Raw genomic sequence first — 1,132,996 nt, forward strand, 5'->3', positions numbered from 1 at the left:
CTCTAAGAACCTTGCTGTTAGAGGAAAATCAGTCACTTCCTCTACTTGTGGCATGAGGCGTTCATAAAATACATACAGCAGGAAGCGGTAACACACCTCTACAAGTGAGAAATTTCATCGTATTAAAAAAAAAAACCCAACTGTAAAAAGAGGGTCCTCAAAGATTTCTGACTCCTTATTTCCCTAGTCTCTATGAAATTCAAGAGGGTTTACTAATTACTTACCTATTCATTCCTCACATCTACTTTAACAGTAACATTATTAAACATACACAGTATTATTTAAGGTCACCTTCTAGAACTTCAGGGAATGATAGTGGCTTATAGAGGGAAAAAAAATTAAAAAAAAAAAAAATATTTAGCCAATATTGGACTAGCAATGCCAGCCAAATGGTCCCATTTATTATACCCACGGTGACTTTTGCATGACAAATCAATCTAGTTATTTAACAATCTAGTTCATCCTTTTGCCACAGTCCCAGATGGGAAAGTATGGAACCTACAGACAATGTTAATTTTTTACTTTATTTTTTTCAGGTGAAAGTAGCGCAGATGAAAACTGAAGACTGAGCTCTAGGGGAGCTTATGTTCCTCTTTAATCAACTCTCCTTCCATGGCAAGAATACAAGCACCTCATTACCCATCTTGTTGACCTAAAGTCTGTAGCTCTGCTGTGTGTAAATTGTGGTGGAGGAAAACATTTTTTCTGCTGTACATGTGTAAAGAGATAGGTCCCCTCGGAGGCTGTCCAAGTCTCCCTGTGAAAGTGGTATGCTGCCGAGGTACAGCAGTTTGGTCTCTTGTTGCTCCTGAGAACATTGGGTAGCTGTCTGCCTTGGATGCTGGCTTTGCTGTACTTGGTGTCATGGTGGCCAAACCATTCTGGGTGACCTCTGGAGCGAGGGTTTCGTATGTGCCTCTAGTATGCTTGATGACCTCCACAATCTCCTTCTCTTTTAGGAGGTTGCTCAGACACAAATTAGACAGCTGACAACTCTTGCTTTCATAGGCTGTTGCTTGGTTGCTTGATGAGTATCTAAAAGGGTCCTCGGTGGGAATATGTGCTGACTTTCTGTCCCTTGTGCTGAGATTTTGGCTCACCATTCTGTTTGGATATGTAGCCTGGGGAAAAAAAAACAAAAAAATAGCATTAGTAATAGAACATAGTAGGAAAATGGTGTAGAGTATATAAAACACTCCTCACTACAGATGTACAGCACATAGGGCTGGCAGATTAAAATGAAGGACAAATCTCGGATACTGGTAAAACTCCCAAAGCACTGCTAGCTTCAAATAGAAGTATTGTTCATTCATATTTAACAGAACTAATATTGAAAAATGCTTATTATAGGTAATGATTTGGGCATTTTCTTTAAAAAAATAGTTCAAACCAAAGGAGGACAATTTTTTTTAGAACATCATAAATGGATAAAAAGGTTCCATGAATTGTAAACAGATTTTCAAAAGCATTTCACATGATGAAACAACAAGAAATTTGATTGCATAGAGTTCAACTCATAATACTCTCAAATACTTGCAAAATGTAAAGAACATCTTTTGTGAGTATCTTCATGCCTCAGTTAAGCTCAGAACATGCTCAATTTTCATTGTCCCTTGAATCTAGGTGTTTTGTTGTGTACTTACAGTTAAATACATGCCAAAATGCTCTGCCAGAGCAGAGCAATAATTTCATTTCAGCTGCCTGGAAAAAATACAATGTAAGAAGGATTCCAGCATGTTAGCAACTTTTGATGCTGTATGAGCTGTTTAAATAAGGGGAATTTATCTGTACATGGCAAGCCAGATCACTGCAGACTTCCAGTGTGCACTTAGTGTGATGCTTCATTTTGTCCTCCACAGAACACCTGGCTGGGGAGGAGATGATGGGGCTGTGGGACCTTCTCTCATGCATTTAAAAAATATACTCTCAGTTTATAGAGTAAAATAAAGTGTTGAGGGGAAAATGCTAATAAAAAAAAGGGGGGTGCAAAAAGGGGGGTGGGTGGGGGGTGTTTCATTAACTTCTCCAGATACATATCCATATGATGTTTCAAGGAAATCTTTAACTTACACTGCAGTTAGTGCACCTCTGATTTTTTTTTTTTTTCTTTTTTTAACTAGTCAGGTTACAGTAACTAACCTCCTGCAGTTCTGTGAAGAAGGATTCTAATAATAGCATCAATGGTACTCTATTTTAAAAGTTATTTTGGAATACACATTTGCCCTGTCACACTTTCCCAGGTACTGGTTAAAGCACCTAGTTCTGACATTCATTTGCAACAAAAGTCCAATTTTACTCCATATAGGTTTTCTGTAACAGAACTCTGAAAAGACATAGTAGCAGCTTCTTGACATTTACATTGCTATATGGGCTCTGACATTGCAGAACAAAGCTGAGAAAATAAAAAATACTCCCAAGCCTTACAACAAGACTTTGTTAAAAATATTTCAGGATGTTTCCATAGGAAACTTGTATATATTGTTTCAGGACAATCTGTATCACTTCCCATGCATTTCTATTTTAAGCAACACAGAAAAATGATACAGTCAATATTCACAGCTTACATCCTTTTTTTAGTGCAGGCAGGCTAATGGTCATGCTTCTGAGCAGATTTATATGCAGGTTTGGATACAAGTATTGTGGTGCATTTTAGGCATCAGAGATGGTGTTTTCAAAAATTATTAGTACTGGCGTAACTTTTTTTCCACTTAATTGGTGCTGATTGCACCCAGACTCATAAATGAGAGAAGAACACTGCTGGAAAACTTCACTTAAGTTTTTATGCCTACAGCACATAGATGTTGAGATGAAATTCAATTTAGTTCCTAGGGAATAATTTTTGGGGAGACCTGTCTGTAAATTCAATCACTTTATAAAAATTTATTTATTTCTATGACAGTAAATAAAATCTTTCTACTGGGACAAGAGAGTCAAATTCAATGCCCTGCCCAAAACCCCTGCATTTGTTGTAAGGGAATGTTTCTGGAGTTACTGCATGTCACCCTATGCCCTTTGACAACCTAAAGATTGATATCACAGAACTGAGAGGAACTTCATGATGGGACATCTAGTCTATTCAACACTTCTGGTTAGCATCAGCTTATCCCTATGTTGCTCCTGACACTTTTTTTTTTAACCAGCTGTTAAGGACCTTCACCAATGTAATCTGTACAGCCTCCTCAGCTAACCTTTTCCACTACATTACCTTTACTTTTAGGAAAGGTCTTCCTAATGTCTAAACTGAATCCTTCTGGCTGCAAGTCTATTCCTTCTATGTCTCTCTACCATGGAAATGAAGAAAGAATTGCTGTTTGATCTTTGAATACCTGTTTATGTCTTTGAAGAATGCTGTCAAGCTACCCCTTAATCTTCTCTGCTCTAGAATAAAAAATATCACATTGATCTTTTCTCATAGGACTCATCTTCTAGACTCTGAGTCATTCACACTTGTCTTCTCTATAGATTCCCTTCAGTAATTCCACATTTTTTCTTGAAGTAGGTGGCCCAAGAGTACAGTACTTAAGGTAATCCCTACCACTATGAAGCAGAAGCAGCACTATTAATCCTATGAAGGACTTCTTAACCTGCTTCTTTTTAATTCACTCCAGTATGAGGTTAGTCATTTTATTTTGCAACAGCATGAAATTGTTCATTCATGTTCATCTGGTTGTCCACAATAGTTCCAAGAATTTTTTTCTACAAAATTATTACTAAGTTGTTCAGCTGATTATTGTCACATAGACATAATTCCTCATTTGCCTCTGTTGAATTTAATCATTTTTCCTCTGATCTTTTCTCTAATGTATCAAGATCATTCTGAATTCCAGTTTTATCCATTAACATGTTTTCCATCTTGCCCAACTGTAAGCTGTAAATTTAATAAGAATATACCCTAGTCCATTATCCAGGTAGCAAATTAATAGTATCAAAACCTATAAAACCATACTTACTATAGCCTTCTGTTTTAACATTGGGCCATTGGTAAATAATTTCCAAGGACAGTTTTCCAATTTACTCTGTATTTGTTTCATTTAGTCTGCATAGTATGTTTATAAAACAGTATCAAAAGCCTTACTAAAAGCAAGACATCTGACATCTACAGCTTTTCCTCTAGCCAGAAGGCCTGTTATTGTGCTGTTGAATGAAATTAGATTGGTTTGGGAATTGATTTGATTTGTAATCCATGTTGGCTCTCATTCATCTTGTTTTCTTCTATGTGCTTATAGTTTGTTTATTTGCCTCAACTTTTTGTCTGAGAATTGAAGTTAAACTAATGGAGAACATTATAACATATTTAAGATGAATCATAACCTGCCCCCAACACTCACAAAAATAGACACTGATACTGCACTCTGATCAGTATATACTTGTTTTGATAAAAATGCCTCAGAGCTTTTTGTGGTGGTATACACTGCTCAGTAAAAAGTCTAGGAATTAAGAACCGTTTCTCTTCCTACAGCTGCTATTGAAATGCCAGTGAAAGCATACAATTTATCTGTTTAATCAGCAACTATCCTTGTTCTTGTCTTAATTCAGTGAGATTACTCAGTCATAAACAGCATGATGTGAATAATCAGAGTTTAAACATGTTGGTGCAGACCTTCGCAGCCTTGGCTACAGAGGCCACTTCCAATGAGAAGCATGACCATTGCTGGAGGCCTTGGATACAAGTTGTCTTATAGTCTTAAAAATGGCTTAGCAGTTAGTTTTGTCTCTTGAAATATAATAAAAAATAAAAACTCGTAGGGAAAAAATTCTTATGAAACGAGTTATACCAACAGGGTAGATTTTGAAGTAAATTCAGAAGAATCAACTGGTTTTGAAAATGGGAAGTGCAGAAGCATGTTCGAAGCAAGGCATATTGTTGAAACTCAGTACCAGTAAAAGGTACAAGGCATGATTACATGATTTTTTATATTGCTTTTTTAACTGATCTTGATTAAATGCTCTGTTTTGAATATCTGGCACTGTGGTGTTTCCTTCCTCTTCCTTATAGAGGTTATATTTCACATGAAATATTTTCATTTTAGAAAATACATGCTGGGTTTGTAGGTCTCCAAAATAATTGCCTCTGGTTGTTAGGCAATAAATACTTAATAATATATATGTGGTGAGGGAAGGTCTTAGTGAAGCTGTAACTTGCTGGAATTCCCCTTCTATTGAATAATTAAACAAAAACCAGGTGGTGACAAATTAAGAGCTAATTTACCTAGATTTTAAAACATCAATAGAAATTTAGAACATGCCATCAGTATTCTAAGACATTGGTTTGATCCTGTCTCCAGCAATGAGACACAGGTGGTTAACAAGGAAAGACAGACTCATTCTATCAGATGCATAGTTAGACATGAAATGAACAGAGATTTTAATAGAAACACTGCTAAAAAGCAATACTATCATTGTTATCTATGACAAATTACTGAAGAATAGCTTCTAATCAGGCAAAGAGAGAACAGTGGTCAGATGGGAGTCAAAATCAACAAGAAATCCTCTTCCACCCCCCCCCCCCCCCAACTAACATTATTCTCCCCACAAAATATTGTCAATAAAAAGTCCAATGCTGCTTTGAGTTTCATGCAAGTTATTTTTTGCTGTCTTTCAAACATTTTTATAAAAATCACAACATACAAAATTGAAAATAATTGTATGTTGTTGTTCATTTGCTGAATTCAGATAGTTTAGCTTGAAAGAATGTAGTCAAACTGAGTTTTCCTGCTGGCCCATTTTGCAGTTATTTAGGATCCTCATGATCTGGTCAGAATAAGAAAAACATTCCAGAATGAAATGCACAGAAGTAAAAACCACACATGCAGCACCAACAAGAAAAATATTTTGGACAAACGTGAACTTTTATTTTTAACCCATTTCTCCTTATCTTCCTGTAAATGTTTCATGCAAAATTTTCTGTGGTGGACTTTTAGGTACCAACTGCATTCTATGCGCATTAGACATGAGCGAGCAAAGCCACAATCCCAATGCATCTGTTTGCCAATTTGAAGGCTGAGTCCTTGTCCAAAGCTGAAGGTGGCTTCATGCCAGTCGTGTTCAAGCCTAGCCTAGAGCAGCTGCAGGGCTGCTGTAAACTGCTGCTTGGCAGTGCTCCAAGGAGCCGATCTGCCAGCTGGTGACTGCTGAAGCAAAAAATCCATTCATCTCTTTCACTTTTATTTTTCAGTAGCTCAGCTAGAAGCAACAACTTCTCTGCCCCAGAAATCCCCAAATGCCACCTTACACTCTGCCTAACTGTGGACCCAGGAAATGGGCAATTGCAATTAGGATGCAAACATGGCTCTGAAATTTCTTTCAAAAGTAGCCCATTTTAAATATATGGAGAGGAAAAAAAAAGCTTCCTTTGTTGTTTCAAATAAGTCTTAAAGTTTAAGAAAACATCTGGATTTGAATTTCCTGATCAGATTAAACACAAAAACCCACACATGCTTTGTTGCTTGTGTCTATTTCTCAAAAAGAAAAAAAAAAAAAAAGGGATTTTATTAAAATCTGATTGGCTGTAAAATTTTGATAGGTTTGTATCATGATCCCTGCTGTTTCAAGGTACATGAATATGAGAAAGATCTAAATATTTTAAATTTGATTATTCCATGCTGGTGCTAAATACATTAAGATTGAACCAAAACCAGGAACTTGATATTCTTAAAGTATTTTTTCCATATATTTTTTTGAGGGTTCCTCTTTATGATTGTCGTTCTGGCAACTTTTTCGTATATTATGAAAAAAACCCAAACCCCCTCAGTGACCCACTTTAAAGTAATGAAAACTGACTACACTTACAGAAAGCTCCAGAATGGGACATGTTATTAAAAAACCACTGCAGCCGTTCATCACTTTCCATTTTCAAACCCAATGAGTGAAATATGACAAGAGTTAACAACAAGACATTACTGCTGCAGGTCATTTGAAAATGGATATTGTTGCTGACTGTCTTGTGATAAAGTACTGATATAAAATGACAGAAAAAGACATGAATTACAAAAACACCCCAAAAGGGTGCAGATTTTTAAGATGCCTGTGCCCAGAGGCATCTGAGAGTCTTAGATGCCTATAATGGAATTCTTCCAAGCAGAGCAGCTTTCTTAAATACATCATCCTGACTGCAGGCATAGAGAATAAAACCAAACGAAATACTCTCTCACCAGTGTACCCAGTGCATCCTGACAACCAACCAACAATGGTGTATTTGAAAAACAAGGTTGTACCACCCCAAAGGATTTTTGCTTTCAGAGGTGTTAACGCAAACGCGCTCTAGAGAGAGTAATTATTCTGACAAAAACCTGAAGACTTTCTGGATTCCCTCAAGTTTTCTATTACTTCATTATTTTGTGTTTGTGGGTACCCGAGGCATGTTAAATGTGTTCTCCAATGTAACATTAACTATATAGCCCAGCATAGCTCACTTGGCCCTTGTCAGGTCTCAGCTGGACTGTAGCACCTTCTGCACAACTGGCTCCATTTGCAGCCTAGCCCAGAATTCATAAAATATAAAGCAACATAAAGAAGTCCAGAAACAAAACAAGGTGCTATAGCTCTATATTTCTTTGAAGGATGGAAAGGATGAAGCCCAGCATCATGCTTTTGAATTTGTATCCCTTTCACAGTTCTGACAGCTTTTGTAAGTGCAGGTCTAATTTACCAAAACAGAGGTTAACTCAGTACTTTGGTATGCTACATCTGTCACTATGTCAGCTCCTTAATTTCTACACCTCCTCGCCTTTGTGCTTACTAGCTTCCAGCCTAGAGATGATCCAATACAAAATGTAATTTAGCTGCAGCAGGTAATTGTTCTTCATTCAAGTCTCTTAAAAAGCACTCACTCTTATTGATTTCAGCAGCACTTGGACCATCAGAGTAGCTTTTACAACCCAGATCTGCACCTATTGATCAAATGATGCTGCCTTCTGGCAACATGCAACACATGAAAGAAATAAAGCCCAGTGTGTCAAAATAAGGCATGGGCTAGTATCAACAGGTTATAGGTAAGAATCAGCTGCTGATCAATTTGCAAGCTCTGCTGTCATCTGTTACAAAATGAATGCAGTCAACATAAATCAGAAACATTCCTCTTTCTGCCTTTCAAACATCTTTACTTACTTACTGAAAGCAAAAATTATGACATGCTAAAATGCAAGCCTCTTCCCCATAATGCTCTTTTAACCAACAGGCCAGTTGAATACAAGTGAACTACAGCGGTGAGCTAATGTCCTAAAAGGATTTTATGGTAGTGTTGATACAGTGTGATAAGTAACCTACAGAGGGCTTAAATAAGATATTCTTCTTGTCACAGGATAGAATTATCCTTGAAAGATTTGATTCATGTAAGTAATATTGCACAGTTAAGGCAACAAGGTGTAAAAGGATGTAATGCTGTTTTATAAAGTAGGAAAAAAACATTGAAGAATTTCCCATTAATCTCTAGTAACTTACAGCAAATCACTACTCTGCATTCTCAATGCTGCATTTCAAGGGTTAACTGGAGGATTTTCCTTGTTAATAAAGCTAATAGAAAATTTTGCATTTTACAGCTGTTTAGCATGCCTTCCAAATTAAACATTCGGAACTCTGGAGCTGTTCACCAGTATTAGTCATATTCTTCAAAAATGCTACAAAATTCATTTAGATGATACTGAATATGCCTTGTTATACCCTACGGCTTAAAATTCTAAATAACTATAAAAATACTAATCAAAATTAAAAGCTACTAAATAGCGTGGATCTTTCAATGATATGACTACAGAACAGCAGGACATACTACGTGAGTGTCTACACTTAAGGTCCCCTTTTGCATAACTGATGCAAAAGGAACTGATAGAAAATGGAGAAGTGGATCCATGGGAACACGAAGGTCACTTCAAAAGACCACAGTTTGTGAAGTGCGAGCAGTGAAGTATGACACAAAGGTCCTGAGGAAACACTGAGGGAGCTTGCTCTGGCATTACAAGCAGGAAAACTGCACAAGTGCTAATTAGCCCTTCTGAAAGAGTGTGCTACTCAGCTGACATTTATTGCTATGCTAACACAGGTGTTCTGGCTTTGCAAGCTAAACTAGTATTTCTAGCATTTGATGTGCCATGTAGACATAATAAGTTGTTCAAAGATCTCCACCTTGTGCCTTATCTATTTTATTGATGACCAGCTGCCTGAAAGCTGTGAAGTCCATTTCTAGCCTCAGGCCTGACATGTGGTCACCAAAACCTGATCATCATATCTATAGTTCATCTGAATTAAAACTGACTTGTATGTGGCAATTACCTTTGATAACTAACTTCTATTATATACATGTTTACATTTTACCAAGTTTCTAACTATATAGCTATTTATTTTCCTACTCTAATGTCACCAAACATGATCTCCTATAGTACCAGAAATTCCATATATAAAATGAAATTCATATGACTATGTATTCAGTTAGATAAGATACCAGGATACAGTTGTCTTAGAAGTAGTAGTCTAAAAAAAATTTACATTTGCAATGTTCAGTTGTCTACATATTATATAGCTCTATATCTGAGACATAGTTTTAGGAAAGAAAAAATATAGTGTCCACATTAATTGCTTATAAATTCTCACTTAAAAAGTGGAGGAATGCATTAGAAATTATGCTTACAGATGTATTCCTGTTATGTTTAGGATGAGAATCTTAAATAATTTGGGATATGAGGCTTTTGTTTTATCAGCTGGACATACAGGAACTCCGATCTCTATTGTGTTTCTGTATATTTTTATTATCTTACCTTCTGTGAAGAAAATAATCATATATACTTTAAGTTCAGGGCTTTCTTGTCTCACTTTCAGCTAGTGAATGTCACAAATCAGATTTCTAATGAACGTGTGCCTTCTGAAAAAGGCACTGCTTGCTCTTTCACAAAAAACCACACAAAAACCCCAGATGAATTGTACTTAGCCAACACTCACCTTTTTACATTACATTCTTTAACAACAATAAAAATCCTTCCATTAAACGGAGTTTCATAAATTAGCATCCTTACTTTTGAAAGCAATAGGGAATGAACTTATAAGAACAGCAGGGGAAATTGCATACATTGGCAAATGATGTTCAGCTACTGTCATATTAATCAGTGACACTGTCTCTCAGCCTCATACACGGTCTGCAAAGGAGAAATCAAAGGACTAACAAAAAAGGCAAATTTTATCCTGATGAGAAGAAAAGAAATCCTAATTGCCCTTTAATTTACTTTTTATTTTTATGACAAGATTTCTGAGACCAACACATCTTTGAAGAGAAAGAGAAAATAGGCTTTGTATTTAATATATAGATACGAGGACACCTGTTTTAGGAATGAAATATCAGAGTAGCCAGATTTTTTTATCCCTAAAGTAAATTTCCATAATTAAGCCTTTTTTTGTGGTTAGACAAAAACATTATAACATAAATATACCTACAATCAATCCCTAGCCTTAAATGGTCAGGTTCAGTGTGTTCAACAACATGCAGAAATAGTTTAGACTCCTATGACAGGATGAAGCATTACTATTCCAGAAAGATACTGACTCCCTGCTGTAGGATTCAGTCAGAAAAAAAAAACCTGAATGAACTTTGCACTGTAGCACGATGCTCAGTGAATCAGATTTCATTCATAATAGAAAAACTTCCCTTAAAATATTTTCTTACTATCTATGATGGCTATAAATCTATACTGAATGAATCATTCCATGGCAATTTTTTTTTAGGTATTGACAATCTTAGAAATAAGGGAAGAACAAATAGTATTCTCCTGGAGTAGGGAATAACTCTTTTTTTCTTTTTTTTTTTCTTTTTTTTTTTTCTGTTAAACCAATGACCCAAGAATGTATTGGCTTTGTCGGTATGGAATGGGTGCATACAAATTCTGTTCTGATCTCCATCTGTCAATATCAAATACATTTACAGTAAGAAAATCTTGTCAGGGAGAGGAAGGGGACTCACAGCCAAGAGGCATAAGTAGTTATAGAGGGAATGTGACCCCCATAAGGAATCCATACAACTGATTTACATGAAAGAGATATTGCTCTAACATAACAATTAGTGTTTGTAGTTGAATGACATAATTTCCCTCATGTTCCAAAAAAATTCAGAAACATATCTCCTATCATTTCAAAATTGTGTGTAGTTGGCGGTGATAGAAAATTTCCCTTACTGTGTAATTTCAAACAAACCAAGTTTCACATAGGTAAGATAGGCCATCAGATAAGTACATAAAATAACCTCTTCCCACCTACGCCAGTGGCTTACACAAAAGAAGAAAAATATTTCATAGCACATTTACTGTACCTCCATAAGGGTCCATTCAGTTCAGCTCTTTTTAAAGCAGCTAGTGTAGCATGGTGTTCATTACAAGATATACTACTTAGTGTCTGGGAAAGTCAACTCTAACAAGGTAAAACTATTTCATATCTTTCATGTGTTTTAAAGGCCAGAAAAAAACATTATAATCAGCTTGTCTGACCTTCTCTGCAGTAGAAGCCAAGGATTTCTCTTGGTGAAATCATGTAATCCAAAAAAGGGGGTAGAATTAAAGCATAACTTAAAAGGCTTAAAGTAATAGAGGACGTATTTTGTTTCTTCATAATCCACTAAAATATTTTTATAACAATGCAATCCAGGTCCTTACTGGAATGTTATATTCTGGTAACAAATCCTAGATTAGTATGTGAAGAAAAGAAAATAAGCAACATCTGCTGACAAAACTGCTGCTAAAATACACTAGGAGATAAAGTGTCTCTAAATAGCAGAGGGGACTAGTGTCTAACACATTTAGGAATAGGCAATTCTTAGAGAATGTGCTGGTTGGGTTTGGAGTTATCCCTGTCTGGAGAAAGTTTTGGTCATATAAATAGTTATATATATGATTTGAAGGTCTTGTTCCCTTTTGTAAATGATTATACAGGATGCATGACTATGAAGAGCCCACTACAGCCTGCAAAATGACAAAGAACCCAATGTTTCACAAAAACCTTGTAGTACCAGGATAATTGTTAGTTGGAAAAGTAACCGTCCTTTCCATCTTACTTCCCTGGAAACATGCAAAAAATTAATGCAGCTACTTCAAAATATTCGGCATATCAGCTCCTTATTTCCTTCAGCAACACTATATTACACAAACTTAGCAAGGGAAAATGAACAAAAGGAAACAAACACATAAGTAAATACCCACTGAAATTTCTTATTTTGCCTTTCCTTCTAGGAGAACCAACATCAAAAATTCTGGCAAAAACGCTGAAATACCTTTGTTGTTTTCTGCTTCTCTATTCATTTGCCTAGCCTAAGGAAGGTTAGCGAGATTATATTTCATATTATACCCCCAACTTTCTGTAATAATGTAGATAGGGAGAGCGTACACTTTCTCTGTAAATGTAAAGTTTACATTTCTTTTCTTTACAGCCCATACTGTGGGTCTCTCACATGAAAAAAAGTAATAGAAGATGATTTGCTCACTTGGGTTTATAGGCTTTTCAGCTGTAAATTAATGTAGTATTGCTGACTTACCAGTTGCTGCATAATAGCTGCTAAAATGGTTGAGAGTTTTAGGCTTCTTGCGACATAAACATCAGCTCAACTCTTAACCTCTGCTGTTTGCCATCTTATTTCATTAAGCACCGTTTTAATGGAACTCCTAAATTCTGAAAGGTTTAAGTGAAATCATAGTCCCACTGAATCTACTAGCAAAACTTCCACTGGCTTTACTGTGCTGTCTTGAGCCGGAATGAACTTAAGAATGCCTGAAGGTTATTTAATACTATATAAATTAGGGGCCAGTGTGTTTTTGTCTTGTCTGAGCACCACATGCTGTTGTGGTGGCAGCCTTTTATCCCTCCCTCCTGCCAAATTAAGGGTATAAGTTACTTTAAATAACTCATAACCAGAGTAATTTGTTCAAATACACTGTTTTGCAAAAAGAAGGCTTTTTAATACATTTTAAGGAAAAAAAAAAGAAAAAAAATATTTTTTCTAATTGGCAGTCTTGAAAGATGAACATCTGGTTAGAGCTATATATCAAAGACACATTTTAGAAATATAAGGTATTCCCCAGGGATCAATACTGGGTCCAGTCCCGTTTAACATCTTCATTAATGATCTGGATGATGGGGTAGAGTCTACCATCAGCAAATGTGCAGATGACCGCAAAACTGGTAGGAGCGGCTGATATGCCAGAGGGTCGTGCTGCCATCCAGATGGACCTCGACACACTGGAGAAATGGGCTGACAGGAACCTCAGGAAGTTCAACAAAGGGAAGTGCAAAGCCCTGCACCTGAGGAATAGCAACCTTATGCACCAGTATGTGCTGTGGGCTGACTGGTTGGAAAGCAGCTTGGCAGAAAAGTACCTGGGGGTCCTGGTGGACACAAGGTTGAACATGAGCCAGCAGTGTGCCCTTGCTGCAAAGAAGGCAAATGGTATCCTTGGCCGCATTAGACAAAGTATTGCCAGTAGGATGAGGGAGGTGATCCTTCCCCTTTATTCAGTGCTGGTGAAGCCACACCTGGAGTGACTGTGTCCAGTTCTGGGCTCCTCAGTACAAGTGAGATATGGACATACTGGAGAGAGTTCAATAAAGAGCCCCAAGGATGATTAAGGGACTGGAGCATCTCTCCTGTAAGGACAGGCTGAAAGAGCTGGGACTGTTCAGCTTGGAAAAGAGAAGGCTTGGGGGATCTCATCGATGTGTATAAACACCAGAAGGGAGGGTGCAAAGAGGACGGAGCCAGGCTCTTTTCAGTGGTGCCCAATGACAGGACCAGAGGCAATGGGCACAAACTAAAACACAGGAGGTTCCCTCTGTACATCAGGAAACACTTTTTCACTGGAAGGGTGACCGAGCACTGGCACAGGTTGCCCAGGGAGGTTTTGGAGTCTCCAACCTTGGAAAAAGCTGTCAAAAACTGCCTGGACATGGTCGTGGGGGCACTGGCTCTACATGGCCCTGCTTGAGCAGGGGGGGTTGGAAAAGATGACCTGCCAACCCTAACCACTCTGTGATTACGCGAAGGTATTTGCTAGTCTGAGATCAGATTAAGAGCACAGGTGAGAAGCAAAAGTCTGAACAGGATGGGGTTTAGGAAGTTACATACACATAAAGCCTGCAACTCACTTTCTACTTTCTCTTTTTATTTACACCCTATCACCAGGGCTGAAGCTCTGAAGTCTGTTGACCCAGTGCATTGGTCCTAAATAAGTCCAGAAGAGCTTACAGCTAAATCTGGCAAGGAGCACAAATTTTTCCAGGAGGTGAGTCCTTTGACCAGCTTAAGCACTGGCTTGCAGCCATGCCACTCCAGCAACAAATAGCTCTCAAGCCACTCTCAAGTGGAGACATCTCCGACCTGACCATCAGACTTTCTGCTGTAAGCTCAAATCCTCATGAAGCTGAACTCCTCCATTTTGTAGTGTTATTAGTGTTGTAAATGTTCTTAGTGTTTTCCCTCATCAGCCAAAACAGCACTGTTTTAAAACTGTGATTTACTATAAAGGATCCATTTAATGTAATCCACAGGCAATGAACCTGCCTAGGTTGACCGACCCCAACACTTAAACTGGCTAAAAATCTAGCCAATGGAGCTAAAAAGGTACCACACTTAAAACTCACAAAAGCTCTAGAAGCAGGATAATAAAACTTTGCATAAAGACAACAAAGCTGTCTAAGGCAACATACCAGACACTCCAATTCACTGTACACTGAAAGATGAAAGACGGGCAATGTTTGAAATTCATGAAGAGGGACAATGTGAGCATGCACACTCACAAACACCCTGGGGATTGATAAAAGATAGCCTCACATTTGACTGACATCCACCAGCTCATAAAAGCCTATAAAGAACACACAAACAACTCCCTAGAATATCCCAACAGCACACTCAAAGTAGGCTATATAGGCTATGCTTACAATGCATGCTAGGTGATCATTATTTAGGAAGGGATGGGATATCTTACAAGCTGCTCATCTCACCTCTGGATTTCTGCCTCTCAGCCATTGGTAAATCTCTCCCCTCACTTTCATAAACCTTGCAGGAAACAGGGAATACTGTTATAATTCAGGGCACATATCCACTTTGCTGCCTCCAGGTGTCCAGCTAGTGCATGTCATCTACCTTTCAGTCTCTCAAACACAATCTCTATTGTTGTCTGGAAGATGCTTAAGCACTAGTTTGGCAGTTCTTTGCTCTGGTCCTAAAGTAAAAGTCTTCCTCAGCTGTGGAAACAGAAATTAAGCAGAGTGTCCTGGAGAAAAACAAGTATGCTGATGCCATTCATGTCTATACTGCTAGGTGTGCTGAAAAAGCACCCTTGTCTTATTAGGAATATCAAGCAGAAATTTTGAAAACCCCAATTCACAAACATTTCCATATCAACCTGGAGTAAAAATGATGAATCAAGTGTTTCTTGGGCACTGGAGCACAACTGAGCATATTCATCCTAACAGATATTTAATTTACCGCTGCCAGCATAGTCCCAAGATTACATTTCCTTGCAACTGGCTGAGCAATTGCATGCTGAGCCACTAGTAACCTCAGGAAGACTGGCTAACAGTAGGACACCCACCAACTGCTACCTGCCACATGCAACAAGCAGTACAAAGCCACCCTGTCAGAGCAGTCTCAACAGTTCACCTCCCCAGGCCAAACAGGTTAACAGCTGACTTGTGGCTTTTCATGTAGGAATAATTACACACTTCTCAGCAGACAAACTCTCGTGCTAATATGCTGCCTGCATAGCACTAGGGAAGGAAACCAAATGCAGCAGCTCTACACAAAACCTGATTACCCCAAACCTGCAACACAGCCCTTTTTTTTACCACAATCAGTTGTTTCTTAGTACACAGTATGTTGCTACGTTGACAAAATTCAGGCTCAAGGAGCATCTCTGTTTTATCTTTCCCTTCCTTGTCCTTCTCTTTTTCTGCTTGCTCATTTTCCTGGAGGTGCGGCTCCAAGGAAGAGGAACTTAACGGCAGTTGCTTCTATGCCAAAAATCAATTTGTCAAACAGTCACAGTACCAATATGTCTAATAATGCCAACAAATAGTGTTGAATATGCCCAAGTGCCAGGCTGCAGTGCAGAGAACTGCTCCTGCCCTGAGCTCCAAAGACTTTGAACGCTGGTGCTAGAAGAGGAGGAGACTATCAAAGCTGGCGTCATACCTTTCTGCAAGCTTGACCTGTGACGTGGCACTCTGTGATTCCCTTGCCATGAACTATCCTGCCTTGGAAAGTGGGAAACACATGGCTGCTTAAAATCCTTTCAAGAGATGCAGTGACATATGGAGTAAATCGTGTTGCCAAAAAAAGCTCCAACTGACTCCTTTGCAAAATGGTTTTGAATTGAAATGGGGATCTTAACTTTTCCAACCGTGTTGTGGTTTAACCCCAGTCAACAACTAAGCACCACACAGCTGCTTGCTCACCCTCCCCCCTGCCCCCAGTGGGATGGGGGAGAGAATCGGAAAAAAAAGGTAAAACCCGTGGGTTGAAATAAAGGCAGTTTTAATAGGACAGCAGAGAAAGTAATACCACTACTAATAATAATGATAAATGAATATACAAAACAAGTGATGCACAATGCCATTGCTCACCACCTGCTGATCAATGCCCAGCTGGTCCCCAAGCAGCGATCGCTGCTCCCTGGCCAATCCCCCCCCAGTTTCTACACTGAGCATGACGTCACATGGTATGGAATAGCCCTTTGGTCAGTTTGGGTCAGCTGTCCCGGCTGTGCCCCCTCCCAGTTTCTTGTGCACCTGGCAGAGCATAGGAAGCTGAAAAGTCCTTGACTGGCATAAGCAGTACTTAGCAACAACTAAAAACATCAGCGTGTTATCAACATTATTCTCATCCTAAATCCAAAACACAGCACTATGCCCACTACTAGGAAGAAAATTAACTCTATCCCAGCTGAAACCAGGACAGACTGCTTCCCCTTAAATGCAGAAATGTGTGTGTTAGAAAATAAATAGGAAGTAGGTGCTATATGGAAAGAAAAGCACTCTCCTTTTAGTACCTGAAGATGAATGCTGAAAGTGTACATGAATACCAAGCTTTATATGGGAACAAAAATGTCACATGCCCATGCAAAAATGAAACTGCTTTCAAGTAGCAGAAATGTAGGTTCTCCTTACTCTTCAAAAATTATTTAATTGAAATATAGTCCACATTTAACAACTTTCATTTCAAGATAAAGCACCATTGCTTTGAAATCTTAATAGTGGATTTAACAAAATTTATGCCATAAGTTCAACACACATCATTACCAGAATTTGTAACCAGAATGTCTTATTATGAGTTCTCATTAATATTAAACCATGTCCTCCTGAAAGCTCTGATCGGGGCATCTAGTATTTTCTTTTTTTTTTTTTTAATGTGATAACAGTCACTAAGCTTTATTTTAATAGATTTAAATCTCACAATATCACCTTAAAATAAGATCAAACAGACTTGTATGTCCATATAAAGGGAAACAAAATTTAAAATTATACCTACAGTACAAATGTAGAAACTTTTCTCTTTCTATGTTTAGTATATATTCACACAGAAAAAATATTAATGATTGTTATTTAAGATCCTATTTAATGAAAATATTTCTACTTCCTTCTGTGGAGCTTTTAATATTAAATCATTTTCAAACAATGTTGCCTATAATAAATCTCAGAAATGCAGAGAAAGAACAAACTTGCATAGATATCAAAGAGCAGAAAGGAAAAAAGAAAAATAAACAGTGAAAAAAAATGAATTCCTCACCCACAAGAAGTGTAAGAACAGGTCAGACTAAATCCACATGTATGTGTGCACATATTTAGGCTTATGTCTATGGCCTCATCAAAATATAGATGTCTCAATATGAAACCTATAGATTGCACAGGTAATATTCCCATAATGTTGCTAGAAATGCTGACATGATGTACTGGCTGAATTTGACCATTTTTGATTTATATAGCCACTGTAGACATGAAGTAAAAAGTACACTAAATCTAACTAGTCCACAATGCCATAAACAATATCTATTATACTTTATTTCATTCTCTTGGGGAAAAAATATATGGTAATTTGCTAAGCTATTTTCACTTCATTCTTAACATTTATGACTATTACTGGTAGAAAGCAACAACAGCTTGACTTTTTAGCATGCAAAATGCTAGATCAGAAAAAGACACATAAAAGAAAAATATGTGCTACTCTCCATTTGTACTGTGTCAGCAAAGCCTTTAACTAGGTATTCTTAGTAGAGTTTGCTAATTATAGGTGATTTCCAGTTCTTACAAATTACCAGGGGAAGACAATGAAATGAGGTATGAGAATAAGATCATTTATAGCATTAAAACACCTAATGTCCCTACCTTGCCAGTGTTTTGTATGTGAATTTGCACAGTATTCCAATGCCTATTTCAGAAATGCCCCATATTTAACAGCTGTGTCTCTATTCAGACTGTATATTGCTACGTTTAACTGTGGTTGCTATTTTTGCCTTCTCAAACATGAGGCAACAGGATGTCTACATTGTAGGGAATCACCTCAAGCTCATACTAATAAGCAGGGTGTAACATCCACAGGGGGTTATTTAAACTCCTACCCTGGGGGCTTGGGGTTCTCTGCAGAATATTTCTCTTGGGAACCACATTTTTGAAAATTATATCAAATAATATGGCCACTGCTACAGTAGCCAATACAGGGCATGACCCCATGCGTGCAAAACTTACCCCACTATGTTAACCTTTGTCCCTTTGTCATCTTTACTGTTTAACTTTGAGTAAATGTTTCCTGCTGCTTCGGGGGGGTGGCCTCACTCCCAGCCATCCCTGCCTGCTAATTCCCTTGTGCCAGTGTCAGGGCTTGAGTGGCTATGCAGTGAATTAGACAAGGAAGCTGGCGTGGCTGAAAACGAGGTCTTTCAAATCTCTCTATATGTGGAAAGTTATTTTTCAACCAGAACAGTTCACTGATCAGGCTCACCGTGTAGTTGTACACAGTACACTTTTTATTCACACAAGGAAAGCAGCCAGAACAATCAGCCAAAGAGGAAGAGGGAGACCAAGATCTCTCTTTTTTTTTTTTTTTTTTTTTTTAATGAGAGGGCATCAATGAGGCAGTTGAAAGTCGGTTTTGCAAAAAAGTTTGGTGGGGATCCATCTCCTCTTCTGCCTGAGCTCTGCTGCCAGATGCACAGTACTTCTGCGTCTATTACGCCGTGATGCTAGCAAATGCGCCATCGTTACTTGGCCCTCAAGGGAAGCAAGACTTCTGTAGACACAGGGGATTATAAAGCTCTAGTGGGAATGGATCCCACCAATCTCCAGTGCCAGACTTGTCCCTGTGCATAACTATAGCCTTCATACTCCTAGTGCAACACCACTGCCACCTCCACCCAGCTTGCCTTGCTACTGCATTTGCCACGTTCATCTCTCAGACATTTGTTCCTAGTTGTGGTTTGTCAAGGTGTGGAAGCAGCTGCAAGTACCAGCTAAACTTTCTCTTATATGTGACAACAGTGGGAGTTATCAACTTTGAATTTCACAAGGTCACCATCTAACTATTAATTTTGCTGTTAAAGAACTTATTCACTACTTCACTATGAAAAAGCCATAAATATCCAGCTACCTTAGGTCCTATTAGGCCATTAAATGAAAGCCATCACCATGGTAATTTTCTGTTTTCAAGTAAATAATGACAAAAAAACAATTAAAAGCTAAAAATATAAAGAGCCCTTCATTATTCTTTCTAGCATGCAAATTATTAATAAACATATTGCACTGGAATAAATACATTTGCATGGGGTTTGCCTGGGTTCTACATCATCTCAACACACCAACTGGTCAATTGACTTCCACTCAGATCAGATTTGTTCAAAGACACATGTAGAATATTGTTCTGTTGGGTGAATTTTTGGGGTTTTTTTAAATTACCTGCAAAAGTGTAAGGTTCTTATTTTTTTCAAGTTTTAAAAGGAAAACATAAAGATAAAACTCATTACTAAATTTGAGAGATAAAATGATTCAGTAAATGCTGCTGTGAAAACCTACTGGTCATAGGAAGATGTAAAACATTCTTATCCATATTATGGAAGTGTCAATTGCAAGGATGATATCAGGAATAAAGTACTGGAGTGTCTCAGCTTTCAGCAGTTCAGCTTTGATAATTTTCTCCATTTGAATTTTCCCTCATTTTAACTTCTCCACTGATAAAACCACTACCCTCCGTTACATGATCACGTCACAAATATTAATACAATTATTCTTATGACAATCAAGGGAGAAAAGGAGGAAACATCAGCTTATAGGCATATGACAGACAGAGGATCGATGATTTCCTAATTTTACACAAGGAACTTTTGACCCCAGGATTGACTCAGGTTTTTTGGATTCCACTCCAGAAGAACATGGTTCTCCCCTTTCGCTCCCTGTAAAAGATACCTGCTTTTATACAGAGCCAATAAAAGGTTCATAATTTGTTATTACAAAAAAGATAATGAAATTATTAATGCACTCTTGTACTGCAACACCTGAATTCCACCTGTTCTGTTTTGGCAGGCATTTGCTTATTTTTAAAATGTGACAGAGTCTTTATCAGATTATTATCACCTTTAACATTATTCTCAGACACACTATTCAATATAGGACAAATAAATCAGTTCATTTCTATGTCCTGTTACATATATAGAAAAACACTTTTCAAAAAATTTTAGAACTTTGAATTACTTCAATATTTCTATATTGAGAGTGAAGATACTAGGTTTTTTGCTTATCCACATTGCTTACAATCAACTGATGTAATGACCCAGACAAAGCCTTTTTCATAATTAAACCTTTCTTTGCTTTACAGATTTCTGGGAGGAGATCCTGAATTTAGACAAATGATTGCAGATGGTGATACAAGGCTGTACAGAAGATAAATGGTAGCTGTGGCTTTCAGGTGAAACTCTATTTTATACAGAACCCCTGTAAGGTCTCCAGACCATTTTATTCCTGAAAATAGAACTTAGCTAGGATTTAAGTCTTTTGTATACACTTGTGCTAGCTGCTTACAAAGAGCAGTTGCTCAGTGGATCCATTTCTGTAGTCAAGCATATACCTACATGACTTTTATTGAAGGTTTGGGGCTTTAAGGAACACACTTCAAAGGCTTTTTTGGTTGGGCTTTCTCCCCCTCCCCCACTTCTGATATCTTTTGAGTAATGGGAAGTATGAGAACTGCCAACTCCCAGAAGTATCAAGGGAGAATTTATTGTCCCTGGCTTTATAGATAGCATGTCAGATTAATTTAGAAGGAAAAAATTCTTTTTCTTCCTCATTATATATACTGAAGTGTATATGTTCAGATTTTAGAGACAGATATTTTTACCAGAGTATATTTTAAGGCAGATCGTTAAGTACACAATCACAGTTTTTGAGCTTTTAAGCAAGGATACAACATGGAAATCCTCGTTCACCTCCCACATTCTGTGTTATGATGGAAGCTCAGACACTGTAATGGAGATGTTGCCACACAAGAGTCCTTTGCTCCTCTTTTTTATTTCAAGTCTCTGAACTCTGCACAAAAGGCAGCAGAATGGTTTCCTGAGGCTGTTAAGAACAATTGTATAAGGTATATGTATTCCATACAAATGTCTTTACATTCATTGCACATATTGATTTCAAAACAATCCTATGGGCCTATTTTAATGCCACAGGTTTAAGCTGTGAGTTTTCCAATAACTTTGTTTGAGACCTAAATTAAACTCTCTGAAGTCAGTGTATACCTCCATCAGTGGTCTAAGCAGATTTGTTAAAAATATCTCTAATCCTACTTCAAATTTCTGGTCTTTTTTGTCTTCCCCCTTTTTTTTTTCCCCTTCTTTCTTTTTTTTTTTTTTCCCCCTCTCTTTCTTTTAATGATTCATATAAATTCATAGCTACATTTACTGTGTCCTCATTCATTCAGGATTGCTTCCTGTCTGAAATGGGTAACTTCTGCCCTCCCTCCTCAGCACTGCTAACTATCACATACATTAACTTTAAAAAATATGTAGAAAGAATCTAATTCATATTTCCAGGTGCAGTTATACAAAATTCTTAAGCTGCTTCTTAGGCTCCAGTTCAGCCTTTAAATGATATAACTCAGTAGTTTCTTACCAAGGAATTTCCAAATTGACCCACTAACTTTAGAGCACTCTGAATTAGGGCCTTACTAATTGGGATATATTTCTGAATTTTTTAGTGTGTAGGGAGTTCCAGAGCACATTAGGTCCATGCTGGAAAGAAGACTCCTTAATGCTATATTATTATATTAGACATTTTAAAAGAGAAGCTCATATTGCTACTCTGATCCTGAGTGACATATCCCAAGTAAGACTGAGTGCTTACCTGGAAATAACCAAAATATCATTCCTCCTTTCAAATTAAGCTCCAGTATTCTTGCCAAAATGTACCACTACCGTGCAGCAGGACAGCAGGCTGAATTTCAATGGAAATAGTAGCCTGACTAAAATTCATTGCACAAAAGTAGAAAAACCTCAAAAGATTTCTCTGATGATTGAGGTTTGAGCTTTGTTAAAGTTTTGTACTAATCCTTAAAAAATGTCTGGAGGAATTATAAAGGACCTTTTGCAATTTCAGTAAGTCTGTGTAACTCCTGTTGACCCTTTTTGAAAGGGAGACAAATGGTATTTAGCCTTTTGAAAAGTCCCAATAAAATGTAATGATGTAGTATTTAAATTCAGTTTGGAGACCAAGTCCTAGGGAGTCTTTAAGTAAACAGGGTTTTTCATGTTATTATTTCCTGTTGTTTTAATAGAAATAAAAAAGGAAGCTAATTAATTTGTAACAGAAAGTCACTTTATTTTTCTTAACTTTATTCATGAACCTGCTTGTTCCCATTCAAGCTAATTCAGTCCTCATTGAAACAAATGGGAAAAACTTAATTTGATTTCACTGGGCTTTGGGTCAGGACCCCAGTGGATTGCTGTAATTCTGTGGTCTTTATTTCTTCCTTCTCCTTCATCACAGACTGCAATGGAACAGAAAAAGATTGTGTATAACATAGAGCACAATCATCTATTGTACTCTCAACATAAATTTGGGATCGTTATTTCACTGAAAATTGTTGCAGTTCTCTAATTTTACAGCACATGGCAGTCAGTTTGCCATGTTTTATATGGAAAAAACAGTTTCATAAAAAAGACGTGAAATCTTTAGGATGCAATGCAGGGGGTTTTGGCATATCATTATGTCTTCAAAATTAGACATCTCTAGATATTTCAGATCTTAAAACTCTTGTTTGTGCTACCAAGGTAGGGATAACTACCCATCTCAAAAGGTTCTGTTAAAGCTAGAAAGAACACCCCATCCTAGGGCTGCGACTATTTAATGTCTGAATAATGTCAATCCTAGCCACTGAGATTCTTTGTCACCCACATTATAGGGGATGGGGAGTTGTTTAGATTGCTTTGGTTTATGACCAGCTCCCTGTAGTCAACACTCTTACAGCCAAGAATCAAAATCCACCCTTTTCCCTCTTGAAGATGTGAAATTTATTAGCATTAAAATCAACAACTGATTTAAAGCAAGAAATTTGGCTCTTTGAAACTGCTTATTCTACAAAATGCTGGAAATAGTAACAAAACATTGGAAAAAGGAAAAATGTAGACTAACAACTCAATTGTGGTAGCAGTCCCATGACAAACTGCGGAATCATATAAGTTATTTTTTGAAGTATATTAAAATGTCATCAAACTGTTTTATGAAATAATAATTTAGTTAGCATTATACTGTACTTTGCATTATAGATAATATTTTAAGCTTCATTTCTGAAAAAGCTATAGAATATTTTCAGCCCATTTCTTCCTCAGCAAGTGCACAAAGTGTCTCACTCTGTTGATAAGACTTGTACAGCAGCGTAGTCAACAGTCCTCAAAAGAAAACAACATGGAATTTAATAGCAGAGTTTGTATAAATTTTACTGCATTTTAAACAGTAATGCTGCAAACCTATCATCTTGTGGGAGGCAAAATTAAATCTGGATCCAAACTTGTTCAAAGCTGAGAGCTTTGAGCCCATATATCACTCCTAATATTCATTATGAAAAGCAACATTCAAATTTCCAGTTTAACATTACGGTTCAAATTTGCCAGAGGAAAAGACTGAAACGCAACCTCTGTATTTTCAAGGGAACACCAAGACAGATTATAACTTACAACAACTTATTTTGCTATTTTCTTAATTTTGTTCAGTCAAGCAGTAATAAGAAACATATTGTAATTCTTATGACTAATCTATATTCTGTAATGATCTCGTTCAGAAAACCTCGCAAGAAGAACCAGAAGTCCCAGTTAGCTTACGCTGTGTAATAAAACGGTCAATTTAAGCAATGCATACTATTTTCCATTTTCAGTCTTACAATAATACATTACTAGCAAAGCATTAGTAAAGATTACATTACATTGCATTCTGCAATTTAATTAGGGAACATTCATCTTTGAATCGGCAATCCCCAGGTTTTATGCTTTTCACCAGCCAACAAATTTTATTCTAGCTAAGAAGGCTACACCACTGTGAGGTCTAAAAGGGCCTTGTTGCATAGCTGCACGGAGGGCTTTACCTACCTGTTCTTTTTCATGGGAGGAAGCAAAGGAGCAGGCAATGAAGCTGAAATGGACCCTGTTTTGCATAATCTTTCTGTGTGCCTGTATTGAGCGCAGGTGTCCAGGTTTTGGTAGTGGCGGGGGCGACAGGGCGGCCTCTCCCGGGCCGGACACAGCCGGTTCCAGCCGGCTCCAACCGACCCAGCGCAGGGCACGGCTGAGCCCCGCAGCCAAAATGGCGGCGCCTCGGGGAAAGTGCTTGTAAGAAAGGGCAGAAAACCCTTGGCGGAGAGAGGATGAGGGGAAAAACCTATAGTATACAATACAAACTTTAATATACAGAAGGAAGGAAGGAAGGAAGGAAGGAAGGAAGGAAGGAAGGAAGGAAGGAAGGAAGGAAGGAAGGAAGGAAGGAAGGAAGGAAGGAAGGAAGGAAGGAAGGAAGGAAGGAAGGAAGGAAGGAAGGAAGGAAGGAAGGAAGGAAGGAAGGGGCATGCACATAAGAGGAAAATTTATTAAGTATTAATAATTCAACAGAACTTTTTCCATCTCTATGTTCATTAAAGCCATCAATGAATATGCTTTGCATAGCTTTGCTATTTACATGATGCACAAAAAAATATGCTGAAAGCTGATCTTCACTGGGCATGTTGATGACTTGCAATGAATAATGAGATGTATTTTTTGGTGTGCCTATAAATTCTATTTCTTTTACTTGAACACAGTAATAACATTCAGAGAAGGAACTGACTCGTAGTACAGTCTTCAAAATTAAAAAAGTCAGCAGAGTACTATCACGAAATAATTCCTTTAGAGGCATTTTCACACTGTATTTCACTGAAGTATATTACTTACAGATTTATTCACTACCGGAGCCATTCAGTGCAACTTGAAGTGTATTTTCAGTACTCCAACCAAAAAACTAATGCCTTTTAGGTTTGATAGTAGCATTTCATACCTCACAGTTTCCTTGCTTTATCAGTGTGAATAATAAAAGAATAAATAAGCTTCTCATAAGCCTTCCCTTCCTGGCTTGGTGGTTTTTTTCCTCATACTTAAAGAAGAAGAAAGTCTTGCAATCTAAGTACTGTGCATAGGCCTTTGTTTTCCAGATTTATTGCCTTAAAAATGTTTTTTTTTTTATTCTTAATCTGAAAAGCAGTTTCAGTGTTCACTGGACATGAAAATGATTCATAATGGAGAGGAAAACACTCTTGGGATATGAAGTGCTTCAGGGAAGAGATGTAATATACATACAAAAACTAAATAAATTCCCTCTCGCTGCCCTCTGATGTGAATTTCTGTAAATATCTACAACGTGTTCTGTCAATACTAATGTTCAGAACATGTATCAAGCATGTAACACAGAAAAGAATGAACCCAAGTAAAATTCATTAAAACGTCTCTTTTTTGGCCTGGACCAAGGAAAATCAAGCACTTGCTTTCTCATTAACAGAGAAAGTAATTCTCATGTTGCTTTGGTAGCTTCTCATTCCAGTGAGTGGTTTTCTGATCCTCTACAAAAAATAACCTTCCTAAACAGACTCTGGTTATAGATTCTTTTAAATTCTATTTCTAAGACAAAGAAATAACAGGAGAAGCACTGCAAATTATCTTTGCAGGTTCTAATATTCTCGTGATAAGTCCCATCACATCATCTAATACATTTCCCATCACAACATCTAATCATACAAAGGTCATGCAAAATAAAGCTAAAATTGATGCAAATATAGCACAATTAATTCACTTTAGTTTGCCACATTTGATTTGAATAAACAGTTTTTATATGGTTCTATGGGGCTTCATAATCACTTAAATAGCACATACTCAAGAAGTTTTATTGAATAATGACAGGACTAGACAGATTCTTAAGGCAAGCTTTTGCTAAATTAATTCAGTGTAGCAGGACCATATGCAAATACAGATTACTTCTGATGTTAGGAGGGTCTGATACACTAGGTAGTGATGTGACACCGTATCCTGGGCTGCATGAAAAGAAGCGTGGCCAGCAGGTCGAGGGAGGGGATTCTGCCTCTCTACTCTGCTCTGGTGAGACCTCACCCGGAGTACTGCGTCCAGCTCTGGGGCCCTCAGCACATGAAGGACATGGACCTGTTGGAGTAGGTCCAGAGGAGGGCCACCAAAATGATCCGAGGGCTGGAACACCTCTCCTATGAGGCCAGGCTGAGAGAGTTGGGATTGTTCAGCCTGGAGAAGAGAAGGCTGCGGGAAGACCTTATTGCGGCCTTCCAGTACTTAAAGGGGGCCTACAGGAAAGATGGGGACCATCTTTTTAGCAAGGCCTGTTGTGACAGGACAAGGAATAACGGATTTAAACTAAAGAAGAATAGATTTAGAATAGACATTAGAAAGAAATTTTTTATAATGAGGGTGGTGAAGCACTGCAACAGGTTGCCCAGAGAGGTGGTGGAGGCCCCATCCCTGGCAACATTCAAGGTCAGGTTGGAAGGGGCTCTGAGCAACCTGATCTGGCTAAAGCTGTCCCTGCTCGCTGCAGGGGGTTGGGCTAGATGACCTCTAAAGGTCCCTTCCAACCCAAAGCATTCTATGATTCTGTGATTCTATGACACGACTTGACACTGAGAATCACATGCATGAATCTTAGGGCTTTCTCAAAGCTTCTAACTCCATGGTTACTATTAGGAAAGCATCCAAGAATTCACAAAGATTAACATTATAACATTATACGTGTTCTATACATATATATACATATGTACTGCATACTGAAAATCAGTACGTAACCAAATTTGTTTGTTTCTTCAGCCCCGCCTCCAGTTTCTCCTTATTCTATAGAGCTCTTAATGTCTTCTAATGAAAAATACTAGAGGACATACAGTTGATAAGGTGATATAACATTCCTTATTTCTTTATTGCTTACATGAGTCCCACAATAGAATATATGTTCAAGTATGGTGGATCTGTCACTTTGGTGTTTCATGTCTTGCACATACACATCAGGCTACAAAACTCTGGGAGTACAGAAACATAATTTAAAATTCCACCAGTACTAATCTCAGTAATTCCCACAATATAAGAACTGAGCATAACAAATGCTTTACCTTATCCTTGTAATGTCATTTGCTGAAAACAGGGGTCCTACTTTTGCATGGTGTATGTCCACTATTTTAAATGATCTTATACCTAGGAATAAAGTTAGCCTGTCAAATTTTAATGAAGGCTATACCACAGAGCAACAAATAGAGGTATAAGGACTCCAAAGGATATATGTATGAATAGAGTATGCTGAACTGTTGTCATAAGCAGACGTTTTCTCTTCTTCTTACAATATTAATTTGTTGGCAGCATCACAGCCATTAGACTATTTTACTAGAGCTAAAACCACTGACAAAATTGATGTAGTCTACTTTTAGAGCCTTTTTGTATTTTAGTACAATTTGAAATTTCTCATATTCCTGTTGTAAGACTGATGTTAGCCTGTGCTGTACCAGCAAACTAAACCACGTGAAATTTCAGTCTGTTGATTTAATGGACTGTAGGTAACACATTTTCGTATTAGTGTTGTTGATATCATGGGGTTTTTTTACATATATTTTTTGTTCCAAGTCAATCATTCACCAGAAAAGTTATTTTAAATTTGATACCTACAAACCTATTTTGTACTCCTCCTCATTCCTTCATTTACTCTGATAATCATTTGAATGAAACCTATACTTCTGTAAAAATCCTTTAAAATCCCATATCCTAATGCTCACATTTTCTATATTCTTCCTGTTGGATATTACCTAATTTAAAATCAGGAAAGAAAAAATAACCCTTTTGGCCACCACATCTGCAGCTTTATACATCATAAGACCTCTGTGAATCTTCAAAATTGGGTTCTGTTTTATATTGCCACATGCACTAGTGTGCAACGAGTAGATAACTAATCACTGCATTAAAGGAAACAGATCTGGTTCCTGAAAGCTCACATTTAGGGACATGTGCATTGCAGTATCTGATTTGCATGTGCCTCTTAGCTATACAGTGATAGGTAAGATGGACAAGTTAATACAGGTAGACAGGTGACTCACTCTTATTTTGAAAACATGACTTAACACGCAAGAAATACTTTCATGTCCACTAAAGACATGTCACTCTGAGATTTTTTTTCCCCACTGTAGCTCTGTCAGAAGCCAAAACAAGAGTATAAAACATCACATCGAAGAGCTACAGTTTATTTGGAATGCAATGAAGGTTCCAATCTTTCAGCCCTGACTAAAGCTAAACTTGCATTTCTTTCAGTGAGTCATGATAACAGAACTGGATCAGATAAAAGTAAAATTGCTTCTGATTAGAGAGACAAAAAAAAGGTGTTCATGGCAACAAGTTCGATATACGGGTTGTCAATATTGAGACACCTTCTAAAAACACAAGCAACTTTTGAAGTGATAAGGAGAGTTGTTTCAGCATTTCATTTCTATAACAGATTAGACAGTTCATAAAGATCTTTGTCATAAATTAAGAAAAGCAACCTATGCAATTTTGTAGAGCTGAATAAAAGGAGACAGAGAATAATATCAAGGTAATGAAATAGTAACACACAACAGTTTCTAGGGGAAGAGTTTGTCTAGTTCCTGACTTTTTTAAAGATATATTTCTCCGAATTCTTTTGACTTTTTGAATACAGAGCTTTGACAATAGCAATCTCCTTACAGAAGTGAGATCCGTCATTTTTGCTGAAAGACTTCTGCCTAGCAAAACTGAATTTTCACCTTCAAGGGCACTGTGAAATATTGCCATAGAGACCACCTATTTTTAGAAAGAACTATCAAACGTGCATCTAGAGCTCTGCACTTGCTTTTTCTTGATCTGCATAATGTGGAGAATAACATTTTGGAAGCCAGAAGGGAAGTATTGTTGATATTGAATATTGAGAGAAAAACAACAGAAAAAATTCAAAGTGGGGAGTGGGCAGAGTATAAAAAGTGGGAGATAGTAGAATGGAAGAGAGATGCTCACTTCATTGGGTTTTAATTTTAGTGGCAAGCTTTTGTCGTCTCACCGTTTTGGAAAATGTTACTTTTCCTCATGTGCAGAATTCTGATATGCGTAATTAAAGTTCGGCTCATTCTAATTGCATAACTTGCAGTTGTTCCCTTGAAGGAGATGAAGACCAATACTACTTGTATGCTTGCATAGTAAACCAGTGGAATCTTTCCCATCATTTTCTGCTTTTATTTATTTCTTTCTATTGTAGCATGTAATTCCTTGACTATAGACCTTTTCATCAGCATTTCTGGCATCCATTCCACTGGAGCTTGGTGGAGGAAAGCCACAAAATACTTAGCAAGTATTAATAAGCAAACCTGTAGTGCTTGCAACCAACCCCTGCAGTTTGGAACTAGCACAGCACGATTAATTAGAAACAGTTGGGCATTGCAATAAGCCCCTATCTATATTGCCCTGGTTGGGTTAGCTCTCTGATATGAGGATTTTCTGTAGCTGAAAATCTCCTCTAAACTGATTTGTGTAACTACTCTAGGTTGCTTTTGGAAGAAAAGTGATTTTCCACCATCTATGCCATAAAAGCATAACTTCGTACACTTCCTCTTCTCCTGTAAACCAAGAACACCAACAAAGCCAAAAATAAATGGTGCACATGATAGAAAGATGAGGAAAAAACTGAGAAATTTCACATTTTGTTCACCTAATAGAACTATGACTTGTACTAGATGCCAGCTATACCTTATGACTGGTCTGAAGACTAAGAGCTTTTTAAAGATTCATGGAATAATGAATCAAATCCATCTGTTCTATCATAAATGTCCATTAAAGAAAAAGCCAAACCTTCCCCTTTCAAATTTTATATTTTTATCACCTACATATGTGGCATATTAACATCTATTTCTTGCTGGAGATAAATACATAAAAAGATAAGACTATTTTAGTAGCCCATAACAGCACAGACATGAATTACTACTAATGTGACTTATTGTTCATGGTCCAAAATAAATTCTAAATTATTATATTCAAAGCTGTCTTCACTTACTGTTGTTTTTAACCACCATTGTATAAATTGGCTTTTATTCTTTGAGATCATTCATAGCCCAATAACACTTTTATTATAGCTATCCTCCTGTATGTAAAAATCCTTTTTATAGTAATTTTGAACTTTAAATTTGAACTATTTATTGTCTCATTATGTGCCACTAAATTCAATGAGACCACATATGCAGTAAGGTGTTATTTGGTGTAAACAGAATATCAGGCTCCAGATTTTCCTTGTTTCTCTACATATACTGTGTTCATCAAGATCAGATTTTTACCTTTTTTTTGCTCCTCCCCTGCTCCCACACATACTTGTCCTCCTTGGACTCCAAGAGAAACAGTTGCAAAACCAGAAAAGTTATAGTGCATGTTTATAACAACGAGCAACGTCACTGGAAGAAACAATTTGTAAACTGATGGGTTAAGACCAGGGACTGACTTTTTTTCAGATGAAATTTCATTTGCCACGATTTGTATGCATTCCTCTTTTTTTTTTTCTTTGTTTTCCCCAATAGGATTTGATTTGCTGTGCCATGCTAGGGACCCGTGTGTCCATATCACACCTTGAACAGGCACACCAGGTGCTAGTTCTGGTTGGCGGTGCCCACACAGAGGGAACAAGTTGCCCAAAGCCCTCATCTCCACGTTGCAAACATGTCTTGTGCGCAAAATCAGCCACGGTTACACCAGTAGGAAAGTCAGCTCAAACACACCTCAAACACGCACATCAAGACTCAGAGGTAACACTCAGACACACAAGGCAAAACTGTCATTGCAGGATGAAACTCTTGGGAACATGAGGTTGCTTTGGGGTTACTTTAGCTTACTACCAGGGATATAACATAGTCTACAAACCTGTTAGAATTCTGCTTTTTAAATGACACAAATGGAGACTGGGCTTCTGGAACAGTTTTTCCACTGTTTCTCAGGATTTTCTTTCCAAGTTTCTAATGCTGAATTGATTAATCGAATTCAATTGTCAAAGTGTGTCAGCTACAAAATTTCCTTAACAAAAATTAAACAGCACGTAGCCTTTGTTCCACTATCTATTTCTAGAGAGAGAGAAAAAAAAAAGTCTCACATTCAATAATAAAGTCACAGGGAAGTTGGGAAGTAACTTTTTTTCTTTTCCATTCTTTCTTTTCCTTTTTTTAAAAAAAACTATCACAGGCTTATATAAGGTATTACCCTGGAAAATACATAGCACATCTAAAGTTGTGGCAACGTCATTTATAAACCAGAACTCTAGAAGAGAAAATAGTATTGCATTACCACTATTTATATATAAAAATGCTCATTAATAAGAAATCATGAAATATGTTCTTTGGAAATTCAGCTGACGACATTTGCATTACAGAATGTGCATTACAGGAATTCACACTACAAAAAGAGAACGCAGTGACTAAATAGGTTGGCAAATTATTTGCAATCTATGGATAAATCTGCTGATTGATATTTTTGGGAGGGCAAAAGACAACAGCATATATCATACATAAAATTCTTCAGCTTTTCATCTGAAATACCACATTATCCCCCCACAAAAGAAAACTGAAAAACAGTATTCTGCAAAGGCTGATAACAATAACTCACACAAATGTCAATGGTGTTTCTGCTCAATGCTGCTCTGACTTACAACCATGAGAAAAAGTTCCAATGGCATGGAGCTGTGAAACCTGAAACACTGGTTGTGAATGCAGAGATAAAAAAACTAGCAAAGTTTTCTGTGGGGTGGCAGAAAGGTACAAACTCAGAACCTGATGAAAGAGCTTCTCAAATGATAACACATCATGTTCATAACAATGCAATAATAATGCTACAGATAAGAAAGCCTGAAAGAAACAACTGTTTTCTATATAACACAAAGCTGCTGAACAAGAAACACTTGGGAAATTTATGCACTAAAAATAATAAGCTGTAAGGTCAATGTGACAGAGCAGTGAAATACTTTTTCAGTGGAATTAGAAATACCCATTTTGTATATTTTAGTGTGTGGTTTTTAATATCCTAAATTCAGCATTTAATGTGGTGACTACTGGTAGGTATACATGGTTTTTATTGGAGAGATTATTAAAAATGTGCATTTAAGTGTACCCTTTCCAGTAATGATATTGTGTGCAATGTAATGTTTATTTGGGGAGATTATGCCTTGAGTTTGTATGGGGCTAGGCTGAAATGTATGGGGCTGGGCTGGGCAGGATGAACACACTGCCAAATTCGTAACTCTTTATGTGGAAAATGAGACAAACCCAGCAGACTGGGGTATTGCCTCTGGCAAATAATCATTTATCAAGAAGGAGTTTTGTGAAAAATGATCCTTCAATTTGCATTAGTACACATGAATATGGAGTACTTCACGCTTTCCAAATGCACTCTGTTTAGCTCTAATGCTTACACCGAAATGATCACTTCTTTCTCTTTCAGTATAATTTCCACCTGCATTTGTTGTTCTGTGATTAGAGACAGGAATAAATACAATGTAAATCATACCAATCCCACTGCATTAAGCATACTGTACAATAATAATAATAATAAAAAGAGATAAAAGGAAACAGGAATGGCAGGACATTGAGAAATCATTTGATCTATGTACCTAGGAAGGATCATTGGTGCTTAAATCATACTCACTATTGCTAATTTTTTTAATGAAAGCTCTCAGTAGAGCTCCACGCTCTTTGAGTGACTCCTCCCACGTTGGTAGAAATTTGCCAGTGTTGTGAACAGGTTTTCTTGTTTGTTGGGACTATTCAGTATTTGCAACTACCATTTTGTACTGAAAGCTGCTCTGGATAAAGATTTTCTCTCTTACTTCCCAGAGTACCAACAAAGCTTTCACTTAAAACATTTTATCTCAACAAGAAGATGCTGCCACTGCAGCTCCCCACCACCAGCAGTTCTCTTTCTGCCTTTTGTAGCCCACAGGTAATAGTAACGACCAAATGTGATGGTCTTTGGAAGTAACATAAAAGGAAGCTGTTACCCTCATTCTGTATTATGAGCTCTTCTTCCCCAGCACCTGAAGCCTTTATACAGTTTGCTTAGGCATATCACACAGGGACTATCCACTTCTTTCTTTAAATAGAAAACCGAACAACTAATTTCTTTCATGACTGAGGGTAATTATGAAGGCACCAGAAAGCATATTAGATAGCACATGTTTAGGCCTCAGATATAAACCAGATCAAAGCAATTTAACCATTCCACATTTCAAAACAAATAGCATTCAACTATTTGATGCTGCCTTCATGACAAATCACTGGACTAGTGATATTTTCTGATCAAATCTTTATTTTCATTTCCCAGTCTATTTAAAAGCCTCACAAGGAATAATCTCATATACCTCCAGTGAATTCATGATGCTCCATCAAACTTACACAGAGGAGAATCTATCTGGGCCACAGTTTTGTGGTAACATTGCCTACGGTTTGAAAATCAAAGCTTATGAAAATTTTGAATAATTCCAAAATTTTATCAGGCTTCACAAAACATATTGAGTTAGGATAGTGTCTGGCTTTTGACAATATACACAATATAAGGAAGGAGCTTATTTATGTACCCTGCCTGTAACATCTGAGGGTCTTCAATCAAGGCCCTTCTTAGTAGCCAGTAACAAGCAGTGGTTATATGGCTAAATACATGTTTATAATTTTCAGAAAAAACTATGGTCAGTCTTGTCTTATATTAACCTATCTTAAGGTGATTGCTGACCACCATCTGCTCAAATACTAGGACTCACATCCACAGGATTTCTTTCATTTGCTTTGATGGAAGAAGGAATTGGCCTCCAAGAAGTAATAAAGATAAGCATGTTCAAGGCAAATTCTGAAGAAAAAGAATTCCATACAAGAAGGTAGATTTTTGTCTCAACTTGCTAATTAATCCTGTAATGCAGACCTTGAACATGAACCACCTGGAGCAAAGAGGTAGTTTTCTGCACTAAGATTTCTTTTCAGGTACATGGGACAAATGCAGGACAACATGTGATCCCACAAAAATTCATACTACCAGCAGAATAAGGTAAAAAAAAAAAAATGAAAGCAACAATTGTTTGACAATTGAAACATGATTCTCTAGAGATATTCATTTGTTTCACATCTATGGAAAATCCCTTGAATTTCACACTTCATACCCAGCCATCTGTGACTGCCCAGAGCTGCAACTAAATATGATACCTTAACAAATCAAACAAGAGATATGATGATAAAAGTGATTAATACTACCTATACAGACCACCATACTATATATGAATTAGTTTTCCTCACTGGCTCTATTACTCTAAATATTGCTGTAGTTCTCTTGATTTGTATAAATTGTTTCCTTTAATATCCTACCTAATATTATTGATAAAGAAGTCAGTCACTGGCATGGTGATTTGTACTGGATTATATATAAATGAAGGTTTTCTCCTTACCCCTCTTTTTTTTCTTTTGTTTTTGTTTTAATGTTCTGTGAGAGACGTGTGTTTATACAGAGGAATGTGTGTGCACTCCTCTAATACGCAGGGAGGGAGACAATCTTGCTAGCAGCTGACAAAGTTCCAAAGGAGAAGATTCATCATACACACAGGCTCCGTAGAGGGGATGTCACCTATGATCTGATACATTTTATGGGATGAACACTGACAATGATACAGTCAAGCTGCTAAGGTTAAGGCAGTCTTCAAATGTGATGAACGTTTTTGTATTCCTACTGGCAAGATGGCTAAGAATTCAAAGATAATTCTTTTTTTTTTTTCATTCTGATAACAACTGGCTTTTTCCCTCTCCTCAGTGTTGTACGTTCAGTTGTTTATTTATTGGTATTGCTAAACAAACTGAAAAAAGAGTGCCAACTGAAAAAAAGGATATAAAGTTTGATATTAAGTACTGCAAATAGGGAATTATCCCAGTAGGCTGGTGTTGAAACAGCACATTTCAGATGCAACCATAACAATAAGCTGGCAAACTGCAGGAGTCCTACACATGAGAACACAAATACACTGAAAAAATGTTATTTTTATATATGTATGCATGTGTACATGTGTATATACATGAGAGAGACCTTGGTCACAGTAATTATCACAGATCTGGAAATAATTATTTTATGAAGCTAAAGTACTTGCTGAAAGAAGTACTAGATTTCTTCCTGTGTATTCTTACAAAGAAAATTTTTATTTAGAAATCCTAGGGTTTTGCCAGGCAGACTGTACATTAGCCTCATATTTACATGTACATTGCAGCTTCCCATGCTAGAAAGCTTTGGTAAAAATACTTTTTTCTACAGGCATGCTGTGATTTTTGAATCCTCATACAATCTGTCAAAGCACAAACACTTTCCCTAAGAACACTCAGTGGCGACTGTCTTCTGGCAACTGAGATCTGTGACCTCTGACTACCAAGCAGCTTCAGTGACACACTGCCATGACTGGGGCTCTGTTTCACAGCAAGTTCCAGCATGCTACTTCCAGGCAGTTTGATGCTGAAGCTGTTTGCAGAAGTGATTTTTTTTTTTTTCTTTTCTTTGAAATGACAAAAAGGTTCTTCACTTTCACCTCTCCTGAAAGTGGATGACACACATTTGGCCAACCACCTTGTAAAAACTTGAAATAGTAGATTCACACACTACAGAAATAAGAAAAGCCAGAATGGAAGACAAGATAGTTTAATTTTGAATTAATTTTCAGAAGGGTGGCGTAAATGGGAAGACTCAGTTGAAGATATGATTTCATATATCGAGTGTGATGAGTGGAAATTAAAAGCAACAGGAACTAAGAAGATGAGACATGCAGAAAGTAAGGGATTCTCCAGGAGAGTGGAAAGCAAGTAGGTGTTTTAGATTGGCATTTGTATAGTGGATACATAATGTAGGGAAGTGCATAAGTACTGCTAAGGCAGCAGTCACAGAGGGTAAAACAAGGAGAACTCATGAAGAAACACTTGGGGACATCATAATGGGTTTAAGCTAGGAGGTGATCTCACATTGTCAATCACGGAAAAGTGAATGAATGGAAAACAGGAACAAAAGCATGACGAGACAGTAATCACAGCTTCAAGATAAAGAGCTGAGCTTTTATGATCATAAATGTTCATTTTGGGGGAAACTTTCAAACTATGTCAGTCCATAGACATCCCCTATCTAGAATCAAGTACTACGAATAATGCATTGGTGCAGAGAAGGTGTTCAGAGGCTATATGTGATTTTAGATTAAAAATCTTTTGTACTGTAAGAAAAGGATTGCATCTGCATTGTATACCAGAAGCTGCAATTATGCAGATAGCACAATTCAATCCATTATCCTTAGAGCTCTTCACAGAGAGTTTGGAATATAGAGTTTCTCTGTGAAGATCAATGTGACAGTGAGTTATCACCAGATACACTGCACAGAACATCAAATTAGACAGTACAGATACTGTGTTTTTCATATAGCAATAGCTGCACTTTGTTCTTAAAATATCCTGGAAAATGCACACTGCTGTTGCAAAGTGCTGCCCAGAAATTCAGAGATATGTTTTTTCTTGGACTGTCCTTTAAAATGTGCAAATTCAGGGCAAACATTAACGGATGGTGTGCATCCTGTAAGGCTAATCTGTAGGATTACCAGATGTCGCTTATTTCAAAGGGACTCTGTGATTCAGAAAAGACCCCAGCAGAATGTTATGTAAATGAGTTATTAAGAAAATGGACACTAAAATGAATGAAATGAATGCAGGAAAAAAATGCCAAACATTTAAAGAGTGATAATTCTAGGCTTGCATTGCATCTGGGATTAAAGATGAGACTGCTTTAATACCAGATTTTCAGTGAAAATCTCATTCTAGGTTAGGGGTTTCATATTTAAATCCTCATCTCAACTCAAAAACTGAGCTCAAAAGTTCAGCTCAAACGTAGTCTTGCTCTCCAAACAGTTTGTGTTAAAAGATAGCAACTGGATTCAGCAGTTCAAAGGCAGTTCAAAGTTGCAGAGCCATGGCTGTTGGGGAATGGGTTTTCAGAAGAAAAACAATGGACTGGAACGAAGGCCTAACACACTGCCTTGGCAGCTTGATTAGCCATGAGATCTTGAGCAGTAATCAATTGCAGCTTTGTAATGATTCTTATCAGCACCCTGTTCAGGTTCCAGCCTCGCTCAAAACTAAAAGGATGCAAATTTACCTGTTACTTTATATATGTAACTACAATTGTGCAAAACACTGTTTCCCTTTACCTTGTTTAATTATATTACAAGATTAAAGTTATATGCTATTTTCAATTCTGTGTAGCTTTGTGCATGAGCAGAAATGTATCAATCTGTGAATTAAGCAAATGCTTGAACATCTAATTGAATAATTTAGGGGAAAAAAGAGCCAGGACAGAGAAAGAGGGTTTTCTCTCATTAATAGTTTTTTCATAGTTAGAGAATTGATATCTTCTAACTGAATTAAGAGCTAAGTTCATCCAACCAGGCTGGTCTTGCTCCAAAGTAAAGGAGGCAAATGATTAGGAAAACAAGATCAGGAGTACTGTAGCTTCAGTTTGGCAACTGGAAGTAAATGTCACCTGAGCTGGTGGTCAAACAAAGAGCTTGATTTGCAAATTTGATTTAGTCTGCAATTCAGGAGGAAGATATTTCTGGGGCATTAGAAACAGCCACAAGTGGCTTGGGGAAAGTGAAGACTGGCTGTTCCCTAGAAAGATGGAAGTCTTTAGCACAGAGAAAAAATTTCCAGCAAATGTTTTTTCCTTTTTTATTTGTGCAAATGTTTGGCAGGTCTTACTGCTGTTGTCCTAAATTCTTCATCTTTTTCTGCTCTCTCCTTCTCTAGAAAACTACCATCTTTTGAACTTAATGATTCAGGTGTGTTTAGGGATACTCCAGATTTTTAGTACCTCTACACTAAAGAAAGCTACAATTGCTTACTTCCCAATTTCCCAAACTCAGTTCTCCTTTAACTCCTAAAGGATATAAAAGAATTTAAATGCTAAGTCAAACCACTGACTGCTTACCGCCATTGCTAATGTACCTTCCCTATTAGAAGTTACTAAAAATAGAGCCTATACAGAAAAAGGAAAACACACATTTATGTTTTCAAAACACCAGGTCTGTGCTGCTTCTGAATGTCATCTGGAAAATGTGAAGGGCATACGCTCAGCTAAGGGACATGTTGCTGGACAAAGATTATGGCAAACAGGTGAGAAAGTGAAAAGAGCAGATGACCGAGTCAGAGATAAAGTAGGTGTGCTAGCATCTGCTAACCTCATAACGCAAAAGCACCAACAGACTATTTCTAAAGAAAATTAACATGACATAATAAACCATCTGCTTAATGGGAAAACTAAATGCAGTCTTTTGCCATTTAAAACAAAAACATTATAAGCAAGGTGAAAGAGCAGGCAAGCTGCTGGCAGCAAATCTAAATCTGTAAGACGTGCAAATAAGCAATTTATTAAACACAATTTATAACTAGATAGAAAAAGCCAATGAATTCCACAGATTTTATGGAGATATCCATATACATAACTGTAATGTACATATTTACAATAATCTCAGGCAACTGCTAAAAAATTATCTTTTCAAAGGTAATGAACACTGAAAACATGAAAAAGAGGGAGCTGTTTTCTTGTAAGAAATAAACAGGCCATTAAGCAATTAAATACAGACACTGGTTTGACTGTGGGGTTTTATAAACTATTCTGTGATCATCCAATTCTGGTACTAAAAGCAGCATTTGGGAAGCAGAGAAGAAAACACATCTACAGACTACTTAATAGAGAAGACCACAATACTTATAAACAGAATCCAATTCCTTAGATTAAAAAAAAAAAAAAAAAAAGCCAAAATACTGACCATGTAGAAGGACAATGTATTCATTACGATGGGCATAGCAAGACCGGGGTTTCATAGGGGGACTGTGAGCATGCACACCACATGCACAGGTGAAGTACATAATGGTTTTGCAGTTCAACCTAGCGTTGCATTACACCTCTTTACAGAGAGAAGGGGACTGGGAGAGCATGATGGAGTTTAAGTTAAAAGCGTGATATAATTTTGGTCCAGGTTTCAATATCTGAGATTTAACATCTGTAAGACATTCTGCCTTAGAGAATACTTCTGAATCGGGGGGGGGGGGGGCGGGAGCGGGGCTTAAAAAGCTTTGTGTTTCGTTTTAATTTGTGATTTATCACTGTCTTTTATAACACATTCATGAGGTCTGTCCGAAGCCATTTATTTCTCCTGTGCAACAGGCAGTAAAAGACAGAAAAAATAACTCAAAGAATAAACAGCCTCACTGCTTGGGCACCATCACAAGATATACTGTACTGAAGTGCCACACTATGGATATTAAAAACAGGCTGATGCATAGAAATACAGAATTCAGTGTGAAAGACTGGATCTAGTGCACACACTATCACCAATAATCCACCACTTTGGCACAATCAGAGAACTTCCATGCATGTCCTCGACAGAATCGTGCAATATCTCCAAGGACAGAGAAGTCTGCTTTCTAGAAGCTAAGTTGAACACAGGGATTTTAAGCACAGGACAGGACATTACCCACTGCAATAATCTCAGCTGTGTGAGTAGTGAACTTCCTGGTCTAATTGCTAAATTTGCTTTTTGGGGTTTTGTTTTTTAAATTAAAAAAAAAGAAACAAAAAAAATATTGCTTTCCACTTATTTTTAAATCAAATATCAAGTGAAATATTTTTATTTGCATACAACGTTGGCTTCTCTTTTTGACCTGAATGTATTCACTGAATTAGATCTAACTTCATGAACTGAACATTTGCTCAACTTGTTCATTGAATCTTGTAGCATTTTCTGACCCTTCCTCCCCCAACTAAATCCCCACTTCCATCAAGATGCTGAATTGCACCACATTAGCTCTATTACATAAACTGGTTTTCTGGGTATTTTTTACAATGACTTTTATAAAGGCATCCCATTTTTCCTGAGCTGCTGTGCATTAGAGGTTACACATGCCTCGTTTACTTTCACTCTTCTGAAAACATATTTGTTTAACCAGCATTAGTTCTTTTGTGATGCATGATTAATTCTTAAAATTAAATACGTATAAAAATATTTATCCACACATTACTACTGCAAATGAGGAACTTTTTCAAGTAAAAGCAGTCAAAATAAAGATTATTTGCTACCACCACATCTCTATCTGCAGATAGCTGAATTATTTGAATGAAATTAAATAAAAGTTTATACAAAAATATTATAATTATCAGTTGCTTATTTATTTGTAATGGTCAACATGGGTCTTTTATTTCAGGTGTCCCTTGGCATAAAAATAATGAAGATTTACTGTTTGTTTGATGGATATGATGTGATGCAATTTAGTAATAACTTGTTCTCATCTAGAAAAGCACTTAAACTACAGTCTTAATTTGAAGCATTTTAGCAACTGTCATTGACTTCAGCAAGACTACTTATGTGCTGAAAGTTACAGTATTATTAGGAATGGAGGAACTGCAAACTTTTGCTGATTTTTTTCTTCACAGAGAACCAAACCAAAATGTATGTTCTTCCTAAAACTACATGAACTGATTTCAAAATGTGGAACTCCTGTTATTGCTTCTAATTGACGGAGAAAAAAAAAATCAGAAAAAGATATAGAAAACCTACAGCTTGCCTAAGAGTTATCACTGTGCTGAACCACTGTTATGCCATATGATAGAATTCAGCTCTTCCTAAATTAAACTTCTGTCAGTGACAGCTCAAAAGAAGGCAAAATCCTTTGACTCCTCTGCAATACAGGAAAAAAAACCCTGCAATTCCCTAGCCTTCATATCGATAATTCTTTAAGCTGTTTGTATAAATTGACATTTGACTGAATTCCACATTAGATAAGTTAGCTGAAAAACAGGGCGAATCAAAAGCACTAAAACTGTCTTTGTTAACAATTACTTGTATAATAAACCATTTACTTATCATGCCAGAACAGTTCACCTATGGCTTTTCCCATTCCCTGTATATTTATTGGTCTGCATGTAGATTATGTAGGAGCATTTTCATGTCCTATTCACAAGAGGAGAATATACTGTAGCAATTTCTGTATCTAATGATTGCAGTAGGTGTACCATTATTATGCCCTTAGTTCCCAAGCCTCCCTCTGGCATTTTTAAAAGTTGCTGTTGCTCCTACCCAAAACTCTCCCATGCATCACTGGAAAGGAACTAGGAGAAGTCAAGGTAGATTTTTTTAATGCTGCTACAAAGTGAAAGAAAGCTCAAAGAAAAGCAGCAAACAATAAGAATCCAAGCCCAAATAATAGCCAAATAATTTTCAGCATAGACAGTGGAAGTCTGCAAAAACAATGGGGTCTCTTGCTCACAGAGCTACTTTTGAGGGAGTTTAATTAAAAACTGTCTGACGTGCTCTACTTTGAGCGCAGCTTTGACTTGTTTCAACTTCAGAGGCACAGCATTCATTTATGGCAGAACTTTTTAGAGCAGATTAGCTACAAACGACATGGCAAAATCCATTATTCTAGCACTTGCAGAGACACAGAAAGCTCCTTCCATGGTGATCTTGTTACCCTTTCAAAGTCTAGGAGCACTAGCTCAAGCAGATAGCTAAGCTAAGCTACCTGCTTAAAACAGGTAGGGGAACCAAAAACTACTCTCCACAATTGAAACGCTCATTATTGCACACAGAAATGCCTTACCTAATGTTTTGTTCAGTATCCTGACTACCACCTGTTTAGACTACGGCTTTCTGATTTATATGTTAAAGAGCTCTTGCCAGTCTCCTTTGATTTCTTGCTAATCACAACCCTTGCCATTATTTAAAGAGGCACCAAATAAATAAATAAAAGAATAATAAAAGAACGTAAAACCTAACTTCTCAGTGAATGATATTTGGGGGAAGGCAGAACATGTATTTGCAGTGTCAGAAAATTATTTAATGTATTAAATGTGATACACGTTTGAGTGGAATGGTTCCACTGACCAGGACCATTATGACAAATAAAACTGCATCCAAAACACCAAAGGCAAACATATTGCTTGTTACTGCACTGCTAAAGTCACTGGAGCATATGAAACTGTAGAGTAACAGCTAAACAGTAGCACACTATCATGCTTGGTGCATCATATTTTCTCCTTCCTCATACATTAAAAATATATTTGTCAGAGTTGCCCATGACTTCGTGAAAATACAGTTTCACTTTTCCCTATCATTTTGTAACAAAGATGCAAGCAAAAAGCGGACAAATTTATTAGTTAATATACGGAAATATTTAAACCATAAATGTGTCATGATTCAGATATGTAAATTCACCCCTTCCCATATTCTGCCATTCCTTCCACAATCCATAGCTTTTCTGAGCCTGTCAAATCATCCTTTTGTCCTCTAAAGTATTCTGGAACAATATCTTCTGATGACAGTGACATTTAGTGATGACAGTAAAGCTGATAAACTGATTATTGGGTTGCTATCATTTCCTATTCTCCTCTACCACTTCTATAAAGCTGGAATAAAGGAAGTCTAGTACCTGCACTGCATTAAGTAGTCCTTTTAGCCTTCCCTGTAATATTAGTTTCAGTAAAACTGAGCCATCTGCAGACCGAAGAGAAATGATGCTACTGTGAACTGTTGTTTCTTGTCCATATAAAAGTACACTCATGTCTACATTATATCAAGGAAAACATTGTGCTGTTAATATTGTATTTCAAGAGCAAGAGATTCAAAGCTGATTCTGCTATTTACAATGTACACGTTGGCTATCTTGGTTGTCAAGGAAGAGACCCTTTTAATGCTGGAACTTGATGTGGAATGGAATAGAATGGAACAGAACGGAGCAGAACAGAATAGAATAGTTCGGTTGGAAGGGAGCTACAACAATCATCTAGTCTAACTGCCTGACCAATTGAGGGCTGACCAAAAGTTAAAGCATGTCATTAAGGGCATTCTCCAAATACCTCTGTGGTGGGTTGACCCTGGCTGGATGCCAAGTGCCCACCAAAGCTACTCTATCCCTCCCCTCCTCAGCTGGACAGGGGAGAGAAAATATAATGAAAAGCAAATGGGTTGAGATAAGGACAGGGAGAGATCACTCAGCAAATACCATCACAGTCAAAACAGACTTGACTTGGGGAAAACCAGTTTAATTTCTTACAGATCAAAACTGAGTAGGGTAATGAGAAATAAAACCAAATCTTAAAACACCTTCCCCCTATCCCTCCCTTCTTCCCAGTCTCAACTTCACTCCCAATTTTTCTCTACCTCCTCCCCCTGAGTGGTGCAGGGGGACAGGGAAGGGGGTTGTGATCAGTTCATCACGCGTTGTCTCTGCCGCTCCTTCCTCCTCAGGGCAGGACTCCTCACACTCTTCCCCTGCTCCAGTGTGGGGTCCCTCCCACAGGACACAGTCCTCCACAAATTTCTCCAACATGGGTCCTTCCCCCAGGCTAAAGTTCTTCATGAACTGCTCCAGCGTGGGTCCCTTCCACGGGGTGCAGTCCTTCAGGAGCAGACTGCTCCAGCGTGTGTCCCCCAGGGGGTCACAGGTCCTGCCAGCAAACCTGCTCCAGCGTGGGCTCCTCTCTCTCCGTGGGTCCACAGGTCCTGCCAGGAGCCTGCTCCAGTGCGGGTTTCCCATGGGGTCACAGCCTCCTTCAGGCACATCCACCTGCTCCGGAGTGGGGTTGTCCCTGGGATGCAGGTGGATATCTGCTCCACCATGGACCTCCATGGGCTGCAGGGGCACAGCTGCCTCACCATGGGCTTCACCATGGGCTGCAGGGGAATCTCTGCTCCAGCACCTGGAGCACCTCCTCCCCCTCCTTCTTCACTGACCTTGGTGTCTGCATAGATGTCCCTCGCACATAACCTCACTCCTTACTCCAGCTGCAGTTTGTGCCGGGTTTTTTTTTTTTCCCCTCTTCTTAAATATGTTATCCCAGAAGTGCTACCACCATTGCTGAGTGGCTTGGCCTTGGCCAGTGGCAGGTCCATCTGGGAGCTGGCTGGCATTGGCTCTATTGGACACAGGGGAAGCTTCTAGCAGTTTCTCACGGAAGCCGCCCCTGTACCCCCGCCACTCTCAAAACCTTGCCATGCAAACCCAGTACGGCCTCTTAAACACTGACAGGCTTGGGGCATCAACCACCTCACGAGGAAGCCTGTTCCAGTGTTTGACCACCCTCTCGGTAAAGAAATGCTTCCTAACGTCCAGTCTGGAACTCCCTTGGCACAGCTTTGAACCATTCCCATATGTCCTGTCACTGGATACCAGGGAGAAGAGATCAGCACCTCCCTCTCCATTTCCCCTCCTCAGGAAGCTGTAGGGGGCAATGAGGTTGCCCCTCAGCCTCCTTTTCTCCAAACTAGACAAGCCCAAAGTCCTCAGCTGTTCCTCATAGGACATTCCTTCCAGCCTTTTCACCAGCTTTTTTGCCCTCCTCTGGAAGCATTCAAGGACCTTCACATCCTTTTAAATTTTGGGGCCCAGAACCACACACAGTACTCAAGGTGAGGCCGCACCAAGGCTAAATACAGCGGGATAATCACTTCTCTTGACCGGCTGGTTATACCATGTTTGATGCACCCCAGAATGCGGTTTGCCCTCTTGGCTGCCAGGGCACACTGCTGACTCATATTGAGCCTGCTGCCAGCCACCACCTCCAGATCCCTTTCTGCAGGGCTGCTCTCCAGCCACCCCTCTCCCAATCTATACTTGTGTCTGGCATACTCTCCACTAGCTAGTAGTCTTTCCTCCAAAATCCTTCTGTGTACCAGTGAAGACTGAAATCTCTTGCACCTTTCTTGCAACTGCTTATTTTCATATCTTTGACAAGTATTCTTAAAACAGATAAAGCAATATGCAAGCCAACTACTTGACTTCTGCCTGAAGACTGTTAGTTTCATATTTGCAAATGTTCCCTTTTTTCTTCTACCAAGCTTAAGTTTCATTTTGTTCCTAGTGAAGTAAGTATAGTAGGGTGCAATCTAAGTTTTAAAGTCAAGTTAAAATGTGGCAAAAAGAACTGTTTGAGAAGGCATATCTTACCATGTTTCTAATAATTGGGTAAATATTACTTACTCTTCATTAAGAAATGTAGGCAGAAGGAGAATCTGACTCACCCAGAGGAGTCTGCAAGTCACTAGATCATCTAGGCACAGAACAAATTAACCCTAACTCCCCATTGTTTCCGGTCTACTATATAATGCACTGTACTTTAAAAGTGCTTGATTAATGAGTGCATAGGCAGGAAGACTTAATCAAATCTTCCCTTTGCTCCATCTGGGTGAAGCCACTTATGCTTTGGCTAAGTGAACTTTCTTCCTCTGTGGAGCACGGGGGAGGAGGGTGAGAAAAAAAGCTGCAGCACTATTTGACATCATCATCTCATGCATCAGAAAACACTGTTTCTCATAAGCAATTCTAGAAGCCTCACTCCATGGTCTTCTCGGTCGGTGCATATCTATGCTTTCTAATGAAAGCACATCAATTTCTATCAGCTACTAGTCCAGTTCATGAGTTAAATAGAAAAAAGTCTTCTACACCTGCTCATGGTAAGAATCGTAATTAGTGTAGGATCTCTATATAATGAGATGTCAATTACAGACTCATGAAAGTTAAGAGTACATTTGTTGTCTTCCGTGGAAGCAGATCAAGACCTTCATTAGAAATGAAGATCCTATTTTATGTTTTGACACCTTTAACTCTTGCTTCTGTAGCATTATCGACTTCAGTGGAATAAGATACAGCTAAGTATAAGTCAGGATATTAAATATGGTTCTTACTTAATGTGTCTCAGAGATGTTCTAGCTATACACTTTAGTAGTTCGTCTATTTCAAAAATGCTATAAAATTTTATTATGTCATTTTGATCAATTTTGCACTTAGGAAATGATAGTAGATGTTCTATTTCTTTCTCAGTAGAAAAAAAACCCAGAAAAGTAACATGTACTTCCCCTGGCAAAGGTGAATCATCAGCATGTGTCCATCTGAGTGAGCATCAAACAGTCAAAACTGCAAATGGCTTTTAACATACACTCCAGGCTTTGGAAAAGATGAAGACAGTATTCTATCCCTGTAGTCTTCTCTCCTGTGTGCACTGTCCCCCACCATCTCACTTCAGCTTTCTGGAATTTGTCTCACTTTACATTTCCAATTTGCAAGTTTCCCTTTTTCTAATAAAAGTATCAATGCTGGTAGCTTTTTTCGCCAAGACTCTTTGCTCTTGACAAATAGAAAAGGAACCTATTCCGTTTCTCAAAACTTGGATCTGTGTGTCGGAAAAAACCCCACATCTTTAAGCTCTATTTCCCTGTTTATACAAAACATGGCTGATCCTGTCATGAAAGACGATGTAAACACAAAAACATGAGTGAAACCCTAAATAACTTTTTACCACTGCTTTTACACATCCATGAAAAAGCAAAAAACTTCCTCCTTTTTTTATTTATTATACCTCACTTTGCCTCAAGTCCCTTCTTCCCTTCCCCTGCATATGCACATTTTTTCAGCAGTTTTTAGTATTCCATGTTTCATAACCAATATACAGAGAATTTTGCTTTCTGAGAATTGTGCTGTTCCTGGAGTGAATCAGACTACTTTTCTAATGACTGGAAGATCCTCCATTAATTCTTGTAAACATGATGTTTTCTAACTACTTTATATCCTCCAACCAAAGCAACTGACTCTGAATAAGAGTTGTCCTCTGTTTCCTTCCCTCGCTCCGTCTAATAGATTGAGACATATAAATGACAACTGGTGTGATGCCTATAAACTGTGCAAAATAACATTCTCAGATGCACTGCCAGACATATTACTTTACTGTAAAAAAAAAAAAACAAACAACAAAATGCTGCAATCTTGCAACTACTTCGTGAAAAGTCACTAAAAAAAACAAAACAAAGCTGTTCTGGTAGTATTTGCACCCTTTTTTCATTTAATTATTTAGAGCATTCATTCACAGCATCAGACACTAGATTAAGACCTCAAAATTTATCTCTAGACAATCCAATCCATTTTTAACAGCACTTCAATAAAATAAAAATAAAAATGGCGCATCACACAGACTAAGGCGGTCTAAGAACTCAACTAAATTATAATCCAATAACATTTATTTACCACAACGAATACCCAGCTCTTCAAAAATGTTTGAAGATGTGAAAGCATCTTGAAAAGGGTAGATCTATCATTCCTGTTACAGAACAGATAGAGAAGCTGAACATAAAAGAAAATCAGGTTCTCCATCCAGATGCCGTTTGTTATGTGACCCTGCCAATGGAATGTTGTACAAAGTGCGAAGTGACTGAATATCCAAGACTTTCTGAAGCTGAAGTACCAGAAATTGAGATGGGAATGGCTGTGAAATAAAAGGCAAATGACTTTCCTTTTCATACATGTGCATACACACCATGTACCTGCTCTCCAATGGATCACAGTATATGGATCACTATTCTTGTAGTCTGAAATGACTGAGTTCATAGCTAAGGAACCAAGTAGCCTTCTCCATGCCCACCTCAATCCAGTATTACTCAGTACTGCTCATTCTGAAGCTCTTCTACTAACTCTTGCAGAAAAGGCTTTATACTGGTAACCTAAGTGTTGAATAATTATGCTTCCACAGAGAAGGTGAATGCATTAATCTAAATGACTAAAAAAACCCAAACCAAACCAACCAAACCAAAAATACAAAGAATTGCAAGTAAAAGATTAGTATAGAGAGGGCCACGTACCAGGTGTCTTTTGTGAATATGCAACTAGCATAGTTCTCAAGCAAGCAGCACACTAGGGGAGTGGGTGCTTCAGAAGGCCTGGTGTAGGGTTTCTACACACAGGTAAATTTGCACATCACAAAGAACAGCAAGAAACATTAAAAATAAATGTTTTAATGAAGTAAACTATTTCCCTGAATGCAATGTTGCATTTTATTTCTGAGTTGCAAATTTACTCCTGTCTCAAAGTACAATATAAGAGCTTGACAGAGCTGCCACAAAGATGACCCAGTAAACATACTGACGAAGAAGGACATCTACTTAGCCAGAGCCCCGAGACATCCCTGATAAGCTCTGTTGAAACCTTCTTGATGGGGAGTAGCTGGCAGGACAAAGAAACCTTGATGGGTGCAGGACAAAGAAACAGCGATAAGGAACTGACCTTCCAGGAAAACAGGAGTCAGCCACAATTATTCTGGGAACTGATGTCCTACACCCAGTTACACCAACAGGGATAAAAAGTAAATTGCTACCTACCTGAAATGAGCTTCTCTGCACAAGATCTCCCAGACAGCCTGGACCCTGGCTGGAGACACCTGGCTGACTCTGGACTCCATGACACAGGTCATCTTTGAAATGAGACTTTTCTGTCATTGATTAGCCCCGCTGCTGGGAGTGGTTTGGCGAATGTCATACTAGTAACACCTCACGTAATATATTTACAGGCGCACACAGAGGTAAAGGTTCATAAGTATGTACTTGCTTCACTAGTTGGAATTCTGTAATAACTTTTAATATACATATATTTGCTTTCCTAGTGGTAATTTTGTAGTGACTTGTACTGCGTATATACATATATATATTTACTAAGAGTAGTTTTGTAGTAATTTGTAATAAGGAAATCCTCAGAAACCCAGACCCCCGTGTCCTTGTGTACTGCAGAATCCTGAGACCGCCACCGTCACGATCTTTACGTACCTGTGGGTCAGGTAACCCTCACAGGCTGTGTCCGTGGTCAGCAGACCACTACAGAGTTGACAAATCCATCAAAAAGTACCCATCAAAAATTCAGCATCCATTTATCTCTTGATACTCAGGGCCAACATTTGAAGCTTATACTGACTATCACCGTCCTCTCCTGGAAACATCAGCAGCAGGTCTGGACTAAGCATTTCACTTCCACCAGGGGGATCTTCTGTTAACTTCACTGCCAATCCTTTAGCAGACGTTTTACTACCTCTTTGATAATTTGTAGCATCATAGCCCGACAGAAAGTCCAATTACCATAATTTGCCTCAAGATAGACTGTGAGAAACCCTGAAGTTAAAAATACACAAGTTGGTAAAGTCAAAAATTGTCCAAATATTATGAAAAAGAAAATTAGATAAGTGAATAAATACATCTTCTAAAAAAGCAGAATATCTAAATACAGATAGTCATTACTGTAAATCCTGAAAAGGTATTTGTGTGAAGATGATTATAAAATATGCCACTCACTCCTTTATTACTCAATATTAAACCAGACATGGCATAATAATTACCATTACTGCTGACTGTTTGAACTGCTTTCACTCTGTGCTGACTGCATTTAAAATAATCCTGCCTCCAAGAATCTCTTCCCTCAGAAGCGAAAATAAATGTTACTTCTGTGTACAGTTACTTATCCTCTCAAATCTTTTCATTAGCTTACTGCCTTTTCTCCATCATGGTCCTGAGCAACTTTCCAGGAGCTTCTGTACTCCTGCTGTCTCCAACACAATGATGGCTCTCTTCCTCAGGCAAACTCCTTCTCTTGTATCCTTTCTTTTAAAATGCTCTTCATCCATATTACCTTTTAAGCCTGGAGCTTCCTGGTATATTTTACACTTCCTTAATTTTCTCCTTTTTGAGGCTTCCCTCGCAGTGTCCATATTCTAAGGGGCAGCACCAAATCCTTTACAGCTTCCTATTTCCCTCAGCACCCCAAGCTGCTGCTCTTTGCAAGTTTGTGTTCTACGCACTGGGAAGGCTCCTACCTGTCTAACAAAACTCTCCTTTGTGAAGACTTCTGCCATAAACACATACTGAGTGTTTTGGTAGTGTATTTGACACTGCAGTATCTCACCTATTAAACTCAGTCCGGAGTAAGGATTTGCAGGACCGAGCCCAGGGACTGCACGTTGGATTTACGGCAATTACTGGCATGTGTTTAACTTCTTCTGTGTGTTCATTATTGCCTTCTGATGAGTTTGCTACAGGGCACAAGTGAAAGCCACATTATGAAATTAGAGATAAGGGAGCATAGGTAACAGAAGACTTGCATTCCCTGAATCACACTGAATGCTTCACCTATTTTTGTAAAAAATGTTATTTTCTAACATGGAGATTCTCTCTCAGGCTTGATGCTGTTACCTGGGTAAGACAAGTAACTTGCCAGAAGATCTCTGATCATATTTATCATGTCAGCCTGCTTCATCCAAGATGTTAGCCTGCACTTTTCTCACCGGTACCCCCACATTTCTTCAGGGAGACATGTTTCTTAATTTCAGATGGATTCAGGACATTCCTCCCATCATTTTTGTCAGCTTTCACTCAGCCTCCCTCCACACTTTTCCAATCTTATAAGAATATTATTTCTTCTTGCCAAGCCAGAGCATGCCTTCTGTATTTCAGGGATAAAAATCTGATACAAAAGCCCAAAGTAATCATGCTGCATGTATTTAAACCCACAACTAACAGAAACGCAGTACTTCTGGTGCCAGTGAAGAAGAGGTGCTGCAAGAGATACATCAGGAAAAGAAACCGCCCTTGAAAAGAAAGACGCCTGCATTACTTTATGAAGGATAGAATGTAAATAACAAATGTCCTGCTATCTACCCCAGCCTTTCTATTCCTCAGTCAGCTTAAAATTCAGGAGCTTTCTTCTCCCTTGGAAGTAACATAAGATTCTCTGGTAAGTGATGACACATCCCAGCACTATGCATGCCAGCCCTATGGGAGATCACCACAAAGTAAATCCATTTAACTCTGCCTGTTCTTTTATTTCCCCAAACACTTAGAAAAAAAATTATCTACTTGCCAATGGAGGGACAGTATATTGATCATTTTGGGGGAAAGTGGTTACGGGAATAATGATGGTTACTGTAATTGACTACAGTTTTTTGTTCTCTGGAAAGGCAAGGGAGAATTTAGTTGGATGAACTGCCATAATGTTATGTTTCAGGTGCATTAGAAAAGTCTTCAAATGTATGCAAACGACCTTTTTTTCTCCAAAGCACATAAGATACTTCTGTACCCAAATTGCTGTGCAGAGTTGAGCAAAGGTGGGTGGGGGTGTGAGGAGAGGTAGAGGAGAAACAATTTATACAATGCTGATTACGAAAAAGAGGAATTTGCATCTTGTCCAAAGACTCTCTAGGTTGACAAGAAAAGACCTCAATCAACTTCAACAAGACCTTTTGGCTTCTACAGCTGTGCCTAAAACAAGGGAAAAAAGTTGCTGAGATAAGCAGTGGTGCAGAGTATAGAACGGAAAGTTCTACAACACATAGAAATACCTTCATTGTTGCGAAAACTATGTTTGCACTAACATCTGTCCAAGGCCACAGTATTTTTTTAGCTACATAGTTATTTCTATTATTATTTCTGTATTAATGCCAGTTACAGTCAAGTATTTACTGCTATTACTTTCAATGCTGATAACATACCAAAGACTAACTTTTAAAGTTAATGGAAGTCTTGCTGCTAAAAAATGTAATTTCTGTAATTACTTGCAACTGTTAGTAATAATTGCCTTTATGCTGATTTGAAGATGTATATCTGACATGTTTTCAAAGGCAAACTTGAATGAAAATTTGACAAAAAATACAGATACTACGGAAAAGAGGTTTTTTTCATCTAAGACTAAGAAATATTTTATTATGTTTTCAATAAGTTTCAAAAGAAAAAGATTTTTCAACAAAACATTATGTATCTAATTAACAATGATTTTTTTCTTTATTTGCAAAAGAACTGAACGCTTTGTACATTTTGATGTGTGAAGATCGTTCCCAAACGTGGTAATCATAAATTTTATTTTTAAATTCTTTTTCTGCATTCTTATTGGTCAGAAGTAAGCTTTGGACATAAATTATGGACAAAAGTGCTTAAGTTGTATGCATGAAGCATACAGCAATTTTTTAAACAATTATTCATAATGCATTTTTTTAATGTTGGGCTTCTTCAAATGAAAAAAAATCCTATTCATTATCTGCAATCCAATATTGCCACATGGACAATTTGAAAATGAAGCTGTTGATAAACAAGAATTGATGCTTGATTACCATCACTCTGTTTCTAGAGAAAAGACTTGCAAAAATAAAACAAATGCGTATTAAATCCAGCCTGAACAGTAAGTACACTCAAATGCAGAAAGCGAGTCTATTTTAATAATGCTGATGTGTGCGTAAAATTAACTCTGAACTTCCAGGTTCTCCTAAAAATTACCATTTTTGTGGACAGCTTTGTCTAAATGAATAATCTAATCTAAAAATCTAATCTGGTTCTTAGTTGCTGGCTGGAGCTAAACCATGACAAAAATGTTAAGTAATTTATTTGACAAAGCAAAACAGAAAAAAAAAATATTCTAGTATCTTCTAACTTCTGATGCTTTACCTGATCTTGTGCACTTCCTGAAACCAATGTTACAGCTACCACCTTTAATAACAGGCATCAGAATGTGATTCTTAACCATTTTTAGTCCAGATGTTATCTGACATACATACACTTGTGTTTATTCCTACCGATATTGGTCAAAATCCATTCAAAAAATGATTCACTTTCATGGTAAGAGCTTCCTTAGGGTGTTATTTTACCAAACCAGATGTGAGAGACAAACAAATGTTCAATTTTGCCTTCCAGCTGCAAGTAAATTCCTACTGAGTCAGTTTTTTGTTATATAAATGAGGCAGGTAGGTGTTAAATACAAAGAATAGCCCAGATGAACAATTTCCTTCTGTGGGAAGTTAAATTAATTGCAATTCAGCAAATTTATTATGCCTATAACAAAGGTAGGGCTATTTAAGCTGACGGGGAAATACTGTATATGAAACATAATTTCATTCCGCTATTGCTTTAAAGTTATATAAAATATACATGCCAAATTCATTTATTGTAAATGATGACTCACTGCAACCTGATAATTCTTCTGACCTGTCATTTAGGCGGTATCTTTCTTTACTCCCGGCAATCTCTCAAAGGCGTCCTGTGCAATGGCCTATACGCAATAACACTTCATCTTAAACATATGCTGAATTTCAATGTGTTTCACTTCTTTGGTAAAAACTAAGCTGAAAATTTTATTTACATATGCAGCGCTACTTTCACTGTACCTCTGGAGAGAAGATGACAACGTCTACTTCTCATACTACCACAACACAAAGCTTAGATTTGCCCCTCTCCCTCCCAAAAAAGTTTTTCTTTAATGCACTGTGTTAATGTGATCCATTAAAGCACAAGTGTTCTGGCTTTACCTATTTAGCTTAATATCATCTGAAAAAAAAGATATATCGAGGTTGGACAAATTGATTCAGTCTCAAATTAATCTATCCAATGGATAGATTTAATGCTGCTCAAGCAAAACCAGTAGTTGTGTACATCAGTGCTGATTTTATTTTAGTCCATGTTCCCTGCACCAATATGAAAAAACTCCTAGAAGCCTACGTACCACTTACATAGCACTGAAGGACATAGTAGGCAAACAAATAGACAGCTACATTTTTAAAGCCAGAGGGTAATTTTGATAGAAAATATGGAGAAGAATTTTTGAAACTTTTAAATACGCTTTCCTTTTTTTTTTCCCTAACAGCAATTTTTTTTTTTTTGCTTTTTAGTACAATGAACAAAAATTTAAGCATCATTTTGATAAAAGCATTCCCTGTTTTTTTCCTATCTGCAAGACTGTATATGTTTTACCAATAAGGTTTGGATGGAAACTGGAGCTATTTTCAATTTTCATTAAGAACTGAACAAAAAAGATCCATATTTGCTGAGCTTTATAAATCAGAACAACTACGCTCAAGTATTGCACTTAGCTTCCCAGAAAATTATAGAAATTGCAACTTGGAGAGGTGAAAAAAGAAAAGACTGGGTGATGCTGCACTGTAGCTACACCAAACTGGAAACAATACAATCAGGTTTTGACGCTAGAAAAAAGTTCAATCACTGTTTTTTAAAGGTTACATCCCTTATGCCCTTGCTGCCACCAACCTGAGTGTAGACTGCATTTAGCTGTTCTGTTAGTGCTAAACACACAGATCATCTTAAGCAATGACAGCAGGGAAATGAACACAGCTAAATGTGGTGCAAGTCAAGCATCGAGTATTGCCAGTGGTTGCAGAGGAATAGACAGGATGCAGCAAATGTGTAAACATAATTAATAAAATAAAACATGAAAAAATGCATGTACTTTTGGTATTTTAAACCTCCCATCTGAGTTATACATAAGAAAAGGACTATTTTAAAATATCACAAGGAAGCCTACTTAGACAGAGCTGTTCCTATTCTGTTTGTACACAAGCATATCCTTGGGTCAGCACAAAACATTTGTGAAATACAGCCTTACTAAACACTAAGCCCATTCTCAGTCTTGTCAAGCATGTATTCTCCTCATAGAACTTAATATTATGCCTGCTGGTGTACCCATACTTGAAAAAAGTACTACTACTCAGTAAATACCATGTGTCAATTCTACTTAGAAGTATGCTTTATAAGGAAATCAAACAAAAGTCGGTTCAAACTTTAAAGTATGTTACATTTATTTTATAACGGAAGCATCTGATGCTACATCTTTGCTACAGAAGATGCTCATCTTTGAGCTCCAGAAATCTATCTGTTCAACCAGGCTCTTCTACTTCCACTTAGTGCAAAGCCTTTTACAGACTACAGCATGCAACTTACTCTTCATTAGCCTGGAGAAGAGGAGGCTGAGGGGAGACCTTATTGCTCTCTACAACTACCTGAAAGGAGGTTGTACTGAGGTGGGTGTTGGTCTCTTCTCCCACGTAGTTAATGATAGGACGAGAGGAAATGGGCTTAAGCTGCGCCAGGGGAGGTTTAGGTTGGAAATTAGGAAAAATTTCTTTACGGAAAGGGTGGTCAAGAATTGGAACAGGCTGCCCAGAGAGGTGGTGGAGTCCCCATCCCTGGAAGTGTTTAAAAAACGGGTAGATGTGGCACTTCGGGACATGGTTTAGTCTAGTCTACCCTTGATTGGCTTAGAGTAGACTTGGTAGTGTGGGTTAATGGTTGGACTGGATGATCTTAAAGGTCTTTTCCAACCTAAATGATTCTATGATTCTATGATTCATGGGCCACAGCTCTGGAGCTAGGACCCTATTAAACCACCACCAAATATCTTCCCTGGCTGTGCTGGTTTTGGCTGGGATAGAGTTAATTTTATTCATAGTAGCTGGTATGGAGCTATGTTTTAGATTTGTGCTGAAAACAGTGTTGATAACACAGGGATGTTTTAGCTATCATTGAGCAGTGCTTACACATTTTCAAGGCCTCTTCTCCTTCTCACCCCACCCCACCAGCAAGTAGGCTGGGGGTGCGCAAGAAACTGGGAGGGGACACAGCCGGGACAGCTGACCCCAACTGACCAGAGGGATATCCCACACCATATGACATTGTATTCAGCAACAAAAGCTGTGGGGAAGGTGGAGGAAGGGGGGACATTCCAAATTGTGGCATTTGTCTTCCCAAGTAACCGTTACATGTGACGGAGCCCTGCTTTCCTGGAGGTGGCTGAACACCTGCCTGTCAATGGGTATTAGTGAATGAATTCCTTGTTTTGCTTTGCTTGCGCGCACAGCCTTTCCTTTACCTATTTAACTGTCTTTATCTCAACCTACGAATTTTCTCACTTTTACCCTTCCAGCTCTCTCCCCCATCCCACTGGGGGCGGGGTGAGTGAGCAGCTGCAAGGGGCTGAGCTGCCCACTGGGGTTACACCATGACACCGGTGCTACCAGGCTGCAGTCATTGAGCATGACAGCACTTCTTAACAGCAATTTTTAGTAGTTATGGTACTGGCTATAGGTGGTTCAGAGTTTTGTTACAGAGTTTGAGTTCATTTTAATTGCAGCAGATAGTTCAAATTAGTATCCTCAGGTAATTAATTTAAACTATTATAGTGACAGTGGAATGCCATAAAACAAAAGTTGAAGCTACAGCGTGATTTCATTAACAATACTAGATGTACAACCCTTTATTTAAGCCTTTCTGCTCCCACCCCTTTATAAAACTGCAAAAATTACCCTTGACCTTTAATATTTCTATGAGAACAAATCAGAGGAAATCATGACCTGATTCTACTCAGCACTCTACAAAAAAACATCCTGAAATGGTTTATGCCTTAAAGACCTCATAAATTTGGATGTTAAAAAAAGTGCAACAGGAGAGACCAGTAAATTGGAGGACAGCCGCATTAAGTACTGACACCCAAGCAACCCTGTGTCAGATAGCAATCTGTCAATAGAATAGGAACAGAACTGAAGTACAGTACTAAGGATTACTCTTTAGAGAATAAATGTGTAGCTTTGTGAGTTCTGATGTAGAGAGAAAGACAGGAGAAAGTGCTGCTTGTGAAGCTAAACAAATGGAGAAGTCAAGTCCTGTTTGGTCTTACAGCATTGCTGCAGCAACACAAGTAGCTGATGTAACTTTCAAAATTTTTTACTGCCAGTATTGCTGAGCTGTGGGTGCTTATAGTGTGTGGGCCCTGGTTCACTGAAGTCCAAGCACTGAGGTGCCTGGAAGATGTCCTAAATAGGTATCACAGAGGGAAACATTTGAATGGGTGGCTACGCTTAGCATTACATTTTCTATGTGAAAAGGAGTTGTTGGACATTGACTTGAGAGTTATTCTAGTATACCCTAGAATGCAAGATGATCTGGGTTTCCACTCATGTTATCACCTCTAGTCTAGGTCTTCTGAAGAACAGCTGGTATTTGAATTCCCACTCTGTTCAGGTATGTTGACCTCCCAGTTAAAAATTGCAAGGAGTTCTCTTCATAATATGATGACACAAACTGTCTGGAAGATATTCACTATATTGCAGAAAATCAGAATATGGATATATGCTACACAGCTAACAACAAAAAAAAAAGAGAGAGTCTGATTTATCAAGGAAGACTTAGAAGTCCTTGAGAAAGGAACAGCAGAGAAATGAGGACAGAAAAGAACTAGCACGGATGGTGGCTGAATATGCTTCAGATGGCGAGTTAGTTATAGGGATAGATTGTTGGCCTTATTCTCAGCAGAAAGAACAACTGGACTATGAAATGACTGTACTAATAAAATAGCATTTTAAAAGGCTGAAATGATAGCAGTGTAAAATTTAGATTATCCAGAGAAATAGAGCCTAGATTGCATCTATTTGAAGTAATAAGACCAGGGGGCACAATACGCTAGACTATCTGGAATGTGACTAAATTCAACATATACATCAAATTGCAAGGCAATAGAAAGAAAGTGACAAAATAGGTGTGATTTAAGGCAGAGAAGAATCTCAGCAACGCAAATCTGCTTAAAAAAGAAGTTAAGTTAGGAAGAAGACATATACTGTCAAGGCTGGGTACCATTAAAACCATATGGAAGTGAACAGAAGAGGCAGAAAAGTAAGAATAAGTGAAAAGGGAGGAACTGAGAATGATTAACTGAACATACAGATAGTATTGACACTGATTATAGGAGTTAGAAAGTAAATAATACACTGCTGCAATGCCACAGCTCTGTGACATTTGGCTGGAAAGGTAGATTGACACAAGGACTGAGAAAAAGTCTTACTGGAACTTATAAATATCAGTGAAGGAGGCTGAGTGAAAGATATACAAACAGAAATTAAATTAGAATCTCAGCATGGATGAGGAGGAATAAAAGCAGCCAGTGAAATAAAAATAGCACAGAAAATAAAGATGAATCGCAGGCAAGTCTTTAAAATACACAGGATATGAGCAGCTTGATGAAGAGACAGTAGGACAAGAGTGACATCGTGGTGACAGATGAAATCAAGTTGCTGAGAGGTTGCATGAAGTCTCTGCCTATTTTTTAAACAGTGAAAACTGAAGGCGATCCATGAGAGAGAGATCTTTCTGACAGAGAACTGCTTTATTTACTATTTTCATTACTACAGGGTAAAAGAACGCTTGATAATGGGGCATGACTTCAGGCATGGAGTAAATATTTAATACCCTGGAATCAATTAAATAGTTCAGTGTGCTGGTAACCAAGACCTGAAAGACGCACTGAAACAATTAGAAGGGCACAGGCCCAGAAACTAATGAGGGAAACAGGAAAACCTTTGGCAGATGATTTTGTCATTCACACAACGCTGAATGAATCCAGGAGATAGCAAATATGTGCAGATGTCCCCATAGGTAAGAAAAAAACCAACAAGATGAAGAAATGATTCTGTCTTCAGCTGTGAGGACACACTAATAAGAGAAAAGGATTATATACAACGTGCAGCGAAGTAAGGGCCAGCCAGCCCAGATCCATGAAAAGAGGATCGCACCTGTCAGACATGCTTGAGTTCCTCCAAGCGCATTATTGAACTGGAAAGCAAAAATATGAAGTAATTGATATGATTTGTCTGAAGTGAGAAACAGTCTCACAGTATAAAATTCATGTCTGCAGTGAGGTTTGATTGCTCGTGTCAGAGTGCCACAGCAGAAAAGAATTATTAAAATGAATTAAAGCCTACTTACAGACAAAAGGAAAGGTCTTAGCAAGAAGCAATTATTAGAAATGGAGGAAGATAAAAGGTGAACGTACCTGTGCCACAAAGCTTAGTCTTGGGTTTGGGTTTTTATTCCTTACATACGAGCAGCCAGGGCGATGACATAATTTCCAAGTACAATGGAACAAAGGAAATCCTTTCAAGAAGCGGATGCAATGTCTTCATCGGCTAGGCAGGGTTAAGAGGTGAACTGAAAGTCTCTCCTTAACTGTCATAATATGCAGATAATAGGTCTCACAAGAAAATGTGCAGTAAATTGAAAATTATAACTACTACAAGAAAAGAGAAAGTGACTTATGTAGGAACAATGAAAGCCTCCTTCAAAAGAAAACATAGATGCTAGTGCAAATGAGATCATCTTCTTTCTGCCAGTTATAAACCAGCAAACAATGATACATACATACCCCCCCCCCCCAACCCTCACACTCTGATAATTATTTCTGGCCCACGCAACTGTTAGAAGAGAGTGTGGGGAACACTTAACGGTATAGTCAACTGAAATATTGTGGAGTGTTGCTTGTTTTAATGTATTAATGTAAATTAATTAGAACAAGTATCAGTAGTTACATAGCCACTGTTTTCCTTAATCACAATTTGAACTTCTCCCACCCCACTGATCCATATTACAGTTATGAACATGGCAATTAAAGCTGTGTTCGTATCTTAGAGACATGCACAGCTGTTGTGGTTTAGCCCCAGCCAGCAACTAAGCACCACGCAGCCGCTCGCTCACTCCCCCTACCCCCATGGGATGGGGGAGAGAATTGGAGGAGTAAGAGTGAGAAACACTCCTGGGTTGAGATAAGAACAGTTTAATAATTGAAATAAAGTAAAATAGTAATGATAATAATAACAATATAATAATGATAATAATAATAACAACAATATACAAAGCAAGTGATGCACAATGCAATTGCTCACCACCCGCCGACCGATACCCAGACAGTTCCCGAGCAGTGGTCCCTGCTCCCCGGCCAACACCCCCCACCCCCACCCCCCCCAGTTTATATACTGAGCATGACGTCATGTGGTATGGAATAGCCCTTTGGTCAGTTTGGATCAACTATTCTGGCTGTGCCCCCTCCCAGTTTCTTGTGCACCTGGCAGAGCATGGGAAGCTGAAAAGTCCTTGACTAGCATAAGCAGTACTTAGCAACAACTAAACACATCAGTGTGTTATCAACATTCTGCTCCTACTAAATCCAAAACACAGCACTATGCCTGCTACTAGGAAGAAAATTAACTCTATCCCAGCCGAAACCAGGACAACAGCCAAGGGCTATTGTGACTATCCAATCTATTTTTCAATCTGGTCCACAAGTTTTAAATCACATTGTAATTCAACTTCATCCCAACCACAGCAAAATTTTCAGTGCTTTATAGACAGGAGAGAAAAAAAAACCCTAAAAAGTAACAAAAAAAAACCCCAAGAGAAAATGTCAGCTGCAGAAGGTTCTTGATTTCCACTTCTCATCCTTCAATGTTCTGTTAAAAGTTTAAGGAAAGACTGACTAAACTGTTTGCAACTAACTCTTGCTGATTGTTGTAAGAAAATAAGATCAATTTTAAGAACAGAGTAAAGCCTCAGATAATATAGTAAAAGAAGTGATCCTGTCCTGACAGCCGGGGGTCCCATAAGACCAGATAAGCTACATCTTTTATTTCTGTATTATTGCACTAAATTTATCCAAAGCATCTTTGAGAAAGGTGGATGTCTCAGACAAACTAGCAGGAATAGTAGGCATGGTTTTTCACTATCCTTTACAGCCAGTTACAATTTTTGTAACAGAGAAGTTAGTGGTAAGAAAGTCAAATACAGCTCCACCCAAAAAAGAAGTTTTTAGGACAATATATTGATTACATTAAATTTTCATCAGAAAACGTAAAAATAAATCAACTTCCTTTTTCTGATAATATAATTTTCTTCTGACTAATTCTGGTAATTTAAACCATCGTTTAGATATATTTTACAGCAATCAAAAAAGGATATTTAAGTGTAACATTATGATGATCTTAGCATAATATAAATGTGAAAAAACATAATAAAAATTAAACATTTTTGCTTTATGACTAAAAATATCCGGAAGATTTATCCTGTAGAAAATTTAATCTTATTCTTCCACTTTGGAATGGAAAGTAAAGTTTTCTGCATTTGATCCAAAAAGCACCACTTATTCCTTGTGAAGAATGCAACTGGTCACATAAATAGGTGCAGGCAAAAGTAAAAAGTATAGGCAAGAGGAGTGAGTAAAAATAAATAAAAAGGGAGCACAGAAAGAAGATGAACTGAAGCCAGGAATCAGTGAGAAAGAAATAAAGGAGAAAGGGAGAAAGAAAGGACAGGGTAAGATCAGTCAAACGTGAGGAGAGAGTAAAGCAAGTTTAAAAATGCATATACCCAGCACCGTCAAAAAATTCTTCCTATCTTCATCACTCACTAAAAATCTGAGGCCCAAATAATTTATCAGAAACTGTGTGTGCTACTGTTTTACGTGACAGAGAGGTGGAGTAACCACTTTTGTTTCTCTTCGTTTATGTTAGCATAAGTAAGAGAAGATTTTTAAATGATAGGCGATGGAATGAGATTGCCTTCCTGAATTCTCAGTGCAGAATTGTAAAGATATAATACATAACTCTGTTTATGACTAGAAATTTATATTTCTCTGGATTATCTCTCCACCGTTATTTTAAACCCTGTATGTGAAGTTTGACATATTTTTGGTGTCACAACCCCAGTGAACACAAACATGCTGATTTTAAATCGATAAATAGGTAAAAGTGGCCTAATTTGACATTTTTCTGCACATCCTTCAAGGCAAAAGACACTGCAGAACTTGGATGCAATGCTTTCAAAGTGCCTATTTTCTGAAAAGAGAAATTAAATCCTAGTAGCACTTTCACATTAGGTAGATAATTTTGGTATGAGCTAGATTTCCGTGTGAGTTGTATCCCTTTATAAGGTCCAAAGAAGTGACCCTCCCTTAAATGCAGAATACTTCACATTTAGCAAAGAATGAGCATTCTCCACCTGGGCTGTTCAGCTGGGCATTAGATAACAGCGATTTAACTTTGGCTTGTAAATTGCAGTATTCAAACTATTTGAGCCAGCATAGATTGTTTAGTATTGCTGCTGCTACACACTGGCCCCAAAATCTTGCTTTCCAAAAGCAGGTTAGACTGAGAAAGGATATAAAACCCAAATTCCTGGGAATACTCCTAAAGACCATCAATTTAGCAAAATCCGATCTTATACTCTTGTATAAAAAGGCCATTCATACCTGTGAACTTTGACTGACCTAATGTGCTCAAGCTGTCTAGAATTAATCTATAAATCTAGGCCCACTACACTGAGTAGCAAACCTCTCCCTACCTCGCTGGCTTTCCTGAATCCATGATGACACTGAAACAGCCGAGGGTGCCTTTTCATGTCATCACGCTGGAAAACATTTAATGTTCAGAGCAACGTGAATGCTAAAATACTACTACTGAAAATATGCCGTATGACAAACAAATCAGGAACACACTAGTGTTTTCTACTTTATGTGGTACAGTTACAATAATTAAATATAATATGCCTTTGTATATTACTTCCTATTCAATTCTGAACATGCTACTTGAAAAGAAATAGAAAAAGCTACATTAATGGCTGACATTCCTTTTAAAACAGCTTGTGTCTATACTGTTCATCACTCCTCGTCTGCACAAGCGTGGAGAGAAGTATCATTTTCCAGATTATCACCCTGTTAGCACAAGGAAGGAGAAAGTATAATATATCATAGATTATAAAATATAGTTAAAGCTTGCACAGAAGAAACATCATTAAAATTATGTCAGCCTGCTGTAAAAAAAAAAGCCCATTAATTATGATGGGGTGGAGGGATGAGATGAAAGTGGCAAGTAACAAACGTATCTTTAGATGCTCTGATTAATTTCACCCATAAAACTGTCAGTACACCATGGCACATCTAAATTCCATATATACTATTTGGATGACTTTGCAATGATGGCAGTCATGAATAATGTGAACACTAAGTGTCCTAGGACTGCATATGAAGATTAAAGCCTAAGGTCACAAGTTATGATCGCAGAGCAAGTACTGAATGTGGTATTTGCATAAATGCTAGGATCAATTTTGAGCCACTGGTGAAGAGACTGAAATGGGTATGGAGAAGAAGTTACAGAAGAATCCCTGGAATAGCTAAAAATCTCTTTTCTGGCATAAAGGGAGTTTATGCAGACCATCATATATGTTATATTACATTATAGTATGTATTATATTACATATAAGCTATTCCTGAATGCAGCTGGAATCTTTATGCATTTCAACTTGCAGTAGAGCACTATAAATGTACACGAGTATGTTATGTACAGATGAATGCACACAGCAAAGCTTCTGTTCTTCCAGCAAGGAGGAGATCTAACGTAACAGAATAATTTCTTTTGAACTAGCTATGAAAAATGCTGCATAGTTTTACAAATAACAAATAACTATAATAAGCAAAAGAAACACTAAAGTTGAAGAAAATGAAACATTCTCAAATAAGTTAAAATATTTCTGAGAGGAAATACTTCAAATATTTCTTTTAAATGCTGTACCACAAAATCTGTCAAAACCTTGTCACCCTTCACTTTGATTTCACTTTTTCTACCTAGTTCAACTTATGTTAGGAAGTCTTCTCCAGTTCTCCATTATAATTTTAAAACAGATCAAGAATTTAGCCATATCGTCTGGTAAAATGAGACATAAATACCACAGAAAATTTTGAACACTGTATGAAATATTTATCTTTATGGTAGCCTTATTTATCTGAGATACTGCAGCCATGAGGGTCCCTATCAGAGACAATACTCATCCTTCAACCTTGGATAAAGGGAAAAAAGTGGTTTAAATTTAAAACCAAACAAAACAACTCTACGTATCACTTAAGGGGAAGATAACTTTCAGACACTTCTTTTGTTCAGCACAAAGTATTTGTTCTGAGAATAGTGGAGAGTATCAAATAGCTCCAGCTCCAGACAAAACAGATTTGAATCTTTATATTAAAAAGAATGAATGCGAAGTCCCGTAACTGAGCAAGGGTCATAACCACAAGGCTACACGATATTCTGAGATAAGACCCATCATTTTTTCCTGTTGGTATTTCTTCATTAAAAAACTTGAAAATACGCTGAAATAGGGACTGAAGTACAGGCATTACTTTCCCAAGTGTTCACAGCCACCTATATACCCTCTTTTTCCTTCCTCAATGACACCCCCCCCCAATGTGTTTGAAACAAACCACAGAAAAAAATCAACAGGAAAGCCTGAAAGTAAGTCACCCCATAACACATGATGACTCTATGTCTACGATGGGAGATGGAAACTGTGAGTTCAAATTCTTTAGTCACGGAAAAAATTCAATCCAGGTGTGTGGTGGCACATCTCCCCCCGCTCTCTGTTTTTCTGTTCTGTTTTTCCCCTTCACTTCGGCCGCTTTACAATCTCAGGAATTCCAGGCCGCGGCTTTTGTGTAGCGAGTTGGTCAGTTAAGCGCCCCTTAATTGTACCAGACACTCCTACACGGCTGGAGCAGAGAGCGGCCCTGTCCTTATCAAGATCGCCCTCTTCAGGACCCTGGTTGGGAAAGTCCCTTGGGAGGCGGTCCTGAAGGGCAAAGGGGTCCAGGAAGGCTGGGCCCTCTTCAAGAAGGAAGTCTTAAGGGCGCAGGAGCGGGCTGTCCCCGTGTGTCGTAAGACCAACCGGCGGGGAAATCGACCGGCCTGGCTGAATAGGGAGCTTTTGCGGGGACTCAGGGAAAAAAGGAGAGTCTACCGCCTTTGGCAGAAGGGGCGGGCAGCTCAGGAGGAGTACAGGGATCTTGTTAGGTCCTGCAGGGAGGAAATTAGAAAGGCAAAAGCCCAGCTAGAACTCAATCTGGCCAGTGCGGTAAAAGACAATAAAAAATGCTTTTATAAGTACATCAGCAATAAAAGGAGAGCCAAGGAGGATCTCCATTCTTTGCTCGATGTGGGGGGGAACATTGTCACCGAGGACAAGGAAAAGGCTGAAGTACTTAACGCCTTCTTTGCCTCTGTGTTCAACAGCCAGACCGGTCATCCCCAGGGTACTCAGGCCCTTGAGCAAGAGGATAGGGATAGGGACCAGAATGGAGCCCTCATAGTCCAGGAGGAAGCAGTTAATGACCTGCTATGCCACCTGGACGCTCACAAGTCTATGGGGCCGGATGGGATCCACCCGAGAGTACTGAGGGAGCTGGCAGAGGAGCTTGCCAAGCCACTTTCCATCATCTATCAACAGTCCTGGTTAACAGGGGAGGTCCCTGATGACTGGAGGCTTGCCAATGTGACGCCCATCTACAAGAAGGGCCGGAAGGAGGACCCGGGGAACTACAGGCCTGTCAGCCTGACCTCGGTGCCGGGGAAGATTATGGAGAGGTTCATCTTGAGCGAACTCCACAGGCAAGTACAGGTCAACCAGGGGATCAGGCCCAGCCAGCATGGGTTCACAAAAGGCAGGTCCTGCTTGACCAACCTGATCTCCTTCTATGACCTGGTGACCCGCCTGGTAGATGATGGAAAGGCTGTGGATGTCATCTACCTCGACTTTAGCAAAGCTTTTGACACCGTCTCGCATAATATCCTCCTCGGGAAGCTGGCAGCTCACGGCTTAGACAGGCATACTCTTCGCTGGGTAAAGAACTGGTTGGGTGGCCGAGCCCAGAGAGTAGTGATAAATGGTGTTAAGTCCAGTTGGCGGCCGGTCACGAGCGGTGTTCCCCAGGGCTCTGTTTTAGGGCCAGTCTTGTTCAATATCTTTATCAATGATCTGGATGAGGGGATCGAGTGCACCCTCAGTAAGTTTGCAGACGACACCAAATTGGGTGGGAGTGTCGATCTGCTCGAGGGTAGGATGGCCCTGCAGAGGGACCTGGACAGACTGGATCGATGGGCCGTGGCCAACTGTATGAGGTTCAACAAGGCCAAGTGCCGGGTCCTGCACTTCGGTCACAACAACCCCATGCAACGCTACAGGCTTGGGGAGGAGTGGCTGGAAAGCTGCCTGGCCGAAAAGGACCTGGGGGTGTTAGTAGATAGCCGGCTGAACATGAGCCAGCAGTGTGCCCAGGTGGCCAAGAAGGCCAACAGCATCCTGGCTTGTATCAGGAATAGTGTGGCCAGCAGGAGCAGGGAGGTGATTGTCCCCCTGTACTCGGCGCTGGTGAGGCCGCACCTGGAATACTGTGTCCAGTTTTGGGCCCCTCACTACAAGAAAGACATTGAGGTGCTGGAGCGTGTTCAGAGGCGGGCAACGAAGCTGGTGAAGGGTCTGGAGCACAGGCCTTATGAGGAGCGGCTGAGGGAACTGGGGTTGTTTAGCCTGGAAAAGAGGAGGCTGAGGGGAGACCTTATCGCTCTCTACAACTACCTGAAAGGAGGTTGTAGTGAGGTGGGTGTTGGTCTCTTCTCCCAAGTAGCTAGCGATAGGACAAGAGGAAATGGGCTCAAGCTGCGCCAGGGGAGGTTTAGACTGGAAATTAGGAAAAATTTCTTTACGGAAAGGGTGGTCAGGCATTGGAACAGGCTGCCCAGAGAGGTGGTGGAGTCACCATCCCTGGAGGCGTTTAAAAAACGGGTAGATGTGGCACTTCGGGATATGGTTTAGTCTGGTCTACCCTTGATTAGTCTAGAGTGGGCTTGGTAGTGTAGGTTAATGGTTGGACTGGATGATCTTAAAGGTCTTTTCCAACCTAGATGATTCTATGATTCTATGATTCTAAGATTCATGTTATGGCTGACGAGGGGAACGAGAACAAACAGCTACCCTGGACAGCCTTGAAACAGGGTGGTATCATCGCTGCTGGAATTCCAGCAACAAGCTGACCCAAATTGTGGCTTGGATGGAAATTTACTGGTGATTAGAGTCAATCATCTCACAATCCTATAAACAGCAGTCCTAAGGGAGGCCCTTTGAGCTCTCCCGGACGGCCGCGGGCCGCACCAGCATCTCCCTCTGATCGAAATGTCTCTCAGAGTCAGCGAAAATTAGCAGATATCCGAAAGTCTGCTGCCACCAGAGATCCATTGCCGGAGATCGACAGCGGAGCCTGGGCTGCTGATATCCTTCACTCCTCAAAACTCTGCTCTCGCCCGTTGAGAAATGCCAAGGCATTAGACGTGAGTATTTCACTGAACTCGAGGGGAATTTTTAACAGGTATACTATTTTCATATATGCATTTATAGTTGTGGGTGTGCATGCATGAATCAATTTAAGTAGTTTGTAGATGTATGATTTAATTTTAAAAGGAGTTTTATATTGCTGTACTATTCTTATAGCATTACTCTCCTAAACCGTTGACCAAGTCTGAGACTAAGAGTGGGCCCAGCCGCACCTCGGCTCCTCTCTGAGAAGGAGTTTAGAAAGCAAGGGGGTCCATTCTGAACCTCGTCACTCAACGGGAGGGTTTCCATATCCCCTACATACAATTTCTCTCTCTCTCATATAATCCAATTTCCTTTATATATTTTTCCTATGTACTAGATATACATATATGCATATATATACATTATACTTATCCTTATAAACCGTTGACCAAGTCTGAGACTAAGACTAGACCTAGCTGCACCTAGGCTCCTCTCTGAGAAGGCGTTTAGAAAGCAAGGGGGTCTAAGTCTAAACCTCGTGACTCAACGGAAGGGTCCCCTTTTGCCCCCCCCCTTGCTTTTATTCCATGTATACGCAATGCTTTTATGAATCATTTTAACTTGTTGTGATTTAATTCTCTTTTATGTGCTTCTATGTAGTAATAGAGTGAACCTTGCCATCTTTGAATCTGTAACTAAGTCACTGTTTTGATCAATTTTGTCTGATCACTTTATTAATCATTGATGATTGAGTGCTATTAAAAATACTATAAACAAATTCTGCAATTTGCTACAAGTAAATTCTAACCTTTACTAAATCAAACTGTGTAAAGTCACTCATTCATAGTGAATCGACATAATCAGCAGGATTCACAAACCTGCATTCGTGACAAGGTGCCCATTGCCTAGGCTACACATCACCTAAACTGAGAGCAAGATGTCCTCTTGCTTTCTGGCACTGTGACTGGCTTTAAAGGTTAGCCCTACATTTCTGTTGCTTTATTTTTACTTAAATGCTGACATGAAAAAAACCCCCACAATTCTATTTTAAATAAAATTAACATTGGTTTTGAATTAAAAAGAACATAATTTCAAGTTTCTTACTTCAAGAAAAAATTGGGAAAATACTCATTTTCATTGAACTGAAGAAAAGTTAGGTTTTCTGCCAGGGGAGGAAAAAAGAATACATTTTAGGCTACAAAGGCACCTGAGAAGGCAATGAAACAATTTCTGGAGTAACCATAAGGACATGTTTTTACAGCATAAAAAGGCCTACCAGTACAGAGGTGTATTGGACAAAACAAGAAGTGTGCACACGCAAAACATATACAGAAATACGAGATTTTAAATACACTTTCAGAGTAAGGAAAAATACAGCAAAGTTTCAAAATTGAATCCTTATTTTGTAAAGGAGTGAACAATTTAGTATTTCACTTTTCTGTGATTATCCAAGTCCTAAAATGCCAATCTCTCCCATACAAACTTTTATCTCAAATCAAAATGCTATTTATCAAACTTGTTTCTACAAACAGCTTAAATGGAACTCAAATTGTGATACACAGTGGAGTCTTCCCAATTTCCTACTCCCAAAAACTCAAAATGATTTTCAGAAAATCTGCTATTCATTTATTTTTGAGGAGTATGAAAGTGCTAAGATATGGTCCTTTAAGAGAGTTCAGTAACTTAGGGATCTGCAGGAAGGGAATTAAAATTCTCTGCTCTGAGGTAATACTCAAGATAATATAATCACTGATAACATAATATAATATTTGATATAATATAATCACTAGATAATAATCACTGCTAGAACAGCCTGCCACGTAATTTTATGCTGAGAAAGACCTGTCCACAGGGGGCCACCTGCAGCATATTGGTACCCTACAGATCATAATCTTCCCCAGGGAAACATGGGGCAACACATCAGACCAGCACTACATACCTTCAGTCTTCTGCATACCTCCATAACCTGGAGGAACCCAGTGTTAAGAATTGAGGAAGACACCAATGTGGAAAAATAGAACATTAGGCACTTCCAAATACAGTACATACTGAGTATTGCTCTGACATCACATTTCCCACCTCAGAATTTGTCTAAGTAAGCTCTATATAAAATGCTTGAATCTGTCCATATTGGCATCTCTCTCTCTCCTCTGACCTGAGGTTACACTATGCACAAAATCTTCAAATGCTTAGAGAATGTAATGCACCAAAACTATGAAAGTTTGGAGTTAATATTTCAATTCCAACATGAAAAGGAGCAATCCAGATAATTAAGGAAAGGATTTTAGCTCTTCAATTGTGTCTTGCACACAAAATGCCCATAATTTTTAGAGTGCATTGACTTTACAAGATTCGTTTCCTGTAAGCAGGAGTGTTGGAGCGAGGCAGCCACTTCCATTCTGGTCACTGTGGCTTTTTTTGAGTTTCTGCGATGGTACTACACACTCACTGACCTTCATACAACCTCAGGAATGATGCTCATACAATAAATCACTTGCCCAGCAAACACAACTTATTGTTGTATCAAAACACATGGCAGCCAAAACCTTTGCTCTTCTTTTGCACTGCACCCAAGGTTAGCATAGTGTGCAGGTGAGTTTAGCTGCAGAAACTAGGGCTAGGTACACTACATAACCCTTCTGAGAGAATACCTGAGTTCATCTGGGACAACTTCCTAAATGTAGGTAATTTCAAATCCCTGAAGAACATTTGAATGAACAGCAGACAGCATTTTTCCCTCCCCCTTCTCTTCCTTGACATGTCTCCATACAATCTCCTTTCTCTTTGTTTTCAGTCTATCAATAGCTTGGCATCAAGTGTTCTTTCTACTAACAAAGGTCAGAAGTAAACAAAAGGAATTATAAAAGGGATGCAGCTGTATCTGAGGACAACAGGTATAACAAAGAGTACCAGCGCAATTATAACTGGCATCTTCATTTAAAAAGGGACCTCTCTGAGTCAGGAACCAGTCACAAGTAATGAAACATGAAAATTAAAAAGTGTCCTCAATTGCTGTTGACTCATAATTTATATTTTAACACTGCGTACAAAATATAGAGGTTTATTAGTAAAAAAAAGTACTTGAAAGCTTAATTCTCTCCTTTTTGCCAGACCATACACAACATATTTCAGTTTTCCCTGCAGGAGTAGCCCTTCATTGTGTTACATGTACTTCTATAATGCTCTCATCACAGCAGTATCCATCCATATTTACATTCTATTTCCGCAACACCTGCTCTCCTGGAAAAAATAAAAGCCATCCCTCTATTCTCTGTAGTGCTTCGTAAGAGTTAGGTTTCAAGTACTTTAGCCAGGGACAGAAGAGAAGCTCTTATTACTTGAAGATTTCTGCAAGAGCTAATAAAAACTGGAAACACCATAGCAAACAAAATCTGAAGTTCAATACCAGCATATCAGTGTAGGGATGCAGCCGTGTGAAGCTCCTTTGCTTCAACAGAAGGGAACTGCAATACTTCATCATCTGACAGCGCCTTTTTTTTTTTTTTTAAGCTCTTATGTGGTCTTCATGGCACTGAGATTTGAGTGGCTAACATATGTTGCACAATTGTGTCTGTCAAAGGATAAATTTTGGCTCAAGTATTAATGTATTTATTCTCATATTTTTTAAAAATAGTTGAGCTGGAGAAACAGCATCCTCTTAAGGAGCTGTGAACTGAGAATGAATGGCTGTCCCCTTCCATGTCTACAGAAAAAGGAACTTAATCAAGCAGAAGAGTGAACTTCTCTAATGTGTACCTGTATTTCTGACATTAGATCAGGGCATGTTAGCAACACCATGCACAGATGCCCCTCCAAAGGACAATGCATCCACCAAGGACTTCTCAGTACCCGTCTGTTTATGATTTGATAATAAAAGATGTCCATGTCAGATGGACTGCATGATGCCCAATTTCATACAAAGAACTTGAAGACTTCTTCAAGACATAATTAAAAAAGTTCAAAGCAAATGTGTGCTGTGTTTATATGCACCCTTCTACTCACACCGTAAAACTAAAATTTTAGAGAAGACCATCTCCATTAAGGATGCAAATAACAGTTTTGCATCTAGTGATCCCATCTTTGAGTTGAGAACATCTTATAGTCAAACATCTAATAAATCATAAGGTTTTGCCACTATCGTCTCTAACTCCTCAAATAATTCTCAAAAATTGAAGGGATTTTCTAGCAGACTTCTGCTTAACTAAAAAACTTTTCCTTAAAGTACAAATTTCCACGATGCACTCTGGAAGTATTTTTTCCTGAATAATGCTATAAACTAAACCTTAACTGTATTGCTGTGCTTGTACAGCTTTGTAGCTAGGCTATAGCTAAAAAATTGAGAACACAGGTTAAGATCTTTTTACCTGTCTCCAGGCTAGAAGGCATCTTTACTGGAAGCACTAGTTATGACAAAGTTTTTACTAGTTTTTTTTCTTTAACAACTGAGATGAACACTGCATACAAAAATGCTTAAATTCACTGTCAAACAGTATGATGAACACAATTTTGACTGTTTTCAGCATACCCTTATTAGCATTTGGCAATCAACAATACTACATTTAGTGGAAGACTGTTAAAAGAATAGCTGAACCATACATCAAGGACGTTCTGAAACACCCCAACATTAAATGCCAATTTTACAGCTGCTTATCAAGGAGATTTTTTTGTTTAGTTAGAAAAATATTCACATCAATTCTTGTCAAAGTTTTCCACCTTCCATTAGATGCAAAGTACCTATTAAAAATGTGGTTTGGCAAATTGGTGTTTTGCTTAATTTCTTTTTGTATTTTTCTACATTTTGTTCAACCACACAAACTTCCATTTGTCTGCCCCTGTTATTGGTTATGCTGGTAACACAGTCCTCCTCTTCTAATATGGTGAGTCTGACTCTTCTTCACTAACGCTAATTGACCTAAAAAAAGAAAAAGCACTAGCTTATTGTACCTATTATAAATCATTGGTAAGGTGCATGATATTCTCATAACCTCATATATTTCTTTCTTTAAGGACAAAGAGTAAAAAATAATGCTTACCTCAAATACTTGATTTACACCTATTGGCTTTACATTATGTAGTATCAAGAACAACAGGAAGCACTAAATGAAAGAAAATATGTTAAAGTTTAAATGAGTTTGTCACTTTTTCTGGTGTTTTTTGGAAGACAACAAGAAGATCACCTAAGGGGCTGGTCAGGCTGGGTTTTTGCTGGATTTATTACCCAGCAGATGGAATGGCAAATGTGTGACATACGGAGAAAGCTATCTTATATGCCAGTTTGTTAAACAGATTGTCTTCATCATCTGACCACTGTTAGAAAGGCAATTGAAAACCACAGGCTTCTAGCTTCTCCATAATGAATGTTAAAAACGCAAATATGGAGCCATTTCTCACCCTTCAAAACGACTGTCAAAACCACATACACAGGGAAAAACTCTACACAAGCCAAGGTGAGCCAGTATCAGCAACAATCCCCATCGTGAAATCCCTCCATGGGACCTGGTGAGAATTTACATCTTAAGAACTGGTCCTTGGTTCTCTTCTCATGGGTATTCAATAGGAATTTCAAAAGTCTGTCAGTGCAAACCACCAATAAACACTGCCTTCAACTTAAAAAAAAAGAAAACAAGAAAAAGAAGGGCTCTTGGTCTGCATAGAAGATCTCAGTGTTGGAAAACCACAGAGATAATTTCTGTTGCATTTTGTGTGCTGATAATATAGTAGTGTACCACACTGACAGGTTCAGTGCATTAAACAGGTTGCACTACTATTAGCATTCTTATTATTATTTATAATATAGCTATATATTATCATATACATATATATTACCTTTTAGCATGTGCGGGTTGGTATGATCAGGTGATAACTGCAAGTAATACTTTGATGCACTACATCTATACACAGTCCGATTTTCAATGTATTGAAACCAGTTAGTCTTGCAATATATTTAGATTAGAAAACAGGAGAAAGGCCTTTTGGAGCTGTCCTCCAAACAGTGCAGCAGGGCAGGAAGATAAATGTTTTAAGATGGAACTTGAGAAACTTATGGGAAGGACAGTGAAAGTCTGTACCACATTTCTGTTGTGCGATTCACACACATCTTTATTTCTGCTGGTTTTGCACAGGGAAACTGCTCGGCACTAGGAACGAATACCTTTTCCCTTTTTGATGCGTAATTTACCTTCAATTGCTACAGCTGCTACAATTGCAAATAGGATGTAAAGGTAAATTGGCATGAGTTAGTGGTACTAACATTTCTGAGGTACTTGACGCATATCTGCTCTCATGCTTAAGAGTCAAACCAATTGCTACTTTTGGGGACAGCAAGGACTCTGCTCCCATCAGGTCACCAACATCACTGGGGCTTTGGTACATGCCATGGGGTTATAGAAGGCCATTTTACTTATTGCAGACACCGACACTGCAGGGACATGGCACTTCAGTGACATTCCTGTCCTCTCACCTAGGCCCATGTTAAAGGTTCCACTTTGAGTCTTCTACCACAGATTTTGAGACTGCCAGAGACAGTTGCACCTGTCCTGCTTGTGGGGTTGGGAGTTTGTGGGTGTCACCAGCCTTTTCCAGGGCACTGTGTTCAATAATGGATATACTAATTTTCCATCCTGTGTTCCTATATAATGCAATTATGTTTGTGCTGTTGTTGAAATTAATTTTTATATTCTTTTTTTAAAAAAGACGTGAAATAGAACTCCTTATCCTCATTAGCAAATTTAATCTTTAAACTTCCTTCTTCCCATTAAGCCAAGCCCAAGGAGCTGACAACAGCAAGTCTTGTGAGAAGGACAGAATGCACAGATATGCTCAGAAAGGTACTTGGAAATATTAATGTGTAAGAGACGCAACTTTCCTGCGAGCCTACAGCAATCTCTCTAGTGCATATGTTGCTGAGCATGTGAACAGTTGTATTACATTTTAAATCAAGAGAATAACACTTCCTTTCCCTCAGGGAATCTCAAAGGTTAGCATTGCTACAAACACTTGCAAAGCAAGCTACATACAGCTCACAGCCACTTGGTTCAGAGCTGAACATAATGCTGGCTTAAGCGTCAGTTAGATGTATTTTACTGAGAAATGCACCATTTCCTTCTAGCATCATTAAGCCACAAATGCAAACAATTAGCAGAACTACAACTGCTAGAATCATGCTGTCTTACCATTTACATTAATACAGCCCAACACCATGACACAGTTACAGCCTGTGCCACTGGAAGGCGTTCATTAATTTCCACTTCTGTCCGTTCACTCCACTCATGCTCCTAGATAATACAATGATTTTTTTTTTTTTTTTAATTTCAGTACCATTCCCACACTGCTTTCTTTGGTACATGCTTTAACTGAGCCTATGCATTCAGAAAAAAATAAACTAAACAATTTAATTTGTCAGTTTGAAACTTAGCTTTTTTACTTTTTGAAGGCATTATAAAACAAGTTATACTATTCAGTGCTTTTAAGGATCCTTCCTTTCAGTTGTTTTCTGATTCTTCACAATACTTTGATACAATGAAATCTTACTACTCTGCCTTTAAAGAAGGCAAAAAACCCCAAAAAGATTAAGTGATTCTCTCAAGGTGCTGTCAATGGGAATGAAGGAATAAGGATAAAGGCTAATGAATATCTCAGAAGCTTTTTTAAAAGGAAAACTTGGTTTTGATTTTCTTTTTTTTTTAACAAAGGTATTTGCTGCCTTTGAGTTTTTCTTAGAAGACTGAAAACAAGAGGTTTCTTCTGGAAACATTATGTGCTGTCGGTTTTCAGCTGAAATATTTCTTTTTTTAATGAGGTGGCATAATTTGCTGCTGTGTAATGAAGATATGTTCTGCCCAGCTATGTTTAGTCTTGCAGTTCAATCCTCCAGCTTCAGCTTCACATTCGCAAGATCTGAATTAGAGATGCTCCAGTAAAATGCACAAACACACCCAACACTCAAACACCTTCTCTTTCAAATACTGCCTGGTGCTGTATTTTCACCTATTTCCATGCATGAATGGAAACACTCTGTTTTAAAAACAACCCATGAGCTTGAGAGCTCAGCAAATGTGACAGGTGAACGAAAAAACCTGCTGAAACCACCAGTAGACTGCCAAGCTTTATGTGCACACTATGCGAATCTCTTGTATGCTCTTGGAAATCACAGCGTAGAAACTGAACCTATCTGAAATCAAAGAAAGGCAGACATCCTTCTCTTAATATAAAACAGAAAGTACAATAAATATTGTGTGTGTAAGTTTGGATGCTAACAGTCCAATCTGGAGAACTATGAAGAACTAGGCAATCAAATGCCATTTCTTATTCCGATTCCTTAGGTTGAACAGCTTTTCAATGCTTCTACGGTGTGTAAAACTGTTATAGTACCATATCAGACTCAAATCAGAAATCCTGAGTGCAGTTACAGCAGAGATTATTTCTCAGGTTTATTTCCACTGAATTTATTAGGGTTATTTTGAAGCAAGATATTATGCACCATAAATAAAGATATCAGAATCTAAAATATTGTAACATTCATGAAGAATTACTCATTCCATTCTCTCTTAAGTAGGGTATGTTTATAAGCAACAAGAACCAGTAGAGATCCCCAGGAGTTGCATGAACAGTTTAAAGCATCTCAAAGACAGGAGAAGAAACCCAGAAGTAGAACTCTCTTATCACTCTAATGCTTTATCCTAAATAAAGGGGAATTTTCAAAGTCACTTATGTGCCTCAAAGCTTATCTTTTTCTTTCTTTTTCCCCCCCTTCATATGTATTCAGTTGTCCATAAATTATAACAGAAGTACTGGCTTCCAGGTCACTTAATTGATTTTGTAAACCCTTTCTAAAGGCCAGATTTTCAAAGAAGCCTGGCGATCAATGCCTCCAAATCTCACTGAAATAAATAAAAACTACACCAAACTTCTATGGCTTCCTTCAAAACTTCTGTCAGAAAACTGAAACAGTAAGTGTCAGGTGACACAACTTATAAAACTTCATTTTTTCTAATGCATTTCAGTGACCCTCTATAACGAATTCCCCTCAAGAGTAGAGGAGTAGTAGAGTTCACTATCACTTGGAAAACTAGAAGCCAAGTCAATTGCCATTTGCAGTAAGAGACCAGGTTACTCATGAGGGTGAAAATAAATAAATAACTGTCTGTTTCTTCCAGTACACTAACTTAGTAGAGGCTCCAGCAAGGAATATTCATTATTCCAAATGCATAGAACTTTTCAAGAAGGAAATAAGGACACACTGTGTAACTTAGATGGCAGACAGAGAGATACATCAATATTTGCCTCTCAGGTAAGTGGGCTTTAATATCTCCAACACTTACTTTAACAGCATTACCTTTAGTTTTAATTGTAAGTGAAATGTTTCCATCATAAATGATGACCACTGACAATTGATGCTGTTGCAAGTAAACATCTCTTCTTGCTTTGAAGCTGTTAACATGTGCTATGACAGAAGGATTTATGCTAAGATGTTGCTAAGAATGCACTCTCTTTTCTAACTGGAATTTTAATTGTCTTTTGCCTCTTTAAAATGACATTCTACATGTTTTCCAATGGTTTAAATTAACATGAGGAACTAAAAAAATAATGACGATCACTCATTCATAGACACACACCCCACCTCCTCCCGAAACTATACATATAAGACTGAGCAGAGTCACCTTTGTCTTGAAACATGGTTAGAATTTACAGTGATTTTAGTAGGAGCCGATTTAGGTCAATGCTGAAGAAATCTCAAATCTGACCTCAATTGTTCATCATCAGACTCAGTACAAATTGTAACAGAGAAGAAAAAGCAAGAAAAACAAATTCTCCCTAATTTTTCTTTAAATCCCATTGCACCTGTCAATGAATCTTCCTAATTAATAAATACTCACTTCTCTGAATACTGTATCTTGGTCAAAGCTGTCATCAAAACTGCATGCAAAAGTTAAAGTCTGCCCTTCAGTGCATCTTTAATTACTTTGTTCATTGTTAACCCAAGGTGCTAAATATCACAAGCGCCTAAATCACTTAAATTAAAATTGACAACTATCAGAAGACAAAAAAGTCTTTTCTGATTTTAGATGCTTAGGTGGTTCTCTTACATATATTGTTTATGGACAGATCGACATATCACATGAGAGTCTTTTCTTCATTATACCTTCTATTGCTGCAGTAGTCAGCCACAGTAAGTAACAGATCTGACTGAGGTAGTTAGGAAAAGGTACTTACTAATGTCCTATGCTACATTGGGTCCAGTGAGAAAACCAGCATTTCTGAAGCTAATGATACAAAACAGCACGTTTCAAAATTACTATCATTACTGTAACACTGTTCCTATGGACAGCATGGATTACCAAGTCATGGTAACAGCTGCATTCCAAACTAAACCGACTACAGTGGCAGGTCGATATAGTCTCACGTATTTGGAAGTGTGTTGTAGCTAACAAACTGCTACTTCTGTGCCCATCGCAATACTTTCTTTTTAGTCCTCATACCATTCTTCCGGGGGAATTTATTGTTCTTAAGTAAGTATAGGCATCAACTGAGTCAGTAAAGCACCTCTTACTGAATCTGCAGCAAATTTTCAAGCACTCATCAGAATTCTATTAAACCAGGAGATTGTCTTTAAAATTTGTACAGTTCCCCACAGGAAAACTGATACAATAAGTTTTAGGCTTATTCAATGACTTACTGTAACAAGTGAGCAGCTTGTGAGTGGGATGAAGGGTATGAATCTGATAAGTTAATGAGAAATCTCTTTCTCACAGAGCACAGGAGCCAAGTAGGACTCTGCCATTAGATCATTTATTTGTGCATTGCTTTATACTAAACAGCTCCTTCTAGAAGGAAAGATACCAAAGAGTATGTACTGGTGTGCAAACACTAGTGGTAGGCAGCTTGTTAGGGGCAGATGCTGTCAGGGAACCAATACCTGCACCAAGGGTCTGCATACCTGACTGGTGTGGACTGAAATCCTTCACATCATCTGATGAAAGATACAAGGACTTGGTCCAACAGGAGCAGATCCCAAACCTGAATAAGAGCTCTGCATCCCAGAGTAGGAACTGGGGACCGAATATTAGACTCTTTTATTGAGTCTGAACACAATCCTTGCAACTATCTTTGACTGCACAAAAGCTACCAAAGGAAATCAGGATGCAGCCACCTGAATGGTTGTTGGTGCCAGAGACTTCCCCTCCTGTAATTAAGAGAATCAACAAATTTTCATAGAATCATAGAATCGTTTAGGTTGGAAAAGACCTTTAAGATCATCCAGTCCAACCATTAACCTAACATTACCAAGTCCACCACTAAACCAATTAAGGGTAGAGTAGCAACCCCACGCCTCCTGGCTTGGTGGCTGGATCATTTATAATGAAAGTAAAACCTAGGAATCATTAAGATTGGAAAGGATGTCTAAGATTATCATTCCAATCATCAACCCAACACCACCATGCCCACTAAACCATGTCTACCCAGTTTTTTGAAGATCTGTGAAAAGATAATATAATTTAAATAGTTCTCTTTCTATATAGAAATGGTGTTAAAAAAATAGTATGTCCTGGCTACTGCCTTCTTCATATATCTGAAAAACTCTTTGAGATTCTTAAATTAGGAAGAAAATAATATGTTCAAGTTCATTTGCATATGGAAAATTGCTTCTTGCTGTCAACAGTGAACATACCACAGGTCTCGGCTACCAGCAAACACTACACCTGTGTGTGCTCCTGTGAGCAGTGTAGAAGCTGCGACACTGCTCTTGGTGCTCTGTGGAAGTGTGATCACCGTTACAGGGATGCCACATTGCTATGTTACTAAAAATGCATCTCCTACAGTAGCAGTGTTTTGCAATAAGCACAATATGGCTATCCACAACAGCAGCGATGGCTAATGGAGCAGAGAGGTAACGCAGATGAGAAAAGCCACACTAGTTAAAGCATGTAAGCGTAACTGTGTTACTGAAAGCTACGCTTATAAATGTACACGAAGTTTTATAAAGAAAAAAATCAGATGAGACTAAAAACATGAACACAAATGGAATTCATGCACTTGTTGAAGAGAATCACTTCTGACTGTTGCCACATCCATATGTTTGCCTTTTTTATTGCATGCACGTGTTTCCTACTGACCCATAGACAGGATGGGCATTGAGGTCAATAACATGACACAAATCATGAGAAGTGAGGAGATCATTATGACAATGTCATTCTCCAAAAAGCTAGTATTATTTGGAGGGTAAGAATTTTAAACAACTCTTTGAACAGAGACAGCACTATGCTTCCACTGATGCCATTAAACAAAAAATGGCTAAAAAGATCAATCACACAAAAACAGTAGTAACAGCCAGTGCAAAAACCTTGCAAATTTCTTTTTATTACCATATCAATTTACTTTCTTTTATTTCCTCCACCTCTGGAGGAATACAGAATGACAGTAAATTAACTATTTATAGTTATAAAAATAGTAACTTCCATCTGCTATAACTTGGAACTGCTGTCCCAACAACTTGCATGCTTGATGAGATATGAACAGCAGAATATAATTAGGTAACGTGACTGATGTATGAAGTCATTTTTCACTAAAATATTCTTTAAAAAAAAGCATACTAATATGCCAGCCTGACAGTACGTGCTAGGTATACCCAGATAACCAGAAGATTTGAAAATTTTTGAAACATTATCTGGAATAATTTTTCCACTTTGCAGAGCTCTGGAGGACTAATACCTCAGCATTACCATCCACAAATGAGTACATTACTAAGACAAGCAGCAAGCAAGCTTTAATAATATATAATATTTAGACAATGATACTAAGAGTCTGGGAAAAAAGACCCAAAACACAAAATGAGAGTACAGCTGTTCCGATTTTTAGCCTAAAGTATCCAAGCAAAAATAAAAATTTTTAGAAGTGCTTATGTGATACCTCATAGCACCATGTACCTATTTTTATGCAACCCTGTTTTTTTTAATCTAAGTATCAATTCAATTATCCACTGCAATATACAGTAGAGACACTGTTGTCAAATGAAGGCCTCAGTGAAAATAACTGGCAAACTGAACCATTCAATCATTTTCAGGAATATTAAATACACTTTATTCCTAAATGAGCACATATAAACTTTGTGAACTAATACACTAAATAAATAAGCTTCACACTTCATCTTACCTTGCCTGAGTCTCTCCATTTAGGAAAATCCCCCAAAAATATCTCTCTTGGGGCATACTGGGAAAAGTTGCACTGCTAGTATTTAAATTATAACTGTGCTCTAGAAACTAGCAACTTTTTTCAACAATATTTTTTTCACGTGGAAGAGGAGGAACAAAATCTTGTATTTAAATATACCTTGAAGTCTAGCAAGTAATTTAGCAGCTGAGGTCTTGTAGCGGTACTCAGAAAAAAAACAGAACTTCTCACAAATCTGGAGACATTATGGACAGCTTGTCTGTAGCCAGAGGGTTTGTTTATTTGGGAGAATCAAATCCCTTTGGTTTCACCACAGAGGGAAAAATACGATTTTAAGCAATACTTTGTGTACTTTATTATATTTTCTCTTCAATCACTGTTAAAATTTATTTTTCACAGACAAACAGCACTTTTCAAAGGGACATTTTCTTTTTCCCCTGAACAACTCCAACTGTAAAATGTTTGTCTGACAAGTTGGTGACTGAGCAAAAGCAGAAATTTTAGTTTAAATGCCAACAGATTTTCAGCTTCAGAAGAGTCCAAATGATTGCTCTACTGCTATAAAATTAATAGCAAGGAAGCCCACACAAAAAAAGTTTTCAAATAATCTCTTCCAGTATAGGAGTATATTTCTTTCTTATTTAATCATTGCAGGCAATCACTCCTAATAAACACTTGTAATTAAGCCAAGGTTAAGTAGCACAATGATAATCAGCTTTTATTATTCACTGAGGACAACAAACTCTTCCATTTGCAATAGTTTCAAATGGTTGTGGTTAATCCTACCATCCACCTTTCTACAAGAACTAAACCTGGGCTCATAACGGAATCTAGATCCCTAAATCCCACTGACTGCAAGGGTACTCACGTTCCCAAATGCTTCTGGCATCCAAGGAGAAATCTCTGCCTTCTGGTGTAAGACCAGGTATGAGTATCTTGACTGCACTGAGGAATGAACCGCTTTTCACATTATGCTTACTGAAACAGGCCTCACTATTCCAGTGTGGACAACTCCCCTGCACGGAAGGTTAAACACCACTGTTTCCCCTGCTGACCCTTCAGCACATAATTAGCTTTTAGCAAACTGAAGAGTATGTGAATTCATAAGTTGCAAGAGCTGTTGACAATTCAAGGTAAGGTAAGTTTGTCCATATTTTGTTACAATCGAAAAGTTAGAGGCACATGCAGATGATCTAGCTGCCTGATTGCTTTACTGTAACTGCAATCATCATAAGTACACACACAGAAATTAAGCCTCCTAAATGAGGGACTGAATGGTTCCATTTCTCAGCACAAGATATGCTTTATTTAGGTACATACAGTGAAGTGCTCATGACCCTTAAAGATAGCACCACAGTGCTCTGCAACTTCCTTATATTTTTGAACTCTCACCCACACACTGGTGGACACAGTTGGAACACAACAAACTTGCCTCACCAAAGAAATGCAGGCTCCTTTTAACAATCCATTTTAATTTAGAAGGGATGGGAAGGGCTTATTACACACACAAGGTTTGCTAAAACAATTGTACAGATATTTTCTTCCTTTCAGTTATTTATTTTTGCTTGTATGTATCTTAGGAAAGGCCAAGCATGAAATTGGAGCTGTAAAGCAAGTCAGAATTTATTGATACGACTCTGCTCTGAGAGCTCAATAGGTGTGCAGCAAAGCAAGAAGGGTAAAGGGGCTGAATTATTCATTGAACCTCTAAGCACCAACAAATAACACTTACAGTGAAGAATGCCTGTTTTGCAACAGTAGGTGCGAGGTGTACGCATAAAAGAAAACAGATGTTCCAAACCCTGTCTTATAAGACCGTCATAGAATCTTTTTCTTATTACTATTTCTGAGGGAAAAGAACACTAGCAAGTTATTTACGGGAGGTGCATAGCACAAATGGGTTTTTTATTTTACTTAGCATAACATCTTGAACACTGCACCTACTGTATCAGCCTAAAGGGAAAAGAAAAACTGATGAAAAATTGATAAAAGGAAAAGCCTTTCTTATCAAGCAGTTACAGTGCTGGAATAAAACAGCTGTTATTAGCATAAACTTTGTATAAGAAATGAAAATATGTGAACTACACCTAACAAACTATATATAAAAAGTGTATATAATAGGTGTTACAACACAAGCAAGTTGTTACTTTTAAGTTCCAGCTTCCATTCCTAATTCCACTTCTGTGATAACTTTCCCAGACAAATCCTTTTGGTCAGAAATTATCTTTTGAGCTAAAAATTATTTCTTTCCTTATCTTTCAGCTATTCAAATTCTAAAAGCATACATTTTTTTCTGTGATCCCACATCTGTAACCAGATCCATTTTATGGTGACAGTCACTCAATTAATTGAGAAATCTGAGACACGCTGTTGGTAAAATCAAATGGCTGCAAAACTTTCTAACAGTGCAAATGGAAAGCTGGTATTACACAAGAAGATGCAACATTGTTTTCCGATTGAATTAACCTTTGACCAAAGGTATGTATGTTGCAGTTTGGAAATACGCATTTTTACTATTTGCTATCTTTTGACAGATCCAGAAACAGTACTATTTCTCATCCTCAACTAGCTTTCAGTGTCCATAGTTCTGGTACTTTGATTTGTTTTGATTTCATCTGCTGCAGGCCTAACCTTAACATTTTACCAGCAGCCTACTGCTACGTCTTCTGAAGGACCACTTGCAGCACCATTTGGGAAAAAGAAAAAAAGAAATAAAACAGTAAAACCACTTCTGCTTTCATTTTGTCCCTCAGCAAATTCAAATCTTTTGCTTTTCCTTTTAATTTCCATTGTAGTTTGCTTCTATCATACAGACTTTCCAAGTTTCCTGCCTGCTGCTTATGAACAAGAGAACACAGAAGGAAATAGGTGAAACTGTGGCAACCCAGCATCCTACCTCTGACTGTGGCCAAGACCTAATGCCTAAGGCAGGTTATAAGACCCTGGGCAATCACACAGGCAGTTCCCAAATGTGCTCCACCAGCCTCCAGACTTTTTAAAAGAGACCATGTAGATTTCTACCTTGGCTTTTCTTTGTGATTCCTCAGGAACATCATATACGAATGAGTTAGTAACTGCTGCTTGTAACAAGGGCAAGAAAGCAAGGCATGGGAATTTCGTCCCCTACAGACCACATTAAAATGCCACAAAAACACCTCCCCTGAGTACACTGGCCCTGCCTGTTGTTGCTGCCAAAAAAGACTGCACTTCAGCAGAGGCAGCACGAAGAAACGCGTGCCTTGGGCTCAGTGGCTGTAGCTCACCCTTGGAGCACAAAAATGACTGTTGGAGGGGGCATGGCAGTCTAGACATGCATTTCTATCCATTTCCTCTGCTGTGGCATTACTAACCCTTCCACGGAGGGTGGGTAACAAGTACTGGCAATCTCTTAAAACCACAGCAACCACAGCCAAAGGAATAACGGTGAAATGTGATATCGCAGTAAGACTATTGCACCACTGAAGGTGGCTTTGGGCAGAAGCAGCTTTGATCCCTATTCTGGCACAGGCAGATTGATCCAGACAGACCGAAATTCAGGGGCAATACTCATGGAGTGGCATTTCTCGTATCTCACATGTTAGAAAGACATTTAAGATACACACTGCTTTCTGTTGTCAACAAAAGCTTCATAAAAAACATTTCCAAAGCCATCACCTGTATTTCAGCATGGCACAGCTTCCTTCATGTGAACAAAAGTAATTTCCTTAGTAAGTAAATATCCACTTGTTCTTCTCCTATGCCATGCCCACATACCACCAAAAAGTACAAGAATTTATAGTTTAAAACTCTCAAAGAGGAAAACAAGGTTGTGATGAATTCTCCTCTCATTTCCTAATAACTTATTCTTTATATAAAAGAAATTATCTCTCTCGTTTTGAAGTTTGTACAAAATAAATAGCGTTTCCAGAGAATGGAATAATTCAATTGTACTTCTGCTTTTAATTAACTGCTGCAATAATTTATTGTTTTGCTGTATCACAAAGGATGAGAGCTATGTATGAAATGAAAGCCACATAAAATAAAGCTTTAAATTTAATTCAGTGTTACTCCTTCAGCAAAAATTTTGTAAACTCCTTGATACCGCTGTGAAAACAAACAGCTGGCTTTTACAGAAAGATTCTGTAAATGAAAGTAGTACGTACACATCTCAAGCAAGACCAGAGTCCTATTGTTGTAGGACTTGTGTAAGTCATGGCAAGGAGCCATCTTTATCTGAATAACTTTCAGTTTGGTAGCCAAGATGGTACAGAGATACAAAAGTGTAAAGCAAAGTCATAAAGCAAATCAGGGGCAAAATAGTCATGGACAGCTGATTCACCACTGCATCCACCGAAATGCTCTGCCCTCCTGCTTCTAGCCCTCACTCATAAGCCCAGGATTGCTTTTAAAAGGACCAGTTCTTCCTAGACATTTGCCTGATGCTCAAGAGGATGTTTCAGGACTGTACTGCCTTACGAAAGTTTATTACAACAACTAAGAGAACTGGAGCAGAAACTCCCAGGGAGCCAATTCTGCTTTTTTGGAAAGGTGTGAATGACCTACCACCTAGCCACACAGTGAGGTGGCCACCATCTGGACCCTGGTATGTCCCAGGAACCCTTTCAGAATAAACTGAACTAGAACTAAACTGTAGGAAAAGGTCATGTGAAATTACTTCATGAAGAAATATCATGCTTTCCCTCTTACTTTTCTATAATATCTTTGCACTCTGTGTAACACTTCAGATGTAGGTCTTCCCTGCTAGGAAGAAGTCGATCCACAATTTGTATTAGATCTTAATTTGAGCCAGCAGTTAGACCCACAAGGAGAATGCAGCCTCGTTACTCTGCTCTCTAGCACAGGGGTTTTACAATTGCATCTACTCCTATCTCGAGATTGACATGCTGCTCAATATTTAATAACTTCTGGCTAGTGAGTGCATGTTCCCCTTTTATGTCCTTTATCCCACGTTATTGTTATTCTGTATTTCTCTAGGTGGAACTGGAAATCCATCTATCCAACTTGAAGCCAAGCCTGTCTAAATCACTCCCAAGTTCATTGCTTTCTTTGGCAGTTCCAGCTCAACAGAGGATTTCATCATGTTTCAAGTTCTTTCTCTTAAGTCTTTAAACACACAAAACAAAACCCTTCTTAATAGCTTCCTATCCAAAACACAATCAGTTCACCTCCCTTGTATCAAACTGTGTCTGCTCACTTACTTTCTGGCTGCTCTGACATGGCCCTCAGTCATCCGCCGCAATTTCTAACTTTGAACTTTAATTATTTGGGATTCAGCCTTAAATACCTAATCAGGTAACTTCCCCCACTGTCAACCCAGAGAGAAGAGGAATTTTTCAACATCACAAAGTTTACTGTACAAAATCCTCCAAAACTTTGGGGGGGGGGGGGGGGGGCGGGGGGGAAGGAAAAGAGGAAAAATTACATGCGGCAAATCGTTCACTGCCAGAGATGTCTATCAAAGGGATCACTCTCTAAACTCCAGATGGCAGGTCTCCTACAGGAAGCAGCTGGTCCTTTGGCAGCGTGTCCTCAAAAAGTGCCAATGGCTAAGTCCGTCTGTGGTAATTCAGGGCCACCACAGGAATTTTATGCTGAAATTATTTCAGCTGTACAAGCTCAGCCTTCACTCTTCATCGGAGCAGAGACGGTAGCCATACCCACTGCTTTATCACATACCACCCGCCACGCCAGAGATGCTCTCTTCTCTGTGAGGGGGCACGTGGGTGTACCATGTGCTTTGAACTGCTTTTAACATAACTACAAAGGCTGGTAAACTTCATTTGTTAGTTGGGCTACTGTCTGCAATTTCTTCAAGTAGTGACATATATTACCGAGTGTGTAAAATAGCTAGCAAACCTATGGCACTAAGGTGTGTAAGAAAAAGAACAGTGTGTCGTCTTTTACACACAGTGCACAATAACCTGGATTCCTTACTCAATTTTATTCAGGCCTTAAGCAGAAGAATTCTTATATTTTAAGTTCAATACTACTTGATTTATTACAATTTCTAAACTTCATACATTCCATACCTAGTAAGCTAACCCTAAACTGATTTTGGTTTCAAATTTCTCTTATTCTGATCAGCATATTTGTTGCATAGCTCAGCCTATTTCTTCCTTTCTTCACTCGTCCAGTCCTCTAGAATCTCCTTAGGACAGGAGACAGGTAACTTGCTTTCAATCACCCTTTTAAAGCCAGAGAACATGGCACTTGTCTCCCTTCTATATAAAACTCTCCTCAACATTTTTAAGAAGGCTGCTCAGCAATTCCTCATTACAGTGTTTGTGAAATGACCACCTAACTTCTCCAAACAGCAATTAAACTCAGTGGGTGCTCAGCAGACTTGTTCTGTGCGAGTGTGCAATACGCTCACCATTCATAGCCTTGATCTTCCTACGCCAGCTATATCGGTCGACAGAGAATGCTATCCCCTAAAAATTAGAACACCTTCTAACTTCTGTAAGTACATGAATAGCTTAGGAAACAGCCAATAACACACAATGTCAAGATTTCCAGTCAGACTGCAAAGCCCTGCTCGCTCCACACATCAGTGGCATCAGCTGTAGCCCAATTAAACTCCATAGTGCACAGGTGTTCCCAGAAATGAGTAACAAAAGCAAACTTCCCTTTAGGGGTCTGAAAAAATCAGAGTTCTTTAACTTCTTCACATCTCCAAACATCAAACAGATTGAGAAAATGGGAAAGAGAGAGAAAATTACTTACAGAGGAATAACAATAATCTGAATTATAACTTAATTAAATTTAACATATATTTGTACTAGAAAACGCATATCCTCATGGTTCACCTGTACAGACCAAGACTCAAGAAACATTTGAGGACTTTGACATGAAAGTCCACTTTTGTTCTAGCTCTGTGTTAAAGGAGTTCTTCTAACCTGGGAAAATAGCATGTATCATCCAAAAGATAAAATTTAATATTTCTAAACAATATTCTAAAGCTTCATCTTTTATTGGCATTTAAAATCTATCTGCAGCAAGACAATTTGGGGTAAAAGTAACTCAACTAACTGTCTACAGTTTTTGGCAACATTTCAGTGCGTCCGTGAACAGAGTAGAATCAATTCACATAAAATATCAAATAGCAAATGTGACCACCTCATTTTAAAAACTTGAAAAAGCTCGTAACTGCAATATTCCAAAGAGCTAATTGAAAGATGAAAACAAGGAAAATAATTCTATGGAAATGTATTAATTTCATTAAATTCACCTTAGAATAACCTGTTTGATAAAAGAAATCCACTTCATTTTCATGCTAAGAAATTAATCAAGCTGAATATTTGGAGAGTTTCACTCACCAGTAAAACATTATTTCATTATACCAATAAACTTGCTCTGACAAAATGAGCAAATGTATGTTTATTAATTAAACTACTGGAGAGCCAAGATACTACAGTACAGTTTTCAGCATGTAAGATTCATAGATTAACATTCTCTTATTAAAAATAAGCACACTTATACTGAGTAATTGATCTTATTTTCTTAACAGAAGCTCTAAGAGAAGCTGTGGGGCTGTACAGAGAGCACAAACGATAAAAATTTAATTACACTATGAATGACAGCCCTTTCAATTGGAGGCAATATTTACCTTTATTGATATGACCAACCAATATCATCGAATATCACCAGCAGATGGTCAATTGCTTTATAAATTATTCTAATATACTAACTGGCAACAGAGCAAGATTTTCAGCTCATAAAAAGATATTCATTAGTAATACTGTTAATACATACTTACCGAACAGAGAATTTGTTTGTAATTTTATAAGGTAACAACACTCCTACAAGATGGATAGGTCAATAAAGGAGAAGAATTCCTTTAATGGAATAAAGGAAAACTGGAAAAAATTCAAGACAGTCAAAATAATCGAAGTCCACAATGCAGCTGCATTTGGTAGGCCATGGGACAACATTAGCTCCTAAAATAGTCATTACAATTGCAGCATGATAATGTGGAATATTTTTGGTCCTGCAGCTTCTAGATGGGTAGATATAACCAACTCATTCACAGATGCCATTTTTAATAGTTTTTCTTACCAGACATGTTATCAGTTGAGGAAGATAAAGAATGCACAAGCACGTTGCTCTTTAATTAATTAACACAGGAGTGAGAGAAGGGAGATGGCCCAAAAAGAGATTTTACAAGCCCTCAGAAGTAATTTGGGAAAGTTGTGATTCTGGCTAATACATCTGATGTATTCAGCCAAACTCTGTGACGTTTTACAGGTTTGTTTTAAGTTGAAATTTAAGAATGAATAAGGCAGGAGAAACAATACCTTGTGAACTGAAGCTGGAAAATGGATCACTGAGTCTCTGGGACCAGAAACCTGAATCCTATACTGTGTTTTTGTTTTGCCAGCATGTATGACTGGTTACTGCCCCATGCCTACTGCATCAAATCAAAGCACTTCCAAAGAGACAAAAAGAGACATAAAGTTCCACACACGCCCTGAAAAATCTATTCTTATAAATACTTTTTATTTACTCTGGAGAGAAAGATTCAGAGACAGGACTGAAGCTTTCTGTGCTGAGCTCAGATCACATCCCTCCGTTGTAAACAGATGATTCGAATCACAATATTTATCTAGAAAAAGTTTTTCAAAGCAATAACCATTCATATTTTTTTTCAAACTGCATGCAAAAATAACGATCCCTATCTCTCATTCTTAATAGGGTTGCAGATGCTGCTTGATGACAATTGCACTTGTAAACAACTTTTCTTTTTAATTTTGGGTTGCATGGAAATAGAAACCTGAATGTGAAAATTTGCAAAATTTGTGTGCAGGTTTTGCAAGACTTCGTCCATCGTATTGCTGATACAGTCTGAAGGTCAGTAACGGAGCTGGCTTTTCAGGAAGCATTTCATAAGCATGGCCCTGTCCCCAGCCAAGTGCTAAACTGCAGTCTTACAAACTATGGAAAACCAGTGCTGTAGACACCTCAGAATTTCCGCTTAGGTCCAGTTTGAAAAAGATACTTTTTTTTTGAGAGTAAAATTTCTGCCTTTCCAGGACTACTGTGCTTTCACTAAGACTCAAATGGTCAAAGGCACTGTAAATCAATCACAAAGGTGAAAGCCAAGAGATAGCCACAAGATGCCACAACAGTTATCATAAGTAGTGACAGTTTCGCTATTCATAGTTTGGAAAGGCTGGTACACCACTAAAGAGATACAGTGTTTTAAGTCTGCTTTCTGAAGCCACTCTGAATTAACAGTTGTGGGACTGCTCTTTTCTAAAAACTTGCTTAATATTTCAGAATAACTGCATGAAAAGTGACCAAGAAAGGAATTAATTTTTTCAACCTTTGACCTCATTACTTTTTTTCTTGCCACCCTGTAAACTTAATTAATGCACTCTAGAGAGTGCATGGAGGTGACGTTTTCAAAGAAGAAATTGCAAAGACTTTGTTTTCGCTCTTTGTTAGTTCATCAGATTTTGGTAAGATGGCTGTAATCAAGCTAGGCTTGGTAGACCTCAGATTACAAAACTGTGTGTACAGAGGTACCCTTTGGCATTTTCACTAAAAATACTTTTCAATAACAGTAGTGAAAATTCTGGAGAGATTACATTAGGGTGAAAAAGTATTTTCTAAAACATTACAAGGTCTAGAAAAACACACAATAAAGAAAAGCTACAGGTAGCCTTAAGTATGTCACACTTGTCTGACAAGTATTATACTCGTCATGATATAAGTATACAACTTACATAAAAGTTGTATTATTCTTTCACAATATAACTTACGGCAGCAACTGTCACGTAAACACAAATTGTTTTGCAGTTGCTGGGTTTTTTTGTCACAAACCCTGAGCAAGGGGCTGAGGGGAGATCGGAAAATATGGCTCAAAATAGTTTAGTCATGACCCGCCCAGGCACAAGAGATGAAGTGATTAGTATTAGCCTTACTGTGCTACAAAAACTTCTCAATAAGGGAGAAAACAGAAGCAAGTTCCACCATTAAATGTAAATCTCAGGGAACAAGGGAGCCTTAACAGTCTCTTAGTTCCTTCTAGAGACATACAGTAGCATGACAATTTGGTCCTTAATCTCAGGAATAACCTACTAGTTTCTCGTAGTTTCATTCCACTGGTCTAGAGGGCTTTTCTGCAAAGGTTGGAGATGAAACAGAAATAAAATAAAAATATAAAAATCCTTCTGATTGCAAGTATAACCAAGGGAGAACTCAATTTCAGAAAGCCTTGAAAGGCATTAAAATGTTATAATGAGATTTTTTTTTTCCCCTCCTTATACAACAGTGGATAATCCTCTGAATTACAAGTCTCTTTTTACATGTAGTCATAAATTACATTGTTAAAATATTGATATAGTCAGACCTGGTTAATTCAAGCCAGTTTTGCTTCTCATTAAGATTTAACAGAGGCTGAAGCATTTATGGTATAATGTCATGCAGACTTTGGGACACGGGGAATACAGCAAGCATGAATTAGGCGGGAATACCACAGCAACTGAAATGCATTAGAAATAAAGACAGTATTCGATGGGGAGAAAACTATTTTCTCTCGGGCTGATGGTAAGGGATAGACACATGGCCAGCCAACCTCCCCAGAGAGTTTACATGCGAGTAAGACTCTGGTGGCCCCTTCTCATCTGCCACCTTCTTTTCCCAGTGGGTGCCACCAGTGTTTAGCAGAACACCTCACTGCACACCACATACGCCTCGTGGGGTGAATATGACCGCTCAGGCGGCCCGTTTTCAACTGCAGCCATCCATCATGGCTGTGTGATGGGGCTTGGGCTCTAGGCCACACAAACAGACAACATGGTAAATCTGAATGTACTTTTAAATCTATTGTGAAATAAAGGAGCAGTTCAAAGTAGCTGCATTAAAAAACCACTTTACAAAGTCATCACTTTGCAGAGCGGCAGTACATGTAGCTTCAGATCAATGTAAGATCCAACTTTATTTAATCCAGAAGAAACACCAGCATGTAGTAATTGTGACAACGATAACAAATGTGTTCTCGAGAAGTGTTGAAAAGAAGTTGATGTTTCCAGGCAATTGTAAGTCGTCTGTACTATCAGAGACTGCAGACCCGCCAACAGCAGCGAAGTATCTTCTGAGTAAGAAGTTCAGTGAGGAAAAATAAGAAAAAAACATTCAAGAGCTCAGATCTAGTCCCAAGATATTCAGCTGAACCATTACTATGATGACGGCTGTTATATACTATCAGAAAATTGCCTAACCTGAGACTAAGTGACAAAACACAAACTTAAGCAAAAAATATCAAGCTTTTATTTCCTATAGATTCCAAGTTCCCAATGATGAATAAAGATGTTCACAAGAAAATTCTTTGTTACAAAATATCTAAGTTGGAAAATCCAAACAATTGCAGAGAAAAAAACACCCTCCAACCACATTCCTACAATATTACATCTCTCGGGAAAAAAAAAAAAATCTATAAATATAAATCAAATATTAAACACAGAAGATAAGAGAACCTGCTGGTCTGTCTACATTGTGACCATGCATTATTACCCCAAAGTAGTTGCAAAAGCATGAGAGTGTCAAGAAGGGGAAAAGAAACGTTCTTACTAATGTTATGAGTATAGTAAGATGATGATTTAATTCCAGAGGGAAACAGCAAATATTATCTTTACCAACAGGCAAGTGGAAACTACAGAAATGTTACTGCATTTATCTGAAAACAAAATTAGGTAGAATAACTTTTCTTAGTATTTCTGAGTTCTTGGAAAAGATGCCTCCTTCTGGGTTCCAGCATGTCCTGGTTTCGGCTGGGATAGAGTTAATTTTCCTCCTAGTAGCAGGCATAGTGCTGTGTTTTGGATTTAGTAGGAGAAGAATGCTGATAACACGCTGATGTTTTTAGTTGTTGCTGAGTACTGCTTATGCTAGTCAAGGACTTTTCATATTCCATACCATATGATGTCATGCTCAGTATATAAACTGGGGGGGTTGGCTGGGGGGGCAGCGATCGCTGCTTGGGGACTCGCTGGGCATCAGTCAGTGGGTGGTGAGCAACTGCATTGGGCATCACTTGCTTTGTATATTCTTTTATCATCATTATCATTATTATTACTACTACTTTCTCTTCCTCTGCTGTCCTATTAAATTACCTTTATCTCAACCCATGGGTTTTACTTTTTTTTTTTCTGATTCTTTCCCCCATCCCAGCAGGGGTGGGGAGGGTGAGCAAGTGGCTGTGTGGTGCTTAGTTGCCGACTGGGGGACACAGCAACAGGAGTCAAACACGCAGTAAATCTTACACACAGTGTTTTAAAATTAGAAAATCTGTTATGGCCAGTTACATATCTGTGGTATAGAGCATATATGCACATTGGGAGTTTCAGGCGATTGCTTAAATGAAATGACATAGCTCCAGGAAAACAGTGGCTTTCTCTCCAGCAGAAAAGAAGTCTGCTCCCTGTCTGAAATGATGAAACCAGAATTCCCTGATCATTTATCCTTCAACTATCCCATTGCCTTTTTACCAGCAGAGAAGATGAACACATCCTCCCATAACATCAGACTACACCATCCACCTGACTAATAATTAAAGTGCAGATTAGTGGTTCCCTTTTTACTGTACATCAGAACCAGAGTTCTTAAAAATGTAAAAATCAAAGAACGTAACTCATATTGGGCACACTAAGTCAAATTACATCTGAAGGTGTTTCTAGGCCTTACAGCAGAATTAAAACATAACTCGCCAATCTGTTTCACAAAAGGAGCTTGATAACATTATCTCCATCATTTCGGAGTGTGGCAGCACTGCACAGCTCTCCAGAGGTTAAGAGAACTAGAGACTAAAATTTTGCAAACCGTCCCTTAAGCAAAAAGCTACGCTGCTGCTAAGATTTAATTGTGATGAGGTAAGGAAAATTTTATGGTGACACAGGACTTTTCACTTGCGCTCTTACTTCTGACAAACGCAGAGTGTACAAATAGTAAATAAATCACAAATCTCCATTATTTATCATGCAGCAACCTGGAACTTCCTTCTCTGATCTCAATAGAAAAGTAACTGAAATATTCACAAGTGTCCTAGTTTACAATATTCACTACAGCTGTAGTGTATAACTATAACTGCAATGGAGCTCTACTGGTCTCGCACAGAAGGTGTGAGTCTTGGCTTGAGGAATGCTGACGGATGGTTCCCTCAGAGAGGAGCAAGGCACCATCAGAGGAAGGGTGTTCTCCATGAAGGCACTACTGCCCAGCTGTTTTGCAGTTCCTCTGGTTTCACTGGGTAGTACCACACTGCCATGGGGCTAAGCTTTCTGCAAACCCTCCACCTGGTATTTTGGACATGGAAATAAAACAGAGCAGTTTCACTACCACTACAATTTGCATTTCTATCAAAATGTAAATGGTAACATGTTTGGAAGCAGAGGTCTAGCCTCATCAAGAAACGCACAAACATATTTCCCATTGTATGCTAAGCAGTATGTATGTATGTACGCACACAGTAAGGGAAGAGCTGTCTAAACCTTAGTTACAATACATTCCTTATTTGTGTCTAAAACTGTGGCTGTGTAATGGGATAGAAAGTCCAGTGGAGATTCCAAAGTACATACAGGTCTATACTTGAATAAAATATTCTTCAAAGTTAAGGCATTATTCAAAATCAGGTTTTCTGATTGAGTGAATGTCTTGTATCGCTTCTTTGAGAAGGCGGCACAAAATCAGGAGGCAGTATCAACTGTTTCTTACTTTTTCACAGACCAGAAAACTAACCACCTTCCCAACTGTGTGAGTGAGAGGGGAGAAAGAGGGAATTCTGCTAAATGGCAAAGGGACTCTGATACAGAAATACAAAATAAATACAGAAGCTCAAGGATAATAGTAAAGCATCCCTTTGGGAAATTCTACATTAAGGCTACAAATGTGTCCACAAGGACAATAGTGAAAGGCCCAGTAAATGCCTACAAGATACACTAGTGAAATTAATGAGAAAAATGATGTTATCACTGTCAAAATAGATTGCTACTACTTAGATGTAATTAAGTGAAAAAATCAGAGAACATATTCTTCAGATTTATCGGACAGACTCATTAAAAAGTTGTGAAAAACATGCCAAATTAGATGACAGAAATTACATTAAAATACTGAAAATACAATGTTTGTGGGTTTTGAGAAAAGAAACTATCACTGGGCAGTACTGAGAACTGCATGTTCCTTTTACAGCTTCTTTGCCTAGTGGTTCAGGCTACTACTTGTTAGGTGGGAGGACAGATCCTCCATCCAGTTATTATTATTATTACTATTATTACTACTACTACTATTATTATTAAATCAAACCTTGCTTTTATAGATTACCCAACATTAGCAAAAGAGGGAACCTCTCAGATCTGAATAAAAGAAACATAGGTTTGTAGCTGATGAGCAATGAAGTAGATCTGAAAAAAGATTAGCAAGCACTAAAATCCCACAGTCACCTGTAGGAGGTTGTTGGTATGAGAAATCTCCCAAAGCAAAGCAGGTGATGTTATGGGACTTCTGCTGAATCAGATGGGGAAACCAGGCCTCTTCCACATTGAATCTGGTTAGACCAGAGATGGTTAAAAAGGAAAGGACTAAATGAAATTTGAAGTTTTTGCATATTCAACTAAATGAAAATGACGAAATACTAGTGACAAAGTGTCTTCCAGAAAGAGCGTAATTTATTTTTAAAAAAGCGAAGATTTTAAAAATGTATAATGAGATGTCACTTAGTCTGCTTCAGCCTTTTTAGAAGAGGCTTATTCTTTTACCTTGGCTATCCACATCTAACAATATGACTGGTGTAAGCTTGGTGCTACTTCCAAGTCCCATTCGTAAGCCTCCCCTTTTGGTCCCTGGACAGGTTGCCTGTAGGCCTGTCACTGTTTTTAACAACCATGATGACTCACAGATCACCTAGTAATGCCAATTTGGTAAACACCCGATACGAGTCCAAGATTAGCATTAGGTGGAATGCACAACAGAAGAAAAGGTAGTTTTAATGTCTTTACCATGGCTTTATACCAGCTAAGGTCAGGCCATGCCTGAACCCACATAAGCCTTCCCAGGCAAAATTAACCTGTCAAGATTATTTGAGTCAAACAGTGAGTTTATACTGGATTAGCACTTTACTTGCTATAACTGTGACATTTCCGATTTGTATACTAAGAGGTCCACACACACTGCTACAGCTCTTCTATCTAGAATTCTTCTATCTAGAAGTTCGGGATCTGCTTGGGCAGGGATGTTTAGCTCCAGGCGTCAGCCACTTTACAAAAGGAATTTTCCTTCACTGGTCACTGCTGCCCCCAAAACACTCAATTTTCTGTCTTCCAGAGACAAGGAACTGCAAATGAAGAATGATTCACCATTTAGTTCCCCCCAAAGGATTCAGTGTGATGAGACATGTAGAAGCACTAATAGACTGTGAAAGAGGTGTGGGCTAAACTAATTGAGTAGTATTGATCCACTAGTGCCAGGGAGATTATCAGGCAAGTTTATTTGCCTAGCTGCAAAGTCCTCACAATATGGAAGATTTCAGATGAAGTGAGTGAATCGGGAAAAAAATTCAACCCTCCATCTGACTCTCTACTGTGCATTTAGCAACCCTGTTGCAGTAATACTTAACACACACACCGCATAGCCCGATTTATCTTCAGAGCTTCACAAATATTAGCTAATTAATCTTTCACCATTGCAGCTTCACTCCACAGCACATCTTAATTTTTCTTTATAATTGAAACTAAAGATTTTAACTGGCACAGAACTACGTACTATTTCTAAGGAGAAAGCTCCATGACCTCATCCTACTTAATTTGCATCACAGCACAGCTAAAAACTTAAAAAAATGGATAGAGGAAATATGCATATTTATAGAATGAACTACAATCACTTTTCTGATTACTATTTAAAACAAAATGCGTGTTGACAGTCATAACAGTCAGTAATCCTGTTTTACTGGAAGTCTAATGAGGGATTTGTGGTTGAAGTTGGTACTTCTGCACTGCAGCCTGTTGAAGTGCTAAAATGTCAAGCACTGACTGATTGCTGTCTAATTACAGACCCATAAACAACTTTATATGGCTACAGAATTACTCCCCTAGGTCTTCACAGTGTTGCCATCGAGACTAGTTTCAAGAAAGGTGCTTAACTTGTGCACTGTATTTGACATAAAATTTTCTCTTATGGACATTTTGGCATTAGTGCTGGTTAAAATCTGGATGAAGTTTTCCCAGCTATCTTTGCAACAAATAGCTTTGTTTATTGCCTCTAAAAACTGTTTACTCATTTATTTTTACTTCTAGTCCTTACTTGCTATTAAAGCTGAAAATTGCATCAAGACACATGGTGTTCTTGTGAACATGTAAATGTTAGCTCAAGACAAGAAAGAAATCATCAATTCACTGCAACTCAGTTGTGAAGGGGTAAAAAGTTTAGTGTGTATGCTCAGTGTGTCACCTCTTACTCAAAGCGTTAAAAAAAGTAGCATATAGTGTATAATTTTTAACTTATTTATCCCTGTAAGGGTGTGAAACCCTTCTGAGCTCTTTTGAAGTCATACACAACCTCTCTCTCTTTTACAACACAGCAAATGGGCAAGGCGAAGTTTGAACTGTATAAAACTATGACTCTTCCCTTCAGGTGATGTAAGAGGAAAGAAATACGCAGAAAGAGCCAAGAGTGAGAGAAAGGCATGAGGAGCTTGTCTTTTACTGAGGAGAGGGAAAAAAGGTAGATGTTTGTTTCCAATGGCTTGATTTTGGAACTATCTTATGAAATCTCTTCCTATGGCATTAGATCATCTGACTTCCTGAAATATCTAAATGACAGTACAGACAAGCACAAGTTCATTTGGACCAGAATTAATAGAGAATTAGTGTGCCATCAAGCTCTGCAAATCTAAACTGCTCCCAAGAACACAAAAAGCAGATTTCAGTAATAAAATATTTTCTTATTACTCACACGTATTTTAATAAAATTGTAATTTATTAATACAATTGGTATGATGCTTGCTAATGTTTTTACTGTTGTTCTTAAATTGGAACATTAATTTAAGTGAAAAATGACTCATTGTAGTGCACCGGTCTTTAAGGACACTTCTTCACCTGTTTTACACTTATAGACTGATTCACTGTTTATTAACACATGTGTTATTTATTTCTTAATGCCTTATTAAACAGCCCATCTCATTACCTCACTACATCACACATATTTTCACACCACTACACTGTAAGGTCAATTAAAGATTCTGTTAAAACAATACAAGAGTAAAGTATATGTTTTCCTTGGTGTATACTTTAAAAGCCAGTCTCAGGTTTGTTTGTTCATTTTGTGCTTTGTGCAAATAAGCCATTAAGCTCCCAAGGAAAATTTCACATTTCCCAACACGCTTTCAACTCATTTTTCTAATCTGAAAGTGTAAACCTAATTTGAGAAGCGTATGGTTTCAGTACCACTGCTGTGTATAATGCATTTCCTTCATATTGAAAGTCATTCTTTCTCATTTTTCTAATAAATAGCCTATTGTATTTATTGCATATTACAGTTTTGTTTGTATCTCAGCATATTTTGCTTCACATAAAAATAACAACATTTTCACTGCCCTTTTAAGAGCTCAGTACATTTTCTTTAGAACCTGGTTGACTGAACAGCTTAAAAAAATGCTGACTGAAACAACTAGCCATTGCCATTGCATTCTGTACTGCTGAGTGTCCTGTAAATCTACAGCTTTCACTGTAAATTTGCACAGTTCAGTAAATCTTTAAAATTATACCATTATGTTTGCCTCTTTTTTCTGCTCCCCCCCCCCCCCCCCCCCCCCCCCCCCCCCCCCCCCGCCAAAGACTGCATTACAACTCTGATTAAAAAATACAAATGGTCTTGACTACTAAGCCCACTAAGAGAGATTTGCATGGAGTAGTAGCACTGGTACCTGCAGTGCTATCACAACACTCCTATTTTGGTTTTATTCAGTGTGTTTTAATCCTGGCAGCTTGGCTGAACTCTCATTTAGACCTAAATCATGTACCTCCCTGGTCCTTTGCACAATCTTATTCTAAGTTTGTATATACATATTAAAGGAATATTCTGCCCCTCCCCACCCCAAAGAGATAAAATCACATTGGTTTTGTGACTGACAAGTTTTCTCTCTGTCCCTTGAGTGCTTATTTCTGTCTTCAGGAGTGTCAAAATCTCTCTCTACCTGAGTTGTACTGTTATAATTTATGGCACAGCTGCTCTGTAAACCAAATCCCTGATTTGGTATTGATTAAAAATAAACTTCAAACTTATTTAAAAATTAACCCATTCAATCTGCGCTGTTTCTGTGTGTATGAAAAATGATCTCATAAAGCATTGTATAGGCATGTTTGACAGTATGACAGCACTTTTTTATATTGAAATGCACAAGGTTCTGACTACCATTTTCTACTATGGCCAATGATAAATGCATGATTCTATCATTTACCCCTACTTACATCTTCTTTTGAAAGGTTACATACAGATAACTCTTCATATTTAAAATTTCCTCCATTGGTCAGAGAATGCAGAGAAACATTACTGTCAATAGTAAGATATTCAACTGAAGGGCTTTTTAAGCTAATTTGTAGAATTATTTAAATGCCATAGTTCTCCTGTTCCTAAGGGCAGAAATGTGAAGTTACTGGTTTTGTTCATCCTACACTAGAAATATAAAAAAAAAACAACTTGAAAGCATACCATTATCATAGATGATACTATTATCACAGGTTCAGGTTACGTTCTGAGTTTTACTCTTTTATTTGAATGTTTTAATTCACCCTGACTATGATTTCTGGGCCTCCAACACTTGGAATCAAATATGCACTTGTGAGCTTGAGTTCTTTCTTTCTCACCTCTATTGCCTCATCTTCATCACAACTTTTGCAATTTTTCCTTCCTGCTTACAGAGATTTCCTTGACAGTAGCTAATAAATCACTGCCCCTTAAACATGCTGCTGAAGTTTCCATAAAGCTGGAGCTTCCTAAATTAGTATATAAATACACATATCATCTTTATGCTCTGCATATCTGCTTTTGAAATTGAAAGAAATGGCATGGTAAAATCCTGTTTACTGTTTCCTAATTACTGACAAATACATTTGACTACATTTAACTGTTACATCTCTCGTTGATTTCTCATCAACTTTTTATTTATTTGACACAAGTACTACACCTCTAAGCAGACATATGTCTCCCTTATATTATTTCTATACAGGTGTTTTTTCTACTTTATAGTTGGACTCAGTGATCTTAAGGGTTTTTTCCCTGTGATAAAAATACATTAAAATACTTCAGGAAAATAAGAAGGCTTGGTTAGACAAGCTAGTAGAAGCACATGTTTTCCTGGATGAAATATCTGAAACAAAAAATAAATAAATTATGTTTAAGAAATGAAACAAAAGAAACCAATATAAGACAGAATTGCTACTTTGGAAAGCCCTAAATACAGACAATTTCAAAGACCCATCAGCACTCTGTGAATAATCTGAGTGGTGAGCATGGGAGAAGGCAGTACACTTTCCTGGAATAAAGTTTTATTCATATTGATCCTGCCTAAACTCACTCACACCCTCCTTCAGGAAATGACCTGAAATTACAAGCCGCAAACACCCGTGGCACTATTCTTATCTTAAAATGTAAATTATTACTGAAAGCCAGAATGCTTTACTGAGAAGCAGGAGAGCTGGGGCCTTGGACATAGACGTCCTTGCCCATACTTTAAGACCTCCTGTGGTGTCATGCACATGGATCTGTTCTCCTCTAGTGGAAAAAAAAATCTCAATGGTTAATTAGCAGTATGCATAAATAACTTCTGTGGGAGAGAAACATTTTGGAAGCAGTAATTGGCACGCTGTCTAGCTTTGATTTGCAGTTATACTGCATGACAGACATACGGCTGGAAAGGAGAAAACATTCACTGCCTCAGCCTACTGTAGAATCTTCTTAAGTAGCTTAGATGAGTGGAAATGGAAATAAAGTGATTATTCCAATTATCAAAGGCTCACAGGAATACATTAAGACATGAGAAATTTACCCTCATTTAATAAACCACTTGGAATCAGAACTGTAAAAAACAGCAAGAGCGTCAAATGCTGTATGAAGTTCGGCTGACCTAACTGCGGCAGCGCAGGGCAGCAGCATGTGCCGAGCAAACAGGGACACGCTCCTCTTCCCAGTCTGTGCTGACAAACACCAATTAAGATCTCTAATGGACTCCAACTAGACTTGAAAACAACAAAAATGACATTTAAATTGACTTTGAATATCATTTATCTATTGTTTAGATTTACTGAAACACGCTGCCCTTTGCTTCTATCCTCTAGCATTTGTCGATTACAGCGGTGTGTGAAAAGTTTCATTAAAAGCTGAAACAAAAGAGACTGATGTTCCGAGTTACACAAATTAGTCTTTTTAAAAGATACTACTTGTGAACAGAGAACATCTGATCACCATGATTCAGTGTCTGCACTTAATTCCATCTGATTTCATTCCATTTCCAGTGCATTTTAAATTCACCCACAAGCACATCTTCACAGAAACTTGAGTATTATTTTCTTTATAAAATAAAATTACAGATAGATTTGATTTCTTGGTTTTCTACAAAATTATAACCGTGTAGAATTTCAGCTGCTTCGTGAGTGGAACTACAGAGATATCCTTTAACTTAAGTCTTTGGGGGGTTGGGGTTTTTTTAGAGTTTAATATGTTCTGCATAAATCCAAAACAGACTCGTAAGAAAATCCTCTGGCAGATTTTTAATGATCCGCGTGAAAAAATACTTTGAAATCTCACAATTTCATCACAGAATAACATCTGTATATAACCTGAAATATCAACGATATACTGTTTTTTTAATAAAAAAGTACAGTATTAATTATATGGCATTCTATTCTCATGAATAAATATATTTATTACATGTCTTAGAAACTAAATAAAAGCAGCACTGATAAAAATATAATGTATTTAAATGCCAATAGCCATATCCATAAAATCTCCATGAGGCAGCTCAAATTGCCAAGATGTGACCAAAGAAAAAAGCTTTACAAGTGAAAATATAGAGAGCAAAAAGTTCAGTAGCATAGGCCAGATACAAATAGTATCCCTTGCATAGCCTCATTTAGTACCGATTACATCTAAAAACTGCTAGCCTATTCTATACAATCATTTAAGGGATATTTGTGATAAATAACATAATACTAACTAATATAATCAGAGAAGGCTTAGATTACCAGGATTGGTGTTTAAATAACAGGAGCTAAACACAACTTTACTTCTTCTCAACTCAATGCAAATTCATGATCAATACAGTGTAATAACACTTTTGTGTGAATTGCCCTACTCTATTACTAGCAACATATAATGCAGAAAATAGGGAGGATTATTTTGTAGATTTTATTAGCACTGTTGGAAGCAGTGCTACAAGATGAGGCTTTGCTGTTTGTTCTCAGACTGTTCCCCGAAGCAAAACACAGACCTGCGTATTTCATTCAGATCCTGTTCTCCTCCATTATCATATATCTTCACTTTCCAAATGATTTTCAATGCCTACAATTCACTGAACTTTGACCAACAGACTAAAGGTTATGCTAAAAAAAAAAAAAAAAAAATCAAATAGCTGCTGGAATTACATGGTCCTCATAAATCAAAAAAGGAGCTGCTTGAACTTCAGGAGAGATCTTGAGATTGCAAAAACCCTAGTAAAAGTGGAATGCGTAAATTCACAAACAGATTTAAATCTTCTTTTAAGTACATGATAGGTAAACTGTGTGCTTTTGTGACCCAAATACTGTTTATAATGTGGAATTGTCTCTAGCAACTTGAATTCAAGAATGCTGCAAAATCACCAGTGGGATTAGACTCACAGTCATACAACTATCCATTCAGCCATTACATATATCTCTAGTTATTTCAATGTTTCCAGTTCTTCCTTCTCTAGGAAGCTCACTGTTCAAAATAAATACATTTTTAATTATTTCAAATCAAATTACATTTGTGCTTTTGCAAAATGTGATTCTACAGCAGGTAGCATAACAAAGCTATTACCCCACGTGATTACCATAACTGAACCATGATCCTTATCCATTGGCTTAATTGAGGCAATTAATAGCTAATTTTATATCCCACATCTTTTACCTTACTAATAGGTAGGGAAAATCCATTAAGGTAATGTAATTATACAGGCTGGAACATAACAAGGAAGCAATGATAGTTCATTTAGGTTTGGCCTCGCAATAATGTACCTTGCAGTTCGCATGATACAAAGCTGCAGCTTGCAGCTATTTAGGACCATGTCTTATTTATGGCAATATACATCCTGAATACCTCTACATAAGCTTGTGAATGAGGTACTGAGATGAACCTTACTTAGCAGGTCTAAATGTTGTTATTACTCAATACAAGGAAAAGTTGTACACATAAAATCCAGCTATTTCAGAGTATTAAAAAGTACTTGCCACTTCCCTTTTTTGACTTCCTAATATTTATTACCATTTTACAGTCTGAAGTTGAGGGGACAGACAAAACAGCTCCTACTGTCCTAGCGAAAGAGGAACTTACACAGCAAGTTAATTATGTTTACCTGGGAAAACGATTATGCTGTGAAAGTTGTTGCAGAGACACTGGAGATAAGAATGGAAAAGCTGAGAGATGACTAAAGAGCCTAGAAATGGTCACACTTTAGTTTTCAAGATTTTTTTTCTCATTCAGAAAGTTATACCTCTAGGTACACTGCAGCTTAGAGAGTCATGAGGACTGTAAGTTGTTCCAAAACAAACATTAAATAGAAAGGACTGGCATTTCAAATGGTGTATGAGATGTGTCACCATCAGAAGCAGCTGGGTTATATTCATTTTCACCAGCTCTGGATTTGGTAACTTCCATTTAGAAAGAACTCTTGTTCTTTCTTATTTCTTGTCAGAAGAATGCTTAGAAACACATCATTCACGTTTAACATATCTGTGTATAATAATTGTGCTCATGAACTCACATTCATTAATTACATTTTTATTCCTGAAAACCAGGTTGCAAGACATGGTTTTCTGCTATCATCAACAACAGTTTACTTGCAACTGCTTTCTAATGACATTTTCTTCTGCCAAAGTGCAAAAGTAATCAAGCTACAAGCCAGTGATGTTCAGAAACATCATTAGAAAGTTATAAAAATTTGCATGTAAATGAGCATCTTCAGGATCTTGCTACTTTCTCAAACAAAATAATAATCAGCTAGCCATATAGCAATCTGCACTTAACATGTTTCTGAAAGCCACATAAACACCGATGAATGACAGTTTGGATACACAGAACTAGAACAATAAGGAACAACAGAAGTACTAATTCATTCATCAGTGTTTACCATTACAGAGGTGAAAACTACAGCTGAGTAGCAAGCATTTAATATAAACCACTCACAATCACAATAAAAACTAACTGAACAATGCAGCTCAGGGATTTTTAAAAAATGAAACTTCATAGCAGATGTTAATCCACTAAAAAGATTACATGGTCCAGGCCATGACCTATGGACAATCAAAAACCTGTACAGTACTGCTTTCTAGCCTACAAAAAAGACAGTACCTCTTTGTTCCAGAGCATTAGATTAAATTTTTTTAAATAAAGAAATTAATTTTAAAAATCACTTTCCTGCAGAAATGTTAGTTCATATCCAGTGGGAAAGGAAGAGAGGAAGACAAGAGGTTAATGTAAAAGAAATTTGCTATGACGATGAACAACACTGAGAAGGTTTGAAAATGCACATACTTGTTTCCAGAAACGTGTGATACCGTACCTGGTGATGTGGGGAATTGCCTTCACACGGTGGTAACGATTACACAGACTGTAATCAAGAATGCAATACGTGACAACGGATGAATGGAAGGAAAAAGAAAGAAAAAAAAAGAAGAGAGAAGGAATGAGAATGATATTAAAACACAAATAACAAAGATGAACAACTAGAAAACTTCATGAACATACTGAATAATTAAATGCCCCCTACAACTCACTTCTGAGACCTCTAAACTAAACTGATCATCTTTACAGACCTCACCCTGACATTTAGTTACTTTCTGCTTGTAACTGCAGTAAAAACAGACTGGTCTTCTGTGGACGTAACATTTCAGTTGATATTACCCTCCATTATTAGAGTATTACAGACTGTGGAAACAAGTCCCACCACTGTCACCAGAATGCAATTGGGTTTTTGTTGTTGAGTATCTCCACCTTACACGTTATATTAGGTTATGAACACATGGAGTGAGATGTTTCACACTTTTGCAATCACCGGAGAAAAATCTTGGTTAAATCGACACAAGAAGTGCCCTTTAAAATTTATCTTAAAATTCCAAAGAAGGACAGACAATAGATGGTAAATATACAAAAATACACATATAAAAAAAAATATATATATTTCAGAAACACCTCCACCAAAACTTCACTGACTATGTCTTTTTTACAGTATCAATCCCACTGTTTGGCGAGGAAGAAACAAATGGAGAGGTAAGAGAAGCACGGATAACACCAAGCTCTGGCTTTATTTCAGTGTGGCACCCAAGGGGAGCTAAACAAGAGCGGTGAGATCCATCTGCTTTCAGAAAGCCTAATCCAGGCGTTACTTGGCCTTATGCAAATTTGGTTCCCCATAATGTATTCTTCAGCCAAGGAGGATTCATAGAATCATAGAATGCTTTGGGTTGGAAGGGACCTTGAGAGATCATCGAGCCCAACCCCCCTGTGATGAGCAGGGATTGAACCTGTGAACTTGGCATTATTAGCACCATGCTCTAACCAACTGAGCTAACCCAGCTGGTCGATCCTGTTGTTTCTTTCTTGTTCTTCCTTCTCTGGTGTGCTTAGGCTCCCTTCGCCCGAAAAAGGCCATGGTGTGACCGAAGGGAAGGGATCTGCTGCGGTTCGAGGCAGTGGGGATGGGAGGCAGCAAAGGGAGGGGACCCCTTTAACCACTGTTGGCAACAAAGCAAGGGCGACATTAAGCAGCAGCCAGACTGCTCACAACTCCCATATTCAGCCTTTCAAGTGATGCACAGCCAGAAAAATAAAACTGCAGATAACCTCAGACTACAGCAAAAGACCACCAATTTTAATCTGGCATTTATATATAGTGTTTTAATTACCTCTGTTACACTAAAATTGGATTTGCAAATTTTCTGAATACTTTGGTCCACCTAAGGAGTAGACTTAACTGCCAAGATGTAACTACTGAAAGCCATTCATAGAAAGAGATATAAAAGCAATTGCACTAGAAGGATCTGCTGTTATTTATTGTATCTTCTTTCTTTCCTTAAGGGTAAATAGCCAGATTACTGACCGTGGGGGAAGGAAAGGGTTGCATATTTAACTGTAGTGCCCTCTTATGCCTAGACAGTGCTCAATATGAAAGCAGCTGAGGGACTGCGGTTTTGGATTCACAATTAGAAACACAGCTATAAGGACTGGGCTCCTATTATGTTGGGGGTTTTTTTTAAGTTAGAATACAGGTTCATGAGCAATTAAAGATGTTAATATTACTTGGATTGCTGAATCTTTGAATCTTTTGAATAATCTTCTCTCATTCTGACCATATCAATTTCTTAGAGAGGAAGATACTAGCCTAAATAGAATAAAAAATTGCCAGCACATGTGAAAAATATGAAAATTTGTTGAATTGGTACTCCTTTGTTTACCAATACGATCTATATGTCCTCTGTTAATATTGCAAGTTACTGTATGTGTACACTATATACACTGTATATATTGTATATTTTGTGTACACACAGATCGTGTTCATTTTCTGAACACTACCTAACCACGACAACTTGGAAATAAATGTAAAACCCAGGACATGGGTCCTTTAAGCTGACAAGCAAATGAATAATAAGTTCATTATAAACAATTACATAAGTCTATTTACTAAGAACTGAGTTTGTATCCACCTTATGCATGTTTAATTTTTTTTTTTTTAAAGGAAACTAATTTAAGTGCTATGTAGGGGTTTTGGTTCATATATTTTACTAGTGTAATTTGAAAAGCATAACAAATGAAAAAAACTGAGAAACCAAATACAACTAAAGCAACCGTATAATGATGAAAAATAGCATCCATTTTTCCTGTTATTCAGCTGATTTATCTGAAAAATCATTAATACTATTTTCAAATTAATTTAAATTGCTTTCTAAATCAGCAATAATTAGATTATAGACTGAAATCCCATGTATCAAAGCAAAATTGCTATATATCATGCAGCCAACTGATAGCTCAAAGAAGTGAAATGTTGGAATCACTGAAAGTTGATTCTTTTATGCTACTTGTCTCCTTAGTGCACCATCATAGCTTTCAATTACTGAGAAAATTTGTCTAAAAATGAAACACAGAACTAAAACCTAGATTCATGCAAAGAGCTATGTTCTAAAGTCACATATAAATCAAAGAAGTGAAAGCCATTGTAATAACATACAAAGTTCAAGGCACCAGGATGAAACAGCAGCTGAATCTACTGATGCAGGCAGCGAAGTCACTGTGTTATCCCACCTCTTCCTGATATTTCCATTAAAATTGGGAAACTTGGCAGTAGTTTCAAATAGAGATTCTGCTAAAATTTTGATGGTAGGTCAGTAAAGCCATGGTTAACTGACAGAAGTTAAATGCCTTCTACTACTAATTGGATACTGCTAAGGACTGAAGGAAATCCCTAAACAAATGCCGTTTAACCAAGTTGCTTATAACTGAAATTAAAAATTATTTTCAAAAAGTCTGCTGAGGACTGATAACAGGGGTGATCCCATATCGTGAATAAAAATAATCCTAAATGCAAACCAACACCAGAATCAAGATTCAAATTCAGCAAACTGCTGAGTGCATGTGGTCCCGCTGAAGCCGTCCAAAGCTCTGTCACAGCTCACTGGGCTGCCTCTACAGTTGGACTTAATCCTGGACTGACAATGCAACCACAGGAAAACACACCATCATTTAAATACACGTCACATTCCTAGGCTTTGGTTTCCACCTTACATTTTATTACGATTTCAATAGAATCATAGAATGCTTTGGGTTGGAAGGGACCTTGAGAGATCATCGAGTCCAACCCCCCTGCAGTAAGCAGGGATTAGAACCTGTGAACTTGGCATTATTAGCACCATGTTCTAACCAACTGAGCTAACCCGGCTGGTCATATAAAAAGGTGAGACTGAGGAATAATTTAGAGAAGTGTCCATTAATCCCCCTACACCTCCACCCTTTGCACGGGGACCTACCTCATATTCCTAAATGGATATATCAATACTCTAGAGGGGCTGGCACATCTTTTTGCTTGCTGTTGAAATTCACTCATAGAGAAGTTGTGCCATTTAATCGCTGGTTTTGGTAGTCTGGAGGAAGACCTGGAAGGCATTTTTTTTCCTCTTTTCCCGCAGTCCTACACAGTCCTGGGACAAAGTGTTCTCACTGCTGATGTGGGCATAGTTAGCAGGTGTAAGATTTAAAAGGCAAACGCTGACCTGAAAAGGTACAAAACCCTAAGGCAGGGGGAAGCAGAGGATCCGAGGAGAGCCACCCAGCAGCAGGATCAGCAGCTCCAGGGAGCAACTGAGGGGGAACCTTTCCCCACCTCACTGGCCAAAAGGGACTGAAAACAGTATGAGACCGATTTCTCTGAGGGTTTTTGTTGTGTGACACCCTTTCAGCTCTGCCAGTCAGCAACGCTCTGTGTTCAGTGCGTTATGTGGTAATTTCCTTCACTAATTTCTGCTGGGTAAATTCTGTTCTTCCACATGTCACTTCCCATTCCCTTGCACTGATTCCCACCCATTTGCCTATGAATTAATTCAGAATCCTTGTTACTATTGCCCTACACTATAAACTACTTTTCCCAGATGAAACCGTAAGAAGTCGTTGTCTCAAAAAGGTATGTCGTTTCCTCTTTTAGAAAGACAATCTGTTCTTTTCCTTATTTTTTCATGCAATTTCCTTCATGAATGTCATCAGTACTACATTTCTTGGTATGTCTTTATTTGAACGGTTCACAATTGTCTTGCCTATGTTTCTACTGGGGAAGAAAAATGTTTTTTGTCTGGGAACATCCAATAATCAATTGGAAACCTTCCATAATAATTGTCGCAGCATGAATGTTTATAAATACTTCCTTGATATAAATAGATTTCCTGACACTTTATAACAAACCTCCAAATTAAAGATATAGCCCTAAATAAACATCTAACATTTGGTAAAACAATTAATATTATCTCTCCAATGGAGCATGTATAATAAGTCTTTTGGCATGGAAGGGAATAGTTACAATTAATTACTCCTATGATGGTTAACCAGCATACAAGTGCTGCACATTTAATCTTTCATCAACAAATTTTATATGGCACTGTAAGAGAGAGATATTTATAGGAAGCCTGGGAAAAGACTCACATTAGTAAATTTTCATGGGGGTTAACTCCACATGTAGTGACAGCACAGAAACAGGAGGTTAAGGGAAGGGATTTGTGAGTTTGGCCTCACTGAAAGTTTTGAATGCTTGGGGAAAGTGACAGGACACAATTTAACAGGGGCAGGCTCATGAGGATTTGTATTCAACCTTGAGTCTGAGAATGAGGCTTTTACATTTAACTCACAAAGCAAGGGATTGAAGAGTTCGGTGCAATAACTCCATATATATATCATGCGCAAGAACTTTATTCCATGAGTAGACATACTGATTTTAATTAATCAATCCATTTATTTCAGTCATTTTGCTGACTGGAAAAATCTCCCTTTCCAAACTCACTAAGTTCCTCCTTTAATTTGCCTTTTTATGTAAAAGTAGGAGTGCTTTGGGCATCAGAGATTCGTGCACAAGATACCCTTTAGCTATGCACAGCATGTCCTCAGCAAAGCACAACAGCAATCCAACTGTCCTACAAAACAAGAGCTGGGTGCCAGGTACCTTCAACAAATGGCAAGAGAAGCAGACAAACATTGTCCCTTACACACTATTTCGGCAAGCAGCTGCATCTAGCATCTTCTACAAGGCCCTGTTGGAAGCCACAGAATCTGCTGACATCGGTCTATTAAAACTGTATCTGAAACTAAAGTTTGCTTAGATGCTTTATCAGGATAGCGATTAACATTACTCTAGAGTTGTTCTGGGCAAAGAACAAACTTCCCTTCATTTCCTCTTGAAACCTCAAGGTTGCTACCTAAATTCATTGGTACGCTGCAACAGCTCTTCAAGAGGATGAATTAGATTTACACAGACATTTATAGGGATTTGATTTTATCAGAATTATGCCCTCCACCCACTTAACACATACCTTCCTATTGAAATATTGTATTGCTTCTTACCATATAAAACCTAAACTCGACAGCAGCATAATTGCAAAATGATATCTAATATTTCATCTTCCACCAACCCAGAGGATAAATATGTAGAATCATATCTATCACTGGTTCATCTCAAACTGTTACTGTTATAATTTAAAAGAAACAAAGAAGTTATTCCATCAAAAATATGGACCCAAGTATACACCAAGTCCTCCTTGCATTGCAATGGATGCTGAATACCATTTTTTTGCAGAAGCTCAGGATTTTTCAGTGTGGCTAGACCGTCATCTGTGTTAAATACAGCAAATTCTTTGAAACCACTTCAAAATTTTTGGCAATAAAAGCCTGTGAAAACCATGAAAGACACAGTTAGGTACTCTGATTACCGTAAGCTAGAGTAGCAGTTAGGAGCTATTGCAGACTGCTACAGTTTATAACATGCTTGTGGCTTATACGAAGCTACTCAGGGGAGAAAGAGAAATCTGCAGGAGAATAGCCCTCCTCCAGTTTCCACACTGGTGCGGACCTACCACAGACCTACTGAGGAGAAATGTGAGCTTTTTAAATAGACTCCAAAACCCCATTAGAGCTTGTTGACCATTATGAATTATGTGTAGATGTATAAAAAGAAACCAACTCTGTGACACAGAAAAATAATCTCATGTAATACAAACAAATTAAAAAAAATTAAAACAAATTGTGATGGTGAGAAGAACAATAATGGAAAAATATCAAAACGCCTCAATGATTATTGTGGGTATAGGAGACTCCAGCACATCAGCCTGAACAAATGCATGAACTTCTGAGAGATGACTTCAGTTGAAGCAAGGGATCTTCACTATCTCAATACACTCAACACCTCGAAGAATTGGTCCTTGAGGGATTTTTATTTGTTTGTTCTACAGAAAATTCCTAATTGGGAGTGAATGACAAATTGGGGGCACAAGGGATCCTAATGGGTGGATTTTGTACATTTAACTTGTACAACGTGTCTAAACATTCAGCTTGCAGCAATTATTTCATCAGCTCTAGTACAAGATCTTGGTTTTTTTACTGTGTTAATGAGTTGAGTGGATGTAAATAAAAAGATATTGCTCAGAAATAAAATGTGTCTCACGTTTGTCTCCGAGGATACCAGACAAAAAAAAATTTAAAAAATATCAATCTTACTTTGAACATTTCACTTAATTTATGTAATTCCTTCTGGAAAGCTTTCCCCTTCCCAGATTTATTCATCCTTGCTATAGCATAAAATCCTAGTTATGATTTTTAAGTTATGAAAATGTATCAGGACTTTTTTATATTGTATTGGTCACCAATCTTGCATTAATCATATGAATAAGGACAGTTATATACCAGTTATAGTTCTATGTTCTTTAACCATAAAAAAGAGAACAATAATATCAGAAAGAAAACAAAGAGAGCCTTATTGGCTAAACTGAAAAGATTACTTTTTGCAGATACCTTCCAAAGGATCATACAACAGCATAACATTGAAAACTATTATTCAATAGCAACGGATGTGTCATGCATATATATTTTAAATACTTCCGCAATTCTTATGACATTTGAATTTAAATGTGTACACCCCATGTCCTCCATGAAGGAGGTCAGAACATGACAATTAGTTAAATCTGCCACACTGCATGGTTTTATGTAAAACAGCATGCCCTATTACTAGCTTAGTTATTTTACTGACCATATTGGGCACATTTGCTTTTTTACTGGGATTCTCTCTCTCCACGCCTCCCCCCCCTGAATTTACCTTCCAAGTCTGGGCTTGAGAAAAAGCAATCTGGGTTTGCAAAATCTTTTGAAGGTTAAGTAAGATTTCCTTACGGGAAAAAATGTCACTTAGTGAATAATAGGTGGCACGGATTTGCAAAAAATATATGTGCAATCACTTTGAAAGTTATTCAAGTTTTTACTTCTAGATTTCCTAATGAAAATCATCCAAGAATTACGGCAATATGTATACTGTGATTTGTACCATCTTGCTAATTCTTCTGTTCAGCCTCACGGCTAAGCAGAAGAATTTTCAACACAAAAGTTTCAGAAATTGGCAATGTCCACGAGTTTGAACTAAATGTCATTTCCATCCTTGATGATGCTGTCAGTTTTATGAGCTGTGGCACACACAGAATATATTGCACACTTAGAGCATGCTCAGCAGTGTTATTTTAAAACCATGACAGATGTACAGCCCCAGCAGGATCTCACATTACAGAAGCCACAGCAACCCTGCCATACAGCTGATCCCTTTGTTCAAGAAGGCAGAGTATCACCCAGGAAAGCCAACTGCCCAAATCCATACAATTCCTCCACATATTAAGTTCCTACTGAATTCCAACTCAGTTTCTACATTTCATTCTGCAACTTAGGAGGTCTTCATGAGACTGACATAATTACTGGAGAGGTTTTTCATTTACCAAGTGCTCATCTGTAACAAGAGGAACGAAATCATACAGAGTAACACTGTTCCTAACACAGAAGACTGGTCACTTGACTTGGTACAGTCTGACTAACTTGCTGAATAGGTCTGAAAAGCTCTGAAGTTCACCACCTTCAGAGCAACTTGCAAACACACTTCTTTCTTCAAGCCCATCCATGATAAAGTCAACAAAAAAAGACAGTGAGTGGGAATCCACTCTGTATATTTCCAATGAAAATTTGACATAATCAAGTGCCAAGGGTGATGCATGCATAAAGATGAACTACTATAACTGAGACAACATTAAGGTAGTATCTTTAGTTAGCGTCTCTCCCATGCATTTTCTTTTTTACTCTTATGCCACCTTTAAAACAAGTTTTTAATCTATCCAATTATACACCAAACAATAATCTCGCTATCTCCTGGTGAGAAAAATGAAATTATGCATCTATATCAAGCAAAAACTCATATGAGAGGCAATCTAACCTTCTGAAATGACAGTTCTGTCATGACAAAGTATTTATTTGATGAGAAGGAGTAATTCTTTTCAAGCATTTTTCTAGTTTTTCTAACCCAAGCAGACTTTCTCTCCAGAGCTGGCTTTTCACTTGTAAGGGAAAATATCAACTCTTTGCAATGTTATGAGGTGATTTTTTCATTATCTTTGTTTTTTCCTGTTTTCTTTTCCTTTTTTCTTCCCCCCCACCCCCCACCATTGCTTGTTATATCATATACCAGACAGCCCCAGGGATGTCTGTTCACAATATGGAACTCCACTTGTGAGAGCAAGTAGTTTTGAATTTTCTATGGAGACAGCAGGACTGAATAGGTATAGTTGTTCTAGGTGGAAGGATAAAATATGTTTCTCCTCATGTCCCTCTTTCATGAAGGGGACACAAATAACCCTTTATCCCACCTGAGAGCCAATGTAGCTATGAGCACCATTGACCTGTGAAGAGTATCAATGTTTAAGGAGAAAATCCAAAGAAAATAGCTGAAGTTGTAGCTTCTTTTCTTAGAAAGGGTATGGATTCTAGGATATTTGGCTCAGTAGCCCACAGCCATAAACACCATTTTAAGCCCGCTGCAAAGCTCTTACTCTAAGTTAGCAAATTAGACCAAGAATAACTTTGGTGAGAAAGCTGGTTTAGAGCTACATTAGCATGTAATACAGACAATCCTGAGGACAGACACCTGAAGAAGGAAACTGCCACCAGTAGCAACACAGATGAATGTGTGTTATAACTGTCAGAGACAAAACAATCGTGCTAATCGACCTTGTATCATTCTCACACCTAGAGTCACAAAAAGGCCAAATACTACAAGCCTAAGAGCTTAGTCACATTTCAAGGCTTTTGTTAGGGTTTTCAGTGGTGAACTCTTATGAAGTGAAGCCACAGCAGCTGTCATGGACTCAAAGTTTTACTTCTTATTTGCCTAAAAAACCAAAATGATAGAAAATTTAGATTTACTCAAAACTGGAGAGGGGTTCAAAACACAGAGTTCAAAGTCTAGTAGGAATGCCTTCAAATGACAAAGGATAGAGGGACAGGACTAGAGTAATTTTTGACTCAGATGTATGTACAGAGATATGACAAGGTTGGAAAACTCATATGTTAACTTTCCCTGAATTTGAGAAGCCTTAAAATATTTTATAAAGTTTTGTCTTTTAGCCAGAATCACCTGCTACATCCAGAAAGCTTCAGTCAAAGTCCTGGCACCATCTGCCATGACCTGAAATATAGCCAAGGTATGGCATTGTATAATTTCAGGTGGACGTCGCCTGTCTTCATTGGAAACTGGGTCATTAGTGTGCTTTCCAATGTTGCTGAACTACATTTCAAGCGAGCTTTGTGTACTTCTGCATTTATTGGGGAATGATTTGTTCAGCTCTGTTCAGAAACTTCACTGGTTAATTGGATGCTCTCCCTCCTTCAACAGCAAACCTCAGCCAGCCAGATCTGCCATTTTGTATTAGTCTTCCACTGAGTAACAACACAAAGAGATTTAATGGACCCAAGAATTTGCTTGATCGATTTTCAAACAGGGCTAGGACAGTAAGATGGCAGTAAAATGGCAAGGCCATGCTCAGGCTCTTCAAAGAGGAGATGGTTAAGCAGCAGCATTTATTGATTCAAGGACTTTCAACAGCATAGACATTCACATTTCAAAAGGAGAAAATATTTTCAAACTAAATTACAGGGCAAACAGAAAGAAGGAGTTTGCTCTACTTTAAGACAGAATCGGAAATGTACATCATAGGAAGGAACTGCAGAAGAAATTATTTTCAGAATGATTTTTTTCCCAATACTATGTTAAAACAAAAGTTAGAGAAACAGTAAGTAGTGCAACCCTTGCTAATAACTTCTCTAACAAATATCCAGGGAATACTCACCAGCTTATAATGCCTCTCTAGCTTATAGGTTAGTTTGAAAAGAGTAATTTCCTGATGTTCTATCATTTGTAACTACAGTAACCAACTTATCTTTTCATTTAGATGCTGCTTTGGTAAACAAGTACGTGGCTGACATGCCGTGACAGCTGATTAAGATTGTATATTATACAGTATTCAAAATTCTCTTCCCAGGCTATCAACCCAAGCATAATGGTATGTTTTAAAAACATGCACACTTGGACAATTCCTCTGATACCAATAGTATCCCAAATGTTTATGCAGCTGTTTAGCAAAGATGCTCTTTCTGACAAGAATGTCTGGTTAGACACAAGCATAGAGAGACAATTTCTCTGTGATACAACTATCCTTGAAGATTTATTGAGTCAAAAATAGCTTAAATGTAGGTTTGAAAGTTTAGAAAACTTTTAGTTCAGCAAAAAAGGCTACATATTATCAGGCCATAATTCATTCTGCAAAATGTTTCATTTTGCTAAAAGATAAATTTCAAAAGGTTTTATAAAAACAAATGGTAAATCTTACTTTAATAATTATGATAACATATTAAAAGAAAAAAAATTATATCTTTAGACTATCGGACCACTTGTTTTCTCTTTTATCTGTTTTGCTAGCTTGCTGCTGAGAATTTTTTGTACAGCAATAATAAGAGAATCAAGGTTACAGGAAATGCTTTATATTACTTGCTTTTAAATTACACTGTATACATTGATTTTATTCCTACTAGAATTTCATAGTCCTTTTTGAGGTAGGACTGAAAACTAACATCAAGTTTCTTGAATTCTAAAACAAGTTGAGAAGAATCTTTTTTTTTTTTTTTTGCTAAGTAAAAAGCAATTCATATACGTATTTAGAATCGTAGAATCATAGAATGCTTTGAGTTAGAAGGGACCTTTAGAGGTCATCAAAGCTGGTGAAGGGTCTGGAGCACAGGTCTTATGAGGACCAGCTGAGGGAACTGGGATTGATTAACCTGGAGAAGAGGAGGCTGAGGGGTGACGTTATGGCTCTCTACAACTACCTGAAAGGAGGTTGTAGAAAGGTGGGTGTTGGTCTCTTCTTCCAAGTAACAAGTGATAGGACAAGAGGAAATGGCCTCAAGCTGCACCAGGGGAGTTTAGATTGGATATTAGGAAAAATTTCTTCACGGAAAGAGTGGTCAAGCATTGGAACAGGCTGCCCAGAGAGGTGGTAGAGTCACCATCCCTGGAGGTGTTAAAAAAATGGGTAGACGTAGCACTCTGGGATGTGGTTTAGTAGGCATGGTGGTGTTGGGTTGATGGTTGGACTGATAATCTTAGAGGTACTTTCCAACATTAGTGATTCCTAGTTTTTACTTTCATTAAAGAATAATCCAGCCACCAAGCCAGGACACATGAAATTAATTATTACTCTACCTTTAACTGTTTTAGTGGTGGACATGGTGTAGTGTTAGGTTAATGGTTGGACTGGATGATCTTAACTCGATCCCACTGTCTATGCCATTGATGAAGATATTAAACAGCACTGGGCCCATTATGGTCCCCTGAGGGACACCACTTGTCACCGGTCTCCATTTGGACATCGAGCTGTTGAGCACTACCCTCTGGATGTGACCATCCAACAAATTCCTTATCCACTGAACAGTCCACCCATCACATCCATATCTGATGATCTGATTTAGAATAAGTAGACATTTTTTACAATATATTACATATTACAGAAAATATTCTGATGTTTGGGTAATTCACACCTCCATATTGGTAAACTTACTTCAGCAATGTAACTAAAATGCTAAATTAGAAGTCTTAAATATCATCAAAAATATAGTCTACTTAGTCCTACCCATAAATGTATCCTTTTTGTTTTGACGTTATTATTTTTAAATATAAAGCTAAAACGTAAGTATTTATGGATACAGTCTTTAAAGTAGCTCCTGGTTATCCTTGTTGGTACCATTACCTGTTTCAGTCTGCGAACCTTCCAAACCTTGTAATGAGAATTTGAATCTAAATCCTTTGAGATAAACTGATAAACTCCCATGGAAGTAAATAAGTTTTGAATTCAGCAGAAATTTTCAGTTTTTCAAAAACTGTCAGAAACACTTAAAATGTTTAAAGCCACTTCTTCTCTTCCTGTTTGGTCTCAAAATAGGAAAACACTTTTCCCTCTGACTTAAAGGAAAAATAAACACCATCAAAAAGAAACACATCCAAGATCAAGTATTTTCATGTTTGTGATTTCTTTCTAGCCTCAACAAAGCTATCCAAATAAAGCTAAAGGCTTGACACTGCATTTTTGTTGTGAAAACATTGTTCAGGTTGTTTCATTTAACATCAGCAAAGACAAAATTTGAATACACCATTTTCTCTATTAGGTAAAAAGTTTCAACACCTACCAAAACCTAATATACAAGGAATGCAGAACTGCAGCATCTAGTCTATAATCTCTGATACTAATACATCACGTACAGTTTTAAAGGCCTCTAGAAGACACAAAACTCCATATAAAAGCATGTTCAGTGAAATTTTCGTATCATATATCAGTTTTTACTTCTGAAGTATTTTAGACAACTAATACAGTACTGCTTCTCCCACATGAGCACTACCCACTTCTCCAGCATATGGTAACCATGAAACTCCTTTCAATAGGAACAACCCATCTCACTGGAGTAAGGGGAGGAGGAAACAGGCAACACTACAACTATTCAGTAAAGAGATGTGACTCACCAGAAATAGGCTTTGTCTGGGAAAACCACAAACACACACACAACCCCCAAAAGAACAGCAAAAAAAACCCCAAACAGATAAGTAGTCCAATAAGTTGGAGTATAAAATTTAAAAAAAGATGGACATGGAAGAACATATTATGCAGAAGAAAATGAGGGGAAAATAAGAGAGGTAGGACCAGACGGTGTCTGCCTAAGGATCCTAAATAACCGCAGGGATGAAATAGCTAAATTACTACTTGCAGGATATAATGTCATGCTTAAAACCACCCTGGCATCTAAGGACTGAAGAATGATAAATGTGATTTCAAAGGGGAAAAAAATGTGACAGATCTGGGGATCCACAAATGTTGATGTCTGTACTAGGGAAATGACTAGAAATAGCAGAAAGTCTAGAATTGGTGTACATCAGAATAAATGTTTTCTTCTTGAGAGGAGTTGGATGGCTGACAGTTTGCCAGTGGTACCGTGTTATTCAGGATACAGAGGGCAAAGGCTGACTGTTAAGAATTGCAGGGCATTACAAGGCTGACTGGATGGGCACGAAGTGGCCAGCGTTAGATCAGTTCTGGATTATGATCCGTGGCTCTGTGGAACATCAGTTCAACATGCAGCAGTGCTCAAGGAAACAAAAAATACACTGGAAATTTTAAGAAATGGAGAAAATCCAATGAACGGTAACAAGGACTATCAAAACATGGGAAAGTTTCCTATGCAAGGAACAACCAAATAAACAAGGGCACTTCATCCTGGAAAAGAAATTATGATAGGACATGGAAAAAGTTGCTAGGAATGAACTATCCACTTAGGATAATCAAGTGAACATAAAAAAGGAGATGGTTCTTCATGCAGCACATCACAAGTCACAAATATGCCCTGCACAATCAGTGGGAGGCCTCGAAGCCACCCAGACGAATAGCTGGTAGGCAAGGGACTGAGGAAAGCTGATCTTGTAACGTGTTTAACCCAACTCAGTGATAACATAAGCCAGATCAAAGCAGTCCGATGGCTACAGCAACTACGAGAAAATGTGATGTGAGGGTTGACTGTGGATGATGTGATGAAACCTCTGACTGGAGGGCTATTTTCGCACAGACCTTAGGTGCCTGTAAAGTGATAGATACGTGTATGGAAGCAAAGAACAAAAAAAAGAAAGAAAAAGAAAAAAACAAAGGTCCTGACTTCACAATATGAAGGAACAGCACCAGGATCAAAGAAAACACGAGGTCAAAAATTCCTTCATGAAGATACCTAAAATCTGATCAAATCTCAACTATAGCTATGCTTACTGGTAATAGACGCAAAGTTAATTTAATACAATCTGTAGTTGTTAATTAAGTCATACCAGCAACTGGTAACATACAGAGTCCCTCTGTGCTGTGAAGCGTCGTGATAAACCATAATACTTATCTGCCCTCACGGTAGGCATTACTTTGCATACTGCCTTTGAAAACAAACAGAACTAATATGGAAAAAATATTCCATTGAGGGTTATGACATAGTTGGAAGCATATATGAATTGGAGCTGAGAATACCTGGGCTGTGCGAAAGTGTAAGGGAAGGCACTATCATAGGGACTTAACCACTACTGGAGATAACACAGGGCAAGCTGACGTTCATATGCTCTTATTTAGAAAACTCATTGCAGAAAGCAGCCCAGAATTGGAGAAATGAGGTCCTCAGATCCGTTTTAACAATCAGGTTGAGTTGTATTTGGGGGGCTAAGCTGGGGAATACTCACTGCTAAGTCAATCCATGACTTCAAAAAACATCAGGCCCTCACACCAACACTGTAAGCAAGATTCTTGATACAACTAATTTTCTGTGTGTGTATTTTAGCTAAAGAATTGAAAGCTCTTTTTGGTAGCCTGAGTGAACTCTTCATTCAGTTCTATTCTTCAATATAATTAGCTTCTACTGTTGGGTGCATGTGTGAAAATACTCTGCCTTTTCCCTATACACAACTAAGCATACACATACAAAAGATGTAGTTGCTTTTAGTGCAACTAGTTGCTCTTGTGAAAGAATTCAAGTTACTCTTCTACTTTCTCTCATACTTAGAGCTGGATTTTAATCAAGAGAAAAGAATGTTGAACAATTACTCTTCCAAATAAAAAAATTAGATTAATTTCCCATTAAACAATTGATTTGTAAAGTTGTGACTAATGAATAAACATCTTTATTTTACAAGATAAAACTAATGAATCATTTTACCATCCCCAGTATTCTGGGCTATTAATATTTAATTGTGATTTCAGCTTGTTTTTCTTGTCTAGGATTGAAAGAGAAACAGAATAGTGCCAAGTACAAAAGATGTGCAGACACATTATTCCTAGCATAGAAAAATTAAAGTAATAGAGGAAGAAAGATCTGTGAATTGGCTCATATATTAACCATATGGAATGCTGCCAATGCAAGTAAGCAATGTTCAGTACAAAAAAATGGGTGAGATCGTGAGTCTGATTCGAGACATCACACTACAAGGCTGTGCCACATACTTTAATCTCTGCTTTTCTGTGGAATGCTAACAACTCTGAACGCAGCCTTGACCAACAAAATATTTCCGTCTTGGTCTTTTATCTGTCTCATAAAGTTGATGATAAAAACCACTCCTCTGTTTTCATTGGCCTCATAATTAAAAAGGTGGCAGAAAAAGCAGAACAGAGGATTAGCTGAAGAAAAGGACAGACAATCTATCTAAACCATCATTAACTTCTGTGGGCTGTTTTTGGTGCTCTGTTGCTGTAACACATCTTTGCATTTTAGCAGGAGGTCAAGCAGCATAATCCAACCCAACAAATGTCAGAGTTAATGCGGTAGTGCATGTCAGTGAGCTCAAATATATTTTGGGTACAGTATTTCCTCATAAAATGAACACTATCTTCCAAATGTATAGTAGACCAAAAGCAGTAGTGGTTCATGCACACATCCCTATAGCCTCACTTTACTTTTTTCAAATGCTATATTGTCTAGACACCCTCCGTTTAAATACAAACCACTAGGAAATGCAGAAATAATTACTCCTAGGACCTGAGAAAATATCTGGACAGGACCACCATGGGCCAGTCAATAGCTTGGTGGATAAGCTTTCCCTTTCCTCTCCAAGACACAGAAAATTAGCATATACATACCATTTGTGAGTAAGGGCATTGCTTCACTATACCATGACCTACAGAACATTTGAAAAGTCTTCTGCTCTGAAATGGTTATGCCTCATAATACTGTAAAGGAGCTGGCAGGAATGAAAGAAGCAATCAGATGGATCATGGGGACTTAAGGAGTACTAGATCATTCATGCAACTGGTGCCTCAGTGAAATAAAATCAGATTTCAGCACATCAAGCTGCTGTGAATATCTTCACAGTAAGAGCAATAACCCACAAACCACCAAGACAACTGGTAGGTAACCTCTTGGTGTGTCTCTGAAAGCTGCCCTAAACACTCTGCAGCGGTGGTTTCCATTTTAAACAATGCAATGATCTTTCTGTTGGTTTTGCTCTTTTCACCAAAACTCACTGATATATTGCTGCCTCTCCTAGCTAAAAGGTTGCAAAACCAAATTGTACAAACAAAGTATTATTTATGTATAAGGAGCTTCTTATTAGCTGTCAAATGCTTATAGAGGACAAATTCCATTAGCAAAACAGAGGGGAACTCCTGGAACCAAAACTAAATGCTAACCATGCTTGAACAGTGTTTCTTTTAAGTGTCTTTAAGTATTAAGTCTTTACTGTATTTTTTTTAAGCATTTTCCATTGCTAGTAAAACCAAGGATGGAAATATTGAAACCTGAAATAATTGTCAGATTTTTACAAGTTGTATGAAGAGAAGCCTCAAAACAGTAAGCTTCAGAAATTATTGTCTCTACCTGTTTCTCTACTTCACTTTTATGATAGGGGCTCAGAACTGTAATTAATGATATTTTCCTACCCTCAGATGTATTCAAAATACCAAATTGCTCTGTGGCACCAGAGAGAAGAAAGAATAAAAATGCCCACTTCTACATTTAAGGGAACTACACCAGATATAAGTTAGCTTTTTTGCTGACCTGTAATGAAGAAGCCATACATTGATAATATGTGCGGGGACAGCACAAGTATGACTATGACCAGCTCCCCTTCTCTGTCCTGTGGTTACCCTAGCTTGTTTTTAAAAGTAACAGGGGAAAATTAAGACCTCTGTTGAACAGATATACTTACAAAACACATGCTATTGTGTGTCTGGGGTAATACAACTGTATCAGACTTTCAGCGGTGGGTTTGTTCAAACTCAGTCAATGTAGCATACAGTCTAGCAGTGTCTATGTTCTCCCACTGCATTGTTCAAGACAGGTATATACTCTGAAAAAACAGTACATAGAAGGAATTGCAGTATGATGACATTAAGAAAGAAAAATTATAAGTTCAATTATCTGCAATTTATAGTGCAAACATTTGCTGACTACAGCAAGGAACTAACTGGTGTGATCTACCTCCGAGAGGTGCAATGTGCTGGTAGTTAATGCGCACGCCTGCTTTTGCCTGAGCACATGCCTGCGTGGCACTCCATCTGTGCAAGCAGGGAAAGAAAATGTTATTCTGGAAATCCGATATGGTGGGAGCAACTCAGATATTTTCAGCTGATGATTATTAGGGAGCCTACAATTATTTGCACAAAAACCGGGGGGGGGGGGGCGGGGAAGAGTGTCATAAAACTACAGTGATCCACATAACAAAAGATCATTAAATCCCTCACAGAAAGTAGTCAAGCCATGAAGAAATATGAAATATCTATACAGAATGCTTTCACACTCCTGACTTTTGCGTACCAGAATATATTATATCTCCATAATACTCTTTTAAGGTATATAATCAAAAAGGTTATCTTTGTGAGCTTTTTTCATGCTGATATGGAAGAATTATTTATATTTCAAGCTGCAAAACTCATTACAGTAACTACTTCTATGTAATCAGATAAGTTTTATAGTAATTGATTACCATAATTATTTAGCATTTTCAATATTTTATAAGAAATTTATTACACCTATCCTGAAAATAATGGATTTTCTTAACAGATCAAAGAACACTGTCATTGAAAATTATTGGTTTGCAAATATAATCATTACTTTATTACATTACTTTCTGCATTTGTGATGAACCCAGTACCTGGTCTTGAAATCAAATCCTTACATAAAAAGTTCTCAACTTCCAGGCAAAAAGCCACAGAAGCACCTGAGAATTGTCAAGTAGGAAGCAGGGCTTCTTCCCCCAAAAAGGTGGCAGGATCAATAACCCAGCTCAAGTGCATCTACACCAATGCATGCAGCATGGGCAACAAAGAGGAGGATCTGGAAGCCATTGTGCAGCAGGATGGCTATGACTTACGCCATCACAGAAACATGGGGGGATGACTCACACAACTGGAGTGCTGCAATGGGTGGCTATAAACTCTTCAGAAGGGATAGGCAAGGAAGGAGAGGCAGTGGGGTAGCCCTGTATGTTAGGGAGTGTTTTGATTGTCTAGAGCTTAACGATGGTGACTATAGGGTTGAGTGTTTATGGGTAAGAATCACAGGGAAGGCCAACAAGGCAAACATCATGGTAGGAGTCTGTTATAGACCACCCAACCAGGATGAAGAGGCAGACAAAATATTCTGTCAGCAGCTGGGAGAAGTCTCACAATTGCTAGTCTTTGTGCTTGAGGGACTTCAACTTACCAGATGCCTGCTGGAAATAGCGGCCAGTCACAAGTGGTGTTCCCCAGGGCCCAGTAGTGGGGCCAGTTCTGTTTAGTATCTTTATCAACGACCTGGATGAGGGGATCAAGTGCACCCTCACTAAGTTTGCAGATGACACCAAGTTGGGTGGGAGGGTTGATCTGCTTGAAGGAAGGAAGGCTCTACAGAGGGACCTGGACAGGCTGGACCTATGTGCTGAGGCCAATTGTATGAGGTTCAACAAGGCCAAGTGCCCTTACTGTTTGATAACTATGAAGTAAAAGAAACAGCAGTGTTCCTAATCTCCCCAATGGAAGCAGTGAGGGCAGCAGCACCACCCTGAAACCTCCTCGTGTCAGGAGACACAAGCACGGGCTCTGTTTCCATCTCCAAGAGCACGGTTTGTTGAGGGGACCAGAAACCAGCTCACACTCCTCTCCTGGCATCAGGTAGTCAGTCAGCTTAACCTCCTGGCCTTTCCTCTGTCTTCACTGTGTCTCAGGACTGACTTCAGCAAAAGAAAACTTCTGTGTTTTCTTGTGCTGGCTCTGGTTCCAGCTCTCTCCAATTAATGTGAAAATTCAAGAGGCTTCTAATTATTATAAAAAATAATTCAGCATTATCTTTCTTTTGTTTGATAAGGTACAACACTTTAATTTAAAAGACAGGTGAGAAGTTTTTTGTTTGTTTCTCATTGTTCATTATAATACAGTATCTCATCCCCAAATTTTTTGTTTCATTTTGTAGTGAAACGTTTTTAATCCCTTAACACTACCACCACCTATAGTAAATTTGTTAAAATATAATGAAAAGCTTCATCCAAAAGGCCACAACATTCCGAAAGTTAGATAATACAAAATTATCATCGCTTTATAGTTGTAGAGGGCTGAACTCTCACTCCTTCGTTAGTCAGGGTCCTCCACGTGTGTGAAGGTAGTAGCAGCCTCAAAGTGAAACAGCTCACCCCTGGGCTCTGACCATGCCATTTAGCCCTACTTTCTTCTGCTTTCATGCTCTTGGTGTTCCACAGGCAATGCCTGGCACTGTGCGTATTATTAAGATGCCTATTACCATGACTTTAACAGACAACTGAACAAGTTGCTGAGCTATATTATTTCTGGATGTGGGAAACTGCTCAGAGCTGACTCAGCCACTGGTTCCCACAGCACCTCATCCCCCGCCCCTCCATGTGTGGCTTCCTTTATTCACGAGATGCAATCATATTATGAGGTTATAGCCTATCTGGGAATAACTTTCTCCTAGAATTCTAGTCTGTAAGATAACAAATTTTCATCATGTGGTTAGGAAAACCATGGAACAAAGGAAACAAATATTAGGCATGCTTTATACACACACGCTGTGTCTACACATGAAGATGCAGAACTGCTTCCTACAGCACAGCAGGAGCAGGACATATGGGATATAGCTATTCATTTATTTACCTACGCTACGGATAGACTAATTGGATTAATACTGAGGGATAAGGAATATCCTAAACTCCGGAGGCTTAACAACTTGCTGGAGATGCTTAAACCTTCACAGGAATTGAAAGGAGAGAAGTATAAATTATGTTACCATGATCAGTCTAGAATATAACACCCTTTACCAATTAAGAAACACTTTGCTGCATTCACTGTCCGAGAAATCAGCACTGATAAAAGCTACTACAAAACGGGAATAAAAGTATCCATATTTAACCCCTGGCTTTATAAACTAACATTTGGTGGTGGTGAAAAATATATTAAACTTCCAATGCCGTTTATGATTTTGCTACCCTACATCATAATTTAAAAAGTGCAAATTATGTATCTCTATGTAAATAAACACACAATTAATATTGAGTACTTCTGGTCCTGGAAGTGCTACCTTCACCTGTCTAAAGTACACCTATAGGGAAACAGGTAACATTTTTCTAAGAACCACCTGAATAACACACAGGAATTTACTGTAATACACTGTTAGTGACTGTACACCCCAGTTGCCACATACTATCCTACCCTAGCACCTATATCAAAACTCATTAAACAGTTACCCCTATCACCAGAAGATGATCAGTCTTCAAAGACATGTTTTCTATAATTCAAGCACTTCACTCTCCTGACTAAGCTCACCATCAAAAGCATCTTCTGTGAGAACCAACATGCCTCAAGAATAGCTAGATCATGAGTGTTGCCTCTGTGTAAAGCAGTATGTACGTAATTTGTTGACCCTTTTCATCAATTACTGGAGTAAATACTTCCCAGACACTCCTCTTCCCCTTTCTCCTAGGAGGACCTTAACTATACATAATAACACACAATTATAACATAACTATCTCCTTCCTGCCTCCATAGTGAATGAAGCATATATTATTTTGTCACTTTTTGACACTGAACATCTTATTGCACCTTTTTGCTACTAAGATCTCCCCTGCCTCAGAAGTACCAGTTACCGTTCCACCCACATAAATGGATGCATGTCTAAATAAACTCATAGCAGTTGGTTTTGATTTGAAATTTGCTGTGTCTGTGGAACCCTTCATAGACTTAGAATACTGTTGTTGAATATGGTACCACCTATGACACGGTACCTTGATTCAAACAGGGAACAAATGCCACTCTCCGTTTCCCTTCAAAAACTAATATTAAATAAAGGTGTAATTTTAATGCTCAGGTTAATTTTCAAAAGGGCAAGCTCCCCCGAGAGATTATCTTTCTGTTTTTCAGCATTAAAATCAATAGTGCCAGCAATCTGTATTGCTTTCCACAGATGAAGAACACAGCAGTTTATCAACCAAGTACACTCCAGGATCAAATGATTGGCATTGACTTTGAAGCCTTTGAGCACTTAAGCAATGCTATCTGAATATCACCTAATGACTGCATTATATCAGAACCCACAATTTTCTTGTATTAAAGTTCATATATCACATGTAATGATGCTCCTCAGACACTGAGGTTTTCTAAATATAAACCAGTTATTTCTTAGAAGGCAGCATTAAAAAGAAAATGAAGTACGCTACTTCAAACATCTTTTTTTTCTTATATCTCATATTATTCTTGTATTTGTAGCTCTTATGAGAAAGACTGCAAACAACTTCCTTTTAAATAAGCAGATTATTCCAGGATCAGTTCCTGAGAGACACTACCTCACTTGTGCTTCACTCAAAGGGAATACTACAAGAGGTTTGTTTAGTTATTAAAATTAAATGGAGTTTAAACCATTATGGATTCAGCATAGCAGAACAGCCTAGGTATCTTATAGTCTGTCACAGGACTTGAACTCACGAGTTGAGGAGTTTCTGGTTTAAACCACAAATAAATACAATAAAAATAAAATGAAACACCCGAAGCAAATGGAAGACAATAGGTGAATGGCCAAAGCAATACTGCATTTGTGAGGTCTGTTATGTTTGAATAAATGCGTATCTACTCAGTTTCTTGGGTTTTGCAGGAAGTAGGGGAAAAATAGCGCACACCTAAATCTGACAATACTGGTGTTCAAAGAACCTGAAAAAGGAAGATACATGGAAGTTAGGAGGTGATGCAGCAGATGAACTATTTGTGATTTTGTTCTATTTGCCTTACACTCAGACGTACCAATATGACTTACGGTAGGAAGCAAAGTGTTTTGTAGTAGCTCTTTGTCTGGTACAAAAATAGTAAAACTAAGATAATTTCCAGCCTGCAACTGTTAGAATTAACCAGATGACTTGCAGTCAGTCAGCAAATAGTTACTGCTGGCCTCAATGAGCCAGAATAGATCCACACACAGGAGATAACACCCACATGGACAAGTCCAAATAGTAGTAGTTGAGCATAAATAATTACTTAAGGTTTTGTTATTTGCCTGGTGTCTCAGTCCCAGAATACAGCCCTCACAGCAATGCCCAGTTCCCTAATAATAACAGCAGCAACAAAAGTGCTGAAAGAGTTAAACACGTTCAATTTATAGGTGAATGTATATTTCTAAAATATGTTAAAGTTTCAAATCCAATCCAATCCAGTTAGTGCAAAGATGATATACTCCATTTATAGTGTAATAAAGGAATCCATCGATTTTTCTCTATATTACTATTCTGCATTCTTTAATACTGTGTACAATGGAAAGCTTGTCTTGGACCAAGTCACAGCAAAAAGGAAAACTTTCATGAGAATACAAAGTACTCTGGCCTGAAAGTTACTATGTCTTACCAAGAAAACTAAAAACACTGAGACCTCAGGTGGATTATTTAAACTTCACTGACAACCACAAATATTTCTTACACCAAAGGCTTAAGTCCACTTTACAATATTAGTTTATTTGTAATGCTCAATGTAAGATTTCCTCTCATACAATGTGGCATGACTACTGCTTACACTTGTGGGCTAGGTGTTATCGCAGACAGATATGCACCAAGGATATGAAAGATGGTTTTTCATCTTTTTTCTCCCTTTTCATCCTGTTAAAAGACCACAGGTTAATGTACGCTTAATGACATCCAATTATATCAAATGATTTATAAGGGAGTGGGAAAGTACCAGAATTATTTCTCATGTCTACAGACTTTCAAGAAAAGTCATACAAACACAGTCTCACTTTTTGGTCAGACCTAGGGCTGGCCACAACCTAGTAACATACTCTGAAGGTGTTAAGCCTCATCTGTAGTTGTAGTTAAATTATTTTATTTCAAATCTGTTACCATTCTTACGTCAAAGAAAGTATTTAGAACCCTACTTCGTGTAAGATTTGGTGCAGCTCTCCAGCTAAATCAGGACAAGAATACTTGTACCTCTCCTTCAACTTAGTCATTCAGTGATCATGGGTCCTTGCCCCATGGTGTCATTACATAAACTGTGTATTAATAGCAATCCTATAAATCATAATTTAATTAAAATCATAAGCTTATTCCAATTTACAAAAAGGTAACAATGTCTAATCACACTATCTATTATGAAACGCAGTTGGTCTTAAGCATGTAGGTGACTTCAAACCTATGAAATGTATATTTATAAATGCCAAGCATCTCAAAATTACTCCCACAGTTGCAAACAATCAAGAAAAATTATAACTGACAAAAAAAATTAAAACCCTGGTAAAGCTAAAATCATTAATGCCAGTGGACCAAATGCTAAAATCATTGATATCGCTGCACCAGAATTTCAGTGTCCAGGAAAAGCAACGAAGCTAAGCACTTAAATTTTCTCATTGAGATAATTACAGTTTATAATTCTATTCTCTTAAATTTACAGTGAACTTACAGAATTCAAAGTAAAATTAAAATCTCTGAGGCTACTTGATTTAAAAAAAAAAAAAAAAAAAAAGATAAGGAGAATTTCAGCTAAGTCTGAAAAAAGCTGTTAATGTTCACCTGAAGCACAAAGAAAGCATTTAATACTTTTGAGGTCAGGATCTCAAGGTGAAATCGGCATGCAAAATTTTGTCACATGAATCACCCTGAACCCTTTGCAAAATACATGTTGGAAATAGGATTGTAACAAATCTGTCTGGTTTTACAGATCTGCATTCATACCACTGATTTCAGTTTGGAATGTAAAACAACATGATGTGTTTCATGTTTTCCTTCAGATGTCTGATTGTGCACTATTCTGTTTACCTACGAGGACTTGCATTGTTTTCTGAGTGATGGCTGGTGATCAAGAAGGAGAAAAGTCTGTGATAAGGTGAAATAATCCAATATTTGTCCAAGCTTGAGGAGGATGCCTTTCTTAAACTTGGCCCCAAAAATATCTTAAGTGGAAGATTGCACTATAAAATTGCAGATACATTTCCTGGTATGATGATAAATGGGGTTGCCACCATTCACATGGAAAAAGTAGTTCTCTCAGTAATTTTTCTTAGGAGAATAAGAGGTGATCCCAAAGCCTGTCTTTATGCTTACAAGATCTCCATCTCCATGTGCAGCTTTAAAGTTGACTGTATAAGCTTTAGATAAACATCTTAAGCTACTTTAGCAGGACTCAAATTTACATAACTCTGGGTAAATGTAGTGAGGCACTTAGCTGACTGCAGCATGAAGTTAAACAAGGAAATCTTTCTCTCTCTCTCTCTCTTTTTTTTTTTTTTTTTTTTTTTTTTTTTTTGAGGAAAACGATCAGATGCCCTGCTTTATAACCTCACCAGCTGCTTCCACAGGGCAGAGGATTTGACCTTGCAAGACAAGCCAGATGTGGAGCCAAAAGCATGGCCATGCAGATCTGGACTAATGGGAATGAAAACTGGCATTTTGCCTCTTATCTTCCCTTTCACCTTAACCCAAAGGGCATAACTTAAACTATGTTCAGTTTAGATCAAGATGAAGTATAATGTAATGGTAAAAGAGCCTGAATCTGTTGTTTTGTCCAGAGTCCTGCAAGAAGGATAACACCATGGCAACATGGTTTCACCTCTCATTTTAGTCGTTGAAATGTAAAATGGTAATTCATTTCTAGTAAAGGATAAGCTGGTCAAGACTTACTGGCTTGTTTTTGGCAACAAGTGATGCAGCATTGGTACTGACTGCTCTTTTCTGATATAACTCACTCTTCTGAAAAAATTACTATTCAAGCCAAAGAAGTTGTCATAGCAATGACAACAAGAGTAAACAGATACTAACTTCTCTTGTGGCTTTTCTCATTGTTTTAATTAATCGCATATCTTCCCAATGCCTACTGAAATCATTCGGCCTGCTTACTAAAATCATTTGACCTATGAGAAAATACAAATAATAATGAGAATGTGGCAAGTTACTTCTTCCACAAAACGTATTTACACATCTACACTTCTTCAAACTGTAGAAACCAATGTTAAATTCTGTCAATCTGATTTTTTATTTTTATTGTCACTACTGATTCTGAATGGTCAGCACATGTGCTATATCTTCAAATACATTAACGTCAAGCTGTACCAGAAAGGGAGTAAAACCAGCAATTATGTGTCATTTTGAAAGCACTTGGTAAGGCTAGGAGGGAGACAGAGGGAAAGTAAGCGGTCAAACTACCCAGAGAATATTTTGCATTCTAATTTTTTCCTTCCTTCCTTTTCATCTTATGAGGTCATTGGCCCATTATTTCTCCATTTTCTGCTCAGACTGAACTACTTAAAAAAAAAAAATCAGCTTCAACTAAGTTTCAAGGTGTACTTTTTTCCAGACTTCTCTAATTCTATTTCAAGTGAATATATTATCATAAAATAGATGTTTTACTCCAAACAAAACTATTTTGAGGGCTTGCATAAACATGTATTATGAATCTAAATGAAAAGACCTGGTAGCACATTAAGAAATACCATAAGCAATAGTCAGCTTATTAGCAGTCAAGTTATTTTAACTGCTATGATAATAGTGCTTCCATACATTCAGAAAGCCTTATTAGAGTAAAACTACTTATTGCACTATGTTTCAAAATGCAGTATATATTTTCATTGATATTTATTTTGTAATAAGCTACACATTTATGTTATAATTAAAAAATGAATGCTATTGCAATATGTGTTCTGATACAGGAGATACACTTTTTAGAGATGCTGAACATGCCTGGGGATTTCACAGGGCTGCAGAAGAAACACGAAGGCCCACCACAGCTCACGCAGGCACTGTATAGCACAGCTGCTTGAAGGGTAGCTGGACAATAGTCAGTAGGTGACCAATAGATATTAATTCTAGCATGGAGTGTTGACTATCACAGTAACACAAGCACAACCCCGTTGCTACATAAACCTAATTTAAACCACTTCAAATTACTGGCAGTGGGCAAGTCAACCCAAAACCAACTATTGGATCATTCTAAAACCCGATTTCTACTTGTACTTTATTTTGTGGACATATTCTGCACAGTCAGACCTCACAATCCATACACTGATTCCCAACCATTGAATCTATTTTGTATTTCAATACCACAATAGAGAGAAAATGTTTTTAAAAAATCTTCTTTATTATTTGTTACACAACCTCGATGAGTTAACCTAAGGAGCCAAGAAAAGACTGCAATCACATGATAGAATGGCAGTAAGTTACTTTTAATTGCAATTATTAAGCATACTTTGGCTTATGGATATCAAAGTAAACATATTTTCTTCAATAATAGCTTTAAAATGGCTCCAGATAGCTATCAGTGCCCTTTCAGAAAGGCTTAGTTGTTCACTTAAAGTCTAGCCAGAGAAATAAAAGTGTGAACGAAAAGAAAGCAGTACCTAAACTAAAATTTACTACTTCATCTTTAGATATCCAAAAAGTGTCACTCAGTTTTAAGTATTTGTTTTGTTTATAATTTTCCTAATTTTACTCAGAGATGCTGTATTTTTCTCAAGCAAGATTAACTTGAATGGCTGAAATAGAAGAGCTTAATTTCAGAATTAAGCTGAACACTACAAGGCAGCACAATTACATGTAAACTCAGTATCACAAGTGCAGAATTTTAGGGAAGCCAACATCTGGCATATGTTGTTATTAAGATAATACAAACAAAAGTAATCTTGTAACTTCAAAGATTTATTAGAAAGTCAGTATTAGAAAGATGATCCCACTTCTGAGAAAAGAACCCTTTGTAACTTCAATATTCATTCTGTCGGTAGCTTCCTACATCAAAACAATTCAGTTATTTGCTAGGTAATGCTCTCTAACAAGAAATAGAGTTCAGCATGTTCCCTTAATTGGCAATAAAGGTGCAGGAGTGTTTTATAATATGAAGAGTCTTTTTTCCCCCATATGTATAATTGGGAAAAGTCTGAAATCCATTAATGACACCAGAAAGTAAACATAGGCATTTGGGAATTAACATGTCTAAAATATCAAGGAATTAGCCTTTAAAGCTCATTATTATCTAAACCAGTCCTTTTAGAAAAAAAAATTGGGCAAAAGTGCATGGACTATGAGTTGTTTTTCCCCAAATTGGCTATCTAACTTTTATAATTTTATACCTTTACAAGTGTATACTGTCAAACTACTACTTATTTACCGGGTCATAACTGAGGTTCAGCTACTGCCTAAAATCCAAGCCAACAACTTCACACAGATCTTGTATAACCAGTCCTGGACTTTCATTTTTGAAGAAAACAGCTTTGTATCCTACTGTCACCAGCACACTTCACCCACAGCTTATCTCTTGCTAGATGTCTGTGAAGAAGCAATGCAGGACCATGTTGTTCAGTAAGGTTTTATAAAACATACACACATAAAATATGATCATATGGCTGCAGGATCCCATGGAAGAAAAGAACACAAACCCACCTTTTGCATTTCTTGACATTTTGATCCAGATTCCAGGGGAGCCGAATGGCCATTTCACACCACATAACTTGGCAAAATCTACTTGTACTACAGCTGTACTGCCAATGAGGAAATCACTTAAGCGCAGCAGAGTCCCTCTGGTGTCATTGATTCTTCTCCAACAAGCATTAATAAAAACAGACTAGGCAAAACAGACTGTGCCTCGGGTGGGACTCCACATCACCAGCAATCATAAGGATTTATATAGATCATGTAATGTTTGGTTCATATTATTTAGGCTAAGGATAAGGCTTGACATGTCACTGGGTCACGACTCCTTTTGTGCCTTCCCAAAGGGAAGTTTGCAGATTTTCTTTCTAGCAAAAGATTAGGCCATCAAAATCTGGATGTGCTACAAACAGTTTTGTATAATCTCTTGGCATTTCATATCAAATCAACACAGGAAAGTGTAACATATTTCCTTTGCAGCTGAAACTAGACCTAGACCTCATACCTGCTAAGAGCCGCATTTGGATGGTGAGGGTCAGCAAATGCAAATCCCTTAGTGGGATCAGAATGTTAATTGCTACATGCTCAAATTATTTGCTTTCAGCTGCTTTAAATACATCATCCATCAAAGATAAATTACAGTATTTAAATTGTCTTTTGCCTGTTGTTTTTCAAAGGAAAAACACCAAATCAGTCTTCAAATAGTTAGTCACAAAATAAGCAATATGAAGAATTACTTCATATTTGTTTTTCTTGATTTTCCACCCAATTCAGAAGCAGAGCAACCGCTTAAACAGTATACTTGAAAAACTACAACAATATAACACCTCATCCTGTAATTATTTAGTTAAGTATTTTTAGAGAATCTTTGTTCCGTGACATTATAAGTCCATTAGGAAACATTATTAGCCTGCTTCCTGCAGTGGTTCCTTTTGTACTTTATAGCTTGATGTAAACATGAATGCAGAATCTGTAGTGAGGCATCCTATGCTTACGGCAATGAAGCATACGTTTGGCACACAGAAGTACTCAGACTCAGTAGTTTTCCTTCTCAGATGAATTAATACTGCAGGGTATTTTTCACGCCACTGTTTTATTCCATATGACTTATTGCACAAATTTCATTTAAATTTATTTCAGCAGTGAAGTCAAAATGAACTGTAAAATATCCCGATGTGATTCTTATTTTAGTCTGTGGCTATATTTGACAGTTTCTTTAAAAATATTTGAGATACTTACACTACCATAAACATAATATTTAATATCATACTCAATAAATAACAAAAGAGATTGTGTTTGCATCCAAAGACAGATTACAGACTTCACAAAGATGAGCAGAGAAATAATTTTACAAATCTTGGACTCATGCTCATATTTGACCTGGACATCTAACTCAAATCACTGTATTGTTAAAGCCTTCAGTAAAGGAGCAGCTCCATTGCTCCTAACAGACCATTTGGATGTGCAACCCGCTGGTAAGTTTGACAGTTGGATGTGAGATCTTTCAAGTTTTTATAAGCATTTTAGTAATTAATAAAACCCCTTCACTGTCATGGGAAGTCCTCCTAAATGCCCCGATCCTCCTGCTCTGTGGTTAGTGCTGAGGCAACAAAACACAAAATCCGTCATGGGGTGGGAACACCCCCACCCCTGCTCCAGGAACACAGACACATTCATACACATACACGGAACAGTCTCATTTTGTTCTAGTCACACTCATGAAATTAAGCATGTAGAACTGCCTGCCTGGCTGAAACGCATGTTAGCAAAAAAAAAAAAAAAAAAAAATTAAAATCTGTAGAAGGTGAGAGGGGAGAAGCGCAGCCCTCCAGGTGAGCATCCCACCTGCCAGGTCTCTGTGTTCTCCTCCCATAGGATGCTTGAGAGGTTGAGCTGAGGGGCGCCAGTAGAAAAAAATAAACACATGGCTGCTATTGCTAGCATCCAGTTGTTACACCTATATCACTAATTCATGCCACATGTGGATGCTGACAATTTAAAATGAAAATCTGCAACTCTTTCCTACTGTCTCAGTGTGGGTAATTTAAGAAGACAAAAAGATGAAAGGAGCTACTGTTCTTTTTTATACAGTCTTTCATGTTATGCTAAAGTATAGTCATATTGTTCCCAACCTAGAGTAGCAGTTGCTTTATTTTAATTAGCTCAGCTTATTTTGCTAATTAAGTGACTATTAGATTGTTTCATAAGGTCAAGAATGCATCACAAAAATGCTTTGTGTACTTAAAAATGGAAAAATATCAGAATGCATTTTCTGTTGTAACCCACAGAATAAATGACCGAAGACTTTTTTTAGGCACGTGTTAGATAAAACATTTTAAATATAACTTCTAACTTGTGAACAATCACTGACGCTGAAAGACAAACTACGGGTGCTTACAGTTAGGTGACGGTAGCCTAGCTTTACCATCTTTTGTATGGTACAATTAAATTGCATTCTTTGAAATTTCAGAGCCAAGGAATGTGAACAGGCCAACAGAAATCTTTAGCTGAGCTTTCTCCTACTGAACCCAGTATATGCTCACATGTCATTACCCAAGAAAGGGCTGACATAGTCAATGAGGCTAAAATAACAACGAGACTGTAGTTTTACTTACAGCCACAAACTGGTAAGCAAGAATACTATCCAGCGTGCAGGCACCACCATACATGCCATAGTTGAGGGCTACCAAACAGCGTGAGGAGACAGGAGATTTGGTTCATGCAGAGTCACCCCAAGCTCAGAGTTCATCACCTGGCAACTCTTCTCCTTCTCCAGGTTGGCCCTGGCTGCTAGCAGAAAAGCAAAAAAGTCCCATTTGGCCTCAACCTGTATGTTCTTCACAGGAAGACTCTTTACCCTTTCTAATGAAGACTGAGTATATATTATGCTGTTTATAATTCATCCAAGTAGGACTGAGTAGGCGAAGCTGATGCTAGCAGATACGCTCCACATGGCCAAGATAGCCAACACTCAAATGAATTCAAACTTTAAAAGCTTTCTGCAAGCCCCAGTGAGAAAAATCATAACATGCTGAAGATCTCTGTCAAGGTTTTATCTATAAAACGAGTAGCTCACAGAGTGGAAATTCAGACACAAACTGTAAGCTAGTGAGCCTTACAAAACACTAGCTAGTGACAAGTACAGACCAAGCTGATCCCTAGTAGTATTGTCTCTTTTCTCAGCCTCCACAGATTTTGGTTTCTTTTTTGAAAAGACACTATGAATAAATCAAATAGAATAATAAGGCTTTTCACATCAGGAACTACTGTTGATGTTATAGGAGATACAACACAGTCATATAGAACACGCTGCATTGAAAGGACAACCCAGAAGCAGGCAGGGACACATGGCGACTGTTCTGTATGTAAAGCCACAACTAGTGCAAGCTGACCTAGCCTCAACCCTCCTGGAATGAATACCAAAAGGCATGAATTCACATTTCTGGACTGTTTCTGTATCTAGCTAGTGAACCACATGTCTTTGTACTCCTGCCTATGCATGTCTTCTGAACACTTCTGTTTGCGTGGATGATGGCATTTTTCTTGTTTGGAGTCATGCTTCAGTTATCTTAAGTGCCCAATCCCTTAATTTCAATGTCTAAACCTACACATAAAAACTAAATATAAGCAGCCCAAGGAAAATGATCATAATCTGATGACTAAAATATTAAATGCTAACATAAAGTCAACTTTATGCATATACTCACTATCCTAACGATTAATGGTCTCTGTTACCCCTTCTTACAGTTCTTACCTGTAAAAACATGGAATACTGCATCCTTTTGTTAGGGAAGGAGAGGGAGACTCAGTTACCTATACAATACAAGTCATAGAGCATTTGTACTTTCTGGTTCTCCAGTCCAAGTCTAGAGTCATTCCCAAAGTCAAGAGAGCTGGCAGGAGACTGTGGTAGAAGAACGACAGCAACCACAGGACCCCACAAGGGAAACGGAACAATTCTTTCCACCAGGGAATTACCATTCAGTTTCTTCAGCTATCCTCTTAGTACAGAGGACAAGATTTTTCACTGCCAAAACCTGTAATTTAAAATAAGTAATAAAATCCTAGTATATATTTATTATATATGGTAGAGTTTATTTTTACTATGTTAATTTTTACATCTATTTTCTTTCAAATTATGGTCTTTGAAAACCCCAAAGATCAGCTATGCAGGCAAATGTCAACAAATATAAATTATTTTTTAAATAAAATTCTGGAAGCAGCAAACTTTATATAATATGGTATTTTAACAACAAAACTAAGGCAATTATTAGCCTTTTGAAGAGAAGGCATGTAAAAATTATTGTTGCTTTATGGAAAAGCTTAGCAAGGTTTTGTAGTGAGTACTGCTTTTATTGTATTTTCTTGTAACACATGCTTGAAATAGCTTCCAGAAAACATTCAGCAGATATTTATTTCCCAACAACAGATGACTAACAAAGCACATAAAACCCTCTTATTCTCTTCCTGTGTGTTTGAGCTTCAGCAGTATGACCAAATGACAATAACAAATTGACTTTTCTATAAAAGTAAAGCAGTAGATACTTTCCAGATGTTAGAAATAAGTGGATGAAAAGGACGGAAAGCTTATTACAGAAATAACTGAAAGAGGAATGAACTTGAATAAATTGAGTTGATATATAAAGTATTATATACATTACTACTTAAAATTGCATGATACCAAATGTTCATTTTTTAACAAACCATACCACATTATTTGTATTTATAGTTCCCATGGGTGAACTTGATAAATACCCATGAATAATTCAAGCATTAGCAATGTCTTGCTTCGTTCACATTAAAAACAAGTAATTCTAATTAGTGGTCTATGAAACATATAAAGTCCATGGATTTTTAAGGGAAAACAACAAAATGAACAACAAAGGGAAAAGGAGAGGGAACAACAGAGTGGATCATTTGTCTAGCTTCTCACTAGAAAGGTACAGACTGTGTTACGTTTGCAAGGGAGAGAACAGCAAAGGGTGCATTCGCAAGCATGCTTGTGTGGCATAGAGAAATGGTGAATATTTTTAATCCAACTTTTAACTCTTTTCAACCATCCGAAGTAAAACGTCTATCAGTCTGCTTTTTCCACTGTTGACAAAATGCAAAAGTGATTGCAATAATTGCACATGCCTAATCTTAGAAGGGAAATCTGGGAAAAAAACCCATGCCTTCTGTACTAGTTGATTAAAAGCAGCATTTTTTTAATCTATCCAATGGATTTAAATACAATACAGAAAACTCTTAATGGTTTAATAGCTATATCACAAAAGTGACAAATGGCATCATTCATTATTCAGCCTATACACATCTGTAGTTATGCCAAATCAAAACATGTTCATGGTATCTCTAGTCACATACACAACAAACAGCAGTATGCCAATAAATGCAGTTTCATAGTATTTCTCCACTGTGTTTAACATAGTCTAATGGGAATGGCTTGAAAACTTTTTAATATTGACTTGCCTATTAAGCCATTCAGTAATTTAAATAACCATCTTCAGCAGTCACAAATTTTATTAGTCCTCTGAAGACAGAACTACTGACCAAAAAAAATGAATACGATAGTTTGTAATTTAACTACATATGAGAAAAGCACTATCCATTACAATGATGAATCAAAAAGCAAATACAGTCTCCATAATTGTAAATGCTGAATGTCACCCAAGGTAGCAAACATACAAGTGTGTAGGCTGTAAATCCTCATCATAAAATGGTGTAATTACTCATATCATAAAATAACATTTTTTTCATGACTGCACATACTCTAAATCACAAAAACATGGATAAATATTTTCTGTAGTTTAAATTCTGCCTGAGACTGCTTCGCTTAAGTCTGTTCCAACATCAGTGAGAAGACCAGTACCTGAAGCTGTGAAGTCTCTGACACTCAATATATATAACTCGAATTGCTATATCCTCTACTACCCTACGATACTCATTAATGAGCTAAAGCATCAATTTTCTGCAAATATTTTTTCTTCCTTTTCCTGACACTTTCTGTATAAAAACATGTGATAACTATGCAATCAACAGAATATTTACAATAATTGAACAATTAAGCTGCTAGCAGGAAATGTTTTTCACAGGAATATTTAACAATATACTGAAGTACAGAATGAGGGAGATTACTCCACTGACAAAGCATAAGCTAACATATGCATATACTGACAATTCATTACAATTCCAAAATAGTTATTAAAAAAAAAAAAATCACTGCCAGATTTCAGATAATTCACTAATAGGAAATAGGATTACTTTGACAAGTAGTTTACTCAGAATAAATGAATCACTGAGTTTACACTTGATGGAGATCTATCAGAGATTCAATTTCACTACTCAGAGTTAGGTAAATAAGAGACTCTTCAGTTTGATGCCTGAATGAAAAAGATCAGATCAATCAGAAATATTTTGTTAGGCCTAAAATGAAATATTACTTTAATTTAAAAATTATTTACCTCTTTAACCTTATTTTTAGGTTAAAAAAAAAAATCTCCACTTCAAAAAGTCAATTTCATTTGAAGAACTTGAAACCAATCATTAACTTCTTTAAAAAAAAAAATACTGCTTTTAGCACTGAAGTTTCTTAGATTAACTGCACATGAATTTGCAAACAGAAAATAAACTCTAAAGAAAGATGCAGCTTCAGAAGACTGCATTTTTTCCCTTCTTTCCATCTCCACCAGTGCTCTCCAAATTACAGACTCAGAGAAGCACTGGCTGGAAGAGCCTCTGGAGGTCATCTTGCTCTGCCTCCTGCTTGGGACTACCACCAACTCCAGGTGAGCTCAGTCACGCCTCTGCCTCGTCAAGTCTTGAAAATCTTTGAGGACAGAGATTGTACAACCCGGGTGACCTGTTCCAGAGCTGCACTACCCTCCCTGAGAAAAGTTGTTCCTAATGCTCATTTTGTACCTGTCAAGCTGTAATTTATGGCCTGTGCCCCTTGCCGTATCATCTGGCACTATCAAGATTAACTCTCAACCAGCTAGTAAGCTGTCACAAACTCTTAAGGAACTATAGTTAAAAGCCACCTTTTTGTAGACACGAGCTCTAGCATTAGAGATATGGAACTGACAATTCCCTGAGTTCATTCAGAAGTGTAATGAATTTCTGTAGAAAATACAGAAATTTGGACTGAGGTCTTTAGGAAAATAGGTATTCATAATTTCAATTGTGTATATATTTCTGAGATGTCAGAGCAAGAGAGGTGTTACAGACCTTCTTCCCTCTTGTAGTGACCACAGACATAGTCACCACACAAATTACTAACAGCAATACAAAAAAAATATAGGGTATAAACAACAATGTCTGTTGGAGGCTGCCATTTCTGCTCATTTTCATGGGGAAAAAAAAGAAGCTTACAAAAACCCCAGAAGACTGAAGGGTTTCATATAGAAATTATTTTAAAACACTTTTATAATAATTAATTGTATTTTACAGATGTTTTGAAATACTTGACATAACTTCCAAAAACATACAATTACAGCTACTTGAGGTAGTTCAAGAAGCCCAGAGCAGAACACTTTCTTTTTAAAATTGTCTAGTGCTTTAAAATTAATTTAGCAGGAGCCTACCTAATTTCAGTTAATTCCCTTAGTTTTCATCTTTTAACTTGCAAAAGAAGTATAGAAGAATGTATCTCATTTTTACACACTATAATAGCAGCGAAAGCAGAAACAACAAACAGAACAAGCGATTCCTCAGCTCATGGCTTCTGTACTCTACTTTCCCTTGATTAAGGTGTAATCAAGTCCATGAATGCAAAGCAGAACAGGAAAAACCTATTATATCTGAATTTGGTGAACCTCACCTTGGTAGACTATTGATTTGAATGATGAAAGACTAAGTTTTTGAAGGGCTATTTTATTTAAATAGGAAACAGTATCTGATTTTTAATAAAATTATGACCATGGTGTTTCTTCTGTGCTCAAGGATAAGATAACCAAGATAGCAATAACGTATCTGTTTTGTTTATTCTTCCATATTCAGGTGTAGTATGCAAACCACACTTCAAGTTTTTTAATCTATCACTGTACATACCAGTCTAATAAATACTATTCTCCCTCACCAAGCACAAACTGATGAAAACAGAAATTCATTTTTCTAAATTCCTCAATGCTCCTAGGTACAGAAACGCATTCCTCAATGTAATACCCCTCTTGGGGAGTTCTGTACTAGCACAATCTAAATGCAATAAAAATTCTTTTTTTTCAAGAAAAAATCCTTCTTTTCAATCATGGAATTAAGAAACAAAGACAAATAAAACCGACATGCTAAGCTATAACATAAAAACTTTTTATTTCTGTTCTATATCTAAACTCCATGGTTTTTTGAGTGGGTTCCAAATTTGCTTAAATGAATTCTCCAGTCCCCAATGTTTTAAAATAATCACTTTTTAAAAACTTTCACTGTGCTAATGTTTGTTTCCATAGAAACAGGACTGAAAGCAGGAGCTGCTGTTAAAAGAATTAGAATTCTCTCCCACAACTGAAAGACTTAAAAATAATAATATATTAATAAAACTATTGTCTGAATATATATTTTCTCATTTTGCAAAAACAGAGCATGATCTTACATCCACTGGAGTTAATAGGACTATAACTTGTGATTACAATAGAATAAGCCTAAATGGCTAAGGACACATTACTGAGTTAAAAAACCTGATCAAAAGACTATTCAGTTAAATGGATAATTTTCTAACGAATTTTTAAATTAAACTCAGCAGTTGACTGTCAGATGAGGCCATTTTTAGAAATATTACAATGAAGAGCTATGAGCCAAAAATGTAAAACAATAGATACTAAGGATTATTACTATTTACATAATTTATTTCTATTACTGTTGCTTAATTTTTTGAGAGTGAATTACTTCATTAAAACCAGATCGGAAATCTTTCACTGTTAGTCAGATATGTTTCTAAACTCCAGCCAGACAGTAATCGAATCTATGGACATCACGCTGGCATAAACCTAAACTTCTATAGGATTAAGAACCTACTTTTTTACAGTAATTAAGAGTTTTGCATTTTTCCTCACAAAAGCTGTTCTAAGCGCACCTCTCTGCATACCTTGTAAACATTTAAACACCTCATGTAAGAAAACTAGTAACTTAAGAAATTTACCTCCCCCAAAACCATAACTGCAGTCAAATTCTTGAAGAGAGAATCTATCCAGGATTTGCTTGCAGTCAGCAAGGTTGTGAACTCACAAAAATCTGACCTGTGCAAAGAATCCTACTGAGTTAAGACACTGCATTATTCAGATTCATTCCTGCACAACTATAATTTTTAAGTCTGAAATGATACACAAAGCCAACTTTTCCTCCTTTTCATCAGCCCCAACCACTTCACTCTCTGGATCACCTTCTGTTATGTTACATATATATAACATATATATACACACACTACTATACAGAAAGGCAACGAGAACAGGCGAAGGGTCTGGAGCACAAGTCTTATGAGGAGCGGCTGAGGGAACTGGGGTTGTTTAGCCTGGAGAAAAGGAGGCTCAGGGGAGACTTTATTGCTCTCTACAACTACCTGAAAGGAGGCTGTAGAGAGGTGGGCATCGGTCTCTTCTGCCAAGTAACTAGCGATAGGACAAGAGGAAATGACCTCAAGTTGTGCCGGGGGAGGTTTAGATTGGATATTAGAAAAAATTTCTTCATGGAAAAAGTAGCCAAGCATTGGACCAGGCCGCCCAGGGAAGTGGTTGAGTCACCATCCCTGGACACATTTAAAAGATGCGTAGATGTGGCACTTAGGGATATGGTTTAGTGGTGGACTTGGTAGTGTTAGGTTTACTGTTGGACTCCATGATCGTAGAGGTCTTTTCCAACTTAAATGATTCTGTTTAAGGCAGACACAGCCTTTTATAAGCTCAGGTTTGCATGAAGCTTGGGGATTTCCCATCTGCACAGCTTAGAGAGGCCCAATGAATCAGTATTGGTCACAGTGACAGCAGCACCCAGGGTTTGGCAAGATAGTTGCCATCAAGTTTGGAAGGAATCATGGCAAAGAGAACATCTGAACAGCTTCAGACTTTGAGCTTTCTTCCAGACTTTCCACCACTGAGGAACGAAGCAAAGCTATTGTTGCAACTCTCCCATACAAGGCATTACTGTGTGCATACCTTTTTCCAGAGCTGACTAAAATTGCATATTCTGTGACACACAGAAAATATTTTCATCTTCAAAGGTTACTTCTTTACCTTTTCATCACCTAACTATTTACACTGCTGTTCTCAATAAGTTGCCATCCTGCTACACACGGCTAGTCAAATACCTCCAGTTCTCCTGAAGCCCCCAGCCTAGCTAGGCTGAGTAACCTGAATAATATTGTCATTGTAACTTTTACTATGCGAATACCTTTGTTGTCATTCTGAAAGATGACATAGGTTTTTGTATCATTTCAAGCTGAAACCCAAAAAACTGATACCATTCTTACTACAGACTTTGAGACCCACCACTGAAATTGGTGACTCTGTGTGAGATGAAGACATTTAGCATTTTCTTAGTCAGATATTCAGTCTGGAGAATTCATAGTATCTGACCTATGGTTGAGGGAAGAGTTTTGCACCCTTTTGTGAGGGTAAAACTTCCTTATAAAGCTCAAAATACATCAATTTATTTTCCTATGCTCACAATTTTTATCACACATAGAAAAGAATTCTGATAGATAAACCTTTGCAGAAAATATGGTTGAACTTTACAAACATGCAGGTATTTTTTAAGAAATTTTGTTTAGGCATTATTTCAACTAAACCACTACTTACATTTCTTGACTCCATATATTTTGATCAACTCTACAAGAAAATGACTGCCAGTACTTTTTCTAAGAGAATCTATTTTTACTAGTAGGTTAGCCTGTTCATTTCTAAATTCCTTTAAAATTCTGACATGGTAAATATTTTAATTTGCAACTTACACATTTTCTATTACCACCTTAGGTTTTCCTCTATATTAGAAAACCGCTCCCATGATAAGGTTTCTTCCTCCACAATGCACCATGATTCAAGAAAACCGTCAGCTTCTCAGCATTGTATCTACCTTCCTTATTTTTTCCCTCTGGTTGACCAAAGAAGCCATCAACTCCTTTGAAATATCTTGACAGTGGGCAAGTACTTCTTTAAGATTGTTTTATCACTTGAACTATCTACACGAGGAATTTAACTCTTGTAATTTCCATTCTAATTATTTTCTGCTGTAATTTATGCTTTAAAAAAATCGCTACAGCTGAATTTAAAACTCTGAAGTATTTATGTTTGCCCCAAGTAATTAAACTTTGCTTGTGAGACTATAACATTAAAGTGCCACTTATCAACAAACTAAGGATTTTGCTCCCTTTAATTTTGATGTTAGGTAGGTTTATTTTTAACAGTGAATTGTTCATTGTATGAAATCCCCTGCCTAAAGGTTAGTTGAACTGCGTTAGATTTTGGCACTTTTCTTATCATTAGATGGTACAAAATTCTTTGGATATAATATGGCTGTTTCAAGCATCTGATCCAATTTGTTCTGTCTGTAAAGTTGATTGTCAGGTACCACATAACTGTATTGATTTTTGTTGAGATTCTACTGTGTTTCAGGAACATCTATTATAGAAAGGCTCTTTCTGTGATATTTGTTCTCATTGATTTCTTCTAAGTAGCGCTAATCAAAACTGGTAAGCATTTTTCCCAAAATTACATGTAAATGATAATATGTTTCTTAAAAAGTACTGCCCAATGTCACCCTCAACTGGTACTTACTTTCAGTTTGAGGACATTTCAGGTTAAACAAGGAAAAAGTTTGGAACAAATTCGTGATAAAAACTACCAAAAAAAAAAAAGTTAAAGCTTTGTCATCTGGTGCAAGGCCTACTAGCTTAATCCAATGATTTAATAGAGGATATGAAGTTAAAACCCTGACTCTAATATGTAGTTTTGCAGGAGAAAAGTCAGTTTAAAGGAAATCTTACAATGAACATGCGTATTTTCAGAACGGTGGGGTTTACTCTTCTTCATGTAATATGCAAACAAAATATTCTGGCAGTTTAAATTGCACAGTATACCAGTTTCACCGGTGTATTTGAGCTTCTGCTCCATGTAACGGACCATTGACAGGAGAAAACATGATAGCTCTTCTCTCCCTAGGGCAATTATACTGCAATTCTGCCTGAAAACCTGGAGCTGCATTTTGTTTTGATACAACATTTTATTTAGTCATAACTGTATTTTGTAAATCCGTATTTTGCTTTTAGGTCAGCAGTACTCAAATGAACAAAGCTGGGTCATATAGCTATCATAATGGACTTCTGATGACATCTGTATTGACTTTGGACTCCCCATTCAGTTTGTCCTCTCTCTTTGCATCTTATTTTGTTGCTAATTACAGATGATCTCATTTTTACAGTCAGTTTAGATTGTATGTTCCTTTATTTCCACTTCTACTCCTGTATTCATTGTAAACCAGAAATGGAGTCACAACCTATTCCATTTCAAAAGGCAAGTTCCTGTCTTGTGGAAAGGCGTCTTAACTCCCATATTGGAATTTTTTAGTTATCCTTGTGCTCAGTGTCTCATAGTTTATAGTCAGAGTGTTAAAATGCCCCATCAGTAGAAACCTGTTATTTTAAAATGTTATATAAGCAGCATCTCAGTTTCAACCACTCATTACTTCACCACATTTCATCAGCAGCTTCTCCGGACCCTGGGCTACAAAAGAAAATGTCATAACACAGTGTTGGCACAGATGCTGCTCAATGTCTACAACATCTTCGGATGCCCAGAGGTGCATGACTTCCTGGTGACTTGCAACACTACCACCAAGCCTACCCTGCTCACTCTGGAGGTAAAGCAACCACAAGTCCCCAGTAGTCTAAAACATCTCACATGAACTCAGATCAAATTAATCTTGCCTCTTCTACTGCAGTGGAGTTATGGTACGATCACTGGTAACATCAATTAGAAGAAAATATAGCCTACCCTTTGAGTTTCTATGTGGTAGGACACAGCATTTGTCCAGTAGCATTCCTGCTCTGGATTCCCAGACATCCTCATTTTCTATTTTTGTATGTGAACAACAGTAACGTTCAATACTTTGCAAGGAACAGAAAAGTTACCACCAATGACTAGAAGACAAGCTTAGGAAGTTCAAGCTCTAATTTTAGCTACCTGTTAGAAGAACTTTGCCACAACATATTCATAGTTCCATATAATCTTTCCTCCCAGTGCACATAAAAGCAGAAAATTGCTGGCTGAAATATTTTTTCCCCCTTTTTTTCCCCCCTGATGTAACAAATTCCCTTATTTATGTGTTTCTTTTGCTTCTATTTGCTTCACAGTTAAGCCATTGACACATTCTATATATATGCAGTCTCCCATCTCACCATTTCAGTGTTGTTAGTTTTACAGTTATTTCACCAGCTAATCACAGAGATTCTGACCACTTCTTCCAACCTATTCATCCACGTCCTCTGTTTACTTCACAGTTCTGCATCTTCGTTTAGGTACGCAAACTTTATTCTGCCCTTCCCACACCTTCCCTTGTGTTCAAATCCCAAACACTTCATTATGTGACATGTCATCATTCATCTCAAACAGAAACTCCATACAAGGAAGGAAATATCAACAGCGGTACCATGCACACTTCTGATTATTTATAACTAAGCACGTTAAAGCAAGTTATTATGTCAGTGTGCTTCCAAAGTCTCCACTGATTTTGTTAATCATGTAGACCAGTGGCAGGATTAACTTAAATGAAAGTAAGCTAGAGAGCAATTTGAATTTTCTTTTTAGCAGGCTAAGTGTCATACATATGGATAAAAATAATAATTTCAGCATTGTTTTTCTGAAGGATTCAATAAGAATATTAATTCATTCAACCATACCTTAAATAATGATAATAGGAGCACAATTACATTTCATGAACAGTTTTTCATCTTGATTTTTTTTTCTCCCCTTAGATATACCCAGTAGAATAGGAACATCTTAGATAATTGCACAAAAGAAAGGACAGTCATATACAGATCATATTTTTCATCACTTTTGCAAGACCCACACTCAGACAAATGCTGTATGTTTCCCTATGAATACACAAGAGCAGCACTGGTGAATTTATGCAAGCAACACGTTTCAAGACTGCCAACAATGAAGCATCGTTCATACTGCACTGTATTTTATGCATAAGCCTGTAATGTTATATTATGATGAATCTATTTGACATTCAGCAGTGTGATGCAGTGCGTAGTAATTATAATAATGCAGTGCATGGCTGTAGCTTATTATATGCATATGGAAGACACCAATGTCTTTAGGATGGACATTTAACTCAAGGTAGGAGGAAAGAGACAGAAATTGACTCAAGGAACGTAAGAAAGTCCTCATCTCAAAGTCTGATGGTATTCTGACAATCTATGTATTCAATATACACACTCACACGCGCACACTGTTAAAGCAGCAGAGAGATCATCTTGAATTAGAATGTAAGCCTTTCTCTTCTTTAAAAAAAATATAGAGCACATTATGTTTGCGATTTCTTCAGTTTTGGGCGAACAATGGGGAATTTTTTGAAAATTTAAAAGAAATATTATCTATTGTCAATATTTCCAATGGATTTAAGGAAAGAAATGAATGAGAACCCTCGATAAAAGTTCCCTTTCCTCTGCAACTCAGGGGATGGACTTGTTCTTCAAATTAATTAGAAGGAAAGTCTTATAAGAAATGCAGCTGGTCTCAGTAACATCTGCCTTACACCATATTGTTTGATTTTCCATTTCTTAATTTTTTGAGATCCAGATTCTTTTTTGTTTGCACAATGGAGAGATTAATTTGAAAAATAGGAAAGAGAGATTCTTTAGTTTTAACAATGCTACTCATTAATATGTTGAGCACATGATCGGAGGATTTTATTCTTATTCCCCTCCAGACTTTGAGTCATTATGGTATTTTCTTCCCTTCTTGCAACTCTATAGTGCACAGCGCAGCCCCAATTTACGATGTGTTGAACAAAACACAACAAAGAAATAAAGAAGGGGTCAATAGAAGCTGTTAGCTACAAACACGATACAGGCAATATACAACACCAGCGGTTGAATATTGACCTCGGCATTAACTCTATATTGGCATGCCATGCTACAGCACATGAACACATAGTCATCTTTACAACACAGAGCGGAATTTAAGAGACTCACATAATTGCCTGCGAGAAGGTACAGGAGCACTTCCAAATGCTGTGCCCTGTAAATAAAACACATTTTTTTTTGGAGCAAAGGATGTCAGATTAACAGCACCAGCAAATGAAAAAAATGACAAGACATGAAGAAAATGAAGGCAGTGAAACAAAATAGAGACTGTTTAGATAGAGGAGCTTGTTATTACTGAAGAACTGCAGTTCCTATTTTCAGATAAACATAAATTATAGTGGGGAACGTTCTATGAGTAATCCACCCATCAGAGGACACAATGAACCAAAAAGAGAGAAAAGAGAGAGAGAAAGAAGACAGGGGGGAAAAAAAAAAAGTATCAGCATAAGACAGGCATGCTCACACTTGTCAGAAATTAAATTTGATGGAAAGGACAACATACAGAGTATATATTAAAATGCATTCCTTTACAAAAATAAGAAGGCTCAATTACAGCAATGTCTTAGCTGATACTGTCACTGTTTGAAGGTAAAGTACCTTTCAAACAAGTAGGAAGGAGAGCGAGCACAGTACAGTTTGGTTCCTGCCACTTCCTCCTCATCTTCTCTCCAAAATTCTTTAATAAGTCCTCACTGGGTCAGTTTGATGACAGCTAATAGGAAGCAGCTTTATTAAATCCCCGATCAATATATGCAGTATGCTCTTTCAGTAGATAGTGCGCTTCATCTTTTGTGTATTATGCCAGCAATCACCACACATCTCTGAAATACCAACTGTGCATGTAAAGAAAATATGAATCAAATGCCAAACAAGTCACATGGGTTGGGAACTGCAGGCAAGCCTCTTCCTGATGCCATCCCCTATCCCCAGTCGGTCCCTGCCCGCCACCCCCCAAACCCAGAAAAAACAGAAAGACATTAAGAGGATGACTAGGTAAAGAGAAATTTTAGTGTACAAAATTCGAAGAGCAGTGTTAAAACAAACTACGTTGTCTCATTCTGAATCTAGATCACGAATTAGAGCTTTGCTTCGAGTTTGCGTCCAAGACTGCATCCTTCTTCCCAATGTAAAAGGGCACAATGATCATTTGGACTCGGTATTCAAGGATGACTAATTACAGTAATATTTAGATTGCACTTACTGCCTTAAAAAAAAACCCTGAAACTTTTGAGACTTATGTGGCGCTTCATTTCCTTTGAAGTCCTTTCATTTTGACTTCCACCATCTTTTTGAATTCAAGGCTGGGAACTGATTTACCACGCATTTAGATAGTGCTAGGCATTTGTTCTTTGAGATCACTTTCTCTTTCAGGTCTTGTAAAATTCTGTTTTCCTTTACCTAGGAAGAGTGAAGCATATATATGCATACGAGAAAGCCCCACAGAGAAACCATCTTTACACCACTGCTCCCATACCACTTTATTTAAGGAAAAGCAGAAGAATTAGGATTATTCATCACTTCAGATGCTGTGGCTGTGCTGCTGAGACCACAGCTTGCTATGCTGTGGCCACATGCAGTGCCGGGTAGCTCTGCAGAAGCTATTTGTCTCACTACACCCCAAGCTTGTCACTCTGAGACTAACTCCTTCCTGCAACCGTAGTAAGAGGTCACAGCCACCACAACAAATAGCCAAGGGGGCAAGCTGGGGTTAGCTTGTGTTGGGGCAGCAAACACACAGTAGCTGCCTCCCTTGCTTCCAAGGTTGCGTACGCTGCCAGGAAAAGGCAGTAAACTCTCCTATTTACAGCAAAACAGTGCAAGCAGGCAGCGTGCTCAGAGCCCTTTCCTCTAGGGCAGGCAGCGCCCTGCAAGTGCACTATCCCCTAACCCCACAGTTATTCGTGGAGTTACTTCAGCACTGCCAAAGTCCACTTTTATCTCCAGCTAACTTCTCAAAGTAACCAAAGGACAAGTTGGTCTGGGTATGAAATTTAACCATATATTTGGCACTTAAACCAATTCTTCAGTAACTACTAAGGCTTTACCAATTATTTCTAGTGCTTCCTTAAGTCTTTTGCAAACAAAATAGTTATTTGAAATACTAAGAATACATATATTAATTTAAGGCAAAGCTAGAAATATTGAAGAATAAACATTGCACGAGGGCAGAGAACCTTCCCATTCTGCCGACTAGATGCTATTCTGCTTTGCTTAGAGGCAGCTTTCTAGTAAAGCTGAGGTATGCAGTGGTACCTTATAGTAAGGTACCTCCTAAAAGTACGTTTTCAATTCATCATTTAAAGACATTGAAATGATTTGTGAAACTGTATATAAAAACAAAAAGCTCAAAGTAAATTGGTCTGACAACGGTTAGCTGACTGCTTGCCTATTTAGCCAAAAGTACTTTTTTTCTATGCTTTGAATGTGCAGCATCTACATTTTCCCCTCATCAATCAAAAAGAAAACATTTAAACAGCCTCAACTTACACAAATCCATCAACCAAAGGACTGGGAATTTAATTATTCATTGTTAGTTACTATTATCACTACTGACACTGATTAAGTAATGTATTTCTAATGACATAATACTCCTTTGAAAGGCAAGATGCCAATGAATGTGACTGCATTACTTTTTCATGGTTCTGATGTCCAGAGTGAATGGCCTTCCTGGGGGGAAAAGGATATATGTCTTTTATCTTTTAACCAGGCCTTCCCTTTCTTCCCCCCCACCTCATACTCCAGAAATTAATGTTATCCTTCAGTATCATCTGGCACAATGGTAAGGAGCATTTTTCAAAACTAAGCCAAGTTTCAGACATTGTCTGTGGAAAATACAGGCTCTGCTGGAACTCTTAGTAGTTCCACAGTTTTAATCACATATAGCTTTTTCTTCTGTCCTCTATGTGTGGTATAACACTTTATCCTAAAGGTGTCTAGGCTTCCATGATAGCTTCAGTGGTAAATGCTGTAAATAAGTTTTCCAAGTGCCCTGTGATTGCTAGAAATGTAGAGCCTTCCATAGGGATAAGATAACGCTATTAATAATGCACAGGCATTGTAGATGACCAGTTACCTCGTAGTTACTAAGTTAATGATTTATAAAAGGTGGCACACTCACCTGAAGCTTCTAAGTGGCTAACCCTTCCATACCTTTTTGCTGCATAATTTTGACTAAGAGGTCACTTACAGAATAGTATCTCTCAAAATACCGCTCTTAGTATACAGCAAAGTTTGAATTCGGATTCACCTTTAAATACCGTCGCACGCATTAGGCTCACCATAGGACACTGATGTATGTTAAGCATTTCCATACATTTTAAATGTATGTAACTCATTTTCATTTAAAACGGTTTTAAGTTCTTTTAGAGGGTACATGAAACATGCTAATGATGGCATCTTCTAAACCTTTATTATGTAAATGCACATTCAACATCTTGGGATCACTGTGCAAATTTTTTTTTTTTTTTTTGGTTGATCACTCTGCCTATATCAGCTCAAAGTCACTTTATTTTTTAATGCTAAAATCCCAGCAAGTCCATGCTGTCACTGATGAGAAAAGAGTTTTCATGATGATTGTATTTTTTGCCTTTTCCTTTTCCACTTCAATTACTTCCAAAGATCTTTTTCGCTTAACATACATAAATAAATCTCTTTCTACTAATTCATTTAACATGGAATAAATTTTTAAAATTATATTCTTGATACTACTACAGACATTATGCTTCCACCAAATACCTAAATAATCTAATGATCGCAGTAAGTTACACTTCCTCATCAGCCAATTAATGTGCCGGTGTAAGGAAACTGAAAAAAAAGTTGCTGTTTGTGATCAGAGACCTTTCTGGAAGGATAGTCTAAAAACGGGCAGCCCCTACATTTCACCTTTGAATATAGAGGTGAGGAGAAAACAGTCGTCAGTACCTGAAAAGTCAGAGCTCAGCAGCTGAGAAAGAATCCGTCAAGATCCAGAAGCCTCTAAAAGTGAGGCTGTCAGGATGCCTCATTTATAACACCTGGCCTATTCAGTGGACCGATGAGGGAAATACAGTTTTTAGGACTGCTTTGCACATGAACACAGTATGATGAAAAAATGCACCTGCTCGGGTCTTGATTCCTGCCTACTTCTTACATCCTGTGGCACAAAACCCCAAGTATTGACATTTCAGTCTGAAGTGCTTGCTGGCCTGCTTGCCCAGGGAGGGCCAGAGCTCATCCTCTAGGGCTGAACTGCTAAACCAGTCAGCATCTTCTGTCTGTAAACCAGTCAGCATCTTCTATCTGTAAATGCGAGGCATATTCACACACTTTTTGGAATTTAAAAAAAAAAAAAAAAAGCTTAAGAGCTCTGTGCAGCCATATTCATTTTTTAATATTACTATAGCATCAGCTGCTGAACTAAGCACTAATCGGCTAGTTAACTCATGCTTAAGATACGTGCCCTAGGAAGTATATTCCCTTTGAAAGCAGGGCAAAGGCTGATTTTTCCATACGTTCCTGTGCCATGCAGTTCAGCGCTACAGTCTCTGTTCCTCACGAGGAAAAAATAGGAGAGGCTTTTATTTTATCTTTTCTGCCTTCATACAACATATCCTCAGCATCCCCTCATTGTTAATGCTGGAATGTTTGATTACCCAAGACATCCCTAAAGTGAATGTGGATTTTATGCAACAGACAAGCAGAACTGTTGTTCTGTTTACATTCCTTCAGCCAGTCATTTATAATTTCTTTTCACTTAGCTTTCAGGAATGCAATCAGAACATTACAAAACTTGGTTCTTTCTGAAAACACGATAAATTTTTAATCTTATCAAGGTGAGAGTATGACATAGTTTCTGTCAGAAGTCACAGTTAAGTATTCACTGGAAGCTCCAATGAACTCAGCAAGGGAATCTGGCATTTAGTTCCCACAGCTATTTTATTTCTCATATGCTCACACTGAACAAAATCAATTACTGTCAGTTTTTTTAAAGTAATGACCACAAATGCCAGCAAGCCTAAATATTTGTGACTGTAGCTATTCTGGAACAAGAGCAGCAAGGAAGTCTGAATGAAAAGGGTTCATAATGCAACCTGTTCAATGAAGCAAAACATCCAAGTATGTATTAGTTTGCTGTTCAAACAAAGCCTTTCAGTAAAAATACTTCAGCAATTGCATACATTTCCTACATCTCTCAACTCTAAAGTTACGAGTTCACCTGTCATTAACTGTATACAGTGACTGAAGCCCTCTGGGTTCACCTTGAGCAACTTGGAATTCTGAATACCGCAATATATGAAATGATGAAATCAATTCATCTGAACTGAATACCCCCTCTGCAGCATAACTACACAAATATTGCTGTTCTTTTTGTGTCACTTTCTATGAGGAATCTCCAACGATGTGTATTGACAACAGACCAATCAATGCCAGAAGAAAATAAAAGAGAGCTCACTACCCATCAAATGAATGTTTTTCCAATAAATGCTCTTTGCTCTTAGAGCACAAAACCTACCTATTACATGGTTAAAAAGGAACTAACTAAAAAAAACCAAACAAAACTCCAAAACCAACCCCACCCAGCCCCAGATTATGATTTCTAAAGAGGTTACTCATAGTAGGCAACATTTTCCCTAGACAAAGTGCTAATTCTTTGACATGAACTTTGAAAATGAACATATCCCTTTTCCTCATCATAGAAATGAGACCGATAGCTCGGAGTATTTCAGAGCACTACTAAGAATAAAAAGCACAGTCTTAAATGACAGGCTATACTGAAATCTTAGTTATTACCACATAAGAAATGTTCAACTGATCTCACAAGAGTTCTAAAAGATAATTCCTTGTCAATACACGACGGCATAATACCACTGATGCATAAGATTGCCCAGAGACAGAAAAACTTCCTGGATCACTATCACATTCTCCTGTAAGGGCATGAGTTACCTTGATGAACAAAGCAAACATTAAAACAGGAAATGGTGCTCTGATACAATAACTTTCACTTGTATCACATAGCATTTCACTGGTTGAGTATATCAATGAAATGATGCAGAGAGTAGTGTGCTGCTACTCTGAGTTTGGTAAAGGTTGACTTGGATCTACTACTTTTCCAATGCAATGTCACTCTTAAATGGTTCCAAAAAAAAATTAATTCAATATAATGAATTATTATATGAGCACATCTCCAGATATCATGGTTCCACCACGTTCTAAAACATGCAGACTTCTACCAAACTTCATGTCCTTTCTCTAAAGTTGCAGTTTTTGTGCAAGGAACTTACTCATTCATACCTTCTTGACCACTGGATTTTACTGTGCACACTCAACCATTCTGAGCACAAACATCTCAAAAGCCCTTGCACAACTGAAGACCTGTATCTAGCTCTCCAGTATCTCCTCATTACCATAATATGATCCATTGCCCTCTTGACAAGTATTGCTTCTTCCAAGTGCATTTAGAAAGCAGCTTGTAACAGCTGATTTTACCACGTGAGTCCCTACTCAACTCTTCATCTTAGACTAATGTCCCACAATTTATTCTTCCATAAATGTCCGAGATGGCTGCTGTAGGTTTCTTCATTTCAGGCCATGGAAATTCACTCATTTTGTTTTTAAGATTTTTACCATTTTGATAAAAAAAGCCCTGCTCTTTGTCACACCACCTATTTTTGTGTCAGCTGATTCAACGGGACTATGTTAGGATAGCTCTGTCCTGTCTTCTACCTGAAATTCATATACTGCCTTTTGGCCTTCACTCCATTGCTCATTTTAAAACATTTCCATTTAAAATTTGAAGTGCTGAGACCATTTCTAGTTATGCAGAATTCATCCATCCTTCAGGCTCATTTTCAGAAGTTGAAGAAATGATCATTTGAATACAGAGAGGTGGGGAGTTCGATACTTTGGAAGAATAATCATCTGCATAAATATAAATGAAAAATTGTAGTCAAAGTAGTAGTAGTAAAGAGGAAGACCAAGGCTTTAAAGCAAAACTCAAGCACAACAGAAATTCTTATTCCTTTTAGAAAGACAGGATTACAAAATGCTGAAAAAAACCAAGCAAACAAAAACCCCACTACTTTTCACAAGCAATTGTTTACAATTTAATCTCTTTTATAGCATTATCTAACTTTAATAACAGCCTACATTCTGTCTTTCAATCCCTCTGATGAAAAACTGCTTATCATTTGTGTCTTTTTCCTTTATTAGATTTCAGATTGCAATGTGTTTTACCTTAAACAAACAATAAAAAATATTTTGTTCCTATGGTGGCCTGAAATACCACAAGGCCTTCATAAACTCCAAAATATTTAAAGCTATGTGTAATTGAAGATGATAGCATAGCAATCACACATTTATTTTCATTTTTTTTGAAAGCTATGCCAGGCAGGAACAAAATTACTAAAAGAAAATAGCCTCAAGAGCAAATGCAGTTCCATAGTCTATAGATATATTAATATAAATATGTTCCTCCTCCAAATATCTTCCAATCTGAAGTTATAGCTCAATAAGGAAGACATATTTCCATCTTAAAATTATCAGTAAATATTTTACTAGCAATCTCTTGGCACATTTTCAACGCTGAATCAACATTTACATGCACTTTTCAGCAATCTGCTTCCACATATAAGTGAAAGATCTTAAAATATACTTTCACACCAGTTTGGATTGCAATCTCATAAGGCCAAACTATATGTACTACGTTAGGATCTAGATACAATCAGATAAGGCAGTAACAGTCTTTCTGGGTGCCTACAGTCCCTTATGTGATAGCAATAGGATAATTGTTTCAAATGGAGAACCCAGCTAATGTTTCTGTATAGCTATCTTGCATTTGTTAATTGGATGCTTCCTCGTAACTATCTTACTAGCAACAACAATCTTCTCAAATTACTTAGGTAGAAATTTCTTATAAATTGTGCATTCCTGCATGCCTCAACATCTGCCGAAATACTGTTCTTCCATTGTAAAAAAATTCTTTGCAATCATAATAAAAAACCCCATGAAATAGGAAAATATTAACTCATTTGTAGACATCTCATTCACACTAGATATGTTATGTTATCTTAATTTCTTAATCACTTTATGACCTGTCTGATTCTTTATCCTCTCGGGGGACTTGACTTAAGAGAACTTGAATTTAGCTATCCCTGCCTTCAAGCTTACACGAGTTGTTTTAAAGCCACCCTGCTTTGCTCATTTAGGTCTTTCATTAACTTGGTCTTACAGGCCTCTAGGTGCTCTTGCCTATGACATCTTTCATTTAGAGCACATTAACTATTCAGTAAAAGTGTTTGTATTTTAGGGCTGTGCATTCGAAATTCAGACTGAAACTGCCGGGCAGCCTCAGTACTTGGTCAACTTCTACTGCTTCTCTTGTTCTCATCAGCCCGCCCCGTTCCTGCCAAAAGCCACCCTCCTGCTGACAGTCTGATCCACGCTGATACCATGTATTGAGGCCCTCTCACTTGCACGAATTTTTCTATGAGTGGCCACTTTTTGCCTGCTTGTAGCTGGTTCATAACTATGATATCCAGTTCTGCAAAGTGATGTTCAGCCATTGTTTGATACACATAAAAGATCCCATTAAAAACAACAACCAAAAAAGGAATTAATTGCATTATATAGCAAGTCAATTTGGCACATGTTTTAAGGACAATTAGAGGACTTCTATGCAGTAAATTGTCACAGACATTAGTGTGTCCCAGACAGATAAAAGAAGCACCATTTAAGTTTGTTTAATGTCAGAAAAAGACTTTTTGCTGGTATTACATTTAGTACAGGACTGTAGATGCCTTAAAGAGCAATGGGTACCTCGCCACCTCTCAGAGTGCATTACCTTTCAAAGTGGGGTGGGTGTCATTTCTGATGTGAACCATTTGGCTGCAAGCAACCCCTGTGGGTGAATCTGGTATTGTTCAGGAATACACATCGTGATTCTGAGACGTGACTACACGGGTGTTTTGAAGACTGGTTTTATTTACTCTCTGCTTCAACCATAGGAAAATTTCTTCAGTAGATTCAAAGGGAGACAAAAAGGTAAATGATTCTGTTTGTGAAGTTACTTCTTTTTGCTTCCCATTTTTAGCTGCTGTTGCTTCTTCTACGGAAGTCTCTGTCTTCATATATATAAATATGCAAAGTGTGTTTGGAACATACAAGTAACACTTCAAAACAATACATATGGTGTAGATGTATGCACATCCTGTTGACTGATTATCACAGAATCAGCACCTTTCTGTTTGGAAGAGACCTGAGCTGGTCACCTACTTGCCCCTCCTGCTCAAAGCCAGGTATCAACAATGACTTCTGACTTAATCACCCCTAAATTAAAAATTCAATATAGAGAAGGGCAGAGACCATCAGATGATTATATCTAGATCAGAATATAAACTGCAGTAAATGTTTGCATAAAGTTAAACTGAAAGCCTAGGGATTCACATTCCAATTTTAATTTAGAGTCAGAACCTAATGCTGGAGCACACATTTACTGCTACCTTTTCAGCTCATATTTCCACTAGAGCTCATTTATTTCTAAAAAACCCTCCTGTGCTTTCAAAAAAAAAAAAAAAACAAACCAGTATTAATGCTAAAAAGAAATACATGCCAATGAACAATGAATGTGTGAAATTTGGACTTTTCTCCCTATTGCAAACTGCAAATCTATTCACATGCTTAGAAAGTGGACAGCTGCAACATTTGCTTTGCCACATTAAATAAATACTTCCACAGTTCTGTATACTATTTCCTGCAATGGTCTCTGTTTGAAATATCCTAGCAAGACAAACTCATTTTCTTATTTAAGGGATGTATATGAAGTTTGTACAAATCACCACGAATGCGATGACCACTGCAGGTTTTGATGTGATTGCATTACAGGCCTGACTAAAAGTCACTGGAAATCTTTCACATCCCAAAGTATTTTCTTCTTGTGTAAGATCAAATACAGTATGGAGCTCTACATGTACATATTAGTTGTCCACACAAACTCAGGCACTCGGAGTCCTCGAGCTGTATGAGAAGATTTTAAGAAGTTCTTATTTAATTGAGTTAATTTTCATTTTTTCTGCCACAAGTAACGTGAATAGGTAACACAAATAATGTGATAACACAAATAACACTAATAGAATTTTTTAGGTGACTTTTTGCTTAGTTAAACTAACTTGATGGCTCAATCAGGAAAATGAGGATTATAGTTGAAAACATGTATCTATAAAAAAAGAAATTATTATACACAAGAAAAAGGTGACTGTCAAGGAAAAAAGGTATAGTTATTAAAAGATGCAGTTTTCATCAAGAAAAATCTCAGTATGAAAGCACTTGCCATCGGATCAATGCTTGATGGCCCTCGTAAAATCGTGTTAGTACTCCTGGACCTAACTGGTAAATGCTCACATTACAACAAAACGCTACTGCGGGGGCAGGGGGGATGGTGGACAAGAGGGAGGGAGAAAACATTATTGTCCTTGCTCAACAGAAAAATCAAAAATTGGTTGGACACAAGCTCTCCTCTGATGCCCCAGAGCTGAAACCAACTGTTATTTGAGAAAGATTTTGCTGCTGAGATCTATGTTAATTTGTATCACCTTCAAACAGAAGACATCTTTTTTTTTCAGACTGTTGATTCAGCTTGGCTTCAAAACCAAATTAAAATATAAATAAAACACATACCATACAAGAAAAGGGACACGATTCTGCATAAATCTCATTTTGATTTTTATTTTACAGGCAGTGTGACAAGCTCTCAGAATTTAGTTTCAAACCACCTGGTAGCAAATGTCTTAATTTCTCAGCTCCTGAAGACAGTTACCTTTCCTGTCTATTCTTTTCCCTTCAAAAGAAAATCTTTCTCTTTTATTTTCAAAATAAGTAGATAAGAGCATCTTGGAAGTTGAACCTTACAAATAATAATAAAAAAACCCCCACAACAGGCAAATTAAAACCACAAAAATGGTTTTAATGATTCCCACATCTAAGCCATAGTCTGATTGATGTGTTCATGGTTTGATCCACTTTCAGTATCTGTGCTTCTGAATTGATACAATAAAGTATGATTCTTTATTGAACCGATGGTCAGTCGTGGAAGTTTGCTATTAGATCTAGCTTTGCTACCTGTTTCTTGTCTTTGTTTTCATGTAGTGTTTTATACATACATCTATGAGTTAATTTGACCTATGCCCACCTGAGCAATATAGTATTTCACCTTTTTTGGCATGTAACACAGGCTACCTGTCATCTTTTTACAGAAGCCTTTCAGCATAGTGTTTCAGTAGCATCTTAGCTGTTTAAGGAGTTTATTGAAAAAAACCACCACAACCTTATACACGGCTGCAGGGAATTACTCTGTTACTAATCTGTGTGCTGCTATTACTACCTGAATATTTCTGTTGCTACTTGATTTTATACTTTCTTCAGTGGTGAGGGCTGGCACACCTTCCAGAAACACACACTCTATTCCATTTAGTATGTCTCAATATGGGAAAGTCTTTTTACCACTTGATGTATTAAAATTCATTACTATAATTAGATTTACTAGTAGTGCATATGCCATAATAAATTCCAACTTTTTATTGGATGGACAATAGGCGATGAGGAAAAAAAATAGGTATCTATTTCACTAAGTAGCTTCATCAATGAGGCATAAAACAAGAGAAAACTCAAGGCAGAGGGGTGGGGATGAAAATGAGGAAACAGAAGAAATGGGAGAAACATGGGTAGAAAATTGATGGACTACATGTTTACTTCTCTCATTAGAATCAATAACAATGCCAAAGTCAAGATGATCTCAGCTACAGCATAGGGATGATACTAGTAGCTGTGTGGAAATTACATCTAATAAACACAGCTCCAAACATGGCTAAAAATAAGGTAGGTGACATTTCTACTTTGAACTCCAAACTGCTGAAGACATTTTGTGTTTAGGTTTAGGGATCTTTGAAATTCTCATTTGACTAGAGCTGATTCACAGCAACATCTAATGCAGCTTTGTGCAGCTGCAGATACATTCAAGCTGTGCTAGTCTTCTAATTGAAACTTCGTAACTTCGCAAATCACAGATATAGCTCTACTACAAACCAGGTAAGATTAGATATGAAAAAAGAGTAATTATTGGAAAGGAGGTTATTAAACACAGCAGAATTAAAACCTGTATGACAAGGCAAGATATTACAAGGAGTCTTTTGGTGAGGGAAATATTAGACACATACATACACATGGGATTTGATACCATACCAAAGTTTTCAGAAGTACCACAAAAATTATAGTAACATCTGTTTGTTTTCTGCATCACTGATGAGAGTCACCTTGACTTTTCATTATTATTCTCGGGTGATTTTTTTTTCTTTTTTACATAGCCTTGAGGCTATGTTCCTGTCAAAGAAAGGAAACCAGCTATTAAGAACTACTGATGACAGACAAAACTGTCCTAGAGTGATAGTTGTAAAGATAATGACAAACACACATTTTCAAAATGTTTTCCCTCTCCCTTTAAAGAATGTCTACTATAGTAAGAAGGAGGTATTACCAAGAGCATGAAGAATACATGCAGCAGCTTGTCTGGGGGTTGAGGGCACAGTTTTTCTGTCTCCCAATTTAATAAACATTTAAATGGGTATTTAAAGGGAAATCAAAGGAAAAAACCCCTCCTTTAACTTTGAATTGCTCTATGCATTAGAACTCAAAAGTTTCTCATAACAGTACCAAGAGGGTATTTGTCTTCCCATTAAAGAATTTGTACCTCTGAGCACTTGTCAGAGTATGCACCTCATTAAAACAAGACTTTAACTATTATAAACAAAGAAACAAAAAATTATAACTGCAAAAGCTATTTTAAAAGCTGCCAAGGTGTGACTAATGATAACTAATGTCACATTTAGAAATCAAAGCCTCATTTACAGGTCATCCACTGCCCAAATGATACACCTGCAAATAGAGATCCCAGCTTTATAGAATTGCTTTTTCTGAAATGAAAACCATATGATTAAAATGGTTTATTTTGCTACCCACTAAGAATCATACTTGAGAATGAAAAATTATTAGCAATTTTATGGCACACAGCACTTCAGTATTTTGACACACAACCACATAATTAACTTGCAGTGAAAAGAGGCACAGCTCTAAGTGTACTTTGAGTAACTTAAAATCTTTGTGAACACACGAGCGAAACTTCTCAGCATGGCTCATGTACCCAAGCCTACAAAACTGGAATATTCTATTCCAGCAGAATACATAGTACACACTCACACTGCCACTGTGCCTTCCTCAGTCAGACAATATAGCAGAGAAATATTTCACACTATCCTTGCTTTGATAAGCTCTTCAACTTCTTTTTCAGAAACTCAAAAAGACTCTAACAGAGAAAAGAGAGGATAGATGGTGAAGAGATAACACCAGTCAAGGAACCATAGTTAATCTTAAGCAACCCTTCTCTCCCCTTCACATGGTACCTGCAGTCACAGAACGAAGGGTAGATGGGAAGGCCATCTAAAATGTAGAGGGTGGGGGTGGGGGGCACAGGAAGCAAGGAGATTTGAAACTGCCGTTAATTTTCAAAGTCTACTAACCTCCAGGACTTCAAAATCTTCACAAAATCCAGGTCAGGTAGAGAAGAAGAAGGGAAAAAAAAAAAAAAAAGAAGAAGAAGAATTTTGCATGGCAAGCTCTAACTTTCAAAGCTCAAGAAGGTTCTTGAAGTATAAAAAGCCTCCAGTTTGCAGCATGTCAGTGGAGCTCCATCCTACTGTGAAGCAGATGCAAAAAGGCACTCAAAAGAAAACCTAAATCGCCCAGAAAATAAATGTTACATTGTACAGGGAGGTACTTCAATGACCCAAGCCCCAACAAATATTCACTGAGGGAACCAAAGGAAAAAGCATAAGACATGACAAGGAAAGACAAGTTCAAAGGTTTTGGATATCAGCAAAGAAACACATCACCCGCCCGAATATAAGCAACAGCGTACTTGCAATTACAAAGATGATCAAGCCAGTTGCAAAGCAGTCTGAAAAGGAAAAGCCCTTGAGTTTATTGACCCTGCAGCAACTGATACAGTCAAAATAGAAATGAAGAATGAGAATTGAAGGACTGTAGCTCAGAATTTCACCAATTTCCTGTTCTCTTGTGCTTTCCTAACATGGATGAGGCCACCAAGGTCTTGCTTGTTCTCCCAGAGAGAACTTGGTTTGTGCCCAGGGCCACAGAGGTGGAAGGTTAATGCACTGACTCGCAGCACTGGCTCACCATTTCCACACAAACCTTCACATGTCTCATTTGAATAGCTTTGTGTCTAGCTGAGCTAGTGCTAGTTAAAATGTGCCAAAACCAATTAGTGAATAAAGATGCTGCTATAGCAACGGCATCTAATTTTCCAATTAGTAATAATTGCTGAAACACCTGCCATAAAACATAAATACATTTGGATTGGGGGGCTCTGAAACAAACTTTGCTTTAAAGTTGGGTTTTTTTTTAATTGACCTTTATCATGATAATGAAAGTGAAGAAAAGTGCCAGTTCTCCTTTTCCTGCTATCAAATGTAATACAAATAGACAAAGTATTATTTATTTTTAAGGGAGCCCAAAGAATGTGTCCTAAAGTCTTAAGCTAATTAACTACGCTGTGCTTAGAGATTCCCAGGCTAGAAAAATTCCAGATGGCAGTCAGTTACAATGAAGAGCAGTGCAATGAATGCAACATTGAAATACCACCTGTAAGATGCAAATGTTCTGATTCACAGAAGAAAACACAAAGCATATAGTAGTGCTACAGTAAACAATCATGGGATCAGGGAAGATAAATGACCGTATTCACCCTAGACGTGTTCTGAACCTATATTTTTTATACGTAGTCTTAAGCATATCTGTACTGTCCAGTTCCAGTCACAAATGGAAACGGGACTCACATTTGCTCTGTGTTGCACCTAGAATGTTTTTAGCACCCTCTGATAGGAGCCACTATCCAGTCACCCATTGGAAGTATCTGAAGTCAGTAAGCTGATGCTTATTTCCACTCTTAGACAGCAGCAGCGGATGAGAGAGTAAATTCCCATGGTCTGCACATACTTCAATTTTCTGTATTTCAAACATTTACCCTTGCTCCTCTCCCATGCAGCAGGGATTATATAGCTTTCCAGCACTTCTCAAAGATTATTTTGAAAATCATACCTCGTTCTCCCCACTTTTCATACAATTCATCTGATTACATAGACTCATCTGTGATTGCCCCCCTAAATACATTCTCATATACACTGAATTTAGAATAATGTGAGTAATGTGATGGAAACACATGGTCATAACACACTGATGTCTGTAAATAATTTTCTAAACACACATTAAGTATGGGCAACATGCGACCCTTGAGGAAAGAGGAGAAAAGTGTGTGTGTGGGGGGTATTATTTCCTATACAACAGCTGTACGCCAACTTTTTTTTTTATTTTGAAGAACACTAAAACCCAGAGCAACTCTATGATCAAGCTCTTACAGGTTTCCAAGAGGGAGAAGAAAGTGTGCTATTTTCTCCTCTGTAGTGAAATGATTGATCATGCAACTGCAGAGCATTTCATATTGGTCAGCAATTCAGATTGTAAAAGACCAGCCACACATTAGTTCCCCTGCTTGTAAGAGCCTAAAATCACACATAAGGATTCCCATTTAAGCCTCTTCAAAGATCCTAATTGGAGTGAACATAAGCAGTTAATCAGAAAGGCAGGTTTCACAACAAATGTAATAAATTCCCAAATGGTCAAGCCCAGCAGTGCTTCTTGAAACAGCAGCAGCAGTAACTGCAGCAAACAGATGTTGTTGTTTCACAAAGATAAGTTTTAACACACACTTTGAAACATGGCTCAAAAATAATGTTTCTATATCATAACAGAGTTTTGACTTGTTTTTTGATTTGAACACAAATGGAGCAGCACAGTGGTAAAGAGAAATGTACACTATTAGTGATGTACACTGCTCACTGCATTTACATTTGTAAACTAGTTATGCCATCTGTTGGGACCAACAGAAACAATTTGTGGTTGTTTTTTTTTTTTTCCTGGGGGTTTTTAGCTTATCAGAAATAAGCTGCTTTTTTGTTGTTTCAAAAAAAAAAAAAAGAACATAAAAGAATAATTCAGCACGTTAAATTCAGATATTTGACATGGAAAAACCAGTTGTTACTACAGCAGACAGTCAAGTGTGGGAAAAACTAATGGTTTTTTAATATTCTATTTTTGCAAATGACCTAATTAACTTTTTACAAAAGTGTCCTCTAAGTTACAGATGACTGTATTGTGCTTCAGAGTTTCAATAACATGTTAACTTCAATAATTTATATAAAATCACAGTCCTTGCCCAGTTATTATTCCTGAACTCCAAAGGGACATCTTTGGATAGAGGGACTTATCTAAAAATTACTATTTCATTAAGCAATTCACTTTCACTTCACCTTTGAAAGGTGATGTCTCAGTGACAAATACATTTTGAGAGAACAAAGTTTGTGATAAAGCCTGTTGCAGCATTATTAATTACACCCACACTCTGAATGCTTAAAAATAAGATATGCTTCCTTTATATGCTTAAACCATATTAAGGCACATAGATGCCATGGAAGCTATCGGAAATCTTACCATTGAAAGGAATGCAAAATTGTGTCAAGACTGAAGAAAAGCCTTAATGGTTCCATTAAACAGCATGAGTTTATATTTTTTTTTCCCCCCTTTTTCCTAATTTATTTCAGCCTCTTCAGAACTGGATTTTCATCCTGATACCTCTTTCTAGGACTTCCATGAGCCAAAAGAACATGTAGATTAAAAACCAACCAAACAAAACTGCCAACAAACCAAACCCATCCTATTTTTTATTATACAGCCAACAGAATCCTCTACAGTGTAATTCTAGTTTATGACCAGTTTTTCATAGAAGGCCTTCCTCCTGTACTTCTGTATCAGGTAGGAAACCAAGTATGCTTGAAATGCCAGAAGAACTCCATCAACTCAAGTTTTGCGGTAGTTTTTAAAATTTAATATTTATGAGATTATTCTTGGTCATAAAAGAACAGAAAAGCTTTCAGAACCTTCACACTGGCGCAGAACATAAGCCCACTTGCTTTTAAGCACTGGTAATCTCATTGACACTGATAAAATTATTCATGCTTTGAAAATTAAATTAAGCATAGTCTTACATGTTTTCCTGGGCTGGACCTCTAGGTAATAGGCATAACACACTGCAGAGGCTGCACATGGCTTTTACATGATGAAGTATGTTTTAAAACAAACCAAAAAGTCAAGTATATTGTTTCTCTCTGGTCCTTTTGAGCATGTTAGTTTTTCAGGGAGATATTCATGAATTGTGCTCTCTGGAAATGCCCAGGCTAGCATGAGAATTAAAGGAGGTAGAAGATATGCAATTACTTCACAAAAGGACAGATTTACAAAGAATCGACAACGGGCTATACTTCAGGGAATGAGCAGAGTTATATTTGTATTGTGAATTAAGATTTAATGAATCCCTGGGCAAGTTTTATCAAAGAAACTAAAGGAAAGGGAAAAGAAAAAGAAGACTGCTTGATCAAGGATTAGCTAAATGTAAATGCTATGTATGTTAAAAATAAAATCCATCCAAGACAGAGTGACCTTGAACATTTAGCTATAGCACTAATCATCAGGAGGTAAAATGCTCTGTTATTTCAACATAATGATGAAATGACTGCCATGAAAAGAAAACGGCATTGTAAGAGTATTTAAAAATCAGTGACATATTTGTAATATGCATTTTCTGATATTAAGAGATTGAAAAATACTTTTTTTTTTTTATGAAAAGGTTAAAAAAGGGAACAGCCTTCCAAAACAACTAAAATAATCAATTAAGTGTAAAAAATTTTCAGTAGAAGAACATCTATCTCTCTCTCTTCCTTATACCCCTCCCAGAGACAGTAATCTAAAATTAGATGGGCACCATATCACATCCGATACACAAACAAAACTATCAAACACAATTATCTAAATGATGGTAAGAGTTCACTGCACAAAGTGATTTTTTCCTTTGATAACTACACTAAGGAACTGTTTTTCAGGACAGAGCAAATAGAGTTTATGGACTGATGCAGATGTATTATAGGCATAAGGTGATTATTTGGATAAACATTTCAATCAGTCTGTCACAGAAGTAGTTCCATTTCCTATTTCCAACCAATGATAATTTTAAATGTAATTGATGGTAAATTATTTGTGGAGCTGGGAACTAGAGCTTTCAAAATCATAAGTTTGAGGACATTTTTTAACAGTTTTTATTCTATATTAGACAGAAACTGCCACAAAGAACAGTCGGGAATGTTCTGTTCCCAACAAATTGAACTCATCCATGCGAGATATAATCATAGCCCCAATCTCAAGTACCAAAATTGCTGATTAAGAATGCAGCTACTAAGGAGAAAAAGCGTGATCCAATGTCTTCTGAAAGACCTCATCGAATGTTGCACATTCCACACAATAAGAGCAAGAATAGCAATTTTACTCTGTTTAAGAGACTCGATGTTCTTCTGTGCAATTGCAGGACAGAAAGTTCTCTAAGGGTAGGCAAAGAATTTCAAAAGACTCAATTCCTGTAACTAGGGTCATAGTCAAAGGTGAGGCCAGAGGCAGAAACCAGAAGAGAAGCATTACAGTTCATCCCTGTGACTTGATGGAAGCCGTAAGAGTGTATCTAACTGTGCTCAATCCCAGACTAGCCAGAGGAGGCTAGGTCCCCTGTTCTGTTGCCCAGCAAGAATCATTAAGCTGCAACCTCTACGATATCCTTGGCACCAGCAAGAATTTAAGGCTGCAGAAACATTTTCAGAAACAAAGTATTTTGTAGTTTTAAGGGCAGATCTCTCAGGATCGCTCACAAATTATTAAGGAAAAGCAGATTTTTAAGATGTATGATTTAAGTAACAGAATAGTCAGAATCTTCACTTTTTTCCCCCTCAGAGTTTAGTTTTTCTTTAGAAATGATACCCTAAGGGATTAACTCCCTTCTGCATTAAACAAATATAAAATCTTAACATTATTGAAGCTGCTTTTCTATTGTAGAAACTCTTTATTACTAGACAGTCATATAATAACTAAAATTACAGTAACCAGAGAACAGTGAAGCACTGAAAACGCCTATCTACAAATAGGATAAAAAAGTAGTAAAGAAAATGGCCATCTTCATAATTTCAAGTAAAATACTACTGTCAGACCACATCTTTTAAATTCTGTATTTAGTCTTCCTTCATCTGCACTTACTTGAAATAGTTGAAAAAAATGCTCGTTTTTATTTGCTATGAGAACCATGGGCCACTAAGTTAAGATTCCAAAATTCCCACTGAGATATGGCCTACTACAAAGAGTAAAGAGTGAGCCTAATCCCTTCCCTAAAATGACACTTTCTCAGTAACAAGAATACAGTTATGTTTCTCCTCTATTCAGGACACATATTTACTACCAAATAAAAAAAAAATAATACTACACATTCAATGCTAGAAAAATACTTTTTGAGGCAGTCTTCAAAAATCAAGGAATATTTATGCATGAATAAAGGCAGTAAATCACGGCCCTGATCTAAGTCATTTGGCTTTCAGCTTCGCCTTCCACTTTCTCCTTCTCTTCATAATCTAGCTGCTAGCAGCTGCCCTTTATTTCAATAAACTTTTGGGTACACATATATCCTTCCTGCCAGTCAACTTAAAAACTCTTTAGAGACAAACAAGATGGAAGAACATCCAAGCAGCATGAGAGAAATTCTGACCTGCTGATGTCAACAGCAAAACTTCTGTTTCTGCGTGACCAGCGCATCATCTCCATATACTTCCCCAGAGAGAGGTAAAGTGGTTGGTCTAATGGTTTCATTGCAAGTCAGAAAACATGCAAAACTGACAGATTTCAGGTACGACCCTGGGCAACCCACACAGCTGCTCTCAATTTCCTCATTTGCAACATGCAGATAATAAATTTGGCAAATGTAGGCTGCCATAAAATAACTAAGCGTGATTATTGATTTTTGCCTTATAAAAGGCAAGAGTACAGACCCCAAATTAAGAACATTGTAGCCCAGTGCTAGTAGGCAAGAGAACCTGGGAGGAAGATGATTGTCTACTTTGACAATTATTGATTTTTATAGGGTACGTATCACTTTATTACCTTGATGCTCTTTAAATATGGAGCTTCATAAGCAATTAACAAACCAAATACAAGAACAAATGAACTTTATATAAATGCCAAGAACAGACCTGCTTTAAAGGACAAAAATGAAAGAAATACTATTAAGCAGGCTAAATGTCAAAGATTCCTAGCTCTTACACTTAATTAGAGAAAGACTTTGTTTTAGTAATATATTCTTAATCTAAGAGAGTTCATAGTTAATTTTATACCTGTAAGGAACAATCTCCACGTATTTCTAAATTCTGTAAGCATGAAAAACCGAAGGAGGCTTTTTTCATGTACATCCTATTGGGGAGATCTGTGAAGAACAGCTAAGCACCCTCCTGTATATATCAAACATAGAAACTACTTTTGGAGCTTCTCCTAAAAGCAAATACAGTTGGGTAGTTAGTGGTTTGCCACCAGGACTTTAATCCTGCAAGCTCCACACAGAAGTTCCAGCTGCTCCGTCCCTGCAGTGCAGAGGTCTGCCTGTGCAGACAAGTCCTGTATTTGCAGCCACAAATACTAGAAAATACAGCTTATAACCACTGGTTGTGGTTTTGATTTGTAACCCCCTCCCATGGTTCTTTTCTTTCATTTGTTTGTTAGCAATAATAAAGATACTTAGCTCTTACATGGTGAAAGGTTGTACAGAAGTCTTAAAATATCTAGCAAATCTCTCGTAGGATCTCTCCACCCCGCCCCACTGACAAGAAGCTGCTGATCAAAGGGCTTGTCTTTGTACCATTGATTTGGGTGATCTGGTCCACCAGTTCGTGTTGCCTGTATGACTTCTGGCAACATCACCAGGCAAAGGGATATTCTTCACAGAGCACTGTTGTTTATAGCACATCACCTGCTTATCCTTCACCTACATAAAGTTCATTATTTACGTGAGTAGAAGACTGGTGACAGTGAATTGTGCTTTCCCAGAGACTCCTCCAACCAGCTAACAAGAAAAAAACCTAGGAGCTGTGTAAACTGAATGCCTGGTTTTCTCTCTCACGGGACTGCCATTATTAAGGACAGTAAAGAATGGGGGAAAGCACTGAAGATTGCCAAAGCAACTGTTAAAGGGGAAAAAGAGAAAAACCGAACCGATCAACAGATATATATTTTCCATGGAAACTAAGGTATAAATCCACACAGTAATTTATTTTACAACAGATTATTTTTTAAAAGTCTGTTGATATTTGCCCCTAGCTCCACCCTGTTCCAGCCTCTCACCACACCCTGCACTGCATCATTTAAATCATGGGTGGTAATTGCCACTGTAGCCGAGACAGGACCTGGTAACGAGCAGAGGAAAAAAGCAAGGGACCATAACCTTTTATACCAGCTTTTTCAGAAGAGAAATCACGATGCTGCTAAGTACTGGCAAATATAAAACACCTTTATTGCAAAACATCAGAAAGGTTGCTGCAACTACCATACTGATCATAAAAAATATCAGTAACACTGACACTTTATATCTCTCTGTGGCAAGCCAAGGATCAACAGTGTTTGCCACCTCATGGACAAACTGTAAAATACAGACAGTGTGTATTCATGACTGGCAGCATCTGAAAGCAGGATTAGAGGCTTTCAGATGAAAATTTGTCCAGTCGAACAGGATTTGCAGTCTTCCACAAAAACAGTGCATACTTACTACAACTACCTGTACTCAGATCTAGCATTTTGAAATCCCTTGTAAATAGAGAAAAATTGTATCTTCCTAAAAACATTTGTTTGTTTCAAAGGACAAGGTAGAGTTAATGAGAAATCAGAAAAGAAAGGAGAGAGACCATTATCTAGCCTTATGGATCAAAGATATTTCTAATGTGCAATTTATAGAGCAAGTTTTACTTGCATACAGTTCAACAAAAGCAAAAATCTTCCATACTAATGCAGAAAGTAATTTTCACATACACAACACCACAGTTCATCACAAACCACATTTATCAGAGAAACTAACATGCATTATTATTGAATATCGTGATAGAGAGAGCATGTGACGGGAGTTCCCCTCCCTCCTCCCCACCAATGTTTAGTAGCATTTTATCCTTTCAGTCTAACATAATTATGATTTGTCAATCAGCCAGCTCCAAATTCCCCACCCTGTCCTAGAAAGTTCCTGAATCTGACCTGCTGCTTCTCATTCCAGTCACTGTGACTGCACAGAAAAGGTACATTCAACCTCTTGCTTTTCTTCTCAGCCAGTAACTAGTTTGTTTGAAAAAACCATTGCTGAGAATTTCTGCCATTTGTCTTAAAAGGGGTGTTAACTTCAAAGGTCAAGCTCAGCCATTTGAATGCTAGCACTGTTGATCTACTAGATGAAATACAGAGACTCAGTCTGAGTCACTAATGTTTCATTATTCAGAAAAGGATTAGACTAATTTGGTTTTAAATCCCAGGACCAATGCAGAATAAGAATCAACAATACATTCAACAATATACCCCCTCATATTTTTCAGGGAGACAAATTAGATGGCTTCACTAATCTCTGCCTTATCTAGAGTTCTCCTCTCAAAAACTAAGCAAATGTCTCATTTTGCACAGTATTTAAGTAGTATTTTGATTTGTACAAAAACTGAAGTGAATTGAGGGTAAGTGAATGTAAACTGACTACTGTAGTCTATAACTTAAATTAGTTGGAGTTACTAATTTATTCTCACTTCTAAAACTTTTTACTAAGTATTGTATTTCTATTTCCCATGATCAATGGTTGGAGAAGGGAGTCAGACACTGAAGTCCACTCTGGTTAGGTACTGCCCCAGGCAGAGTAACTACACTTACCAAAGCATATTGGGTTTGTGCGGCCAGGTTTTGGTAGCAGGGGGGCCACAGGGGTGGCTTCTGAGAGAAGCTGCTAGGAGCTTCCCACATGCCTGACAGAGCCAATGCCAGCTGGCTCCAAGATGGACCCACCGCTGGCCAAGGCCGAGCCCATCAGTGATGTGGTAGCGCCTCTGGGATAATGTATTTAAGAAGAGGGGGGAAAAAAAACCCCAAACCTGCACAACATCAATTACAGCCAGAGAGAGGAGTGAGAATATGTGAGAGGAACAGCCCTGCAGACACCAAGGTCAGTGAAGAAGGAGGGGGAGGAGGTGCTCCGGGAGCTTGAGCAGATATTCCCCAGCAGCCCGTGGTGAAGCCCATGGTGAGGCAGCTGTGCCCCTGCAGCCCACGGAGGTCCATGGTGGAGCAGATATCCACCTGCAGCCCAGGGAGGACCCCGCACCGGAGCAGGTGGATGTGCCCAAAGGATGCTGTGACCCCGTAGGCAGCCCGTGCTGGAGCAGGTTTGTTGGCAGGACCTGTGGACCCACAGAGAGAGAGGAGCCCACACTGGAGCAGGTTTGCTGGCAGGACCTGTGACCCTGTGGGGGACCCACGCTGGAGCAGTCTGCTCCTGAAGGGCTGCACCCTGTGGAAGGGACCCACACTGGAGCAGTTCATGAAGAACTGTAGTCCGTGAGAAGGACCCACGTTGGAGAAGTTTGTGGAGGACTGTGTCCTGTGAGAGGGACCCCACGCTGGAGCAGGGGAAGAGTGTGAGGAGTCTTCCCCTGAGGAGGAAGTAGCAGCAGAGATGATGTGTGATGAACTGACCACAACCCCCATTCCCCGTCTCCCCGTGCTGCTCAGGGGGAGGAGGTAGAGAAAATTGGGAGTGAAGTTCAGCCCAGGAAGAAGGGAGGGGTGGGGGGAAGGTGTTTTAAGATTTGCTTTTATTTTTATATAATTTATTTATGATAATTTATAACATTGTATTATTAGATATTTATATCATTACCCTGCTCTGATTTGATTGGTTATAAATTAAACTAATTTCCCCAAGTCTAGTCTGTTTTGCCCGTGACACTAATTGGTGAATGCTCTCTCCCTGCCCTTGACCTGCGAGCCTTTCATTATATTTTCTCTCCCCTGTCCAGCTGAGGAGGGGAGTGACAGAGCGGTTTTGGTGGGCACCTGGAATGCAGTCGGGGTTAACCCACCGTTCAAAGATGGAATAAAAATATCCATTTTAGAGTGCAAACTCTCTGTCTATAATGCACGTTAAAAACTTAAACAACTCTCAAAACAGTAAAACTTAAACCAAATCTTAAATCAAAACTCTGCCGATCTTTTCACCTTTTATATTTTGGCAGTTCACTGCACTTGGTTATACAATTCTCTTTAGCTGGTTTCAGCAGTTTGAAGATAGCGTGCTAAATAGCTGACTCTCCAAGAGATTGTGGTTTCAGCTCTTGCTCAGATTCAGATACGTAGAAGTTGGATTTCTTTTTTTTTTTTTTAAACTAGTAACCAATAAATACCAAAGCATGTCCCTTCCTGCTGAACTCATAACACTAGATATTACATTTAGACCTTTCCTGCAGTATTTCTTCATAGAGTGCAATGCATTGCAACTCAGTGATCTTTCCTCCAGTTTAAAAGGATAAACAAGGACAAAATCATGGCAAGAGTGGCATCTTGGTTTTTTAAGCAGTGTTTAATCAAAGCAAAAAAACTCCAAAAAAAGAAGGGAAGACTGAATAATAGTAGAACAAAAGCATTTATGAGGAGCATTTATGAGGATACAGAACATCAGTCTGCTTCAGTGCTACCCAGAATAGACTAAGCACAGAATTTAATTTGTAGCAAGATGGCAGAATTTATATACCGCCGATAAATCAATTCTTTCATCCTTCTATATAAAAGAGAAAATCAAGAGAGTAAACTTCATGTATTTTATACTCATTACCTTAAAAGCCAGTCTTACAAAACCCATCAAGAAGGAAGGTGAATCAAATTCAAGACTCTCACCAAATGCATCTTGCCAAATTGAACAAAACACCTGCAAGCAAACAAGTCTGCAGACTTGTTCTAATGGGATCAGTATGTAGGCAATTGCTCTTTTCCTTCTTATTTTACTCATTTAAGACCAGCTCATTGATGTTGATACAGAAACTCCCATAGAAACTCCAGTTCTGAGCAAAGCCAAACTACTGGTTATTAATCTTACTTTCCTCTGTATTTTCCACACTTCCTTTAGATATCCTGTGAACCATGTCATTAAAAGACAAATTGAAACCAGACTAGATTTATGTAAATTAGTGCAGTTTCTGAGTATTTTTTTCTTCTGAGAAAGAATCCAAGAGGCTGGCTGGCTTTTGTGCCATGCATAATGGTGCTTTGCTTCCTGCAACCGGCTAGCTTGGGACAATGAAACTTGAGACACACTGTATAGCAAAAATAGGAAGGATCTTTCTTCCTGCAGCACTAATGATCACAGTTTTTTTTCCCCAGTCTATTAGAACAACTGATTATATTTAAATTTTTTTTTTTTTTGATTGAAAGTGACAGGCGGGAAAAAGTGTCTTGATAAAAATCAGCATAATCAAAACGAATTAATCTGGACAGCACTTTTTCCAAGTGAGTTGCCAGCACATTAGCAAAAATAGAAAAAAGAAGGTCCCAGTCACAAGCCATCAGCCTGTACTGGAAACAGTTAGAAATTACTCCAGTCCCATTTTGCAAAGAAAGCCACATCAAATGCTTGCTCATGCACTGAAAAAACAGTAATACCAGGACTGAAGTATTTGCTTCCTTTCTGTTTCTAAAACTCTCTGACACACTCTGCAGGTCACAAGGCGTCATGTCATCGTGTTACATTCTCAGTGGAACAAGGGAAAGCGTATCAGGACCTAAAGGAAGGGAAAGTAGAGTGAAAAAAGTCTCCTCAGGAGAGGAACAGAAAATAATGGGGGAGAGAAAAAGAAAAAAAAAGTAAAATGCAAAAAAACTTCAGCAGGTAGAATTCAAGAGTTTGTTCTTCAAAGATTAAATGTCCCGCTTGCACAGGGATTTAAATAGTTTTAAAAGTTTACTCAGATATGTTATTTTACTGCTAGATTAGAATCACGTCTGTCTTTTCCATGGCTGTGTCTCTCTCCTTGCCTTAGAAAAGCACCAGGATGGCAAGCGAGCCAGAATTGAGGCGGCGGGATCACTGCAGTGCAGGCACAAAGGCACTCAGTAGAGCACAAGAAGGTTTGCGAGAAGAAAGAGGGGCAGGAAAGAGATTCTCCAACTGCAAAGCGCACGGACCACATCCCGGTGGCCTGGGGAACTGCTCCTGCGAAAACACTAACAGCCAGCCACTGCAACCCACGACCCCTGCAATTACACTTGCACTGGTCTGCATAAAGAGCAATTCCTTTTATCCCACCAGAGCTTCCTGGTGCTCCTCCACCTCTTTAGCCGGCTGTACAGTATCAGAAATTGGATAAAGAGTCTCTTGTTTTTGGCCAAGTATGCCACTGGTGTCCGCTCCCCCCAGTCAAACTGGCTGGAAAAGGAGGAAAGACAATGATGCGCAGCACAATACTACACGTGATTTAAAGGTTGGAGTAACGGGTAGAGGGAGCAGAGACAATGAATCAAACTCCAAGACATCTTGAAGCTTACATTTGAGAAGAGAAAATAGACAACAAATTTAACCACGGGGGGAGGAGAGTGGAAGTGAACCTCACGAAGCAGCCACAACATTCAAATTAATTTTAAACATTTCTGCGATATCCACAAAGCCTAGAGTAACTTCTCCATGCAATTGCCAATGCTAGTTAGCACAGCGTAGGTGCTGCTAGAGTAAGCATATAGGTATCAATTTCAAGACTACAGGCTACTCCTTTGAACCTGCCACTGTGTCTTTCTTGAGATGAGCTCTCTCAGCCATGACAACTGGCTCCTTGTACTATCTAGAAATGTTCTCTTCATGTAAGTGATGTCTGTTCTACATCTCAACAGGAGCAACTCCCCAGGAATAGGGAACAAAGAAGTTAAAGTATTTTCAACAACTGTAGTAATAATGGAAAAAAATTTCCAAGGGTTTATTTTACATTTCTAGCTTACCCAGCCCCTGGAAAAATAAGCTCTGCTACAAGCAGCAATGGCTGCTTAAAACTTAAGAGCCCGTAAACTGAATAATTAAGTTTTACAGGCATGGGTGGTACCTAGTGATTCACTATAACTAATTTGCATTTCAGAAGTACAAATTTCAAAATGTTCACAACCAATTATAAATACAATTTATAAACATTTATTTTGGCATGACGTTTTCTAGCTATGAGTATTGCTCTTCCCATTAAAAATACCTTGATGACACCTGCTAAACAGTGTCTTCCCCCAGTTATTTCAGTCAAGATACCAGATAGAAAATTGGTATAAAAAAAGGCAGGCAAAAGGTACCCTTATGCTACAGGATTCCTTGTTAAAAACACTTTCCATACCTATACTTCTCCCAGAAATGAAACCTTGGGCATGACGTATCATTTACAATTTCAGAGATTAGTTTATTGTGGGAGAATCTTGGACACTTGTTAAAAAAATAAGACTGATATAATGGAAAGTTTGATTCAAACTTAAATACTGGGATATCTACTGCTGCATTATACAATTAAAATGGATGACTGGATAAAGAAGTACTGGGAAAAAAAATGCAAAAGGGCTTTATAAGAAGCCAGCCAAACATTAATTTTTAAATAAAGAAATCTAAAGCCTGCTGAATTACTTGAAAGAATAGAAAACTTATCGTTATGGAAACAAGATAAATCTAAATAATAAAGATATATTAAAATGCAGTAAAGCTGTCTTGTTTTAATTCTTTTTCCAACACTGACAGTTTTATGATGTATATGTAATCAAAATACGTTTTTTTGGTTTTTTTTTAAATATTGGGTTATTTGATTTGAAACAACAGATCGCATTCAAATCCTGTCATAATATTTCTTCTTCCCTCCAAGTCCATCATGTCTACGTTTTGTGAATATATAGGCAACAAAAATGTTACTTTTTCAAAATGAAAGAAATAAGCTTTTAGCAATCAAATTGTATAACAACCGAATTAAATACTTTCACAGAAGCTTTTTAGGATATCATATTTCTTATATATTATGCAGCTAGCCTAATTACACTAATTAGTTAAGCTGACAATCATTTAAGTAGGGATGAGCTAAACAACTCAGTGATTACATTCTCTAATAAACATGCCTTTTTGGTTGGGTTTGGGCTTTTTGAATTTGGTTTTTGGTTTTGTTTCAGCCAGCTTTCAGTTTTAACTTCTGAACTCTAAACTCCTCCAGAGAAACCTTTACAAAAGTAAGCAAGCAGCTGGTATAGCTAGAAGCTACCTTCTCCTTAGCAATTGTTTGCACCAAACAGCTAGGAAGTATAACATCAACAGTATTTCAATAATCTAAGTTCCTCCATAGAATTACACACAACACCCTGATTAATTTTTACAAGAAAAACCATTAGTGTGCATCCACAGAGTTCTTCAAGCATTATCTTGTGCAGCAATAATGTTGACAAGGCAGAGTACAACCCCTCTTTGGAAGCACTTTCCCGGTCTTTAGTCACGCTGTCCAACGTCAAATCTCACGGATGCTGAGGAAATTTCATGCTTACCTGGCTATGCTGCATTCACAAACACCATAGTTCCACCCTTTGCTATCCATAAAGCACTTTGCAAACTTGATTGTGTCTTTAAACACAGTGACCTCTGAGGCATGGAAAAATCACAGTAATAATATTTCTTGAATATAGTTTATTTGTACTAAATTTTCAAGTTTGGTGGGGGAAATAAAAACAAAATTAAGGAGCAATGTCTTCTTTTGACTATTTAATAGTCAAGCAAAGAAATGGGTGTGAGATTTAGCAGTGCCATAGTTACATAAGCACACATTTGAACACACATCCAATTCAAAACCCCCACCCTCTGGGAATCTGTGCCCTAGTTTTCCTGGTAGCCTACAGCACATGCCAAATTTGAAATGGAAATATTTCCCTAATCAGCTAAATCTGGGTCAAAATGTCAACTCAGCTTAGGTCCAAGTCATTGCCACTCATGATCTCTAGAATAGCCATAGTGAATACTTGTGTGGCATGAGGGACTCCAGACTTCATCAGTGGGGCACAGTCTCCTAACAATGACCACAAAGCAAAAAAATACAAACACACTTATGCCCTCCTTTGGTATGCGTGGATCTGACTGCTCATGTTCGGAAAGTAAGCAGCAGGACAGAAACGCTGCACTTGTCTCCACTGCCTTGGTGCCCTCTCAAAGGCTGCACGCTAGTTCCTGTTCCACAAAAAAGCCACTTCACAATCATGATTCTTGTTGGGATGCAGCTAGTTTTCACAGTAGCAGCTTTTGCATTGTAGCTATAGCAAATTAAAGGCACTTATTTTTAGCCAGTCAACCTAGCTACCTTGACTGAAATACATAATATACATAACATTTCCAGAAAAAAACCCACTTGCAAGGAAGGGGCAGACACACAATACTTAACAGGAATTGTTCAACTGTGATGAAGAGGAGGCCAGTGACAACAGCTAAACTCGGGGGTAAGCAGGTGGGTCTCTCACTGACATCTACAGAGACCCTCACCATCTCTAGTCAGCAGCTACTGAGATTCTGCAAACTAAGATAGCACAGACATTATTAGCTGTTCCTGTTCACTTACATTGTATTAAAAAAAAAAAAAAGGTATTGATATAAAAATAGAGCATTGCACAAGAAAGCAAGGTCTTCACTCTGCAAACTGCTTGCTAAAACAAGGTGGTGATTTATTAATTACTGAAAAAAACCTGTGCTATTATTATCTTCGGTGAGTTATACAGACCAAGAGGACAAAACTAAAGCCAAGTCTTCAAGCTAGCTGACCCTCTGACTTTACTAGGCTTATACCAATTTACACCAGCAGGATGCCTAGTTCTTTGTTATAACATTTCCATTCTTTTAAGCCACTCATGCACAACCTCAGCATTAATCTCAGCTGATTTTTCTAGTCTGTGGAAAAAAGCTAGGTACATTTCATGTGTATGAAATGTTTGGGGGGGGGATATCTTTTATACCTGAGGCAATCCCCGAGAAGTTCCTGTACACTGCCTAACCTGGTGCTGAGAGCAGGCAAGCACCTCTCCTTACCTACGGAGAGTACTGTTTCAGGGGTTAATCATCGGGGATTGTTTAAACGGAGGGACATCTGGCACACCTCCCCACAGAGACCAAACAAATAATTTCTAATCTCCCTCTACTGTATCAGGGTCTGGGTTTCATCCAGTGCTAATTTGCAATTTTACTGCGCATTCCATCATTTCCACAATACTGTGTAGTAGCAGCTTTATATTTATTCCAGCGGAGAGAAAAACACAGAACGGTAACCAGAAGACCTTTAAACCGCCAAAAGACAAAAGTTTATTTTTCTAAAGAACACTCACCTAGTACTGTTGGTATTGTTTTTAAGAATACATTTGTGGTATTTGGCAGAGCTACTGAAATGCGCAAAACCAAGAGTTTGAAGAATAAACAGAGCAAAATGTGGCAATACAAAATGTATGTAATTTGAGATAATAGAAAGGGTGAAATGAAGAATGATACTCTTAGAAGTACCAGTTCTACAAAAATTCCAAACCATCAATTTTATGTAGCAAAATGAACAAAGCAACTCTACAAGCAAGGCAATTACTTATTTCTCTTTGTACTAAGCGCAGAAGAAATGGAATTAAGCAGAAACATTGTTTTTGCACTGCAAACATAAAAGCTTAAAGTTTTGTACGTGAAAAGACTTTAAGCCTCTTTCCTCCCTTACTTATTTTTTAATTGTTCTACCCTCACTTTTCATCTGAATATTTTAATGTAAATGAGAAAGAGGATCGTAGGTCTTCCACCAAGGGGCCTCAGTAGTGGAGATACACAGGTAGAAGTTTGACTACTGTAAAATTCATTGCATTTTATTTGAAAGATGAAGAGGTATAAAGAAAAAAACGATCCTCTGAGAAATATATCGCATGGCATCTGTGTCAAGCAGGGTAAGAAATATGACTATATTACCCAGATGTACTAGGCAGAGTATCATAAACCAATTTGAGATTCTATCTCTTAGTTTCATCTGTTAGCATATGTCCTGTTTTTCAGGGAATAACCTAATACAATACAAGTAATTTAGAGGTAATTAACTGTAAAAGCCTTTGAATGGATTATCACTTCAACAAAGAAACAAAGTCATTATCTGTATTCAGATATATTCAGGGACTCCATCATAGAGCAACATTACTGCTATGTATCTTGGGAGGTACACTGGCTTTTAAAAATCTCTCTGTATATTTCAGCCTTAGGACAGTAATCTGAGCTTTATAATTATATCCAAATTATCATTTCAAACTGTTTTTACAGACTGACAATGTTTTGGAAAAAAAAAAAAATATCGAGGATGTGTGTCTATCTAGGATTTGGAAATGTTGCTGTTCTTTAAGTGGACTTGCGCAGTGGTGGAGAAGGAGGCTAAGGGCCTCCATTGAATTGCTAAGCCATGGCAATGCCATCAGTCAGTAAATAAAACTCCCCAGCCTTTCTGAAATTTCCATATTTTTGCTCCCAAACCAAACAGGAATCAGCCTGGACAGTTTAAATATGGCAGATTGCATCAGTGCAACCTCTAAATTCATTTTGTGTGCACATCTCCTCATGCCCATTTTGTTAGTATTAAGAAGAAGAAATGTCAATCATGATAAATATCATGATATCTGAACAGTTCATGTCTGGCAAAAAGTTCTGTTGTAGCCCACAGTATTCAGTAAATCCTAATTCCTTTTCATGAGAAAGTGTAACTGGCCTTTTTATCTCCACCCTAACAACTGCAACCACATAAAAGTAAACTGATCCAGGCACAGCCCTACCTTCACCTTGAAGAGGCCTAAACATTAAGAGTTAGTTATGCAAATATTACTGAACACAATTCAAGTCATTACTCATACTTTAGACTGAGGAGACTGAACAAAAGCTATAATAATGTGATACTAAGATTCCAAAGTGGAAAAGATAAATGACATTTACTCAGCAACACCACAGCTTCTGTATATTTAATGATACACATTAGAGAACCCGCCAACATCTGCCAAGGAAGTGATATATTAAGCAGAAAATTGGTCAAGTTAATAATATTAAGGGTTTGTAATTTAACCTCTGAAACTTCACTATTACTGGAAGGCATTTATATATGAATAAATACATACACACGTATATCCAAATGGGCCCATACATAATGCTAGGCCGTACTAGCGCTTGTCAGTGCAGCTAAAATATATAGTATCATTTCTGTGTAATCGTCTACAAGAAGAAACAATTTACACCAGAACATTTACATCTCTATGGATTTGCATATCCAGCTTATTCACACATTATAAACATAGGGACTGTTTGCAGATAATCATTTTTTCTGTCTATGCAATTATACCTCACATTATTTTAACATTTGTCTGTCTCTACAGACATACTCTAGACTACAAATATATATATACATGTAGGTATTATAAATAAAGATATGTACATACAAAGACGTGGTATATTTATGTTTTATTGCTAATTTGATGTGGGCCAGATTTCAAATAGAGTAAACCATTTACTTCACACAAAAAAATTCCATCCTGAAATCTTGGCATACTTAAACGAGTGACAGTTTATCTTCAAATCTTTAACTGTTATTAATATGATATCTATATATGTATAAGCTAATTATCCATCATTATGACCTAAAAGCATTTGAGCAGAACCATTTCAGTTCAGTTTCTATAACTAGTAATATCTTGGTTAATAAGTTTCAGTAACGTGGGGTCACTTTATTCTGAATTGAAGCAGTCTGTGGAAGGAAAAGTCAGTCTGTGGCACAGACATTTCATTCATCCTGCCTTGCGGATGTAAAGCCTCAGCCATTTCAGCCACACTTCGAATTGTCTTATGTATCAGATACATATATATTTAAATACTTTACACTATCAAAAGACATATTAACATCTATGTTGACCTTTAAAAATACCTGTATAGACTTGGGAGCAATAATATTAATTAACTGCATTTCTAAGACTATACAACCTCATCATGAAAAACAAAGTTCTATTTCCTGGGGTTTCCTAAGCACTATAAAAAAAAATATGAAATCATATGTCTGTATTTCATCTGATATAACCAGTCTACCATTGAAGTCACAGCAGGCATGAATTTGATCCATTTAACGGGTGGTCTTTACACTTTCCAATAGACATGCAAGAGCCCTGGAAAAGGCAGAGTGACATGGCATAATAATTACAGGCAGGATTTTATCTTCTAGGAAGATGCAGATTTTTATCATCTGGAGAAGATCCATACACACAATAGACAGCGACCTCAGACTGGGCACCACACGCTGGCCATCAAGCTTGGCATTTCATTTGCAATAAATGTTAACATACACCAGAAAAAGACCAGCTCACGGTCTCTAAATGTGGTTCATGATGTTACCATGCAGACTGAGATATAAATACAAGTGAACCACTGCAAATTTTTTTAAATAGAAACCTATTTATGTTTAGACAATTTGGATCTTGAGTGAATTACATTTGGAAGCATAGTAAATTTATTCTGAAATCTTTGTATGCGTGATGACCTTTCAGACGCTAAAGAGCTAGTAGAAATGCAGCATTATAGATGTAATAATCAAAACAAACGGGCACTTGCTCTGAAACTGTAAATAATTCTTTTATTCATAGTTTCCAAGGATTCACAGAAACTTAAACTTGCTGAAAACAATTCACGGTTCTGAATGGTAACTGAACAAATACCTTGCTAATTTGTTCATTCAAGATGGGTTCAATGTCCTCTAGAGGATTTTTGAAAACTGTAGAGTAAGAGCTTAGATTTTCTTTTTTTTTAATCCTGCCTTTTGAAGAGCAGTAGTTTTGAGTTAAACGAAGATGAAAATTTTGGCAGGTATTTCCACAAAAGAGATACACCTCACCGCCGCTGCCTTCCATTGCTGTCTCCAGGTCTGCACTCAACAGTTGTTACCATGGACTTTGAGCACGCTGCATACTCTGCGAGTGCCCAGTTAGGAAACCAGATAACCAAACCAGAGCCCAAAGTGCAAGTACAGGGTATGTCTTGCTGATCTTCTTGCATCTCAAAGGCCAACAGATTTTACTTCCAAAAAGCAGGGAGCATTAAAGCCTAACACTACCAACTTGAGAAGGATGAAAACAAGGGAATTTCGCTCAGTTTCAAGCCTCTATGCAACAAAACTAGCACAGGAGCTTAATTAAAATCAGATTTTGGACTACAGAATACTGTTCTTATCTAATCACAGTTTTTCATTAACACCATACTTACAGGTCTCATTTTTATCATAAAATAATCCCTGATCAGCACTCCTTAGGTCTTAACAATACCAAACAAAAGAACTTGAAAATAGAAACAATTGTTGCCACTGGCTGGTACATGTAAACTTGTATTTAATTATACTGGAATAAGTAAAAATTAGTTTTATGTCAATAAAAGCTTCTTTTTTCTACCATCTACAAATAAAGAGGAATACCCAAAATTCCACAACGCTTACAAAGTTTTCAGAAGAGACTCTTCTTTTCAGGCAAGTGCTTCATCCTTTAAAGACTGTCCATGGTTTCTAACCTAACCTAACAGCAACATTTTTCATACTCTGTGAGATCTTAGCACTACAGTGTAGAATGTAACAGAAGGGGAAAAAAAGGGAAGATGCATGTTCATGTAGGGGCAGATTTTTGGGGGTGGCAGCTATGTAAAATAAATAACAGGAATGGAAGCAAAAGTGAAGCTAATACACACAGATGAACAGCTCAGGTGAAATCCAAGCAGTCACAAAAATGCTTAAGAATAAAAATTTGTTTTGTTTACGATACAGAAAACATTTTGTTAGAGTGCTGTACTTTAGTCCTGTGCGGCCAAACCTTCAACTCATAGATTGGTGTGAGCTTTACTGAATGAAATGGGGTAATGTCACGTTACTTTGCAGAAATATCTACCTGGTATATTTTTAGATACCTATAAAGTTCATTGTTGCTGAAGAGACAGAATAATGATGGTATATAAAAGTAAAACTGGTTTACAGAGCAACATTAAGATGAACTTTATACAATCATTGAGCCTTATGGTATCATATACACCATGTAAATATAATATATAGCTGGAGAGATTAATATTTTTAAAGAAATTATCACTGAAAGTGTTTTAAAGTTTTGGAACTGAAGCATTTCCTTTTTTATTTCCCAAAGATAGCGTGTTTCAAATATGCCACTTTTAACATAAAATTTTAAATTTTGTCAAGAAACAGAACATTGATTTCATATTAAAAAAAAAAGAGATACTTGCAATGCTTTTTTTCAAACTTTAACTCCAGTACCTGCTATAAAAATAGTTTTATACCATAGTTATTTTCAGTGTTAAAAAGCAAAGTCTTTACTTTGTGAATTTCTCATCTTTCGTTAGAACTGAATGATAACCATTATCTCTGTGACCTCTTTCCTTCAGTCATCTTTTTGATGCTTACATCAGTAAGCATCAGTATTACAGTATTCCACATAAGGCCATAATACTGATTCACAGATTTAATAATATTTTCTGTATTTATCCTTACCCTGTTCTTTTCTGGAAGAGGGTGGGGGGGATTCATACTCTATTTCAGACCTTTCTCCTCAGTGTGTGTGTTCTGAGTCCTTGTACAGTTAGCAGAAAGAGCCAAGCTCCAAATTTATGTGATGGAGACAGAAGGCACAGGGATCTTAATGACATCCAGAATTATCATAGGAAAAGCAAGCAAACAAATGTATTTTTCCTAACACTCTGAATGACAAGTGTAAAGTTAATGGCAATACAAAACCTGAAATCTGATAGAAAAAAAACAATTAGCTCAAGAAATATTACTTGCTTTCTGGCCTTCAAAAATTATTCTGCAAATCATCAGAAGGTGTTTGTACTATAAATATTCTAAAATACAGTTTAATTTTAAGCTAAAGACTTGGAAGTCCACGAAAGTGCCAGAAAGGCACTTTTATGACCCGCTGTTATTTCCTTTATTGCCCTTTCCAGATTTGCACATGCAAACCGTAACATCTTCATCGTAACTATCTTCTGCTGGTTGTTTTCTGCACAGGATGCTCATTTTTGTGTGAGCAGTTAGGTCTTATTGTTTCCTGCTTCTTGAAAGCAAGAGGAAGAAGTGAGATTGTAGAAGATTCATGAAGGTAAGTGCGACATATTCTTCTACCTCCCAGCTTTGCCACTGCCTTTGGCCCTGTGTTAGTTACCTATTTACCTCCACGGAGTAACAGGGCATCCACGGAGCATCCAACACACCAAGATAAGATAATGGCATGAGTCGTATGCATCCTAACAGCAGTAGTAGGTTGCGAGAAGAACAAAAAGTGCTTTTATTAATAAACTATTGAAGCTGTTTCTGTGAGAGGCAGAAAGCCGCTCGTCAAATCTACTAATGCTAGACAGGAACAATCTTCTCATTTCTAGGTTCTGAAAAATGCCTTCTGAAATCACACAGAAGGTACATCACAGACAGCAGATACTTCAACTACATTTGCCCACCCCTGGGAGATTCCTAGTGTGCAGATAATATGCAAATAAGTAGCAAAGACTAACCACTAAAAAGGCATCAAACCACCCTGAATAAGCCTAAAGAAGTTGAATGCTCATTCCAGCCCCATACTTTGAAGGGGTAAAATTACTGGGAAGACCAAATGGTCTTAGGAAAAGCACTTTAAAGTATTTTCCTAAGGGAAACTTAGCATTCTGGATTCTGATAAAAACCATGTCACAAAACCAATTATAAACAGGCTAACAACTAGCTATTTTTTCCAGGAAGCTTATTCTGCCTGAACCCTACTCTGATATGAAACTTTCTCTGATATAATCCCACCTGCAACCATGAATTATACTCCTTATTCTAAGCTAAGGCAGCAGATCAATTACGCACTTTTTCCTTCAAGCTTGATAAAGCTGTAAAGATTTTAAATGTCTCTTCATCTAAAATTCTAGCTCTGTAAATGGCTGAACTGCATCTATTTTAACAGACAATGTGTTTTCCAGACTGAATGTGTTTAACTATTGCTTGACATGTTTTTTTGATTTTTCTGTGGCACATCCGTGTGGATTTGAAATGGGATTTAAATTGCTTAATCAATAACAAGTTATAAAAGCACATCATTAGGAACGGAGTATACTTGAAGGGAGGAGGCCATCAAAAGCTACTAGTGCAATAGCATGGTCAGCAGCTCACCGTCTTGGTGCCAAGACTGTTGTCAATAAGTTACTTCAAGGGAGAGACACAGATAGCAAGCACAGTAACTGGCTCTATCATCAAAATGCTGAATTACTATATATGTGCATTTCATGAATTCCAGGCTTTTTATTATTATTAGAAAAAAAAAAAAACAAACCAAGAGAAGGGAGACCTGCTGGGAAATATGAAGCTGTATTTCACAAGTTGTAGGGCGAAGAGAAAACAGCAAAGACCTTCATTTTCAAAACAGAACTCAAACCTGAAGAGGGGAATTATTAATCTATGCAGCACACATCTTTTGCCTATTTGTGAGACATCTTGTTAGCAGATTTCATGAAGAGTGAGGAATGACTATTAAAGCTGGGGAAACGCCTTCATTTTCCAGTGGAAATTTGGAGGACATTGAGCAATATCAGAGACCAGCTACTCTGGTATAGCCTATAAAAATACTTCCATATAAATAAATACCACATTTTATAGGACAAAGCTTGAACTAGCTCTTTAGGACACTGCAGCATTAGCAAAAGCATAATGGCAGCCACAGAAAGTAGATTAACTCTCCTACGGTTTCCCATAGTGAGATTTTACAATACTGTGATACTGCAAGTCTTCCAGGGAAGGAAAGTGGGTGCATGTGTGTTTGTATGGCACTGAAAACATTTTGGGTGCTGCCATGATAACAATACCAGCAGCAAAGACTTTTGGACTCAGTCCAAGCGACAGGTTGAACTATCTTCTGGGAGAGAGGAAATCTAAGCTTTAAAAGCTCAACGTTTGCTTGGATAGTGACAACATTAATAGGATGTGAACTTTCCTTCTGAAAACAATTTGTAACTGCTTCAAAAATAAGCATCTCTGTGTCATCTCCGCATTCCTCTGTCAGAGCTGGATAACATTAAGAGAAATGCACACTTGTATTATCTTTTAATTACATTCACAAGTTTTACTGTCGGAAGGCACCATATACATGAGGCTTTTAGTCTCTCCTAGAGCAGGACAGCTTGCTATGCATTTGACAGCTGCAACAGGATGATGCTGCTCCACCTTTTCTCCCTTTCCTTTCCCTTTCATAGGTAAACAAAGAATAAAGGGGGCAGGAGGAGAAGTAATTTTAGACATTGTACCTCAATTGACCACTTGCAGAACACAGGACTAAACAATTGCATGTAGAAAAGGATGGAAGAATTTGCATCCTGACAGGGCTTCCATTAGTGTTACAATTTGCTTCTACGCCTTTCACAAGCCTGTTTACACCTGGTGAATTTCCAGCCGATTTTGTATTTTTAAAGCAATTCCCCAGTTTGATTTGTTCCACTGCTCTTTGTTTACAATGTCTGTCTTATTTACTTATGTGGTCTTCCATGTAAATATTTTACTAATGCACAACAATACTAAGCTGTAATGGGACTGCCTAAACTAATGAGTCTTCAGGATAAACTGCATCAGCACAAGGCAGTTTTACAGGTAAAAGAAAATATTATGGCATGCCTTCATGACATGCCGCAAACTGCTTTGATCTTTTAAAAAGGCATTTCAGTATAATGACTCCTATAACATAAAACATGTTTGCTAAAAGTAGTACCAAAAATTTGAAAGGATCAGTTAGTAAGTGATCTTAATTGTTTAAAGTGACTGTTTCTACCTACTTTTGGGTAGAAATATAAATATACATAAAAGCTTTTCTGTCCTATTCTGGACAGAATCTGAGAATTTCTTTGAAGATGCATTTGCCTCTTTAACTAACGCATCCATTAAGGTAATGAGAATGCATATTTTGGGCCTGGGAAAACCACAAGTTTTATATATGAAACGAAGATTGAAAAACCTACATAAGAAGTCCTAAAAAGAACTGAAATGTTCCTAAATCATAATTCTACTACTGTTCCTAATTCCTAGCTCCCAGAGGAAGTCACTTGGACTTAAAATTATCTGTAATATAAACTGGTAATTTAAATTGCCTCAGCACTGGCTTATTCTCTTAAGTAATTACAGCAAACTGAAGCACCCTTTAGTGTTTCTCAAGTAAGAAAATAGTTTGTAGACTTAGCAATTCTGTTCATCTTTAGTATAAAGTAGAACAGACTTGAATTAGAAGCAAGTCCTGAATATATGATTAATTTTATCTACATTTTATGTATAAATGTGTTCTATCCTCCTTCCTCAAAAAACATATGGCTAAAAATACATTAGAAGGGTATTAGGAGGTAAGGCTACCCCTGGCCAGCCTGCATTTTGATACCAATAGAAATAAATTTATGAGCACTGTAGAATATGCAGAACACTTACTACCTTTTTGGTGTACATACACACACACTTCAGAACCAATCCTTTGGGCTGGAAAACTGTATATAGGATTCTACAACCACAACATAAAGAGAATAATGAGGGCTTCAAAACGCTCTTTCTCAACAGAGCTTTATGTATTCACTTCATATAACTGAGAAAAAGAAAACTGTCTTAGCAGAACACAGTGTTTAGATTCAAGTCTTTTATTTCATCTAAATCATTTATTAATCTGTTACTCTTCCTTTTCCTCTGCCTCATGAATTGCTCAATATTTGTTTGGGAATGGCACTGGATTTTCAAGTCATCTAACTTTTGAAAATTCACAGTAATTTCCTTTTAAAATAAGTAGTAGAAAAATAGGCTGATCATTCTCAGGAGAAAGGCAGGAGAGGGGAGGGAGAAGAAAGGATGTAATTGAGGTTATAAGCAAAGCTGGCTGCTACCCAAGAATTCTACCAGCTGAACCACTGAATTAATTGTTGGCCTGAATTCTCATTATATATTACTGCAAAATCATACTGCCCAATTAGGTTGGTAATCTAATATTCTAACTACACCTTAGATTTTTTGTACAGTACCCAGCAGTGAATTCCAAGAACTAATTAGATAGTCAATTCGAATCCTTGTTCATAGTTTTAATAACTTTTAATGCAAGTTTTTGATATTTTGCTGCTGTCTTAGCTCAAAATCTCTTTTAATTCCTCCCTCCCCTCCAATTTGGAGAAACATGGTGAGAGGATGGCATACGAGCGATATAAAAATATTTTGACACAGGCTATGAATGATTCATTACTTCTTGGTCAATAATTCAAATGAGATTTCCAAGCTAATAGTCACAAGTGTTCAGATTTTATTGGAAAAACACTCAAATTAGAGATGTGCCCAATTATGTGATGCAGCCCTGGTAATTCTTAGCTGTACAACAAGCAATCTAATACACTTTTGTGAACAATCATTGGAACTTTCTCAGATTGCATTTGCTTTAGTAACAGCCCATCAGCAGACCTTTCCACCCCTCAAATAGCTGCCTGTTAAATAATGGTTTAGTTCAGCATCTGGGCAGAAGTTAGACACAATGCATTAGTCTGCTAGGGCCAACATGGTTACAAATGCATTTCCAAATGCTTGCTGACAACATGGCAAATGTCTCAAGTCTGTTAGCTACCTTTATCACAGAACACGAAGGTTCTTAACAGCAGTGGGAATATAAGGTAAATGAAAACTGTCAATTCAAAATGACTTTTCCTTTTATAAATTAAACTCTGTATGAATGAATGGATTGGCACTTGGTTTCTTCCACACTTGGTCAACAACTATACTTCTCAGTTCTGGGCTGGGGTCAGGCTGAAAGGAGTAGCAGTAGGGAAGAAAGAAAAAAAGGAAGCGTAGGAAAAAAGGAAGAAATACCTCAGGTATTTTCTCCTTTTGCCTTGCTGCAACAGACCAGTCCTCTAAACACACTGCAAGTAACCCTTTGCCTGCTAAGGTGCCTGCTGTGTATTGTTCCTATTAGAGGACAACATGTGCCAGAATAAAACCTGTGTTGAATGCACATTTTAACCTAAAAATCTAAATGGTGCTAGAAAATCCTGAGGATAAAGAAAAAACACATACTGTAGATATGAGAGTCCTGGCCAAGTCAAAATCTTTATTTTGGGGGGTATGAGATCTGATCCTGATCATTAGATCTGATCAGGCTCCAATCACAACCTCTAGATACTGTGTGACAGACTGGCTCAAAAATCCCAAGGTGCATCAGCAGGTTTCATGTAGTAGTAGCTTACACTCAAACAGTAAAGCAGGGAGCACTAAGGTCCCAAAAGAGTTTGCTTGGTAAATTTTTACTGGAGTTACAACATCCACAAAGCAGCCCTCAAAAACCTGATCCTTAAAAGTAAATTTTAACCTTTACAAGAACAGGTCTTTTAGTGAGCTACTTTAGTAGTCAAATGAAAACTGAAGTTGCTGTCTTTTTTCCAAGACTGACTGATATTTTGCTCATCCCAATGTTGTAGTCTTTAGAATTAAAATAAAGTATCTTTCGTTAGGATATCTAAATAGCAACAGGGAAGGAAAACAATTTGTTCTAAAATGAAACAGGTCAGGCAGATATGTACAGAGATGACACTGCAAGCAGATAGTGATGACTGAATGCAACTAGCTGCTCATACAGAGGGAAGGTTGGAAATTTAAGTAACAACATAAAGCCAAGGACTTATGCTTCACCCATTTGACAGGTCCAAACTGACAAGCCCAGAAATGAAGCAGGTTTGTTTTCTGATGCACGTTCTGCACAGAAACGCAGAATTCTGCCGCAGTCTCTTGCACTGTTGTGGCTTGTCTCTTGGCTAGTTTAAACTGCACTCTTATCACTAAAAGGAAAGAAGAAACTGAAAGCTTGATGTAAACACCAAAGGCTAACTGAAGTAATCAGCATTTATAGTGGTCTACATTAGTGATGCCCTACCTAGACATTAGCAAGGGGAAATATTTCCTTTTGGTGGATTTGAAATTGTCGAGACTGAGACTGTGATTCCAAATCCCCCTCCGCAGTTTTCCTGCCACTGATGGCTTTCCAGTCATTCTGTGAAGACAGTAAATTTTCACAGACCTACTAATAATTGAAGAACACACTAAACGGAAATAAAATAACTTCATAGAACTTGCTCTCTACTTTGGTTAAGTAACACAAAAAGTATACTCCACTCCCTAATATAAGCACACAAGTGGTAGCATGTATGAGACCGTTGACACAAATGTATTTTTATCACCCTACTGATCAATGTATACTGAGCAAACATAATGAAATCTGAAAGAATTTAACTGGGAAGAGATACTAAACAGCATGTGTAAGGGTAACAGGATCTGGTTTACAGCATTTTCTACACAGTTAAATAGATTCCGGTCCTGCTGTTTCCCAAGTAGGAAAAGGACAGTGCCCAAGATTACACATAACAACTACTCCTTGTTAAATAATCTCTGTGTTTTTGTACACGCTGTTCTCTTAGAGGTCCGCATATTGTGGTTACAAAAGCAGCTTTCCCTAGAAGCTTTGATCAGCAACCCTGTTGTCTGTTGCTGGTTGGATTTTTTTTTTTTTTTTTTTTTTAAGGGAGGAAAGGAAGAAAGCAGTTTCATTTCCAAGCCAACAATATAAACCACTCAGCACTCAGTGTTTTAATTGAAGCTCATTCCCACTCAAGCTAGTTTGAAATGAACTAGCATGGGTACCTGAGCAGTGTCATCAGCCCCACACAGGCTACTCAAGCCCATTCAAGTGCCTGTATACTCAGACAGTGCTGTGTAGAGATGCCCTAAAATGTGAAATGATACCTTGCAGTCCCCAAGCAACACCTAGAAATAATTGACCATGCAGATTTACTGTACCAGATCCTGTATACTTATTTTTAATAGAAATCCAAAGATGCATAGATAATAAAAAGCAGTTCCCTGCCTTGCTTCATGTGCTCTCTGATACCACTAAATGTAGATCCTAGATACGACTTTCCCTGGAGCCACCTGCAGCTCTGTCTTCAGCCCTGTTGCTGAAAGGGAGGCATGATTTAATGACCCAGCTCACCTCTGCTTCCCTTACTGCAGCTTCACACAGCCCCCAGCAACTGAGGTCAAGTCAGAGGCCGTGTTTGGTTAAATGCTGCACCCCCTGGGGCCACCCTTCAGGGCTGGTAAAGGCTCTGCAGCTGGAAAATATGGCAGGATATGTATCTATATGGGTACATGCGTGTGTGTATATACTCCTGCACAAGCGACATGCAGCAACACTAGCATGCCATTAGCTGGTCATGCACCAGCATCATGAGACAGTCAGTGTAACTATCACTTGTTAAATTTGTGCTTTCCAAGGAATCTCTAGTAAGTATTATTATCTTTCTTTTAATCCATGGCTTAGACAAAGCAGGTGACAGGGGAATTGCCTACCCTCTTCTTTTCGGAGGAGAGAAACACAGCCCAGACTCCATAGTCCCTCTACTACTATGAATGTAACTGAGCACATGTGAGACTGGCATGGTCCTGCTGTTTGGGACAAAGGAGGGAGAAAGAGCACAGTGAATTTTAATTTTCGTGCAGGGGCCAAAGCCATGCTTGAAAAAAAATAATCTAGTCTCCCAGTAAGATTTTTTTTTTCCTTGATACTTTGAGTATTTGCTCCTTGATATCCTACTGAATTTATTTAGTGCACGCATTTGGTGAATTTAAACTAATTTTATACTCTTCTACGTGTAGTCTGAAAGCAGGAGAATATTCTTCTATGTGGATCATCTTTTTTTCTGAGAATACAGAAAATAAGTATCGAAGTTTATTTGGAATAAACAAACAAGGTGAAAATAGGTTTTCTTAATTTCCTTTAAAAAGACATATTACCCTAAAATATTCGCAGTTCATTATGAATGGAGCTGACAAAGACATAACTCTGAAGTTTCACCACAATCATGATTTTTCTGCAGTTTTGCTTTTGAAAATGTACAACTATATGCAAGTATATAACATATATAAGAAATCAATAACAGCTACACAAAATAAATGCTGACTGTATCCTTTTATGGAAATGCCTGTGGAAAACGTAATTAATAACAGACCATTTCTTCTTCAGTACATTTCTTTTACTATTTCTGAAGATTTTACCCAAGTGTGATTTCTTCCCACCCCCCGCCCCGCCCTGTGCCTTGTATCAGGCAATTTTGACTCCTCTCTGGGTTCCAAATTAATTTATTTCAAGGTACTTACTAATTTCCTTCTGAAAAATTATGAACAGCAACAGAAAATGGTTGCTGGGGAAAGCATATTTCCCCTCTACAACAGAAGCTGAATTGAAGTACATTGACTTTTCCCAATACCAGTACAATTTTGAAAGTGTTTTTCTACTGCTACACACAAATTACCTTACACAGAAGCCAGCTATTGTATTTCACGCTCTCCAAAAACCCCCACAATCAATAAAAATGTTATAACTACATTCTTCCATTTAAATAAAGAAAAAAATAAAAGGACCTTGTGACGCAGGTATGGCTACCTTGCATTCCACTGCAGAGTGTATGTGCCAAAAATTCAAGCCTAGCTGCTCAGTATGCTTTCCCTGGAAAATTACTTTCAACAGTATCTAGGCCTGGACCTTCCACATGCTGAAAAACTCCTCTCAGGTTTGAACTTGCTCAGTTCTAGTGAAGGACAGCAAGTCCTGCAAAAGCTCAGGCTTGGGGTTAAGTTCCCACTGCAATACAGCGACAAATCTGCCACAGTGCAAAACTCACCAGGTCTTCCAAGTGGATAAGGTTACCTGATGGCATGAAGTAATTTCTCTGAACCAATTAAAGCACTTGGAAGCCAAGTGGATTCTGGGGGAAGAGGAAGAAAAGGTATGGCGGTATAAATTCTTACATGACTATAATGAAAATACTCGCTATTCTCCTGACTGGCTCAAAAAATACCATTGGGAGCAGCAAGAAGAAGACAAGGTAATTATCACAGAGGATGCCAACTGTGTTTTAAGAAATAATGTGAAAATATCTTTAAGACAAATATTTGCAAGTGTAGCTCCTTCCAGGCTGGTAGTTTGTGTTTCTCCAGGAATAAAGGGGATACAAGTTATGGCATAGATGAAGGAGTAAATGAGTGGATTGGGCAGACACTGAAATGTGAAACAATCTCAAAAAAACCTAGAAAACCATGTTGTCTTGGATGTTGATCTAGAAGCATAGCTATCTGTTACAAACTCGTTGATGTAGAAGCAAGGCTAATCTGGCCAAAAATGGGCTCATAATTTTTATGCTGTGCTGTTCACTATGCGTTTTGAGCTGAATGAATTGCTTTCAAGGGCACTGGAAGGAAGCATCAATCACAACTGGTACATGCTTGGAAAACTCAAGGGATCACACCTCAGAAATCATCTCCACAAGAGCCGAACAGCTGGTTTCCATCTTCAAAGAGCTGCAGAAAGCCAGTCCTGCGGTACATGTAAAACAGACACTCAAAGGGAGCTAAGGTGGAAACTCATTTGAGGACTCCCAGCACATGGCACATAATGACCGAAGATAATTAGTTCAGTAATCTCAGTCCAAAATGTCAAAATCATGTTTACTATGCGATTTAGAAAACGCATGTTAAAAACCTCACATAAGTAAACCTGTTTTTTGACCCTGTAGATCCTACTGCACTCTCTTTTGTTCAAAGCCAAACAATTTACCATATTAATGGCTTATGAAAGTTATTACCTAAGGTCAGGGCTAGCTTCTGAGATAGGCATAGCAGGTAGCAATCCGATAGGAAATGAAACCAGCAAAAGATGGGCTAGCCTAAGCACCTTAACCTCAGCCATGGCCCAGGGTACAAAACACCCGAACCATCCCCCAGGCCAAGTAACAGGCAGCCAGAGCTCTGCTAGGAGTGGGTCACAGCAACTTTCACTTCAGTTACATCTTCAACAACCCCCCAAAAAGCCTTGTTAAGACAGTCAAGCAGAGTAAGAAAAGAGTTTCCTACCACATAGGGCTGTAATAAACAAAACAAAAAAAAGAAAAAAACAGTTTCAGAGTACAAACAGATGTGTTGATCAGCAGAATGCTAAAGATCTAAGAGCTCGTTTTGGTCTTCCCCTTTTGTGTGTTACCACTTTCTTTAAACAGCTTATAAAAGTAAATGAGGTGACAGTGATGGAAAAGATGAAAAAATTGCCTCAGTTCAAAATTCCAAGATAGAATTGATTTGAAAGTATTCTGTATGCAATCCTTCTCCTAACACGGAGAAGGCCACCGAGAGGTTGAGCTCCATTTTTTTTTTTCCTCTCCTTTTCTGATCTGCAGTTTTGCTGGCGTCACCACAAGGTCAACTCCTGCTTCATCATCGTATAACATTTTCTGCCTATCACTCTGCCCACTCCCCTACCCCCCCCCGCAAAAGTATTATCATAGTAGGAAAACAGGGGAAAGGGGGATAGGGAGCCTGAAGACGTGACTGGTCTATGTCAGTAGTGAAGATACAGACAAGCAGCCATCACAGGAACTGTTGGTAGAAAAAGCGTCCACGCAGGCTAACATCTGTCCACTGGTTATCTCACTTAGCCTGTGCCAGATGAAAAATTCTACTTTTTGCAAACATCTGGCTCTAGAACATAATGTTATGGGACACTTCTGCTACAAAACACACGCAGACAGTAAACAAATTAATGAAACCAGTGCAAAGCCACAGGGACCATGTTTTCTCTGCATTGTAAGTCGTGCTTCCATTAAAAGGAACAACAATACAATTATAATACTTGCTTCCTGTATATCACCTCTCATCAGATATCATTTTCAGCACATGCATTATTCAAGCTCCACAACATTCTCAGATTCCAGAGTATTTGCATTTGAGCTTGCTTTGCCACCATAAGCTGATTTGACTATTTCCACAACTAGTTTCTCAAGAGAACCTCACTGCAAATTTGGTCCCAAATTTGATTTTTTTTTTAAATTGCTCAAGATCAGCGTAAATGAATGAAGAGTGCTCTCTCATATGTATTTGTGAGAGATGTTAATAAAATTCAAAAGGAAACAATTCCTTTAAATAAATATATCTTCAGCAATAGACAACTCCAAAATTTCAGCACTGTACAGGAAGAACCTGAAACCAACAAACCTATTTCAGTATTCCTGTAGATGAAGACAAAGGAAAGAAACTAACTACATATAAATGAGAGAAATAGTAGATTATAATATAGTTAAAAGAAAACTGTAATGATAAATTATCCATATCTAACATGAATATGGTAACTTTTTTGCTGATCGTAAATGTAAAGATGTTTTTTCTTCAAAAGAAGCAAAATATTTCTCTGGATTAACCTTTGAAAATTATTCATAATAGGACTACACAGTAGGAACAGCTATCACCTGATTTGCCCATTTCTTTTAGATGAGGGAATGACTATCCAAATGCAAGCGAGAAATTCTCCATGATGGAAAATATTGGAAGTTTTTTTATGACTCAGACCAGTTTAGTCTTGCCTGAAGAGAGTCACAGTATCAGATGATTACATTCTGTTAACTCAGCAAAAGAGAAAAATAACTATATTTTAAATTTCTATGCTACATTTTTACCTCATATTCTTAACATGATGTATGTAATCACTGAATTGAGCAGTACAACAGTCTATTTTTTGAAGAAAAAAACCCCAAACCTCATGAACCATAAAAAGTAATTATTTTATGTCATATAGAGTGTAACAAATACTAAAAATTAATCATTTTTTATTGAGAGAGAATATTCTGGATTGAGATGTGTCTCTACCTGTAAACAGATAAAGTAAAAATGTCCTGATGTGGGCACTTAATTCCTCTATATTCAACTACAGAGATTAATACATGAATGTCAACTCAAATATATTTGCTTTAATTTAGACTTAGTAATTTCAGTCTTTGCCAGCTACTGACACACACAGATATAAAACATACTAGATCGAGAAAGCATTTAAGTAGGAGATCTTGTTGATATTTTTTCCCACTAAATTATAGTATTTACATGAAGAATACGTCATTAAAAGGATGCCAATTTGAGTGCTAGCTCCACTTAAGAAACTTCAAAGTATTGACTGTTTTACAGGGCTTCAAAGAAAAAAATTATTTAAATTAACTTCTCATGCTTTAATCTGGTGGTTTCCACAGTTAACTAGAGGTATTCCCTACTGTGAGACCACTATCATGTGCAGAATTAGGTTCGTATGAATTGGATGGCAATGTTTTTAAAAATTACACCAACCACAGAACAGAGAAAAGCTATTATGTTTCATGAGAAACTCTATTCCTTCCAAAGAAACTCTATTGGTTTCCATAACATTAAATAGGCATTTACTTTGGTAGTAGCAGGAAGGAGTAACCCATCTGTGAGTACAAAACAGCGTATTAGTTAAAGTGAATTTCATTAAGTCTAAAACTTGAACATGTTTTTCTTCTTGTTGTTGTTGGGATAGGTATATCTAACAGGGGCAGGGGGAACATTTTAACAGCTAAGCAGCACTTATCTGAGTCATTTTGACAGCATAATGTAGATGTGGGCAGAATGAGTTAAACTGCTTCTCATGGATGCCATTCTCTCCTGCTTTTCAGTAGGAATTTTAACCTCCAAAGAAGCCAACCAGATGTAAGTGTTAAGAGCCTAACCTATATCCAAAAATGTGGAATATTATCCTTTATGTTGATGCTTCAGAGTACAACCAGTGCAGCTTAGAATGGACCTTACAAACGTACATGTTGGTTTGGTTATGGAGGAGGACAGCTGGAGTAACACTACAGAAGTTCAAGAATGATTATAACAATATCATGATGCTATGACCAACATGAAGACTGTGGTTGCTTTTATCATAGTGCTACTGGGATCTGATGCTACAAAGAACAAAAGATTTCAAGATGGAATTTAAGATACTAGCATGGTAACCCAAGAGGGAACAATTCGCTACCCATGGAAACACAACACAGAAGCTTGCTAAAAAAATAGTGGAAGATATAAAAGAAAAAAAAACACATTAAGACTTCAGATTTTGTGAAGGTTTTTTTACTACATTTATAGACCTCTTCAGGGAGAAGGGGTGGTTTACTCTACAAAATAGGCAGAAAGCCAATGGCGGTTTGTAGTTATCTGTCTGCAGGATACAACAGTACAACTGTGGAAAAGAAATTCCTCTCTTAACCCCAATTTCTTGCTTGTCTGAAGAATACAAATAAAAAAATTCAGGATCCATAGCAAGGTGGGAGGGAAAGAAGAGACACTGTTTTGGGGTCTTAGGTTGAAAGCCTTTACATTTCTAGGAAGAACACTTCATTCAACCAGCACACCCAGATGATATGAAGACAGAGAGAAATTGTTCTTACTTAGAAAGCACATGTATATATATATTTTTTTTTTTTTCTTAAAAAGCTGAAGATCATATTGCTTAGGGATGAATTCCAGCATAGTTCTTAAAGTGACATTACATGCAGGTATATGGAGACATACGTATATATATAATTTTTCTAGACCAGGACAATATACTTGAATGAAAAAATGAGTCAGTGAAGAGGCCAAGATTATAATTATATAGTTCATTTTTGATAGTAAGTTTTGCATTTTTTGTATCATAACAAATGCTATAAAAACATTTTTGTTTCCTGAGAAACAAAACAAACAAAAAGCAACAAGCATATAACAATACAGCCTACTAATTCATTGCTCAGGGAAAAGTCTTAGCCAAGGGGGAGAAAAATTGGCTGAAGAACCCAACAAGAGACATGAGACTGTAAATCATCCATTTAGAAACAGCTCTGAGTGACACTGTTGGCTAGATTTTCCTGTTTGCCACACAACGCCTTCTCCTATAACGCTATTTACACAATGATCGCTGGGAAACTGTCTGGGAAAGTCAGCTAATGACTAATTAAAGAGATCGCTCGTCAAAGATGGCACAATGACAGTTTGACCTGCCTCCCCCATTTTTATACTTCCCCCAAACAAGTTGCTGCTTTTCTGATTTGTGTCATAACCATTATATCATTTAAATATAATTATATACATGCGAGAAAGTAATCTTTCCACAGCATGCATAAAAAAAGCGTAAATATTAAAAAAAAGCAGATGATTGCAAATTACTTGAAAGAGCAAGTGATTAAGCTTAATGCTTGTAATTTAAAAGGCACAGGCAAGGCACATTCACCTACACGCTTGCAGAGCTCTTTTGAGCAAATACGAGCCAACACAGCTCAATAGATAATTTTAGTATTATTTATCCTATAAAGAGCACTACAGAAGAGAAAAAAACCACCAAAAAACCCAACAAAATAATCCCTGCCTCCTACGGTGGCCAAATTTTGATAGCATATGTTCACAAGAACTACATGACTACTACGAGGATCAACAAAAAGAAACTTTGAACTGAGTACATAATACCCATCCCTTTCAGGCTAGGCTGCTATTTGAGTATGTTTAAGCAGTACCTGCACTGAATTCCGTATGCTGTTGTTATGCAGTAAAATATATTTAAAGCCACACATACCCCTGGAATAAGAACAATAGCCTTCCCTTTCTTTTTAGCATAGAATATAATTTCACACATCACTATGCATATTCAGTGTTGGCTATGGCTTTCTGTCAGCATTTTTGTTTTTATTTATGCTTCTTTTTTTTTTACTTGCGATATCCAGGTGTATTATGTGAATCTGGTTTGCATACAGTATGGCAAACATATATACTGCTTGCTAACTTGCTTTGCCCTAATTATTGGCTGCAGCTGGTCATATCCCTCACTTGGTCCCAGCAGAATACTGTGGCAAAAGTGCTGGAAGTCATAGTAATTAGTCACAGTCTGACAAGAGCAAAAGATGCATTTGTTGGGGGGGAAAAAAAAAAAAGGTTTGGTTTTTTTTTTTCCTAAGGGAAAACAAACTCTCAAACACAAACTGCAACAAAATTCTCTGCATCTGGGAGTTAGCTGATTACCTCTGTGGAGACACTGAATATAATATTCATATAGCATGCTTTTGGAAAGAAGTTCAGAGTTGGCTGCAAAAAAGGAACAGGAAAATTTCAGTGCCACACAGGGGCATGGATCTGAAAATGAAATTTACTACTTCACCACAGCTTGTCAATTCTCTCTGAAATAAGAAATGATAATTCAGACCATACCCCAATTATAGTGAATATTCAATAAACAGAGAAGTCTGCTTAAGTAAGTGTGTGTGTTTAATTGACAATTTAGGACTCTCAAAATGCGTTTCTCAGCTGCGCTTCCTCTGAATGAGGTCTATGAGCTCAGATACACTTATCTGTAAGTGTAAAGGGTTTGAATCAGAGTAAGTTTCTCTTTAATGATTAGATTGCAGGTTTAGACATATGTGAAAGTAAACAGGTTTGATTCAAAGTGCTTTGACTTAGTTTTGCCATCCTCATCACTAGATTAATAACGAGCTGTTTTCTTTACTACTGATCTAACTGTAGGTGTCTATGTAGAGGAACTGAAACGTCCTAATTAGCAGGACAAAGAAGCCAATATACTTTGGCAGTAAAGCCAGAAAGTATTCCTCTGAATTACAAATTACATATACACGGTTGAAATTAGCAGGGGTAATTGTGCCTTTTTTTTTTTTTTTTTTCCTTTGAATACACTCACCTCTTGACTGACAACTCTGAGTGAGGATGTGCTCTATTATGGACCTTCCTGACATGCACTGGAGAGGTTCTTGACCTTATTTGGCCAAAAGGATCTACTGCTCTACCAGAGAATGATTCACCTTCTTTTGGGGTGATAGTCTTTAAGACTCTTGGTGCATACGTGAAATAGAAAATCATGCCTCCCTACTCAACCTTCACTGGCTGGATTTTATATGGAAACCTCTCTCTCTCTCATGCTTGACATTTTCCTTTTACTGAGTACTCGAGAGCATTGCTGACATCCAATTTTAGGAAGGGTCAAAGAAAGAGGTTAAACTGCCAAAACCACTGTCACTGATATCTATGTACCCATAGAGATGTTCAATGTTATGTACCAAAACTGAATAGCCTTCAGGCTTAAAGAATTGATTTTTCTTTCATTAAATAATCCCTGCTTTTCCTAGTTATTGTTATCTTTCTTAAACATCTGTCAGACTGATTATATCCATGCACAGTAACATCATTATGGAAGCGTGAAGCATTGAACTATCCTTCCGTCCAGACCAACATCAATTATGGTCTGATCTGGGGGCATCGTGAGCACACCTAACTCCCACTGAGGTCACTAGAGTTTTGTAAAGCAGGATTTGAGTCAGAACAAGGCAGTAGATTCAGATGTCAACAGGTTTCACGTGAATGCCTGTGGTCTCAAACCATTCTCGACCTGTCACTGAAATATAGGAAGAACCACGCCTCTAAGATCATGTATGTTCCTTTAGAAGAGTTAGGGGAAGAGCAGAGCCCGGCTCCAATCACAAGCAAAATATCAGTCAGCGAAAAAGACTAAGTTACTTTAAGCCACTTCTCTTGCATAGGAATATCCTAAAGACCTTGATAATGTTAGGAAAGAAACCAAGAAGCATTTTTTATCGTTCTCCTCTGGAATTACTGCAACTAAACAGTTATTGTGTGTTTAATACAGGCTTTTTATTTTTATTTTCTCATCTTTGGGAAAATCTTCTTTAGTAATGTATACTAATGCACAGGATAAAGCAGATTACAGGCTAGGCTGATAGTTCAGTTCTATGTATTGTTGTGGTTGCTGAACACTTCCCTAGATAACAGTTTTTTCAAGCGCCTATCGCTTGCTAAATTGTAAACTGTTTGGGCTGATATTTCCCATCCCTCAAGCTGACTTTTTAAAAATTTGAAGTTGAAATAAGTTGGCTAAGTTTGAGAATGGCATCAAAACAAAACACTCTAAGATATAGTTCCCAGGTCAACATCATTCACTTCAAAGTTTTAGTGCCTCAGAGTTAGGAGGTTAGAGAATCCTTCTCTCAGTTTATTAGATATGTCCTTTGTCTTTCTTATGGAAAGGAATCCAAACTTTGGCAAATTACAAGCCACTGAAAAGCCACCTTCACACAGCTTTATGGTAGACACGTTGGTATTTGGCCTCTACATTTTCTTAGATTTTTTTTCTATGTGCAAAACAAACCCTACCTTCTCACATCCCAAATGTGCCTACAATGCCACAGGCGGCTGAACGGGACTTCACTGGCACTTACTTCTCCCACCAGATGTCCAGGGTTTTTTCTGCAGTTCTTAACGTGCTGCCAACCCCCTCCCTATCCCTCAACTATCCTCTCATTCTGCAGATGCTCACACAGTGTGGAAAATGTAAAAGCACTTGGTCTAAAGATAAGGAATTGAGGGGAAAGCCAGAAGACAGGCCACAGGATCAGAGTGCCAGGAAAGAAAGAGAGACAGAGAGAGAAGTCAAGAATCAAAGCGGAGGAATACACGTGCAGGCACAGTAGGTAAGGATGTAAGAGATCAGATGCAGGCTTAACCCACAAAGTTGAAGAGAAGATGAAAAGAAGAGCCGACAACTACCAGACTCCCTATTCTGGAGAAAACCAACTTTTCTTAGTGTCAGCAATCACCTGTGAAATTTCTTTATCCCAAACAAACCTCTATCTTGTTGCTTGGCAAAATAAAAAGTTTCATCAGAAATCACTGAAGTTAAAGTCAAATACCATCAAAAGAAGAGACGTTGAATTTTAGGTATTCGGTGTAGCATGAATGTACAGCACATTGGGGTGAATCATGATGCAGAACCTGATAACCACGCACCTTTCACATATAGCTCCTCTTTCATTCAATGCTCAGGGTGGGTACTGCCCAGTGAATGATCACATCTACATAATAAATGAACCTGCTGTGTATACATATCTTTGATGAGTAGAATCTGGAAGATGTGAAATGACCGAGACAATGAAGTTACTGAAGAGTACCTATAGAATCAAATCCTTGCTTCCACCATCAAGTTTCTAAATGCAGAGAAGCCAACACACCCCAAGTTTTCACAGCTATCCACTAGCCTGTACATTCTACATTTGCAGGGTTATGTGAGGCAATTAGGGTTTGATTTGATCAAGTACAGAATGCTCAGGATTGCAAATTCACTCAGCTGGATCCATGCTTTGAAAATTACAAAACTAAAAACAAAGAACGGAAAAAAAAAAAATATCACTTACAAACCCTATGCATTTTTGACAATTTGAAGTGTTAGCATCCCTTTGCCTCAGTTTGCTGTATGTGAAACAGACATACAACACTGTTGTGATAAAGCTGTTATTTGTGATAAAGCCAGAATAGCATTATGGGACACAGTTAAGGTTGCAAGAACTCCAATTCCACCAGTTCTAACCAAAGTTGAAGTTGTAATAATCTTTTAATATAGCTGTTGAAATGCAATTTCTGAACACATTAACAGACTAAACATAATAATGTGCCATTAACCTTTGCAATCCAGGCATATTAGATATACATGTCTATTCTAATAATGTGCCCTAATGTGATCGTCGCTCTGGCGAGACCCCACCCGCAGCACTGCATCCAGCTCTGGAGCCCTGAGCACAGGAAAGACGCGGACCTGTTGGAGCAGTTCCAGAGGAGGGACACAAAAACGATCAGAGGGATGGAACACCTCTCCCATGAAGAAAAGCTGAGCCAGTTGGGGTTGTTCATCCTGGAGGAGAGAGAGCTCTGAGGAGACCTTATTGCAGCCTTTCAGTACTTAAAGGGGGCCTATAAGAAAGATGGGGACAGACTGTTTAGCAGGGCCTTTTGCGATAGGACAAGGGCAATGATTTTAAACTAAAAGAGGGTAGATGTAGACTAGATACAAGGAAGAATTTTTTACAGCGAGGGTGGTGAAACACTGCAACAGGTTGCCCAGAGAGGCAGTAGAGGCCCCATCCCTGGCAAAATTCAAATTCAGGCTGGATGGGGCTCTGAGCAACCTGATCTGGTTGAAGCTGTCCCTGCTCACTGCAGGGGGGGTGGGCTAGATGACCTCTAAAGGTCCCTTCCAACCCAAAGCATTCTATGATACATCACTGGAATCTGCAGACAAGAATTTAAGCTAGTACCTAACAACAACAACAACCCAACATACCAGCATAAACCAACAAAAATTCCTTCCATTTGCAACGGGTTTCTAAATGCGTATGGCATATTTCTACGTAACATTTTCAAAGCAGTGCATGGATTGCTTCTGAGGCCTCAGAATGGAAACAAAGTGGCTGTTTATCTTTTGGCAAACTGAGTTTCATACAAACCAGCATGCTTTCAGGACTGCTTAGGAGAGGAAAAACCTGATGTAATCTGATTAGAAATTTAATGAGATTATGTGTGCCCAAATACATAGGATTTCTGTTTAAACTGGGAAAAAAAAGACAATATCCATCTTGCCATTAATACCTATCAATGAAAAATAATAAAATTTCTTTTCTCTATGCCTTTCCAAAAACTGATCAAGAAAGAGATCATATATCTAGCTGCAACTTCTGCTAAAATACAAAAAGACAACACAATTAACAGCTGCTCTAGTTGTCAAACTGATTATACAGATTGTCTTTATGGTAGTAGCATCAAACATTGTCTGTATTTCCCAAGAGCTATCGGGAAGGACAAATAACTCAAGAACTTCAAACTTATCACTGGATTAATGATAAAATGCCAAGAGGTTCGGAGCAAAAATTTCTTACATTGCCTTTACAGAGTGTCACCTGTCTATGAACAGGAACTGGAAATTAATGAAATTTTCTCACTGTCCTAATGAAGGAAGATAAAGATGGAATATATGTTCTCTTGGCTAATCTTTTAGCCAGGGGGCACTGTTTCTAATGACAAAGGTAAATGAGATAGAGCCCCAGAAAAATCCAGTTTTCTCTTTAAGCAATAATCAGCGAACATTATGCTAAATGAAATCCTAGGGCTGGGGGAAAAAAAGCAATTACCACACATTTTTAAGTTTCCTCATGGTTTTAGTTAATGATAAAATATAAAGATAAGAAGTTGAGCTTGATAGGCTTTTCATTTCCATTCAAAAGCACTACAAATAAATGGGGATCTAACCAATCCAAATTCAAGACTTGAAATAAGCCCCAAAATAAAAATTTAACTTCCACAAAATGCTATTTTTCCAACTCATTTTGCATTAATACCATGCCAAAACCATTTCATTTTTCATAGACAGTCGTGGCAACACATTTTGGCTCTAGATTTATTTTTCCTCAAACATTTCTTTTGCTTTTTAGATTAAATTTTACTTCAACACTATATAGAAATAAGGGTTAGTCATTCATCTGAGGTGGCACAAAGACTAATTAATGAGTTTTGGGTTTTTTAAATGTGTTAGTACTACTACAAAACTAGATAACGGCCCCTTTAAAGGACATGGTTGGAAGTCCAAAACATGCTTTGAATCCCCAAAATCTCACCTTTGTAAAATTACACTTTACTGTTTTTATTGCAGATAGGCAAGAGAAGGAAACAACTAACGAAGCAACATAAAAACCATTCCAGCCCTAATAGCTTATTCCATGTAAATGACTGTTTGTTCCATGGTTTCCCTTTGAATCCTATCAGAAAACAGTCAATTTGGAACATAATGTTCAATGAAAATAAAATTCTGGGTTTTTTTTTCTTCTTACAGGTGTATCAAATTGCAAATTACAGTCAGAGAAATCCAATCCCTTTAAAATGGAATTTTTAAATACTATTTTTAAAATAAATTTGCAAATTCAACTAGAGCATCAAGTACATTCTACTGAAGGTGCTGGGAAAGAAAAGCATAATCACGCATAGAACATTAATATTCAAACCAGTACAGCGACAACAAAATGACATAACAGTTATAAAATGAATTATTATCTAGTTATAACATTAACGTTACAACCTCAGGCCACTAGAAGATCAGAGTGCTTTCAAGTTTGAACTGAGGCAATAATCCACATCTCTAAAACCACTTGCCTTGAAGACCAAGCCTTGCATGATTCAGCAGCCTCTTTCAAGGCTGTGGATAGCAATCTGCTTTAGATGATCATAGTTCATCAAAGTTTGTGTTTCCTGTAACAGCAAGTATTTTCTGAGTGGAAGAGACAGGCGAAATCTTTGAAGTCTTCCCTACACAATTCCCCGAGGATCGGCAGCTAAGGAGCTTCCTCAGCCATGGAAGAACAACCGTTTCCACAGCACTGCTAGAGAGAGCTACTCAGCGCAGCCTAAGCCTTGGAACATATCTGGCCTGTAGATGAAGATATTTTCTACCTCTCACTAGAGATCCAGGAAAGATTTCCTTCATGCTTTGTTAACTGAAAAACTTACTGCATATTAATTAAAATACATAGGGACTGTTTGAAGGGACTAATATTTGTCATTACCCACAGAAAATTAAAATATCTAAAAAGGCAACGTGACCACCTATATAACCACAATCTCAGTGTTTATGTAAACTACTATATATCATGCAAGTCAGTAGCTGTTACATATAAAGATTGTTTGCACAATCCCCCTTCCTAAATATCCACTTAACTGTCTCATAAAGCCACTATCAAAAAGCTGCTGGCACTTCTGCTGACTGTGGATATAACTTTATTACCTTTCCTACTATCTCTGAGATGGGTTATCACCTAAAATGTCAATACAGTATAACTATGTACTGAAATCCTAAACTGGATAAACACAGGATTACTAAAGATGGGCAAAGACAGATGGCCATGAAAAGTACCAGTTGTGCCACAAAACTTTATTACCTATTCATATTTTAATCTCCAAGGAACCTGCTCAGTTCCTGAAATCACCACAGTGCTTTAAATGTAGCAGACATTACATTAGGTAAAGAAGGATGCATGCAAATATCTTTAGCTTGCACTTTTACTACTATTGTCGTCTTTTTTTTTTTGCATAAAAAATAAACATGCTACCTTTCCTTCAGTTTGAAATATTATATGGTTTAAAGCTGTTCTAGTTCAATTTTTATTTCTAAATTACATCACTGTGCTTTTATAGCATAGAGGATCAGCTATTTAGAACCTAAGGCAGTTATTTTATATCAGCTTTATTTCTAAAATTGTATTTAGCTTGCGTTGATAGAGAAAAAAGTGATTGTTAAAAAAAAATGGTTAATTCCAATGCAAAATATATTTTAAATGTGGCTTTTCTCACTGGAAGGACACAAAATGTTCTACAAATAGTCCAAGTCTTTTATACAGAGAAACATCTCTTTAAAGCACAAGTACCAGTCAACATTTCTTCTGATTTTTCACCAGTGGGAAGGAATACAAAAAATTTCTTCTACATCAGCTCCCAGGACCACACCCAGAAAGAGACTCATACACATCTACTTCCTTTGCTGAATGGGGATGGATATTGGCCTTAGCTTTGAAATCTGGATCTAAAGACTATAGGCACTCCTCTGGCTGGGCTGAATTACCATGCCCTTACACTACAAATTACAGGTGATACTCAAAGAGCTCATTAGGCCAGAATCTACAGGCTTCCAAGGAAACTATCAGCTTAATCCACCTAAATGAGTGCCATTAGCAAAAGAGAAATTATGTTAACCCTGAAATCAGAAGAGAGTAACAGGTTGTAGATATGTCCAAACTACCGTTTGCTTACCTGGTGTGTGTATGCATAGCAATGAAAGAATGGCTACACTGACTTTAGCTTTCATTAATTAATTATCTATCTAGGGTGTAGGATATGCACTGCATCATACATTCACTGCTGCTCCATCTCTGACAGCAGGAAACACACAGTGACTCAAGGTAGAAATCCAACTTTGGCATGGTGCACAGTCACTACTAAGAATTAGCCACGTGTCCCTGGCTGAAAAAGAGAGTTGTAGAGTATTAAAAATAATGGACCTGAATAGAAATTTATGAGCAAAAACTTCGGGCTTCCACTAACATCTGTCTTGGTAAACAACAGGCAGGAACAGGAATTTCTGATAATCTACATGAAAGAAGTTTTGACTGACCTGTGAAATACTCTTTGAAAAATTCTTAAGAATAAAAAAAAGTATAAATTTTTAAGCAAAAGAGACACACAGATATTAAAAAGTCACACACTATGTGATCTTAGAGAAATTTTAGAATTTTTATTTTGCACTGGTGTTGAACAAAAAAGAAAAAATCTGCTAATTTACAATGTGACAATACAACTTTCAGGGATCAAAATTCTAAGTCCTGCTAAATCACTGCAGATCATCTGTCTGCGGCCCCTAGAAACAGCACAACAGGCAAACACTTTCTCTTATAACCTAGCAGTCATCAGTACATGGTAGGAGTTAAAAGACAGCATGTCCACTTAAATGTTGCTTTTATTGTTTTGAGCAGAAGAATATTAAGTCTGCCTGCATTTATCACTTTTCCTGGAAACCCCAAATACCACCCCCCAAATGCTACCACAAGAGAGTAAAACCAGAAAATCATACAAATTCAATTTTCTGAAGGTTTTTAAAAGTTTCACCTAAAGTTCCAATTTTACTTGACTGCAATTCATAGAATAACAAGTGCTACAGAAACTGTATTTTAGATTCAATATCTTCCTCTCTTAAAAATCAGTTTTTTTCAGTTTTATAAGTGTTACTTGCTGAGGTTCCATCTTAAGACTTGTTACTACTGGTCAGCAAATAGTGTAAGAAAGTATTTCACTCAAGACTTACTAGTAGTACTGAATATTAAGAATACGGACCTTCAGAAAAAAAAAATCCAGTTAAAACCTAAGTAAGCTTTCTAATGTCCTACTTACTCAGCTGATAAAGTTCATCCTCCTAATGACAACACTTAAGTATGAGTGTCAGTGCTATGAAAACAATTAATTGGTTTTCCCTGTAGCTTGTTCTCCCCACTCCTGACTCTCTGCTTCTGTCCTCTCCTCTCATTTCTGTGGTACTAGTCAAAATATATGTGCTTTACTAAATGACTTGAGCTCTGAATATCTTCTGAGATTTATCACGAGCTGATACTTGAACTTAAAACTTTAATGGCACACTTAGAGTCTTATAATTCAGAGATAATTTCATTGAAGGTAATTTGCTAAGATCAGTCAGATCTAAAAAAAGATAGGGTGGGGAAAGAAAAAGTGAAACCAGCAAGTAATGTACCAAGGAGACACTCTTTAACAGAACACCTTTCATGAATTCAAATTTCTAATTAACCACTGAACACTTGAAAATCACAGACAATGAACATCTACAAACAAACAAAAAGAAAAAAGCCACTGAGCTTGCCATGGAGATCACCTATTAGGTTGTGTAATCTGACCTAATATACTATATGCAGATGTCTCTATGTATGTAGGAACCGAAACTTGAATACCAAGCATGACCAAAGCTTTGGATTCTCATTTATCATTTTTCATGTCTGCATTAATTTTCCTCTCTAAATTATCCCTCTGTGTTTACTGTAAATTATGCAGAATAACTTCCAAGTGGAAACAGCTTAGCAGCATCCCCGCTGATATCGCCAGAGGCAGGCTTTGTTCCGGCTCACCTGGCAGAGCTGTACTGATGCGGGCGCCTCAGGACAACCACAGGTCTCAGTCTCTGCTGCGGCAATGTGCAAATTGTACACTCGGTGGAGTTTGTGAAGGATACTGTAACCTAAATTATTACACGGTCAATCATTCCCCCGTAATCATCAAAAAATGCTTAGTGTATCACTTTTCTATTATTACTTTACTTTGTTTTGACAAATGTAGCTTAGATTTTACCCTGCTTTTCCCCTTTTCCACTGCCTAAAAGCAAAACCACTAATATCTAGTCTTGACTTACTTGAAATTCAAAATATGAAAGGAAAATTACTCAGAAACCTGAAGTAGGCTACAGAGAGAGTAAAGGCACATTGCCTGAATGTGAGAACACATCCAAAGCCACTACAAAAGCAACACATCTCATTGCACGCAACAAACACGTACAGCACAGGCTCCTCCTGCTACATCCACCTCAGAAGAAGAGAGTGGAGAATAACATTCCTGCTCACCTCTAGAGAATCCTCTGCATGGATGCATTTTTTTTCCTTCTCTTCTCTGCAGGGACTTTAGCAGAAGACACAGTAGCTGACCTTAGGAACTAAAACTGGAAGCATCTACGGAGTTTCACAGCCTACCCATTGATTTCTGACCCCCACAGAGCAGAAACAGAACCACAGAGTCATCCTTTATCCCTGATACGTTCCAGCTGGGAAGGCTTTTTCACATGCTTGCATAATGGGATAAGGATACTTGTAAACAGTGATTTTTTCATATAATAACTGATGTTTTATTTAGAGAACTGGGAATTATATACTCTTAGGAACTACAGACTCTGCATGATAAGAAGTAAACTGTTGTATTTTTCCCAAGGGAAGAGAAAGTTGATGTGTCCTATAATGAATAAAACACCCAGCTGTTAAGACTAGGGATGATTTAGTCCCGTCTTGATTATTTTTTTTTTTAAACCTTAGGAGAAAATGGGTGGCAGATTGATTTGCAACGATGTTAACTTCACAAACCTGTGTGATCCCCTCTCTGTGTAACCCTGCTGGAAGCTGCTTGCCCACAGCCACCCAGCCCAGGGGCCTCACTGCCTGTGTAACAAGAGCCCGGGCTCTGATACAGCCCAGCTGTGTCACCTTGACTCAGGTGGCTAAAACAGGCCTGCGAGAATATCTGCAGATAGATAGGAAGGGTGAAATTACACCCAGAGGGCAGGCTTATTGAGATGGGATTGCTGTCAGCTTTGTGATTCAAGAGGGAAAACACCACCATGGAAAGAACTGCTGGGTCTGGCTGGGATGGAGTCAGCGCTCGGTCACACCAGCTCGTATGGTGCTGTGCTTTGCATTTGTGGCTAACACAGTGTAGATAACACATCAGTGTTTTGGCTGTTACTGAACAGTGTCAAGGTCTTCCTTCTCCTCCTAGCAAGTAGGCTGGGGGTGCACAAGAAGCTGGGAGGGGACGCAGCCAGGACAGCTGACCCAAACTGACCAAAGGGATATCCCATACCATATGGCGTGCTCAGCAATAAAAGCTCAGGGAAGGAAGGTATAAGGGGGAGGATGTTTGTGGTTGTGGTGCTGGTCTTCCCAAGCAAGACTTATGAGTGCTGAGATCCTGCTTCCCAGAAGTGACTTGATATCTGCCTGCTGAGGGAAAGTAGTGAATGAATTCTTCTTTCTGCTTTGCTTGCATACGCTGCTTTTGCTTTCCCTATTAAACTGTCATTGTCTCGATCCCTGAGTCTTCTCACCTTCCTTCTATTTACATTTTCAAGCAAGAAGGGAGTGGGTGTTGACTGGGGCCAACCTGCCACAGAAGGTATAAAATCCTAAAGAGAGAGAAAAAAAACAACCCTATTTGTCTCTGCCAATGGAGCCGGTGAGATATGGCAATGCAGCAACCTGCGGATGTAATCCAAAGAGCTGTGGAACACAACCCTTCCCTGCCTGACTGATGCCTTCCTGGCCAGTGAAGACTCTTTAGGTGCCTTAGTAGCGGTGGTGAACTTAAGAGTTCAGTAAATCCTTCCCACCTTATTTGTGTGTCAGCCAATAAATAATTGCTTCAGGTTTTAAGTTGTGTATATCCTGGTTGCAGAAGACTCTCTGCATCAGGCCAAAGATGCCTGAACAAACTGACACGTGCTGCTAGATAAATCTCAGATATTTTGACAAACTGCACGCAAAAGATTTACACTTACGTGTACAGATGCTACGTAGAATAGTTTGTTCTGTTCTGTGCACACAGTAGCTATTGAGGGCTCTAGCATCTCGGAAAACTGTGACCAATGCGGCCAAATTATGCTCTTGCAAACCACTCGGTTTATTAACAATTATGACATGGTGTGCTGCAGGTCTGCTATGAACGTAGCAACATACAAGCTACACAAGAAGATACCTAGCCAAAGTTTGCTGTCGATATTCCACGACTCACTCAGGCTAATCAGGCTGCTTTGCTTACTATCGCAGTAGCAAAGCACTGACACTTTTCACCAAGGGGCTAAGTGTGAGATATTATGTGTTTCTATTATGTCAATGTCTGTTTTATGCCAGCTAAGAACTCTCAATGAAAAAAAAGCCAAAATAGTTTTATCTGCCTAGGTAACTGCTGAGGGCTCAACACTTCCCCAGCAAATAAGAGCACAGTTCCAGATCTGCTGCCTTGAGAAACACACCCCAGCTTTTCTGCCACCCACATTGCACAGCAGTCTCCTGGGACGCAGCTACAGGATACTCCAAGGCAAGTCCTAGCTTCTCCTGAGAGCTCATTGAATATGTAAATGAATATTCATTAGAACAGATAACTGAATCTTGATCTCCCGCTTTGTGGGTGACTACCATAAAAAGCAGGAGAGAATCATGTCTCTCTCCACTGCTCTAGCTGTTCCTTTACATATAAATAATTAGAAAGTAATTTAAAAAAGCTTTATCAGAATATTCCTACCAGTTCCAAGTCATTAGCCTCTCCCCTCCCAAGACTGGAGTTTGTAACTATTCCTGTCTCTCTGGTTTACTCACTTGTAACAGATCCATTTAATCTCCTGAGCCCACAGAAAGTTCTTGGGGGAAGGGAGGGTGGAGAAAAGGTTTGACGAAGACAGTGGTAGAAAAAAACCACCTTGAAGCTGAGACTTTAAAAGCTTTCTATGGATTTGGCCACTCAAATCTCTGTTAATTTTTACAGCATCCTAAGGAAAATATTAATTCAAACTCTGGAAAAGCGTTGTGTAATTCTCTAGATATGCAGCTCATGCCATTTAATGAAACTCATAAGTGAAACAGTGCTGAGATGAACAAGGAAATGAACTAGAATTTACTTCCTGATTTATCCATATGTTTTCTGTGCAAGCTACTTGCATGTAAGTCTGAACGTAAATTTACATTTTCCCTTTTATAGATTGCAAATTTAAGCACAGGATATATTAAGCCATTTTTTGTAGACTATATAGTAGACCTGTAAAAGGCCAAAACCAGTATTTCACAGGGACGAGGAAAATGATGGCATTCAGCTTTACAGTGATGAAACAAGTGAGTTATACCACAATATAAATGAGGCGATTTTAACAAATTACATTTGAAGGTACAATAATGGACTAAAACCAGCGTTCCTCTCAGATACTTAAGATGTTATTGGTAATACTTACTGGTAAAAGGCATTGGTAATGTATAGACACATCTTGATACTTAAAAGTGACATGGAAAGCATCATTTAACATTATTAAAATTGATACGCTAATGAATTAATGTACTATTCTCCACTTCTAAAACGAATTACATTACATTTTAATCTTTTCTTCTTAATTTACATTCGTACTCAGCATGCTGTGTTCAAAGTTCGCTATGCTGTCTAGCAATTGGTTCTCTAGGAGTATTTACCGGTTAGCTAATAGTATACTACTGCCTGCTTTTATTTTCCAAGTACACCTCAACTGTTGTCATTTCTTCCAATAAGCAGATAGAACTTCTTTTTGCATTGACACAGCCAGCAGTCACCTTAAAACAATACGGTAATAGATGCTTTGTAATATACCCATGGCTACCCAATGGGAAATAGCTGCAATTGGAACTAGAATAAAACAGTGCACCATAACAGGCAATTATTGTGACGAAGCTCTGAATTTAAAACATACAATTCTATAGTGTGAGAAGTTGGCCCAAGTGTCAGGCCAGACTCAGACGCCATTCAGCTCAAGACCTCTCTAGCAGGCTTGCACCTGGGGCACATCTAGATGGCAAGTTACAAACCAATTTACTGTACGAGTCAGTCAGTGTCCTGAAAGGAAATCTGCGGACAAACCTTGCTTACAGTAGGCCATGAAGAACCAAGACTTCTCATGGAAAGACTTGAGGTAATCAATCTTTTGGAAGTCACACCTCTGATGCCACTCTGTGGATGTGCATTATGAGCCACGCTGTCAGCTAGCACAGTTACAAATCATGGCTGGTTTATGCAATCAGAAAGGTACCTCTGCCTAGTGGACATTCCTTGATAAGGTTCAAACTTGATAGGACTTCTTAGGATCCTACCAGCTGGGCAACAGAGTAATTTGCTTTTCTGACTCCTTTCAGCAAATCTACCCAGTCATCATACAATTTCTTGATGTTACATATCAGAGTAGTCATTACTAATTTCCCATAATGGAGTCCCATATCTTCTTCAGAGTTGGTGTTCTATTAATGTCTTTTCCCAGTCAAATTTAAAAATCAATCTATGAAATAATTAACACTCATGGGGATGTTACGGATAATATCAAAGGAAATTTTAACCAAAATGGAAACACTGACTTGTGGTATCTTTTGCAAGCCAGTTTTATGCTGAAAAATCATATCCATACTATAAGAAGACTTTTATGTGCTATAAAAAACCATTTATGTTCTAGTCTTGCATGTGTTTTGTTCCCGTGTTCACTAGAAGTCACCTCTATGACAGTACAAAACATCCCTTGTACATAAAATAGTGAAGATTGTTCCTTTGCTGTATCTGAAAGTTGGACTGAATTAAAATGTCAGAGAAGCTTACGCATGTAGTTTTGGTTTACATTTCCTTTTTCTTCTTTTCCTTTGTCCTGACCTATTTACAGCCTTTCTTGCAATAAAGTTTGATTTACCTGTACACCTACACTTATCTAGTTGCCAAGATACATACCACAGATATTTGTACCCTTTACCAATAGCACAAAAGGGACAGTTAGACCTGGGAGAAGAAGCATCTGCAGCAGCCTGCTGTGTCTACACTGGTTTTGATCTAACGTGACCTGCATTACTGAAACACTTTGAACAAAAGTATAAGTTGTAAGTATCTATCTTCTGTAAGTAACTATCTTCCAGCAAAACAATGACAGTCCATATTTTAATAACATTTCAGCTGTAAAAAAATGTCAAAAGCCCTATTTAAGAAAAGCTCTGAATACATTTGAATCTATCTCTTTTTAACTGCATCAACACCATCATACATTAGTTCTACTATACATGGATCGTATGTGTCATTTGAACCATCTTCTATGAAGGCCATATCAGAAACTAGGCCTTACTTAAATATTGAAGTTATTTCACCAGAAACATCCCCATCTCACCTCAAGGCACTTGGGTAAACTTATCAGAAAAAAAGTCAAGACAAGAAGTACACACATAGCTTAACGATAGCACTTCCATTATAGTGAAGAATGCTGTAATGTCAGTTCCTGCATTCTCCCTGCTCCAAATCTATCAATCAGAGATGTCTGGTCCGTCACATAAACTGGGACAGAATTCAATCGGACTGTGTTTATGAAACACTGACTATGATATTATCCAGATCTTCCGCTGTTGTATTTTAAAGCAAATGGACTATAAAGGAAAAAAAATATTTGAAAGCCTGAAGACAGTGGGTTTTTTTAAAACTTCCATTACAACACCTAGAAAAAAAAGATAGAGGGAACATAGAAGTTTTCACAGCATATTTTAAGATGAACTAGAACAAATTTAAACAGTCGAAGCTCAGGAAGCACCAGTGTTTTAAAAATATTATTGGTGTGACTTTTTGAGGCAGTGAGATTCTACTAAGGGTAATCTAAGAAAGGTTCACGTTACACTGCATATGAAGATACAGTGGCTAGATACTACATATGATAGTACACAAGTCATTTGAAAACCAGAGTACTTTGTTAATAAAACAAAAAACCTTAATGTCCAACAACTGAATAATACAGACTGTTCCACTTCCTTGCAATTTTACAGACTGCAGTGCCATTTATCATTACTCTATCACACTCAGCCCACAGAAAAAATACCACATCTCATCAAAGTAGATTACTGAGAATAAACGAGACATCCAAAGAATGTAAGAAAAAATCAGTAACATATAATTTTCAGAAATAGACATAGTTAGATAATGAGGCCCAGAAATACTAAATCACATGACCAGTGTAACACAGGAAGCTTATGGTAAATCTGAGATGTTAACACAGATATGCCAAACCCCAGTTTGGTACCCTACCATGTAAAAATTTCCTATCTCTAAGTTTATATCTGTGCAGATCTTGAGAGAAGTAGTTTAACATTAGGAGGAAATGCAAAAAATATACATTAAGTTGTTCAACCTGGAAAATATTTTAGATATGGCTTACCCTGCTTTGCTTGAATACTTGATTTCTTTTGTTTTAAAACACCTGTTTCAAGACGACACTATTTTCACTATAACTAATCACAATTGGAATCTCTTCAGGAAAGGGTTTTATTAAATAACTCTAAGTGTGGTGGAGGGAAAAAGAATCATATGTTACTCAGCCTGTCTGGACTGATACTGCTAGCTCCCTGTTTGAACAGGCAGGCAGAAAGAACGGCTCGTACTTATTATTCAGTGGGAAAAAGAGAAGAATGCTAACTTCTGCCAAATATTTTTAAGTGCTATGAATTTACATCAGCTCAGAAGTATATGCTTTTGAACATTGAATTTTAAAGTGGGTTAGATTTTTTTCTTCTGTTCCTTAAAATGCTTTTTCCCATTAAGAAGAAAAATAAAAATAAAAATATAATGTCACAGCGTGAAAATGAAAACACAACAGACTGACTTTTATAATCCAGCATGCATGACACATCTTCATGATGAAAGCTGCAAACTACTGTTTGCTTACGCTTAAATTTTTCATTAACAGACAATGACTTATAGGTCTGGTCTGTGAGCAACACCAGCTCTGATAATTCTGAGACAGAAACATTACCTAGATGAAATGACAGATACCAAGATGTTCCTTGTTTCTCCTCCCATTTTATCTCAGAACTGAAGTCCTTTTTATCTTGCTCCACCACAACAAAAAAATAAAAGAGTTTGTCTGTTGCTTACTCTACAATTCCTTCTGCAATCGACACCGAAGATCCAGTATGTCAGTCATATGAAGAGATCCAGCCATTCTGAAAATAACAGTATTTAAAAAAAAAAAACAAAAAAACCAAACATATATACACGCACAAAACAAACCTGGCTTTTAGCTGGCATCTTTGCTGTAAACATTAACAAGGCAAACACCAGTGTGGATAATGGATGAACTAAAAAAAGCACATACTGGGTGCCCAAAACACGTGGGAAGCAAAAGGGAAAACTGGGGACTCAAACCAAAGAAATAATTACGACATGCACTCCAAAAAGCCAATTGGACAATGAATGCAATTTATGACTGGGTTAAAACAAGTTCTGATTCCAGAGAAACATATTAGCAGAACAGCATTTTTTTTTTTTGCCTACTACATGAAGTCTTTCTATGTGGAAAAAACTAATTTTCTAGCTAAGTATGGAGAATACAATTCCCAAAGAAAAGCACTACGGCTAAGATTTTTTGTATTCTTTTAGTATTTTTGTTTCACTTATTATGAACGCAGCTTTTAAAGAAAAAAAAAATGCCGTCATACATAACAGAAACCTTCTATGTTTTTAATAGCGTGAATAATCCCAAGCTTCAGCTCGCTTTCTTAGGAAAAATGGGATGGCAGGCAGCAATCCTTTCTGCGCATTGCTCACGTTACCGAACATGGGAACTGCAATACGCCAGCTGTTTTGCTCAGGAATTAATCAATATTGGCAGAAGGGTCAGACCAATATATTGAGATGATGTTTATTCTCCTAACTGTATTATCCTACCTGCTCTCTACCCTCATGCAGGCAAACCATAGAAATAGTGGCGAATCGGAGTGAATGTATCTGTGAGGCTGATGTTGTCACTAGACGACTACTCAAAGCCAAGGCAGGTGCTAAAGTAGCATTGCTCACCCTGGAAGATGCCTTTGGCTGTGCCCCTCTCTCCCCCATACCCACACCTACCCAGTCTAAAGGCGCTTCCATCTGTTTTCATTTTCAGACAATCTAGTTTCTGTGATCCTAAGTTAGAGCAAATGAGGCTGGTACTTAGGTTAAATAAGAGTATAGAATTTTATTTTTTTCTTAAATTGCTTATTTGTTTTTTAATTAATATGGCAGGGGTATTACACATTTTGTTGATCTGTTACATTTCTATTTGTAATATTGTATTGTAATTATTTAATGGCCTGAGGCCAACAACAGATAAGGTTGTGTGCAAACACAGCAACACCCACAAACAAAAGTACACAATCTGGGTTGTGATTTTATATGCTTAAAACCCAACAAAACCTGAGTAATCATTTCAATAGCATTTTGATGTCAGGGGAATATAGATTTTACTCCCATTTTATAAAATATGATGACACCCTGATCCTACAGGGTGACAGAGACAGCAACCTCAGATGCTTGCTTATTTGCAGTATTAAAAGTTTATTAACTTCTGTTTCCACAGCTCCACAGTAAACAGGCATGGTACTGTCTGCCAGATAATCTTCTCCCCGCAGAAGCCTGTTGCTGTAGCAACCTGTTGGAACAGCCGGGATGCCAAAGTGACCATGCCGTACGTGCATGCAACGCAAAGTAGTTCCAGGAGAACCAAGTTGAAACGACAGAACAAATCCAGCTGCAGCACTGCTGAATGGAGTATTTACTGTTTAGGTAGTTAAATCCACTGAGAATGAGTCTCTTTGTACAGGCGAGAACATCAGAAGACCTTATGTAGATCGACGTAAGCGCAAGTCTATTCATTTCTGGTGAGTTCCACGCCCGCCCCCCCCCCCCCCCCCTACAAAACGTAGTCCTGAATCCATCAGAGACTTACCTAAACATGGGCTTATCACCCTGACAACTCGTTTTCAAGCCAGCTGGCACATATATGCTCTTTGCAGCCAAGTCTTAAAGTGACCTCAACTATGTCATACTTATGGCATACTTCCAATGCTAAGTTTGAACGTTTGGGTATTTACTAGAACTATTTTCTGTTAATAATGAAGTACCAGGTTAATTTGTACATTAATAAAATAAACACAGCAAAAGGATAGCTAAGTGCTGATAACTGGGATCAGTATAATTAATGTGCCAAATAAAAAACATACTCTTCATGTATTAGCCCATACAGTTACAAATTCATATTTAAGCATTTCTCAAAGCTGGTAAACTTAGATACAAAAGGCTGTGTAAAACAGTGTCTCCTTACAACTTTTGGCAGCAGTCTTGGCTTTGAAAACTGCACAACCTCACTTCCCTGTCTCTCTTCTTCAATTTGCACATGCAGGGGTTTTGTGGGTATTTTTATTATTTGGATTATCTCAGTCTCTCCCACTGATCATGACATTCAAGAGATGTGCTTACATATTCACGCATATGCATGCATGCATACATACTTCTGAAATCATATTCGTGTGTATACATAACACGCATGGAATATTATTCATATGTATAAAAGGGATGGAAACATACATACACAGTACTGTGAGCGTATAGCACAGTAATAGGATTAAGACTGTAGTCAACTCTAGTAGGCTTCTAAGAAACATGCAAAATACATTAAAATAAATAGAATTAGAGTATAATGACTGCATATGTAAGAATGGGGATATGATCAAGTGCATTTATTTGAAGTAGAATAGAACTATAGATATACTTCCCTATGAAACAGAGAGGAAATATATTTCCATGTGCAAGCGAGCAGACATACCAGGATGCATCCAACATGCATGTTTTCTATGTATGTATTAATTACACATTAATTACAGAATCACAGAGTGGCTGAGGTTGGAAGGGACCTCTGGAGGTCGTCTTGTCCAACCCCCTGATCAAGCAGGGCCACCTAGAGCCGGCTGCCCAGAACAATGTCCAGGCGGTTTTTGAGTATCTCCATGGATGGAGACTCCACAGCCTCCCTGGGCAGCCTGTGCCAGTGCTCAGTCACCCTCACAGTGAAAAAGTGTTTCTCGGCGTTCAGAGGGAACCTCCTGTGTTTCAGTTTGTGCCCATCGCCTCTTGTCCTGTCACTGGGCATCAGTGAAAAGAGCCTGGCTCCATCCTCTTTGCACTCTCCCTTTGGGTATTTGTACAGTTTGATAAGATCCCTCCGGAGCCTTCTCTTCTCCAGGCTGAACAGTCCCAGCTCTCTCATCCTTTCCTCAGAGGAGAGACGCTCCAGTCCCTTCTTCATCTTCACGGCTCTTTGTGGGACTCTCTGCAGTATGTCCATGTCTCTCTTGTACAACACTGGTGAGCCCTGAACTGGTCCCAGCACTCCAGGTGTGGCCTCACTGGTGCTGAGTAGACGGCAAGGATCCCCTCCCTTGACCTGCTGCCAATACTTTGCCTAAGGTGGCATTACCATTAGCCTTCATGGCAGCTAGAGCACGTTGCCGGCTTATGGTCAACTCGGTGTACACCAGGACCCCCAGGTCCCTTTTCTGCAAAGCTGCTTTCCCAACAGTACCTCTCCCAATTGCCACGATCATTCAAAGATTACCAGGAATGGCCTCACAGTGACAACAGCCATCTCCCAAGCACTTGTGGGTGCATCCCATCAGGGCCTGTGGGTTTATGTATGCCCAGTGTGCTTAAGTATTCTCTAACCTGATCCTCTTCTACCAAGGGTAGTAGTTGTAGTAAATTAGTTACATAGAGATAATCAGTGAATGTATACATAATTTGCACCTTTGTACAGATCAGAAACCAAATCACAGGTTACAGTAGTTATCTATATTTAAACCAAAACAAAACCAAACCAAAAACAGAAGTGGGGTTTTAATGCAAAAACTGAGTCCCAACCTACTGCTGCTATTCTGTTCTTTAAGGCACTTCCTTCCAGGCAGCAGAGCAGACTTTAATCTTTCCTGTCTGGAGTTCAGCAGCAACGGTCCTTTCTTGCTCAGAACATTTTTCTGTACAACAGATTCATTTCATGTAACAAAACACAATCTGGACTTTTAATCAAGCTGATTTAAGTCCCTGCTTGTAATTATAACCAGATAAACAATCATAACCAGTGGAAGTTAGAGGAGGTATAAAAGATAGCCAAATTTGACTCATTTTCTTCCTAAAATGAAAATGCTATCTTTTCTAGCTAATCTTGCATTGTACCAGCACCAACATCTGTACATCCAGTAAATATTTTCATGTCAATATTTTAATAACATTAAAAGCCTGCTTAATTATAACAGCACAGATCAGTTTTTCCCTGAATTATATTACCAAAAATGCTTCTCAAACATCATTGCCAAATGACTTGTTCAAATCTCTACAGAAAGGGCACTGCTCATTGAGAAACAGTGTCAGATCTTTGCTGTCAAAATGATCCACAGGGGACATGTTTTACCATCTCATAATGTTTCTAAACCTTTTGAAACACTTCTGTGGTCTCGTAAAGATTTCCCTTGATACCCTGTAAACAAAAGGTCAGATCTGCATTTACCCAGGTTCCACAGTTATGGTAGATTTATCACTGCAATATCTGAAGATATGGCATGGGCAAGCAAGCTGGAGCACTGTATTTCATTTCAAGCAGCCGAGGCCTCCAGCTCTTACTTGCCTTTTTGGTGTTGTTTTTTTTTCCCTCTTAGCAGAACTGAAAACAAGGCTCAATAGAACATTTAGGTTTGTTTTCTAGATCACCTAAACCATTCAATTAAAAAATTAGAGACAAACCAAGCTATTCACATAATTCTTGCACCAGCAAGAAATTTTGATTCTTTTGCCAGGTTTAGCTGCTGAGCAGTCTTGAAATAAACTAATTATCCAGAGATACATTTTTGGCACAGAAATTAGTCCTGATCATCAAGCACCGAAGGAGCAGTAACAATTTAAATACATAAGCAAGCCTGGAGAAGCTTTACATAGTAGAGTACAGTTATTCTAAATCAAATAACAAAGAAACAATATTTGGCCTTTCCCATTTGTTTACTTTGGGTATTTGACAGAACTTTCTGTGCAGTTTGTTTTCTGTGCAGTATCAGGTCTCGCCACTGTCTCTACTGGCAGCAGCACCAGGCACAAGTGAAGGACCAGAAGCTCTTCTTAAGTTTTTCTTCCATCCCTCTCCCTGCTTCCCTTAATTGGCTAGGTTCAGGTCCACGTTTTTCCTTTAAGCTAGAAATTGCTTGAGCTCTTAGTGTTAGGTTTTAGCAACAGATGGTACACTTCCCTCTGAGTTAATTCTGAACCAGTATCTCAGGGTTGAGATTGCTAGAGGTGTTATCTTTCAGCAGAGATCCTGATTTTATAATCATTACCAATCAAAAGCCTACTTTAAAGAAAAAGTTGTTAAGCTCTGCTGTGGCATTATTCTGTCAAACAACTGCTTCAATCCAGAAAGATGCTACTGGAATGCTGAAGATGCAACAGTGAAACAGGGTATTAAATGAAGAGTTATTCACTATTTGCTATTGAGTAAAATATCCTCTCACAAACAACACCCAAGTTTCTGCAAGTTCTTGCCAATACTACTGAAACAGCTTTCTTTAATCTGGGGTGCAGGCAAAAGTTAATAAAATCAAATCTTAATTAAAAAAAAATAAAAAGAGGTAGAACGTACTGGAATGGGAAAAAGCAGGACAGAGAACTGGGTAAAAAAAAAAAAAAGCATTGATCAGCTGTGAGGGCAAAGCTGGGGAGAACGTTAAGACAATTTAATAAAGTTAAAAGGGGAACAGGAGACAGTTCTTGGCCAATAAAAATGGGGAGAGCAGCGTTAAGGCGTTCACGGAAGCCTGACAGGATGGGTAAAACAGTGAAAGAAAGAGGGTGGCAATAGGAAGGGCAAGGGCAGAGAAAACAAAATCTCCTAGTCAGGAAAATGCCACTAGACCGAACTGTGAAACCAAGATCTGATATTAGGAAATTCAATAAACTCTAGAAAGATGTTGGGAATTTAGCAGATGGGCACAATAAATACATAGTTTTAATTTTACATGTTCTTACAGTAACTCCAGTATTAGCACCATGGGTTATGAATCTATTAAAAATATGGAAATAAAGGGAAAAATGAAAGGAAATGAGCTTGGCTCTCAGTACTCCTGATTCTTTGCATGAAGAACAAAATTCAATTGAAATGTTTCCTGGGGCAGAGAAAGATTAAAAGAAAATTAATGGTACTCTACGGGCACAAATAACATTTCATAGGGTTTGTCTGTCGTTATCGTAGCTAAAGGCTAAATAAAATATTAAGTTTGAGTGAAAGTTTGAATCGTATGATATGCAGCTGTGCTTACTTTTTGCTGCTTAAATAAATTCCATTGCACCAATGAGTAAAGAGCTGAAACTGTGATGAGTCTCACTGTTTTGACCTCTGACCAAAATCTTTATATTTTGGTATCAAAAGGTTAGATAACCTGTTTGAGGTTTGTTGGTTTTTTTTTTTTTTCTTCCCCAAGAGATGCTGTAGATGCTTAATTTGCAGATCTTTTACACAACAACTTCTGAGTTCTCCCAAAGGCAATCTCATTTGCCCTTGAGTTACTGTCTTCTAAGCATATTGAGCTTTATCCTTATTTATGCCCAATACCTTCAAACTAGCATAATCTTATGCAGAATTTATTTTGTAAGGAACCCTTAAATTTGTCTGCAAGTAGGACGTTTCTCTACAGTAATTTAAAATGAAAATTCAACCACTTAGTCCCATTAATTAGATTTGTGGAGCAACTGGGAACTATTAAAACAGGTATGGCATGACGAATAAGCGTTGTGCTAAACATTATTCCCTGGTCTCCTTTACTCCTTTCAACCAAAAATTCACCATGTCATCACTACTAACTTCAGCAAGAGTTCTCCTCCTCTTTGTCTCTCTCCCTCCCACCCCTGTTCATATATCCTGTAACTCATCTGCTAGCTAAAATTCTGCCTTCCTTCTACATGACACATAGTTAAGGAGAAATTCCCAATAAAATACACAGTAGAAGAAAATAAGTATATTGTTGCTTCTAGTTAGTGTGGATGTGATGGTCAGTTTGTTTCCTCTCTGGCAGGGCCCAATGCCTTCTAAGAGGAATAATGCCTTTGTATTCATTGCCATTTTGCGATGTAAAGTGTTAAAATATTCTTGGTATAAAAACGTACAAAAGTGAACAATCCAACTACTCTTAAAAATACAGACTATAAAAAAACCAATACAGCTACTGTACAAAACCAGGAGGGATTCAAATATGCTTCTTTTGCTCATCTAGATAAGCTCTTGTGCCCTTTCTCACTAGACAGTATGAAAAGGGAGGGATTTTTTGGGGGAGTGGCATGTTTTTACTGATGTAACATACAGTTGCAACACCCTGAAGCACATACAAACTCCTGGCCTTGGAGCACAGGATTAGGAACACACCTTCTGGCTGACAGCTGGCTCCCATGGGAGGAGGGCAGGGCACACAGCCTGGCAGAGAGCTACGCCTCACTGCAAGAGGTTCTCCGCTCAGGCAAACCGGGACTATGGTGGCACGGTGTGGAGTAATTGCTGGAGGTGACTTAGACATTAGACTTCGATTTACGATTTCAAGAAAAACATAGCATTGAAGAAACTGTCCAGATGCAATGCAGCTGGATGCCAGGGATCTATCCCACAGGGAGTTCGCTAAGCCTGCAACCTTGGATGTGGGCAGCATCAGGGGAGCCTGGTGCGCTGGCTCTAAGGGGGGCAGCCCAGAGGGAGGGGTGGTGTGGAGACACCACGGCCAAGCTCTGCGATAAGGGACTCAGAAGAGCACCACGGCACCGATAAGCTGCATAATTGATACCCTGAGCCAACAAGCTGTCATGATTTTGACAAAATGCTGTCCTTTTGGTAAACTTTGCTCATTATAATATCATTATAATACCAAAACACGCCTCCATCCCAAAACCTACCCGCCTCTAAGGCGAGACCACTCCTCACTGAGCCTGCGCTCTGAATTTTTCCGAGCCTGTACCTTTGAAACGAAGCGAGAAAGTTTTACACCAATCGTAACAAAAGCTATGTATGACTGGAGTCCCTCAAGCTCCATCTGATGTGTAAAAATGCTATCAATTAGCCTAAGAGAGAGGGGATGTTAGGGAAGATACCATCGTTTACTATTCTGACCTCTGATCAGTCGACGGGCTGAGCCTCTCTTCCCCCGCATCGGGACGCCTTTGGGTAAGAATCTAACACTTGGTTATACCAAGTGCCTCCCCGGGAAACTTAGAAACCTCTATAGAGTAGCTTTCATGTCTTTTGATGCATCTGTATTATCCAAAGCTTTGGTATTTGCATGTGCCTTGCAGTCAGTGAATTTATCGCCGGTATTCCAAAGAACCTGTGTGTCTGTTGCTTTAATAAATTGCTTTGATTTATTGGTCTAGCCGTGATAGTGGTCATTGAATGCGACCAGACGCTTTAAGTGTGGCCGTGATAGTTCACGCAGCACGACTAGATGAAAGGTGCCTACGTTATTTGTGAATCAGTAATCGTGATATTTCAGTGCACTGAACGCGACCGGACTTATAATGATAAATTGGGTACCTTCCAAAGCCTCTCTTGACGCAACACATGGCAGCGTGAATCTGTCCTGCAAACTAGACACAACCTCAGAGCGCCAAATTATCTGCTGATGTTTAACAGTGATGTTCCGTCAGTAAATCATTTTGCCCAGAATTAGTTCATCAGTTTTCTCCAAAGATGTTTACAAGACAAATAGGCTAATGGTTTATTAAATCAGCACTTACAGTTAATGCTTGCTTTTAAAATCACTGCTATAGCCTGTACTCCAGTCTCACCATTTTGCATTTAAAATGCAAAACCTTTGGGGAATAAATAAATAAAATTTAAAAACCAAACAAAACAACAAAACAGAAAACATGCAGCACAAATTACTTAAAAATGTTTTCCCCAAATCCAGTTCAGCTTTGATCTCCCTGTTTATCTCTCTATTTTATTTCCTAGTTATGTACAAATTGCATGATGATATACTTCAAACACAGAACTGCATTTGTGGAGCACCAGACACAACACCCCAGTCCCATTCCCTAGAAGTACTTAAGGGCCATCACAGTATGAAATCTTAAAATTAAAGGGTTTTCATTGCTTTCCTGTATGCCCTATCATAGCATTGCTGAATAAGGCTGTGATCCTCTTTAGAAGATCTCCCTAGAAACCAGATGTTTGTTGAGGTTTTAAATTGTTACTTATTGTATCATACTAAAAACTTCATGCTGTGAAAAATGTATTATGCACTTGATGTGTGTGCTCATGCCCTAGTATTTGCTTACTGAACCAGGACCTCTAGATACATTCTTATTAGCATCTACTTTGGAAACAGCAGCAAGGAAAAAAAAAACCACACACCTTAATTCACCAATTTGGATTAAATAGATTAAGGAATATTTGTGTTTATCTCTGGTTTCCTTTAAAGATTCCTGGGCCAATGCCTGTTGCCCTGCCCAGAGCTAGCAGATAATCAGGAGAATTAGAATTTTTCACTGAATAAGATACCTATCCTGGGCAGGAATTTCCTTTGCCAAAAATACACGTTTTCCTTCAAGCAACCTTTCAACTAGCAAGTTCTGACCTCTCTTCTACACTCAGGGTTTGGGTTAAGGTTAAGTAGGGTTGACAGTGTCTGGCCTACTGTAATTAATACAATGCAATACACTTGACAGAAGTGAGAAGCTTTCTGGAATCGTAAGCAATTTATACTGTCCACTGAACTATATGCGATGCAGTAAATGATAACATTAGAATTCAAATCTCTTTGAAAAAAGCAGCAGGGTGTGCATCAATAGTGCCTATCATGGATCATAACAGCCTGTTTTAAAATAACTTCATTTATTTTTTGAAGTGGAGATACAGAAATAGAGCAACACAGACAAACATCAGCTAAGATGACTTCAGTCTGGTGGAAAATATCTCACAAAGTTATAATGTTAAGAACTATTATTTGTGGAAGTGGATAATACTTGTTCTCTTTAAAATAAGGTCTTTTTATTTTAATAGCAGATAATCACAGGACTCTGAAAACATATTATTGTAGAATACCTTGTATAATTTTCCCTTGCATATGGAGAAGATTTAAGAATTAACACAGCTCCACCCCCTCTCCACCAAAATCTTAAAGTAGATTTCTCATTTTGGACACTGGACTGCTTGCCAGCCAGTTTATGTCAGATAAACGTCACAAAGCTCAAAAGGAAAACCTTTTCAGCTGCCCGTGGCAGCTCTCTTAAGGCTGGCTCGCCCTCCTCCCTGTGTGTTAAACTTTTATGTCTAAATGCATTAGAAAGAATTCTGAATATTTAAAGCAGAGCAGAAGACCAACGTGGACAACATGCAGTGCTTAAAGACAATTTTGGCCTCAGTAGTATGTGCAACAACCTTATTCACCCTACATGTAGCAATTGCCCAATCCTAAATGGAGTTCACTCCAGGACTGGAGCCATCTCATTCAATTGGTGTTTCCAGAACTTAAATAGAAATATCCTTACAGTGCAGAACATACAAGAAAGAAGTTAAATTAAACTATAAAACTTGTTTCTCAAAGCTCATACACTTTGACTTAAATTTAATTATACTCACAACAAATTATTCCACTCTTTCATTGTTTGACAAAGAAGGTGAGATCTACAGTGTTAATAACTAGAGCAAAGCAAGGATAAAGAAAAGAGGAATGCAATATCCTAGATCAAGCAGAACATCTTGGAGAATGTCTCCAGGCTGTTTTGATAGTCTTTGCAAGCTGCAGTCAGACTGCACAGGACGGACAAGCTCAGCTGTTTGAAATCAATCTCCCTTTTTTTGTAACAAGGCTAAACTTCTGAAGACATTTAGGTACCTCACTCCCAGTAAAATCACAGATCACAAAAGTGCTCAAAAGGCCTTTGAGGATGTATGTGGTTGCCAGCAACCTAATGGGGTAAGCACATAGGCTTTTTGTTGAGGGTGTGAAACAGGAGCAACATCAGGATAGAATCCACAAAAGGCAGGGTGCTGAACCAAGCGTTCCCCCAATGAGATAGCAGAAACAGGGAGGCTGTAGCCTGAGCTCTAAGAACTCATAACCAAAAGTTAAGTTCTTAGAACACGCACCCAGAATGTGAGAAAGGAGTTTGATTTCCGTGTTCAGCCTCAGGAGATTCAAATCTCCCAGCAGGATGCTCTCATTAGCAAGCTGTCCCCTATTGTTGAGAGGGAAGCTTTGATTTCTCTCACTGAAGCTGTATGACTTTTCAGAGAACAGGAACGCTGTAGCTGTACTGTGCAGAGAGACAAGAGTTCCTCCCCCTGTTCCAATGGCTTCTCAATGCACTTGAAATGCATTAAAGCAGAGACCAGATCTCTCGCTTCCTCTCCCAGGCATGTGTCTCAATGGCTATATTCATAGAATCATAGAATAGTTTGGGTTGGAAGGGACCTTTAGAGGTCATCTAGTCCAACCCCCTGCAATAAGCAGGGATACCTTCGACTAGATCAGGTTGCTCAGAGCTCCGTCTAACCTGACCTTGCGTGTTTCCAGGTATGGGGCATCTATCGCCTCTCTGGGCAACCTGTTCCAGTGTTTTACCATCCTCATTGTAAAAAATTTCTTCCTTACATCTAGTCTGAAATTCCAGAAATTCCCCTTGCTGGTCAAGCAAGTCCTTAAAATGCTATAAAAAAATACAACTTCAACAGTGGGACTGGCTGGGAGCATCACCGACATCCAACAGGCTGGTGGGTAGGTCACCTTCTGGGAGGTATGTGATGGACAGTCTCACCTCCTCAAGCAGAAAGGTGCACAGATACTTGGTTTCCTGAATCCTGGGGGACAGCTCTATTTCCTGGAACAGGTAGCAGCAGGCTGTGAAAAAGGGGGTCACGATCCAATTCCGTGCTGCAAGAATGACCACTGCGGTGGTTATTGGAAGAGAGATGGAAAAAACACCGCCTAATGTGTGGAGCATGAAGAGCAGCAAGATGGAGATAAGCACCAGCCACCTCAGGACGGCATCCCACAATATCTAATTTCAGAAATGTATGGATCCCCCCAGGAAACAAAACCAGCTAAACAGCTTTTTGAGGGTAAACTTGCACTCAGATGTCCAAAGAAGCTTTTAAAGATCTTGTGCCTTTTGTGGATCTCCCTTCCAGGCTCCTAGGTCATCTCACATGAGATTTTACATTAAGTTTCTGTCTATCAACTGCTGTTGGCACAGGAGCAGACAGTCTAAGCTACTAAATACTTGGTATCTAAGGATATGAAACTCTCAATTTCTCAGTTATGGGTTGATTGGCCGAGGATATAAGAATGTTTGAGATCTTTTGATGGAGGATAAAAGGAGACACTTGCATTCATTGCACTGATGCATAAATGTAAAGGACCCTTTGCATTTAATGAGACGACATATATATCACACATTTACAAAAGTGAAAAGAAGGTTCTCGTCTTGGAGCCCCTCTGACAGGTATAAAGTTAAGCATGCACACACGTGACATGATCATAGCCCTAGGGAAACTATAACAAACAAGTATTAACAACTAACATATCTTCTAAGTAATAAGCAAGCACCTTGTATATGATGGTGAAAATTTTTAAACATCATCCCATGTACTAATACTTTAGCTCTGCTTTTCCTTTTTCGCACTATGGTCTTTCTTTTTCTATGCTAAGATGTGGCACTATGATATTGAAACTTGTTTTGTAGTTTGACCTCTGAAGAGCCACCTTCAAACTTGAATTCCTTTAATTGTTATTCAACACTGTGGGAACCGACCTGGCTTGCAAAGGAGGCCAGGTGAATCCCCAAGGTTTAGTGTTCTGTTTCATTTCTATACCCAGTCACTAACTGTGAGGCCATTTGGCAGCAGCAGTCTTTAAGCCTTCAAATAATTAGTTCTTGCTAAGACAGGCGGAGATTGTAGGAAGAACAAAATATGGAAGACTTTAATAAAAAAAATCCCAATCCCAATAACCCACACTCTGCAATATGCCCTACTTGGAAACAGTTGTCGAAAACTTTGTCAGCTAAGTGTGTACCTCTGTATACCCATATATTCCAATTAAAAGTGGTGCAAGAGAAAGAAAAACCTTTCAGAACTGGGATGTGTACAAAGGAAAAAGACAATTAATCTCAGCAATTAAAATTGGCAGTAAACAAAAGAGAATTGGAGGGAGGGAAGTAATTTTCTCTTTAAATATTCTATATAGCTCCACAGTAGTATTTTCACAGATCACTTTGAAGAAATGTTAATATAGAGAAACATATTTTAAAAAAATCTTTAAAAAATTCTTACTTGCTTAAAAAAAGATAAGACCTGTAAAATTTTCCCATAATCAGATCTGTGGGGTTTTTGTTTGTTTGTTTGGGGGTTTTTGATCAATATTCTCTGTACTCATTTATGTCCAAGAAGAAACACAGCTTTTCTGAGATCAACAGGAATTTCCCTGATGGCGCTGCTGGAGGCAAAATCTCGTACCTGCATCTTAAGTCTTCTAGTTCTGAAGAAAGTGGCCTTTAATGACACTAGCCACTGAACTGAGTATATCTCAATGTCAAACACAAAAAAAAGAGAGGATTGGGGATGACAAGAACAGACAATCCACTAGATGACCTTTACATCTTAGAAATTACCTGTGGGACTGGGGAGTGGTGGCTAGACTCTGTCAGCCACTAAGAGATTGCAGATGGAAAAAAGGGTCTTAAAGCTACAGATCTGCCTACAAATGATGCCAGGAGTCAGGGGATGTTCTTCAGAACTGACTCTTCCCTTGTTTGCCGGCTAAGATTTATTTCAACTGTAGAGGTGGACCCAACATCATGCTGAGTATAAAAGTCTCTTGGAAGATATTCCTCTCCTATACAGTTGACACTCAGCATGTTGACAGCTTCCTTCCACCCCTGGATGTCCCCAGTCAAAACCCAATTTTTTTTATTAAGTAATTCATTCAAATCTAATTCCTTCCCCTGCTCTCACCACTGTTTTTACTGCCCTTTTCATCTCCAGAAAGTGTAAATATCAGAATATCTAAAGTTAGATACTAGTTACTCCTTTTTTCACCCCCCCCCTTTTTGTGTGTGTGTGTGTGTGTGTGTGTGTGTGTGTTACTATTTGCCTTTTAAAACTATTCTTAAAATATTTGCTTGTGAAAAATCAAAGATAGTGAGATGGAATTGCTTTGATGTATCACCAACCTGGAAACTGGTAACTGGGGATTCTCACAGCAACCAGCTGTCCTAATTTTTCTGTTTTATGTGGAAGATAATGGAAAAGGTGAAAGGACAAATGGTCAAAAGTGACTCTTTCCCGCTGTTTCTCAAGTGTAAATCAGTGCTTTCATGCCTCAGCTTCTGAGTTGTCCCCCCCCCCCGGTATATCAAAATGCAGTAAAAGCCCACAGTTGAAAGGGGACTGACTGGTTCCTGCTGGTGCTGTTTACAGTTCAGATAAACTGTTTCTATGGGCAAGAGCATTGCCCAGCATCTTTCAGCTTTCCTGCCTGTGTTTGTACAACATCAAAATTCATCAAATACAAAATCTCAGACGAATTCTACGATATATTCAACTTAGCACACCAGAACTAAAAGCCCAAGTTTTCCACTGATCTCTTCTAGAATAAGGAGAGCATTTTTTTTTTCTTTTTAAACTAAACAGCTGTTACATATTCCACTAATTTCTTATTCCAGTTGGGGTACAAGACATGAGGGTTTTGCCAATGCTAACAACACTCCCAAACACCTATAATTTCACTATAGTGATCTAACATTATTGAAAATTTTGGGATATTAAAAAATCAACCACACCCACAAAAAAACCTCCCCAAACCTCCATGGCTGTTGTGACCATCAAGGTACAGGAACAAACTCTGGAAATAAGCATACGATCCTGACGCTACTATGATATTGATATGGTTACTTTATAATCCTTCCTAATACAACAAATTTCAAGTCTCTGGAGAAAAACAATGCACCTTTAAAAGAAAATCCCAGCACCCCTTCCCTTCATGTGATCCTTCTGGACCTAAAATTTCTATGAAATTTGATAAATTGAATTTCTTTTAAATTACACATGTAATAAAAACCAAAGTATCCTATGTCGGGGGTCGGGTGGTGAGAGAAAAAGAAATGCACAAAAAAATAATGATGCTGTGATAGAAGAGTTCTTCAGTATAAATTGTTGGCTGCTGCTTTATCAACAGATGGCAATCTACCCATGACAAACTCGTCCTCCCTAAGTCCATTACTTCTATTTCCTGATGCTCCCAACTATTTGTGATTCCACAGATACTTTACAGAACCATAAATGTGGTTTTTTTAAAGTACAGAAAAGGTATTTTAGGTATTAAAAATTTGAATTTTAATTTATGTTTAGGTAAGTTTAGGAAATGAAAATATTCCACTTTGACGTTTGGGGCTGGGCAGTAGTGAAAGGCTCACTGTTTCTTATGATGTAAGAAGTCAGAGAGTAGCTTCAAACTACTGATTTGGGGATGCTCAACTCGGGGCACGATTTTATTTTCAATATTTTGTAAAATCAGCTAGAAATAAAGAATTTTAAACAGTATCCAGGAAATCACCAGCAACCCTGTAAGAAATTTCCAATTCTGTTTACATATCTACAGAACTACAAAATGACAGTTTAGAATTTTGTTATATTTGTATAAAAAATGGAGGATGTCAGTGGTTCAAGAATGCACCTGGCCAAAGGAGGGAAAAAAAATTAAAAAAAAAAATTGCTCTGGAAATTGTTCTTTTTAAACCAGGTGAATATGTTTTTGCTTTAATAACCACAACGAACTCAGAAGAGTGGTCAGAAATACTTCAGATCACATTGCATGCTTTCCGCAATGTGCATCTCAGTTCAATGTGTGCAACATGCTTACTCACAAAAACCCCCATATACCTGAGCACATGTCAAACCATCCAGGAAGTACTTTTTGTAGCTTTAGTGAATTTTAGACACAGGTTTTAAAAGTGAGACTCAATTTAACAACAAAATATTTACATACAGCTGAAGTGATTATCATCTACAAAATAATTAGCTTTCTAACTTAATTTTAGGAGAGCCTGTCCTAGAATACTTTTAATATAGGCCAAGTATACTGGAGGAGGATTTTGTCTGTTTGAAACAGTTGGTCAAAGTCTTTCTTATAAAATACCTGAACTATGATAATTAATCTAACTTAACCCTTCCCATATATTTCATAGCAGCTAATAGCCAACTATACTACTAAATGTCCTGTGGGTGATATAATAAAAATTAATGCACGTTATTCAATTACTAACTAATTAGAAGTATTTACTGTGTTTAACTACCATACTGTGTGATAGCAGAGTGGTGATTTCAATGAATGCACTAACGTATTTTATTAATCGCATGGTAATTATTGTAATAAATTTAAATAAAAATGGTATTAGGGGATCATAATTCTAATCAGCATCCTTTATTAAAAGTCTTCTTAGAGTCACACAGTTATCAACAATCAAGAGGAGATACTCTCTGCCAATTGCTTGTGGTGGAAACATAGTATGAGTCCACGAAAATCAGAATACAGAGACAACATGGGAGCATCGCCTGCCTCTCTTCAGATGTTTCCGAGGAGGAGACAGCTGCAGGTGGTGACAGCAGCCGCAAACGAGCCGGCTCCTGCTCCTCAGCCCTGGCAAAGCCAGCAAGCTTGTCAGAGCAGGGACGAGTCACCTGATAATTACACACTGCCATCGCTACCCTGCCAGGCCTGCAAGGCTCTGACCCCCAGCACAACCCTCTACAACAGCTTTATTTGCTTTATGCCTGTTTATATCATCAGTTACAAAGCACAACAGAAGAAGGTCACAGAATTGGCTAGGTAAGTCACTCTTCAGGCACATGTGAGCAACAAAAAGTAATAACCAAAGATTATGACTTTAAGCAACTCTAATTTTAATAGCAAACTGCTCATCTCCATGTGTTATCTATTGCTTTCAGGTGAACGAAACAACGGATCTGGCCATAGAGATTTTATCTTGCTTTAGAGATGGCAGGCTACAACAGAAAAACTATAGCATTTTTAAACAAGATGAGGGTTACCCAGGTTGCTGCTACAGCTCCACGCAAAGCTTTCATACAAACAAATGCAAACAATCTGACTTATGCAGCCCTTCCCACAGTCTTAAAATGAAGCTGTTTGCAAAGACAAATACTTCTCTGCTAAAGTATCTGATGGGCCATGGTCAAGTTTTGTCAGCTGGATGGTGCTTGCTTAGTGACAAGTACTGGGAGAGTTGGGTTTGGGTAGATTCTGCGTCACACAGGAGGGAGCAGAAAAAGAGTTATTCGAAGGCACAACACGAGCGGAGTCTGGCAGGTGTATACCATGTTCTTCCAGAGATCACAAATAAATACACACGGGTGCAATGTGCACATGCAATTTATTATCAGCATGCTTTCTTTCCCAGGCATCCCAGTGTCATAAACTGGCAATTAACTGGAAATTCCAAGGTTTCTGCATCATAAACTATTATAATAACATATTATGTAAAAAAACCCTCAAAAAAAACACAGAGGTGTGATACCTCACAATGTAACAACTACGGGCTGGTAGGTCTTCACCAAAGTTAATGAAGTCACAGCAGCATGGAACTGGTGTAAACTAAAGGGGAATGATGCTCTACTGTTTCCCTGTTAAAATACAGTAATCCAAGAACTTGAAGCAGTTGGGAGAATCATTATGGAAGCTGGAACCAGACAGAAATTTCATCGCAGGCACTGGCCTACAGGAGGAGGACGGGGGGAGGCTGCAGCAGCCTGCATTAGCATTTTCGAATTCCTCCAGTAGAAACAAACAGCCTAGTTTGCATGCTAAAATCAAAGTCCAGGACAGCAAACAACCCACAATTTATGCAGCTGAAAGTCAAAAGGCAAAAAGCCTCGAGGAAGTTTTATAATCACAACCTTATCAGCTAACAAACACAATTTTATGAGAAGTATCTGTGCAGGTGTGCATGGTTTCCAGAAGAGGAAATAATGCAAGCCATTAAATAGATTCTAGAAGAACTATACTATGCAGTTTGCATAAAGCAGGTAATTTTAAAACAAGACACTAATATGGTGAGATTAGTTTCAAATAAGGTAATCCAATTTCTCCTCTCCTACATCCATGAAAAATAAAATACAGTACAGCTAGGAATAGGCGGGCAAGACTGACATTGCACTATAATGAGACATTCAATAACAGTTATATTTTAGTATTCATTTTCTGGTAAGCATTTAAAAAATAAATACCAATATATGACATGGCTTCTCTATGTATGAAGCTTATTAAAAGCCAGCAAAAACTCTGCCTGTACGTTTGCAGCAAAATTAGGGAAGAAAAGAAATGTTAAATTACTTACTTGTTCCAGGAAATGCACAAAGGTTGATTCATAAAAAAAAATCCACATCTTGCATGCTTAAAATATTGTATTAGACATCTATTTCATCAACACATGGTATTTTTATCTAAAGTACATTCTAAGCTTCTTAGTTTTAAATTAACTAAACCTCTTAACTTTCAGGAACTTAGTTGAATTTCTCCATTGTTGGTGAGCAAACGCAATGTACATTTATTAAAAAAAAACCCAAACCCAAACCATTTTCAACCTATGTTATACTTCCTCTGTACTGAAGCAAATTATCTAACCTTTAGCTACACAGCAGCTGGGATTTACTTTTCTAAACAGAAATTTTATGCTGACAGCATCAGTTCTGCTTCATTTGCGATAGACCCACAGATTTTTTTTTTTTCCTATGAAAACAAATGGAAATGGAACACCTGGTAGCTGTCACGTCAAAATAATGTATTTCAGCCCATAGCATCATCCATACCTAGGGACTTCTTGCATAACGACATGAGAACTCTTCAGTTCTAGCCGCCTTCTCCTCCTGCAAGAGCTCTGCTGCTCATAATTTTATATAAATAGGCCATTATTGCCCCAGTATTAAACCATTCTGGATTTTCGTCCAATAACAAATACAACAGAGAAATTATTCTATTGAGTCAGATGCCTGCAACTCTTGAAAAAATTTGTCTCCTACACCTCTCAATTTTTGTGTTTACAAAGTTCACAAAAACTACTTAAGAACATATTCCTACCTACAACTTCTTGCCTCAAAAAAATTCCTTTTTTTCACAGAATACAGGAGGAACTCTCCAGAATTTAGGCTACCACAAATAAGTGACACTCAAGTGTTTGACAGTATGCTTTATGTTATTTTTTTAATTTCTTGGAGTCTTAACCTCAGAATTTTACTCTTTATTTCTCTTTCTATTCCCCCCACCCCCATTTCTGCAAGAGATGATCCCTGAAATCAATAGCAGCAACTCGCAGTTTTCTGACATTTGCACTAGATCAGCTCTCTTATTGGCCAGTAACAGAAAGCTGCCATCCTTTAAGTGCTCTGGTTCTGAGAAAAATAGCAGATAACATCCTCATACAGGTTTACTAGTTATTAGAAAAAAAAAATCTTTCATTCAAGAGAAAGTATCACTAAATCACTTAATTTGTCTACGTAAGAAAAAACAAGTACTGTGGATTCTGACTCCAGCTGTAAAAAGAAAGAAAAAATCAACCATAAATGGTCAGTGTTTTATGTCTGAGATTACTATCTGCACTTTAAATACTCTCATGCTACATTTCCTAGGAATTTATAACACCAAAGTACTTTTAGTGTCCCCTCTCCAAGCTTTGCACAAAATAAAAACAGTCTTGTATATATGGAAAAAAATATCTATTTTCCTTTGATAGCAGCCTTTATAAAATAACATGAAGAAAATAAAGAGATGGCAGCATTTCTAAAAGTATCAATGTAACAGCCAGCAAAAAGAAATGCTGATAGTCAGATCTATAATTGCTATATCCATTTGTTCTCCTACTTCTTTCTTACAGCTGAACTTTGGACCAGTTAAACACTGAAAACAGCAGTGGTTTGATCATTTACTATGAGAATTACAGAGACATACATCTTCAAAGCCATTGTAGAAACACAGCTAGCTGGCTTGGTAAAAATATAGATGGAAATAGAAGCGTTAGAGAGCTCTCCTGTATGATCCCATTATTCTTTGACTATGTCCCTTTCTGCTCAAGCAGACCAACAAGCACACACAACCCATGCAAGTACACATACAGGTTACAAAATCATAGTCAAAGTTGCTGAAGTCACTCAGTGTAAAAGCAGGACCCAAAAGTCGGGAAAGGACATACTGCTTTGAGTAAGATATTTCTGAGAAATTAAAACACAGGTTTCTTCCTTTTTTCCCTAGTTGTCTAACTTGATACAAAGCAAAAACATGCAATAGCTTTAAAGTCCTCTTTAATAGGACTATTCAGATTATTGAAGCAGAACATTTATCTGGTTTTTAGTCAGTTATAAGTAAATGAATTAAAAATACATTGAACAACATAAGGATTCAGCCTAACATGAGAGAATAGTACAGTTCACCTGTGCAGGAAACCCTCACATAAGAAATCAGAAAGCTAAATTTACAGCAAGCAAAAAGCAACCTGCTTGTACAGAGCAGTAGCAATCAGATTTCCAGTTCTGCTCGGATCTGTAAGTTACCAACAACTAAGCGACCTTCACAGGTTCCTTCCCAAGTTAATTTTTCAGTGATTCTAGGGAGCTCTGGACCCAGAAGCCACAAGAACATCAAGTAAAAATGGATAAATAGTACGTGGAACTCAACAAGTGAAAACTGCTGAGATGAACTGTAGAGTGCTGAAAGACAAATTCCTTCACCAGGCTTTTAGAGGTAACTGCAAGCACATCTGAAAGGTATTCTCCCATGATCTTTCCAAACAATTCAGCAGCTCTAATTGTTAAATGCAATTTAAAAGTAACCAATTTATATTCCTTTGTTCCGTACTAGAACAATACAATCTGTCTTTAATTAAGTCCACAATGAAATCCTGAGTCACGTTAATGATCCCGCAGCCTTAAATTTGAATTCCTGGTCCTCATCCTTTTATACATTCTCTCACCGATATTTCCCCCACATGCAAGAGATAACATCTTAAAATGTCTTTGCATAGTACAAAGAACAAGTCACAGTACAGAAAAGAATCAGACCTCAAAAATCAGAACCACCATCTAAATTCATTCTTACATTGAGAGCCATCAGCACCCCAAATCATCTTCACTCCAGCGTGCCACCACTCTTGCGCCTCACCTTTGATGTTGCTTCTGATGCTCGCTCTTGCTCTGATGTTAATGCAATTAGAGTATCTGACAGAATAAATGCTTCACCCATCGCTGGATCTCAAACTTCCCCCCCACCTTTGGTATCTATGATTTTCTTAACCCAAAATACAATAGACAAAACAGGGGAAATACTGCTTCTCCTAACTCATTGCTGAGTTCCTTGATGAAGGACCTGTAACAACACTCTCTTCAACGTCTGTCAGGTACAGAAGCAGCATTCGTTCACCTGACACTCTGGCAAAAAGTCAGACAAGTTAACTTTCCTTATTATCCTAGGATTATTTTGCCAGAACTGATTAAAAAAACCCCTCTTCCAATCCATAAGAGAACTACTCTTAATTTTGCTACATAAATGAAACACCTTCCGCTCAGAAGATGAAGACTTTCAGGAATACTTGTATATTCCTGACTCTCTGTGTGCATTTGTAATATAGGTGTGCTTTAGCCTCATGACCTTACTGGGGTCAATCACCCTCACATAAAGCCACTGTAAAATTCAATACCATCAGCAACTTCATAAGAGCACATGTAGCAGCTATAAACGGAAAGAAGAGCTTGAATGGTATGAGATCCCACAAATGGTGGCTCAGCTATGCAGCTCCAGCAATCCTTTTCTAAAGTAGACATCAATCGATGCACAAAGTATTTAAAGAACTAATATGAGGTCCATTCATTACAATTTTTTCCAGGAACTGAAGACAAGGTCAAAATTGTCTATGTAACATACTATAGATCCCCAACACTGCATGAGACCTCATTTAGTTGAGAGGAAAAAGGAGATTTTTTAAAATTGACAGCTGCATATGCATATCGAAAAGAAAGTCTAATAAACTTCTTTCTCTAATGTACATATCAGTCTTTAGCAGCCTGCTTTCACTAATATTTAAACATTTATCAGCGTTCTTCTGAATTGCTTCACACCAATACTATTTTTAAGTGGCAAAATTTCCTATGGGACAGTGGTACAAAAGATGGCATTTCGTTATATTATGGCAGCATTTTAATTTAAAACAAAAAAAGAGATAGGGTAAAAGAAATATACAGAGGGCAGCATTCTACACTAAAAATAGCCATGGCTCATGAATAGATTCATGATCTGACAAGAGATTTATCTGCACTTACAAAGATAGAGTAACACAGATGGGATTACCCTCTTCTGCACAGTTAGACTCTGAAAAAAGGGAAAAAAAATTCTTTTATTTCAAATTATTTCTGACATGTGCCACAATCATTATTTAGCTTGGCACAATACAACTTGTATCTTTAACAAGGAAAAAAAACAACCAAAAAACCAAAACATCAATTAGAAAAGATTTAATCATGCTATATACAATCCTTCATGAGAAGTTTAAGTGCATGTTATCGAAGAAAATCAAAGCAAATGTTGAAGTTACTTGAATTATAGTAACACAGCCTTTGTTTCACAGATAGCTAAATATCTCTTTTTCACACTTTTCTTTTTTAAAGCTCTCAGTATGGATTGTGTTCTCCAAGTAGTAAGCTGACTCACTGCCAACCTCATTAGTAATTTATAATAAATGTTCCTTTTCTAAAGAATCCCAATTTCTCCATCACATTAAATGAAATGTATATAACTTTCATTAAGCTTTCATTACATACTTAGGAAAGACTATTTCAACTGTAGGATGAGAAGTAGAGAACATGACATGATGTGTAGGCTAGAGATAAGAACTTATTAGAAATAAAGATCCCTCTTCATCTGTCATTGATGTAGGATGAGCAATGTATTTTATCTCTACCACTATTTACCCATCTGAAATAATGTTTTTCTGTTTTATATCCACAAATTTCCTTTCATCTAACCCTTAGTTTTAGAAGTCCCTTCTGTGTTTTGCTTCACATTATTTGGAGACACCTCGTACAAGTGATTTCCTCCCCCAGGCCTACAAAATATTAGAATTGACAAAATATCTTAAAAATACTGGAAAAAAAAAGAATTTTTTGTCTTCTACTTGAATGGAAAATGTAAAATGCCATGGAATCTAGAATGTTAATACAGCATTATTTAATAAACATATTCAGTTAATGAGATCACACCTATCACATATGGACTTGAGGCTTCAGTCCTCAAATGGGGATAAATAAGACACCAAAGTGTGATGGTTTAGTGGTGGACTTGGCGCGTTAGGTTTACAGATGGACTCTATCTTAAAGGTGTTTTCCAACCTAAATGATTCTATTCTATGATTCTATGATGTGGTTTGCAGTCAATTACATTTACACAGCAGTTTACACTGCCATCTTCAAGCAGAACAACGTTGACAAGTACTAGCCCGTGACGTGCTCCCTCTTCGACACGTTTATTTTTATTTCCAATTTCCATGTTGTAATACATCTTGAAGAATAAAGATAATGTTTGCTAGCTCACAACTACTGCATGTCGATTTATTTTGAAACAGGTCTGCAACGAAACAATTACCTAATTTACTACCTAAGCTTTCAACTTTGGGTGATACAGTCCCTTACAAACACACAGTATTTGTGAAAGAGGGAATATTCACGTGCTTATGGGCAAAATTTCTTGCAGCTATACCTCCCCCCTCTCCCAACAGGATGTACGCACGCATGGGCACATGCGTGCATATACCCCCCCCAATAGAAACAAGCTGACACTAGGGGACAGACAGACCAAATTTGAGCAAAAATGACAGGATAAAAATTGGAAAGTCTCGTGTAATTAAAAAAAAAAAAAAAAAAAGAGGAACTTCCTTCATATTCCTTCAAGTGAAGGACAGTTTTACGGTTCCTCAATACTCTTCCGTCCTTGTCCGTCCCTTGCAGTCAGCAATGGAGCGTTACCTGGCAGAGGCTGGCACCGCATTGCTGTCCCTAACAGAGCAACACAGATTTATGTCTGACTTCTGCTCTTCAGTTCTTCTTTCTGTTCCGAGTTTTAATTATCTCTCTCATGCTCATGATTTGGAAAATTCAGCCCTTCTCCATCTCCACTGCTTGTACATTATCTCTCCATGTTTACAGCTCAAGCATAAATTTTATAAACATCTTGCTACCCCACAACCACATTAAATTATAACAACATTGCAGTATGTATAGTAGGGTGAAAAGGAGCACTGGATAGGATTTTCATCTGCTATCACTATGTGATCTGGGGAAAAAAAAAAAAAAGAATCTGGAGAAACTGAACAGAAAGAATAAATAGTTCTTTTAATCCCATTCATCAATAAAGTTCAAATTAGAACAAGTTACGCAAGAAAATGCCCAGCCTTCCTGCAAAACATACTAATCACCTGATCATTCCTTTAGTTGCATGGCACACAATTCAAGTAATTAAGTCTCTCTGCTTTTAAAAATAACTGCATTTCAATTTTTTTCTGTTCTAAAATAACTGTAAAGCCTTGCCCTGAGTTGGTATTGTGTCTGGATCTTTATCATCTTCCTATTGCTTAAGCTAATAATTGTTTCTAAGACATTAATAATATGTATTAAAGACTTAGATGCTTAAATGATTTGCTGTGATACTTATAAAAGTATACCTCCTAGACCAAACTCTGTATTTCCAGAGCTAATAACATCACTTTCAGATCTTTTGGGAGACAACGCACATTACGTTCACCAGGATTGGAACTTTCTGCCTTTGTTTTCTGTGCATGTATAAATAATCAGAGAACTATTTACATGCCTGGAGAATACAAACAAACAAACAAAGATTTCATAGCATTATACTACCAAATGTGGTTTCTGTAGTGAAAAGCAAATAAATAAATAAATGATATCTATAAGCAGTGCTTGTACGTGGTAATTTTTTTGTAAGCTATTTTGTAGTTGCTACAGAATTTCTAGCTCAAATACAAGTATTAAAGAAGCACCACTCTTTTTCCCCCAAACAAATAAAAAAAACAACTTTTCAGTTCATTTCAAACCCTTCTCTAGTGGTTACCTTGTGTTTTATTCTGCTTTTTTCTTTGAAGTCTATTCATGAAATAGGACAAAACATAATGAAATAAAGACCCCTTTCCAATAACATGCTGAAGGAATGCCACTTTCATGAATTCTTATGCTTGACACACCACTGCCAGCATATTTCACAGTACATTAAAGGGACACATGTAGGCATGCAATTATAGTTTTTTGTTATAAAACAGCATGCTGTTTGGATGCAAGATGCACCGTACTAAAAGACTCCACTGTAACTCCGTATTGCAGGATAGCTACTTGTCCATTAGACAATGATGTCAAGAATTGCAACAAGTCCTTCATCTACGTGGGGTTTTGTGGGATATACCATGGTGACAAACCTAGGCCACCCCTCCCCGAGGAAAAGACATGACAAGGAAATTGTAGAAACATAAACAGCACTGGGAAGGGACCCTGATCGGAGATCAGGTTCATATGAGCTGGGCTCCGGGTACAAGCCAAACACAGGCTTGAACACTTTTTCCAGGAAACTAAAGTAAGTGTCTTCTACTTTCACCATTATTGCCCAATAAACTATACTTTTTATTACACATACCTTCCAGCTAATGGTGTGCAAAAACATGGCTTCTCACTTCAAATAGGAGAGTTTAAATCTGTCTAATAGCCTTTAGAACTTAATGATAGGTATTAACTCAGAAAGTACTTACAAAGTTTTAAATTCTTACAAAGTCAGGTACAACTGAGGCAAAATTAAAAAAAAATTGACCAGTCACCGTATTTGTTGCTGGTTGGTTTTTTAAGTGACTTGAATTTTTTAAAAGTCACATACAGAATTTGCAGCACTGTAACTCCAGGCTATCACGCTAGCAATGCTTTACACTTATGGACTGTAAGGCCAACAGGACACAGGGGTTTTACAGTGAGTGTTTAAACAGCTACTACCATTTCAATATATTGAAGACAATACATGCAGTAAGAAAAGTATATGTAATTCATGATATGTCTTCACTGGCAAATCCCAAATAATCTAGTATTGGTGCAGATCTATAAGCATGGTATGGTCAAGGCTAAGTATTTCATATCCCACTATGTTTTGGGGACAGAAGTTCACAGTATACAAATGGAAGGTAAAAAGATGTAGTGCCTGAAAGAAAATAAAAAACCCAGATCTTTTCTCTTCTTTGGATAGTGCATCTTGGTTAATAGTCAAATAAAGTAAATGGGATGGATGATGGTTTTCTCTTAAGAGCCAGGATAACATTTTAAAATATTATGGCTACATTTCTAGCTCAGCTGTAAATTTCCCTTCTTGCCTTAGGATGAACAGCTTAGCATCTCCAATCCAACTCAACAAAACTCCAAAGAGTGTGTGCACTTCTGTCTAGCTTATGTTTCTACCAAATGAACACAGCTTACAAATATATGAAATATGTTATTGAATTACAGACTCTGTTTCTCAGAGACCTCTCCTACCTCTCTGGGCTTCTTAGGGGCTTACTTTAATGAGCAAGGATATGTGTACACCCTCAACTCATGTAAGTTTTCTTACATACGTAACTGAATAATCAAATTTCTTAGAGAAAGACAAACATTTAACACATATCTACAAGGTGGAGAAATACTGCTGTTTCAAATTGAGAAAGCTGCAGCTGTTAAAAAAAGATGAGAAAATATTTTAATAACAACTAAATAGAGGATCTATACATAGATGCAGGATCAATGGGACCTATTTGTTTTAATCACTCAGATTTCTTTTATTCAGAGGAGAAAAAAAGCCCTACAAATTTTGGGAACATGGTTAGGATGCACCAAGACAGAATACTTAAAAAGACGATAAGCATTTGAGTGAGGTTATTCACCTTCCTGTATTTTCTTAGGTAAATACTTGGGTTATTAGTGTGACAGCAAAAACAGACAGGAAAACTTTACAGATGGCCAAACAAGAGTCCACTTGTCTATTACATTAATTAATTTAATCTCTTTATTCATCAAATTAAAAATAAACCAATTCTTCTCATTACTTGAAACTTTTGAGTTAATGACAACCGCAAAGAGCTTAAAAAGTATATAAATATAATTTATTAATATAAAAAGCCTTCACAGACACAGTCAAGGAGCTTACGTGCTCTTCTTTCTCCAGTACTACTTTTGCCATTTAATACAGAAGACAACACTACTTTATTCATGGCACATTTAAACTGGATAAATTGGGATATACATTTTGAATACTCCTAAGGCACTGTTCAGGGTCACTGGACCTTAGACTTTGTTTGTTTGAAGACTTCTGTCTTCAAAAATAGATTTTTCTAATTGCTTTCTAACTGGGTGCTTGCAAAATGTTTAACTTTCACAAGTCACTTAAAAAAATGTAAAAATTTCTGGAACTACTCGTGTTCTTGATCTGAGACATTTTATTACATTTAATAAGCATACAATGTGACTAGTAAATCATGTCAGGAAGTTTAACACTACAAAATTAAACTAACTTGTCTTCAAAGTATCACTAGATGAATCACAACCAGTAACAAACCATAAATAAAATTGTTCATAACAGAATTCCATCTAGTGTAGATGAAAAGCCTACTCCAGTAGTGCCTGGATGAGTGGAAAAATTTCATCAGACTTCTACAAGTAATCATGAAATGAAGAAGCCATTAATTAAATCTGCAAATGATGCAATACGTGGGAAGATAGTTAAGTGCTAGACAGGTGAAAAGAAAAGAAAAAGTGGGCCTATGTTGATAAGAATTACCAAAATGAGAATAAACTGCTACTTAGCACTTTGTGGTGGGCTGACCTTGGCTGGACACCAGGCGCCCACCAAAGCCGCTCTATCACGCCCCTCCACAGCTGGACAGGAGAGAGAAAATATAATGAAGTTTTGTGGGTCGAGATAAGGACAGGGAGAGGCCATTCACTAATCCCCATCGGGGCAAAACAGACTCAATTTGGGGAAATCAGTTTAATTTATTATGAATAAAATCAGAGTAGGGTAGTAAGAAACAAAAACCAAATCTTAAAATGCTTTCCCCCCACCCCTCCCTTCCCAGGCTCAACTTCACTCCTGAATTCTCTACCTCCTCCCCCTGAGCAACGCAGGGGGATGGGGAATGGGGGTTGTGGTCAGTTCATCACGTGTTGTCTCTGCCGCTCCTTCCTCCTCAGGGGAGGTCTCCTCACACTCTTCCCCTGCTCCAGCGTGGGGTCCCACCCATGGGAGACAGTCCTCTACGAACTGCTCCAGCGTGGGTCCCTTCCACAGGGTGCAGTCCTTCAGGAGCAGACTGCTCCAGCGTGTGTCCCCCAGGGGGTCACAAGTCCTGCCAGCAAACCTGCTCCAGCGTGGGCTCCTCTCTCTCCGTGGGTCCACAGGTCCTGCCAACAAACCTGCTCCAGTGCAGGCTGCCTACGGGGTCACAGCATCCTTCAGGCACATCCACCTGCTCCGGAGTGGGGTCCTGCACGGGCTGCAGGTGGATATCTGCTCCACCATGGACCTCCATGGCTGCAGGGGCACAGCTGCCTCACCATGGGCTTCACCACGGGCTGCTGGGGAATCTCTGCTCCAGCACCTGGAGCACCTCCTCCCCCTCCTTCTTCACTGACCTTGGTGTCTGCAGGGCTGTTCCTCTCACATATTCTCACTCCTCACTCCAGCTGCAGTTTGTGTCAGCTTGCGTTTTGTTTGCCCTTCTTAAATATGTGTGGTGGTACATCTCCCCCCGCTCTCTGTTTTTCTGTTCTGTTTTTCCCCTTCACTTCGGCCGCTTTACAATCTCAGGAATTCCAGGCCGCGGCTTTTGTGTAGCGAGTTGCTCAGTTAAGCGCCCCTTAATTGTACCAGACACTCCTACACGGCTGGAGCAGAGAGCGGCCCTGTCCTTATCAAGATTCATGTTATGGCTGACGAGGGGAACGAGAACAAACAGCTACCCCGGACAGCCTTGAAACAGGGTGGTATCATCGCTGCTGGAATTCCAGCAACAAGCCGAACCAAATTGTGGCTTGGATGGAAATTTACTGGTGATTAGAGTCAATCATCTCACAATCCTATAAACGGCAGTCCTAAGGGAGGCCCTTTGAGCTCTCCTGGACCGCCGCGGGCCGCACCAGCATCTCCCTCTGATCGAAATGTCTCTCAGAGTCAGTGAAAATTAGCAGATATCCGAAAGTCTGCTGCCACCAGAGATCCATTGCCAGAGATCGACAGCGGAGCCTGGGCTGCTGATATCCTTCACTCCTCGAGACTCTGCTCTCGCCCGTTGAGAAATGCCAAGGCATTAGACGTGAGTATTTCACTGAACTCGAGGGGAATTTTTAACAGGTATACTATTTTCATATATGCATTTATAGTTGTGAGTGTGCATGCATGAATCAATTTAAGTAGTTTGTAGATGCATGATTTAATTTTAAAGGGAGTTTTATACTGCTGTATTATAGCATTATTGTCATTTTTTGACCAAGTCTAAACCTCGTGACTCAACAGGAGGGTCCCCCTTATTCCATACATACGCAAACCCTTCATCAATCATTCTAACTCAGTGTGATTTAAGTCTCTTTTATGCGCTTCTATGTAGTAATAGAGTGAGCCTTGCCATCTTCAAATCTGTAACTAAGTCACTGTTTTGATCAATTTTGTCTAATCACTTTATTAATCATTGATGATTGAGTGCTATTAAAAATATTATAATCAAATTCTGCGATTTGCTACAAGTAAATTCTAACTGTTATTAAATCAAACTGTGTAAAGTCACTCATTCATAGTGAATTGACATAGAATCACAGAATGCTTTGGGTTGGAAGGGACCTTCAGAGGTCATCTAGCCCAACCCCCCTGCAGTGAGCAGGGACAGCTTTAACCAGATCAGGTTCCTCAGAGCCCCAGCCAACCTGACCTTGAATATTGCCAGGGATGGGGCCTCCACCACCTCTCTGGGCAACCTGTTCCAGTGCTTCACCACCCTCATTGTAAAAAATTTCTTTCTAATGTCTATTCTAAATCTATTCTTCTTTAGTTTAAATCCATTATTCCTTGTCCTGTCACAACAGGCCTTGCTAAAAAGATTCTCCCCATCCTTCCTGTAGGCCCCCTTTAAGTACTGGAAGGCTGCAATAAGGTCTCTCCGCAGCCTTCTCTTCTCCAGGCTGAACAATCCCAACTCTCTCAGCCTGGCCTCGCAGGAGAGGTGCTCCAGCCCTCAGATCATTTTTGTGGCCCTCCTCTGGACCTGCTCCAGCAGGTCCATGTCCTTCTTGTGCTGAGGGCCCCAGAGCTGCATCAGCAGGATTCACAAACCTGCATTAGTGACAATATGTTATCCCAGAGGTGCTACCACCGTCACCGATGGGCTCGGCCTTGGCCAGTGGCGGGTCCATCTTGGAGCCGGCTGGCATTGGCTCTGTCAGACATGGGGGAAGCTCCTAGCAGCTTCTCTCAGAAGCCACCCCTGTGGCCCCCCTGCTCTCAAAACCTGGTCATGCAATCCCAATACACACCTCTAATGGAGATAAGCTAAACTTTACATGCAGAAAAGGTATTAGATTTATGTTTCTATATAAATGCAAAGTAGCATTAACAATGCACTGAAAGATCTAGGACTGAAAATGGAACAAAAGCTAACACACCGCCCCCCCCCCCCCCCCCCGCCCCCCGCAATATTAAAAACTGCAAAATCCACAAAAGCAATTCCTAAAACTGAAAAGTAGGGTGATGCTCTATAGCAGAGACTGCTCCTTGGTTTATAGCATGGAATGTATTGAAAAGTCTCCCTACAAAATTTGGTAGTATTTCACAAGCTGCCTAAACAAAAAAAATTTAGAAAAACATTGGCTGCTCTAGTGCACCTCTAACTTATTCGGACAGGCTGAGTTGTGATTATCAATCTCCGGGGTTTCTCAAGACTTGCAGGGTACAGTCAGACAAAAATAGCCAGCGTAGACCAGTACTTTAGCCCTCAAATTCCTATCATCGCCAGAAATTTGTACTGGTATCATCAGCTAATGAAGCTTCAATAAAAACCCTGCTGCTGCTTATGCTGCCCTATTGAGTAGGATTCCAGCGGTATTTTTTTCTGGGAATGAAGTGAACTATTCTGATACATGGACAGGCTGTCTATATATCTCCATACAATCTACAGCCCTAACACCAACAAGCAGGAATCAAAATTGCTGTCTTTTCACATGGTTAATCAGTTAAATGTTTGGTTTTGTTCTTTACAGAATACAGGTTACTGGATCCAAGTAAACAAGTTTACTGTAGCATAGAAAATAATTCTGTTTATAGTGGGGTTTCATTGTAGCTTTTTCCTTTTTAAACCTGAAGGAAAAATTGCTTTCCTTTTATTTTATGTTACTATTGCTGTGTCTTATGGTGTAACTCTGCTTTTATAGGCCATTTACTATCCTGTGTTTCAGGAATAGCATCCAGATCTTCACCAATCCCCCACAGTGCCTTACATAAAGCTGCATATTTTATCCCATCTTACTTGCCATTCATGCCCACCCACATGAGACACATTACTCAGATCCAAAGATTAGAGCATTGTTATGCTGATGATACCTAGATTTATTTCTCTATTAAACATTAATGATGCAGTATCCTGGCATAAATTTAGAGTGCATTTTTAGATATACAAACTTGAAAATATCCATGAAATATATCAATTATTCTACAAAACAAATTTTATCCTGTCAATATATAGTTAACTGCTACTATTTTACCTTGTCTCTTCCAAATAATTAACCACAAAACCACATTTCTATCTGTATTTTCAACCACTCCTGGTAACACTGAAAAACAGCAGAGAAAATAACCAAAACCACTTTATAAGAATATTTCTGTAGAGATGATGTAGAAATTAGTTACGTATCATGTATTGTTGAAGCTTGCACTTATGTTGGCACATGAATTTTCTCACATCCTTTAATAACAGAATTAGACTTCTGATAGACACTGACATAAGATGGCAATGCTTTTTCAAAACAACTCATTTTTTTGCGTAAGACAACTTTCACATTTAAGTCAAAATTGAAATCCCAGACTTGATCAGACACCCAAAGGACTAACCAGTAGGGTACTTATCAATCCTCCACTAGTGAGTACAGCAGGAGAGTCACAAGAAATGTAAAACAGCCCGAGCTGGTTTTGGATATCACCATTTCTAGCACTGTCAGTAGGAGACAGTAAGATAATTCCTGTTATCTATCACTCAGCCCATCTCTCACAATTTAAACAATCTGCTGCCTCAGCACAATGGCTTACTTGCAGCTTGCAGGCTCGCTTTCACAACATAGCTCATGATCTCCACCATGGGATTTGTATCACACTGAAAAAGTAGAGGTCCTTGCAAAGGCAACAGCAAACTATGAATGCAGGTGAAGAAAGAGAAATAGGAGGTTGCTGCCTTCCACAGCATTCTGCATTTTCTTTATCCCCAACAATGCTGTTGCAGAGGTCAGTTTTGGAGTCATCACTTGTTCTAAGGAAACAGGACACTTTTTTTGGGATAGTATTTCAAGCAAATGCTAGACTTCTTATTAAACTGGCTATTAAGATATGTACTACAACAAAATATTTTTTTAAATACACAGATATAAATAATTTTCTTTTAATAATAAACCACACTTTCCTTGGGACCAGATCCTCTACTGTTCTCTATATAATGTCTCCTTGAAAGGAACCAGGCAATAAAATGTAAGTGCAGGCTTTAGGTTTTACAGTGCTCGCATTTTACCTGAGAAACAGTAGCACGGACCAGTCAAGGAAAGTGCGATGCCAGTTGGGCGTGTTTGGAGACAATGGGTCCCTTCTACACTTCAAGAGGAAAAAGAAACCCAAAATACCACCACAAAATGGCTTGCAAAATTAAACTTAGTGTCCCAAAATCTTTACACAGTAACCCAAAAACATGTCTGTCTGCAATTAGAAAGCATTTAATGAACATGCTGAGTTATTTTGCTGATATGTTACAGAAAGAAAATGGCACACCCTTAAAACAAATCCAACAGAAGAGCAGAATGCAAAAGTGCAAGCCAATTAACTGATCATCCATAACAGAAGACAGTAGGACTCACTGGTTACAAGCAAATTCTGTGTTTTTGAGTTATATTTCACTTTTTCATTGAAGTCTGATACTTTAGAAGCTCAACCTTGCTATAGAATAGTGGGTTATGGCAGCCCATAGGGAAAATGAGACACATTACATATCAAGAATGATGAATTTGGAAACATCATAAGGCTCATGGATGGGGTCAGTTGCTGTCCAGCTGGCCCATATTTTGTGATGCATTAATCAAAACAGCACTGACTGCAGAAGTAGTTCTTAGCATAGCATGCTAAAGCAGAACACGTTGTATTACAGTTCCATGTCATGCTCCCATATACCATCACTAAAATAACACCACAGGCAAAAATGTAATTCTTCTAAACAACACTATATAATTATCCACACGTGCTTGTAACTGTGATTCATGCTAAATCAAGGGACAGGTGTCACAGATGTCAATGGAGCTTTTTGGGAAAGAATGCAAAAGTTATTTCTGCACATGCACTGCTCCTACTGGAGAAAGATTTGCAGGTTTTTTTGCTTTGCTATGAAACAGCTTATTCAATAATGAAAAGGTTTAGAAATTAAGCATCCAAAACCACATAGGCAGTAACCTTAGTCAGAATAAGTTCTATTTTTAGAAACCTACTCTCATTTTTCTGTAAGAATAGATTAATTGTCTCAGAAATCAGTATTAACTTGATCTAATCTCAGCACCATAGAAGGTACTTTCAGATGAAAATCCTCCAGGTTTATCAGAAAATAAATATTTTACTTATGAGGCAGAAAACACCAAACCATATTGCAAAGTATTCAAAATGTAGTGCCATGACTGCCCATCCCCCCCAAAAAAACAACCCCCAAAACCACCACCACCACAAAAACCACCTGCCAGAAACTGCTTAGGTTATAGCATGTGAATCTCTGATAAACATTCCAGTTCAAACAGAAGGAACAAAAAGAATTATCTTGACCCTTCCAGTTCTGGATTGTTGAAAATACTGTCCTTTTCAGAACGGAGGATTTTCTTGGTTTTGTTTTGAGAAAAGTTCCTATTTGTTCAAATAACCTGGCACAGGAACAGCTATATTAATTCATTTTTATAATACATTACTCACAAAATTCAGTAATTCTCTTTTCTCACAGTATGGCCATGTTACAGACATTCTTAACAGACAACGGTGGTAGTGTCAGATACAGTCCAGTGTCACACACTAAACAGCAGACCAATTTCTGAGCACATACATTTCATGGTTTAATAGTAGCAGCACATGAAATTAAGAGCAATGAAATTTAAACTATGCCAATTTATGATCTACTAAGAATCTTACTGTATTACTTTTCAAGCTAGGTAAAGACAGATAAGGGCTTTAAAATTACCTATTTAATCTGTTAATAACAATCTGATTAGCTACTGGCTTTTGTATTAAGAACACTCATTTTTACTTTGAAATGTTGACACTAAGCCATCATACTTGTTACCTCTACTAAACCGGTATAAACCAATAATGAAGTATGGCAAATTTAAATATTTTATGCAAATATTAACAAAGAAAGCTGGTACAGCTTCCTAATAAAGAATAATTCTTGACATTCAGAGAATTCAAAGCACTTCAATAAATGGCAAATAAGGAAACCAAAGTACAGAAAGGAAGAATGACCTAGGTGAGATCATATAGAACATCAGTGAAAGCATGAGGTCAGAAAATAGGTTTTCTGATAATGAATTCAGAAGCCTCACTACTAAATCATGCTGTGGTGAAAAATAAAAAAAGCAGGTACAGAAAGGTAAAGCAGAAATTCCAGAACAATCCTCAATACACTGAGTTGACATTACAGCTACACAGCATAACATGGCAATGACACTAAAAAAGCAAAAACACCAATATTAAGATATCATCAATTCATTGCTCCCTTCAGGGCTGTAAAATATATGACAGCATTTTATCTTCAACAAGTACCTAATTAACATGTAAGAACTACTACTGCATTTTTCCAAAAGCTATGAATTGATTTGAGTAGTAATTCTGCGCAAATGGTAAAATGAAAATTGTCATATACATCATGCTTTGGTAATAGCACCTACAACCCAGGCATGGACTATTTCTGTTTGTATATGCTAATTTAGACTTCTGTATCATTTTGAGATGAAGAGAAATGCTCTTGATAAGACTGAATTTCAATTGCAGTATCCCTATGGAGGTTTCTCCTCCTCCTGATACTTTACCTTTTTTATTTATTCTTCCTTACCACAAATAATACTGTGCATGCTCTTTTTTTTTTCTTTTTTTTTGCCTGGTGGTGCATAAGGATTGTTTTTTAAGCACCACGCTTTTCAGAGAAGAACTTTTAATGTTTGCATTTCTCAGAAAGAATTATCACGTCAACATCACTTACCTTCAACAGCTGCCCATAACAGAAAGGGAATCATTCTTATGTTATTTACATCATTGATTCCATCATCAAGAATGAGGGCTGTCAACTGCTAGTGCATCACTAGTTGCATCCCTCAGCAGCGCTCAACATTTGCAGCGTGCCTCTCTAGGACCACGCTTGCAGCATTCCCTTCTCAAGGAGGGTCTGTACTAGCACGAGACACGTTCTCCAGGCACTCTGGGTATACCAGCATGTTTCTCCAAGACTTGCCACACATGAAAGCATTCTGCTTATGACCACTCACCAGCAAAAACTTCAGATTCCAGTGAAAAGTTTCTTTCCCGTCATGCCACTTGGCAACACTGGCTCTTGACCCTGTGTGTGTTACCACTGACAGTCACGCTCCGCAGACTGTGCTGGGAAGCTGCGTGTCAGCTTGCTTCAGTCCTTGTTTTCCCTCTCGCAACTCAAGGTACTGTTTTTAATTTTGCTACAACTAACCTGCTGCAGGGGCAAGCTGCACTGAAAGAGAAGCCAGTGGGTTCTTGCATCCCCCCACCCCTTTATGGCAGCTCTAGGGATCAGGATGCTGCAGGATAAGTTGGTGCAGGTGAACCACCCTCACCATGTCAACTGACTCACACTGTGGCTCCATGATCGCTACATTCAATGCTACATGGGAAGCAAAAACCATTTCAGTTAGCATCTTGCTGTTGGAGGGCTGTAAACAAAGTAAAATATTCAATTCATCCCCTAAGATCTAGTAACAGTCGACTGAATAGCTGTCAAGAAAAAAAAAGAAATCAACATTTGGAGCTAATATACTACGTAAACATCTTCTTACTCCTGTACTTGGGGGTTTGCAGGATGCTAGATTAAAGACAGAGCACAAAGACACTTCAGTTGAGTTTGGGGAATATATTTAAGGATGGGTGCTTCTGAAAACATCAAGATAAATTTGTCTAAATGAAATATTGATGAATAGATATTTATCTTTTGCCAGCCTTACATTAATAGCATTGAGTTTTCCTAGCAAACATAAAACTACATCTTTAAGGCTTCCTTTTCAATAGCTTCAGGGTTTCGGCACTATGCTACATATGGTAACTGAACTATTTTTAATGACCCAGTTGAAAACTCAGTTAACAAAATCAGTACTTTCGCTTCCATTTATTTAAAAAAGCAAGTCTATCAACTAAGTACAGTATGTGAAACTTTGAGATTGATTACTCAAGGATTTAAAACATTAGAAAGGTTGGCAAGAATATATACCCAACCATGCACAAACCTGGGTATGCACATACTCTTGCCATGGCCTGAACTCAGGCTGTTTGCACCACATTTAAAATTTAAACTGGTTTCCACTTATCCCTGTGAATTCTCAAGCCAAGGTCATGACTCTTCTGACCCCACATTTAAAAACCTGCTGGATCAACAGAGTATCACGTTAGGCTTGAGTTCAATTCTTTACACCAGCAAGATATTAATCCTCCACAGCACATGAAGTCGGTCAAAGTTTGGGCTCAAGTCTCATCCTGCAGCCCAGTCTTACACAAGCAGTGGCAATTATGTCATAAGTTACTGACGTGGTGAGCTCTCCAAGACAACGGACTACCCAGACACCTGAAAATCACTGTCCACTGGGGGGAAAATAGAAAAGCCACACAGTGAGGACTATGTTGTCCCTGGGGCCCTCTGCTTTCAGGGAGACCTGAAGTGACACACCAGCCAGCCGCAGCCTACAGCAATGGTCTTGCTGGGCCTCCTGCTGCTCCTTTCTTACCAGCACTGGCACCTCTCTGACACCCCAGGGAGCTGGGTCAGGAACTCAGCCAGTGACAACCAACCCAACAGAGAAGTGAATATCTTCCTGAACTGGCTCACCAGGTTATCTGGTGAGAGCTGGTGCAAATTCTGTGGCAAACCACCACTGACAGGCTTAGCTGGAGTGAATCACATCTTCAGGAACAAGTTAGGCTTCCGTGTAATCACCTCCTGTTCCCAATTTCATGATATGACCTCTATACTGCCAGCCCTGGCACTAAACAGCTCTTGAACAGAGACATCCAGCAGAACATTGTTCACTTTTTGCAGAGTTAAGGTGTAGGTCCTTAATACGAGTGAGCCGTTCAGCACCACTGAAACGGGCAGCAGGAGGACAAAAGTCCGCTTCCACTCTGTGATGGAACTGAATCCCAGGGGTGATGCTTCTTGGTTAACCTCAGCTCTGAACCACTGAAGGCTGCTTTTGCTAATAAATCTTCTTGTTTCCCAGATTCCTATTAATAAAGAATTAGTGACATTTTTCTCCTTCCCACTTAGCTTTAATTAACTATCTCAACTTCACCATTACTTATATGCAGTACCCAAGCTGCAAAACGACTGATAACGCAGTTTTTGTAGAAACTCTTAGCTTAGAGATCCATGTTGAACAGTTTCTAACACAGGTTCTCTTCCTTAGGCTATCCAGGTTCCAGCAAATTCTCTGAAGAGATGGTTTCTAGACTTTTGGTCATCCCTTCCTGCTTCTGTTGGACTTTCACAAATTGATTCATTTCTGGTCTTAAAATGCAATCCCCAACACACAGCAGCAATCTCAGGAGGCCTTACCAGCACCAAATGGACAAGAAAGGTTTTTTTGGGTGTCTTACTGATAAATTTCTGATTCACTTGTGTGTATGTGTATATATACATACAAACTAAAGTGACTTCTTACTGAAATTTGCCCGGCACATGCAACCATGCTGATTTATCTGAACTTTCAGCAAGAGTGAGGAATAGCTAGGGTGGAAAATGCTGTAGCAATCCAGGTTCTGGTGGTAATTCAGAATCGGTCCCTGCACATAACTGGTGTTGCCACTGCAATCACTCTGCTTTCTTAAGGCCTTGAAAAAGATGAAACATTTAAATGTGACATTCAAGTAATTATGACAACGCAAGTGAATACCTCAAATGAGGACGCACAGGGAGACTCAAACCACCTTAGCAGTGACTGTTTCCAGCTCTCGTAAGTCCCTAGCAAACATTATTACATAAATTACCATTGGATCACATCTTGTGGACAGTCCTTAAAATAATGTCGCTATTGAACTTCAAGAACAACAATGCATAAATTACATATTTGAAGCTTTAAAAATAACAAAAAACCAGGGACCTACTGAATAACTGTAATTTATCTAAATTGAATCCCAGTGAAGGGAATGTTGTTCTATTTATCATACAATGGGTTTTGATTTTGAAGACTTTATTTTGAGAAAATAAACAGAAAAAAATACACAAATTTTAGAGTAACAATTGTCAGTACTTAAAAATCAAATTTGCACTTGTGAATAAGATCCATCTCTTAGTTTTTAAGCTAGGACTTTGAGGGAATGATACACATTATGTGAAGTAGGCAACTGCACAGAAAACTGCAGAAATTTCAGTGACACAGTAATATCACAATGTGAATTTGGATTAACATGATTTTTGTGGACCTGGAAAATTCATATGTAGTTAAGAGCAAAAGGGCTTCATTTCAGAACTTAAAATAAGGGAAGAAACAGCCTACAGAAGTTTAAAAAGATGCAACTAATAATGAAAACTTGCAAGCAGAGGGTTGGGTTAAAGTTTTCTAAAATAAATGCAAACAAAACCCAATCATTTGATTAAATCACGAGAGAAACTTGTCTTGCTACGTCAAACCCAATAATGCTTTGTTGTTGCATACAGAATCTTTGTCAACTTCTGCCCCCAAAAATGCATTAGATCACAAATTTAAAAAAAATAAAGTGCATACAAAAATGCAACAGTGTCTCAATGTTCACAGATGGATCAAGCACTATTAAGAAATCAGACCTGGAAATACCAGGTCAGTCTCAGTAAGCAAAACAGGTTTTGCTTTTGCCGTTCTCCATTAAATTCTTTTTTTTCCCCCAATAATGATTATATTTGTTTAATCTCTAAAGACTCACCCTCCAATGAAAGCTTCTCAAAAGCTTTCCCTGGAGACTTTTTTCAAGCAATTAATAAATAAATAAAAAGCACATACATGTAAATAATTATCACATTCATGAAAACCCTACAGAAACAAATCTGTTCATTAAAACTGATGTTTGTTTTTGATTCAGGAGAATGTGTAAAACACATTATAACCTGAAAAATTATAAGAAAGTTGGAAATTTATAAAACATTACAAAGTGTAACTACAAGCTCTTCAGCATCATCCCTAAAGTTGAATTTCATAGACCAAGTGACAGATAGGAAAATGGTCCAAGGAAAAACAACACTGGATAGTCATCACATCTCTACAACTAAGGTTATCACTTGCTCATTTGATTAACCTCTAGATTAGGCTTATTGAGCAATTTCAGTGAATTTTAATAAATTTAACTCTTCATCAGTCTGTGCAGCAGCTTTCCACATATTCAATACAGACAATTTACCCATCACCACATCATGGAATTATGCGACCAGAAAAAAAAAAAAAGGGTTACATCAATGACCTGCATTACATCCCGCTATGAAGCCCAGTGTTAACACTGGCAGCAATGTCAAGATCTTGTCTGCTCTGGAATCCTCTTTATTTAAATTAGAAACTCACACTACTATTGTAGAAAATCTAACAACCATAACAATAGTTTTTAAAATGTCCGAGATCAAATGTATTCACAAGTCTTCCCCAATCATAATGAGGGGTTTTTTTTTTTTATTATGATAGCAGTGTATCCAATAAACAAAACAACAAATATTACATTAAGCAGCATCTAATCACTAGTTACTGTTAAGTGGCTATTATTTTATGAGATGGTTGAAATGTATTGTTAGTAAATGTTTATAAATAAAATTTTTTGACTCATGGTAGGAAACCAAAAAAGTGAAAGTTATTCAAAAGCAGTGAATGGATTTAAATACAAGATAATATTTGGGTTTCAGCTGTGGGTTTTACTTTAATTTAGAAAGAGGTAGTTTGTAATAGACCAACTATGTAAATAAGACCTGCTAAATTTTATTTATAGCTTATCATGGTTGAAAATTAATACTTTGCTTAAACTACCACATTATACAAATTACGTATTTCATCATAATGTGAATATGTACTTTTTAAACTGCCTCTGAAAACAGAACCAAAATTAAAGCATCCAAGAGATTTTCTTCTTTCAGAAATTTAGATTGCCAGATTTGAAATTCTGCTCGTATATAAGAACAGACAAAAAATGTATGTCAATAAAAATCTTAAGATATTTATTAATACTATTAGCACAAGAAATTTCTTATATTGCATACTGATCCATGCATTATTTGTACACCATGATCAAGTTTATTACCACATAAGGGTTTAGCTTCCCAAGAATAAAAAGGAGGTATTCATCAAAATGGTAAAAGGAAAAAATTCCACAATTTCCTTCACTTTTATGTGCAGGTAAATTTAATTAAGTTAATAGCGATTACTAAATAAAAAGCCACTAACTAGTTCAATTCATCAAAAGATGAGTCTAGATCCAAAATCAGGTTTAAGATGTGTATTTTGGGCCTGTGCCAAAAATGGTGTGTTATTGTCTTCTGCTCATGGAGCACTAAGTTGAGTTGAATAATGAGAACAAAACCTGTTTGCAAATGTAAACACAATGAAGCAGTCCTTAATTAGCACATGCAAATGTAAGTTCAGAAAATTGCTTATTATCTACAGTGTACAAAATTATAACTTCTATTTATACAAATTTAGAGATTATATTGTGTAATTAAGTGTAAATTTTAAGGATATGCATTGATCGTAATTTGTCTTTGCAAATAGGATTAATTAGTGTTTGTAATAACATATGCAAGGGGAGATTAACTATGAATCACACTTGCTCAAGCAATAGATCAAATGAAGTCAGAATCGCTTTTTTGAATTTTTTTTTTTTTTTTTAAAACAAAGGGAAATACGTACTTCAGTATCATTTCAGAAACTTTCATAGTAAAAGAAAATACACAAAAGCACAGATCATGCCCATGCAAAAGAGACTGCAGTGCACGTTGCTTATGATGGACCAGAACACCCTGGTTGAGTGCTACTGATTTGCACAGATCAGGATCCCAGAGTTCAGTGTGCTAAAACAGGAGACAATTGAGAAAATGCGAGAGAATTTTTACTTCTCTCTGCCTCAGAAGTGATAAACACCTGAATACCCACCCTGTGGCCTTCTACATAATGTACAGTTTCATTACAAAACCGGACGTGATCAGAACCTAATTAAATATACTACAAAGGTCATACAAAGCCAAACAGTGGCCGAAAACTGCTTTCTGATAAAACAGCATGACATTGTACTTTATGTATATATACACACATACTATAATTAAAATTCTAATATTTTCATCAAACACTTTGCAGGTAGGAAATTTCAGATTCATTTTGCAAAGATAAGATTTTTTCCAAATTCTTAATGAGCAGTCCCCTGCTCTCTCCAGTCACAGTATAAGGAATAATAAAACTAAATACCACCTGTCTATCTTATCCCAAATTCCTTGGCTAGACACTGATAGAGAATGTGGCCTTTAAACTCCATGGAAGAGGAGCAAGGCATAACTTTTAAATAATTTTTGAATTTGGAGGGCTAGACCAAGGAAACAACAAGCAATTGCTGTCCCCTGTAGTTCTCACAATTTGTAAAAAGCTTTTACTTCAATCTTGATATATATGTTCATATGAACCGTGCAAAAAATGTCATACTATTCTATTTACGCTACACAAATAAATGAACAATATATTCAATTTCAGATCCCATTATAAAAAATAAAAAAAAAAAAAAAAAAAAAAAGGGATAGATCCCATCTCTGACACCCTTCACGGCAGCCTATCCGCACCTTTTAAAGGCAAAGAAGATTTCTATTCTAGCAATGGGTGAAACCTCTTCCAGGCAAATACAGGAGAAAGTCCTTAGTTCTAGGACATAACAATTTCATGCATTCATACAAAGTGATGCAGCAATTAATACTCATTAGTACAAGATAAAGTTTCCAGCACATTTCACATACAAAAAGTTCACACTGGAAACTGGAAACTAGGTGTCTTCTAGTAAGTTCCATGTGTCTGCAAAACTTTCAGTGAAGATAAGGATCTGTGTACTGGTCTGACCGCGTTCACCAAAAAAACATCAGTGCTGATTGGTTTTAGAAACCAGTTTAATTATTATTGAAGATACTGTTCAAGATGCTGTTTTATGTTTTGTTAAAAGAAGGCACTGGATCTTAAATATTAATTTAGCACAACCTTAGAGCCCACTGGTGGAAGTGTATTATGCTGCTCAAACTAATTGTTTTCCTGAAACAAGAAAACTACAGTAACATGTTGAGTTACTGAAGTTAATGTTTGGTGCACCAAGTAACTTAACGCTTTTGAAAGGTTATGTTATTAAAACATATGGAAAAAAGCACTTTGGATATTTTACATTAATATTATATTAGCTTTACAGATCCTCTGACATTGTATGCTGTGATTTGGATTTTGTGTCCATTTACAGCTAGTGATGAAACTGTTATCCTCATGTAGGTAGTATAATTGTGTACAGTCATAAATTGGTTTGCCACCTTTGTTTAACTAAAAGCATCACAAATAATTTAGACTACAAAAAGAACAGGTTTCAAGCATGGCTAACAGTCAACCTGCAAAAGCTAGAGTTGCTACTGGCCAATTCCTACCTCAGCAAATGTAGCTTCCTTTGAAACTCAGAGGGTGTCAGCATAACTATCCAACAGCACATTGCTTCTTATGATCACATTATCATTTGATCAATTACTTTGGAAAGGTTGCATTGAATGCAAAGCAGGTACAATGGGTAGGTAGCTTTTGTATATTATAATATTTATAGTGCCTATGTACCACCTACCTCTTACATGGAAAAATAACGATTGACTAATTGATGATTAAATAAAGTACACTTGAGACAGATTCTGGCTCCCTTGTGGTTTTCCTAAGAAATCTAGGAAATAGTTGCACCTAAGGATGAGAATCTGAACTGCCCCTGTGGATTAAATATCTTCTCTCCCAAAAATTGTCACATCCCTAGAGAGCTCTGCAGAGTCATTTTAAAGGACCCTTTTAAAAGGAACCTTACATGTGGGTTTTCTTGGTTATTTTAATTGGGATTAAAGTTATACAAAGTAATAGAAATTAGTGGAAAAGAAGGTATTAGAAGTAAGCAGAGAACTGCTGCAATTCTAGGGTCACTGCAATTCTATGACAGCTGTACAGTTATCAAAAACTGGGCTAACTGGCAGGGCTTTTGCCCATAGTGCAAGGACCAAAGCAAGACCAATTTAAAACATTGCCTCCAGAAACCTCTACTGTAAAGGTTACAATGTAAGCCCAGAGTCCATCATGTGGATCCTCTAGTTGCCAAATATAGCCAAAACTGTTGCCACAGATGTTGACTATGTAGTCAGATGTTGTCTTCTAAAGACGAAGCAGGTGAAAATGATAGCAAATAGTAGGAGAAAGTGCCAAGGTATTTAAATAGCATCACTATTATTTCTGAGGTGCCTATGCACAAATGGAAGCTTACTTGCATCAGTAACACTGATGTGCTAATTCAATACGCTTTCAGGAAAACTGCAGGTGATGCAATAACTCAACAATAACAAGAGCCCAGAGAATACACCATCAAGACAAAAAATGATAAAATATCTAAGGATTTTGTGACAATCCTTGATTTAATTTATTTCCTTAACATGGGCATACAACCTATTTTGCGGTAACTGATACAGAAGTTGAATAAGATAAAACATGTTCACAAAAATTAAGCAATAACTTTTTTCCGATTGGAAATTCTATTCTACATCCACAAGTTTTCCCTCTTGACTTCACTGGTACCTCCATATAAACTTGCACTTGAAGTTATTGGTTCTGCACTATTAATATGACTACAAATAAAACCAAAAAGATACATTCCAAGGAAAGATTTAAAGCAAGAATGGAAACTGTAGATGGGGAAGATGACTATTAACAAAAGAGCATGGAAGCAGCATGGAAACCAAAGTACTGACAAAGAAAAAGTCTGCAAACTAAAGAAAAAGAAAAAAAAAAAACACCAAGAAATACAGGAAGGAACAGAGACTAGGGAATTGGAGAATTGTAATGGGCCAATGAGGCATTTTCACAAGAATAGGAAGTAAAACTACTGAAAGTTTTCAGAGAACCTTTCAAGGAAAGATAGAATAAAATATATATTGTACAGTCTTCATCCCTGCTCCCCCTCCCTAATGCCTCTACCCTTGCCCATTCTAAAAGGGAACAAAAAAAGTTTCCTGTAGGCAGCAGACCTTTTTCAGAAATAATGTGTTTGTTAACCTGTAAGAAGTGACCTAGACTTCAGTCTTGGAAGAGGTGTAAGACTGAATAATTGTCATGTACCATGGAGGTTTCCCCACTAGTTATTTGAAACATCACCTTTTACACACACACACAGTGGAGCAAATTTATGCAACTATGGGTTACAGAATAACATCACATTACTGCTGTGGTTATATTTAATGAGTTTTGGCAATGTGTTTAGCAAAAAGGGAAAAACCCTGAAATTTACTATGTACAAAAGAAAACCCAAATACTAAGAAAATGTGCAGAAGAGATTTTGAGTGACTCACCCTAATGCCTCAGGATAGTGCAATATAATGTTCCGGCATCCCAAATTGAACATGGAAGTTGACTCAGGCTATCCACACTTCTTTGTTCTTCAATCAAAACAGACTTTCCCCCGGTTATAGATATTGAGCTGTACACTGTAAATGCTTCTGTAGAAGTTTCCTCTTAGTCCAATGGCTAAAAAAATCTGAAGCAGCAGCATGCTTCCCCTGAGCAAAAATTCTTTAGACAACAGGATAGCTCAGTGCTTTCTTTAACCTGGCTTTTAAAAAGCCTCCTGTGAAAAGGAGGTGAAATCTTGCCATGCAAAATCTCCAATGGATATACTGTCCCAGGTGTATTTAATAAGGTTTTCATTTGGTCCTGCAATAATCTATTCAAATTAATTCAAGAACAAACTGAGTATTTTATGAGCACATGGCCTCAAGTCTTTGAACATGTTTTTATGCTTATGCAGAAATGCTGGTACTAATCATAGATTAATTAAATTTATCAGAAGTAAAGCAGCACATTACATTCATTACTTACGACCAACGGACAAGGGCAAGCAACATCTGGAACAATGCAGGATAGAAACAAAGCTGAAATGAGTGTCTCCAAGCAGAAGGAAAGCTGCCCAACATTGTCAAAATACTAAATTCTCCTATCTTTACTATAACAGTAACTCACCTAGAGTTTTAAAAGTCAACTTTAAGAATTTTATGGATATTTGTGTGCAACAAGGACTACGAGATCTGTATACGAAGTGTACAGACTAGCAATATGAAAGAGGAATATATCATGTCACTGCTCCCTCCACACCCTCCAATTTACTGTGCTAGGACCTTCTACCAGCATGTCACATGATAAACATATGAAAAGCATTCTGTGTTTAGCCAGAACAGTGGCATAATGTACTGAAAATTCATTACATTATGAAATATAAGGTACTGCAAAGCATTAATGCAAAGTAAGCCTTCTGGCAGTCTAAAAAGTTTTCTGCAGATGCTCAAAAGAATTTAAAGTATTTTAATTAAATCGTACATCTGCATGGTCAGCTGAAAATAGCTGTTCTCTATGCAGTCCAAGTTGACAGCATACAGTAAAGTTCTTGATATTTGCCAACCAGAATCTGTTAGAAACAGTTCAAGAAAATCAAAGGGTGGGTAAACAAGTTTTATGGGAATTTCTTACTTGATACAAGATGGAATAAACCAATATAATTTTCTAGACATTTAAAAAGATATCTAAAATATCCTTAATATCCACAGAATTGAAAATGGCATTATTTTATTTTCATAGATTTTGAACATAGCAGCTAGTATTCTGAACTACAGGAAAAATATCACTGCCTAGTCCTTAAGAATTATTCTGTATGGACAATTTGCCTTAGATGTCTTTTTTCCTCTTCCCTCTGCCTAAAAATAAGACGACGACTGAGGAAAAACAGAAGTTAAAAGAAAAAGTGTGACTTTCTGGTTTCTGTTATTGTTGAAGTTTTAGAAGCATGCTTTATGGGTGATAAAAATGATGTTTTGTAGAAAAGACAGACAGGAGAGGATAAGCCAAATGGGACTGTAATGTGGAAAGAGAATAAAAACAATACAGCAAGATAAAAGGAAATGAGCAAAGGAGCAACAGCAGGGGAAAATAATGAGCCAGAACAAAAGCCCCACCACTAACAGAGTTTGCAAATACTCGCAACAGCAAGGGAAATTTGCAGACATGGCAACAAGAGATTTGACAAAGGAAGACAGAAAAATCTGGGGTTTAGGAATGGAGTCAGCCAACTAACTTCTTCCCTTCCTTCTTAAGAGAGAGTATAAAAAGCTTTTAGATTCAAGCATTTGGCACCTTCTTTTGGCAACATATGCCCCATATATTATATATCTGCTTAATCTGTTTCTCAGCATACACATTCAACAAATAACTATAGTGATACTGAACTACTGAAAAAGACTTATAAAAAAAATCATGAACATTGGATACTAGTGTTATCAGTGCTGTAGACGATGAGAAGCACGTTAATTAAGCTAATATCATAAAGAAGAATAATCAAACTAAGCTTCAAACAGAACACGTTCATTTAAGGATGTTATCAGGATAGAGAATCACAACGGAAATAAACTCATAAAAAAATTAGTTTGTCAGCAATTATCAGTCTTCAGGTTAAGAAAATACCTAACCTCCTTCAGGAAACTGGGCAGTTTACCAGTAACATCACTCTACGCTTGTTTTTCCTTTTACTTTTTCACTACTACTAATCAGTATCAGGAAAGAGCACTGAGCTATGAAGACCTTCAGAAGACAGATCTATTGTTCTCCCTGGGTATCTGTTACAAAGGGAAATATTAAAAAGTAAATAAAATACTGGATGGATGTAGGTGCACTCTGATGGGTTCATAAAGGTTTTGTTTTCCTCCTTATTCTCACTAGTTTTGTTCTTGTTTTGTCTTTCACACTACTTGTCCATATTATTTTATCAGTCAGATCACTCAAATCACATCTAGGAGCAGCATAACAAGGAAATTTTTAAAGGTTTTGCTATTTAAGTCACCATTGAGCTCACACCTGTACTGTTTTAAAAAGACTGGAAAATTTACTTCTCTAGCAATACAAGAGCAGGTACAAGCAATGTATACACCAATTTTATCCAAATTTCTGTAAGAAACTATTATTATTATTTTGCCAAGTAGTTTAAGCCCACAGATTAAATTGCTAATGTTTGACAGATGCTTGCAAAATGGCTACCACAGAATTTGCTGCCCAAATTTGAAAGGTAAATTCTACCTGCTGTTCACCTCCTATTTGGTTGACATCAAGCTTGCACACTCTCAAGCGTTGTATGGATTTAACAGAAAACATGATGAACAATCACCTCATACGCAGGACAGCTAATAAAGATGTGGTACATCACTTGCTCAAAGATTTTCCAGAATAGTAATATTAAATGAAACACTAATCCACTGCCAATACAAGAACAGAACTGCCTTCTTAAAAATATCCTATCTTTAATTTGGCCTCATTTATACAAAATTTGATTGCTAGATTATTTTGAATGAGAATAGGGAAGATGGTATCCCAACAGAACATGGACTAAATACTGGTTTCCATATTTTTTTTAAATTAGGCCTTTTCCCTGACATTGAAGATCACCTTCTCCCAAATAAATTGAACACAGTCCCAGCTACACCCAATGACCTCTAATCAAAGCACTTGTTCTTAACTCCATACTACCAAAAAAGAATTCCAGTATTAATGCAATTTAATACAGTATCCCAACCAATGTATTGATTTTTCAGGCCAGCTTGCGAGTAAAACTCTGGTTTTTTGTGTAATTCATGAAGGCTAATTGTTCTGAGAATGTAATTAAATAGAAGCAATGTTATTTGTAAAACTTTTCTTTCTGAGGCTTGGACCATCTATCTGACACACTCAATGTAATGCCCAGGTCCTGTGGCAAAAGAGTATCTCCTGGCCGGAGGCACCAATGCAAGTTCTGCCACCAATGTGTCTCTCACTCCAAGGATGAATTCACAGTAGTCATCACCAACACCACCAGTCTCAGTGTATCCAGGTATTTTGGAACAGAAGCTATGATAAGTTTCATTAGTTTCTGAATTTGCTACATATCTAAATTCACGCATCTAATCAACCATTTTATAATACTCATTCCTCACATATTAACAGATCTGTAAGTCCAGGGAAGCATTTTTCTAACATGAAAAACAATTATAAGATTAACAACATTCATCCTGTTTAGGTCAACTGTGGGGCTATGCTTTTCTTTTGTTTGCCTTTACGATGGGTTGGCAACAGGAGTGCTGCAGGGTGGCCTCTGTGAGAAGAGATCAGGGGCTGCCCCGTGCTGGACAGATGCTTCCAGCCAGCTCCACAATGGACGCACCATTGCAGTGGGTCCACAAATGGCACTGAGCATCAACAACGCTGGTGGCACCTCTGTGAAAACATATTTAAGAAAGGGCAAAACACCAGAGAGCAGCGGAGTGAAGGGGGAAAAAAAAAAAAAAAAAAAAAAAAAGAGGTGAGGCAAAAGCCCTGTGAACAAGCAAGGTCACTGAAGCAGAAGGAAGAGGAGGTTCTCCAGGCACTGGAGCAGATATCCATACTGTGGCCGGTGGACAGCACTGCATCAGAGCAGGTGGATATGCCCTGAAGGAACCGTGGCCCATGGAGACCCCAAACTGTAGCACAGTCAGCTCCTCAGTTCTAGATCCCAATTAAAAAACAGGAAGGAACAAATGACACAACCTCATAGCCCTGCCTCAAGTTCACTAGGATGCTCTCATTATTTCCAAAGAGTCCCATAAATAACATTATCTGTGACTTCAATTCATATTTAGTTTTGCAATTCAGAGAGCTTCTCACATAGAAACAACGTGCTCACTTCTGTCCAGTTACCACAATGATTAAAAATTCCTAGATTTATTTTGCTATACACATATATGAAACAGTCTTTGGTACACAACTAACATGTTAGCTACTGTTTCTCTAATAAACACCTTCTAGCATCAGGGAACAGTTCCACAACGCCTTCAAAAACCTAGTATGAGTAGATACATGACAACGTCCAAGGAGCCAACTGTTCATTGTTAGTCTCAGGACTTTTAGTCATGTTCTGCAACTACTTTAATTTTTTTAGGCTACCTGGATGCTTGCAAAACATACAGAGTCTTAAAAGCTGACTCCACTAGAGCCAGATAGTACCACTGAACTGGTCCTTTTGCAAACTTCCAGTCTAACCAACAAAACTTGTTGGTCTTCATGTTGTCTTTATTTCTGTAATACCTGAAATGTGGCAATTTCTTAGGGGTTCTCTTTGAAGAATTTATTCATAATGTGACAGTACTCCTGTAGTAGATTTGTCTCTGATTTAATCTTTTCTCCTCAATCACGTAACAGACTGGAAGATGAAATACAGATGTACACAGGTGCACAAATATATATTCACATGGACACTTCATAATATTTGCACATTGGGAAGCTCACATCTTTGATGTGTGCACTTAAAATTGTTTCATACATTTAAGGTATGAAGATCCTACTGCCTCTATCACCTATTCATCTCATGCAGTTATGCCTTCCTCACTCATCATAGAATCATAGAATGCTTTGGGTTGGAAGGGACCTTCAGAGGTCATCTAGCCCAGCCCCCCTGCAGTGAGCAGGGACAGCTTTAACCAGATCAGGTTCCTCAGAGCCCTGTCCAACCTGACCTTGAATGTTGCCAGGGATGGGGCCTCCACCACCTCTCTGGGCAACCTGTTCCAGTGCTTCACCACCCTCATTGTAAAAAATTTCTTCCTTATGTCTAGTCTAAATCTGTTCTTCTTTAGTTTAAATCCATTATTCCTTGTCCTGTCACAACAGGCCTTGCTAAAAAGATTCTCCCCATCCTTCCTGTAGGCCCCCTTTAAGTACTGGAAGGCCGCAATAAGGTCTCCTCACAGCCTTCTCTTCTCCAGGCTGAACAACCCCAACTCTCTCAGCCTGGCCTCGCAGGAGAGGTGCTCCAGCCCTCGGATCATTTTGGTGGCCTTCCTCTGTACCCGCTCCAGCAGGTCCATGTCCTTCTTGTGCTGAGGGCTCCAGAGCTGGACGCAGTACTCCAGGTGGGGTCTCACCAGAGCAGAGCAGAGGGGCAGAATCCCCTCCCTCGACCTGCTGGCCACGCTGCTTTTGATGCAGCCCAGGATTTGGTTGGCTTTCTGGGCTGCAAGTGCACACTGCTGGCTCATGTCCAGCTTTTCATCCACCAGCACCCCCAAGTCCTTCTCCGCAGGGCTGCTCTCAATCCCTTCATCCCCCAACCTGTATTGATATCAGGGGTTGCCCCGTCCCAGGTGCAGGACCTTGCACTTGGCCTTGTTGAACCTCATGAGGTTCACACAGGCCCATCTCTCCAGCTTGTCCAGGTCCCTTTGGATGACATCTCGTCCTCCTGGCATGTCAACTTAAGACATGATATTACGTCAGTGAAGGTGTTGGCATTTCTCTCTAAATATTTGATAGTATGTATGCACCATTACACAATTACATTATTACTATTCCCCAAAGCTCATTTATAATCCTTTCCCTTCGTGCTCCTTCTTGCTGTTTTATCATTAACATTAATATTCTGTTGACTCTTAAGAAGTAGAAACTTCCATTACCAAAAATGAATAAAGGAATACTAAAAGAGCACTGTATTGAAATGAAGGTAGAGTACACAGCCTGGATATAGTTCTCACCGCACTTTCGATGAGAAAGTACTAGTAATAGGTCAGGGGTAGAAATGGCATTTTCTGTTTCTATTATTGGTATAACATCTGTTATACCATAATATAGTATAAGTATGCTAACTTTTTCCTCCTAAGCTCTTTCAGTTTTAGTGCTTATAGAGAAGTCTAAAACATACTGAAAAGTTTAAACCGTAATCTAAATGACCAAATAGTGTACATATACCTAAAAACCACTGGTTAACACTGGATAAACTCAGCTCCAGAAGATAAGCCACAGACCTCCTAACTATTTAAGAATAACAAAATTTCCAGCCCTTTCACCATGCACACAGTACCTATGCCCACAAACAGCCTCAATGATTATGTTTCAAATTATTTTAGAGACCTGTTGTAAACAGTGTAAGCTACAGGAATTCTTTGTTGGCCCAAATGCACATTGAGGTACAGCAGAATAATTTATATGCCAGTATTCACAGTCCTGCATTTTTTCATACTGAAATTGCTTCAGAAGATTAATTTTTAAAAGAAAGCACTGACAAATGAAAGAAAATCCCCCTTCAATTCAAGCATGATGTAACCTTTCTGTCTCTCTATCCCACCCCAGGCCTTTTGAGGCTTGTCTCCCTCTCCGACTGCTTATAACTGTTAAAATCACTCTTGCTCCTTCTCAAGCTCTCAACATTTACCAGAGAATATTTGCTTTAGCTGTAACATTTTTGCACCTGTGTTAATTTTAAATCCAGTGACTCAATTTCTACTTCTTCCTCTCTTATGCTGTATCAAACAGCACTGCACTCGGACATTCAGAAATCCCTGGAGGAAAGCGCAGAAAGCAAACTCAGGTTATCTGGTAGCACTTGCAAAGCATCAAATGGAGAAAGAACAATGTGTGGTAGTTAAAATAACAAACCTCTGCACTTGTTAAATGTCAATGCTTAGAATGAGAACAAAGTATTTTGCCAATACTGTTTTACCATTGTATCCCAGTTAACACAGTGCTGCTATTGCTTATAACAAGACACGGGCCTTGGATTAAGCTAACAACATGGGCATCAAGATGTGTTTTTGTCTGGCCTGCCTGGATATTTGCTTTAGCTCTTAAAAGCAGTTATCTAACAACTATCTGTTTTTGCACTAGCTGTTCAGCTTTTTACAGTTGTGTGGCGTAACACCTTGTATTGGGCTTACATGGCAAAGTTTTGGTAGTAGGGGCATGCAGGGATGGCTTTGTCAGCTATATGTTTGTACCTTACAGATATCAGTAACAAACACTTACTCTGTGGAGAATGATCTTCCACTAATGAGCAATCCAAATAATTACAGGCACTGGATGACACCAGAGACCCCAGGACTATGAGCAATTCAGCAATAGCCAGTTACTCACCATCAAAGGAAAGAAACCTTCGGAGCGTGGTACAAACAGTTGTAGGGATAACACAGACGTCATGTAAACTTGAAATCAATGATAAAGAACAAGGTGTACAACACGTTCACAAACATATCAGAGAGATCCCAACTGGATTCCAGAATGAGGAGAGAGAAATCATCAATGTTAACATCAGACTTCTGCCAAGGAGTTGTGATACCAGACTTACTGCTGTGCTACCACTCCCACGACTTAAGTGATTGACCTTCACAAGACAGGCTGTGCAAGAGTGAGCAATACATCAAAGAAAGGACTAGGTACTATGAACTTTACGTACATTTAACTTTTGACTGTTTGAACTAGATGTGCTAGTTCAGTGTAACTGGAATAATAATAAACTTTGATTGGAGAAAATCTTTGATCAGACTGTTAAGACTTTAATTAGACTAACACTAAGGTCTTGTCTATGCATATAAAGTGTTGGCTTTGCCGACACTGATCGTGTGTCCTTGAATTCTGAATATTACTTGTCAATCATGATTTTTTTCCAGACCATTCAAGTGCTATGTGAGCAAAAAAGCAAAGCTGAGTCATTTCTTATTGGTTCATGCTGTTTCGTAAAGTTACAGAAAAATGAAAGTAAAACAAAGAAATTGCAAAAAAGGTTTTGGAAATGATGGGCAATTTCCTGGGAAAGTCAAAATCCTAACTCTTATGCTCTTTATCCCCAAAGTCAAAGGGCTGTGTTCAGTTTTGCACTGACATGACAGGTGCTAGCAACACCTCTGTCAGGTAACAGGTTTAGAAATATACCATCTGTTTGAGTATTTTAAGTATTCTTTCATAGACTTAGAAGGAACAGGTAAAAAGCTTGTTCATTTAGGAAGTGAAACTAGTTTTCTTCTCATCGGAATCCTGAAATGATTTTTTTTCCTTCCACTCTTCTTTCACTGACTTACACAGTTTTTTCACAACTCTCTCCATTCCCAATATACATTTCTGTAAGCAAAGCATCACAGTGTAAAATGTTCTCTCTATCCTCTTCCAGATAACAGTATCCTACGTGGACTGAAAATATTACCATAATAAAGACGGTGATGAAAAAAGAAAGCATGACAGACAGCAAGAGGTAGACATTTCTACGCAGAAAGGATTGTCTAGTACCAAGGAAGAGAAGGAAGAATGACAACAGGTGAAGTTCAAGAAGGAAGGTGAAGTTCAAGAAGGATAATATGCACACACTCATTTCTTTTGTTTCTTTAAATTATCTATTTGCTACTTAATTGGTTTTTCAAGATACTTCCAACAAATACAATAAGCACTATGCAATTATACACGCAAAGAAGTTTCAGGAAGCCTGACCAAAAGGGCAAGAGAGGATGCTGAAGATGGCTGTTACGAACAAAAGAAGAAAAGATGATGTAGGATTGATAAACAGTAACAGCATGTTAAGTGGTACAGAATCAGCCAACATAATGCAACATTACCTGTGAGGAAGGCTTATTCACTTTAAAGACTTGCATGAATATTTAGTTGATTGTTTTTATTTTCAGTTCAGATCCATTTAAGAATAAGCGGTGAAATGTTATTTTTAAATGAGAATAGTATGTCCTCTGTTTGAAAGTAAAGCCACAGGCACTAAACAGTTGCTCCAGTTGAATAACTGTTACTATTATATACTATGAGGCCTGATCAAATTGGCATAGTAACAAGATTCAAGTATCATCTCTTGTTAGTGAGAAAAGGTATTAACAGGAAAGCTTTAAGAAAACTGATGGCACAAGCAACTTCTTATCTTACCTGGTAAGGGTGGGTGTAGAGTACATCCTTGGGGGAATGAAGTGAATCCTGGGTAAGGAACACTGAAGCAGCTAATAGTGGTGATGGGGTTTGTGGTGAACTCTCCAGTTTGTTTCTGATTTCTTGCTTAATAAAGCCATAAACCAGGAATTACACCACCCCCACCACCGCCCTTGGTCAACAACAGCTATCCACTCAAGCAGCACAGTCATGTCCAGCAAACACAATAATCACTTCACTCACATGTATTGGCGCTGTCTTAGCAATGTCTCTTAGAAGCTGAAGCGCTCAGAAAATAAGATAAAAAGTAGAGTAAAGCTACGATTCTAATCAATTCAAAAATCAAGAGTGTACGTTTTTAGGATCAGCTCTCCTATTTCCTGGGATAAAGCTGGGTAAATTCTGACCTTGTAAAAAGCTTACCAAATCCCCTGCAGAAATGTCTCTTGAATCACACATGAAAATTACATACATAATTATGAACATTCATCAAATAGAGCACATATTGAAAGGTGCTGACCCTGTATGCACAAGTGCTGCAGAAGTATTATTACTGGAAAACAAAAAAATACAGGTTTTAAAAACCCTAATCATTTCCGTAAGTTTCTAGATCTTGAAGACATATTTTTTCAATCTCAGAGACAAGCATTACTGAAGTATCTTCTTACTTGTAGTGAATCACCAATGTATGATTAATTGCACAAAATGGTAAGAATAATCGAGTTTTATTTCAGACAGTAACTTTGTGATAGCTTACTAATAATTTATTCATAGATATATTTAATAATGAAGGTATTACTTCCAAAAAAAGTCACGTCTGTCTGTTGATAATACAAATATTATATTAAGTAGTAACATTTTGCCAGTAAGGGTAACTTGCAGCTCATTTCATATACAGCAGTATTTAATCAAATCCATAGTGCAGAGTGTCCAGATGCTGTTTTTTAATTTAATAATGATGGTACCAATGAGATGCTGATAGGTTTGTAAACTAAGCCTTCAGAACATGGAGAATTCCACAGGGCCTTTAAAAAAAAAAAAAAAAGACAAAAAAAAGAAAATAAAAAAATGAAATCTTAAAGATGCATGGTTTGATGGCAACACAAAGTTAAATGAAAAATGATCATTTCTGCTGTATGCAGTCATGCAAGCAGCATGTAATAATAAAGCTTCTTTCACACCAACAATCAACATAACAAGGAATTAAGTGACAATGCATACAAAACCAGAAATATGACTCGTCAGCTTGTGCATGACGCAGTTCTAGTTAGAAAACAGTTATGTACAACAGATGCCACATTTGTACAGGAAGAAGGTCACCACAATGAGCTAGTTTATGCTAATAGAGGGAATCAACATGCAGCATGCACACAACATGAAAACATTTCCACATTATGATAAAACTGTGTACATAGATCATTCTGCATTCAAAAGCACCCATTCTAAACATACTAATATGACAACAACCATACACGTTGCTTTATAATACAGTGGTTATCCATGCCTCATTTCTGAATTTTGCCTGTTGATTGTTTCTTCAAGGTGAATCCAAGTCTTTATAATTTTTAAGAAAATATAGTCAAAGCCTATTGTGAAATGTTGCTGTGTTTGAGAATTTCTGACTGTTATCAAATGCACTTTACTAAATTTTCGGTTTATTCTTTTGAACAAAATTCAAAAGATTTCAGTGCTGTTATGATATTCCCAAACTATTCTCTGGCCGTACAAATAGGACACTGCTAATATTCAGCATAATGCATGAACAGAGTCAGCAGGGTATAATCTAGTGGGACAAGGATGGCTTTTTAATTTCAATCAAATAAGAACTATTGAACTATTGTTTGTCAGTGTCCTACTTCTTTCTGTCCTTAGCGTAACAGGTCACAGTGGATGTAGTAAAACCATGTTATTAATTCTAGGAATAACTGCTCATTTATTTAATATTTAGAGATGTCATGAACTGCCTGGTAGCATCTTTATGATAGAAACAATGTAACTATAACATTCAGAAAAAAAATACTACTGCAATAACATTTTGGTAAGTCATACTCACAAGTACTATACAGAAATTAAAGTAACAATAAGAAATGAGACAAAATGTCCAGATGGATATGCTTAAGTGAAAAAGTAAACTTCTGGAGAACTCTAAGGAGAAGACAGTGATGGAACTAAAACAGAAAAAGTAGGAAAAGAGCTATCTTCAAAAAAAAGAATTTCTAGGATGAGTAAGTAGTAATAAACACCCTCCTTTCCTTCTTCCCCTTCTCTCCCCCACCCCAAGACATCTAAGCAAAAGTTAGTGACAGTAAATCTGGTCAATATTTTAAGTACCTCATATTTAATTGCACTTTAAAAGCAAGATAGCAACAGCATAACTGCAGATAGAAAAAGAGAAGAAGTTTAAGACAGAGAAACATAGAACAAGTAGATGGAAAACTTAACAGGCAAGAAAAACATTGCACTGTTATTGCAGAGTATATTACAGGAAAACAATATTTTTAAAGATACAGAGACTACAGCATTATATTAAGTTCTGGTCTATGAGGAAACTCAGCCATTACATCATCAAGCCACATATTACTACAAATATTTAAACAGCACACAGCTTATTTATACAAGCAGCCAGAAGCCGACTTGCATTTAACAAATCAAAACTGAAGATCATTCATACTAATTGAGTACCACTACAGAATGTAAATTTTACTGTTCTTTATTTCTAGAGATGACAAAACTAAATGCATAATACCTGTTAATAATCAACCACAGAATTAAAGTGACTAGTGGAAGCCTGTCTTTTCCATCGGGCAAGTCGCAGTTTCTGTCCCAGAACCCCATTCCTTACGAAGTTTGTTTATATGAAAACCTGTATCATTTTTTGTATAGCGCCACAGACACCAAACCCTCAGTATAAGCACGCATCCTCTGGCAAGTTCAGCACTGATAACTTGAACTGTTTATCCCTGTAGTGAGCAGTACTAGGTGTAACAATACTTCAATGTTGATGACTTCGTGGCTAAATGGAATTCAAACAGCAAGTACCTAGGGGTTTGTTGGAGAGGCAGTATGTTTGGTCAGGGTTGGTGGGAGTCAATCACTAAAACCAAAAGTTTCAGCATAAATTTCACTATTAATGGATGAGAAGTTTGACAGAATTTGCACAAGTAGGACATCCTAAAACACAGGCATATTTTGAAATGGTATTTTTAAATTGTATACTATAAAAAGGAAATTGAACGTGAGAAGAGCAAATGATTGCTAGAAGAAATTGTGGGAAAGGAATTAGCATGCCAAGAACAATTTGGATATCCAGATATGAATAGGTCCACAGAAGTACAAGCAAAGGAAAGACTGAGATGTTTAATGGTTTATTTGGGTACTTATTTTTTAAAATAATTTTGCATTAGAGAAAGGTACGTTATGCACAAGTTTGCATTATTTCACTGTATACGTTAGAAAACGAACTCAGAGAGAAAATAAGAAAAAAATGGAGAAAAATAACCTAGTAGTAACATACAATAATAGCAGGTGCACATCAGTCTCCAAGGCTGGGGGTAGAGGGGGGAGGCAGAAGCATGATGTATTTTCTGTTCTAGGTGGCAAAAATGCAACTCATTTCACACTGTAACAAACTATGAAAAACTGTGGGCAGGAATATATTTAGACTAAACTGGAAAGTTCAAGTAGTTTAGTATTCTGTTCCCCTGCCTTCCTAACGTAGAGGACACAATGCAACACAGCCCTTCACAGCATCCATAAACCATTTAGCTAGCAGCCATTACTAGAGTTGTATCGCTTAACATGATCTTGTCATCAGCTGCAATGCTAGCTGACTGTCATCTTCCAGTATGTTTTATTAACCTGATCGACACGGAAGAAATTATTCCTTGATCTCTCAATAAAATAAGGCTTTGCAAACAAAGGAAGGTGGAGGAGCTTAAATTGGCATTGATTATTTAAGACACTTTAATAATTTATTATTTAGCAGTCTCCCACATCAATCTGTTGTGCACATGGCTCTTTCTGCAAGACTCCCAAGATATTTTAAATGATTCTCAGTACACATATTGGAAAACAGAATAAATTTAGGACTATCATAAGGTGGAGATCCCTTGATATTCTGCAGTAGAAAACAATTAGCTTTCTAAGAAACCTGGATTACATTCTAATGTCTTCCCTTGAATATACACAGCAGCTGGCTTGATATTCTACTTTCAATTTAGTCAAGTAGCAAAGTGGCCATGTTAATCACTTAAGGAAACTGTAGCATTTCTCATCAAGGAAGACCTTTTTCCTCCTTATCAAAACTTATTTTAAACTTTATGTTTTAATTCCATAATTAAGTTCCATATTAAAACTTTTTCATACAGAAAAGAGATTAAGCAGTGTGCTTTCCAGTTCAAACAGTTCTTTACGAGAAACATTATCCTTACTGCTACAGACTTAGGTTCCACTTGCTTGCTAATACAGTACTCTAAAGCAATTTCAGTTGAAAAAATCTCAGTGTGCTGCATGGGAGAAAACAGAGAAATCTATCAGAAGCATTATCCAACAATTTACAGGTATTACAGGAGACGGCATGATCTAAACTTTGCTGATCACCTTGATAGCCAGAATCTGACTGTAATTATGTTATGTCTGCTAACATAAAATACACTATATTAACTTCCATTCTGGTAACCTCTCAAATACTTACCCAAAACACTCAGACAACACTGTTTAAACTTTTTCAGAGCAGCTCCACAGAGACAAGAACATTTCTTCCCTTTGAAACATTGCATTTCTTCCTTCTTCACCCATTACCTCCTAAATATAGACTAGCCTCTAGCCTTTTTTCATTACTGTACACCCTATAGATGAAAGGATTCATTCCTTGTTTAAGTCCAATTCAGAACCTCCGTTTACTTTTAACACCACATCTAAATGAACTCCAAGGCTAAAGAATAGTGTCTCAACTACTGGAGACATTGTCCAGAAGTCAAACAAAACAAAGCATTGCTTTCTTTGGGGGGCTAACCTGTCTCAGGTTTGCTTGCACTGCAAAATAGGCAACTATGAAGTTTATACAGTGAAACAAAAGAATATGAAAGAATATAAAACAAACTATTCACAGAAGTACTAACTTAAGCATTTATGAAATACTACATTCTGAGGTGTATACCAATATTTGTACAACACTGATGAAACAATACTATGCAAATTCCTGATAACATTTTTATCTGACTGTTGTTAGCTTCTAAAGTTGCATTAAGGACAAATAAAACCGGTGACTTTTTTGTGTGTGTTTTTTTGGAACTACAGCAGCAAATCTGTAGTGATGATGGAATGAACTTAAATTTTCTGCTTACCTGTTAAACCAGATATCTTAAGTATTCAATGTATGCTATTCACAGAATGTGTGACTAATGGAGTGAAAATTGTATCTTGCAGTCTCTGATCTGTTTTGTGTTTTTCTATTTAATCGAATTTCACATTAGCACAATATTCTTGTAGTTATACACATTTATGCACATCCTGAATAAAATGATGTACAGATACTACTTGCCAGGGTTACAACTTGCTGTTTAAAATGTCACATAAAAGCAAAGAATACAAATGCAATTGCCACTTGGTTTCAGCAGAAACACAATTGAACCTATCATTACCTGTAATAGCTATCCTTTGAAGAAAAGCTGCACAATCTAATAAATAGGTGACCAAAAGTTTTTAACAATATTATGAAAAGTATTAATGCTATTTATTTGCACACTCTTCTTCATTGAATTCCCTTCATGATGATCATAGTAAGCATGTCTTATTCCTGTGGATTAGTTCAACTTTCTCTGTAATCAGTTCCTTGTAATGCAATTTTCACAAGGACTCTGTACAAGATAAATACAGGTGGATGTGTTGTTCCATACAAAAACATTCCACATTTCCTTCTGTCTTGCATTGTATCACCCTATGTAAGAAAAGATACGATTGCAACCATGACATGGTAGAGGCATTTTACCAGGGAAGGTTGAAAAATGTGTTCTGCTAACATTGAAGAGAATGCTGCTAAAGAAAAGGATTTTTTAAAAATTATTGTTATTATCTTTAATACTCAGAACTCAGCCAGAAAACTGTATCCGTTTGGGGGAGGGGGTTCTAATTTTATTGCAGAGTCAGCAATCATCTACTTTACTGACAGAAGACCTCCCCCTGCACACTGCAAGGGAACAGAGACTGGAAAAAGGTTAAAAAAAAAAAAAAAAAAAACAAACAAAAAACAACCCATTAACAGCATGGGTCTCTGCAGCATGAGATACCACGTATTTGATTTGGGAGAGAACAACTAAATGCATAAATCACATCTGTTTTAAAAAGAAAAAAAGGCAACGAAACCCCCCCCCAAACCAACCCTACAAATTGCTTATTCTCATTTTTAGTGGAAGACTTTTATTTAACATCTAAGATGTAATAAAACAGCTGTTAAGGATAATTAGTCCCAGAAGAAGGTGATATAGCATTGCAACATACAAAAATGTTTTCAAGTATTTTTGAATATTATGGCATTTTCACCATTAATATATACACCTCACAGTTTCAGTAAATTCCAACAGACATTATTTCACAGACACAGTAGAACATAAGGGTTCATATTTGGCAACCCACAAACAAGAAATTAGTGCAGATAGGTACAGTGAGTAAACTACTGACTTCTTTGCCTTAAATAAAAAAATACTCAAAAGAAAAAAAAAAAAACACACAACCCACAAGTGTTGAGTAATACATATAAAAATAATATTTTTGTCCAAAGTATTTTCTTTTTTTAAAAAAAACTTAGTACTCCTTGCTTGAATCAACTTAAAAGACAGTCTGAAAAAACACCAAAGTGTACTTTGCTTCAAGAACTTCTCAGATTAAAATGTGAAATTTTTGTGTTTCTATCTTCAGAAGACTATCCGAAGACTCAGTAGACAAAAATTTAATGCTCCACTGATACAAAACATACTGAAAGGAAGGTTTCAAAATATGCTTTAATTCCAGTGTTGTTTTTGTAAATTTGAAGCAGCATGTTGCTATACACCAATGCAGAACCACAGCCTTATTTTGCAGAACAGTCTTTGGTAAGAAGTATTGTTAGATTTTGTGCAAATCACAAAATGGAACAGCGCTAAACATTCCACACTGTGGCATTCTTAATCAAAGATTTTTCAAGAAGGCTCATATAAAACAAGTGAATCTCTTACACCTATTCAACCAATGTCCCACAGACAGAATACTTTCATTTAAAAAAAACTTGGGGGGAGGGAAACATTTCTACAGTTAAAGCATCTTCCTTGACTATGTTCTTGCATGGGGATACATAGTATCAATTCACCTTCTAGCAGACATTCTGACAGATGCTCTTCAGGAAACAGCATTTTAACATCGCTTGGCAAAATTCTATTTATTCCATTATCTTCCAAAATTCAAATATTGTTTGGACAGCATATGGCAATTGTAAACATAATAACATCATTAAATTGTCAATAAGTATGTAAATGAATACTGAAAAAAAAATTGCAATCCACTAATACATATCCCTCCACATTCACTTATGTTAATTCTCAGCTCTTTGTAAAGCATAAAATTAATAGGGCATTGGTATGCCGGCAGGTAGTTGTAATTATCTTCTCATGTTTCAGAAGGTATTTTAGAATCATTTAAGAGCAAAGGATGAATGGTGTTCCAGTAAATCCCACTAAACCAATGCACGGACACAAGAGCAGCAGAAGTAAACAGGCTGACAAAAGTCTGAACACCCACAAAGACAAAAAAATACTGTTCAATACAGCTACTTACATCATGGCCTACGAGTTCTGTCTGCGTGGATTTATCTGCTTGGGAAGCAAGAGCCTTCTGAAAGCACTGAGCCTTCTCCTGTAAAACAAAATAACATATCATGTGAGTCATGTTTTTCCTCACTGGGCTTTGTAGGTACCAATACCCAGGTAAGTTCAAAACTCATGCACGGACAGCTGTTCGGAAATATATTTAATATGTTACTATTCTCATTGGGAGGTTGATTTCCTTACTGTTATTTCCTTTTATCAACTTATCTTTCTCTTAAACAGACAGTGACCTTGAAAAGCCTGGCTATGTGGTAGAGCTGGGCCCACAAGAAGGATGTCACTGAAGTGCGATGCAAAGCAATCTTCTTCCAGAGCAGATACAGGTACAAAGCACCGAGCAGCAGCAGTGACTCTTGCAAACACCAGCACCATTCCAACAGCAAAGAAAACACTGGGTTTTGGTTTGGTGGGGGTTTTTGGGGTTTGGTTTTTTTTTTTTAAGAAACAGTAAGAAACATGCAAACTCCACCGCAGACCACAACGCTGAGATGACTTCCCCCTTGCCTGATGCAAAACATGTCAGCAAAGCCTAAATACTTCTTGGGTACTGTACTGATTTCTGCTTTTCCCACCCTTGTCCCTCTGTACCTCAATCATTTTTGGAAGTGTGGCATGGAATGTCGGGGACAGACTTGAGCAAAGAAATCTGTCCGCTTTGACACAATTATGCTTCACAAAAAAAAGGGCATTTTGATATCTCATTTGAAACTGATCACTAAGTAGAAATGTTGATCCTCATCAAGCCCTTAGATACACTACATTATTTTCCAGGAGAAAGTATATGATGAAACAACTGTAAATACATGGGATAAGGTAGGAAAAGGCACACAGGAAGGGAAGGTCCCATTAACAGAGAACACAAAGTCCTTTACCGCACTGATTTATGTTTTCTTATCTACCAATTCAATTTTATTTTTCAGCTATATCCATACAAAATACTTATCTTTGACTCAAATTCCTCAAGACCTACAAAAGTACATTTTAATGGTACTGACAGGTATGTATTACAGTAAAACAGAATTTGTGTAAATTGAATTTCAAGTTAATTGAATCTCAAGTTGAATGAATCTCAGTTTTTACCAAAATAAAGATAGACGTGTTGTTATTTTCAGCTATTGTCCAAGTTGTGTTTTCCTTTATCTCTTCTACATATTTTAAAAATCAAATGTTATTCATTTCAAGGAATCACTACGCTAACTGAATTTTGGGCAAAAGCATGTAAACAGAAGGATGAAGACAACACCTAAATGACAGTACTTCCAGTATTTCAACTCTTCAAGTACTGGGGGGGGGGGGGGGGGGGGGGGGGGGGCGGGAGGGCAGAGAGAACTCAGACTGATCACTTCACTGGTATGAGACAACTTGCACCCAAAGTTGCCGATACAACTACTGAGTTAAAACTGAATTCATGGCGAAGGCCATCTCATTTCCGACAGAAAAGCTTCATCTTCTTGAGGTTTGAATTTACTAGTCCTCTGCCCACACCATTTTTACTTGTTTAGAAAACAGACATTGTTATATATTTACCTTCTAATTTAGACAATAACATTTTACTGCTCAGAAGCTCCATGAATTTTCTAGTTACAAACCCAGACATCCACAGAGACTGAATGTTCAGGTAACATTATGCTTGGACCAAAAGCAGTATATTAAACTGTGTTTCTGATCAAGTTTAACATTTGCATACTTCCTTTGTGGATTCACAAATACAAATTTTGAAGTGACTGGGGGTGGGGGTGGAATGGAAGAAATCAAAAAAACCTTCATTAAGGCAACCAATTAATTAGGAAAGCTAGGAAGGTTGGAATAACCAAATTAATTTCTTTCTGTGAGCTGCTCATTTAACTGCGTATATGCAGTGAGATCCATTTTTAACACATCCAAGTTCTGACTCCACATTATCATCTTTACCAGAAGCAGAAGTCAGACATCCATGTTGACAAGTAGTATCTTCTGTTTACAAAAAGAGTGCTTCCAATTGTGTTGATGCGAAACAACCTTCATAATATTAATTACTTATTTTCAAAATTGTTAAACATAGCAAGAATAGACTATATTTTATGTTATTTTCAGTGAAGTAGCAAAAGTCTGCAAAAAGTTTAAAATCACGGACATAAATATTTTCCATGCAGTAATGTAGACAACTTACAGTTTGTTACAAAACAGCATCCTAGTGGAAGAAGCTACTTACACTTAATAGTCATTCAACTTAATCTCAGTTATGTTTCCCTAACTTGCGCTACTTTATCTCTAGAATTCTTGTTGCCAGAGTAAAGTAGCTGTTCCAGAAGACATACCTTTGGTTATGAAATAATTTTAGTAATATTAAAGGTACTGGATATCAAAAAACACTATAAAATGTTCTTTCCAATATAAACCCACTTCTTAAAATGGTAAGTTGATACTTTCAATATAATTTCATGCTGCATTGACTATATCAATAGACAGACTTTATAATGAACTGATGTGACAAAACGCTGGAAAAAAATGGTTACACTGTAATGTGAATTTAGATCTATAAAGTATAGTGTACTATAGAAAGCAAGCTAAATGCAAAACTTCAGTGTAACTGTTTCTGTAAAAGTGTAGCAGATTTTCACACAAAAATACATATTAATCCTACTCTACACCCAAAAAAGCATAAACTGACACTTTATTTTACTACATAATAAACTATTGTAAATATTTGGCAACATTTGCTAGATATTTACAATGCTGTATGCTCTTGCCCATAGATTTACTGTTCCTATCCATGTACAGCACAGCATTTCAGACGCAGATCCCAGCTCCGAGGTGCAACCAAAAAACCTCTGCAGGGAGGTCATGTTCTCCAATGAACAAAGAATGCTTGCAGGAGATTTGCACCTTTGTCCAAACACTTTCTTTTCAAAACTTTACTAAGAATAGTCACTTTAAAAAGAATTGATGCCCAGGTATCAATTAATTTTGCCTTGCAAATGTGTTACCTAGTATGTTGCTTGGTATGTCTGGGTCTGCACAGTTACTTTGGCCTTTGGCACTGGAACAGACAACAACCCAGCAGCGCTGCCACAATTGCAACAGCCTCTGGCACTAAGTGAGAGGCAGTCTGAAAAGGAAGGCAATACTTTTTATTTACTTTTTATTAAGCTAATACAAAGGGAAAAGACTGACAAAATTCCAGGTGCCCAGGTACTAGAAAAGGACTTTTAGAAATCAATATCTGTCCCTTTTTCTCAATTATAGCAAATCAGCCAAATAAAAGATCTTTACAAGCCAAGTAGCACATTTTAACATTTATTCATAACAAAGAAATAAGTTACCTGGACATATATTCCCATAGCAGCCTTCAATTGCCACCACATCATTACTCCGAGAGACAGTTACTATTCTAAAGTAACATTTTAAAGTAATTTTTCAAGTTCTGAAACTTCCTTGAGACCTTCCTGCCATTTTAAAACACCAAAGTTATCTTCTTTCAGAGGCTCCCTAGTGAAATTGAATTAGTGACTTTTTCCGTACATGACCCAGTTTTCATACCACTAACTGCATATGCTGCACCCTATCACCTTCTCCCGAGCTACCAAAAAGCTTCCAAAAGCTTTTTCATAAGTCTATGTTGAAATGTAAGGATTTTGAGAAAGCCAAAACACAGTATAAGGTGCTTCCTTGATACCACCATTTTTCTTTTGAGATATTTCATAGAACACAGAAGGTTAAGTTGTCCCATCCTGCTGCTTTCTGCCCTTGCACTGCATGTATGTGAGAGGAATCACCCCCACCTTCTCTATAAGATATTAGGTAGTAAAAAGACTACAAATAGATCCTTCCTTATCCTCCTTCTTTTCAGGGTAAACAAAACAAGTGCTTTTGCCTCTGTAAAGACCAAGAAGGGACCAAATAATTTTGGTTTTAAATATTTTTAGATTTTTAGGATCAGACAAAGTACTTGGGTGACTTGTTAAGATAGAGCACAAATGAACATCTTTTCTTACAGTTCTCTGTGTTGTTATTCCCTCTTATTAAAATAAATAGCATTGGACACACTTGCAAGGTGACAGGGAGAAGAGCATGAAAAACTCTAATTCCCTGGGTTCATCCTAATTAGCAAAAAGGCAAGAGTTGTTGGCAATTTTTAGGTCAGATAACTCATAGCAACATTGCCAGCAACATTCATCACAACCCCTCCCTCTCGTGTGTGTGTGTGAGAGAGAGAGAGAGAGAGGGAGAACTATGTGGAAGGACATTTTCTCCATCATTTGCAGTTGCTTAAATTACTGAGATTACTAACTGAAGTATTTCAACAGCCTTAGTGAAAAGCATTAGACCATGATCAATAAAGGAATCTTCACATGGGAATAAGTTCACTAATATCTCAAACTACCTCTAGTACAAGAGTGTCATTGTTTAGATACTTATTATTTTATTACTACGTTTGTAGTAAGTCACCAAGAGGTGCTGAAGTAGGAAGATAACAGGAATCAGCTGATCACATGCATGTAAAAACATTACAGATAAAACAGATGAGTGAAATATAAAATAAAATAGTAAGTGAAAAATGGGCTTAGTCTTTACCACTGAACAACAGCTACTAGACAAAAACCAAAGTAATTACTACCAGACTACTTATATTTAGGGAGTCAGCATAGGTGAATACATCTTGAAACATATGACTGGCTTTTTACAACATTCCTTCTCTGAAGAGAACAACATTGAAACCATTTTCATAGCTTTCATTGTGAACAGGTCAAAGTAATTTTTTGTGACCCTTCTCTTACCCAGTTCCCTATCAGTGACAGCACGGTGACCACTTGTGGTGCTTTTGTTTAATTGCAAATTCCAAAAAGAAAATGCTTGAAGATTACCTTAAATGGTCATACTAAATCAAACAGCAAACCTTTCTGTTCCAGCTGTATTGGAGGAATCAGAAGTCAGTCTGTTAGCCAGTACAGCTGCGGCTTTTGTCACTAAGGAATCTACTTTGTCTAGTTGATAACATACTAAAGATTTTTCCCCCCCCCCCCAACAGCTGGTTCGCTTTTATGCTTACTTAGATTAAAAAACCACACAACTTAACTTTTAGTCTTCAAGTCTTTTTATACTCAACCTCTCTCTCCTATAGTCTGTACAGATTATTGTATGACTTTATGAAGACAAATCTGTTTTATTCGGGTTTTCTCTCAGCATATAATCAAAACAGCCTACGATTGCCAGCATCAGCACTGCAGTCAGGTTTACAACTTACATGCAATTGTTTCCCTTGCTTCAGGCATTTACCCCACTGCGAATAACAACTAACATTTGCCACAGAGCTGGGAAGAAAGGCTTTTCTTCAGAAGACTTATAAAAATGCAAAGTCTTTTAATTCTGATGTGCTTTGGGATTAAACTTAATCATCAGCAGCAGTTAGGCAGTGACAAGGGATAACAAGTAGCACAAAAAACTGCTCTCCAACATCTATTCTATCTAATTTGCAGGCTACAATAAGCTACAGAATTAACTATATGACAGCTATTTCCACAGAAATTGAATCCCTGTTGGTTTGAGTCTCAGTTTGGGAAGAAAACACAACATATACAGCATAGCTCTAGTGATCAACTGTGGTACAGCTGAGTCGCATCACACTTGAAAACACTTTGTGAAGCCCAGCAAAAAGCCCAGCTGTCTCGAGCACAGACTAAGAAAGCAGCTACAGCATGGTTCAACATTTGAAGTACTAAGAACTAAGGTGCTAAAAAGCCACAACAAATTTAGAGGCATTACTCTGGAGTCACAGCAGCGAATGGGTGCGATCATCTACAAGGGCACTAGCCCATCCTTCAGGAGAAAAACAATGGAGAACTTGGTGGGAATGCACCCAAGTATGCACAAATAGAGGTTTCATTGAGGGTTTTAGTTCTGTCAAATCACTGTAAACGACAAAGACCAAAACAACATGGAATTTCAGTGAACATTTCATAGTTTTTACATAGGACTCTTACACAAATGAAAATAGTATTCAGTTATTACATTATAATTTTTTTGTAAAACATAAAGGCAAAATCCTATGTGTATGGTAAGTACGGTACCTGGAATGAAACACGACATCCCTTCTGCCTGGATTTCTATCAGAACACAGTATCCATGTGTGACTCAAGAAAGACTAAGACAAGCCTGTCTCCAAGCAGTTTGCAATACCTTAATAATTAGTTACTGTCAAGTCTGAATACATTTAATGGAGAAAAATCCCACTTCTGAAAGTATAATCACTTCATAATAGCTCTTTGAAGATAAACAATATTTAGAAAGATTTCAAATCTTAATAGACTCACAAGCCCCACTATAGTCATGCCAGCTAGCCTTACTCACAGTAATACAAAGGTTTACTAGATCCTAGCCAGAGAGGATTATTACTATTATTTTAAAAGAAGTTTTGAAATCCTTATAATCCCAAGTATTTTCTTAAACTTTCCATCCCCAAGCTCTGCAAGAGAAAAAACTCTTGTTTTGTTGAGTGCTGTATGACCTTACCAATAAAAAGATGACTCCAAGCTTTGAGAGCACAGGATAACTAATCAGAAACAGGAAATACACAAAAAAGTGAATCTCCTAGTCCACTGAGCTGATGAATGCCAGATACAGGAAAAGAGCCTTAAAAATTGTATCTTCTGACTTCTATTTATTTGACTGGACCACGCTGTATCCTAAACAGTACCATTACCACTTGTGTCTGTATTGCAAAATTAAAACTAAATGTTTACAGGGACATGAGACCACCACAGGATTTCAGGATAAGCATTTTGCAAACATACCTGAGCTTTTAACTTTATTTTTCAAAAGCATCTGTGGAAAACACTTTAAGACATAGCATCAAACAGTGGCAGATATCTGTTTATGCTATATTAAAAAAATAACATTGCATTTCTTGATCAGGGGAAATTTTTTGAAAAAACAAATGTATTTTGTTTAATTATTTCCTGTTTTATCTGTTGCATCAACAGAAAGTAAAAGGCTCCATTTTCAGGTGGCATTACAATTTATAATTTATATTTTAAAGCAATACCTGGTTATTGTTTATTACTATCATTCACTCATTCAGTAAAGCTGTATAGCAAGTAGTCATTTCCTTACTGATTATGTTTCCCATAATAAATCAATGCTACTTTAAGACATAAGTTTATGCACACACATCACTGAAAGTATAAAGGAACTTTTTCTAGTTATCACATCTGTAAAATAAAAAAATTACAAATCACACATTCATACATGGCCCAGATGTGGCCATGCATGCTTTGAATAATGCAATACAATAAAAAATTTATATGGTCAGGCTCTATGAATAACATGGCTGTAACAAGTGATGCCAATCTTAATACCCCCCTGCCCCCCTCAACAACAAGAGCACAAAAAACCCCAAACCCAAGAAAGTTACTGAAAGGGAAGAAAAAACAAGCAGTAGTGCATTCATAAAAAACTTCAAAAGGTTGACACATCAAGCATAGTCATTCATGCAAAAATTATCTCTACAAGTACAGTTTTGAACTTTCAATAAGCGTTGTCTTAATTTGTGTTCCAGTTGCATCCAGATGTCCAAGAAGATATCCTAAGTCTTATACTAGCTCATCTAATAAAGAATCAGCTCTCTCTCAACCCACATGTCCTTAGATTATCACTGCTACACCACCGCTAGGACCACACAGACAAATGCAATCCTGTCCCAAAATACAAGACACCCAACAGACAAGCCTAGGAGACAGTATTACCCCAGTTTGATAATTCAGAAATTGTGATACAGGGACACTAAGTCTTACAGCAGCAACTCACAAAAAACCCCATTAGCGCTATTGACTTGATCTTCCTACAAACAGTTGAAGAAAAATAGTCAATAAGTGATTGATTTGTCAAGGTCATGCATGAAGCCACCTGCAGAGTTACGGAGTGCTGCATAGATCCACAGTCCAAGTCTTACGTCCTATGCACAAAAGCAGTCTTCCTCACACCATTAAGCTTCAAGACATTTGCTTTAGACATGACACTGAGAAGATAACTGAGCCCAGAAATTCTATAGCAGTGAACAGTATTCAGTACAATTATCTGCAAGATTACTGCAAAGCAGGTCTACACATTCGTGTTCAAAGATTCAACTTGCACACCTTTGATTCACAATATTTCAGAACTTTTTTCTAAATGGACATCACCGATATGGCAGTGAAATTTGTTTCAATTACAGCTCTCATTTACTTAACTGTACAGTATTAAATAGCCCCACTGAAGATGTGGTTACTGTTCTTTTACACAGCAATTGTTAACCCACCAGCTGTAAAATACTTGATCATCAAGAATAATGAGGTTTTATCTCATTTAAGTTGTGCTTTTCCTAAGTTTACTAGCTGAAAATGGAGATTTGACATGTAAAGTCTGAAATTAAATTGCTTATAAGCCAAGCAAACCATTGTTCAGGTTTTTTTTAGAAACAAGTGCAAGTTAGAAAATTACTATGCTAAACCTTAAACAAGAATATAAACATATTTATTTCAAGTATTTGTCTTGTGGGAGTAGCACACTACTCTTCTCATAGCGTAGTGAGAATGAACTCTTCCAAGAGCCTAGATTAGGACAAAATGGATTAGATAGATTATTCCTGCACTTCTACTTTCATTAAAATATACTTCCACAACATCGCCTCTAGTTGGTATGCTCATGATTCAGCTGGCAGTGTTAGGCTGACACACAACCCAAAACTAACGTGAACATTAATGCAAACCTATCAAGTCTGGTAAACAAAGAAAGCACACAGTTTATAACCCTGGGTTTTTTCTTCCTTTATCCCTTTTTAGAGCAACCACATTTATCACTTTCATGGCGCACATGATTTTAAATGCTGCCAGATTCTGCATGGGTACGTGAACAGAATGTCACAGTCTGTTCCAAAACATCTGTTTTGGAAGGGATTTTTTCTTTCCATAACTTCTTCCATGGTTTTTGGTGACTATCAGTATTCATTGAAGGAAAATACAACACAAAACAATAGCATTATGAAAATCCTGTAGCAATAACTAGCAGATGGTTCTGTAACCCATTTAATATAAAGTTTTACTTAGGGAAGTTATTTTATTAACTTCTGAAAGTATCAAAGGCACTCATTATCTTTTTGTTATGCTTTTCTTCCCTACCATGTGAAATGCTAATGTTACACACTTTGTCCTTTAGGTGTCTAAGTGAAGATGTTTAAGTGCATTGCCTGTCAAATGTTTCTGTTGGGTTGCCGTTTCCCTTCCCTCTGTGCACACAGGGACATTCGTGGGATGTGATTAATGTCAGTGCCAGCCACCCTGCACATAGATTTAACGGCACGTGCATTAGGCAGAGCGCAGGAATCATTAACTCGGCACATGCCAAATTGCAACCGGTGTTTATTGAAGGCTTCTGGCAGTAATTAAACCTCACACAGCTAAGCGTTTACAATAATTTTACAGATTGCTGTCCTGAGGAACGAGATTCACCATTGCAGCATTAGAAGTGTATATGATAAACACAAACAAAAGGTCATTTTCAAGTCGTCCCAGTGACAACTGCATGGGGCACAGGTTTTGATTATTTGTTGGTCAAATGAATAGAAAAAATTAATCATATAAACCAAATAATTGCTGCCACCATGGAAATCAACAAAAACATGTAGCAATTTTTGTGATAAATAAGGCTATAGCTTTATTCACTGATATCAAAAACATATGATCCTTGTAGCACTGTAAATATACCTAGCAATACTGAAAACCCACAGTTGCCATTCTTTGAGTTGTTCCACCTGTGGCATTATGATAATTACTCAATAAATTATTTGTACATTTTGGCAAGTGTTTTGGATAGAATCATCAGTTTGGCTTTTGCATTGCCAGAACAGGACAACTATGTGACTTGCTTCCGTCCTGCACTCATATGCAGCCCATTAAATGTGCATATTCATACACACACACTGGAAGTGATCACACTGCCTGTCCATCTATTCCTCAATAATAGTTTTTTATTACAGTGGTCAATACTAACTAGTCCAAGCAACAGAGTTAGAAAATTAAAGTTTCTGTAAGTTTCATGAAAATCACTGCCTGGACAGATGAGAAGGACCTAAGCTGGCAATGGGCTTCAGCATGAACTTCAAGCTCAAAGTCAGCCAGATAGGCAGCTGGCAGGCAGCTGCACGGTGCCTTCAGCCCAGGTAACACTTAGGAGTCCAGAACGATGTTTAGGGACTGTATGGGAAAGCGTGGCATAGAGAATTACAGGGAAACAGAGAACTTCAATAAAAGCCTGACATACACAGAATAGGATTTAGCGGTATTGCTTGTGAAGAAGCTTCGGTCACTACACCGGGCTCTCGGATGCACTGCAAAGACATTTTCCTAGGCAATTATTTGCTTAAGCAAGGACCAAAAGGTACCTACCATTTGTAAACCCGCTCTCAGGGGAAGCCACAGCTTGGGTTTTGCCAGTAAATTGACACTGGAAAGTTATTAAAGTAGATACCTTTTTACTGTGAGTTTAGGTTCATCACTCATGCCCTCCACTCTTACCCACTCACCTCAATGGGGATATTGAAGATTAAATATGAAGTACATCATATTTAATTCAGTAAGACAACCAACATGCTGTAATATGCATTATCATGATATCCCAAATAGTTTTGCACATCTAACGAAGGCTCACAAGTAATGGTGAGCAGCTTTATACTGCTTTGTCAAAGCAGAATAGTTTTGATCAGACAACAAAACTTGCTTTCACTTTTACCAAAGCAATCCACACCAGCCCTCGTATTTTTGATAATACTTGACAGACGACGACACTATAACATTCATAGAATGCTTTGGGTTGGAAGGGACCTTGAGAGATCATCGAGCCCAACCCCCCTGCAGTAAGCAGGGACTGAACCTGTGAACTTGGCATTATTAGCACCACGCTCTAACCAACTGAGCTAACCCGGCTGGTCCCAGCACAAGATGGTAGAAAAGCGTATCAATCTCCTCTTCTTTCAAACATTTCTTTAATTAATTCAGAAACTTTCCCAATGATGGGAGTTTGACTTCATGAAAGCTGTGTGACTGCTATGAATTCTATAGCAAGTAACTGGGATGTTGGAACTTAGTTGAGCATTTATAGCATTGACATTTTGATTTCAGTTGATGAAAGTAATGAACTACGTAGCAAAATATTTTCATCACCGTATAAAAATTGTACATTTCCAAGCACATGCAAAAGAGAACAATTCTTATATTGTACAAGGAAAGTAACCATTAAATTCTAGTTTTTGGTATGATGCATGCGCACAAAGAAGCTATAGTACAAAGACTCTGAAATAAGTTTTTTCTTACTATTTCTAGAAGCATTACAGGATCTTCAGGAAAGAGTATTGAAAAAAGATCTCTCCTTTTTTCACCCTTTAAAAAATATGATTTCCTACCACTTAAGGAAATGGTGACTAGACCTCTATTTCCCACTGACACATATCATAAGCAAAGCACATTGCTATGGTCCTCAGATTACTGCTATAATGGAACCAAAAACATGACTTAGAATCATGACCATAAGCATCTGTCACATAAAACTGTTCGAAGAGCGGAAATAACAACCCAAACTACGATATAGTCAGAAAAGCATAAGAATTACATTACACAAGTCTAAAGAGACACCCTGACACTATCTTATAGTTTTTTTCAGACAAAAGAGGAATAAATTCTCATTTTGCCTCGGAAAACAAGAAGCAAAAGAGAGATGAAGGTGAACCTATGGCACTTGAGGAACATTAATAGTCAGTTTATACCATAACATAAATTCAATCTACCAAATAAACCATCTTTATTGGCTCATAATCAGCCCTGTTGGTACACTATTGTTGATAAAATTGTTTTCCTAAAAATTTTACAAGTGTACTTTACTGCTGCCCCAGTGCTGTCTCAGCTCATAATGTGTGTCTACTATCAAAAAAGGATTTGTCTGTAAACACTGCTCTTAGATAAGCCAATGTTGCCTAGGAAGATGCCTCATTTCTCAACACATGCTACTCGCTATAGTAACTTGTAAAGATGCACAAGAAGAGAGCTGAATACTATCTGTTGGTCGAAGACCAGGGGCTCCCTCTGATCTGTAAGTGTAAACCAATAAAGACAGCTTTGAAACAAAAGCACTTTCAAACTAGGCATGATAAAAGGTGCAATGAATGGCTGAAGTAGAAGATGGAGATATAAAACCCCAAATGCTGTAAAATTGGATTGGACAAGTGAGCAGCAGAGATCCTTTGGGGGTTTACAAATAAACAGGTAACAAGCGGTTCAGGAGCTCCCTTGAGTTGCAAAGTGATGGACTGGGAGAGCATTGAGGAAAGTATCACATGCTTTCATGCACCAGCTTTTCTGTAAGCGGCTGCTTGTAGCTACCACTGGAGACAGACAGCTGAAGGGCTGGATAAACCTTTGCACTGATCCACTACAGTTTTTCTTGTTTCATATTCTAAAGCCTAAACCAAATCCACTCCGTTTTGAAATACTGCAGTATCAACCTCCCAAGCACCCAGCTCATACTGTTTCAGCAGACAAGAAAAGTGGTTGCCTCTACTTTTCATCCAGTTATTCCTTGTTTCTCAATAAAGAAAAGATGCTCTGTGTAGATTTTTCCTCCTTCTTCAGTTAAGCTCATAGCACTAGGAGATAAGAAAAAAATAACAATAGGCAAAAGCTACCAAATGGCACATCCTGGGGAGAACTTTCTAGCCAGCTAATATAAGCTCAAAGAAAATAGTAATCTCTGTGATTACATTTCAGTAATGTTTGCCATGTGATCTAACAAAAGCATGTATTCTCAAACTGGGCATTATAAAAATAGTCTACATAGTGTTACCAAATTTGAAAAATAAGCCTTGTCTACCTATTTTTATATGCAAATCCAAACCTGACTATACTTTGAAGATCCAGAATCCAGAGTTTGAATCAGGAACACCTAAAGACATATGAAAAAAAACCCCTAGAAATATTACCATAAACAAAGACTGATGTGGCAGATAAGGGTATAGTTTATATGATTAGGTGGTGGGGCGTGGATGGGAGGGTGGAAGGCTATACTTCAGTAACCAAAATTAACGGGCGACATACAGTGAAAGGTACTAAGTCAATGTCACATTCCATGGGTGATTTTTCCAACGCGCAATGAAGTCACGTTAAAAAAAAGTCTCTGCCAAAACTACTACTAATATCATCAGCAAATAGCTCACTGGATGTTTTGATCTTGAGTTATAAATATTTAGCAATTGCACAACATTATCCAGGGACTAAGTACACATTAGCACTTTTAGAATACAACAACAAACATCTGTTTAATCCAAAAAAAAACCCCAACCCAACAAAAAACAACCACCCACACCAAATCACAAAACCCCAAACAACTTATTTTAACCTACAACTCTGCACTCAGTTGGGAGCCATTATGGCAGCTCTCCATCAATTTTCAATATTTCAAATGGAACCAAAGTTATAAAACATGCTAAAGAAACAGGTGTTTTATTAACACAGAAGTGAAAAGAGACTCTACAAGACCCTCCAAAGGTGAATCCAAAAGCTAGCAGCAAAAGCAACTTCGAATTTACTTGTGAGACCTTGCGGTAGGGTAACAACCTGTGCCTCTATACCATACTACTGCTACTTGGTTCAGATTTCCGTTTCTCCAGAAACTTCCTGCAGCGTTCACTGTAACAAGATATCCATGGATTTAGGAATCATCATAACACAAATAGAACCTATGATCATTAAGTATAAGCTGTGCAAAAAGCTCAGCCCATTTTTGTTTATTGATGATTTAACAAAATCAAATAAGGTAAAAATCTGATTTTGCTCTGTTCATGAAATGGGTTTTGCAGAACTTAAATCTGACTAAAGCTCTTCCCCCCCCACTCCACCCTCAGGACATCAATCCATTTGTTTCCCGGTTTCCTATATATTTTCTTGAAACTCAAACTGAATCAACAGATCAACAATTCACAACATCACTGAACTCTCAAAGTCAGGTGTATATGGACAAACCAGTTTAGATTGTCACATACTTGATAACCACAAAAGGTTTGCCAGTTTTCACGTCCTGAGCATTTACAGCATGTTATTCCATTCATGGCAACAAAAAGCCTCATTTCTCTGAATTCCAACGATACATTTACAGTAGGCTGTCACACGACTATTTCCAAATGGCATAAAACATGAAATACAAAAGCAGAAAATAAAACAGAATTCATAGAATCGTAGAATGCTTTGGGTTGGAAGGGAGATCATCTAGCACAAATGTAATTTCAATGTATAGATATTATCAGAAATGGTAGATGTATCTTGTCTTTTATGGAAAAATAGCTGAGTTTTTCATGAGTTCCACAGAATTTCTCAAGTAGGTCATCTTAAACTTTCAGGTTATCCTAGCTATATGTTCAAGAAATACTGCAGACAAAATTGACTTGTTATTCACAAGCACCACTCCGTCAAAAGAGTGGCAAGCTTCTTGAAAAGTGATGCAGTATTCAACAGTTTTAGGAAGAGATGCTCAGTTTATTCTGTATACACTAACTTTTCTAGCATCACTTACAGAAACAGCATTTGCTTTCCTATCAGAATTTGCACACAAGTGAAAGCAAAGACAGACAGCGACTATTTTTTGAAGTGCCAAAACTGCACCCAACCTGTGAAAGACTTAATTGTTTTTGGCAGCCTAAGTCTCCAATTCTACCACAGGGGCTACAGGAGACATTACAAATGGATGAATTTTCCTCATTTGTGTTCTTCTGAGTGCTTTTTGTTTCCATCCTACTCTTAGCTTGTTCTTCTGAGGCTCTACAGAGATCTTCCATGGCATCTGATCGTATATATTCAGCTCAGCTCCATTCATCTGCAGAGTTTTACCTGCTGCTTAGACTAGCAGTGTTCCATTAGCTGTCTGTTTCATTTATTTACCGGTCCTGATAGCGGTCACTACATAGTCTCTTAACTAGAAGGAAGCTGCACCATGCAGAGACCTAGTCAAAGAACTTGCACACAACACACACAGCAAAGGGAAAAGGCAACGTGAAGAGATCGTTAGTTTGTCAGTCGATATCAAAACTGGAGTTATATGAAGACTATGTCAAGACCACCACTTTTAGCCCAACAGCTGGTCTCCCAGAGGCTCAGGTGGTACCACTGAAGCTTTGCTTGCTTAGGCTGGTGTAGTATGTGTAATCCTTACCTGCTTAAAGATAGTAGAATAGACTGCACTATTGGGTCACTGATATGAAATAGAAACTTTCACAGGGAAAAGAAAAAAACCAAAACACCAACACAAAAACCCAAAATTGCCCATGCAACTTCTTTACGATCAGGATACTTAAAAATAGGATACAAACACTGCAAAGCTAAACTTCTGACACAAAAGTCTCAGTTCTATTCAGCTGAGTTAATCTCCTCTTGTCTCTCTTTTCATCTGCACTAGATTTGAGGTGACCATCTCTTGCATTCCTTTCTTTCCACTCATGTTTTCTCCTAGTAGACCTATTCCTTCCTTACTTGTACCTTTTTCTGGTCCTTTCTTTCCCTGCTACAGAATGACTAATAACCTTTGTTCTTTCTCTGCCATTGAGAGATTTTGCTCTTCCCTTTAGACTTCAGTTTCCGATACGTGCGACCCTTAAATCCAAGGTCTCTCCTCATTACAACAACTTCAGTTTCAGGGGCAGTCACAACAATTGGCTACTGAAGTGCCAGGGCTGACACCCTTTTCAGAATTCTTACTGAAGAAGTAAAGGTGTCATGGGGAAGACAAAAATGGAACTCAATTCATTGCAAAAGTTGCCTTTGAACTGATACTTTTATGGCCTTAGAACATCCTGATGCATGAAAATACACATAGCATCTTTGTTATCCTCTTCACCTCCCCCCCCCCCCCACCAGTAGGGGGAGCACCCATTTTCCCCATCACAGAATAACTTTGAAACTGCATACATTTACTTTATATTATATCCTAAATGTGCATCTAGACTTTTAAGTCAAGGTCATCAATCCTCCAGAGGGAATCCTCCAGAGGGCAGGGTGATGCCCCTCACTTTCTGCTTCACCTTGCAACCACTGCCTCACACAGGACATTTCTGTTTCTCTGGCTGGCCGAACTCCAGGCAGCTGCACTGCAACCAAAAGTGAAGTTGCAGCTAGGTCTGTTTCTGTAACTGGGACTCCATGAAATCATCTGCAATACAGAACTTCCCAGTCACACTAACAGCAGAGCAGTATAGCCTCCACCACATGGCATGGCACCAGTCTTTACCCTACTTTCTTACACCTTCCCTGCCTCCAGAACTCCTCTGCATTCAGCAGCAAAGCAGCCCACATAACTCAGACTTTATAGGAAAGCTGAGCGGACTGGGATGTTAGATAGGTAAACGTGGCGGACATAGTCAACACCAGTTGTCAATACACACTCCTACATTACCAAATTCTCAGACGAGAAAATAAGATGACCCTTTTCATTAACTTGCCATCCCCACAGCTGGCACATTTAACATAGTCGGCTGTCATCAGAGACAGGTAAGAATGCTTTTTGTAAAGTGGAGTCCTCTACAGGTCATGTCGTAGGAGTCAGTTGGTATTGATTCCTAGAAACTTAGTTTATCATGGCAAGAAAAAAAAAATACAGCTCTGTACTGCATGCTGACCCTACATGGTGCAGAGCGGACAGGATAGAAAAAGACTAAATTTGTTATAAACTTTTGTTAATAAAGTTTTGCTACATGCATATATATACACACACACATTCACGCAGGTGAAAAAGATCATCCCTCTGACGGTGGGGGACAGGTGGTGCCTTCCATTGATGGAAGCCATACACCATTATACCTTCCTGTTCTTGACATAATCCAATTTAAAGAGAAGAAACACTCCTGAAATTCCATTCCAAATCACTTTTAGCTGTGAAGACACCATTAGACAATCCAGTTGCATATGTATTGTGAGATGACGTTAGCTTTGAACAGTTTTGCAACCTTCCCACACGATGCAAAATTTTTTGTCACTAATTACTCGGTTACTGTGAGCCTGCAGGAGATGCATTCTGCAGTTTAAGTGCCCCAGACAAGTGGAGTGAAATTTTGAGCTTACGAGCAGAACAAAAGTCTATTGCTGCACTGTGCTTTTACTGCTAGAGGTCAGAATTCTGGAAAATTTAGTTGCAGTGATCCAAAGAAATGTTGAAGAATCGTATATGAATGTAACATCAGTACTACAACAGTCTCAACTACTTAAGTTATAGCCGGTAGAGTGTAAGTATGTCTTTTGCACTCTAGGAAAGGCCCAAAGATTGTATATTTAATTTAACACACATTTTTAGTAATACGTTCTCAGAAAAAAAAAAAAAATGCTCCAAATTGCATTGGCTTTGATGCTACCTTTCCAGGGAAATCTTTAAAATGGACATAAATGAGAGATCCAAGGTCAAAAGGGAGAGAGGGAGTTGTGCTGTACTGTAATTCTCTCATGCACCCTTTCCTCTTACATTTTCATTAATTTTGCAGTTCAAAAAGGTAGTAACCAGAAATTCAATGTTCTATACCAATGATTCTTACCAAATTGCCTTGCAGTACAGGTCACGTAATACATATACTCCCCTCCGTTATGTCTGCTCTTGTGTTTCGACTGACTGCTTTATACAGATGGTTTCTTTATCCATCTCTGAATTTCTGTTCCCTGCAGTTACTACTGAGTGGTAGTATCAGGATGCTACTCTGCAAAAAGCAATAATTCTGATTTCCCCAAGTGTACTGTGTTGTTACAATCTGCCAGGTTAGCATATCCAGCTTATCACTTCACTCCCCGTCCAACAAGGAAGATTCAAAATCATGTATACCCTTTAGACTTCTATTGCAAATGTGAACAACCATGAGCACAACATCATGTTTTAGTCACAAGCACAAATGACAGAATACTTCACCTTGCAACACCATATTAAAAACATTTGTGGAAAATCAGGAGAAAAACATTAACATCTTCCTGCATGCTTCAACAAATATTATTATTTATGCAGTCCTGGATGTCACAAAATTAGTTGCCCAGACCTTGTAATCTACTGTGAAACTCTCATACCAGGCTTTGGCACCTGTGGGAAATCAAGTACGGTCAGACATTAGTTCACACAAAATATCCCGGTGAATCAGGTTCCAAAGACGACATGCAATTAAAAAGAATAATTTTAAAAAAGTTCATTTATATTGAAGTAAGTTTTCAGAAGATTTGTTTTGTATGTGATAGAATTAATTCCTGGTATTATCAAGGCTTGGTTTGTGGTTTTTTAGTTGAACAACACCATATAAACATATTTCCCTCTTATCTGCTCCTTAATAGTAATGACCTTACAAAACGCTGGACAACCTTTGCTGTATCTCAAAAGAGATAGTTTTCCCTCGGTAATAGCTTTGCTGATCTTGGTGTTTTTCTTACCAGATATTTTGTGTTGGGACTTTTTAAAAAAAAGTGTTTAATGTGTTATCAAAAATTAATCCGTGTAAAATACAACTTTTTGATTGATTTCTAAAGCCTCCATCTTTCAGCAGCAACTTCTGGCAGGAAGATGAAAATTTCCAAGGCTTAGACATGCTATTCCAAGTATTTAGCTCACAAGGAAATAAATTTTGTGTTTGGCTGAAAAGAGGAGATAAAATCTGAACTGCATAACAAACAATGACTACATTAAAAGCAATAAACTCTCATCAGAAGATTAATTTCTTCCTCTTTTGGGGGCTGGGGTGGGGAGGGGGGAGGCAGGAAGGTGGCTCATGTAACTGGAACTTTTATCAGTGCCAGCAGGAGCACAAGCAGAAGTGAACTCAGTCTTCACTACAGTACTTCCCATGGGAGTGCTTTATTTTGCAGCCTTCATTTTCCTTCAAGGTTTTGTAATTATATTTCCATAATTTAGTCATATAAACAATATTATGATTTAGGTACTTCTCCTTAATTCTATCCCATAAAAAGAGCAGATTTGAATTTTTCACTTACTGGTGTAATAGCTGGCTTATTAAAAACACGTGGCAGAACTAAGTGGTAATAGGATATCCTTATTTTCTGATATTTCTTTTAGAAACAGATTTTATGTATCTCCTTGGGACAGAGCTTCTTGAACGATATGGCTCTCTTCATTGTAAAGTGATTATATAAAATTGAAATTCTTATATCTGGTTGACGGACTTGCTTGTAGTTCAAAGACTACATAATGTTAGTGTTGATCTTTCAAATAAAAACAATTTTTTGGTGATCACCTTGCCCTATTACTGAAAAAAAAGACTGTTCTCAATGGTATTTCCCTATGATCAGCACAGAAAATACTGATGCGCAGCCTCGGAGACAGGTTTTTAAAGAACTAAAATTCATTTCTTATGAATTACTGTCAAGTAAAATATTCTTCTTGATTAGGATGTCTAGCACTATTTTTCCAAAGCATCCACACCTGCACCCAGACTTCCAAAGCACTTTATTTAACAGATGACGTATTCATACAATTGTTTGGCCTTTTTTGGTTTTTTGTTCACTTGGGTTTTTGTGGGGTTTTTTTCTGTTTGTTTGTTTTTTTAATAGAAAGCAGCTCTGGATTAAGTTATTAAGCCCATAAAGAACCCATTTTTCAAATGCTGGAAGCACACAGTGATTTATATTAACTTCTGTGAGACTCCCAAATACCAATTGTATTTGAAGACTTATGCAATTTTCAAGGTAAGGACCCAAAAGCCTAACTTACTTAAATGAGAGAAGAAGGGGGTGGGGAGCAGAGGACAAGGACAAAAAAACCACTTAGTCTCCAAAACTTGGCTGTATGATAAATTCATGCCCTTAAACCAAAAGAGAGGAGAAAGGGGAGTTAAGTACTTTACTTTCTATAGCATCAGATTAAAATAACATTTACATATTCACAGCCCAACATACTGTCACCAACTGAATTAAGTTTTCAAAAGCCAATGAGCAACAATTGCTGCTGTCAGCTTGTCAGGTAAACTAAATTAAATGAAAACCTGAAGCATTAGCACAGAAGTAGAGGCATTTAAAAAATAAACAGGAATACAAGAAATTAAGTTGCAGGAAATTAAGGATATTTTTTAAAATATTATGAAAACCATCTCCTGGAGAATGGAGAACAGGTGCTTTGTGAAAAAACTAATTCCAGTGAACATAACAGTGTGTTTATTTTTATTTACGTAAATATTTAGCAGACATTGTTACAGATATGTAACTTTTCTTTTATAGACTGAAGTCAATCAAATCATTACTTAAGTTAATGAATGTACCTTTTACTTCTTATTAACACAGTAGCTTTCAATTAAACTCTCTGTGATTAAAATGGTGGAAAGAAACAGAATGAAAATATTTTAATGCAGCATTGCCTTAGGTCATTAATTCATGTTATGGCAACAAGTCTTGAATCTACAAAGGCTGAAGCCAATTACAGTTAATGTATTATAAATACTGAATTTGCACCACATTTGATCTTGGGCACCACAGCGTGAATCCAAATGTTATTAACCAAAATCACACATCATCACCAGAGTTTCAGGTGTAAGCCAGGAAAAAACTATACTTAATTTCACACAGGTGACAAAATGATTTAAGGACCATATTCCTAATACCACATCAGTATTAAAGTGGAAGGATAAACTTGCAAGCATTTGCAATTTAAGAGAGAGGTTGTACTCTACAGTCAGAGGGATTTAGTCTCCCAATAATTGTTCTTGCTATACATTATTACACAGTGTTAATAATCTAATCACACGATTTTAATGTATTCTTAAATTCCATATAAGATGGTGTACCTGGGGAAAAAGAAAAAACATACTTACTTTTGCAAGAGCAAAGAAATGGGCAAGCACAAATAAAGTATAGAAGTAGCTAAGAAAAAAAGCCCTTTTAATGTCACAGGACATTGCTTATTAACTGAATACATAAAGGTATTCTACCAAGAACACTAGCTGCTAACTGCAGAAAACCTATCAGCAACAGTACTTGTATGGGCTTTGCTTTGTAATAAAGAGTTGCTGTATGAACTGGGATATTTCAGTAGATCAATACAGGTACTACAGATGCAAGAACACTGACCATTTACATCAGAAGACCATATGATGAGAAAGGCACGATTAAAACCTTTACGTTTGGTGAAGGAAGAACATAGAGTAACTTAACCGGATTTTCAAAAAATCTGAATTCATACAGATGTATAATAATAAATTTCTGATAAGAAATAACACTAGTGCAAGCCCCACTTTCTGTCTCAGACAACCAAGCTAGTAGCCAAACGAAAAACAGTACAGACAAACAAACTAAACCAACAGATTTCTGCCAGTATTTCTTCAATCTAAAGGCTCCACAGGGCTTCCTCCTCAAAGGACAAGTCATTATCGTTGGTAGGAACCAGATCAAACTCCTAAAGCACATACAAGTTAGAATTACCTACTGCTTAGGTGAGTGAAAACTGCTGGATCGTGTTTTTCAACTTTGTACAGAGGTAGGTACACCAAGTACCGTTACAGAAAAATTACCAGCTATATGGATTTTGCGTGCATATTAAAAGAAAAGTCTACAGAGAATTCCAGTACTCAGTATTAAACACTGTATATTTTGAAGTGTGCTCAGACTACTTTCATTTTCTTTGTGGTAGCTCAATCCAATGTTTTCTATTACATAGATATGAATTCTTAACACTAGACTCACATTGAATAGATAGGGAGCAATGGCAGCTGCTTTGCTTTGACACATTTTCTCAAATAGAAACACAGCTACGGATTAGATATCTCTAGATGCCTAGATTTCTCCTGTTCAACTAAGAAATCCCCTAAATGTGGATGAGAGAGCAGCCATACCAACTATGTTCTTAAAAAGCAATACGGTTTAATGGGATAAATGGATTAGAAATTAAGATTATTATATGGAATACGTATTTCTATATAAACATGTACGAAAGAATCCAGAAGATCTGGCTATCCAAAAGATATTCTGGTTTTAATTTCCTTCTGAAAATTTGAGACACCTATACAATTTTGGAGTTCCTTATTATACCATATTATTTTTAAGCGAAACTAATTGAACATTCTTTGCTAATCTGTTCTACCCTGTCAAATTCCATTCCTCTAAGATAAGTTCCACAGAATGCATTTAATATAACCAAATAAAGGAAATTTGCAAATCACTAGGCACCATGTGCATTGACCTTCGCTCTTCTTTTGAATTTGCAGTATGGTTCATTTTAGTCAAGCTGTTGAAACATTTGTGCTATAATGCATCAAATTAACGCAACCAGCTGTGATGTTTAATTTAAGCTAAAAGTTTATGATCTACAACTACACAATACCTTAGGGAATAACTGATATTTCATGTTACCAAACTAAATGCAGTTACAAAATGGTTATAATCTTCCCCACATTTTACTCGGAGCACATTGTCATTTAAGCTTTGGGTCTGCATTCAGTCAAACCTGTGTATTATAGAGAATAAACAAACAACCAGTTCTAGCCTTTGACTGAATACATAGATTTGAAGCCTTCTGGTCTAATGTGTTGTTAAATTACTCCTATATTTTATCATTCATTATGTGCAATGAAGGTTCTCCATTGGTGAGAAGGCAAGAATTAGGAAAAGTCATTAACTATTTTGTCATAATGCATAATTTTTAGCAAATATTTTGTCCAAACAGATACGGTACATAGAGCTGAATAACTGGAACAAAACCAACAAAACCCTCCCGCAAGCATTTTCTAGCTATGAAGCACTCTTGAAAGAAAATCCCCTCCAACAATGATTAAACCACTGTATTGTTCTTGACAATGGAAATGCATAAAAGGAGACAGAAATGACACTTTATGAATGATTAAGTAACAATATCTTTTGGAATGTCTTGAGATATTAATAAAGGAGAGAAAAACTAAGGTATGGCTATATATCAGATGCAAAAAGGGTAAAAACTCATGTAATGGAAGTTGAAACTGCAGGTTACCCATCTAGAAAGGAACAAAGTGAGCTAGAATATTGATATATGGCAAAAACATCGTGCATAATAGCTAGCTCACTACTTTGTTCATCAGTGGTCAGCTGTTCTTTTAAAAAGTGTAAGCTATAGATGTGATGGTTTATCAACAAAAGATATGTTAAGGCACATGCTCCAACTAGAAAGATACATTGACAACTCTTACAATGACAATGTTCCTCCACTGAATTAGAAAGCCAATATGCATTGATTCTGAGGTGTTCTGGGTAGCTCTTTAAATATTTTCTTATAACTGAGTTTAGCAATCTTCTGCAAGAGCCAAAACACCCAGACAACATCAACAAAACAAAAGATAAGATCTTCGTGCTTACTGCAGCATTCTGGTAACAAGCAATGTCATGGGCAAAGGGATTCTACTATGGTAGTCCATAATGGACGCAGCATTTTGTAGATTCATTCTGTTTGGTTCAGTGCAGTTTCCCTTACTGGAAACTGGGAAATTAATACTACATCAACAAAATCTGTCTACTACAACTTGCTTCAACTAAAAAGAGGGAGGAAAAAAAAAAGTCTATTTTTCTTATTACTGCAAGAACAATGAGAAAGTCTCCACCTTTAACATCCAGACACTCCCATAAATTTTAAATACATGTTAATAATAGATTCCCATTTTTATTTCTCTAAATTCATTTTAATCACCACCCTGCTTCCCTGCCATATTTCAATCTTGCATGATTGCAGTTGGCAATTTCATCAAAGGGTCATGCAATTGAGAAAGCCCTGCTGCTTGAAAGCTGATTACTACTCCAACATCCTTGTGATAAAAACTATTAAGATCTAGTGAAAGATGAAAGCAAGCACAGAATCTGGTACTTTCAACTACACACTGTTTGATACCACTCTGGAATCAGAAGAGTCTGCTGTATTAACATTTGAAAACTGGAGATTACCTGGTACAACGTAAATGTCTTTTCCACAGCAATATTTCAAAATCTTTCCTTCAGACTCAGGAAAAAAACCCAAAAACTCAAAATGAACAAAGCCAATGTCAGCCTAAGATGGTTTATAATGTTGTAAACAATTGCTTAAAGGATTTTTAAAGTGAAAACCTGGTGCTGAATACTTGGTTTGATCTTTAATAACACAATTATGAAGTGACAATCATTAAAACACTTATATAAAAGTTTATGCAAACCATATGCCATCCATACAATTTCAAACAAGCACTATAATTTCACAGCGAGAACTAGAAACTGCGAAAAAGCAAAGTACTTTGTGGATACAAGATGTTAGAAGGCATAGCTCTAATATCTACAACATTTTCAACTGATTATAGTCTTTCATTCAAGCAGACACTAGTTACAACCCAGAGAGGAACAAAACCAACCCAACAAACTACAAAATAAAGATCCACAATAATTATACTTAAACACAAAATACTTGACAGTCAATTCCACCTTTGTTTGCTTGCCAAATACTGAAGTCAGAATTTTATGTTACTCTGGCAACAGTGAATTAGATCAAGTGCCTCTAAAAGGAGGCTTATAAATTCTGTTACAAGAATACACTACATCAATAGTTGAAAAAAAAGAAAAAAAAGACCCCAGAAAATGAATCCATCATTTACAGTTTTCAAGGTAAAAAAAAAAAAAAAAAAAACCAACAAAAAAAAACCCCACAAGCAAACCTGAGTTGAAAAACAATTTATTATGCTTAACAAACACCTAGAAAATGTTAATCATGAGTGATTTTGTTCTGCTTTTAACAATTAATGAAGAGTATTTCAACCTCAGTAGCAGTTTCCTTAGTTGTTATGTAAATACCAGCAAAAAGTACTGAAAGAACAATGCTGATTTCTTTCCCTAAGAATCAGCTGTGTCAGAGGCTTCCTGGAGACACTGGTATTTTTAAAATTCAACCAAAGCCTTGTCCATAGATGACCATGAATGATTTGAGACTGCCATTGCTTTGAAAATTTTTCTACTGTGTTCTCCCAAAGGTACCAGAAAAAACTTTATTTTGTAAAAAAGGTGAAAGTAAGTATAGTTACCTGCATGCTGAGAAAACAATGTATTTTATTCCATACTGGGACTTAAGATGCACAAGACTGTTGCACACAGAGCTGAACTCCTGTTACCACAGCTAGAATGTGTCCTTTGGTTTAATGACTTCCCATCCATCAGTACAACTGCTGTTTGCTCTTTTTTTTTTTTTTTTTGATCAATACAATTGAGTTCCTACAAATATTACTGTTTTCTTATTCCAGGTTAACAAAGTAATAAAACATGTGTTTAACAATGAGAATATGTCAGAATCCCACTTGAATTTCATTTTAGAGTTGACTTTATCTTTTCCTAACCTACGCTGATGACCAAAGTTGGTGGAACTTGCAGGGATAAGCATTTGAACATGTAAAAACTATCTCACTTTTGTGTATCAAAAAATTAAACATGCAGGATGTAACTTCGAAGTGTTGGTTACAAATGGTGGACTTCATGGAGTATCACTCAAATTTGCATTTTGCAGCACTATAGTGCGTAAAATGGTATTTTTGTCAGAAGCAACTGAGAACCTGCCAACATTGATAGATGTACACGTGAAAGACTGGACAACACTATGGAAGAAATACACCTTCAAGGATCTTGATATATCTGCAAAAGTAGTGTATAAATTTATTTTCTATTTTGTCTTGCAGAACAGAAAAAAACACAAAAGAAAGTTTTCTGGAAAAAGGTCATGTTTTGCAACTTCTACTATAATATTTTACTAAAGTATTACCTATCAAAGAATAGTAATGTTCTGTATTCTGCTCTATAGCAGCTTTGCTGACTACAGGTTTCCTACACACTATTCTCCGATACATAAATTCAGTGTTTTCCCCCCTTCTATTTCTCTTTCACATTCTAGAAGGACAATGGTTTTTATAATTTTAAGACTTACCTTAAAGTTTATTTTTACTAAGGATATGTGTATAACTTTCTTAATAGTTTTCATTTTGACAAACCAATTAGGAAAAAAAAAATCCTTGTATTTGTAAGGATAACTATTAAATATCAACAGCTAAGATTTGAGCCCTCTTTGGAGGGGAAGGCAGCAGGGGAAAGAGGGTGGTAATACTTACATTTTTCCACTAATCAGAATATCTTTGCTTTACTTGAAAAAACAAGGATGGTTCATGAAAATATAAGTTCTGGTAATACCAAGAAATTATATAGCCAAAGATTTTAGGGTACACCAATATGAGAAATATTTCATTTTCTCATCATGGACTATACTACAATCAGGACTGAAATTACTTGTATCATAATCCATACAATCTCTTTCTAAAACACGTTAGTGCTGCGTTCAACAAAATCTTATGTTCTACATATTTAATGTTTTCCCAGAAAATCTCAAGAAACTAGTAATTCCTAATAACTCTCATGTAAAACTGGCCAACAGCCTTTTTAGACAGACAGACAGATTTACAGCTTTAGAACTGTATCCCGCAGAATAAATTCCTGTGAGGAAAATCCCCTTTTATCCTAAAATTTCAGGACGCTACCAAATGCCAAAGTACTTAAGCAGTTTGCACATTCAGTAGTAACAAGTCCTACAGAATAATGGAAATATTGCACTTTCTCCCTTTCAAAATAAAAGCTTTGCTTGTCATTGGACATTTATTTCTGTTCAAGAGATTAATAAATTACTTTTTAGTTAAAAGGAAGGCTGCTGTTTGGTGGGTATGGAATATGTTTTTTGAAGAAAAACATTGTCTTCGTGGTAAGTTTCATTTTCATGGTTGAAAAGCCCTTCTAGACGTCAAGTCATTCATTGCAAGCCACTGCAGAAGTGGCTCACCAAACACAGAAATGTATGGCCAAACACAGAAAGCACCTAATCTTCATGAGAAAAAGGATTTGAAGGCTTCAGTACCCCTTACTGGCCAGCTTGTCACACATGCTCTTTCTATAGTTCAGGGAGAGCATGAAAGCTCTAGAAAGGAGCGGGAACCAGCTCCCTGCTTTCCTATGGAATGCCCGGGAGACCCCCAGCAAGCTTCTGGGGAAGTGGGCAAAAGAAGTCACAAACCCCAATACAAGCAGTATTGGGTTGACATACCTAATATAGCCATTCCAAAGTATAACAGACATTTCCAAGCCTAATTTAAATGCATATCTGTTATGGTTTAACCCCAGCCAGCAGCTAAGCACCACACAGCCACTCGCTCACTTGCACCCCAGTGAGATGGGTGAGAGAATCAAAAGAGTAAAAGTGAGAAAACACATGGGCTGAGATGAAGACAGTTTAATAGGCAAAGCAAAAGCTGCACGCACAAGCGAAACAAAACGAGGAATTCATTCACTAATTCCCATTGGCAGGCAGGTGTTCAGGCATCTCCAGGAAAGCAGGGTTCCATCACATGTAACAGGTACTTGGGAAGACAAATGCCATCACTCTGAACGTCCCCCCAGCTTCATATGCTGAGCATGACATCATATGGCATGGAATATCCCTTGGCTCAGTTGGGATCAGCTGTCCCAGCTATGTCCCCTCCCAGCTTCTTGTGCACCCCCAGCCCACTCGCTGGTGGGGTGGGGTGAGGAGCAGAAAAGGCCTTGACTCTGTGCAAGCACTGCTCAGCAGTAACGAAAACATCCCTGTGTTATCAACACTGTTTTCAGCACAAATCCAAAACATCGCTCCATACTAGCTACTGTGAAGAAAATTAACTCTACCCCAGCCAAAACCAGCACAACAGCCTAATCAAATCAGCCTGAGAGACATATCACAGTGAATTGCTAATACTGATGTGCATATTTTATTCTCATTTACAGATCTGAAGGAAGATTAAAAATGTATTGGGAGAACATATGAATACTTATGAGACACGTTAGTACATATCATTACCCATGGAGTCAGTGTTAATTTCTTAATTCCACATTAATGGAAGCAAGGAAATGGAAAGCGACACAGATTAGTTATGTTGAATATTAATGAAATTTAGGCAGAGTATAAAGTAATATTGAAACCGTTTGCATATGTATGTAAATAAATAAATATCCACACCTAGGTTAACAATATATTAGATAGAAGGATCCAAAACAAAGGAAGTAATTAGACGGGGGGGCGGTAATTAGAGGTTTTTGGGGTTTTTTTTGTTGGGTGTTTTTTTAGTTTTTTGGTTTTTTGTTTAGTTTTGGTTTTTTTCACAGCTTATAAAATCTTAATACCTCAGCCATATTTTAGTAAACTACTTTTGTTCATATTTAATTTTATTATGCTCAAAATACAGAAATACATTATCCAGTCAGTATAAGTCTAATTTTTTTTCTTCTCTTTTTGTCTTAGGCACAAATAAACAGTGAAATTACCACAGGAATGTTGGTGGGTTTTGTAATTTATTTTGGTAGACACTTCCCAAGAATATATTTGGAAACAAATTTGGGGTGGGAGGGAGGGCGGGAAGAAAATGGCACATTCACCTGAGACAATACTGGAGACCTTGAAAGGTGACCTCAACAAAAAGACAATTTCTTCAGTACCCAGAGCGTTAAAGAAACACCATTATTTGAAGACTTCTCCTAGGCATAGCAGCATCTTGACATAAGACAATTTGGCTGAATCTGAATTTCAGGTGAAAGACTGGCAATCTATAAATATCAGCATCATACTGATATAAAATCGTAATACTGGCTGCTTATATGTGCATATGGGAAGAGAGAATTTATTACTCTCCAGAAATCTGAGGTTTGTATTACTCTCACTGATAGTCGAACTTCACATTACACCCAACCTCCAAGAGGCATCCTTATCTATTATCCTTGCTCTCCTCCCTCAAACCCCCACTGTCCGGCTGTTCATTTCCACTGCATCTCTTGCATCCTGTCTAGCACTTATGTGACCACATGATGAGCTGGATCAGCTCTTTGACGTGAGAACAAACTTGTAATTTATTTCTGTTGGATCAGTTTTCCATTATATTCAGATTGACACTGTTCAGTTACTAGCCCTTAAATTGGAAAGGAAGAAGGAAAACAAGCAAAAACATCCCTTGAAGATTCTGTGGTCAGATTCAGTAAAATTGACCAACAGAAGTAAGATACCTACAGAAACCAAGCATACATTTGGAAGAATGGGCATATTATTCCTTCACCCTCTGGTGTCTCCTACCATTGGGAGGAATGCTCAGGTGGGAAGCGGAATGCAAAGGAGGGAATTTCTGCACACAAACATTGCTAAATAACGCCACTTGTGTATAGACCGTATTGTGGATGTAGAAAGCGTAGACTGATTCAAAAAATTTATTTGGCATATTTGGAGAAGGGGGAAAAAATAATCCATCAGTGTTTATGAAACAAAGATAAAACTCCAACTCAGAATGCTCAAAGCCAGAAAATTACCGTAAAATCCAAAACTATGCTAGGAAAAGCAGTAGTGTCTTTCCCAAGGCAGCTGCTACTGACCACTATTAGAGATAGGACTCTGTACAAGACGAACAGTTCAGCTGAACCAACTGATGATGGCTCTCATATTTTTAGAAATCAGTGACTGTTCTTATACCCTTGTATTTTTATGACTTTATGAAGAAAGCTGAAAGCATTACAATGGAGCAGACAATATGCTCTCAATGAAACTTCAGGAAAATTAAAGCCTAACTTCTGGCCAAGCACTTAAATACATGCCTAATTTTAAGGTCATGCATAATTCAAGTCACTTAAAAAAACCCTACATATTTAAATCACACATAATGCTCAAGTGCTTTGCTGCAGCAGGAAATGACCCAGGGGATCAGTATGGAACTGCTCATACTCTTGCTTACTTTTCAGTTTTAGATTAACCTCTGGCTTATTGTAAAGAAGTTTTTGAATACAATTGTCTCTGTCACTGTTTTGGAGATTGGATGCAAATTTAACATACTGACAACACCACTAATGCTTTCTGAAAACTAAACCAAATAATTCCTGTCACTTTCTGATAAAGGGGGATCACTGAAGTCATTAAATGAGAATATGAAATGCAGTTTTGTTTTAATTTGGTTAGAATAGTCATTTTACAGATGTCAGTGTTTAAAGGGGTTAGTGTTAGGCTATTCATCTGGAAGACAGTATTTCATATGTAGCCTGTAATATGAAAATGAAGTCTTACTTTCATTCTACAATTAATGTGTTTGGAAGTAGGTACTTCCACTTCAGAAAAGAAATAAGCCAGCACAGCAAAATATTCACTTTTGTATGTTATAAAGCAGGCTATTTTGCTTACTCCATAATAATGACGTCTTGAACATCAAAATGTTATTTCCCTTCACTTTACAAAAAGGTATGAGAGTTACGGAGATGTAAGAAACTTAAGTACCCAGAAACATACACATTAGATAACTTCCTTGTGTTTCTGTACTCACCTCTCAGTGGCAAAGTATATTTACTCTCTCATTCATGATCTTATAAACTGTCCTTCCCCACATGGCAGTAGCTTTGTTATCCCCGTAAGACAAGGAGATGTTCAAATACCTCCCTAGCAAAATCAGTCTGATCACACTTAACTGTCCACTAATGATACAACTTGGTAATTTATTAAACTTCAATAATCAGGTAAGCCTTTAATATGGTAATTGAAAGAGATATACTACACCTTGACAAAAACAATTTAAGTTCAGTTTCAGGACTTTCAGCTCCTCAGAGACTGTTGATCGCTGCACATCTGCACTCTACCTAACACAGTTAGTGTCTACTCTTAGATTGCCCCTGCAATCAAACACAATAGATACTAATAAAGTTTTCTGTGGATAAACTGGCAAAAGCAAGATCAGGTGCTTGTAGAACCACTGTAAAACACACTCATTTCTGAAAAAAATATTTTAATAGTTTTGGTGTGAGTTTTTTAATTAAAAGTTATTCATATTGTTCAGTAAATGAGAAAATTTATAGCTTCAAAATACAAGATTTCATTTCAGAGGTTGTTTCCCAACAGCTGAAACAAGAAAAATAAAACCCCAAAAAACCAAGAATTACATGCATTCACCTCTACAAACTACAATCAAGAAGGAGATCTTGATTTCTAATACAGATCAACTGTATCTTGATTTCCAGTGTATTCTTTCCCTTATATCACAGAATCATAAAGGCACTTAGACTGGAAAAGACCATTCAGATTATCAAGATTACCAACCATTAACCTAGCAATGCCAAGTCCACCACTAAACCGTGTCCCTAAGCACCACATCTACACGTCTTTTAAATACCTCCAGGGACAGGGACTCAACCACTTCCCTGGGAAGCCTGGTCCAATGCTTGACAACCCTTTCTGTGAAGAAATTTTCTTAACATCCCATCTAAACCTCCCCTGGCACAACGTGAGGCTGTTTCCTCTCGTCCTATTGCTTCCTACCTGGGAGAAGAGACCAACACCCACCTCACTACAACCTCCTTGCAGGTAGTTGTAGAGAGCGATAAGGTCTCCCCTCAGCCTCCTCTTCTCCAGGCTAAACAACCCCAGTTCCCTCAGACACTCCCCATAAGGCTTGTGCTCTAGACCCTTCACCAGCCTTGCTGCCCTTCTTTGGACATGCTCCAGCACCTCAATGTCTTTTTTTGTAGTGAGGGATCCAAAACTGAACACAGTATTCAAGTATTATATGACTGTATGCTAACATTTATCAATGAACTACATTAATTTCCATGCACAGGCAATTTCCACACTAATTCTTTGTGTAGAGTATACTGACAGGTCTTAATTGCTAAGGTACTTTTACCATAAAAAGTGTCCTTTATTTCCCCCCCCCCCCCCAGTGCTACAAAATGCTCCTCTTTGAACTAGCAGAAAACAGCTACTGAAAGCATTTAAGTCCTATAAATGACCTGTCTTCTGTGCTATGATTAGACACATTTCTTGTAATAAGGAAATTTCTCTTAATGCACAGAAAACCAGAAACATTATTGGGCAAACAGAAACAATTTAAAAATCATTCTACTTCCTTTACTTGTTATGTTAGTTACCAGCTCCCTCTGAAACCCCATTTGAAATCTCAGTCACTGGGAACATCAGAAGAGATACAAGACCTTCAAGGTTAAAAATTCAGCAGCTTTCCAGCAGCAACCAACTAAACTGTTCCTCACCTACACAGAGTGGTAGATAGGAAAGCAACTTCTTACTGAAGCAGACAAACCTGCATATTGCATATCGTGCCTTTCTTAGAACTGCATTTACACTGATAGAAAAGCCAACTGCTTTGTTTGGGTGCTTATCATTTATACAGCTCATCCCATCATGAGATAAGCAGGCAGCCCCTGCTGACAGAACGTGCACCTGTGCAACTTATGTGTACGTGGAATATAAAGGAACAACAGTTGTTTTTATATCACATATTAGTTTGCTGCTGTAGGTAGAAGCCAGTGGCATTCAGCAGCTCCATCTTTCAGACCTACTCTTTAGAGACTTCTGCACGCTCACGTTGCAACAAATAACCTCTGCTACTAACGCAGCTCCGCTCAAAGAGCGAGCTCTGCTGGCATAAGAGCTTTTGAACAGCAGTAAATGGATCCAAACTAGGATTTGTATTATATAAAATTAAGTTTAATGATTTTGTAGAGAAGAAACTGTAGGAGTGCAACAAAGTTTCAAAGCAACAATAGCCTCTATATTGTAGAACACATCTCAAAGGGTCTAAGGGTACACCGATTTGGACTTAAATTGACTGAACTACACGAGTAGATCCACTCAATGCATGAAGACTAAGGTTATACTCTAATGCTTTTGCTGTTCTTTAACTCCATAATCATAGCCTGTCAACTTACGGAGTTTGGTCAAAGCACATATCCAGTACCTCTCCAGGTATGGGTACATCCTGGTAGTGTTCGCTCATAATGAAACTGTCCATTCAAAGCTTTCAAAAAGCTGCTTTCCACTCTAATAAAGAAACACATTTGTAACCTCAAAGCGAACATCCTACATTTTACACATTAAATTAAATGTTGGAACAGTGAGGATAGTCAGCTCTGTTTTGTAACAGGTAGCTTAATGGAAAATCTCACCTAATGGGAAGACAATTTTCTATCCCACTAACTCATTTTTGCAGTAATTCAGGACCACTGCACATATTAAATATCAATTGTCATTAATAATTTCCCATTTAATGTCAGTTGAAAAATCACAGATTTCCTACTTGCGATAGCAGTTAGTATCAGGTACTACATGTCACACAGATATCTTTTTCAACTTTTCAGTAAAATATATGGAGTCCATTACGGCTTCATTCAAGTTGTTTCAGTGAAGGACTATTTGAAATAATAGCTTCAAAGAACAGGACTGAGAAAATCACTATATGGTGATAATGCCTCTATAACCAAATGTATAGCCTGAGAACAAACAGGCCATTAATAATCCTGGTTAGCACAAAAAAACCCCAATCCTACAACAATCTGGAATTCATTTCAGATTAAGGGGAAAACTTTCAATTTCTCTCAACATTTTATAAAAAGAAATAACCTGTAACTACACAAGAATTCTGACAACAACTGCAAAATCACAGGAAATGTGATAAGATCTCTTAAAAAGTGTCCTTTGGATAACTTTGTTGAATTGCAAAGGCTAATATGAGTTCTCATAATGGCACTTCAAAAATAGTACATCAGAAGTGTGCCAGTGTTTTTAATGCATGTGAGAAATTAAAATGACTGTATTTTGAAGCACTTCCCAAAACACACAGTCTTCCTCTGATTATCAATAAGGACTAAAGTAGGTTTTATAAGTGATATGCACAGCATTTAGGACACGATTGTCCTGTTCATTACTAACACACAAGTAATTTCACTTTCTTAATAATTGAGGGTTTCTAATGTTTGAGAAAGTGGTCAAGGATCTAGCATAACCTTTCTAGAGTGTGACCTCCCACTCCAGAGCTGTGAATAATGAAGTAAGAGCCAGACTTTCAACAAAGCTCTTCAGGTACCTGGAGATTCAGTCCAAGTTACCCAAGTGGACTAAACCTAACTGCCAGATGCCTCATTTCCCCTAACTTCTAGCAAATATAATGCGAAAGGCTCAATGACTTCCCTAAAATTATTGTGCTTTACCTTAAAGAGATTGTTCACTTTGTGACTTAAAGATTGAAAACAGCCACTTACACTTGGATGTCTCATTCTTAAGTATCCCCTATCAGAACTAAAGCAATGTTCAGCTATTCAAGGCTTTGGTTTGCTTTCATTGTTGTTGCTTATGATTTGAACACATTCTGTACAGCAACATATTCTATGCATAGTATTAATTTTGAAAGTAAGCATCACAGCATAAATACAGAAATCAGATTTTGGCTTTGAACTTTTGAGAGATGTAAACAGAATAGAGATACAAAAGATCTATTTAATCAATATATTTAGAGGAAATGTACAACGAGAAACCACATTCAGTGAGACAGAAGACAGAGCTATCTGCAGGAAATGGAGTTTAAACGGGAGCAAAACCCAACAATCATCACAAAATAGCAGCATAAACCTCTTCCACAGCAAATTTGTTTTCTTTGTATCCATAATCACATAGAACAAATCTGAACTAATCAAAACATAAGAGAAATTGTGTCATCAACTTCTAGAAGCGACTGGTATCTGCTTGCTTAAAATTGTAGAACTGCAGAGGTTTTTAATATGATGAATCATTCAGAGATAATCAGAGAGAATTAAATGAATTCTGTGCTAGTTCATTCATTAACAGCAAAATTTTATGCTATCACCCTGCGTTCAAGATCCCATATTCTCTTTAGATCTACACTGATGATATCACAAAGGCATAAAGGCTACAATAATGGGACTAGCAGGATTTTAATAAACTGATTAGGCACTGTAAGGGAAGAATAATGATTTTCGCACTTGCAACCTGCGCATCTTTCAGTGATTTGCAGTCACCAAAAAGCAGCAAAACATGCTGAAGGGCATGCAGGAAGGGTTCTGAAGCTCTGCCAGCTCAACCAGGGAGCAACAGTGTCCACCCAGCAGAAAGCATTGCACCAGGCTTCCCAGAGAAGCGGTTGGGTCCCCATCCCTGGAGGTATTTAAAAGACATGTAGATGTGGTGCTTCGGGACATTGTTTATTGGTGGACTTGGCAGTGCTACGTTAATGGTTGGACTTGATGATCTTAAAGGTCTTCTCCAACCTAAACAATTCTATGATTCTATGGAATTCAAGTGAACATTTCAGTCACTTCTTAGAGAAAGGAGGAGACTTGAAAACACTAACAGAGCATTTCATGATGCTTTCTTCAAATATCAAAGAAATAACATTTTTAGTGCTTACTGAAGTCACATATCACATGTTAAAGTTGTGCGAACAATCCATTTCAGATAACCTTAAAAAGGTAACCGCATATGAGACTATATAGCTGCTTATCTAAGGTGGCCCTTGAATATATCCAATTCATATCATAGCTCCAAGATGAGAGGAAAAGATTGTAGTCTTTAAATCTTTTGACAGGAACCATAGCATCTTCACAGTTAAGAATAAGGAGAAGTCCACTTCTACTTTATTCCATGACATACCCTAGGTCACACTTCCAACTATAACACCACATGCATTTAGCTTAGTCCTGCAAAACAAGCCACCAAAACCTGAACCCATCTAGGGGTGCATCCATATAGGCATCTGAGTTCAGACAGGGTTTCAAAATGTAAACTCCCCTATGAACTTTTGGTTCGTAGCAGATAACAGTCTCTGAGTGCACAAACTCAGCTCCCTTCAGATCAAATTGAACAAAAATGAGTATTTAAGGAATACACTGGTTATACTTCAACTCCTAATGAGGCTCCAATCCAGAGGACCAGATTGAAAAGTAAAACCCCAGAAATTGCATAGAGTGTTCACTGGATCATCAGAACCAACTGCTATAATCTTCAGATCCATTCCTACTCATGCTGATAAGTACTACTCGATAGTACAGAAACAACTGACAATTACAGACTCATGACATAAGCAACGCAGAACCTTCCCTGGCTACAAATAGCTCTTCTAATAAAGAGTGATTTGAACCCTGCCTATGTTAAAAATTCTTTGTATTTTAACTTTTTTTTTTGTTAGGTTTTTAAAAAATGTTAACATGAGGGAAAAAAAAAAAAAAGATACAGTCATGCTGAATTCTGAAAGATTCAAACAACTTCAAACAGAAATCACAAATGCATTTCCTTGGCTTTGATTTGGAATTTAACCCAATTTCTAACAAACAAATTATTTCTGTCTTGAAATAAAACAAGTTTGAATCTTTAGGTTTTTCCTCTGAGACCTTCAAGACAATTTTAAACTGAAATTAACTGAGTGTCAGTTTGGTCACAGAAGTGAAACCAAAGATGCTTCAAGCCACTAGACCTGTCTTGCTGACCTGGAGGTACTCTTCTGGATTTTCATTTGAGCAGATTCAAAACCTAGCCATACTCCCAGAAATGTTATAAAAATAACAACAACAAAAATTTTGTTTTTAATAAAAATTATCTACTACATAAAAGGCTGCACTACAATTTTTAGAATCTAAGTATCCTTACACCAGTGAGAGAAAATCTTTTTGCTTTCATCTGCAGAAAAGTATTAAACTCTTGTGCATCTGCACACAAAAAGCCCGAAACCGCTGAACTTTCATTCCTGCTGAAGAAGAGAGGTCCCCACAGTGGTTTAAATGGAGTTTACCATTATTTTTAACAGTATTTTAAAAGAATGGCCTGAATGGCAGTGTATGTTCAGCCATAGTTTTTTAAGAATGAATAAGAAAACCTTGTGTTAAATAGACTGTAGGGGCTTCTCAGATGATCATTTGGAACTCCATCTTCTAAAGCTTCAAGGGTAATGTACTGTTTTAAACCCCTGTGACACCCCATGTTGCAGATCTCTCCTTACAAACCTAGCTTTCTATCTCACTAGGTACTCATTACAGTATATTCTTTATACATATATATACAAAAAATGCCCTGTCTATTATACTATAAAACTGTACTCTGCTCTTAGTGCTTTAACTGTCTCTGCCCCAAGAGGAGCAATAAAATTGTTGTCTACCAAACTCATGAAGACAATAACAAAGTTTTGGTAGGGTTAGCCTCCTTTCAATGACCACTGAAAGTGAGATACACAAAAGAGCACAAACTTTCATTCTTGTTAATCTCCCCCAAGCCTGGGTGGATATAAATATGTAATTCTACTATCTCATTACCAAGAACGTCTGCAATAAAAGTAGCGTCCAATTTCTTTTCACAAAAACAAATCTCGTACCATATGTAGCTTTTTGGTAACTCCTCTGTCAAAGCTAACATATTCTGACTTGGTAAAACCTTTTTTTCAGTGCAGCTGAAACATCCCTTTAAGCTGATGTTAGTGCCTAAAAAACACTCAAAGTCATTTCCTACCTAAGTTTCATTAAAGCTTAGATGTGTTTTAATGCATTTCTGATTCCTCTTGGTGACAAAAATATTACAGGATTCACAGCAGTTGCAGGGTAAAGGACAGTAATAATCACCTCCAACAGACAACCTTGTGAATAGGAGAGAAATTTTCTCTAGCATTCAAGCACAATTTTTTCAAATCTTCCCTAAAGGCCATCTGCCATTCTGGTTGATTTTGAGATTGCACTCCTATAGCTGCTATTGTGTACTTCAGCTACCATAAACCAAAAAAGTCTCAGAAAACAAAAAGAATCACTAAACCTTCAAAATTATTCTCATTTTCTTCATTTTTACCACATGAAGTCTGAGACACACTGTTGCTATTTTACTTCAGGAAGATTAGCGTTCAATTTTCTATACAGATAAGGCAGGGGTTGTGCATGTCAGATAGCATATGGCATCGTCAACCTTTTCCTTTCTTCATTTCCAGCCTGATGTTGAAAATAACACCTTGTTCTTTTGGTTATTTGGTTAAGGAGGTCACCCCATTAATCACAAAGGGAGACATGCAACTTAATTAACACTGGCCTTTTTTGCACTCTTCTATTTCCAATGCAGTACACAAATCATCTTTAAATCAAAAGACACAAACTGATCTAATGAATGACAAAGTAAGTTGCCAACAATCTTTACATGTGAGGTATTACATTAATATACCTGTCCATCAAAAGCATGTTATTAAGTAAATGAAGCATTCTATTATTCTCCTACAAAATGGATACTTACACTTTTCCCCTCTAGGCATACAATGACAGGACTTGCTGTAAATCAGCACAGCTCATCAGCACATCAAGTAGCTATGTTTATGCATGCCTGCTAAAGACCTAGCCCTTATTGACAGATAAATCATCATGAGCGAAATTAGAGCTTTCTTTCCTCTTATCATTTCACACTGAAGGTTTACAGACAAAAAGTGGTAAGTCACAAAAAATTACTTCTTTTTTTTACATTATAAAATGGCTTAATTATTATTGTGGTAGAAAAGCTCTCACATAGAAATCTTTTTTGTTTTGTTTATTTGCCTTTTTTTTTTTAAAGACTTCTTGCCTCTGCTAAACAATACATGTGGGCATTAATGCAACCAACGACGGTTGCCAGGAATGAAGCCTACACATGAGAGCTTTCATGGCACGATTTAAGGTGCTTCCCAACCTTGTGCGAGAAACAGAAAACAGCTACTCTGGGACTAGCATAAAGAAATGAGAATAAGACTGCATTATTACTTCAAGTCGTACAATGGAATAAGAGATTACATGGCTCTGACCCCAAGACATGAATGGGATGCTATCAACTTGTTTTCCATACTGCATTTAAGTTCAAAGCAGACACAATAGGGAATCAAGTCCAATGGTACAGCTGACAACTGGATTTGTTAAACGTTATTTTTTTTTTTGAACAGCAAAGAACCATGCATAAGCCTGTCCATACAATTCTCTCATGATAATTACATATGAAAAACCAAAGCAGCCAACATTTCACAGAAAAAGGAAGGATAGTCATTTTCACTTATTTTCGCATAAAAACAGATGAGCTGTGAAAGATGTCTCCTTGTACATGATCACTGTCAATTGCATTAATTAGTCATAAATACAAAATTCTACTCCCATGCCTTCTGAGAAGTATAGCATTATTTACAGTACAATTCAGGAACTACTTCACTTCACCAAGTGCCTAGTGGGAGACTAACAACATTATGGGGCTCCGGAATATTATTCTGTTTTATTTACTCACATCAGTGTATACAAGTACAAGGATTCTAGCGCCATGAAACACAAAGAGGGATGCTAATGATAAATAGAGCTCTATGAAAAAAGTGAAAATCATAATGAAATGTTAAGTAACTGGGTTTGACACTTCTTTAACATTCTTCACCAATGAGCATTTCTAATTCTACAGCCTGAAGTAATTACCAAGCAAGGTGATCGAGAAACGCTAAGGCATTCACAGAGCTAAACTCGTGAAATGTGTAAACGTGAGGCCCTTAAGACCCCTTTAAAGATGCTGTTCCATAAGTTAGACATATGGTATAATGCTGTTATGAAGAGATGTTCAGCAAACTAAATGAGCAAACTCTTATTAACATTTTATGTTGACACTTTTAGTGCACACTAGTGTAAGAATACATAAAAGCCCAAAAAGCATTCCAAAAGTTACCTCACATAAAAGCCTCTTCCTGTGTCCTAGTAGCTACCTGGCCAGCAACTCTCCAGGGAGGTGAATAAATTCCTTACCTTTCTAAACAAAATTCTTTGTGTTGATCGACTCTATTAGCATGAGATGTCCTTTCTGTTAATAATACTGTGCCAAGTCAAAAAATGATTAAACTACAAAGCATTCTGTGCAAATGGATGATAGCGATCACAAAAATTATAACAGCAAGACATAACCATTAAAAAAATTTTTTTTTGAGCAGTGCATGCATGCCTATCTATGCATACTGAATAAAATGGTAAAAATAAAAGCAATGTCAACAACAGCCTACAAATTTTACAAATTGTATTGGTCAAAGCTGTGGAAAAAGAAAGTGAGAATAAGTCTGTTCTGAAAAGGAATCCCATAAGCCTTCGGTGTCTTATTTGAAGAAGGAGTAATTAGGAAGTAATTGTATCCTCGTTTCACTGTGACAAAGCACAGAAACGTCTAGTTGGTGCACCACGGGGCAAGTTGAGCCTGCTGCTCATGAGTTACATGGTCCCATGTAGTGCTGAAATTCTGAGCTGTAATCAGTTACACAGTCCTCCCCTTCTTCCTGATTACTTTTTTAATTATTTCTTCTACTTTAGTTTTATACTGTTACATGTCCTTGACATGAAAAACATTTTTCCACACATTAATTTTCTTCAAAGTCTTATTCTTAAAAATGTGTCCTATTTCCTTGAAGATATATCCCATTTCAACATTGCATACCATAGTTACTCAGGCATACCTGAAGATTCAATTAAACAGAGGCAATGCTGGGTTCTCACTTCTGTAAGACACCTTCTACTACATCTTTGTGTGATGATCCCAAAGGCCAGTGTCCGTGTAGAGATTAAAGTGTCTTGTTGCGATACTCAGTTACAATGCTTACCCTCAAACTGGAGTTCACTTGAATTACTCAAACTTGCTGTTCAAGCTCTTGCTTAAGAGAACTCAAATTGATGCTCACCAGCCTTTTAACACTTAAGAAACAGAAAGAAGGTGGCGGGGACAGGGAACAGACCCAACCAAAAAAGCCCCACACCACAACCCAAAAGCTTCTCCATGGATAAGTTTCTCACATTTTAAAAGGAAGAATACTAGACAGCAGAAACACCAAAGTATTTCACCTGTAAGTCATCAAATCAAGTCTAGCTCAAACCCACAGTGAGTCAGAGCCCTTACTATCTATTACATGATTACTAACTTATGTAAAACGAGACAAATCCTGCTCCTACTGTGCATGCATCTGTACCACCAAATCACCATTTGTCATTAATATCCACCCTTTGTACAGCCTAAGCAACCTGATGAAAGATTAAATGAACAAACAGGCTGGACTTGACTCTTTCACATCGGGTAATAATTCCCAGTCCAGGGCTCAGTCAATATTAATAAAGCAGTATAGGAAAAGATGTAAGAAAACAAAATTAAGACACGCTATTTGGTGCTTGTGATAAACAGGTTGATTTTTTAATCTATACTTATCCCTTCCCAAAGGCCTCTGGATAGCTAAAAATACAATTGTAATTAAAATTTACACAAATACCAAATCAATACAACTCATGTATGCTTGCTTGAAGCAGAACTCCTTTCTCATTATTTAATCTCTCTTTACTTAAATTTTCTCTGCCTTGCCATTGATCATTTCATAAGGTGTTTTTTTAAAGCTGATATTAATATTGAGCTTATTTGCATGAAAGAATAAGCCCTGTACTGTTAGGGCTTATTTATATTTCCAAACAGACTCTGACAGCAGACAGAGTTTTATTCTGTTTTACTTAACAGTATATCTAACAGTTATAATACATTGTACTTTTAACCCTTTCCACAGGCAAAGTAATATGTATAAGAGAATACAGGCCTGTCTTGAGTCTTCCTTTTTCTGTGTTTGTTTCATTTATATTTAAGTACATGAATCTATTTAGAGAAGGAAACACTATGGCATCTGGCAGAAAAGGTGTTGTTTATGATGATCATTTCTGAGAGATGTTAATGCCTCAGTCTCACAGTTAAACATTAACCTGGATTTCAGGCATCTTTTCCAAGTAAAAAACCAATGCAGATGCACCTTATCCACTAATAGGAAAACATTATTCAGCAATACATCACACATGGTCTCAATTCGCTATCCTGGCCTGATTCCGTATTTTACAGTTTCTTACATAGTAAGTAAATAGTAGTTTGACATCTGATATCACTAGAAGACATGCGAGGAGTCTGATAACTAGCTACATTTTTGGATAACACCCACACAAGAGAAGGATCATGGTTTCAATTAGCCAACACTCCTTGAAATACAATAATGTAACTAATAATTTGATTATGATGGAATTTGGTTATGATATTGAATAATAATACGATTTATGCTCAGACTCTAAGACCAGAAGCTTAACAGCACCTTGGGCAACAATGCCAAGGACACATCCAGCAAATGGATCAAACTGTTTTTTCTCCTCGAATCAGTGCTGTGGAGGCTGCATCCAAAAATAACACGCATGGTTTTGTGGGCCCCAGTATGAGAGGTGGATGCAAACCGGAGAGAGTGCAGGCCACTAAGATGGTGGATGAAATGACACACAAGGAGAAGCTAAGGGATCTGGGTGTGCTTAGTCTGGAGAAGGGAAGGCTAAAGGGGGATCTGTTTGCTCTCTTCCACTATCGAACAGGGTATGGAGAAGCAGCAGCCAGATCCTTCCCAGATGGGCACAGAGAAAAACAAAGAGCAGCAGCACATGTTGCAATGAGAGAAACTCCTACTGGACACAAGGGAAAAAAAAAATTCTTCACAGGACTGGTTAGACAAGGGGGCTGCAGAGTTTCTGTCATGGGAGAATTTCAACACATGGCTAGAAAAGGCCCTGAACAACCTGGTCTAACTTTGAAGTGAACCCTGCTTAGAGCCAGGAAGTAGGACTAGAGCACCAGAGGTCCTTCGCACCTAAATTACCCATCATTTTAAGTTACCTGCTTTTGTTCTAGTAGTTGTTACTAAAGCTTGCCTGGTAGGCTACACACAGTTTTTATTTGCATATGGTTTTTTGGTACATTTTTGAAACACTATTTCCAGCCTTTATGCTAACACATACAGAACATTAGTAACTATATGGTACAGTGTTCCAATAAATAGTGGTATGACAGAGAGGTAAAAAAAAAAAATTAACATCAGATGACTTGGACTTCAGAATTTGCTATATAAGCCTGCTGGAAGATGCAAGAGCTAGTAAGTTACCTTATGTTTCTACTTATTACGTTCTACAACTGGTCTTACAGCGCAATGGTTGGTTTTTATTTTATGTTATTTTTTTATCTCAGTAGGCTTTGGATAGGGATTCAGGTTTAACTGAACACAGTAATTGAGCACATAGTGCATGGGAAAACATGGAATAGCCCAAATTTAAAGTGTTTGGAGTTCAGCACTATTCATAGGCAGAACTGCAATTGAATTGACTGCCTGTATCAACAGCTCTCTGGCAACTTGGTCACTGCTAGGCCTTTGCTGTATCTACTACTTTTCGTGCTGAATTTTATGTATTCCTTATCAGACCAGTCTCCCTGTTTCATTAAACTCCCTATTAGGGACTTCATGTATATGGCAGGTTTTAATAACTCATAAATAATGAAAATAAATTAACAAAATTAATAAAAAAAGGAAAAACAAAGCTGAAATGGAATTAAGAAAAAAATTATACAACCCCCTGTTCTGCAGACATGTTTCACTACTGATTCTAGGAAATATTAAAGACGTAGCCTTGGCTTTGCCACTCTTTTAGGGTTCTTCCTTTCTACACAGACAGACAACTGGATGTGCATGCAACATGCAGCTTCCTGATTCCCTACAGGATACGTGTATTTTGCACTTCCCAGTTAATTGTTGCCTTATTGGTTAAGAACTAGCACTCTTTCTCCACCCTCTCCAATGTGCTTACATGATTCTGCAGAAAAACAGATTTTGGTAATAACAACGTATGTGAAAAAAGCTCTCTGCCTGGATACTTCTTAAATTTTGCTGGCTAAGCAGAATGGTCCATGAATTTTAGGTTTAAAAATTAAGGGAAACAGACATAGGTTACTAACACTGATTTGACAAATAAAGATCAAATAGTACTAGAGATGTCTTAAACTTCTCTAGTAGGAAGAAGGGATAGAGAGGGTAGAGAGAAAAGAGCTGATGAACCACATCATCCCAGTGGTTCTGCACTGGAGGGAGGAAAAAAAACCCAAACCATCTTTGTCCCTTAAGAACCAAATTCCATTTCCATAAATTAAACAAGATGCAACAAAATAAATTCCACAAGATTCCAGAAACTGATCTAAGCTTCCTTATTCACACTAGCCAAGTGAGGAATGATCATTTGCACAGCAAGTTCTACAGGCTGAGCACACCTATGTTTGCAGCAGTATTAAAAGGTAGGTCTAGTGACAATTTCAAAATTCTCAGTCCTCTCTATACCATCCTTCCCTTCAGAATCTATCACCCTGCTCTTGAAAGTAATATGATAAATAGGCAGTTCAGCTGAAAAATAAAATGAGCTCTCCTGCTGCTTTAGATCATCTTTTAATTGCACCACTTTTTATTTTTCCAGCCTATTAACCTGAACTCCTCCACAAGCACACACACTGAAGCAAGTTTACATAAAGATAGTTTTTCTTCCTTCTCATCACCATACTACAATAGCTCCACTTGTTCTTTCCAAAACCATAATAATATGGCATCTTATTGCCCAACTAGCGTTGTTTGGCGAAACCCTCATTTGTAAGCTGGAACACAAATATCACATTGTGAGAAAGTCTGGTTTTATAGAGTCTCATGTTGATAATCGGTGAATTCTGATAAATACTACAGCCTGCAAACTCTATTACTCTTCTGGTAAATCATGAGAGCTCCCTTTGAGAAAAACAGTATCATCTGGAAGTCAAATTGGGAAATGTAAGATAAATGTCTTGCATTATTACTAGAAAACTCCAAAATATGTTAAGTACATTTCAAACATACTGAATAATGCATAAACAGTAGCTCTGAAAAAAACCAACCAAACCCGAAAAGATATATTTTCACTCTATATTCTGAACTCAACAAAGAATAGTAAGAAACAGTTTATTGCTTTAATTTTGCTAGCTATACAGAGCAGCCTAATGAAAAAATATTCAGCATCGAATACCCCAGACAAACCAAATCTATAATGTGTGAGATTAAGTTAATTTACTATTAACTGATAGCTATTGTCTTCTCCTTGTAATTTAAATGTAATATATGGCTAAAAGTCAGTAAGATCATTGGTTTTTTATTTGATTTGCTGACAATGACCATATATTACCTTTTTATCTTCTTCTAAATCATGATACAAAAGAGTATATAAAAAGCTCATCCAGTTAAACTATCAAAGGAGCCAAAATACAAAAGGAGATTACTCGAACAACTTTTTTTGAAAGAATTTACCAATGAAAGTAGAAATTTGCATGCTAGCTTTCTGCTAGGACACTCGTCAGGCTTTTGCATATTGTCTTGGAACACACTTTATCAATGATATCCCACATCACACTTTTGACTACCACTCAGCATGAATGCATTACAGCGCTTTAGTCATCTCCCTCCTTCCTGAAGGGCGATGAAGCATTTGTATAGACCACTGCCTATCTCACCAAACCCTCAGTTTAAATGCCAGGTAATAAGCAGGTCATTTATGAAAGCTCTGCCACAGAATCCATCCCCTTCTTGTTATATTGGGATACTGGTGAAATCTCATCAAGAGTCAAAGGTATTACAGCTGAACATCAATCTGAATGACTGAGCTTGAAAATAATAGCAGCCTCCACCCAAAAATCAGAATCAGGCATCAAGTCAAACTTCTCAAACAACAGATAAAACATGCACAGGACATTAAAAGGAATGAACACTGTGCGTGGTTTCTATAGAAAGTAAGCGGGAATAATATTTCAAAAGACAAAGAAAAATGCAGGAACTCAAAACAGCACAAGAAAGACCCGAAGTGGAACATTAAAGAGCTGGATGGAAAAAGGAGGCTTGGCACTGTGACCAGAACCTACTTCTTGCTGTCAGATTTCTACTATGCTTAAAAAAATAGGATTTTATAGAAATTCTCTGAAATAAATGGCACCACTTCCAGTAGCTATCTATCTAGAATCAGCATCCTTCTCTCCCATCATAGCAAAAATAATACAGGACATCCAAGATGTTGATTAGCTACTCAAATCCAGAAGATCAATAACACTTTATTCCATTAAATTCACTTCTCAAGCATGGGAAAATTTCTCGTCTTGATCTCTCCACTCCATCCACTTCCTGGCCTCTAGACTAAATCAACCTAAAATCACTGCCGAAAAAGGACATAACAGAAATACATTCCCAAACTCAGAACTAAGACTTCACACAGACAAACTGATTATACAGCAGTACCTTCCATGAAAGTTACAATAGAACTCCACATACACGTCCTAGCTCTAACACAACTTAAAATCACTGAAGACTGTCTCAGAGAAAGCAGAGCATGTGAGGAACTGTCTGAGCAGCCTTTGAACCATGTAATATTCATGATGCCATAGCATAAAAAAGTATCTTCAGTGAGAAAGTGCTCAGTCTTTGAAACAGAGGTTAAATGAAAACTCTTAAATCTCTTGTACCTCAAATAAGGTTTTTTCCTTACACACAAACTGAAATTAAGTAACAAGAAAATGACAAGAAACCCCATACAAAACTTGGAGAGAATCTATGGAGTCAGCTTCTGTGAAGCAATATTAGTAAGATCTAACAAATACTTTAATACAGCTAATTTATTGTTAGATTATTTATTTATGAAAGGACAGAGATTGGAGTTCAGCCTTTCAGTATCTTAAGAAGAGTTTTCCAGTCCTTACATCAAAGTATTTACATATAAATGTTTACTATTTTTCTTTCTAAAATGTCTCATTTATGGACAAAAATATTTAATGTCTTTAAATGCTGGAATATACTGTGAGTGAAGGAAAAAATATTCAGCAAAATTATAAAAAAAATGAGGATGAAAACCACATAACACTGTAGTGAAGTTCTGTAAGGAAACAACAATGTAAACAAAGATGATATTTTGCTATTAAAATACAGATGATTTTTCATTTGTGATGTTTACTATACCAGCATGTATGCACAGACTTTTCTGTGAATCATGCCCAGGTATGGCAAAGAAAACTGGACAAGACCCTAAATTGTAACTGGGGGGGAAGACACAACAACAAAACATTATTCTTATATTAGAACCCTAGTGAATTGCACAGACATACATCCCCACATCTTCAAAAGCAAAAATATTTCCCCAACCCGGAAATTAATTATTGGAAGAAACAACAGTACCAGCTGATTCATTAAATGTTGCTGTGCAGAGCTGAGGATAAAGAATTTATTAATCTGAAACTCATCCGCATCAGATGACTGCAGCAAAAATGTCACACAGATGCCTTTAGCAACATACTGAAGCTGTGAAGTCATACAAATTAAACTGTTGATCTTAAGAAGCAAAACAAGCTTTCCAGCATATGTGTATTTGTTTTTAAGCAACATTACTTTTCTTTTTCCTCTTATCAACACACATAACACAGTAGCATGTGGCTAGATGATACTGACAGCAGTCATTTTCATGCAAGCCAAATCCTTAAGTACTTCTTTGAAAATTTATCCAATATCAAGAGTGTCAAGCAACAGTAAATTTCCATATTTTTAGCCAGATCTCCTTTTATAACCTTCTTTATCATAAAGAAGTTAGCAATTCTTGAGTGGAAAGTAACTCCCAAGAAGCATACTGAATAAGAGAAACAGTGTGCATGTGTGTGAATGCGTGTTTCTTTCTGTGTATCTACATATAAACATATTTCTGTGGATATATATCTCTATGTGTGTGTGTGTGCATGTGTGTATGTATATACGAAAAACACAAACTGAATTTAAAAAAAATACAGGATTTTGAGCAATCAAAACTATACAAAAAACACACTGGGTCTTTGCTGCTTTCTTCATATCCTTTATTCCTAGCACTTACAGCACAACATAGGTTTTCCTTTACCTCAATTACCCAGCAAGCCTCAGCACAAATCCTGTTTTGCACCATGAAAACTCCCTTTGCAAGTCTTAGGTGAGGAGTGCTTCAGTCAGGCCCTCCGGCAAGGCATAGCAGCTTAGCTCCACAGAGCTCCAAGGACATGGGTTAACCCTCAAGTTTGACCTTGGCACAGACATGGTATAAAACAAATGCTACACTATATGCTGCTATATAGGAAATATACCATAATCTACCATCATTCATTTAAGGACAAATTTGAATCTCTAAAAATACGTGTCAGTCAAAAGTATATAACGTCTACAAAGCCGATGAACCGCAACATACAAAGTCTTCCTTCCCACCCCACCTCCAAGACACTGCCGTTTCCATTTGTCCTACAACTGATCTGTAGTTGGGTATCTTTATATCTTCATTAGAGTTAAAATTGTTTAATTCAAATTGGTTAAAAAAAATAAAGTAAAAAAAGGAATGGTGACACTGAGACCTACTTTCTGTCTTTCACATAAACCAAAAACTGAAGTTCTCTGAGATTTTGGAGTAAGGCAAGATCATATTTGCCTGCTTGTACTGAAAGAGCTGTCGGTAAAATGCTACACATCTCACAAAGCCAGCAGTCTACAAGTGACACTGCTGCCAAAGACAAGCATATGCAGTGCGTTGTTGTTAAAGGAATGTAAGCCTCAGCACTGTATCTCAAGGGAGACTTTGGACAAATTTTGTATTTCAGACTTGTTCATTTCTGCAATGTTATTTTCACAAAATACTCAAGAGCAGAATCTCAGCAAGACCAGGAAGACACTACTCTACGCCAATGACATAATCGTTTATCTGTGCCAAACACTACAATACGACAATAGTTTGTGATAGGGACTTAAACTCATATGCAGAATCACCTCCACAAGTGCCAAGGAATATTAAAGATCCTATCTGACTGGCAGCTTCTCATCAAGGGACTGGCATAGACAAGGAACCAGAGCCTAATCCCCATTGTGTGTCATAGGATATTGACACTTTCACACTCCATGTCTGTCGCATGGAACTGATTCAGAGAGTAATTACAACTCAGATAAGCCTTTTCTGGAACACATGCAATTAATTCTCCTGTAAAAAGCCTGACACTTTAATAATGTTTAAGTACACCTAATCTATTTCTTTTCTGCTCCTAATGTTTCCTAAATATGAGGAAGAAAGAGGATTTGAAAGTACTTACAACTGCCTGTTCTTATGTAAACCATCCATGGGTCTGCAATATCCTCTCATAAAAGAGCCAACAAAATAATACTACAAACCAGCAGAACGTAGAGCAAGTGGGTAATCAGTGTAGAAATTAATCTAGACTTTTTTTTTTTAATAAGGACTATTATTCTTTTCAAATAGGAATTACCTCGTTTCTTTAAAGTTTCAAGGGTGACTTTAAAATTTTTAAAAGAGTGGACTAATCAAAATTTCTTTCTCCTAACAATTAAAAAAAGATGGTATTCACCGTGAGTTCATGAATTTATTTTTCCAAATCTTACTCTTAGCCTGTCAAAGCACGTTGTGATGCTAGGACTGTACAATTCAAGGCAACTATATTGGCTTAACTACATTTTGAGTTTTTTTTATACTTAACCTGAGTGTCTTTCATAAACAGTTCATCAGCAGTATTCAAGTGCATCTCAGGCTTTCTGTTACACTTCAAAAGCTGGATAACAAGTACTCATCTTCACAATACTTCAAAACTGCAGCAATTGGCTAATTGCCCATTACTGAAATCAACCTACAGGAAAGAGCTAAGCTTGCTATCATTCTGCCCTCAAGGAATACACAATGTTGGGGGGGGGGGGGGGGGACGCAGTGGAACCACCCAACAAAAAACCCCAACCAAAACCCAAAACCAAGAACCACCCCCCCACACCAAACACCACAAACCCGTCTTCCCACCCCCTCCAATAATTTAACATAGGTTTTGGACAAGGCAGGAGAACTTGCTTACAATTCGCAAAGATAAAACAAAAAAAAGAGCAAATAAGTTTTGTTGAGCTGATTCTAGAATATCTAGTCTTAAAGCATTAATTTCTACAGCTTGAGGTAAAGCTCACTTAGCTAGCACTGTACCTAGCTATTCCATAAATGTAAAAAGTCTAACATTTGATAAAGAGCCACGTCCACAGCAGAAAAATGCCTCCAACAGCTGGACTGTAAGGGGGATTCATTTCCTGACCTAATTTTGCCTCCAGTTCCACTCAGAATCCACCCAAACCGCCTCACTACATTTTTCATTTTGATGGGACAACACACATGACTCAAGTTACACAGGGACATCAAGGTTGAAAGGATGATGTTGTTAATGCTCATTTTTCAGTGTTAATGCTGCTGTATCAATGACAGCAGTAGAATAAATGTTACTGCAAGCAGCACTCTGTTATTTTTGCCACTATACCATGAAAATATTTCCAGCTTAAAGTCATCCTAAGTGCTCACACTGTAGTGGAAAAAAGATTGATTTGTAAAAGGTACACATAGATGCAGTTTCAGGGTAGAGCTTGGTAGGAGACAGCTGAGGTTTCAAACATTTTTCTGTGGCCAATGAAAACTGAGATTTTCATTTATTTTCTTTTTATTTTCTTTTATTTTAGGGGGGAAAAAAGAGAACAAGAGCAAGTGAATGACTGCTTTTACCAAACCCTGCAGAATGGACTCACTTAATTTCTTTGGTTTTCTGTGTAAGAGGGTATTTTCATGAACGAGTACAGCACTGAGAGAAAGCAATGCTTTGAACCCAAATTTTAAGTTTCTGCTCAGGTTCACCATTGCCAAAGAACTTTAGAGCAGTTTCGGATGCCTGACATCTTGGAAGCCAAACTCTCATCCAATTCCTGAAACAGGTATTTTTCAGGAGATAATGAGAGAATAGAGGAATTGATTCCACTGCTTTGTCTACCTACATTTATTCCTCCAAAGATGACAGATACACTTCTGGTGACCAAGGGAGTCAATCCAAAGTTATCATTAAAAAGAGAACAAACCAAAAAAATTGGCAAGGAACTACTTTTCCAAGTTCTTCTGTGTTTGCTCAGAGATAGGTGAGGGCTCCTTGCATTTTATCTTTTGTACCTGGTCTTGTAGCTGAATATCTCTAACCGCTATACTCATTCCTCAAAGATTTACCCTTTTCTCCCTTCAAGAGCTAGATAGCAATTAGGAGAGAGAACTGTTGCAGGTGCTCTGCAGCTTCATCAGCTTACAGCAAGTCAGCTCACACTCCATCAATGTTTTCCACCCTCAGCTCTGTTAAAAGGTCTCCTTCATAAAGCGCTCAAATGCAGGAGAAATACTTTTTTTAAAGTATTTGAAAATTAAAAAGATCAAAGGGTGGAAAGGAAAACTACTAGAAAACTCTAGAAAAACTAGAGAAAAGAAAGAAACAAAAGGCCCTGAAGAGCCAAAATTTACCTGAAGTTCACTAATTAACCAAGTGTTTTAAATCTACATGCAAGCATCCAGCTTAACAGAAAACCACAACGGAAGTACACTTTCATATACACCTCAAGAAGTACAAAACTGACTCCCACTCAAACTGATTTTTATGTTAAAGTGCTATCTCTGAATTAACATCATGATGCCAAGATTTTAAGACAGGCAGGTTGTATTTAGAACTGCTGAATTTCCATATTCAGAATGACAGTGTTCTGAACATGGGTTGCCCTAAGATTCAAGAATAAAAATGGTAGTTATCCATTAAGTGCTATGTCTGCAATATATTGTAGTTAAGTGAAAAGACGTACACTTTCATTAGCCAAAAATTACCGTTCTACTTATCTTTTGTAAACATTCACTTTCCTAATATTTAGTCTTACAAACATGTAAATGACCATAGGATTTGCAGAATATCAAGAGTGTGTTTTGCATCAATTTTTGACTGACTTTATGTAAGTGAAGAAAACATTATCAGCATTTTCTAGTGATGATTTCAAATTTACTTCATTTTTAACAGCTCTAAAAAATACCAAGAGAGCTTGCTTTCCCTGAACAGTCCACTGCATGCAGCTCCTTAAAGCACCTCAGCAATAAGGAGCAATCCACATGAAGCTCCTGTTGGGAAGGCAGAGAAACACAAAAAAAGGGATTGCAACAACCACCTGGCACCTGGAGTGGCTTCCTTAGCTGGCAGGATAGCAAGTGAAGCTGTGGCAGGGCCTTCCCCCGAGGGCCTGGGACCCTGCAAAAAGCCCCAGAGCAAACCAGAGAGTGGGAACCCTGGGTGTATCTTTTGATGTGCCTCAACATTTAGCAGCACTGTAGTGTCAGGGCCCAGGGCACCTCCATGAAGAGGACACTGGATGTGCAGTGCAAGAGGTGGTGGCCAGAGGGATTGGAGCCCTGCTGCTCTTCAGACAACTTCAAGTTGCATCCTCAGCCTCATACAGGCTCGTTACAGGCATGACGGAAACAACAGGGGCTCACTCTAAGTATATTGGGGCTTTTTAGATGCTTAAGATCAAAACTGTGGTTGAAAAGAGCTGCTCCATAGCTGCCTAACTTCAGAGAAGCCTAAGCTGAGTGGGTGCTTCCTTTGTTCCATTGCTGAGGTCCTTCGATAAACAGACTTTAGTTTAGCGATCCCATGGATGCCGGCAAAGCAATACAGTCACTTTGTTTCCAGAAGACTGTCAAAAATTCTGGCACAAGTTCTAAGTGCGCTTTCTACTGAGCTCTTTTACTAGCCTATTGCTTTAATTCTAGGTGCTCTAGAAATCCTGGCAGCTCTTACACCACCACACCCTTAAACAAACACAAAACCCCCAACTTTTTACCGATAAATATTACTGCAGGACAATATACAATAGAGATTAAAAGATACACTGATGGCCATTACACACCTCAAGCACAGCAATCCTTTTTTCCAATCCTGTGGGCACCCACTACTTCTTTTTTTTTAGTAGGGTTCATAACCTTAAGTCCAGCTTCTGTGATATTCATCTCCTAATCTGGCTTTATTTAGTTCAATAGAAGTAAATGAGATATACTGAGTCCTTTCAAAGCTTAATTTCAGATGACTAAATGTGGTCTCCAGACTCCCACCTGTACTCTCTTTTACAACTCCTAGAGTATCAAAACTGAAGTTAGTTAATCATGGATTAAATCCATGGTACTTACTTTCACTCATATGGAAATCCTTTTTTCATGACCCTAGGAAGATGTAATTTCTGTCTATTATGAGATACAAGAACTAAATTCCCTGTGGGACTTTTTTCTGCAACTGACATATATGCAGATGAACTTGACAACAGTTAACAGCAAATGAGCTACAGCTCACTGTATCAATACAGGAGAATTTTACAATGACAAAATTGCCGACCAGTTAAATAGCATATGTTCTGAACTAGACTGATATAAAATTAATGCTCCAGGACTGTGCAGAAGCTTGATGTTCCCTGTGTCCCATTTTGTCATTTAATTTTAGATAATAATTACATACTACATCATTTCTTAATGTAGCCAAATACAAAACAAAGAATATTGATGACTTGTATTTATTTGGCAGATGTTAATAGAGCAAAGGAATCTTTCATCCTTGAGCAGAATTACTTCTTTCCCATGCAACTTAGCTATTTGTGCTGGTGTAAAAATATACTAGTGGTTTTGGTTAGCATATAGAAGATACAGTAATGGATGGACCTGAATTGATTCTGTCTAAGTTCTGAGCTAGCCACCAGGTATGAGACAGAAAGGCACAAAAAGGCCCTGAGCTAGATCAGATAATTGAGATCTAATTAAGGAAACAACCTCACCTCCCCAAGGGTGCTTTTACAAAATCTTAGGTGCCTGCACACCTGAAACTTCCTTGGAAGCAATATATGTGCTTGAACGTCTTCCTGAATGTGGTGACCCTACATGCCTTCTCTGCAGAGTCTTTAAATTCTCTGTTCGTGAGAGAGGAGGCAAAAAAATCCCTCTCCTTTAATTAAGGATACTGAAGACATACATGTTTTAATTGTGTTCCATCAAAAATGGAATTTTAAAATTATGTTAGTACAGTCTTAATAGGACAATAAAATGCATTTGCATGTGTTTAGGTTTTTTAATTGCTGTATCACATATCTTACCTCAGGAAAAATATGGAAGGAAAGGAAAGGTTCAGCAAGCATAAGAATATTTATTACTTCCTTTAAATTAAAGACATGTATTACAGAGAAAAAAGTATTTCATTTTCTACTGAACAATCTTGTAGATATGAAAAGCAGCTCATGGGAGAAGTATTCACAATTTGTCAGGACACGTGCATGGCCCTTCAAGATTTCTGGCATATGCATACAGTGCTGTGCTACTTCTCTGCCTCTTTGATACTGCAAGACAACTGTCAACACCATCTTTTAAGAGCAACTTCTACTAGCAGTGCATCTAGATAGTAGCCACTTCAGAGGCTGACAAGTCCCTAGAAATCTACAGTCAGTGTTATCAGTGTTTATCTGAATGATTAACATAGCCTTAGGCTAGCTATTTTGTAGCAGATGTGAAATTGTATTTCTTTAGTTTCTGGTCTCGATGAGTGACATTATCGGGTAAATGAACTTAAAAAAAACAATTGCTTCTCCTGCTTACCAGCTCCTCACGAAGTTGGGCTATAAGTTCATCTCTCTCCTTCAGCTGCAGCTTCAGCACTGAACATTCATCTTTTATTCCATCCTACAAAAGCATCAAAAGAGATGTTATAATAGGCTTAACGCTTTTACTTTGCTCTTGACAAGAAAAGGCTGTTTCACATAGTGTGAGATAATTACATTCAAGTAATGAAACTCAATTCTCCTTTGTCATGTGTGGTATTTTCAATAACATATTCTAAGTTCCTGCATAAACAAATTAATGCATTCGAAGACATTACAGAGAAATGTGAATAGCTTCCTGCACAGAAGTCCATTTCATTCTTTTCTGAATCTTTTAAGCTTTTTTACTGAAGATCCTATCAGGTCATTCCTTTTCAGTTAAGGAACGGCTATAAAAATGTTGTAATTTTACTCATACAAAACAACATTAGAGAAATATCAATTTAGAAGCATTACTGTGGAGCTCTTGATCTTGGAGAGGATGAAAAAGCAAGCACAACATTCACAGGGCAAGTAAAGCATCCTTCCCACGCATACGTCTTTTGTCCCACATCAGCCAAAACAGAAACAATTCTGGTATTAATAGGGTGGAGGAAAGAAAATAGTTACCGCTTATATATATAACCATTGACCATAACTCAATTTGACTTGCATGAAGATGAACTTAATAGCTAAAACTGCAGCCAAAGCCAGGTCCGTGAGACAGTCTGCAAGCTGTCCCCAGGCAATTTTGTGAGTTCATGTAAGTCTAAACACGTTATTTGGCGATGAAATGTCAATCACATATTTTTGTGCTGTTCTGAAAAACATCCAAGAGGAGAAACTCAAATGAAGTGACTGAACTGTTGAAGAAAAAAACCCAACAAACTAACCAGTCAACTGGCTGGTTGTACAACTAGTACTGTATCTTCACACCCTTCTAGTACAGAGACGCATTTACAAAGTTTGGGAAATTTACTGGTTTGGAGTATCATTATTTTCCCCCCAAAACCAAGTCATACATCAAGAAAACTTTTGGGAATATAGCGATATTTGCACAACACTTTGTCCTTAATTTAAAAACAAGAAAATTGGGCCTCTAGCTCACAGATGATAACAAGTATGGAAGTGCAGACTTTATTTAGACCATGAAGAGCTCAGGGGTTCAAAAGGGTATAACCAGTGTGCTCAACTTGAACTCTGTCAGTACTAATGTGTTTGCAACTCCAAATGAACTCACAAATATGAGACAAAAATGTAAAGAGTGGGAAGTCCATTTTCCTCAGTTAAATGTTCGGTTATAATAATCACCTTTCAAAGTAATTATATTGCTCATCATCTGCTCTAACAGAATGTGAAGAAATAAGACATTCCTCACATATAAAACCACAAATATTTACAACTACAATAAAAAGAAATATCCCATTTCCGGCAGACAGATAATGAACCTGCTTACACACTACTTCAGTACTCTGTACAGATCTCATGAAAGAGTCAAATTTAGAAAAAAGCTGGGATTTGCACCACCTCCTTTAGGGAAAAACTCACAGAAATTTTTCTTTGCTATATGTATGGTATAGCAGCATTTCACTCTTACTATCTACTAACAGATCGCTGTTTAGGAATGTTAGCTGAAAATAAAATACTAATACATCCCAAAACACAGCCCTCAGCACACAATATGTTATTAGTACATATTTAACATTTTAATTAGCAAAAATATCTGCTTATAAAAACATATACTTTAAAGTATAAAGAACTTCACTATTATTTTATCAGTGAGGTCTTTATTTAAGAAAATGATTTTAAATATGATGTGGCATTAGCTATTCTATATCAACTTCTAGGTACATTATTCTGAGTTCTTTTTGTCAGCATGGTTTCACATTGTTGCTATCTGCTGATTCTCCCCTTTTTAACTTAAAAAAAAAAAAAGAGAGGTTAGCTCAATACACAGTGGAAAAAGGAAAACAATGTCCCATAACCAAGACTATTACAAAAATAGCTTTTAAAAAGCATGCAAGGCAAATGCAGCAACGAAGCCTTTAATAGTGTATGGTAACTAGAGCAGTAAAGATTTTTTAGATGAGCTTTGGCACTAGGTATTGTCTAAGAGGCAATGCAGACCTCCCTTGGACTAGTGAGAGCCTGAAGAAAGGTTTTGCATCCCAGAACTTCCAAAGACTTAAAAAAAATCATGGTGCACGTCTCCTGGCAAAAAGCAGTCATGCACCCAGCTGGATTTTCCTCATCCACACAAGGGACAGACCTCTCTTGTGCAGTGTAGTTCTTCAGGCACCTAACTTCTATATTCCGTGCAACAATTTTTTCATAGGATATAGGCTATAACTGTCATCACAGTTTGGAGAAAAATATCTAGGGCTAAGGTAATTTTCCCCTTGTCTTGCCACATATCAGTGAAACTCCGATTAACATGCACCAGTAGGGCACGATTCTTGTAAATCAATACTCTGCATCATCAGCTCCTATGCAGACCATTGCAGCTTAGTAAAAGCACATCCTGCAATTTCTGGTGGACTCACTGCGCTGGGATACTCGAGACTGTGATATGAACGTTGAACCCATACTATTCATGCATTTGTCAGCTTTAGTGAAAGGAATACCTATTGTTTCCACTCCTCACTTAAATAATTTTCAGTATTAACCCAAGCTAGCAGCAGTTAGGTAAACTTAACTGCAGAGCGCAAGCGATACAGTCATTGCCACCAAACAGACGACTTCATCTGCACCCAAACATCTCAGCAAGGACTGTCCTTAGGCAGCATCTTCCCTGCAACTTGCTGTGCAGGAACATCAACGTGTATGCAAGAGTTACCCAAAAATGTCTAGTAAAAGAGAAATGCTAGCAACTCCCACATTTTCATGTTATTGTTTAGTAAAAGAAGTAATAATAAACATAGTCTATATTCCATTCACACCGGGTTTGCAAGCAGCAGAGGGTTCTTTTTCTTGTTGAACACAGTGTAGAATTAGGATTTTATAATCCCATTTTGCTGCATGGTATCTGCACAGGCATCATTTGTTCTGCAAATGCAAGACAAAAGGGAAAAGACAAATGATGCTTAGTGCTTCTTCTGTTTCTATTATGTTTTGAGGACATTTCTTCTATAATACCAACTGAGAGCATGAATAGAAGAAAGAAAATGCCACACAGGAATAAAAGAGAAAGAAGTAGTTGACTGCAGAAAAGCTTGGGTAACTTCAATATCCCATACATCTGTCTGAACGTAGTACTAACAGAATAATTAAAAAAAAAAAGTCACAGAACCAACTATCTGTTGCCAAAACAGTGAATACAGTTCTTCCAGAAAGTAACTATTGAAAGCTAGGGAAGAAGAGAAGGAGAAAAAAAATAAAATAATAATAAAAAAACCCCAACCAAAACAATCACATTCTTGTGCAAGAGCCAAAATATTTCAGTGAAGGCTTGTGCGAAGGATACCAAAGAAGTAGCAGGGCACTGAAAGCTACAGGAAAAGCTGGTGGAATGCTGGGTTATTTATTAGTCCAGGGGCAAACAGCAATGCATATCAGATAGCGTGAATTCAGAAACAGATCACCTTTACTCCTTAGGACGCCTGAAATATTTCATTATCTACTGTGAAACTGTGGTACAGTGAGAGGCTGCTACGGCAAGACTAAGAAGTTTGTTGAGAAAAGCTTCAAAGGTGAGTGAGGAAGAGGAGACACAGTCTAATAAGGATTTATAGAAAAAAAAACCAAAAACCTACTTGAAAACCAGAATTCTCTTCTAAGGAATTGTCACAACAACAGACATCAAAGAGGAAGGGACTTGAAAAGGATGGACTGCTTTTAGCAGAGCGTACAACCAGTGTATTCTGAGTCTACGCTGCAATTACAAAGCTGGAAGAAACTTTTCCCCATATAAAGTAGGGCTTTTTGATATTCTTCAAATACTCTGGGGCTGCACAATTCAGGCTCTTCACTATCCCCACGTTCCAGTAGGTACTTAACCTGTGTATTCCTAGGCTTAGAAAATAAGCTTATTCATAATGCTAGTTATGATCATGTATGCAAAATTTTTCTCATGGTTTTGCAGCCCTTACAATATTTATAGAGTGTAAGAGAATTAACAGATTGGCATAGAAGTATAGCTGAGTTCAAGTGCCAACCAGAATTAATTAATGACCATAGATTTAAAATTCTGCTAGGTAATATTTACCATTTCTAGTTACTAAATCAATGTCCTTGGACACTCTGGTTCCTTATCATTCTGCAAAATTCATTTATACCTGTATATTTTATCAAGGCTATGAGTCCAATAAGAACATGGATTCTATGAAAATTTTAGTCAACACTCCAAATAACTGAATCATATGCTCTATGCATGTGTTCATAAGCTTCACTATACACTATAGTTTTCAGGCCATTTTTTTGAGTTTAATAAATTGTATGTAATATGTAGTACATACAGCATTATATATTATAATGATATTCTCATTTTTTATGAATGTTGTTCATGATCATCTTATGAAAAAAAAGGATAAGAATTCTGCTCTCCACTACAGTGAGCATGTTTGTAACAGCCTTGTCCAAGACTCTGCAAATACTTGATAAAAAGTGAAGTCAACTAACAGCTTATTGTTAAAAAGAACTGTTAGACACAGCATACTCTGTCAATAAAATGCTGCATCTTCAAACTACTTACTTTTATTAAATGCAGGTAAGCAAAAAGGCTTGTAGTCTAAATTCCAGGTGTACTTCATAAAAATGCAAAAGCAGCTGTCTGCAAAGTGTCCATCACATTTTCCTCACTTATATTCTCTGATATTGTAAAAAAGTCCAGGACTTAGCTGTATATTCACTATGGATCTGCTGTTATTATTGTACATGTTTATGGTCAGAATGTTCTTCAAATTATCATCTTTGTGCTTCTTCAAATTATCATCCTTTTACTTATTTTCAGTTGTAGTCTACGACAGTGATTGCTATGTCTCAGTGCAAGTATTTTCCTATTTTAGTTTAATTATGGCCATCTGGGAAAATGCTAAACATAATAGCAAATCTGTATCACATCAGATCAGGTCACAAGATGACAAATTGTACTGCGTGTGTGAAGATAGCCGCAGCAGGTTATGCATAAGGGCCAAAAAGCATAATCATTTCCATTTTGAAAACTTACTCAATACCTCTTCATACTTCAGAACAAATAGGCATATTGTGCTTACTGTAATCAAAGTGCTATAAACAGAACTAACCAAGTATTATGGAAGATAAATTTATTGCAATTTTACTTTGATACTAAACAGAATATGCTGCCAAAACAGTACCATAAAATTAGAATATTATGAAACTCCTTTGATAAACGTGCTGAATTTCCAATGCTAAGCAGATTGTTTACCAACTTAGGGTAACGCAAAAATCAGCAATTACTTAGGATACAGTTTCTTTAAAAATATCATGCTGGAACAAACCAAACTAAGAAATTTAAAACTGAATATAAGGTTCAGAAAGCTACATAAATGCCATATTGGTTGAAGCTTCCTTTCAGTTATGCAGTAGATTCATACAGCAAAATTAATAAATTTCTGGATAACTATCTAAAACATTCAGAGAAAACACAGGTTATTTTAACATGTACTGGATTTTCATGCCAGCAGTGTAGGAGTCTAGACTATGTACAGGGTTATGAATGTCTTTACAGTTCACTCTATACCACCTGGTATCTGAAAAGCACCAAGTACTTTTGTGGATCTTACCGGGAATTTGCAGAGAAGCACCATTATCTACAAACTGAGACCCCACTTGTGTTAAGGCGTATCATGTTGACACACACACTTCTATTAAAAGGAAAAGCATCTACGTATTTGAGATTCTTCATGTGAGTAGACTTCTGGATATTACAGACTGTGTTTTCAGAAATGGGCTTTTCGTCAAGTCATGACTAGTTTTATTGGTTAGTAATATTATTGTTTTAATGACAGTCTCAATGATCTTAACACGTGGCAGAGAACCTGAGACTGCATTATTTGTTTCAGGTGTCAAAACGAAGTCACTGGTCTATCTTTGAGAGATGGGCCCCTGATGTATTTACACCATGAAACCATATGACACGGTATGACTTCCAAGTGTTTTATTTTCCCTTTCTGTGTTCACTCTAGCTCTACATATAGTATCAGTTTATATGTCATATCAATTCCTTTCAATCACACCAAGAGAGAAATTAATAGGCTGGCTGCAATTCTTCACATGTGCAAAGCACATTGATTTTGCTTCTTTGGCTCATCTGTTGCTTTGGTGCTGTGCCAGTCCAGTTAGTCTTGGCTAGAGTCCTGACAATGTTCCCAAAGAGCGGCCGCCGATGGCAGGCAATGGTCATACTTAACTTGCCTGCTTCTCATGTCACACTGCTGTGCTGGCTGTTGCTCAAGCCCAGCAGAAGGGCAAGGGCAATTCCACGCTTCAGAAATTCCCATTAAAGCATAATACGGCAACTCAGAGAGATCTCCCGTAGCCACCTTGACTCAACACAAGCCGAGTCTCACTACAGGGTATCTTTCCAGTAGGAACAAAACAAATCAATAAAACCCTGAATCAGCTTTGGAGCCTATGGTCACATCAGAAACAGACAGCATTATATACATCATCTTTCAATGCAACTACAGCATTCCAATGACATATCTAAAGGAACAGCTCTATATTTCATTTCTTGATCATGAAATCAAATGGAGTTTGGGGAGCACAGGATCTCCTCTTATAATGATAAACAAGGGTGATTAAGCCTCATAAAACCTTTTGCAATTCTATATCATGTTCTAAGTTCAATTACACAGAATATTTCAATAAATATTTTACTGGAACAATTTAGGACAGCTACATCCAGTTGAACACTAGAATTAAATTGATATTTTACTATGAAGGTAACACTCAAAAAGACTGTGTAGCCTATGCTACTTTAACCTCAGACATTTATGAATACAGAGCTAAATAAACAATGTTTTCTTCATAGCGATCCAATTGTCAGTTAACTGTGAAATACAGATTGAGCAAATTAATGGATTTTTTTTTTTCTTCAGCTGAATTTTGCTCTCTTCAGTAGCAATAATAAAAAGCGGGGAGTTTAAAGGAGTGCAGCTTGATCAATAAACTGCAAAACATAAAACTGAATGATCATACCAGGTGAAGCCCAAGATGTATCTAATCTGCAGAAATAGTGAACAGCAGCCAGGAATGGAAATGTGTAGCAAACACATAAATGTATTTTTCCTGGTATAACCACTCCATTTACTCTCTCCTTATAGCTTTTCCAGAGCCAGATTCACACACAGTACCACGCCTCCTTTGGTGATATCTCTAAATAAATTACACATTCATGAAAAGAAAACAAACCAACCAAGCAAAACAAAACACCCAACCCCCCAAACCTTAATTTTGTTTCAAACACGCTGTCCAACAACATCACTGTCCCTATCCTAAGACAAGACAGGATTTCCTATTCATCTTCCCCACATCTCCCATAGTTCTACATGTCTGCACGGTTACTGCGCAACTCCTGTCATCTCTGTTTGAAGCTTGGGAACCGTTGTCTATATAACCTCCTTTCTTACATAAACCACCCCGTATCGCTGAGCAAAACCTGCGACCCACCTTTTCTAGTTGTACTGTATCATTCATTCGAACTGGGTAATGAGGAATCCACACAGCACTCAAGCAGCAGCTTAGCCATCCATTCACACAACTACACTATGATATTTTGGTTTGCTTTCTTTTTTAAGTACTTATTCAAAAGAATTCTTAAGGGCACAGACTTATAGAAAAAAACCACGTCTTCTATGTTTTCTGTAGAAGGGGAAAAAAATTCCATCACAAACCCTTCTGTAAAACTAAAAGCATAGTCACAAACTTCAGAATAAACAGACTTTGGGAACAACGTCCCTGTATCTAATTCATCAAGAGCCCTGCAAGAACTATTAACTACTCAACTGTATGCACTTTTTTTGATTTTCATAGTACTAAGCTGGTGTTTTCAGAGAACTATACACAATGTCTGAAAGATCTCCTTCCTCATATAGAAAAATAGGTTTGCTCTTCCCTGCGTGTACTTCCTTTGTGTCTGCTGACATTGAATCTCAACTGCCTTTCATCTTTAAATCATTTGGTATGATGAGATCTTTCTGCAACATTTCATACTCTGTTTTAATTCTGCTTTTTCTGGACCTTTCTGGAAGTATAATTCTTCCTTTTATAAATGACTACTTACTCACATCTTTTGTACTCTACACTTAATCTGCCATTAATCCAAGAGGAGACTTCCCCACTCATCATCTTATTTTTTTAAAAGCCTTTGATGAAGGGCCTTGTTGAACGCTTTTTGGAAATTGAGTTAACTACACAAAACAGATCATCCTTATTCACATGCTGATGACTCTTCCAGCAGACTTCTGAGGTATGATTAAAATCTCAGAAAGTCAAGTCTGCTCTTCCCCATTTATTATATTCATTCATTGGCCATCTAAATCTATTTTCCAGTACAGTTTCTACTAATTTACCTGGTAACAAAGTCAGATCAAAAGAACTTAAAAAAAAAAAAAAAAAAAAAAAAAAAAAAGTGGCAAACCAACAAACCATACAAAAAACCCCCCAACCCCACACCCTGGCCTCTTTTTTCTATCTGTCATTTCCCTAAGAAGAAAATTTAAGCAACAGAAAATGGGCAAGAGTTAGTAGTTCAACAATTTCTTATATCAATTTCTTTAGCACATTTGAATGAGTAGCTGGTGTGAGAGATTTCTTATTCTAAGTCATTGCATTTTGTTCTCCGTTATCTTCAACTGACATTTCAAGACTCATTCCTCAGACTAGTTGCCCCATTGCTGCTGGCATATCTACTTGTGTGGAAACAAGCACACATCATTTCTTTACTTTTTTTACAATAACCTTATTTGCCAGGAGTGGTTCCCCACACATCAATTAGCTTTCAGCATTGCAAATTCTCTGGAAAGCCTCATTAATTACTAATTTGAAGTAAACCTTTTATAATCAGGGTGGGGGTTTTGTTTGTTTTAGTATTTTGGCCTTGCTTATTTTCTTTTTACATTAAATTGTAAACACGAAGTTCAGCAATTTAATATTCTCCTATTAACTCTCATTATCATCAGGGAAAAGTATCTTATTTATAGCTAAAGTTTTTGCCCTGGTACCAAATCAGCAAAACCAAAACCCCTTCACACTCTTACATGCAAACAACCTTAATCACGTAGTACATATAGACTGATTCACATTGAGGAATAACTGTAAAAATCTATAACCTTGTACAGACATAATTTCACTCACAAGTGAAATGCAGCCACTTTTTCATTGGTATGTCGCAGTTTCTTTCTGCCAAAAAGCATGACAAAACCATTTAGGCCAAGAAGTAAAGTAAAAATATATGCCAACTGCCGCATTTTTGTAAAAGTTTCATTACCGCTAAGCCAGTAAATGCATTTCTTCATATTCAGAGAATAATGCCCTACACAAAAATCTCATTTCTCTAAATGGAAGGAGACAGCCCAAATCAGATCCTGGCTCCCCTGGGAGGAGATCAATAGCAAAGTTCCTTCTGGCTCCAACACAGTACAGGCCACTGAATTGAAGTCTCCCCTGAGTCCACTGTAGTCGTCTTCCATCAGCTTGAAAATGTGACAGCATCTCCATTATTTTATGTTGAATTCAACATTTATGCGTTAAAATATTCTTTCTCCTGCTTCTTGGAATGACAAGAAAATTTTAGACAGAAGGCAAGGAGAGGCTTAAAAAATAGTCACTTCAGCTTTTCCATTTGTGAGGAAAAATGTGACAAAATGCTCTTCTGCACAACAACCAAATGACAAAATGTATCTTTACATTTTCCGGTTACTATTTTTAAAGCCAAGTCAAGATTTTCTTTTGGATCCAGATAAAAGTAATTTTAGATTGACCAGGATGATTCAGGGAGGAAACCAATGAATAAATTTTTAGATCTTCCAAACACATAGGAGTTGACAGAAGTAATCTTATTAAATGCCCTCAAGAGAATAAGAAAGGGGAAGCAATCCAGCCAGCTCTGGTTGAGGTTATAATAATGAAAATAACGTGTAATTCCAGGAAAGTTTTTAGGATCAAAAATACAATTGTTTGTATGCATGGATAATGCACGCAAATAACAAATACTCACAGAATTAACAGCGATATACAAGTTACCATTATATACCATTTAGTGCAGGTCTGGAGTAGAAGTGAGAAGAACGTGAAAGCTCTTGGTGGCAGGGTACCTGGTTCTCCACCAGGTATTTAAGAAAATTATTAAATAGGGACAAATACTACAAATTCTTCCATTTATATAAGCAAGGTGTCGCCATGAGAAAGAGTTTAGCAATTTTTCATCCATCACATGCTTTAGCTTTGTATAAAATGGGTAATACGTTATACAGAAAGAGCTGTTAAAAGAGCATATACACTAGTAGAAGAGCAGAGGACACACAAATATACTTTGGAAATAAAAAATTGACTCCAGATTAACCTAAATGTTTCCTTCACTATTTTGGACCCTAAAGTTTCATTTGACCACTAATACTTTATGACATTAAGAGACCAAAATTATTTATTCTAAAGACCACCTCTATTCTCATAGGTAGACTGGGGAAAAAAGCCGATTTAGAAAATACCTAGTACCTAATAAATGTTAAGCATAGCATCATATACAAAGAATAGTATTATTTTGAAGGTAGGCACACGTGCATTTGTAATTTTGAATAAAACTTTGATTTTGATTGTACTTAGACCACTTTAAGTCCAAGTGGCTTTTAAGGTGCCTATCAAAAAAGACAAGCATCAAAATAAGCCTAGCATTAAGTAGGCTACAAAGAGTCTGTACCTTTGATAGGAACCAATGTTTATAGGAACCAATATTTATTTCATTACTTAGAGACCCCTAAAAATTTCCCATTACCTTATTCTGCTAATCATCCTGTGTAAATTGCTGCATTCTGGTTTAAATATCATTGTGATTTCAGTGATCAACATAAGCATTCTGGATTTTTCATGTTATGATCAAACTAGTGCCAAGATTGACAATTTCAAAAAGGCATCAAATCCAGTAAAATTTTATTTCTGTGTGCCCAATCTGCAGCAATTTCTTTCCAGAGACAGTAAGTTCTGGAGCACCAACCCAAATCAAATTTTAAGAAATTAGTACCTCTGAAAAGGTCACAGATTTTTTTTCCCCCATAATTGGGGACCTACTAAAGGATGAATAGATTGAAAATTACTTTTTAACAATTAACATAAACTACATTTTTAAAACCATATTTATTTCACTTTGTGCAATGTTTTTGTTCCTATATTATTAAAAGAATACTACAAGTATTGAGGCAACCATGCATTTTTAAGTATAGTGAATTTGGTAATTTTGTTACACTTTAGTGGATTACAAATTGCTTCCTTATTTCCCCTTCCACCTCCAAATTCCCATATATACAATATTTTGAACTACGGGTACTTTTCAGCTGTAGCTTCCAAATACTTCCATATAAAGAGATCCATGCCACCCCCTCCCCCCCTTTTTTTTTTCTTCTTCCAGAGTAGGAAATTCAGACATACAAAAGGGAGGTGAGCAATCGCCTGGGGTACCCAGAAGGACTTACAGTAAGTGACAGGTTTCCTGAGCTTTGTGCCTATCACAAATGACTCCTTTGTTCACATCACATAAGACACCATGTAAACACAAACACTGTGTTAATGCCTAATGACATCTCTACCCAGGGCCATATTCATTCAAATTTTTAAGGGGGAAAAAAAAAAAAAAAAAGAAATCTCAAAACGTAATAGCTTTTCTTTGGCAATTCTTACAGTATAGAATCATAGAATCATTTAGGTTGGAAAAGACCTTTAAGATCATCCAGTCCAACCATGGTACTTTCATACCAGTCTAAGTCCATCTATTCCAAAAGGCTCCCTAGATCCACAGTGTAAACACAGAGAAGCAAGACCCTCTTATCTAGATAAAATGAGATTACAGAAGTACCATATACTGTATTTATTTTTCTATCATTAAGGGGTATTGTGGAGAACATGATGTCCTCTTTTAAACTCTATATATAATACTTGTAATTCACTATCATTTATAGACTATCAAATGTACTATTATATCAATAAACATACTATATAATACTACTGACCAATTAAATAAAATAGGAGTGAAGAGCAAAATGATGCACAGCAGGTGGGCAAATCAGTAATTCATTTTGATATTTCAGAACATCTTGCTACACTTTATGTAAAACTTGCAGATATAAAACACGAAGATTGTTCCCTGCCTTTATCACACTTGCTAAACACAGTTGGATTTGTTTCTCTAGATGAGGAATTTTGCAAACTATTGACATACCCTCCTTCAGCTACTGCCATTTAGTACACTGAGGTCTTGGACACCACTGAGGTTTTATCCCTTTACCAGGTAGGCAAGAGTAGATTCTGAGTTACAGTGAACATACTTCACACCAAGTACAGATGTATAAGGTCAATCACTAGGCTTCTCACATATATATAAATGTGAGAAAATTTCATGGTAATGAAAGGACATAATTTTCAATATATAACTTACCAAAAGGATAATTGGCTGTATTTAATTTTTACTGAAACTATTCATGCTATTCATTATTTTGTTGCTTTTAGTGAAATAGTTTGCTTTTATGTTCCTCTTCAAGAGGTTACATCTCCATCAGCTTATATTCTCTAAAAGAGAATCCTGAATTTTGCATGCCAGTGTTCAAGCTAGGTGATCAAGGAAAAATAATTAAGAAGAAAAAAAATATAAAAAGACTTAACTAGACTATCCATTCAGTGCGACTCCCTCAAACTGCATACCCTATTACTTACTGACCTTAAATGAAAATGCATTTTTTATTTGAGAGTAAACTTTTGTTCAACCTATGTGACATTTTGCTGGTAGTTTTTATGCAGATATATCAATCTTTAAATACCACCACTTTGCATACATACAGAAAATCTAATTTCTGGACTGACATTATGATTATTGCAAAAGAAGTGACATCTTTATCTTAATGAGTTTTTAAGCAAGAATAAAATTAAGAAGGCTTTGTCAGATAACTGAGACAAACAAAATTCAGCTATCAGAAGATAGCTATGCTGCCATAGGACAATTACAAAGATACTACAAAATTTAAGTCTCTTAAGACAACACAGTACCAATTATAAACATCTACCTAGTTTAGCCAGTACAGAAAACAGTACAGTCTAATTAGTCCAACACTCACTGGCGTAATCAACATGCTAATACAGAACTGTTCTTGCTGTTCCTGAGCTGCCGTGTATAGAGATACACCACTGCACTAAGCCAAGTAGAAATCAAGTTCTACGCATAAAATAAAATATAGAAAGGACTGGGTTTTGTTTGGGTTTTTTTATAGTTAGATCCCCCTACACTGCACATTTTAAACCAGTATATTTCAAGTATACAAGTCTTGCAGAAGAAACCTGTTGTTCCTTTTCCTAAAGATGAACTAAGAATGTATTTAGGAGCACTATAAATTTGGCAGACACCTCTGTAAAATTTTCCTCTGTAAAAAGAGACAAAGACGCTAATAACGCCAAGATACCATGGGAAACAACAATGGCCATGAAGCAAAGACATCTTTTGTTTGTTTCTTCACAACCGCGTAGCAGATTACCACTTTTTCTTTAAGACTGAAGCCAATTGGGGATTTTGTAACAACTTATCTTCTCACTTTAAAGTGTTTATTTAATTAGAAAAAGCCCTTGACCTTTTTGAATAAAAATTAATCAGTTTTGAAGAACCTTACAGGGGCAAAATGTTTTCATCCTGTTGAGCCAGAAGAACAGCTGTTACCCCGCACCACTGCCTAGCCATCAGCTCAGCGGCCGAGGTTACCCCTGGGGAGGTGGGTACAGACGTCTGTGCTTCCCCACACTCGCAACAGGGACTTCAACCCCAGTCACTTGCATTTACCGCAGCTGCCCTGACCACCACCTTATTGAGATTTTAAAGCAGCCTGCACTTTTTCTCTCTACAGAAAAATGTAACAAAGCCTCAGTAGTTTGCATAAAAATGAATTCTTGTTTCAAGTTTCATCATTCAAGTTTTTTGTTACAAATGAGAAGAGAGTGCCGAGCCTGCAGTGGCAAAGACACTGATGGAAATTTACTGTTGAGTATGGCTGCTGCTTCTGCTTTGGAACAGTGTATTTACTTTAACGTCTTTGCATACACTTGGAACATATGTTTTGCAGAACTTTTTATTAATACTAAAATACTTGAAATGAATGGAGGTAAACTAAAGATTAATTTGCCTGGTAATAGCGTTGTAATTACGCCTGTGGGATCCAAATTAAAAGCATCCAAATGCTAATAAGAACTAGTTAACTCCAGTGGGTAGCTGTGATTAGCTATTACTAGACTTGATCTTTTACAGATGAGGAAAGCTGCAGGGTTACAATCTAAAAAAAATAGGTGGTTCTTCTGTATGGATATTCATATGAATCATCTCTTTCCTCTCATAAATCCTACCATTTATTTTCTTAATATTTGTCATTACAGAATTAGGAAGCCTAACCTTGCAACCTCTCCTCTGCTCATTTTGAGCAAACGAAGAAAAATGCCAAGAAACTCAGCCAAAACTGAGCTTGATGTTATTTTCTTTAGGCAGTTTCCCAGAGATCCAGTTACTAAAACATTGTTTGTAAATCATATTTTAAGTGAACTGTGTGTGTCACAGAGGCATTAATTATGCTGTCACTTGCAGCGCAATATTACACCTAGTTAAGTTCCTGCATGATTCCTCCTTTGCCACTGTTACAGGGTCTTAGCTATATACGCCTTCCCGTTCTGATTATTAAAAAGCTTATTCCACTTGCAGCAGACCTCTACTGTCTCCTGGTTTTTGTGGAAAAAATGAGAACAGATGCATTTCAGTGTCCATTTTTTCCTGGGCAAGAGTTCTATCCTGACATACCCCCAGAGAACCTTAGCCAGTAGATGTGGTGAGTGAGACTGGATAGATTAATGAGCTCATTATAATTCATTAAAGAGTGATGTGGGGATGACTGCCCACTTTAATTAGTTTTATTACTGCAGGAAATTGTTTCATATGCCAAGCTTATCACCATGCATGCCTGGAAAACATTAGAGTTGTAATCAGACTTGATACAAGAACCTTTCATTAGCCTGTAAGGCTAAAGGCACTTATAATGACAAGGAAAGTATTAAAAAAAAAAGATGGACATGAGAGTGGCTAGCATAAAATAATTTACCATGTCTAATAATTCAGTGATAAACAGCACAATGGTGATTTCAAGTTAGAAATTTGGTGGAACAACCATGTTGCTATGGTACACCGTGTACTCTTCCTGTAATCATGACATTAGCTGACAGTAATAGATTTAGAAGGTTTAATAGGTCAGGTTTGCTCAGATAATAAATCCTAATGCAAATTAACTATGACTCAAATATTCTAATGAAATGTTAATCGGTAACTGGAATTTTTTCATAACTATGTGGGCCTCTTTTCCCAGTCATACCCCAGATTAGCAAACACATTTCCACTCATTTCTTGACAATTGCAAGTTGCAGGTAAACAACACGTAAAAAAGTTTTGTAGATAACAACAGGTAAAAAAAAAAAAAAAAAAAACAAAACAGGTAAAATAGTAGATTTGGATGGAAACTTAAGAGTTTTGTTCAGTCTGCAGAAGTCCCACTGAAGAAAGGATTACGTCCTAGGACCCACTTTTGTAACATTTAAAGGCCTGGAACATATTCACCTTCAAGGTCTCTTCATCATTACACAAATGGTTTAAGGTCTAATCTCTGTAACCTCAATAATTTATTACAATCATGACTACCTTATCATCATATTAATTACTCTCTCTTTCACTCTAAGCAACAGTAAATCTTCCTAAGCCTTACATTCCTAATTAATACTAAACAATATATCCAAAATACAATTATCAGGTTCTATAAATTACCGAGAGTTAGGTATTTGTTTTAATAAGAATGTTAAGGAAATATCTGTAAATGCCCCTGTACTATTCATGAACAGAAGAAAGTGATGGAACTAGTCTAAATTGGTCGTTGATAAGATCAGGGATGATCACATTTCTCAATAGTATGTCATAATAGAGGCCCCATCCCTAGAAACATTGAAGGTCAGGTTGGACGGGGCTCTGAGCAACCTGATCTGGTTGAAGCTGTCCCTGCTCACTGCAGGGGGTTGGGCTAGATGACCTCTAAAGGTCCCTTCCAACCCAAAGCATTCTAGGATTCTATGATAATGAAGTATGGCAAATTATGGCTAAGCATATCTTTAGTGATAGGAATTCTTTCCACTTTAAGGTAATTTTCAGGTGGTTTTAGAATAGCATAATGCAAGATTCCCCCCCCTTATATGAAGTAATTAAACAATGTAAAATAAAACTGCTTCTAAAGTCATCTCAGTTCTCAAACATACCATATTTTCATGCCTTATGTTGTTCAGCCATGCTGAACACCCACTAGCTCAAAGCCATTCTTTCTCCTCAAGTTTTTGCAAACAAATCGCTGTTTACTCTTGGATTTCCTAGTGCAAAAGACAAGGTTTCTTTCTGATTACACAACATAGCAACTGCCTATTGTTATTTTGCTTCTTGTAAGAAAATAGGTGTCACTAGCACCTTGCTCCTTTGCATGAGCTTTGCAACACTTCCCTCAGCAAGCAGCCCCACTGGTTCTTAGTTGAATAATTGATATTGTTGAGACTGACAGGGCAGCAGCATCTGGCTGACAGATATCTTCACATTCTTATTGTAAACATGGTACATAAGTATCATAAATGGAGAATTAACAAAAAGAAATAAAGACAGCCAACACACAGATTTCTGGGATGTCTTCTGTACAGTTCTGTGTGCTGTTATCTTAAAGGCAGTCCTTGCTATTGCACTGTGGCTCACAGTACTAATAAAAATAAGTCTTACAAAAGTCTTCTGACATAGGTTGTTGTTATGATCTTACAGGAGATGAAGCTGAACAAAAAGGACAGTGAAAAAAATCTCTGAATAAAATGCTGAGTTTTTTATTTTACATTTGTTGCCATGATCATAACTCAATTCTCTCTTTTGCTTGTTATTGCTCTCACACCCCTTAATCCTCTTTATCCTTGTATTACACCTGGGTCAGGCATAATCAAGGGCTGTATACTTTTCCCAAGCCACACTGGTTCTGAGGCCAGGACTTTATATTCCCAAAAGATTTCCAGTTACTCAAGAGTGGGTAGGGTGAACCAATACTACCAAAACTGAAAATATTTACTGGTAAGAATCCTGGGTCTACTTTCAATCATTGAAACAGATGGAGGTATTTCTGTGGGTGTTATTTTAGGAGTGATTAACACTGATTTCCCAATCAGTTAGTATTTGCATGTTTTGCCCTCTTGTACATAATCTTTTTAGGCTCAACAGTATCCTTAGCAACTGAATTTGAATTTCTAGTCCAACATGTGAATTGGGAATCATTTTGTATTTTAGTAGTCCAATATAAGGAGAAACATTTTCTGCAGTTTAAGCTGTGAAACAGTGAAAAGAGAAACAAAACGAACCCACCACACCATCCCACAGCCCTTTCACATCTAGGTGGGAGGATCTGAGCAGATTTCAGCACAGTCATCTGACAATTGTACACAGTGGATTTATGGGAGCTACAGAAAACAGAAAGAGTAATTCAGCAATGCAAGATAAAACAAATTCAGCTGTTCTAGTAAAATTCGTTCAACATCGCCACTGTTTATGTATATAGGATAAAGCTAGCTGTAGCTTAGCTAATCCACACAGACTGATCATTATGCACATTCTGAAGACTGCCAAATTGCTGTCATCTCACCTTGTTCTCACTTGTATCACATACTTATTTGCAGTTTTCTGGGAGCTGTGGAGTGGAACTGGGGTTAAGAATCAAATCTCAGGCAAGACAATAACATGAAAGAGACATTGCACAGCAGTTCTGCCTTGCTGCTCTGAGTTGATTCTCTCTGAACTTGAAGTATAATTGCCCTTGATGGGACAGAATTCATGTAAAGGCTGTTTTTTGTCTGTTTGACAAGCCACTCAACATACTAAAAAGTTCTGTTTGCCCTGGAGTAAGACCTATTTGGTTTGATTTCATAGTTTTGTTTAGCAAGGGGATTATTTTGCCTTTTAACTCAAAAGGCTTATCACTTATCAGAATAAATCTCTGTTGGGGGCCGGGGGCAGGGGGAATGGGAGAAGATTCCAGAATTTGGGATTTATTTATTTATTTATTTATTAAAAGAGAGAAAAGAAGCAGAGGACTACTGCATGCAAGTGAGGACACTTTTCTTTCACTTCTGCATTATAGTTCAAATACTCTGAGAAGTTTCATTCTCTTTAAGTATGATTTATTTATTGTTATACCATAATACCAGCTTAACACCATTTTAAAACAGTTCCCTGAGATATTACAAGACTGATTTGCATACTTTCCATTTTCTTTTTATAAGGCTACACAACAGAACCCATTTGTACAGCTAATGCTTAAAATTCTTACAACAAACCTGTTGTTTAGATGTTTTGTAAATTAGTATGTTGTGCACAACAAAGACATAGTAGGAAAATAATTTGTTTACTTGTGAAGAGAATACTTTGAAAATACGCGTTGAACTGGTCACTGAATCTGTAAATGATGCTAATGTTGTTCCCTGTCATCACTGAATATTCTATCAGTCTGGTTGTGGAAAGAATACAGTCACACTTCTACCATACACAGTCAGCTGCTGGTAGTAACAATGAAAGCTACTGCTGAAGTATGTGGCTACATACAAAAGAACCTTAGTTTTGTTTTGTTGTAAAAATTAATTGTAATAGGATGCTTCAGATACTCAGAATGATATACAGAAACATACGAGCTACACTTTCAAAATAAATTTACAATTTCAATTCCTTCTATTTTTGGGTACCTGACATGGAAAATCCAAACAGGCCTTAAATTCTGAGAAAACACTCAAAAACCTTCAGTACAAGGTGAATAAGAAAAAGTCACTGAAAATTACAGTGACTTTTGCCGTGTTTGGACCAATTGCATTGATTAAAACTTATTTTGGTAAAAATAAATATTTGTTTGAAGAAACACAGTCCAACTTATTTAAAACAAATCATAAGTGAATGCACAAATTAAATTTCCCTGTTTCTCAAGTTCTATTTAGCTTTAATAGCCAACTGCTGTTTTTTAAAGATGGTAACGCAGTCCTTCAGTACATTATTAGCATTTTATTCACTGTATTGTATTTCATTATATTCTTTCAAGTAAGTTTTTTTTGAAATCCATATTGAAAGCTATGGTATCAATCATATTATTCTCATCTCATGAAAAATAAACCTACATTTTTCATCAGCATAACCTTTTCATGACAAATGACTTATCCAAATAACATCACTGATCTGTATCAATCTGTATGTCAAATTCAGTCTTTGGGACTCCCAAATCAAAGATGTGCAAGATCTCAGTCATTCACCTTTGTTTATTTTAAAGAAAAAGTACTTACTGTCCTGTACTTCATACTCTTTCTATGTACATTTTGAAAAAACGTCAAACCCAAGCATCAGCCCCATCCATGGAAAGCAATAACAAGGCAGAGACTAAACTAAGGGAACTAATGAAAAACAAATCAGCAAAATAAGCCTGAAATACTAAAGACCACATATTTATGTACCTAAAGTAAAAAGCAGATTATGCCTATTAGCCTAGACCCTGATTTTGCTAGCACATATATGTTTAACAACTGTTAGCATTGACTACACTCTCTCTTGTACAGCTAATTATGTGTTTTCAGGCTTAAAAGTTCTCCGTCTTCTTGCTCAATCCAAATTACACAGAACAATTACCTTATGTCAGCAAGTTGGAAATGGAAGAAAGGGTTATTTCCTTCTCAGTTAAGTTTCTCAGTTGGAGATTAAATGAAAATCTAAATGAAAGAAGATGATGGCTCTCAGGGTAACTCTGGCTGATGGGCACTGAATACCTGAGAGCATATCTGCTGCTGTCAATGCTTCAAACATTTGTCATTCGAAGATCTTTGGTCTGACAGAAAAGCAAGCAGAATTTAGACAACTATTTTCTCCTCAGCTGTTGCTATATTTATGCTCCATTGGCATTAACTTTGTCCTATAGAAGTCAGATGCTATCTCCTGAAAATACAAAATGGCTGATTTTGCAGTAAAAGCGCAGAAGTTTTAACTAGAATTAGTAGAGAAAAATCTTCTGAGTGTGAATCTGCTGTGGAAATACACATGGTTTCATCTGATTATTCCTTGCCCCCCACCCCCCCAAGGAATTTAGATGTGTGAAAATCCTATGACTATAATTACAGAATGACAGAAAATTATGTAGTCCTGGAGATCCTGTCCTTCAGCACCTTTCAGCTTGTGGATGAGTTTAATTAAGGCTATAAACTAGGGACAGAGATGATTTCCATATCTGTATATATGATTAAATACCGGTCCTAATGAGGTCCTGATCTTTAAAGATGGTATTAAGCACTCTATCTCATGGGTTAAATCTTTGAAGCAAACATTGGAATTTACTGTCATTGTTGATCGTATGACTCATTTTCACAGGAAGTGTTCCTCACATTAAAAGGTGCCTCCAAGGAATATGTCCTCTACTCTGTATGGAGAGACACTGCTTTGCTTCTTTTGCCTGCCATATATACAACAAGAACTCACGCAAAAGGCTATAAAAACATTAATACCACATCCGTAGTCTATAACAAAGAAGCTAATTACATCTGATACGGGGCATGCTCACACTTTGAGCCAAACTGCAAAACAGAAAATTTACTGCCATTTTAATAAGCTTAAGTAATACAGAACTAAGCAAATGTCACAAAGTCCATCTTTTTTTTTTTTTTTTTTTCAAACTTGAGAATTTTTGAGGTTAAACAAGGTTGCCTGTACATTTAGTAGACACAGATGTAGTTTCATGCAATACTCTTAATGCTGCGGTACAGACTTACTTCCATGTACATAGAAGCAGATCCCGCCCAGGCAAACACTCCTGCATGCGTTATCACTAACAAAACAAAATAATTACTTTTGCGCAAAATTCACCCTCCGCCCCTCCACCAAAAGACCGTTGCCACAATATTCATGGAACTAGACTCCCATCCCCTACAAATCTCCACATTGTTGTATGGAGATGGAAGATTCGCCCCACGTATTTTCCCAAGAGCTGTTTGCAATTTCAGTCACTGACTGAACCAGTAAAAATAGGCTTTGGGACCTACTACGAGATGTTATGAACATTAATGGGACTATGCAAAGTAGTAATCCTGTGCTATACATCTACAGGAGTGAGCAGTAATTTTTTATATCCTGCAGAGAGATGAGACTAGGCTTCAGAGAACAGAAAGAGCCAGACTGATTTTGCAGAGATATCAAACAGAATAAAAACCCCAGAGCAGAACTTCTCCATTAAAACAGAGGCATAGGTTTTCTTGATTCTGTGGAAAGCAGCAACTTATGGAAGAAACACAATGGTTTATGGTATTATAAAGATCAATCTGGTAAACCCCTGTTTTACTTTCCGCAAGAGTTATGTGTGTTCTGCTAGGCATCTTGTTGCCTGGATGGTTTATAATTTTTTACTCTCACTCCCACAATTTGTAAAGTTGTTGGCATGTAGCCAAACCTGTTGACAAAAGGACGGAATTATTTCACTCTTCATAAAACATCAGATAAATTATTTACTGTTTAACCCTATTGGCAGTTTTCTACTAAACCTCACAACAAGGAGGTTGTGTGCAACATCCTTTGGCACTGATGCAAATCAGCTATTGTAAAATGCTTTAGGAATGCTATTAGCCTTTGTAATCCAGTCCATTAATAGCAAAGTAGTATATAAGTATTAAGTATGAACAAGATCAAAAGGCATTAAACTTCTAGTCACTGAAAGTAAATCATATTCTAAGTGATTACGAAAAGAACCATTTGCTGCACAGGAAGTTTGTCGACTCAATCGCCTTTCTCAATGATAAAGAAGGTGCCAATACATATTCAAAATACACACACACACAAATATATGACACAACTGAACAAGAAAACATGCATAAACCAGCTTATTTCTAGAAAGCATAACCCGTTATAGACAATAGACAACCTGTTATAGACAAATTTATGCATTTGAATGCAGACATGAAGTATACAATCCTCTCCAGTGGCTGGAACCAAAACCCTACAATTCTTAAAAAAAAAAAAAATTATATCCATACACATTAAGTATGTATATGTATACACATTAAGCTCAGTCCCAGTTCAGGCACAGTTTCTTATCCAGGGCATCCCAGAGCCTGCTAATACCTGCTGGTTGAAATTGGTTTGAGAGGCTGTGAAAGAAGGGTAAATAAGCAATGTAAAAGAAGAATGGATTAAATAAGACACAGAGGAAAGAAGATGACGAGATTGAAGAAATACAAGAATATCATGAAAGAAAAATTAAGCTAGAGGAAGTTATCAAAAATAGCAGAAGAAAAGTTTACAGGTTTTGATAGAAAATACAGCTAAAAGGGAGAAAGAGAAACAAAGAAAAAATGACAGAAAATCTGAATTTTTTTTCTGGTACAATTTATAATGATCAACAGCAAAACAGATACAGTAATGTAAATAGTGCCATATTATGTGTAAGCAGAATATAATTTTCTTGTACAAGAACCTAAAATGAATGCTTTATCAAGTGTCTGAACTTTTGATGTATAAGAAGGTAATTTGCTGAAAGACTGAGTGCAGTATTCATCTTTCATTCTTGCCTTGGAAAGAAAGGCAATCCTGCAGAAATCATCTGGAAGAAATAATGGCCTAAGGAATGAAGTCAGGGTTACATCAAGAAATGCCCATGGTTGGAAAATTCTGAGTATTCAATAATTTTTAAAGAGGCAGACCCATTGGAAAATTGCTGTTCCAGCAGGAAAAAGAGACTCAAATCAATGAAAAGACAGCAAAGGAAAGAGAGAAGAGTTTAATGTTACAGACCATAACAGACAAGACTTTAATGACTTAGGGAAAAAACCCAAAGATCAACGAGACCTTGAGTAGACAGTGCATCTGGACAGGAACATAAGCTAAGGATCATTTCCCCACTGGGGGAAGCTGAGAATTACAGCTAGAAAATAAAGGGCCAGAGCAAATGAAGCAGCACAAGGGGGTGAGAAGGCCATACCTCTGAATGCTTGGTGAAAGTTGTGGGGTTTGATGGAAGGGCAAATATACCTAATGCTTTTTAGTCTTTTTTCTGTTTCCCAGACAATGTTGAGATCACAATGCGTTATTTCTGCATCGTTTTCAGTCTCTGCATTCAGACAAAAGACAGCCCACGCGTGGCTGGCAAAGAACTTCTTCACCTATGCCTCTTCAATTCAACCCATGCCTTAAAATAGCCATGCATTGTGCTCATTCTCCTAAGACAGAAAGGATGGATCACCACCTCATACAAGCTTCACTAGTTAAGATTTCATAAATGTTTCATAACTTTATATGCTACCTATTTCAGTATCAACAGAATAGTAATCATAATGAATGTGATTTAATGGAGGAATGTGTATATCCCGAGACAGATTTGACAGAAAATAATTAAAATTTACTCTAAGCTTCATATAATAATCAAAATTAAATACCAGATGGTATTATTTCTTGCGCTGAAAAAAAACATTCTGTCTATGCTTTATGCCACTATAATAACCTTCATGATAGAAAATAAATTAAAATATTGATTACTTTTTTTTTTCCCCTCCTTCTGATGCAGGCAAAATTATTGTAAGAAGGTATTTTTAAACACAGAATGGCCAAAGAGCCATCTACCTAATCAAATGATAGTGCTGAGATGCCCAGTCTAGGAACCCAGAAAGGGATTACACCTCATTTTTATTCCCTTCTCAAGCTTTCCACTGTTGAAAGCCAGGATGGTGTTCTCACCAGTGTACTTGGCTATCTCATCATATCAGTAGGCAGAAGTCATAGCTTATCTGCTCCCATCACACAAAAAAATTCAATCCATTAAACTGCAAGGCTTTCCATCCTCAGTCTTCTCAGTGTTCAGCAACAACACTTCTGACATTTTTAAAAGCACAGTACAAAAAGATTGACAGATTACATTTTTAAGTGTAAAAATTTGTTCATTAAAGATATCTCCTAACTAGGTCAATCAATAACTGAAGTCTGTAAATTGCTGAAGGAAAAGTGTAAGAGGACAAGAACAGCACTTTGCAAAACTGCTTAATTTGCACAAGGAGAATAAAACATTCTTAAGTGTAACAAAATGCAAAATGTTTGTTCTTTTGTAGTTTGCAGGGGAGTGAATTTTATTCAGGCTGCTGGGGAGGATGGTAGCATTATTCTCATAGCATTTACTGTCTAAGAGGTATCACAGAATCATAGAATCATTTAGGTTGGAAAACACCTTTAAGATCATCAAGTCCAACCATTAACCTAACACAACCAAGTCCACCACTAAACCAATTAAGAGTAGAGTAATAATTAATTTCATATTTCCTGGCTTGGTGGCTGGATTATTTTTTAAGGAAAGTAAAACTAGAACAGAATCATTAAGGTTGGAAAGGACCTCTAAGATCATCAGTCCAACCATCAACCCAACACCACCATGCCTACCTACTAAACCATGTCCCAGAGTGCCATGTCTACATGTTTTTTTGTGTTCAAAAAACCAAAAAAAACTTAAAAAAACTTTTAAAAAAACACAAAAACCTCCAGGGATGGTGACTCCACCACCTCTCTGGGCAGCCTGTTCCAATGCTTGACTACCCTGTCCGTGAAAAAATTTTTCCTCATATCCAATCTAAACCTCCCCTGACACAACTTGAAGCCATTTCCTCTCATCCTATCGCTAGCTACTTGGGAGAAGAGACCAACACCCACCTCACTACAACCTCCTTTCAGGTAGTTGTAGAGAGCAATAATGTCTCCCCTCAGCCTCCTCTTCTCCAGGCTAAACAACCCCAGTTCCCTCAGCCGCTCCTCATAAGGCCTGTGCTCCAGACCCTTCACCAGCTTCGTTGCCCTTCTCTGGACACGCACCAGCACCTCAAGGTCCTTCTTGTACTGAGGGGCCCAAAACCGGACACAGTATTCCAGGTGTGGCCTCACCAGCGCCGAGTACAGGGAGATGATCACTTCCCTGCTCCTGCTGGCCACACTATTCCTGATACGAGCCAGGATGCTGTTGGCCTTCTTGGCCACCTGGGCACACTGCTGGCTCATGTTCAGCTGGCTGTCTACCAGCTGTCTTCAGCTGGCTGTCCACCTTTTTGGCCAGGCAGCTTTCCAGCCACTCTTCCCCAAGCCTGTAGCCTTGCATGGGGTTGTGACCCAAGTGCAGGACCCAGCATTTGGCCTTGTTAAACCTCATACAGTTGGCCTCAGCCCATTGATCCAGCCTGTCCAGATCCCTCTGCAGGGCCATCCTACCCTTGAGCAGATCGACACTCCCACCCAATCTGGTGTCATCTGCGAACTTACTGAGGGCACACTCAACCCCTTCATCCAGATTGTTGATAAAGGTATTAAACAAGACTTGCGCCACTACTGAGCCCTGGGGAACACCACTTGTGACCAGTCACCAACTGGATTTAACTCCATTCACCACAACTCTCTGGGGTCAGCCATCCAGACAGTTTTTTACCCAACAAACAGTGCACCTGCCTAGGCCATGAACCACCAGCTTCCCGAGGAGAATGCTGTGGGAGATGGTGTCAAAGGCTTTACCAAAGTCCAGGTAGATGACATCCACAGCCTTTCCCTCATCCACTAGGCAGGTCACCAGGTCATAGCAGGAGATCAGGTTGGTCAACCAGGACCTGCCTTTCATGAACCCATGCTGGGTGGGCCTGATCCCCTGGTTGACCTGCACATGCCTATTGAGCATACTCAAGATGAACCGCTCCATAATGTTCCCTGGCAGTGAGGTCAGGCTGATAGTTCCCTGGATCTTCCTTCTGGCCCTTCTTGTAGATGGGTAGTTACATTAGCAAGCCTCCAGTCATCTGGGACCTCCCCTGTTAACCAGGATTGCTGACAGATGAAGAGTGGCTTGGCAAGCTCCTCTGACAGCTCCCTCAGTACTCTTGGGTGGAACCCATCGGGCCCCATAGGCTTGTGAATGTCCAGGTGATGTAGCAGGTCATTAACTGCTTCCTCCTGGGTTATGGGGGCTCCATTCTGCTCCCCATCCCTGTCTTCCAGCTCAAGGGGCTGAATACCCTGGGGATAACTGGTCTGGCTATTAAAGACTGAAGCAAAGAAGGCATTAAGTACCTCAGCCTCTTCCTCATCCTTGGTTGCAATGTTCCCCCCGCATCCAATAAATGATGGACATACTCCTTGGCTTGCTTTCTGTAGTTAATAAAAAATGTTTCTACAAATACATTACCCCTTACAACAGTGGTCAGATTGAGCTCTAGCTGCGCTTTTGCCTTTCTAATTTTCTCTCTGCATGACCTAATGAGATTACTGTACTCTTCCTGAGTTGCCCATCTCTTCTTCCAGAAGTGGTAAACTCTCCTTTTTTTCCCCTGAGTCCCAGCAAAAGCTCCCCATTCAGCCAGGCCGGTCATCTTCCCCACCAGTTCATCTTACAGCACACAGGGACAGCCTGCTCCTGCACCTTTAAGACTTCCTTCTTGAAGAATGTCCAGCCTTCCGGGACCCCTTTGCCCTTCAGGACTGCCTCCCAAGGGACTCTGCCAACCAGTGTCCTGAACAGATGTCCTGGTTTTGGCTGGGATAGAGTTAATTTTCTTCCTAGTAGCAGGCATAGGGCTGTGTTTTGGATTTAGTAGGAGAAGAATGCTGATAACACGCTGATGTTTTTAGTTGTTGCCGAGTACTGCTTATGCTAGTCAAGGACTTTTCAGCTTCCCATGCTCTGCCAGGTGCACAAGAAACTGGGAGGGGGCACAGCCAGAAGAGTTGATCCAAACTGACCAAAGGGCTATTCCATACCATATGATGTCATGCTCAGTATATAAACTGGGGGGGGATGGGGGGTGAGGTGGGGGGTGGCCAGGGAGCAGCAATTGCTGCTCGGGAACTGTCTGAGTATCGATCGGCAGGTAGTGAGCAATTGCATTGTGCATCACTTGCTTTGTATATTATTATTATTATCATTACTATTTTCCTTTATTTCAATTATTAAACTGTTCTTATCTCAACCCAGGAGTGTTTCTCACTCTTACTCCTCCAATTCTCTCCCCCATCCCATTGGGGTAGGGGGAGTGAGCAAGCGGCTGCATGGTGCTTAGTTGCTGGCTGGGGCTAAACCACGGCAACAGACCAAAGTCTGCCCTCCAGAAGTCCATGGTAGTGGTTTTGCTGGCCCCCCTCCTTACTTCGCCAAGAACTGAGAACTGTATCATATCATGGTCGCTAAGCCTAAGGAGGTCCCACTTAAGCTGCTGAATGCAAATTACATCTCCCAAAGCTGAGAATCCTAATGAGTAGAAAGCCCAGCAGGAGCTTGCTGCAGTGACAGGAGAGCCAGGTAAGGGAATGCTGCAGTCCAGAGTACGGCCTCTGGGGAGGGTGATCGAAGGGAGCACAGCCATGAAAAACACAGACACAACTAGGAACAGGGGGTGGGGGAAGACATTAATCCCAGGGCTGGCCTCCTCTTTCACGGGAGGACTAGCTAGGTAGCTCACTACTAAAGAAAAGGACTATTATTACTACTCTGTCGAGAAGGAAAACCAATGTGAATCCAGGTTTCAAAACCAGAAATTACCCTGCAAATGCTAAGTGTGGGATATTACATGCTTTGGTATTTAGGGTTTCCAGAGCTCAAAGCCCACAGCGGAGGCTAGTACAATTGCTTGTTTACCCTCACACAAGAAATGTGGTGACTTTAATTGTAATAAAAAGGATAAGAGCTTTACAAATATATAGAATTTGGGTCCAGAAGGACACACCAAAAAAGTTTCTGATGTTTCAGCATGGATCTAGGAGCCAAGATGGAGCTTTTATGCCATAAAGCTCACTGTCTCAGGAAGGTACCCCTTGTCAGAAGGCGAGGAGGATTCAGGGACTGACTCATGCTGGAGGTGGAGTGGGTTTCTGTAAACCTCAGAGAGAATATTAAGCAGATCAGATTGAGCGCCATGCCATCTCACAGTGAGGGATGCTCTGGATTATATTCTGCTACAGTCAGACATAAAATATGACAACTAATTTCTAAAAATTACAAGTTTATGATCAGGCATAAAACTTGAATCTTTCATTATTTGAGCTACAGCTAAACTGTTTCTAAAAGTACATGTAAAAACCACTTTATAATTCAGCTGCACAATAAACACTTATATATTGAAATTACATTTGAATTTAAATTTCAACTTTCAAAAAAGTATTAATGCTACGTAACCTTGGCTAATAGAGTCATAATAAACACAGGATCAAAATAGGAAGATGCCAGTATGCCATATGTGAACAAATGCAACAGGAATTACTCTCTAATGATATCATTTTGAAAAAGTTTGGTAAAAATCAGGAGATTTTCTTAGTCAAAATTACCTGACTCTAATCCGGATGAAATGAAAACCATTTACACTCATTCAGACTGTTAAGTCAAGCACTTCCTGAATCTAATTTTTGGTTTTGGAAATCTTTAGAAATTCACGATGATTCGACAGATCTTTTATCTGTATAACTAGTTTCCAGAGTGTAAAATACATGCTACGCATTACTCAAATTAAATGATATCATATCCCAAAGACCTATTAATCATGTAACTTTTCACCAATTAAAAAGGAACATGTTATCTTATTTGAAATATAAGGTTGCAGCTGTATCCCTATCAGAAAGGTTAAACAGATTTATCTTTAAAGTACAAATAGGATGATCTTGATATTCACCAAACATTCCTTTTGGGATCACAGGCCTGTGCTTTCTTTTAGCAGAAATTCATTACTGTACACTCGTTTGGCAGATGCACAATATCCTAACTGTCTAGTTGCCATGTGATAGCTATTAATTCTGAAACACCAAGTTTGTTAAAATTATTTCCCTACATATGAGGGCATGACACCATTTTAGCTCTTCTTTTTTTTAAGCTCTCTTTGCACAATAGCACTCCTAGATAAATATATTGGCAGTAAAGATGGCAGATTATCACAATTTCTTCTGAATTTGGCATGACCATATAATAAAGGAATACTAGATAATCCCTTTTTTTTTTTTTAAAGGAAATAATTGCTATTACTAGAACACTTACAATCAGAATATTGTTATATTATAAATATGCAAAAGATTTTTAGTTGCTGAATTGTTTTGAGTGCTGGTGAACTGCTTTTACGTATCATGTTCCAATAATTAGGACCCTTCCTCAAGAAAGCATTCCTGTTCAGTATGGCTGCTTTAATTTTCAAGAGCACACTGGATTTTACTTCTCCAGCACTGAAAATGCCAGAGGTAAGCACTAATGAACCCAAGCATACATGCAAAGGTAAGTATATGTGCTTATATGTAGACCATAAAAGTTGTTAAGTTACATTTTTCAAAATATTTACTAATTCAAGAAGTGTCGTATATCTAAGTGTCTTCAAAGACCATGTGCAGAAAACTTCTTATCTTTTAAGCAAGACAGAGGTATAGAACTACCTTTTGATGCAAATTGATGGATACTCAGTTAATACGTTTGGGAGAACTACTGTAAATCCAATATATTGGCAAAGACACCAAGATTATATGGGCATTTCTAGCAGCCTCTTATAATTCAGTTGATAAATTTATTCAGTAAAAAGTTGAGAGCAATTTACATATTGTGGTGGCTTTACAAAACAGGAAAAATATATGAACTACAGTCAATACAGACTTGAGCAAGTTTTCCAAACAGAAGGGAGAGTTTTATGACATTACTTCTTTAGAAACTTATTTAATATACTAAAATAAGTAGGTACCTTCTATACCTCTTTGAATATATGTCTGGTTGTACATTTTACAAACCACGTACAATTTGCAAATTCTTTTTTCAGACAAGCCTGTTTCTCCACATGCTGTGTAAATTGTGCAGCTACTTTTTATAATAAAGACTTAACTTATATAAGTACCAACCATAACTACAGTAAAATTTCCTCCGTTTTAATTATCATCAATGACATAGCGCAGTGTGTGCTTTTAACTGATATTAAGAACTTTTGCACATTCAAATGAATCAGTAATGGATTTCATAGTAAGTATTGGAAATACTTTGGAAGCCTTTGACAATATGTTTGCAGACCAGCCCACAAAGAAAAACGCATAAGCTAAAATGTAACAAACTCTTGATATTTTAATCTTAAGCACCCTAGCTGGTTGCTCTACTCATAATTTTCAAGTATTAAACTTCCGTACAAAGCTTTTTTGTGTACCAGAGCAGGCACTAACTGCTTTGAAGAGCAACATTTCTCTTTTTCTGTACAGGAAATGCTTACCAGTGGCTTTTAAGGAATCTTTACTTTTAGGTACCAGCAATTCTTGTAAGACATGACTTGAAGAAAGTACTGATATTTTGCACTCAAAATATTGTTCTTTTTCATGTCTTATGCTAAGTAGCAAAAACTAAGGCGCTTACATCAGTGGGCACTTCTGACAACTTTAGCTAAAACCAGCCAGTTTTGAATAACAACCTAACTACATCTGGAACAGCTATATTTAAGAAATAATCTCCTTCCTGAAATCTGCACTTCTGTCTAGGCTTTTTCACTTTACAAACACTTAGAAAGTGGGGGACGACATGGGACAATAAAAAAACCAACTATTTCTTCTACTTCTGGCAACCTTGAAACTTCAGCCACAGCTATATTCTCCTGATTTATCTTAGTATTGAACTGCACACTTGACTCTAAACACCCAGTTAATCTTCTGCCTCTCTGCCCCTTCCTCCCCTATGGAAAACCCAGTGATGGAGAAGTACATTTTCAGGTTAGAAAAGAATTTAGTGATTTTCATTTGATCAGGCAGAACTTTTTTCTTTTTTTTTTTCTTTCCAAAGAGCAAGAGAAAACAAATGCTTCTGCAGAAGCTTACTGTAAAAGCTCCTGGAAAGGGATACTGAATTAATTTGGTTTTCTGAAGAATTAAATAAAAGAGTTTAAGAAAGATCTTTACTTTCTCAGAAGGGAAAAAGTCTCCCAAATAATTTGACTGGGAATGGACAAAGAGCTGAGGAGATATTATTTGGCATCACTCTGCGTTAGAAAGATTTAATAGATGCAAGCTGATGTGATTATAGTGGAAAGACAGAATTTTTCCTCCCTTAGCATCACCACAAAGTATAGAATTGAAAAAGACAGCTGCAAGTATGCAGTTGATCTGTCCAGGAAAAACATAGCAGTTGGCCTTGCAGCTAGCTAAAACCCTCACTTCAAGTAATCTTTGCCCTTTAACCTTGTTTCCTTAGACCAGGGTTGGCCATGTTCTGGAGCCATCTTGTTTGTTCAGGTGAATTTTGCACAATCTATTATTTCCCAAAATACTAAGTAGGTGGCATACTCCAAATAATATAGCAAATACTAGCAACTACTGGAGTCATCAGTGAGAGAACCTGCAGCTCAGGGAGGTCCCAGGGACCCTGCTCAACCCTCTGCCCATGAGTACTTTTCTCATGCTGGCACAGACCCCAGCTGGAACGATCCTGCTGCTAGTGCAGGAGCATCTTCTACACAGCCAAGGCCTTTTCCACAGAAATGTCCAGAGTAAAACTGCCTCCACATCACCGTTGTGAGGGACACTGTCCTCCAACCCATCCAGCAGTCTCTTACTAGCTCCCTTCTCCAAATCTAGTCCTTGCTGCCTGCAGGAGTCCCCTAGCCCAGCCCAGCCTCTTCCAGTCTCTATACAACAGAGCCTGGATTGAGGGGAATTTGGCAGTACAGAGCCATCCACTTTCCAGTACAGACCAACTTTTGCATCAGAAAACTAACCTTGCTCCTGTGAGTACCTCACATATAAGTCAGTCAAACTAGCATTACTGAACTGCTAAGCCATGCCATTTCCGTACAGATTGGCCAACTAGCTAGACAAGCAGCAAACCCTTGACGACTCCTCTCCCTGTTCAGACTTTCTGGCAGGTGGGGTATGGCCCATCAGCCATTCAGTGACTATTGCTAATTTAAGTATCTTCCACTATTCTTTGCCACGTGGGTTTCCTGCTACTTACTATCTTTCTGTTGTTCTCAAAAAAAAAAGTTCATGCCTTATGAAGTGTATCATCACATCATACCTGTAATCTTTCTATTATGACACATTGAAAGTTTTCTTTTTTTCCTCCAACTTGTTAACTGCTTTACTAAAATTTTAATTTTGACTGATTAACTGAAACATTATTATCATGCTCCAATAGCTACAGAAATCTGACAGATATATTTAGGAGCAAGAAATTAGTGTTGCTGTAACAGAATTTGAACGTGGATCTAGCTGTCTTCACAGGCAGTTTCATCTGTCTAGTGATGTACTTTTGCTTTTCATACAGGAATTATATCTTCCTTTCACTTCTGAACAAAGCATCAACTCTAAGCTTATTTTCTACTGAAAACAAATAGAACCAAGTCTTATTATAGGTTTGAGGTTTTGTTTGTTTGTTTTTTAAAGTGAAGTTGCTGGAAAGATGAAACCATATGTCATCCTTACCATTACATTACATCTTTACCCCACTGCCCCAGTCTGCCAGAAGTTCCCAGCCTTTCATCTACCTGGCTGACAGGAAAATGGAGGGATGAAAACAGTAATTTCCTTAATGGAATTTTCATTATCATTTGAATTTCAATTTCATCATCTGTTAAACAGGAAAGACGTGTTTGTTTCTTCTTGTGATATGAGGGGAGGGGGAAGAGACTTGAAAAAGAGAGAAAAATTGGTAATGAAATGTTGCTTAGAATTCAATGTATTGAATGATAAAGACTCCTAAACTTTCAGACTTTATGTACATAATGTAATAGATAATTACGGAGAATTTAATAAACAAAATTTTAAGATTAGCAGCCTTTTTCAAAATTTATTCATCTTACATTATTTACAGCAACTCTCTTGATCCAAACTTAATCATTAGGAGACAATGCTACTTAGAGGGGAACCTAATTTTCATCGGAACTGTCAAATAGACAGGTTTTTTAATCTCATCACATGCATGAGAATGAAAAGAACTAGAGCAAGGTGATTCCAACATGTTTCCTGTAATTTAAGGTGTCAATCCTTCTGAAGCTCTGTTATGTTCATGATAAGGAAAAACTAATTAAGACATAGCTGTATTAAGCAAGACATTGCCCATCCCTTTCACGCACACCAGATCTAATCTTACCAGTTTGATAGAACATCCTCAGACCTGCCAAGAAGTAGTCATTAAATCATAACATTCATAACAGTCAGTCAGATGCCAGTGTGGACTATATGATGTGAATTAATATTGTTATTACCAATTAGCACTCCCATGGTTTTCAGTATGCAGCCTGCAGTATCATGTTCACTGCCCTATTCTTATGTATTCTGGCATCTAGAACATTTGCAAGTCCTAATATTTTGCACATCTACCACAGCTGCCTTCTGAGAACCTGAAAAGCACTTCAAAGGATTAACAAAATTAGTCTCACTGTGCCACTAAAAAAAAAAAAAAAAAAAGTAGTACTCTGGCAGTTCTGCAGATAGAATTTAAATCACCTACATTACAAGGACAGATCTGCAGCTTCTGGGACAGAAGTTCTGTATCTTCTGATTTTCACTTTTGTACCTTAAACCCAAGGCCATTTTTTCCTATAAATAAACTATTAAAATAGTACAAGGCTTGCACTATTTGCAATTTAACCACATTTTTGTAAACAAAAATGGTAATTTCCACCCCGGCAAATCATCTCCCTTTGTCCGCCCAGAAAGAAAAATCCAGTGCTACTTTTGAAAAAAATCACAGGTAAATGCAGTCCTTTCTTCTTCTGAGGCACTTGATAAGAACCTTTGATTGACATTTGATTTACTTTTTTTCCCCCTTTTCCTTTATTGCCCTCTTCTCTCATGAAACAAAGGAGAAAGAGAGAATGTGTAGCTCTGGATGACAGCAGTCTACTCATATGCAGCTCCGAACAAGAACAGGTGTAATTTAAAAAAAAAAAAAAAAGCGCCTAGGAATTGACAGTATGTTTACAGTAAGTATTTCTGTAAGAAATATATACCTGTATCTGTGGGTGGGTATATATCAGGGCAAAATCAGTTCCCAAGTGAGCCTGCTAGTAAACTTTATAGTAAAATAAACTTTATATTAAACTTTGTAAAAACTCCATAAAGAAGTCTGAAGGGCCTTTAACTCACACAACCCAGAAGGCTCTGCTAGGATTAAAACAAGAACACATAACTTTTCAAGCAGAGAAAAATTTTGAGTTTTCTAGGGAGAACTGAACAAAAACCGCAGTTGCCTCTCAGCTGCCCCCACGCCATGGGAGATATCTTCACTGCTTTGCCGGTCTGGCTTGAGCAGCCCTGCTCACCGTCCCCAGTCAGTCCTGCCCTGGGGTCAGGGGCCCAAGACTGCCTGCATGGGCCAGCTGGCCACCCTCGCTACAGTAATCTGGGCTCCCCGCACAGCCCCCAGATCCCCACAGCCTCCCTCATCAGCCCCTGGAGGGAGGAGGTGGTGGCTCCTCGCACTGGTATGGGCTGGCTAGCTCTCCCAAAGGCACCAGTGACCTCTCTCTGCCTCCAGGACGGGCCTTTCTCCAAAACAGAATAATGCTTTCTAGTTTATATGGACTTCATAAGGACTTTGCTAAAAATTGTTCTGTTTTCCTGAGCAGAAAAGCATCGGTCATCTCGCACAACACTCCACTACCTCCTACACTTGATTATTAAATTGTATTTGCTTGGCGAGAGTGGTGCAAAGCTGAACTCTTGCTGCCTAGTCCAAACCTGCCACCCATAACGCTTCTCAGGTGGGTCTTCTGGGGCTTCTCTTTATGTACTGAAGTCCCATTGTCTGAGAAACTATGTCCTCATACCTGGCACTTTTGCTCTACATTGGTTATCCTTCCAGTGGGAGCATAATTCTAGCTGAAGCTGGATGCTTAGTTTTTCTTGATCAGACCAGATCGTTGTCACCTACAAAGTTACTGAAAGTTGTTTCATTCAGATAATTTTGCTCTAGCTTATCACACAAGGAAAAAATATTTGTTTGACTAATAAGATAAAATACTGTCACTTACTGTAAGTCACTTGTCTTGGGCTTACAGTTCAATTAATAGTTTATTAGGATGAGCAGGTCCTGTGCCAAGAGACAAGGTCCTGCCCTTTCCCCAACCCCAGCACTTGTTTCCCACCTGGTTTTTTTGCACCTGCAAGCAAGCAGAGGCAAATTAACACGGGGATCTCGTGTACAAATAGGTATGATGGCAGAAGCGAAATGAGGCTGGAAATGTGACTGCTGCTTCTGGCAGCTTGAGATGGTATAATCTCAAGTCTGAGGAGAGATTAAGCCAGAGAAGCACCAAGAAGCAAAGTGGAAGATCATGAGATTCAGATTTTCTGTTACTGACAAGCTGTTTAAGTCACTTCTTCACAGCCCCATGGTGTAGTTTTCCCTTTTGTTTTGTTACTTTAAATTAGAAAATTTTCAAACTTCCCCTTAAACTGAGTAATAATAATGATCTACTTGTTAAAGAAAAGAACTAGGCAAGTTCGCACCTCCTGGGTGGTTTATGACCTTGAAAAAGCCACTCAACAATTCCACGCCTGCACAACAGAGAATGGCAGACCTGCCAATCTGTACTATATATACATTGTTGCGGTGCCTTTTTTTTTTTTTAAATACTTTAAGAATTTCACGCATGTAATAAAGATTGACAAGCATATGATTCATTCTGTAGGTCATCTGCTACACAGATGTATTTTACATAGCTTCTCTGAACAAATTTTTTGTTAAAACAAGGTCATTTTGGATTATCAAATTCTATCCTGGATTATCAAGTCTTCTCACTTCAAATTATAATGGATGATATCGACTCCTGATCTTCACATTTCTTTATGCTTTCACAGTGTTTTTCACACAACTCTAGAATACAACAAAGAAAGCAGTCACATTCCACCTCTGAGAAAACAGCATAGGTCTTCTACAAAACTGTGGATCCTTGCTCACATACCAAGCATCCACTGTTGATTAGAGCTCAGCAGAGGGTCACACAGCTCAGAACATCACAAAACATGCCTAAATCTGTTACATGTATGAAGTTTAAAAAAGTTACTTCAACTCTAATAATCATAGCCTAATAATTACTTAAGTAAGCTCTAGCCTATAATATGTTGATTTGATTCATGGATGCAAGAGATCTGTTGCCCTGAAATGATGTATTTTTTTACTTTTCCTGGATAATTCTTGTTTGTCTGCAACTCACTGGATACAGACTTCTTCCAGTCCCCTGACAAGAAAAGTACAGTAGCAAGTTAAACCAAACAGGACTACAGGTCATACAAAAGACATATCAAAGTGAACTTTCATCTAACACCTGCTGAGTATCATGTTAGCTAATAGGACTTGACAATACATCCTTTCTCCTAGTGACCATACACTCTGCCCATCTTAATGTGTCTATTAGCTTTTCTCAGCTTATAGACTTGTTCTTATAATACTCCCATCTGGCATATAAATAACAGTTGATACTCCTAAAAAAAACCACACAGGAAGTTATGCAGATCTAGTAATGCTTGCTGTATCCTTCTTCAGATGAAGAACAAAAGAGTTAACAATATGGACTTTTAAATCAAATTTTAAAATGTCAGTGGGCATCCTCAGTTGACTCTTCATAGCGAGAGAATAGCCGTCATACAAACAACATTATCCCTACAAGTGTATCATTTGGCTAAGGATGTAGCATTGTCATATTCCTAAGTAACTGACTAGGGGTTTATACCTTTTTGAAGCTCTTTTGTAGTCATTTTATCTATCTAGTGCTTTTTAAATAATTTTACAGCTAGATCTGCAGCTTAAATGTCAGTAATTTCTGTAAGGTGTTTCTTTCAAAGTCTGTTGCATTACTACTGTTTTGTTTATACCACCTTGATACTTGTAAATACTAATTTTCATGCCAAATGGTTTTAATATCAGAAATGGCTATCACAATTTGTCAAGAGCACTAAGCGTGTTCCTTTTTGCTGAACAACAGCATAGCAAGTGGAGTTCAACCTTCTCTGCAGGAGACTCCTAACACCACCACTGGGGACACGGCTACACTGTGGCTAAGAGAATCACAGTATGAAATACAATTGACTCTCTATAAAGACCCCAACAAGCCCCCAAATCCTCACTTTTAAAAATGTAATTGCCCAAAGGACTGAAAAGGAACAAGAGCCATTGCACAAGAAGCTGGTACGACACAGTAAAATCTTGTAAGATGCTCAGATTTTTCATTACAACCTTTTTCCAATGGCACAAAAGGAATCCTCCCCTCTATGCATACTAGCAGTGTTTCATCATATACTGCATAAGCATTTTTATGTAAAAACAGGACTAGCATCAACTGTCACATTACAGACTGTATTTGAACCCTTTTTTAGGTAAAATATTTATAGAGGAGAAATTTTTGTGGTGTTAGTCATGTGGTATTTTGTGCAATAATTTTGTTCTGTTACAGTTGATATCACAGAGACAAAACCAAGTCAAGAGGGTGAAATGATGAACATGCTGTTATTTAAGATGAGACAGGAAAAAAAAAAAAAAACAGATGGAAAGAGCCACCTGATAAACTGAACTCATGCAGGGCAAAGAAAGATGGCTTCTGTTGATTTAACCTAACAATTGGCGAATTCCACTAAACATCTTGGTTGTAAACATTTTGGTTATGCTGCCAAATGCTCCATTTTGCTCAACAGTCTAATGCTCCATTAGGCACAGCATGTCAGGTTTGTTTTTTTTTTTTTTTTAACCCCGTAACACCCACATAACAAGGAATGAAGATGATACTTGATTCATTTAAAGAAAACATACTTCCTTAACCCAAAGGACTTGTAGGTAACTTCCTTTAATTATTCTTAAGCCCAAGCTGATCCTATGAAAACTACATCTCAGCCAGGGAAAAAAAATGCTGATAACAGGCCGGTATGGCTGAAAAGTAGCACAACACAGCTTATGTATATTGTATAACTGCAGGGATATCTTTCCAGCTGAACGCTTTGATGAATTTTCCTGGCAGCACTCTAAGTTTTGAAATGTAGAAAACTCAGATTAAAAGTATCTCTTCTACATTAATCTGCCTTCAGACTAATTTAATGCAGGTACAAAGTACAATATTAGTCACATTGATTAGGATAGTAATGCTAATTACTACTTCAGTCACTGGTCCAAACTATAGGTCAGTGGTGTCCCATAGTGCACATATTACAATTTGGAAGGGACCTGGGGAGGTGTCATTCCTTCATTACACAGGAGAGAAGTGGCATGGCCCATCTGACATTATCTGACATCCATCCATCTGTCCATCCATGCACCCATCTTGAATTGGATACCTTTGGCACAACCGACTGCCCAGAAACACTGCAACTGCAGGGCTTGGACTCCCTTTGGCTCTTGCTGTGCCAAACAACAAGCCCCAAACCTCTGGCCTGCAAGAGCCTACAGGATCACCATACCAAGCTCTTCAAACACATAGAGCAGTCACTTCTGATCTTTTTTGTTTGACTGAAGTCACATCACTGTTTCTTGACTACTCATTTCTCTGCCATTAGGCTCACACTGACATTAAATGCTACCTTTATTTGCAGTCATACCCTTCTTACCATTCTCCTGACAAATCACCTACAGTCAGAGGGATACAAGCACCTGAAAGTGATCAGCTGCACTCCAGTTCACACCACCATGTTTAGTTATTTTTTTCAACCTGCCGCTACAGCCGGAAGGGATGAAGCTGCTGCGATTGGACAGTCAAATAGCCACCTCTTAGATACAGCACAAAAGAACATTTGAGGCACTTTAAATCATAATCATAAACCGATTTAACTTAATCTGTTCCCTGGAGAGTCATGCACTTGCTTAGATTCAGGTTTGCCTTTTCAGATCCTTCTGGGAATACTCTTTTAAGCTAACTGCATCACAAAGCTTGCCTGCAGTATTGCTTTGAATAATTCAATGAGGTGTGCAAGAAATTCCTACAAACAGGTAAGCAATTATGATTTCCACAAACCACAAAAAAAGTTTACGAAAATATTAGAGAAGGGACAGAATACAAATGGACACTTATACCTCATCTCTTTGTGGCAGAAGAGTGACTAAATTTTTTTTAGCAAATGCCTGCCATTTGTATTTCCACATTTAAGGTCCTTGGTGTACAGACTCCCAGAGGGGAAGCAATATACTACAGAAGAAAAAAAAAAAAAAAAAAAGAAACTCACATATGACACGGGAAGGACTCTGTAGATAGAAAATAGTAAAGAACTGTACAAAGGAATATTTAATACTCTACACTTCCCATCAAATAATATGTTGCAAACTTGAAAAATATTTTTTTCACGCTACTTTTCCATTCCTATAAGCAATGAATTTTTAGTATTATACACCGAACTGATGCATTACATAGTACCAATTACTTCTCTGTTTAATGCTATACTGACTGAAAGTTATATAGTAAATTTATTTAAAGAGAAATTATCATTTCCTACACATGATTGTGAATGGCGAGATCTGCTTGCAGAGTGTGCTTGGCTCCCCAGTTTGGGTTGCAAAGGAGTTGCAGAATTCTTGTTTTGAGTGGGAAGATTAGCCCTTTGAGTAAGACATAGGTTGGTGAGGAATAACTAACGGCTAGAAATTGAAACCAGGAAAAGCAGAATCAGTTCCCCAGTCTGAGACCAGGACAGCATGCAGTATCACCAATACAATGGAAATACCTCAAGCCTGCCTCTTTCATAGAATCATCTAGGTTGGAAAAGACCTTTAAGATCATCCAGTCCAACCATTAACCTACACTACCAAGCCCACTCTAGACTAATCAAGGGTAGACCAGACTAAACCATATCCCGAAGTGCCACATCTACCCGTTTTTTAAACGCCTCCAGGGATGGTGACTCCACCACCTCTCTGGGCAGCCTGTTCCAATGCCTGACCACCCTTTCCGTAAAGAAATTTTTCCTAATTTCCAGTCTAAACCTCCCCTGGCGCAGCTTAAGCCCATTTCCTCTTGTCCTATCGCTAGCTACTGGGGAGAAGAGACCAACACCCACCTCACTACAACCTCCTTTCAGGTAGTTGTAGAGAGCGATAAGGTCTCCCCTCAGCCTCCTCTTCTCCAGGCTAAACAACCCCAGTTCCCTCAGCCGCTCCTCATAAGACTTGTTCTCCAGACCCTTCACCAGCTTCGTTGCCCTTCTCTGGACACGCTCCAGCACCTCAATGTCTTTCTTGTAGTGAGGGGCCCAAAACTGGACACAGTATTCCAGGTGCGGCCTCACCAGCGCCGAGTACAGGGGGACAATCACCTCCCTGCTCCTGCTGGCCACAGCATTCCTGATACAAGCCAGGATGCTGTTGGCCTTCTTGGCCACCTGGGCACACTGCTGGCTCATGTTCAGCCGGCTATCTACTAACACCCCCAGGTCCTTTTCGGCCAGGCAGCTTTCCAGCCACTCCTCCCCAAGCCTGTAGCGTTGCATGGGGTTGTTGTGACCGAAGTGCAGGACCCGGCACTTGGCCTTGTTGAACCTCATACAATTGGCCACGGCCCATCGATCCAGTCTGTCCAGGTCCCTCTGCAGGGCCATCCTACCCTCGAGCAGATCGACACTCCCACCCAATTTGGTGTCGTCTGCAAACTTACTGAGGGTGCACTCGATCCCCTCATCCAGATCATTGATAAAGATATTGAACAAGACTGGCCCTAAAACAGAGCCCTGGGGAACACCGCTCGTGACCGGCCGCCAACTGGACTTAACACCATTTATCACTACTCTCTGGGCTCGGCCACCCAACCAGTTCTTTACCCAGCGAAGAGTATGCCTGTCTAAGCCGTGAGCTGCCAGCTTCCCAAGGAGGATATTATGCGAGACGGTGTCAAAAGCTTTGCTAAAGTCGAGGTAGATGACATCCACAGCCTTTCCCTCATCTACCAGGCGGGTCACCAGGTCATAGAAGGAGATCAGGTTGGTCAAGCAGGACCTGCCTTTTGTGAACCCATGCTGGCTGGGCCTGATCCCCTGGTTGACCTGTACTTGCCTGTGGAGTTCGCTCAAGATGAACCTCTCCATAATCTTCCCCGGCACCGAGGTCAGGCTGACAGGCCTGTAGTTCCCCGGGTCCTCCTTCCGGCCCTTCTTGTAGATGGGCGTCACATTGGCAAGCCTCCAGTCATCAGGGACCTCCCCTGTTAACCAGGACTGTTGATAGATGATGGAAAGTGGCTTGGCAAGCTCCTCTGCCAGCTCCCTCAGTACTCTTGGGTGGATCCCATCCGGCCCCATAGACTTGTGAGCGTCCAGGTGGCATAGCAGGTCATTAACTGCTTCCTCCTGGACTATGAGGGCTCCATTCTGGTCCCTATCCCTATCCTCTTGCTCAAGGGCCTGAGTACCCTGGGGATGACCGGTCTGGCTGTTGAACACAGAGGCAAAGAAGGCGTTAAGTACTTCAGCCTTTTCCTTGTCCTCGGTGACAATGTTCCCCCCCACATCCAGCAAAGAATGGAGATCCTCCTTGGCTCTCCTTTTATTGCTGATGTACTTATAAAAGCATTTTTTATTGTCTTTTACAGCACTGGCCAGACTGAGTTCTGGCTGGGCTTTTGCCTTTCTAATTTCCTCCCTGCAGGACCTAACAAGGTCCCTGTACTCCTCCTGAGCTGCCCGCCCCTTCTGCCAAAGGCGGTAGACTCTCCTTTTTTCCCTGAGTCCCCGCAAAAGCTCCCTATTCAGCCAGGCCGGTCGATTTCCCCGCCGGTTGGTCTTACGACACACGGGGACAGCCCGCTCCTGCGCCCTTAAGACTTCCTTCTTGAAGAGGGCCCAGCCTTCCTGGACCCCTTTGCCCTTCAGGACCGCCTCCCAAGGGACTTTCCCAACCAGGGTCCTGAAGAGGGCAAAGTCTGCCCTCCGGAAGTCCATGGTAATAGTTTTGGTGCCCCTCCGCTTAGCATCACCCAAAATTGAGAACTTTATCATGTCGTGGTCGCTAAGCCCGAGACGGCCTCCGACCTCCACATTTCCCACAAGCCCTTCTCTGTTGGTAAACAGCAGGTCAAGCGGGGCACCTCCCCTGGTAGGCTCGCTTACCAGCTGCATTAGAAAGTTATCCCCCACATGCTCTAGGAACTTCCAAGACTGCTGCCTCTCTGCTGTGTGGTATTTCCAGCAGATGTCTGGCAAGTTGAAGTCCCCCATGAGAACAAGGGCTAGCGATTGCGACACTTCTGCCAGCCGCTTATAGAATGCCTCATCTACCTCTACCTCCTGGTTGGGTGGTCTATAGCAGACTCCCAACAGGACATCCGCCTTTCCAGCCTTCCCCCTCATCCTTACCCATAAGCATTCCACCTTGTCATCACCACTGTCAAGCTCTATGCAGTCGAAACACTCCCTAACATACAGAGCCACCCCACCGCCTTTCCTACCTTGCCTATCCCTTCTGAAGAGCTTATAGCCCTCCAGTGCAGCACTCCAGTCATGAGAGTCGTCCCACCACGTTTCCGTGATGGCGACTATGTCATAGCCATCCTGCTGCACAAGGGCCTCCAGCTCCTCCTGTTTGTTGCCCATGCTACGTGCATTGCTGTACATGCACTTAAGCTGGGCTGTCGATTTTGCCCCCAATGTTGCCATGCCGCCCCTGGGCTCCTTACTAGCGGGCCTGTTTATATCCCCTTCCCCCTTCAAACCTAGTTTAAAGCCCTCTCAATGAGTCCCGCCAACTCTTGGGCGAGAATCCTTTTCCCCCTTGGAGACAGCCGATCTCCATCAGCCGCCAGCAGGCCCGGTGCCGTGTAGACCTCCCTGTGATCGAAGAACCCAAAATTCCACCGATGGCACCAGCCTCTGAGCCACCTGTTAATCAGGTGAGTTTTCCCATTCCTTTCAGTGTTCCTTGCTGCCACTGACGGGATAGAGGAAAACACAACCTGTGCTCCCGATCCTGCGAGCAATCGCCCCAGTGCCCTGAAGTCCTTCTTCATTGGCCTAGGACTTCTCTCTGCAATCTCGTCACTGCCCACCTGTATAACCAGCAGTGGGTAATAATCGGAGGGCCTCACGAGGTCAGGCAGTTTCCTCGTAATGTCCCTAACCCGGGCCCCAGGGAGGCAGCAGACTTCCCTGTGGGATGGGTCCGGGCGGCAGATCGGGCCCTCAGTTCCCCGCAGGAGGGAATCCCCCACCACAATCACCCTCCTTTTTTTCTTAACAGGGGCAGTCGTAATCCGTGGGGGTGACTGACTGACCCTCGGCAACCCCCTGGCTGGACCTTCCCCTTCACCTCCCTCCCCGCTTGCCTGGCCCTCAACCTCCAGAGCCCCGTATCTGTTGTGTAGGGGCAGCTGGGGAGGTGAGGGAGGCCGGGAGGGGATTCGCCTGCCTCCCCGGGCAGGGACCTGTTTCCATTCCCCCCTGTCTCTTGGATCCCCTCCTTCTGCTTGCCGGCAAGAGGGCAGGGGATCCTCCGCTCCTTGTGGGGCCTCCGCCTGCTGCCCTGGCCCCAGGGACGGCAGGGTGCGGCTCCACCAGTCTATCTCCCGCTCGCACTCCCTGATGCTCCTCAGCCTTTCCACCTCCTCCTTCAGCTCTGCCACCAGGCTGAGCAGATCATCCACCTGCTCACACCGAAGACATTTGCCGTCCCCGCTGCCGTCTGGCACAAGCGACAGGCCCAGGCACTCCCTGCAGCCAGTGACCTGGACGGCCACGTGTCTGTGCGGGAGCTCCGTCTGGGTCGCCGCATTCCTTTTGGCGGCGGCTTTCGGGCGGGTGGTGACCATGGCTGCCAGGTGTTCTCCTGGGAGGACGGTGACCACTGCCTGGGTTCCCCTTTGGAACTTGGAGGGGGGGACACTCAGCCTTCCCCGCGCGCCCTGACCGCGCGAACTGACGCGCCACGCCCTCCTGACGCGCCACGCCCTGTTTGCCCGCCCTGTTCGCCGCGCTCCCTGGGGGCTGCTTTTATAGGTGGGGGGGGTTTGCCCGCCGTCACTCCTGGCCCCGCCCACGCCGCGTCAGAGCTGCCGCACGTCAGCAGCTCGCCCTTTCCCGCTCTTTCCCGCTCTGGGAGGGGGGCTGGGCTGCCCGCTCCTGCCCTTCGCGCTTTGTTTTTGCCGCCTCAGCAAGGGTGCCCCGGCACGAGCGTCCGCTCCGGAGCCCTTGGCCTCGGTGACTGCGCCCCAAGTGGCAGTTACACCGGGTTTTAAACTGCCGCCGTCACTCCTGGCCCCGCCCACGCCCTTCCTTCTGTGAAAGGAAGATAACAATGCCTCTTCATCCTATAGGAGTGTTATGAGGATTTGCCGAGGGAAGAGCCTCGGCACCTCAGAATTAATTAACATTGATGATGATCAGACCCCTCAAATTTGCATGCTGAATATACCTAGATGATATGTAAGTTGCATTTCTATGATTGCAGTACTGATATATAAAAATGACAGCTTCAGCTTCATAATATTTGTTAATTTTTTCCCCAATTGATTTCATTTACTCTAAGGACCTCTTTCTGTCTAAGAGGTGCATATTGCTTTATAAAATAGACTAAACCCAATAATAATGTTGTTTTAATTTATGGACAGATAATTCTGCATTTTTTTTTCTTGTCATAAGAAGGAATTATCATTTTGCTAACAAATTTGCATTCATCCTCACGCATCACTGAGAATAATTATGGAAATCAGATGAAGAGTACTGGAATCAACCATTCTGTGGTTGTAGAGGGAGAGCAGATAAAGATAGTCAAAAGAGGAGACAGAAGCAAAAGTTTTAAAGGATTAATATAACTTAAAGGCCTGTATATGTTATTCATTCAAAATGTTTATAAGCATGGCAATAAACATCAAATATACAAACCTGCAATTGAAGGAGTGTCCTCAAGAATATAGCAGAGCATAAAGCAAAATAATGAAGATGCCAAGAAGCCACAAGTACTATTCTGGTCCCTTCTAATTATGACAAATACCTTAGTATCACAGCTAAAGGCTTTTCTGCTTATAACTAGGGGTGGGTGAATGAGATGGCTTATAATCTGCTTGTTTCGTGCCTGTGAAGAACAGGAGAATGCCTGAAATGTTTGACATTTCCGTGGGACAGGAAAACCATTTCTCATCCAAATTTAATTCTGTAGCAATATAACAGCTAGAATTCAAGTGGTCAGGTTTGACAAACCCCTTACCACAAAATCCGTCCTCTTAGTGCTGCTCAGTGAGCAGAGCACACTATGGACAGAGCAGAAAATGCACATCCAGAACTGCTTGCAGAAAGACACTGGCCTATTGAGCTTGCAAATACGGGAACACTTATTTTATATCCAAAGAGATTGAAAAAAAGAAAACTGACCTATAGCAATCCAAACAATCATGCAGAAACAATAACAAGTCAACATTATATTCCTAGTTCCCCTCTCGAACAGTATTCTAACCTCATACTGCTTCACAGGTGCAATACCAGCATGAAAACAATATTGAATATCTTTAATTTTTTTCTCACGTAGTACCAAAAAACCCAGTAACTTTTGTGTGTAAAACTCCTAAATTCTTTAACATTGGCATGCCAAATTAACTACTTTATTTTTACTGTCACCAGTTTTCTTCCTATTTATCTTTTTCATGGTTTTATTGCATCTATTCTTATACGATACATAATTATACCCTGCAGATTTTCAGTCAGTGCATGTTTCCTAGGCATTTTAAATTTGATGCAGACATAGCAGCCCACAAGAGAGGTGAGGCTCCAGGTATTTTAGTGAAAGGTAAACAAAAAACTTCAGCAATACTATTGGTTTGACATATCAAAATAAAAACTTAATATTTAATTGGCATTGAAAACAACTCTCTATTCCTCAGAGCCAATCTTCCCTTTGTTCAGTTTTAGATACACCGATTTTTTTCCTGAACCTCACTTCCATTTACTGATTTACTGAAATAAACTGGCTATTTAAACAGCTCATTAGAAGCACCAGAAACAAAGATTTGCTCTGTACAGTCACGTGGAGCATTATGTGCTTCTCCCTTTCATTCTGTTTTAGAACTATCCTGCTGGGGGTGGGGCGGGGGGCGGGAATCAATTACGCTTGTTCATTCCTTTCTTGGTTACTGAAGACATCCAGAAATGTAACAATTTCAGCAAATGGTAGTGTTGATTTCAAGCAACAGAGATAGTCAGACACCAGAGGAACCAAACCATGAGGGGATGAAAAGCCTGTTCTAAGGTGACAATAATCAAATTATGATTGGGACTATACAATATTACTGAGAGTAAATACTACAAGAGTAAAGAACTGGCAGAGACGGACCGGGGGTCCCAGTCATTACCGGTTCCTAACGAAGAGCAACCAACAGCTGCTGACTGTGATGAACTTTATTATCTGCTGTCTAGGAACTGAACTACTCAGCATCAATGGAACAGGATTTCTCCTATCCCTTTTCAAACCCTCAGTTCTGTACTTAAGGATACCTATCCATTCATTGTTTGTATATCCTGATCCGTGATGCCCTTGCTAATCTTAATCCTATCAAAACCTACAATCATTTGGACATAAGTGTTCTCTGTTCTCCACTCATACCAAGATCAAAAACTATCAGGAATTAACTACAAAGCCAGATCCTGTAAAGTGAAATGAAATGATAATTTTATCAGAAAGGAAAGCTGCCTTTTATGAGAATAAACAAACATCAAGTTTTACAGATACGGATCTGGGTATCAGGCGTGGCCACAATCTGTCACATGCCCAAAGAGAACTTTTTCCCACTGTGTCCTCATTAGCCTCAATTTAATCTTTTAGAACTCCTGGTTAAAATGCTAAAATCTATCACAAGACTACCCAGAACAGCATACAGCTCATCCCCTCATAGCTGTGTAAGTTTAAAACACTTAGAAAACATTAACCAAATTAAAACTGTGTTATTCCTTCTCATCTGTAGCATTCATCCTTGCTTGAAGATATCAAACTTCCGAGAAAAAAAGAAATTTCTTCCTCGGTTCATGTATTATTCCCTGTGAGCTTCTGTCAGGCAATCTGCTGAATATTTTGTTCATTATTCACCTGGTCAGAATCAAATGACTCAGTCTTTTTAAGGGCCTTATTTTCGCCCTCCCATTATCAACACCTTCAACCATGAAGGCAGTGCTCTTTTTTTCTTTTGCCCCCATTTTTTTTAAAAAAACAATTTGTAAGTGCATCATATCTACCTCTGTTTATTTTAAAAAAAAGTGTTTAAAAGTGGATTACAGTATCTAAAACTTACAATATTTTTGAAAAACTGTCACAGTTATCTGTAAACTACCTGAAGTAGGAATGGCATTTTCCCATACACGTTCCCCATGACAACAATGCAACTTACCTACAGCCTAGAGACAGCTTTTTGACATTTTAAAAAGGAGTAAGTGACCAACACTTTCCATTGCCTCACTCCCCAATGTCTTTCAGGGCTCTAATTAATCTTTGATAAATGAAGCCTGAATAAAGATTTATCCTACACATGCAATGACACATAAAACTTTCCTGGACAACTGTTAAGAACCAGTTCATTCAGCCACATTTAAGAACCCTTCAATAAACAAATAAAAATGTTCTTTTACTTGTCCCATTTTTAAAAAGTTTGTGGAAAACAGGCAAAAGACAACTTCATGACTCTTGAACAAATGATGAGGCTTGAAAAGGTCACTTTAAACACACAAATATATTTCATTACCAATTATGAATGTACTGAACTGCTCTGGAAGCAAGGAAAAGGGTAGAGAGTAAATGGAATGCAAATGCTATGGCTTAAAATCAGGGTACATCACACCTTTCAGAAATGAGAAACTTACCCCAGCAATATTTTAACCATGTTACACTTCTAATATTCAAATACACAAAAATAGCTTTCAAGTTGCACAACTATGCACAAGGTTGGTGGGAAGAGAAACAGCGTTTGGAAAAGTCCCAACCAAGCATTGCAAGTCATCTAGTTCAGTTTTATCACATACTTAAAGCCTCCCCATAAGCCAGTTTCCTCAGCAAAATTAAACAGGCCAGCTTGCAAAATTAAACATGTGGCTTGCAAGGGAGATTAAAACTTACCAATAGACACAGCACAAACAAGTGACAAACCCAGGAGAGGGAGGGGGGACCAAAAAAAAATACCCCAAACAACAAAACAAAAAAAACAAACTAGAGCAGAGCATTATTTATCACCTCTCAGTACTTTATCTGCTCTCCCAAAGAAGCAGATGAAGGAAAGGCAGAATATAGTTGGGTTTCTTAAGTGGCACAAGGTGTCTGTGTTTTAGCAATTAAATCCTGCTTTTAATTTCAGGTGATTATGATTAACAGAATATATCCCACTCTTCTTAATGGCTGTCTAAATTGCTCACCAAAATATATGTCTCTTTAAACTCCAGGAGAATGTTATCAAAATCACTCACTTATTTTTAGTATCATACTTTTGAGACATCCAACTTGATAAGAATTTCAAAATGCCAACCCTGTATTTCCTACAGTGAACGATTATGTTTGAAAACATGTGGCTGGGTCATTAACATTTCTTATTTAGACACTGCAAAAGTTGTTTGTACATGTTTTAATAGAAGAGTCAAGGAACTTTTTAATGGATGTTTTCTATTTGAAAATTTTTATTTGACAAAGCCAAAACTTTTTTTCTAAAACATGTTAAGTTTCCGTGCAAGTGTCTTTCAGAGGTTTTCTGGATGGAAAAATGCAATTGCTGGCCAGAAAGAGAGAGAGAGACACACCACCTACCACTGTGAGAATACTGTCTGAGATGTAGGAGACCCATTTTCGAGTCCCCAGTTTGTTTATTATAGGAAGAAAACAGCTATTGTTCTAACACATACTGTAAACCGAATCATTATTATTAAATAAATTCTTGCATTCCAAACAGTCCTACATTTTAATTATATTGAATGAAATTAATGAAAACACTCCAATTTTATCTCATTTACAACAATACAACCACAAAAACCACTCTTGGGTTGGAACGGTCAATACGGATTTACATCTTCACCTCTAAAGTAATTGATGGGGTTAAAATGGTCAGTACAGATTTACATTTTCACTTCTAAAGTAATCAATGTCTCTGACTTAATCCGTGCCATCCATGAACTGAAGGCACATGTCACTGTAGTCAATAGGTGCTGCGCCATTGATTTAAACAGAATTTAACTCTGAACCCCTTGGAATAATTCTACTTACCAAAAGAACATTCATCATATTTTCCAAATGCCAATGTCCTCCCCCAGATTTACTTATGCCTATCGGTCCCTAGCCAAGGGAAATTAGGAGGATATACTACCTGTATTGAGATGATTAGGATGAAGAACTTTAAGTGCTCTTATTGGGGATATCAGCTCCCATGGAGCTTCAAAAAAAATCTTTTTTCATAGTCTGTGATAACATGTTTTCAGCAACCTGTAATGCTACAAGTTTTATGACTTTTTAATCTTAGAGTACTCAGCAGGAAAAACTCACCCTGTAGGTACATATCAGAATTCATTGTATGATCGTGTGTCTGCCTGAGAGAAGGAACCTGAATGAACCTACTATTTACCCTTGTAGTACTGATTATATTAATTTTTAAGTTACTCTGGAAACCCTGTTAACTGAAAAAAAAGTAATGATGATCCTTCTGCATGCCTTTGGTTGAAGCATTATCTGTGTTTCTGGTTGCTTTTAGAGATTTTAGTAAGACAGACATTACTCCTTTTTCTGTATGTGGCTTGCTGAGAAAATAACTGAATTTATAGCATTAAAAACATCAATTTTGCCTAGGCCAATGGCTTGCAGCTTTGAAATATTGAACTAACCCTCACTCTGTGAAGAAAGTTTCAATAAATTAAAGAAAACATACTAAAAGAAAAGAGAATGCACGTTCACAAAATTTGGGAAGGAAAGGCCCCTATGATCAAGGCATAGAGGCAGAAAGAAATCAGGCAATACAGATGTAGTTCCCAGTCTCATTCCTGATTCTTTCAGTAATTATATCAGCAACACTGGGAAATTACATATGTTGTACCTACACTCCATGCAACAAAAATTAAAATTAAAAAAAAGGGGGGGAAAAAAAGCTAAATCTTGTAAGATGTCTTTCTACCAGGGCAGCTGTACTTCCAAGTTTACACAAGTTTTCTTGAACAATCCCACATTTCTGGTGTCAGGGCCTTCAGCTATTACCTCTCTTGAAGTATTTTGTTCTCAGACCAAAAGTTTGAGCTGCAAGCCTTGAAGGAAACGTTAATCTCAGGAAATACCAACTTGTGTTCAGAATATGTAAATATTTGTCTGTCTTCTCCATACGTGAAGCCCGTCGGGTATACATTACCCACAGGCACTCAAGACCACTTTTAGCTGGGTGATAAATTCTTCCTTAACTATAAATCAGTCATTCAGAAAAGAATATCCATTGAGGGGTTCTTGATGTTCGCTCTCTTCTACAGTCTGGATTTTAACACTTCATTACACTTAGATTGGTTAATTAGTGCCACTAACCAAACAAGGATGGAGACCCAGCCCTATAGGCAGTCGTTTGTCCTGGTCTTTACTCTGCCTTGGGCAACAGCTTATTTAGTTTATTTGTTTCTTCTTGCTCACCCAATTTCCCCTAAGAGAGCTAAATCAAATACTTTCATGTAGGGAAGTCTAATAACCTGAAGTATCTAAGGAGTAACATTACCTGAATTATTAACTTACTTACAGTATTCCTAACATTGTATGGCAGTATTTTTAGATTATACAGTAGCTCCATTGCCTTCTGTATCTCCTTCTTTCAAAACCTGCAGGAAGAGGTAAATATTTCTGGTTCCATGGCATACCGGACAGCTTGTTCAATGGACACATACAGAGTACATAAAGATGTGTTCAAATTTGGTAATGCATTTTCAAGAAGAGCAAGAAGTCAGAATCATTGGCAGACACAGAGAGAATGCTGGGAGAGAGAAAACTTGTTTCCCAGAATCAGTTTACACTTTCCCAGGCCAGGATAAACTAAGACCTGAAAGAAATTATTACGTCAGGGGAAAACTGGGCAAGTATATGTTTTTATTATTATTTTTTTCTCTTCCATTAAGCTCTGTTTCGCTTATGTTACTCTTTGTCACTCCATTTCATATTAGTCAAAGCTTAGGAGGAGAAATTCACAGCCACATCCACACCCTGCTGGATGAGCTGATGCTACTGACGAAACAGGTGATGCGGTTCTACTCATACAGACCTGCTGGCAGAGGCCTGTTCCTTAGGAAAGGTGTGCAGAGAGCTACTGAGAAAAAGGAAGAGTGAGTGAATAGATGCACAGATGCTTCTTGCAACAGGACCCATAATACCTGCTCCTCATTCCTACTTTCAGAATAAATTCAGTGCTTTTGCAGGTCTCATATACTATGATGATAAAGCCTGTGAAACAAATCAGATGTATAGATCTTTTCTCAGAAATTACAAAATTGAAGGCTTTCATCAAAAGCAGAAAGCCACTGTATGACATGACTTTTGAAAGTCTGTGCTGCACCAGTAAGACATAAGGAGTCATAGAGAAAGCGAATATTAATACAGGAAATAAAAGTAAAGAGTGGGAGGAATTGCTTAAACCACTGAAGAATGATGAGAGACTGGTTTAAAATAAGGTGGAGACTGGGGAGGCAGATTAGGAGCGGTGGGGTTGAGTGAGTCATACTTCTAGAACTCTATTCATTTTAGTAGAAATACTGAAAATATTTCTGTTACAAATGAAAAACAAAAACCACAGAGGCTTCAGAGCTTACATGCTGCTCGGTGGAAGCAGAAATTCAGGTGGAGCATGGAATGAGAGGGACAAGAGCTAATGAGGCCTCCAACCCATGAAAGTGGATGACTGAACCCTAACCTGTATCTGCCCTTGGGTCATAATGTTTATGACTGATTATTTTAGAGTCCATTTTGAAAGCAAGAAGAAACAATACCTTAAAATGATCGTATTCAAAGAGGTGCCAGCAAATACTTAAAATATTGGAAACAGTGCATTTAAGGAAGAAAGGATAAATAGGCTGGCTGTGTGTCAACTAGCATAAGAAGGTTTTTGAAGCACAGGCCCAATTTGTTGTCATCATTGCTGACTAAGTTAGGACAAGATGTCATTCTTCAGCTAGATATGTAAAGTCATACTCTCAAAGATAAGTCACCTTGGCTAACCAGCTTTCATTATTGTGACTGTCATATTGATTATTCTAAACATCTGCTGTAAAAATATCAATCTGATTATTGGCCAGATGGAAAATCTATCTCTTGTTAAAGTTGTATGCACAAATGTCCTGAGCTGCCAGAGAGTCATGTCCATTAGTGACTGCAAAGATCTGTCTTTACAGAGCCTGTAGAGCTGTAGGATGAATGGAAGAACTATTAGAATAGACCTAATTTAGTACAGATCTATACCTTAGTAGACCTACAGCAGTGGTAACACTGCTAAGGATTGTTAGCTTTTGCTACTTGTGCTGGCATTTCCATTTCTTACTCAGGGAATTAGCATCGAGAGTATTAATTACAGAAGTCAGAACACAGTAAGATAATAAATGCCAAAGGAAATTCTCAGCTCCCTCAAAGCAGAAAGGAAAGAACGTAAGGATTTTTTTTCTTATGTTTAATGCCAATTAGTAAAGCATGGTTGAGATTAATCATGGAATTGAAATGCAATTAAACATTGCTATAATAAATTACTACTATGGTTACTATTTACAACTTGATTGTGGCTAATAACCAGTGAGACTGGTGCTCATTATAACAGATAATGTATAATTAGGTAACATTAGGTATCTTATGTACTAAATGGCTGTCATAGATCCCTTCTTAAAAGTGTCTGTCACTATATTTTAGAATAATGTAAAAAATAAAATACTATTATAATGAAGCACAGTATAATGAGTAGGAGAAAGGAACAGGTTCTAAAAAATGGATGAGACATTGCTTGGTAAGTTGACCTTTCAGAAATACCCCCTCCTTCACTGATCTTCTAAATGAAAAGCAAGATTATTTTTAATTACAGTTTAGGAGCATAGATTTAAGTAGTCATAATTAAAAGTGACTCGCATTTGAGCCAGCTACAGTTTTGCTATTACAACGTAGAATAACACTTGAGTTAAGGTTGCATGACAAATACCAGGCTGCTCTGTTTTATTTCAAATTCTTAATTCTGAAATTTTTCAACTGTGACATAACTTTTTTCCCCAAGATAAGGCTCTAATTCTTCAAGAAATATTATACAGGGACAGAAGGATAAACTTCTGTTCAAAGGAAGAGTCTCCCTACGGAAAGGTTTAAGTGCAAAACCACCAAGAAAGAAGATGTTCTTTTGTGAGAGAAGAAATAAACTTTTCTCATAATACGGGAAAAGATCTTGCTTTTCAAAATAGCTTTAACCACAGAAAACAGTGGAGGATTGAAAGCTGGAATTTGACATAAAAATAACCATCACTAAAAAGAAAAGCCTATGAGTATTTTATCAAAAATTGGTTTTGAAAAGCTTTTCAAAAGCACACTGGCTGCATACACATCTGAACAGGATTTTTTTCTAAGCTTTTAAAGAGCATGGCTAGGGAAGACTGCTCCGAATGCGCGTGTGTCGCTAACTGCACAGGGAGAAGAAAACCCGACACCACATGAAAAATTGGTTGTGCTTCTGGCTACTGTGCAAAGTTGCTCCTTCCTCAAGCAAACCCAAATTTCACTGCTATTTCACTATCTACAACAGTAATGGAGCAAAGGTTGCTGAATGGCATTAATGATACATGTATGTTTCCATGTTCTCACTGTTCCTTTTAGGATTAAATAGCACTGGAGTTGGCTACCCTTATTTCTTACTCAATTGTTTTCTATTCCTTTTGCTAGGTATCCCTGACACTCCTTTAAAGGTACTGTTTTAACATAAATAAAACATAATATTTCCACTAAAATAATGGTATACAATGGACGCAGGTGGCGTATCTCCTGCTGTACTGGAAAAGACTGTCATCCAAATATTCCTAAGTATGGTCTCACATGATCTTTGGATCTTTCTGGCAGTGCTGCATGTCACAGCATGCGCAATATATTGTGAAAACGGTAGCTGAGTTCAGTGTCACCAGAGCTGAGATGCAACATGCAAGCACTACCATAGGAATTTTGCTTACAACTTTCCTTAGATTAAATTCAAAATCTTAAAATATTTTTGAACAAGCTTAGGTTCTCCTTCATATTTATAGAGCACATATGCTGTGGGATTAAAAATGACAGGCATATGCTTTAGTGAAGTTGGATATAAGAGTATGATGACAGGATTTGCATTCTTTCTTTATGCAGAAATGCAGACTTTCTTTTGAAGATGAATTGACAATATCCAAGAAAGGACAGTTCTCCTTCTTGGTATAAAAACAGGTATGATTGAGAACAGGGGCTTGGTTTCATTTCACAGTCTAATATAAAAGCTCATTAGCTCAGAGATCTTCAACTATCCCAAAGAGACACAGCGTTTATACCGCCCTGCTTTGTTACACCTGTGTTTTCAGAACGACAAAACGGAATTTCTTTTTCAATCTTCATTTCTACAGCAAGGGGGTGGGAAATGTTATTATCATGTTGCTAAGGGAAATGCATCATCCCATCATCAAAAGCCAATATTATAGACTGACAGTATTTGGAGAGGGTTGTGGCTTGTAAAACCAGCCATTCACATTACTACTGGAACAATATTGCTCTCTCTTGGAGTGAGTCAGGGCGAAAAAACAGAAACTGTTACATTTTATATTACTTTTATTTCTACTTAAGGGCATTGGCTGTAAGATGTATTTTACTTTTTCCTGGTCTGGCCTCCATTTTACTTGAATTCCAAAGAAAAATGTTTACCGTTTTGAAAATTGACTGAAAATGAAAGATTAACTAATACTTCCTGCCCTTTTTTTTCAGTTTCTCATACTATTTTCTACTATAAAATAAAGGAAGGAGACTTTTAACATGAAGAAATACCTTCATTTTTTTATTAGAGCAACTATTCCACTTCAAAGAGGTCATTTGCAACCTATTTTGAGCTATACAAGCACAAATGCCTTTAAAAATAAAGGCACTACAGTGTATTTGTCAGAGTGCTCCTGATGCAAACAGAGCAGTGTTTGCTTACTTCAGCTGAGAATTTGAAAGCATGAGAGTTTATTGTAATTACTTCAAGTTAGATTTTCTTACCTCTTAAACCTTTATCTGAGCCGAGCAACCCACTTCTTTGTATGTGATGTATCTTAATGGTTTCCCAGGCACAGGGAGAAACAGTAACTACCAAATCTGCCTTATAATGTGCATTTAATGTGGTTTCCCAAGGAAAAAAGATGTGTGTGCTCTAGTATCTTGGCACAACATTGCTCAATTTCAGCCAAATCTGATCGAAAGCTAGGGGTCTTGAAAACATTGAACCCCAAAAGAGGAATGAGAATCAATGAACAGCTGACCACGGATATCCCATCTATACCTCCCCTGATGAAACCACCAAGCAAGCACAGTCTTTAACCATTCTAGTAACAGGAATCAGCTGGCTAGCTAACTGGTTATGAACTGTAGGGTACAGTTCTTGCACAGACATACAAAATAAGGGAAAAAGAAAAAAAAAAAAGAACAAACGAAACAAAAAACCCAAGGTTTTTTTATGGGGTTGGCCAGGTCTGAAGGAGGCTGGTATTTCCTGTGCTGGAGGCATGTGCAGGAGAGATGCAAACTTTACATCATCAAACTTCATTAATTGTAATTCCTCAGCCTTAATTCAACATCATCACAAAGCGACTGAAAACACAAGCCAAGCTACTGATTGTTTGCATACAGTAGGTGGAAACTTTCTGGGAAAAGGGGAAACTTTAACAAGGATGTTCCGGTGAGTGTAACTTTGTCCCCAGTGTGACACACATTTGAGACAATGGTGCTGAAAACCCGAATTCCCTCTTCCTTATCTCAGCAAACAACTGGCAATGCGACTGCTTCGCCTGTAGCCGCAGCACTGCTCTGAATACCTGGGTGGCCTCAGGAGACCTCTTCCAAGAGTCGGGCTCTGTTTAAGACCATTCTGTGTCCCAGGGCTGGATACCATGAAGTCAGGTGAAAAAGTGACATAGGGCCATTTGTTCCTCACAGCTTAAACCTTATGAAGTTGTGGACATTTATTATTAAAATCCTTTGACAGGCCTGTGGCCTACACTCGGTTTATGCCAAAACTGTTCTTTGGCATATCTTTAATGTCTCCTGTATCTTTGCAGTAACTAATCATTGTTTCATTAAAACATGTACTTGCAATGTAATATAAAGAGAAATCCGTTGATGAAAAATGACATACACACATATACAGCAATGCACATATCAAAATGTATCACTGGCAGATGAGAGAGATAAAAGCACAGTCTTATAAATAATGGTTTATAGCTCTAGTCTGCTGGAAGAATAATCTTCTCAAAACCAATAACGTTATATTCTAGGTACTTCTTGAAAACTGCATGGTATTGTGATACATAAGAACATCTGCTGATATCACAGTAATTTAAAGAAATGGAAGCAGTAGTAATAGCACTTCATAGTACATTAAATTTATATATAATATTTATTATGAAATGAATTAACTGTACCTTGAAAAATAACGGCTCCTCAGGAAGAGGGCTAACAGGGAGTGAGGTGGTGCTACTAGCTGGACTCATGTCTGTACTCTGAAAGAAAAGCACACAGGAGTTCGTATTTCCAATCAATCTCTACAGACACCTTTTTTACATTTTGGAAAAAAAAAAAAAGAGCTGAAAAACAACACTGAAAATCCAACAGAATTAGATTGACAAAGCAACTGCAATCTGTACTGTATTTACCTTTAATTAGTAAAAGTCAGTACTTCACTAACGGGTAAGTACTTTGCTTTTTCTTTATTTTAAATGAACTCCCCATTCAAAGATTGAGACGTATGCACAAATACGCAAACATACCGCGCCTACCAAAGACTAACACAAAAGAACACAAAAAGTTGTTCATATAGAACAAGCTATGATATAATTTTTTTTTTTTACAATTTTTATTATTTTTTGGATGGCCCAATAGTAAAATTAGAAGGCAAAATCAGCAGGAAAGCAATATATTGCAGGAAAGTATTTGGATCGAAGTTTAAAAAAGGATCACTTTCACATGAGTCAATATATCTTACAAACGACCACTAATATATGAAAAGAAACAGCGAACAGCAAAGTTAATAAGGAAAATAAGTTAGTATACTTTAATGGACCTATCCAGTCAAAATGCTTGAAAGATTGATCTAAAAACTCACTATTTTTAGGTGATATTTCAGTAACCTGTTGGTTAGCTTGGTCATTATTTTCACAGATGTGACAGATATGAAAAGAAGTGTGGAAAGTCTTAATAATTTGGAATGGTAATAATAATAGAAGAACAAAGTCTGGATTTAAAAAAATACACAAACAATACCAAGATTGTTCTGGAGAAAACTAGGATATATAATACTTCTTGGGAATAAGTCCTTAAGTGCTCCAATGAAAAAGTCCACCACCACCACCAACAATAAAACAGAAAAGATGTAATGGAGAATATAAAAAACCAAGTTTGCATGGGCCAGAAGTTCATTTCCTTTTCCTGCTGGGGCATTGCAACGCAGAATGATTTAATGAATGCAGCTTATGCAATTAACTAATCAGACATCTGGTTTCACAATGCTATGAATCGCTTATGACCCCTTCAATAAGCCCAAATTCTGCAAGCGAAGAATTACAATAATCACTCCAGCCATGCAGTTCTAACAGTCCATTCATCAGAAGATTTTTATGCAGAGATACCGTATTTTACTCAACCAACTGGTACAGCATGAAAACTGAGACAAAATTTTGGGTACGAAATGCCTATGTCAGATCTGAAATAGAGGGCACAGACTTCAAAGTTAACACCTACAGAGAAAATCACTGAGCTTAATTAGATACATATCAGTTACACCATACCTGAAAAGAAAAGACAACAGTAACTTGCTAAATAAAAGGGACGCAAATAAAGGAGAAAGGAGCGGCCCATGGTAATAATTTCCTAAGAGAAAGAGAGAGACAGGTAGTTTATAACCCACGGAACACAGAGAAGTTGTTGAGGAAGAAGGGAGATTGCAACATGTCAGAAAGACAGTATCTTTGTTGAACCTGTCGCTCTGGTATTCAGAAACACTACAAATTTTAACACAGACTCCGGCACTTGATGATCAAGGAAACTGGATGGCAATATTTACTAAAAGGAAGTAAAACATAGCTCTTTTAGATTAAACTCAAGGCACAGACAAAACTGGGGACCTCCTCTGTGAGAACGTTCTGTCTGAAAAGCCAACAGTTCAGCCGAGGACAATTTGTCTTTTAATTTTCACAGAATAGGAAAAAACCTAAGAGGGGAAAAAAAAAAAATCCAGTTGGTGCTTTCCAGACCAAACCAAGTGCCCTAATTCGCAATTAGACGTGTGCAGGAAGGCAGTCCAATCTTTTAAGCATTGAAACAGCCCCAGTATGAAAATCTGCAAAGCAGATTGGTACCTGTACGCTACATGAGCTGCAAGTTCAGTGGTAGCTGGAATCGAAGAAGGGTCAAACAGCCCGCAGGATGCCAAAGCTGCTTAGACAGAACTTCTCAGGGCACATTCACACAATGGCCTCAGACAAACACCTGCTCTTCCGTGACGACTGGACACAAGGCAGCCCAGGTCTGGATGGCACGCGGATGTGGCACCGTGCCTGAACTAGAAAGGCTGCTGAGTGGTGGGGCGTATCAGTAGAGGCACCGTGACTGTGTGGCTTCCGGACCGCAAATGGTTTGCGTCCGGCCAGATAGAAGGATTGGCAGAAGAGCCTGTGTCTGGCTACAGCTGTCCACGTATACATACCCTCAGTGGCCTCTCCCAACAACTTCAGTGATTTTCTTCTCTAAGGAATGCAGAGCAGCTTCTCTGCCAGTGTAAATTAATTAAATCCAGTGGCGCTAACACAGTTTGTTATAGCAGGGAATTGAGTGAGACGGTACCAAAAGGGTTGTTTCTCGAGCTATTAAAAAAAACCCTTCCAAACTAATCACTGCTTTGAGAGATGTTGTCAGCTTGCCCTCCTGAAGGGACATATTAACAATTTCAAACATCATCACACCTCCCACCTAAATTTACTGTCCACGGGGTATTTGTCATAATCACACTTCGCAGTCTAAAGCTCCCCATACACAAAAAAATCCTACCTCTGTGAGGAATTCACCCAATGAGGACTTTTTATTTGATGTTCCCTAAATCAATTCTGTTCTCATGAAAGCAGCACTCACTTTAAGTTTGCCTTAAAGTTGATAGATTTTAGTTATAAATTAACTAGAAGATGCTACACCATTAGGGTATAATCATATCTTATAAGCTGTAGTTTTTAAACATAATTATACATATTAGGCAAAATTAGGTAAATTAGGACATCTTGTAATTTTGCAGTACTTTGCTGTGCAACTGTAACATTTTAAAATACATATTTGTGATACCACAGCTGGGTTTTGTAGACTGAGCATCTTCCCTCTGTCGCTGGAAACCTCTGAGTGTTCTGAAGGGCACGGAATGTTGCAAAGCTTTAATCACCTAAACTCTGTTTTTTAAATGTCTGAATACCAAGCAAGTCAAGTACTTCTCAGAACAACAGTTTAGAAAATACTATCTTGCCCATGTCAAAAACAACCCTGTGAGCTTTTCTTTCAGTGCTTTTAGGCCATTTCTTAATTCGGAGCAGGTTGTTAAAATGCAGCAAACGGACATTATTAGCATTTTGCTGATAACTGTTGCATGATTACAATGATCAATGCTCAAGTTTTCTTCTAATTTCTAGAGCTGATCAGCCTAAATATACATCACCCTCATTGTGCAACTGAACGGGTACCATGGAGTCACTGCCAGGCCGTGCTAATCATTTATCCTCAGAGAGTAATGTTAAAAATGTGATTAAATATCAGGAAATTTCTTGATAACAAGGGAAAGGAAGAAAAGAAGTCTAAAAGAACAAACTTTTCCCACTTCTGCATCCTGTTTGGAGATCCAGGATTGGGATCCTGCTTGAGGACAGATTCCCACCATTTTAGCCAGATAAAAGAGAAAGCAGCTCTTTCTGGAGCTGTTTTAAAGCAGTTACAGGCTTGGGGTTTGTTTTGGTTTTTTCCACTTGTGTATACCTGCCTCAAAACAGAATGTTTCATAAACCTGCATACTGACAGAAGTTGCCTAATGGCAAATTAGAGAATGTAGTCAGTGTATTTCCTGCAACACAGAAGATCAAGTATATATAAATGCACATTGTTAAAACCATGCTCCTTTGAAAACAACAGTCATCTTCTAGTCTTCAGCAACTGTTCTTTAAATGAAAACAGATCCACCTCACCTCGTAAATTGGGATTTTTCTTGCTACAAACCTTTGTCCTTAATCTGATCTTCTCTAGGAAGAGGCCTATGTATCAACCTTTGTTAATTATACCATAAAATATGGACCATGCACTGTATATCATCCACTGACAGAAGCCAATTTAATTTGCTACAACTGCTTTTCAACAAGGGTAAACACTGCAGTGATAGTTGGCAGACATTGACTTCTCTGGAGATCAGTATCGCAATTTATTGATCTAAGAAGTTAATACTGACAGAGAAAACCTTCAGTGGATATTAGAGCTAGAGATCAAATAAATCTTTATAATAACTGAGAAAAGACAATCTGTGTACTTTATAGCTTTTTCTAAGGAGTAGTGGATGAGTGTTGAACTGACTTTCAGGGTGATAGTTTTAGTTGTGTCATAAGTTATGCCATTAAGTATCATTTTATAATCTAGAAGTTGAGTAGAACTAGGAGATTAAGTAAGTGCGGTCAGCAAGCTCAGTATTGACATTTTGATATACTGAAGATAATCAAAGACCTGCAAATGAATTTATTAATGGGTCTGCACAACATCTTTATGAAATACTGTGCTTAAATATTATTATCCTGTTTTATCAACGACAGAGAAAAAGAAGGGGAAGCGATTTGCTCAAAGCTATGAAGGGCTGTTAAAAACAAAGACAGAAATCAGGAACTCACAAGTCCAAGCACTCTGGTTGTTCATCCAGAGTGTGCAGTGCTCCCCTATGTACTTTTGGAGGGCTGTGATTTCTGTAGTTTCTGTATTATTTAACGTCATGAAGAGTTTTTGCTGATACATACACTTCCTGCAAATAAAATTACTGTAAACAATTGATGCCAGCAAAATCAAAATTAGTTTTGGTAAGAAAAAATAGCAGACACATGCAATGAGCTTTCACCTCCCACCCCCCACCACGTTTGATTAATTTTCCCCAACATCTCCAGTCTCACTCATTAAGAATGGAAGTGCCTCCTTAAAATGTGTTTAGGCTATTTTCTAACACCTCTGAATACAATGCAGGTGGTTATTGAGAACCTATTTCATGTTTTTTATTAATAGTTACAGTTTATTATTCTTACTAATTACTAATATGTGCAATTATCAGCTGAGGCATTTGATTATTGTTTTCAGGTATTTGCCTGGTACATTGCCTAGAGCTTGCTGCTCACATAGCTTAGAAAGCTGCATGGGTTTTGCATCTGACCTGAATTATCGTTGCTTCCATCACAGGGGATAACCATAAATTACAGCTACTATGGCTTCTTGCTACCTCTTTTTATGCTAGGACATAAGGGGTGGATAGCCAAATAAGTTTTTAATGGTTCAATTATCTACTGATTTTCAACCAGCACTTAGTATACAGGCGGACAGATTAGCCTCCATTCCTCTTACAATCTAAGCAAAGCTAATCACCTGAGCTGTGAAATGCCAGTGGGAAATTTCACCTCATTTAAGATAAGATGCTGATCTGTCACTTAACAGTATGTCTAGGAGTGTTTATTTTAGAAGACTCTGAGTTCTCAGGAACTCTGAGCAAACACATTAAATGTAGTATTTTGCACAATAACTTTTTTCAGCGAGGAGGGATCAGGATGAAAGATATTTGGTTGACCGCTATTTGTTTCTGCTTTGAAAAATAGCTGGAAAGATGGTCTTTTAGCCTTTTAATTAGGCTAATTAATTATAAAGTCCATGACCAGCAAGCAACTTAAAGACTACATAACCAGTCCATGGTTTGTTGCAGAGCTACAGTGTTGGAAATAGTTTTGACTCAGATTATATTTTCACATTGTTTAATTTATATTTAGTATATATTTAATTTACCCAAATATTTAAATTTACTAAGCTAGCTATCTCCCTTCTCCTTATATTAAATGCAGATGTACCAAAGTACCAGGCACAAGTTACTATTATTACCTGCTTTTCAGTTTCTAAAAATGGCACTATGAAAATACCTAACATACAAAACATCTGGTAGCTGGCACAAGGAGAACACCTTAATAAACATGTTTTTAAATCTGTAAACAAAGTAGAAAGCTGAACTAAGCCTCTAAATAGAGGCCCAAGAATTGGAGATTGCTGTACGTACAGAGGGAAAAAAAACCAGTCTGTTTTTGTAAGCATACAAATGTCATGTTTCTCATAATAGAAAATGGCATATATATCGCTACATAACTAATAGATTTATTTAATAGCAAATATCGCTTCCTTTCTGCTCTTTATTTTCACCTTGATTTTTCATTGCTCATCCTTCCAGTTTGTCTTTATCCCCCACCTTCCTTCACAAGACTTACAATAAACAGAGACACAAGTTTCCTTGGTCAGATAACTCCCTGGCACACAGAGGTTAGATGAAGGGTCCATTAATATGTAGGAGAAAACCACTTTTACCTTCCCAAACAGCAAATTCAACTCGAGTTAATCTCTAAAACCCCCCTTCACTTCCATCTGCAAGCAGAATGTAATTTCAAAAGTAATTTGGACAATGACTTTGGGGTTAACATCTCTTTGTGAAGAGTACCGGAGGATCATCAGTGACTGTCACTGTGTGAGTTGGGACTGCTACTATGACACGTTATATTAAATGCAACTCCAGTCATTTTTTTATCCTAATGAAAACCAGGGGGTTGCTTTCACAGACGCAAACGCTTTGTTGACAACACAGCGGAGAACTGATTTCCTTGAGCAAAACTCTACTCCCTTTTCAGTTTCTATTGTTTCTTTCATACTTCATTGACTATACTATCCAGCCTTGACATTTTGTTATTGTATATTCTTCCCTAATAATATCATATAACATCAGCTTTTTCTGCTCTTTCAGCAGTCAATTGAGAGAACCAAGTACTCTCCTGGGATTTTAATCTGCAGGCTGCCTATTTCAATTGCTTTTCTTTCCTTGCGGGAGATCTTTCAGGTTCAAATACACACATTTTTTTGCTCAAACTGCATTTAGTTTTGTAGCAAATATGACGGTTGTCTCATACAGTAGGTTCAGTGATGTTTTGTTTTACTCCAGTCACAAAGACATTTTCTTTCTCCAAGGTCTGCATCACAGCACTAAGAGTAACTACACTGATACTCCATACTACAGCCACAGCCTGAATCTGGAAGAAAATGTCTGCACCAACTCAAAGAAGAGTCTATCAGCAAAGTATCTCTGGACTCCCTCAAACTCCTACATCTTCCCTGCATACAGATCCATCATTTTTCTGCCCTTCCAAATAAAACACTTCGAAAAGAAGTAATCAATTAACTAAACGAAGAAGGATCAAATCTGTAACAAAATTGCCTCCTCTCCCTCCCTCCCTTACACATTCATGCACGTTCTGCATCATTACCTATCGTAACATATTGGGACCAAGATATAAGCTGGAGCCAAAAAGGATCAGATATTAATACAAACAACAGATGCACCTACAGTTACATTAAAGAGGATAAAAACATACACAGGATATACATTTATATGCTTCTGGATATGTGGAAATAACTGTCTTGATGGGTTAGGAAAAAAATGCTCTTGAAAACAGGTTGTTCTTTAAGTTCCTCTGAAGTATCCACAGATGGTCACTGTTGAAGCCAGACATGGATTTAGGTGCCAATTTCAGCAAAACAGTTCCTATGCTCACATACTCATACAATTAACTGTTCTCCATGAAGCTCTGAAAGATGTTCATGATCTCCTTACAGCCTATGTAACATCTTTTTTAGTCTACAAGAGAAAGACACGATTCTTTCAAGACAAAAATCTATTTGCACTTGCTATTAATGAATATTTTTCATTAAGGTACACATTTTCTCACACACTAAACTCATGTCCAAGAAACTACACATGCTTTACTGTTCAGTACCTCCCTTTGCCCGTAAGTGCACAGGGATATAAGTGATATCTCCTGCACCATTGTGGTCAGTTTTCTGCCTACAGTTTCCCTGCCACATATTGTTTTCATCTGAATGAAGACAATGTTTCATAACGTTAATAGAACTAATTTTTTAAATCTGAACATAATGAAGCCAGCCTGATTTTCATTAATAATTTGCTGCTCCATTGTCTGGTGGTTTTCTACCTGTATTTTACTTTGTAAGCATCAATAACAACATTGCCAGATTTTCACACTGGTGTTTTACTGTGAAGCTATGTTTTATTTTTCTGTGTTTCTCAAAAAGATTCAGATGCCTTCAATTGCTATGCATTTCACTGAGGTTTTAACAAGCCACTTTGCACTTTCTAAATGTTGTGACTGCAATTATTCTCACTTCTTCATCAGTTCTCAGAAGGGTTTTTACAATTTCAGTGCAGAACCACTTCTGACAGGGTATTTTAACTTATTTAGATGCAGAGGCTTCATTCTCAAAACTGTCTTGAAATCCCCAATAACAGCTTAAAGGAAACAATTTAAACATCTGTATGTGTCTGCTGCTAAATCAAGGAAGACAGATTTTTTTTCCCACTGCAAGAAAAGAAGCAAGTGACATTTAACAATTTGAAATATGCTTTCGCTGGCTGGAGCTCTTCTGTATGATGCTGTTAGAAATAAACAGTAAACATTTAGTAAGTTTTGCCATGTTATTTGCTTCACAGTGTTTTTAATAGTAGCATTCTTTAATGCTTTTAGCAAGTTGAATCTCTTTGTTTCAGCTCCTGAAATGTAGAAATTCTGATTACCATAGACAGAGTTTCAAAGCATGCTAAGCTTGCTTTTTGGTTTAGCAAGCAGGTTCCAAAGTGGAGTTGGTCAAGGTAGAACAAATATTCCTTGATTTTGTAAATATGTGGTATGCTGAGTTTCTACCTTCAGACAGCAGCTTTCATTCTTAAGGGAAGGAGTAAGAAGGGTAAGGCACAACAGGAACTTCAACTCCCACCCTGGAAGAGGGTTCAATATTAGCTACCCCAACTGCAGTAAGCTCTCAACAGTCTTTCTAGCTCTGCTTGTTCTTCTGCCCTTCTCTAGTCTAATACTTCTCTTCCCACCAGCTCAAATAAAGATCTGTCAAGACTGTCCACTCTTTCTTACCTCTTAGGGTACTTGCACAGCATCTTCCATTCACCGTTATTTCCCACTCCCACACCCATCCCAACACTATTCCTGTTGTGCCATCCATCTGAACCTGAAAGTCTTCCCACCTCCTCTACCTTTCTCCCTTCCTTTGGTCAACGCCCATCCCCTTGATGCTGACATATACATTAAATAAATATTAAATTAAATTAATTATTAAATTATATTAAATTACATTATATTGAATTAATATATACTATATTAATATATATATACTATATATACACTGTATAATATATACTATATTAATATATATACTATATATAAAGTGTATATAGCATTTATATATAGTGTGTATACATATATATTCATATATATAGTATTTATATATATTTAGATATAATAAATTGACTGAAAGAATCTCTTTGTGTATTTGCTGTGATGTAACAGCCATATGACTGGTTTGCTACTGAAAAGATACACAGTGAAGCTGCTCAAATACTGCATGTCTGAAAAATATGTCAGGTTTCACTACAGTGAACCTCCATTTTGGCACAGCTTCTCAGCTCCAAGCTCTGTACAGTCTGAGGAGGCCAAACTGCATTGCTTAAGAAACTGATGCAACTTGTAAAGGAATGGAGGAGTTAAAAGTTGCCTGTACTAGTACTTAGGCATTGCATTATCGTTATTTTTAGAGCCCTCAGCTGAGCATTTTGTTTTCACTTTTGTGTTTTGCAATGGAATTATATATTAAACTTGCTGAGATATCTGAATAGCATTTTATAAAGCCATTAGCAATAAAATATTCATTTTTCATTTATATTATGTCCAGGAATACAAATGAGTATAATTTCTTCCTACCCTTCAACATTAATAGGGAAACCAGGGAGAAAAATTGAACACACCTTTCACATTCATTTAACTACAATAAAATATAAAGAGCTTTTCAAATGAAAAATACTTCTAAAAAAAATAAATACTGTCTGTTTTCTTTGGAAGTATTACTACATGCATCTCCAGTACTGTATTTATATATTTATTTATCTTCTAGTTTGGTAATTCTACAAAGCAAGGTTAAGGTACTGGCTCAATCACCACGTGGTAAACCAGTATTCCTTGAAATAGCTTTGGTAGAACTATTACAAAAATAAATCAGCAAGAGTCAAAGCAAGTGAGGACGCATGTCGGCAAACTCCTAGGCTCATGCTACAGGCTAGGCGTTTATTCATATTCATGTTGTGCCATGAAGCAGCTGGCACCCGGCTTATCCGATGGCAATCCCTCTACATGGCTCCATTGAGGTTCTTTTATCTGCTTCTTTTCCCTTCCCCTTGCATCCGCCACTACAGTTTTAGCTCTCAGCAGCTGCCACTGCTTCCAAGAATTTCTGTAGGCTCAGTTATGGTAAAAACAGAAGTTTTTCTTGGCATCGTTGTTGCATCTTTCACTCCTCAGCACCCCAGAGGTGATGGCAGGTGCTAACACCACTTGGCTGCCGCAGGGAGGCCGTGTGGTTGTCACTGCATCAGCTGCTTCCAGGGGCAAGCTCATCAAGAGCGAACTGCAGGTGACTACCTCAGCCCAGGCATGAGCTGTCATCTGAGTTACAAGCAAAGGCTAGTTCCCCAACTTCTTCCTAAACCCCCCAAGAACTCCTAGGGACATTGATATCCGAAAGGATATAGAACAACACCCAGAGACAGCATCCGCAAGTAGCAGCCACGCTCTGGGTTTAAGTGACATCCATCTGCAGAGCTGGGCTGAAAAGCCTGGCTCACATTATTCCTTTTGTACTCTGGCTCTTATCCTACTGTTGCTCCCAACCTTTCAGGGGTGCTACGTTCAATACAAAAATTTCATCAGTTTACTTTTTCATGCCTCTTAAAGTTGGGACAATTTTCTATTTGTCTGCATCAGATAGTGCATACAAAGGACAATCTTGGAAAGGATGTCGCTCCTAGAATAGAGATGAATGTTTTTTGGCAAAGAGTTTGCACTGGAATACAGGAAATAAACAGATCAAATACGAGAAACCTTTAGCACATACACTGCAGAAGCAAAAACATACTTGTGGAACATTGCATTTTCAACAGAAGAAATCAATATTGAGGGAATGCTAAAATCAATATCGCCCATGCCTATCTATTTTATTATACCCTTCAATTAAAGGCCACACACTTTTTTTTGCCAGAAGTTCTGCTTCAATCAGAGCACATGATGATTGCTTTTAAAAACCTCTCAATTTTTTTTTTTTAACATACAACACTCATATTGCAACACTGGAATGTTGCAAAGGGCTTGGAAGCTGCCCACATATGATCAGAAGAAAATTCTGCTGTCAGGTTTCAATCCTTTCTAGTCTAATGGCTCCATTTCTTTCACTCATTTATGCCTGTCCTTCAGTAGTATAAAGTCTAATTGGTTTCTGTATTAGAAGGGCCATGGACAGGTGCCCAGAAGCAGTTTTAAGCCTTGTCATAGCCAGAGACACAGAGTTCAGTACCAGGAGTTCTGGGAAATCTTACGTTAAACAAAACCACATTAATACACTTTTTCAAAATAAGGAGAATTTGCAACTTTTACTGGTGGCTCTTAAAGACAATATATTAACAGTGAATACAAATGGCTTGTACATCACTCCTGATTTGTTTGTTTTCTGCAAAGAAGTTAGAGAATATCGTATCTAGCAAGCAGGAAAAAAATACCATTCTGTAGCTTTTTAATAGATGCATGCAAAAAATCCAATAGAAAGTCTTCATCATTTCATTCATGAAGGACAACAATGATTTTCATAGGACACTTGCTGAATGCTTTCTGCAGGTTATTGTAGGCAGGTACCTAAACTTAAATTTAGGTGAGAATACTCTGGTTAGGAAAGCTACTTGCAGGTATATATTCTTCAGAGGATGTCTACAACACCACAAAAACTAGAAGACAACAAATACTATTATTTCCATCTGTTTATCACAAGTTTCCTAAAACAAAAGAACTTTGCTTTTAAAACATCACTAGTAAATGCCTATATTGGGAGCATACGAAAAATGAACCTAATTGCCTGCAAGTCAGACCATGTTACTTTAGAAAATAAGATGTCTAGCATCCCAAAACCAGGAACTAAAACTACCCAGGCTTACAATCTTATGGATTTTGTAGGAAAATGAATGTCTGTGCCATTCTTCATGAATCATGATCCGGCTATGCCAGAAAGGAACCATCCCACCAAATGCAAACTGAATCTAAGTCAGATACATGTATTGAGCATATGTAGTAAAAGCAAGAAAAATCATACACCTGAATTTAACTATTGATATTGTTAAAACTCTTTTCAGGGGAATCTGGCGCAGCTTGAAGCATAAAGGAAACTGTCCTTTAACGACTGCCAGAGCCCCAGAAGATACCTCCCTGCCTATACATAAAGACACTGGATCCCAAATACCTACAAATGCATTCCTGATGTCCTGTTTCCACATAAATTCCTAACCTATCATAAACATCAGAAAAGAAGAAAATGCACAATATTTCCAAGTATTATATGAACAAGTAAATAATCTCAATTTATTTTGAAAACACACTCATTCCACTGAGAGGCAAAAGTAATGAACGTTTTGAAACAATTTTCGCGAGAAAAGGGAGTTTTTCCTTGAACATAGCATGTCATATAATTCCAGATCCTCAAAAAGACATGCATGGGTCTTCAACAGATTTACACAGCAGTGACTTATACCCAGCAGTCACAGATTTAAGTGATTGATGTTCCTGTTTTGCAAGCCATTTCAAGCAGATGAAGGGTACTGCCCGCGTGGAGTGTCATATATAATTCGGGCCTAAAGTAGTGAATCACAATTAATGAAGTTCAATTTATGAAATCAACACCAATGGAAAAAGACAAGGAAAAATTAAATTCGGAAAAGAAGTAAAAATTCATGAACATCAAAATAGCATTAATAACTTTATTTTCTACTTTGAGCAGTATGATCACTTCTGCAGTCTCATTTGAATACATTTATAATTAAAGCTGATTAATGGTTTATAGGAGAATATGAATATAAATTTCAATTCTCATGACCATTTAAATACTTTTCAAGAGAAACAGCGCTTTCTTCTCCTTCTTCTTCTTCTTCTCATTTAATTCTGAGCCTCGGGTGGACAAATTTAACGTTCACCTTACAACATTTGTATAGGTAAGGCTAAATTAACCTATGAGCCAAAGTCAGCCAGTTCCTCCAGGACTAAAATTTATCTTCTCCCCTGTGGATTGTCCAGGCAGGGGGCTACTGCACAGTTAGTTGTGACATGAACATACACAGTGAATAATCTCTTCCGGACCAACTTCCCACATGAAAACTTTTCACACAATTGCCAGTGTGAAGTATAACTAAATTCTATTTTAAAACTGGAAGAAACCCATTGCTCTGTAAATGCAAATTGTCACTGTGCAGTAAGCGCCTCTTCTGGATAAATCCCTTTTATTTTTTCTCACACTTTACATTTATAAAGCAAAATAGAGAAACTGGAGATTTGAAAAGGTCAAAGCTTTCTGTACATCATCATGCAATTCTCCAGCTAAGAGTACTGTCCTCTTAACAACTCAGCTTAAAGTCTGCTGAGTGATTATTATCAGAATAATTTCTAAAAATAGCATCAATTGCTAGATGCTGGGAAGAAAGAGAACAGGGATTGCTAAAAAAACAAGCCTGAGAAAAAGAATCTATGTCTTTTGTGCTTATTTTGACACGAGCCTTTAAGCATTTGACTTACTGAATTTCAGCTACCTACACAAAGATACAAGACTCATTTGATATATTATGTTTAAAGGCAATGTTCCTTATTATTACATGTTTTGTCAAATATGGAGTCTGTTTTCTTTATCCTAAGCCAACTAAAGAATAAAATTTAACAGTATGTCAAGCAATAAAATAAGATACTGTGTTGCTATAGGAATGTGAGAAATTCTGAGGACAAAAGTCACACCTCTCAGATTTCAGTCGTATATTAAATTTTAAGAGTGATTTGCATGAAATAAAGTATTATTTTTCATGTGTTAAGAAGTCACAGATGGAATCTGAAATAACTCACATCATTCCAAAAAACCTGTCCTTCAACTCGATCAGGAGCTACAATAAGTTGTTAATAACACTAACTCTAGATGTCTACTTTTTGTTCATTCTTTATGAAGAATTCTTTAGAAGAATGGGTGGGAGTGGGCTTCTAATGTCGCATGATTGCCTTGTGAAAACAAATGACTCTTCAGATGTGTTCTTGAAGGCCACCAGACAAGAACAGATACATTCTGTTTCCGGTTGCCAGGGGATACAGAAGACCGTTTTCACATAGTGAATCATCACTGCATTTAAAAAATGGTGTTAGCAGGAATTTCTATCACCGATGTGTGGATGCGCCTTGCTGCCACCTTCAGTGACCCTGCAGTGATCTACAGTGCTGATGTAGGATGAGATACTGGGGTTTTTTTAATTTTCAATAATTATCTATCCCCGTGGCCTTTACAAAGTACATACTGCCATTAATACATAGCAAAACTCATAAGCATGATTACACAGGGGCTGAAACACTTCTTTGGAACAACATGCTGTGTAATTCACTACCTATTCAATTCTATAATAATGTATACCTTCAGAGTAAGATTTGGTATGACTAAAGCCCCGTATGACATGATTTTCACCCAGTTAAATGACAGCTGAAGACTTTACAGGCAATGGGAAAAAAACAATCGCATCTGATAATTTACTGTAGTGGTTTCAGTCAGCATTCTGACACGTGGGTTTTGTGCAAATCCACTTGTATGCCACACATGGCAACTTCCATAAGAATAAACATCAGTCACAGTCAATTTCCATTGAGCAACACAAACTTGGAGGACGGAAGGGAAGCCTTCAAAAGATAATTTCTCTGACATGAAAAGAACTATGTTACACAGAAATAAAATGTTGAAGCTTAATAAAGGATTGTCTCAATAAAAGTTCCTGAAAAATGTCTCAGTGGTATACCATCAACAACAGTTTTGGTATCTGATTTCCATTAATAATTCTGTAAATTTTGTATGTTTTATTTTAAGAAAGACAAATTAATACGTTTCTATATGTAAACATTAACAAGACAGTCTTTATTATGGCCTCAGTTCAGCTGATGCCTGAACTGCTTGCTGTGATGAGATGTGCTCCTGAAATGAAGTATCACTCAGAAGAACTGAGAACTAAGGCATTTTACTGGAGCATTTTCCTGAGAGGGTGAAAAATCAGGAAGCCAAATACAGGAGCATCCTAATGGTGTAATTGATCCCAGAAGAAACTACGACAGTGCACATAATTAATTTCAGAGGTACACTGCAAGGTATAGTTAGGCTGGATTGATATCAGGCCAATAAACAACATTACATGTGACTATACAGGCAGTTTATCTCTGGACCCACTTGGATTTAATTTGAACAAAATGAAACATGTCTGGAGAAGATTATGAAAGCTCTTAGTTAACCTTTTATCTGACAGATGAATGTAGTCAGATAAGATAATTCAATGAGGTGTGAATAAAGAAGAAAAGGACACAGAAGTGATTGATGGCATCTGACAGTGTGCTGGTGAGAGAGCCAGGGCATTCTGTAATGAAAAAACCATGAAAGAGGCAGAAACAAAAGAGCCAAATACCCACTGATGCCAAAAAGGACAAGAGCTGAAGAAGAATGTCTTGACATACATGGTTGGCAGGTCTAAAATAAGGGGAATGGAGTGTTGATTATAAGTTTTGCCTAGGAAGTAGTCATTAGAAACTGAAGGGTTTTGAGCAAAGAAGGTGAAGGATGGACTTGAGGAAGAGTAGGACGATTGGAGAAGCAGAAGTCTAAGCACAGTCTAAGATGACTCTCAGTAAATCTGAAAGAAGCCATTAAAGTGGTACGGAGGTTGTCTTCAGTTAAGACAGAAGACATTAAAGAAGGCTCATCTTGTGACAAGTAAGACATGGAAGAGGTTGAGCAGGACAAGTAGGAGTAAGTATTTATATTAGGTTTTCTATCAAAAGCTAATTGAGATATGGTGGGCTGACTGGCATAAGTGGGGAGACTGGAGAGTAAGAACAAGTGAGGATCTTGATATGGGCTGAACAAAGAGCGGGATGGAAGTGTCAAAAGAAAGGAATTCTTTAGAAGGGGGAGGTAGAAGAAGGTAATGCACAATTTCTTCTCTCTGAAGGGGAAAAAAAAAAAGTAAGAAATAAAGCAACACCCCACCCTCACTATTATTTGGTTTGTTCCAGGGATGGACTTCTCCAGTTTCACAGTTTGTTACACAAACTACAATCTGAGGCCAAAAAAGAAGAAACCCATACAAGAAAAGAGAAAGGTCTTGCTGTTCCTGGTTAGATAACAGCAGATTTTTTGTACAGTTCCATATGTGTGTGCTAATAGGGCTTTTGCATGTAACTGTACTCCTTCTATACCTGCCAATAAAGAAAAAAAAAGGCAAAATAAAGTAATTAAAGATGAAGCATTGAAATCAGCCCAAGACACTAACCAATATGAAGGATAAAATCATTTCATGTGCTTACAAATTAATACAAAGAAAGCCAAACCAAACCAAATTAAAACAGACTACATTAATGCACGTAACTACTGTTTTTCACCTTGACCAACAATTTTTTTGAGTACAGAAAAAACCTATGGCCATCTGTCTGTCTGTTTATCTATCTATCCTCAATACACATACTCAAGTATGTATGCTTCACTATCCACTGACATCCAAACAAAGCAAAAGAAGTGTTTTCACTTTCCTGCAGGAGCATTCTATGAGTTAGATGATAAAACAGATAAAATATGATGTCTTGTGAGACAGTTTACAGTGCCCAGTGCAATATATAGACAAACACAATTCACCAGGTAATTATAGATCAATCCCATTTCCCAGCAGAGCCCACTGTTTTTTTTCCTCTCAGTTAATACATTGGTATTATATGCAAACCGCCTAGTTTATAATACATATGAACATGGAAGACAATATTTTCTCCAAACCTAAGAAGCAAATGAAGTGTTAATTTAAGACTGAAAAGGGTATCACAGAAAGGAATGGAAAACAGAAATCATTATAATTATTTGTCCAGGTATTGATGTGCTTAGCAAAACAACCTGATTTAGAGCACAAAGCAAAAAAGCACAAGCATTATGTAAAAGAGCTCTTCGATGTCTTGCAATATAATACCAAACTTATATTAGACAAGTTCCCCACATTTCATTTACATGGTTTTGTTCTAGCAGCTGAAGGAAAACCTGTAAACTAAAGATCTTACAAATGCTGAATGATTTCAATTTGTCTTATTGATTTGGCAGGTACACAATTAAAGTTACTCACATGCCTGCACTTAATTGTTTCCAAGATTAGGCCTCCGGGTACACACAAGACAGCTTGTAATGACACCTACAGGCAGCCTGCCTAATGTTTTTCATTATAAAGAATTCCTGTGACCTTTTCTTCAAAGCTTTCATGCACACCCTCTGCTCTGCAGGTCTTTTATATTTAGTGCAGAAAACAGCCTTGAATTGAAGAAGTGACTTTTCTTTGTCTCAAGAAATCTTGCTGAGGAGTAAACCACTTTAAAGTACAATTTCTCTACACTTTTTCACATTCCTTGGGAAAATGTTGGCAGTCTACCTAAAACAGTAACCCATCAAAGCAAAAACCATACAACTTAGCCCATTGCACAACTAAAGTACTATTGGGTACTACTAAATCCACAAGGGAATAGCTGTGAGCTGCCAGTGAGAGGAAACTGTCCATTTGCTGTATGATATAAACCAGTTTCTACCAGGAAATAAAGAACTTTTCACCTGACTTGAACCATAAGGAGAAATTCATGGAAGCAGAAAAAAAGTCCTTAAAATTAAATTGCACCAAAGACACCATGCCTAGTATATATGGACTGACATGTGACCTTTATTACCTAGAACTGTAGCAGCACATACCAGATGCGACACCCACCTACAAAGAAAATATTCAGGACAGTCATTCTGCATTAAAAAAATAATGATTCAGGTTTCAGTTGTGCTTGCTGGCTGCTGATGTAGCTGACAATTACAAACATGGGCACCTCCTGTGAGAGGGCAGGCAGGAGATGCAGGAAATTTCTGAGAATCGCACACAACATGTACAAGAAGGTTAAAAGCAAAATGTGCCCGCTATATCTGCCAGCAGAGTTATCTGTCCTTATCGGATGGGATATATAATGTGCTTTCTGATGCACATCTGGGAACTTAGGAGGAAATTCTCTGAAGATGAAATGTTATAGAAGTTCATTGTAGGTTGGTAGGGAAAGACACCAATGCTGTCTTCAGTTAGAGAGTAGTTTGAAGGGCAGTCCTGCAAAAGGCAGCAGTGTACTGAAGTTCCCCTGTGCCTTAATACTGGTGACCCTCAGATTGATAGCAGCAAATGGAGCAGTTTTGTGCTACTACCCCCTGCTCTTTTCCTACAAAGCCACTATTTCACAAAAAAAGTGTTTGAAAGTTACGTAGACACTTCAATTATCTATAAGCAATGTTCTTCAGTCTCAGAATGTGGGCAAAACAAATAAGAATAGGCTGGAGAGATCTCACAAAAGATAGATAAATATTGTGAAAGCATAAAACACAACCATAAAGCTGTTATTACAGTTTAACATTACTCAGCAGTCACTAACAGGCTCGTTTACTCAGCACCATAAGTGTTCTTCCCTTGCTCTTCTAATACACAAAACAGATTGACTATGACTCCTTTTCAAGATGAAAGCAGTCACTGTTAAGCCTTGTCTGTTGATCTGAAGCCAGAGGGTGATATTGCAGACTCAGGATCTTAGGTCTGTGCTGGCTGGAAAGCAAAGCTTCACCTGATCCCATCATTTTTCATTCCCAAGTGACAAGCTTTCTGGAAGCGTCATTGAGGAGCGGGTGAGATACAGGAGGACAGAAAGGAAGCCTGCACCAGGGAAGTGATGGAGATTGATGGAGGTTGCTGCAGACAGACCACAGCTCAAGGCGGCTTACATGCTTGTTTGCATGGGCAGACGTAACAACTTGGCAACACACAGTCTGCTTGGTAGGGGTATGCTAAAGCTTTGGGTTCCATTTCGAGCAGAAGAGGCTAGAAATAGTTATTGGTACCAATACAGTCACGGCAATAGCGTTTCATGTGATTAATACTGCATGTTGCCTACTCTGACCACCATCCTCAACATCAACCTTCTTCCTGTTTACACTACAAACAGCAGTGTGGCACAGCTCACAAAAAACCCAGAAAAACCTAACTGCATGCAGCATGGTAGAAACATTGTGTTTGTGCCTCTTTAAAGCATCAACAAAAGTTGCCTTCACTTCACAATTTATGCAAATGGCAAATACTGTAATAGTGATTCTAACTCTCTTGTCCAAAAAACAGCACCTCTTCGTAGACTGGCATCCTAAGAAAAACCTTCCTCAAAATCAGATACACACCAGCAAATATGTGAATGATTTTCAGCAAAACATTTCCTCAGTTTTGCAAGTAGCAATATAAAGTAAAACAGAAAACAATGTAACACTGCTTTATAGCTTGCCTACAAACCTTCTATTTCCTTCTAAAAATAGTCCTCTGTCTCTCTTCCTTCTTTGCCCTGAGACACTGGTCACAGTATCTTTAGCATTTTTCTCCATGAAGAATGGACAAGAACATATACCATTTATGCATAGCGTTGCATACGTATTTTTAAGTGCAGATGTCTCTGTGAACTGGTCTATATAACAGATGTGCAGGATATTAATACACTGGCTTCATTTAAGATGAAAGTTATATTTCACTGCCTTGAAATGACTATCCTACTCCAGCAATAACCATTCAAAAGGAACTGCCCCCTTAGTGGTAGCAATAGGGAATGAAAGAACCTGGGAAAGCATTAGTAGCAGTCTGCAATCAAAATGAAAATATACATAGAATTTTTCCTATATTTTTTGCAGACTACGCTGAAGTTACAGGGTTTTTTTCAGAACCAAAAATAGTCAAGGGAGAAAAAAATCCAAGTTAATTCAGTAAGTCTTCATACCAAGCAGTCTCAAGTAAACCAGCAGAAACCATAGGTTTTGTGGGAGGGTTGGGTGCCCTATTGGTTTTGTCCCATAGAAATTGAGGGGAACAAAAAATTGAGAGGAAGGTAAGTTTAGAAGCAAACAGAAACCAAAGACCTGCAAGTCTTTCTGCTTTGACTGATTCCTACAGTATGTCTGAGCAGCCCTTCAGATCTGCTAAATGACGATTTAGACTCAAGTATCAATTATGTGGTGTAGATTCAAGCACTCTTGGCTAGTGCCAGGGAAACGAAGAGATTGTGCCAGACTCACTAACTATCCTAATCAATGCAGATCAACTCAAATATTTGCTTATGCCAAAACTGAATTGAGCAAACACCTTCAGATTGCTTCTTAGCTAACCAGCACTTATTAGTTCTTGTTTGTAAGCATTTCAGAGACTCAAAACCAATAACCCTTATCTTACTTGTTATCCTGTTGATTAAGACAGGGCTAACTGCAGTATAACAAAAAAAGACATAATTAAGCCTAGGAACAATTAATTGATTTTCACAACAGTCTATGACAGTAAGTTTCAAAGAGTAAATAGACAGCCCAAGAGTTGAAGACTCCACGGCTGATGCAGGCACTAATCTCGTATTTGCCAATGTCTCAAATCCGAGCTCCACCCACACAATCTTTTTTCACCCTTATCTGCTTTAATCACTTGCTCACAGACCATAAACAAAGAGCTTACCAAGAAAAATACAGTAAGAGCAATGCAAACACATTGCTGTAATATAAACAATTTCTCCCTGACAACAACTTATTTCACAGAGATTACAGGCTAAATTAGGAAACAATAAAAGAGAATTAAAGCAAACTCTAAGAGGCTGGGTGGAGAAAATGAGAAATACAGCAGCAGTACATGTTAACTACACAGCTATCATGATAATATACTTTCATATCCTCCTATCTCAGTAGGGCATTAGAAGTTTTAAGGACTGACAAATTTTGAGATCCCAAACTCCAAGACATAACATACAAGCAATAAAGGAGGAGCATGCTGATTCTCATCTCAGCAAATCTAGATACTTGTAAAGTTAAGATGAAGTGTGCAGCCTTAACCTGTAAAGGATGATTAGTTAGCTTAAGCTCTTTCCAAATTAATATTGCATAGTATCACAATCACACTAATTTTCTCAGGCTTTGGCACGACATTCTGCATGGTTCCTCCCAGAGCTTGGCAGTCGTTCCTCCAGCACCTGCTTCTTGCAAACTGTAAAACTGCTCTTCTCCTCTCTCCAAGGACAGTCAGAGCCATGTTCCAACCATTCTGGGTCATGGATGTAGCAGAGCCTTTTCTCATACTTTGTCCTCATTCCCATACAGTTTTGTTTTTTTAAAAATCCCTCTTCATTTAGACACTAACAGTACTTAACCATTAGAGCGGAACCTATTCAAACAGCCCAAATAAAAACTCACTATACAAATACACTACAACATTCAAAAGCTATGAATTCTTTTGACTTCTTGACATGATGCAAGTAGGTCTGAAAAATGGAAAACAAAGGGGAAAAAATGTAAATAGCTTTCACTATGGGAAGTTTTGATGCCCTAGAGGCTCTCTCTCCACTGCTTTCAATTGCTGATGCTTGAAGCATGTATTAAAATTGTTGTAAATTGACTGAGAGGAACATGTATTCAGGTTTTAGGTGTCTTTGACACAAATCAAAAGCACAAATATTTTCGTTAGGACAGATGCTTTCAGTCAGAGCTTTTTTAACAAATATATCTCAAAAATACTTCCTTTCTCAGTGATGCCAAAGCCATTTAGAAACTTCTCTTTCATCAAAATTCCCCACTCAACAGGAAACACTAGTTCTGTATCAGAAATAAGTGCAGCACAATTCAGCATACATGCATGCACCAGACTGCCACATCATATTAAATAGAAACCCACAGCTGTGAGTACTTAGTCTGAGGCTCTACACAAGCCATTCCATCACTGTCTCACATTTAGGGATACTCCTGGTACAAGGTCAAGAGTAGCAGTCTGACTGAAGTCCCTAAATACAAAACTTGACAATAAATTCCTAGGGAAGAGGGGAAACAGCCAGAGAGAAAGGCAGAATAGAAATAGGAAAGAAAATCAAGTTCCAGACATTTCATACCTTGAAGCAAAATTTCTTATGAAAATAAAAGGCTTACAGAAGGGAGTAGAGCATTGAGTCTTTTAATTAAACAGCTTTGTCCTCGACTACTTGTAGTTGCTAATATTGTTAGTAATATGGTATTTCCCTCCACCGTACACCCCAATTTTTAGTATTTGTATTGGCTTTATGCGCCAAGGTTTTGGTAGCAGGGGAGGGGGGCTGCAGAAGCTGCTCCCATGTCAAACACAGCCAGTTCCAGATAGCTCCAAGATGGACCTGCTGCTGGCCAAGGCTGGGCACATCAGTGACATTGTAGTGCCTCTGCGATAATGTATTTAAGAAAGGGTAAAAAAGGCTGCACAGCAGCTGTGAGAGATGAGTGAGAATACGTGAGAGAAACAACTCTGCAGACACCGAGATTGGTGAAGGAGCGGGAGGAGGTGCTCCAAGTGCCAGAGCAAAGATTCCCCTCCAGCCTGTGGTGAAGATCATGGTGATGCTGGTTGTGCCCCTGCAGCCCATGGGGGACCACATCGGAGCACATACCCACCCTACAGCCCATGCAAGGTCCCCACCCTGGGACAGGTTCCTGGCAGGACCTGTGACCCTGTGGGGGACCCACACTGGAGTAGTCTGTTCCTGAAGGACTGCATTCTGGGGAACAGACCCATGCTGGGACAATTGTTGAAGAACTGCCGCTTGTGGGAAGGACCCATGCTGGAGAAGATTGTGAAGGACTGTATCCCATGGGAGGGACCCCACACTGGAGCAGGGGAAGGGTGTGAGGAGGAAGGAGCAGCAGAGACGAAGCTTTGTGATCTGACCACAACCCCCATTCCCCATTGCCCTGTGCCGCTCGGGGGGAGAAGGTAGAAGAGTTGGAAGGAAGCTGAGCCCGGGAAGAAGGGAGGGGTAGGAGGAAGGTGGTTTCAGTTTTGCTTTATGTCTCACTATTCTATTATAGTACAATTAATTGGCAATTAAATTAAATAAATTAAATTAATTTCCTTAAGTCTGTTTTGCCCATGACAATAACTGGTAAGAGATCTCCCTGCCCTTATTTTGACCCACGAGCTTATCATTGCATTTTTCTCCTCCTGTCCTGTTGATCAAGGGGGAGTAATAGAGCAGCTTGGTGGGCACCTGGCAGTCAGACAAAGTCAGCCTACAACAATATTGCACCATGCCAAAAATATCAGTATTAAGAACCTACAGAGCTGAAGAAATTCTGATTTGCTGTGGCAAGATTGGAATAGGCCCTCTTTATTTGGAAAGATCTTTGACAAAGCTCCAATTGACAGGTGTCTGCTTTCACCAACAGATACACAGTAGATAACAACAAAATAATATTTGAAAGGAATTATGCCCAAAGTGGATGCAATGTTGAGCATCATTCCAAGGGACAGTATCTAGACAGATGGCCATTTATACTCGAATGAAATGGACTGACAACATGAAATTGTGAAGAGGAACATAAAAATAATATAGATAAAATTCCAAAGATTTAAAATATTGTTCCTCATGAAACATTAAAATTAAAGGCACTATTTAAGAGGTATAATGTATGAAAACTAAGTGTTAAAATGATGAAGTTTAAAGAAATCAAAGTGCAAAAGTGTACCTTCAGTAACTCATCAACTGAATCAGAACTCATTTTCACCAGCATACTTCAAGACACCAGTCTTGAAAACTAATTTTAGAACTACGGGCCTCAAATACAAGTTGACAAGGTTCTCTTGTTATATGCACTGGAGGAGCAGCAAGGACTGGCTGTATAGTGGACCACAACATTATTATATGAGGTGTATAAAAACAAAACAAAAAGATCAGGCCCTACAGTAGTTAGCCATAAACTTGTGCACACAAAAATGCAAAAGGAACGAGGCTTTTAAATTGTCTTCTTTTGAAAATTCTTTTTTTTAATAAAGAGTGAAATAATCCTAGCCTATCCACCCCAACTTTATTGGCAACTACTAATGTTTAAATTTTAGTTTATCTCACTGGTTGAAGCCCAGGATCAGTAAGTGTTCTCAGACAACTGCAGCCTACGCACAATTTATAGAATATATACAATATATGCAACCATTAAAAAAATACATCATCAAAATGCATGACAATGTGCAGTTATATGTTATATAATTTCCATAATTCATATACCCAATGCATAATGGGACCAAACTAATGCATACTATGACATTGCCCTGACTCTGCCTTAAAAGAATAATGAACATTCCAGTTTATTTGTCCTGTTACATAAGCCATTCACATCGCATTTATAACCTGGCTTCTACATATAAATCTGTTATTGCCATACTTCCGCTACACATCATACATCCTAGGGTATATAGCTTATGGTTATTAGTAGGGCATACAGCTTATGGTTTTTATTTGTAATTGTTCTGTTCAAGTACAATACACTCGTAAGACTTTCCAGTTTTTACTAGTTATAGAAATAGACCCCACTTCCTAGGCAGGTCAGCTTTCATTTCCTCTCACTCGAACTGTCAAGGCTAAAGCCTTATAATGTTCTGGGAAGAGGAGTGTGGAGTGAATGATGTAATTGTAGTTAGGCTACTTTTTTTCTTTAAGGCATCCAAATACGCTACAGCTGGGTATCAATATAACTTCAACTGTGCAAATGCCCCAAACATTCCATAGCTCACTTAAAAAAAAAAAGCCTTATTTTCACCAGAAACTTGATTTGGAGATAAGACAGAGTTTTCCAACAGAGCAAAAGGAAATTTTCTTCCTTTCAGCAACACAAGTCTTTTTCAGTGGACATCTAACAATGCTTATTCATGTCAATCTTTGGTGAAGGAGGGTGACCTTAATAACCATGATCAATAACATAATACAAAGATTGATAGAAGACAGGAAAACTATACATCAGATGAGTAAATGCTTCCAGGTTATGGGAACAAAATAGGGAGGGAGGGATGGATGGACAGACTGACAGAAGAAGGAGAGAGTGAAGCTGCTGCCAGCAGCTTTGAGGGACATAAAAAAGACAAGAAACTTGATCTTAAAACTGATCTGCTTTAGAATAAGAGGGGGAAATAAGTAAAAATAAGAGCAAATGCTTATAGAAAGTGCTCCTAGGAACTGTGGACTATACAGGTTCCCTTGGCAGGACGCATCAGACTGGTAAGAGGAACCATGAGTTTCAAATCACAGGGTTTAGCACGGAGCCATTCAGGAGGCAGACTATAAAGGGAGGCTTTCTGCTTCTTTTCAGTTCTGCTTGATGCCAAGTACTTCCAGAAATTCCACTGACAGCCTCTACATTTGTGGTCAATGCACTGCAGGACAAGTTTCCAGACAGTCCTGGCGGGTTTCATATAACTTGCCCACAAAACTAGTGTGTTTTGGGGGAACAGAGAGAATGCGCTGTGGAGATTCACATTTGCTCATGGAGAAGGTTATGGGGATTATAAAAAAGAAGGGAAGAACTGATGTTGAAAATGCAAAGTTGTGCATAGTTAAAACAGATTGTCACTCTTTCTGGTGAGGGTAAGTGAGGAGTCTCTTCAATAAATTAGTATGCATATATTACTTTATCTTCCTACATCAAGTCAATTAAATTGACTTGAAACCTTAAGTCCCATGGGTTGTCCATTTCCTAAAACGTGTATATTACTATTACATCAAAATAAAGGCTATGACAAAATCTCTGCTGGTTAGTATAGAAACTGTACATTATGGAATATTTTTCACTCCTTTAGGAACTCAAGAGTCAATTTCAGTGACCAATTTAATGCTTCAGACCAGAAGAAAAAGCAGTAATTCTCCCAGAATTGATGAAACTGCCAAATGAATGAGCGTAACAGCTAGAGGCATCTCTCCTTAGGTGGAAGTTAATGAAGTCAAGATCCTGACGTAGGTATTAGACTATGTTTGTAATACATGACCTGCAGGGAAAACTGGAAGTTGGGATAGACCAAAATAACATTTTCTAAGATTCCTGCTTAGGAAAAAGGGAGCTTACAATTGTTCCTCCAAGAATTGGATTTCTGAGGTATTTTTTGCTTTTTTGTTACTCATCTCACTGAAAAAGGCTTATTAACTTCCAATGCCAACATATTAATGTTTTACTTAAAGCCAGCTGTCTGCTTTCCACATTAGTCTAGCACAGTGATCCAAAATCATTTCTGCAATGCATTAAATTACTTCATTATTTTTATGGTAACTCTTCTTGATATGTTAGTCATTCCCAAGAATGTAATTTACATAAAAAGTACTGCATTAAATACAAAGATAGTCCCTGGATCCAGAACCAAAACCAAAGTCATTTCCTTCTTAGACAAGTGCTGAACAAACACCAATGCAAAATCACACTCACTGATACTCACACGACGCTTGCCTTTTTTTCTCTCTCCCTGAACCAATGAATCTTGGACACTCTTCTGCACAGAGGAGCCATGTTGAAGGGAGGAATGGAGAGCATTCATATCCTGCCTTCACAAACTGCTTGCTCAATTGCCAGAAGTGGGTCTGAATTTCCTTGGGTACAAGAAGGATGTAATCACAGGCTTCCAGCACCCCTCCCACCCTGCTGTTGTGAAAAGAGAGGTGCCACTGTCACCACTTTCTCTGGTTGCTTACTAAAAAGATTGTCAGTGGGGTTGTTGAGGAGGCCCAGTTTATTGGTGTTTGGCAAACACGACTGTGGAAAACATGTATAAGAGAGACCCTTGAGTACAGTTAGATGAAGACGTGCTTCGTTTCCCAGGCTTGAGCTAGACCTTGTATGAGCAAGGGCAGCATTCTGGCAACCTCATTTGCTAGACTCCAGTTTAGCATTTGAGCAACAAAATTCCCAAGTCACTCTTAAAAGATTTAAGTTTCTTTGAATCTGGACCATTAACAGTTCTGCATGATCAGTAAGAGCTAGCTTTAGAAAAATAGCAGTGCTTATAACTATATGAACATATTTGGAAATGGTGATGAAATATATATATGTAAATATCAGTCAGCGCCTAATCAAATAGAGATTTTTGCTTTTCCACATGACTGGCAAACTGTACTAGCCATTTGGCAGGGCACACGCTTGATTCGAAATACGCCTACATAATACAAACTCAAGTATGCAATAAAAATAAGTTTAGTAATATTCCCAGTTACAAAGTTTCCCACTTAAAATGGATAATAAATTTAGAGCCAAAATGAGATTTTCTAATGCACCCACTATGCAGGCAACAGTATACACCTTGCCCTGCACCGTATTTTGTAAGAACATGAGCAATTTTGCATGCACACACAGACACACATGTATATATAATGCACATTAATATATACATACACACACACTGATGCACATACATAAGTTTTAAACATGTTTTTCACACTTTGAGATATATGACGTGTAAGTCAAGTATTACTGTTCTTTTATTTTAACTCCTTTCAGAAACTTGAAGTGCTTCTTGGTTTTGAAGTTAAATCTGATAACCCTGAATGCAGCTGGTTATTCTTATTGTCAACAACAGTTATGTAATTAAGCTGCTTTGAATGCCATCCAATTATATCTCAAAACAGACGAAGATTTTGTGCTTTGGATTTTAGATTTGACCTAATAAAGTTTAGATTACAATAATTTATTGAAGGGCCAGTAGGCGTTCCTATAAATAAGTACCTACCTACTTACACGTCTGCGTCAAATTTCTGTTTTACTTTATGTGGACACATTTTGATTTTACTCTTTCGTTGAACAGTCAGCAATAGCCAGGATAGATCTGAACCCTATATTCCTTAGAACAAATCCAGAAATGAAGATAAATCTTCTTTCTAATAATGGCTGATCACTACACCACATTCACATCATTCATACGTGCCACAGCTGAAAACAACTTCAGCACAAAATTTCACAGTCCTGGAGGAGCATGCCAAGATAACTTCATCTCCATGCCATCACATGGCACCACAGTAATATGGAGACCCAGTTGTGCACTGTTGCAAGCCTAGCTTGGCTTGTTTGAAAACCCAGATTTTTAGAACTGTCACTATTTTGGCAGGGCGGTTCAGCAGGAAGCAAGCACTCCTTGGGCACCATGGAAGCCTATGACAAGCCCAAGGCATTCTCCAGGCTTGATTAACAGACTGATGCATGAAGCTCTGCAGAGAACAAGACTGCAAAGATCACTTTTATACACCACTGGCAAAAGAGAAAGGCCTCCAAATCTGCCTCCTTTTTTGCAGAGGAGTCACATAACAGTTTTTACTTCCTGACATAAGTAATAGTTATTTGAGAAACAGAAATGAGAAGCATGTCAAGGCTAAAAAAGGAAGGGTCACTGTTACCCAAAATATTAGCATCACATTAAAGAATACTTTTCATTGCCTTCAAACATTAACCTCAGGATAGACAAGACAGGATTTGGTTTCTTTCTTGTATATACTATTGTAAACAGGGGCAGTTTAGGACAAATTTTTCCTGGTTCTCTGAGGGGTTTGACAACCCACATGTAACTCCCTCCAGCTCCAGGTAAACAACTATCAATTTTGCATCAGTACTTTACAGGTAACTCTTCACATGCAATACTAACAAATACTTAATACTAAAGTGCAGTCACTGGTGTGACTGCAACGTTGTCATATTTTGACATCTTCAAATAGGACTCTTAATTTTAAAGCAATGGGCAGATTTGCCTGTATTAATATATTTGTCTTCATTTCAGACAATCTTTTCCCCAAAAAGATGCTTCACTACTGACTTTCTGAACATTAAAGAAGGAAAAAGAAAATACAAGACTCTATATAGATAATTAGACCCATACGCATTCCTTCCTTTCTTCCTTGTGTTACATTAATTCCTGCAGGTTGAAGTTAAACCAAGATGCTTACAGCATTGATGTTCGTATAAACAGATTCCTGGTTAGTGGGTAGGCCTTTCCTGTACGAAATCATAAACTGAGGTCCCTGTTTCAGAATAAGAGTAAAATAACCACTAACATTACTCCATCTTTAGACAAACAAATTAAATCTAAGCAAGTGTTTGCAACCCACTGACTCCAAAAGACTGCAAAATGTGCTTACATACTGCTTTAAACAAAAGCATTTTTGAGAATTGCGTGGAATATACATGTGGCCATACAGCTGACAAAGGACACTTAGTTGACCTCCTGTCATGGTTTAACTCCAGCCAGCAACTAAGCACCACGCAGCTGCTCGCTCACTCCCCCTACCCCCATGGGATGGGGGAGAGAATTGGAGGAGTAAGAGTGAGAAAAACTCCTGGGTTGAGATAAGAACAGTTTAATAATTGAAATAAAGTAAAATAGTAATGATAATAACAACAATATAATGATAATAACAATAATAATGATATACAAAGCAAGTGATGCACAATGCAATTGCTCACCACCCGACGACTGATACCCAGGCAGTTCCCGAGCAGCGATCGCTGCTCCCCGGCCAACCCCCCCAGTTTCTATACTGAGCATGACATCATATGGTATGGAATAGCCCTTTGGCCAGTTTGGGTCAGCTGTCTTGGCTGTGCCCCCTCCCAGTTTCTTGTGCACCTGGCAAAGCATGGGAAGCTGAAAAGTCCTTGACTAGCATAAGCAGTACTGAGCAACAACTAAACCATCAGCGTGTTATCAGCATTCTTCTCTTCCTAAATCCAAAACACAGCACTATGCCCACTACTAGGAAGAAAATGAACTCTATCCCAGCCGAAACCAGGACACCTCCGTAGTGGTTTTAGATCATGCTCTATGTAACTCCATGAATTCCAAAGAAATCTGAAAATACGCCAGGGTCTGAGTAGTTATTCCAAGTCTAGCTCACTCAATAGAGAGTTTTGACTTTCCATCCTCTTGTCTCAAAAAGACAGTGGAATAGATTGTTTTAAGCTAAATTCAGCATGACATTAAGCTCTGGCTATCAGTAACTTAGAAAACAAACTAAAAAGGGACATTGGGACAAATCTCTATTATATAGGCTTTATTTTCAACAGACAAGCAGAAGTCAAAAAGCATTTTCCTACTTTACCATGACATTTATTATGCAGGAAGGTGAGCAATTAGATCCCAAATTAAAAAGTTAAGAGAAATAGATAAAATTAGTGACTACTACACGTTTGTACTATTCAGAAAAGCTACTGAAAATTTTACTTCTGATCAATTTGATGGACTGGCTTGGACCAACTGCTGTCATTAGCCAGAATACCACTCAACGCTAATAGTATACACTTACTCTCATCAACCAATGCCATCTGGCTGCTGGAATGATTCAGGTTAGAGGAGAGTGTTCGTTACAAGCAGAAACAAGGAGGAGGAGAGGTGAGCTGGCATCACAAGGCTCAGAGCCTCGTCCAACCCTACGCCCACTCCCTCCCCCAGCAAAGAGCCTGGCTTTGACTTCAGCACTTGAACATATCCTCAGAGAGCCTGAGCCAGTTACAGTTTTGAGATCAACATCCCAGCTACTGCATAATTTCAAGATTGGATTTAGGAGACTGGTTTGGGTCCAATTCTCAGAATAAATTTAAATAAACTATGTGCACAAGTGCAACTTTCTTGCTTTATATTACTCATAGATAAATAATCATGAGAGTGCCTCAGAATAATTCAATACTGATTTCTTTCCATAAAACCATTTTAATCAAATGACAATTGTGTGCAGTATTTAGAAAGACTAAGTAAGCAGAGAGATTTAAAAGACAAAGCAAGAGGAGAGGTACTTAGGGAACTGTGAGGCAGACAATGTGAGTTTATGGGCAGCTGCCGAGAATCTAGACCTACATGTCCCATAAAACTAGCAAAAAGTTAGCAGTTCCTCTTGGGTAGTAAATATAAACCACCACTGAACTATGTTTGCTCTTTCAGAATCCAAATTTTAGACTCCTAAATTGCTGGGGACTCCTAAATTGTAATTAAGACGACAACTCACACCGAAATTTCTTTAGCATGAAAATCCTATACATTATTTTAGACTTTTTCTATTTAAAAAGCTCTGCTGGTATTTTTCTAAATGCTATTTTATGTCACACTTTCACTCAAAATGTAAAACATTTTTGCTCTTTTAGTAAACTGAAGTGAATACACAAGGACTTCGTTTGCAAGATGAAAAGTGAAGATATAAAATAAGAGGCAGTTTCAGAACTTCTTGACAAGCAACACTAAAACCATGATTTCTTAATTTTCCTGTACTGCAAATGGTGTAGACAAAGCAAAAGACATCCAAGCAATTATTATTGTCACACTGAATGATAGCAAAGGTCACTCTGGCAAGCTGAATGTAAAATGCATCCTTCATTTCAGCAGACAAGCCCTGTTTAGTAAAGAAGATGTGATATCCTAGCATAACACTAAAAATGAATTAAAATTATACTTATTTTTCAGGATCAAGAATAAAAGATGCCATCACAGAAACACAGCATCTTCTAATTTAGAGTAATTTATACCCATAGCATCCAGATGGAGGATAAAAAAGCTTTTCTATACACATACAAAGGGAAATATCATTGCCAAATGCTTCCAATTTGACTTGATTTATGGGAAAACACTCTATTATCTTCCAGGAGGCGCTATACTGAAATATTAAAAAATAAACTGCTCAGGATATCCATCTTGCCTACATAGACAGTATGAGCTGTGAGATAGATCTAGTTTATAAGAAGGAAAAAAAAAAAAGGGCAATAAACCCACTTTAGAGATTGACCTGAATTAAGGGAAAACCCATCATCTGCATCACTCCAGGAAGTGTTACTCCTCAGACTGTTAATTCTTCCCAGGTAGACACCAGGCAATGGGAAAGAAAAGGGAAAGGAGAAGGAAGTGAGAAAGGAAGATTGTTGGCGATCCACAGTTGTTTCTTTATTAATAAAATACAATGAAAACCAGGACACTTAATTTCTTTCAATGCTTTTAAACACCGTGAAAAATCATTGCCAAAGAAAGTGATGTTCCCCGTGCTGACTAAGGAATAAGAGTGAGTGACAGAGCACGTGTGGGTATGCGCATGTGCATGTATGCACACACAGAAGATATGATGTGGATTCACACTGTCTAATAGCTTATTTGTACGGCATGAATCCAGTTTTCCTCACTGTTGGGGGAAGCAGAGCATTCTGAAACAGAGAACGTTGTCAGGTGATGTACCAGTCTTCAGACTCTTAGGAGTAACACATTAGTATGTTGTACGTCATGGTCTGATGCTTACTTGCTAAGCTGCAGTACGTGGAGGAGGGAAGGTTGCCCCTGGCTCCCTCTGGATGGTACCGGCACTCAGAAACACAAACCCATCCCAGCTCACAGACGGCACTGGGAAACCACGTGCCTTTGCAAAATGCCAGCTGGTTGGTTTAAAACCACTGAGTCATCTTAAGAAAAGAAAGGAAGAAAGACAGGAGCTTCAGATATGACAGGCAGAGGATCATAGAAGCCAATTTACTTCTTCACTAGCTCGGATTTTGTTCCGATTTATCAGTTATAACTTTTGGCCTGGTTTCTGGCCTTCACCCAAGCTAGAGGCATATAAGTTATTTTAGACATAAAATTAGTTTGCACTATAGGCAATTAGCGAGGCCAAGAGGCCACCAGAGAGCTGCGTATGATGAATGTAATTGCTAGTGGGAAATCCTGGAGCGTTTTTGACCTTGTTGCTAATTTTTTTTTTTTTTTTTTTCTTTCATTGGGAATATCCTGAAAAGATCACACAGCTGGGACAATACTGTCTCCTCAGGAAGAAATGATGAGGCAATTTACTTATTACGGAATCAATAGCTTCAGAGGCTAAAAAGCTTATGAAGAACATTAAAAAGATCTTAGTACCACTACACAGGAAATTGGTAACAGCAGTCTGCCCAACTTAAAATCTAGTAGGCTTAATGTTCTTTGCAAACCAACCCCAACATTTAAAAGTCTCAGAGAGGAGGAATCAGCAACATACATTGCCAGAGTGCTGCAGAAACACAGACCAATGTGAGGTGGGGAGCACCTGCTGCATTGCAAGTAATACCATTCAACACAGATAAAAATAACAGAACCAAAACAACTCCAATAAGTTTCTACAATTCACTTTCATATTTCTTCCCCCAAAATGAAAAGGGAAGTTCCTTAAGCCAATGCAGCATTGAAGCCATAAGGAAGGCTGCACTGAAATCACTGTTGCTCAGCAGGACACCTCTGCCCCCAGCATCCAACGAGCTAATCTGGGCACTGCCAGCAAGGAGGCTGGAGCAGCCTGAACTTCACATCAGCGTTAAAGCTGCCTCAGAACCCATTCAAAGTCTCCGGCAGCTTTTGAAGCTCATGTTGTGCTTAATGGTGTGGCCGCTACGTTATAAGCTACTTCAAGTTTAAAACAAGCTCTGTTGCATCTACACAAGCTGCAGCCCCTGCACTGCAGATATATCCTATATCTGCTCCTTTCCAGTTCAGTGTTGATAGTTCTTTTAGACAGGTTTGTACAGGTTTGTACTTTTCAGTGTGTAGAGAGCTGCTCTGAGGAGGTTACATCTCCTACATAGAAAGGAGGATTAAATGGCTAAGAGTAGTGCTCCTTCCCTTGGCATACAGGGAAACCGATAAAAACAAGTGTTAGACAAAAAAAAGCATCAAAGTCTAACAGGAAATGTAATAACGACACACCTTGGGTAACCACAAGGAATGCTCTGAGCTTCACTGGAGCTTGTCACCAGATACAGTGATAAATAGGTATTCACATAAATCATTACACCCGCACTGATGGATAATACTTTACTCCAGCTGCGTATTACACGGAAGGTATTTCAACACCCTCTTGCAGAGCCTCAATAAAAGGAGCATCAAACGGAAGGTTTAATTTTTCATCATCGTACAAACACTCTGATTCCCGCAGGAGTGCTCTCTGCAAAGGCAGGTGGATTGTGCAGTCAGAGAAACGCAGCAGACCTGTGCCTTGTAATGAAATCAAACAGCTCACTAAATCTAATACACACCCTAGCTGAAATCTGAGCTTCAAAAGCAACAGCCCACAACTTCAGAGATTAAACCTCGCAGAAAAGCACTGATGGTGCTGTTAGATGTACTATTTTAGTGTCATTCTTGCCTCACATGAAAAGTTTCTTCTGAAAGATAGAGCCAAGCTGTGTGGGCTTGATACTGCCATTAAGTCTTGTAACTGCATTATTTTACTGCATGTTTAACAATGCTGAAAAATGGAGATCTAGGCTTTCTTGTCTAAAAGGTAAGGAGACTTCTGCATAAACTGGATTAGATTTTTTTTTGCTTGTGTTGCTGTTGTTTGGGATTTTTTTAATGTCTGTTCAAGATATTTTCCTTGAAAAGAAAGGCTACAACAATGCAAGTAGCATGAGGGAAAATAATTATCTCTTTCTTTTTTTGTACATGGAAAATAGAATACATACCTCCCCGTGAGTAGTCCTACTGCAGCAAACACATTGAGAGCAAACATTACTCCAGCTTTATATTCTGTTGCTCTCTATAGTACTACAAAAATTCAAACATACCAGGTTGCAGTTGTCTTGACCTGTCTAGTTTCTGATTTGAGATTCTGGGAGCAGTTCAGCTGCCTAAGTATAAGGATCTCTGAGATACCCTAAGGTATTTAAGTCATATGCATAGGCTGGCAGATATGACATAAGACCTATAGGAGACCCATGCTCTTCAAAAGCTAGAGCTAGAAGCTAGATGAGATTACCGTAAGGCATATTAAATGGCAGTCAACATCTACAGTAAAGGAACTGAATCAAGCCCTTTCAATATTTAAAAATATTTACCTTATGCCTTGCTAGTGTACATAACTTCAAAGACTGCAGTTTATGATAAGGTAGAAGTCTGCAAGAACCTTTGGAGGAAGACAAGGTTCTTCCCCTAAAACACCCTGAATTTGGAGTGAGGTTTTGCCACCTCAGGAGATGCACCTAGGAAGCTCTCATCAAAACTGAAACTACATGGGAAACTACGACACTTCCAACCTTCAAGAGAAATCTTAAGAATAGCTAATCAAAAAGAATAATTCTTACTGAGGCTTATATTACATTATTCTTCATGCCTTTGTCTTCCATCTGCTCATTTTTTACTTCTTGCTGTGTATGGAATTATGAAAATAGAGCACAAAATCTCGTCTGACTCGCACTCCCCCTTCAATCTTTACACAAATACGTGCAGGGCCCACATTACACTCCAGAAGCCAGTGGAAGCTCTGGATTTCCAGAAGAAATTGAAGGTGGGTGAACCATCATTGTGTTTGTTCAAGTTTACGTATTCTTGGTTACAGCAAACCAGGGTAATTCCACACTAACCTGTCAGAGTTCCAGTAGGACACAGACTGAAAGTGGCACTGGCACAGCATTTCTCACAGATGGATGAACTCAAAATGTCACTGTTGCTCAATCCTATAATATGCTATTTTTTACTTACAGAAATCACAAGAAAGCTTGAGGACACACACTACTACCCCTAACATTGTGTTTCTCAGAATTCAGCGTATTACATCTGAATATAAATAAATGGTTCCACTGTTTCTATTTCACCTTAACACTGCTTCAAAAAAATCTCTTTCAGTTCTTGTATTCTCATTTCCTTGCCATGTACATATTAGCAAACTGCTCCAGGAAAGATGGTTCTTATTCGTTATAGTCTGATACTGATGGATATATTCAATTTTCCATTTCCCACACTTTACCACTCCTGTCCAGTGCCTGTAACATTCTCCCTCCCCTCACATGCACTTAGGTATTTTCCTCCCCATTCTCTCTGATAAATGAAAGTACCATCTATCATATTCGAAACCAAACCCAAATGTCCCTACATCTTTGGGAGACTCTTCTCAGTGAGGGAAGCAGCTATAAGAAGAGCCTTTACTATTCTTGAACCTGTCATTAAAAACAGCCAAAGAAGATCTAATTTTATCCTTTTTTAAGGAAGAAAAAAAAGTTTGTCTTCCATTTCCTACCACAATTTTGATTTAGTATCAAAATTAAATATCCTTTCAATAGTCTTTCATATTGTCTGCCAGACAGCAGTACACATTAGCTATTCTCTATCCTCCCTCACTGTACTACTTTATTAATGTGAACTCAAGGTCTCCTGCCCTCTTTCATAATTTCTAATTACCTATAGGCAATATTATAAGGAACGTCCATTAGCATAAAGATTATTTTTGGCATGATAAGACACATTTTAAGGTTATCAATCTTTTTCTAGACTGAAAATTATATATTTTGCCACCTCTGGGTTTTTCCTTATAACTTTTAAAAAGTAGTATTCCGTGCAAAGAGGTTAGATTCACTATATTCTGTTTCAATTTCATTCCCAGCTATTTTTATTCCATAAAGTTCCAATTTAAAGTTGAAACTTGCCATCATGTATAATGACTGACAGAAATTTTAAAAAGGATAATTTCATCTTCCCCCTATGTTCAGCAACAGTGTTTAGAGTTTGGTCTGTCATGCTGTGAAACTTGCCTGGCTCTGCAATCTGCAAATGCACTTCTAAGTACCAGAAAAAGTCTGCGTGAGCATCAGGCAGGAAACAAGTTCACCATTTGAAAAGGCTTGTCATTTGAAAATACAAGTAAGACATATGTGGCTCGTAAACGCTAGCCGTCCTTGTAGGAAATAACGTCTAGTTAGTTGTCTGTTCTAGCTCATGTATTCTTCAATATTTAAAGGTAAACCTACATGTGACAAATACGAGATCATTCACAGAGGCACTGTAAAACACACATGCATATTTATATTACACATTCAAAGGTAAATTCAAAAAAGCAGTCTGTCTTGTTCTATGTGTTTGCAAAACACTAGTAAATGTTGCCTAATTTGAAAATAAAGAAAGGCTTTTTAGTACATGGAAACCACAGAAGGAGGTTAGAATTTGCTGGTGTGCTCTCAGCCATGTAGAAGAATAAATTACTTCCTCCTCCAACCTTACTTGTCCTACCCAGAAATTGCTCTGGTCTAATGACTCCCTTGGTGACTGCCCAGTGGATGCTCCCTTCCTGCCATAGAGATGTTGAAGCTATACATCAAGAGAAGGCAGAGGTTTAGTTTTCCCTGACTTGCAGTCAGTGCAGCAGAATAGGCACAAGGCAGGAAATGAGATTCCTTCTTTGAAGAACTGTACTACTTTCCTTCTCTTTCCTGATCTTCCCTCACCCAAAACAAGAGCAAGGCAGGAAATGAGACTTCATTTCTTCCCTGGGCTTCCTCTAAGAAGAGCAGTTACCACCTGCTCCTTGTGTTGACACGTGCTGAAAGACTGATGCTATCCCAATTCATCTGCTGTAGTCTTGGTATAGAGCAAAATCTATTTTATATGAGAGAATGAGAAAGCACCAAATGAAAATCTCCTGGGTTTCTATCATCTTTTTCAGAATGAAAAACTAAGACTACAGGAAACATTTGCTAGAAGTTTTGAAACAGAAAGCAGCAGCAGCTTGGCAGAATAAATCACCAAGCTCTTGCCATTCTGGATATTGTTTCTAAAATAACTGCTTCTGCTCCCTGAAGGCATTTAACAGTGGACATAGTTTAACAGCTGCTAAGCATGTAAAATTGCCTACTTAAAAATGCCTCTTGGAAGTTTTACACAACTTGTTCATCTCTCACACAAACGTATTTCTCAAAGAAAAAAAACAAAAAAAATCTATTCCCACCAAGAAATCAGCTCAGAGGTAATCTCAGGTAATCTGAGAAGCCTTTTGTTCTCTGCCTGCTATAAATTTTTCCTCCTTCTTTCCAAAGCTGTGTTTGCCTTTTCTTCCCAGGTCTATTGCTTCTTATAATCAGCATCTGATTAAGCCACCCTATTAAAAACCTAACAGTACACAAAGACAAATAAGCAATTGAAAATTTTTCAGGTAGCACTGAAATTCCTGAAGACTGGGCCTAAAGGTATGATTTCATTTGAAACTATATATTCATTCAGCATATATACACTAGTTTTTATCTCACTTTTACTGGAACTTAAGACAACCTTCTTTCTACTTCCAAAAGTCATTCTATATATATGCATGCACTTTAAAATCACTTCAGTTTTGTCTCTGAAAGCAATCAACATTACCATTTGTATTCAAAACTATGTGAATATTTTGGCAATATGGCTTGCAAAACCTAAAACCTGTGAAGATTTTAGAGGGTGTAGCTTTGTTAGGCATACAAGCATGTATGTGCCCTAAACACAGAGCTGTATGACCTTCGTGATTCATCTGTTACGGTCTTTTAACAATGAAAGTGAAAACACAGCAAAGCCAATGTACAAGGTTCCACAGAAAATGCTAAGTTTTTAATAGGTCTTTCATGTCCTACAAAATTGTATAGTAACAGCAATCTATTAATTTTTAGAAGTGTCATGGTTTAGCCGCAGCCAGCAACTAAGCACCACGCAGCCGCTCACTCACTCCCCCTACCCCGATGAGATGGGGGAGAGAATCAGAGGAGTAAGAGTGAGAAAAAATCCTGGGTTGAGATAAGAACAGTTTAATAATTGAAATAAAGTAAAATAGTAATGATAATAACAACAGTATAATAATATACAAAGCAAGTGATGCACAATGCAATTGCTCACCACCCGCCGACCGATACCCAGACAGTTCCCGAGCAGCGATCGCTGCCCCCCAGCCAATCCCCCCCAGTTTATATACTGAGCATGATGTCATATGGTATGGAATAGCCCTTTGGGCAGTTCGGATCAACTATTCTGGCTGTGCCCCCTCCCAGTTTCTTGTGCACCTGGCAGAGCATGGGAAGCTCAAAAGTCCTTGACTAGCATAAGCAGTACTCCGCAACAACTAAACCATCAGCGTGTTATCAACATTCTTCTCCTACTAAATCCAAAACACAGCACTATGCCTGCTACTGGGAAGAAAATGAACTCTATTCCAGCCGAAACCAGGACAGGAAGATAGATAAAAAAACCTTAACAAAGGCTTATCATTCTACATTAAACCCTATAAAATTTATTTAAAAGGAGATGGAAAGACTCTTTTGGAGTCTTCTCTCAATTGGCACCTATTATGGTTAATGGAAAGACTTGGACTGACCTTTTATATATCAGACAGTCACTGAAAAAGATGGACATTACAAAAAGTGATATGCATATGCAGAGCAAGGGGCCAGTGATAGATGGCAGCAGAAATTTATTGTGAATTAATCCACCCCTGGATGGAGTAAAATAAAAGGAAAATATTGGTATCTTGCAATGTTCACAAAATGTTCACAAACATTCACAACATCTAGGAGCACTTATGGGGAAAAAAAAAAGAAAGGAATGTTTAAAGCACAGATGACAAATGCAGATCAAGAACAGCATCAGCCATATCTCTGAAAGCAGGCTCAATGAGCCTTTTGTCCAAAGTCCTATCCAGAATGCAATGGTGCACTGGAAGTACAGATGAGAGCCACACGGCCATCATGAACTTACCTTTGCAAACCTCTAACTTCTGGAATGGATATGGCTTGAGAAAGTCTCAAGATTACATTAAAGCATGACAATATTTATTCTAGTTACAGGTAAAGATTAATTTTGTAAATAGAATTAGCCTGAGCTAACTTGTACTGCACCACTTCTGTGCTGTATCAATCAAATGACAACAGCAACAACAATTTTTAATTTTCACAGCCAAGGATCTTTTCATGGTCTAGCCAAAGACAAAACAATTGCAATAGACAGACTTTCAAAATAAAACTGATGACTGCACTATTCCCTGTTAGTATGCGAAAGAACTGAGTTATAAACATAGCACCACCACTCAGAATACATCTGTGCTGCACAGAGACACACAAGCTTCTTGGTGCCCACAGAGGCCTCGTATGTGAAAACTGTCAAGTCATTGAGATCCCTAGCTCCCAAAATTTAAACTATGCCTTCAATGCTTTTTCAAAAAAAAGTACTTTTGGAGAGGGGAGAAAACGATTAGCAGGAGAGCAGCTAAATTAATGTAACTGTAAATTCATACAGGCATTATTTTCTAATCTACTAATTCTAATCTACTGCAGCAGAAGTTAAAGTACCACAATCACTGGTGTAAGTCCACTATTTAATGTGACTGAAATCCAAGTTGCTTCAAAAACGTTATTTTCTAGATAGATAGAGTCTACGTAGAAAAAAACCCACTGTAACCAGAATAGTCAGTGCATGCATTTGCTTTACATACAAGAATGGTAGCAGGAGATTTTGTCAGTTGAGGTGCCCGCCATGCAGCACCCCAATTATTTCATGTCACAGTCCAGCTTGGATGGCTGATCCAGGCAGGCTCTACGGGGCCTTCTAGACGGTCAGTGTGCGAGGAGCTCCTCCATCTGCTGTGCACTGGTTATTTTACAACTTGGAAATTCAAGTTGCCAGATTGACTTCATTTGTTTCATGTACACTGTGCTGCAGCTGAGCTGCTGCATGTTGGACTCAAGTAGAAAACTGGAATTCAGGCATCTATAGCAAAAACTGTGCTAGTGATTATTTGATTACTTCTGCTGTAAGACCATGACATGAAGCAGACTAGTATTTGAAACTGAGCAGAATGGCAGATTCAGATTTGTTGTTTTCAGTGAAAATTAAGAATTGTTGGAATGAGTCCACATAAAAATCAGAAAATACACAAACTACAGTTTGTGCTTGAGTTTACTTAAAAACTTAGCCCAGTTTTCATTAATGTCATTATTTTAATTTCAGCTGTACTTTGCCAATCACGGTGTGAAACTAAACACTGTGCTTCCGTACAAGCAGCTTCTTTGCTGGTATCCAATGGTACACAATGCCCTATCTCTAATTGCCAATATCACAAGCTATCAATGCATTCTGCTGGGCAGAAACCTCTCTAAATAAAGCTCTGCCTTAAAACCTAATACTGGAACTAAAAAACACACATCTTGTTTTAATTCTCACACTTTCACTACCAGCACCCTCCTAACTGAGATTAAATCATGTATGTTATACAATCATAAACACATAAATCTTTTTTCCTTCTTCACTCCTCCTAAGATTTTTTTTCCTTCAAAAACAGGTGAGTCGACTTGTTACCGTAGTGGTGATGAACAAGAAGAGCCTGAATAATGTCACAGGCCAAAGCATACTTTCAGGATAATTTCAGAATTTCAGCAGGCAGTATAAGAATACTTTACATTATTGCTCCAAAAGCCCTCTGGAATAATGGCTACCCCAAGCCTTTGTTGTCTTGCTTTCTTTTGTGGTTGGGGCTCACAGTCTTACAACAGGAGACAGCATTAAGGAGAAAAAAAACTAGTTCTTGATATGCTAAAGCAATAAAACTTTTAACACTAGCAATAATCGGGGCAACAGACCAGAGGCTCAACTCTCACATGATGCAATGTTGCCTTGTCAAAAAAAAAAAGAAAAAAAAAAAAAAAAAAAGAAAGAAAATGGACTTAAGAAAGCTAAAAAGCTCAGCTGCTAGATCTTATTTCTGGAGTTCATGAAAAACGCTTGCTAAAGTGTACACACACAAACTACAGCAAGACTGGTAAGACAGATGGCAAGAAGATCCAGAAACAAGAAATAAAGCATATTTGTTCTTAGAAACAAGGGAGAAGGTTGTTAATCTTAGTGAAATAGGATTCTTGCAGTACTGGCACAGTTACTGTCAGGATAAATCACTTGCCTCAGCAAATACCAAATACGGAAGCAGGCTTGTCAGGGTGCCAGACTAGCTCAAACAACCACCCTTCCAGCAAAGCCTTTCTATTGTGCACATTTAGTTCATATTTTACCGCTTTTCTCCTGTTCCTATTTTCGCATCTTTGCTTCATGCCCACTCCTTTGTGCAACTATATTCCAGATCATGGCAAGAATTTGCAATTCTATTTAACATTAAAACCAAGATGGATGCAATGAAAGGGTTTTTTTGGCGTAACTTGCACAGAATGCCTTCCTGAATGACACACATGAATAAAGCTATCACTGCTGGTATTGCATTTCCCAAAAAGAAGATATGAATGAAAAATTAGTTTATGGCTAGGTAAATTTTGATTATTCTGACACATTGAAACAGCTCTAGAAGAACACATATTTTCAGTTCTCAGCATGTCAAAAAGGTTCATTTCTATCTTTATTCCATAGAAAATGGAATGAAGTTCTAAATTGTAACCACAGCACAGACAAAACTAAATGAGATCTTAAAAGATAAAATGCAGCATGAGAATAATATGCTCTTGAAGACTCACTATATATCTATTTATATCCTAGTCCTACTACACGAATGAATGCAAATAATGCAAGTAAGCACTGGCTTTGAAGACCTGGGGTGATTCTGCCACCATACTACATGGTCAAGGTGCCTTCTTCCAGCTCTGATGGAAACATATTCCATGAGACACTCTCCTGGTTTCAGCTGGGATAGAGTTCATTTTCTTCCTAGTAGCAGGCATAGTGCTGTGTTTTGGATTTAGTAGGAGAAGAATGTTGATAACACACTGATGGTTTAGTTGTTGTTCAGTACTGCTTATGCTAGTCAAGGACTTCTCAGCTTCCCATGCTCTGCCAGGTGCACAAGAAGCTGGGAGGGGGCACAGCCAGGACAGCTGACCCAAACTGGCCAAAGGGCTATTCCATACCATATGATGTCATGCTCAGCATATAAACTGCGGGGAGTTGGCTGGGCGGCAGTGACCACTTCTCAGGAACTGGCTGGGCACCGGTCAGCAGGTGGTGAGCAATTGCATTGTGCATCACTTGTTTTGTATATTGTTTTATCATTATTACTATTACTTTCTCTTCCTTTGCTGTCCTATTAAACTGTCTTTACCCCAACCCATGGGTTCTTTGGGTTTTTTTTTAATTCTCTCCCCTATCCTGTGTGCTGCTCAGTTGCTGACTGGGGTTAGACCACGACAGACACTTACTCTGTCAGACTACCAAAATGTCAATTGTTTTCCAGTAGCATCTGTAAGACCACACTGCATTTCAGCCAGCTGTCCACAGGTCTGAAAATCACTCATAAACAATATCCATTTAAACACTATGGAGAACATAGTATAATGCTACGACAATATTATAGGACCAAAGTTCATCCAAGTTTGCTTAAGGATACAATGGAAACTTGGTGTTTACACAACTTAATTTTTTCTATATTTAAATGCTGTCAAGATATTAAAAAATGCTTCTCTAAGATCCTCTACAGTATTCAGATGGAAATATATAGGGGGAAAGGAAACTGAACAATATCAAAATAATGAGAAGAATATTGTGTACTAGTTCTAATACTAGTATACTGTTGTATCCTAATTCTTACTAATTCTAGCCAATTAATTTGCATGTAATGCAAGTCCTAAAGTGACTAGAATATGAGAAAATAATTTATCCAAATAATACTACATAATTTTATTTCCAGAAAAGCTGGGCTATAAATAGTAAACAATTATATTTTGATCCAATAAATTGCCCTAATAAATTGTTCAAGAAGCTGCCAAAACATGCCATAACCATGAGCTAAACAGAAAGACACCTAAGTTGTGGAAAAAAAAAAAAATCAGTTACATAAATATATAAACAAGCCAACAGTCAAATATTGTACTGTATGAGCAAACTACAGTATATGGTTAAATATAGCCTGCAGAACTGCCAGACAAAATATACTTATGAAGCCTGCATTGTCAAAACATAATGGCATCTCAATAAAAAAGACACAACTAAGAAAGAGATCAATCACTAAAGTCAAAAGAAATATATAAAAGTTCATATTCATCAGAAAAATCAGTTGTGAAAGAACAGTCCAATGACAGATGGAACGACGTAGGGTAGGAAAGATCAGTATCTAAACAACAGTCTAAGAAACACAGATTTTAAAAAGACCTTCTATTTGGAATTATATTACAGGTTTTTAGTATAGTTTCAGTTTTTAGCAGCAAATTCAATACCACCATCAGTGTAATTAGCAAGAGACAGTGCGCTTGGTTTAGGTCTATCTGTATGAACTGTATGCTCATGTGCGTATTACAAAGCCACACGTACCTAACTAATTTATTGTAAAAATATATGTAAATAATTTACAGCTATATACCCACATTTTACGCATAGACACAGACACACGATCACAATGAAAAAAGGCAGTCTGGCACCACCAGAATGCAAATTATAATGACACACACAAATAGAAACAATGAATACAAATTCATTTTGATATCACGGTCTTATTCATTCAGGGTGTTACCCAAAGCTCACTAACATCAATGCAGAGCTCTTCATTGCCTCCATGAGCTTTGAAAGAGATTTGTAATGAGAAAGAGAACTAGCCAGCATACACTTATGATAGTTGACTGGTTTTACAAAGGTCAGTACAATTTCCAGCCACCAAGCCAGGAAACATGAAATTGCTACTCTACCCTTAATTGGTTCAGTGATGGATTTGGTAGTGTTAGGTTAATGGTTGGACTGGATGATCTTGAAGGTCTTTTCCAACCTAAGCGATCCTATGATTCTATGATTAGCAGTATTTTTATCCTGGGTTATCTTAAGCTTTACTTTGAATGTTCAGTTTGAGACTCAAAAAAAGCTAACTCTCTGTTGAAATGTCAAAGTAGCCTAGACAAAACAAACAGAAAGTTCTTCCTTCTGATACGGCAAATCAGGAAAGGTCTCACATGAGTGGAAACAAACAGTTAATAACTCTGATTTGCTTAGATCTTAAGTGATTATTTTGGTTAAATCTTTCATCTATAAAACATCCAGACACACTAAACTGTCTCCCCCTACATCCACCATGCTAGTCTTACTTTGAAAGCAACTGTTACTCCATAGCACTGTGTATGAGAAACTAAATATCAGACAGGGTAGGAGTACACGTTTAAGACACCATCTGATCCAAAGCTGCATCACAAAGTGTAGACGGAGAAAAAGACTGCTAGGTCTTCTAACCCCACAGGGGGTTGGGGACTGAACAGAAAAAGAAATGCTCATTCTCATAGGAAAAGGACTGACACAAACACTGCTTGCCTTCTCTGTGCTATTGCCAGAGGTTTAATAGCAGCAAAGGTCTTACACACATGAGCAAGTCTGGCATGGCTATACACTGGAGATTCAAGCATTTATTTCATCACTGATCTAAATTCATATCATAGCTTAAATCAGAAGTGAAGAACAATTTTAAGAAGAGATTTTGCATGGGCTGGCAAGTAATAGAAACCTGGTCCTCTTATTCCACAGTGGGATTTTGTAGCTGTGACCCAAGAGCTGTTTTCCTCATATCAAAAAAAAAAAACCAAACAAACAAAACAAAACAAAAAAAAAAACCCCAATGATTTGCACAATAGGAACAGGAAAAATACAGACACAGAAGTAAAAATCCTAGAATATAAGTGATCCTTGGCTAGCCATTCATTCTAGTTATCTCTATCCTGCTTAAAAGAGGTAAGTCGTCAAACTGTATCCTTCCTTAGCTGCTTTATGACATGCTCAGTTTCTACTAAGGCAACATTAGTTATTTCTGAACATACCTTTGTTCCTATCTAGACTATCTTCACAGAGATTTGACATAAGAACTGTTGATAAAAAGAAGAATCCTCTCTTTTAAGCTCATAAATTAAGATACTGCTTTTACCTGACAACTTCCCAAAGGTTTTATTGAGTCCAGGAGTGAAAACAGAGAAGAGTTTTCAATTTAAATTAAAAAAAAAAAAAAAAAAAAAAAAATCCTAAACATGAGCTAACTTTGCATTTTTCATCCATGAGCTCTTAAACACATGGACGATTACTGTCTCTGTAAGGGGAACTCACAGTGAACATGAAAACCTAAGGAGAAAGAAAGTAGAAGGGAGCACCCTTCCGAGAAGGCACCAAGTACCAGCTGGATTAAATGGACCTACGCTGTTTCATACCCAGCTGAGGCTCTGATCTTAGGCAGAGAACTGCCGTATTTATAATATTAAGGTATATAAAGTAGAGAAATACAGATTGTTGGACATATGCAGTATTTCTTTACATATACCACATGTTCATAAAAAATACATGTGCCTACCAATGGCTCTGGACAAATACAAAACCAGGTGTACGAGATGTCCCTGATGTGTGATATCTAAATCATTTTCCAAAAAAAGGTTTCCTTTTCTGTCACTGGGAATCATCATGTCACCCTTCAAAGGAATCGTTTCATCTTCATGAATTAATATGAAGCCAGACTGCACAAAATCAGCACTATTATTTTGGCCAAGATCATGAATTTATATAGGCATGCTATATCAACTGTTTTGATATCTTTTCTTTCTTCCACTAGGAAAATGATCAGCATTGTTCTGATAACCTGGGCTACAAAGTAATGGCATGCACTGTGCAGAGAAAACATTAAATAAATCTGCAGCACAGAGCTATGCCAAGATCCATGCTGTGAACTGTGAGAATTTCTCCTGCGATTACACTTGCACTTGTTTCATAAATCCTGGCTGATCAAGGGTAAGGGAAAATTAATTAAGAGATTAAATTTAAATTCTGCCAAATCATCTATATGATCATAAACAAACACAAATATTGAAATGGGTAACTACATGCATGGTTGGCCCTCCACTACCTAAATACTAGACCTGCATTTTTATCTACTGCATTTTTATTCTTCTTGTATATCCATTTACAGCAACAGTTGCACATCATCAGTTTTACTGCTTTATCTATATAACCAGTCATTTTTCCATGTCACGAAATCTATGAAACCTATCATGAGGAAGACAAAATCTTAATATAGTGGGAATACAGGAATGTGAAACTTCAGAAGTTGGGAAACTATTTAAATGAGGATAATTCTTTTTGGTTGCAACCTACTGGACTTGAAGGCGATGGCACCAGTTATAAGCCTCATACTAAAAGCCCCTTCCTAAGTTACAAAACCCTTTGACAAGTTGGTATTTTCATATCTACAACGCCAGTAAATTTGCAGGAAATTCAATTATAGTACAGCTTGGGTGTTGTGCCTGCATCTTCATCCCACTCCTTTTTCCAATTGCTTTTTGTTAAAACAACTGGATATCTCACTGGGAAATCTGTTAGATCTGCCAGTATTATTCATTTTCTTATCAGAAATTCTTCCATCTACCCTCTGTACCAAATGTGTCATTTATCTCAAAATTACTCATGAACTCTAACAACTGAGAATCATCAATTCCTTCTATAGACTTTTACAGATGTTCTCGATTTCTTCCATTGCTTGCTCATTATTTTGCAATGCACTTTTCAATATTTGCACATTTATCAGAAAATGCAATTGGTGTGATCAGCTCCATTGCCAAGGAGTGTCAGGTGGGATTTAGCTGACTGACCTGAAGTAACTGATTAAAACCATGGAAGTACTAAATGGGAAAATGGTTTCATTTTTGTAGCTGTTACAATTTTATGGTCTTCAGCCACAAGTTAATCACAGCCAATTGCACAGAACTGCTGATGTTGGGCCATTACGTATTAATGGGGTTGCTATTTTTAAAGCTTCTCTGCAAGGTGCTGTTAAGACTTAGCTGTTGAGGAGGCTGGGGCAGCATGCTATACAAATCCGTGCTGACCTGGAGCACATCCACTGCCGTATGAAAATGTTTCATTCAGGCAACCACAGGACAAGTAAGAAAGAAGCTAAGCACTTGCCTTCTGAATACATGGAGTAGACATGTATATCAATATAATCTCTACATGTGGGAGGACGATGTCTTACATGGTGAATCTGGTTTCAGTATGGCTGCAGCACATAGACATACATAGTCTACAACGATTAAGCCACTAGGTCAGCAGTGGAACAAGCAGAACATAAATGGAAGAGAGAAATTTTCCATTTTTCAATAGTAAAAATTAAGTGTATTCATTTGAGACCGATAATCTCAAAGCATGGCTCAAAAATGCTCTGAATGTAGCCTGCAAAAGAATTTCATCGTGAGCGTGGGCAATGACATGAACTGCTAACTGAGTTTGATCATTTCAGAAGATCTTTATCTTGAGCTGAGATTAGTGTGACTCCGCAGGACCCAAGACCTGTGTGCCAGTCTGAGCCTGTAACCTCACGCTCATTAAGTATTCATACAGTGTCAGCAAATGAACACACTGTCAGGAGCAGCTATTGTAAAGTATGAAGATCCTGAAGAGCAAAGGAGTCCAGGAAGGCTGGACATGCTTCAAGAAGGAAAACTTAAAGGTACAGGAGCAGGCCATCCCCATGTGCCGAAAGACAAGCTGGTGGGGAGGAAGACCAGCCTGGCTGAACAGAGAGCTTTGGCTGGAACTCAGGAACAAAAGGAGAGTTTATGACCTTTGGAAGAAGGGGCAGGTAACTCAAGACGACTACAAGGGTGTCATGAGGCTATGCAGGGAGAAATTTAGAAGGGCCAAAGCCCAGCTAGAACTTAATCTGGCTACTGCTGTAAAAAACAAACAAACAAAAAGTGTCTATTAAATATATTAGCAACAAAAGGAGTGCTAAGGAGCACCTCCATCCTCTATTGGATGCAGGGAGAAACATAGTGACAAAGGAAGAGGAAAAGGCTGAGGTACTTAATGCCTTCTTTGCCTCAGTCCTTAACAGTTAGACCAGTTATTATCGGGGCACCCAGCCCCCTGAGCTGGAAGATGGGGACAGGGAGCAGAATGAAGCCCCCATAATTCAAGGGGAAATGGTTAGCAACCTGCTACACCACTTAGACACACACAAATCTATGGGGGGCTGGATGGGATCCACCCAAGGGTACTGAGGGAGCTGGCGGAAGTGCTCACCAAGTCACTTTCAATCCTTTATCAGCAGTCCTGGCTAACCAGGGAGGTCCCAGTTGACTAGAGGTTAGCAAATGTGACGCCCATCTACAACAAGGGCCAGAAGGAGGATCCGGGGAACTACAGGCCTGTCAGTCTGACCTCAGTGCCAGGGAAGGTTATGGAGCAGATTATCCTGAGTGCCATCACATGGCACGTACAGGACAGCCAGGTGATTAGGCCCAGTCAGCATGGGTTTATGAGGGGCAGGTCCTGCTTGACAAACCTGATCTCCTTCTATGACCTGATGACCTGCTTAGTGGATGAGGAAAAGGCTGTGGATGTTGTCTACCTAGACTTTAGTAAAGCCTTTGACACCGTTTCCCACACCATTCTCCTGGAGAAACTGGCTGTTCATGGCTTGGACAGGTGTACTCTTTGCTGGGTAAAAAACTGTCTGGATGGCCAGGTCCAAAGAGTTGTGGTGAATGGAGTTAAATCCAGTTGGTGACCGATCACAAGTGGTGTTCCCCAGGGCTCAGTAGTGGGACCAGTTCTGTTTAATATCTTTATCAATGATCTGGATGAGGACATCGAGTGCACCCTTAGTAAGTTTGCAGATGACACCAAGTTGGGCGGGAGGGTTCATCTGTTTCAGGGTAAGAAGGCTCTGCAGAGGGATCTGGACAGGCTGGATCAATGGGCCGAGATCAACTGTATGAGGTTTAACAAGGCCAAGTGCCAAGTCCTGCACCTGGGTCACAACAACCCCATGCAACGCTACAGGCTTGGGGAAGAGTGGCTGGAAAGCTGCCCGGCAGAAAAGGACCTGGGGGTGTTGGTTGACAGCTGGCTGAATACGAGACAGCAGTGTGTCCAGGTGGCCAAGAAGGCCAACAGCATTCTGGCTCGTACCAGAAATAGTGTGGCCAGCAGGAGCAGGGAAGTGATCATCTCCCTGTACTCGGCGCTGGTGAGGCCACACCTGGAATACCATGTTCAGTTTTGGGCCCCTCAATACAAAAAAGACATTGAGGTGCTGGAGCGTGTCCAGAGAAGGGCAATAAAGCTGGTGAAGGGTCTGGAGCACAGGCCTTATGAGGAGCGGCTGAGGGAACTGGGGTTGTTTTGTCTGGAGACCTTATCGCTCTCTACAACTACCTGAAAGGAGGTCGTGGCGAGGTGGGTGTCAGTCTCTTTTCCCAAGTACCAAGCGATAGGACAAGAGGAAACAGCCTCATGTTGCACCAGGTAAGGTTTAGACTGGCTGTTAGGGAAGATGTATTCACTGGAAGGGTTATCAAGCATTGGACCAGGCTTCCCAGGGAAGTGGTTGAGTCACTATCCCATGTGGCACTTAGAGACATGGTTTAGTGGTGGAGTTGGCAGTACTAGGTTTACAGTTGGACTCAATGATCTTAAAGGTCTTTTCTAACCTAAACGATTCTATGATTCTAAGATACAGACATATACAACATTTTTCTTAACCCTTCACCTTTAAAATCATTCCCCAAACTGCTCAACTTTTAGCAAACAAGGTGTTCTAAATGAATCAGTGAAGAACATGCCTTGATCTACCAGGTAAATGGCTTTCCTAAGTACCATTAAACAACTGTTAACTATTTCGAGAAATTTTAAACGTTGCATGCACTGAAATAGTCTGACAGTTCTCCAGCACCTTTTTTATTATCTGAACTAAGGCTTATTCAGCTAAGAAACCTAAGATATAGGATTGGGACTGGAATTGCAGCTTTACAACCTATTTCAGAGTACTGTATATGCTGAGTTCAGCACACAGGATGACAGTGTTGGAGACGGTATTTGCCCTATGCAGCTTGCCTAAAAAATATGGGGGAAAAAAAAGAGTTTTCTTGTACCTTGAGAATCTCTAGCTAAATAACAAACACTGGGTTTGTTTGTTCCTATTAAATATCTTGTAGTGGATTATCTTAGAATAAAACATCTTCACTGCCAAAGAGAACATCTGATTATATCCACTTGCTCCCTATATTCTCCGTTACCCTGAGATACGCTACCAGAAAATACACACAAAGCGTGCCAATGGGGTGTTCTGCTCTCCCTTTGCAAGCAGCTGGGCAAGGGTACACCAATGTGTATTTCTAAGTGAAAAAGCAATTTAATATGATAAAGTTGAATCCTATTACTAAATCTAGTACATTTTTATTAGTAGTTATTTAAATTTATGGGTATATGCAGTGTCAACACACCATGAAATGAAGGAATTACCAATTTCCAGCATGAATTACTTGATAAAAGAGACTGCATTAAATGCAGAGTTCTTGAATAAATCAGTAATGCTACAATGGTTAATTACAAAGTTACTTAAAGGAAGAAAACCTGCAGTATCTCATAGTGTATTAAACTTGCAATTGCTTCCTAAGTGGCTAACAGACAATATTAGTAAACACAATACATTTCATAGTGGACTGCAGGAAACACTTTAATGTCTTTAAAAAACATAGTTTAAGGCCAATTCCATATTGCTTAGCAATCACGCTACGAAATATCACAAACTACACTTAGGTTTCTCTTAGTACTTTCCATTAGCAGATTGCAAGTGCAGCATAAAAGAAGACTCTGTAATTATGCTTATTTTACCGATGAGGTGAAAGATGCATGGGGAGAAGTTATGTAGCCAGTGATATCTGACAGGCTAATTGCAGACTGAGTGGTCTCACTCTGTTCCCCAGGTCTCAGGCAACTGTCATGGCCAGTCTTACAGTGATTTTGACATAATTTTCCACATTTCTCATTTTTTCAAGTGCAATCTAAAAACACTGTATTGGACACATTAAGTTTTAATGACAGCCACAGACAGCTGCAATTTCCCTCAGTAAAATAAATGATTAATTAGTAAAACACAGTATGCAATATATGTCCAGAGTGACTTATCCCTATTGCTAATTGTAGCAATTAGCTTCAATTTCTAAAGCTCCACAGCCTGCATGGTGTTTTGCAGAGCTGTGAAAGAAGCATGGGCATGCACTGAATAATTTATATTCCAAACTACACAAACATACAGACAATGTATCTTCATTTTCTAGATTAGCAACCAGTAAGGCCACTTCTGATAGCCCCATAAAAATATCTAAAAGTAGAATTATGTAGCTGATAACCTATATATTTCATAAAGAATACAGAGAAAATGTGACCTGTAGAAATAAGCCTTAAATGTGGGTAAGCTCAACATCTAAGTTTTGAACAAAACCCCATTACCATGGACTAAATGGATTCCTTCCCAAACTAGCTGTATTTTTTCACTATGTTTATTTCAGCATAAACACCCTCTCTTGCCAGGCACAAAACCAAAACCACATGAGCTTTCCTCATATGTCTATGCCTGAAATGTTCTACCAACAATTTCAACAAAGGCAAAGCCTTTAAATGTCCTCTCAATTAGCCAGCCTTCCACATTGCCTCAGTTAGCTATAGCTCAAACCATTAAAATGTTAATAGATGGAAATAATTTCAGTCTTATCTGGAAGAGTACAGGAAAGCCCATAATTGTTTGGGAAAGAGGCATTATATATTCATTATTGTTGATAGCAATAAGTGAGGAAGAAGCTACAGTCTAATTTTTAGAAGCTCATTGACTATATGCAATCAATTAGTGGCCAGAAATGTAATAAAACATAGAAAGTATAGCACAGCATATGAAGGAGAAAAGATGACATAGATTCTGAGTTGAAGACCAGTTCAGAGCAGAAAGGCCTGTCTGAAGTCAGAAAGTGAAGAATCCATTTCGTAGGAGAGGGCAAACCGACCAATTTCATCCATCCAACTCCCCATTTTCTTGGCTTTTTTTTTTTTTTTTTTTTTGAATGAGAGGAGTTATTACTGAGTAAAAAGTCAACACCAAGCAGACTTTGAGGGAAAAAGACCCAGTTCAACAAACATCAGTGAGATGGAGAAAGAAGTGAGACCTAGAACTACTTGTAAATCACATACGGGCTACGTGACAGCTTGTATTGTCTTATATGCTGAAGTGACTTTTATCAAGGTGCCTGTGCTGCTAATCTCTGGTAATGCTTTTTCACAAAACTTTGCAGCCCACAAGTCTTGTTTACTCCATTTATTGCAGATTTGTCTGTCAGAAATTGAACATCCATGAGGAACAGCTGCCAGATTCCAACATACTTTCTGGACCAATTTCTGGTGGATTTCCGAGCTTCCTCATGTGCCAAGGTCCTCCAGACTATCTCCAGCTTTGTTCAATGAGGTTCATAGAATCATAGAATAGTTTGGGTTGGAAGGGACCTTTAAAGGTCATCTAGTCCAGCCCCTCCCTGCAATAAGCAAAACATTAGGGGACAATCTGCCTTCTGAGACTTGCATGGCCAAAGCTATAAAGAATTATTAGCAGACATTTTCAAGGCTTTTTCACTGAAAGTGAAATGGTAATTAATTCTCTTAATTGAACGATCATTCATTAGTCTTTTACTAAATACATTACCTAATAACATTCTCAATCTTTCAAGTTACTGCCATGTCTTCAATTTCCCTTTTCATGATAAGACTAATAACAAGCTAAACTCACAGCTTTATAAATCTACAGAACAGTACAGCAGATATTGTATGCAGTTTTTCCATTTAGATTCTTCAATTACAAGCAAATGCAACAAAAAAAAATAGCATATCGTACTAGCTAGTATTACATTTTGGCAGATCATGATTAAATTGTTCCTTAGAAGCAGGGCTCAGTGCTTAAGAAGAAGGATTACATTGAATAACAGGGCTAATATTTTAACTCAATTAACATGTTATTTTTCAATAAAGAGGTGTACACTACTGTAATTTCTTCTTCTATGGGTAACATCAGCTATAAAACAGAAATACTGCAGCTTTTTTCCGGGTAACTCATGTGTAATTTTTCCCATGTAGATTGCATGCTTTGTATATTTTTTGAAGCGGATGAAAATGTGACATATTGTCATTTTTATAAATAAATATACTTATTTTGTACTGTTATAGGCATAAAATATTTCACTTCTATACGATATAAGCCTGCCAGAGACTGTGTTTGACTACATCTAAAAATACATGAACGTTCCATGGTAAGGAAAGAATTTTACTTTTATGTCTTTTAATTCTGTACTGTTGTGAGTTTGATTTATATTATTGGTTGGGACGGAAGTGATTTTTGGATGAAGAAATTACACCTAGTTACAATGGAAGTAGGGTACCTTCTCCATGGAAACTCCCTGCCAAATACGCTCATATGACTTATTTATCAGATTCTTCAACACAATATTTCAATTTGATGGAATTATATTTTCCTGGAATCTTTCACTAATAATTTAAAAGTGACATAGAAGTATAAATGTCTGTATTTCTGAAGATAATCAGTTTGTGACATTCCAATATAAATTTCTAAAATATTTCAAGGTCATCTTCTCTTTGGTTGTTCAAACTAGCTACTTACGCTCTTTTGAATCATATTCCTGTTTTGGTTTAATACCTAATATTTCAATGTGTTTTAAAGACTGTTTGTGAATATTTTGTTGTTAGTGCTCTTTCACTCTCCTGCAATTACACCATGGGTGATGCCTGCTGTATAGTGGATGGGTTTGTTAACTCTTTATGGAGATATGAAAACTGTATAGTTTAACAATGACCTTGAACAGTAATTTTTTATTTCAAGAATTAGTATGTAGAATCAGTAGAACTGGAATATCGCACTACCTATCAAACAGCTATTCTCAGATGGGGCTACTAAAAAGTACACTCCCACACCATTTTGCAGCATTCTCCACATCTTTTCTATCACTGATATTATACAAGCTGCTCATAAAATCAAAATACAAATAACAACTCAAGGTAGCAAAAGTTTTCAATAACCATCAGATTGGTCATTTAATTCTAGCTATGTAAGAGTTTCATTTAGCTGTGTACTAGAACAATGTGTACTACTACTAGGATATTCCATCTCAAAGGTGCTGAAAAACAGGGAGGTAAATTACAGCACATGTATATTATATATGCATTGCATGTAACATCCAACTGTAGAATTAGAAAAACGCCATTCTGATTTCATAAGGAAGGCAAGACAAAAAGAAAAGGAAAGGACAGAATCACACTGTGTTATAGTCAGATGGAGAGATGGAAATTATATGGTACAAAGCAAAAAGTAAGTAAAAGACCGAATGATTAAGATGAAAATATAAAATCAATATGAGTTACATAAGGAGCTATTAGTAACTGGACATGAAATTCCAGTGAGTCGCATGAAATACCTTGTGTTCCTTTTGTGGAGATCACCTGGTGAATGCTTTTAAAGATTAAGTACTATAAGGTAAAACATATCTCCATACAGAAAATCACAGTAGTTTAATGGAACTTGCTAAGTTAAAAATAGAATTCTTACACTTACCATCATGGTAAGAAACAACTTTTCTGAGCAAAACATAATTATTCATACTAGAAGCAACAGAGCATGCTGTCAATGATACCAGCTGAATGATACAACTGCTATGTCATGTAATATTACAATTCTTATTATTTATTTCCATACTTAATAGGGTTACAAATCCTTCTCAGTGGACAAGAATCTTTAAATTCACTTTATATTCTGACATTATATAAGCAGGAACTGATGGAGAATTAATGATTTCAATTCTGGATTCAGCAAAACAGAAGGCCATTAGGAAGCCCAATAGCATACCTAAAGCTTCTAGTGAACTGTAGGAAACTGGAAGGCATGAGGCTTGCCCTCCAGCAAAAACATGCTATTTAGGAGGACTAATGGACAACCACCATGGCTAAACCTTGACAAACCTTCTCAGACAGGACAACAACCGGTTGAATTTAGATACAGATGATCAAGAAGTGAGCAGTAAAAAAACCAAACTTGCCAAAGCCTTATTTTGGTATTTAACTATCTCAGTTAAGTGACTAGCACTTCATCATACGATGAAGTTGCAACAAGGGAAATTCTGGTTATATCTTAGGGAAAAAAATTACAATGATGTAGTCAAATACTGGAACGGTTGCCCAGAGACGATGTGGAAACCCCATTAAGGTACCAAAAACTTAAGTGAACAAGGATCTGAGCAACCTGTTCTAAGTTGGCCTTGCTCTGAGTAGGGGGGTTGGACCTCTGGAGACCCCTCTGAACACCTAAATTATTCTGTAATTCTATGAACTATATAGATAAAAAACAAACAAAAAGAATTGTCTTTCTTGTAGATCTCAAAGAGGACACACGCTGGAGTTCACTAACACAAAGATGAAAGCTTGTCAAAAACGTATCTGAGTCAAAGCTCCACAGCTGAAAAGTGTCAAAAAACCCAACCAAACAAACAAAAAAACCCCAACCCAATAATAATTTCATTTCTTCTAAAATCCTAAAGGGAACTGGATGCAAAAGAAAATTTTCAAAGCGACACCAGCAGTCCATGGAGGAAGCAGGATAATATAGCAGGACAGGACAAGCCAGGACTCTTGAAATTGTTAGAATGGCCTAAGAAATCTGATTTCAGCCATTATTTACAAACTCAAGCTAGTAACCTTTAATTTTAGTACTGTTACTTAAGAGAACATCTTTCCTTTGCATCTCTACTCTGAATAACTTGCATGCAACTCCATACTGATTAACAAATGTAATAAGAAAACTGAAAAGCTCTAAAATACTAGAGGAAAACAATACAATTTATTTTGATCTAAAGCAGTTGTTCTCCCCTGCCCCCTTTTTGGTAAAAGTTCAAGAGAAGGTTTATATTCTGCACACCAAGATGGCAGTATCCATTAAATTCTGCTGTAGTATAAACTTTCTGACCTCCACCATGTTGAGGCGCTACTATTTATACTTCTGCATCAATTCCATATATTCAAGACATATTAAAAGACATCAAGTCCATAAACTTTTCTGACCCTTTTCTGCTGCTTGGCTCATTAATGCTGAAAGCTATTAATTTAACAAATGAGCGGGTGATTACCTCTTGAAGAACCCTCTTCATTTTCAGAAGCAATGTCTTTACAGCTGTGCAATCTTGCAGCATCAATCTGAAGGGCAAAGATTCAATGCCTCCACCTTCTTCCAGACCAGTAAAAGGCCACTCCACTGATGGGCTGCCAGCCAGCTGGCTAACACGAGGGTACCTGGCTTCTCCTTGGTCTACCTCCTTCGACAGCTTCAGAGATAGGTTCCTTTCAAGAGAAAACAGAAAGACCAACACTGAAATATGAAAAAGAACTCAATAATTTTTGGCTTTTCGTTCCTTGAGTTTAAAGACACATTACACATTCACTTTCTGAGCCTGCTAGCATGAATGACCTTTATAATGTACATATAGCCATATGGTTTTAGCAATAAAATATGCATTTATAAATGTACCATTTTCTACAGAAATGGAAACCATGCTCTATCTCACGCCCTTCAAATGAAAGCCATTTTCTTAAAACAAAATATCCTATGGGCAAAACTGCTATGACTCTATTTTATTTCAGTTCAGCTTTATGAAAAAAATTAATCTGTCATGCACTTTCAAAAGCTAAATCACGTTCTTCCATATGCTTTGGTGTAGAACTCAAAAAGACAAGGAAACCGCCAAAGAAAATACTCCCTTCTGGGCTGGCCCAGATGAACCTGCTATTCTATAACATGGAATTTGAAATGTAATTAATCTGTACTCACTCTGAAGTTTAGTTAGCATTGAAGCTATTTAAGCAGAACATGAAACAAAACAATATTAAGTTGTAGTTGAGAATCCATTAAAGACAATAGAAAGATTCAGAAAGATTTTAATGGACTTTGGAGGTAACAGAATACCATTATTTTGCTGCATACATACTATCTTCCTTCAATATCAGAGCAGGATATCTGTAAGACTTTGTCATGCTGGAGCAAGTCCAGCAAAGACCAACAAGATGGTGAGGGGGCTGGAGTGCGCAATAAATGAGGAGAGGCTAGGAGAGCCAGCTTTGCTCAGTCTTCCAAAGAGAAGGCAAAGGGAATCTGACCAGAGCTGACCACAGCAATGTCCCCACTGGGAGGGTACAGAGATGATGGAGCCAGGCTATCCTTAGGGATGCACAGCAATAGGATGAAAGGAAACGGACAGAAGGAGGGAAGAAATTGTAACCAGATATTAGTACTTTATTTCTTTACTTACTTACTTATTACCATGAGGGTGGTCAAACAAAAGAACAGGGGCTCAGAGATGCTATGGGACACCCATCCTTGGAGATATTTACAACATGATGGGGCAAGCCCCTGAGTAGCCTGCTCTAATTGGACCTGCTTTGAGCAAGGGCTTGGAACAGAGACCTGCAGAGGTCCCTTCCCACCTATGTGATTCTATGATCTAGAGGTCATAGATTCAATCAACCGAAATCAGCCACAATCAGCCAAAAGTAGAAAAATAATTTAAGTACAGATTATTTGCCATTTTGGTGGAACAGAATATAACTAAAAACACTAAGGATTTTTCTGGCATGAAACATTCACAACTTTATTGTTGCACCTATTTTCTCTTCGACCAGCAGAGAAAAAGGACAAATCTGAATGGAGAATAAATCTGAGAACGTGGCTGCATTGTGCAGTAGTGGTACATTAATTACTACTAAATTACAAAAGTGTTGTAACAGCAATGCATGACATCCATATTCGTACTAAATTAATTCACTACAATTAAATATGTTAGCGTAAGTGGTGAAGAAAATGACAATTATTATTCATTTAATGTATAGTTCCAATTTTCTGTTCCATTTGAATTTTCATGTAACACAAAACTGAATCTGAATTTTAAGCATGGCCATATTTTGGAAGGACAAAGAATATTTTTCCACGTGAAATTTTCCTTAGTTAACTTTGGTTTCATAGGAACCACATACAAAAAGGGATTAACGTGATTTCTCAAGACAAGCAGTTCTCAATGCCATACTAACAAATTGGAAACAAGGCTACTAGAATCATTTTTTATGGATGGTTCATTTTTACATTTTGCAAGCTATGTAATGTGTAGTAGGGACAACATGTTAGATCAAGAAACGCACCACAGAGATCATGGATATAGACAGAAGCTCATGACAGCCAATGGAACTAAGATTTTCTAATCCAGGCTTTTCAAGACTCTCACAAAACAATGAAATTAGTCTGTTTTAATCTTTAAATACATTGAAACAACTTTGTGAGTAGAATATTTTGCATCCTTTAAAATAATAATAATCTGAGGTGGATGGTGAAGGTGCTTTTGACGGAAGGATATTAAGCCACTGTTGATTCATAGCCCTTATTAAAGAAGCCTCAGATATAAATCATGCAAAGAAAAAACAATTTTTAACTGAAGATTCAATAGGCCACTTTTAAGGGTTTATAAAAGAAGCCATATTCAAACTATTGGAATCTACACTTGAGTAAGATTTATGTAGCCAGAAAAGCACATTATTTAAATTGAGTAAGATGAAACAACAAGGTCCTCTTTTTTCCTGTCCAGCGCCTGCAGGCTGGGAGACAAATTATTCCTTAGAATATTCTGCATGTTCACTTTGTGAGCCCCACCCATGTTTCATCTTCCTCATCTGCCTGAAAAGGCATCTTATGTGGGTAACATCCTGACACTGAGAAAGGACCAACTTAAGATGTAATGCCTCCCAGAAGGAGTCTTTTACAGCACTTTATCAGGCAGAAGAACCTGGCATCAACAGCAATACCCTGCTGCCCCAGTGATGAGGAAACAAGCAGTACTCTTGGAGAACTATCCTCCTTTCTTACAGGGAAGAGACACAGTCTTTATGTATGAGCTATAAATGCACTGGAAATGCAGCAAATCTTAATTTCAACTGAAGAAAATACCTTCAATGACTTCAGTGGGCTTTATGTTGACATCACACTGCTCAACACACAAAATTACCATCTTTTCAAATACAGAACCTTGTACTAAAGTATGAAAAGCACCATAATAACATATCACCACTCATGGTCATAAGAGTTTAAAATCTAACTCAATCACTACTGGAAAATGGTGACTCAGAGTTGGTATACAGCAAGCATTCAGAACATATAGTACCTCTGAACTATCTGAAAAGAATATAACTGATCTGTGACAGGAAAACTCCACTGTCTGATACATCCCCTACTCGCTTCAGGAAAAAAATCATTTTATATTAATTCCAGAACTGATATTTCATCAAGTTCATTATTAACAATGTCCAGGTGGTCTATTACAGTATTATTACGGTAATCCACTGCAATTCATCTCAAAGCAGCAGTAGAGATTTAGCAAGGAAAAAAAAAAGTTATTACTAAAATTAGAAGCTTCCCCTTACTAGTAAAACACCTCTTTGCCGCTGAAGTTGGAGCAGGGGCTGGTTCCTTGACTAGTAGTGCATGAGCTCCTTACAGATAGCCAGCCCCCTCCACCTTCCAAAGATGTGTTTATTGTAAGAAAAACATTTCACAAGCAAATGTTATCTGACAAACTTCTGAAACTGTGGATAAAAAGACTCAAAAGGTCTATTTTAATGACTCAAGACAATGTGTTTCATTTAAATGACAATATTCATTCTATAATATTAAGAACATACAATATTTCAGAAAAGTAATTTGGTCACTTTTAAATACATGGCTCCTGTCTGAGGTCTAAATCTGCCTGACATAGACACACTCTTAGGCTATGTCCCTTCTTTAAATAAAACCATACCTGAAAATTCTCCTGGGCACTAAAAGTCAGTCAGTGTTAAAGCACTTCTGAAATGGCTTGACCCAATGCAGCTATCGCTCTTTCAGACGATTCCCTGGCCTGGTTTGGTTGTCAGTACAGGCAAATTGGATGGGACTGCTCCATTCTGGAGAATGTCAGTGGTGCAGATGTGCACTAAAGAACCTTCCCATGTAGATGTCACCTCAAATCTCTGAGCATGGCTATGGAGCCATGAAGCTCCAAGCTTGAGATGTGAAACCCAGCCAGACTCCTAGGCAAGAGAAGAGCCAGCCTGTTTCCAAAGGTCTGAGACGAACTGTGGATGCAGTGGCAAATCACAGGTGAGAAGAGTGGTAGGAAGCTGCTCTTAATTTTCTCCCATGTATTACAGACCTCACTTCCCAGATAACAAGTGGTTCTCATATTCTGTTTGATGAAGATCAGACAAAGTCTGACAGATGACATACTTAAAACTCTGCCCAGTCCTCTAGATCCATGTGTCGTGGTTTAGCCCCAGCCAACAACTAAGCACCACGCAGCCGCTCGCTCACTCCCCCTACCCCCATGAGATGGGGGAGAGAATCGGAGGAGTAAGAGTGAGAAAAAATCCTGGGCTGAGATAAGAACAGTTTAATAATTGAAATAAAGTAAAATAGTAAGGATAATAATAACAATATAATAATGATAATAATGATAAGGATATACAAAGCAAGTGATGCACAATGCAATTGCTCACCACCCGACGACCGATACCCAGACAGTTCCCGAGCAGCGATCGCTGCTCCCCGGACAACCCCCCCCAGTTTATATACTGAGCCTGACGTCATATGGTATGGAATAGCCCTTTGGTCAGTTTGGATCAACTCTTCTGGCTGTGCCCCCTCCCAGTTTCTTGTGCACCTGGCAGAGCATGGGAAGCTGAAAAGTCCTTGACTAGCATAAGCAGTACTCAGCAACAACTAAAAGGATCAGCGTGTTATCAACATTCTGCTCCTACTAAATCCAAAACACAGCACTATGCCTGCTACTAGGAAGAAAATTAACTCTATCCCAGCTGAAACCAGGACACCATGTCATAGGGAAATAGGGTAATTCAAGTTGCTCAAGTGGTGTCAACCTAAAGCCTGTGGAATACTATGTAGCTGCATGTTACCTCTAAGGGGACCACAAATGACAACAGAGAAAAGCAAACAATGTCAGTAGAATTACTGTCATCATAAGATCTGAAAATCCACAGAAAGTTTGTTACAAATTTGCAAATGTTAAACAGGGTAAAAACCTGTGGAACTTGATGGTCCTTTGGGCCTGCTGGTTTGTTTCTGGTTTATCTGGACATATCTACTGAACACCATGAATGTATTTCCTCATTTCTAATGGATACAAAAAGCAGAAGCTACAATATCCACATTTAACAAAATGGTAGTGCCATTAAAACAGAGTTCTATTTCAAAGCAATCTTTATTGAAATAGTGAGGTAGCATTAAAATAATCAATCAGGGACTTTCAGCATTTTAATAGCCTCCATAAATCCAGTGCAACTGCATGTTAACTGAGGAAGAAACACAATTGTGCAGCTTCTTTCAAAGCTTCTTCCCCTTAATAAGGTAGAACAACTTTCTTCTTCCAAAGCATCTTTAAGGGGTTTTAAGGGGGGGGGGGGGGGGGGGGGGGGGAAGACCCAAAGATTTTCAGCTTGAGCTAGTTTGAGTTACTCTTCCCTTCTTACTAATCCTTAGATCAATGATTTGAAGAGCTTATGGTAATTTGAACTTCACTTACATAAAGATCACCAGATTATGTGGAGTTTAATCATCTTAGTTTTCACCAGCAGTACTGAAGACATTGCTATAGCAGAATTAGCCCAAACTAACACAATTGGTCCCACAGAGTCTGCACTTCTTGATTCCAGCTTAACAGAAGAGAACCCACATAATGTTGTGGGCATCAGGAAGGCTCTGCAAGCAGAGTAAAAGACACCAGCCTCCATGGGAAGAGCTGAACATAGCTTCTTTCTTCCCTGAGGCCATATATCTAAAGCAGGGACTTCAAAAAAGCCTCAAATCACTTATTTTCAGTGTTGGAGTGTGCAACTCTATGTGTATACATTCACATATAAATAAATCATGTGTATATATACATTTTTATATACGTATAGTTATAAAATTTGTACACACACTTATATATAAAAATGTATATAAATTTGATCTTCGGAAATATTTCAGCAACAAACCTCTCTTATTTGTTCATAACTTGGCCCACCAGGAAACAAATGTCCTTCTACACTATAAAAATGTACATTAGCTCCATACAGACGTTTTACCAGAAATGATCCTGCTATCCTCTTTCATACAAATCAGGATGGCCTTCAGTCCACTTTTTTCTTCTCCCATCCAGAACTTTCTTTTTTCTCATGAACAGCAAATAGCTGAAAGGGATCTTTTTTTAGAAAAATCACCAATTACAATTTAGAGAAAGGTCCCTTAGTTATGGACCATAAAAAAGAGCAATTACTTCTGATTTTTAGAGAAAAATCTGCCTACCTCAAACACTTCCAAAATGCAGTTCAAAGCACTCTGTGGCTCTCTTACAATGATGTACATTACAGCCAAGTCCTACAATCATCCCAGACTGAATCTTAATCTCTGAATAATCTCTTACTAATCTCACTTAGTAAGAGACATGTTCTATCCTGAACAGTTTACAACTGAAATATACGGACACATGTTGGGAAAAAAAAAGGCCTTTCCCCATTTCAGCAGAACTGAGGCATTGACTTTTAAAAGCATGTTGCTAAATATTCCAATGGTCATATCAAATAGTTTACTGCTAAGTGCCTAAATATTCTCAAACTCTGGTCAAGGAGTATAAAAATTGCCAAACTCCTCACTCAGTTCTGTGAACACAGCTTTTGCAATACCGAGAAGATAAAAAGGTAATCAGAACATAAACACTTGGCTAATTACCCACATTAACATTCTTTGGCATCAAAACTTACACCTCGCTCTGTCTCACACAATTTCTCAAAGTTACTTCTGTTCTAACAGAGAATGCTTCAGAAGTTATAGAGATGACATCTCAGAATATTAAACCGCACCGTGTCATAAGGTACATATTGTTTGACATTTTACAGCTTTTAGAACTATGTATCATTTATTGGTACTCTGATGTTAGGATTTTTGAAGGTCAGGCTTTTAGAAAAATGATGTTCAGTATCTGTCACTGATAAACTATGCACCCACACACAAATGTGCGCACAAACTCTAATGGCTAGTGCTGCTGTAAGTTAAGAGACTGTCAGCCTTTTCCATTATAACACCTTTTCTTTCAAAGGTTTATATCACAGCCATAAAGATTTCCTTTGGGCTAGAATCTGGTGATCATGAAATATAGAATCAAACTGGGTGGGGGGGAAGGGAAAAAAACCCTCCATTTTTCAGCAGCTAAAATACAGCTGATAAGGGCATGTCAAGCATTTCTTTCCTTTCTCCAAAGTCTGCAGGAGCCAAGAGCTCTGTTTATATCCCCTGATCTAGCACACAAACACCAACAGTTGAGCTATCAGTCCTTTTCTTCCTCCTGGAATCTATTAGGAATATTTAAATGTGATACAAATAAGATAATGTAACACCATACAGTAATCGGATAACGTCCAAAAAAATAGCTACTTGGAAAAGACTGGTGGGGCTTATTCAATTTCAAGTGGTAACAGTGCAGTAGGAAATAAAGCATTACAGACAAAACAGGAAAAATAAATGAGGCTGGCTGAGCATTGAGAGGTTGGTAGAGTTTGAGTTGTCTTAATTTTTGTTTTTTCAAAACTTCAGCAGGGGATCATTCTTGAAACCATTTTACAACTGGTATACAAAATATAAATTGCAGCTTAATTAGGCACAAAAGCAAGCAGTAACTCACATTACATCTCTGGTCGGGATATAAACAAAAGAAGGCTTACCTTTTATTTGGACAAAGGATAAATCTACCTGCAGTCATTGCAGCCTTTGTAAACACTACGTACTTCTGACTGGACACTGCCTCAGCACAGCTAAAAGCTAAAGGCACTTGGTGTCCTCTCCAAATCTCCCTCCAAATGCACTCCACAGAGCTGACCAATTCAGCTGACCCGGGACTAGAATGACAAAATTTTGATCTAATCTATTAAAGAAGACAGGCATTCAGCATGCCCAGCAAACTTTATAGTATTGTGGGAAAGGAGAAAAATAAATCTGTTTTGCCACTGTCACCTTCTAGACCAAGACAACCTTTCTCCTCACCTTTGCTCTCTGCTCTAAAGGCTTCAGTCTTCCTTTTAGAAATTGTGCAAATGGAACATAAAAATTTCAAGTTCCTATGAGGATAAAAAATGTTAAAAAAAGCTCAAAAATCACGGTGGATATTGGATATGATGACTGCCTTCCAAGAAGCACAAGAAGTGCAGTCCTTTCATTCAGTAACCAAACCAGTTTCCCTTACTTAAAAACAAACTGCCAAATACTTCCTACTACTGGTCAGCACTTTTTGCTACCAAGACTTTTCAAAATTCTGCTCAAAATTATGTATATTTCAAATAAAAAAAAAAAGGAAAAAAAAAAGATTTAAAGCATTTTCTGTGCCCAGCAAGAAGCTACAGAACTGTTAGTATAGGCTTCAGCAGGAAGATAGGTATGTTAACAGGTAAGGTTAAATCCATTAGAAGACAAAAGGACAGCAGGGTCTGCAACAATATTTGCTTAGTACCTGGCCGAATTCACAGACGTGAGTTAGACAGGTAAGATGGACTTCCAATGAGACCAGAAAATTAAGTGAAAAATTCATACACTTGATTAAGGAGACAAGCCATCCACGTTGAGTCCTGTCTGATTTGGTCTTTAAATATTTGGGAAGCACCTAACCACATTATTAGTGTGTAAACCAAGACTTTTTGATGAAGCTATTAACCATTAAGAACACTTTCATGAAGAAAGCAGGCAATTCATTACACCTTGTGTTGGCTGAGAGGTTCAGCTGAGATGCATAACAGTCAGTTTTAAGGGTCTAATTAGTATTTACTAAAATACCCAAAGTGGAATACCTTCAGCATTCTGATTGCTTTTCTTAAAATCCCAACCCCTACCCACCTTCATCCTGGACAGGTGATTCAGGGAACTCTTCCTGGATTGGGTCCAATTAGAGAAATGTCCTGGCTTCAGACCATGCCAGGGTTTGAGAACAGATACAGAGATCAAAACAATCATCCTATACCTATAGGTTATCATGCTATAGTCACACACATTCTTCCACTAACAAAAAAGCACATGCCTACAGGACTGGATGGCAGCTGAATGCCAGGGACTAGAAGGAAGAGGACTAAAAGGTCAGGGGAGCCGAGCAGTTAGACTTAAGAGATGACTACTATGACTACTAGGTAGTTAAAACTCTGTGAGGGTTCAGAAAATTCCAACTAGTAGTCTTCAAATTTATCATTAGCTCTGTACATTTTCACATCGTCCCCAAATGATCAGTAATTACAAACACAGCTTTCTGAGTGAAGATAATATTCAATACTCTTTAATGGAATCAACACTATGGACCTTTATTTTGGTGAAAATATATGATTAAATAAGTGCCATTGCCCTCTTTAAACTCACTGCCCTCTTTAACAGTTTAAGAATAATGAGTAGAAAAGAGTTGTGTTTAAATTCAGAGGATACCTTCTACCTACATTATGTAGGGAATTTGATTAATATGTCAGGAAGAAACTGCAACTTTAAAACCCATCCTATTTCATTATCACATAAAATAGTTGGAACCTAATGTTATTGTTAAAAAAGCTTTTATGTTAAATCCTCTTTTATGACTAATAAATGAAAGCATGTAATGGATTTAGGGACATAATTTATAAAGAAATCCAGAACGTGCATGTTACTACATACCCATTCTTAAAAGACAGCAATCTACTAGGGTTTTTTTAATGCTTAAATTGGATTGTTCCACAAGGTTTTTAGGAAACATTATGGAATTAATCTTCTACAAAATTTCCAGTTCCACTGACAAACATATGAACAGCCACAGTGACTTCAAAAGCCTGATTTAAATAAAAGTAACAAAACAACATGAGAAATCCAGCACCAATGCTAATTAAATACACCAGTTAGTGAAGTTTGCTGATAAAAAACTTCATGCAGTTCCTGGCACAGCGGTTGCAAATAGCGTATTTTTTTGCTGAGTACTTGCATATATGTGTCTATGAGTGCATGTGCATACATATAGTTGTTTTATATTATCAAGGAGACTCATAGAATATCCAGAGTTGGAAGGGATCCATGAGGATCATTGAGTCCAAGTCCTGACACTGCACAAGGCAACCTAAAAGTTAAACCACATATCTAGAGAAGTTGTTGAACTTACAAAAAAAGCAGTGTTTTCAAGTGAGAAGTGAGAAAGAAATCTTCCTCAGACCATTCACTGATGTGAAATCTGTTGTTTCATGATTAATGGTTCCTGGCAGACTTTGACGCGAAATAATATGTATTTTTTCCCACAGTTAAGTAATATACACTTTCTGGGCTCCAGCCAAAACTCAGAAATGAAGTGTATAGAACAGAAGAAATAAAGAAACTTCCTTTTAGAGTAACTGCATAAAAGCTACCCAAGAACTGTAGCTCTAACACTTTGAGATAAACCATTAGCTAGATCTTGTCTATGAAGAGTGCCAGGTATCAACGTGAAGTAAATAGCTCACATCCAGATGTATGTCATCTTAAAACACATAGGAGACTGGGAGCTTCATGAGCACAAAGTCGTTCCAGGAACCGCTCGCCTCCCAAAGGCACAAAGCCTCCCCTTCTCTCCTGAACACTGCACAGCTTGATGCATCAACTTACAGAAACTGCCAATGGCATAAACAGAGGTCAATAACTTATTAAGAACAAATTCCCAGCTATATATGGGGATGAAAGCTTGTAAGTTGTGGGACCTCTGGGGCGTTATTTCCTTGTGAGTGTCCTCTCAAACTACCAGAGGGCTTGTATTCATTCAGACAGGTTTCACTTTACAAGGCAGGTGTCCCAACGTGTGCGCTCAGATTTTAATTAGTGAAATTAAACCCCTCCAAAAGCACATGCTGGATTTTATAAACAAAAGCATTAGAGACCAAACAAAAAGAAAACAATAAACTAATGTGTAAATTAACCTAATTGCTTTGTTCTTACATGACATAATCAATCACCAAGTGCCACAGCAGGAATGTGTTATTTTATCATATGGTGAAACTAGCCCCTCTGCAGGAGATTTCTCTGCCTTTGCCAGTATGGTCTTCAATGTTTTTCTTCTTGATTGTAAATAACCCATTAAAAATAATCAAAATATTTAGTTTAATTTGACTAAAACACTGCAGTAGCATTTCTGTACTGCCCTCTTAAAGAAGAAAACCTTCCTCCTCCCTCCCTTTCCCTTATAACACTATGCCAACATAAATCTAAAAAATTGGAAAACTGAGGCCAGAGGCAGATGAAAAAGAAATGTTCATTTTGGTTGACTATGAAGGGTCAAATCGCAGGTCTCTGAATCATATTTAAATCTCACTGAATGTTTATTTGTACACCAGCACACAGAAGGAAGTAGCATGCTAAAACTTCAATACTAGCCCTGCGCTGTTTGTTGCTTACAATATTTTTTTGTTGATGCAGCGTTACTTGATACATAAGTGCTTACAAACTATGTCCCATCAGAAGCTTCATTCTCTCCACAATGCCTCATCTCTCCACTACCAGGACATTAGGTCCCCTGCTTCTTTACTTTGTTTTTTTAGATCATCATATTAAAATTAAATGTTTATTTCAGTTGTTTACTCTCTGGTTGTTATATTCTGTGCTTTGGGGACTCTGCTTGAATTACCTGAATATCTGGAGTTACTGTAATTGCTTCTAGTTTGCAATGCTAGGCTAGTTTAGGGTTAAGAACAACATGAAGTATTGTGCAAAACTATGAAAGTTTAGAAAAGGTGCATCTCACTAAAAATATATGGTCCATGATTTGAATTTAATGTCTGATGTCTGAATTCTTATGCACTGCACATATTTGAATTTTAAGCAGTAAATAACAGTAATATTTAGAACAGTTTCTTTTAACTTAATAATAACCTGTTATAACCTCTACCATTAATTTATTCAAAGTTGCAACAAATAAGATAATGAAAAAGCACACTTGAAAATGTTGCTTTAAAGGAAGTTTTTAAAAATTTAGTAAGATTATTAATTTATAACAGAATTCATACCATTTCTTCTGTGAAACATTAGATGTACATTACACAGAAGAGTAATTAATATTTTTAGTTACTAATTTTGCAAACTCTTTGTCAGGGGGGCATTAATAACATGCAGCCCTAATAACTGTTGGAAGGCACGTTAAAACTCGCTGTCCAAAGCTCCCTAGACTTAGATTACAACTGGACTTGCCAACTTATTTATTTTCAAGGCACTTAGCACTACCACTCCAGCTTCTGGGATAAGCTGACTTCTTTTTAAATGAGAGTTGCACAAAATGTCAATTTCTGGCCCACATTGCCAGATACAGCTTGAAATTTTGATCTAAGCACACCCTATAGATTTTGAAAGCAGAAGACAAAGAACTCAAAAGATATGCCTGTGCACATATAGACATTGTACAATCTTTGAATATTAGTATCGCTTGACTTATGCCTCTGAATCTTCTGTGTTGTTAATGCAAGGCCATCCTCCTGCCTTTGCTTTCAGGGACCAGAAATCCATCAGACACTTGCATTAGCATACATATTACTGGCCAGGCTGTCATTCTCTAAATCTGACACACAAAACCTTAGCAACACCTTAGGGTGTGCATGCATCAATAGGGAAGATGTCGCACAACTACACATCAGACACCGGCAGAAGAGAAAAGAAGAGAAAGAGACATGATTAATTAGGAGGGGGTAACAGAAGGATCAATGAGAAATTTGCCTGCTATTACCAGAATGTTTTTCTTTATTTTTTTCCTTCTTTTTTTTTGACTTGAGTGGGGTTTTTTTGCTTTTTTATTTTTGTGTGTCTTTTTTTTTTTTAAAAAAGAACTTTGTCACCTTAGCATTTGAACAAGCAATGAGACATTTTGAGAAAAACCGTAATAAAAAGAGAAGCAGACAACATGCCTAGGAATAAAGAGGCTTTCTTTGGGCCTATAATTAGACATGTAATTAGTCTGGAGTGTCTCAGCTTTAAGACTAATGTCACAACTTGAATACAATATACAACAGAACAGACTATGTTCAGAGGTGCTCTCTGTGGGTCATTTGGGTGGGTGTCCTTCTCAGAGCTTGCACAGAGGTGTGAATACCCATCTCCTGGAGCCATACCTCTGTTTCCAGCATAGGCCTATGTGAATGCTATCTCATCTTCTCTTTTGTGCACATTGAAGGGTATTTGACATTTAAAACCAGATAACACTGGCTGGTAGCAAAGGGGAAGGTTTCTAGTCACACTAAGAGGCATAAAACCCGATCACTATCTTTGCTCAATTGTCTTTTAAACAAAGCCCAGAATGCAAATACTGGACTGTCCGAAGATGGTAAAAATGATAAAAGTCTTCCTCTCCTCTGTGACATCTCCCAGGAGAGACAATTTCATTCCGGCGAATACAGTGAAGAGCACTGGTCGAAGAGGGATAAAGTTCATTTTTTCTGACAGGATTGACAAATATTATATATTTGACAAATATGTGCTGTTTTTCACTTGCTTTGTGGGAAGTTGATAAAGATGAGCCAGATATCAAATTACCTCTTAAAAAAATCTTGATGTCACAAAAACATAGGGAGGCTAGCAGCATTCACTTAAATCCACAGTTCTTAGGCCCCAAAAACCAAAATGTCATGCCTTTGAGTCTGTATCTAGCCATTTATAGAGATTTTTACCACTAACTAAAAAGTTTTTTTATTGGTTAAAATAGCAAGTTGATGTAAAGTGTGGTCAAAGCTTCAGACAGGGAAGAGAGCACTAAAGACCTACGGCATGCAGAACGCATCTTTTTACTTGTTTCTTTGAGTGGCCAGGAATTGTTCACGTTCCTCCGATGCGATATAGAGGAGTAGGGATATCTGTCCCTGAAATTTTTGATTCCACCTCACTACTTTGGTCTCCTAATATCCCTTCTTCTGCAGTCTGTGTACCTGCATCTCCCACACTTTAACTCCTGGCAGCAACCTCTCAAATAAACTACAGAGGTGTTTCCACAAAGGAAGGAGATTATCTCCCTACACACAACCCCAACAAGCCTTTCTTCTCCTGGATGGCTGCATGCAGCCAGCATAATAAATTGATGTAATTAATCACAGTCAAGCTAAACTGAAAACAGGCTGATCTAGAAGGTCCTTTGACCATCACTAGTATGAGGACTTCAACAAAACTCCAAGCATAATCTGTAAGTTTTTCTCCTTCCCAATAGAACCTCTGTCTATCTTTCACTGAAATAATTTTCAGCTTGGCCAGGGTCATATGGTAAAACACTGTTTGCCAGCAAAATCTGGCAGCAGACAATTAAATAAATAAGTTTTCCCTTAAAGACATTTTTATTAGTTCCAGAAGCAGCATTTTGAAATTTTAGTATCATCCATCAGACAAAATGAACCCTGATGGGCTGCAGCCTGTATTTGCTTTTCTACGCAACATCATTTGTCAAGCTTTTTGTTTAATTTTCAAGAAGCAATGCAATGTTGGAAAAAGACAAGGAAACAGAAAATCCTCGATCAGAGCACAGTTTAAGCAAAAATCACTTCTAAATTACTTTAGTCCTGTAATATCACAAATTATTTTTAGAAAACAGAAATACAGTAAGAATTCTTTAACCTAATGCAGATGGTTCCTCCTTCATCCCATCACTCCTGAATAAAGCCCTTCACAGGAATAACTAAGAGACAAACGAAGCAACTCATTTAAATGAAGGCAAAGACTGTAAGACAGATGATTAACATCTTTATCCATGTGTCAGAAAACAGGGAAGAGCCAATCCAAACCTACTGGACCTCTGATTTGCACTTGCAGAGCTCTCCAAAACACATGGTGAAAGGTAGGAGATCTTTACTCTTGTTCCTCAGGATAAGCCACTAAGAGTTTTTGCATGTCACAAGTCATGTGCTCTTGCCACAGCAATAATAAAGAGAAGAAAAAACATGAAAATGTAAAGCAGAAGGCACAGGAATATTAACTTCATTTTTAAAGCACACTAAGTGCGGATAACCAAAGAAATAATTGCAGTTCTCATGCCTTTAAGTGGAAGACTACAAGCCTGCTTTTTACAAATGGGCATCACCTCACTACCAACAGAGAGGAACCCTGTGGATCCTACAAGGACAATTAAGGTACACAAGAATAAATGATCCGTCCCTTCAGAACACAAACCGGAGAAGTCACTTGGATATTTACTGCAGAGACTGCAGTATCAATATAATTGTTGAGGCAGCCACTGAAACAAGCAAAAGCTTTAAGGAAGAAAGTTTAAGATGGTGTATCTTTATTAGTCTCTACTATTCTTTGTTTTTATCCTGCTTGGCTGATTAAGTGAGACAACTGCTAATGTTATTTGTGTAGATGACATTTTTCCCCATAGCATCATCTAAAACAACAGGCTGAGCATTCGATGCTTAATTACTTTATTTCCAAATTTGTATGTACTACACCTCTTTTTTTTAAAAAAGTTTGGTATTTTAATCAGCACTAAATTCTAATACATCAAGACACACAGTGGGTAACTACAGTTGAAAATGGCAAGGAATAACGAATGTGATAAAATAGCAATTCCACACCTTGACTGATATATTTATGCCTGCCTCTCTATGTATCTCTCTATACTCATCTCTGAAATGAGTGAAAGCTGTGGAAGGCTGGAAAATACATACATACTCTTTATCCACAAGAATCCTGGAATTTAACCAAACTAAACCAAACTGAAAGTGCTTTTGTTTATAGGCCCATAAGGTTATCAGTAGAAACAGGTGTAAAATGATTATTAGAGATGCATGGTAGCCAGCAGTTTTGTCATTTTGTGAGTATCTGGTACATGCTCCCTCTTTTATTCTTGATATTGGCAGCAAAAACCATTAAAGCCTTGGATAGGTGCACTGCTTACTACAGTACACGTAAGTTAAAACACATAAACCTATTTGCTGCTGAAATGCAAATTTCTCTTTCTAAACTAGCAAAAACCTCTTTCAAGTTTTTGAAAAGTACATTGTCCAGGTTAAGAGTAGAAATTTAGAAACATCAATTACAAATAACACCTGGGGCTACTGTTCTTCTAGGAGAAACATTTGGACTTTTAATAACGTAATATAGGCAAGAAGTCTTCTTTATATCCCTACTTAAGTTGGCATATTTTATCATCACACTAAACTATTCCTTAAATGAGAAAAGAAAGTACTGAGCCTCTCATTAGCACTGCTGGCTACAGGAGCAGTAAATTTCATGGCAGTCGTACATCCAAATGTTGGTAATAACACATAAAATATATCCTGAGAAGTTTTTCAAGAGGAAGGGAGATAATGTAGAGTGAACGCATAGGGAGGTACTGTTGAAGGACATCCTCTTTCCAGCCCGGGGGACACTAATTCACCTGTGTTCCAGCAGTCTATCTCTGTCTACATTTATTCATGTTCCAACTCAGAAGGCGATCAAAAGCAATTTCATATTCTGCTGAGGCATTTCAGAGCTTATCACACTACTTGCGTAACTTCAGCTGTGGTCTCTCCTGACTCTCCCCACTGAATTTCAAATTTCAACATCTAAGTGGAAAAAAAAAACATTTTCAGTTAGCTTGCCATCAGTGTGAAAGCAATGGAATTTTAAAAAATGGAGCTATCTTCTACAAAAAAAGCCCAGAGAGTGGGGGCACTCTTACACTTGGGATTGTAGGGTCCATCCCTACCAAAACATTAGCAGGTCAGCTTGGTCAAGTATTTCCCAATCGTTTTACTTGTGTGTTAAATGCCCAATGGACATGCCAATGCCAAACCCAACACCACAGCGTACCACAACCAGAAGTGTATTGTGCCTGCGCAGTGGCCTCAGGGCAGGGGGAGGTAGGGAAAGGATAAATCCATCCCAGCTAAAAAGCATAAGAGCTGCTCCTGCTCTAGCAGTGAACTAATCCCTATATATTTTTGAACAGATATTCTGAAGCTCTAGAAGACTGTTCCCGCTAAAATGTTTTTATTGCCTCCCTCTATTTCATGGTTGCAGAAATTAGGAAAAAGATTTAGATACGTAGAGAAGGAGCTTCATGTAGCAGAATGCTGGGATCTATCTGATGTGAGAAAGGCCACTGCTGATGAAGGGAACTGTTTAGGTGAAAAAACAAATTTCACTTATGTAAGGGTGTGGGTTTTACCTCATACCACTGTACCACCTCAACACATTGTATTCACTGCATGAGGTAATTAACGCTGTTTCTTGACCGACCAAAGATTCCTGTCACACATGTACAAATTGCATTTAGGTAGCTGAGAGCAGGAGGAAGCTGTCAGCCACCCACAGTAACAACGCAAGGGCTCAGGCCAAAACATGCAGAAGAAGAGAAAGGGCATATAATTAAAAAATACTTCCTTCCTCAAGGACTTGTATGTGAAAGCAGAGGGTACAGAAGAGAAGTTATCACCGAATTTTGTGCTGCAAATCCCCCAAACTATCCTTCCAAACACATCCCAGTAATGCCAGACAGATGGCAAGGAGTGATTTCAGTGGTTCTAGGTGAACACACCTGGCTAAAAGCCTTATTATTAATTTGTTTCCTTGATCCTTTCAAAGACATTCAAGAACAGTTTGCCTTACTAGTGTTTTCTAACATTTATGTCTACTTCCCTCATTGCACTTGTTTTCAAGAGACAAAACCTTGCAAATGGACCAAGGGATGGGAAGAGGCTTCTGCATTAGAACCCAGCGGGGCAATACAGTCATAAGAAAATATAAATATTGTTTGAAGAGATAAGTGACATTTTTTCCTGCTCTTTAGGGAGAGCTGCTTGGAAGCAAAGGAGGACAACAACAGAGTCTATTCTTTGCTGTGGGAATGCAAAAACCAGGAAATACTTCTGGTTTGGATATTCTTTCCAAACTTGTGATAACAAGACCTGTTATTGCTGTGCTTTGAAAACCCTACCAAGTGTCAAAGCCCAAGAGCCACGCCGCATCACCAATTCACTACTCACCACTGTTTCCTAGTAGAAATAATGACTGGAAAGACAAATAAACATCAAGACAGGCATCTCATAAGGAAGTGAAGCATAGAAGCTGAAATAAAAACCCTCAACAAAGCACTAACAAATAAATAAATACATGATTAACCATTCATGGAAAAGAAAATCAATAACTGAGAAGTGAAATTTACAGTAAGAGCAATTTGACTGTGTCTAACACAGAGAATGACAGCTCTGAAGAGCAACAGAAAGAAACTATAAATATGTACAATATACCAAGTACCCAGCGATGAGAGGCAACTGGAACGACACCCACATCTGTGCCTTACTTTATCACTCATGACCACTCAAAATCCATGAAGAGAGAATGACGATCCTGCTTTACAAGCTATATATCCTGGTGCTGCAGTCCAAGCACATGTAAGTGACAGGATAAAACAGCCTAAATGTAGGTATTTTAAACTCAACTTCAGCTTAGCATCACCTGTGATATTATATAGTTCCAAGCAGCGCAAGTGAGAACTACAATGCAACTATACAGCTGCAGGCAAGTCCTGACTGACAGCCAAGAAAAATGGTGAATTACTGTCACCCGCATACAGATGGAAAACTCAGGCATAGACAGATCATGTTTCTTGTCAAAGCTGACTTGAAGAAGTTTGATGTCAGACCTTGAAAAGAAACCAAAGCATTTAAATGAGACAAGCAAGTTAATCAGTGAAAACTGGTTCACAGAATTTATTTGTGCTCATTTGTGTTTGTACTTGAAATCAAACAAGGGGAGAGTTTAACTGGCATTTTTATACCTATTCAACCCTTAGGAAAAAAAGAACAGAAAAAGGAAGAATCCCTGGTAAGATCCTGAAGTTATCTTCAGCACTAATTTATCCAGATTTATTGCTTTTATGAAAGCATCACTCTCAGATTTACTTGATTTCACTATACATTCTAGAGAATTTACAAAATAAATAAGCTTTAGTCTAGAAAAAGTTCTCAAATACATAATTGGGTACTATATTAAAAAAAAACCAAAAAGCATGAACTAGTAAAATGGATATTTGAACTATACTAGGAATTAGTCTTTTTACCAAGCTGTCAGTTAAGGTTTTTCTAAGGCATCTCTTCCACAGATAAGGACTGCTATGATGCACCCATGCCTCAAGGAAGCTGTCCTTGAGAAGGATTAAAGTTTTATTTTAATCTAGCTGTAAGTTTATCTGGGTTAGTGTTTGCAAATGACTCCTGGAACCAGAGCCTGAAACTCTCACCCTTCCTGCTAATTAATTTAGCAGAATTTTTATGCTTAGGTCAAACTGCTGGTACGAATTCTAAGTTCATTCTCCTGCCTATGAAGTTAATTAAAACGCAATCTCTTAGACTCACTCTTTCCCAGATGAGCTTCATAGTAACTTGCATACTGTAAATAATGATATGTATACAACTGTTACAATGTTCTCAATTCAAGAAACAAAACACTTGACATATTAAAAGTATACCACTGACTTAACATTTGGCACACATAGCTCCTTCTCTATCCTTTGTTGCAATTTTTTTCAGATTACAGCCATCACATTAATCTTCTAAGTATGCTGTAATAATTTGAGCTCATATCTAGAAAGACTCAGTCATGTATTTGTTTATTTTCTTTAAATACCCTCCTGCATGGCAGAAACAAAATGACAGAATACAAGTTACACATCATTCTTGCAAATGGGGTAAAATGGGCAGAAGTAGCCACTCAGCTAAGGAGAGGGGGGGCGGGGTTAACAGAAATAATATGGAGAAGAAAAAAAAAAATGGTAATAACCTTAGAAACTTCAATGAATAGCTAATTGCTGTTACAATTCTAATTGCATTACCAGTAAAACATTTTAATTTGGTGAAGAAATTAATGAAAGACTCTCTGCCACAGAGTGTTTCTTCGCAGAACTGACATTTACACCTGTCTTTTTAAATCCTTGCAGTGAAAGTGCATAAAAGCAATACGTGACACAAGCCACTCTATACAATCTCATTCTGACTAAAATCCAATTATTTTGTTTCACTTAATGTGAAAATCCTTTCTAACTGTTAATGTTTTCATAAAGAGTTCAGTCTCCACTGTCAGAAAAAATTAAACCCCAGAGGGAACTTCTGAAGCATAAACAGGATTAAGATTTCTTGATGCTTTTTATATAACACATTTCATACCCCAAGATGAAAAATCTCGGTGTATGAACAGTTCCCATAAGCCTTTTCTATGCAGATGCTTTTCTTTTTTATCCCAAAGCACAAATACAGTATAAATAGCAATGACAGAGTTTCAGCCCTCATAATGTTAGCTTATAAAATAAATATTAAAGATCACATAAAGGGACACTTCCCATTATAATAATGTACAGCAGACAGCAGGCTTTGGTTCACTCCCTATGGAAAATGTGCCAAACATGCTCTTCTGTATGAAGTAAATAGCTGAGAAATTCAAATCGTGAAACCTTTGTTCTCCTGCATGTAAATTGCCTTCTCAGTATTGTGTGCCAGAAGGGCTTGCTATGTCAAAAAGAAAGCAGTCGGGAGGAAAAGGAAACAGCAGGAAGTAGGATGTGAATTTGGTGTTACTCTAAAATGCATAGAATACATTTAAAATGTGAAAATCAGTAAGACAAAGAACTGGGTAAGCTACTGCTGCAGCTACCAGATGTGGCAGGTATCTCTGAAACTGAGGCACGCTTGGTAAAGTTGTTGCAATTCTTCCAAAGTGAGGTTTATGGGGAAATAACCAGGCTGATCTGCTGGCAAAATACCGGAAATTACTTCTCATGTTGACCTCCTTGCCTCCTTCAGCAATGCTCCATGAACAGACATGGTCACACATCTTTGTATGAACAACTTCCACCAGAGCACGTTCCGATGGACCTCAATTCTCCCAAATCTACATGGCTGTCTGCACTTCAAAGGGTCATCTTTCAACAAAGTTCAGCTCTGGGTCAATTTTATCAGTCAGGTCAACGTTATCTTGGTATGCTTTCTTGGAGGAGAGGTGAACTGTTATCAAATATACACCACCTGAAATAGTCTACTGTTTCATTTTTCTTTCTTTTATTGCTCAGTTGTAACAGCAATTGTTTAATACTACTTGAATTAGCTCATTTTTCACTGTAAAAGCAAGTGTTCTGGTTTGTGTTGTAATTAAACAGTTGGAGCTAACTTTTTGGAGCCTCTTGTTTCATTGGAAATGTAAAAAAAAAACAGTTTTCAGTATTGAATCAGACTAAACATACACTGAAAAATTCAAGGCAACCCATGAATGGAATCTGCTATGTTCTGCCTTCATCATTGCTCTGGTGATATGGAAAAAGCAATTTAATTGCGTGAACTAAGTTTCTGCTTTGGACTAGTGTAAGGCTACTGGAGCAAGCAGGGAACCCGCTTCATAGCTTCCAATTCTTTGCTTAGCTTTATTTCCTGCTTTTCGCAGAAAAGGAGATTTTGTTTTCTTTCCAGGACAAAAATGTTGGTATTTCCTAAATTGAAAGCTGTCTCCTTGACTGTACAAACACTTTTAGAAGGTGTTTACCCCTACAAAGCCTAAATTTTAGTCAATGGCATAGGCTTTACTTTTATGGCATCTAAATCCTATCAGAAACACACTCACAGCCAGACAAGAGTTTAGCTCCAGTAGTGTAAAGTCTCCTGCTCTTGGTTTCACAACTCTCAAGAGTGTTCAAAATGCATATATTGTATTGGAGTATTTAAAAAAAAAAAAGCCTTTATAAAAATCTGTCCTATATTTGCAAGAATGAACACCTTTGACTTTTTTGTTCATTCTTTTTTTGCACTAAATATTCATCATCACATCTGGAAAATACATGTGAAGAACAACTGAGAAGAATTTTCATCAGGACAGAGTCTATACCAGCAGGATTTGTGTTTTGCTCTCAGCAGTTACTCATTCAGCACATGGAAAAATGAAAACAGAATAAAAAAACCACGGAGCAATAGCCACTGGCCACACAGGATGGCTTTGTGCACTATAAAATTTGAGACGCTTTTACAGGGAAAGACATGGCTAAAATCATAATTGCTCACAGAATTCACAGAATTGTAGAATATCTCGAGTTGGAAGGCACCCATAAAGATCATTGAGTCCAACTCCCTGCTCCTCACAGGACAACCTAAAACTAAACCATATGACTAAGAGCATCGTCAAGACACTCCTTGAACTCTGACAGGCTTGGTGCCGTGACCACTTCCCTGAGCAGCCTGTTCCATTGACCGACCACTCTCTGTGAAGAACCTTTTCCTAATGTCCAACCTGAGCTTCCCCTGATGCAGCTTCATTCCATTTCCTCTAGTCCTGTCACTGGTCACCAGAGAGGGAAATCAGCACCTCCCCCTCCGCTGCCCCCCCGTGAGGAAGGTGTAGACCGTGATGAGGTCACCCCTCAGCCTTCTCTTCTCCAAGCTGAACAAACCAAGTGACCTCAGCCACTCCTCATAAGTCTTGCCCTTGAGGCCTTTCGCCACCTTGGTCACCATCCTCTGGACACACTGTAATAGTTTGATGACCTTCTTATATTGAGGCGCCCAAAACTGCACACAGTACTTGAGGTGGGGCCACACCAGTGCAGAGTGGGACAATCACCTCCCTCAAGCTTCTAGCTCCTCTCGTTTATTCCTCATGCTGCATGCATTAGTACAGAGACATTTCAAGCGTGCTCCAGTGTACTCAGCACATCATGGAGCAGACTGAAGGACTTGGCTAGCACACTGTCCCTCAAACACTGGCATGCCATCCCATGGCTTATCACTAGCGAGCCTGGTTTTATCCCTTTCTCCCTTCAAATCTAGTTTAAAGCTCTTTCAGTGAGCCCTGCTAACACCTGTGTGAAGATCCTTTCCCCCCTCTGAGAAAGGTGTACCCCACCAATTGCTAGTAGGCCTGGTGTCATGTAGATCATCCTGTGATCAAAAACCCAAAATTCAGTCACAGAGCCAGGTACTGATCAGCTGGGTCTGCCTGTTTCTTCCAACATCATTCCCTGCAACTGGAAGGAGAGAGAAAAACACTACTTGTGCTCTGAATCCTCAACCAGTCATCCCAAGGCCCTGAAGGCTCTTTTGATTGCCCTTGGACTTCTTATTGCAATTTCATTGCTGCCTACATGAAAAAGCAATAATGGATAATAATCTGAGGGCTGTACCAGGGTTGGAAGTTTTCACATCTTTAACCCAGGCCCCAGGGAGGGAGGAGACTTCCCTAAGAAGTGAGTCAGGTCAGCAAATTGGGCCTTCTGTTCCCCTCAGAAAGCTCCTATGACAATAACCCATCTTTTTTTTTCTTAAGAGAAGTCATTTTGATGTGGGGCATAGCTTGACTTCACCTTGGCAACACCTGCAACCTAGACGGACCGTCGTCCTCATTATCGTTTCCTTCCACTTCCAGAGCCTCACACCTATTTCACAAGGGCACCTGGGAAGGTGAGGTAATCACGGAGGAGACGCGCCTGCTGCGCTGGGCAGGACCTTGTCACCATTCCCCCCCTATCCCTTAAGGCACTGTGTTCAGCCAGGCGAGGAGAGGACAGGGAATCCTCTGTATCGTGTCCTGCCTGCCTGTTGGGCCTGCCACAGGGAAGGTAGGGTGTGGCTCCAGTAGCCTCTCCTTCTCAAGACTCCCTGACACCCCTCAACCTATTTACCTCCTCCCAGAGTTCTGCCACTAAGCGGAGGAGTTCCTCTACCTGGGCGCACCTCCCACAGGTGTGCTCGCCGCTACCCTCAGGCACTGGCAGGACAGCAGGGCACCCTTCCCTCCTCCCTCCCCTCCCTTCCCTTCTCCCTTCCCCCCTCCCTCCTTCCCTTCCCGCCCAGCCGCACCACCCCCTGCTCTCTAGCGCTCCCTAGCGGCTGCTTTGATTGGTGGGGGGGGCTCGGCGGCCGTTGCTCCTGGCCCCGCCCAGGTCTCGTCAGCCGCTCTCGCGAGATCCGCGGGCTCCGGCCGGGCCTCGCCGCTCCCCGGAAGCGCTCCCGGTTGGGGAACCCGTCTGCCTCGGCCACGGCTCCCAGTTCGTCTTAATCCACCGAATAAACTCAAATGATATTTCTTCACCCAAGCAAACGGCTTGCCAGTACTTAATACTTCTTTAGGGGGGGAAAAAAAAAAAAAAAAACCACCACAAAAATCTTCAAGGCCTCTCCCCGCCTTGTCAGCAGTGTGAATTCACACCCTAAACTATGTAGCTGCTTACTGTACATGTGGGAAATGAATAAGGAAACCCTATGTGCTGTACACTAAAATGTAAGCACCTACTAAATAAGAGCCCTTACCAAGCCACTTAAGATACGCATGTTACGTGCCTCTGGACATAGGATAAAATCAAATTTTAGAATGTGAGAATAAAACTTCTACCAAGCTTCACCTCTACCAAAACTGGCAACAATAAAGCGGTTGATGTTCCGAGATTTTCAAATCCGAATATATTTTGCCTGGAGAGAGAAGGCCAGCCCTGATACTTTTCCATTATGACCAAATTTACCTATTTGCATCCTAGATTAACCCTCGTGTCTTCAGATGCCCCCTGTCTTATTTCTGAATTGAGAAATGCATACACCAGTGATCATTATTACTTCTGAGAGACATCATAATTTCAGGAAATGGACCATCAAATTAGAAGGTTTTTTACATTTTTGGGGTTTTTTTTGTTTTTTCAACATTTCCATGCAGCTGGTTTGGTGTGAAATGATGCAAAATGTTCCAAGAATAAAAGTAATAAGGATCCATTTATATTACATATCAGGAAGGGTAATTTTCGCAAGTTCGTAACACTGAAAAAGTAAGAAATTGAACATTTCCTCAAACACAGGCAGAATGACAGATAATACAACAATATATCCAAGAGAAAAAGAGAGATGACTTCCTATGACTGCAGGTGTTTGAACTGTTCTTCTTATACAGGAGCCTATTTAAATGGAAGAATACGGTGCATGTAAATTCTGCAGTCCACAAGCTTTTATTAACAAGTGAGAACATTTTAAAAGCTTGGCTCAGTGCAGGCAAATGCATGCAGAGAAGACCAGAAAGTAAGGGCTAATCTGTCAAATCCGCACTGTATTCATAGCAGCTCTCTTCAGAAGAAACATTTGTAAGCAGTTACAGTACTAGGTTGTGGAAGAAAAAAGTGCTCTTTAAAAAAAAAAAAAAAAAGAAGTTTCTTCTATACGGGTGAATTCAACTGAAAATATTCCGATGAGGAGTTTGGAGTTAGTTTGCTTTTAACAAACAAACCATAACAGCAGCTTCAAAATTATTACATCTTTTTTTTTCCTGTCAAGTAAATTTTGTTTTTTCTTCACAGGAAGTATTAGACCCTGGTTTGAAAGAGATCATGGCAGGATGTAGCTGAACAAAGCCCAATGACAGGTAGCAAATCATTCGCATCGCATTTACCATTTTGAGGCTTCTGAGGAAGGAGTGAAGGAAGATGAATTTGTGCCAGGGAAGAGGTTAATCCTTAGCCTTATCTTTCCAAGTTTAAAATCCATTTCTAGGCTTAGTTCCTTAGTTTTTGATTAATGACCTCTGCTTTAAAGCATTCTTCTGGTTTTATTTCCTTTCCCATTAGTTCCTTCCTCTTTACTTCTACCAAATCTACATTGTCTACTTTCATCAATACCATTTTGTTTTCTTCCTTCATTCCCAGTCTTGTTTAATATCTTTATCAACAATCTGGATGAGGGGATTGAGTGTGCCCTCAGTAAGTTTTCAGATGACACCAAACTGGGTGGGAGCGTCGATCTGCTCAAGGGTAGGATGGCCCTGCAGAGGGACCTGGACAGGTTGGACCGATGGGCCAGGGCCAATTGTATGAGGCTCAACAGGGCCAAGTGCCGGGTCCTGCACTTCGGTCCCAACAACCCCATGCAAGGCTGCAGGCTTGGGGAAGAGTGGCTGGAAAGCTGCCTGGCCAAAAAGGACCTGGGGGTGTTGGTCAACCGCTGGCTGAATATGAGCCAGCAGTGTGCCCAGGTGGCCAAGAAGGCCAAGAGCATCCTGGCTTGTATCAGGAATAGTGTGGCCAGCAGGAGCAGGGAGGTGATCGTCCCCCTGTACTTGGCACTGGTGAGGCCGCACCTCAAATACCGTGTTCAGTTTTGGGCCCCTCAATACAAGAAAGACATTGAGGTGCTGGAGCGTGTCCAGAGAAGGGCAACAAAGCTGGTGAAGGGTCTGGAGCACAGGCCTTATGAGGAGCGGCTGAGGGAACTGGGGTTGTTTAGCCTGGAGAAGAGGAAGCTGAGGGGAGACCTTATCGCTCTCTACAACTACCTGAAAGGAGGTTGTAGTGAGGTGGCTGTTGGTCTCTTCTCCCAGGTAACAAGCGATAGGACAAGAGGAAATGGGTTCAAGCTGCACCAGGGGAGGTTTAGATTGGATATTAAGAAAAATTTTTTCACGGACAGGGTAGTCAAGCATTGGAACAGGCTGCCCAGAGAGGTGGTGGAGTCACCATCCCTGGAGGGGTTCAAAAAACGGGTAGACGTGGCACTATGGGACATGGTTTAGGGGGCATGGTGGTGTTGGGTTGATGATTGGATTGATGGTCTTAGCAGTCCTTTCTGATCTTAATGATTCCTAGTTTTTACTTCCATTATAAATAATCCAGCCACCAAGCCAGGAAACATGAAATTGCTACTCTACCCTTAACTGGTTTAGTGGTGGACTTGGTAATGTTAGGTTAATGGTTGGACTGGATGATCTTAAAGGTCTTTTCCAACCTAAACGATTCTGTGATTCTATGATTCATTTTCTCTCCCCAGTTCTACCTCATGAAACATAGCGCTGTCCCTTACATTGCCAATCTTGTGCCATCTGATATCTTTCAAGAAAAACATAGTCACCTAAGTGGCATTAGAAATTTACTGGCCTTTGTTTCAGACTTCCTATCAGGTCTCTGACATTTTCCCAGGCCAGACTGTATCCACAACACCTAGTGGACTTTACACCCTTTAATTTTACCTTCTGCTGCTGTTCTTCTCATACCTAAAGCTTTCTATTTTGAAGTGCACAGACACCCTTCAATTTTAACTTGAATCCACTCCTTTCAACACTGCATCCACTCCAACTGGTATCATATCCTCCTTCCACCTAGATACCAACTCTGAAGTGTCTGCCCTGCTCTACCTGTTAATATGCCCTGGTTGCATACCCACACGTTCCTAATTTAGTTTCCTTCCTTCAGCTTCCACGCATGCTTTTGTATTCCAAATTTTAAAAGAAACATACATCATTTAATGTACATTATCTCTTGATGACTTTGTATGCCACTTACTACACTGCCTTTTCCCCACAGTATACCTTGTATCTAAGTATGCATTTACCAGTACAGGAGAAAAAAGTATTACCCGTGCCTGATAGAGCCCCAGGTGTGGCAGTGGAATACCTGACCAACAGCTTCATTCTACCTAATTACATGCAGTGATTACCTGCACCTTCCATTCTACCAAATTCCCCTTACCAAAGACTTCTATAAAGACCTTCTTTTTCCAAGATGACAGACATATTCATCACAAGCAGCTGTCCTCCCCAACTATGTTTTCCCTAAATGCCAAAATATTCCCAGCTTTCAAGGCTGGAGACTACACACACCTGGTTAAACAGAAGCATCGTTCAGCCTGGGAGCTTTGGCTGAAAGGATTCCTTAGGGACATAAGTGTTTCACAATCAATTTGGATGAACAGTTCGGTATTAATTTTAAATAATTACTTTATCAGTAGCTAATTTGTCTAACTGGATTGAGAAAGAACTTCAATTTGAGACTGATTTGTGACTGTCATGTGTAACCAGTGTTTCCCCGATGAGCTGTTTTCAGATAAAAGAGAAAGACCACTCATTTTGGTCTGATGCCAGTTCATAACTTTAACAGGGATATTTACTGCAATATTCAACGAATCTGTAGCTTCTCGCTGTTGTGTTAATAAAGTCTTCTTATTTTTCTGCTTTATATATCAATAATATCAATAACATCACAGGGGAGACATTTTACAGAACATCCATAAAAAAAGCTTTCTTACATTACCTTGCAACTTCACTTTTCAGAAAGTTCAGCAATTTATCTTCAAATAGAAAAGAAAGCCTAATCTGAACAATGAAACAAAAAACCGACACAGCAATTTGTAAGGTGATGCCTACAATAATACAATTTCTGTAAAAAACTCTATGACCAGAAGTAGGTTTCCATAAGCAGCAAAATAGCAGAAGCTTCAAAAGGATTTTACTACCAATATTTTAAAGGCATCTAACCATTGTCTATTATATTATTAATGTAGTAATAACAGTAAACATTTACACAGCTATTTCCTTCCCAAGACAAAAAAAAAAAAAAAGTTTGGTGATGATCAGTTTTAAGTTTTGAATCACCAGTCTTGCAGTATAAAAATTCTGTGTAATTAACGAGTGGGTAGACTGGGTGGAGACAAGGAATAGAGACAAAAAAACCCAAATTGCTTGAGATCAGTTGTGTAGGAATGTTGTAACAGTCAGAAAAAGACCAAAACCAAACCCACCCAGAAAAGCCCAACCCCTCATCAGCAGTCTTTCTTTCAAACTTTATACCATGAAATGGAAGACTGAATTGAATTCCAGGCCACACCCCAACAGGAGAATTCAATCAGCTGTTTACTACAGATTCATTTTTGGATTCTTGACCCTTGTTCCCCCTCTTTCTCCCATATTTTTCTTTACCACAGTTTGAAACAAGGGTCAGGTGTTTCCACTTGTAAGGCTGTGTTACAAAAAAAACCATCCACAACCATGACACACCATTCCCTTCTCTTATTTTTCCCGCCATCATGAGCTAGAGGGTTATGAAAGATAGCCAGCAAAGAAAGTGGCTGGTCATAACTGTTACAGATAAAGCCAAAGCATCACTGCATTCCCCTCTTAAATTCAACATCAGTGCAAAAGGGAAAGATTTGCAAAGGCTGCAACAAATTCTTATTAGAAATGGAAATTAAGTGTCTAAAAAATTCTATGGACTTATGGAGTACTGCAAAATAGTTCTTTATTTCTGCTTCACATTGCAAAAGATAACCCACCTTTTCACAAGAAATTTGAAAACCAGGTCATGGAAGAAATTACTACTCCTGTTTTCAAACTGCTTTGGAATAATTTTTTGCCTTCTGATTTCTAGGTTCTTAACGGTGCCATTTTGGAATATTGTAAACTCATCTTCTTTATTGATAACCAAATGCATGTTATAGAACCATGCTACTTACCAGTAATTTCTCCTTTTTCTTCTTTTTTTAAAATACACCTGCCAATGTACTAATAGAACTTATCACAACAAACCATAAATCTTCCCCAATTATTGTAGAAATCTGACAAATAGCCTGAAGCCTACATGACACATTTGGGATATCTTCTGTTAAGTATCAACTTCATCTACCCAAGTTAATTACATTGTATCTTCTAGAGTTATTGCCTCAAAGCAACCCAACTCAGTTGGCATTTGTAACAACTTGCGACTCATACAGGAACAACTAACAAAATAGTTTAGTTTTTTGAGTAGTTACAGGGATCTGAATTGAATGCCTTGTGCTATTACTTTTTGATATGACATGTTGGAACATCTGCAGCTCTGCACAGAAGGAATTTGGTTAACTTTCTCACAGTTGATTTAAAAGAGCTACAATAAATGAGGAAGTTGGCTCCTAAAACATGCAATCACAGCTTGTAACCTCATTATTACAAACTTCAACCTGTTCCTAGCCTTGCAGTTGTTTTTACTAATTTACTAATGAGATTAGTTGGTTTACTCTTCATTTGCATTGTGGCAAACTCAGAATCTTGCCTAATATTGCATGAACTTCAGTCAGTAGTAATTCTGAGGTTTAGTTAGATATTCAAAGTACCACTGACATGAAAAAACCCCTCTGCATCCCACCTTGTAAATCTGGGGGTTTCCTATCGTTCTGGGCTCTTAGTACTCATCTTTTAGTGCCTGCAGGTATCAGTGTTTATTTTCCATTCTGACTTACAGGGTAAACCTGACTATTTTCTACAAGTGGTGGAATAGGTTATTGCTAAACCCCTTATTAATTGTCTCATGTAACAGTCCTAACCTTGGCTGAGTCATTCATCTTCCATGCCCCCAGGCAATGGCTTAGAGAGGGAACCACAATCCTGGAACATTTGGCGTCATTTTACAAAGGTCACCTTGGGTTTCCCCAAACTTTTACCGCCCAACAAGTATTTCTTGTTACTGCCACCAGAGAATGCCCCAATTTCTCTTTGTATAAATTCTATGGCTTTAAAGAAAAAGAGCAAATTGGCTACAAAACACTTCAGACAGTTAATCAGGCTTGGGTCTGATTCACAAAATGCACACGCCTCAGTTTCCCAGTTCCGACTGTGCTTTCTCCTTGCAGTTCAGCACTACAGAGCTGTATCACTTAGAAAGAAGCACCTCAAACAACACAAGAGTACTGCACAAATTTTCTAGATGCGTTCTTGTAAACTGGCAATAAATTCAGTCCCATAAACTTTAAATTGACTGGGGACGACAAGTACTAGAAGGGTCTTGCCACAGCACTGTTAAGAGCTTGAAGGAAGAATGTCACCACCCCACGGTGTTCAGCAGGGAAAGCAACAGTACTGCTGAGAGATACCTCCCGTCTTGGAATTCCCTGCACAAAGAACAGGACAGCAGAGACTGCAGCAAAGAAAACATCTGCAACTCCTTTAAGATCCAAATAGTATGCTCCTTTCTGATTACAGCTTTAATATACCAGCACTTTTATTTGTCGTGGTTTAGCCCTAGCCAGCAACTAAGCACCACGCAGCCGCTCGCTCACTCCCCCTACCCCCATGGGATGGGGGAGAGAATCGGAGGAGTAAGAGTGAAAAAAACCACTCCTGGGTTGAGATAAGAACAGTTTAATAATTGAAATAAAGTAAAATGATAATAATAATAATAATAACAATATACAAAGCAAGTGATGCACAATGCAATTGCTCACCACCCGCCAACTGATACCCAGACAGTTCCCGAGCAGCGATCGCTGCCCCCCCGCCAACCCCCCCAGTTTCTATACTGAGCATGACGTCATATGGTATGGAATAGCCCTTTGGTCAGTTTGGGTCAGCTGTCTTGGCTGTGCCCCCTCCCAGCTTCTTGTGTGCCTGGCAGAGCATGGGAAGCTGAAAAGTCCTTGACTAGCATAAGCAGTACTCAGCAACAACTAAAAGGATCAGCGTGTTATCAACATTCTGCTCCTACTAAATCCAAAACACAGCACTATGCCTGCTACTAGGAAGAAAATTAACTCTATCCCAGCCAAAACCAGGACATTGTTCTTGATAATTTACAAGTCAAGACCAACCTGGGCAAATAGAGTTCATGTAGCCATGCCAGCCACACCAGCTTTACCAGCTGGCATAAGTCAATGAATGCACACACCTACACAATCGAGGAAGGGGCACGTGGAAGACAGAACAATAAAGGCAAACTGAATTCTGACACTAATAGTTCCAGGAATGCTTTTAGTCCAAATAATCCTACTCATCTTTTAAAAAGTGTTAACAAGTAGTGTGGACATATTTCAGGACAGAGGGAGAAAGAATGGAAGGCAGAAGGAAAGTGACTAATTTTATTATGAAGTTACTGCATATACAGACTTACAATTAACTGCCCTTTTATATGAAAAAATGTGTTTTGGGTGGTTTTTCTAGTTAGTTTTTCTGGACTTTCTCTTCCAACTGGCCTGAATTTTTCACGTAAAGGCTAAACACTTGACCAAATATATCTTTATGTCGTATGGAAATAATATACATCTTACACATTCCATTATACAGCCATGGCTTTTCAAAATTGCCACATCCACACAGGCACACACACAAACACATATGTGACAAATAAATATAATGATTTCACTTCATATAAGTTCTATTAAGGCTTCTTATACAGAAGAATTCAGAACTGGTAGGAACACACCAGTCACCGAGTTCAAGCCTCTGCTATACCTGGCAAACCAATTCTCTAATAGAAAACAGCTACAGTAAGGATGGGGTAAGGGATGAATTTTAATGACCACCAGTCTGCGGTGCAATTAACGTCTTGCTGTGCCGGGTTCCATAGTTACTGAATTTGGCTCCGTAATTACTGACATGGCATGGTGCATTATCTTACCATTCTCTCTCGCACATTGGTTAAGAGACACAGCTCAAAACGTGTGCCCAGAAAACTCTTCCATTATGGATTACCAGCACAATCTGTTCCCTATCTGTCACCAGTCAAGAGACTCTGTTTCCACAAAAATACTAGCAGACAATATTTAGTTTTCTGCATGTAATGTGGCTTATCAAAGCCTAGGGCCCAGGATGAAGGCCATACATTTATTTTCTGTCAAGCACTCTTACCTCAGCTAATGTGGTCATGTACCCTTCTGAAGCTGAAGAGTGCTTCCAATAGCAATTTTAAGCACTGTATATAAAACAATTCATTCAGCACACCTACGTATGGTATGTAATGTTCGGAGGTTTTAGAACGGGAGTTGGGTTTTTTGGTTTGGTTTTTTTTAATAATGGCAGGGAGGAATTGCTTTCCTTTGTTTCCTATGAACAGAGGAAAAAGTAGGTTCAAACATTGATTGTCTACTTACCAACCTATTTATAGAAAATAGAAAAGGTTTACTAGCCACTAGCACAGAGAATAAAATTCAACTACAGAAAATTCATGACACTACACCTGGCAGGGGAAAAAAAATGAAATCAAACCCAGGAAGGGTCTCATACTTATTACAGAGCTCAATTTTGATTTTAAGTGCCATATGGTGAAACAAGTGCTTTTTTGGCAGATCTGTTTGCTGCTTTCTTAAATGGCGTCAAGTGCCTTTCGACAATGAAAAGAAACAGCAAGAAGCACAGAGTGAGTTGTATCAACAGTTTGTGAGAAAATAGCACTGGAAAGTTACGTGAGAACCAATCTTACAGAAGTAGTTTAAGTTCTTCAGCTGCTTATCAGGAAGCAACAAAAATCTGAATTAAATTGCCTAACACTGTTTCTGACTCATGCCTGCATGACACAAAAACCCTTTAAAAAGCAAGCTTAATGCCCATCTAATTTAGAATAAATTTTTTCATATTCTTATACAAACAATACTAATTAAAGCAAATGACTGAATGATGGTTCACTTTTGTTTTAAAAAATCTTCATGTAAATGATGATATAAAGCCGAATGTTTCAGTTGGAAATTTATGGTGGCGTATCATCTTATTGGCACAGTAAAAGGCTACAGTCATGTTAACATCTCTGTGTATAAAATGCTGATCTGCTTTTTAATGTCCATCTTCCTCTACCCCTTTCTATTGAGAACCATGAAAATCAATCTTTTGCTGGCTTGTGGACAATCATTAACTTACTTTAGCTCAAAAACTTTGATTTACTTCCCTTTTCCCCCACATTTGAGGCCAGCCATAAAAAGTCCAGGAGCAGTTATAGTGCAGCACCTGAAGGGTTATGGACACTATTTATTTACCCACTTCAGTGTTCACTCCTGTGCCTTCACAAAATTTGTGTGCCATTACTAAGACATAACGGGGGCAAAAAGGTGGTTTAGCAAAACTGAACGGAGTAATAACAAACATCTCGAGTGTCTGCAGCACAACGAAGGAAAGACAAGAGCTTGTATTGTTCAAGTGACTTGAAACTTTGTTCTTTGTATCCAGAGCCGACGTTTTTTCCCTTTGCTGTGCGGTGGGAAGGGTGAGGTTGCTGTCAGCCACACAGACAGCATTACACCCCCAAGGTCTACTCCAGACGGCACGAGTACTCAGCAGAAGTCAATTTATACTCTTCCTTTCCTCCAGCTGCAAAGAGTCATTCTGCTAGACCTCTGGTAAAGCACCCTGTCTTTCAGCTCTGGCAGCCCAGTTCTACCAACTAAAGAGGTTTCACCCAGTCTACAGTTACAAGACGTACGCCACAGCTTTTGACCCCAGCGCTTCAGGAAAATTTTTATAGCTATTGTGGAATATCTCACCCCCCTACCAGTTCCAATGCTAACTGAGCCCCTTGTAGAGCTGATAAGCTGTGGGGGAAATGAGACTGTGATAGCAATGATCAAGAGACCGATGCCACGGGCAGTAATGCAAGAAACTACTGTGCAGAAGACACTGCACTACAATTCCTGTGTGATCAACTAAAAAGGTCAGAAAATGTAATGCTAAAATTATACAGCAATTTTCAGTTGCTATTAGTAAAATTATTGCTTTAGGAAAATACCTAAGAAACAACCATTCAAAGAAATGATAAAAAATGATGGCCTTGCAAGCTGGAATCACTCTGCTCCATCTGTCCTGGGCTGAATTGAAAGAGGACACATTTTACGTTCCAAATCTGAAGTATTAACAGCCTGCAAAGCACCATATGGATTTTGGCATTCCTTAGTTGAAAAAAAAAATTAAAATCGAGAGTATGAATCGTTAAAAAGACAGACCAAGGGGTTTTTTTTCTTATTGTGGAAAAGTAGGTCTATATGACTGAAAATGTTTAAAAATAACAGAAGTTGTCACATGCCATAGTTCCTCTGAAACAGAGTCCCAAAAGCCCTCAAATTTTTCTGTTACCTTTTCTTAAATTTCTGCAAGTCTTACAGTGTTTGCAACAGAAAATGGCAATTGCAAAGTAAAATCTACTAGGTTTTAATATTTGGTGTATAAATAATCTTGTCAATAAGATATAAGGTAAAGACATTTGTCTTTAGAATTCCATTTGTACTGAGCTTCAAAACAGTAAATATCCAGATATGATGCAGATAGAGCCTGAATACTAAGGGCTGAAAACATCAAGAACAGAATCAAAAATGACATTTAGAATTAAGGATATGTAATAAAAAGAAGCAATAATTTATGTCTGTGAGTTAAATTCTCTTCTCTAAGTAGCAAGAAAAATGCAAAAATTATTCCAGGCAGCAATATTCAAATGCATAATTTCTTCTTTTTGCTTTTCTTTTTTTTTTTTCCAAAAAGAGCCTAAAGCTAGTAACATACACAATTTTTGTTCCAGTGCATCTCTTAAAACAGTGTAATGTAGTATATATTATTTGAAGCAGTTCCTGTAATGTATTATAATAGATGCTATTATATGCTATACTCAATTAGAGTACAGAATAGAAAAGGCACTTTGCTTCATTATCATTGTTTATTATTTATGGAAAAAGAAAATGAAATTTGGAAGAAAACCATGATCAAACATGCTGAACATCACAAATATATGTAAAAAAGAGTGCAAATAGGAGTGAAATCTTCATTCTACAGGCTGTAACAACGTTCATGATGAAAATGGTAAACTCTGGTATGATTTGCATGCTTTTGTTTTGGCATTCTGCAGTAAATTACACTTCCTCAGACATAAACTGCCTTTTAAAAATAAAACAGAGGAGAATTTTAAATGCAAATTTTCACATCTCAGTGCAAAAGCTCATCCTTCATTAGAGATGGTACTGGCATCAGAAATGATAATTATACCACAGAGTTGCTTGTTTCTGCAGCTTAAGGAGTTCAGTATTTCTTGGAGTTGTTTAGCACTTCACAGCATTGATGTCAGGCTGCCTAACTTCTTCAGAAACGGAGATTAAGGACTAGGCACAGTTGCCTGATCATAAGTATTAATATGAAACACTTCATATATATAAGTAAAAATATAGACTGACTCATTAATTCCTGTTCATTAAAGATAATGTTATTATTGGCATCCTCATGCATTTTCAACAGTTCGTATTCTCTACTGCTAGCTTTCCTTACCCTGAGATAGCACACCTGCCCAGCAAATGAATATCAGAAAAATCATTATTATTCATTTTGCTCCCAAATAATCTAGAGGAAGCATATTATAACACAGTTTTGAGAATGAAGTATGGTATATGCTGCCTAGGAGAGCTAACTAGACAAGAAAAAATAGGCTAAACAAAAGCAAGGGGGGAAAAAAGCTAAGTGTCTTTTTTTTCCTTCTTAGATTGACATTAAACAAGCTTTTGGAGCTAGATATTAAAATAGCAGTTTAACAAGGAAATATCTTGTTTGCTGAATTCAAACTAACAAGCCCATTTCTAATATAAACCACCAGTCTTACTGTGGCACAAAAAGGTGAATTTTAATAATGTAAGCTGGTATTTTCTTTTTATTTCCTGTTCTCCTTTTTTTTTTAAAAAGGAGGGGAAAAAAAAAAAGGACTGGAGATAAGACAACCACTGGGTCTTCTAAATAACCTGTTCATACTTGCCTAAATTGACTACTTTGGTCACAGACATATCTTTAGTTTGGAAGTGACATAAAGAAAAATTGGATTCTTTTCCTCATAATGGCTGCACAGTCAACCTTTATTTAGTGATAAATATCAGAGACAGTTGAAATTAAGAAAAATGCATAAACTAATTTAGGGTTTGAGATCTTATCATATATCATATGTAATGTGTGGAACTTCAGGTAAAACTCTCATGAAGCCATAAGAGACAAAGATGGGAAATACTATTTAGTAGGAATAGTCTAACACTCTCATGTTACTTTCTTGACTCCTACCTGCATTACTACTAGTAATTCTAGTACTGCTAGTATTATTCATGCTACACATCCTAAAAAAACAGATTACTCACCCGAATAAAGCAAGGACAATTACACAAAGAATTACAGGCAACAAGCTAGTGAAATTATAACCCCATCAAACCCTTTAATCCATGCAAGTTATCATCAACAAATGTACTTAAAATACTTCAGGTATTTTTAGGTATTCCTTAGGAAGTATACTTCAGGTATACTCCAGGTATATTACAAAAATTCCTTTAATCAAGTAAGAACACTTACAATGCGAAAACTAAAGAGACAGTGAAGTTGTAAAATGTATTCATTGTCATCATGAAGACAGAAGCAATTCCTGGCACCAAAATACAACTTTGATGACATGAATTCCAGTTTCCACCTACATCCTACAGAACAGAAATTGGAGTTGGCCTGAAATTCTTTTTTTTTTTTTTTTAAAGGATTATTCTGCTTTCATACGCATGTGACATATATGGGAAAAATTCCTGTGAGATTAATTATGGTAGAATTCATTCCTCAACATACAAAGGAATATAAAACTAGGATTTTTGTACATGCTTCCTTTTCCTGGCAATAAACAGTCAGGATTTTAGTTAGTTTAAATGACCATTTGCTAGTTTTAGCTGTTTTAAATCAGACTTTTCAGACTACGTAAGGATATCTCCTATTACCAATCTAGCTGCTTAGAAGTCCTCATACTCTCAGGGACAGTAGTAAATCTAAAACTACTAGATAAAAACACCTGACAGGATGGATTTCTACTAATGTACACAAAAAAGACTCCAGAGCTTTCTGATCGTGGCATCGTAGAGTGATATATGATTCAGTAGCGGGTATCCCAGTAGGGTAATGAAGATGCAGCCTGAGGGCTTTTAACAGGACAAGGCCAGATTCTGTTGCTGTCACATCCTCTCTAGCCAGAACCTTCAAACAACAGTTATCATATACTCAGCAAAATCAAAGTAATATGTTCTGCAGCAATTTTGTCATTGCACTTTATATCACATCGTTGAAAATAGGAAGCATGTTTTCAGTTCAACAAAGTCCACTAAGTAGGTGGTGTTTGCAAATTGTATGGGCCTTGACTAAATCTGGATTATTGTAGCCCAAGAAACAGCAAAAAACTTCAGATCTATTTAGATCGCTACTCTGCCAATAGCTCCCTAAGTGTTTCAAAGAGCAGGATCCAGTTTAATCACTATCAAATGCAAACAGAGGAGGGCCTCAAGCTCATACAAAACTTCCCAAGTCATAAGCAGGTCTTTCAACTCCAAACAGCCATCAGTGGGAAATCAGTCATGCAGTATGATTGCACTCAAGTTGCTCTAGAGAGCGTAGTTTGGAATTTCTTCACTGTTTTGTATTTATATTTTTAACATGACACTGGAAGAACAAAGGTTAACTTGGGCATCTTGTGACCATCTTTTACTATCACGTATTTTTACTTCATACTTTTACAGAGTGAAATGCACAGAACACATCCTCAGTAACAACATTTCTGAAGATCTCTAAGGTTCAATTGTCCAGGCTGTGGTCATTTTTTCAGCTTTTTCAAAAATACAATCTGAAGCACTTTTCCTCTGTCACCTGCCAATTTCAACCAAAGCTCTTCAGATTACAATTTGTAACAACAGATTTCCCAAAGTGAATGAAGCTTGATGCAAAGAAAGAAATTTGTCTTCAAATGCAAATGTTCTTTATATTCTTATTCCTCAGAATAGCAGATGCAGAAGCAAAATAGCATAAATTATGATTGACCTCAGCAGGAATAATTTATGCTCCTGAGCCACTTTATGTGTGTAGCCAGGAGGGAGCTGTCTGACTGTATGAATTTTTACACGTCTTTCAGCTAATTTACAGATCTGGTGTAAAATGAAATGCTCAAGGACATCATAAATATTTGTGGCACCCTCTAAAGAACTTTGGGTTCATAAACCAATTAATCGATTATACCAATCCATAAAAGTATTCCCTTAATCTCCAACAGATACGATCTTCATTTTATTGAAGTGCTTCAGAGCAACGTAAGAGAGGGCAGATCAAGCAGCATTTTCACGGTATGAAATATGCGTGACAGTGCAACAAGAGGAAAGCCACATGCTGACCTCTTCTAAGACATACCAAAGAATTTGTAACCACTACTGTCAAATACTGGAAAACAGAGTGGGGGCATACAGTACTTGTGATCCACCATAATTGTCAGAAAGTTAATAACTACATACAGGTCTCCATCTGTTAATGCTACTAGGTCTTAACTTTCTTCAACTTTCCACCTTCCAGAAACACATTTATTTTTAACAATCACTAATATATCCTTCTTAACAATTACTAAAGAAGCACTTTATGAACAATAAGGGACATGTTGAAAAACAGGGTCAGAATCTCACATGGCTGAACTAGCTAAACTCCATTAATTTTCATTTTAAGAGGCTGATTTACATTGCCAGAAAATTTGGACATTTACTTCAAAACACAGCATGATGATAAAGATCCATTTTTGATACAGGTATGTTGCCACAAAAAAATGTGCCCACAGATGGCAAATCGCATTTACTGCCGTCTTCTTGCAGAGAGTCCTATAATCTGCCAGTTAGGGGAGTAATCTTGAAAGGAGCCAAACTCAGCACTAAACTTTAACAAAAAGAATTTAAATGCCCGTGGTGAATATGTTCTCTCACTTTAGATTCTCAGCCTCTCCCCCCTTTCTATTTGCTGAATGATTTATGCTATATTTAATTTACTTAGGAATTTACAAAGGAAAACTGCAATGTTAAGAATACAGCAAGTAATACATAATTAAAAAGAAAATAAACCTCTATTTTCTATTGCAGTGCCTTTAAAAATTACCTGTAAACTTATTAGGTTAAAACATTTCAGAAAAATTATTATTTTAAACTGCCCCATTAAAACCACTGAAAAAATTCTCACAAACAGTACAGATTTTTGTTGACTCTGCTGCTGGCAGTGTTCCCTTACAAGCTGGAAATGAATATTATTTCCATCAATTTTACCACTCATGTTTTAGCAGTTTCACAGACATCTCCCTACTCCTACATTGGCTGTGTAGTGGAGCAGAATCCATCAATGTTGCAGAAAAAGGAAATAGTTAATTTTAAACAGAATTTTATCAGATGAGAAAAGTGGGGAAGTATCCTACAAACAACACCCCAATCACCATATTAGATTAGCAGGGTAATGCAATGACAGTCTACATTCACTCTGTAGTCGCAATATAATTACACAACACACTCCGAAGATCCCACAAAGGGCCGCGTTACAGAAGCCAAGGTTATTATAAGAAACAGCAGCATGTGGTTGTGGGAATGTAAGGTGAAACAAGTTAATAACTTCCTATTATCTACTGGTAAAGCTGCTACCTCCGTACATGGAAATAAATGACATGAGAAGGAAGCTAAATTAAACAACCGATAATTTATGTGAGGTAGCAACAGAGTACAGATGGTGATCCTAAGCTGCACATATCACTGCAACAGCAAAAATCACCTCCTCCTATTTGGAAAACACTCATTTAAATGGCTTCTTTAGTGAAAAGCATGCTAAGGTAGAAAGCACTTGAAAGCATTAGAGGAACATTATGGTAAGTACTCATACATAGCGGACAAAGAAATGTGTGAGGTGCTAAGCCCCTCTGTTCCAAAGCCTGATAATAAGAATTTGGGAGAACATTTAGAAGTCCTGGCTCAAATTCATCCCTCTGCCTGAGGGAGTTTTGGCCTACATGTTTCTACTCCTCCTCACAATTCGACCACTAAGCTACAGGGAGTTTTTCAGAAAGTGTTGAATGCTCTACCGATTTTCTGACCATTTTAAACAGAAGAGCTCCAACAGAAGGGAATGAAATACCCTCAGAATACTGACTGAAGCCAAGGAGCTCTCCTCGGATGTAGGGCTTCACATTCCCTACGCCAGAAGGACTGAAATGGAGGTTTCCCAAATACAGGCCAGTTTTTAAGTCACTGACCTACTGGATAAAGAAGCAGCCTGTGATTCATCTTTTCCAAAATTTTCTGTCAGGTCAGTTATGGCCTTCTTTTCCAGCAGAAAACCGGGGTGTACAAGTGGAGAAATATCATGAGACTGCCAAAACACTGAGCAAAGAAACTGGTAGAAATACTTCTGTCAAGTTGGAAGTGATTACAATAAGAAAGAGAGTTGACAAAACCTGAAACTGCTCATTGGTATTTTTTCAGTGGCTCTTTGCAAGAACACTTTTAGCATCTTTTTCTAACATCTGGTTCCACAGGTGAGGAAGTCAGGGCAATGCCTATTCTGCGAATCCCGAAGGAGCTGAATAAAGGAGCCAGATGCAGAGCAATTAATGTCAAAATTAACTGGCTTTGAGCATGCCTAGAGGCATTTAGATAAATTAGATAAAGATTTTGTGAATAGTGGAAGTGCCTGGAAGTTCTGTTTACATTTTTTAAAACTATTCAGGTACCTGTATTGCCCTAGTCACTGTCTCAAGTGGATTTCTTCCTATACATTTTTTCTGACTCTGGTATCGTAAATAACATTCTTTATTTAGTTCTATGGGTTTGTCAATTCTGTAGAAAAATCATAGTTCTCTTCTAAATTCTGCAGGAGTTTATAGAAAATGATGCACCCAAATGTAAGAGATGTTAAACATTATTTAAACCCTGAAAAATATTATCACTAGATTTGCAATAGAGTATCCAATGTTTTTACTAAATTATTTATCAAATACTGTGCAAATACCTACAGGCTTCACAGTTCAAAGCCTGAAGAGACTGCAATTCATCTTGTCTCCACTGTCACGTAGGCCAATTTAGAAGGATTCATTCCTGTAGCACTAGGTTGAAAAAATCACTTGTCTTAGAAGCAGCGTGGCATGAATATATCACAATATACCTATTCAACTACCACAAACTTTTTAATGAGAAATTACATAAATGCATAATGAAATAGCTGCATGTTGGTTCCGTATATGTATGGCAAATTTCAAACTGGTTAAATATAGTATTATACAGACCTTAGCATGGGCTGCAAAACACAAAAGCTGAGTAAATACCAAGTAAATACCTAGTAAATCTTTAACAAGGAATGAACTGGAGAAAGCAATGTTGAAAAGTAAATGGGCCATGGAGGTAAGACCAGATGGAGCTAATACAGGGGGTATATTCCCTCCTCTTACCGTAAGACTCCAGGTTTGGTAGCTACACAGCTAGCAGCCACAGAACAGAGTGGTTTACAGCTATCCCAGTCACAGAATAGACATCCACCCTGCTGCAAACTCTTTAGGTGATGTGCCCTATCTTAATCTTGTACGCTTGTTTCATACCAGCACAGCTGGGTCCTAATCTCTCATAAGGAGTTCTGTGTGTGACCTGTTACAGTACAAGGACAACAAAAATTGTCCTCAAACAGACTGAAAGAATTATAAATCACCATTTACAAGTGAGAGCAGCAGCAGAGATCTTGTATTTGCTTTCCAGGAGCACAGAAAAAGTCAAAAAGTCAATCCTTAAATTCAATAACTTACGTGCTAGGCAAAAAAAGGGCTTCCACGTGATAAGTAGTATTACATGATATTATAGCTATCAGCAGTGAGACAAATGGTCTATTACTGTGATGTTAAGAATTAAGAACACTAGAAATCTATGGGAAAGGTTAAGAAAAAACATACGCATTTCTTATTCAAGCAAACAACAACAGGCATTTTCATTCTTCGTAACATTCATGAAGATGATGTCTACAGAGTAACTGGCTTATTGAAAGTCCTGAGAAATTTGGGTTGAGAACGAGGCACATAACCTTTGCCTTCTACTTCCACTCATGGCTGAAACACTCCAAAAGAATAACCAGACAAACTGAACATTTTTATCTCTGTCTGAAAATTACTGCTGATTCAATGGCTTACACACACTCTTCTCCCACGGCTTTCACATCACTAAAAGAAAAAAAACCGTACCCGCTAGAAATCAATAGAGCTCTATATCCTTTTCAAGAAAACAGCCTCGATTGTTACTGCATGAGTAGGTTCGTACTGTATCTGCTTTAACTTAGCTGCTTTTGTCAAGATTTACATACCTCTTCATGTGAACTTGATTCCTTCTTTCTTAACTTGCCCTAATGCCAAATGACTAGGGAATAGTGTCTACAAATTAATCTAGCACTAAGACAACTGTGTTAAAACCCCATCACCTCTAGTGTGGAAGTTTTCTATGATGTTGCTGGGAGCATCTGCCAGGAAAGCTGCTCTAGATTTTCCATTCCAAGCTGAATTTTATATGCCAAGCTTTTTGAACCTTAAAGCTGACATCTACCAAATGAGTTGTCGGGTTCCAAAAGAGATTTTCAGACATTCAGAAAATACTGTGCTTGTAAAAGAGTTGTTTCCAGCATTCAGAAAACCCTTAGCACTGACTAATTCATTCCATCACAAATTTATTCCATCTCACTTCTGAATTAATTGCCAAATACTTCTCCCTCTTATCTTACTCAAGCTTTTGGTACCTTTAGACACCAAGTCCTTGTTCTCAAAGATGAAACAGTATGTCTTCCCCAGCTACTTACTAGTAATGCAAGGCTTTAAAAATACTACTAAAAAATTAGTAGTCATTAACAACAAGTGATATCCTGATTTTAACTTCCATCATTGATTTCTGTATTTTCCTGGAAACGTACAAACTATGATCTGAATGATCTTATTTTATTAATTTTTTTTCCCTGCCTACTCTTCTGTTTCTATGTTCTTTGTCTCTTGGAAACAGTAACGGAGAAATTAAACCTCTGGTAGCATTCCCTCTCAAATACACAGTACAACACTGTATGCATAATTAGGACTCAAAGATGCAGGTTCTTCTTAAAGAACTTACTTGCTAAATGGTTTTGGAGAAATCACTTACTGAGCTTCTCCATATCACTATACTCACTTAAAAAATAACCATCAACTATTTAATAGTGTCTAGAGACCCACAAAGACAAACTGACCTAATTTGTTTTGCAGCTCTATACAAGGCGGTGAGTTTACTAGGGCTGAGTGTGATCCACTTTTGCTACAGGTATTTTTCCACAGAAGCATAGTCTCCTTTCAGGGCTTGAATAAGTAACTTGATGCCGCCAATAGCATTTACAGAGGAAAGGTGTTGCGGAGTGACCTGAAATACCTAGAATGCTGCTTTAATTATCACTCTGTTTACAATACAGAGATATCAAGCAAATAGAGAAATAAAACGCAAAGGAAAAATATACAATAAGAATCATAAAACCCCAAACTAGATTCCATTCTGTCTCCTTAAAAAGTAGCATGACATTCTTATGATTATTGTGGTTACTTTTTTTCTGGACTAATGATGCTTTAGCACTCCATTATTAAAGCTCTCACTGCTGGGATGTAGCTAATATCACCACAATTCAAATTTGTGTTACCCAATGAAACGTCAGCCTTACCTCTTTAAAATTTTCCCTCATGTGCTCCCAGATTTTCATCAACATTTTTAAATGCATACTGTATGGTGTAAGTCCTTTCAAAAGGAAAATTACAACAATCTCTTTGGCTGCAGGTGCTAGTTGAAACCAGATGTAGTCTTGCTGATACAGCGTGCCTAGTCTATGTCCAGACCTATGTTCCACAGTCATGCCTTTCAACAGTTGACAGCAGTATAAGACTACACAATAAAAATGTTTTACTGGTAAAAATGATTACTAGTTGTGAACAAAACTACTCCATAACACCTTGTGATTGGTGTCTTGACATTTCCCAAATCACAACTCTCCATAAGCCCCAAATGATTCACAAAAATCAATGGCTACTGGCAGAACAATACTTTACAAAAATGACAGGCAACAGGCAGTGTAATGTTATCCTTTTTAACCTATGTGGCAGTACAGATGATATTATTGGGGTTTTTTTAGGCATACATGGCTCTTAAGACACATAAATGTACACGGAACCATATGGGTAAATAAATAATAGTTGTTGAATCAATGCGATTATAGACTCAGTGCATGTATACCACAGAGGAATAACAACACGGAAAATAAGGTTGAGGCCAGAGAGAATAAGGGCTACTCAAATATATGAACACATCACGGCTTTGTTATGTATTATAGTTCTCCACAGGAAAAGGCCACAAATAGGTTTCACATACATATGGAATGTTTGCTTACATACAAAAAAATTAGTTACCTATACTTGTTCGTGTAATCATATCCCAACATGAAATCTAACATCCATCAAGTAATGACTACTTTGGAGATCATTTCTGGTAGAGGCCACGCCCCTGTTCTATGATATCGATAAGCACACCCTTTTAGACCCCATGTTTGCAGGGAGTAAATTCAACTGTTTTATTTGTTAGAAATATAGACTAGAAGAGGTAGGAATTAATTGTAGGGTTTTTTCTTTTAAAAAAAAGGAGATTCAGCATATTGGAGAACAGCAGTGAGACATGAAAATAGTAATTTCATAAATAATTGAAGAAAAATTGATAAGATGAAGGGTAGCACACAGTAAGTCAAAAGACTGACTGACTAGCAACTGGAAATTGAGTAGCGAAGTACAGTTTGCATAGGCTCTGCTTTTCCAGGATTCTGCATCCAACTTCTCTTTTCCTTTGGAGCTAGATGCCTAATCCCCTTATTGCCTCTAAAAATATCAATCACTGATCATATAGCACAAAAATATTTTCCAGATTTGAATGGAAGCATACCTGAACTAAGGTTCTAAACAGTTCTTGATACCCTGTATTTCCAAAGCCTCTATCAGCACAGTGAATAAGCCCTAGCTGGTAGCAGCATTTTGAAAAATAGGAGGATGAAAGATTTGTGCTTCAAAATTCAATCACTGACACAGGAGGGAGGGAGTTTGTGTTGTGAAGTCCTTAGTCTTGGAGCTTTACAGAAAAGAGAGTAACTGAGAGTAGTCAAGGATATTCTAAATGGTGCTGACACAGACAGGCAAACCAAGCCAGGCGACTTGAAGTCAGAACTACATTCACAGAGTCATTGAGTCTGGGAAGTAAATACAGAAATAGAAAAGCTGCAGAAGTACTTTTTGTATGATGGTTTCTCCAGCTTCTCTCCTTCGTTTACTTTTTATTTTCCACAAGATGCACATTTTCTTTGGATTTAATCACATATGAAAAGATAACATTATGGGATTTAAAAATCCTCAAGCTCCAAATGTTCCTTCTTAGCAAAAAAGTTTGAAAATTTAATAGACGTTACACTGATGTCAACAGAGACTAAGTAGTTCAACAACAAACCAGAAATCTATGAAGGCAATAAATGAATGGTTTTGCATATAAAAGTACTTGGATAAATTCTGAACCTAATCCCCAGGTCCTCTGAGAAATTGTCCTCTTCTCGTTTTGACGTTGTTTATAGCTATATGCTAATGCCATGAACACTTCAGTTGTCTGCAAAGTAGTAGAGTATCTGCATTGACATAGCCATATATATTTCAGGTAATTAATCTTCTTGTTGGAGCTCCTCACACATTTGTCAGTCACAGCAATGTTTATAGTTATCGTGAACCCTTGCAGTTATCGTCCTAACACAAGCAAAACTAGAAATGTATCAGAAATCCATCTCTTTCCTGTAGATTTGTAATATTCTAATCAAGGAAACATTACTTTAACATTTCAAATGTATTACTGTGTGTAAATTACATGTATGTGGCAGAAACCAATGCTGAAAACTGAATCAGTAAAATAATTTTATGTAAACCAATAGTTATCCGACACTCGCAAGATCAGTGTAGATAGTCCACCTCAGATTCACATTCAAAGAAAATCAATCCACAGCAGCCATTCATCCATTGGACCCCAAAAACTGTGTTCTCCACCCTTTGCTTTGGGATAGGCTGGAAATGGGATGAAGGGAGGAATGAGTGAGACAGGATGAAAATATAGCATCAGAGAACATTTGCTAAATCTACAGGGCTCAAGCCAAAGAAGAAATAATAACTGAGGTTGTGCTATGCACAGTATTAACAAAAAAAAAAAAAAAAAAAAACAACAACAACAAAAAAACACCCAAACACCAAACAAAACACCTACTGTGGTCTTTCTGACTGTTTTCTTTTGTAGGTTATCTAAATGAAAGACAGAAAGATGGAAGAGCATTTTGCCCCATGAAATGGTGAAAAAGTATTGGGGCACCAGGAGGGGAAATCCCCCATGCCAGAACCAGTACAATAAAATTGAAAAGCACTTTTACTCCAAATCCTTTTCATTTAAAAACACACAAAACATAGGACCTGACCACTTACGATCTTCAAGATTCCCAGAGCACAGGCTGTAAGAAGTAAGGGCTAAAATTTAGAAGGTGTCTTAAGTAATTCCTTTTCCTATATTCTATAATTTAAGACAATTAGATGCTTATCCTAAATCTCATTAATGGTTAATTTCTTCTAAAATATTAAATGCATAAGCTAATTCTGAAACTAGGATTTTTAATTCAAAGTGCTTGAGAAATTATAACCCTGGTCTTCTGTGACCTCTCCCAGCACTTCCTTCCCTAACCAGAGTATGGGTAATTATCTTCCCTTCCTCAAGCCCTTCATAGCATACATTTTACCCCAGATACAGTCTAAGCTTCCTGATGGTTGAAATAAACTCCTACCTGTTTTGCATATGGTTTCATTACATAAGGAAAAGTAATCTGATCCACTTTGATCGGAGTAGCAAATCCATTAAAGTTAGTTATACATAGCTATAATATGCCTAGTAAAAGGGTACTTGAATGAAATTCTTGTGCTTATTTTAAGGACAAGGTCAGACATGACGACCTGCTGATCCCAACTGGCTAGAAGAATCTATGAATTATTTACTGTCTTTACTAAATGATCAGAATGTATATTTTCACATGATTTGTACTGTTGGCCTTGGGTTACTTTTGCCAAATACAGTAAGAATGAAAGTCAACATATCAGGGTTTTATACCGGCATGAGCAGTAACAAAATAAAACAAAAATATGTGAACTGGAAGAAAAACAGATCCGATGTCAGTTTTCTGATCAGGAATGAAATTCTGCTGCATTTTGAGGTCATAACCTATAACATAAAATCTCATCAATATTCAGTAATCTTCTGTATGCATGGGGGGAGGGGGGTGGGGGTGCGCAGAAGAAATCTCCCCAAAAGGCTTAATCCAAGGACAGCATTAAAAATAAATAGAAAGTTGCCTCTTAACCTACAAGATCTAGCCAAGACTTTCGACTGAAAATGATGTAAGACTTATTTATACAACTAAATCCCTACCATGTTTCATAAAACTAGGTTCTTATTTCCAGAGAAGATGCAGAAATATAAACAGTTTAAGTGTGTCCTCCTATTGGTATTTAGTTAGAGAGACAGCCATTATGAGGAAGAAAATAGTAAGGGAAGTTCATTCTTCTCACAATTTCCTTCACTCTGAGACATATTTATTAAGATATTTTGACTGAATCCCAATACATTCAGTGCTTGTAGCCCTTGCTGACATCTGTAAAAAGCTACAGACCTTTTCAATGGGAAATATTTCAATAGTTTCTAGCAGATCTCATCTGCAATTTTGGCAAATTCCCTTCAAGCCAATGAGTCACATTTGTATTTGGTCTCACTCAAGTGCATGGGGAAGTTCATATTCTAGTCTGTACTCGAGGACTGTCTCTCACTTTAGATAAAAGAAAACAAACTGACAAGCAGAACATAACTATAGCTTTAATTTCTTGCAGTGCAACTAAAGCCTCAAGGGCTTACTTCTCAGCAAGGAGAACTGGAAGCTGCAAATTAATCTGGCTAAAACTTCCTAATATTACAAGTAGTACGGGATGATTAAGCTCTCAGCAGCCTAGGGTGATACATGGGTTTTCTAAACTGTGACAACCAAACAGGAACCTAGGAAAACCTTCTATGACTCAGGGACTGCTGGAGTACAATACTGTGTGGCTGCCAGGGCTTCTCCACACAGGTATGTACCCCGCACATGTAGAAATCTATAGCAAGGAGATATATGTATGCAACCGTTCCAGAGAGAAGCGTGGTTTCCCTGCAGTGCAGTTACACACATGCGTAAGTTCTACGCAGGCATAACCTAATAACCATCAATTTATCACTGACTATCAACCTGATCCAAATCTTTCACTGGAGCAAAAACCAAGATCTATACCATATTTTTGAGAAGAGTGCTGTTGGTATTGTTATTGGATTCAAACACCTTCAGAAACTTCAGCATTACAGGAGAGTAACTGTGAAGAAAAGCTGACTGGTCAGAAAGCAGACATGGATAATATCAACTCTTCTCATGGTAGCTTTTAAGTGAAAACTAATTTGTCAAAAGAGAATGTTTTTATGACGTAACGAGTCTCACTTTATTAACGCACAACAATAATTTCCTCTATCCTTGTCTTTACAAATATTTGCAAGAGAGTTTGTTATATAAAGACTAAACTACCAATGCCATTAATGTACACTGCTAAAAATAGGAATGGGCGTGTAAATTTTATTGCTTCATTGCACCTCGGTTGATATAAGCACAATCCACAGAACTATCTCACCTCAAGACCCACCATATTTAGTAAACAAAGAATTACTTTGCAAACTTGTCTTTTTGCAAAGAAAATCAATACTATTTTACAATTATTAGATTTAGTCACCTCTATATTCAAATACTATCTATATTACTTTATTTACATAATCCATTACAGCATTGCATTTTCCTCATTTCAAACAGCATACTGCCTATATAAACATCCTACTCTTCCTAGCAATTTCAAGTACGTCTACTATTATTTCATAAATAGTGCGCGATTTATCATTTCTAGTTTAGGCAAAGCACCGTGTTTAATATGGTATGTCAGAATAAGCTCTATTCTGCATGCCATTACTTTAAAATATTTTTCCCATCTCTTTTACTAGTTGGTCATAATGAGTTTTCTTGCTTGTGTTTCACTTTTATATTATTACTTTCTGCTTTTTTCTGTGTAGGTAACTTCAATATTCCAAGAGAATTACTTATTTGCTCCCACCTTTAGAGTGGTACTGAAGTCATACTCATTCTCTTATGCCTTCTCATCCAGATTTGCTTTTCTTTTGAGTGTTCAACATTAACCTGTGAACCACCATGCCCCAGAAAAGCCTCTAAGTAAAATAAAAAGTAGGGCACTGTACTACTTTATGTTGTTGTAGCACAATGTATCTTACATCTCACAATTCTTACTTCTCTCATACGATCTAGTACAGGTGAATGAACATTGAAAAGACCTTCCAACTAATGTAATTGGACCTCTGCCCTGCACATAAATGTAGTAAATAATTCCTTTATGAAATAGCATTTGTCTATGTCTACTAGTTCACAAAGATAAATATTGCCATTTTTTAGCAAATTGCAAATTCTTTAAATTTAACAGTAGCTACCTGAAGAGGTCAGGGGGAGATCACAAATCACCATGCGTACACACATTTGCCAACTGGTCTTCCCCAGGAGATATGACCTGTACATTTTTAGTGCAATATTCTCACACTGATGTTGTTTAAATTTCTTCTAGATTCAGACTTCATTGAATATAAAAATGTGTTCCTTTTTTCCCCCCTCAAATTTGCTTCTTAATAAATTTGGACAGTAATGTGCATACGTGTAATAACACTGAATAATACAAATACTGCACTGAAAATATTAATTAATAAAGCCATGCTACAGCTGGCAGTGTGTCAAGTAAGAGATTACTGTGGCTGATCACAGCACCCATGAAGACAATCCCTGCTTCATGGAGGTTACAATATCTTCTGTAATAATAAATGAACAATAATAACAATTACTGAAGCCTTAGGAGAAAAAGGGGTTGCTAACTTCATCTTTTCTTTGTCCCTCAATAAGAAAAGAGGTGAAGGCATTTTCTGACAGTTGTTTGTGTCTGGCGGATTAAGCACTTTTGTGGGAATAATTGTGAGACTTTTCCTGGTTGGATGTTGGCCTGGCGGCTAGGCTGCTGTTCCAGGAACAGGAGTTGGTACCTAGGAAATCCAGGAAACAGATTCATGGAAAGGATCAGAATACATTTCAATGGCATCACTAACAGCATACTCTAGGGGAAATTCATATGCACTTTGCATATATCATTCGGTTAGTAAATATATATTATATACATACATAAACTCAAACATATATATATGTAAAAATCCATGCCTTTGAATACAAGCCAAGAATTTAATGTAAAAGTTTTCAGAAGTCTGGCTGTCATGGTTTAACCCCGGCCAGTAACTAAGCATCACACAGCCGCTCACTCAGTCCCCGCCCCAACCCTCCGCACACTGGTGGGATGGGGGAGAGAATCAGAAGAGTAAAAGTGAGAAAACTCATCCATTGAGATAAAGACAGTTTAATAGGTAAAGAAAAAGCCACACACACAAGCAAAGCAAAACAAAGAATTCATTTACTACTTCCCATCAGCAGGCAGGTGTTCAGCCATCTCCAGGAAAGCAGGGCTCCATCACATGTAACAGCTACTTGGGAAGAAAAACGCCATCACCCTAAACATCCCCCCCTTCCTACTTCTTCCCCCTGATTTATATGCTGAGCATGACATCATATGGCACGGGGTATCCCTTTGGTCAGCTGGGGTCAGCTGTCCCAGCTGTGTCCCCTCCCAACTTCTTGGGCACCCCCAGCCCCCTTGCTGGTGGGGTGGGGTGAGAAGCAGAAAAGGCCTTGACGCTGTGTAAGCACTGCTCAGCAGTAAAAAAACCCCAAATCTCTGCATTATCAACATTGTTTCTAGCACAAGCCCAAAACGTAGTCCCATACTTGGCACTGTTTATTGACAAATTGAAGACTTATAAGATGAAACAACCAGACAAGAACAGAAGGTGCTGGTCTTTCTCCTGCACTTTCTTCGTCCTACAGCAAGATTTACAGGGAAAAATTAACAAACTTTTGAGTTGTGTTATTGTAGTGATTTAACAAAACACTGTATTAAAAATGTTCTTATTTTTACAGTGTCTGACAATCTTTACATTAACAGCTCTTACATTCCCCTGAATTTTCCTTTTATTTTCAACAGGCAAGAGAAAGCAAAAGAACAGCAATATTGTTCAACTGGAATAAAGTTTTAAGATATAATGAACACCAAGGTCTACTTTAAAGCCTCTTCATCTGAGGCGGTGATTACTGAAGTCATTTTCCCATGAGCTGCAAACTGGGGTTGCTCCCAGATTCTCATCCACAAACATGTTACATTATATACATTCAAAAAAGCTCCCTGACAGGCAAAAAATTGTGCTATGGGTGATTGCAAAAGCAGGCAACATATTGTACTCCTCGCTGAATAGAATCAAGCCACTAACCTTTATTAGGTAAACAATCTCTCAAAAACAGTGCTCCTTCTGCTCATTAGAAAACTTACAGAATTTAAGTTAAACACAGCAGTGCCTCATGATCATCAGTAATGACTTTAAGGCTCGTTTTGCTTTATTACATAAAACTCTGCACAACTTATGCTGGTTTCAATGGGAAAGAGTACGGGGCAGGGGAGGGGCAGAAACAGCAAGTAGATTTTTTCTGGACTTTTGACCGAAATAAATCAGTCTATGAGGACTTCCAAAACATTCAGAACACAGAAGATCCACAGTACTTAAACTTACATAGGGGATACTATGTCCTCCTATGCTAGTCAAAAGTAATTAGGGGTAGACAAGGTATACTTTTGGAAAGTGCATTTTGGCAGCTATAGTCTTTGAGCAAAGCTGTGAAATCTTCCATGTGAAATGGAAGAGCAAAATAAGAGCAAGCAAAGTACTAGTATAAGAAACAAAGATTCAGGATAACTAGGCTGTTAATTCTGTGAAACTCTTTTCAACAATTACCTCCTTATACGCATGAAATTCTGTAAGCTTATTTATTATCACTTTGACTTTTCAAGTACTAAATACAGTAAAAAAAAAAAAATCAATATGCTTCTTCCCCAAACAAATACTAAATTTTATATGTAAGCAACATTTCAAGTCCATGTTCAGATGAATTCTATGAACAGCTGCTTATAAACCCTACAAGATCTTACGAACTAGTCTGTCTGAGCAAATGGTATCAATTTATTCTTTGGGAGAGAGGGAGAAGCTAACAGTAAGAAACTAAGAGTCCCAAGTATTAATAGAGGTAAAATACAGAAAAAGAGTATCAAAAACCTTGAAAAGAAAACTGTCTCCTGACTAGGGCTTTCTGATATGTTGTCACAGCATGCTGAATCCATCAAAAGAAGCCTCACACTTTCATTGCTGTAAAGAATGTTACATTCAACATTTCATTTGCTCCAGCAATTAAAACACCACATAATGTGACTTAGAGTCAGTCACAAACTTAATATTATCCCAAAGTAATTGATTAGCACGGAGTCTGGTCTCAGTCCAGAGCTATTAATAGGCTTCCCACATTAATCCAATTTAGATGTTTGTGTCATGTGGAGTTGTTCACTTTATAGGTTAATATAGAACATAATGTTCAAGCAGCAGAGAGACTTTATAATAAAGTGTAAATATTGAGTCATCCAAAACAGGGGAAGAAGGAATTTTTTACTTTGTTGAGTCAATGAGTTACTAACAGAGCATGCAACTACAGGAGATGACACCTGATCACAAAAAAGGTATTTGTGTCTCCAATGAGACATAGCAGTTCTTCATTTAGCACTGTCAAACCATCCCCTGAGTTACAGTGATAGAGCTCTGTGGATGTGTAAATGCATTTAAATAGAGGTCCTGTAAAACTCTAACAAAAAGGCTAGCATACAGTTCAGGGAGATGAATTAACTGGGACAGCAAAGAGGACACAATTACTGATGAGCTGGGTCAGGAATGAATCTAAAGGAGGTCAAAAATATACAGGGAGAGAGATGGTAACTTTTAGAAATCCATGTGGCATGAAGTAAATTAAGCTTTTTTTATTATTATTTCCGTCCTTTTAAAAAAACCCCAAAAAACCAAACAAACATTAACACAGTCTTTGTAAATAAGGACAAAAATAAACATTTATGTTTGATCTGAAACTTATGTGAGTTACAGGTTTCATTCTATTCTGCATTTTGCAGTGAACAATGCTAAAAAAGTTCTCTGGCATTGAATAAAATAAGAAGCTCACCTGAACTCTGATGTAGTTTGTGAAATCATCTCGCTTTGATTTTCTATCAGATTTTATCTAGATGCCCCTTACAATCCAAAGCAACTGCTTGTGGCTTATCATCTTTATAGAGCTGATCTCACAGGACTCATAGTCCTCAAAACTACTGTGATTGCATCTTGGTTCTTATAAATGTTATCTGAGTATCTGCCTTTCTCTTAACAATGGCAATGGAAAAAGAGAAGGGCAATATTCATTTTTGTTCCCGGAAGATGCAAGTGAGAGGCAATTATATCTGGCAGGCTCACTAAATGCTACTTGGGAGAAATTGCCACCTGCTGCATCAGGAAGAAGGAATGTCTCTAAGAGAACAGAAAATACAAGAGATGATCAAGTTGGAACTATCCAGAAATATGTTACGGGATTCATCCTGGAAGGTCACTCCCCAAATTCCTGTGTAATCACTTCCCAGATTCACAACTAAAAGGACAGTCCAGTAAATTAAATAAAAAATTTAAATAAAAAATATAACACTTCTCCTTTTCTACAAAAGTTATTCACAGCTTCCTCGAACAAAAGAGAAGACGTAATAACCAGTGGAGCTGGGGCAGCTCTAACAGCAGCCCAGCAGCGTGCAATGATTTCTTTCATTGCTGCTGCAGGTAACAGTGAATACCTGAACAGGTTAATGCAGGAAGAGAAAGGGGATTGCTCTGGGGATAGGGACTCTAGTAAAAACTCCTGCAACGAGTACAATGCCCAGAAAGGAAGGATCTGACTTAATAAGCTTACATATGCAGATATGCCTACACACATAAACATTTCAACCTTGACCGTGCAATCTAGGTATTTTAAACGTGCAGAGAAGCCAAGAATTTGGCTCTTTGCTGCAGATTTATAACTCTAAAGCTACTGCAATGAAAGCACATTTTGTCTACTCAATTTACCTCCTCAGTATTCATTAAGAAGAAAAAATGAAAGGGCAAAAAAACTGCTCTAACTTTCCTTGAATGTAAAATGGATTCAATCAAATGGAAAAATTGTTACAGATCTGAGCCAATTTTATTGGAAATCCTTTGCAAAAAATAGAAATAGCTAGTTCTTATAATTAAAAAAATATGCAATTTTCAGTTGGAAGTAATTCTTGTTACTAAAATTGCATTTTATTTTTAAGAAAGCCAAGAGAAACTATTAAAAGCTTGAAACAGAAGCAAAATATTTTGAGGATATCCAGCTTACCCTTAGTTCCACATCTGCCAAAAAAGGCTTTAATTCTAAATTGGAAGAAATTAGATTTAAACTGCCAAGTAACCAAAGCATAATAACGCAATCACTTTATACTCAAACTTTCTGAACTGTTTATTCAAATGCTTCAAGTTGACTATGAAGAACATCAAGTGTTGTAGAAAACAACAAGAGTTAGGTAGCTTAGGTACTTAAACTGGAACTCTTACAGTGAAAATAAATTTGATAACACTGTGCAAATAAAGCTATGTATCAGCCCATAATATGGAAGTTACAAAATTGTATTATTTACAGGAAAAATTCACTTATGAGCTCTCAGTTTAAGTATACGCAATGAAGGCAAATAAAGGTAAATGTAAATTTATAATCATTTTTAATGCAGAGCAGATTCAGAAAAAGAACTAAATAACCTGACAGTTCACTGGTTTAAATACAGAGTACTCAGTTTAATATAATGTTAGCCTCTCCTCATCTGTCTTTACCTCAGTGCTGTTCACCTAGTTGTTTCTGCTTTTAAAACTGATAATAAGCATGAAATAACAGTAAGTTATGTCATTTTTGTCAGAGAGACAGTAAAATAATAAGTTTCTAGATTTTAACAGGGCCACAGATTTAAGGAAAAATGATTCCTCCATCTCCAGAGCCTTGCAAAGGCTTCTACTGGAAAACAGGTCTGAGCGCTGGGCCAGCCAGTGCCCAGTACAATAGCATCTTCACTGAAACTTCTCCAGAAGCAGAGGAGAATCTTGAAGGCCAAAAAAACCAGAAATTCGAACACCGCTGGCAACGCACAGAAACATTTCCTTCCATGCTCAATGGACAAAGTCATTTAGTGACGTGAAGGTCCACAATGTTGTTGACACAGACTTTAACATTGTGTGACTGGCAATATACAGTGACAGAGCCTATTTACTATGTGATTCTCAGGCTCTTTCTTCAACCTAATTAGGGAATACCACCAAGGGCTTGAAAAGTTTATTTTCATTGATGGCTGGATTTTCTACACCTATATCTGAAACTTCTAATACTGAGGAGTCAGCCAGCAATTCAGCATTAAATAAGCATTGCTGGCCTGTATGTATAAGAGCTAACATTTGTATTCTCCAGAAGTGTAGAATGATATGCCTTAGCCCATTACAGTCTCCGGGGTAAAAATGAAACATTATACAAACACGACTATGAAAAATGGAAGTTTAGCTTTAAATGGGTGTGAAGTTGGAGAACAAACCCTTGGAAGCTCCTTGTTCGAACTGTGCCAACAGTTAGAAGGTTATTTTCCTGCCTATGGTGAAGTTTACTCTCATTCTACATATTGTTAAAACCGTCTTTGTCAGAAATGATAATCCCATAGAAACATAAAATAATTATTCTATAAAGTGAGACTTACACGATTTGTAAAGGATCTGATTTTGCCAACCAGCAGGTATTTTCCCCACGTTCCCAGAATCTCTGTCAAGGCTGTACCTCTCCCTGTGGCCCAGCTGATCTGTTTGCGGGAACCACAATTTAGTACCTAGTTTCTGTCTTAAGTGACAGAAACTGTTCGTTACGGTGCTGTTAAGGCAAATGCTTTTAGGGAACGCACAAATCTCTCAGGTAAGCAGAGAGATGCGAATTAATGCGTCCCCAGTCGCACAAATGCCATGTTCCAAATTCATACTTTGAGGGGGTAACCCTGAGGACACCACTTGGCTTCAAAGAAAATGCACATGAGGAGCTACGGGGGGAGTCTGTTGAGTTGTCTGCGCTTCATTCAAAGCATCCCAGTATAGCTGGTGATCCGGAAGCATTTCAGACTTCACTTCAGCTACAGTTACAAAAAGCTGTTACTCTAAACTTCACAACTGTCCTTCAAATCACATAAAAAAATAATCCCCAACGCCATTATGCAAGAAGGAAGTCCATTCCTTTATCTTGCTTTACACACTTGCTTTCCAGCTTCGATTTGATTTATCAGGTTCGTTACTAAAGATTGTCACAAATGAGAAACTAAAGCAACCGAGCCCTATCTGCATCAAAACAACTTCACTGCCGTGCATGAAACTTAACTCGATAGCTTTCCTATTATTAATGCAATTGTTACCAGCAATGGCGAGAGAAAAGGGGGAAGGGTGGGAGAGAGAGGGGGAGAAAATGAGTGAGAGAAAGTACAATGTCTGTAAGCTTGACTGGCATAAATGCTCTTCTCACTTTCTTCCTGCTGCGTGAAGACTTGTTTTCACATAAACTACAGAATATTTCAGAGAATCTAATGTGATCTGACAGCTAATCTTAAATTGTGTCATTATATACAAAAGAAAAAAAAAAAAAAAAAAAAAGCCCACAGACACTATATTACCTATCATACTTTCAGGAAGTTGTATTTTTCTCCTCTTCTTTTCAAATCTAATATATAACACAAGCATTCACTGAAGAGACTGCTTAATAATTTCTACAATCTTTCTTGAAATCCATCCTTTAGTAATGCATTGGTATTTCTGGTGCAATGGGTAATCATAGGGCCCCTTTCCCATTTTTAGAGCATATTTACAGGCAGTGATCTTACTATCCCGTGAAGGGATCACTCAAAGCATTCAGCAAAACGCCAGACAAATGCCTGTAAGCACTGTGCCCCACGGCGTGCTGGAGTCACTTCCCCCTTGAACTGCCCAGGGGAAGAACAATTTCATAAACCAAAAAGCTCTGCCGAATGTGTCCTGCCTTCAATCCTACGGGTTTTTACTTCCAGAATCGAAACAAAAGCACTTCAAGGGACGTGGAGCGCAGTGACAGGCATTGCTTCTCTTGAGCACTACAAACACAAACAGTTCAAGAGCAAAGTTTGACAACTGGCTGAGAGACTAGCTAAGTCTCCTGTGGCTTACAACCACCTTAGAAATATTTTGGTGCCTAAAAATACAGGTCCCAGGTCAAAACCTAAAAATTATCCTAACTTCTTGCCCGCACTAAAACCAGTAAAAGGTAGCATTTTTTAAATCCCATTCTTTCTTTAAAAATCTGCCTTTTTTATGGCTCTGAATTCCATGAAGTTTCAGTAAGACTGATCAGACAAACAAACTTTAAAAACTTTGAAGATGGATCTTCTATTTCCAGAAGTACTTAAGTAGGGTAGTAAGTGGCATTTACACACACCTAGAAGCTTGGATGTTTTTGCAACCTCCCATTCAGCCACAACACACATACAGCTAAGTATACACTCTAATCATACAGTCGAAAATGTCTTTCTTAAAGAATTACAACCAACTGGGACCTAGGCTATGTCTGCACTGTACACTTCGTTGTGTGCAAAGAAACCTAACATGGTATAAAACAGCTCAAGTATTTGAAGCAGACTCATTTATTGTTACTTGTACTTTCAGGCATTTTGGAAAACATTACCTCTAACAACTGTAATACGCATTTTATCATTTTATTCCAATATCTGACTTTAAAGGCATTTTAGAAAATTATAGGGATTTTTCCATCAACTTTTTGAAAGAGATTTTTACATCAGACCCTTCTGGAATTGATTTTGCAATCACAACAACTCTCTTTTGGCAGAAAATGCTACTAAATACAGAGGACGCAAAGCTAGGCTAAAAACTAAATTAGCTAGGCTAATACTAAAAACAAGGGGTTTGCACACAATACTTACATATAATGTACATATAAAGCCAGACTAAGAAGAACAAGGAAGAGTTCTACAAATGAAACATCATTTTCACTACTATCACATAACACGTAACTTTACTATCAGAACCAGTCTTTGTTACCTGTGGTACCTAGGTACCTGTTCATCAAAACATCCTCTTGTGCTAACCAGTTTTGAACACTCCTGTTTCAAAGACCTGTTTCAATTAATGCCAGGTACTGGTAAGAGCTGTCACAACATAACGTACTACCTTCGCAAATTCTGTTTTTCCTAGAAAACCCCATAGGCAGCATTATGAAATGGCATAACTGTTTACTAACATTTTTTTAGAAAAGCTACAGCACAAAATACAAGCTGGTTTTTGCATGGAGCAAACTCTTCTGAATGTAGTTCAGTCTCCAAGATAAGGGAAGACATTTTGCCTGTTTGCCAGCTTAATAGTTTGCCTGCAGTAGATCTTCAGGAATACAAAATGAGGAAAACAAATGGCTCCTGGTTTGGATCTGTTCTTACACTTTGCTTATATTCAAAACAAAAAATAAACAACCCAAAAATTCCCCATGAAAAATCATCTAAAGTCAATAATTTAATATGCAATAGCAAAACATTTTAGTATGCCCAGCATTAAAAGGGTCTAACAAGGTGCCTAAAAAATCTCAGTTTTCTTTCATCACTTTGTAACTATAACCTTGGCACTTATATATATATACACACACACATTATGAGACACTATAGCTGTACAGAAGCTGAAAAAAACCCACCAATGAACCTGAACTAAGGTAGTCAAAGTTTATTCATGTAAGTAGTGATTCAATATAATTTGTAAGTGTCTAAAAAGCACTGTAATTCTTGTCACATCAGGTTATTAGTCAGCTTTGACTTATTTTCCACTAGCAATGGCAACAACTGGATTTTGAATATATTTCTTTTCCTTTGATAGCTCTACATATGCGCTTGCACAGCAACATAATTGTAAAGAACAAAGAATGAAATATCCAGACTATATGTTTAAACAAAGAGGTGACGTTAAGACATATTTCTGTGAGGAATACTGGGCACTAACCTGTCTTACTAGAGAGAAAGAATCATTTACTCGTATAAAGAGTCAGTCAACTCTCACAGGAAATGTGCTATGCTAGATTGTGGTCTTTAGCTTGCAAGCAGGGAAACTAATGTAGTAAAAGGAATATAAGCGATAATGAAAGGAATAAGAACAACTTGGCAAAATAGCACACATTTTAAATGTGGGGTATGAATTTCATTCAATTAAGCCTGTGATTTTAAAAATACTTGACAAAGCCATTCTTTGAGGCTATTCAGATAGCTCATCTAAAACGTACTCTCTTCACAAACATTAAGCCAGAAAAACAAGCTAAATATGTCAAGTAAATTATGCAGAGTGATCCAGTCAATTGTGGTGAGATCCAAAAGATACTTAAAGGTTGTGACATTGAACACGGTAACAGATGCTGAGAACTGAGCTCCTGGAGCAGAAACCACAGCCCTAACTTGGGCATCTGAAGTTGTTATAAACTGGGTGGAGAAAAAGAAGTTGCCTAAAAGTAGAACAGGAACCCCTAAGCAACCCATGTGAAACATTCACGGGAGAAGACTGTCTTAAATCTTTTCCATTTAAGGTGACTAGATTGGATGGCAGAGAAATCCAAAACTGTAAGATTGCAATCCACATTGTCCAACAGCTGCTCTGTTACCGATTACAATTCTGAGCTTGACACTCATATTTTGTTTATTACTGCAGGGGGGTTGGGCTCAATGATCTCTCAAGGTCCCTTCCAACCCAAAGCATTCTATGATTCTATGATTCTATTGTATTTAGGCATCTAAACCATCAGAACATGCTCCACCATTTATTTTGCCAAACGAGTGCATGCCTGAAGGAGGAAGCAAGAATACAGCTGTTTTCCTACCCCTATGATTATGCATTGCACCAACAGAGAGAGTGGGCACTGACTAGCTAGAAAGCAGCTTTGCAGAAAAGGATTTCAGGGTGCTGGTGGACAACAAGTGGACAGTAGTCAGAGCACGCCCCAGCAGTGATGAAGGCCAACCACACTGGAACAGTGAAGCCAGCAGGTTAAGGGAAGTGATTCCTCCTATCCATTCAGCACTGGTGACACAACCACTGTGGTACTACGCCCAGTTTTGGGCTTCCAATAGTGAGACAGGCATCTATCTACTGAAGTGAGGCCAGTGGATGGCCACTGGAACCAGAGGCTGGAATACCATGATGTATGAGGACAAGCTGAGAGAACAGTGTTTGTTCAGCCTTAAAAAGAGTCTCATTGCTGTCTAAAACTACCTAATGCCAGGTGCAGAGAAGATGTAGAACATAATAGCATACAGATGCAGAACATAATAAATTCCTATTAGATATATGGAAAAAATTGTTTCTCATGAGGGTCGTCAAACACTGAGAGAGGGCCTCAGAGAGGCTGTCAGACCTCCATCCTTGGAGATACTCACAACTCAAACAGACAAAGCCTGGAGCATCCTGCTCCAAATGGACCTGCTCTGAGCAAAGGTTTGGACTAAAGAGCTCCAGAGACCACTTCCCACCTAAATTATTCTGTGATTCTCTGACTGAGCTCAGGGATTTTTTTTTTTTTATATTATTATTATTACACACAGACTGAGGTACCTAAATTCTTCGTGAATCTTTTTTGTGGATATGAACGTAGTTCTGAATATCCAGCTACTTCTCACTTCACCGACAGTTCTTTTCTCCCTACTGCCTTCCTTTTCTCCCTTTACTCCCTTCATCATTTTCTGCTGGAAGAAGCACTGCCTAATACTGTCTTATCACTAGAGACCACAGACACTTAGATTCCACACACTTTGTGTTCTTTCCAAAACCAAAATTATATTCAACTAAAATTCTGGATTGGAAAAATCCAAAGCCTTTGGCCATCTGCTTACCTGTCACTTCTCTCTCCTTCTGTCTTTCTTATTTCTTTGTGTCTGTAATGATTTCTACCATGTGAGTACATAAAAGTAGATAAAATTAAGGGCTAACCATTCAATAGCTTATATTCTGTACTGAATTGCTAATAGTGAATATTAACTCAAGTACTTTGAATAGCCTATCGGTTAATATGAGCACATATACCATATGTAACCACCACAATAATCCCAGATAATTGTCTAAAATATGACACTTAAAGTAAGTTCAGAGTGTCAAATAATAGATTAATTTACACACTGATGAAATATCGCTAGGTTGCAAAAACATTCCTGTTCTCTTACATGAACAACAGAAAAATAATAATGCAAAGACATAAAAACCTAACTGAATAAAACATTGTTTTGTCATTTTTAAATCTGCAATTACCTGAATCCTTTCTAAAATAAAACTAATAATAAAATATATAAGTTATTATACAATTTATTTTACAGGTTTAAAATTGTCAAGTGTGAATACAATTTCATTCTTCTTACAAAAAAAAATAAAAGAACTGCCAGAAAAACACTGGATGTGTTTAAGAGAGATACAGTGTAGTATTATTATCTCAAATGTGAAAAAGCGAATTATTAATCTACAATGTAGTTTGTTTCATAACCATCATAAAATACTACTTCTAAAAAATAAAATGCTCAGACTTTTGCAGAAATTAGTTTAATATATCATACCACAGGAACAATATAGTCAAGCCACAGTATTTTGGAAAAAAATTGCAAGGGAATCTGTAATTCTCAAACAGTGGCAAAAAAATGAGCAGGCTGAACTGAAAAATATACCTGACATGTCTTAGAGCTGAAATATCTGGAGATATAAATTTTATTTTAACATGGCCAGGTTTTGTTGGCAAATCTTGCAACAAGTCGACTAATGCTCCAGCTGGTATCAATGACAGAGCTCTCACTGATTCCAAGCAACTGCTCCCATTCGGAGAAGCAAAATGCTTTCCTAGCCCAGGGGAATATCTTAAATTCTTTCATGACCATGCACAAAAATAGAAACAAACAAACAGAAAAGAAAACCGTGACTCCCTTTGCTTTGCTTTGCATACTTAATACAGTAATTTCTCCCAAATCTCCTTCCAAGTAAGTTTAATGGGAAGAATACTCAGCAAAACCAGTAAATATTTAGTGACGTTCACAGAAAGCAAAATAATACTGTATTACATAGACAAAAGTAGAAGAAAAACAACTATAAAATCCACCACATAAATCTCATGTCCAAAATGGACATCCCTCGTCACTCTCCAACAGACACTGGAAACCTTACCCAGCTCATGATGAAGTTAACAAAAGCATTCGAGAGACGCAAACCTAGATTCTTCTAAGCACCTATAAATCCTGTAATTTATTAACTTAGCTCCTTCCGTCATGACTTTTGATCACAGAAAAGGTAACCGGAGATTGTAGCCATAAGAACCTTGGAAAGCAATCATGCTATTATTAGCATGATAATTACTTATGCTCATCTGAGAATGGTAAAATACTGACAAATGAAAGAAATCATGGATTAAGAAAAAGGGGGAGACCAAAAAAAGAGACAAAGACAGAAAAGCAAATCAACATGCCACATAAGCCAGCAGAGTCGACATAATGATTTATTTCACAGTTTTCCCTGGCAAGGACTGCCTTCTTTTAACACCCTTAGGTTTTGAAATTGATGACTCAAAGGCTTTCTCCACTACTAACTGCTGTCAACCGAGACTCAATAATTTAGCACTGGTTTGTCATATGACTCTGACAAGTAATGTTTGATCTACATCATCCCGTCATAGGATGCCATGCGACAAGATGAATTGGCAATAATATGCCAAGATGTTAAGAAATGACAAACACTTCCCTCTGTCTCGGGTCCAAAGGATCTTTAACAAGATATTGCACAAGAAGATGTAATCTAAAAATATGGAAAAAAAGCATACAGCTACGGAGTCAACTCATGGTTGATGACAAAGACAGCGCCATTTCCTCCAGCACAGGGCTGTATACCACATGGAAATACAACTCTGCACAGGGATCAAAAAAAAAAAAAAATGTGAGAAAGTTGTGGAGTTTTGATCCGATAGGGTAAGTTCGTTCCACCAGTCCAAATTACTCTATTTTCCAAGTTATGGCTGCTAAAGCCAAAATGTGAGACTGAACCATGAAATAAAAATACCTGACTCCAGAAAAATCTTGAAAATTTCATTCCCAGAAGAGCCATCTAACCAAGAGGAAGGAAATATATTGTGGTGAGGGCAGGGAAGAAGAGGAGTTATTACACTTTTTTGTAGTTGTTTTGACATATACTAAAGTCTTCTCCACTGGTAATGCCAATGCATTTAGAGCTTTCCCACCTCATTTCCTAGTTTTTAGATTTCTTTATCCCCCCCATAAAGCCCCACGCGTTTCAGAAGAACTTCTTCTCCATTATTAAATCACGCTTTTTTTAAAAAAAAAATTCTAAAATGCCTATTTCCATAGCTGATAAAATCCAGGATATTAGAAAAGCACCTCTATTTCATTGAGCTAAATTTTATGCTGCTGTGGCTTTGCAAGATAACAGTCTGTTCAAGATTTATAAGAGGCAATGACAAGCCTTTTCTTTAAATTATTGTGGCAGATTAGGATTTCTGCTTGAGTATTTCTATTTCATAGTCTACATTCAGTGCCTCTATCTAATTATTCAAACAACTGATGCATATTGTGCAACAGAGATGTACACCTCCACGAATCATTAGTTACATATATACACCCTAACACATAGTGAGCTCAAAATGAATTTAAACAAAATTGTTAAAAGATATGCCATTTTATGTGTGATGGCAACATCATAGTAAACCACATTAAACTGGTATTCAAATGGATGTATTAAAAACGGTTCAACATGCAGAACTGCTTGACTGGATGCTTACGGTGCTTCTGTAGAGCTAATCCAGCCAAGGCAGAAAATTATTATTCATTTCATCTGAGCAGCTAAGCATAAGGTAATATAATGAGGAAACTCTGCTAGCAGGCTACTTAACATTTCTTCCTTGAAGCACTGAAACCCCTATTAAATTTCTGTACTAAGAGACTTAAGAAAAAATCTAAATCTGAGCACCTTATGATTAACTGGTGCTTGCTAGGAAAGGCACTGCAAAATCATCAACCGCACTGGCACAGCAGAGGAAGGCTTTAACAAACAAATAAAAGAAACCTGCAGCAAGAGCGACCACATTTAGCCGAGATCTACATGCACAGGCAAAGGTCAAACACAATTTTCTCCTATACCTTTCATACAACAATAACAATTGTTTTTTATGATGCTGTTGCTTTCTTGTAAGGCACAGTAATGTTGACCTAAGGCCTCACTTCTTTAAAGTGTACAATTCTTGTAGCCAAGGCTGTCTTCTTCAGTAAGTCTTTTTGGGCAGCATTATATTAATTCACTATTACTGTACAAGGCACTGCTCACAGTCAAAAGGAGTTGGTGGAGGTTGCAAACTAACAGGGAAAAAATGGAAAACACAGGTTTGATGACCAGAAAGCTAATTCATAATGAGTCATCTTCGGCTATGATTACCAAGTAATTAATTTTTGTCTGCAACTTTCAGCAATTCATTTCTAAGGATATAATCCTGGTCAGGACAGCTCCTGAGCTGATGTAGCTTGATATCATCTCTCTGACTTAATGTGCATTCACACCATTATAGGGTTTGAAACCGTATGTATTTATTGCTATTGAAACATTTTGCCTGTTAGAGAATCCCTCGGGGATGCATTTGCTGTAATCCTAGACCAACTCTGCCAGCTCTCCAGCACCCCAGGGGTCAGCCTCCGACAGAGCCACCCCAGGGCTGCTGAAGGTTTTGGTGGTCCTCCCACTTTTGACTGGACACCGGCAAAATGAAGCAGTTTTGCTCAACAGCTGGACAAAAGTAGCACAAGCAAAATACTAGTTTTGTATGGTCACCTGCAAATTGAGAGGAAGTAAACAAGAGAACAGAAGAGATCCCAAAGCATCACAGCTTGTTCAGCTGAACTTCTAAAAATTCAGCTGCTTGTTCCTAAACCATAAAATTCTGGCATAAGATGATTTTCTATTTAAGACTTACGCTGGAGCTTTCTGTCTCAGTACTTGCCAGGAATACCAGCAAAAGGAAAAGACAGGCTCACCGCATTTTGGCTTTTCCAGTTGTTATCCTGGCTCAAAAGCAACTTAACATGGCACAGAGCAGTTTTAGATTTTTCAGAGAATCAATTTTACCAATGTTTCTGAGAAACATATGACAGAGACAGGGCATTCATTTTTCCACCCTAGACACCAGCTAAATACAAGCATCTAGTGACATGATGAGGAATTCCTCAAGCGGGATGGGACAGCAGGAACACAAAAAAGATGGAAAAGAGAGTGAAGTTAATTCCACTGCTCTGTCTCTACCAGGCAAATCCTCAACGTCTTTGCCAACCTCCCATTTATCGTAGCAGACAAAACTCTGCAGGCAGAGTTTCGCCACTGTGTGCACTTCAGGAAAAAAGAAAAAAAGAAAAAAAAAAAAAAAGGGGAAAAAATAAAAGGGGAAAAAAAGCCAGAACGGTTAAATACCAACTTAACTTTATAAAGGAATCATCATTTCTAAGCAGAACAAGAATCTGTAATCGCATTATCTGCTACACAACGGTATCGAGTTTTGCATTTATCTCGTTCTTTCTGCAGTGAGCAAGCAAACTTCCATGCTTCAGTAACAGGCTCATAAAAGGTGCCTGATGGACTGCAGAAGGTATTTCTACTGCCCTGGAAAATTACATAAATCAAATGCTGAGCGATTGCCACTTTCCATCTAAATGCTATTATAAATAACTGTTTGTATGGCCTTATCATTTTTTTCTACCTGTCAACTACTGATAAAGATTCACTCCCTAAATCACAGTAATTTCCTTTTAGCTGTCAGAAAGGAGATTTAATATGGTGATAAAGAAATAGATGAAAAAAGTGTGCTTTTCTTTTTAAGAGTTGTATAATTTTGTGCAGTTGTTTCACAAGCATTGTGCTTTCATTTTTTAGTCCATGTCCAAACAGTGACACCAATTTACTGTGACATATGATATTCTCTTTGACAACTCTGATATAAATAACTTTATCAAGTTTCTTCTCCCCACTCAAACTTAGCAGAAAAACTTTAGTTCAGAAGTAATGTCTACTATCAGCCTGCTTTCAGATTTTTTAAAGTAGAATCATAAAATCGGTCACTTATAATTTTATTGGAATTAGCATTTAAAGCTGAATATACTTCCTCATCATTTGTAATAATCACATAGATCTGAGTACCTAAAAACACAGATTCTGTCAGAGACACAAGGATTCAGGCATTCACATCTAATATCACAATAGCATTAATTGTACAGACTAACGTGTGAATGACAAAATTGACATATAAATTTGGGGGGTAAAAATTAGGTAGACTATGTAAGATTTGAATATAAGAAATTAAGTCCTGCTCACTAGTCTAGTTTCACTTCTACATTCTCACATGCCATCATGCAGATGGCAGTAACTGATAGTGTAGAAGCTGGGGGGGTTTTTCATCCCCCAAAATAACATTATTTTTAAATTTAAAAATACTTTTCAAAGTAAAACTGTGAAAAATGAATTGCATTATGAAGTGAAAATTTCAAATAGAAAGAGGATACCCTTCAAACTGTGGTTACCGAAAATGAATATACACAAATATTGTGTTAGTCAAGAGCTTTAAACAGAGGAAGTGATATATTTCTACATGTAAATAATACCTTTGAGCTGCGATCATCCTTTGGCAGCACTGAAACGGCATGTGTAATTGCTAAAGTCAACAGATTTTCTTCAAGAGCTTTGCTGCTTATGTTTACTATCCAATTTTACTGAGATTAATTTCACAAAAACAGAATTTTTATGTGGCAATATCTCCAGGGGTACGCAGTCATCAGTTCACATAATGATATTTTAGTAGATAGAAAAATAGCTCTAAGAGTCTTAGAAAGAAATACAGCTCATCCTTTTAAAAAAATGCACACAAAAGAAAACAAAAACTGTAATCCAGAATATATTAATCTTCATTTCCTCCCTTTTTTGAGGGCTGAAAATAGAAATTTTCAGCCACAAATGTTACTTGCAATTTTTCAATTAATAAAACAGTCCTGCTGTGGAATTCTCAGAATGAAAATATTCATCCTCCCAAAACACAAGTTTTTGTGTCTGGCTTCATACTTAGCAATGAAAATAGTCCAATGCTGCTGTGGCAGACACAAACACCAGTGATGCCCTGTACCGCTCCAGGTAGGAGTTCTGGGGTGGTTGAAGTGGCTACTTCATATTAGCTTCTTTTCAAATCTCATTTTTTCCCAAATCTCACATACGATATATGAAAACACAGTTATCAGCTGGTTTTCACACCTGAATTCTGAAATGACGGACAACTGGTTTTGACATACACCTTCATTCTCAGTAATTCGTTATACCTGATGCAGGTTTATAAACCAGCTTTTCTGGCAGTGTCTTCCTTCACTTCAGATATACTCCCCCTTCTTAGAGCCAGGAGGTGATGTATGGCAGAGGGCAGCCAGGCAAACTCTGGGTTTATGAGGACATTTTCACAACTGACTTCCCAGGTGAACCATTTCAGTCATGAATGAAGAACGTTAAATGAACTGACAGATCCCAACAGGCAGAAGTAAGGGCAACATATGTCTTTCCAACCTTTACTTGCTCAAACCATTTTTTGTCCTTCCAGCATCCCTCAGCTTTACAGGATACAGAGTTCTTACAAAACTTCTCCCTTTGATAAATTACCTTCTTTCCTAGGATAGGGTCAGTGTTCTTGTTGGCCCCACGATGCTGAGAAAGATATATTGACCGGACTTCTAGCATTTTTTAAAAGATAGGTTTTCATCACAAAGGAGTCACCAGTCATCAATTTAACCAAGTAGATACCATGGACCGTATATGAAGAGGCAATCTTTTCATGTATAGAATCTATTGGTATTTTTTATTGATGGCACCAATATAAACTTGAGCTAGGGCATGAAAATAAAAATCAAATGTTACAACAGTTCTTCTTTTTCATTGTCCTTGAAAAACCATTCAGATTTAGTATTTAGGCATTTGTGGTAATGAGTATGATTCCCATTGGACTTAATTGACTTCACAGACCTGAATAGTAAGTCAACAAAGTATGTGTGGATATAAAATGTACTTTTATTAAAGATTTTCCTGGCAGGCTGAGGAACTGTGCTTTGAATTCCGTTCTAGATTCTGTCAGCAGAGAGTCTACTATTTCTAGTCACTTCTATCCAACAGTCATAATAAACATTTTTCCAAGCAGAAAATAAATTGCAGATTTAAACCAGACTTTCGTCTGAGAACAAAGGACATAAGGAAAAGGGCCAGAACTAGATGGGTGTCAACAATACTGTTTGTTGCTTCTGTTCTTTCGGTTTTCTGGATATTTACTAAATTCCTGAGAATTACAAGAAAGTTACCCTTTACTGTGCCCTGGTACTTTTCCACACCAAAATCAGTTAAGAGTCTCACATCAAACTCATTGTTGCTGTTCAGAACAAAAACCAGTTTTTCCTTATTTTGCCATTTCCTTTTCATTCCTTTCCTCCTAACACTTGAAAATATTTTAAGATTTCTTAATTCGATGCTGTAGCAATTTTCTGTATTTTAATGTCATACCACAAGAAGCAAAGGGTCCATATTATTTTCTATAATATCAATTTAATGTTATTTTAAAAAAAATTTTAAAAATCACTCTCCCAAAAGCATAAAGGCTTCTCATGCCATCAGAGGACTACAGACATAGTTAAAATGCTCCTTTAAACAAATACCTTGGTCAGATTTGCTTTCTAGCACTTTAAGGATAACGTAGTGTTTGAAACAACCCATTCAAAATGGCTGACTCTGTCTTTGCATTTCCTGTCATTCAAATGATTCAGCGTGTGTCCATACTATAATCTGTTGGGAAAGGTCTTTTTGAGAAAACATGTTAAAGAACATACAATTGCTGCACCCTTACAGCATTTTGTGATTTCTAATGCCATGCTGAGGCTTACTTCCCTCTTCAAGTTTAAGTATCCAAAGGTTGATTCAAATAAAATAAAAGCTATCATGACAGATTATTAAAAGGAAGGCAAGAAGAAAAACAGCAAAACAGATTTAAAATAATAAATTTTAAAAAGCCAGACAGTCCTCAAGTTCACTGTATCCATCTGTCATTAGTAAGACATAGGTACTGTGGGCTAATTAAATGTTAATGAAATATAAATAATCTGGTGGTCTCAAAGCATTAGCTAAGGAGCAGTAACTGCACAACAGCTGCTGCAGCTCACCGAAAGTGCTCATGTCAGCACCTCAAACAACATGTAAAATCTGGCTTCAAAACATCTGAATGAAATAATAATGACTTTTCCATGTAACTCATTTCAGAAGACCTGCAATTATTTTTGCTTAAGACAGAGGTGAAAGGTCCAAGTGATAGCAACCAAAGCTGAAGAGTTTCAGGGAGCAATACAATTAAATATGAGATTTTTCATCTGCTGTTTTGTTAAAATCTTTTTAAGTAAAGCACAGTGTCTGTAAAAGCAGTACGGTGTTAAGATGCTAATGATATCGATAGAAGAAACTCATGCCAGAAATATTAAAGTTAGATACACAAAAGCTTTACTCCTCTTCCATAGCATCACAGTCAAACAGCGCATTGGGCAAAGATAAGATTTAAGCTCGCTCCCCATTTAAAGCACAATTTTAATACACTAACTTCCTCCTAGCCAGAAAGAAGACTTACATCTTTTTGTGGTCCTGCGGGGGACAACGAGGAAAAATGGGAAAGACTGAGATGGTAAGTGAAATGTCACACAGACGATATGCAGGAAGCTAACCTAGAGCTTGAGACAGATCACAGGATGCGCTGAGAACGAAACGTACCACGCCTTATCCATAGCAAGCAATTTAAAGGCCAACCCCAACAATCCTCATGTTTAAATAGTATCCTTAAAATGGAAACCTTTCTCAGGAACGGCAGAGGTGTTCGCTCAGCTCAGGCTGCAGGCACTCTTACAGCCTCCTTCGGCAAGCTACCGACCTGGGCATTAGGCAACTCATCTGTTTGGGGGATCTAATATCAGCAGAGTTCAGATGGTCCGAGACAGGTGCCTGTGCTCCCTATCTGCTCTTAGCTAAAGAGAGATGCCCTCTACAAGGAAGGGATTCTGAACACCTTCCTTGAAGACCTGAGGTGTCGTAAGTTAAAGAGAATGACTGTCCTCAAAAATCTCCAGTTCATGATGAGACAAACCCTCTTCCTCCTAACGTTTGGTTAACAATTGCACTTCATCCCAAGTCAGATGAAGGTGGCATTCTCAAGTTACCAAACCACTTCTCCCCATCTTTAAACATGCTTGTGCAACAACAAAAGAGTAAAGAATATTTTGTGTTCTGTTGGAACACGATATATTTAGTAAGGCCAGCTTTGGTTTGAGTGCTGTGTGCCAGAGTTTATAGCTGCTAACTATCCCATGTACCCCCTGTATCCCGGTTTCCACAGAAAGCAAAGCAAGGCAATGGTTGGAAACTGCCAGTGTGGATTCCAGCCTTCAGTTTCCGATCCTGATGGCCAGGGGACTGTAATTTCTCCTGCCCCACTGCCTAGACACAGGCTGGGAGATGGAGCTCAGGCTCTTCCTGCCAAGGCCGAACTAACGGAAGCGCTGTCACCAAACTACTTGTAAATAAGCAGATCCATCATTACCTGCATGCTTACAAAGACACAAAATTAAGTATAAATCACTCCACAACAAAATTTAGCATGCAGCTGCAATGCAAGTGATCCTATGTGCACACAAGCACACAGCAGCATGCATCATAAAAACACACCTAACAACTAGGAAAGGTTATTGATTGACTGTTTCTAGGGACATTCTAAGCAACCTGTAAATACGGGGCTGTTGTTTGAAGCTATTCTTATCAATGCTGTATCAAGAAAAAGGATTTCCACTCCATACCAAATCCCATTCACCCCAAAGATATACACCATTACTGCAAAGATGTAATATTTTTCTTTACATTCTTAAAAATACAGAGCAACAGTACAGAAATTCTCTTTGCTAAATGCCAACAAAGTCCATCTGACACAAACTGTGATTCTGAAACTATAAGGGAAATGTTTTACTCTGCTGTTGAATAATTTGGCATCTGTTCAGCAAGAAAGTGTTGCTGGAAATGAGTTGAGAAACTCAATAATCAGTATGCTAGTCACATTCAACCCTTTCAAATAACACAAAGGAAAATTAAACAAACTATGATGTTTCAAAGAGACAGTGTCAAAATCAATTAAAAACCTCAGATTCTTTGGTGTTCTGAAATCAGGGGAGTTCCTGTTACAACCTAAACGGAAGTAGTAATTCCATTTACTGTAGACATGTATAACATCAATGTTTGTAAGATCCCTTTACACTGGGTGGGCACATGCATAAACACTGGCATGTGTCATACAGGAAGCCTGCACTTCTACATTCAGAAAAAAAATCAAATACTGTTTTTGAACCATTAGTCAAGAATTTTCCAGCAACTTCTTGCATTTGGAAAATACAAGCTCTTTTTAGCTCCTTGACTGAGATTATTACACACATCATCAGACAGTGTGTGTGGTGTGTGTCCAGTGTCAGAAATATGGTCACCATTTCAAAGAATGTGATTTTTAATTAGAACAGGTCAAACATTTGCCTGGCATGTGTAAATTCACACTGCCTGTGCTGGTGTTGAAACTGTATTCTCTATGTAGCAAAAACATTTTTCCAAATGAATCCAGGAACTTCCTAACTGAATAGCAAACATGAAGCATGCTGTACCACTTAGCTCACTGCTGAACTGCAACCGCCTTTAGGTTGAAACCTATGGACTAAGCAATATCAAAGCAACTCACACCAGGGATTCAGGATGGGAAGCAAGGAATGTCATCTCTAACTGAAACTGCAGGGAGAACAAGGTAGTCACTGTGGAACTAACCAAAAGTAAATGTGGCCAGCACAGGAGGGGTTTTCCCCAAAAGCACCTGGGGATCTTTCACGACAACAAAGGGTCAGAATCATGATTTTATACCTTATTCAAAACCAAACACCTCATGACTCCAAGTCCTTAAGATTTCAGTTTGCAAATAAGTTGTAGAATGACACTTGCTAAATCACCAGCATCAATCTCCTTTTTCTTTGGGGATGCCTTACCTAACTACACATCCAATCAGAATTATTTAAGGTCTAACAGGATAGTATCTCTAGTCATTATGGCAAAAAAGTAGAAGAAAATCTTGTTTATATTGTGATTTATATTACAACTTATGTAGTGCTAAAAAACATTATCAGGTGATACACTCATTCCAGATTTCAAAATATGTTATTATGAAGAAGATGAAACACAACGGAATACTACTGTTATCTTCAAGCTTTTCTCTTCTTTTTTTTTTTAATGTTTCAATCGTATCTTTCCTTTTTTGAGTATGTCATCATGCTCTTTTAATCTTTTATATTTTGGTTCTTTTTAAGCTCTTGTCCACATGCAGGGAGGTAATTAAGGAGGACTTTTTTGTGTGTGTAACTGCAAATAGATAGGTTTAATGAGAGTCACTCACTTATATCACCAGTTTCTCTGATGGAAGACATATTCAAGAATGCATTAGCCTTTGCATTGAGCAATATCTATGGACCATTAAAAAAAAAACCCATCACGCTTATTTCTGTAGAGAAGAGGCAAGAAAAGAGGTAATATCAGTGTTTTAATTTCACTCTGCATAAATTGTCAGAAAACCCCAAAAGCTTTCCTAACCTTTCCTATCGAAGGAGCCAATAAGGAAAGTCATCACAGACATGACAGGTGTGAAGCTTCCATTTATTTTCCTTAAGTATGGTGAACATATATTTTATCCAACACTCTGGAAGACAGAAACTGACTTTCAGCTTTTTACCTCTCAGCCTGCATTCTGACCTCAGACTTTGACTCTTCTCTTTGCAATTAAATGACTGCAGTGTATTAGACTAAAACATTAGTCCCTTGATTAAAAAACAAATCGTCTTGAAAACAGGATCCTCTCTACTGTAATTATGTGGGGTTTTTTCCTCCCTCCCTCCCTGAGATATAATAAGATTCCTTGATAGGTCATCACTGGAGACTGAATCCTGGATCCACATCATGAAGCTCCGCTGCCTGTTCTGAAAGGATGATGCCAGGCAATTTCGAAGGAGAGACAGATTCCTAAATCTTAATGTTGTCTCATCATTAATAAAGACAAAATAATATCTTTCTAAGTTATGTCTAAGTATTTCTAAGACTAAAATAACTTTCTGCATGATCACTGTATACTCCAGAAGCAGGGCCTTCAAAAGCAGCACTGGAGTAGACTGGAAACCCCTTTTTGCAGTATTTAAGGATCACATTCATCCTGACAAGGCAGCTGAAGGCACATCTAACTGATGAACCAGTGTTCCAAACTTCATCCATACTCAGCATGTAATTTCCATGCCATACTCGGCACAGAAATTTGAATGTGAACACCAAATAGTTTAAAGCAATATACACAAATATACTTGAGAATACAGTGAAGAAGTGTCAGTATTTTCTGTACAACCTCAGCTGGTCTAATCACTGCTCATTAATTCATGCAGAAAATACAAAGTTAGCCAGTCTACACTCTCTTTCTCCAAGATCCGTATTTTTAAACAAGTCTATTAACAAAACTTTTCCCCTTCTTTGCCCATGTTGTGGGTCTTTAAGCATTCTTAGTTGTATTTCACAGGTGTATTTTAGGTGTAGAGGCAAAGCAAAACTATATTGCTGATATACAGCCAGTGCCACAAAGTGACATGTGGATAGGAGCAAGAAGAATCCCAGCCAGCAACTCAAGACACAAAACTGGTGTTTCATGATGTAAAGTGCTGTATAAAACAGCACATAGTGTCATGCGAAGAAACGGGACACAAGTATTTACAAGAGCCACATAAAGCAGGCAACCTTTTCCCCCAAATTTGTCCCTCCAGTTGTTGATTGACTGCACATAATTTACAAAAGTATTTTAATCAGTTCAAATCAATAATAGCAATAACGAAAGCACTGCTGAACTGTGGACCTTCTCCAGCTCTTGAGGCATTTTTTGTTACTCTGTTCCTTTTGTCAGGTTCATGTAACTGGAGAGTCTGTTTAAAAAAACATGACAGAGGCCTTCAGTATTATTTTCTTTTCCAGGATTAAAGCTTGTAGCTTTCTTCCTTACTATTAAGAACTACATGGCAACACGAAGGAGAGTACCATAAGAAAACTGTTTAAATTCCAGCCTACTGTGAGATTAATAAACCACAGAAATCTGACATTACTGCAGATGCAGAGCATTAATTCCTTCAGGCGAAGCTTTAAAAAACATATTGCATAAAGGTACAGATGAATTACTTCATTTTATTTGAGGGGAAGGGGTAGCATCTACAGCTGACTTCAAAAGTACCCATATTGCCTGAAATGCCACCCCACCTGTGCAATGTATTTTTTTGTATTTTAAAATAATTATAACAGAAATGGTTACCGAAATAACCCAGTATGTCCAAGTCAACAGATTTAGGATTTGCAAAGTATCAGGACTGCTCCCACAGCTCTGCCAACGTGCCTACTGTGTTACAACGTACTGCTGTGCTGTCCCCAAGCATCTCCTGCATCACCACAACCCAGCTATCGCAACTGCTCTCATCCATTTGTCCACAGCATCTACATCCTTCAACATTTGCTTCAAATTTAGCTTCCATACCCCATACGGATGGTTGCTGCCCAGTATAATTAATTTCCTAGGCTTCTCTGGGAATCCATCTTATCGTTTGGCAAGGAATGCAGCTCTCCATCTGACTCCTATCATGAATCGAGATTATAGTTCAGGGAAAAGACTTTATGCTTTCAAACAGAGCATTTTGAAATATGAAAACCAGTGTGTTGATCTTCGAGCAAAACACCATCCTTGGCATTCTTCATAAATTGTGACAATATAAATCTGTAAATCAGGATTAAATTTAATCACCATTACAAATTATCAGTGTACAATAAATATCAATTCAGCAGTAAAAAATTCCACAGTCACAATCCTTTTAACCATCGGGTCCTCACTGCAATCTTAACAACAGCTGGTGCAAGTTCACAGCATCAGTCTTCTTCATATACCCACCACAGCAGAAGAGGAGGGGCTACCAAGACAAAAGCACGAGTTGCATATGCACATGTTGCTTCCACCCCCACGCTCCCAGACATGCACTGTAACTCCTTTTATGCCTGGTGACGTGAAGCTGACCTGTATGAGCTAAGTTTACCTCATTGCCTTCAGGGAAAACCTACGCCAAGATTAACAGATAGACCAGTATCAACACAGAGAACGTCACACTGCTGTAACAACATCAGTTCAGCTAAAAGATTTGACTTTCTAAAATACGTGATAAGACAAAACGTCAACTGAGAAATTCTGGACAGATGCATAAGCAGCATTACACTCTTTCCAGACATGTAAATTAGCTTACTCAATGTGTATTCTTTGCATATTTGTAAAATACATGTCTGTAAAATACATATTTGTAAATAAATTTCACACAATCTTACATTTTAGCAATATGTCCTGGCCAGATGAGGAGGAGCTGAGAGGCAGGGCTGGGAGAGTGAAACTGGACAAATGGGCACTTAAATAACTGTATACGGGTTTCTAGCACCTAATAGTGCCAGGCCTCTGCACCTGGATTTTAAATGTGAAAAGTTGGTGGGTGGCAACAACAGTTAAGGTTACTATGAATGTGAGTAGGCAGAGGTGCGAGCAAGGAATTTACACAAACTACGTTTGTGACGGGCAATGTGATCTGGTGGCAAAACTGTGATTTAAGACAGACATAAAGGTAAAAACACACAGCTTACATCTATGATTGGCGTTAACTTCAAACAACAGGTCTGTGAAAAGGAACTGGGGCCCATGTAATCACAAGAGGTATGAAAAACTAGTCAATATGAAAACAAGCTAATTCTCATCTTCAGTAAAGTTTTACTACCGGGAGCTGAAGATCCAGCTATGTACTTGCAGTGAGAAGACAGCTTGAAAATAGCCACGTTAGAAGTAGATATCGAGAGCTCAGTGACATATTTTATGACAAAGCTTGGGACTTTTCATTCACTTTTGCTTGACTATAGCAAGTACCTTCAATTGCACATGGCAATGTGCACTACTGTTCATTAAAGTAATATTAAATTGTCTGGCAATACCATATTTTTTCATTTATAGAACTTTGCAGTACTACAGAAATACTGAGGCAACATAAGAATGCAGTATAATATATGACACAAATTTAAGAGCAATAAAATGTTTCAATAACAAAATAAAGCTTCTTGCCCAATCGCAGATTTGACAGTGAAAAAAGTAATGGTTTATTTATCTTGTCTGATGTTAATCTTTGTTGATATTCCCTAAGGTCAAATATATCCACATGAGTTTATGCTTTTGTATGAAATTATGACTATTGCACAGGAGATGATTTTTTTTACATTACTTTCATAAGGGGAAAAAAAGAGGCCAATTTGATTCTCAGTCACTCAAGTGAATCTTCAACAGTTTCCACTGCATTACATATATCTGAACAAAAGCACAATTTACACCAAGGAGTTTTATCTGTGTAGGCATATGCATGCCTGGCATCTAAAAAGGCAGAAGCTATTCTTCATATGATGTATCTTCTCATCATACACACACAATTTCGAAATTCAAGATATACAAACTTGGAAATATTAATTTTACATCAGATGTTAGTCACAAATCAGAACAAAACATATACAGATTTCCAGAGATTCCATCTGCTTACATTGTGCATCATCACTTTGACTTTCAACATCCTAAACATATATTGTCCTGCTCAGAAAAAAACAAATAATTCTGGAAAAAGGACAAGATTTTTCCCTAGAGCTACACTAGGTTATACAGCTGATCATTTCAAATGACTGGAAATGAAATGCTGGATTTCCACAAAACTCTTCCCTCAAAATTCTTCTAATGGCCTGACCAACCCTACAGCAAATGCACAATATCCTCATGCAAGCAGGTAAGCAAGCTAAAGGGATTGCATCATAAAAACCAACTTCCATTGGCTGGACAGAGGGCACTAAAAAGCACCTGAAAGCAGCTTTTTCCCATATAACATTTTTATAGGTGTCATACACCATCTAAAAATGCTACGCACAACTAATGAGGTTTTTATATTCTGCTATGTTGGAAAATGACTTCTCTGCTCCTCAGATCTTGCACACTACTGCATACTAACAATATTAGGGGAACATTGTAACACAACTCTTTTTTTGCATGGTGATATAATCCAAGCAAGATTTTTTTCCTTAATGTGTTCACAATAAAATGCTCACAACAGTAAGAAAATTGAGATTTAAAACAATATTGTTGCGTTTCAAACTGCATGAGTTCACTGGAACAAGCTAAAAAAATATCTTAATACAGTCACTTTGCTTCAGCTAGCACCCCATGATTTCTGGATTAAAAAACCAACAAACAAACAAACCAACCCCAAAAAGACATTTGTTTCTAGCTTGGCAATGACAATGGGTTACCAAAAAAAAACCCCCAAAAAATGCCAAACCAACACAGGTTTAAGTAAATAAGGTATTAAATAAAATCAACAATCTATACAATCAATATTCTGGTATCCTTTTTTGCTCCCAGCCACATTTCATTTCTATAAATGAAATTATACATTTCCATTTCCTTGTGCAGCAACATTTTAGGAAATTCTACTTGTGCAATTACTGCCAAGCACATTGGACATGAACTAGAGTTTTGACTAGGTTGTCATAAATGAACCTATACAGAAGAAAAATTAGTAAAAGTGATAGATCTACCCTTCACAAAACGTGGCAAAGACAATGTAATAGCTACAGGTCCTGTACGACCGGTATTTTAGAAGCGGAAATACAGACTAAAGTGAAATACATTCCAGAGGAGGCTGAGAAAAAAAACCAGCCATATCCCACCCCTGCATAATCCCAAGACTTTATTACGATGATTTTTCTGCAGTTATTTGAGTAAATCAAATACACTAGGGAGTTCAGCAAATTAAATGACTGATGGCCTAACAACTAAAGGGGGGGGTCTCTGGCCTAACAACAAACCATCTCTGTTGGGATTGCTTTTTGGTTTTGTCTGTATGTTGTCGAACATACTGCATACCGATGAAGAACAGGAAATTTTAAGCCACACAATATGGCTTCTCAGCAACTTTAAAAAAAAAGGCCTATTTAATACTGCCAAAATAGTTTTGACCAATAAAAATTTGAGTCTTTTATTATCTGCCTAATAGGATGCCACGGAGGGTTCCTTAGAGGAAACCTAGAAGGATTATCCCTAACGTTAAGGGTACAGATTAGTTTCCATATCCTCTGAGCTCAGTAGGAATAAATATTCCCTCAGGTTATGTTCTTAGTATATGCCAGATACAGATTATGAGATTTCAGAATAAAATCTGAATTATATTTTGAAAAAAATCAGCCTTGAACCACCTGAAAAAGATTGCATTATTTGGGTTAAAAGTACCGCTATAATTTAAGCGAAAAAGATGGCAATTCATTCCCTGTTGCGCCCTTTAGAAAAACAGTGCCTAAATCATGCTTTTATACATTATATATACAATCACTGAGTTTCCAAGAAAGTCTCACCACAAAGTAAAGTAGATATTACAGGAAGATATTAAGCTTTTAAAACCTTAGCAATATCTAGGATAGTTTTAAATGCTTATCTCAAAACTGACTTAATACAAAAGCATTCTGTCTTTGGCTGATGCTTTTCGTACGGAACCATTCTTTCCCACAACAGTGTTCTATTAATTTTAGAAATTCATTGGCACCAGAATCTATAACTCAGCGTTAATTAAAGTCATCTATACAATTTATTCCTGGTGTAGATGAAGCTCTAGTGTTAGACATCTAACAATACCTCTGGCTCCTTAGATCCCCCATAGTACTGCTATTCTGTTGCTTAACTAGATTTGCTCATTCCTGCATTATAATAAACAGAGATTAGATCTGGTTTGCACTCAGACCACTACATTTAATTAAACATAAGTGGTTTGTACTCTTCCCGCAGGTATGCATGGGTAACTCCCATTCAGCTGAGCCACTGATTTCAACTCCCATTGACCAATTTCCTTTTATTTGAAGAACAAAACAATGACCAACAGTTCAAGTCCATATGAGGCAGAGATTAATTTAATGTGCGGTGAATAGGAACACTATTTCAAAGATGATTTTGATCTAGAGTGACTAAAACACACTTTAGGATTTTGATGTAATAGAATTTTTAAAAGTGAAGAATTTCATTTCATAAAAGATGTACCCCTAAATTGTCAGTATTAGTCTCTTTTTTTGAATAGAAAAGGTGAATGTTTCCACCATAATAGCAAATACACATGCAACTTCTGAGTTTCCACTGTATGGAATTGTATCCATACGCTAAGATTTTGGCCTGACTTGACTTAACACTTCTCTGGTTCTCGTCCAAACGGTAGGTAGCATAAAAAATCAGTTAAGGGAACACTGTTGTGGACAGCTGTGGTATCATCAGTTCATGCAGGACCAACAAATATTTGTAATCCAGAATTCAGCAGGTAGATAAGGAGATAAGGACAGATAAGGAGATTCAGCAGCTAGATGAGGAATCTACTTTCACGGATTTTTCTTTTTAAAAATATCCTCATCTTCTGTTTTCAGCCTGTATAACAAAATTCCTAATGAGCTGAGATCTATTTTAACGGTTATTGAGATTTCCTGATAGTTGAGGGTTTTTTAATTGTTGTTCCTAATGAGTTGAGATCTGTTTTGATGATTGTCACAGAAGGATTAGTTTTACATAAGAAATATAAAGAAAAGATGTGAAGAGCAGTGGACTCTATTGGTTATTCTGTTTTGTTATTCAAGGGTGCTGTCTTTGACAGGGATGGGTTCTTAGAAAAATCCCACTTCTTACTAACGTGCTGTAACATGCTAAATTTTCTACATTGTTTTTCAGCACCTCAAAATCCATGAAAATAAACGTTTGAGAACAGTAAATACTGTAAACAACAACTTGTGCTACACCTTGTAGCCCGAAAACATGTTAATCAACTTAAAACACATCTGTTACCATGTCCTCACCAAAGCATCTCCTTGAAACTCAAAGCTATAAATCAGGTACATAGTGCTTGGCTAGGGATTAGGAGCATGAGGGCAAAAAGCTCCTGAAGCAGATATGCCGTTAAAAAAACCTTTTTATTCTATTGATATCTATTATGCTTTGGCAAGTTTCTGCTTCATTCCCTCACTCCAGACATTCACTTCTCTCCCTCAGTTGTCTGCTTCAGGTTTCTGCTCCCGAGTGATGCTGAAGCAAGCAGATGGGTGGTTGTATCCTAATTTCAAGGTGGGGCTGGGATGAGGGAGATGGTGGAATAAGGAAGGCATGAACCTCACTTTTTATCATCCATAGCTGAGAATAACTATGGTGTAAGTAGATGCTACACAAGCTCAGAACACCGCTAACAGTATTCAATCTCCAGTTTGAGAAAACTGTGCCAGTACGTAGAAATCTTTCCCTAAATGCTCTGGTAGACTTTAAGACTGCAGGTTGAACCTCCCTCACTGCTGGAAGGTTTGGGTGCAGTGCCAAAGCACAATGAACAAGGTTTGGAGCCTGCAGAAGGTGATGCTTGCCTGGGAAAGCTTCTGTACAAGGTGTAGAGCTTCCACGTTATTCAACTAGAATACTAGAATACAACTTCTTTACTTTTTCAAAATGTGATTTGGAATCTTTATCCATCAGAAGTGGTTAAGATCAGATTAAGCATCCCCATCTGGAAGAAGTAATATCATAAGTATCTAATAACCAGTACTTACTTAGAACTCCATTACCCTGAAAGATTTCAGTCTTCCCTAGTGAAATCACTATGGGTAGCAAATGGATTTATAAGTATCATTACTATCCAAATTCAATTTTAAATGTGCACGTAATGAAGGACAGAAAAGGTAAGAGATCACCAAATTTCTTTTTAATGGTTAAAACGGTACAAGAGATTTTTTTGCTCTACAATCTTTTCCTCAAAAGAAAGAAATAGTTTAAATTATTCAAAATGAAAAGAGACTCCACTCTTTACAAGGACACAACCTTCATATGTTTGAATTACGGCTTTGTCCTCTGTATCTTCCCACTGAATAGCTGAAAATTTCTGACTAGTTCTGTTGGAAATAAGAATTCTTTACCTTTAATTTGTTTTTCTTTCTGTTTTCAGTACTTATTTTCCTAAAGTTCTTTAAGTATTGCCATGCAAAAGTACTTATATTTACATTTCACAGACATATATCGTCCCAGTTTGCTTTACTGAATGAAAGAACACTGGATAAAACAGCACAAGCTTGCCACAAAGACTTATGCATAGACTTAAATTTCAATGGACCAGTCATTTGCTTAAATTTGAATAAGTATGCAGATCTTCATAGCACTGTAGCTGAATTTTGAAAATATATTAACTTCATTATGACACTTTCAGACTTCAGATAAAGTGCATTTATGGTAAGTTACATTTTCTGCAAAACTCAATACATCAAAATCTGTGACTTTCAGACATCGGAGTAATACAGAAGAGAATTTTCATATCTTCTTCTATAGCTATTTTTTCCTCACTTTCCAGTGGGGCATTTGAGCATCAAAGCTATATGAATCCAACTGGCTCACATGAACTTTGTTGACTTTGTAAAGTTCTAATACACATAGCCATTGTATTTTAGGGGGAAAAAAAAAAATTCCAAGATGGTGGTCAGAAATCAATGGTTACTTGATTTCAAATGGTACTATTCATACACACTAAAGGCCTCCATTTTACAAACACACATATGTATAAGGACACATGTTCTCTACTAGTTTTTGGAAGTCAAAGCAACAGCACTACTCTTGGGCAGTACAAATTACTGGGCAACTCAGCATAATGCAGTATCCAGCATTTTATCATTAAATACAGAGACCTTTTAATGTCAGGAATTTTAGTCTACAAAGCAAATCTCAACTGTTCAACTGCTTTACCACTGTATTTGAATTAATGTAAGAAATGGGAAGGGAGACTGTAATTAGTCTTTTGAAGACAGTATAACAGCTGCCACATTTTATACTTATCTAGGTATATAACTCATCGTTTAAAGTTCCTACTTTTAACTACGTTTGTTCATCACTATCTGGAAGAAGCAGCAGCCTCAGGATAGGCATGATCTTCAGTCAAAGTTTCCCCACAAATTTTGGCTGACCCAAGGCTTTTCTTTGTTTGCTTTGGCAGATAGATAAATCCATTGTGAACTAAATTTTAAAAAATACAGCCTTTGACCAATATGTGATATGATGTGCTCCCATAGCCACCAATATGCATCCAAGGTGACAAATCTTTAGAACAGACATGAATTTTTCATAGGTGTGCTTGAATGAACAAGTTTATCCCTGTGTCATCAATATACAATGGGATTCATAACCCCAAGAAACTTGAGGAGTAGACAGCAAGACAGCAAACCTGCGTTCTGCTCATCAGCATTCATAGGATAGACAGCACTGAAGTGCATTTCTTCAGCAGCAGTCTTGATCACAAAATACATATGCCTGTTAGAAAAGAATGTCCTAATGTAAGCAAGTACAGATTCAAGATTAGATGCCTCACAAAACATAACAGCTCTATGAAAATGGTCAACAGCTAACCTCCCTTGCAACAAAATCATGATGATTGAACAAAGATTAGCATGTGTTCTTTCAGTCACCATCAACAATCAAGAACATTTACATGATACAACAATCAGTATAAGTATAAAACATCAAGTTCATTCCCTCCAGCATCAATGAAGAATCTATAGAAAGAAGGCTATAACGTAAAAGAAAAAAAAAAATCTAGATCATATTTGATAAAAGCATCTCAAACACTGATCGACAGTATCAACCAAAAAATTTGTTAAAAATAATTAATCTGCTATCATTTTCAGGTAGCTAGTTGGCAGTATGTAACTATTTACTTATGCCAACAGTGATATGCAGACATACTCCAATCAAGTTAGGTAGCACTCTATTCAAGCTAAAATACTCAATTTTTCAGTAAAACTAACAAGTGAACAAGAAAATACTTAGTTAACTGTTGTTTCTAGGATCCAAGGAAGGTTGCTCAGCAGCTATTTTAGGTTTCTTGTCATGGCACTGCATTGAACCACTGACACCTACAGGCATAGTTGCATATATTAATTCTTAAAAAAATACCTCTGCAACTTCACTGTTACGAGACAAGACACCTCTGAGGATAAGCACTGGAACTACCCTGGACAGCCTGATTTATTGGCAAGGTACATGGGAATCCAATGCAGACGGCACAGGCATCCTATTTTGTGTGAAGTATTTTTCCCCATTCTCCCCAGTGAAAATGCAACAAACGAGTAGGTGAAATTATTTCTGCATTATCAGGAGTTCCCTAAGCCTGTGTCATTATTCTGGTTTTATCCTGGTGTAAAGAAAATGTAGGCAACAAAATTGACCCTTATGAACCTCATGTATAGTCAATTAAAGATCGACGAAGATACATTGCTTGTACACATTCCCTAATACATTTGAAATTTTGCCTGCTTCCAATAGCTACTACTTTGAAGATGATCACAGAGAAGCGTGATGTATTATTAAGTAAACTCATTTATAATCTCTGCTCTCAGTTTTGACTATTTACTACTGACTTCATTATATATAATAAGGAGGATATATTTCGAAAATATTTTAGAAAGTGTTCAGGGTCTAAGGAAAATTAGTTCGGAATTAAGGAAATTGCTTCCTCCACCCAAGTCAGGCTAACTTTAAGCAAACTGTAAGTAACTCTGACTATCACACAAGCACGTGTATGAAAATCATGAATACCTAATTTTTAAGAAAAGATAAAAAAAAAATTAATTAGCTGGTCCCATAAGAATAACTCTGCCAGACTTTCCATAGAAGTATGCTTCCTCCATAGCTAGTGCTAGCAAAAATAGTGCACAAAAGTAAGCTTTCTGAAAGATCCATTTTGCCCTTTACTTACTTTGCAAAGGTCGTTTAAGAAAACAGGTAAATGTGGCAAATCAGGCCAATACCACCTATAAGAATAATGGATGCAAGGCCGCTGTTACTTCATCAAAAAGAAACTGATCATTTTATGATATATTGGCTGCCCAAAATCACTGGAGTACCTGTAACCCCATTTATGAAGTCTTAGCAATGGCTAAGCTTGAGTTAGCTTTCTCCAACCCAAGTGAGGAAAGCAACCTATAAAAATGTACTCATTATCTTTTCATGTCTAAAGCTAGACTTCTCGTCTTGTCTTTTATTACTTTTTTTGACATGTTTTGAGGTCACCTTTGAAGCAGCTGTCAACAAGCAAAGAAAAACAGCCGTTGTTTTCTGTCGGTGCTACAAAAGGTATTCTCCTGCTGAAGGAAGTACATCAGTGTCCGTTCCTCCCAGCCGTGTACAGACTGTGGCACAGCTGGGCTACGCGGTGCCTGTACTCGCTGCTCTGTTCCCTGACTATCAGCGATACTACCAGGCTACACGATGGGAAACGGGGCTCAAACAAGGAAGTATTTCAAACAGATAACGCTGAGCCCTAAACTCATTTCAGTTCTGTTAGCAATTTGTCTGCAGGCAGTACAACAGATTTGTCTCAATTCCCATTAAGGGCAATTTCATCAGCTTTTTAATACAGCTTTGAACAGGCTCGGGATGGTAATGAAGCAGCACATAATAATCATGGAAGCTATACGTTTGGAGCGTATGGCCTCTGCGGCGGTGCTCAGTGAGAATTTCACAGAGGACTACTGACAGAGATCAGCACAAAACCATCTGTAACACAACTTGCTAGCTTCGCAGCCCCCAAATCCTCCTTCCTCATGGAGGAGGATGTCAAGGTCAATGAATATTTGGGAAGTTGAGAAGGCCACTGAGCTCAATTGTACCCAGCATTCTCTTTCTAGTAGTTTTCTATTCATTTGTTCTTGACAGCAATTTGGAGTTAGAATGAGAAATTTAAGGTTATTAAATGATCTAAACAAATGAATGTGTGTGAAAGTGAAAATGAAAAGTAGAGATATGTGTTTTCTTTCCCCAGAATGCAGAATCCAGGAAATTTCATTTTATAACACTGTGGCTGCAAGACACAAAATACTTCCTCACTTTTTAAAGCTGGCATATAAGAAAACAGGAACTGCACACGCAGGCACAGTAAAGGTCCTAAACAAGCAAAAATTACTCTAATTCTAGAGACTTTCCCCTCACTCATGATTGCAGACACATATATGTCAGTTAGTCCTGGGTCTCAATAAGGATACAGAAGCCTTTTCCACAACAATACAGAGTCTCTCTTTTTTCTCATATACAACTGTGAAAAATGCTGCATATCAATCTCATAACAAATATTATCCAAAACAAAAGGAGTTGAGACTCTTAAGTATGTATCCTCAGTGCCCCTAAACCTGTGTTTCTCAATGTACAGTACTCTTACTTCAGTACTAAAAATAAACAAGCTATATGGTACTTCTCATCAAAAGGCAGGCACTCTCACTTTACAAGTAAGCACAGAAAATTAGATGACGTTTAGCAGAGTTTACGTAACTGCTGGCTTGTAGTTCAATGTCAACACACTCCCATATCTGGAGTCTGAAAGACATACACACAAATAACGCAGTATTGTTTAATACGTATTTAAATAATAGTTGATAATATATCTTTCAGACAGTTCATTTCTTTTAAAAGAAATCAAAGAACCTTCTCCTTTTTAAATTCATTGTCAGCTATAGTTTCCTTTACTCCAAGAGACCAAATTTCAGATGTTCCCAATTCTGGTAGATTGTGCCAGTTTCAGTACAGGACTCAGCATTCCTGATAATTAAGCTTTTAAAGCTTCCTCAATAGATAGATGAAAACTCTGATTTAGATTAAGTATAAAAGATGCTTTAAATGCTTATATTTAATATTTGCTCTACTGTAAACTTGATGTTGTAAGTAGTCTCCCTGTCTGACATTCATTCTTTTAACAAACATAAAATTAAAAATTACGATACAGATGACAATGTGAAGAGCAAAAAAAAAAGGGTTAACACCTGGCTTAGCAATATTATTAACTATAATATGCATAATGTGACTGTGCAATCCTATTTGAAAGCACTTAAGCCTTAGTGAAATACAGAACTGATAAATTTCCCTACTTCTTCCCCCTCTAGCTTGTGCATTCATTATTTCCAGGTTAAGAGAATAAAGAGAAAAGTATGCCAGAGAAAGCATGAAGCTATAGTACAGATGCTCTGATCTAAGTAAGATTTATGACATAGGATTAGTTCTCTTGCAAATGGCCCCAGAAATAAAATGACATGTCCACGTTGGTCTTTCATTCACTAATCTTCTTTGCAAAGCACTTTTTGCTACACAACTCAAAAACCCTAACTCCAAAAATTAGTCGCACAAAGATGGGGGAAAGCAAGAAGAGGGAACACAAAAACACCAACATATTGTAGAGAAGTATTTAAAAGCTTTTGGTTCAAACATTTCATATTATTTAGTCTTTTCCTTGGAAACCTTTCATAGCTTCTTTGACTCAGAAGAACATAATTTCTCTTGTATACACACAGTGGTTTGTAATGATGAAAAACCTTTCTTTAACTGTTCCCATAGTAACGAAAACCATTCTATTATATGTATTTCATTGTTGCCTTTTCAAGTATAAGCTATTATTGTAGCTGGACTCAGTGTGTTCTGTTGCCATCTAAATTATGGATTCCCTGAAGTCTATCAGGCATTCATTATAAATTTAAGTTCACTTTCAATAATTCAGAATTTAAAGCATTTAGTGTATTTTATTATGTACTATCACATTAAAAAAAATAATTCAGGAATAAATATGTAGATAGTACAAAGCTAGAAGCATTAAATATTATTTTGAACTGGTGAATTTTAGTCATTTCCGTTTTAAATATGAGGATAAACAAACCTTGCTAGAGCTCATATCAAAATTCCCTACCTGAATGGGGATATGACTCCCTTCTGAGACTTTCTGAACTATGGCTCAGCTTTGTGATTCATTCCTGTAACGTACTTGGACTGAATTCCAGGTTCTTTAGACGTATTCCTGGTTTTAGGTGACATCTTTAAAAACCAGAAGTAATTTCTGGGAGAATAAATGAAGAATGATGATTTGCCTACTTAAGCTATCTTAAATAAAATAATCTGTTTTGTTTCAGCACTGTATTTATTCTCTGAATTTTAATGGCAGTGTATAATTTTAAACTGCAGCACAGTTGAAGAGTAGAGAACTCTGAAACAATTACAACCTATTTACTATATCATACTTGTATTACTCCATTTCAATTCCATCTGATATTAAAGTGAAATATATTTTTGTTATTTTTATGTATATTTGCTCCTACAACACCAGCACAGCATTTAGGAAGTAATGTGGTAATCCTACTTCTGAACACTTGTGCTTTCTCACTGACTCATGAATGCTATTTTCTAGCTCCAGCACTAGTTATCCCAAATACAGTACACTGTTCCTTGGACAAGAAAACAAGGAGGTTTTTATTTACCTATGGAAGTACATGGAATGTTTTAGAGTGCTGTAACACACTTTGTCAGATGGAAAATAAATAATTAATATAGCAAAGTTTTTCTAGACCGTATCTCTGAAAATGTTTATCTAGAACATTTAAATTTTTCCAGTCAAAAATATCAATCACTTTTATTTATTCAGGTCTAGAGAAGGAATAGGAAAACGAGATTACAGTACTAGATTAAGATTAAAATAAGACTACAAAAACAAGCTCAAAATACAGTCCCATTAAGAGTGGGCTATTGTAGGACAAAATAACTTGGCATCACCTAACCACGTAGCTCATCTGTCAAAAAGGACTTCCGTTTCTCCTGTTCTGGCTTTAAACTCTGCGCATGAGACATTTAGATTGATGCAATCAAAACTACAGGAAGTGTATTCTAAAATGTAAGAATGCTTTTCATTCTTGGTTCTCATAACATCCATTCCAGGTTGTTTTGTGGCTCTGATTTGAGGTCTCTGTCACCTCTGCTGCTACTCCTGCCTGGAGAGATGACTCCTTTTCAACTCAGTATCTTCCAAAGTAGCAACCTGGGCACATACTAAAATTGTATATAACAATGTATATTATACAAACAGACATAATAAAAAGATAATTGGAAGTGGGACTGGAATACTCCTGAAAAATCAGTTTTAAAAAGTTTGAATAAAGGGCTGAGGATGGAGAAGTAGGTCACTACAAGAGTTAGATGAACATTACCATACTTCTGGGTGAATACCCTATAGGCTTTCTGTATAAACAAACACACAGACAGATAGATAGATAGACAGACAGACAGATAGATAGTTAGTTTTACCAAGAATATAGGTTATAAGCATGACCAATTAAAAAATGGGAAAGTTTACCTCAAAGCTACCCCTCTTCTTCCCCTCAATAGCTCACTCCCAGTAATGTCTTATCCATGTTTCCCATCTCCTACTTGTCTTGCTCATCCCAGGAATCCTCCTGGGATCTGGGGGGATTTGCTGAACATATAAAACAGCTGATCCTGGAGCAAAAAAGGGAGAGAGCTGCAGGTTGTAGCCTACATCATACTTTGATGTATATGTACATGTTTCTGAAAAAGCCACCTCACAGTTATGATGCAAGCACTGGCCTCTTTTTCTTTCCCTGCTTGTCTTTTTTGGAGACATTTATAAAAGCTGTACACAAGCTGATGTTGTGGGCTGCTGTGATTGAAGCTCTAAATCTGGATTATTAATAGGGGGATATATTTGCAATACATGCTGTTATGTATTTAATCAATGAAGCAGCGGCAAATATTTTTCATGTGCAACAAAAGCTACATACTCCTCCACTGTGTAATGATAAAGCTTTTAAAATACCAAAAGCAAACCAATTTGTAATCAAAACAATTGGAGTCACATTCTACCATATCCACTAGCAAATGAACCTGGTTCAGGAAGCACATTACATACTTAAAGGTATGGCATGGGAAAAGCAAAACAAAAACTATTCTTCCCTCAAGAACATCAGTAAACTTTTTACATGGTGGCTGCTGCGGCTACTACTGATAAAAAGCAGCTTGGCCAGTTGATCTCCTTAGTATAAATAACATAGCTTAACCCTGCTCCTGGAGCACAGGAGGAAGAACTTTTATTTGTACTCCCTTCATAACTATACAGATAATTTTCGCAGCATTAAGCTATCTTAAAATCACTGTTGCTTGGTACAATATTTTGTCTTTACAGCTTAACTTTATTGCAGTATAATTGCAAATTTATATCTCAGTCCAACTGCACCAATGCTGCATGTGTCCTAAATGTGTTGATGCAGTGTCCTTTCACTTTCATCTCCTCTGCTTCCTACCTCCCCATTTCCCAGCTTGCTATATTCTTATGCTGTAGGTGTCTTATATCTCCCATACGGTGGCCACCACAGCCACTGGATTGAATGGAAAAAGCCAGGAGGGGGAAGAGGAGAAAAAGAAAGAGCAATAATACCACTTTACCTTTTTAGCTATAGCCCTCCATCTCTGCTATCAATAAATCCATGCAAGTAAATCACAACGTTTCAATACTCAGTGTAAACACAGGTTTTGATGGGTTGCTAAAATCCCTGCTTCCAGGGCTATTCATAAGTACACTGAAAATGTACATACAGGAGTAAGAGGGATATGGCCTCCACATCTTCATTGCCTCCATATCTTCGTTACCTCCAGGAAAAAATAAATAAGAACAGAAAAAGGAGCTGGAACTGGGGGTAAGGAGATTGTTCTTAAAATTATGTCTGTCCTTTCTCCAATATCTCTTTTTTATACTCTGCAAAACAGAGCAAATCTTCCTCTTAGAAACACTAATACTTAGATTATGCACAGTTCTGCAGCATCTTTCCCCATTTAGTTTTGCAAAATAAAAAGTGAAATCCTACTGATTGTATGCAAAACATAGCGTGCAGCTATGTACATTTTTTTCATATAATTCATTCGCTCTAGGATGCAGGTAATATCTCAACTTGAAGCACCATGAAGCACTTTCTATATTTTTAAGCAGAACACTGATTGAACTTCGTTTGCTCCAGCAGTATTCCTATTTAAGTCACAATAATATGTCTCAGAGTAGTATATTTTCTAAAAAAGTTAACTCTAACACAGCCATGGCACAGGATGATGGGTTTTAGGAATGTTCTGAAAAATACATGGTTTAGAAGACGCCTCAGTAAAACCAGTAACAGCATCATCACAACACTATTGTTTTTCACTGATCAGATTCAAAAGAATACCTGATGATGTTTTAACTGGAAGCGTGCAATGAGCTATAAAACAGCACACTGTAGTCCAATAGCTGTACCATGCAATCATAAATCCAAATCTACCCAGTTTTTCCCTGACATCCCTCCTTTCCCCCACCTTCCAGTGACAGTAAGAAATTACCAAGAAATGTTGTTCTTTGTTATGGTTCAGAGATATTATTAAATTACTGTGGAAGTGAAACAAATATATCTCTGCTACATACTTGATCTGTTTTTTCTAGTTTTAATCTACAGTGCATTTGCCTAACCAAATTAAGTACTTCGCAATCCTAGCATTACATGTACAAGCATATTTCCTTCATATTTGTTTTCCATTTTATGATGCTTTAATTGTTCACAAGTAATAACATAGTTGAGTAATTTTTATATTTGAGCTGCAATTATGCTTTGAAATCTAATTTGTAAGAACTGAGGTTGTACTTTAATACAAACACCACAGACTTCTAAATTACAAAACAAATTATCCCCTGGTCCCTTCTCTCCCACCACCACCACCCCCCGCCTCTTTAGCATTTAGAGAATGCTACCTCAGACTGAGGTTTCTGCTGCACAAAAGTATGGACCCAAACCTGCCCCAATTTCCTTGTGAGATGACAAAATATAACCACTGGCTGTGGTTCAAGCAGAACTTTAAATTACGGTTTAGCAACAGCCAATCCTTTTACATACCATAAAGTACAATTCTGTTTCTGGAGTGGTTACCTAAGACTAAGCACTTCCACTTAATTTTGTGCAAGCTTGAGTCAAAGAAGTCAAGTTTAACAAATATTTTTGCCGCAATTTTACAGCAATATAACTTCTGTACCCTTTCAAGATTTTGGACATAATAACATACAAGAAAACGGAATAAATGGGCACAGCTGGCACTTCTCTCTTTCTCCCCATTTGAATTAAATGGGCTTTCTCCCAAAGCTCTCAGTTCTGTACTTTAAAAGCATGTTCCTTTGGTGAAGTCACACAGTGACTGTAGATTCTCATTAGGCAAAACCAGTCATCAGGGTTAACCATGGGATTTAACATTGCTTGCGAATTGCTGCAGTATGCTACAAGAATTGATTACTGAAATACAAGTTTAACAACCGCTATACAACATAAGTGCATATGAACTAACTTTACATTTAGACTATGATAAAAATGGCTTTTTTGAAATGAGGAAAAAAACCAGACAGTAAGACCACAGTGTTTGTTTTGAGATTTCACTGTGCTGCCCTGAAATCAAGTTCTTTCAGTCCTTTGAATAAGTACCTGCTAAATAAAAACTTTAGATCTCCTTTAATACATGAAGGTGAAGAAGTAACGATGCTTGTTCTGAGCGTCTCTGTAGGACATTAATTTAGGCTGGATGAAAATGAAGTCTGTTTTCCACAGGGAACTTTTTTTTTTTTTTTTTTTAAATCCCAAGTAAATGAGTGAGTCATTTTCCACATGCCCAACTGTAACCCCGGCTCAGAAAGACATTATATCTGAGTGGCTTTGTACAGTCATCCCAGCAGACGATGGGTGTGCTCTACAGGGCTTAGGCAGCTGCCATGTAGGACAATGGAAAACACCATAATTTTATTAGAATAATGAACCCTGTAAGTGACTAATGCTACAATTTAGAACACAACTCTTCAGATGTGGATCTCCAGATAAACTAATGGATATTCAATTGCCTAAGCCTGTTCCGGTGGCTCGGCTTCCTAGAACCTCTCAACCATCTCTGCCTGCATTGCCTACAGTAATCATCCTTTTCCAGGAATCAGGTAAGATTTTATTTACTTCAACTACATCTCCTTTTAGACTTGTTCCAGAGGTTAAAGAGTCTTGATATATATGTAATCATTCCCATTTCATCACACAGTAAAAATCTCAGCACAAAATTCAAATTCAAACAAATGTCCTATCTAGTCATAACTGTGTCTTGTTGTTCATTGCTCTAATTACAATGTATATATCAAGAATATTTTGCAATGATTACCCATTAGCTTAGAAGAGTTCTTGGTTGCTGAGTGTTAGGCTGCCACTATCCAACGGGATTCCATTGATATTGGTGGTCTGACTCATACTTCTCAGTAATGTAAATAAAGCAGAAACTTCTAGACACCACAGTACACACAGGATAAAATTTCCTCTCTTGAACCAAGTATATCTTAAACACCTGCTTTTATATATCTATCTGGGTGACAACTGGCATCTTTTCAAATAAGATCTCTAATTAAATACTGCAAAATCCCCTATCCTGATGTATTTCTTTCTGGGAAATTGCTGGACATGAAGGACAAGCAAATCAGATGACTAAAGCTTCCACTGTTGCAGAAGTATCCAGTGGAGAACATGATGATTCACAGAGAACAAAGTAAAGAAGGATGCATGGGAATGCGCAGATTTTAATTTAATTTAGGAATTTAAAAAAATTGTCTCAGGTGTGATACATAAATGGATAATCTTACTCTGAAGGACATTCTTATTAGAGTGATGGCCAAAACCAGAATGACATAATGGTGTTGTAAAGGTATATAAGTTTAGGGATGTGAATGGAACAAAGTGATCTTTTATTCTTGCTTAAGGCTAAACCAGAGCCATTTTCTAAATGTAACTGTGATTTGGTGACAATGTTATTCTTATGATGATTTCAGGTCTAGTTAAGAAATTGTAGTCATGGACGCAGTCATGTTGTCCATTGCTTGCTGCTGAAGCAGGGGAAATTTGTATTCCAGATGACTATAATTGCATTGTCCTTAGGTTGTACAGTCCAATGCTTTAAGTCAGCTTTAGCCATACTCTCTGCTACTGTAAATTACAAAAACTGTTTTGGCTCCAAAAGTTCTATACAAATTTTCACTGTTTGGAGCTCAGACACATCATTCTTCAGCAAAGCTGTATTATCCCTACACATTTTTATTTCCTGAATTTTCTTTTATTAATAAAGATTAGCTACACAGTGATACAATGCACTACTCTTATTTTGAAATTACAACCATTATCTCAACTTGGAAATGTCATAGTGTTCTTGATCCTCCATGCTTTGATTCAAAGTGACCTCATTAAGCACCTTGCTTAACATTCCATCCCTATCACTTTTCATGAAATGCTGTTAAGTTCAGTCACATCAGTAATATTTTAAGGGCAATGATTGAAACACTTATGGTCAATTGCCCATTAGCAACCAAGTCTCTTCTCAGAGGGAAGAGGAAGGTTTCCAAACAATGACCATATCTGCAAAGGATTGGAGCTTTCTTGGCAGGGCTATAGATAAAAACTACATAACACCTTTCCTCCATAGGACAATTGCCATCATTCCTCTGCCTCCTGCATTATTCACCACCACACAGGAAAAGACAGGACTTGAACTACAAAATATTAAAAATATTAAGTGTTTTAATTACAATTAGCTAGTGGCTCTCAACAAACAGCGTATTCAACATTTGCAACTAAAGATCAAATTAAGCTGTACAGAACTTCTTAATCCTTTGGTTGCAAACAATTCCTAAGATATTTAAAATACTTATGTAGATTGTTTTCCTGTCAATCTTTCCTATAAATTGCTGGTTGCTGTGACTCAGAAGGAACGTGAGAACTGATGATGCTCCCATTCTATAACCAGATACAAAGTTTCTTCCATATTTGCTTTGTAGTACAATTATATTTCCTTTGCACAACTGTTATTTATTTTATAACTGTTTGTACGAAATCATTCTCATTTTTGCAGTGGCCAGAGACAGAGAAAAAAATAGAAACATCAGAGTCTGGTTTATTGTTTTGTTTCTCCTCAAAGCAAGCAGAAAGAGGTTACCAATTTGAGCAGCCTAGACAAGAGGTAATGTCAGGCAGGAGTTTCTTAGGGTTAGAGAACAGCAGACAATAAAAGAAGTGTAAAGATTATATTTTTCCTATTTTCTGAAATGTTTCCCATTTCAGAGAAAACATGAGTATAGCAAAATAACTCATTTTCCCATTACGTGCAAAAAGCAATACAGGATGTACAAGGAGAGCATGGAATTGTTATGGCCATGGGCTACAGTTTGTTTTTTCTCTGTTTTATTGCAGAGGGACAGGGAATCAGAATAATCGAAAATGCGTTTTTAATCAAATGTAACAGCTTAGTAGTGCCTTTTAAACAAAGAGTTAATATGTTGTTTGTTACCCTGATTATGTTTTGGGTATTTATTAATTCTTTGCATGATAGTCAGTTACATATTTTTAATATGCTCTTCTTGCCACTACAAAGAGAAAAAATTCAAAAATCATGCAGAAAATATTTTTCAAAGAAATGTTTGCTTTTTCAAAAGTAAAACCACCTTCGGTTCATTAAGCATAACTTTATCAAAGGAAATGGACATCTATTACTAAGATATATTCAGTTCATCCCATGTTTCTTCGGAAGACTTTTAGATATCTTAGTTAAGTATAGGTATATCTAACATGCAAAACCCACCTGTTCACTAGGGTCTAAAGTAAATCAAACATCCTATTGTACTTTGGAAATTACCTTCCCAAACACATCTACTGCAATTTCCAGCCTTTGCAGGTGGCCTGTCACACAAAAGGTCAGTTATGCTCCTGTCATGGTTTAGCCCCAGCCAGCAACTAAGCACCACGCAGCCGCTCGCTCACTCCCCCTACCCCGATGGGATGGGGGAGAGAATCGGAGGAGTAAGAGTGAGAAACACTCCTGGGTTGAGATAAGAACAGCTTCACAATTGAAATAAGGTTAGATAGTAATGATAATAATAACTATGATAATGATGATAATAATAATAATAAACAAAGCAAGTGATGCACAATGCAATTGCTCACCACCCACCAACCGATACCCAGACAGTTCCCGAGCAGCAATAGCTGCTCCCCGGCCAACCCCCCCCCCACCCCCCCACCCCCAGTTTATATACTGAGCATGATGCCATATGGTACGGAATAGCCCTTTGGTCAGTTTGGATCAACTATTCTGGCTGTGCCCCCTCCCAGTTTCTTGTGCACCTGGCAGAGCATGGGAAGCTGAAAAGTCCTTGACTAGCATAAGCAGTACTCAGCAACAACTAAACCATCAGTGTGTTATCAACATTCTTCTCCTACTAAATCCAAAACACAGCACTATGCCCACTACTAGGAAGAAAATTAACTCTATCCCAGCTGAAACCAGGACAGCTCCTCACCAGTAATACCTGCATCTGTCCTGTCCATTGAGAGACAGGCAGCACTCATGCCTAGTTTCCACAGGTGTGAGGAGACAGCACACCAAAATTTCCTATTGTGTGAGACACACTAATGTGTTTTAGCCATCCTTAAATCTACACAGAGAAGGAGCCACACATCCACCAGCAAAGGACCACAAAGTAGGGGGGCTGCAGGGTCCTGCAAGGAGCACGAGCGGCAGGGAGGAGGGACGGCTGTGCTCCTCAGGGGTCCTGGGAGCAGACTTGGTGCAGCAAAGCAGAGGAAGCAGCCCATGGAGAGGATGGGTGGGACCTGGACCCACGCACGCACGGCCCACCGTTCTGGCCTGTGCCCTCAGGACTCTCAGGCGTGGCTCGTTCCCCAAAAAGGACCTCCAAGCACCCATGTGTGTCGAGTAATTCTGGGAACATATTTGGCCCCTGCGGAAACGTATTTGATTCCTTCTATCTAGTCCAGGAAGTGATTTTAATGGCGCATTTGACCACTGACAGCATAAGCATATTGGTTATATTCACTCAACTGCAAAGTACCTGCTTTAAAGAAATGGATATAAATTCTACCTCCTCTTACCTATCACTAAAATGTTATGGTAGAAAGTATACTGTAATTCAGCTGATGTGCCTTTTGTTTTTCAGCTGAGCTGAAACCACAGCTTTCAAACCAATGTCATTCCAGAGCAACACTGGGCATCCCTATACTCTCCGTATTACCCAAAGAGTGACACATGCTTTCATAGTGCATCATCCCAATTATCCAGGAAACGGAAACAGTTCAATCATCTTTTATCAGGTTGTCCAAACGTGTCTGAAAAGCATTCATTTTTCATATTACCAAAACGTGCCTTATTGAATGGACTGTCAAAGCAGACACAAATCTTGCAGTGGGGTACCACCACCTGACAACCTGCCTGCATCAGAGACCACACTTCATGTCATCACTAAGGAGCACCAAAAATTACAACACTGTTGCTCTGAGGGAAAAAATGTCTTCCCTGAGATTTATCAAAATACCAATAAAAAAATAGAGGGAGAGACAGAAAAAAGAAAAGAAAATCTGCAACTGAAATAAGTGAAGAGTAATATATAATCAGCTTGGCTTGAACTCCTTTTGAAAGGAATTAGGCAAGGCTACAAGAGCCAAAAAGGACTGCCAGTGTCTTCAGATGTAACAATCACATTTTTACCACTTGACAATCTCAGAGACAAAAAAAGCTCCTAAATTTTGGAATACACTTACTGCAGCTAGCAAATATAAGATATACATGCACCAAAACCTTCATAGATGCCAAACTGAGTATCTGTACTAAACAGCGCAGTACAGAATTGCATTAAAGCTATCATTTTCCCGCTTACCACCCTGTTTCCCATCAGTAAGCACCCAGCTAGTCACTGTGATTCCAAGGAGCTTTCTCATGTATTTGAAGTTGAGCTCATGCATAAGAATCTTGCTCAGGTAAGTACAGTTGCTAGGTACAAGTTAAAACAGCTTTGGCACAGACAGAATATTGAAAACACTCACTACATAGGCCCATTCACGCGTTTACCAGAAGAAAAATCCGACCTGATTCTTAAGAGTCTGAAGAACTGCCAAAGGAGCTGTAGCATTTAGAATCATAGAATAGAATCATAGGATAGTTTGGGTTGGAAGGGACCTTTAAAGGTCATCTAGTCCTACCCCCCTGCAATGAGCAGGGACATCTTCAACTGGATCAGGTTGCTCAAAGCCCCGTCCAGCCTGACCTTGAATGTTTTCAGGGATGGGGCATCTACCACCTCTCTGGGCAACCTGTTCCAGTGTTTCATCACCCTCATCATAAAAAAATTTCTTCCTTACATCTAGTCTGAATCTACTCTCTTTTAGTTTAAAACCATTACCTCTTGCCCTATCATTTACCTAGGATCTTCATCTGGAAATCTCCCCTGAAGCTCAGGAAAATATTTCTGACATGGAAAACAGTTGGCAAATTACTGTGTCTTCTTCATGACATAACAACATCTGTAGCTCTAAAAACAATTTAACAGCAAATAATATCTTTAAAAAAAAAATCAAAATCAGAAACGTGACAGCAGCTGAAGTACAAATCCACAAACCAGCTTTAAATTGGCCAGCTCTGAAAACTACATGTTGCCATCGCTATTCTGAACTGCAGGATAGTCATATCCAAAGATACCATCAAATGAAGTACATAAGCACCTGCTTAACTTTCAATCCATATATTAAAAATTATGCATCTGAATTTCACTATACTTTTTTCAAGCACTAGTAGCACATGAATGGTTTTCTGTGTTTACATATGAACAGCACACAGCAGCAGAACACGGTCTGCTCAGACATGTGTGTCCGAGAAACTTCCTTTTCCACGCTGCCGCTTGTAGTGTGAGCTTTCAGTTCAGCCAGAGAAGCTGATGCTAAGTTGGTTTAAAGCATAGCATCCAGTTCCCTGGGCCATGCCTCCCTTCCCATACTCCCTCGTAAGAACTTGAAATGGAAGGGAGGATTCCTCATGTCATTGCTCTGTCCCAGCACCCGATTTATTTATATTTGAATTCAGATAGGAAGGACTAAAATTAGGACTATGCAAACAGAATACAGTGTTCCAAATGTTCAAATTGGTTTAGCATCTGAGCACCTTCGAGAGCAACTGACTGATTTTTCACTACAGCGACACAAAGAGGCCTTGGTAACTTGAACTGTTAAGACAGCATGAGGTTTTTAAGTCTTGTATTTCTACAAAATGTATCAAAGTTAATGCAACATCCTAGACAAAGTGGAAGGCCCAGAGGACAAAGTAAGGCAGAGCTCACATTTCTTGCTTTCTGTCCTGACTTCACACTGACATTCAGACTATATATTTGTCTGCGTCACAGTCTGCTGTGGAGGGGAAGGACAAAAGCTACAAAGGGGTGCTCTCGCTCTTGCCAGCTAAGCACTGAAAGTATGCTTTGCCGAGTGCAGAAAACAAGAAGTCTTGTGTATGGTTCTCCTATAAAGAACAGGGACATTCCCCCGTTCCAAAACGCATATTTACAGAATAGCAGCGAACCCCTTTTGTACTCTACCCGCCTTCAAGGCAACACAGGATAATGGCCAAAGCACCTAGCAAGGACTTCATCTTCCTCCTGCAGGTGCTATAGCTTCACCAAACAGGTTCCTCGTGCCTTCATGCTTCTTATGATGGGGATATCACTCCCAGGCTGCTAAAGATACGATGTTTGCTTGGCCAGAGCCTTCTCTGCTTATTTTGTGGCTATCACATTACTCAGCCAAGCGTATTCCTGCTGAATGACTGGGGTAGTGATTTCATCCAGTGCACAAGCACTCAAGAGTTAGCAATTACCTAGATATCACTAAGGAATTGCTTCCTAATCAAAATGTTTTGAGCTTCCAAGAAAAAATACAAGGGAAAAAACCTGGTGTTTCCTTCTTCCAATCCTGATAACATCTAATCACTGACACTTCAAAGAATCGTTAAGCTTTGCTGCTACCACTTCTGGCACAATTCTTTGGTGCTTACAATAAAATTACATTAAGCAAATACAGTACATTATTTAATGCCACTAAACAGTTTCTTTCTAAGACAAAATAACATCATTAGTCAAATATTATACAATTGATATTAAAGGCTTTTTGACTCCCATGCGGGCTTCACAGCTTCTTGTGTCCTGAAGGTCTTGGATATAATTCCACTGTGGTTTACGATATAATTATTTTTAGATATTTGTAACTGTTTAACATCTTATTATCATTAATATGTATTTTATGTGTTTTGGATTACACATTGCTTCCTTATGTAGTTTTAGAAAGCATTAGTTATCCTAAGCATACTCTGTCCAAGGCCCTAAAGGCAGCAACTTCTCCTTACAAGAATTCAATGGCTGGCCACCACTCAGCCCTTTGTGATATGCACAATTTTGGGACATACAAGTCAAAACCATTCAGGTACGCAAAGATAAGTGTCAATGTTATTTCCCATAGAGGCAATTACGAATACCAATAATTATAATTCACATGTGCAGATCAGCCCATACATGGAGTCTGAACTCAAGTCAGTGGAATTCAACATGTGCCAAGGGCTTCCTCTTGCTTCATGTTTACATGGGAGACAGATGACACTGGGATATTTAGACACAGGAATTGGGAATCTGTTTTGCTTCCATTAAAACTGGATATGGGGAAAATGATCTACATGTAGAAAGCACAGAGTGAAATGAGAGAAGTGAAAGGTATGCTGACATTTCACAATGCTTGAGATTCTCAAAGCCGTATGCTTTCACCCCCCTACAATTACTTTGAAGGTTTCTACAGTACTTACTGAATTCCCATTCTAATAACATGCAAAAGTTTTCCAGCAAGATGTTTGTTTCATTTCCAATATAGTTGTAAGAAATACTGGTTTAAAGATACTAATATAATGATTCTGTTTCATGTGAAGAAGTTCAAATATATTTAATCTGTTTAAGCACAAGCTTGTTTCTTTTTGAAAGAATTCCAGAGCCACAAGTCATATTTTTAGAAGTGAAAATTGGAAGAGCAGCAAAGGTTAGTGAATGTTTCTGAGACCTCTGAGTGCGTAAGACAAGCATGATTTAAGTCCATGTGCTTAGAAGATATCACTAGTCAGGCTGTAAAGAAAAAAAAAATTAAAAACCAAGCACACCAGAAAGCAGATTACTATACTTGCTAATATCAATAAGGTGAAGGAAAAAAATCTAGGAGGTGGCATCATTCAGCTTTCAAGCACATGCTAAACAGATACAGGAGTTTCCTTACTTTGAATTCGTAAGAGATTATGAAACACTGAAACTGCTGATAGTAAAGGAAAAAGCCAATCAACCAACAGTGCAGACTTGCCTTTTAGCAGAGAGAAGGCAAAAATGTACTACGCTGTTTGAACTAACCACCAAAATTATTCTGGATTTCAGCACAGAATTTCGCAGCCCATTGCCTTTCTAATCCCTTAGTATTCAGAAAGCCATATGCCTGAAACACTGAAACAATTAGATGCTCACAGTATTTCAAACATTAAGTCATTGTAATAATACCTAGATGATAGGCAATATACTGTCTTAAATTTTAAGTATAGGCAGACTAGATGAAATGGAGATCACATCCTATCTAATCTAATCCAATCCACTAGTGGTATTTTGGGTTTGTTTTTTCTGTTTTCTTTTGGGGGGTGGGTGGGGAGGCATGTTTTCATTTTCTTATGATAATAGGCATGCAAGCTAGGACTTTACAGACAAATTCAAAGCTAAATTTGTATATACCCAGAGAAGCAGAAAACTAAACATAAATGGTAAGGACCAATAATGATGCTGTATTATCCATTGTGATGTTTTTAATTACCTTCCACACTTCAAAATGCACAGACCCCCAGTTTGTGTGGTGATAAAGCATTACTGTTACGTTTTCTTTCTTTTCATGAAATAAAGTTCTTTTCATTCTCCAAGGACTCAATTGTTAAGAAACGACCATCTTGCCTGGTACTGCAAGACAAATTTTACTGCACATGCTGTGGTTATGATTCTCATCTAATCCAAGGTATCAAATGACAGTCTATTTAATTAAATAGAATTTCCTTGGAAGACCACTACCACACTTCTGAAGATGCCATCATATCTCCTATCACAGCAGTGAAATAACCACTAAAAAATACCAAAATATCTCAGATGAGGAGAGCATTTAGGAATTATGTTCTTTCTAAAAATCAACTACTGACTAGAAAAACTGTGCAAGAACGAAAGGACTATTTAAACAAAAAGAATCACCTTATTAAGCCTGTTAAAAAGTCAATTTCTCAGAGTATAAATGCCCATTCTCTCTATATACCTCATTACCAAAAGCCTTGGAAAAAAAGGTAGGCTAATGAACAAAAGAAGCAATCTAGCCTCAGGCCAATTTCTGCTTTTGGAAATGCCTGTGTAACCACTGATGAAAAGAAAGGAGGTGTATATGCATACCCACAAGAAAGAATCTGGACAGGTGTTTAAATTGCACTTGTAAACGATCATGTGATTTGAATAACTCACTGTTTGGACACATCGGGCATTACTGTCTGTTCTTTTTTCCTTGTATCCACTGTCGGCTCTACAGGGGTAAGTACTACAGCAGCACATGAGACTATCGACTGGTATGAGTCTTCCCGGCAAACTGCAAAGATAAAAAAATTCTCAATGTTAAACAGTCAACTCAGTTTCTATTTTAAATTTAAAAAAAAAAAAACCAAAAAAACCCAAAAAAACCCCTATAATCAAGTCATACTGTGATAAACAAAAATGTAAATGATTTATCAGACTTCACTGTGGTCACCTGCAATGAAAATGTCATTGTTTTTCACATTTCCTAAAGTGCTTGCTTGGCACTTTTTTTTTGCCATAGACTGATACCCCCATCATCATTCACTAAGTTTTACCTAGCACAAGAGCTGATGTCAGTCTGCTCTAGCGCATTGGTGTGTCTGAGTCCTAAAAGGACAAATGACATCAGAATATGATGCACTTCTTTTTCCTTTTTCATCACAAACTGAAAATGAAGAGTGGAAATTATGCACAAACCTCCCACCTTCAAAAATTTCAGACTTTGTAAGAAAATAGACTTGAGAAAATCTCAGTAGTGATTTTTTTGTCTTCAACCGTTACGTCTCACTTTAATCTAAAAATGCCAAATCCAAATGTCTAGGAGTGATATCTGATATATTGATTCATGCTTTGCGGTAATACAAATTACCTATGTATTAATGTGCTGAATGATACGGCTTAGACAATATTTAGAGCTAGAAGAATGATCATGTATTTCAGCTGAGCATCTGGCTCAATTAGCACTAATAAATGAATATCCAAAAGTTCCTGACCTCCAAACACATAACTATATTTGTTAAACATTATACATATTCTAAATTCTAAATTGCAAACGTCACTAGTAATTTAGCACTTAGCAGTCACCACTCTACTGATTTTGATTCCTTTTACAGCCAAGCTGTACTTTTATGAGCCAAATAAAAGCTGGAATTAAGAGTTGATTGTATTGAACAAAGCACAGCAGCTTCTTATATTACACATTTATGGTATTATTATATATCACATATAAACAAGAAGAAATGTGGTGACTGATCTTTTAAGCAGAAAGTCACATAGTATTTCATATGTATAACATACAGAACTATTTTATAGAATGTACACATGCACATACACAGCCAATAACATAGCCTGTAAAACAAGGATGACTGCGACAAATTCTCAGCTATTCAAAGCCAGAAAGAACCTATTTTATAAGTACATACATTTATGCAAGATTGTGATAGCTGGCAACTTTGAACTGTGGCGTTTATTTATCAATGGAAAATTTGTTTCTGAAGACTTTCCTACCTTCCACCCTCCACAATCACGTGCCTCCTTATTGCCCGCAGACAACATACCTTTTGCATAGCCTGTACGCATCTTACAAGAGAAGCAAAACCGGAGTAAAACTTCAACCCTATTGCCTTGACTGGGTCAAGAACAACTAATTGTGGTGTTTTACCCTGAGCTCTCAAATTACATTCAGCCTGAATTCAGCGTACATCAACAAGATACACTGCATGCCCAACAAACATCCTGGAGCGATAACTGGTACTTTAAGGCAGCTAGAGAGTAGATTTTAAGGAACAGGTCAGAACAGGGCTGGATTTTTCTACAAAGGTCAGAAAAGTGCAAAGGTCTTTTTTATTTCAGAGCAATTCTGAGCCATTCAGCAAGCAGCACAAACGGCCAAGAGCACAGGGAGATTCTGGCAGGAAGAAAATCTTTTTGTGGAACACATATAAGTACATTTAATGCATGTGATGTTCTCCAGCATTGCTTATGCTTGTATTTTTAAATATTAACATGCACATTGCACTAAGTGACTAAGACACATAAGATGACCAGTACTGAAACCTTACCTTAATTTTTCTTTGGAACCAGCACTACTCAAAACTTTGTCACTATCATAGACAACCATCTTCAAAACATGGTCATACCCAAAGAGAACTTGTATTGCCTACAGGTATGCAAGTAAGTTATACATTATAGCTTCATGCATAACCAATTGAGGAGAGAACTAACGCAATATACGTTGAAGTACAGAGACTACATAAGAAAAAAAAGAATTTGAGCTGATTTTTATCCTACTATGTTACATGCAACAAGCAGACCATCTACTAGCAAGGTGCTATTTGGTAAGCACCAAGTAATGTACAAAATAGTATCTCCTCATTACAACCAGTGACTGAGTATGTGCAAATAAGGACATTTATGTCTATTTGACTCTTGATTTACAGTCAAAGAATTGTAAAAGATAGGTTTGTCAAAGGGCGATACTGATATTCAGTACCTGAATTTTAACCTGAAACTCTGATAAAAAAGGGAGAATAAAGGATGAAGCAAATACATATTTTTCTTTAAAAGACCTGTGGCACCACTTGAATATCTAGTTATTACTTTAGAACTTGTAAAAGTTCTGGTGACTATGGAAGCATCACAGGTAGGGTCTTCCCTAGATCAGCCACTGTCCATCAGGGCAGTTATAAAGAAAGATAAAATAGGAAAACACAAGTAACAGAGAAGGCACTGCTAGTCTCCTACCCTTTAGAGAAATTTCACGAATGAATAAAACAATGAAGTTCCTTTTGTTTAACAATTAATGCTATATAGGAGTTGTATAATCCCCTAATTTACAGCTGAAGACAAACCCAGTGGTGATCCATCCAGTGATCTGAGCTCACAGAATTTATTATCCTCCCATTTTAGACAGTGATACTCTTTGGTCTGGCTTTTGAAAACCCCTACAATTCCTCCTTTTTATCTCAAGTCTCTGCGCACACAGTCATAAGTCATTACGGGACATTATAATTAACTAAAATGTCATGAAATAGCGACAGCACAGCAGCAAGTAATTTTCACCTACTGGAGTGTATTCTCTTATTATCTGTTCATAACTTGCATTAAAATAATGAGAATGTGCTTGAATGTAGACTCTCAACTTTAACATTGATGGGGATGGGCACTGTTTTACTTAAGGAGACTGTTTTCATTTTACACTTCAACCTTCTCTCAAGTGTAGCTTCCTTTCTGCACCTTCATTATTTATCTACAAGCAGCTTACACTACCCCCGGAAAAGCCCATTAGTGATGTCCACATATCACACTCTTCATGGATCCAAATCCCTTAGATCTTCAAAATATTAACAAACCTCAGAATATCAAACAATTACACTAAGGGATTACCCCTTTTAACCAGAAATCCTCTCACATGTCCAACTTGCACTTTAACAGCCAGCAAGAACTTTACAAATTTAGCCTTACCACACGAACTGGTAAGAGAAAAGCAGAATTGTCAGTCATCTGAGTTGGTGTTTGGAAAAACCATCAACAGCTGCCCCAGCCTATTACCTTATTCCTGACATGAGCATGCAAGTTAATTCCATGCTCTCCACCCTCTGGGCCCAGCCACTCAGCCAGTTTTCAATCCACCTCACTCTCTGCTCATCCAGCCCACACATCAACAGCTTTTCTATGAGGATCTTATGGGAGACAGTGTTGAAAGTCTTACTGAAGTCATGGTACGCAACATCCACTGCTCCAATGAAGAAACCAGTAAAGAAAATTTTCCCACCTATCTGCTACATTTGTTAAATGTTAAAGTAAATGTTGTAGGCAGAGGTTCATAATCACACTTGTTGTTGCATACCTCCGGAAGTGTAGAAAAAACTGTACAAGGTATCGACATCAAAGGAAACAATCAGCTAATTTTGTACTACCTGTAGCAATTTCTTTAAGTTTAAGAGACTAATATTTAGTATCTCAGTGTGTTATACACTGAATACCTTCTGAAAAAATAAGTAATTTGCATGCAAGTGAGATGGTATTTTTCAGTACCATTGCATCTCCTTTATTCACAATTCAACCATTACATGAACCAGCTAATAATTGTAGTGACATAATACAACTGGAAGAACATCTTTACTATGTATTATCATTAAAGAAACATATTTTTCTTAGTGAAATAAAAGACACTACAAACCAACTACAAGTCATATAAAGGACAACTCTACAGAAAGAGAAAACAAACAGTCTAACTTCATATAACACTATTATGAAAGACCTGTACTGCTTTTGAAGTTGCATAATTTCTCCCCAGATTCTTCAATTTATACTTTAATGACGCATACAGTTTGTTTTCTTCCATTGCCAAGTGTTTTCAAAGTATCCCATATATTTATCACTAGGAGTGCTGGCTTGGATTTACCCTAGTTGGTTTAAGCAGTCCCAGAACATCATTCACTATCAAAACAGATCTCTACATCTGGAGAAGAAAAACACTAGCTTGTTTTTTTCCCCTTTGGTGTTTCTTTCAAGAATAATGAGAATGACTAATTAAACAGTTTTCTTCCACTTTGAACCAACCAGTGAAAAATTTTTAAATCCCCAAATAGTAGGACAGTAGGAAGCCTTCAACAGCTACTGACTAGACTGTAGCTCTCTAGAGAATAAAAAGAGTTTTAAGCTCTAGGAGTGTCATTTACAGCATCTATTTCAAACACTGTTAATTGTACACATTTTTTCCCCTTCTTTTTTCTTTTTTTTTTTTTTTTTTAAAACAGAGGAGAGAGAAAATCTGGTTATCACCACTCACTATCAAAAAAAAAAAGTCTCCCTTGACACAAGATGCAAGTGATGGTTAGATGAAATTAGCAGCAAGTACTACCTGCTTAGAGAAAACAGAAGGGAAATGTTCATATGCAGTGTGCAATGAAGCATAAGGGATTCATGACACAGGGAGACAAAAACAGTGAAGTATTTCTGGATTTAAAAAAGCTGGGCACTTATTCTGACAATTCAAAGTATTTACGCTTGTGCCTGTAAAGTTTAAAATAATCAGCTCTCATCATTCAAAAGACAGATCAAGTCCGGAAACAACAGCTGGTTTATACCAGAAAACCTTCTGCTTTGGTAAAAAAACTAGGCAACCAGCCAGGAGGATGGAAGGTGCTAAATAATTTCCCCTGAAATATCTGCCAACTGCCACTGTAGGAGACAGGGGACTGAAGCATTGGGGAGCAATGTCTGGATCCCAAGTATCCAATCGCACATTCCTTTTACTACTGAAGGCCAGAAGATATGTTTTAATTACTCCAGAGCACCAATTCTCAGTGCAGGCATTTACATTGTAGCACACTGTTTCCTAAATGCGGCTCAGGAAATGAGCCACCCTCTGAGATGCTCTGAACAAAGGACAAGGAAGGGCTGCAAGATGTGCAACCCATATGCAGGGTCTTCAGATAAGAGAAACACAGGACAAAGAACTGTTACACGTGAGAGAGAAAATTTGCTAAGAAAAAAAAACCACAAAAGCCAACGAACCAAACAAAAAGGAACAGAGGATCCACTGTAAATTTCTTCAGTAGATAGTCTAGTTTTGAGGACAAGTGAAGAGCTGAGGAAAGAAAAAGGAACATCTAAAACATGTAACTCAAGCTATTTTCCCAGGAAAGCTGCTGACACTAGAATTAGTTTATAAGAGAGGAGCTTGAAATCTAGTCCGTTAATTCTGGTATCTCCAGTAAGAATGGTGGTTAAACACCGTGCTACTCCCTTCCTCGCTGCACAGCCATGTCCTCTGATATTCTTGGCCCACTCAGCGGGCTCAGACAAGAACCACTGTTCAGACCTGTCTCTTCATCAACCCCAAACATCACCTGCATGAAACATTTCAGCAAAGCCAAGTGTATGGTTTCAGTTCCATACCCTCTTTCTCAGGCCCAGAAACACCACAAAGTCTTTTAATACTTTGTTACTAAACCCTAAAGCCCAAGGAGACTTTCAGCCTCTTTAAAGCAACACAAAAGGTCAAAGTGGTTTGTGTGAATGCCATTTTTACCCACCTACTTAAAAAAAAAAGCTTAATATTAAAAAATAATTTTAAAAAGGCCTAATTTTCCTGATGCTTGATTCTAGGTTTGATGATGGTCTTTGGGAAAAAAAGGAAACTAAATGGATCTCTTTTTCATTAGTTCAACAGTTATTCTACGGCCTCTTGTCCCTTAGAAACAGCTACATTTCACAATATCGGCCAAATGAATACTTAAGAGAATGAGACTATACGCTCACAGTCCCCAAAGGGTTTGCTGTACTAATTCTGCAATAAAACCACAGGCCCAATTCTTAAACACAGCATAGTCACAAACAGGAATTTTGTAATAGCAACAATTACAGGCCCATTACAGGCAAATGCATTACTTTCTATCAGTTTCTTAAGTTTCTTGGCTCTTTTGCAGTATTCACGAAGGCTGCACACATGTATCTGCTTTGCGCTATCCACCCTGGCACCCAGTTGTGAAGGGTACATAACACTGCGTTAAGCAGGAGCCGGGGAATTCTTCTAACACACCAGCAGTTCTGTAGTGATTATCTGCACCCTTGCTTTTGTATCCTGAGTTTGTTTGTTGTCACAAGGCACTGTGATAATATGGTAATCGCCACATGTGAAATTTGGGCCTACTGACTTGTACTCTGTGTAGAAGAAATTAAACGGTAAGAAGCAGCAAATGCTGCTTCTTTTAATGTCGATGCTTAATGGAATGCTGCCATTAGTGCTGACCCTGAATGGAAGGGTATGCCCTGATCACCTAAGGACCCTATGGATGTGGTAAGTGATGGAAACAGCGATTGCTAGAATAATCACCTAGATAATGACAACACTGGTGGCCCACTTCTTGCACATTTTCTGTTAAGTACACTGTACTGACAGAACGACTGTAGTTTGGTCTCTCTTGAGAAGGACAGGGTAGCACCTTAACTCCTGTTCAGTCTTCTCAAGCAGCCGCCCCCAGCTTACAATGACTTGCAGACTTGCTTAAACAGAAGGGTTGTGTCTCTATTTCATATTCTATCATGGATTTTATGAATCTGTTCAGTTAATTCCGTTTTTGCGTGAACTTGTATCATCCACAACATCCTGTAGAGTTCCAAAGCTGAACTATAGGTTACGCAAAGAAATTTTCCTGTCAGGCCCCTTTAAACCTGACACCAGCTAGTTTCATTTGACTCCCCCAATTTTAATATTGGAAAAGGCAATGCACAATTTCCCCTTCACTTTCCGCTCAGGATTTTACATATTTCTTTTGGATGCTTTGCCAGTCATCTCTTCTACAGGCTGCAGAATCTGCATTTGTTCCTGTATAAAACCTGTTCCATATCTCTGGCCAACCTGCTAACATCACCACGAACAACCGCTCCTTGTTGCAGTTCCTGCAATGATGGATCACTGTAGCAACACCAGGAGAAACTGTAACTGCATTCAGGGAAAATTAAGTAGGTTAGTTTTTCAGCTGTAACTACTGTACACCTAAAACATTCTGAGTATATCTATTTATGCTTGAGGCTGCTTCTAAAATACTTTTTTATTCACAGTGAAAACTACTTAAAGCAAATATTGTTCCAAGCAGCCTACAGAGGAATTGAAAAAAACTCCAACCTTTAAAAACAAAAGCACATTCTATATCCAGTAGGTAGGTATTGCTTCTCAATATCAAAAAGCATTGGTTTAGCGTTAACATTAGGACTTTTAAATTAACAACTAACTTTCATTAGCTTTTGGCAACACTATCGGTCAGGGTGACATCACGTCACACACTTGTATTTTTAGCACTGTAGTCTGTGACTTGTTTTGTGACATGGACATGAATAAATCCATGTGCATAAATGAGGGAAAGGTTGTGATGAAAGACTAATGATCTGAGCCTCAACAATCATGTCTAATTCTGCCAAATTGCAGGAAGTCTCATAACTGAACGGTATGAATATCCATGAGAATAAAAAGCAGAAGCGTAGTCATTCGGGCTGGGATGCACGGTAACAATCACCGTGTGGTCCAAATAAGTGCATCGGTTTATTCACAAAGAGGCTTTGACGATAACTGCTTAAATTAATTTACCGTACAAAACAGGTGCAGGTAGGTTCATGGAGCAAAGGAGGCTGACCCACACCTCCTGTGCCAGTAGCATATCTGCTGGTTTTGGCCTATACACAAGCCTGAGCCCTCAGACCCCTTAGTCCTCCTGATCTACCAATGGAGCCACAAAGTGTGAATCTGCCTGCAAAAGCTCTCGCTGGGAAATAAGAAAGAAAAACACCACGTTCCCAGGTGATGGAAGAAAACAGAACAGCCAAAACTCTGCTTTTCCAGTAAGAATGCAAAAGGTATTACTGAAAGTGCCAATTTAAGATGGAAGCATAAACCGACTCCCCGGAAATAGCCATGAGGTACCAGAAACTGGGAAGCCCTCGTCTCTCCTCCTAAAGGACACAGAGGAAATCCCAACGGGGATTTCACCAGCAGCAACAGCCAGCTGCCACCAAGTTCCCTTTTCAGCCAAGAGAAGAATAATAGTTTTAGTTCTGGTTTTGATCACGTTTGGGTTTCTATTTAAGCTATGTGATGCCTTCAAGAAAGGGAGAGAAACAGGAGTGACTGTGACACTAGCATCGTAAAAGGAGGAATATAAAAAGACCTGCAGGGCATTTCTGTAGGCACAATACAAGCCCCTGAAGGAATGACTACTCTAACAACAATATCCTCAACTGTCATTTACCGCATGTAAAACTGTCAAAACTCAATAGCAAGTGTTTTCAGGAGCATAGTCTCTTGGCTTCAACTATTATTCTTGGCCTAGCTGAAATAAAGACTGACAGGCAAGCAAGATTAATTTATTGTTGTTTCTATTGAATGGCTGTAGTCACAAGAAATTAATTTAAACAATTAATACACAGATAAACCTCCAAAAGCATAGCTTCCCAAGAAAAATTGTTAAATAAAATCACAATGCCAGCTCTCCTTGCAGTTTCTAACAACAAAAGCTCACCAGGAAAATTATGTGAGGTATTTTTTTTTGCAAGAGTATGAGGCTATTTGGCTTTCTATTATAACTGTATCAGCACCTACTAGCAGGAGCACGAGGTACAGCTGCCAGTAAGGCTGTATGTCTTCTCAGTTGCAGAATGACAGCCTTTGTCAACCTCAGTGACAAGCAACCCAGTGAGCAGTCCCTACAGCAGCACATTTGTCACAGGTATTCCTGACTCATTCCTTCTTTCAGAGAAGTCACTCATATACCATGTATTAGAAATTTACACCGGACATTGAGATGATTAGAGAATCCATAACAAAAATGCCCTTCCCCTCTTTTCTCAGGGAACACATCTTCCTTATTTATTATAAAATGTAAACAGTATATTTCACACCTTTGCCCTCTCTAAGGTGGGTAGTTTCTTTTTTTTAAAAAAAAAAAAAATCTCTTGAGGGAATTTTGCTGTCATTATTTTTGTTTAGTGATTAAAACTGCCCCAACTCTGGAACCTTGCTTAGTTAATAACTCTAATATTTTCACATCTCCCTTGAGAAACTTCAAGATCACCATGTGCTTAACTGGTATTGAAGTTTTGTTTTGTCTGTCTTAGGGCTAAAATTGTCACAATTATATAAAATCAGTTTTCTGGTACTACTTCATCAATTTAACAACACATACCCAATAAAATCAATCTCTTCAGAAAATAAAAATAAGCATGTATTGGGGAAAGTCAATTCCACCTTATTCTTCAGACTCTGTCGGGGTGGTTACAGACCTTTCCTCAGCTAAGCTGCAGTCTGGCCCCTATGTTCATACAGGATCCTACAGGAAAGCAAATTCAACTCAAACGTGTCTGCAGTCACTTAATCTTGCATATAAGCATGCATAAGCAAACAGCTGGCTACTACTCCAGCTGACTGCTCCAGTGTAACTGCAAAGCAGTCAAGAAATGAGGAAAGTGGGTACAGCATCACCCACAGTCTTACCATTCAGTACTCCAGGAGCAAAGGGACAGGCCAGCAGCAGTATGATCATCTGTTGATACACCTCTGAACCAAGAGGGGAAATGGAGAGGAACAGCAGGTTCAGCAGGAACAGCAGGTTAAATCCTGCGATAAAACAGAATATGCCACACCTTCCTCCTGTGGGCATCTATGGCTAGGCACCAGCTACACCTGTGTGTGAAGGAAGAGCACTTGCATGTTCACAGGATTGGAAAGTGAAGGCTCTTCACTGGTATGTTGTGACAGCAAGCAAAAGATAAGACTCCAGAAGACAACCAGAATAAGAATTTCCTAGACTGCTCACATAGCTTTTCATGCAATACCACGGAAATGGTGTTCACAAGTTAGCTAGGTGACAAGAAAGGTCAGTGGCAGTTGGGGAAAGAGAATGGTATGAAGTCTCCTGTGCCAGGAAGAAAATTGGGAAACAGAATATGACTGTCCGTTTGTCACGCCTGCACTTTTAAAAATCTGTCCATTTACACAGCTTGCAGATTTTGCTATGCTTTGTGTTTGTCGCATATAATTCACTAGATTTCAAGGCCAAAAGAAACTATCGTGGTCATCTGATCTGACATGTGGCATAGGTACATGTTGTGGTTCTTCCAAAAGTTCAATATTATAGTACTGATGCAAAACTTTGAAGAGTAGAGGTCACTGTTATGCCAGATTCATAAGTGATCTGCTGAGTTCTTCCAATTAATGGTTAAAATAACAGCATAATTTTTCCAATTGATTTTCATAAGTCCAGACTGCTAGCCAAACATCTATGCTGCAGAAAAAGCATATGCCAAGTAAATATATGCATCTGTCTGAAAAGCAATAAAACAATTGATCATTACATTGACGCCTTTTCACATTTCCTCTAAAAGTCTCATATATTCTAAAAAAATCACTAAGGTTGGAAATGTAACCAAGTTTTGGAGGGCAATGTATTTTACTCTAAAGACAAATAAATTGAAATAGGAATAGATTATGCTTGGCAAAAAGGGTCAGGGTCAAACTGACAGGCATGTCAGGCAAGCTTAGCTGTCTTGAAGAGCCATTAAACTGGATGGTTCTAACAAATAGTATTTGAATGGAGCCCAATGCAGAATTATACCCCTAGAAACAAAGAATGCAGACTATCACTACACCTCTGAAGTGGAGCCTTGGTTCACAGCAAACCAGCTACTCAATGTGCTGACTCTGCAAAAATGTCCAACACAAGCCCTGGCTGCACAAATATGGAATTGGTGACTCTGAAGTCTGGCTCAACTGCGTTACCATCTCCCTTCTCAAAAAGATGACTGAAGGGTGTGTTCATTATGCTGTATGTGATCCTGTATGGGAGAAAATCGCAGACCTTCCTAAACAAGCAGAGAAAGGTATAACAGAAGTCAAACTGTAGCTTTGAGAGCAATTAAACTATTGAGAAAAAAAAAACCCCAAAACATAAAATTGGTGGCTGTGTGTCTTTAGACGTATTTCAAATTAAGACCAATACCTTTCTGAAAGATGTGTGTTAGTCAAGTATATATTTTAAGGTTCATTACAAGCATAACTATGCAAAGTATAATCACTTTGCTATTTAGGAGACCAGACTTGATGAACTGAGGCCCCTATCTAACTGTGAAAGTCACAAAAGTTGGTGGTTCAAGGTCACACTACAAATGTGCGACGCAGATGCTTCAGTTATCCTGACCTGTAAACCAGTAGTTTTTAATTATACAAGCAGTCATGGCAATCAAAATAACATTAGCATGTACAGAGGTATTTTGGAGGCTGTTTTCCTTAAGAAAGTTATCTAAATCATTTTCCTCTTCCTGTAATTTTCAAATCCGATACTGGCATTTACATTGCAGCCCCACAGAGCTCAATGGAGTGAAAGAAGAATCATGTATCAGAAAAAGTACACGGTTTTAATTTCTTCCAGAAATATTTTCCCCTGCATAGGTCATAACTCTGCATAACATGCAGATGTCTGTTAACTGACCGTGTGTTTGGCACCCATATGTAAATATGTCTGAAAAACTTCAGAGCAGGCTACCACAGGACAATGAAGCATCACGCAGATAGACTGCTACTGGAAGCAGGATAGTCAGAGCTCAGTGGTCTCCATCCAGGCCTGCATTAGATATGCTCTAAGCTCATTAAACATGAGAAAACTTTCCAATGAGGAGTAATTCAAATTCCTAACATGAATCGAATAAAAACCTAACTTGCAAAGAAATTCAGTTGCTTCTCTTCTTGTTTGGTGTTATGTGTGAAGTTCTTCACAGAACACAGTGATAGAAACCTATGAACCAATGCAACACCTAAACCCAACCATTACAAATTCATCAGGGTCTGTTCAGATTCTACCAGTCATAACAACTGCAAAGCAAAGAATGAATAAATAAGTCACTTCTACTGGCGACGATTTAGAGACTAGATAATAAGGAAAGAGAAATTTGCATGTTATCCCTCTACTTTGATTTAAGCACCTTTCCTCCAGTTTTGGCTCTAAAAAGGAAAGAGTGCCATGTAGTGGTCAGGTAGATCTACTGCACCTTTTAAACTGAATACTGTACACTGGTAATATTAGTAAGAGAATGCAAATGCTGAGCGATGGCACGTGCATTAATATTGTTGGTTTTACTTGATGAAATACTTCAAATAGTTTTTGGAGGGGAAGAATGATGTTTTCTTTAAAGCATGATTTGGAACCTGCACTCAATCTTTTTGTGCCTTGTCTCCCCTGATAGCAAAGAACTACATGCTCTTTCTCCTGCACTCCACCAGGTGATAATCCAGGCTATACATTTTATGGATACAGAAGAGGATACAGGGAAATTCAGGAGGTGCTGGCAGGAAGATAACTCGAAAACCTGTTCCAGAGAAAAAGTCATTGTGTTCTAAACAGCAGAAGATGCACAGGAAATAGGAGTAAAACACACATTACTGATTTTCACAGGATAACTCTCCAGCTGAAGATAAAAAGTAAATGGCCAAATTCACCTGGGGCTTTCCTTTGATTCATCAACCACAGGATTTCCGAACCCAAGGTGAACTGGTTAAATAGAAGCAAAAAGATGAAAACTCAGTTCTTAAATTGCACCATTTGTCAAAGCAGATGAAGAGTGTTCATGAATATGGAAGACTGGTTGTGCATCTGTGAATCCAGCAAAATCTGGCCTAATGACTATTTAAATAGTGAGAACATATTCACAGCCCCACGTTCCATCTTCCCTTGGGAAATCTTCGATCTTTACTTCAGATGTCATGCCAGAGGCATCCGAGGAACCAGTCAAGTACAACAGATCCTTTTGAAAGTTAGCAGAGTGCAAATGGACCAGATTTCTAGAGGTACCTAAAAATGAAGATAAGCCACTTTTTTCTAATCCACAGTGATTCTGGAGACATCTTTTACCTACAACTAAATACCAGGGAATCTGGCCTTATGTAAAATCAGCTATATCCATCAGTGTCCACCGCTTGTTTCCAAGGGACGATACTCCCCTTTACTACGTATTTATGTAGTTTGCTTCTCAAGGATGGCACACACAAACACCACATGCACACAAAAATCCAGGCTTTAGGAAGACTGTAACCTACATAGCGAAGCTGGATAAATTAGCTCCTGAGTTTCTAAAACATCGCGCACATAACGGGACTGCTCCATTCTCATCCAAATATCAACACCCATGACCTCCACAACCTAATTTAAAATCCTAGCACTCACTGGAAGCAGTCCCAGTAACTTCAAGAACACTCTAGACACCAAGGCGCAAAGGTTACCCTTGTCTCTTCAGAGGGAGGGTGATGAATGTGATCTTCAGTAACGCAGAGCGTTTACTTCCATTTTGGAGTGCATGACCACCTATTCTGGAACCTCCTTTTGACTAGTTCTTTAAGCCGCTGTGTATAAGAAGGTAATTTACTTCACTCTCTAGTGAACAATTATGCTCTTAGCTGATTGGAATTTAAGAGCAGGCCTAAGATTAACACTTGACATTTGTTGAAAGCCCTCCAATTTAAAAACAAGAATTATTTGGAAGTCACCCAATATTTGAAATATCATATGTATTAATCAAAATAAAACTTTACTTCTGCTGAAATCTTAAATATGAATATTATGTACTGCATTTAATCTACAGTTAAGATTATATTCAAAATATAAAGATCCAAAAATTGAAGGAAACATACTTATCACATCATCCTCTGTAAAAACACCTCTCATAATTGTCCTGTATGATTGATTTGTATCCATCACTGGTATCTGAACCAGCTAGATGCTTTATACACTCAATAGCATAAAAAAAGCTGGATAATCAGCTACCTAAAATAACATTATTGTATTTGAAAGAGTAACTCCTGTTTCAGTCAAAATATAGTTTTATAGCTCTGCAATAAATATATATAAAACAACACCACTCAGATGTGAGATGCCATGCATAAAATGTGCTAAAGTTACTGCACTCAGGCCATCAGCACCCATTTAGATTTAAAAAGCATTGCCTGCTTTTTCGACTCAAAGATTTCCCATTGTATGCTTTTAGTTTTCTTTCAGATGTTCAGTTTCTCTTTATTAGCTTTGGTTTCAGAGGTACTGTTTAAGTGTAACAATATAAAGCATAAAATACTGTTATGAGATAGCTGCAATCCCCTGGGATTAAACACTTGACCAAGGTTTCATTTGACTACCATTTCCTATCTGCCTCTGTACAACTGTACAAGCAACGTGGATAGCAATAATTACATACAGAACTGCTGCCCACAGATGAAAAATGCTAGGAAAGAGCAATACATTAGAAGTTGATATTGATAGTACTTCTGAATTCTGAGTATCTATTTGGATTTTTAGATCTACTAATGGGTTTGTTGCTGACATATGTTTTTAATATGAAGTAGTACATTAAAAATTTTGCAACCTGCCAATGCCGAGACAGCAGAGACTGTTCAATCTAACTAGCAAATGACTCCCAGAGCTGTACTGTCAGTATTAATGATGTCAAGCCACAAACATGAAAGAAAGGAATGATTACTTAATTTACAGAACCATGATTCCTTCTGATGGAGTAGGAAGCAAAGATTGCACAGTAAGGTATGGTTCACTGCAGCTTCAGATAGGATATACAAAGCCCCCTGTGCCTCCCAAGGAAGGTCAAGTATGACAGAAAGACGCGCACTCCTCCTCAGTCCCTTGAAATTCAAAGATGTAGCAAGTAGCTAAAGACTGAAAACTAAGTTTGGGAGTCAGGATGATTGTGGGATCAAGGCTGACCATGAAGATCTCAAAGACATACACTTACTGTGGGGTACGTGAAACTTCCCTTCCTTAGATAACTATTTTATTTATAAAAAAAGCAGGTAACAAGTGGTGTCTTTTCAGGATGGTGGAAGTCAGGATCTGCTGGCCACACTTCTTTTGATGCAGCCCAGGATTCGGTCGGCTTTCTGGGCTGCAAGCGCACATTGCCGGCTCATGTCCAGCTTTTCATCCACCAGTACCCCCAAGTCCTTCTCCGCAGGGCTGCTCTCAATCCCTTCATCCCCCAGCCTGTATTGATACTGGAGGTTGCCCTGTCCCAGGTGCAGGACCTTGCACTTGGCCTTGTTGAACCTCATGAGGTTCACACAGGCCCACCTCTCCAGCTTGTCCAGGTCCCTTTGGATGACATCTCATCCTTCTGGCATGTCAACTGCACCACTCAGCTTAGTGTCATGTGCAAACTTGCTGAGGGTGCACTTGATCCCACTATGTCATTGATGAAAATGTTAAACAGTACCGGTCCTAGTACGGACCCCTGAGGGACTCCACTTGTCACTGGTCTCCATGTGGCCAGCAGGTCCAAGGGAGGCGATTCTGCCCCTCTATTCCAATGAGACCTCACCTGGAGTACTGTGTCCAGCTCTGGAACCCTCAACACAAGAAGGACATGGACTTGCTGGAGTGGGCCCAGAAGAGGGCCACAAAAATGATCCAAGGGCTGGAGCACCTCTCCTACGAGGATGGGCTGAGAGAGTTGGGGTCATTCAGCCTGGAGAAGAGAAGGCTGCGGGGAGACCTTATTGCGGCCTTCCAGTACTTAAAGGGGGCCTACAGGAAGGATGGGGGCAATCTTTTTAGCAAGGCCTGTTGTGACAGGACAAGGAATAATGGATATAAACTAAAGAAGAACAGATTTAGACTAGACATATGAAAGAAATTTTTTACAATGAGGGTGGTGAAGCACTGGAACAGGTTGCCCAGAGAGGGAGTGGAGGCCCCATCCCTGGCAACATTCAAGGTCAGGTTGGACAGGGCTCTGAGGAACCTGATCTGGTTAAAGCTGTCCCTGCTCACTACAGGGGGGCTGGGCTAGATGACCTCTAAAGGTCCCTTCCAACCCAAACCATTCTATGATTCTATGATTCTATGGTTTCTGGCTGTATCAGTCAGAAATAACAGTCCTCAGCTTAGTGCCTGACCTAGCAGCTAAAACCTAAGGGGCAGGAAGCTTTAACCAGTTCTGGGGGTCACACACTTACGTTACTCTCTGAGATTTTCTGACATTGGCATAGTCCTGACAGACCCAGAGGAGGTAGCTTGTCTTCTAGTTGCAAGAACATGTTGAAAGCAAGAGAAATGTTAGTAAACCAGAAGGAAACTGTAAGATAACATACAGTCTGTACTTCAGTATGTTTTGTGCAGAAACAGCTTAATGTTAAAACTATCCGGTTATGCCTCTAAATAATAAGGAAATGCATTGAAGAGATGTATAAAAAGTGTATCAAAAATAAAACCTTATGTAAAGTCCAGGATACAGCTAACACGCCCAGTAGCTGTTCTCAGTTGGAGCTTCCCACACGTCAACTAAAGACTGTAACATGAAGATGTGAAGCCTGCTGTGGAGGTTAGCAGTGATGAGGTCCTTCTGCTGATGTACAGAGGGCTGTACAGTCAATTACCACATGCATTAGCTCTGTTTTCTCTTTCTTGGTTATGAAATAGCCAACTTGTCGTGAATACAAAGAGAACGAAGAAATATTTCTAAATAAACTAATCAAAACCAGTTTGAAGTTCAGCACACAGCAATGTATTAGGCAATCTCCAGGTTCTGCCTTGCTGACACATGGAAAACAAGGGAAGTAACAACCATTTGGGGTTTTATAGTTTCCTCGTAACACAATGAAACATCACAAGAAATGTTTGCGGGCCAAGACACTACGACTAAATAGAATCTGGTCACAAGCATTTGGAGGGCACTTGCACAGTCATACAGGTACATTCCCAGTGGCATGTCCTTAAAAGATGGCAAAACACAGCCATCTTGTATGAATTTTTGGGTAACATTCACAGATTCTCACACAATGTCTTCCAAACAAGTAAAAATAAAACTGCAGGAAATGATGAACTGATTTAAAAGAGAGCTTGTCAAACGAGAGAGGCTTCCCGTGATAGGCTCCACCAGTAAATGTCTCAACTAACGAACCAAAATTCAAGAAACTACTGGGTTAGTACTACTTTCCAGTCTCCAGCGTCTTGCCTTGAAATCTCAACAGGAATGGTGTTTTGCCTGTTAGAGCCACTGAACGGAAAGGCAGAAAAACCTCTTGACACCCTGCCCAATTTTCTAGTGAATATAAGGCATGGAAATAAATGCTTTTGTTTCCCCAAGTGTTTAATACCAAACTATCACTTTTACTGTCAGAAACTGAATGCTTTTTCTTTTTTAAAAAATAGTGCATTTATTCAGGTACTCACACAGAGATTCACAAGTGTTAGTTCAGACTCACACTAAAAAAGAAAAAAAAACCCAAACAGAAAACCGCCTACATCCAGGATTTCAACGCTACCAGATATATTCCTGGCGCAAGGCTGTACTGCTCCAGACTCATCCCAGCAGAAATCCCAGAAAACAATGGGGAACGAAAGGGACTTTAGACCCTACCACACGCTGCAGTGATGCTCAGCTTGATGTGCAGTGCCCGGGCTCTGGGAGGGAAGAAGGCTCCAAGCAGTCCCTGCCTGCTCCTGAGAGCAGGTAAGGCAGAGGTGGGCATGGTCCTGCCAGCAGGTAAGGCCAGGTAGCTGCAGCCCCACGAGCCAGCTGCCAGGGCCATGGTGTCAAGGGCTACGGGAAATTTCTCTGCCCAGTTGAGCAAAGGCAAATAAGGGGTCAGCTCTTACTTTAAGTCAACAGTGCTTCCCGAGGCACCTTTGGAGGAAATACAAGTGCTGAGCTGCTTTATTACACCCATCTTTGAGTGAAGGCTCAGCCTAGCTCTTCCTCGTTTTTATAGGCTTATCTGAGATTGTGAGCGAAGTCTGAAAAAATTACTTCAGCGTATTGCTGAAACTGGAAGGCAAAGAAAAAATACAAAATCTTCTGCATTTTAAAAATCTCAGCACTTACAAACTAAATTATTTTTTGAGTAAAGTTGGCCATACTTTGTTGTGATCCCTACCAGCACAGCCCTGCACTCTAAGGCCTCCGTGTTGACAGAGTATGGACGACACCAATTTACCGAATTTTAAGCTCATCAACACTACCTTTTCATTGTTAATGACGAACATGAAACAAAAATTTTCAGAGCTGCTACAAAAGTATATGAAAGATGTTTAAGCATTTAATAATATTTAAGCTAATAATACTTAATAATAGCTATGCTATACTTTAACCATCTGTAAGCTTTTATAAGTTCTACCTAAAAAATTGAATAGGAAAGCTTTTTTAAAGTAAGCATTTCCTGAAATTGTATATACAGTCTACATTCATTCAGGCATGCATGCATATTGTCATTTGAAAGCTAATACTGAGCACTCCTGTTAATAGCATACCACAGGTGCTACCACACATCTAAGAATAACAAACATGCCAAACAGAAAACTTAAGAGCCCAGTTAACCTCTCCTTAATGTTAAAGGGATAAGAAGAAACAGGTACATGAGAAACCTCACTGCTGTTAAGCTTGTTTGGGAATAGGTTTGTCTAATGTGTATCGTGTACGTTGGTCAGAATACTTAGCAACAAAAAGAAAACAATTTATTGCATACTCAGATGGCTCACTCCCTCCCTCCCATATGCCACCAGCTTTACAGGTAAGTCAGCTGGCAAGCTGCAAAACAGCAGTCCTGACAGGAAGCTTCGGTCACTTGTTTCCTTTTAGCCTGTATTTCTGTACATGCAAGTAGAAGACACTGAATTCCTGCTGCTTCTCTGTCTACTAAATAGAAGACCTTTCCCCTCCCAGTTACAGAGTGTCTCTGCTCTTGATTTTTAGGAAAATGTGACTGCCTGTTTAAAACAAATCTTCTGATTTTTCACTGAACAAACAACAAAAGCAAGGGCTGAAATCAATTTCAATGGAACATCTTAGACATATTTTTATAGAGAAAATAGAAATATTTCCTACATTACAAGCTCTATTTGCAGGTAAACTATTACCATGCTGTTAAACAGGTATTTCACAGTTTTGACTATGGAGCTGCATTCCCCTGAGAGGTGATTTCAGAGTTTAGTTACTACTATTACGATGTGAGAAAGCTGAAGTCCAATATCATAGAAATTACCCTTGCATCTAATTTGCAGGAATGCTTTGTCATGTACTTAAATTAGTAATACTATTAGGATAGGAATATTCAACAACAGTAGTCAACTTTAAAAATATTACATAGTAAAATTTACATTAACACAGCACTAACTTTGCATTTTTAAGAACCTAGTAATCAGTGGTGAAGAAGTAAGCAATCCACTTAAGTGGCTTACACTGTCTATTAAGGTGCACATTCAAGTGGGCAGTTATTTCAGAAAGCTCCAGTTCCCAGACAAATCAAGTGTAAAATCTTACTAACATTAGTGAGGGAAAAAGGACACAGAACATGCATGCACTGTATTTCGTACGCTGAATAAAAAGAGGCAAACCAATGCTCATTTCTGTGGAGCGCTGTGGACTACTTTTCTATTTGAACATGAACAAAAGTTTGTAAAAGCACAGAAAAAAAGGTTTAGCCATTTATTTTCCTTGTACCTTTGAAATTCATCCAATACTCAGTTAATTCAGAAACTAGCTCTCAGGGCCCATACCTACTCAAAGTTACTGCTAATGTCAAAAAGCATTTTGACTCACTAAGAAAAAAAAAACCCACATAATCGCACCTTAAATTTTCATTCTTTTTCTAATCTTTTAAACATCTAAATTTCTTATGGGCTTCAGATATGTACCATTGCCTCCCTGATACAGAGTGCATGTACCATGGAGAACTTACACTGCAAGAAAATCCCACAGGGTCTAGCAAAGGCGTAAGCAGGGCCATGACCCTGATATACAGTGGAAACAGTGGCAGAGGTACACTTTGTAGAAGAATTTGCCGTTTAAGAATCTGATTAACCTTTATTAAGTAGGTACTGGGTAGAGAGGGATTATCATTCAACCTCTCAGTAACTTGTGTTGATTTTACAGTGATAAGACTAAACCTGTAGTTGCTCTAAATGCAATACTCTTTTTGGATTTTGTTTTCCTTGCCATGGCTTTTTAGTGATACTGATAAACATTCACTTAAAACCCACAGCCTCTATAGACATAATTACCTTGTTACCAGGCTGCTAATTCCTGCTGAAATTAACAGTATCATATAAGATTTTAAAATAATTAACATGCAGGTAAAGATTAAGCTTACTGACACATAAGCAAATAAACACAATCAGAATTATTCTGTCTACAGCACACTCTTTGTGGTCCAGGGTCACAGCTCAAGACCACAAACCGTCCCATCAACATGTTTTGGACTTTGCTGGCTTCAGGTACACACAAACAACAATTCTGAGGGGCTGGGGGGGAGGCGGGGATGAAGGCACAGAAGGATAGGATACAATTTCTCCACATTTTGCAATATATCAGATAATCAAACACACAAGTTTTCCCTAATGCTTAAGAATACAATCAGGGCACAGAAAGTTATGAGGGATGAATTTGGCCTGTTACACTGTTATCTTCTTTGTAGTTTTGAGTAAAAAAGTTTTGAGCTTGTGCCATATTATAAAGGAAATATATTAAGTTCTGCAAGATTTTTTCTACAAAAAGATGAGTTTCTCTTCTCTATTGCTAATGTCTCCTAGGTAAAGACAGAGGAGTGGATGAGAACAGACATAGTTCTAATCCAGAACAGAAACTCCCAGGTTACCATGTTATTCTGGCCTTTTTATAATAATATCTATATATAGGAATTCCCTGTACTTACAAAATTAATTTTTATGAAAAGAATTATCACCTCTTTACTGAATTATATATATCTAACTCCTTAATATCCCAAATGTAGGTAGACTACGGTCATAGGTACAGTAACAAGTACAGTAATTAAAAATTCCCAACTTCTACCAAAGCATACTTCTACAGTAATTTTTCCTTGTGGCCTTAATTCACATATTTCAAGCACTTTAGAGCCACTGAATTGCTGCTTTCCTTAATTCACATATTCCATTCAAGCACTTTATAGCCACCAAATCACAGCTTTCCTTTATATCTTCATATTTCCAATCAATGCTTGTAGTTTAAACTCTGTATTTGCAGGATCATAAAACCATATTCCTGTATAAAGTAAAAAACTGTTTTCAAAGACTATTTTAAGCTCTAAGGATTTTTGAAAGCAGTTAAGCATACAAGATATCACAGTTAAACTAGAAATGCATTTTGAGTGAACTTTGAAATAACCTTTTTCAGACAAAACCGGAGTGCAGATGAAGAGGCTAGACATAACAGAAAATGGTCATCATTCCTAAATCCATCACTGATACAGCAAAACTCCAGTAAGCAGATCAGTCCACTGGGCGCATGTTTTCTGAATTGCAGCCTTCCATTTTGTCCGTTGTGTGAAAAGGTAAAGCTAAGGCCCAAGTTTTTAATACAGATGTGCACATTGCTTTGCTTAGGCTGTAGGCTTAACTGAACCAAGCTTTAGTAGAGGCAAAAGTTTTAACAACTACAAAAGACAACACCTAGCTCTTTTTGGACTCTCGACTTTGGTCTGGTTTCAACAGTCCATCAGCTCCTGGGAGCTTGTGTCTCACTGAAAGTCAAAGGAAGAACCTGAAGTAACCAAGTGCTGATATAAAATGACTTATGCTCTGAGGTCAGTTAGGTCTTGCAATGTGAAGCACAACAAACAATACCTTTAAAAATCAGGACACAGACCCTTAGCTGAGGAAAACTGGGATAACTCAAATTGAACGCAAATATCTTACATATATGTATAGTTCGACATGGCTGTTTAATCAGTCCTCTTGGTAGCTTGGGAACACCAGCAGTAGAAAGCATCCATGTACTAGAAACAGAAATAGCCCACCTAGCTAGCTAAAGCAGGTATGTACAATAATGTAGTCCCTATGCAAGATGGCCGTCTCTTCACAGACATATAAAATTGGAGGGTGGGGGCTCACTCTTGCTTCCAGTTATCCTCTTAGCACTAAGAGTTTTTTGCAGTAAACGTTAATTTGAATTTTAAGTAACACCCTCTGAAGCCACCATTTATTACATGGCTCTGTAAAGGACAGCTAAAACCCTAAAATGCTACAGCATTAATTATGTATATAAATCACTACACAAAGGACACACAGTTAATTTTAATCATTAATTAATTGTTTGCTGTTTTCGTTACAAAGACTCAAGGCTTAATTAAGTACCACAGGAACAGTCTTTCATGTTTTCTGACAGACACTGTCATGGATGAAAGTGTTCAGAGACTTTCTTCCTCCTCCCAATTAGGCTTACATCTTCTACAGTCATCCCACCAATTCAAGGCACTGTAACAAAGCATATTAAGAAACACCACATGGAGATACGCATGACAGGTGTAGCTACCTGCAGCTGACCACATACCCCCAGAGCTCTTCCCTTAAAGCCTCTGAGACTCCGAGTACTCACTCAAACAACTGAGCGCTATCATAACACTATTTACGCTGCATATGATAGAGCTGTATCGCTTATTTTCCAGCTTCTCTGAAATTTTCAGAGACTATCAGAGTCTTATATAGTTGAGGTTGTGTTACAGTTAAAATTCACTGACTTTAGAGACCTACACACTGCCAGAATCTCAACCCACACAGTGCTGTTCAGGTAATTTATTAAAAGATGCTGCAGCTTCTTTTACTAAAGAGTAAAGGATAAAACTGTGCAGATAGCTATATATGAAAACCAGCTCCAACAACAGAAGTGATAATTAATTTAAAATAAAACAGTGAGGCACTGTTAAACCAAGGTAAAAAGTGTGTCCATGTATGACAGCAGTTATGCTCCACCAGTTTCTAAACCAATATACTTAAGCTGGTACAATTTGTCATACAAGCAGCGTGATAAAGCCTCAGATAAAACTTTTGCCTTCTCACTAAAAACGTCACATAAGCAGTTAATAGATACAAATCTCTTGCTCTGGATCATCTGGAAGGAATCTTACTTCACTGTTCTGCTAGGATTTACCTTTTCCACACTCTAGTTGTCAACGCAAATCCTTCAGCTGCATCTAAATTCTCTCTTACAACAAAGATTATACATACACATGTAAAAGACAGGGAATTCTTTCTTATTTCAGAATATTAATATTTATTTCATTATTTCATAGCAGTAGTATTCATCCAGAGCAGTTGATACCAAGCAGCAGATGCTAAGGATTATGGCAAACAAATCAAAATAATGATTTCTACCAGAAAGAGGCTACTAAGCCAAAAGCACATTGACTAACACAGTCTTGAACGAACAATGAGCTGATGAAAGTGTGATACTGACGTTACATGGGCACAGATGAGGAATTTACACTACTGAGCTACTCATCTTCACCTTTAGCCCTGGAAGAGTGCTGATGTTTCTTACCTTTAATACACTCTTCTGGGATCTCCACCATCATGGCATATACAGGAGTCTAAGCTTTTCTCCAATCCTCCAATGGTAAATTGGGTTCTGTTGTTATATATTTTCCATGTAAACATGGAACACTTTGGGAAATACACTTCTTCATTTAATGACAGCAAGGCCGAGAAGTACAAGTTATCTTTTAAGAGCAACCTGAGCACCAAAAGCAAACTATTGAAATTGGCACTACTGAAGTTTATATTTAGGCACCTAGTAAACATTCATGGATGGTCAAACATAGAAAAGCAAAGACTAAGTGCGCATCTGAAAGTTAAAGTGCAAATTTAACTGACCAAAGCCAAACCATTCTCCTTTGAGAGTTCTATTTAAACACCAAAAGACATAAGAATATTTGTATTATTTTGGGGACTAGTGTATGTATTTACTGAAAGCATCATCTCAGCATGACCATGTATGGGAGAGTCTCATGAGGCTCTGCATTTATTCTCAAAATGATTGTAAAGCAAATGTGTTCAATTTATTACTATAACCTTTTTCTTTTCCCTCGTGGCAACATCAGAATGCTTAACGTAGCCTCTGGGTTTCTTTTTAGGCTGATGAATCATTGCTAATAAAAATCAGAAGCAGCCACAGTTCTGTTGATTCAAAAAACCTGTTGATTAGAATCATAGAACTCTTTAGACTGGAGACGACCTTTAAGATCATCAAGTCCAACAATTAACCTAGCACTGCCAAGTCCACCAATAAACCATGTACCTCAGCACCACATCTACACATCTTCTAAGTATCTCCAGGGATGGGGACTCAACCATCTCTCTGGGCAGCCTAGTCCACTGCTTGACAACCCTTTCTGTGAAGAATTTTTTCCTAATATCCAATCTAAACCTCCCTTGGCACAACTTGAGGCCATCACCTCTTGTCCAACCATTTGTTACTTGGGAGAAGAGACCAATACCCACCTCACTACAACCTCCTTTCAGGTAGTTGTAGAGAGCAATAAGGTCTCCCCTCAGCCTCCTCTTCTCCAGGCTAAACAATCCCAGTTCCCTCAGCCGCTCCTCATAAGGCCTGTACTCCAGACCCTTCACCAGCTTCGTTGCCCTTCTCTGGACACGCTCCAGCACCTCAAGGTCCTTCTTGTACTGAGGGGCCCAAAACCGGACACAGTATTCCAGGTGCGGCCTCACCAGTGCCGAGTACAGGGGGACAATCACTTCCCTGCTCCTGCTGGCCACACTATTCCTGATACAAGCCAGGATGCTCTTGGCCTCCTTGGCCACCTGAGCACACTGCTGGCTCATATTCAGCCAGCTGTCAACCAGCACCCCCAGGTCCTTTTCGGCCAGGCAGCTTGCCAGCCACTCTTCCCCAAGCCTGTAGCGTTGCATGGGGTTGTTGTGACCCAAGTGCAGGACCCAGCATTTGGCCCTGTTGAACCTCATACAGTTGGCCTCGGCCCATCGGTCCAGCCTGTCCAGATCCCTCTGCAGGGCCTTCCTACCCTCGAGCAGATCGACACTCCCACCCAATCTGGCGTCATCTGCAATCTTAGTGAGGGTGCACTCAAGCCCTTCATCCAGATCGTTGATACAGATATTAAACAAGACTGGCCCCAAAACTGAGCCCTGGGGAACACTGCTTGTGATCGGCCGCCAACTGGATTTAACTCCATTCACCACAACTCTCTGGGGTCAGCCATCCAGACAGTTTTTTACCCAGTGAAGAGTACACCTGCCTGCGCCATGAGCAGCTGCCAGCTTCCCTAGGAGAATGCTGTGGGAGATGGTGTCAAAGGCTTTACCAAAGTCCAGGTAGATGACATCCACAGCCTTTCCCTCATCCACTAGGCAGGTCACCAGGTCATAAAAGGAAATCAGGTTGGTCAACCAGGACCTGACTTTCATGAACCCATGCTGGCTGGGCCTGATCCCCTGGTTGACCTGCACATGTCTGTTGAGCATACTCGAAATGATCCACTCCATAATGTTCCCCGGCAGTGAGGTCAGGCTGACAGGCCCCAGATCCTCCTTCCAGCCCTTCTTGTAGATGGGCGTCACATGTGCTAACCTCCAGTCAACTGGGACCTCCCTGGTTAGCCAGGACTGCTGATAAAGGATTGAAAGTGATTTGGTGAGCACTTCCGCCAGCTCCCTCAGTACCCTTGGGTGGATCCCATCCAGCCCCCATAGATTTGTGTGTGTCTAAGTGGTGTAGCAAGCAGGTCGCTAACCATTTCCCCTTGAATTATGGGGGCTTCATTCTGCTCCCTGTCCCTGTCTTCCAGCTCAGGGGGCTGGGTGCCCCAATAATAACTGGTCTAACTATTAAAGACTGAGGCAAAGAAGGTATTAAGTACCTCAGCCTTTTCCTCACCCTTTGTCACTATGTTTCTTGCCACATCCAATAAAGGATGGAGATTCTCCTTAGACCTCCTTTTGTTGCTAATGTATGTATAGAAACATTTTTTATTGTCTTTTACACCAGTAGCCAGATTAAGTTCTAGCTGGGCTTTGGCCCTTCTAATTTTGTCCCTGCATAGCCTCATGACACCCTTGTAGTCGTCTTGAGTTACCTGCCCCTTCTTCCAAAGGTCATAAACTATCCTTTTGTTCCTGAGTTCCAGCAAAAGCTCTCTGTTCAGCCAGGGCAGTCGTCTTCCTTGCCAGCTTGTCTTTCAGCACATGGGGACGGCCTGCTCCTGCACCTTTAAGATCTCCTTCTTGAAGAACGTCCAGCCTTCCTGGACTCCTTTGCCTTTCAGCACTGCCTCTCAATGGAATCTGTCAACCAGTCTCCTGAACAGGCCAAATTCTGCCCTCCACAAGTCCAAGGCAGCAGTTCTGCTGACCCCTCTCCTTACCTCTGCAAGAATCGAAAACTCTTATCACTTCCTGATCGCTGTGCCCAAGACAGCCTCCAACCGTTGCATTGCCCACAAACCCTTCTCTGTTTGCAAACAACAGGTCCAGCGGGGCGCCTTCCTTAGCGCTCCCTCAACAGCTGTGTCAGGAAGTTATCTTCCACACACTCCAGGAACCTCATAAGACTGTTTCCTCTCTGCTGTATTGTATTTCCAGCAGACATCTGGTAAGTTGAAGTCCCCACAAGAACAAAGGCTAGCTATTGTGAGACTTCTCCCAGCTGCTGACAGAATATTTTGTCTGCCTCTTCATCCTGGTTGGGTGGTCTATAACAGACTCCCACCATGGTATTTGCCTTGTTGGCCTTCCCTCTGATTCTTACCCATAAACACTCAACCCTATAGTCACCATCGTTAAGCTATAGACAATCAAAACACTCCCTGACATACAGGGCTACCCCACCACCTCTCCTTCCTTGGCTATCCCTTCTGAAGAGTTTATAGCCACCCATTGCAGTACTCCAGTTGTGCGAATCATCCCCCCATGTTTCTGTGACAGCAACTATATCATAGTTTTCCTGCTGCACAATGGCTTCCAGCTCCTCCTGTTTGTTGCCCATGTGGCGTGCATTGGTGTATATTCACTTCAGTTGGGCTATTGATCCCATCACCTTTCTGAGGGAAGAAGCCCAAATTCCTAATTCTCAGGCACTTCCGTGGTTTGTAACACATCCATAGGCCTTGCCTCTTTGCTGCCCCATGGACCTCTATCCCCTATCTCCACTGAGACAGCAGACCAAAGGACGTTGCTAGTACACCGTCCCACAAACACTGATGTGCCGCCCCCAGATTTATCTCTAGTGAGCCTGGTTTTATCCCTTTCCCCCTTCAAATCTAGTTTAAGGCTCTTTCAATGAGCCCTGCTAATTCCTGTGCAAAGATCCTTTTCCCCCTTTGAGACAGATGTACCCCAGCTGTGGCCAGTAGGCCTGGTGCCGTGTAGACAAGACCAGGAAGAGAAAAATAGTAACTTTTTTTTACACTCTTTCTTCCACTAATGAAGTAAAAGATCAAACAAAATTTTAGAAGTCTGGACACTTAGTTTTGTAAGAAGTTAGCAGATTAGAGCCAAAATATGCAACAGATGCTAACTCACTGAATAACATGGTACTTACCTGGACATTTTCCTTACTACAATGAAGAAACCATATTGCTTCACGAAGTCATGAATGAAAACAAATACAATGTGGTAACTGCTTGTATTTATAGCTCTGTACATATTAAGAGACTGAACTAAATCTCTGTGGCAATGAGGTTTAAATTGTCAGTTCATTAGTAACATGGCAGTTTCAAGATCATCTCTTTTACTTCTTTTACATCACATATAGAGCAGTTTAAATAATAAAGTTGCCTATATCGGAAAAAAAATGTGTTTCTGATTTGTTACCCACACCAGGAGAAAAAAAAAAAAGAGGGAAAAAAAAATAGATTTGCATCTTAGATCAGTATCCATCAAGTTTAAAACAAGTGTCTGTTACAGAAAATCATAAAAAATGTGGTTTTGATTAATAATCAGAGTCACAGAGCTAAGAAACACAACAGTGGAACTCTAGGCGCATCTGTTCACTCATTTCAGTCTATTTTTCCTCTGCATCACTTCAGGCATCACTCAGATCTATGAATGCTAGATACAAATCAAAATAAGGAAAAAGCTGAAATGTGGAAAACTCTCAAGGCAACTGGCTGCAGTCTGAGGTAATGGAAAGCTGATAGGAAACATCCTGTATTGGCAGGAAAAAGGAAGAGAAAACCAAACAAAAATGAACATGCCAGATGAGGTAATTAGGTCTTTCCATCTGTAACTTCTGTGTTATCCAACCCTACTAGGTGAACTGAATGCTGCTGGTGAAGTAATTAGCAATGAAGGAGGTAAAGCTGGCATGTAAAATTTCAACAGAAAGCTTTAGGGTTATTTGCCTACTGCTGTCGACAGGCAGTTTATACTAGTTTGAGCAATCATGACAAATTCTTTTTCAAATACATTGGCTTCCACTGCAGGTATTTGGAAACAACCCCATAAAATGAGGCTTGTTAGGCATAGCTGGAGATTGAGTTTATCTGATATTTAGGAAGCCATCTCTATAGCTGTTGAAGTTAGCAACTGAATTTGCTTTGAATTTAAAAATTAAAATTAATAGCAACAAAGGAAAACAATTTTCAGCTCAATTTCAGCATAATGAACAGGAGCTGCATACATAAACAACAAAAGTGGTCTGCATTTTAAGATTACATAGTGAACTTGGTTCTCCAGCAGTTCTTCAAATGGAATTCCCATTTCAGTCAATTATAGACTGTTTACTCCATTGCTTTTTGAGCCTTCAAACACCACTGGGTTTAATTAATTAAAAAAATAAGCAACAGTTTGATTAATCAAGTACACATGCAAAAGCCATTGAAAAATCAGGATCAAGGAAACCTTCCCAGCAACTTCAAGAGGCTTTGTGATCAGGCTCTGCAAGACCACATCAATAATGGTCTACCAGGAAAACAAATAAAAGACAAATAAGAGAACTGAGATTCTGCAGATACATATCTGTATGCATGTGACTACTGCTTTACCACAGAACCTAGCAGGCACCTAGCACTTCTCAAATACAACCCAGTTGTATTTGCAAGCAAAACACATATTGAGCCCTTATATCTGTTTTAAGAAGCCAAGATAGAATCCACAAACACAACAGTAGGATTCATGTCAGCAGGCATTTACACCTGGGTTAGTTGTTTAGACTCCTTTATAGCCCAGGCAGAGAAATGGGCATATCGGAAGTACGTCTCATGGCAAGCAGTGGTGCTCATCAGCCAGTGAGCATAGAAGAGTCCCTGATGGTTCAAAAGTAGATTTCTAAAATTAGGCAATCCAAATATAGCCCTGGCCATTGACAGAGAGAAAAGGGGAGAGAGAGTGACCAGGTGTAGAAGTAACTGTTTGAAGTTGCCTGTATTCATGCTTCGAGGACAGTGAAAGACATTGTAGGAAAAACTGATACATCTCTGGATGTCAACCTAGACACTCAAAACGTCTGCTGTTAACACTAACCAAGGACTGCAGTTAAAAAACAGGTCTTAAGTCCTAGGGACTTAGCTTCCGCCTGGGTATTTAGCCAAATTTACCAAAGACTGAGTGAACAGCACCAACAGCTTACTTGGGCTGGCTTGCAAGATCACCACTATTGGTCAGCCCATGCAGAAAAATGTCTGGGCAGCTCTTAAACTATCTCCTGAACCACATTTCAAGGTAAATAGCCATTGATCTTGATTTGTCTTAAAATACCAAGTTCTAAACTGCAGAGGCTCAGGAACTGATTCACTAACAGCTCAGACATCTGGACAGGGGGCACAGGCTTACCAACAGGACAGTTCTCAGTATTAACTGAAGCAGCTAGCAATAGTAAAACATACAGAGAAAGGCGTGTTTCTATGCCCTGCAAAGTCTTCAAACATGGGAAATTCCTGCAAGTCATATGCACAACCAAGGCAGACCCTATGTGGGCAGATAGATGAAGAAAAACCAAATTTATATGTGTCTAGCAGAAGGAAGATTGCAATTACACATGACCAAAAAAAGAACTTAAGTAATTTAAAAATGTTGAATACAACCCATGGTGCAAGAATGACATGGAAGAAAGGAGGGGGAGGCGGGGGGAACAAACCACAACAAAAACTAAACCTCTCAAAATTACAGTTCACCTAAATGACTGATGCCAATTATGACAGTGACATGAAACTACAAAGAAGCATTAATATGACAAAAAAGTTTCACATTAATATAATTAGGCTACATTCATATATCAATAATTGACTGTCGTGGTTTTGGCTGGAATAGAGTTAATTTTCTTCCTAGTAGTGGGCATAGTGCTGTGTTTTGGATTTAGCATGAGATAGTACACTGATGTTGTAGTTGTTGCTAAGCAGTGCTTATACTAAGTCAAGAACTTCTCAGCTTCCCACGCTCTGCCAGAAAGCAGGTGCACAAGAAGCTGGGAGGGAGCATAGCCAGGACAGCTGACCCAAACTGACCAGAGGGCTATTCCATACCATGTGACATCATGCTCAGTATGTAGACTGGGGGGAGCTGGCCAGGGGGCAGCAATCACTGCTCGGGGACTGGCTGGGCATTGGTAAGCAGGTGGTGAGTGGTTGCATCACTTGCTTTTCCTGAGTTTTGTTCTTCTCTCTTGTTGTTCTCCTTTTCATTACAACTTATTATTATTACTATTATTATTATTTTATTTTACTTCCATTATTAAACCGTCATCATCTCAATCCACAAGTCTTCACACTTCTACCATTCCGATTCTCTCCCTGCTCCCACTTCGGGGGGGGAGCAAGCAAGCAGCTGTGTGGTGCTTAGTTGCTGGCTGGCGTTAAACCACGACATTGACAATGCTTACTTCTTCCAGCTAAGTGGCTTTAAATAACTTCATATGAAATACAATGAATGTAGTTTCCTATGGAGATCAGTATAACTCAGGAATAATTGGGTTTCTGTTTTAAACAAACTCATTTGATTTGACTCTTCAACCTGAGGCTCAGAAAACATTTAGTAGCTGCTGTGAACTTCAGTTTTCCTGCTTAAAGCCCATGAGGTACTGAGGAAGCTATGACCTCCTCAAAGTGAAGAATGCATTAAAATGATCAGTCCACAATGCTGAGTTATGTATAAAACCATACCATTCTTCCCTTGATTTCTGTTGAGTGATAATATTTGAAACCTATCACAAAAAGTATCATGCAATTTGCCTACATCATTTGATATGACTGCATTTAACTTATCAATTTTCAGGTGTGGTATTCCAGGCTGTGATCTCCCCATCACGACACAGATCACATTAGGCCCGACCGGTATTGAGATGAGAAACCACTGGAAGAGCAGGAAACACCTGTGACTTGGGAAATGGTTCTGTTTCTTCAACAAGAGCACTGGCTCCATGTCCCAATATTGTGCAAGATGATACTGTGCTTCTTCATAGTGCTTATGGCATAGAAAGACAGATGCTTAGTTCATCAACATAAGCCCAATACTAATGACTTTTTTTCCAGAACTGAAGTGATTTATACTGGCTCGTAAAATCTATGTTTGTTGGCTGGATGAAAGATGTCAAAATATTTTTCACACAAGTAGGGATGGTCAATTATTTTCTTTCTAGTTTTGAAAGAAAGTATTTTTCCACCTCTGCAAATAAACAGATGTTAGCAATATCATAATTAGTAATTTCTGTAACAGAAGCATCTGAACTCTCAATACTAGTGGATGCCAGGAAACAGTACAGAGGAGAAGGTCTTATAACCACAGGATCCAGAAAGTCACAAAACAATCCAATCTATGACTGGGTATACGGCATATGGGTAAGCGTAGATGACAAAAATGGCTCAGCTTTGCCATCTTGGTGGCTTGCCAGTTTTTTTCCCCCTCGTTGTAGTTTGTTTTCCAAACTGGGTTTTAAACTAAGAATACAGTTAGGGATATAATTCCATTAATATTGCTTGTGATGCCATAAGATGTTTTGAGATTCTTCAGGATGAAGAGCTGCAGTTAAAATACGGATGCATGTATGGAATAAATACTTGTGAACTAAATACGTTTTACATGTTGGTATGGTATGTATGATGAGAGCACAGCTATAGATCAGCCAAAGGCAGAATGACAGCACAGAGCTCTGGAGCCCTTGGACCAGCCCCTTCTTCAGTCACAGCCTGAGGGTGCAGCTCTTGATGATCCTCATTCCTGATACTCCAGATCAGAATCTCCTGTTTGCTTCTATTCACTGTCAATGAAGAGACCAAGCTCCCTGTAGAGCGTTTGGTTTCATCACTGTCAATTTTAAAACTATCTACTTTCTCTTTTGTTAAGTGTAAACCTCACTTGCAAAATTACCGGGTGCGGGGGGGAGGAAGGCCTAACAAAACATTTCTCAAACAATCCAGTTGGTATCAGAATCTTATTTACAAAATACTTACTGTAAGTTATTAAACTGCATGATACATCATAGCACTTGGAATCACAGTATATAAACGCCTATGAAATAAAGAATGCATCCCAACAGGATCCTTATGTGAGTGATAAATACTGATGAGCAAACAAAATACAGTATCGTGCAAAGGATTATATAGACAATCTGTGGCACAGATAGAAGCAGATCTCAAGTCTCCTGAATCAAGACTACACACTTTTCTGTAAACTGTAGGATTTATTTCTGCTTGTCTAGAGTAGGGCTGTAATTCCATTACAGTTTCCGGGAAGACCATAAAACATACCAGAAGCAAAGTTGTTCAGAATACAAAAGACTAACACGTAAGTGGAAAAGTTAATGCTGGTTTAATGCAGGATATTAATCAAGTAAAACTAGTTTAAAGATATAGTCATTCTTATTTGTTAATGTTTACACAGCCTCTGCATGTATCCAGTGAAAAAATAAATAAAAATCAAAACTAACAAGAAAAATATTTCTCCCCTTCTCACCTACTCTTTCCTTTTTTCTTCCTCAAAACCCAGAAATCCACCAACCAAACCTACAACATGTTTATGTCAGCATAATTTTTGATTTCTGGACCAGAGGTACTATAGGGAATCCACAAATCTGCACGATACCCTTGAGTGCTAGATGCACTGTTAGAATCTCTCTGAGTTATGTGAAAGATATATGAGATCTCACGTTACCAGACAGTTCCCTACTGGGTACAAATGTGAAGAGGAACATGAATCAAATGTCACTCTCTCCAAAGTCACTGGAAGTAAATTCTTTCATCTGACTCAATAGTCACCCATTTAAAATGACAGTACTTGACTAAATTAAACCTCCCAACAATATTTTACACCCATTTTTTTTTAGTGTATGTAACATACTACATCTCTAAGGAAACCACTGAGCCAACACTAGAAGATATGAATCTGTGAAATTCAGGTTATCCTTGCCCCTCCCCAGTTTCATTAGAGCTGAATCAATTCTAACATCATAAAGCACCAAACAAAAGACCAAAGAGGACAGTCTGACAATAACAAAATTAAGCTGGTTTGCATTTTATAGCTAGAGCAAAATTACGTCTTTACCAATCAGTTTGCTAGGGATACTTTCAAAAGCAAAGCACAGTTCCGCATTCATTTAGAAATGGAAACCAAGTCCCTAACACAAATACTTCTTTAAAGTAGACCTGTTTATAAAATCATACAGAGAACACAAAACATTTGTTCCTGTTCTCATAGACAATATGCATCTAAGAAAGTTTATTACTACCTTACCAATGTGAGATTTCCTTTTACCAAAAATTGAACCAAAAGTTGGGAAAAAAAAAATCATCTAACATAAATAATGTATTGAATATTATGTTCCCTTCCAAACTACTCTCCAAACACTAAGCAAGTGCTACAGGGCATGAAGAGATCCCTAGATCACAACCACAAAACCCCATTTGCTACATTAACAGGAAGAAAAAACTTGCTCATTGAAGATGAGTGAAATTCAAGGTTACTTCTTACACTGTCCACAAGAACTCCCTTTTTAAAACATCTGCTGTGTCACCTCCAGAATATGTGAACTTCTCTTATTCCCATTTTCAAGTGACAAACTGCAGAAGTAATAACCAGTAGTGACTCAGCAGCATTGCTTTGCTGCCACCTCAAGAATTAAGAAAATAAATAAGGAGTTTTAAGTATTTTCAGCATGCAAGAAGTCTTGTTTCTGTAATGTTATCTCACACAAACACACTTAAATCCAAAAACAGTCCAAAGCTGTACAATAAATACAGTGTAATACTCCCTATGGTATTTGCTATGGAAAATACAATTAGACCTTTTTAAGCTACTACGTTAAATTCTAAGGTGAAAGACTGCAAAAACATCCCCAGATAAGTATTTCTAAATCCTATCCTCTGCTCAGACAGCACACTGGCTATTATTTTTAAAATACTTAGGTACACTAAAAGGTGTGAAAAGTTATTAGCTTATTGTTGTAATCTGGACAGCTATACTACACAGAATGATGCATATGAATAGCAAGGAAAAAAAAACCAAAACAAAACAAAACTACTGAGATCATTAAGGAGCAGAAGGCCGAGTCCAGCTAAGTATGAAAAGCTGCATCACCACATGAGAAATTACAGCTCACCACACTGCTAACAACTTAAAGAACAATGGCTTCATAGATCTATTCCTCCTTAAGTAGTCTATACATAACCTACTTTATTTTTGCATCCATACATACCCTATTTACTGTATGTATGCACTGCATCAGATAAAGAAAATATGGACAGTATGTTGATTTTTATCAAATCATAACATCTGACATTTGAACAGTGAGCGTTCTGTAACTCCATAAAACCACTTTAATCAGTGTGAGATACCTCCATAACTGATTTGATTACTTGGTACCTAACCAGAAAGGTAAGGAATAGAGGTTAAAGCACTTAACGGCACAGACCACATACTCAGGTAGGAGCCAAAATGCCATTAAAGCTCAGTAGATCCGGCCTCCGCTTGTTGAGCCAAAACGGCTCAGAAATTGTGATTCGATTCTACAACACACAAGCTCTTTCAAAATAGTCTTTCACTGTTTTTAAACTTATTTTCCCCAGTGGAGGTATTCTAGATGTTCACATAGGTCATGTCAGAGATGGAAAATCCTGTAAAAATCCTGTGCTCAAAAAATCCTGTAAAAATATGTGTGGAAGAGAAAAAAGCAGGAGTATAGTTTTAGTTACCTACTGGGAAAAATTATTGTAAAATACATGCTCAAGATAGAAAATTCAGAAACAAAACTGTAAGATCACGGTCTTTGGTTTAGGTAAGAAAAATCAAATATCCTCATTAAGAATCCCCTATTCAGATTCAGTTAGTTATGTAGGAACCTACATACGCGATCAAGGCTGCCAAGAAGGACAACGCTTCTGTTCAGGAGAAACCCAGACCACAGCACTTTCTAGGCTAACTTGAAGCAATTTCAGTGGAAATTACTACAAAAATAATTGACGTAGGGCCCAACATTTTTTTTTGTTAGATGCAGAATATTCAGGCACTGTGTTTATGCAAGAGACAAAATTAGTTTATTTAAGAAGAGAGATACTGAGGGACCTAATCAACTTCTAATCTGTTTTCACTTTATTAAAGAACCAATCTCACATCACTTCTTGAACAGGAGTCTAGTGGGTTAAAAGGCATGCTGAGATTTTAAGTGAACCTCATCTAAATGAACCCTGAATAAGTTATTTTTGCTGTGAGTTTTCTTCCCCCCCCACATAATTGTTTTCAAGGTCTCCTCAGACTACTGAATATAGAAAATTGGCAGTTATTAAAAAAATGTATGTTTAAAGAAAATATTTATTAGGAGTAACGTCTTCATATTACCTATTTCTACACTGCTTGAATGATTAAGAATGAGTCAGGAACGACGTCCTCATTGTTTTGGGAAAATAGCAGAGTTTGTATGGACTAAGCCTCACTAGAGAAGAGTACCTTCTGAAGGACTTCTTTTTCTTAAAAAGATTTTAACATTTTTATTGAAATAAGCATACTGTGCTTTGCTACCAACTCTAATTTTCCTTGCAATATAAACAAAAATTTTGTGGTCTCTTCAGATCTTTTTCTTTCATATACATGCCTAGAAAACACATGAAATTAAACAGCTAGACAGCATCCCCAAATTTATTTTAGGAAAAATAATCATTACTCATTTAATAACATGACCTTTTCTTCCTCTAAACCATGCTGCTATTAGTACCACAACTCAGAAGAAATGAGTCCATACATTAGCTATCTGTAACTATACAGTTCCTTAGCTGGGCTACACAGTTTAGTCTTCTATCGTATCTGTTAGCAATACTGTACTTAGATATACTTTTAGCCACAACATAATCATATTTAAGGCAAATTATGACAACTGAATAGCTATAAAAATTCAGCCTCACAGGGGGCACTATATGAACTGAGTCCAAGCTCCTAGGACCAAGGTTACTTATGAATGAGCTGAAATCTGCAGTGTATGATCCCACTGACTTCAGTGGAGATAGTTATGTGCCTTAGACTAAATACATGCTTAATGCCCCACTGAGATGCTTTCACAGCAAATTCTTGAAGCACCGAACAATACCTGGTTCCCAAAGGAAAGATGTCTTTTTTCTAAGTCCTCTTTGATACACTAGTAATGTATTTCCCACAAACTAGCGAACACGCATGTATACAAATATGTAAGGACAAAGAAGAGAGCTGAATCTATAATGAACTTAAAAGACAAGAAATCAGAGAGATAAGTGGCAAATGTAAAACATGCTGAATCATCCCTGATACAGATAGGAATTTGAATAGAACAGTAAACACAGTGACCTAAATCCTGATGAGATATAAAAATTTCAAATACATTTTTTCAGCAATAAATATAGGGACAACTCATCCCCACATATAATTATAAAGTAGGCTGATCTCCAAGGAGTTCTGCCAACTCCAGAATGCCTAACCTATAATTTATAAATACAACTAGTGTTATTAAATAATCATGGTGATTCTGTTCTACAACATAAGAAACAAAATAGTCTATTGGGAGACAGCATTCTCTATTGTATCAGTAAAAGTCCAGCAAACTTAACTAATGTCTTGGTTGTGTGGACTTTTAAGCTTGGATGCAAGCAAGACTTACCATCTTTGACCTACAGTTTCAAAATATGCTATTACCTGAATACACCATTACCTGAATTCAAGAACTAACTGAAGGTTGAAAAGATACAGGCAGTCTGCATCGTACCTCAATACGAGATTTGAACAAGAATGTACAGCAGAAAGAAGCCCATCAAAATACACTTCTTTAATATTAAAGCAAACAGAACTAGGTCAAGAGAAGGACTAAAGATGAACAAGCAAGATTTTTTTGCACGACCCCTCTAAAATGAGCTGAATCTGCAAAAGTAGGAACTGATTTTATAGGCTAGAGTTGCAATCATAATAAATCCAAATGTCATCTAGGGTAACATAGGCTCTTGCATATTCCAGGAAAGTAGAGAAAGCTTATTAGGAAAGAAGAGAAAAAAGACCTGCTAAATGCGATGGGGGCGGGGAGGTGCAAAACAACCTCACTTGTACGTAAGCAGAAAGTTACACAATTGAAAATGTCGTTCTTACAGTTACAAAATCTGGGAAATAGAAATTCTCACGCTGGAAGAAAGCACAGCCTTTTCTGTCATCTCCTCTGGCCTCACTGCATTCCCGTTGCCACCCTTCTAGCACCTACCACTGCAGGTGAGATAAGAGCGCAGGCTATTGTGAGACGAGATGCACCGTGTAACATACCTCTCCATCACTCCTTACCCATACTCTGTGTTTGCTGTGGGGAACAAGGGGAGCAGCCCACACAGCAAACATGCTTGTATTATGGAGAGCTCCTGCTTATGACCGCTGCAGCCTGAAGAACGCACTCCTGGATTTCATTCAACCTGTTGATTTCTTTTCAGAATAGAGGGACAGAATAATACTCCTGCTGGTATCTGAAAGCTGGGAGAGTTTGAAAAATTCTTTTAAGCCACTTGCCATATATCATTCTAAACCAAATTTAAAGCAACTTCATTCCAAGGCATGTTATTTTTCCCAGAAGCTAAAGGTGAGATTTTGCCATGCCATTTTGCCTTCTTACCTCTATTCATTTCTTTTCCCTTTTCCCCTTTCCATTTACCCCTACTATTTACAACCTGTGATAACTCAGTGTCAAAGGATCACGGTATGAGATTCCACAAAAACTCAGTACAGGGTGATGCCTTTTGCCTGGTGAACCTCCTTCCACAGCCAAAACCACCCCTTCCAGATGCACAATGATACAGTCACCAGTTTCTCCATGTGAGTAACCCCACACAGCTCTGCACAGCCCATCTGTGAATGCACACGTGCTGTATTTGCAGACTGAGGGGCTTTGATTGAAAACCCTCAGAACCAGGAGCTATTTGCATTTAATCTAATACATGCTGACAATAAGATGGTTAAGTAACGTATCTATGTCATTCTAGCACAAAAACCATAATTTACAAGTACATTGTGTCAGTAACGTTATATTAAGAAGCATAAAGGATACCTTTTCCTGAACTCCCATTCCTGCAAAAATCTCCAAAGGAGTCAAACAAACAAATTGAAGATTGAGTAGGGAAGAACACAATGAAATTGAACCTTAGAAAGAGAGTTATTCCATGTTTTATTCATGGAGAAAATGTATTAGAAATACAGAGTCTTGTCGAAACTATTTTCTGTGAAATTAACAGTTTGTGGAAAAAAGCACAAAAATAATTTTACAACACAGCTATACTTTCATTTTATCTACTGCCTGCTTTTCAACCTCCAAGTGTATTTTTACAGTAAATTGCTTTTTATAAACAAAAACTTCTGTGATAAAAAATTGGTCAAGTCAGGAAGATCTTCAACAGGTTAATCATGTTGTCTGGGCTTCTGACAGGCAGCAAAATCATAATCTATTACAATAAAGAAAAGTTTACTACCAACACTTTTTTTTTTCATAAGGGTTTCTCAGGCCCTAGGGCCTCTTTGGCTTCCTTAACTTCCTTAAAAGACACTGCTTTAATCCTTTTTCCTAAAAAAATATATGAACTGTGTTTACAGGGCTGGAAATATTTAGGGAAGGAAGAGAAAATGAGTGTGTTATCCATCCTGCACTACACCCATTTACTATCAGTTTTCTGCTTTATTTCTCACCCTTGCAGATTCAGCAGTTACTGTGTTACAAACCTTTTACTAGTTCTCAAAAGTTGGGTGTGAGGAATTAAAGCATTTAAAACCCTGAAACAGCTCAAAGAAATACCTTTGGTTTGTCAGGTACATTTTACATTTAGGTACATACTACTTCTAGGTACATATATTTACGTACACGCTACTTTCAGCACATACACACAGCACCATGGGCTGAGGGATACTGCATGGGGTCATCGCCTCCAGCAGCTCCGGGGCTGAGGGAGATCCCTCCTGCCCAGCGTGGGGGCTCAGTTGGGAGGTCTGTGCTCCAGCCTAAATGCCACTGCTGTCACTTGCCCATTTGCAGCCTCAACCAGTAGCAAAAATGACGTCATATGCCAGAGACACACAGACACACATAGGGCACTGACACGGCCAGACACACAGACCGCCACAGACAAGGCGCTGCCTGCAACAGCACCTGCATGCAGGACTTGCAAAAAAAGCAAGCACAGGCAGCCAGGTCCCCTCCTCCGCTTGGGCTGGTGAAGGCTGAAGGTCACTAGTGAAAGCACCCACCTCCCCACTCTCTGCATTCACTTCCCCCAAGTACCAGCACAGCCCCTCTGTCTGCCCGGCACCCTTGCCCACATCCCAGCCCCACTTACCTCTTACGATAATCCTCTGCTTTAGGAACTGCCTATTTTATTGGCAGTTTTAAGTGATCTTAACACCATACTACTCACCACAACTAATTGCAACCTCTTTTCCCCAGTATGCAATGCATTGCCTGCAGGAATACACTGATTTTTCTTTTTTGTGCAGATGTGAAGGAATTTCAGTTTCACCACTGTTTGCGGTGAAAGAGAAACTTCTCATAGAGCAAGACTGAAGGAGCTCTCAAATTACGCATCCATCAGACTATGCTCTTGGAAGTTGAGAAACCTTCACTGACAATCAACTTTTCACAGACTAATGCATGGTTCAGCAATTCTTTAAATATCAAACTGATAAATGCTTAGTTCTGTGAAAAAAGGAAAATGATACAGATACCCATAGATTCAGTGTAATATCAACTTGTGTGTAACTTGCCACTTGCAGATCCATCAGTATATATGTTATCCATCCTGCAACAGACCACTTGTTGCTTGTCCTCAAAACTGCATTCTGAATATTTTCAACTGCAACCACACTTCCCTTTAAATCTTAACTGGAAATAGACTCCCTCTCCTAAAGATGTTACAACACTATGGAAACAGGGGAGAAAAAAAACCCCAAAACCTAGCGTCCTAGTTTATGGCTATGATAGAGTTCATTTTCTTCCTAGTAGCAGGCATAGTGCTGTGTTTTGGATTTAGTAGGAGAAGAATGTTGATAACACACTGATGTTTTTAGTTGTTGCTTAGTAGTGTTTATGCTAGTCAAGGACTTTTCAGCTTCCCATGCTCTGCCAGGTGCACAAGAAACTGGGAGGGGGCACAGCCAGAATAGTTGATCCAAACTGACCAAAGGGCTATTCCATACCACATGACGTCATGCTCAGTATATAAACTGGGGGGGGGTTGGCCGGGGAGCAGCGATCACTGCTCAGGAACTGTCTGGGTATCGGTCGGCGGGTGGTGAGCAATTGCATTGTGCATCACTTGCTTTGTATATTATTATTATCATTATTATTATTGTTATATTGTTATTATTATCATTAGCATTACTATTTTACTTTATTTCAATTATTAAACTGTTCTTATCTCAACCCAGGAGTGTTTCTCACTCTTACTCCTCCAATTCTCTCCCCCATCCCATGGGGGTAGGGGGAGTGAGCGAGCGGCTGCGTGGTGCTTAGTTGCCGGCTGGGGCTAAACCACAACACCCAGCAATACTGATGTTATCCTCAGTAGGCATAATGAATGCACTGCCTTTTGCAGGAGCGACTGGAGTGGTGGCAAGCAGATGCTTTGACAAAGTTTCATTTTAAAGCTGTACCCTACAGTAAGGGTTGCATGGAAGAATTTTGAAATCAGGCGTGTAAGGAGACAGCAGGGCATGATTCCCTTTGGGTCAGATTGAACAACCCTAAAATAAGCCTAAATACAGAAGGTAAAACCAGAAAATTTCTTCAAGGTCACCTTTCAGAGTTTATCTCAAATTGTTCCTTTAGCAAAGACAGGTGTACGATTGCCTTCTTCCAACCTACCACAGAAACTAGCTAAGCTATGCAATCCACATGCACAGACTTCTTCTGCAGGTCTCCGAGAGGCCAAAACATTCTCAGGAAGCCTGTGTACCCCTGACCTACCTCTGCAGCATTTGCTGCCTATTGACCCCCCTCCTAAAGCTGAAATTAGTGTGCAACAACTCTGAGGGCTTACTTACCTGCATGGCATTTATTTGTGAATTCCTTCTCCCTCAAGGGAAGTTGGAGGTAAAAACAGAAATAAAAATCAACAACATCCAAACAATATTAAGTATTTGACAGAATCCTCACAGGGACGAAAAAAGGGACAAGAAGCGCTCTCATCACAAGAGACTCAGGTACAAGACATACAACAATAAAGTCAAGTAATATTTTCAAACACTACAGCAGATATGACCCAATCTTTGAGTAATGATGGATTGTAGGTACAATTTCGGAAAGATTTAAAAAGTAATTTATTTTTGAGCCCAGGTTTTAGTTGATGAGTGTGATAGGCTTTTGCAGTATTTTCTTCCTCCTGTTATAAAGAAACTTGTGTTTTGCTTTGGCATTTTTTCAGCAGAAGGAAAGACAAAAATAACAGAGGCAGTAACAGTAGCAGCCACACCAGCAACAGCAATAGCAGTGTCTGCTCCGCTTCCTGGAATGATGTATGAAGAGGCACAGCATATAACATAATTGGCCTCTAAAGACTGTAATGACTCTAGTTATTAATGCAGCTCCATCCCAATGGTATCTTGAGTGTCTCTCAAACTTTAATGCCAAATCCCCGTGACTACAGGAGTACCACTTTCTACATACCACAAGTAAATTAAGTGACTAGCCGATGGTAACACTGGAAAGCCGCATCAAAGAACCCAGCTCAACCCAGGAGACCTAGGCTCAAGTTTTAACTATCAGACTATCCTTCCTTTCTTTACCTAAGAGTGGCGCTACAAGGATCCCAGAGATAAATACTTCAAAATGTCAAAAGCCATCACAAACTCATACTTTCTAGACACACACAGTTTCAGTCTGACCTTGAAGTAGGACCATTGCAGAAGTGGTATGGAAGATGCAGTTGTTTTTACATAACTGAGTTATGGCTGTTCTGCAGAGTAATTGTGAGCTCGCAACTGTTCCTCTTAGTCCCTAAATCTCTTGGTTGTACTCATGAAAAACTAAGAAACAGCATGCTTCTCTCAAGTTCTCATCACATTTCCATTTTCGCAAGACACCCAGTCCAGATCTTTGTAAACTCACAAAGCAGGACAGAAAAGCAGCACTTGGCACCCTACTTAAACTTTGCCATCTAAAAATGCAGAATTGCTTTAAATAGGGTGGTATGCTTTAATTTGTCATAATGTTTATTATTGCATTTATTTTCTACCTGCAGATATTATTAAAGAAAATGTTTCATCTCAACATACGTATAAAATCAAAGCAATGAAGAAAGTCAGCGTGCCTAATTTAATTACTGTCCTGGTTCTTTCAGTAAATGATGGCTGAGCATACCAATATGAATAAGGATTTGTAACTAAATGTCACATTATAATTATGAAAAAGCAGGAAACTGAGATACAGACTCTGATTCTAATTGCTCCACGATAACCATACAAATGCATCTCACTCAAAGTATTCTTTCATGACCCTGGAGTTCAGGACTGTACTCTTTTGCTCTTCTTGTCTCTTTATGAAGGAAAAACCTCTTGGCATCTAAATTATGGCTGTGATGTTCTGTGATGCTGATCTTCTAACAGCTCCATTTAACTGAATAGGATTTGCAAGTACATATCATTAATAAAATCTGTATCAGCCAGAAAGGAACATAACTTATACCCACCATTTGAACACATCAGTCCTTCACCCCTCTTCACACCAAAACAAGAGATAAAAATACTAATTTGCTCAGGAAGTGAGTATTTTCCTTGATCCACTAAGAACACACCGCATAGGCCAATTACCTCTAATATCTCAGACATGTTTTAAACATATTCTGAGGGAAGTACAGATAGAACCCAGTGTGATGAGCCGCAGGAGACATGTAAACTAGGCTTGTTCTCAACTTTTCAGGTAAAACACACTAAAAGAGTTTTAGCATGAAGTTAAATTGGTAGAAGTTCTGGGTTGTAGTTTTTTCCCTCAACTAAAATTGGAATAAGATTACACCATTCATTTACATAAATAACAGAAGAGAAACAGGACTCTCAATTCAGTACTTCTTTTGCAGAATATGGACAAGGGTGCTCCAGGATGCTGGAGAACTAACCTTATATTAGTCTATGATTTCTATTTAATCACAGAATCGTTTAGGTTGGAAAAGACCTTTAAGATCATCAAGTCCAACCATTAACCTAACAATACCAAGTCCACCACTACACCAATTAAGAGTAGAGTAATAATTAATTTCATGTCTCCTGGCTTGGTAGCTGGAATATTTTTCAATGAAAGTAAAACTAGGAATCATTAAGGTTGGAAAGGGTCTCTAAGATCATCAGTCCAACCATCAACCTAACACCACCACACCCACTAAACCATGTCCCACAGTGCCACGTCTATATGTTTTTTGAACACTTCCAGGGATGGCGACTCCACCATCTCTCTGGGCAGCCTGTTCCAATGCTTGACTACCCTTTGTGTGAAGAAATTTTTCCTAATATCCAATCTGAACCTCCCCTGGTGCAGCTTGAGCCCATTTCCTCTCATCCTACCATCTGTTACTTGGGAGAAGAGACCAACACCCACCTCGCTACAACCTCCTTTCAGGTAGTTGTAGAGAGCGATAAGGTCTCCCCTCAGCTTCCTCTTCTCCAGGCTATACAACCCCAGTTCCCTCAGCCGCTCCTCAGAAGGCCTGTGCTCCAGACCCTTCACCAGCTTCGTTGCCCTTCTCTGGACACGCTCCAGCAACTCAAGGTCCTTCTTGTATTGAGGGGCCCAAAACTGGACACAGTATTTGACATGCAGCCTCACCAGTGCTGAGTACAGGGGGACAATCACCTCCCTGCTCCTGCTGGCCACACTATTCCTGATACAAGCCAGGATGCTCTTGGCCTTCTTGGCCACCTGGGCACACTGCTGGCTCATATTCAGCCAGTGGTACACCAACGCCCCCAGGTCCTTTTCGGCCAGGCAGCTTGCCAGCCACTCTTCCACAAGCCTGTAGCATTGCATGGGGTTGTGACCCAAGTACAGGACCCGGCACTTGGCCCTGTCGAACCTCATACAGTTGGCCTCAGCCCATCAATCCAGCCTGTCCAGGTCCCTCTGCAGGGCCATCCTACCCTCGAGCAGATCAACACTCCCACCCAATCTGGTGTCATCTGCAAACTTAATGAGGGCACACTCAATCCCCTCATCCAGATCATTGATAAAGATATTGAACAAGACTGGCCCCAAAACTGAGCCCTGGGGAACACCGCTCGTGACTGGTCACCAACTGGATTTAACTCCATTCACCGCAACTCTCTGGGGTCAGCCATCCAGACATCCAGTGCTCAAGGAGCTGGGTGCCCAGTTCCAATTAAGAATCAAAATATGTCATTGTTTTTAAACACAGGAACATAATTTGCTGCCAATACTACATTCCTGAGTAAAGCAATACATTCAAATTACCTAAGTACCTCTTCTCTGGTTGTAAGCAGTTGTCTGACAAAAATACACAGTTAGGATTTTTTTTTCCTATTCTCTATTTAAAGGCAAATTAAAACCACTGAAAAATCTGCTTTCCTTGCGCTGACAAACACAAATGGATTACATGGGCACTTTCTCAGACTCTTGGAGACAACTTCTGCTTGGGAGTAGGAAGTCTGCTTTGCTAGAAATCTCAGGAAAACCACCCAGCAAGCGGTATTTGTCCCTTTTGAATTTCCGTGCCGGTGCCACTGTCTCACAAAATGAGATACCAACTGCTCAGACAACAGCAGTGCTAGTGGTAGAGCTCGCTGCCCACGCTGTCCTCCGTGGAAATTGATGCTGACTCGAGGCTTCTGACAAGAGCCACCCTTTGGCTGGCTGAGGACTGGCCCTGGAGCCAAAAGCACCCTGCAACCCCCCTTCTTCAGGCACGCTAACAGCCAGCACTGCTGGTTTTAATGAATCCCAGCTGATCAACCATAGCTGAGGAGCTGGCTTTCGGTGTTCTACTGCCAAAACAAGTAGTATGATTTATAGATACAGCATATTTTTCTATTATATTTATTTGTTTCACATTTCAAAAGCAATCAAATTTATTTGTTTTACAGTTTGTAACTACCTGTGTTAATGACCCACTACCAGCACTGAATTTTTCTGTACTTTTTCTTTAATAGCGTTTGTATTTCTCCCACTCCTGGTCAAAAAAACCCACCAAAACACCAAAGGGGTTTCATCTCAGCTCAGCACTCCTACCCTCCTTTAAAAAATTAATAAAAATAATTAGTACATTCAATTAATAGACACAGGAGGAGCTCCAAACCCACCACAGAATGTTCACACAGCTTGTTCATCACATTCAAAATAACTCAGCAGCTACCTAATTAATATCACCAGGTCATTACACCAACGCTTTAGTTTGGCTGGGTACTGGTGGCAAGTGATCTGCAAGCTATCTGGATTTAAAAGAAATACAATAAAAATTCCTGACTTTTACTTTCTAAAAAATAAGTGCACTGCGTTTTTGTGGGTGAAGTTGCTAATACCAAATGTAATTATGTTACTAAAAGATCATAATCTGATATGATGACTGTAATTTGACATTTAAATAAGTATGTTTAAGTTGTGCATCCACCTCAAAAACCAAAACACTATTTCTACCTTGCCCTCGGAAGTTTGCAAAATGCATCCAGTAATTTGTCAAATTAATAACAACATTTTTTTAATGAAAACCCAAATATTTATACTGTGATAGTGTACTTTAGCCCAACACACTATGTTTTGGATCTCACTGACTCGCACTAAATAAAAACTACCTAATAGAAACACATGACAAAGGTTAGAGCCCACAGTTTCTGATGACTTCACTAAGATGTGCATCTCCCTGCTGATTACTGACAGTGCTAAGCGGACACCAGACCACAGCATTACGTTTTAAACATGAAGAGCATGTATTTAATAACTATCTATCTAATTTTTTATTAGGTATACACGAGCAAGTGTTATATCGTAAGAGTGATACTACTATATCAGAACTTCACATGATCATTCCTTTCAGATAACTGAACTAACACAGATAAATGAACACAAAGCTGCACCAAGAACAGGCCCTTCTTTCTCAACATCCACTAATAGAACAAAATATATATAGGCCACATAAGAGCCACTGCCATCATGTCAAAAGTCATTTTGTCAAGTCATATATACTTTTTTCATTCATAAACATTGAGCAAGTACCAAAGCATGTATTACTACATACATAGAATTAAGCACACACTTAAAAAGCTTCTAACAGAGATAGTCTTAAGTTACGTCTGAACAAAATGTGCCCTATCTCTGAAAGCATTTGGGTTTTTAAGAGTTGAACAATGGGTGCTAAACTACACTTTCACATTTCCACTTCTAATTCATTTTTTTCCAGCAAATAAGACAATTAATTTCATTTCTGAAATATGCTGGGTGAAATAACTATGCCTTACATGTATGGTGGATCACTGCTTTACAGATGAGGCTGAGGCATTAAATCCAAAATGGCTAAAGCTCTGGCCAAAGACAAATCTCTTCTAAAAATTATAGCGAGCTACATTATTCAAAACTATTCAGCAAGCATTCAAGTAACAACATGATGGATGCAGCAGGCCAGTCCAGGTACACAGCTAATCAATATCACACTCATGAATAATCACTGCATAGTGTGGAGCCTGATGTGGAGATGACATGCACATGTGCTTAATATTCAGTACCACGAGCAGTCCCCCCAACTTCAGCCGGACCACTCACTACAAATCCCAGCTACACACATATGTCTTTGTAGAAAGATGCAGAGGCACTGGTTTTATGACGCCTATGGCAAATAGTTAAGAAATCATAGAAGACCTTTGTGAACTTTTAGAAAAGGCTACTATTTACTGCGGTCATGATTTAATGACAACACTAACCATACAAAACCAAGTATTTGGTTTTTCAGTAGGTTATGGCACAACACAAGCACACAACTCACCCACATTAATGTGCATACGTGAATAAATTCCCCACTGCTTACATCACTGAATATAAAGGTCTATCTTATATATTTGTGATACTTGGAATCAAATAAGTCATGTTTCACCGGGGAAAAGGAAAATGAATGAGGTTAAATTAATGCTGTCACTTTGTATAAACAGGCAACGGTTTCCCGCTACAGAAACCACTAACTTAATTATTTTACAACAGGAAATCAACGCTGTAGCATATTTTAAAAGTCTAATTTACTTAGAGTAATAAAAGGCACCCTCAAGGCTCATCATGTATGTCATACTATGCTTAGTTTTAAACATTCCAGCTTAAGAACAGTTTGCAAAAATCTCAGCGAATCAAGTTGATTAATATTTTGCATTTGTATGCAGTAGTGCTCTCCACTCACCAAGTACTATATAAATATTATTTTATTAAATCTCAAACCAATTGTGCAAGGTGGGATAATAAAATGTCTCTGTCTTACATTCTTTATCTCGGCAATACAACCTTTAAAACAGAAGCAAAAGTAGTAAATTAATGCAGTAAACTCACTTACAGGGAGAAGGTCAGAAATGAGGGAATTCCAGACTTCTAAAGCCATGCTACGACTATCAGGGCACAGAAATCTACACTCAAAGCAGAAGCATCTACATGAGGTTTGCAGGTATCTCCTTATCTTCAGTTGTATGGTTGGAGAAAAAGTTAGGATATTTTTCAATTTTCTAGTACTCATCAGGGTTCATAGTGCCTTTTTGCAGGAACCCCATTTCATGAGAGTGCTGCTGGAGGGCAACCAGCTCATTAGGGAAAAGCTGAGAGGACAGAACAAGAACACAAGTAAAAAAATGAGTTGGACTAATAAATAAAAAAAACCCAAACAATGAAAGAGGTAACAGATCTTTGTCTCCTTCTCCTTTCTAGCGCTGTATTTTAATTAATACAGCGTTCCACTTTCTGGAACAATGTCTCCTTGCCTGCCAGTTGGCTCCTAGCTCCTCTTTCAAAACTCACTCTTAATACCCATTTCTCCCAGAAATCCTTCCAATAGTCTCTTATTTTCTATTCATAAATGGTCACTAAAATTATGGTAGATCAATACAATCATTTTGTTAAATTATTATTATATTGTCAACTTCAGTAGAAAGTCAAAAAGACACATCCTCACCCTAGCAAATACTTTCTTTTCAACCACAGCAGCTAAAAGCAGAAGCTATTGTAAATCAGGCCTTAACTAACAAGAGTCTCTAAAAATCCACAGCTCCTAACAGCAGTCAAGAGACTTTCTCAATTCACCATTAACTGACCCATCAACTGTATTTATTAACTGTAGCACTACACTTCAGAATTGCTATGTTTCAATGATACAGCTTGCTCCATACAGCCTCCTGACCAAGGAACAGTTTGTGATATTCAAGTAAAAGAGGTGATGTTAGCCCTCGTATTCATGTGATTTGTCATTTTAGAGATTTTCGTAGGCTCTTGAAAAATAGGAACTTGCCTGATTCATTAGTTACCCCTCCGTAACAACTGAAGAAAGAACTGAATTCTTTTCCAGTTACACCTCTTCACATTTCAACGTATTTGTTAAAATACTGAACTGAGCTTCTCTCGGAACATTTCCCCCTATCGTAATTCCCCACAGAATTCCTTATAAAGAGCCGAAGTGGGGCACAAGTGAATTGTAATAAGGCTCTAGGACTGATGGCCTTAACCAAATAAATCCTATAATCAGCATTGCTATGTAGAACATCAACAGGATTTTTACTGCATTACAAATAGTCACAGTACTGTTAATACCTTTGACTTCCAGAAGAGAATAATTTTAAGGTTTCCATGCAAAAAGCAGAATTTTGTGTCATAATTTTATACTCATAAACATCTTCATTTTAATAACAGATCTAGAAGCACATGCATTAACTCCCAGTTGACTTCAGTACGATACATGTGTGAATGTCAGATATACAGCTCCCCCTTCAAGTATTAGAGAAACATAAGGAACGTAAACAATTATTGCTACAAAACTGCTTAAATATGTAAAGCTGACTTGACACAGGGCTGAATCTTGCAACGAATGGCCAGCATGCACCAACAGGGAAGAGGAGGTTCACAAGTCTCTATGTCTGGGATTGTCTTGAATGATTTTTGGTGAAGCAAGCCATAGGTAAACTATCAAGCCTCTCGTCTTAAAGAAGCCTTTACAAAGGGTCCAAAAAACTGGCTACTAGAAAATACTATGGAAAATCAGCTGCTCTTGTTTTCAGGCTGGTTGCATACTAAAAGAATTAAATAGCCCCTTGGTTTTATTCAAATTCAATTAGAACAACAAATTCTACCATAACAGTACTGGCTCATTCTCAGTGTGTAATCTGTTGCCTTCTTGTTTATGAAGGGGCAAGATTAAAGATCTTTTAAAAAAATATATATTGCTTCCCAATTATCTGCAATAGCTTATATGCGCATGCCCAGAAATATGATCACTTCCAATCTGATGAGCTTACAAAAGTTTAAAGCTCTGCATTAAACTAGTTGTATATCTTGAACATGATCACTTGATCACTTCCGTATTCTGGCGCTTATAAAAAAAATGCATCAATAATATTTGATAATGTATTTTAATTGAAGATGTTTGAACAAATTCTATTTAGGTATGAATGGAGAGGTCTATTGGAGAAAACAAACAAGCCCGAAAGTGAAAACAGAATGGATTGATTTGGAGTTACTAAAAAGAATTTTGGTTGACAAGTCTTAAATCCTGGAAGTGGGCCACAGCTTAATATAGCAATCAGAAAAGCAACTCATCAAAAATATTCAGATGTCAGTATCTAAACTCTAGGGTTTCAGGTACTTCAGTGGTTCGCAAATGCTAAAAGACTCTGAAAATCAAGCCTCTTATCTCAATATCTTAACGTGAATTAAGACAATGACATAAAACCAACAACGTCTAACCATTTTGTGCCAGATTCTAACCCAGTATAAAGACATCAGCTTTATTTGGTGAAATTGTGTCAACTTACGCTGTGGCTCTATCCTTCCAACTGAATGACTCAAAAACAACAGTGACAACTAGGCAAATCCTAAACTTTTTGCAGCTAGACCCACGACCAAACAAATAAATCAAAGAGCAAATATTAACAAGATAAACACCTTTGTGTAAAGACGATGTGTATACTGCAACATCTGTCTCTACATTACTGCTCAGAATAGAAATGGTCACCATTATTCAAAGGGCAATGTAGATCTTTCTGTTTTAAAAGCATCTCATTTGCTCTGGATAATGAGCCAAGAGCAGAAAAATTACGTGTCGTATCACATCTCCATCTTAATTACTTTTCTATCAAGTATAATGTCATTTAGACATTATGATCTTCGGTGTTCCAGAAGCTGCTACAGATCTTTATAATAATATACTGGACATAACTTTTCTATCACTGTTAATTCAGTGCTTTATAAATATAAAAAAGGAGGAAAACACAGGTAAGGCTAAGTGCAACGTGTTAGGGAAGTTTATTGATAGAAAATGGTTCTACCAGTTACCTTGTTTCCAACAGGTCCAGGGAACGAACAAGTCTAAACACTATGATTTCTTATAAAATGTAATGTTTGGTTCTGAAGCGTTTTGACCCATGTTTCTTCACCCATGAGTTGACTTTCTATAACCAGTTAATAGCATTATTCACTACTGGTTAGAAAGGGCCTTTTCTGTGTAGTTAATTTGTTGCATAGGAGCTCCCAGGAATTCAGGAAACTACGATCGTGCACATATTGCTGCTACAACCCTCCATACTCTCTGGCTACTTTGCTTTCTACCAAATGAAATGGAATAGATGTTTTATCCTGTAAGTAGATATGAAAACAGGTTTAGAAAGCACAATACAGTGGTTAAATAGAACTATCATAGAGATAATTCAGATATATTCACAGAATTATCATATACAGAACATTTGAAACAGGAGCATAATTCAAGCAGTTTATCTGTAACCATCGCTAAATTTGCATCAAGGGAGGGACCAGAGCTGAAGATGGTGCACACCAGCAGGCACATGTCTCAAACCCCACTTCCACACGAGTCTGCATGAATGTGCACTACAGGTACCTACATGTGTGGATGGAGAAAGAGGGGTTAGGAAACAGCAGGTAAAAGAGAGGGTGAGAACTACTCCTGCTTAAAAGCATGTCACTGCCATTACAGAGTATCACAACAGAGTACAAACTCAGAGCTCTACCTGTGAGCAAGTACAAATCTCACATATGTTTTAAGTCTCTCTGAATCCTGTGGAGTTAGCAGGACTTTTCCTGTTCACAGACTAGGCCCTACGCTGTCCCACATCAGAGCCAAAGGAAACGCAGGATTCCCCACTGCAGGTGCCACGACTTACCAAGACCCTGCATAATCCTATTATAAAAATCATTCTGAACACACCACGAGTTGACCTTGGTTACTGCTATTAATGAAGGCAGTGCAACAGTGCCTTCACCAACCATGAGAGGAAGGATCAAGTTACATTCACATCTTAAGTCAAACCTTCTTCATTTGAAGCCTATTATTCTGGCACACACAAAATGGGATTGCAATTATATCAGCAATGGTCTTTTTGGTAACTGCCTGGGGTAGGCAGCAGTCATTTTAAGTATCTAGAAAACCAGATGGGTCTGCCCTTGGTGCTGGAATTCTTCAAATTTAAAAATCACTGCCATTTCATAATTGACCATATGAAGTCCAAATGCAGTGTGAAGAGTATCTTTCTGTTAAATGGCAAATGCATTTAGAAATAACACTACAAAATGCATACTGCTCTTCCCCTTCCAAGAAAATGACTTCTTTATTTCCAAGTAATTTTACTGAATACATTTACTTTGTATTTCTAGAATAATAATACGTCGCTGAAGATGCTCAGTATTTATCTGACTTACCAGAACGATGGTGGTGATGTTCTTCTAGGAACTCCAAGTCAAGCATTAGGTCATCTTCATCCAACTCACAGGAACCCAAGTTATTCAAAACATCCTGATATATATTTAAAAAAAAAAAACAAACCAGCATTTAGACAGATGTGTTAACCAAACTGTTCTGCACAAAATAATGATCAGAGTGGGGAAATATGTTTAAGCAGGAGCTACAGAAAATTTTTCTACTAGCATTGGGCCAGTGACAAATTGTATGAAACAACTGTCCAAGTAGAAATGCATTTGTCACCATTCTCTGTTTTTACAGGATCTTGAATATTTAACAAAAAAAAAACCCAAAACAAAACCAAAAAACCCCAACAAAAGTACAAGTAATACCACCTATTTTTTTTGTACTGTTCAACGATGGTTTTGTGTCTTTGCAAGTTTAATAATAACTTTTTATGAAACATAAAAATGTTATTTTTAGCACAACATAAAAAGATCAGTACTTGTTTTTCATTAAATTTTGGAATTTTAAGCACTGCCTGCCCTTACCAACATGCTCTGAAGAGAGATTTACTGTTCTATTTATCCAAAGGATAGAGAGACACAAATTTAGGATAAACAGGAAATCCAGGCACGAATGATCAACTCATGAATTTTTAAGGTGGGTGGTAAAGGCTTACATGGACAGAGAAGAAAGGCTGACTGTGAAGTGTAGCTGCTTAGGTCCCCATTCCCTTTTTGTAATTCATTTTGTTTGCAAAGTTTTAACCACAGGCAGATAAGGCAGGTTTACACAATGCATCCTCTGGAAAGTCAAAAGAGGGGGCAGGGGAGGCTACAGTCTAAAGAGAGCAAAATAGTAGCTTTTCGCACTACATTTTTCCCTACAGAATTAGCTTCTCAGAAGATAAAATGACTAGTTATGTCTCAGGTACACATCTTTCCTCTGTAAACTCCGAGTACAGCAATATCACTATTTAGGCCTCATTTGGGGTCACGAAGTGGCATTCAGCTCAGCCTTTGCGAAGCCCTGCCTGGACAACCAGTGCCTGCAGCCGGACACGGGAATGACGGTCAGTCTCGGAAGAGACGCACCACCGACGGGGGATGGAGCTGCACACGGGGACTCATGGCTGAAGAAATACTCTCCTCTCTGCCATCCAGGGAGAAACAGCAGCAGGGAGAAGGCAACCCACACCAAGACAGTTCACTTCTTTCTTGTTCCCTGTTCCTACGCTCACCGTGGGCAACTTTGGAAAATGAGGCGATGAGGCAACTGTTTTCTCTAGCCCCTACCAACCTAAAGTTGCTATACTCAATGTATTAAAAGAGATATTAACTCTGTTTTCTTCCCATGTATATTTTATTCTACGGTCATTTCTTTTGACCTGATACTATTCTCCACAGTCACCAACATCTAATCAAAGATAATTCATGCATTCTCCAGCTGGCATTTCGTTTGCAAATCTACAAGTCATATTGCAACAGGCTTAATTCTTCAGTCCATTGACAGGCAAAGAAAAGTCAGTAGATCCTGCATGAGATGCTGGCACCCATACAGCTTACATGGTCCCAACACAAATGTAACCCAGAGAACACGTGAATTCAGTGCAAAAGAGGCCAGGTGATCATCCCAAAATATCGAGCTGTCTGCGAGATCTCTGCATAGCAATCTGCTGTACAGAAAGTAGAGAACTATAACAGTCGTATACATTAAACTAGCAAACCCCGTCCCTGACTTCAGTTCCAACCATATTTTTTTATGTTCTTTTTAATCCTTTGAAGTATTTTCCCACCATAAGAGATGCCAATTCTTATTCACACTCACAACTCACACTTATTCAACCCTTTTGAGTAATTATTTCTTCAAATTCTGTTTTCTATTCTTTCACAAACAAGACACAGCAACGCAAGGACTTTTTCTTGCATTCTTTCCCTGACTTAACCATCAGCATGAGAAAACCTCTTCCAAGATACAGAACCCACTGCTAACGCTGTTACTGTATTTACAAATGCCAAGCACAGAAAGTGACAATTGTCAAGTGCAGAGACCTCCATACAAGCAGTGAGCAGCATTGTACAGAAGGAAAATATACATCACATGAACATTACAGTGACAGCAAACACATAACACCTTATTCCTTCTGTCTTAACTCAAAGAGCTGCTGACAAGCCTTCATCATAGCGAGTGTTTCTTTCCCTCATGCTGACAAAATGCAGACATTCAATAATCAAATTAGTTATTACTATACAGTACAAAAACATAAAAATAAAACATGAAATGCAATATGTAGATGCATTATATCAGGTTACTGCACCTGGTACTTACATAGACACAAGCTTTCCTAGTCTGGATTTGCGTTAACACATAACAAACCCAAACTAAAACTAGTTTACTACAAAAAATTTTAAGGAAAAAACTGTTCTATATTGAACAAAAGTGGGAGAACACATATTGCTCAATGTTACAGATAACCTAAAACTTAAATAACTTTTGAATCACTGTTGGAGCTAGTGAAACACTGAAGATTGAAAATCTCATTTAGGGCTTATATGTATCCTTTAGTACCTAAATATCTTTCAAAGTAGTAGCAGCAAGACACTTCTAAGATTTGTTCTCTGTTCTTTTTCACAAATTCCAGGAGCACTGCCTGACATGACTGAAGTATCTTCAGTCCAACTGTTATTACCAGCTGTATTTCAGAAGAAGAATCAATGACTATGGCAAGTTAAAAGCAGAATAACATAAGGAAATTAAGTCTAAACAAAGGAAGAGTTTGGGGGGTTTTGCTCCCTTTTTAAATTTAGATGCTATTACAGAATCATAGAATCATTAGGTTGGAAAAGACCTTTAAGATCATCCAGTCCAACCTTATGTACTCGAGCTTGATGAAATGGTATATAAAACTACTCAGAGAATGTACAACATACATTAATAAAACAATATATAGACAATGTAAGACAAGCATTTTGGTGACCAAGTCCAGGAGAACAATCCCCACAATTTTTAAGCAACAGCTAAAAGTTTTTCATGCCAGTAGAGGCAAAAGGTAAAAAGGTTGAAGTATACAGGTTTGTTCTTTACTTTAAAATTATCATCTATATTACAGTTGACCAACTGAACACATATTGGTATTAATGCTAAGCATCCTTTGATGAGCCATGATTTCATGCTAATTCAGTATCTCCTACATCTTGTTCAGTAACTTATGCATGGTCTGAAATCTTGGGAAATTGCCTGTGAAAATGTAGTGATTCACAGCCTTCATCAAAACATAAATTTTATTTTATTTGGAAAAAAGAAACACACACAAACAGAACCACAGTTTTCTAAATTGAAGAAACTCCACCAGGTAAGATGGACCAAAAGGAAGAAGTTTGTATGCAACTCTCTCCCTGCATATTATGGCCTTTCAGGAAGGTCTTAGCTTCCAATAACCTTCAGAGTGGAGGCAAACCGTGCTCTGTCTATCCTCTCTGTCCTGGAGGCTGATGTGCACCTTGCTCCTCACAGCAATATCTGTGCTCGTCCACCTGAGCTAAGGGCTCCCAGCTGCCTTCCCAACTCACCTGCAACCCCTTTGCCTTCCCTTTCCTACAGCCTCTTTGACTGCACCAACAACAGTAGGCAAGCCAAAGTGACAAAGAAAAGCTCCCCCAGGTTTGTTCTTCTCAGAAGTACCTCCACCAGGGAAACAGTCTCCCTTTTTCCCCCCGTTGTTCACTTCTTTATAAAGGCACAAATCGCAGAACTGGGAACAAACAAATGAAGCAGCTACTGTCCATCATGGCAAGAATGAGGGCTTGGCAGAGAGCGCTTCTCTACCTGGCAGGGGTGTCAATGATGTCAGTGCAGCCGCTTCTCTGCTCCCACCACCCACCTCTGAGGGTGGAGTCCTTCCACAGGTACAAAACAGAAGTAAACTCCTGAATGCATATAAAAGCACACCCAAGCAGACAGCATTAGTTAGGTTCCCAGGGCTGTCCTCACTGAGTAATATTTTCTGAAAATGTATAATTAGCAAATATAATAAAAGAAAAGGGCTCCTACAATGACCTGCCCAATGCCACAGAACGGCTCAGCGGTACCGCTGTGAGTGCACGCCAACGTTCTCTGCCCCTCTGCCTCCTCACCAGGATCCATTACTCCTTTGTTGCTATGACAATTAGTAGTAAGAATTGTCATTTCTTTTCAAGTTTAGCATCTCTTGACCCTTTCACCATTCTCCCCCTCACCGCCGCTGCTGTATTCTTTGAAGAATAATGCAATTAAATTTTTAAAAAAGAAAAGAGAGAGTGAGAGAAATCAAGCCCTAAAGAGCATTCAAAGTGAATAGTTTCAAGGCTTTGCTACATAAAGAAAAAGAAATGAATGCTTCCATCAAGGTCCCAAGGAAACATTTGTTGTCTGTTTACGGTGGCATACCATTTATTTATTCCAGGAGGCAAACCATTCAGCTAAAGCAGAAGCTCGGTAGCAAAAACCTCTTAATATATTGACTCTGCAATAGCCCCTTAGAAGCCTTAAGTCATATTTCCTACTTCTGGTGTCTGCTTGACTTCTACCACCATTTTGCCTTTATAATGGACCCGAAATTAACATGACAGTGCTTTTGTCTTCCAGTTGATCTGGAAGTTGATCATAATCTGTGAGAAGAACATGTGAACAGACTTACTCAGTTGATCACCTGCCCACCTCTCTCAGTTTTTCTTGGTCAAGACAGGCTGCAGCCCCAGTTTACCTATCACTCTTTCCACTTTTGACTTGGTGAACTACCACCATTATTTAAACAAGTTGCTATTTAAACAAGAGTTTAACAGTGATATTTTAAATGTTACTAATTCAGAATAAAAAGCAGTAATTTGTACAACAGTGCAGGCTACTTTTGATAACTGACAATGGCTGTAGCAGAATGGGATGCTAATCCAAGAATATTTCAAGGCATCAGTAACTTTTTAGTAACAATTTTCACATTTAAAATTCTTTAAGCAACAACAAGAAGTATAAACTGCTGGTTTTCATCCAACAGCCAGGTATCTTACTCAAAGCTCACTGAACTCAACAGTACTCAATTTAGTTGTGAGTAGACCCAGATGTTCTTAACATTCTTAAGAAATATGCCCTAAGAATCACTTTATTATCAAAAGATAAGCAGTGATTTGCATGGATCTAGTTCAGAAACAGCTGAAACGTTACAAAGATAGAGATGTATTAGACACACAGTTCCTCCCAGCCAGCCAGTGTGTATCTGGATAGTAAGTTTACTCAGGGTTGCTGAAGGGGGCTTCCTTCCTACCTCAGTTCCCTCCCTAACTCCATCTTTCTCTCTTCCCAGCTTCCCTTCCTACAAGCACTCAAAGGAAACGTAATGCATAATACATGAATTTTCAGTCCTTTTCCAGAACAGTCAAGTATTTCATTACTTTCAGACCCGTTCCAGCTCAGAGTCTATAACACTCAAAATGAGTTTGAAAGCTGGAATAAATAAAACCAGCTTTAGTAGTAAATACATATAAAGTGCCCAACATAACAGGTCTCAAATCTACTATTAGGCTTAATCAAACAACAAAAAGCAAATAACATTTCTTTATGAAGCCCCCTTTACTATGTGTTTTTCTTAATTATTATTCAAATAACCAACTTACACATATAAACACCTAGTGAAATTACTGCCTGTGGAATTAGAGTATACTCCTCTAAAAATTGACTATGCCAGTATTCAAAAATGACAATAAAACCATACATATAAATATACAAATACACTAAAGCATATTATTTTGTTAAGCAATGCAATTCAGTTCCAAAATGGACCTAGTAAAATCATATCAATTGCACAATATATATAAACAAAGCAGGGTAAATCCATGTAGAACTGAGTATTTACAACTAATATGCAAAACCAAGATGAATAATTGGGTTTAGGTGACAAATCTGCCCATTTGAAACAGCGAGAAATCAACAGCACCAATCAAAAGAATCATTTCTTGATGTTTTTACATAATTTTATTCTAGACTTCTTGTTGCCATTCCATTGAAATTACAAAGTAACACCAAGGTCCTAAAGGCAGCAGACACAGGTTCTCTGTCATTACCAGCATCTTTGGAGAATTGTACACATTATTTTCTAATTTTATTCTAATTAACATACAGTCCCTAGTCAGTATGATGTTCAATGGCTTCTGTTTCTTTTTCATTTTCTATGCTGTTATCTTGAGAGAGATTCAGCCCTGACAAATTTTGTTTTCCCAAGCAAGGGGATGCAGATTTTTTTTTTCTGACCAGTGCTTTTGTGTATTCACACACAGGCTGCCACTGGGGCCTGGCATTTTCCAGTGCTTTTCAGAGTTCGTTTACACAGGTTACTGAGATTTCCATTTCATTACAGGATGGTGATACTGCAACAAAATCTTGACTATTGCTTGAGGATTGTTCAAGACATTTAAGAACTTGATGTCCAGTAGGCAACTTAATGAAGCCACAAGACTGAAGCACTGACATGTTTGCAGTTACACAGTTCAAAAACATTTGTCAGACACATATACGGCTGAAGACAGTATTCACAGCAGTCACAGAAAGTTAATTCAGGTTATACACACACTGATATAACCATACTGTCATGAACTTGAACATACTGACTACAGTTTAATCTTTAACGTACCTTTTGATCAAGCTTTGCATCTGTGCTCAGCAAACACACTCTCTTTCCTGGAAAGCATTTTGTCACTGTGCTTCCCCGGTGCGTGCCTATGCAAAATACTTGCCGCTGCCAGAATTCAAACCGAGCAGAAGAGCTTTGGTCATGGGCATCCCTCCTTGAAACACCATTCTTCATCATCACCTACATTGTATACAGATGCATTTCTTCTCAAGAATGTGTAATCCCACTTCACCACCACTTTGGACTGTATCAGGAAAGCCCTAAACTCCAGGGGAATAATTTTTTAAAGCTTTTCCCCCTTGACATAATAGGCCGGATCTCATTTGCATAAGTGATTATGCGGGGATCACTGGATTTTCAAAGATATTTTTAGAACTACAAGAACAAAATTTTTAAAACTCATTTTTCAAAAAAATGCTTTGGGTTCTGTTTTGTTTTCCTTTCTCCTCATGTTGGCCTCTAGATATCTTGCTGATCATCTTCCTCTGTGTTATTGTTCTTAACTATTTTCCGAATACAGATTTTCATATCTTACTGGGCTTTTTTTTCAAAACATAAGGATTTAGTGTTCACACCTCCCCATTGAAGTGATGCACTAAATATGGTTTAAAAAATTCTGCTCAGAGAAACACAGCCCAGTATTGCCTGTATAATAGTATGTTAGTATTTAATATTATAGATTCCTTTTTTTCTTCATTGTAGAAATGTATGTGGGGGACTATTTCAGATCAATGCTTTTGCAAGAGCACATAGAAAACACACTCTAGGGAGAATAATTTGATTCTTTTGTAAAGACATATGTATGACAATTCACCTGTACCTACTCAGGGTGACTGCATATCTGATGCTGGAAAAGATCAGAATTAAATACTTATTTCAAGTCTGAAATGATTTCTAGAGATTGGCAAAAGATAGTACTTCATCAAAATTGTATTCAGCAAAGAAACATGGCATACAATCAGTGTAAGAATGAAAACTGGGATATACTCAAGGAAGAAGAAAGACCTTGAGCTATTTAAAGTAATGTTAACTCCTAGAACCGTACCTGAATAATTCATGGACATAATGAAGTATTTCCCCTTCTGCACTCTCCCACACACTTCAAAGGGAAAATGAAAGTACACGAAACCCAGCAAACAGAAAAACCTTTAAAAAACACAGAATCCCTGCCAACAGCCTAAAAATCTCTGTATTAAATGTAAAGTCTATGGATGTCTTTCATATACTAAGAGCAGCTTAAAAGTGTTCTTTTCTCCTGAATAGCACCACCCAAAAAGCATATTATTCCCTACTTGAATAAACTAGAGACTTTAGAAAGGAAAAATAAATCTTGTAACATTTGGTAAAAACATTTTCTATAGCTAACGTGTGGAAATCCATTTATATTATAAATTAATGTGACCTAAGACACAAAGACAAAAAATTGTCTGCAGAGGGAACTGTCTAACTATAGAGCTCAGATCCATCGCACTATCTTTCAAAATATTTTTTGCACGCATGCTTCCGGCTGTGTAAGGGAAGCGCAGTGTTTTCCATCCTATTCTTGTTTCTGTCCTTTCAATTTGTGCTCTCTGTGCATTAAATCAATGTCCGCAATGATGCTGCTTTTGCCTGAGTGATTATAACTAATGGACTCTCCTAACAAGTCTCAGTTTGCACTCGCCCACACAGGGTTCATTCTGCCACAATATGGTCGGCTTGCTGAAGCCACAGAAGTGTAATACAGCAAAGCCTCAGCACTGCTGGCAGCAGGAACAGGAGCTGACTGTGCTCCTATCCGGGCACGGTGTTAGTCAGGATTAGGTGACAGGGGGAAGTGGCACCTACCATCAGAAATGCACAGGCAAAAAAGCATTCCAGCAAATAATGTGTTGACATAAGCACCAACGTTCACTCTCCCCATGTTAATCAGCTTTCCCGTCATTAGGACAACACACCTAAGGATCACATGGCAGGGTACTTTCACACCCAGCAGTCACTAGCCCACCTCCCACTGCAAGCCTACAAGGGCTTCTCTTCCTACATAGCAGCTGCAGATGCTGTCAGCTGGTCTTGGGTACATTTGCTGCTGTTGGGTCATCCAAATGCTACAGCACTGGTGAGGATAACATGCAAGTGAGAGACACAGGTTGGTGACCCTACTGCAGCACTGATTCAATAGTGTAACCTGCCTCCAAGAGGGCACGCATGAATGCCAATGGATTCACCTTTGCAGGTATAACCAGCGATGCACTTTCTATTTGCGTGCCTTGAATTCAGACATACACACAATAAAAAGTAGGGGCAATAGCTAGTGGACATATTTTTTGTAACATGGTGTCACGGTTTAGCCCCAGCTAGCAACTAAGCACCACGCAGCCACTTGCTCACTCCCCCTGCCCCGGTGGGACGGGGGAGAGAATTGGAAGAGTAAGAGTGCGAAAACTCCTGGGTTGAGATAAGAACAGTTTAATAATTGAAATAAAGTAAAATAGTAATGCTATTAACAGCAATATAATAATGATAATAATAATAATATACAAAGTAAGTGATGCACAATGCAATTGCTCACCACCTGCTGACCGATACCCAGACAGTTCCCAAGCAGCAATCGCTGCTCCCCGGCCAACTCCCTGCAGCTTATATACTGAGCATGGCATCATATGGTATGGAATAGCCCTTTGGTCAGTTTGGATCAGCTGTCCTGGCTGCTCCCGCTCCCAGTTTCTTGTGCACCTGGTACAGCATGGGAAGCTGAAAAGTCCTTGACTAGCATAAGTGGTACTTAGCAACAACTAAACCATCACTGTGTTATCAACATTCTTCTCATACTAAATCCAAAACACAGTACTGTGCCAGCTACTAGGAAGAAAATTAACTCTATCCCAGCCGAAACCAGGACACATGGCAATGCCACTAATAGCATAACTGGTAACATACAAGTATTTTAAAACCCTGCTAAGCACAGGTATATAAGTAACATGAAACTCCAAGACTCAAACAGAGAATGGTGGCACAGTTGCACAAACGATGTACAGGAAAACATGCGAGCAAAAAAACCACAGCAAGATGACAACAAAGGAAGTATAACAGGTGGGAAGGGTGTGTGATGGAACCAGAACTAGTCCTGGTCCCAAAAATAAGGTGACCTATAGGAAAGGCAGATACGGTCCCCTCCCTTTCCTTTTGGGGAGGAGGCCAAGAAGTACAAAAACCCCAAGGATGGGCGAGCAAAGATGGGGAAGGAAGAAGCAGCACACTTTGGCGCCAGTTTCCAACAGCTGACAGCGCAGGAGCTTGGGCCCCACAGCCTCAGTGAGCGCAACGGTGAGGACCACTGCCATCACCAGTACCTGCACCCCAGTGAAACTGGCCTCATTTGGCGGGCTCCCAAACAGCCCCATTGCAGCCATCTTAAATTCCTACACTTACATACACGTATGTGTATGTGAACGCACCCACTCGCGAGACACAGGCCAACTGCACAGACAAACAGCTCTTAGGGAGCTGGGAGGCAAGAGGTGCCCTCAGCATTTAAAACTTAGCGTACTTTATGCCTCTATTAAAGTATTCTAATAAATTCAGGTTCAAGTCAACCCTAGATAATGACTAGCTCTTGACAAAGCTGATAAAGACAGCAATCACCTAACCTTGAATTAACTATCTAGCAATAGAATATCAAAGTAAAATTTAAAATGCGCGCAAGCTCACGTGCAACAGAAAGCTTGAGATTTGAGTCTGTGAATAAAAGAAAAAACAGTATCATTTCAGACAGAAAGGCACTTTGCTAACTGTTTGCCATTCTTTCAAATAATTCTATAGTGCTCAGATTCACTTTGGTTGTAAACAGAATCAAGACAATTGGATTTTCTGTCTTCAAAAAGAAAAAGGTGTATACATTTTTCGTACATCAATCTATAACTTCATTAACAGCATCCTAGAAAAAAAAATTCTTCTGTTAAGAAAGTATGAAAATACAGTCAAAGAAATGCAATAAAGATTAAAATGACCGAATAAAGCCTCCTTTAATAGATTTTTTTTTTCCCCCCTCCCTCATACACGCATATGCTTTCCTCCCAGCAGAGGGACACATCTGCAACACATAATTTGCTTTGTGGATTAGTTAATTTTTTTACAGCTTTTGTAATAGGCAAAGCGCTATGCGAGCATTCTAGTGCAGTCATTATCATCATATAGCTTTGGGAAAGTTTTCTACATCTCATGTGCCAGATTTTTCTGCCAAACACAGAAAAAGCTCCTTGAGTATCTCAATCTTGCATTTATATAGGATATAATTTAGAACATTCTGTGAAGCTTATTTGTATATACCTTAGAGATGTGAGTACAACAGGTTATTCAACATGTGGATTGGTCCAGTAAATTTTTCCAAACCCACTCAAATTAAAGACATAACTTACAGCTAAACTAATTAGCAATTGAAATTTTGGTAACTAGAAACTCCTGGCTATTTCCTGACAGCACCCAAGTCAATGCTTCGGCCAAAATTTAAAGGGTCAAAAATTGCTTTATGACACCTAATCAATCTTCAATTTCTTTTTTGCCTTTTCTTGGCCAGTAGTAAATGGGGGGGGGGGCAGGAAGAAGGATATAACCATACAGCTAGTGAGGACCTGGCTGCCAAAAAAGGAAACATCTAAATTCAGGGGATACAAGAGGGAGAACCTTAGCATTTCTAATCTTGATAAACCACCACCACTCCTACCGGGCAAACCATGGCAATCTCTTCAAAGAATAATATTCTTCTTCTGACAAACCACATCAGAACAATATGAATTCTCCTTCTGCCACCATCCAGCACCAGTCACACTCATCTGGCAGAGACAGTTGAATTCAAGCCCTGTTTCCCCAAACAGGACTAACATTTTCAGTGTTGTGTTTTCAGTATGTCTGAAAAGCAATGCAGGAAAAGGTATGTGTGTGGTACCAAGCTCAAGAACTGATGGATTCTTCTTGCAAATAACCTCTCCCCAAAATGTCACAGTTCCAGTTGTATCATCTATGCTGTTGGAGTCAGCACTTTTGGATGCCAAATGAAGATAATCTATTTTACAGCTTGAGCATTATTTTATTTCTAAGAAAAGACTAAGAATTTGCTACATATGAAAAACTCAAAACTCTCCTAGACATGATTAAATAAATAAAATATTTTTGTCTAGTAGCAGGAAAATTTAATATTGTTTCCCTCCCAATATTATTATAAGCCAATTCAAGGCTGAACCTTCTGTTTCCAATTCTAATTTGTAACCTGTAATATCGGTGATAAATCACTAAAAAGTGAGCCCTGTAAATGAAACCACAAGTAACCCTTTACTATAGCATTGTTAATGCAATATCATAATAGATATGCTATTGCTAATATTATTTGAATTCTTTCTGTTTCCATGGTAACTTTGGCCTACGGCTGCTCTGGTAAACAAGGTTTTAAATCATTCTTTCAGAAAGGCTTCTGCTCAACTGTCATTTTTCCACTAGTGCATACTTTTCCCCAGTTTCTTTGCTTTGTTCTCTTTTTTTTTTTTTTTTTTTTTTTTTTTTTTTTTTTTTTTGAAGAAAAACTCTAATGGCAATTACTGGTCCAGAGACAGACTTTTTTGGTTGTTGTAGCTGAATGGGCAGTGAATTGAGAACTTGAGGAAGCAAGGCAACCTGTAACAAGCCGTGACTAACATCAGCAGTACAAAATACAATATTCCATCCTGGAAAGGTATCTAAATCTCACAGAGACTGAGAAACAACAGCCCCCTGCTGGAAATTCTGTAATGCATACATTTTACAGGCTTTGTTACTTCTCCTCTGTACTTTCAAAACTCTTTTGATGCTTAAAATAACTCTTTCTTTCAGTATCCACATGTGCATTTTCTTCTAACAAATATGTAGCCCCCTACACATCAGAATGGAAGAACAGCATGAATACCTATGGAACAGCGTCCAACTCTTTCCCATGACTTACAAATGCTTAAACTGAACAGAACAATTCAGTTTGCCAGGCATGCCCAGCTTAAGAAGAGAACAGTATACTGGTATCAGAGGTAACCTGGCTTTTATGTCCAAATTTAGAGACAACCAAACTTGTAAATTCAGCTGCCAGCCACCTTGCCAACCACAACTGGGGAAAACTGAAACAATCTGCTTGTGTCACAGCATTTCCCTCAAAAAAAAAAAAAAAAAAAAGTCATTACCCTATTAAGGGCACGATCTCCTTGTAGGAGGAAAGTGGAAATACCTGAGAACACAACTCTCTTGTAGGGGTATAACACTCCTTGAACTAAGGCCAGGGCAGACATTTAGGCTAGTCCTTAAGCTTTTGAGCACCACTGTTTGTTCAGCCTACCCCAACAATAGCCCGAAGAAGCTAGAGATGATTCCCTTTGTAAGGCCATGAACTCACAGTCCATTTTCAGTACAACATAGCCCGTAGTAATGCTAATTGCATCACAAACTGTTACTTGCTGGCAGGACATCCAATCATTCAGTAATTGAGGCAATATAGCTGTTTACAAATCAGACTCATGTGAGGTTTATCAGATCAGGAAAATGTAACTGCTGATGCATTCTAACCAGTGAAAGCTCAGATAATAATGTTACATATAACATGTATTGTATATACATACATATGGCGCCTAAATAATGTTATACACATACTGTAGAGATTGCATCAGTGTCTGGTTCTTCAGAAGAAAACAGTATTCTAAAAAGCTATGTACTGGATTTGCCACAAAGTGAAGCACAAAACCTGTTCGTCACTCTGCTTACAAGTCTTTTACCCACAATTCTGTTTCCATTTATTTCTGTTCACGGTGTGGCTTTGGAGTTTAAATGGCATCTGCAGTATTTCTTTGACAATTCCCATTCTTCCTATAAATCTATCAGAAATAATGTGCATATAATAAAGAATAGCAAGGAAATAGCATATTTTTGGTTTAAAAGGACAATGAATTAAAATATGCACTCACTTAATCAGCAACTTACTTGTTAAAGGCTCTCTGGTTTGCCATTAAATATCATTTATCTAGTTCATCCTGAGCACATGACAAGTCTGCTATGTGAACAAGCGGGGATGGACAGCTTATTACACTGACAAGTTAGACATCAGACCTGAGACAGTCAGGAAAGACTTAGCTCTGCTAGAAAGTACTCCAAAGACCTTTTCACTAATCAACATTTATGCATCTTCAGTATAGAGAGCAACTGAAACTCTTTGAGGTCATGGTGACACTGTCAGAAACTTTCTCAAATCCTTACCAAAAAAAGACAGTCATTATAATGATTTTCACTTGCCATTAATTCCCAGCTGCCTAATTTAGTAGGGTAGAAAGCAGTCCCCCCAGTACTAATTGGAATAAATTTTTAATTTAATAGGCTAATGTGCTCCAGTTTGGGGTTTTTTTCCTTTCAGCGAATCAATGCTCTCATTATTTGTTAACAGCTAGGTACTCAGGGCATACTGTTAAGAGGCCTAAAATAAGATATAGTTATGATTTTCTTTCAGGAAGAGGTAAAACACAGTCTTCTGTTCTGTTTTGAATAGAATAGCAGCATTTATAGGTTCAGTTAACAAAATGTTAATGTTTCCTTCCCACTCTAAACAGGCAAAACCACAAAAATCCAGACTTGCTCAGCGCTAAGGACAGGTTTTTATCCCATAATGTGAATAAACCAGATCCTCATGGACTAAGCTTCAGTAGGGCCATCACAATAAACTAATCCAGAGAATACTTACCGCAAAACGTTATTCAGCGTATAACAACACATAAACTTAATGCTCAAATTTATGCTAAGAAATTCTTAAACTCTTAAATGAGACCAGTCCTGAATGTCTATGTAGTCAGGACCTTACAGAATAAACTGAAGTATTACACAGCAAATAGCTACTGTCTCAGCAATGAGAGATTGCCATTATTTTCAAACATTTACTAGAATGAGGAAACACTTCTACTATACTTTTGAGTATAGTACTTCTATAGCACTTGTACTATACCAACATAGTGACATTAAAATTACTTGATTTTTCTCTTGTTGCCTTGATTTTCACCCAGGTTCAAACCTCACTTCAGTCAACAGGTTCTAATAACACTTTCTATAAGGATTAACAGACATCTTCACACATCCAAAATAGAGTGACATGTTCTTTCTTGGCCAGTATTCCTATTTTTAAGATGCTTTTCTGCATGTAAGTGCCTTCTATAGCTGCTGTTGCTTTTAGGGTAAAATAAGAGGAAAAAGGTTTTAGAAACATGCAGTAGAATCTACATCAAAATTAGATGCTATTGGATGTGTTGAGCAAAAGAAATCTGATCAAACACCAAAGCCCATACCTTCTACTGCCTTGATTCTGTATGTATAGACTGGATTAAACCAAAAAATAGTTCTGGTTTTCTTTCTATTTATTGGAGTCATAAAGCAAATGTAGTTATTATGATAAAGCAAGCGCATGTAAATGCTGTTCTGGTGGTCAATACTATATACTACTATTAATCCCAGCTCTGCAGTGGAAGTGAGCATGTACTTTCACAAATTACAACTTATTAGCCTACTTTCCTAAAGAATAAGGTTGATGTTGTCCCACTGCCTAAGCACAAACTTTTTGTGTTCTTTGCCCAGGAAATCTTGGACCCCTTTACCAACATTAACTGAACTGGACAGAAAAGTGGCAGTCTTCAAGGCAAAATGCGGAAGCTATGCAACAGCATGTATTTGGATGGAAGAATGAGACTCAGGCACTGCAGAAGTGCTGTACAAACACCTTACAATGGTAGGTATGGAATATCCTTTTTGCCTCGACTGCAGGAAGTTTCAGCTGAACCCTACATCCTTCTTTGATACTGACATTGATCCATCTGTCCCAAAACATAAATTCCCTTGCAAGTCAGGTTTCCCTAGTTCCAGTGCTCATAAAACTCATTCGCTTGCTACACGATCAAACAGTGAATACTCTGTGATTACTTTCCATACACTAATTAACACAGACCAACTCAACATTCTTTTGCTTTTAGGAGAGGAATCAGAGACAGGTGAAATTACTGCACAGAATAAGATGGCTGCACTGCTGGGACCAGAACACAGAGTCTTTCTTTTCTGTTCCTCCCTTATTCAGCTATACCAGGCAATTGCTTAATTTTATTGTAACGTAATTTGAGCAAACGTTCACCTAGTGGAACTGACTTAATTTGCCAGAGGCTCTTAAACAGGTTTGCCTGTGCTGCCATACTAGCCGTTAAACCCCTGTGTCTGGCCTTATAGCTCCTGAAACAATGAGCGTGTACCAGCATAATCATAGGTAGCCTGCTGTTACTAACAGAAGGGAGAGATTTTTCTTCTCTGAATCTGTATTCACTTCTGACAGGTGAGCATCCTAAGCTGTTAGAGAACTATATACAAATTATTGTAGTCAGAGATTTACTGAGTTAAAGTTTAGGTGTAAATGCTATGGTTGTGTTATTTATAAACGTGTGATAATTGAAACTGAGGAACAGACATGTTCCTTCAATACTGTCAAACACATACCAATACATATACAGCACACCAGCTCATTCGCTTCAGCAGCACCTGTCACCATAAACACGTGATTTCAGTACGTTCCTCCCTGCTCTGACTCACCATTGAACAGAGTCCATTTAAAGACCAATGACCTAATTTATTACCTAATTAAAGGTGTAAGGAATGGTCCTACCTGAGAGATGACCAGTTAGTTATGACTTTAACCTACTAAAATAGCTGCGCCACATAGATACAACAGCACTGTTGCCCAACTGGCAGAAATTTAGGAGTGCAAGAGGCAGACATTGGAAAGTACGGGGCCAAAACACTAAAAAACCACCCACCAAAACACCAAACCATACCTGCTTACAGCTATAAGCACCATGAACTAATTTCAGTTTTCATCTCTCCTTTTAGGGGATGAGAAAGGAAGCAAAAATTAAAACTTTTCATTTTCCTTCTACTGGTAGCTACCTGGGCAGCACTTCATCACGGGTGTGATGAGCTTGCATTGCTCTCAGCTCTCGTCCTCCACTTCAGCCCCAAGGCAAATGCCCTGCTACACTCCAAATAATTTGACAGTGTGTACTTCCTTCTTCAAGATGAAGTCATAACTTCATGAAGTCATAAATTTAGACTGTCCACAGAAGTATGAACTGCAAAGATGTTAACGGGTTTGTTTTTTCCTTTCCCTCAGGATACACAGCAGGCTAGCACTGCAAAATTTGACAATACAGTGTATCAATGAAAGTTTGGTATTCTGATCCCTGGGGAAAAGTCCAGTCTAATCTATGAGAATGTAAACATCAAATGTTAAAAAAAAAAAAAAAAAACTTTGTGTGCAAAAACGCATGTCACACAGTGTTCTTCAGGTACCGCCCATGAACAGTGCAGTAACTGTTCATCTACAGGATTTTCCACGCATCAAATTGTCTATTTTATGAAAGTAAAATATGACACTAAAGGTTCTTGTGTCATTTAACAAATATAAAGCAGAGAAAAACTACCAATACACACGTATTTGCCATGCATAAGATAGGTCTCCAAAATTGTCTATTCCTACTATTTTATACGGTTACATTAATAGACCCATGGTTTAGGGGCCACAAAAATCCAGGATTCAGACATACACCTTTGAATATTTCCCAGTGGAAGATACACTTGCATTGACGAAAGTAGCGTCCTTCATATGCTCCACTTACTGCATTGGTTGGTGTAAGCATCCAAGGAAAAGTAGACTTCATGCCTTTTGGAAAAAAAAGCAGGTGATAATCTGCTTTTACTCAATGACACTCTGCTTTAAAAAAAGGCATTTGCCGGGGAATCGGAGCCAGTATATGATTTGCTTTGCTACATAGCTTGCAAAAGCCTTCTGACTATAACTAATATTAAACTTGTATCTTTATCTTGTTTGGATATGAAACGAGAAAAACTTGACACCGGATTGTATTTTGCTTTAACTTTTATAATTTGACAAAGCTATAAACTAGAATGACTCAAACGTTACACCTGAAAGGCAGCATAACCTAAAGGAACATCAGTCAGCTGCGAAACTGTGAGCTTTGATACACTTTCTGCACCTTCTGCTTCATTACATCAGGTAATCTCTTCAACCTGAAGGTACAGTCTCCACTCCTACTCCATGTCTGTCTAGCTTATTCAAACATAAGTCTCAGAACAAATAACTCTGATTTTTTTCTACTCCCAATACAGCAGGAGATTCAGCAGGGACACCCAAGGAGATCATCAACCCCATCTCTCTGCTCCATCCCTCCTCTACGTTATTGCAACCTTATGAGGACACATGGAACAAGTATTCAATCCTGCACTTCCGCAAGTTACCACTTAGAAGTGTCAAAATACATGTCTTTAAGGTAACTTATCTTAACAGTCTGTGATGTAAACTTTTGTGAACCAGGAGCAGTCACACATCATATTCTACTTTCCCAGCCAGAAAAGGAGCCAGGTTGAAAATGGAGAGCTGTAACCGCCTGAGCCATAATAGCTTCTTTCACTTGCAGCACCCTACGCCTATGCAGAACGCCAAGTATGTCTTTTGATCAGTGTCTTCATCCCAGTGTTCATATACCAAAAAAACCAGAAATAATGACAATTTAGTGCAATATTACACAAAGAAAATTCACAAGATATCTTCACTTTTTTTTTTGCATGTTGTCACATTGCATGAATTTTAGCTCTTTCATTTGCAAAAATGTCTGTGTGCTATTAAATCATTCTTTTCTGAAATGTCTCGAGATAATTTACAGTAAAAAGGAAACCAAGCCTAACCTCTGTTATGAAGCAATATGGGAGGATTTTATTTTCCCTTCCATATAGTACTTGCATTGCTACCAGTCAACAGCTTCTAACAACTGGATATTCTAACTCCACTATTCAAAAAGCTGGAAATTTCTTTTCCACCTTCTTGCTGCTTACAGAGGCAGAGTGACAGCGTGCTGAGCCGGCCTGTCCATCGCAGCATTCGGAGCATTTCTCTGCATCACAAGAAGAACTGCTTAGCCTACCAGTTGCTCAGTGCCTTGAGGCATCTTGTCCCCGTAGGCCACACCACACGGCTCTGAAGTTGAAGCTTGGCGCCTGACCGTGTAGAGCTTCAGCGTAAGGATTTGACTTTGCATGGTAATTTATCTGTCAGGCTCCTTTACTGCTTAGCGATCTGAGGTACTTCCAATCCCAAGGACGACACAGTGCCAATTTCATAGCATCGCAGGGTTACTGCTCCCTGGCTACGACAATGGCCTCATCAGAAATAAAAGCTCAAAGAGGCTTCCTTGTCACAGGCCTCACCTGCTGAGAAAGCAGAGCACTTCGCTTGCTTTCCTCCCCACGCCTCAACACGTTTTTCTACGCAGCAGAGCAGCATGCTTCTCCTAAATGCTTCCAAAATATTATCACACCGTTATTTGTACAAAGGAAGGAAAACATAATTTATGTTTTAATCAAAAGGCTTTGTTATCATACTACACAAGAAATCGAGCAGCCTTGTACTCGGAGAAGCACAGGCACACTTCACATCAGCGTCCATCGCTGCAAAGACGCCTACTGCCACCGCGTGGCTAAGAGGAAAAATAAGTTCCTTGGTGAAACGCACTGAGTCTGCAGAAAGCCTGTAGATCCTCCTCATTTTGATGCATTTCCCAAAAGAATGACTGAATTGCAGTTGGCGGTCTGCTTGTGTTAAGAAAACAAGGTAATCAAAAATTAATTTCTAGGCACAACAATCAACAGACATCTTCCTGGATCTCTGAAAGAGACAAATGGCATATTGATACCACAGCATAATTGCCTTCAATTTTTGCTTGAGGCTTCTGCATCGTAAATTTAAACTATAAGGGAAAGGTATACAAATTTAAATATTAATGCTACGCAGAATTTAAGAAGTATATCATTATTGCTGTTAACGGCGGCAGACCCGAGAGGTCTCTGGCATACTTTTAAATTAACTTTGTGTGCAGGAGTTCCAACCACATTCTCTGTTATACTTGGATTTCAACCAAACACACATGTGCTTTCTTTTCAAACTAAAAATAACAGGATTATATGGTACTGCCTTCTGCCTTTTATATATATACACCTTATATTTCAAATTCTCACCTGAAAAAAAAAACCTTTTTAAAAGTGAATTTTAAAAAAATTCTACCAGAAGGATTTTTTAAACCCTCAGAACAAAGTCCCACTAAAAAAAGAGAAAAGCACTTAACTTCTGATTGACAATCACTTGTCTCACTGCTTATTTCTTCATGGGAGCTCTTAAATGGGGCATGATCTTGTTATGGGACTGTGGCCCGCTCCTGGTGATGTGAAGGAGGTCCCATCCCTAGAGACATTGAAGGTCAGGTTGGCTGGGGCTCTGAGCAACCTGATCTGGTTAAAGCTGTCCCTGCTCACTGCAGGGGGGTTGGGCTAGATGACCTCTAAAGGTCCCTTCCACCCCAAAGCATTCTATGATTCTATGATTCTAAGATGACACTGTGCAAGTTCTTCAGGTGTGACTTGTCATTTTCTCATAGTGATATAAAAAAAATGAGTATAACAATCATAACTTTCTGTATCCATATATATTATATCACATGATTATGCATTATACCACATAGATATTCTAAATGTCTCTGTTCCGTTATCAACAAAAATAATTGTTCAATATAGCGAACACTGTCTTCTGTTTCATGTGATAGACGGGACTAGAAACATTGATAGTTTCTACTACCAGCTGATGGTTTCAACTCAAGCACAAAGCAAAGAAAAATTATGTCTTCAGATTCATTTTTGCACACCTGAAACTCCTTCCACTCAGCTCAGAGAAAATAACATCCTCTGACATAACCAATCTTCCCATACTCTAAGTCAGCAATGGGCAAAAAGAAAAGTTGCTAAAGATTGCAGTTATTTTTTGAATACTGGGAGGTAGTTAAATTCCGTATCAAGATAACTCTATTCATAGACTGTCTATGCACTCAGAAAAGAACTCCTAATTTAACCTCTACAGTCTAACTAAATAATCTTTGCTGCTTTTAGCTGATAATACAGCCCTTAACACGATGTGATACAAATGGCAGTAAAAGAAAAAGGCTCTGGGAGGAGCTAAATGCAGCCTGCCATTAGTGTTGAGGAGGTTAGAGGGAAGACAGAACCAGGCTCTTCCAGCAGTGCATGACACAAGAACAAGATATAACAGAGGCATACATTGAAACAAGAGGTTCAGATTGGATATAAGGAGAAACTCATGCCCCATGAGGATAGCCAGGTACTGAAACAGTACCTTGAGGATGTGCAGCCTCCAGCCTCCCGAGGTCCCTTCCAACCTGAACGATCCTGTGATACTACAAGAAGGTGTACACATAAGGCTTATAGAGACAGGAGACCTATCTTCCTATTCGGTATTTTAAATTAAGCTAGTAAGAAAGAAAAGAACAGGAAAACATCAGAAGCACAAAACATCACAAACAAGAGATGGTAAGGCATTTCCAAAAGCAGTATTAGGAGAAGAAGCTTGACTGAAAGTAGCAGAAGAAGCGTATCGCTGTTTATCGCATGCAATAATTTTCCAGTACTGGAAAGGTAATAAAATTAGAGTTCTTTTCACAGACACTCTTCTATTAAATACATGTTCAAGCAGAGGTTCCCATCTGTAGAAGCCCAGAGACTTTCTTGGCATTTATTAGGGCAAGTTAGATTGGATTTCTTACAAAATAAGCTTGTCCTCTCAATGATCTCAAAGAAAGAATTTGCAATCTTCTGGATATCAAATATTCATCCTATTCTTTCACTTACAGAATCACAGAATCTTTCAGGTTGGAAAAGGCCTTTAAGATCATCCAGTCCAACCATTAACCTAACAATACCAAGTCCACCACTAAACCAATTAAAGGTAGAGTAGTAATTTCATGTTTCCTGGCTTGGTGGCTGGATTATTTTTTAAGGAAAGTAAAACTAGGAATCATTAAGGTTGGAAAGGATCTCTAAGATCATCAGTCCAACCATCAACCTAACACCACCACACCCACTAAACCATGTCCCACAGTGCCACGTCTATGTGTTTTTTGAACACTTCCAGGGATGGTGACTCCACCACTTCTCTGGGCAGCCTGTTCCAATGCTTGACTACCCTGTCTGTGAAAAAATTTTTCCTAATATCCAGCCTAAACCTCCCCTGGCGCAGCTTGAGACCATTTCCTCTTGTCCTGTCGCTAAGTACTTGGGAGAGGAGACCAACACCCACCTCACTACAACCTCCTTTCAAGGTAGCTGTAGAGAGCAATAAGGTCTCCCCTCAGCCTCCTCTTCTCCAGGCTAAACAACCCCAGTTCCCTCAGCCGCTCCTCATAAGGCCTGTGCTCCAGACCCTGCACCAGCCTTGTTGCCCTTCTCTGGACATGCTCCAGCAACTCAATGCCCTTCTTGTATTGAGGGGACCAAAACTGGACACAGTATTCCAGATGCAGCCTCACCAGTGCTGTGTACAGGGGGACAATCACCTCCCTGCTCCTGCTGGCCACACTATTCCTGATACAAGCCAGGATGCTCTTGGCCTTCTTGGCCACCTGGGCACACTGCTGGCTCATGTTCAGCCGGCTGTCTACCAACACCCCCAGGTCCTTTTCGGCCAGACAGCTTCCCAGCCACTCTTCCACAAGCCTGTAGCGTTGCATGGGGTTATTGTGACCAAAGTGCAGGACCTGGCACTTGGCCTTGTTGAACCTCATACAGTTGGCCGTAGCCCATCGGTCCAGCCTGTCCAGGTCCCTCTGCAGGGCCATCCTACCCTCGAGCAGACTGACACTCCCACCCAGTTTGGTGTCATCTGCAAACTTACTGAGGCTGCACTCAATCCCCTCATCCAAATCATTGATAAAGATATTAAACAAGACTGGCCCCAAAACAGAGCCCTGGGGAACACCACTTGTGACCGGTCACCAACTGGATTTAACTCCATTCACCACAACTCTCTGGGCTCAGCCACCCAACCAGTTTTTTATCCAGCAAAGAGTATGCCCGTCCAAGCCATGAGCCACCAGCTTCCTTCAGAGAATGCTGTCAATTACTATCACCAGACTCTTTGTGTTACACTTTTTCCTTTTTTTTTTTTTTTTTTTTTTAATTGTCAATTGCATTGTGTGTTTAGAATTAAGAGAAGTCCTTCCTTATCTACTTCTTTGTAATGCCTGTGAAGGGTTGACTTCTAGTCAGGGGGCTGTTGAACCTTCTTGGCTCCCAGCTCATGGCTGGGCTCAACACACAGCAATTATAAATACAAATGAAAAGTAACTATTTCCCTGAGGACACTGTACAGAAGGAGAGGGTCATTCACACAACACTTAAATAAGCGACCAAAGCATCTTCTCCATTCTGTGGTTGTTTGATTTACAGAATACTTTTATATGACTGTGAAAAAAGTCTCCTTTCCAGAGTTAGATTTCCAAATAGATGAGTTATGAAATTACTTCATGACACCAGTTTCTTATTATAGTACTGCTGAAGAAAAATTTGAAACCCATTTGCATCTGCTGATACAGTACCATAGGATGATGTTTTATGCTGACAGATAAGGGAGTCATTACTACCACTAAATTTAAGAATAAAAGTTAGCAAAAAAAAAAAAAGATTACAGGTTTTTGTAATTCATTTTGAAGCTCAAATTCAGTCTCTGGACAGTAAATTCTAATGAACAGCAAAACTCTCCATGTGAAATCCAAGGATAAAGGTGATGTAGAGGCACTAGGTAACTTGCTCATTTCTTACAAAACTCATTGAATCAGCTGCTTGGCAAAGACAACAAAGCAGTCACAAGTTTACATGCAGTGTCCCTCAGACTGTCCTGCCATCCCACAGACTTGCAAATTAATCAAACGCTGTCCCAAGAACACAATTTTCAACTATTCTTTATCCATAGATAGGAGTCATGAAACTCCTTTAAACAGAAGTTGGTTTTCAGAACATAGATGTTACGCTCTACCAGCTTAAAATGCAAGGCTAATCAAATATCAGGAAGGGGTTTTGGACTGGAACTATGCATTGACTAACAGAAGCCAGGAACAAGACCAAGAAACAGCACTTTTGAATTTATTCACTTATTAATGAAATGACTGCCCCAACAGTGCCGTCTCCACAAATGAAAAATGCTTCTACCGTTACGGAGTAAGTGGGCAGCAGAAATGTCTGGCTAACACCTCAGCACAAGTGTGATTATTGCAAAGCGCTTATTCTGAAGCAGGTCTGTAACTGAGCATCTCAACATCATTGCCCCTTCTAGATGTTTTAGACGGGCCCTTTACTTAACTCTTTTAGGGAAGTCTGTTGCCTGGTTTTAGACAGGCTCACATCAGTTGGGAGCTCTGTTAAGAGTTGTACTGTGCAAGCCAAAGTGCTCTTTTCATTCTTTAGAATAAAAATGAAAGCTTAGTAAAAAGGACTTTTTGGTGAAAAAGACACTGATGAACACTTTCATAAAAACCCCAGAACCTAAAACTATCATGTAAATTTAGTGAAATATACTTTCTTTTAAAACAAACAAAATTCAGAATCTTCCTATCCCCATTTCCCTTCAGCTGGATTTTCAGCCCTTGTTTCCCCAAATTCCTGACAGTCTGATACAACCATAAGCATACACTTTCCTTACTATCACACTATGACATTTTCCGTGCTGGGTTTTTGGTTGGGTTTTTTTTTTTTTTTTTGGGGGGGGGGGGGGGGGGCGGGTTTATGCGTTGGGGGCAGGCAGGGGGTCTTTATTTTAGGTGTTCTTTATAGGCAGCACAAACACAAGTTTCTGATTTTTCAAAAGTGAAATCACAGACATACTAGTCAAATCCTACATGAACACAAAGCAGCTCCGTATCATTAGGAACCAGATCATCTGCTGTTTTTTAAAAATGTCCAAGGTTGTTATAAAGAGCACACAGCTGCCCTACCATTTCTGCAACAAGCATAATTTGACCATATGGAATCATCTGAAAAAGTTCCAGTTTTCACTCAGCTGGTTTGATTACCATCCAATCCTAGTACCAATATCAACACTGCCGACCAAAGCAAAGCTTAGCAAGCATCAATGTTTTGCACTTCTTTCAGTTTTCATCTCAGGATCCAGATAATTCAGGATATGCACTACAATAACAAGGAGACAGAAATACTGTTTTTCACAAACTCCCAGGGGCTTTTACTGACATAGCACAGTAAAAAAGAAATCCAAGGTCTCCATTCCTGTGCTACAGCAAATTTTCCCCGTGAATACAGTTCTATCAAAATGGGCCTCTCACCGAGTTTTGATTTGAGTAAAGAAAAACCTCCAAGTATTGTATTACTACTAGTTCTGCAGTGTTAGGCTTCAGGCCAAGATATATTCCCCAGTGAAGATACAGCATGAGTGAAAAAAGCTACACTTTCATCAGTGGTCATCGCAGATATAGAAACTAAGACAAGGACTACCTCGATGCCCAGAGTTTTGGGGCTGGGAGAACAAATGACCCACATATGGTATTACATCAGCACATCATTAAAGTGAAGTTCTGATCTGAAATTAATCACATTCTTATAAGGTGGCACATTGACTAATAAGAAAAAGTATTTGCTGGAGGCTGCAATTTTTTCCTGTTAGTAATGCTTCTGCTCACCCCAATTATTCTCATGAGCACCACAGCACAGTATTTAATCAAGGGTAGAAAGAGAAAGGGAATAGAAACTGAAGTGGTAAATGGGGAGGATGAATACAGACCCTTAGCAGAGCTATCTCCCATCTTAAAATACTGGATATTTTTCTTCTAAACTGCAGATAATACATTCAGTGAATACTAATACATTCTTTCAACTGTCTAAAATGCAAGCTGCTTGATAAATTTATTGCTGCAGGACTTTCAGACAATTCTATAAAATAAAGAGAATAACTTTACACAGCAGTATTTTGTGTATGGGGGGGTGGGAGGGTTTAAAACAATACTTTGTTCCTTGAAAGATTTGGCCAATGTTTTCTGGGAAGAGAAATAATGCAAATTTTACTTCTGAACACAAGGCCAGTTATCACCTTTTCCCCTCATTAAGAAAACCATAAAAGCATCTTTTCATACTCAGGCTCAGTTTCAGATTGCTTCAATTCCATCAAAGTCGATCTACCTAGTTTTTCCTATTACCAGTTGGCTCAAGGCTCTGCAGTAGCCAGCAGGATGCACTAAAGGCAGTTGTTGTTAGTGGGATTTAAGATGGCTGATCCTGCCAGTACCACCTGAAGCATCTGAAGCCTCAAAACAGAAAATTTTGCTCCTGGAAAGAGGGTGGGATTACATCAGTTTGGTGGACAAAACTGGCAATTAGTTTTACACCAGTTTGCTGCTGTGCTAGAATACCTCGGTATGTGTAACTGGAGGAAGTTGCTAAAATGTCATAGGAAATTTATAAAAAAACACTGGTTGCTAAAGTTAAAAAAAAAAAGGCCTAAGGAGTTTCTAATGTAGCTTTCCTGAGTGACTGCAATGCAAAGACATGCACTATGACAGCTGTATTTCTGGACATTTGAACTGCTGACAAATTCTTATAATTAAATATACCTATATGTACACACGAGCTAATATAAAACTCTTAACTTAACATACAAATACACAGCCCAGAATCTCTCTCAGACAGAAGATATGGGCCAAATGACTTAATAGCAATGACTGCTACCAAACGGGAAAGCTACTTTCAGTTAATGGTGATCTAATAGCACTTTCAGTGAGTATTTCAGGTCCTTGCTGATTCTCTGGTGCTGGCTCCTCTAATAACAGGTTTTTCTTCCTCCTGCACTCCTGTGACACATGCAGAGAATAAATGAATTGCCTGTTGAAAATCCTGCCTGTTTTTACTTTGCACCTTCTATGTGCATCAACCTTACCTGCTGGCAAGTCATGCTAGAGCTTCACAACTGCCCACAGAGTGCACAGCACATAACTCAGAATCATGGGAAGTTGTAGAAAGACTAAAGCAGTATAAAAGCAGTTACTGAGTCAAGTCTGCTACCCCAAGGCAGTAGGAAATATATGTATATAATTTCTATCCACTGCTTATCCAATTTGTTCACAGAGATTTCCAGTGATGGAGATTCCACAATACCCTTAGTTAAACTACCTCTGTTTTTTACCACCCTTATCATCAGAAAGCATTTCTTAATGCACATCCTGGACTCTCTTTAATGTAAATTAAGACAAATACTTCTTGTCGTAACCATTTTGAATACAGAGAATAGATTACTTCCTCCATCTTTCCAGCAGACTTTCATGTATTTGAAAGTAATTATTACTTCCTCCTCAAATTTCTCTTCTTAGGCTATTTGACCTCAGATCACTCAAATATTGCCCAGAGTTTTCTTTGATCATTCCTATTGCTTCTCCTTCCCCCATGCTTCACAAATGTTTGAGGTATGGGTGCCTAAACTGAACACAGGACTCTACATTGAAAACCGAGTTAATTTTTCTGCATCTTAGCATTAGGGAGTATATCTCCCAAATACAAAGTAACAGCTATTCAGAGTTACGCAATTTTCAAAACCACATTAATTACCACTGTACAGTATATTCTGTAAATCAGGATACAGATACTAAGACTAAGATATATCCAAAATAATGCTGTCAGTTCAGCAGCTTCCACACTTACAGATAGTAAGCTCTATGCTAAATTGGGGTTGTGTAGCACCACAAACTGAAGTATCATCCCCTTACACTGCTGAGTAAACAGGCACAGTTTTCAACACAACTTTCATCACCAGTGCTTCCCAGTCCCAGTGCTATAGTGGTTTAAAGAAACTGAAAACTATCTTCACTCAATGAAAACAGCCACGATATCTTTCTTCTCTCCATGAGCATACCAATACATTAAAGTTATTCCTGTGTTCTCCACTGGAGCGGCGGGGGGGGGGGGGGGGGGGGGAGGAGAGAGAGAGAAAAAATGAACCACACCAAAAAAACCCAGCAAAATCAAGAACAATAAAAGGAAACCCATCAAGAAACACAAAGGCAACAGGAAACTGGATGTGCTAGAGCACACATAAGCTAAGGAATGCAAGTATTAGGATATGAGGGATGATAAAGACAAGTTCGACTGCAGAAGGGAAAAACCATGCAAAGGTGGCCAATTATTTGGTTTCTGCTGGGTATTCCTGGGCTGCTACCTATGACTCTGTGTCATGACTGTAACACCAGTGACACTAGAGAAGGGCAAGTTTTAACTATTTCCATTTTAAACCCTTTTCTCCTGTCACTAATAACTTGCCCATGTCTTTCATAGTCAGAGACAGTTCTTCCCAAGCTCACCTTCATTTTAGCTTAACATTATACCAAAGTAACAATAAAAATAGGATTTGGAAGAATGCTGGCACTAATGAAAGTAAATTAGTAGCTAAAAACTAAACATAAATATTTTAACACAAAAGGAGACTATAGATGGGATGCGGTAGGATATACCAGCAGAGGACCTTACTTCCACTGATCTCTTCCCCCGCTGCTATAAGCACAGGATTGGGGCTGGCTTTTCGTATTTAGACAGACTCTTCTCCTGAATATAAGCACAGGACATACAACCTCCAAGGGCTCACACTGCCCACCAGCAATGTGTTGTTTTCTGCTAGACCAAGTTTAATATAACTGAAAAAGTATGTTCTAAAAAACACTATTTCACGATTTGTGCCTGAAGCATCAATATTTTTGTAGCACTTTATTTACCTGCGACAGGTTATATGGAGCTCAGCATCAGTATCTCTTAATCTATAAAAGTGTGATTTATTATTATACTGGTGAGTGAAAAACTAGCTACCTGACAGTATAATATACTCTCAGTACTGCAAATCCAAACTCGGGTTTCTCATCCGCAGTTCTGCAGTCTGTGCTGATCTGTAAGATTAGAGCAGAGCCCAGCCAGAGAAGATTGCTCCCCTGGTGATACAGAGTTTCGTTAACTTGATCAAGGGTTGTATTAAAGCATTAAGTAAAACCTTAAATCACTGCCTGTTACAGCTCTTGCACAGACACTCACACACCTATAATTTGTTAGTATGGGCAACAATATTGATAAAACCAACATATGAACACACAACAGCAAGTAAAACCATATAAAACTGCAAGTTATAATGAGTCCTGCACTTCTCAGTGAATACATGGAATTAGCAGCAGATTATTCTCCATCCTCCGTAGAGAAATTCAAGGGAGGGTTCTCCTCTTTTTTAACATTCTCTTCACTTTCTTTTTACAAATAAATACATAAAAGGCAAGAAAACTAACCCCCACGGATCTATACACTGCAGTGAGAAATTTAAATGCTCCTTTCTGCCTATCTGTCCTTTTAGTATGACTTGGAAACCATTATTTCATGTCCATAGGTAAAGTTATCTAAAGATAACCAAATGAAATTTAGTATTGCAAAGGGAAAAAGCAAAACTCACCACATGTGCTTACCACTGAAGCACTGCTTGCAACACTATCACTACTGATCTCAATTCAAGTTAGTAAAGTGAGGAAAAAAGTTTGATCCAGTAGTCCAGAGAAAATCACTCTTCCACTTCGAGCATACAGAATCAATTAAGCCTAAACCCAGCATTTTTCAAACAGGCTACTAAACAGTCCCCAAGTGGGTGTGTTTGGGTTTTAGTTATATTAATAAAACCACAGAATTTTGTCCCCTGCTATGGATAGCTACTTCCCTACTCGTATTTGATACATAGTCAAAATAACACTTGAAGGTTTCCAGAAAAGAAAAACTCATTTGAAAAAAAGCAAAATTTCTTATTATAATATTTTAACCAACTTCGACTGAACGTTCCCAATGATCCCACTGAACATCATGGTCCCTGATGTCCCAGTGAGCTGCGCTGTCAAACCACATCTGAAGTATAAAATGCAATAGGTTTCAGATGCCTCCTTCAAATAGTTTCTCTGGAGGCACAGTTCAGGCAAGGCCTTGTTTTTCTTATCCAAACAGAATATTCATTCTCATGCTGAGGTTTTTTACATCCAAATTGTTGTATATTCTAAGGTGACTATTATGTGCTTCAATATAGCATCTGCAGGATTAATGCTAAATTTTAATATTATATTTATACAAAGAACAAGAAATGCAAAACCTAATAGCAGATAATTCTAAAAAGAAACTGTACCTCTGACACTAGCATGAAAGCCTCTAATTGCCAAAGAAATAGATTATTAGTTAATCTTCCTGGTACTTTGCTAAATTTCTCTTACAGGTCTGCTTTATCAAATTTATTCTGCATACATGTAATTTTCTGTTCCAGATAAATAGCTTAGGTTCATTGTAACAGTTCAGCCATGCCTGCAGGCTAACTGGAGTTGGAGTTTTCATTTTCAACCTAAGATTGGATGCGCTTGGCCAGTCAGTGCACCACAAACCTCATTTTTTTCCGCTAGTAATATAAATGCAATAAAGCCAGTCAAGTTAATGGAGGTTTGCACTATGGTAAAAACGAGGAGAACAGGGTTGGCTGGGTACAGAGCTGGTTGTTTTTTAAATGCAACAAGAAGGACATACAAAGACATTTCTACTCCCAGATTAAGGAAATCTAAGATTTTCCTTAAACAAATCACATAAGTATGTCCTTCACCCATGAGAATATTAATACTTGGAATAGATGTTTTACTGAAATAAAAAGGAGATTTCTGTTCATTGCTTGTAAAGCTAACAGGAGAAAAATTTACTTTCCTCTTGACAAATGCGACTGGGCTGAAATGTCGATAGCCTCATAAAACAAACTGATACCTATAAATTAGCTATGACTTTTTTAATGAATGGAAAATGAGTTCTGAACAATGTAATAGTAACTTTTCTTGTTGAATCAACATTTTGAAGTGTATTTCCAGTCTCAAAACCACCAGAAAGCCGTAGAACTGTATCAATAATAAAATGAATATAACATGAAGTAGCTACCTGAGAATTACAAGCATAAATCTTTATCTTTCCTTTGTCATGTATGTATACACAGCTGCTTCTGATTCTATTCATTACAGCAAAATCCAGAACTCATACAGGCCTTTAGCTCTTGCATACATTCAGACACTAACCTGAAGAGGACAGATTAAAAGATAGCAAAACCCTCCAGTAAGATATCTTTTATCACCTTATGCTTCTAGGGAGATAATCCCTCATTCCATCAGCATTTTTACATCCAGCAAGATGACTGCTTGTGGGGTTTGGGGTTGGTTTTTTTTTTTTTCAGATGGGGAAAAAAGAAGGTATTTAAGCAACTTAGCTCAAGCTACACAGCAAGCCAATGAGAGAGGCTAAGGGAGAGCCTCACAGTTAACAGCTCTTCATCTTTTCACAGACTACAGTTCCAGGCATACCAAATTGAAGTCCTTCTCCAAGAAACATGAGCTCAAAAAAAAATCTGTCCAGGTTTTATTACTATCCCTTCACTGTGGTATCTCAGAAAAACAACACAGACATTCACATGCTATATTACACCATATGTACATAAAGCATAACTAACATTATTATAAACAACTTTCTATTACGGTAAACAAACCTGTACTACCCAAAGATGTAGATGAAATTACCAAAACTAATATTGTAAAATTTGTACAGCATTCCAAGCATGCCACAAGGTTTGTACAGATATTAAGGCAATGCTGTGACTATAGAGTCTGCAAGCTAAACAGATCAGATAAACGGGGCTCTCCATCAGTCCTGGACACGGAAAACACAAATGGAAAATAAATATCAGCATGACTGACAATGTTCCATTAACAACCACGATGGAGAGTTCCAAGTGAGAAAACTGTGAATAAGGAGAATTTAAGGGCACAGCAATTACAGTATTTTCCAAAAAGGAATGGAATAATTTAATAACCAGGCAATAACTTTCTTTTTACAATGTTAAGCTTCCTATACATAATGTATGTATTTGTGTTAAGGAGCCAAATGTCTGCATTATGTTCTCAGTGAACTGTAACTGTATGTAATGCTATGAGTATTACTAGGGTAGCCATCTATGCAGAATGACCATGAATGTTTGTTTTTTTTTTTTTTAAAAAAAAAAAAACAACACCTTTTTTTGTAATTACAATGCACTGTTGATACTTGTTCCCTTCTTGCTTATAGGGTTGCAAGGAAGAACAGAAGGAAGGAGCCTCTAATTCCTAAAGGTCCTATTTACAAGTCATTGACTTGCAAAGACCTACAATCATTTGTCTGTCTTCAGAATGTAGTAGGGGAAATGTAGTATATCAAGCCTAAAACAGATTTCACCATGGAATCAGTAAGCAAGAACATTGAAGTACATGATATAGGGCTATATAATACGCATGTATTTAGAAATAAATTCCAAAGGCAGCAGCCAACCAAATTACCCTAATACACCAATCAACAGAGGGAAGCAGGTAACGAAAGAGTAATATCTGCTCTCTAAATATTAAGCTGTTATCTCTATCTGTTATTTCCCTATTTTTTTTCTTTTTACCTCCACCTGTACTTTCAGCTTATTCACTAAATTGAGATAAAATTCCTTCTGCCTTAAAAGGGTATTTTAATACCTGCTTGCAATCCCAGTAATCTCATTACTATTTCTGTTGCACCCTTTTTCAGCCCTCTGTGAGGGGCCAAGGACACAGCAAGCACCCTTCGTATCAGATTCTTTTTCCAGCAGTAGGAGCATTTACTGTAACAAGTTCTTGTCAGTCTTTTCGCAAAAATAAGAAAAGAAAATTCTTGTACTACCGCAGGCATTTTTGAGAGCAATGCTACTTTTTGCTTTTCCTGACCCTTTTTTCCTAGAAAGTATGTTATGAAAAAAGGGGCTTGAAGTACTGGTTTTTGTTGAAGTACTGAACACATTTTTCTACTTCTGCGGGCAAAAAGGAATCTACTTGCTTAGTGACTGACATTTCTAAGTTGATGACATTAAACGTTTATTTACACACCACAAAAATCTAGTGTGCTCTTTCACTCATTTCTCTGATCTTCAGTTCCAGGATTGTACAGTAAGAGCGTACCATCATCGCTTCGATTTATGTAAGAATTGGGAAAAATATAACCTCATTTAAAAAAAGCCTTTGACTGAATTTATACTACTTCTTTTCTGGCCTTGAAATAAAAAAGCCATACTGAGAAACAGGATTAAAGGGAGCATAAAGCAAGCAATCTAAACTGCAGGTGTTTTCCAGTTTTGACAATGCAACTTACATTTGAATGTTACAAAGAATAATGGTATGATCCTTGGCTATAGCCAACCTTTTACCCTTGTCTTTCCTCATGCAAAAATTCAATTGATTTTATTAGGAGTTCCCCAATACATTATTTCTGTTCTAATAAAAAATACAATCCTAAGACAAAATGTCATATGCTCTGTATACTATGACGCTCTAGGAAAGAAAAAGGGAGGGTATATTTTTTCCCAAGGTTACAGAACCTTATTTCAGATAACATCAACAACTAAACCTCCTTGACATGGAGTCTGAAGTATTATTAAAAAATGCTAATCAATCCATGAATTTCAGAGCAACAGTTGCAGAAGTCAATCCTAGTTTCTTCTTGCAAGTCTGCAATGAAATATTTATAGGTCTGATAGATAACAGACTTCAGCTGCTTGAGATCAGCTGAGATGGGTGAGACTGGGATGAACGGTAAGTGAGCAGCAACCGTACACTTTTTAGATTGCTAAATTCAAATGCATCTTCCCGCATGAATATGGCCTCCTGACTTCAAGGATCACAGACTAAAGGGAAGAAAACTGTTCTGAAAAGAACTGCTGTAATTTGGTGGTTTGTTTCACGGTTTATAGTATTTGTGCTGGTAGTTAACCAAAATACTATTTCCACCATGTCTGCTAATGGTGAATAACACCCTACTGCTAAACACTGAAATTTCTAGATGACATCTACTCCTTAATAAAGTTGTCTTCCATCTCTTCTCCCTGAGTCCATCCCTTTACCAAAAGACCTCTAAAGACAGCAAATCAAATAAAAACCTGAAACGAATTATTTTCACTGGCATGCTGCAACTGTTTGTGATGCCCTCTGATACCCTTCTAGCCAGAATTTTTGGGTAACTTTTTGAAAACATTTAGCAACAAGGCTAAGATGACTGTAGGATGCAAAATCTCCTGGCAAATTAAGAAAAAAACCACCAACCAAAAAAACAAACAAAAAACCTCCAAAAAAACCCCCAAAAAAACACTCTCCCACCCCCATTTCCAGAGAAAACAAGAGATCCAAAGCAGAACAGCATAAAAAAATGCCGGCTCACATCCATTACAAATGGCAGCACCAGTCAGTATGTATAGGAAAGAGACCTCTGTAAAATGTGACAGAGTATTTATTTAGCTATATTAAACCAATTCCTGTTTAATAAAGTGGGTACTATTGTGTACAGAATCTCAAGTTGAACCTCAAACAGTATCAACTGGCTCAGATCAGATGCACTTAAAAACCTGTCTCATTTACGTAACAAGTACCAAAACACCCTGCAGATATTAAGAATCCAGCTAACCCAACAGCACAGAGAGACAAGGGGACAAATGCTATCCGTTGAAACAGGTAACCAAGCGGTACATTCAAAAATGGGGCTGGATCCACAGAGCACATGATTTGCCATCACAGAGAACAAATTAATGAAACTGGGTTGAATGTTTTAATAGCAAGTCAGAGTCTCAAAAACGAACCATCCCAATGAGGCTAATCTTTTGAGGTCTTCTCAACAGTCAGCAAGGGAGAACAGTGAGAAAACTTACACATGGTTTTGAAGGGAGGTTGAAATTAGACTGTTAGTTATCTCCTGGAGGAGCCTTTTTCTCCACTAACTACAAAATACACCAGGGAAATTAACCATAAGTTAAAGTTAAGTTTTACAAATAGGTCCTACCAGGCATGTGCTATACAAGATCGCAGAGGACAATGTCCAGTGTTAGGAGATGAAAAAACTTGAATCCATATGCAGTAGAAATAAGACAATTTGTAAGTAATTTATTTATTACACTAGAGTTAATACAAAACATTCTTAAGAGTTAGCTAAAGTTTCTTGTCCTTTAGCTCTAGGCTCAAAGACAGGCTCCAAAAAAAAAAAAAAAAAAAAAAAATCAGGAGACATAATTTTCAGTATATAAATGAGAAATGTTGGGAAGCTATGCAAAATATAATCAACTCTGCTTGCTAGTTGCAAGACAGCCCTGAAGGAATGAAGCTGTTCATGCCAGTCTATTGAAACACTTCGTTAAGGCCAGATTCACAAAGCCTTTAGAAAAGACAACAAGGGAAAGGCAGCCAGGGAAATACTGCAGTGTGCCCCTGCAAGAAGTTAAAAGCATGAGCAGTCCTGGAGCATGGCAGAACCACCAAGGTTAGTGATCCTGTATGTCAGAGAAGGAAAACATGTGGGGCTGACACAGACCTTGAAGAGACAGAAGATAGGCTCTCTCTTAAACCGGCTTGTTACCTTAAAATGGGGGACCCTTCTGGACTCACAGAGAGAGAACAAAGCCAATTTACCACCAGGGCAAACCAAAACAAGTGCCAGATTACTGCAGATACCAAACAGGGACAGCTCTACTCATCCCCTTCACAAGCCTTCCTTTTTAAGGGAAAGGAAGGAACGGCAGCCAAGCACAGTAAGAAACTCAGTAGATAATGTCTTTGCTCTCTAAAGAGGTAATCAGAAACAGCACAATAAAACCAAGTAGCCCACAGGTTCTCAACAACATCGGGTGCAGAAAGCTTCATCTGCAGGAGCCATAAAAGGTTTATCTTGCCATCCTTTTATATGGCAATATGATACAAGCTTTCTGTATTTGTGGTCTCTTCTTAGTATTTATCCCTGTGGATATCTACCTCATTTTTCTACTGTTGCTAAATAAAAGGAATGCTTTTAAAACACAGTCCTGCAGCCACCACATCCACAACTGGGATATAAGGCTGAAGACTGGGTTTCCACTCTTAATCATGAGTGATGTGCCTGTGATGAGCAGAGAAACTTGCAATCAGCCCAGCTAGATCGCGTACCTGCTCAATTGTTCTCTGCTGTCCACATCTCTTAAGAGAAAGGACCCTGTCAGACAGGACCTGCGAGACAGCAGTAGTCTCTGCAGCTATCGGACTAAGATATACAAAGCATAGTTAATTATAACGCAATCAAAGCACAAGTCCCTGAGCTCATCACTTCCACCACGTACAAATGAGATTTTCTGTAACCATGAACACCTTCTATTAGCTTATGTCACCTCCTGCAGCACCTCATGTGCAAATGTTAAAAGAGCACTTTATAGGTTGACAGTTCAAGTTAACAAGTGTAGAGAAAATAACATGACAAGCGTGTGGAAATGACACAGGTATCCCCCTTGTGAGCTTAGACCCCTAATAAAGCTTGGCAGCTTTCACCTAAAAATGTAAATGATGAAAACTGCCAAATTAAGAAAGGCACCATCTTTTTTTTTTTTTTTAAATCAACAAAATAAATATGAAGAAATAGGAGTTTGCAGTGAATAGCTGCAGTGGGAGATGAGCAACAGCATCACCTTTGTAAAAACTAGCTGTATGAAAAAGTTGATTAGGCAGGTATATTTTTAATTTTTATGATGTACTACTGCTTTTCCAGACTTTTACATGTGTGAAAAATAGATCGCTTACATTCTGCTTGTGTCGGCTGAAGTCACATAAAAGCTGGGAGTTGAGAAACCAAGAGCTGCTGAAAAACTACAGTAGCAGAATTGTTGCAACCGTGATTGACTAAAGATCTAGGAGAGGCAAGGTTTATTAGAAGAAATAATATCTTTTACTGGACCAATTTTACAGCTAGAAAAAAACAGACTTGTTCCCTGGACACAAACACTTCTTCCAGGATAATTATTAAGGAACGGGCCCTGAAAAGGATTTATGTGCCAAAAGCTTGTTCATTTTTTCCTCTATTTCAATTAGACTAATAAAATATACTGCCTGTACTGCTCACATCTTTCTGCACTGTGGTGCAGCACATCTTCTGACAAGAACAAATATCTCTTCACAACGTCTGTGGAATTCAACTCAAGTGGATGATAGATGAATTAACAGATGAAGAATATTCACTTGAAGGCTGACAGACAAGTGGTTATGATGAGCAGCCCTTCCAGAAAATATACATGTAGCCCTCAGACAAATAAAAACCATTAAGAGCAGCAGAACAGCTGCAACAAAGAGAATCCAAAGTCAATTACTTCCCATAACACACAGAAATAATTTCATACGCCATCCCACTGAGCTACAGCAGAACTCCTACTTCAGTGAATAAAACTGATAACACGAAATGTGTGTGGCTGCCTGCACTTTATTTTCTTTAATACATAAATAGTTGCATCGGCTTTAAAGAAAACAGCACAATGGAAAATTGCCAACTACGCACAAATTTAGAAAGAGCTACTCTCTTCACTGAGCAAAATGCTTTATGAGGGACTAGATATTCATATCATTTGCATGAGTAACATCTAGGTGAAATCAATATACTTTGCAGCAAAGAATTCATCTTCTTGGGCAGTGCAGTGTATTTACCCTGCAGAATTAAGGTATTCACTGCTATTGTAGCGATATTAACTATACATACAATAGTAAGACAGGAATGAGGTGGTGATTTTTGTCTTTCTGTACCAGTTATTTTCACAAATGCTTCACAAGGTATTATTTATTATTATTTTGTTATAATCAAACAATTTTTTTTTTTTTACTTTTGCTTAACCCACACTCCCCTCAAAAATTTCATGCAGCCAAGTAAAAAAAAAAAACATAAAACCACTAAGACTCAAAATATTCTGCAAAGTAAGGTGTGTAAAGACCTCAATCGGTTCAAATGAAAACGACCAAGAGGGTAGCTTTGTTTACAATTTACAAGCAGCTTTAATGGACAGAAAAATGCCAGGTATTAAAAGATGTCATTAATTCTAGGTACAGAAGACAAACTGAGGCCTAATGGCTTGAAGTAAAATCAGAGTTACCATTAATTTAGGAATTAGGCATGTTTTTTTCAAATAGTCTTTGGTTTTGGTTTGTTGGTTGGGTTTTTAAAAAAAAAAAAATAAATCTTACACCTTTGGAATAACCTAGCAAGTGGAAGCACAGTTGCTCCATCTCTTCATATTTTTGATAGCCTTACTCGAGTAGAACTCATTGTCCTTGACCCAGAGGTAACTGGTAGGCTTTTATGACATGTCCCATACAAAAAGTCTAGGCAGAGGATCCAATGGTCCTTTCCAGCTCTAGAAATCTACCAATCTCTTTTCCTGTTGAAATCTGTGGCTACATATGTACCAGAAAGTTGCTTGATATCACCTCTTGTATACACCTGAGTAAATACTCTGTTCTCCTCTACTCTGTGACCCCACCATCTCTGAAGTTTTGTCATACCACAAGCACTGATACTTGCCTTCTGCTTCGACACAGCACCACCTCTTACCTTAGTAAACTCAAGTACAGGAAAAAACAAAATAGTCTGGTTTTGGTCTAGAAATACTGTTAGTAAGAATAATTTCCAAGTTAGTCTAAGAAAAAAATGCTAAAATAGAAGGCTTCTCAGGCAGCAACACAGATAATTTTTTCTTCTATTCATAGATGTATATCCTTTTAATTTATACTCAGGTATATCATTACGTACATAGCCCTATTCAAGTTGATCTTTATTGTGAAGCCACAAATTAAGAGTCAAGACCTTTATGATTTCAGTCTTCCCTACATTACATATTGTTTGAACTTCGAAGTACGACATTTCCCTACAAATACCTATTAGCATGAGGCCTTTATAACACTAACGTGCAAACCCTGTATGTAGCAACAGCATATCAAAATGGAACTCAGGTCTGAAATGAAATCCTAATTCATGTTAGGATCTGCTAATCCTTTCTGCTCACCTTGAATACGAACATAACTTGCAGTACCGCTAGACAAAAATGTTGCCTGAAGCTGCATCTTTCTACCTTTGAAATATGTAGCATGAATAAAAATGGAAATTTCCTTTGTTATTTGCCAAACAATTCTAAGCCTGAACAAAGCCCTTGACAGAATCTGCAGTGTTTGTTCTATTTTTGGTAAACAAATACTGTTTGCCATCACAACACAGAGACAGAATAACGAGTGATGAGTTTGTTCACCAACTATTAAAGCATGCAATAATGATTAAAGCATCTGATCATGAAAAAGTTTTTACTTGCCCATAGGAACATTGGCTTTTCTTTCCTCACAATAACCAGGCTCATGAACGATTTAGTTTCAGCAGCTTCACGTATTAGCTCCAAAAAACAGAGCTCCATTAAACAAACTGAAATGTGCATTGCAGCCACAACAGAGGATCCTAAAACCTTTTATCAGACACCCTGCTGCATGGATTTTTTTTAAAAATAAATATTGAACAAGAACAGATATCTTTGAACTTTTCTAGTTAATAGACCTTACAGACCTCCTACAGTGTGGCAATAAATATGCCTGAGAAATCAGTGTATCACTTCATACCATTTAATAATGCCACAATTGCCTTTGTTATGCAGACTGCATAGAAGGGTGAATGCTATCCAAGAGCAAAACCATGCATTAATAGTGCCTTTCTTTCTTGTGTTAGTAAGCATAGCATCCCTGCTTCAGTTCTATTCTCTTCCACGTGTAGGTCCTTCCAGTAGACAGCTGAGTCCACTTAAAGCATCAAGTTCAGAACAGTTTGGCATCCAGTTTCCCAACTCAAGTTATTAAAACAAGAACTGCTGTGATTCATGAACCATGGCTGAATGGCTGACTATTCCTTTCACGTAAGTTCAAGATTTTTATTCATGTATCTGTATGTCTTTGAAATAAAAACCTCACAAAGACACCAACATGCTGAGATTCAATGTCTCATCTTATCAGTGCCTAATACAGGCAGTGAAGAATCTGACATCCACAAAATCTCATCCTAAATCTGTCTGTTCTGAAGATTTCATTTGCACAAATAAGCTTTGTAGGTCACTACTCACTTCTCAATAGGTTATTTTACTCCTGATTTTGCATTTGGGCACAGAAAAGTAAGGAGGACATTTTACTTTTCCATTATTTTCTTACTTTAGAAATACTAAGATAAGTAAAAATATATGCATATTTATGAATATACACATTCACAAGAACTCAGGAACACTATTTCATGTAAATGTACCGGTTCTGATCATATCGTGTTACTAAACTGTACTGTTTAGAGGAATTAACTCTACCTCTGTTTCCTTTCTGCTCTTAGAAACCTGAAAAGCAGTATGAATAGCTTGACAGCTTGTCTCAGAAATAGAGGTAGTTCTCAGTCATTGATGATGATTCCTGTTTGTTTAAAAGACATACAAATCTTCCCACTGCGATCAAATCATAGAAAATAATCCTCTCTTTTTAATCTCTTCCAATAGTAAACTTCAGAAGTGATTCAGTGTAAAAACAAGTTAACCTACGCATTACTTTGTAGTTGATTGAGAACTAATTTACATTAAGTAGACACAGTGTTACATAAAACGAAAATCCTTAACGTATGTCTGGGAGCAAGCAGCATCTGAAGCCCTGTCATGACTCTCTCAATTTCCTTTATTAATTTTTCTTTCCACATAATTTTTAATGATTTTGTGCACACTTCCTTCGGCATAGGAATGGGGAATGCAAAGAACAACATCCCAAGCTATGGGGAAAGCAAGTTTCCCAAAAGTTACCTTCTGTCTGACACAGGAGAAAAAAAATTTGTCCTGACTCACGTCTCTGGTGATCAGTTTAATAGTGTAAGTGTGAACAAGGCATATTAATTAGGCATTTCAGAAAATCTTTGCATCAGTACGAGACCCACCTAATACCACATCACCAGCAGTAGCCAGCCTCTAATCTCTATCACAAACCAGTAGTTTGACCTGCACTTTAAGTTAATAGCCATGCCAAAAAAGACGTTTTATTTGCTTGCCACCCTCAAGTAGCAATTCCTCTATGCCTACATCACTCCCTACAGCATGGTGCCATGAATACAGTAAACCAAACCACAGTCAATTGATGCAGCTGTTCCTTGGTTATTTTTGACCACAGAATTTTCTGACCAGCAGAAGCCCTGAAGCATCGGGCTAAAAATGTAAAAGTACAGTATGAATAAACAGGTGACACCACATCTTTTCATAATTCCCTTAGACATATCAATACATTAGACACACAGAATCCCTATCAGAAGCTTACTTTTCTATCTACAGGTATATGCTCTCCTGGATAAAATTCTGTCCATAAAACATTTTGTGGTCTCTTCTGACTACTTTTTTTCCCCCCCCCTTTGTCTAAACCCACTTAATACAGCCTCAGTCTTGTTCTGAAACTGTTCATAAATTCATTTTAGTGTGTCACATTTATATTTTTAGATATTGCCCTGAAAAGTGCCAAGTCATTTAAGAAAACAATTCACCACATAAGCCTTAATCACAGAGTAAAGAAAAAAAAAAAGTATTTCCCATGTTATATGCCTGCAAAACAAGGAACACAACGGTGACATCTGAACAACAGCTGTGAAAACAGTTGCACCTTGTGAATACCAGGTGAAAGGATAAGAAGATACAGAAAAAAAAAAATACTGTGGTCTATGGCAAAAAGAGAGCATAATTGTCACATCAGAAAGGAGAAAATGTATCTTGTATAAAGACTTGAATGAACAAATTAGCGAAGATGTCAGTGCTGGGGATACTTTGTGATTTAACTTTGATCAGAGTTAACATGAAGGGAAGTTATACACATAAATCTCTATGAATCAAGATGCAAAAATATTCCCTTTTTTTTTCCCCCCCATTTACAGGCTCAGAGAAGATAAAGTGTTTCAAAAGAAAAGGTATAGCTTTGATAACAAGATCAAATTGCTTTCCATGTCACATCTGCCCTTCAAGAGTAAAGACAAAAATGACAACTTCTTATTCTCATCTGGAGGAAAAACTGTTAAACTGTGACTAATGAAAATACAAAAAGACTGCTACTACCATGCACACTGCCACACTCTGCAGCAGGAAAACTGCACTACTTCCCTCTTTCAGCTGAAATGCCTTACAGGTTGCTGCCAACAATGCATATTTTACATGCTGCCTTATTTTCCTCTGAACAATGTCCCTTAGAGGGAATATTCATAGAAAATATGACTAACCCCCAGATTTCAGTATTTCAGATAACAGAAAGGTTACAAAGTTTTCTTGGCAACCAGTTCTGTCAGCTCTTGACCTATTTAGGTCCTAGTTTCTCCCTCAATTCCTGCCTGATTTACAAAAATATAGAAAGCCTCTCTCCAGCTCCTTCCACTGACCTACTTCCCATCCTCTTAAAGTTAAGAGCTCCACTAGCCCCGGTTTTCCTCTAAACTTTCCTTCCCAATGCTTCATCACTTCCTTTTCCACATTACCTGCAGTGAACTCCACGCCATACTTAACCTGAGTTTTCTTACCTTCAACCCTTCCTCTCTTATCACCAGCACTTCATAATCCTCCCCATTTTCCAATGGGAACATAGCCCATCCTCCAGGAAGTCCTAACCTTTCTTTATCCTCCTCACTCCTTCCTGGATCAGGTCCTCACTTTCCCCACTCCCGCTCCCTCCACTCCAGTAAGGAGCCAGATTCCAAAAGTTGGCAAATTTATAAAGACAAAAGTCTGCCAGGGTAACAGTCTGCCAAGTCTGCAGATTTACAAAGACAATTTCACTTAACTAAGTGTTTCCTCCCACTATTTAGTCATTCTACTTCACACAACACAAGTTTCACAATGCTTATTTTGGGATAATTTCTTCAAAATATATTCCAAACACTTAAAATCTGATCATTTCAGGTTAGAACAACTAAGTCAAAACTGGTGGGTTTTACTTTTATCAACTACAACATGCCAAGAAAAGATGACAGGAGACTTCTCATGCAAATGCAAACTTCTGATTTTTGGAGCAGTCAAAACTAACCTCATTTCTCTTGATATACTCCAAAAAGTTACCCAGTGAAGAATCTTGTAGGAGTCACTTTTAGGAGGCAACACGAGTTCTCCTACAGTGCTGCCTGTTTTACAGGATCACACATAACAGGGTGGGTATGTGGGAGTAACTTAAAACATGCATATGAATAAAAAACAATTAAGTAAGAAAAATTGAAGCCTTTCTTTTTGTCCAAGGTATCTGAGCACCAGAAATAGACTTTGGTGAACAATCTTCCATTAGCCTTGGATTGATTAAAACTCCCCATCCAGTTGCAGATGTTCAAGAGCCTGAAGCAGGCTGTTACTAAACATTTTAACTCCCCTCCCCAGGTTTTTTTTGGTATCAAACACTGCATTTTGCAAGTGTCGTGCAATGAATTGCTCCAGCTATTAACAACTACTGCTTCTCAAGTACCAATGTTCCTCTGACTGCCAATCAGCTCCAAATCGTTAACAGCTATCTAGACTGTTTATGCAACTATAAATCCTAGACAATTATCTGACACTAATATTCTTCAAAATCCAGAAAGCTGCTTGCAGCACAAAAATACAAAATGTTTCTTTATCAAGAATTCAAATACAAAAATACACATTCCTGTCCTGAATTTGAAGTGTATTAATTTCAGAAAGGTTTGTGTTTTTTGGGGGATTGTGTGTGGTTTTTTAATGAAAACATCTATTCAGTGAGTTATGAAAATTTAAAAAGAAAGATACTAAGCTGTTCACCAGGCCTATGTCATTTCAATGAATTTGACTAGTTTTACTGAATGAATACTATGAATACAGAAAATGATCTCTCAGGCAACAAAGTGTGTTTTAACATCTCATTCCTTTCCTGAATGATGCATTTTTGCCTATTCCTCTGTTAAAAGGTGAATTAACCTAGATAAGCATTCCCAAACCTAACTTCCATATATCAATCAGTAATATAGCATGGAAAATGTGATCCTGAGTCTTTAACGGGTTGGCATGCACTTGACTCTAAATCAGAAAACACTCTTGTTCTAAACGGCAAGCTTTTGGGGCCTGCAGCTAGTTTTCCAGCCACTGCCACATCCTTAATCCAGGGTTCACCTAGGATTGCCTCCAGCAACACACTGGCAAGACAAGAAGGACTGCAAATCTAATGACAGAACAAGTGACCCAACAGCATTTCCATTTCTCACCCCATTACCTTCTTTTTATCAATCAAGGGTACACATGGGGACGATTCCAGTTCCTGTGAGTTTACGATTTCTTCCCCCCCAGCATGTCTGCAGGCAGAGCATGACTGGGCAGAGCCCACTGGCACAGGAAGCGAGTTGGGAGCACAATGTGAAGTGTCAAAGGAGCTCTGTTCAGTATTCCCTGCAGCTCCCCGTCTTTGCATTTCAACCTTGGACTCTCATCACTTCCCACTATCAAAGGGCTTTGAGCACCTGACATATGAGGGTGGTCATGGGGAGTAACGAAGACAGAGCCAGGCTCCTAGTTGTGCCCAGTGAAGAGACAAGAAGGTGCAAATCGAAATACAAGAAACCCAAGAAAAAGCTTTGTTTAGTGGTTTGGGGTTTTTTTTAACCCGTAAGGCTAGACAAACACCTGGACAGGTTGCCAAGAGAGGTTCTGGAGTCTCCACCCTCAGAATTACTCAAAACCCAACTACACACGCCCCAAGTAAATCCTAGCTGACCCTATTTTGAGCAGAGGTGCAGGACCCGACAATCTCCAGAGATGTCTTCCAACCTCTGTGATTCTGTTCCTCTCCTACTACTAATGAACGTATTGTAAGAGTCAGTAGGGAGAATTGATTAATTTGTCAGAGGATTGTTTAATCCTTGGTAAATCCCTGACCTCTCTCACATCTCCATAGCATGACAAGCACTGAGCAGAAGGTAAAGATCTTCACGACAAACGAGTCGTTTCTTTGGAGGTGGCAGGTAGGTGGTGACATGCAGATTTTAGTAGCCTGCACACACAAACAGACTGAAGACCATAGAATGTTTTTTTTCAACAACACTGCATAACAATTTTGCTACAGTACTCGCGTGTACTCAGAATATGTTGTGCTTATGGAAAATGTGATAATGAATAGGAAAGTAAAATGTAAAAGTCAAAATAAAACAGAAAAAGAACAAAGCTGCTTTTGCTTGACACATACTCTGTTTAAACAATTTTCATCATTATTGCATATTTTAATACATTACCAGATATTTCTGTGCAGAAAGAAATCTTTCCCTTCATTTGGGAAAAGAAATCCTTAAAAATAATATCAACTCAAAAAGATGAGCAGCTTTGGAACAAGCTTTCTCTTAACATAACTAGCAAAATTGTGTGGGGAATGTAGTAAGACTAGCATAGAAGTGTGTTTTAGAAAAATCCGTTAATTGGGTGTGTTTTGCATTTACATTTTTGAGTCTCAATAAACAGCTAAGTATTCCAGGAAAACATGAAAACAGAAAAATAAACATAACACATTACAGAGGACACCTATCTGTAGTTTTAAAAGTCCAGTCCCCTGTAAATTAGTTCAGAGAATACTGTAAAAAAAAAAAAAAAAAAAAAAGAGAATTCTGTAAGAAAGCACTCCTATATTAGAACTTCAGAAAAAACAATCAGATATCCAGCTTGTACTGGTTTTGGCTGGGATAGACTTAAATTTCTTCAGAGTAGATAGTATGGGGCTATGTTTTGGATTTGTGCTGAAAACAGTGTTGATAACACAAGTATCTTTTTGTTACTGCTGAGCAGTGCTTACACAGAGTCAAGGCCTTTTCTGCTTCTCACACCCCCCCCACCAGCGAGTGTGCTGGGGGTGCCCAAGAAGTTGGGGTCAGCTGTCCCAGCTGTGTCCCCTCCCAACTGACCCAAGGGATATTCCATGCCATAAGACATCATGCTCAGCAATAAATGCTGGGGGAAAGAAGGTGGAAGGGGGGATATTTGCAGTTATGGCATCTGTCCTACCAAGTACCCAGTACATGTGATGGAGCCCTGCTTTCCTGGAGGTGGCTGAACACCCACTTGCTGATGGGAATTAGTGAATGAATTCCTTGTTTTGCTTTGCTTGCGTACACAGCTTTTGCTTTACCTATTAAAATATCTTTATCTCAACCCGCAAGTTTTTGCACTTTTACCTTTCTGATTCTCCTCCCCATCCCACTGGAGAGCGTAAGCAAGTGGCTGGGTGGTGATGATCCACTGGGGTTAACTCATGACAGAACTAAAAACTAATTCTGTCCTATTTTCACTATGTACCACCACATCCATCCACTACCACAATTACTCTGGGATTTAAAATTGCTAATAACTGACTCTACCTTCTACCTGTATTAACATAACTCTATTCAATCAGAGTAATTACACCAACGTTAGAATAAAAGTTTACCCTTTTTTGGGCTATAATGATGATGTCCTTAAAGAAGTGCATAGGACATTACATCGTTAAGTATTAAGTCACATCTAAATTAATTTGTTAGTTACTTGATCTCAAGAATTAATTCAAAGTGTCTAACAACTGCAATCTGATTTTCACAAGCTCTTAATATGTTAAGAAATGTATATTACACTACAGACATTAATGTCCCACAGGGTATTTAACTGAAAAGCTTCTGGTTGACTTGACCTAAATATCAGAGACAAAATGCTTAAATCCCAATTTGCTGTTTCCATTTTTTTTATGCTAATAGTATGTGAAAGGCACTTTCTCCATGCTAAATTAAGAATATAAGGCCCAAATTACTACTTACCTACAATCAGCAGTTTATTCGTATTTGGATAGTACTGTTCAGCCTTATGCTATCAAAGTAGTCCTGACAGTTCTTGCTTTAAGTGGCTTCCACAGTTTCTTTCCACAAAGGAGCAAAACGCCAAATTGATTGCAAAAGGGGAAATTTTGTTACGTTAGTACAAAGCTAGTTATAAATGAATGCTGTCAAGTCCACTTCACATGAAGGGTGAACCACTGCCTTACAGGGTTTGCTTGAGCAGTTCAATAAGAATTGGATGTTCCTAAATATTCTCCCTTGAGAAGCCCAGCATAGCAGAGAGGAATTTGAATTAAGCAGAAATCCCCTAATTCAGTGACAGAAGAAAATGTAACATCTATTTTAACTACGGAAAAACTTTCACGAACATCACAGATACCAGAGATGATAAACGTATAGCAAGTTAACAACAGGTTGCAGTTATTTAGAGGAAACATAATCTTTTCTAAAGAAAGTTGTGCAGAGAACATTAAAGGAGTGTGTGCATTTTGCTTACCTGGTTCATATTTTTATAGCAGTTTTGGTATATCTGAAAAAAGCTGTTTTGTTTGGGTTTTTTTTTTTTCTTTTTTTTTTTTAACCTGAACTGAAACCCTGAGCACTCAAATACTCTCCATGACCTTTCATTCCCTGCCTTTCCAGCGCAGGCTGTCAAGACAGAAGCTTATCTGCTCAAGACATTAATCATTAGCGTGTCTGCAGTCTGTAGATTGAGAATGTATCCCATAGGGTTTTCTCAAGCCTCTACAGGTCACATTTACAGGTCACAAAAACAACCACCTTCAATTCCACTTTTAAGTCTACTGGTCACCCACTGCAACTCATAAACCACTCAACTCATGTATTTTCAATAGCATCTTCCACCTAATGTGTTGGCCACAGATTGCATAAAAATCTAACCCTCCAAATGGTCTCAGTGTAGACTGTCAGAAGGCATGAAGCAGAAGGTTAAGTCCATACTCAGGGAGAAAAGAGCAGGAGAAAATAATGTTAAAGCAACCTGGAGCAAATATGAAAACCACTTCAATCCTCTCTAGACTAGCAGCCAACCTAGTTTTACCCTTGCTCAGTGGTTCAGCAGACACCAGCAAAGTATCATACTGTTCAGCATGGAGAAGGAGAACATAAAAAACATTTTAGCCCTTATTCATGTACATTCAGTGACGTCCACAGGGGCACAGGATCCTGTTGTTTCTCTCATGATGTAGGAACTAGGTTAGAACCAGTGCTTGATAAGACGACTACTCAGGAAACATTAAAAATAAAGTAATCTGTGAGAAGCACTAATCACACTTTCATGAGTTACAGATTTGGATACTGCTTCATAACACGGTATCAAACACAAAGATAGATTTGAATAGAGTGGTTTGGATAATTGCTCCATCATTGCAAGTACCATTTCTGACGTACACCAGAAACCTGACTATTAATCGCTAAGTCACTCCAAATCGCGTAGGTGACAAAACCTAGGTGCAGTTACTCACACAGAATATCCAGGATACCTAACTATATCCAGGACACCTAACTAAAATTTAGATACCAGCTGCTAATTAGATAATTATCACAAACAGACATTCCAAGCAGGGGCCGTAACACATTTCCGTTAAAGTGACCTATGTTTTGCCTTTCTGCTCCCTCCAGAGATACACTAGGAATCTCAAATACTTGCAGTTAATGTCTCTTTTCCTAGTATCTCACTATTTCTGTGTCAATCGTTTACCTTTGTTATGTCTTCCTGTGGTAGGTTGACCCTGGCTGGATGCCAAGTGCCCACCAAAGCCACCTAATCACTCCCCTCCTCAACTGGACAGGGGAAAGAAAATATAATGAAAAGCTCGTGGGTCAAGATAAGGACAGGGAGATCATGCAGCAATTACCATCATGGGCAAAACAGACTCAACTTGGGGAAAACCAGTTAAATTTATTACCAATGGAAACTGAGTAGGGTAAATGACCAGCCGGGTTAGCTCAGTTGGTTAGAGCACGGTGCTAATAACACCAAGTTCACAGGTTCAATCCCTGCTTACTGCAGGGGGGGTTGGGCTCGATGATCTCTCAAGGTCCCTTCCAACCCAAAGCATTCTATGATTCTAAATAAAACCAAATCTTAAAACACCTTCCTCCCACCCCTCCCTTCTTCCCAGGCTTAACTTCACTCCCAAATTTCTCTACCTCCTCCCCCCAAGCAGCACAGGGGAACAGGGAATGGGGGTTGTGATCAGTTCATCACACATTGTCTCTGTCGCTCCTTCCTCCTCAAAGGGAGGACTCCTCACACTCTTCCCCTGCTCCAGCGTGGGGTCCCTCCCACAGGAGACAGTCCTCCATGACCTTCTCCAAGGTGGGTCCTTCTCACGGACTACAGTTCTTCATGAACTGCTCCAGAGTGGGTCCCTTCTGCAGGGTGCAGTCCTTCAGGAGCAGACTGCTCCAGCGTGGGTCCCCCGTGGGGTCACAGGTCCTGCCAGCAAACCTGCTCCAGCGTGGGCTCCTCTCTCTCCACAGGTCCTGTCCTGGTTTCAGCTGGGATAGAGTTAATTTTCTTCCTAGTAGCTGGCATAGTGCTGTGTTTTAGATTTAATTTGAGAATAACATTGATAACACACTGATGGTTTAGTTGTTGCTAAGTAGCGCTTACGCTACTCATGGACTTTTTCAGCTTCCCATGCTCTCTGCCAGGTGCACAAGAAACTGGGAGGGGGCACAGCCAAGATAGTTGATCCAAACTGACCAAAGAGCTATTCCACACCATATGACATCATGCTCAGTATAGAAACTGGGGGGGGTTGGCCAGGAGGCCGCAATCGCTGCTTGGGGACTGGCTGGGTATCGGTCAGCAGGTGGTAAGCAATTGCATTGTGCATCACTTATTTTGTATATTATTATCATTATTATTATTTTCCCTTCCTTTTCTGTCCTATTAAACTGTCTTTATCTCAACCCATTAGTTTTACTTTTTTTTTTTTCTTCCCCTGATTCTCTCCCCAATCCCACTGGGGAGGTGGCAAGTGAGCAAACAGCTGTGTGGTGTTTAGCTGCCTGCTGGGTTAAACCACAGCAGTCCTTTTTGGCACCCAACCTGGGGTGTGAAGGGTTTGAGGTAATGACAGATCTCACCAGAGTGTGTTAAAACAAATTTGTGATAAGCATTCATTATATTAGTTTAACAGTCACTGGTCGTCACGTTGGCTCATTTGCTCTCAGAATTTTTGTGCTTGTTCTCAGAGTTGTGCTATGTAACACCTTACTTGCCGTATGCATTCCCTGTGGTGCTGTTTATCACCTCTCGGAGCTGGATTAAAGTTATGACTTTGCTGTACTGTGTAACACTGGTTTATGGTATGATAAAATTATCGGTCATGAGACTGTACTCAGCACTGCCATCACTCCCGTACTTCAGGAGCTTTGGGAGCCATTTCTTGGAAACTACTAATAATTACACTTTTTACCTCTTCTTCTCAGAGAACCAGTCTATTGGGGAGACAGAGGGGGACGCTTTCCCCCACTCCTTCACCATCCCTTTCTCCTTCAGGCTATTACAACAGCTCTTAAGAATTCTGAATATCCTTGGGATATTCAAACCAGCATGTTCCTACTGCTATATCTCCTCAATGTGGTTCAGGTCTTGTTTAGGGTTAAACAACTATTTAAGAATATCATCTAGAGATCAACCCCCGCGACAAGCACTGCGGCCACTCCAACAAGCACTGCGACCACTCAAAGCCCTGCGACAGGCAATGCAGCTACCCAAACCCTAGCAACAAACACTGCAGGTACTCAAACTCCAGTGACAGGCACTACGGCTGAACCAGAGAACCAACCCGTGCCATTATTAGTCACCCCTATACACAAGAAGAAATACACAAGAAGATTGGCTTGTTTAGTAAGGGATGAAGATGAACCCAGGCCATCACGAGAAGAGGAGGAAGAGGCAGAACCCATAAATTAGATGGTAACCACCTGATCCCTATCCCTGAGTGAGCTATGAGATATGCTAAAAGATTTCAGTCATCATCCAGGTGAGCACTTCATCACCTGGCTGCTCCGATGCTGGGATAACGGGGCCAGTAGCCTGGAATTAGAGGGTAGGGAAGCCAAGCAGCTGGGATCCCTTTCTAGGGAAGGGGGCATTGACAAAGCGATTGGAAAAGGGGCACAAGCCCTCAGCCTCTGGAGACGACTCCCGTCAGGCGTGAAGGAAAGGTATCCCTTCAAGGAAGATGTTATATGTCACCCAAGCAGGTGGACCACCATGGAAAGACGTATCCAGTACCTGAGAGAATTAGCTGTGCTGGAGGTGATTTATAGTGACCTGAACAACAAGCAGTTATCCAAAGATCCAAATGAAGTCAGGTGCACATGACCCATGTGGCGGAAGTTTGTATGGAGCGCACCAGTGTCACACGCAAACTTATTGGCAATAGTGACCTGCAAAGATGGAGAGGAACCAATGGTGGATGAATTGGCTGTCCAGCTCTGGCAATATTAAGTAAGTCTCTCTTCCTCCCTACAAGCCTGTGTCTCAGCTGTGGAAAGACTGTCCGAAAAACTGTCCCGAGAGTTCCAGCAACTCAAAGAGGATCTGTCCTACTCCCCACCTCTACGGACCAGTATCTCAGCAATAAGGAGTAAGTGTCCCTGTACCCAAGAGAGAGGATATAGTGGACACACACCACGGGCCATCCTGTGGTTTTACCTGTGTGACCATGGAGACAACATGAGGAAGTGCGATGGAAAACCTACCTCGACCCTAGAGGCACGAGTACAATGTGAGTTGCAAGGAGAAACAATCACAAAAGGGGGCTCTTCCAGGAAAATTGTTGCTCCAGTTTCCAGCTGACAATTCCCCAGACAGAGCAGAAGGGCTGATCTTACCCCTGATCTCAATAAAGGGATTTCTGATTCGTATTTACAAGAAGGGAGTAACAAATAGTATGACCAGGACTAGAGGGGCCCTGCCTCCAGCTAATGCGTTTTTCTCAATCCCTTCGGCAGCAGAGTGCACGCCACAATTTGCTTTCACTTGGAGGGGCGTCCAGTACACCTGGAATGGACTGCCCCAGGGGTGGAAACACAGCCCTACCATTTGCCATGGACTGATCTAGACTGCACTGGAACAGGGTGAAGATCCAGAACATCATCGTATGGGGCAACACAGCAGAAGAGGTTTTTGTGAAGGGGAGAAAATAGTCCAAATCCTTCTGAAAGCTTGTTTTGCCATCAAACAAAGTAAGGTCAAGGGACGTACACAGGAGATCCAGTTTTTAGGAGTAAAATGGCAAGATGGACGTCATCAGATCCCAATGGATGTGATCAACAAAATAACAGCTATGTCCCCACCAACTAGCAAAAAGGAAACACAAGCTTTCTTAGGCATTGTGGGTTTTTGGAGAATACACCAAATTTTGGAGAATATTCCAAATTGCAGTCAGATTGTAAGCCCCCTCTATCAAGTGACCCAGAAGAAGAACAATTGCAAATGGGGCCCTGAGCAACAACAAGCCTTTGAACAAATTAAACAGGAGATAGTTCATGCAGTAGCCCTTGGGCCAGTCCAGGGAGGGGAAGATGTAAAAAATGTGCTCTACACTGCAGCTGGGAAGATTAGCCCTACCTGGAGCCTCTGGCAGAAAGCACCAGGGAAGACTCAAGGTCAACCCCTAGGGTTTCGGAGTCAGGGATACAGAGGATCTGAGGCCCGCTATACTCCAACTCAGAAACAGATATTGGCAGCATATGAAGGGTTCGAGCTGCTTTGGAAGTGGTGGGCACTGAAGCACAGCTCCTGTGGCACCCTGACTGCCGGTGTTGGGCTGGATGTTCAGAGGGTCCCCTCTACACATCATGCAACTGATGCTACGTGGAGTAAGTGGGTCGCACTGTTCACACAACAGGCTCAAACAGGAAACCGCAGTCACCCAGGAATCTTGGAAGTAATCATGGACTGGCCAGAAGGCAAAAATTTTGGAATACCGCCAGAGGAGGAGGTAATGTGTGCTGAAGAGGCCCCACTATATAATAAACTGCCAGAAAATGAGAAGCAATATGCCCTGTTCGCTAATGGGTCCTGTTGTCTGTAGGAAAACATCAGAGGTGGAAGGCTGCTGTATGGAGTTGTATACAAGCTGCAGAAACTGCTGAAGAAGAAGGGGAGTCGAGTCAGTTTGCAGAGGTGAAAGCCATCCAGCTGGCTTTAGATATTGCTGAACGAGAAAAATGGCCAGTCCTTTACCTCGATACTGACTGATGCATGGTAGCAAATGCCCCATAGGGATGGTTACAGCAATGGAAGCAGAGCAACTGGCAGCACAGAGGCAAACCCATCTGGGCTGCTGCATTGTGGCAAGATATTGCTGCCCAGGCAGAGAACCTGGTTGTAAAAGTACGTCACGTAGATGCTCACGTACCCAGGAGTCGGGCCACTGCAGAACATCAAAACAACCAGCAGGTGGATCAGGCTGCTAAGATTGAAGTGGCTTAGGTGGATCTGGACTGGCAACATGAGGGTGAACTATTTATAGCTCGGTGGGCCCATGGTGCCTCAGGCCATCAAGGAAGAGATGCAACATATAGATGGGCTTGTGATCGAGAGGTGATGTTAATTGCTATATAATACTGTATGGCATCACTTTTATGGTTGCTATATGCCGTATCAATGGTATTACAGTAAGAATCGCCCAGATTAATATTAATAAAACCAAGCAAAGTGCAGCAGTGATGGAACCAGAAGTGGCTTCAGCACGCAACAATTCAATATCACACACCGTTTCTCCTGCCCCGAAAGACTGTTATGACAGATGGAGACCAAAGTCATGGACTAAATGAACTCAAAGGACATTTTAGAGGGATGTCCCACAGACTAAGGGAATGGCATCTGTGTGTTTATATCAAAAGACGGGAAAAGTGGTGGTAGTTAATTGGAATTTATTGGAAAGGGTAGAGACCTGGGCATGACATAGACGGTATAAAATAAGGGGTGGATACTGTCCTGGTTTCAGCTGGGATAGAGTTAATTTTCTTCCTAGTAGCGGGCATAGTGCTGTGTTTTAGATTTAATTTGAGAATAACGTTGATAGCAACAACTAAAACATCAATGTGTTAAGTAGTGCTTACACTACTCAAGGACTTTTTCAGCTTCCCATGCTCTCTGCCAGGTGCACAAGAAACTGGGAGGGGGCACAGCCAAGATAGTTGATCCAAACTGACCAAAGAGCTATTCCACACCATATGACATCATGCTCAGTATAGAAACTGGGGGGGGGTTGGCCAGGAGGCCGCAATCGCTGCTTGGGGACTGGCTGGGTATCGGTCAGCAGGTGGTGAGCAATTGCATTGTGCATCACTTGCTTTGTATATTATTATCATTATTATTATTTTCCCTTCCTTTTCTGTCCTATTAAACTACCTTCATCTCAACCCACAAATTTTACTTCCCCCCCCCCCCAATTCTCTCCCCCAACCCACTGAGGAGGGGGAGAGTGAGTGAATGGCTCTATGGTGTTTAGCTACCTGCCGGGTTAAACCACAGTTCCTGCCAGGAGCCCGCTCCAGCACAGGCTTCCCAGTGGGTCACAGCCTCCTTCGGACATCCACCTGCTCCAGCATGGGGTCCCGCATGGGCTGCGGGTGGATATCTGCTCCACCATGGACCTCCATGGGCTGCAGGGGCACAGCCTGCCTTACCACGGTCTTCACCAGGGGCTGCAGGGGAATCTCTGCTCCGGTGCCTGGAGCACCTCCTCCCCCTCCTTCTTCACTGACCTTGGTGTCTGCACAGATGTCCTTCTCACATATTCTCACTCCTCACTCCAGCTGCAGTTTGTGGTGGGTTGATTTTTTTTTTTTTTCTCCCTCTCAAATATGTTATCCCGGAGGCACTACCACCGTCGCTGATGGGCTTGGCCTTGGCCAGCAGCAGGTCTGTCTTGAAGCTGGCTGGCATTGGCTCTATCAGACATGGGGGAAGCTTCTAGCAGCTTCTCACAGAAGCCACCCCTGTAGCCCCCCCTGCTACCAAAACCTTGCCACGCAAACCCAATACACTTCCCAAAGTTTCAGATGGCCCTCTCTACGCTAAACTAGTCAATTATTAATTTTGCAAATTTAATGTTTAACTGGCATATTCAACCCCTCCTGTTATCAAACTGAACCCTGCAGCAGCCCATGAAATATTACCCTGTATTCCAACACTGGTTTTTGCATATACTGTTCTTAATTTATATTGAAAATATACTTACTGACATGTTAGGTACTCAGAGCATCCACACATAATAAGCATAGTACAAGCATGAGGAAAAGGGGGTTTTGCCCAAGTGTCAGCATTAGATGGATAAGCAAAAAACACCTCAGTAATACAGTACCGGCGTGCATCTTGAAAAATTATCTTAGTTCAGTACTGTGTTGTTACTTGTAGGCAAGGCAAAAAAATAAAATGAAAATTGACAAAGGAAATTAAGAAAGTTTTGTGGTAACTGCAGTTACTCTAGTGTATGATAGGCAGTGAGGGAGAAACATGAATGGAACTATTTGACAGTTTGACAAGTGGGCAATGAAGACTTGTATCACTGTTAAAGCCAAGGGGAAAAAAGCTAGGATGACCTCAGGCCATGAAAGTCCTTTAACTGGGAACAAGTTGTTTTATCTAATATATTGGAACCCTGGGAAAGATGCAAAGAAAGAAATGGCACAGTCAAAGCAACAGTCTGGAAAAATAAGTTGTGCAGCTTTAACTGGACTGACACAAGTGGGCAAGGCTGCCTTGCTCTAGGCAAAAAGAAGAGGATGATGCAGCATTGAGGGCAAGCATAAAAAATTTTACCTGCAAGGATGAAAACTTGTAGCTGACTTTAATAAATGAAAACCAGGCAACATTTAGGGAAGATTCAAGTATGAGAAATTAAAGAAAAACCTGTGCTCAAGAGAGTGCCCAGAGAAACGCAGTCCTGCAGAAAAGAAAGGACAGTGGTAACGTTCACCCACTGAGACAGGAAGAAGCTGAAAAATATTTCTTTATTTTTAGAAAAAGATTTCTTTTAGTCATAAAGCATGTATGCTGATAGCCAGGTGTGGGCAAGGGAGCAGTCACACAGACAGACAATTGTTTTCTTTGTAAATAATTGCAGAGACAGAAAGGCAGGTCTGTGAGAGCCAAATGTAAGTGGGCAGTCTTGTTCTACTTCATGTATGCAGTCATATTTCTAGACAGCATAAAAAACACATGTGCATACCGCACAATGCAGCTCAGTCTTGAGGTTGGGCAGTGTGGTCTAAGGAGCTCCAACAACTCCCTGAACTGTTTTTTAATTTGTAGTGACGTACAGCTACTTTCATTCATATCATCCTTCGTGACTAGCTGGTTTTAATCACTGACTGTAATTTGTTAGCATTTCAAAATCCCTATCAGCAATTTAAAACAAAAAATCAGCAATTTTTTTTTTTAAAAAACATTTCCTTTTTAGTACTGGTAAAACGTGATATCTAGGATAGTCATCTTTCCACATTAGCAACTACTATGAGAAGTGATGGATAATTTTGTTGCTGACACACCCCTCAATTTCTACTGTTAATTCTAAGTACTGTAGCACATCAACTGTTTTTTCCTGCTGTTCTGTCTCCTAATCCTCTTAAAGACCTTACTTACAGGGATTTAGGAGTCTGATCCTTTTTTTTTTTTTTTTTTATGTGGCTATTGTAATTCTCTCCTACATTTCAACTACCCTGGTTTACATTGTCATTGGTCTTACAGGGCTGCATATTTCAGGTCATTCAGGTCTTTTACCATGCTGCTTTGCATTTTTCTTTCTTTTGCCTCACTTACATATTGGAAAAGAACCACCACCTAGCTGGAGGACAGAGAGGTCAGCCATAGCCTCTGTCAATCTTCTGACACATAGTTATGCAGTCTATATGTTATGTCTAAATATTTAAAGTTATTCCTGATGTTGGAACATTTGAATGACCAGAGTTTCTACAGCAATATTAATCTCTTTAAATTGCATCAGTATCAACCACATTCATTTGAAAAGGCTCTATTATACTGCACAGGCTAATCAACATTAAACTGTTCTAAAAACGTGTCCTGAATTGCTGTTTTTACCTTTGGTGTTACTAGTAATAGTGAAGTCTAAAACCGTTTTTAGTGAAATGGTGGCATCTTGTGGCAGAAATCGACCACTGCAAGAATGGCAGCTTTGAAACTGTATTCTGGTGAAAAACACACACAATTAGTAATCTAAGCAGTTAAGCATCTGCTTCAGTTCATTATTTACATTACTACAAAATTGGCACGTTTGCAGAGTTATTTTGAAAGACTTTTTTCTTTCCCTGCATCTCATTTACGAGTAGCATTGCTCTTGTCCAGATTCTAAACTACTTTGTCATCTCACAAGTGAGTTAATGCACCCTGGGGGAGGCAGTGACCATCTTTGCAGGTTTGATACATACTCTCAGTATTTAGGAGATCCACCTATCCACGCTTTTACCTACTGCCTTCCAAAAGAGCACTACCAATCATGCAAGAATTCTCTGCTGAGCAAGTTGTTTAGGAGGAAGAACAGTTTCTGAGATGTTAATCTTTTTTCCTCTTCTCATCTCCTGTGAAAATCTAGCATCCCCTCAGTTCTGGCTCCTCACTCCCACCAGCCCCTCAGCAGAAGCAGCCCATGCTGCCTGCCAACAAGAAAAAGGAAGCAAACAGGGTCTGGGAGGACTTCAGTTTGTGAGGAAAGGGTACGGTTTCACGCTACAAAGCTTCTTTCAGCATAACACAACATCTGGATCATGCCAACTGGCATCTGCAGCTACTACCACTCACTCGGTGCCACAGAGCAGAACCGAACAGCAATGCTGCCCTCGTCAGGGGGGCCTCAGCAATCCCCCATGAACTTGCCATCCCTTAAACGCCTGTGGCCCATTTTCTTCCAAAATTGAAGAAAATGAATACAGGTAGCCACAGAAGAGTGACAAATGTTTTTCTAGGCACAAAGAAAGTTAGGTTAAGGGTTTTGATAACACTTCATTTAGCAACTCCAATTCTTTACCTAGTATTTATTCTTCATAAGGATCATTCATTCACTGGTAACAATCAACTGTGGTGTTAAACATTAATTGCTAGTGGCAAGTATTCTGAAGGGGCCTTTTTACTGTTATGTGTTATTACAAACAATCAATTTCTTCAATTTTTAATTCCTTTTCCTTCCACGGAACTCTTGCTTATTCTTTTGCGTTCTGCTTATTGGGGAGGGCGGTGGGGGGGAAGCGGAACATGTTGTTAATTTTGTATTTGTTTTACTACTTCTTAAACCTCATTTTTTACTAAAAAGCTTTCATCTAGAATTTTTCTTAACATATGAAGATGATATCCACATGCATTGGGGGGAAAGCAGGAATAATTTTACCTTCACTAAGGAATATGCACAGTAAAAGTTCTTGGTCTGTGACTGTAATGCAGATAAGCATGAGGAAACACTTGCGCATTTGTGGACAATCTGGCTAATGGAAGTGAAGAAGAAATGTGGATTTCATACCCAAAACATGAAGAGACTCAAATCACCACCTATTGCCCATGCACACTTCACTTCACTTCCTGTTGTTAGTGTGTGTTGTCACCTTTCCAGTCCCATCATTAATACAGGGCTAAATAGAATGAAGCGCTATGGCGTCAGTCTAGCCTAGTATTTAAATGAATGCAAAGATCTGCCTAATAGCTTGGGTCTAACAATCCAAATAAGGCTTACAGGCTCGAGCCACGTTAAACAGCTTTTTAGGGCAGGAACTATGTCTGCATAATGCTCTGTATGCCTACTTGAAACAGCATCTTTAAATGTCATCATGTTCTTTCTGGCTTTGAAAAGTAAGATGTTATTCAACGATACCTGGATGTGAACTTCCTGCAAAAACAGAGAAACATGCTATAACTATACGCTTCAATAGCACAAAGGTTTCTTCTACTATTTAGCAATTCTACCTCTTTATTTCCATGCTGTATCTCTGGGTCTAACAATCCAGTGGATTAAAAAAAATTTTTTTAATCCAATTTTTTTTGTTTAAATGAATTTTGTATTACTGTACTACTTCATCTGACAAGTTGGCAACAAACTAGAAACAAGAAAGGCAGATGTATAAAACCTTCTCCTTCCTAAAATTAATTTGCCTCCTGCCCTTTCAGGTAGTATAAAATTAATCCGTGAATACTGATAAATCTGCATAATCTGATATTGCTAAGAAGAGAATAATCATGTCATTGGAGTGCAGGTAATCCCATCTGTCCAGGTTACACAAAGTGAGGATATGGGCAAGCGTTTCTGTAAAAGACATCAAGCAACTCCATTTGAGTTGAGTGGTTTTAGTGACCATTGCTTCAGGACACTGGTACACTGGAACATCTGTTGTGCATCAGCTGTACATAGTAAGAATGTGCTTGGTACTGATGTAATTTTCTCCTGCCATCCACAGCAGCATTTGTAAGCCCAGCCACAAAGGAACATTTGGATGATACATTCAGACACATGGGTGAGATTTGCCAAGACAAAAGACAGATTTCACATCCTCTTGAGAAACCCCCAAGCCCCATTTTTCCGCCACAGTTTCCGTAAGGGAATTTCACACTAAATCAGATCCTTCTCTGGCAACCTATTTTTAAGTGACCAACCACGAACTAGCATGGGCAAGTCTCACAGAGGAAGACAATTTCAGCCTTCCTTGGCTTCTTGGGTGAGACAGAAGATGTTACATTTAGCGTCAGCCAAAGCAGCACACAGTTATTCAAACTAATAATGGCCATAAAACTAGTTTTAGTGATTCTCATAAGCTAAAGTGTGGATGCTATTGCTGTAGATGTTCAATCTTAGCACCTTCTTTATTTCTCTCACTGGAGAGCACATGCATAAGTAGAAATTCCACTCATCTTAAAATGTTTATTCTCACTGGCTACAGAAAAGCACAAACTTGTCAGTCAGTCAGTTCCTTCTACTATTGTTTCACTAGAAGAGGGTTCAAAAGTACTCTATTGTAGTCATCAGATCTGTCTTAGCTTTTCCAGTCCTGGGACCCTCAATGGTTCTCAGAAGAGATCATTGCCTTTCCTCCTTACCTTGCACTCAGAGTGAAAGCATTCAAACTTGTTACCAGTTTCAAAAGGAACCACTCAGACTTTTCAAATGAGCCTCCTTACAGACAACTTCCTCCCCATCCAACTTCTGGTCTGAATCTGATCTCACTCACAGCAGACATTAGTCCATGAAACAACTAACCCAGTAACAATAAAATGTTGCCACAGAGCAACCCACTGTATTTAAGCTCAGAAACAGTCATGCTGAATTTTGCTGCAGTTCCTTCTCCCAGTGTTTTTCTCCCAGGCAAATCAGCAAAGCATGACAACAAGAATCTCTTCAGAGAAGGTACGCAAACCTTTTCACAATGTCACACCCTGAAAAAAAAAAAACCTTAATATCTGTAGCTGAGCGTGGATGACATTCTGGAAGCCTGAGACAGCTTCCTCCCCCACTTTATTACCATCCATTACTTGTAAAGTTGCTGTTTCTCGTTGTAGTTACACCAATCACAGAAAAACAAAAACTTACACATATGGGAATGAAACTCACCATGCTGTTCATTTTTGAAGAGGATGAGCTTGCTCTCTGCTTCCGTAGGCTGTTAAGCTCTTCTGTATTTCCATCCTTTGGTTTTATGATCAGCCGACTGCCTCCAGCAGTACCTTCTGAAGAGGATCTCAGTCGTTTCTCAACAAATCTGCCTTCTCGGAATGGACTGAAGCTATTGGCAAGATCAACTACAAATAGAGAAGCAATCAGCAATCATTACAGAGAATTAGTCTACAACAGTTTTCTTAATGAGAACACTGCTTTGCTTGAAATGCTTACATTGAAAGGCAATCACATAAGAGATGTTCTGTAGAAAGCAGATCCTGCTTACCTAGACAAAAGTGTCACCTGGGCCACCAGTTCACTGTTCAGCCCCCAATGACTCACACGCTCAGCACGCTACAGCCCAGTCCACAGCTCCTCACAGAATCCAGAAGGACCTTTGCTCCATCCTATCCTTTCTTTTCTCCCCTCATTCTAGAGCACTTCCAAACTGCTGTCCAGTAAAATCCACCAAAGAAACTACCATTGGTCCACTGGTGCCAAAACCCAACCTGCATCCCAAAGCAAGTCTAGGTTTTGTAGGGCCAGGTCACAGCTTTGTTACCACTGCGTAGGATAGGGCTGCACACTGTTTCTGTTTGACCTTCTTAGCTCCACCCTGCATCCGCACCCTCCAAACCTAGCCTGCAGCCAGCAGGCTGAATCCCAGTCCCCAACTCCAGTTAAACAATAACACATGAGAAAACAGGAGAAAAATTACATTTTGAGGTGTTAGGGCAAAGTTAGAAATGGGGAAAGAGAAAAGCATAACAACATAATAAATCTAACAGAAAATCTTATCTTCTTTTGCCTTTTGCAAGAGAACAGACATTTTCTCTAAGGCTTTTAAAAAAAAAAATCCGTATCACATAAAAATATATGAAGGTATACTAAGAAATATGTGGCACATCAAACCTGCTCATACATTAATGTCATGTTCACGACGCCATCTATAATGATATCAGCTATGAGACCAGCTACGGAAGAGTAAATATCTATTACCAAAGAAAATGCACACAAATATTTTGCATTCACATCTGGTTTTAAATACTGTTTTAGCAAAACCAAATGTTCAAAACAGTCTGTTTGTAACAGATATAACTACTTATAACCATATCTTACTGAATGCCATGTAAGCTTTTTCTGTATTTGTTTCATTTCATATGGCAGGTTTTTATATCTTTTTTCAACGGTCCCTTTGTATGCTTGGCTAGTTTCTGATTTTAAATACATTCTTCACCACACAAGGCAAAAAAAATTGCATTTTGAACAGAACTAGAAAACCCTAACAATTAATCATCGACTTATATAGTGCAGTATTAGCTCTAGTGCTTCTCTGACCATGAATCCCATTTGCAAAAATCCCTCTATCACAGTTTCAACTGCAGTTAGCTGCCTTCCAGAAATACAGATTAAATATATAACTGCCAGTGCATGAGTTTCAAATGCACTGTGTATTTCTAAACATCATTCCGAGCTGCTCACTTGCTGTTCTGCAGTACACCCTAGTAAGTCAGCTTCAAAAGGATGAGCTCATTCACAGATGAGCCAATGTTGCAAGGAAAACCAACTGAGTGCTGAGGACCAGTAACATAAATGGAAATATTTTTTCTTCCAATTGACTAAGGTTCTGAGGGAAACAAGTGCCTTCTGGTGAAAGCTAATTTAGTGAATTGATCTGACTTTATATTGCCATTTATGCACAAGACATCCAACCAAGCCTTGCAGTGACAAATAATTCCAACAGCAAAACTGCATTTGATTGCTTATAATCTACATGCCTAGATGAATGTCCACGCAAAAAGATGGGTATGAATTCGTATGAGTTTACACTCATTCGTCTTCTAATACAAAAAATATAAATGCAGCCTTGTTAACGTTCACAAATCATCGGATACAGCCTCAGGATTATGCAAGAAAGCACCAGTCTTTAGGTTGCTTTGAGGAAATAAACTGTCAGAGATAGCTGTCTTCCGACAGATGTCCTTCACTCAAGGGCCTGGTGCCTTTATTCATCTGCATGTCTATAGACTGGGATTTCTAGGCACAGCCTTTTCACTTAATCTTGTTATATTTCCAAATTCCTTTCCATAAGCTAAAGATCCAGTGTGAAATGAAGATGGTAATTAACTCTCTCGGTTTCATAGATTACATAATGAGAACTTGCACAATGTTATTTCAGATGGAAGCAAAAATAGGATCTCCCATACTCTGCCACAGAAACATCTGCTCCAAGCTACTCTATAACATCAGCTGAACACAGCAAGCGAGTTGGCAAATTTCAAAACCCCAATCAATATAAGATAAACTGTGTTATTTTTCATAACCAGACTAAAAGAAGGTTTAGTTCTCTGGCGATGTTTCTATCTCAAACAGTGTAACTCTTTGGCCTAAGTCCAAAATAGGCATGCCTCAATAATCCCAGCTTCAGCCTTCAACAAGAGGCAAGAATCAATACTCCCTTCTCAATTCATTTTCTACTACAGGAAAACATAGCTACGAACAGCACTGATGGGTGTTAGCAAACTGTAAAACGTGAGCTCAAAAAATCATAGACTTTTTGTTTAATTCCTACAATTTTGGGAGGAGGGCACAATTCATAACTTTAGAACTTCCTAGCTACCACTGGCAACTCTACAAAAACACTTTATGACCAAATAATTCTTACAGAAGAAATGAGGCCAAAATAACCCCATCAAACTCAACAACGAAAAGACCATGAGACGTACCTTTAGAACGGTTTGTTTCATAACCCTGTTGTGTTTTAAAGGACTGAGGTTCAGAACATGGAACAATCTTAGACTCCATTACAGTAATTGTCTCTCTCGTGTGCTTAGATGGCGTGCTTTCATCTCTGTCCCCACTCAACCCCTGTGCTTTTGGAGAGGGTATCACTGGTTCTTCTCTATGCTGTAACGCACAGGTTTCTAAATGTGCATTTGCCGAGTTAATTTCTCCTACGTGCCTGGCATCATTAATATGTAGTTCATTGGCTTGCAACAATACTTTTGTTTGATTAGCAGCTGAGTTTTTGAGTAAGATATTAGATTCAATGCTACACGAGCTTGCGTGACTTGCAGGAGATACACCAGCAGAATGGCCAGTACTTTCCACAATATCTGTTTCCCTCGTAGGAGCAGCAGCAGCAGCAGGATTAAAGAAGATCTGAGAGGTAGAGACATTGTGGCCAAAACCCTCTGCGAGCAGAGCCCCAGTCCCGCTGCTGGGCAGAGCATCAACCTCCGAAACAGAATCCTCCGTCAGGGCGACAAAGTCGGAGGGGGTCTGGGCAGCCGTGAGGTCAGCTGAGAGCAGGGGGGACTGCAAGGAGCTTCCCATGCACTCTGTCATCTCAGACGAACATGGAGGAGAGAACTTGGCAATCACAGGTTCACTTTCCACATACGACTTAACCTCCAGCAAGCACCTGGACTGCTGCACAGAGGAAACCGACTGACTCTCCGGAACTGGTTTAGAAAATTTGTAGTGCGATGAGAAAGACTTAGGGAGAAGTTTTCGTGTGGATTGTTTGACAGAGTATCGGCTCTGCTCCTCTGCAAAGCCTGAATCATCACCCTCATTCTTCCCAGAGCTTATGCAATTTATAAAGACATTCTTATTAGCTGAGGGCTCCTTTCCCTTTTCAAAATCGTCTGTCAAAGACCTTGTTATCTTCTTGCTACGTGAGCTGCCAAAGCCAACCGAATGCCTTCCTCTGCTTTTAATGTGTTCCTCTAAGTTAAGTTTTTGAAAAGTGCTGAGAGAGGACTGGGCACCATTTGAGATGTTAGCATTTTGACTAGCCGAGTCAGGCTTCTGTTCACTCCCTTTCTTGTTATGGAAGCTAATGGAAGGAGTGCGGAAAATACTCCGGCGCTTGCCTGTGCTCCCTGAGCTGGAGTTAGTGCTGGATGGGGAGGAGGTGTGAACACCAATGGCACTAGCAGAAGAAGGTGAGGAAGGAAGGGAGTCGTGTCTCCGGCTAATACTTCTCCTGAATATTGGCAACCGAGATACTAGAGTTGATCGTCTGGATCCTGAGTCCCCCATCAGGGCACAAAGTGTCCGTGGCTCTTCGCAGCCAATAAACTAATCTGGGATGAGAGGGGAAAAAGAAAAAAAAAAAAAAAAGAAAAAAGATAAATGATTCAGCCTCAAAGTCTACTTGAACAGGCTTTAAATCAGCCTAAATACATGAGATGTCAACATCGATTTTATGTACAGCTGCCAAGTTGTTGTGTATGCATTACTGGAGATTTTTAGAATTTCAAAAAGTGATGTTCCAGTAGGCAGCAATGAAAAGCCAGCCACTGAGCAAACATGTGGCCCAAAACATTCTATAGATAAGAGATACAGTATTATATATGATATAATATACAATGCAGATCACGCTGGGTAACACTATAAAATCTACAGGCCAAAAGATGTATCACCCAAATGTCCGTGTTTTTGTAAATTCCTGGGACAAGTCTTCTTACGAACTGTAAGCTCTCTTAGAAGAGACTTGATTTTTCATGGTCTGAGTATAACAAAACATTACTTTGTTTTCCTAAATACTCCAATTTTCGCAAGAAAGAAGAGGATTTAAATTTTCCAATCTTCACTGAATTTTCAGTTGTATTTTTAATTCCTTTATGTGCTCCTGCTAAAGGCTGTATGTATCACCTCACAGCAGAGAAAATGCTGGCATTGCAGTCAAGCTAAAATACACACCACCAAAAATTCTTCTTAAGGAACTATAAGTTCTAGAAATTTACTGTCTAAATATGGGATCATGTTTCTGGATTTGAACTTTAATGTTTCCTTTGAACACTTCTCTGAAATCCTCTTGTAGCCTACTTGCTTATAATTAGCTATTTTTTTCTTTTTTTTTTTAAATTAGTGAAAAGAGTTTCATACATAGATACTTGGCATTTTTTATAAATATTTAAGCAATAAAAACTTATTTTGATCAGCACAGCAGATGTACTAGAAGAAAATTCATCTTTATGAATTATATACCAGTTCTACCTCCTTTTTGTTCTCGTTATAATAAACTACCATTGTGAGAGACAGGACCACGGAGGGCAATAAAAATATGTGATATATAACCACAAGAACAAGAGAGGCTGTAGGTATAATGCCTGAGTGCAACTTCATGAGCTGCAAGTGTTCAGCACATAGGAATAAAAATCAGGTCATTTATCTAAACAATGTTTATATGTCAAGTGCAAAAATAAATTCATTCATCTAATGAGCAATTTAATACATGTTATGTGGCTACAACAAATATCTATGAACAATATATTTATACAACGCATATATATACACACATATACATAAAAATAAAAATGGGAACAGAATACTTAAGGAGTAATAAAACTACATATATATTACTGTGAAAGAAAGGGCAATGAGTAAGCTCTGAGTCTATTTCTGACTAGACATTGGACTGCACTTTCTGCATTCTTAAACCATTTTGTTTTTTTTTTTTTAAAAAGCTAGTACAGCTCCAGTCTGAACATGTACCACCAAGCAGCCACAATATTCACAAGCACCAGAAATCAATAAGCAATTTTGTAGTTTAAGGTGAGAGAAACTGCTTGGGAACAGTCACTAACTCCTAGAAGTCATTGGTGATCTCTGATGACAAGCTAAAACCCGACCTAGACAATATCGAGGTCCTGCAATGGAAACCCAGATTTGAATTCAGTCTGGTTGGGACAGAACCGACGCTACACACACACACACAGAGGTTATCAGAATAACTTTACATCTACCAAACCAACCAATGCACGGCCGGTTGGTGGTTCCATTTCACCGACATGCAAGGTAGTTTGCCTTTACACCACTGGAAGAGCAAAAGCAGAGGCAACAGCACAGAGAAGCTGAGGCCCTGTGAACTCACATAGGGGCTTGCTTACATTATAGCAGCTGGTTCGTCTTTCCACAATTCAGCCTACTGAAAGTGTGCTTTGGAAAGCCGTGTGCAACTCCCTCCACCGTCCCTGTACAAACCTCTCTCGGTTCTTTAACCACTTCCAGACCTATTGTGTTGGGGTTTTTTTGCTTTTGTGAAAGAGTACTTGTAGGTATGCTGGTGTGTATGGATAAGCACATACACACAAGATTATTTAGAGATTGCGAGCGCTCTTCCTTGTGTTTTAAGGACACATCATCACTGCTGAAAAAAGACTTTAGAATGCAGTTTTACAATTGCAGTAGACGAGCAAAGTATTTTTAAAATACATTAAATCGCTATACGCATCTTATGCTCAGACAAAACATTTGCTCCCATCATTCACACTCCTGCCCATACCTTAATTGTTAGTTCACTGGAGAACAAACCATCCTTGCCTATACTTATGAAATTCTCTGAGTTGAGAGCAGAAGGAATCAGAAAACTGAGCAAAAAGTACATATTGTAACTTTCGCTGGAAATACAAAGGCTGTGTCTAAATAATAATACAGCTTATTCCTAATAACTGATCCATGAATACACACAGCCTTAGCTTTCCAGGTGGTAACAATTTTTAATAGAATGCATTGCCTCTTACTGCAGATAACAAAATGGCATTTATTCAGTCATTCTTCCCTCCCTGCCTCTTGAACGAAGAACACAAATAAACTATCAAAATTTCTCTTATTGTCTAAGGAGCAGAAATCCTCACCCATAAAATACCAACTAATTATAGGTCTACAATAGCTATCAGAGGACATTTCTCAAAACACACACATCCATGTACACATGCATGTGTATATGCATATATATGAATGCTTATGTGCAGACAGTTTGAATTATTTGAATATTGTGAATATTTTATTGATGTTTTGAATAGTATTTGCATATCCTTACATATACACACACACATTTTGCAGTGTAAAATTGCCAAAGTTTAGCACTGACTTAAAGTGACAATTCTCTTTGCAACACAGGAAAAATAATATGTATTTCAAGTTATTAATACCCTCAGATATTAATGAAATAAGACCTTTCATTAACTTTTTTGCTTACTGTAGAAGAGTTATAAACTGCCATATATGTCCTATTATGAGCAAAACAGGAGATGTTTCCTTTCAGTCTCCACGTTTAATGTAAATTACTTGTGCACCTTATAGCAGTAACCCTTACAGAGTAAAATTCACTCCAGCTACATATTCTCTGTGAAACCACTAATTTTCTGTATCTAACACCCTCATCCCTACTGGCACCATTCTTAAAAGCTGCAACAGAGGAAAAAGGAAACAGCAGAGAAGGACACCTTTTCAATGGTATTATGGCATTCCAGACTCTTTCAAATCTAAACTGGACAACAATTCTGATCCTATAGAGTCAATCTAGGAGCTAATACAAAGCTCCATGTATCTTAAAAGAAATTATTGGGGTTTTAGAACACTAGCAAGAAGTCAAGTAAACAAGAAGGATCAAGGAGAAGTGACAGTCTAGGAAGGCTTTCAATTAGATCAGGCTCCTTGTTTAGGACAAAACATATTTTGCATCATTATTACATAACGTGAACAGTCCAAAAAATAGTCTACACAGTATTCTGTACAAAGGTCTGAATCCTGGTCAAATACACAAACCATTACTTTGTAATATCTTTTAATTCTAAAATCCAGTTACCACTGAAACTGAAGTGTTTACTCAATGCTGCAGTAGACAGCCATTCAAATTTTGCTTTTTATGGAATGGATTTTTGATGCACACTTTTGCATCTGGTATTACACAAGACAAAGTTTGATATACTGAAGGAAAATAAGTAAATTCTTCTGAAAACATTTAATTGCAGCCAGAGTAATGGTAGATTACTTCAGGATCTGCTCTTCCTCAAGAGCTTGGCTATAGCTCACAGTTTCTGAGCTCCTGCGCTGAAACCAATGCAAATCAGAACAGGCAAAGTGCAAACAAAAGATTTTCCCTCTTATTAGCCATTTTAAACATTAACCAAATGGAAACAGCTTCCTTTCACACTGGTCTGCACCAGGATGTTTCAAAATGCAAATTAATCTCAAAAATTTCTTAGTGTCATGTATTTAATTGCCAGAGAAAAAAAAGAGGCCAAGTTTTTTATACTTGGCTTATTTGTTCCACACAGGAGATCTTTGGAGGAATCATCCACCTATACAATACTAGGCCTTTATCTTGCCTACAGCAGTTGTACGAGCATAAAATACATAAATATACAGGGGAAGAATTATACAAGCTCTGTATTTTAGATATTACTGTACCTTGTCAAAAGAAACTAATTGCTCAACTTTCAGACAGTGAATGTAATAGCAGAAAAAGCCACGCAAGTGTTAAAACAGGTAAAATTGTCTAAATATTACACCAATGTCTCCAGAGAAATCTATTCCACCCGGCCATCAGCTGAAAAAAAAAAAAAATCAAACCCAGTATTTTATGTCAGCTTCTGCCAAGCAGTTACACACACAAGTGTGCCAAAGTGCAGGGCATTCGGTAACAAGCAACTCTCGCTGCTGGTTTTGAACTCCAGTAGATGGAGCCGTGGATCTACTTTTTCATTGACTGCAAGGATGAAAATTTACATTTCTCATTGCCTTTGAGGCAAAATTTAGGAATTGAAATTATTTGTGAATTTTACCATTATCATAATTACATGTACATACCAAAAGCTAATATATGCTTATTCAACAAAGAACTGTAAATATGTAGGCCAGTACAAACACTCCCTTTTAAACAACCAACCTGCTACACCTCAACACTTTTTAATCAAAGCTTTCCTAAACGTGTTCTCCTTAAACACGCACCTCCTAGAAACATCAAACAACATCTTCCACGCAAAGAACAAAACTGTATTAGCTATTTAAGCTTAAAATTGGGAGATGACATGATACAGAGCTGAACAGCCCCAACCTTAAATTAGAGCAGAATATCGATACTTGTCTGCTCCCTACCTCTCTCCTCCACAGCACTATGATTTTTAGGCTGCACTCATAGTTGAAGGAAGATGATACATTTTCTCTAATGCTTTCAATCATGAATCATGTAATAAAGCAAAACACACAGGACTAGCATGTGAATCTTCCACTGTGAACATACCCCATCTCTCACGTGAGCGTTTCCATACAGCAGGAGGCAAGGACCACATGATAGACATATTCTCTATAGACTAGCTGGCTCCAGGCTTACACAGAAATTAAATTTACGCCAGGATACTATAAATACCCACAAAAACGCATGAAAGTAAGTATGTTTAATTGTTGGTGAGTCAACAGAAGTCCTAATGCAGCTGATGCACTTGTAAGGAGCAGTCCTTTAGCCCAACGGGTAACATTGTAGCCTGTGGCTCCCACCCAAATCATTAAACTTCCATCATTCGGATTCCAGCACTATATTGTCCTCAGCATTTAAGCACTACTGCCTTCAATATTGTTCTAATTTTATTCCAATATTATTTGTGTCTCTAGTATGTTTGTGACTTGTTTTTATCTGCATAGCTCCCAGAGGTCACTACGTGTGAGCAAAACTGTACACAAGGAGAACACAAGAGCCTAAAAAAGCCATTAAAATATTGTTTTACATTTAAAACAAAAGCAAACAAACACACGCCTACATGTAAATACTTAGGCCTTTAACTGTTATCAAGGATAATGTAACTGAATTTATAGGACCTTACTGAAAATACTAACAAAGCCAAATGCCTATACAATAGAGGGCACTAGCTAAGAAAGGTGGGATTGTTGATGCTGGAGCAATTTGGTTTTGCAAATGAAAGAAGTGAAATTCCTTCTAACACATAACCGCTCCATTTGCTTCTGTGAGTAACACTCTTCCCTTTTCTCTCCTTGCACGTGTTAGCCTTGCAGCGTGGTACAGAGCTCAAGAATCTATTTTGTGGAACAGCAGCCACATTCGTATTCTCAGTACAAAACTTTGTAAGCTACTACCATGTCCGCACTTGCTTAGAGTTTAATCTTTCTCAAAAGTTTTTATAAACAAAAGAAGAATACCCAGCATAGGGAGCTAGACCTTTAAAAAATTATGTGTGTGTACACACGCTCAGACATACAACTACACATGCTTTTTCCCCTCTGTACTGAAAACTGACTGGGCAAAATAGCTTTTATGTATCTAGAAATAGCTTTAATATATCTGGAAAAAAAAGAACACAGAATCCAAGCACTGAGGTATCCTAAGACAAGACAAGAGATTTCTTTCAGTTTCCTATGTCCTGCAGCCCAGGCCTATCTTTATTTTCAAATGGTCCCACGCTTTCAGGAAGTAAGAGAGGAAGCAGGCAAATAAATTTGCAATAAATAAATTTGAAGCCACACACACATCAAAACCCCCATCTCCCATTTTGACTAGTCTTGTACAAGTTGAACATAGCTATTTCATGAGTCCTTAACTGCTATTCCCAGTGCTGGGATGAAATCAGAAGTGTAACAAACATTCAAAGAAGAAAACTGGAGATAAGTTATCTGTATATCCTCTTTTGACTTTAAATTAGACGGAAGGCAAATGTTAGCATGAGACAGGTCACATGCGACTCATTCTTTCATTCATTATCACTGGGTATGTAAATTCAACTCACTTGTACCAGGTGAACTGCGAGTTCACTAAAAGAGAACCAGGGAAACGGATCTCTAGAAACGTAAAAGCCACAGTTGTCTCCCACCTACATTTAAATCATCCCCTACTTCAAACGCCTCTGGATCACACCAAAGGTTATCTCAGAGCACTTCAGTATAATATACAAAATATCAGGACAGAAGTGAACCAATCTTACTGGTAGTGTCTACATGTGCCCATGTTACTCTTCAGTAAGAGCTGGGATCATCTACTGGCAAGAAGTTGAGTGTGTGAAGAAGATAACAACTAACTTTCACCTATGCAACAAACAGACACAAACAGGTCAGAAACAAGGCAAGGACACACAGTGAAGCAGCAGTCACATTCATGTGACTGGGTTTCGGTGTGTTGTGTTGGTTTTTTAACAGAGAAGAAACAGTCTCTCACCTCTATCACTTATCAGAATTCTGGAGAAGTGTAAATTGCATTTCTTACAACATCTGGTATTCACAAGACTTATAGTTTAATTAGAAACCGTTACAAGTATAAATAATAACCTGGAAATAGACATTCAAAGAGTACATGCTTGCTTTGAGATTCAAATGTCATGGCATCCACTGCCCTGATTATCTTTCCCTAATGTGTTCGTAAGTAGTGAGTTACTCACTTTTAACAAGTAGTGTTTTTACGATGCTTAGAGACAGCAGAAAATCTTGTTCAATTAAGGAAGGCTTTAAGGAAAATATGTTTGGACTTCACACTAAATACTAGGATTTAGTCATAAACATGGGATGTGTTCATTTATAAACAGTGATTTGACTTTCAGCTGTATTTTATTTTAACCAAAAAGGAAAAGCAACCTAGAAAGAATCAAGGATCTGTTTTCTTCATGCAGGAAAAATAGGCGTAACGTGCCCACTAGAGCACTGACTCATTTGCACATTGGAAAACAGCAGATCTAGCATTTGCCTCAGCCCAGGACATCAGGAGAGGGAGACTCCTTGCCAGCCATTTGCTCTGGAATTCAAGTGGAACAGATCACCACTGCGCAAGCCAGCTGGTATTCTCACGAGGAAAATACTGGGAATAACACAGCCCTAGCTCTGTACCCATGGTGCACTGTTCACTGCATATAATTTGTCGGTAGCACGAAGCAAAGCACCAGTATTGGCTACGACTCGCACAGGCATTCAAAGCATCTCTATCAGCTCCCCCACAAAAAAACCCCAAACAACTTCCTTAAAATATTCTGCTGGCTCACAACACGTCATAAGAGTCTCTAACGCATAATCCGGCTGATTTGCACAGTAAGTAGTGAATTCAAGTTCTGCTTTAATGTGCTCGCTTCTTCTAAAATCTGTCTTTCGATCTATTACAAACGCGTACCTCTTGCTCACTTCAGGCAACCATCTCGTAACTGTTTCAGCACTACGCGGTCCCAGCAGAACTGAGAGTCTTTGTTCTGTGCTCTCCCATGTCTTATCTTCCAGAATCACAACTTCAGTGTCATCAGCAATTTATTTTTTATGCTAAAGCTTCCTGCATGTTTTCCAGTCTGGCTGCTTTTCAGTCTCAAGTGCTGCCTGCTTCTACTGTGTATATGGCACCCACAGTGACAACAGGGGCTGGGGTCATTTATTACCTCTGTCCCTGGCTGAACGTGTGACCTTAACTGCATTAAAACGGACCAAATCCTCATCTGTTGTAAATTCATGGGGCTCCACTGAAGTGAATCATGCCGATTTAAACCATTTGGCCTTTCATCCCTATAAGCCTCAGTCACCCCTCCTGTAATTCTTCTTTAACTCTTGCAAAAGCAACGCTTGGACATGTATGATCTAATCACTGCTACTACACAGACTTCCAATTTAAGTGGATGGAAGCAGGATTTTGTTTGCATCTTTTTTTAATGCTGACCAAGCACAGAATCCCTTAATGGATTTCAATGAAAACTGATAAAACCCTAACAAATTAATCATGCCGTTCTGAAGATCCATACACCTGTGCTCCATTCCTACTTCTCCCTAAGCATCTGCTTAGAGCCACTGTTGAAAAGAGAGCACTGAGATAGAGGGACCCATGGTCCACCTTACATCCTCACAGTGAAAAGGACTGTGCAATAAGAACTCTTCCAGGGAAGTGAAAGAATTTAAAAAATAAAATAAATCGATGTGGCTAATAGTATTCATGAAAGCAAACCATGAAAGCTTTCTCTAACATTACGCAGACTCATTTACAGATTGGTCTTTGATTAATACGGTAATTGTAGTACATCACTGTAGCAGCTGTTCACTGTGCTACCACGAAATTATACATCATTAACAGCAACAGGAGCAAGAATGCTCATTTCCAAATTCCTCTAAGCTCAACAGAAGAGAACAACAATTCCCAACTCATGCCTTGAAAGAAGTCTGGTGGCGCAAAATGCACTGATAATCCTCAGACTGACTGTTAAGGCAAGGTACTCACAGCCTACGAAACTCTAATGAAAAGGGACCACATGATTCCTGTTCCCTGCAGGTTTTACCACACATAAGATGCATGCCTCATGGGGCTGAATATTAAATACATTCATGATTACCATCCCCAGTATTGTGTAATTTTATTATTTTAATGGCAAACTAATTGCTTTAGTTTCTTTATATGTTAATGTACTCCACTGGACACCACTTATAAGAAGAATACATTTTTAGGAATCAATCATACCACATTTAGAAATAAATCATAATACTTATCATGTTCTACTTAAGACTTCCACGAATCTTAGCAAAGATGCAGCCAATTCCCCTTTTGCTATATTGAAAATATGATTATTTCTAGATTTATCAGACTCATTTCAATCTACCTTCTTACCAAAAAGAAAAAAAAAAAAAAACAATGAAAGAGAAGAAAACTCAAGACAACTGAATATATTCATATACTGAAATGCTGATTGCGAGTTGTTAATCAAACATTAAAACACAGTGTCTCACATTTCTGCGACAATAAGTATAGCACACTTTAGGAAAATTAAGTGCCATAGCAGTAATGCCCAGAACCACATACACCAAGTTTACACACACACAGTAAAGATCTGCATTTTGTTTTGAAAACTGAAGGTTAAGAAGTTATAAGCCCACAAAGCAAGCACAGAAAGGGGAAAAAGAAACCAGCTTGCAAACTCAGAGCTGCCTAACCAGAAAAAAACAACATGGAAGTTCATAGGAGTTCTAGAAAAATAAACACCTAATTTCATTTGCTTTCCTCTGGACTTAGGAACACAACTCTCTGGAAATTCACAGCTTGTAGTCACAAAACACCACAGACTTCTGTTAATATTAAGATTCAAACCAAAGTTCAACACAGCAAAGTTTACAAAAAGATGGTATATCACAGTTTCCATTTACCTCAAGTATTAAATAAATATCCAGATGTGGAAGAGTAAGGCTCTTTGAAGCCATTAGCTGTCTTCCTCTGACTTAGCAATGATCTGCTGTGTGACCAAGGGACCCATGAGAACCTATCCCTCTCATCTAACATGTGGTTCATACTCAGGCATTGTAGTTTTGTCCTGTAAAAGCAGGTTAAAGACAACTAGACGGAAGGTTGCAGAAAAGTATTGCTGCATTATCAGAGAATTATGATGTATTACACCAGGAATATTTTAACCTAATAGATATTTTAACTTCATGTTTAGAATTCATATTCGTTAGAATTCATGGGATGATACCTAACACTATTTAGGAGGATTCTATTAATTAAAAAGCAAGCAAAATAGTTTGTCAAATTAAGTTTCTACAACTTTTTCACATAAATCTTCATTAAAATTATTCACATCAACTTAACAGCTTACAAACTCAGGACAATTCTAATAGTCAGCACTGTATGAGAAGAAAAAGAAACAACTTGTCCACCGTTACTATCAAAACCAGGTTTCACATTCAGGTTGGTACTACTTGGGAATCAAATACTAAATCTGGTTCCCAAACAAATACTTCTCCCACTCACCCCCATTAATATAAAAGATGTTGCAGCAAGAAAAGGTGAAGGAGACAGGGAGAGGTGAAACGCAACCCTTTGGGAAGAATAACGGGCAAGGAGAAATACTGATTAAGTTAAGGGAGAGTGTTTCCAGAAAAGGAAAGCTGTATGGTGACTGCTGTGAACAAATTACCAAGTTTGTTTCATTCAGCTTGCTCGAGAAATGAGAAAGTGTACACATAAGCCCAGAATGGGTGAAAACAGCTCTTCCAGTTGAGATATTCAATTAATAATCTTTTACAACTGCTTTTTGTTCTAAAGTTTATTGCTTTACCATATTGCCTCTCACAAACGAGGCAGCTACCTGTTACTTGAACTTCCCTTCACCATTTTCAACAGTTTCAAACAATTATCCCCAAAACTGATCAGAGCAGGTGACAATCTTATCAGGTAACGCTTTTACTGTACATTCCTGGATGTCTCTGGTGCGCCTTATCGTTGTTAACCAAAACAAAGCTGTATAGCTTTGAAGGGTCTTTAATCAGACTCCATCATTATGTCCAAGTTGGTATCATCTGCTCCCCTTTATCATCAAATGTAACTCTCAAAGTTAGTGTGATTTACTGAAAGATCAGGGATACTTGTGAAGGCATTTTTATAAAATGCTAGTGTTTTAAGTCAGTCCTGGAAGTCGAATCAAAAAATTAACTTCTTAGCAGGATACAATCCGTTTGCACTCTGCCTCCCAGTTGGGACAACAGACAGCAGAGATGACTACACCATGCCTACAAGTTTGGTAGGAAGACAAATTGCAATTTCATTACAACATGTTCCCTCACATCTGAGAAACACAGATCTGTAGCCCACAATTTGCCTCCAACAATTTTCAGCATATAAAAATGTTCAGCAAATAAAGAGACAGAAAACTGGTGAGCGAGGATGCCAACAGCAACAGAGAAATGATGACAGAAACAGTCTCTCATGTCAATTCAGAGTGGGCAGTTTGGAGACCTATCTCAAGGCAGAGGAATATAAAGAACAGGTAAGGCAGCATCCTAACAGGATGCCTATTGAAATACAGAACTGCTCAGAAACTCAAGCAAGAAATTCAACTCTCCTCTCAACCTAGAGACAATAAATGTCTAGAACAGAAGTTAAAGAAAAAGCAGCTGGAAAATGCAAAATAAAAAACGTTAATAAAAGAGACAAAGATGGAAAAAGAAGTTTGGTGATAAAATCATGTCTGAACAAGGAAGAGTCCTAAAGTCATCCTGATTTTTTTTTTTTTTTTTTTTAAATTCCATTGAAAGATATTGCACAGAAGACACTTTTTGCTTAACGGCATTATCTCAGAGCTGGTCAAACTCAACTGGAACTTAGAAAAATGACCTTCTGAACAAGCGTGCTACAAGGTTCGATTTTTCTTGTACGAACTCATAGATGCTAACTAATTCAATTCTGCCAAGCACTTAAGCACATGCTTGACTTTAAGAATGAGAATAATCTCATCCCTATTCAGTAAAACACTTAAAAGCACATACTTAACTTTCAAAACATGAGTGGTCCCATTGACTTCAATGGGATATGAGCACAATGCCGAGTGCTTTGCTGGATCAGTGCACAAGGATATAATTTAGCCCCCCTTCACTGGATGAGTTGGACATCCTGTGTGTTGCCATTTCATAATAAAAGACAGAACTGTAAAACAAACTTTAAAGGGTAAAATTAACTATATAGTAACTGTAAACCAAATTGCCCTATTCTGAAACAAAGCCCTATTCTGGAAGCTTTTTAGGGTTACTGTAAAAGCTGAAATTAATTTTCAGTATATTTTATACAGTAAGAACAAATGAATATATTATTTTCTTAAATTTATGCACAAGCCTAATTGCGATGCAGGTACAATTAAGAAGATCTAAGAAATGCAAAACCAAGACACCATATGGTTCTCAGTTCCAAAAATCAGAGACATAAAAGCAGATTTTACACACTTGTGTGTGAACACAAAACTCTGATTAAAACACAGCTAAATACAGCAGGTCTCCATGCTTTCCTGAGTTTTTTTAAACACAGTTTTGAATGCATAAAAGAGGTGTCAAAAAACCAAGCCTGGGTATTTCCCAATTACCTCAATCACTCTTAATAAGTAAACAGTTTGCACACTAATTATTTAAAGATTAATAATTTCAGGGAAAAAATGGACTCAAAAGCACGTATTACTCCATTTCTGCATATATACTTATGAGATGCCAACATCTGTGTATCACTGACCTCTGACTATACAGATCTGAGGTTTTGCCGATTTAGTTATGCTCTTTTGAGATAAGAGAGATAAGTAGTTTTGCACATTGTTCATTTTACACAAACATATTTTGGCTGCTTTAGTAGCACTGGTGAGTCTGAAGAAAGTTGGGGAAGGGGGAGATATTAGTAAACAGGAGAGAAAAATCAGAAAATTAAGTGCTACAATCTCATTTACTACATAAGTACTCGCAACTGAGTAACTACAAGCCCACAGCTAAAAGTTTTGGAGAGCTTCAAGTTTTGGCTCATGATAGTGTCTATTCATGACTTACTCCATCACACCCAAGCTCTACAATATTAAATAGCAATAGTGCTTCCATACTTTCAAAGTGGCCCACAAATCAGAAAATGTGTTGTGAATATAAATGTAGTCTCTCAGCTGTTACAAAAGCAGTTATACAAGACCCATCCTTTCTCCATGGCCCTCAAGTCATCAGATAACAAAACTCACACTCCAAGCAGTAAATATTACTCCTATTGCGGCTTGTATTACAAAGACTGGTCCTTCCCATTATAAGGGCTCACTTTTACATATTCAATAATTTTAGCTTCTTCTGCTTAGATGTATCTGCTTCAAAGTGGAAAATGTCAGTCAGAAAGCTTTGTTGTGCCTGAAAGCGAAGCCAACAACTGATTCATTACAATCAATAGCTCAATGTCAAAGCGGATACCAGCAACGAGTCATGTCCCTTGAGGTTCTGTACTGGGACCAATGTATTTAGTATCTTCATCAACAACACAGACACTGGGATTGAGTGCACCTTCACCAGGTTCGCGGATGATACCAAGCAGAGCGGTGCAGCTGATATGCTAGAGGGAAGGGATGCCATCCAGAGGGACCTTGACAGGCTGGAGGAGTGGGCCCATATGAACCTCATGAAGTTCAACAAGGCCAACTGCAAGGTCCTGCACCTGGGTCAGGGCAATCCCTGATATCAATACAGACTGGGTGATGAATGGATTAAGTGCAGCCCTGCAGAGAAGGACCTCGGGGTACTGGTGGAGGAAACACTGGACAGAGGAGGGCCACAAAAATCATCAGCGGGTTGGAACACCTGTCCTATGAGGAAAGGCTGAGAGAGTTGGGGTTGTTCAGCCTGGAGAAGAGAAGGCTCCAAGCAGACCTTACTGCAGCCTTTCAATACTTAAATGGGGTGTATAAGTAAGACAGAGAGAGACTTTTCACCAGGGCCTGTAGTGAAAGGACAAGGGGCAACAGTTTTAAAATGAAAGAGGGTAGGTTTAGACTAGATATAAGGAAGAAATCTTTTATGATGAGGGTAGTGAGACACCGGAGCAGGTTGCCCAGAGAAGTTGCAGATGCCCCATCACTGGAAGTATTCAAGGTCTGGTTGGATTGGGCATTGAGAAACCTGATCTAGCAAAAGATGTCCCTGCCCATGGCAGGGGGATAGAACTAGATGCTCTTTAAAGGTGCCTTCCAACCCAAACCATTCTGTGAGTCTGCCCAATTCCCAGAGCTGCAAAGTGTGGAAAGGCATCTAAAACCTGTCAGCTGCACAAAGCCTGCTAGAATAACTCCACAAAGCAAGAGACCCTGTGTAGTAGTGTCAAACTTACATTCCAGGTGACCCACAAAGGTGCCCCAAAACTGACATTGAGGCATGTAGCTCTGGAAAAGTCCCTTAATGAGCAACATAAAAATGAAAATAAGCCAGCGATGATTCAGACTCTGCACACTAGGAAGGAAAACATCTTCTGTTTAGAACAACTGCTTAACACAGCTGCTGAACCAGGCCCTCCTACACCGTAGCACATGTGAATGTATTCCCAAAACACAGCACATTTACATCTGAATACAAAAACATCTACTGATCTCCATATATTCTAATTTTCATGTACTCCTTGATCTTTTGGTTACATAATGAAGTTTTCAAACCGGCACAAACTAGTAAGTTAAAAGCCAGAATGGGGATACTTAAGCTATTGTAATTACCAGCTTCTGTGAATAAAAACTCCTGTTAATAGCCGAAATAAGCATACTTGCTCAACAGAGAATCTCTTTGCATATTTGCAGCTCTCCTTGTATTTTCATTAATTTATTTTCCAGAAATGGAACTTGTTCTTTGATTATTCCTCTTCAGAAAAAAGAGACCAAATTATCTAACCAAAATGTTCTACTACTAAACACGTGAACAGGGAATGTTCTGTTAGAAGATGCAAACCACAACCAGAATTCAAAAGAATAACGTCAGCAACAGCGGTAGTCAGATTAAGCAACCTTATTTTGAAACTTCGAAGCAACCTTCTGAATTCTGGTGTAGTACACCTACTTGTTATTCTTGTGGGTATATGCATAGATAGCATAACCAGATATGGATGGCATGAATCAGGAGCAAGCACGCACACACACTGTCTGCAAGTCTCACCAGGATAGTGAGTATATTAATACTTAGCCTAGTAGCTCTCATTAGTCCCGTCAACTGCATGTGTTAGACAGTAAGCAGTTGCTTTGCACTTGTAAATCACACATTTAAGCAAGTATCCTGCTTGCAGACTCTCTTTACACACTGTAAAAACAATGCTAACAAAATGACATGGAGAGCAGGAGTTAGAGTCTATAGAGACTCTGCTTTAGCAGAGCAGAATGTATTTTGTATTGAATTTCAAGAACTTAAAAAGTGTTACCAAGAAATTGAACTAGTGACAGTGCTGTGCCATCTGCCAGCCTGGATGAGATATTCAAAAAACATCTGACGCACATCAGTCTTAATTAGTCACTCTTACTGAGATCTTTTGAAAAATCACAATTCTGTGCAGAGGGGGAACAAGTACTTTTAAAAATCTACTGTATCTGACTACTGCTAACATAGGCTGCAACAAAAAGCTGCATAAACTTCATGAGATAATTTCACAGTGTTACATCCAATGCCATTATGCTCAGTGATGACATCAGATGGCAACAGCAAGTCTCACTCATTTTCTTCTGTCAAGAGCGTATGTCACAAAGGCAAGTCTCACACACACCACATGCAGGAAATGACTAAGAAACGAGGTAACAATCCTCCAGCGTCTGACAGGGACCAGACAGTGTGACCTAGTAAAGGAAAATACTAAATGGAAATGAAGAATGAAGTCTTTTCTTAAAAAGAAAAATGCTGCTAAAAGAAGCTTCAAGATAGTTTTTCCTCTTCAATTGGTGACAAAAGTATCTAGTATTAAAAAAAAAAAAAAAAGGGAGCTTATTCCTTTAGAAGCCATTTATTATTTGGATTAGATCAGTGTCTGCAGGTCCTGTCTCAGGCACCCTATGGTACACAATACACGTACATTTAAGAAAGTACAGTCCATACTTCAATGGGCTTACAACTCAAATACAAAACAGATAGCCGAACTTAACAAAGGAAGGTGCAAGATTAAATTAAAATAATGGTATAGAAACTATGATATCTTGTCACAGTATGAAGTTTTCTATTGTGGTTCTAAGTTAGTCTTACAAACAAGAATTACACACGACATAGACGGCTGATGGAAGTCAGCAGAAATCAGTCTTCCTTCTCCTCTGCCTTGAGTCTAGAGATAACACAGGTATTTTGTAACTTTTTTAGTTAGCCACAACCTCCTCTTTTATGTTACATTAGGTTGGGTTGTTTTTTTTTTTTCCATCGCTTATAATTCAAATCAGGATTTCTTAGGTCTTCTATGGTCAACCAAAAGGTTTAACAAAATACAGGAGATATCTGCTGGTCAGCACACCTTTTGGTCTTTATCTTCCTATCTGCATTCACCGAGTACCCTCAAGTCAGTGGAATATCACTAAACTTCCTCTGTTTCTTCCCCTCACTGACTTTTGCCATTCCCTACCAAATCTTCTGTGCAGACCACAGTCCCTGAGGGATTCCAAGGGTGTCCCTTCAAACATACTTTCAACGCCTTTAATTGTCTATGTTGCTTCTTAGTTAATGCCCAATTATCAGATCAATAAAGAAGAAACTTTGTAGTAGTTTTACATATATAAAATTCAAATTTTTTATGCATGTTTTTGAAAGACCATGTATCTTATCTTTGCCTCTCTCTTTCTGTCTTCAACCTAGCTGAAAAGTAGATGGAGTCCTTTGACTTCCATCACACGCTGAAAATTACACTATTGCTGTATTAATTTTATTGATGTTGTTATGGGAAAAGTAACACATCTGCTTTAGTCCTGAATTCCTGTCAAGCAGGGCAGAGATTTCACTCTGTGTTACCTCTTAAGCTCATTATTGCTCTAATAATTATGTCCAGGGTTACAACGTACTGCTCTAATAATTATGTCCAGGATTACAACATTTTTTGGCTGTGGGCCAAAGGCCGTTCTGTAAAATATTATTTTCTTTCAGTCTGTTCTTTTGATCCAAACACAAACTATTTTAGAAGAGACAGCTAGCTGAAAAATAGTTGTAGCTCCAGGAAAGTAAACTAACAGCAGCCCGGATCCTCACGAGTTACTTTCCCTTTGTTACATACACACCATAAACAAAAACCACACAATTCTTCACCCTGCTACAATATTTTATATATATTCTCTCAGATCCCTATGGTCAGGTCTCAATTCCTCTCTTAGATTTATCTCTGCCATAGAGCAATGGGGCAGGACGTGGCTTTTCTCATGTCAAGGCTCTAGCTGACTGCTTTTACGCTCTACCTCATCCTTGACTCGGAACTCTTCACATTCTTCACAATAAAGAGTCAGGCAAAACAGACATGTACAGCAGTTTTACAACAACAACTGGAAATACGATCATGGAAAATATTTTGACTACTTCTTCAAATTAAGCTTTTGTTATATTACTGTACATACCAAAAGGCACAGGGAGGTTGGCTGGGCGGCACCACAAGGCACCTGGAGGACCCTGGGGCACCAGGGAAGGGGCAGGACCACCCTGGGGTGCTCCGAGAGACACACAGACGCCCCTGGGGCACAAGCAGAGCTCAGACAAGCCCTGCATTCACCCGCCAGAATTCATATGGGGGCTGCTCAGGTCTATGGGAAGGCACACGGGGAGTCCTGGTGCACCCCAAAAGGCAGAGCACGTGGGCCAGGGCAGGGCTGGCCAGGTCCAGGCCCCATGTGGGGCCCCCAGCCCTCAGAAGCAGGCCAAAGCCCAAGGCCCAGCCTGGAGGCGCGCAGAGGGCGGCCTGTGGAAGCGAGTGCCCGGGCAAAGCCCCTGCACTGGCACAGCTCCTCCTCACTGAGCTCTGGGGCTCCGGCCTGCTCCCCCAGTGGGGAGACAGAGCAGCAGGATGAGATACCTGGATGCTCGGACCTTCCATCCTTGCCTTGACCTTCCCCACCTACTGGGTGCCAGGCAAAGGCCTTGTGACATCGCAGGGCATTTGGTGACAGTGTGGTGGGCGGACAGGTGATGCCAGCACCCTCTCATCGCACAGGCGGTGGCTGGCTGAGCTCAGCTCGGGGCAATGGCAAGACATTGTCTATGCAGAGATTGCAGCTCATCAGCGAGCAGCACATTATTTCTGTATTACTTGCACTTTTAACCCCTCTAGGAACATCAGAGAGGTTGGACGAGGGAAAAAAAAAGCCTTCCGAGAAGTAAAAAATGATCATTCTATGAATGCAGTTCTAGATAAATGCAGAAGAACAGAGATATTGAAGAATAAACCGCTTAGTTTTGGTGAACCTCATAACTGGACAACTCCAGTGCCAAAATGAGGTCCACATCCCTAGAGGCAGCTACTGGATAGGTCCGGGGCAAAAAAAGCTAACAGCATGGTGTACGCTTTGGAATTAAATCTGACTGGAAGAAGATCTGGAACTGTGTCAAGATGTAGACCAAAGTGGGAATGACTTTGGGAGGCTGCTCCTTCAGCTCCATTAGAAATAGCAAGTGAAAGTCCAACAGGTAAGATGTGCTGAATGCTAACTAAACTTAATGACTGTCTTCATAGTGAAAATAAAACCCATGTGTCACTACCAGAACTACAGCGCATATCCCAGGAAAGTACAAAATATTAGTGCAACTAATGCAGTCTTACACAGTTTGATCACTCATCCAGATACCATCAAGAAATATCACCAAACAACGGAAAGATTTTTTACTTGTGTTTTATCCTCAGAAGACACTTTGACTACCACAATGGCTCAGTAAGGCAAAATAATCGTAGATGCAACAAAGAAATCTATTAGGGATTTGTCCACATAGAAAAAGCATGCCATTTGTTCCCATTTATTGCATTCTTGATAACTTTGTACATAACAAAGAAATGAGTACTCAGCCTTGACTGGTTCTCAATCAGATAAGCGATAGAAATCAAACATCTACAGCCTGCAAAATTACTACCAAGGAAAGACCTGACAATTATTGATTGGCTTAAGCAGAATTAAAGAAAAAAAAAAAAAAAAAAGAAATGAGTCGTGGCCTTCTAATGCACCATAAACAAGAGACAACAACACTTTGCAGGGAACAGATCAAGTTTCACACTTGCCAAAACTGCTGAAAGAGCTTTTACAGTTAAATAAAATATTCAATAAAAGGGAATTCTTTTGCCTTTTCTTACAGCTTTGGTACTACTTTCAAGAACTTAATAATCAAAATCACATAAGCCTACATATATCTCTAGCAAAGGACTACATAAGAAAGTCATAAGCTCATCAGTTTCCTGCTGAAGGAAATATTATACACATTTCTACACATTATACAGTTGTTAGACATTTTTCCATAGAACTGTAAGGCTGAATTGGAAAAAGGAAGTTAATCAATAAATTCCTCAGGAGGCTATAAAGGCTAACATACTATTCACAACAAACAATATAAGATCACTCTTAAAGAACATGACTAGTCAGGAATAACTTTAACTATATACTATTACAGCCAGGCAATCCCTTTCCACTTCCCACAGCAAGGCTGATTCTAGTGAACTTCTAATTCAGATTATATTCTTCAAACTACTCCAAGGCTGAGCTGATCTATCAAAACTTGCAGTGGCAATCTGGCCTTTCCCCCTGTTCTGACATAACTTTATACCTCCCTTCCACCTCTTCAGTATTCACCGGTATTAGAAAGCAAGCAGCTTCCATCAGTAGAGAAAACTGGAATTAACATCCGGTACCCAGAATTGCCTTTGTTAATGAAATAGATAGTATTCAAAAGGGGTAAAGAGACTGAGGAGACAATGTCTTTCAGCACTGCCTCCAAGGTGGTGCCCTGTCATGGAACAGATGCTGTGCCCCCGCACAGCTCCCCATCAACCCTGCAGCTGTGGCTGTCTTTGCAGAAACATTAGTCTTCAAGACACCTGTGGTGTCCCCCTGCATCTCTGTGGTGCATTGTGTGAAGTCACCTAGTCATTCAAGCATTAAAATGGATAATCCTTTCAGGCTTACTGAAAAGATTTAATGCAACGTCTATGTAAGAACTCTAAAATCTTTAAGTGGGAAACCCTTCTGAAACACAGGCACAGCGAACAGTGGGGACAAATAGCACCAAAGTGCTGCCTTACGAATGGAACACAAATTAATTATGAATTATTTTAGTATTATCCCAAACCCTCAAGCAGGAAAGTTCTGTTGCTAACTGTTAGACCGTACATCTGCTGTTTGCTGAGAACATATGGTGCAATTATAACAGGAACTGCTGACTAAGGGAATACAGCACTTTATTTGGACAATAAAGCACAACTTGAGAAGCACTTGTATGTGGTTAGTGCAAATGATGAACAATGCAAGTTGCTCTACCCATTGAGTATGAGGATTTGGGCACATATTTGCATGGCCTTGTTTTGAACTGTTCACTTTATATCTTTTTTGTTTCCTCTCTGAATATGTAGCTAGGACCCAAAGTCACTCAACAGACCAAATAATACAGGAGTACAGGGCACCTCTCTCTCTCTCTGGGTTAGTTGGCAATAGTGGGCTAACCTCCAGAGAAAATATTTTCAGAATTATCTTTGATCTGATTTTTAAAAAATAAATAAATAAAATTAGAAAGTCTCTGGGTGACAGCACAAAACTTATGATCTGTCCTGAAAGTCTGCACCAAATTCTATAACCAAAATATGCCCATCAAAAACCTACTAATTTGTGTGTTCTAACCAATTTGAAATGTATGAATGAGTGCAAATTATTCCATATTTACTTGAAACTCTTATTGCTCCAGTCCTCTACCACCACCCATTCTTCAGCATGCAAGACACTCCTGTGTTTATTTGAGCAGATGAATCATCTAATTTGACACAAAAGCGAGTGGACATATTGGACGCTATGGATTAGTCCTACTGCGTTTCATCTGCTTTCAACAGACAAAAAGGATATTCAGCATCTTACCGCTCCTTTTACTAAGGCTTCTGTTTTCCTTATGTTCTTGCAATGAATTACAAAGCATACATCTTCCTCTTATTCAGCTTTGACAGATTAGCAGTCTGAATTTGCCAAGCACATGAATTCAGTGTTCCACAATTTATTGAATGAGGAAGTCATTAGCAGGTCAAAGCTCAAAGGCTCGTGTGCCTGTTTAAAGCTATTTTCATTCTTACACAAATACTTCATAGGCATGCAGCGCACATGGCACTTTCACATACTTGCTCCTGTCTGATCCGAGGAAACTGTATGCAAGAAAATATTTGCAATATTCAGGCCAATAGGTTACGTTAATTGTTATGGTCTTATCTTTACCCAATTTGACTGCAGCTTTAAGAATCTCCTTTTACACGGAGGATCTGAAGAAAGTTAGAAACAAAAGGCAGACACACCCATGAAATGGAGAAGTCAGCCGACTAGTCAGACTTCAAACTTTGCTCAGGAAGACAGCTATTAGAATACAAGGAACAAAATACATAGGAATTTTGAATGGAAAATACAAGGAAAGTGAGTTTTAGGAACAAGGTTACTAAAAGTAGAGCTGGAGCCAAACTATCAAAGTAGTCCTAAAGATATGTAGGAGAGATGGTTGGACAGGGAATTCGGATTGCACTGAAAATGTAACTAAAAGTTATTTAATATAATAGAGTATTATAGTGTATTATGGGCCAACACAAAACTTTCAGCCCACAAAAATAAAGCATTGCTGGGAATTTCCACACCAAAGATACTGGTAAAAATCCAGAAGCTTAACACCAGCCTTTCTGCAGCTGATTTTAAGCTCTTATGTATATATGTGAACTTGCAATACATGTAACTCCATTGCTTTAATCCAGACCAGCTGAAGTTATGTGGCAATAGCAAATCAAGTGCTAATCCTACCTCTGATCAGCCAATGCATGCACATCATCCGCAATCATTAAAGGTGCTGTGGAAGAATAAACCATTGCTTGAAAGAAAAGATGAACCTATGTTTTTATTCCTCTCTGTTCTCACAACTCCTGCTCTGAAAGGCAGTAAATACAGAAGGCACTGTAGCACAACAAAAGCAATCCCTTTAGACACTGAAATTTCAGGGCAATGTGGAGTGTGTCCAGGTGATACCAGCGTAACATAACATTACCAGCTCCTACTGCTTCTGTGGGGATTATGAAAATACCAAATCTCAGTGCTGTGAACAGGAGTGCTGAAGTAAGTAATGCAGATCAAGTGAAAGACTTAGACAAGACATTATATAAAAAATCTATCTTTTTTACACAACTAATACTGTTTAATAGTTTCAAGAGTTGCTGCTGACCGACATAAGTAAAAGGCAACGTTAAATGAGAGAGGGGAAGGCTCATAAGGTTGGCCAGGAATACTTGAGTCATTCCCCCATTTAGGAATGGGCTGTACAGGAATGCAATACCAAATAGGAAGCATTTCCAAGGCAAAAACTAGAAGAGAAGCTGGCAACAATTCCCTGATGCTCTGTTTTGGGCTACATGAACTATTTTGTCTCTTTATTTGAAGGAGGTAGGAATACTTAAGAGAAATAAAATCCCACAGACAAGCTCCTATTCTGATAAACTCTCTTTAAATTGCATGGGAAAACCCAATTGGAAAGTGTAACCCATTAAGCTACAATTATTCATTTGGTCAGTAAAAAGTCAAATCAACCCCTACTTCTGAGAACATATGCATCCCCACTACGAGGAAAGAGGAAATACTTATTGTGCTGACAAACATCTGTGCAGAACAGGCCAGGTGCAGTGATGGCACAAAGGTGTGAACAGCTACAGTGCTCCTGAGACAGGACAGTCGCAGCCATCCCACAAGAAGATAATATCGGACATCAACTGAAACGACATCAGCCTGGCAGGATTCAGCAACAACAGTCCTATGAAACTTCATCTGTAAACACAGCCCACAATTCACAATCAGAACTGCCTGAGGCACAACAGGACATACAATAACACAGTGCGCAACTCACACCACTTTATATAAGGAAGGGCAAATTATACCCAATTATACCTTGCTTGTCTATCTACCCGCATCATTTAAGGTTAATGTGTTATATCACTTCCACTTCAAAATTGGGAGAAGCTTGTTTTATGCCCACACGTTAAGAGTTCAGGCACACTGAACTCTGATCTGAAACACAGATGTTAATTATTATCCAATAGTTTGGATCTTTCTATTACATACAAGACAATAAAATACACCAACATCTTTTGACTCACAACCAGCACTTGCTAGTGTAACAGTGGCTATGACTGCCAGCATATTCAGGATTGAGTCAAAGACCTCAGGAACTAAAAGCGTGATTTCTTCAGAGCAAATCCTTTGGCTGCAGTTTGGTCTGGTGAGCCATGCAGAAATTCAGTTCTTCCACAGATGGAATCTAAAACACATACTGATGGCTGCGCTCACTAGAAGTAACTCCCTCACTCTGCCTCACGCAGATTCTAAAAACAAAAAGACAATAGCCAAAAAGCTCTCTAATTCCTTGTATTAAATATTCTAAACATGACTTCAACCGGTATTAGTGTTTGATATCCAACTAACGGGGAAGCAAATGCAAAACAGACAGCAAATGAATCAAAGGTGCCAAGGTTTTGTTTAGACCAGAGATGAGCATCACATTTAGCAGCAAGCCCTCTGGAAAGCCTGTACTGGTGCAAGAGCCAGAGAACAGACTCTAGATGCACAATTTGCCTCATCAAGGAAACTCCCATTGCCAATCACCGAGTGCTAAATATCTCACTGTCTCCTTAGAACCAGGATCCGAGCACAGCAGAGAGCAACGGGAAGAAAATGCAGGCCAAAAAGATAAAAAGCCCAGTTCTAAACCGGAAGCATGGAAAGCAGAAAAAAGTGAGGCTAGAGGTGGTAAAGGGGATTGAAGAGGTAAGGGCAAGAACATATCCTTATCACCTGGACATAAATAATTTTTGCTATTTTTCTTCTAGTTTTATTTCAGCCACTTTATCACAGATCAGCAAAAGAAAATGAGCAGCTCAGAACAGAATGCAAAGGAAAATAATCTGGAATTTTAATCCATTAAGTTTGAAAAGTAAGATGCAACAGCCAAACTGGTTTCCATAAATTAAGAACCTTCCCAGCTTCATGGATCATCATCGACATCTCAGAATGAACAAAAGAAATTAAGAGACACCTATTGCGTTTTTCTTGCCGTGATCCAGCAGGAAAGAACAAGAAATTTTGTCCCACCACATTACCACACTGGCTTGTCTGCTGACTGAGTGACAAAAGAAGTGGGTTTCTGCAACATCTTTGTTTGGTGCTGGTTTTATATCAGCAAGCTTTAAATAGCACCCATTACAGTAGCACAACTATCAATACATGACAAACATAGAAACAGTAAGAAAACTGTACAGCAGTTTTAGGTTGTAAGGCACAGCATAGCTTTTACTTTTATGTCTCTATCTCCACTGTAATTTTGGTGATATCAGTATCAAAGCACTAGAAATGACTGACTGCTATCAAATTGAGCTGTGCAGGCACACACACTCCCTAGCACCTAAAAATCAATACTGTTATTTAGCTTAGCAACAACGAACTGCATACAGTGCTCCTAGGCTAGACTCCAGGGGTAAATATGGTTTTCCCCACTGTCTTTTCTAACAGCATAAAAATGGTTGCAAGTCAAAGGTAGCTTACTGATACTTCAGAGGGGGTTCATTCAGAGGGTTTCTCAACGACTTGATCTGAAGAAGCAGCTGTCTACAACAATGCAAGCTTAAGGCTTCAGGTCTTAAATCTTTATTAATCATTTTCCAGTCATTTTTTTCCCCAAAATCATATGAACATTAGCAGGAGAGGACATCCAGTAGCATCAAAACCAGATACTGGAATTTATCTTAATTTATAATATAAAAGAAAAGAGATTCTGCATTATTAGACATTACAGCCATGTTTATGAATCCACCTGCAAAAAATAACTTGTTCCTTCCATATCTAAGAAAGCCAAAGAAATTGAACTATGTTTCAGTTAGTACTTAACTGCTTACTTTAAGGAAAAGAAAAATATAATTTTGTCTTTTTTTTTTTAATAAATGAAATAATGCTAATTAAAACCCTACAGTTAGTAAATACCAAATAAAAGTGATTTTTTTAATATTGGTGAAGACTACTTTATTTTTGCTGAAACTAGAAAAATAAAACTGAAGTTAATTTTATACGTGACTATTTACCCAAAGTATTCTCATAATGTCATGGATCAATGCTTGAAGCACAGTATATGTCTCAGTAGCACTGAAGTGATCAATATGATTGGCTGAACAGCCATCAGAAAAGCTGTTATTTTTAAGACTATTAGCTCCTTGAAGACGCATAAACACTATCATGACTGTTATCTCAAATGCCCCACTAACTACACAAAATGATTCTAAAAAGGTGTTTTTTCATCCCATATTGAAAGTATGTGTTAAAAGTCACAGGCAAACACAGATGTTTGGTTTTAGCAGCAATCTTTTTCCTACTCCAAAAGTCATGTTGCAGATTAGATCAATTCTTAGATGGACAATGACAAGGGAGGTTTCATCACTAACCCAAAATGAAATATTTTTAGACACAAAGAAATAGAATAGCTAATAATCACACATATAAGTGCTAGTTGTTCATGCATGCATTTCCAAGTGTTAGCAAACCTAATTCTTAAATATCCATCCTAAGATGTCTGGTTTGACATTATCAGGTATTGTACTGACAATGTGTTCATGACCCAGAAAAAAAGGCCAAATATCAGCTGTTCCTAGAGACCGAAAATAACTGTGGTCTACTTGCAGTAATCACTGCAACCCAGTGCTCACTTCTGGATAGCAGCTTACCTGGGAAAGGATTTGTTCCCCAGCTGAACTTTCAGCACCGGACACGCAATGCCAGTTCAAGGCCCTTGCTCTCACCAAGTCCAACTTCATTAACTATTTTCTATAGTCTAAAGTAAACAAGTTGGAAAAATATTTAGCTTATGACAGAGCAGAATGGAAAATGGACAGACCTGGAAAAATTGGGTCACTGGTATATCAGTCTTCCACACTGTATGGGCAAGTATTGCTATGAAGACTTTGCCACTGTAACCTATGAATTACTGAAATACCAGTGCGTCAAAGTAAAGTTTGCCTTAAAGATCTTTTTAACAAAAAAGAACAATTACCATTTTTATTTTTGACACTGCTAATTCTTCCTCAGTTGCCTAGAATAACACAGGCTTTTACCTAGTCCAAGACTGAAAGGTTTTTTCTTTTAAAGAAGCAGAGGTAACTGCAAATGTGTTAAGACATACTTTCAGCAGCAGGCCATGCTGCCATAATGATAGGAAAACACCATTTCATACATTAGCCAACGTGCTCACTGAGAACAGCAGATGTAAGTTGCCCTAGTATGGCATTACACCACATTTCCACTCAGATTTTTGTGAGCCTGGGTTCGACAGCTGACACAGCAGCTCAACAGACTTGGATGCTACCTTATTATTACAGGTTCTATTAGAATCACTGTAACTAAGGAACTGTCAGCACTCCCATTATGAATTCTTTTCCAGGGGTTAATAATTGAGCTGTAAAATTTGCTTTAGGATGGGATTTTGCATCTGGGTGTGAATGCCTTTTTCAGTGCAGGAAAAAAAGGGGTCTGGGTCTTCCCTCTTTTCTCTGACCATTACAATGCTTAAAAACATCTGAAAGCCTACAGTGCCTGTAACAATAGAGCAGCACTTTCAGAGTTTTTAAGAAAATAATTCAATACGAATGTCTTATTGTGGTTCTGTGGACATAACATGGACAAGAGATTTACGAGATGTGGAACCAGTTCCTGCCAGCAGGCTCTCTTGTGACTTTAGGCAGATAACTTAATGTCCCTGTGCTTCGCCTTCCCTGTCTCTGGAAGGAGGATAATTGGCATAATGCTCTACACATGAAATGCACTCACTGAAACCTAGGGAATACGCCATGTAACTGCCATGCCCTTTTTAATATAATACGCAACTGTTGACCCTTGCACATCTGCGGACTCTACATGCTTCACATGCCCATGGATGCTGTGCATATGACAAGTCAGGCCACCTACAGACATTCAATGTCAGCTTCATAACTATACCTGTCCCATATAATCAACGGGAGGGCTAATATCAAAGTTTCAAGATCCTGATCACCCCTGAATGTTTGAGGCTTAATTGCGGGAGTCTAGAGAGCTTAATACGCATATTACAATAGCCTAGCCATTTGTTACTACCCAGATAACTCTATCAGGAATTTTTTCTAAGCTGTTTAATAAAACATAAAAAGGAGGAATGAGGCTTTTGTTTACTCCAAGATTTTCAAAGTTACCACTGCTGGTATTACCTTTTGCCACCTCCCTATGTATACCTGATCAGCAATCAGTGTTATAAAAGCTGATCTTTTTAAATTCTAGAGAACTTTTTTGCCTCTCAAAAGCAGAATCTCCCATACATGAAAGGTAAACCAACAACAGAAGAGCTCTTGGAAGTAGCACAATTAGAAAAATTGCCCTACTTCCAAAACTCTGAACAAATTAACTCTTCTAGGCAGTATAGGTACAGGTATACTTCTTCCCTGAAGGTTTTTAAACAGAAGGACTCGCATCAAGAGACCTGAAGCCTGATGCTGCAGTCATGCCACCACCAGAATCTCAGGGCAGTTTGTGAACAGAGATATTGCAGTTATCAGTCTCTTCAACATTATATTTTCTCTGCTTGACTTGATTCACAGTCACTGTGGATTGTGGTATCACTGTCCATGGCACAATACTGACCAGAACAAAGAACTGTTATATCTGTACAGGGAAAGTGAGCTTTGGGCCTCAATCCTCTGACGCTACATTCACAATTACTTAATACTTGCAATGCTTCTTCTCTAGGAGTGTAATTCCCTTCTTAAAAAAAAAAAAAAAGAGGATGCTCCACAAGTACTTAAGGCACAAGCTACATGACAGCAGAAATCAGAGCAAGTGAAATAGTTGAAATTAACACTTCATTGTACCAGTACCACTGACAATGTATATACATTCTCACTTCAGATAAAAAGAATAATATTTCCCTCTAACTACAGCTTCAGGAAACATGTGAAAAATTGCCTTTGAATCTCTACTAGAATTACATTATTCCTTCAAATAAACCCAAACAAGAAAAAAAAAAAAAAAAAGAAATTTCCTTGTTTTACTCCAGATAAGTGTAAAGATAAAACACACACTTAAGTACTCCTTCCTACCACCTAAGAGGATCTGAATATCCAGATTCCTGGCACTCCTCAGAAGCCTGGACCTGCAGGAGGCAGACAGGGGAACCATCAGGTGGTATGACAGTTAGGGATGCTTTAATACATAAAGCACCCCTGTTTTCCTTTATATCTCTACTTTCTCATAACAGACAACAGCTACGAAAAAGAAAAAATCTCACCTAACACATTGTTTGCAACAAAAACCTACCATAGATTTAAGTATGTTACTGAGTAGAGATCAACTTGAAACTAAATGCACAGCAGAGTCTGGTTTTAGAAGACTATGTTAAACTGACAATAAAATGACCACACCTATCGGAAAAGCTGAAAACCCTCTTTCTGTTCTCTTTTGACTGAAACGCCAAGTATTTCAATAAAGTCTTGCTGATATTAATATACCAGTCCATCACTACATGATGAAGAATCCCGCACTTAGTAGATTGTGTGAACTATATTGCAGAACCTGGGAGGCCATTACCTTGTTTGAGCTTTTTTAGCACTTTACCCAACCACTGAAGAAAAACATGAAGTGCAGCTCCCAAAGGTCTTGTCCACAAGGAGCCAGTGTCACCACACTGTCTCTCTCTCTACTTGCTTTAAAGTAGAGTTAACTTACAGAGTTTACCAAACCCTAGATTTCATATTAAACAAGATGACCCAGCAATTTACAGGAACAAACCGAGGCCTCATGTTTTACAACTGAATTCAGATTCAGCTGACACACAGAGTGAACTTTGCAAGCAATAAAGAACCTCCAATAAAGACTATTACAAAAAAAGCACACTTCAAAAAACTGCATAAGGCCAGAGGAAAACATTTTATTACAATTTTAAACCATGTTTCAAGAGGAGATAAAGTAAAAAACCACAAACAAAAAACCCGCCAAAACCAAACCACAATGCTCAAACCTCAAAGTGTTATTTTACCAACTACCTTGTAAAATCATCATCCATTCAAAGACTTCTTGGAATTTTTTCATCCAAATATCCTGGGTGGTTTGTAGGTGTTATCTAAGCCACACCCCCACCTTACGGATAATGACATTACAGAAGGACAAACTGAGAGAAAACATACAAGGCTCTCACTGGCAGTCAAACATGGAAACAGTGTCAGAGTTGAAAGCAGTTTCCCACTTTGGAATTTGGGGGAAGATTCACAAACTTGGGAATTTTTAGGATCAAATTCATTCATTGTTAAAAAGAAGAGTAAAACTTGAACAACTGTGTGTACGTTTCTATGCGTGGATCTCCCAAGTTAAATTTACTTCTTGTACAGCAAAGTACATGAAGATCTCAATTTTTCAGTATTTTCTTTCTTCTAAAAACTAGGAAAAAGCTTGCTGAATCTTACTCAGGGAATGCAAAGTTCAGACAGCTCATTTAGTCCATTACTAACCTCATTACCAAATTGTAACAGTAGTTTGAATCAAGGAATGGGCCAACATGTACTGCTTGGCCTCTTCCATAAATAAATAAATAAAGAGGTTTATCTCCCCAAAATCAATACTGACAAAGAAAATCCATACTGGCAAAGAAAGTTAATACACTGCGGATTTAACCAGGTGAAAAATTATTGTATCTTCGTTTTTTACCTGGAAGTAAACCAATTATTTGCAGAATGAGTTGTCTGTAATTGACATTAGTCAGCTGCTAAATTTTGTATGCTGCTTCACTCTCTCTTAGTGATACACAGATGTGTATACTGAGTACTTCTGAAAGTGGTAACTACTCAACCGTTCTAAATAAACCGATTTCCTAAAGCAAAATCTTACTCTACTTCAAATAAGAAAAAGAGCAAACCACCTCAAAGTTTTACTGTAAATACTGTCATATGATACTCATTCAAGTTACAAAATCTTGTAAAACAAGGAAACAACTTTTGAACTACATGGCCTTACCTGTATTTCTCTTAAGCAAGTTGTCTGTTATAAGATTTACTACAGAATCTAGCAGAACAGGACAGTATATGAAGAAATAAATTCGTGTAGTTGGAGTCTAAAAAAAGTCATGGAAAACCATTTTTAGAAGCAGACTTTTAAATGTAAACACAATTTTTTAAAAAATATATAAATAAATGAAGCAGCAGGGTATGGAAGATTATGCTGCTGCATTTCTGGTCCACACAAATTGGTGTGCACACTTAATTATTTAGGGTTTCTTAACAATGAAGAACAGCGTTTCTTGAACAAGTTCCACCAACTATGGTCTCTCTATGGCCACCCTAAGGCAAACAGGCTAAGAACTGTTCAGCCAGGTTCCAGCTCCAGCCATTCAAAGATGCTTCTGGGTGGTGCCATGTAGGCTTGTAGAAATTAAAAGAGTAAGCATCAGAAGCACAGTCATCAATCACAAGACAGCAAGCAAAAATAGCAGAGGTAGCAGGAAAGGTTACAGCTAAGAATCCTACAAGAACTCTGAGGAAAAGAAGAGGATTGAGAGAAAAAGAGGGGGAAAAAAAGATGATGATAAGGGAAAATAAGTTTTGTAGATGAAAGTAAGCTTACAGAGAGGAGAGTGAATATTACAAGAGACAAAAGACTACGGCTTTTGAAAGAGAAAAAACCTTACTCCTAACAGAGAAGTGCAGAGGCAGAATTTTGTTTTCCTCACTGTATTTTTGGAAGCTCGGCTATCTCCCATCCGCCTCCTTTCAGCTGCTTATGCACAGATCCCAGCAGTTACATGGAGCTCGCACAAATTTAACTGAACACTGCACTTTTACATCTGTACAGATTAGACCAAAGAGACACAGCCTGATTCACTTTCTGATCCATAACAATTTGATCAATTTTAGGGCATAGAAGGTATTATTAAAACTGTATTAAAACATTATTAAAACAGCGTAACTTCACTCCATAGTTCCCTATCATCCACCTCCTTGTTCACCTGCCACATACACCCATTCCTCCTCCTCCATCCCAAGCCCACATCCTCACAATCCATTAATTTTAATTAGTCTTTCATTCCTGTGCCCTTAAATTCCATATTCTAAGTGGTCTTCTGAACACAATTTTTCTACCAGTGACGGCTTCATTGTGTAGGCTGTAATCCTTGAAAGTAAAAACAGATCAAATAAAATCCTTTTTAAAAAACTTGTCCACTGCCTAGCAGGGAAGACAGCAAACACTGCTCACCTCACAGACCTTCCACCTTCCTCAACACCTGCAAGAGTTCGCTCGTGCTCTGTGGTGAGCTTCCTATCCCTTCCCTCCTGCTTTTCATGCAGCATCTTCCCTGGCAAATGCAGTTATCCTCCAGGTGGAACTAATCAGGTAACAGAAGAAGGCAGGTAGGCAGAAAGGTCTTAGGACAGGGTGAAGCACAAGCCAGCCCTTGGCAAGGTTACAACAATCTCCAATCTGACTCCCAGAAACAGGGAAGACCCAGGCTGCAGTGTCCCTCTCTGCGGGATTCCTAGCAGAGACGTGAACCAAGGACTGATTCCCAGGCAGTGCCATGCTGGCAGGGTGTGAAGATCCTGGGGACTCTCCCTAGCAGCCTCTCCTGTCAAAGCAATTCCATTTTGTACCAAACACATACATATGCACTCGGCAAGAGAACAGAAAGCTGTCCCACTCAAGTGTGTGATCCCAGAGTTACCTACCACACAAAAGTCCATCAGGACACCTGAGGCAGAAGGTAAGTATCAACAGTCTTATCTTGTCCTGCACACTGGAGGGAACCTTAAATCTTTCCTTTTTAGTGAAAAATGTCCAAAAATCAGAATAAAGCAAATTGATTTTGTGTCTTAACAAAACAGTTTTTAAGCTAAATTATTTCAGTCTGCAATATATTAAAGCAATAATCCTTGTTGGCTGAGCCAATATTTTTTATTTTTAAATTTGTTTTATAGTTCAGCCTCCAAACTCAACATCAATTAAATTTCAGACCTCAGACTTTTTGTTTTAGTACCTTAGTACAACTCCTACAGCTCTCAAGGGTTAAAACATCTAGAAGCCAAAGATCAAGTATTTGCTGAAAGCCTCACCTGTGTAACAGCACATTAGACATTTTTTTTTTGTCTCTGACAAGTATTTTTGGAAGAAGCACATTGTACAATAAATTAAAAGAGTTAGAACAGACAGACATATGAGACACACAGAAGCATAAGGAAGTATAAGCAACACTGCTGCACCAAACAGTAACAGAAAGAATTCCACCTCATTCTTAAAACCTGGCAATCCTCTTATCCAATCTTTAAAATACACAACGCTCATTATACAACACATAAGCACTGTCAACACTCATAAAAAACCCACACATTACATTCTAAGCACATATACCAAACACACTCCTATTAAACTCAAAACAACATTGCTATCACACAGGCTGGGATAAAGCACCCTTTTACTGCCAAGATGTTTTCTAAAAGGGAGCAAAAATCTTAAAGTGGAAAGGGCCATGTGACATTTTTACACACAATTAACTTTCTGAAGTCAACACTTTCCAATATGCAGAGCGATAGGTGTTCATCTAGCAAATTAATCCTAAGTTAGGTCCATATGTACGTAGAAGGATACTTAAATTAGCAAAACTGTGTGTACGGTACACATATTAAAGAAACAGAAAACAATCCTTGCTCTTTTCCATTTTTCAGTACAAGGTATCACTTATTGTGCATGTATCCATGAAGCTGGTTCTAATGAATTATGGCATTAAGGTGAGTTAAATCAACAGAAGAGCCTGGTGCCAGGAGAGTTTCAATACACATATGTACAAATTCACTCTCCTAGCCTTTCTAAATAAACCTGGTGTTGAAATACACCTTTATATTAACCCAGCAGATCAGCAGATATTAGCTAATACACAAACACAAATAGAAATCTACTCCACAGAGCTCCCAATTCTGGCTAAAGCATAATGATTTTGAGATGTGGTCACCCGATCTGGGACCCAGAATTCTCCCAATTCAGGAATTACTGTATTCCCACAGGTGGAAACTGCTTTTAATCTTTACTTGGAGATTTTGTTTGCTGAACTTACATGGCAGCTGCAGCTCTGAGTTGCAATAAAATTACATGTAGCAGGAGCATAAATCACCTCCTTCCTAGATATATTCACAAAAGCTGGAAAACAAAGATTTTTCACACATCAACAATCAGGAAATACATATTGTTAAGTGTATCATTTTAATCCATTAGTAAAGGAGTCACTTTAGTGTTCGCTTTAATGATTAACATATGAATCATTCTTGTGCTAAAAACATGATGTTAAGAGTTTTGCCTGTCTGTTTGTGGGATCTTTTACCTATTTTCCAAAACCTTTTTCCCCAAGTCTTGTACTATCCATGCATCCAGAAAAAAGCTTTACAAGCTTTAATTTGGAATCTGTAATAAGATTCAAACAAGAGACGCTATCATTTATCAATTAACATTTATCATAGCAAATCATAATGCAGCTGTGTTTCAGAGAGAAAGCATTTCCATGGATGAGAAGTAGCAATTTCAATGAAAAAAATTAATAAGCAACACCATCAAGCTCAATGTGTGCTCTGAGAATGCAATTAGAATGATCTCAACATCCAATAGGTCTGAACTATTGAACTGTAATTAGCAAAACCCTTTTCAAGTGCGCTGTATGGACAGAAAAAGATACAGAACGCATACTAGGTTTAGAAATGGACAGTGTACTCTGCTTAGCAAAGTACTAGATTAACTGGAAAAATACATGAGCTAGCTCAAGGGCTTGTTTACCAAGGGTTAAATATGATTTATGCAACTTCACTGGGTTGTTGAAACAGAGTCCTCAAACAAGAAACGGGAAATCTACCTGGCAGCAATGCACCAGCCACACAGAAGAACAATTATGTGCTTGGCAATGCCCTAAAATACAAAAGCACAGGTCAGACAAGCCCTGAGATCTTAAAAAAGGAAACTCCCATGGAGCCTCGCATTCTTCTCCTGTAATCCTTCACCCAAGGCCAGCTGAGGGAGCGGGGTTAAAGACCAGCACTTAGGAGTGCAGTCCACTCTGGAATTGCAGAGGGAGTCAGAACAACATCTGGAGCAGGGGGTACAACCTCCATCCTAATCAATTTACGCTACCTAGCTGGTGCACCAGCATATTCTGCACCAGCTGGAAATTCCTCCTGGCTGTCACACTGCTGTCCAGACACGATGCTTTTCATTAAGAAAGCTTATCAGTCATAAATATGTGTGCCTCAATAATATTCAACAAGTAAAGGAACAGTGATTGCAGACCAGATCTAGTAGTATGAGTCTGTTCCTTGTTTTCAGTACTGAAAGAAATACATTAATCATTTTTCTTTTTTTTTTTTCCTTTTTAAATATTTCCTTTTTTTACAAAGGAAACAAAATGAAATGTTTATTTTTGTGTTTGCTTGTTTGTTTTCAGGCCTGCCAAATCCCCCAGCGAACAGTTGCGAGACACTTCGCCCCATCCTGCCACCACAAATGCACTCTGGCCTCCTCTCCCACCACCTCCTCCCTCATCCTTTCCTGCTGGCATGGGTGCTATTAAGGCACAGAATAAATCAGAGAACTTAACTAGCTGAAAACTAACCAGACAAAAGCAAAGTGAATTCTCCACAGGCTTAGTTATGATGCAGCTATGGTGAGGAACAGCCACACAATGCCAATGCCTGGGACGAAGAGGACGGCAGGACCATCCCTCTGGTGGCAGCGTGGATGCCTGAGGAATTTAACTCTGACCATGGCTGCAACATGTAAGAACCCCCAACAGTCAAAAATAAAGTGGTAGTACACTGTCTTGTTATAATGTTGTTCAGTTTACTTTTAAAACATGTCTCAAATGGTTTGTTCATCTTCACCTTCTAGGGGATGCCTTAAGTAAGGCTTTGTCAAAAGCACTAAGATCAATATTCTTTGCTGCTAATTTTCCACCCTTATGAAAAGCATCCCTGTCCATCTTTACACACTGTGTTGAAGAAAGATTTTGTTACAAAATGAGTAATACTAGTGCTAGAAATAATCAGTGTACGCTATGGCTGAAAAGCTACTCATTACTTCTCCAACTGTGAGCCTAAGAAAAGCTCATTCACCTATTTGGCTCCAGAGAATGCCCAAAGATATGCAAAACTATATGCTAATATATGGATATATCGCATTCTATCCAGGAAACACCTGTGTACATGTAAGGGAACTCTACCATTTCCGCAGAGTTTCAAACAAATGATTCCTTCCTTCCTTTCAGAGCGAATGGCTAAAATTTGTTCTCTTGCAAGATGAGTAAAGGATAACATTTGAACCTTTACATGTTTCCAAATTTTTGCAGGAAGCTCTCACGCTGCTCCCACCATCTCTTTCCTGTAACCACAAAGCACCACAAAGACCGTTCTCTCCTTCACATGCATTCTGCAACAGAGAGGTTTTTGCAAGCTAGTATGTGCTGTTTTGCAAACTGAACTTCTCTGGACAGGGGCAGGCTGCCCTGTTACCAATAATTGCATTCCCAACACAGTAACTGTGCTGCCAGCACTAGCCACACCTAGGATACACAGACCCTTGCACTTACCAAGCATGATAATTTGAGTGGCTGTCAAATATTATCCTATATTTACCTTACACCCTCAATAGCACTGAGTAGTTCCAAGGGGGGGAAGGGGAAGACTTCACACATCTTCACATCTTTTCTTATTTAGGCTAGTATCTGCTCATGCTACCTCCAGAGAACAGTATTTATCCCCTTAAACACAGTGTTAAGAACCAATGTAGGAGGCTTTGTGGTACTTAGTACAAGCCTTCCATCCTTTAGGGATGAACACGGGAGCAATCTGCATCTTCCAACTCTGATTTTGTGACTCACTTCTTGCACTTCCTCTACAGCAAGGGACTAAAGAACTGCCCAGAACAGTTCTGCTCCCACGATTTCAAGGAAAAAAGTGTGTATTGTTTAATGCTTGGATATCGTTGCACAGAAAAAGTAAATTTCTGGAAAGCTATTAGGGAAATTAATTCCTCTATTGCCTCTACTTTTAGGGTCATACTCATTTTTACGTCTTGAAACAGTAATTTCCACTAGTCAGTTTGGATAAAGAAACTGGTTTATTACATGATACCTGGTAGTTTTCAAAAAAAAAAAAAAAAATCATCTTTGTGCTCCAGGGAAATCAGCTCTCTAGAGAAAAAGGGACACCACAAAGAAAAGCGGCATTTTGTTACATATGTTCTTAATTAAAAAAAAAGAAAAAGAAAAAAAAGAAAAAAACACACCACCAAAAGGAACTCCCACATCCACTTTTTTCACCTGTTTTCTTCCTTCCTTTCCCACCTCCCACTGCACTTTGATAGCAGATGCATTTGGTGAATTACGTGCTGGCTCTGGGCTTAAAGCACAAATGAAGGCGATTTTCTCGAGGTCCATTTGCCAGAGTCACAGGGGGGAAGAAAAAAAAAAATTAGAATTCCTCTCGCCAAACTTCAGCTCCTCTTGGCTCATGCTGAGGATGGCAGGAAGACGGCACAAGAAAGATCTGTTTCAAACAGAGAGGTCTGGAAGCTTTTATCCCATTACTGTTGGAAGTATGGCAAAAAAGCTCCGAAATTGCAGGAAAATATTCTGAGGATAGATCTTTCTCTCTCTGGTCTACTTCTACTGCTATAATAAAACTTCCCTACACCTTTACTGAATCTTTAAGGATAACCAGTATATGCATGTTTCTACTTACTGTTTTGAATACTTATTTGCAGAATATTTTCAATAAATCAGAATAATAGAACCAAAACAAGGCCAATTCCGAGCGCTAGGACCATCTCTTAAATGCTTTGCCTTTCTTTTTTTGCCACTTTTTTTTAAACTACCTTTTTTTTTCTTTTTTATTTTACATCTGTGCTTTTAAGGCTTCTACTGCAATTGCTTGAAGAAAAAAAAAAAAGTTACAGAAATTCTACCACATTCTTTTCTTTCTTAAAAATGCTGCTATATTCAAAGGTATTTTGCTGACAACTAGTGAGATATGAAGTAACAATACAGGACTCCCAAGCACCATCGTCTAATATGCATTAGAAAAGAAGTCCCTGAGACAAGATGCTTCTGTTAAATAGGTATTAAGAGCAGATGCCAACAGAGATGTTAAACAGCACAACCTTACCTCCACGCAAAGAAAAAAACTAGGAGCATCAGCTCATTTTACACTGGTCACTGAAAAGCTAACAGGTCGTGCCAACTACACGCTGCTGTTCATGAGACTTCAAATAAATAAATATACCCAAATCCAACAGTAGCATACAAATAGCTGTCTGAACTAAACACTGAATCCGGTTCTGGAAGCACTGCAGCTTATTATCGGCGTGCTGGATCCTACATCCTCTGACCTAGCCTCTCCTCACACACAGACAGAGGCACCTGTGGTAGGTTTGCATTAAAAGGCAAGATTCTTACAAGTATTTCTTTTGGCATGTTCATTCCTGTTTACAAGCTACTTTTTATAGCTGTCGTTAAGAAGACAGAAATTTATTACGTTTGAAGCCATTTTCCTTTGAACACAGAACGCAGGAAGGCACCAGTTCTTGGAATATTGAAATAAGGCCCATGAATGCCTTTGAAAATATGCATCGATTAAAATGAGCGTTTTAAATAGCAGTTGAACAATACTCCACACCTCCAAGACTCCCTCTTTGTATAGAAAAGCCACATCTACTGTAACAGTGCCTTTAACATTCACCTTCTTTCTGAAGGGTTAGTAGCCCCACGACTAAAGTGCCTGTCACGAAGGCACTTTTTTGTAAAGTTGGAAACTTAGAGTCAGTTTAATCCCACCAAAGAATTACAGGGTATTGGAGGATCTTGCTTTCAAACACATGCCTTTCAATTGTATCAAGACATTTCAGTGAAACAAAAATATTATAGTGATGCTTGAGAAGCCTGGTGCTTCCACCAACCGGCTATCAAATTTGTATCATTAGGTACACCTGATCAACCTCCACCCCTCAGTGTATTGTACCAAACAGAACTGACACTGTTTGATGCAAATGCTTCTTGAGGGGGAAAGAATCCTGTGAAGGAATTAATTTGGAGTTACCGGGCAATGAACTGAATATTTAACACAAGCTGGGCTCTGCAGGGGGAATGTTTTAACAGTTACCTTGCTAACATCTCTCCCCTTTGCAAGCTAGGGCCCTAGTTTTCTCCAATCTCCGTGTTGAAACACAATGCGGCTAAACAGCAACAACTGCAGGTCATTTTTATTGATTCTGCACCATTTCATCATCGCATCTCTGTGTTCAGACTGCATTTTAAATATGTATTTGATACAACATATACATCTTTGTGATTGATTTGGAGCACCAAACAGAAAGCTAGGAGGTCACAAGACATTTGGTTTTCACTCATTCTTAAGGAGCCAAGAAGCTGAGAAAATACATTTGAAGAAAAGGCAACTTAATTTAATAGACACAGCTTTAAACTAAATGAATATGAGAAAAATAACGCAGACACAGATTCCAGTAAGGGAATTACAGATCACTCTCAAATGCATTTTGAGAATTCTCTTAATATGGTTACATATGCTTACAGATGTGATCTGATAACATCACTTCAAGGAGGGGACAGATGCCCTCAAGGTACAAACATTCACACCGAGTATAATTCAGGCTTTATCAGAATGTAGCTATTGCTCTGTGAAGGTCTGGACCTGCACTGCATAAAGATTATGCTTGTAGAAGGTGGACTCATCTCACCACTCGTCTCTCTGCAGCACAGTTCAGAGGCCTTACGTAGCATACTTACACAGGAGTAAGAGAGATTTAAAAACTTCCATGAGAATGCAAACGCTTGTTAAACAGCTCCTAAAAATGGGCTAAACTCAAGACAAAATACTAGGATATGAACACCCAATTAGATTTAATTAGATCTGCTTTTCATAAACTTTTTATGCAAGCAACACCTGTACTAGTGCACAGTAACACTAAATTGGGAATTCCAAATTCTTCCTATCAGCTAATCTATTACAAAACAAAAATACTATGCATTATGTTGAGAACCGCCACACAGTCCTTCCAGTAACTATTAGAATTTCCGTAAGTGGCAAGATCCAAGAAAACTTTCTTATAAATTGTGGGACTCTCAAAAACCAAAATAAAAGGCTCAGTTGAAAAAAAAAGATGCCAGCTTTTCAAAACTCTGCTATCTCCAAACAAAAAGGAGAAAAAAGCCTGCACACTCTTCATCCTCCCTGCAAGCCCATGCTTTTTGCTTTTAGAGTTGCCACAGACAGAATCCGTAAGGGACCCGAGTGATTTTGCAATGCATTCTCCCAATTTTTTTTCAAAATTTCCCAAGTATCTCCAGCACGTATTTAATATTTCTGAGCAAATATATCTTTAGTGAGTGCAATGAGATGCACATACAACAGCTCAAATTTTACACTTGCAAATGCAAGTGTATGTGGATGAGTAAGCACGAGAGACTATAATTACTTCTGTCAATCCCTGTTCTGTCTTCACAGATCAGCATAAAATCAGGAGCAGTCTATACAACTGAATTTTATATGGACTGACTAGCTTTGCAAATAATGAACAGAAAAGAATATTCCACAGACATGGGATGAAAATTTCCATTTAAACCTACTCAAAGCAATGCAACTCAAAATCAAAAGGTGATCATCTGCAGAAAATACCTGCTCCCAAGAAAATACTAGCATTTTAAATCTGAAGACAGAAAGAACTGCTTATCTGCCTTCACTTCTATAAAAAAAAAAATATATTTTTCATTTCAACCTAAAATAATTGGTTTCCAAGTAACAGATGAAAACATCCACGAAACTGTTTTTCAAAAAAAAAAAAAAAAAAACAACCAACAGTTACCATCAAAACGTTCTGCAAAACATCACTGTAACCCAACCCTATATCCCGTTTCATGATCCGATCTAGCAGACTATGGTATCAAGTCATTGAGAAGAACTGTGTAACATGCTGTCCTTCAAAACAAAACTAGTGCTTGTAGTATCAAAAACGGATACCTACAAATCAAGCAGCTTGCCAACTTGTTTTAACGGTCTCCTACCAATCCACGTTTATGTATTAAGTATCTTAACTAAGTATACACTTGGATCTCTATAAATGACACAGAGTAATAGTTAAGCACGACATTGTACATTATCAGTAGGCAACTTTCAAGCAGGAGCATCTAAGTTTGTAGCCACAATTTTGTGAGCTTTCCTGTCTTACAGCTTACATACACGCACAGCGAGATCAAGGATATTTTTGTCACTGCCTCAAACGCTAAGTGTGCCATGCCCAGCGTTACTAGGTCCCTAACAATCCAGTTCAGATGGTTTTGCGAACTTTTAACAGTTGCTTCTACAAACACGTAGGAAGCACTGCACAGAAAGCGTGCCAGCTCGAGCCTGAGCCGTAAGCGAAGCCAAGCCAAGGCTGTGCTGAGCTGGAAGGGGCGCTGGCGCTTTACTGCCAGATGAAGCCCAGCTCCCAAGCCGTGGGGCTCTTCTCTCAGCTCCAAGAAGACTACAGGTCACTGTCATGCTGCTGTCTGAGCCCTCAGGCCCTTTTCCAGCATTGTACACCTCAGTTTTTTGGTGTAAAGTATTTCACAGATTGGAAGGAAGCAAAGAATAAACCCAGAGCCTGTGCAGTCTATAGTTAGCTCAATATTCTCAGTACGACAGTGGCTTTCTTGGTTTGAATTCTCCAGTTTTGCAGATTGGTGCTTCTGACAAGAGGACAGCTGAAATCAGTCATTCAGACACTGTAAGTATTTTTATCTCCAGATATATGTATGTATTATCCTCTGAATGGATGAAGCCTTGAAAGTCCACACTGAGCTCACTAGCTTAGCATCACGTAAATTATTCTAAGAATATTTTATTTATGTTTGCCTCTGCTGTAAACCCAAATATTCCCAGTAAAGAGTTACAGATCATCAAAATATTTTTCTATTTTATGTCCTTTCTGACAAGCCACACTTGTCAACTGAATGTACCACTCTGATTTATATATTTGATTTTACTTTCATTATGGGATTATAAAGAGATATAACTCCGTATTTCAAACAGACTACATAGGCTTCTAAACATTTTCTCATTTAATACTGTTGTCCAATCTCAGCCAAAGTGTCTCTGGCCATTCTGCTGCTCTCCATGGCACATTTCTTTTGCATGAAAACACCAGCTGTTTGATCAAGAGCACTAAGAATATGCTACTGCAAGAGACAGGAGCAACAGATAGTATAAACATTGCCAACTTGGGACTGATTTTTAACATTTCTTATTTCATACAAAAATGACTGAAGCAAGAAGTTCCACGAATGTTATTTTTACATTTCGGTATGTTTTGTTTTCAGCTTAGTGAGCAATTCTTTTGTTACACCAAAATAACTGAATCAAGATGCATATATGCGTAACTTGAGTAACTTTGTGATCTTACTCCAGCAACCTTTGGGCTCCCTTCCCAGGCCTGGCCAGTTGAACACTGCCTCCCTCTTTCCCACTGCCTCCTATCAGGCTGCATGCAAGTCCCTGGGGCTAGGAACTTTCTGCTTGTACTTTAGGAAGTGTAGAACAATCTGAAATAAACTATGAGCAAATGCCTGACACTGAGGTGACCGCTTTCAATTCTTATTTTTTTTAAAAAAATAAGAAAATGACAACAGAACATGTCCCCCTTAAATCAGAAATTACAGAAAGACCAAAAAACAGATCATGATAAATAGAGGTGGGATCTTCTGAGGAAGTGAACGCGCTGACCCTGATCCAACAAAGCACTTTGCCAGTGATTAACTTCAAGTACACAAAGTGATCCTACGCAACTCACCAGAACTATTGAAAAATCTGCTTAACTGTCAGCCAGGGAGAAAGCCTGACTGCTTGCAATTATTCTTGTAGTTGTATGCTAATTCTGCTGGTCAGTAACAGAGATCCAAAAGCAGTACTTCTCCTATACACTGTAAACGTTACCATTTTAATGTATCAGTAAGTCAGACAAAGCAAACACTTGCACACATGTCCTTAAAACCTGCACAGTAGAGAAATTTTACTCAAGTCAACTACTTAACTTTATACAAAAACAAAAGCATGCATGTAATACTTTCAAGAAGTGTCTCTGGCCATTACTCCCTCTCAATTGTAAAACATCCAAAACTGAAATACATGTCACAGACAGCATTAAGACTATTTTTGCAGAGACATAATCACATATTCCTTACAACTGACTAAGTCCTTTTTGCCCCCCTTGTCATAATACCCATTTTTCAAGCATGTAGTACAATATTGTATTTTATTATCCCATCTTGAATAAGATGTTCAAAAGCATCCAGAGCTTGTTACTGTCGATGACAATATAAATACACTAAGAAATTCTGAAAGCACCATTTCATAGTAATTGCAATATTTGCTGACTATCACCAATGTTTTATGGAAAAGTTTTTCTAAAATGAAAAGGCTTAGTGTCATGATACTGAATTTCAGGTGGTTTTCTACCATGTGATGCAAATATATATTATTAATGCAGTGGGGTAGAGGAGTTCCACCATACCTGACTTAAGAGTGTATATTAGTACTTAAATGGAGCTTGTAAGAAAGATGGGGACAAACTTTTTAGCAGGGCCTGTTGTGACAGGACAAGGGGTAATGGTTTTAAACTAAAAGAGGGTACATTTAGACTAGATATAAGGAAGAAATTTTTTATGATGAAGGTGGTGAAACACCAGAACAGGTTGCCCAGAGAGGTGGTAGATGACCCATCCCTGGAAACATTCAAGGTCAGGCTGGATGGGGCTCTGAGCAACCGGACCTAGTTGAAGCTGTCCCTGCTCAGTGCAGGGGGGTTGGACTAGATGACCTTTAAAGGTCCCTTCCAACCCAAACTATTCTATTCTATGAGTCTAGCTTCCCTAAATACCCTCTGTGAAGAACAGTGGGCTCCATCAGGGAGCTAATCAGGGAAGTAATCCAATTTAGATGTTCTCCACTGCTTTACAGAGAAGCCTGACTCCACTGACCACAGAGGAAAAACAGACTTCTAACATAAGAATCAGTTACATGACTAAAATTAGATGATGTGGATGCTTCTTCCCCTCAAAAATGCACATCTTGAAAATCAAAACACATTCTGAAATATGACTACTTACTGCTTTATTTGCAAAGCTGAAGACACAGCTTGAAAAGATACGTCCCTACATCATATCTCTCCTTCCTCCCTGAAGAAGAAACCAACCGGTGTAGGCATGCTGCATCCCCCGACTGATAATCAGTGCCAATGGGATCCAAGGCAATCGCAGGCACACCGTTCTGCACTGTAGCACTGTAATAACTCACGGGACCAGTTCACTCACTGGCTTGCAAGCCAAGATGGCGGTGGTTGCATCAAATCCTGCTTTCTCCTCCAAGCAGGTAACCTGGAACAAGTTTTCTACTATGCACCCTCATCTTTCACTAGAAACATGAGCAGAAATGCTGTTCTCACCTGTCCCTCACTTCACACCAACCCAGACACACAGCAGAGATGACAAGAAGCCCCCCTCTTTCCCACAAACTTTCTGTCTGAAGTCACACTTTATTTTAGTTCAATAAAGTAAAACGCCTACAGCAAAGTCACTGCCATTGTTCTCCTGGCTGAAAAGTATCAAAAGTATTCTAATGTTGTAGTCGTTGTAAAGCATTATAGCCCCAGAGAGGCAGAAGCTCATAGCCTGCATTTACTGACACAGGAGATTAGGAAGGGTTATGGAGAAGACATCATTTCCAGGAAGGTTGTTCAACTATTCCCAAATTATTCTTTAGCTGCAATGCTACACGGAGATTATTTTAGAAATCTTACAAATATGGTCCACCATATCTTGAGGATAGCAGGAAATACTCCAGAAGTTTCTTGAAGCGTACCAGGGGATTAAACCCAGAAAATTAACCCATCTGGCCATATTAAGCTTAGCTGGCATTAAGCTAACCACCTGTCCTTCACCAACAGGAAAAATTAAAAAACACACTAAAATGTGGGGTGGGGGGCGAGGGGGGGGGGGGGGGAATCTATACTCACTGTTTTGCCAACATGTAACAAAATATAATATAGCCCATTGCATAAAAGCCTGTAATCGTTGCCCACACACAAAGTCTTTCAAATAAGGTTATTAAAATAAAACATTTCTCCTGCCAAAACATTTCAATTAACAACATTACAATTACCAAATATAAGGAATAGAATTCCTGGGTAGAAAACTGTAAGGCTTCCTTTCAGAGGCTATTTCTGTGTAAATAACACACAAAGAACTTCATGCCAATTTTCAAGCAACAACTTTACTTGATTTTTGTAATTTATTTTAAAGAAAAACACAACAGCAGATACTTTGGGAGGAAGAGAAAAGGAAAGGGTTATCATCGTGTTTTGATTTCACCTGAAGCACAAACTAACCAAGATCTTTCAAACCCTTGTTTTTTCCTCCCTTACTCTAACTTGCATGTTTTATCGTAATTGATTCTGGTGCTAGCCAGAGCTGTTACTAGCTCTACCCATTTTCTAGAAGCCACTTTGTTTCTTCACAAGTGGCAATTCCTTCCTACTGAATTCAGGTATCATATGAGCCACTACAAGGCAGGCAGTCTTCCTTCCTGCTAATGAATTTGTATAGCGTTACAGTTTTTACTGTTTGAATGTTAGGCTGTTTCCAAGTGTGGCAACCATGCAGTATTTTAACCTCTGATTAGGTTAGAAGAGAACTCTCTAGCCCCCTGTGCCGTCAATATACATCAATATAATTTCCAAGCAATGAGCACTTTTGCATAGAAAGCTTAGTAACCACCCTCACCAAACTCCAAATAACCTGCTGATAGGCATCTCCTGCACAAGCCTTCAGCTAAGATGCCGGACTTACTCTTCTTTATTGAAAAAGATTTGGTGTAAACAAAGAGCACACCATACCCTATTCCAATAATTAGCAGAAGTTCTACTTAGTATTTTTCCAACAGTAATACCATAGCTGCAATAGTAAAATATGTTTCTGATGCAAAAAATACATACTTAGAAGTTACACCTAGCACTATACATAAACACACCTGTGTTTCATTCTTTCCACAGGTATGCAATACTTTTGATGAAGTAACTTCACTATTCTTCCCGGATGAATCAGTCAGTTTCTCCCTTCCTGAGGAAGCACATAAGGAGCTTGAAAAAAAAAAACTTTTTTTTTTTTTAAAAAAAACCCAAACAAACAAAACTTTTAAAATTGAATCATTATTTCCCACGTTTTCACAAATCAGAGAGAGTAAGAGTGCAAACGTTTATATTATTGGACAACAGATGTATACCAATGCAGCCACACTCAAAACTAAGCATTTCTTCTGTCTTCTATGCCTCTAACCTAAGCAATCAGACTTAAAAGGTCTCTGCAATTTTAAAGACTTAAGTAAAAATCCTTGCTGAAACCTTGATTTCTGTGCATTGTTCCTGACCTTTCACAATGGCATACTCTCCGAGAGATCAATCACAGCTACATAGGGAGTCATTTACTGTGTCCCATAACAGACTGCTAGACCAATTTCAGTACATGAGAATTACAGTAACCTGCACATGAAAAAGGAGTTAGATATTCAATTAGATGAGGGGATTGGTTTTTGCTCTGCAGATTGAGGTTGAGAAGTGGGGAGGGAATCCCTGTTATTGGCAGGCTTAAGGCATCTGCACATCCCTAGCTTTTGTGACTATTTTTTTTTTGGTGACTGCAGGAGCAAAAAAAGTGGAAGAATGGGGAAAAAAAAGCTAAGTCCCTTTACAATCCTCTACCATTTTTTCTGTAAAATGAAACAAACAAAAAAAAACTATGCATATTTTTCTTCACTTATCCATTAAATGTGTACAGCATGAAGCTTATCTTATTCACACACCAAGTCTCCTTGAAGTATCTGTTGATCAGGACAGTGAGTGATGTTGAGTAGATGCCTATAGCCCCGCTACACCAAATGGCTAAGACAGATGTACTGCTCTGGTCAGAGCAATAGCCCACAGAAGTTAGGGTATTGTATTCAATAAAACATCTCAGCCTAAGCAGGTTCCAATTTTCTAGTTAAATATACAATGACGGATAAAGTTCAACTCTAAATGTCTTGAGACAGAACACAGGTGGGTTTTTTTGGTTGTTGTTTTGCTTTGTTTAAGCAAGAAGCCTGTATTTCATTTTACTGCAAGGACAGTATAGAGGAAACAATAATTCAACACTTCCAATAATCCTTCACCTCGCCATTAATTAGGGCAATGTAGAAGAAAAAAGGAAATGTAAAGAAGGAAATTGATTTCCAACAAAATGTGGGAAAAAAGCAGCAATGTAATATAAAGAGGGAAACAGACTATGAGAACAAATATTTTGAGTGACAAGGTAATTATACTTGAGGTTAACAGCTCCCCCCTCAGCATTAAAAATCTAACTATAATGAAATTTTCTATATACCCAGACTGGTTTTCAGAGTATAATACATTTCAGCACATACTCAGCTGCTGAATCAGTGTGTTTGAGCGTCAGCTAATAATCTCTCTCAAAAAAAAAAAGTGGTACCTTCTGTTCAATATTCATTCACCAAGTCCAGATCAACAAAGAATATAATTGAAATTGCAGCCAGTCCTGAATAAATAGATACTAAGAAGATTTTCTTTTTTCCCCCTAGTTGACTGTATCTGGCTCACGTACTCTGCCTTCTTCTCCCACATCACTAATTTTATTATAAAATTACACTAAATCAACAGACAAGAAACATTTTACTCACTCTTAAATTCAATTTTTATTCCATGTTTCCTTGTGCGCACTCTTTCGGTAGTAAACAAACAGATTAAAGCTGTTCAGCTCTGATTAGCGCTTATAATAGTCTCAGTATAGCAGTTCTACACATCTTTTCCCAAAAGCTTACCAGATTCTCTCTATCGAGGGATCCATCTGTACTGACATGGAGATTAGAGTTCCTAATCCACTTCTAAATTCTCTAACTCATACAAAGCTGGTCCTATTACTTTACCCTAATAATGTTTTTGGCAATAGAGGCAGGCACAGCACTTTATCTTCCCATGGTGCTGCGCCAGCCCTCATGTAACACCTCTGCATTGCAAGCATCTCACTGCTATAGATGAAGTGATGCAAAATTCACTGTATGAGTTGAGATCACTGAACCTTTAAGTCCACTATCTTTCTTTTGACAAAGACTATTCAACTGTGAGAAAACCTTCTTATCCCTTTAATGCCAGTAGCTCTCGCACTGTTCTAAAGTGAGTAGAGGGGGGAAGTGGCACCACAGGTCCCTACAGCACTCAGCTTATAGGGCAAAGCATGATAACCTTTATCTTAGCACACATAACTACTAATGCTGTTATGGGTTATTAAATTATCTGGCCCTGTTAGAATCCAACTACAATATTTAACTCTCTGACCTCCAGCAGGCAGTCTGCAGTGACAATTCCTGATAGAAAACATGCCACAATTTAAATTGCAAAAATTGCTTGGCTATACAGTGTTTATGTTCAATGCTTCCACGAAGAATGTTCCAATAGAGATGAAAACCACCTATCTCAGCATTATGCCAATAGTAACACCCAGATGGCTAGAGAAACAGGCTGTTCCTATCACTTGTCTTTCTATATTCATTCAATTTTGATTATTTAATATGGATTTCAACATCCTTAATAAAGCCAAGCATCTTTCAGTTGAATGGTTTCTAGTCTTTTTCTTTTCTTCAACTAAATGGATAATCACCTGTTTGGATATAAGCAGAATAACCCTACTGTCCTTGGCAGAGTTACTGCTGGCTCATACTAGCCCGAATTTGAGATCAAAATTTTACCCATTATCAGTCTTCCCACTACCTGAGGTGTTCCAAGTGAACCCTGACTGACCAGTGACCAACACCATGCCTACTTAGATACTGGAAGCCTAACTTTATTGGCATATGCAATAGCCCAAGCATGTTTTTTGAGATCTCTAAGACTCTGCTATTCTGGAATATATTTTTTAGGCTGCACAGATGCCTTAACCTCTGAAAAGCTGCTAGGGCTCCTGTTCACAACACTACTTTGATAATTTTCAAAAAAAATGGTACAAACAAATCAGACCTGATATTCAGATGACTAAAAACCTGGGGCTTGCAATTAAGAGACCTCAGCATCATGTCACGTTTTTTAAAATTCCTGTTAACTGCTATGGAAATTGAGCTTTCTTAATAAGCACCAATCAGGGACTCACGTTTTCAAAAAACTTCAGACTTCCTGCTCTGATCACAGGATTTACCATTGCTGCAAGATCTAAGCTGCCAAGAAAAGAAAGAGAAAAATCTTATGTTTCCAAGTTAAGTTCCCCAGTAGGAGTAGATAGAAAACAAAGCAGAGTTGTTTCTCTGTAAAAGTACAGGCCTATGTGTGATACTTAAGTGCTATATTCAGATAAAAAAATGCATTAACTTAGCAATCTAAATACCAATTTCAGAACTTCACCACTGATCAGTTCAGGTAACATGTTAACCCAGTGTCACCAGACACAGTGCAAGGAGACACTAGAACGAGAGTGGAATAGCTGCCTATTGAGGTGACAAACTGGGTGTTTAATTACACCTATTCAGACCGGTCTTTTAAAAAAAATTGTATTGGCTGCTTCAGTCCTATTTCCCCCCAAAATTCCTAAGCATTAGTATATACTATCATAGAGAAACCTGCACACACAAAAATGGAGAGGACTTGAAAAGAAGTGGAGAGCATAATTAAGCAAAGATGTGTACTAAAAATCTAAGAGACAAGGTGAGCTTTTACTTACAACTAACCTGTGCATATACATTACCTTTCCAGGTGATTGATTTTTACTATGACAAGGTACCTCTAATAACAGACATTCATCCACTATTAGCTGCCTCTTGAAGTTAAGAGCACAAACAGACCAACACTGAAGAGACTGTGCCAATCATGGTGTTAGGGTCTAGCTGTCTTTTTTTAATTAAAAAAAAAAATCCCTCTGCCATTTAAGGGTAATCAATGTGCTGCATATAATGATCAAAATCTGTAACTCCGTGGGATTTTAGCACATTCACAGAAGCTTTACACCACAGTGATTTATGTTGCCAGCTCTCCTTTCTTGAGGGGTACCAAGGACTGCAGATACCTGGCTCATTACCAGTTGCAAAGGCCAGAATTTGGAATGAATCAAAAACTGTGTTCAATTTTATGGAGGACACAATGCTCATGACTACAGTATTTAATGTCAACATCCTATCTAAATATTTGGTTAAATCCCAACTTCAGGGCTTCAGCAAACCTCAAAAGTGCAAGGAATAAAAGCAATGCCTCTGTAGGAATCGCATCTGCAACTCCTCCTGGAGCCCTTGCCACTATTTACTGTGCAAGGCAGGCCACTGGATTAAACAGGCCACAGACTCATCTATTTCAGCCATATCTGTGTTCTTACTTTGCAAAATGCCTAATAGAAAGTCCAAACCTTAACTAAGATGTGCAGTGAAAGACAGCAAAGGGAGGCAACAACATATTGGACTGATTATTCTTAGCTAACAAAGATGATAAATAATTATCATCTCACCTGAGTCCATTCGACTTCTCAGGAAACAATCATTTATTATAATCATCAGCTAATCAAGTTTCTGTTTCTGGAAGGTCAAAAAAAGTTGACTTTAAATAAAAAGCAAAGCAATTTTTTATTTTTTTTTTAATGTTTAAATGCCGATACCATTTCCTGAAACTGTAGCAGACATTGCTCTACAAAAGCCTAATACCAGGTAAAATAAATGTCTGACACATTTGAACATGAATCTTCTTTCCTGATTTCATCTGCCTTTTTCCTCCTTTCTTGACACCTTGTTCCCTTTCCTATTCGATTTTTCAACTCCAAGCCCCTGTGGGATCACTGGAAATGACATCCTCTTCACCTTGGACAGGATGGGGCAAGACGCTCAAAGAAAAGCACACTCAAACTTGGCAAGCTGCAGTCCAGGCAACTATTGCAGAAGCTCAGAGGGCTGCGGGAGCCCAGGGCACGCCTTATAATCATACCTCACCAAAGGCAAGAGGAGCACAACACTAAAGCTATGCCTATAATTGGCAGCTGGAGGTGAGGAAAATCTGTAACAGCAGCGGTCCTGGTTTTGATGTACCAGTGAAAGAAAGCACTGGAAAGAAGTATTTCAGTGCTTCTGAAGCACTCAGGAGGAACACAGTTTAACGTGCTTGGTACCAAAACCAGATTTAAACAGAGATTTGTGCCAGTTCCTCTGCTGGCAAAAATCAACACAGGTCCACTAAAGTGCATGGAGCAATGGTGATGGGTGTGCTCTGAGACAGTATTTTTTGCTGTTGGTATTCAGCTTACTTGGCCATCGCTAATCAATCTGCTAATGAAATTAAATAACAACAGTAGCAATTGTTTTTCTACATAAATTCCCAGGTGTACGCACTATCTTACTGTGAACCCAATTTGATATGCATGGATATTGGCTCTTCCTTTCCTCCGAGTTAAGCATGGGATGTGAAATGTATTTCACCTCTTAAGTCCTGTAATCTTGTTCTTTTTCATAATTCAAAGCACTTTCTGCTTTCCATATTAAGACAATCTTATTCATTCACTTAAGGAGAAGCTATTTGCCAGGAGACCTGTATGCTGTTTCTAATTCTGTCTTCTCCGAGCTTTAATTTTTTATACATGTGCAAAATGGGGAAATGCCAGCTTCATTAGACTCCTCAAGATCGCTATTTGGAAGGTACCACACAAATGCTAATCAATCCTAGTTTGCGGCATACTAAGAGAATATAGCTGTATTAGCTGCTTTCCAGTGAAAAACTCAGTGGGCCTAAAAGTGTATAGGAGGCAAAACTTCCTGGTGTATTGTCAGAGGAGAGATTCATCAAGAAATACACAGGGTGGACTCCTCAATATAAGAGCTATCAAGAGGGAAGGATGATGAAAGGCAGCTGGCACCTCTGACAATAGTCTTTACAGCAGGAAATAATGAGGTGTAGCAAGACGCACTCTGCTCTTCTGGCCTGGCTGTCCCTGCTGCTCCCGCCCACATTCTGCACTGTGCAGCTTTTTCAACCTCAGAAAACAGTTAATTAATATTTGTAAAGTGCTTGTGGAAAGGTCAAGCACTGTGTAAGCACTAAATGTTATTGCTATGGTAAGGAGATAGAAAAGGTTTTAAAGTAGTTGAAAAATACACGCTATTAGTTTTAATAAAGCATTATATATTCTTATAGCAGAACAGTTATTTGTTCTTAAATTTTAATCCACCTTACTTATACCACAGCTCATGGGGAAAAATAAAAAAAAAATCAAAGAAATTTACACCAATTTTTAAGATCATCACTACTGCAGAAGTCTCTTGACAAAAACATTTAGTCAAATGGATCACACAATTTTCACCAAGCAGTAGGAAAAACCTTTGTGATAAAAATCATGTATGCAAAAGGATGGAAGCTTATGTAAGTATGTATGTTTTACACAGCATATATGCACAAACACAAGGTACGTTATGCTCACTCAGAAATTTTTGCAGAAAAAAAAAAAGAAGCAAAGCAACAGTCACTGTCAGACTGTCCACCTGATACTGGTGCTGCTTTTTCTCCGAAAGCATCTCCTGGTCCCCAGCTGAACAGGTTCATTCCAAAGAGCTACAGCTGTCCAGCCGTCATATGGCAAAAGGAGCATCATTCAACGTCAGCAGCCCTACTGTCATCCTCTAGCACACTGTCAAGCTCCTGGCACACAACCTGCACACATACAGATAAAACATCTCTCTTCCCTTGACACTGGATTTCTCCATTCCCTCCTCACAAGCCCTTACTGCTGTCCCTCTCTACCTACAGGACACATTGCCCACACTTCTCTATGAGGGCACGTTTCCACTTCTGATGCAGGCACCACCAGTGTCCTGAGGATCCCTCTTATTTTTTGCTATAACCAAAACTGGAACATGGTATTGAAGCGGTTGATCCAAACCAGTCCAGAAATTCATCTACAACAGCTGACTAGGCAGAAACAAGAACAGCCCTTAGAACGGGGCACCCCCATCCAAATTCTTCAGTCACCAAAATGCTTATGACTGGCTTCTCAGTCAGCAACCAGTGCTCCCAGTATAGTCTGTTACTATGACATGGCATCCCAGTAGTTTCAGCTGATGCATAAAGGACAGCCTTTGAACACACACTTTACTTGCAACATCCTAGATATCTAAGGTTCAGCTTCGCCACAGATACTGTATTTTCTGGTTTCATCTTTGTCATATTTCATTAGCACAGATTAAGTATCAAATACCATTTTAAATAAATAAACACACATGGGGGGGGGGGGCTTTACGCCTCAAAGTCATTAAAATATTGAACTTCCCACTATGTCATTAGCTGTGTATGTCTGCTGAGTCTTTAATCATATTTTGAAGAACAAGAAATTGCAGACATGGAAACCACATGAAAGAAATGGCCTCAATCCAAAAGGAAGTAATGTATCATCCTAAACTATATAACTCAGTAGTAGTTTAATTATAGCTTGCCTAATTATACCTTATGACACTAAAATATTGTAGTATAAAATCAACTCTCATATATATATACACACACACAAAACCTGCATTAAAAAAGCATTATGCCTGTGCTACACACAAGAAAGTCATTAAGTTCATAATCAGCCAAAAAACATGCCATATGTCCTCCATACACTTCACCCCATGAAATGCTACCACAACAATCTTCTGAAGAATCCAGCTGCAGCAAAGTGGTGGGCAACATACAGTACGCCTCAACCATCTACAAACTTTTTTAGTTTGTTTTCCTCTTGAAGTGTCAATGTGTTTGAATGTAACTCTTGGCATAAAGATTTCTTTGGAGAAGTACCATTTCCAAGAAAGAAAGAAAGAAAGAAAAAATATCACACACTGAAGTCCTAAAAATACAGCAAATCATGGTGGAAATAAATGAGACAAACCTGGTTAAATTAGGGGGTTTGTACTGGACAGCTCAGACAAAGTATTGGAAAAGCTCACTTTCACTTTCTGTGGGTTCAAATTTATGGGTAAGGTATTTAGATACCCACTCAAGTCCAAGAAAATGTCAATATGGAAACATGTTCACGACAGTTTCAAGCCATGCACTGACTGCATAAAGTGTCTTATAAAACTTCAGGTCAGCATCAAATCCCTATAGAAATACTCAGCCAATACACGAAGATACAGGAAAATATAAATATTTCCCCCTTTAATCCGCAGATGATGATGGACTTTATTAAACAGATGCCACCCATCTTTCATTTCAGTTAGCTGAAAGAACCAATTAGATGCACATTTTCATAATGAAAATGTGAATTCAATGTGAAGCTTTGTCTAACAACAGGCTTGTACAGCAAAGCCTAAGCAGAGTTAAGCCATGGTCTCTGAGGGCTCCTCCTGGCACAGACTGCTAATGGAGGATAGGGAGTGACTGTAACTGCATGCGTCCACAGATGTAAAAGGCAAAAGGCCAGCAGATAACAAGGAAAGCAGCTGCAGCTGTAGCTGGGGGGTTGGGGGTAAGAAACATAAGTTTCTGGTTAGCAAAATCCATTATCACTAAATTTCTCAGTTAGAAAAATGCCTGATCTTTATCATTCAGCATTCGCAAGAAAGCAAGACTTTAAGTGTACCCTTCCACAACAGAATCGCAAGCTTTTAGAAAACCCACTTGCAATAGAAGGAGAAGCCTACCATGAGAGCTATGAACACTGGCTAGCCATGTGGACCATCCAGAAGACAGTCTGTGGGCCATCCTGGGCACATGGGACACTTCCATCTGGCCCGTCACCTGGAGGAGACGCAGAACAGCTGCTCAAACACTGATTGCAGACCTAGCAGCTGAACACCTCCTCTTGCACTCAGTCTGGCATACAACATAGATGCCACTTCTGCAGTGGCCTGGGGGATGGCATTTGCTGCCAAGGATGGAGGGGAGCACTTTTCATGTCTTGGATCCCTCTTTTTACCCCAAAAACTTGAGCCATCCTATCCCTTAGGCCGTATCAAAATAAGTTCCTCCAAACAGGTTTTAAGCCAAATTTAATTCAATATATAGGCTTACAGAAAACAGTCTTCTATGAGAAAAATGAACTGTATCCATATTTTTTTTTTTAAAGTCCCATGGAAACCAATTAAATTAATTAACCCCTCTCCATCAACTTTCTTATTAAGTCTGCACTAATGTGCAAGAACATGAAGGCTAGATCATTTTCCTACTCTAAGCTGTAAAATAAAAAAAATTAATGGGCAGAGTAATCAGCATGAGCAATGCTTCCATATCAAAAATATTTTACTGTTAAACGGAAGATACCTGGACTGCGGATTCTGTGAAAATGATCACTTTTTTAATCCACCCATCACAGACTCTTAAAACAAAATCTACCATGGGATAGTGTGCATCCCAGGAATAACTCTTACATTCTCAGATTGGACAGTGTAACCAAGATGAGCATCGCTTCAGACCTCCTATATAACTGTCTACACAAATTAGTTCCTTCATATTCAGATTCCAGATTTTATAGAAGCTCTTCTTGTACTTCCAACTACTAAACTATAACTCAACACCACCCTATTTCAAGAAGCTTCCTCTTACCTGCACTTGCATTTCCATTTTTCTAGTTATCAAGTTCTTTTTTTTTTTTTTTACCTGTTAACTCAAACAAGCAGACCTTTTTTAACCCCTCAGGGTAAAACATTTTCCGATTCTTGAATAAGCTTCCCCCATTTTCTTTAAACCCTCCAAGCTGACATATTTTTCTATGTAAGACACCAAAGTGACTCATTCCAGCAAGCAGTCTCACCAACGAAATATACAGCAGGGAAAACACCTCCTTTATTTCTGCTCAGTACTCCCCCATGCAGAGACATATTTGTAGCTTCATCCTCTGTATGAAATGGGGATTGGTTACCCACTACTTTCACTAAGTCACTGTTTTTTCTAATGTAGTTTAAGGGTGACCTAAGTCTTTGCTTCCCATTCATGCGCTGTTCCATTTAGCTTATTAAAATGAACACTGTACAAGTGAGTTCATCTTATTATGCAGCACAGATCACCCTCTGAAATTGAATTCCTCTTATTACGTATACACTAACAACCTTGTTGTTCATCTAGAATCTGCAAGTTTAAGAACTGATTTTTGAAAAGAAGTGATGCTAGTCATGGCCACAGTGCTTTTCACACTGTTGCCTGTTAAGGGGTCAAACTATGACACACACATGCTATGTAAGAAAGTAGGGGAGATCAGATTTAAACCACAAATACCTGAGAGAGAAGATTTTTTCTTCCTATGAGTAGAGCTGACAGGCTAAAATACCATTAGCTATGAGAAATCTAATGTTAATCTGAAGTCATGTTACAGAATCTGAAATTAATTCAGCTGCCAAGAAATTGTTGCAATCATTTGATACATAGAAAACAAGATCTCCCTTGTTTGTCCACGTGGGACAGTGGATTATCAAAGTTCAAAAAACAAAAAGTAGATCAGCAGCATTCCCTCAGCTCACAGAGTAAGTTTGTCAGCTCATGCAATTTGCATTATCTTGGGCACTGCAGACATAACTAGCTCTCATGAAGACTTTCAGTTTTTAATTTTCACAACTGTAAACACTTTTAATTTGAGGACGCTTTGTGAATGCAGAACTTTGATCTGGTGCAGCCATTCCTAAAATGCAGCCAGCCCACACACCTCCCTCAGGCATGGGCAAAACCTTATGACCAGGAAAAACATAAGATACTGCCCCCCACAAATATTCTTCCCATGCCCTATCATTTTCATGCCAGAATATCTGCATATTTGATAACACTCACTGGATTTCGCTTCCATAAACTTGTCCTGCATTCCCTTGAAAACATACAGACTTTTAACCTTCACTACACACTTTGGCATGAAACTTCAAGTTTACATACCCATTGCATGAAGAGAAAATACTAGAAAAATATTATTTTTTTAAAACTGGCTACATCTAATTTCATTTGTCACAGCCAATGACAACTAATAAACACAGATAATATATTGTAAGCATAAAAAAAAACCACTCACCAATATTATTTTTGACTGTACTTTTCACATCACAGCTGATCTAAAGAATGTATACATTGGGGAGGCAAAAATCTTTTAGACCAAAAATATTTAAAACTTGAAAATTACATTTTCTGAGAACACTCATTCCTTCCATCAAGTCATGTGAATAGTTCAAATTACATACAGCTTTCTCATAAATCCACAACTTTATTTTAAGGGATTGTCACCATGAAATTTAAAATCTTTTCAGTATCTATGCCTTACTGTACCCAAGCAGTGACATCACCAATTCCACATCTTGAACTAATACTTCATTTCAGTACAGCCTAAGGGGGGAAATAACAGCATACCTGAAACCTTTATTATGAACCGAAAAAATTAGAAAGAAAAATCCAAGGAAGCGAGAGTTACTGAAATGGTGTTTTATAAATACACTTTAAATATTTTAAATATTTTAATAAATTATTAATTGAATATTTAAAAATACAGAGATTAGTTCTCAGATTTTGTATCTGTAGATTATTTTCTTGATCTCCATCACTCGCCGGGTCTGTGCTTTCTAGGGAAGAGTGCTGAAACCACAGTAACAGCCTGAATTACTTATGGATTTAGGGAGAGATTAACCCAGCTTTTCAGTAATGATAGTATTTTCTCAAAAGCCCATGGAGGTCATGACTAGCTTTAATGACATATTGTTTATTACATTCAGGACATTGACAAATTGTGATTTAGATGAATGAGGTGCTTCAGCATGGAAAACATTGTTGTGAATTGTGCGCCTTAGCTCTTCAAAAGATGACAGCCTGTTCCTCCACAGCAATCACAAGTAATCATATTCCTTTCAACTACACTAACTCATACACACCATAAAGTAGGCCAGGAGCTGCCAGAAAGCTATTGTCTTGCTAGAAGTATATGCCATCCCCCTCCTCCTGTGGTTTCAAATCTAGCAAGATCTCCCCAACAGACAGAAACAGTGAAGTGTCAGATGAGGATGAAGGATGAGCACAATCTAGAAAAGCTAGCTAAAGGGTACGGTTGTTTACATGGCAGGGATTTGGAGACGCAGTCAGGTAACAAGGCATGCAGGGTAAAACCAGCCCGTGAGCACTAAGATCCCAAGGATGAACGAGCTGGAAAGCACACAGTTCCCCTTGCTGGAATAGACCTAGGAGAGCTGTTCCTTGGGAAAACTTCGCCGCGCGAGCTGTTGTTTCAGGTACAGTATGAAAAGAAAGTCCCAAATCCAATGCTACTAGGCTGAGCAACCAAAGCAAAGGATGTGAGGATCCGCATTGTTCTGGTGAAACAGAAGACCCGCAAGCTGCTCCATTTGAACAGACAGAGCCCAAAAGAGAGACAGAAGGTAAAAACAGCATAAAAGGCCACAATACACGGGGAGCCTGTCAAGCTGCTCACAATACAACCTTATGGTGAACGAAGGGTAAGCACCAGGACAGATGGTACAAACTTTTAAAGCCTACCAGTGGCTTTTTTTTTTTCTTTTGTAATCAGATGTAGCTGTAGAGATTAGCACAACACAGTAAACAGTTTGAGGATTACACTGAAATTCATCTCTGTATGTATCTACTCCTAGACAAATAAACATATACGAAATATATTCCGTTTCATCTCCAGCCAGGATATCATTTCTATTTCCATCATATCTGACCTCGCCAGTAAACGCCACTCAGTAGGAAAACCCTCAGGGCATTAAATGGACAAAGTGAGGCAGGCAAACACTCCATTCTAGCACAGCACATGTCTCCACGGGTCTTCAATTGATTTCAAAAGCTAGATTCATGACAAAACATTGCACCCTTTATAAAAATCTTCCCAGAATGATGTGACAGGCTATGACCTAGCATTCATTACAAGAAAAACACCTGTTCATTTCACATGCATTGATTAACTCACAGAAAAAAATCTAGTTAACCAATTAAAAAAACCAAAACAAACCACTCATGGCAATGTATCTCCTGAAATAATTTCACCTATCACAGGACTGGTGTCCCTCCCTTAACACCATGAAAGTATGTCAAATATTACTTTGTTCAGTTATATTGACTTCACTAGGAGCATACTTTGAGTAAAGATTGTAGGACAGGGAATAAAGAGAATCACATTTTGTTCCTAATAGCTTTTGACTTGGGAATCCAGAAGACATCTAAGCAGCACATTCTGGTTAATTTACTTTGATACGTGAAAATTAACTCCAGGGAAATAAAAATAATACATTCAAGGATTCTTCCCACCACCCCGTAATTGTTTCTATTGTCACAGGTTCATTAAATCCCTCTAGTAAACCCCTAAGTATTATAGGTCTGCGGTATTCAAGATAAATAAGTAGCCTACTAAACAACTTTCCTGAATAACAATAATTCATAATTGATAAATTACAAGAGGTCTGTCTAATACACATATATCATAACCAGAGCACAAGTGAAATGCAACCAGCACTGACTGAAGTGCAACTAACATGAACAAACGCAAAACTCTCACAGTGCCAAAGCAAGAATCCCAGCTTAAAAAGGATGCTTCACCCTTGAGTCACTTTGTTGTACCCTGCATACCAGTTTCTCTCAGCTGAAACTTGCATCCCAATAAACAGGTGTATTTTCTGCACACAAGCTCAGCAAATGGTTTTACAGGAACATGGCAATGCACACCTGTCTGACAGAGCAAACCAAGCTCATTTTGTATATAAACATGATCTTGAATAATCACTACAGTGCCCTGCCCAAACTGCTTTCCAAAATTAATAACCACATAAGAAGGTTTTTGCTGTTGTGACTGTGCCAACACTCACACCATAAAAATTATTTATCACAGTCACTCTCTTCAATATTTATTCTGTATGTTCTCCACCATAAATTGTGATCAGCTACGGCTCAGAAACATAATATGCTTTCTAAATCTTAGCATAAAGACTGAAGCACTGAAACTTACCATTCCGTATGTCTGTTAAGCTTCTCTTGACACAAAGACTCCCTTGCTTTATTTCTAAGCTCATTTTCTACTAGAGCAACAAACCATTTAAAACACTTTGGTAGGATTGCACACTATTTGAATACAAATATTTGGATTTTGTATTCACTACTAATTGGTAAGTGTTTTGCTATTGCACGGAAAAACAGATGCCTCTATCTGAAGTTTTGTCCTACTTCTCTACTTTTAAGATGCCTTAAACCAGAGGTACCAGAGAGATGTTGAATGGCAACAGAGCGTTGTTCACTAGTTTCTAGTCCTCAGCTGGGTATCTGTAACTGGGATCTTCCCTTCAGTTACTCACACTATGGCCAGCCCAATATGCAGTTCACTGTGTTGGCATGGCTTCTGTTCTTCCAAGCACTTAGGTGCATTAGTTCAAAGCAAAACCAACTAATCTGCACCTTCTTGACAGTAGGGTTTGTTTGGGCTTTCCCCAAGCTTTTCTGACAACACACAATAAAAAGAAGTCAAGTCTGGCCTTCTTTACTTACGCTGACAGGTTTGCTGGATGTCAATGAAAACAGACTAACTTAAAAACACAATACCTGTTACCTTTTCAGTCAAAAGCTGTGTTTAACAAAAGCTCCATACCTGCAACATGCTTCCTTGAAGATTTCAGGTAGGTAACTATTAAACACAAAACCAAAGCAAAATCTTCAGGTGGTGTAAACGGATACAGCATACGGGCTTGAACAAATCAATTTTCATCAGGCAGGCATCAGTCCAATGCCCCGAATGAGTGCTCCACCCTACACTTTTGGAAAAGGTGATATGAAAATAACCCAGGGGGAGGGAGGAAGACCATTCCCCCCCCCCCCCCCCCCCCCCAAAAAAAAAAAAAAAAAAAACCACCCAAAAAAACACCACAAAAAAAACCCCACCACAACAACTTAAGAAAACCACTCAGGCTTTTTTTCTCACATATCATTATGAGTGCCAGATCTAACAAGGCCTAGTTACCTACAGATTTGCATGTTGTGGTTAGTTCATTTTAATGTCTAAGTAGCTCCCAGCAACCAGGACACATACAAGACTCCTCTCCTAGGTTGACTCTTTGATAGTGATCATAGAGCTCACCAGGCAGCTTTTCTCTCAGCCAGAGAACTTAACATGAGAGCCTCTCTCTCCTCCAATTTCTCAAAACTTATTAAAACTTCAATTAAGTTTTAAGACTTCCACTCTTTAGTCAAGTATTGCTGAAAGCAACCAACAAGTTCAAAAATATCTGGTGCAGATTAATATGCAAACAATACACTAGGACAGCAGGATAGCAAGTGTTGTTTCCCTAGGCAATCAGGACAAGCTATTTTCACCATATTGTGTCTTCATCTATCCTCTGAGCAACGCAATTTACCAAAGGTTTGCAAGTTTCATTTTCAACTTCCAGGACAGAAAACCAGTTTCAAGAGGCACAGAGAAGAACCAACAATATGCCAAGGGAGAGGTGCTAAAGGCACTGTAGTTCAAAACTATTGCATTGCCTGTCTACTCCATCCTTCTTTCACTCAGCCATCAGCAGTCACTGCTCAGCCTAAGAAATACAAGGCCAAACAGGAGCTACAAGCAATAGATGCATTTGACTCCACTGAAGGAAGCAGTACTGTAACACTAGCAGAGGATCTAGACCCATAAGCATACATTTGTAAACAGCTTTTCATTCCTTCATTATTTATGTACTAAAAAAATCTCCATAGATTTCAGATAGTTACTGGTTTTACTATATACATTAAACAGTGGTTTCTGAAAACCAGTAACAAAAGCCTGGGCAACAAAAGGAGTTCAAACTCCTGGTTTGTTTGGTTTTTTTTTAACTGGGAGAGTGGGCCATCTTCACTGTTCTTTCAAGCCTTCCTCAAATCCTTGACTTGAAACAGTTGTTCAGTTCCTCACCAATAGCTCTCATGCCTCTCTCAAGCTGTTCTGTATCATGTCAAGTCTTGTTTTATTTTAACTATACAAACTCTTTGACAAGGGCTTAGTCTATATTTAGAAAATGCTGCATAAAGATATAATGCTGTGTAAGTGTTTTACGATTTCTCTGGTGTTCAACTTCAGCATTTTGGAAGTCACATGCATCATCCTGGGCAATTGCAAACTATAATGAAAAAAGAATCATTAATGCGAGTAGAGAATTGCTTCCTTTATACACACTTTTTTTTTCCCCTTGACTATTTTCAAAGCACAATAAAATAGCTACACTGTAGGATCTCAACCAAATTCAAATGAAAGCATGAGAAAACAGACAGAAGCGCTAAAGTTCTCACACCCTTTTCCAAGAGTAACTTCTTGCTTACCTTCTTCAATGAATAGTGTCATCCTAAGGCCCTCTTAAACTGAGGCTACAAATAACTTGTGTACTGCTATCATACAACTTTCAGAAACATCTTGCCCACAACATACTAAACTCCTTAAAACCAGGATGAGTAGTATTTTTTTGTTTTGCTATTTTCTCCCCCACGGTTATTAAGTATTTAGAGACCTGAGAGTAGATTTTAAAAGCTGTGAACTTATGTTTGGATTTTACTGTACTAGAGCAAGTAAATGAAAGAAATCCTTTTTCTCTGAACCTTTCAATATTCCACATCTAGAACAGAGCATAGCTTTCAACTGAAAGCACCACAGCCTACATTCTGACTTTCACAAAGAATATTTGTATTTTTTTAATGTATATGTATGTATGTATGCAGTATTTACCCCAGGAAATTGATCCCTATGGTGTCTAGGGGAATATTATGTATCCCTGTAAGCAACTCACAGGATGGGTTTGCTAAAAACTTCCTTCAAGCCTTATTAACACCCTAGTCCTCATCTGCCAGCACTCTTAATTTGAAACTATTATAGGCATAAATGATATGCATCTCTTGACAAAGAAGATTCAGATGCATAATCAAGTTATCAGGCCTTTAGCTATGCCACATAAGGTGGCTATTTGCATGCTCTTAGCTCATGTCAAAACACTAAATGAAAGAAGTTCAAACTAACTTTTCTGTGCATTAAAAATACACACAAGTGTAGCAGAGCTGCAGATCTGACAGTCTAAAACAGCCTTGTAGCTTCTGTTTCTGATTTCTGCCTGTTAAAAGTTTAATCTGTAACAAAACCTATCATTAACAGACAATTGTACCTTACTCCCTTATTAAGGGCCACGAGCAAGTAGTAAAGACTGGTGTGAAATTTGCCGAGACCCTGCCACAGACAGTCAGCCACCAAAAACATACTGGACCAAGATCAGGATGTTAAGATGAGGGCTTAGAGAGGATAGAGATTACCTTGTGGCTAATGTGACTAATCCCTGAATTTTTTCTAACAGCCTTTTTGTGGTAGAGTAGAACAAAGGCACAGAGCTGGGAGAACGTAACAGATGATTTTTCTTTCATTCCCCCCCACCTCTCCTCTATATCTTTTTCTTCCCCACCTCAGCAGATGCCCCAGAGTTTGCTAGCTATAAAATAAAGATTAGCAGATAAAAAGAAGCTATTTGTGGTGTCAGCTCTTAACAGCTGACAAACTCATATCTCTATATTCCTTTTACTTCCTCCTCATCTACTCCATATGCAGGTTTTCTGCAACTCTCTTCTCAATTTTCTTTTGAAACACAGTTTTCCCAAATCTTATATTCTTCCTTCTACTTTCCCATTATTCATCAACTTCTGAAAAATTTAAATCCAGGCAATCATTTTAACTTCCCTGGGTTTTTTAACCTCTGCTCCAGCTGGACGTCATAAGAACTCTAAATGCTTTGTTTCCCACCTAATATTGTGCCCTTGCATAACTACCATTAGTATAGAATAGGTGCCTGGAGGTACAGAACAGTTTATTTTCAGACACACTGAACTTACGTCAATTGTATTTGCAGTGTATTGACCATTCTAAAGTTCCTATTCCTATTCTTCTGGAGTCTCAATCCACTGTAAGAAAAATTTTGATAACCTAATTTTTAGAGGTGCTAAGAACTTAAGGATTTTTAAAAAACCCATCAAAATAGTACATGCTCAGCAACTTCTGAAAACAGTCCTTGACAAAAAGAAATGCTGTACAAAGCAAACTAAGAGACACTAAAATATTTTTTAAGGGTATAATCAAGGCCTCATTAAAATCAGTAGCAGTTTTGCCACTGGCTTACAGGCCCAACATTTTTCACAGAGCTTATAGCTGCTACATTAAAATGGGTTCAAAACAGTAACAAATTAGGATGCTTGAGTCTTTTACCCACAGTATAATTGCTGCACTAACTATAGCCACAAAACACTAGAAAATTCACACAAAACAAAACCACATTTTTTGCTACTCACAGTGAGGGAGGAACCTGCCATCAGCTTTGCACACCACATTCCTTACACCACATCTACTTTTACATTGGGAAACGGCAAAACCAAAAGAGAATACAAGATGGCTCTGCCACCCCAAAAGAGAATACAAGATACCTACATGACTCTGCCACCCCAGGATCCTTGGCAGCTCATTAACCTCTAACAGAAGGAACACAGGTGGAGCAATTAGAATGCCTTGGTAGACTGCCTCTGGAAAGCATACAGGTGTGCCTTCACACACCATGTTTTTTTCCAAATAGCCAAGCAGTCATGCAACAAGTAATTATACCAAATGTTTGCACTTCTACGTGCATATCAAAACTAACATTCATGTTACGTGATATCAATTTGTAAATGTCATTTCCTATAGATGCTGTGTGTCCCAACAACACTTAAGTATCAAGAAATATTAAAAATTTAGCATGTATTGATATTTATTATCTGTAGCTACTTTGTCATTTTAAGCACAATTGGTACCTTGCACTCACAGCTGAAGGCATGATCTACTCTCAAGGTACTTGAAAGCTCCGTGAATCTGAAAGAATGTCCATCAACTTGCAGCACCACTTTAAATAAATATGAAGAAAGCCACATCATTTTCCCTGTCACCATTTTCTGCCAGTCACCTCCCTTCAGCAATATCAAGAGAAAAAAACATTAATATATCATTGGAAGAATCTGCTTACCAAGGCAGTTTATTACTGTTTCTGAATTTCTGAATACTGCAAATGAAATTAGCTTGTTAGCACTTTCATCCTTTCGACATATAAAGTTCTTATTTAAAGCTTCTATGTTAACAGCAGAGTAAATATTATTTTTCTTGCACAGACTAAAGTAATAAGTATGGTGACAATTAATAAAGAAAATGAAAGGCAATCTTATTTTTGGCAGGACTGTTATTCTGTTTCCATTGTACTTGTGCCACAACATGTTCAGTTGGCCATCAAGAATCCAGCCTGCATATTTCAAAGCTATAAAACCTGTTAAAACAGTCACCAAGGCTCCTATTCAAATCAGTAGCAGTTCTGCCACTGGCTTACATGGCCAAAACTTCTCCTGAGAATTGATAGCAAAACTTCGCTCTTCTACCTCCTCACCAGTCATATAGTAAAAAATGAATACGAAACACTTTAAACGAATGAATAAATAAATTAATGAGCCAAAATAGTTCAGAAATACACCCCCCGCATTGGCACTGCACAAAATATGGCTAGAAGACACTGTAGAATTTGGCACTACTACCTAGTACACAGAACAAAATACAAAGCACAAAATGCTGGTGTATTTGGTTATTGGCAGAGGGGGCAGAAGCTGCTATTACCACCTTTAGCACAGTACACCCCTCCTACCACCTTCTGGCTGTACCAGGTGACTCCATCTTTCTCAGGGTCTGAGATTTTGCTGGCATGGCTAACGATGACAGATTAACATCATTGGAAGGTGGCATTTGCACAGATGTCATCGCTTCACAGGTTCTGCTTCAAATGAAAAGGTTTAGACTACGTCGCAAGCAACACACAGATGAAGAACCTGTTGCATACTTCTACACTCTCGCCCAAATCTAAATCTCACTGTACTATACAAAAATCAGTAAATCACTTGAGAGCTGCTATTTTCACAGTAAAACATTTGAAGCGATCCCACCAAGATGGCACATCAAAGAAGGAGCAGGAAGGAGGCCCAAAAACAAGCGTGAAAGAAGCAAAAACAGAGAAGAAGAAAGCTGGAGCTGGAAATGCCCTAGAACCAATCAATATATTTTCAGAAAGCAATGATTTGCGCTACCAAAATGTATAAGCAAAGAGTATTTTTTAAAGCTTCCTACCAGTCTGGCACAACTGGTTCTTCACACTGGAAAACAGCTGTGACCCTCAAAAGCATTACTGACTGAGCCGGATCTCAAATTCCTGGTATGCTAGAGCATTATAAAAAATTAAGTGGAATTTCCTTAAATAATGTAAAAGTGTCATTACATTCTAGGAGTGCTGAACTGCTTTCTCTCAAACTTAACAACAAAACAAAATCCAGGAAAAGCTTTTTCTCCTGGACTGAAAAAAAGAATCTGCTAGTAATTAGGCTTTATAGAGAAAATGCTGCATAACTTTACACCCAAATCCTGCAACTAGATCTGTAGGAAGTTCTCGCACCTATGCCAAATTATCAAAAAACCCTATACAGATACAGTTAGGTCATTAAGACAAGACTGTGGGACTTAGGATGCATATTCCAGTTCAACAGTCTTTATCACAGATCAACTGTGTGACTTCACAATCACTGCTTCAATTTCCCATCTATGAAGAAAATAATTACACATTCATATCTCGGTTTTCACAGGGGCTTTCACAGCAATAACCAGGGAAAAAAAGCAGCACCATCTATAGTCAACTTAGAACATTTAGATACAAAACCATCATCATTCAGTTCTTACAATACACCTCAAGAGCGTATTTGGGGTCTTTTTTTTTTTTTTTGTAAAGTTTTTGTGCAGAATTATAAAATGCATGCAACAGACTACACTTCAGCACACATTTTAAAAATTTCTTGCTTTTTCCACATCCAGGACTTTTCTGCTTTTACTTACTGCTTGCCTGTGGTTTCTTTTCCCTTATACCATTGTTGTATTTTATTAACAACTATCCTGTACAGGACAGATCACATTTCAGGTAAAAGCAGTAGACTTTGTAGGAAACATTAACATCTTGTTGCCATACAATGGAGAAATTATACTACAGTCTTCAGTCACAGAGTGTGTGAGTTTCTATTACCTAAGCAATACACTCTGCCATGTAGTGCAGTGAGAGCAAGTCAAAAAGCAGTAGTACAAGTAACCACATGTTTAACCAATAAACAGCTATAGAGGTTTAATATAATTGCATGTAAAATACATGGCTGCATCTTCCATAATCTCAAAGTTATAGGCCCCTGCTGAAGCATAGGATTATACATGAAATGTTACAAATACAAATCACACAACAGATTTTAAGCGCTTACAAGTTCTGTATTTTACAAGCCATCTCATACAGCCAGCACATTCAATAGCTGAAGTCTAATACAAAAGCATATTTACTTTATCAAGGTAACCCAGTTTACTCTCGTTGCAGAAAACTGCCAAATAAATGCAATAATGAGAGAAAAACCTGATGAAGCTGCATAGCTATTTCTCAGGAAACAAACCCAGACCCTACTTGCCATTATTTACATATATGTTTCCCCCCCCGGCCCCCGTGATGAGCCCCTCCAATTGCAGCAAAACTACTTGGAAGGGGAAGACCTGAGGCACTGAATCTTGTAACAAGCAGTAACTTCCGCAAGATAGAGGATATAGTTCTGTTCTTCTCCCTAACAAGCTGGTAGTTATTCCAAAAATAAAGTATGCACTGCTATTAATTCAAAGTGTTTATAAGGTTTCTTTCCCACCAATACTTTCACTGACACACAAATGCTATTTCATCTCATGCTTTACTTGTATTAATCAACCTCAGAAAAACAGCTGCACAGCTTTCACCTCTTACCTTGCCTCACAGGTCTGTAACACCTGGTAAACACACAGCCTCCTTACATTGGGACACCTCCAGAAGTACAGTGGAAACAATCCAGGCACTTAAACTTTATGAAAATGTCATGCCCTCAGAATGTGCAGATTTTTAGGTTTCCAAAATCTACCATTAAGTTTATTTTGACAAAATACTATCCTCAGTGACGTGTATCTGCACAATTCACAACACCACATAAAAACCATACATTGACCCTATGTAATTCTGACCTTGAAAATACCTCAGATGGGCTAATCCAACAAAGCCATAGTATCTTTCATAAACCTTCATGGAGGAGTGGGAATTTGTCCAGATGGAACAACATCCCTACATCTCTCTTGCAATTTACATACTCTGTCTAGCAAACAAAAACATTGCCAAATTTATTTTAAGTTGTTCAACATCCAGCTACTAACTACAGAGGCTTATGTGAGGCATTAGATTTGAATCAAGAAGGAAAAATTCAACCACACACAGCTTATGCAGCATGAGAGATCGCACTCTCGCACAACCATATGCTTAGACCTGAGAATACAAGATGCTTTTTCAGCATCTTCCGTGACTAACAGACTTAAATACCAAACACTATTTCTTGGAACCCAGACACGGTACATACCCTATGTGCTGTTCCAGGTCCTCTTTCAGATACAGCTCCCCATGTCTACGCCCCTACTCAGGACTGCACCAAGCTCTCCAAAAGGCAGGTCTTGCTCAAGCCAACATGCACCAGCTATTCCAAAAAGCCCTGCCAGGGACTACAGGACTTTTACCCTGTGGGTTGACAATTTTCCCAGTGAACTAAATTCCCCCACCGAACTGCCACAGAAACCTGCCGCATTCAGTAACCCTCCAAGCCAAACCGGGGAAGTTCTTCAAACTACAAGAACCATTGCACACTCAAGGCCTAAAGGAACCCCAATTTGCAGAAAATATCCCTTGTTTGTATAACACACCTTCAGCAGATCTTGGACAGCCATGTATTACCTTCTCCTGCGACAGTGCTGCCTATTTAGGGGAAGTTGCTCTTCATTTGGGATGCTAGAGATGAATAATAATAACTTCAGGGTGAAAAGAGTCATCATCACATCTCTAGGAGGACTTTCTAAGGCTAGTCATTCCCCTAGGTTATTCCAGGTCTGAGTCAGCCCTTCCCATTTCCATTTCTAAGAAAACATTCTTGAAATATTTTTTACTGTTTCTGCGATAATTCTCTGTCCTACAGCGGCCTCAAAAATCATGGCTAAAGCAAGCCACCGCAGAGATGATCACCAATGCAAAAAAAATTTATGTACTGTTACTACGTCTAGCTAGATAAATACAAATACTGCTGTCCTTTATACCAATTGCATTTGTACTACAGAGACACATACAACGAGGAGTTGTAAAGAGGACAAGAACCCTCCTGAATGATTAGGCGCAATGTCTTTGCCATCTGAGCTTTTCCAGTTCATTAATATTTCACTATTATATATTCCTCAGCTGCTTTTACAACATGTTCCTTTCTCTCCTTCTTAAGTATGAGCAAGGAGAATTGTTTGAAGTAACTAGTAGACCTTGCCTCACATCCCCATATCCATGCCCCCTGAGAGTTTAACACTTCAAGTGCAATATATACTAGATAGAAAACCACATCTGGCGTAGAAAAGGATAAGAGGAGATTCTGAGTCTCCCTTCTAGTTACATTCAACTATAAAGGTGTGCAATAAGAAAATAAAGGATACTGCGGTTTCTCGCTATGCCAAGATACTTACTGTTGCCAATCTCAAAGGCGAGACGGAGACATAAAGCTGTGGGGGGTTCCCTTCTCTGTAGAAAAGCAGAACTACCCCGTTCCCTCGCAAGACAACTCGCAGTAACTTTCTTTTCCTTGCCAAAAGTGAAAGACAACATCTTTCAGCCAGGAGAAGCAACACAAAAAAAACATTTAGAGGAAACGTGGGATTTTCACCAACCTCTCCCATAACAAGCACTACCATTACCATCTGCTCCACCTTTTAAAGCGTGCCATGCGTTTTTGCAAAACACAGGCGGCATCCTCCCGCCTCCAAATCCAACCCCACGGCAAAGGCCACACACAGCCACCAGTGCCCTGGCCCTACCCATTCCCATCTCCGAAACCGCTTCTCCCTGTCACCCTCACAGGTCAGCTGCAGATTGCTTAATAAGCACGGGGGGGGGGGGAAGCAATGCCAAAAACAAACAAAAAAGGGACGCGCTCTTCCTCCCCTTCACCTGCAGCAGCGAGGCCGGCGCTGACTCCCAGAGAGAGGTGCAGCCGCCGCGGCACCGGTTCCCCCCGCTGTGCCCCACCGCAGGCCGGGCCCGCCGGGCCCCACCGCGCCCCCGGGCCTCCCCCTCCCGCCCCGCGGCCCCGCCGGCGCTGCCTCTGCCCCGGCCCGGCACCTGCGGGCGCCGAGCCCCTGCCCGCCCCGCCACAAAGACGCTGGTGCCGCCGGCCCCCCCGCCTGCCCGCCGCTCCCCGCCCGCCCTCGCTAATCCCCGCCGCTACCGGAGCGCGGCTGCCGGGGATCAGCGCCGAGCTGCGGCACCGGCAGCCCCGACCCTCCGCCACCGCCGCAGCCGCGGGTCGGCGCAGGGCGGCCGGGAGCCGCCGCCCCGCCGGCGGGGAAGGCGAGGCGAGGCGAGGCGAGGCGAGGCGAGGCGGAGGGGGCCGCCCGCGCCCCGGGGCGACACCCGCCCGCATCACCTCAGCGCCAGCGGGGCGGGAGGGCCCCAGGCGAGGCGGCCCCCACCGCCAACCGCCGCCCCGGGGCACCCCGCGGCCTGGGCCGGCTCCCCCCTGCGCCGCGCCGGCAGCCTCAGCCCGGCGGCACCGCCCGGGGGAGACGCGTTACCTAGCCGGGCTCCTCGGCGCCCGGGGCGCTCGCCGTCCGCCGGCGGGGGCTGGGGACCCTCCCGGCCCCCTGCGGCGCCGCCGCCGCCCCGCTTGCGCCCTGGCTGGCTGGCTGGGGGGCTGGCTTCCCGCGTCCCCCCGGCGCGGGGTGAATAATCCGTCCGCAGCGGCGGCGGCCCCCCAGTCCGTCCGTCTGTCAGGCGTCAGTCAGTCATGTTGCGGCCGTGTGTGTGTGTGTGCGCGGCGGGCGGATTGGAGGGGAGGGAGGCGGCGGGCGGGGGCGGGCCGGGGCGGCGCTTCCGCGCCTGTGCCGGTGCGGTGCGCGTGTGCCCGCGGCGTGATGCGCGGCCGTCTCCGTCTGTCCGTCCGTCCGTCCGTCCGTGTGATGAGCGTGTCCGTACGCGTGGCGTGGGTCTGTGTGTGTGTGCACACGCGTGTGGCGGGGGGTGCCGCGCGTACCCGTGTGTCGTGTGTCGTGCCCCCCCCCGCCGCGTTGCCACCTGCCGGCGCTGCCCCCCGCCGCGGCGGGACCGGTGCGGCGGGGGCCGGGGGGGCCGCACCCCGCCGGGCTCAGCGGCAGCGCGGGGGCGGGGGGCGGGCGAAGCGGCTTCCCCGGCCGCCTCAGGCGAGAGGCAAACACGGCGGGGGGGGGCGAGTCTCCCCGGGAGGAATTCGGCTCCGCGCGGGTGTGTTCACGCTCACCCTCTGCTCAGGGATTTGCATTTATTTTTTCCCCTTTCCCGTAGGGCGGTGGAGCCGTCTGATTTCACTTCCTCATCCTCTTCGCAGATACGTGTTTTGTAATTACTTTCCAGTCGCTCTATCGCCATCCCGGCGCGCTGCCGACCCCAGGAAGGGAAGAAGGGAAGAAGGAAACGGCGTTTGAGTCGTCCCCGCACCAAAGGCGGGTCCCGCCTGCACCAGCGGACGAGCAGGAATGAGCCCCCTGGAATATTGGGCCAGGGCAGGGGTCAGCTACGTGGCACTGGAATGTAATGAATTAAGTTCCTCGTTCAATGCAGAAAGAAAAGGTAAAGCAGAGGAATAACCATGTTCTCTGCAGCTAATACTTAAGGAATATGACTGCGTTTTCATACTGTTTTCTCTTGCCAGTTTATACAGGATCCTTCCTGCATCACGTACCCAAGTGAGCTATCTTGCCTCAGTAAGGACGTCATTTGAGTAAAATGAGTGACGATTCACCAGACTGGAGATACGTGCCCTGTCCCCTCGCATTACAAAAGATAACACGCGTAACTCAATGCACTGAAGAAACGCATTGACTTCGCAGGCTTAAGTCTCCACAGGAACAAAGTGTGTACTTCGTTCTGTAACATCATTGCTCATCCTGAAACTGAAGAACCCAAAGAAATTTTAACTGTTAGGCTTATACGGAGAAAGGCAGATCAGAATGGAGTCAGTGAGAGTTTTGAAGAATTTTGAGTAAAACACATTTCCACAAAATACAGCTACAACTCAACAGCAACAATGAGGTTCTGCTGAAATTCTGAGTAAGAATTATGTGAGAGTGCAGAAGCAGTTGTGTCTGTGTCACGTTTGGTATGGAAGTATCAGGAAACTGCTTATAAATACGCCTTTACAAAAGCTAAACTTTCAAACAAGTGAGTTCACCATGCCGAATTATATTTAAATATACCTCTGTCAATCTGTTTAACATGTTCACAGGACTGTTCTATGAAATGTAATGACCAAACCTAAAGGTGTTGCTGTTTCTTCTTGGGCCAGATAATAAACCCAAAACAGATAAAATGTTCTACAGTCACAGGCGAAAGCTTGGAGTACGCAGCACATGATAGTACCACAGTGATGCTACATGGACAGAAAGAGATTTTTAGTAGCCCGTCATCCACATTTAAAAAAAAAATCTCATGTGATGCCACCTCAAGAGTAGATGTTCATTATTGAAAGTACCTACCTTCACGATTTGGGAATTTCAAACAACAGTCTGCAGTAACCAGGTCGTTTTACTGAGAGCTAGTTCATAACCCAGCAAAGCGTTTTAAGCATGTTCTGAACTCTATGCGCATGAGTCGTCTCAGTGAAGACTGGGGTATTTGCCATAACTAAAATTATGGGTCTGCTTAGCCACTTTATTAAGCTCAGCCAGCCTTGAAGTTAGAGGCAGAGGCATCCGTGTTTTGCTGAATCAGGGCTCTCCTAAGAGTCTTGCATGATTTTTGAACTCCATCTCTCACCCTTCTCCTTCTTCCTTGTATTCAGCAGAAGATTCCCAGAGCCTCCTAATGGTTAACTCTGACTCTCCGGCACATTTCTATAAGCTCTCCTGCCTGCCGTTGCCCTGAAAGGTGAGCCCCTGTGATTAACCGGTGCTTCCAGACAAACTCACAAGTGATGCTTCCAGTGAAGCCAGGGAGGCTTTGATCAGCCCAGTGACACAGGCAGAGGAACAACAGCCACCAGCTAGAGGTTGTACGGAACAGCGGCAGCTTTTCCAACACTAAATTGCATTCTAGTGAATTGGGGGGAAAAAAGCCCCTAACATTGTAATAAGCATCAAGCAAGACCTGTTTTGAAGTAGGTTTGCTAACTGAGACCCCAGCAAATAGAGCAAATAGCTACGTGAGGTATGGAGGAGGAACACTTACGGCCACCACACCCTGGACCTACCCAAGCACACATTACTTGACTGTCTTCTCCCACCAGTTTCCTGCTGGTATGTCCCCATGACTTCAGCAGAAAGGCTCTCTGTATGACAGGGTATTTCACCAAAAGCTTCATTAGGTTTTGCTAGCAGAATGAAGCCTTAAGAGGAAATTCCAGATTCAGAGATGTCCATGTTCACCAGGAACAAGATATTCTCATTGACCGAGAAATAAATGTCCTGAAACTCACCACAACTGACGTGTCTGATTCCCTCACACCATCTGTCTGCTTTTTCCATTCCCCGTCAGTTTGTGTTCATTCCTTGTGGCCTGACCACTGATTTCACATGATCCCCTGTGCTTGATGCTGCCTCCTTCCTAATAAATAAGGATGGGGTTTTTTTTCACACTTTTATCACTTTTTTTCCCCCACATGTCAGTGTAGATCCATCCCACGTTAGGCACGGGGGAGCTGAGGCATGTGTGATCAAATAGGTTTCAACAGCCACGTCCATCAGCGTTGAGCATCCTTGTGTCACCTTCTTGAAGGCCTCAGCCCTTTGCCAGACAGGCGTGTCTCTATTCCCGAGACAAGTCTTTGGCTCAGAGAACTAAGTGCTAGTCTGCTTTATTCACTTTATTATTTATGATTTATTCACTTTATTCGACACTCAGGGGTTGCCTGCATGAGTGACCCTAACTGCATGAAGTTTGGGGCTGGCCATAGCTATAAACAGCCCTTTTGGGGTAAAACAGATTAATCTCTGATTTGTAGGAGTGTTTTATGAGCCTCAAAGGAACCAGTTCTGGGAGGACAGCTCAGTATGCCAAGCAGTGACTCACGACCACAGGCTGGGAGAGTAACCTTACCTCAGCACTGGGATGCTCCAGGGCGTCTTGAGAGGTCCAGGGGATGTGTGGCTGTACTAAAGGTTTTTCTCTAACAATACATACTCTTTGAGCCAGGTTGGCTTTGGGGGTGTTGCTACTCCACAGCGACAATGAAGCACTCTGGTCAGGTCCTGTTTTACCTTACCATCACAGGAGAGGGCAAAGGAGGCCTCCTGTACCAAATTGCTTCCACTCTCCTTTCAAGAAACATCTGTTCAGTGGAGCATTGTCACCCTAATCAATATGTATTGGTTTTGTATTGCATACAATCATATCCACTTACACCTTTGGAGCAAGGTTTAATCAAGTGACCTTCCACTTGCTGTATAGTGCCATGTATGCGCAACGTACTGAATAAATACCGTCGCTGAAACTGGTCAGTTGTTAAAAGCAATGAGTTTTATCACGCTCACACTAAAATCTCAAAGGAGGTTGAAGTCCACTTTGGTTAATCATAAAAGAATAGTAATGTGAAGCAGTGTTTCAATTAATGTTCATGGGTTTTGTCCCTTCCTTTTAAACAGGCTGTAAATTGATTTATAGTCTCTGTCACCGGGCTCCCTCAGTGCCAATGGCACAAATGACACCACTTTTTAGGAAGATAACCACCTTCGCTACTGAGGCCAGAAAGAACAATTACAATTAGAAACACAGAATTTCTATTCATTCAAAAAGAAAAGTGCTCCTTACATTCTCACAATTTAGTTTATTAAATTGAACAAAGAAAGGTTATTTGACTATCTCTGTAGTGAGGTAGCTGACATGAATTTACCTTTGATGAAAAACCTCCAGTTTGGCATTAAAAGAGGGTCAATCCCCATGCCCTTGCCTTACCCCTTATTTAGTCTGTTAAAACAGCTCAGTTCATCTATTTTGGCTTTGCTATTTTTTTTCAGATTCAAACAGTTAACACAGATATTGTTATCGTCCATTGCTGGAAATTGTGATGCCAGTGAATGTATAAGTGTACCACAGAAGGGCAGCGAAAAGATTGCTCTTCAACAAACCAGCTTTGTGAATACATTTTTTTAGCTAGCCCAATTTTAAGCACTGTTGATATGCAAGCTTTGTGCTTTACTGTTATCAGTGTAATCAAAATAGTAAAAATCTTATCAGCTCTAATATTCATTTAAATGAGCTTAGCAGTATAGTTTGTTTATGTGTCCATGTAGAAATATGCTGTAAGTGGAGAATGCAGTTTTGCATAAGTGTAAATGTATTTATTTCAATGTTTCACTGGCAAAACTGTCGTGGTGAAAAATTTAACAGTCCTAACTCAGAGGGGTATTTTCCCAGTAAAATGTGCACACTGGCTGAGGGTCCAATCCTGCAGTAGTTGAGCAAACTCCTGCTTCTCCATTGTAACCCCTGAAGCTCCACATGGGTATTTAGATCTGAAGGACTCCAGACTTGGGCATTGTATTTTTTACAAACAGCAGCTAATAAAAGTATCCAGTGGCTGCCTTGTGTGTTTGCACGCCTTTTTATTTGGACAACAGAAGTCTACATAAAGTCAGTTTTAGTTTTCTTTCTGAGCTCTTTCACTTGGAGGATCCCCATGGCAAAATATTTTGGTTCTCCAGGCTACCAGGGTTTATTTGTTTGTAATTTGGCTGTTCAGCTTGGTAATCTTTGTACTTAAATTGTGGAAATATTTTGGTTTGTCTGGGGATTTTTTAAAGGTTATTTTTATAACATTTACATGTTTGGCAAAATTAAAGTTGACAAGCATTCTTTTCAGCCTTGTTATTTATCCATTGTAGAAAATGGGAATAGGAAGGAAATCTGCTGAAAAGGAAAACTATTTCTATTTGAAACACATTGAGTGTTAGCATTGAAAACATAGTGTGAGGGTGGTATTCTGTACCAGAAAACAGAGGTTTGAAAAAGAGTAACGTATGCCTCATTTTATCATATCTTTGACTCTAATGCATCATCACAGCAGGAGCTTTCCACAGTACCACTGAACCTGGGGGGCTGAGCAAATTCTGCATTTAAGTCTCATTAATTAGGTTTGCCTTAGGCCTAAACAGTGCCTGAAGTTGTTCAGTTAGTATGGAATTATGAAAGTTTTCCTCGTATGTTTACTAAGGAGCAACTTCTCTACTTTGCAGACAAAAGACCACACACAAGACAAAAAAAGGGGTAGACATCATCTGAGATTATGCAGAGGACTGTAGGATGCCCAGATGTATGTATTAATACACGGAAACTTGTAAGGTGCACCCGTACACTATGCAGTTAACACCTAAAAGACCAGTTCCTGAAAAGGCTCCCAGCACAGATAGACTAAGGGCCCAGCCATCCGTTGTTACAACTGTTACAGGCTCTCCACATCACAGGTTTTGCTTGGTACCGTTCACCCAGGTAGAGCAATGCCAGCTTTCCAGCACTCCCTTCCCAAATTCTCACTTTCACTTCTGCTGCTGTAGATCTAAGGTCTCTCCTGAAATGCCCATTCTTCATGTACCCGTCAATCTATACGTACTCTGACAGAGGAGAAAACATTTGCTTCTCTACTTCTTTAGCTTGGTAAATTAAAAACTGCTGGTAAGAACGTCTAGTTAAACTTTAAATATTGGTCAAAGAATAAGAATTAATATCAAAACTAGAAGAATATGTCATGTATTTTATATTATTCAGCTGGCTTGTGTTATCTATAACCAGCATCTTGGCAACACCCAGAAAAATGTATAAGCTCATTCAGTTACCAATGTTCTTCCACACAGCCTCTCAGTTAGATATCCAACAGGAGATCTGGACAAACACACTGGGAATAAATACACAATAACTTTTGAGTACCCTCAGTGTGTTACGTCTCTATATCTATCTACTATGTAGCGGTCACATTGGCAAGGATTTGCAAAGCTGTACATGGATGATCACTAGTGCTTTTTCAGGAAAGAATTTGGTCTTTGTATAAAACATCAGCTCCATATTTCCTCAAGCACAGGAAAAAGCACACTAGTTTTTAGATCTTTAGCAGTCACACAAACAAACCTGTGGCAGACCTTGAATGCCTATACGGCAGTAAAGATGTACCCAAATTAAAGCATTTAGACGTAACTACCAATTTGAATTTTTTAATCCTGGAGGGAGATTGTATATGGGCTACTACAATATGGTGCGCCCGAATACTCAACAAGCAGATTCTTGTGCCCTGTCTGAGGCTGCAGCTGGAGAGTGGACGTGTGGGACTAAATGAGCTGACAGTCTCGCCTTGGAGGCCCCTTGCTGAGCCAGGGTTAGAAGAAAGCTTTCTCAGTCTGACCCTGTTGCCTTTTTCACACCACCACCCTTACTTTGTATTTGCTACCACGCGCATTACAGTCTCAGGCAAATCTGTGTAAATGTGAGATAGCGGTTTTATAGAGTAGTACTTGCATGGAAATTTCCAAATTTTCTACAAAAGTCTGTAAGAGGTTGGTGCCTTGCATTTCACTTCAATTGCTATTGTGGCAGGGACAGCTTCTCTTCCTCAGCCATTGCACTGGCTTGTGTGATCATGAGGCTCCAGGAGAGAAGGCATCAAGCCACAAGCTCTCACAATGCGCAATCAAACCAAGATGCAAAGACATGCTAAGTTGCATCCATTTTCACATTCGTGTCTATTCTGCCTAGCTTCATACTTAGTATTTATGGAAGAGAGGGCATTTTCTTTATTCAAACATCTCATTTTAAAGTCGGTTTCCAAAAATATTCTTGTCTCTATCAGAGATGGACAGTTGCCCAAACCCATGTTGTGATTCTGATTTAAGTGCAAGGTCTGCTGTTAGTGGCTGGAAATCTAGTCTGCTTAATGAATTTATTGGGCTTTGGCTCACATCCTAAAAGGTATTTATTACTCCATTACATACTCTATTATTACATGGTATTATTGTTATGAACATCACAAACACCCATTATGTATAGCTATATCATAGCTCTATCATAGTCAGTATGAGAAAAAAATCAGCGCACTTCCCCAAATATAGAAATGCTCAGTGTTGCCTCATGTGCTGAATATTTGAGCAGGCTCATGTTTTGGCTCAGGTCCCTGAAGCACATATCCCTTCCTAGGGAACGTGCATCTGGAAAAAGAGGATCTGTGGGTAACAGGACAAGTCTGGTGTTCAGCAAAAGGCACCAGCTCCCTACTGGTCTTCCCTTGTGGAATTTTCTTTCCCAGTCGCTGATGGGTTTAAATGACCTGAAGGATGACACCAGAAAGGTCTGTTAACTTCATCCTAGGCAATTTAATTATTTATGCTATTTATAGTCACATAAATGTGATAACTGGCATTAAACAGCCACATTTTCAGTCATGTGGATTTCAAAAGCATTAGCAGACACAGCAGCATAGAGGATGTGGGTAGAAAGGTACCAGAAATTTGTGGAGTTCCGCAGTGCCCAAACATTGCCAAATACACACCCTTCACAACTAAATCAGTAAGAAAAACTGTTCAAAATACAAAACTTATTTCACTAATATATAGTGATAATAATTCACGTGTCACGTTTCCTGACTTTTATATCCCTATTTACTCTTCCCCCGAGTATAGTTTTGTGTTTATCATGACAATCTTTGAATCATATACAGATAATAAATAGGCCTCTTCTGAGATACATGTACAGAGTAGTTATGAAATAAGCACAGATATTTGTTGCCAGCTCTACTTAATGTTCAGAGTTTTTCAGATTGCTTTAACTCATCTGTGCTTAGACATAGGTAATTAAGTGCCATTGGAATGGACGTTAAATAAAAATAGAGAATGAAAACCTGGGTGTTGCAGCAAGTAGAATGTGCCAGTATATTAAATATGTGTTCATTAACACACACACACAAATGCAGTGTGTCTTTCCCTCCCAAGGGCACCAGTAAGTAATGCCTCAACAAGCAGCATGGATTTATGTCCCTAAATGCTTCTCTCTCCAATAAACATTTGTATACCTGCCATGAAACCTGAGAAATCATATGCCTTTTAGTTAATTCCAAGATACTGAATTAATCTTTGAGAAAAAAATGTGTTAGATAATTCTATTCATTAAATGATGATTTTAAAAACACGGGCAAGACAAAATATTTTTTCTATATTGTAGGTATAAGGCATTTTCCCACAAACCTGTGGTTTCTTTTCTTTGACCAGATCCTATGTTTGAAGTGATTATATATGGGATCCTTTCAGACAGAAATTGTCACTTAGTCTGTGTTTTAGCCCAGCAGGATTCTGGTCTTCACTGAAAATTTTGGGGAGTAAATAAGTCTGAGAGATTCTGGAGAGTATATAGGAGCTAGGGACCTAAATCCTATTGAAATACTGGAAATTGGATACTAACTCACACAGACTTCCTCAAATATTCCATCCTAAATGGATGTGCTCTTTAAGACCGCACTTTCTTTTGAGTCTATAGGAAACATTTCTTTTACAAAAAGTAGGAGTTCTGAAAATACCAACTGATGCCCACAGATTTTATTTAGAAATTATGACTATCATCTGCATTATATAAGACCACAAAATGTTAGCTCTTGTAGAATATATACTGACTCAGTGAAAGAGAAAGCTTGCTAGGGAACCTCATGAGCCAATATACATATATTTTGCTAATACTTAGAGAACACAAACTCGTATCTGCTGAACTTGATGGCAAAGGTCCCAGTAATTTTAATGGGAGCAGCACTGGAGTCATATCAGTGGGTGAATTATCTATAACCACAGTACTAAACACAACCCCTATGTAAGGATGGTGCTTATACTTAGAGTCCCAAGAGTTTCTCCCTGCCTCTTTGCCAAAAATGGAATTTAGGCCTTAGCTATTAGGAACAGAGCAGGGCTTGGAGCTGTGTATTTTAAAGCATCTATAGCATTAATAGCCAGAACATAAAATCCAGGTGGGAGGACGATTACACTCTAATAGCTTTAAAAAGAGAAAGGTAATTACACAAATTTGGGGCCTGATCTAAATACTGTTAAAAACATGTCGAGAAAAAAAGCAGTTGTCTGCAGAAAGCACCTGGAGTTACTGAACTGCCATTACTTAACGATTGCTCCCACAGTAGTAGAGGTGGCAATAAAGATGAAATACTGAAATTTGCTCTTCTACCATAATGGCTTTTTAATAAAAAAAAAGGTAGTAAGATATAAAAATGGTTTTTAAAACTATATGTATTCTAAATCTACAAGTACATAGAGCACATCCCTGTGAGCAGAGGCAGAATTTTATCCTGTTCTGACTTTCACCAGCTAGCTTTTCCCCAAAGACATGCTCTCAGAAGCACTAAACAGAACAAATGATTTATTATTTGCAAACGGAGAAGCGCGTCTTTAAAAATTACTTAAACTTGCCTTCAAAATGTATGCAGAAATTTCTGAATTATCATTGATAGTATATGCTGTGTTCAAACAAAACTCGCTGTTAGGCTCAACTATCAACACCACTCTGCTTTAGCTTTTAAACAGTGTGAAAAAAGAGGGTGGGAGAAGAAAGGCAGCAGAAGTGCTAATGCAATTGTTTGATGTGTGTATGCAAGAGGCAGAGAGGAGGAGGCAGGCGTTCTGCTACGCAGGCTGCTAGCAGTGGGAATCGCTGTGCTTTATACTTCTCCCGCACCCTTTTTAGCGGGAAATAATTACAGCTGTACATAAAAAATCATACTGTTGACTTTATTGGTCTAATATTGCTATTACTTACATCTCCACTGAACAGTCCATTTTTCACGGATCTTTTTTTCTGTCCCTCGCTGTACGCTATAGCCGGTGAAGAGAGCTGTGAATGCGCCTACCCCTGCACCATTCAGTATGGCAATTTGCCAGCGGAGAGTGACTGACTTCACTTCAAAATGTTTTCTGTTTAATTAGTGTGAAAAAAAGCAGCAGCCCAATTATCTAAAAGGACCATGTGGGTTCTCTTCACAGCAAGGAAAATAACGCCACCGACGTCCTCTAGTGCAGGAATACCTAGGTTGTTTTATCAGAATACTGATCAGATATTTAACAGTGTATTCTTGGAATAACAGGTTTGGCTCTAAAGCCTTGAATTTGATGACTGGCCTACTAGGAGGATGCTGTGTCAGGGTTTCAACACTTAAAGCCTGGGTTCAACCATTTCCCCTGCAAGAAAGCTTCCTCCCAGCCTGCTGCCTGCACCTTCCCCATGCCCCTGCGCGGCTTCAGAAACCCTCAGTGAGACATTGGGTAAAACGCTTTAAAGGAATCAGGACTTGAGGGCTTGCAAATAGGTGGGGAAATCTGAAGCAGGTATATCCTCAACACAGCGCTAATAATAGAAATAATGTCAGGTTTTGCAGCATCCTTCTTGGCTCCAACATCCTGTATCTACCAAAATCAATTGGAAAATTACCTTTGACTGCAATGTTGGGTCCACCACAATCTATTTGTTCCTTGGACTCGATCCAGACTCACTTATTTCAATTCCACTTACATTAATCTAACTACACACGGAAGTTGGGCTGAGGCCTGAAGCTGTTTTTGCAGAACAGTTCCTTTTTTTCTAACAATATGCCTAAAAATACTATTTCTACATGTTCTATATAAACTAGTCCACTGATTTATGATTAAAGTGCATAATTTGAAATGCACACTGAAATGTTTTACTTCTACAAGCCAGAGGCAAAAAAAAAAAAAAAATCCTTTGCAATAGAAAGCCCATTACATCAATAGAATTTTATGTGTGCACATGTGTAGAACTTCAGAGTTTTACATAAAATTATCTGGATCTTACTTATATTGTGGGAATATGCTCTGACCTACCACAGGATAAATTTCTAGAAACTCAGACTACAGTAGTTACTCAGCACTTAAAGGAGATGATGTTCAGCACTGGTCGGAAAATTCATTTGTGCCCATTATTGCAGTATTTATAGAAGAAAGCCTCCTGAAACTGACACTTACTGTAGAGTAAGATTTTCTTCAGAAAAAAAAAACAGGCAGAAGGCATCCAGGGCCTCACTGTGGTCATGCCAAGGGTCAGATTTGCAAGGAAAAATCAGGGCACCTTTCAGCTTCATTCAGGGACTGCTGCTATCACTCGGTATTGGGCTGGCTGCTACCATGGCCCACTTGTAAACGTGGTTTTGATGTTGGTATGCAGTTAACTGCATATATAGGGATGCTGCTCAAAGAGCTAGAAAGCTGTCTGAAGGCAAGGCAAGTGTGAAAACATCTACTAGTGCAGTGAGGGAGTTGAGCCAGTGGGTCAGAGAGTCACATTCAAATCTCCACTCAACCCAGCTATCTGACCTTCAGTTAAGCGCAGTAACCTGGAAGCTATTTTCTATTCTTCCCTGTCTACACTGTGTAAATAACTCCACATTTATTAGCCCAGTCTTATAGGTCTGCAGGCAAGTGCAATAACCTGTGGAGCCAGCATCCAGTTGTCCCTTTCTCAAGATACGCTCAGGTAAACACCTCCAGAAGAAACCGAGGGAGACCTCAGCCTTCCATAGTATCTACTAGCCTGTTTGTCAGGACGGTCCCTCTGAGGAGTAAATCATAGGGATTCATGTTTTTGTGAAACAGGCAGGACAGGAACATGAACTTGGGCCTCTCACATGCGGCTGCTTTAATCACAAGCCACTGGAAACCGGGCAATGTTGTGCTATGTCCCTCCACCCAGTCCCCACTGGGCAGGAATAATTTAGGTCAGAAGGGATCTCAGGAGGTCATCTGGTCCAAGCCCTGCTCAAAGCAGGGCCAACTTCAAAGATGTATGTGACTAATGTCACATTTTGGAATAAATTCCCAGAAAAGGGTCACACTTTGGATCCCAAATGAAGGGGTGGGTGGCACATATATAAACTCCAGTTCTTTCTTCTAATGTTCACTTCCAAGCTGTTACAAGCAGTATAGGCTTTTCTGATTTCAGATGATCCCTTCCTCAGAATTTTTTTTTTCTTTTCTTTTTTCCAAAGGAGCCTGGATGTCCAGTTTAGGCCTGAATGCTAAATACATATTGAGTGTTGAGACACATGGGGAAACCCCAAGAAGGTGGCCCTGACCTGCTGAGCACCCTAGCTCCTCTGAAAGCACTGCAGCACTCTGGAGCAGCTTTGCCACGACAGGCATTTTTCTGTGGACCCTCCAAGTCTCCAAATCAGCCCCTGTAAAAGGGGGACTGCCAGATAAAGCCATCAGGCAAAGGAGACACCAGAATCAGTGGCTTGGGCATCAGAGCTCTAACATTGCTTTTACCTCTGGTATACTACTGCAAATAGTAGAGACACCCAACTCCCAGTTTTTCACAAGGGATTCCATGGAGCAGACTGCTTACCAATCACCAACGTCAGCTATTAAAAAAAATAATAAAATCTTACAAATCTAAACAGATCTTTACAAAGGAAAGTATAGACTGAAACCTCAGCTAAGAGCTACTTTTTTGGAAAGGGACTCAAACAAAATCCCATTAGTATGTGAATTATTTGAATAAAAAAAATGCAGGACAGAATATGTGTGAAGATGATTATGATAGCAAAACTATAGGTACAGTAGAAGAAAATATGACTCAATACTGGTCACCCTAACACATGACAGAGCTTGTGGTGTGGTAGAGAGCTGTGGGGGAAAGGCTATGGACTAGCCAGCCTCTTCACAAGCTGACAAAAAAATTTAGGAAAGTAAGAAAAAGAGAACAAATAAAACCATTTGAACATTAGAATGGCAGCTACGGAGTTAATTAATTACAATGGGTTAGGACCAAAGTTTCTAACTTTCACATAAACTTTTTTTTTTTTTTTTTTCAGTTGCAGAGCCCAAGCAACACTGAGATGTTCAGTGACCAAAGGGTAGTGATTCACTGGTTGGTTATAGCTACAGCTAGACATAGCTTAAACTCTGAGCTAAATCAAACTGTGCTTTATGGCATAACCTTAGATGAGTGAGTCAGTTGATCATCTTGTTTCACAACTATTCCACCTGGATGCCTGAAAATCTGAGATGATTTAGTCTGCAACACAGCTATCAAAAATAACAAATATTCAAGAGAATTTGATGTGTCTGATCATTACAAACTAATTAACAGGAAAAATTGGTCTGGTAGCTAAAGGACCGTTTTCCCAAAAGGGATGATGAGGGGTGTTGAAGTTTTGGTGTGGGTAGGGTGAATGCGGTGGTCAGAAAGCTCATCCATGCTCTGCTGACATACAGCCACAGGAATCTGTATCAATCTTGTGCCAGAAATAAATGTGCTTTGATCTCTTTAGTGAGCAGACCGTGTGAACCATGGCAGAACCAGATATTCGAGTTCATCCACCTCCTGGGAAACCAAACACCATTTCTTTGACCTGAGCGCCTCCCCTCCCTGCGGGAGAGGCCAGGCTGGGTGCACAGATGGGTGCTTGGGTGGAGAAGAGAGGAGGGTCCTAGTCAGCTCATGGGGCTGGAGAGCTGCTTTGCCCTGGCTGTGCTTTCAGTGCTTGCCAACTCCTCCAAGTACTCCCCGACATAAGAGTGTCTGAGCACATGTTCCTCACTGTCCTGCTTCTTCCTTCATCCTGGGGTGTAGGCTGAAGCCAGCACCTGGGGAAAACCCTCAAAACAGAGATCCCCAAAATTTCATGTTGGCCCTTCGCAGCATGTTCAGTGTATTCACATCTGAACAAATGGCAAAATCTTAGATCCGTGGGTGAGAGCTGTTAAGCAGTGCTCTCAAACTAGTCAATCAGCAAGTAGCTATCACCCAAATAATTTTATATCCGCAGGGAGAAGAGGTGCACATGCAACACAAAGCTTAGTATTTCTATTCACATGATGACAGCAGTGTTGGCAAACCTTTAACAGCATTTTTCAGTTGTTTCCTGGCCCCTCTGGAGCTGAGTAATAAAGACAGCAAGGCCCTTTGTATACTGGAGCTGGACGCCTGAGGAACATCCCTGCCCCACATGACAGGCTCTCCCGTGAGCCCTCCAGCCATGGAGCAACGGGGGAGCAACCCCACGATCAGAGGAGCAAGCAGCAAAGACAAGGAGGCCCTTCAGGAAACCCTGGGAACAGGCTGGAGGAAAAACTCTTGCTCTGGTAGGTTTTTTGTTACCAAACCCCAAGGAGGGAGCTTTAAGAAACAGTTCAAGCTCGCCTTTTAAATGAGGTAAAACCTATACATGACCTTTACATAGCATGTCTTAATTTCTTCTTAAATGATATACAACACATACACTTGAATCCCATTTATGAAAAAAAAAAAAATCCTTTCTGAACATGTCTTTTTTAGGAGAAAGAAAACATTTCTAATAAATACTATGTCAGCCCATCGAACTAATGCAAACCCATGTTTATAAGTAACAGTTAGTAATAACATTGCACATCTGAGATGTTTTCTTCTGTCTGCTAATCATAATATAGAAAAAAGTGAAATTATGTTCCGTGATACAAACAAAAAATACCCTAGGAAAAGAAAGCTTATGTATTTAATTATTCTTTGCCACTGTGCATTCAATCAAATCTATCATAGTTGACAAGGCCAACTTTGCACCTTCCTGTTGTTTTGTCATATAAAACCAGGATGTCATTCCACTGGGGAAAATAATTGTCAACAATAAAGAGATGGTTTCTTTGACATTTGCTAAGATATTGCTGAAAAATCTCTTTAGTATGGATCACTTCACCTCCCTGACTAGGAGAACTGGCTGGAAACTAAGCTCTAAAGTGTGATGCTTACCATTGTGCCTAATATGAAAATGCAATATCTACCTTCCCCATAGCTTACAGAAAGACATACCCCCTGCCAGGCAAAATACACATGCACATACTCTGCTCTCTCTGTCTCGAGTTCATACTGCAATGTAACAAATGGCTGTTCACGGATGCTTAAATTCTATTCACCGGGGTGGGAGAGGAAAAATAGTACTAAGATGGACATGTCTGCAACATCAGCATAATTTTTAGACTGGTTCAGAAAGATAATCTTGAAAGTCCAGTTATAGTGAGAGCCCAGCGTTAGTCCCATATCCATAAAGATATGGAGCACTTTGGTTGAAATAGTCTTTGGCATATTAGCTGATGTCTCAAGGATAAATAGGCCTTAGGGGCAGAGGGAGAGGGAACCTCAGTCAGATCCCTGATCTGACTCTCATTTTCCAGCATTGCACATAACGCATCCGCAAACAAAAGACACAATTTTGTAGGGAACTTGCATTTTCCTAATTTCATGAGAAAATTGTTACACATTAGACTATGAAGCACATGGTTAGGTAGTTTGTCAATGGTTATCTGATAATGTATGACAATTTACAGTGATTGTCTACAGAGCTAAACACTTGCGGTGTCATCAAAATTAGTCACTGAGGTTTTATTTGACATGCAAATTAAGAAGCATGAAGAAATTAAGTAGAAAGATACTGCGGGGGTTTTTTTGAAGAATACTCAGCCAGATGCAAGAAGAATCTCGCAATGGCGTTTCATCTTTTCCTATTTTTAAATCAACAGCATGATTACATTATACATGGGCTTCCTCAGTCTACACAAGAATAATTTCAATAACTGAGATGATATATCTTAGTGCCTCCAATGCGGTACCAGTTCGGCTGAGTCAGCTGGTGCTTAGAAGGAGCAAGAGAGATGATACACCTTCCTTCAGTTTTCCTTGGTGTTTGAGGTTCTCAGAGCCAAATCTGTCATTGGCTTCTGTTGCAGGTCATGGAAGGTGATGATAGTTTTGGAGTCTGCATGATTTCCACCCATAACAACCCCCCTTCAGCCCAACCCACTGAAGCATCCTTCATGCCTGCCTGGAAGGAGCAGGAATAACTACAGGAAAAACATAGCCCTGGTATCCCCTCCCACTCCTGGGCAAAGCAGGAGCTGCTTTGTATTCTAACTTACAAATACTGAAGCTGCACATTTGAGCTGGCCTTTTGTTTTCCATCTTCTTTTTTCAATTTTCTGCTTCTTCAGTGTTAGCCCCTGTGCTTAAAACAATTGCCTCATTAACAAAGGCCAAGTAGCAGCCATATTTCCTTTAGCACTTAAAGTCCCACCTTTTCTAGTGAACTTTATTGCTCAGTTAACCTTAAACAATCTTAAATAGCTGCTGCTGCTTCAATGTACTGCTTTGTCCACATTAAAACAAATCGTGCAGATACTGGCTCACAAAAGAACAGCATTTACTATAATACAACAGGGTTGGACCACATGCTAGGTGTTTCTTGTAAGCTTCGTGTATGTTAAACAGTCAAATGTTGCATACATCACTGTAGATTAATAACAAAAAAGTGTTTCCATTATTCCTTTCAAGTCACTTACTTTGCTGAAAGCTCAAGTCTTAATTTTTTTTTTTTTTCAGAGAACTACCCAGCTATATGTATTTATTGTAAGTGTCTGTGGTATGTAGAAAGCTAATGCAACATTAGTAATAATTAAAATTAATTGTGGAACTTAATTAAAATAGAATAGAATAAACATCAGTAATAATATGTGCATTAAAATACACTGTCAATAGCTGTGTGCATTTAAGTACTCATAAACAGCATCAGATATTTCTTGTAGCTGCATATAGGCTTACCACATAAGCAATTCACAGTATGTGTGAATTCATGGTAAACTATTTTCAGAGTGCAGGGATTAATGCCACTAGATAATTGCACAGCACAAATGGCAATACAGCCAGCGTCCATGTAAGCACTGGGGAAAAAAAGGTCATAACGATCAGTACTGTTTCAGAGCCATATCAGATTAATTCAGAAGGGAGACTTAAATTGTTATGCCTTATTTATGATTTAGATATAGAACTCAAAAAACAAATGAATGTTTATCCATGGAATTCATTCTACTCAATACTCTGCTTTTCATAAAGCCCATGGCTCATCTTCATTCATGAACTATCCCATTGTAAATCAGATGACACTTGACCGGGCATTTTTGTATTTCATCTTTTTAGTGAAACAGAGCATCAATTGCCAAAGATCACCAAGTCAATACAAGAATGTACATAAATGAGAGCTAGTGTATCTGCAAGAAAATGCGGTCAACCATTTCTATTGTTATTTCAAGCACGTAAAGAGACAGACCTGTATTTCATTTAACCCATTTACACTCCATTTTATATTTACAAAATTAAGCTGATGGGTGCAAATGGCTGCAGGGTGATTTGTGGTTACAAGTACAAACAGGGGCTGGGAGCTCCAGGCTCTGCATGTAGATCTTCTACCGGGACTGGCAGCAACCTTCATGCACTCGGTGTACTTGTAAGTCTGTTTAAAATCGGGCAAATATACTGCCTCATCTTGGCAAAGCCTTTTGTGTTTTTAATTAAACAAGAGGCAATAAATGTTTAAAATAGTACTGTAACTGGCGATGTTGCACCGATTGGATTAAAGTAGCAGTAAAAAGTAAAATTCCTACGGTTTTGCTCTTCTTGATCTGCTATGTGAGTAGAAAACAGCATAAAAGAAACTCGGCCAAGTATCAGATCATCATGTTACTAACTCAGGTAGTCCCACATGCTAATGGGTTAGAAATATCCCACCATACAGACTGAACAAGTTATAGTACAAAAAGCTTTTGAAAGTTTTACCAGGAGTTGGAAAATAAGAAAATGAGTCTAGCTTGTTTTTTCCCTAGTACATTTTTTCCTATTGCCAACTACCCAGCAGTTTCATTTGTATCTATCAAAAGAAGCCATCAGGATACACAGAGGGCCTGGAAGTCCCTGTTAACAAGCCCATAACAGATAAATCCAGATGTACCCACTCCACCTCTGCTACGAGACCCGTGTGAGGCAGTTTGGCAGGGAAAACCAAAACAAACGACTGCAGTGTCAGATGCAGAGCCCTAGATAAAGTACTGATCCACAGGAGTGAGCTCAGTGCAAGCCGTCATGAGCTGCCTGACTGAATGTACCCAAGAGCAGCCTGCGAGCATCACGCTGAGCCTAGGAACCCTCACGTTTTGAACAAACGTCACTTCCTTAGCAATGTCAGTCATTCCTGGACTTCCCAGAGAAAGCCGACTCCCAGCACTCTCCAAGGAGAAGGCAAAAAACAAATTAAAATTTCATCTTTATCATCATATCAGGCTTCCCCAGGGCTCTCCCAGAGACCAAACTTGGAGACTGTACAACAGTGCTGCCTCAAGCGTGACCCCAAGCATAGCCAGAGGCTGTCCGTCAGATCTCCAGCAACAGGAGGCAGCTTAAAACAGAGGCAGACAGACATTTGTAGACAGACTATCAGCATCGGGGTGCTGGGAGGCTGCAAGGAAGCCCTGCACGTGGGAGGAGGTTGGACAGAGAAGGTGCAAGTCTACAACCGCTCTTGCTTCTTCCTGTGCTAGCCATACTTATACATTGCTGATGTGTGTTATCAGAGGCACGTGTGCTTGCAGAAGCATTGGCCATAATAAACCCCCTCAGCATCAGCAGTCCAAAGACGGCTATGAGAAAAGGGGAAGGGTCTGTTATCAGTCTTGTTATCTTTCTGCTGTGCTCTACCCTCATTTTCATGAGCAGCACAGGGTTGTAACTGTAGTCCATAATAGTAGGAGTTCCTGTACACTGACATATCACAAAGGAAACCAAGCCCCTTATCTTCTGAGCAGACTCCTGGTTTATTTTCTTCCATGATGAAACAGAGATTTCATGTAGCCTACATTATAAAACTGACTTTTAAGCTATTTATTCTAATGCTTTCTTTTCAGAGCCTTGGAAATCTTCTGCTATGAGTAGTTAGCAACAGCAAAGCACGTAAGTTCTTATTTGCTTTACAGAAATCGGGGGAGATTAGCTTTGGGAGGCACTTTATACCTGCAGCTGAAATGTGTGGGGTAGGGAAGAACTAAGTTTGTAGTAAATGATTGGGTCCAGTTGCAAGCTGCTTCCTAAGTGGGGACCTGTGTTACACTTGAGACAACTCTCTGCTACAGGGAACGGTATCAAAAAGGAAGAAGGCTCTGTGCACTTGCTACGTCCCTTCTGCCAAAGTACACTCAGTTCCTTCCTTAGGCTGCTTCAGCCTATCATATAGGAGTAGGAACATTTGTTTAGCTCTCACTAAAATATGCATTTAGATGGCTTGGATTTATTTCGCTCTTTCCTGATACATTCAGAAATTACTCTAGTCTACCAGTCAATAGAGGACCACATCAGCCCTAATCATAGATGTTATCATCTAAGCATGTGATAAACCAAAAGTTTCCTTAATAGAGTTCTTTCAGTAGCAGGCAGTGTTCAGTGTTGAAAAGAAGCATAAAAATAATCACCCTGAGCCTGACTGCATTGCTGGATAGAAGTGTGCAGGGCAACTGCGTGTCTACACAAAGAAAGCTTTAAATCGTTTTCACATCCTGTAGCTCTAGATTGTCTCCCCAAGTCCATGCTCTTCACCTAGCTGTCACAGCACTGACTCAGACTGAAGGACACAGGGAATTTCAACGCTGCATCTCCTCTGCCCACTCTCAGAGAGGTCAATGGCACATGAAATAGCGTAGTGACAACGTGAGGTATGGTGGTGTCCACATGACGCAAAGGAGATTTTGCATCTCATTCTACAGGGACAAACACCAAATATCTCTAAAATGCCCATCACCCCATCTGAGCTGTCAAATACTCACTGATGAACAGGGCTGCATAACAAAAATAAAAATGTATTTGCCAGATAAGGCCCAGAGATAGTGAAATGTTTCAACTAGGCAACACAGTTAAATCATCCTTTCTGAACTGCAAAACATATTTCAGAGTTTGTTATGTTGGCTCTAGTTCCTGAGCTCAGGAAAGACTCCTGTGTTAGCTAAAGTCATCTCACATGATAATTTTTCCTAAACATTGCTGAATCTTGAGTTAAGATAATTGGTTCTTACAAGTTTGTATTGACCACAGTAGATGACTCCACCTTTCTGACAACTGTTTTAGCTAGAATAGGAAACAGCATTTAATCCTGCTCCAAGAGTGCAATCTGGTGGTTCCCTTCACATATCAAAGAACAAAATAGTACCTCTGATATTTTTAAGTTCACTAGTTAAGAGGACTTATTGTAGATATCTTGTATGAACTCATGTACTTTACTAGAGTAGGTGTTAAAATCTAATCTAGAAATGTCTACATCAAAACTAGCTTTTGCTTGAGCAATATCTTCTCTTTTAAAAAGATATCCAGATCTAAGGATGTCAAATGAAGGAAAATCCTTTTTTTTCTCCAGGCATTTTTATTCCAACAGCTACTTTTAATTTATTTCTTAAAAGTAAATATTAAAATTCATAATTAGCTTTCTTGATTATTCAGAATAATTTGACCCTTCTGCTATTCATTTTTCATGTTGCTTTTAATAAGCAAAGGCAGGGGGCTGGGGAGTGGAAGCAATCTCTGTTTTCTGCAGGAGGAGGGGGGTGGAAATGAGAAAACCCCAGGAAATACAGATGCACCACCAAATGGCAAAATTTTCACAATGTGAAAACCTAGAGATCCACTGAGTTCACTAATTGTACCAATTAAGACTAGTTGGTAACCAGATTTTATTTTCAATACTTAAATCTTTCTATGTTAACTTATTCAAGTTCCTGCAATTACCTATCAAGAGAAGAAATACCTGAGCAGACTCTAAAAAAAGGCTTGCAGATTTTCCATTAATGGTTTTGTAGCTTGCAGAGAGACTGTCCCAAGAATCACTTAAATTGACTCCAGGTCAAAGTTTTACATTTAGATTGGTGAAGGACTCTAACATATAGAATATGGATGCTCACACAAGATACATTCATAGCCATAATTCAAGTCAGCTTACAGAGCTCTGAAAATGCAAATTAAATCTTGAGATGCGACTTCACAGGTTTGAAATCTTGTACTATTGAGCAGTAATTCACTCTCTCCAACTGTCCTGTATAATTAAGCCATACGCCACTGTAGAACTTGAAGGCTGTAGAGAGGTTGAAAACAACATTTACCTCCCTACAGCAGGAAGCCAATGGAGGAGTGGGGAAGGGATCAGCAGCTTTGTCACTTGCTGAAACAGAGGTATCTGCGATAATTAATGGTTGGATATTCTCCAGCTTGAGCAGGCTTTCACAGGCCAGTGATAAAAAAAAAATTGTGGGTTTATTTCACAGGTTTCTGCCTGCATATGTGCTTATCATCAGAGGCATGTTTTAGTATGTGTTTGCTAGAATAAAGACAAATGCATCACATTTTCAAAATGGGAATAATATTTTAGCAGGAGCATCAGCAGTAGATACAAGGCTATATGTTGTTCCTGATGCGGCCTGCCTTTTCAAAATGAGCAGAAAAAGGCAAGTTCAGTCCCACCAAGTTAGTGGCATATTCATTTTTGGCATCTCAGTGACATGACATAGCAGAAAAGTTAAGGTACTTTTACACCACTTGATAGATGAGTTCAGGTTTAAATCCAGATTATTAAAAGCAGCTACTTTCTAGCACTTTTTTCCTTTTTTTTTTTTGGTGGCTACAGAAAAGGCTGTATTTTCACGTATTAGCTTAACATATCGCTAGCATGGGCAGATGTTTGGTACTCAGTTTTATGAGCTGTTTGTCACCTGAAACAAGGAGTTTGATTTTTAGAGCCAGCATCTTCAAAATGCCCAGCCACCTGGTAGGAAAGTCTCATGTTTGCTGCTTAGCTCCTACCTAAACTCCCTCCCATCCTCTGGAAGGGCAACCTGACAGCAGCGGCAACGTGTGTCCCTAACTTACATTCCCTGTGCTCTCTGAGGGGCCGAGAGGTGAGTTTGCTGACATATATAACCCCTTGGATTCACATGGCAGGCCCTTAATTTTCAGAAACGCAGTAGTAGTCATTCCCTGGGTATGTCTCTCATGATATATTGGCTTATTTTTTGTTTGTGATTGTGGATCCACAGGCTTCAAATGAAAACCGTAAAACAACTGGTCTTTTTTTAACTCATTTTTTTTCCAATGAAGCTGCCATTGCCTGAAATTCACCTTAAAACAGTGGGGTCAAATAATTATACCAACATGTACATATTTAGTTATGTAGAAAGCACAGACATCATGAATTTGTTAGGCTGAAGAAACACTTCTGTGGAAAGTAGATTGTAGCACAAGTAGGAGTGGATGATATCACATACAGTATGTTGCCAGGAACTTATAGACTAGTTAGTATTTTCTTAAGGAGCTCAGAAGCTAAAGTTGAAATTACTAGAAAAACATGCCCCAGTTTGCCTGCCTAGTATGGTCTAGTGCACCCCTACCTTAGGGCATCAGCGGCAAGGGGGCTGCTACAACACAGCAATAACAGGAATTCTGAGGTCTGAGAAGTCCTTGACAGAATATAGGAAGACATGCACGGCGACACTTTGTTTGCTGACTTCTTAGACCTCACGTATCCTTGGCAAAAAACCAAAGAAGTTCATACGTTCCTGTAAACAGTAACAGAGAGGAACTACTTTCCTGTGTTCTGTATGTTCTCTTTTTGCCTCAGCAGTAAGTTATATTTGCACAATATCTCTGCAGAAATAGTCTTGAACTTCCTAAAAAGATATAAGAATAGATACTAGTGACCCCTTAATTACTAGAAATGTAATCTGCTAAATAAGAATTTCCGTCACTATCATACAACACACATATCTCAGCAGAAAATACCCCTTTTCACCCTAGGTGGAATATATATAATTTTGCTCACTTAATTTCTAGGAATATCAAGTTTCATTACCTAAAACTGTGTATCTTCAAAACAAGTTTTAATAGGTGGAAGCATTGCACATCTGAAATAAAGAACAGTAACAAGAGAGTTTTAGAAAGAGCCAGCGAACATCCTCTCATCACTGGTTTTCTGCAAACGTGTCTGCAGAAAGCAATGCACATCATTTTAGACTTCATCACCCACTGCATGCACCATGGGGAGGGAGGACAAACCAAGTGCAGAGGAAATCCATAAAGACCCTGAATGCTAGGATAACTCTTCTGCAGGAAGGAGTCATGGGTTAGGTAAGGAGATCCTGAGGCACAGAGCTTTGCTTGAATATCGCGTATAGTGATGCATACACAAAAGTATGAGAATCCATATGTATATAGATTCCTCATTGCAAAAATATTTTGTATACAAATGAATGAAAGAATAGCAATCTTTGAATTCCTTGGATTGCAGAATATGAGAACAGTCAAAATACCTGGATCCAAAACACATGAATTCACAACTACTTTGTCTTGTCAATATTTTTGATTAACAAGTCCTTTGAGTAGGGTGGTTGCATAGACACAAAGCACTACTTTTTCTAGATCTAGCCTTTCGAATCTACGATATCTATATTAATAGTATTAACTTCATGGGAAAGACTTCATAATTACTTCTGCAGAGAAAGGAGCTTAGGCAACTCTTAATGCACAGCTGTTCTCTAAGCTGACTTTCCAATACCTAGATTTATCTGTTGTATTTCAAAAGCAGTTTATAGAGATAGGATATTAAGGGGCAACACTTTTCACTGTATCTTTCTTCTAGTTTTTTTCTGTATTCTCATTTTGGTCCCCCTAGATAAGAATGCATTTTAATTTCACATTCTCTTAATTAGCTATTATCATAACTGGAATATTATGGATCAAGTTGAGACTATAGTGTGAAATTTCGTATCTCCCCAGCATACCAATTTGACAATTAGGCAGAATATAAACACAAGCCTGCACAGCAACTGCACAAACACTCCAGACTGAGAACAGATTTATACAGATAACAAAATGAATGCAAAAAACGCCTTGAAGAAAAGGTGACTCTTTGCTATTTTCTTCAGTGATTGTGCTGCAGTTACAACCCCATCCATGCAAAAAAGGGGAACCCACTGTCTTTTCCTTGCTCCCTTTCTGCTCAGCTAAAGAAGCTATTTTCTGTTCATCGCTCTTTAGATTTACCTTTGTACCGCTGCTTCAGCCCTTCAAGGCGTATCAGGAACACTCTGAGAGCAGCGAGGCAAAGCACTTAGCTGCTTGTAGTTGTACTTTCTGGATGCTGAGAGCAGTCGGTGGGGCCTCTTCCCAGCTCTCTCGTATCTCCTCCTTGGGTCTTGCTTGCACAGGTATGTGTGGACAGAAGCTAGCTCTGCTCTGACTACCCCATCACACAGCAGATAGAAGATACCTCTCCTGCACAGCAGTTAAGAAGCAATCAAGAACAGCAAGATCTCTTTCAGCTGGTATATACTGTTAGTAAAAGACTCATAATGTAGCCATGTGTTGCTGCTAAAGATGGCAATCAAAACATTAGAGCCCCTTGAAGAAACAACATTAAAACTCAATTTCCATTAAAACCAATACAATACAAAAAAAAAATCTCTTTATAAGTTGGAATTAAACTCATGTCCTGACTTTTTCTGGGTAGCACAAACTGAAAAAGGTGCCATATTTCTTCCAGGACTGATCATTCTGTTTCCTTCTACCTGAGATTTGTTATAGCTCTTAACAAGCACAGGACTATAAATGCCAGAGCCAGTCCACTTAGCCAGAGCTTTTCTCCATAAAATAAGTGGAAGGAGTAGTACAGCTATACCTGCTGAGAAAGAGAGAAGGAGAAAGAAGAAAACAACAAGCCTTTCCTTGTCCTCATTTGGTCAGGCCATGCAGCCCTTGTGATAAAATAGAAACTCTCCTATGAGTTAACTCTCCTCTGAATTAACCCCAAAGCAAGCCCCAAAGGCTTCTTCTTACCTGAAGCAGGACCCTGTTTAAATCTCTCAGCTGAACAGACTCACAGCACCCAGGGCTTATTTTATTACAGAGCAGGGTTAGCTACTCAGCTCTGGCCATTTTTAGCTTATTTCTGGAACAAAATGGTTTTTTTGCCCTCAAGTTGAATTTAACAAATACATTTGCTGTAAAATAGAAGAGGAGGAAGAGAAGCATTTTGGAAAAGAGAAAAGTTTTCTGTCCATTTAAAATGGATATAACTTGTTCATTTCATTCACAAAAGATGGTTAAATAGGCTGAAAGTGGAAGTCTTTATCCTGCATAGAAGAAATGTTTGATGTTGGACAATGCATTTATTCTTAATTTTTGTCTGGAGTTTTGAACAAGTGCCTTTTTTTTAGAGAGGTGAATGCTAAGATCAAAATAGGAATCAGTAAGAGGGAACGGAACCAGATATCACAGAAAATTGGTAGGGTAAGGGCTGGAATCTCATTACGCTAATACCTGGGTGTATTGCAAAAATTAATTAATTTTCATTGCATTCTTTGTGAGATGAGAGGATGATGTTATCTCTGTTATACAGCAAAGGAACCGAAGCACAGATGGCAGAAAAAAAAGAGACGCTTTCACTGTGAGGATATCATTTGATGGACGTAGCACATGATTTTTTAGAGCACAGTGTTATATAGCACTTAATATAGTTAAAGCCCAGCCTTTACACACTAGTTTCTCTAAAAAAAATTAATACAACATGATCAATCAGCTCTTGTAAACAGTGTGTTCAGAGCTTTCTTATGCCAGAGCATGAATTAACAGTTAACAGCAGAGGGCTTCACCTCATTCTTAAAAAAAATTAAGATTGTAAGAATCCCCCCTTCATTTCTGTAATACCTAAGATTATGAAGCACTTAGTAAGACAAATCATTATAAGAAGAGACAGAAACTTTTGCAGATACAATAATCTGTATGTGAGTTAATGCTGAGTGGTCTGGTTTTGGTGTCGCTAGCCTTCATTTCCTGAGATCTGTATCTGATGTTAACGATACAACAGGAGCTAATTAGTGAATAGTCAAGTGTGTACTAGAGAAATCCTACTTTTTTTTTCCCACTTTTCAACTTAAAACTCATGGCCATTCCCTGCTAATTGCACTGTATGGATTACTTAGGTGCCAACATAAGCTGCATGAAAAAGATAACACTAAACTGGGAGATGAGTGAAAAGGATCTGACCGTCTTAGTCAAGGTCACCGATAGTGTAATTATTCTGATAAGCTAGGCATAATGATCTCATGTGCTATCGAGACATTCAGGCTATTCAGTTCAGCAAAAATACATTGCACTTTCCAGTATACAGTCCATGCATATACTTTTAAAACATGTATCACAGGTTAAAGCTACCCATGCTGATCTGCCTGAACACAGGACTGTCTGCCGGGATGATGCTGCCAATGGAAGAAAGAAAGGTATTGGAAAGGGCTGTTGCATGCCAGGCTGCCCTAGGCATGCCTCCCACTGGACAAGTAAAAGCAGGGGGATCCAGATCCAAATTTCTCGGCTCTAGGCAGGAACTTTTCCACTGTCTCCCTCTCACAGCGCTCTGGAAGATCAGGGATGTGAGCGATACAGCAGAGCAGCCTCAGCCTCTGCTGCAAAGGAGCGCAGTGTGGGTGTATAAGGTCTGGGAAGCAACATCGAACTCCCCAGAGAGTGCACCAGCAGCAGGACCAAACTGCAGCTGCTGTACTGCTTCGCAGGCCAGGGCCAAAGCTGAGTGGGGGATGCCTCACAGCCCCCACCAGAAATCCTGGCTAAATCAAAGCCCTTGCCTTCCACGGGTTCTCACTATACTGTCCCACCAGCTCTGGTGCAAACTATAGCCAAAATAAAAGAACTAAAGTGAAATCGCCTGCTCTGTGCAACTGGCATATGTTTGCAAAATCAGATGAAATGAGCCTATGTGGGTTTATTGTGGGGTGTAAAGTTCAGAGGGAATTGCTCTCACTTTCCCAACAAACAGTGGTTGAAAGAAAGCTCAGCCCTCATAATAATCCTTGAATTTAAAAAAGCCTTAATCTTTATTCACAAGGAAATCACTTATGCATGCGCAGTTGACAAGACAAAACACAAAGTCTCCTTGAACTTCAGGCTGGCTGCACTTCTTTCTTTTTCATTCCTTAGGCTCGACAAATAAATTTCAACATATCCAGGAAAAACAATGTTATACCATGCAGGTTCCAATAAAATCAAGACAAGAATTTTCAGCAAGTAGAAAACACATCTAGCACGTGACTGAGACACTTGAGCAACATAACACAAAATACCACAATGCTTGCAAGGACCCATATTTAACATATGACCAACCACCGTGGACTGTTCTTTGTGACTGGCAGGAAATTATGTACCCACCACACTGGGACGGCTATCCCCACTGAACAAAAGCAGCTGGGGAAAGGGCTGGGCAGCTAGTGGAAACGCAGCCAGCCAGCACGCAAAAGCCTTTGGAATGGATCAGCCCTCCAAGGGCGTGCAGAGCATCCTGCCAGAGCTGAAAGCAGGCCTGTGCCTGTGTGGAGAAACAAGGCTGCGAAGAAATAATTCCTTAGTATTAAGATTAAATGAAGTCGATTCCAGTGAACAAAAGCAGTGATTCATGTTCCTGAAGTTCTACCAAAGATCAGATGTCTTTTGGGCTCCTTTTTATGCTGCAGCAATGGCAGAATATTTATTTATTTGATAGGAACAATGTCTTTCTAGCCTCAGAAGGAAATACAGAGTTTCCCATTGCAGATATCAAAATTATATGCTGGTCTGTGACTTGTTCTGTGTATTTGCTGCTCAGTAATATAATATCACCTGCTCCGTAGCCTCTGGGCTGGGAGAAATGTTTGTGCTGACACACTTAATCTTCTGATCACTGCGTCTTCTCCGCTTTTTGTTTGTTCACAAGTGTAACATATCTCTAAGTAAAGCAACAGAGATTTAAATAAATTAATCATAAAAATCATCACACTGTAGTGGAGTATTTTTCCCTCTGTTACTTTGTATTTATTTCATGATCTTGCCAGCAAAGTCTATAGTTGCTCATGGTGCTTTCACACATCCATGGAAGTGCAAAAGATGCATAAAATATGCAAGTTGACAGACAGACATTTACAATGGAATACAACGGACAACATACCTCTCTATTCCAGCATAGAGCCTAAGTAATATTGCTCTTCTGTTACAGATGTTGTTGCTCTTTGTAAAACCACTGAGGCTGGTTTAAGAGTTGACACTCAACAGCTCACAGATAACACTGGAGCAACATGTCTATTTTATTCCCAGATCTAGTCCTCATGAATCTGAATGACAAGAGAAGTCCAACAAGCACGGAGAAACAATGAGATTTGGGAAGATAATCTTGTTGAGCATTTAATTTTCACTTAACTGCAGTCCCAAAAGACGAGATGGAACGTGTTTTTTCCTCGGTGACCTAGCCACTTTAATCCTTGGCTACAGTCTATCAGCTATTCTTTTCAAGCCTAGGATATTTGTTCTTTGACTCTGAAATAAAATATTTTCTCATCTGATTCCACACAGATACATCCTTTCTTCTTGATTTCAGGTCAAGGAAGGCACTAACTACACTCTACACAATAGAAGTCTCTAAATTGCTATGTAAACTGTTAGGAAAATTAATGTATTCAAGTCTCTGCAAACCTCCTTCTTCCTTCATCCTCATTTTAGGGTTGGCAAATCTTCTTTTCCTTCGTGACTCTACCTCTCCTGTGGAATATGTATCTTTAATTACATTTTGCTATATGTAATCCAAGCCATCCAACGTCATATATGTGACAACACAGAAAATGGCTTTGTAGCTAGGATGGCAGTTAGGCTGAAGAAAGGCTGACAGGAGTACAAAGAAATACTGTGTGTTGTTTCCTGTATTTTGAAAGATTCAAGGGTTGCAGGTAAAAACAAAACCGAAAATCTGAAATGTTTCAGATTTCACTAGTTTTACATAGTTATGTTAACTTGATAATGAAAAAAAAGCAGCAAAAAGAATTCAAATTTACTGTGAAACCTGCCTTAAAATTACATTCACTTTCTCTCTAGATTTCTACAAATCACTTTTCTCCTGCTTTCCTTCTCAGACAGAAAGCTTTCCCTGAAAAAGAAATGCCTTTTGCTATGTGTCTGCACAACATACTTCACAAGGTCCACAGCAGCTGGGACTTTTCAGTGCTATGGAAAAAAATCAGTTAAAAACCTATTGCTTTAACAGGAAAAACACACTCCATAGGCTTTCATGCAGCAATCATCTGCCAGGACTAATTTGAATATATGAGAAAACAAATGGCTTCTGAGGGCTGCAGCAGTAATCAAAGGAATTGCCTGGGTTGGATAGGGAATCAAAAGCAACAACATATGCTACGTGATAGACCACCACCCACACGTGCCGAAGATAATATTAGAAAGTTGCTTTTACAGCTGCTAAGATGATGAAAGTCTGCTATCCCAGATGAGGACATTTCTGGAGTATCACTCAGGAATAAGGAGCATCTGGATTTACCTTGTCATTTGGCTTATGCTATATCCTCTTTGGAGCGAATCTGGGGTACCTTGATTTTTTGAGAGCGTACCTTGCTCTGCCTTGCAATAATTATGTCACAGTTATCTAAACATTATCCCCTTTGGAGGTGTTACAAGTCATGCAGACAGAACAAATCAAGATATTCCTAATAACTAATTCATTTTCAAAACCGTTAGCCAAAATGCTTTTAAAAGCAAATCCATGTTGCAAGTATTTTAGCAGTGCCAGGCATTTCAGAGCTGCCTTGGGTCCTATATGCCATTAAAACATTTGATGGGAGGTCCCTTAAATATGGTCCTCCTGCTACACTGTCTGTTGCTGTATTTCTGCTCTAGATAATTAAGCAAGTAATTTCCTTTTTTTCCCCCCCTGTCTTTACTAAATTAGTCTCTGCTCACATTAATCTGCTCCATATGGTCATTAGCTGAGTTATATTTGATATGCAGGATAATAAGATGGGATTTATTGTAGACATCTCACAATTCCAGATGTGGCTGCATGGTCATGGGTTGAAAAAGTCAATTCCTCTCTCTGCCCCCACTTCATTCCTGTGTCAGATATCACTTCTGAGTAACCAAGTGATATGCCAATGCAGTCTGACAGAGGGCACAGAAAAATGCACGCCATAAATGCCAAATGAATAAAATTGGTGATTTTCTTCTGATGAAAAAAACCTGTAAGCTTATTTGCAGCTATGGGGAAGCAAATACAGCACAAGTGAACAACAGGTATGGAAGGATTACAAATTTCTCAGTTCCAAACAAATTATCTTAATTAGTCAAGTCTTCTCTCTTCATCTCTCCTTTTTTTTTTTTTCTGCAATTATTTTGCTCAACGATGAATACTATGCTCTGGCTGCTAAAGAGTAATGAAAAAGAACAGCTGTGTGTCTATGTTTCCACAGCAATCGAAGAAAAAGGCCAATAGTCTTTTTTTTTTTTTTTTTTTCTTTTGCAATCATGCACTTCTGATACGAGTGGTGGGTTTTAGGCATTTAGCCCAGTGGATGTCAAGAATGCTACAGTGATTAAATATTATCTTGTCACATCTGTTTAGATGCAATATATTACTCTTAAAAAATCTAGGTCATGATAGCTTATTAGTTACCCATCTATACTGGCAAGATATGGTAACTTACGTAAGACTAAGACCCATGCTGGAGATAGAAAGTCAAGGAGAGATGTGGGAGTTGTTAATGACAGGTCTGAGAGGAAATCTTGTATTTGCAAATAAACACCCCCCTTGTCAAGTGCAGTGTCCCAGCTGGCATGCAAGTGGGGCTTTATAAAAAAGAATGCAAAAGGAAAAAAAATCACAGCGAGAAGATTAAGCGAATAATGATCATGTTATAAGCGGCATGCAGCCATGTCATGGTTTACAGTACTCTCCAGAAAAATTAAGAGAGCAAGACACATTTCTGATAAGAGACAACAGAGTGTGGGATCTCTGGGTTAAGGGTTTTCTTCTTTCATATGGACAGTTTCTCCAAACCTGTTTGTTTTTCTATGGATACAATAAGCTTTTCCCTATATGGTTGAGGTCTACCAACAAAACTATACAAAACAAAATTATTGTCTGATACTGATAGATATAATATGTTGAATAGAATACTTAGAATAGAATAGAATAAAACTTAATTTTTTAGGAATGGGAGCTGGAAGTATATTCCCCATGATAACTAATGTCCCTGCATTAATGAGCTGTCTGCATATTCTGGATTACCCTACCAATCATGGTGCTCCGTGAATGATGAATACAAGTATTATAGAAACATCAGCTTCACAGTATTTTCATGTTTTTGGAGGAGGCTATTATTTATTTTGTGCATCTTTTCTCTGCAGCATCCTTGCATTTGAGGAGGCAAGCGAGCAGTTGTTGCAGTGAAAATAAGATAACTCCAGAGCTGCTAAGCTTTTAAGCGTCTCTGGTCTGTATTTCCAGCTGCCAGTATGGAAATGCTTAGAAGAGACAGAATATGGTAGGAAGAAAGTTATCATGTTTCCTATGTCTTTTTCCAGATGTATGGATTTACAAAGAAAACACTGGATGACTTCTTGTTCTCTACAATCCACACACCCACAGATCAGGTAAATCTGTGCTTGCCAATGCCTTCCTGGGAATGGGCTTCTGGAATGAGATGCCAGCTAGAAATCGATGTAGCATCCTTACATCAGTTTATGTGTCCAATCTCTGTATATTCATCATTCATACCAGCCTCCAAGTTAAATTTTTCCCTCATATTTGTCAAAGCCTCTGGCAGTCTTCCCTCAGCTTAAGCTACGATTTAACACATTTGTGAAGGTGGACTCTTGTGCCTGAAGAGCCTGGGTCTGTATGGAGGGATGGCATGGGCTGGAGCCAGCGACTGTAAGCTGTGCCTTCTTATTTAGTTGTATAGCACTTTGCACATGCTTTGGATTTTCAGGGTCTTGCCATAGAAAAGTATTAATGAACAAAGAAAAATACAGCCAAAAAAGTAGAGTAAGTGCTTTGGAATGGGTAAATTCATCATTTTTACAAGAGTTAGGGGAACCAGCATTTGCCTACTTGGTTTTTAGCCAGTAATTTGACTGAGAGTAACTCTTTGGATAAACACAACACTCAGAAATCTTTGCCAGTGATACATATTTAAGTAGAAAAGGCTGACACAGATCCAGCTGATACAGCTGTATGCTTGTGGGTTTTTCTTCCATTTCAGTTGTGGGGGTTTGTCTGTCTTCACTCTTTTGTGATTTGTTCTTCTCCAGCTACCAGTTTTAGAGATTGTGCGGTTTTAACATGATGAGGGCTCTAGGGAAATAAGCAACAGAATTGCTTCTGCTATTTCTGTTGGGACTACTTCTGTGTTTTTACCCTAATCCTAGTGTTTTGGTTGCATAAATAGAGATTATGTGAAAGAATACAAAAGATGTTAAGCCACGGAATTTCCTCCCCTTTGTGAGCTCAGACCAGCAGCACCTTGGCTGGAAGTCTTTCAGATGCAGGAGATCAGGGAAGAGTAAAGGAGGTTTCTTTTGAGTGATGGAGGCTGGGCTCCTTTTTTGGATTTCAGCCTGATCACTCAGGTTAACAGCAAAGAACTAGCAGCAGTAAAGGGAGCAATCTGCAGGGGGGTGGGCTTTAACAGCTGCAGTTCTGCACCATGTGCTTTATGCAGCACCCGCCACCAGTATTCAGTAAAAATGTACTGGGAGACAAAAACTCAACCATGTGCTTACCAGAAAGGGTGTGTGAAATAACAGGGTATAGGAAGACAGAGAACCTTGTACCTGCTTTGTCAGTGTGGTGGCAGAGCTGAAGGAAGAGCGCAAGCTTTCCAGCTGTGGCTCCATCAGTAGCAAAGTTAACAAGACCTTCCTATTATGTTGGAACTAATGGCAGTTTTGCAGTTTTACTTGAATGAGATGCAGGTGTTTCATAGAAGAAGCTTGTGCAGCAACATGTAATATGCCACCAAACACGGCATGCCAAAAATAGTGGCAGGATACTGAAATACTTGGGAATTTCTTCTTTCCCCTCTCCAGCATAAATGCGCCTCTTCTGTAACCTCGTCTTTGCAGTCCTTGATTTATAATGTGAACACATTTTCAGCAGTAAAAATGAATCTAGCTCACATTTTTTCAGTGGTAGAAACAGCTTACTCCTGAGGCTGATGTGCTCTGGACCACTCTAAGGGGAGATAGACTGAAAAGTGAGGGAGGTCTGCAGATGAATGTGTCCAGGGCACACCTCATATCTTCTCCATACTTTCAGAGCTGCCCAAAGAAAGGGAAAGAACCACCGTAACACAGGTGGCTGGCTAAAAACACGCATGTACCATTGATTCACAGAGAACTGAAGGGAAGAGACACACCTGAAATAGGAGGGAAAAAGAGAACAGGGCAGAAAATAACCAAAACTCAACAGGAGAAGGTGGAGAAAGGAAATGAGTTATGGCTAGCTAACAAAGCTAAGGGTGATGATAAAAGCCTGTTTAATGGAGCAGGCATAAAAGAAGAACCAGGGAAAAGCAGGTCCACTGATAAATGAGGGGATAATCAAATTAACAAGAATTTTATAATGGCAGGGTTAATGAACTGTTATCTTATATCAGTCACCCAGAAGAGAAAAAAGGTGAAGAGGTATAAGGGATTATGCACTAATGAAGACCTAGATAATAGGGAAGAAGCAGCTGACTGAAGTAATGGAATAATATTGTGGAATTTTTAGGAGAATATTTTAGTTAAGAGATGGGAATAATAAAAGTGTGCTGAAATCTCCATCTCCATCATTGTTCAAACTCAAGCAACAAAGTGTTCAGGACAGTTAAGAAAAATTGCTGCTCAGAGAGGGCCCGATTCAAAGGCTGATGGAGATAACAGTGTCCACTAACAGTGAGACACTGTTTCCTTACCTTCAGTGGGTTTCGATTCAGACTTGAGCAGGGGAGCAGGTCACATGGGGCGCTCAGTCCTGGACTTTGCCCGAAAAAACACTTCAATGGGCGATAAAATTTAAAGTACAAAAGTTGCTTTCTTATCTGCCATGTGACTCTGAAGTTGCTCGTAGTTAAGCATGTGCTTTGCTCAACCTGGGCCTGATTGCTCTGCAGTTTTCAAGACTGACCCCACCTGAATTCAATATTTCCATCTTCCCAAGCTTTGTAGTCCGAACTTGCTGGTAGCCAGTGCATGGGAACTGCTGCATCCTGCAATACACCTTTCCCAAAAGGGAGGGAGTGAACTAGATCCATAAATGCATTGTTACGAGAGAAGAATTCAAATGAGGGTTACTTGTTTTGCAGAGGATTTATCCTTTTTTTCCCCCTCTGTGTCCATAGCAGGAGCCATCAGCTTCTGATCAAGGTAAAATGTAGTAAAGAGAAAAAAAAAAATAAAGAAGTGGCTGGTAATTGGCTCTTTTAGTAATACTATGTAGAATAGGTGGAGTTCTTGACACATATTATAAGTGAACACTGAAACTGCCATTTCTGTGGACATAGGTTTATACCTGTGTTAAAAAGAAAATACGCTGATGCTGGTTTTAGTGATTTTCACACAAAAGGATTCCTGCATTCAAATTGCAAATGCACAAAATAGAGAAGAGTGGGAACTACAAGACTGCTTTCTAGCTTGATACTTATTTTATATGTGGAATTGACAGACAGATTTGTGATTGCTAATTAGGAAGGGTACAATTCCTTAGCTAGGAAGACATGTCTATTCAAATTAATGTATTTCCACATTAAAAGAGGATTATAAAATTATTAACCTTTTTATATTCCAGTTAGCAATCATATTTGCTAGCATCTCAACATTTAAATTTAAAAGATTTTTATGTACTGTCTGGAAAATGATTTGTATAAATAGTTTTTCTTTCATAAATTGTATTAAAAATAAGGCAGTCAGACATTCTGCTGTTGGCAAGAGGCAATTCAAATCATCACCCTTACAGTCCTTCTAATCCAGTCGTGTGGTTATGGAGGGGAAAGTGCACGTAGGCACCTCGTGTCCCCAGCGGGGTAAGGCTGCTGGAACTGGAAGGTGTTTTGTCTGTGGATTTTGGCTTTTCTGAAAATGTGGATTTTCCTGTGGTGCATTACAGCTGTTCTAGGTAGGAGGACTGTCAGGAGCTCCCTGTGGAAGCAGAGCTGCAGACAGCTGTGGACATTTCAAGGGGTGCTCTGCGGCTGCTGGCACTGCTGGCTGGCACCCGGCAAGTCCCTTCCCTCTGCCTCTCACCATCTTCTTGGGCAGAAGGGAAGCTGGAGAAGAACCCCCTTTCCTCCAGCAGGTCAGCTCTACTGGTCGTGCTATATGGTTTCCTTTTGCTCCACAAGTTTATCTGGAAGGCCTTGGATTCATGCCTAGACGTCCCTGGCTCTGTCACTGCGCTGTTGCCAGACCCCTGACATGTCTTCAGTGAGGAGGGACTATGTGTATAATACAGGAAAATAATGCCTCAGTCCTGCAAGTCTAATTTCATCCTTTCCCCTCTTCTTTCACTTCAGTTTTCAATTACTTTAAAGGAACTTCAAGTAGTAATTAGGTCCACTAAGGACACGTACTGAGTCTTCCACTAGACTCGGAGGAATATTTTAGTCCATGTTTACTGGGCTCAGGAAAAAGAAAAAACCAAACCATGTGAAGTATGAGCTTTCTGGGATCAGACAAGTGGATAAAAATTACACAGAGGTTTTTTATTTGAGCCTTTGTTTAAAACCATCTAATGATTTCACTGTTTGTTTGTGTTAAAAACGTTACAAAGTGCAAACTCATTTCTTATCAGACTAAGAGAAATGCGCTCATTTAAATCCGTAGTGTTTCAAATGAATGACTGCTCTTCAAAAACCTGATCATCTAAGGAGCTATTCCCTCCTGCCTGACATGACTTTTATTTTTCAAACAATCTCCTGATAAAATGATTGTATTGTTTCTCTGTATGAAATACCAATTCATTTCCACTGACCTGTCTTCTTTTTTTGTCAGAAGTGCTGTCAAATAGAATCTCAGAAATTACTTTCCTTACTAGAGGGGGAAAAAAGAGCTTTCACCGACACATGCTATCACTCTTACCTGATCTGAAAGCAAAGTGTCACTAGACATTTTTAAAATAAAATTTAAAAAGAATGCATGTATTAGTCTCTTTTCAGTATGATTTATAATCCACTCACCTACATTTCTGAAATTACTCATATGTAATTACATATCCAAATTCAATACAACTTTTTATTTGAAGTCTTATTTTTCTATTCCCCCTGAAGACACTTGTAATTTTTGTTGCAGGCCTTGTTTGATGCTACTGTGCTGTTAAACATTCAGCACATTCCTGGACTCCAGACTCATCAGGTGAGACATTCAGATAGCATGGCAGTATGGGTGAGATGGACACATTGCATGCATTCGTAAAAGACGTTAATATAAAATTTTGATGTTTTCCTACCCATGATACGGCACACAGCTTGTTTCAACACACCATGAAGATTGAGTATGGAAGATTAAGCACGATGAAGTAAGTTTCTAATAGTTAATTTCAAGGTAAAGGCTTTCAAAGGTGTGATGGATGTATCCACTAGAACTCCCCTCTGTGTTTTTGAAAGTCCCTACATCCAGGCATCACTTGCTGGCCTGATTCTAAAATATTTGAGCCCTCCTGCTTTGTAACACATTCAGTATATTCAAACACCAAATTTTCTGTTTCTACTTGGAAGTAGAGAAACCAAAAGTTTAAGCAATATTCCTAATACAGAAAAAGGTGGTATACACTATACATCTAGTTTTCCATCTCACTCATGATAATAATTCTTATGCAGATAATTTTGATAATCTTGCTTGGGTATCTTACGATTTCAGAATATTTTGAAGGAGTCCTAAATGCAACAGAGTAGGGAATACAAAGGCAAGGCCTCTGTGGAGAGGCCTTAATAAGACAGTGTGTGTAAAACGTTCACCTAGAGACTGTATTGATCATAGAAGATCACCTTAATCATAGACGAAAGAATGCCAATACTAGTTAAATACAAAGAATGATTGGTAGGGGGTGGGGTGGGGGTGTGCTTATATATCTATATATTGCATAAACTAAAAGGTCTGGAAATTTTACCTTAGGAAGATAATAACTGCAGAACAGCGGTACCAAGCATTTCCAAAAGTACCTACCAGAAGAACAGCGGTACTGTGATATTGTGCTGCTTCAGTATGGTTTTTGAGCCTCTAAGAAAAGAGAAAAGGTAGGGCTGTGATAATAACATAACAAAAATAAACTAAACCAGCAGTGAAATGAAGTTGCAGGCCAAGATGAGGACACACACTCTTGTTTACAAGTCTTGCATAAGAGTGGCAGGGATGAATGTATAATACAAGATCTGTTCTGCTGCTGTCTTGCTACAAGTCTGAACTAGACCTGGCAAAAGGATGGAAACATTATTTGGCAAAGGCTTCAAGTAATTCAAAATCTGTCTTGGCTTAGATAGGAGTTACAACGGAACATGGTAATTTTGAAATCCCTAGGAAAGAAATATTCTGGTAAGAAAATTATTTTACTTGGAAGCTCTTCTTCTGAATAAAGAAAACATTTCTTTCTGAAAATATCAGAAGATACAATAACAAAGAACTGGAAACTGAAAGAAAAGTCATTACAGTTATAAGTAATTCATTTCACAATGTCAAAATGGCACCAAGCTTTGATCTTTTTAACATCAGTGTTGGAGAACAGGAAGGTTGCAGAGATTTGGGAAAGGGAGAGAGCACCTCTGCTCTAGGGGAGGAAGGTACCAAGAGGAGTAAGAGGATTAGAGGGCTTCTGGCCATGCCAGCTGAAGTAGGTGCTGCTTGTTTCGAAGACCAGGGTTGCAGTGGCAGAAATATTACCAGACAAGCTCTATGTTGTTCTTTTCCCCAAGTGTCTTTCTCCACTCCCGCCCCCTCCCCCAGCTGCAGGTTCAGCGTGCACGGTGGCCTGCTTTCCTTCACATGCTCTCATTAACAAGATCTTCGGTTCATGCTTGCATCTCTCACTTAGTATAGTTGCTGTCACCAATAATATATTCTGTTTGATTCCCTTCCTCATTTTTTTTTCCCTCCATGGCCCTCCAGAAGACATCAGGAAATTTGCATTTCTATCTTAACAGTGCACAACTCAGGAACAGTGAAGATAACTCATGACACACACAACTGGGAATGGCATCACAGACAAGTCTTATTCGACATATATGCAGGTGTGCCCTACATAGCTCCTTTGGCAAAGCACTGCTCCCCAATCAATCAGACTCCTCTTGCAATTATAGCCATTCAGTTAGGATTTTCAAAGCAATCTCTGCATACCTTTCATGAAATGAGAAAAATCAGTACTCCTCCACTTCACCCTTCTCCCATCCCCCAGTAGAGAGATTTACAAGGAAACAGTTTTTTTAAAAATATGCATTCAAACAGACAAAAAGTGCTGGAAATGTTAATGTATCTGTATCACGCATGTTATCGTACTCTTTATGTCAAAAGTGGTTTCAGGCATGCCTATGTTATTCTACACGAGACACTTGTTACTGGGAAAGCTAGTCTTTGGTCTCTTTTGGGTTCCTTCTTTTTTCAAGAGAAAGCAGGTAAGTTTGTTTCAACATTTAGTTTTAAAATGCTGCATGAGTGAGTGTTTTATCTTGAAACATGATTTGCTTTGGAAGACTTTCCAGAGTTCACTGGTTGCATCCAAGGGTCTCCTCAGTCTGCCAACATACAGCTAAAGCAACCAAAGCATTTAGTCACTACAGGACAATCGCAGGCGTGCCTAAAATTAAGCTCGTGCGTCAGGTTTTTTGTGCCTAAGCTGGTGACAGAGCACAGAGCACCTCCAAAGATTAAAGCCACAATTTCAATGTTCAGTCTCTAACAGATGTTGCTTCTTATTCAGTAAAATAACAGACTTAGCCACTTTGTTTCTCTGGCGTTTGCTGATGAATTTTTAAAATAAAGATTACTAGAATGATGTCATTGTACTTCTCAGACTCATATTAACATAATGGATTGCTTGTCAGCAGAAAGGAGCAACGAGTCACAAATGGCGTGACAATGGGGAAAACACATCAGCTTTATAATAAGGGGATTAAATCAGAGGTGTGACCATCTTTGCCATTCAGAAGGATTTTACAGCAGGTGCCACTCAGATTAAAAATACAACCTTATAAAAAAGCTAAAGACAAAAACTGTGGTTAATACAGCCTTGAGTTCACGTGCAGATATCCAGTTTTCAAAAGGTAAAAATCTAGCTCAAACATTGTAGATAAATACAGTCGAGTTCAGTGCAAGAGTAAAATGTAATTATACCAACACACAGACCCCTAAAGGATGGCAAAAAGGGAACGTCTTTCTGATCACAAACAATTAGCAGCTGGCTGACGTCCCACAGCAGGAAGACCAACATCCTTTTTTACATTTTATTCTAATGAGTGCAACTGTGGAAATAGCATTATTATTTATGTAGGCTCTGGTCCAAGACAGCACTTAATCTTATCAGCAGGAATTTTAACCCCAACATACGGCTGAGACAAATAGGTTAGTAAGATTAAAGAGCGATTAGCTGTTTGCAGCTGCAGTTCAAGAAAGCGTTTGTGCGTGCAAAGAGCACTTTGCTGTGTAGGTCCTGGAGACATCCAGCCCAAGCTTTCTTGTTGGCTTTCCCCTGGGAAGAGCGAAGGAGTAGGGATAGCACCTGCCAAGGGGGCAGCTTCCCTGGGACACTGCAGGCTCTTGGGAGGGGCTGGAGGATAAACAGGCTAAAACAGCACTGGCCAAACCAGCAAATGGCATGATACTACTTTCTTTTGCCTCTCCCTTTGCTTGCCCTGCAAAGTCCAGCTTGGTCACACTGACAGCAATTTCAATGTCTCAAGAAGTTGTAGCTCCAGCTACGCAGACTTTACGTCTTTCCCTCACTCATCCTTTGGAGGCATTGCAGCAATGCAAGGAAATCACCAAGAATATAAAATTTGCATTTACACTTTGGATATGTAGTGTATTTACTGATCTCAGCAGGAAACCTGGTGGGAAGCAAATGAGAAATGCAAGTCAAGACAACCACTGTGTAAACTCTGACAATGAGTTTCAGGTTTTTTTCTGGTGAAAAGCTATTTGGTCAGCAAAGCTTAGTTTTCCCTTCTGTGTGTCTGTATCTCCTGGAGTGTAGCATCTACCTGTAGTTGCTTCAAAAATTATCTTTGCTATAATAGCTGTGCCTTCTAAGCTGTGCTACAGGTTTCTTATTTTTTCCCAAAATTGTAGTCCTTCATATCCACTGTTTGTTTTCATTTACTGCATGGCTACCTTTGCCTGACCACTGGGTCTAGCTGAAACCTCTGCACAGTACTAAAAAAGCTGTACTTGTTAACTCCTTATGCTTTCTTTTTAAGTTTTTATCCTTACACCCTCTTTTTCCAAACATCTTCTGTAACTGCAGTATATTTTCACAAGACTTTTAGAGTCCTTAATTTTGACCTTGGAAAATTCTTAGCTTTTTGTTTCAAGGTTTTGTTTCAAAGGTATTGTTTCAATTTTTATGCAATGAAGAAACAAAATTAATGCAAATAGAGGGAAAGTCTTAAACAAAGCATGTGTCTTGCTACTTTAGCCTTCTTATACAGCTCTGCTCTCTATTTGGAATCTTTCATCTGCTTTATGAACACTCATGATTATTTGGGAGCAGTTCAGAGAGTTGCTGCCCGATTACTTCATTGCAACATCCCGGCTAAGCAGCTTTCCTAGGCTGTGTGAAGGCTTTGAGTCCACTTGGAAAAGTTAGCCAGGTTATTCTGAAACGCCTTTAGTGGTGCTTTAAATTAATTTGGCTGACTGCCTTCAAACAGGCTAAGAAGTTCCCTAAGCCCATCAGGACACGCTGCCTTCAGGAAGGCTGGCAGCACAGACTGGCAGAACAAACTTCAGTTTAGCTACACCATCACAGAAATACAAGTAAAATTACCTTAATGAAACTATCAATACTTCCATTCACAGATCCACCCTGAAATGGCTTTCTACTGCCATCTTTGTTCCTTTTGTTATCCAGGACTCTCTATTCTACATGTTGTCAGATATATGTTTGGCCTACACTGTTTGATAGAGTTTTCATTGGGTTTTATTTATCTCAAGCTAAAGAATCATAGTAAATAACCTATACAGTTATGTCTAGGTCAAAGCTATATCTCCTAACGCAATTACAAGCCCATAAAAGCCCAAGACACATATGCAGGTCCATAATGGAGTATTCATCACCATGATAACTAATTTAGAGCTGCCTGTGATTCTGCATTTTTTCCATTAAAATACACTGAAACTTCTGTCTTTTTATTTTCCCTTTTAGACACCTATCAAACTCATAGGCCTGCTCTGGGCTGGTGCCCTCCATGCTACTTGGACACAAGCAGAAGCTCACATTTGTGGGGTCCTAAGTACTCGGTGTGCATTACTGAAGATGTTGCCTGAAGACAAGCCAGATTTTAAAATATGCATACTGAAACACTACTTCTTGCACACCCAATATTACTTAGACTTTAAAGAAATAGTATATCAGGCAGGTTGAAGTTCCTCACTGATAAGAAAAATCAAATCAGCCAAGTTTGGTGGCTGAAGTGGCGTGACATTGTATATTTGATTTTTTTTTTTTTTTTTTTAAACAATCTGATTCAAAATCCTTAACTCTAAAATACAGCATGTTATCTTATCTTTTTGCCCAAGGCTGGAACAGTACGTGCTGTTCTGAAAAGGCTAAATTGCCATTTTTAAGTCGGTGATGTAAGCACCCTTATATTCTCATCACCTTGAGAATGGCTGAAGGTGCACAGAAGCCTTGGCACACCTTCCCATATCCTTGCGGCATTTTACAACAAATGTTCTTGACACAAAAAGAGCTGAAGTCACATGCTGTAATTGCTTAAAGGATATGACAAGGTGTGCCAAAAATTTGGTGTTTCTCAGAGCAATCCAGCCCAGTCCAGTCCAGCCCAGCCCAAAGGTATTATTTAATGCATTCAGCACCCTATAAGACCCTTGTGGAGAGGTTACAATGGGTTAAAGAAGACCCTGTGCAAAGCCCCTGTATAGAGGCAAGTTTAACTCAGGGAAAAACCTGATTCAGTCCCCTAAAAGCAGAATTTGGCCTGGAATCAAAACCACAACAGCATAAATTCTCACCTACCCGCCTCGCTGACCAAGAGACGCTTTACCTGCTGTTTGCAATACAGAACCAATGTCACCTGCACTTTTCCTTTCCAACAAAGTTATCAACCCAGCTTTGATATTTATTGCTGGTGATGTAAAAAGTATGAACACCCCAAAGCAATTTTCTGTCTCAAACTCAATTTGCAGCACAGGCTGCAAAGCTCACAAAAAACAACCTTTTCTTCCCTATGGCAAATTGAGCTCCCACTGGATTTCTGGCATGTTCTTTCCTCCGCTTCAGAGAAGTAATGGGGTGTATCTCCCACACAGATTATTTGTGCAGAGGTTCTCATCTCCACCAGAGCCCCAGCTCTCCTCTTCACTTGGTTAAAGTCCCCTTGAGCCCCAGCTGGGGGACAGTGGAGGAAGCCCTGTTCCAAGCTGAATTATCTTCCTCGTGGGATCTTCAAATGAACACGGGAAAGGAATCCCTCTAAGAGCCTGCATTTGAAAATTCCCATTTATGCTCTCCCAAGCGATTGCCCTGGGTGATTTTAAAAGGCAAGGGTGATGCTGAAGAGGTAACAGAGCCTTGTGAAGGGCGATTTCTGCTTTCACCATTGGTGGCCATCATGGTCCACAGAGCAAGGGTTTTAATTCAAACTACAAATATGAGTTACTGCAGGCTGAGCTAAAGTGCCCATGGTGATTCTGTAAGACTCCTCTCTCCCCTAAGTATCAGTCAGCAAAATCTGCAAAATACACACAGCACAGGACTAAGAATATTTTGGGCCTTACTCTGAATCTTAAGCAGATGGAAGAGAGAAGGGAAGCTTTAATTATGCAATGGCAGCTACTCCTGCAATGCCAGGGTGTTTCAAGCGTAGGTTACTGACACTAACTCTTGTCCATGCCACCTACAGCCTGCCTGACCTTCACTACGAGATACACGACAGTCAGACTATTACCTGTTCTTCTCATGGTGGCTAGCCCTGCTTTGCAGCAGGGTGACTACACTGTGTCGGCTGTCTGAGCTAACGCCCTGAGACATTTCAACACGTAAGTCACTGCACAGGGCAGATGCACTTTAAATCCTGCACTGTGGATCCCCTGAGCTGGTTTTGGCTTTGTAGGGTGTAAAAAATACTTGGTGCTAGTTGCGATAACTCATGGCACTGACATTTCTCCTTTGGAAACTGGGTTGAAGTCTCCATTCTATGAATGTTACCGAATAAAATGTATGCAGTACAACTTTTTTTTTAGTTATTTCAGATGCATTTTTTTGCTAATAACATGTTTTACTGTTAATACATATATTGATGATTCTAAAAAAAAAAATCTGCTCTCAGAGTTTTAAAAAAAATACATCTCATTGATCAGTGTGACAAATATTGTAAGAAGGATTCATTTTAAATTATGCAGCGTAGAATCAACTTGGAAATTTCAAAGGTGATCATAAGATGCTTTGAAAATATTTCAATCAACCTTCACATGGCTCGAAAATCCCTCTGTTCTGATTTTGCATAAACAAGCTAGCTCTGTCCTTACTGATGCTGCAAGGACTACCAACAAGGTGCTAATGAGGATTTTTTTTGTGAGTTCGAGTAGGGACGTATCTCTTAACAAAGAATTTGACTAATCTGACAAGGTCACTTCTATATAAGCAGCCAAACATCTGTCAGCCTGTAATGACTTCTTCTGATCAATAATGACATGGCCAGATTTGAAACTGGCAACCTGGAGGCAAAAAGGCTTTGTACCCTGTTACTAATCTCCTGAGCTTTCCAGTCCCCACTGAGGTGTTCCTTTCTAATGAATATATTCTACATTCAAAATGACAAATGGCTTCAATTAAAAAGAGATCTTTGAGAAAACATTCCTGTTGTTGAGTGAATGACCCTACAGTATTACTCATTTATTCTTTTAGGCCACTGGAGTTAATATGTCAGTTCTATAAATTAAATGTTTCTATGTGAATCATGAAGAAAGATGCCTGAGAGCCGCATCGCCTTGGGACGCGAGCTGTTCCTCCCGTGCACACGAAGAGATGGGAAGCACGGGCTGGTGAGGGCCAGGATCAAGAGACATGTGCCCCCGAGAGTGTCGTTGGTATCTATAGAATTGAAGCCCTACCTCTCTTAAGGTTTTATAATTGTGACAGGTGCCACTTATAAAAGACAGCAAGGATTGCAGACACTGCAACAGTGAAGGAACTGCAACTGGGTGAGCTCAGTTACCATGAGAGAGAAAGCTCACTGTTTCTCTCATTATTGTGAAGCTGTAGGAATGAAGTAAAAAGGCCAGCTTCTGCAAAACTGAGCTTTTAACAGGGAATTTTGCTTCTTTACTCCTCATCCCAGATTATTTTTCATGTCGTTACCTGCAACACAAGCACTTTCTTTCAGCCTTGGTTGCTGGCAACAGACGGAAAGCTAACACAGGGGTCTAAGTGCACAATGGCCCGCTTTGTGCGCCCCACAGACCTTCTGACCACTTTGATGGTGCGTTGTTCAAAGTTAAGCCTTTAATTCAGAAATTCAGAGTCTGATCCTGACATTCCTCCTGAAGCCTGAGGTCAAGTGAAAGCTGTGCAGGTCATAATATTCCTCACAAATGTCCAGGCCAAGCAGTCCCTAGTCAACCTGAGTCGTGGAGCAGCAAGTTCAGGGGGTGAAGAGGGGAGACTATGCTAGAAGAATTACAAATCCTTGCCTTGGTTTTAAGCAAAATGTTTTACAAGTGTATCATTGTGGTAGGGCAACAAGAAATGCAGTGAAGTGTACTGGCTCACATAACTTGATTAGGTTTAAGCTTTGCTGCTTAAGCATTCTTGAGGGAGCTGAACAGGGACAGAAGCAGAGACTCTACAGCAGCACTGAAGCTTTTTGGCCTGAGCTCTTCACTGCTGAGGCTTACAGAGGATTTGCACCCACCCTGCAGCCCCCAAATCCTCAGAGCTACTCAGGCTGTGGTCAGCTATCCCAGCACGACTTTGAGCAGCCACACCAATTTACATCCCACTCTTGTCTCGCAGCTGGATGCCACAAGAGCAGCTGACAGATTGCCCAGCTTCACTCGGCCTGTGCTACCCTGAGGTCTGTTGTGCAAAGAGGTCCTTATCTTGCTCTCTGTTACAGCTGGCCCGGGATTGCTCTATCAGGTCACCATTTGATGGTTTGCACCCTATTGCCTGTGCATTAAACTCCACCAGCATCTTAAACTTGGTCACCAGAGGCAAACTGGAAATGAAGCGTTACCATCTGAGCTCTTCTAAAACAGTTCACAACTTCTACTGGCATAAGTGGGACAAAGCAGAAGGCTGTGGGAAATTAGACCAGAAGTTTTAAAATGGCTAGAAGCTGATCCAGAGGGTTATGTTTTCTGTAAGAAGAAGATTCACAGACAAGAAGTCACATTTCCACTTTGGATCCTCTCCTATTTGTGACTCTGCTGAGAAATATGGCCTTTCCCTTCCTCTCTCCAAACAGTTGGGAGTTTTCTATGACTTGACTTTACTGAAAGCTCATCTAGATGGTTGGGCCAGCAATTTCCATCTGTCTCTCTTTTTTCAAGTTCAGGGGTTACCAACTCTATACTCATCTCAGCTCTTTGCAAAGCCTTCAGAGATTATTATCAGTTCGGACCAGTAAGTTTTTTACCTAATGAGCTCCAACAGAAACAAATTGGTTGCTTCATAAGGGAATACCAGAAGGACATAAAGATGATTCTTGGTGTCAGTTGAATATCTGAAAAAAGCCCTACACAGCTGAACTGCTGCAGTTCTGGCTCCTGTCTGTGCTCATTTCTGTAGGAGCCCAGAGTATAAAGCTGCATTGGCAGTTCAAATGAGATCCTGATCAATTGGAATCCTCTAGACCTGATTAGACTCCAAGTCCAGGAAAATTAATATCTACAGGCCTTGTTCATTAGCAGTGATGCCACTATTAAAGAGATTGTATAAGGGGGGCAGCATTTATGCAAGCTGAATTCCTATCATGACACAAAATCAGATGTTACCAGAGCATATCCTAAATGCTTAGGGAGTACTATGCAGTTTTCAGAAATGTGAAATTACCTACCTGAACTTTCACAAGAAAAGCTGTAGCTATCATACAATAAAATGGCAAGAGTTGTTAGTACTGAAAAGCAGCAAGCTAATAGTAAAAGGCCACGCACTGTAGTCCTATCTTAAGTGTATCATGCTCAGTGGCTTGAAACTGTAACAAAGTCAAATCCACAATGAAGTTTTCCATTAATGATCTAAAATGCAACACAGCTGGGGAATAGCTGGTTTGGTTTTTGGCTAAACTCTTAACAAATTTTTGGGCACACTGTTAATACCTTGCACATACACAGAAGTTCTGTTGTGTACATACACAGTGATTCTACGCTTCACCATTAACTGAACCCAGGATGTCCAACTCACTAAACATCACTCTGCATTTACAGGAATCCATTTAAATGAGAATTTCAGAGGTCCATCCAGTGTATCACTCTATTTAAAGTCTACTACCCAAAGCATAGCAGTAGGCAGATATAAACCCTTGCCCTGAGGAGTTTTTTTTTGCTCCGACATTGAAGATCTGGAACTTGAAATCCACCTTAGTGAGATATCTGTGCTATAATTTATTTTAGCTTTGTTACAAATTTGAATTCTCTGATGTTTCTCTTCTAGTGTATGAAATGCTGAGTTGTCTATTCAGACTTACAGTTCACTGATCTGTGCTGAAAGTATCTATTATGATAAGCAGAGGAATGAATGGAAGGGAAAATTGTCTATCAATGCTCTCAGAGAGATGAAATTCTCAAGAACAGCAATGATGAAAGTTATAAAACAGCTACGTTTTGCAACTGTAGGTCTGAGAACATTTCCCCACCAGCTCTAGTAAATTGCATCATACTTGGGTGTATCTGTCGGTATATTAATGTCACTATTAAACGTCTGATAGAAACAGGCCATCTGCAGAATCTGAGGATGAGAGAAATGAACACCAGCAGCAGGACAGCAATTCAGTGGTAAACATATTCATTTTCATTTGGAAGCAACTACACAGAGCAATCTGAACTGTTATTCAGAGATGTTAGGAGCATTCAGAGGGCTTTAACCTGGAGAAGCACCAAATGTCACTACAGTTACTTACATAAGCCATCCAAACTGCTATGTAAGAAGTCATTTAAAGGCTTAGGGTAGTTTAAGGATTTTCTTGATGCTTACACCTATATTGCCATGGCACCTGCTTTATAGTTCACTACTATTTTTTACATCATTTTTATAAAGGGGATTTAAAGCTCTAAACTGTAACCTAAATGCAAAAAAAAAACCCCAAAACCAAAAAAAAAAACCCCAACAACAACAACAAAAAAACCACCCCAAAGCCCCCACATAATATATCTTGGAAAAATCAAGACAAACTTTTATGCCAGCTTCAGCCCTACAGGGCTTTCTAGTTCATGTAAATGGTTTGAAATACTAAGAGAAAAAACTCACCTTGTTAGCTAGCTTGTCTATCTCCCTGAATACATTCTTAGAGCCAGGATCCAGAGGGTTGACAATTTTTGAAATTGCATTTTATTCTTGTAAACGCTGCAGAATTATCTTAGCAAGAGAAATGTGAGAGACTCTCCCAGCTCCTGCATCACATCAGTGCTAACCTAGCACTATCTGCAGGATCTTCATCAAGCCCAAGTCTGTACCCCAGCTGCACCTTAGCACCTGGGATCAAGATTATTGGCAATGACTGTGGATTTATTTGATTGTTATCATGCTTGGGGGTGGCACTGTCTCCTTCCATGTCTGTCAGCACTTAACAGACAACAATGGTTAATTGTTAAGTGTAATTAGTAACCATCACTAAACTGTGCCAGAAACCAGCTTGACTTCAGATTCCTGGCTGAAATACTAGCAGCATGTATAACCGCACACGTTTCTTTGCTCATTCCTCGCAAAACCAGGGAGGCTTTCCACTTTTCTGGGTAGGATCAGCTGGAGGATTCTCAGTGCTTGTGAGATGTAATGTGATGTTAGAAAAACAGAGGAGGAAGATAAAAGAACCTAGATCTTATCCGCCCTTTCTCTCTTGTCATGTGTGCTATGTGGCTGCACCTCAGCACCTTTCCAGCCATCGCAGCTCACTGAGATGGAGTGGGCACCTTTGGAAGGGCTCTCCTGCATCGCTGGCAGGCTCTCTTGGCTCTTCAAAGCTACAGCTGTAAGTAAGGAAGTGGAGACTTCAACCCAGTTTCCAAAGGAGAAATGTCAGTGCCATGAGTTATCGCAACTAGCACCAAGTATTTTTTACACCCTACAAAGCCAAAACCAGCTCAGGGGATCCACAGTGCAGGATTTAAAGCGCATCTGCCCTGTGCAGTGACTTACGTGTTGAAATGTCTCAGGGCGTTAGCTCAGACAGCCGACACAGTGTAGTCACCCTGCTGCAAAGCAGGGCTAGCCACCATGAGAAGAACAGGTAATAGTCTGACTGTCGTGTATCTCGTAGTGAAGGTCAGGCAGGCTGTAGGTGGCATGGACAAGAGTTAGTGTCAGTAACCTACGCTTGAAACACCCTGGCATTGCAGGAGTAGCTGCCATTGCATAATTAAAGCTTCCCTTCTCTCTTCCATCTGCTTAAGAAATACCTTGGGAAAGACAATGGGATGCAACTGGAATGGGAGATACAGCTGCTGACATAAGCAGGGACACCAGCAGTCTAAAACAATGAGCTGGAACAAATGGAAATGAAAGGTGGCAAGAGCAAAAATATTGTAAACGGTTTGGACTTAAAAGTGTACAACAGACTGCCTCTGGGAATATCAGTAAATGGTGCCTATCCAGTATCTGCATTGTAACTCAAGTGTCAGTACCTCCACAGATAGACAGTTCATTCAGAGATGACTGGTTTTACTCATCATTTCCAAATAACAGTAGGAAAGCAGTAGGTGTACGGCTGGTTGTGAATGAATTCCTATCCAAAATAACAACCAGGAAACAATGCAACTCCAAGTCCACACAGGTGGAGGCTGGACCACTGGAGATACACTTACATGGCCTTGAAGATAGCTGACTGGACAAGGAGTGCTGCAGTTAATGTAAGATGCCAATTGACTTGTTTTTCTAAAATCACAGTCAGAGGTGAGAGACCTACAGCAAGCTGGGAACATGGAGGTGTCTCTTGTTCTATTTAATCATGGTGGTGGAGAGCAGCCTCTCATTTCTGTTGCTGCTTCTGGCCAGAGCGGTGTAGCACTTCTCCACCTGGAGTGCTGGTAGCTCCTGGAGGAACCTCTCACCCACTCCAATGCCAAGCACTTTGTGACCATTGCCATGTGCCTGCTCAAATGTCTAGTGCTGATTGCCCAACGTGGTGCCACTCCCCCTCTCTTTAGCCTTATTGAGAGTGTAAAAGAGAGACCTCCCATCCACAGCCTCCTCATTATGACCCACAGTGTGGTGCCCTTAAATAACAGCTTTTTTATGTAGGTCTGATTGGCCAATATATACTAGCTGCTATTGGCTCCTTTGAGTACTTACACAGCACACTGGGCGTGCACGCATGTAATTTATCATGTCAAACTCATTTTCTTTTACACGGTATTGTTCCTGCCTTTCTTCTTCCAGAGAGTTATTATTCTGCGTGAATTTCCTTTGTAATTAAGTGGCTTGGTTGCCATTCCCAGCTCTGGAAAAATGACAAAGGGAAAAAACGAAAGAGCCGCCGCCTCAAATTGGTTTGCATTCAGCAGGGTTGCCTGCCATTTGCGGAGACCAGCAGATGTCAGCCTAAATTGAAAAATGGAAAAGAAATACTGTATCATAATGTTAGCGTCTCCCATGCCAGATGGGAGCCTTACACAACATGGTAGGAGCAGTTAGCCAGCAGTGGTTAAAATTCAGCGTTGGAACAAGTATGGTTACGCTGCATGCACCGATAGTGTATTTTGATTATAGAACTTAATTGTATCATAGATCAATGATAGTTTAATTTATGAGGATTGATTTTGTTAATTCAAGCAGTTCAAAAGGCACTGTTAAAGCTTCAGTTCATTTAACTGTATCTGACTTAAGCTTTGCTCATGCTATCAGAAGATAAATGACTGTCTATAAACTAATACCTTCACCCCCCTATTTGTATATTTATTTCAGCATCTGTCACTAACTGAGTTACATTTAAATGCAAAGTGTTAGTTGGGGAGGAATACTGGGCTTTGAATACTTAAGATCCAGTAACAAAAGCATCACATGATTATTTGCACATGCACGCTTACTGATTCTTCTGACATTTTATCATGGCCATATCCCTGAATTTCAAAAGAGATAATTGTTGCACTCAAGTTAAACAGCAACAGGACATTCATGAATGCTGTGTCAGAAGAAAAAAAGGATGGGCAAGCCTAGTCAAGACATGGTTTATGTAAACCACAACTTACCAACTATGGTGCACAAACCTGACATCCAGTACAAGCAAACATAGCGATACGTTTCCAAGAGTCTCACAGGACTCTTATCTTGAAGGTCCAGATCACAAAGCCAGGGTTTACATGAAAATCTTAATATTTACTCAAAACTGACATTTCCCACCAATCCGCCCCACACACATTTCTATCCCTGATTTTTCAGGCAAATAAAATCCCAACCAAAAAAAACAAATTCATGTTTTTTATGTAAGTACAGTGCATTTTTTGAGCCCTGAGAATTCTCACCCTAAATGTGAAAGCGATTTCCTGAAACAAGTCAGATCACAGGGAGGGACTGGTTCGTAAGCTTGAAATAGACTGTTTTCAAGGAAAAGCATTTGTACTCTCACCTTAATTTCACACGGATTTTTGCTTCTGCCTCTGTCTCTTGCTTAATCTGATAAAATCAGTCGATACCCATTCCACTCTTGTGCTGCCTGTGACGAGCCAAATCCTCGCAGGATGCACCTTGCTGCAACCTCTGCACTTTACAGTGAGTCTGAGTAGACTTTTGTCACCACAACCAGGCAATCAATAAACACAGGTTTTCACTTGTTTGTTTTAATCTTTAATCCCATGCTTATCCTGTATCACTTGCAACTGAGTTGGGGGAAGGAATAGAGTCACAGAATCATAGAATATCTCAAGTTGGAAGGGACCCATATATTGATCTTATGAAAAACCAAGAAAAGGAGATGCATTTTCTACAGAGGCCCAGTGAATCAGGAAGGCTTCACCATGTGACAAGCATGAACTGTGCAGAGATGCTGAAAAGCAAATAAATCATCTTTCTGTCAACAAAGTGTCATGTCACAGGAGACTGCAAAATGGAAAGCTTTCCTAATATCTATTCTGACTCACAGCATTGGTCGAAAAATGAGAAACAGAATCATATCTATCACTATTAATTTTGTGATACAATATTGCAGGAAAGTTCCACTTCCCTCCACCTCCCTGCCATACCAGCTCCTCAAGCTAGCTTTGCTTCACCTGTTTTGAAGTCAGCTGAACAGTGCCGACAGACCATCTGATGCTTGCTTGAGCTTTTGGAAAGAACAGCAGAAAAAATTCATTATGTAGTTGACAATCATAGCATCGCCAAAGACACACGTTACAAAATAAAGTCAGAGCATGAAGAGAGAATGGCACACAGGGAAAGATTAGCCCACAAATTGCAAGTTGCATTACAACAGCAATAACCAAAAAAAGGAGTAAAAAGCAAAATGAAAAATGGTCCAAAACACATCCTTTATGTTCATTTCTGTCCCCTGTCTGTTCCTTCCATATCCTTAACAATTAAAGTCAACACACCCATAGCCAAGTGATTGTGGGTCCAGGGAGCCACACAAACAGAAGCTGCATCCAAGCTTTCCCCAGGCATGTCAGCCATCGGCTCTTTCCCAGGCCACACACTCCCAAACCTGCTGTGCAGGGAGCCTCCTGTCCCCTTGGATCAGGGAGCAGGACACGTTCTCACTGGGTCTTCATGTTTCCTCTGCTGGTTTCAGGGTTTCTCAGACAGACTTCTGTTTTACAGAACAGGTGGGAAGAGGCCATCGGACAACTCTGAACTCCCAAGGGGATGCCATGTCTCCCTTTCAAACCACCACGAATAAGTGCTCTCGCTTCCTGATGAAGAACAGGTCTGCCCCACATGTCCTCAGCAGAGGGACGTTCTTTCCCTGGAAGTGACAGACTGGAGGGGACAAAGCAGAGCAGGTGGGCTGATCCTCTCACCGAGTTTTCCCATTTGAATTGAGACACTTTTTCAGAACAACCTTCGTGGACCACCATGGTGTTTCATCTTTTTTCAAGTTTTACCTGTAAGGAAGACCATCTTTTTCTACTCCACCTCCCCCAACATTTACTTTGCCTCTCCCTCTCCTGCTTCACGTACCACAAGCTATAATATCATACATCAGTGGGAAAGGAACCAAGTAGTAGTGATTTGTAATAGGTTTCTACAGAATAGCACAAGGACAAATTGATCTGGCTTAAAAGAATCAGGAATGTACGAAAACATGCTCTGCTCATCATAAAAATCTTACAGTTCTTCCCCTCATGGCATTAAAACAGCAAACCTGATATACATGCCTAATTTTGGTCCAGGAGTGTGCTGACTGGGTAAAATGGCACTGCCTAGCTAAAGAACAGCTCAAGCCACACAGAAAGAAAATCAGCAGTAGGACAACAATATTGTCTCAGTGTTGCTCCTGCTCTTTGTTTTATCTAGCTCACCAGCTGGACTCATTCCCCCTGCCTCGAGAAGACCTGAATCTGTTTTGAAGCACACCTTGAGCCGAGTTTTAGCCCTCTGGAAATCACACAGATCCCATGAATGCTAGCTAATGAATTGCTGCCCACAATCCTTTTTTCCTTGCATTTCCTTTTTCTTGTAATCCTACTTTTTTATATATTTTTCTCCTCTGGTTCAGTATCTCCTCTCAAATACTGCTTTTCCTTTGTCGCGTGGTGCTTTCCAGTTTTGGATGCTCCCCTCCAGCAGCACAGCAGCCTTCAGCTCACAGTACATTTTCTTTCCTTTCTCTGTGAGGCATTTCCCTTAACGCTGACTTCTCTTGCTCCAGTAACTTACTTTCTTTCATCATTATCAGGATGCATCTCACACCTAGGCTTTTAAGGTTTGGGTTTTTTTTCTTGTACATTCTCAACACAGTTTCTCCTTTCTCCCTCTCCCACTTTCATTTTCTGGTGACATTCCCAGGCTCGGATCCTGCTGTGCAGCCACCTGTTTAGGAAGCAGAGAGCAGGAGCCTCTGGGGGATGGACTGTCATATTTATCTGCTCAGAGCTAAGTTACGGTTGTGGGCAGGTGGCGTGCAACTCATCATGGCACGAGCACAAGCGTATTAGACTGGTAGCAATGTTACAACCGTTTAAGGGGTGCAGATCCTGTAGGAGAGAGAAATTGGAAATCTGAAACAGAGCCACATGGCTACCGGAGGAACATAAGTGAACTCTTGACAGTGTAATTATACTCACCAGAGCACTTAAAAATAATTGCTATCATTAAGAATCAAGCTGCTTGTTTTAATCTTAATGGGGAAAACTGTTTTAGATGGTGTTGGCACAAAGGAGGGAGAGGCCAGAAAAAGCAAGAAGCTTCCCTTTTGTTTTCATGGGGTTTGTCTTTAAGTCTTGAATTGTTACCCTTCTGTATGTCTGCACAATACAATAATTAACAAATTAGCCACTGTAAATCCCAAACTCATTCCATATGGCTGGATAGAAGGATTGTGAGGGCACATGCGCAATAAAGACATTTGATTTGGAGGCTTTTAGATTTGCAGGAATATCTAGCAATTTGTGTAAAATTGGCAACATACAATACTAGTCAATCAGAGCGAGTTTCCAAAGCAAAATGTCACTATTTTCTGAAAGATTATAGCAGTTCAACAATCTGGATAGTTTTGCAGAGGAACTGTGTTTGCAGCTCCTAGGAGAATAGAGGGAAGCTTTGTGACTTCAAAATGTGCAATTTAGATCTGCTAGCTGCAAGGAGAATTAGTCTTGTAATGCAACAGGGTGTGAAAATGAGGGAATTTTTAAAAAGGGTTGCAACTCTTTCTGTGAAAGCATTTTTGTGTCTATGTATTTGAGCAAACCCTCTTTGAATTTTAAAGTGTTTCACTTCAATGTTTTGGGGACTCCAGAGGAATATATAGTTTCAAGCTAACTGTTTGAAATGCTGTGACAAATAGTCCCACTCCAGTAAGAAAGTATTGGACACCAAAGCAATCCCAGGAGGAGAGGAAAACAGAATCGTTCAATGTATTTTAAATTACTTTTCACAATCAAAATATATAAAGCCATGTATGACACCAGATTAGGAGCTAGGGTGTCTGCAGTTACCAGTAAGTGTAGCTTTACTGAAGTTATTTTTTATGCTGAGAGACATAGAAGTCTCTCATTTATCTTTGGCTCTGGGTGTTTGTGGCACTTTCTGGTTTCATGTGAAACCTGCCATCGAGGAATTGTTCCTGTTCACACCACTCTCAAGCCGGGTGTCCCCAGGCTGGGCAGGAAAGCCCAGGCTGGTGAGATGGAAATTGCTATTGCAACCCCTGTGTCACAGAAAGAGACACGTCTGCCAGAGAAGTGGGGAAGGGAAAGCTATTCATGTGCAGCCTTGAAGGGAAGCTACCCCAAAAGGAGAGTTTAATTTTTTAAGGCCCATGTGAATCAGCTTTCTGGTGGTGACTGAAGCAGTATGTCCACAGACCAGACCCTAGGCAGGTGCATGGGAACTCAGCCATGTTTGTAAAAGGATATAAAACTTGAGCCCTCATGAGGTTTTACAGTGTGTCCGGAGTGAACTGGCAGGAAATAAAAGCAAGTTAAAAGCATGGAACTGTATGGGATTCACTACAGGAAGTTTGAAATGCTGCAGAAGTATTGATCACTTCAGAGGTGAATTGCTGTGATCGATTCTGTCAGGTTCGAGAGACAGGTCCCACAGCATCAGCACTTGCAGCGTGCTGTTCTCAGCACACATGAGCACATGGCTGGTGCTGTAACTCTGCAGAGGATAGCCATCATGCTGGGGAAAAGATCAAAACCCAAAAAAAAATTTCTCATTAAAGGTGTTAACTGGGAAGCAGCTTCATAACCAAGCTGTTGTTGCCAGCAGTTTTGAAAATAATTGTGGGGAGTGTGCTGGTTGGGGCTGGGATAGAGTTAATTTTCTTCATAGTAGCTAGTGTGAGGCTGTGTTTTGGATTTGTGCTGAAAACAGCGTTGATAATTCAGAGATGTTTTCATTATTGCTGAGCAGTGCTTGCAGAGTCCAGGCCTTTTCTGCCTCTCACACCACCCCACCAGCAAGTGGGCTGGGGGTGCACAAGAAGTTGGGAGGGGACACAGCTGGGACAGCTGACCCCAACTGACCAGAGGGATATTCCATGCCATATGATGTCATGCTCAGCACATGGGGAATGATGGTGTTTGTTTTCCCAAGTAACCGTTATGAGTGGTGGAGCCCTGCTTTCCTGGGCATGGCTTGAACACCTGCCTGCCGATGGGAAGTAGTGAATGAATTCCTTATTTTGCTTTGCTTGTGCGTGCGGCTTTTGCTTTGCCTGTTAAACTGTCTTTATCTCAACCCACGAGTTTTCTCACTTCTACTCTTCCAATTCTCTCCCCCATTCTAGCAGGGGGGAGTGAGTGAGTGGCTGTGTGGGGCTTAGCTGCCAGCTGGGGTTAAACCATAACAGGGAAGAAAAGTAGTGAACTGGATTGTGATGAAAGACTACTCCAAGACAGTCCTTTTACCACCAGACATCATTATTTTAGTTAATAGTTGAGAAGCAAGAGCTATCCAGTTCACAAAGACAGCAGCATAACTGGTTATAGGCAACACTTCATCCTGAGAGCAGTGATCCCCCTTGCACTCGGTGGCTTAGGAGCAGATTACCAGCATTCACTAGTGTCCTGGTTTTGGCTGGGATAGAGTTAATTTTCTTCCTAGTAGCAGGCATAGTGCTGTGTTTTGGATTTAGTAGGAGAAGAATGTTGATAACACGCTGATGTTTTTAGTTGTTGCTGAGTACCGCTTATGCTAGTCCAAGGACTTTTGAGCTTCCCATGCTCTGCCAAGTGCACAAGAAACTGGGAGGGGGCACAGCCAGAATAGTTGATCCAAACTGACCAAAGGGCTATTCCATACCATGTGACGTCATGCTCAGTATATAAACTCGGGGCAGGGTTGTCCGGGGAGCAGCGATCGCTGCTCAGGAGCTGTCAGGGTATCGGTTGGCGGGTGGTGAGCAATTGCATTGTGCATCACTTGCTTTGTATATTGTTATTATTATTATTATCATTATTATATTGTTATTATTATCATCATTGTTATTTTACTTTATTTCAATTATTAAACTGTTCTTATCTCAACCCAGGAGTGGGTTTTTTTTCACTCTTACTCCTCCAATTCTCTCCCCCATCCCATGGGGGTAGGGGGAGTGAGCGAGCGGCTGCGTGGTGCTTAGTTGCTGGCTGGGGCTAAACCATGACAACTAGTTTTGGTCACACTCTTCATAGATGGCAAACAGACATTGCTGTTGATAATAATCGTGCTGGTTGCAGGCTGAGGCTCCCGACTGTATCTTAGAGCAGCCTGAAGGTGAAAAGGTACAAACACAACAGGAGACTAGCAAGAAAACTTGACTTGAGCAGGAACCTGGCTCTTAAACTGTCAGTGCTGTCAGGCACTTCTCTGATACTTCAACTTTTTATATGCCTGCTGTAAACATTAATTTACTTCTGTCAAACATATCACTCTTTTCAACATCATTGCAGTACAGTACCTGTCGTGCACATGTTGCTCCATATAGCTCTATTCCATCAGACAGGAAGAGCCACACGCATACAGTTTGGTATTTATTCATTGCTATAGCCACCTAAGCCTGAGATTTTAGAAACTTTGCCACACTAATACTGCCACTAGCACTGCTCTCTGCGTGCAGGAATAATAGCCTTCCTCCCTCCTACAAGTTCAATACAGTTAGCAGAACTAAAGGGCTACAAAACCAACTCCCCATTTTTAGCTTCCCCCAATAAGTACTGAAAAATCATTGGACATTTTTTGCTACAATTTTTTTAAAGTCTATCTTGGGATTTTTAACTGAAAAATGTAACCACATTATTTTCTTAAACAAATATTTTTGTAATAGGTATTACTTGGCTTAAATTCAACTGAGCAGTTCTCATTTAGATAAGGATGCAATTTTTTCCATGGTAAGTTATTGCAAAAGTATGTTCAGAATTTCAGGCAGCTGACACCAGGTAATGTGACATGAGATAGACACTTCACTCAATTAGTTTCTTTTTATCAGTGCTCATAAGCAATATAAGCAAAATAAGGGAAGCTCTGTACACATACATCAATGCACAAGCTGGGGTTAGGCTTGTTATATACTCATTTGTAAGTTATACCCCAGTTTTGATCTAATACTGGAGACGGCACAATAAGAGCTGAGATTGCCCAAGATGCCCTGGATGCCCCCAGCTTAATCATGTTCTTCCCAGCAGCAAAGCGAGCACGCTATTTGGATCCACTCAGATTCAGTTTTTCTGTTCCTGTTGATTGCTTTCCTGGCAAGTTTCAGAAGTCTCATGATTCTTTGTTCTGTACCTCCCTTCTGCTTTCAGGTGGACATCAAGACTTGTGTTTAAATGCTTTAGTTAAACCTAATTTTACAGATCTATATGTCTCGCCATTCATTCCCTGTCTTCAGTAAATAGGAAGGTTTTCTGATCAGTACAGAAGAGAATTTTTCACCTGACTCTCAGCAGAAGTAAAAAGCTCTACATGTCTGTCCTATACGCCAGGCAACAAATTCACATACCAGTTCTTGACTAACTCTTCCTGCAATGTTTTTACTTATTCTCTGGTTTTAACTGTCTTCTTCCACCTTCATATCTTTGAACCTGCTTCTAGTCCTGTTTCAAAAAATAGATCAAGGTCTACCTGTTGGCTACAGCCTTCTGCTGGGCAGCATTGCTGGGAGACCAACAGTATATCTTAGCCTGAAACGATCTCCAAGTATTTTTATAATAGGTCGATTATTTTTCTCTGCCACTACAGAGCCTTTGACATACACACATTGTCTCATTGTCAGTCACTGGGAAAATAACCTCAGAGAGTTTAATTTGCAGAGAGAGGTGTGAAGCAGGCTACCAAATGAGTGATCAGATTGTATATATGTCCATAAAAAAGAAAAGCATGGCACGAAGCGGCATGAAGTTTAAAACAGGGGACCACTAGACAGCTTCTCAGCCATGTGCACTTTCTCCTCTAACAAAAGTGTGTATCACCTGGTTAAAAAGTAATTTCTCCCCATCACCTTTTCCTTTATTGCCTGGAAAAAAAAAAGGATCCACACACAAACAACAACAATGAAGTAGTGTGTTTGTGTACAAACAGATTGAAAGAATACTCTACCCTGTCTTCCACATGAGCTTTTGGGAGTTTTGTAGTGTACTATAACAGAACTAAAATGACAGTAATTGGGGTGCCTGTAGGACTTAGCAAACTAAAAGTAATTTTAAAAAAAAGATTTGGGTTTATTTTATTACTCAGAAAAAGTCTGGTGCAAGGGCATTGCATCATAAACAATTTCCAAAGTCATCGCAGTCTGGTCATTCTAAAAAACCAGCAGGGAAGTAGAAAGAAATGCAGGGTAGGAGACAGGAAAGGCTGAGAAAAGGCAGTGCTGTAGTTCAGTTCAGACTCACAGCGAACGCACATGGGTGCTGCGAGAGCCTGAAGAACATGTACTGAGTGCACCTGGCACTGGGCTTCACAGAAGCAGTGGTTCAAGCTCTCAGCCTGCACTGAAATTTGTTGTGAGGCTTTGTACTTGTGTGGTAACATCACACACCCGCCAGATAAGCTTCATATCTCACCACAGAGGTGAAATCCACTAAGAAAATCTACTTCACACAATGAAACATGGGAATTGGTTTCCTAGACAACAACTCCATGAGGAAAGTTAGTTTTTGTTCTGAAACAATTCAAAATTAAGCCTTTCTACGCCGTAGGGGAGACCACTATAAAAGCTCACCTTTCATATGGCCCCTCACAGCTGGGCATCCTATTTGTTGATGAACACTCTCCCTTTTTGGTAGAGTATATTGAAATACTTTAGTTTTAGTTTATTTCTCTCTTCATCCTTATTTAGGAAGGCATATGTATTGTTATTTATGCATTTTCATTAAGGCTTTCAATTGTTTAATTTTTCAGATGTTTGTTGGATAAAAAAAAAGCAACTTGCAGACTGTTTAATATGTGGTTGTTTGTAAGGTACATCAAACAAGCAAAAGGGTAAAAACTTATTTTATGCTTTACTAGGTACAAACAGGACCTGTGTTATTTCCCTGGCTTACGCATCTGTGCCTTTCTTTCACAAGTATTTAAGCATCTGAACTTACTTTGAGGAAAATGGCCATATGTACTAGTTAAGTCAAAGTCCAAAACTATGCAAACAAGACAAGCCCACAGACAAATTGAAGGGTGGACCTAGATCTGTATCTTCTGCTCTAGAATCTAGGAGTTCCTCATAGCTCTCATCATATTTCTGTTTACTGTAACAACATGTAAAGAGATGACCTTTAGCACTTTTTGGCTAAGGTAGGCTCTATTTAATGCATTGCTGGTGGCATTCCAGTTTCCTTTGCTGCCTTTTAACTTTTAGTGAGATCTCTCTCTCCTTTTCCTGTAAGCATAGTTCCTGTTTTTCCAGAATTAAATCATGTATTACAGTAGTGTGTACCTATTAACAAGCTGTAGTAATGTCCATGTGTTGGGGCCAAGGTAACAGAGCAATCAACTTAGACCCTAGAAATTATTGATGAACACCATGCTTGTGGTCTACTATGTTCTAGAATGTGTCTAAACACTGAGCCTGAAAATTGTCTCTTGCTTGTATAAGCTGGTAATGGCCCTTTCTTTGTCAGGAAGTAATCATAAACAATTTTCTCGTGTATTTTTTCACTTCAGTAAATAGCAATAAGTAGCCTAGCAATGGACGGCTGAACTTTTTTTTTTTTGTTCCCGTCCAAGGCAATTTGCAGAGGAGTCAGAGTAGTCAGATAGAGCTGAGGATAATTCTCTGTCCAAACATATCCATCATTCTAGCATTTTTTTTTTAATTGCCACCGTTCTTGACTTTGCCATTAGATAAGAAGGAAGGATGCTCTAGCAGTTGTTTAATGTCTAATGTGTGATTTCATTTGAGACATACAAGCCCTCATCATGCTTAACCTGTGTGGATGTGAGATATACTGGTTTCCAATGATGGGTTCAAAGAGCTTTCAAAAGGCTTTTGGTATTTATAAAGAACTTCCGGGCACTTCAGATCATTTGTACAGTATGTCCCAACTCCTGCAGATCCAAATAGCAAGCTTTCTGGAAGTACTTGTGCTCTGTTTGTAAACACCCATGGTCTGTTTTGTTTGCAACTTGCATTTTCTAAGATAAGAATCTTCAACAGCAACCACCACAATAAATATTTTCAGAAACACTTCAGTTTGTTTACATGTAATATGTGAACGCAGAAGACTGTTTTCAGCTAGCAGCCACCACAGATTTCTGAGGGTGGAGAAGCAGGGCAAGGAAGTTCATTACGAGCCAGTGTGTTGGTTGTAACATATCTATAGCAACTTCAGCTGGGAAGCAGCTTGCTGATAAAGTTTTCTTACCAAGCACTCTTGACTGGAGTTCTGTCTAAAGACAGTGTTTCATTATATCTCACTCTTGACAACTCTCCTGCTATCATACAAAAAGGGAGAATGGCAGCTTTACAAAGAGAAAATTACTACTATGGGACTTCTACTGTGGATTTTAAATACGAAGTGGTGATAAATACTTGTACCTCTTATAGAACTCTGCTGAAAATGTGATTACACCAGGAAGATTTAGTAAGTGCAAAAACTTCCTCTGCAATAACTAAAGAAAATTCCCGTCTTCTGCTTTTGGTAACACTCTAGCATGGGAACAGGAGGACGGGGCTTGGGCTTTCTAGCAGTCCGCTGAACATAGAAAGAAGCAGGAATTAAGCAAATTCAAACTGCATGAAAAATTGTAGACCTTGCTAACCGTGTGATACATCTGATGGCCTGACAGGGTTAATGAAATCCATGGAGCTGCTAGGCAATAGTTCCTGCACCCAAGTAGCAGCCACTAGTGAAAGATGTGTAAAGCCATGGTATACATTTTTGTTCTTGGAAATGTCAGAAGTGGGGATTTTTCTTATTTTGTTTTTCATTGTTTTGCATTCTTCTGCTCACCTGCCCTAATTTAGCTGCTAGAAAGATTCAGTTTTGCAACTGTCTCAGTGCACTTGTTATCCCACTGTCAAAGGTACTTAGTCACCAGATACCCACTGATTTTGGTGGGGTTTAGCTACAGCATTGCTTCTAATAGATGCTTTCAGGTCAATGCCTGAATGCAGAAACAATAGCTTTCTTCTCGGTTGCTGCCAATGTAGATGTTATCTCCAAGAAAAAAATAATTGAACAAAAATATCCCTGATATATGGACAGAGGGAAATACCCATAAGTCAGCATCAGGCAGGCATGTGTTAGCAGGGAAGTTTGGCACGAGCTGGAGTGAAGCGGGGCTGTGCTGGCTATTCAGCTAGAAAACGTATGTGAGGAAAATAAACTGCTGATCTCAGCGTGACTGCTAAGTATATGAGGGGCTGGGGAATGCGTTCAGCGATAACTTGGTTGGTATAGGTGAGAAAATGATAATGCAAGCTCCGGAGTAAATTGGATGGGCTTGTCAAAGCCAAACCAGACAAAATGTTGCCATGGTTATTGAGTCACCCAAATAAAGAGAACACCACTCACTCTGAAGTACAAAGGCTCAGGATGGCTTTGTGGTCCCTCACAAGGGCTGTGGGTAGAGATGAACGTTCAGATTTGCTGCCTGCTGTCATTAGGAAATGCAAATCAGAGTGTGAAAATGAAAGCGGAGGGGTGACAAGGTGTCTCGGGAACCACCTTTCCTGGTTGATGCCTAAAAAGTTCTCCTGGGAGTTCAGACTGATTGCTGTCTATTCTGCATAATGGGTAGGCTGACTGATCTTATTGATCTTGTTATTTTTCAATATTGTTTGCTTCGTTAGTCCAGGCAGCACAGGTACATAGTCACAGGCCCATAAATAAGCCTCAGTGGCTAATGCAAACTTATCTTCACAGTGAAGAATCTGCATTTTAGTTTTTAACAACAGACAAAGCCAAGTATACTTTTAATAGCTTTAAAACATGCAAGGAAAGACTTGAATGGATTATTGCACAGTATAAAAGGGGGAGTGTAGATTTATTATATTTTTAAAATATTATTTCTTCCATGTTTTAAATAGTACAATAAAAATTAGCTTCAGTACTATTTTCTATTAGGGAAATTATTTTTTTATGTGTTACTCCTGCAGATGTGGTTTTAATCAGAATTCTTACTCTACCCCAATGAATTTGGAGTTTTGTGAGAAAAAAGGAGAAAAGAAAAGAGGAAATAAAACCAGTACAATGACAGAGAAAGTATCTAGCTGCCAGGGGAAAATAGCGCCTGTGAAGATGAGGACCCAGCTTGAAGAATTTAGTGGCAAGGGCAGCAAGGGCAAAGAAAGTCACATTAAAACAGAGATGCAGTCTCTGGTGGGTCATTTGAATTTCATCTGCAGAGTAATTTTCATGCCATTTAGCCATAGCCACAGCAGGAATAAAGAGGACTAAACACATTAAAATGACAAAATCGTACAAGGAGGGATCGGGGCTTGTGGTCATTATATTTGAGAAAATTCAATGATACGGTAGGCTGAGTTAGCATCGTATCAAAGATTTTGGGTGTTTACAGAAAAATATGGTATGCAACAGGAGAAAGGTCTGTAGCACACTCATTCAGGGTTCATGGTACATTAAGAACCCATCAGGTACAAAGAAGAAAGGATTTCTGGCCTCAAAAAATTAAAACAGAAATATAAACAACAGCAAACTCTCCCAACCTGTTCACAAGATTTGCAGTTGACCCTTAGAGTACTGGCTCTGTTTTTTTCAGATATTTCAAGGAAACATAGGATATTTTAATAACTATTTATGTGCTGCAAGATCCCTTAACAATTAATTAGTGGATTTAGGGCCTCAGAAAATGGGCTTGGATTTAAAGTTTTCATCAATTCTCAATTGCTATCCTTAAGCACAAGCCATGGTAGGATGCCCCCCTGAAGCTGGGAGAATGCTGTCCAGCGCTGCAGGCTTCTGTAGTTCAGGTAGCCAGTGCACACAGGCACACGCCCACAGACACGCATTCAGTACCAATGCTCCGGGTGGAGAATGCACATTTGAGTTTTGAACAACATGGTGTAGTTTTATACACCTGATGAAAGATGCTGTGAATTCTCTTATCCACATACAGTGTGGGAGAATTCAGCCATTTCATGGGCATTCATCTTAAGATTTGGTAAGGTAGGTTAAGTAATACTAAGAAAGAGAGCTAAAGATTCTCACGTGTTTTCAAGAAAAGTTCCTGACAATGGAAAACAAAATAATTCAGGGAGCTTCAAAATATTCTGGGCTTCACTAAATTGGCATAGATCACTGGAGCACACAGATTAACAATAACTGAATGTAAGGGGCATGGAAAGAGAGCATCTGCTCCTTTAAGAGCAGCTGGTCAAAGGAGCCATAAGCAAGAACATGAAGCAGCAAAGGTGCCTGACACATGGTAAGGGAGGTGGTCATGAGAACAAACCTGGTTGGTGGCACTAATTGGTAAGGGCACGTGGAGTGTGAGAAAGTTTATTTTTTCAGCTGAGAGGGTAAGGAAAGGGAGACAGACAAACACACAGAGACCTAAAACCTGATCAATTAGCATTAACAAAGGCAATAACCAGAAACAAACCTGGTCAGCCACACCAGTCAATGGGATATCAAGAAACTGCAGCAACCCAGGACTTTGCAACTGATTTTTTTTTTTTTTTTCAGGCAGTCATAGCATGAACTAAAAATAATTTTTTATTAGATTGGTGCTTGGAAATCACTTTCTGGTTTATGCAGACTGAAGTGCTTTTCATCTTGCCTCAGTAGTTAGTGAATATAAAGCAGAAACAAACAAAATCATAGATTTATAAAGCTCAAACTTAGAAAGTACTATGATTATCTCATTTGACCTTGTGTACTTTATAGGCCAAAGTTTACATGCTAAAATCTGTGTGAAGCCAATATAACCATGTTTACTCAAAAACATATCACCTAAGGAAAATCCAGCTGTGGTTTAAATGTTTCAAGCAACAGAGAGACTGCACCAAATTCATTACAATGTTTTTCCTGTGACTAATTATATTCACTGCTAAAAATGAGCACCTTATTTCTAACCTGGATGTATCAACATACAGCTCTTAAGTATTCCTTCTTGGTTTTTTCCAGCTAGATAAAAAACCAGTTTGTTATCATACTGGTTACATAAAAAAATCGTGAATCAATTAAACACTGAACATATCAAGGTATGTGGTGAGTAATGTTAGGCAAAATGAAAAAGAAATATATTTTTTCCAAACAGAGTATATATACATGATTATCACTTGATACAATGAGCTAAGTAGTAACCCAGCATCTGAGTCATCAAAATCTATCCATCACCTTTGGTATGCACTCAGGTTGCAAAGGAATAATCAAAACCAGCCTTGATTTATCCTGAGAACTGATTCTTAGCAACTTTGTGTAAGTATGTTTATGCAATGTAAATGTAGAACATAATTAGATTTGCGCTTCCCAGTCATGCTTATATAAGGAAGATGCTTATCTCCCCCCTATCTCCAACCTGTGGACTCTCTTTGTAGATGTGCACATGGCTACAACCAAGCATTACATTTATGACTGACTTAGGTACGATACAACAAGTAACCACTAAACGTAGTTACTGGTGGATACTTGGCTGGTATAGAGCCAGTTGCCAGTCTGAGCCAGACTTCTTGACCATAATTTAACTCCAATAAAGCATTTCCAGTAATTACTCTGTCAGTGTACTTGTTACTATTAATATTTTCAGCCTGAAAAGTCAGTTTGTCTATACCGTCAATGACCAGATAGCCAGAGGCACGTGGACTAAATGATTCAATGGTATATTCAAAAACATAGACCCCCAGATATGGAACATGGAACTTCCCGGTTGCTGGGGCAAATGAAGCTCCGTAGTTGACATCCAGATTGTTAAATCTGATGGGTCCTGGAGTCGTCATTCCATATGTATGAGAGGCAAAAAAAGCCACCATAGGTGCATATCTGTATGATCCTTTTGAAAAATCTGGAAAGGAATAAAGAACAATTTCAAGTAAGGTTACATTGTGTAAAGGCAACTCGGACCAGGCAGAAGCTCAAACGCAGCTGTTCTGAAGTCACATCATCCAGTAGTTTGAGCAACTGAAACATAGTATTTCTGCACAAACACAAGAGGTTTTCTGTATTGTATAAAAAGTAATTTTCTTCACAATTAGTGCTAGGTGTATTCACAAAAGAATAATTTTAGAAACAGCAAGGGAACTTTATGCTTGTCTATACTATGTTATCATTAAGGGAGCTGCTATTTTTCTTTTCTTTCTTTCCCTCTCCCCCCCACAAATTTTTTCCCACCCCAGGATCTCTTTCATTGTTCATCTGTGTGAGCTGAAGCCAAGAATTTTCTCCACAAATTTTAGACAAACACTGAAGAGGTTTAGCACTCCTGACATTAAATGAGGGAATAAAAATATATGTTTTTCTCTTCAAGCTGAGCCTGCACACTATGATTCCCTGCCACTATACAAATGATTTTCTTCACTATTCATGTGCTGTCAGGAGTGAGAATCAGCCAAATAGCTGCTGAAAGCTGCATAAAATTCACATTCCATGTGGCCTGAATGTAAATTATTTATTTGTTTTCTGGACTGAATTAGCACAGTTTCCACTTTTCTTTTTTGAAATATCTTTCAAGGGCTGCATCCTTTGCTGATGAAAATCAGAGACATGCCTAAAATGACTCGTTGAGGCCGCAGTCCCACACATCATGGTAGCTACTGATATTTACAGAGCATCTATGGCTGTGCTGAAGCCAGTATTCCCCAGTGATGTGATTTTACCTCCCCCTTCAAATTCCATGATATCATGTTCAAATAAATCTATTGCACACCCTCCCACACTGCACAATTGCGCAGGGAGCTTTCCAGCTATTATGGTTGGTCCCAGCCCAATTTAATCCCATCGTCTGGTCATATTAAAGAAAGAGATCATGAGTCACCCACAGGGATTGATGTCTTCAGCACCGAAACACAGGACACTACTACTTGAGCTGGCACTCATTAAAGTGAAATGTGAGACCTTTGACCAGCAAATGCTCTCTAATTAGGCCCTGGGGCAGAGGCCTGTACAGCTAGCATATTGCACTACTAAATTCTTTACTTGCCGACACTCAGAGAATTGTCGTTCACCAGCTTTGTACTGCAGTTGATTCCTCCAAAGGGGTGGCGACAAGCACAAATAAAACTCTGTCTGTCATTGATACAGGTTCCTCCATTCCGGCACGGGGAACTGACACAAGCTGAATACTGCCCTGTGATAGAGAGGAAGGAAAACCAACAACCTCAGTTGCGATGTCATTACAGTGACACTTCCCAAGTTTTCAGTATTTTGGAAAGCCTCTTTGTCAATTCATAAACCCAGTGGAATTTCTGCCGAGGTTCTGTGTGAAGGCCAACTTCAGATCCTGTCCAGGCTGTTCAGACCCTTTGCTATTCCAGCCTCCCTCTTTGCCTGAACACAGCATACCCTCATCTAGCCTCCCAGTTATTCAGAATTACTTATAAACGTGAGTTCTGCTTGTCTCAGAAGGTCAAGTACATGTAATAAGATGAAAGATATTACAAGTCTAACTTATTTGGAGTATCTCACTCAACAAACATTATGAGAACCATCAAAAGACTGGGATATCTGAACAGCTGTTATTGTACAGTCCAAGAGATCCGTGTCAACAAACACCAACTTTCCCTTGCTCATTTCTTCCCTCCTGTCCTCTTTAATTTAATGACCTCCTTCCCTACAATGTAAGCCAGCAAAGCCTGGCTACAGCCAAGCATTAGGAAATTCTCCTTCTGCTGTCCCCTACACAAGTCTTTCCATGATAATCTAAGGCAGGGTGACCCTACAGGTGATCGTCAGGACAGATTCAGTCTGGAGAATACTCATTACCATAGGGAGATGGGGGAGTTGAGAATCCACCCTTCCTTGCCACAGCATGACACAGAGACCTGCAGTCCACCCAGCTCACTTCCTTTTTTGAGCTGGTCACAGCGACAGTAGACTTTTTGGGCTGAGCCCCACACAGCTGGCTTAGCCTCCTTCTTCCCTTCTTGTATGGTAGCCCCCAGACACTACAGCAAACCACGACACAAGTGAATATCGGGCAGTCTGCAATCATGTCATTAAAGAAATATGTTGGATTACCTAATTAATCTTTACTAAGAATGGGAATGTGCTGAGAGGCTTGGAGCTGACCATACTGCAAGAGCCCTTCAGAAACAAACAGCAAAACTTGGAAGAGACAATACTAACATATCCAATTTTATTTCCTTCTTTTGGTGAGGCAAAATAAGTAGTTATTCTCCTGCTGGTTCAGGTAAATCTGCGCTTTGGTTTGTTTCACTAGTGCAGGCACAGAAGGCAGGTCTTTTTGGACAGAGCCAGCTTATCCTGGGGCGTACCAAAACACAGATTTTTGTACTGCTGGTGTACAGGTTGGACTGTCCTGTCTATGACTTTACTCACCCGGATGTGTCACAACCATTGCAGAAAAATCCGGCTACTGGTGATGAAAGATCTTAAATGCTATCCAAACCACTTCCAGTACTTGTCCTTGCCCATAAATAACTCAATTCCAGGATATCTACCAAGACTGTTGTAAAAGTTTTGTATTGCAAGCAACACAAGTTATACGAAACAGGTGGTTTTGCAGAGCACCCTCACTGAGAATATCCTTGCCTCTCTTCCTGACTATGTATGAGCTGGCCAGATCACGCCCAGTAGATACAGAGAAATCTGTCAGTCCAGTGCTGTTGAGCTCTGAGACAGTAACTACTGAGTGTAATTGTATAACTTGTTGTCATTCACTTTGGGGGGGAGAACATTCAGGCCACATTAAAAATTAAATATTGCTATAAAAAATTCTGAATTCAAAGCATTCCCAAGCCATACTTTTTTCCTTTCTCTTGTTTTGGTCAAATGAAAGTCAGATGTTTTAGAAAATGAACCTTTTCTTTCCTAGGAACTACCAGCAGAGCTCTGGAAAGAGAACTCCACACAGTCCTGCGATGGTAAATCTAGATTGGTAGGTCAGAACTGAAAAAGCCTGTCATAAAAGGCTCTACTTATTGCCAGGGAAATGTTGAACTGGATCTTCACACAGATATTTCAGTAATGCCCATAGTTATCTTCAGATTCCCATCCAGCCATTTCACAGTCTGCTGCATTAAGGCAAACTATTTATGTGAGAAATTTTAGTTCAGTGAGCAGAATGCTAAAGCACATTCTATGGTGCCACTTGAATTTGCAGTGATGGAGCATATGGACTTAAAAACACAACAGTAATTCTTTTCACAGAAAATAATGTCCATCCCATAACACCTGAAGTAAAGCAATTTAGGACTGTGATGACTGGGGTAACAGCACAGGCAACTGGACATGAGGAAATAATGTTTTTCTTCTCAGATAATAGTTTTGTTGCACACTTAATTGAAATGACTTTTAACTCATATTTACCAACATCCACAACATTTCACTTGCATTTACCAAGCATCTACATATTTACCAAGTGTGAAAGGAAAGCAGAAAAGGAAGGAAAACGGCTGATTGTGCTGACTGCATCATACTCCCAAAATACAAAAGCTTTGTGTAAGAACATGCCAGCCTCTCTGCTAATTGGCCTCTGCTTATCATAAACAATAACTAAATCCAAGAAACAGGAAAAAGATCACAAAAAGGAAATGATAATGAGATTGAGACTAGTGTTTTAACAGTCTGCCAAGGGATGATTTTGCTTGCACTTAACCTTGGAGTTAAATCAAATTCAGACATAGCTTTATCTACAATAAATTAACCCTCCAGGTGCAGCATTGCTTAACAGCAGCTGGGGAGCCTACTCCATTTGCTAGAACTAGAAGCTGAGAAGAGGTTTGAGTCAAGTTAGGATTTTCAGAGTAAGAGGCAAATGCCCTAGATCTCCACTGAGCAGGTAATCTCTGTGTAACTTCCACGTGGTCTTGCAATAGCATGTTTTTGGTGTCATTTCTGGCTGAGGCTGCCCCACCACCCAGTATTTTCTTTGTCTTTTTCCTTGCTGAAGGGCATCCTGAGACACTATGTCCATATTCTCTGCTCCGGGTAAAGATGCCAAGAGGTTCAGATTAGGAAAGGATTTCCTGCTATAGTACATATCCTATTTTTAATTAATCTTTCACAACTTAGTAGTGTAGATGAGTAAAAAGAGAGAGACTTTATAAATTAATTTAAAGGCTTAAATTACAGCTATTAAAAGCGGAGAATAAACTGAATGTAGTTGCTATTTACACTCAGTATGGTAGGAGCGAGGATAGACAGTTAATGCTGAGTTTTGCTACTCTTTGGGAGGGCAAGCAGCCAGAAGCTCTTTTGGGAAATAGACTGCCAATGCTGTACAAACAAATCTTCAAACAAATAATGAAGCTCTGTCAGTATCTACTGGGATGTTGTTTAGAAGCAAATCAAATATTTAGCAATTTAATGGTCTCCTTACGGAAAGAAGTTACTCCAGTGGTTCAATTTGGAAATGGCTGAATAGGAAGTAACTTACCAACATTTTCTCAATATTTAGTTATCACTAACTGTCACTCAGGAAACCTTGGGAGATTGGAAGAGCCTGGGAATCTACTAAACCACCCTGCTTGCACAGGGGCAGACTGGTTGTCAGTCTACAATTACTAATCATCTCTGGCTTAGAGCTCTCATTCTGACAGCGATAAAAGTGATGAGCATCCCCAGTAGCCTAGATGCGAGGAGTGCCAGGGGGCAGAGGGAGAGAGGCAGCCCCACTGGGACTGGCAGCCAGGAACTAATGGTGACAGTAGGGCTGGTGCCTCACCTGGAGAGGTGACAAGCAGAGCATTGCAGGCTGATCATGGCCACCAGATTTAGTCACAGCCCAGCATGACTGAAAAAGCCTTGGATTTTGGCTTGAGCAAAAACAGGGATCCCAGGCCCACGAGCAGGGTGTACAGTGTGAATGCTAGGTCAGGATGCCCAGGGCAATTAAGGCTGTTGGTGCACTCAGGGCCCAAACAGGGAATTCAGATATAAGCGCTGTGTAGGGTGTTTGTGGTGCAAAAAAGCACAAAGATTCACCTGCAGTGCTCTTGGGCAAAAAGTAAGGAGAGATGCCTCAGCTGTGCTCTCCAGTTTTGGGTGGGAGCAGGCTGTCAAGACTGATTTGAACTACTTGGACTCTGGGAACTCTGCTTCTCTGTCAAGTAGAGGTATCTAATACTTCCAGTGTGATGATTTCAGGATCACTAAATTAATACTGAGGAAAGTATTACCCCAGGGCCAAATCCTGAACCCATTAAAGCCAATGAAAATCCCAATCTGTTAGAGTAGGATCAAATATTGAACATACTGAAATCAATGAGAATTGTCATTCACCTCTTTCTAGAATTCTATTCTAATTTTTTTGAATTGAAAAAAAAACAATCTAAGATCAAATACATTTTATAATTAGCCAATTATGTCTTAGGGTTTCTTCTAGAAACTTTAGTAGAGCTGGCACATATCTCTGGATGGTCTCCTGAAACTTTCCTGGAGAAAAACTTTCCTGGAGAAGTAAAATCTACACTGGCAGAAGAGGGATACCTGTTAATTAGGATAATGGTCTTTCTTCTTTAACTTACAGAAATGTAATGTATGACTTTTCTAGGCATGAAATATCGTTGAGTGCAAAAGCTCATTACAGATGGAAAAGTCTGCATAAACATTGCTATGTAGAAAACTTGCTTAAAAATAGGGCTTTTCAACATCTACAAACATCTGCACTTTCTGTAAGCATACATCCAATGTTATCAAGGAAGCTATTTGCTAAAATTCAGCATGAGATAAAGAGTTAAGACATTAATTCATTAATGTGGAGTAAAAAACAGCAGGTGGCAGCTTCCTGTGCTCCAGGCAGGTAGCACTAGTGAAATTCTCCAACAAAGTAGAAGACTCAGGAAAGATCAAAGGCATCACATGTCATTTTCCCTCAGTTTTAATTGTGAACAAGGGTTTTGAATTTCCATCCTGTGCCGTGGCAGGAACAGGCAGAAACCAGAAATGACTGAGAAAGAATTGCCATTTCTAATATCAAAATAATCAAATTACTTTGTAGTACGAATTTGGCAAATCTCAGTGATTTTTAAATGTGACTGCCTGTTGGAATAGCTGTGTGTCCTCTCTAATTGAAAAGATAACCAAGGACTGAAATCCTTCAGTGGAAATGGCTTTCAGCAGAAGCCAAGCTACTCATGGGATTAAGGCTTTAAAAAGGATCCTTTCTACTGATAACTGAAAAGTGCTGTACCTAGGACAGGAGGAGACAAAGCAGGGGTGGGGGGGAGGAGAAAGGGAGGGAAGAGGCTTGGAGAGGGAAAGGGAGATTGCCCACAGTCTTAGCACATGAACAAGAGTGGTAGCTCTTACTACCCCTACATCTGCTGTCCTGGTTTCAGTTGGGATAGAGTTAATTTTCTTCCTAGTAGTGGGCATAGTGCTGTGTTTTGGATTTGGTATGAGAATAATGTTGATAACACACCGATGGTTTAGTTGTTGCTAAGTAGTGCTCACACTACTCAAGGACTTTTCAGCTTCCCATGCTCTGCCAGGTGCACAAGAAGCTGGGAGGGAGCACAGACAGGACAGCTGACCCAAAGTGACCAAAGGGCTATTCCATACCATATGATGTCATGCTCAGTATAGAAACTGGGGGAAGTTGGCTGGGTGGCAGCAATTGCTGCTCAGGGACTGGCTGGGCATCGGTCAGCGGGTGGTGAGCAATTACACTGCGCATCACTTATTTTATATATTCTTTTGTCATTATTATTCTTTCTCTGCTGTCCTATTAAACTCAACCCACCAGATTTACTTTTTTTTTTCCCTATTCTCTCCCCCTTCCCACTGTAGGGCGGGGGGGGAGGTGAGCGAGCAGTTGTGAGGTGCTCAGTTGCCGACTGGGGTTAAACCATGACAACAGGGACTACATATCGTTTCAGAAATGTTCATAAGTTTAAGAATGCTTTACAGAAAAGATTTAGGCGTGAGTCTTCAAAAGTACCTGGACATCTATCTGTCATTTAGGAATCTGTCTCACTTTTTTTAGTGTGAATTAGAGTCCTCTGAAGATTTCTAGTCACTTAACCACTCTTAATTTTCTGTATTGTCCCAGAAATGATATTTCGATAAAACTTTAGCTGGGGCTATTGATTTTCACTCAGGTCTGATTCCAAAAGTCATAACTCAGAGTGTGTATTTCTGTGAATTCATCCATATGAATTCATTTCATATGATGATGTTTGAATTTAAGTTCAGAAGTGAATCACACTCAAAATGTCCTTTTTAAGAATGGCAGCTCCTACTCAACTGAGCTGTTCTCCAGATGGACTTGGGTCAAACCTATTTTATTGGCTGGGCTCCTGATTCTCCAAGAACACGCTGTCGTAATTCTAACTGCACTAATAATCTCAGTGAAGTACTGAAGGAGCTAGCAAAAGCCTCATTACAGTCATTTGGTGTATTAACTTGCTTCAGGTTTTTGACACTTTTCATCCCCACCAACACTGCAGAGTACTGATACAATCCCAGATTTCCCTCCCAGCTTGCATGGTTTTTTTACTGAAATTGCTAATTGAGATGCAGGCACAAAATTATTGTAATTTAGATTTTGTCTAAATTGACAGTTACAAAGGTCAGGTTCTCATCTGAGTGTGTGTGCATGCACATATATCTTAAACTAATCAGATGTGAATTTATTAAGGAAAGTTAACTGGAGCTTCTAGACACCTTAGTGCGGAGTCTCCTCATAAGAAAAATAAATTGTCTTGTAGGCAAGAGACTACAGTAACCTCAAGTTCCTCTGAAACACTCTTTATGGCATTCTTTGGACTTTTTATTCACCCTCAGTCAAGTGCTTCCACCACAGTTCATCACAATCATTACTTAAGACTTTATTACAAAGACCCTAATTGTAGTCAAAGACCCTAATTGTAGTAGAGTAAAATGCATTACCTGAATCTATAGTATTATCCGCATTTCTCTGACTTCGGCTTGCCAGGCTCATGGTGACATTTGTTGCCCCTTTTTTTGCTGGTGCTGGTTTCTTTATAACTGGTTTCACCTGTTTCTGAAGTTTGGTGATGTTGTTCATTGCACTTGCCACTGATATGTCAACATGCCGGGTTAAATTTGTCAAGATAGTTCCTGCTTTTATTTCAAGCACAGATTCAATAAGCTCTTTGAGGCCTCTCTGCAGCAGGGGGATATCTGGCTGAGCAAGTTTAATTAGCATGGGTATACTCGCATTCACTTTTTGGATGCTGCTGGTGGTATCCTGACACAGCCCCCAGGCCTCATGAGCAGTCTTGTTCAGAAGTGGAATGCTGTTTGAGAAGCGGATCGACTTGGCTTCCAGAGCCTTGATCCTGGAACTCAGTGTCTGGAGCTGAAGTGAGACCACTTGTTCTTTGTCTGTTGAGGCAGCTTTAGTTTTTTTCAGTGAGACACAGTTCTGTGCCAAAAACTTGGAAATTTTTGACTCCACACTCAGAAGGCGAACCTCATGGTCCCTTGATTCCTCTACAGAGTCAAATAGTTTTTCCTCCAGGCGGCTGATGTCTTGTTGTTGATTGTCCACTTTTGATGATGTTTCATTTAAAATATAGAAAAATCTTCTGAAATTGTGGAGGATATTTTTGTCAGACTCCTCGTATGGAAGATCAGAAAGGGATGGAGCTCCTTGTGAAGTGAATTCATACTTCTTCTCAATGAGCAGTATCTGGAGGGATTCATTCAACTGTTGGAACTGCGGAATGAAAGCCAGGAGGCTGTCCAGTTTCTCAGCTCTGCCACAGCAGACTTCATTCTCATTTCTTAGAGCACGTAGCGTATCTTTCAGTACATAATTATCTTGAATAGAATCAATAGCGCTGTTTATTACTATCATTGTCTTGTTTAATCCATCTTCTATTTCCATGGAACATTCATTAACACGACTCTCAAACAGTTCCTGATAAGCCTGAGATTCATTTTTAAGTCCTTCCTGAGTTTTGGAAAGCTCCTTAATTGCAGAACTCATTCTGTTCATGACAGTCGTGAGGTTTTCAAGCTTCTCATTGATTGCTTCAACTTGGATTTGTTGATCATACTCTGACGTCAGGCTAAAAGGTACCCCTTGTTCAATCAAGGGTTGTAGAATCTCCATATCATAGCACAAATCATTAATTTGCTCATTCATTTTATCCATCTTATTGTCCAATGGAAGGACCAGGTCAGAGAGACTTTTGTTTAGGACAAGCACATTCTCTTGGGTTGCTGCCAGCTGTGTTTGGAAATCCCTTCTGCTCTCTGACAACATGTCATCACAGACTCCCAGAACAGAGTCTCTCTGAATTTCCAGTGCAACACTGAGATTGCTGATCTTGCTGTCCTGGACTCTTAAGTCATCATAGATTTGCAGCACCATCATGCCTTGTTTCTTCACTTTCTCATGCAGTGTGAACATGTACTCTGTAACATTGTACTCTGTGACTTTATCTGCTGAGGGGATGTTTTGGCTTGAAGACTGTTCAGCTGATAACAGTTGTTCATGAGCGTCTTTCATTTCAGTAAGAGTCCTATTTAAAGATTCATAATAAATGACACTTCTTGACTGTTGATGCTCCAAGTTATCTTCCAAGGATTTCTGCTTTTCTTGTAAAGCTTTCATAGGCTTGTCACAAGTGAGGGTCATTTCCTCTTTCATCTGCACCATATGACTCTTTAGCTCCAGAATGTCAAGCTTTGTTGGCCCACTGTCTTTCTCCTGAGCAAATTTTTGTTGGGTTTTATTCAGATGTTTGACTAAATCTTTTGTATTTTCAAGATCTTCTGACAAACTAGACACAGTCTTTAAAATTTGAGCCATGCTCTCTTGCATTTCACCTTGAAATACTTTAAACTGTTCTTTGACAATGTCTTTGACTAATTCATTAATACTTCTGGATTTGAGACCTTTGGAAAAAAGGAGAAATATGGAAACAATCAAACCAATTGTGTTAGCAACATCTATGCTTTTTCCACAATGTGAGCAAACACAGTGCTGTACAGAAGTGAAACACATGCATCCCCGCCCCAATTTACCCACCCATAAAGCAAAATTTAAAGCTGAGGAATGTAGAGGATGGCTAACAGTGTTTGAAGGCTCATCCCTGTTTCTACTGAAATCAATGGGAGTTTTGCTATTAATTTGAAAGGGCAAACTCTGACTCTCTGTATGTGGTATCAACTTTGATCTAGCTAAGCTGTTTCTGAGCACTGAAATGAAGACATCTGTGTGCTTTTGTGGCTTGTTCATAAGAAAATGATGTGTCCTTTCTCCACTGGGAAAGTGAGGAAAAAACACCTGCTTTATCAACATTATGGTCAAGATGATGTGAAAGCAGAGATTATTACTTTGCTATTGTATGTGGTAAGTCATCAGATACACTATAGTGAGAAAGAAATAAAATTAAAAGAATAGCCTTATTGAATAGCTGAAGCTAGTAACGTGACCACTGCTGCAAAGGCAGACATTTTAAAGGTACAAACCTTTAGTTAGTCTTGCATACTACAGCTCTTTAAATAGCTCCAAGGAATACTGATCCTGAAAAACACCGGGCAGAGGTGAATATGTGGGAATTCTGCTCCTGTGAATAACATCAAACTGTGTCTCCCATATAGCCTTAGATGGGTTAAGACAGTCATAAAATAGTGTTCATCACGAGTGCTGCATAACATATTTGAATTAATTAGAGCAGTAGTTCTGCTCTGGTGTGAGATTAGAAGGATTTTTTTAATTTGTTCTCCAAAGGTAGCCCCTGTGTCCAGCTAAAGCACTGAAGCATTCTTTGCACATTTTTTCTAAACCCTATGAAAACTTGCAGCCAGCTTGTGATATAAGGATTAAACCCTTCAACCTCTACAATGCCTTGATGACCATCGGTTCTCTGATTAAAACGGTATTGATAAAAGCAGAAATCCTTCTGTTGCTTTCCTCTATTTTCCTCTCAATTAATTCTATAGCCTGGATTTTATTGCTTCATCTCTAAAACAGCAAGGCATGTTCTAAAATGTTATTTGAAAGTACATGCGCAGCAAGAGCAGCAAAATGGCAGGAAGTCAGACCCATGAAACCCAATGCAACTTTGGGTTCCAGGGGTGCAAAAGGATTCAAAGTAAAAATGGGTTTGTTCAGCAAGCTAGAAAGAAGCACAATACTTTTTTTGATTCAGGAGATTCATCTGAATTGTGTGTGTGTTTCCAGCTGGAAACAGAGATATAGTAGTTGATACTATTTGCTTTTTATGAGCTATAAATGAGTCTCAGTCTTCATTATGTCTGGTAAAATGGACAGTAAACACCTCTGATGCTTAGGGAAGAAATCTGTCACTTGTTCAGATAGTGTTTTTTTCAAGGTAGGATACAATAGGCAGGTGCAATAAGTTTGCTAGCCTAGAAAAGAGCCAATTCAGAAATAGAGCATGAAGTTTCCTAAGCAATAAGCTCCATTACTGTCAACTGTGCTCACAGATGTTACAGAAATTTTTACACAAAGTATAAAAAACAACAAAGTGATAATACAGAGATTGCCTTTATTATTTTACTTTTTACTACCTGAACAGCAAGTGACTAGACAGATGTATACACATGAATGTGCACATGGACATGCACACGTACACACAGAGCTTTGTCAGGGAGGGTGTCCTGGCAGCTGAGAGAAAGAACCAAGATATGAATGTGGAGTAAAATAACTGACATGTAGAGAAACCATTGTAACTGATGATTTAGTCAGGTTACTTTATGATGCTGAAAAATGTTCTGTGCTTTAAGAGACACAATGAGCTGTGAAGAAAAGTTTAATGGCTGTGGAAAGAAACAAGGTTACTCTTCACCTTCTTTGAGGACTTAATTAAATTTCTTCATCTCAGCAACAAATCTTGATAAGAGACCATCTTGCTGCAAGAGGTCTTCCACAGGATCTATACTGGCCTTTTCTTTCTGTGACAGTCAAGAAACTGCCAGCCTTGCTCTTTCCCATTCCTACTTTGTTTAGTTGGATCACGGGTGTTGTATGGAGCTCAGCTCTGGTTTTCAGGTGTTCTTGTTATCAAGGGGTTCGAACCTGATAAAACAGACAGCTTTGGGCTTCTCTCCCTTACTTGCGGCTAGGACAACTAGGTACTTGGTAAGCAAGTGCTATTCCAGAGTTCACCAGGGGCTGTGGGAGCACGCTTCTCCACAGAAAGGCCTGACCCAAACTTGTGTTGTAGGTGGCAGTTGGGTATATTCTTGAGCTGAGAATACACATGAGCACATTCATGGATATAACTCAATTTCTCTGTTGCTCATTTTGAAATGGAAAAGTCCAAACTACCTGTGATCATTAAAGATCTCTTGCACTTTTTATGAGATTATAAATTTTAATTTTAACTCCCTGGCTGAAATCCAAAGTGTGTAATTACTTTGTGTCAACATATACTCCCTTTGCAGTTTCAATTATTTGAAGAATAATATGCAAAATAAATGTATGTACACCAGAGACTGAGTTAAGGTTATATATCTAGCTGTAAATGACATTTCTGACTTGGAAGTGATTAACATTCCATTGCTGAGTTCACTTTTAAAGGCATGTACATTTTAATAATGAAGAGGAAAGGAGTCTGTAAAAAGGCTTGATGTGGAGTGAAAGGAGGAAGAAAAAATAGCAAGAAGTAAGCAGAGTTTATTAAATTAAAAGGAGAACACCAAATTATTTTCTCTAAGTAAAAAGTAGGAACAGTCTCCTGAGTACTGAAAACAATGTAAAAAATGCACAACAGGTTTCACTAATCAAATTAGAGAAGTATATCAGTTACTCCAGTGATTGTTGCCCTGTATCAACAGGTGACATGTTTGTGGAACCAAAGTATATTTACAGATGAAACCAAGAAATAAAGATTTTGTAAACTATATTGAATTGCTCATTCAAAGAAACAGACCTCACTCCTAACAAACCCTGATACAAAGCTGGGCAGCCATTAGAATTTCTGTGACAAGAAAAAAGGTGATTAAAGGATATGAGCAAAGGACCTGGGCACCATGGGAAGTCTGTGCTCCCGCACAGACACGCGGCCGTCCAGGTCACTGGCTGCAGGGAGTGCCTGGGCCTGTCGCTTGTGCCAGACGGCAGCGGGGACGGCAAATGTCTTCGGTGTGAGCAGGTGGATGATCTGCTCAGCCTGGTGGCAGAGCTGAAGGAGGAGGTGGAAAGGCTGAGGAGCATCAGGGAGTGCGAGCGGGAGATAGACTGGTGGAGCCGCACCCTGCCGTCCCTGGGGCCAGGGCAGCAGGCGGAGGCCCCACAAGGAGCGGAGGATCCCCTGCCCTCTTGCCGGCAAGCAGAAGGAGGGGATCCAAGAGACAGGGGGGAATGGAAACAGGTCCCTGCCCGGGGAGGCAGGCGAATCCCCTCCCGGCCTCCCTCACCTCCCCAGCTGCCCCTACACAACAGATACGGGGCTCTGGAGGTTGAGGGCCAGGCAAGCGGGGAGGGAGGTGAAGGGGAAGGTCCAGCCAGGGGGTTGCCGAGGGTCAGTCAGTCACCCCCACGGATTACGACTGCCCCTGTTAAGAAAAAAAGGAGGGTGATTGTGGTGGGGGATTCCCTCCTGCGGGGAACTGAGGGCCCGATCTGCCGCCCGGACCCATCCCACAGGGAAGTCTGCTGCCTCCCTGGGGCCCGGGTTAGGGACATTACGAGGAAACTGCCTGACCTCGTGAGGCCCTCCGATTATTACCCACTGCTGGTTATACAGGTGGGCAGTGACGAGATTGCAGAGAGAAGTCCTAGGCCAATGAAGAGGGACTTCAGGGCATTGGGGCGATTGCTCGCAGGATCGGGAGCACAGGTTGTGTTTTCCTCTATCCCGTCAGTGGCAGCAAGGAACACTGAAAGGAATGGGAAAACTCACCTGATTAACAGGTGGCTCAGAGGCTGGTGCCATCGCTGGAATTTTGGGTTCTTCGATCACAGGGAGGTCTACACGGCACCGGGCCTGCTGGCGGCTGATGGAGATCGGCTGTCTCCAAGGGGGAAAAGGATTCTCGCCCAAGAGTTGGCGGGACTCATTGAGAGGGCTTTAAACTAGGTTTGAAGGGGGAAGGGGATATAAACAGGCCCGCTAGTAAGGAGCCCAGGGGCGGCATGGCAACATTGGGGGCAAAATCGACAGCCCAGCTTAAGTGCATGTACAGCAATGCACGTAGCATGGGCAACAAACAGGAGGAGCTGGAGGCCCTTGTGCAGCAGGATGGCTATGACATAGTCGCCATCACGGAAACGTGGTGGGACGACTCTCATGACTGGAGTGCTGCACTGGAGGGCTATAAGCTCTTCAGAAGGGATAGGCAAGGTAGGAAAGGCGGTGGGGTGGCTCTGTATGTTAGGGAGTGTTTCGACTGCATAGAGCTTGACAGTGGTGATGACAAGGTGGAATGCTTATGGGTAAGGATGAGGGGGAAGGCTGGAAAGGCGGATGTCCTGTTGGGAGTCTGCTATAGACCACCCAACCAGGAGGTAGAGGTAGATGAGGCATTCTATAAGCGGCTGGCAGAAGTGTCGCAATCGCTAGCCCTTGTTCTCATGGGGGACTTCAACTTGCCAGACATCTGCTGGAAATACCACACAGCAGAGAGGCAGCAGTCTTGGAAGTTCCTAGAGCATGTGGGGGATAACTTTCTAATGCAGCTGGTAAGCGAGCCTACCAGGGGAGGTGCCCCGCTTGACCTGCTGTTTACCAACAGAGAAGGGCTTGTGGGAAATGTCGAGGTCGGAGGCCGTCTCGGGCTTAGCGACCACGACATGATAAAGTTCTCAATTTTGGGTGATGCTAAGCGGAGGGGCACCAAAACTATTACCATGGACTTCCGGAGGGCAGACTTTGCCCTCTTCAGGACCCTGGTTGGGAAAGTCCCTTGGGAGGCGGTCCTGAAGGGCAAAGGGGTCCAGGAAGGCTGGGCCCTCTTCAAGAAGGAAGTCTTAAGGGCGCAGGAGCGGGCTGTCCCCGTGTGTCGTAAGACCAACCGGCGGGGAAATCGACCGGCCTGGCTGAATAGGGAGCTTTTGCGGGGACTCAGGGAAAAAAGGAGAGTCTACCGCCTTTGGCAGAAGGGGTGGGCAGCTCAGGAGGAGTACAGGGATCTTGTTAGGTCCTGCAGGGAGGAAATTAGAAAGGCAAAAGCCCAGCCAGAACTCAATCTGGCCAGTGCTGTAAAAGACAATAAAAAATGCTTTTATAAGTACATCAGCAATAAAAGGAGAGCCAAGGAGGATCTCCATTCTTTGCTGGATGTGGGGGGGAACATTGTCACTGAGGACAAGGAAAAGGCTGAAGTACTTAACGCCTTCTTTGCCTCTGTGTTCAACAGCCAGACCGGTCATCCCCAGGGTACTCAGGCCCTTGAGCTAGAGGATAGGGATAGGGACCAGAATGGAGCCCTCATAGTCCAGGAGGAAGCAGTTAATGACCTGCTATGCCACCTGGACGCTCACAAGTCTATGGGGCCGGATGGGATCCACCCCAGAGTACTGAGGGAGCTGGCAGAGGAGCTTGCCAAGCCACTTTCCATCATCTATCAACAGTCCTGGTTAACAGGGGAGGTCCCTGATGACTGGAGGCTTGCCAATGTGACGCCCATCTACAAGAAGGGCCGGAAGGAGGACCCGGGGAACTACAGGCCTGTCAGCCTGACCTCGGTGCCGGGGAAGATTATGGAGAGGTTCATCTTGAGCGAACTCCACAGGCAAGTACAGGTCAACCAGGGGATCAGGCCCAGCCAGCATGGGTTCACAAAAGGCAGGTCCTGCTTGACCAACCTGATCTCCTTCTATGACCTGGTGACCCGCCTGGTAGATGAGGGAAAGGCTGTGGATGTCATCTACCTCGACTTTAGCAAAGCTTTTGACACCGTCTCGCATAATATCCTCCTCGGGAAGCTGGCAGCTCACGGCTTAGACAGGCATACTCTTCGCTGGGTAAAGAACTGGTTGGGTGGCCGAGCCCAGAGAGTAGTGATAAATGGTGTTAAGTCCAGTTGGCGGCCGGTCACGAGCGGTGTTCCCCAGGGCTCTGTTTTAGGGCCAGTCTTGTTCAATATCTTTATCAATGATCTGGATGAGGGGATCGAGTGCACCCTCAGTAAGTTTGCAGACGACACTAAGCTGGGTGGGAGTGTCGATCTGCTCGAGGGTAGGATGGCCCTGCAGAGGGACCTGGACAGACTGGACTGATGGGCCGAGGCCAACTGTATGAGGTTCAACAAGGCCAAGTGCCGGGTCCTGCACTTCGGTCACAACAACCCCATGCAACGCTACAGGCTTGGGGAAGAGTGGCTGGGAAGCTGTCTGGCCGAAAAGGACCTGGGGGTGTTAGTAGATAGCCGGCTGAACATGAGCCAGCAGTGTGCCCAGGTGGCCAAGAAGGCCAAGAGCATCCTGGCTTGTATCAGGAATGCTGTGGCCAGCAGGAGCAGGGAGGTGATTGTCCCCCTGTACTCGGCGCTGGTGAGGCCGCACCTGGAATACTGTGTCCAGTTTTGGGCCCCTCAATACAAGAAAGACATTGAGGTGCTGGAGCGTGTTCAGAGAAGGGCAACGAAGCTGGTGAAGGGTCTGGAGAACAAGTCTTATGAGGAGCGGCTGAGGGAACTGGGGTTGTTTAGCCTGGAGAAGAGGAGGCTGAGGGGAGACCTTATCGCTCTCTACAACTACCTGAAAGGAGGTTGTAGTGAGGTGGGTGTTGGTCTCTTCTCCCAAGTAGCTAGCGATAGGACAAGAGGAAATGGGCTTAAGCTGCACCAGGGGAGGTTTAGACTGGAAATTAGGAAAAATTTCTTTACGGAAAGGGTGGTCAGGCATTGGAACAGGCTGCCCAGAGAGGTGGTGGAGTCACCATCCCTGGAGGCGTTTAAAAAACGGGTAGATGTGGCACTTCGGGATATGGTTTAGTCTGGTCTACCCTTGATTAGTCTAGAGTGGGCTTGGTAGTGTAGGTTAATGGTTGGACTGGATGATCTTAAAGGTCTTTTCCAACCTAGATGATTCTATGATTCTATGATTCTAAGGATATGAGCAAAGGACCTGGGCACCATGGGAAGAAAATGGAAAAGCGGGGGAAGAAGGAATAAGTCTGAATAGCATGAAGCAACTACCGACTTAACTGTGCTTCAAAAGCACATTGCTTCAGGATAGCAGCGGGGGAAGTTGTGTTTTGCTTCAGGTGAGCTTCTAAGAGTAATTTTTTGCAAGTCTGATGTGGCTGTACTGCAAGTTAGGGGACAGCATGGAAACTCTTTCCAGCTCCTGCTGCTTTAGGATGCTCTTTGCCCACTTGGAGTATGACTGACTGATATTCCCTGGACAGAAACTGCAGTTGCCCTTTGACGTTACATATACAAGCCAAGAGAAACACTAATCTTGTTCTCTCTCCCATCCTCCCCTCATTCCTGCTGTTTACCTATGTACAAGCCAAGAATAACCTGTATTGGAGTGCCCATAATTAGAGTCAACAAAATTAGTTGATAGCAGCATTTTCATTAGAGCTGCTTGATTAGGAGATAGATTGAGAACATAAATCCAAAAAGGGCCAGCAACTGGAAATTTCATGTATGCAGGTATAATATGGAGCACGGCAGATAAAAACCAATAAAGGCTTGAAACACATTTGCAGAGAAGCGTGAAATAATGGTTGGTTGGTTTGGGGTTTTTTGGGCGTTTTTTTTACTGCACATTTTAATTAGGACTTGGACACTTAAATATAGATAGGGAACAGAGAAGCAGGAGCACAGGATGCAGCAAAAGACCTCTTGGAATAGCATGAAAATGACAGCTAGAATAAGTGGAATATAAAAAAGAACAAAGAGGAAGCAGAAGGGAAATGGGAAATATTCAAAGACAAATTAAATGTATGCCCAAGGGTCAAGAATGCCATCTAGCAATATGTGGAGAGGTGAAAGCAGGTCACTGAGTGAGAAATGGGATAAACTTGATCCAGGGTACAAGAGAGCCATCTAGCATGTGGCACAAGCAACTCAGGAGACAGAGGAGGATTGAAAATAGAAGAAATGTGATCACATTTGGTAAATTCGAGGGAGATATAAAAGCACTTATTGTTTCATTTAGTTTTATCTCAATGTAAGATGCTCCAGTTCCCTCATTCGATTTTTAAACAATAGAAAAGTTCTCTGGATTCTAAAGTGTGTAATACAGTTTGGGGAAAATTCCTGAAAAATGAGAAAAATATTGCACATCAAGGAAATGAAAGCTTCAGTCCCAACCTGTTTGTTAAGCACCATTTGTAGCTGGGTAACAAACAGATCTTGCTGCAGGATTCACAAAGAATGGATGCGTAATTCTGCTGGCAAGGGTCTGCCCAACCTCCTGATCCCTGGCCGTGTCTTTCTCATCTACCAACATGAGTACAGATGTTTATCAAAGGTAGCCTAATATGATCAGAAGCAAATTATTCAGCAGGATGTTTGCCATGTTACAAATACAACCACCACACAATTCCTTATATGTTTCCCCTGCATACATGAATTATGTATTAAAGAATATGACTTGGTAGCAAAGCAAATACTACATCCTTTAGCAGCTGTCAGATAAACAAAAAACATAGATAAGAATATTTGCAGAAGCTCTAAGTAAATGAAAATGCCTTGATAGTGACTTAAGTTACCATGCAGATGATGTAGTACCCAAAAAGGTGGATTTTTTGTCACTATAAAAGACACCCTAAGAAATGTCAAAATGAACAAACCCCTCTATTATGAAATGAAACTAAAAAAGAGTTTTCCCTATAAACATTGAGCAATAGAATAGGACAGTCTATGAAAGTTTTTGGCATTTTTTTATGTCACCTTTAACTGGGTGAGTGATTACATTAATTTATTTTTCTTACCTTTTAGAAAAGACTGGAAGTCTTTGCCCTTATCTTCATTGATTTTGCCTTCCAGAGAAGAAAGCATCTGGCTCACATCATTCATCGCAGCAGCAATGTTGTCAACCTTCTTCTGTAGAAAAGTCAGTTTCATCTCCTGGTTGCTAATCTTCTCATTCATTTTTTGTGTAAGTGCTTGGTCAGAGAACAAAATGAGAAAGAGGGGGAGGAAAAAAAAAGGTAGTGTTAAAACATTGGGGGGGGAAAGAAAGTGTAACTGACTTGAGAGACATTAGCTGGAAATGGTGTGAAAAGTTTCTGAATTTTTAGTCTTGAGTAAATTGTCTCAATTTTTGTCATGTGTCATTTATTAGTGACATTCAGCAGCACAGCCGTAACTAATTACTGAAGCATCTGTATCCATTATAAAGTATTTATAATTCTACAAGAGTATTTTGAATGGATAGCATATTTTAATCAGCATAATGCCATTCTTCCTCCACCTAGCACCCTACAGGGTATTCAGTTAACTCTCATTTAGTCTACCTCCTTTAACACAATCACAAAAGCATTGATTTTTACTTACCATTTATAACATAACTTCATGAATTTGCAAGGCTTGTGTCTGAAGGAATACATCATCTTTTCAGTGTTGGGGTCAAAATAAAGACTTGTTCAACACAGCAGCAAGGCGGAAGAATGGCTAATAGATAAATGACTTTGGAATACTCATTAGTCTGTCACTAAGAAAAGATGCCCAACCTGTGAAGTCAAGTTTATTTTAAAACCTGCCCAAATTGTTCCTGACACTTGTAGTCTCTTCAGGTATAAAAGGGCCTAGCTGCATGCTTTTCAGATGGGTAGTGGTGAAGAAGGCCTTGGTCTTACAAATTAAGACTCCACATGACTTCAGCTGGCCATGTGAGTTTCACAGCTGGCAGGAATGAGACAGCCTGGGAGTTTCAGAAGATGCTGGTAAATTAAATGTTCTAATTCCTGTTAGCAAAGCTACAATCTCTTTAGTTCCTTCAACAATTCACCCTCTATGGCCTACCTGAGACACATGATATACCTTACATGATCCAAGCCATATTATGACTTAATAAACTGCTATGCAAGAGATTCTTTAGCAGTGCATACAAATATTTATTAGTGTAAATTTATGGTATTGCCGTTGATCTTATGTCACTTTTCATTATGGCATCAATGTCTATTCCCATGGCAGTAAACAGTTATAATCAGAAATCATGTAGAAGCACATGGGCCTAAAAGCTACAACAAAAAAAAGCAAGTTATTTGTAAAAGGGCTGTATTCTTCTGACTGGACTTTTATTATTCAAAATTCTGGTATGTAAAAAATAAATGTATCATACCTAACTCAACAGCATTTGGGAAAATCCAGAAAAGTCACTAAATGCACCCAGTCAGTGCAGATGAAGCGTGCCAACACCCATGAGAATGCTCTCCTATAGAGGCATCTTGGTTGTAAAATTCATAATTGGTAGAGCCTGGTGAATAAGGCTAGCTGTTTTAGATTAGGATGTTAGCATCTCCAGCTGTTTACTTTGCCCATAGTGTCTACTTACACAGACACAAAATTGTGGTTATAGCTCAACAACATAGTTTAGTCTGGTAATTCTCCCCAACGGCACTGTGGAGACAAGCCATTGATGGATCTTCTTTGTCTGAATACTCTTCATAATAATACTACTCTGTGACAGACAGACAGGTCTGCATACTTCTGCTCCAGATTGAATTGTTACTATGAGAAAATTATTTGAATTAATTACTGGCTCATGCATAGTCACCCAAACTGATAACTAACCTGCAGGGTGCAATGCTTTCTTCAGTTCAGTTTCTGTCAGTTCTTACTGAAGGGGGAAGACAAGCTGCATAGATGAAACTGAAAGTGAAGTTTGTAAGTGGCATGGCTGCACGGTGGGAGCTGGAAACAGAATCTGGCTTGTAGACTCCTGGCAGCTGCTGATGGAACGACAGACCAGGGCAGTCAGCCCTGGCCTCAGGTCATGTTTGCAGGGTTGGCAGCCAGAACAGGTATCTCTCTCCTAACTGACCCCATTTGACTTAAAAATAACTGAAAAGCAACTAACATGGAGCTCTGAAATTCCAATTTCAGAGTTATTTTTCAGAGCAGAATTCCTACTAAGAGAAGTGGCATGTTTTAATGCTCTATTGATCAAGCTCACTTTTTCATATGGGTCCTGTCTGCTTTACTAGAAAACAACCTCCCCCCTCCAGCAGTGGGAAACTTAGTTGTTCACACAATAACACCAAGGGGCAACAGCCTTTTCCTTTCTAACTCTCATTTGAAAAGACCTTTCTATATCTCCATGCCAGATTCAGCCTTTCCCTCTCCTGTCTATCCTTTCTAATTTTTCTATTCGTCTATTACGATTTAAAGTAAAACACATATATGGGCATAAGCACATACATGTGTACTGTCTCCATAAAACCCTGTGGCAGTCTGGATGCTGACATGCTGTTCTCCCCAGCATGCATGAACATCCCAGCAACAGAACAGCATATTGACAACCGCAGCAGACCTGAGAACATAACTTGCCTTATTTGGTTCTATAAATTTTTTTTTTTTGATATAGGCCTCCTGTGTGAGTGACAATAACACCATAGCGTGTAACAGCTGATGATTATACAAAAAGCCAGCATAGACATCCATAACCAAAACATCAACAGATTCAAAAGAAAAGGGATGTAGTAAGAAAGTTCAAGGAACGTGCCTCCTTTACACTGTCTTTCACATCTCGTCCATCTTCTGGCTCCTCACCATGTAAACTACAAGCTCATTTGACAGTATGTAGAAAACGCTGCCAAATAACTTGCATGTAATTTGCCATCAAAAATTTACCTAACAAATGCAGTCTCACTCATTGCTGGGGAGTATATCACAAGCAGAGATTAATTTTTTCAAACAGCTTCTTTATTCAAGCATGTTTCACATATTTCTTTTGCTGCTATTTAAACACGATATGCTGATTGTTGGCAGTTCTCTGAGTACACAGACTTTCTAAATAATTCTGCATTACCAACATCTCTATACCCTCAAAGGCATATACACCTTCAGGTGGTACAGTCTGGAATATAGTCTAGTCTGTCAACTACTTGAATACCTCTAAATCATTAATAACTTTTCATGTTTCTTTATAGTGAACACTTAATATTTGAATTCATGGTTAATTGGAACGATCTGATAAACCATGGGTGTTTCTGCTCCCAGTTTAGTGAGTGTGCAAACACGCCTGGCATGAATAAAATTCCATTCCCACAAATATTTAGGCAGACAACTATGAAATTAATTTTCTGGAACATTTGTGCTGGTAAACTTTAAATCATACAGATGGTAATGGAAAACAAATACAAAGGGAAGTGAGCACACCCAACAATTCTAGAGACTAAGAGATGGAGAAGCTTTTCATGCAGCAGTCACCTAAGGTAACTTCCCAATGTAGATCACTTTGAATGAAAGCATTCTTGTTACTAACTAGCTCTTACAATCCTGAGGTCTGTACATACCCTTGCAAGAAAACACTGACATCATGTTCCAAAACCTTATGGTCTAGATAGTTGAAGTAAACACAGTAGTGAGCAAATGAATAGTGTAATAAGAAACAGTCTCAAACACCTGCGGTATAAAGCTGCAAACTGTCCCTGTGTTGCTTAGCTATTTGATCATCCTAGATGGAGTAGCTTAAAACACACCTCAGCTACCCTTGCTAAAGTTTGAAGTGTTATTGTACTGATTTCAAATAAAACACCAATTTTTATAAGAAAATATATTACAATAATCATGTATTCAGATAATACAATTAAATCACTACATTTTATTTTACGACCAGTGCTGGTCTATACTACTCCTAGATTTGGGGTTGGTGGTTTTTTGGCTGTGTTGTTTGGGGTTTGATTTTTTTTTTTCCCTGTTAATTCATCTATTTTACTCAGTAATATAATAGTTTAAGTATTTCTATGCAGAATGACTTCCCTGGTTTTAGTTTAGTCATAAGACACTCTATAAATGTTAAGCTACTCGTACCTTTAAATTCAGTTTCTTCTGCCTATCCTTATAAGAGAAGCATACCACTGAACCATGACCACTAGAAACTCTAACAGTTCATGCAGGTCCCTTCAGCAGACAGGGATTTTTCTCAACTTGTTTTTGCAGTGATCTCTGTGACTCACATGGTCAGTGATTGGGCTAGAGGTGATAGTAATTGTAACAGCTGACCTGGCCCACTGCGGTCCTGAGGAGATCCTGATGTCCTCTCACTGACAGTTCTGCTGCTTTCAGCCTGGCTGCTGTGTATAAGTGATTGTTGTTCTTGAGCTGAAAGAGGGAGAAAAAGGAAAGGATATGAGTGAAACATGGAGCATGACAATCAGGATTCCACAATTGCTTTCTCTCTCTATTCTGTACCAATTTTACCAAAGCCTAATCATCTGCAGTGATTCCTGTTATCTTCTTAGCCCATCTGTAACAGTGTTGGACCACATTGGTGAAGACAGTGAAAGGCTTTGTAAATAGCTTCCCGAGATTGGCAGGGGTTGATGTTAATACTAAAATGTCAAAACTTGCCCTATAATGAATAGAACTTTGAAATCTCCAGGACTACAAATTCTAGAGGAATATTTTAGAACAACATAAAACAGCAGTACAAAGACAATACAGAGATTGTCAGCTGTAAAATTAATTAGTTTTTTTTATAGCCACAAAATTATTCAGGTTTATTGAATCTGGGTTTTGGTTTTTGGGTTTGGTTTGGGGGTTTTTGTTTGTTTGTTTGTTTGTTTTTGATAGATTACAAAAATCTTCAACCATGGAAATCTTCCTACTAAAGGCAATGGTGACATTACATTGTTGCAGCACCTAAAAAACAAAAATCATTTCAAAACATGATCAAATTCCAACAAATATAATCTGAGATTTGCAACTGGTACATACATTAAAAAATTCCACGAAGGTTATAAGTTTGTAAATATTTTCTCTGGTCGTGGCAGATGAGATTTTTCTGTGCTTATTTTACATCTCAGCCCAAAGATCCCAAAGCAGTTTGCAAAAACCTAGAGTAATATTATTATTATTTCAATATTACAGTTGGGGAAACTGAGGTCCAGAAAAGTAAAGTGCCTTCACGCACAAAAAGTAGGGAACAACTGATAGGATAGCTGGGAACTGAACTGAGATTTCCACCTTCCTGACTTACTTCTCTAGCCATTAGGCTTAATGTTGTAATTTTCATGTCATTATTGTTTAAAAAAATGAAATATGTACAAAGTAGGTTAAAAATTTGCTAGTGTAAATTCATACCAATTTTTATATGCTTGCTCAGTTCATGAAGGGTTTTGAAGTGGATGTTGTTCCAGCTGGACCACATCTAAGGAATGCCACTTATGAGGCACTGATGTGATTTCCGGTGTTTAGTACAGTACAAGCAGAGATAATTTGGGTACAGTGAAATTATTTTCCAGTTTTGCTTCCAAGAAAACAAAATAAAATTCTGAATCAAGAAATTCCCTATGTTTAATCAGGCTCTTGGCAGTATATATGAGGATCAATAGATTAGATTTAAGGATGATATAAGGTGTTTGAGGTTGTAAAAGAAGGCAGGGCAGAGTAACAATTAGGACAGGATCTCAAAGGAAATTATCATATGGACTGAAAGTTTCATAGAATGTATTGAAGTCAGCTGATAAGAAATACAAAATTCTCAAATAGTTATAATTTCAATAGCTTCTGTTATCTTTCTGTGGCATGGTTATTGACAGGAGTTAAATGCTTGCATTCAGCCCAATTCATTACACAGGATTTATCAGGTGGTGATGTGATGATATAATCTATGACAAGGGAGTCAGTTACTTGCCTGTGATAAAGACCAGCTGATCAATGTCCTTTTATTCTTTCATTTACCGATCTTTCTGTTGCTCTAAATGTATTCTCTGCCACTGTTAGTGCTACAGACACCAGATTTTTTTTTTTATACTATCCATCTTATCTTTCATCCTCCTTATTAAATCAACTACCCCACTCACAGCTTCACATTGTGGAATACCCAAACCTTTACAGTTTTATTCACTTCTAGAGTTTCAAGGATATGTATTTATCCCTGTGTGCTTGTTTTACTAATGCTTTAAACTGGTCAGATAACTTAATCCCTGTAAGACCCAGGACATAGATCTCACCCTGTTGGAGCAAACCAGTAATGGAGCAAGGCAAGACTGCATTATACTGCTTCTAAAAGCAGCAAGGACTGTAGCCAGTGATGCACACACACAAAAAACTCACCCAGAGACAATATCTTATATTGTACATTTATTAAATTTCATTGCTGTATAGGAAAGGTACTTCTCAGAAAGCATTAGAAATTCAGGGTTTTCATTTGTGAAATAAATTCAGAAGAGTCACTGGCAATATAGTTTCTCCTACATCATTCTTCCAGGGTGGTTCAGTCCTTTTCCAAAGTCCTTTTCCACCACATATTATGGTGGTTAAGTCTTATGTGCTCCTTGGTCCCACAGCTGAGATTCCCTATCCTAGATGCTGAACAGCAGCAGATGTGATGGGAGCACCAGAAACTCCAATATGTATACTCCTTAGGTTAGAAATAATTATCAGATGACTTGCATTTGGGACCTTTTAAAAAAATAGATATGCTATGCTCAATTTAATCTAAAAAGTTAAAATATAAAATGAAAATTAGACTTCTAGACCCACCTTATAGGTGCCATTTACAATAAGAAAGCAACACCAACAAAAAACCCAGCATTCCAAAATGCTGAGCAATGAAGAGCACTTCCAGTTCCTCAAGGAGCTTCAGGGTCCTCAGCACTTCTGAATGTCAGGTAACACACATAGGAATCCAATGTTAGACTCCTATCATTGAATATATTGGCCTAGATGTATAATTTATTGTCCCATGTATTTTTAAACACAGCACGCAAAATGATTTTAGGGAATATTAAAAATATGGAAATTGGATCTTTTTCTCTCAATATATTTTTGATGAAGGAAGAGTGGCTGAAGGGGAATCCCTGTGGGGAGTTTGGTAGTTTCCTCCCATTCCCTGTGTTTCAAGGTGAATTGCTATCTTTTGTGTCTGCAGCTCACCCCACGCAGCAGATAGCACTTGCTGCTGTGCAGAACGTTTTACAGCCATCTGCTGGAGAAATGACATCACTACCGCGCAAGAGAATTCAGTGCTAACAATGGCTATGGCATTGTCAGCAAGTCTGAGAACCAGCTGTTTGCTCTAACCCACAGCCAGGGCAGATGGAAATGAATTCATATACATCAAGTCACCTCAGCCTCACTCCATAGCAAAGCTGAGTTCGAACACAGCATGTTCTATATTTGAAGATGCATCTTCCAGTCCTTGAAATCATTTCTGACACATAATATAATGTTCAGGGACCACATGTGCATGAGCAAACTGGGATTTCTTCCCCTCAGACATTACTACATGAACTTTTTTTTCTCCAGCTTATGGATGAAAAGTTAAAATAAAGCTGTGTTCAGTAAGAATGACATGTCATGAACTTTGCAACTCAGAACTTACAAGCCCTTTCATTTTAGCAGTTTTACTCCAGTTAAGCATTTGATATTCCCAAATCAAAATAATAATGTTTTATTTGTTAAATTGTCCATATTGCACTGTTTCATGAGACTTGTAAGAAATTATGTCTACATTTTTCCCTTCTTAAAAAGTTCCTTGTAAAATTGCATTGACCATGCTGGACTAGGATCCATGTCTTATACAATTTGGTCCTGTGTTGCCACATAGGAGGTAAAGTTAGAAACAGTGATCTGAACAGGTCTCTTCCCAGAGGCTCTTCTGTCTCACTCACTACTACATTACCTTGAGAAGCATCTGTAACCAAGCAGTTACAATGAGGCTACCAAATATGGTTTACAGATGTCTAGTAATAACTATCAGATGGTGACAAGTGTTTCCTCCTGCCTGGACTATCAGACTGAAATACTTATGTATGATTTCACTTGGTTTGAGAGAGAAGCTAAACCAGAAGGTGTTTTGAATTAGCATTTGCTACAAGCAACCCACACCACACTAATGGCGCCTTCCCAGGATCTAAAACATATTGTCAGAATACCCCAGTTCCCTTGGCACAGAAACCCTTCAATAACAGTTCTGTTGTTGAGCAGATCAAGTGCAGAGAGGCCAAGCGGAGGGCTCAGCCACTCTGGAGAGCCGCAGTCAGAGCTTACATTGTCTCTCTTGCCGGTCACAAGCGGTGTTCCCCAGGGCTCTGTTTTGGGGCCAGCCTTGTTTAATATCTTTATCAATGATCTGGATGAGGGGATTGAGTGCACCCTCAGCAAGTTTGCAGATGACACTAAGCTGGGTGGGAGTGTCGATCTGCTCGAGGGTAGGATGGCCCTGAAGAGGGATCTGGACAGGCTGGACCGATGGGCTGAGGCCAACTGTATGAGGCTCAACAAGGCCAAGTACCGGGTCCTGCACTTGGGTCACAACAACCCCATGCAATGCTACAGGCTTGGGGAAGAGTGGCTGGGAAGCTGTCTGGCCGAAAAGGACCTGGGGGTGTTGGTTGACAGCTGGCTGAACATGAGCCAGTAGTGTGCCCAAGTGGCCAAGAAGGCCAACAGCATCCTGGCTTGTGTCAGGAATAGTGTGGCCAGCAGGAGCAGGGAGGTGATTTTTCCCCTGTACTTGGCCCTGGTGAGGCTGCACCTGGAATACTGTGTCCAGTTTTGGGCCCCTCAATACAAGAAAGACATTGAGGTGCTGGAGCGTGTTCAGAGAAGGGCAACGAAGCTGGTGAAGGGTCTGGAGCACAGGCCTTCTGAGGAGCGGCTGAGGGAACTGGGGTTGTTTAGCCTGGAGAAGAGGAGGCTGAGGGGAGACCTTATCGCTCTCTACAACTACCTGAAAGGAGGTTGTAGTGAGGTGGGTGTTGGTCTCTTCTCCCAAGTACTTAGCGATAGGACAAGAGGAAATGGGCTCAAGTTGTGCCAGGGGAGGTTTAGGTTGGATATTAGGAAAAATTTTTTCACAGACAGGGTAGTCAAGCATTGGAACAGGCTGCCCAGAGAAGTGGTGGAGTCACCATCCCTGGAAGCATTCAAAAAATGGGTAGATGTAGCACTTTGGGACATGGTTTAGTCTAGTCTACCCTTAACTGGTTTAGTGTGGACTTGGTAATGTTAGGTTAACGGTTGGACTGGATGGTCTTAAAGGTCTTTTCCAACCTAAACGATTCTATGATTCTATTCCATGATTCTCCCCCTGCCATTGTAGAAACAGAGTGCCTGAAGACAAGGCTACTGGGCTCCCAACTGTTCAAGTTCATTAGCTGATGTCCCTTTGTGGGAATTGAATAATACAGGCAGGGTTTGTGCTGGTGGTCTGCTCCTCATGGGAGGCAGGATTCCCGAAGCGGGGAAGAACATAACACCTTTCATCCCAATCTCTTTAAGCACTTCTACAAGCATTAATTAATTAAATATCCCAGTGCCCCTGTGAGATAAGTGTCATCTCAATTTTCTAGAAGGGTAAACTTGGGTATGCAGATTATAAGTGGCTTGCCCAAGTTATTCAGCAAGCCAGAAGAGGTTTGAAAATAGATCCCAGGAGATGTAATTTCAAACCTGCTCCTGTAACACTTGACAATATTTTCCTTTATTCTTATTTTTACACAGATGCCACTACAAATTGAGTTATACAGCTTTTTTCCTGGTCAATGCTTCCCTGTTGTTTTGATGCCATTTCAATGTTATCAACTGTAGCCTCCCCCTTCAATAAGCATTTTTTAATCTCTTTTTGCTAATGTTTGCATTTTTCAAAAGCAAACCTTTAAAACATCTGATCCATGCTCACTGGACAGCCTTGCTGACTGTGTCCCACATTAATATCTGACTCCATGCTCACCTGCACAGAAGAGAATTCTGTGCCTGCTGAGATTCTGGCTCTTCAGCATTGAAATTTCCCTCCTGGATGTGAATAACAGTGATTTCTCTTCATTCCTCTACATTAATTTTTAATCATAGCCTCTGCTTTACCACTGCTGATTGAATTCCCTACCACATCTAATGGCCTTTCTTGTAATATTCATTCCTTTAAAATATGTATGCTGATGCCGTATCTTATTTTTCAAGGGCTGCTTGTTTAAGGCCAGCAGCAAAGAAATAGCTATTATACAGATGTTAAACTACAGTATGTTGCCATATGTTTGATCGCCAGGGCAGAGGTAAAACACTGTTCTGTCAAAAAAGGGCATAGTTATACACAGATCATGTGTAATACCTAGTGAAATTCAGTCACTGTTGAAATGAACAACAAAAGTCCTACTCAGTTCAGAGGGAAACAAAGCTGATACATTATTTTATCATGTCTAAAATATATTCTTAGAGCCTGAAACCGAAAATCAAGGGAGTCACAGTGCTGTAGATAAATTGTACAATAAATACTCAATAGAGGACCTGGATTTAATATCCCCAGCACTGCAGTACTCAATAACTAAAAGGTCAAAAGTAGAGACACACTGAATGCAAACTTCATACTTTAGCAAAATGGAATAAGGCTGAAGATTTTATGAGTTTTATTTAGAGTGGAAGAGAGGAAAGGACATTCTGCTTAGCTATTCTGGAAATTCATATGCAGGGAAGCATCAACATCCCAAAGCATTTTAGTTTACTGTGCATTTTTCCTGGTTTTAAATTAACAGGAAGGACTGTATTGATTTTCAGCAGAGCTGTTTGCTTGCAAATCAGATGACATTGTTTTCTTTTGTTGGAGTTAATAGTTTCAAATCTTTACTACTCTACTCACCTTTGGGTTGGCAGTTTTGCCCACTGTACCCAGGACAGCACTTCCACTCCAGCGATGTTACTATTTTATGTTTGATTCTGTAGGCTTGGTGTGTTATTGCCTGGGACCTGCCAAGTAAGAAGATTTTAAACCTGTTTTAGGTGACCAAACAGGAGTTGTAGGATACCTGTATAATTACATTATGTTATCTTGCCTGTCAAATGTATCCTTTCATTAACTGATTGAAACTGAAAGTGAAGCCTAACTAGGGTTTGGTGTTTCAACAGCAATCACAGTTTTAATATTGCAGCTTTCAGGTCATCTGCATGGATTTTAAAGGAACCTGACTGATGCCTGTTTAGTGCTGCCAGACTTCTTCTCTGAATATCTTATTTAGGAGTCAAATACTGCTAACTTTTATGGAAGATATTACAATTAGTATCTATTAACTGGACAGAGTGAGCCAAAAACACAATTGTGAAACACTGTTTTCTTTGAAATCGGTGAAAAAAGCATTCACAATGAATTTATGCCACATCAGTTCACATTTAGTGCACACTGGAAGCCTTCCATTCTGATTATTTTAAACAAGATTATACCAATGTTAATCTGATAAAGCGTGAAAATTTCCACTCTGGAAGTCAATGTAAGGAGGGTATGGCTATGTAATTATGATGCCTCAGTTATTACTGTTACAGTATGTAACTGCAGAGGCAGCAGCAATTTTGTTTCTGCGTTCCAACATATTCTGCATGTCCTAGCTACCCCATCACTTCTTTTAGCTTTCTTAACTTCAGAGAAGTCAGTTTAGAATCAACATGAGGCAGTAGGGCATACAGAAGAAACCAACTATAGCTAGTCTAGTTGCCTCTTTTAATATGTTAAACACAAAGTTTGAATAAAAAGAATATCACACAGGTCTGCTAGCTGCTAAGCACTAATTTGAAGAACACCTCAAATCTCAGAAAACACAATGATAGAATGGTTACAGAACTGTTTTGGGGACACAATCCCTATCTAAGTCACTCCAGAAAGGGGGACAAATTTGAAGTCTGTCAGACCAAAAACTATCCTCCCAATAAATTAAAAAATGCCACCTTGTTTTACACTGTAGTTAATCTTGTCACCCCTTCACAAGGGTTGTAATATTATATATATTAAAATTCATGGCAGCTGACAGGAGCTTTGCATATGTCCCCAAACAGCTTTGCCTCTGAGAAATGCGTTTTTCATCAGCAAGAACTCAATAAACATTAAGGTGAACTGAAATCAAGAAAGTTTTCAGTTATTTTGCTGTATGGTTGGTCTTACTTTATGATAAAACTAGCTTATTCTGCATTAGCATAATCCATTCCTGAATGCACTCATAAAAATGAAGTGCCCATGAAAGGAATTAATCAGGAATAGCTATTTCAAAAATAACTCTCCATGTAGACAAGCCTCAGAAATGTATATAGTAGAGACTTGTTTACAGGAGTAGCACAAGGAGCTAATTTTCCTATAAAAAAGAAATCAGTTATTGTGAATCTTCTAGACTGAATTAGGAAAAAAAAAAAAGGCAACATTTCAACCACAGGGTCCATTCCACAGATTTGCAATACAATCGACTATATTTCAGAGTCACCAGATCCTAAGGGTACTCTATTCCCAGTTTCAACTCAAAGATTTAAGCATGTTCTGCCATACCACCTAGAGGACAATTCTCAGAACAGTCAAACTGGCTTGCAAGAGGCTTTTGAAATTTTTCAAGGGAAAGATATGTTACAACCTCTGTTTTGTTGGTGCTTTTTCAGTTTGCCATTTTCCAGGCCCATGCATTAAACCCCAGTTTCATTTACTACTGATATCTAATGTTTGGAGAATACAGTGAGGCACCCAAAGCACAAAGGACAATCTGAATATGTTTAACAGAGTCATTATTTACAAGTTGTATCCAGGCCAATTACTTTTCTAGGTTCACTGCCTGACCAAAGCTGTGCCAGAAATAAGCACCCAGCAGAGAGAGAATAACAAAAATATTGATGCCTCTTAGGGGAAGCCTTTTGATCCAACAAAGCACAAGCCTGGAAAACTGCACAGAAAGGATTTTCTTCCCCACATGTGCTTTAAAGCTTTGTACATGTGCACCTTTCCTTGCAGTACTCCGGAAAAGGGGAGCAGGCAGTGGGCTTACTTGAAGGCTTTGAACTGATCAGAGGGTGCCAGAGTGAAGGCATGCCAAGTCATGAGCTTTTACACTTGCTATAGGGACATGTTAAGATGAGACCTGGAAACTTGCTAATCTGCTCCCTCCTGTTTTCATTTTCATTTCTAAAATCATGGTTGTATTAATTATGCAGCTGCTGATAATTAAAGTACTTGCAAGTACTCTTTCTTCCTAGTTCTACACACCTCTGAGCACAGGATGCAAGATGCCAAGTGCAAGGCTTCGCTCTGCCTGATGAGAAGGTTTCCAGGTTGTCCACTACCACTGTAGGTAAGAGTCTGGTATGAACATAAGCACACCAGTTCCTGTAAGAGACAGAAGGTAAATATAATTAAAAGTACAAATAACATTTTCCACAATATGATGATATATGATACTTAAAGGGGAAAGTTAAACCCATAATTTAGGGATAGGACTAAGTTATGAAAATTAAGTTTGGCTTCTCTCAGACTGCCAGTGTAGTCTTGGGCAATTACTTAGTCTTTGTGCTTCAGCTACCCATTAACAACAAAGAAAACAGACAATCATTTCTCCATCTCTACATATATTTATATTGCAAATCTAGATTTTTCTTTGTAAAAGCTTGTGGAGCACCAAGTACAAAGAAGTTCTTCTAGACTGCAGTAATGACAGGTCTTAAAATACACCTATATTTCAGATTATAGAAACTGTTTATCCAGAATTCAAAGGATTCTTTAGTAAGGTTTTTAACCACCCATATCTTTCACTTTAGAGATTTCTACTCTTCCTTCCTTCCCCCAGCAATATTGTAAGTACACATAGACTGTGTTTTGCAGTGCACTTTTGAGGTCAAAGCCTTACACAGCAATAATGTGCCATAGCTCCATGCTTGCCTGTGCCACTGGCTACCCACTCAGAGAAGGAAGTCACATATGAAATGATCAAACTCTTGATCAGCACAGTACAGGATGTAGGAGCTGGTGAGTTCAAGGCCAGGTTTGGGTTTTTTTAAAAAAGGATTCTAAGGAGGTTGCAAGAAACCACAAACTGTTAAATCAGATTTTGAAACCAGGTGACTTGGTAAAAACTACAGTAGAGAACAGAATTAAATAGAAATTATAAACTGAATAATCGGTCAGGACAGGTTTGTACAGGGAAATCATGCCTTCAGAAATCTATTGGCATTCTTTGAACCAGGAGCTGGTAGACAAAGGGGTGATTTTCAGAGGCTTTTGGCGAGGTCACTCACCAAAAGCTATTAGAGGAGGAAAAAAATGAGTCTGTCATAGTAAGAGGACAGGCCCTGTTATAGATTAATAAGGTATTAAATCAGAGAGGTGAAAGACTAGTTAGCTTTCTCAAGAAACAGTTTATCAGCAGAATCCCACATGAATCTGTAATACAGGGGTGAAAAGAAAGATACAAATAGAAGATGAAGAGCAGGAGGGATGGGAAGACATGGCATTCATTATTCAGTCGGTCTTGTTATGACAAAGAGGCATCAAAACAAAATAGGTTTAAACTTAAAGAAAAAAAAAGGGTCAGGATGTTGTTTCCACAAACATAGACTGTGCCAGATTTGGAAGTTTGGGAAGCCAAAATAGATTTTAAAAAGCAGTTAAATGATTTCATGAAAGAACATGCCATTAGAGTGTTGTTGGTTTGGGTTTTTTTTAAACATATAGTTGTAGCTATAATCTCTGTCTCAGGAAGGTCCCTAGCTGCAGGCATCCTGAAGAACATATTATTGCATTTCTGCCAGTGGAACAAATGCCTTTTTGGTCTAGTAGTGATTTCCCCCCCACCCCCCCTCTAAGTACAGCCTTTCTGAGGGTCATACATTATTCCCTTGTCCATGCTGAAACATATTTCTTTTTTGGCTTGGCAAGTTAGTGACAAGATACTGTTTCGGTTGTAGGGCTGGTGAACTTGCAAGTACTTCCATACCAATATTTATGTAGAGAACTTCAAGTTAATCTTCCTGGGTGATGTTTTGCTGCTAACCTTTGCTTCCGGTTGTGGTAGTTCTATTAGTATTTCATAACCCAGTAAGGAAACATACCTTTATCCCTGAAATCAGTATCTTGCTAAGGGCTCCTTACAGTGGAAATCAAAATACAATTAAGACCAGATTAGTTCGATTTACTTAAGTGGCATTAGTACAGATTTACACTGCTTCAAACAAGAACAATGGCACAAAACACAAAATAGTATCAGCGTCTATCCTTAAGTGATTGCTTTTGTCTACTGAGATCCTACCAGTGCGCTCACATTAAATTCAGTAGTGCTTTATTTGGAAAATGACTCCCAAGAAAACAGCAGGATAAGCTAGGAAGTAAGATGCTAAGTAAGGCCTGACTGAACCTCTCAGTATTTCTGCTGCCATTATTGTGGTACTCCTTCACAAAACACATATTGTTTAATTGATGAATAATGCTTCATATAAAATGGGTTTTTACTGAGTCTCTTTGATGTGATTTTGCTCACTCACTCTCCACTTCCTTGAGAGTTTTCATTAGGATAATATTTCTTTTTAATTGGTTATGAAAAGGCTGTGCTTTTGTTTGATGCTTCCTTTATGTTTTGTCTCCTTCAGCTGTAGCCTTTTGTCTGTGTATTTAAATTAGAGGCTCCATAAATAAATACTTGCTAAAAATTAAACACAGCTCTCAAGCATAAGCTTAAAGATTAGGTACTCTTCTCACTGCCCCTGTGGAAGCCAGGAGCAACTCTATGCAAGTTTGAGACATATAAAATTGACAGAATCAGAAGGAGACTGCAGTCATCTGGATTTTGCAGAGAGAGCATGAAGTTACTCACACCACCCCTCTGGTTGGGGCACATGGGTCCTTCACAGTTTCCTGTATCAACAGAGACTAGCAGTAGCAACTAAATCATAATGATATTTGCAGCTAAACATTGCCAACAGTTAGCCAGAGAGAGAGCTTGGAGCTCCATCCCTTCCAGCACACCTCTGCAGTAGCAAGGGAGGATGAGCATCCCCTCTTGCCAAGTGTTCAGTAGGAGCAGGACATGGTAGGTCATTTAGCTCCCTTACAAGCATGACCAGGAAGACAGCTCTTCCATGGGGCTTCCTTACCATCAGGGAGCACCAAAAGCAGGGTTTCTCCCTAACAGAAGGTGAGCCAGGAAGGGAGGGGGAACCACACAAGCTAGGCACTGACCTCACCAGTAGCATGCAATTCTGCAGCACCAGAGACAGGCAAGCAGCAGCAGGGTAATAGGAACAGATCAATTAGCAGCCCAGCAAGTATCAGGCAGAGGCTAGGTAACAAATCACATCCAAGAGGACTGCTAGAGGCAAGCACCTTTATGAGGAGAACACGCTCCAGCCTGGGTTTAAATGGAGCCCCTTGCCTGTGAGTGTGGGTAGAGGTTTCAGGTGGGGCTGCCTAGGGCCATTAGGGCTTGTTAGCTTGCCCAGGGCACTACCACTGAGCTCCTTTCTCACTACAGACATGAGGTCTCTTCCATTTCACAGCTGTAGTCAGGGTTCTGCATATTCATACCTAAGATTGAAAACCATATTTTTCTCTGAAGTGTCGCACAGAGATTAAAAAAAAAACCAACCTCAGCATATGAATGGGATACCAAACATTTCTTAACAGATGCAGAAAGTGATACTGGGCCAGACTGACAGTGGTCTATTCAGGTGGAGCTCTGACTAAGCATGGTGATTTGTTTATGATTTAAACTTGGTGTAGAGAATGTAAAAATTTAAATTCCTGAAAAACTCTCAGCAATTAACTGATGACATATAAAGTCTGATCGTAAGACCTCTGAAGTGATAACACAACCTCAAGCAGTTATGCAGTACCACACCTCTGTTACTGTTGCAAGTTATCTGTCTGGAGAGTGAGGAACTGAGAGCTAATGCCTTGGGCAGCCGGGTGCTGAGCTTCCCACCTCTGCAAATCAAGAGCCCAAAGACAGGAGTCAGATTTTAAAATCTGGGCTACAATGAGCCAATGGTGAGGTTAGGCCTTGAGCCTGTGGCTCCCCAGCCTGTGCTCTACCCTGACATGCAGACCTGACAGCTCACCAGAGAAAGGAGTTAAGCAGAAGACATATAGTGGTCTTCTCAGTGCTGACATTTTCTGCAGTGCGTATGATTGGAGTATAATTGTTGGTAATTGGATTCCATTTTACATCTGAGCAAATGTGATCAGTGAAAAGATAAAACAATGAAAACAGACATAAAAAGCAGTTGTAAAATATGTGAAAGTCCTGGAATGCAGAGAGTTCACTTAAAAAAAAAATCTACTTTTTAAAATTCATGATGTAAATCCACTAATTATCATTACTATTGAGCGTGGCTAACTTCAAAGTAACAGCTATTGGAACTTGCCCATTTGGAGATGACCTCCAAAGGAAAACATGGTACAATACATCCCAAATGTATCAGTTAAGCACTGCTCTTGGTTTTTAAAAGTAGTCTGAACTCAGTCTCTGGTATCCACCAAAAATTTAACTCAACTTGAGCAGATTGTTTCTATTTAAAACATTTAATTCATTCTTAAGATACATGAGTGCAATGTCTGAGGCTGTGGTTCTCACATGGCCCAGCAATCTTTGATCAGGCTAAATTGGAGGAAATATTCACAGCAAAAGAGTCCCTGGTGTGACTCATAATTAGGTTTATGCTACCAATGAAATAAGCTCATTAAGAGATGTTAAGTATGTAAATATAATTTTGAAATCAAATTGTCTGAAAAAATGTATATTTGGAAATAAAAGATGAAGCATGGCGGAAGAACTATGACAGGTTGTGTTAATGCAAAGGCAGAACAGAAGAAAACTGATTTGCATAACAGGACTTTAAACCTGAAAATCCTCTTTACCCTCCATGGAATAATAAATTCCAGATCAGCAACACAGGCTTCTAACATGCAGATTTTGTTGAGAGCTGCAGGATCCTGGCGTTTCTTTTGCATTGAGCCTGGTTTCAATCAGGAAAGCTGTATTTAAAAACAAAACAAAATCCTCACAACATACAATAGAAATCTAGCCTGGAGAAAGTAGTGCGAGCCCTGACTGGCATAAAGCCCACGTGACAGGTTTCGCCCTCCTCTTGCACGTATTGGCCAGGAAAACTCACTGTTAGCAAAGTGTGGGAGACTACCTCTGAGTTCTCAGGCCTTTGAAATAGCCTCTTTGCTTGTGATATTTGCATCAGTATTTCCAGCTCAAATCAAAGTACTGCTACCCCAACACTGCACCAAGTGCGGTTTGACCGTATCTGAGAAGTAGGGCATAGTACAAAGAGCAGCATTTGGTTCTTTTGCAACCAATAAGCATGTCTACACTGCAGCCTTGGCAGGCCCGAGTCCTCTGGGTTTTACAGCCACGGTGAGCTGGAAGTCCTGAGTAGCTAATGGGCTGTGGAGCCTGTCTGTGCGGCTGGAGCAGAGCAAAGCACCTACAACCAGCAGGGCATTACTGGGGCCCCGATGGTGCCTTTAAGCCTGTCTTTAGCTTTTGGGATCCTACATGTCCCATACAGCTTATTCAGACCTTGCGTTTATACCCTCTCAGAAAAGTTTTCTTCTCTTCTGCTTAAACCAGTCCTGTTTCTTTTTCCACAGAGAAAACATTCCCATGAAGCATTTCTTCATTTCCACAATTCACCTGAAAATAGAAAGGATGCAGCCTGGAGATAACTGTGAAAGAGAAGTAGTTTTGGGGCAATTGTAAGCAAGGACTGCCTGCACTGTGTCCGCGGCAAGAAGCCCAATGCCCAGTCTACATGAGTATGTACCAATCATACAGGCGTTTCCCTCAGCTGGAAAAAAGCTTATGTCTTGAGAGTGTAAGACAGATTACTGTAGTGTTGCGCTGTGTTCAGCTGACTCACCCTCAGCGATTTACATCAACCTCATGATGTGAAGGTATATATACAGTGTGAATTGCTGGGCAACCCCTTGCAACTTCAAAGGGATGTGGTGCGCAGCAAAAAGCAACTTCCCCACCTGCGTAATGAAACCGCGTGGCCTGAGACGCACAGCTGGGAGACGAATAGTAGGTAATGTCTCAGCAGCAGTTACCTACTTATTCTCGTTTAAGCTTTTATAAGCAGCAAACACAGTTTCTTAATTTACTGTGCAGATTTCTGAAGCTGGGCTTGACCTTATATGCTGAAAAATACCCCACTTGCTTGGAAGCAGCTGTACAAGGACGTGCGCTTACGGGCACCCCTGGCGCCTGATTTGGGGGACACGCGGCCTGACAACACTCAGGAGCCCTTAAACTCAGCCTGGCTTCCCTGGCGCGTGGCCAGCACTCTTAAAAATTGGCAATTAGCAGAGCTTATGCTCTGCTTTACCGCCTCTTGGTAAAGCAGAGCATAAGCACCTCACACCACTGCCTGGGTGCCAGCCCGGGTGCCCCGCCTGGGCCGCCCGTCCGGCGAAGCGGCGGGAGGCTCACCCCGCGGCGGGCTGCCACCACCGTGCGGGAGCCACCGCCATCTGCCCGCTGCTGCTGCTGCCGCCGGCAAGCCGGTGCCTGGCTGAGGCACCCCGCCGCCCTTCAAGCGCAGCCGGATACCGGCTCTGCGGTGGGGCAGCGCCGGGCGCCTGAAGGGCGGTGAGGGCGGCGCGGTGAGGGCGGCGCTGCCGGGCGCGGCCGGCAGATGGCGGCCGTTGCCCGGCGTTGCCCGCAGAGGCGGGAAGCTGCCGCTGGCCGTTGAGGCGGCGGGCGGCTGCCCGCCCCCGCCACCCCCCGACGCCTGCTGAGGGGGCCGCGCCGGGCGGGTGGTGCTGGGCGTGTAAACTGGGGTACGGCCCGGTGCCGAGCTTCGTCGCTTCGAGCGGCCCACCCGGCACCGACGGTCAGGGAGAGCCCCGCCGCCTTCTGCTGAGCTCCCGGGGGATGATGAGGGAGAGCAGAGGGCCTGCAGGGAGGAGGGCACCAAAAGAAGAAAATCAGTCTGTTTAACGCCAGAGAAGGAGCGCTGCCACTGCTTGCTAGTGAAGTTGTCCGGTCTATGACAGGATTGCTCCGAGTACATTCGCAATCAGAGGAAATGTTTAACTTCAGCAGGCTTTGAACCAGTCCTCTTGACACTGCGATACCCGATGGTGCTGAAAAGCGAAGCACAGTTTACACTAACGTTGAAAAAATTATAATTTCCTTAGGGTGAGAGGGTGAGTGGAAGTTTACGAGACTTCATTTGCACTGTAAACTGTTCTTTGAGTACATCGCCAAGAAAAAATCCCAAACAAACCCTCACAGAAACTGCCAGCCACAGAGTATCAGGTACACCTATACACGGTTGCTTTACTTGCTTGTAAGCACAGATCCTTGTAAGTGATCCTAAAGCCACCCAACAGGAACACCGGTGGCAGCTGGGCTACAAAGGGTATAGATTTTGCTCTGCCCCTTTCATATTATATCTGAAAATGAGTTATTTGTATCTGTAAGTAAATTAGATTACCTGGCTTTTAATAGAAATGCTATTGAAGCAGCGCAGCTGAACATCACTGAATCATGAAAATGAGATTATTGTGCTGCTGAAGGAATACAAAAGGACTCAGCGCCTGAGCCGCTCCTGAAGTCCGTGCACAGCTTGGTGGTTCTGCCTCATTCAGATTGTATGCAGTTTACTGGTATTTCACAGAATAGTATGCGAAATACTAATCTCAATTCTATACCCGTTTTCATTTTATATTGTCCTTTACACCTCAGCGAAGGGGATGTAGAAAGATGCTACAGGTATCGGGAGCTGGCAGATGCCTTGCGAGGTAGGCTGAGGGGTACGGGGCTTGTTCAGGCTGGGCAAGGGAGGCCTCTGAGGGCACCCAACAGCAGCCTCCCAGCCCCTACAGGGAGGCTACTTAGAAGCTGGATCTAGGCCCTTCCCAGCAGTACATGGCAGGAGGACAAGAGGCAACAGGCCCAAATTGAAACACGGGAGGTTGAGACTTGCAGCTTGCTCCCCATGAGGACACCCAGGCAGGGCCCAGAGAGGTTGTGCAATCACCGGCCCAGAGCCAGGAGCTCAGTACCGGACTGGATCAGGCCCTGAGCAACCTGGTCTGATCTCACACCTGGCCCTGCTGTGAGCGGGAGGTCAGACTAGAGACCTCCTGAGGCCCCTGCCAACCCGAATGATCCTATGGTTCTATCAACCTGTGACCTTTGTTCATGTATCTATCTCCTTTGGGTGATATGATTGTTCTTCTGAATACAGTAGGTCAAGTGCATTCATATATAAAAACATATAATGACATGGTGTGGAAGAAATACATTTTTTATATTTCTTTTTTTAATCTAGGATCTTTCCCAGTCCAAAAGACTTTCATACAAAGATCAGAGTACAGACCCTGAATCTAGGCTGCATAAAAGTACATGGCTGTGATAATACTCAGTTTGCTTTAAACATCCTGCCAAGTTTGGGTGAGGAGAGATAATCTTGACTGACATAATGGAAACACTCAGATTATAAGGATAGCAAGAACCCTGACAGGGTTTTCTTTACTGTTGCATAGGAGGTTAGGTTTTCGTTTCAGCACCTTGGAACTCCACTAGGTGACTACAGAGACCTGTCACCTTTTTGATACTAGTGGTAAATTCTGTACCTTTATATGAACATCAGGCATCTTTTGAAATTGTAGGATCTAGTTCAAACAGAAATTATAAACCTGAATCAAAATTGTTTAATATTTTTAGATTCACTGCTTGCTTCCTTTGTTCTGAAATGTATGAATCTACTAATTGCAGCTGCAATAAAAATTTGGTATTCACTGGGGAATGATCATAAACAAATCAAATTGGGAAATCTGTTTTACGTGCTGATTGGAATGGAAAACCTGGGCAGCCTCTGAAAAGTGCATTTGATATGCAATACAATATAGTATGTGATTGTAAAATATGTTTTAGGATATGTTTTTAAGCCTGAGAAACAGCTGACTTGTTGACACTGAAGTATCAGGTGGGGGGAGTCATAACATCACTTTAATGGTTTTTTTCAGGATTCAGGGTCCTGACATTTTGTCCTGCCTGTTACAAAACACAAATTCTACACTCACCATTCATTTCCTTTTTTTGTATGTACAGTGCTGAAGCCTTGGACTGTGAATAGCCTCTTTGTCTCATCCAAGTTTTTATTTACTGTTGTGACCAGTTGTGTGTCCTACCTTGTGCTGCAAAAATTAATTCACAGTTTCCACTTATCTAGTGCTTTGCTGATCTATTTTAGCATTTCAAAAGTTGTCTTGTCATGAACCAGATCAACTCTTTTAGAGCTTATCTGCCTCTCTGTGTTCAGACCCCTTCAAACTTTCCCCAAGATAGAATTTAGACTTTTGAGAAGATATCCACTAATCTGCTTTGAGAATCATTCAGTAAAACACATTTGGAAACCCAGACAAACTGGTCTTTAAAAGGGTCTTAATTCTGCATTTTTCCCTCTGGAATATAAATTTCTTTTTCATCATCTAATTGACCCAGAGTACAAAATTAATTAAGCTAGTTCTGGTCTAGTTTACCATCACTGCTTCTCAGATGACCTTCAGTGATACTGGTTTTCACTGGTTTGTTAGTCCTTTTCTAATCTACAGAAAAGGAGGTTGTGGTATGTCAGTAAAGGCTTCTCCACTTTGAGAAATACTGAAAAAAATAAAAAAAGCCTTTATAAGGGACAAAATGAAAGTATTAAAAAAGAAGATCCATCCCAATTCCAGGGGTGAATGTTGTTCTTTAATCTGTTTATAGTGTTGGTTTGGAAAGCTTCTCTTTTCTTATTTAGCATCATTAAATGGTTAAATGCCTTGCCAGTTGTTTTGTACCTGATTTGCCACTTACTCATGCACAGCTGTATATTCATGCTGTCACTGATTGATTTCTTAGAGGGCTCTTGAACACAAAGGATCTGAGCTGAAGTCCATGAAATTCAAGGTGATTTTTTTTCCCGGGCTTTTTCTCATGACCTGTGGTGTTACTTACCAGGAGTGTAATACAGAATAGATGTGTATGGATTTGGCAGAAAAAATGTCTTTTGAAGCACTTGCATTGTCTAACTGGCAACACAGTAATGCTTTTGGAAAACATATGGGGACACCTTGCTGCTGTTCTTTTCCTTTCCATGTCTATTCTAGGAATTAGTGTCAGTTTTCTAAAATACTGGTTATATTCAGATTTGTAAGAATGCATATTTTCTGTGCAGACTTGAGCAGATGTTTCTGGTGTACCTTAAATGAAATGCTGCAAAGAGTTGAATGTTTGCAGTGGCTGGGAGGTAAATCCTAACACTTTGTCCAGTTTGTTACGGTAATCCTCATCTATGCAGTGGGGTAAAGAGACATTAGTAGGGATGGAAAACAGTCTGTTCCTAATCCTTGCTGTTCCCATGGCAGATGAAACAAAGAGCAAGCGCAAAGATATGCATGAGCATTAATGTAGTAGTTAGTCTAATGAGATGAATGGAAACCTTTATTATATTCATTAAAAAAATTCCGAACTCATCTGTGTAGTAGCGCCTTATCTGAATCCGATCACAGAAAAACTAAATAACCAGACTCTGAGTAGGCTAAGAGAAAGAGATGCTGGGGCTTTTTGTCTTTAATAAGTACATTGCGAGTGTCTCAAAAGCAGCCTAGGTGGAGATGTGATTTTTTTTCCCCAGTGCTATATTTCCTGTGCTACTGAAAACACTGTCATGACTCTGACAGCCGTCATTGCTGAAAGGCTGTCTCAGAAAACCAGAACTTCAGATTTTGTTATTTCCTGAATTTTTGTCTAGTTTTCTGAAATTATTTTATGACCGACAGTTCAGAATCATATGGACTTGTGTTTACATTTCTTCTCTCCCTGAAAGACAAAAACTGCAGGGTCTCTCTGGGAGGTAGTGCAAGCTGAGTACATGATCTCCCGCAATGGTTCCTTCCCACCCAGGTACTGGAACCGCTTGAAAGGTGACCACCACAATGGAGCAAATGGACCCTGTAATTCATTCTGTGCATGGGACACCAGCAGTGGAAAAGATTTCCTCAATGCATGGGGTATAATAGCACTGATACAAACAAAAACTCTATGAATCGCATGGACCTGGTGCAGCTCTTGCCCTATGCCAGCACTGCTGTACAGTGTGCAGTGGTACCTAACCTGTACGGTGTGGTAAGGTGTTTTGCTACTTCACACCAGCAGTCTCGGTCATCAAACTGTTTTACTTCCGTGCTCAGCAGAAGACAGCACTAATCTCTAAATACTTGCATTAAAATTCTCTTTGGACAGTTACATTTTCTTGGTACCACGCCACATGCATCATTATGGAACTGCATAATTATGTCCTTTGCCCCATTTATTCTGTGGATGAAATAGCAATAAAGTAGTGAATTCCAGCACTTGGGTGAATGATTTGCTTTGGTCTTTAGGACTGGAATGGGAGTAACACTGCGTCCAGCATGTGTAGGAAAATTAGATTGTGGGCTTACAGCCAAGCGTCAGAAGTACATTCAGAATGCTGCTGGAGAAGAGGGGCTCATTGCAAAGGTCTTCTGCATGGCTGGAATACAACGTTGTGAGGGCAAAGCAAGCACTCCTTGTCAAACGTCCTCTGACACTTAGCCACCAAGGCAACCTAAGTACCAGTGTAAGAGGTTCCTTCTTCCAGGTTGTAGTGAATATACCTAGTGAGGCAGAAACCTAAGCCATGCGTGACTTTATTTATTGTAAATGCACAGTGAGGCAAAATCTTAAGAAATCGATTCAAGAGTTGTTCTCTCTGCTCCATTAAAAAGTTACATGATCAAAAGAGACTGTGAACCTTGCATTAAGCAGGCAGTTAAATCAGGTTTCTACGTGTCTTGTGTATCTAACCATCTGCTGAGCTTAACCATTTGTTTTAATTTGTCAGTACACTAGAAACTCTACCAAGCTGATACAGGCAAAAGCAATTTCTGGGGAGAAATGCAGAGGTCTGGTCATAAGAATGAAATATTTCAGCACTGCTACCACATGTGATAGCTAAGCAAATCTGTCCCTGGTACTGACTTTATTAAACCCTTCTGTGGTTAGCAATAAAATACTGTCACCTCACCACTACCCAAGGTAATGGCAGGGGAAGTCTATGAAGACCCTCAGTGGATTAATGATAATTGGAAAATGTGTAATATACACATACTAAGAGAAAAGAGTAATGCAGAACCATCCAACAATGTGGAGGTAGTGTGGTTAATTTATAGCCTGAATGAATGTCTCATATTCAGGAGCTGCCTTGAATAGTAATTAATAAAATTGGGTTCAGAATGGAAGGATGAGTGTGCTAGTCTCAGGACTCGGCCTCAGACTTGCTCCATAGGACCACTATTATTTAGCCTGCTTTATACACTGAGATACTGCAATTCTCTCTCTCCATGGGCTAAAAAAGATGTTATCTCACATGAACTCAATTGAAAAGAATGTATCATCAATTTTCTTCTTTGACACCAAGTTGGTGCTCACATTTAATGTCATTGAACTTTGGAAAAACTCTCTCTGCTGCTGAAGCACAGCTCTAGTTTTCCAGCATTCCATTCATTGATATGGATAGTATGAAAATTTGAAGATAGGTAGAAAATTTTTAAAAATGCATTTTTTTTTTTTTTTGTAGAGACATAAGACTTACATTTCAGAGCTTAAGTCAAGCTTCATACTAGGAGGGAAGAAAGTAATTTTCCTTCAGCTCAGGCCATTCCAGATGTGTTTCCTGTGAAGTTTCCTTACCCTTCTGAAAGCTTGGATGCAGGTCCTCCCAGAATGGGGGATACCTCACCAGAGAAACCACTCGTCTGAAATGGTTTGAGAGCAGGTAGCTACAGAATCTATAAATTATGTCCTCCTGTACTTATTCTAAGGTTAGCTATAAAATTGTTCCACGTCACTGCAGAAGAACAGGATTTCATTGCGTTTTCATTCCAGTGAAGAGTAAGGAAGAGTTTAGTGGGTTTAGAGATAAGGATATGCCCAAAATATTAGCACTTAAAATACCACATCAGTATGTGATATAGAGGGGCTGAAAGCCAACTTTGCTTTATTAACAGCAGAATCTTGAATCTGCAGCCTTTAGCCCTACTGACTACATTCCTCATCAGGAGGAGGAGTGCTGCAACTGCCTGTTGCAGTACAACTCTGCTGTCAGAAGTTCTGCCAGAACCTGAAAAACCAACGTGAGATGAGTTTTTAAAATAAAGTCATGGTCTTTGGCAAATACGGTTCTGTTTCAGTGGGAAAAAAATATGAATTTATTCTGACAGTTCTAATAGCACATTTCTTTCAATAAAATGAAACGGAAACTTGTCAGGATCCTGATGGCACTTGTGGGTCTTATTCACCCCGACCAGCCTGACCTGGGGTCTCCACCCATATGCCCTGCCCAAGGGCTCAGGAGCCCCAGTAAAATTCAGCCCAGGGCTACAGTGCGCCAATCCTGGCCTGCAAGCTGACATCCTAGCCTAAATTGGACCTTGCCCCATCACTGTGGACTTGCCCAGTGATCACTGGGCTGTGTCTCATGCTGGTCACCATCACCAGGCCTGATCCTGACTCGCTGATATGCCTTCCCAGCTTGATCTTGGCACTGCAGTATCACCACAGCTGCGCCTGGCTATTGGAGCTCTGGGGTGATGCTAGCTGCCATATCTGGTTGTGTCCTGCCTGACACACTAGGTGGTTATCAGAAATATTCTTCAGGTACAGACTTTGAAAATCCATGAAATATTTCCAAATCATGCTCTTCTGACATTTGAACAGGAATTTTGCAAAAATAGAATGAACCAGAAGAACTGTTTTCTAATCTAGTTCTAGTATGGATGTGAAATGTGTAGATAATATTGTCTTCAGATAAGCCAGGGTAGAGGTAGCAGGGAATTATCTTTGTAATTAAGCCTGTAAGGCTCATGACCTCCTTCAGAAAGGGGTATTTGGGTAAATGAGCTTGTATAATGGGCACATATTGTACCTTGCGGGTAATATGACGGCCCTGGAGACTCTCCAGCAAAGTATATGTATTGTTATTTCTTAAATTATAGACATATTAAAAAACAAATGCTCATTCTTCTTTTGTTTTCCTCCCTCTTGTCTCTCACTGACCTCTCTCTATTGTTACTTCTCTATGGAGCCTCTTAACATCAGCATCTCTGCACATATGTTAGCACAATGAGTTGCCATAAAGGATTAGAGTCATGCAGTTCCTACAAGGTCACTCAAAAAATTCAGGTTGGAATACAGACTATAACCAAAGAGTCGCTTTAATTCACAGTAAAACCAAAAAGCAAATTGTGCTTCCAAATTTCCTCAGAGGTAGTACACTTGAAACAATGAAATCTGCTGTTGATTCATTCATGCTGTGCTCAGGCATTAAATGAGTAAAGCTCAAAGCAAGCTGTATGTCTTTATTGGAAGCTTTACAGCATCTCTGTCACTTTATTTACAATAAAGATGCAACTTCTTCAAAAAAAGAAAACGTATGCTAGACATGGATAACACCTGCACATAATAAATGAAAATGCTTGTGTTCTTATGCATAGTTTCTCAGCAGTTGCTTTCCGAGTGTTTCACAGCAGTGATCAGTAACATTGAGCACACTAGACCTGGCATTTTTTCATGACTTTACTGAAAAAAAATTAGTCACAAGTGACTTTATTATTCATTCAGGTCTAATTCATAGGGAAAGGGAGATAGAATAGTGAAGTGACTTGCTTAAGTCACAGCCCACGTCAGTGGCAAAACTGGAAGAAAATCTCAAAACACCTTGGCTGATTGTAAAAACACTTGTAGGAAGACAAGGCTTGTAACACAAGAATCTTAATGTGAAAAGGATCAAGCCACACCTTGGAACTGTAGACATTTGCTAGACAGAGGCTATGTAGCCCAGCAGTTTGAGAAAGACAGTGGGGATTCAGAATTCTGTTTTATGTTGGGGTTTCATGCTGCTACACATTCCTGTAACTTTGATATGTAATCCTAGCTTTATCACTAACTTGTTCAATGGACTCAAAAAAAAAAAAAAAACAAAAAACCTTTATGCATGTTGCACAGCAGGTTACTCCTCGACCACTCATGAAATAAGGTGCTAGGCAATACAAGATTTGCTTATTTTGCCTCTCCACAGTTGCAACCACATCCCATTATGATAAATAAAATATGAGACCTTGTTCACCAGAGACTAATTTTTTGCTTTCTATATTTATATCTTATGTAAAAGGTAGAAACAATACCTGCCAATTCACAGAGTTTTTCTGAAGATTAATTTCACTGGAATACCATTCTTGGAAAAAAAGCTGAGAAAGCTAAAGACTCTAAGGTTAGCATATGTTAAGACCTATTTTAATGGAGATGCAGTTATCAACTCCCATGTGTACAGAGAACCCATTTAACTCAGGTTAACTCAGACACTCTGCCAAACACCATAGTGAGGTGTTGTAACAGACGACATTTGCAACGGAAGAAGTATGCGAGGAAAACTATCTGGGAAACAGCTCCTTACTGGGGTTTCTCTTCCAAGCAGAGGCAAAGGACTCCTTTCCTTTGGGTCTTTGTGCATTATTTCACTTATGCATGATCCAAAACATGCTCAGGTCAATGGGAATCTTTTCGTCAACTTGAAGGAACATTAACTCTCAACCACAGATAGCAAGATAATTGTAGGAGTATTTCTAAGGGGTGATTTATTTTCTTTTGTGTGAATTTAAGCAAAAGAATTTTTCCTCCTTTTGGATGCTAACATTTAGGCAAGTACTATCAAAACAAGAAATCTATACTCTGAAAACCCACTCTCCATAAATACTATGGAAAACAACCAATCTTTTGCATCGTCCATTTTCCACCAGTGTCTGAATATATATCAGCAATTAAGTGAACCTTGCAATATCTCCAAAGTCAGTATTAACATGCCTGTTGAGAACTGAAGACATTGTGGTACAAAGAAAATAACTGAGTGTTCCAGGGCTATAATACTAGATAGTACAATTTGATATACTCTGTTATGTATAGCTCTTATGTATTAAGTTACGCAGTTCTGAATGCACATTCCCCTGCAATGCCGCTTTCCATAACTTTTTATTACAGAATAAGGTGTTTCAAATTGTCAGATATCGCTGCATTTTGCACACTTAATTGCTTGTATTTTCAGTTTAGTGGAGAAGTTTACAAACACGATCATTTTTAATAGATTCCAAATGAAAAACATGCATTTGCAATTTCTTTTACCCACAAGAAAAGAAAGAAAAAAACAACAAAAGTTTACTGTGCCTAAAACAGGGAGGCATCTATTGTAGTCCTTTCCTACCTATATGTGATAATGACTTTCCTGTTGGTTTTGAGATAACTACCCTGAGGAATAAGATACTGCAGCATTTACTGTGTTGTAAATGTATGGTTTTGAAGGAGTAAATACTGCAAGTTTGGTCCCTTGCTTCTTTTAGATGGTCTTCTTTAAGCTTAGAAAACTATTATACTCAAATTACTAGAACTTTTGCCAATTATTTCACTGGGAACAGGAAAATAACCATTCCTAAGAAGTACATAGGAGACAAGAAAAAATATGTAACTTTCCTTACTTTCCCCTGGTAGTTTTAAAGCCGGGTGCTTTGGAGTTGGCATCCTGCTGCGTGCTGGTGATACCAGTGCTGTGGGATGACTGCTTGAGAGATCTGTTCCCTTTAGCTGTATCCTGGCTCATCGTGACTGCTTGCTGGAGAGAGACCTCTCTACCATTGCTCTGTAGAGATGTCCCTTTGCTGCTAGATGAGCTTCCCATCTTATCTTTGTCAGAGTCACCATCACTGTGTCCATCTGACTGGCCTGCAGGGGTAGAGGTTGTAGGATTGGAGGTTTCCTTCAGTGCTTTCATTCCCAGAGTCTTGCCTGAAGATGCAAAAGGAGGTCCCTGTGAGGTACTCACTTCAGCAGCTTGGATCTCAGAATGGGGTGACCCGACAATTGTGGTTGGAGATGGAGTCAAGTTTGAGTGACTTGTCCAGGTTTCACCACCTTGGCCTGTGGTCCAGAGCTTTCCTGGAGTACTAAATCCAGTGCTGCCTCTCTGTAAGTGCCATAGGAGCAGCAGGAAGATTATCTCCTTCATTCTGCTGGTTTGTAAATGCTACAAGTTATCTCACAAGCAAGAAATCCTCTAGCTTCTCCCTTGTCCTGAGCTGCTGCTCATACAGTGAGCCTACCCAGAGGATGCCCTGACAGGCTTTATTTTTGCAGAAAGGAAACAGGTTTTGGTGCTTCAAAACTGACTGAGGAAGCCTGGTTTCCTGTTTCTGTGGATTCCGCTGCAACCTGTGACCCCTTGGAGAGCGGGAGCCTGGCAGCTTTTGTGGGAGGAAAAAAGAAGTTTCTGCAGAAGGCACAGGATAAAGATTAATGGCACAATAGAAATGTGGAAAAATATGTACTGTGAAGTAATCCTGAGGGATAAAACCTGAAATTATTTGGTAATTTTCCTTTCACATGTACGTGTACAGAGAACACAAGTGACTTGTCACATGTGCCCTTTGGATGATTCGTACTTGTAACCTTGTTATTGAAAAAAGAGTTGGCAAAACTGGTGTGCTACATAAAGCTGAAAGTTTGCTTTTCTTTTCATTTGAATGTTTAAGCACACTGCTGCCAAAAGTGGGGAGATGATAAGGAAGAGGTTCACACTGTATTCATCATTGTACCACAAGCATTCTAATGTAATCATTTACCTGTGGGTCATTGGCTGTTTATGCCGCATCCTACTTCTATAGTTCGTACAACAATGTGTATGAACTATTTCTGCAGCATTGCCCATAGGTGTCTGGTGTCATTTCAGATTCTCTAGGGTACGAGAAACACCTGCGTGGGCCTGGCAGAGGTGGGATATGATCTATGGGAGATGTGCCCTTCTGGAGCAGGATACTTGGCATTTCAGATGGTGTTAAAAGCTTACATAGGGGCAACTGAATCCTATCCTAGATCCCCATTGACTGTAACTGGAGTTTAAACACCTAGTTCTCATGCAGATCTATATTTATGGACCTCTAAATCCGTACCTCTAAATCTGCTACCTGAATCCCACCCTTAGACGGACTGAAAGGAATATCCTGAATCATTGAGTCTGTTCCTTTCCTCTTATGGCATACTTTTACAGTTAATTAATTACAATTAATATTATTCTAAAACAATATTAATTGCAGCCTAAACATAATATTGGTAACTTTAGGTGCAGAAAAGACCTAGGGAGATGGATATTGACTGTAAAGAGTAAAGATAATTTTTTACACCAGGAGGGTAGATGAACACTGGAGCAGGTTACCCAGAGAAGTTGTGGGATCTTCATGCCTGGAGATATTCAGAACTCAACTAGACAAGACCCTGAGCAATGTGATCTAAGCCCTGCTTTGAGTTGGGTTTTGGACCAGATGACCTTTGGATATCCTTTCTAATCTATATTACTCTATGAAATTCTGCTTAGTAGCTGCAAGGTTGAACATTGCAGTCAGGGAAAAGAAGGAATCTTTCCTCCTCTACTGCCATTCTCCAGCACTCTGAGACTAAGGAGAGTTAGTTTCTTGTTGAAGGAAAAGAAAGGGGAAAGGTAATTGCTGAAGAGATTGCATAGAGGTATGTAACATGAAATTTTAAAGCAGGGACAAAGCAGTAACAGAATAGACTTGTCAGGAACCAAGTAGATCTGAGAGGGTATTGTCAACCTGTTCAAAAACCCTCCAGCCACTGGCACAAGTGCTGCACTAAGGACTATGGACAATGCATCCATGAAAGCAACCTTACACACCTGGAAATAGGACAGCATCTCCTGGGCATGATTCATATTATTTGAGGATCGCCTTTTCTCAAAAACAGAAGCAAAATCCCCATTCTGTGGAAGTCTGATGATTAACAATGACACCATGAAAAAGCTGGTAAATGACTTGCAGTTCTTCTCAGGAGATAATTTCCAAAAAAAAAAACCCCTAAAACCCCCAAAAACCCAACCCGTGGAGGATAAACCACGAGCTCTTACTGCAGTCAAGTAAATCTCTGTGATGACTGTTTCTGTTTTGAAAGATTTGGATAATACTCCCTTGCTTTCCAGGTGATAGTCTGGCATTTTAGGTGTACTAAAGGGTTGGGTTTTCCATTTGCTATGATTTTATTTTTCTGTTTTATTGTCTTGGTAACGTGTAGGTTTCTACTTGCAAGCAAAACAGATGCGATTTTGTGATACAACATGTTAGAAAAGAAATGCAGTTGTGCTCCCTTTTGGAGACTTTATTTCCCCTCTCTTTTTCTTATTCATAGTGAAAATCTGTAAATGCCCTTTGAATGTAGGCCACAGGAGACAGACTGATGAACAAACTCATTTAAAGGATAACATGAGCTATTCCATGTGAGTGTTTCTCTTTTTGAGCTCTATATTTGAGATTTTAAATTAATACCATTACCTGAATTAGCATTTATTATCCCCTATTTTTAGAAATCCCAAGACAAAATGAGGGGTAAATTAGTATTGACCTTATTTGCAAATTAAATGCAAGCTGGCATTACAAAGAAGAATCACAGCAACTGCATACTGTGTTTGTTTATACAGTCAGAGTGCCTACTAACAAACAAAGCTTGAATTCTGCTTTGAGTTACTGCACTGCAAGTGTTAATTCTGCCTCTAAAGTCAGGGAAGCAACTGCAGATTTCCACCAGTGCAGAGAAGAGCAGTATAGAAGAGTCTGGCTTTTAGTGGTTGATAGATTTCATTATAACAATGTTTATTTCCCTGTCTGAATACTCCAAAATGAAAATGTATTGTTAATATGATTTTATTAGTACATGTCTGGGCTGTTGATTAAAAGATAAAATTGTTTGAAGCTGTTTTTATTTAGCAAAACAATCTCGGGACTGTGGGAAACTCAGGATATCCATTTTCAGATTGCTGCATGCTGGATCTGAATCCCGAGTTCATTATAGATCGTTATTTCAGCATTAGTTCACATCCAAGTGCCGCTTGCTTCAGTGCAGATTGAACCTAGGGATAGATAAGCACTGCGATGCATTTGGTGAAACTTAGGTAGAAAATTCAAAATTATCCTGAAAACTCCCACTCAACATGCTGCTTACTCTCTTACGCATAAATCCATAGGTGCCACATTTTTTGTATTAGTTGTGTATCAGTGTTACTGAAAATCCTGCATGTTGGGCTGGCCTCATGGGCTTTTATTGTAAAATTTAAAAGTTGACCTCGGAGCAGAAGCTGGATCTCAAGTTCCCAGTCTATATTAAGTGCCCATCATGGAGTCTACACTCATGCTTGCTGTTGTACACATATTCTTTCACCCAATGAGTCTTAACTTTTATATATGTTGGCACATTCATCATGAGGGATGGAGAGTCTCTCATCTCCTATGAGAGCATAGGATGATAAAAGAAACAGTTTCCTAGGAGGTGGAAATGGAGTCTGAAGATGCAGCTGCACTCCTGGGGGGCATGTAAATCACCAGGCTACATTGCGTAAAAGAGCAGTACCCTTCTGCTCACAAAAGAGTTATCCCTGTTTGGTACTATAGAAGAAAGATTGGTACTTATTTTCAGGGTCACATCTGTGGCTCTCCAGATAAGGCAAGTACTTTACCGAAGCCTGAGTAAGCTCACCAAAGGCTGGGATTTTAGAAACACTTTTATATTTAACATCTGTTAATGGCACACACTCTGTGTGACTTCAGACAAATCCCTGCTCATCTCATTGAATAACTTGAACCATCTTCAGGGACTTTCAACTCTCCCCAAGCACTGTGAAGGGAGCATCAGGTTTGCTCTCTTCTGCAATTATCAGACTGCACAGCCACTTTGGCAGAGCTACTGTTGATTCTCCAGATTATTTAATAACTTCCATAAGCTCACCTCTGCTACACAGCCACAGTCTGTCTCACAGCTTTCTATCATCCTCACTCTTTGGGGTTTACCAGTAGTAAAGCTGTCCCCAGTCTTAGTCAGTGTAGTCCAAATCCACAGGGGCTAGGCACTATCCTAGGAACTATCCAGGCCAAGGACTGCACAGCCAGATCATCTTCTCTACCTATACTGGCAGCTACAACAGCCGTAAAATGCTGCTCAGACCATGGGCTGTATGCCTGCTTAACACCTAGTGACACAAGTGATATGGTAAAAAATGAGACTTTATGTGTGAGAAAACTGTTATTCAATAGCACTTTATTCCACTGGCATGCCTACTGCTGGGACAATTTGGCTTTCACTTACCCGAGATAACACACATTTGTATTTGAGATAATTTTTTACATTGCTTGCCCTGCCTCTTGGTACCAGCTGAGCTGGTCCAGTGAAAAAGCCACTTTGCTTCCTTCTGTCGTATACAGATGGGATAGGGCAGCACTAACGACATGAAAATAAGCACATCAGGGTCAGGAAGAAGAAATCAGTTCCATAGTCACTCTGCAATGGTGCAGGAAATTCTCATCAAGTTATATGAAGAGCTCTAATACCTCTCTATATCAGAAGACAAAGTTTCTTGTTCTTGTAAGCTCCAAAAGCATATTGAAGGCTTCTGAGCAATTTTGAATTCCCATATTTATTTTTTTTTTAAGTTAACAGCTCATATCCAATGTACATGGCTAGTTAGCATGAATTAAAAGCACACAATACAAGAGAAGCCATCATGCTCTAAGTGGCTACATTTTACTGGTTATAATTATTGTGTACTTAGACAAGAATATTTCTCCATAAAAGTCAATCCAGGAAGTTCAAATTTTACATCTAATATAAAATTCAATGAATCAATAAGATTTCTTTAGGTGTGTTTTGATCGCATAATACGGACCACTGTGTCCCTCTCAAAAAATAACTCCTTTGAATCTTACTTTGCTTAGAACAGTAGTAACAGGAAAAATCATTACTTTGTGTAGAAAGCACATCGTAGCAGAGGGATTTCCCAATGAAAGGTCAGTATGTGAAGTCTGCATGGTTACAGTATGAATTCTTAGTGGTTTTGATGACTCAGCTGCAACCTGGATCCAACTAAGGCAGAGAGTCATATTCCATCATCAGCATCACTCTTGATCAAACTAAGCAAGCAAAATACCCTACAGTATTTGAGTATGCCTTTGCTGAAGTATCACGTAGCAGCTGTGATTTTGAATTGTATTCCAATATATTCTTTTCCTTTGCCTACGGGCAAGTTTTTAGCCTTCAGAGATATTTATGTATCAAAAACAACTTTTACGTGGGAACTATGGCAGCCGACGAAGGAGCTTGCTCTCTGCTTTGCTTTAATTTCAGCCTATCCTTAGGGCAAATTTGACATCAGGTAAGTGGGAACTGGCAATGATCTGGGTTACTCTTAAAAAACCTGTGAGCTGTTCCTAGTGTTTCCTTTCTAGAAATTATTTTGATATACAAATGTACCAACGAACACTAGGATTTTCCTAGAACAAAAGAACTAACTCACTTGTGCAGAGCTCTAACCTTGGCCATTTCCTTCCCTGTACTGCCTCCCAAGTGTGATGGAGGCACTGATCTTTGGTGAGCATCGTAGCTGCTTTTAGCAGCCTCTAGGGGATGATGGTGCTAAAAGACAGTTTAGCTTAGGGAATGCTCACACTGTTCTGGAGACTGAACCATTCCCAAGTGCTAAGAAATCAGCAAAAGACACAGGAGAGCAACAGATACTTATATAGCCCTTAAATCCAACACTAGGAAAAGCTTGGCTAGCCCCAGGAGTCAAGGCTTTATCTTAAGGAGAATGTGGCAAGCTGGGGACTAGGCAATCATTTCTGAAGGACAGAAACTTCCTGGATGCACTTTTCATCTGTCTGATAGTGTCAAATTCCCACGCATATCTGCCACTGACAAAGCTTTGTTAGCAACACCCTGTGAAAAACAAACTGGTGCTGCTCAAGATAAGCACTGAAAAGCTCCTATGCTAGCTTGTTCCCTAGCATATCGATCAATGATATTCTGTGGAAACTAGAAGGAAGCCAGGGCTGTGACAGAAGACCAGAGCAGTAAAAATTTCCTCTATTGGTAGCACACATTCATATCTGTGCTGGGCTGCTTTCTCACAGCTGACGGTGGCTCCACAAGGAGCGCAAGGAGTGATCAACCCTCCTGAACAGCAGTGCTGCAAGTGACTGGAAGAGCAGCATTTACCTGAACGCTGGAAGCAGTCAGACCCCTTGGCATTCTTATTATGAGCAGGTCACCAAGTTCTGCTGATTCCTCTGGAGCGTGAATCATCTCTGGAGTCTAGTGCTAGCAGACTGCATTCAGCATGTGTGTCTCTTTCCTTTGGCAAAAGTGGTTCCTTGGTCTGGCTGGGGTTTTGTTCACATCAGTAGGGAGGAGAAGGGAGATAGGGATGCTTCCACTACAGCTTTGGTAGCAAAAAGAAGGGAATAATAAAGTGAGAGAGAGGCAACTGAAGGGGAAAAGGGCATCATAATGGAGAGGAAACTGACAAGAGGTGAAGAACAGAGAGGCGACAATTACAGAAATAGTGACAGTTCTGGAAAGGGAACCCCATGCCAAAATTTGGATTTGCAACTTCAGCTGAGCTTTCTTAGACCTCAGAGGTGCTTTTAATTTCAAGCTTTTCCTGTTATGGATGAAACAAAAAAACTTTGAAAAGTAGAACACCAGAATAAGGCCTATGCTGCTTTGTCTACAGGGGGTGTCCAAAGAGTTCTTCTCCTTCCTGTGCCAGGATGTAAAGAAGCAGGCAGATGAGTAAATGAAATGTGCATCAGGGCTACTGGTGGCCTCACAAAAATGAGGTGAGAGCCCTTTCTACCCTTGCTTCCTCCTCTTCATTTCACTCCTTATATTTCCTGAATATAGTAAAGGATACCTAGGACATTTTGAAAGTAGCAGCCAGAAATGGCCCATAATTAACAAGATAATAAAACTGGCGAGTCTATCAAGCTGCATGAGGAGCAGCCTACAGTTTGCTATGCCTGCATGCTGGAAATATCAGACTGAAATGATAGTTGATGTTCCTCCCATCACTGTGTTTCTTATAACTGCTGTTTCCATGGCAAATATACAGACTTGGCTTTCTGCAACCACACTCTTTTATCACTTTTCTTGTAGATATGTGTTTCATGGAAAATAGATTTCTTCCCCACTCCCTGAGCAGCTCAGTCTGGAGTGAGAGTCACAGCTCCTTCAAGGGATAGCGAGAAACCATTTGCTTTTTTTTAAGCAGAAGGAACATTGTGCAAGATATGCAAAGAACAAGTCTTAATGGATACAATCAAGATAAAAATTCGATATAAAAAGTCTGCATGTGATTTCCTAAAATCACAGGAGTTCTGCTCATGATGTTTTGTTTTTCTGCATTTTGCTCATCTGAGGCACCTATGGGTCGATTTCATTCTCATCATTTTATACACAGAATTGCTCTGTTTTCCAGCACTGAGGCCCCAGTGTTGCAACTGGCAGTGTGCAGATAGCTATGAAGTGCTTCCATTACGCATCAGGCTATGGCCTGGTGCCAAATCTGCCTGGGACATTTGTAAAGGCTTAGTGGGATAGAAACCTAAAAAGGAAGGTGATAACACAGCTGTAGACATTTCAGTACATATAAATGTAAATCTAAGTTTATCCTTAATTCTGTCTCCTAATTTTTGCTGCTGTGCTTGAAATTTGTCCAGGTTTGGTTGGATGCGTGACTAGAGCTTGTTGCTGTTCACAGAGTGGGTGTATGAACTGCACAGGAATAAATGTGTCAGTCTCCAGTTTTTGTAGTGAGCTTTGGTTTGATAATGATGTTCTATTTCAGTAGGGAAAGAAACTTGATTCTCCTGTTTTTTTCCCAACTGGCATCTCTGTGGCTTGAAGTATATTAGGTCAGGCTACGGTAGTATCTTAATTTCATTCACATGTGACTCAAGGGTAAGCTGAGTTCCAGAACTGAACCAATTAGCTGCACATTGCAGGGGGATCTGCAAAAGTAGCGCTCTCTAGAGTGGAGCAGTCCTGTGGCAGAGGGATGTTTTCTCTAGCTGGATCTGTAAGCAGGTTATTATATGAATAGGCTTGGTAGAAGAGCTGAGGATGCTGAATGCCTATACAAGAGGTATGCCTGATTTGCAATGACTGGCTGGAGCCAACTTCCAACACTGATTTTGACTTAACCTGCTCAGTTTCTTTTATAGAATTTGCTTTACCATGTTGTTCTCCCTTTTCCTCTACTTATAAAGATACTTGGGGGTCTATGCTCCTTAAGATTCAGCATTTGAAGGTAGGGCAAATTACCTCCAGATGTGTCCAGTGAGATCGTGTTTTGATTTTCCAGTCAGAAAATGGTGTATAACCATGGGGAAAGCCTAAAAACATGGATTTGTCAGAAAAGATATCCCAAACCAGCTGAAATTTACTCTTTGTTGTAGCCTTTGACATGAGTTTCAAAAATATCCTTTCCACCCATGCTTAAAACCTCGCATTCTGCTACTGTGTGGATTGCTACTATATGGGGCTGTGCTTTGTTTTCCTGGAAACCTTGATAATATGTCAAACTTATCTATATTGAAGGCTTCTCGAAGTCCTCTGATCTTGCAACAGAAGGATGTTGTTCCAAGCTCTAGGCGTGAGCCCTCTGCTATTTATAGAGAAGCTTTCCCCATCATATGCAAAATAGATTTGAGAGACTTTTCTCTGGCCCATGTGATTAAGTCTATTCCTAGAAAATTAGTTAGCAGTCTTTACATGCCCTGGGAGAAAAACAAAAGGAGGGCAACAGGAACCTCTGTGTGTAATCTCCAATTTGAGCAATTGTAGATTTGTTGTAGTGACTAATTTTTCCCTTGGAACCAAAAAGGGAAGAAGGGTTGACTAATGTGCTATGCAATAGTTGCTGCAGCTGGGAGTTTAGAGTTGGACTGGAGCCTGAAGGAACCTAATTTAGAAAATAATGAGCTTTGGGAATGAGTACTAAATCTAAATATATATATGTATGCTCATGTATAGTAGCCATGACACAATAAATGCCACATGACTGCTTGGATTTGAAAGGTCTCTCTCCTGCTTAGCTGTGTCGGTAAGAGGAAAACTGAAGGTTAAGAGAGGGTCAAAGGAGGTAACAGCAAGCGGTGATGGCTGCCAGCAACTGATTTCGAATGGAAGAGCTGGAAAACCTTGTACCAAGTATATAAGCATGATTTCTTATTTCTCACCCTGGATTCTTTGTTTTGTTCACATTTCAGATTGAATCCCCAGGAGCATGCCAGCAAATCTACAGAAGAGGTTTATTTCTTTAAAAAAAAAATAGAAAAAATAATACTAAAGTTTTATTTAATCAAAATGTTTGGGGGTTTGTTGTTGTTAGAAAATTCCCAAATTAATAAAGTGGGTTTTCATCACCATGCCAGTCACCAGTAGTGAAAAGATGAAAGGGAAATAAAAGAAAGAGAAACAAATTGAATAACTGAGGAAAAGGTTTCAAAATAAAAACCCCTCACAAAACACAAAAAAATAATGAATGTAAAATTGCTCCACTTTGTAAGCTAGGGATTTTAAATTTCAAAGCTTTCTGTGAAACCCTTTTCCTCTCTTCTGTCAGCTCTGCTACAAAGATAGAATGGCAATGCATTGAACCTGATATGTTTTATCATGTGTAGCTGAAAGGTAGGACGTGCTACCAGCTCTTTTAGCAACTGAGGAATGTAAGACTGCAGTATGACACCTAGCACGGTGTTCCTACAGGAGGTACAGCAATACGGGCCTGTCTGATCTATCTTCTGGAGTGCCTTTAAATGCTTATGAAAAGATCAGGCAGCCACCCTGAGCCTTGCTAGGAAGGCACTGAGATTTGCTCAAGCCCCCTACATAATATTCAGACACCAAAAAAGAACAGAGAAAGACATTTCCCAAGCATCGATCAACTGCACTGTTCAAAATTGGCGTAGGAGCAGCAAAGGGGCTTCGGGAGCACAACCTCTTGGGGTGCCCAGTGTGAACCTATTTTGGACTGGATCACTGGAAGAATTAGGAGTGAGCAAGGCCTGACCTTCCCTTCAAGATTAAACCTTAATCCACCATTTCCCTTTCTAGAGCACCAGGATCTTTCATAGACCTAGAAACAACAGAGCAGCCACTAATTTGACCAGTTGCTTCTTGGCCTGGGAAGGGGAGTGACCTGGACTTCATATATTGCATTGTAGTGAATGTCACTGGTGAGAAAGGCCCTTTAATAACTTTTCTACATGATTTTAAGCTCTTCCAAACTAATTTTAATATATAGAGAGATCCTGTCCTGCTCTTTCAACATCTGCAGAATTTCTTTCTCCAGCTGATCCTACTGCAAGTGTCTTTCCACTCCTGGGGAACACCAGAGCACTGAGTCCTTTGAAAACTGATTATTTCTATCTCCTCTAGCTCTTTTTTTCCATTTAGAGGAAGGGAGGTGGGCTAGATGCTTCTCTTCCTTTCTCTATTTATACCAAAAAGCATTTCTGGAAGGTCTGGACTTGTTTTGATTTCCTTGAAGCTTTGTTTTTACTTGTTTCATTGTACCAGTAATTAGCTAATGACCAGGTAACTATTACTGACTTTGCTTTAGTGTTTGCTTAGCTTTGTACAATTTTATGATATAACACTTATTGTTATCTGTACTGAACACATAACAATAGCAAGCAGTCATTATGTATAGAATGAATTATCTATGACTCTCAAATAAAATGCAGCATAGAGGACCACATGCATGGGATCAGAGCAGGAGCTTTAAAGCACAGGCACAGGATCATATCAGAGGACCCACAACTATGAACAGCTCAGCACCGGTCAATTATTGGTTATCAAAGGAAAGCAACCTTGGCAGCTGGGTAAAACCGGTTCTAGTGGTAAGGGAAGAGAACAAAGAATTAGTATATAACGTATGTCAAACACACAAATGTGGCTGTAATGTGGTATCACAGACCGAGGAAGAAAGGGCAGAGTGTAGATGCTGTTACTACACATAAAAATGACCACAACCACACATCCTGGGTTGAGAAGGAAGAATCGGAGATGCTGGCTGTGCTGTAACTCCCAGCCCACGGCCTGAAGCTGTCAACCTTCATACCCAGAGGCAGTGCAAGGGTGAGCACAATACCAGAGAAAGGGGTAGGTTCTAGGAAGTTTGTGTATATGTCATTTTTAACTGTATTTCATTTCAACTGTGTATCATTGTAACTGGACTAAAAATAGTTATTTTATTAAAAGGCTTAGAGTTTAATTAAACTAAAAATAAGTTATTGGCTTTGCATAAAATGTGGGTTCCCCTTTTTGCTCATGGTTTTGGAATATAACAGTGGAGAATTCAGGCAATCTAGTCTTTAATATGGATGCAACAAACTGGTAACACAGTGCAGAGCAGAGTCTGTACTGAGAGTAGCAGGCTGGAGGTAGCAGAGAGAAAAAGATCAGTGTGTGTTGCAGTCCAGCACAAGCCTTGCCAGTAACCGGGGCCATTAACCAGAAGTGTTTCCAACTACTGGAAGAGGGGTTTCAGTGGATTAATTTCTTGTAAAAGGACTCACTGTCAATGATGTGCATTCCTGGCAAAAATCCAAAGAAAATGTAACAAAACAGGGGAGGCCAGGCTGTGCCCAGCCTCCTGGGAAGCTCCATGGTTCTATAAAATGGATTGTGTGGTATGCTGGGAAATACAGGCTTGACAAATTTACAAGGCACAATAAAATCAAATGACAACAGCTTATTCCTGGCTTTTCAAACTGCTTGAACTGAGCAGCACATTTTACTGTCATGTGGCAAGTCAGGGCCTAAGATACTTGTTTACGACTGTGTGTGAGCTATTCTCACCCTTTGCAATAACAAAATTTTCCCTATGAGCTCCGTTTCAATTTCTACATGTTCTGCTTCACTGTTGGTTTGCCACTGCCAGCTACATGTGCTGAGTTTCAATCAGTCCTAACTGATAAATTTGTGAGACAGAGGGGCGGAAAAGATAGCTGTACTTTGGGATGATAGCTGTTGCTGTGCAACAAAATATGCATATCTAAAGCAGAAGGCTACAGCCTTCCTACAGCCACTCAGGTAGGTATTGTAGTGTATACAAAAGAGTATGGGAACACCTGGCTGAAGGTGCATCATGATGTTGAATAACTCACAGTAGCAGGCATGTAATAAATTTAGTTAATACACAGAATCTTTGTATAGTCCCTCTAGTGTGTTCCAGCATTCAGCCTCACCGTTGTCTGACTCAGGTGTGGGGTGGCAGTGCACCACGGCTCCCCTAGCCTGAGTGCTGGATCTCCTTCTCAGGGCCACCAGCAAACTGGTGGATAGGCTGGGAGGTGGCTAGGGACCCCTAATTTGACCAGGTTACGTTTCCATTTTTTTTCCCCCCACTTTGTATGGTGGACTTTATGTTGGTAAAAGAGCAATGAACCATCTCTTTATTCAAAGAGAAGAAGTAGGAGGAGCCTCAGAAGTAAAATCCACTCTGTTTTAGTATTATGTTTCCATGGGATTTTTGAACTCTTACCTTTCGTAACATATGGAAAACCATTAAAAATTAAAGTGTGGTTGTTCTTGTAGGACTGGATGGGGAATAGGGGTATTGTAGACATGGATGTGAGGGAAGTATTAAATAAATCTATTTTTATATAAAATAAATGGCAGTGATTGGTGGCAGGCTTGTGTTACTGTTATTTTCATTACTCATTTAATTTCATCAGGTTCTCCTGTAACCCTAGTCTGCTTAACCTGGGCTGTGGTCAGTCTCCTGTATGCACAATAAATGGGACATTTGGCTTAGAGCAGGGATAAAGTTAGTGCAATATTATGCCTTCAGATTGCTCTGGCTCAAATTATAAATTCAGTGTAAAGAAAACCTTACTCCCTCCCAATATGTAAGTTCTTTTGGTTTTAGTTTCTGACAGAGGGAACACTGTTTCAATGCTGTTTCACAGAGATTTTAACTTTTTTTCCCCTCTAAAATTATCAAATCTATACATCATATAATTACATTATGATGTCCTATCTTTAAAGTCTATACCTTCCCCTTTGAATTTCAGCTGACGCTATTCTCATTAGCCATGCAAACATTCATAGAGCCTCTCTATGCTACCCCAAGATCCAAAATATGTGTTTAAATACCACACCCTGTTCAGAACGAGCTTTGTTGCAGAGAAGCAGCTGTGTCATGTGCATCCTTGTAAATCTGGAGATATTACAAAGCTCAGATATTGAACTGAAGTCCCACGCTGAAGATGGTGACGGTCTGAGCATGCACAAAGAAAATTACATATTTCAGCACAGAGCATTGACCCAAGTGCTAATGACACAGTCTGTCTAAACTATTCAGGGTCTGAGACTTTTTTTGCCTCCTGTTGTGACTACAGATTTCAGACAGACGGCCTATATATTACAGAGGGAGAAAATTTGGAGAGCCAGAGCTGCTTGAGAGAGCTGGGCTTCCTGAGAGAGTAATGAATTTTGCATTCATGGTAGAAACAGCAGAACAGCGCTAAGCAATAGAACAGCAGGATCCTGTTGCAGTATCCCTTTGTAATTGTAAAGAGAGAGAAAGATAGTTCTTGCAATAAAACCCTATCGCTGTAAGTTCACAAAGACAGGCTTATTCTTTCTAGCTGACAATCTGGTGAAGATCAAATATGTTTTTCTCAACATGTTTGCATAGGCACATGTAGAAAGATCTGAGTCTGCTAAAGAGAGTGAGATCAGTCTGGGAGTCTGTATAACAAAACTCAGCCCTGCCAAGAGGCCTAGTGTGATGTACAGCTTCCAGACCTAAGTAACCATGCATGGAAATGAAAGGGCCCTCTCTAGCCAAGGGTATTCTACGTTTGCAGGCTTAGCTAGGAAACAAGTTCACTTTGTCTATGTTGCTGCAGCCTGTATAAAACTGTTAGTGAGTCTCATTCACAGGGTAGATCAGGACTTCAGCTTGCTTGCCTCCTGCATGTTAGTCTTGCCAAGCTTTGCCTTAGTGTCATGGTTTAACCTCGGCGGGCAGCTCAGCACCATGCAGCAGCTCACGCACTCTCCCCCAATGGAATGGGGGAGAGAATCAGAAAACTGCAAAAACTACTTGGGAAGACAAATGCCGTAACTCCAAACATCCCCCCCTTCCCATTCTTCCCCCAGCTTTTATTGCTGAGTATGACATCATATGGTATGGAATATCCCTCTGGCCAGCTGGGGTCAGCTGTCCTGGCTGCGTCCCCTCCCAACTTCTTGGGCCCCACCAGCCTACTCACTGGTGGGGTGGCATGAGAAGCACAAAAGACCTTGAAAATGTGCAAGCACTGCTCAGCAATAGCTAAAACATCCCTGTGTTATCAACAGTGTTTTGGTCACAAATCCAAAACATAGCATCATACAAGCTACTATGAAGAAATTTAACTCTATCCCAGCCAAAACCAGTACACTTAGTTATGGTAGAATTATCTTTCAGTCTGGTTTGCAACCTTCTAGGCTTCCTTCCAAACATGTGAAGTGCCATTACCATTAGAAGCTCAGCTCTACATCTGTTTACCAGGCTCTAAGCTCTGAGATGCTCTGCTGTGTCACTACCTCTCCTATCCTCTATTATACTTTGTGAGTTACAACCTCGTCTCTCTCTTTTTAATATGCAAGGTTTGCATAGGGGGACATGAAGAGTATGTCATTATATTGTGGTTGAAGAAGTGGTTCAATAGCTTGAGCAGACTCATCAACTGTTTTCTCCAAAGGATTAACATTTCTCTGTATTTGACCTTTTGCTATGTTCTTTCCAGGTTTTAGATGCTGAACTCTCTAGTCAGCCAAAATGCATTGAGTTCAGTGAGAATTAGGCTTAGATGAAAATTTCTGCTGGTTCCTTCCTCTGTTACCTTAACAACCAGTATGTATACCTCACAAGTAACATTTTCATCTGAAAACACACACTTCCATTCTGAATATTCACAGAAGAATGATACTGGAAATCAGATATTACACGTGATTTATATGTGCCTGTTTTCCCATAGGAATTCAAAATGTCAGATATCAAGCAGCCCTCCTGCCAAGTTGGTCTTTTTTTTTATTTACCTCCATGAGAAAAAGGGAAAACTTCTTGTTTAAACAATCCGATGCTGAAGACATGATTACAAAATGGAGGAGGTCAATGGAAGGTTCTCCATTTTCTCCAACAAGCTTTGGAAAAGGATGGACATATATGTTTCAAAAACAATTTCCTTGAGAAGCAACCAGTAACCAAAGCAGAATTAATAACTGATCCTCAATTTCTTCCTAACAAAAAAAGTTCCGCCATGTTCTGCATTAACAGCTTCAGGAACGGTAGTTTTCAGTGGAGGACTGCAGATTTTTTAGAGTTAAAAAAAAAAAAATCTTCAAAATTCCATATAAGATTCTCAATGATTATACATGGAAAAGTGCCACCAAATATGGACTAGCATGTAGTCCACAATATCCTTCAATATGGTAAGGCTTAAAAATTGTTATATTCCAAGAAGTTTTGTCTGGTAATTTGCCTGTATGAAATAATTTCTCTATATGGGAACATTGGTAGCTCAGACTCCTCAATTCAACAGTGCACACCAGCATGTTCTTAAATTTAACATACGCACAGGAGCAACCCGGACTCCATATATGATTAATGCTCAGTTTGTTGACAAGAGTCCTGATATTACTGACCATAGTCTACACATTTGCTATAGATGGCTGTCTATAGGACTTTTAAACTGTTGTAATACTAAGTTTACTTTAAACCCTATCACGAATGCACTTTGAGGATATAACTAATCCATATTACACTTGTGAGTTTTTCATCCTTCGGTGTGGTGTGCAAATTTTCAATGCCAGTAATCCTTTTCTGACAAATCAAAACCCCTAAGTCATCACATTAATATGTTTTGCAATGACACTATACTTTCAAAAATTATTTTTCAAATATGTTGAGGCCTCAGTCAAAGAAAGGACTTAACCTTTCCTGATGTACATGTTTCAACACACTCTATCAAGTCATAAAATAATGGATTGATAATCTATTTTAAATGTGTCAGCAAGGTTTAAAGGGGGGGGGGGGGGGAGGGGGGGGACGACGGACCAAACCAAACCAAAACCCAAACCATTTTCTATTACATTTGTTTTGAAATGGTTACTATTTAATTTTATTTTGTCAGCAGGATAAATTACTTGCCTTAAAATTCCAAGAAATTTTATTTGGGCAGTGCTTAATGACAGCTAGGTGCTGCTGGAAAACCCTTGGCTAAATTCATAATGCTTACTATAAAATAGGTGACTGCACTTGCAGTTCTTGCCCTGATTAGCTCTTCCGCTGAAGGCAGGTGGGTAGATAAGACAGACAATCAGGTTTCTTGCTTTTCCCTCTTCCTACTTTCCTCAATCTTGTTAAGTCTCAGATTTGCTCATGGGCTGGAGTTTCTAGTTTGATCTCCAGAGCTGATCACATTCACCTCAGTCTTCACACCAGATAAGGCAAAATGGAGGAATAGGGCGATGTGTATAACCAGTTATAAGCTCTGCTTCCAGCTCATCTCTACCCTAACTTCTTTTCCTGTTCCTCCTCTGTTCTTAGCAGTTTCTTCAGGTCTACAACTACAAGAGAGTAGATTCAGATTTTATCTTCAGTACCATTTCCATAAATTCATATTGGGATTACATTTGTGCCAGGAAATGTGCTTAAAGATTGTATAGTTCAGGTATGCACCTGTACCCCTTGCTGCTTATTGAGCAGAACTCTAAATGTTTCTGAGCATCTTGCAATAAGAAAAAGATTAAAAAATGAAAAATCCTCAACCTCCTCCTGTTTTGCTGAATACAGTAACTGATATTACACTAGGAATACTAGAATTCCTACATCATCACTGAGAATCTCAGTTTACTGCTTTTAGATTCATTGATATGTGTTTTGCACAATATTTGAAGCTAGCAATATCAATTATCTTTAAAACTAACACCTATTTCCTCTCTTAAGAGTGGTAAAATTGACTTAGACATTGAAGAAGAGGTAGTATTGTTGCAGAATTGCAATACAATAGTTATGTATTCTGACAATACTGGAAATTCCTCCTTAAAGGTGTACAGAATTTATCATACAATGTAAGAACATTATCTTCTACAATCCCAATCCCACATTTTCAGCAACAAAACAGACCAGAAAGAGACATTCTCTAACTGATATAAAATGAGCCTTTGCTCATTCTGTAGTTGTGCGCATTTGTACAACTCAGAAGAAAACAAGAGTTGTAGAAAATTCATTGATGGATCCATTGTTCTACTGCTGGACTACAATGTTCAAAATTGGTTTAGGCCATATGACTTCTTTTTTTTTTTTTAAATTCACAATTGTATTAGGGGAGATTTGCCTCAGGGCATCTACATTACTGGTTCAGATCAGATCAGGAGACCCTTTTGAAGTAGACCTTCCATTTCGCCTGACTTACTGGTTTGCATTTGTCCTGGTTTCGGCTGGGATAGAGTTAATTTTCTTCCTTGTAGCAGGCATAGTGCTGTGTTTTGGATTTAGTAGGAGAATAAAGTTGATAACACACTGATGGTTTAGTTGTTGCTTAGTAGTGTTTATGCTAGTCAAGGACTTTTCAGCTTCCCATGCTCTGCCAGGTGCACAAGAAACTGGGAGGGGGCACAGCCAGAACAGTTGATCCAGACTGACCAAAGGGCTATTCCATACCATGTGACGTCATGCTCAGTATATAAGCTGCGGGGAGCTGGCCGGGGGGCAACGATTGCTGCTTGGGAACTGGCTGGGTATTGGTTGGTGGGTGGTGAGCAATTTCATTGTGCATCACTTGTTTTGTATATTATTATTACTATTATCATTATTATATTGTTATTATTTTTATTACTATTTTACTTTATTTTATTTCAATTATTAAACTGTTCTTATCTCAACCCAGGATTTTTTCTCACTCTTACTCCTCTGATTCTCTCCCCCATCCCACCGGGACAGGGGGAGTGAGTGAGTGCTTAGTTGCTGGCTGGGGTTAAACCACGACAGCATCACATACCAGTCTTAGAGTATGCAAACTTTTCCTTTTGGATGAAAATTTGAAGCTGTGCTCATTCCACTCGGGTAATCCTGTCCATGGGACCAAATTAAAGCTACTGTAGAACACCATTGTTCCAGAAGTGCTCTAGATGTTCCACTGTAGAACATCTTTTTTCCAAATACATATCTTGTGGACTCTGGGTCCTAGCACCAATTTGTTTCTACAGATCTTTCCTTACAACACCATACTGCTTGTAAGTGTAGACATGGCCCAAGAGGACTGGGTCAGAAGACCTTCTAGAAGGCAAAAGGAGATTGCAACTTCTCTTGTGGAGCTACGGGCTGTTAAGGGAGATAAGGTCCTATGGCAGGGCCATACAGCACCACCTGGAGCCAGAAGCCCGCAGCTCACAGACTGTGGAACGGCACTGAAGAGCTCAGAGCAGCCAACAGGCCACAGGTGGGGTTGAAGAACTTCACAAGGACCACAGGTGAATGTGCAGGACTTGCTTGCTGCAACTCAGAAAGACACTGAGTTAATCTGAAAGCAAGTCTGGAAGCAGGAGTTGTTGCCAGAATGTGGCAATCAGGGAGAAAATCAAATAGAAACTATTTTTGTTTTCTGTTGGGCTAATCTAACTGGGCTTTGCTAGGAAGTTGGGTTTATTTGCCTAGATTTTACTCAGATCATACCTGGCTTTTTGAATGTTAGATCTTCTTTAGGGAGCTTCTTTAGGGAAAGGGACAAGGCAGATCCACCTTAAAGCTTTGGCTGACTCAGCCTCTCATACCTGGCCATGTGGAAAGTTAGTTCTGTCGTCCGTGCAAGGAATTCCACAGAGCTGGACTAAATGTAGCTCCAATCAGACATGTAAAGTCAAATGGAGATCATTGAAGTCAAAAGCATGCAAGGATGGTTTTTGGTAACTACACACGAGATGTGTCAAAACTGCAAAATTATAACATTGTGTTGAGAAGGAGCTGGATGGGAGCAATATAGCTGACTTGTGGAAAATGTTAAAGACACTGGAAATGCTGTCGTCAGACTGGGATGGCTCAATGAAGTGTCAAGGTCTCGTTTTCTCATTGATGCTGTTAGTACCTCACTGCACAGATGACCCCCACAGAGTGAATGTTATATTATCCACATCAGACAAAAGTAGCAGTGACTGAAACACAGTCTTTTAAAATCACTAAATGGAAATATAATACCATTTCTCTAAGGTGTTCAGCACACTGATTTTAAGTGAAGAAAATTAAAGTTCATTTAGGAAGCTGAATATTCAGTTTAAAAGTATGCCATCAGACACATTTCAAACTGAAACACAAGCTTGCTGATGATGGGGAATGCCTGCCTTCAGCAGAGCATTCAAGCTAGTCATAGAGTAATGAAAGCTGCATTTGGCTCATGAACAGCAAGAGGAAATTCTTTACAATTACAATTTATGCCCATTTCAAGTAGTTCTGAAGGAGTTTAATATTTGGAGGGAGTTTCATAACTACCTAGTAACACACTTATGAGGATGCCAGCAGAAGATAGTACTGATAAGTATATGCCACAGGTACAAACAATTTAGTGCTTGGTTAGACATTAGTGGTAAATAATAATTATTAACAGGTTTTTGAAACACTGAAAATACATTAGCCCTTTATAAACAGTCTATATACAAAAGCTTAACATAGATTGTAGCCAAAACATATAAAGTATTACCTGTGAGAAGGCCCTGTTTAGGGACAGTAGCAGTTAGCTTCTGCTGCTCCTAACCAGAACAGCACTGTGCCTGGTGGCATGGAAAGGAAGAAAATACTGAATGGGTTTGTGTGTAGTGTACAAAAGGATGCATCAAGTTCAATGCATCTTGACACAGACATTTCTGAGCAACAACATAACCAGGAATCTTTTAATTGTACAACAAATCAGAACAGACTCTTTCAGAGAAGGTTGAGATTGCAGCAACAAAGGCAGCACCTTGTGGTGTGTTAGCCACAGGTTGAACACATGTGGACCTTGGCTGCAAACATCAGAGATTACAGTGAAAGCTGAAGAGAAACAATCCACTCCAGATTCTAAGTTCACTGCTAATAATGCTACAGGGATGCTAAATTCTCATTTCACAGGGCACTTGATACCAAGGCAGGCAGTGATCTGTGATTATCAGTTACTGTGAATGGTTCACCTGTTTCATTCATACTACCCCTTCTCACATCCTTCATCTGTGCTTTATTTCCCTGTTTGTATCTTGTCATGAAACCAAGATAATAAGCCCTTTTGAACAAAGAATATTGTCTGATCGTGGCTGTAAAACATCGAGCACAACAGGGCATTCATTAGCAGTTATGAGCGCTAATAAGAAGTGAATGCAAAAATGCATTGATGTGGAAAACAAATTTAACTTTGAAAAGATTTTGAATATCTCCTGTAGATTAGGACCATGAGGAGCAGATAAACTTCTGAGACACTGATTCTGCACAAGTTCTGCATCTGTGTTTCAAAACACAAAAGGAAATCTGTATCTTGGCTTAGGAAAAAAAGCAGATGCCCAATATGAAAGCATACTAGTCTTTTAGAATGCTTTTCCTGGAGATACAGGGAACTGACTACTCGTTTTAAAAAAGGAGATTCAGCTGTTTCAGGCAAGATCATTTGCATTTCTTACACGGAGCACATAGCAGGGTAGCGACTACTGAGGGGCCTGAGCCACAACATTGGGTATCGAATGAGCCTTCAGGACAGTGCAAAGCCTTAATTGTCTAAATTAAAAAGTCTATTTAGATAAACTAAATCAGTACCCCTGTTTTGGGGGGCAACTGATTTGGGGCTGTTACAGGCAACAATGCTGAAAATCGGGCTACTTGCTTAGCTGCTTTGGGTGATTGACTTCACTCTCCCAAGCATTAAAATCTGAATATCTCTCAGTCTGACAGTGAGTCGCCTTGGAGTCACTGATGGTATAGACAGCCTGGGAAGCAAGCACTCCTACAGCTGGGACTTACGAACTCTTATCCTGGTAGAGGTAGGACATTATTGCTGTAACTCTGACCTTGCTGGCTCGGGGCATTTAAAACACTCTGATTGTCTGAGAGCTTGTACGCTTTGGCAAATACAGCTTCTACTCCGACTTTGACAAATGCAATCTTTTTCCAGTATCCCCTCAATAAACTGCTGGAGAAATAATTTTCCCAGCGCATTGCTTCCACCATGTCACCTCTCTTTTTGCATGTCCTCGATGTCCCTTCTTTCTCCTGCAGAGCACACCTCAAGGCTCCCTGTGGCCTGTCCTTACCTAACCCACCACCTCCTGTCTGCTGCCAACATGCCAGTTCTTGCCTCCCTTCTGCCAGGTGCCTGTCCAGCTGACCATTAATGATTGTTTGAAAACATTTCGTGCCCTCTCCCCTATCAATCTTCATGCATGAAAAGTCATTCTCCAGAAACCACTACTTAGCCCACTGACAACTTGCTGTTCCTTTCTGTACAAACCCCTCACTGAGATGCTTATGCAAATTTGACTTGAGTTTGACTGTGGCCTTTCCTTGTGACTACTGCCACCACGTTTGCTGCTTTGTCCTCCCTTTGTCCTTACCTAACTTTCCCTTACTTAAGTGATCTTTCGAGTCTTTTTCTCCTGCCTCCTGGGCATCACTGAAAATGTGAATGCTTCAAACTGCTTGTGAATTGAAACAAATTGGAGAACCTAACAGAAATTAAATGTTTCTAAGGTAGGTTTTTTTCAAGATCTGAGCTTGAGGCTGTAACTGCAATGGTAATTTAAATAAAATTACGTTTACAGGGATATTTATTTTGTGCATGAATATAAGGAAAAATAATCTTTTTTTTTCTATTGACTGTCTACATTGCCTGAGCCTCAGTATACTTCCCCTTGTGAAGAAATCTGAAACAGCTCCCTGCGGTCACCCTGTGCCCTGCTTAGTGCTGAACATAGATAAATCTTAATAGCCCAGGTGTTGCGTTAAAATTAAGAATTTTAAATCAAGACAAGTGCCTAAATGTTTTGTGGTAATAAAAACATAGTCAAGAAGGTACAGGCCTGTGGGGTGGAGATTGTGCTAAGATAGGATTCCAATAAGTGATTCCATGTAATAAATAATGGAGCCAAAGAAACCGGAACAGATAATAATGTTCTTATACAGATATTTCCTTTGTTATTCTTGGTTACCCCGAGTCAATCTCTGGTTTAATGTCAGCATGAATGGGAAGTTGAATTGGACCTGTAGCTGGTGTTACAGAAAAAGTGCTGGCAATTGATGACTGTGTCATGAGTTTTTGGTGATTGAAGTGGCACAAGCAAACACTGCCTAAGGGAGCCACTTGGCTGGGAAGCTTGCATGTTGGAATCAGAGAAATGAGAAGAGAATAATATGTTGCCTTTTCCGGAGAGGAATTTAGGTTTTCCCTATGGGTTAATATGGCAAAACATAATAAAACAAACTGTGTAGTCTTTATGTACTTGTTCTGTATATTATTGCTTATATGTATATTTTTTGCACATGCTGAATGTTTGAAAAGGGAATCTCCTTTTTGTGTCGCAAATGTTGGTGAACATCAGATACATAGAACTTTTGTTTATTAAATGTATCAGATTACAGACTTCTATCAATAAAGCAAACTTGTTCACAAGCACCATGAAAACCAAAAATTTCTGTGTGAAGATGCAGTCATGTGTTTGGATTGCTCATATGATTATCACCTCTGGATTATTAATACCTCTGATGGCAAATGTGCGATCTGAATGAAAACTGCCACTTTTCTTTTGTGTGATGTCTATTTTCCCTTAGAAACTGTAGAAAGAAGACAGTTTGATAGGCTCCTGTCTGGGTTTTGCACTTGTTTAAAGAGTTTGCTAGTGACTAACTTAAGTATCTAATTAAAGCTGCTGCCTTCCTGGTGCATCTCTTGAGAAATGCTGCCATCCAGGTAATTAATGTGCTGTGCCTGCACTGGCTCAGATGCCTATATTTGCAGCAGGCTACTTTAGAGCATGCAGTCTTATCATTGACCTTGGAGACATCTGGTGCTGGACTCTCACTTGAACAGGATTTGGGACAAGACAGGCATCAGACCTGACCCTGCATGATGATTCCCACTTTTCTAACATTAGCATTTTCAGTTATAGGAGATACTGCTAACACGTTGAATCACATGTCAGGAAGGTGATTCTTTCTTTTGGTTACAATCAACCCATTGGTGCTGTGTAATGGGGAACATCTTAACAATCAACACTGATTTTGCCAGGCACTCTTAGGTCAGCCTCATCTGATATTCTGGGTGTCTCTGAGTAGAAACATGTTGCCAGATGGCCTCCTTAGCACTTAAGATGTTGCTTTTCAGAGTACAGCTTCACTTAAGGTCCCAGGTGCAACAGACAGAGTTGCTTTGTCCTTCAGCACTGAATTTCCAGCTCAGATAAATTAATTAATTTATGAAATGTTACCATTGCCTATGAAAGATGTGATGTCTCTGTAACTTCAGCCTTGACTGCAAGTAAAGGAGATGAAGGTCTGGCAGGATTTTGCCTGTAACAGCAGTGATATAAAGCTGCAAGACCCTTCTTTCTGTTGATTAGAGTTATGTCAAGATTAGTGTAGTTGGGCTGATATTTATCATGTCAGAGACATACATCAACCTTCTTTAAATACATGTATACATACACACGTGTATGTGTGTACATACCTCCAAGATGGTATTTTGGCATATACATCTGTCTCAAAACATTTTTAATATATATACCTTGTAAATATTCTCTCTCATATATACATATACATATACTAAATCACCCAAAATGGCTGAGCTATGCCTGAGTAGCTTTTGGAGAGCAATCTTATGTTTTACCTATGATAAAACATTCTGGTGAACTTTTCTTTTGAGAATGTTTATATTGTTCATGTATGGAAGAAGGAATTTGAGGTTTAGCAGCCTCAGTTAAGATATACATGTGGGCTTTTTCCAGATATGCTTTCAGTTCCAGCCCAATTTGTTCAAATGTTAAGACTTAGGGAAGAAGCCCTCCTTCTTTCCATGGTCTCCACCCATGCACCTTTTTCTTGGTTAGAGCTCTGATGCATCCACCTGCACCGGACATGTTCTGGCCTGAAGCTGAACACGGCTTGGCATGTAGTTTGCAGACATGAGATGGTACATGCTGTGCTGTGTGCACCAGAGCTGAGAGTAGGAAGGACTAGACCGGTTGTCTGATCTGACTGTGCCAAACACAAGGGCTGGAACTGCAGAGAAATGAGATTTCTGAGAAAGAACCTGATGCCAGAGAGGAGCAGATAAATCAGAAGCAGAGGAGAACCAACAAGGGTAAAGGCTGGAGCTAGGTATGGTCATGGAGGTCTATCTCTGTGAAGTGTTCTGTCTGTGCTCTGGTTTTGATCTAAGATGAAGGACTCTTTATGCACAAAGACACCAAGAATGTCAATCTGAATTTCAAACAAACCTGCTTCAGCTCTATTTGTGCCTCTTGTGAATGGTTGCATGGTATGACAGTGGACATCCAGTGATCCAGCCCATAGTCAGCACCCAGTTATATCTCTCAAAACAGTTCATGAGCAGAAACCTTTGCAATAGGAATGAACTGGAAATGGCAACTGCTGCGTAATAACGGATATGAATTTTAAATTAATAATCAGAATGCTTCCACTGGAAAACTATCTCTGAAATGGTAACTTGCAGCTTGATTGTACAAAGGCTTTAATACATGTGCTTAATTTTCAGTGGAGTAAACGTCACTGGAAACACCAAGCAAGTGAAGCACATGTATGCTCTGGTGTGTTACATTACACCACTTATGAGCATGCTAAGTATTAAGATAATGATGTGCTAAACCTCAGGCTTACCTGTAAGCAAATGAGAGGCCGTACTCAACTTTTTTTTGAATTTGAGCATGTTTTTGAGTTCTCAGAAATTGCTCATGCACACAGGCTTGGTCACAGCATGGTCAGTGATGACAGCAATGGCCCACAGAGGGACCTGAGTGAGAATAGAAATGCAGACATTGTGATGCAAGAGAGTCTATGAGAGCGGTCTGAAGTCCCAGTTGCCTCTAAAGCAACGCACATAGTAAACTGTTCTGTAAGAAATCCAAAGACTGAAATATATTTGCATAAAAATGGCACTGTTTCACACAGTTAGCTGATTTATCAAATTAAGACCTTTTTCAGATTATCTGCAACCAGTAGAAAGACCCTGCAGTGAAATAATCAATGTTACACATGAATAGCCTGCCCTAAGACAGCTTCCTTTCATACTGCAGCTTTTCAGGTTTTTGAAGGTACCTTTCTTCTGAGTAACATCACCTATCAGTTCTGTGGTAATACAGAGAGCCTGCATGAGCCAATCTTTGAATAAACAGGGGAAAGCTCTCAATTTAGTATGTAGTGTTCAAGGGGAACACCTTTCCAGTGTTTCCACATGAATAGTTTTACATTTTAATTTTTTAACCTGAAGACAGTAAATTCTGATCATTTTTACTCTGCAACATTGTTCAGTTGTCAATAATTGTTCTTTTCAGAGTGATAAAGTACATTTACTTGATGACTAGCAACTAAACCAATAAGTTAGGCTGCAACACAAGATGCATTGAAGGAGTTTTTATTACTACTTAACTGATTTTTGCTCTAGATGATCATGCAAAGAAAACAGTGTCATTAAATAAAGATTTGTTTTAAATGTGATCAGTGGGCAATCTGCAGACAGGAAGGCTTCAGGGGAGAACTTACTGTGATACTAATAGTACTGAGGAGACAACCCCAAAAAAACCCCTCCCAGCTGTTGTAGACAATGTGGTTTAAATAGGAATTACCTTGGAGATGCAATGCTATCTCCCTACCATATTTAATTCTCTTTTCCACTTAAGTCCCATCCATTTTCAGAATGAAGAATTTCTTGTGTCAATGTTCATATTCTTTTTTTTTTTCCCCTCTATGCCTCTTACCCTCTTATTTAGAATTTAACAGCTGCCTATTTTGAATACTACAGCTGAAATTTTCAGCTTTATTTCTGCCGTGGTAACTGATCCCTCTTGCCTTTACCTCTCTATTTCTAGCTGTGTGATTTTATTAACCGACAAGCTGTTACTTTGTTTAACAGCAGAACATAATGCCTCCCTTTGATAAACACAAGGCAAAAAAAAAAAAAAAAAAGAACCCTTGCAAAAGCTAGGAGTTGCAAGCATCTGAGCTCTTCTTTGTAAAGTTTTCAGAAATGGAGCCATAAATGTACAAGGATATTTATCATGCTAGATTCTCTGTTATTGCTAACATAATTAAATAAAATAAGCCTATCCAGATTTCTATCAGCATAATAAAAAGCAACATTTCATGCTCATAGTCGCTTGCATGCTAGAGAAACAAAAGGCTTCTTGAAATCTGGAAGATAATACTTATCTAAGGAGTACAATATTCACTTTAATTCTAATTTGGGGTCTAAGTTTACTGGCCTGGGTAGTAGAGAATGACTGAGGGAGTGGCTTTCAGTAAGCCAATTTGTATACTAAGGTATATAAATTGCTGGGTCAGTTAACAACATGTGGAAAGAATATGATATTGATCCACTTTCTGAAACTATACCTATTTTCCTCTCTCCCAAATTGGGAGGAAGTAGAAATACCACACCTAATTCTTGCCCTACTACATATGAACGTGCTGTGCATGATGAATGAGATGAGGCACCTTATGTAATTTAATTCCTGGGCTCCTTTTTTTCTTTTTTTTTTAGGGCTTTTCTTGAGGGCAGAATTATGAAGGAATGATTTGTATTCTCAGTCCACACCTTCTTACACAAAGAAATAAAATATATTGCTGAATGCTTGGTTGATTAAAACTGGTAGTGGAATGAACCAAAAGAAAGTTTACCAAACCAGATAGAAATATTGAGGCTTATGAAGAAATGTGACAAGAGGAAGACTGCACTACGTGTTCGGAATGAAAACAAAACTAGGGATGCATCACCTGTCTGCACAAGATGATGGATGAAAGATGCTCCTTGCAGCTCACAACCTTGTATCTAATCTATACCATGTTCTGTTTCTCCTTTTGGAGTGCAATAAAAACCAAACTGTTTCTGTAGGTCTTGCAGGATTTTATACAGCATATGAACTGATGTACCGAAGCTGAAGGTCCATCTGTTCTAATGCCTTGTCTCCTGCTGCTCTTGGCTTTTCATGCCTAAATTCTGCTACCAAAATAAAGAAGTTTGATAGCTTTCCCTTTCTGGGGAAAAAGTGACTTCCGTGCATCAGATTAAGACTGGAATAGTGAAGGCCATGGAGTATATGGTGGAGGATGCTAGCAGAGGTGTAGGGGTCGGGCAAATCTGGCAGGAGTGAGGCAGGGCTTCTCACAGTGTTCCTGATTTGCGATGAAGATTTGTGTGTGTGTGCAATAGGGTTAAGGCTCAAATGACAGCTGCAAGAGCATCACCTCCCATACTTAAAAATGGGCTGGGATCATGAACCTTGTGAGAACACGGGCATTGAACTCCAGTCACTTAGGGCTGAAGATTTGGAAGTAGAAGAAAAAGCAGTTAGATGCTTGGGGGAGATTTTCTAAGGCTTTAGTGAAGTGAAAGGTGAGGTGAAACACAGGTGTACCGCAGGCACCATCAACAGCTTCCTTACACTTCTCCTAAGATGTGGCACTCCAGCCGTTTGAGCGAGCGGTGGGTGTGCGGAGTCACGGAGGGAACCAAGTCTCCCGGTCTGCGTCGATGGAACAAGTGATCCCAATTTATCCCGCCCCCGACTTCTCTCCCACGAAGGACGCGAGGGGGTGGGCGCAGGAGGCCGGGCGGGGGGCGCAGCTCCTCCGCGCAAACCCCGGCACAGGGTGGGCCGGGAGAAGGCGGGGGAGCGCGGCGGGAGCCTCCCTGCCTCCCTCCGCTCCTCCCTCCCTCCAGCCCTCCATCCCTCCCTCCCTCCATCCCTCCCTCCCGCGGCGCATCCTCTCTCCACCCCGCGCCCTTGCCTCTCCCTCCCGCTCGCCGCCTGCGGGGCTGCCGTCGGGGGTGGTGCCAGCAGACCCGGCCCGCTCTCCCCCGCCTCGGGATGTGCTGAGAAGGGGCCGCTCCCCTCGGGCCCCCCCGCGCCTCGCCCGCCGCCTCCCCGCCCCACGCCTCCTCGGAACGGGTCGGTCGCCGGTGGCGGAGGAGCCCGGCGGTAAGTGGCGGGGCAGGGCAGGGCAGGGCGGGGTGGGGTGGGGTGGAGTGGAGTGGGCGCCGTCTCCGGTAGCGGCCGGGGCCGCTCGGCTCCGCTGCGGGGCGGCGGCGGCGGCGGCCCCCGGGGCGCTCCGGGCTCGGGGAGGGGGCGGCGCGGCGGGGGTGAGCGGCTCCGCTCCGCGTCGGTGCTGCCGAGGGCTGGGCTCTCTGCGCCTCTGTAGCCATAGGGCTGCGTTTATGTGTATATATATACATATAATTTCATATATATATATATAAAAAAATCTGAAATATTTTTTTATATATATATATATATATATATCCCGTTGAACGTCCTCTTGCGGGCACGGGGGAGGGAGGAGAAGCCGGGCGTCGTGGCCGCCTTGCGCCGACGGCGTGTCGGCTGGAGCAACTGGGTGTCCATAGGGTCGCGTCGCCTTGCCCTCCTCGGTTGGTGCCTCTCTCTCTCGAGGTATGTATATATATATGGTCACGACGCCCTGGCCTTCCCTCCCTCTGCGGATGCCTGTGTGTTATTTGCTGTGCATCCCTGCTGTCTTCCCGCGGTCCCCAGGTGCCCCCACACCTGGGCGCAGCGCTGCACCCCACCTGGGGACAGGCCTGGGGACCCCCTTGGTGGCAGAGCCGGAGGGTCCTGCGGGCTGGGGTCTGCCTCCCCCCGTCTTTGTGTGTATAAGGCACCCCTCCCCTCCCCAGCCCCAGGGTGACAGGTACCACAGGCAGTTTGGCTGGAGCACAAATACTGCCTTTCTTCACACGCTCGTCACGAGTTAGTAGAAAGCTGCAGCAGCCCAGATGCCTTCCTAGACATCCGTTCCTCCTACTCAGCCTCTGGCAGAGAAAAGAAAATAACAGGCAGCACTTCTTTCTGTGTGGGTGGAGGAAGAGAAAGGACTATCGATAATGAATTTGTTGAAGGGACCCTGACTTCTTGGTTTTAATTACTATTTTAGTAGTTTAAGTGTAGCACTGGGTTGTATAGCTGCCACAGAACTCACTTGGTAGCTTTTAGCGCAGTGCTTTTAAAATCCTGCGTTCTTGCTTTTGCTTTTTAGTAAAATCTTGTGTCAGTCCTGATACACACAAAGAACCCATTCGGTAAAACTCAATTGCCAGAAGAGTGATGTCGACTGTGTACAAAATGCTGGGCTACTGGAAAAGCAACATTTTCTATTTGCTTCAGTCCTTCTGGGTTGTAACGGCAGTTTCTTGTAACAAGTGAACATTTGTCATTTGGAAGGTGGTTGTTTGTTTGTTTAAGTTGCTAGTGTTTCTTTAAGATGGCTTTTTCCTCTGAGTGAAAGGTGGAGTATCATCAAATCATGGGGCTAAATCTTGCAATCAGCACATGAATAGAACTGTCCTTTGGAGGAAATGATGCCTTGGTAAGCAAGAGAGGGACTTGTCATATCAATGAATCCATCTTCCAACCAGAGCAGCATTATCAGGAACCTCTCTGTAGGATTCTGTGGAAACGGGATCCCCAACCCTTTCTTGGATTGAGGGAACTGCTCTTGCAGCACTGTTTAACTTACTATGTATGGCAGCATGTGAGAAAATGTAAAGGTGATTCATGTAACCATACTCCTTGTTTTTCTAGTTGTTTAACTGTTCTTACTATCTGAAATACTGAGTGCAGCCTCAAATACAGAGAAGTGTTTGTGTATTGCTAATAGAGATGTGGATGAAAGCTACATAATAGGGGTGTATAAATAATATGATTTTTAAGTAATTGTGATCCCATTCGGTTTGAATGAAATTTTCTTCCCTCTATGGGATAAAAAACTGAAAAAAATCTTACTGAAAGTGTACTGTCTTTTTTTTTCTCTAGAGCTGTGTGAAGAAATTCTTCAGCCATGGATGTGTTCATGAAAGGACTTTCCAAGGCAAAGGAGGGAGTCGTAGCAGCAGCAGAAAAAACCAAGCAGGGTGTGGCAGAAGCAGCAGGAAAGACGAAAGAGGGCGTCCTCTATGTGGGTAGGTGGGCAGCAGGGATCAGGCTGCTGGTCTGTGTACCCTGATATTCACTGCTGGATCCTCATCAGACCTATTCTTCTGAAAAAAAAAAAAAAAAAAGTAATCACTTATAGGAGACAACTGCAAAACAAACAAGAGGAGAGTTGTACCCTCCTGAGCTCCAGTTCTTTGAAGCCAAATGTTGGGTCTTACGTTGTTGCGTTGTGCTGCCATGCCTAACTGATCTGTGGAGCCACATCTGTAACGCCATACAGAACGAGCTTGTGTCGTAGGAGGTGCCTTACAGTAAAGGTCACTCTATTCAAGAGCTGGCACTCTATTCAAGAAGTTTGCTAGGTTAAGGCTGAAGGGGCAGTTGGTATAGTAAAACTAAATTTAAAAAAAAAAACGATGTAAAAGCTGCAGTGGAAAGTTGCTTGACAGCATCCCATAGAACATGGGGGGTTTAAGTGGGATTTTAAGAGAAGAAACTTCAGAGGTTAATTCAGGAACTGAGCGTAAGCCATGCTGACTTCTTGGCGCATTGACAGTAACATTTCGTATGGCAAAGTGTCATCTCCTCGTCTTTTGAAATTAACTTCATGTTCTGTACTTACTATTGCATATCCATAGCAGATATTTTCCATGACTTCTCAAGGAAGAGCCACTACAGTTAATGAGGTAGGGCAGGTACACCCCAAGGTAGCAAAGCAGTTGTTAAGTGACTTATCTAGGCCACTAGGCAAGGAGTCTTGCACAGACCCAGGGATAAAATTCTTTTCAAATCCCAGATCGGTACTTTGATTGCACGATCCTCATCTTCACTTAGCAATTATCGGGCTTTAGAGGACTATCTTGCAAATGCTGCCATGAAAAATTCACAGGAAAAGAATCTGCCAAGACCATATGAATAAGTGGTCATTTAAAAAAACAATTATGGATCTATTTCCCCTATTCATCAAATAAAGTTGGCCTATAAAAGAATGGAGGGGAAAAGATACTCTTTTCTGTAGGTCCTTTCTTTTTTGCTGATTTTGTAGCAGGTCAGTTCTGTAATGGATGCCGTGTGTACCTAGGGAGATGTGCACAGATATTAAAGAGAAGTTAAACAGAGCTGAAAACTAGAGGCATTTCTTTTAAATGGGAGCGCTGAGGTCTCTGCAATTCTGATGTCTTTTCAGGATTCCCTCTGCCCTTGCAGGCTAGTGCCAGTCTGTAACAAATTATTTCTGCTCCAGATAGTTTGGACTACTCATCTGGAATACACTTTTCTCCTGCTGAGCCATAGCAAAGCTTGGTGCTCTTGCCAACAGAGATGGCAGTCATTTTGAAAACTAATTGTAAGATGAGTCTATTTTAAAATGAGCGTCTGCTCATTTTCAATATATCAAAATAGATGTTCTTTCACTGTACATTGTGCTTGATATCGGAGTTATTTTTCAGGGGTAGGGCTTTCTTTTTTATTTTCTTTTCTTGTAGTTCCTGACCATGCCTCTGGAGTAATTTATTTATTTGTATTAGAAACCTGCATTGTGTGTTAAATTAATCTTTGTGTCTGACCTGTTCTCCAGACTGTAATAATATTTGAGCCTAGTTCTGCTCCCAAAGGCAACAGATTTCCTATTGTCTTCAGAGATGCTTTTGCTGAGGTTGAACTTTGGAGGGCAGGCTTACTATTTATTTCAAGAATAGAATACCAAGGACAGCGGAGCCCTGAGCCATGATGGGGACCTGTGCATATGACTGTAGTAATGGTGAAGGATCCTTCCCACAGCAGATGCCTGCTTTTCAGGGGGAAAGAGCTATATGCACAGATTCTGTTGTGCTGGTAAAAAAAGCTCTTGGTTGGAAGCTGTCTCCAGGAGCTCCAGCAGTTCATTTGTCCAGGTGTATGCCTGCCCGTACCTGCTTGTAGGGAGCCATGGTTTCCCCAGCTGAAGTTTCAACAAGATTGATTAGGGTAAGCAGGAAATGAGGAGTTGGGTATTTCTCTGTCTCCTTCCCAAGCACACAGCAGGGGTGGCTCTTCTCCTGAACAACATTAGCAAATACTGGTGTGGTAACGTCTCGGTTCTGTAGGCTGATAACTGTTGCAGTGCAAAAGGTGGTGAAACTCCTTTATGAGCAGAGGAGAGGAGCAGCACGCTGCATTAGAGCTCCTGAAGGTTTCTCTCTCCCTTTCTCTGTAGCTGGGTTTTCAGATATGAGTTTCACAGCCAAATTATGCTGTGAAATCTGCCTGACATCCTGCAAAAAAGAACCTAACAACATTGGGCTGAGAGGGACCTGTTAGTTGTTTTCAGTTTTGACAGTCAGTTCCACAACATTCAGCCTTCCATTGCTGCTGGAGAATTAATAAGATGCAAAGTCTTTGGTCCAGATCCCCTAGGTGATATGGTCTCCACTATGAAATCAGTGGAATTTAAGTAAATATTGAAAGCGTCTGGACCTGTCTGTCCAGGTTGCTGTTAGCTATTATATGAAAGATTGTAACATAATTCTACCTGGTAAGAGTTCTGTTAACAAAAGCTACTGCTTGGGATGAAATGTGGTTGTTGAAACTTACTTCTTTTCTTTCCTTCTTTTTGCAGGTTTTTTGTTTTAGGGTTTTTTTGTTGTTGTTGTTGGTTTTTTTTTTTTTTGGCACAAGAAAAGTTCCCTTTGGCATAGGGGAAAACTCAGAGCTGAGGGAGAATGGTATATTGGAGGATTAACTGGGGATTTTTTTCCCCTCTTCATGCTGAAGCCTGTTCATTCTTCCCTCAGTCCACTGTCTTTGTCCTGCTTTTTAATACTCCAGATACTGTTCAATACAGTCTGTAGTGTGTTTTTATGCTTTCAGTTATTTTTTCCCGAAATTCCTCTGCTGATGTACTTCAGCATTGGCCAGCTGAAATCAGTGGCTCTGGCTTGACTCTATACAAGCACAGCATCAGAACCTTTCCCTGTGTCAAAGAATGGCCTGGTCACTGATTAAACAGGAGGACTGAGACTCAGCAGTCTTGTGCTGCATCGTGTATGCCATAAATTTAAAACTGGGTCTCTATGTATCCTTCAAGAGCTGTTGGTGCGAAGCAGTGAGGAAACGAGTGGCAATACTTACCCCCACTCACTTTGAAACCAGGAGCTGAGAGCAAGAAGGATGCTCTTGGATGCTCTGAGTGATGTACTGCTCAAGAGTTCCTCTGAGCTCTGTGTTGCTAACAGGGAGCTGAAGTTTTTGCTCAATTGACTCTCTCTGCAAGTTCAGTGCTCAGGAATGGAAGTTTCCAGTCTGATCACTTTTGATGTGTTATACCCTAGCAGAACAAAGGAATCGTTTATCAGGGGTGGGGTGCTAGCGGATGAGTTATTTACTACTCCCTGTGCTTGGCTGGCACACGGCCTTAGAGTAGAACAGTGTAGTCATGACCTATTTGGCAACGCCATCCAAATTCCCGTGCTGCGCTCCCTTGTCATAAGGTTTCTTATTTTCCTTTGGTAATAGAAAAGCCAGTGGAGTAGTCAAGGGACTCAAAGTCCATCTTCTGGAGACTTTGGCTCTGATCTTCTGCAAATGCATGCATGAGTCTCCTTAAGACGTTAAAAGTAACATGGTTTCTGTGAGTCTGAGAGTCCTCCATGTGAGTTTGCTAAGTGGGAGGCTTAATTAACACGGCTATTAAGAAAATGGCAAAGAAGTCAGTACATACAAGAAATAAACTGCAGAAGTGTTTCCAGTATTATTCACTTTTCCACAGTCAATATACATTCATGCAGTTGCTCTTCATTGAAGGTTTTGCCTTTTCCTTAGATTAAATTCTCTTGAATTAATTTTAATAATCTTAGGAAATTCTGTATGCAACTGGATGTAATCTATATATTCATCCCATTTTATCATTAATCTTGTCTTTACCAGTACTTAAGAAGATGTATTTTCAACCCAATATTGTTCTTTGTTTAGGTTCCAGGACCAAGGAAGGAGTTGTTCATGGTGTCACAACAGGTAAGACAATTATCTCTTAATTTCAACTGCCTCCCTATGTTTGATTAATCAACCATTTAGCTGTTAAAAATTTTGTGTATTTTTTTGAGAGCACTCATGAATGATAGAAAAACATAGAAAAATTGAGAGGCAGAAAGCAACATTCACTTTGTCAAAATGCATACACTGGTTTACAATCAAATATGTAAATTTAATACAGTTGTTTCTATGTGAGAAGGGCTTTTTGACAAATGTTCTGAGTCAAAGTCAAGCTGTACTAGTATGAGCCAGGAGACTAATGAAACCAGATTCCTAAACAGAAGGAAATAACTTGCCTTTGTAGAAATAGATAAATCAAGGGTCTTTCTGTGCCAAAGGTGAAATATTCTATGCTGGAAAAAGGTATAAACTAGTTGGCATAAAAAAATGAAGTCCTCCTTAATTTTTTTTTTTTTTTTCTATGAAGAATTTTGACATATAGAAACTGAAAGCCTGGCTTGGGTGCCCAGGGTTGTTTCCTTGTGATCTCAGGAGGCAGAAAAGTGGGATCTGGAGGTGGGAGTGAAGGAGAGGAATGCCACTGGAGGAGGACTGTGGAAGACAGAGTGGAGAGGGGACTGAACATATGTCAGGAGGACTTTCGTCTGCTGATTTAGGAGCTCATAGTCAGACAGGACCAACGCTAGTGGAAGAAACAGGAATTACTGCAACAAATGAAGGAGGGAAAATAATGTTGAAGGAGTGTGCCTCATACAGTAGGGACTGTAGGAGCTAAGTAGAAAGGAAGAACCACAGGGAGAGTTTGCAGTTAAGGCAAACGAGGTCCACTGATTGGACAAGCCGGCAAGGGGTGGCAGTGGGCAGGCCCTGTCCGCTGCTTCTCCTGGGAGAACTGATGCAGCTCCACGGACAGAGCTCCTGCCAGAGCGTTCAACCACCCAGGCTTCAGGCTGTGGGGTGTGTGCAGGCATGCGCCCCAGGATGGAGGGTGATAGAATGCATGCCTGTGGGAGGTGTGACCTGGTGGCTGAGCTGCAGGAGGAGGTGGGCAGGCTGAGTTGCGTCTGAGAAGGTGATTGACCCATGGAGCTGTGCTCTGCCATCTCTGGTGCACACAAGCCAGCTCAGCGTGGCTGTTATGGAGGTGGGTCCAGGATCTGTTTAGTGCCAGGAGGAAAGCAGCGTTATGGGGGATAGGGAGGGGTGGAAGCAGGTTACTGCATGGAGCTGTAAGAGGAACCCTCTCAGCTACCTTTACAGAATAGGTACAAGGCTCTGGGCATGGTAGACAAAATGCATGATAAGACAGAAGAGGAGGAACCTGTGTAAGCACCCTTACCAAGGGCACATCAACCAAACCCTGTGCCTGTTTGCAGACCAAACCCTCTTTTCAGGGAAGTTCGCTGCCTCTCTGCAGCCCCAGTCGGGGATGTCACCAGATGACTGATGAGCTTAGTAACAGCCTTCAGACTGTTACCCACTCCTGATCTTTCATGTGGGTACTGATAATGTTGCAACCAGAAGTGCAACATCGATCAAAAGAGATTTCAGGGCCCTGCGAAGACCGCTGAAAGGTTCAGGAGCACAAGTAGTGTTTTCCTCAATCCTCCCATTAATGGGGAGAGACTTTGGAAGAAACAGGCATGCCCAAGACATCAATGCCTGGCTCTGGGACTGGTGCCTCTGCCAGAACTTTGTTTTTTACAGTCATGGAGGAGTCTTTAAAACACAAGGTATGCTAGGGCCTGATGGGATCCACCTGTCCCGATGAGGAGAATGTCTCTTTGCTCATAAGCTGGCAGGACTGATTGAGAGGGCTTTAAACTGGTACATCTGTGGCTGCAGAGAATTCCATGTGAGCCTAATATCCAAGTATCATCTGTGCTCTTAGTGGTTCTTCATCCTAGCCTGAGGTCTGTTTCCAACAACACACATATAGTGCATTTTCAGATAAGGTGGGCTTGCTGTGCCTGCAGTCAAGCTGCCACTGCAGTGTGGACATGCCCCATCACTCCCTTCATTCTTAAAGATTCTTGTGACTTGTCAATGTGTCCCACTGGAGCTGGTTGGGTGGGAAGATAGAAGGGAAATGACTTACTGGAAAGAAATTTCAGAGTTTCAATAAACTGATTTGAATTCATCACGGTTATGAGGGTTTTGAAACGTTTTTTGGAACTCTGTAATCTCTCAGTAGCAACAGCACTTTCAAACTTTGAAGTTAATGCTGGACATGTATATTCATATTAGCATTTCTACACTGAAAAAGAGTAAATTTACATTTTAAATTGATTTGCTGGGATCATTTCAGGTATGAACTCAAACCAGTAACCAATAATTTGTAGTAAGTGGCAAAATGAATGGAAGTCTTTGATCTCTACAGAGCACAGGAAAACCTCAGCTGACTGTAGTGCATTGAATAGAACATGTAATTTTGTGCTGTAGAATATGGGACTTCTGGAGTTGTGAAGAAAATGCGTGGTCAAGAAATTTGAGGTGTTTTTCCCCTAAGAAATTAGAAATCAAATAAGTAAGGGAGTAGAAAAGGATTTCTTCTTTCTTTTTGTTCTGTGTACAGCCAGTGTATCATTCACCTGTGCTCACGTAAGCCAGTGTAAATGATAAACAATTGTAGGTAAACCTAAATTGGCAGTAAATAAATGATTAAGAAGTCAGTCAAGAGTATTGTTAGTATCAAAACTGAACAGGACATCTATGATAGTCCTTCAGAGTTTAGCCTCAGGCTAAACGTGCATGATGTTATTATGAGGTTTGAAATCTCAACTTGTTAGACCTCAATTAAGAGAAATATTCAGAGGGATCATTTCTATGACCAGTAGCAGATTACAGTGGAATGAGATTTGAGGCACTTATAACTAGTATCATCACAGATGTGAGAACAGCAAGTTGACAGCACTAGCTAGCAAGTTAGTAGAGGTGATATTCACCAAGCTGGGCTGTGCTAGAATAAAAGTCAAAGGCATTTGCACATGTATGAAACTTGCTGAAGCACTGGGACTCTGTAGTAGGCTAGCTTAGTGGGGAACTTCTTTCCCTCCTCCTGAGAGAAACAACTCATCCCGAATGCTGCGAGTATCCATCTTTATCTGATTGCACTATGTGTAGTGAGACAGGAAATTTTAAGTAGATTAATAGAATTTTTGACAGGTTTGAAAGGATGTTAAATTTTGTTCTGGAAGATATGAAACAGACTATAAAGCCAAACATAAGGAGAACACATCTGTTACGTGCTGTGCATCTGAATAGAAAATTCAGAAAAGTTACTGCAAATTTTAGGCAAAACAGTGGTTGCTCCTCACCTGCTTTAGGAAATGGGTGACACAAAGTGAAACACCCAAAGCTTGGGAATGATGGGTTCTGTGCCACAGTTTGCTTCCTTCTGGCTTATTAAACTCTTTGAAAGGAGTTTGGCTGTTGAATGAAAATGGAAAATGAATAGAGGACATGCAGGTTGAAGTGTGGCAGTGAGAAGAGGAGACCTAATGCAAAATCCAGAGAGCACAGCTTCTAAAATGAAACAGCATGGGCTTGGTAGTGTAAGAACAGAGGAATTGTTTGGGCTTGTATTTTAAGAATAAAAAAAAATTTTTACAATTGCAAGTCTATGAAGAGTTGTTCTGGCAAGCAGAGAAGGTAGGTAAAACCAGATTTGGGTTCACTGTAGTGATGCTGAGATATAATATGAAGACACTGAGAAATGCTAGTGATGTTGTCCTAGTAATCAAATACATTTAAATCAGTGCTATTAAAGTTGATGTGACAAAACTGCCTTTTAGGGCACTTAAAAGACCTACTTCTCTCTTTTCATAAGACTAGGAGTTTGCCAGTCCCGGTGGTCTTATGATGCACCGGGGTGTTAATATCATGTGAATCCTGAGGTGGAATAACACATTTTGTTAGGTGAATAAAGATGATTCAAGAAGTTAGAGACAGTCAAATGCAAACTAAAATTACAGATCAAAGTGAGTGTGTGTTGACAGTTGTGCAATCAGTCCTTTCTTACTGTCTGAGTTCCAAGGTCTTGCTAGTTTTGCTATGTTTGAATAGTTTGTGGTTTAAAAACCCTTCACTGGTGAAGGGACTGGGAGCTGACAAACCTCAAAGTGCTGAACAACTAAATATGCTTTTTGATCAGTTGCTTTCCAAACCCAGAAATACTAGACTGAGATATTTTTTGCTTTGAACATAGTATGACCTGATTGTACCAGGTTTAGTGGCATCGAGACACTGTAAAATGAGGATACCAGGCTGTGATTCACAGGAATACAGTGAGCGTGTTATTTGTTGGGTCACCCTTTCTTAGAACTTCTGAAAATGAAGAAGCTTTGCTTATTGGTTTTATGGGGTGTTAACTTGTGTGTCTGGCTTGCCTGCCTAATTAATATGTCTACTGGTCTTTGACTTTAAATGCATAATTCATCTTGCTTATCTCCCAGGGATAAGTGTCCAGAAATGTACAGTACTCAAGATGAAATATTTACAGTCTATCTCCTGATAATCAAAGGAAAGCACTGGTTTGTAGAAAAGATCAGGGCCAAAAAGCCCTTGATACTTCAACAACATGTCTGTTTCCTGAAGCTGAGTCAAAGCACAATATCAAGTTATGAACCATAGCCAAGTGTTTTGTTTAACTCTTTTATCTGATCATTCTTGTACTTCTGAACGTTCTTAGTCATTGGTATTCCTGTTATGTTTGTTTTAATTCCATCAGGTATCTTACAGTAAATTGTATGAATTAAAGAACCCCCAATGTATTTACGGCTTCTTTGTAAATGAATTCTTCAAGTACCTACGGCAATCTTATTGTCTGAAATACATATTCAAAAGCGTATTTAGTGCAGTAAGAGTAGCTTCATTAATTCAGAGAAATCCTGTGGTTTTCATCTACTTTTATTGTTCAAAATTGAAAGCAACTAGTTCTCATTTCGAATTGCTCCAAAGGTTTCACATCGATATTGTATGTTACCCAGTTGTCTATAACAAGTAGGGAAAAGAAAGCTTCAATGCTAATAATTTTTGCACAGTGCTATAGTCAGTATTAGAACTTCAATTTCAAAGTTAGCCTTGGCATGGTCTTTGTACATAATCCCAGGATCACTTACTGGAAAGGACAGTCTCTGTATAGATGGACAGAAGTTATCGGGCCATAGCACAGTAGAGCTCTGCAGAAGCTGATTTACTCACTTTCTCAGCACTGTGATGCAAAGCAGACATCAGCTTTACAAAGACTTAATGGCTTAAGATCATTAAACAACCTGGTATCCAGATTAATTTAATTAGTTCGTGTCAACCCCCTGCATTCTGAACTGATTTGTTTGTGCACACTTAATGCTTTTCCCCTGTTACTAGTTAGTGTAAGCAATAAAATATATGAGACTGGAAAGCTATTTTGTTTTTATTTCTCCTGTCGCTAGGGTTCCAGAGCTGAAGGGTCACCAAGCTGGAGCTTATTTACAAAGTCACTCTGGTAATAGGGAGTTTGCCGGTGTTTAGGTATTCCTTAGAGACAAGAAGACTCTCTCTCCTGCTAGTATGAGTGCTTTTGCAAATCTGTGCTATGCATATAGTTTGCTGGATTTATTGTCATGGCTCTGATTTCTGAAGCAGCGTATGAGAGATCTTTCATGCTACCTTCTGTGTCAGCTGTCTTAGGCTATGTCTGAAATAGAGACAATCTTAAATATACTGCTTTTGTTACTACTTTTATCAGGTATCTTGTTGTTGTGCCAGTAACAGCATTAGCGACATGATTCTTTGGTTTTTTGTTTTGTTTGTATGTACCAAGCCTTTCCTAGGGTAATGTTTCTGGGAGGAGAAAATAGACTTCAGACAGAGCTTTCCCAAAACACTGTAATAGTGGGAACGGCAGCCACTGCATAGTTGCTCTTGGTAGGTGGTCTTATTTGCCATAACAACATAGTCTGAGAAAAGTGGTTTTAATAGTGGCATCAGGAATTAGGTGTTTTATATTGCAGCATCCACAGTGCACCCAATTTCACTCTATTTCTTCATATTTTGCTTTTGAGGTGCAGGTTTTTTTAAGATCTTGAGATAATGAAACTAATTATGACTATTGACAATGAACACACTGCAACCATGCTTTATCATTTTATCAGAAGGGAGGAGTCTGCTTAAGAGCAGCTGAGGATGTGATCCTTTCTCAGCATCAAACCTGCTGAATTTGTCTGTTTTAAATGTTCTGCCATTCAATGTATTTTGGAAAAGGGAGTTTTCAAAACAGTGTATGTCACTTCCATTAAAAAAAAAAAGCAAACCAGAAGAAAATATATATTAAAAGGACCTTGATTTACATATCTTCTCTTGGTTTTGCTTCTCTCCCAGAAAATGAATGAGACAAAGAAAAAGTAAAAAGCAATGCTGAAACTTACCCAAAACACATCTCTCCTTTTTCTTTTTTTTTTTTTTTTTTTAAAAATTTCTTGGAGAATATCATTTACTTTAAAGTGTATTTTTGCAAGATGCTACTTTTTTTACATAGCTCAGTTTGAGATTTCTTCTTGCCATTGTAAATAATATGAAAGTGTTAACAAGTTTCCTTCTCATAATGTTACTCAGTTTGTTTCTGAAAGACTCCATGTTTCTGAAAGACTCGTAATATTCTTTGGAAGATATAACATGTTACTAGGACACAGACCTTAGGATACGTGTTTGCAAGAACTAGTGAAAAACTTTCTATATAGACTTCATGTGTAGAATCCAGAGCTTTTGTAGTCTGTAGCTGGTAATAATCAAAGAGGGCATCTTAATAGATGTCTTCCTGCACTTGCTAACATTATGTCAAACCTTCCTTGAAGGCAACATATGCTTTTCAGCAAAACCCACTTTTGATTTTTGTTCTGGAAAAAGCATGGCAATATCCTGGATGGATAAAATGAAATTGCTTGTGAATTTGTATCTTATCAGCATGTATAGGTTGAAAGATCTTTGGAACAGACTGTTTTTCTGTTTCTAGTTTCAGACAATATATAGTCCATTTTTGTCCTGCTCTATAATGCAAGCTTCTGGGTTTGGTCATAATAGAGATAATACTCAGTCAGTTACTAATTTTTCACTCTAAGTTAGTTAGAATGAGTGCTAAATTATCTGCCTCCATTTTCAGTCAGCAGATATTTATTATTTGGGTCTTTAAATAACAACAATTAGGAAAAAGCTAGAAAGGTAAGCAACATGCCTGATGTGATTTTTTTGTTTGTTTGTTTTTTATTAATGTCAATCATAGCAAGATATGCTGCATGTCTTGCGATATGGACAGCTGATATTCTTTATGTAAGGAATTAAAGAAATCTAGTTTACCTGGAGAAAAGTCTTCTCTTTGTATGTGCTTCCCAAAAAAGTATCTGAAAGGGTGGCCTATCTGCCAAGCAGAATCCATCCCATGCTCATAAAGGGTGCAAATGGAGCTATGAATACATTTTATGGATCAGATGGGATTTGGGCTGAAGGAAACTACAGGATTAGTTAGAACTGCAAAGCTAACCAGTAAATGTTTTTGAAGAACAGTCCCTTGATTAGATGAGTAAATGTGGGGTTTTTTTCAAAAATCTGTCCGTGTAACTTTAATGCATGAAGTCATCCCATCTCTTTTCTTAGAGCGATTTCACTGTAGTGCAAGCTGCTGTCAGAAAGAGCCCTTGGGGATGAATGAGCAGAAAGAACCCACTAATATTCTGAAAGGTAGAATGGCAACCACTGATGTATATGTAGGCTAAATGAGTTGTTGTTTCCCCTGGGGCTTGGAAGTTAGCTATTAATCCAGTTTGCTTTGGCATTCAATCTTTTTGTAGATTAGTATGTTATGGATGGGCACATCAGCAGTGGGGCAAAAATCCCAGAGAACCAGATAAAAGGTTGCATTAGAAATTCTGCCAGCAACAGTAGTTCTGCTTATTAATCAAGTATATTTTAAAAAATAAATAAAAGAATAATCAATGGCTTTTGAATCTAATGTAAACAATATTGTCTTCCGTGCCCTGTAACATGCAGTAAATATTTGGCGGACTAATTGGAATGCATTTCCAAATTGGGATATTGAATGCAATTATTATACATTACACAGTGAGTTGGGCGTAATAAGGGCCCTTAAGTAATGACTTTTCTACCCTAAAGTACAACTAGACATGAATGAAAATGTCAAATGTCTTTCACATGAAAGAAATTGAGCTGCAAATAAGGCTTCTTTTTACCTCTGCTGCTCCAGTGTTACCAGATGGATAATCTCATTTCTTAAGATCCACTTGGGGTACACAAAGTGTAATGGCCTTATGGCTCTTCGTGATGTTGGGCTGTCAGTGATAGATATGATTCTCTGAAAAACAGAGCTCGCAGAGCTGTAAAGTGTTTTTCCATCTTCTGCTTCTCAGTGGCTGAGAAGACCAAAGAGCAAGTGTCTAACGTTGGAGGAGCTGTGGTGACAGGAGTGACAGCGGTGGCCCAGAAGACAGTGGAAGGAGCAGGGAACATTGCTGCAGCCACTGGCTTGGTGAAGAAGGATCAGTTGGCCAAACAGGTTTGTTTATTTACAGTCTTTTCCAGATGAAGTGAACAATGAGCAGTCTCTCTGAACTGAAGGGCAAATGGAGTGTTTTCTTTTGTGTCTGTCAGTGGTATGAATGCAGGATGATTTGTGTCACGCTAAACAAATAAGCAGCAAAGAAAACATCTGCTGTTAATAGCTTGTATTTTGAGTGACCTGCAGGATTTGGGAACTTGAGTAGGATTGGGCATCTAGCTTTACTATTCTGAAAAGTCTTAATAAGTTTGGATCACTGTTTTTGTGATCTAGTGTGATTCTGAACTCAGCAGCCTCTAGTGGGGGCCAGCAGCTGTAGGATCACTGTACAGTTGAAGGGGAAAGTAACTATTTTTCCAAATAAGTTGGGATTGAAAAGCAACCCACTAGAGCTGAAAGGTCAAACAGCAAATCTCAGGTTTAACAGTGCAGTTTGTATCCTCTGCAGATGAAGAGCAGAAGGGATCATGTACCAATCCACTGACTGGTTAGATACTTTGCATTTAAAGTCAAGATCTAGCTGCAGAGTCACTATCTTCCATGAATATAGTGACATGAACTTAAAAATGCCTCCAAACTATTCTGAACTCTTCAGATCAAACTTGCTCTAGCTCATCCTGTAAAACACCCTGCAAATATTTTTATTCCAGCACCAAGGTGAACATTAAGTATTTGCACAACAGCAAGAGTTACTACACTTCTGATGCTGGTAATGCTGCAGTCATACTCTTCCACTTACACTAAGTGAAAAGTGACCCCAGATGGCTGGTGGGAATGATGCTTTCGAAAATGTATATAGTGTTGTTTGGACACAAAAATAACACAGAAGATACAAATACCTCCTTTTGCACTGTTTTTTGTATGAACATTTAAATGTTAGGGAAAAAAATAGGATTATGAAGAATATTAGTATTTGCACAAGATTATGGGTGTCATGGATTTAGCATGAGGAAGTTCTATGGTCTATCTTATTTCCAGTTAGTGTCCAGAGAAGCTGTTAAAATTGAATCATTAAAAACTCTTTTTTTTATCCTTTTCTGCTATTGAAGTGTATTCCTGTCTGTCTGACAGATCCTATTGGTCCTTTAGTTTGGGGGGGAGAAAGAGGGTATTATGTTGTGGTAGGCATTCACTCCACTGTGGTGGATTGGACTTGAAAACATCTCACAAGCGGTTTTGTTCTCTTTCAAAGCAGTTTTCCTGGGGGCCTTTTTAGTCCTTTTTTGTTCAGCTATAAGTAAAATGTTGCTTTTGATGTGGCCATGGTCCATTGTAAAAGCTATGTCGAAGATTTACAAAATCGAGTATCTATTAAACTGCCAGGGGATACACAAGTATTGGCATGGCCACAGTAGTCTATGCCCCTAGTTTCTGCTAAAGCTCTTTTGTAGTTTTATGCTGAGAATATTCTTTTCTGTTCGTAGCTCTTCAAACTCAGTGTCATAAGGATCATCATTGCTGTAATAAGCAATTACCTACTTTAGTATTGAGTATACCTAATATTTTTTCTTAATATTAATTTATACATATAGATCCTTATAATTATAAAGCATGAAGCAAATCTCTGCTGACTTTCATTTAATTCTGTTCTGTATATTGTAAAGCTTAAATATGAGTCATGATGGCTGTAACAGAATAAAATGACATCTGTGATATTAAAGAACATCCATAATATACATGTGTATTATTCCATAGCCCTATAAATAGCATCATTATTCTGAACTGGTGCTTTGTTCTTTAGATATGCAAACCCATTAATTTGATTCTTGATACTGGTATTTTTAGACTAAGATTCTCGGTCATCTATGCAGTATGGCCATCTAGCTGATTAGTATCTACGGCTCCTAGCGGACTGCTCTGCATCTCTGTCTCTTACTTGTTTTGCAAGGGATGAGTAGCTGTTTCAAAAATGTTAACATCAAAATTGAATTGTGTAAAGGTATTCTAAAACCTAGTATTTTTGCATTCCTGTGCAGTTCAGAGGCACATGAGACAGATTTTCGCTTGGATTTTCTGGGTAAACTGACAGTTGTGGGGCGACCAGGTATGGGCATTCAGAATACCAGTGGGGGCCAGGTTCCTTGTAGGAAACAGGGTGAGCCTTTCTGAAATAAGAGAAGGTGCCAACCAGGCATACAGTCAAAATATCATTGTAACTGTGTATTTTATCTCTGTAAGGTTATGTCTTTTAAGGCTGTGATATGTCTAGTCTACTCTAAACAGGGAATAAGAGACCATGACTGACAAATTCATTCCTTGAGCTTCAGTATGGCTAGCCAGTGCCTTTGGCAGGTTATTCTTCCTATGGACTTCTATTTGGAGTTGTCCTGACGCAAATGGCTGTGTATCCCAAGTGCAAGATGAACTCTTACCTTGCTTACATAGTGTAAGCAAGTCATGGGATTTGACTGGGAATTGCAAATGAAGCATATCCGTTGAAAGTGGATAGAAGCATAATTACAGGCTATTTTTCCACAGAAGGCTGAAAGGCATTAGCCAATAATCTGTTATTTTAGTTGGCTTCTAGACTTGTGACAAAGAAGGCTGCAAGGCATTAGCCAATAATCTGTTATTTTAGTTGGCTTCTAGACTTGTGACAAATTATTTCTTCCAGTTCACATGGACCTGCATAATTCAGTGCAAATACTCCAACTGAATGTAGCAAACAGTGACCTCCTGAGGCTCCTTCCAACCTGATTTATTCTGTGAACTGCTGTAAACTCAACCTCCCTGCAATATTCTGTGAACTGCTGTAAACTCAACCTCCATGCAGCTGGAGGAGTTTGCTTATTTGCCATCAATTACAGGATCAGGGACTCTGAAATAAATATGGAATCATAGAATATCTCAAGTTGGGAAGGACCTATAAGGATCACTGAGTCCACCTCCCTGCTGCTTGCTGGGATCAGCTGCTTCCAAACCTGTGTCTGGAAGCCCATCTAAACTAATGGTCATTGCTGGGATCTGCTACTAGTTATCTGCTTGCCTCTGTGACAGCCTGCAGTCTTGCGTGGCGACTGGCATTTTTCTTGTGCCGTGATGGAAGTCTGGTTTTGACTTTCAACTAATTGAAAACAGTCATAGTCTTTACCTGTGGATACAACAACATTTATGCAAAGGAAATACTAAGCAGATTCTTGCTAAAATGCTTTCTTGAGAAGTTTGTCCAAGGTTGCCTAGTGCAGCCTTTAATACTGGTGTGCTTTGGACCATGAAGCACAGGTTTAACCATCTGAGGCCACGCTGTCACCTACGTACCCTACAGCCAGTGTAAGCGGGCAGCGCTGAGTGGCAGCTGAGCCTAGTGAGTGACAGGGCCCATCTGAGGACTGCCTGGGGGGTTTACTCTTTGGCAGAAAGTCACTGCTTAACACAGCAAGAGTAGTGGCGGTTAGTAGGCTTGAATTAATTACAAAAGGGTTAACATACTGCAAGTAGCATTTTAATAAATGACAAAACAATTCTTAAGATTATTTAGATTTCAAAAGTTCTTCCATGCATTGCCAGCATGCATCTACTCACAAATTATTTTTAATGCGCACTAGCATTTAGCATACAGCCTATTAAAAACTGTTTATAAGCTAGTTGTAAATTTGAGACTAATTTTAAAACCTGCTCATAATAATACGCTTATTTATAATCATTGGGACTCTTCCTGGAAACAGAAAAGAAGTTGCTTCTCTCTTTCATGCTTTCTTCTCTCCATTAAGAGAAGACGATAAGCTGAAATACTGGGTTGTACAGATAAAATATTTGTTTTAAATTTATTCTGTGCCTGGGCATGTTTTATTTCTGTGTACAGTGTAAGTGTGCTTCTAAATTAATCGAGTTTAAAAAAAGGAAGATTAATGATAATTGCGTTTACTGTAGAAATGAACATGTTTTGTCCCAAGTTAAGAAAGCTGTGAAATCCTTTGAATATTCTATTTTCAGCTCAGCATGAACATATAGATGCAGATAGTATACAGGGGTACTAGCTAGTGAATATCTATTGTATAATATTGCTTGAGAACAAAATATGGATTACAAAGTTTATTGTTTTCAGATAGGTAATTAACTAACTGAAGTTCTCAACCTTACTAAATTCATGTCACTTGCTTCTCTAACATCTCAAGAACAAATCAGTTGGTAAGTTCTATGATTTCTGTGGTAAATAATTTTATTTATACTGTTCTAGCACCAAAATCCCCACTCAAGCTGAAATGTCAAGGTACTTTGAGTACCATGCAAAGACATAGTTAGACAGATTTTGTGCGCTGTAGATCTTAGTGTAGCAGGCCTTGCACTTACCACGTTTGGGATCCATATGATCTGTAGGGATCGTGTTTGGCATCTATATGTGATAAATCCTTTTTGTTTCTAGAGTGTGTCTTTAACATATTTACGGTAAATAGCACTGTAGACACAAACATAAAACTACAGTAGCAGATAACATGTAGATAGATAACATACTTACAGAGCAGGTAATATAGCTCATTGGTTTAATCAACAAGCTTTCAGAGAAAAAGAAGACTGTATGTGGGAAGACTGTCAATTTAGGCATAAGACATTTTTTTCCATAGAAAATATTAACTAAACTATTTAACTAAAGCCCTTGCTAATTGCATTTAATATGAAAATTAATATAGAAGAATGAAAGCAATGGCAACTTTGCTATATCTTCTCCCCCCACTTGCTTCCAGACTGCATTTCCTGGGACTCCTTAGAATCCAAACATTGTCCTAGCATAAACATCCAGTGCCATGAACCCCACAGGTGTAGAGTATTTCTTGTCTTATTACTTTTCTTGGCCAGAATAGCTGGTTTTATGAACAACCAACTGTTTCCATGGATCATTACACATTGCTTAGGGCCAGGGTGAATCCACTTTGGGGAATCACCATAATCAAATATATTCATATGTAGGAGCTTTTTTTTTTTAAATGCTTTTTACAGGGAAGCTCCATGAGATGTTGTGCACTGCTGAGAATAAAGACATGATGAAACAGCTTTTAATTTTGATCAGATGAGAGCAACTCAGTTTTTGATTAAGACACTAAGCATCACAGTGTACTCTGGCCAGCTATTATTTGTTCATTTGGGCAATCTTACTAGGAGAAGGGATGCAAACCTTGTAAGTGCCTCTGAAAATTTGTCTCTTAGTGGCAGAATGGAGGTTTCTTTTCTACTTTATTAAATGCCCATTTTTGAAATACAAGTGATACCTCATCTTTCAAAGATTTCTGTTTTGTCTTGTTGCAAACTAAGATTCCTGAGTCTTCCCAGAAAAGTTTTAATTACCACCTGTAGTTTAAAAAAAAAAAAAAGCTGAATATGAAATCTTTAGGTTTTGCACTTTACATTTTGAATTTTGAAAATGCAGTGATCAGTTTAGAAATCCTTCTATAGGAATCTTATGCAGAAATAACCAGAAACTTAGGATTGACATTTGACTTTTACTGAAGTTATCTTGGGTAGCAGTCCCCAAAGTTTAAATGCCCAACATTGAAGTCCCCATCACTGTTTTAGTAGTCCCCTTACTACCTGCATACAATATAAATGCCTTGCTTAGTGCTTGAAAAAGCTCAAACAGGCATTTTCTCATTTTTTCTCTTTTTATCTTTTTGAGATATATTTGATTTCCCACTGTGCCATAACACTGACATACCACATGGAAATTCCTTGAAACTTTTAAACCTTACTTTTTAGTGTACTTTTTTGTAAATAAGGTTGCAGAAATAGGTCTAATCATGGCAAAATTTAAGGTTACGTGGAACCATGCATTTTGATGGAATATGAATATCTCGTAGTTTTCTGACCATCTTTATGCTCAGTATACTGTACAGGATGCTTGGCTTATTGAAGGATCACTGTTCCCCATCTTCTTTCCAGTCTATAAGCGAGTCAATTAATCTTGAAAAACTTAGCTCAAAAACACAAGGAAAAACTACTGAGCAGAGATATCCAATTTCCTTCTTCAGAAAGGGAATTGGGGAGTTTTCCTACCTTTCCATTACATTTTATGCTGTTAGCCAGCTGATGTCCCAAAAGGCAAATAGACCCCAATGAAAAGCAAGACAGTAAGTGTGAGTTACGTGAGACTTACACTGTTGTCCTTTTGTTGGAATAAGCAGGTTTATTCATCTCCCCTAGAGCTTATTATGAGGAAAAAGACAAGCCTTGAATTAAGCAAAGAAACTTTAATAGATTTTGGCATGGCAAATGCAGAAATAGCTTCCACCCAGTTAACTTCTGGAGTTGATGCATTTCTGTAGACATCATAGAGCAAGCAGGCTGCAGCGGTGCAGCAACATCTAATTGCCCTCCTCAACTACTTCTTGCCGTTTATGGCTCTAATATAAGGTCACAGTAGAGAATAGATAAGTTTGTGATTAAACATATGTTCTCTAGATACCTAGCAAGCCTGACAAGCAGCTAGAGGTCTAACCCTCTAGGCTTGAGCCAAGCAGTGCCAGTTCTGCCTTGCGGTGCAAAGCAGAGGGGTGGGATTTTTGGTTGTTCAGGCTGAGCCCAACCATGTTTCTGATGAGACACTCTTGCTTGGTCTGTAAGAGCAATTACAGCAGTGGTTTGGAAAGCTTGCATACGGTGCTTTCTGGTAGGATAACTAGCAGACAGTAAATCTTCCTTAAGGAAACCAAAGTGGTTTAGATGCTGTATAGGAGAAGGCCTGCTCAGGTAGTCACAACTGAACATCAATCAGACAATACTCGCTTTCAAATTTCTATTTAAATCATAACACATGAAGAGCACATAATTTGAGATAGGTTTTACTTTTTCCCTTACGGTTTTATTTCTTGATCTATGCATAATGTATGAGTGACTGCTGCAAAACAGAAAGGATATTTAGCAGCAACTAGCGATGTTTCCTTATTTAATGTATGTAGATGGATTGAGAGTGGAAGAATGAGAGGAGAGATTTCCCATTAGGGGATCCACATTGCTCAGGAGCTGAATCACCGAAGACCCCTCTTAAGAGAAAGTGTTTGTTAGCTGTTTCTTTGAATTCATGAAGGAAGTGGGACTGTCAGTGAACTGACATATCTCTTTGACTGTAGCGTAGCTGGACTGATTTATTTTGGTAGGGCCTTTCTTACTGGTCTCAGTAATAGCGGTGTATTAAAACATCGGTAACAAATCAATTCTCTAAAGCTAATCCATATTCTTGAAACAGGAAACTCTGTACAAATTTATTGTAAATCCTAAGGTACCCATAGGTAGGTGATCTTAAGGTTTTGAATCTGCTTTATGTACACAGTGAAATCTCCCCCTCATGACAGTGCACATATTTTTTGGGTGGGAAAACTCAGGAATCATCTAGGTTGTACAGAGGTATGAATGTCAGTAGACTTGTGAAATTGCATTACAATCCTGTATAAATGCTTTGTATTGGAATGCAAGTGGCTTTCATTCAATGATTTGTAATTTGTTTCCAAAATAAATTCAACAGTTATAGTTGAGGCCACTTAGTGCAGTTTCATTAATACAGTTCTGTTTTCCTTTGGTGTTTCCACATGGGCAAGCCCCACATATGTAGCTTAGTATATGTTGGTACTACATAATGGTACTGTAAAGAACAGTACAGAGTGCTTAAAGCAAACTCTAATGTTTACAAGCAATTTTCTTTGGTGAAATATGCTAATGATGCTCACGGAAAATAGGTTGATAAATAGGAAGGCCACAGAAGTCAGAAAGCCAGCAAGGAAATCCCATGTTTTTCTTCTATTTTTCTTTTGCTTTATGATAAGATTTTACCTGTTGCTTTGTCTCAGCAGGTCTGTACATGTTTTGGTAGCGCTTCTGGACATGAGTAGCTTAATTTTATTTTACTCTGAACTCCATGACTTGAAATATTTAAAATTAGTCTGGGCAAGATAGAGATGAATATGCACAGAAAATAACAATACTTGCGGAAAAAACAGATGGTGAAAGGAGGATGACTCCAGGCGAGAGTGATAGAATTTCTGAGTTTGTTGAAGAGAGGGAGGATTTTGAATTGCAACCTGTGCTTGGCCTCCCCGGTTAGCGGACAAAATGCCTTTCCTGCTGTGGGGCATGTTGTCAGTATTTTTTCTCAGAGGGCAAAAGAGCAGTATTTAAAGGAAGACCATGTTCCCTGTGTCATAGCATTTCCATGCATTGGCACCTGTGACTCAAGCAGAACTTGAGTTGAGTCACAAGGGAAGAAAACTTGTGTGGTATTATCTAAATATCCTGGAAGTTACTGGTCTTCATTAACTCAGGAACAAATGTGAGTTTAATGTAAAGGTCTCATGAGTTTTTCTGGTTTCCTAATGACTTTCATGTTGTGAGATAACATTTTAGTGCAGACTGATGTTCCAGGTCTACCTGCTGCCTTCACTACTTCTGACCATAGTGTATTCCTAATTACCTGTGGAGGAATTAAGTTGAGGAGCTTTTGGGTGACATCATATTACTCTTTGTTTTCTAGCAATTGCTCAACCACAGATTTAGCTGTGACCCTGGAGAAATAAAGTACCCCCATCCTTAAACTGAATGTGCCTGTCTCCCCCGGTCTCCAAGAACAAGAATATGATAGAAGGGTGAACACATTCTCTGCTAAGAATTGTTCATATGTCATGATGATAATTTTTGTAATGTCTACAAATAGCAGAACACAATTTTTAATTTCTTTTTATTTAACTTGTAAGGGAGAAGCAAAAGATGCTCCCCATCCTTTTACCAAGAGGAGCATTTATGAGAGTTTGCTTGTCTGCAGTCTATACTCTTTTTCCTCCATCTTGTGTTCTTTAATCCAACCTCCCTTCCACCTTCTGTATAGTCCATCTCCAATTTCCTTTCTAACTAACTTAATATGCCCCTGTAGCGTGTTCCAGGCTGCTGTGTGTGTTTCCCCTGTGTATGTATGGCCATTGCATTATGCAAGTCTCCCAGGCTAACGTGGGACTGGTTCTGTTTCGCAGTGTCCCAATCTTTCCTATGCATTCATCTGTGGGATTTCATGCAGTACTGACAGATTTCTCCCCCCCCCGTTCTAAATAGTTGCCAATCCCATGTTAAATATTCAGGAAGGCGCTGCTTGCTGAGAGGAATATGTGTAAGTTTGTTTGGGGATGATTCATATTCATGCCAACTATTCCTGTTCTTGCCCGCTGTTGCGCGAAAGATTCAGCTGTTTCAGATGGGAAATAGTTTTATGTAACCCATGATAGTTGGGCAAACTTAATAGTGGCATTTTTGTGCAACTTAAGGTACAGGTTTTATAAGCTTGCAAACATTACTGGGTTACAATAATGGTCTCCTTAGCATCTTCTGCCAGGTTTCAGCATTCCTTTCCTCTGCTGGCCAAGATGAAGTGTGTAAACCTTGGAAGGTAAGGAGCTTACATGTGATTCATTCGGTGTCTATCTGGAAGTCATTATCTTCAGAGGATTTGTGATGGTAGCTGGTGCCATTTGCTGATATTGTAAAAGCCAAACATTGCAGCTGGCAGGCTTTTTTAGCTAGCAATGAAAGTTTATGGTGCTGAAGTGACATTTTGGCAAAGCACTGCAATGTGCGTTTACGTCTGCCAGTCTCTATTCAGCAAAGCACTGCAGTGGGATGCTTAATAGGTATGAGTGGCAAACTGAGGTCCCGGATTGATGTGGTGATGAGGGTTGTATAAACTTCAAAATGATTCAAGACTGAAATGCGGAGGAAATACCTCTCTGTGGAGAAATAGATTAATTTGGATTAATCTGTATTTTCAGAATATCAATGCAATGTTATCTCCTAAAAAACAAATAAACCCCACCTGTAGGTTAAAAGAAGAGGGAATGAGAAAGAAGGCAGAATGCTTTTATTAGGATTATTTAGTTACTGGCAGTGCTGTTATTGCTATTAGTAGAAAGGAAGTTTATATGAGGACTAGTGATAATCAGCAAATACCAGTGGCATATGATATACGTCACTTTGGAGGCTATTTTCACCACTGAGAGAACTTCATAAAGAATCTATGGGCTAATAGATAAAAGCTTGTACATAGCCTGTGGATGTCTGGGTCTTCTTCAAAGCTGCTAGCACATAATGAAAGAGAAGAGATGACCCAATTTTTCTACAGTAAACTGTCTGGCTCTCACCTGCTTCCAGCTATGTTAAATCTGTCCCTTAGAGAAAGTTAAGTGGCCTGTGTAAGGATTATTGGTAATAATTTTACAGTTGTTAAGTATTTGTCTCAAAGAAAGTGTTTCAAAAGTTTCCATGATATATCTGGAGACTCGAATTTGTTACTAGAGAAAGCTACATTGAATGTCTCAGAAATACATCTGAAAATTTAGATTGCAAACCTTATTTTGCCAGTGGCTTGTCTAATGCAAAATATTCCCTGTGAGGAAACTGGAGGTGTAAGCTGCTAAAGTTGTCTTCTAAAAAACCCATGCTTTTTGCGAGAATGAAGCAGGCAGAGAACCTGATTCTGAAATGTATTGGACATACTGATTGCTCTCCAAGCTTTGGGTGTTAGCTTTCAGAGCTGTTTGCTCACGCTTTGTTAGCACATGCCCAGGAGGTTTGCCAGGCTTGGGTCAGAAAAGTCAAAATGAGGAGACACAGCCAATAAAGAACTTCCTTTGCCCTGCTTAGTGGGTTAACTACAAACAGAAAGAGGAGAGGTCTGTAACTGCGCTTCCTTCAGAAGCACATAAAACGGGATTTGTGCCTTTGAAGATGCTTAATCCCTCTGTCCCACTTCCCACCCCTTTCTGTGTGGAAGGGGCATCACCTCGAGCAGCTGATACCCTGCCAGTTTATGTCAGCCGTGTGTATTTCTCTCTGGGGCTGTGGAACAAAGCCAAAGGCTCTAGGCTCTTTTTGGCCGACCTTTGGTATACCTTTTCATTGTGAAAAGTAATCCTTTCTTCATGTGCTATTATATGTAAAGAAGATATGTGGATTTCTTTTTTTTTTCTTACTAATTCCCTGTGATGGTTTTAGGGCCCAAAGGGTGCACTGTGGTCTAAATGGACATGCATTGCCCTGGAGTGGTGTGAAAAATTCAATTAGGGTGTCAGGGTGAGTGTCACTCATGAGAAATGTGTTCTTATCCATAGAGACAGTATTTCGAACTGCGAGTGTCCATTCAGGCTGAAGAAGGGAAGATGCCAGTGGTTGAAAGAAGCTGTCACATATAAAGAAAATTATTTTTAAAGCTAGAAATGCAAAATATACTTGGGGAAGGAAATTACAAGGGCAACTGAGCTAGGGTAGAAAACACTTTTAAGACTTGGAGCTTCTCTTAATCTTGTGTGAGCCTTTAGGAAGGAGGCTGGAAGCTGTAAAACCTGTTAGCAGTTCTAGTATTGAGAACTGACTATGAGCTTCTGACTGCTTCTAATGTGAAGTATTTATAATTAATTAAGCTAACAATTTATAATCGGTTAATATGTTAAAGGTGTTGAAACGTGTGGTTTAATTCTAAGCATGTATGCAGTCACTGGCCAGTTTAGTAGAATTCATATCCCTGATGCAGTTTATAGATGATCATGTGCACATGAAACACTTATGCTTTACCTAATGAATATACTTACGGCAATTAAAAATAATAACATTACACTGTGACATCAAACACTTCAGTTCATTACTTTACACCCAGCATATCTTAGCCATGTAAGAAGTGCACTCCAAAATGCTTGTTTAACCCCTGTCTGACTTAGCTAATGCTTTGTGTAGCTGATCTGAACAAAGGCTTCTTTTCAGATTCCTAGCAGCATCAGTTTTAATGGTTGGGTCACTTTTAATTTTGTGCACATGATATTTCATCTTACAAATCCCTCAAGATATAACTGACAGAGTTCAGGTAGACATACTGTATGTAAATTATTTTGTAGAGAAAGATCAGAGATCAAACGGAGCTGGAGACTGAATTAATTTCCCTCTCTGGAGAAAATTATTCTAACAGGTCAAGAGAAAAGTCACTGGAAATGTGATATAAATATGAATGTGTTTCACACAGATCCACAGATGGAAAAAAGATTTCCCCCCGCCCCTCCTCATCCCTACCACAGTCTTAGAAATTTGTCTGAAGAGCATTTGCTGTGTTTGATGGTGCTGGACCAATGCATTTAGCAGCTAAATTCTCTTCCTCGTCCACAGCATGGAGTCAGGCTATGTACTGCCCTGTTATGAGCATGTATTTGATAGCATAGATTTAAAGGGTGAGGGCAGGAGGGATTAGCGATGGCTGTTGTGATAGAGTGTAGCACAGGGTTGTCAGACCAACAAGTGGAAGATGGAAACTTCTACTAGGAACTTTTTTTATGTTAGTTGTTTCCTTTTGTTAGCTTGGAATTTATAAAACAGCTTCTTGAAATGAGGATGAATTTTTTCAAACATCATTATTTCCAAAAAATTTCATGTGTTTACTTTAAAAAAAAAAAAAAAAAGTAACAGCTATTCTAGTAGCTTTGAAGGAGGGCATGTGTTTACATACAGCTGACCTGCTGTCTAAACCAGAGTAGTGAACTTGCTCTTCACGGTCATCAGCATAATGTTTCCTTCATAGTCTATTTTTGGAAGGGGTGGTGTACTCATCATTCACAGGAAAGGTAACCGATTTAGCAGTGCTTCTTTCCGCCTCCTACATACCATCTATGCATCTATGAGATGGCGTTTTTAAGTCTTAGTTCACTCTGCAGATTTTCCCCTTAGCTTCATTTCAGATGTATGCTTTATAGCACGGCTGGTTGGACTGCTGTAAATGCCTGCTGTAGTCCAAACTGAGATATAGGGGAAGCTGGGAGAAGTAATGAAACTGGTTTAAAAAGCAAAGCTTAGGCCTTGTTTTGGAATCTATTTGGAGTAGTATAAATGTCTTGATGCCAGTTAAGATGAGGGTAGTGGATTTGTTCATTCATCATTTCCTGGTTTCTTTGTTCCTTAGCTCAGTTTTATGCCTCTAGATTTTGTGTGGTACATAATGGGAAGGGAAGCAACTAAACAGAAGCCTTTGCTGGCCTCCTGAAGGAGAATCACGCTTGGCAATTAATCTTGGTATGCAGGCTATGAGAAGAGGACATGGAGAACTGTCAGTCATACTTGAAATAAAATGGATGACTGTAGCTAGTCAAGGTGTCATCTCCAAGTTAGTGTGTTCTACAGACTCCTAAGGACATTCAGTTACTTCAAATTTTGTCTGTGCATCTTGGATTTAAAGTTGGCCTGAGAAAAAAGTAACTGTTTTGACCAGGACAGATGGTGCTAAACCCGACCTGGCAGTGTCCATTGACAAAATGCTGTTGAAGGCTGCTGACACACCTTGTTTCTGCTGGTAAATCTTGTTACACTGGTAGTGTATTCTTTGTGCTAATTGTTACAAAGCCAAGCGCATAACTGTGTTATTTCAGATGGATTACAAGGTTAGTTGGCATGTAAAGTTTTCTCTTTAACTCTGACACTGCTTCTCCCTGCAGCTCTGTGCTACCACTGTATTAAACACCTTGATCAGTTCCACAATGCTCTTTATCCTTTACACGGAGAAATCAGAAAGAAAATTACCCTTAAGTCAGGTGTTTTGTGTAAAGTTTGCAGGCTGTGATGTTTATTGCACGTCAGGATCTGTTCCTGTTTTAGAAATCTTATGCAAATTTAGCCAAAGACGGATCATAGCTGTGGATGCTCTGTCAAGGGCTCTCTTGATTTCAGCAGGAAGATGCACAGAGGATTAGGACCTGGTCAGAGTTGCCTGTGGAATTATAATGTTTCAAGTATTTAGGTTTTTAAACACTGATTTGCTTCTTTTAACAATCTTTTTTGAGTGAGAGAGAGAAAGACAGCTCTTCCTTTGTTTTGAAAGTACCTGAATCATTTAGGTGAACATGAGCATGTCTCCTCAACAGCATTTAGAGTAACTCTCTAGGCAGGGCTTGACATTCACGATCATATGCTTCTTAGTACCTTTGCCACCCCTTATCCATTTTAACCTGTGGTAAGGGAAGAGTTACTACCAAACTGTCCTTTGGGGGAAGAAGAGACAGAAGGCAAGTAGCTTTAAATCTAGAAGCATGTGTTGCTGTTCTAGGACATGCAACGCCAGGTTTCTCTCTCACCTGGTATTGATATCTCCTCTGAAATGCTCTGAGTTTTTTCTCTGCATCCTCTAGTTAGCAAAAGTCTATTTTGTGGAGACAAAGCAGATCGTGGGTGTGAGTTGGGTTCAGGAAGGATGGAAAGACTGGGTAGAGGAGATCTGGGTAGAGGTCAGGGAATGGGGTGGGTGGGGGGTGGGTGTGTGGAGTAGCCATGCATGAGAGAAGGCAACTCTTTTATTCCCCTAACACTCGAGCACCATGAGGCAACTTCTTAATCCTGTTTCCTTAGGGTATGGGATACTGACACAGAACTCTCACTCCAGAAATCTGTGCTTCTGCTCCTGGGCTGCTGGGAACAGGGAAGAAAAAGGGCTCAGCCTGTGATACAGGGTGTGCAATGGATGATTCTACCTTTCTCTTACACCTGGGTGCTCATTTTTTGCCAGAAAAGTAGTGTCTCTGAAATTTAGCTGCCCTGGAACTTGAATATTTCAGCCTGATGTTTTGCCTTTCTGTTGAACATCAGTCATGAACATCAATCCTATGGGAGGAAGAGATTACATTTGAGATTCTTTCTCATAACCGCTTTGCATCAGTCCTAATGCTGATGCCACTGATAATTTCCAGGAGACTTATTTGGAGCAGAACTTGATCAGTGCTGACTGCTTTTGAATATCACATCCTAACACTTAAAACTGGAGTTTTTTGCATGTTCTGACTTTGTTTAGAAAAGCAGAGCTTTTGAGTGATTGTTTTTTCAGAGATACAGATTTATATAAGATTTCAATGAACCTGGAAGGACTTATAGAGTGTCCATCATGTCATGTCCTCTTCTACTGCTTTCCTGTCCCACCCTCCAATGCCTGAAGCATATTCTGAGCTGTGTGCAAACCATCACATCAGCCCAAGTGTTGCTAGATTCTGTGTTGCTGACATGTCACTAGCTCACCTAATTAGTACCCTTTACCCCAAGGAGAAATAAAATGTTATCTTAGGTTCAACTGAGTCAGATTCTGAGGAGCTGGTATTTGAATGGGTTTGTATACATGAAGGAAGGCGAAAAGTAATTTTCAAAGATTAATGAGTTTAAGAAAAATCTACACCTGTGTGCTTTCTGTTTGTTAATCATCCAAGTTTAAAAAAATCTGAATACCTTCTAAAATTTCCAGTGAGTTAAAATCTGTTCATACTGGGCCTTAGGTCAGTCTCTCTTGCAACCACTCTTGTGTCCTGTGGAGGAGGACTATCCTTTTGGTTTGCATGGGGTTCACAGTGTTTGACCAGCTATTTCATCGGTTTAGTGCAACGTCATATTGTGCCGTTATCTTCCCTGCTCTGTTGTCATGATCTCTGTAGCCATCCTGAGGAAGGAAATGACCACCTTGTATTGGTAGACACTAATCTGCCCTTCACCAGGATGGTAAGGAGAGGGACTGTCCATCACTGGGCACAATGCTAATACTCAAAGGAAATGCCAACAATTTCAACAAAATGTAAAGAATTTCCTTCTAAATGTTTTCTCTCCTCTTGTCCATTTTTACTGTTTCAAGAGTGTTTGTTGTGTGTATACCACAGTTGTAACCACTTCCTACCCCGACCTCCCAGGTAGACTGGTAGGAGATCAGAACTGGATTGATGCTTTCCTGCTTTTCTTACAAATTGTCAACGTACAAGTCAAACTAGGATTTTTATTATCCTAATGCTCAGTTGAAGTTATTTAAATCTATCAAAGGCTACTCTGCTTGCACAGGGGTAAACAGGTACATGATTTTTATCCAGAGTGGGTATGCAGGAGAAACTGAAGATGTAGTTTGGCTAGAAACATCTTTATTAAAATATAGTGACGGTCCAAGAGAAGTAAGATCTTGGGTTGACTTTCGGCCTTTTCTTTGCATTTAGCTGAGCATATCTGGCATTCAGGGAGAAAACCACACCTGTCATAGCATTACTAAAGATTCTTTAGAAGGAAGAAAACTTGAAATAATTTGTAATTTTTGTTTTGACATGAACTGTCCAATGCTTGCAAAAATCACTTTAATGTAGCTGTTAAAATCATGACTGTGTTTCAAGCTACTGTATGTAGTATATTAATGAAGAGCTTCTGTGTTACTGTATCTCATCTGTTATGTCCCTTATTGCAAGACTGTCATGTAATTTCAGATTGTGGTATTTGAGATGCATTGGATTGTTTTGGTTTTTTTTAAATCTCTTCTAGAGGGGAGGAAGGAATTTGGCTGGCTTATCCCCAGACATTGTGTCCTGCCTTTCAAAACACCCAACTATCTGTTGATCACTGGCTCTCTTTGTTAGAAGAACAATGCTCTTTGACAAAATGTCATTTTGCATGTGCCACCATTTGAGACTTATTTGAGAGGTGGGGGCAAAGAAGTGCAGAAATCCCATTTATCCTTGCATCAGAGGAGCTATCTTGCTCGCAATGCGGCATTGCATGAAGTTTCCTCACTTGTTTCAGAGTGAGTAACTAACAGAAGTTTGGAAGGTCTGCTAATAGGATCCAAGCCACGCAAGCTTAGGGGTGAGGGAGCCTGAACAAGAAGCTCCTCTTTTGGCTGATGAATTAACTGTGGCTCTCAAGAAGCACAGTCTGCTTTAGTCCCAAAATCAAAGGGCAGGAGACCAGAGTCCAACACTTACATGCTCTGTGGACTAGCATTGGGAAGACCTGGGACACACATTTGCCAGTGCAGTGTGCGTGAGAAGGAATCATTCACTGAAAAAACATGTTCATGCTTGAGTGCATGCTTCTCAGGATCATCTTTGTCCAGGAGTGCTAGACAGGCTTAATTGCTTTAATACAGTGTCGTGGTTTAGCCCCAGCCAGCAACCAAGCACCACGCAGCCGCTCGCTCACTCCCCCTACCCCCATGGGATGGGGGAGAGAATCGGAGGAGTAAGAGTGAGAAACACTCCTGGGTTGAGATAAGAACAGTTTAATAATTGAAATAAAGTAAAATAGTAATGATAATAGTAACAATATAATAATGGTAATAATAATAACAATATACAAAGCAAGTGATGCACAATGCAATTGCTCACCACCTGCCGACCGATACCCAGCAATCGCTGCTCCCTGGCCCCCCACCCCCCCCACCCCGAGTTTATATACTGAGCATGATGTCACATGGTATGGAATAGCCCTTTGGTCAGTTTGGATCAACTCTTCTGGCTGTGCCCCCTCCCAGTTTCTTGTGCACCTGGCAGAGCAGGGGAAGCTGAAAAGTCCTTGACTAGCATAAGCAGTACTTAGCAACAACTAAAAACATCAGCGTGTTATCAACATTCTTCTCCTACTAAATCCAAAACACAGCACTATGCCTGCTACTAGGAAGAAAATTAACTCTATCCCAGCCGAAACCAGGACATACATTAATGTTAAAACTAGAAGTGCATCAAGGGTAAGACTCTTCTATTCTTCAGCCACTCAGTAGTGCTTTGGTGAGCAGGTAAACTGAACTGCGGTCACCGGGGCTGCTCAAGAAGTAAGGGTTTCAGCATTTGACAAGTGATTGGAGGAAAAACAAGCAGAAGTGAATGGGCATATTGACAATATAAAATAATCTAAACTGCATACACACATACGTATGCAACTGGTGAAGTGGAACTAGAGTATTTAGCAATGGTAGTACATTGTCTTGTAGTTGTTCTGATTAATAGTATGCTTTCTCAGTCATGTCTCTAAGTGGACTGGCTACAAGTAGTGCACAGCTTTGTTAAGCAAAGTCAGTCCTTGGGATATTTCCATACAGAGTTTTTACTGGTTTTTTTTGGACTCCGTGATCAGAACAGTTGTGACTCATTTCTGCTTAGCTTTTACTCTTGGAGTAATGCATGCTGCAGTGTTCAAATTTTTGTTAATAATCTCAACCATCATCTGGTAAAGTTGTATATGAGAGAGAAATTATAGTAATTGTCCTTGACAAACAAAAAACCGCAAGAGTTTTGCCACCAGGCATTATTGAATAATGATTAGAAAGACGACTCTAGAGGGTGGAAATAAATGGGATGTGTAATTTTTCTGGCTTTAAAGTGTGACATGAAAATATTTTGTTCTTTGTATTGTTCTTGCATAGCATCTTGAGTGTCATCTTCTCTGCTTTACTGTGGGAGTCAGCATTAGTCATCTGGGCCAGTGTTCCATTCCAGAGACGTCAAGGATTAGGTGCATAACATCCAAATAGTACAGAGCAGCAAATAACATCATATTCTTACCATACAAGAATGGTGTTGGGGTCTGTTAAATTAATCCCTCAATCCCATTTAATAAGTATCTTTGGCTGCATGAAGAAGGGCTGTTTTGAGCCTGCGAACTGTCAATTCAATCTTGTATCATTGTTTGTTTGATCAACCTGGTATGTCTTGTAGATTGACAAGATTTTAAAGAAACTAGAATTTATTAGGGACAAGAGGGTAAGGCTGGTACAGTGGCAGCTGGGACAAAGGTGGCAATTGAGTTTTCTTACTTCCTTTGACAGTAGGTTTTTATCTCACTGTTTTCTCAGCCACCACAGCATGGACTGACAGTCTCTGAGGGCGAGTACAACAAGGAAGGATGGGGCAAGACAGGAAGGGATCATGTTGTCAGTCAAACCTACTCAGCAGAAAAACTGGTGTTCTATTTACTTGGTGTTTGCTTTCTCTTCTGCTTTCTCTTCAAGATTGTTCCAGTCTTTTGAGTATTTAATTATGCCATATAAACAATTTTGTTTTTTGAGACTGTGTGGAGACTGAACATCTGAGAATCTGAGATAATTTGGTGCATGGCCAGATTTCTTCCTGAATACTCTATTCCACTTCTTGAACATCAGTGCTAATATAATTGTGATATTAGTAAAAAGATTAAGAAGTACAAGAGCCAGGGAGCAGGATGTTCTTGTCAGAGGGAAACTGGTTCTTCAGCTGTGAAGATACAAAATAATGTTTGGTCAAGCATTGCACAGAAGTGCTTCACGATAAAAAAAAAAATAGGACAGGTGTGAGTTGTGCTATTGGACAGATCATCCAGACTGTCATGTGTTTGCTTTCCTGAAGTACTACTGTATCAATATGCATTTAGTCTATTGTATGTGCCATGATCAGTGATGGCATATACTGTCTTCTAACTTATTTTACCTTATGAAAGACCAGCATATTTCCCACTCCATACAGACTTTTTAACTTTGTAGTACATAATAATAATTTAGATCTATCGCTTTTGTTTGTTTGTTTGGGTTTTTTCCTCCCTTCTTTCCCTTCCTTTCCAAACCCAAGCAGTTTGGGTCTTCACTGCCATATTCTCTGGAATACAATAAACTATTAGAGCCTTCTTCAGATTGCCAGAGAAGCAGACAATTATTTCAAGGTGATGGGAGGTTTTGATCTGATACCAGATAGAGAGATCACAAGGCTGGAGACCTTTGGGTTCTCGAGCAGTTATTTTATGAGGACAGACTGATAGAACACCCTATATTCTAGTCTTTGTCTTTCATGTCCATCACTGCAAGTCCATGACTGGAAGGAAAGGGGTTTAGGTGGAAATGGAACAGAGGGAAGCTTTTGGCTCCCGTGAAGTTTGGATTATTTGAAAATTCTTCAGTCTTGTTACTGGTAGTGATCAAGGATGGAGACACATTTACAACAGGGAGACATTTTAGAAGAATAGACCTGCAGCTATTAAAATATCAGAGAGATGTGTGTGAAATTTGCACCCAGGTAATTACACTTTTATTTTCAGAGGAAGAATTTGGCCTTTCCTACTTTTGCTGTGCCTTCTAGTGCATACTTATTCTTTCATCCTTGTGATTTAAGTGTTATCTTAGTACTTGGGCTGTATTTGAAGTGTTTCTTACCAGAACACATATGCAGTAGCATGAGATATGATAGCAGTACCATTCTATGCATGTTTTTCTTGACAATGTCTTTCTTCTGTGTCACATTATTTAGACAGGAGTGGCTCAAGTGCCACATATAAATGTCTATTTCTGTTTGAGAAAAGAGATGGGAAACTGAATTAAGTATTCAGTGCCAGTTAGTATTTAAAGATACAGTTAAAAAGTAAAGATACAGACAACCTGAACTGCAAAGACTGAGCTCATACGTGAATTGTTTTGCTCAGTCCAGGCATGATAGATATAATGCTGCAGAAACAACTGGATTTGTACAGTCCTACTCCATTTTAGAGTATAGTGAGCACCATGGGTCCTAGTCAGCCTCTCAGCATTGACTGCATTACCTTCGAGACCAATCCTTGTGGAGAGTGAATCACTTTACCTCTCACACAGCTGGGGAGGAGGATGCCTTGTGCCTTAACGGGTCGCATTGAGGAGGGAGGGATGCACACAGGCCAGTGTTGGCCTGAAGCTGATGTGTTGATACATCTCTTTCTGTACGTTTAATCCTGGACCAGACCCACCAAAACCACATTCCCCAATCACAAGGGATTGTCTTCTGAGCACCCACAGTGCTTCCCTCAAACCCCCTATGAACTGAAGTAAAAGCTTGTAAGTAGAACATGACATGGGTTTTAGTAATCTTTGGGTGAAGAGTCCTGTGCTGTTGCCTGAAGTCGCACTGTATCCCAAAGGGTGTAGTTTGTATGGATGGAGGAACACAGTTCTCCAGGCTTTGTAGGTGTACTGCTTTTTTGCTTTGGGATTTTTTTTGTATTTTATCCAAGAAAAAAAACTGTAACAGAAATGTAGCTTGCTAGAATAGGATCCTCAAATATTTAAACTGACAAAAATCATTAGTCTTTACACTCTGAAGAGCATGTGGATTATTTCAAAGAACTTAAAAGCCAAATGTCACTTTTCATCTTCAGAACAGATGCTTCTAGTCTGTTGGAAATGTGAGGCAGGAAGCTTGGATTTCTCTTGCTGTTTGGGAGGCAGAAGAATATAAACTACATTAATTACTCCCATTAGCAATATTGATGTCAGAGGTGGGAACCTGAACTGGCCAATTTTCTGCCAAACGTAGACACGTGTGTAAGTGTAGATTCACTGCCTCAGCATCGATTTAGGCACCTACAGGTAGTGTTTAGATGGCTTATTGGAACATCCCCTGGGGCTTTACCAGCAACTGTTTACACTGGTTAAAATTCACCAGCACTCTTAAAGCATTTTAGAAACTGTGCTGTCAACAGTTTCTGAACACTGAAAGAAATCTTGATGCCATCTGTCTAGTCAGGCACAGCCCAACCCTGATGAATTGCTTGTCCTCTTAAATTTAAACTAATTAAAATTTTATTTGGGTGACGACTGTCTTCAGCTTTTTAAAGATTAAGTTTCTTACGGTAACAGGAAAACAAAGCTTGGCAGAAATCTCTTTGAACAACGTTTCTGTTTAAAAACTTCTAATACAAAGGCAAAGGGGAGTCTCACAGACCAGCATGAAAGTCAAATGTGACATTGAGTTGTTCAGACTCAGAGCTGCATCTTTTGGTATTGCTGCTTCAGAGTGTTCAGCACTGAGCCAGATTTGCAATGTAGATTTAAATCGTTCATCGTGCTTCTTGAAATTATAAGCATCACTGAAATGTTTGAAGTTTCTGTGGTGTTAATATTTTTGTGGATTTTGCAAGGAAAAAAGTGCAGTTTGGCCTTCTACACTGTCTGCTGAATTAAAAGGAAATGTTTGTTAGGTTCTGGTTGAGTCAAACCAGACTCAAATGGCTGGAAATTCAGTTATCATGTTGCCATCGCCTTATTTGTTTCTTGGGTCCGAAATGTCTAAAAATGACTGTATAAGAATATCAGCTGTAGTTTGTCTGTCTGGAAACTATTCTGTGTAGCTGCTGTTGGTAATTCCCCCCCCCCCCCCCCCCCCCCCCCCCCCCCCAGGATGAACCAGGTCAGAGTGAAGGTATATTCAATTTGGAATGCGATAGCAGGCTGAGAAATCCCTCTGTCTAGAATGATGTTTTATAACATGAGATATGTTTCATACTCAGCAGGCAACGCCATCCTGTTGCTATAGAAGAGCAAATGATTTAACAACTGATTGTAAACACCCAAGTAATTCCTGGGAATGACAGCAGTGAGCATTCAGTATTAAGGACAGAAATAATTTGCCTCCTCAGAGGGAAAAGGGGAGAATTTTGAAACAAAAAGAGGGATGGGTGTCTTGTAACTTCTTTACCCCTAGCAAGGGTATTTTTCTTACTTGATGGTGGTGCTATTTATGACTTCAGTTGCCATTAGCTTGAGTAGACATTGATCTTACAGCAAAAAAATTAGAAAAGCGCTTAAGGACATATATCTACAGGATTATTCACTCTCAGGTGAATGAATATTTACAGGTATATTCACCCTCAGGGAGATATGGTAAGTATCACGAAAAATAACAGCCAAAGCAGTACCTACCTTATTGAGAACCTCCCTCTAACATATTGGAATCAATCATATGGTGGAGATAATTGTAAAAGCCATAAGGCTATTAATCATCATATCTCTTTTCATATCCACAGAGGACAGAAATGGCCTTTGACACATTCTGAGTTCTTGTGCTTTTCCTTCCACACATGTAAGCTACTTTGAATGCATTGCTTTGTATAGGGGAGCCGTCCCTGGCCACTTTCTTTTTTCCCTTCCTGGTGTCTACTGACAGAGAGAGAACTTCTCTATCTTTAAGGAGTCACATTGATTTCCTAGGGGCATGAGTAGTGGCTACAACAACTATCCATCCTCCCCCACCCTGGAAATTAACATTAGGTATTCTAGTCCCTTTGCTTATAAAGGCATCAGATATAAAAACCTAAGAAGAGCTATAAACGTTGGTGTGCCATGGGAATCTCATCTTGAAGATGCAGGACATGTGTGGCATGGTCTCACTCCACAATATTCTCCCCTTGCCAGAAGGGACTTGAAATTGAGGGACTTCCTAACTCACAGGTGCCAGCAGGCTGTATGGTGCTATGTTTCTCTGTGATACCCCTCAACTTGTTCCGAGGTTATCTGAATGCACGTAACCCTCTGCAGCCACAATGTCCTATGGTAAGGTTTTGACTGTGGCACTGGTGATTTTATTTGATGTCCTTTAGTTTTCATCTGTGAAGACAGCTGACCTATCATTCCTTATCATCTCTGTGCTGTTTAGCAGGTAAAGGTCAAGTTGATGATAAAAAAAATATCAAATCTGAGCTCTTTCAGTTGCTCTTCATCCTGATATTTTTTGATGTTAACTGGGTTTCTGTTTTTATTTGAACTTCCTGAAAAATATTCACTTTGTAATAAAATGGGAGAGAAGGGGAAATCCTACACTTTAATGTAACTTACTCATTCAGTAGAGCTGTGTTTTTGTTGTCATAGACTGAATGATTATGAAAATCTGGGGAAAAAGAAAAAAGATAATCTATCTATCTTGGTCTTAGTATCCATCTTTTTTCCTATAGCATTTTCTCATGCTTATTTTGAAACTTTGCTATGCAGAGAAGAAATTTCAGCTGTTGTGTCCACAAATGATGCGTGAACAGATTTCAGTTTCCATGAATTTGCCCATTATTCAAAATTATTTGGCTGTTCCAGTCTATTGATTGCTTTGTCTGTTGTTTGCCATTTGTTATTTGTACTCTGCGTTTGGTCACTGATTGTGCGTAATGTTCCTGTTCTTGGATAGAAAGTCTTCCAAGCTCACAAAGCCTTTCTGAAGGGACTGTGCAAATACTCTGGCAAATACATTTCTGCATGCATATTTGCAGTGGTTTTTCATATGTATGATAATAGAATGTAAATAAAAGGAATGGTGAATGCAGTTGAAACGGTTATAAGAATTTGTGTTTGTACGAGTGTTCTGGAATATTTTGTGATGGATTAGTGTTACTGCAGCTTCTCCTGGATACTTTCTAAGATAGGTGGTGTAAAGACACTGTCTTCAAATTTCTCTTTCCTATGTACCATTGAGATAGAAATTCGTATTGGCTATTTCTGTGTGATAAGCCTTAAGTTATTTATACTTTATTTTAAAAAATAAAAAATTCCATAAGCAGAAGTACCACTTAGTCCAAGACAAATTGCATGCAACTTCTAGTGTCTCAGGAATGCTCTGGTGCAATAATTTGAACATCTGCTTATTTAAAAAAAATTTTAAGACTAAGCAGTGTCTCCCTATGGAGAGCATCATCACAGCTGATATTGGAAATTTTGGTGGGAAAGGGAATCTGCCATTGTGGGTATGTTTGGACGTTAGCTGGATGCTTCTTTTGTAGCGGGACTTACTGAGATAGTTAATTGTGCTGACCTTTTAACTGTTGTCATTAGGTTTCAGACTTAAGACCCAGAAATGAAGGGGAGAGGTGGCATCTCTGAGCTGTCGTTTGGGTCTTTCTGCAGTTTTGAGCACACATGTATGTAACAGTTACACTTGGTTCATGCTTTCAAGATTTTCTGCTAGAAATAGTTTGGTAGGGGGGTTTTGTGGGGGTTTTTTTGTTTTTTGTTTTTGGGTTTTTTTTTAAAGTGAAACTTTAGGCTTGTGAACAAATACAGATACAGCTTCTGGGATAAATTCTGGAGGTTCTGTGCTTGAGATTCAGTTTCTAGACTTCTGTGTTCCTGTTCTGCTGCCAATATTCAGAATTCCTTGCACTTCACTACCACTTCTGAATTTGTGACTAGTACACTGTCTTTTCTGTCACAGATCTTTAAGGAAGATGTTTTAAAAAAAATCCCTTTAGTAACGGATAAGCCACCTTCCTTCAAACTTAAACACTGTCATTTATCAGTATTTTTTTCTTTTCAGCTTTGCACTTTTAATTCACAAGGCCATGTTTTTCTTCAAATCACTTTGAATTAATTTTTAATTAAGATTTTGAGGTTCAACACCAGCTGCTTCATTAAAATCTAACTATATTAATTCCCCTGTGCCCCCTTAATCCACTAATTTTGCAATTCTGTGCAAAAGAAGCAATCTTGTCAGACAAGATTTGCTCTTGTGTTTTATTGCTCGTGATTCTGTTTCCCTGCAGGCCCAGGATTTTCAGCTGTGTGTAGTGTTGGCCTACATCTCTTACCAGTGCAGTCAGTGGGAGACTTACTGATCTCTTCTGCGAGAGCAGCTTTAGGACCTGTGTGGTTCTCACATCCCCACCCTAGATGTCTGATTTTTTGTTCGTGAAGTGTCAGAGTATCATGTGACTGTCTGTGGTTGCTGGTTAACTTTCATTGGTGCTTATTTTAAACCACCTGAAGATCTGGTCAAGTATTCAATAGAAAATTTGGTAGGAGGGTAACTAGACTTTCAAAAAACCATGGTATTCCACTTCCAGGTGTTTTTATTTTTTGGTTTGGGCTTTTTTTTTTTTAGTTTGTGTATATAGGCTTGTCCTGGTTATTTTACTCCCCCCCGAAGCAACTGGAGGGAAGGTTGCCTTCAAATGTGACGTTCTTACTCTGTCTCTAAGGCTATGAAAGAGGAAAAACAGTGTTTGCTTGAGAAAGTGTAATAACATACCCATTTTAGCTTTTTAATGATGCAATTCTCTCCCATCAACCTCTACTCTCTGTGCAATGGGAGCCTATCCTTGGCAGTGGAGAAAGCAATTCAGTGAAGCTTTATTTGCAGATAATTCTACAGTTTTGACTATTTCCAAGTAAAGGAAACTTAAATTGCTGGTTGTCCTGTTGTGTTTTAAAGAGCACCAACTAATTATTTTGTTTTCTTCGCAGCAGCAATAAAATAAGTGATGTCATTTTAGCACTAAAAATTAGGACACTGTCCAAGGTAATTGTTGAGTGACCCGTAATTAGGATTCTAAATTCAGGGTGTCTAATTTGAGGTTTAATTAGAAGTGCCCTAATATAGGTATTTCTAAAGGGCCTCCAGTTGGGCTTCTCAGTGTTACTAATTCTGAACCACTCTTAAGTGAACACAGGCTTGGCCAAAATGTCCAACAACAAAAATTCCTCAAGCTGGTGATTAAAACCCCACGCTCCACCCAAATGCGTGCCATAAATAAGTGACATACTCCTACCATGACAAAATTAGTTGAGGAGAAAAAAGGCTCGTGGTAAAACTCGTAAATGTCATCTTTGTTAGCATGGCGCATGTAGGAGCCCTTTCTAAAAAGGAGGATTCAGTACTATGTGAATAGATGAGTACAGTATGTTAAGGGTCGTGAATAACATAGTAAATCTCAGAGTCTTGCATTACACAGTATGTTGTTGGGAATGCTATTTGTCGCTGTTTAATTTGTAAGACATACTGTTCCACCAACTACAATGCAACACTGAAATTATTGCTCCTTTGGGGAAAAGAAAATGAAACAAGATCATTGGTTTCATTTGTTTGAGCCTCTGAGAAAGATACAATTCTGTTGCGTTCAAAACAAATGTGGTACAGAGTTGTCAGTATGGGGACTCCAAGTGTGTAACCATGCAAGTACAATTTAGGACAGGTCAGACAGAAGCTTTATTCACTATGGTCACAGTGAGAGAACATTGGGATGGTGTCTCTCCCTCTGCTCTGCCAAGCAATAGCAGAGACCCAATCTACAGACTCTTTTAGAAAAAAAGGAAGAGGTGAAGAAAAAACAATCATTTTGGTGTTAACAAAGCCAGGTACCCATCCCTGGGAGGGATGGACTCCTCAAGCAGCTTGCTAACCAGAACAGTTCTCAGAAGGCACCAAACAGTAAATATGTGGAGGAGATGGACAATGTGGAGGAGATGGCTCTTGGGGGAGCCCAGAGGAGTAGCACACCCAGTATTATCTTAGCTTAGAAGGGGGGAGTTGGAAACCATCACGGACTGTTAGCTTTTAGTCAAAAGGAATGTTCTTTTAGGTAGGATAAACTTCTCAGCCAGACCCTTCCAATCTTAAATACTAATAATTATACCACCACAGAGTGACTGAGAGAAAGCAGAGAGAATTTTAAAAGATGAGATTTTTCTAAAGGCTGTAGCTATAGTCACTAAAACAAAAGGAATTATCTCTATTTGGGAAGTTCAGGAGATGTGTTGTTCACTATTTTGGCTTAATTTCTCTGTACATTTGCTGAGAGTTCAGCACCTTTTATGTTTCAATTAACTTGTTCCCCATTAAAATACATTTTGATACATAATTCTGCAAGGAAGTGGTTTTATTATGGTTCTCGGTGATTTCTTTGAACAACATGAGAAACACTAAGGATTCTGACTAAAAAAGAATCAAAAGACAAACTGAGAGTTAGAACGGGGATAGCAGGGAAATTAAAATTGGCTACAACGCGTGTCAGAAAACTTTTCCGTGAACATCCTAAGTTAGTGACTCCTGCTGGAAACTAATGGAGAAATCACTGCACCGCTGGGATTGCATGTTCTGCCAGCATAAGCCTGCCATGAACAACCTGCACTTGGCATTAGCTATCTGGTGAAGCCTTGCCCTAGAGCTTAGCTGTGGTGGCATGCCTACCAAATCTCCCGAAGAGGAGCTCGCAAATGACAGATGATAAGCTTAGCTACACTTTGAGGACTCCGCTTCAGGTTTTCCTTCAGGAAAAGAAAATAAACCCACTTCGTCATTTGAGCAGAAGAGAAGGCAGTACTGTTGCACGCTCTCCACCTTTTTTTTTTTTTTTTTTAAGGGCAATGAACAGAGGTGCCAGGGATTACAGAAAGAATGACAGATAGTGTACTTCCTGCAATGAGAGACTGAAGATAAGTAATTGGTGGGCTGTGTTTCTGTGTTTGGAAGATCAGCATGGGGGCTGAATGAATATCAGAGTTTGTAACCTACACTAAATAATGAGGGGATGCAGCCAAAACAGCTACACACAACCTGTGGCTGAGGTAATGATGGGAGCAGCACACACTGGGGAAGCAATATGCGTTGTTGCAAAGAAGGTCAGCATGTGAAAATAAATAAAAAACATTAGTTCAACAGGCAAAAAGATAAAAGCAGTGGCAGCATATAAAGTGATCAGCAAAGACCCAGCAACGTATCCAACATAGAGAATGTGACTGAAAAACAGTTTAAGGCTTGCTTTCACCTTAAATTGATGGGGTTATTTTTTGGGGGGGGAAGGAATATTTGTCCTGTACAGCATTATTTGGGTGATACACAAACTTTCATATGGCTCCCACTGCAAGCCTGTTTAAATGAGGAAAACTTTTTTTTTCTACATAAGATTCATGTCCCTTTTTCCTGCTGAGGACTGGGAGGGTGCTGTGTATGTGAAGCACACACAGGTAGGTTTTCTTCGTAGAAGACAAAGGAATTCAAGGGGCAGTTATTCATAGGATGAAACTGGGGAAGACGGAACATGCGAAAGCTTTGTCAAGGCATTTTTAGTTGAATTGGAGTGTAGTTATGAAGCTGGTGAATTTTGGGGATATAATCATTAACAATTAGATGTTTTGCCCTTGGAAACAAGCAGTCGGAGAAACTGACAGTAATGCACAACAACCTGCCTGATGGCAGACAAGCACATAGTCAAGAGAAGCTCCACAGAAATATGGGAAGTGACATTTGCAGTTGGTGACCCCACAGTGAAGACGGTGCATCCTCCCAGGAAGTCAAGAGAAAATCAGAAATTAATATATTGTATTGTACTGTAAAAAATAAGTAATTTCCATGAATTGTTGTTCTGGTGGATATGGAGAGAGTGACATTCAGTTAAGGATTAGTGTAGGAAGCAGGGAAGAAAATTCAAGGTTGGATTGATCAAGTGAAGCTTTTTCCAGGTTCTTCTAGGACCAGTTGTAAATTAAATGGCTGATACTGAACACAAGCTGTTTCTGTAATGAAAAGGATCACTGAAACAACTTCCATGGAAGTAAGATACCTTAAGGGCACGTTGCTAGGCAAAATTAATTTTAAACTCTTGATCTTAAAATGCCTGGGACGCATTTTGGGCTGCTTTGAGATTTGGATCCATGGACAAGAGGCTGCTGGAGAAGTAGAAGGAATGGTTCTGCTCTATCATAAACTTCCTGTGGCTTTGCATTGAATCACTGAAGGTCTTATAAGCCCCGTTTCCCTACCTGTAGAGCCTGTAGTATGTTTCTGCCTTGTCTATGTAAAACATAAGAGCTTGGCATGCTCTTGTTGTAAGCAAGTTGGAGACTTCCACAGAGGTTAACATCAGCACAGTGTTTAGTAAAGCATTCAGAACACTGACATTCGTGGATGTGGTTGACAGAGGTGTATAGACTGTGTTTGATCTCACTTTAACTCCATGGCAAGCCTTGAGCATCACTCTTCCTGAAAGTCATTCCTGTGCAAGACAGGTTAACACTGGATATTTGGTGCTGGGTGATCTATTTGCCAGGTGATTAAGTGGAGTCCCCCAATAACTGGGGTTCATAGGTGACATAGCTGTTATAATGGTAACTATCCTGGTTTCGGCTGGGATAGAGTTAATTTTCTTCCTAGTAGCAGGCATAGTGCTGTGTTTTGGATTTAGTAGGAGAAGAATGTTGATAACATGCTGATGTTTTTAGTTGTTGCTGAGTACTGCTTATGCTAGTCAAGGACTTTTTCAGCTTCCCATGCTCTGCCAGGTGCACAAGAAACTGGGAGGGGGCACAGCCAGAATAGTTGATCCAAACTGACCAAAGGGCTCTTCCATACCACATGACGTCATGCTCAGTATATAAACTGGGGGGGGGGGGGGGGGGGGGGGGGGGTGGCCAGGGAGCAGCAATCACTGCTCGGGAACTGTCTGGGTATCGGTCGGCAGGTGGTGAGCAATTGCATTGTGCATCACTAGCTTTGGATATTATTATTATCATTATTATTATTATATTGTTATTATCATTACTATTTTACTTTATTTTAATTATTAAACTGTTCTTATCTCAACCCAGGAGTGTTTCTCACTCTTACTCCTCCGATTCTCTCCCCCATCCCATGGGGGTAGGGGGAATGAGCGAGCAGCTGTGTGGTGCTTAGTTGCTGGCTGGGGCTAAACCACAACAGTAACACTAGAGGAAAAAAAAAAAAAAAAAATTAAAGCATTACATGGAAGTGATGGGAAGAGGGCTTGAATGTAAGAATGTGTCTGAATCTGTCTTATTAGCTTTGGGGTTTTTTTTCTCTATTTCCTTATTGGTTTTGAGTAGTTGAGAGATCTGTTTCATTGCTTAGTTCACACATTTCCTGTCAGAAACTCTAGAGGAACAGAGCAATCAAAACCAAGGACTTAATAGTCTCACCAAAGCTACCATGAGACATTTCCTTTCATTACACCGTGGAAGTTGGATTAGTAATGATAGCTTTTGCCAGTTCATTCCTTTTTCATATTGATTTTACACAGTAAGATCTTGAGAGTGTTTCTCTTGCTATCTACGTATTTTGTTTACATGTGTTCTGTTCTTTGTTTTTATACCAAATTCTTGGATGCCAAATAATAGATAGAGTTATTTTCCATATTTAAATAAATAATTGTTTTAAAAAATGAAAAGAAAAATAAATCTACACTACTGATTTGAACAACACTATAGACATGTGAATGCCAAGATAAATTTCTTCTAAAAAAAAGGGGTTTTTTTGACATTGATAGGAGAGAAAAGGGATACTCTTCCTCTTTGTTACAGGTGTTGCTGGGAAATGGCTGTGTAGGATCCCTAATTATTCCCACTTTGCAGGCAAGAACAAGACACCTGGCTTGACTTTTGGTGTCAGGAAAAGTTATGACAAAGAGACAGGACCATAGTTTTTTGCCTGTGGCAGTGACTCATTCTCGGGGGTTTTGTGCAATTCTTCTGTAGCTATTTGCTAGTGGTTTGTGGACTCTGCTTACATGGTTACTCTTAAAAACCACTTCCTCTGCTGCTCCTCACTGTCCGGCCACCTCTCCTCTCCCTCCTACAACCAAGAATGAGATTTCCCCATGGTTCACCACAGGGTAGTTGAAGGCTTGGGGATGTGGAGAAAGATGCTGTCACTGGCTCTGTCTATGGTTGCTGTAGGACTGTTTCCTGAAATGATGATGCTTTCCAATATCACTGATGTTTCCTAACTACTTTCACCTGCACTTTTTGTGGCCATGCAAGTTAAGAATTTCAGTAATGCTACAGGAGCCCACATGATACAGATAAGATGTGATAAGGCTGGCAGCCTCATATTTTGTTTTTTAATATCAATTCTAAGCATCCAAGAGTATAAGCCTAAGAGAAAAATGACAGCTCTAGTCCTGAAAGACTTGCAACCACAAAGCTCAATCCAAAACTGACTGGGTTTTTGGAAATCATGCCGCTGACTTTGGATCTGGGCCTTTTGCTTAACACTAAGCATGTTAGCCTTATGGGGTTTTGATCAGGTAAAATATAAACTTGAAAAATCATCAGTGTAGTAGATGCTTGTTTTCTTCTTAGAAAACTATTGCAGTGTGGGAGCTCACTATTTCAAAGACACCTACTGAACATGTGTTGGTGACCTCTGTTAGTAGCAGCTGTTGAACGCTGCCCAGGTGGTCATTTGATCTGATTTGTAGTAACTTATAAAGATGGATTCATGCTTGTGTCAGACATATGTCTACTCTCCCCCTAACAGCTGTACTGGCAGTAGCAGCCAGAGATCAACCAAGCAGATCATCTTGTGGTCTCTCCTTTTTCTTCTTGTTCTTAAAATTAATGGTTTAAAATAATGGATGATCTGCACTGACATATATAAATAAAAATCTGGCCTGATTTTCAGAAAGGGTTAACTAAATAGGGATTCTTTGACAAATAGGTTTCTAAAAGCTGTCTTGTTCTGAATATCCAATCAGTCTCTGATAATTCCTCCAAAAGAACTCCTTACAGGCGTAAGGAGTTACAAGTTCTTGTCTTCTCTAGCAGAGTTACTTGTAGTGGATAAACTATAATGATATAATTGTCTAATGTTTAGGGCAATTCTGCTTTACTGTACACTTAAATTATGTTACAAAACATAATATACCTGATAGCATTTCAAATTTTCCATTTCTGGTATATTTTACACATTTTGCCTATGCTTTCCTAATTTAGTGTAATATAGCTAGGAACATCCAGGTTTGGTGCTGTAAGTTTTATTTGACATATCAAATGAATGTTTTAATATTGATTTTAATATTGCTGTTCTATCAATTTCTTCATTTCCTACTGTGAAGAAACATGGCTCGGTCCACATGGCACCAAAAAAACCACTGTGCACAAAACTGGGTAATAAAAATGACAACATATTGATACTTGGAAAACAGGCTGAGGCTTGCAGCTGTGCAGCAGGAAAGCACAAAATTCATTAAGTAGTTAATGAGCTCAGTGGTTTTAAGTGTGTGGGAGGAATGGCTTTGTTTTATTGAGGTTGGAGTCTTGGTAGTGAAGGAGAGAAAGGAGGTGACTTTATAAGAAACATTCAAATGTTCTGAAATCCTAGTTTTCTCCTGGCTCAGTTGGGGGGAAAAACCTGTAACAGCTGTAATGAAATTACTAACTGCACTATTTCATATGGGAAAATATAGAAAGCAAAAGATATGCAACTCTGACAATTGCCTCCTACAAATCGCACTGCAAGAAACACCAGGACTTAGTTTCCTGTAAAGGACCATGAGTGTGCTTGAGTTCATTCTTCTGTGTGGGTGCATGAACTCAAGCGTGTGTATGCAAAAATCCTGAGCGGGTTTAGGACATAGGGGTGCTGTTGTTAAAATAAGTTGAGCTGGTGGGTATTGCTAGTTTAAACTTTCTTGTGGAAACCCCAGTGCTTGGGCTGAGCAAGGGTTGTGGGGATCAGGGTCACATCATGTTCCTTCAAGCCTGCTTGTACCAGCTATCTAGGCTTGTGCGTATTTCTTCCTTAACACATATGGCATCAAAATAGCTTCTAACCAGAGGGCAAGCACTTTGTTTTCTGGCTGTGATAGATGATGTTGGTGATACAGGCCTTGTATGAGTCAGATATTAAGTCACAGAGCATTCTGCAAAGATGCAGGCTGTAACTTAACATGCAGAGAATTGGAGTGGTTTTACGTAGTTCAGCCCCTACTTTTCAGTTCAAACAGATCAGCAGGATAACGGGGTTAAAGACTTTGGATCTTATTAAAGGCCAAGGCTGGGACTGAGGTTTTGGTTGGCACCTATGCCAGGAATGCAATGGGGAGAGAGCAGGGATACCGTGTGCGTTTCCCAGGAGCTGGCTACACCTAAAGGGACCCAAATCACTCGGGTCCCAGCTCAGCCATGCGGAGTCTGATGAAAAGCACGTGTGAACAGCACTGCTTGGCCTGCCCTTCTCCACCTGCCAGCCGAGGGTGTGCTGGTACCTCTCCAGTGTCTATGGCACTTGTCATGAGCTGCACCCTGGTGTCAGCAGGCAGTGGCCGTGACATACTTTCTGCTTAAGAATAGCAAAAACCTTCTTCACTTTACATAAAAATAAAACCCGTGTGAAGCAGCTGAGTAGCACATAATCCTGGTAGTGTAAAGTTGGCAGGAGAGGCAAAGCTTTCACTCCTTTCTCCTAGACGCTAACGCGGGCTGTGCTTGGATGAGGAGGGAATGAGACTTGTGACCGATGTGTGGTTTGGTGTTTGAGCATTGCTTGGCTTCCAGAGGCAGAGAGTTCAACTGATTTCTCTGTCAAGAGCTATGCCAATGAGAAAATGGGGCTTGGAACAGGATTTTTCAAATATTCTGTGGTCATAGTTAAAACCAGATTTTTGAGAGACGCAGTATGCTACCCTGGATCTTAAGCCTGGTTATCCCTTTGGTACCCCTGTGGAAGCTGAGCTACTTTCAAAAACAGTCCCTGAAATATACTTAATAACGTAATAAATTTACCAGTCCAAATCTGTCTAAATATTTTTAACTCACTCTTCTAAGCTTCTGGCTTGCACTAGTGTTCTCAGGTGTCAGGTGGATTGGAAGTTTTTTTATTTATTTTAAATAAAATGCAATTGTGTAATGTTCATTATGGGAGCTGAGAGCATAAGAAAAACACCCAATATCATGAAGACCATGACTAACGTTGGCAATACTGGCAATGCTGACAGACATTAGAAGATAAAGGAGAGCAGATGGCGTTTCATGATTTTTTGAGTGCTTTGCTTATCTTGGTATCTCTAATGTAGCCCTTTGAAGAACATTACCCAAATTTTAACCTTTTCTATCTTTCATTAAAAAAAGAAGTGAGAATAATGATAATTTTTTCAAAGCAGAGGCTGTGTTATGGTCACATCTGGTAATGTCACTGCACAATACCTCAAGTATCTCTGCACGTGTACAAAGACTTATTTGTGCTCAGAAGGCACTGCCTTGTATCAACAGCAAGCATTTTATTTTCAACTTTTCCCTCCAAAAATTCCTGAAGAAAACAGAAATTGTAAGTAAACATGGCTTGCCCCTGACTTCAAAACCATGGCAAGCCTCTGAGATTATTTGGCTTTGTAGCGGTGCAAAGCTCATCACTCCACACTTCAAATGAACCTCAAGAAGCAGTCTGGGAACTGGAGAGGTTGTCCAGGGGAGGGACTGGGAGCTGGTTCCTGCTGTGCAGTTTGTAAAAAGCAAGCATCAAAGGGTTGGTTTTGCTTGTGAACTGTACAGCCTTCAAAATAGGCTCTTTCTCAGCAGTCATGTGGCACTGGGAGAAAACAACGAACTGCGCAGTCTAATAATTGATAGGAAAGGAAAGAAATGTCAGAGAAGTGCTGGAAGATCTACACTATCCCCAACCTGGCAAACACAGAGTTAAATCTGTCACTGAATGTGTGGAAAGCTTGAACAGATTCTGTGTGTACCATCAGAGGTTATGATAGATGTCTGAGGAAAGATCGCATTTAGAAGGCAGAGAGATACTGATATAGCTCTCTGAGGAACTTCATCCCAAACGTCAACGCAGCTTTTATAGTTTTAAAAAAAAAAAAAAAGTCTTAGTTTAAGGAAGTTTTTCAGAGTACGCCATACTGGTGAAAGAGCTGTGTTACGAGAGCTGGTGCTGGTGTAGATGTGCCAGTAAAGAGACCAGTTTCATAATCCGAGTATGTGCAACTAATCCAGCAAAACTTTCCGGTGGAAACTCAGCCTGGGATTTCTGTGGGGTGAGTACACCCAGCATTTTGGGAAGCTAGAGTCAATTACTTTGTTAGACTCCTACACAGAAAGACAACTTTTAATTTGCAATTGGTTAAATATGGGCTGTTGAGCAGCATCAGATTGCCACAACTAAAGCAAAGAAATGTATTGTGGAAGGGGATAAAAAGTTGCTTTATCTGAACTGGAAAGCTCCTTTAGTATTTTGATAAGTACTCTTACCGTGCTGGGACACTTAAATGCCTACTGGATAGTTTCCTGGGATTTCAAGTCTTAGGATCAGTTAAAATGTAGAATCGAAGTGGTGGAGCAGTAGCATTGATGTTCCACAAGCTGGAGTGTCAAGTGATGTTGCAGGTCTGGTCAGTACTGCATTTTGGTAATCAACTACCAGGCCAGCACGCTGGAGGAGTTGCGCTGACAGCCACCCAGCAGCGACCACAGGACTTGGAGCAAGGTAGGCACTCCTCTGGGGACGTGGAGGAGAGAAGCTTCATCATTTCCACGGGTCTGGCCCCTTGGGCCAGGACATCTTCCCATGTAGCGGCAGGGGACTGTTCACTGCAACAGGTCAGTGCTGGCTGGCCTTAGAGGACCGCTCTTTCCCCAGGTGAAAAGCACAGTGAGATGGGGACAGTGAGGTCCTCGCTGGGGGGCCATCTGCCAGAGGAGCTGTGACCTTGAGGGGCAGGGAACGCATGGCTGCTGGGTTTGTGGTTTGTGATCCTAAAGTGTTAAAAAACAAAACAACAACAACAAAAAAAAACCCAAACAAAACAAAAAAAAATCCTTGCTGTGATGAGCTCAGGTCTCCGGCTGTTGTCTGACAGCAGAATGTAGCGCTTGTATGTAGCATGTATAAAAGTAGGTTGTTTTCTGCGCTTAGCTACATCTGTGCCAGAAAGGTATTTATTTAGGCAGGCCAGAGGAGGACTGAACACTTCCTTTAGGCTAGCCACAGACACTTGTTCTGTGGAAGGAAATTAAGGGTGATGTTTCCAGGACACAGGTGCTAGGGAATTACCCACTTAGCCTGGTAGATCCAGTCTTAGTGGTGTTACAGGCTTTTGTGAGTTGAATCTGGCAGCTAGAGTCAGGAAAGAAGCTTTGCCCTTCCTTTGTGGAGACAGCCATACGTGAAGATCTGTGCCTTTGGCTTGGCTGAAGCAGACCACTTGAGCTGAAGTTAACCAGCTCTGGGAATCAGTGCCCCAAAAGACGCAAACAAGCTTTTTCAGCTGATATCTGGGTTACTTTGTTGATTCTTAAAAAAAAAATTTTTAATATACTCAGAAGGTCATTTATTTTCATTTTTCTTGCCTGTCACACCACAGGGAAATATTTCTGAAATTAAACATCGCTAGTTTCTCACTGCAGAGTGACATCTGAGTTACCAAATCAGTTGATGCTGTAAAGCTTTCAGATAGAGCTGCAAACGTTCTGCCTTGACTGTATGAAGGAAGCAAAATGAGTGAGTATTAATGGAAGTCAGAAATACCTGAGAAAATCTTTGTGGTTCAAGAAAACTTTTCTGCAGGTTTTGGACCAGATGCTCAGTGGCACCTTTTTTTCCTGGCCCATTGTTATGAAATCTGCATCCCTCCCAAACAGATGTATATTGCTATAGCATTCTTTTTTCCTCTGAGTTTATGGTCTGAAACTCTTAAGACAAGCATTAGCACTTTAAAAGCTCAGTTTGATAATCTAGAGGTGCAAATTACTCACCGGATTTAAAACAAAATAACATAAAATATAACCATTTAAAACTGCCTCAATGAAAAACAGTTATGATGGATATGACACCAGATGATAAAAATAAGGAATGGTTACTAGGCCACACAAGCCCAAAACTTAATATCCAAATAACTGTTTCAGCTATGGTTACTGAGAAGGGAGAGACTACATTTCCATGTGATTATTATTTTTCACAGAGTAAAGCCCAGGAAGTGATGAACAGCTGCAGTATGAGCCCTCACAGATGGACAAAATGAGTGTGTTTCCTCTCCTAGGATCACTCTCATCATTCTTCTATTCATCATACTTCTATTACTTGAAGTTACTTTTCCTTCAACATTGGAGAGGTTCATCAGCTTTATAATATTAAGCAAATATTTACCATTTCTTTCATGCACCTCTGTCTGTGTATTCATTAATATGAACTTTGGGTTTTATGTTAATAGTGTTCCTGGGGTTCTGTGTCATTTTCCATCTGTATGTTCACTGTATAAACTAGCTAATAAATTTAATTTTGGTTTGTGTACAACCAAACCTCATTCAGCTGCTGTGGAGCAGCTTCTGTTTTTCAGAAGAACAAGTGGGATCATTTAGAACCAAGTCCCTAGCAAAATTATCTGCCTTCACACAGTGCAGCTGAACAGTTATGCCTAATCAGGACCACCTCAGCTCTTTAATGTGTATGTACTGGGAGAATTCAAATGGCACTGTGACTGTATGACTGACCAGTCTTCCTCTGAAATTGTATCAGTGTTTTATATTCCAGTTAATTAAATCTTACATCTGAGTGTTTGGTTAGAACTGTATAAAAGCCTCTCCAAGAAGATTTGTAGCCTTAATGAATTTTGCTTTTACAGTTGCAATGATATGGGGTAAATTACAGTCTTGGTGGATAAGCAATCTCTTGTGGTAGATAAGGATCGATCACGGGGTCTGAAGTCAGTGCAATTGTTTTGATATATACCTGCCAAATATGTGGTTCTAGATACCTAGAAAATACGTATTTTAAGAAAGTGTTATGTCAAGGAGTGGTACAGCCTTGATGCATCGCTTACATATCTATCGAGTTTCTTGTGCTACTGTGAGCTCTAACCTCTATATCATATGGTACGCTTATCGGTGCAAGAAGTTAGAAAGGAGAGTTATTCTGTTAGTCTCTGTGATAAAGCCTCTTGGTTTGTCTGCATAATCGACAGCAGTTTTGAAGTTTTATCAGAGAACAAATTGATGGGCTAACTGATGGGTGGGCATAAATTTGCATCAGCTACACATTGTTAGTTTTTGCTAACAGCGCACTTTGCCCTGGTGTTTATTTGTGCGAAACCTGTTTTAATCTAGCGTATGAGGCCAAGTTACTGTGTAGTTCGTGTTAATAAAAAGAGGTCATTTGTCAAATGGAATAAAATGAACTTCTTGGAGAAATAATTAAGAAACAGCAAGGGATGTAAAGAAGGAGCTGTAAAGAAGGAGCTGTGAAACTAATCTAGTGGTGGCTGGGATGTGGGAGAAAGTGGCAACAGTCCATCAAAAGTCAACGCTCCTCCCCACAACCTGCAGCTCTTCTCAGTGACTTTCTCATTCTCATAAAAGACACAGTGCCTTTTCCAGGACAATTCAAGGGAGACTTTTTCTTCCCCTGAAGAATAAATCAATTTCTAGTGCAATGCATTCATTATTTGCTCTAGGTTTTTCATACTGTTGAACAAGTTAGTGTTTTTTCTACAGGAAACGTAGACTGGGCCGTGGTACAGGACTAATTCTCTGTACAAGCACATCACTGGGAATGCACCCATGCAATTTTACAACCACATTTTGAAGGCAATGTTTTGGCTGGTAACAAACATCCAGGAGATACCCAACACTGGGCTGAAGAAAAAGCAATTATGACCGTAGGGTATTTTCTGTGAAGTTACAAAGTCATTGCTGAAGTACAAGGTCTGACCCACAAACTCCTTCCCTGTGTTTCTAAGGCTGAAGCTCGAGTTATTCATAGACTGGGGAGTCTGAGCAAACTGCAGAAGCCAGCGTGCTTAAGGTGATTAATGAAGAGTCTGAACTGGTGCTTTATGACGTAGATGAGTCATTAATATAACAAGCACAGGAGAGGGTTTGTGTGGGAGGGTGGAAAAGCCATCTCTCCTTAGGTTGCTAACAGAGGAGAGCCTGACCAACAGGGCTGGTTAAATCTCAGTGCTCCCAGGTGTTTAATTTCAGCTCATCGGTTAAAAGAGACACATGTCCTAACAGTGTGTGATTAATATTATGACGAAAAACAATCATATGCACTTCAATGGGATTAACACGTTCAAGCACTTTAGGGTATTGGTGCCCGCAGGACTGGTGTCCTACACCTTTGAAGAGGGTAGCATTAATTCTGCGTTCAATGAGTTGAGTGTGTCTCCAGCCACTATTCGCAAGTCACTTAGCTTTGAAAGGGGACACAGTAATTAAAGTTTATTTCATAGAAGCCCCCAAGATTTACATATGTTCTGTGCATATGGATTGAGTAGCTCATGAGGTTCACAACCTCGTTTTCTGTCTTTGTATTATTTCAGTCTTCCTTTTTTCATTAAAGTTTAGGAGGCAGATCAATTTTTTAATTTGAGGAATTTTTTTTTCTGGAGAAATGGACAAATGGTGATACATTGCATTCACATGAAGGAATTAGTATTAGATTTGAAACCAGTTAAACAGTTATGGAAGGAAAAAAAATCCTTTCTTCCCAACTGCTAAATATTTAACAGGCTGCTGAATGATCAAAGGCCCTTTTCAAGATTTTAAAACGACAAGATAAAAATGAGTCTAAACTCTCTAACATTTGTATTTGTGACAGCAAGAATATGAGAAGCAATGTCAAATACTTGCAGTCCTCCCACTTGCACAGTGATCGCTGAGTCACCGTACTGATACAAGCCAATTTAGAATACTTTGCCCCTGCTATAAACGTTGGGCCTAACTCAGTTGGGAAATGGGAGCATCACCCACACAACGCAAAGCATTGAGGCATTTTTCTTTCGCACAGGGTAATCAGCAGCAGTATAAAAAAATATCTTCAGTGCTGAAGGGGTTCTGTTTCTGCAGTGAATAGTCATTGGGGGAATATTATGTCCAAAGTTTGCTTTGACTTGTATAAATCTTGGTTTCTACAGGGTTATTTGAATATATATTAGGAACACATTTTGCTTCAATGCTGTCCCTTTCTATGTGAATCTTAATGCTACTACTGCATTGAGGGTACAGTAGAAGAGCTCTCATCACTGATTTAGTTTGAGACATTACAGATGGATAAATGCTGAGTCTGTCTATCTCACTGGGTAAAAATGGTTTGTGTCAGATTTCAAAAGCCTCCTACCTTACCATATTAAGTAGTTTGTTCTCTGGATCTTGAAACACTTTGGATTTCTGAAGGTAGTTCTTGATTCACTACAGTGTTATTTTAGTCTTAAGCCTATGTAAAAGCTTTGATTTCCATGGAACTAACTACTTGCTTAAGTGTATGCTTGAAAATCTTTTGCTGAATCAGGGCTTATATGAATTTAGATGTGTAAAAATAATTCCAGTTCAAGTACATCAGCTTTTAAGCTTTTATTAGTAATGTTATTTTAAGCTTCTCTTATCAGATGGCTTACATATACTATACATTTGTGGTCGTTGTTGCAAAGAATGCATTGAATTCCTTTTCTGCAAGAATTCATTCAGAAAAATGCTTCTGAATATTTGTGGTACCAGCTATTATTCTGTAAATAGCTTTTTGAGGATGCTAGATGGTCCAAGGTACATCCTGGCAGAGGTATCTTCTGTTTAGGTAAATGTAGCCAACTAAGCATCCACACTTTATATGTTTGGAACATTGCAAGTATAGGAAAGAGATTAATAACTTTAGAGCAGTTGCTGTTGCAACTTCCGATGTCACTGCCTTTCTTGGATAATTCTTGGCAGTTGCAACTAAACCAGAGAATAAGGACCAGTCAGTTTGTTGCCTGCTCTTATGGAAATGACACACATATATAACAGAAATCACCATTATTTTTCAGTATGGTTTCTGATTGAATCTGCTTGTTGAACAATGCTTATTACGAAATAGTAAACACGTCAACTGGCTTTATGCTAAACCACTACAAAAATTATCATACTTTAATGACAGCCACTGAAGTACCCCTATGATGGGAATGCACAAATACTTATCATCAGATAACTGAGATGAAATCATGATAAAAGATGATGATATAGCATACTGCTGAATTTCATTTAGTTTGTTTGTTCATGGCAAAATACATTTACTTTTAGCCTCATATTCCACATAAGTACTTTCTAGCATGGCTCACTTCTAAAATGGTATTTGCACGTAAATTTACCAGCTGGGTGTCTAACTGATATTGCTTGAGCATTTGCAAACACTTGGGTATCCAGCTGTGGCATTCGCGCAAGTGAATTTTTTTGTGTTCAGTTCTGCATGGGTGATTCTCAAGATCCGGCTCTCATTCTTATCTAAATGTTCACCAAGCAGCACATGTAGAAACATCTTTGTGGCTGGTAGCAGATAGGGGTTTGTGTTGTTTTCAAGCTGCAGGGGGTCATATTATAAATGAACTATCTTCTGAAGCATGGACTGGTCCTGCTAGTCATTTTGCATCATCGTCAGTACTGAAAATACGAAAGAGCTCCACCATAGTGAGAACCTAAATGCTGAAGATGTTGTATTGCTCTGGGTATTATATCAATGTCCATTGCAGGAACTGCGAATGCGGCTTGTAGGAGAAAGAACTGTACTGTCTGTAGTTGATTTGCCACATGTGTTCTTTCAATTCCTCTTCTGTTTTAACTGAGCACTCTCATCTCTATAGAATAAGCTTTGATAATCATTCTCACTGGCATGACATGCATGAAATTATTCTTCCTCAACTTCATCTGAACTTCTGTAAATCACATGTAGCTGACTGTTACGCCACGAATTTGAAGAAAAGGGGTTTGTTTTTTTTTTTTCTGTTTATCCCCAAAGTAGAGGGTGTAATGAGTGCAATTGCTGTTCTAGCAGTATTTCGTTCAAAACTTCTTGACCGAAATGTGGGTTTACCTGCTGTTCTGGATGCAGAGAACAGAATGAATGCTTTGCCTTAAGTGCTTTTTTGTGTGCTACCTCTATGGTGTGTATGCATCATTTTTTCCTCTTATATGCTTAAATATTAATGGGGCAGTGGCTGGAGTCTGATTAGAGTCCCTGCTCTCAAGCCATAAAAGCAGATGTGGAGAAGAGGATATTTCCCTTTTGTTATGCTCCTTGTGGCTGTGGGACCAAGTGCTTCTTGTGAATTGTAGAGTTTGTGGTGATTGCTTTGCTGTGACTCCAGTGCATTCCCGGGTGCAGAGGACAGACCCCTGCTTAGCAGGTGAAGTTTGGGAAACTACTGTGATGAATAATAAGAATGGACCAGAGAGAAAGTGTCGTTCTAACAGTTCTGACAACTAACATTCTATGCTGCTTTGATCCTTTAAAAGTAGCTCTGCATTTTAATGTCAAACGGTTTGACAGAGTTTATTAATAGAAGGCTCTTTCTGGTAAAAACAGTACAGTAACGATTCCCCTTTGGAGCTCCATCTATGACTGAGCAGATCATCAGCCCACACTGGTGCAGGTAGTTTTCTGACATTAGACACCGCTGGGGCTTGCCCTCCTTTTCCTCTATCAGCCTGATGAGCAGTGTCTTTGACCTACTTGACTCTGCTCCAGACACCAAGCGGCCACATCCTGACTCTGGCAAGACTTACCTTGTGTGCAGTTCTCATAAACCAGCACCAGAGGTACAGGGTAATGGATGCTCAACAGGTTAGGAAACTGTACAGTGCGAACAGAACAAGCTGGTGTAGTCCAGAGAAGGCTGAAATGATAGGATAACAGGATAACAGCCTTCCAGTATCAAGCCCTTGCTACAGAGACGAAGGGGATTGTGTCCACTGGGAATAGGACTAAAAATACTGGCGCTAAATGGTAGGGAGGGAGATTGAGGTTAGACACTGGCAAAGATGCTAATGGTGACCGTAATTAAGCACAGCAACAGATTGCCTGGGGATGCTGTGGAATTATTGCCACTGGAGGATTTTAAGGTGGTTTTCCCCAGACATCTGTTGGGAATCATTCAGGAAAAGCTGAACCTGCCTAAAGCAAAGGTGCGACTTAGATGACTCCTCAAGGCCATCCAAACTTGCACTCTTATGATTTTCTATATATCAAGAGGTTATGAAGATTTTTATGGTACGTATCTCTTTTGGAACAGCAGCACATATCTGAAAAGAGGATCATAAAGACAGGTTGCTCTCAGATGTACAGGTATGAGTACAAAAATGGCTTAGTGAGGGGAAGAGTTACCCCAGGCTTATATTGACATAGATAAGAGCAAAATTTGGCCTGGGAAAGACTGTTCTGCTTTGAACTCCACTCACATGCAGTGTAGAGGAGAGCAGACTTCAGTCTGATGCTTTCCTTCATCTAAGCCAGAAATGAAAAGCAAAGACAATGGTAACAGTGCCCAAGGGAGGAGGGAAAGAAAACACTGATACTCAAGTATTGCATATTTAGGTACTAGTCCTTTAAGAATCTCCTCACATTCTACACTTTAGTAAGTAAACTTTGTTAAATAATTCTTTCCACTTAGTTAAAAAGAATTATTTCTTCTTCTACAGGAGAAGAATAAACTGAAGAGATGTTTGTGTTTCATGCCAGTGGACTGAGAAGTAATCTTTCCCAATGCAAGTGAATTGTATACTTGCTCCTACATGAAGAGGGATACTTCAGGAATATAAATTTTAAAATGCAGGCTGACTCCCTAGTCTTTTGTAGTGTTAGATCTGCTGTTGAATAGATCACAATTGCAGGAAATACTCCTGAAACCTTTATGGCTCAAATAATTGTTGCAGGTGTTTTTCAGCGCAAGTGCTGGTTCTTCCTTAGAAGAAACATTTAAAATTCCCCAGCTAGGTAAAGTGCTGTAATAGATTGGAATTGAAGGAACGCTTTAGAGAGATGCTCACTGATAATAACTGAAGGGTAACCACTTTGCTAGCAGAACGTCCTGTCAATCAATCACAGCCTTTGAAGGTGACCACGCTGCCACTAGCTCTCCTGTCAGCCCACAGCTCAACGTGCTGGAGAGTAAAAGCAAATGAGTCAATGCTGATTGCATTAGCTTATCCACTTATACTCTAGAGAAAAGCAAAAGGGAGAAAACCCTACCCTCTTTCCACTCCCTGTAGGTCTCACTCTCTCTTTCTTTAAAAACGTCCTTGGAAATGAGTGAAGTTACTTCATTGCTTTGTGAATACACTCGCACAAGATGGGGTACAGAACCGAAGCATGTGCTGTCTCTGCGGCTGTGTGGGAGCTCATGCTGTTCGTGATGCTAGAGGGTGGCTGGTCCTGCAGTTCTGTGTAGGGGACTTTTTCTAAGACTAGAAGTATCTCTGGTTTAGAGATTGCTCTTTTAGATAATGCAGCATTGAATTAACCGTTTGTGTGAGTGCAGAATTCTTTTAGAGGGAGCTTATTTTCCTCCTTTGATGTCTGTTAGGAAAGAGAATATATACTAATGGATTCTATACAATAACTTCTTCTGGAGTTTATCTGCTCTAAAAATTTATTTAATGTTGGCATGTGATTATGATATTCAAGCTGTTTTAAATAAAGTATGGTAAAATAACTTTGCAGCTTTGACTGGGACCATGCCATTTAAAATTATCTTTACTGACTTAATGGAGCCAAATCTGAACAAGGTTGCTCATTTCCATGCTGACTGCAAAGCTGACGTGTACCATTATTTTAGTTAACGTGATCAGTCAAGATCATGTATCATTATGTTCTAGTTTTATTTAATGAAGACAAAGCTCAGGTATCATCCTTGGAGGTCATTTTTGGTGATGGGTTCATACAGATTGGAGAATCCTCCATTGCTGCAGGGGTCAGACAGGTGTAGCTAAGCCCGTGGAGCTCCTGGCAGACACAGGGCCAGGCTGTTCTTAAAGACTTCTAATTAACACAATTCCTTTCGGAATTATAACCATAGTTCACTTATGCTTTCTTGAAGATTCCTTCATCTTTCCTCTCTGTTCTAGGATGTGATAATTCCTGCTGTTCCGCTTTGGGATCTCCCAACATCCCCAGCACAGTGCATTGTGTAGACTGAATTTTGTATTCAGGAGAAGGCACCCTTGGGCTGGATTAGGTCAAGCAGATTACCTCACAGGCCTTGCTAATACATGAGAGAATGGCTTGCCTTTTTTTACAGTAACATGGCTTTGCTGGTTTATGTTATTCTTTGACTCTGTAATTCTTTTCTGTGTACCATTTGCCCTTCCTCTTTGATTTGGTGAGTGCCTAAGTGCAGCATATTAACACCTTTTCCTATTGAGCTGCATCTTATTTATTTCAGTTACTTATTCAGTTTTGTCAAGGTATCTTTGATTTATGTTGTAAGAATAACAAAAATAAACTCAGTCTGTTTATTGTTCCTTCTTAATACATAAGACCAAGCATATGGTTAAGTGCAGTCCTTGGTCCTTCTTCCAAATCCTTTCTGTGAGACTGCACTCTGAAACTTCAATTTTCAGAATGTAAATCATGATGAGAATGTAAATCCATGAATAGTGGATATTGTTTGAGCAGATCAATTACCCTAAAATATTTTTATTGACCTATGCTTCTCTACCTTGTTCAAGAGAATGCCAAGTGGGGCACAGCTGTGACCACATCACCCTGATGTGATGCTTAGTTAGCATGTATCATTCCCACTATTTTGCAATTAGAAATTACTTCAGTCTTTCTAAATGGTAGCTCTAGCTTTTTCTTTCCCTACCCGTGGAGTTTTCAATGTCACTATAGATTTGGGAAGCTGAAAAGGATGAAGCGGAAACGTCTGTGTGTTCTAGATGCATGTACATGCTTTACTGATAGCACATTGACTCAGCCCCTAGCCAATCTATTATTTTAAGTCACCTGTAATTAATGCACAGGTCCATCACTTTAGAACGCGCATGACCTGCTGGTCTGACCTGGGCAATGGGACTGTCGTGGTTTAGCCCCAGCCAGCAACTAAGCACCACGCAGCCGCTCGCTCACTCCCCCTACCCCGATGGGATGGGGGAGAGAATCGGAGGAGTAAGAGTGAGAAACACTCCTGGGTTGAGATAAGAACAGTTTAATAATTGAAATAAAGTAAAATAGTAATGCTAATAGTAACAGTATAATAATGATAATAATAATAATGATACACGAAGCAAGTGATGCACAATGCAATTGCTCACCACCTGCCGACCGATACCCAGACAGTTCCCGAGCAGCGATTGCTGCTCCCTGGCCACCCCCCCGCCCCACCCCAGTTTATATACTGAGCATGACGTCACATGGTATGGAATAGCCCTTTGGTCAGTTTGGATCAACTATTCTGGCTGTGCCCCCTCCCAGTTTCTTGTGCGCCTGGCAGAGCATGGGAAGCTGAAAAGTCCTTGACTAGCATAAGCAGTACTCAGCAACAACTAAAAACATCAGCATGTTATCAACATTCTTCTCCTACTAAATCCAAAACACAGCACTATGCCTGCTACTAGGAATAAAATTAACTCTATCCCAGCCGAAACCAGGACAGTGGGTTCTGCATGTAATCCACATCCATTTGTCAGCAAATAACAACATACCAGCAGCTCTAATTAGGTAATTTTACCAGCCTGGTTAATGCAAAACATGAATCTGAGTTTGAGAAAAGTTAATTGCTCACAGAAATGTTCCTGTTGTACTCTGAACTGAGTAGAGTCTCATCTTTACAAGTAATACTAAATGGGGAATTTTAAAGGAAGGAAACAAAGATATACACAATCTATGCTGTATTGAAATTTGTTCTTCTAGGAATTTACAACAGTTCATAAATTGCTGTAAACAGCACGTATTTCCAGCTGTTGACACCAAGATGGACCTGTAACCACAGACACTTAGACGGTCTTCACGTTCATCCCTCTGTCCATAGGCCTCAGCCTTTATCCCTTTCACTTTTGTCATTGCCAACTGAAGGGCATAAAAGCATAAATCAAAATGCAGCCTGTAGCACTTGCAGGCACTGTGTTAGCCTTTCATTGGCATTGTGCTATTGGGCTGACATTTATTTGCTTAATTAAATGTTTTTTCTTCACTTCCATTCTCCATTGAAGAAGGGAGGGTGGTAGTCCCATTTCATTATTGGTACTCTAAATGAGTTCTGCACTGGAACAGCTGGTTTCCCTCACACATAATGCTTTCTCATCATTTCCTTCACTCAGGTGTTTAGCTTAGGGATAATTAAAACAGTTTACTTCTTTCTAGCTAGCACACAGGTATGGCTCCTCTCTGTATCTCCAGAGAAAAACCACAAGACTGCTGCTAACGCTTTGTCATTCACAGCTGAGGCTTGGAGGCACTGACTATTGCAGTGAGTGAGTGGGAGCTTTAGAGCATCCTAAAGTGACCTGGCAACTAAATTATAACCAGTCAGCTCTGCATATTTAATACCCTAGGAAAGTAAATAAATTGAGGCCGTTTTAGCATATCTTTGTTTTGCATATTGTTGGGAATTTGCTGTTTTGTTCAAGGGTTTTTCTCCCATGGGGTAAGTTGGACTTTATGGACAAAATACATGTAAAAAATAAGTTACCAAATGGAAAGGGGATTGAGTGTGCCCTCAGTAAGTTTGCAGATGACACCAAGTTGGGTGGGAGTGTCGATCTGCTCGAGGATAGGATGGCCCTGAAGAGGGATCTGGACAGGCTGGACCGATGGGCTAAGGCCAACTGTATGAGGCTCAACAAGGCCAAGTGCCGGGTCCTGCACTTGGGTCACAACAACCCCATGCAACGCTACAGGCTTGGGGAAGAGTGGCTGGGAAGCTGCCTGGCAGAAAAGGACCTGGGGGTGTTGGTTGACGGCCAGCTGAATATGAGCCAGCAGTGTGCCCAAGTGGCCAAGGCAGCCAACAGCATCCTGGCTTGTATCAGGAATAGTGTGGCCAGCAGGAGCAGGGAGGTGATTGTCCCCCTGTACTCGGCGCTGGTGAGGCCACACCTGGAATACTGTGTCCAGTTTTGGGCCCCTCAATACAAGAAAGACATTGAGGTGCTGGAGCGTGTTCAGAGAAGGGCAACAAAGCTGGTGAAGGGTCTGGAGCACAGGCCTTCTGAGGAGCGGCTGAGGGAACTGGGGTTGTTTAGCCTGGAGAAGAGGAGGCTGAGGGGAGACCTTATCGCTCTCTACAACTCCCTGAAAGGAGGTTGTAGCGAGGTGGGTGTTGGTCTCTTCTCCCAAGTAGCAAGCGATCGGACGAGAGGAAATGGGCTCAAGCTGCGCCAGGGGAGATTTAGATTGTATTTAAGATTTAAAGGTCTTTTCCAACCTAAACGATTCTATGAAAAGGCAGTTATTTGTTCACTTAGGTCCAATATCCAGCCACTAAGTATCCTGATAATTGGTGGAGAAGAAAGAATATAAATTATTTTCTTTTCAAAAGGGAATTTTAAGCCCTTTGGCATAGCAAATTGCTATTCAGCTTGTAGCAGGAGGTGAATTTGGACAGTAGTACATAACAGCTGAACTGAGGGTATACAAAAGGAATCCCAAAATTTTTCTTTAAGCTCCACCATATAATGACTGAGAGTTCCTGAAGAAAGGTCTTACAGGGTACATAATACCACAATGAAATGGGTTTAGTCAGGCTGGAGGGATATTCATTTACCGGTTGTAAGGGCTTAAGACAGCCCTGCTGAGTAATAGGTTTGGGATATGATAACAGCCATGAGACCAACAGCTTCAGGGATAAACAATTTATCTCTAAATAATGGTGTGGTAATAAAGACAGATTAGTAGTACAATTATCTAGACTGTAACAACAGCAAATTCAATAATTCACTAGTACAGGGCTAGACTTAATATCTGGGCTCACAAAGATGTACATGATCATGGTTATCAGGCAGGCAGGAAGTAGGCATGGCTGCTTCTCCAGACAAGCTACTCAGACCAGTTGATGAGCTTGGGGAATGCCAAATTCCTTGATGGGACTGTCCTTTCTATTGTTGAGTCAGGAAAGCACTGTTTGGGCTTGTTCACCAAGCATCACTTCCCACCTCTCTGCCAGTTCTGTCCTTGGTGTGCACAGGGCTTGGAAATATGGTATGAGGCAATACTACCCTTACTCCAGTCTATCAGTACATGGTAATTTTGCAAAGGAATAATGCTATTTTTTAATTTTATTTTTTACATTTTTATTTTTATTTCAAGTTCCCCCAGCTAGTGTGTATGTACAACAAACTGGGCTACATTAAAAGTGTTTTGCAAGGAACATTTTGTTGGGGGTCTCAAAGGTCTTTCCAAAAGGGACTTTAAAGGTCTTTAGAAAAGAGGCGTACCTTTTTTCCTATTCTATTTGACTACTTTTTCCGTAGTGCCTTTTATCTTGATTCACAGCTAGTCAATAATTGTAAAAAAACTCAATAACAGACTGGCAAGTGATGCAGTGTGACCAGTACTCACTGAGTTTATGATAATCTGTTTTGTTGAAATTAACTATGACTTCTCATGTTACATTAATTTGTTAGGTGTTTGAAGCAAGCCCCAACTTATTTTTATGTGTCTAATTGATTGTGGACAGTAGAGCTTTCTACTAGAGAAAAAAACCTCCCACAATATCTGCATGGGAAATTTCATAGAGGTCTCAAGAACAGACAGAAAATCAGCAAGTATGAAACAACATGAATGTGAAAGTTTATGGGGGAGCTTATCAATGTGTATAAATACCTGATGGGGGTAGTGGTAAAGGAGATTGAACCAGACTCTTCAGTGGTGCCCAGTGAAATGGCAGGAGGCAGTCAGCACTAACTGAAATGCAGGAAACTCCATTTAAACATAAGAAAAAGCTTTTTCACTGTGTGAGTGGTCAAACAGTGGACCAGGTTATCCAGTGAGATTGTGGAGTCTCCATTTGTGGGGATGGTCAAAACCCAACCAGGCACAGCCCTGCTCTAGGTGACCCTGCTCTGAGCTGGGAGGTTGGAATAGATGATCTCCGGAGGTGCCTTCTGACCTCTGTGATTAGTGGAAGTGACTTCCAATGTGATCTCCTCGTGCCAGTATAAATGTTTTAAGAGCTGACACTTTGATAGCCTGGTTTATTTATCACTGAATATGGAATCGCTCCAGAAGGAATTAGTCTCCAGTAATCATGAGAATATACATGACCGTAAGACTCTTTCAGCATTCATAAATGGAAAGAAAAAAATGTGTTACTAGCCAGAGAGGTAGTACATTATAATGCTTAGATAGCTGCTAAATTACAATTACAATGCTTCCTTTTGAAGTTGCTTTTGTCTGTGACTTGAGATAAAATAATTTGTTTCTGATGTCGGTAACTTGACATTCAAAGACAAGTCACCGAGAGCACACTGCTTGAAGAAGGTGACCATTTTGCCACATGGTGCTGACACAGGTGTGGTACCATAAGCAGACCTTGGTCTGTTTTCCATGTGTAGAGGATCTTAAACAGACTCTCCGCTTCCACCAAGAGTGTTATGAGCTGGGAAAGAGGGTGAAGGGAAAGAACGGGGTGTGATTTTCATCAAAAACACTGAAATAAGAGAAACCCATTTGGTGACATTTTCTTGGTAAAAGGAATAGGCCTGAAGTTTTGGCAAATGCTCTATAATTTAAAGAGGACCAGGTCTTCAGGAGGAATTTTTGATTAGTTTGATGAATATTTTATTGCAGAAGTGGATCATTTCACACATACTGCTTAGCAGGTTTCATTCCCATAGTAAAGGAGGAGGAGTCAACATTTTGGAGCCATTGCAGCAAATAAAATAGGAGGTTCTACTTCATATCTTATTTTTGCCACTCTTGTGTACCAGTTATTTTATACCTGTTCCTTGAGTCAGAACTGGTGTCTAGGGTCATGCAAATGTACCACTTTACAATGATGGGACACTGGCTCCCTTTCTTTTATAAACTGACATAAGTTGCTCGACAAAATGGGAGCACAGCAGGATTTGGGAGGGAGGACGTACACAACAGCCCTTCATTCCCAGGGAAGGTGTGGGTGGGTTTGTGGGGTAGCCTGGTGGCACACAGGTCTTGGGCTGTACAAGTCTGATAGTCACAAAACTTTGTCAAGGCAGGAAGGCTGATAGCACAAACTGATGCCACAATTGGTAACTGGGAACGGCAATGGGGTGTGCTCTGCTCCGGCTAGCTGCAAATGCTTGCTTTCCATAGCATGGGGTCTGAGCGCACAAGGCGCTCTGGAGAATGCAGAAATATGAGGCTTACCCAGAGCGTCCATGCTTCAAACCAAGATACAGGCAAGCATTTTCTTTTTCTTAAGGGAAGCCTCAGGGGACAAGCAGGCGTCCTCACCTCACCATTCTTTTAACACCTTGTTTATTGCATGAGTTGTAATTTTTCCTTTTTAAAGTGTTTTACCTGCAAAAGAGCTCATGCTCCCCAGTTAAAAACTGACTTCATCTCTGAGAAGTTTTTGTTTAGCTTTTCAAATCTTCTAATAAAAAGCTTTCCCTCTGGAAATGCCCTTCCTTGTGGTTTAAAAATAGAGGTGGCAGCTTCAAGAGAAAAATGCGTTCTTCATACCAAGACAAGAATTGCTCTATTGGGTGTTTTTCCTCTTCCATAACAGAATTAGGATATGGAATTATTGATCATGAGAACATCAAACCACATTTCTTTGTTTTAAAAGAGGTAGATAATGTTATAAGGTGTACCTTAGATGGCTCTGTGTTACTGTGGGTGGTGGTTTACTTTTGTGATAGCCTAACTTTGGAGTGTTGCGTGAAGAGAGGTTTTGGAAGGTACCCAATTTATCGTTATAAGTCCGGTCACGTTCAGTACACTGAACTATCATGATTATGGATTCACAAATAACGTAGGCACCTTTTGTCTAGTCGTGCTGCATGAACTATCATGGCCACACTTAAAGTGTCTGGTCGCGTTCAATGACCACTATCACGCTAGAGCAATAAATCAAAGCAATTTATTAAAGCAACAGACACACAGGTTCTTTGGATTACCAGTGATAAATTCACTGACTGCAAGGCACCTACGAGTGCCAAAGTTTAGAATAACACAGATGCATCAAAAGACATAAAAGCGACTCTATAGAGGTTTCTAAGTTTCCCGCGGAGGCACTTGGTATAACCAAGTGTTAGATTCTTACCCAAAGGTGTCCCGATGGGGGGGGGAGAGAGGCTCAGCCCGTTGACTGATCCCAGAGGTCAGAGTAGCACACTATGGTATCTTCCCCCAACATCCCCTCTCCCTTAGGTCAATTTTATAGTATTTTTACACATTAGGTGGAGCTTGAGGGACTCTAGTCATACATACTTTTGTTATGATTGGTGTAAAACTTTCTCGCTTCGTTTTAAAGGTACAGGCCCAGAAAAATTCAGAGTGCAGGCTCAGTGAGGGGGGGGTCTTACCTTGGAGGCGGGTGGGTTTTTGAGATGGGAGTGTGTTCTAGTATTATAATGATATTATAATGAGTAAAAGTTACTAAAGGACAGCATTTTCGTCAACAGCATGATAGTTTGCTGACTCAGGGTATCACTTATGCAGCTTATCAGGGCCATGATGTCCCTCCGAGTTCCCTTATCACAGGGCTTGGCCGTGATGTCTCCACGCCACTCCACCCCCTGGGCAGCTCCTCTCAGAATCAGCACACCAGGCTCCCCTGGGTTGCGACATCCAAGATTACAGGCGTAGGAACTTCCTGTGGGATAGATTCCTTGCATCCAGCTGCATTCCATCCAGAAAGCTTCTTCAATGCTGTACCTTTCTTGTAATCGTAAATCTACGTCTGGTGTCTAAGTCACCTCCAGCAATCACTCCACATGGAGGAATGGTACATTAGAAGCAGAGAGCCACCATTAAAAATGATGTGGTCACCTATGCTATACATTTAAATGTAACAAATGTGACCTTGAATAATGTCATTCTCATCTGCACTGCAGTGACATCAACATGAAAGTTGGTGTTTGTGTTACTGTTTGCAGCTGGACAAAGGTGATAAGCCTTTCCCAGACAAAGAGTTCCCTTGATCGTTTGATATGGCTTATGATTTGCTTCATTTGAAAAATTATTGCTGTTCTGATTGATGTTGTATTTTACTAGTGCTGCTGATTATTTTATTTGAAGCTGTAGAGGAACCTCCATCCTGAACTCGCTGAAGGAACTTGGGAAGATGATAAATTCAGCCTTTGTTAGGCATTGTGTCTCTGTAATCCCAATAGACAGTCCAGACCCATGGCAGAGGTTCCTAACAAACACCATAGGAGCTTTGAAGGTTTTGTCTGAAATTTGGATGGCAAATCTTTTCCTTTGTCGTTACTTTGTCATTTGTCGGTCCTAGCAGTTTCACTTGCCATCTGTTTTCCTGCTATGGGAAAAGCTGCATGCTTTCTTCCTCGTGCAACCTCAAGACTGATTTCGGGCACAGGTTTACGTGGTTGTTAGCCAAAACTGTTCCCTAATGATAGGGAGAAGCAGAAATTAAACTATATTTTGTATTAAACAGGAGAGCAGTAGACTGGAGCTGTAGGTCCTTAGAACTAATATGTTAGATCAAGTGCACAGTAATAGCTTTAAGATTTGCATTGCACATGCTATTTAGCTATTTCAGTCAAAGTTGATAGGGATTGAGTTACTTCTCATCAAAGTAAATAGGCATAAATTCTCCTAAAAATTTGTTTAGAATCTAAGGTAATTAACTATTGCACATCTAATAATCTTAGGAGCTTGAGTGTTTTGATAAGCCAGGGCAGAAGTGTTATTTGTCCCAGTTTTTCTGATAATTTCATGCTTGCAAAGTTACCTATCATATTAAATATCCAAAATTATTAGTTTGTCTGGAAGACACAGGCCTAAATAAAGATATTAGCAACCTTATTCATCAATGTCCGCTGACTTTTGGAATTTGTCCATGTTATCTATGCCATAGATCAGCACAGGGTGTTAACTGATAGCAGGCACATGCATGGAGGGAACTTGGCAGAACAGTAGGCATTGACTCCACATGGACTATACTGTTTACCTCTAAAGGCAAAAAGGATATCTGGCCCCACTGAGAAGCAATGGGACCAGATATCTTCATACTGGACCTTTTAAACTCTGAAGTAAGAGCTGGAGAGAAGAATCCACATTATGGAAATAAATTCTGCACATCATGGACTTTGAGGGTGAAAAACATGTGTACATACACATGCATCAGTGCCAGAAGAGGTGACTGAACCAAGGAAGAATAGGAGTCCTATCTGGCAGATAAAGTCACAATTCGTGCATGGAGAGATGCAGCAAGTGAGGAACAGAGTATTATGACTATGGTCATCCGGTTAAACCACAGAAGGAGTTGATATATGGCAAACGGTGAACAGCAGAAGCATGATAAATGCACCTGTTTTGCGTATTATTTTCTATTTTGTGTTAAACTTACAGAGGTGAGTTTCAGGTTTATCTTCTCTTATGCTCATTCTGTCTATATCCTAAATTTAATTTAGCGTCACTGTCCTGTAAGTTGCAGACTTTGAAGAATTACCTTATTAGTCTGGTTTGTGACTTAATTTTGTATTTCTGTCTACGCTACCAGCCTGCAGGGGTTTTTTAAAGTTAATTTCTTCCTGAGTGTCTGTAACTGCTTTTTAGTGTATTTCTGTCTAAATCAGGATCTGGCATAAATAAGCATAGTCACAACATTTCCACTGAGCTAGTCTGCCTGTTTTCATAACAATTTTCTTACAGTTCAAGATGAACTCTAGCAGTCTTTGTTCTGGCAAAACTCATGTTTCTTCTCTGTGAACTTCCATAGTAACAACTAGTACAGGAATTGGCCCAATTGGAATGTTTTATTTTTCCTTTATAATTTGTGTTTGTTTCAGATGGTAAGTAGTATCTATAGCTCTAGGACAACACTTAAGTAATTCTACTCAGCAAGTTATTCCTTACACTGTTGCAATCCCATTATTCCAAGAGGCTCTTATGACAATTGCTATATAAAATAGAAGCACCTCTATAATGGTCAGTAACAGATGCCCAGAAAAAAGTATAAGAAGCTGGATATCAGGTAGTGCCATGTATCATATACTAATACTGCATAGAGTAACATGCTGGTTGATGTAAGAAAACATATAGAAGTGTGACCCATTAAAGGAAAAAAGCTTTTGCCGATACAGTTAGGTTCTAAAACTGAAGGAAAAAAACAACATGCAGTAGTCTGGATTATAATAGTTCTCCCTTTTTTGGCCACTTTTAAATGTACTGTGAAAAGGCTAAAACTGTAAAATAAACAATGGTTTATGAGAGGACTGATGTGTCTATAACATTAAAAAATACATAATTGAATTACTAACATTAAAAAATACATAATTGAATTACTATCTCATTTGCATGTCTTGATACTACTCCATTCTTTTGGCCTGCTTTTACAACTACTTTTGCATACCTGTGACTGTATTCCCCCAAGGAGTTAAGTAGAAATTAATGCGATAACACATTTAAACAATTTGTGTGGGACTATGTTTCCCAAATCAGTTTCTTAAAGGGTAAAAAACCTTGGTTTAGTTTGCTTCGTGACTTCACCAAAGCATTTTCTGTGGGATTATAATATCTGACAAAGATATTCAGCAAGTTGTTGGTGGTACTGTTCTTTTGTTCACATTGACTTCTTGGCCTGTCCATGGCAAGAGAGAAATGGGATATCAGCACTTCAGCTATTCAGAAAGATTATAGCGGTCATTCCCATGGATACCCCTATGGAATGTGGAGATCTCTCTGGAACTGATGTCCTCTAGCTCTTCACAACCCCTGGCAACATCCCGCAAACAAAGGGCAGGCCAAGAAGTCAACCACTGATGGGGAGGAAAGACATGCTTCGGCTTAAATGAGGTGGCAAGCAGTTACAGTCTGTCACTTTTCTTTCCCTGTTTTAAATGTAGAATGAAGAAGGTTTCCTGCAGGAGGGAATGGTGAATAATACAGATGTTCCTGTGGATCCTGAGAATGAGGCTTATGAAATGCCTCCAGAGGTAAATCTGTTGTGGTATTTGCTGTGAATGCATGTAGAAGGGTGCAGGAGGGGGCTGCATGCTCAAGTTACATTAGCCTGGCCCAGGCTGATGCTGTGAGCTGCAAGGGCACAGCAGAAACATGGTCTCTCTGGCCAAGATCTCTCAGGGGTATACTGCTGTGAATCAGAAAATCCGTTGCTTTCTTGATGGTAAGGAAGTTGAATGGGAAACTATTGTGTGTGTTTCTAAACACTTGTGCCTGGGTTTCTGAGTAATCCACAGTAAATCTGTATCTTTTCCTTATGTTTGATAGGGAATATGGGAAAAACTGCATCTTCATAGATTGTTTTAATAGCTTGGCCATTTATCAAAGCATCATGCTTTGTAAAACACAATAATTCATTATTATAGTCTTAAGTTAATGAAATTATGGGAGTAATTTATTTTGTTGTTTTTCATGAACTTGCTATCTAAAATATTACTACAATGTCTGGCATGATGCATTGGTAGTTGGAGTGGCAGTTTTACAGTAATGCAGGTAATTAGGCCGAAAGTGAGAGGTATAAAACATTTAGGCTGTGATCCAGTAAAAGACTCAAAAGCACGCTTCATAGCTAACACCTTGAATATCACTGAAATTATGGGGGCTGCTCACAGTCCTGTAGTTAAATGATTTACTGACTCATATGAGTACCTGCAGCGCCTGGTGTGCTGTTCAGCCCAGAGGTAGTCCTCCTCCCTCTCCAAGTGAATTGCCATGGGTGGCCTCATGCCTTATGGCAGCTGGCAACATCAGTTGAATGACGTGTTAACCACTGTAAAAGCCTAATTCTCCTGTAAATACCACAGCGTGTAAGGTACAGTATCTGGAAGATGTGACAAAATAATAATAGATGGCCAGACCCTGATCACATGAAAATCCATAGTATTTTGGCATTGAATCCACTAGCACTAGAACAAGCAGTGAACGTAGGGTGTATTTACCTAAAATACTAGTAGCACTGATTTCTGCTCTCCTCATCAGGAAGAGTATCAAGACTATGAACCTGAAGCATGAGAGTCCTTTCCTTCCTTTATATCTCCTGAAATCTACTAACTACTAAAGACGTCCCATCCTGTACAAGTGCTGAGTTCCAATGTGCCCAGTCGTAAAATTTTTTTACAGTTTTTACAGTGTATTTTGAAGTCTTCCATCAGCAATGATTGGAGTATCTGTGACTGCATCCACCTTGTTTCAGCATTTCCCTCCTGCTGAAATGAAAGCTGGTTGGCAAGGTCATTGTTGTGCTGTGGATATTGTGGCTTCAAGTTTAAAAGTTAAAAAAGAAAATATTAAATAAAAACACCTAAGTGTCTACTGCTTATTTCTAACTCTGTACATGTTTTGTTGATAGGCTGTCAGTAATTTGATATTGTTTATGATACAATTTTTATTTGTTTCCTATGATTATTCTTTCTGTGCAGAGATGACTTATTGTGAGAGCTTTATATATATGTGTATGTATTATACATATTAAAAAAAGTAATTGAGCATGAACTATGCACCTATAAATATTAGCTGTTGAAATTTTATTGTTTTGTGACGTGTTTTATTAACTTGTGTCTGTAAATAATGGTGTTCAACTGAAGCGAATAAAAAGTAACCCATTAAAAATTAACTTCTAAATTAGTGATGATTTGTGACACCTTCTTTCTTCTCCAAAAGCCCCTCCTAAAGCATTCAGGCTGTGTTGCTTCCTGTGAAGGAACTGAAGGAACAAAACCTGCAAATGGAAGCCCAGTCTATACAAAAACCAGGGTGAAGAATGGGAGTATCAGGGCTGGTGCCTCATCAGAGTAAATTGTTGACAAAATAGATTAATTTGTAGTGCTAATAAACTTTCTGTTGTAAGGAGAACCTGAGAATGAAGGAAGCCATTAATAATGGGCTGCAGCAGAGTATCAGGAAATCATGAGGCACTTTGAAGAATTACTGTTTCAAGGTTGTTAAAGCGCTGGGCTATACAGAAGAGTGATGGATTAGTTGCAATCAATTTGTCTTGTATAAAGTCCCATTTAGCAAAAGTACGGTCTACTGTCTGTTTTTAGACATGATAATTTTAGTTATTATGTTGCCTGGATATTTTTCCATAGAGTAAAAAGATTTAAATGTGAGATATTTTTATTTTTCTCATGTTTCTTTACCTGTTATTTTGGATCAAGTGTTGCCTCTAACCTGAATGATAGAGTGGTTTTGTCTTTAAGGTTCTCTAATCCTGAGTAGGATTTTGAACTCCCCTTACAGCTAGGCTTTCCAGCGTTCTGGGGCTTGGACCTTAAAGCAGGTAAATATCGTTGTCTGGTTTTGTAAATTGGGAAACTTGGGCACAACCACATAATTCATGTCACTGGTATGTACAAAAAGAGGCCCCAAACCCCAGAGGCTGAACTCTCCAACTTGTTCTTGAACTGAGCTCCTTTCTGGCTTTCTGCAACCTTCCTGATATTAGCACGCTCAACATGGAATAGATCTTTCCAGGTATGTACCCATCCCAGCTGCATATAGTGGGAGCTGATGGTGTAGTACTGTGAGCCAAAATCACATGAACATATTGGTTTCACGATGCTTAGAAAACCAGTGTTTCAATTTCCCATGTTATCCCCCAGTCCCAACCTCATATTTCTAAGAAATTTCTTTTTTTTCAGAAGAATTGCTATCAAGCTCTTTTTTCAAAGCAATTAAAAATCCCCTTCATAATTTCAAACAACTTGCGGATATTTTCATCAATAGTTAAATTGCTTAATGGAGCCTGAAGTCCTCTGCTCTTTTGCAGAAATATTTCATGATGACCTGCAAGAACCCACTAACAATTTGCAGTATCCTTCACAGGTGGTGTGTCAAAAGAATCTCTTGACATGGACATCTCTACTGTGAAAGTTCATCTTAATGCCTCAGTGGCAAATCTGTTGATTGCATCCATGGAAAATTAATATCAGGACAGGGCACAATGTAAGATACTGCTTTTATAATTATTAATGCTGTTTAAGGATCTTTCTGTTCTAGTAGAAGGATTCAGGAAGAAAAGCCCAGTGCTGCAGTGTGATTTTGATTTTTTTTTTTTTTTTTTTCCTCCCAGCATGCTAGCAGGGACTCATCCACCAAAAGCAACAATGGAGAGCAGTCAGATGCCTGATACTTCAGGAAATAACATTGGAAATAGCAGTCTAAGTAGAATACATATTTCTGTTGTTCATCTTCTCTTCCCCAGCCCACGAGTCTTGATTGCTCTATTGTTTCGCTATTAGGGAATCAAATTAAGCTGTTTGGTTGCTCACATGTTGCACATAAGTCGTGCTCTTCTTAAATAAGCTGTGGGTTGAAGTATTTCATAAAAAAGTAATAAGAATAAATTGCCTCCTGAGACTGGCCCATTGTCTGAGCATGTAGGAATTAATTATTTTCTTTTGTAGGTTAACATCAGCAAATCATTCAGAATTTTCAGGTCATTGAAAATGTACCATAGGTAATCAGTTTAGTTCTTGTGCCTCTTGCAAACATGCCCTCAGATGGCCCCGAAAGTCCATGGGACCCCTGGTTACTATGGCAGCACAGTGTGATGCACTGCTCTGGTAACAAGCTGCATTTTAATTAGATTCCTTAAGGGCTGTCTGACCATCCTTTCCAGGTAAACTAAATGCCATTTTGTCTTGTTTCCTGCAGTGAGATGAATACTGACATGTGGATTGCAAATGTCAGAATTGTGTTGGATGCTGAAGCTGAGCTAAATAGATACTGCTGTATTCAGATTTTTTAAGTGTCTGCCCTGGGTATTAAAAAATGCTTCTAATGTTGTGATAACATGTGCTTAAGCAATGCCTGCCAGAGAGGACTATACCTCAGAGCCCTCTTTTCCTTAGGAGCCTAGATTTCAACCCAAACCAAAAGCAATCTTCTGTCCTCAAATTACGAGTTAATAGTGATTCTCCCCATATCCCAGTCCTCCAGGGAAAAAACACATGTTGCTTTTTTGTTCTATTTTGACAGCTTTAATTGGTCTTATAATGGTTCCCAGTTAGAGACATTGTAATAATGTTTTTATTACTGTAAATCATAGTGTTAATACTTGTGTTACATGCCTTTCGTATAATGACTTTCAAGTTGTTGTATTTGTCTGAGGGATAAGACAAGAAATGCCCTCCTCCCCCCACTGAGACTTTCCTTCATTCCCTCGAGACAGTTGTAGGCAAGTTAAGGTAAATTACAATGTCCGAGACTCGAGGAAAAGTAACATGCCTGCTTCAGGAATCACAGATTTTACTCATCCTGGCTTTCATAGCATGAGCAGTCTAGGCTCAGTGATTCTCCTATGGAAGCATCTGACATGGACAGCGGGTCAATCGGCTGCAGCAGACTCAGAGTAGAGACCTCTGCCTCCAAGAGCTGAGAGACTCAAGTATTCAGGGCCATCCATTTAATGGCTGAAATTATTCCAGGAGCTCAATGGAAGACAGGTACAGAATGGCTGCCTACACATATTCATAAAATCTTAGTATACCAAGTAGAACTACTTAATTGCCTCTAAGATTTGATTCAAAGTTCACTGAAATCCATGGAAAGATTCCTACTGGCTTCCCATGGGTGTTTTGGGACACCCATAGCTCCCATATACATTTGATCTTCTCATACAAATTACGTGTGGCAGTCTGTACTAACATGATGAGTTTCCGGTTCTTTTCTGTATGCTTTTCAGGGAGAAAATAACTGCTGAAACCCTTGCTTCTAGAATTTCCGAAGGCACTGGCTGTATGGTACTTTTTCTGTTGGATAGGTGGTGCACAGTGGAGGTCATGCTCCAGGGCTTTGATCCCTAACTTGCTGAAAATAAAGGGAGTCATTTTGTTGACTCATGTGGGTGTGAATGATTCCTGGTGCTTCTCTTAAGTCTGCATGGAACTCAGAGATGGCAAAGATCAGATGATCAAGGTCCCTCTGCAGAATATATGAGAGTAGTAAAAGTAGCAGAAAAACAAAGATTACCATAAAATCCCACAGCTGAGTCCTCACCAGGCTTTTTCAGCAGCACTGTGGTCTTATACACTGGCAAAATACTGTACTGTAAATACTGCATGGTACAGCATACCACAAATGTTGGGTTTGAATGGAACAGTCGCCCTTAGGTATTGCAATGTTAGACGTAATTACTCCTTCAGGTAATTGATATTTAATGACATTAATGCAAACTAAATCTTTGTGTTCTGCTCTGGAATAGCTTAGGAGGTAAGTAGGAGAAGATAGATGGTTCCCTGATACTGGTTTTGGGTTTGATTTCAGTCCACACAGGGCTTCCAGTGACTTTGACTGTATTATCTGATACTTTTTGGCCACCAGCTTGAGGCTTTCAGTATTACTGGAAAAGACACTAATAATGGTCTTCAGAGGGTATCATCATTCTGTTTGGATATACGCAGGTCTGAACTAATATCATCATTTTTCACATAAGCAGACTTGCTCTTGAGTTATGGTAACCAAAAGCAAATGAGATCTTAGCCTTTAGTGTGTCCATGCTGCATTTTTAATAGAAAATATCATCTGTTTAAACACAGACATAAACAACTTTTCTCAAGCCTGCCTGACATTTAATGTGTAACTCGGAAGGTTCCTCTGATCTAAAAAAGGCTGGCAGATGGAGAAACAGCAGGTGGAACCTCAGATGAGACAGCCAGGAGGTAACAAACAGGGTAGGAAACTAGGTCAGATGAGATTTCTTCCATGTTGGAAGAAAAGCTTTGAAAATACTTCTTCCAGTGGAGGCATAAACGTGGGTTTTCAGAATTTTCCATTAATATTTGCATGTCTGAATAGGTCAGAGTCTATCAGCATCTGATACATCTATAGGGCATATTTCTGTGGAAAAGGTGAAAATCTGAGATTTACAAGTGTGCTTTTTTCAGCTGCTGCATAGGAGTTCTCTTTACAAGAGGCCAGAGCACCTATGTGGTTCTGATGATTAACTTGAGATTTAACAAGGAGAATGTTGTTATGAAAAGCCAAGTGCTGGGATAACTCAACTTCTTTTTCACTCCACTCACCACCCTCCCATTTTTTTCTTTCTCTCCACTAATCTGCTAAATTTTCAGAGGGTTAGATCTTACCTTGTCCCCTTTGCCAAGTGTCCATTTTATTGCAAAATCTTATTCCAGCCATTGTATCTAGTACATTGCGATGATGGTGCAAGTGTGCCTAGAGACCTGGGGTTTAGTCTTTGACCCTCCCTCTAAAAGGAGGAAGGACCACAGCTCATCTCCCCCTCGGGATGCTGCCATCACTACTGTATCCAAAGACACAGCAAGGCAGAGACGTTATCCAAAAGCACTGAGGTGGAGAGGCACGGTGACTGTCTAAGGGAGGCAGAGGAGGCGGTTGAAGAAGCAAAACACGCATGAGAACCTTGCTGAGAATTGGCTGGCATTCCTCCTGCCTCCCTCCCCTGGGCAGTGCTTCTGGTGTCAGAGGCTAATGATAGAAAATAGCTTATGGTTTTACAATGCTTCCAGGAAGAGGCACCTCAAGGAGCCAGGTAAATTCAGAACAGGCCTGCTTTGTTCTCCATGAGGCAGAATTCCTGTGCTGTTTGACGAGACCTGGCTTTTCATGTTGAATTCCCTTTTCTATTTTTCTGCCACCTGAAGTGCTGTGTACCAAGAAAATAAAATCAATTGTCCAAGGAGCATTCTAGATTAATAAATACAAAACAAAGCATGAAAGCTGATTTTATTCTGCATAGAAAGGGGAATTGCACAATGCCCATAGGACTGTTATCCTCTGTTGTTTGATCAGGAGTTTTATTTACAAGAAGCAGCCTCACCAAGAAGACAAGACAGTGCTGTTGAGTAAAAATGGACAAACATGTTAACAGTGAAAGTGTAAAGGACAGTAATTTACAAATGCTACATAATAAGGCCAAAAAGAAATGAAATCTGTTATCTCAGTCCACTAAGTAAGTGGCAACTTTCATTGGCAAAGAAAGGTGATGGTAGCCCCCACAAAATACTTGAAACAAAACTCCTCCTATTTATTCAGCCCCCTCACTCCAAAACTGAGTTCCCTCCTGGCCCAGATTTGCAGCAAGAGTGATGTATTTCATTTGAATGATTGGGTGGGTTTAGGTGTGAAATAAATGAAAGTGAATTCAAAGCCCTCAATTCTCTTTTTCATTCTCAGTTTTATGAAAGCTCAGCAAATTGAAATATGATGATGATTCCAGTCTGTTACAGTCTGCGCCAAAGGCAGTTGCTGTGTACGGAAGGGACAGATCTCCAATATTAACATTTCATGAACAGATGAGTTTTTCCTGCCATTAGGAGCTGTTCAATGCTTATGTGTTTATAATCTCAGTTTACCGTTGACTGCACCTGATAGAGACCCGCTATTTGGAAAATGCTTGAAGAAAGGAAAGGAATTGTCCTCTCGGTGTGTCCAGAGGAGGGCAACCAAGATGGTGAAAGGCCTCGAGGGCAAGACTTACGAGGACTGGCTGAGGTCACTTGGTTTGTTCAGCTTGGAGAAAAGAAGGCTGAGGGGTGACCTCATCACAGTCTACACCTTCCTCAAGGGAGGGGAGAAGCAGCGGAGGGGAGGTGTTGATCTCCTCTCTCTGGTGACCAGCAATAGGACAAGAGGAAATGGAATGAAGCTGCATCAGGGGAAGCTGAGTTTGGACATTAGGAAAAGGTTCTTCACTGAAAGGGTGGTTGATCACTGGAACAGGCTCCCCACAGCACCAAGCCTGTCAGAGTTCAAGCAGCATCTGGTCAATGCTCTTAGTCATATGATTTACTGTTAGGTAGTCCTGCAAGGAGTAGGGAGCTGGACGCGATGATCCTTACGAGTCCCAAATCAAGATATTCTATGATTCTATGTCTGAAACATGATTTTACACATCCCTGTGAGGACACCATCCTGGATCATGTTGGATACATAAAAGTATACATATATATGTATTTTTTAATGGGTACTCTCTGTGCGTGTGCTCACCCATATGGGTAAGTATGTATGGGCATTACCATTAAGTACTATAAAGTGCTACTATTGTAATAGTGGTCTTCGTTGCAGGGGGATTATGCCAAATCCAAGGAATGCATTTTTAAGGCATTTAATATAAATACTAGGTAACATATTTGAAAGCTTCCAAAAATCTAGTCTCACAACTAACGGGCCAAATCTGCATTAGCGGAGTTTTGCAGGTGTAACCACATAACTCTACAAATCCAGATGCGCCTTATCTTAGCTACAGCACAAGTTTACTGACATTGTTTCGTCCCTTACAGTGGAATGCGCTATATTAATAAAGATGCACTGTTGCTACTGCACTGCAGGACTAGGTGTTCTCAATGATACAGCTACATCAGTCGAGAAGCGCATTTATTCTCACCTGTGTTGTGTTTAGTGCTCTTTCAGGGGCTGAAGCACTTGGAACGGTGCCAGTTCCACTTGACTGAACATGATAATAAAAGCACCTTACCCAGAAGACCTGGCACTGCCTAGTTATACAATGGATTTCTTGGCAAACCTTTATTATGTGGGGTTGGCCTTCTGCTCCTAGGAACAGCGTGGTTTTTCTGAACCCCTGACTGGCAGTGGGATGCTGGCTTCTATGTGACCATGAACAAGCTCTTCATGTCAACTGCTCTACAGTGAACTGTAGAGCATCGTGTAAACGATCACGTTAAATCAGAGTAGTCTGTCTCTCTCTCACAAAGAGATAAGCTATGCTGCTTAAATAAAGGGAATTATCCTGAGCTTGAATATACATACACCTGAATAGATGAGTGGTAGCAGAGCAGCTCTGACCCGCAGCAGCTTGATGGCAAGGCAGCTCTAGGAGGATGTTAACTGGCTAATGCAAGTCAGTCTAGAGGAAATGAAAGCAAAAGCACACACTCCCTCAGGAGGGTGGGTAGATCTGGAAGAAGAGAATTGGAGGTGAGAGGAGTGTACTTTGGGGAGAAACAGCATTTAACACGTTGATAAATTGCCCATCTGCTTTCTCTCTTTAATCACTTTGTCTTGTCTTACATGTTACAAGGTTGCTGGAGAAAAGGTCATTGCTTATTCCATGACTGTTCAATCCCTAGTACAACGGGACCCCAGATATTACTAAAACGCAAGTGAAGTGTGAGGATAATACTGTTAAACTGGATGTTCATGTGTCAAGTATGTTGCCTGAGAGACCCTTTTGAAATCCACAGGAGAATGGTACAGGTGGCGACGGAGCAGAGTTCAGCTCTCAGCCCCTGCAGGCTACTTCAGCTCTTTGTAAACAGTTGCCTGAGTTCCTGCCAGCCTTCTCGTTACACAAAACACAGGTGCTGCCATGGAAAATCAAGTTGGAGTCTACTCAACAGCAAAGAATTTTGGCATTGTTTAAAATGATGCACCTGTGCCTGCCCAGCTCCCATTGCTGAGCATCTGAACCAGCTCTACCACCACTTGGCTGACAAGGATGTAATAGTCAGAGAAGGTGCTGACTTAAGAGTAAGATTTACATTATCTCATCAGGGAAACTGGGAAGGAAAGAAAGAAGAGTGTGTGGCTGTACTTTTGCAAAAAGCAGATGCTTTTGAGAGGTAAGTGGGAAGTATTGCTTTGCTGTTTCTTCAGTGCCTGCTGAAGTAGTGCACCCAATGTGGGGCTGTGCCTTCTGCTCTTATGTCTGTGAGGGGCATGAAGGGTTGCCATTAGAAAATTAAATCAATGAGCAAGTGCAGATCCTACAACACTGTAGCACAGCAAGGGCATCCTTTGGTAATGTAAGATATAGAGGCAGACTTTAATTCAAATTCTGCTAATTGCTTATGGTGCTGTGGTGGGAAAGTCAGCCCAGCTGATTTATGACCCCCAACTGTAAAACAGGAATAGCTGTACTTGCAAAGTGCTCACAGATCTGAGAGGTGTTATTATTGCTAATTCCAAAGCTAATCTGATGCCCTTGACTAATATGGACGTAATATGGCAGAAGAAGATAGAGAACTGGAAATTAATTTGTAGCTAGTTGCCACAGTTTGATGTTTCTTTTCCTCTGCCTTCTCCTGTCACATGTATTTATGACTTTTACCAGGGCCGAATGGCTGTCTTGACTTCAAGAAACACAGCACAAGATCAAGGCAGCTAGGCTGAACAAGATAGAATGAAATAGCAGGCTCTCCTGTGTTGTGCAGGTGTTACTACTAAAGTGTCCAAGCTATACTCTTCATAGAAGGCTGACCTTTAAAAAAAGGAAACATTATGACATGGGTTTTTTAATATTCTATTTATCGTTCTATTGGTGGCAAAGATGAACAGCAGGTCTTTTCCTCCAACTTCTTAATATAAACTGAAAACAAAGAATGGTCTCAGCTGTAAAATGAAAAAAAAAAAATTCTTTAGTTTTCTCATTAAATAAACTGAAACATGAATGTTCACATGGATACCATTAATTTGCACAACATCAGTTTGCAGCTGAGGTACCTGGAGATTTCCATCTTCCTTGACCTCAGGTCATGTCCCAGCCCACATCCTGACCCCAAGACCCAGATCCCTACTGCAATGACCTGTGGGCTTAGAGGAGAGCTGTGACTTGCTCTGAGCTTGTTGAGCAGCAAGACTGTAGTTTCTGCTCTGGTACTGTTGTGCCCAAGTGTTAGGAATTAGACTGCATCTTTCCTAGCCACTTTTTTACCTCCAGGATCTGGAAAGAATTTCACTCACAAACAAGAATGGTTCTGATGCTGTTTGTTTCCAAAGCACTTCTGCCAAAGAATAGTCTTTTTTCTCTTTTAACTTTTGTGTTTGTCTTTCTGCTGATCTTACAGCGTTCAGTTACAAAGCCAAAGATGTGTTGACTATCAGGTCATAACCTTGCACACCCCTAATTCCCAGTGGAATCTCTTTAGAGACATGACGTACGAAAAGTGTAGGGTCAGGACAATTGGAGATACGCTGACATAAAAAATTTTTTTTTTTTTTCCCCATTTATGTTATTTCCACACTAAATGGTTATCAACGTGTTCATTTTTGTGGGTACATTACTAGGTGGTAAGTAGGTAGCTTGGCTATCTGAAACGAAATAGAGCAACAGAGCTAGAGAGTGGAAACCAGCATTGTGGTGGCTTCTCCATAATTATGTTTCTGTGTCAGTGATTCTAATTACATGTCACGGTGTAGTAAGTTTGGGTTTGCAGAGCCAAGAAGGAACCTTGGAATAAGTGGTCCAGGTGAGAACCAGGTGCGAACAGGCACTGGACAAGAAAAATCCATTTGTAACTATAGGGACAATTAAAAATCAGGCAGACGTCAGAGTCCAGATTTCATTAATCTGCTCACTGCAATCCAAGTAATTTATTTTCATGCTTGTCAGTCTGATTTCCTTCTCTGGAAAGACGACTACGGTCACCTTGCTGTTGCTTTTGAATCCCACTTTGCACAGTACTTTGCTATTCAAAAATCCTAAAAGAAGCCATTTCTTCCTCCTGCCACTGAGAACATCTGGGCTTCAGATTTCTGTCTCTCTCTTTGCTGATGTGTGCTAGATTTACCTTCCCCAAAAGTAACTTGCTACGATTTTTGTGGGTGTGCAAGGCTTTACCTATCAGTTGAGAAAAGCTTGAAGCACAGAGGGATCTGTCACTTTCCTATTGGCATTCACCCAGGTTCACACAGTGGTGTACTTTCAGTGCCATTTTTGCTGGTATTGCTTGTAAGAAAATCAGCATTTGTGACTGCCATGTAGAGTTTATCACCCAGCTCGGTGGTGTCCTTTATGTGTTTTCTGATAAGATTGTAAATTCTCTGGGCAGGTCTGCAGCCTGTTTCAGATCTCATTTTCACAGTAGTTACATATCCATGAAATCCCAGGTGCTTGAGTTATTATTATTTATTGTTTGCATTAGGAGGGCACCCTCAGGCCCTAGACATGATTGGGCCAGGACCTTTAAAATGCCAGACTGAAGAAACACACTTGACAAAGAATATAAATGGATTAGCTGCTGTTTACAAAGCTGAAAGGGAGATGAGTTTTTGGTGACTTTTTAGAACATCTGGCATATCCCCAGTGCTGTGCAAATAAACAATAACATTGCAGGGAAAGGCTGTGAAATACTTTTGATTTAAATGCCACCAGTCCCCCATTTGCCACAAATTACATACACTTGAGGGTGAGGGAGATTGTTTTTCAGAATCAATTGGAAAAAACCCTAGATTGTAGACTGACCTGCTGGGGATTGAGTGCTGACCCTCTGATGCAATGTTCTTGCATTTTCTGACGAAAGAGTGGGTAAACTGCAGAGTACTGTTGGTGACTGAGCATCAGGTAGCAGGATAAGCCAGCACTTGGCATGCTCCTCGCTTTGTTAGGATGTCACCACAAGGTCAGGACCAAGTGTTGCACCTCCTGACCTGTATGATCATGCCTTATGTCTTGAACATGGGAACAAGAGCACTCTGGTGGGTATCTCTGCTTCTCTGCTGAAGTGGTGCTGTTGGAAAACACATTCTCACCCCTGTGTTGCAGACACCAAGTAGTGATGCAAGGCAGAGGGCCCCCAGTGGTGCAGGTGCCTTGCGTGAGGACCAGCAATCTCATCCCCTGTTAGCCGAAGCCATTCTACACCTGGGGTATGAGCACTAATGATCAGCTGTGTTTAATTACAAACTATCCAGATAATCAAACTGGCTTTAAAGACTTGCCTATTGCTTTTGATAGTTAGAAGTTTGTCTCTATAGGGGCTTGAGAATAGGGCAGAAAACTGCACAAATTCTAGGCTATTGCTTTTAGTTGTCCATGAGCAAAGTACTGAAAATCAGTGTGGCTCTACTGGTCCTGAATAAAAAAACAGGTCGACCCTTTAAGATGAAAGATCTGGGGAAATACTGCATTTTACAATACAGTTTAAGTTCATAAAGCTGAAAGGTTTCAAAACAGAAAGGAAATCCACACTTGTATTTCCAAAACTGCTTTGCAACTTAGTGCTTTTTCTGCTAAATGAGATTTTGGCAAAATTCACTGTCCCATGAGGGATTTAAATTTGGATGGAAATTTGTAAGATTTTTCATATATACTTCTAGCACCACATACTTTAGTAAGATCTTTTCAGTATTTCTACCTTGCAATAAGAAGCTGTCTTAAGGCTGTCTGTGTTACTGTCTGGACAGAAATATCTTAGGCCTATCCTTCCCCCACAGAACATTCTGGTCTGTGGTTTATCATTGCTATTATTTTAGATGAACGACCCCCCCCAACTTCTGAGGCTCACCTTGTTGTGGGGTATCTTGAAAACCAACATCACCTTTCAGGGCCATGTCTGAATATACTTTCAAAACCCTACCAAGAATGTTATTCATATGTCACCATTTAGGTACTGTTTTTGAATAGGTTCTTCTTAAAAAGAACTTTAAAAAAAAAAAAGCCCTCTCATGTGATTTGTAGCACCAATATGCCTTTTTTTATTATTATTCTTTTTTTCTTAAACATTATTTGCCATTCAGGCCATCAGACAAAGACCTGAGGGGCAGACAATCTGTTTAGATATGAGATTTTTTTGAACAAATGATTCACCAAATGATAGCGTACTGTTTATATTTCAGTTAATTGAGGGACAAAATGGTATAAAATTAATTCTGAGTCAGGCACTCGGTGCAGGCAAGGCAGTGCATCTGAATCGCAGTGCCTGCTCCTCACTGCTGCTTCTCCTGCTCCCCATCTTCTCCTTTCTTTGCCACATATGCGTATGCAGCCTGAAGTGTCTCGCACAGCTGAAGAGCCTGATGAAACCTGGGGAGTTTCCAGGTCAAGACTTCAGGTCATTTGCTGGTGGACACACAGAAATACAAATATCGGGGTTACAGACTGGTACAACCTTTTGTCTGAGTAGGCTTCCAGGAAGTCAGGGTTACTTGGCTACCACCTCAAACACTTCACCTGTGTATTTATACAGCATCTTTTTGTGGATACTTTCAAAAATCTGACCTCATAAATTTTTAGCTCTAGAGATGTCAGGACACAAGCCAGATTTTCTTGGTTTGCCCTTCTATTTGGGAGGAGGTTACTGTCTTTGCAGCCTGCCCAGTATTTATGGGCAGTCACACCACAGAGACTGCTCTTGATTTTTAAATTACTATTGATGACAAGTCATGATCCTTTTGTCACTTGTAGTCTGTAACTCAGATGAAAAACAACATGTGCTAGAATGGAAGAAAACAGGTGTGTTCTGTTTAAGCAGCTCTAAAAACACTCATTTAACTCTGTGCTAAATATATCTCATTTCATATTAGTGAATTCCTATTTCTTGCATCAGCTCTTGACTTTCAGCAAGCCTCTTCCACATCACACTCGCACTGGACTACCTCAACGGTCATATTAAAGGAGACACAGGGTGTGGGGTTGCAGTGGGTGCTGACTTTGATTTTGAATCCGAGTTTTTAATTTCTTCCTTCAGCAAGGAAAAAAGCCAGTGGCAAGTCCCCAAGGAAAGTGGAAAAAGAAAAGCCAGATCTTCCTCCTCCAATCTCGGGAAAAATTACTGTACAAATGCCCAGCAAGTCAAGACTTCCAGTTTGTCCGTTTCATACCAGAAGTCTCCTTTCTTTTTTCATCCCTATTCACACACTCCTGCTTTCTCTTACCCACCCTGGAACAAAAGGTGACCTCAGGTGTTTTGGGAAACACCAGCATTCACTGATACTTCACAGCATCCAGCTGTGGCCTCTGGGAAATTACTTTTAGATTTTGCACCAAGTGCCCAAAGGCTGGGACAAAGGAGACATGGTAGTGAAGCTGAGTAAGCAGAACAGAAAGATAAAAGAGAAAGGTCTATTGTGAAGAAGGGGAGAACAGAGATAGAGGGATGCTCCGCTTCTTTTTCTGCCCTTAGTTGCTGATAGGCATGTTCTGTGTGCTTGAAAAATCTGGACCTTCTGTCTTAGAAAGACTATGGTTACTACCATGTTTAGACAGAGAAAAACGAGTGGTGGCTTGATGGCAATAACTAACAAAACCAGGCTGGACTCAAGCTGATGATTCAGTGTAAGGTAGCATACTGCTGTTATGCCATGCCATTCATTTCTAATCCACCTGCTGCTTCTTGTTGTTTATTTGTTTACTATTTCTTTATTTGTACATTGCACCACCCTTCTCCATCCTTTGCCAAAATTATATTGCTAATGATTAACTGCATGTGGCACTCCTGCGGTGTGGTGCTCAGCGCTGGGTTATTTCATGCAGTGCTGTAGTGAAACAGCAAGTGAGAGAATTCAAGCCTAGAAAAGCAGTAATTTATTACAGTACAAATGAGTGCTGAATGAGTCACACTGCTGACAGATTCTGACATGCAAACTGATCTGTTAGAGGTTTGCCTTTCTGCAAGTTTTTGTCTCCCTCTCTTCTCCAGATGTGCTCTTCTTAAAGGCTGCACAGACACATATTTCCTCACTTGGAACTTTCTGTTTGTTCTTATATACAAAGGCTTTTGAGAAAAAGACCCTAAACCTGAAAATTGGTAAATGTGTGAAGACATAGCAGGGCTTTTCTTCTGTCTTGTGATGCTTTGATATTATTAGTAGAGGATGAATGTTAACAGCAGGTATTTTGGGACTGTAAAATACAGCCTGGAGGCTGATAACTACCTGGTCTGTGACAAGATATTTATGCTAGCCGAGTTTTTTCCAGAAAGAGATCTGTGTCATCACTGGGGTCCTTGGACTTTAGGGCATTTGCCCAGTCCCAAGATATGAAAACTTAGATTAAGGCAGCACTTTAAGGTGCACCTTTACTCCCAGCAGCACACTACAAATACTATATCGAGCATCCTTTGCCTCCTAATGCTAAGCAGTCCTCCTAAAGAGTAGGCTATTGAAACATGCTGGTACTTTCCTTAGGACTGAAGGCTGTGTGATTTTGGACTGTGTGAGTTAGAAGCCCTGTTTATCTTCCTGTCCACAGAATAGTTCTTCTGTCTTGAGACAGCTGTGCAAAGGGGCAGAAGGCAGGAATCCTCTTGTAGAAACTGCAGCTAAGTGTTGCCTTCTCCATAGATGAACGATAGGTATCTTACATGATTAGTCAGTCTTCTAAATTCAAAGTACAACTACATTTTACATTGTGGTCTGGGGGGGGAGGCTGAAGAATGAGACCGAACTTAATTAGTAATCCTTATGTGCAAACTCTTCCTGAATCTCAGCAGGAGTTGGTAAGAAAACAGTATGAAATTATATCTGAATATTGACAGTGATAAGGACTGCATAATACTTTAATTTCTGATGCATCCTCAGCCCTGGGTTGTTCCTTAAAGAAAAGGAAAAGCAGCACAAGAGAACAGTATATATTCAATTCTGTGTATATGGATGCAAACACAATACTGAGAAACTTTATCAAATCCTTCCAAGAGAGGAAGAATGGGTTCTGTTCAAATTTAGTGTTCATCTGCTAACTTTAGCATTTTGTCTGGGGGAGGTCGGCTTGTTTTCTCCTTTGATGCCATCAGAAAAACTCTTTGTAAAGGCTGATGTGACTCAAACAGATAAACTGTTTTATAGGTGTCCTTAGCAGAGAGAAACAGCTTTTGTTGTATTCTGCATCAACTTTAAATTGTTTTGAGCACGTATCTTAACCTGAGTTGCATCGCTGAATTCATAAAAAGGGCTTCTTTAAGAGTCTGAAGAATCCCAAAAGATCCTTTTTGTGGGATTTTTTTTTTTTTATTATTTTAGTCTCCTTTGCCAGCAATTTGGTCAAAATGTGAACAAAATGTGAAAATTTTGAAAAATGTCAGCCAGCCTGCCCTAATTAGCATGCAAAACCTTAAAATTTAGGTTAATGTCTTGCAGACTTTCATTAAAAATAATAAATAGGATTAAATACTTCTCAACTGTGCACCAGAATCGTAGTAAGTCATGTTTCTTGGAGGACAAATGCAGTGTATTTTTTCCCCAAGCAAGGGAACAGTGTAGTGCTGGTGCTAGGGGCAGGTGGGACCTCCAGGGACTTGCTCATCAGTTATATCATGGAGAGAGCAAGGAATGGGGCAAAGGTGAAGCATGGTAAAGATCCTACAGAAAGTAGTTTTGGGGCATTTCATTCCAGTGACACAAATAGTTACAGAAATGAGCACAACAGAAAAGGCCAAGGGCACGACAGAGGCTCCAAGACCTCTTTCAGCAGAAACTTGACTGAAGGGAATTGACGGCTGGAAGGAAGGAGGGAAGGCAGCTCCAGACACCTGCTGTGCACTACGCATCCAGTGAGCTCAGGGAAGATGGGGAGGTGAAGAAGCAGCGGCAGGGGTGGGCCTTGGCATGAAGTCATAGGCAACATGGGGACAGAGCTGAAACACTTAGTTGTAAAGCTTCACCTTCTGAAAGTGCTCAGCCTGCTAATTATAAAGGGATATGTAGGACCTACCACTTCCACGGAGTTGTTAATGGACTGTTGTGTTGGTTTTGGTTTGGGTTTTTTTTTTTTCTTTTTTAGAACTTTTTCCAAAAAGATGATGAGTCTGGTTGCCAGCCTCACCTTACTGTCTCGAGGGGGAGTTATTTAAGGCAACACTCACTCTGGCAGACGCAGCTGGTGGTTCAGACAGGGCTTGCGGGAAACAAAACTGTTGACTTAAACTGTTTTATCTGCAAAGGCTTTGCTTCCCACCAGAGACCTTGTGCACAGCATTTAAATCGTAGGTGCATTATTGACAACAACAGAATATAAAAGTGAAGGAAGCAATCTTCAAATACACCCTGGGATGCATTGTTGTATGTTCTCTGAAATTGCCCTCTGGTGCTCAGTTACCTCTCAGGAAGCCTTCTGCTCTTAAAGCACTGGCAGATTTCCGTGCGCGGTGCAGTGGGATTTTTAGATTAGCCTTGAAATGTGATCTTTTGCAACCCTACAGCAGTAGTTACATCTGCAGCCTGTGCTTTCAGCTGCCTTTCTGTTTTTCACTGGAAGGTGGCAGGGCGTTGGGGTGAGGTTGCCTGCATCTCTCCAGCTGGAAGGGTTTCTGGAGAGATGGAGAGACAGGAACGGTTCTGTCCATCACTGCCCACATGGCCAGGGGGTGGATTCAGTCTGCTAGCACTTTGGCTATGATGTAGTATTATTCCTGAAAAGTGTTTTTAACTGCAGCTAAAAACACATGAGACCTGGAGATTGGAAAATATTCCTAATGGGCAGGAAGAAAGGTGTAACTATTGGTAGTTATTTGCATTTTAGCTCTCAAAATAGGCAGCTCAATCTCTGCACTACATACAGTTATATCACTAGAGGGGAATTTTTGAGGTGGGTGATGAGTGCTGCAGCTTGGGTGGTGGAAGAGCTGGAGAAGTGCAGTGTGCACAGAAAACTATTGCATGGGCCAGGCAACATTTCCACTTAAAAGCACTTGCAGGAAAGGATTGATAAAACGGAAATTAATCGAAACAGTAACTGGCTTAGCTGAACAGATCGACAAGTCAAATGTTTCCCTCTAGAGAAATGAGCATACTGTCTTAGTCCGAGACTGGGGCAACGGAGGTGGCAGCGACCCCGCTTGTGCCAGGTGTCCTGCCAAGAGCTCGCGGGCCTGAAGCGTGCAGCAGGGAGGTCGCTTGTGTTATTAGCACCACGCTCTAACCAACTGAGCTAACCCGGCTGGTTTTTGTGGTGCTCAGTGGTCTGCTCACTGCAAGCAAGCAGGTTTTCTCATCCCCTTACCTACTCTGGGTATAAGGTGTTCACCTCTCAGCTGCCCAGATGCTTATACCTGACCTTGGTGACAAGACATTACTCATGACAAGACATTACTCATTCTGCAAAAATAACAGGAAAGACGCATTCAATAAAAACAGTTTCCACAAAACTGCAACTAATCCTTTTCTACAGACTCAAAATATTTGGAAGTCCTTATACTTCTCAATCTGGCTGGAAAAGTACTATACAGAGCATTGTCACCACAATATTTCTTCAGCGACTGGAGATCGATTGTACCAGAATGTTTCTAGCATTACAGGAGCTGGGGTTGAACCTTTTTGGTGTTCATCTGAATTAAAACAGAAAACACTTGTCACTTATTCTTGGTGCCAAGAGAAATACAACTTTCTTCCCCCATGCGTGGATATTCAGATGACAGTTCTTTTATTTTCCTGTAGGGAAGATATTACACGGGCATCGTGATGGTAAGGAGTTTTGGTTTTGTTTTTAATTATCTTTGTTTTCTTATTGTTTCCATAAAATTCATTACTTCTTCCCCAGCTTTTTATATCTCCCTTCTGAAGACAGATTCTGTTTATGGGTATACCATTGTTCTCTTCCCCCTTTATACATTTTTATTGCTAATTCCAATTTCAACTAATGAGTTTTTTTTCTATCTGGAGTGGGTGCAGTGGGATGGAGAGTTGCAATAAAAATTTGACTTTTAATGCTAGCACAATTGAAAATTTGCTGATAGAGCATTTGATGTCTTGGGTCCAAACCGGGTTCCAGGTTGGTAAAAGGACTCAGTTCTGGCTATTGTCTTGTCAATACAATACAGATTTCTCACTGTCATGCAGTTCCCAACAGCACCCTGGCTGGAATTTTGTTTAGAAAAGATGGAAACAAATGTCTTCTGTCCTTTCAGCTCAGGTTTTACAGCCCTTTCACAAGCTACAGGTTGCTGTATTACATTTCCAACCTGTGCGGCATCCTGAAAATATTAGAAACAGAGTTACGTGATTAGCCCAACTACTGGAACGGTGCCTATCAAGTATAAACCGTAAATCAGCTCTCCAGACAAAGCCTGTGTGGAGTACAGCCTGTTGCTCAAAGCATTGACATGACGCTCCTACTTCTCTCTTTAGCTGATGTAGTATTCTGCCTTGGTTGCTGGTATTTCTTCTTTCTGGATCTGTTTTTCTCCAGTGTTGTTTTCCATGAGAGAGGTCTTAGTCAATTGAAATGAGTGGAACAGTAGCATCATTCTTTTCCTTTTTGCATTTCACTGTTGGCTTTTTTTTCAATCATTTATCAGCAGTTTGTTCATGATGCTCAGCTTCAGTTATTTTGGAAGTGCTTGAGTTTTTCTAGTGAAACAAGTCTATTATGATTGTCAAGCATCTTTTTATGTTATACCAAGGCCCTTATACACTGATTTGATGGATTAAAGAGGGCTTAAATTACAGTCTTCCCTGTCCACATACACCAATTACACTTCCATGTTTATTGAACAGAACTGTGCTTTAAGTAACAAATTTTTTTTGTTAAATATACACATTACATATAGAATGCCAAGTATTGATAGGCTGCAAATCCACTACTGTGTGAAACTATGGGAAATATATATGTCTTTAGGAGTAACTCTCTTTAAAGAAAATGCAGCAGTCACAGCAATACACGTGTTGCAATACACTGCAATTCTTGTGCTCAGAAGCAGCTGCATATAGTAATCTGCAACTATATTTATATTAATTTAGACTAGTTTTAATACACTCACGGTCACTGCTTGTTAACTTACGATTCAGTGTATTCTCATTAACAAGAATGATATTTTGCTGCATGCTCAATAATTGCCACCAAGGGGTACTCAATTGTTAGATCCTGGGTGAAAAATATTCCTAGCCAATAGCCCTTAAATTCTTAGAAAATTCAGAGCAATAAAATGAGAGGCAGACTTGCTTGCCACTTTTTTAATATAGCGTGGGATTTTTCAAAGAAGCCTACAGCATTTAGATACTCACCAGTCTTCGTACCGCAGTTTGTTTAGTTTACTCCAGGTAACTCTTCAATCTTCCTTAGCGTTTTAGCCACAACTCCAAGCCCCCCATGAAATGACGGCATCTCCCTCTAAGAGAGCTTGCAGGCAGGACGAAGAACCGATTTTATTGATGGTGGTGTTTTTAAATGGAAAATGACACGTTGCTTTTAATAATCCATTTTTTTCCCCAACCTGTTGTGGAAATGTTTTCTATTTGTAAAGTCTATGCTTATGCTGTATAAGGCTTTGTTCTACTGAAAAATTTCCATAACCTCTAGGGTTTAAATTAATATTAATGTATTTCTGTGTGTACTGTCCTCAGGGAAAGAAAAGTATAAATGATTACTGGGATGTGAATGGAGATGTATGTAATTCATTAGACATCTGTTTTTAAAATCAAGCTGCTCACCTGGGGGCCAGCACAGTTCTTGGCTGCATGCATCAGGCTTCTACCCAGGGCAAGACTGGGAGTTGTTGTATAGATGCTGTTTATATATGTATTTTCCTGCTCTCTACCCTTTAAATCTCTGTATGACCAGCCTGCACTTTCAGTCTGCAGGTGTTTTGTGCCACCTGGTGCTCACCAAGGCAATCCAGAAAAAAAAGCGGAGCTTTGGCATCCACTGCGTAGGGTGGGGGTGCCTGTGCCCAAATGTGCGTGTTTGAAGGTGAAGTAATATCTTCACTGCCTCCTCAAGCTGAAATAGGAATCCACCTCAGAAGTGTGTGTTCAGGCAACAGTGGATGCAGTATGTCAAAAGGCAGCGTATTGCCTAGGATTTAGATATTGTAGCGATGACTTTGGTGAAAAGACCTGACGTATTGGGACAGAAAAATGACAGAATAATATTCTCGGCCATAATTTTCAGGGAAAATCAGCATGAGATCATGGGAGCGCAAAAGACTAATGCTTTCAAAAACACCAGAATATTTCATCTATGAAAAATTAATCACCTCTGCTGGGGAATAACTGCTGGTACACACAAGGAAATTTCCAGTAGCTGTGAGGATAGAATAGCACAAACAGAAACCAGCCAAGATCTCTTCGAAGCCCAGCAGAAGGACTGGAGGGAAGGTGATCCTGTGAGAAACTGTCAATGAGGGTCTCTGTCAGCAGATGAAAGCAAGCCTCCTCTCCGGAGGAGATGGACTGTTTTGTGGGGAAAGGAAAGCAAGAGCATTTCTGTCTCCTTCAGCTCATTGCCTTCCTGAACTAGCACCATCATCTCCTGGGCCTCTCCATCACCCTTCTATTAAGTTTATGCACAAATTATTTAACTTTGCTCCTTCTCTGATCCACAGAGGCAGGCAATCTATGTCTACTTTCAGTTACCATGTCAACTCAAGTGGCAAAATACTCTGTGATTAGTCAAAAGGTTGAATCTATAAAGGAGTCCCATTAAAATCTCAAGGATTGCTAAGGAGGTGATGGCTAACAGTTCCTGAGTGGCTGAAAAATGATATAGAAACAAGCAACATTAACAAAACATATAGAACTATATACCAAAACATATAAAAAGTTTTCAAAGTCGAATACTGAATGAGAAAATACTTGGCATTTCTTTGCCCCGTCTGTATTACTGCATAATTCAGACTTCAACTAAATGTGCATCTCACTTTCTGCCTGATCTCCATCTCATTCAGAAAGATCGTCCCTACAAAGCGTTCACATTCTCCTGCCTCACAGCTCTATATAGTATTTATCCTACTCTGGCAGTACCTTGAGAAAAGTAGTCCTAAGAAGAAAACTCGGCACAAAAAGAAAGGAAGACTGCCTGCCATCTGGAGCGCTGGACTGCAAACATCTCTACCACAATTCACCCACTTCCCTCTCTCCAACACTGCAGGGGTAACAGATAGAATGAAGATTCAAGGGCTTCCTAGCCCAGATATTGGACACTATGTGCTGTGAAAATGAATCATGCTTTCTTTCAGCCATTTGAAACAGCAAGATTTTCTTCTAAGGAAATCCTTGAAAACATAATGGCAAGACAATTGCTCTCACAGCTTTCTGTTTCAGATTTTCCAAGGGAAAAATCCTGAAGTAAGTTTTGTGCTGTCCTGCCCAAAGTTGTATTTCCTTTTAACTTTACTCTGTCCTCTTTTTCTCGAGTGTAACTGAGGTCTGAAAGTGCTCGGCTGCTACGGTGTAGTTTGTGTTAAATGCACAAAAAATCACTGTAATTTGAAGAGATTCTCAGACTGCCTAGCAAATAAGGTATGTGTCTTAAAGTAAGTCCCTTAAGATTTTCTCCTGAGAAAATAGACGTGGTCATTTCAGTTAGCCTGGATACTTTCACCAAAAAAAAAAAAAAAAAAAAAAAAAAAAAAAAAGACCTCAGGGTTAAGACTGCTTTGATGTGAAATATTTCAGGTTTTGCTCCAAAATCCATTGAAATCAGGGGTAGGATTGCCCTTGCCTTCGGCTGGCTTTGGGTCAGTCAGTGTCTCGGTAAGCTGGACTCAGCCACAGAGCTTGGAAAGACTCGTGGCCTGGTGGAAGCTACTGCCCTCCCTTAGATATAACAGTAACACGTATGCAGACTTGGACAATGTGCTACGCGCTCTGGTTTGAAGTTACCAGATGGTAACGCGGTGATGAAAGGAAGTCCATAGACCATCTTGCTCTTCCAGATGCATCCCTGCCTTGGCTGGTATATAAATTTTCAATGAAGAACAGCACTTTTTTCATCTTTTGGTCCTTAAATTGTTCATCTTGATATAGTATATTACAGTTTTTGTTTTCAAACCAGAAATGGAAGTGACATTGCTTCTCTCAAGACAGCAAGCTTGTGCTTTGAAAAAATTTTAGCTTAATAACTGTATTTACCGACCTTCTGTTTGCTTCATTTTTCTTCTTCCCATCCTTTTCATAGTTATACTATTGGAAATGGTATTAGTGGAGGTAAAGATTAGTGCAAATACTAATGTACCTATATTTCCTGCTGCCTGACCAAGCAAGACTTTCTTCCATTTTTGAAGAAAACTTATTTATTTTTGTAATTAATTTTCGGCTCATTTCCTTTATGCCGTTCCCAGTTATTGGCTGCTGTTCAGGAGGGTGCAATTGTGTGGCTTGAGGACAGCTACATTCAGCAGGGGTGTACACGTGAAGGAGCCCCCCCATATGGCTTTCAGCCTAATCAGGTTTCAAAATTCTCTTGTGCTGGGTGCTGTACAGTCATAAATGCATGTTTCATGCCTCAAATGCTTTAATAGCTCCTTTGGGGGATCGTACTGATAAGCAACACCTATACTTACTTATTGCTTTTGCTTATTTCAGAGAGATTTTTTTGAAGAGCCAGGTGCTACGCTATTACTAGGAATTAGGTAATGGCAGATGCTTACTTCTCGCAGTACTTAAAGTCAAACCTGCATTATCAAATGCTGTTGTATCATAACACTGCAAAAAGGAAGCAATACATTGTACCAGTCTGTGTGCACAGTAGAGAAAAATGTTTAGTAAGTCCATGATCACCTGGCTTCATTTGTTGCAACTCAGTGGATTTTGTGTAATATATTAAACGTCACATGTAAACATAGCTGTGGAGCTTTTCTTCAGGAAGCCAGGGTTTTGTCTCTCCAGTGAATCTGGATGCTCAGTGTGTCTCTGCAGAAAGGGAGAAGTTACAGAGCTTGGTGATGCCTCTCAGAAGAGCGTGTCACCTATCTGCTGATTAGCATTGATGCTCGTTGCCTGCAGGAGACACTGGCACTCTGGTAATTGTTGTCTGGTTAAGATTTCTCACACTTCAGATTGTGAAAAATGTGTTGATGCGACATTTATGGAGAGGCCTCAAATCCACTTGACGTTTCAGTTCTGGCATAAGCCTGGATTTGGCTTTGTCGTGGTGTTGGTGAACCTAGTTAATTCCAATGGAGAAGAAAAAATCAGATGTCAGCACTAATATCCTTAGATCTGTCATCTGCTTAGAAGTTCAGGAATTGAGACATATAAACGACTGGTATCTGTATCACTGATCACTGTTCTTAGCCTGTCACATTTGGGGCTCTCACTGAATCATATATAATCATATGTATGGAGCAGGGATGTTCTCCTGCAGAGATCTGGAAGTAAGAATCTCAGGGTTCAGCTATCTCCAGGAGGACATGGTGTCCTTGCACATTCTGTGTCTTGGCCCAGGAATGAGTGTGGACAACATTGTGCTTGCCCTAAGTGGCTGTCTCAGATGGGGAGAGTGGCATGAGGCATTTTCAAATGTTATTCCAGGCACACTTGACACAGTGCTGCACCTGCTAACTTCACTGACATGGATTAAGGCTAGAGCTAGGTGTTTGGGAGGCATTGTGTGGCATCCTTTTTACATTACAGCAGCTTTCTTCTACTGTCAGCAGAATTTCTTCTATGCCTTTGTGCCTGAAGTAGATAACATCTTGGGCTTTTGTGGAACAAAAGAATAGAGATATTAAACCTGAACTTACAAATATCCATACTTCCCAGGATAAAGAGTTTGCTGGCCCCTTATCTTTTGGTGGCTTTTTCAGTAGAATAAAGTGGCAAAGGTGTTTTTTTCCTGTTCTCCAGCTCATACGTGGAGGCTATAAACTCCCACTAGTATGCATGGCACGTAGCAAGAATTGCTGCATTAGCAAAGAACTGCTGACCAAAAATTGAATTTGTGTGAGCAAAACTCTGCTAGGTGTTTCAGAGATGGCAGCTTTCCCAGTCTCTTCTGTGCTGCAGGCAAATCTTCACAGCGCAGTCTGTCTGTGGAAGAGGAAAGAGGCCGTCGCTGCCTTCTGCTCCTGAGGCAGAATTCCTGAAAAAGTAAAATGTATTCATGCCTCATCCCCCTCTTTGTCCCTTATATTCAGTGAGGTGGGACTTTGGAGGACCCTCAGCACACCCCTATGAGTGCAGGACTCCAAGGAGAAGGCATGTTGTTGGAAGGATGAATAAGAGTGGAATGGGGAAGGGTTTTGTACAGATGCCAAATCTCTGCTGATCAGTGGTCCCTTAGTGGTCTTTAATGGTTGTCACAGGTTAGAACAAGCCTAGATGTCTCTGACTTACTGCCAGGGCCAGGATTGGAGCTGCTGTGGCTGAAAGCTGCGCCTTGAGACTCTCACTGTGCTTTTGCTAAGACATCATTCATTCAGGATCAGATCTAGCCCCTGCACCTTCCCCTGGAGAACAATGCAGAGAAAACTTGTCAAGAAGGTATTAGCCAAGGGAGTGGAGGGGCAGAAATCTGAGACGGTGGAGTGCAGGTTAATATAAACACATTTAATCCTCGACCCTCCTCTCAGCATTAATCCTTTTCATCTGTAGCACGTGCCGCTGCTGCTGTCAGAGTTGATCCTTGTCCAGCTGGCTGTTGCAACTCTCGTACAAGATGCCAGATCTTCCCAGAAGCCAGGATCATTAACGCCGTGAATCACACAGCCTCAGCTGGCTCAAACCACAGGTTTTGTTTCAGAGACCTTTGTGTCCATGCAGTTTCTCTTTTCTTGCTCGCCTTGAGAAATGCAGTAGGGTTTACACTGTCATGCCTACACCTTTTCCTGTGCAATGTTTATCCTTATGCTTCTGACATGTAATTTGTTAGCTGTTGTGCTGTTTTAATTGGCATCAATAGCAGATCCTTGTGTATACTACAGAAATATGGGAATGCTTATTTCCACTTGCCAACAAATTTGCATCTATTGCATCTGTGCTGTTTAATTTCCAGGGGCAAGGGACGCTGTTTTCTGTCTGGGTCTATGGAGCACTGGAGCCATAATAAGGTGTTCAGGCCCCTGAAGTCAAATGGCAGCTCTGAGGTCCTCTTGGATCTGAGCCACCAGAGTAGGAGGGATGCCCCCAGGAGGAGCCATGCCCGGCTGAACTCACAATGTGAACAGCAATCCATTTTTTTCCTTCTTTTAGGTTCCAGGGAGAGAAAGGCCTACAGGCAAGGAGAACATGCACAGCCCTGCTCTGTGTGGGACCGTGAATCTTCTCTCCAAAGCTCTTTCTGAGTACTGCTGGCAGGGAATTGTGGGCAGGGTCCACATCGGAGGGGAAAACGAAAGCTGTGCCCTAGTCCATCACCAGCAGGCGTAAGGATGGCCCCTGCTCCTGGAGCTGAGCTTGGGACTCTTCTCAGAGTCTGGACAGTAGCGAGAACCCTTCTTGTACTACCCTGGCTATGGCTCAGGCCATGCCACCAAGTTAGCCGGTGTTTGAGCTTAATGCTCTGCTGCATTCATGTGTGCTCCTGAAGGGCACCCAGTCTTGATGAAGACATTCAGGGATGGAGACTCAGTTGCTTTCATTCACAATGTGTTTCAGTGATTAATCACTCTCATGATGATGAAAAGTTGCATTTTATTCCCAGTTTTAATTTCTCCAGCTTCCATGAAGTGATCCAAGTTACACTTTTCCTTGCTAGATTAAATAGTGCTTCAGGACCTTCTTCTTCCCCACCCAGGGAAGTACTTGTACATTGTCATCACATCACCTTTCAGTCTTTGTTTTGATACTCACTAAACTGATTGTCCTCTTCAAGCCTTTCAAGTGCAAGGTGTATTCTTTGTCTCTTGGGTCATTGCGAAAACTCTTTTCTGCGTCTTCTCCAAATCTTTGCAAAGGAATTAGTAACACCTAGCTCAATGTGACTATCACATGCTCCTCTTTCTGCTGCAGGACATGTTTTTCTGTTCTAGTATGACACTGGGACCTCAGGGTCAGATTTCTGGACATTGTGGCAGAGCCTTAGCTGAGTTGCTGCTCCAGGATGGAGACTGTCATGCTCTCTCAAGCTTGTTCTGTGTGTAGTCTGTGTGTTTAGATACAGTGCTTTGCACTGAAATCCATTAAAATGAAAATTTTATGGCCAGGCCCAGCTTCTCAGATTGTCTCTGTTGCTCTGTATGACTGCTTGTCTGTCTCAATATTTTCATTCTACGCAGCTTTGTCATCTGAAAATTTGATCATCAAAGTTTTTGAAAGTATTTCTGCATCACTGGTGAAAACAATTGAGTTGTATCACATCTAATATATAATCACTAGAAACAATGTGATTTCAATTACAGTTCTTTTAATAAAATTGTGTTCTTGAAATCTGTCAGCCTGTCAAGTCAAATCCATTTATACTAACCAGCTTTTATCGGAAGGCACTGCAAAGCTGAACTGAGCACTTGAGCAAGGTCTATGTACACTACACTACACACCTGCAGTTTTCACCATTAAACAAACCAGAGATCCTCAAGGATGTTTTCCATAACACTGTTTTGATGGCATTAATTAGTCTTTCACTATCTAACAGTTGAATCCTGTATTAATTTCCCTGTGATTTTATTTGGGACAGATGTTGACTTAGTTTCTCTGGTTCATCTTTCTTTTTCTTTTTGAATTTTGGGATGAGAAAATTCACTAGCTGTGCATGCCGAAACTCATATATATCATATCTTTTGAATTTCTGTCCCATGCTGTGGTATCCATAGATACAACTTGTTACACTACTCATGTGAGCGTTACAGACAGCAGATGATTTCTCACTTCTCCTGAAAACAGGTGCAAATGACCACTGTTTCTTGATAATCAAATGATAAATATTTGTTTGTTTTAACACTACATCTGCTTGAGAAAGTTCACTCCACTCTGTTTAGGAGCGGAAAGAAAATCAAACTCATCATCAGCTAAACACCTGGTTCCTGCATATTTTTTTTTTTTTTTATGTCCATATTGCTTTCTTCAGTAGTTCTTTGACAGAAGTTGTCATGAAGAAAATACTGGCAGGAAAAAACTAGGGACACAGGAGAGTTAGCAATAGCTGGCCTTAATTTGCAGGGAAAAAAAAAAAGTATTCTGTTCACTTTAAATGAAGGATATTTTTGCAAAAGTACAGATGAAAATATATGTATTTTAGTAGCTTTCTCTGTCTTTTAGTCACCAACAAGATTATTTTTTTTTAACCTCCTATTTAAGAACTGTAACATGAATGTATACATAGCTGTGCACTGCCTATAGATTCTATTGCCACTAGAAGTCTCCGATCTCTGCTGTCATTGGACTGCTACTGACTTGGAGTAATGTAATATACCAAAAAAATAGATGCTAATTGGACTGTGGTTCATGGGAGACTGAACAGGGTTTCAAAACTTCTTTCCCTCAACTCTTCTTTTTGTGTATAAACGGTGAAAAAGTATTAGTATTTAAACCATTTAATTTGTTTTGCTCCAGCTCTTCAGCTTTAAGTTTTTGTAATTGCATTTGAAAATGAAATCTTTATATATATATATATAAAAAACAAACTTGTGTTTGCATTATTATGATTTTTTGTTTTAGTTTTTTATTCCTATCAAGCTGGTACATGCAGAAAAGAAACTAGATCCTAGTGCTAAAAGCATAGTCTGATTTTTACAGAAAAGGGATGCTGTAAATTTTCAAACAATCTAAATCTTTCTCTTTATTTCCTAACAGTAACTGTAACTTGGAAACTATTTGCAATATCACTGGCATGCAAATGTACCAAATAGAGAATTTAAAAAGGTACTAAATGAATAGAGCTTGACTGATTTTTATGTTCTTCAGGTTTCTTGGACAATTCCTAGATGATGGGAAAATATGTCAAAATATGCTGGAGGAGCCAAAGCCTATCAGAGACAATTCCAACATTTGATAAAGACCTTCAGGTGATGTCCTGTTTCCCTCAAAAGGGCTTTAAAAGTTTGTAAGTCTCAGATGTACGATGTAGAAATTTACTTCCCCTGCAGATCAGGGAAACATTCAGTGTACCTACTGCGTGTGAGAGCCTTACTGAGTCTTCATGCCCTCCCCCTGATTTCCATTCTGCAAAGACTCAGTTTGCAGTAATTGGAAAAAGTTAATGAGGTTTGGGGCCAATAACACTTCAAAACTTCTTGGGTCCAACATATCTCAATATGGAAGAGGAATGTCTTTACTGAAACTCGCTCTGTCATCTAGATTCATCTCCTGTTGGTTTACAGTTCCTAAACAAATGATTCAATTTACTAGAAATCTGAGAAAGAGTGTGAGGCTGCTTAATGCCTGGGAATAAAAAAACCCGTGAGGTAGAGAGGCAATTAAAAAAAAAAAAAAATACCCAAACACAAAAAAAAAACCCAAAAAACAACAAAAACATTGCCTTGGCTTGTACTTTATCTCACTGCTACCAGCTCTTTTTGTATTCCGATTAGGCAGGCAGCATGTTGACGCAGCCTAGACTGCATGTTCTCACATGAAAAAGCAAAAAATAATTAAACACGCTTGCTTGCTTTTTCATAGTGACAAGCCTGCTGCAATTTACAGTATTATTCATTCTCCTTAAAACTGAATTTCTTATCTTTTTACCCAACCAAGAGCTTTTGTTCTCAACTTCATAGTTTTCTCTATCTGCAGTATTGGCCCTGGTTCACAAGAACAGTATCATATTAAGGTTCCTTAATTTTCCTTACAAATTATGTGTTTGGTTAGACCTCATAGCAATACCCTGGTCATTCTTCACTTCAGCCATTGCAAGAAGGAGCAGGTCAAAGTGGGTGCTCTGTTGCAGCCCAGCAGCACCGATGTCCTGTAGAATGTTCTTGGCAGTGGTGGGTTCTTCTGAGGCAAAGGCATAATACAATACACTCGCTGGAAGACAAAGCTAATAAAAGGCGAGTTTCAGTTTGAACTGGTCAGAAGGATTCTACTGAAATTGCCTCACCTCTCCTCTCCTCTCCTCTCCTCAAACAGACTTCAATCCCATATGTCATTTCAGCTTACAATCCTTTCTATTTGGGCTCACCTATTAGCAGTAATTTTTAAGTGGAAAGATAAGCTCTTTTTGCTAATCATAAAAGGCAGCAAGTTTATTAAGTGCAAAGCAGAATGTCTTTGTGAGCTGCTAAATAATAAACTCCCTTTAACAGCAAAACATACTGTATATTTCATTTTGATAACAGAGGACGCAGGATGTATTCTATAGCAGGACAGTTTGGTAGGTACTGGTCAACTTTAGTCTCACCTTTGTTTATATTTCAAGATGGACTGGATTAAAAACTGTTCACGTTTTACGCATATTCTTTAAGAATGGTTTCCAGCCCAGAACAGAGGATCCCTACAGAGTGCCAATACTGCTTGCAAGCTTAGAGAGTCTCCATGTGGGCACAACTCTTAGGTGGTCTCAAAGCCCTCCCGTGATGTTAAGTCAGTCTGCACACTTTCTAGTGAATTTGTTTGGTGGCTAGAAAATTTTCCCCAAAGACACACTTCACGTGAGTTTTTGCTCAATATCAATGTAATGAAAACCAGTTCTGAAATTACATGTACACTAAAATCAATATGGACAGTAGAAATGTGGTGCTGAAGAGTAACAAGGGCATGAAAATATACCAGGTGATCTCTTAGTTTGGTCAAAACATCTCCAGTGAGGAATGTGAACACTCAAACTGAATTGCTTACAAAGACTTACTGCAGATAGTATTCAGTGCATAGTTCCTGATTAAAGTCTATTCAGGAAATAAACAATATGCTTTTTGCCCTGCACACAAACCTAGACAGAAGCAGAATTTGTTAGATTCACCCTGAATTATTCCTTGAGCTCAGGGCTCCACCTGTTAAGTCCACAACAAAACTCCTCCTGATTTCAGTGCTGAAACATCAAATCTGTACTCTGGATGGTGTGTGGGGACCGTTTTATTAAACATGCTAAGACTTACTGCCAAGGTAGACTTTCCATCCAGCTGTTGAGCAGCTTCAGGAAAGCAAAAGTGTATTTTTGCTGGGCTTGAGAGAATATGATTGTTTGGCTGCTGAGTATGAAAGGAGGAGGTCCACTAAGCTCAAAAGTTATCTTCAGCAAATCAAATTTCTAAACTAATGTAAGCTAAAGTGCATCTGGTCTGGTATTACAAATATAAATACAATCCAAAATACAAATTTGACAGAGGTGGTGTTGACTGGCAAGTCACAGAGAGAAAACTGTAGAGGAATTCTGGCCTCGCTGAAGTGAGTTTGTAGTGCTATTTGTACTATATTTTTCCCCTTCAGGATCTCCATTGGATGGAAGTGTATCCAAGGGGCTGTGCAAGATACACATTGCTGTAGAGATAAAGACCATGATTTTCTGTCTATTGACAGATACAACCTAAGTACCTGAGGTAAAAGAGAAAAACTGCAGAGTCTCTAATTGCTCAAAGCTCTGGTCATCAGTGCTTTAGTTTTCCAGTTACATTCACATTGGACATATTTAACCATTCATTTGAAAAGAGTATTTCTTCTCAGCTAATGTTGGTGTGGGTGGAATTCTGTGCGAGGCTGCAAAGGCTCACAACATTGCTAACTGCAAGTTTCATTCCTCCAGCCATCTCTCCATGTCATCAGCATTAAAAATCCTGAAGGAAGGACCTTCTCAGACAGAAGCCACTCTGTGTATTCTTTCTTCTGCAGTGCGCTCAGGTGCAGAACTCTGGGACAAGCCTGAAACAAAGTTTCCTGAAGAATACCTTTTAAAATTAATCTTCCAAACTATTACAAGTTTGTAATAGTATGTAGCACTTAAATATCAGGAGGGTTCATCTTCAGTGTAATGTACACACATTATCTAGTGAATTTAACCAATTAAGTTGCATCAAAACATTACAAATTGCAAACTTCTTAGCAAAGAGTATTAGAACTATGTTGGAGCCAGATGTTCAATTAAACTATTAATAGAATGCTTAATCATTTTTTTTTCTCCTGAAATGGAATAAAAACCCTCCACCCTAAAACCTCTTCTGTATCCCACGATGTTAGTAAGTAAAGAAGATTTAGCAAGCAAGTTGAAACATAGGCAGAATGCTTATGTTTTTCTGTAAATACCAGCCTATTAGCTACTGCCTAGGGATTAACATACAAAAGCAATGTCTCCTTTGATTCATTTTCTTTAAATTACATTAACTATTTCTAGGAACCATTTTAATATAAGAATGATATTACCAGTTTCCTTCTCTGCCTTTCATGATGAAGTAAACAAGCCCAAAGACCACTCTAAGCTGTGCAAAGGCTTTTGAGAAAAATATTTTGCAAGCTATCTGACAGCCATGGTAACTTGAACTGCCAGTATTCTTTTTTCTAAGAAAATTTGGAGTAAATGCACTGCAAAGTTGTTCATTTAATGTAAGTGTGCTTCTGGGCTTAAAAGTAAATCTGACCTGAAAATTCATGAATCATAGTCCACAGACGTCTGTGCCAATAGCGAGGCAAAGCTGAGCAAAAATACATTTGCAAATTCTCTCCTTACCTCTAATTCATATAATTTAACAAATGTTTACTAGAGTTTTAGCGGATCTAGTAAATCATGCCAAAAGATGCCTATGGAACTAATTTTCTAAAGCAATTAGAGATGAATATTTCATTTAGTATTTTGTTGTATCAGTACTCAAAATAGCATCTCCAAATTGCCAAGGAAATACGGAGGAAATCGTCATCAAAGGCAATGGGGATGTTCATACTGGAATCAACCTCTTGCTTAGGGGCCCCTGCTAGTCACAAGGGTGCTACATCCCAGCAGCACTCCCTCGCTCCAGTCTGAGCAATATTGCTCCATATCTGAGCAATACTAATGGTGCTCACACGCAGCTGTTGCAACGCACACCTTCTCTAGGTACTTGGAATTGCATTTGTTTGGGGGCACCGTACTGTCAAAAAACTTCTGTAGAGAGCAGACTGTCATCAGGTGCTTAAGTTAGGCAGTCGGGGTGCCCATCAGGAAGGATGTTGTGTGAGTATAAGCAGTGGAAACCTCTTATCTTGTTGACTAGAGGAAGAGTGTGCTATCCTTTCTTAGGTTGCAAGTGTTCCCAGCTGGTAAGGAGAGATTGAGCTCCACAATGTGTATTGGGGCAGTCTCAGCCATTTCACAAGTAGGGCTTGTTCCTAGTCCCGCTCTCGCCGCCTGTTAAGTCAGCCCTAACCTTTGAGGGTCTGAGGTCTGGGTTTTCAGGGTTTCTTTCTTATTGTTTCAGTTTTTCAATCAAAGAGGAGATGGGACAGTAGTATCCAGCTGGATGCAGAAGGAGAGCTGTCATTCTGCATATGTCACTGGTTTTGTTTTTAATTTGGTTTGGTGATTTCAGAGAGCAGTCTTGGCCTCTGCTTAGGCTCAGGATATAATTGTGTTGCCTCTGCTGACTGCACTGACTGACACCATCCTAGGAAATTGTTTAAGTGGCTGGAACCCAACTTCCCAGGACCTCCAGAGACTGTCCTGATCCGTTGTTGTTCTACACACTGAACTGACCAAAGCTTGCCTTCGGTTAAGAGCCCTACTGATACCTTATATCATAAATACCTCTGGAAAAGGCTGGGCATACCACTGGCATTGGGCTTGTACCCCTCCACTGGGCACATCAGCTCTTTTGAGGCACTGCTGCTGTGGTCCTGCAACCGTCCAGATTCTGCCTGCTGGTGAGGGGTGTTTTGCAGAGCTGATGGAGAGGATGGCAAACAAAAATCACACTGCCTCTCTGTTTCCTCTCTGAAACAGAAACTACTTTGCCAGTCTTTGGCAAAGTATTTCCACTACACATCTGCTGTTTAAAGGACGAAGGCTAGCCCACTAAGCTGCCCAGAGAGCAAAAGGAGATTGGTAGGTGCCAGGCACAGTGGGAGAGGGAGGAACTCTGCTCCAGATGCCTGCTTGACCTCATTCTCAGAAGCTGCACTTTAAACAGAAAAATAATATTTAGCTATCTTAGTCATCATTTGGATAGAGAGGATGCCCACCTGTTGGGCTGCCACAGCAGCAGGTTTGCAGTGTGCTGCTTGGGGAAGATGGGAAGGAACACAATTCCCCAGTCACCTTTGCTCCTATGGTGCAAAGTTTCATTGACGTACGATTGAGCAAGAAGATGAAATTCTTTAGGGACAGGGCATGATTCAGAAAAAGGCAAGGAAAGCAGCAAATCTGTTGGTGATCTCTGTAGACGTTTACCAAATTGATATTTCATAAGGGAAAACTAGCAGCCATTGATGTAAATTCATTGCTTTCCCTCCTTCGCTCTGCTAGAGATTGCCGCAGGTGATGTTTTTTAAATGAATACATTATTTGAGTGAAAGCAGTGATGGATCAGAGCTGGAATGCTTTCTACTCCCATTTCACACACTGTTTTAAAGATTCTTGCATTGACTGATGTTGGCAAAATCGTGCATGGTTGTTTCTTGCGCAGGTATTAAGGCTATGGTTACCTCACGCTATTTTGTGGAACTAAAGCAATCTGCAATACAGCTCTACACAGTATCCATGTTATTGTTTTATCCACCAGCAGAAAAGCAATGGGAAATGTCCTCAAATCAGCTTTTATTCTAGAGAACAGTACCACATAGAGATGGCTGCACAGCCAGGGCCCACTGTTTCTGAGACATTATTTGATTCTTTTAATTTGATTTCTTCTATTTCAAGCAGAAATCTGTGAACCAGAAATCAAAGAAAATTTTATTTCAGAAGCACCTGAACGCAATATATTTGAACCAAAATATTTCCCTCACTCAGCAGCTGCTCTGGAGGACCATAATATTCTTGTTGCCAGCAACAAGGTCTGCTGAGCAGTGAAGGAGCCCCCAGGGTGTCTGTCTCCTGGGCATCCCTGCTGTACACATCACTTCAGAGCAGCCCAAAACTTCTAGCTCCTCCATCCCAACTCTCTCATGGGAACACTGGCATTTCTAAGAGCCCCATGTCCAGCTCTGGCTTAAGGATTTCAGGATATTACTCCGGAGGCTGGAGCAGAGGGTGGTCAGGTTCTGCACCTTCAATTAATTAATTCAGTACCCAGGAACCCAGAAGAGTATTCAAGAAATCAAAATCTCAAAGTAACAGGACAGGAGTGAAATGTCAGATTCTCTTACATTTCTGCATTACTTGTTGTAGTCTTTCTGTACGCAACATTGTAAATTATTTAGATCAGAACAGAATATGCATGCCACAAACTGGGAACGTTTATGCAGTCTTAGATATATCAGGCATAGCTTTTTATTTCCAATGAGATTTATAAAACAAATCAGTTACCTCCAAACACAGCACAGTAGCGTTCACTCCTTTTCTCTGAATAATTCCAAGTTATGCCTAGCAGGGTTGACTTTGTTTTTAAAGGTAATTCTGAAGAATGATTTAATTTTGGTTTTCCTTTGCAGTGCCTTGACTGCAGGTATCTGACAAAAATATTCCCAAGGTAAATGTTACTACTCATGGTCCCTGGTGTCCTGCGGCAAATTATTCACCTTTGTGTATTGTAGAGGGTTATAAAAAAACATCGGGAGTGATCTGAACATTTGTTTATAATAGCATTGTACATCTAATTCCTCTCTTCCTGGTGACATTCTCAGATGTGTAAAGTGACTGGATCTTTTCCAGGCCCTTCCACATAGCTTAGAGAAGTCCTTCCAGCAACTCATTACTGACTTACAATAAGCACGATAGACTGATTACACTAACAGTTGGCTTGGATTATGACTTACAGGCTTTCCTACTTTAATTTAGATGCATACAATATAGAGTGTAACAATCACATAATTACACAGATTTTTTCTTAGAAATTGCCCAGCAGGGATGGATGATCCCCACTCAAATTTTCCGTTGAAAATTATAAATATATGAGCAGAACTGCAGTTTCAGCTTCTCTCTATTTTTTTATCACAGCTGAGGAATGTGACTGTAAGCCTCAGGATACAATCATGTGTCTCTGAACTTACCTTTGTTTTTTTTGTTGTTAAGAATTTGGCTACAGAGCCAAGCTGAGTTTACACTACACAATAAGACTCAGAGATATAACAGTACTGATCCCTGTTAATGTCAAGAAAAGTCCTGCAAATGCCATAGGACTAAGTTCTGAATAATTTTGGGGGCATTCATGTAATTTCGGAAATCTCAAGGCAAAATGATAGTCTTAAGCATAAGAATTTTACTGACTCCACACTGTAAAACTGCTGGATATTCTGTTCTTCAGATGGCGCTTGAATATATGTATTTTTCTTTCTCAGACTAGAATGTTAGTAAGCCAGTTAGCAAGCCTACTTCAGATTGATTTAGCCTGGAATGATGTCTTTCATATAATCAAGTTATTTCATAGCTGAGGTTCAGGACGTATTTGTTATTTTCATCTTCTGGTAGTTTTAATTTTGGTTCCAGGCACAGATGAAGCAACATCTTCCAGTAGAAAATCTGATGAGCCTGATACAGCTTAAGCAGGGACTGGAATATCTAGTCCTGACTTACATGCATGCACTCATCTGTGTATGCTTTCCCAGACAAGCTTGGCTTATCTTTCAGACCACTGCCCTGGTGCAGGCGCAGGGTGCCCAGCTCAGCACGCAACATATAGAAGAACCAAATCTAAGCTATCAACACAGTGTAGACATTCCCAGGAAACTAATCAATAATCTACAGTGGTATGGGGGTTCCCCCCTTTTCTGTTCCTTATATACAGTCTGTCATTTCAGTGAGATGTCCTTGTCTGCTGTTCACCCCATAGTATCTAGTTTTATCTTTGCAAGTTACCTGGTTGATGGTTTTCAATTGCTCTGAAAAGACTAAATACTTTCTTCTCTCTCCTGGGATGCTTTTACCTGTTCTTTATCTTTCCAAGCGGCTTCTTTGAGCTGAAATCCACTCAGACAGTTCTTAAAAGGTCAGCTCACTCTATTAAAAAAAAAATGCAGTATTTTTTGTCCAGTTAATTCCCAACAGCTGTTTAATACTTTGTCCTGGTTTCGGCTGGGATAGAGTTAATTTTCTTCCTAGTAGCAGGCATAGTGCTGTGTTTTGGATTTAATAGGAGAAGAATGTTGATAACATGCTGATGTTTTTAGTTGTTGCTAAGTACTGCTTATGCTAGTCAAGGACTTTTCAGCTTCCCATGCTCTGCCAGGTGCACAAGAAACTGGGAGGGGGCACAGCCAGAATAGTTGATCCAAACTGACCAAAGGGCTATTCCATACCACATGACGTCATGCTCAGTATATAAACTGGGGGGGGGGGGGTTGGCTGGGGGGCAGCGATCGCTGCTCAGGAACTGCCTGGGTATCGGTCAGCAGGTGGTGAGCAATTGCATTGTGCATCACTTGCTTTGTATATTATTACTACTATTATTATTATATTGTTATTATTATTATTTTACTTTATTTTATTTCAATTATTAAACTATTCTTATCTCAACCCAGGAGTGTTTCTCACTCTTACTCCTCCGATTCTCTCCCCCATCCCATTGGGGTAGGTGGAGTGAGCGAGCGGCTGCGTGGTGCTTAGTTGCTGGCTGGGGCTAAACCACGACACACTTGCAAATATCTATTTTCTTCTCCCCCCCATTCAGGCCTGCTCTGGCCATTTCTGTTACATTTCAGGCAAAGGAACGCTGAAAATCTGGGGTCAGTTCTCAGGTTGCACCAAGAGTGGGTTGTGACATGTATGTTCATCAGATGCAGATGGGGCTCACAGAATAAGCTCTCTTCACTTCTTCTGGGACTTCCAGGCCCTGGAAACATCTTACTAGTGGTCTACACAGGTGATCCAGAGACAAATTGCCTTCAGCTGCTCATGCACCAGGCCAGCCACTTTGATATCACTGCATCACCAGGCCAATAGATAGCTGGGTCTTGGTTTTAAGCCCAGTTGCTCTTAAAAGAATGACAGCTTGTTCAATTGCAGGTTTAAAAAAAAAAAGAAGTCAACAGACAGGTTTGAACTTTTTGGGGTGACTCCTGCTTTTGTTTAGGCGTATGAAACTCATTTGGTTAAGGTAAAACAAACTTGGCAATTTTTATCCTCCTCTGCACAGCATACAACAGCAGAGTGCATTAGGCAAACCAAACTCCACTTCTGAGTCAGAAATGAATTAATTTAAAGACGTACACAGAGGGACACAAATTGAGGACGTAAAAGGTTGCTGTGGTCTGTATTTTTGTAAGAGTTCCATGATGGCTTTTTCAGTGCCCAGGAGCTGGATTTCCCTACTGGTTCCCCAGGTGCTGCTGTGGACAGACTTCAGGAGGAGTTCAGGAATACTTCTGTATTCTTGCTACTTACTTTGATGTTGACCTAGAGAACAGCTTGTGCTTACCTTAAGTAGAGCTGCAATGGTCTCTTTGCAGATTTGCACCTCTCTTTGCAGATTTGGCAGACAATGGGCTTCTTTTCCTCCTCCTCCTCTTCAGTTGAATGTAAACTCTCAGCATCTAATGTAACACACTCTGCTGATTCTCCTTTTAACTCTGTAAGATTTCAAGGTAGGTACAAGTTTGCCTGAAATCCCATCATGGCAGCTTCTGGATTTGATGAGTACTACTGACACAGATTGAGGCATCATGAAGGGAATCCCAGCCACACACTGAAAATATAAATTCTCTGTCATGTTAATGTTCTTTCTCCTGGTGACGTCCTCTTACTTCTTCCCCCACCTGCACCTCAAACTCCCGCTCTATAGAGGCTTCCTTTGTGCATTGATTAGTCACTGCTTCTTCCTGCCAAAATAAACCTACCTACGTTTTTCTTGTTATCATGTCTGCAAGGGCCCTGCAATTCTCTCTGATTTGCTCTGTTTGAGCAGTTCATCCCTTTTCATTTCTTTCCTTCTTCATTGCCATTAGAAAGTACTCATTACAGGGCTTGAAAGGCCAGGAGAGGTCAGGAAAAGTTGCATGTGCCCTTTCTATCAACTGTTTACTAATGGTAGGTAAAATTTTTGGAAAGAGCTGTGCTCGATATTAAGCTGTTTCAGTGTAGCTTTAGAAATTATGCAGCTTTTGTGAATTTTGCTTTGAAGTTTAGTAGTAAAGCAGAGCTACATCCAGAAAAACTGAGATTACTGTAATGAAAACATTTCATTCTGAGACTCTGAAATTTCACCAGTCACATGGTTTTGAAGGCAACTTATGATTATGAAAGTACTGCAGAGCTATGCTGCCTTATAGAATACAAAAAAAGGCCCACAATTAACTTACAGAATATTTCCTTTTAGATATGATGAAAATTTGTTCTCACCTCCCTTCCGAGGAAGAGCTTTGAGTCTTCAAACTGACTTGCAAACAGTTGTTGAGCTGTAAGTAGATAGAAAGGATGGACACTAGTAATAACACTACAGTAGTCTCAGTGCCAGACTCCAGAAAGTGAATTGCATCCTCAGAAGATACAGGTGGAATCTGTATTAACATTTTTTAATTCAAACATCTTTTTCTCCAAGGGGCTGGTAGCTCTTGCAGAAAGACCTTCCAGACGGACTTAGGGAATACAATTTGAGGTGACTTATTATTTTGTAAACTCACATGCTGGAAGTCTCCTTATGGTGGAGGAAAGGTGGTCCAAGACACAATCTAAGCAGCTCATCTGAGAGTGCTGGAGATTTCAGACTCTTGCAAGTCACTTTAAGACAACTGAAGGTACCAGCAGCTTTGCTTCGAAGGAAGTCTTAGACATGGATGTTCTTGCTGTCACATCTTAACTGGCTCAACAGACTACATAGTCAATGCAAATATTCAAAGAGGCTGCGTGCAGGAAAAATTGCTGTATTTAGTAATAATTTTGTCTGGTTACATTTTAGAAAATAGATGGGAAAATAAAGCGAGGGGCATGTGTCAGGCATAAAAATCTTGCACCTTTCTAAAGAGGATCTGCAAGTTCTCAGAGCAGTAAGTATAGATTTACCCACTGAATACGACTTGTGGGGAGAGGGGGATCTAATTAAGGAAACATCCTCCATTATCAAGTATTTAACCACCAAACGTGCTGGGAGAAGGGTGGTGCTTATGGTTCCGGGCCCAGCCAGGGAGGATCTCCCAGGGTGGGAAGCTGCCGGGAGCGCTCGGTTTTGCTGACATTACATCGCCATCTGGTGACTTGCCGGGAAGAACAGCCCTTAAACCTGGTGACAGCCACTTTGGGCACTACAAGGACAATCCACCCCCTCCACTGTCATCACTGTGCTAACAACAAGCCCTTCGCAAACTCCATCCACCCAACCGTGCCCGCATATTCCCCCTTCTGCCATGGCTGCAGCCGGGGGGGTGAGAGTTAAGAGGAAACGTCTCTAAAATGCTGATGATAACTTTCCAAGAAGGATTAAAGTACTAGAGGGTGTTGGTCTTGGGCTCAAAACTGGTGTTGTGTTTGCTGTCCTGTCCTCCTAATTTTAGGATCTTTTTCCTCCTTTGCTCAGCTTTGAAGATGGTCTTCACATTCCTTCTGTGTCACTAAATCCATTTTTTCCCCTAAAATGTAAGGAGAAGTGGAGCCGGTGAGCTGACATATATAAACAAATCATTTAAGCGCTTGGGGAAGCAGTGCTTAAAGTTGGGACAAATGATTCTCTTACTTTTATCTATGTGATGTTTTCATCTGTATAAAAAGGCATAAATAACATAAGAAATTAAGTGTACAACTACAAAAATTATATAGTTCTGCTCATGCATCACGGATGATGGCAAACTATGCCAACAGAGAGACAGCCTGAGTGAATTGTGAATATCTGACAGCAAGATGCTCAATCTTTAACAAGGGTAGATGACTCATTCTGACTACCAAGAAGACTCAGAATCTTTTTTATTTCTTCTGAAATAAGAAAATAAAACCCAGCACAGTACTTTAGCATGGTGATGTAAAGAAATGAGTAAGCTTTGGGATGGCTATATGAACCACTAGAACCAGCAAACACTCTTGAGGTTGCGGAAGTATGGAAAAGAGACTAAGACCTCAACTACAGTAACTGAGCATACTGGTTGCTTTTGCTAAAGGCATCTTTTTGTTTTTGAGAATGAAGGGAAAACCCATTGAGGGTTGAAGAGTTACTACCAGTTAGAAGAAGTACAACTATAGGTGTAAAATGTATTTATATATTCACTAATGGTTTTATCTAGACAGAGAGTAGTATGAAAATTCCCCATGTTAATTGCACTTCAATTTGAGCACATTAATTATACTAATCAGAAAGTCAGCATGATGAATCTTATTAACAAAGAGCGCCATGTTTTAAAAATACAGCTTAGTAAATCATAATTTAAAAAAATATTGATCTGAGCCCCAGAAAACTTCACATATGGTAAAGTTAAATATGACTAGTAATGTTTACTGGAAGGATTTCCTGAAAGTATAACATTAGCAAATTATCTCTCTTTTAACCTGTCTAAAGTTCCTGTCAACACCTATTAGTACAATGCTCCATGTACCCACTGCTGACCAAGCTTAAAATAATGGTTAGTGTTTCATATGCCCTTTGGGAAAGCAGAACAAAAGAAACCCCACATTTGGCCTAGCTGTATAAACACAAGGCTACAACAAAAGATGTCTGTGTTGTGAGGAAACAATAAAAAAAACCCGCCATTCTTGGAAGAGATTCGTTCTAGACTTGAATGAACTAAGAAGAAACCATCATCTATGAACAGTTATTTATTTTGGCTTGAAAGAGAGACACATCTGTTCACTGCCTAGAGGTACAAACAAGTCATATTGGGGAACTAAAATCTGGTTACATAAATAAAAATAATCATAGATGCAGCTGTGAGGGCAGAGCCATGGTTGTTCAGGAAATCTACATAGTACTAGAATTCCTACATGTACTCTTAATTTTGCAAGTCCTGCATTATTTTCATGGCAGTTAGTGAACTCAGTAGTCTATATAAACATAACAGAAAGCAAAATTATATTTAATTTCATAACTTGTAAGTCTTAAAGGCTCTACTGGAAAGCATTCCAAATATACCGGACACAAATGCACATGGTTTGACTGATCAGTAATCAGAGTGTTACATTTCAAAGAAGTATAACTGCAAAACAATCTCTGCTGAAAAATAGAGCTTTAAGTATTTGCAGATACACTGTGCTGTATTTCTGTTTACAATCCTGGGTTTTATAACTAATTGGAGACTATATTTTTTCTCCCTACTGGAGAAGCCAAGAAAAATGCCTTCTGTAAGATACCTTGATGATTAAAGGTGAGTGAGATGGACCCTGTCCATGATGAGGAGTGAATGTGCTAAGTGAATGGATGATCACAGGCTCAGGGAGGATCCTAGGAGCCAGGTGAAGGTCACCAGCACATCATAGCATGTCTTGCGCTGTGGCATTTTTCTCAATATCTGTCTCCAAACATTACAGAGGTTTAGCAGTTGAGGCCAATCATAAGGGACAAAAAACCCAAACTTCTGCAGGTAGTTTGTTCAGCAAGCTAATTCATTTAAATGGCTGATCATTAGACTCAGCAAAGCCATATTGCCTCCCTTTAATTCTGCTTAAGCTTGTAAGGCTACAAATGGCTGCAGCTATATTAATTAGACATTTTGTACTGTCTAGCACCACCTTATATTTGTATCAAGACAACATACAGGTCAGGTCCCTAAAACATGTAGGAGCTGGTCATCCAGTCTGAAACCATCTGCTGGGTTCCCCCACTAATCAATGTCCTTCCCATTTCTTGGTTTTACTGACACTCAAACTGTGACTGAAGTGTCCACACACATATACATCCCACCTCCTCCAGGAGAAGATACAGTGATTTCACGCAGAAATGCACTTTCTGCTCCTAATGGTAGCTGCAGCCTGTCATTTTCAGGTGGATAACTGGTGGATTATCTGGCCTTAAAAAATCTGCACAGTTTACCACAGATAGGAAAACTGTAGTTTCTCTGGCCTCAAACCTGCCTCATCTTTGGGCTAGCACAAGTATTTGTGCAGGCAGGTGACAGGCAAGACTTGAGGAGCTGAAAAATAGCCTGGTCAAAATCAGTAAAGACGTTTATTTTTCAGGCTGCTCAGTACCCCAGTATATTCACAGGAAAACTTGTGCTAGCACAAGGAAGGACTGTGGAAATAAATGATCTGGGAGAAGGGCAGGACTGCCTCTTTCAATGGCTGTGCTTTCTTAGGTAGGCTGAAAGTGTCCTTTGAAGTATAGCCAAAGGATAGTAATCTGAAAATGTTTGAGTCGCTGCACAGCCCAGATTGATTCCTTCTCCTTTGGAAAACACAACTCAGACTGTTAATGCTGTCAGGGAATTTAAAATTTGGAAAGCTTCCCCTATCTAGATACTTACTTTGGGAGGTAACCTTGAGTAAAGTTTGGGGGAAAACCATCAAATTGGGTGACGTACCATCACTGAACACTGTTGGTCATATGACAGGCTTTGTCAGCTTAACAACACAAAGAGAAATGGGATACTTGCAAGGCTCAGCTTTGCAAGCCAGTGCAATTGAAATGGGAGCGGGGTGAGACACACCATCTTTGCTTTTGGCAACTGACTCTTAAGGCCATGAAACGTTACCTCACTTCTCTTACTGGCATATGTTCAGACAGGATTATAAGGATGTTTCCTCATTGCATGAGAAGGGGCTGAGACATAGCCATTGGGCTGCTCTGATGTCAAGGATTTTGTGAAATATTTGCAAGACAGCTGTGACATTAACTGTGTTGTTAATGCAGAGGTAATGTAAATATGAATGTGTTGATGTCTATCTGCTAGAAACATTTTTATCTCAAATGTACTGGTGGGATAAAAGCTTGTAGCTTCCTTGAAATTAGCAGGTACTTTATCTTGCTTAGACTGTAGAAGTGCATGTTTGCAGACAGCTCTTTAAAGAGTCACCTCATCTTTCTGACCTGGGAGATTATCAATATGAAAGGAAAAACATACTACTAGCAAGGTTTTACTTTATGACCAGAACCAAAGATCTCTGCTGCAGTTAATCTGTGCTATTTTGTAATAATTCTAGTATCATCAATGAAACGCACAAAAAAAAGACCAACATTAACTGGGGCTTGTCTAATCTGGTGGTCAGCAAGATGCAGCAGATCACTCAAGAAAGATTGCCAGGGGTGTGGAGGATGTGAAAGAGCTGCCTGAAATACAGCAAACTGCAACAGCAGCAGAAGCAGCACCAGCAGCCAAGCAAGCCACTGTAGTACAAGCACTGGCGAGGCCAGACACAGGCTGTAGACATTTATAATGAATTAGTCTGGGATGAAGTGATAAAGAAGACCTTGTAAAATCACTTAAGAAGTCAGAACAAACCGTTCAAAGGAAAACATTACCTGCAAGGAGAGTAATCTTAGCAGGAAAAAATCAAGGTCATTCTAACTTTGCAGCAAAGGTGTACTTGTTCCAAGAAAGGCAGCAAAATCCTTTGTGTGTGTGAAGCACGTCAGAAAGGTTTTGACAAACAGTGTGAAAGCAAAAGGTTGTTTCATTTGAGCCAGTGAACAGGGACAGGACTTATAAGATCAATATTCATTAGCTACCATTATCAAGGGTAAAATATGATCAGAAGTGACAGAGTTACACAACTTATCATCACCCGCCAGTTGAACTGTGGTAACTTATGTGGAAGTTGACAGTCATCATGACCAATAGAAAATAGAGCACACATGAAGAAGATGAGACAATAGGCAGAAGTACACGTATACTGATAACCTTGAGCTGTATCCTTAGGTACTGACTAAACAAGATTGATATTTAATATTCTAGTCCAATAGTGATGACTTTTCCCTTACCTAGAGAATGTACAGTTTGTTTGTCTAAATATATAAAAGCATGCACATCTAAAGATAAGGCAGGATTTAGCCTCAGGGCTTCTCCCCAAACATGTTCTCAGTAAAAAGCAGTGTTCAAACTAAATTTATGTTTCAGAGCCTGCTTTGACACTTAGCGTACAGACTCTTCCAGCATGTTCCAGTCATCAATCAAAATATGTGCCCCTTCAGTCATCTTCAAAATGACCTGTTTAGGAGCTCTACGTAATTCCAAAGGTAACATAACTTTAATGAAAAATTAAATATGCGTTCAACTGCTGCTGGATGAAATGGTTGGTAGTGAAGAGAGAAAGGGGCTTTTTCTTCCTTCTGACCATCTCGGAGGAAGGTGTATTTTCATATACGGGGACTTTTCAAGGGCTTTCTACTTCACATATATGTGTGACATCTAAGAAGCCAGAGAAGTGCTGGGATGGTGGATGCAGAACAAAAAAGAAATATCCCTCAGGTGTGATATGTGCATAGCTCTGAACTCATACCTCCTCTTTTTTTCTGCTGCGTTAGTTACCACCAAGTAGAACACCAATTGCCTCCCATATGTCCAGTCAAGCCCCTACTGTGTCCTCAGAGCTCTTTACAGTTTTGGACTGCTCTTGCCTTAATCTGAAGTTCATTGAAAATATATTAGAAAAGGTGGTTTTGTTTGTCTGTGTACCTGGAGAAATATAGCCCTAGCAAGAGTGACCCTGGTATCCAGAATAGGATGTGTCTAAGCATGTGTCTAAGTAACAGCACCTCACCTCACAGACACTTCCCTTGATAGTAGCAAAGAGTTAGACAATTAGGAGCTGATTACCTTCTGTTAGCAACTGACTCGCAGGTGTTCTGAGGCTCACAAAAAGAGACAGGAATTCATAAGGTAATGGCAACAGCATTTTGACTTTGTTGCAACACCTATGTGATACTGTCTGTTGCAGTTTAGTGGTCTAATTTATGCACTTTTTTATTTTTTGGAAAGGAGACCTGAGGAAAACAAAGTGCTGCTGCATTAAAGGGATACCACCAGTTCCACTTTGCACGCCACGACTTCTGTGGCTGGTGGATGTGGGCAGTCTAAGGTTACACAGAGCAATGCAAGTGCGGAGGCTTTTATTTGTCTTTCCTGTTTGAATGCACATATTTTCGTGTAGAGTCAGAGGAAATTCCAGCACAGAAAGAGGGGTTGGGCAGCTGGTAATGCAAGTTTATCAATCTGGAGAGGACCTCCAGTCACCTGATGTTACAACTGTCCATGCCAAACCGGTTTTTTTTCCGTAGTGGTAGTAAGCCCTATTTGAATACATCTCTGGTGGGTTATCTTCATGCTCCTGTTGGAAGACTGTTCTAGAAGCTCAGTTCCAGCATTGAACCCTCAAAATATCCAAGCAAAATGCATTTTTAACTGGTTGGTACCTGTTAGTTTTGCTGCCAGTGCAGTCCAGTAGTTTAAACAATGTTCTCCATTTGCAGTAGTTACCATTCTGCAATGTTCCTGAGGAAAAATCCTAGCCTTTTCTAGCTTTCATTTCGTTAGGTAAATAGGCTATGCTCTTTCAGGTTTTTTCCCTCATATGTTGCCTGCAGGCATGTAAAACATTAAGCAAAAATACAGGGAAAATAGTGAGAAAGAAAATCTCTGTGCAAAGATAGAGGAGTGGAAGGGGTTATTTCAAAGGAAGTAAGAGCAGAGCAGAGAAGGAAACAAAAATGTCTGTAGCCTGGGACAGAGTAGTATGAGGCAATGTGCAGCTGACAAATTCAGGTAAAACCTTCCAACCCTGATTTCTTTGTAATCTATTACAAAAAAAAAAAAAAAAAAAAAGGCATTCGTTGATGTATAAACCATTCTTCATACTGTTGGTAGACACAGAATTGTAAAGAATAGTTTCTTTTCGTCTTTGAGAGAGTGATCTGCTATTTCTGGGCCATTTCTGAGAAAAATAAATTGCTTAAATACTTGCTTAGAAGATTGCACTGAAACAAAAAGACATGAAATAACAAGAAATAGTTGCTGTCTGTTTCTGTGCAGAAAACCTTTGTCCTATGCTTCTCTAGCACTCCTCTACTCACCTGCCGGCTACATGTGCTGGTGACAAACTCATGGTAGCAGACCCTGCTGGAGCTGATCATGTCTATTCTGATAGGAGACCTGTTTCATTTTTCACACACAGAAAATCAGAAGAGCTTTTTTGATCATTTTCCATTATTCAGAAGCAAGAAACAAAATAGCAAGCTCATTTAGTACCGGTGCTTGTTGCCCTCTTCATATTCGTACTATGACAGACTGCTCCACAGCGAGGTCTCTCGAGCTTTCTACAGGTGTAATTTTGTCTAAGAGCGTGAACTCATGCATTTGGGCTACCAGGTCTGACAATGATAAGTGGCAAAACTCTCTATGACTCAAATTAAAAACAGACAGACGGGGGTATGGACTCAGATCTTCCTTGGTTTTCTCCATACCATGCTTCCGCAGTTGCTGGTATGGTCTGGTCCTCAAGCTGTGCCCTATCACCACTACGTTGTGGTTGGATCAACAGGAGGGAGTTACCTGGGGTGTTCATTATTGCTTGAAAAACAGGAGAGAATGCAGGAAATCCTAGGCATTTTCCTTTTTTAATGTCTTTTGATTAAGCAATAAAGGTTACAAAGGCTCTTCTAACCTTAAAATATATGGCTGGGAAAAAAGCTTACATAAAATAAGTAAGAGGAGTCTTTAAATAATCTTTAGGCAGCAACTAAAACTACCTAAAATGCTTGAGCAAATCAAGAATAAGTAAATTAGCCCAAACTTTGGATGTAAATATATCATGTAAATAGATCAGTTCAACTAAAAGACTTAAATTTCTATTTGTAACACAGAAGTTAACTACCTCTTAAAGAAATTATATTCCCAGGCAAAAGTTATGTCACAAATGTAAAACTGAAAAAGTGCAATTTACATTTTGAACTGATAAAAGGAGAGAAAAATTGCATTTCAATGGCTTAGCCACCCTTTGTCAGATCTTTTGTAGTTCTTCAGACAGCATCAATTTAACACCATTATTTCCTGCAAATTTGCTATTTTCCTCTGCAGTTATTATGCAGAGTTCACCAGAGAACAACCAAATGATGTGAATATGCTTCTTGCAGCTGATGTTTTATTCCACCATGAAGCTGCTCACTGGGTATAGGTGGAAAAGTGTGTATTTTGCTCACAGTGTATATTGAGTTTCTGTAATTTTCCAGGAAACCCAGCAATTCCCTTTGCTTAACATACATTTAAATGTATGTCAAGCAGTGCAAAGAAAGCCATACCAACCATTCGGCTTTGAGGAACAATTACAAAAGCTTTGACTATCTGTAGACAGGGAGAGGATTCCTAACCTCAGCTCTTGGTTGGAAGGAGATTTGCAATAAGGAGAAAACCAGGCTGATGCCAGCAAGCATTTCACACTGATCTGCTTGAAAATAGCATTTACATTTTATTTCAATTGTATTTGTCTGCTTATTCTCTTTATATATTAAAATTTAGTAATAATATTCTAATTGCTATTTATTTTAGTAAAAAGGATAATAAAGCTTGCAGTAGGGGGATATTAAAAAGGATATTAGGAGATTATAGAATAACGATAAAGTAAAAATTGTGGCTGCTCAGGCAGATATTGACCATGCAAAGGAAATTAGAACAAAGTCCTGTGGAGAAAAAAATAAAAGAAGAAACGGGACAGTCACGTAGAGAGAATGGGATTAAGTTCAGCACAGTTTGCATCAGTTTTCAATGAAGACTGCAGCAGAGTCTACTCTGGCCTATAGAAATAAATAGCTGAGCATTGAAACTAGATAAAGAAGATGGTTCTAAAGGTTAAAAAAGACACAGGGAAACAGGTCCTAAAGGTTAAAAAAGACCAGGGAAACAGGTATTCTCCATCCCAAAGCTCTGGCTCAAGGTGTCAAAGATTTTATTTTTTATTTTAAATAAACACCAAATTGAGGTGCCATAAATACCATGACCATTGAATAACAAATGAATAACTTCTTTTTGAGAAAGATTAAAAAACGAGTTGTGCAAACATTGCATCCTGTCGTCTGACCTCAGAATGCACAAAATTCTGAAACCTGACAGAGGAAAATAGAAACTGTGCAGTGGCAGATGGCATACTGAAGCAAACTAACCTCTAGATCCATGAGATGTATGATTATTTTTTAAGACAAGAAAGTAGAATAGTTTTCATCTACTTACACTTAGTGCACAGTATTTGATTTCGTACCACCAGAAAAAATTACTATTTAAACTGGGGGAGACAAGATTTAATAGAAAAAATATAAAGCTGTAAAAAGCTGCTCAAAGGGCATATAGCAGTGGGTAGTCAGGAGACAGCTGGCTGGGGGAGGTAACAAGGAGCAAGTTTGGGGATGATCTCTGCGGGCCTTTACGGTAGCGCAGATGAGCTTTTATCACATAACCTAACAACTATTACTAAGTGTTTGATACTGCATCATATGGACTGTATTTGCCTATTCCAGTTGCTCAGCATACACAGGTGTGTTTGACTGGCAAAGGTCTGCGCTGTCGTGGTTTAACCCCAGCCAGCAGCTAAGCACCACACAGCTGCCCACTCACTCCCACCCTGCAGTGGGATGGGGGAGAGAATCAGAAGAGTAAAAGTGAGAAAACTCGTGCATTGAGATAGACAGTTTAACAGGTAAAGCAAAAACTGTGCAAAGTAAAGCAAAACAAGGAATTCATTCACTACTTCCCATTGGCAGGCAGGTGTTCAGCTATCTCCTGGAAAGCTGGGCTCTATCATGCGTAACAGTTACTTGGGAAGACAAATGTCATCACTCCCAATGTCCCCAATTTCCTTCTTCTTCCCCCAGCTTTATATGCTGAGCATGACATCATGTGGCATGGAATATCCCTTTGGTCAGTTGGGGTCAGCTGTCCCAGCCGTGTCCCCTCCCAGCTTCTTGTGCAGCCCCAGCCCACTCGCTGGTGGGGTGGGGTGAGAAGCACAAAGGGCCTTGACTCTGTGTAAGCACTGCTCAGCAATAATAAAAACATCTCTGTATTATCAATGCTGTTTCCAGCACAAGTCCAAAATGTAGTCCCATACTAGGTACTATGAAGAAAATTAACCCTATCCCAGCCAAAACCAGCACATGCATCTACGGTAGCAATGCCACGACTGGCCACATGCCTGCTCTTCAGGGAAACCACACAGCTCATAGGACTTGCTGACTGAGTCCAGAGCAAATGCCATGCTAAAATGCAATTCACTTAAGCAGCTCAGAGCTATTTTTTTGAGCTCCATGGAGAAGCTGAGGAAGGTGAGTAGCCTCGCAAGGCAGGTGAGACAGAGGCAACTGAAAGAGAGCAGGCCAGCACTGTACTCAGAGCATAAAGTTGGATGCATTGCAGGATCCAAAACTCAGCATTTAAAGAAGGTTCTGACTGAGCTGCTCCATTACTAGTATCTTTGTACAACTGCTGCCCCTTAGCAAAATGAGACATGGATTTCTCCAGATGTTGTCACCTTCTCACATATTACGACAAAGCATGAGGTTTCCACTAATCCCTCCGCTTGTCTGCATAAAGCTCTTCTAGTGAATGGCAAATAAACAGATAGAACATAACAAAGAAAAGCTATTACCACTAAGCTTGAAATTTAAGCTTGAAATGTAAAAATGAGAAAAGACAGACTATTAATTCCATCTAAATGACTGGCCTTATATCTATTCTAATAATGGTTTTTAACTCCATGTAATCACAATATTGCATTGATTAGCTCACTGAAATGTAATCTTATTAGTGGTTCACAAGGTTGCATTTAATCTAGCTGATTATGCTAGTGCATCTCTGAGCAGTTGGTTCTGTATTTTTGCGGCTTCTAATGAACTGTCTGTGCATTAAAATTCACCAAATAAAAGTTATTACCTAGCTTATTCTGATTTGTTCTCGTGTTCTGCACACACTAGTCATTCTTCCTTTGTTTGAAGTCTTATGTAAACTTTCTATTGCTAACAAGCCACCAAAACCCTTATAGCATGTTTTCTGTATGGCAGCATCTACTTGCAGTCTTCATAATTTAAAAAAAAAAAAAAACCCAAAACAACAACAAACCCCCAAAAACCCCACCTCCGGCAAAACAAACAAACAAACAGGTTTTCTTCCCATGAATAGTAGTAGAGCTTGTTTCTGCACTCTCACTCTGTTGATAACCTTCTTGGTGAAGAGTACCTGACCTGGTTAGTAGCTCCACAGCTCTATTTGCAGAAGGAAATTACAGCTGCAAGACAGGATTTGCAGTGGTTCCACTTTCTTTCAATACTGGATTAGTTCTTATATTAATCCCTATTAAGACAAGTAATTGTTTATAGAAAGCAGCTTTAATAGCAATGCTAAGGTTTTCACTCTGCTCTTGCCTGTGTATTGAAAGTCACTCAGCTGTGAAAGATTACACTTCCATCTGGGGACTTGTGCCAAGGGAAAAGGAAGGTCACCCCTTGCAAATGGACAACAAAAACACTTTATGCAGCAATTGCTGGTTTGGTACAAGAGTTAAAAGCCAGGTCAGTGGAGCTACGGCTGATCAGGAAAAAGGAAACGTGAAACAAAGGAATAATTTCAGCCTGGCTGTAAGGAGGTTCCAACCTCACTGAAGCCACTGCAATTACACCAGGGCTGAATTGAGCCATGCTGTCTTTAAAGAAACAAGCTCTATCTAGGAAGAACAAAAAGTGTAAGTATTTGATATAGCATTTTGAAAGTTCATTAGTTGAACAGTGACATCTTTAGCCATCCCACTTTCCAGCACCTAATACTGCAGAAAGCCAGGAGAGTGAAATGTGTTCATCTTTCAGCTGTCCTCCTCATTACTTGTCTATTTTACTTTCCTGTATCAAGGAAAGAAACACTTGCCTCTACCCTGTCCAGAAGAGGCTCAGCTTTGCAGGTCTCTGTGGGGGGCGATTAGTGTTGCAAATCTAGAGCTGTGCAGTAGGAATCAGGGATGCTGGTATACGTTTTCCAGATGTTTATTGCCTGGGTGTTTAAGGTTGCATTTGCTGTGGCAGTTCCTGGAGCTGTTCTAGATACATCGGACAGGATGAAGAGTTTAAAAAGTTAAATGGCAGTTTGTAGTCAATGGCAAGGGGGAAAGGGAAAGGACCTGGGGAAATAGGCTGGTGTTCAACCTCAAGCTACCAGTGTGAGATGGCCTAAACTGCTCAGCGTGTCCTCGCATCTCGGGGGAATCTTGTTCATGAAATGCTGCCAGAGCGATGCTTGGTGCATGCTCTGGTCCCTTGCTAAGACGAGGCATTTCTTAGCAGCACTTAAACTTCCCAACTGTTGTGTGTCAACATATACCTACTTTTGGCACCACTAGGATGACTTGTGCTCCTCTGGATGGTGGTTGTGTGGCATTAAAGTGCATTTCAAGTGCTCAGACTTTTTTCCATCTGTCACGTTGAGCTTGACCATGAAGCCAACAAGCCTTACAGCTGTTGCTAAAATGGTATAAACCTAGAAGTGGAACTAAAGGTCATATAACTGCTTGAGTGCTTGTAATTATCTGCAGTTAAAACAGATGTCTTATACTAAAGGGTGAATAACAATTTCATAGGATCTGTGTGAGCCACCTCAGGCTATTTTTACTTCTAGCTTATAGCCATGATTGTGATGGGAATTAGCAGCCAAACCCAGCTGCTACCTGTGGGCCACCCTGTTTGCCTCACCTGGAGCTGCAGGATAAGGTCACACCATGCCCTGAAAGTCTTTTTGAAATGGTAAGCGTACAAAAATGCTTTTTGATGTAACCAGGGTATGTGTTGCAATGTTGATACAGGTGTTTATAGTGTACATGGGAGAGAGATGTAGTTATGGGTATTTAGTCTGCAACAGTAGAAGAAAATGCATGGTAAGAAAATAATATCTATTCTTCCTCAGCTGCTTTATATGAAATGTATTTGAGATGCTGTAATCAGGCTTCTTTAGCAGTTCTACCAGAAGTTTTTGGGTTTGGTTTTGTACAGATACACAGTGAAAATATATCTCCTTTCCCCATGAGTGAGGAGACTGTTAGATCAGATCAAATGCAGTGGTATGATATTAGCTATAAGCTGCCTCTGAATTCACGGTTTCATGATGACCTTACTGACCCAGAGATTCTCCCTGCCTTAGGGGCATCTTTGGATGTGAGCCGACAGCACAGAGGTTGGAAGAAGGAGCTTCTGCTGTGCTATTTACAGAGAAACAGCAAGTGCACATAGTAATAACAGTAATAATCTGGCTGAACAACAAATCACAGAATGGCTGAGGCTAGAAGGGACACCTGGAGGTCATCTGGTCCAACCCCCCCCCTACTCAAGCAGGGCCACCTAAAGATGGCTGCCTAGGACCACATCCAAATGGCTTTTGAGTATCTCCAATGATGGAGACTCCACAACCTCTCTGGGCAACCTGTGGCAGTGCTCCATCACTGTCACAGTAAAAAAGTTATCAAACTTAGCTTCCACATACAGGGTCAGATACTTAACTGGAATCATCCTTGCAGTCGATATAGGACTCTTCTGCCCTATGCTGAAAACTAACCTTACTGTCCCATGTAATTCAGAGTCCTTTCAAGATCCTGAATCTGCTATTCCCCTTTGTCTTATGGGCTGCCCCTGGCTGACAAGATAGATGGATGTTTTCAGAGTGGAAGAAAACTTTAAATTTTTTCCCCTCTTCCTACATGTTTTTGAAAAAAGCCCTGAAAATCAGGACCCATACTCTGTGTGGCACACGGTAGTGCCACCTGGAAAAATCAGCTTACCTGACACTCAGCTTCATGCTAACTCCCAAGGGTGCCACCAGAGAGTCAAAAGGACAATAGTTCATGACTGTACTGCAGCTCCTATATTTGCTTTCCAAGCATGCTCCATGGGAGAGGGGAGCAAGGGAAAGAGTATACCTCCATTTTGATTTATTGCCACTACTGAAATGCTGTGCATTTGTACGGCACCCAGGGGAGTGGAGGTGTGCTCCATACATGCCTTCTTTTGCCACAGCTTTCCACCACCCTGCACAGTGCATCTCCAGGCAGACAGCTTCATAAAGGAACTAGAGAAAGTCTGCTTGCAACAAGCGTACAGCTATGAGCACGTCTCTCCACTCTGATTAAATGCCTGCTTTTTATTCATGGCTCCTTCCATGCTGATAAATGTCAGAAACAGCCTAATTATGTTTTTCTCACTACTCAACTTGTGTTCATTAATCTTATCCACACATATCTCCACATTGCACCATAGAGACTTGGAGTCAGGTTTTTCAAAGGCTTTTAAGCACCTTATGTACAGTGATTTCTATCAACTATGACAAGGACTATTTCTATAAATTCTTGTTTTCACCAATCAACATAAGGAAAGCTGGTAGCTTAGAAAAACATTACACAAATCATCTGAGTAGAAGTGAGGCAGAGAATGGAAAGCCTCATTGGCTGTGGGTTTTCATATTTCCAAATTAAGTTTCATACTAAACAGAAAAATAACTCTGAAACAGTCAGTTTAAATGGTCTGTATTCCGTTATACAATTGGAAATTGCTAAATAAAACACCTAGAACTAAATTCTTATGAAATGTGGGCTATTATGAAAAATGGCATGTTACAGTATTGTCAGAATTGTTTTCCTTGTATTGTCCTCTGAGACACTGTTTTGCCAAATCTGTACAATTTCACTAAGTTCAGGTTCAAGGAAGACATATTTTTTAAGGGAAATTAAGTTGCCTGATCACTGCCCAGCCAGCCCTGCCTGTACTGATGTTTTGTATGAGCTGAGCATGTCCATGGATTTTTTCTGGGGTTCTAATGAAAACATGACCTAAGTCCTCCCTTTGACACTGTTTGAATGTTTCAGCTCCAGCCCTGTAAACACTTGTCTTTTAGTATACTCACTTTTCAGTACAGACACATATGCCCCTCTTTTCTTTCTGCAAAAACGTTATCTCTAGAAACACCCTGAAGAAAGCAGGGAGAGATGACGTGAGAGGGTTTTTTTTTAGCGGAGCAGCCATTGGGTTAAAGGCACCCATCAATTCCATATGGCTGTAATATCGTAGGGAATTCATGGTGCTTAAGGGCTGGCCTGGATGTCACTGTGTAGAGCAGCATGAATGTTAGTGAGACACATCTTATGTCTTCAGCTCACAGAGCCCATCTGGGGCTTTGGGGACAGCTGCAAGTTTTGGAACTGATGTGCTCAGAAGAGTCTGGGTATGTTCAAGAGTGGAAACCCCCAAATTTTCCATTGAAGGCATGAAAGCCCTGCTCCGTTAGGTGTTTTCTGAGCCTTTACTAAAACACGGCAATTCTGACAAGCCTCATTGCAGAAATATTTCAGTTTGGCTGAAAGTTGCCTGGGCATTCAAGTATAACACAATAGTTGTTTCCAGCATCGGCAGAGAACAGCATGAATGTGCCCCATGATAACACGGTGACCAACAGAAACTGCACTTTAAATAACAGAAAAAAATCCAGGCAGGATCTGGCCTTTTCTGGGCTGCAAAAAACACGCATATACAAGGAGGAGGGGATGTGAAGATTCTGCTATATGCATGTTTTAAATATTGAACAAATTATATAGTTTACCATGTAAAATCAATTTCTAAAAACCTTTTCAGTAAAACCTGAGTTACTTAATGAACCCACTGTTCATCCATAAACAGCATATATAGTTAGAGTGCACCACCATCCTGAATGACACAGAAGACTTGCACCCGTTGTATAACAACATAACCCAGATCTCTTTGCTAAATGTGCAAGGGTACGAGAACACAGCTGGAGCCAGTGCTTGCAGAGAGGTGTCATGCAGGTTTCTGCATGGATTTCGTGTGCTGAACAGGTGCCTATTAGAAAAGCCACAAGACAATTTGCTCTGAAAAGGTACTGAAGTCAGAGAAATTATCCTCCTAGGTCAGACCATCCATAATGTCTGGAAGTTCTTGGGATTTCAAAAAAAAATAAACCTCCTAGAAATCATCGCAGCAAACAAATATGGTGTAATTTTTCTCATCCTGTTCTCTAGTAGTCAGAGACATGTTGTGGGCAGAAACCAAAGGCTCTTATCCCTTGCTCAGTATGAACATGGATATTGTTGAAACTTGTGGTTGTTCTCAGCCTTTTCTGGAAGGTCTCGGTGTGGGGTACAGATCTGCTCTGCGGCCATGTGTAGCACAGAAAAGTGTTTCATTTTATCAATTTTCACTCACTCCCTCTTATGGCCTTTATTGGCCGGCCTCTTGTTTTGGGTTTGTGGAATGGGGTAATGGAAGTTTTGTGTCAATTGTATTTTTCTATGTAATCATTAGGTCTCCGCTTCCTTGTCCCCTGCTTTCCACAAGAAATTCCCAGGCTGTTTCTTAATCTCTTTTCACGCAAGAGCTTCTCTAGATCTGTGATGACTTGCAGTGCCCCTTTCAAGCTTGGTTCAATATCAGTGTCAGATGGTGCCACTCCAGCTGGAGGCACTTTGCCTCAAGTTACATGAACATCATCACACTGCTCTCTGTAATATTCACTGTCGCCTTGTTTGCCAGGCTGCTTGTCTGGGTTGTTTTGTTTGTGGCTGTACGTTGAACAATGGCCTTCCTCGAGCAGATCGCAGTCCCCCTTGTGCTACCCAAGCACTTGTAAGTGATTCTGTTTGACAAGCGTGTTCAGTGGGTAATCAAAGGTTATCGTAATTGTGACAACAAAACACTGTCAGAACACAATATTGAATTATTTCAACTCCTAAAGCATTCATGTATTTTACCTTCAGGAAAGTTAGGGCTTCTAGTGGAAAAAAAAAAGGTAGGCTTGTAGTGACTGAATGTCTTTAGAGAGGGTGGAATAATTAATTGGCAGGTCATTTCTGAGGAGCACAAAGACATTCTTCAGATTAATAAAATACTGAATTGTTTCTGGAACTAGAGAAAAACAGCCATGCAAAGTGTTTCGCTTTGTCATGTATCGGTGGAAGAGACATGTCAGGTGCTAGTGAAAACATTTTGCTTTAGAAGAAACCACTTCAGAGTGTTCGCATAGAGCAGAAAGCAGAAGAAAGAAAATCATCTGTATGCTGTCAGATCCACAGCCTGTTCTGCTGCCTGTGTTTTGAATGTCAGATAATAACCATGAATATGTGTGGAATGGGTCTGGCTGAGCTTTGTGCCTAATACATGTCAGTCATGGAGGCAAGCTGCCCTGGTGTCGGCCCGGTGCGCAGCAGAGCGGCGGATCCTGGCATACCTGGCAGGGGGTTTCCAGAGGCAGGGAGGGACCCAACAGCAGCTGGCAGCTCTCGTGAGAGCAGCTGGCAAGGCCTGGCCATTGCCAGAGCAACCACAGCCACACACACCAATAAAAATTGGCCTAGGGAGCATGAGGGACCAGGGCGTGGTGCAGCGGTTGGCACCACAGTTGGTGCAGGAAGGGTGTCGTCACCCTACCAGCTCAAAAGGTCCCTTCAGTCGGTGGTCATCACACTTTCACAAGGTGTTTAGCTATGGTAACCACCAGCAGAAAGCCATGTCCTCTGCACTCACCAGAATGGATGTGACAAGATGGCCCCCCCACAACATGCTTCTCTCTAAATTGGAGAGATAAGGATTTGATGGGTGGACTGTTCAGTGGAGAAGGAATTGGCTGGATGGTAACATCCAGAGGGTAGTGGTCAACAGCTCAATGTCCAGATGGAGATCAGTGATGCACAGTGTCCTTTAGGGGTTCTTTTTGGGACCAGCACTGCTTATTATCTTCATCAATGACATAGACAGTGGTGTTGAATGCACCCTCAGCAAATTTGCAGATGACACCAAGTTAAGTGGTGCAGTTGACATGCCTGAGGGATGGGATGCCATTCAGAGGGACCTGGACAAGCTCAAGAAGTGGGCCCATGTGAACCTCATGAGGTTCAACAAGGCCAAGTGCAAGGTCCTGCACCTGGGTCGAGGTAACCCCCAGTATCAATACAGGCTGGTGGATGAAGGGATTGAGAGCAGCCCTGTGGAGAAGGACTTGGGGGTACTGGTAGATGAAAAACTGGACATGAGCCAACAATGTGTGCTCACAGCCCAGAAAGCCAACCGTGTCCCAGGCTGCAACAAATGAAACGTGGACAGCAGGTCAAGGGAGGTGATTCTGACCCTCTATTCTGCTCTGGTGAGACCCCACCTGCAGTACTGCGTCCAGCTCTGGAGCCCTCAGCACAGGAAAGACAGTGACCTGTTTGAGCAGTTCCAGAGGAGGGCCACAAAAATGATCAGAGAGATGGAACATCTCTCCTATGAAGAAAGGCTGAGAGAGTCAGAGTGGTTCAGCCTGGAGAAGAGAAGGCTCCAGGGAGACCTTATTGCAGCCTTTCAATATTTAAAGGGGGCTTATAAGAAAGATGAGGACAGACTTTTTAGTAGGGCCTGTTGCAATAGGACAAGGGGTAATGGTTTTAAACTAAAAGAGAGTAGATTCAGACTAGATATAAGGAAGAAATTTTTTGTGATGAGGGTGGTGAAACACTGGAACAGGTTGCCCAGAGAGGTGGTAGATGCCCCATCCCTGGCAACATTCAAGGTCAGGTTGGACGGGGCTCTGAGCAACCTGATCTAGTTGAAGCTGTCCCTGCTCATTGCCGGGGGGGTTGGGCTAGATGATCTCTAAAGGTCCCTTCCAACCCAAACCATTCTATGATTCTACATGCTCCACAGATACATGACTGGAAGAGAAACTATAGATCTTGTCTTGAGTGTGCCTGTCAAGATGATTAATTTCCTCAGTTACAGAAATAAGGAGGATCACATGGACAAGCTGCTGCAATGTTCTTTTGCCAGCCAGGAGAGGTTTTCCTACACTACTATTAGGTGGTTTTTATATTTGATGTTATGCTGGAAATCTGCTCCATGAAGGGAAAATAGTATCACCAAAAGATAATATTTGGTAGTGTGTGGTACTGAAAATCCTGCTACCAGGTGGGAAAATAGATACATACATATTATTTGTGAAGTAAAGTGAGACCTTCATGAACAGGGAGCAGGAAAGAGCATCTAATAGCTCTAAAACACTGAATACGGCAGGAACTATCAGAGTTACCATTAATACCATTGTATCCCATGACCTGATAATAAATCAGATTGTTTTCACCTACTTGTAACAATTTTAGATTATTTTCTAACTTTTGAGAGAGCTGCATGACTGACAACAGAGCTCTGTATTCAAAGTGACATTTAGTTTCTTTAAGACAACCATTGCTAACACTTAGGATGGGAATCCATACTGAAATTTAATTCCTGTGTAAAGACCACCATTTAATCTGCCTACCAGTATATCCACATGATGGAGCTGTTTCAAAATAGGACTGGGGAAAGTCTCATACCATGGCAGTGAGGCGTGACTCACTCTTACCAGGTCGGTATTTCTGAGGTTTCTGGTACAGCATGAGGTTGTGAACTAGCAGAAATGCTTTGGATGGTGTCTATAGACCCATTCAATGTAACAGGAATTTTCTGATTCAAGCAAAAGCAATGATGGGTCTGCATTACCGTAAAAGCTTCTCTCAGCAGCATGGATAAAGCATGGCCCAGGAATAGCAGCTATGAGAAAGCATGCCACGGCTTCGTTCTCTTAAGGAATTTCAGAAGTGCTATGGTCTATCGGAACTGGACAGGAAAGAGGGAGATTGTTTCTTCTGAGACGCCTTTAATAATGAGAAACCTATCCTGAAAGGAGTGATCCTGACAGACAGTTTGATGGCTCTTATGTCACTTCTACTGCAGAGATTTCAGTAGAGAAATCTCTGCCATTTCTATGATCTTGGCTGCTAATGGGAATGTTCATTCAAATGGCAACAGCATGTCAGAGCTTTGAAATGGCTCAGTGATGCTCAGCAGCTGCAGCAGAGAAGTAAACTGTGCGGACTTACCACTTTTCCATTTATGACTTCTTATAACTGCTGTGAGAAAAAAAAAAGAGGAAAATTTTAATGACTGTTTTGTCACCCTTTAGCAATGCTGTTTATAAAGAGCTTAAAGCATAGTTTCCAATTTCAGTGATGTTCAGTTTTCCTGACCTGATTCACAGGGTTCCAAGCTTGCTAGAAGACCAGTGGTACCCAACAGGAATGAACCAGATGTAATGGATGTAAGGGCACTAGCTGGACTGAGGCCCCTGAGAAACTCAAAGCCAAAATGGCTGAAATGCTACACATTATCAGTTACTACAGCTAAGGCCATTTTGAAATAGATTTTTTGGTTAGTTGGTTGGTTTTTCTAATCAGGGCAGTGGATGTTTTCCTTTGGGTTTTGTGGTTTGGTTTTTTTTTTTTTTTTTATGTTCTTAGGTCATGGTATCCAGCAAAAAAACAGGCAGACATTTTATAGCTATACGCATGCTTCAGTGGTGAGGTAAAATGTGTACCTAATACTGAGTCACATTTTGATAATAATTAAGTAAAATTACATAGACCGGGAACTGTAACAGCAATTTCCTGAAAATTTGACACAGTGATGGGTGTAAATCTGACTAAGACCTTCTTCTATCTTTCCTTTGAAAACTTACATTTGAAAAATATGCATCTATAATCCTGTACATGCTGCTGTTATGAACTACACACAATGCTAATCAATTTGCTGTTAATTGACAGTGTGCCATGTCACAACCACCACAGAGTACTGCCAGTGCAGAAGCATTGGCTTGGTAGTAGCCCAAATTAGCAGATACTTTACAGAGAAAGAGCTTTCTGCAGCCTTTTAAGATTACTTTCTTGAGACAGTGTCTTGAGGACACACTTTTGAGACAGCTATGTCTCCTAATGAAGTCCTCGCTTACTGGTTTTCACTCTCCTAAGTCCCTATATAGTATATTTCTTCATGTTTGAGGAATCTGGGGAGAAAAATGGTCTTTGTCAGGAAGCCAGTAAACATTTTAATTTAAATGTACCCCAAGCAATATTGCAACCCTGACTTCTGCTTCACCTCAGAGCCATCTGTCCAAGCCTCTGTGTTTGGCAAGCTGTCGTGAGCGTCCAGGCTCTCCAGGTAATTCCAGACTGTAGTTGATGTGGTGCCACTGGGGAGAGGAACTTGCATGACCCATGACTGATTTTGTTCATGGACAGAAGCTATGTGTTCATACCCCACACCTCAGTGCTGGAGGCTTTAAAATCTAAATTACATGTTCAAGTAATATCAGTGCTGTTTATAATTAAATTGCCTTGTGCTGTGACTCAGTCAGAAAGCCAGAAAGAAATTACATGCACACAAAACTCGCAAGATCCTTACCATGCACAAAATATTGATATGACATGATGCCAGTAAGTTGGCAACTGCATGCTATTTAGGTTTAGCATTAAATCCACATTCAGTACTAGATGTGGCAAAGCTGATGGACTTTGGAATGTTTCTTGTCTCCAGGTTTAACACCCAAGTCCCAGATCAGAAGTAGACATTGTGAGACATAGCAAGATACAGCTCAAGTCCCATGGAAGTTTGCTACCAAGGCAGAGAATGGCATGACTGAAAAATGAAGTACTGCAAATCCTAGTTTCTTACCTTACGCGGTGACCTCAGTGGTTGGACTGTGGTAAGTTGACAACTGTGTCTCCCATTGTAGCCCTTTACAGAGGTTTCCGATAATGAAATTGTGGCAGAGATGTAAATTCAGCAGTGGAAAAGCTGCTCTAACATTTAAGGAAGGTCCAATATAACCTTGAAAGTTGCTGGCATAGTCAGGCAATTAATGATTAAAATGTCATGTGTTTGGGCCAGTACAGTGTCCCGTGTCAGTGAAAAAGCTTACATGTTGTTAAACTGCTCTTCAGCTGAGCCTCCTATCTTCAAAGTAGCCTCCTGATGTGTCCACAACACTCACAGCACCAGATCAGCACTGAAAAAAAAGAAAAAAAGAAAAAAAGAAAAAAGAAAAAAAAGAAAAAAGAAAAGAAAAAAAGAAAAGGCAATGGAGTCACATGGGATTTTGACCTGCAGGGAAAGAAGTCCATGAAAACCTCTAGAGTCTAATGAGGACTTGGTGCGTGTTACTTGTTCAGTTAAGGGTTTGCAGCATTTTTCATAACCAACCTTGGACAAGCAGTGGGGGGTAGATTGCCACAACTGCATACGAATTTTAAATTGTCTCTCCAGCGGGCAACTGTAGAGTTACAGAACTAGGATTGTGAGCAGGATTTAGCTCACGTAGCTTATCAGGGAGCAAAGAGAAAGGAGGGGGAAAGCAGACAACTGGCATTAAATAAAGCCTCTGGAGGAGTCTGATGAATGTGGATTGCCACCACCATTGGCTCAGGACTAAGGCTATGAAATGGAACGATGGAAAACAACATACAGAGAGAAGGCGACCAGCCGCGCATAATTGTGCTTTATAAAAAGAAATACCATTTGGTCTATAGATGTATCTCGATGAGAAGTAGGAATGAAAAATCTGTCTTAAAACAGCTTGTGAGAATGGACAGAATACTTTGCTGGTTTATACCAATCTGTCTTTCTTGCTGATTTCTGTAAATACTGGTGCTTAGTTCTTTGAATTCCTATTTGTTCTGTTCTGGCATTATTATCTCTCCATCATTACCAACAAATGTGGAGTTAGCCATCTGGAAAAAAAAAAGTATTTTCTAAATTATGTTTCTTTCTCTACTGTCATGTGATTATTAACTCAGATAAATGAATTTCAGCTATTCTTGGGTCCATTAGCAATCTGCTAGAGAATGACAGTAAATTACTCTCTACAGTTTTAAAAATGTTTTGAGATGTATGGAGTGAGAGCATCAAATAGTAATTCACCCTTCTGAGTGATAATACCGGTCATTACAGCACCTGTTCTCACGCTTTTATCCATGAGTCAGAACTGCAGCTTGCCACAGCTTTTCCCAATGATCTGCAGGGAGAGGTGTTTTGGGGAAAATGCTCTTTAGTGATTATGAAATGGGTCATATTTTGTCTGTCAGCTCTTCAAAATTGGTATGAATTTCTTTCACTGCCTGCCAAATTCATTTTACTGCTGACCACACATAGATATTAACTACAGCTGGCCCGCATGTTGTTGATCAGATGAAGCGTAGCCTTCAATGAGATTCCACAGATACAACTTTGAAAAGTAGTATTCCATGATTTAGCTCATAATTCTGGTAGACAAAATGGGAAGGACTGCATCTCATTCAGTTTTAGAAACAGGAACTACACACAGCTTGTAAAAGTAAGAGAGTAATACTGTAGTCATCAGATATAAACATGTAACAAACATGCTGACTGAAAAAAAACTGGTTTGAGACACTTCAGTCTTAGTTTAGATGAGTATTTGGGGCATCTTTTATTGGAGTTGTAGTGCAGAATTTTTATTCATTTTTCTGGTACTTCAGAGAGGTTATTGTTTAGTGACATCAGTATGTGTCTAGATTTCCTTATGAGCAATCAGCCAACCATTAAAAATTGAAAGTGAACATGTTTGCCTACAGTGAATAGATTTCTTTCCCTATTTATTTTCCTTCTGTTCCTTCTTTTTGGAATGTATCTTTTCCATACATATTCTCATTTTAGATGTACATATATAGACAGTATATATAGAGAAACTATATATATACTTTTTTATATTATATATTCCTATATCTTGTGTATACACACACCCCCAATGTAATGCTACAGTGACTTGGGAATTGTACAAAATGGCCTCTGGATATATTTTTAGCAAAACTGTAAGATCTGAAAAGAAAGTACAAATTGTAAACCTAAGACATCATATTCCGGTTCCCATACCATCTCCTGACTTTTTCTGTATCTTAAAGGGCCCCCAGGGCTCTGCACAATATATTTTACATAGGTTCTGACATTAACTTTTCTGTCAAGAGTCACCAACCTTGTAGCAATTTGTTTGTCAGAGATCAAAGGAAGGGAAGATGCTGTGAGAGATTTTCTATGAGCCCTACCTGCCTTGTCTCCATAGGTCTTGCCAAAAGTGCATTCATCATTTAAGTTAATGTAGAAATAGATAAATTATTTTGTATAAACTGCTAATTTTCAACACTACCAAAAATCACCATCATCTTTTGCAAAATTTGATCCATATGCCCTGACTTTTTTTCTTTGTAGGGAGGAGGGAAGAGGGATTTTTTTCTTAAAAGCTTGTGTCTAACTTACAGCTTAAATGCTAATCTGCTGCTGGCCTAACAGAGCTATGCTTTTTGTTGGTGTAGAAAACCAGTTATACTATTTCTTTACACAATATTCAGTCTTTAGGTGGACGTGTCCACAGGGTAAACTCATTTCTGACCTCAGTTTTGCAGCAATATCATGACAGCAACATTTAGCTCCCTCCTCCTGTCAAGGAAAGCAAAGGTAAATTAAAAAATCAAAACCCCTCCATAAGTCAAAGTGAAATTCATAGTAAACTAGTAGAGAATGCTTAGTGAATATAAAACCACACATGTACTTCAGTCATGGCTGTGTCTAGCATAGAAATGCAGAGGAAAAAACAAACCAGGAATGAAATCTTTAGTTCCCTATAACTAAGTTATCGGGTCCTGGGTCCTCTGATGTCTAAATCAAGGACTAATCTAACAGGGCCACGAGCCACCCTCCGCACCCCAAGTCTCTTCTTCAGGCTGTCCTTTCTATTGAAAGAGGATGCAGGGGTACGCCTGGTTGCATGGGTGCCATTCCTACCTGCAGTTTGCATCTGTGTATGGCGTGTGTCTCCAGCTCCCACAGTTCAGATTTCCTCCAGGTGCCCAGGAGGTGTTGGATCATCCAACTGACAGCTCACATCCTAACTTTTTTACTTACTCACAGGAACAGGCCCCAAAGCTGAGACTCCAAATCCCAGAAGCTGGATATTATTTTACTGGTGTAATCTTTAAAGCCAGCTCCAAGCTTTACTAAATTTAGTGGAAGAGTCCTATAACTGTAGGGGCTTTGGATAAGCTTAGCATTTAAAGGCAGAAGTTGGCACCGGTCTTCAAACGAATGGGCTAGCTAGTAAGCACATTTTACAGAGCACTTCTTTTCTCTCCTACATAGAAACAGTGGGCTGAACATACCAATTTATTTTAGCTGCTGGCAAAAGGTCAATAGCTATTCTCTTTCATTTAATGGAAAGAAAGCATGAAGCAGCACTGTGATTTAGCCTTTCTGTCTCTGCACTAGATTAATTATAACCAAAATGATCAAATCCTCAAGTTCACAGGCAGCATTCACTTCAAGGAGAAATCATTTCTTTCTCATTGCTTTTTGTATGCAGTTGTGCTAACCAATATTTTTAACAAAGCTTTTTTGATAACAGCAACATTTAATAGTGAGAAAACCAAGTGAAGCTGTGCCAATTCAGTACAAGATGAAAACTCAAGACTTTCAAAGGGGAATGATTGAAAATGCAAATAGTTGTATCTAATATAGTCCTTCAGGTGCTGAATCTTCAAGATTTTCGGTAACTTCTGAAGATGCTGAATAGCACTGATTTATTTTTTTTTAATTGGCTGGGGAGAACAAGAATGTCTTTGTAGCCTGCTGCTTTGTGGCTGCTGCATTCCCGTTGGGGTGGGACAAGAAGGACATATTCTGCAATTGGATGCCTTGTTGATGCAGAGTTACTAAGAAACATGATTCATTCTTGGCACTGTAACTTGCTGTCACCATGTAATTCCTACATCCTGCCTAATACCTGAATAACTAATGAACATGGTAAGTCTTTCTGTCCAATGACTGTGTAATTACCATATACCAAATGTAACATCAAGAGAAGATAAGACTGTTCTGCTATAGGGTGCGATAGGGAAATATGCAGAGTGAAACTGCCTCAAGAAGGGGAAGGAGATGAACTTGAGTTTCTGGCAGCCTGGACAATAAAGTCAGTAGCTGAAAGAGCAAGGTGTTGCAGGAGGATCATCATACTGCCTTCATATAAAACTTACCTTGTCAGAATATGTACCAGTTTGTACACTAAAGACTAGGGAGATGGAAATGAAACATCTGGTTGTGGATTCAGGGCACCTCACTGCTCTGCACTTCAGAGTCTTTATTGCACTGGGATTTCCCCGGTGAAAACCCTGATCTGCAGAAACTTTACATACCTCCAAAAGTCGTGTGGCAAACAAGCAGGAGAATGAAGAGTTAACTTTTCAACTTTACACTGGGCCTTTAGGCAGCACTAAAGTTTCTAAATGCTTTTGTAGATGTAGTCCTTCATTAAATATTATTAGTGTATTATAAATGGTTTCTTATTCATATTTGAATAATAGAGACATTGTTTTAATTGATTTAGGGAACCTGCAACCCCTAATAGTAAATGCTGTCTGCCACTCTATGTGTAATACTGAGGTCTTCAAATTGGCACCTCACCTCTACCTACCTTAGGAGGGTGTGAAAAAAATTTCTTTAATTAGGTGTTTTTAAAACAAGGTTACCAAACAAGGAAAGTATATACATGTACTTTTCTAATGAAATGAGTAAGGCAACCTCTGCTTCATTTAAAAAAAAGATCAAAGGAAGAGCTCACAATCAATAATTCAACCCTGGGAGAAAAGAGAGGCAGAGATTACTATGACTTTCTGTTGGTACATGCCTGTGTATATGAATGGGACAGCAATTACCTCCGATAATGTAACTGGACAAAATTATGTATTTCTACACACAGTCGACAGAAAAAAATATGTCCCTCTAATTCAACTAAATTTTCTATGGCACTAAATTAGTACATTCCTAAATAATGTCCTATTAATACTTCTCTAGAATCTATTTCATCTTTTTCTTCCATAATATTTATCCTCGTGTATTTCCCCATATATCAGGAAAATCTGTATATCAGGTTTGTCCGTATATTTTCTTATACAGACTCTGAGGAAAGATTCACATTTCTGAGCACTTCTGAAATGACTGTCCAGTCCTGTTGTAAAGGGTACCACTTTCTTGGCCTTGATAAGATGGAAAAAATAAATTGTGTGCGTGAATTCTCCTTTTCTACTATTCTTACAGTATCCTACTTTTCGAATAGCTATGGGCTGGACCTGAATAAAGAGAGAAAGAGAAGATCATAGTGCAGGATACTTTATTACCTGTATGTGGGTCCTAAGTTTGCTGTGTCAGTAAGGAGTAGGAATATTGGTTCTGAATCAGGTCTTGCAGGACTCCTGCATCCCCTAGAGATGCAGAGAATCTAGCCAGGTTGGTATAAATTAGTTGAGTTTTTTAAACTGCGTTGTGGTTTCAGAGTAAAAAATCAACTAGAGTACATCTTTATTTCCATGGAACATGTCCAAAGAGCTCAAGACCAGGCAGTCACCTTCCTCTTCCAGCGTCAGTTGGCTACCAGGAATGGTGGTGATTCATTATCTGCTGAGCACAAAGACAGGCTGTACAGAAACCGAGATACAGATCTGATGCGTGTCCCATAGAGTAATTACCATCCGTGTCAGAGCGACATACTTCCTCTTCAGTTCATATTTGACCCTTGTTGTCATTCTTGTTTATCTTTCCCAGTCCAGCGTGAATTCAGTATTGTGTTAATGAAATGTGAGGAAAATAGCTGAGTTAAATCTGCTCCAATTCTTTGCACCAGCCACTCTTCTTTCAGCAGGCTGCTCGTAATCACTGCTAACACAGAAAACAGGCTGGCAGTCATGATGTACCTTTTGAGTCAAGCGTGCTTAGATTTTACTCTCTTTCCACTCTGTTTCCTTCCTGCCCAAGAAAACAAAAGAAAATGTTTTCCTCTGTGTTGGTCTGCTTGAAAGAATTGTTTTCTGCAGTTCTCATGGAATATTTCAAAACCCTTTCCCTCCAGATAATGGACCTGAGAACTGCTAAGCACTGGCTGCTCAGCAACAAAGCACATGTGCGGATAAGTTTAAGCATGCATTGAAGTGTTTTGCAGGATGGGGGTGGAGTTAGCAGCATTTTGCCGTACAAAGGATAACAAAGTCCCCGGTCCAGTGAAAGAACATTGAAAATTCATGTTCAGGACATTCACTCAAGAGCAGTAAGAAGAATTGATTTTAGTCAGATGACTGTACAACACACTAAGATGCAGAAGGTTGATTTGTGTTTAAGAATCAGCCCTAGGTGTTTTCCCAGATAACAGGAGTTTTTTTCTGAGAGGTAATGGCAAAGAAAACCTTTCTTGAGTTTTGCACCTCTTTCTACAGCATTGCAGGTGTTCATGGCAGTGTGCAGTACTGAAGTCTCAGCTGTCTCAGATGAAATAGGAGCAGCTACTTACTGACATGTTTAATACAAACAGGTTTTCCAAATGGGTGAGGACCCATTAAGACTACCAGAAAGAGAAGCATGAGCTTTCCATTCTCCTTCATGAAAAAATTTAAGCCACCTTAGAGCTCTTAAAAAACCCACCCTATTCCCTTTCTCCTTTTCTCTTTCTCTTGCTTTCAAACCCACCTGATGCTCTCAATAAATAATTCTAATATGAGCACATAAGAATTGGCTGTCATCCACAATTTCTGGATTTTACATATTCCTTTCATGGTTTTTCACTAACTCTTGTTAGAACAGGGGCTGAGGTGGAAATGCACAGTAAACTTTCTCTGACTACAGAAATTTCCTGGCACCCCATTGGAGAGTATAAATTCTTGTTGAACTGTAGGGATCAAAAGTAATTCAGGAATGCAAAAGAGCTACTTACCTTATATCCCTGGCATTTATTTCCTTGCTCCAAAACCCTGGTTAGGAACCAAGGCTGTCACTTCAGGACACTGGAAGCACCAAATATATAGTGAAAATAATCAATTTTGAAGTTTGTGACCTGAAAGGAATGGCATAGTATATATACTCATATTTAACATTCAGTTTTACATTCATTTCTTCAGCATGCTAGTGCATACAAATTATGACTGAATTCTAATGCTGTAAGTCAAAAAAAAAAGACAATCTATTAAATTATTTTAACATACATACATCTGGGCTTCTAGGTGCCAACCTAAGTAATAATTATAATCATATAATAATAATAGCACCAAACTAAAAGCCATTCTCTAGAAACCATTACCATTTCATAGGCTTATAAGAAGATGCTACTTAAAATTAGTTAAATGTAAATTGAAGTAATCAAAAATTTTCTACAATAGTATCTAGGAATGGCACGTCATCAAAATTAAAACAAATTAAAGTAATCTATCCATTTGTCCAGCTGTGCAGGAGTAAAGGGAATAGAAGATTATATTAGATGTCTACGGTATTTGGAGTGACATGCTTTATCCACACTGGTGTGGAAGGGATCCCTGCACAGGAATTATAATAAAATCAGCATGCATCTTTCTTGTTCTCTCAGAATCTGTCTGTTAACCTAAAATACTAGCCAGGACAAGTCAAAGGTAAAAATCTGCCTAGAGCAACCATTTTCTTTGAAGTGTGGAAAAACAGCAACAATAGTTTTCCATGGTTTTGGTCATAGCAATAGAATCACGTGAAATACCAGGAGAGGTGAGAACTTCTGTCCTGCATAGATATATTATTTAAATTTTGGCACAATACACTTTGGCTGCACATTGTCTCTTTTCCTGCAGGTTCGCAGGCATGTTCTTTCCAGATCCTGCGCACAGCCTGTTGTTACCCTTACACACAGCTGACAAGTGACTGAAATTACTCCCCTAACCTAGTGCCTTGCCATCCTTGTTGTACTGAGTGCTGAGCAGTTCAGTGGCAGAACTCCAGTAGTCCCGATTTTACTGGAGCACAGCCAGAGCTCAGGTTGCAGAAGCTAATACTGTGCTAAATACCTGTGAATAATCACTGCCCAACCTGAGAAATGGAAAGCATGGAGATGTTGATATTCTGGCAAATATCCTTTCGGGTTTTGCTAAATAAAAACATTAAAATGGGTGCTGGTATCACTTTCCTAGACAGCTAGGATCTTTCTCACTCCAGGATATCTTATCTGATATGGCCTAATATACTCTAATATAAGAATACTAATCTACTAATACTAATATATGTCTCTAATACACTTGCACAATTAAAACAGTGTTTTATGTCATTTGAAAAGGTCACATTTTCTGGAGATTCTTGCATCATTCTTAAAAGCAGTTCCAAAATCTTCTTAAAATGTCTTCCATCAAACATATATTTACTCAGTTCTGCCTTTATCCAGTGTGGTCCTGCTGTCATATGATTAAGAAATGCCTCAAAGGCATTTGAAACACCTCACAGGAACAGTTTTGTAATCCTAAACGTCAAGCTTAACTACACCCATTTGAAAAATGTGTTACAAGAGTGCCTGTGAGCCAGTTCAGAGGCATACTCTATGATTAATTTTTGCAAAGGTGCTAGCAGTAAGATGGTCTAAGCACTCAGAGGCACTATCAACAAAGTATGCAACCACCAGAGAGCAAAGCCTGGTCTTTCCAGACTAGTCTTTCCCACTGCTATTCTAGTTTTTTAATTCATCATCACGAGTTCATCATCACCTCTTCTCTTTCCTCTGAGAGTGGTTACCAAGAGGGTGCTCCTTACTAGTAGCTGGAAATGAGGTATCTCTCATCTAAGAGTGTTTACCTTAGAGATAAAATAAAGAAGAACAGTAAAAAAAAAAAAAAAAACCAAATGCAATTTGAAATGCTGAAATGCTGTGAGTACCCTTAGACAGCAGGAAAGCAGCTGATATTAATGATGCTCTTTTTACAACACCATTTCTGAGAGGCACCAATCCCTAATTGACTTCAGGAAAGTGTGCATTTACATACATCAAGGAGGAGAGTACTGTGGTACAGCTTTATCCTCTCTTCCTGCATTGAACAGCCAGCTTACCCTGACTTGCACCTTAAGCTGACTGAGAGTGGGAAAAAAAAAAAAAGGTTATGAAATTCTTTTTAAAAAGTCTTTTTCTTGTTTTTCAACTGCTCACACAATTCTGTAAATAGGCAACCCCCCCCCCCCCACCCCCCCCCCTTTAAAATCTTGACTTAAATGTTTAAACACCAGTGTTCTGACCGCATAGAATTCCTGGTCTGTGGGGGGAAACTACTACACAATATGCAAAAGCTCTGTTGTCTGAGAGGAAATAAAATGCATCAGAAAAAGCAAGAGGGAATTCTCTTAGACCCTAATTGCTCAGTCAGCAGCATTAGCTCAGCTTGGTCTGAGAATGGCTAAGTAAGGAGACCTTAATGTAGTTATAGTAAAAGAAATGTGGAAAAATAAATCTGTCCCATCCTACATCCATTACAGCTCATGCATTCCCATATCAAAAGACTGCAGCTCTAGGTCAGCCTTTTGGAAGGCTAAACAGAGTCCTCCATTTTCGCTTAGGCCTGATTGACCAACTTTCCCTGAAGGTCAGCCACAAAATTAATAAAATTATTATTGGCAGCCAAATGAATTAATACAGCCTTCTCTGAGGGACAGAACAGAGCTGCTGTTCCACTCAGGCTCAACTACAGATCAGTGGGAAGAGGCACGTCGTAACTGTGAAGAGAAGCTATGATGGCTCAGACACAGAGCTGGTAGAGCCCCAACCACTGCAGTGCACACTGAGCCAGGTTCATCTTCTTACCAGAGCACCAGGTGAAGAAGATGCTTTTGGAGGTATCTCTGTGTGTGCTGACAGTTAATAATAAGATCGCTATCTACTGGCATGTGAAAACACTTGCCACAGCTCAGGTATCTATACCCTGTACCATGCCTTCCACATTATGTCTGTCTTTAGACCTGTTTAGATCCCTCTGACCTGGCAACCAGCAAAAGCTGGGCTCCTGCGCTGTGTCTCAGAACCCGGCAGAGATCCCTAGCATCATCTTCTGCTTGTTAGGTCAGACTTGGCTCAGCAGCTCACAATTCAAAGTGTGTGTGGAGGAGAAATAATTAACGTTTTGGGGGTTTCCCTCTTGTTTAAAGACTTGGCTGTCAGACAAGAATTGCTGTACACGGAAATGACAGGCACACACTCAGAACAAAAGAGACAGCTTGGAAATGATCTGATAAAACTTTAGATGTCTAAGAGAGAAGCAGTGATTTGCAGGAGCCCACAGGTGCCTGAAACCTGACTGAAGCCCATCCTGTGTTTTTGGAGATTACTCTGCAGCTAAGACTGTAGCATTTAGATTTCTTTCCAGAGATCTGGATGCAGTGAAGCAGTGTCATTTAATCACAGGGAAAAGCTCTCTGTGCAGTGTTTTGTGCTAGCTGTTTTCCCTGCCACAAGCACAGAACTCTACTCACGGGCCAACAATTTTTCATTTCATTTCATGTAGTTAGATGCCTATAACCAACTTACATTCTCTACAGGAACCCAGAGACACTAAGCACCTTTGAAAATTAGGCCACTCTCCCTGTCTTCGAGTGCTTAATCAGAATTGCTTGAATGGATTCCTAGAACTTCCTTGAACTTAGATAAAGATGGAAAATTAAAAAGGGGGAGGAAATTCTCAGTATTTAAAGATGCTGCAAGTGACACCATCGAACACCTTGCAATTTTAGTGGGTTATCCCACCAGAGAATTGCTGGGATGGAAGGTCCACCAGTCCCCTCCCTTATGACAATGCACAGGAGAAAAGTGCACTGAACCCAGCATTTTCCTACCATGACTGCATTTATGTTTGGACATAGAGGAAATGTGAAATTTTCACATGGGATGTATAGAAGTTGGAACCAAATGTCTGTGGCTCATGCATAGCTTTTACTTCATCTGCTGTTCTAATTGACTTTCCATGGAGAGGTATCAGAGACTATAAGGCTTTCAATTCTGCCTTAAGTGACATTATCAGTAGCTGGCTAGGGAAAGTACCACAGAACACAAAAACTCTTTGGGAAACCCTGCACATGGGAATACTTAGCAGTGGATTCATCACTGAGGTGAAGGGCTGCACCAAGCAGGATTCTACTGGGCTCTGCCTTAGGTTTGGTTCTTGTCTCTATTTTCTGTAGCAGGGACAATATGTATCACATTTTCAAACAAAACCAGTCTGGAAAGATTTGCAAATAGGGTTTAGAGGACCTCATTAGCTGTTCAAAATTATCTTGACAATTGGAGTAATGGCCTGGAAAAACAGGGTGCTATTCAACAAAAAGAAGGGATTATTCCTACCTAGGCAGGAGTTATCACTAGCATAGAGCAGGATAGCATTGGGTGTAACTGGAGCATGGGGCCAGTTTTACATTGCAAGACAAATGCAAGGCACAGTGACACAGGTACAGCTGTTCCTGACTTGAAGCTGGACATGGACCAGCTCTTTCATCCCAGATGTCCTTTGCTTCCATGCCAACTATTAGCAGCAAGAGAAAGGGTAACGTAGCACATGGCTAGGAGAGGTCTGTCTGCATTTTCCCCCAAGGCAGCTAAGTGAGCTAAGCGCACACAGACACATGACTTTAGGTCTGGGCTGTATTCCAGCTCATTAGCTCTCTTGAAGACTAAATTTCTGTCCAGGATACAGGTACAATATTCCCACAGACATTAGTGAGAGCAGCACAAGCACACCCAAGGGCAAAAGATAGACCCACTGCTTTAATATTTCCTATAGTTTTTGTTACCCATAAGATTGTAAAGAACATATTCATGTTAGAAGAAAAAGAAGAAATGGAATAAAGGCAATTTAATGGCTAAAACATAAATGCTTATAATCTTATCTCTTTATGGCACTGGCTGCCAGCAGCAGTTATAGGAGCTGGAGCTAGGATTTAAAGTTATATGAGTCATTTAAGCCAGATATGTATCAAAGTTCATGTTACTGAAATATAACCCTAGGGATGTTTCACAGGCATAAATACTTGGAATCAATGAAAAAGAAAAAAAAAATCAAGGTTTTGCTTTTTTTTTCCTTTATAAACACCTCTGTTGACTGAAAGAAGCTAGGCTTTGGAGGGCAGACTACAAGATCCTGGATGGGATTTTTAGAGGGTATTTGGCCTCCAGAATGTGCATATCAATAAGACAAGAATATTTTCCAAAATGGCTAAGCAAGCTAGGAACTAGCCTGCTACTGGTTTTCACTAGCAACTGTGCTTGTGCATCACTTCATGAGCAGAAACAAAAAGTAAGAGCCATCTAGAAAAGAGAAGGCAAATCTAAGAGAGGTGGTTATCTGAAGTGGGAGGGGAAATGCTTGAGTTCAAATCTGTGGCTAGTATCAACCCACACTTGCAATAGTCATTTTCTGTGGCTCATAATTCAATCCTGCATGGCAGATCTGGGGCTTTGGGCAGCAGCAGTACTACAGGACACATAAGGTTGATTGTGGATAAATTAGATAATTTTGCTTGCAATGAGTCAGTGCGGCAGGCTGATTTTTTTTTGGCCTTCACACAGTGGCTTCCCATTGTACAGCGAAAACATAGTGAAACAAGCAAAAACTCATATTCCTCAGTGAGAGGTGAATCTCACTTGGCATCTGAGCTGACCCTCACAACTAAAATATCTAAGTGATTCACATTCTTCAATACATTTATCCTCACAATGAACCTTTGAGACAGGAGACAATGTCCCTGTCTTACAGACATGTGCTACAGCAAAGTTAAGATACCTCTCACATTTACCAGGCAGGAGCCTGCTGTGGATTTACAGTATTGCATTGTCCTAATAGCTTGGTGGACTGGGTATACCCACCCTAATTAAAGCATTTGAACCTCCTTCTGCACAGAATTACTTAGGCAGCCCTGAAAGATACAACTCCATGGACCATCATATCCCCATGGAGACAGAAACAAATTGCTTTTTTAAACCACTGAACTGTCACTGTTCCACTACGCTTGGACAGAGTGACACTTAGATTTTGCAGACCAGGAATGCTATGCATTTCTCTCACAAATGGCAACATCATAGGAGAGGGGGAAATTTGCCTTTATAACATCAACATTTTGTTCTTCCTATGAGAACCGTGACCTCCAAATACAATCCAAGCAACAGTATTAGAATAGAGGATAGCTTCTAATCTATCATCAGAGGACAAATATTTTCACGTAAACCCTAGTTGTGCACAACCACCTGCAAAGTCACCAGAACAGAATCTGTTACATGCAGATTTTCTATTTTACAGTGACACCTGCAGTGTTAGGAGAAAAGTGCCACTAGCAAGAGCAGTGCTGCTCAGCTGTTTCACATTAGGACACATGCTGATTACCTTTGAGGGCAGGCTGTGAAGCAACACAACAGGTTGTCAGCCTTGGAAGACACTTTCCAAAGACTGCAGGTCCACCACAAGCTCATCTATAGGTTTGATGAAGAGCAAGCACTGATTGTTTGGTGTTACTATGCAAGCCAGGATTTCTCCTCTTCGCTTCCCAGGTAGGGTGCAATCACACCTCCTTTTGAAGCAGTGGTAGCTTCCAAGTGTTCCTTGGATTTCACCCTTCAGATCTTTTATTATGACTATATATGATTCCTATGTCTTTAAACAACATGGTGTTTGAAAGCTAGCTGGGGAAAATAAGCAGCTATTGAAAACCTACAGTACAGTCAATCCTGTGTGTTGAGACATTTAAATTCAGGGACTGACTTTGCTGTCTACATCCCAGGCATGAATTGTTGGGAATTCTACACATTCTACACACATTATTATTTTTGTATCTCTAGTGGTCTTTCTGAGAGTTTTCAAATTTTAAAAAATGGCAATTCTGTCTTCTTTCTGGTTTGGTTTGGGTTTTTTCTAGCCAAATTCAACCCTGACCAGGTGCTGGCAGCTCTCATCATAAAGCAAAACCAGGACTGAGTTTGTTTCTGAGGTTTATTGCTAAGTTTGTGACAAAATGTCCCTCTCCACAGACAGGTAGGTTCAGAATACGTTTATATATTGTCCCCCAGATGTAACTGTGCCATTCATGTTGAAACTGCTGAGCTGCTGTGGGTAATCTCATAAGATAAATGCAACTGCTGCCCAAAAAATGGTGCATGCTACACTCTCACTAATACTATATTGGGTTATATTCACTGGTTCTTTCTGCAGATTTAACCATCAGTGCAACCATTAACAGACATGCAATTCTTAAAAAGATTCAGGTGTATCCAATAGTAGCCAGACTTCAGTAAACCATAGATGTTTGAAAGTACAGGCTGCCAATAGTAATGACCAGATCCTCTGAGGAAAGAGAATGGTTTTTAGAAGAAGGTATGTGAACAAAACTTCTTGCATGTTCAAAGGAGCAGGGCATTGAATCTAGCTACCCAGAAAGAGCTGATGGCTATATTTCATGCTTGTTAAAATGCATGCCTAAAGACTTCTAATTTCAGTGCTTACATATTTGTCATAAGGAGTTTTTTATGCACAGAAGTAGAAATATGGAGGTATATATTGGAACAGAAATGAGGATTTTTTTTTTTTTTAAACCTATAGTGCTGGTATTCCTCTTGGAAGTGGAAGAATGAGACAAGGGTTAAAAGAAAAGGACTGGAATTGAGGAAACCTAAGATCAAACCTTATATTGTTACAATACATTAAAGAAATAAGCATATATTTGCAGGCCTTCACCTGTCTTTACTTCTATGTTCCTGTTTCTGATGGGAGGGCAGTCCATGACACATAGATGTGTCTCAGCTGAAGCACTCTACAATTTATGGAAAGCAAAAGTTCTGCCCTTGTCTCTGTGACTGCACTGAGGCCTTGGGAAAGTCACAGATTTGTGTGTGGGCATAGATATTTCCAGGCACGCCAGCAATTTCTTAAACCAATTATTTTATTTAAATTGCTTTAAGACTTCTTGTCTTTTTTTTTTCTCTGATCACCTCTAACTGAAGGGATGTTTTCTTTTTACACTGCCTGTGCTGTTACTTTAAGCTTTTAGTTCACCTCTTTAGAAAGCCCCCTGTGTGCAGAGATGCTCATGACAGGGGAGCCTCGCTGCTCCCAGCTGTCTGCAAAGGACCCACATGTCATACTAATTTTTCATCTGCCAAACAGACTGATTACATGAATACAAAGGGAACACAAGTAAGAGAACAGCTACAAGGTGACCGTGTTAAAAGATATGTACTCTCTATGGTGAAAGTTAGATTGCTTCAGACAAAGACTTGTGTCAGGGAAACTAAGCCTGCTCTTGTCAGTGGGAATAAGTTCTGGCCCATTTGTCTTTTGTCATTCCCCTACACGTTGTTAGTGTTCAGCTACAGCCTATAGAGGGAAGGGGATTTGGAGCAGCAACTGAGCAATGCTTGAGGGTGCAGGTATATGAATTATATTCCTCCATGTTATCTGATTTAAACAGCAGACCTGCATAAGAGGAAACATGGGTATGCCTCTACTGGAGGGCCACAGTCCAGTGCGTGAAGACAACTGAAATAGAGATAAAAATCTTAAGGTCCTCTGGAGATCAGGACATGAAAACAGATGTTCCAGGCTAGAACATGCAATTTACATTATGCAGTTGCCCGAATTTGTCTCAAGGGACAGTCTTGTTCTGTAATTTTCATGTTGTTGCTGTGATAATTCCTTCCTATGATTTTCTTCCATGAGGCAAGTCACAAAGCAGGAAAGACTCTTTCAGATCAGCCAAAGGAAGTTTGACCAAGGGAATAGGGTTATGGATGGGGATTTGGGAAGCTTCGTCATTATTCCTGGCTTTACTGATGCACTGGTTTTGGCCAGGATAGAGTTAATTTTCTTCATAGTAACTACATGGGACTACGTTTTGGATTTGTGCTAGAAACGGTGTTGATAATACAGAGATTTTTTTTTTTTTATTGCTGAGCAGTGCTTACACAGAGTCAAGGCCTTTTGCGTTTCTCACACCATCCCACCAGCAAGTGGGGTAGGGGTGCACAAGAAGCTGGGAGGGGACACAGCCAGCACAGCTGAACCCAACTGACCAAAGGGATATCCCATACCATATGATGTCATACTCATCATATAAAGCTGGGGGAAGAAGGAAGCGGGGGACATTGGGAATGATGGTGTCTGTCTTCCCAAGTAACTGTTATATGTGATGGAGCCCAGCTTTCCAGAGATGGCTGAACACCTGCCTGCCGATGGGAAGTAATGAATTAATTCCTTATTTTGCTTTACTTTGCACAGTTTTTGCTTTACCTATTAAACTGTTATCATCTCACCCCACAAGTTTTCTCACTTTGACACTTGCGATTCTCTCCCCCATCCCACTGGAGGGGGAGTGAGCAAGCAGCTGTGTGGTGCTTAGCTGCCAGCTGGGGTTAAACGATGACAACCGGCAATCCTTTTCATTGCACTGAATAATGCCCTTTTCACTGTTGCTTGCCCCATCTTTTATCTTCACTGTTTATTCAGCCTGAAAGCCCTCAAGGTCAGTGATGTCTTGCATGTTTGTACAGCACTCAGTATCTTGGAGCCCTTATCTCCATCTGGGCTTCTAGGTGCCAACTTAATAATAATAATAATATAAAAAATAATATAAAAATAATAGGCAAAGACAACACATGTGACTGGTCCTTGCAGAGGACAGCATACGCAAGTTGTTGCAGTGGGAACACAAGGTGGAAAGGATTTCCAGGCTTGACTGGTGAATGTAAAAAGGTTAAGGAATGTGAAAGACTTCATTCTTTGAGTCACACAGCAAATATAAAGTGTGAATCATCAGACAGTCCTAACTGCAAGATGCACAGATGCCACCCTTAGAGCACAGCTTTGAAAGACCTAACTAACACTGATCAAAATCTGGACAAGAATTACTACTTTTTACTGGAGGAAAACGAGGAGAATTCTTATAAACCACTATTAAACCAGGCCCTTTAACACCTTGTAGAAGTATACATTTGCCCAAACTGCTCTCAAAAAGTACTTGCAGGTAAACAATGAATACTGTGGTCGGTAGAGAATCGCACAACACAGTCTCACAAATGAAGCGATGGGCCATTTAGAGCAGTATCTTCAGCCTCCTCTTGCCTCGGTTATTAATTTGTCTGCCAAGCCCTCCGCTAAAGGAAGAAATTCCACGAGTAATTGCTTTTTATGAAATTTCCTTTCTGGAAAACCTCCAGCTGAAAAGAGGAGCGATTTCGTCAGAGTCTCCTCCAGCTCAGGAAAGCGGGAGCTGCCGCTGGGAACAGTGTGCTGCTGTATGCGGAGCTGGGATGGAGCTCGGTCAGTCCCTGCTCCCCTGCATCATGGCAGGAAGGGGCTTGCAAGCTCCGCTCTGAGCTTCAGGGCAGGGCGGAGGGGAGAAAAAAGAAAAAAGAAAGGTTATACTGCTACCTGCTGATAACCAGCTGTCTTAAATGGTATCACCACTTGCTTCCTATCTATACATCTGTAAATCTTCCCTCTTCCTCCCCCCCCACTCCCACTGCAGTACCTGTCTAGCTCACCAGCCTAAAGGACACGTGTTACCCACGCAGGCATGGTGGCCCTGGTATTACTACCTTAACACCTGGGCAAGGGCTGCACTGCTTTTTCTTAGCCTAGGTGACTAATTTACTTTCCTATATTCCTGTGAGATAAGAAAACATGTGGGACTCCAACACAGGAGGAAGCAAAAGTAATGTGATTTTTCAGGAAGGCTGTATCAGATTTGTTGGAGCTGGGCTTCTGCAAGCAAACTCCAGACCTGAGGCGTAAGCCCTCTTCCCTCTGCAAGCCCTGCTCCTGTTATTTGCGTATGGTTCTGCTTACATGCTTGTAGAGACCCAGCAAGTTAGCAACTGGCCAACTAAAACAGCACAGGTTTGATTTGACATGTGATTCTGATTACCAGTCTGCTAATTGCCATGTCTGTGGGCACAAATTTTATATTCCAGGGCTTGAGACTTGACTTTTTGTCCCTTCTGTTCCCTTCTTTAGAAGGGAACCAGTTACTTAGCCACATTTACCCAGTTACTTAGCCACATTTTAATTTCTTGTTTCCCTACATACAGTCCCTCCATTCTATGTATTCTTCTTTCATAGAACACAGGCTAATTTTTGATAAATATATCATATATCAAAATGTGTATATGTATATTATCCTTGTCTACTACTTTGACTTTCAAGTCAGTGGTGCTGTTTCTTACCAGGCACTGACTCAACCTGCTTCAGTAGTCTGCTCTAGTGAATAAGCACAACTGCATTTGGCTTGGGGAAGCCAGAAGTAGCTACAGTCAGAGGAGCTGTATCATGTTTTTCAGGGTGGAATTCAGCTGAACATGTATAGAATATCTTCCCTTTGGTTCTAAAATGAAAGTGGCTGAAGTACTTGCCTAATCTAATCCTTTATACCTTAGAACATGCTCTGCTTTGTTCTGCAGGTCTCAGGTACTATGGGATTAGAATAAAATATGAAGAGCTTTGGTGCCTAAGCAATGTTTCTAAGGTCATCACTTATTCCCTGAAATAATTATTTCTGTTCTCCTGTGGAGGCTGAGGTGAGGAACTGGGCAGGTTGAGAGGACAAGGGTTTGTGCTGTTCATTGCAAAAAAAGTCATTCATTCTGAGTACACTGTGGAAGTCCCAGAAGGAAAGAAAATGCAGTGAAAGCTCATTTCTAGCCTGCCTGATGTACACCCCTACACGGTCAGGACATGGATAAAAAGGCAGAAGGAAAGTGACTTCTCTAAGAGTTACTCAGCAAGTTAATGACAGTCAGAAACAGATCTCAGCCCCGTGCCTAGAGCACATGGACACAGTGGGGCTGTCTGCCCCCTCGAGTGCAAGCCTGTGAGACCCTGACCTCACCTGCTGGATAACCAGGAGAAAGTAAATTCCTTCTGGATCTGAAAGATCATCTTCCTCTTTGAAAGCGTGACATGGAAGAGCTCTCTAGATTTGCTGTGAACTTGCTAAGCAAACAGAGGTGCATCAGAAAAGAGGAGCAGTGTGTGCAGCTGCCTCTCATTGGTGCAATGACATGTAGACTAGAAACTCCAGATAACCAACAATGGAGCAAAGGTAAAGCTGTTCCTTTCTTCCATAAATATCAAAGAAGATATAACCTCTAAAGAGGTTTGCCAACATCTTTCACTCTGGAGTTTTATTCTTTTTTTAATAAGTGAAGGTGAGTATTGGCAAAATTCACCTGAACTATTGAGTTCAGGTTCAGCCATGTATTTGTTTCTGTAACAGGAATGCTTGCCATTTGTTAAATAAAAATGCCGTGGGTGATCCTCAGTTGGTGCAGATCAGTGCAACTCCATTGAAGTTTCAGGGGTTCATGTCAGGAAAGAAAGGGCTCCATTTATTTGGGCTCCTCTCATAGCTATGACAGAGCTGCGGTTTCTAAATTATTGCACCACAGGAGGCCAGACAATTCCTTCAAGCTGCTATTGTTAGCTTTTCTTGTGAAGTCTAAACCTGCTTAATAATATGCCCCTTGATATTTAAGTTTTGGAGACATTATGTCTGAAGGTCACCAACTAAACCAGTGAAAAGCCAAGTGTGAGGACAATTTTTCTATGTTACTTTGGTGCTTCCATTTTCAGCATTTCAGCCTCTAAGAACAGAACAAGTATTTTCAACACCAGGAATCGAGAAGATTTAAAACTTCCAGTAAAGCCCACTTTAACTTCCAGTAAAGACCATTTCAAGTGACAGATGAAGGTTTAAAATCTTTCTTATTTTATCTGCACCAGCTGTCCTTAGCTCACCATCAGCTAGAGCTTGCAGCTGGTATCCTTTGATGACTTCTCAGAAAACAGAGTAAAGCTTACCAAGTGGCCTCCCAAACACATGCTAATTTAAAAGCGCAGAATGAAATGATGCTAATGGATTACTTCTTGTAGCGATAACACTTCATTTGCACTCTTTTTTTTTTTTTTTTTTTTTGTACCTAGACTCCAAACAGAGCGAGGTGACAGCTCTGATAACAAACATTGCACTCTGATAGTCACTTGGTAACAGTTACCTCCTGCCAGAAGACTTTTTCTGGGAGCCACACAGCAGTGCCCCGTAGGTTGATGGGGAGAAAATCAGGAGCAGAGGGCATCAAAACTGGGGACAAGTCAAAAAGGAAGTAGGCTGTAGAAGTGTCATCTGATGATTTCACACTGGTGAGAACCTGGGGAATTCCTGCATTTTTCCTACGGAAAATAGGACCGACTTCATTTTTCTATTCATTTATGGTTCATCTCTCTGCTAGTCAGAATCGCACAGGCATTAGGATGCTTAAAGGAGCTGTGGAGGGCTGAGAGCACAGGGTTACTTTGGCAATGCAAAGGAAAGGCGTGGGCAGGCCATCAATTTTGGGTGGCTGTCAGCCAGAGCAGACAGACGTGAGCCAGGACAGGCAGAGCTGAGGACGTCCAGCTGAGCTGGCCAGTTCAGGGGGCAGATGAAACCTGAGGTGTTGTTGAGCAGGAAAGGAATGAAGGCAAGATTTTTGCAGCAACTTAACATTTTTAAAGATTAAATAACAATTTTCAGTCAACAGCAACATTCATCTACCATACACCTACTGCCTCTGATTGTAGGCCACAGCTCCCATTTCATGTTAATTAGCATTAGTGTGCTCTGTAATTACCTCACACCAAAAACCATGAAGCGCCTCTCTGCCTGTAGTCACTGGTAGCTGGAAATTATAGTGATTCCCTTCGTGATGCTGTAAGTGACAAAGCAAAAAAGAGATTAAGCCCTTGTTTCATCTAGTAACAGGTATCTCTGTCAGCAGCTGCCTGATATTTTGGTAGAGATGTGCCCTTGTTTCTGTAAATTAGACCTGGATGTAAACTGAAGCAGTAAAGAAAACCATGACTGGCACATTCAAACTGTTAAGGCAGCATATTTTAAAGGCATTTAGTATAACTCATGCAAATACACTTGGTGCTGTGCCTTGTGGCTGTGTCAGAGCAGGGCCACCAGACACAGGGGCTGCCAGAAGCACTTTTGGCCCAGGAGCAGGGCTCGCTGTTTAGGTGCTTCGGCAGCAACCCGGCGCAACTTTGCCAGCCAGCTCTTTGGAGAGGCGTGGGAAAATGCGTATCAAATTCCTCTAGATGGCACAGCACCTTGACGAATCGGGGAATGAACACACTCAGCAGCCAGCGAGAGCCAGACAGCCTCCGGTTGTCTCCTGAGACTGCTTTGCCTGCTTTATTGTGGTTAATTGTTCCAATTCCACTGTTGTGCTGGAGCTCCTTCTTGAGGCAAGGTGGGCTTTTGTGTCCAAAGCCTTGCCTCACCCATCAGCCTCCCAAGGCACGTGGCTTTGTGCTGTCTGCTCTGGGCACTCACGCAGGGATGGCGCACGTCCCGCTTGAGGTTACGCCTTGCATAAGAGCTGGAAAAGATGAAGAAGGAAAATTTGAGTGGTGTCTGATTCTTCTTATTCTGCAGCATGCTGCGATTTTTCATTTACTTTTGAAACAAGTAACCGTATGCTTGGGATTCAGCAGTTAGCTGCTATTCAGTCGAGCCCCTTGCTGTCTAACTCGGGCAATTTTTTCATGAGAAAACAGCTTTCATGAAGCCACTAAGTGGCATTGCTGTCCTGTAACAGTAGTCCTGAGAGACAGCCACGGGATGGTTCCTACAGAGCTACAAGCTGGGCTGATCCTTGAGTTACTACAGGAAAGCAGTGGGACCAAGCACACCCAGCTTTCAGTAACATGACCTCTCCAGCACCAAAGTCACTTGCAGTGGTCTGCTCCTCTGGCGAGTCCCATCTCTTTCTTCTGAAGTGTCTGTCTCATTTTTAGGAGTGGATCATGAGTTGCTTCAACTCTCACCTTCCTACAACACACACCTTCCTCATGAAGACAGAAGAGCTGTGGGGTTTTTAACCTCAGCTGAGGAGAGATTCTGATGCCAGCATTTCTTGGATTTATTTCTAATCCCTGGCTCGCACCTCTGCTGCTCCACCCCTGTGAGCAAGCAACTCCTTTTATCTCCTAGAAAAGCCCTAGGGACTGGTCCTAATTAAACAGTTAGCAATTATATATTTGCCCCCAGCAAACTCCCACCAGGCTGTCTGCCTCCCCAGATATTTTGTTTACAGTTAAAAACACAGTAATCTGGGGGGAAGGACCTAATCCATACAGTAAATGGACTAAATTATACCCACACCGATACAGAGCACAGGAGATTTACAGAAGGCTGAGCAAATTGAGATATGCTCCAAAGGGGAAAGTACATTTCCCTTGGCCGTGCAGCACTCATCAAAAGATAATGAATATGCAAATGACTTTTGGCATGCACGGAAAGTTGTGGGCCTGGATTGCACCAGCTGTACTCGAGCAGTGCTTTCTCCCAAAGTCACCTTGGCCGCTTCACTAGGCTGGGAGCATGTATAAATACAAATGAGCAAACTGTTCTTCACCAAGGCCACTGCTGTTCTTTAACGTGTGAAATATTATAGATCATTTCTAGAACACCGTGCTTGAAGCACATGGGGGATGTTAACAGAGAGTATTTTTAGAAGTAATATTTCTCAAGACACGATAGATCTGGAATCAAAACCAAGCAGAGATCGTTAATTTGTGATTGCACTGTCTTCCTTGTGAGTGGCAGCTTGTTAAGGTAGAGAGACTGTTTACGTGGGAGCTGAACTGTGAATAAGGATCATCATGCTGATTGTTTCTAGTTTACACTGTTCACTTAATTTGCACTAGATGTGCTGCTCTATAAGGACAAAGAAAATAAATGCACGCATGCTAGGCAGGAGGAGAGCAACTAACCAAAGAGTGTGTCTACTTTGAGCAGTTGTAGTATTTGAAGACTCCTAAGTTTTATTGCACATAGTCCTCCCTTTAGGTCAGAAGCATACTTCCATTTGTGCTTACAGCCTGTAACTTAAAGTGGAGTCATCCATTTTCCTGTATGGTCTACTGCTGTCTGGTTATACAGAGCAGCGTCTGCTATAGCTTTTTTCCTTACACCACAGATAATGGTGGTGTGAGTATTGGTAATCAGAAAGCAGCTACGGGCTGTCATTCCAGGCACCACCTGTTTTAAATCTTGTATAGGGGGATTTTGTACAAAATGAGTCATTTAAGTGCTTATCTTCTTTATGCTCCGAGGCCACCAAAGTCCCTGCTCTTTGATCTTCTTTCTCAAGGTGGCTAAAAAATGGAAGATCTCTGCACCAGGGCTTCCAGCAAAACTGCATCAGCCTTAGCAACAGCGGAGAGGTTTTCAGGAAAAAGCATGTGTGTTTGCAAAGTTTGACTATGTCATCCTCCTGTTGTGTATACCCCTGCTTTCTGTGTGCTATCCCCAGTAATTCTGAGAACCGAAGAACAGTGCGACTTCACTTGCACGCTTTGTTTTGCATCCGTAATTTTCCAGGTTGCATGTACGAAGCCAGTCTATGGCTTTGGAGAGCTCAGCCTGCTGCCTCTCTGGGTTATTAAAGGGACTCAGGGATTTAAAAACAACACTTCTGTCAGGAAGCTTTGCACTTGTTATTGCCTTAAGTAACAGTTCATATCGCCCAGGCAGGCCAGCTTACACTGCAGCAGCCGTGTCATGGACTGAATCAGCCCATGTCAGGCTCTGGTGAGTGAACAGATGGTTTTCAAGCCTCATTTGCCCCTACTTGCTAGTCTTCCACCATGCACAGCTCAAACAGATTGTACGGCCGGGGCTAGGTGGTTTTATTCGGAAAGGAACTAAGCACAGTGACACAGCACTGTGTCCTCCCTCTGCGCCCACACTGAAGGCAGTGGGAGTCAAGAGAGCTCTGTACCTGGCAGGGTTAAGTCATCAATGTATGTAAATGCAGCAGCGGAAAGGAAAACAACTTGGACAGATGCATGCTGCTTTGGCATAACTTTGACTAGAAAGGAAAGAAAGGGATGCTAAACTCTGCTGGAAAGGTTGCTCACTAGCAAAGCGGTTGGGACAGGGAGTGTCTGTTTTGTGTATTGCCTCATTCTTGCCTGGTCTTTAGCAGTACCATAATAAAATGGATGAATAATCATAACTCTGTCCCAATGCACATTTATAGTTTAAATCCGATGCTAATCCTAGCAGTACAGCCTATTGTACCTGAGAGGAAAGGGGGGAAAAAAACCCAACCCTGGCTCCAAGCTAAACAAGTCTCTCCTCTGGAAAGGTAGTTAACAGCTGGTCTCCATGGAGCCTTTATCACAAAATCAACAGTAGTCAGTTCTGATTTGCCTTGTTCTTCTTTACTTTGTGCTGCTTTCACTGTTTATAAAAATGTTTGTGGGTCTGGCTGTTGGACTCTCATTGGAAAAATGAGGCTAAGAGGGTTGTGTCAACTGAGGTGCACGAAATCAGGTAAGTTCGCTTTGTATAGACATTTTTGGCAAATCTTCATCTCAGGATTTTACCCTACCTTCACCTTCCTGAGCTTCCTGTTGCAGGCTGCCAATTTTATGTTTCTTGTACCATTACAGAAATCATATAAAAATTATGACTTCACATTAATTTTAACCTCAATAATACAACTGAAGACTTTTCTTTTTTTTTTAAGACTACTGTGACAGCAGCTGTCCGAAACACAAGAAAATTTAGGAATAAAACCAGTGGCAAAGTAGAAGATGGAGGTGTTTCTATAGCTGTGCACACAGAGTAGGCTGCCCCTAGGATCATCTGGAAAGGCTTTAGAAACCTGGAGCGGATTCAAAGAATCGCAATTAATGAAACCTAGTAACCATGTAGCTAAATGTACACATTTTGTCAAAAAGGGAAGGAGCAGATGGACATTTATTAAAATGAGGATATTCTTGCAAGAGAGGAATTGCACAAGAAAGTTGACAGATTCTCTGTCAAATGCGTGTTTAAACCAGATCAGATGGTCTTCTGGAAGTCTTACCATGAACAAAACAAAAGCTGTTGGGCCTGATGTAGAAATCAGTGGATAATTTTCTCTGGCCAGTGTTATGAAGGAGGTTAGACTACAGGCACACAGTGTTTTCTCCTGACCTTAACCATGTGAGCATTTTAATCTTCTAGCTGCCTGGTAGGGTCAGCATGGCTCGTAGCTCTCTTTTCATACATCTTCTGAGAAAATAGGACTCTTTCTCAGATAGCTTTCACTAAGCATGCACTAAGTCCACAGAGGACTCAGAAATTAAGTCTGACTTCCCATGCCTTTCCAGATCAACTAATCTCTTGTTACCTTTCTCTCTACCATTTGCTTGGCTTTTCCAGTTCTCATTTACCCTGACCTTCAGGGCTGTAATAAGAAGGGACTTGAAAGTGGAGTATGTTCCCTTATCTGTTGGCTGCATCCCAAGAGAGCAGAGCTGCCAGGGAATGGACACTTTATGGGGTACCAGGGTGTTAAATATTTATTATATAATGTGCAACCTACACACCATAAAGGCCTTCTTTCCTTCCTGTCCTCCTTTCCACCTTTTTTTTTTCACCCCTAATAAACTTGCTAGGCTGCAAATAGGAAAAAAAGAACTCAAAGCAAGCCCTGCTGCTCTTACCAACATTATTGACAGGGAACAAACTGTTATCAATAACAAAGCAGAAGGATAGAAGGAGGACCATTTCTCTCATATGCAGTGTACAGTGCTCTGGATTTTTTTCCTATGGATTCTGTATTGGTTTTTCCCTTTACTGTTTGTAACGAAATGGGGAAATGAGATTAAAAATTCAATACTGAATGCAAACAAACCATTTAGGTTATACTTTGTTCAGTAGTGTTTCATGTTTACTTTACCGATATAACCTTTCCAGACATTGGCCACTTCTGGTGTGATAAATAAATACTATCTTCAAAATAGAAGCCTTACATCACTGCTTACGTAATAGATCTGAAAACACAGCACTTAATAATCACCATAAATAACAAATAGCCATTTATAGGTACTGAGCTGCCTGTCAAGCCATGAGGTTTTGTATGCACAGGAAGATGAAGAGTGAGTTGAAGAGTGAGAACGTGTTGACACAAAGCCACATGTGTAAAAGCACTGTCTCCATGGATTTTTAGGAAATGGAAATTCTTTAAAGGAAGTGTCAGATTTTTCTTTGAAGTTCAGATACTTGTTGATCTTCTTTCTGCTCTCAAAATAAATAAAACCTACTTTCAGAAACAATAAGGAAGGAAAATACACCTATATCTGGAAATATTTTTAGTTTTCAGAGGACAAAATAATAGCTAATGCAAACTGGGCATGAATAAGGATTTCTGGGTCAGGGTCCGACCTGCCACTGCAGTGGAGAGCGCTTGGGAATGGAAACTGGGACTGAACCTCACTGGGACAAATAAATGGTCTCCTTTTACTACTTACCCTGGATTCCAGGGGGGTTCATCCCGGCACTGTCAGTCTGGGGTTTTAATTTTAAGAAATAGAAAATACCAACAAACAAGACCCTGTCCCTTCTGAAGTCAATAAGAAGATATTTAGGGAATTCAGTGCAGCCAAGTTCTCACAATGCAAAAATGAGCTGAAATCACCAGGTTTCTCTTTCACCTCTGTAAACCAACTTTTTTTATAAGTTCATCTCCAAGCACACAATTCTGCAAGATCTGAAAGCTTTTCTATAACCTTGAATGATTCTTTAGCTGATAATAATATGCAAGCACTTGTTATAGCATTACAGGTGCAATGCTAGAACAGTCACAACCTTCTGCTTTGTAGTGGACGTATCTTTGGCTAAGGAGGTGACTTCTAAAGGTGCTGAGTGTATAGCGGATTTTTTTTAATTTTCTGGCCAAACTGGCAAATGATTATTGAGATGGAATAATATTAGCAAGAAATTTAGCCTAACAAAAAGACTGAGCATAGTGACCTGCAGATCTTACATACAGAGAAATGTTTCTCTATATTTAGTCTTACTTGCTATGATAGGGTAGCTACTCCCTATACATTAACTGTAGGAAGTAACAAAATGGATTTTCATGTCTCAGAAAGGATGTCTTACTTTCCTCTCTACAGAAATGGTTCTCCCTCCTCTTTTTCTAGTGCAAAACTCATTTGTGTTCTGTTTCACACCAAGCTCTAAGAAGCAGATGCTTTTTTGGAAGGGACAGGTTCTTTATTCTCCCAATTTGGGATGGTATGCAGAATGAGATTTTGGATTTTCAGTGTGTAACTACTGGCTGATCTATTAATTCAGCACACATGTGGTGGATGCCTGGGCCACAACCAGCTCTGCTGCACAGACCTGGATCTGTTCAGATATGAAGTTTGCACTTTGATCAACTCCACACTTGGTTTTGGATCTTCTGGCCTTAACAAACAGGCATGAGATGAGGTTGAAGGTGGTAAGGACAGTATCCTATTTTAGTTGTTGTTTTTCTAGCTACAGCTGACTGCATTATAAAAGGAATGTGAAAATAGATGGAACAGCAGCAAAGAAAGGCAAACCACACATTTTTATCTATTGATTCCCTCTCAAGATTTTCCAAGGATACCTTTAAAAACAACCTTTTGTTTCTTCTTGTGTGAAGGGGCAGGTGCGGGGAAAGACTTGGATTACTCAAGTTGTAAACCTGATCCATGCCTGACAGACTTTGGACTGCATCTTACAACTTTGTCACATCATGCAGCCCTAATATCTCTGTGTTGTTAATGTTTCTGTGTACTCCTCTCAGAGCTGTTGTAACTGCAGCTTTAATGGGACAGATATTATTTGTTCCTTATTCAGGAAGTGAATTCATGTTGAAGTCCACGTGATGTTGCCCTGAAGAGGACCAAGGTAGTAGATTTGTTAGAGGCTGACTGAAGTAGCATTCAAATTAATGGGCACTCTTTAGTTGACTTCCAAGGGCATGCAGTTGGGTGGTGCCTTAGATGGTGCTTAGCAAAGATGCATGTAGTGTGGGACACATCCTCAGCTACTGTGACCTAAGTCACTGAAGATAACTAAAGTCAACAGAGCTATGCCAGCTTGTGCCAATAAGCTCTTCTCTCTGTGTGGAGATACAGGAATAAAATGCCTTACACATGGAGAGAGCCTATAAGGACACGCAGGAAAGTAATTGGAACTGTGGGAAGACAGTAAATAATTTCATCAACATTTCACTGGGAAATAGAAAATAATACCTCCACCTGATTATTTTTGAGCAATTGCATGATGGCCTGTGGAAAGATGCAATATTTCTCTTTGGAGTCATGTGGTAGTGCTAACTATTACATCTGCTACATACACCGCAAATAGTACAGGAAATATTTTAGATGGTTGTTTAAAACTGGCTATAAATTCTAAGACATTTCTCCCTCTACGTGGAGCTAACATCTTTCCAAAATTCAGATATTGATAACTAAATAAATAACTGTTTGCCATCCTATCATTCCCACTAGGGAAAAGTCAAGTCACTTTGCATGAAAACTGTATCTACTAGGCAATAATGTTCAGAAGAAAGCCCATTCCATGTCTCACTCAAGGCAATATTTATTTGTGGTATTCATGTCAGCTAATGATAGCCTAACAAACCCACGCCAACCCAACCAGGCACTGCATGCTCCTGGGACCCTTACCCAGTAAAACACCTATTGAAGTCATGGCACTTCTTTTTTTGGAATAATACTAAAAAAAAAAACTGTATGGCTTTCTAGAAATCTGCAGGGCTTTCTAAGACCAGCTAAGAACTCATCCCAGTGACTACGAGAGGGCATGTGCACAGCCTTCCTCTCTTGCCAGTGCAAACTATGCAGGCACAGCTTGGTTCTGATCCCGGTCGCTGGCACGTTAGTCTAAATACACCACATAAGGATTTCTTTAGCTTCCCAACTGTCACACATGAGTACCATCCAACGGTGAGGACCTGGCAGAGGAAACTGAGGCAGATGGCTTCTCAGACCCTTCCTTATCCAAAGGGCTTCAAGTCCTTGTGTTTCTCTGGAAATCTGTCTGCATTTCCATTCCCCAGCAGGGAATACAAGAGAAGCGATGACATCTACCACCTTATTCTCCCATGGCTGCATCCCATGACAGCTAAGGTCTAAGGGCAAAGCCCTTTCCTCTATCCCCTAGAAAAGGAAATATGTGCTGAGGCCTCCTGCATCGCCAGTGTGTCTTGTTTCCACCTCACACCTTCCCACTCATTTTCCTCCAGCCTTTCCACTGCTTTTCCAGCTTTGTACAAACACTTCAAAACCTGTCTCATCTTCATACACCAAGTGCACAGCAATGCCAGGATTGGCCAGGGTTATCAGCAGGAAGTCTCGAATCCTGCACCAGATGGCTGAGAGAGTCTAGCAGCTCCTAACAGTGGGGGAGGCAGAGGAGTGACAGCCTGACGTGGATATAAGGAAACATTTTTTTGCTCCATGGCACACCATTTGCAGAGTTGCTAAGCCATACGGTACACTGTCAGAAGAAACAAGCTCTGGGGAAGGAAGCGGGGAGCACCACTTCAGATGATGGGCTGGCTTCCTGCAGGAAATTTTTACTTCTCTCCCCGTTGCCCTCCTTGCTTTAATGCTGGCTGTTGCGGAAGAAAAAGGTTCATGAAGGAACATTGCTAGTTCTTTCTGTATGTTTCTGAGATAAAAAGAATGCCAGAATTAGGTGGCAGAAAAGTAACTCCGGGTGTTTGGTTTATTTTTTTTTTATTATCATGGGCTACTTTGGGGTTGGGGCATGGTTGTGAGCACTGGGAAAGGGGCTTGCCAAGGACAGTCATTTTTTACTTGTCATTACAACAGCTGCCGAAGGGGGTAACTGCTTATACACTCTTTTCCTTCAGCCTTCAAAGCTTTTAAACTGCTCCTTCTCTTGCTCATGTTGACGAGACAAACTGTAGCTTGTCCACATTGCTTGAACTTGACCTCAAATAAATTAAAGCAGACCATGACATTCTGGAGTAACTTTCTCCCCACACTACAAAGCCACTGTATAACATAGGCCCTTTGTGATATTGGGCTGCAGAAACATATGAAAGGTGTGTGCACACTGCATAATGTATAGAACGAGGAGCTAGATGAGATCCTTGCCGGCAGCAAGTTAGCTGTAGAAGCTAGCTGTGCTTCTGGCTGCACAGCGCCAAGCAGGGTGTGTGACTTGGCACTGGCTCAGCTGAGCTGCTTGACATTGCTTGTTCAGGACAACCCAGCTGTCTCCCTCCCCACTCTACTGCAACAATGCAGCACGGTGGTACCTTTGGAGGTTGCTCCTAACTCCAAAAGTTTAAAGTCACATTAGACAAAGAGGAGGGAAAGGGAAGTAGAATTTGCCCGCTTCTGCAGATGATCTGGTTGCAGTCGGCTGAGGTTGTGTCTGGCTCTGCCTGCTGCAGAGCTAGAAACAGAAACTCAGTCTCCTGAGTCCTGGACGGTCTCTGCGTTTGACCAGAAAAATGAAGAACATTGGGAATGTCAAAGCTTCACTTCACAAGGCTGCTGGCAGAGACTGTGCTACAAAGAAACAGTGTCCCAGTAGATTCATGAGCAAATACTGCCATAAAATTAAAGTTATTCTTTCCTGCAGCAAAGCCTATCAATCTGACAATGCATATATCCAGATTTAATTTATGCTTCCAAGTAAACTGGCATTTAGAGCAATTTGCATGCATTTTTTTTTTTTATTGGTTGTGCAACCCTAAAGTGGACTGAGCATAGATTCAGCAGCATTTCAAATAAACAGGCTCTCTGCCCCAAGACAAATTCTCCAAAGTGACTGAGATCTCCATAATTCAAACTGATGTGCTAGGAGAACTGGAGATGTGTTCAGCTCAAGATGTACAGTGCTGTGGCAATAACATTAGTGGCACCAAGCTGAAAAGGTAAACAAAATGATGAAACACTTTGGGATGAACATTAATCAAAACCTCAGGGAACCTGGGGCAGGTTCAGAGCAGGATCCATGCTCTGCATGTTAGACCCCTTCTGCCAACCTTGGCGCTGATCCTATATAGCCATATTGTGGTATTACAGATCATCTGACAAGAGATGGATGTCATACAAGCGCAGCCAGGAAGAAAACTGTTCTCTTCCCAAAAGACCATGCAGTTCATGATTTTCCTTTAAAGCTTGCCACTACATTCCTGTCTCCAGCATGTAAGTGCCTTATTTAACGTTGAGGCTTACCAGTTTGGGATTGATTTTTCAGCATTCTGGTCCCCTCTTCTACCAGAATTTCTCAGCCTACCAAAATGTAACTATGCTAAGATACTTATTCCCACAGGGAATGCCTTCAGTCCCTGACTGTATACTGCAAGCTGACTGGGAGGCTAAGCATGCTGGATGAGCAAACTTACTCTTGGCATGAAAAAGAGATGTACTTCTCCCTGGCAGAGTGGACAGGAAAAATCAAAGACCTGGAGCTCCACAGAAAATGTAGAAGCAGGCCCCCAAACCTCCCGCTGTCCACTCTCCCAGAGATGAAGGAAGTCTCACTGGGATCAAGACACCTGTTCTGTTTTCTTTATGTTTTCTGAATGTGTTGCTCAAAAAGTCTGTAAACCTTTCGGGCAGGCAGTGGTTTGCCTACGTATCTAACCAGGAGAAAGGATATTTGGCTACCTTGAAATCACTTTCTTTTTCTTCACCTTCCAGTGTTTTTGCGAGACAACCAGAGAACCTAAACAGTCTCATTTGATAGAGGGGATTGAACCACACCTTGCAAACACAGAACAGGTGGAGCAAATAGCACACATTCAAACTGTAAGTTGGGATAGGTTTACATTTGCATTTACAGCTGAAAACTCAACTGTTGTCCCTAGGCCATTCATGCACAGAAGAAAAAAAAAATGTCATAAAATACAGTATTTTCTAGGAACCACTTATCCACATTTATTTTAAAAACAGTGTTTAAAACCAGAAACACCTTAAGAACATGAAAAACAGGATATGTGGAGCTAATATTTATTTGACATTGAATGTGTAAATATTGTTATTTTTCTCTAGGTATTTATTGCAGGTTTGAAAGAGCTTGTTTGTTTCCACTTAAGTCATTGCAAAAACAAACAAGCAAAATTGTTACTACTGTTGCAGTAACAAATACAAACAAATAAAAATATCTCATCCCCTTTTAGTTAGCTAAATGAAGTTTGTGGTTAATTGCTTTTCTAATGACTTTGGACCTAAGGATCATAGTGTTGGTGGAAGGAAGGAAATTATACAGTAGATGACTGCTGATTAAATTATTATAATGCTTGTGGCAGGGAAAAGAGCTTATCCTGTAATAAGTATACCTAAAATATGCTGAGAAGGAAAAATGCAACTCTGAATGAGCTTGTTCCTGCTTGCATTTAGGGTTGTGGTTGTGGCACACAAAGGTGAACTCAGGCCCTTCGCAAATGGTCCAGCTGTGTCCAGTTTTGAAGACACAGGTGGAGGCATAGGGTCCTCCAGACCTGCCTGGGCATCATGGTGAGCTGATCTGTGACCAAAGGGATCTCTCTGGGTGTGCCGTAAAACCAGCATGAGCAGGTCAATGACAGGGCATCTTCTAGTTCTCATCGAGCCCCTGAGAGCAAACGCAACAGAATCTGGGAGACTCAGGTCAGTTTTAGGGAGGAGGAACTATAGCCATGTTATTCTACTGACACTTCTTATTCCCTTCTCCAGCCCCCCACCCTTTCCTCATGGTCTACTTTCCTGGGCTATCTTGTATCAGGGTTGCTCTTTCTAGCTGGGGTCACATCAAGATATGGACTTAAGCCTTACTCTTTCTGAAGTGTGAAGAACTGATTGCTGGTATCAGTTTGTATCATACCACATGCAGCCCCCAACTGGAAACCAAATCCCTTTTCTGCTGAGAGCTAAACAAATGAAAATGGGCTCACTTTTCCTGCATATTCTCTTTAAAATGACTTCATCTCTTTTTGAGTGGAAATGTTTATATTTGCTGGGACATGCAAAGAGTAAGAACAAACATTTTCAAACAAAAAAGTGAGCATATCAAGTCTTCACTGCCCTTTCTTGATCAGGGCCTGAGGTTGGTGCATCTTAAGTGCTAAGGGGAAAGGAGACAGCAGAACTGCAGTGAGGGCAAACTGCAGTATTTACAAACTGAGACATTTGCACAGGTAGTCCTAAGCACTACGGGTATCTACACCCTTGTTTCATACTGCACTTTGAGATGCGCAGGGCTGTTGTGTAATGCGCATCCAAGGTGATGAGAGAAGGACCGAGCTAGAGTCAGGGATTCACTGCCAGAAGCAATAAGAACAAGATGGCCCTAAATTCTGCTGCTGGGCCCTATTCCTCATGGTGGAAGCTGTTATTTTGCTTTTTGGCCCCCTGCCCATCAAAATTAAACATGCAATTAATGTTAAAAGGAAAATGGGATCAAACCAAGCCCTTCTTCTCTGTGAACCTTTAGAACTGAAAGGTTTTTCTCCTTCTGTTCTAACAGATCCTGGTGCAAAGCCAGAATAATAACAGGCAGCTGATGTAGAGCCAAAGTTTAAGCCTTATACCTGACAAGGTTGTTATAAAACTAATATGCCCTTGTTTGTATCCTTTGTTATGCGTAGAGATGGGAGGGAGGCTGGCTGGCAACTGGGTGTTCGCTCATGGCATGTAAAGGCTGGAGCCCTTCTTGCAGAGATTGCATGTATGATGTGTATATTTAGCATCTATTGCCTTATATTGATCTTCAGCACTGTGTTTTAATGTATTGCTTGTCAGTGCAAAGGTTATGGAGTTACTGCAGGTGAATGCTACCAAGTGTTACGTATTTCAGCAGTGATCTATTTTCATGTTAAAGTATGAAAAGGGGACACTGCCTGCTAGCTTTTGGGGGGGGGAAGCCAATGAGATTAAATCTAATATGTCTGCAAACATTCCAGTTTCCTTTTAAAATTGTAATCAGACACATCATTGTTGTTTCTATTTCATTTGCTCACAGTGATGGACGTCACAAAAGATCTTCACATTCCTTGGGCTAAAGGAGGTGAAATACAATAGAAACAACACACAAAATCAGGCATTTCATTCCTTTCCCCAATGCCCCTGAAAACCCGCCTCTTGAAATTACATCTGGCCAAAGTCTGAATGCCTGGCTCTGCCTGAGCTGCACCAAAGACAAGCGAACAGCCGGCGGGGGCTGCAGGCAGCTTGTGGAGGTGTGCGGAGGGATGGGTGTCTGCACCTCCCCACCTGGCTGGCCACGGAGGCTCTGCTTGCTGCAGCGGGTGCACTCTGACTGTGCCTGAGCCTGCCTTGTGTTGATCTGCAACACAGTGGAACTGGCCTAAAGAGTGCCTCTGGCCTGGAGCTGCCCTGCAGTTCGGTCTCCCTTGGTTGTATCAGGTCAATTTTTGTGTGGCCCACCTGTAAACTGGGTAGCAAGTGGCACAGGATTAGCTGGGAGAGGGCAAGGGGATGGATGCGCTAAGAAAGATGGTAAAGGGTCGGAACAAAGATCCAGGTGCCCCACTACTTGCATAACCAGTTTTTCTGAGGTCCTCTCTACCCAGGTTTGCTACCTAGAACAGCTTACCATGGACCAACAGCCTGGTTAAGGCGTAAGTTTACTCATTCAGTTAAACTGTTGTGTCTGGCTATGAGACTAATTCGTTTTAAACTAGTTTGGCTGGAATGAATTAAGCCTAATTTTGAAGGAACTATCAGTCTTAGATTTTAAAATGCCACAACCACATGTAAAGTCTTGATCCAGTTTAAGTTCATTCAGCTGGTTTCTATTTGTACAGCTATGGCATCAAGGATCATGCAACCACAGCCTAGGAATCAGTTTGAGTAAAAATGGGAAAAAAAAAAGAAAAATTCAATTTAGGCTTTTTTCTCAAGGTTCTCTTGTAAGGTAATTATGTAAAAGGCAAATTGCCAAACAGGAGTCTCGTTCTAAAAACAGGTAGGCAAACCTCAGCAGTGACACAGTGCTAACTGCATAGGTAAAGCATGTAGGTACATTTTGTTTTCTGAATCAATGTTCATGCGCTCATTGCAAAAAATTTCCCACAGCAAGTAGTAGAGTTAGTCAAAGAACGCATATTATTTTCTTTTCTCTTTTCATCTTTGTTGCAGCTTATTTTGTTGTTATTATGTTGCAGCTATATTGAAATACTAACCATTCTTGTAGCCAGTTGAAGTGTTTTTAGCAAAAAAAATTTTGCAAAGGTCTTTCTGTCACCAAAATTCACAATTTCAAAGCCAAATAGTATTAACGTGCAATATTTTAAAATTTTGACTAATCCTAGGAAGCATCAAAAGATTCTCATTTTCATGAATGAATAAAGCTCTGCACAAGAGCATGGAAAACCTGTGGTTTCCATTAAAAATTGTTATGCAGATTTAAGGAGTAAAAAAATCCCATAAGTACAGGGAAAAGGGAAATTGCAGCATATTCCATGCAGTTACAACTCCGAATGCCATAAGGCTTACACTAGAAACTGTAAAAATATTCTCAGGTTAGAAACCCATTTAAATTTTCTCTTCTAATGCTGTTCTTGACAGTGTAAGTGTAAGTGACAGATTAGGCACTTAAAGCGGGTTTTTAAAATGTCTAGGAGATAGGGATGCCTGGTTCCACCCACTTTAACAGACACTGGGAATCCCTGAGGCAGCTTTTACAGTTTTGCATCAGGCTTTACTCCAGCTCTCCAAACAAATATAGTGTGTGGCTGCCATTGCATGGGAAGATGAAGTAACTGACAAACACAAAGTGTCAGCACTGGTCAAAAGTTAAGGTGATCCTGAAGCCCTTTAATGCCTTGGTGGGAGTAACCAAGCAAAGGGCTGATGTGGGACAATTGATGGAGGCAGCAAAGACTTGGAATGACTGCAGGTATGCAGCACAGAGGGAGTGGGGAGAAGAGCTCGGGCAGGTGGAGACAACCTGAGATAATCAGCCTGGAAAGGATAGCAAAGGACCTGGGGCTGGAGAGGAACACCACAGACAAGAAGCAGATGGGTTATGCCCAGTGCCTGTATATCTAAAGGTTAAAAAAATTTACTGAGTCTTCAAGCAGCAGCTGGGACTTAAGCAAGAGCTGCATTCCTCTAAATGGTGAAAGCAAAGAGCGGCAGCCTTGATCTTGGATAAAACAGTGGTGGTGTTTACTTTGTTCTTGAGCCAAGCAGACTGTCCAAACGTCCAGGCTGTCCCTCTGCTGCCTGCTCTGGCTCCTCCACCATGTCTCTGTGTGACAGAACCATCTGCCTTCTCTGTCAGTGGGAGAATCTGGCTGTTAAAAATGATGCTTCTCAACACATACCCAAAGGAATTTATCTGCGGGTATTAAAAAGTCACTGTGTTGCAAAATGTTCTGCACTTCTACCACAAATTATATTTTTTAAGTAATTATAGGTCAGAATATTGTGTTATTTTTTTGCTGATGCTTTATGAAGACTGTTACAATCCGGAATTCATAAAGTACCACATTTTTGCACTTCATGCTGTTAACTTGTAAGCTGAAGGGCGAATTATGAGGACCACATACATTTTGTCTTGTTAGGAATAAAACCAGAATGTTCCAGTTAATGCTGATGATTGTAAAATGGAAGCTAGTGCCCCTTTTGCAAAATGGCAGTTCAGTTTATACAAATGAAGTATGAAGAAGGCAACAAATTTTGAGCAACATTTAAGAACTAAGCAAGACAAAGAGGTGTGTTGTTTGCACAAAAAGCCTAATGAAATTGCCATTTCCATCCTCTGCACGGCATGCAGGCGTAGCACTAAGCAATTAACTTGATATCTTTGGATTACTCCCAAACTGTATTTGACTTCATTGCACACCCACAGAAGAGTGGCTGCTTCTGCTTCCACTGATACTAGAAGTGTGCAGTCAGATCCTACGCTGATCATGTGGATCACAGGCAGGGCTTTCTAGGATCTTGAATTGCTAGTATATTCTGAAGCGTGATCTTCTCCTTCTCACAAGTTACCTGCTTCATGGCTTAACCCACGCCCAGTTCTGTCCTGACTGGAAAGGGGTGGGTCAGCTTTTCTAGGAAATGAACCCTTCAGAAAAGCCAGTCCTGTAGACTTCTCTGCCTATGGCCTATATATGGGGATTATATGACATATCAACCCTGGAATACATGTAGGCATCTGGGAGACAAAGATTAAAGTTCTTCCAGAGCAATTAACTTAGTATACAAAAAGAAAAAACCTCCATCAGCAGATACTGAGACAATATCCGTTGTCCCAAGATCAAAAAAACCCAGGTGGTTCAGTCATCACTGCTCCCGGAGTTGAATCAGGCAAGATAAGAGCTAGAAGTTCAGATGGCCTACATACCAGCAAGTGATACAATCACAAGACACAGTGTCCATATTGCTCGTCATCTCTGCGGTCAGTGAAGAGTTAGCTGACAGAACGTGACAGAGCTCCAGCTGAGGAGCAGTACAAACCGACTACCAAATAGCAAAGGAGGTGAACAAACCTCAAGTCCCTTTTTAATCTGATAGAGGAAGAGCTGGGTCTCTTGCACGATAGAGCAGTCTCAGATTTGGGCCTCGTTTGATTAAAGGAAAAGCTGTCTGTGTTTCTGTCCGCTATTTTTACTGGCTTTGTTTTGTTCCGAAAAGTACTCTGTCTTTAAAAGCCCATAGTTTTGCTGCATATGCAACAAGTAGGATTCCTGAAATCTTGACATTTCATGAGGTAAGAAAAATACTTCATGTCCAAGGAACTTCTCACTGAAATAAGAAACAGAATTCTAAAAGCAGGAAAAAATAAAGCTTGCTTAGAGATAATTGCCATGGGAAAAGTAGCCTACACTGGTACCCTGTGAGGAAAACTGAGAATCTGATTTGAACAATTATCAGCAACCATGGTCCCATGATATGGTTTAAAGTGCTTGCTTTGCTAAGAACTTCTGTTTTCATCTTCATGGAGAGGAATACTCCGTTAAAGACATGAGTCTGTTTCCCCCTATGCTTAAATCAGAGGAAAACCTAATTACATTTGGACTATCTCCTGAGCAAGATACACCTTAAATTAAATAAAGATGGCAGACCCTGGTCCAAGATGAGCCACAAATTATGTGTCAGTGTACCAGCATATACTTTCAGGTCATTTAGCATTGGGGTGTTTGCAATCAGATCTCTACTTCCTCTGTAAATGGAAGAGTGAAGAGAGAGATGCTAGGAACTGTGAGAATACCTACAAATATATGTGGTTGCCAGATATAACTATCTGGAACATTTCACTTTTGTTTGAAAGCTTAAAACACAATATTAATGAGCATGAGGACTGAAGTTTTGAGCTCTCAGAAAATACAGGAATTGAGACGAGCTGTGCAATCTTTGTTTAGGTCCCTGTGTATGTCCCTTGTGTTAAACCCTTAGCATCAAATAGGTAGCCTGCAACTGACCCAGAACATTTGACTCATTTTCTAATGCTTTAAGCTCAGAAAAAAAACCCTGTCTTTTCCCGCAGTTCTCTTCCTCATGCACTGCCCACTCTGTGCACGCCATGAGCTAACTAACTTCCAGGGCCACTAGTAAGAAAATAAAGTTTGTGTTGGTGTATTATTGGAAAGAGAGTGTTTAGATCCATCATACAGACATTTACACTAGGGAAATAACTAGTAGAAAAGAAATAACAAAGCAATGGGTTTTGGCTTATGTAGACTACCTACTAGGGGTTGATATATATGTGATCCTGCCATTTTACAGACCCATATCTAATCTCAGTGCACAATCTCCTGTCATCTGCAACAGGGTGCTGTGGCAAAGATTGGAACTGGTATGATAAAGAACTAGGGCCATAGTTCCCTAAATATGCTTGGGGAGGTCACTTCAGGGCTGAAGGAAAAAAAAAAAAAAAAAAAAAAAGCTTTACATAGCGGTTTGACTTTGGTGGAGTAGTTCAGCAGTTACCTGGCTTCCTTATCCAGATCAATTTGTCCAGCATTTATGTTTATGGTCTAGCACAATGTGAAAAATGCTGTGTAAGTTACCGGAGAAATTCTCATAAAAGGCGGCAGATGCTCACTGATGGCTGATGCAAAATTCTTGAGAGAAGAGACCTCAGCTCTGAACAGTGTGTCTCAGTGCAAGGAAGGGCAGTGCCAACTAGGGTAATGGGTGCTGCGTGACAAGTTGCATTATGAATGAGATATTTAGCGTCTCTTATTTGGTTGCCTTACTGAAGAGGCAAAGTGAGTGTTTTACACACACCTTGGTGCAGCTAGGAGTGACTATAAGGATGCTGAAGCTATACTTACCTGTAAGCATTCTAGCAGATGGAAAAGGCAGCAGGAGGAATTTGAAGAACGCCACTAAAGCAGGGTGTTATTGCAGAGAAATTGTTGGGTACACTCCACTGACATTTCTGATCAACCTCAGAGGTAATTGATGGGGGAGTCAGTTAGGTTGGCAGTTTGGACATCAGGAACACCACAGACTGAATCAGAGGAGCTAACCTGGGACACTCTGGTTTCACGTGCAGATAACAGGAAGATCTTGGTCCCTGCCATGTGGCTCAGACAACCTGCATGAGATGCCACCTCCCCTCCTGAGCGGGCAACCAACCTGGCATGCGTAAAGGGTAGTGCAGTGTCCCACAAGTGAGAGCTATCTGACAGGCAGTGTTAAACTGGCTTGCCCTATATTTGTATACAAAATGTACATATGTATGCATGCATTTCAGTTAGGACTGCACATTAACATACCCAAAAATGGTTTCCTCCTCCACATCATGTACCTCATTTCTTTTAACCTATGAGCCTTTCAGGTCAGGGGTTGTCTCATACGCTTGCCAGCTGGGGGTTATTGTAACACAGATTAGAATAATGACTCAGGGTTGTGCTGACGGATGCTGTTGATTCTTGAAATCTTGCCATGATGCCCGAACCAAGTTTTTATTTCCTTTCATCAAAAATAGTTCTTTCCATTCTGAGAGCAAGGCAAGGCTAATCATTATTATTATCCTGTAATGGAGTGATAAAACCCAGTGACACACACGAAGCAGCTGTCACAGCTTCTCTCGGCCAGCCCATCAGCCCCGTCTATTTCTTTACGACACTTTTAATGGCAGTGCCTTGCTGATGTCAGGGACAGGAAGGGTTGTAGGAGGGGCAGAGCATCACGTAGTTTGTCCTGTTGCCCAAGGCGACTGAGTATGCACAGACCTTTGCAAGCTGCATGAAAGACATTATTCTCATGGCCCTTGTCTTGCTTGATTATCACTTCAGCAAGATAATTTAATTTCTTTTTCCCCCCATCCCTGCCTATTCTTTATAAAGATCTCTCTTGGAGTAGAAAAGGTCAACTATGGAAAAAGTCATAGCAGAAACCAATGCTAAATAAAGGTTAGGTGATTTGATTTGACTCCTGTGTAAACAGCAATTGTGTTTTCTTCTTTGTGATTTATTAATGAGGGAACTGACAGAAATGTCTATATTTAGATTCTGTGAAAGATTTCATTATAATGGGTTCTCAAGACTTTTTCTTTGCTTGAATAAGCCTGATGCTTGACAGAAGGATTGCCTTATGTCTGTAGAATGCCTCTGCTTTGCTTATGGAGCTCCATACAGCTTTCATCCACATGAACAATATGTATATCCAGAAAGGTACATGGTGCAGAGTCAAACAGGCCACCTCTTGAACTCAGTAACCAAAATGTTAATCCAACTAAAGTGGTCAGCAACTTTTAAAGAGATGTAAGCTCTGCACTTACTGGAAGAGGGCATTAAAAATTGCTTTATCTCTTCTCTGTCGTCGGATAAATGCAAATTTTTACAATGGACCATATCCCACATCTGATTCCTAGGAGTGACTGCAGCTACTCCAGTCCTAAACTGACATGGGTCAGAAAGAATATGCACTTAAGGGGCTAGAAGGTAAAAACAGGAAGGAACTTTACTTGATGTTCTGAAAGCACAGAGAGATGCCCTGGAAAAAAAATAAAGCTAAAGTTTAGGTGCTGAACCCTTTAGGCCTTCTGTTACTTGTTTTTTACCTAATAGACCTCCATCTTGCAGGCACTCAGCATGTGAACTTGTAAGACTTAAGAGTCCCTTGCATCGCACTATGTGTTTAATAGGATGTGTTTAATGATAGGATAATTACGCAGGCTATCGTGTCACCTTGCTTTTGGTCTACTGAAGTGAACAGTATAGAGTTCAGATGGTCTGTCTCTACTTCAAAATGTCTGCAAGGTAAAAGCCTCTTGGATAAAGATGCTATAAAATAATAACACAAACAAGAAGCACAGGGGGTTGGAAGGGAAAGACTTGCAGAAACAGAGGGTTAAAGGGAGATTTAAGGTCTAAGGCTGGAGGAGTAAGGTAGTATCATTTCAGTTGCAAAAGGCTGAATATTGCTGATGTGTACCAGAAAGCCAGACAGTTTTCATAACAGGCTTTTGCCTTTTCCTGTCCATTTGTATGCAACACATCACACATTCAAGCTTGTGGAGAAAGTGACCTTACACAAGGGAAAGTGAGAGTGAGCCCAACCACTGTGCTGCTCCAGGGCAGCCAATCCACAGCCGATGCCTTGTTGCTAAATTAAGCAACAGGCCAGGGTCTGAAGCAGACATGGACACAAGGCTTCATAAATCAAATTTCCCTGCAGCAATAGAAGCTTACAGGGACAAAGCAAACAGTGCTCTTGCAAACCCATTCATGCATTTCCAGACTGGGCTTTTTTTTTTTTTTTTTTGGCCATTTCTGAACAGTTCAGAGCTATTAGTAAATAAATGTAGCAACAGATTTTTACTACATGATAATAGAGCACTTATACTATTACTGAAATATTTACTGAAACTAAACAGTATTATGTGTGCAAAACCCAAATCTCATCTGCAGGAAAACTGAAACAGAAGCAGTATAAATGTTGGATCGTAATTATCTTTAATTGCAAAAGCTTTGAACTAAAAAAGAATTGAATCCTTCCACTTGCTGGGCTTGATTTAGCTCTTCATTAGTCAGATTTTGCACCATTTACAGAGCTGCTTTGGAATTCAGCTGGAGTAGCACAGCAGTGAATAGTGGGCGTGCTTTACAGATGTACTGCTTGTGGAATTGGAGATTTTAGGGCTTCTAAGGTTAACTTCTAGCGGGCTGGCAACCAGGCACCACCTGAAGTTCCTCTCACGAGAAGAATCTGAAAGCTTTCACTTTAGTGGGTAAAATTTGAATGGTATGTTCAAGCTATCGAGCTGTCCTGCAGGGATGCTAGACCCACTTGAAGTTCTCAGCTGGAAAAGCTTTGGTGAATCCTGTAAAGGCACTTTCCTTTCAGTGACAGTCCAAAGAAAAGTAGGCAGGGCCCTGAAGCCATCTGCCTCATTTCTGCAGGAAACCTTCCGATTTTGCCTGTTCAGCTGCTCTGTGACACATTGTGGTTTTACTTCTGTGGCAACAAAGAATGAGGTTTCGTTGGTAAAGCCTCGTACAAATATGGAATAAGGAACATTGTGTGCCAAATGAGTTTACAGTATCCGTCACAAGTTATTCTCTTGTATGGGGCCACTCAGCCTCTCCAGGACAATCTGTTTTTCTAGGGCCACTGGTTTTTATAAGTTCCCTGCTTCAATAGTAACCACTATGTGGTGAAACCCATGGAAACATTTCTTTAATCTTTCGAACCTCAAAAAAGCCACCCTTCCTTTTGAATTAAACACTGGAGTATGATGGGTTATTGTAAGAAGGGTATGTTTTTATTTATAGAGACTGAAAGGCCCACTTCTTTTTTCTGAAGCAGAACTGAGAAACAATTGGTTTTCACATCAGTGTTGAAAAGAGAAGTGGTAGAGAAGCACTGGGACCTTATCCATGACTTAGGTATAGTTCCACCACAGCTTAGGCCAAGTCTATGATCTGGGGGTTTCACTCCTCTTCCCACCCTTCACGTGAGGTGGTGGGAGGTTCTTACACACTTGTGGTGAGATGGAGAGCTGGTATTACCTGGATTAGCCCTCTGGTCCAGCTCACAGTGGAGGCAGATGAGTGTTTATGCTGGTCTGGGGAGAGGCAGGAGTGTGCATCTGGAGGGGAGGAGGCAGGCAGGACTGTGGCCAGTGCAAACTGCCCTGAAACTATGCTCCCACATGTCCTTCTGGCAGCCCCCAAGCAAACACTGTCTGTGGCCTCTGCTGCAGGATGAGGCCAAATGTCATGGAGCAAACTCCACTGAATTTTGTAAATTCTTGTATCCTCCACGACAGGATGACCACATGCAAGGTGCTATTGGGCATGGACCTGGAGCATCCTACCTGCCAGCCAGCCATGCACAGGAATTATTTGGGAGAGTGCTAGCGGGCACTGATAAAAGCATGAAATACATGAAAGCATGACATTCTGGAGAAGGTTCTTGTCTAGCAGGTTACATCAGCATGCCCCCTCAACCCCCCAGAAGCTCGAACTTTGCTAGATCAAGATTAGTTCTCAAAAAAAACCATAGTCCAGCTGCATGTCCTGTATTGTATGAGCCCTCTGTGTTGCAATGGGATCAGAAAATCCATATAAAGGGAGAAAACCATCTTAGGAAAATGCCTTTCTTTCCCTGTTGAATTCCCTCTGCACCTTTATTTTATGTGTCCAAAATGGCTCTCCTTGCTCCTGCATCACACAGGCACGAAGAGTCCTGGAGGAGACTGGGCTAAGTCTGAGCTCAGTGGCTATGGAAAGCAAGCATATTGCTATCTTTTGTGGAAACACAATTAAAACGAGTCAGTAAACAGCACATGCAGCACAAGAAAAAAATCCACGCGCTGCTGACTTATACGGAAAAGCAATGTGTTGATTACTCTATAAACACACTACATCTCTTTTGTATGAGAGACTTGAAATTAACTCATTTGTCTCCATTGACTTCACAATTTTCTTTAACTTCTGAAGAGTCAGTAAGTTAAAGCTGGCACAGCAAGGCTCAGCACATGCGAGAGGCTATTTGACAGAACTGCCCATGTAAACATTTCCAACTCACTTTCCCACATACAGATATGACACTTTCTCAAAAGCAATGATTGACTGTGTAGAGCAGGCCTCACTAAGAACATGTTGGGATGCTCAGTATTGTCCAGTAGATTAAAAATTTGAAATCTGTATGTGCTTTAATGTTGTTGTGAGATATATCTAATGGATGGGTTTTTTTCAGAGGGTGGGGTCCTGAGGTTTTTTTGTTAGGGACTCAGTTCTGCACCTTCTGGAATATTAAAAAACACCCAGTGAGTTTCAGAGAAGGAGCTGACTTTTATCTCTCCCTAGCACGGGATGCATCGTCTTGCATCTTCTTTTCCCTTGAATACTCTTCCATTACACAAGGCTAGTCTGTGCCAAGCAGTTAAAAAACTTAAAAAAAAACCTTGAACTTCAACTTTGGCCAATGTTTCAAAGGGCCATATATCTAGCCTAATTCTAGAAAGGCTCATTTATCTTGTAGGAGTATCCCTAATGTCAGAGATGTCTCAGTCTGTAGTGTTAAAGGTGTCAAATCCTTCACAGTCACTTTGACTGAGTTTAGGTCAGCTGTGCCATTTTCTTTGAAAAACAAGGTACAGTGTGACTCAAGGCACTGCATGAAATGTCTAGCCCCAGGACCTGCTCCTGACCCTGCCTTCACCCAGTAGAAAACCAGGTCCAAATGTTATAAACCAGAAATGAGCAGAAGCATGTCCTCAGAACTGATGTCTAGGAGTTAGAAAAGCTGCAAAACATAGTGGCCAGGTCACTCTGGGGTGCAGAGCTGTGGCAGGCCCACCCCAGTACCCTACAACAGGAGGAGCATTTTCATACCTGTGCACAAGATGCAGAGGTGCAGCCAGGCCTGGAGGGGCAAAAATGGCAGGACCACCCAGAACACTCCTGCAGCCTGTGGGAGTCATGACCAAGCAGGGAGAAGACACCTGGGCTCCCAGTTTTAGGGAGCAAGATGTTGTTTGTGGGGACTGTGTGCGTCCTGAGGGAGAAGCCTCCCAAACTGAGAGAGAGACCAAGTCTTTCTGAGAGAGGCTGGCTTTGCTGAGGAAGCCCAGCTGGGGGGTACTGTCTTGACCCAGCTGTACATATCCAAGGGTAAAGGGTATTTATGTGGAGACTCTTGTCATCTAACAGTGTGGTGCCCCTTAATGGGGGTCATACAGCAGCACGGGGCAAATGGGCAAGCACATAGCGTGTAAATTCCCCTGTGCCCTGTCACTGCAATGGCTCATATCCGTGATGCGGAGGGGACTGCCTCTGGAGATGATATGGTTAATCCATGCAGTTGTGCAATACAAATGAACACAGGAGGGAATATTGCTTTCATTTCTCCAACCTCTTCTCATCAATCTTGGTAAATAAATAGGTTTTTCTCTTCAGTCTACTTTTCTCTTAACTTAAGTAAATTAGACTAAAAAGAATTTGCTTCTGACTGTGCTCAGCTGAAACTGAGCAGCTTCTTAGCAGTGCCACTGAGATCAGAGAAGCACGGCCAACAATTAAGCTAGAGTGAGAGCACAATGGGATCCAGCTTTGATTACAGTTTTTAATAAAAAGCCTCAAACTCTTTGATGGATTCTTTAATGCTATCGAGATATTTTTTCTTCCATTCCTCACCCTTATTTCAAGAGAGCCATTCAGTGCATTGGTGATATCCAATTTATTCTTGTAGTTGTGAGTGATATCCTCTGTTAGCAGTATAAATTGCACCCGTTGCCCTTGGCAGAATTCTCAACAACTCTCCTGCTGCCTATTAAAGCAGTTTCATAAATAGACACACTTCATTAATATGCACTTTTTAGAAGACTAGTTGAATTTTTCCAATATATCCCTCAGCAGCCATTGAATTATTTAGCTCGTGGTGGATGTGTGCAAGCTCATGGGCAGTGATGCTGAAGAGTCGCCAGTGGCTAGAGGAAAGTACAGGACGTGCTCTGCTTATGTGTTGGTTGAGGTGCTTCAGAAGGCTGTGCTCTTGAGAAAGCAGGCAAAATAGGAAGTTCTTGTCAGCATCATCATGCTGTGACAGTGATGATTGCTTGTGCATCAAAAGACTTGTCAAAATCATCTGATGAGAATACATTGGGATAAAGGTAAACCTAGGCTGAGAAAGGAAGGAACAGCAATGGACTTTATGTTCAAAGCCTGGCATAGCATCCTGGGGAGAAGAAGATCTGCAAAAGGCATAGATTGCACTGTGAACTCTGACAGAAATCTTAACAACTCAAGACTTCCTTGGAAGTATTCTGCAATGATGATAAACTCACTATCCACTTCACACACAGCTAATTAGCATAATGAGAAGTAAATACAGAGAATCAATGCAGGAGGAGAAAAGGGAACCAGGAAAGAGTGAGAAAAACCCCAGCACTCAAGACAGAGACTGAGTTCAAAGGTAAGCAATGTAGTCACTCTTGCTACATTGAAACTAGCATAGACAAATGCATGTCTAAGTCTGACAGGAATGAGTTAAGAAGTTCATGCCACAGACTTGTTATCCCTAACAGAAAAGAGCCACATCAACAATTGCAGAAGGACTCTTAGCATGATCCAATGTGGAGTCCCAACAAGTGTTTGCAAGGAACTCATAAATGGACTTGTGACTTTTCCTGGTGCAGGTAGAGCAAGAATTAGTTTCTCCTCCATTGTTTTCCACCTGCCCATCTGTCTGTTCCACTCCCCTGCTGCAGGTTACTGTATGCAGAATGAAGTCAACACAAACAAATGTCTCCTTGAATCCTTGAGGCTTCAGAAATTTTTATTAAAATCACAGTAAAGATGACTTTAAGCATCGCATACTTTGCTCCCTCAGACCTGGGGATGGCAATTCCTGTCAGGAAGGAGGGGTCACACAAAGAAGTAACTTTAAGTCTCTCAATGAGGATGTCTAGGGCTCATTTAGAAAATCTCCTAGCAGTCTACCATTTATTCTAGGGCAAAGAATTCAGTTCACTCAAAAAAAGAAGGGTTGAGTCAGATGAACAGATTCAGAAGTAAGTTTTCTTCCATGTGTGACTAGTTCATACTGCTCTTCAGCTAAGATCAATAGATTTTTAACATCTTTTCCTCTTGACATTATGAATTCTTTGTATATATATGTATAATAGGCAATTGTTAATGTGTACAGGGAGATAATCCTACTGCCATTAGTATCAATAGCAAACTCATTCATCTTTGTGGAAATTAATCCTGTTAAGACTTACTTAAAAAGATTACCCAATGCTGACTGTCTTCAATAATTGCTAAAGTTACTGTTTATCTTTGTCTGTGTTAAAGGTTGATGCTGTTCTGAGCTCAAAAGAAGTCACACAGAGGCAGAGTTTCTTCCACAGGACCTGCAAAGGATGAGGCTTTATTACTGACTGTATTGTCAAAATGGCTGTACCCCATCTGTTACAGGCTGCTGCCTTTGTGTCCATTAGCACAATCCACTTAAAAACCAGTCACAACCAAATTTCCTACACCGAAGAGAGTTCACAGGCTGCTTTTCTGATGAGCGACGTGTCCTTTTCCAAAGAAGAGCAGGAATAAAATGTGAAGTAACCACATACTCTTGCAAAACTGGAGACATCCCATTGGAAAAAATCTCTGTGATGACTCCTGAAACAGGCTATTGGTGTCTCCTGAGCAGGGTACTTCTGCATATACATGCAGGTTAAAAGGAATTAGAGCAAATCTGCAATGACTACAGCTGCAAATAACATTTACCAAATACAAACCAATTTTTCAATTACACTGAAGATACTATCTCAGCAAAGAATTCACTGCCTTAAAAGATTCTGTTTTGAATAGTAAGCCATTCTCTAGTAAATTTAAATGGCCGTGAGCCCCTCAAACAGCATGATGTTCTGTGGAGAATATGGGTTGTATAGTACTTACGTCAAAGTCAGGTGAGCAATAGCAGAGTCTTATCTATCCTTGGCAATCTGGCAGTTAATATACTATAAATGTATGGGGATGACTATAGTTTGACTTTCTTCCCTCATATACATAAGGTTACCTCACAGCCGAGTTTTTCTATAGGAGTCCCTTAACTACAAGAATGTTTCCCAGAGAGCAATGCAGTAAATCTTTTGGTTGGGAACTGAGTAGGTGATAAGAATGTCAAGTCATATTTATGCTTTTTTTCCCCTGTAACAAGTAAAAGTGATTTATACTTAGGCAAAGAGCTGATATAAAAAGACCCCTATAAATATCAAATGTTTGTTATCCCATGACATAAAAACACACTGTTTTGCTGGAAGTAAGAAACATGCTCTCTCTGTGTATTCCAAACAGGCAACACCAAGAGAGAGTTAAAATTTACAGTTGTTTTTGAAAACTCAGAAATCTTTTTTTCCTGGCTGGATTTCCATGTGTCTTCCTAGGATTCAGCCTGGTTCACGTCACTACCTCATTCTCCTGCTCTTTACAGCTCTCAATACCCAGCAAAAGGAGGGGCAGTTTCATGACTACTTGAAGTCGCAGCCACCTGCTTCATCTCTCGGGGCTTCTTACAGCAACCAGGGAGCCACTGCACCTGGCAGTGCTGCCCTGTGAGTCCCCAGCATGCTCACTTAACCCAGAGCTTTCAGCTTTAGCCTGCTATGACAGCTTTATGACTGCTGAGGGTTGCTGTGTCTTACCGGACCGTTTAGATCAGCTTTAAGGCTTTCTCTATGGCTAAAGGCAGATTCTTATCCACTATAAATTGTCAGAGATTCATTGATTTCAGTTTACTCGTAATGATTGCTTCTTACAGCATTACCAGTTGGCCTCACTTTGATCAAGATGCTGGCTCAGAGCACTCTGGCAGGAAAAATGGGCGCAATTCTGTCATTTAAACCCAACATGGTTGTATCTGGGGGACAGAGCATTACAAAAAATGGGGAGGTTCAGCTCCTTTGAAGCAACCAGTCATACAGCATTAGGAGTTAGGCATGCAAAACCTTAGCCTAGAAGGTTATATAAATATCTCTGTGTTTGTTTGTGTACATAACCACAGAAAGCATTGGCCATAACAGCTGAGAGCTTTGCGGTTTTTCATCTATGACATGGAAGCAGTAGAGGAAAGAGGATTTTTATTTGCCTTATTCTCTTGCTACTTTGGCATCCTATTCAGTGACCACATCCAGGATCTCACGCCAGCTGAATCTGATGATGAGCAGGAAGGCGGGACTAGTCCCAGGCCTCTGATTTTGGAGTCATCCCATCAGGATGCCACCACAGCAGAGAAAAAGTGGCAGCTGACTCATAAGCATTTAGCACAAATAGGAAAAAGATAGGAGGGCAAAAGCTGCCATCACATGAGGGCTGAGGTCATTCCCAATGGGAGCATGGGGAAACATGACCTGGTGGAGACTCATAAGGGAGAGACCTGTCTGTGTGTTTAATAGCGGGATCAGAGTAAAGAGAGGATTTTGTGGCCATTCTAGAGGTAGGAGACTGGGAAGAATTGGCAACTGGACTGTGGGAAAGCCACTGGGCTGCCCAGAGGGTTTTGCCAGCTGGGGAACAGTTCTGTGCTATTTGACAAGGGAACATGTCGTCAATATGTATCCCTTAATACTCAGCAGCTGCTTCTTCAGATCACAGCAGGAAAGATTTTGCCATGCTTGTTCTTCTGTCTGGGCAAATGGGTGATTTCCCTTTGCAAATCCCCAAGGCATAAGGCTGCCAACAGGGCTGCTGTTACGGGAATCTGAAAAAGATCTTCCCAATACAAAACCCAAACCACGCCACTCTTGTAGTACTTTGCTTTTAACATTTCTGTCTCCTGGAAGACAGTGGAAATTAGCACCTTAGGACCATGTTCAGAGAAAGCTGGGTGAAGAAGCATCACAGGTAGGGAGACTGGTCAACCTTTCACAGGGAGAATGGGAAAAGCAAGCTGCTCTGGTGGGACAGAGATGCATGAGGTCCACTGCCTGAGCTGGCTGGCTTCTCCCACATGTGCCTGGTGGGCAGCAATGTTAAAGCCCAAGAGAATCTGTCAAACCTTCCTATCCATTAAAAAAGGTGCCCTTTTGTATATGAAGCAGGTTTCAGATATTTTCTAATCCCAAATATCAAACCTGCAGGTTTTGTAAACTGTTGACTGATGATATGGCTACCACTGGTTTTTCTTTTGCCTCTTGTTTCATACAATACTCCTCTGAAAAAGCAAACCTAGACTGAGTCCTCTCTGTCAGCTCTGGTGATCACAGTATTCAGGTACATCCTACTCCACTACAAGCTTGTCAAAGAAGAAAAAAACCTCTCCAACCCAGCAGCCCTGTTTTACAGAGCTATGTCCTTTGCTCCCGATAGCTCCCAATTCTGTCATTCTTGAGCACCTGCCTTGTGCCTATGGATTTCTTTTCACAACTGTCCTGTAAAGTAAAGAGAACCAAGGCCCTAAGGGTTTCACTAACATCACAAAGGAGATCTGTGGTCACGCTCAAATGGATATAAAATAATGTCAGAATCCAGTGCCCCAACCACTGAACCATTACTGTCTTTCTCATATTTGTAAAAAAATAAATTATTTCCCAAAGCACTTAAGCCAGGCTTAGTCATCTTTTAGCCTAGAAAAGGTTTATACCCAAATGCACAATGAGACAGAGTCCTCCAGCTCCAAAACACTCACATTTCTATGCCAATTGGGAATGTTCTAGTGACTAATTTGTAGACTGTAGTGAGGCCCGTGAGCACTTTTTTAACAAACTTGTTCTAAAATGTTCAGCCTCTCTGATAGCCATCTAGGTCATTTGTTTTTATTTTACAGTTGTGTTTTGGGGGGGGCTTGGAGGGGTTGGTTTTGGTTTGGTTTTGCTCTTAATGTGCTGGTTGTTCAGTGTTGCTGATGTTGGCAAGTGCTATTTAATGCCTTTGGCTACACACTCAGCATTGATCTTAACACTCTTTAGCTACACATAGTAGTGCTAAATATTCAAGAAGAATGGAAAATAACAATTGTAAGGGAGTAAATGAAAGGTAGATCCAGGCTTGTGTATTCTAGACAGTGTATTCTCTAAAATATCATCTCTTTCTGGAATTTGGTGAGTTTTCACCGCTATTAGTACCTAAGCACAATTGCAAGAATCGTTCTTGACTGATGTCTACAATGCCTCCTGACATAAATACAACAAAATTCACACTTGATGGTTTGGGTTTTTTGTTGGGTTTGGGTTGGTTTGGTTTTTTTTTTTTTTTTGGTCAGGTACATCATAAGAATTAATATTTATTGCCTTACTGTTACACCATGGGCAAAAAAACCTCAAGTCATTTGGTCAGATATAGTGCCTGACTTTATCTCACAGAGCCAACAATGAAATGCTTTGTCTTCTTGTGTAGTTACCCAAAATATGCCTGAAATGCTCAGATGATCTCAGCAAGAAAATTGTTTTACCTCTGCTATCTGAAGGAGAGAGATTTTATGATTCTTACAACAGCTTTATCTGGTAAGCTACACTGTAAAGTGCATTTGCATTCATGGCCAGGTGAGAAGCTTAACATCTATTGAGAAACGTTTCAATACTGTTTTCATAAGAGGTTAGAAAGTCTTCCATAGTAGAAGATGCCTCATATTATACTAATTCTAGAGGGAAAGGACAGAGGAGATGACTGGACTCAGGCAGGCAAATAACAGGTTGGGACAGAATTGGAAGAGGAGGCGTTACTTAAAGTTGGCCTGTGGAAGCAGAATGTTTCGTAATTTAGCTACTCTGAGCATCTCATTTTGACTTGTCTTGAATGTTTTGACATGTCTTATTAGAGAGAAGTGGCTTGCTTTCTCTTTTTTTGTTGTTCCCCCAATCTTGTCACAGCAGTATTTAAACTGAACTTTCATGGAAAGGAAGAATCCCACAGCAAACGTCAAACGCCACAGCTAACATTTCACCTAGTATACAAGTAGTTCCGGTCCTAGGAAGTGTAGGAAGGCACACTGCTGGATTGCAGTTTAGCTTTGCAAATTGGCCCAAATGCACATTCACTCATTCATTCATTCACTCATTCCTAATGCTACTTATCCAATACATTCTTAGATAACAAAGATTGCAAGTCCCAAAGTGACACTGAGCAGAAGGGTTCCTTAGCTCTGTGTAGCGATGTGAAGTCTAGCACATGTGGTCAAAGCCAAGGATGTGTGGTTGTGACTACTGGTAATGTATACCTGTTGCATATATTTTCTTGACAGTGAATTCTGGAGGAATATACCAAAAAGAAGAAATAACAAGTCTTAGTGGTTTTTAAATTAACAGCCTTCTAGAGCTGAGCTAAATTCACAGACCATCAGTTTCTGAGTTCAGAATGCTGCTAATTAATCAAAGCTTCTGTCATAAAGCAATGTGACATTAAATTCCCATTAGATGTAGATGCAAAAATGGCTTATTTTTTTCCATGCTGAACACCATACAAATATGTTATCAGTAGGTAAGATAATACAGAATTATTAGAATTACTTTCAGCTATTTCTCCCCATGCCTTTTCCCTGGTTAACAGGAGTCTGAAGATTTTTTTAGCTCAAGGACAAGATCAAGCTCTTCTGAAATTATTTTAGGGGATGTTGGCTTCAAACAGACAGTAAAGCATTTGTTCATCTGCCATCTGTGACTTATTATATTATTTTTGCATTGTCCAGTGAAATCAGTAAGAAATCACCTAGAAACTTCAGCGTCAGTTGTGTTGAACTCAAAGACAGTTTTTGGTACCCATACATTTCCCTAGAAGTGACAGGAAAATGTCATCTTGCTCTGCAACTGTGAGACAAGTATCTTCCAAATCTACCCATGAATCACTGAACATTGCCTAGCTCATGTTCTGGAGGGATGTCCCAGGCTCCAGAGGAAAAAACATCTCTAAAGAATGTGCAGGCAAAGCACCTCATGATAACCATGCTGCTACTCCTAATGCTATTCACCAACAGCCAAAACGGACATGGGTTTTGGTAGAACCAGCATGGGAAACAATGATGGTCTATACTGCAGAAAGCCTGTCTGAAAATGCTTTCCATAGGTTCACGGGTCATAAAAAAGCTGAAATCATATAGAATGGGCCCTGTACATATCCCAGATGGGTTGGGTCAGTCCTAGCTTGAATGTGTCATGTCCCTGGTGTTAGTGGCAGAGTTTGGATGGTCCCCGTAGCAAGGAAGGGGGAGTAACCAAAGAACAGTTTAAAATCAGCCTAGCAGAAAGAGTTACAAGGACAAAGAGGGTGGGAGAAACTCCCAGGCAAACCTTGTCCATTCGAATGAAACTAAGCCAGTGTGAGGTCCGTGGTGAACCCTGTTCTGGAGGAGCCCGTGAGGAAGGTGCAGCACGGCCATTCAGGCAGCCCTCTGAACGGGGCTGGCTGAGCCTGTAGACGAGGGTGCCCAGTGTGAATGGGCTGAGCTGTTTACAGCATGTGTGAAAGCTCAAATGGAAAATAATCCTGAGAAACAGAAGACAGGGCCTGACCTACTTTAAATTGAGGAGCTGTAAAATCAGTTGATTTGATCAAGTGGAGATAGTTACCTCTGCGGTAAGAAATGGAGCAAAAAAGGCAAAACAAGCATTTTGAAAAGATCAAGCTCAGCTTCTAGAAACAGCTACACTGAGCACAGCTGAGACACAACTAAGCTTTTCTAGCCAAAGATTTAATTTCTATTTATTTGGATAAACAGAGCAGTTATTACCTCTTTCTGATACCAGTAATGTTATTAGACTCATGGCTGGGCAAGAGACATAATAGATGCATGAAAAGGCCAACGCACTGGAAAGATTTGACTTCCTTATTTTAGATAAAACAACATAATAGATAGATGACTGATAGATAGATGATGGTGATAGATATAACACCACAAAGAATGGCCAAGAGAAAGTAAATCAGATTTTTTTTAATAAAGAATTCAGGAATAATGGGTGCACAGGCAAATTTAAAGATGATAACCAGGAACGTTGCTTTACAATGCACAGTTGCATCACAGACACTTGAGACCATATGTCAGTAGGATTCTAGTGAAAATTAGTGAATACATGCAGGAAACAGAAACACCTGATTTTTTATTTTATCAGCTGCCTGGAATGAATGTAAGGCTTTCTGTTCCAATGCAGTACTGATGTATTTAGAGATCATATTGACAAGTGATTTCATTCCAGATTTTTTTTTTATCTTTTTGGACATCTGGTTCTAGACTGACCTGTGGTATATCTAGTTATTCTTGGTTTTATTATATTATTTATATTTAAACAAGAGCCTCTGTTCCTCTTCAGTTCTTTTCATCTCCACTAATCTCTGCTATTCATGGTACTTATTCTCCATGCTTACACCTATCCATCGTTTATGTACTCACCTTTCAGCACCTATCACATCTGCTTTTCATCTTGCCTGTTGTATGAATCAGCATAAAAATCCGTGTTGTAGGGAAGGCAACTGTGAGCCATAAACAGCCTTGGTAGTGGTCCAGGGCATGATTCTTTTTGGTATGCATGAGGAGAAGTTCCCGTCTTGTACGACAAAATGTGAAAGTGTGAAAGTATGAAAGTAGCTGCGGTAGCCCTGCCAAAGGATGTTCCCCTCTGGAATAACACTTTACACAGCCAAGGAAGTAGGCAGAACTAGACTCGCAATTGGAAAGAACAGATTCTTAAACTCAGTGCAAATATACAAGCTGCAGAGTGGTCCCACACCACAGAACTGTATTGGGAGAGTATTTCATTTATATTTACATTTACCTTCAGCACTCACAACCACTCCTTAAAAGAATGCCTGGCTGATTTTCTTCTTTCCTGAAATTCTAAAAATACCAAAGACTTTCAATATATACAGTCAATATAATTTAAGTAGAGACAGGGCTCTGAATCCAGAGACCCCATGTGTCTGATACCACATTAGCTTAATTTATTGTTCACGGTAGGCAGTGGTTGTCTGAGCAGATAGGCTTTCCAGTCGTATTACTTGACATCATTACAGCTGAATATGCACCAGAATACCATGTGGTGAGTACGTAATAAATCAGCTCATTATGTCTATAATCATTATGATTATGTGTTGTTCCAGATCTCAGTTTTGTTGACATAAAAGGAGGTAAACAGTATAAATTACTGACTCATCAAATGGTTTGTTTTAATTTGTTGAGAAGGCAGAAGGTTATTTTTTTGTGTGGCCTGTTTCACATTTAGAATCACAGTAATGAATATATAGAATATGGTTGAAATGGAAATAGCAGAATCTGAAATTAATCATACCCAGATGTACTACATAGACACTAAGGGTGAAAATACAAGTGTCAGAACACATTATCCAAAAGCTTCCCATCATACCAAAGGAATCACAGGATCAGAGACTACTAAAGGTTGGAAGGGACCTCTGGAGGTCATCTGGCCCACCCCCCTGCTCAAGCAGGGCCATCTAGAGCAGGCTGCCTGGGACCACATCCAGATGGCTTTTGAATACCTCCAAGGATGGAGACTCCACAACCTCTCTGGGCAACTGTGCCAGTGCTTGGTCATCCCCACAGCAAAGCTGTCTTCCAGCTGGTCAGTCCCCAGCATGTACCAGTGCCTGGGGTTATTATTGCCCAGACACACGGCTTTGCACTTCTCTTTGCTGAAATGCTTGAGGTTCCTGCCAGCCCATTTCTCCAGCCTGTCGAGGCCCCTCTAGATGGCAGCACGATGCTCTGGTGTATCAGCCACTCCTCCCAGTTTTGTGTCATCAGCAAAGTTGCTGAGGGTGTGCTCTGCCCCATCATCCAGATCATGAATGAGGATGGTCCATAGTACTGACCCAGTCTTCACCCCTGGGGTATACCAGTAGTGACTGGCCTACAACTAGATTACATGGCACTGATCACCACCCTCTTAAAACGGCTGTTCAGCCACTTTTCAATCCACCTCACTGTCTGCTCATCCAGCCCATGCTTCATCAGCTCCTCTATGAGGATCTTAGGGGAGTCAGTGTTAAAAGCCTTCCTGAAGCCAAAGTAGACAATAACCGCTTCTCTCTCCTCATCTACCAAGCCAGTCATTTCACCATAGAAGCTTATCAAGTTGGTCAAGCAAGACTTCCCCTTGGTGAAGCCATGTTGACTACGCCTCATGATTTTTTGATCCTTCATGTGCCTGGAAATGATTTTCAGTATTAGTTGCTCCATTGCCTTCCAAGGATTGAGGTGAGGCTGGCTGGCCTGAGTCCTTCTTCCTGCCCTTCCTGAAGATAGGAGTGACATTTGTTTTCCTCTAGTCTTCAGGTACTTCTCCCAGTCGCCATGATCATTTGAAGATAATTGAGAGTGGCCTTGCAATGACATCAGCCATCTCCTCTAGCCGTTGTGGATGCATTCCATCAGGGCCCATGGACTTGTGTATGTCCAGTCTGCTTAAATATTTTCTAACCTGATCCTCGTCCACCAACATTTTGTCTTCTTTGCTCCAGACTTTCCCTGGTCTCTGGGACCTGGGATTTCTGAAGGACTGTCTTGCTAGTAAAGACTGAGGTGAAGGCAGCATTCTTACAGCCTTTTCCATGCCCTGTGTAACTAGGTCCTCCAACTCATTCAGCAATGGGCCCATATTTTCCCTACCCTTCCTTTTATTACCTGTGTACCCATAGAAGTCCATCTTGTTGTCTTTGGCATTCCTAGCCAGATTCAGTTCTAGTTGGGCTTTAGCTTTCTTAACTTCACCCCTGGATGCTCTGACAACATATCTGTATTCCATTCAGGTTACCTGTCCTTGCTTCCTCCCTCTGTATGCTTCCTTTTTGTGTCTGAGTTTGGCCAGGAGCTCCTTGTTCATCCATGCAGGCCTCCTGGTATTTTGCCTGACTTTCTCCTCATTGTGATGGACCACTCTTGAGTTTGGAGGAGGTGATGCTTGAATATTAACCACCTTTCTTGTGTCCCTCTTCCCTCCAGGACTTTATCCCATGGGACTCTACCAACCAGATCACTGAAGATGCCAAACTCCGCTCTCCTGAAGTCCTGGACTGTGAGCTTGCTTTTTACCCTCCTCCCTCCTTTTAGGATCCCAAACTCCACCATCCCGTTGCCACTGCAGCCAAGGCTGCCTTTCAACTTCATATCCTCAGTGAGTACCTTGTTGGTAAGTATGAGGTCCAGTGAGCACTTCTCATTGACTCTTCTGTCACTTGGGTGAGGAAGTTGATGCACTCCAAGAACCTCCAGGATTGCCTATGGCCTGCTGTGTTATCCCTCCTGTATATATTGGTGTGGTTGAAGTTCCCCATGAGGACCTTCACAGCACAGTCAGAAGCAAAAACTGTCAAGAGGTGCCTGGTGAGGAGCAAAGACGTTTTCACAATGCTGTACAAATTCACATCCTTACATATTTTTCAACTGAAATTTGACATAGCTGCTTGAGGTACAGCAACTAGCAGATGGTTTCATAGCATTTTAGAACCTCCGTGACATGGAAAAACACCCCAAATACTGAGTTCACTCACAATGGCATATTATTTGTTCCATGCAGTTTTCTTTATATCCCCCTTTTTTTTTATAAAGACCATTCTGTTTAAGGGAAACATTCTTAAAGGAAATATGACCAACAGAACCTATTCTTTCTAGCCATAAACTGTGTTATCAGTCCTCGTCTAATGATCCAGGAGTGTTATTACTGTGGCTGAACAGCACATCCATTTGTGAGATGCCCAGTACAGCTCATTAGGTATGTGAGAGGTAAAGGGAGAGGGAGATGCTGTGTAACATGTGGAATGAATATTTGCTCTGCTCTGTTGGTTATACGGAAAGTGCGTGATCACAAAACACACGCATCACGTCACCTCGTGTATGGTTTTCTTCCTTGATACATTTGTCTCTAATGGTACAGCTGCTGACTGCAGCTATCATACCAGAAGACTCATACCTTTTTTGGCTCAGCTCCCAGTCCAAAATGAACATGTTCAGCCAGTCATTCACCTGTTCTTTGCATTAATGGGAAGCAAAGGTGGAAGTGCCTTCACAAAACTATAAATGTTACATGATTGCAGTCACAAGTTTGCTCCTCATTGCTCTTCTCAGCTTAATCTTCAGCTGGAGTTTTGCCTGGGAAAACTTTTGCTTTTATTTACTTTTTGAAGTACTTGTAACTCCATTTCCTAAAGAAGACATGAAAGATGCTGCATAGAAGAAAGTCTTCTATAGAATCTAAATTTGGCATCAATGTCATCAAAACTGAAAATATACTGAGAAATATGGTAGAAACAGTGCAATAAATGACAAGCCTAATCCACACCAACATAAATTTGCATATTGCTACTGAAGTAAATGAAACTACACTAGTTTAGGCCAACTACACATCTTCTCAACATGTTATACTACTTCTCATTTTAAAAAGTCATTGGGTCTATTTTTTTCAGCTACAGTAAAGAACTTTCTTTTAGCCAGATGGTGATCCAGTTTAAAGATGAGATCTTAAAACATTCTACAAGAGTCTTCAAAGGCACTGTAGAAGTGTGGTTTTCATTTCTGATGATTAATTGTATTCTGGCAGCTCCTAGAAAATCCAGGCTCCTGTTGCCCTGAGCTCTGGCCTAATACATACCAAAAGATAATTCCTCTATGGTTAAATTTATGCTTTCACCCTGGTCAATACTAGCAAGTTTAAAAGGTTTAATTCTTTATTCTTATCGATATTATTGAGATCTATGCACACATTTAATTTTAAGCATGCTCCGTTGACTTTAGTAAGCGCTAAGCACAGTGCTTAAAGCTAAGCAACCATCTATGTGCTGCCCTCAGTATGAATGCTTTTCTGCATTAAGACCTACAAAAAGTTAACATAAAAAAAATTTATATAGCTGGAGATTAACACAGACAAAAGGATGGGGAAAAATTGTAATAAATTGGCCATGACTCACAGGTGATTAAGCAAATGAGTTAAAAACTCAGATAAATAAACCAGAATAAACTAAATATCTGGTTTGCATTGATATGGTGACACATTGATATGTTGAGATGTGATGACTTCTTTAGCCTATCAGGACAGCAGCTAGTGCAGTTCAGAGCTCATGACAGGGTTCAGAAAATGGTTTAGAGGTCTTTAATACCAATATCGCATGATGTACCAAAAAGAAACCGTTCTATGGTAGGCTGTGGTTCAGGGAGAAGAAAAGGCCATAGGAGAAAAAAACACGTACATGAGAAGAGTTTATAAATAAAGTGGCCAAGCCCTGAGTGCATGTGTGCACTTCAACTCCTTAACCAATTCCTACAATTATCTGAGTCTCTTTAATGCCTCTTCTCAGCTTTCCTAGGTCATCATTGCATTCAGAAACAAAAGCATCCATGCCCTACTTGGCACGGGGAAGAGGTTATTAGTTGAGCTGTATTTCAGTCATATTACTATGTTTGTTCCTCTTGGATTTCCTTGTCCATCAGGCAATAATAAGTAGACCCAGTGCTCAGCCATGACTGCTGAGAGCAGCATGGCGATTCTCAGTAATTCAGTACAGACAGAAGGAAATGTTTATCTGAACTCAGCAGGAAAACATTCAGGCACTAGGTGTGAAGTGCATAGGCACGCGTGGGCTTGGAGCAAACAAAGCTCCCAACCCCTCTCTTTTTTGCCTCAGAATTACAGTTGCTCCTTTCCTGCAGGTGCTGGGACTGATTCCTCCACATGCTCTGAAGGTGCTTCACAACCCTAAAATAGGAAGGGCACAAGAGCCCGTAGAAAAGCTTCCCAGCCTTTCCAGCTGAATGTATATGACTTATTGCTGTGACTTTCAAGGCTGGATGGTCAACCACCTCTCTTACATGCCTTTGAATATCCTACCATGTTTCCACTTCCATTAGTCTCAGAGCTGGTTTCCAAAGAAGAGGAAAGTATTAGCTATAAATACTAAAACAGCTGAAATTCCTCACTTTGCAGATGGTTTCAGAGCCAAATAAGGGCTGCCTGGAGACAAGCCCGATTCTCACCTTTCTGTGGCAGGTTATTTCTTCCTGGGTAGGAAAGGCTGCTGTCGAAGGGAATAGCTTTAATATTTTTCAGTGGCTTGGAAATGGGGAGAAAGACGCAGAAAGGAAAAGATGGCGGTGGGGTGTTAAAGCTACATTAAAGGACACAAGAAGCTTGGCCAGCTTGCAGGATTAATTGAGTTCATACTGTGATTTTAATGTCTCAGGCTAAGAGGGGGTACTATTAACAGAAAGAGTTTCTCTTAAGAATCCTGATAAGGAATCTTATGTTTAGGAAAGTTTACAAAAACTACACTAGTTGTAACTGTCTCTTGCTGAGCAACCTCTGAGGTCCCATGAAGTCCTTGTAGCAGCAAGGTCCGGAGTGCCTACCTCTTTATAAAAGTACAATTGCTGACAAAAGGAAATTGCATCATCCAGCCTTTCTTCTTCTTTAACAAAAAAAAAGGGGAAGTTTCACTGTAGTAATGTTAATGGCAGCAGGCTTAATTCTAGGAAGTTTGGCAATGTTTGTTTAAAACTAGGTCATTTAGCAAAATAGTTAAGAGGAGTTGAACACTGACTCTGCCAACCTGATCCTTGTTTTCCCGACTCAGACATGACCAGGGTGAGGACAAGGTTCTATACAGCACTCCAGAGCACCAAAAAGAGTAGCAAGATTGTAAAGAGGATGAAGTAAAGAAGAGCTACTGGCAACCCCTGGCTGCGCTAGTGCTGTAAATCTTTTCCTTTTCCTGATAAAGTCTGATGATCTCTTCACTCCCTGCCCCCACCTCCAGTGAGGTTCCCTCGTGTTTGGGAGTACTTAAGAGTACTGCCGATTTGATTTTGGCACATGTGAAAAAGTGGTTATTGTTGGTGAATATTGAAAATATCTCTTAAATTTTCCGTGGTTAAATAACTGTCAGAAAGCCACATTCAGGAATGGCTATTACATAAATATGTGCTGATCTTAGCGGTCACTGCTGGGAAAGAAATTACATACGCCACAGTAGGAAATGTAAGACGTTTTTCATGATCACTTAACCCATGAGTCAAAGAGATTTAGGATCAATAACTGAGCCTGAGGGTGTTTTGCAGAGCAGTGAATAAAATATGGGTCCATTCATATGGATCAAGGGAATATGATTCATTGATATTTATGACGATTAGAGATAAAAATTATTTTCTTAGGTCCTCTTGTCAACCCTTCTTTTTTCCCCCCCCAATCTTTTCCATATTGCAACAGAGTTCTCCTCGCAGCTTGTCCTATAGCTTTGGAAATCCTGCTCCTATTTATCCATAAAGGAAGGCAGAAGTGTTGAAATCTTCCCGGTTGAAAACCTGTACTTGACTTGAATCTCCGGGCACTGCAGAACCATTTCCTGTGATTGCAGCAGCGGAGAGATAAAATTCCACACCGGTGGGAATAAACCGAAATTAGAGCAAAGATTTCCAGACAATTATGAGTCCTAACCCAAAATGTCTTTTCCTGCTAATATTTTTGCTTCCATCTATTTTTATTTATTTATTTATTTGCAGGCAACCAGGGCAGTGCTTCGTACAGGCAGCCAAATTTGCCTATCAACAACAATCCGAATTGAAAGCGTGACAAGAGCTGATCTGCATTTGCATGCCCTGCAATTCCACATGCAAATTTGTACAACTCCGCAAGCGAACGGCTCATTAGGTGCCCAGATAGCTATCTGTAGGCACGCTTCCTCAGCTGACACACGCAGGACTAGCCACGGCGGACGGAAAGAGTGGATTTGGGATGTGCCGTTCTGGCTCTTCTGCCGCGGAGCGGCTTCGCGTGTAGTTTTGTTTAAGGAGCTGGAAAGAACCGGCTGGTAGAGGAGGCAATGCAGAGCAAGCCTCGGCGCACCGTCGAGGCTCTGGCAGGGCTGCCGAGCTCTGCCGGGGGTCTGCGGAGGGGCCCCGGGGCCCCCTGCTCAGCCCCATGCCGCTGATGGAGGGCAGGTGCCTCCCGCTCCCGGGGCTGTAACAGCGGGGAGAGGCCTGGGGTGGGGCTGGCGTGAGCCGGAGGTGCCTCCCTGGAAGCAGGTACCTGCCCGCGCCCTCCGGACTCGGGAGGGCTGGAGGCGGGGGTGCAGGGGCCGAGCGCCGGCGGGGGGGGGGTGGGTTCCGCGCCGCCCCCCCGGGAGCAGCCCCGCTCTCCCTGCGGCCGGAGCGGGGAGCCCAGCCCGGCGCCGCAGCCCCGGCGCTGCCCCCCCTCCCCACGCCAGCCGCAGCTGCGAGCTGGAGCGGCACGGCACGGCGCGGCTCCCCGGGCGGCGGCGGAGGCTGGCGGGGGCCGGTCTGCCCGCGCCTCCCGCCGCCGCTGCCTCTTCGTAGTCGGCACGAATCGCCTCCCCCCTGCCCCCCGCGGCGGGGAGGGCCACCCTGGCGGAGCCCTCCCCCCTCCCTCCCTCCCTCCGCCCTCCTCCCGCCGCTGCACACCCCGAGGAAGGGCTTGTTTTCCTGCCCGGATGATGAATTTCTCCGCAAGGTCATCGCTGCCCGCGGCTCCCCGGGCGCCGCCGCGGAGGTAAGGGGCGGGGGGAGCGGAGAGGCGGGGGGGGGGGGGATCGTGAGCACCTCCACACCCCCCCACCCCACCCCCCTAGCAAGTTTTTTCCGCGCCGGAGAGGAGCGGGGTGGGTGCGAGGACAGGTGGCGGGGGGCTGCCTCGCCCAGCCGGCCTCGCCCGCCGCGGGGGTGCCGAGCCGTGCCCGGGGAGCGCTCCCCGAGGGGCCGTGCCCTCCTCCGGGGGCGGGGGGGCTGCGGCCGCCGCGCCGAGCGGACACCCGCGGGTTGGGGGGCGGCGGCGCGGCCGGGCCAGCCCCGGGGTGGGGGGGGGGGGGGGACCTCTCTAACCCTCTGCTGATTTTCACCGGCGCTTGGAAGCGGGTTTGGAAGCCTGGAAAACTTAAAAAGAAAAAAACAAGGTGCCCCCCCCCCCCAGCACCGGCGGGCCGGGGGCTGCGCGGAGCGGTCGCCACAGCAGCGGCGCGGTCGCCACGGCAACGTGGGGCGGCCGCGGTGTCGCAGCGCGGAAGCTCCCCCGGGGGCGGCCACCGCCGCGGGGGCAGCCCGGGCCCCCGCTCCGCCGGCCCGGCTTGGGGCTCACGGCGAAGGGGCGGCCCGCCCCGCTCCCGCGGCCTCCCGAAGCCGGGCCGAAGGAGAGGTGCGGGGGTACCGGCGTACCCCGCGACGGCTCCCGAAAGCGTGCTCGGGGGGTGCTGGGCTGCGGGCGGGCGGGAGGTCCGCTCGGGTGGCGAGCTGAGCTGTGGCCGTCGGGCGGAGCGCGCCTCGACGGCTCGCCCGGCGGTGCCCACCCGCGATAGAGGGGTGCGGCCGGCTCCCACAGGCGCCTTGAGCAACCTGGCTTGGGGCGCTGGGCTGGTCGCAAACCCCCCGCCGGCCTCTTCTTTCTCCTCCTGAAGTCGGTGACAAAACTATGGATGATCTTGCCAGCTCCCAGTCTGTGACTTGCATTGCCTACAGATCGACCTACTTTTTGTGCCCCGTGCAGGCCTTGGCTCGGTTAATACTTTTTTCCTTCATCCTTCTTTTTTGCTCGGGAGAAGGTAACAGTGCTGCTGGTGGATTTATTAGAGTCATAGGGAATTATCATGTTCCCATAGTCTAACATCTTCCATAATATAAAGCACAGACTATTTCCCAGCGAGTCCGAGGTCCGGCCCACAAGCTTCTTCAAACAGTTTTGATTTAATGACTTCCAACGATGGGCAATTTACTATATTCCTGGATAATTGGCTCCTGTCATTAATCTCACTGTTAAACCTTTGCAACTCTTTTCCACTTTGAACTTTTCTGACTTCATCTTCTAGCTACTGGTTCTTGTAATGTCTTTGTCTGTCAGATTAAATAGCTATTGAGTTTCAGACCGTCTCTCTCTGCTTAAGTATTTAAGGGCAGTAATTAAATAGGCACTTAACGTTGTCTCTGATGAGACAAATAGACCGAGCTCCTTTGGTCTCCCCCTGGAATGCAGATGCTCCCCAGGAGAAATGGCCAAGCCAAGCCGGCCGCTCTTCTCCGAGCCCCCACTGTTGTCCTGGCTGGCCACCGGCGCAGCACAGTGGATTCCAGGAAGGCTCTCGTTACCATCACGTGCGGAGATAATAACCTCGTGCTCAGTATTCCCCTGTCTATTCACCCAATGGCATGAACTTTTCTTTCCCACGACTACACGGTGGGAATCTCTGTTCCGTTAGTTACATGCAGCGATCCCCGCATTTCTTTGCGAGCCAGGGTTTTCTCAGAAGCTGGTTGCCTGTCCTGTAAGGGGCATTTAAATTAAATCTTCCCACATGCATAACTTTGAATCTGCCTATGTTAAATGGATTTTTCCCTCCTCCTATCGCTTCACTTCCAGGGAGTCTGCAGCTCCGGAATCATGAGAGAGCTCTGGTGTTCCTCCCTCTAGAAGTCAGCTGAGTTTTTTTTTTTTTCCTGGGACCTCTGTGCTAAAACCATCTTTCTTCTTCTTGGTAGCATTTGCTCCAGATGACCTTAAAGTTATTTGAAGCTTACTGGGGGAGAAGTTATACTGAGTAACATACAAACGGCAAACTGAAAGTGCCCATTACAGTGAACTGGTTTCGTAACTGCTTTGGTTCAGCTGTGCCTCCAAGTGTTGGTGGGAGAGAAAGATTTGCTTTCCTGTCTTGCTGGGATGATGTCTAAACTGATACATATGTTGTCATGATGTTGCAAAGCTTTAATTTGATTTTGTAAGTTTTACTTACTCTGAAGAGTGCTCAAGCCCTGATTTACAGCTCTCTTTAGAAAGCACAGTATCTGAGAGTATGGGCCAGAGGTGGGTGTTTTTGACAGGATATTGTCAAGTTTTCCAGTAGTGTGTAGCAGCTTGAAGGGGACAGAAAAGGATGAGATTGAGTAGTCTGAAGGCACCTGCTGTGGGAGATGGTGCAAATTAATAAAGTTCTTCGAAGTGGGTGCTTTTTTTTTTTTTTGGGGGGGGGGGGGGGTGGGGGGTAATGTTTGTAACCACCTTGACTTACCCTGTCCAAGAGCTTAACACACATTGAGGGAGGGTGATGTAAGAAAGGTCCAAAAATTAAAGACCTTACATATAAATGCAGACCATCCCATGAAGTAAGAGAGGTGATGATCCTTGTGAGTAAGGTTTGTTTGCATGAACGAAGATAGCTGGTTTCAGCCTTTAGAATGACCTGTCTTCAAAGTGTTAAAATTAAGAAAAAGTACATTCTGACCACGTAATGACTTAAGTGTCAGGACAATGAGCTTTCTTGAAATTTCACACAGGATTTTTTGTTTTTTCTCTTCAAGTCCCTGAAAATATGTCTCTACAAAAGATTTCACTAAGTATAAATAGTGATGGATGAATGAGGTACCCTTAAAAGGTCTGAAAATCATGACTGAGCTCAGGTATCGCATCTGATTGAATAGAGTGACCCTATGAGCCCTATGAATTTCAGTGAATTTTTGATAGGTTGGTGTCAGCATCTTGGGAATTTTTTGTTATGCATATAATTGTATAGCCCCCCAATATGAACCTTTGAAATTTTATTACCTGGGACAGCTTCTCCCATCCATTCGAACTTAGTTTCTCTCCCCCAAGCCGGGCTAATTTCTCTGATTTTTTTTTTTTTTTTTCTTTTAACATATGCTTTCCCTTCTCAAGGTTGCATCTTGTCTTCAACTCCTTTTTGCAATCAGAAGAGCATGCATATCTTTCCATAGGGTGGCTGGTCCCAAAACTTATCCATTCTTGAGTCATGATGGCCATCCTGGGTCAGCCCAGCATTAAGAACAGTGGCTGTTAATTAATTCTACAAGGCCAGGACAGACAGACAATAGTCTTTTTATGAGCCTCAAACTTACTGTGTCAGCTGAAGACTGTCCAACAAGTGCTAGGTTAGAGGTAGGCGGATTTCATTAGCAAAATATGTTAGCAGTAGTAAAATCTGTCAGATTTAGGTCCTACAACTGTTACTGCCACCTTTATTTTTAACAACATAAACCCCCACCATCAGATGCAGTCAAAGCTGAGGAGAACCTGATTATATTAAGAACAACATCCTGCCTCTGATTTGTTTGTGAAATTCTCACTGATGTAGGAGTAAAAGCAAGCTGCTTGTAGTCTCACAGCTACAGACAAAGCAAAATTTTGATTTTGTAACTTGTACAACAGTGCTTCTAGCAGCACATCATTTCTTAATTTATAACCCCCACATTAAAGGCAGAGGTGGGATATAGGCTGAATCTGTTGCCTTTGTGGATTTAAGAGCAATCCTGCTCTTAAGAGCCCATATTAGCTAACGGCATGTAATGACTTCATGGCTTATAAAACTTTCATACCAGTCCTATAGGTGGCTTACAAACTGGTTCTATTTGTGCAAAATTCTTTAAAATTAGTTGTGTTGTTACTGACAGTACTTTGATATTATTATGGCAGATTACAAATTTAACAAAAGTCACCCAGGATTAACCTTGGATACAAATCGGGTGTCCTAATTGTAAGCTTTGATACTATGTGACAAGATGTCTAAACCGATCTCCTATTTGGTCTTATACATTGCAACATTTAGGTAAACATCACCTTCTTGAGGGTCAGAACGAAACAAAGATTTATAGTATTTACAGGGGGAAAACAAGTTCTGGTTATGTTCTGAATGAACTTAAATTACGTTCCAGTAGGAAAGGCTTTTGAGAGCATATCTAAGCACAGTTTATTTTTGCAAATAATAAAAATAAAGGGCTACATATATCTGTTTTATCATATACACGGACTTTAAACTCAGTAATAGTTCTATAGAAACAAAGACTTGTACTGATTAAAAATTTAATCAGAGATGATCAGTTACTTAAAGTTGTGTGATTCATTTCTTGGACTCCACGGCTAAGAGTTTGCATTTGTAAATTGGCCGCAGATCTGAAAGGGCAGAGGTGTCAGCCTGCTGCTGAGTAAATAGGGGGGGAAATGCAATGCCAAGACTTGCAACTCCATGCAGGGTGTGGGGCAGAGAGGCAAAGGGAAAGGTGGAGACCAAAGGAGTAATAACTAGGAACAAGTATAATATCATTTTGCCCCAATTTGTCCTCTGTCAGCAGTGGACACAGGTACTTGGGGAAAATAATTAAGTGGAGGGAAGAATGCCAACAATCACATATTACAATGAATTGCTGTAAAAGCTTCTATCAGGGCGCTACAGGCGTGTCTACAGAGGACAGATTGAACTCTTTTTTTTCACCCCTCCCACCCACCCACCCCACCCCCCCCCCCCCCAACTCCATGATCCTGTGTTACAAAACTTAGTGACAGGTATGGAAGCAATTACCACAGCTGGTATCAAACAGACATCCAGGGACATCCTGTTATTTTTTTCTTGAATGATCCAGGAACAAGAGTCTGTATCTATTATATCTGTGGTTGTAATTGTTAGCAACACCCATTACTTTTACTGTTCATTTTACTATATTATACATTAGTAAAACGTGGTAATAACAGTTGAGTTTGCTTGCTTCCTTGCCTGCATTCCTCCCTCTGAAAGTAGTTCTCTTGGAAAGATGAGTTAATTGAGGGGGACACAAACAGACACCCCTATAGTTAAACTATTAGTACCCGTACTATTAGCATCTCTATGCACTATTAGTACCTATATCTAACATAGTGGAGACCAGCTCAGAGCTGAGACTCAAAGCTTGTATCACTTGGCAAATGATAACAATTCATTTTCCAAGACAAGTTACATCACTGTCATCTAGCTTTGGAGATGAAAATATTCTGCTAAGGGAGTGGAGAAGTTTTTTAGAATAGGATCATAAGAAGAGTGTATTCTGAGCTGAGCTATTTCTCATCTCCCTCTTGGGCAACACTCACAGTCACTACTAAGGAAACAAATTCAACTATGATAAAATAGATATGGAGCACGTTGCTAGATGGGAATCATTTCTGCTGTCTGGTGAACGTCTGATCCAGGAAGCAGCAGCATTGCTAAGTTTAAAATCATTCATATTGCCTACGGATTGATCATAGTTACATACTAGTAACATATGCACTCTCATTTCTATGCCTGTACATTAATGCACGCACAAATGGGGGGAAGAACAGTGTTTCCTGAAGGGCTGGTAGTCTAGCAAAGTCTGGCAAGAGCTAAGAACACTACCTCTAGTTCAGTTAGCTACAACTATGTGTTTGTTCAACGGAAGCATAGATTAGGACTGAAGTAACTAGTGTAGGAAAGGTTGTTTGAAAAGAGCCTGCAATCAGCAGTAATGTATTCTTATTGTCTGAAAAAACAATATACCAATTGTAGGCAGAAAGTAGTGACCAAACATTCAGCTTTGGAAAGGCACATGTTGTTATTTGCCCTTTTTTGTCTGACCTTTTTTTTCTGCTAAATGGACCAAGTGTTTCTAAAAATCTTGAGAAGTAATCAGTGTTTTCTTGAATGCTCTCTGTGATACCTGTACCTTGAGATTCTGCTGCAGCTCAGTGATGGTAATTAACATTGTCAACTCTTCACAATCATCATGCAATTATCACCAGTCGGTGTTTTGTACCGAAGAACAGGATGGCTTTCTATATGAATATGTGGTTTTCTTTCTCTTTTGGAGCAAGTTGAACAAATATTGGTTACTGTGATTGGGATCCCAGATTGCATTCTAGCAGTGAAAATCTCTTTCCCAGTGATGCTAATGTGCAAACAAACAAAAAGCTCAGTTTTTAAAAGGGAAGTAAAAAAAAAAAAAAAAAAAAAAAAACAACAAACCACAAAAACCCACAAACAAGGTTCTGCACAATTAATTATTTTTTACTGCTCTTCATGCAAAAAGACAACAAATTCAAATAGAGGACATGAATACTATGCTATATTATGACTAATCTTAAAAGGATACTGTAAAAAGAAATGCGTTATCTCAAATGATGACAGTGAAGTCAGTGAAGATTTAATTCAGAAATTTTCCAGTGGCTCCAGGGCCCTGTTTTACATGCAAGACTAGACCTGCTGCTCCTGGAAAAAAATAACTAGAAATCTAAGAAAATCAGCCAAGGTGTTATCATGGAAATTGCAGGAATATCCAACACAGGATAACAAAGGATCTGATGTTACCTTAAATTTGCGTAAACAGGAGTCAATTCATTAACACTTGTGTGCAAAACAAATAAAAATAGTTATGTGGTTGGCCTTAAGTTTCAGATGGATGGATTTTTCCTTTTGTGGGTGAAACAGAAAAGGAAAAGAACAGTAGATGGTTACTAATCTGATTTTACATGGTTTTGGGAAGAGATGAGTGTTCCTATTGGCAGAGGGTAGAGCTAGAGCATGGTTTCTCTGGTACATGGTGTCTGTCAGTTCAGGGGTGAGCAGAGTCCCTTAACCTAAAGCCAGACAGACAGAACGTGATTTTTCTACTCTTGGGCAGTCATTTTGCCTTAGTAAAGAAACTGCAAAACATGTTGAAGTCCAAGGACTGGTGTTTTACCTCCAGTGTGTTGCTAGTGGGATCTTAGTCCAAAATGTAGCATGGCTGCTGAGTGCTCAGGGAATGGTCCATCCCCTTCCATAGGGCCCCAGGACTCTGACAGTGGAGCATTTCCAAGAACAGCATCGAACAGCAGAGTAAATCTGTAAAGTCAGTGTAATGGACTAGACAGGAAACATTCTAGCAAAGATGATGATGTGGACAGATGATGTGCACTGTTGCATTTTAGCAAGTCCCCATTTTCTTAGACTACTGGAGCTACAATTCCGAGCAGCTTTTAGGATGTCCTTTGGGCACTGAGGAACAAACTAGATATTACCAGGTCCCAACTTCAGAAACTGGAGAGGTGTAAAAGTCCTATAAATCTTCCCAGCTCAGCTCTCCTAGAAGCAGTCTGGCTGTTAGGGAGTTAGCTAGCCCTTAGGCTAGAAAATGCTGAAGGATAATCAGCCTTTAGTATTTAATGAACTAAAGGGTCACTATCATTAATGTCACTCTCTTTCCCGTGAAGCATCAGTTTCATAAAAAACTTCACACAGTTGAGAGACTTAGCTTTAGAGGTGAGTCATTAGGAAAATGATAAAATATAATAAGCATGCTGGGGGGTGTAGGGAGGGGTAGAAGTAATGTGATAAAATATTTGTCAGAAGGATGATATGCTGCGAAGAGCTGTATGGAAGCAAGATGACAGAATTATTCCACCCTGAAAGACTAGTATTTCATAAGTGCTGAAAGTTTCGTAACACTTCAGCATGCCACAGCATCTCCATATCTATTAACAGAAGATGTTAATCCTCCCCTTGAGGTAAATAATTAGGGAGTATCTGTTAAAAGCCAGTAAACAGGCTATGAAGGTTTGCATAAGTTTATCAGAACCCAGATTTCTGCTCAAGCTAAGCTGTAGCCTTACAGGATCTCCTGTTTCAGCACTCTGAAAAATAACGCGCTGGTTTTCATCCAGTCTATAGGGACAGGTATCCCGATTACAAATGCAGCTGTGATAACATCTGACAATTCTTAGTTGCAGCACGAAAGGCATTTTCACAGAAAGGGTAAGTGATATTTCTAAGGGTCACCCCGGTCCATGGTATAGCAGAATGAGGTGACCAGGCTTTCAGGCCCCTGCCTGCTGCCAAGTCCTTCAAATAAACCTGTTCATGCCATAAGCATGAGCGCTACTAATTGAAAATGTCCTTTCACCTACATTGGCCAAGGACTGAATAGACTTGGAAGATCCATACCTGCACATGATGAGTTCAGGTCAGGAATGTGCAGAATTTGTGCTCTTTCTCATGCCGGAGAACATAGGTTTCATGGAGCTAAAATCAGCTTGTAACTCTTAGTTTTGGCCATGTGCAAATGATGTTAGAAATGCATGAGGATGCACTGCAAAAAATGACTGAGAAGTAAAAGCTGTTCATTCATTTTCTGAGAAGTCAAGCAAGCTCCATCAGGAGATGCAGAGGAAAGGTTTAACAAATGGGTATTACAGAAGGATTAACTTCATTAATTTAGCTGCCCGTGTTTTTGGCACTTAAGAATTAATCCAGCCTTTATTGATTGTTTAAGTCTCGATTAGCTTGATGCCTAAGAAGTGGAAGGGACAAGCACTTTCCTCCTGTATATAGCAGGCATAGAAACTAACAGGGATGGTCTTCCTTTTGGTGAGGACAGTGGTCTTTACCTCCTGGCTGGGTTCAGTGTACACTTCAACTTAAAGGGAACAATTCAAACCTCAAGTCATGGGGCTACTTCACGCCATCCACAGTGGAAAAAAAAAAGCTGATAATATCCTATCATAAGGCCTGGGAGCCTTCCCTCAGAAATACTCTTGTATTAAACAGTCTACTTTGAGAGTTGTTTCCAGCTGGACCATGCTTGGCCACTATAATAAACGTGTAGTTAATATTGGGAAATAGCAGAACAGTATTTATCCAGTTCAAAAGATGCTCTTAATACGAAGGGTCTCAGGGGAATTTTGCTTGGAAAATGTATTTTCATAATAGAATGACCTATTTTAGAATTAGTTTTCCATGCTGGAGGAGGCAGGAAGGTGGCAGGAGGCTTGCCGAAGAGATGGACAATAAGCGCACTCGCACTTGCTCCCTAACAAGATGATGAGTGGACTGAATGTATTAATAAGATAGCACATGGGGGTTTTTTCAGCTAGATGCCTGCATGCAGGCTATTTGTATGTGTCTGTTATATCCCAATGAACATGCCCACAGGAATGCGAGCAGACGTTCCTATCAGCAGCCAACCCAAACACTCAGATGACAGGGAGAGAGCCCACACAATGTCTGTTTGAGCCACTTCTCAAAAAGCCTTAGGAGAAGAAAATAAAGTAAAAGGAGGACAAAGCCAATAATAGTTTTGTTAAGTATCTACCAAGAAAGCAAGCTTCAATTGCATTACCTTTCTAATACTATGATCCCAAATAGTGAGCTGTGTAACAAGTGTTATTTGCTGTTGCTCATTGCTTCCATCTGCATGGATGCTCCAAGACAACCCATGCATTGTTGCTTCTCCAGTAGCAGAGCCTGCCTTCTAGTGACTAATGAATCCCACCTACTCAGCCTCAGTTTGTCCCATCTTTTGCCTGTTGAAAGTTTCTTCTTTTTCAATGTGATTTATAATGTAACTTCAGCAATCAAATTGGGCTTTAACCACCATGTGAGTTCAACTAGTTGGCAATCAAAGCCACACCTGTTACTGTAAAAATCATATCAGAGTCAGTAGCTAACAGGCTGCTAAGAAAAAAAACTTAATTAGATGGGTGGAATTTGACCCTGCAGTTAAAGGCTGTAGTTCCTTTGATGTGAACGCCATCAAATGGAGCTGCCAGAGGTATCCAACCAGAGATATTAAGTTTATATGAAATTATTCCAAACACCATAGTTGCCATTCTGACATGAAGCCAAACAACATCATCCTTTCAGTCATCCAGTCTTAGGCAGCTGATTCAGAATGAATTTAGGGCAGATGAGGTAGAGATGAATAGACAGAATATTTAGCTGTCGTACTTCAGCCAGCCAGTAGCATGTCCTTTGAAATCGTTGTCCTCTGCAGTCTTTAGTGATGGTCATGAAATACTCCTGGCTTGTGCAGAATAATGTTGCTACCCTAAACAGCAGATAATGATGATAATGAAGTCCCAAGAGTTAAAATTTTGATTGTACCAGTGGCTTCCAGAATCCAGAATCTGTCTCCAACGTACTTTGCGTGGATGCAGTGCACTGTGCAGAAGGTTTCAAGCCCAAAGTTTTCTATGCAATAGTTTGTTGCAATAGCCTCCTATCACTGGTGGAACACAGTGGCAGAAAATTTGCAGAGAAAAAGACGCTGAATAGGTCTTATCATGACGACCTTGGTTTGGTGTCTGGTTGCAGGAGTCTTCTCATCACTTTTATGCAGTCTTCCCAATGCTTCTTTAATCCTTTTTCTGAGTGGTTAATGATTTGACTTCTCCTCATATCTTGAATGGAAACAAGAGTGTAAAAGTACCTGTTTTCTAGCATAACATATGTCATCTCTCGCTAAGATTTTGCACAGTGGAGTTAAAGACACATTTAAATGTGTCTTGGGGTGGACCTGTTAGTTTAGTTTGGGAGAGCATTTTGAAGAAGAAATGCACATGAAAATATATATTACCCCTTGAATTAATGCAGTATTCTTCCCTCTCTCCTTCCCCCTCTTGAAGGCTGACTTAGTGTATTGCATGTGGAATTTCATCCGTGGGCTCCTGAGCTGAACTCCATGACCAAGATTTAACTGGGATAAATCTCATGTAGTCACCTAGTCTTGATTTGAGATTCTTCACTGCTGACAGTTGAAATGGTTAACCAGTCAGATACACTGAATGACTAATTCTGTCTTTCTTGAGAGAGGATTTCCTGTTTGTGACTGAAAAGAGGGCAGTCTTTGGGAAAATGGGCTTTCCCCTTCTGCAGGTATGCATTTTTTAGTTAAGTCTATTTGCTTTCATTTTTTTTGCTTCTTATGTCCCACATATATAGACATATTATACACAGAAAAATACTTCCTGTAGAGTCAGAGAGCAGCTTTTTGAATAGCGTTTGCTGTTAGTCACCCATTGAAGAAAGACTGAACAGTTTACCAAAAAAAATCAGGAAATGGAAAAAATACCATCAGAGGCTTAGAAAGATAGAGCAATGCTTACAATGTTCAAGTTGAGTGTGCAATGTGAGGTAGCAAGAGGTATGAACATGGTCACCATCACAAATATTTAAGCAGTGGTAAAACTGTCTTTCAAAAGGATGCTATACCATGGTGCAAAACATGATTAAAAACATCCATTTCTTGTGAACAGTTTCCTGGCCTTGAGCTATATGAAGCTGTGAAATGGTCTGGCAAGGAGCACGAAGTAAGAGACAGATGGGGAATCAGTGCTGGAAGAGCATTCAAGCCTATGTCCCGGAGGCAGAGGGCCAACAAATTTCTGTATCACATGGACCAACCAACTTACTTGCTCCTGCATGTCCTCTTTTTTTCTGACAGAGCAGCTGTCCCCTTTACCTCTTACCTCTTCCTGCCTTCCTACCTGGCCAGAATTCACTCAGCAGGTGTAGAGATAGGTCAGCCTGATACATGGAATAAAGTTGTTGAGTCCACATGGGAGAAGGTTGGTGTTCCTGGGATCAGCATTCAGCCTCATTCTCCAGTTTTGTGGGAGAAACTTAGGACCGAGGCAAGTTAACCTTGAAGTTCAACAGCTGAGCACATGAATCTAGTTGCTGCCTAGAGAGAAGACCAAGGGACTAATGAATTTCCAGGGGTTGCAGCTTTGCCCTTAAAATAAAAGACAAACTCCCCATGCACTAGGGGAAAAGAACACATTTTCTGTCCTCCTGGGAAAGGAAAAGGGTGAGAGATTTGAAGTGGTGATGGACGATTATCCAGCCCATCTGCAGTGCTAACCAAACATCTGTCTCTCTCAAACCACCTCCCGTGGCAGTCTGCATTTGCAAAAATGTTTTTCTCCCGTTGATTTGGAGTAGAACAAACCCAATGGTTTTCCTGTGGCTGCCCACACCTGTGGTTTAGAGTTGTTAATAAATAGATTAGGGAGCAGAGCGAACAGAGCTGAGGTAGTGAGAATCCAGCTACAGTAATTACCTGGACTGTGCTGACCAGCAGCTGAGCAGGGATGGAGGGGAAGGTGCAGGCTTAGTCACTGTAGTGACAGCCAAGTTTCTGGAAGTGGGGCCTGAGTTTTTGATAATGTGGTTATTCAAGGAATACCTGATAAATTGCTCTTAGTTTTCTAGCTCTATAGCCTGGACTTGCTTGATCTTCTGACCAAATCTGCCCCTCTGTCCACATACTTCTTCCATTCGTTCTTGGTCTGCTCTGTCCCCCCTTGCTCAAGGACACAGGCTACAGGCTTATAGGACGGGTCATTCAGAACAAATTGCCAGTCTTGCTCTGTGCAAAAGCAGCAGCTCACCTGTACGAAGAAAAGAAGATAATCAAGTGGAGCCTCTTGCTCTGTATCTCATTGCCTGCTGCCCTGTTCAAACTCTGTTGTCAAACATTCATACCGCATCCAATCCCACGCCCTGCCCGAGCTTTCTGAAGAGTAACAGCGTTAAGTGAGCCTTTTCCAAAAGTCCTCCTTGTATGAACACTTACAGATCTGCAGTGGTTGCAATTACTTTTCTTGGGTGGATGGCCTTCCTATGTCAGTAATACCCTTTGCTTGTTCAGCTTGAAGGTGGTGGTTTTGGGGGTTTTGTGGGGTTTGGGTTTTTTCCTTCACAAATGCTGACAGCAGCATATTCTGTACACTTGTTTGGTTTTCTAGCTTGTGCTTTAACAGAGGTACCAGCCTGCTTTGCCTCTTTATAGATTCAGGACTTGCTGTATGGCAGTAATCCAGTGAGGGGACACCCCTTTTAATATTTTTTGGTAGTGTGTCAAAGGTAGATCTCTAAAGCCAGATTCCTATGCTCATGGTTGCAAAGAGTTTTTAGTAGTAGATGATGAAATGTAGGAGAAAGGTGTTCTGTAGTTAAGTCACTGGTGTTAGACACTGACTGTTGCATAGTTTTCTCTGTGATCTTTGGCTGTGTTAGCTTCTAAAGAAGAGACAGAAAAAGTACCAGTTTCTACCTCTGCTCTGTATCTTGCCTGCTCAAACTATGAATGTTTAGCATCTCTATGCTCACATATAGCATCCACCAAAATGGCAGAATACGTTAGGGCCTTCTGGCATTTCTTGGATAGGAATAAAAGGAACTGTATTTTCAAAAATATTGAGCAACCTTTGGCTCCCACTGGCTTTACTGGTATTTCTGATTATTCAGCACTTTTGAGAATCAGACTTCTTTGACTTCAGCGCCTAATCACCCAGATTAGGCTGGATTACTATCTTTATGTTAGCATATATCAAATTTTATGTGTATATCATAGAATTGTTTAGGTTGGAAAAGACCTTTAAGATCATCCAGTCCAACCATTAACCTAACACTACCATGTCTACCAATTAAGGGTAGAGTAAGAATTAATTTCATGTTTCCTGGCTTGGTGGCTGGATTATTTTTTAATCAGAGTAAAACTAGAATAGAATCATTAAGGTTGGAAAGGACCTCTAAGATCATCAGCCCAACTGTCAACCCAACACCACTATGCCTACTAAACCATGTCCCAGAGTGCCACGTCTACATGGTTTTTGAACACTTCCAAGGATGGTGACTCCACCACCTCTCTGGGCAGCCTGTTCCAATGCTTGACCACTCTTTCAGTAAAGAAATTTTCCCTGATATCCAATCTGAACCTCCCCTGATGCAGCTTGAGGCCATTTCCTCTCATCCTATCGCTAACTACTTGGGAGAAGAGACCAACAGCCACCTCACTACAACCTCCTTTCAGGTAGTTGTAGAGAGCAATAAGGTCTCCCCTCAGCCTCCTCTTCTCCAGGCTAACCAACCCCAGTTCCCTCAGCCACTCCTCATAAGGCCTGTGCTCCAGACCCTTCACCAGCTTTGTTGCCCTTCTCTGGACACGCTCCAGCACCTCAAGGTCTTTCTTGTATTGAGGGGCCCAAAACTGGACACAGTATTCCAGGTGCGGCCTCACCAGTGCTGAGTACAGGGGGACAATCACCTCCCTGCTCCTGCTGGCCACACTATTCCTGATGTATGTCTGCAATCATGTATGTATGCATAGTTCGTGGTAATAAAAATTGTGTCCATAAATAGGATGTCAATAAAAATAAATTGTGGTGGGAAGCCTACTGTGCATCCACAGCTGTCAGATGACTGGTTGAAGTATCTAGTGCTTTTCTTCAAGAAAATCCTGTGTGGAAGTAAACCATCCTGTCTGGATTTTCATATTGGCTCTGAGGTTGCCATGTGTTTTCTCAGTCCTTCAAGTATCCCTCTGTGCATGAGGCATCTACGTTCAGTGCGAGTCCAGTGATTAAGCCCTAAGATGTGAATGATCCTTTTTCACACCATGTCAGCTTCTACTCCAGCTAACTTAGAAACAAGGACAAAGCTATCATGCAGCCCAGCTCACTCCCAGCTGTGCTCTAGCAAGGTACAGCCTGACCTCAGCTCACTTCTGAAATTTGCAGGTTAAATATTGAGCAAGGGCAGCTAAAACTACTCTGAAGAGGAGTAAAAAGGAATGCAGCATGATGTGAGGAGCTAGACATTAGGTGATAAACTCCATAATTGCTTGAGGCTGCCACATCTCTCCTTTTTTTTTTTTTTTTTTTTTAATGCCTGGGGACATGTTTGGATTTTGTATTGTGAAGCAGCTGCATGTAGCCTGAGAAGCTTGTAGCTTCACCATAGGTAAAGGTGAGCTGCAGGGATAGCTGCCACAGTGAGTGCCAGTCACACTGCCCATGGGGCTGTCTGGTTTGGGTTTGGCCAGGTGGTCAAGGCAGCCAGCTTCAGTAAACCTGAGACTTTGTTAAACCCAGATGTGATATATCTTGTTTGAGCTGTCATTTTAATTAATGCTAATTATGCTCATTAACTGATTTTGCAGTCATCCTGAGGGACAGTAATTCAAGCCAAAGTTAATGTCTTTTACCAGTGCCTCCCCCACAGTGTGTGTTACTTCAGTCACCTGATAAATGGAAATGTAAATAGGCCTGGCTTAAATGCAGAAGAAATGAGAAGAGGTATGCCCAGCATTAGACTCAGTGTAAACCTTGAACTCTAGCTCTGGAAGATCCCAGCCCTCAACAGGAGTGGGGATGTTGCATTAGCTGGTATAAGCCATAATGGCCTTGCAGAGGTCCAGGGCATGGACCATGCATCTGGTATGGATAAGGCAGAGGTCCAGGGTATGGTTATGGCTATGCCACATCACAACAGGCAAAGCTTTGGCTTATGACAACTCCAGTAATTGACTCTCAATATTACTGCTAGCTTTGAAAGGGTTTACAAAATAAGACATGCTGAGTCTCTGTTGCCAGCATGTTTTATTGAAGTAGTTTCCAGATTTTGCATTACTATCTCTTTAATACTTGCTGTCTTGAAGAATTATTTCTGGTTTTAGTTTGGTTGTGACACAGATGGGGCTTCCCAAGTCTCAGACGCTAAATAAGGATTTCTCTTATGAGCATTGTGATTTTTAAGTATTCAGAAGCAGAGAATGTAATTATTCTTAAGCCTGTGAAAATCCACATTTAAAACATAGTATAAAAAGCTGCAGGCAGTTGGGTACCTTAGTCCCCCTTGTTGAGCCTGGAAGGATAGAAGCACATTGAATCTAAGGAAAAAAAATACATGTTTTGAATAAGCCATTGTTAGGAGACAATTCTAATGGAAGGGAGGATGGTTCCTGCAATTGTTAGTGCAAAAGATTTTTACACCCCTGGGCTGCCTGCAAGGGCAATTCTGAAAAGCTATTACTGTCAGACACCTGTGGGATAGACTGCAAATAACGAGTTGTTCCTAAAATAAGCCGTCGTACAGCACAGCTGTTGGTGTTTTTCTTTGCTGCAGGAAGGCGGAGGTGTTGAGAGAGTGACTTGGTGACTGAGTTGGCTTCTTCACCCAGGGAAAGCACTGCTGCCTCTTTGTTCAAGCACGTCCACATGGTGGATGGAGAAGACTTAAGAGCCTCTCTTTGTCCTGAAGAGCTGTCTGGCTATATAGTGAATTTCAGGACTCAAAGTTAGTGAGGTAAGGTTTGGGGGTTGATTTTTACCAATGCTGAGTTGGTGTCGGTGCCAGTACCTCCTTTTTCTCAAGCCAAGAGCCAGGAAAATAAGTTTCTCTCAATTTTACCTGATCAGATCTGCTGCAGCGACACTCACTGTCACCCGGGAGGTTTCTCAGATGTGTCTTTCAACACCTTCTGTCAGCTCTGGGTGGAGACTGGAGAAAACATGGTGTGGTTTATAGGGGTAATATTGTACCAACATGTTCCTATCTAGTGTTTGCCTTCATTAGGGTCAAGTGGCTGGAAACCCTCACACGGCTGTGGTGTTATGTATATGGTTAGGCTGTTCCATCATTTCTGAATATAAAGAACGATGGTGTTGCTGATTATCTGCAGTACGTGACAAGTGTTGTTTTTCCTGGCTTTGCAAGGGGCCATTTAGGATGTGTCACCCTGTCCCTGCTTGGTTAGCAAATCCTGCTTTCCCCATGTCCCACATGCAGTACCTCATCAGTTAAAAAAAAATAATAACGAATGAGGCACTGGTCGCTGGTTTGGCCCAATTCCACCGGGGTCAATGTTCAACAAAATAAAGCGTATTGACTCAAGTAGTCTGAGACTGAGATGACAGCTTTTCACGTAACGGTCCCACTGAAGTCATATCGTAAGCTCGTGTGACTGTGGTGAGCAGGTTAGAGTCCTTATCTGGATGTACAGGTTTAAGTCATTGCCCTCAAAAGAGCATTTACCAGCATTGTAAAGATACCACTGAATTGCTCCGATTTTACTTCTGAACACCGAAGGCTTCCAACCTGCAGCCATTTGGTTTCCTGCAGAGCCTCAATACATCAGACAAAAAGTGGCCCAGCACACGGCGCTTCCTCTCGTGGCTTTTTGAGAAGGTGTTTAGCAGGAGGCAGTTTGCTAAGGAGATTACTTTGTTCTTTTTACTGCTTTTATTGTCAATGACAGACAGCAGCAGAGCAAAGTGAGAACTTGAAGAAACAGGAAGCAACTGCTGAGGTGGCGGCAGGAAGAAAGCAAGATATTTTTAACTGTTTGGTTTTTTTTAAAAAAACCATGGTGATAGCCATTTCAGCTGCCAGCCCCTTTATTCACATTAGTTGTGTTTCTGATAGCCAGGAGGCAAGAGCAGACATGGTGAGATCATCATTGTGCCTTTCTTAGGTTAATCACATGCTATGGCAAATTTGTGTTACAGTAATGACTGGTTTAGGCTCTGCATCCTTCTTCTCTAATTACATGCCATTTGGAGTAGTTCTTTTCCATTAGGATAATGCCTGTAAATGAGAATGGATATGTCCTTTGCCAGGTGCCTGTTATGTATAGATCTATTCCCTTCTCTAATACTGAGCCCAGCATCTTCATTAAAATAATACGATGTATGAGGAGAACTTAATTTTTCAGATGGTGCATGAGAGTTTATCATTGGGTTTTACCTTATGCAAAAGACATTCCTCCTGCTATCAGCTCTTCCAAGGCAAAATTTCCTTACTTGCAAGGTTGATTTAAAAAAAAGTGCTGCTACAATACACTTGTCTGGGCACCAATAATACGGTTACTCAGCAGCAAATCAAGCCTAATTATCTAGGGTGCTACCACCACTACTGGAGCTGCTTCAGCCATGGGATAAGTGTTTGCATTCAGTGCACTGGGGGAATGTTCTTAAGGAGAAGGTCATAATGAAATTCAGGAAATCTGCTTTCGAGGATCTGAAAGTATGTTAGAAGTAGATAACATCCTTTGTCCCATAGAGCCACCCTTTTCAAGACACACCTACTCAGCAGTAGTTATGTTTTCCTGACCACACAAAATGTGATTTTGGTCTTGGTCCAGCTCCCAATAGATGGATGTCCACGTAAACCTCACCATCCTGGTTGCTGCTAGTTGACTGGGAGTCTTAGCAGAGAAAGCAAGAATTGCATGGGCACTAAGCCAGCATTTATGCTTTCACCCCTAAAGATGATCACTCTGCTTTATAATGAAGTCACGTTGGCATTGCTGTGTAGGAAAAAGGTATTTATTGTTGGCTATTGTTAAACTGCTCTCTCGAAAAACTGGGCTTTTGTTTGTCAGCCGTCAACGTTCAAATGCATTCAGTTGCATGAAATGCATTAATGAGGGGTTAGATTTCACCATGCTTTTATCAGACAGAAGATAGTGGGATAGATAAGGAATGAAATTCCCACTTGGTTGATGGGCAATTCTGTTGCTTTCAACATCAAACATGAAAGTGGCGTTTGAAAGGTCCACACGACCCTCCTGTCACATCCCTCAAACACCACTTCTTGTTTTTACTCAATAATAAGCTAAAGAAAAATAATGTGGCAGTGAGCTAGGTGAAATGGAGTCACATAGCCTGATGTGGACAGCAGGTTGCTGGTTTCCTCTCATGTGCATGTCAGGAGCATGTGCACAGACATTCCTCCTGAAATGCGGCTTAACCTTGAAGTCAGGCTGCGTTTCCTTAAAATCACTTCCAGTGTCAGATACCAAAATAAAAAAAAATGCACTGAGACTAAACATAATAACAGGCAATTAAAAAAGAAAAGAAGCAAAATATATATCCCTGTGGGTTTTATCCACATGTCACGTCCCCTCTAGGGTGGCCAAGGATATGAGGTAGGAGTGCTGCTGTAGCTTATGCAACTGTTACAGATGGCTGCCGGTCGGTGTAGTTGTTGTTTGATTTGGCTGTTTTCATAAAACCATTTATCCTCCCCTTTCACCTTGGAGGAGAAAGACTGACGGGCTCTTGGCAGTGTTCTGCAGCAAGCCCGGTGTTCAGCAGGGACTTCGGCATACTTACACGCATCGCCGAAGAAAGCCTTTTTACTGGGTGCTGTAACCCTGGGAGGAAGCATGCAAAGAGAGGCTTTTAATCTGTGAGAAGGACGTGAGCTTTGAAGGCTCAAAACTTGAAGGGCAACAGATGATGCCACAATTCTTAATTTAAATCAGGATTTTCTATCTCCTTTCCAAATGTTGATTTCTAGCAATCTTCTCGAGACAATATTTTCTACCACTTTTAAATATTGTTTTTCCCTGCTTTAAAGTGTTGGAGCGCAAAACAACCCCATTTTCCCATTTTCCTTCTGGAAACCTGAAAGAGTTTTGCAAAACCAGGGTGCGCCCGTAAATCCATAACCGCTTGGTCCTTACTCCCACAAAAACAAGCTGCTCTTGCAGCACATGCCAGCCTGCTGCCTTTGGCCGTGGCCGGAGGACAGTGGCCTCTTCAGCAGCGCCAGCCCAGCTTTGGTGCTGGTGAACCTCTGAGTGAAAGTCATTGGTGTAACTGCAGTAGCTGTACGCATCAGGGTACAGAAAAAGATAACGTGATCTCTTCTGATACAATGACTTGCTGACGCAGATTAAAAGCAAAATGCAACCAGGAGTGAAGTTTACATGCATGCAGAAGGTTTACATGATGGAGCTGCTAATGGTGCACGGGCTCCCATCAGGGCTCCATGAACAGGCACCAGAGCTGGATGTGGTGGTTGCTGCTTGTCTTCTGGCCGGGGCGAGATGGGAGCTGCCCACAGGGAACAGATGGGAGACAGGCTAGAATATCCCATCTTAGAGCAGAGCCGCCGTCGTACTTCCTTTTAGATGGACATCTTTCTAATTGAAGGGTAGCTAATTATTCTGCTGCCAGTAGGACAGTAGAGCTGAATCAGGCTTGGCCACCACATGGTTTTTATTCACCCGTGGTTATGGGCCTGCCTATTTAAAGCTGGCTGTGGATATTCCCACACATCTGTTCCTGGGCAACTGCTGAGGTGCACACGTATCTCTGGACCGTTTTGAAGTGTTGGGGCGAGGTTCTGCTCAAGCTCACAAGCCCAGACTCTCAGATGAGCTTGTCAGCACCGTCCTGCACTCAGGCAGCCATGGGACTTGGACTTGTTTGCACCCTTTGGCCTGAAGTTGGAGCAGAGGTGGACCCCAAATCTGGTTCAGCCCTGCCTTGGTGCACGCTTTTTATACCAGTCTAAAGCTGCTGACACCGGTATTTTTCTGGCAATCCTGAGGTCATGCTAGGGATGGAGTGACTGCTGCTTGCTTCTAAGCTGGGATAAACACTGCACTACCAAAATTATAGATAGACGATCCTTTGTGCTCACTGCTAAGTACCTGAGAGTACTTAAGAGAGATCCCATCCCTGCGAGCCTCTTTCACAGTGTGCTGGACACTGCCCTTTCTGGACTCCCAGGAATTCAGCAAGAGTCTAGGGAGGGCAGAGATTTAAAGAGAAAATGTGCAAGAGCTACCTGCAGAAACAAAATCTGGCAATGCTATCTGCCTGCTGCAGCGAGAAAATATTGTAAATATTAGATTTAAAAATGTATTTAAAATTAATCAGAATTGCTTTGCATCTAGTTGAGTAGACTGTATTATTCACAGTAAGGTAGGTTACTGTGGCCTCTTGGAAGGGGGTACTTAAGGTTTGGTCAAAAGCTCAGTGAAATGAAGGAAGGTGCAAAGCAGTTTGCTTTGCTTTGGATTAGGCCCAGAGGCCACTGTGGCATTCGGTAGGGCTGGCTTAACCCATTTTCTCATCTGCAGGTTGTGGGCAGCAGGTTATGCTGAGCTTTGTCCTTCTAAAGTGGAGCTCCCATGCTCTGCATTTTGCAGATTGTAAGCCTGTACTTGGCAGAGAGATGCAAGATGAGAAGATTCAGCAACCAGAAAAATACATTTCTTCAGCTTGTACAGAATACTGCTAGATAAATCTTCCGTAGCTGTCAGGCTGATTGGCAGCTATATAGCAGTGCATCTTGCCCTTGATTTTTCACCCAGTTTTCCTTGGTTTATTACCACTACAAAGCAAGCACAAGCGGAGCCTAGTATTTTTCTTAAGTATTTACCCTCTCTTTTTCCTTTTGGACTCATTTCCCATTTTTCCCTCCACCTTTTCCGTTTTTCAGCATCGTGTCTTGACACCTGTGCAAGCAGACCTGCTAGGTGCTGCGGGCTGTGTCTCAGCATCCAGGAGGAAGAGCTGCGAGGTCCAGTGAGGAGCCAGGCTGCGCCCTGAGAACCCTGGCAGGAGCTGGGTTTTCCTTGGGGCTGTTTGTGCGGTTCAGTGGGTAGTTTCAGCTGATTTAGTATTGCGATGTGCATCACAGGTGGTTAAAAAGTGCTCCTAGCGCAGGTGCTGGGAAGGGTTTTAGGAGGGGCTGTGTGGTTTTCTTTGGTGGTGTTTGCTTTAATACTAAAATAAGTGGCCTAGACTTCCAGTGAGCAGGCTTATACAAATAAAGGTCCTTTTCTCACGGGGCATGCATGTGTGCATTGCCACAGCATTTCATATAGGCCAAATATGCAAAGGGGTTTCATAAATACATGTGCATTCATTTCCAAAGGTGATTCAAGTGTGTCCTTCAATTCAGAAAATCCTTAAACTCCTGATGGCCAGCAGCAGAAAGGGCATACAGAGGATCCATGTCTCTGTGTGTGCTAGGACTTAAGGCTGGCCACAGCCTTCAAGTGGATCTGACGTTTTTCTAAAGCAAACATCCCTACCCCAAAAAATAACAAGAATAATTGTAAAGCTTTTCAAATAAACCTACACACACCTAGAATTAAAAACTCACAAATGAGAAATGTAATTTTTAATCTAGTGAAAAATAAGAATAAACAGGTAAGATAACAAGTCCTTGTAGGCAGGCCCTTGCTCCTGGGCAGGGTTGCAGCCAGCACAGGCTGCATGTCCTCTCTGGTCCCCTGGAAATTCCTCCTGTCACATCCAGCTCCTTCTCAGCTTCCTCTCCAGCATTTGCTCCATGGTCCATCAAGCTGAGCTGTCTTCCTTTCTCCTTCTAGAGGGGTATGACCAATCCAACCACCCATTTAAGGGAATGTAATAGTGAATGCACAAATAAGACACATACGCTCTATCACATCTTGCCCTGTTTCTGTCCTCAGGGCAGATGCGATAGAGCCAAACAAGGCTTCAGATGTCAACGAGTATGACCTTCATGTGGTCATACTATCGAGCGGGCCCATAACAGCTAGCCCTGAGCCCAGATGCTGCAACAAAAGTGCTCAGATAGAATCATAGAATCCTTTACGTTGGAAAAGACCTTTAAGAGTATCAAGTCCAACCATTAACCTAACACTCCCAAGTCCACCATTAAACTGTGTCCCTACCATGATGATGGGCTCAGCTGATGAGCAGAGTTGAGGTGAGTTGTAGTTTAAGGCAGCAGAAAAGCGTTAAGAAGCAACAAGAAAAGGTGAAGAGCAAAAAAGGGCAGAAAACACCTTATTGCACTGAAAGCAGTCTAGCAATAGGCTATTGTTCATCTGGGCTGAATAAAGCCATATTGGTTCACTGGGCAGTGAGGGGAGTAAATAGGTATTTTGCAATATCTGCTAAAGCATTACAGCAGTTCTAACTGAATCAGCAGAGGCCAGTCAAAAGCAAACCACCTTATACAGTTGCCTGCTTTGCGTAACGCCTGCACAGAGGGTGCTGTGGCCCCATGGTGTTGAACTTGTTCCTCCTGCTGTCCACCTCCCTGCCTGTCTCTGGCACAGGTTCCTGTGGTGTTTGCAGGTGTGGCCTGCAATAACATGTGCTGTCCCCAGGCGTAGGAGGGCGGGGGACTTTGTGCACCTTCTCCTTGAAATGCCAACCCCATCTCTTGTGGGAACTGCATGTACGCAAGGTATCTGTGGGCATCCCCTTTCGCCTCTTGCTTCCCCGTGATTGTAGCATGCGAATCTGTCTCCCATCAGCATCCCAAAGCATGTTGAAAGATGGAAGCTGTGCGTATCTTGTATCTTATCTCTTTGGGCAACATCTTTTGTATTTTAATGAATATGTCCTTGGTTTGCGCCGTCCTTCATTTCTAGTGCCAGTCTTTGGTCCCACAGATAATTAGGAGAAAATAACCCATGAATCAAATTTTTCACAAGCAAGCAGAAAAACAAACACCCTTTGACACTAAAAAGAGGAAGTCATGGCATTTACAGAGAACAACAACTTAATGAGCTAGGAAAAAAAAACCCAGAAGAATTAGTAGGATGCAAGTGCATGTGTATGTTTACAATTTAAAGAAATGTGGTTTGTGTTCTATGTATTCAGTGGTCTAACACGAGTTAGAGTGTGCCATTGTCTTTTCCTCGGATCAGGAGACAAGAAGGGAGGCTGAGTTCCTCCTTCAGCAGGTGTTTATCTGTGTCCTTAACCCATGCAGTTGTAGGATGATTTTTGTGATGATCTGAGAGATCATACGATGAGATTAGAACTGTTAAGAACAAATATTCAGTTCTTCCATTTGAGAGCCAGGGTTCCAAGAATGGGGGCTCAAGGAATGGAAAGCTGATGAGAATCCAGAATTGGCGAGGGTGTGCTTGTTTAGTTTGGGAACAGCTTTTTAATTGTTTTTCATTATTTGTTTTTAAATTCTTTTTAAAATTAAGGGTAGGTGGAGGTGCTGGTGGTCTTATTTGTGCTTTTGCAGATTTTCAGATTTTTCAAGAGGGAACGGGAGGCAGAATGTTATGCTGGAATTTCCTGGAAATTTCTTGTTTTGTTTTATTAAATGTGCAGACTTTCTGGTTTTATTGACATGCTCATAAGCTGCAAGAGGGAAATTTGTAGTGTTCTTTTATTGGGGGATGGGTGTTACTGAAGTATATAGGAGTTTCTTTACATTGTCAACATTGAGTTGCCTGGAAACTTCTTAAGGTTTGGGGTTTTTTGGCTTTTTTTTGTTTTTTCAAAGCACATAGAGAAGCCATGCAGGGACTCTCCCAGACCATAGAAGTCAAACATAGACTTTGTCAAAGTTAGAAATTTCTTGTTGCAAAAGGTCCAGAAAAATTCTGTGCTGAGATGAGATTGACACAGGCAGCCTAATTTTGTCTGAAAGAATAACGTGAATGAAAATTGTGTTGGTGTAGAAAATCTGTTCTTATTACTAAAAATTGATTTTTACCTTTGTGGAGATACTGATTTCACCTCCTGATAAAAGAAAATTTTGGATGATTGCTCCAGGTCAGGCATACAACACTTGAAAAATTAATCAGTGATCTTGATTTGTTTTGATGTGTTTTTTGTCCTGAGTTTTGTACTTCTGTTTCTTCTAGGTATTTGCTTGTAGTCAGTGTTGCTTGTTGGTTTGAATCCTCACTGCCTTGGCAGTTGAATAGTCTTGCCCACAGGTCTTAGAGTTGTTCTTCACTCATATATAATAGGACTCCAATAATAAAAATGAGACAATAATCATAAATAAGACTCCAATAATAAAAATGCCTTTCCAATTTTGTAATTAGTTGGGTTCGCTTGCTTTTCTCTTGCGTAAGACTTAAATTTCATTCTGATTTTTATTAATTCTTAAGAAAGATTATTGTCAAAAATTACTGCATTTATTTAGACTACTACAGTGCCTTTGGCTCCTGTCATTAGGATGGCTTAGTGAAGAGGCTAACAAGAAAATAGCTCCCATGACTTTGACAACAGAGTCTTTTTAAAAACTGTATTCTCATAAACTAACTCATTTCCAGAGTTGTCCCAGGCATTAGAATGACGCAGCCCCCCAACCCATGTTCAAGGGCCAAGCGAAATGTCTGGCTTATGCTCTGTTGTCCCACACCAGAGAATAGGTCTGCATGGGTTTTTTGGGGCGGAATTTCTTCTTTTGGCATTATATGTTGAGGGCTTGGTAGCAGAATCGCTTTTAATTAGCACATGTGGTAGTTGTTTAAATGTGTGTTTCTAGTGATGCTGGTGAAGAGCCATTAAGCAGATGGGGGGAATTCATGTGGGGGTTCAGATCAGAACTAACTTGCTTAATTGAAAAATTAGGAATCGTTCCCCTGTCGAGTGGGTATGAGTTAAAGACAGTGCTTCAGCGTGCAGATTGCCTTTCCCAGTTTTTTTAGAGTGAAGAGCCAAACGGATTTGCTCTGCCGTCTTTATTTCTTCTGAAACTGTTTGCCAAGTAGTATGTCTCATCCTAAAAATGGGGGTTGGTTTTGTTCCATTATTTGGTTAGTTGTTCTTAAATAAACTCTGGATCTAAAAAAAAGAAATGTGACGTGCCCAATTGTATATACTGGTTTGGTTTGCATCAATATTTGGAAAAGGAAAGAAGAGAGTAACAGAAGTTAGACAAACAGATGCCCAAAGCCATCTGCTCCTCTCCTCACGGTCATTAAATGTTCAGCTTGGAATAGCTCTCCTTTCCTTCAGGACTACATTGGCTGGCTTTAAAGTGAGCACAAAATTAAGTGGAGACATCTTGTAGGTGGTCACAAACTTCCATGAATTTGCAATCTAGTTTACATAAATTCAGTACTTCTCAAAAAGCGTCACAATCGTTAGCCTTGCTGGAAAGCCATTTTGGAGAGATGCAGGGCTGCTATCACAGATTGCAGCAAAGAAACTCAGGATCCTTCAGGGGCAGGATCACAGTTTCCCAGGGCTGGCTTAACCCAGCAGACTGTGTATATCTGTGGTTGGACAGAGCCCAAAGAGACAGTATAAAAATAATACATTATTAATATCTAGAAAACATAAGGCTTAATGAATAGTAATAAGTTGCAGCATTTTTCTTTTCTTAGGAAAATAGGTTGGCTATATTTGTTTTAATTTTCCTTTCACTGAGCATGTTTCTCCTGTTGTTCTTTCTAAGTACTAGAAAGGTACGTAGGTACCTTAGTACTTAGGTGCTGAAATTTAGGATTAATTTTACAGAAACTAAGGAAGTTATACCACTGCCATTCAGGCTGAGAGAGAGGAAGAGTAGGGATGTTTTCTGGAGAGGGCTTTTGCTGATTTTACTAGTGGGTAGGGAGGGTCTGGAACAGCCGAGCGATTGCATAGCTCCTTTCAGCAGCATTCTCCCAAGTAATGTAGCAAAGGAGACCCCACTGTGCGCCTGCAGAGACATGGGCATACAGAGGTAAAGTAACTTTCCCAGCATCATCCCTCTGGTTAGCAAAAACCTAAATGTTCAGGGTGTCTCCCAAGTCTCATACCCATGCTGTGCTGGCAGCGTAAGCTGGGGAAAGCCTTTTAAACAAGCATAGGTCACCTGCAATTTAAAAGAAGACTGGGGTGGGATTTCATCACTAGCCAACACCACTCTGACGCTGACAGGGATCCAGCCTTTGAACTCTAGCAGGATCAGCGCTGGGCAGTGCTAAATCCTTTTGAAAGCCCAGCCAACAGGCACATTTGGACATCACCTCCTATTTGAAGTGACGGTTTCTCTGCAGAGAAATCCTGGCAGGATTTTAGCATGGATAAGTCTGCTCCACCTGCTTAAAATCCCTCTGCAGAGTTTCACTGGGTCCCTCCTGTCCCATGGTTCTGCAGTGTCCCCCTTCCAGTTTCATATCACCTGCTCGCAAATTGTTTTCTAGATCATCTGTACCTCCATCTATTAGTTGAGCTGGCTTCCCTGTAATTATTTCAGAGGATCTAAATGCAAAAGCAGTAGGTATGTGCACAGCCCTGGTGCTGTACAGTGCAGTAGCTTCTCTTGGTGTTTATCTGCATCACCCAGCAGATTATCATCCCTCCATATTCCTTTTTCCAGTGAGGTTTGGGTTTATCCACATTAGTGTGAATTGACCTGTTGCCCCCTGCGAGCACATCCTTGTTGGTAGTGGAGTTAGAGAAAGGCTCTCCGTGGGAAGAAGGGGGAACTGGTGCTGAGCAAAGTGTGGGATCCACTCAGGTCACAGGGTGGATCCTGGGGGAATCAGATCTGTTCTTCACATAGGCACAACAGGCAAGGTAGCACCTTTCCTTCCACAGGTGGCTTGCTAGAGGATTTTATCACAGTGAGTTTACTTTGTGACCTCAAACTTCCACACAAAGTCTGTTCTCCTCCCCATTCATCCCTGCTTTCACTTTATATTTCTTTTTTTTTAACTCCCTCTTGGCATGTCTTTATGTTTTCATTAATGTATCAACAACAGGGCAGCTGTTGTTGCTTTGTCCCTAGTACTGTCTTCTCCATCCGGACCTTGGAATTGGGACATCCTTGAAATCCGTGTCTTTTACGTGACTTTTAGGCAGAATCAGATGCTTCACTTTCCCCCTTGTCTGCAAGTATTTCTCACCAAGCTGTAAAATCAATCTATTCTGGGTACTTTTTCATCTTAAATCTGACTGCTGCTAACACTGTGTTTCTTTCATTAACAGATTAGCTTTACAGGAAACTTGTCGCCGACAGCCTGCCCTGTTGTACCCACCACGTGGCGAGAAAACTCCGAGGAGAAGCTGAGGGTAAACCACCTCTTGGAGACAGTCCATGGGGACTGTACCAGATCCTCTGAGATCTGCTAAGCTTTCCCTGCTCACAGCTTCTGCAGAGGAGGACCACCTGGGAGACCTGCAGTCTGCTAAGCACCAGCCCCAAATACCCAGTGGAGAGAGGGCCAGCAATGGCTTCCCGTGCACGCCGTCCGGCTCTGCTGGAGTTTGCTTGTTCGACCTGAAATGCACGGCGGCTGCCAGCACACAGAAGTGTGAGCAATGCAGCGAGGACGATGCTAGCCAGCAGGAAGCCTTCCCTCCCGGGCTCGCCAGGAAAGCCGTGGAGGGGCATCCCGCAGCCGTAGAGCCTGCTGGTTGCTCCCAGCCAGCGGGCAGCCAGGGACTGGCAGCACCAGCCCCCGCTGCAGCAGGACCCCCCTTGGCGGGGCAGGGGCCAGAGATGATGCCAGCCCCCCAGAGCTCCCGGCAGTTTGTGCAAGGCAGCCAGGCGAAACCGAGCTCCCTGACGCAAATGGATGATTCTGCCTTGAAAGCTCAGGGGGCTGATGATCAGCCAGCACTTGAGGTGTTAAATTATTCTTCCCCAGGCAACCCTGTTAGGGGTAATGAGTCCTGCCATACTTCTCAGGCAAACCTTCTGCAAAGAGGGGAAAAAGACAGGGGAGCAGAAAAAACTGGTTCTGCTGCGTGTCAGTCAGCCTCGCCAGCAAGGCACGCCGAAGCTGACCTGGGGAGAGACCCACAGACCGGTTTGGAGGCCAAAAGCGGGGCTGCAGACACCATGCAGTTGCATCCCACAGATAAAACTGAAGTGGTGCAGAGCAGCGAGGCACTCGCCCAGTCTAGCCACGAGAGTCCACATCCCGTATGCAACGTGGGCACCGAGCTGGGCAGTCCAGACCCCACCCAGCTCTCCAGATTCAGAGACACGGGTACAATGACGGTTCAGTCGGAGAGCAGCAATTTAACTCAGGAAGTAGTAAGCAGGACATGGCAAGATGCTGAGGTTCAGGCCGTGGCTACCGTGGAGAGCAAATCGGCCTCCACCAGTCCCAGCATCCTTGTTGCCTTCTTAAAAGGGAATCTTCCTCAAGAGGAGAAGGAAGAACTGCACATCATTTATCAAGGAGGTATGGGGCTGAGCCAGTCTGCACTTACTGACAGTTTATCCTCACGACAAAAGTCCCCATGTTCTCCTGGTAAGACATCAAAGTCGACTGTTGTTACGGCTGTAACTGCTTCAGCCCAAACCCAGGCTGTCAAACTGCCTGGAGCCCCATCTGATGTGGTGTCTCCAGCCTCAGCAGATAATGCAAAACCTGCTCTCCCCTTTTCCCCTGCAGCCGTTGCCTCCCAAGGGACATCTGTGGGTAATGCTGAAATGATCGGTGCAGCTTGTGACGGCCAGGATGCTGCTCGGCTGCCGATGGATGCTCCAGTCCCACCCATCCCTGTTGAGCAGCTTGCAGTTGACTCCACTAATCAAGCTCCTGCACGGTCTGGGTCTGGTGCTGGTGAACCAAGCACCACTTCTGCTGCCGCTGTCCCAGGAACCAAGAACAACGTGCGAGATCTTGTCCATGATGCAGGAAGCAGCCAGTTACCTTTACTCTGTAGCACAGATGGTGAAGTCAAGCAGAAGGAGGTCCTGGGCAGCTCTGAGCAACAGCCTGTGCAATGTAAGGGTGCGAGTCAAGGGGAGGCCATTCTTCATCAATCTGTGGTAAAACCAAAGGAAGAAAACTCGGTAGTGGTTGATCCTAAAGGAGGGATGAATGTTAGCAGCCAACCTGCTGCTGTCTGCATAAAGGTGCGCTCGGAGGATGCAGGCAAAAAGGAAGAGAGCAAAGGCCAGGGAGCCACTGGCCAAGCTCAGACGGCTGGTGGCCAGACCCTGCAGGCAGGACTGATGCCCGAGTTGAGTGCGAGCTCTGCGCGTCTCACCCCTCCCTCGGAGGCATCAGCAGCTCCTCAGCAGCAAGGCCGCCAGGCTGAGGAGGCCAGAGGTGACCTTCACACAGCAGCTCTTCCTGCTTCAGCTCAGGCCTTGCCAAACCTGGGGGAAAACAAAAAGCAGCCCACCCCGGCCATGGAGGCGAAAGTGCAGGTGAAGCAGTCCAAGCACGTCAGGGATGTTGTCTGGGACGAGCAAGGCATGACGTGGGAGGTTTACGGTGCTTCCCTCGATCCAGAATCCCTGGGAATTGCCATCCAGAACCACTTACAGAGACAAATACGGGAACACGAGAAACTGATCCGGACCCAGAACAGTCAGACCCGGAAATCCATTTCCTCGGATACATCCTCAAATAAAAAACTGAAAGGGAGGCAGCACAATGTGTTCCAGTCCATGCTGCAGAATTTTAGGCGTCCTAATTGCTGCGTCCGACCCGCTCCCTCTTCTGTGTTAGACTGACGTGGTTTGCAGGGGTGCGTAGATGTCTGCGGTGGTAGAGAGAATCCCTCCCCTCAAGTCTCGAGTCCTGCTGTTCAGTTGTGTTATTGCGGTTGTGATGCAGCAACAGTGGAAAATTATTCCCCTTTGTTTTCTGAGTAGCCACACGCTCCATCACGCCGTTATTATTGCCACAGCTGGTGTATTTCCACATCATGCCCCCGTCCCGACTACTGTCAGATGAAAAGCTAGGCACTTAGCAAAAGCACAAATTTAAATTGCCACCTTGCTGCAGGGAGAGCAGCACCTTCTGATAAAGCAAGAAGTAGAGAGATTGTCAAAATTATTATGGGAATTTGTGTGCATCACGAGGTCTTATACAAAGGGGTGGGCTGGGGGAAGCCGGGTGAGGTGAAACTAAGGTCCAACAGCTGTAAAGACCTAATGCAAGACAACTTTCCTGGTGTGTAAGTTACCCATGCTGAGGCAAGTCTGTGAAAAGGCTACGGACATGGATCGCTGAGCAGTCTCACTTCTGTGGATGCTGTGGGGCACCGTTCCCATGCGAGCCCCAGAGAGCCAGGTCTTCCCCTCCCATGGAAACGGAGAAGCAGGCAGAGTGAGGATCAAGGCTGAAGGATCATCTCTTTGGGAGAAGTTAAGTCAATGGGATTTTGATGGCTAGAAGGGGAGGTGAGAGAGGGATACATTCTGCAGGCTTTTTCTCCCCTGCATCAGCTGTGCTTAAGGTGTAAGCAGGCGGCGCACACAGAGCAGGCGAGGCACGAGACAGCACGTCGGTCGATGTACCCGCGTCCAGCAGGACGGTGCCCTTGCTCGTGCTGTGCCGCTCCAGACGAGTCCTTAAAAAGCAGCCAGCTGTTATGGCTCCTCAGCCAGGGTGGGCAGCACCTGCTCCCAGCCTCCTGCGGCGCTGAGCACCTCTCCTCTAAATCACTCTTTAAAGTGATGTGGATCTTTTTTCTCTCTCCAGAGATGCACAGTAGCATTTTCCCGTAGGAGTGGGCTATCCTGTGCATCTGGGTCCATAAGCCTACGTGTTCTAGTGTGTACGCTGATTTTTTTCCATTTAAGTCCTTAGCCTTTTTTTTTTTTCCCCCCCCCAGTATTTTGGTGCTTTTCTTGCTGCCTTTCATAAACTGAATACCATTTATTTAGCCTGTGCATATTTTGTTTTACCTAATGCTCTCTACATTATAAACCATTATATTGTTCACTTGAAACGTTTACATTACAGAATTACTGAAATCTTGAGACAATCTTTGCTGTATTTCTAATGTTAGAAAAGTTGCAGAAATTGCTAATAAAAGGTAGCTTAGTGACTGTTTCTCCAGAAGTGTGATATACAATAATGCCTCAACTGTATGTTGGTCACATTTCTCACCTTAATAATATTTTTCAACCTGGGAAATGTGTTTCCCACTAGCTTTTTATTCTGTCCACTAGAGTTCATGATGGGAGGCTGGGGAACTCCTGCAGTTTGTAGAAAATCTAGTTTTCAATCCTGCAAAGCACTGAGGATTTGGATATTGTAATCCTGCAGAGTACTAGAGTTAAATAGGGGTTATTTTTACTCCGTTAAAGATTTTTCATGAATCATGATGATAATTTATTTGTCTCTAGTACCATACGCCAGACTTACTCCATAGATCTTACTCTTACAACTTACTCTGCAAGTCTTACAGGTTTACACAGTGTAAATGAATATTAATATCCTTTTTTTACTTTTTTTTTTTTTTTTTTTTTAAATTTCTGTGAAGCAGAAGTGGTCCCCTTTTATTTAGGAGGCCAGACTTTTTGGGTATGTCAACTACCAAGCCTTCAAAGCAGCTGTTTTGGGGCAACTTTTTCCCCAGCAGAGAGGTAAAATACTGTAAGATACAATATTTTAACCCAGTTCAATGAAAGGTGTTGCCCCTAGGCGTAGTACTGAATTGACTCCTAGTTTTCCTCTGGTATATATTTGGGGGCTTTATGGCACGTCCTTGTTCCATTTTTGTACATTGTTTCAAGTCCTCTCCCACTTGATGCTGAATTGCTGATTCTGAAATACCACATTAGAGAGTGTCTTCCCTCCTCTGCCTACCAGGAGGAAAGTCTCCTACCTTTTTTCTGTTAGTACTACTCTTCCCATCCCCTTCCTAACAGTGTCAGAGATGTGAGTTTCATGTGAAATTTTGTGTGGGATTGATATTGGCAGTATCATTAGGCCAGGTTAGTTGACAAGTTCAGTGTCTCTTCCCATGTTGTGTCCGCGTCAGCCCTGAAGAAGTTCCCCGAGTTGTCCGCGGTGTTTACTGTGTCCTGTCCAAGTCCAAGGCTTTGCGCTGCACCTTTTGCCTCCCTGCTGCCCCCTCCCTCGCTAGCTGCTGCCCAGCCTGTCTTCCTGCGAAACGGTGTCCCTTGGCTCAGCTCGTGTCCCTCTCTCCACTGTCCCCCTCGCTGTAGCATTGTGAGCCAGCTTACTCTCAACGGTCCCTTTACAAATATGCTCAGTCTGAATATATAAATGGATTGTCATATTTTTTCCCAGAGGAGAATAAATGGCTATCGCGCATTCACCAATTTCCATGAACTTTATCCTTTAGCTTAAGCTCTCCAAAATATTTCTAGCACATGGGTATGAGTTGCTTTATTGAGACAAAACTGGGCTTGGCATTGAATAAGCAGGGTGCTGGGCCAGCACTGGAATTAACTCTTCTTCATGAGGAATGGGAGATCTCTCCTGGTTCCCTGCAGCTGCTTCCAGCTGTGAGTCTTCACCAGCTGGTCCACCCACACCTCCCACCCCGACCAAATGTTCTTCCAAGAAAATTTCACCAATACGTACGTACCACAAAACGCCGACGGCAGGTTATTAAGTGGATGCATCTGAATTACTGCATGGAAAAAAAGTAGTGGTCAGCACAGCACTGTGCTTTTGTATTCTGGGAAAATATGAGCGTAAAGACAAACTGCAAAATGTCAGTGACGCTGCCTGGTGGACACAGAAGTCCTGCAGGCACATGTTTGGAATCAAGCAATAATGTGCCAAAAACCAACACACAAAAATGAGTTGATAATCACCAGCGTATTACATGGGAAATATTTTTGGTTTTCACTTTGCCTTGCTAGGGCAGACTGTAGGCAAGCGGATAGTTTAACACTGGTAATTTATGCTTTCTCCTGTGTACAATGTCTAGGTGACGATGTGAATCCTCATAAGGATGATGCATCTTTCACCAGCAGCAAAACAAAACCATGTTTTGGGTAGCAATTAGCAAATATTATGCATGCAAGTGGTCTTGTAGCAGTCAAGAAAGACTGTTCTTGGTGTTACGTCAGGTTAAAAATGAAAGTGTGCTTGGAGTAGCAGTATGGCAGACAGTAGGGGGAGATGATCCGTGTGCCACCACCTTGCTCTTTTTCTCTGCCCAATGACTCAGAATCACATTGCATTGGTTGAATGGTTAACAACCAAGGAAATCCATTTGGCCTGCTAAAAAAAGGGTTCAAAACAGAAAGTACTTTTCATTGCCAAGAGTAAATTGGGGGGGGGGGGGGGGGGGGGGCAGGGGGAGGAAGGGGGAAAAAGGGCTATGTTGCAGCCTAGGCAGTTAAAGTCACTCCTAAACTCAGTTTGTTGCAAGATGAGAAATCTTGGGAAACAAGCTAATTGTCAGGAAACTCCTCCCTGTTGGTTGCATCTTCTGTGAAAGTTGACATGGCCAGAACCATTAATAAAAGCAGTGAATGAGAATGAAAGAGTTACTTCTAGTTTCGCTTCAGGAGGTTTTCATTAGGAAAGATGAGAATAAGCATGTTGCAATGTTGCCAATACAAAGCCTGATTTGAAGGAGAACCTCATTACAGGCAATTTGAAGTATAGTCCTGGATTTCACATGAGGCTGTGACATCCACCACTGTCTGTGTGTGCTTGGTTGGTGTCTGCCATTTTTGTGTTGCCTTGGGCACAAGTGCTAAAGTCCTGCCTTATTTCTGCTGACTTGGTTTGGAAAAAAAGAGTGAAGAAAGAGCTGGAGGGACAAGGGGGAGAATATCTGTGTTCTCCATTTCAGAGGAAGAAAACCTCCCTTTGAACATACACGAAGGAGTTGCTGAGAAACGTGGGGAGGGAGGGAGCAAAAGAGAAGTAAAACAAACGATGTAGGTGCTTCATAAGGAATTCCCATTCCTATGTCTGTAAAGCTAATGTTTTGCTTGAGTTTTGCCCATTTGTTCATTCTGAGCTCACACATTTTTCATATTTTTTGTGTCCCATGGCTTTTAGGAAAATGAACATTTCCAAAGGCTGTATATTTTGCTAGTATGTATAGATATATCCAAATATGATTCAACAAAACCACCAAGCAAACAACTTCAGTTTATTACTGCTACTACCACGTAAGAACTTGTAAAACACACCATTTGGAGAAGTGTATTCAAGGGATTCAGAAAAGGTGAATATATGCTCTAAAGATAACACTAGCTTTTATTGTGAATTTCACGACTATTTTGAAGTTTTAAAGTTAGAAGTGGAAATCCAAATGAAAATCAGCGTTGAAGTTGATGGAAAATGCAAGTTGTCTGCCACTGGTTTTCAGTTTGGAAATTTGATGGAATCTACCATACCAGTGTTTCATTACTTAGCTCAGTATATTCAAGGTTTGTATGAAAGTACAAATTTTATTAGCTATTGTCTTGTTCTGTGTCTATCCCTCTACACCTTTTAAAAATGAATGCAGGAAGTTACCAAGGCAGAGTAAGCCTTTCACACCCAGCTTATGGAAATGGCTGCTCTGAAGGAGAGACAACTGATCTTCAGACTCCATGGCCTTAGAAAGTTAAGGGCTGCGGTCTGAAGGAAACTCTTCCCTCCAGTTTTTTTTTTCTTTTCCTCCTGTTTTTGTAATGTCTCAACCTCTGCCAGTTTATTTTGTGGTGACTCTGTGATGCCTGTATGCATGGTCAGTATTCTCAGTCATCCCAAAGGTATGCACATAGATTCTTATCCAAATGCTGCACACTACCAAGTATCTCTGGAGTCGCTGGATGCTGCGATGGTCCATGGGCCTGGAAGTCAGGTCCTGTACATTGAAATGGCTGCAGTGTTCTCTTAGGGGCCTAAATTATCCCACTTGAGACAGTGTAGATATTTAAAAGAAAGAATGAAGCATTACAGCTGAATTGAGCCAAACTGAAATGAAAATTATCCTTTTTTTTTTTTTGAAACCCTGAGATTTACTGTTTTTTTCTGCTTTGTGCTTTTCTGAGCAGCTCTTCCTTCCCAGAGTTTATAATGTGGATTTTGCATCAAATCTTGGCAAGGAAGATTTCGCAATGTGAAACATAACTTTCATCATTCAGGCTTCTTTAAAGAAGAAAACGATGTTATTATTGAACCAAATCACACAGAGAGGAAATATTTTTTCCTCTAGGAAAACGTTTGCTGTAGGTAAGCTTATGTGTGCAAATGTCCATGTTTAAAAGGGGTGTACATGTGTGCAGGACTCCTGCATTGCTCATACTCCAAGACCCTTTTTTCCCTTTGCCCTTCTGATTGAATGCTGGAGGCTTAGCATTTTCCACAACTTTAGGTTGTGGCAAGTTTAGGTCACTCTGCAATACAGAAACAAGGATTTTCTCCTTATCTGGTCTCTAAAAAAATTCCACAGCCATATCTAAAAAAAACCACCAGTTGGCCAACCTCCGTGTCCAGACTGTCAACAGAAAGTGCAGTGGCTGGGGTGTACAGAGATGCACACTGGCTCCTGAGCTTTTTTGGAAATCCACGTTTTTGTGTATAAGGTGATAGCAAGCATCTGAGCTCATTAAGAACAGAATCACGTCAACCAAGTCCTGTTTGAAATACTAGACCTTAAGTTTTTGTTAGCCTTCTGCTTAGACCGACACTCTCTGAAGTAGAAATAAATGACAATTCTGCCAGCAAAGTCTCTGGCAGTTGTCTGCTGGAGAATATGAGTCTCAGATGCTTCTCAGCAGCTCTGCTACAACAGGCAACGCTTCTGCTGGAGGGTCCTCCTGACACCACTTCCCTTACCCCAGTTCATAATCAATAGTTTCAAGTACATCAAATGAAAGTTTAGACACTGCCCTGAGGAATTTCAGTAAAATGGAAGGGAAAGATCCATGCATTCGTGGTACATAAAATCACATCTGATGTCTGAAGTTAAGGTCTTGGTTGCACACTGAAAAGCATCGGGAGTTTCTACCCAGAGTCAAAGGGAGAGCGGGCGGGTGAACTCTGAATTCCTGGCTGTTGCAAGCACCACAAAAATGATGGCCATGAATCAGTCAGCAGCAGAAGAAAACCAACTTGGGGGCTTCTACCAACAACTAGTATTATTGTGGCTTTATTATTTTTATAGTTACACTGACTGAACGTGATGTACTGTATGAAGTAAAGCTAGTATTAGGCTTCCAGGTGTACCGTGGCATTCATTCAAGACATACCAACAGAAGTTTGCATGTGAAGAAGTCTTACAGTGATACTAAAGCAATGTTACCCACCCAACTGAGTCCCTTAGGAATTTAATGTTTTGTTGTTTTACATCTCCTGGTTCCATGCTGAGTACAATAAAATGAACATTGTCTTAATTATTCTGGGTCTCTGTTTGTAGGCTGACATGGGAAAAGAAGACTTTTAAGTGTGGCCATTCTGGCTAAATCTGTGAATGTCTGTTAGACAGAGCAGCTACAACGGGCTTTCTGAATTCAGGCTTGAGACCTGGCACCTTGCAAAGCTTGGTGCGGTGGAAGCCACCACGCGCTGTCCCTACCAGAGAAGAGACCCATCTGCTTCATTCTGTCTAAGTGCCATTGCCTTTTCACAGCTGTTCATGAGCACAGGCTTTTCTGTGGAGGCCGCTACTCTACCCTTTTGCATGAATTCACTCAGCCTTTCAGCAGCCAGTTGCCACACAGCAACACATTATTCATCCAGCTCAGCAACCCAGGAGCTGAGGTGGAAAGGGCAGCGTTTTAACCCTGCGGTGTCACTGCTGTGGCAAATTGCCACCAGCGTGCCTGCATGCCACGCGCAGAGCCAAGAGCATCAGCATCAGAGTAACCTGAACTATTTTCCCTCCCAAAAAGAAATAAAGTTTTATCTCACAGTACAAAAGAGCATAAGATAACAGAGGTTGGCAGTGAAATATTTTGATCCGGCAGTGTTACAGGTATGGTATTTCCATGTGCCTGTCTGCTACTAGAGGGTGTGAATTCCCCACTTTGGCGTACTCTTTCCTATGGCAAGGGGGTTTATGGTTGGACTTGATGATCTTAAAGGTCTTTTCCAACCTAAACGATTCTGTGATTCTAAGGGGAGAGGAGCAGAACAGATCCTGAGATAATGTGGTTGCACAGCACCTCTGCTACCAGGGATATTTTGGCTGCTCACCCCAAGCTGGAGCCCTCTTCCTAAAAATAGTTGTTTCCTTTGCTGTGTTTCTGTACTTTTGTCTTATGGTTGACTGCTAGGGTTCAGGCTACTTCACCAAGCTGCCCAGTGCTTTGGGCAATCGTGCAGGGTATTTTATTAATGAGCTTTGCTGGCTTCCTTATCGTATGGTTCAGGTTTCTGCGTGCCAGTGGCTGCCGAAGATTAGTCCCAAACCCAAACTGCCAGGAGCAGGGTGTTTCCCTACAGTAGCCAGGTTTATTCAGCTGCATGCTGCAGTTGGCAAGCTCTCTTTGTAGGCAGGAAAACTGAGGTCTCCCTTTCCTACTTCATCTATGTAGTCTTGCTGCAGTATGCAAAAAGCCTGGAGATGCCCCGCCCCCAGGGGACTGATCCAGCCGAAAAAGGACCAGTGCAGAAAACAAATCAAACCAATACTCAGCAGTGTACATTTTCCATCTGACGCAGATTTTATACCATATAACATAGCAGTTTCAGTGAGATAGTGCCTGCATATATAAAGAATAAGTCTGGCTTCTTGTTCATGCATCAGTTGATTTCCTGAGGACATGAGCTTTCCAACCAGCAGCACTACATCCCAGGGTGTCTGCTTTGCTGCTTTAACCAGCTAAAGAAGCCACTATGCCTTTAGGGATTCAAATGCCAGCAAAACCAGTCTGTGGCAGGTGGCAGTATTATGAGTGGAAAGCTTAAGATTTCCTCATCAAATTTCCAATTACTCCTTGGAGAACTATAGATGGCTAGTTTCACTAGTCAATGTTTTAAAAAGTAGGCACTTAAATCTTCAACTATTTAGATAAATATGGCCTCATTTGTGAGAAGTATAGGGTGCTCTTACCTCCTGTTGAGGTCAGGTCATGAAGACTTACAAATGCTTGATATCTCCACAAAGCAAGCCATGTTAATGAGACACCTATACCCAGTGTGGTAGTAGGTAACTCACAGTAGGCAACTCTGAGTAGGAATGACAGTCTGCATGTTTGGACCAACGGAAAGTTGTCAGTGCAAATTAGGACATGGTAACCTATGCCCCATTGCTACTTGTATTCCAGCTGCATTTGTAGCAGTGAGGGTACCGCTGCTTGCATCGCAGAGCACCCTGCTTCCTAAAGCGCTGTCTTTTGCACTTACAAGAGTCAAATTAAGTGGGATCAGCAGCTCAGGAGTGCGGGTGCCAGGCTGCAAAGGAATTTGCCTTTGCTGTGCCATCTTAGTGATGAATTAACTTCTTAAAAAAAAATGTTTTGTAATAGCCTGCTGTGGACTGCGGCACAAGGAAAGGATTTGGGTCATTCATGCTGAGGTTCTGCCTTAATTCCATAATTCTATTTATTTCTTTTCCTAATTAGAAACCTGCTCATGGCAGTGCTGTTTCTCTAAATCCAATTATATAACACCAGAAAGACATAAGCGAGCTGAGCTGTTAAGGACGTGTTTCTCACGGGCTGGTGAAAAATACCCCTGCAGCTGGAGCACAACCACTTGGCACCCGCCTTTTCCTCAGCGCCTGTTAGAAAATGGCTGGTGCGTAGGAATGGCTGCTAGGTTCTGCAAAGCCTCCGCATCTGCGCTGAGCCGGGGACTGCTGGGCTGCATCGCCTTGGGCTCGGGAAGGAGGAGAGATGAGGTCCGCCTGGGAAACAGCAGAGGTGAGGCCATCCACGAAGCCGCTCCTCCCATGATTTTGGTGCACCTCACATTTCTTCCCTCATGTTTGTGTCTCTCCCTTTTTTAAGGACAGTTACTGAGCTATTAATTAATGAGACAAATTGTTTTGGTTTAGTAAGTCTTAAGCTAAGGGAGAAGCCTCTGGGGATATACTGGCTCCATGCACTGGGTTACTCACCCTTCTGAAACCCCTGGACTCCCATTAGGTTTCGGATGCTTTGAGCGCCTGCTCTGTAGGCAGAGGCCAGTGGACAGGCTTCCCTGGTGCTTCCTGGCTCCAGCAGAGAAGGAATGGGGAATAAATAGGGCTGATACTTGCTCAGGTTGTATCCAAATGTCTCCCCCCACCCAATGTGACCATCATATTTTTATGTATACCAGTTATTTAAAGGAGCAATGCTGGCTAAGAAAGCTGAGAGCTATATGGTAGTTTTAAGCAAGACATTGTAATCAGATGAGTCCTACAAACTGAGACAAATGCATTATATGCTCCAATTTTGGTTAATGATGTGAAATATTCTTTAATATGGGTTTCTCTGCCTTTACTGACATGGCTCTGCACGGTTACACACTTCTGCTATTCACCCTAACTTCCCTGCCACACAGCTTAAGCTACAGCAGGCTATACCTCCTTCATCTACCCATCTTAAGCAGTGCTCTATCTCCTCCCAAACTCACCCACCTTTCCAGCTTGGCTCAGTTGTTGTTGAAAGGCTGTTTGGAAGAGTGAAGGGGTTGGTTGCTCACTCTCATCTGCTCTTCACTTTTTGGATGTTGCCATGCGTGATACTAGCAACTGTCTTGCTTTTCTTAAAGTGAGTTCCTGTGCTTTGGGGACACATCCTCAGATCATCAAACTGAGTGCAAACAACACAGCCAGTACATGGCTTCTGCTCCCTGGGGTGGATGTCGGTGGGTAGCCTCTTCCCCGTCTTCTGCCACTCATCTCTCACATCTCCCTCTGCCCTTGCAAAGCCAGAGCCAGGTTCTCTGGCCCATTCCCCCATGGCAGCACAGGTGGAGCAGAAAGCAGTCATGTTTTCTCCACTGGATACTTCCCTGAGATGGCACACTTCCCACAGGCACAGACCTGTGGTAACTGTCTCATAATGTCCACTCCTTTGCTTGCAGGGAGAAGATCTGTCACATTTCTTTTGTGCATTTTCTTTCTAGCCTGGCTCACATACAGGCTGGAATAGCTACTGCAAACTAATTGACAGCACTGTAGAGAAACCCTACAAAATTGAGGGCAGTCCCTAAACAGTCCTAATCTCTGCTGAAACAGAAGCTGGAGTTTTTGTAGAAGCTGCCCCTGACAAAAAGAGAGCTATATGGTATAGCTTACAGCCTTTTTTTATAGCTACACATGTGGAGGTTTTGTCCAGCTTCAGCACAGCTGGTCCTTTCTATCTCCAGTGCAGGTTAAAAAAGAAAAAGAAAAAACTACATTGAAGCCTCCCTCTACTGGGGCACACTTCTCTCTTTTATTCGTCCAAGCATGTGTGGTGGCACAATGTACAGTGCTCTTTCCTGGAAGTCTGCTCTGATCACACACTTTTCTACCTTTGCAAGGCATTCAGTACCAGATCCAGAAGAGCTTTCATACTTCTTTAACTTGTATGGCAAGTTTTGCTTGAATAAATTACTTAGGTCTTTCACTGTTGTGGCTTATTTCCTTAAAAGGTCATGTGCCTAATCAAAACAAACAAAAAAATAACTATGTTTCCAGATGCTAGGGGGAAAAAGAGGTTTGGTTTCAGTGTCCCTGTCCGAGAATGCAGCACGTGCAACACACAAGTGCAATTGGGAAGAACACCACAGCGCAGAGCTTTGCTTTAATAGTAAAAAGAAAGGTCTGTAGGGGAAGGGATAGGCTGGTTTCAATGCTCCTTTTCCTGGGATGCTCCACATCTTTCCAGGTGAACGAATTATATTTTGCAAAGGCATGTCAGCACAGTTAAAACAGTTCAGTTTGGCTTTCAAAAATCAAGTGATTGATATGTTTTCCAAAGTGCTGCAATGTGGATGAAAATGAGCAATAGCTCATTAAAAGAAAAATACCCACGTGGATGAAAAATCTCTGAGCAACTTTCCATTAAGACTGGTTTCTAACCAGTGGTCTTGGCAGGTTGGAGCTTGCCAGGGAGGACAGTGAGAAAGGAGGCTCCCATCTCTCCCCACCTTCGCAAACACCAGGTGTGTTGGTGGTGTGCATTAAGCCCAGGAGGCAGCAGAGGCTCTGCAGGGTGGGAGGAGGACAGGAGCACAAGTGCTCTTCATTACTTAAGAGCAGTGAGCAGGGGGACATGTGAGGCAAGAGCCTAAAAACAGTTGATAAAGATGTAGTGAGTTGCAGCAGAGACCTAGGTATAAGAATGGGCAAGGGTCCCTCAGGATAGATGGGAAAGCCTCAGGTGATGGCTTGAGAAGACTGTTCATTCTGTGGGACAGCTGAGAGGACCAGGGGAGCTGCGGGTAAGGTGTGACATTGAATTCTGGCTTGTGCGGTGACTTTATTCAAGGCTGGTTCAAAGGGTTGTGAAACCTGAATCTGGTGAGCGGAGAGGATGGAGGGCATGGGTTGAGAGGCAGGACCCAGAGGTAGGGCACTGCACTATGTGGAGTGCATAGTGTTATTAATGCATAGCAAGGAAAAGGTGCAGCCTCTGGGAGAGGCTTTGATTCTCTGTGCAGAAATGAAGTGGTCTGAGATGCTGGGCTTAACTTACAGTTCTTGCTTTGCAAATGAAAAGTAAGAACAAGTAGAGTTAGATCTAAAGAAAAGAAGGACAAAAGAGCTAAGGCCGCAGCGGGTGTTTCTGTGCTCCTACCAGCCAGGGCAGCCCAGAGAGAGCAAAGTGGCGTGACTGGCTGGGCTTACCAGAAAGACACACAAACCCTGTAAGGCTGGGATTTCCCCTAGAGGTTTTCTTGTTTTCCTCTCTTTTTCTTGCTAAGAGACACATAGTTGAAAAAAGAAATGTGAAGATCCTGGTAGATTGTTTACCTTAAGCTTGCATTCGTTTTAGTGGGAGAAAAATGCATTGACTGGGTTTTGATAGATAGAAAAGGCAGATGTAGGTTGATTGGGTAACCACCTAGAGCATTAGAGAAAGGTGACACAAAGGGGTTTTTTATATATAAAAATATATAAGGAGAGATGAGGTCCGCCTGGGAAACAGCAGAGGTGAGGCCATCCATGAAGCCGCTCCTCCCATGATTTTGGTGCACCTCACATTTCTTCCCTCATATTTGTGTCTCTCCCTTTTTTAAGGACAGTTACTGAGCTATTAATTAATGAGACAAATTGTCTCAGACTCTTTTTTTTTTTTTTTTTAGCATTAAGACTCCAATAGAAGAAAGAAAATGTGCTAATTTGGGTGTTCTTGGCAAGTTAGATGGGATTGCCGCCTATCTTAAATGAGAACTCTTTTAAATGGAGCTAAATTATTGAGTCTTCTGCCTCGCAGCTCTCATCCTAGCTCTGCCTGCCTTGTTTACCAGGGACCAAACACTGCCTGCAGGTATATACAGCACACATTGATTTTAATGTCACACTAACGCACTGCATGAAAACACCATAACAGCTCTTGTGAGCAGCACCGGCCATGGTGTCACATGAATGTTTAACTCTTTCTCACCCAGCGCCTTGGGCATGCAGGGCCTGAAGTGCGTCTGGCCTTGCAGATTCTCCATTTCTATTGGTGGGGGACGGCGGGAACAGGGACAACACAGGTTTAGCTCTACAAGCTGCAAAGATTACCTTGAAATTGTGCCTTCAGCATAATCAATGCAGCTGTATGCCTTAAACCTGCAGGTAGCTCTAAATCATTTCTTGCAGTGCAAATTAATATCTGACTGAAGAATCAGTTTCAAAGCCCTACAAGACTGTTGGCAATAATTGTGCACAGAATTTGGTCTTCCCCTGCTGTTAGCTATGGCATAGCATAGAAAAGCTGGGAAGAGTGAAGGTCATTTTTTTTTTTTTTCCCTCTTTGTTTGAGTAAAAGGGTAAGATGCTTTGCTTCTAAGAGAAGCAAATCAAATCTTTTTTTCCTCCTAACTTTTAATGACCTGTCAAACCTTGATAGAAACCAAGGGGAAACAGCTGATCTTGGCAGGACTTTTACACTGCAAAGCTAATTGTCTCCTCTGGAGAGAGTGACCCTCCTTATGTCTATACAGCTATGCAACACACGATGACCAAGTTTACATACTCCTTGATAAACTGTTTCAGCAAACTACAGACTAAACTGTATTTCAAGCCCAGGGGAATCAAAAGTGTCACATAATGTACAGCTTGCGTGTCACAAGCTGCAAAACATCACACCCTGGTAAACATGATTTCTAGCAAAGGCAATGCTTTTACCCTTCTGAGTGCCTGCTGCCATGGCTCAAGTCTGGCATGCTCAATGTCTGAGCTCCCCCTCCTGCTGAGGTGACCTTTCTGAAGAATTTTGCAAATGGATCACACTGTCTTAAGGAAACCACTGAAACCCAAAGGGAGCATCAACTAAGCATGACTACTTAGGTCATGGTGATATAGTGCTTGCATACAGGCTCTTGCTCACAAGAGCAACAACTTTACTGCAAAGAGGGCAAATGTGTTGGCCCAGGGTTTAGTTCTCACATATCTCACTCTAGTGAGTGAAACCCACTCAGTAGTGCTCTCCTTGCCTACCAAATCAGCAAGGGAGTGGTTAGTTTCAGGACCCTAGTCTTTCCTCACTGTGTCACTTCATATAAATTGCCATCAAAATGGCCAACCTGGCAACTGTGGCAGTAATTTTGATTCTTACATACTTAAACACCACATTTATTGTAGGCTATCCCAAAGCCATCAGGCAATAGGGAATCTTGGGCACTGCTGTGTGGGTAGGTTTTTAACTGGTGATCTAGGTACCGTAGCACTGGGCTTCTAAGTCTTGGCCTTACTGTCTGAGAGAGGCTCCTTAATCTTCTAATTATCTGCCATATATAGAGAAAGTCTTTCCTTCCATGTCACTTGAACAAATGCCTGCACCCTCTGCTACCTCCAGTCTAAAAGAACCTTTTTCTTTAGGATGCGCTGATAGCAGGGGAGCCAGAAAATGCTGCAGTCATACTGCAGAGCATTTTACAGCTTCTGTACTGAGTCCAAGCTTTTTAACCCAATTGCCTTCAACACACAAAGTGCTCAGGTATGGTTGTGGTTTGTTTGTTTTGTTTGTTTTTTTTTTTAAAGCCACTCAGTTGTTAGTCAGCTTATGGCCTGGACAGAGTGCTGTACTGAGGCAACGCTGGCTGCAATAGTGGCAGTGCCAGGGTCTAGGAATATTGTCCAACTAAATAACTTGAGTGTTTCAGGCAAGACCAGTAAGCTCCAGCTCAGTCAGCTGGTTGCAGAAATTAGTTAACATGTTTCTCTGGCGTGCATTAGGCAGACAATCTGTTCACGTGAGTAGTAGGGTGTCTTCTGGTGATAAAAACCTGCAGAAGACCTGTTCTTCACTGGGGTTTTTCATGTCTCAAATGACATAACCTTGCAGAAAACAGTTCCTTCCAGAAGCTGAGCTCACTCACCTCCCACAGTGCTCAACAGGGAGCAAAGGCCTCCAGGCTGGGTCCCCAGTAAGTGGAGGCAGACAGCCCTTGCAGCCAAAATAAGCAGGGAACCTCTACTAATTAAATGCATTAAATAATGCTGCTTCCTGGAAGAATTTGTAAATCAATGCTTGTCTGTCAATCTGCCCAAGTATTGGCATCTTCCAGCCAAATCTGCCGTAGCATCACTAACAGACCTGTGATGCGTCACAGCACTGCCTATGGCACCTCGCCATCTCTGATGTTGTTATGTAGGGACAACTTACAGCATGCCCTCTGCAGAAGGGTGAATAAGGCACAGCATCTGCACCATTTGCTCCGTGCTGCCCTCAGGCAGTACATGCTTTGGTTACTCTTCAATGCCATCTCCACCATCCTGTGATAAACACTGACAGCCTTACCTGGATCGCTAGGAAAGGAGGAGGCCAAGGCTTTTCTTGAGGGAAGGCAAGGTTGCAGGAAGCCCACTGGAGCCAATCTCCTGTCACCTTCATGATGGGCTTTGGGGCAAACCATCCTTGTGCAAGATGGAAACAGCCTGGCCGCTGGCCAGCAGCCAGCTCTGCCTGGGACTGTCACCTTGCCCAAGAAGCTCCAGCTCCCTCCTGCCCAGGCCAGGTGGGATGCTACATTAGTGCTGTCCCTTTCCTAGCATCACATGCAGGGGTTGTAGAGAATGGATTTCCTTTCAGCTTAATCCCAGCTCTGGAAGTCTTATCGCTCCTTCTGCTCCTCAATCGTAAGAGTTGATCAGATTAAAGAAATTCCTGAACTGTGGGAACTCTAGGAGGATCTCTGGCACCAGAGTACAGCAGCATTGCTCAGCGGGGAGATTCTTACCAGGAAGCAAAATGAAGAACTTGAATTTCCTTCTGAAAGCCAGAGGGAATCTGCATTTACCTATACCCCAGCATCCTATTTGGCTTTTAGTTCAGCCAGCCCCTGGACTGCAATCACCAGCACTCTGGGCATTGCAATTGACTCAGACGACTGCCCTGGAATGTAATGAGACTGCAGTGTATCAAAAATAATAATACACATCATACTTCTCAGCTGTACGGCATTGTTTTTATATATAAGGACAGGAACTCTGGTTTATGTACCTTGCTCTAAAGACCCGTTTGGTCTGACTCATCTTTCAAATCTAAGATTTGAAAATAAAACAAAAAACCCCATAGCTGTGAAACATACATGGAAAAATTGCCTCTTCCTGCTCTTATCAATGGGCTGTCCACAAATGTATCTGCAGCTTCTCATGTTGGTGTCTAGTTGATTAAAGATTTGTGTCTAAATCAAACCCCAAGGGCCAGATTATCAGCTGGAGTTAATGAACATAGCGCTATCGACTGCAACAAAGCCATCAGTCACTTTATAGCAGCTGATTAATTGACTTTGATTCTGAATAACTCCATACACCAGTGCACCTAAGACCTGAATGTGACTTACACAGCTGCTGTCCTATAGATAGTGAGACTGAGCTTTGCACATTTTGGGGGAGGTTAGACATACTACACTGTTACATTTCAAGGCTTACCTTAACTGAGCTGTTACCAGAAATTCAGTGTTCAGAGATGATGGAGCCCAGTTTGTTGACTATTTCTTCACCTGCCAGTCCTGAGTCATTTTGTTTTGCTGTTCTGTTTTATTCCAGTCCTCAAGGACTGGGACTGCAGACCAAGAGCGGTAGGGAAACCACCCCTCTGCTCCCCACAGGCTGTACCATGCCTGATGTAAAGGGGTTCTGCCTCCTGAATGATCTTCTTGCTGTTACCTGAGTATGGAGTCGCTGAGTATTTGTGAGAAGCTGACAGGGCTGTTAGTGCTACCTGTAAGTCATTCGGTCCCTCCACCAAAGAGCTCTTGATTTAATTAGTTATTCACTTGTCATGGTGTTACTATTCAGGAGTGATTGGGGGGGCTGATTGTTTGCTGTAGCTGTTTCCACATCTGGATGTGATCTTCACAACCTCAGCTGGCAGAGCCACAGCCTGGCCCCTGAGCTCCCTCTGATCCCTGAAGCCTCCTGGGGGTTTCCTTCCTTGCCACATGCAGGGCCCAAAAATGTTGCTGTGGCCACATGGCCATGCCACGCAGGCATATTGCTTCCCCTCTGCTTTGGGAAAGACTGTAGTCCTACCTGCAGGTCTGACTGCAGTTTTGTGCCTGGTTAACAGTTGCACTTCTCTGTGTAAGCCCAGTCTAGTGCTGTGGTCTCTGCCAGGAAGCCACAGGAAACTTCTCATAGCTACCATACGCTGGGTTGCTAACAACACTAAACAGAAGGTTTGGAGTGCTGCTGATCACCATCAAATGACCTTTTAATCCCATTCCCATGGGTGTGTATTAGGTTAATTTTTCAGCTGGCAGTGAGCACATTGCATCTCCAGCAGTGCTGTGAGGGCAGCTCCTTCTCTTCACTGGGTGTTGTCAAGGGGTTTATGCATGCTGCTGTGGTGAAAGTCAAGGGCAATGGGCATTTGGCATCCCAGATCTTGTGGGTCGGTTCAAGCAGGGATGGTTTGGGAGGGAGAGAGCATCTGTGAATTCAAGCTTCTCTCTGAGGATGTGCCTGAGAGATAATGACGATCAGTAGCATAATGGCTAATAACAGCTTGAGGCAGCTGGGCTGATAAGAAACAGCCCAGTTGTGGAGGTGGAGCTGGCATAGCCTGTATAGTCACTTGAAACAGATGGGGGAGTGGGGGGAAATATTCAGTTTACACCAGCGTGGCTTTTGTCTCTATGAACACAGCACAACTGGGAGATGCTGAAGCTCTCATCTTGTCTCCTGGGTACTTTTTACACCCAGCTGGAGTGATGAGGAATAGCAGGCTCTAATGGCAGGCCTAAGCCCTGAGGGGGTGAGAGCTCAAGGTCTTGGTGTTTAAGCAGTCAGAGGATTTGTGTATGTGGAAGGAAGCAAGAGGTAGTAAAGAACTCAACACCAGGTGAAGTTGCCCTTATTACAAGGGCAAGTGTTTCTTTGGCAATTATTTCAATAGCTCCTGCTTTCTGTTTACAATGCACTGATTTCTAGAGCTTTCTATCTTTTACTGTGGGTCTTCAGCTTGTTGCAGGGGAAGTGGCCATGTTCCATGATGGTATGTGGAAGAGAGTGTTTTGTGGCTGAATTATATTGCCACTCTGCAGAAAACATTTCTTGATCATCAATGTCCATTTTTTTTGCAACTTGCCTCTATGAGAAGGAAAAAGTGCACTGCTGCCTTTGCTCTAAGCAATATCTTCAATACTCCTTAAATCTACTGGCTAACTGCTCCTTATGCTACTCAAGGAAACACATAGAAATAATTAGATGAGTGAACATATGTTGGTTTAAGGCATTAATAGCATATCTTTAACTCCCCAGAAGTATCCAGATTCAGGGAAAAATGATGAAAACAGCAGGAAATTCAGTGATTCTTGAGAGGTCATTGTGCAACTTTTTTTTTTTTTTTAATGGACAAGCTGAGACTGTTTAGTGTTTTTACTGTTGGGCTTAAAGCATAAGCTATGAGGGCCTCCTCCACACCATTCCCTGCAGTGAATTAATAAAGTTATCCCAGTGCTTTAATACCTAGTCAGATCCTCATTTGTTGAATCTTTATAAAGAATAAGTGTCTTGCAGTGAAACTGTACTATTAAAGTAGTAATTTTAGGGAGGGCTAAAGTAACAGCAAGCCCACCATTTTCGCCAGGCTGAAACTGAAGGCTCAGATGACTGCATTTAGATTAATTTGTAATACTGATCTTGCTGGTAGATGGGGCATGGAAAGACCAGAAATGGGTACCAGAGGGATGACCCAGAATTTTTGCTCAGTATTTATATTTATACACTCAGATCACTGCAAAATCCTGGTGGTTTTGGTGCCATTGATAAGACTTCCACTGATATCACAGCTTGGGGTGTTTTTGTTGGGGTTTTTTTTCCCCCCCCTTGGGGAGCATGTTGTCTTTCCTTCTAAATTTCCAGCAGAAAAAACATCAGAAACAAGTTTGTGCCAACTTAAGACCCAGCTGAAAACCAGGGTATCTTGTAAGTGGCTTCATACAGGGACAGTCTTCAGGTGTCTGTTCAGGTTTCTGTCCTGCCATGTCTGCAGGGCGAGCCGGTGGGCAGTGGTGCATTGTCTGGGTAACATGTTTCTCCAGAAGCAGGCTGGCCTGCAGGAAGCCTTTGGCACAAGTTCAGAACAACGTTTGGGGTCCAGAGCCAAAAGCCATCACCATGGTCCTTCCTTGAGCAGCCCTCAGACAGCTCCACGTCCAGCATGGAGCTCAGAGTTGGGCGACAGCCCTGACCTATAACTAAGGGGTTATTCTGGTGGCTGGGTGTCTTGTGAAGCACTTGTCTTTAGATGTGTCATGCACGCATCCCCTCTGACTGCTGGGATGCTGGGGACATTGACTCAGGAAGGCTGCCTGCTGTTCATTCCATCCTTCTTCTTCACTGCAGTGCCCAGGACAGCACCTGGCAAGTCCTCAGTGAATTTTCCCTCCTTAGTGTTAGTTTCTTAAAACATGCTTATAAACCATTAGGTATATAGGTGCTACTTTTCATGCATTGTTTCTGACAAAGTAAGTGAATGTGTGTTGCAGGTGTCCCCAGCTAAAAACTGCCTGGCTAAGCTAACTGGGACCCATATTTATGGATTAGCCCTAACTTCAGCCTTGCTCCCCATGCCTTCCCAGGCAGACATGCCTGTATACACCATTTCAATGGGGAGACCATCCTTCAGATTACACAGGCCTCCTTCTTGTTTGGATAAAGCTTCTACAGAGCAGTGAAAGAAGCTGTGTCTAGGGGATATAAATAGACAACCTCTCTGAATGACAATATGTCTGTCATCTTTAAAACAACAGCAATGAGAAACAGCCCAGGGATATGTGTGACATGCCCTGTAATAGATACCGTAGGAGCCATCTATCAGCACTTCCAGTCCACTGTTGTATCTGGAGTGCCTTTGAAACAAGACAAAATATTTTATTCCGATAGAGGAACCTAGAACAAAATTAAAAATATCCTATGATTTGAACCAGATATTTTTTCATTACAAATAGAGCTTGGACCTCACCTCATGATCACAAAATCTGACTCTTCACTCCTTCCTGACAGTTTAGGTTGTCTTTCTGTCGACACAGTTTTCCTAAGTCTTCCCATCAGTTTCCAAGTCTGGCTCCAAGAAAGATTTTAAGACGGTATTTAGCTCTAATTCCAAGGTATGCAGGACTTAGAAGTCCTGTTACTTCTATTTGAACTAGACCATATATGTTAGCAATAGCATCTCTTACATAAGTCAAATAGACAGAAGTTCCTTGGTCTCTTACTGGAAGAAGCATGATTTGGCTACAGAATGCAAATGCCACCAAACCAGTGAGTCTGGGAAAATGATGAACAGGTAGTAAGTGTTTAAAAACTCTTCTTTCTAGCCACAGGCAAATGAGTTACAGAAACAAGATATCAAGAACTGCTAAAATTTTCTACAAGTGTACCTTTGTGGTGCTTCAATTTTGCCTCCACCCCTGGAAACAAGAGCTGTACTATTGCAGCAGCATTTTGAGGCAAGGTTTTCACTTAATGAAATACTGCCACTTTTTGCACACACATCCTAAGTGCTTTTATACTGAGCCTCTTCCTACTTACCCTGCCACCCTGCCACAGAGTCACTGGCTGCAATAGGTTGGGAGTGTAAACACCTTCATTTCTGATTTTCAAACATTTGGCATTTAAAATTTTGAAGTGATTGATGCAAAACTCTCCAAGGTTATTGAGGCTATGCTCGCTCCCCAGGTGTTGCCTGTTTTTTCAAATTACACCAATACCTGACAGCAACTGTGGCAGGTCAGTGTCATCCAAACCTAGTATTTTGACTTAGCTGTGGAAGAGGCACAAACTGCTGTGATTTATTGTTTGATGCACTTGCAGGCAAAAAATGTAATAAAGCAGCACTGATAAGAAGAGAGACAATAGCTGTGTAGAGATCAACTTCATGATTAAATGGAAACTGTATCCAATGGGTATATAAAGTAATAATCTTAGCTATTTCTATATTGTTTTCCATTTAATTACTTTGTGTCAGTAATGTCTACCTCAAACATTTAAAAATTATTACATCTTCATGACAATGCATATAAACTATTTATCTCTGTATTCTAATTTCTACACCTCTAGGGTTTTTGCCTGTAGCTAAGTGATCCAGAAACTTGTAATCAGGAGGTGGTAAAATATTGTAGGTAACAGAAAAGCCACTTTGAACACTTCAAATACTGTCAAATAATGGTTCATGTTCTGTGAAGGGGCAACATGCGTACTCCTTTATGCTTCTCTAAATCCTCCCTCATTCAGTGTAGCAAACTTTGGTCCTATTTGTCTTTCTATAGAAAAGACCAGCTGAAAATGAAGTAAAAAATTCCTAAAACAAATTAACAAGGGGAAACAAAAACACTGAGGTTCTCTTCATACTGAGCAGAAACTGTTGGTTTCCTATTACGAGCCTTGGTGGTGCTACATTTGCTTAGTTCCTGGCAGGTTACTCTAGTCAGACTGCTAACTCATGGCATGCAGAGTTAGAAAACAGGTTTTATCTTGCTGGACTGACTCCACAAATGCCTACTGCATCAAATCCAGGCTCTATCTAGCCCTGCTTATCTAAGAATCAGCTGCTGCTCCATGTTGTTGGCAGAGTCTGGCTACAATGCATTTGGTTAATGAGCATATTTGTGTGCTAACTGCAAGCATCATGATTTGAGTGGGGCACAGCCTAGCCCTTCCTTTTGCCTTGGTTTCTTTCTATCACTGGGAAGTCAGAAGGAAAAAAAAAAAAAAAAAATGCAAAAATTGTCCCTCATTTTCACCTCTCTTTTGAACTAAGTGTAAAATGAGGGCAGTGCTCAGCAGTGTTCACAACTATAAATATCTTCTAAAATGACGAGTGGCTTAAAACTATGCCTCAGATCTTGGCCTGTAAACTCCAGGGCCTGAGACAACCAAGTTTACTGACTCGCTTCTCAACAGTGCTTGAGGTTCCGAACAAGAAACCAATGGTACCGGTGCCAGCAGAGGGACATTCACATTGGCTAAATAAAATGTCCTTGTGCTTCTTGCAGGACGGTCATCTATGTAGTGTACGAGTGAGAGGTGCTGTTTGTAGCATCTAGTTTCTGTGTTTGTAGTATAGCAAAATTGTGAGCAACTCTGCAATAAGTAGTGGCGGACTATCCCTGTGTCAGGTCCCAATGGCAAAATGAAGTTCAATCTGAAGGCTGCTCATTACCTTGTGATTGGCCTTTCTGTACACCTGTTAGCAACACTTCTTATTTTCCCTTTGCCTGCAAAAGATCCTAGTTTTGATTCTTAGAGGTAAATGTTGGTTCAAGTCATCTGTTGCTAATGCAGGGTTTGCCTGGATATTAGTTTGATGCCTTTGCTGTTGGGAAGGTTTGCAGCAAACTTCAGCACTCATGGTAATAGCCTAAATGTGTACTTTGTATACTATAGATGTTAGAATTAGGGACTGGACTGAACTGAATAGGTATGGCTGGCATATGGCTGAGATGAGTTTGAGCGTAGTCACTAAAATCTGTCAAATGCTAATACTCAGTTCTCTTCCATAGCAACCTTCCTTGCTTTCCCTCCTGAGATTCTGGGCAGCTTCATCAGTTTAACAGTTCCCCTGGACAGTGAGGGAGGGCAGTGAATCTCCTAGGCATGCAGAAAGTTGGCAATTAGTCAGACCTGGAGAACTTGGTCTTTGAATCACCAATAGAGAAAACATTTTGAAGAGCATTTCAGGCTTTCCAGCATCTTGGTGCTAACATGACTCAGTCCACACTAGAGGAACCATAAGTACTCCAGGAGTTTCACTGGCATTTCCTGCAATTTTAAAATGCATTTGCTGCTTTTGTGACAAAAGAGGAAACTACAGAGCAACCCATAGTGCAGCTGGCAACAGAAAGGACTTTTGCACAAGAGCAGGTGTGATTCTAAAGTGTTCCTGTAACCTTGCAGGCAGAAGGTAAAAATAAGAAAGGAAACTGGATGCAACTCTTGTGCTAGGCTGTAACTTTCCTTTAGACATTTTAAACCTGAATTTCATGTCCATATCCAAAGTGAAAATAGATACTGTCTGTTTAGATTGTAATGTAAACACAGCAGCACTGGCAGCTGTGGAGAAGACATAGCTCTGCAAAAACCATCACTTGTTCGATAATTGGCTGTTGGTGGCTTCAGCTTGAGTATATTGCAATGACCATTATTTCATGGCTGAGCTGAATAAGTCAGTTACACTGCCATACTTTAAAAGTTATATTTTGCCCACCAGGAAAAGTAATATGAAAAAACTTAATGTAAATCCAAATTTAGCATGGGATCTGTGGTGGCTGCTGCTGGAATAACTGTTAAGAACAAATGCTATTAAGCATTCCTGGTCAAAAGAATGATTTATCACAAAGCAAATTTTCAAAGTCAGTTTGCAATCTGAAGATTTATCTTTGGGATCTGTCTTTTACCCCACCAAAGCCAACAAACAATACAAAACAGGAATGACAGAGTTGTCTGTCTTTTATATGTGATTAAGAATGAACTTTAGAAGTATTGGAAGCTGACGAAACTAGGCAGATATTTCTTTCACTTGAGTAAAGCTGCCCCTCGCTTTTACAAATTGTTCAGTCAATCACAATCAAATACTTTCTCCAATTTTGTTAAAGAGCTTCCTGTTCATACTCAGTGAGCATTTTTTTTTTAACTTCCCTTTAGGTGCAGTTCACACAATCATATACTGGTTGGGGCTGGAAGGTGACTCTGGAGATCATCTAGTCCAACCCCCAAGCTCAAAGCAGAGTCAGCTAGAGCAGGTTTCTCAGGGCCATGTCCAGCCAGGTTTTGAGTATCTCCAATGATGGAGACTGGACAACATCTCTGGGCAATCCATGCCAGTGATTGACCACTCTTACAGTTTAAAAAAAAAAAAAAAAGTTTAATTTTATGTTTAAATGGGATTTCCTATACTTCAATTTGTGCCCATAGCCTCTTGTCCTGTCACTGGATAGCACTGAGAAGAGTTGGGCTCTATCTTCTCTATCCCTTCCCCCCATTTCAGATATTTTCATACATTGATGAGATCCTCCCTCAACTGTCTCTTTTTGAGACTGTACAGTCCCAGCTCTCTCAGTTTCTCCTTGTATGACAGGTGGTTCAGGCCCTTAATCATCTTGTGACCTGTTCTCGGGACTCACTCCAGTAAATCCATATCTTCCTTGTATGGGGAGTCCAGGACTGAACCTAGCACTCCCTTTGTCTTACCAGTGCTGGAGGAAGGATCACTTCCTTTGACCTGCTGGCAATGCTCCTCTTAATACAAGAGGCTGGTGGCCTTCCTTGTCGCAAGGGCACATTGCTGGCTGATGGTCAACTTGGCGTGCACTAGGATCCCCAGGTCCTTTTCTGTAAAGCTGCATTACATCCAGTTGGCCTCCAGCAGGTACTGGTGCATGGGGTTGTTCCTCCTCAGGTGCAGGGCTTTGTACTTCCCCTTGTTGAACTCCATGAGGTTCCTGTCAGCCCATTTCTCCAGCCTGTCAAGGTCCCTCTGGATGGCAGCATGACTGCCTGGTGTATCAGCCACTCCCAGTTTTGCGTCATCTGCAAACTTGCTGATGGTAGACTCTGCCCCTTCATCCAGATCATTAATGAAGATGTTTAACAGTATTGACCCCAGTATCTTCCCCTGGGGTACACAGCTAGTGACTGGCCTCCAGCTGGGCTTCATGCTACAACTGAACTTCATGACCACAACTCTGAGTCTGGCAGTTCAGCCAGTTTTCAATCAACTGTCCATTTATCTAATCCAAACTTCATCAGTGTAACAGTGGATGTTATGGGAAACAGAATGGAAGTCTACTGAGGTCTACTCAACAAACAACATTTGCTGCTCTTCCCCTCACCTACCAAGCCAGTGATCTCATCATTATCAGGTTGGTCAACCACGCTTGTCCCTTCATAAATCCATGCTGACTACTCCCTCATCTTGTCCTTCATGTGTTCAGAAATGGTTTCCAGGTTTATCTCCTCCATCAGCTTCCCAGGGATCAAAGTGGGGAAGACCAGCTTGTACTTCCCCAGATCCTATTTCTTGTCCTTACTGAAGACAGAGCTGACATTTCCTTTCCTCCTGTCCTCAAGAACCTCCCCTGAGGACAACCCTCCAAAGATTAGCAAGAGCGGCCCCGCAATACCACCTGCTAGCTCCCTCAGCACTTGTGGGTGCATCCCATCAGGGCCCATGGACTTAATGTATGTCCAATTTGTTTAAATGTTGCCTAACCTGATCCTCTTCCAACAAGGATAAGTCTTCCCTGCCCCAGTTTCCCACTGGTCTCAGATGCCTTGGATTGCTTAAGTCCAGTCTTACAGGTAGAGACTGAGACAAAGAAGACTGTGCGTACCTCAGCCTTCTTTGTGTCCTTTGTCACCAGGTCCACTACCCCTTGCTAAAAGACGTTTCCAAGTGATATCACTCCTGAGGCTTATTTTTAAGAAAACATGCAGAGTAACCCCATGAATATCACTCCAGCAGTTTGTATTGTCTGTACAGCTGTTGGGCAGCAGTACAGCAAAGCACATGAATTATCCCTTTGCTGTCAATAGCATTACTCATGTGCCTGAAGTTAAGCATGTATTTAAAAGCTTTGGGAAATGGGCCTTTAATTTCCATCAAAGTGAAATGCTTGAAACACAATCTGCTGCTATTTAAATCTTGTCTGAGACATCTACAGAGTACAAAATCATACACATTGAAAGATCAATTTAAAGAATTGCTGCTAGCAAAGGAAAATGATAGAAAATAAGAGAACAGCTAAGAGCTGTGATTTTAAGGAGGACTAGGAGCTGGACCAGACTGACCTTCTCATGCTTGGTATGCATTTTGCAAAGTTGGGTGTGTTTGGATGCATTTGGAAAAGGGCTGTCTAAAGCCTGAAACACGGATCTTAAAACACAGAAGACTTAAGATATGCAGAAAAACTTAAACTCATCTCAGCTCTGAGCACCTCTTTTCCTTAGGTAAGGAGTTGCCTTTCCTATGTGCACTGATGCTTTCAGCTACAGAAATTTAAGTCTTGGTTTTATGGGGCCTCAGATGTTTTCCTCTAGGCCTGGTAGCACAAAGCACATTGAGTGTCTTGCTGAGTGTGTCAGTCCGGCACCCTTGAGGGCACTTGTGTGTGTGTGTGTGTGTGTATATCTTGGCCTGTTCCTTTGCTAGCCTCTCAGCCAGGACACATGGCTCTTGAATGTAATGACAACTTTGTACAGGGTAGAAAAGGAGTTTAGCTGTTTCCTGTAAATATGACTGATCTGGGAGTCAGAAATGAGTGTTTTCAACTTTGTGATACTGATGATGTCATTTCATTTCTCGGGGTGAAGGGGTTGCCTTTGTAAACCATTTCCAGCAAGAGCTGTGTCTTCCAGCAAGAGCACAGTCTTTGCCCCACTGGGAACCATGGCTTTTGCCTAATCTGCTATTTTAAGAGTAACAAAGGTCAATTATTGTAGTGAGACCGAGATCACAAGTCCCTCTTCTGAAAAGCAGCAGAGCGGCTACCATGTGCCAACAGGGTAATCAGTGCTGGCTTTTGAGAACAGCTCTTCCCAAGAGATTACAGAGACAACAGCCTGAACTCAAGTTGTTAACGGCTCTCTTGTAAAACCGAGATATTAGTTTCACTTAGATTAGCTCTGCTGGATTCTGACCTGGCTGTTTGCATCCTTCTTCCTGAAATTATCTTTGAAGTCTCAGTGAGACTTGGTGTAACAAGGCTCTTTGCTACTCAGCATCAGTCTGCTATCTTCTTCTGTCTGGAGCAGGTCTGTGGGGGTACACGGAAGAACTACTGCACTGAGGCCAAACACAAGCTGACGCAAAAATGCAGTTTTTTAATTTTTGTAAGTGTCCTGATGTTCCTTGAGATGAGGAATATGAGGAAAACATAAGCATCAAATATTGTTCATCTAGGTATACTTTTACTTGATTAATGTATACATTAATAGTGCTATCAATAGCACCATCTACTGTCTTCAGGAAAGCAGGTCACAAGCTCTGCATTATAATAGCAGAGATGACTAGTGAAATGAGAAGAGGGCATCTAAAGAGGCTGCTCTACTCGCTTCCTGGCAGCAGTGGTACTGGAGAGCCACTGCATTCACCTGTGTTTGCAACGCAGGCAATCTGCTGGGAGCTGGCATGGCAAATCTCCGTCAGTATGTTGCAGCCCTGTTTTCAAGCTATTGGGGCCCTCTTTTCAGATGCGTGTCACCAAAGTGTCCCATCTGAGTTGGTAACAAATACCAGGAATATTATTTCTTCCAGCACTTTGCCTAGTCTTCTCCACTTGCCCTTGTGAGTTTTTAAGCCCATTCAGGGGCCAGCATCACCTTCTCCTCCTCACGGACAACCTTCTGCATCTGCCTCTCTGCAAGGCCATCACCATGTGATTTCCTTTCTCCCCTCCCCAAGATACAAGCTGTGTTTGTTCCCGAACCTTTGTTCAGAGGCTAACTGGGTCAGGCAAGGGAACACAGATGAAGAGACATAGATATAGCTGACCCAAACTAAAATCATGAGCTGATACAAACCATTGTGGCTTTTATTAACCATACAAAGTACATGTTTAAAAAGGAGACCATAACACAGTGCACAGTCTGAACAGCTGCCTGAACATCAAGGGATGACAAGGTCCATGTCCTTTGCACAGGTCACATTAATGGTGATCTGCATATGATGCCATCTTTAATTTCTTCTCCCCTCCCAGGATATCCTAAGACTTTGGACCTCTTTTCTCTGCAGAGCCATAATCCCTTCTCTAGCCTGTCAAGAGGGAGCTTTATCCCAAAGTGACTGTTATGGAGGTTCCTTATGGATGCTTTAGGCCCACCCCTGGGATTTGATTACAGGAAGCAACCACCTTATTTTCACTCCAGATTTATCCTCTTGTCATAAGGGACAAACTTTTATTATTCCTTTGTTTGACTTTTTTTTGTGTTGTTCCAGGACAGGATGTCTCACTTAAAAAATTAGATTTGTAAGAGGAATTCAATTTCTTACACTGCTGCCAGTTGCTCTCCAGCATTCACAGAGCCACTGCTCTGCCCTGGGGAATAGAAAGAAAAGAAAAAATCATAGGCAAGGAAACAGAATAATCGGAAGTGGCCAGCATCAACACGGAAATGAGGAGTACCAGGAAAAAAACAGTTGTTTCCAGTACTGCAGAACCAAGGACACCTGGAATTATGGACATGGATTTTCAGGAGTCGTCTCTGGTGTCTGCGAAGGGGTAAGCCCATCCCTGCAGGAGGGAATGAAAAACATCTCTTTCCCCTTCCTCAGCTGACTGTAGGAACCTAATGTCTCTAGGGCTCCTAAAAATCTCCAGACTCTGGCAGAAACCAGCAACTGGGTTCAGCAGTGACAGTGGTTAGGGGCAACAGCTGGGATGGGACAAACAGAGAGATTGTCCCCTCACACTCCTCTGAATCTTCTGCAGCAAATAAGCCAGCCTGATAGCCCAGCATATAAAGCTCAGGGTCAGACACTCAGCAACAAAAATGAGAACACTCCTCATGTGGTAAATTCTCTCTGGAGAAAAACAGTGTGTGATTGTGTCATTAAGGGCTGTGTAATGATGCATCTGCCTTTGGCGGTCAAGCTAAAGCTGTACAGACAGCCCTCATTATAGCTCCTCCTCACTTCTGAGTGCTTGGCTATGCAGATTAAATAGTGTTCTTTTGCTGCAGGATTTGAGTGATGTATAAAATTACACCATAAGAAAGTCAGTAAGTGGCAGCAGTTTTAAGATCTGCTCAACAGAAAAGTAAAAAAGAGAAAACAAATCCAAGAAAAAAAAAACAAAACAAAACAACCAACCAACCCAGTTGAACACAAGCCCTGTCTGGATTTGAAGATTAGATAACTTCAGAGCTAACATCAAACAGCAGAAAAATATCCAAGTGCTTACAAGACACTCAGCACCATGTCTGAATATTAATTATGAAGCTGACTTAAAAACTAAAGTGTTTCTATGGGGATGCTTTTATTGGCTTAACTGTAGCAGCAGTCTGATGGGGCAGCAGTGATGCTGTGAACAAGCACCTTAGTCCTTGGGAAGGTCAGGGATCCTACTTGTACTAGTCAATTAATTGGCTAACCTATGATTCGATGTTGCTAAAACATTGACTAGTGCTTGTGGAGTATTTCAACACTGCTAATTGCTGCTGAAGCACCTGGGCATTCACTGCAGGCAAGAGGAGGCAATTTTACCATTGAATAGCTCCTGGGCTTGGTGAGACTGCACCTCTCCTGCTTCCCCACACTGCACCTCCCTTTCCTCCCCATCAGCATAGACAGCATGTTTTTAAACTCGGTGCCTTTCTGCAGCCCTCCTGCTGCTGTCTTGCTGGGCCATCAATCACAGATGCATCTAATTGGAATTCTTCTGGGACCTGTTAGCCTTCATGTCATTAATGTGGCTGCCCATGAATCAGGGTGGCTTGAAAAAGGGGATTTCCCCCTATGACCCTGAGCTGGCATGCAGAGTCCTGGTGCCCCTCTCCTCAAGAGACCGTTTGCTTTCAGTGCCCTGATGGGTGCATGCTTCGGTCCATTGCCAACCTCTGTAAAAAAAAGTAATTGATGGCAAAGATCAGCCTGTGCCCTCCAAGGCAAACTCCAGGCCCCTTCTTTGTACTCCTGGACAGGGGAAAATGTCTTCAGCCCATTGGCAATGACCTGTAAGTTTTCTCTGAGTCTCTCTGTGCTGATAGTGAGGAGGGATCTTTTTCGCTCCTCAGGAAAGGAAGAAGTTGCTTGGGTAGGGAGAGAATAGAGAGTGGGCTGGGCAAATCCATGAGGCTGGATAGATGAGGGCATGCGCCATCATGTGCTGTGTTCTGTAATCCAGCGTGAAAACAATTATTAGCAAGTACGCACAGCAGGCAACGAGCCACAGAGACCTGGGAAAATGACCTTGTTTCTGCTTTCTCCTCTTCTGAATCCTGACCTTGCTCTAAGGGGACTCATCAAGACGGTCCCAAGGAGCTGAGTGTGCAGTGAGGTCCTTCAGCAAGTAGTGCACGTCAATGCTGCATCCCTGTGCTGGTTATCATATCCCTCTGTGTGCTGCATTGGTTTAGCATTCATAGTGCTGGAGCTGTTGTGTTTGTATATGCATCTATAGGGCACTTGAATTTACACCTGTGGGAGCAGAATTCTTTAGAGAGTCTAAATGCCCCTGCAATTCCACCTCTGTCTTTGAAAATTCGTCTAATACCACCAGCAATGGGTACAGCTTGCTAACTCAGAGCGCCGAGTTGAAATGTCAGAAGGACATTTGCGTTCCTGTCTTTGCCCATGGTTTTGTGGTGTGCTGGGTGGGTGATGGGAGGCAGTAGCTGCCCTCTGGGGGGCCAGAGCCATGGGTGGCTATTGCTTTGGGTGTTCATGGGGCATACTCTCTTCACACTATTTTCCCTGAGTCGCAAATGAAGCGTATGGAGGTCTTCGTAGGACACTGCAGGATCTGCATATACGTCCACTATGAAATGGGGATCATGTTCCTTTCTTGTCATGGTGAATTCAATGGAAGTGGGCTTTATGATTGCAGTGCCCTAAGATGACAATTGTATTTCATCTATATCCAAGCTATACTGTTTCCATTGACCTTGTCTGGTGTCTGTATGATCTTCAATACCTCTATGGGCTGTGAAACATAAACAGAATTATCTGTGCATGGAGACTTTCTTGTCTCCACTGAGGACAGGCACAGCAAGTGGCAGCAATCCCCACTGCTTTATGTTCCCTTTTATAGGCACGGGCGCTGCGACTCCAAATCATTAGGCAGTGTGTGGGAGAGAGACAGTAAAAATGACCTCACAGCCTCTCTGAGCTAGCACAGACACTAAATCAGTTGGCAGCTACAGCAGGAAAAGATGACTGGGGTGGGGGGGGAAACCAAGGGTAAATCACAGCAGTCAGTCATGTCTGAGTCAGATCTGCGCACATCCTTTTTTGTTCAGCCAAGCTCTGACAAGTGGGGATGCACTGGAGGAGAGCTTCTGCCTCCACTGCTTCGCACAGAAACTCCCAGGCATGGAGAATCCTCTTTCTTTCTGCAGCAGGAAGCACACTGTGCATGTGTGTATATGCACATGGGGATGCTTTTTTTGACTAGCTGACACTGCAAAGAAGCTGGGTTGCAACCCAAAACTATGGATTGCACTTGGAACAATTCCTGAGCTGTGGGCAGTATGAGATCGTCAAAAGAATCTGAATTCTGTCGCTGAGCACCCCCTGCACATCTTGCTGATAACCAAGCTTTTAAAAAGCTGTGAGAAAGAGCTGAGCTGAATTCTGTGTTAATGCAAGCCTGTTGAACTACATTTCCCAAGACCTGTCAGAGGATGCATCTTCTTCAGGAAGAAAATTTGTAATTCCAGATGCATAAGATATACAGAGCTCTATGTGACTCACAGGATGAGTGAGCAGGCAAGTAAGAGTGAAGGGTTATGCTGCAGCAGATAAAACTTCATTTCTTCTTAAACAGAACAATTTTGTAATGGAATCATTGAAAAACAGGCTCTTCAATCCTGTCTTTCTCCTCCTGGAATAAGATTACTTTTGAAATAATTATAAGCTTTTTACTTAGCCTGGGTTCCTGAAATGCCTCCTGTTTGGTCTGACACAACCCTTGGCTGATTTACTGAAAAGAATAATTTATTGTTATTTATTATTTTAACCTTTCATTCAGCTTTATTCCATTAAGAACTTGTGTGTTACAAGGTCTTGTTTCACTTTTCTACGGTCAGGTTCATCATATGGCTTACATCATTGCAGAACTCCCCTCTCCGGCCTGGCAGCTGTCCGAGTGCATCGGGGTCGTTCGCTGCCCACTCCTCTCGCAGACAACCCATGGAAAGGCAGGCTGCTAGAAGCTGGATGGATGCTCTGCTTGCCTCACCAGGTCATCTTTTATTTGTCTGTCTCATCAGGGGTCTTCAGCACTGAAGAAACAAGGAGACGAAGCCATTGCCCAAGGGGTTTACAGTCCAAGCAGATGTTAGCGCTCGGGTTACTTGAAAATTTCCAGATTAACTGCTTTTCAGTGGAAAACAGCTTCTTGACTAAATGACCATTTTTCTGGAATGTGTCTGCTTCCCATGGATAAATCTCTTTTGCTGAAAAAGGGAAAGTCCCAAACTCAAAAAAATTTCAGTTTGGAAACTCAATTCCTGTAAAACACTGACCTGGGGTTGCCACATCATGTGTCTTTCCCTATCGAGCCTCCCCTTGGACCACAGACAGGAAAAAATCTGCTGGGTCCCCAGGGCTGCTTCCTGCTGCAGCAGCATCCCCATCACACAATCCACCTTCAGACTAGTTAGGTTTCTTGCCTTTACTCCTCCATCCAAAAAGCTACTCCAGAACTTCTCTAGGTTTTCAATATTTTTATTATTTCCACCCTAAAATTATTCACTAGCCACATATGCCAGTTTGACTTTTTGCTAGTGTTGTTCCATAAGTTGCTCTCTCCTCTCTCTGGTGTTATGTCTACTATGTTGTGGCAGTATGCAATCATATTTGTTTTTAGTCTTCATTTTGCAACATCAAACTGAATCTTCTTCTATTTCATCCTGCTAGTTCTTTTCTGCACTTGTCTTCATTTAAACTAATCTTTCATAAAGCAGGACCGAACACAGTAGTGCAGATGAGCTTATGCTAATGCCTCGAACAGCAGAATTGATATTTCTTTGATTCAGCTGGAAACGTATCACATCACAGATCCTAGGATTTTCACCAGGGTTCATTATCATCCTGCAGCCAAAGCAAGTCTTGGACTTCCAGCTAAAGCAAAAGACAGGAGCAGGAGTCATCTGGCCAGAATATCAATGAGATGTAATGGGGCAATTTCAGAGTTTAAATAATAGGTTTTCAGCTAAAATGGTGTGTGCTAACATTAAAAAAAAACAACCAAACAAACAAAAAACAAAAACACTCAACATCTTCTGGAGAAAAATCTCTTTCCCTGACCAACTCTGCTGAGCACCAGATCTCTCCTTGGTACTAGCTTTCAGGGTAGTGAACAAGGCCAGTAAAGAAGTGTGTAAAACCTAGACAAAATCTGATTTGCAAAACTTGCCTCTGCTGTGACTCTGAGTTTTGCTTGCCTCCAGGATGCACAATTTCCAACCAGAACAGGTAATCAATGGTTTTGTTACAGTTGCTTTTTGAAGGCCATTTGAGCAGGCTTCAGCTAGTCCTTTGACTTTTACAGTAAATCAACTTGTCAAATGCCATTCATTCTCAAAGTGCTTATTTTACACACTTGGTAAATGCCTGATAAATTAAAAATACAACTAAAAACAAATCATAGGGCAATGGCAGCCAACACAAGATCTTCCTTCTTATCCTCTGTAGAGCAGCTGGGTAGCCACAATAAGGTCTCAGAGCTTTACCATGAAGGCTGACTTTTGCTCTCCTTGTGGGCAATGACAAACTCCTGATAGACCAGAGATTCCTAAAGCGAGGTCGGATTTAATGCAAGTATTATACGTTTGCACCACGGAGCCTAAATGCAAATTCCCTCTTGAGTGGTTTTCACCTCCAGTGCCCAAATCCGGGCTTGTGGGCTTCTCTGCTCATACAAA

The 1,132,996-nt window shown here is 39.5% G+C and overlaps 4 protein-coding genes across 4 annotated transcripts; 2 read left to right on the forward strand and 2 right to left on the reverse strand.

The window, feature by feature from the left end:
- Positions 1 to 635: 635 nt before the first annotated feature.
- Positions 636 to 662,939, reverse strand: CCSER1 (coiled-coil serine rich protein 1). Its single transcript, XM_075709669.1, has 9 exons — positions 661,619 to 662,939; positions 658,848 to 659,035; positions 598,985 to 599,078; positions 546,563 to 546,683; positions 444,596 to 444,806; positions 388,069 to 388,146; positions 331,306 to 331,389; positions 277,092 to 277,169; positions 636 to 1,121 (listed from the first exon to the last, which is right to left on the reverse strand). The coding sequence occupies exons 1-9, from the start codon at positions 662,937 to 662,939 to the stop codon at positions 636 to 638; spliced, it is 2,661 nt and encodes an 886-aa protein (XP_075565784.1).
- A 135,048-nt stretch (positions 662,940 to 797,987) lies between these two features.
- On the reverse strand, positions 797,988 to 847,401 carry MMRN1 (multimerin 1). Its single transcript, XM_075709688.1, has 8 exons — positions 846,875 to 847,401; positions 830,543 to 830,662; positions 828,173 to 828,279; positions 821,596 to 821,694; positions 817,359 to 817,532; positions 806,416 to 808,395; positions 799,544 to 799,690; positions 797,988 to 798,409 (listed from the first exon to the last, which is right to left on the reverse strand). The coding sequence occupies exons 1-8, from the start codon at positions 847,399 to 847,401 to the stop codon at positions 797,988 to 797,990; spliced, it is 3,576 nt and encodes a 1,191-aa protein (XP_075565803.1).
- A 29,922-nt stretch (positions 847,402 to 877,323) lies between these two features.
- On the forward strand, positions 877,324 to 946,802 carry SNCA (synuclein alpha). The gene is made up of 5 exons (XM_075709548.1): positions 877,324 to 877,444; positions 881,367 to 881,408; positions 889,787 to 889,932; positions 945,674 to 945,763; positions 946,770 to 946,802. The coding sequence occupies exons 1-5, from the start codon at positions 877,324 to 877,326 to the stop codon at positions 946,800 to 946,802; spliced, it is 432 nt and encodes a 143-aa protein (XP_075565663.1).
- A 150,450-nt stretch (positions 946,803 to 1,097,252) lies between these two features.
- GPRIN3 (GPRIN family member 3) lies at positions 1,097,253 to 1,099,634 on the forward strand. Its single transcript, XM_009490852.1, has one exon. It carries the CDS (start codon positions 1,097,253 to 1,097,255, stop codon positions 1,099,632 to 1,099,634), a length of 2,382 nt encoding a protein of 793 aa, XP_009489127.1.
- The last annotated feature ends 33,362 nt before the right edge of the window (positions 1,099,635 to 1,132,996 follow it).

This window comes from Pelecanus crispus, chromosome 4 (assembly GCF_030463565.1).
Source record: "Pelecanus crispus isolate bPelCri1 chromosome 4, bPelCri1.pri, whole genome shotgun sequence".
Classification (NCBI taxonomy): domain Eukaryota; kingdom Metazoa; phylum Chordata; class Aves; order Pelecaniformes; family Pelecanidae; genus Pelecanus; species Pelecanus crispus.

What these genes read in the sequence shown, in the direction of transcription:
- CCSER1 (XM_075709669.1), bottom strand. Translation starts at nt 662,939, where the DNA reads ATGGGGGACTCAGGATCCAGACGATCAACTCTAGTATCTCGGTTGCCA. An exon ending in TGAAACAAACCGTTCTAAAG is followed by an intron (nt 659,036 to 661,618) that starts GTACGTCTCATG and finishes CTCTATTTGTAG; the next exon opens with TTGATCTTGCCAATAGCTTC. An exon ending in AGGAGCCGTTATTTTTCAAG is followed by an intron (nt 331,390 to 388,068) that starts GTACAGTTAATT and finishes ATGCTTTTGTAG; the next exon opens with GATGGAATAAAAGATGAATG.
- MMRN1 (XM_075709688.1), bottom strand. Translation starts at nt 847,401, where the DNA reads ATGAAGGAGATAATCTTCCTGCTGCTCCTATGGCACTTACAGAGAGGC. An exon ending in TTTAAAACTACCAGGGGAAA is followed by an intron (nt 830,663 to 846,874) that starts GTAAGGAAAGTT and finishes TGTCTCTTACAG; the next exon opens with GAACTGGTGTGCTTATGTTC. An exon ending in CTTCCAGTCTTTTCTAAAAG is followed by an intron (nt 808,396 to 817,358) that starts GTAAGAAAAATA and finishes TTTTTTCCAAAG; the next exon opens with GTCTCAAATCCAGAAGTATT.
- SNCA (XM_075709548.1), top strand. Translation starts at nt 877,324, where the DNA reads ATGGATGTGTTCATGAAAGGACTTTCCAAGGCAAAGGAGGGAGTCGTA. An exon ending in AGAGGGCGTCCTCTATGTGG is followed by an intron (nt 877,445 to 881,366) that starts GTAGGTGGGCAG and finishes TTCTTTGTTTAG; the next exon opens with GTTCCAGGACCAAGGAAGGA. An exon ending in CTTATGAAATGCCTCCAGAG is followed by an intron (nt 945,764 to 946,769) that starts GTAAATCTGTTG and finishes TCTCCTCATCAG; the next exon opens with GAAGAGTATCAAGACTATGA.
- GPRIN3 (XM_009490852.1), top strand. Translation starts at nt 1,097,253, where the DNA reads ATGGGGACTGTACCAGATCCTCTGAGATCTGCTAAGCTTTCCCTGCTC.